Raw genomic sequence first — 1,153,433 nt, 5'->3', positions numbered from 1 at the left:
AGTGCTACGCCGTCTCCAGTCAGTCTGTCCTTTGGACAACAGGTGATGGCAGTGAGGGTGGTGGTGGAGAGAGCTGGAAGATCTGATGTTGTCCCTGGACAGCCACTGAGGTCTGCCCCTGCACTGGTCCCTGGAGAATAATGCCTGATACTTGCTGTGGCTGGGCAATTGGCTGGTCCACTGGAATCTTCTGGCTTCCAGCCCTGCATTTGTGGTGAATGATATCCCAGAGATATAGCTAATTTCCTTCCTAACTCTAGTAAAAGGTCCATATGTATATTTCCAATGCTGTACTTTGGCTTTGCCAGGCAGCCTCAGGGACAGTCACATCAACACAGCCTCCTAACTACCAGCCTTAATGCACCCTGGGTTCACAATACCAAAAAGTCAGGATACCCTCCAAAAACTGGGAGAGGGGATTACTCTATCTCCCTTGACCCAGTTGGCAACAGATATGTCTGCAAGGGCTGATACTCAAAAACAAATCCCTCTGGGGAAGAAAACACCAGACTTACCCCACCACCACTCCCTCCTGCCTGTTGCAGATATTACCAGTGTCAAGAGGAATCTGATGGATTGAGGTGATAGGGGAGTCAGTTGCAAGGAAGAAAAATAGAACTTAAAACTTAATATATTGAGTTATTAATAGGCCGTAAGTTAGGAATCCATTTATCATCCTGATATAATTAAAAGAAAAAATAATAATTTTTAAGATTCTGGTGGACCTCTCTTCTGAGCAAAATCTAAAAGGAAAATGAGTAGGGTGAACTGCAACCCCACTCTTGCAGTTGGTCTTGGGCCCACAACTGATCCTCATCATTTCCTTCCTTTACTACTTATTCTAGATTCACATCACCCTCAACTACCTCCTGTGCTAGTCTCAGTGGCTTATCTGATGATGTGACCTAGAATCTCATACCTGAAGCATCTGAGCAATGGTCACTATGCTCTTCTCAGGCCAAAGTTGCTGTACTTGTCTAATTACTATCAAAACTGATAAAGGGAATACCAAGAGGCACTCAAATGGATCACCTGGAGGCCAACACATTACTTCCTGCCTCCTGTGTAACTGCAGCCTACCACCACCTCGTGGTTAGGGTCAATGACCCCTGTCAGAATGGTAACTCCTCTTCTGGCTTGCTTATTCCTGAACATCAGAAGCCCAAAGGGCCCAGATAGAAGCCTGGTAGTTCAATGGGACTCTTCCTAGATCCCCTGGTGGAAGTGTTCCCCTTTGGGAATCAAAAAATCTCTAAGCCTGCAGAGCCCAGATTTGTGAAGATGAGATTCCCTAAGTAGGTCATTGAAAATTACAGAAAGTAGGATCTGCTGCTGTCCTGTAGTTCTCAGACCGGTGTATTCTTCCTATTGAGAACACAGCCACATATAAAATTCTTTGATTCTAGGTGTACACTGTGTTCTGGAGGATGGCATCCACCTTCTAAACTACCTCCAAGCTGACACTTAAGTGGTGACTTCAGCAGTCTACCCCAATGCTTTATCAGGCCACTGGCTTTGGGGTGGTGCAATGTATAATATGACCAGTGAACTCTATGGTCATGGACCCTCTCCCACACCTCCTTCCTGGAAAGTGGGTCCCCTCATTTGATGTCATAGTATGTAGGATCCCACACCAATGAATCAAACTCTTTACAAGCCATTAAATAGTGGTGCTAAAAGAGGTCCTGTAGGCAGGAAAAGCAGATCCATTCCAAGAACATGTGTCTCTTCCTGTCTGAATGAGTCACTATTCTGTGTGGAAGGGATCCAATGTAGTTAAATTTCTACCAAATGGCTTATTGGTCTCCAAATGTACCATATTGGAGGCTCAGTTAGCCAAAGATCCTATACAGGGGTAGTACCAAGTATATCTTTTCCAACTATACATTCAGGGACCAGGAAGATGACCACCAGATGGGTCTGCAGATGCAATTTACCCACTATGAACCAGACCTAACCTACCCACTGTGGCAAGGGCTCCATTAATTTATTACCTGGCTCCACTATACCCACACTCTAACAGGAGGCCCATGAGGTTGCTTGGGTCTCCAGGTGTTAATGCCAACTGGGATCATTTGTCCAATAATTCTTGAAATGTTTGGGTCCTCAGTGCTCAGTTACCCAGGTAAATGGTGGTATACCCCTTTAAGGAAGGAGTAGGAAGATCATTATTACATCCACGTGCTGCAGGGTTGCAGGATCCTCCCACCAGGGTACTGAACCTCTCCTTCAGCCAATACATTCCAGACCCCAAAACTTTCTCGGGTCTTAAAAATGGGAAAGGGATTATGCCTTTTTGTTAGGAAAACTTCCATCAGCCTTCTGACCATCTTTACTGGATTGAATAGTGTGCCCCCAAATTCATGCCCACCTGGGACCATGGAAAGTGACCTTATTTGGAAATAGGTTCTTCATAGATGTAATCAAGTTAAGATGAGACCATACTATACCAAGTGGGCCCTAATCCAATGATGGCTGTCCTTATAAGAGGAGGGAAATCTGGACTCAGACACACAGAGAGGAGGATGCCATGTAACAGCAGAGGTAAATGTTGGAGTGATGTATTAACAAACCAAGGACTCCTGGCAATCACCGGGAGCTAGGAGAAAGGCATGGAACAGATCCTCCCTCAGAGCCTGAAGAAAGAACCAACCTTGCCAACACCCTGATTTCAGACTTCTAGCCTCTGGAACTTTAAGAGAATAAATTTCTGTTGTTTTAAGCCACCAGGTTGTGGTACTTTGTTATAGCAGCCCTAAGAAATTAAAATACCATCCATCCTTGATTTCTTTTCATGGTCCACACTGAGTAGTACCCTTGTCTCTGCTCATCTATTTTGTCCCTAGGACTGCTACCTTCAATTAATCATCCACAACTCTGCAGATTAGCAACTCTACTCCCCTCTGCACTTGCTACTCATTATGATAATTGTGTCCACCTGGCTGCTGAAGGTTAATCACTGCCACCTGGTCTCTATTGTTTCATGGTCTAGGTTCAGTGCCTATTGTTTCAGTGCCTGGTTGTCTGGCAGCATCTCCTACCATCAGCCCTGGCCTACAGAGGAGAGCCATCACGAGACTTCTTGGTGTTGCTGACACCCCTCCCACCAGTGAATCCTGTGTATTCTTGGTAAATAGTGTATCCTTCGAGCCTTCCCGTGGAACATAACCATGGGGTGACTTTTTTGGCCTTTCACAGTATATCCACTCTAGTTTGCTGACTTCTCTGGGCCTTTGGATCCCTTCTTCCATCCTCTGTCATGGCAATCCCAACACGGCAACCTCACTTAGCGTAGGCCATCACTTTTTTCCAGGCTTCCAGGGAGCCACCCTAGAAGGGAGCTTGCACCATCTCCTGGAGTCCTTGTCAAGGTGTTAAATTCTGTGTTCCTGGAGAGTGCTCTCAAATCAGTAATGCTCCCGTATTCAACATTATGTTCTTGAATCAAGCATTGGTGGTGACAGCAGGACTCCCCGGTCTCTGGATCACAACCAGAGTGCTGGGAACCGTCTTAGCTCCTTGAGTCTGCTCTCCAACCCTTTTGGTAATTCCCTATGTTACAACCCCTTTGTCCTGAATTAGCTGAGTGCTTTCTGTTGTCTGTTCTGATACATATATTTTTCTTTTTTGGAGGGTTTTTTCATCGTCTTTTTTTTTTTTGACTGATACATTTTAAACAAAATTATATTTAAAAAAAGAAGAAGAGAAAGGAGATGATAGTTGGGGAAGGGCAATGTCTAGGAAGGAGGGAGAGTAAAGATGTACTTGAAACACTTAACTAGTGTGGTAAGGGTCTCCAGCAAGTCAGAACAGGAGTGGTTAACTCTTTGATGCCAGGCCACAGGGAGATGCATGCATCTCCGGAGGGTAGGGGGCACTCAGGGAGCTTGGAAATGGTGTTTCCCAACTGGTACTAAACTCATATTTTAGCTGCTGCAGTTAGTGTACTAGAAACTCCCAGAAGGAAAAATACTTGAGAACCAATATAGAATTGAGGGGGAAAAAAATCACCTGGTGGGGACTTGTTGAAAATGAAAATTTCTAGACCCCTCCCCAGAGATTCTGATCCAGAGATCTGGGGTGAGACTCAGGAGTCTCTTTTCACAAGCGTTCCAAGAGATTCTGACAGAGGAGGTCAACAGAACATGATCTGAGAAAGACTATTCAGCAGACAGAGAGGAACAGAGGAAAGGAAAGATTGCTGATGGAGCAGAAGCAGGGGTGCTGAGGCTGGAGAGTGGAATCCATGTGGTTCTGTGACTCTCCTTCCATGAGGACTCAGCAGACCAAGTGCAGAAGCCAAGCATGTCCACAGTCCCGAGAGTCCAGGTTCAAGGGCTTTCTAGAATAGTGCCCTGGAGGGCTGCAAGTAATCAGGTGAGAGAAAAGCTCAAGGTTTTCAATCACCTGGAGTGTCTAGGCTAAGTAGGAAGGAAGAGAAGTGAGAAGGGGGTTGAAAGATTGGGAGAAAATTGAGGATTTAAGCAACCAAAAGTCTCTGAGGTCAAAGTATAGTTGCACAGGAGGTAGGGGTGTGGCAGAGAAGGGCAGAGACTGTGGTCAGCTCTCTAACACAGAGCAGTTCTGGGGTATGACAGTCCTCAGAGTATGTTGTCCAGGAAGTAGGTGGCTGAACTGGAACAGTTCAGGAGGGGCATGGAGATGACAACATCCAAAAATTGCCACATTAGTGTGGTAGGCTGAAAATTGGTCCCCAAAAGACATCTACATCCTAATCCCTGGAACCTATGAATGTCACCTTATGTGGCCAAAAAAAAAGGTGGGGGGGAGTAAGGTCCTTAAACATGTGATTAAATTAAGGATCTTGAGATAAAGAGATTATCCTGGGCTATATGAGTGGGCCCTAAATGCTGTCACATGTGTATTTATAAGAGGGAAGCAAAGGGGGATTTTTACACACTCAGAAGAGGAGGAGGCAATGTGACCACAAAGGCAGAGTTTGGAATGATGTAGCCACAAGCCAAGAAGTGCTGGCAGCTACTAGAAGCTGAAAGAGGAAAGAAACAGATTCTTCCCTAAAGCCTCCAGAGGAAGCATGGCCCTACCAATACCTTGATTTTAGCCCAGTGACACTGATTTCAGATTTCTGGCCTCAGAACTGTGGCAGAATAAACTTTTACTGTAAGTTGGGCAAAGAGTCTTTGATGGTTGAGAGCATAAGTGGAGAGCTCAGTAATTTTCACTCATGGAGAGAAAATGCTAGGCAGTAGGAACCTCCAAAGGGGAGGAGCTTTTACAAGAAGGTGAACAGGTAATTTTCTAGGAATGGCCATGAGAGAGCAAGATAAATGCCACCCTCCCTGGCTTCAGCGATGTGAAGAGTTTTTCCCCTGAAGGCAGCTTTAGGATCTAAAAACTTAACAAGTGAGTTCTGAAGTTAATTTTTTTAAAGATGTTAAGGATGTGGAGGTGTGGAGATAACTTTCTTTGATTCCATTCCAATTCTTTAGAATGTCAAATGCATTTAAAAAAATTTTTTAACCAATGATTAAGATACAGAATACTGTAAAGCCACATGTAACTATGGCCAGTATACATCTTCCCAGGTTGCAAACAGGGCCAAATCCAGGTTTTATGGGGCCTGAAGTTTATACAAGTTGAGGTACCTTCTTCAAGAAAGAAAAACAAAGTTATCTATACGAAATTAAGTATGGACATGGATTTTTATTTGGGGTGAAAAAAATTTTTGATGTTTAAAAGCTGACTAATACCACAAACATCATAAAATCCAGAAAAATACATACATAGTTATAATTAAATTTGTGAAACACCTCTACTTTTTCTACATTTTTGGCTGCATATTCTAAAAATTATGCAATATTCACTTAAGGCATATACAACAATTAAAATGTATTCTTTAATTGCCACTACATTGTATTGAGGTATAATAATAGTGTAAATCAAATTACTCATATATAACGCACATTGACTTGAACATGTAGAGTTTTGTTTCTTCATTTTTCTGGCTGTCTGTTGAATCAGTGACAATTTTGTGCGCCTTTTCATCTGGAACCACCAGATTTTAGTAGAGCTATCTGCACCAGTATTTTAAGTACCAGTATTTTAAGTACCAGTATTTAAAGGTATATGCAACCTCACCTAGCGATGAATTCACTGGTGGTGTTACTGCTACAGATTCTGCCCTACCCTCGGGAATTCTAATACATTTGAATTCTCATAAAAAGAGAAATTGTATGGTGCATTTATAATTGTACACTGCATTATTGGGAATATCCCTGACAGGGAGAACTTCTATTTTGACTAGGCTTTAATGAAAACCAACCCCATTTTCACATCTGGTTTTTTTAAGGCACTTCTAATGGTGCCCCTCCGTCACCACCCACCTAGTATTTGTATCAGGCATTATAGTATGTTCATATCATGATCCAGCTTCTGGCCCTGCACATTCATTTCAAAGTTAGGTGTGTCAGCCCAGTGGGCAGCAGAAGTATTCCTAGAAGTTATTCCATCACCAGAATGACTTAAAAATAACTTAACTAAACACAGAAGTGACTGCAAACTACATAAAATTATCCCTCTAAACCTAAAATAAATGCATCCCCAATTCATCTTCCCTTTGCCAGAACCCCAAATCCCTATAGCCATGTCAGTACCACCCAATTCAAGGACAGGTGCAATGGGAAGAAAGTCAGAGGGGAGGCAGACTGTTATTTATTTATGCACATTTTTCAAAAGCACAACCATGTGACCACATTGCTAAGTTTTACTCGGCTTCACGGTATATCTGCCTCTGGTCGCAGGGCTCAACACGTGCTTAAGGAAGCCACCTTCTCGCCAATGAAAGGTCATTTGCAGAAACCTAAAGTCGTTCAGATCTGAGGTCTAACCTACTGTAACAGCCCCTGAATATTTCTGGTTAGCCACGTCCCACCCCAAAAAACTTCACGGGACATCCACCTTCATTTGCTGTCCTGAAATTTGATGGTGTTGGATATTACTGATGTAAATAACTGGGTCCTTAAATGGAGCTTAGAAATGTTTGTGATTGTCAAGGCCCTTTCACCGGAAACGTAATCTGATGTGCACTGTCCCTCCAAGCTCATTTTGCGTCTTTATTTGAAGTCAGCAAGCCATGAAAACTGAAAACGGATCCTGAACAGAGTGAGCGTCAGCTTTTTCTTTGCGTAGGGTCCTTAAAACAGTCAGTGTTTGTCAACAGAAATGCAATGCATTATATGAGAATGCAGCACACGCAAGCCAGGCAGAGTGCTAACAATTGGTGGGAAAAGACCGTAAAGGCTTCAAAAATCATCCAGCTTTCATCCCTTTGGTTACATTGTTTATCAAATGAGAAGTCGACAGGTCCTTACGAAATAGTTCTCCACTGCTGGGGGAGCAGAGGGCCCCCGAATTGCTGCTTCGTAAGCCCACAGGAGCGTTTTGGGGTGAGTTAAAATAGCAACCACATCATGTGAGACTAAAAGACAGGTTTCCAGTGTTTATAAGTTCATGTCTCCTGCTTCAAACTAAACTAAGATACTTTGGGTTCAAAGCGAGAGAAATGGCAGGAGAGCCTGGCATAGCAACACATCACCTTCCTGACAGCAAGCTTACCAGCCTCCGTGCTCTCCACCCTTCTCCTGGAGGCTAGGAAGTGGAGGCACTCACCACTCTCCCCGTTTCTAACTATGGTTTGTCGCCCAGACCCATGCAGCAACCAGAGTCTGGGTGGGGAGGATGCCTAGGGTGTGAACAGTCCGAAGGCCTCATGCCTGGTCAGAGTCCTGCTCACCGGATTTCAGATATAACCCCGCAAAAGAGCAGACTCCTGTTCCCACTCTTCAGGGAAGAAACTCAGTCAGCCTGGTAGCATTTGGTGCAGTAATTAATCTCCCGGAGGCTAAAAGACATGGCATTAAATCTGTGTTCGGGTTATAGAGCTACAATCGTGTAGAAAAGTTCAGTGCCTTTATCTTAACACTTTTACTCTAAGAGCTATCCTAATACATCAAAAGATTTAATTAATTTTGATCTTTTACTAGCTAAAGGGGGAAAATGAAGACAAAACAGAGATATGGTAAAAAAGGAAAAAAGTCCCAATTCCACTACATTATCCAAATTATACATATCCTTTGAGAACATTGGAAGGATTACCTCCATCAGGGTGAGAGCCATTTAAAGTGTTGTTATAAATTGTTCAAAGCTAAGAAGGCAGTCTGGGGGCTCTCAGGTAAGACATATTAATGTATATTCTAGGTAATCAGAGGTAGCCTTATATGTAAGAGGAATGGTGGCCACATTTGATGTGTGATTTCAGGAAAGGGAATCAGTATTCACTGGGCACTTTATATATTTTATCTGACTCCTTATAAAACTTCACAAGGAAGCTGAAATTCTTAGCATTTTACACACAAAGAAGGTGAGACCCAGAGAATTTAAGCATCTTGCCTAGGGTCTGGCTAGTAAGTTACTAAGCCAGAATTCAAACTCACGTCCATCTGTCTACACCAGATTATTTTCCTGGAGCTCCCAGCAGTCCCCATCAGCCCAACTCAACCTAAAGTACCAGCCCCCATCTGCTGGGGCCAATTCTTGAACTTCTTCATTGTGAATAAAGCCCTTTATCCTACAGGTAGAACAAGGAATTTAAGTTTAAAAATCCTAGGAGACTATCTCTGTGTGTTAATTTACATGAAAGTACAAATGTCTAAGTTTATAAAGTTTTCTGTGGACGGAAGTTTGGGTAGGAGGAAGAATTGTTCATGTCTACCCAGCATTCCCCAGAAGCCATTCCCACCCCAGGAATGGCATGGCCTAGGCTGGCTGCATCAATCAATATCCCATTCCCCTGCCACAGGAATTGGTTCATGAGCTGGAACAATGTCAAACAGACTTGGAAGCCACACTGAACATGGCAGCCTGGGTCCCTTAATAAATTCATGAAACAGAACCTCCCACCCTCTGTGGCCCCCACCCATCGCTTCCCCCGCTGCAAGCCACCCCAGCACCTTGGAACACCCACACCAGACTCTGTGTGAGCAAGAACAAACTTTTGTTAGAGCCATTGCATTTTGGAGTCTATTTGTTATAGAAGTTTAGCCTACACTGTGTAATAACAACCATCAATAAATGTTAGTTTCATTCTCCCACTCATGAATTCTCCCATGCAGAACCATTCAAGATTTCTAGCAATCGTAGCAGAGCTTCTTTAAAAGCATTAGGAATCTACAGCTACAGTAGATATGTAAAGATGGCCACTTTTATAATTAATAACAGATACTAAAAATATATTTAAAATATAAATAATAAAAATAATCCTCTTCTACCTTCCTCCGGATCCCTGACTAACCATTGGGGTAAGGTTAGATCTACTGAAGAGAAATTGTATCTGGGAAAAAAAAGAGTATTTTTCGTTGGACTGCAACCCAACACCTGAGAATGGAGACAGAACACATTTCCCCTTCTACTAAATAAACCCATAGACAGTATCTCTCCTTCCATTTCTCTCTCTATCTACACTAGAGCAGTTTACCAGACTCTCCATTTTACTAGTTGAAAAACTGAGGCAGAGTTTGGATTCCTGGTTTATAAGTATGAGCTTGAAAACTCTAATTTTACTTGTCTTCAATATTTTGGCCATGTCTCACATTAACTGTATGTTTTCCTATGGTAAGTGATCCAGGATAAGTGAACCCAGTTACAGCAACTAACGCCTAGCAGCATAAATTCTAAAAGACAACTTGTGCATGTCAGTAGCTTGAAGCTTGGAATACACTATTACAGGATTGATCTCAAAAGCCCATTTAACCCATAACGCAATGATTCTCCAAATGCGGTTCCTGAACAGGAATTATCAGCATCGCCAGAGACTTGTTAGGAATGCAAATTCTCAGTCCCCACCTATTAAATCAGGAACTCTGGAGTGTGGCCTAAGGTGAAATGCTAATGCATTATCATAATGCACCGAACCACCAAACCTTTGCAATCAAAAGTACATTGCAATATGTACGCATATGGCTGATTCGCTTTGTTGTACAACAGAAACTGACACAGTATTGTCAAGCAATTATACTCCAATAAAGATATATTAAAAAAAAAAAAAAGTACAACAAGCGCACCTAGCACTGAGATCTTGGTTTCTAATATTATTCTCCAACAAAAGGAAACAGGGCTTCTTGGAGAAATGGGTGGTAGTAGGACTGGCACAGGAAATATACAAGATGAGCCTGGAGCATCTTATAGTGTCAGAAAGTAAGGAGGTACAGGTAGGGAAAAAACCCGCAATGTTGGGGATATGTCAAAGGGGCAGAGTAGCCAACTGAAAGAGCTCCTGATGGCCAAAGCTGGAACAATTTGAGCTACAAAATAAAGAAATATTGGATTAAAACTCAAAGTGTAAAATAAATATCCACGAATCCATACTGTTATAAGTAAATGGGAGATGAAAGACAAATCTTCTGTATTACAAATAATTTATATAGATACTCAGCCCTCAAAGAGATGAAGCATAACTGCTCACTCCTTAGATGTGGGCTGTACATAATGACTTCCTTCCAAAGGGGACAGTATGGCAAGGGAGGATAAAAGTAACTTTACAGTGGAGGAACCTGACAAACACCACATCAGTCAACATGCACAGTGATAAGTCATACTGAAAGTATGTACCACTAATATTTTTCTGTATTTTAGTAATTGTTATTTTTATAATAGCAACCCTAAGGAGACATTATTTGGGGCATTTTACATATTTAACGCATTTAATTTCTCAAAAATCCTATGAAATAGGGGTATCAATATCCCTGCTCTGTAGAAGAGAAAACTGAGGAACAGTGTTGAAGTAAATGAGGTAAATGTTCCATCATCACAGAGCTATGAATAGTGGAGCGAATATTTGAACCCAGCAATCTGGCTGCAGGGCCCTTCCCATCATCACCCATTCTTTTCAAAAAACACTGCTGTTGGTCCAGTTAAAATGATCACCCAGAACTGAACAAGACTCTCCAGTGGAGAGAATGGTGAAATGATTACATATCGTGACCTGGGCTCCATCAATTAATTCAGGCTGACTTAGGAGCCTCTTCACACCTTGCACCATATGAGATGTCATCAAGCAAAATCCCTGGACTTTTTCATGTAAATCTATGTGAAACTGGTATTCCTAAGTCTGTACTCATACAATTAATTTTTTCCGACCTAAATATAGATTTTAACATTTATTCTGGTGAACAAAGAAGAACATCGTCCTGGTGTTTGGGTAAAAAAATCCAATAATGGGATTTGACAGTTACACTTCTCAGAGTAGAACAAATGCTAAATCCTTTGGTTTTAGACATTGCAGAAAAGACAGGGAGGTTGCACCATAACATTGCAGATACAGAGGTGTGGGGTGTGGGGTAGAGGGTATTTTCTGAAGAATGTATGGGAAGGTCCAAACAAATCTGCCTTTCCCTGGTAGGATAGAGGAAAAGACCTAAGTTTCTACTGAGAGCCTCCTGAGCCCACTGAGGGCACTAGACTATCTCATATTCTGTGTGGGGCAACATTTGCCCCAGGGCTGTGTACAAGCCATGGACAGGTGTTCATCCATGACGACAATCCACTGATTCATGGCAAAATTAAGGGAAAGATAAGAACAATGTAATAACTTTTTCATAAAGTTAGATGTATTCAATTTAAAGGATTATTCTTTATTCTGAGATTCTATCCTTCCAATATGTTTGGGATTAAGTGTCTTTTTTTGTGTGAAATATATGGTTGAAACTTTTTAACAAATGTATTTATTTAGCAAATTGAAAGGAAGGCAGAGTGGAGATAGAGGGAGAAACTGAAATCTTACTGACTGACATCAGTGACTTGCTTTCAAGATCAGCCCTTGCCTGAACACCACACTAGAACCATGCATAACAGTTTTGCAAACCAATTAATTACCTTATTATTAAACCTATCTGAGTTGGATTGTTCCCATAACCTGGTACAGGACTCAGAGAAGGGGAACCCAAATATTGGTTAAATTAATGAATGATCTCAGTCAAGTTCTCCATGAGCCCTTTAAGCACTGGGGCACAATTCTCTGGCTAGTTTGGTTGCCAAAGCCCTGCCCTAGCCATTTCCTGCTTCATTTTCTATGCCATCCTCTGCCACTGGAGTTCCAGCAGAAGTTCCTTGAGATGTAACAAATCTACAGTCTCATATTGCTCTGTTGGATTGGCCTAGATTTAAGTTTAAAGCATTGATCGACCTTGTCCAGGATACTCTCTTTTGCCTCACCTGCCATCAACAGGATCCTTCTCTAACCACAGGCTTTGGGAGGGGACCCTCACATGATGTGGCAGAGACTGGCTAAACATAGCTGTCACATTCTTCTTTGTTTCTGGGAGCACAGATAAATGACATTTCCTAGTTCCCCTTTAGTTAGGGGTGGGCATGTAATTGAGATCTCCTAGGTCATGACTGGAAGGCTAAGGCTTTCAAGAAGTGGGTGTGTCTCCTACATGCTTTTGGTCTCCTTCCACTTGTTGGATGCATTAGATGGTGAGGCCCCAGGGGATAACTGAGCCACAAGATGGAAGGAGACTGGGTCTTTAAATCACCTCTGGAAAAAGAGCCGCCATTAATCTGAAGCATCTGTCTTGGTTTGTTGTCTGGATGAGAAAAACTATTATGTTTGAGACACTATATGTTTTTGGTTTTAATTGTTACAGCAGCTAGCGACATACTAACTAATAAACCTGACTTTCTATCTGTGTTCCTACCTGTAGGCTCAGTCTAAGCTATTCTCTTTCTGTTCTGTATTTCCTTGGAGAAGCAGCCTCATTTATGGCCTGAGCCTCCAGTCTTTCTCTTCTTTCTCCTCAATTTTGGGTGACACCGTCCACACAGTCACCTGAACTGTGTTGCATAAAATAGGCACAACCTGCAATAAAAACTTGTCCAGAGAAAGTCCCCAACTAGTCCGCCCTCTCCCTGTCCTGTGTGGCAGAGCTAAACCAGGGAGCTCAGCCTCATACTTCCTGGGCCTGTCTCTTTACTTAAGTGTGTTCTTTCTCAAAAGCAAATGAAGTTACAGATGATACAGAGCTAGAAAAATTAAAAGCGCCAGAGCAGTGGTTTACAGATGCCAGTTCATAGACCTGAACTGAGCTGTCTGTGTCAGAACTGCCTGGGAAGAATTTTGTAAAATAGAGATTCATTGGCCTCACACTCAGAGCTTTTGAACTGATATTTCTGAAATGGGTGACTAGGAATATGTACTTTCAAAGTATCTTTGTGACCCTGATGCATAACCATTGTGCTAGACAATGGCATGTCATGGTCAGCAGCTGTGTTGGCAGATGTTAATAACAAAGCATCCTGTCTGTGATGGGCAGTAGATGGGGAAGAGCTTAAGATTCGACCTGAATTTGAATTCAGGCTCTACCACTAACAAGCTGTGTGACTTTGATAAACTTACTTAACATCTCTGAACCTCAGCTTCCCCAACTGTTAAATGGGTTTAATAATGCCACAATAATAAAACTTAAATAATGATTGTAAAGTCTCTGGCATGGAGTTGAGAGCAAAATAAATAGTAGGTATATAGGGGTGTGTGTGAGTGAGTGAGATACAAGTCCATCAATAGAGAGATGACAGATGTGACAACTTCCATACCTGGGAAGAACGGTATCTGGAAGAACACTGCATGTTTAGGATCTTCTCCCTCGCAGGAATCTCTTTATCAAAAACTCTTTTGGGGGCTGATTTCGCAGCTGCTGCCACTACTAGAAATAGCCACAAGAGGGAGCTATTTTGCCCCGTCTGATAGTTTGAATCCAACCACATTTGGTTTTTTAACCTCACCCCTTCTTTAAAGGAAAAGAAAGTGAGTCAGGCCCAGTGGTCTGATCCCCGTAAAGCTTCCAGATGCAGACTGGGCACAGGGCAGTCTCAACACGCCCTGAGTACAAAGCAGGCCCCATTAAGGGCCGGTGTCCTCCTGTGCTCTGCTCCCCCCAGGGCTGGGCCCCCTGGCTTTCCTGCTTCTTCACACCACCCGGAACCTCAGACACCTCTCCCTCTGGTCCCGGTCCCCCCACCCCTCAGACCCTGCCTGACTGCAGGTGTAGGAGGCTAGCTTTGAGTCCTCTGCCCTCTGAACAGCCCTGGGCTAGTCACTTAACCTCTCGCAGCCTCCGTCTCCTGATCTGCAGAGCCTCAGTCTCACCGGGTATAATGAGGATTGATGAGATAATAAATGTGAAAGTGCCTGTAATGGAAAGCGCCGTGCGAGTAGCGCGTTAATGTTAACGTGCAGAGGGAGCCCTCAAACCCCTCGGCGGCATCACACAAGCGCGTACCCCTCTGTCCGTGAACTCTTAACGCCGGCTTCCTGTGCCCCCAGCAAACAGGGAAGAAATCGAAAGGTTCTTCTGTTCAGCTTAATTCACTTACCCAAGTTCAAGGGAGGGATGTTTGTAAACACGCTCAAAGCCCCGCTTCCTCACACCTGTCCCAACAGTCTGGCAATTGCTCACAAATCCATAGTGAATTGGGGCACTGGATTTTACCACAAGAAGGTTCAGACTTAAAGAAAGGGAACGCTTGGGTTAGGAAGATGATCCCAGAAGACGCTACTAGGAATTTCCTAAAGGACTTTGAGATGAAAGGGAAAATATCATTTTGATTCTGGGCTAACGAAAAAAGACCTGAACCATCAGTCAGGAGCTCTTACTTCCTGAGCTGCCACAGCTGGGGATGGAATCAGATGTCACTGTACCTCAGTTTCCTTGTCTGGAAAATAGAAGTAATAACAACCTGACCTCCTTACTACTCCACAGTGTTTTCAGGAGGATGATATAAAATCATTACAATAACAAAATAATGTTTAGCACTTACTATGTGTCAGACGCTGTTTTCAGTGTTTTACACATGCCCTCGGAACAATCCCATGTGTAGGTACTGTTATCCCCATTTTATAGATGACGAAACAAAGCATGAGGGAACAAGAGCTATAAAAGTGCTTAGCAATGATTGTCATGAGTGAATATAGATGTCCAAGGTCTTTATACTTCTGTGCTATTGATGCATCTTATGGAGACTTGACTTCTACTAATCAGATGATAAAGACGGTCAAGAGAGTTGGGGTTTCCTGGGCTCTCCTTAGAGTAGGGCCCTTCACAGGAGCACTTCTAAGTGACAGAGGGGACACTCTGTGTGGTTCAAATGAATTGGGTACTTGGAGAATTCTGTTACAAGAAGAAACATGACTTGTACATTTCAATAATACATTTCAAGGTACTGATTCCCTGCCTTTCCTTATCCCAATCCTTTTCCTGAATTTTCTTCAGTTCTTCTCCAACCCACTCCCAACTCGAGACCCCGAAGTTGGTGGCTCTGTGATTCTGTCACTCTCCATTATTTGTGTCACAGTTATGCAGTCCTCATGCATCCATTGGCCTGGGGTGCTCTCTCTCTGGGGACCAGCAGCAGATTCTAGAACAGAATCTAGACGCCCTGTGAGCGCTGGAACCTGGAGGGGGAGGGGGTTCATAGGGGCCAAGGGTGCCACCCCATAGATTTCCAGGCTTGAAGATTTCAGAAGTGAACCACTCACTTGTGACTTTGGGAATTCTCAGTAATTATCATGAGGGCAAACAGGTTTTGATTCATTATATGTCAGGCACTGTGCTACGCACTTAATGTGCATAATGTGCAGTCTTTTTTTTTTTTAACAATCCTTTGAGATTGCCATTTCACGTTTAAGGCTCAAACAGCATAAGACTCAAGGGTAGTGGTCAGCAAGCTATAGCCCACGTGCCAGGCACCTGTTTTTGTAACTAAAGTTTTATTGGAACACAGCCATGCCATTCATTTAAGTATTGCTAATGTCTGCTTTTGTGCTACAGTGACAGAGTTGAGTAATTGTGACAGAGACCACATAAAGTCTGGAAGCCTTATTATGAGGCCCTTTAAGACAGTTTGCCAATCTCTGCTTTGGAACCGAACTTCCTGCATTTCAATTCTGTCTTTGCCTCTTATCAGCTGTGTGAACCTGAACAAGTTCTTTCACTTCTCTGGGCTCAGGCTTCCTCATCTGTAAATTGGGGATAATAATAGAATCTACATCATAAGAAGTAGGACACAATAACAACATCACCTGGGAACTTGTTGGAAATGCAAATTCTGCTTCATCCCAGACCTACTAAATCAGAAACTCTGGGAGGCAGGCCCAGGAAACTGCTTTAATAAGCTCCCATGTCATTCTGACACCACTGAAGTCTGAGAACCACTGACACTGTATTTAAAATAGTTGCCCACAGTCAGTGCTAGATAAAGTTTCACTAAGATTATTCTTTCAGAATGATGGTTAGTCAATATCTATGTATTTCATGGGTTTATCTTGAAATTAGTCATAAACTCATAAGCTCTTAGTAGGAAGAATAACATTTGACTTTCCTTTAGTATCCACCTAGTACCAAGTACATGTTAGGTGCTTCTTCAACACTATTTGATTGGTTGAACAATTTCTAAAAATGGGGTTGTTTTCCTGGGATCTGTGAAGCAGGGGTGGCTTGGAGTACGTGGGTGGACCACAATAAATCCTTGAGTCCCTGAAATTAGGTGCAAATGTTTGCATTTACAGTTATGCATCTTTCTCTGTAGACCCTCTAATATTTTCATCACATTCTCAAAGACTCCCCAAATTTAGACACCACTGCTCCTGAGCACAGGCGCCCATAAGTTATGGTGAAGGATAGCAAGTGCCATCACGCTGGAGTGGGGCGAGATGGGTGGATCTCACCCATTCCGCTGCGCAGAGTAGGAGCCAGAACAAAAAGATGGCCTCCTCTGTTCTCGTCTTTATTTCCCCTCCTCTGCTCTGCCCCAGCCATCTCTGCCCTCCTCCTCCCTGATTCTCCGTCTCCCAGAAATACTGCTTCTCTTCTTCCAGCTGCTAAAGAAAGTGGGTTCGACAGCTCTGCATCACATCATGGAGATGGCTGTTTAAGTGGAGATGAGTGTTACATTACTCATTGCTCATTCCCCCCCTTTGATCCACCGGCATTTGCTGCTTTTATCCCCATGTAGTGCATACATTAGTGCCCTGAATGCTCCGTGGTCTTGTTGTCTTTTAGATGTTGTCAGAGATTATTTACTCGGGAAAGCAGATGGATATCTTGTTTAATGTCAAAATAATTACTATTTGGTTGGCCTGATAGTTTATTTACGCTTTCAATGTTTTTATGTTTACATCAAAAGAGCATTGCTGAAATTGTATTTTGTCTGTTAAAGTAAACAGGATGTGACAAACTTTTTTTAACCTGATTTTTCTGTTTGAGGAGTTGGTTTATTAAAATGGTTAAAAGATAATGGAACCAAGTGGGAATGGTCACTTAAGTTGAAATGCAGATGCACATCTGCATGCTTTTTATTTGTATAAAAGCTGGGAAAAGGCAGTAAACAATGCTTTAAATGAGGGGCAGTATAATGCAGTGGTTGAGAACAGACTTTAGCTCTGGTTTCAAATCCCAGGTCTGCTGCCGACTAGTTGTATGAACTTCAGTTTTTCAACTGATCTGTGCCTCAGTTTCCCCATCAGCAAAATAGATATAGTGATTGTTGTGAGAGTTAAAGGAGTTCATATACATAAATTTCCAGGCATATGCAAAATGCTGTTTAAACATTGGCTATAATTTAAATAAACATAAGTTTTAAAGTAGTTCTATGAGTGTGAGATGGAGAGAGGAAGCAAGCTCTCTAAGTTTATGAGAGACTTAAAAGACATAAAATGAGTCTCCGTGAGCCGCCACCTTCCAACTGCTCTGGACCAGCGGTCACCTTGTCTCCACGTTCTGAAGCAGGGAACCTTCTAAGTTCCAAAGCCTGTCCTGACCCTGAACAAACATTCCTAGTTCTCAGCTGAGCTTATCTAGAAAGGTGTTAAAAAGTGAGGCTACTTGGAGATAATGTGCCCTCTGTTTCTCTTTTCAACGAATCACCGTAAGATAGTTCATCTACCTCTAAGTTTCTCCAGCCCCACTCTTTTACTCATTTTCATTTAGCAACTTTTATTTCAGCTCGATAGTTTACCAGAGAAGTACAGGGAAGGAAAGCTCTCCTGGCAGGTTGCTCCCACTAAACCACCTGGGAAGAGCCACAGGGGCTGGGGATTCTATAACTCAACCTCCCGTGGGAGCTCTTCTGGTTATTTTGACCTAACTCTTGTGTGCTTTGTTACTTCTTTATTTTTCATATGACTGCAGTCTTCTATTACAATAAATATACATTACTAGATACTAATTCATTAAGTCAGTCAAACCAGATCTTTTCTAGTTGCAAAACAGCAGCTTTGCTAGCTGTTTGATAAAATAAATGTGTTGATTTAACCTCAGGTCTGCCTTCTCGAGCTCACGATCTTTCCTCAAGTTTACTGCGGCTCACAGAGACTCATCTTTCTTCAGGACGTCACTTCTTAGAGCACTACTCTCCGTCCTGGAAGGAATGAATAAAGAAGTCGTTGCATTCATGTGGTAGGTTGCCAGGTTTGCGGTCTGTTCCAAGTCTGTGAGGCCCTTGAAATTCCCTCTTTGCCATGGAGAGATGGGTAAGATGATTAGATTTAGGACGGGAAGAGAAGGCTGCCAGAGCCCATTATACTCCCAGAAAGTAAAGAGCGTGGGGCTGGTTCCTTACCTTCCCCAAAGTCCCTTAGCAGCAGTCCAGAGGTCCCACAAAAGACATGTTTTGTCTTGCACAAACTAGATGGCATATGTATTTCTTGGCCCATGTGGCAGGAGTTACTCATATCTACTGTAGTATGAATTCCCTGAGTATACCTGGCATTAAAATTTGGCAATGATAATTTCTTATTTTTGCAACACCAGAAATTTCAGGGACATCAGCATTCAAAAGTCTGAGATGGGCACAATACTAGGCTACAATTTAAGTCAATCACTAGTAAAACAGCAATTTCATTAAGAAACACAGTGGGATATAATTCTGTGTGTTGGGAATAGATTCTTAGACCTAAAAGGACCTTGAGAGGCCACTCAGGCCTCCTCTGATATTAAAAATCTTACAGAACTATATCAACTGACAAAAAAGTTTAAAAGTGGAAGATGTGGCAAAATGGCAGTATGCCGCTGTTCGGAGTAAAAGGCAGCTGAAACATTTTGGAGAGCAGTTTGGCAGTATCTCGAAAACTCAAATATTTACATACTTATGATCCACATATTCCACTACTAACAGATATAGCTTAGGAAAGAATCTCACATAAATGCCCGAGGAGACATGCAGAAATACGTTCACTGCAGATTGGTTTTAACAGCCAAATACTGGAAACAACCTAATTCATCAATAGGGAGACAGACAAATAAATTGTGATACATTCATACAATATACCATACGGCAGTTTAAATAAACTGAGCTGTGTGTATCAACACGAATAAATGTTGGAAACAATGCTGAATGTAAAAAGCAAGTTGCTGAAGGGTGTGTGTACAGTGTGATGTTACTTATGTGGAAGCTAAGACTCTCTCCAGGTACGTGCACACCCAGTAAGAGGATAAAAATGCAGAAGGGAAGGATAGACACTGATTTCACAAGAATGGTATCTCTGAAGAGGGGAACCTAATCAAAAAAGAACAAAAAGAGATTTTAACTGCATCTGTTAAAACATATGACTTAAAAAATAGATCTAAAACAAATACAGCAAATATTACCATGATAGGCACATGAATATGGGTTTTTTTAATTACCTGAACATTTTGCGTGTTTGAATTTTTTTTAATTCCCTGAACTTTTGGCACACGTGCCCTCTTTTATGGCTCTCGTAACTTAGCCAGCAGGTCAGCTGGCCTTTTCCTCAAATTACGTTGCCATATAGACTTCTTTATGACCATTGACACCTTTCATCATCCAATCCTGGCGTAGCTTGGATTTCAGGAAAAGCATTTTTTTTTCCTAATAAATTCTTTCTAACCTCAAGTCCACTTGTTCATAGAACTGAAAGTTATTTCTAAGCTAAATTAAATCATCAATGTCTAGACAGAATCACTCCTCTGCCAATAGATCTCATTCCTCCCAGGTATTTCCTCTCTCTCCAGGTATGTCCCGACACCTCTCCATCTAATTTCATTAGCAAATTCACTAAGGGGCTGTTTGTTCCTCCACCCAGATCATTAATAACTCTATCATGCCTTTCCATCTCTTGGTTCCTGCTTAAGCTCACGAAAGAATTCCCTCTCTGTAGAGACACTAAAGTTGCCCAAATAGTTCTGTAGGACTGTCCACTTTCTCACTCTCCTGTGTGCTCTCTCAAGGTTAAAATGAAAACTTGAAGAATATATTGCATAATGAAAACCCAGTGTATTACCTTGACTTACCCCAACTACACACTCACATCTTCTCTGTAGGCAACCCCAAATGCAAAAAATTTACCCCTAATTCAAAATATCATATCAAGGTTAGCTGGATAGGAAAACCAACATTCAAATTTTCTTTATAAAATGTTCAAGGACACTAAATGGAAAATAAAGGAAACAGACAAATTGCTACAGGGCTGCTCAATAGACAGAAATGAGAAAATTTAGGGCTTGAGATGTTTACAAGTCTCTGTCCTCTTCTATTTTCCAGTCCCTCCAAGAAGAATTAATGAGAACATTGAAAGGTGTAGGTGGGGGAAATCTGGAATATAATGAATAATCTTAAAGATAAAAGCATAGGTCAGTTAATAGGGGGTAAGGTCTTGCATCTCCTTCCCACCCTCCCTATCCCACCCCTCTAGGTGGTCACAAAGCACCGAGCTGATCTCCCCATACGATGCAGCTGCTTCCCACTAGCTAGCTGTTTTACATTTGGTAGTGTATATATGTCAGTGCTACTCTCTCACTTCGTCCCAGCTTACCCTTCCCCCTGCCATATGTATACATATAGCTGACTCACTTTGTTATACAGCAGAAACTAACACAACACTGTAAAGCAATTATACTCCAATAAAGATGTTACAAAAAAAGGGGGGTAAGGTCAACATTTTTGAATTAGGAAGAAGCCAATTTCTGTCATATGCCTCCATAATTTTATAAGTATGCTCTCTGCTTTCATTCATGATAAATTATTATTATTGTAGAGCAGATGGATGAATCTCAATCATTATGCAATAATGGAAGATTAAACATTTTCTTAACTTCTATTCATCAAATTAAGTCTTTATACTCACAAGGAAGGACAATGCATCAGTGTTATCATTAGGGCTTTTTTTAAAAATATAACTTTAGCGTGAAACATAGTAAGACATGATTAATGTACTGACAGAAGTAAATACTAAACAACCCTCATTAGTCTAGATTGGAATCACTTTTTTAGTTCTCTTATTCTGTGGCTTCTCAGTCCCCTGTGAATTTTGTTAAAGAGAAACAACCATCAAAATCATTCGATCTTTTAGCTAGATGTTCCTTTTCAGCTACATCTTCACTTGTAAAATGTTCCCTACTCCCTAAAGCTGTGTAGTTTCTTTTCTGGGACCAAAGGGAAGACAGTATCTGTTCAGCCCCCAGTGAGGAAACAGATTTCTTACTGGGTTGAGTTTTGTGTCACATTTAACAGATTGTAAGATTTAGAAGGGACGGAGAGAAATCTCGTGATCCACAGCCCCTGTTATCTGCCACAACCCAACATGTAAGACTTCCCTAAACTACTCCAGCTCCAAAAAAACATATCCAGTCTTTACAACATGTGGAAGGCAGTTTTACAATCGCCCTCAAAAACATATTTCAACACTTTTCATCATTACCAAGCACTCAAATTTGTAGCCATAGACTTAAAGAACTAACAGCAGCAAAACACTACACAGTGGGGCAAAGAGCCCTGACCCTGGAGTCAGAGGACCCAAGGTCAAGTTCCTGATCTTCCACTTTATGGACCGAAGGACCTCGCACATGACGTTTAGTCTCTCTTCCTCTTACTAACAACATTTATTGCCTTCTCTGGCCAGATGCACATATAACATCTCAGTTTACTCATTAGGAAACTCCCCAATACTTAAGTCTAATTATCCCCTCTTGTCCCCATTGTTATTATCTTTGTTAATTTATAAAGAATTGGAATGCAATGAAATAGGAAGACTTAAAGAAAAAATTGCAAGACTAGTCAACAGGCTTCATATTCAATACATAGTTCAATAAAATGTCAATAGTTAAGTATTGAAAACATAATGAAGAGCATCAACTATCAATCACGTTTCCATTTTCTTATTTTTATTTGTGTTTCCTAATTGTCTTCAATATACAAACACTGATTTTGCAATAATTAAAGGTTATGCTCAAGTGATTATTTACTTTAAATGGACTACTTTCTCTACACATTTCATAGTATTGTTTCCCTGCTCCATCTTCTGTCTTTTCACCATAATCTCAACTGCAGAGTAAAACTAACATTTTCCCTTCAGTTTTGGCTGTTGGAAAAAGAGATCATTATTGAAGACTGTGCTGGAGGGGGCTGTGATTGCTCTGTCTCTTTCCTGCCCCCTACCAACAGACACACACACACACACACACACACACACACACACACACACACACTTCCAACTCAGACCTGTGATTGACTCTGTTTCACTATTTATTAGCTCTATGGCCCAGGCAAATGAATTAACTTCTCTTAGCCCCAGATTCTTCAACTGTTAAATATGGCTAATAATACTTACCCTAAGGTGTGCTGAGTGAATTAAGTGAGAAAATACAAGTGAAAACATGGCAGACACTTATAAATGGAGCTCTCAATACTCTATTGCTTATGTAATTCCATTTTTAGCAGACACTTTTCACTATATTATTTAAGCACTTATGTGGCAGTTGTGTGGGGAAGCTATTTCCTGTGGCTGCTGACAGGTTGAACTGTGAGTCTCCAGGACTATTGGAGCTGAAGCCTTGATATGATTTCTTACCTACAAAAACCACTGAAGTAGTTTAAAACAAAAAGGCAACCGCAGTTATCCACTTTCTTATTGTCAAGAGACAGGAAATTGTTTCCTGATAATCTGAAAACAATGGAGATCAGAGAGAATTGAGACCAAAATGCTATTATCTCAGTTTACAACTGGAGAGAAAAACTCACAAAGGTCTTGGTATGACCCTGTAAATCTACTTACATATATTAAAGAAGTTAGAGGAGATGATTGGAGAGCTCATCCTAATCTGATGTCAGGAACTAGTGTTGTCATAGCTGCTCCAACCCTCCTCTGTCCACCTCCAAAATTGTCTACCAGTACCTACGACAGACTTGCCAAGACTATAACTTGCACCTAGTAAGTGAGAGAGAAGCCAATTTTATGCCTACTGGCCAAATGAAAGACCTAGGAAAAGAGAAGTCTAAAGGGAATTTTTTTCTAGTGAGATGTTCTAGCATATGCAATGTAAATCACATCTTCAGTCTCTCCTGTTAAAACATCAGTAAAACCTTCATTGTTCACAAATGCTTTAGTGCAAATAAATTCTTTATGATGATTTTAAGGCAATGCTGAGTTCTGCTTCAGTTTGATGTAGTTTAATTATGGAGGCTGCCCTTAGGGCCAGCCAGCATATGGGTCATTTTACTCTGGGTGAGTTTAAGGTCCTTGAGTGTCTCAGTCAAACCAGCCTTAGCAAGTCCACACTGTTAGCAATGCAAGGCAAACACTTTCATCACATGACTTTCATCATTGATTCAGGCGGGCAAGGTAACGTGTTCAGTGATGTTACATAGAATCTATACAACTTAGCAACTCTCACTACTGCCCACACAGTCCAATGTGCTCCAGACCACATTCCTTGAGCCTAAGCCTTCTGGGTTCCATTCTTGCCCTTCTGCAACTGATCCATTCTTATCTCCAGAACATACCTTTTCTGAGGGGCCCTGTAAGCATTTTATTAATACGGTCTAATCATTTGGAAATTAATTCTCCCATCACCTTTTTTTTTTTAAATTTCAAGATCAAACAATGCTTTTTGGGTTTCAACAAACCTCCGTCTCTTTTCACATAAATTCTAAGAGTTCTCATCCTTCTTCAGAACTGAATTAAGTTCCATAAGTGAACTGACCTAGTATAGGGGTCAGGATTTGGTGCAACAAACAGAAACTGCTGCAAGTTTTTCAATCAGTAAGAGATTTAATACAGGGAATTGGCTTGTTTTAAACAATGGAATGGTTCAAAGGGTAAAAGTCAGGAGGCCGTCACTAGACTGAGATATAAGGTCCTAACACCATCACTGTGATATGAAGATGTTTCAGCTACCACTGCTGCCATTGCTACCAGCTCCTTGCACCCAGGAAGATGGTGGCCCCACAGTGGAACATGCAATCTAACAACTGTCAACACTTGCATCTGGCAGAGCTTGCTTCCTCCCCCATAGTAAGGAGATAGTTGCCGCCTAATGCCTGCCTTCCAAACTGCATGGAAGTGCATTTTAAAGGCAGAGCATAATTCACATCCAGAATCCTACCTACAAAGCAACCTAAGAAATATAGCTTTTAGCTTTCCAACTTCTTCAAATAGAAAGAGGATAACTAGTGTAGAACATGGCTTTCAATAAGATTCAGTGCAACAAGCAGAAACTGCTCTGTTTTTCAATCCGTAAGAGATTTAATATAGGGAATTGGATTCTTTTGAACAATGCAGTATAAAGTATACAGGCAGACCTTGTAGATATTGAGGGTTCAGTTCCAGACCACCGCAATAAAGCAAATATTGCAATAAAGTGAGTCACGCGACGTTTTTGGTTTCCCAGTGCATATAAAAATTATGTTTACACCAGACTGTAGTCTAAGTGTGCAATAGCATTATGTCTAAAAACACAATGTACATACCTTAATTTAAAAATACTTTATCACTAAAAATGCAAACCTTATTGTTTAAGAAATACATAACTATCTGAGCCTGCAGCGAGTCGTAATCTTTTTGCTGGCGGAGGGTCTTGCCTCCACGTTGATGGCTGCTGGCTGATCAGGGTGGTGGTTGCTGAAGGTTGGCGTGGCTCTGATAATTTCTTAAAATGAGACAACAATGACGTTTGTGCGGCGATTAATTCTTCCTTTCACAAAAGATTTCTCTATAGCATACAATGCTGTTTGATATCATTTTACCCATAGTAGAACTTCTTTCAAAATTGGAGCCAACACTCTCAAACCCTGCTGCTGCTTTATCAACTAAGTTCATGTCATATTCAAAATCCTTTGCTATCATTTCAACAATCTTCCCAGCTTCTTCACCAGGAGTTGACTGTAGCTCAAGAAACCACTTTCTTTGCTCATCCGTAAGAAGCAACTCCTCATCCACTAAAGTTTTATCATGAGATTGCAGCAATTCAGTCATATCTTCAGGCTTCACTTCTAATTCTAATAGTTCTTTTGCTATTTCTACTACATCTACAGTTACTTATTCAACTGAAGTCTTGAACCCCTCAAAGCCATCCATGAGGATTGTAACCAACTTCTTCCAACTCCCTGTTAATGTTGATATTTTGGCCTCTTCCCATGAATCATGATTGTTCTTAATGGCATCTAGAATGGTGAATATTTTCCATAAGGTTTTCAACTGACTTTGCCCAGATCTATCAAAGGAATTACTATGGCAGCTATAGCCTTACAAAATGTATTTCTTAAATAATAACACTGGAAAGTCAAAATTACTCTGTGATCCATAGGCTTCAGAATGGATGCTGTGTTAGCAGGCATGAAAACATTAATCTCATGGTCCATCTCCATCAGGGCTCTTTGGTGAACAGGTACATTGTCAATGAGAAGTAATATTTTGAAAGGAATCTTTTTTTCTGAGCAATAGGTCTCAACAGTGGGCTTAAAATATTCAGTAAACCATGTTGTAAACTGATGTGCTATCATCCAGGTTTTGTTGTTCCTTTTATAGAGCACAAGCAGAGTAGATTTAGCATAGTTCTTAAGGGCCCTAGGATTTTCAGAATGGTAAATGAGCATTGGCTTCGACTTAAAATTACCATCTGCATTAGCCCGTAATAAGAGAGCCAGGCTGTCCTTTGAAGCTTTGAAGACAGGCATTGACTTCTTCTCTCTAGCTATGAAAGTCCTAGATGGCATCTTCTTCCAACGGAAGGCTGTTTTGTCTACATCGAAAATCTGTTGTTCAGTGTAGCCACCTTCATTAATTACCTTAGCTAGATCTCCTGGATATCTTGCTGTAGCTTCTACATCAGCACTTGCTGCTTCATCTTGCACTTTTATGTTATGGAGATGGCTTCTTTCCTTAAACCTTACGAACCAACCTCTGCTTCTTCACACTTTTCTTCTATGCTTCCTCACCTCTCTCAGCCTTCATAGAATTGAGGAGAGTTAGGGCCTTGCTCTGGATCAGGCTTTGTCTTAAGGGGACGTTGTGGCTGGTTTTATCTTTTATCCAGACCACTCAACTTTCTCCAGATTCGCAATAAGGCTGTTTTGCCTTCTTGTCATTCGTGTGTTCACTGAAATAACACTTTAATTTCCTTCCAGAACTTCTTTTTTGCATTCAGAATTTGGCTAACTGTTTGGCACAAGAGATCTAGCTTTTGGCTTATCTCGGCTTTTGACATGCCTTCCTCACTAAGCCTAATCATTTCTACCTTTTGATTTAAAGTGAGAGATGTGCAACTCTTCCTTTCACTTGAACACTTAGAAACCACTGTAGGCTTATTAATTGGCCTGATTTCAATACTGTTGTGTCTCAGGGAATAAGGAGGCCAGAGCAGAGGGAGAGAGACGAGGGAACAGCTGGTTGGTGGAGCAGTCAGAACACACACACAATTCATCTTACATGGGCGTGGTTCGTGGTGCCCCAAAACAATTACAATAGTAACATCGAAGGTCATTGATCACAGATCACCATAACAAATGTGATAATAATGGAAAAGTTTGTGAGGATTACCAAAATGTGACACAGAAACAGGAAGTGAGCAAATGCTCTTGGAAAAATGGTGCCAATAGACTTGCTTAACACAGCGTTGCCACAAACCTTCAATTTGTAAAAAAATGCAGTATTCACGAAGCACAGTAAAGCAAAATACAATAAAACGAGTGTGCCTGTATTCCATTCCACCAAATATAAAATACTAACAATTATTAAATCTGGACTGTGAGTAGATTGGGAGTTGTTTTCTATTCTATACTTTCACATGCATTTGGAAGTTGTTTTTCCTCGCTGTGTGTCATTCTTCATTTACCCACCATCTCAAATCCCCTCTCTCCTCTTCTCACCCACTTCTGTGGGAAGCTGGCTTCCCTGAACTGCATCACTCCGGTGTCCTGGCTAGTTGTCTTCTGGTTTGATGTGACCAATTTGCAGTTCCTGCAGGAGGTTAGAGGGTGTAAGAAGGGGGACCTGTATATTTCTTATCTTCCTCCCTCCTCTGAGTCACTGTAGTTGACAGTGGCTGTGCCCTCCACTATCATAGCTCCTGCCCAGTGGTCTCTCTCTCGTGACTCTGACTTTCAGTGGGCTCCTGTAGCACTGCGTCCTCCCTGGGATAACAGGTGACAGTGACTTCCTGCTGTTGCTGGTGTCTGGGTGCCTCAACATCTTTTATTGCTTTCCTTTTCCCATCCCCATCTCTGTAAGTAGTCATTTCATTAAGAGGCTTTTGAACCATGTAACTGAAGTTCCATTTCCTGCTGGGTCCCCCAGCCTGCCTTTATGATCCTCTTCTCTTCTCAGGTGCAGCTCACTACACTCACCAACCTTGGCGCAGGCCGTAGGGCCCCTACACCCTCCTGCTCTTAACTTTTCCCTCCTCGGCCTATACTCACACTACCAAGCCTTTGTGCCTTCCACGCATGATCTTGCATCATGCAAAATAATTTATAAATTAATTGATAGCTTGAATGATTTTTCCAAAATAAGCTTTCTTAATTTTAAGGGCAGATGTATGCTACAATAATGCAGAAATATCAATATTCTGATAAGCATTTCAGGCAGAAGTAGGGAGCATATTTGGAGGAGCTAGGCCTATAGAGCCTGGAATCCATGAAGAGGAATGTCTGTGTATCTGAAGACCTGGTTCTGAGTAAGTGATGAAATTTGACTCAATGTTAGAAAAACAGGGAGCAAGCCTTTTGAGGACTGAGATTTTGTCTTGTTCTCAGTTCTTTCCCCAGCACCTGGCACAGCATCTGACACATAGTAAGAATTCCATACATCTTTAAGTGATGGAATGAGTGAGTAGACATGGCAGGAGGCTGCTTGGTCCTTTGTCTCTCAGCCTTCTCATCCCTTCCACACTAGTGATTTTGTGGGGTACCACATTTTCATAGTCGGTCAACACAAAACTCACATTTGGCCCTTAGAATTCTCACTGTGATGTTGGATGAGTCTCTCCCTCTCTGGGTCTGAGCGCCCTCATTGGCAGAGAGGCCAGGGTCAGAGACTGTCAACATTTATGACTAAAACTATACTAAAAATGCTTTCACTGCATTTTTTATTTGGCGGGTGTTCTTGCTCTGTTTGATTTTATCTGGTTGATTGCTTTGGTAAACTGTGTGTTTGTTTTTGGCGTGAATATGGCATTTTGAGATAGCATATGTTCCTAAGATATTTCTCACTTGTGTTGACATTAACCACTTTATAGGAAGGGCCTGAGGCGCCCTGCCCGTACACAAGTTTATCTTTCAGAAAAGTTTACAAAATATGTGCATAAGAGTAGAGGAAGGGAAGGACAGCCTAAATTAAAAGCCATCTATTTAAAAAGTGAGGGATAAAGGCCCTCACTGACAAAATACTCTGACTAGCATCATGGACCGGAAATAGCAATTATCAAAAACTGAGAGGCAAGGTACATTCCATAACCATAAACACACTGCTGATACAGAGCAAAAATTGAAAACCTGAGCTTTTCAGAGTAAACTGCAGTTTCTGAAAAGACAGACCAAATTTGTGAAACTATTAAAACCTAGATTAGAATATCTCTCTTCTACCATCAATTTTGTCAGAAGTAATAAAAATCCTCAAGCATCTTTCACTAGAAGTAAATAATCTATTCTCGAATAGTGGAAATATTGACATGCAAGCCAATGCTTTTATTTTTTATTTTTATTTTTTTGAAGTAGATCAAAGACTGAAGCAGATCAAGACTGTCTCTTTTTTTTTTTTTAATAAATTTATTTATTTATTAATTTATTTTTGGCTGCATTCGGTCTTCGTTGCTGTGCGTGGGCTTTCTCTAGTTGTGGCAAGCCGGGGTTACTCTTCGTTGTGGCGCGTGGGCTTCTCATTGCGGTGGCTTCTCTTGTTGCGGAGCACGGGCTCTAGGCACACGGGCTTCAGTAGTTGTGGCTCGCGGGCTCTAGAGCGCAGGCTCAGTAGTTGTGGCGCACGGGCTTAGTTGCTCCGCGGCATGTGGGATCTTCCCGGACCAGGGCTTGAACCCATGTGCCCTGCCTTGGCAGACAGATTCTTAACCACTGCGCCACCAGGGAAGCCCCAAGCCAATGCTTTTAAAGATTGGGCTAAGAAAGTCCTAGCTGAAAAGGTACAGGCATTGTAAAACTAAAAGAATAAAGGCCATTACTTTCTAAGCCAGAAATAATTTGTGACTCCCAGCTAGTCTAATGTATTGCATTTGGATAGCTGTGGCTTCATCTAAACTTTTCAAACAGTGCCCATTAAGTTGGGCAACCAACATAAATATAACCTCAGTCAAGCAGAGCTCTTACCTTCCTGATTTAAGGATTTATCTCAGAAGTTATTGCTGAAGTATGGCAAAATTAAGTTGAAAATAGGAATGTAAATTGAAGAAGGAAATATTCTTTTAGTAAGTGGTATGAGACTTCCCTTTGAGGAGAGAGCCATAATTGTTGGGAAATTTTCTACTTTGAATAGGAGGCAGAAACAGTAGTGCCCACTAACTGTTTTCGAGTTCCTTGTATTTCCCAGACCCTTAAAGTTAGTGGAGCCATGTGGGACATTTTCTGGCCAGTGGAATATGAGAAGTAACACTGTGTGTTGCTTTGAGGTAGAAGCTTACAGGAGTGCTTGATGTGTTGAAATGGTTGAGCTATCAGCCTAGGTGCCTGAGTGGCATTATGGAGTAGAGCTCCTTGATAACCCATATTGGACATCCACTGAGTAGGAAATAAACTTTTGTTGTGATAGCCTCTAAGATTTTATAATAAGATTTATTATGGAAGCTTTATCTTACCTATCCTGACTATACAGATCTTAAAAAGCCTAAGTGTGCACAGAACTGATCTGCATGAAGAATTTGGTCCTTGTTCTAAGAAAGGAAAAGAAAGAGAGAGAGTAATATAAGTAGGAAGTGAAGGGAGGCTGTGAGTTATACAAGGGGATCCCCACCCTATAACTTCCAAATCTTGAGTAAATGCTACAAAAGCTCACTAAATACTTGTTGTGAGTAGATTATCAGTAAAGCAACTAAACTTTGCACCAGGATGATGCAGGAATAAAACAGAGGCAATACACTTGCTTTCAGAAGCAAGATCACAACAGCATTGGGAAGCAGCAGAAATCTTGGGCAGGCTTGTAAGATCTTCAACTGATGAAACAGGGAGGCTGAGGCCCTTCTGTATCTAATTCAAGCCTGAGCTTTCTTGTTTTGTTTGGGCAATTAAACCATTTCTTATAGTCACAGGAAAAGGTTTTTTGACTATAAAAATATTACTTTCATTTGATTCAGTAAAATCCAGGCAGTCTTGTTACATAATCATAGAATCTCAAGATCTCAGGGTTACAAAGAAAATTAATGGTCACGTACTCTAATCCTACATTTTCCCTCTTTCTAGGATAATCCCAGCAGGTGGCTTCTGATCTCTGCTTGGACATCTCCAGTGGCAGAGAATTCACTCTCCCAAAGCAGTCCATTCCATCTCTGCAGACTGGCTCTGACAGTCTCTAAGTTCTCCCTTACACTGAGCTGAAGTATTTCTCCCTGTCACTTTTACCCAGCGACCCAAGTGCTACCTCTTGAGGCAAACAAAACAAGTCTGATCTCTCTTCCACAAAATAGGTCTTCAACTACTTGAAGGCAGCAACATTTATGTCCTCTTCCCTCGGACAGTTATTTTTGGAAAAACATTACCCATATTCCCTTCACCAAGCCTGGGTAAGGTCTGTCCCTTTTCTTCTGCTAATTACTCTGCCCTTCAGAAATGGGTTAGATGGCAGGAAGGGGGAATGAAAGGGAAAAAAGATCACGTTAATATCATGTTAATATCAACCAAAGCCCTAATTAAGCAAGATTTCTTGTCTGCTCATTACCTCCTCATGAATCTCACCTCAAAGAACCCATTAAATGGGTGAGAACCAGAGTTGCCTTTTGAGTAGATCAAATTAGGACTTCCCTCATGGTATAATTTGAGACTATGCCAGAGCCTTCTGCCTTAAAATCCCAAGCCCAACACAAAACATTCAGCCACAATTTCTTCTTTGGATAACTGGGTCTTCCTTGATGTTCCACCACAATAATAATCATGAAACATTTCTGTGACTGCAGCCCATTCACCAAGATAAGACCATTCACTCTTCTTTGCTCATAACACTCCAAAGAGCCCAAGTCAAAACTGATATGACTGACACTGAAATGAGGAAACGTTTCTCCTTTCTGACCTCATTTATAACATTAGCCCCCAATATATGATGCCCCCTATGTCTTACTGAGTTTTCAAACAACTCTCAGATTTATTTTCAGTCCTTGATTTCTACCACCCAGACTGGGCTGGAGGAAACCTAAGAAACAGACTTCTTGCTGACCCTTCCCCTCCACCTTCTAGGCCTGTCTTTGTCCAAATTTGGACTCCTCCTCCTCATGCAAACGACCCCTTAAAGATTAGCCCATCAGGTCCTCTAGAGATGTCCACACAAGTCTGAATTCTAGGGTAAATGTGGCTCAGGTTCAAGTTGAGAGTAAAGACTGCATATTTCCGGTTCTTAAAGGTTTTTAATTTGGAGATGAAATGCATGAACCATACTAAGGGAAATAGGTGTGTTTTGGTGACAGAGCACTAGTTCTACATAGCCCAAGGGTAAATGCCAATACGTTTTTAAATGGGGTGGGGATATTAGAAATAAATTTGAATAACCCCTAACGAAAAGCTTCTGTTTCATATCCTGGCTCTTACCAGCCGAGTGACCTTGGGCAAGTCTTTGAGCCTTCATTTTCTCACCCCTAAAATGGAGACATTATTAATCTCATCCCCATCACCAAAACCCCCTCACTTGTTCTAAGAACAACGTGAAAGAATATATGTAACTAATACAGTGCCTGGTACAAAATAAGGAGGCAATAAGGAGCTCTCTCTGTCCCCCACTGGCTCATCTCCCTTCCTTTTCCTTATCCAGGAAATATAGAGGCAAGTGGATTAGCCAGAAAGGCTAGACTTATGACCTCAGGTGCAGGGGATGGACTAGCCCCCTCTCACCCTGTAACAACGGGGGCTGGACCAGGTGATCTCCTGCAGGTTGACTGAGAGTATGAGTATCAGAATGAAATGTAAGAACACCAGGCTTTGGGAGGAGTGGCTGGAGCCACAAACCATGGGTCAGTGTTCACAGGTGCTTGGTAGGGAAGAGAGGGTGGCTTATTTTTTTTTTTTTCACCTAGATGGAAAAGAACACCAATAAAACTTTATTTCCCCCCAAAACTAAGAACATTATGCTTGTGCCTGTTGCATATCTATTGCCTTTTTATCCAAAGAAAGCCAGGATCTTTTTACAAAGTGAAAGCAAATAATAAGAATATCCAACAGTGGAAGAAAGAAGCAGCATCTTCTCAGCAAGGTATCACACAAAACAATACAATCTTAAATAAAAAACACTTTATCTAAATGTATGTGGAAGCCAGCATGTAATTGTCCAATATGAATAGGAGAGGAAAAAAAAGTTTTAATGCCATATATTTCTTACTTGCCGTTTTCCCCAGTACACCTCAAAAAAAGGGAAGATATTTTGAATAAAAAAAATAAAGCCACAATCTCCCCCCATCCTATCCATCCCCAAGCCTCTCTCAAGGCACTAACTCAGAGGGGAGGCTGCCACCTACTGGGCCACCAATAACATCCCCCAACATTTTTTGTCAGCCTTTCGAGGTCTCCTTAAAACCTGATTTGGTCTGAAGCAGCTTTGTTAGTGACAGTGACAAAATCACAACCCAAGGTACCAATGTACAGAAACTTAAAAGCTGCAGCATGAATTCATGATAGGACAACCTCTTGCAAATTTCACAGCAACATTTTTGTTTTGGCATCAGAGAGCCTGCATATTCAAAGGCAAAAAGAAACCTTTCTCTCTGAATTTCTGTTGTTTTCTAAGGACAAAGGGCTTTAATAGTTTGTAAGTGCTGCTAATTGCTCCCTGGACAGCCCTAATCTAGCCATTTCCTCCCTGCCTTTTACTCCATAAATCCTTCAGAAGACTAATATATTTGTTTAGTATTCCTCAAAAGTACACCTCTGATTTGATTGGTTTACATGTTTACAAATAGTTTCTCTACACCCACCATTTGAAAGAGCCTATTTTTAGAAAATCTGCTATTTCTGATGCTCTGAACAACTCCAGACTTGTCATGGTATGGCCAAGATCAACCACTCAACCCTCTTCTTTCCTCTCTCTCTCCCTCTCTCTCTCTCTCACCCTCTGCCCACCCCCCCCCCCTTTAAGAACACACCACCTTGTACTCAATAACAAGCAGAAAATCTGACTTCTCTGCCTACAGCCAATTAGATGTCCTTGGACAAATTACTGTGCCTCAGATTCTTCATTTAGGAAGCAGGGAAAAGAAAGCTGCTCTACACAGCTCTATAATAATAATGGCTATACTTCCTAGGTGCACAGCTCACAGCTCTGTCATGATGAAGAACTTTCTCCTACTCTTTGAATCTGCCCATGAAGTGAGAATTATCACCCTAAAGAGGAGAATAGATGATTAACCATGGAGTCAACCATGGGGTAAGTAGAGGAGATGCAATTCACACTGAGACCTTCCAGCCGTTGCCGGGGGCGGGGGGGGGGGGGTGGGGGGGGTACTATGTCTTTTCTCTTGCTACTGCTCTTGAGGGTGAAATGGACTCATTTGTGTGAATGAACTTGATAAGGATAAAGCGAGATGCAAATTCACATTCCATAAAGAACAACTACTATCCTTTGAACTGATAGCTTGGGAAAACTGGCCTCCAACAAATACTTAGTACTCTAAGATACAGAAATATTTGCTTATGAGACCAAGTAAGCAAGATGGATGGACGGATGGAGAGAGAGAGAGATAAGAAAGAGCTCTTCTTTTTATGACTCCTTAAGAAAGCTGCCAGTTATTCAAAAGGAACATTATTCTGGTTCTTTTCCATTTCAGGCTTTTTCCGCCTGCATGTTTGCAGATTGCTTAATTACTTCATTGGGCTTTGGAACTCATACATTACAGATACATGATCATCCAAGTCATTACCTGCATATTTTCCCATTAAGAATAATTATAGCTCTTACCACCACTGCCCATGTACTTATGTCCTGCAGGCTTGGGCATACTGAAGTAATCATCTTTTGAAAATGATCTTGATGGGCAAGTGTTGTGTGCACAGTCAGCCATAAGCAAGATGAGGTGGGAAGATTTCCATCTCCTCCATTACTGAGAGGCTCAAAAAACACATTCCCATTATTTCTTCATAGTGCCACGCAGGACGCTGCGGTGGTTTATGTTCTCTGAGAAGTGAGTTAGCGCTAAATGTAGAGACAAGACCCAGGGGATGCTGGATTGTGTCTTCCTCTTCTTGGATTACTTTTCCAAGCACGTACACATCACCCATTTCCTGGCTCAATTTCATTGTCTACAAAATGGGATTTATAAATGCTTTAGAAGCCTCCGATCATCAAATCTGAGATGAGACCGTCTTATAGTTGGCAGCAGAGCTTCTTACACTGATTAAGAGCCCAAGTTCTGGAATCCTGGCTCCTCCACTTTTTCAGCTCTATAAACTTGGGCATGTTACTTAACCTTTTGGAGCCTCAGTTTCCACATCTGTAAAGAGAAGATAGTAGTGGTCCACACGCTTAGGGATTCAGTGAGATCCCACTTGCAAAGCACTTCCCCCAGTGCCTAATTCGGCTGAAAGTTTAATCAATGTTAGCTATTATCATTATTATCATAAAATCTAAACTGAAAGGGTCTGGGGACTGTTCAACAAAGCTCAAGAAACACATCTAAATTAAAAACTATAATTGCTTGCCAGATAATAATCCAAAGACATTGTGAAGGGGTCACATGTTATTTTAATCAGTGGATCATGAAAGGGTTCAGTTTCAAAGGTAGGAGGGAGACAAGCTAGCAGATGTTTGAAAAAAAAAATTAGATTGTACCCAAGAAAAAGCCATTTAAATAACTGGTTAGTGAATACTCTGCAACTGGCTGCTTCAGGAGATAATCGATTATTCTCCAGTTTTAAAAAAAAGTTTTTGTTTTATTTTCAATACAGACAAAAAGTATTCACTGTTAAATTTTTTAGATTTTAAATAAGCAGTGAAAAGCTTCTATTAAAATTGCCTATTACCACCTAGAAAGAGTTAATATTTATTGTAAATCATTTCACTAGCTCTCACCCATGGTCCCTCTTATTACAGTCTCCATATACAATAAATAATATTTTTCTGTACACGTTCTTCTATATATTGCTCTTTTTAATTAGCCATGTATTATAAATACCATTCTATATCATTTAATAGTCTTTGTCATCTTCTTAATGGCTAGGTAATTTTCTATTCAATTAATGTAATTGATTTAACCAATCCTCTATTGTTGGTTATTTAGGTTTGTTCCCAAATGGTTGTCGTACACATCTGAGTAGTTAAGTCTTTGGATAAATTTCTAGATGTGGGCTTGCTGGATCAACGAGAATACCCTTTTTTTAACAAACAGTTGATTTTAAATTCCCATATTTTCAGCTTGTACACATAGACACATCTTAACTAGAATTTGGTGTCCCCACTGGAATAATGTGTGTGTTTCTTCTGGGACAGGCTGTCTTTGATGCAGGTTCTGTTGGCACTACGCCGTGGTGCTGTGAACAGCAAATGGCCAAGGTTTCTGAGCGCAGTGTCTGCCTGGGCCCCAGTAGACTAAACATGTCACCTTTACAACCTTCTCAGCTGTGCTTCCCATAAACTGGGGACAGTGTGAGCTGGAGTGTCCTAGCCAATATGCCCAACTGAATATGATTACCTGAAGTGTCTGGGCATCTTGGTTTTCCAGGACACATTTGGTGTCACTGATCTGAGTGGGCTGCTGTTCAAAACTGTTCAGAAAGTTCACCCATTTTTAAAAAGTGACTTGAAAGATTAGCTTGTATGTGCACAGAATATCTCTAGGAGGAGACACAAGCACTTGGGGACCGGGCTTGCCTCTGGCTAGGGAAAGTGAAAGTAGCAGAAGAGGGTGAGAGACTTACTTTTAACTGTATTCTTTTGCACGGTTTTAATTTTTCACCATGTGCATGTATTCAAAAGCGAAAGTTTTAAGCAAGGAGGATTAAGCCCCAAAGAAACAATGTATGTATGTAGATGTTTTCTCATTGTCATCTACTGGATTAGTAAAACATAAGCAAAGTGATGCACTTGGATGAGTTTACAAAAGGAGAATAGTTGACTATTTAAGAATGAGAAGTCTGGAGCCAGACTACCCAGGATTTGTAGATTTTGAAAATCAAAAGAGGGTTTTTACCATGAGTGCCTAACTGATTTTCTGATGTTGTTTACAACTATGCAGACAGTCAGTGGGAGGGACAGAGAGTTGCAGAGCTCCCCTTTAGATACTAGTGATTCCACATTTGAGAACTGCCACAAGCCTTGCAAGAGTGTGTGACCCAAACCATCTGGGGAGTTTGGTTTTGTTTTCTTTGTTTTGTATGTCAATGTGATTTTGTTTCTTTTTTTCTTTTCTCTTTTTTTTTTTTCTTTTTTTTGAGCATGGGTGGGGGAGTGGGAGAGGGACAGACAGTGTTTAAACAAATGACAAAATTCAAGTTCCTTACCCGTGTAACCTGATTACCCCCTTAAACAACTATGTATTTAAGAAGCATGTGTTTTGAAATCAGTATTTGCAGAGGGAAACCATTCACAAGATAGAAGAACATTAAAAATTCCTGAAAACATTCTAATTCCACCTACTGTGCATAATGTGCTCAGTCATTGGAAATGATCGCTGGCGAAGCAGGTGATATGGTGACGGGGACAAGTAGACTCTGCTGTCACACAAGCCTAGATACATTCTTTTGCCCAACATTTCACTAAACATGATAAACAGAGTGCTGGTATGCCTGTTTTATGCATGACCCCTGCTGCCTTATTTCAGAGTGGCTATTCCCAAGCTGCCAGCATCATCAGAACGTGATCTCCCCTCCAGGATTTTAGGTTCAGGCCATTCTCATCTCAATTAATGAGAGTACAGCAGACTATTTATAAGGACTCTATTCTCTATTAGCAGTTTCAGAACTGTGCCTCTCACACAACAGGTGTTCAATAAGCATTTGTTGAATGAATCCCCAAATTCATCATGGGGATATAACATAGTATTTCCCCCATAAACACAGATAATCTCAAGTGCTCTGGATAACAAGGCTTTTTGGTTTGGTCCAGAGTCCCTTCTCGGCTGCTTCTTTGACTGCCAAAGGTGATTCAAACAGAGCAAAGGGTAACCACTGGGTCCAAACAATAAAGTCTAGTTAGAAAACATTTTCAGTGTATAAACACAGGTTGTGTTAAGCTTAGAATTCTCATTCCCAGCACTGCCTATGATAACATCTTTAAGAACAAACTGAAGATTGGCTTATTTCATTTTACTAAATTGTTCAAAATCCAAGAAGTTTGAAAAAGTGAACCCCATGATGAATGATCTGATGGACAGTCCAAAAACAGAGACAAATGTCTATTCTGCTCTCCTTTGATGACACGGGCAGCAACCAGCTTGCCTGGTCGTTATAGAAGGAAGCCGTGAGCATGGATCTATGTACCACTGTGCTCAATGTCTAATCCTCTAATGTGGATTAGACATTTTCTTTGAACAGTGATATAGCTACACAACACAATTTTGAAGAAAGAACATTCATGTTTTAAACTTATTGAGGGAACTATGTTTAAACCGCCTAAATGAAGACACCAAATCCTGATATTTTAAGAGCAGTATGGTAGTGAAACACAAAGACACAAATAGGTACAGATTAACTGATAGGATAATGTGCTTGTCAGTGACCACAAGCGCTACATGGCATTACCGTTGTTAGATCTCCCCCATATACAGGCAACAGCTACATTTCTGGGATACAGACTGTCTCAATACTATTAAGGCTGAGGTGGCCCTTTGGGGGTATTTCAATTATGGTACATTTGCTTTGTAATTTTAACTGAGGTTATTGTATAAATATTTTTAATGCATCATCATTAATAGGCTAAGGAAAGAAATCTATTTCTGCCAACAGATAGGAAATAAATCTTCACTATCTCTTTGGTCCACTAGTTTACATTTAGAACACCACACCTTTTCTGAAAAGCTGTTGGAGACATATGCTCTCATTATTATCCTGCGGTGATTTATCACTTAACTCTGAAACACACAATACATCCAACTTACCCACTAACTGGTGTTAAAAAAAAATTCAACTGAATGCATTTTAAAGATCTTATTGGCTTTATTCAACGATTCATGAATCGGGCAGCACCCCATCTAGCAGATAGAAAGGAGCTCTGAGGGGCTGTACAAAAGGGAAGGCTTTTATAGGCAGAAGGGACAGGGCAAGAATGTTATACTAGCAAAGAGCAGACTGTTTGTGGCAAGGTCACCTTCCTTTAGGGGCCAGCAGGGGTCTGTGGGGCAGATTACCTTACTAGTGCTGACCAGGTAAGTCCAGACTGGCTGGTTTAAGATTCCATTCCTGGCAGAGGTTGGAAATGTAATTAGGTATTCAGTCTCAGTTTGGTGACATGGAGCTTAGCACAAGTGACTCCGTTTTGGGCCTGTTGTTTCTTTTTTTTTCAACAGTCCTCCCGTTTTGATCAGACTCTCAGCCTAACTGAGAGAGTGATCACAGTCTAAGGCATTAGAGCCGCTCCCAGCTACCACTCTGAAGTTCTCACAGTATTTGCTGATCCTCTGTGTGGGAGTCACAGGTCATGACTTCACGTTCACATTTTTTACGTCAGTCATTCTCTTTGTTCCTTTTCTGACATTCCAGTCGTAACCAGGGAAGTAGGGACCTTCTAAAGGAAGCTAATCCTGAGTCATTAATGCCTCGTGGTAGGTCCTTTCTAACTCAACAGTGTAACTTCAGGGGAGTTGACCAGTGAGGTGTCTCAGTTTGATTGTGGACAGTTAAGGGCAGAGTTAGATAACCTGAGAAGCATTGCTCAGTTATGCGCCAGCCATCTGGGCATCCTCAGGGCCAAGGAGGATGATAACCGCCACGGACAAAGATAAATCCTGACAGAGCACAAACCACTTCCACTAAGGTGGCACTGTTAATAAATTTATTTTCAGGAATTGTTCCACTTGCCTATTCCAGCCAGGGGTCAGTTACGTTTTCAATGCATTCAGGAAGTAAATCTCCTAGCCTGAAATAAAAAGTTGTTCTAAATTCCTTGTGAAGATGGGTGCTGCTGGTGAGATCTTCTCATATTTGGGGGCATATCTGATTTAGATAACCATAAGAATGTAGGGGTACAAATGTGCTATGATTTGCATAGGTATTTGTGTCCAATTGGACAACTACAGTTATAATCAAAGAAAGGTAAGCACAAGGCACTGAATGTTCTAGCTGTAAAAGTAGGACTCTGTGACTTACAAGGGGGGTTGACTGTAGTTTATAGTGACGTTGGGAATAGAAGAAAAATTGGTCAAAGGGAGAACCAGGGGTTCTCTAGCATCATGGACAGATTAAAGTTTTTGATGACAAATCTAGCAGTCTGAAAAGTCACCTGTTTTTAGCAATGGCCTGGGAGATATGGATGATGGAATATTTCCAGGACAATGCCAGAGTAATGGAAAGAAAGAGAAGAAGGGGTTTCATGTTTAGTAAAGTATAAAGTCTTGATCTGGAATCTTGGGTGGAAGCAGTAAACCTTGATGCCAACTACTTTTCTTCCTAGTCAAGTTGATTTGGAGGTCTCTGGCGTTTGCACAGGACCAGATGTCAGGTGGAGCCTTCTTCAGCTGTGAGATGTGTACCCAAATTTCCACGCATTCTAGTTTCACAGCAGTGTCAGTGGTCAGGATCACTTGGCAAGATCCTTTCCATGAGTCTCACTTTTGCAAAAATATCAGAGTAAGACAATAACTGTCGGTAAATGACAAAAGACTTTAAAATGCTTATGGTTAAAGATTTGACGAGAGTTTATTAGGGTGGAATTGACAAAGAAATTTGGTTATTTCTGTGATATACAGAATTTTAAGATAATAACTGGAATTACCAACTGATAACATTATACCAGAACATAGCAGATTTCCAAGATTTTCATGCAATGTCTGGAACACTTAAAACATATACCTATATAAATACAGCAAAAAGAAGGCTTAGTACTACTTATTTAACAACACGTCCCATTAATCTATCATAGTAAATAAGCCTAATTAGTTTAACATATCTCTATTTATAAGGAAAGAGAACAAAATTTTTGACATGTTCCAGGCACCCTCTGGAAAATCACAAAGTTAGTTCAAGATCAAGAAAATTTCATTTAGAATTTGATTTGGGGAAGTTGTCAAAACATCAAAATGTTTGAACATTTAACTAAATAGGATCACAGATTATTATGAAATAATACTTAATTATCTAACCAAGGTGACAATGGAAGATGTTAAAGGCAAATACAGAAAGTAACCTAGTTGTGAGCAAACTTTAGCTCTTTTAATATTGAGAAGACTGGGTTTTCTTAAGTAATCAAAGACTCCTGATAAAAAATAATATGAAGCACCGTAAATTATTTTGGTAAGACACCAAAATTTTTGCTGTTCAGGCTGATTACCTTAAAGGTAAAGAAACTTTTGCAATCTGTTATCAAAACCAGGCCAAAAGTCCAAGAAAACTTTGTCCTTTTAACAGAGAGAAAACCAATTCTAATTTTGTACCAGTATTCTTTTGATATTAAAATATTTTTTAACTTAAATAAATGTATCGCAATCTTAGCCAGCTTGACCATGCATAAAATTCCTTTCCCAAGATTCCTTTCCCACAAACCTTCTGTAATTTTTTCTTATTTTTTTTTTTCTTTCTTATCCTGGAACAATCAGTCATTTTACTTTCCTTACCTACCTTTCATACACAGTTGTTTCCTTTCACCCTTATTATTTCTAAGCAGTTTTAGTTACGTATATTGATTAGAATTCTTAACCCTTTAAATCTTTAATTCCTAGTGAAAACTAAGAAGTAAGCAATTGTGGAGTTTTTGTTACACTAGCATTCTGTGGATTGTGGATTAGCAAACTCATAAATACATTTCATAATTTCTTGAAGTATATTCTTCCTCATAGTAAACTTTCAATGTGGCACAAAACATGTTTACTAATAAACCCAAATGCCATTAGTTCTTTTTTAAAAGGAAACCAGAAGTGGATAAACCTATGTTCAGTGATTAATGTATCAGCATTTTATTTTATTTGAAAATGATCTAGATATTCAGTGAATATTCATCATTTACCTTGTCTCAGTGTAACTTTTAGGTTTCAAGTAACTGAAAAGATTTTAGAAACTGTTTAAGTAGACATACCATAAAACATAATTATTGCTAAAAATTTCACCTGCAAACTTTTATCCCACTTACATCTGTTTAACTCACTTGTTCTTAACAATTACGTTTAGACTACTGATGAAGATTTCATCATACTAAGTTATTTTACTTGCTGACAAATTTTGTAACAGAGGTAACATGAACTTATTTGACTAGTAAACCCAGGTAAAATAAAGTTGTATGCCTGCATTATTTTTAATGCTGGCAACAGTGAAGACATACCTATTTCATAATGAAATTAACAATCTTAAACTAGTTTTTATTTACCAAAGATTATCTCAGATCATATGAACTTGAAAAATATTTAAGTTAGTTTCTATTATATTTCTGAGAGTTTTAGGAATACTTAATTCATATTAAGTGCTTAATTTTCTTTAAGTCAATTAAATAGCGCTCTTTCACTAATTTTGGCAATACCATTTGGAGGTAGAAAATACCACACATCTACAACACACATATATATAGACACACATAAACAGACACAGACACCTTATAGCTTCCATTCTAAAATTTTAGCCATGAATCAGGTACAGTAATACAAAACTCACTAGTTGTAAAAGAATTGGATCCAAATTGTGTTTCAGGCAAATGGAATAAGTTAAGGTTACCTGCTATGGCAGCTAAAGCTTTTTACTAATATTTGTGGAGAAGACACTTGTGATTTTTCATTCACCTAAGTTCCAAATAATTTTTTCTCCTTTTGTTTTCTTTCTGATAAGAATTATCTCCCTGAAGTTTGTATTTCAAAGTGATAGCCTAGATGAGAATTTCTGGAGATGATCAGGTAGAACATTTACATCTCAAGGCACAGGGAAAGAATGCAAGTTCCTCCAAGAAGCACTCTTGTTCCCTAAAGCCAGAATTTTTACAATACCTACAAGCCTTTTGAGATGAATAAGGAAGGTTTGGGGATTGGTAAGAAGGATAGGTGGACTTTAAATTGTTTCTAGAGCTGCATTTCTGGTCTTGCAAAGATTTGTAAGATAAAGAGAGTTGCTTTTAATTTCTCAAAGAATTGGGTTGCAGCCTAAATGATATCAAAAGGCTAATGTGCCCATCCAACCATGTTATTTTCACTTTGCTTTTTTATATCAGGGAGAAGATTTCCACTAAGATGGAAATCAAAACATTTCTATGTTCTGGATGTAGAGCTGTTTTTCTTTGGAATGTTTTAGTAAATCCTTCCACAAAGTCTTCAGAAGACTTTGTGGAAGGATACATTTAGCTTGGCAGAGGAGGTCTAAAAAAAGTTCCTATCAGGCTCTGAATATCGACTTCCTATTTGGCCAATTTCTGACCATAGAGCTACTTTTAAAAAAATCCTTTCAAATATCTTGTCAGCTTTCAGCCAGGACAAAAAGTAAATATCTCTGGCAGTATTGAACAACCCGTGGACAAAAGAGGTGTCCCCAAATAGGGTCCAAAAGATATTACTCTCCCAATATTCAGAGACACTCCCAAAGATGGCCAAAAGAAAAAAAGACTTAGATAATTCCCCTGAGGGCTGGCAGCAATTTGGTAAGGCCCTAGCAGCGAGTAGACTTCAACCCATATTTCTGTCCAGCCATATTTTAGGACCCCCCCCCCCAAACTGATGGTTACCAAGCCAAGTTCTCAGGACACAAAATAAGACGGACAAGAAAATAACAGCTGTCCCTGGGAGAGAAGGAATCAATTATCAATGGGTCTGGATTTGGAAAGGAAGGGACAACATGAAATTTTATCTTCCCCTCTACTGGGTACTACAAACAGAGATTTTTGAGAGCTGACTGGTAAAAATTCTCATCTTTCGATGGTTTCTGCCAGTTTTCTGCAGATCCCATCTGCAGGCTCTTGTATTACCAAAATTTGGTAAGGTTTTCCATTAATTTTGATTTTAGTTTCCCTTGGCTGTTTAAGGGAATAACATAGCAGTTTACCAGAAAATCCCTCAGAGTCCCATTAACCCTGGGAGGGGTCCATATAGGGCTCCTCATTCAAGAGTAGATATGGGGTGGGGACATCTGTAAAGCCATTAACTTGGCAAACTTTTGTTTATGCTCTTGTAGCCTCTTCAGAGTGGCTTTAGGTGCACCCCCACTAGAAGTTCCCAAAATGGAACAACAGTATGAACCATCAGACCCCAACAAATGGGGACTGCAGACTAACCAAGGGCTAGGGACTTGGGTTCTGGCTGCAACCATCTGCCACCTCAAGCTGATCCTCTAAGCCCTAGACTGGGGATCAGGGTCCTAGCCTGGGCCAAGATCCCTTGTCTTGGCTGGAGAGGTTCTTTTTCCGCTCAGATTCTCACAGCCAATGATGAAACCAATGCTGAGACTGCAACAGAACAAGCTTTATTCAAAGGCCAAAGAATGGAGACGCAGGAACTTAGTTTGCAAATCAACTTCTCAACCCCATTTGGGTGGAGACACTATATATATATATGAGGGTCGAGGTAAAAGGGAGGGAATTGGAAAGAGAGGGAATATTCATGACTTATCCTAGAACAGGGGTGTAGTTTGGACCCAGAACTGAGGCAACACACCTTTTCAGTCCTTGTATAGTCTTTTTCAGTTGTTGTCTTGGCAATTATCAACTGTCATGGCACTGGTGGGTGTGTCATTTAGCATGCTAATGCATTATAATGAGCGTATAATAAGGCTCAAGGTCTACTAGAAGTCAAACCTTCCACCATCTTGGGCCTAGCTGGTTCTAACCAGTTCGTTTTTCTCTTTGCAGCTTCTGCCTGAGACATATAAGAGCAACTGGCTTCCATTCAAGGGAGGGGCAGGGGTATGATTCTGGGGCAATAGCCTTGGTAACAATGTCAGTCTAGACTGACTCATTAACCCTGGACTAGAAAGCCATTTAGATCGGGAACTCAATCCAAAGAGAGCAAAGCTCAGAGCTAAGAGGAACTTACAGTCCTCAGAAACAGAAAGACAGAGAACTCAAAGGGTTTATGGATACAGCACATATCTTGTCCCAAAGCCTATCAGAAGTTTCCTTTGGATCCCACCACTGCCACCAACAATGTTTAGAAAACAAATTCAACTAAGTAAATTTTTAAAATCTTATTGAATTTATTCAATGATTCATGAATCAAGCAGCATCCCATCTAGCAGACAGAAAGGAGCGCCAAGGCACTGTACAAAATGAAAGACTTTCATAGGCAGAAGGGGGCAGGACAAGGCAGTTATACTAGCAAAGAAGAGATTGTGGCAATGTCATCCTCCTTTAGGGGACAACAGGGGACTATGAGGCAGATTATCTCACTAGTACTGACCAGGTGATTCCAGACTCAATGGTTTCAGATTCCATTCCTGGGAGAGGTTGAAACTGTAATTAAGTTAGGTATTAAGTCTCGGTTTGGTGACATGGGGCTTAGCTCAGGTAACTCCATTTTGAGCCTGTTGTCTCTTTTTTTAACACTGGTGTCCTATTCCAATTTCCATTAACTAACTCAAAATATGTTACTTTTACAGAAACAAAGCACTATTTTCAGATCTTTTGCTTTAAACCTCTAATATTTACACATTTCTTTAGTTAATGTTTATTGAAAACCTATTATGTGCCCAACACTGTTACTCAGTTGTATTTTTTAGCTTCCCAAATATATCTGAAACTTCTAATATGACAATTTATTCTCCAAAAAAAATATTGCGAGAAAACCTTCAGAGTGTAAAAATACAAGATTGTGAGTTTTCATACAAGCTATGCCAATAATCCACGTGTGATCCAGAGGTCAGGTATATGTGCCTCTGATTCTTTATCTGCCACAGAGTAGTAAGTAATTTTCCTTGACCTGATTCAGCTGTTAAGAGAAACAGCTAATAAAAATTGTTGCGAAGTACCATGAATATTGAAAAGTACATCATCATCATGATTAATAATAATGTATAAAGCTCAAATATTGAAATGACTCTCTGGCATCATTCCAAATCAAGAAATATAATCTCTGGCCTTGCATAGTAATGAAGAGAAACAGTGTGAGATACTTCTATTGTACCAGTTTGAATGAACATAGTGATGAATATCTTTAATTACACTGTATTCTGTAGCAGTGTGTGTGTGTGTGTGTGTGTGTGCCCGCGTGCACGTGTGTGTGGGCGCTTGCATGCGCACATGTGTATGTTTTAAACTAAATGTATTGCAGTTCTCTCAACAATATATCTAGGGTTCAAATAGAACCATTCCCAAACCAGGCAGACATTTACATGTCTGTACCTAACCTTGGAATGAATGCTCATTTTGATAGAGAAGGTAAGCAGCTAGTGGTCCTCTGTTAAAGTAAGCTGGCTCTGATTTCATAGATCTCAAAATCTGTCATCTTCACATTAGCCGACTATCTGGCACCTAATGAGAAAAACAAATTGCTTTTACCTTCCACATAAGACATTTGCATTTAGAACTTTTTTTTTTTTTTGCTCATAAAAGTTTTATTAAAGCATCCGCTCAAACCGTTCTACCTGCATTTTTCACCTAAAAGGGTCTTTATGAAATCTTACAGTAAATTTAATAACCCTCTTCAATAAACATGAGCTTTTATGAGCATGACATGTCTAAATAGACTCAATGGTCTGGGAATAAAATCTGCATCACTAATATTTTCGGTACTGTAATATCCCACAAATTTTTTTAAAAAGCCATGTGCAGAGCAGACCACTGCATAAGAAAAAAAATTAGTCTCCACGTTTAAGAAAGCAACTGGTCAATGAACACCTGGGTGACTCATTAAGTTCAATGTGAAATGTCCTGGTGTGTACAACATCGAGCTTCATAATATTCAAACATTAGCATCTTTCATTTTCTTCCATTTCCAGCAAATTCACATTATAGAAATAACTTTAGAAATGGCCTTCAGTAATCGTTCACATTGGGTTTTCAGGAAAGGGACCTTCACATGAAACATTTCCCCATTTCAGTCACCTCTACAGGGGACTTGTGCTTGGGCAAACCTGCTGACATGAGCCCTATTGCTTGGGGTACCTCATAGTTCCTTTCACCAGTTAAGCTACCAAATTAGACATGAGACTAGGACCCTCATTTCTTCTATTGCTGGTGTGTATCAGTAAAGAAGACGGGAAAATACTAGTGACTTTTTTATAGCTGCTATATAACAAGAGAATGAAATGTCAAAGCCCTGGAAACTTCATCTTTCTTCATCCCATCAAGGCTCATCTAGCTCCTGCTGATAATGAGACTTGCCTCTCACCTTCAGCTTCACCTTGCTAGCAAGTAGCAACCTAAAATTGAGCAATGCAGAGTCAAAATACCCTGATTGGGGATTCAGTGGTTACTGAACATCTACCTGTGCTAAGGGCTTGGGCAGGCATTCAGAGCAGCCGCACTCACTGTCTTGAGGTAGCTTACTTCCCATGATTAGACACGCTCTTGAGAAGTTGTATGTAAATTGTTTCATTCATATTTATAACACACCAAGGGATAGTTTTCTAAAATATGAATGTTTTTACACAATCTTTTTTAAAAATTCTTAAAACCATGTCTTTCTAAACTCAAGATTTGCATATTTAAATCAAGGTTTGCTTAAAGTAAATATATAGGGATACAGAAATCAGTTAAACCCAAATAAAACCATAGATTCTCATTTTAGTACTTATTTCTATCTCCTCTTGCCCTCTCATATTTTTTTTACCAGAATTTCTCGATGTCCAACAGTCAAAAGAGCTCTGTTTCTTCTGTCTTTGAGTTCAGATTTCCTTTGTCAAATCATTAGATGATAAAGGCCAAGAAGCAGAAAGATTGTGAGTTGAAGAGCTAGAGATAGACATAACACCTCAGGAGGAAATGATTCGACTGGGCTTTGAGCTTTCTACCACCACCCTTATCCTCATCTTCTCACCACCCTGGCTCCCTATAACTTGGGACACAAAAACATGTGGGAACCAAAGAGGAGCCGCCTTCTTCCATACTCACTTCTTCCATCAACAACCTCAGGCTAGAGCCAGCAGAACTGCTTGGCCAGCCTGCCCCCCCTGCACAAGCTCCCTGTTCTCACCTGAATCTCCTCCTCTGCTCTTGTTTCCCATCTTGGTCACCTGAGGGCTCTTAGGCAGGAAAGCCATCTGCATTTTGTAGGATGCTCAGGCAAAGCAGAATTAGGCTCACCCAGAATATCCAGACCTCACCTTGAAATCTTCCCCCAGTCGGCCCTTGGACAACAACACAATGAAGCAACAAACGGTTCAAAGGCTGATAAAGAAAACAGAAATAGATGAAAAAGGACTCTAATTAATCAACAAAATAGATCATTATCCCTAAATAGCCAGGAAATAGCAAGGCAGTACTTAACACTTGGTTTTAAAGCATGTTTGTAGGGCCTTTAGACATGCCTGCTGCCCACAGAGCAATGGGAGGGTATCTGTTGGGATCCTTGCCAGTCTGGACCAGGAACCCAATCTTGGTGCCAGAAAGCCCCCAATGACCATAAAAAAGTTTCCTCAGGCCCACATAGCTGTGCCTACTAAATGCTCTATTCCCAAGAATCAGTGAAGCCTACTGCTCCAAATTAGTGCATTTTAAAACTACCAAGTGGGCTTCCCTGGTGGCGCAGTGGTTGAGAATCTGCCTGCCAATGCAGGGGACACGGGTTCGAGCCCTGGTCTGGGAAGATCCCACATGCCACGGAGCAACTGGGCCCGTGAGCCACAATTACTGAGCCTGCGCGTCTGGAGCCTGTGCTCCGCAACAAGAGAGGCCGTGATGGTGAGAGGCCCGCGCACCGCGATGAAGAGTGGTCCCCACTTGCCGCAACTAGAGAAAGCCCTCGCACGGAAACGAAGACTCAACACAGTCATAAATAAACAAATAAAAGAATGTGAATTTCTTTAAAAAAAGAAAAAAAAAAAAAAACTACCAAGTAAAATGAATGAGGTGATGATACAGAGAAAAGAAAACATTTAAGGATAATGAGCATGGAGAACAGAGCTTCATTCTATACAGGGGGAAAAGAAGGTCAGTAAATTTAGCACACACATAACAGTCCTCACAAATCAGCTCCTAATTAATCCTCATCCAGCCAAAGTGTACTAGTTTAACCTTTTCATTCTGGGCTTCTCACAATATTTACAAATCACTGCCTCACAACAGGAAGGGGAAACACGTGCAATCTGGAAGCCTCAGGATGGAGTGTGCTCCCATAGGACAGGATAAGAGGGTGCTTTTCATGCTGGGAGAAATGTGGAGTCTGATCGTACAGTCAGAAACCATAATCCGATCATTTAGGGCTGTTGTCTGTGTTTTTAGTGCCACAGTTACACATACTTGGCAGCCAAGGGTTTGGGGGATTTGTTTTACTTTCAAATAACAGTAATGTAATTGATCCTCCTAAAACAATGAAACTGACCTCAATAAAAAACAGGTCTCACCTGGACCCTCCCCGAGAGTATAATTGGTGATTTATTGGAAAACCTTGTCAAAAGGCAATGTAATCCATAAAATGAGTCCATAGCATGGGAATGCTGAGAATAAAGAACCTTCCGGAAGGCTCTAGGGGATAACCTCCAAAACAATATTTCCAAATACATAATTTCTTAGGATAAGTATATTGATAACATGACTTAAGGCTTGAAAACCTTGATTTGGAAACACTGTGGGGAAGTGCAACACATATCACCTACGTATTACTGTCATTTTGAACCCCTGTGGTACGGAACTGGCCCTGCTGTGAACAAAAAATGCAGAAAATGAAGTCGTAGCCTGAGCTTTTGCATCACGCCTTCCCTAATTCCAGGTCCACTCAGTTAGCCAACACACAGACTTCTCTTAGTGTCCATCACTTTCATCACTGTCACGTAAAGAGCCAGAGGACCATGGAAAATCAGAGCTGGGGCGGGGGAAGTGCTAGACAGCAGCCAGATTATATTAACTGTGGTATCAGTCTAAGTAATTATAATAGATAACATTTATTAAATGCTTTCTGTGTGCCAGACACACTTTTAAGTACATTATACTTTTAATCTACTTAGCCGCCGTGACAACCCCACGAGACAGGTACCATTACTAAACCAGTATTCTAGATGAGGAAACTGAGGCACAGAGAGATTAAGTAATTTGCCTAAGGTCACACAGCTAGGAAAAGGGGGAGCCAATAGACTGTGGATTCCTCAAGGGCAGAGTTTATATTTTACTCAACTCTGTATTCCATCAACGCCTAATCCACAGTTTACAAGCGTGTAGTTTGTAAAAATATGAATTTGTTGAAAAGAATCAGGCTGAATTGAATAATTTAAGGAAGGTAGAAAAGATTGCCTGAGGCTGTAGACGGGAAAGGGGATAGTTGCAAAATATTCTTGGAGCATGAAGTGTGGTTTCCTAATCCTGGTCAGTGTTGAGGGTTTGCACACTCATTAGACAGCCTCCTCTGGATGTACAGCACACTGGGAGTTCACAGAAGCCTTCATCTGCCCTTGATACTGCCCTTTCTTGAATGGCGGGTGATGAATACAAGTATTTCGCCATGTGTCCTGCTGTGGATTTATCAAAGTTAATTCAACAAATATTTATTAAGCATGTGGGCAAAGTGCTATCCTAGGGGCCACAGGTGACAGAACGACTTGTTCCTGGCCAGCCTGAGTTTAAAACAGAGAGGAGGAATAGGGGACAGCTCCTACATCCCAGATACTCGCCCAGGTGGGACCCTGAACTGGATCCCTGAACAGCGGACTGGGTTCTAACCGCACTTCCCATACCTGTTCCTCTGAAGAGGAAGGAAAGTTTACACGTGGCAGACCTCAGCAGTGGGGAGCCATGCAGATTAACAGCGAGCCAGCAGGAACCCTGGGATAGGAATTAAAAGTGGTCACAACCACCCATGTGCCTGTTGCTAGAGCTGAAATTTGCCAGCGTGGACTCGGCTTTCTATAGTGGGAAAGTGCTGGGACTTGAATGTCAACTTTCTGATCACGCAATGAAGGAAAAGAGGGGAAAAACCCCTCGCTACTGAAAGCTGTTTACAGCAGCACAAGGCTGCGGTCACGGTTTGGAGAATTAGACCCTGTTACAGCACATTGCTGTGGGAGCGACACTTCGAACTATTGCTGCTGCAGTAACCCAAAAGGGCACTGAATTCTCACTTGCAAGGAAGCTAATTTGGGAGGAGGAGGAGAAGCAAGGTGGTCAGCTGTCGTTGGGGAACAAATCAGAACATCAAAGCTGGAACTGGAGGAGCAGGTTCTGATATGCCTCCTCTTGTCATATTCTCAAAAGGCAGAGCCCCAGGAGAAAGAAATAAGTAGCTTACTCATTTCTACTTAAGACTACACGCTGGAACAAACCAGGGCCAGATGAGAGACAAAACCCCCAAGTTTGCTTCAGTATAGGGTCAGGTCGCACACAGGACAGATGGGATGCCGTGGCCCCCAGCGGAGTCAGACATACAACGCAAAACCAGAAACACACAGGACTTCCTGGGACTGTAGGATGCAAAAACCTTAATCTGTTTTTGTTTTTTTTTTTAATTTATTTATTTATTTATTTATTTTTGGCTGCGTTGGGTCTTCGTTGCTGCACACGGGTTTTCTCTGGTTGCGGTGAGCGGGTCTACTCTTGGTTGCGGTGTGCGGGCTTCTCCTTGCAGTGGCTTCTCTTGTTGCGGAGCACGGGCTCTAGGCACACGGGCTTCAGTAGTTGCAGCACGTGGGCTCAGTAGTTGTGGCTCACGGGCTCTAGAGCGCTGGCTCAGTCGTTGTGGCACACGGGCTTAGTTGCTCCGCGGCATGTGGGATTTTCCCTGACCTAGGCTCGAACCCGTGTCCCCTGCATTGGCAGGCGGATTCTTAACCACTGCACCACCAGGGAAGTCCCCCTTAATCTGTTTTGATGGGGAAGGATGTATGGTAGAAGTCCCAGCCCGTAATACCACTGTGCCGAAACCAAAGATGCTGCCCCCAGCCCTCTGTGAACCACTGAGGACTTCTTCAGATGAAGGCCGAAGCACGCCTGCACACGGGGATGCAGAGGCCCAGGATGTGGCACTAGGACAGTGGAAGGAAAGTGACACTTTCTCCCAATACCTGAGGTGACAAGGCAGAGCCAGGAAAGAATACCCCAGAAGAGGTCTCCAAGTTTTAAAGAATCTTGCCCAGTCCCTTGGAATAATGAAATATGAGTGAAATATGGATGCCAGAAATAAATGTTGGATTTTATAGTACCATGGGAAATCGATATTTGGTCTTTGTCCCTGGTTCCTGGCATACAGGTCCTAAAACCTTTGGGGTCTCTGGTTAATAAGAGTGTCTTTCGTATGCTGATGCGATGACTAGTCCCCCTAGATAGCTTCAGGCTGGTGGGCGGAAACACCCAGGCATGATTGGAGGGTTGGAACTTCTAGACCCACCCCCTGAGCTCCAGAGAGGGGAGAGGGGCTGGAGATGGACTTTATCACCAACGATCAGTGACTTAATCAATCATGCCTACCTAATGAAACCTCCATAAAAACCCCCAAACCATGGGGTTGGGAGACCTTCTGTGTTGGTGAACACACAGAGGTACTGAGAGGGCGGTCCACCCAGAGAGGACACGAGGGCTCCCGGCTCCTTCCCACATACCTTGCCTATGCATCTCTTCCATGTGGCTGTTCCTGAGTTCTATCCTTTGTAATAAACTGTTCATAGTAAGTAAAGCACTTTCCTGAGTTCTGTGGGCTGTTCTAGCAAATTATTAAACCTTAAGAGGGAGTTGTGAGAACCCCTGACTTATGGTCAGTCAGTCAGAAGTACAGGTGGCCACCTGGGACCAGTGACTGGGGGCAGTCTTGTGGCACTGAGCCCTTAACCCATGGGGTCTGCACTGACTCCAGATAGTTAGTGTCAGAATTGAATCAAATTGTGGGACACCCAGTTGGTGTCCACAGAGAATTGGAGAAATGCTTGGTGTGGAAAAAAACCCATATATTTGGTGTCAGAAGTGTTGTGAGTAAAAACAGCTCAGGATGTTTCTTACTTATGCCTCAGAAAATTTGCATAGTAAATTAGCAAGAACAGAAATCTTTTTCTCATGGGAGAATGTAAAAAGATGGTGAAAATGTTACCATCTTAGCAACTATAATAAGAATTCCTCTTCAGAGAGAAAGGTACCTATGTTACACATTTCCTGATAAGATTGTTTGGGACAGAAGCTGCTGGGCCATTCTCCCCCGGACCCTCAGACCTGTTCTGGAAACAGAGGAGGTGTGTACTGCTCAAGAGAGGTGGAAGAAAGATGAGAGAGAAGAAGAGCAGAGGCAGTGGCAGGGAGGGTAGTAGGTGGTAAATTTACCAAAGTTACCCGAACGCTCTGGTTGATTTGGGAGGGGATTAACATCAAAACTGGGCTTCCTGTTTCGGTTAACACGGCAGCAGAATGGAAGCAGTAAATGCACTCAAATGCAAGAGCCGGGGTAGAAAGATAGAGCTAAAAAGAGATGTTCCTGGGGAAGAGCTTTTCCTGAAACTCATAGAAACCCAGGGAGGAGAAGGGAAGGTGGCTGAGCTGAGGATTTATGACGCTCCCTGTCAGGGAGGCCTCAGGCTTTCTGGGTGACTCGGGCCTTCTCCCCTCCATGCTCACAGGGATGCTCCGTGTACCTCATGCTCGCTCTCCCCCTGCCCCTGTACTTCCCTTCCTCACTTTCTCCTTCCCCTTGCCCATCCGTCTCTCCCTGCCCCATCCAAGCTAGCCCACAGACCTCTCATTCCCAAACATCCTCCCTTATGTGAAAGCATTCATAGATCATCCGGATTTCCTGTTCTTGTTAGAGAATTTCTTCATAGGCATTCAAATGGCACGTGAATAAAGTTACTTTTTTCTATTACAGCCGACTGACAAGATCTCACACCACACAAATAACCTGGTCTGCAGTTCAGCCCACCCACACATGGGGAGGTTTTGGTTTTACAGTTAGTACACATACTGAGCAGAGTAATTTAAAATAAAGAATTGGATGACTGCATATTATAATTTGTCATTGTTAAAGAATGAAGATGATTGGATAAGTAGACAGGACAAATGCACGCAAGATAATATCGACAGCATGTTGACTAATCAAACACCCAATCATCTTACCTGCCACAAGTGAGAATTTGGTTAAACAGTTTGATGATGTACAGAATAGCTTGAGGAGGGATTTGTTCCCAGGTAATTGGCAGGAACCACAGCTCATTAAATTAGCTCTCATCTGACATGCCAAATGATACAGTTGATCCGTTAGATCATCAGCAAGCAATTGTTTATCTCTTCCATAAGCCAGGATGACAAATAAGCAATTTTAGCCAAAAGGGTTAAGGCCAGTGCCAGTCATTATTCACAACGCAATTTAACTGATTCTCTGGCAATCAATACCATGCGTTCAAAATGCAGTACAGCAGTTTCTTCCACATTGTGGGACCCTTTATGTGAATATTCTGCCAGAGTATAAACAAACAAAATGCTAAATAAAGACAGGTCTCAAATGTAGTATTTGTCATCTGATTTTAAGGGAAGGAGGAAATCAGTAAACCTAGAGACATTCACATTGGGCACTTGCATAACAGAGCAGGTACATTAAGGGAGCTCCTACCCAGATTACTGGGCTAAACCAGTAAGAAATCATGAAAGGTGGCAGGAGAGAAATGACAGAGGCTAGTGTAATGCCTACACAGAGCTTATCAGCTTCAGCAGGAAATCTGAGATAATGATGGATAAAGCAGCTCTAAAAGGCCACATTTTGCCCTCTCTTTCCATGCAGTTGAAATCAAGGTCTTCACGTGAGATTAGCTAAAGGAGGGCTTCTGTACCATCGCAATGTCTTATTCAGTTTGCCCACTGACATGGCTGGTCCTTGTCTAATAGATGCTGTTTCCTTTTCTGACTGACCTTTTCTCATCCTGCCTGGGGCTCCTCACATTATGGCAAGACTAAGCTGTTGGGACAGCATTTCCCCTCATTGTACTAATGACCAAAATACAAGCAGTAACAGGGAAAGCCACTACAAATGAGGAATTTAAATCTGAGAAGCTTAGCCCAAAATCTCAGTCATCACTATGCCACTTAGTGAGATAAGCACTAAGTGAGATAAAGGCGATAAGATGGCTCAGTCCTTTGATTTCCCTTCCACTGGAACATGCAGATTCTTATCTTGTTAGTGGATGTGGAGGGTTTCTTTCTTCCTCTTCTCACCTTGCCTGGGAATTGTGGTCCCCTGACTACTTCACTGCTTCTCTGGAACGGGGCATTCAAGAGGCAGAAGTTCAAGCCATACAGCCTCCTCACACGTTGTCTGTGCTGATAAAATATTCAGAGGAGAAGAAGATTGAAGCTGTTGCCTAACGTGAGGCTTTAGGGTCGTGAGGCTTTAGGGTCGTTTCACTCTTCCCATTCCTTGTGTTTTCCTTGGCCTCCCAACCAAGATAATCAAAACTTGGTCATAAATCTCCTTAGTTAAGAGGCCTCCTTATGACATGTTCCAGTAATCACTGTGCTAATCAAAAGCCCTTTGGAAAAACTGGTACTTTAGGTCTTTAAAGCAATGTATGTAATTAATGTGGTCATAATATTTATAATCTATATCCATAATTAAAATAATATATACTATGCACAAAACTTTCTCTGGGATCTTGTCAGACACTCAACAAAGAAGGCCTGAACTGAGTTGGTAGTAACAGAGCTATAGAAAAAAGCATGGGGACAGCTCAGATTCTGATTGAAGGGAGGACTTAGAAAGGGTGAAAGAGGAAAAAGTCAAGAATCATTCCCAAGTTTCCAACCTAAATAACTGAATAGATGCAGCATCAAGGTGGTTTGAGACAGGTGAGGGAGGTAAGTCTAGAGTATATTAAGTTTAAGATGCCAGTGGGACTTTTAGGTGAAAAGATTTAATAATCAGATAAATATTTGGGCCTATAGTTCAGGAGAGAGTTGGGAGCTGCAGCTGCAGACTCAGAAGCTGACAGCACGTAGTTAATGATGGAGCCATTAGGAGTGAATGAGACATTTCTAGGGCATGTAAAGAGAGAAGGGCAAAAAGCTAAACTCCAGGGTGACCACATTTTAGGAGCCCACCAGGAAAAAGCAGTCATCCAAGGAGGCTGAAATGGGACCAGAGAGAGTGGTACTGGGGAAACCTCCAAAGTCATCCAGAGTGGGTTCATGACCCTCTGGAAAAACTATTTTCAGGCCCCTTACCCTTAATAAATATGTATTGATATGCAAAGTAATCAGGTCTCAGCTCCACCCCCCACCAACAGCCCTCTTCTGCTCCTCCTCCTGTAAAAACCAAAGAGTTTCAAAAATGGATGATCATAGGTTTGTATGTTTCCGTAAGTCAAATAAGAAGAATAGAAGGAAAGATTCCACTGACTTTGGAAAAGGGGAAGTTATTGGAAACATTAAAGAATTAATTTCTGGGAAATAAATAAAAGCAAAAGCCAATTGCAGTGGGCTGGGAAGTTAGAAAAAGAAGATGATTGTAGTAGCTGCTCTTTCTAGAACTCAGTTGTGATAGAACTAAAAAAAAAAAAATTGTCAGAAGCAAGTGGGAGAAAGCAAAGTAGAGGGAGATTTTGCTATTTGTTTTTGTTTTTCGGGTTAAAGATAGATAAATTGATTGATTGATTTAAAAGGAAACAGTGGAGGGCTTCCCTGGTGGCGCAGTGGTTGAGAATCTGCCTGCTAATGCAGGGGACACGGGTTCGAGCCCTGGTCTGGGAAGATCCCACATGCCGCGGAGCAACTAGGCCCGTGAGGCACAACTACTGAGCCTGTGCGTCTGGAGCCTGTGCTCCGCAACAAGAGAGACCGTAACAGTGAGAGGCCCGCGCACCGCGATGAAGAGTGGCCCCCGCTTGCCGCAACTAGAGAAAGCCCTCGCACAGAAACGAAGACCCAACACAGCCAAAAATAAATTAAAAAAAAAAAAAAAAAAAGTAGGTGCTTACAAATTAAATATTTCTAAACATAAAGGAGCCTGGCCTGAATGAATTTCAGGTTCATGTGATCAGTATTAAAAAAAAAAAAAAAAAAAGGAAACAGTGGTCGAGGAGCAAAAGCAAGTGATTGTCTTAAAAAGGAAAAGGGCTCCCTCCTCATGACAGGCTCCAGGCAAATAAGTAAGACTGATAGAAACGTAGAGCTATAGGAGAGGGGTCCTCCATGCTGTGGGGACTGAGGAAGAGAGAGTGGATCTGGGAGGATAAAAACATTGCTCCATGTTTCAGAGATGCCTAGTCAAGTGGGAAATCCTACATTTACAGTGACGCCAGTTCTCACAGCTACGCGAATACCTCAGCAGTTTGGGATGCAGGAGCAGAGATGATGGACAGAGTGAGCTACACTGGGGGTTCTCAAAGCATTTTTGTAAAAGGACATGGAGGCATGAACATTGAGAATATTATTAGCAAGAGAGACGTGAACTATCAGATATGCAGTACTGCTCTCATTCTTGCTACTGCTGTTTCTACTCTGCCCTGGATCATCCATGCAAGCTGGAACTTAAGCAGATTCCCTTTCTCCATATGCTGCTGCCAAAGAAGCTTGTTGCCTCTCATCCAAAAGTGATTCCCTTCTCTCTGCATTCCCTGTCTGCATGCCATCAACTCTCCTCTGCGTTCTAGGGGTGAGGGAGGTTATAGAGACCACCCTGGTTTTTTGACAGGCTATCAGACTGTGTACAACCAGAAAAAAGTCTCCCCCACTGTGCAGAAATCATTGAGCAGAACACTTCCTGTGTCACACCATCAAGTGTCCCTCCAGCTGGGTTTTACTATTGAACTGTTTCATGCCCACTCTGTGAGGGCTAGATGTACAAACAGGAGCAAGCCATCTATTGAGGCCTTAACAAATGTCTAATCTGTGCTCTGCCTTGTGTTAATGGTGGAATTAGCAAGGGAGCCTACAGAGACAGATTATTTCCTCCTAGGGTTGGCCATAGTCCAGCCTTTACCTGAATCTCCACTCACCCAGCATACTTTGAATACAAAATCAGTTTCTCAAGTATCTTAGTAATAGAAAAAGTGTATACTGGATAAGGGACACAAAAATCAACCACTTGAAGGGCAGCTCCCATTGTAAAATAATAAATTGGCATTCTGGTTTATACATAATTTTTTAAGAGTGACCAAGACAGCTAAGTGACTAATGGGCAGGATACACTGGACAAAGAGATGATTCACATCCTGGGAGTGACAGAGTGGGACAGCATGAGATTTCGCCACTCAGAACTGTGCAATTTAAAACTTATGAATTGTTTACTTCTGGAATTTTCCATTTGTTATTTTTGGACCACTGTTGACCACAGGTCACTGAAACTGTGGAAAACAAAACCGCAAATAAGAGGGGACTACTGGACAGTCAAAATCCAGTTTGTAAACCTGAAAAGCTTAGGAGCACACTCTGGATTGCTGTGACCCCACCCAGAAGCTCTCTCCCTATGAGCAACAGTCACATGGTTACACCGGACATCTCTTTGCCATCAAGCCAACCCCAGTGGCTTTCCTAGGTAAATCATCATGTTTTCACTGATTACCATAAAGTGCAGAAGTCCCAGGCTAGGACAGTATATAAACGATGTCAAAGTCAGAAGTTTAATCTCATTAAAACCATTAACTTTAATTTGATACATAGCATAGGCTGCATCCCTAATTCTTACCTCTTGTATATGTGACCAAGAAAGCATGAATTAATCAATATTACTCCACCCCTAATACTGGAAAATAAATCAAAAGAAATGCCAAAGTAGCAGCGAGTAGATATAATCATCTTTCTTTATAGTTCTAACACATTAGGGTAGAAAGAAATAATCAGAGCTCATTGAAAAGTAGACCAGCAAAGAACAAAAACAAAACTTTTGTCTTTCCCTGGTATTAACTAACAACTATTTTTGGTGAGGATCCTGGCTCTTAAATGGGAAAAAATATTGGTTTGTTAGAAAGTTATTCTAATTTTTTAAAAGTATGAAGTTTAGAAATAATTCTTCAATCTTAAACCAATAGTCAATGTTATATGTAATTGTAATGCATTTGAACATTTTTAATGATAGCCAGTGGGGAACCATTTAAGATTTTTAAGAAGTGTAGAGACCGAAATTGATGCCTTAAGAATTTGAATATTGCAGTAGCATAAAGTGGAGAAAGGAATGGAGGCAAGGATACAAATTATGAATGTAAGTGCAGAGATTTTGGTCAAGAGGGTGGAATAATTCACACAAACACCCCTCAGCCACACCTCACAACCACTATGATCTTGAAACATTTAGCAACGACAGATAAAATAAGAGAAAATATTTAAAAGGTATTGTTACACTCAAAATCAAGATAAATATCTCAGTGGATGAGAAGCAGGAGGGGAGTCAAACTCTTGAAGCAGAATGAAGACTGAACATTGCCCACATGTGGAAAGGACCAGAGCTTGGATGGGGCTGCCCATCTCAGGAATGGAGACTTGAGGCTCTGGGACTATATGTGCAATATCTACTCAGGGAAGGAGCTCTAATTTGCTCATATAAAACAAGACCTGGTTCTGGATGATAGTCTCCAGGAGACAGCTACAAAATCACTAAACAAGAAAGGTTGATAACTGTACATCAGCAGATGAATGGGTAAAGAAGATGTGGTACATATATACAATGGAATACTACTCAGCTATAAAGAAGAATGACATTCTGCCATTTGCAACAACATGGATGGACTTGAAGGGCATTATGCTAAGTGAGATAAGTCAGACAGAGATAGACATATACTTTATGATATCACTTATATGTAGAATCTAAAAAATACAACAAACTAGTGAATATAACAAAAAAGAAGCAGACTCACAGGTATAGAGAATAAACTAGTGGTTACTAGGGGGAAGAGAGAAGTGGGGAGGGGCAAGATAGGGGTAGGAGATTAGAAGGTACCAATTATTATGTATAAAATAAGCTACAAGGATATATTGTACAATACTGGGAATATAGCCAATATTTTATAATAACTATAAATGAAGTATAATCTTTAAAAATTGTGAATTACTATATTGTACACCTGTAACATATAATATTGCACATCAACTATACCTCAATTTAAAAAATTAAAAATTAAAAAAATTTTAAAAGATACCTAGAATTTATTGCAGCTGCATGCAATGAGTAGTTATTGATTGGATCTTTGTTTGAACAAACCAACTGTAAGACATTTTTATGGGGATAATTGGGGGGAATTTAAATGTGTTCTGGGTATTAGGTGATATTTGGAAGTTTTTGTTGATTTTCTTAGGTGTGATGGTGGCTTTGTGTCTATGTAGGTAGATGTCATTTTTTAGAAGATTCACATTGAAATGTCACAATATCTACAATTTACTTTAAAATAGTTTCACCGAAAAAAGTAAATATAAAAAAAATATAGTCTAGGCCATTACCTAGATTAAATCTAGGTAATTACCACATGGAGTTTAGTTATACCATTCTCTTTACTGTTCTGCTTGAAATTTTTCATAATAAAAAAAGTTTTTAGCTAGTGGGAAGCAACCACATAGCACAGGGAGATCAGCTCGGTGCTTTGTGACCACCTAGAGGGGTGGGTTAGGGAGGGTGGGAGGGAGATGCAAGAGGGAAGAGATATGGGAACATATGTATATGTATAACTGATTCACTTTGTTATAAAGCAGAAACTAACACACCATTGTAAAGCAATTATACTCCAATAAAGATGTTAAAAAAAAATTTTTTTAAAAGAAAGGATGAGCTCAGGAAGAGAACAAACACAAACAAAATCCAAACTTTTTCACTCAAAGTGAGTTTGAGTGAAAATGAAAATTTGAATGAAAATTTCAAAGCACTTAAGGAAAATTCACCCCATGAAAAACAGTCCACAAACTCAAAACACAAAATAATTCACTTTTATTTTGGAAATGGAAGCACTAAAGCAATTTAAAAGAACATTTGTTAAGATCTTCCGAAAGGTTTTATCTTAAAACAGTAGGGCATTATAAAATAAAAACAAGCAGCTATGACTCAAGTACAAGGACATTTTAAAAAGATATAGAAATCTGGGAAATGAATATAATTGTTGCAATTTTATAAAAACCCTGAACAGATGGGTAGATTTTAACTAGTCATCGTCAAAAAGAAAATTGGTGCATTTGAAGATAAAACCATGGTAATAATTGAAGCTAGAGGTAACAAATGCATGGTGATGGTGACAGAAATGTGAAAATCACAAAAAAACTTAAAAACTGAAATTACTAGGCTACGTTGCTGTTGGGTAGTATTTTTTTGTTTTTGTTTTTGTTTTCTACTGCTGCTATAATAAATTAGCACAGACTTAGGGACTTAAAATACAAATTTATTATCTTACAGTTATGTAGCTCAGAAGTTCAGTACAGATGCTACTGGGCTACGATCAAGGTGTTGGCAGGGCTGGGTTCTCTTCTGGAGGCTCCAGGGGAGAATTCATTCCCTTGCCTTTTCCAGCTTTTAGAGGCTAGCTGTTGGGTAGTATTCACTAAGATTTAATTCTGGCTAACCACTGAAATAGCCTTGGCTCTGATGATGACCATTTGAAACTCCTCTATTTGTGTTTTGTTAATGCCACTGGAATGCAGAAGAGGGATGAAAGCTGAGAATTAGGCCCCTGATTCTGTCCACCACCCAAACACAAAAATAAAATGAGCTTACAATGAAAATTCTTCATCATTCATGTCAATAACAATAACAAACAATAACAATAACAATAAGAAATTTATTTAAGAATCTAGTAAGTTAGAACTCTCCTGATTATTTGACTGTTTTCTGCTTAAGTCTGATTCAATAAATCTGAAAAGTTCATCATAAGATATTTATTATATATTTATACATTTATTATACATTATATATTTATTATATATTACTATGTAACTCCCTCATAAAATTTTTAAAATATCCTCAGTTGTGTCAATAAAATGATTAGAGAATGATGATTGTTGAGTTTGTAAGAATTCTTTTAAAAAACAGCAGAATTACAATTTAGTTGAAAGGTGAAGATTTTTTTTTTTAAACATCTTTATTGAAGTATAATTGCTTCACAATGGTGTGTTAGTTTCTGCTTTATAACAAAGTGAATCAGCTATACATATACATATATCCCCATATCTCCACCCTCCCGCATCTCCCTCCCTCCCACCCTCCCCATCCCACCCCACCAGGTGGTCACAAAGCACCGAACTGATCTCCCTATGCTATGTGGCTGCTTCCCACTAGCTATCTATTTTACATTTGGTAGTGTATATATGTCCATGACACTCTCTCACCCTGTCACATCTCAACTCTCCCCCTCCCCATATCCTCAAGTCCATTCTTTAGTAGGTCTGTGTCTTTATTCCCATCTTGCCACTAGGTTCTTCATGACCTTTTTTTTTTCCCCCTAGATTCCATATATATGTGTTAGCATACTGTATTTGTTTTTCTCTTTCTGACTTACTTCACTCTGTATGACAGACTCTAACTCCATCCACCTCATTACAAATACCTCCATTTCATTTCTTTTTATGGCTGAGTAATATTCCATTGTATATATGTGCCACATCTTCTATATCCATTCATCCGATGATGGACACTTAGGTTGCTTCCATGTCCTGGCTATTGTAAATAGAGCTGCAATGAACATTTTGGTACATGACTCTTTTTGAATTATGGTTTTCTCAGGGTATATGCCCAGTAGTGGGATTGGTGGGTTGTATGGTAGTTCTATTTTTAGTTTTTTAAGGAACCTCCATACTGTTCTCCATAGTGGCTGTATCAATTTACATTCCCACCAACAGTGCAAGAGTGTTCCCTTTTCTCCACACCCTCTCCAGCATTTATTGTTTCTAGATTTTTTGATGATGGCCATTCTGACCAGTGTGAGATGATATCTCATTGTAGTTTTGATTTGCATTTCTCTAATGATTAATGATGTTGAGCATTCTTTCATGTGTCTGTTGGCAATCGGTATATCTTCTTTGGAGAAATATCTATTTAGGTCCTCTGCCCATTTTTGGATTGGGTTGTTTGTTTTTTTGTTATTGAGCTGCATGAGCTGCTTGTAAATCTTGGAGATTAAGCCTTTGTCAGTTGCTTCATTTGCAAATATTTTCTCCCATTCTGAGGGTTGTCTTTTGGTCTTGTTTATGGTTTCCTTTGCTGTGCAAAAGCTTTTAAGTTTCATTAGGTCCCATTTGTTTATTTGTGTTTTTATTTCCATTTCTCTAGGAGCTGAGTCAAAAAGGATCTTGCTGTGATTTATGTTATAGAGTGTTCTGCCTATGTTTTCCTCTAAGAGTTTGATAGTTTCTGGCTTTACACTTAGGTCTTTAATCCATTTTGAGTTAACTTTTGTGTATGGTGTCAGGGAGTGTTCTAATTTCATACTTTTACATGTACCTGTCCAATTTTCCCAGCACCACTTATTGAAGAGGCTGTCTTTTCTCCACTGTATATGCTTGCCTCCTTTATCAAAGATAAGGTGACCATATGTGCATGGGTTTATCTCTGGGCTTTCTATCCTGTTCCATTGATCTATATTTCTGTTTGTGTGCCAGTACCAAACTGTCTTGATTACTGTAGCTTTGTAATATAGTCTGAAGTCAGGGAGCCTGATTCCTCCAGCTCCATTTTTCGTTCCCAAGATTGCTTTGGCTATTCGGGGTCTTTTGTGTTTCCATACAAATTGTGAAGTTTTTCGTTCTAGTTCTGTGAAAAATGCCAGTGGTAGTTTGATAGGGATTGCATTGAATCTGTAGATTGCTTTGGGTAGTAGAGTCATTTTCACAATGTTGATTCTTCCAATCCAAGAACATGGTATATCTCTCCATCTATTTGTAACATCTTTAATTTGTTTCATCAGTGTCCTATAATTTTCTGCATACAGGTCTTTTGTCTCCTTAGGTAGGTTTATTCCGAGATATTTTATTCTTTTTGTTGCAGTGGTAAACGGGAGTGTTTTCTTAATTTCACTTTCAGATTTTTCATCATTAGTATATAGGAATGCAAGAGGTTTCTGTGCATTAATTTTGTATCCTGCTACTTTACCAAATTCATTGATTAGCTCTAGTAGTTTTCTGGTAGCATCTTTAGGATTCTCTATGTATAGTATCATGTCATCTGCAAACAGTGACAGCTTTACTTCTTCTTTTCCGATTTGGATTCCTTTTATTTCTTTGTCTTCTCTGATTGCTGTGGCTAACACTTCCAAAACTATGTTGAATAATAGTGGTGAGAGTGGGCAACCTTGTCTTGTTCCTGATCTTAGTGGAAATGGTTTCAGTTTTTCACCATTGAGGACAATGTTGGCTGTGGGTTTGTCATATATGGCCTTTATTATGTTGAGGAAAGTTCCCTCTATGCCTACTTTCTGCAGGACTTTTATCATAAATGGGTGTTGAATTTTGTCGAAAGCTTTCTCTGCATCTATTGAGATGATCATATGGTTTTTCTCCTTCAATTTGTTAATATGGTGTATCACGTTGATTGATTTGCGTATATTGAAGAATCCTTGCATTCCTGGGATAAACCCTACTTGATCATGGTGTATGATTCTTTTAATGTGCTGTTGGATTCTGTTTGCTAGTATTTTGTTGAGGATTTTTGCATCTATGTTCATCAGTGATATTGGCCTGTAGTTTTCTTTCTTTGTGACATCTTTGTCTGGTTTTGGTATCAGGGTGATGGTGGCCTCATAAAATGAGTTTGGGAGTGTTCCTCCCTCTGCAATATTTTGGAAGAGTTTAAGAAGGATAGGTGTTAGCTCTTCTCTAAATGTTTGATAGAATTCACCTGTGAAGCCATCTGGTCCTGGGCTTTTGTTTGTTGGAAGGTTTTTAATCACAGTTTCAATTTCATTGCTTGTGATTGGTCTGTTCATATTTTCTATTTCTTCCTGGTTCAGTCTCGGCAGGTTGTGCATTTCTAAGAATCTGTCCATTTCTTCTAGATTGTCCATTTTATTGGCATAGAGTTGCTTGTAGTAATCTCTCATGATCTTTTGTATTTCTGCAGTGTCAGTGGTTACTTCTCCTTTTTCATTTCTAATTCTATTGATTTGAGTCTTCTCCCTTTTTCTCTTGATGAGTCTGGCTAATGGTTTATTAACTTTGTTTATCTTCTCAAAGAACCAGCTTTTAGTTTCATTGATTTTTGCTATTGTTTCCTTCATTTCTTTTTCATTTATTTCTGATCTGATCTTTATGATTTCTTTCCTTCTGCTAGCTTTGGGGTTTTTTTGTTCTTCTTTCTCTAATTGCTTCAGGTGCAAGGTTAGGTTGTTTATTCAAGATGTTTCCTGTTTCTTGAGGTAGGCTTGTATTGCTATAAACTTCCCTCTTAGCACTGCTTTTGCTGCGTCCCATAGGTTTTGGGTCGTTGTGTCTCCATTGTCATCTGTTTCTAGGTATTTTTTGATTTCCCCTTTGATTTCTTCAGTGATCACTTCTTTATTAAGTAGTGTATTGTGTAGCCTCCATGTGTTTGTATTTTTTACAGATCTTTTCCTGTAATTGATATCTATCTCATAGCGTTGTGGTCGGAAAAGATACTTGATACGATTTCAATTTTCTTAAATTTACCAAGGCTTGATTTGTGACCCAAGATATGATCTATCCTGGAGAATGTTCCATGAGCACTTGAGAAAAATGTGTATTCTGTTGTTTTTGGGTGGAATGTCCTATAAATATCCATTAAGTCCATCTTGTTTAATGTATCATTTAAAGCTTTTGTTTCTTTATTTATTTTCATTTTGGATGATCTGTCCATTGGTGAAAGTGGGGTGTTAAAGTCCCCTACTATGATTGTGTTACTGTCGATTTCCCCTTTTATGGCTGTTAGTATTTGCCTTATGTATTGAGGTGCTCCTATGTTGGGTGCATAAATATTTACAATTGTTATATCTTCCTCTTGGATCGATCCATTGATCATTATATAGTGTCCTTCTTTGTCTCTTGTAATAGTCTTTATTTTAAAGTCTATTTTGTCTGATATGAGAATTGCTACTCCAGCTTTCTTTTGATTTCCATTTGCATGGAATATCTTTTTCCATCCCCTCACTTTCAGTCTGTAAGTGTCTCTAGGTCTGAAGTGGGTCTCTTGTAGACAGCATATATATGGGTCTTGTTTTTGTATCCATTCAGCCAGTCTGTGTCTTTTGGTGGGAGCATTTAATCCATTTACATTCAAGGTAATTATCGATATGTATGTTCCTATTCCCATTTTCTTAAATATTTTGGGTTTGTTATTGTAGGTGTTTTCCTTCTCTTGTGTTTCTTGCCTAGAGAAGTTCCTTTAGCATTTGTTGTAAAGCTGGTTTGGTGGTGCTGAACTCTCTCAGCTTTTGCTTGTCTGTAAAGGTTTTAATTTCTCCATCAAATCTGAATGAGATCCTTGCTGGGTAGAGTAACCTTGGTTGTAGGTTTTTCTCCTTCATGACTTTAAGTATATCCTGCCACTCCCTTCTGGCTTGCAGAGTTTCTGCTGAAAGATCAGCTGTTAACCTTATGGGGATTCCCTTGTGTGTTATTTGTTGTTTTTCCCTTGCTGCTTTTAATATGTTTTCTTTATATTTAATTTTTGATAGTTTGATTAATATGTGTCTTGGCGTGTTTCTCCTTGGATTTATCCTGTATGGGACTCTCTGTGCTTCCAGGACTTGATTAACTATTTCCTTTCCCATATTAGGGAAGTTTTCAACTATAATCTCTTCAAATATTTTCTCAGTCCCTTTCTTTTTCTCTTCTTCTTCTGCGGCCCCTATAATTCGAATGTTGGTGCGTTTAATGTTGTCCCAGAGGTCTCTGAGACTGTCCTTAGTTCTTTTCATTCTTTTTTCTTTATTCTGTTCCGCAGCAGTGAATTCCACCATTCTGTCTTCCAGGTCACTTATCCGTTCTTCTGCCTCAGTTATTCTGCTATTGATCCCATCTAGAGTATTTTTAATTTCATTTATTGTGTTTTTCATCGTTGCTTGGTTCCTCTTTAGTTCTTCTACATCCTTGTTAAATGTTTCTTGCATTTTGTCTATTCTATTTCCAAGATTTTGGATCATCTTTACTATCATTATTCTGAATTATTTTTCAGGTAGACTGCCTATTTCCTCTTCATTTGTTAGGTCTGGTTTGTTTTGACCCTGCTCCTTCACCTGCTGTGTGGTTTTTTGTCTTCTCATTTTGCTTATCTTACTGTGTTTGGGGTCTCCTTTTCACAGGCTGCAGGTTCGTAGTTCCTGTTGTTTTTGGTATCTGTCCCCAGTGGCTAAGGTTGGTTCAGTGGGTTGTGTAGGCTTCCTGGTGGAGGGGACTAGTGCCTGTGTTCTGGTCGATGAGGTTGGATCTTGTCTTTCTGGTGGGCACGTCCACATCTGGTGGTGTGTTTTGGGGTGTCTGTGGCCTTATTATGTTTTTAGGCAGCCTCTCTGCTAATGGATGGGGCTGTGTTTCTGTCTTGCTAGTTGTTTGGCATAGGGTGTCCAGCACTTTAGCTTGCTGGTCGTTGAGTGAAGCTGGGTCTTGATGTTGAAATGGAGATCTCTGAGAGATTTTCACCGTTTGGTATTACGTGGAGCTGGGAGGTCTCTTGTGGACCAGTGTCCTGAAGTTGGCTCTCCCACCTCAGAGGCACAGCCCTGATGCCTGGCTGGAGCACTAAGAGCCTTTCATCCACACGGCTCAGAATAAAAGGGAGAAAAAAATAGAAAGAAAGAAAAAAAGAGGATAAAATAAAATAAAATAAAGCTATTATAATAAAAAATAAGAAAAAAAAATTTTAAGAATAAATGTATTCAGAAAAAAAATTTTTTTTTAATTTTTAAAAATAGATTTATTAATTTTTTATAGTAAAAAATAAGAAAAAAAATTAAGAAAAAATTTATTAAGAAAAAAATTTTTTTAATTTTTTAAAATAAAAAATATGAAAAAACTTATTAAAAATTTTTTTTAATTTCTAAAAATAGAAAATAAGGAAAAAATTATTAAGAAAACATTTATTAGGAAAAACAATTTTTTTAATTAAAAAAAAAAAAAAAAAAAACAAAACACGGACGGACCTAACCCTAGGACCAATGGTGAAAGCAAAGCTATACAGACAAAAATCTCACCCAGAAGCATACACATATACACTCACAAAAAAAGGAAAAGGGGAAAAATTAATATATCCTGCTCCCAAAGTCCACCTCTTGAATTTGGGATGATTCATTGTCTATTCAGGTATTCAACAGATGCAGGCACATCAAGTTGTTTGTGGAGCTTTAATCCGCTGCTTCTGAGGCTGCTGGGAGAGATTTCCCTTTTTCTTCTTTGTTCGTACAGCTCCGGGGGTTCAGCTTTGGATTTGGACCCGCCTCTGCATGTAGGTCGCCTGAGGGCGTCTGTTCCCCACCCAGACAGACCGGGGTTAAAGGAGCAGCTGCTTCGGGGGCTCTGGCTCACTCAGCCCGGGGGGAGGGAGCAGTACGGAGGAGGCGGGGCAAGCCTGCGGCGTCAGAGGCCGGCATGACGTTGCAGCAGCCTGAGGCGCGCCGTGCGTTCTCCCGGGGAAGTTGTCCCTGGATCACGGGAGCCTGGCCGTGGCGGGCTGCACAGGCTCCCGGGAGGGGCGGTGTGGAGAGTGAGCTGTGCTCGCACACAGGCTTCTTGGTGGTGGCAGCAGCAGCCTTAGCGTCTCCTGCCCGTCTCTGGGGTCCGCGCTGATAACCGCGGCTCGCGTCCGTCTCTGGGGTCCGCACTGTTAGCTGTGGCTCGCGCCCGTCTCTGGAGTTCGTTTAGGCGGCGCTCTGAATCCCCTCTCCTTGCGCGCCGCGAAACAAAGAGGCAAGAAAAAGTCTCTTGCCTCTTCGGCAGCTGCAGACTTTTTCCCGGACTCCCTCCCGGCTAGCACTGAAGCCCGAGCCTCAGCTCCCAGTCCCCGCCCGCCCCGGCGGCTGAGCAGACAAGCCTCTCGGGCTGGTGAGCGCTGCTCGGCGCCGAGCCTCTGTGTGGGAATCTCTCCGTTTTCCCCTCTGCGCCCCTGTTGCTGTGGGATCCGCGCTGATAGCCGCGGCTCGCGCCCGTCTCTGGAGTTCGTTTAGGCGGCGCTCTGAATCCCCTCTCCTTGCGCGCCGCAAAACAAAGAGGCAAGAAAAAGTCTCTTGCCTCTTCGGCAGCTGCAGACTTTTTCCCCGGACTCCCTCCCGGCTAGTACCGAATCCCGAGCCTCAGCTCCCAGCCCCCGCCCACCCCGGCGGGGGAGCAGACAAGCCTCTCGGGCTGGTGAGTGCTACTTGGCACCAATCCTCTGTGTGGGAATCTCTCCGCTTTGCCCTCTGCACCCCTGTGGCTGCGCTCTCCTCCGTGGCTCCGAAGCTTCCCCCCTCTGCCTCCCGCAGTCTCTGCCCACGAAGGGGCTTCCTAGTGTGTGGAAACCTTTCCTCCTTCACGGCTCCCTCCCACTGGTGCAGGCCCCGTCCCTATTCTTTTATCTCTGTTATTTCTTTTTTCTTTTGCCCTACCCAAGTACGTGGGGAGTTTCTTGCCTTTTGGGAGGTCTGACGTCTTCTGCCAGCGTTCAGTGGGTGTTCTGTAGGAGCAGTTCCACGTGTAGATGTATTTCTACTGTATCTGTGGGAAGGAAGGTGATCTCCGCGTCTTACTCTTCCACCATCTTGCCGAAAGGTGAAGATTTTAAGTAAGGATGTGATAGAGAAAAAGTATTTATATTAAAACAAAAATTTTAAGTAAGTTTGAATTACTTTGGAAAAATAATACAACGCCGATCTTAAAAAGAAACATTTTCCAGCTCTATCACCCAAGAGAAAAGCAGCACTTTGCCTGCTACCAACTCTCAAGCTCGCGCACACCTGGAGTACTCAGACTTCAGTCTCTAATATTGTTCTTTCTGCAAAGACCCAGAGCTCCTATGTTCTGAGGCAGGAGAAAATCAGGGCAGCCTTGGAGCATCCTGTTGTTGCCTATCAGTAACTAGGGATGTTCTCAAGGACATCAGAGACTGTGCTGAAAGGACAGAGGAGAAGCCTTAAAAGCCTCCCTAACTGGTGCCATCCCTGCAGGCCATCTACTGGGTAGACAGTCTGAAATGACGGCTGAGGGAGAAAGCAAGAGTCCAAGACTCAGAGGGCTCTCAGATTCTTACGGGGGACTTTTCTGGTGGAGGTGTCTGTCCAGCCCTTGGAAGAACTCATCAAGGAACCTCATGGCACGTGCACAAGAGAGCCAGCATTAGGATGGCTGATCAGTCACGCAAAGGGAGCAAAACACAGTGGAAAGGAAGGAGTCAGACATGAGATGTGCATGGATGGGAACAGCCATTACAACCCACAAAGACTCAGCACTGGAGTTACAGGGAAATGGTTTTGTTCTCTTGTTCCTCCTTGCCTCTACACCACAGCAGTAAGAACAAGGATGAGAAAGAGGTATATGACAGAGCAGACTGTGCAACACACATACACACACACACAGAGACACACACACAGACACACGCACTTCTAAGCTGCTGGAGTCCTAAGGCTGGTCTGTACTGAGGAAAGAGGAATGCTTTAGATCAAATAGGAGGTTAACATTTTTAAATAAAAGGGACTAAATTATAGTAACCAAAATGAGACTTTTAATAATTAAAAGTGACTGAGATGGTTGAGAACAGAGGGGGCTGTTATCAAGGCAGCTCCCAATGTAAGAGGTGGAAAGATAAAGCCCAGGATCGTCATGACTGGAGCACAGAGCGCGCTGATGGCAGTTTATATCTCAGTGAGTTGAAATTCTCCAATCCCACTGAACACTAGGAAAGTATAAATGGTGGAGAGATTCCCCTCTAGACACAAAAAAAACCTTTGGGCAACATATAAACTATAACCCTTTAATAAATAGTCCTTTATGTTTAATAGACATTTTTAAACAGGTTTTTTTTTTTAAAGAGGTTAATTGTGTCTACTTTTCTGTACTATTTGAGATAGGTTGTTCATGGTGGAAATTTCAACTCCAATTTATTTTTAAAACATATACAGAGTATCTTCATCTACATTTAAGATAATAGGCAGAAATTAAAAAGTATGCATACATACTTAGCTTGTAGAATCTACTCCTAAAACTACCAGACATTTTCCTGTATACATGTGTCAACACATTCTCTTTCCTCCCACCCCTGACCTCAGAATTGTCAGGGCCAATAAGTTATCTTAGGATAATGTCTTAGACACGTCCAGTTTTATACCCAGCGTTGTGCTGGTCCATTTTTCTCTTAGAAATGACACGTTGAACAGTCTGATCACCTTCCTTCACATGTGCTCCTAAACAGTAGAACAGGAGCAACAGCACCTCAGCTCTACTTTAACGTTAGCTGTAATATTGTAGTTTTTCATTCATTGCTTCCCTCCAAAATATTTGATAATATGATAATAGATGATAAATCATAATTAATGTAAATTAACCTCATATAATTAATGCAGATTTGCTGTCAAAGTTAAATGCATAATTAGAATTTCTCTACTGAAAGCAAATCACTTTGTAAGCTCTTTTGAAATATATTTTGAAATCTGCTTTGACAGAAGGGTAGATGTTTTAACTTTACAAATATTAGTGCAGGACTTCCCTGGTGGCACAGTGGTTAAGAATCTGCCTGCCAATGCAGGGGAAACGGGTTCAAGCCCTGGTCCTAGAAGATCCCACGTGCCTCGGAGCAACTAAGCCCGTGTGCCACAACTACTGAGCCCACGTGTCACAACTACTGAAGCCCGAGCGACTAGAGCCCGTGCTCCGCAACAAGAGAAGCTACCGCAATGAGAAGCTGGTGCACCGCAACGAAGAATAGCCCCTGCTCGCCACAACTAGAGAAAGCCTGCGTGCAGCAACGAAGACCCAACGCTGCCAAGAATAAATAAATAATAAATAAATAATTTTTAAATTTACAAATATTAGTGCATCCTTTAATTATGGGAAATTACCAAAGATTTTATATATTGAATATATAATTAATAGATACACTTAAGATATTCTATTTTTTTCAAGTTTAATGCCTTAAGGGGAAAGGAGATAAATGATTGAGCTCTGAGTTAGTAGGGAAACAAAAAAGAATGCAGTCTCCTGATTCATCTTTCCCTCTACTCTAATAGAACTGCTAGCCATGGAGTGCTGGGCTGGGAGAGTCTAGTTTGATTTTAAGTCCCTCATTTACAACATGTAAGCCTGAGCAAGGCACACATCTACCCCAAGTTTCATCATCAGTAAAGCAGCCTACTTCATAGCTTTCCTGTAAGGATCAAAGGAATAACTGTAGGCCAGAATTATAAGATGGTATTATCATCATAATTACTGTATGTAACATATCCCCCCAATTTCTTAGCTACTGGACAGTCTCTCAAGATATAGAAACTTAAATCTAGAAAACGATAGCCACCATTTATTAAATATTATGCATCATGTATTGTACTAAATGCTTCACGTGTGCCATTTTATTTAGTCCTTACATGAACACTACTATTATCCCCATTTTACAGTTGAGGAAACCAAGATTCAGAAAGGATAGTGACTCATCCACAGTCACACAGCTGATAATCGGTGGGGCTGGGACTGCACTGGTATCTATCTATCTGGCTCCAGAGTTGATGCTCTAAACCACCGAGGTAGACTCCCTCCTACTAACATTGGTAAAATTTTACCAGCCCCACTCATCACATGCAAACTCCCTATTCATTATTAGGAACAAAATACCCAGGGAATTCTAAACCTAGAGATAATACAATCTATTCAGGGCATAGTCAATCCCCTTGCTGTGCTGCCATCTCCAGCAATAAGCATGGTGGGCTGGAAGGAGTTACTATCCCACCAGCTAGACTCTAAGCTTCAGGAGGGTGGGACCTCACCCTCTTGTTCACCACAGAATCCCCCAGCAGATGGCAATGCTTATTTGGTAAATATTTCATGTCTTTGCTGAATTCCTGAAAAACATGTGCCATTGGAGAAAAATGCTTGCCTGGCTAGTCTTCACATCACTAACAGAGGAAGTAAAATTTGGAACATGAGACAGAACGGCATTTGCCGGGTCGCCTGCTGCCCCAGGTGCCTTAGAATGCAGGCATTCCCGCAGCTCCTTCGTCCTGGCAGCCTGCGTTTTACATGTGAAGACACTGGGGGAGAGAAATCAATGAAGGGCCTCTTCCTCTGGGAGGCGAGGATCTGAGCAAGAGAGGCAGGAATCAGAGAAACCATTTCTCTTCCTGGTCCTAAGCAACCAGCACAGTAACAGACCCCGGGCCATGCGGCACACTGGGGGAAAATGTTCATTGCAGAACCCAGACACCAAAGTGAGGAAGAAGTAGAGCACTTCCAGCAGCCGCATCTGGCTTTTTGGCACGCTTTCCACACTGTGGTACTGGTTCTCTCTGCATCGTTTAACTAGTTACTTGTGAACCAAGTTTTACCAACTTTGTGCACTGCTTGGAACTTGGATAAATGTGCCACTGTTCTGTCTCTTTTCCAGCTGCTGTGACCCTTTCCAAAGAAATCAATATTAAACAACTTTCAGCTATAAGGGTAAAAAAAAGAAAAAAGAAATTCTCTCTTCTGGACCACAGGCAGCTAAGTACCCTGATCACGTACACATGTAATGATATTGAAACTGGAGCGAGAACTTAGCCTTCTCCCAGAGTGAGAACTCTCCTCCTGCAAATGTGTACAAGGTTTACAGGGTGAGTCCAGTGGCTGGACAGTTCGGTAGGCCCGTAGGAAATTTAATCTACAAGGAGGCTCCCTTAAAACGCTCACCTTTAGCAGAGCTTTTTTGCATATCAGAAAAGTGAGATACACTTCATGCCTTTTCCTCCACGCATTTTTACGCTACACCATTCAGCAAAAGCTTTTACAATGATATTAAACATTAACTCTGTATGGGTTAATCCCAAGACACAGCAGCAGCCTTAAGGTTAATAGTCCTTTTAATTAAAGGATAAGTCAGTTATTGAACACAGAAGCTAATCACAAAAGGATTACCATCGAAAATGAACATAGTCTGTGCAATTAGTCTGATAATTAAGACTTAAGTACTGGACAGAGATCAAAGTGCTTGTAATATGCAATAAAGTTAGTCAAGTTGTAAGGATATTCAAAATGTTAGCTTGTGCTTTATTGCACCTTCCATTTATCATGTACCCATGATAGCAGCAAACACATTTCCCCGATGGATGTCGGCATGGATAACTGCAACAGCTGTTACTACATAAGCCTGGTGTTTCTCACAATATGATTACTCTGTCAACGATGGCTGTAAAAGGTGGCATCTGCATTCATTAAACAGAGTTATCAATAAATGTAAAACCATACAACAATTAGAGATCTCAAAGGAAGAACAAATCCAACTAGAAAAAAAAAATGTCAACCACTTTCTTTAATTACTAAGATTGTTAATCAATAAAATGCCTTCATAACTTTTAATTAAAATTTTATTTGAACTGGATGTTTGGAGAATCTGATTCTTTGTTTTCATTACATGTAACAGTTGCACTACAAAAATCCTGGTGGCATCTGTGAGCGGCCATCCCCTGAGGGACAGTTTATATCTGTAATTGCATACTGTCACCTACAGAGGGTGTTAAGAATCCTTGTTAAAAATAAAGGAAATAGTTACGAGACAGTTCACAGTAGCCATTATTATGGAGCAAATTACTAGGTAGAGCAATCCAGAAGCTGTCAAGAAATGTTAGCAAAAAGGAGTGTGAAGAAATCAACCACGCAGCAATTCATCATGGACCAAAACTAGGTCTAAAATAAAACTGAGGCAAAAAAAGGATTGGTTTTATGAAGTCAAAACATTGCCTTTATTTATAGAAATAAATAAAGGTAAAGAGGCTACTGATGGAGGATAAAAAGATGAAATGACAAAAGGAAAATCAATTACTCTAATCACACTGATGCTCAGGCAAGATGTAATCAGGGCAGCAAGTTAAAATTCCAAAGCTCTGTGCTCTATACATTATCTTTCCTTTATGTTTAATTTGCATCCATAACAGTCTACGTAATTTATGTATCACCAGCCCCCAGAAGTTGACTGGTGAATTCCCATACCGTCAACTCAGTCTCCTCAAGCTGAATACAGGCATCACTGTTACATTTTTAAAGGGTCTCTTTCTGATTTATAGAAAAAGAAATTTGATCTTGAATTTTTTTCTCATCCGAGTTTCCACTAGGATTTCATTTGACTCTCAGTTCCAGCCTACATAAATAAATGAGGTTGACTCTTATTTGATTGCTGAAATAATGAGCAACCTCTCCTTTCACAGTTTTCAGTACTACTGATAGGATGTAGAATTCAGTGCTCAGAGGTTCACTCTTTGGGCTTTCCTTTCCTTAACCTCATCTTGGTTTCCTGGATATCCCAAATAAATAAGAGTGATTATGAACTATAGCCAACCAATCTGCCCAGTGTCCTAGTGAGGGCCGCCATCTCTCCAACTCATGACTCATAGCAGATAGAATGTACCCTCCATGTTTTCCTTCGCTTAAGAAAAGTTAAAGTGCAATCATGAGAGCATTGCTTGGAAGATTGGCCAAGGAAGGCTGTTTCTCACCAACAGGTCCCAGCCCAACTTTGGTTCTAGTCACTGAGAACCAAAGATTACACTCATGGGACTTCCCTGGTGGCGCAGTGGTTAAGAATCCGCCTGCCAATGCAGGGGTCACGGGTTCAAGCCCTGGTCCAGGAAGATCCCAGGTGCCACAGAGCAGCTAAGCCCATGTGCCACAACTACGGAGCCTGCGTGCCACAACTACTGAAGCTCACTTGCCTAGAGCCCGTGCTCTGCAACAAGAGAAGCCACCGCAGTGAGAAGCCTGTGTACCACAACAAAGAGTAGCCGCGCTCGCTGCAACTAGAGAAAAGCCCGTGCGCAGCAACGAAGACTCAACGCAGCCAAAAAAAAAAAAAAAAAAGATTACACTCATGAGATCAGGGTTATACCTTGGAGAAAGGAAAGAAAAATAATAATACCTCTTACTTAAATAATGCTTACCAGATACCAGGCACGACTCCAGATATTAGCTCATTTAATCCTCACCAAAAACCCTAGGAAGTAAATTACTATTACCATACCAAGAGATTAGGTGACTTGCCCAGGTTACACAGCATTAAGTGGTAAAACTGGCACTATGAACCTTGGCTGTCTGGCTTCAGAGTTTATGCTTTTAACCTCTATCTTATACTGCTTCTAAGAAAATAGAACTTACTGGGCACCTACTTTGTGTCAAGCCTGTGCTAAATGTTTTATTTCTGTTTCATAGCTCTACAAAGTGGGGTTTACAAATGGGGAAACTTGAGGCTCAAAAAGGAGAAATGAACCTCCCCAAAGCCACACAGTAAGTAGTAATGACCAGAGTCAAACCTAGTCCTATCACACCCGAAAAACCCTTATTACTTCAGAGTCAGAGTAAGAAATGACCATTGGATTTTAATTCTGCTAATATTCAATGATGAATGAGAAAGGAAAAAAATGCAAAAGGCAAGAGAGGAAGAGACTACAGTTCTGTGCTACATTTGTTCTCTCCCAGCAGGGTGAGGAGTAAATTGGCTCTAAGACAGAGAAGATCAGGCAAAGTTTGGGAATTTTCCGAAACAGTAAGAGTGGTTATTAAATAGGATACAAGTATGGTAGGGTGGGTTTTCTAAGTGGGGGAGAGTACACCTAAGAATGAGAACTTTTGTTTCTAAAGGAATCTGAGATCTAGGAGGGCAGAAGACAGGTAAATGACATAAAATTTTACGTTGAGATGGTCCCAAGAGCCTGAAGGATTGCCTTCAACTCGGACAGAAGGTTGTGTTTTCACCCTTCTCCCCAGGGATAGATATTAGAGTTGTGACGTTCGTGGGGAAATTTTACCAGATTAGTAACACAAGTTAAAATAAACACCAAGGAAGAAACATGGATTTTCAAATAAACAGTTAAGCAGTCCAGGATGGGGGTGGGTAGAGGGGGCTGATAAAGTGGGAAAAATCAGGGTCTAGTTCATCTCTGTGAAACCAGAATCCCTTGCATAATAGGAAGCTCTAATAAACGTGTCTGCACTGAATGACGGACCTCTTCCCTCTCTACTTAGCTACTACCTGGATTAGGAAACAGTGACTCCAACCTCTCCTGAAACACAGGCTCCATAGTTATTGTCAATGGTAACAATGACAGCACTTTCCCATCTTTTTTACCTTTAGCATTTAGTTTTTTCCATTTTTCAGTCCTGTTATTCTTACAAGTTGTTAGGTTTTTTCCCCTCATATAGTCAGCAGCTCAGGACAGGCAACAGTTCCATCTAAGTTCATCAAAATGTAAATTTCAAATATACAGTAGAACCCTTGTTTTCTTCACCAGTGCTCAGTATGTCCCAGCATGTCACAGACAGCAGTCAAAAACATCAACAGAAATGGTGCACGTTGGTGAAAAATGCTTTGGCATACTTAGTATTTTGTTCATACCTATAAACAAAGCAGGGAGATACCCAGCACAAGTAATTTAACCACGTAATCTCATCCATTGCATATAAATAGAGGTCATTTTTGAACATTTAAAGACTAGTTTCAAATCTTAAATGATATGTAAAAAGCATTGCAGGCCCCCGAGTGTTATTTAATTTCTACATTTTGAGGTGATGGAAAATGAACATGATTGAAATATGAACGTCTTGTTTTTTAAAACTTTCATTTTTCAAAGGTTAATTGACAAGCAGTTTGAGCAGAGGGAATGAGCTGCAAGTAAGTTTCCAATTACCAGAACTGGGACATGGGAGAATGTATGAAATATATAAATCTTGAAATGCTAACAGAACTTCCGTTTACTAGGTTGAGGAATGAGCAACATAGATTTGAAGACATTATGGCTCACTTTATATAGCTATAACTATCTATATAAAGATAAAATAAAATAAATATCTTGATTTTAATCTCAAGGAAAAATTATTTAAAATTTTTCTGCAGGAAGCATCAATGACTAATAAAAATGATACTTTTTTTTCTGTTAATGAAAACATGTGGGTACTGTTGTATGACTGTGTGAATCTCTGTATATTCATATATAGACACAGATATGTAAATTCACTGCCAAATAGATTAGCAAAATGCTAGTAGTATGGCAATCATGGGGAGAGTCTATCTTGTTGCAATTTTTAAATTTCTCAATCCATCAGTTAAATGTAGATTCAGGGCACAGACTCATATTTCCTTGTCAAATAAATTATGTCTTACATGAAAGACCACACAGATTCCTACTTAACAAAACAGGAGAATGTCTGAATAGACCATAAATGTGAAATATGAAAGAGAACAAAATGAGACAGCCAATAAAATAAAAGATTTGTTAGTCAGCTAAAAACTATCTACAAAATGGTCCTACTGACAATCAGAACTGGTGATTAAAGAAATGTTCCTTTAAACAGATGCTAATTTTTTTCCATGAGAAATGAGCTCTAGTGATAATGCAAAATAGTAAAATTGCTATGCATAAAAAGTTTTTAATTAGACAACAAAGACTGAGATGGTGCATGTATCTATTCTGCTTAACTATCAAAATGTTACATACATAAAATAGAATGAAAGAAAAGAACAAGAAATGTTTTCAGTCTTTAAGAAATAAACCAGGTACTAAATTATTATATAGTTGTAAATCCATAGGTCAATAATATTTGTTTTATTAACTTGATATTCTTCCCTTTCCAAGTAATTTATAGCAATTAGTTCTTGTTTATAGATACGTTTTCTTCTCTGGTTTTTCCCAAAGATAGTATTAAAAGCGCCGTCCCCATCTAGAAGCCACTACCAAAGACGTTATTTGGTTTAATGATTTTGGTAAATTAAATTGTTTGAAGTCCTTAGATTGGAACTGTCTTGAAATGTAATAGAATATAACAAATTATAAGATAAAGAAATTACTTACAACTTTTCTTTAAAACAGGTTCACTATAATATTGAGTTTCTTAGAGAAGTTTGACCTCCAGAGGGTTTTAGAGGATTTAGCTTAACAGTTAAATGAGATGATACAGGTAAAGTGCTTGGCACAGTATCTAGCACATGGTAAGCACTCTTAGGAGCTCTATATAATTAGATGGACTCAATTAATACTCCAGAGAATTAAGAGCCTTTTGTTTTCCAGGGCTCCATCATGTAGTATTAGTTTGCTAGGGCTGCCATAAAATACCACAGACTAGGTGACTTAAAGAACAGGAATTCATTCTCTCACAGTTCTGGAGGCTTGGAAGTCAAAGACTAAGATGTCATCAGAGCTGGTTTCTCCTGAGGCCTCTTTCCTTGGCTTGAAGATGGCCACCTTCCCCCTGTGTCCTCACGTGGTCTTTCCTCTGTGCACTAGCATCCCTGGTGTCTCTTTGTGCGTCCAAACTTTCTCTTCTTATAAGGACACCAGCCAGATGGGATTAGGACTCATCCTAAAGACCTCATTTAAACTTAATCACCACTTTAAAGGTCCTCTCTCCAAATACAGTCACATTCTGAGGCACTGGGGGTTAAGGCTTCAACATATGAATTTGGAGAGGAAGCAATTCAGCTCATAACAATGTAATAAGATCATAAGGTAGCCACCTCCCAATCCTGGGCGAGGATGTTGGGAACCAAAGTGCACAGAAAAGTGGGATTTAGGGCAAGCGTAGAGGAGAAGGGCTGATATGGTGGAGTTCCAGCACCCTCTTTTATGCTTTTTTCCTCTCCTGGACCTGCTCACCTTCTCTTCTGCTGCAGCATCTTTGCATTTTTTCTATACCAGCATCAAAGCATCTTCACCCCAAGTCAGGTGCTGATTTGCTTAAGTAAATACTCTATGAAAGTGAATAAAAAGCTTAGCACTCTGAAGAGGTGCTCTGTATCCCCACAGAGGACCTGTTGATACCAAAAGAAGCTCCAGTTAATTGACTGGGGGAGGGAGAGGAGTGAGTAGGGAAGACTCCCTGCCATCCTTAAACTGCCTGCTCAGGATGCTTTCATCCTGCTTCCTGACTTTTTTTTTTTTTTTTTGCAAGTGGCTCTGTGCTTCTGTGGAGTGAAGGAAAACCAAGTCGTGGGGTGGGGAGGGAAGGGATTATTCCAAATAAGGATGGGGGCAGTGGAGTTGGGGTGGGGAAGTGAAATAGGGAAGGGGAGGGCAGGGAGTACCGTATATTTAAAGGGACCTGAAGAAATTTGAACAACAGATGCTTGTCTCAGTGTAAGCAAAGTGTTATTTTACCCTTGTCATTTCATCCTGTGTGATAACTGAAATTTATGAAACTATATTAATGTGCTAATCAGGAAAGAGTCCTCTTTCCTTAACAGAACGTCAGTGTTAAGAAAGAACGTCCTGGCGTGAAATCATTTCATTAGAATATGGAACTAGCTACAGTATGAACTTTAAGGGGAGGGAGGAGATAAACATCTCTTCCCTCTTTCCCTTCCCTCCAAGTTACAGGAAGGAGGGGGTGTGAATCTGAGAGTGTCTGCAGTTTAAGCCCTGGCATAATGTCTAGTACAGTGCTCTACTCTGTGTTCAATAAACAGATGTTGTCAATTGACAACCCCATTGCAGAGTAACACTTGTTTCTTCAGCCAAATTCACTGTATCTGCATAGTTCCATTGTTCTTTGGGGCTCTCTCCTCCTTAAAATGATGGATTGCCAAGTAATAAAAATGCTTTCACCTTTATCTCCACCTATCTCACCAACTTTACCTCTTCTTTTATTGCCAGGCTCCGTGTCACGTGATCCATCCCCCCATCTCTCATTGGCTTCCTGGTCTCAGCATCTCAGAGCCCTTCTGGTTTTAAAATATCAGCAAACCTTGCATTATAATCATTGAGGTTTGCCGATTAGAGGAGATGTGGATTGTGTTTTAATTGTTCAGAAATAATAGCATCCTGACTGGCATGAGTCAGGAAAGTCTCCCCTGAGCAAAGGTGACCCAGCTGGGAAAAATTAAGAGGCAAACTCAGCGATAAAATCAGGAAGATTAGCAGGGGGATTATCATCTTCTTTGCCTAACCCTGAGATTGATCTCCAAAAACAGAGTCCTAAGATTGAAAGGGGTCATTTATTCTTTAAAAATACCTAGAAAATTAATGGTTTTGGCAAATAGCATTTTTTTTCAAAAAAGGAGGAGATGCATGGTTTCTCTTGTCTCTCCATATACCATCTATTATCGTGGTGCTTTCTGTGACCCACATTTCCCTCTATCTGCAAATCAGAACCTGAAAGCACGCAGCACCTGGAGGAAAAGGCACTCGAAGAATAACAAGTAATGTTTGCCTTCTCTGCATAATTGCAAAGTAGTATGAATGTTCTCCATGATAGAACCAGAAAGATATTACACGTAAAATTCATTGAAGAACTTTGCAGCTCAGGATCAAGTTTAATCAACGAGATGTGACCTGTACGAATTCCATTTCCAAAAGGGTGCCCAGGAAGTTTAGGACTGTTAAGTTAGAAATCTGAGTCCATGATTTTGTAATTTTCCCCTGCATTTTATTACCTTTACAATTTATGTATCATTTATGTTTAAGGTTAGTTAATATTAATTTTGTTCTTCTTTTTGGCTAAATTATAACTCAGTAGAGTTACTAGCAGACATTGTGAGTCATAACACAGTTACCGTCACTATCGTTTTTGAACCATAAAGATCTAAATCGAGTCCACTTGGACCTGTCCCCCACCCCCCAAAAAATAGTCACAAGTCCCTACAAGGTGGTGTAGTAGAAAGAGCCCTAGAACAAAACCTAAGAGATCAGGATTCTAGAGCCTGACTGCTCTTTGGATATTGTTACTTCACGAGTATGAGCGCAGGACACCATGGATTGGCTCAACAGTGCCCTGGTGGGGACTTGAGAAACCCTTAAACAAAATCATTCATAAGGAAGCATGAATGAAGCCCATTGCCTCCCCATTTCCTTCTCTTCCTCCCCTATAGATGTACCTCTTTAAATTTAAACCGAATGTGATTAAACTGCCATTCCTCTGTGCTTACAATAATCATACTCCTTTTTTTAGCTGTGATTTTACATTAAATAAATAAACGATAATTTGGTTACCTTATTTATCCAAGTATTGAAGCCTGTACTTGGAAAGTCTTAGAATGTAAAATGCTCTAAAATCAATAGGTTGTGAATATTTTGGCAGCAATATTTAGAAATACAATATGCAAATTTTTATTTCCTATACCAATAAGAAGGATTTACAATTTTATTTCAGTGAAAAGCAAGGTTATAGATGATCTCCTTTTAGAATGCAGCAACACATGAATAAAACAAAGTAAACAAGTTATGGAAATTTCTTTAGCAATGTGCTGCTTAATTTACTTCAACAAAATAAGGTTTGAACTTTTTCCTTTTTACAAATATTTTACTAAGAAATATGAAATGTGAGGCTTTTATTTCCAACAATTTATCTGAGGACTTTCCAGCATTACTTACAAAGAAAACTCACAAATATCCATTCTGTATGGGGTTAGTTTCAACTTTGCATATCTTGCCTTTTTTTTTCAATGGAACGAAAGGAAATGATGGAATCCTTCATTTTGCAAAGCCCAAATCAATTCTTTATTTATAACAAGCCAACTCAAAAACATACTCAAGGCTTTTATTCCACCGTGAAAGAAGCAGCCAACTGGCTAACATTACATTGTCATTGCAATTTTTTCCAACGAAGTGTTTAAGTGAGCTAAGCTACTATTCATGTGACTTTATTTTGAGAGCTTCAGTGAACACATATTTTTCACCTTGAAGTGAATTGCATTTGAAGGGACCAGTCGTTTTGGAGTCCTGAGTTTCAGAGCTGGGATGGCTGAAGGAGGCGTGGCTCCTTCCTCCTGCTCCAATCGGCTCGGTGCTCGCCCCTCTGTCAAAGCACACGGCGCGCTGAAGCCGAGCCGTCTTTGTTCTACCATTAGGGGAGCTCCTTGAGGAGAGGAATATCTTATTTCTTTTGTTATCCTGATATCTAACTTGTCTTTTCAAACGTGATCAATAAATTGTAAGTGAATAAATAACTCCTGGCCCAATCCCCTCTGGTCACAGACGATAAAAAAGAAACCAATAAAAGAACAATGATATGTGTTAGGTCGCACAGTTGATTTGAATCGGGACTGGACAAAAACTCAGATCTTTTGATTTTCATGCTGTGGAAATCTCAGCCAGCAAGTCGAACGCAGGTACCAAAGTATAGAAAATGGATTGAATGTAGTTTGTGGCTTGTGATGCCTGGCTTCTATACCTTTTTATGAAGATGTTGCCCTAAGTCTTATGAAAGTAATGAATTATTAGTGTCCTAGTCTGTGGAGATGCCTAGCATGAAAGTCCACAGTAGATTCAAATTCCAGGGCAGACACCAGCTATGTGGCCTTGCTAAATTCCTTAGCCTAATCCTCGGATCCTCCTCTGTGATGTGGACAGAGTAGTAGCTATACTATTATACTTATACTATCTTAGAAGTTATAAGGACCAGACAAAATAATACATGTAGAGCACAGAGCACAGGGCCTGCCGCATCGTTATCAACATGGCAATAATTTACTTTGTAGGGATTTGTTAAGCCATCACCTGAATAGATGAGAAACACAGATCCCACCAAAATATATATTTAAAATATGTACATGTATAAATGTATACCTTTAAACATATCATTTAATATGCACATCTATATTTTTAAATACTTTCATATGTACAGTATATATATCTATATATACACACACACAGAGGGGAAAATTCTGGAAAATGTACAAAATATTAAGATGATTGTGTCTGAGTATTGAAATATTTTTTATCTGTATTTGCATACGCTTTCTACAATAAGCATGAGTAATAACTGTGTAAAATAAATTTAATATATTTTTAAACAGAAATATTGGCTTTCATCAATCTGGTTTAAAATCTCATTTACTGGGGATAAATTCTAAAATCACTTTCCAATGTGAGCAACAGCTAAAGCCAAAGTTATTGGAATTTTCCCCAAAAATATTCCCGGGGTTTTTAATCTTTAATTAATTAATTTTTGCAGTTATTTATTTTACTTAATGTATACCATGTGCCAGGTCCTGTTCCAAGTGCTTTATAAGTATCAACTCAATTAAGAAAGAGCAATAACACCTTATCTGAGGAGAGAAATAGCTAAGTGTGGAGGTAAAAAAAATAGCTGGAATACAAATTTTTTTAAAAGGTGGTCTAACTTCTGTCTTTTAAGATCAGAGTAATGAAAAATACAGGAAAAAATACAAAATTCCTATAACTTGCTTTACTCATATATACATAATGGCCACCAAAATGATCTAGCTTAAGTATATTCTGCTAAGAAATTAGTAATTATTTTCTAAATAATTTGGTCATGGTTTTATAAGACATAATTTTACAAGGAAATCATCAAAACCTACATAAACCATGTAACAGTCCCCTAATGTATATTATTTTCTCTCTAACCAAATCTACCAATTGCTGTTCTCTAAGTGAAATTCAAGTACAAAATTACAAAGATGATAATAAGATGAAGAACTAGTTCTCATTATCTCCCCATCATCCTCTTCTCTGCACACACAAGGTCCCCAGGAAGCCAGCAGGCAGGACTCAGTAACTGCGGAGGTCACAGAGGGGGCACAGCAGTGGGTAAGACTCGAGCTGGTAGTCAATATGATATACCTCTAGAATCAGTATAATCACCCTGAATAACGCGGGAACATCGTGGTAATATATGGTGGGCTATCATTTATCCTTGCTGTTCCTTATGGAGCTGTGATGACCGTAACTCAACAACAAATTTGTCACAGAACCATCTAAAGGGGCAGGGGACCCGGGGCCCGGGGCGGGAATCAGCTTGCATAAGTCTGTTCTGGGAACATGAGATTTTTTTCTAATATAAATCCAAATATATTCATAACCATATTTGTTTCCCATGTTGAAATGGCTACTCTTAAATAGCGGTGCTCCAAAGGCACCAAACTTGCCGACTCGGACACCTGAATGCGGAGCAATAGAAAGGAGGCTGAAGCCCCTTAGGAACAGGAAGAATCATTATTCGTCTTCCTGAGCTGGGTGCCACCGAAAAGCCACAGCGAAAGTCAGCGGCCAAAGCCCAATCTGGAGAGGGTAATTGTTTCCCAACCTGCCCTAATGTTCATTTAGCACCAGAAGATGTGCCCGTGTTCAAAGCTTTAAACTATAAGCATTTTGATTAATGAAAAGGCAGAGCCAGCCTTAGTTTTCCCAATGCTCACTTTCTGTGTGTGTGTGTGTGTGTGTGTGTGTGGGTGTAGAAGCGAATGGCTGCACTGGTGATTATTTTCACATTGAGAAAGAAGAGAGCAGAGAATTATTAAGCCATCTCTTTCTAGGGGTAAGACAAAGGAGCTTTTGCAACTCCATAGAAAAAAGCAGAAATTCTTAGAGAGTTTTTCTTAAATTTCTTTCAAAATCTGTATACATGCCAGAAAATATGCCATAGTTCAAAGACCCCTGAGTCTGCAGAGGGGTAGGGCTCTGAAAACAGAATAATAATGAAATAGAAAATAGGACCTAGTGTTTAGAATTCACCACACCAAACCCCCAACCTTCTAACCCATTACTGACAAGGAAACAAAGATCCAGAAAACTATCCCAAGTCTGACAGTGAGTTTCAGGCACAGCCAGGATTAGAAACCTACTCCATTTCCATGGTAGTCCGTGCTGTTCTAGGACCCAGCCTGCAGACTCTCGGCCCAGTGTTCCTTCTGCCACAAAGGGCTGTGTCATAGTAGGGAATGGGGAGCCACTGAAGGTTTTTGAGCAAAGGAATGACATGATTGTCTCTGTTTGGGGAAGATTGATCTGGCAGACCCTTATGTAAACTGGGTTAAAAGATCAGCATTAGCACAACATATCATTAGTGCAGGGCCATGGGAACAGGAGCTAAGGGAGTAGAATGGAAGGGGCAAGAAGCAAGAGGTGTTCCAAACCTGCTTGTCTGCTGCACAAGAGCAGGGCCAGTTGTATCCCCGGTTCCTAATACAGCCCTGGTGCATGAAAGGGACATAGCAGCTACTGTTAAATGAAGAGATGAATTAAAGAAGTAGAAGCAGTCAAAAATTACCTCGAGTTTGCGGGCTACATGGCTGAGAGAATGTTGTAGAAATTGGAACAGAAATTGGTGGCTGAGCAGTGGGGAGAAGATGGAATGTTGGGGATCATCCAGGGTGGCCCTAGAGAGGGCTTTCTAGAACCATTGACACAGAAGTTATCGATGAAGCCCTAGAATTAACGAGAATGTCATCGAATTACAGAAATGGAAGAAGGGCTGGAGACATTCCTGGGGTTAATCTGTGAAGCTATAGTGTGCACCTGGGTCTGGTGTTTTAGACTCATGGTTCTCCACAGATGGCTGACGGATAGAACCATTGAGTTGGTGTTTCGCAGAAACAAGAAGCAGCGCTTCAGACCCAAGCTCAGTGTCAGTGTGAGATTTTCGAACAGGAAGACTCAAGCGTATGCTTGCAATAGCAGTGAGAAAATTTCAACTTGAACTTTGAACTTGTCCAGAATTTTACAATGAGGAAACCTTAAGAAAAGAAAAAGAACACTATTTTCATTTTAGAATGTATAAATTTTGAGTTTCATGGGGAGGAAATATTTTAATTTTGAAATACATACAAAGATGGGGGTGGGGAAGGGATCATAATCTTTGTGGTGATTGAGCCAGATGGCAGACAATCCCTGACATCCCCCTACCCACCCCGCACACCTCCAGAAGTGGCAGTGTATATATATGCATCCTTTCCGTAGGAGCCCTGGGGGGGGGCAGTCACCTACCTACCTGCTGTTGGCCACAGCAACCTCCTCAGTGTAGCTTTTCTGCTCCTTCCATCCACCTGGCCCATCAAATATAGGCCAGACCTTTGAAATGGGCCTTTCATGTTCTGTGGTTACTACTTCTTAAGGTTATATACTCCTAGAACGATAAAAATCAAAATTCATCCACTCTTTGATCTGAGCATGACCTTGGAGGTGAACTAGTTAAAACTCCTTGAGGGAACTGGGAACCAAGTCTGACCTCCCCTCCAAAGATAGAATGGCTAGTTTTTTGGCCAAAGCTGGCCTTCCAGGATCTGAGGCTGAAAGTGGGACTGAGTGTGGATCCTGCTGTAGAGCGTTCAATCAGGAGGACAGCGTAGGGCAAGGAGCTCGAGAACCACATCCTCACAGTTGTCAGACACAAGTACAAACGGGTTTCAAGTAGGAAGTGGGACCTGGAGAAGCATGATAAGGTGACTGGACAATCTCTGGGGTGTGTGTGTGGGGGGGGTTGCTTACAGACCCTTGAGGTTGAAGGCTTCCCCCGCCCCAGTAACCTGGTTCTGCTGTGAGCTAGGGGCACCCACTTCCCCTGGAGAGAGATTTCTCCAGCACTCTTAGGATACTAGAGTTAACTCCCATCACTAGTGGACATAAGGGTTTTGGAATAAAGGGGAAAAATACAAAAAGATCACAAGTATTAGCTAAACATGATGGAACTATGCACTTATTATAAAGAATTGTAATATTAATTTGCCAAAAAGGAAAATTGAATCCATCAACTTGTGTTGGATATGTATAAAGGTATCTAGCTAGCTTTCAATTATTTTTTCTATTTGCTTACTGACTTCTCTACCCACCTCCATTTCAAAAAATTATGTATTCATTTGTTCATTGTTTACTCAGCAAATCGGTATTGTTTGCCTAATATGTGTTAGACCCTGGATATACAATAGCTCAGTTTTCAAAAAATGATTTTAGTCTACTACTAATATGAATCCAGCTCATTGCATCATTTATTCTTTCTTTTCCTAAGAACAACTCTACTGTCATAGGAGAAGAGTCATTTCCCTTAAGCTGAAGTATCTCTTTTTGGGAAGAGTGTCACTGACATTTCATGTACATTCTTCCTCAGAGTAAGCAGGAATTTATAATCTGTCCCTTAGGAATCATCAAAAATAATTTGAAAATCACCCTAGCTTATCTTCGCTTCTGACAGGAGTTTGTTTGTAATATCTTTATTTTCCCTGTTCAGTTTGTCTTGGGTTTCAACATTATTCAGTCCTTACACTCGACGTCTTCCCAGCCTCCATTCCATACAACCTTCTTTCAGCACTTAACCGAACCGTGGATGGTGATGTTACGTTGACTTATTCTCAATGTGATCTTCAGTAGGGTCAGCAGGCAGTATTTTCTGCAAAAGGCATTTTCTCCTAACTGAAAGGAGAAGAAAGTTAACTCTAGTTTCCTGTGGGCCAAGTCCCTTGTGAATTCCGAGAGGGAGAAAAAGGTTAATTGTTAGCAGGTCTGTGCATGTGTCGCTTACAACTCACCACTGGATCCCTTCAGTCTCACACCCTTTCAGCAGCAGCGTTTAGCACAATGAGACCAGACGGAGTTTTTTATTGCTTTCTTCAATAAGCTACAGGGTGAGTTTAAAGAAGGCGATCTTTAAGATTTATCTCTGCGTTCTGGCATAAGAGTTCAATAATTCCTTTAATCCATGTTGTCATCTCCCTTGGCCTTTTGCTTTACTTTAGTCTTTTAACATCTCACCTTACTTTAATAGCAATTATCAGAATCCATATACTAATTCAACCTAACAAGAACTCTAGTAGTATGCACCTAGTCTAAGAAAGGCACTGAACCTGGCATTCACATTAGACTTCATAATGATACCATATTTCACAGGCAAATGATCTGTTTTCAATAACTGCAGTTTAGCTGTAATTTATCTTTAGAAGATCTCTGACAATAAATCAAAAGAGTTAATTGGATTAATTTTCCTTAAGAGAGAATGAGAGTCTTATAACATCCCTTAGTACTAGTTGAGGCAGTGGGCATAAACTTGCAAATGTACCATAGAAATAATTTAAATTTAGTAAACAGGATCAACAGAAGTAAAAGCCAGGCTTTAAATGGAATTCATGTATTCTAAATTTCTTCTAGAATCTTTAAAACTATATATTTATCTAGCCATCAGTCTGTCTCTTATCTATCTCTATATATCTGTAGATATATTTTTAAATACACTTTGTTCTTAGAATTGTCGTTGATATTCTATTTCAAGAGGCACTACACACAGGCTGTATTTCTAGGATGTTTTGGGTTAGGGCAACAGCATAGCATTTCTTGAAATTTCACAAAATCTCTACCTAGAGTAACTCTAGATAAACAGCAAAAGAGATGTGGACATTTCAATACTTGTATCTTCACCATCCTGGAAATAAATCAACAGAATCATTTGTCTTCATTTCATAGGTTTATCCTGTGAAATGGGATAGGACCTCCATACATCATGTGGTTCATCCTATATCTGAAATCATAACCATCTTTAGAATCTTATACTTGGTATAATTTTTCAACTCAAAAGCTTCTTAGAAATCCATTCGTCCATTTTTTCTGAACCATCTTCCAAAGAATAGTCACGTACTTCAACATGCTAATAGGTGTTTGGGGAAACAGTTTCTGTGTGGAAATAGTTGGAAATGTCCCCTCTGAAGGCTCACAGTGGACATTAGCATATTAAAGGCTCAGCAGACCTGCAGTAAAACAAAACAAAACAAAACAAAACTCTGCTGGTTGGGGAGGGTGGGGACTTTTATATTTTATTCTCTAAATATATTTTTACTTTTTCCTATTTTATACAAAAATATATGGTGTGCTATCTGAGAAAGAAAGGAAGAAATAGATGGCAGAGAAAGTGGAGAAAAGGAAGAGGGATAGGGAGAGATTTGATCAGTCCCAGTGAGGAATGGAACTTTAAGGATTAAGAGACGTGTCTGAAGAGCATTTTTGTGAAGTTTTGTAATGTGAGGTACTGTATATCTCTTCCTCAAGAGTCACATTACTTGTCAGGGCAAGAGAAGGAAGAAAGGGAAAAAAGGGGGATAGAAAGGAAAGAGGGCAGGAGAAAAAGAAGAAGGGAAAGAGGGGCACAGAGAGAAGGAAGGAGAGAGAGATGGAGAAACCTTGTGTTTACAAAACCTATTTGATTGTAGAACTCTTGATTCAAAGAGTATCTACAAAGGCTAGTGGAGTGTTGGTAAATGTTTAACAACCAGCTCTTGGGAAAGGGTGGGGCCCTGATTTGGAGCATTTACCAACTTCCATGGTGTGAATACTTCCAACAAGGCCAATGTCAAACACAATGTGCACTGCCTCACAAGCTTCTGGCTCCAGCACACCCCTGCCAGTGAGGCTCGAAACAGGGTTTTGGAACCACTGAGCTGGCGAAACTTCTTCTTCCAATCTCCCTCCTGTACATAAACATTTTCAAGAGGAGCAAACTAGGCCTAGAGAGGTTATTTGACTGTCGAAATTATACGGCTACTCATCTTTAGTGGTATCTAAACTCTAATTTCTAAATTCGATGATGATTTCATACTATCTAATGTAAAAATCTAGCTATGTGAAGGGAAGTATAGTATCATAGAGCCCAGTGATAAGGAAGACCCTTCCCTTAGAAATACGAATAATATCTTTTAGCCGCTCAGCTCCTCTGCCTACAGATGGCATAATTTGGATACTTTGTGTCTATTACCCATACCTTTTAAGAGTAATAATAAATGTCGGTTCATTCATTCATAAATACTTTTAAATCCTTAGTCAAAAGCAGCTGTATGACAATTTAAAATGTTATTCTGAAGTCATTCAAGTCTCATTCAAATTGTGAAATCTCTCAGATCTTGGTCTTGAACTGAGGTCAGAGGAAGGACGCTCCTTTAGAAACAAAGGAAAGTTAACTGTAACTTATTTCAGTGGTTTTTTTTGTTCAGCTTTTCCTCTCAAACCATAATTCATCTTATATTTTTTACTTGCCTCATCATATTTTCAAAAGACAAAGATTTGTTGAGATACAGGCTTTTAAAACATAGAATTGTTTTGATGCATATTTACACACATATATATATAAATAAACTTGATTTTGTCTGTGGAAGATGATGCTTCCTTTGGGTTCAAAGATGAGAATATACATTTGCTTGTACTTATCCTTTGTCATTATCCTTTGTGGCAGAGACATCCCTGTGAGCCCTTCTATAAAAGGGTTTGTTATATAAATCCCAGGTTCTTCCCTGACTGGCCTCCACTGATCTTAGACAAGTCCCTTAATCTCTTATAACTTTGATTTCCTTATTCATGAAAAGAATGGGATAATAGTAAATCTATACTTTATGGGGTAGTTGGTTTCAACTGCACAGATTTTAAGAACTGGTTATTAAGTTTGTGAATTTCACTCTAACTTTTGGCCATTTTACAACATTCTGACTCTTTTCACCAAAAGCTTGGTGAGAAAAAAAAAACTAGAGCTAAAATTTGTTTTCTTTAAGTTGTCTGCAGATTGAAATCAGGCTCTGGCTGAACCACATTTTACACCTCAAGGAATGATATGTTTAACATTTTTCTATGGTCCCTTTTCCGTAATGATGCATTTCTGATTTTTCAGAGACTTTAATGAAATTCTGCAAATTTTCAGAGGTTTTTAACTTGAAATTTTCCTTTATCCCCAACTTTCTCCATAGTTGCAAAGTGATTGGTCCTTTGACAATGCATATGCATCATTCAGGAAGACAATTTCCTGAGAGTTACCTAGCTTTGCTGGAAAATTCTGAACAAAATAGGTAACTGTAGGTACAGTGAGCCCTCCTAGGATTGATATTCTGTGATCATAGTCATTGCTCCATTCAGGTGTACTCAAGTAAGTTTATGAAGCAGCTTGTGAGTGCATATATTTTAGAAGAGAGAATTTTGGTGAAAATCCTGTAAATGATGTTACATTAAGAAGAAGAAAAACTGTACTTAGTATTTAAATAGGACTTTACGGTTTACCCAGTATTTGCCCATGTTGTCTCATTAAATCCTCACAACAACCTCCATAAGGTATATCAGCCCCAATTTATGGATAAGGAAGTTGAGGTTTCAAGAAGTTGCCTTATTCAGGTCAGTGGAGGCCTGTCAGGGAAGTTTGGGACTCAAATGCTGTGAGGACTAAATGGGGTTAAATACAAAAAGCAGTTAGTACACAGGAAGCACTCAGTAAATTCTAGCTTTAAAAAAATAGATTTGTGTGGCTGTATGGTCCCCTTTGCTGACTAAAGGAATTAATCAGACTTAAAACTCTGCTCATGCAGCAGAGGTAACAAATTAAACATATATGAAAATTCCACAGTCACTACCATCTCTGACATCAAAAACACTATTGTCAAACAGTGTTAGAGTATTGGAAAGTATAGAGATTATATAGAAATAAAAATATGTATAAATATGTATAAAATTCATGATACTTGAATTTAAACATTAATCCCTAAGACTCCAGTCCAAAAATTATCTGACTCTATAATAATTTGGTACTAGATATTTGATATAATGAGTTTACCAAAGACAATTACTCAGTTTAGTTATCTCAGTTTTTTCCTTTTAATCTCAACATAAACCTAGTCTAATATTAAAATTTCTACATTAACTCCAGGCACACACAGAATGTCCATATAAGGCCCATCTCTTGGGGCTTAACCGTTCACTCCTGTCTGCAGAAATCTAAAGGCCACCCCAGGCCACCAACTTAATTATAACCAGGATGCGCACCAGAGGTGAAAAGCCTCCTAGAGCAGTTTTTCAATCATCATCTCTCCAACTGACCTGGACTAGTGACACGAAAACCAGCAATTAAAAGCCTCAAGTTTAGAAATACATTCAGTTTCCCAAGTCCCCAAATGGCAAAGGTTAAGTGAATTATGTGGAGATAATTCGCCAAGATCCCAAGGGAGGGTCCTGCTGACTTCTGATTGCTGGCTGTTTCAGTCTCATTTTTTTCCTTCCCAACTGATATGCTTCTCGCAGTAGTGCTGCCAATGTAAATATCAGAAAAATGAGAAAAGTTGCAGACAGGGAAAATAAAAACCGTACAATATGTTTTCTACGAGAGGCCATGTGATTAGCACACTGTGTTTCAGTTAACACTGAAGGCTTTTTCCTCTAGCTGTTTTCAAGAATAATAGTGAGTAAATTTACACTCGCCTCCATTAAAAATGTTTAAGATCTTTATGGTGTTGCTTTGCTACTTAAATTGGAGAGCGTCGCCAGGCATCTTACTGTGTGAGACCATAATGGGACCCGCAACTCTCCTTCAGGCTGAATTAGAACCACCCATTACACCTCGAGTTGTGTGGTAACACCTCCACAGTGTTTCCAATTAACTTTGTAAGTTTTTAATCAGTGACAAATGCATCTTTGTAAATTCAATTTACCTTTTATTGCAGCACTATAAACTGTCTTGCTGCATTCCGGTACTTTGTGAACATTTTACTTGCTACTGACATAAGACAGCTGTTGGACCTACAACAAAGGCTAAGCTTTATGAGTTACCTGAATTAGGATGTAGGTGAAGTAATTAAACCCCAAAGAGAAAGGAGGAGGAAACAGATAGCCCTCCACCATCCACACACACCAATACGCAGGCAGGAACTCCTGAAGCAACTGTGAAGCTGAAACATTCAAGATTAAATTCCCAGAAACTCCCTTCTTTGACTGTGAGTTGAAAATCACATTATGTTGAAAGAGGTAGATCAGTGAAAAGGTCAGGCACATTTTATTAATAAATCCATACTGATATTTGTTTTTCTTTTTAATCAGATTCAAATGCATCCTGTTAAAGGGCCACGGGTGATTAGGTCATAAATCTAAATGACCTTGAAGATGATGAAGGAAATGCTTCTCTGTAAAGCGATCATCATGCTGCCTGTTTCATCATTTACACATTTTTACAGGTGCAAGGAAAATGTTTAATTTCAAACTGCTTGCAAGACTCAGAATAAAATATTACTTTATAGGATCTTCAGATAATAAAGTAAATGAGCTAATAGCACACCTGAAAATACAGGGTTTTTTGTTTGTTTCTATCTTTGCTCCTAAAATAATAAAACGGCAAAAAATTAGGGGAAGGATTAGTGTGTTTGACCTCAACTATACTGACTTCAGGATTCTAGCTTAGGTTTTGTTTGTTTGAATATTACTAATGACACGTTCACTCACTGCCCCTTGATGAAATTATGTCATTGTGAGTAATATGGTCATGAGACATATCTTTTGTTTCATATTTAATCAAAAGTCTGCATTTTTATAAAGGCAGGAAACTTATAGATGACATTTACCATTTTTTTCCTTAAATACTGAAGAATTCTTTTGTCTTATTTTTAGATTCATCACTCAACCATGAGACATTTACATCTGTGCCTTGCTATTACCCCACTGAAAATATTGTAAGTGTTGTAATTTGTCAGGAGTTTTTGGACCCTGGCATTATTCTAATTTACTTATTCATTCTTTCATTCATCAATTCACTTATTCATCAAGTATGTAATCTCTGCCTAGGATAAACAGTGACTGAAGATGTGGCCCCTCTCCTGAAGATCAAGGATTATAAATGAAAGACAAATTTCAGACCTATATATATTTATGTGTTGTTTATTTCAGATGTTGATTTAGACTTTATATGTTTTTTAAATGTTTTTGAAAATCAGCCACGACCTAAAACTTTTCATTGAATCCATACATTATTACCATTTCTAAACTGTAGGCTTGTCTTTCTTTGACCTTTTCTGAAGGGCATACTCTTTTTTTTTTTTTTGAACATCTTTATTGAAGTATAATTGCTTTACAATGGTGTGTTAGTTTCTGCTTTATAACAAAGTGAATCAGTTATACATATACATATGTTCCCATATCTCTTCCCTCTTGCATCTCCCTCCCTCCCACCCTCCCTATCCCACCCCTCTAGGTGGTCACAAAGCACCAAGCTTATCTCCCTGTGCTATGCGGCTGCTTCCCACTAGCTATCTATTTTAAATTTGGTAGTGGATATATGTGCATGCCACTCTCTCACCCTGTCACATCTCACCCCTCCCCCTCCCCATATCCTCAAGTCCATTCTCTAGTAGGTCTGTGTCTTTATTCCCGTCTTGCCACTAGGTTCTTCATGACCTTTTTTTTTTTTTTCCTTAGATTCCATATATATGTGTTAGCATACTGTTTTTGTTTTTCTCTTTCTGACTTACTTCACTCTGTATGACAAACTCTAGGTCCATCCACCTCACTACAAGTAACTCAATTTCGTTTCTTTTTATGGCTGAGTAATATTCCATTGTATATATGTGCCACATCTTCTTTATCCATTCATCCTATGATGGACACTTAGGTTGCTTCCACGTCCTGGCTATTGTAAATAGAGCTGCAATGAACATTGTGGTACATGACTCTTTTTGAATTATGGTTTTCTCAGGATATATGCCCAGTAGTGGGATTGCTGGGTTGTATGGTAGTTCTATTTTTAGTTTTTTAAGGAACCTCCATACTGTTCTCCATAGTGGCTGTATCAATTTACATTCCCACCAACAGTGCAAGAGTGTTCCCTTTTCTCCACACCCTCTCCAGCATTTATTGTTTGTAGATTTTTTGATGATGGCCATTCTAACTGGTGTGAGATGATATCTCATTGTAGTTTTGATTTGCATTTCTCTAATGATTAATGATGTTGAGCATTCTTTCATGTGTCTGTTGGCAATCTGTATACCTTCTTTGGAGAAATGTCTATTTAGGTCTTCTGCCCATTTTTGGATTGGGTTGTTTGTTTTTTTGTTATTGAGCTGCATGAGCTGCTTGTAAATCTTGGAGATTAATCCTTTGTCAGTTGCTTCATTTGCAAATATTTTCTCCCATTCTGATGGTTGTCTTTTGGTCTTGTTTATGGTTTCCTTTGCTGTGCAAAAGCTTTTAAGTTTCATTAGGTCCCATTTGTTTATTTGTGTTTTTATTTCCATTTCTCTAGGAGCTGGGTCAAAAAGGATCTTGCTGTGATTTATGTCATAGTGTTCTGCCTATGTTTTCCTCTAAGAGTTTGATAGTGTCTGGCTTTACACTTAGGTCTTTAATCCATTTTGAGTTAATTTTTGTGTATGGTGTCAGGGAGTGTTCTAATTTCATACTTTTACATGTACCTGTCCAATTTTCCCAGCACCACTTATTGAAGAGGCTGTCTTTTCTCCACTGTATATGCTTGCCTCCTTTATCAAAGATAAGGTGACCATATGTGCATGGGTTTATCTCTGGGCTTTCTATCCTGTTCCATTGATCTATATTTCTGTTTGTGTGCCAGTACCAAACTGTCTTGATTACTGTAGCTTTGTAATATAGTCTGAAGTCAGGGAGCCTGATTCCTCCAGCTCCATTTTTCGTTCTCACGATTGCTTTGGCTATTCGGGGTCTTTGTGTTTCCATACAAATTGTGAAATTTTTTGTTCTAGTTCTGTGAAAAATGCCAGTGGTAGTTTGATAGGGATTGCATTGAACCTGTAGATTGCTTTGGGTAGTAGAGTCATTTTCACAATGTTGATTCTTCCAATCCAAGAACATGGTATATCTCTCCATCTATTTGTATCATCTTTAATTTTTTTCATCAGTGTCCTATAATTTTCTGCATACAGGTCTTTTGTCTCCTTAGGTAGGTTTATTCCGAGATATTTTATTCTTTTTGTTGCAGTGGTAAACGGGAGTGTTTTCTTAATTTCACTTTCAGATTTTTCATCATTAGTATATAGGAATGCAAGAGGTTTCTGTGCATTAATTTTGTATCCTGCTACTTTACCAAATTCATTGATTAGCTCTAGTAGTTTTCTGGTAGCATCTTTAGGATTCTCTATGTATAGTATCATGTCATCTGCAAACAGTGACAGCTTTACTTCTTCTTTTCCGATTTGGATTCCTTTTATTTCTTTGTCTTCTCTGATTGCTGTGGCTAACACTTCCAAAACTATGTTGAATAGTAGTGGTGAGAGTGGGCAACCTTGTCTTGTTCCTGATCTTAGTGGAAATGGTTTCAGTTTTTCACCATTGAGGACAATGTTGGCTGTGGGTTTGTCATATATGGCCTTTATTATGTTGAGGAAAGTTCCCTCTATGCCTACTTTCTGCAGGACTTTTATCATAAACGGGTGTTGAATTTTGTCGAAAGCTTTCTCTGCATCTATTGAGATGATCATATGGTTTTTCTCCTTCAATTTGTTAATATGATGTATCACGTTGATTGATTTGCATATATTGAAGAATCCTTGCATTCCTGGAATAAACCCCACTTGATCATGGTGTATGATTCTTTTAATGTGCTGTTGGATTCTGTTTGCTAGTATTTTGTTGAGAATTTTTGCATCTATGTTCATCAGTGATATTGGCCTGTAGTTTTCTTTCTTTGTGACATCTTTGTCTGGTTTTGGTATCAGGGTGATGGTGGCCTCGTAGAATGAGTTTGGGAGTGTTCCTCCCTCTGCAATATTTTGGAAGAGTTTGAGAAGGATAGGTGTTAGCTCTTCTGTAAATGTTTGATAGAATTCGCCTGTGAAGCCATCTGGTCCTGGGCTTTTGTTTGTTGGAAGATTTTTAATCACAGTTTCAATTTCAGTGCTTGGGATTGGTCTGTTCATATTTTCTATTTCTTCCGGGTTCAGTCTCGGCAGGTTGTGCATTTCTAAGAATTTGTCCATTTCTTCCAGGTTGTCCATTTTATTGGCATAGAGTTGCTTGTAGTAATCTCTCATGATCGTTTGTAGTTCTGCAGTGTCAGTGGTTACTCCTCCTTTTTCATTTCTAATTCTATTGATCTGAGTCTTCTCCCTTTTTCTCTTGATGAGTCTGGCTAATGGTTTATCAATTTTGTTTATCTTCTCAAAGTACCAGCTTTTAGTTTCATTGATTTTTGCTATTGTTTCCTTCATTTCTTTTTCATTTATTTCTGATCTGATCTTTATGATTTCTTTCCTTCGCTAGCTTTAGGGTGTTTTTGTTCTTCTTTCTCTAATTGCTTTAGGTGCAAGGTTAGGTTGTTTATTCGAGATGTTTCCTGTTTCTTGATGTAGGCTTGTATTGCTATAAACTTCCCTCTTAGAACTGCTTTTGCTGCATCCCATAGGTTTTGGGTCGTCGTGTCTCCAGGCATACTGTTTGAATACTGTGTTTATTCTTCTGTATGTTTCATAGGCACTTTTTTTTTTTTTAATAAATTTATTTATTTATTTTTGGCTGTGTTGGGTCTTCGTTTCTGTGCGAGGGCTTTCTCTAGTTGCAGCGAGCGGGGGCCACTCTTCATCACGGTGTGCAGCCCTCTCACTATCGCGGCCTCTCTTGTTGTGGAGTACAGGCTTCAGACGCGTAGGCTCAGTAGTTGTGGCTCACGGGCCCAGTTGCTCTGCAGCATGTGGGATCTTCCCAGACCAGGGCTCGAACCTGTGCCCCCTGCATTGGCAGGCGGATTCTCAACCACTGCGCCACCAGGGAAGCCCCATAGCCGCTTTTGATAGCATATGAATTCTTTCTAATACATATACAAACTAGGCAGAACACAGTTTTGCTTTCATTACCCTATTTTTCCTCATTCTTTATTATAGGTATTAAAGAAAGAAGAAAATTCTTGACAGGTTACTGTATAGCTACTTTAGAATGTAGGACCTAGACATGAAAAGGGACCTTTCAACTTGCTATCAACTGATTTCATTACCCTATTTTTCCCCATTCTTTATTATAGGTATTAAAGAAAGAAGAAAATTCTTGACAGGTTACTGTATAGCTACTTTAGAATGTAGGACCTAGACATGAAAAGGGACCTTTCAACTTGCTATCAACTGATGATTAGTTTCTCACCATTTTTTCTGAGTGCTCAGAATAATATGGCCAGGTGTAGGAGAGGAGTTTTAGCAGACAGTATTGAGTTTATGTTCTTTATCCCACAATATGATTTTCACCCAGTTGCAGGAGCACTCCAGTGATAGCCCCAGGACTTGGAGGACAAGAAGACTTATGCCCTAGCACAGCACAGTCCTTAGATAGGGAGGCCGTCAAGGGGGTTACTAAGCGTGGTTCCCCACCCTCAGTTCTCAGCCCAGCCCTAACAAAACCAACCCAGGGATGTTCCCAAAGAGGTGGAGAGACAGGTGGCCTCCCAGAACTCAGGCTTTCATGATCATCTCCCAGGATGTCATCTGACACCCCAGCAAGACACCAGAACATGCCTTAAAGTTGGGACAAATCAAAGACGAGATTCAAAGGCTTTGCAGAGGTGCCCTGGTGCAGTGAGCAAACTGTAAAAAGCTGCCGCTTACTGATAGCTTGAAATACACAAGCGGGCATGGCGCTGTCACAACAGCCCTACATGGTTGACAAGGAAGCAGAGGCACAGTGATTTACCTGGAGATAACAAAATTCTGGAGCTGGAATTCATACCCGTGTTGGCTATGAATTCCACAGTTATGGACAGTATTGCAGACAGTATAACAGCCCATGCTCTTAACCACTATACTAACTTGCCCATCAGATGCCAAAATGTCACACTATCTCTGAAGCCTAAATCCTTATTCTTTAAAATAAAATTTTAAATCTGTGCTATCTCTTGAGTAACAAAGTTTACACCCCAGAAACCCATCCTTATGTGAAAACTAAATAATTGTTGCTATAGTTCAGTGCCATTTCTTTTTACTTTATGCTGCCAAGCTATGTTCAATAGACGCTATTACCGCTGTAGTAAGTATGCATTAGAATTAAAGACGCTCTATAAAATAGCAACGAGTCTGCCCTGTTTCGTTGCAAAACATGCCTCTAATTTAGAAAAGTAGATTAATTTTCCCCCCACTGGATTGTTTCCGTTTAAACCATCTTACAACCAAAGCTACCTTACCGTAATTTATGTTTAGCTTTTTTAATAAAAGGCTTCTAATAATGTCTCTTGCATATGAAGGACTTTATAGTATTGTATGTGATATGCAAATTGTTTCCACCAAAACAAACTAAAAGCAGGTTTGTACATATTCTGTATTATTTAGTAATGTAAAATTCTAGCTCTTGAAGTAATTAATTAGGGATCATTGGGAATTATCATTTTGGATCATGGTCAGGGAACATTTTAAAAATCAATGAACATTGAAGGCTTCACTCTCTCCGCACCCAAAAAAAAAAAAAAAAGATTAAGAACAAATTCCTCGGGTACTGTCAGGCACCCTCGGAACACTCACGTCTGGTATCTTCTGCAACAGCTCAATCAATAGGGAAGAGTAATGTAATAATTGCTGCAACATTTTCTGTAATTCCTCATTGTGATAGCAACAGCGTTTCAGTGATATTCAGAGAGACTGTTTATGGTGCTTAAGGTAAGAAGTTTCTGCCATGTGCAGAATAACAAATAAATCAGCGCGGATATTTAACCCTTAATGTGAAAAACTCTTAGTGAAAGTAAAGAAGCAGTTGAGCACTTATCGTAAACTTAAGTTATCAAATTCTCTCTATGCGAGACAGTAGTCACAGGACATTGAGCCCCAGGGCATTTGAACAGGCAGAATAGTATTTGATGACCATTAATTAATAGAGGACCAGTTGAATAAAATATAGTATATCCACACAACAGAAGATTATGCAATTGTTAAATAAATTGTTAAAAGATGAGGAACCTTGCTGTGTACTGATATGAAAAATTCTCCAAGATATTTTATTGAGTGGACAAAGCAAACTGCAGGATATTTTGTATATACTAGTCTACATATAATTGGAAGAAAATTAAGAGCATACATTTGTATTTACTTCTATATCAATAAGGAAACTCTGAAAGCTATATCTAAAACTAATAACTTTTTTTTTTTATTTTTATTTTTTTATTTATTTATGGCTGTGTTGGGTCTTCGTTTCTGTGCGAGGGCTTTCTCCAGTTGCGGCAAGCGGGGGCCACTCTTCATCGCGGTGCACGGGCCTCTCACTATCACGGTCTCTCTTGTTGAGGAGCACAGGCTCCAGACGCGCAGGCTTAGTAATTGTGGCTCACGGGCCTAGCTGCTCCGCGGCATGTGGGATCTTCCCAGACCAGGGCTCGAACCCGTGTCCCTTGCATTGGCAGGCAGATTCTCAACCACTGCGCCACCAGGGAAGCCCACTAATAACGTTTTTACCTGGGCATATGTGTGGTGAGGTGGGGGTACTGGGGTGGATGGAAGACATTAATGAGTGCAAGCTATTTATATAAATATCTTTATCTTTATAGAAATATCATTATATATTATATATATATAAATTATTTATATACATATAATGAACATGTGAATGTATTACTTATTCAATAAATTTAAAGTTGCTTAAGTGATGTATGTACCATCAACAGGAAACTAGTTAAGTAAATATGGCAGATTCATAGAATGGAATATTATGTGGCCATAAAACAGAATAAGGAAAGTCTTTATGTATTGATAGAGAAAGGTCTCTCAGATGTGTTACTGTGTTTAAAAGGATATTCATATGCAGAATAATGTCCTTCACATGCTACCATTTTTGTGGAAGGAGGAGGAATATAAACTTGTACTTGCTTGTGTATGATTAATTAGCTCTAAAGGGACATACAGAGAATGAATATCTGTGGTTGGTTCTGTTGAGGGAAACAACTTTGTGGTGTAGCTTGAGGGTAGAAGGGAGACTTTTCATTGAATAGCCTGTTACGCTTTTATTAAAAAACTATTTCAATGTATTATCTTTTTATAAATATAAAATTCAAGCATTTAATTTTTAAAACAGTATTTAATGATAATTACTGCTTTTTCCTAGAGAAAGAAAAGAATGAATCAATAAATTGATCTCAGAAGCACAGAAAAGAAGAAAACCAAGCTCTAATTTATCAAACTATCTAATTTATCAAATTACTACTCCAACTACTATCAAACTACTAATATTTCGCCTAATTTTTTTCTATACTAGTTTGACTGTAGTGTACTACTTTGATTCAAACTTAGCTTAATAAACTTAACTGGATTCATATTTTCTAGACATGTAAATACAAGCCATATTTGTCTCTCATCCACCCCACCTCCCACTCCAGGAAGGGAAGACTAAATGGACTGAGATTGCATAAGTTAAATTTTACCTGGTTCATTATCACTTTCAAAAAATTTATGCATTTTAAGCAGCTGCTTTTCTTCTCCTATGTGTCAATCATGCAAATTAGCAAGACCTCAAAGAAACTAGCCCATAATAAATCAATCGTTAAGCTAAGTCTTTCACAGGGTTATCTTTCCCTGTGCAGATGTTAACAGCTGTAAAGCACCCACACTTCCACATTGGAAAGTAGTGGAATGATCATGAGTTTATAGTTAAACACATGTAAGGTTTAATCTTGCCCTGCCATTTATAATCTACCTGTCTTTGGATAAATCATTTAATGCCTTTATGCCTCGGTTTTCCTTATCTGTAGAATTGGAATGAGAATGCCTATTCACAGGGCTGTCATTTATATAAGGTAGCAGACTAAAGTGTTTAGTAGAACTTTTGTTACTGGGATGACCAATTGTCCCAGTTTCCCTGAGACTTTTTCCTTCAGCCCTGAAAGTCCCACATCCTGGGAAACTCCTTAGTCCCAGGCAGATCAGGACAGCTAGTCACCCTATTTGCTACAAAAGGAATATTCAATGTGAATTAAAATTTTGAGTGCCCAAACTAGGGAGGGTAGTAGTGTCCACAGTAGATGATTTTTATGCCTTCTTGAGAGGCTTCAGTGAGGACACAAGAAGTCAGTTCTGAAATTTTTAGGCAATTAAAGTACACGATTGGAAAAAAAAGAAAAAGAAATTAAGATTTCACTACTTGTGAAGGCAATATGTGGTTCTATGATAATAGAAATACTGTAGGACATTTGATGAGCGCTTATATATGTGTATGTGTGTATGTATATATGTGCGTGTGAATGCATATGCCAGACACTGTTCTAAGCACTTTACATCCTTTATATCATTTAATGCTTACAACAATCCTATAAGGAAGGTACTGTTACCCTCATTTTACAAATGAAGACCCTAAGGCACAGAGATGTTGAGAAATTTGCCCATAGTCACCAAAGAGGAGATGATCAAGGTGGGATTCAAAAACAGTAGAATGGTTCTGGAGCCCATTCTCTATTAAACGTGCCTCTAAAGGACCCTCAATATTGAGAACTTCATCGTTCATTTCTATTGTAAATGCTATAAATAGAAGTTCATCGGAGAACATTGAGGTAGGAACCCCACAAGGAGTTCTCAGCTGAGCAGGAGAGAGATGCAGCTGCTGCCTCTGGGAACCTTAGGAAACTCTGAAGAAGAAGGTGGAGCAGCCTCAGCTACTCATCACGGACACACCGACACTTTTGAGTATTGGAGGGCGACAAGGGGGAGTCAGACTCCTAGTTATTCCCTTTTTCCCCTGCTTCCCTCAACTTCTAGGAGACCTTGGGGGTTAGCTGAAGCAGTTCACAGAAAAATCCACCCATGTCTTTGACCACGGCAACACTATGAAGATTAAAGGGAGAAGTGTGTCCATTACAAAATGACCCACCTTCCCAAAACCTACTTCTTCGTTACCTCCTGCCACTAAGCGTGGACTCTGATGAATCTCCTGTCCCCAGTATGGAATGGACTAGGAAGAGCACTGGCCTGGAGAGATTTGTAAACAACTTGTCCAAAAGCACTACCTCTTAGGCATTCTGTGCCTCAGTTTCCTTGTCTGTAAAATGGGTCTTATAACATTATTCCTGTCTACATCACTCACATTATTGTGAGGATCATGAAATCTTGGTCTGTATGGCAAATATTTGTGGAATGCCTAATACATACAAGGTTAGAAATGAGAGAAGACAACAATAACAACAAAAAGAAAGTACAAGATAGGCAGGGAAAGGTGAGTAGTGATTTGACTTGGGAGCCAGATGGCCTGCATTTTAGTTCTGGTTCTGTTGGAGACCAACTATGTGTCTGGCCTCAATGCCACTGGGCCTTGGGTTCATCATCTATAAGTGAGAAATTTAGATCAGCTCTTTCTTAGCTCTAAAATTCTATTTTAGGGATAGTCAGAAATCCCCAACTGATGTGAAAAATCTCTGCACACCACTAAGAGGAGATGAAAAAGCTCAGCATCCCTTGTCTTTTCAGCCCCTCCAACGCTGTGAGCATGTATCGAGCACTATCTACTGTGTGGAAAACTTTCTGCTGAGTAGGAGCAAGGTGAATAAGACCCAGCCCGTGCCCTCCACTCACATAGGACCGAGTGAGAATTATTTTTGCCTGCCAAAATCTGAGAAATCTCTGGCAGAAAGTGGGTTACCAGCTGGGGCTGAAGGTTGGGTAAATCTTTAATGGGCAGTTGATGACAAGGCACTGAGGGCAGAGGCAGCAGCCTGAATGGGGCAGGGGAGTGCTAGTTGTCTAGAATCCTACTGCAGACTGCAAAGAGAGGTCACAGGGCTTGGTGAGAGCAGATAATAAATATTACAGAGAGCTCTTTTACTAGGGTCACAGCAATACCACCCAGACTGCTAAGTGGGAAAGAAAATGGAGGCCGTGGGTAATTAAGAGGAGGAGAGAGAGGAGAACCTGAAGTGGAAGCCTAGATGCAAGGCCCAGGAAAGCCTTCTTTAGAAAAGACGGGGGCGGGACTTGAACATGTTTGTGCGTATATGACAAATTAGCAGCCGAAAGAGAGCAATGTAGAAAAGTTCACTTTGGGAAGGAGCAAGGAATTTTATTCTTTCCAGACTTCAGCTACGGGAAGAAAAGAAAACTTCAAGAAAATGAAAATAGTTGATAAAGGGTGGGGAGAGGTGGAATTGGAGGAAGGTGGTCAAAAGGTACAAAATTCCAGTCATAAGATAAATAAGTGCTAGGGATGTAATGTACAACATGATGACTACAGTTAACACTGTTGTAATGATACATAGGAAAGTTGTTAACAGAGTAGATCCTGACGGTTCTCATCACAAGGAAAAAAACGTTTCTTTCGTTTTTTTAAATCTGTATGAGATGATGGATGTCAACTAAACTTACTGTAATAATCATTTCACGATATATATGTCAAATCATTATGCTGTACACCTTAACCTTATACAGTGCTATATGTCAATTACATCTCAATAAAAGTAAAAAATAAGTGCACTTAATAATAATACTACCAAAAAAAAGAAAATGGTTGGTGTAATTTGTGTTACATGGTCTCAATCAACAGAGTAAGATAACAGTCAACAACACTGCTCCAACCCTCTTAGTTGACTCCATTTTCACCTCAGTTTGGTGAACTGTCTTCATGTTTCTATAACAAGGACAGTGGTACTTAATTACTGGGATAATTAACGCTTTGGTTAACTGAAGGCTCATTGAAGATTTCAAACAGAAATTCTACCTTTGTTCCAACTTCTGTTTTTAAATTTTGTAAAAGTCTATTATTCTAGTCTCCTTTCTTGGCAATTAAAATGTAAAAATGGGCTTAAAATTAGGATTTATTGGGTTTTTAAATAAAATATTCTCAATTTTAAAATAGATGATTACAGAAAATATGGAAAATAAGAAAAGCGTGAGGAGGAAAAATTTTCACATAGCCCACAGCCCAAACATTACTAATATTTTGGGGCTAGTATTTCCCTCTAGTTTTTTTTTTCTAGGCATTTTTAACTGTTATGGTCTGATGCAAATAGTATATATTGGGGGTTTTTTTCCATTTAATCATAGAAAACAGGATTTTCTCATATTATTACAAACTCTGTCAAGAGTTTGCCTACACTCTTCATTTTAATATCTGAATTCTATGATGAAACTATGCCATTAATTATTTAGTCACTCCTCTATTTGGACATTTGGGTTGTTTATAATTTTTCACCATTACATATAATGCAGCAGTATTCAAATTAGAAAGGAGTTTTCTAATTTATTTAGGATAATTTTCTTAACTTTGATTCACATACCATACAATTCATCCATTCAGAAGTGTTTTGAATTAAGTTTTAATTCTGTGATTAAGGATCTGGCTGTTATTAATGGTCGGTTGTTTCACTGGGAACAATGATGTCCCAAAGTAAAAGCCCAGGACGGTGTTGTCCAATAGAAATATAATGCAAGTAACACAGGTAATTTTAAATCTTCTAGTAACCACATTTTTTAAAAGTAACAAGAAACAGGTGAAATTCATTTTAATAATACAATTTTATTGAACTTATATCTAAAATATTTTCAGCCTTTTTTTTTTTGGCTGCAAAAAGCTTTACTGTTTCTATTTGGCCCAAGGCTTGAGAGAGGGCTCCAGGGTGGTTAAAAAGCTGCCTAGTGGCTGCAGAGAGGGGCTTCAGGCAGAAGCCTTGACACCAGAGGGGTTCCTCAAAGGCCACTGTGAGACAGGCTGGGACCTGGGACCCTTTACTGGAGTGCTTGCACCTGGACAAAGGTCTCTTCCAGCAACAGAATACAAAGAAACTATAAGGGACTAAAAACTGCCTGCATGCACAGTTGGGGCAAATTATGAACAAAGAGATACGAAAAGGCTGCCAGCTTCTGAGGTGTGGGGAGCAAAATCAGGATACTAGGCAGGGTCCCTTTTCACAGCACCACCAAAGGGATGGGCAGACCACCTAAGCCGCCCCTCCAGCCCCCCCCACCGATCTACCCCTACCCTCACCCCATTTAAGGGACCAGTGCAACACACCCTCGCCATTCCCAGGAACGAGCGAGGGCACCTGTTACTTGCTTTTGCTCCCTCATGCTGCAGCACGAGTCCCAATAAAGCCTTGCCTAAATTCCCCCTCTGGCCTGTTATCAATTTCTATTGATTAAAGAGTCCAAGAACCCAGGTTGGTAACAGCTGGGCTCCAGAAGGCCCTAGCCAGGCTTGAGGGTGAGTGTTTGGAAGAGAAATCGCCCGGCCCAGCCTGGGGACCAACCAGCTTGCAGAGGTGAGTCACGTGGTCGTCATCGTCTCGGTGAGTTTCACCTGCTCAGCCAGGTCGCGGCTCTCCGGGAAGTCACAGAGGTGGGGGTCTGGCGGGCAGCTTCCACGGAGTCCTGGGTTTTACCCCACTCATCTTGGGGTGGCTTCTGCACGTCCAGGAAGAGGGCACAGCCGCCCTGCTGGCTTTGCTTTTTCAAGAGACGGCTGGGCACCCTCGCGCTTCTCCTCGGCCAATTCGTGGGAAAAGTGGCCCACGCTTTCCAGAGCCACGTCGTCTCGGTGGAAATAGGAGCCCAGAGAGAGGTAGGTGTTGAAGGCCTGCAGATGCAGGTTGACCAGGCCGTGGACGGTGACCTCCACCTCGGTGGAATAATTCTGACGAATCTGGGAGCTCATGGTTGATGAGTAATAAGGCGCTAAGCTCGAAAAATGGTGTTGGCTGGTCCCGGTGGCCGAGGATAGCTCAGTGGTTGGTTCTGAAGGCTGCGACTGGAGAAAAGTTGGAGCTTGGTCGGAGGCTGGAGCAAAGGGTGTCCCTGGGCCTGTTCTGTCCAAATACTGTTGAAGCAAGAGACAGATCCACGGACCGCCAAGCTCACTGCCTCAGACTTTAATCAATGTAAAAAATTATTACTGAGATACTCTTTTTTATCCACGTTCAGTTTCCAAAAATCTAGTATGTATTTTAAACTTTAGCAGGTCTCAGTTTGAACTAGTCATATCTCAAGTACTTGACAGCCTCGTGTGGTTAGCGGCTACTATGTTGGATAGTGCTTGCAGGTCTAGGAGTTTGGCTGACCAAATCTTTGGAAGGTAGCAGAAAGTTGCTTTAAATATATCTTCTGATTTATTTCCCCTTATCTTCCTTTTTTAAATTAAAAAAAAAATGAAGCAGGAACAAAATTTAGGTAACTGAAAAATCCTCCTAGAGAATGGTTAACTAAGTACTTACTGCTTTCACATACTACTTCATATTGAATATTTCTACCTCATGAGTAACAATTTATAACGTGTGAAAAAAGATGGTTTTAAAATATCTACTCTGTTATTCCAGTTGGACGCTGGAGCTATTTCTGTTTATGGAATCTACGTGATTGTGCTGAATGCTAAACATCAGTGCTAACATTCTCCCCAAGTGGTAAATACTTTTCTTTATTGGGTCTTTAATGATGAAATAAACAGGAAAGAAAAAAAACATAAATGGATTTCACTGTTCTATGCAGGTGAAAACCATGTTTTTCAATGTATTCTTTTCACAATAAAAAGTGTTTGATCTGAGGGCCTCTATAATCCCAGGACACACAATCGTTCTCTGTTGTATGACAGCTTCCTGCCATGAATAATTATTTTCCAAAAGCGTATCAGGCCAGAGATGAAGCAGAGAGTGGGGGAAAGAGTCCATGGTGACCTTAGGCAGATTTTTTTACTAGTAGGAATCAGTTGGCTAGTTATTACCACCTGGCGCTGCTAATGAGTCTAGTTGGGAAAACAAAGCTGCTAAGCATTCCACAGCAGGCTGTGATGTGGTCCAGGTCTGGGGAGTCCTTTGGGGTCTGGTGAGCATGTGAAGATACATTTTAAGGTGTTTTGATTATTACAGAAATCGAACCCTTAGTTCTTCAGTTTTAAAAGAAACTTGTTGGGAATTCCCTGGAGGTCTAGTGGTTAGGACTCGGTGCTTTCACTGCAGAGGGCTGGGGTTCTATCCCTGGTTGGGGAACTAAGATCCTACAAGCTGCACAGTGCAACCAAAAAAAAAAAAATGTTGCTGAGAAAACGTTATCAGTTATTGATTCATTTATGCTTCTATAACTAAGTATTTTACTGTATTCACAATATAATTTTAAAAACTTAAATATATCTGGTACATTAAAACCCATTTATTTGTAGTATTCTCAGAGGAAGTATACTAGCTCTTCCAAGAAAGTATTTCCACTACTAATTCAAATTGCCTCTGAGCAATCTAAATAAAGAGACAATATAGTGCAGTTATTCAGAGCAGGAAGGCTATTGTCAGAGAGTCCTAGATTCAAATCTGATCTCCACCACTTACCAGCCCTGTGACCTGAAGCACGTTATTTTTCTGTGCATAAGATCTTTTCTAAAAATAGGAATAGTGAGAGTTATTTGAAGGTTCAAGTGAGATAATGCATATGTGGTACTTAACCAAATGCCCATCACTGCTGTCATTGTTGTAGGGATTTTTTGGGGAAAAGGGGTTATTATTATCACATACATCTCATGTATTCCAAGGTATCACAGGGTAGAGAACAGCAAATAAAAAGCCAGGGGAATAGCAAATAATCAAGCATCAATTATGTGACCCAACTGCTGTGCTACATGAGAGGAAAGCATGGCTAGCCCATAAGTTGTGAGAATGAGGGGAAAAAAGACTGGAGTGATGGGAAGAGGAAGTAGTAGGAAATATTAAAGTAACTTATTTACCAAAAAGATGCTTTACTAAAACACTTCACATGTTATTAATTAATGAATTCAATATATATTTGTTGAACGGTAACCATATGCAAAACACTGTGCTTGGTATTGGGGTTACAAAGATTTAGATAAGTTCCCTGCCTTCAATAATTTCAAAGCCCAGCAGTGTGTTGCCTTTATTATTGTATTGCAGTATGTACCACCTTGCCTTGTAGTCCTTGATTTGTTCGTCAGTGTTGGCCTCCTGATTGCTGTCTTATTCACATTTGTACCTCTGCACTCAGTACCATGCCTGGCTCATAATGGGTACTCAGTAAGTGTTTGCTACTGTGAATTCCTTAGCATGAAAAAGGGATTCAATCACTATTGGATTTCCAACTGTAATAGATAAGCTCCTTGAAGGCAAAGACCCATGCTTGTAAATGTCTTGATGCAAAGAAACTTCTTGATATTAGGTTAGCAGTTATGCCAATATTAAAATACCCTTATTAAAATGAGTTGCTGTGTAATATTAAAATGCAGTTACTGCAATCTCAATTTTCAGCAGGTTCCTTTAGTCACGGGTGCATAAAATATACAATTGCATTGCACTCTTTTATCTAATTAAGGGCAATAAAGCAATGCAAATATGCTCTCTGATAAATAGGTTATACTTGAAGTTTGGAAAACCTTTTATTTTTCAGTGAGATGCTGTAAATAAGCTTTTCGTTGAATCGTAAATGCTGGGACTTCATCATTTGTTTTCCATTCAGATTACTTTGGTCTATTTCCTATTTTTAAAAGTAATAAAATTTAAGTAATGAAATATGTTTACATGAGGAAAAACTGATTACATCATATGTGTGTTTTCCAATTCTCATGTGGACGTTATGTAGTCAATGAGGGCAATTCATAATACTGTTGCAGTGTATTTGATAAAATTATGCTTTGAGAGTGCATCCATTCTGATGTCCTGTGAAGTTGCGCATTGTGATATCATTACTGAACTTTGATAGATTGTGGAAGTTTGTAACTGATGCCTTGATAGGATGAGCAGAGGCAGGCTATAGATATTCCTAGTCTATTAAAGCTCATTATAATCAGTAGTCAAATCAAATTCTAATCTACAGCCTAATCCAAGAATGATGACTTTCCATTAATCTGTGATGGATTTTTATTTCTTTATTATGAGCTAAATGTGTAAACACAGAATTAACAAAGCCATCTTGGCACAATCTAATTCTCAGGGCTCCCTCTGCTGGTAGTGAAAGACAACAAATTTACAGAGAGTTTAAGAATAAGGGTATTATCATTATTACAGTTTTGCCATTTATATTAAAGCTAAATTTAATGTTGGTCCCTTATGCAATAAAACCAAATGTTTTGGTTTACAGCTAGCCAATTTTCCCACTAAAGATTAAGTGATATTTTTGTGGTTGAATTAATTAGTCTTTTCATCATAAAAAATTGAACTATTGGGCTTCCCTGGTGGCGCAGTGGTTGAGAATCTGCCTGCTAATGCAGGGGACACGGGTTCGAGCCATGGTCTGGGAAGATCCCACATGCCACGGAGCAACTAGGCCCGTGAGCCACAACTACTGAGCCTGCGCGTCTGGAGCCTGTGCTCCGCAACAAGAGAGGCCGCGATAGTGAGAGGCCCGCGCACCGCGATGAAGAGTGGCCCCCGCTTGCCGCAACTAGAGAAAGCCCTCGCGCAGAAATGAAGACCCAACACAGCCAGAAAGAAAGAAGGAAAGAAGGAAAGAAGGAAGGAAGGAAGGAAGGAAGGCAGGAAGGAAGGAAGGAAGGAAGGAACGAAAGAAAGAAGGTGGTGCTCTTTTAAAAAAAAAAAAATTGAACTATTTTGTATCTAAAATAAATATTTGCCAGAGTTATAAAGTGTAATTTATAACATAACTTACACAAATGATTACCAACAGCTTACATAAACAGGATCAGAACACTTAACAGAGACATAGTGAAGATTTAGTAGCTACCCAAACTACTTCATCCTCCCCTATATAATTTCTATAAAATGTAAATACATACCCCACATACCAGCTGATAAAACAGTTACGTTCTGGGCCATAATATCTCAATATAATACATAAAAATACATTTTAAATGGAAAAATATATTTAACTTGCAATTCTTTGAGACCAAGCAGTTGTATATATAGTGCCCTTTTTACTTTGAAAAGTACTTTCACATTTATCATCACATTTTATCCTAACATCCCTGAGATGGAGCAGTTTCTATCATCCCCATTTAACAAGCATAGTAACCAAGGTCAGAGAGGTTAAACAACTGGCCCCAAATTACACACTAGTTAGTGGAAAAGAGCCTTGGGCTCTTTCAATAAGGCCTCAAGGCCTCTCTCTCTTGAGGACTATTTAATTAAAAGCATCAAGAAAATTATGTAAATTATCTCATTTTTTATTAACCGTGTTGTCTTGAATTGCCTGTCCGTACTTATGCTTCACAGTGTCCTATTCAGACCACCTCTTAATAAACCCATATCTGAGGGCTGTAGACAATTTTCAACCAAGCTTACTGGCGATGAATTAGAAGAGAGAGAAGAGAACTGGCGAGGAGAGATCATTTCAGCGTTATCCACTGCGTTGGTGATAAAGGGTGAGCTGTGTTCTCCTGTCTCTGAGTTCCCAGATCATTTGGGAAGTGGTGAGAGTTCTGCCATTTTATGGGATCGTAATATGGGTTCTAACTGGGTCAACCTCAAGATAAAACGAATATTCAAGTTCCCAGGAGTCACCCAGGCCTAGAAGCAGAGGATCTTTTGAGACCAAATCGCAGACTTAGCTTTTTTTCCATGCATAAGTGAGCAACCTTTCAGCAAAATTTAATGACAGAGTTGAGACCAAAGATTATGGTCTAACTAACAATCCTCAGTGAAATAGGTTTGATGGTTTCAGCTCAGTGCATATCCTGAAAGCACTCTGGCACAATTGATAGGCTGTTCATGAGGAGGTAATATACAGATCCACAGATTAAATTACTTTTCACCCCAAGAGATATTTATAGGGGTGACCTATCAAGGTTACAGGGAAGAGCGGTGACATGACAGTGAGAATGCTCAAACTAAGCTTATATGCTGGAACATAAAGACACCTGCGATTGTGTCCTTGTAAACTACTACAACTGACAACTTTTCGTTAAAAAGTGTTTTGGTGTAGGAATCAGTTCTAAAGATTTATACTTGTTTTTCAAGTTGAATAAAAATGCAAAAATATATCTATGTTATTATAGAAGAGAAACTACCTACCACTTAAGATATATGGAATTACCTTTCCTATAGCAAAAAAGGTCAATTTATTTTATTATAGAACAGATGCTACTTATATCTGAAAATAAGGAGTAAAGACCAGAAATGTAAAATTATTATGTTTTCACAGCCGTTAAGTCCATTCAGTTGCAAAAAAATTATTTTTCTGAACAGAAACTTTAGGAAACATTTTGCCTTCAGAAAGCCTACCATGAGATCAACTCTATTTCAACTACATTTCAGTGTTAGATGGTACAGATAGATGAAACTGTCATCTTCCACCCCACAAACTTTACTCCAATAACTCTTAATTGCGATGAAATGTGGTCCACCTGACCTTAGAATTCACACGCACATTGTATTATTTCCTTGACCTTGTCAACAATTGAGAAAATAGACCTAACTATGCTTTCAAAAGTATAATAACACTTAAACTATACCTCATGTATCTGATCACTTCATTCTTCAGAATACAACAACCAAGGAACTAGAAGAAAACCGAAAAGACAGATCTAAGACATAAAAATAAATCGGGCCAAAACTGATCCCCTTTCTTCTTGAGAAGATTCCTTAACCCCTCTTTTAGAGTCTATTTACTCTTTTATATGTATTCCAATAAGCTTGATTACCCTGGAAGAAAAGTATTTTTAGAGGTGGGCAAACTGACATTAAGAACAGCATTATGTATATGCATTTATATATACCAGATACAAATCAAATTACCACTCAGGTCCGGAGAAAGGGAGAATTGTGAAATGCACGCCCACAAATCCATCTCTAGTCTAGTCATAATATCAGAGAGCAAGATTGAAATGTACATTTTATAATCTCTAATGAATGATAAGCTGAAGAATCTATATTGCCTGCTAACTCAAATAAGGAGTACTTACTCCACCACTTGGCTGAGACTAGGCTGTCACAAACCAGAAAGAGACCCCTGAGAAGATTTACACTAGGGAGGGAAGGACAGGCCTCTTCCTCTGTGCCTGAGTGGAAGCCCAGACCAGGGCCAACCAGGGAGGGGAGCAGCCAGAGTTGGCAGCCCATATAATAGGTATTCACGTCTCTTGGTAGGGCCACTTCTACAGGGTCTCCACGGCAGGTTCTTCTGCTCTACTTGTATTTCAGCAGAGAAAAGCTGTGTCCCCTACCACTCCTGGGCAGCATCCACCTGGGGTGGGAGTGAAGGAAGATTTCTTCCTTCTGATATTGAGGTGTTCTGAAAAGAGCAAGAAATGGAGACTCGGGGTCCCATACTTGGCCACCAGTTGTTCTCCCAAAGCGATAAATCATGGTTAAAACAGAAAGTCATGTCAAGTACATTTTGCCAATCGACCTTTCAATACTCAGTTGAAGCCCCATTATTCCCTGCATAAATATAACCTTGATTTGAGGAAGTCATAGGTCCTGTATTTCTTTGGTTCTCTCCCGAAATGTTGAGCCCAACAAAAATGGAGATATTCTACAAAGACTATAAAATTTGTAATTTTGAGTGGATATCTTGAGTCCCTTTAAGTGAACATTCGAAAGTCTCTAGTGATTATTTATTTATCTCAAAGCCATCATTTGAAACTCCGTTTTTAACCTTCTTAAGTATGAGAATCCCTTGTTGAAAGTCCTTTAACTTTTAGTATCTGCTGATTAGGAAGCTACATAGTGATGACAGGCTACTGCCAGGTTAATGATTAATTTAATTTTAAATTAACTTGCATTTACTCAATCACAACGTATACATATATTTGGAAAGTAGCAATGCCTATATGTGGGAGACACAAATTCATAATCCATTCACACACCTTTTACAGTAACTCCAAGGGCTCCTAGAAACTAAGATCCATAGGTTGGAAACTATTTCTTTAGAAAAACTAAACTTATGAAAATAAGTAACTGAAGGAACATCTGACTATTTTGAATGTGGGCATATTTTAATTTGGCAGGAATCTTAAAACAGATCAAATTGAGCACACTTTCCTTTTTCTAGATCAAGTGCATTTTGAATATGAATAGGATAAACTGAAAAAATGAATATTTAGCACTGAGACAAAAGAGACTTTATATTTTAATACAGGAAGGGATGGCAGTAAAAACCAATCCTTGTGTGAAAAAAGAGTTTAGGGTTTTTGGGTTTTTTTTTCTTTTTCTCTTTTAATCCAGAGGGGGAAAGGAAAAGGCAGAAACATGTAGTGGCTAAGCTCTCATTTTTAAGAGCCAGATAAACCAGAGTGTGAAACCAGGCCTCAACCCTAACCAACTGTGGAATCTTGAGTCTCTTCACACCTATTTTTCATGTGTAAAATGGGGATAGTACCTACATTAGAGAATGTGATAAGAGTTGAATGAAGTAAATGTCAAGTGCTTGGTCCATAGTAAGAGCTCTAACAGTGGTGGCCATTGGTATTATTCGTGAATTTTGCATGGAAATGGATGTTCTAGTGAGGTTTAGCTTTAGAAATCTAATATGTTTTAGTACACCCAGAAAGGACAAATTGCAGACAGATCTAAAAGCTAGATCTCCAAAATGCAAAGAGAGGGCACTTAGGTAGGTATCATCACTCTACTTAAATCAACACTAGGAGATGAGAAAACGAGAGAAGGAATTTTTATCACTGTTTATTCTGTACTCGGGCTCTTTGCTGAGGCCGCAAGTACTAAATGGTCTCTGTACTCTTGGTATTATGGGTACCACTTGCAGAAGAATTAAACCATTTTCTTGCTAAAAACAAAAAAGCCCTGTAGATTTAACAGAATATCTGAGACAAGTGTGGATTATGACAGAGACATAGCTTTCAGACATTCTTATTGTTTGAGTGAAATTTATAATCTTCACTTGTGAGAGGAAGCCAGGTTTCCATGTTTAGATAGGCATTGTGTATCCCACTGCTAGGTTTAGAGGTTGCTTATTGTCAAAAAGAATCTTAGATGGGCTCATATTGCTGACACTGCATTTTTTCCTTAATAAAACATTAATTCCATGCCACCACCCCTTCAGAAGAACAGTTGAAAAAAACTACAGATCACAAATATGCTGTGGCTTTAAGTTGGAAAACCGAACTTCCACTTCTCATTCTTGTATGACTCTGAATATTATGCATTTCTTTTACCTTGACAATAAATAAAGATCGATTCCTTTGTATTTGGTGGTAAGGGGGCAAGGACTCTCAACTTAGAATACTCTTTTTTCTTGAAACTTATTAAAATACTCAGGAGCCAAACATTTAACTTCAGTTGAAATAAGGATTGTAACACCAAGAAAGTGTCTTTGGCCCTTCAGGGATTTTCTTGAAGTCTACGAAAAATCATCCTGATAACACCTGAAGGATCAGGAGGGGATAGTTCAATTACAGTCAGAAAGTGCTGCAAAGAAGAACTGCACATAATTCGCACAGTGCTCATTACCTCTGGCTTTCTGCCTTAGCAACTGCCATGTACTACATCAAGCGTGTAAATGTTCTATGCAGAGCTCTTTTTTGTCACAGCCTGTGGGCCCCTGGGGCACAGACGGAGCTAAGAGAAAGTTAGCATAAGACATTCAGGACCCAGTTCCCTAACTCTTCCAAATATTGAGGTGTTGATCATGAAACCTATGATGAATAAAAATATCTAGATGTACTAAGCAACAATTAGTTGGCTAAATCGTACAACAATTTCGTGAAGGATATAAATACTGTTACCATCTTAATCTGGGTTTGTTTGGTGGGTTGTTTTCCCATATAAGGTTTAAGAATTCATTCAGTGTCGCCCATGAAATTAGGCCCACATGTCCTGATCCATGTAATCTGTTCCTGAAGTCATATAAGGTCCAGGCATCAGAATTCTGTCACCCAGAATCCTATCAAATTCTCAGTTTCCTGTTTGGTTCCTATTCATAAACCCATTCATCCATTCCACAAGGATTTCTTTTTATGCTAGGCACTAAGTATACATAGGTTTGTACTCCCTGCCCTTGGGTAGGTTACAATCCGTGGGAGAGACCAACGATACACAAATAGATACACAGCTACATGCTGTGAAGGAAACAAGTAGGGAGCGGTGATAGTCAAACAGAGAGGGCCTCTCTGGGATGACACTTAAGCCACAATCTGTAAGAAGTGCCCAGAGCTCTCCAGGGAGGGGGAACAGTGTTCCAGGATTCCTGGGTGTTCCCAGAACCACAGAAGGCACGTGTAGCTGAGGCAGAGCAAGGGAGGGGCAGTGTGGGAGCAATCGCCTTGGAGAGGGGTTGGGGCCAGATCACGTAGGGCTTATTAATTTGGGTTTTCTGAAGTGTGATGAGAAGCCTTTGAAAGGTGTTAAGCAAGGGAGGGACGTGTTTAAAAGCCCTTTCTCTGTGTGTATAAGGAGGCATTTGCACTCAGCCATGCGATTGTGGTAGTTCTCTTCACTTTGACTTCCAGAGAAGGTATAACTGCAGATGGAAGGTAAACTCCAAGGCAAGTCAGCACCGTGCTGCTAACCAAACTTTGTATAACATTTATAAGCTATGTCTAATTACTTTATTTCCCTGAGCACTGGTTTTTCTGGAGAAACTTGCCAACCTTGAAGAGTTAGACTGAGGATTCAAAGACAGAATTGATGAATGTGAAGCCTCTAATACCATGCCTGGCACAGAGCAGCTACTCAGTAAGTTATAATGTTATTTCCATAAAGTAGTACCTTCTTGTGATGCATAAAATATCCATTTTCTAAAATCATCAATACCTTCATTTCTAAACTTAAGACATAGAAATTACCTCATTTAAATGGTTTTCTACTTTCTTTTCCTTTTACATCTTGGAGTAGAGGCTGATTTTGAAAATGAATAGTCTACTAAATGTATGAAAACCCAACAATTCCTTAAGAATGCAAAGTATGTTCAATGCCATCCTAGTAGTGGTTTTCTTTTAATTTCTGGTTAACATGTAGGACATATTTTATATTCCCATCTCTGTTTATATACAAATGGAGAAAAAGTATTTCAAAGATGAATTCATATCCTATTTAAAATTCTGCCTCCTATTTTAAGCAGTTGTTCACTAAATCTGAATTATATTTTGAGTCAGTATTTGTCATTTAATAACAGTGCCTTTGAATTTTATGTCATGAAATCATAAATATTAGGAGTCAAGTTCAATTAATAATTTAACTCACTAATATTTATAATTAAGATATTGGTGTGTCCTTGTCAGCAAATGATTATCCTTTACAATAAAGAAATATAAACAGTATTCTAACATTCTCCATATTCTTTCTTAGTGCTTTAATCTGTGTTCAGTTTTTAGCTATATAAACAGAAAGATACTTGGCCTGATTTCAGAAAAAAAGTAAAATTCTGAATTTGGGAATGTTGGATCAGGAATAGCTTAAAGAGTATCTGGAAAGCACTCCAAAAGGATCTGTGGCTCAGTCATAAGAGAGAGAGTCAGAGGGGCCTGTAGCCACACAGGGCCCTAACCTGACGACGCCCAATCTTTAGATTTTCTCTGCATCTTTTCCCCCTCAACTGAGCCACACGCAAAGAGAAAGGCCAGTTCGTGGTTGGGCAGATGTTTGAATCTAGTGCCAATTATAGAGTCTTCTATAAAGGAATATGTTATTAGGTTGATAGAATATAAGTCAGATCAAAAGAGGCTCCCACAAATATCTCCAGAAAAAAATTGGATTAAATTATTGTTGGTGAATAGCAGGTTCTAGTTCTATTCCCCAGCACTATTATCCCTTTTTAATGAAGAGGCTTGCTTCTAATGTTGACTCATGAATCAGGTCGATCACAGAATTCCCGTTAACATCGAATGCAGGTGAAATACGGAATCAACAAGCACTGCAGAGAATAACCACAGCTTGGCCCAATCTTTCTTGGAAAACGACTTCAGAAAATGAAGCAGAGATACTAATGATGCATTTTCTCTGGCTGCAGCCCTGCAAGGGGACAGAGACTTTGTCTTTCCCCTTCTCCCTCCCTGACAGATAGAAGAAGTTGGGTCTTCCAAGCTCCAAAATACAAGCTGTAAGCACCTCCAAGGTGTGAATGGTGAGAGGTGATGGGACTCTGAACCACAAGAAGGAGCTAGAAGCATAAGAAGTAGGGATGGGAAAAGGGAGGCAAGAGAGGGGTTTATAAAGAGGGAAATGTGGGGAGGTTCCCACATTAAATCTCAAAAGCTCTTACCCCAGCCCCTGGGAAAGCTGGCTAATGATGGCAAGTGACCTAGTTATGTCCCAGGTAGAGGCAAGAGTAAGATGAGGGCAGAAGTAAGATTGATCACAGAGAGAGGGGAAGGGAAGGGGAAAAGAGTAAATGCTTAAGGCCAACCACCCAGTGAGGTGTGTCCCCAGGTCCACATGACAGTAATTAATGCAACGTAAGCTAAAGTAAGAAAAACTGGTGGCTTATCATATTTTTCATGTTGGTTTTAGATACTCAGTTTCTATGCTTCTCAGAGGTTGGAAGCAACATGGATTGATTCTCACTGCTAAATGTGATTTTCTAGACTATGGTACCCTCATGAAGAAAATAAGGAAAAGCTTATATTTCTACCAGATTTATGTAAATTATCTTTGAGGATTTTTAAGGGATTTTTTTTTTTTTACAAATTTAAGATGCAAACTATATCTCAGAGTTCCAATAGTGAAGGTTGGGAATTATCCAATGCTCTTTTCCTGTCTTGACCATATGTCTCAGCCCCTGGTACAGATCTGGCATGTGGATAGCTCTCAAAAAATACCTGCTGAGAAGATGATGATAATTCTTGCAATTAGAACCTCTAGACTTCACAAGTATAATAATCTTACTATGACTATAATGGGCACCAGCACATTCAGAGAAGAAGAAACTGAAAGATTAGATTGGCCATACCCATGATTGCAGGACTCCTAATCCAGATCATGAAAGAAAACAGATCACAGAAAATATTTTGTTGAGAAAAGGTTTTTTTTAAGTTTTTAATAAACTTTATTTTTTAGAGCAGTTTTATGCTCACAGCAAAATTGAACAGATTCATTGCTAATTCATTACTGGTAGGAATTCAAAATGGTACAGCCACTTTGGAAGACAGTTTGGCAGATTCATACAAAACTAAACATACTCTTACCATACAATCCAGCAATTTCACTCCTCAGTATTTACCCAAATGAACTGAAAACTTATGTCCATACAGATACCTACACACAGATGTTTATAGCAGCTTTATTCATAATTGCCAAAACATGGAAGCAACCAACATGTCCTTCTGTAGGTGAATGGATAAACAAACTGTGGTACAGCCAGACAATGGAATATTATTCAGCAGTAAAAAGAAATGAGCTATCAAGCCATGAAAAGACATGGAGAAAACTTAAACGTATATCACTAAGTGAAAGAAGCCAATCTGAAAAGGCTACATTCTGTATGATTCCAACTATATGACATTCTGGAAAAGGAAAAACTATGAAGACATTAGAAAAGATCAGTGGTTGCCACGGTTAGGTGGGGAGGGATGAATAGGCAGAACACAGAAGATTTTCAGGGCAGTGAAACTACTCTGTATGGTATTGTAATGGTGGATACATGTCGTTATACATTTGTCCAAACCCATGGAGTGTACAACACGAAGAGTAAGCACTAAGGTACACTGTAGTCTTTGAGTCATAGTGATGTGTCAGTGTAGGTTCATCAGTTGTAACAAGTGTCCCTCTGGTGGGGGATGTTTGTAATGGGGGAGGCTGTGCAGGGGTTATGTGGGAAATCTCTTCTGCTAAATTTTGCTGAGGGCTTTTTATAAGTAGCTTGCTGACAGTGTCTTACTATTTGATAATTGCTAACTGCTGAGTTCTTGCTATGTGTCAGGTACAGTTATATACCTGGTCACGTTTAATCCTGAACACAACTCTGTAAAGTAGGTACTATTCTTATCATCCCCACTTCATAGAGGAGGAAATGAAACTTGGAGAGGTTGAGTAACTTGCCAGAGGTCACAGTGTCACAATGGACAGAGCCACACTTGTCATTAGGCCAGGCTGTCTCAGTCCACAGACGCTAACTGAAGTCACTGCTTTGTCACAGGGACATTGTAACATGAGGCACGACTCATAACTGTGATGGGATAGGAAAGACTGTGGACCAAAATTTCGCACAAAGCTATTTATAAATAAGTTGTGAAGATCACATAGATGGCCACCATGTGAGTGATCCAGGGAGGATCTTTGCACGATCCACGTAGCATCCACGGCCTTAGCACCAGGAAACACGCACGTGTGTGTGTGTGTGTGTGTGTGTGTGTTGAGGTAAGGTTTGCGATGGTTTATCTGTCAAAGAAAAGCAAAGCAGTTAAAAGTCTTCTGGTGGCAAAAATTGAAATAGATTCTAATGATTTATGCTCTGACCAAGAAAAAATGTTCTGCTCCTTCATTATGCCTAGAATAAAGTAAAAGATGACTTTCTCACTTTTTAGTGATTTATAGGCCGTACCCCACACTGTGCCCTCACAGGGCATGTACAAAGGGAAGACTGAAATCATTAATAATGTAAAGGACCTCCACATCTGGTTGGTCCTCCCAGGTGAGTGAAGCCGAAGCCTGATTTAACAGATGGACATTGCACTCTTTCCTGATGGTAAAATCACCAGATGTTTAGAGATTCCAGAAGTACAAAGGCAGAAGGAAGTGCACTAATGATGAGGTTTCTAGCATACCTTTGAATTTTCTTACTTTTAACACCACACTTTCTTGCACATCGGGTATATGTGCATGTCATGCTATTATTCAAATTTTAATTAAAATAGAATTTTACTCCAGAATATTTTATTCTAAAAATAAGGAACAAGGGAAATATTCTTACATACCATCACTAGACAATACCAAGCATTATTCACAGCCTGGAAAACTCAGTTGTTTTATTTCCCGTTGATTTTTTTTCTTTTTTTTTTTTTTCTTTTTACAGAAGCTCTTGAAGGAGCCTGGGCCCTTGTGGCAATGGCTTGCCCGGTCCTCCCTGGCTCTACCTCCCTGGCTATGCAGGGGGACCATAGCAGATTCGCTCCAACTCTTTACTAGGTTGTGTCCATTATTTTTAAGCCTCTGATCCCAAAGGGAAGTTGAGCCCACCCTCACTCAAGAAGGGGAAATCATGGAGGCCATAATCATAGGGAACTGAGATGAAGACCTTGGTGCCAGTAGCGCTGCAGAGGGAGATTATTCCACTGTGGGGAAGAGCGTAAGAGCAATAGCTGTGCAGAGAGTGAGACCTGGGTTCGAGTCCTGGCACCCACATTTCCCAGTCATGTGGCCTTATCCTTGGACCAGTTCTTAACCTCTCTCTGTCTTGGTTCTCAGTTTTCTCCTCTGTAAAATGGGGATTATAATGCGTACCTCATAGGATTGTATTGATGATCAAAGAAGATAAGGAATGGAAATGGTCTTTGCACACTACCTGGTATAGAGTCAAGTCCTTAAATAAGAAGAAATCAAAGAGAGAGAGAGAGAAGCTGTGCGTCATGAATTTCCAGGTACACTGCCTCTGGGAACACATCCTTCCTTTTACATCCGGATATTTCCGAATTGATGCCTAGGATGGACTAGCTTCAGCTTGTTTGTTCCAAACCTGTCTTGATCATTCCAGTAATCAAAATTCTGGGTCCTATGCATGGTGTAGTTTATATGGACAACAATATTGTATTATAATCATCAAACTTGCTAGGAGACTAGATCTTAATTATTCTTACCCAATTATTCCCACAAAAAAGAAATTATGCCACGATAGAAGGGGCTAACCATCACTACAATAGCAATATTACAATATATATATGTATCAAATCAATGTGTTGTACACTTTAAATTGACACAGTGTTATATGTCAAATATATTCCATTAATAAATGAATTAATAAAGAAAAGCTCAGGGCCCTGGACTTTCCACAGATGGAGCTCCTTATTTCAGAACTGAGAGCAGGCTAAGGGGCCCACCCAGCACCACTCACTGGTCATGGTTCTTCTTTCAGATGCTCAGAAGTTTGGCCTTCTGAGTCCATCTGAATACAGACTACAAAAATAAAAAACAAGACAAAACAAGTAGCTTTCTCTAAGAATCTTTTCTGTGTGTTTTCAACGGGATGAAGCTGCCCTAGGGTTAAGTACTGTGCTATCAACTGACCAAAGACCTGAAAGAGTAAGGCCCAGCTTCCCTTTTTCAAATTCTCTCTCAAACTACCTGCTGGGTGATTGTTTAATTAGTGGGCAAACAGCAATTCCCAAAAATGATGGGGTCTTTTAGTGTTCACAAGGATATATAGTTCCTAATGTTTTTTCCCAGCAGCATATACAACCGTTTCCTACTATGAAATAGACTAATCTGAATATTAACTATCTGCCGATTTCAGCACACCTCTCCTATAAACATTCGCTTCCTGGGCAGGGAGGAAGCCCAAATGATGTGGTCCTGTGTAGTTCTTTAACTTTCTGTTTTAAGATTTGTGCAGAGCATCTGATTATTTCCAGGTGTTTCAGATTTTCTCATGGTCTCCTTGTTATTTCTCCCCTCTTTGAGCTCCTTTGGCAATGAATGTGACCATGAGGTCCAAAGCCATAAAGGATGTGTTCACCACTTCCCTCTTATGTCTGTCTCTTTATTTAACCACAAGTTCACTGTCTTTATCCATGTTAATTCCCTGAGGTATTCACACAGCATTTGTGTTGACTGCCTTAATTTTGATCTTCTCTAATCATTCCCTGCCAGATGGTAGTTAAAGTTTAATGGCCGCCGTAAAAATAGTTCCCTTTCTTCTTTCATCAGTCATGTGTGTTTACTTAGCTAACTGCTAGATGTTCAGAATGAACACAAAGTGACCACCAACAAAATGAATTCAGCAAACACATTGGCTTAATACTTTTCATGGTAGTGAAAGATGTTGCCTGCCATTATCCACTCAGCCATTACCCTTACCTTTTATTGTCTTACCTTTTCTGTTTTGTTAGTTTTCTTTCCTTTTTATCTCCCTTCTCAGGTTGTTGGATGGGAAGACACAAGACCATGAGGCCCTGCAGTCATCCGTCTGCAACAATTAAAGTGTGTGGATAGGTCCGGCTGCAGTAGCGTTAAGTGCTAGAGAGCTGGCATTTGGCAGAGCCGAAGAGCTTTCCTTGCCACACCCATGTGAGGTGGGTAAGCACCCTGCCTTGCGTTCAGATAAAGAAGCTGTGACGACTCTCAGTGGGCCACACAAGAGACTGGTGTAGAAACTTGGCATTCTTGAGAAACAAAATAAAGAAGCAGATAGATAGAACAAATTCATCTCGAGATAAATGATATGCCCTTTGTGTCTTTTGTGCATCCAACTATCATTCCTGAGCCAGCTGGTTCAGAAAAAGCAACTAAATAAGGATGATACAATAAGCCATTTTACAGATGAGGTAACTGAGCTGAGTCATATTACACGACTCTTGCCAGGACACTCGCATCTCTAGAAGTATCCTGTCACTTAGATTTACATTCGACATATTAAAATATGTAGGAGCTATTTTAAAAATAAATAAAACTAACCAAACAAAAAATTATTATCATTTTTAGAGCAAGCATTCTGGGTGACTTTATATACACACACCACTTAAAGCCTATAAAATATAGGACTCTAGGGCAGGGGTCTGCAAACTACAGCCTGCAGGCCAAATTCAGCATACGGCCTGGTTTTGTAAATAATGTTCTATTGGGACCTAGTCCCACTCATTCTTTTGCATGTTGTTTATGGCTGCTTTCACACTGCAATGGCATTGTTGAGCAGTTTTAACAGAGACTATATGACCTGCAAAGCCTAAAGTATTTACTATCTGGCCTTTTACAGAAAACGTTTGCCAAGCCCTGCTCTAGACCTTTGCATTATGGTATTGCATGTTATTTCTACTTAAATAATTAATTTCTTCTTATGATTTAGGAATGCTATTTGGTATTGTTGCTGAACATGGCTTAAAATGATGTTGCTTTTAAATAACATTTCAAATGCAAAAGGATTCTAAAATCATCTACCAAAATGTCTATCTCAATCGTACTAACCACCTTGAAGAGTTAGGAAACTATAAGCGTTCCACAACTTCTTGGTAATTTGGGAAGCATCTGATGACCACTACGCATTCTATAGCTGGTAGTATTTTAGAATGTGGGCAAAAGATATCCCAACTAACTTTTTTTTTTTTTTTTTTTTTGGCTGTGTTGCATCTTCGTTTCTGTGCGAGGGCTTTCTCTAGTTGCGGCAAGCGGGGGCCACTCTTCATCGCGGTGCGCGGGCCTCTCACTATCGCGGCCTCTCTTGTTGCGGAGCATAGGCTCCAGACACACAGGCTCAGCAGCTGTGGCTCACGGGCCCAGTTGCTTCACAGCATGTGGTATCTTCCCAGACCAGGGCTCGAACCCATGTCCCCTGAATTGGCAGACGGATTCTCAACCACTGCACCACCAGGGAAGCCCCCAACTAACTATTAATCAAGGAAAAAGTCAATGTTAATATTTGGCCAGCTTTGTAATTTGAGGCAAGAACCATAATCTCTCTGGACTTCTGTTTTTTTATCCATGAATTGATGCTGCGTGTCAAATCATCTCTAGCATCCCTTTAGCACTTCTGTTCTATTGTTCATATTCTCCCCAAAGTGTAAGTGACCTCCTCCTCCCCCAGCCCCCTCCAAAACTAAGTTTCTAGGCTCTCATGGGAATCTAGTTAGTCCCAGTTTTTAAACATCCCCTGCAGAAAGATTTTAATTCTAAGCAACTTTAACCTGAATCTCAGGGGAGTGAAGGAGAGGTGATGCTCTGAAATGAAGAGCATTAAGTTACTCTCGTGCCAAATATCTTAACTATGAGTATAAAAATGGGAAACTTGGGGACTTCCCTGGCAGTCCAGTGGTTAAGACTCTGTGCCTCCACTGCAGGGAGGACGGGTTCGATTTCGATCCCTGGTAGGGGAACTAAGATCCCACACAGCGTGCGGCCAAAAAAATAAAAAATAAAAGTAAAAAATGGGAAACTTGTACCCTTGTGGACCTGAGGAAGTGTATCCAGACACAGGACAAATAAGGCATCAACTTTCCACAAAGATTTTGAATGGAGACTTAAGAAATTTAACTGATGACTTAAAAGATTCTTTTTATGTTAAAAAAAAAAGTAAAGCCATGTTGTAGAGTAGCATGCAAAAATCAGCAAGAATTTTCAAAGTAAAATACAACCCTTCAAAGATATTTTGCTCATGAGGAAGGAGCTTTAGATTTTACACCCAGAACCCTTCTCTCACCTTGTCCCCTCACACAGAGAGCTTGGTCACTGGGGAACTGCAAAGGAGAAGTTGGAGAGGCATTGTCTTATGGAAAGTAAATGCTCATCTTCCAATGTGAAGAAGAGCACTCATGCCTTTGAGTCACTGTACCAGAATTTATAATCAGACTTATTACTGTGTCTCAAAACTTCTAACTAGTTCCGAGAAGTTTATTCCAACAATAATGTGCGTAAGTGAACATTCAGAGTGGCCCATAATTATAAATTCCCAGGAGCGTGTGTATCTTTTCCTGATGTTTCAATAAATTACTGTGGGCAGAATTCAAGCATCATACATCAACCAAATTATCTCTAAGCTCCCTTCCAAGCAAGGGAGGCAGTGGTAGGAGGTGAGGAATGAAGTAGGAATAAACCAGGAGGCTCTGCCACTAATTCACAGTGTAAACTTAGCCAAGTACAATAACTTTGGGATGTGGTTTCTTTCTCTTTTTTTAATTGAAATATAGTTGATTTACAATGTTGTGTTAGCTTCTGGTGTACAACAAAATGATTCAAATATACTATATATATATTTTTTTCTTTTTCAAATTCTCCTCCATTATAGGTTATTACAAGATACTGAACAAGATCTTATTACAAGATACTGTTCCCTGTACTATACAGTAAGTCCTTGTTGTTTATCTACTTTATATGTAGTAGTGTGTATCTGTTAAGCCCAAACTCCTAATTTATCCCTCCCCCTCCTTTCTCCTTTGGTAACCATAAGTTTGTTTTCTATGTCTGTAAGTCTGTTTCTGTTTTGTAAATAAATTCATTTGTATCATCTTTAGATTCCACATAAAACTGATATCATGATATTTATCTTTCTCTGTCTGACTTACTTTGTTTAGTATGATAATCTCTAGGTCCATCCATGTTGCTGCAAACGGCATTAGTTCATTCATTTTTATGTGGGCCTTGGTTTCTTTATCTGGGAATGAGAGGTTGGAACTAGAGGCAGACCCACATGGGCCAGATGAAATTCTTAGTAAATTATAACTGCTATGAAAATGTTGTTTGTATAATCTTCAATTCACTATCCTCTATCTGGCAGTTATAAAAACTTACAATATTTTCTTTATTTCCTAAATAGGAGTGAAAATTACTATTATTTTATACTTAACTCCTAATCCCTTAATTAATAAATATAGTAATAAACACCATGAACAGTGCAGGTACCAGAAAAATAATTTGGAACCTAAGAAGTGAAAAAAAAAGAGATGATTACAGATCTAAAGGAGCTGCCATAATGAAACTCAACAACAAAAAGGCTTAAGAAATAAGGAAGTTGATTTCTATCTCAGGTAACAGTCACAGGTGGGTGCACGGCTCTGTTTGGAGACTGTGACTGATGACAGCTCTCCCTCTGCCACATGTGGCTGCCAAGGCCATATTGGTTGTTGCCATTCCAGCCACCAGGAAGTCCAGAGCCAGGAACTTGTGAGAGGCAAGTTGCTCACCTCACTTCTACCCACCTTCCATTGGCAAGAGTTTAGTCCCACACCCAGTGGCTGCAAGGGGGACTGGGAAATGGGAAGTCTCACCCTAGCCACAGCTCCATTATTATGGAAGAAGAGGAGGACAGAGAATCCCTTAGGATCATTGGAATGAAAGGAGGCTGAAGAGGCAGGCTAGTCAGTTACTCAATGTATAAAAGGTATATATTTATAGAATTTTAAAATATTTTAATGTTTCATATTTGATATATGAAATACCTAGATATGGATAAAAATTCTAACAATAAAACAAATTAGTGATACTCACCCAAGCTTTAATAGCTCTTAGAATGTGTACAGTGGAAGACCTCCAAGTCTCTCTCCTCTCTTACCAGGGGGAACACACTCCTGAATTTAGTGTGAAGTCTTCCCTTCTCTGTTTTTTTAAATTTTACTACATTTTTAAATCAGTAAAGAATATTTCTGTGTTTCTTTAACTTTACATAGAGTGGTATCACACTGTATCTAACATAATACAGCTTGCTTTTTCCCTCCAAATTGTGTTCTTTAGATTTATGCATGTTGATAGTATAAACTCAATTCCTTCATTCTGACTGCTTTATGGTATTGTTTGTGTGACTACAACTTGTTTCTGAATTTCTATTCATGCAAATACTGCTGCAACGTGTATCTTTGTGCACAAAGGCAAGCATTATGCTAGAGTTTTGTTGTTCAATAAAGAGCCACTAGCCACTGTGTAGTCATATGGATACTTAAATTTAGATTAATTAAATTAATTAGAATTAATCACATACAATTTAATTTTAATTCCATAGTCACACTAGCCACATTTCAAGTGCTGAGTAGCCACACGTGGCTAGCGGCTAGCATATTGGAGGCCACAGTCATCATCGTAGAAATTTCTACTGGACGATGTTGCTCTAAAGTATATATGCAGCAGTGGAGTTGCTGAGTTGTAGGGTATACATAGCCTCAGTTTTAATAGGCATTGCCAAATTGCTTTCCACATCAGTCAAGAGTCTTAGTTATAAGCAACAGAAAGCCATTATGGGTCATTTAAACAAGAAAAATAATTTTTAAAAGAATGTCAGATAGCTTACAGAATCTCAGGAAGGGCTTGAGAACCAACCTGAAGATAAACTACCTAACATCACACCATGGAATTGATCTAATAAGGACAATGCTACTCTGCTTAAAGGCACAGGTACTGCCCCTTTTATTTCCAAATGACACCTGCTCGATGCTTGTGGTATTTCTAGGACTGTACTCATTGCCAACTCCAGAAATTGTACAGAGGTGCTGTCTCTGCTGCCACATTCACGACAGGGGTTCTGCTTGGTCCCTACTTCTTTTTTTTTTTTTTTTTGATTTTTTAAAAAAGCTTTATTGAAATATAATTCACATACCATATAATTCACCCATTTTTTTTTAACATCCTTATTGGAGTATAATTGCTTTACAATGGTGTGTTAGTTTCTGCTTTATAACAAAGTGAATCAGTTATTCATATACATATATCCCCATATCTCTTCCCTCTTGCGTCTCCCTCCCTCCCACCCTCCCTATCCCACCCCTCTAGTTGGTCACAGAGCACCGAGCTGATCTCCCTGTGCTATGCGGCTGCTTCCCACTAGCTATCTATTTGACGTTTGGTAGTGTATATATGTCCATGCCACTCTCTCACTTTGTCCCAGCTTACCCTTCCCCCTCCCTGTGTCCTCAAGTCCATTCTCTAGTAGGTCTGCGTCTTTATTCCCATCTTGCCCCTAGGTTCTTCATGACCATTTTTGTTTGTTTGTTTTTTAGATTCCATATATATGTGTTAGCATACTGTATTTGTTTTTCTCTTTCTGACTTACTTCACTCTGTATGACAGACTCTAGGTCCATCTACCTCACTACAAATATCTCAATTTCGTTTCTTTTTATGGCTGAGTAATATTCCATCATATATATGTGCCACATCTTCTTTATCCATTCATCTGTTGATGGACATTTAGGTTGCTTCCATGTCCTGGCTATTGTAAATAGAGCTGCAATGAACATTGTGGTACATGACTCTTTTTGAATTATGGTTTTCTCAGGGTATATGCCCAGTAGTGGGATTGCTGGGTCATATGGTAGTTCTATTTGTAGATTTTTAAGGGACCTCCATACTGTTCTCCATAGTGGCTGTATCAATTTACATTCCCACCAACAGTGCAAGAGGGTTCCTTTTTCTCCACACCCTCTCCAGCATTTATTGTTTGTAGATTTTTTGATGATGGCCATTCTGTTGGTCCTTACTTTTTAACATCATTTTCAGATTCAAAGTTTGGAGCTGATGTATCTGTTTGGCATACTGGGTCAAACACCTGCATCCCATCTTTACAGAAGGCAAAGGAGGCAAGTGTCTTGTAATTTTTCATTTCTGGGAGATGTGCAGATTTTCAGACTTACTATTACCTAGTTGGTCTCCAAAGTGGATATAAAATTTTTATTCCTACCAAGGCAAGGGACAGTTCCCATTTCTCCACAAAGTTTCCAGCATGTGGTATCATCTAGCATTTTAATGTTTGCCAAACTAATAGTTGTGCAAAGATATCTCAATGTGATTTTAATTTGCATTCTCTTGATTAGTGGTAAAGCTGAGCATCTCTTAATGTGTTTCATAATCATTAGATTTTGTTCTATAAACTGCCTATTCATATCCTTTGCCTAATTTTTAAGTTGGAATTTTGGCCTTTTTCTTATTGATATTAATAACTTCTTTTTATATATTTGTTTTTTTAAGTTCTAGGCATTAAATATCTATTCCCAGGTGGTAGATTGTCTTTTCAATTAAAAACAAAGTCTTATTATGGAAATCTTCAAGCATATACAAAATAGAGAGAATGATATAATGAATCCCAATGTACCCATCACTGAGCTCATCAATTTTGTTTCAGCTACATCACCACCCTGCACTCCCCACAGGTTATTTAGAGGAAAATTCTCAGATATCATATTACTTCCTGCATAGAATCTCTGAAGGAAAGAACTCTTTGTAAAACCAGATCCATAATACCCTCATCAACCTAATAATATGTAAAAAAACAATGTCCTAGTATCAAAATTCTCCAGTCAGTGTTCAAATTTCCCCAATTGCTTTATAAATGTTTCCAGTTTGTTTGGGTCAATTTCCAAATAATCAATTACAATCAATATCCAATAGTCAATATTCAATCACTGTTACAATTGGTTGATAGGTCTCAAGTACATTTTAATCTGTAGGTTACTCCTCCTTTCCATACTTCTCTCTTTCTCTCTCTCCCTCTCTCTTTCTCTCTCTCCCTCTCTCTTTCTCTCTCTCTCTCTCTCTCTCTTTCCCTCTCTCTCTCTCTCTCCTCCCCCCCACCTTTTGCAAATGTTTTTGTTGTTGTTGAAGAAGTCAGGTTTTGGTCATACAGGCTTCCTAAGGTTGGATTTTTGCTGTTTGAATGTTTGTGGTACCGTGTAACATATTCCTCTGTCCCTTATATTTTCTATAAATTGGTAGTTATAGTGAGACACTTGACTCAACTGTTTTGTGGCAATATTACTTCATTGATAGTGTAGTCTAATTCCATCAAGAAGTACATAACATCTAGCTGTCTCTCTTTTTGAGATGCTAACAGCCGTTGATGATCATTGCCCAGCTCCATTAATTCAAAACGGAATGGAAACTAATGGTACTCTAATGATACCAGTCCATCTTCTTTTGTTAGCTGAAATACTTCTATTGGAAAACAAAACACAGAACAGAAAAACTTCCCCTTATGAACTGTTGATATCTTGAGGTACAGTTCAAGTGGAAAAGGCAAGATAAATGCTATTTTCCCTGTAACAGTTTTCAATATCATAAGTTAGTTCCCTAGAATCCTACAAAGGGGAAGAGGTTGTGGACTCCAAGTATTGTTTTCCACTGAACAGACCAAAGATCCTTGGAGGAATAGCTGTCTCCCGATTGGAACAGGAAATGTACAGGATGAATCTGCATATCACAACCGAAAGTGAGGAAGCTATAGAGTCAGAGTTGCATCAACAGTTCTCAGGAGCCAACTGGAAAGGTTTCCACTGACCAAAGATAGGGTAATTTGAGCATTCAGAAGAATAATCATTAAATGTTTAAAACACAACTTATATGTTAAAATTCACAAGCTCACAACGACACCAAACAAAACACTCTTTTTATATTTCTAATGGCATTCTTTTTTGACCAGATTTTTTTTTAACCTGAATCTAGTCAGAATCATTTACATTTTTCTAATTATAACTTCCAGACTGCTGCCTGTTTAACTCCACCACTAGAGATGACTGGGGCTTCTCTTTCTAGATCCTATTTGAAATATCCCAGCCAAAGGCTCTGATTGGCCCTGCTGAAACATTATTCCCACTCTTCAAGCCAATCACAGTGGCCAAAGAGATGAAGAAATTATGATTGGTCAAGTTTTGGCAGGTGGAGTAAGGTAGGGGAAAGGCTGTTACCAGAAGGGAAAGTAGAGAACAAAAAATAATAACAAAGAGGAAGAGGAGGAGGGGTGTGGGGAAGAGGAGGAGGAGAAGAAGAGGAGGTCTGTTCTGAACGCACAGTTTACCTGTAGCTCCATCCTTAAATAATGTGTTTAACTCACAGCCAAGAATCTTATTCAAAGGTTCCTAACCAAAAACACTTGACCCTGAGTGATGATAGACTAGGCTCTGGTTCACAGGTCAACATACAGGTGCCCATCTTTAAATGAGTCTGGCCAGCTATCTCTTACACAAACCTATTATAACTCTTGTGTTCCAATGGGGACTATTCCTATTGGGTAGTACAAGATACAAAAAGGTTACACAATTGCATGATTTTGTCTGACTTTATCATGACATTTATGTGATTGCTTCTTGACAATGACCAGGGCCAGAGTCCCTCCAATAAATTAATTTCCTTTTATACCATCCTTAATCATTCTCTTCAGAGGCTAATGTACTTCAGAATTTACTTGTATTAATTCACCTCCATAAATGTTTTTTTTCTCTAGCTTCACATTCATTGTGCTTCTTAAAGTCAATTTTCTCATCAGAACTTCTGCACTTGCCAAAGTACAGAGATGAATGTCAGAATGTCAAGGGTTTTTTAATGAATTCTGACAAGACAGAAAAGGTCAAAGCAGATTTCTTCAACATGTTCAAATATGGTCCTGATTATAAAGGTTTTTATGAGTATTTAGGCTATTCCTTAAAATGACTACAGTGTTCTGCTATACTTGATGGGTTAAATTCTGCCTGGAACAGTCTTCTCTCTATGGCCCCCACCTTCTGCCCTGATCACCTCCTCATCCTTCCGCTGTTGGATGAGATATTCTCTTGCAAGAAGTCTTTCCAGGACCCCCAGGATATAGCCAGTTGGCACTTCTAATACCCTCTTCATGCTCAGAGTTTACCTCTATTATAGCACTGTACTGTAATTACACCATATTGTAATTACCTGTTAATTTGTACATCTCTGCTCCTCTTCACTGTAAGACCAGCTTCGTGGGGGCAAAGACTGAACCTAGACTGAAGCACCCCAGAGACTAGCACAGCTCCTACAAAAAGTATCTACTATGCATGTGTAGGATTAAGGGACATTCTTCAAAACAATTGCCCTGTACTCTGTAAAAATGCCAAGGTCATGAAAGACTGAGAAACTGTCCCAGATTGGAAGAGATTGAAAAGGCATGACTCTGATCCTGTATCGGATCCTGGACCAGAAAAGGAACATTAATGGGACAATTGGCAAAATTTGAATAAGGCTAGTAGGTTAGTGAATAGTATTTGATAAATATTGATTTCCTGGTTTTGATCACTGTACTGTGGTTTTGTAAGATAACATTTGAGAAGCTGGATGAAGGGCATATGAAACTTCTTTGACGTTTGCAATCTTTTTTGTAAGCCTGAAATTATTTCAAAATGGAGAGTTTTTAAAATTTTTAATAGGAAAAATCAAGCATATGTTGACTCATGGATAAAATGGAAGGCAGGAAGGGAGGGAGGGAGGAAAGGAAAGAGAGTAGGAGAAAAGAAAGAATGAAAGCTTAAAAGCTAGCTGGCCTTTGGAAGTATAGCTAGGATAATAAAAGGATAAATTTGAGAACTTTTATAACCATAGGCACCTCAAACACCAAATTATTACCAAATTCTTAGCAGTTTAATTAGGAAATGCTGTTTATGACCACAACCTTATGTAGTCCTTTCTTTGCTGTCTACTCTTGAGCTTTGTTCCATATGCTTTCAGATTATTCAGTTAGATTTAGCAAGTGCTCCCTGAGTGCCTGCTATGTGCCAGGCACAGTGATGAGCCCTGAGGGTAGATGCAAACGTGGTAAGATATGTTCCTCGTCCTCAGGAGCTCAATCCACAGGCGAAACCGAAGCAAAAGGCAAACGAAGAATGGCGATACAGGGGGAAATGTGCAACTGTTCCCCAAATACCAAATTGAGGCAAGACTTTGAGGGCATCATGCTAAGTGAAATAAGTCAGATAAATACAGTATGAGCTCACTTACATGTGGAATTTTAAAAAAAAACAACTTATAGATACTACAGAGAATACATTGGTGGTTGCCACAGTGCCAGAGGCAGGGGTGGGGGGGTGGCGAAATCAGTGAATGGGGTCAAAAGGTACAAACTTCCAGTTATAAGATCAGTAAGTCCTGGGGATGCAATGTACAGCATGGTAACTATAGCTAATAATACTCTACTGTTTATTTGAAAGTTACTAAGAAAGTAGATCTAAAAAGTTCTCATTTTCTCATCTATGTGTGGTGACAGATGTAACTAGATATATTGTGAGCACTTCACAACATATACAAATATCAAAACATTATGTTGTACACCTGAAACTAATATAATGTTATATGTCAATTATATCTCAATTAAAAAAAGAGGCAGCCCAGAAAAGTGCTTACTTTCCTGGGAGGACTGAGGCTTCCCAGAAGAGGGGATGTGCAAACTGGGTTTTGAGAATAAATCAGGATTTACCGGTAGAAAAACTGGGGAGAACATTCCAGGCACACTATGTATAAGACCTCAGAGGTGGGAAACAGCCAAGTGAGTTCAGGACAGCTAAAATAAAAAGCATTCACAGAAGAATGGATTCCTTTTTAGCAGCTTTATTGGGATATAATTCACATCTCATAAAATTCACCCATTTAAAGGGTACACTTCAGTGGTTTTTAGTATAGTCACAAAGTTGTACAACCATCATCACTGTCTAATTTTAGGATAGTTCATCAGCCCCCAAATGAAATACCATGTCCATTAGCAGTCACTCCCCATGCCCCACCCCCAGCCCTAAGCAACCACTAATCTATTTTCTGCCTCCACAGATTTGCCTATTATGGACATTTCATATTAAGGAATCATACAGTATACAGTCTTTTGTGATTCTTTCATTTAGCATAATGTGTTCAAGGTTCATCCATTTTGTAGCATGGGTCAGTACTTTATTCCTTTTCATTGCCAAATAATATACCAGTGTGTGGATACATCTCATTTTGTTTATGGACATCTGGGTTGTTCCCACTTTTTGGCGTTATTAAGAATGCTGCTATAAGCACTAATATTTTTATCTGGGCATAAGTTTTCATTTCTCTTGGATATATATTTAGAAGTTGAATTGCTGGGTGTCATGGTAACTCTGTTTACCTTTTGAGGAATTGTCAAACTGTCTTCCAAAGTGGCTGCACCATTTTACATTCCCACCAGCAATATATGAGGGTTCCAATTTCTCCACAATTCCACACTTCTTATTGTCTATCTTTTTTATCATAGCCATCCTAGTGGGAGTGAAGTGGTTTATTAGCTTTTTAGGGCTGCTATAACAAATTAGCACAAACTGGGTTCAGTAAGTCTCCTACATATGGACGAGTTCCTTTCCAAGAGCACATTCGTTAGTCCATTATTCGTAAGTCCAACAAAGTTAGCTTAGGTACTCAACAAACACAATTGGCTGTAATAGGTTTATAATACTTTTCATACAAATAATACATAAAAAACAAAAACTAAAAAACATTTTTAATCTTACAGTACAGTACCTTGAAAAGTGCAGTAGTACAGTACAATAGCTGGCATACAGGGGCTGGCATCGAGTGAACAGGCAAGAAGACCTACTGACTGGAGGAGGGAGAGGAGGTGGGAGATGGTAGAGCTGAAGGATTGTCAGCAATAGGAGACGGAGGGCAAGCTGCAATTTCACTCACGCTTGACATTCATGACACAGGTTCTGATTCCTTGCTAGAACCAGATGCATGTTTGCATCTTTGAAAGTTCCCAGCATGAAGGTTCATATGTAGGCGACTTACTATAATTTAAAACAGGAGAAATTTATTATTTCACAGTTCTGAGGTTGTGATAAGGAAAAGAATGAACAAACCAAAATTATATTCAGGAAGGAGTGTCTCTAAAGATGAGAATAATTAGCTAGAAGGAGGAAGTCTAAAATGACTCTTGGGATTCTTAGGGCAGTGAAACTGCTCTGTATGATACTATAATGGTGGATACATGCCATTATACATTTGTCCAAACCCATGGAATGTACGCCACCAAGAATGAGCCCTGATGTAAACTATGGACTTTAGGTGATAATGCAATGTAGTGTCGATGTAACAAATTTCTACTTTGGTGCAGGATACTGATAGTGAAGGAGGCTGTGAGTGTGGAGGGGGGGAGAAGGGGAATGGGTAATATTGGAACTCTTAATTTTGCTATGAACACAAAACTGCTCCATAAAATAAAGTTTATTTAAAATGAAAAAACTGTTTAAATAATAATAATAAAATGACTCGTATTTGAGACTGGAGTGACTAGATACATGCTGTGACCCAATTTGGGCCAATCAAGGCCTTGCCTCCTGGAATTTGAACCTTGAAAAAGCAGTGAGCAAAGCAGTGAGGGCTGACCTGCACTTCCGCCATGCCTCAAAGAAACTGGCCTCCTACTTAGAACCCAGAGCTGTCCCAGTTTTTCGTCCAGACAGAGCCTGGGCCAGGATTAGGGTGAGGGGGTGAAGTAAGCGAGGCACTGACCTGGAGCACAAAATTTAAGAGATGCTCCAAAAAACTCAGTAGTCAATATAAATAATATTTTAATGCAATATTTTTAAAAATCAAAATTCATGCAAATTTCCATGATGAACAAAATATCAAAATCTTAAAGATAGGATCAGTGTTACTGATTTTTTTCTTTTGCCTCAGGCTCCAATATGGCTTGAAATGGCACTACAGGGTCCTGGTTGTTCAGATTTTCCTTTTTTTTCCATAAGCCAGTCCCTGTCTCTCCAGTAATTCCTCCTTTCTGTAAGTTAACCAGAAAATGTCTCCTTTACTCACAACCCAAAACCCCACTGAGATGGACTGTGACATTATAAGTAAATGTGACTGCCTGCTAATTCCTTGGCTACACGGATTCCAACTTACAATTCCAATTGATCGGCCTTCTATTGGACAGATCCTATGTCATCCTAATGCAAAGCTAAAACTCACTTTACCTAAAGACTATTTGAAATCAGGGATAAAAAGCCACCAACTGAGAAAGAATCTCAAAATAATTACGCTGAGTGAAAGAATTCAGACAAAAATGAGTACACACTGTTTGGTTCCATTTATATAAAACTCCAGAAAATAGAAACTAATCAGTAGTAACAAAGCAGATCAGTGGTTGCTTGAGGCGGGGGGGGGTGAGGGTGGGCAGGAAGGGATTACAAAGGACATCAAGGGAACTTTGGAGCATGATGGATGTGTTCACTGTCTTGAAGGTGGTGTTGCATTCAGGTGTATACATATGTCAAAACCTACCAGAGTATACACTTTAAATATCTGCAGTTTATTGTACGTCAGTTATACCTCAGTAAAGATGTTTTCAAAAAGCCACCAATTGGCCTTTAGACTTTGCAACTTTACTACAAAATAATCTTTACCTTTTGAAATTTTAAAAGTTTTACTTGAATACTACATAAAATGTTTTAAATTGATGTTTCAGATGTTTGATATATTTGGCTTTTTCCATTTCTTCCTTTCTCTATACAGGAGTGGATTTATTCAGATAATTAGAAGTTGTTCCAAGGGAATGTTTCCCTAAGGTTGCAATGGAATAGTAATTTAGTCTATGAAGTGCATAACATCCCAACTGAGAGTGTGTGAAAAGTATACCGAATGTGCTGATTTCCTATTCAAAAACTCCTGTGTGCAGATGATTCTCAACTTTTGAACAGATTGTCTGCCCAAGATTTTTGCCCATTTCTAAGCTGTGTACTCCTCTCTTGGATCATACTTTCTCAAAGGAAAGATGTTGTACAAGCTAGATGCATCCGTAGGCGCATTCCCCAAATCCTATTTGAGTATAGCCACAAATCCAACCTTGAAAATACAAAGGAATAAAAAATTTTTCTTGAAAAATAATTACTAATGAAGAAGATAGCATTTAATTATAATAAGGCTTTTATTCCTTAATTTAACTTCAAAACTTGCCCTTGAGAGAAAGTACTTGTATACAGAAGTTGGAGGGATGGTCAATGGAGACTTCAGTGGAAATTCTGAAGGAAACGTCTAGGCCCTTCCAAGGGCTTTAGAGGCTAATAGGGGGCTATCATTTCTAAATCCACTTTCCTCATTCAATCAAGTAGGAACAGTTGATAAAAATGATTTTCCATAGTCACAATTCATTATTCTGCTTTGCTTTAGGTCTCATGGCCAGAGGTTCCTTTCCCTGGAATTTGGGGTACATAATGCTTCAGATTCTGACTGCTCTTTCTAGCCCACTTAATCAAATATAAAATCCAAACCATAGTAAAGAAAGAGGGCTGTCTCTTCTCATTTTTCCTTGCCCCTTCATTCTCCCAGCCCTAGTTTCCCTTGTACAATCCCAGCATAATCTGTATAATTTCTTAAAAGATTTTGCAGAAATCAATGGGTTTCTTTCTTATAAATCAATGAATTTCTTTTTTCATTGTTTCACTTTGTATTTATTTTAAAGTGCTCAAGGAATTCTTAATCTGAAAAACTAATGTTTTAATCTAAAAATGATCAAAGATCTCCTCAAAGCCCAGGTTTGATGATGGGACAAATGAAATAATAAATACACTTTGATTTATAATCAATGTAATCGATTTATAATGTAATTGGAATTCTGTAGCAGAAACTCCCCCACTCCCAGTCTAACTTTTTAATAAGACACTTCCATATTTTAAAAGCCAAATCAGAGACTTCAGAAAACTGGTGATAAAAGGGAAAAAAGCCTAGCTCAGAGTGAAAACCTTTATTTAAAAACAAAGAAAAAAGATAAAGAGAAATAAATTTTAAAATTAAGATAAAGAAAATTTTAAATAACTATAAAAGCAAAAAAAACCACCAGTGATGACATTTACAAACAAATACATGCAGTTCATCCAAATCTTGCCGTTTTCAAGCATTACATATGTAAAGTCCTTAGGAATGGCTTCCAGCTCACCGAAGAGAGAGTGCTTCTCTACATGCCAAATTACAATGCTAAGGCAGATTGAGGGAGAAATATAATCAACCATTTGTTGATTATTTTTTAATCATGTCCTCAAGCACCTACAGATGTAAGGAAGCATGTGGCCCCAGACTGGAGCTGTTTGCAAACAGCAGGATCACCTGGCCCAAGAAACGGCGCTCGCTGTGTGATGAAAACCATCCCTACACAACCGTGTTTGGTTAGCACCTATGCCCTGCTGAAATTGGCATAGCACATTCTCTGTGGGCATGCTGCCAGCCTAACAGATGGGCATGAATGTAGCCCTGCCAAAGAACCAGTGTGTGCAGTGAGCTCGCAACTGTGGTTAGATTCCTTTCCAAGGATGTTGCATCTACTTAAGCTGCCCAGCAAAAAAATTTATGACTTACATGTCTTCAGATGGCATTAATGAATATGCAAATACTCCAAATCAGTGGTTCTCAAAATGTGGTTCCCTGAACCAGCAGCATTGGCACCATTTGGAAGATGGCTAGATCTGCAAATTCTCAGGCCCGACCCCAGACCTATCGCATCACATGCTCTGGGGGTGACAACCAGCGAGCTGTGGTTTAACAAGCTCTCTAGGTGATCCTAATGCAGCTCAAGTTTGAAAACCACTGTTCTAAACAATGTTCTCAAATGTTCAGATTACTTGAGAAATTGTTTAAAAGACTGATGCCTATGTCTCAGGCCCAGAGATTCTGATTTAATTGGTATAGGGTACAGCCTGTGCCGCAAGAGTTTTAAAAATCTCCTCACTTGATTCTAAAGTACAGCAAGTTTAGAAGCCCTGTTCTAACTGCCTGGAATACATGGAGCAGGCTTTGAGGAGAAGTACTTCAGACCTTCTCAAATGCAGATAAGTCCTTATTGAAAGAACATGTGTATAGATCTTTGCATAAATAATTCTTTGGTTGATTGCTTGCAGTTCTTGGATAAGATAAAGTTTATGTAATCTGTGGATTTTTGCAAATTCCTGTGTGCTCTGTGTGTCACTGACCTTCAAGATCAACCTCTCTTGCAGCACCATATTGAAGTTTACTTCCAGTTTCAGTGTGCACTTTTTTTTTTTTAACATTTTAACCATTTTTTAAAATTGAAGTATAGTTAAATTACAATGTTGCGTTAGTTTCAGGTGTACAGCAAAGTGATTCAGTTATACATATATTCAGTTATATATATTTTCAGATTCTTTTCCATTATAGGTTATTACAAGATGTTGAATATGGGTCTCTGTGCTTCCAGTAGGCCCTTGTCGTTTATCTATTTTATATGTAGTAGTGTGTATATGTTAATCCCAAACTCCTAATTTATCTCTCCCCCCACCTGTGTGCTCTTTTAATCTCAATGAACTCAACATCTTCTAATGTAATATCCCAAAACTCTATTCTACTGGTATCTCACTCCTCTGTGTCTCTTAAATACTGAAATCTTGCCTTCTTCCAAGCCAGGAAAAAAATCTAATTTCAGAAAATTAAAACTTCAGATGGTCTAAATTGAGATAATAAAAAGAGGGAAAAAAGCCCCTTTAAGCCACAAACTTACCCAGCACATTTAGTATTAAAGTATTCAACAAAGAAGGCAAGAGCAAGAAAACTTGAAATACCCATTAATTTGCTGTGCTTTCACTACCAGTGTCACATCAAGGCACCCGTAGGCATGATAATATTCGCACATTCCACTAGAGTGGCAGAGGTTACTGCCAACTGGCCACTCTGAGGGCAAGAGATCAGGATCTCACACAGACCAACTTCACTGCTGGGAAGCTCTGAATCAATGAAAACTCAGATTCAAGGATGAAATCAATATAATTCTTTGGAAAATGAGACTTATCCAACAAATATTTGGTTTCCCTTCCATTTTTCAGCAACTAATCTCTTGTAAGATGATAGTGATGGCCCTTTGTACCACTCTGGACTCTGTTGAAGTCCATTTAACACTGAAAAGAAACAATGTTAAGGGGAGAAGTTAAGTGACGGGACTGTGTTTCCTGTGGTGGAATCTCAATTTGATGGCCTACTGGTGGTGTGACCTTGGGCAAGTAACTTAATTGTGTTTTACCTCAGTTTCCCTACCTATAAAATGGAGGAACAATAGCATCTACCTCATAGGGTTGTTATGAAAATTAAGTGAGCTAATTAATGTATGGAAGCACATAGTAAGTCGTGATTAAGTGGCCACTATTCTTATTAACAATAGTTACATCTAACGATGCTGTTGTGTGGACCTATTCTTAGCCCTGGGCCTCATTTCCCTTGTCTCGGTTTCCCTGGCCCCAACAGATGGACCTACTGAATGAGTGGCTGTTCAACGATCCTAACGGATGAACAGAACAGGGCACAGCAACAAACAGGGAATTGGTGAGGCACGCTCTGCCCTCAGACAACGAGGTTCCACTCTGCATTCAGCGCAAAGTCCGGCACCCTAGGAAGGTGTGCTGACAGGGTGGTTTTCAGTTAGAGTGGCGCAGCAAGCTTGGGGGATGGGAAATATTTGGAAACCTTTCTGGCTGCACACAGCTGAGGAATGCTACTGGCATTTAGCCAGCGTTGCTCAATGTCCGCAAATTAATGGAAAGCAAATGGCAACAACAACCGCATAGAGAACAGATCAGAACAGGACCAGCCCCCAGTGTGATGACTGGGGCATAAGACAAGTCACCAGTACAGGGACTTGAGAACAAGAACTAAGAATGAGCAGCAACATATAAACTGAGGCCCATGGCAAGGAGGTTTACAAAGGAATACCCTCGAGATGAGCACCTGTGGAAGGAAGGGGGCTACCTTAGCCTGCTCGGGCTGCTATAATAGAACACCACCAGATGGGTAGCTTATAAACAAAAATTTATTTCTCACAGTTCTGGAGACTGGAATTCCAAGATCTAGGCACCAGCATGGTCACGTTTTCTGGTGAGGAGCCTCTTCCTGGTTCATAGCCGGAGCCTTCTTGCTGTGCCCTCACATGACAGAAGGGGCTAGGGAGCCCTGTGGAATCTCTTTATAAGAGCACCAGTCCCCTTCATGAGGGCTCCATCTTCATGATCTAGTCACCTCTCAAAGGCCCCACCTACTAATACTATCACCTTTGTGGTTAGCGTTTCAACATATGAACTCTGAGGAGACACAAACATTCAGACCAGAGCAGGGACAGAAGTAAAACTGGGCAAAGGGAGAAATCAAGCTGCCTCAGGTGACTCTGTGGGAAGTGCTGGAGCTAGAATAGCCCTTCAGAGTTGCCTCAAGTTGGGCCAAGATGTCAGTGTCTTTATATTCCCCATTGGTCAATCATTGGATATGGGCTGCCCCGGAAAGGGTGACCTCGGGCACGGCTATTTCTCCTTTGTTAGGTAATTCATGAAGGGGCTGGCAACTGAAGGCTATCTGCTGACAAGGCTCTTAACAGCTCGGTTAACAAGATCCGCTAAAGGAGGATCTGAGTGCCATGTAACACAGATGGACAAAGTATGCAGAATAACATGGAATCCCAGTGGCCAGTGCCACACACCATCTTCCAGGTCAGCTTTCAGCATGAATGCCCTGATCAAACACATTCGTTCTATGTCCAGAGTTTGGTTGCTGGTCTACAAAGTAGGGAATTTGCACGTTCTCAGGACAAGGCCTGCTTAGCCTTACTTGGATGGTCTGAAAGAGGGGATCAATCAATAAAGCCATGGAACTCCTCTAGACTCCCCAGCAAGACATTGATTGTCACACTCTCTGTTTTGTGTGCTCAAGCCCAGATATGGGCAGTTGACATGTTCAACCTTCTGGCTCAGTCCCACCCTGTCTTTATGCTAAAGAGAACCAAACATAGCTATAATTAGGTGCTGCTTCTCTCTCCTTTCATCAGTCTTGCCTGGAAGGGATGAACAGCAGCCTTCTACACGAATCGCTGTCATAGATATTCAGTTGGAAGGAAGGGGCTTTTGACACCAGTTCTGGTTTATTCACTGGTGCAGGACTGCCTTGAATGTGTTTGTTCGGCTGGGACTCTATCAGTCTACCTAGTCCTGGTCAATCTATTTTTCCCAGGATTTGGACCATGTCCTGATCCCCCCCCATGCTGTCTGGGATCCTGTTTTCATCAGAACCAAAATGACATCAGCCATTGAGTATCACCAGCATAGCTACTGCTCAGAGAATCTAGCTGCAGGATCCCAGCTCCCCTTATCTGATACCTTAATTCGCATTTTGTGATTTGGACTTCTGGGCCAGCTTCCTCGGAAACTGGTCAGTTCAGTCCCCCCAAACCCTTGTCGCATAAAAGCTTAAGCTTGCTCTCACCTCCTCATAGACCCACACTGTTGAGGGTCCAGGACAACCACTGGCAAAATATATAGTCTCTGACACCTTGAAGCCTTTTAGAAGGATGTCTCCAAAGTAGTCTTCAGGAATCAAATTTGTATAATAATTTTATTCTAGCCATATAGAGATGGCAGACTTTAAACCACAATTTCCTTGGCCTCCTTTCTTCCCAGATCTCAGTCTTTCCCTCCCAAGGAGGGTCATTTTACTTCATACATCAAGGAGTGTTCCTCGAAACATATCAACCCCTTTGCTAGAACATGGCTAAAGACATTGCTCAACATCCCAGACACTTTTCTGTGTGATTTGTATTCCCTATGCAGTTAATTGACTGCACACAATCAATAGTCTAAACATTCCAGGCTATTTGGGATAACTCCAGCTCCCCCAAAACTCTGGGCAATGGCTTTGTCCAGATAAATAATAATATCTTAGCCATTTAAATAAAATAAATATCTTAACCATAAATAATATGTATACATGTATTATAACAAATATATTAAATATATATATCTTAACCATTTAATACCAATAATATAAGTAATATCTTAACAATCTGATACCAATATTTTAAATAAATCCTAACTAATATAAATATAATTTATATAAATTATAAGTAATAATAATTTAATACCAGTATTATTCATTCAGAAGGGACTCTGCACAAATTCTTACAGGCAGAGGTAGAATAGTAGTTGCCAGGGGCTGCATGAGGGAACAGGGGGAGTTATTGTTTAATGGGTACAGAGTTCAGGATGATGAACAAGTTTTGGAGATGGACAGTGGTGATGGTGGCACAACAATGTGAATGTGCTTAATGCTTTTGAACCGTGTACTTAAAAATGATTAAAGTGGTAAATTTTATGTTATGTATATTTTACCACATTTTTTCAAAAAGGGCTCTGGAAGCAGTAATATTTTTCTCTCACATTACTCCTATTCTGGTTAGTTTGGTTAGAGAGAGACAGATATTCACTCAAGTTTGCACAATTAATGGCTGTTTATTATAAGACTCAGGATGGAGCCAGGATCTCATGGTGGTCAAGGAACAGGGACCAGACTGGACCAAAAACTGCACTGTTCCCAAGGACCCTCGGGGACAAGAGCCATGGCTCTCCTCTAAAGTGCTCCATTTCCACATGTCTCAGCCTCTCCCTGTCTCCGCTTCTCCTCAAACTTCTTGCTACTCCTCCCGCAAAAGACTGGATTTCTCTTCTCCATCTTCTCCTTCTCACAGCTTCCACTTAATTATTGTCTCACCTTTTTCACAGCTTAGCTTCCTCATACTTGGCTTTGCTCTTGGCCTCTATTCTACACTGTACCCCCCTCTATACTCCTTCCACATCAGTTCCTACTGTTACCCACTTCGTGTTCAGTTTCCCAAATCAGATTCCCGCAAGCGAGCACATGATTGGTCCAGTTTGTCCCTCTTTGAGTAGTGCTTTCTGAGCCAGATCACCCTGCAAGCTGCTCTCCAGTCGATATTTTGGCTCCCTCTAGTGCAAGGCAGATTTATATGGTACAAAACATAGCCACCTTCATCTGCCTCTTTAGCAGAGGCGGTGGGTACAAAAGACACGGTGATAGTCACGCCCAGTAGAATCTCATTTTCTATATCTTCTCTCCTTACGTTCTAGAATAATAACCCCTTTCTAGGCAGTCACGGCAACTACATCTGGGTCAGTGACGTCTTTGACAGTATATTTCAGGAGCATCTCTACTATCTGATACAGCTGAAGACCAAATGACTGACCTAGAGATTATATTAGCAGTAACACCTGTAGAAGCCCTCCATGCTCTAGGGATCACCAGAGAGCATGCCTCAGGTGAGAACACATGCAAAATCAGTTTGAAACATTTAGCTTGATTTTAGGACACATTTTTACCCCTGCTGTTTACCCCTGTTAATTATTATGTGCCTAATGTTGGCATAAATCCAAAAACCCCTTTGGACAAATATATCATTTTTAATCGGCAAATTATTTTTAAGTCTTGGTCATTAAATCCTAATAATGTATCTAGTACATTTGGCCTGTAGCAAATGCACTAATTATTAATGTTTTAAATAACACATAATAATTTATTGTTCAGGCAACAGGCTAAGAAAGATATTCTCCCCACTTGGAGTTACAGGAGGCGCTTCCTTGAGACATTAGATCCTGCTGTCTGAGTCCTGGAGAGCAGCCCGAGCTCATCAGCTGGCTTCACTCCAGCTCTGCAGGGCTTTAAGCTTCTGGGCAGGAGAACAGGCAGAAAAGCTGCATTGTGGGTGCCCCCAAGTGGGTACATTTTGATGTGCACACCAAGGATTTTCTGGCCAGTAACTCTAGCATTAGATCATGTCTGTGAAGCATTTTTAAAGATGGAAAAAAGCTATACAAAAGTGTGAATGTTTTTCAGCATGTACCTCTTATTATATAATATCTACTGAAACAATATTTACTATTTCAGGTTATCACAAATCATTTATTTTCTAGAAAATATCTTACGGGAAAATTTTCAAGTAATGCTGCCATATAAAACTGGAACTGAAGAGGGATGGACTTTAGTGTCAGACACAACTTGACTTTGAACACTCAGCCCTGTATTAGTTGTGTGACCTTGGGCAAGCCACTTAACCTCCCTAATCCACAATCGTCTCATTTTCAAAGTGGGACTCAGGAGTATTAGAAAGAGTATCTTATAGGGTCATGTTTTGGATAAGACAATACTTATAGTGTAATAGGGACAGTGTCTGGCACATTAGAAGTGCTCAATAAATATCACTTTTTTGTGTGTGTGAACAATATGGTTTGATATATATATATATATATATATATATATATACACACAAACTAAAATGTATTTATTGAGATATGTCAAGGAGCTCCCCAATACCTTTTTAATAAATTCCTTTCCTGCTCAGTCAGCCATAGGCAATTTCTGTTATTTATGATGAGAACTGAGTAATGTATATGGTTATGGCAGGGAAAAAAGAATGAAATTGACCTGGATTCCTCAAAAATGTCAGTGTCATGACAGACCAAGAAAGGCTAAGGAAATGTTCTAGATGATAACAGATTAAGAGACACAGTGACTAAATGCAGTAAATGACTTTGGACTGGATCCTGTATTAGAGGGGAAAAAATTCTCTAAAGGACCTGATTGGGACAGCTGATGAAATTGAAATGTGGGCTGCAGATTGAATAAAAATATTTTATTAATGATAAATTTTCTGAATTGATAACTGAGCTGTGATTATGTAAGAGAATCTTCTTGTTCTTAGGAAATATGCACAGAAATATTAAGGGGCATGACACATGAAACCTACCATCAAATGTTTAGGAAAAATAAATAAAAAAATATATTTTTTATACATATGTGGATAGAGAGATATAGACATATCTATGTATAAAGACAACACCATACATACACATGCAACATACACGTGCATGTGTGTGTGTATACAAACAGAGGGAATAAGAGAGAATATGAAAAAGTGTAGAAAATGATAGAATTGGTGAGTCAGGGTAAAGGGCAAACAGTAGTTCTCTGCACTCTCCTTGCAATTTTTCTTTGTTTAATATTTAAAGTTTAAAAATATAGCTTAAATTTTTTACATAAAAAATTTTAAAGGTAATGAAGTAGTCTCCCCAAAAATGTTAGCTAACTCTCCAGTACTTTGAGATAAACCCACAAAATTATTGCCAATTATTTGGCAAATAAATTATGCTATATGTTAAAGGAATGTCTTACACTCTAAAGAACATTAGAATATATTATCTAATTCTTTCCAAAATTAAGAAATAAAGCATAAATGTTTTTCACGAATAAGAAAAATTTTGAGCTCAAACGGACCTTATAGGTCACCTAGAGCAGGCTTCTTTCAAAGACAGAAATCATCCAAATTTCCTTAAAGATATATCCCCCACTCTAAATCCATGGGCTAAATCACTCTTGTACTCATTTCCTGATGGTTTAAAATTACCTATGACTCATTATTCTGAAAACTGTAATAAAGGGAAAGAATCAACAATTTCTTCTGCCTTTTCTGTCCTAACTAACACAAGATAATAAAAATAGTTGATATGGGAAAGTTTTTCTTTGTAGAATAATTCCAGCTAAGTGAAGAAGAAATAATAGAAAAAGAATATCGCCATATTTCAATCCTAATGAAATAATGGACATATGAAATAATCATCAATGACCACTAAACTTGTTAAGTAGGAAGCTGATGGGAAGCTTTATAATGGATAAATCAAGCTGAACTCATTGATCAATTTTAATATCAGAAAAAAGACAACCAGACATCGTGTGCCTCCAAGATGGTGCACATAGGAAGTACACAACACAACCTACAAAAGCTATTGTAAGAAGGAAAAAAAAAAACTGACCAAGCCTCTAGGTCTATCTACCAATTTGCAGGAAATACAGAGTTCAAATGAACATGTTCAATGACACCATGAGGATAAAATTAGCAAAATCCAGATTATGGGAAACACTACATAACAAACAACTGAGTTTCTTCAACTAATAAAGGTGAAAAAAGAGTGATGGAGAATCTATAGATGAAAAGCGACTTAAAAGACATATAACTAATTACAATGTGTAGAACTTGTACAGATTGTTAATTTCAACAAACCAACTTAAAAAATATAAGACAATCAGGCATATCTGAACACTGGCTGCGTATTTGTTGATACTAAGGAATTATTATTAAATATTTTAGGTGTGATAATGGTATTGTGGTTATGTTTTTCAGTAAAGAGTCCTTATACAGATTCATACTTAAACATTCATAATTTAAATATTATGACTTCTGGAATTTGTTTCAAAATAACATGAGGTAGAGCAGATAGAGGGGAAAAGGAGTAGATGAGCGGGAGAACAGAAGAAACAAGACTAACCACGCGTTGATAACCATTGAAGCTGGGTGATGGGTGGGAATTTAGTATACTATTCCCTTTGCTTTTTAATATGTTTGAATTTTCCATTATAAAATTTTAAACACTATTTTTAAAAGATTGAGGTAGCTGTGTGTTTACTGAAATTGAAATAATACTAACAGGTATTTGTTGAAAAAGCAAGGTATAATTTGGGGGTTTGTTTTATTATATTTATCATTATATATTATACTTATTTATTTAGTTAAAATATACATAATATAAACATTTATATAATAATTTATATTAAAAATTATTTCATTTTAAAGTGTACAGTTCAATGGCATGAAGTACATTCACATTTTGTACAACAATCACCACTGTCCATTTCCAGAACTTTTTCAGCATCCTAAAGAGAAACTCTGTACCCATTAAACAATAACTCTCTATTTCTCTTCCCTTCAGTCCTGGTATCCTCTATCCTACTTTCTGTCTCTATGAATTTGCCTATTCTAGGTATATCATATAAGATGAATCATATGCTATTCATCCTTTTGCATCTGGCTTATTTTAATGTTTTCAAATTTCATCCATGTTGTAGCATGTATCAAAAAAATGTTTTGCTGAGATACAATATTTTTGTCATAATTTTTGTTTTATTAAAAGCTCACTTTTCCACAGCCTGTTCCTTTTTTTTTTTTTGTAATTGAGTATAGTTGATTTACAGTGTTTCAGGTATATCTCAAAGTGGTTCAGTTTTATGTATATACATATACATACATTCTTTTTCAGATTATTTTCCATTATAGGTTATTACAAGATATTGAATATAGTTTCCTATGCTATACAATAGGTCCTTATTGTTTATCCATTTTATATATAGTAGTGTGTATCTGTTAATCCCAAATTCCCAATTTATCCCTCCCCCCCCCCTTTCCCCTTTGGTAGTCATAAGTTTGTTTCCTATGTCTAAGAGTCTGCTTCTGTTTTGGGGGGGTTTTGGTTTTTTTAATTTATTTATTTTTGGCTCTGTTGGGTCTTCGTTGCTGTGCGTGGGCTTTCTCTAGTTGAGGCGAGTGGGGGCTACTCTTCGTTGCGGTGCGTGGACTTCTCATTGCGGTGGCTTCTCTTGTTGTGGAGCACAGGCTCTAGACGCACGGGCTTCAGTAGTTGTGGCACGTGGGTTCAGTAGTTGTGGTTTGTAGGCTCTAGAGCGCACGCTCAGTAGTTGTGGTGCTCAGGCTTAGTTGCTCCGCGGCACGTGCGATCTTCCCGGACCAGGGCTTGAACCCGTATCCCCTGCGTTGGCAGGATTCTTAAGTTCATTTGTATCATTTTTTGGATTCCACATATAAGTGATATCATATGATATTTGCCTTTCTCTCTCTGACTTAATTCCACATATAAGTGATATCATGATATTTGCCTTTCTCTGTCTGACTTAGTTCACTAGTATGATAATCACTAGGTCCATCCATGTTACTGCAAATGGCAATATTTCATTCTTTTTTACGGCTGAGTAATATGCTAGTGTGTGTGTGTGTGTGTGTGTGTGTGTGTGTGTGTGTGTGTACCACATCTTCTTTATCCATTCATCTATTGATGGACACTTAGGTTGCTTCCATGCCTTGGATATTGTAAATAGTGATGCTATGAATATTGGGGTGCATGTATATTTTCGAATTAGAGTTTTCTCCAGATGTCTGCCCAGGAGTGGGATTGCTGGATCATATGGTAACACTAGTGTTAGTTTTTTAAGGAACCTTCATACTGTTTTCCATAGTGGCTGCACCAATTTACATTCCCACCAACAATGTAGGAGGGTTCCCTTTTCTCCACACCCTCTCCAGCATTTATTATTTATAAACTTTTTGATTATGGCCATTTTGACCAGTGTGAGGTGATACTTCATTGTAGTTTTGATCTGCATTTCTTTAATAATTAAGCAATGTTGAGCATCTTTTCATGTGCCTGTTGGCCATTTGTATGTCTTCTTTGGAGAAATGTCTATTCAGGTGTTCTGCCCATTTTTTTATTTTTTTATTTTTTTGATATTGAGCTATATAAGCTGTTTGTGTGTCTTGGAAATTAATCCCTTGTCAGTTGCATCATTTGCAAATATTTTCTCTCGTTCTGTGGGTTGTCTTTTCATTTTGTTTATGGTTTCCTTTGCTGTGCAAGAGCTTTTAAGTTTAATTAGGTCCCATTTGTTTATTTTTGCTTTTGTTCCCATTATCTAGGAAATGGGACCAAAAAAAATATTGAAGCAATTTATGTCAAAGAGTGTTCTGCCTATGTTTTCCTCTAGGAGTTTTATAGTATCTGATTTTACATTTAGGTCTTTAATCCGTTTTGAGTTTACTTCTGTATATGGTGTTAGAGAAGTTCTAATTTCATTGTAGTGTGTATTTTGTTGTAGCATGTATTAAAATAATAATATTCATTATTTTTAAGGCTGAATAATATTCCATTGTATGTATATACCACACTTTGCGTATCCATTCATTTGTTGATGGACATATGTGTTGGTTCCATCTTTTGGCTATTGTGAATAATGCTGCTATGAACATTAGTGTAAAAGTATCTGTTTGAGTCCCCGCTTTCAATTGTTTTGCGTATATATACCTAGAAGTGGAATTGTTGGATCATATGGTAATTCTGTATTTAACTTTTTGAAGAGCTATCACATTGTTTTCAACAGCAGCTATACCATTTTACATTCCAACTATAGGTGCACCAGGATTCCAATTTCCTCACATCCTCACCAATAATTCTTTCCATTTTTTAGATAATAGTCATTCTAATAGGTATGAAGTGGTGTCTTGTGGTTTTGATTTCCATTTCCCTAATGACTAGTGATGTTGTACATGTTTTTATGTGCTTATTGCCCATTTGTGTATCTTGTTTGGAGAAATGTCTATTGAATTCCTTTTTTCATTTTTGGATTGGGTTGTTTGGGGGGGTTTGTTGTTTAGTTGTAGAAGTTCTTTACATATTCTGAATATTAATCCCTTATCAGATATATGATTTGTAATATTTTCTCCCCTTCTGTGGGTTGTCTTTCACTCTCTTGATGGTGTCCTTTGATGCATACAATTTTTAATGCTGATGAAGTCTAGTTAATCTATTTCTTGTTTTGTTGCCTGTGCTTTTGGTGTCATATCTAAGAAATCATCATCAATTCCTTTGTCATGAAGATTTTCTCCTATGTTTTCTCCTAAGAGTTTTATAGTTTTAGATCTTACACTTAGGTGTTTGATTCATTTTGAATTAATTTTTGTATATGGCATAAGGTAAGGGTCCCACTATTTTGCACATATATATCCAGTTTTCCCAGCACTATTCATTGAAAAGAAGATATAAATTTTTATTTAAGAAAATTTAAAACTATATTCATAAATTTGTATACTTCCATGTAAAAATACAGTGAAAGATTTAGAAAGGTACACACTATGTGGTTAATAATGGTTACTTCTGAGAAGGAAAACAATATTGGGGAGGAGGATATATAAGAGCTGTAGTTTTTATTGTCTATAATTTTATACTGTTTAGATTTTTACAAGCCTGTAGTCATATATTACTTATATAATTTTAGAAGGATAGTTTTGGTGGGGGTTTTATTCCTTTTTGTTTTTAAGAGAAAATTCGTTGGATGTCAAAGCATGGGATGAGTAAGCCAAGGGTCTATATTCTGGCACACTAGAGGTCCAAATTAAATAAGAACTCCAAGGCAGAAGAACTGTAATGTGGCAAGGAATTAGCAGATCTCAAGGGAAATGCTGTTTGTCCAGATAATCTTGGCGCAACAATAGCAAATAGAGACAGTTAAGAAAACTTGGTCCTAATTCTTAACATTCCACCTAGCCTGCCCCCCATTTATTTTGTTTTTAACCTTCACTTGTATTTGCAGAGCATATGTTTTGTTGATATATATAAGAGGTAACTGAAGAGGTCCCTGTGAGCTTTGCCAAAGCAAAGCAGCCAGAGTTACAAAGAGGCTCTTATGCAATGGCTGTTTGGAGGATGGTTGTTTGGCCAGACCAGATGATTTTAATAGTGGACTGACTAGCAGGGTTCCAGGAAAAAATGAAAGCTTTTAATTTTACATTAATTACTATACGTTTTATTCTAGAATTCTCAGCAAAGAAAATATCTATGGAAAGGAGTCTCACAGTTATACATAATAAATAAATAAAATGCTTGTTGAATGAATGAATGAACAACACATGAATCTGAAGGACCAAAAATGAAGACAAGTAGACTAAGTAAGAGTAATATGGGAGTTCCCTGGAGGTCTAGTGGTTAGGATTTGGCACTTTCACTGCTGTGGCCTGGGTTCAGTCCCTAGCTGGGAAACTGAGAACCCACAAGCTGTGCAGCCAAAAAAAAAAAAAAAAAGTAGAGTAGTACTAGTGAGATATTGGCCTAAATAGGGTAGTCTCAGTGGGGGAAGAAAATAAAGGAATGTGTCTAGACTTAGTTCATAGTACCACCTAGATCAGACCTCTGAATAGTCAAAAAGTATGAATTAGGAAGCCTGTGACTTTTACTATGCAATAAGCTATCAATGACACTGACTCATCATTGAATTGACACTGGCCCGCATTTCCTGACCCTCCCTCTATTCCCTTTCTGGCCAACAGCCTATCATTAGTGACTCTCCTCTAGCTGCCCTCTTCCTGCAGGTTTTCTACCCTAAGAGCAACTTGGAGGCCAACCTGGAAAGATATTTCTAGTTCTTCTAGAAGTCACTGTGGTTCAGAAAGTATATTTTGTTGCTTTATGCTCAAGAGCATTTCAGCAGCACTATTATATACCAGCTTCCTATATCTGCCTGCCTAGAGATATCAGTCTTCTCTTCTGATATACTTCTGTGCAGTTTCTTGGGTACCTGGCTTTTTTTCTGTCCTCCAAATTTTGGGTGCCCTGGCTAGCCAGTAAGCTGGCTAGTATACCTACTATGCTCTTGGAGATCATGTGCTCTTCTGTCAGAGAACACCCCTGCTACTCATCTCCCAGGCCTTGGACTAAACTAAGATCCATAATGAATGGCCCATCCCACATAACACTGGGCACATTGGCTGCCTGGATTCCAAAGTCAAGGCCCCATCCCATCTCCTTGATTTGACCCATGCCTGGAATCACCAAAATTTGACCTCTGTATTAGCTTTCTACTGCTACTATAACAAATAACCACAAACTGGGTACCTTAAAAACAAAACCCACAAATTTATTATTTTACAGTTTTGGAGGACAGAATTTTGAAATGGATCTCACTGGCCTAAAATCAAGGTATTGGCAGGGCTGCATTCCTTCTGGAAGCTCTGGGAGAGAATCCATTACCTTGCCTTTCCAGATTCTGGAGGCTGCCTGAATTCCTTGGCTGGTGCCCTTCTTCCATTTCCTCAAAGCCAGTAACAGCCAGAGTCTTTTTCATGCTGTATCACTCTGACTCTGCTTCTAGGGTCATATCTCCTTCTCTGACTATCCAGCCTCCCCGTTTCACTTATAAGGACCCTTGTGATTACACTGTGCCTACCCAGATAATCCAGGATAATCTCTTCATCTCAAAACCCTTAACTTAATCACATCTGCAAAGTCCCTTTCACCATCTAAGGTAACATATTCAAAGATTCTGGGGATTAGGACATGGACATCTTTGGGGAATGGCATTCTGCCTACCAAAAGCACCCTCCAAATTTATCTGAAAAAGTCACAGCCTTTGTATGGGGGAAGAAGTTATCACTTCAGACCCTGAGTTTAACCTGAACTCCTTATACCTGGTCCCTCCCTTCCAGTTCATTCCCCAGAGCTCTCAACATGCTGTCATGCTGTTGATCAGATGAGGTTAACTGATGCTGATCAGACATAGGAGGTAATGTAAAAAACACTAAGATATTTTGCCAAGAGGTTGAAAGGTAGTGAGGAAACAGTGCAGTGGAAGGGTTTGATTAAAGTTAACTCTTGAGAAATTAAAATTGTTAGGATCTTAATAAAAGGATTACATACAATTTGCCAGTTTAGTAAGTTTTCAGAAAGGTGGACTATCTACCTGGTATATTTGTTATATATTAATGTACCCTCTATTAATGTACCCATGGCCACAGGCCATGGGATGAGCAGACCAGAAAGAGGAAGGTCTGACAATAAATCCTTCCTCCTAAAGCTGAGGTCCTTGCAATCTTGAAGTAGGCAATGGTTGGGTAAGAAGTGAGCAAAACCATGCTTTCCTAGCACGACCTATCTCCTGGTACATCAGTTTCACTGAAGGATAATAAAGGGGAGAATTAAGTAATTTAATTGGTAATTTAAAGCATTTTAAATTATCTCAATTTCTACAATAGAGTATCATATAAACATTGCAGGATTTTTTTAAGATAAAATAGAACAGGGCCTTTTGAAAAGTTTCCCTGATCCTTTAAGGCTGTACTCCTATGGGGGGTCTGCTTGTATTCCTCAGCTGGTAGGAGTTCTAGAACAAGCTGAGAGGACTCCCTTAAATGGTCAAGAAGGGCAGATGGAATCTCACCAAAGAACAACCTGGAGCAACTGGGAGAGTCTGCAGTTCAGTAACCTGTGTCTACCATGAATATATGGCCATTCTCCTGAATGAGTGACCAGCCCCACAATACTGTGTAAGACTGAGCAAAACTATGACCAGATAAAAGAAGTGCTTTTCCACGTGTGACTTTCCAAACTGGAATGTTCTCATCACAATGAGGGAATAGGACCCTCTAAATTAAAGATTTTATCTACTATGAACTTTGCTTTTCGTATAGTTATTGACCACTAGTGTTTTTCTGGCCATGTTTTCCACTTCAAGTTCAAATACAAGTTGCTGTATTTAAAACTGACACATTTTGCTTATGCTCTCCTCCAGTTCAAATCAAGAAAGGCAATTTCAGCAAGCACTCTAACTTAATCCTTGAGGCTTAAATGAACCTTAAGGTTTATAGACCCCATTTTGTGAAATGTGTCTCCTTGATATTTTGCCTCTGAAAACCATGCTTCCCTTAAAATTAATACAGAGCCATCACTACTTTAAGCCAAGTTCCCTGGCTTGGGGACATGACATAGGAAACTAACCTTGGTAGTAAAGCCCATAGATCAGAAATTCTTAGATAGGTGAGATTGGTAAGGAAAAGTCTGAGACTATTTGTCTGAACAAACTGGAATAACTGACTAAATTAATGGAATAACTGACTAAAATCAGTGATGTAAAAGGTGGCCAAGGAGAGTGACTCGTGCCGTGTAACCATATTATTCTTACACAGAGCCACAATAATCCAAAAGTGGAAAGAAAACAAAGCATTACTCAGCATGGGGCACTTGTACCATATGGAAACGCTGTAATTCCCTAAATTGATGTAAGACCTTCATTTATCACATAGCACTAGGACTAGAAATATGACCCTTAAAGACCTCACTGAGGCTAGAGTAGCAAAAAAATTGATAAGCAAAAGTCCTCTCAAACATTTTGTTAGTGTTGTGAAATCTCTTATCTCTTAACAGTAAGTTCAATATCTGGGTCCATTGAATATGAATGGATTTAATTTCTCGAAGGAGAATAAGGACTTACACTTGCAATTGGTTGTCTTAAAATATAGCCGAGGGAATTCCCTGGCGGTCCAATGGGTAGGACTTAGTGCTTCCACTGCTGTGGGCCCGGGTTCAATCCCTGATCAGGTAACTAAGATCCCACAAGCCGCGCAGCGCAGCCAGAAAAAAAAATTATACACACACACACACACACACACACACAGCTGACAGTATACTTTCCTATCACATACAAGAAACTCCAGCCAATATACAGATAAGAAGGTATACACACCCCACACCTACACCCACACCCACGTGATGCTTTAAAACAGGAATAGCCTTACCATGGAGAGATTAGAGTTTGAATATAAAAGTACACCGAAGCCCATCACCAAAAACTGAAATTCAACATTTAATAATGCTTCCCTTTGGTTTCATTAATGCAAGTGCCATAGAAGGGATAATATAATACATTTATCAATTATTATGAAGTATTAAAACTTTCCTAACATATTGGTTTTTTAAATTTTAAAGTAATTCATGCTTATGGTAACATATCAAATAATACAGAGGTATGTGAAGAAAATTTAACAGTTCCTTCCAAACTCATTGCTCAAAAATGTACTGAGTACCTATTAGTGGGCCAAGCAAGTTCTAGGCTATGTGGCTACAGCAATAAACAAAACAAAGTCCCTGTCCTCATACACTTAGAGTCTAATGTGAGCTACAAACAAACAAGCAGTAAATAATGCCAGGTAGCAATAACTGCTGTGGAGAAATATAAGGTTAGGTAAGGGATCCAGGAAGGCCTCTCTTAAGAAGTGACTTGAGCAAAGACTTGAATGAAGTGGAGGTTAAGCCAAGTAAACATAAGGTGTTCCAAACTAAAGGAATGAAAAGTGCAGTTCTATCAGGGGAGTATGGCTGGCATGTTGCAGGAATAACACAGAGGCTGGCGTGCATAAAGCAGATGAATCTAGGAGTTACTTGTCTTTTTATCCATTTGTAGACTCTTTGTACTTACAAAAAGTAAATGTGTGGTTATGTTACTGACTAGATACAGTTAAATTCATTTGTTTCATTTACTTTCAATTTGTAGGGATTTAAATTTTTTTTTAAGTTTATTTATTTATTTATTTATTTTTAATTGATTGATTGACTGCTATGTTGGGTCCCCGCCTCTGCGCTAGGGCTCTCTCCAGTTGCGGCAAGCGGGGGCCACTCCTCATCGCGGTGCACGGGCCTCTCACCATCGTGGCCTCTCTCGTTGCGGAGCACAGGCTCCAGACGCGCAGGCTCAGCAGTTGTGACTCACGGGCCCAGCTGCTCCGCGGCATGTGGGATCCTCCCAGACCAGGGCGCAAACCCGCGTCCCCTGCATTAGCAGGCAGACCCTCAACCACTGTGCCACCAGGGAAGCCCCTAAATTTTTTTTTACTTTTATAAATGGTTTGCATGGTTCCAAATTCAAATCCAGAAAGCAAAGCATATTCAAAGAGGTTTAGCTTCTATTCTTGTTCTCTCTAATCTATTCCTTCCACCATAGGTAACCATCGATGAACCTTCTATTTTTTAAACACAGGAAATGCATTTGTAATTCTCTCCCTTTCTTAGATGCATTCACATCCCTCCCCACCTGTGAGGGAAACGGTAGCAAATTACTAAAACATGGAATACGTGATAAATTTGAGTGTCATCCTTGCACAGGTGCCATGTTAGTCTTCTCTGTATCATTATAATTTTGGTATATGCACTGCTGAAGCAAGCAATAAGTTAGATTTTACATGGATAAGAGTTCAGAAGCTGGACACTGCCTGGAAAGAGATGGCTTCAGTAGATGCCACCATGGAAAGCCTAACATAGCCAGGAGACACCAAGAAGGTACGAGGTGCCAGCAGAGAGAGTAAGTTGCCAAAGGATGGACCAAAGGCATTGAGAAAAGAAGTGAAAGGTTAACCACAGACAGACCTTGCCTACCTCACAACCCAGCCCAGGGCCTATTCTGCTTCAGCTGATGTCCCATTCCTGCCAATATTCTATTGTATCATAGAACAGGTCAATAAAGTGCTTTATTGTTTTGTTTTTTTTAATGAATTCTTTAGGCACATGAGAATATAAATACAGAATCCTTCTTAGGCACAGAAAAAATGTTTGTTTGAACAAATTCATGCCATAAAGCAAAAAAATGTTCCTCAAGTTCTCTAAGTTTGAATTTTGCAATATGAGCAAAAAAAAGAAATTCTAGAGGTCATTCTAATTTATCCCAACAGCCTAAAATTTTTTTTTAATTAATTAATTTATTTATTTTTGGCTGCGCTGTGTCTTAATTGTTGCGCGCGGGCTTCTTCTAGTTGCGGCGAGTGGGGGCTACTCTTCGTTGTGGTGCGCGGGCTTCTCATTGCGGTGGCTTCTCCTGTTGTGGAGCACAGGCTCTAGGCGCATGTGCTTCAGTAGTGGCACGCGGGCTTCAGTAGTTGTGGCTTGTGGGCTCTAGAGAACAGGCTCAGTAGTTGTGGCGCACAGGCTTAGTTGCTCCACGGCATGTGGGACTTCCCCGGACCAGGGCTCGAACCCGTGTCCCCTGCATTGGCAGGCGGATTCTTAACCACTGCACCACCCAGGAAGTCCCAGCCTAAAATTTTAGTTAAAAGAGAAGAATAATAAAGTTTCTGCAAATTACTTCAAACATACTAAGTACCCTGTCTATTACTGAGCAAACTTTATTGAGTGACTACTATGTTTAATACTCTACATTAGGTGCTGTGGAAGACATAAATACAAATTAGACCTAATCCCTGCCCTTGAGAATCTTACCATCTGTGCTAGTTAGTAACTTATGACTTCTCCACTAGAAATCCATCCTTCTATGCCTTGTTTCTATTCTACAACTGGACCCAGTAGGCATTTCTGCTATGACAACTGGCAAAATGTTAGGCTTGGCCAATAGAGGGCACTGGAAAGACACTGTGAGGCCAGACAAGGAGGAAGGACTTTCCTTTCTTCTTCAGGTGGATTGGCTTGCAGCAGAGGCCTGGTTGTGTTCACCTCGGCAATCCTCATGGTTCACTTGTGGCCCGTGCCTTCAGCAAGTTTCCTTACCACAAGTGAACTGCAAGTTCCTGTGACAGCCATGTCCTCTCCTCTAAATTTCTAAGTTTTTCATTACTATTCACTCTTCCTCAGCCAAAGGTAGTAGCTATTCCTATAGTTCCTATGATTTATCTCTAGGCTTTCTATCCTGTGCCATTGATCTATATTTCTGTTTTTGTGCCAGTACCATACTGTCTTGACTACTGTAGCTTTGTAGTATAGTCTGAAGTCTGGGAGCCTGAGTCCTCCAGCTCTGTTTTTCTTTCTCAAGATTGCTTTGGCTATTCAGGGTCTTTTGTGTTTCCATACAAATTGTGAAATTTTTTGTTCTAGTTCTGTGAAAAATGCCATTGGTAGTTTGATAGGAATTGCATTGAATCTGTAGATTGCTTTGGGTAGTATAGTCATTTTCACAATGTTGATTCTTCCAGTCCAAGAACATGGTATATCTCTCCATCTGTTTGTATCATCTTTAATTTCTTTCATCAGTGTCTTACAGTTTTCTGCATACAGGTCTTTTGTCTCCTTAGGTAGATTTATTCCTAGATATTTTATTCTTTTTGTTGCAGTGATAAATGGGAGTGTTTCCTTAATTTCTCTTTCAGATTTTTCATCATTAGTGTATAGGAATGCAAGAGATTTCTGTGCATTAATTTTGTATCCTGCTACTTTACCAAATTCATTGATTAGCTCTAGTAGTTTTCTGGTAGCATCTTTAGGATTCTCTATGTATAGTATCATGTCATCTGCAAACAGTGACAGTTTTTCTTCTTCTTTTCTGATCTGGATTCCTTTTATTTCTTTTTCTTCTCTGATTGCTGTAGCTAAAACTTCCAAAACTATGTTGAATATTAGTGGTGGGAGTGGACAACCTTGTCTTGTTCCTGATCTTAGAGGAAATGCTTTCAGTTTTTCACCATTGAGAACGATGTTGGCTGTGGGTTTGTCATATATGGCCTTTATTATGTTGAGGTAAGTTCCCTCTATGCCTACTTTCTGGAGGGTTTTTATCATAAATGGGTGTTGAATTTTGTCGAAAGCTTTTTCTGCATCTATTGAGATGGTCGTATGGTTTTTCTCCTTCAGTTTGTTAATATGGTGTATCACATTGATTGACTTGCGTATATTGAAGAATCCTTGCATTCCTGGGATAAACCCCACTTGATCATGGTGTATGATCCTTTTAAGGTGCTGTTGGATTCTGTTTGCTAGTATTTTGTTGAGGATTTTTGCATCTATGTTCATCAGTGATATTGGCCTGTAGTTTTCTTTTTTTGTGACATCTTTGTCTGGCTTTGGTATGGGACATTCCATCTTATCTTCTCAGACTGGGCTTTATATCATTGGCCTCCTTGGTTCTCAGGCCTTCAGATTCCAATTGAATTATACCACCAGCTTTCCTGAGTCTCCAGCTTGGAGACATCAGCTCATGGGACTTCTCAGCTTCTATAACCACATAAGCCCATTCCTCATGGTCATCCGGTCAGTCTGTCTGTCTGTCTCTCTCTATATAAACAATAGTGCTCTGTACTACTCAGGGTTCTCCACAGAAACAGAACCTGTAGGATCCTACTAAGTGAGGCCAGTTTTTCTTCCAGCTAGTTCTGTTTCTCTGGAGAACTCTGACTAATACAGAGCATTATTGTTTATTCTCCTTTAAGCATCACAGGACATCTTACCACATACTTCAGGCAAGAACTGAGTACTTGAGAAAATATACTAATAATTTCTCTTTGAACTGCACGTATGAATTATCTCTGTTTTATGGGCTAAAGATTGAACCTGGGGACTTCCCTGGTGGTCCAGTGGTTAAGAATCTGCCTTCCAATGCAGGGGATATGGGTTTAATCCCTGGTCCAGGAAGATCCCACATGCTACGGGGCAACTAAGCCCACGCGCCTCAACTAGAGAGCCAGCGCGCTGCAACTGGAGAGGAGCCTGCGTGCTCCAACGAAGATCCCGTGTGCTGCAACTAAGACCCGACACAGCCAAAAATAAAACTTTAATTAATTAATTTTTAAAAAGAGATTGAAACTAAAATGATAAGCTTGCATGTGATTTTGAAGCATTTGCCTGTGAAGTTAGATCAGTGACAAAGTCTTATTCATTCTTCAAATTTTAGTTCTGAGGGCTTCTCCCCAGGATTACTGCTAGATGATATTGCACCTTTGTGCCAACTGGAAAAAGAAGTGATCCTCTGGGTCCATGTTGTACCAGGGCTCTAGGCCAAGTGGGTGGGATTTCAGCCCCCAGCCATCCCATCAGCTGGGCATACTAGATATTTAATCTTTTATGTTGACTTGTATCACCTCTGATAGCCACTTGTTAGAACTATTAAGTCAGATTTACAGAATTCAAGGACTTAACAGAAGTCCAGAAAGAGCCATTTTTCTGAGACGTTTCTGTATTCATCTGAAGTCCAAAGTTACCGAAAACAAGTGTTAAAGTTGGGTCAGTTTTGAAAATACTCAGACTTTATTTAGTCCCTGGCCCTACATGAAAAAACATTGACAACCCTTAATTCTCCCAACCATGGGGCTGGAAGAAAAACCGACCTGCCTCACTTTACCAAGAGGCAATTTTGTGCCCAAGTCACGAAGCTCTTAGATCTATTCATTTGCTTATTCCTTTGTCCCAGTAGGTCAGGCCCACTTTCACCCAAAAGATTATTCCAGACTCTGGAACTCTTTTCCAGATTCCTTTAAAGAAATGCATTTTCACTTTGCTGGTAACCCTAATTGCTTCTGCCAAGCACAGAATGAACCGTTTCCCCACACAGAGTCCCATTTCACAGAGGAGAATGACCAGGAAGGGAGCTCCTCTATGAAAGAGACCTAGCAACTGATAAAAGGCCAAATCTCATTAAGCATCAACTGAAAGACAAAGTCCCACTATCCTCCGACCAGCCTAGATCAAAGGCGAAACAACTTGTTCGGTTCTCTCTGCCTGGGCTGGTCTTTATTTCTTCTTTTTGTCTCTCCGCCACCCTCTGCTCGTCAGTCCGTCTCCGGGCGGCTGTAGCTGCCTTTCCCGACTGGTTACCAATAAAGTTGTTACAAAGTGACCTTGAGCGTCTTCCCAGCTGCACCCGATTCCCCGCCTTCTGCATCCGGGTGCCGCGGCGCGGATAAGAGCCGGACCGCGCCTGCGCGCCCAGCCCCATTCCTTCGACCTCTGCTGACTCGGCCGCTGCCACCTCCTGGGAAGGTAAGCGGAGGGCGCGGGAGCCGGACCTGGCTGAGGTGGAGCCGCGCCCAGGAGGGACCCATTCATTCTGCTGTCGCCTCGCTTGGCGCGGGGCCCGAGCTGACCGCGTGCACGGGAGCCCGCGGGACCTGGGTGGAAGGACGGGCCCTCGGAGGACACTTGACCTTAAGCCTCTTTGCCTCCGCAGAGAGGAAGCGGGAGAGGAGCCCTAGTCGCCTGTCACCCAAGTCCTCCAGCCGCGCCGCCCCGAAGAGTGCAAGATGTTCGCCTGCGCCAAGCTCGCCTGCACCCCAGCTCTGGTGCGTAGCCCAGGCTGGGCCCGGGGGCTCGAGGCCCCGACCACTTGGCCCGGGCGTCCACGTTGTTGAACGGGTCACCTCGGGGCAGGACACACCGCCCTCTCGGGACAGCTCTCCCTAGCCCCTTAACCTCTGTGTCCTTTTCTCCCTTTCCTCCTCTTCCTGGGGCTTCTCACTCCGCTCCTCCCCTCCACTCGGGGGGTGGAGAGCCGCCGAGGCCTACCTGTCAGGCCCAGCTCGGTGTAGGTCAAACCCTCCTTGCCCCTCGTTCCGGAGCGGCCCCCCACCCCACCTCCTCCGACACCCCGTTGGATCGCGGCCACGCGAGGGTTGGGGGGCAGTGGAGGGTGGAGGGGGCCTCCGAGGCCTAGCGTCGCGGCTGCACTCTCACTTGCTGATCTGTAGGTCAGTCTCGCTGCTGCAGAGGGAGGGACTTGCCTCACCCTGTGTGGGCGGAGGCGGCTGGTGCAAGACCCGAAAATCTCTCCTCCTGCTTCTGGGATGTTATTTCCAAAACCATTTTGGACACTTTTGGTGAAGTGAAGATCTCGGGGGTTTGTCTTAGAGAATCAGGTCTTGGTTGTGAAGGGATTTTCTGTGACCTTAATTTAGTGGACACTCAAGGGCGGAGAAGGTTGACTGGAACGTGCCCTTATGGTCAGAGTATTTCAACGGTTGTTCTTCCACTGATGTGGAATTGCTTAAACTGCTTTTTAATTCTATGATTAATGGACATATAGGAATATCCTAGAAATAGCGGAAGCTCATGTTAACTAATGGGCTATTTAAAATGACACGCTGTTTATAGTGCTGTTGTACCTACTTGTTGATCCACTTAAACTTACCAAAGAATGTGGGGTCTTTATTGCTGGTTTTCTGATCTGAATTGTGGCGCTACAATAATTGAAATTTTAAAAGCAATACTTATTCTTTTTAACTAATTGTTCTCAGAAGTTTTGTTCAGAATATCACAAATACGTTATGAAGTAAGCTTTAAAATTGCATTAACAACTTTATTAAAATAGCTTCGTGCCTTGAAAAATGACCAGACAAGATAAGAATCAATAGAGAAAAGTCATAATTTTTCTTACTCATTTTTGCAGCTTGCCTTTTTAGAATTCATGGTGCAAAAGGGTCCTTGAAGTCTTATCTGTATTTTTACTTAATACATGGAATCTTTTTTCATTAACAGATCCGAGCTGGATCCAGAGTTGCATACAGACCAATTTCTGCGTCAGTGTTATCTCGACCGGAGGCTAGGACTGGAGAGGTAAATGCAGTAATAATAGAAATTAAGTAACACTACCAGATAAGCCTTATGGTTTCGATTAAAGTGAAGGGGAAAAACCTCATTAATGAGTGGTTTGAGGCAGTCCTTTCCACCCTTTCATCCAAAAAATTTGCAGAGAATGAGCCAATGAAAGAAACTTCTGTATCCAAAACTTACCCACCTGAATTGGCTAAGAAATATAGTCAGTATATATACTTAAGTATATGGTTTTGAGTTGCCTGTATTTAAGATTATGATAGCAACAGTTACTGAACAGCCTACTCTATTAAAAAGCACATGCAGGGCTTCCCTGGTGGCGCAGTGGTTAAGAATCCGCCTGCCAATGCAGGGGACACGGGTTCGAGCCCTGATCCCACATGCCGCGGAGCAACTAAGCCCATGCGCCACAACTACTGAGCCTGCACTCTAGAGCCCACAAGCCATAACTACTGAGCCCACGTGCCACAACTACTGAAGCCCGCGCACCTAGAGCCCGTGCTCTGCAACAAGAGAAGCCACTGCAATGAGAAGCCCGCTCACTGCAACGAAGAGTAGCCCCTGCTACTCTTCTCTGCTAGTTTCTCGCCGCAACTAGAGGAAGCCCGCGTGCAGCAATGAAGACCCAATGCAGCCAAAAATAAATAAATTAATTAATTAAAAATAAAAAGCATATGCACGTACACTGTTTCTTAATTTTCAAAAACCTTATGCGGTGTAGATATTGCTGTTCCTATTCTGCAAGATGGGAATTATTCTAAGCCCCAGATTTTTCTGTTGTGCCACACCACCTCCTATTCAAACTCAGCTACAAAAATAGAGAAGTGGTTATCATTTTGACAGTACGGTAATTAAAATAGCTAACTATGATTGCTGATTTGACCTTTGCCTTTATTTCCTGTTCTCTAGAGCTCTGCGGTATTTAATGGGGCCCAGAATGGTGTGTCTCAGTTAATCCAAAGGGAGTTCCAGACCAGTGCAGTCAGCAGAGACATTGATACTGCGGCCAAATTTATAGGTGCAGGTGCTGCAACAGTAGGAGTGGCCGGTTCTGGTGCTGGTATTGGCACAGTCTTCGGCAGCCTCATCATTGGTTACGCCAGGTAATTCCTTTTGCCGAATAAACTAGTTTAAAAACATGCTTGAAATAATTGGAAACTTAGAAAACTAGTGAAATAATCATAGCTACTTTGTATTAAGTGCTTGTCTGTGTCTTGTATTATATTTTGAGGTCTTTGCATGCAATTATCTCACTGCTCCCAACACGCCTTGGAGAAACACTCGTTTACCTGTGAAGGACTAGGGACACAGAGGTTATACTGCTTGCCCAAAGTCAAAGCCAGTGTCAGAAAATAAATTTTAACTCACTTTGACTTCAGAGTCTGCACTCTTTAATTTTTAAGTTGTAGTGGGAATATAATTAAGAGAGCTCATGCTTTAAAAATATCAGCTTCCATTTTATTATTTAAGACCTTATTTTTAAACTATCAAATCTTAAAAAGTATAGAACATACTTTCATGGGGATAAGAAGAATGTCAGAATCCCTCAAAATGGATGAAGACTTAACCATTTATATTGATATAGAGAGACAGCGTCTCCCTCTCCCCATATGATTAGGAATGAGGAGAAAGGAATGTCAAGGCAGAACCAAAAGAGATCTAGGCAAAACACTGTTCCGGTACTTTCCAATTTACAAAGATCCTCACGCTAGTAATCTGGTTCTTGAACATTTACCAACCATGTTAAAATTCAAATAATATTTCAGAGTAACAATGATATGTGTTGTCTCTTTTAGAAACCCTTCGCTGAAACAGCAGCTGTTCTCATATGCTATCCTGGGATTTGCCTTGTCTGAAGCTATGGGTCTCTTTTGTTTGATGGTTGCTTTCTTGATTTTGTTTGCCATGTAACAGAAATTACTGCTTGAAATGTTGGCATTCATGTTAATTACGGATGTAATTCTGTGTATCTTACTGTGACTCCAAAAACTGTAGCATTGGTGTCATGAAAATGTACGTTATTTCCAAAGTCATTTCATTAAAGATGAAAACTTTCATTTTTGCTGTGATTTGTACTTAACCTAAATTTAAATTTAGATCATCACAAAGAAGAACATGTATTCAGGCAGAGGCTGTACAAGTCAGAGGAAACTACTGCAGTTGCCCTGGTGATGGAAAAGATCCTAATGTAATTTTTATGGGAATTCTTTTATACAGTGTTCTGAACATTGTAAATTATAGGACTTTTGTTTATTCATGTAAAGGGGGAATGTTTGAGTGCTTTGAGCTTCTATGAAATATGATTAATTAAATCAAGATATTAATTACTCAAGATGGTTTTGTGTTTTTAAGGGCTAATGTGAATTACAATACTTGGAAGCAGAATCACCTTCCAGGACTAACCTGGCTGGTCTTACACAGCTGGATCAAAAAATAAATCATGTTGGGTTTTTAGGAATTGAAGCCTTATTAAATGGGTGTTGGGCTTAGGGAGGTGATTTTTACTTTTCAGTAGGTCTCACGTTAAGCAGTTGTGTGTCTATAGTGAATCTTATCTGTCTTCTAAGAAGAAACTCAGTCTAACTAGCAGCTAGTTTCTTGCTTAAACAAGGCTCTCATTAAAAACCAAATATCAAAAAGTAAACTGAATTTAAATTTAAAGCCAAAAGTTGCTAAAGCATTGCTTATCTTTGATACCAACAAATGTTTATAATAGGAGTCTTGGGAATGACAATTGGTTCAATAGTATTCTGTTTATAATACTACGTGTTGCTTATTGGTCAAATTTTGCCTATTAAAATGAAGAAAGGGGTGCTGCTATAGAAAGACTGAGCTTTACCCCTAGCAAATATATTGTACCATTACATCATTTGTCATCACAGTTTCAGGGTTTCTATAAAAGGTTAGGATGACTGTTGGAAAGCTTCATTTTACTCCTTTAATCCCTTCTGCCTAATTTGATTTCAGTTGAGAAAGAGCCATCAGCTACAAGGGTTTGTCAAAGTGCAGTGGGAAGACCCATCTCCATCAGAATCACCTAGGATGTCTCAAGTACCAATCCCTAGGCTCCAGACCTACTGAATTAGAGTCTTTGGCCTTGAAACTCAGCCATCTGCATTTTTAAAAAGGTTTCTCAGGTAATTTTTGTGCACATTATTTGAGAATCACTAACTTATCTGTATCCTTCCCACTCTCTATAAAAGTGTCAAAAACACTAAAGAACTGGAGCTACTACCACTTTCTGGTTGGTTAATCACCTAGTCTATGTTACATAATGTCCTGGAACCTTCACTATTTTCTTAAATAGTACTACTCAGTATTTGAATTTAGCAATGTAAAGAAGTATTACATGTATTATATGACCCAGCAATTCCACAGCTTGGTATATACCCAAAAGAATTACAGGCATTCAAACAAAAACTATATACAGATGTTCATAGCAGCACTATTCACAATAGCCAAAAGGTAAAGACAACCAAATTGATGTTTGGATAAACTGATGATAAAAGGTGGTATATCCATATAATGGAATATTATTCAGCCATAGAAAAGAAATGAGGCACTGATGAGCGTTACAACATGAGTGAACCTTGAAAACATGCTAAGTGAAAGAAGCCAAGCACAAAAGGCTGAATATTTACATGAAATATTCAGAATACGCAAATCCGTAGAGACGGGAATTCCTTGGTGGTCCAGTGGTTAGGACTGCGTGCTCTCACCGCCGAGGACCCAGGTTCAATCCCTGGTTGGGAAACTAAAATCCCACAAGCTGCGCAGTGCCACCAAAAAAAGAAAAAAGTCCATAGAGACAGCAGATTAGTGGTTACTAAAGGCTAGTGGGAGTAGAGATTGGGAAGTAACTGCTTAATAGGTGTGGGAGTTCCTTTTGGGGTAACCAGTGTTCTGGTGATGGTTGTACAACATTGTGAATGCACTGAATGCCACTGAATTGTACACTTTAAAATGGTTAAAAGAAAATACATATCTTACTACAGTTTACGAAGAAGTACTGTACAATTAACACAAAGTCCATAGTGTAAAATCATATGAAATTTTTTAAGTCCTAGGGAAATACTTAGATTAACCAGTCCTCTGTTACAAGTTCATTTTAGGCCAAACAAACAAAAAACCTGCTTAGTGCTGGTTTGGTGTTTAAAGAGGCCTGAAACATTGATTCTGGAACAGGTTTCTTATAAGACATGCCCTTAGCTGAGGAAATCCCCCAAGAATGAAAAGGAAATTGTGCTGTGGCTGCCTGGCTTCCAAGTTACTGAGGAAAAAAAAATTCTTTAGAAAATCAGTATAACTTAGAAGTATAACCACAGGCGATTTTACCTTACTTGGAGTAACAAGTTTCTGACATTGAAAGTACATCACTAGAATACATCTATTTGACAGCAGAAATGTTTATTGTATGCCATTTTTGCAGCAAGTACTACCAGCCTTATAAGCAAATATTAATGGTGTATGCTTTTCACTAACTTCTTAGTTTCTGAACAGAGGCCAATAAAGATGTTTTCGCATTGAAGACCAAATGAGTTTTCCATGTTGCTAAGTTTGGCCTGTTAAAAAACTCCAAGAGACAAGAGCACCCAAGAGTGGTAGAGTGCTAATTCATCTGTATTTATTTAGAATACCTAAAGGTATTTCAGATTTCCAGGCATACTTCTTATTTGGTAACATGTTACCTTTCTTCATTGCAGGAATGTGGTATTTTTAATGCCTTTGGGATTAAACCAAAATACAGATTTGAGTATGAAGTGTATGTTTGAACTAAAGAAAAACTTGTCATCTAGCCCCAAACACTAGACATGTATGGAAATAACTAAAACTCAAAGTAGAATGCTGAGTTCCAGAAGAGTGGCAGTAAGTACTAAGATGTTCAGGGGAGTAGAAAGAGTTTTCTAACGATGGAATCACATGAAGAAGAGTTATTTTTCTACAAATTAATATAAACCTTGAACTGGTGGAATGAAGAAAGGCCAGAATAAGAGGGTATCTTAGCTAGTGAATAGCATGTGGTAAGGTTCGTGAGAAACAGAGCTGCCTGGGTATGGTAGGGAAATAGTGTAAGATAAGGCTGCAAAGGTAAACTGGGGCCAAATTATGTAATTTGTTAGATGTAAAAGTGTGGGTTTTATTCATTTGACCACAGCCAGCCATTGAAGGTCTAGAGCCAAGAAAGTTTAATACAAGAACAGTGTAGGATAGACTGGAGCCAGTAATGGTCAGTGGTTGCTATAGTAGCTTTGCTGAGAGGCAACGAAGGTCCAGTCTAGGATGGCAGCAATGAGTATTTTTTTTAAAAGTGTCTACAAAAGTTGTATCAGTTGGATTTGATGGGAACCAGTTGGAGGAGGAGAGGGTATGTGCATCAAATAAGTGCCATTCCCTATCCTAGGGACTTCATATACTATGTCATTTAACTTTCATGACAACCATGCAAAATTGGGATTGGTTTCCAAGATGCAGAGAAAAAAGGCTCAGAGGAGTTAAACAGTTCCCCAAATTACATAGCCATTAAGTGGCAAAGTCAGGATCCAAATTCAGGTCATCTTTGATTCCAAAGCCCATGCTTTGATTTTTAGTATGATTATCTTAGGAATGACAAGGAAAAAGTTGATTTGGGGGAAGTTAGTATGTTGTTTTGTTAGAGAATTTTAATACAAGATTGAAGCATACTCCTGAAGAGAGACTGTGGGCTTGAAAAGGGGAAAGGCATGGTATATGATATGGAGTACATGTGAATAAAAGAAGTGCAGAGCAGGAGTAAGGACAGTGACCACTTGTGCCCAAGGGAAGTCATGGCTCAGAAAAGACCTGAGAAGACCTTATGTTTACACATCAGGTTGATCCTTGGCACAGAGACAGCCTACAACAATAAATAAAAATAATAAAAAGTTCAAATCTTGGGGAAGGAGGAGAATCTGATTTCCAGGGATCCCACATTATTAGATTCAAATGTCCAGTTTTCAACAAAAAATATCACAAAATATTCAAAGAAACAGGAAAGTGTGGTTCATTAAAAGGAAAAAAAGATCAACAGAATCTGCCCCTGAAGAAGACCTGATGGCAGATCTACTAGGCAAAGACTTTTAAACAACTGTCTTAAAGATCAAAGAACTAAAGGAAGATGTGGAGAAAGTCAAAAAAAGAAAAGTGAACTTTCTGATTTCAAAACTTACAAAAGCTACAGTAATCAAAACGGTGGTGCTGGCGTAAAGATAGACATAATAGACCAATGGAATAGAATAGAGAGCCCAGAAATAAACCCTTGCATATATGGCCAAATAATTTTTTTACTCTTTTTTTTTTTATTATAGTATAGTTGATTTACAATATTGTTAGTTTCAGGTGTACGGCAAAGTGATTCAATTATTTTTTTCAGATTATATTCCATTATAGGTTATTACAAGGTATTGAATATAATTCCACATGCTATAGAGTAAATCCTTGTTGCTTATCTGTTTTATGCTCAGTAATTTGTATTTGTTAATCCCGTACTCCTAATCTGTCCCTTCTTCCCTCCCTCTCCCCTTTGGTAACCATAAGTTTGTTTTCTATGTGAGTCTGTTTCTGTTTTGTATGTAGATTCATTTGTATTGTTTTTTAGATTCCACATATAAGTGATATCATATAGTACTTGTCTTTCTCTGTCTGACTTCACTACATATAATATTGTCTAGGTCCATCAATGTTGCTACAAAAGGCAATATTTCATGCTTTTTTATGGCTGAGTAATATTTTTTTGTAAAATAATTTTTGACAAAAATGCTAAGACCATTCAATGGAGAAAGGACAGTCTTTTCAGCAAATGATACTGGGAAAACTGGCTATCCACATGCAAAAGAAAAAAGCTGGACCCTTATTTAACACTGTATACAAAAATTAACTCCAAGTGGATTAAAGACTTAAATGTAAGACCTAAAATTATAAAACTCTTGGAAGAAAACAGGGCAAAGTTTGCAGGACATTGGATTTGGCAGTGATTTCTTGGATATGACACCAAAGGCACAGGCAACAAAAGAAAAAGATAAACTGGACATCATGAAAATTTTTAAAAATTTGTGCAATAAAAAAACCATCAACAGAGTAAAAAGGCAATCCACAGAATGGGAGAGAATATTTGTAAATCATATATCTGATAAGGGATTAATATCCAGACATATAGAGTACTCCTAAAACTCAACAACAACAAAAAGACCCAGTTTAAAAATGACCAAAGGACTTGAATAGACGTTTCTCCAAAAAAGATAGTCAAATGGCTAACAAGCACATGAAAAGATGCTCAACATCACTAATCATTAGGGAAATGCAAATCAAAACTACAGTGAGATACCATCAAGCACCCACTAGAATAGCTACTATAAAAGAAAAATGGAAAATAACAAATGTTGGCATTGATATGGAGAAAATGGAACCCTTGTGCACAGTAAGTAGGAATGTAAAATGGTATGGCTGCTGTAGAAAACAGTATGGTGTTCCTCAAAAAATTAGAAATAAAATTACCATATGACCCAGCAATTGCACTTCTGGGTATATACTCAAAAGAATCGAAAGCAAGGTCTTGAAGAGATATTTGTACACCCATAGTCATAGCAACGTTATTCACAATAGCTAAAATGGCAACCCAAGTGTCATCAATGGATGAATGGATAAACAAAATGTGGTATATACATACAGTGGAATATTTTTCAGCCTTAAAAAGAAGGAAATTCTGACACATGCTACACTGTGGATGAACCCTGAGGACATTATGCTAAGTGAAATAAGCCTGTCACAAAAAGACAAACACTGTATGATTTCATTTATATGAGGTACTTAAGAGTAGTCAAAATCATGGAGACAAAAGGTAGAATTGTGGTTGCTAGGGCCTGAGGTGGGGGAAATGAGGGGGGCAGGCGGCTATAGTTTAATGGGTATAGAGTTTTCGTTTACTAGATGAGAAGAGTTATGGAGATGGATGGTGGTGATGGTTGCACAACATTATGAATGTATTTATTATAATATGACTGAAATGTACACTTAAAATGGTTAAGATGGTAAATTTTGTGTGTATTTTATCAAAATTTTTTTAAAAGAGGGAGGGATCAAGGGCTCAGAGGTTGCAATAAGGTTGAAGATCCATTTCAGTAAGCGCCAAAAACCAGACAAGAAATTTTTTAAATTTCAGAGTTCAGATCTTAGAAGTAAGGTAGGTCCAAGGAATGACCAAATTTTGTGGTCAAGTTGTTAAGCGGCTAAAGTTGGGTAGAAATTAATGTCCTTGAAGTTAAGTTTAAGGAAAGATTGTAGAGAAATGGGAAATAAAAATAACCAAATAAACTATCTCATGCTTCTACTGCAAGTTTTAAATTCTGTTTGATAATTTTAGCCAATATGGTTTGTTTTGCATGTTAAGTAAGGAAAAGTTTGTATTGTTGCAGTACTATCCTCTGCAAAGCCTTTTAAAATATGTGATTTCTACACATGAAATTATAAATGAGTTGTTGAATTCTCCACATGCTGAGCATATATAAATTGCATAATTTCATGCTATTGCTCTACTGCTAATACTATGGACTTAAGACTCTTAACACATAGTCCATCAATTAGTTGCCCAATCCTTTACATTATTAGGGGCAAAAATTACTTTTTTTCAGATCTAATACCATTCTCCTCTGCCTCAACAAACATAGCAACATTATGCCTTAGCTTGCTTTGCTAGTTGACAAGTAGTAGTGAAAATTTGTCATAGTATAGGATTTATAAGAAACAATAGCATCTTTTAAATAGTTTTTTAAAAAGTATTGGTAGATGGCATGCATTTATTTATACTTCTCTCTTTCCTCCACCTATCCCTATCCTACACTTCCCTCACACACACACTCACACACACACACACACGCACGCAAGCTTACTCGTGCATTCTCCTGTAGGTTTTCTGGTGATGTGTATATATAATTTACTAGAGCATTGCTACTCAAAGTGATGTCCATGGATCAGCACCATTGGCATCACCTGGGAGCTTGTTAGAACTATAGGTTCTGTAGCCTCGCATCAGAGCTTTTGAATCAGAATCTGAATTTTAACAAGGAACCCAGATGATCTGTATATACATAAAACTCAAAGTTTACAGTGCTTCTCAAAGAAGTACTACCAGAATACTATGATTTCCAGCATGTCATGACTCAGACTCCTTATCTTTAAAAAAGCTGTCAACTCGTTCATTGGAAGACTTGTTTCCTCCTCCCTATTGCAATGTACTGCTAATCCGTGATTCTTAAAGTGTGGTCTGAGAATTCTGAGGGCCCCAAGAGCCTTTCAGGGAGTTCATGAGGTCCTCCCTTTTCCATTTACATAGCTCTGTGAGGCTAGATTTTCATCATACACTTCAATGAAAACAACATATTGCAGCAGATCAAATGCAGAAGCAGATACAATAATGCAACTATCTTCTACTAAGGCATGACATAATGATTTGCAAAAACGAAAACAATGTCATTCTTCTATTTTTGTTTTAGAAAATATAATTATTTTTCCCCAAAGTGTTACTTATGTTAAGATGTTGTTATGAGGTGTAGGGTCCCAAAGTCAAAAAGTTTGAGAACCACTGGTCTAATCTGTCAGTGAGAAAACAGGCTGCAATACACATCTCACTTACAAATCTATAGAAATGTCAATTTTGTAAATTGAGGGTAACCTGTCTCCCTAGGTCATATCCTTTCGGCTATCAATCTGTTTATAATCTCTAAAAATTGGCACAGGTTCCTGGCAAGAATCTGTACTTCTTTCTCCCAAATGATGTAAGTACTCTATCTCCTCTTATATGTTTTGTAACTTAGAGCTTCTTTCTCAAAGGAGCTTAAATTTTGAAGAGAGGAATTGACCTAAGATCAACAGGGACTTGTAAATCCAAGGGCTCCTGATTGTTCCGCCTAGTAGCATGAGCTGGCATCCTACAACTGATCTTGGCAGAAACTCCTAAGAGGACTCGCGGTTGTTGTCAGTGGCTGCTTTTTTAAAAAATCATTTAGTCAGCACTTCCCAGCCCTGGAAATTCCAGGATCTGCTCCTCTTACAGAAGAGTCCCAGGATTTGCTTCCTCAAAGCATAGGCTGCATAGGTTGGCTGAGTCTCTCAGATGCTGGACCGCTCAGTATTATTCCCTTAAGACTTGTATCTAAAGGGCAGTTCAAAGCATTTACCTACTTCTCTAGAGATATCTAAAATGTCTGTAGCTCTGAAGTCCTCTAAAGTTGTATCAAAGGAGTACGCTTATAATACTGCATGTTATCACACTCCTGCTCTATTTCCTCCATAGCACTTACCACTATTTAAATTATCTTAGTATTTATATATGTATTGTGTCATGCCCTCCTCCCACCATGAGGATCTCCTTAGAGGACTTTGTCTTTATTGTTGTAGTCACAGGGCCAGGAACAGTGCCTGGCATGTTCATGCTCAATAAATACTGACACTATGAATAATGAACTATAGAGACAGAGCATTTGGTTGACAGTTAACCTATGAGGCTGTGTCTAAGGTAAGAAGGTAACTGGAAAGAGCTAGGTATTAGTCTAAGGGCCCAGGAGGGTCCATATGACTAGACATTCCTTGGTTTCTGGCAGATAAGGAATTCACGGCTTTGGTATTATTTGGGCCTTAGGTTGACAGATAAACTAGTTGTGGGGAGTCATGAAGGGTAGACACAAATGACAGATTAAAGTCTATTCTGGGAGTGGTTCTATCTACTTTTACTGATAATTTAATAGTGTGTGGAAAGCAGACTAGAATGATGACAAGCCCTCTTTATAAGGAGTGGGATGAGAGAGAGATAAGAGAAGGCATTGAGATGAGGGACAAAAACAAGGCCCTTAAATTCCATTCTCTCTCTTTGGGCTGGTGTCATTGAAGCTGGCATAAGCTTACTGGTGTAATTTGAAGATAAATACAGCCCTCTAGTTTTTCCCCACAATGCCACACACAGTTAATTATAAATTCTTTTGAGAAACCAAAGATTGGGGGTAGGAGGTGGACAGTGGTCTTCCTTGCACTTGAAATGTTCAGAATGGAAATTTCCATAGTGAGGACGGGTACTGAGAAGTAACTTATTACAGGTCATTTCATCAATATGCAAGAAAACCCTGGCTGTCATAGGGAGGGAGAGAAGATCTGCCATGAAATAGAAGCTACCAAAAAGTCAACTAAAATGTCTGCGGCCATGCTGTCCTCATCTCAGATATCAGGTGGGTGGATAATCATGTCCTGCTTCCTCCACCCCCTTCACACCACACAGACACACATACAGACACCCTTCCTGATCCCACTGGGAAAATCCCAGCTGTACTGAGCTGCATCTTGAGGATACCTGTGAAAATACAGTCCAAGGAAGACATAAGGGAGGCCCTGGACTATGCTATGTTTTGTTTAGCTACAGGCAAACAGAAGCTATGTCTTATAAATTAAATCTTCCCTTTGCACTCTCTTTTCCTATATATATGTATATTTAGCAGAGTTTTAGTAGCATCCTTATGAGCAATAACAGATTGATTGACAACCACATAATACTTCTAAACAAGGTGGAAATACCCCATTCTGTGGCGTTGGGAAGGCTTTGAGAGCATTTAGAGGCCACCATTGTTTCTTGTGGTATTTAGTAATGGACATTTTTTTTGACAGAAATGAGGTTTTTTTAAAATTTATTTATTTTTGGCTGCGTTGGGTCTTCGTTGCTGCACGCGGGCTTTCTCTCTAGTTGCGGCGAGCCAGGGCTTCTCTTCGACGCGGTGCGCGGGCTTCTCTTTGTTGCAAAGCATGGGCTTCAGTAGCTGTGGCACGCAGGCTCAGTAGTTGTGGCGTATGGGCTTAGTTGCTCTGCAGCATGTGGGATCTTCCCGGACCAGGGCTCAAACCCATGTCCCCTGCATTGGCAGGCGGATTCCCAACCACTGCGCCATGAGGGAAGTCCTGAGTTTTCTTAAAATAGCTTGTCTTTGTATCTAAGGAATACCAGTTTTATTCAGAATTCATGATGGGTTCTTAAAGGTGGTTCACCAGATCCTCACTAATTTTCTTAGGAGTAAGTTGGGTAGATACATGTGTGGAACAATAAGACAGGCAAAGAAGCAGTCCAGAATTTTCCTGCATTTGTAAAAAGAAGATTGTAGAGAACTTTAGGGCTGTTGGGGACATGGAGGAATGAGGAAGTGAGAAAAAAATTGAAAAGCAAAGCCTTTTATGAGGATATGCATAAACAGTGCGCTTATAATTATGTTCACAGGATCAGAACTGAAAATATTGACTACATTCATTTTGTCTACGCTGAATGTTTTCTCCATTTGTAGAAGAAAAGCTATAGTGAAGGAACTGTTGTGGAACTAGAAGTATGTAGATAAAGTCAGTCACTTTGCTATGCCAGGCTGCCTACATGTATATATAACAGATCTGCATCCATTTCACCTATTTTTCCCTCTGACCTCCTTTATATTTTTTAATCCTTGGTATACTTTCTCTTTAGAAAATTAGCAAAACTATATTCTCACAACCGATCAGAGCACCATTTGTATTACTAAATGATTGTTCTCTTGTCTAAAAGGACTCCCAAAAGACTTTTTTAAAAATAACATGTTCTAGCTCATTATGTAGATAATTATCTGCTTGTCAATGGACTGGAGAAGTAGGGATGAGGAGGAGAAATTTAAAACCAAACCTACTGCCAATTGAAAATGAATCAAACTGGAGAAGAGAATTTCAATTTTTTGATATAAGTGAATGGAAAATAATTGTTTTTAAAAGTCTATCTACTTTGAAATGCCATAACATTTATAACTCACTTGCTCACATTAGACATTTTGGGGGACGTAGAGAAGTGTCATTTTAGTGAATATATTCTAGACCTAACAATTTATGATGTCAGTCGCACATTTTGTCCATCACCATGTTCATCATCAGTAATCTGAACTGCTGAGGTTTTAATAATCAGTGCTACACTACACTAACACTACTACAATGTTACTAATGTAGAGATGGTACTTTCATTTTAACTTGAGACATAAACAGCGTCAATAATTTGGCTTCTTTCAGGTCTCTTGAGTAATGAAATTAGTTTTAAAAGAGGGGTGAGTTGGCTCACATACATGTATAGAGGCCAGAAACCTGCTAAAAGGTCCAGTGCCATTACAATGTCACTTTTACGCCAGATACCATTATTGAACTGCAGGTTCATTAACTCTCAAATACTATGCCCCACAATCTTCCAACAATTTCAGTTTCATTTGAGTTTGGAGATAATGTTTGAGTGCATTTAATGTTCATATGTAAACTTAATACATAATTTTGCTATAGACTAGAAATCATCACTTAATAAGTGGAAAACAAGGCACTGAAAAAAACGTGCTTTTTAAAAAAATAATTAATGCAAATTTTCGCAGAGTCCCCATCATACTTTTCAAGGGTGCTAGGGTGTATTTATTGAAAAATCAATATCCCTACCTTTAACATTTGAAACATTTAAGTTGTAAAGAGAATCACAGAGCAACATTAAGAAATATTTTCAGCACTTCTCTTTGTAGTAATGTATCTGTGTCAACTGAAGAGCAATAAATAGTCTTTTTTGTCCTTTATGTTAATCAAATGATTACCTCCCTCCCCCTTCTTTTTAAACAGCTACTTTCAAAGCTTGACAGATATTTCCTAGGCATTGCATCGGCCTATTAAGCAGTAGGATAGTATTATGGAGAGAGTGCTATTTCTACGCCGTATTAATTTGGTGTCCTTTGGTCCTCTCTTAAGTGTTAATACGGAGTTGCTGATGTTTTAAAGGTTTGGAATTATCTCTACTAAAATTGATATATGTTTATCTATAACTACTAAGTAAAGGAAAATTGATAAAATAGGATACACCATAATATGGAGGATTTTTCTCTTGCACTATTTTAAGTTAGGGAGATATAGTGGAAGGCACTGTATTTCCTTTTAGTAAGTTACTTAGAACATAATTATATGCTAACATCATACACTGTACTGGGCGCTAAGAGCCTGAGGAATCAGTTCCAGCTACAGCTTAGTAAAATTCGAACAAACGCCATTCATGGTAAAGGCTTTTTCATTTATTTCGGAACTGACATCTTGCTTCCCCGTTTCAGGCGCGTAGGGGGCTTAGGGGGTAATTTCCAGCAAACTCCGCGTCTTCTAAACCGAAGCTCTCCTTCTCAGGCTTCAGTGCAGCCGGAAGGTGGGTTTCGGTGCGCGCCTCCCTGCGCTTTACCCTCCTTCCTACCAAGGGCCGGGAAGTGACAGCAACGGAAATACCAGGTTACCGGAGATGGGCTCAGAGGATTCCTCCTGCTTTCTCTCCCGCCACCCGCAGCCTTCCCAGAGTTCACCTTTCCTCCCTGCACACCATCAACCTCCTCACGCGACCTCAACATCCACCTGCTCCAGCGCCCTACACTCGCGCCCACCTCCAGCCGGCTGCCAATCACAGCCTTCCGCAGCTCCCGGGTACAGAGACTCCACTCTTCTAACTCTCTGGTCCCGCCCCCTCCAGAACTGCTTCCCGCCCTTCGGGTTCTGTATCCAATAGCCAGCGCCCGAGTATTCTTTGGTTCCCGCCCGCTTCCTTAAGCCTGACTGAACCACCTGATCCGGAGGCGCTCTGTCTGAAGGAAGGCAAGAAGGGGCGTGTGCGTGGAGGGGAGGGGCGCGAGAAGAAAGGAGGGATGCCGGGAGTGGGGCGGAGAGAAGGGTTGTCAGTCCGATCTCGCGAGAGAGGACGGAAGCCTGTGGGAGCCCGTGGCCTTTAAAGTGCGGTTCAGTCCTTTCCTCCAGGGGTGGTTTGTAAACACCGCTGAGCTCGTGTCTCCCCAGCGACCGAAAGAAGCATGAACTAGTGACCTGGAAAGGTGAGTAGTGATGAGGAGAGGGCCGCAGGACTGGAGACTGTAGGGATACGGAGAAAGAAGGCACTAACATGGCGACGTCGCTCACCATAGTCCCCACCCCCCGCTTCCCATCACCTCGGGCGCTCCTGCCCGTGCCTAGCCCTCGGGGCGGCTGTGGCTGTGCTGCAGCTTTAGCGGCCCGCGCGGCGTCGGCTTAGGGAGCCCGGCCGGCCAGGCCGGACCGTTAGGTAACTGGCATTTGTTGTTCCGGCCCCTCCCCGCTCGCGCGCTTTCCTGAAGAGGAGGAAAAAGGAATAACGGCTCCTCTTAGACCCCTCCCCCTGATATATCGTCCCCTTGTCTGGTCAGTTCGGAGATCCCTGGGGCACACGTCGGATTTGCCGAGGGTGCAGGGAGAGCCCCTTTCAGTCCTTGGGTTGAACAGGAAGAGGGCCGGCTCTGGTCTCCCCACTCAGTGGTTGGGGACTGTATGTGATGGTGGCGAGGGGGAGGATCAGGAGGCGCGGCTGAAAACAGGGTCAGGGTCTCTGGCCGCGGTGGGAGCTGATGGAACAAATGGTATGCAGAACCTGGGAGCTGGAAGTCTCGGCCTTTTCTGTCCTTTCTGCCCCTTCACACTCCCGCCACCCCCCTCTTTTTCCAGATGGGGCGGGGCTGAGGTGCGGGTGCAGATAGATTCTGGTATTTCCCCCCCCCCCTTTTTTTTTTTTTTTACCTTTCTGGGTGGACTGCAAACGTTCTGTAGGGAAATCACCTGTGCTTTTTTTTTTAATTGATGTCCTGGGACCAGGGCCGAGAGTGTGTTTTCTGTGTTCGCTGGTTGAACTGACGCTAGAAGGAGGCAGAGGACGGAAGAGATGGGGACTATTTTTGTGTCTTTAGGTAGTATAAAATTGTCTTTGCTTAATGAAGAGTTTTAAAACTGGTCAGGCCAAGAGCAAAACTACTGTGAATATGATGGTGTAAAAGGGGTTACTCCTGATGGACCTTAGGCCTATTGACTAATCCGTAAATTATTATGTGAAAGTTACAATTTCTTAGGAATTTAAAATTTTGGAGACAGTAACAGTAAATAAATTTAATGTATATATTTGAAATCAGAACAAAAACTGTTCCTCTGAGCACGTTTTTTGTCCTATCTGAAGAAATTTATAACCACTGTCAGTAATAGTCTTTCTAGGCATAATGTGAAAGCCTATATCCTTGGTCTGTTGTACCAAAACTGTGAAGGTGAGAAACTTGTTAAAAAGTCACCCCAGTAGGGTTAAGTGCCCTGAACGACAAGTGCAATAGCAATGATATTTTGTAATTAAATTTAAATTTGTTACAGTGACTTGAAAAATCCACTGTAAAAACTGTTTTCAAAACTGCAGGAACAAAGTGTGTTCAAAAATAGAGATGCCCTTCTTCAGATCAAGAAACAAAAAAGTTAATGGAACTTTAAGGTCATTGATAATTGAATCCTAATCTTTGTAAAATAGTTTGTAAGAATATTCCAAATTTACAGTGCTGTGTATGATGCTTTCCTAAGACATGTTTAATCTTGTTCTGAGAGGATGCTACTGCCATTAAGCTTTTAATTATTTAAACTATAATATTGTGGTAATTTAGAACATAGGTGTTTGTTTTTTATTTGTTTGTTTGTTTATTTATTTATTTATTTATGGCTGCGTTGGGTCTTCGTTGCTGCACGCGGGCTTTCTCTAGTTGCTGCGAGCGGGGGCTACTCTTCGTTGCGGGGCGCGGGCTTCTCATTGCGGTGGCTTCTCGTTGCGGAGCGTGGGCTCTAGGCGCGCGGGCTTCAGTAGTTGTGGCACGTGGGCTCAGTAGTTGTGGCACATGGGCTTAGTTGCTCCGCGGCGTGTGGGATCTTCTCAGACCAGGGCTTGAACCCGTGTCCCCTGCATTGGCAGGCAGATTCTTAACCACTGCGCCACCAGGGAAGTCCCTAAAATTGCCTCAATTTTAAATGTCCAACAGGAAAATAACTTTAAGTTTCTGCCTGTTTTAACATTGAATTAAGCATCTCTGTGCATAGATCTTTTATTTTGAATTGTTTCTGTAGATACCAATCTCAAATGAGATTCTAGGTCAAAGGATATAAATGTTTCTACAGTTGCCAAATTTTTGCCTCCCCAAAGAGTTGAGCAAGTTTACACTGTCATCAGAATGTTACTGCATCACCTTTGTCATAATTTTACCAACTTTGGAGTTGCGCTTATTAAAAAAAGTAGGATTACTTAGCTAGGAATTATTAATGTGAGTAAGTGACATTATTTAGAAGTTTTATTTAGTTGACTATATCAGTCTGTAGTTATTTGTCTGCCAGTGATCTGTGTACTGGGACAGATATTGTATATTTCATATTTTCTGTCATTTCACTGATTTTATTTCTCTTAAAGATTACTGAAACTTTTGACATCCTAGTAACAATAATCCTTAAATTTTCTGCAGTTTTACATAGTTTACACATTGGATGTCTTATGCTAGTTTGTTTTAATGTAAGAGCTTCTTTCTGAACTATACATTTGTGAATTATTAAACTTAATAATGACATTCCATATAGGTAACCCTTCAAATAAAGAATATGTATGTTACAGCCAAATTGACTGTGTTTTTGTTTCCTCAGTATTATGTTCTGGCTCATTGTAAGTATATAAGCAATGTTTTAGGGTAGTTACTAATCAGGTTGTCATGAGTCTACCACTTATTATCTGTGTCACCTTGGGCAAGTAATATAACTTCTCTGTGCCTCAGTTTCCTTATCTTTAAAGATAATACTTAACTCATAGCCTTGTTGTGAACATTCAAATATTTAATGTATATACAATGCTTGAAACAGTGTCAGGAACTTAATGAGTACTCAGTATATGGTATGGTAATTATAATTGTTAAAGTTCATTCAAAAATAATAATAATCCATCACAACCCCAACAGGCATGCATGTGGTGTGGCTTGAAGGCAGTACAGCAGCCATCTATTTGGTAGCTTTGGCAATAATGTTGAGTTTTCCCTAGGAACTTACAGTTTGTGGTGGAACTTATAATACTACCTTAGAATTTTCATAAATCCATGTGAGAGAATAGCTTGTATTTTTTGTTCCATATACATCCCTTCTTCCCAAGTGGGACTTTTTCTATATAAAACTCATGCAGTATAGCATATCCACATTTTGAAATGATAAAGTCATGATACTATGATTTGTATGCAATCCAGTTGTCATTTTCTTCTGCTCCACCAATCCCACTATAAACATTTCTGTGAGACCTTTCATTTCTTCCTCTCTATAGTGGAAGAGATGATTAAATTACAACATCATACTTCTAATGTTTGTTCTTTTGATTTCTTTACTAATTATTTAATATAAGTACGGCATCATTTCTCAATCATGGTGTTGAGAGTCACTAGTATCTTTTATCATTGTAAGATAGGTTTTAATGATTGTTGAAGTGTGGATGTTGGATTGAGGGTTACTTCTGAGGTAATATCTCTTTCATTTACCTGAATTTTGATGTACTTTGCATGGTGTGGGGGGAGGTAAGCTTACTAGTGTTGTAATGGGAATTGTACATAATCTGTATCTTATTTGTGCCTTCTTCATAATGCGAAATTATTATTGATGTACTCCTAAGAGGTGATTATGAATTATTGTAATTCTTGGTGAGCTGTGAGTTTCTATTTCTATTTATTCTTTTTACTTTTACAAAGATAAGTTTTTAGTGAGGAAAAGCAATGATCGATAGGTACATTTTATACATCTACCTTGAGCAAAAATAATGCTATGGACATTATTTTGTATAACTGATAATGATTACCAAATCTAAAATGATGTTATTAGTAAAAACTTTCATTAGCACTGTTCATATTCATAACCATTAATCTGTAAATTCTTTGTATTTATATATTTCTAATGTTGTTCTGTTGTAATTTTAAACTATAAAACAAGAACTTGCTTACCTTAATTCACCTAGGAGTTAAAGGTCTGGGAATAATCAAGACTCACTTGAAAAAATGAAGTTTAACTTAAAAATTGGACTACTGATATTATTAATTAATATTTTGAGATACTGGGCTGATTTCACTATTCACATATAGTCATCCCTTGGCATCTGTGGGGTTCGGTTCCAGGATCCTCTGCAGATACCAAAATCTGTTGATGCTCAAGTCCCTTATATAAAATGGCATTGTATTTGCATATAAACTAAGTACATCCTCCCGTATTCTTTAAACTGTCTCTACATTACTTATGATACCTAATACAATGTAAATGCTATGTAAATAGTTGCCAGTCAGGAGGCAAATACAAGATTTGCTTTTTGGAACTTTCTGGAATTTCTTCCCCCCAAATATTTTTGATCTGAGGTTTGTTGAATCCGGAGGGCCAGCTGCACTCATAATGTACTTTCATGAATACAGTATTGAGAAAAGTCTGTGGTGCTCTTCATGTATCCCATCAACTTTGAGGAATTTCATCAAAACTTTGGTATATTCTTGGGAGTTGTGATATGTATGAAGAACATCTGTCATGTCTCCTGTGAGTGGGGAACAATTAAAAACTGCTGCTTTCCTCATTAAAGCTGAACTTATATTTTTCTCACTTCCTTACATTGATGAAGTAAAACATTATGTACCAAATAACCTTATGGGATAACATCAAATTCATGGGTTAAAGATTAATGTAAAAATCTTCTGTCTAAAAGTTAAACTATGTAGTTCTCAGCTTCTGGCTTTAACAGTAAAGAAGGTAGTAAGATTTAGATTAATTAAGTATTAGGAAAATGTACATTTAAAGTCAAAATACAGTAAAACTTCTAATAAACTGAGCAGATACTATATGAGTGCCATGCACTGTACTTGATATATTTTACATATACAGTATTATTTTCAATTATTATTTTTGACAATCCTGAAACTAGTATATTTTTTCTTCCTGGAGAGGATAGTAGTGAAATCATACCATTTAAATTTTTCCTAATTTAGAAACTCAAAGGGGAATGAATTCCTACTAGCTTATAGCTACAGGTTTTCAACTTCTTAGGTTTAAGTTCGTTAATATGACCATATTGCTATTCCTAGTGTAGAGCTCTAGGATCATTTCTTGGCATTTTGTGGCACTTACCAAGATATGAGAAGGAAATTAGAGCACAGAGAAAACTCTGAATCTGTGTGGTTCCTTGGGCTACAAGCCTATCCTCCTGAGTACATTAGCATTTTTGCTTACTTTATTTTCTATTCCTGTTTCACAAATCACTACATACTTTGCATCATAAAACAACCCAAATTTATCTCATAGTTTTTGTTTGTCAGAAGTCCAGGTGGGCTCAGCTGGGCCCACTACATAGGGTCTTACAAAGCCAAAATCAGTATGTTAGCAGAGCTGCAGTCTTTCTTTTTGGAGTCTCTGAGGAAGAATCCACTTCCCAGTTCATTTGGATTGTTGACTACATACAGTTTTAAGACTGAGGTCCCTCTTTCCTTGCTGTCAGCCAGGGCTAGTCTTCACTCATAGAAGTTGAAATGCTTTCAGTGCTGCCCCCTCCAGTAATGGCAGGTAAAGTCTCTCTCATGCTTATCTCTGACTTCTGCTACTGCCAAAATCTCTCTGACAGAGAAAGTTCTTCACTGTTACTGGCTCATGTGATTAGATTGGGCCATCTGGATAACCCAGGATAATCTCCCTATTTTAGAATCTGTGATGATTTTTACATCTGCAAAGTCCATTTTGCTATGTAACATAACCTATTCGTAAGTTCCAGGGATTGGGGTGTGGACATCTTTGGGGGGCCATTCTGCCTAGTACACTCATATATATACTCTTGAAAAGAAATTTGATAAACTGTGTACTCTTGCACATTTCTAAGTTGATTCCTAAAATATTTCTTCATGAGTTTAGATAGTTGAAAGAAGTATAATTTCTGGCTTTTCAAGATATGACACCATTCTTTTATAAGTACAGTTGATCCTTGAACAACATGGGTTTGAACTGCGTGGATCCACTTATATGTGGATTATTTTCAGTAGTAAGTACAGTTATCCCACAGAGCCATTTGTCTTTTGAATTGCTGCTCCATTCATAGTCCCAAATTTACATTTGTCTAGCTAAATACCCTGTTCTGGTCCCTTTTCCTTTAAGGAACAGTCTGTATATAAAACAATTTTGTTGCCGATTTTGAAATGAGAGTCCTTATAGCTTTTGGTATTTGCATCAAAAGTTTTAAACATATTAAGGCTGTTTTGGCCAACCTTATTCAAGGTAAAGTGCAACCCTTCTTTTCAACAGTCTGTTCAATAAGGAAATCTCCAAGTTCATACTTGGCCCTCATGCATGGGAGCTCAGCCCTCAGGTAAGGGAAGGTCAACTTTCCCTTTAACATCTCGTTCCTGGGATCGCTGCCTTTTCCTAATGCAATTGGCAACAGAACTTTCTGCCAAGTTCTTGCCCAATCTCACCTTAGGCACTCCATTACTTACCTAACGGTCCCATGTAATCATTCCTAAGTTTTGTGGACTGCCTGGTGAGTTTATCTTCCTAAACTACAACTATTTAGGTTGTTGCTTTACTCTTGTATTGTTATTCTGATCTTCAGATAGTTTTCCTTCTTACTCTGTCACCTACAGATTGGTCTTGCATATTTAGAGAAGTCCTTATTAACATTGGTCTTGCTCCTTGGCCACTGGCAGGAGTTTCTGCCTTTGAAAGCTCCCTTCAGTGGCCTGATAAGACATCTCTACAAGGTATCCAACAATCTTACATTTTAGAATGAGCTGCATATGATGACAGAAACAACTAATTGTCCACCAATATTCATTCTCTTCTTTTTCCTTATTGTAGATGCTCCAGTTTTTTTTTCTAAGCATATGGTGAAATAAAGAATGTATTTCTCAGCTTCCTGGCTAGCTATGGCCATGTGATTTAAGTTCTGGCCAGAATAGAAGTTTCCTGTAAGATTTCTGAAAAGTGTCCTTAAAGGGAAGCTATCTCTCATCTCCCCATTTTCCTTCCTGCCATTTGATGTGATGGCTAGACCTTGAGCAGTTATTTTAAACCGTGAAGAGGACGCCACATGTTGAGGATGGCAGAACAACAAAACAGGAGCCTGGGTTCCCAGTGATCATGGTTCTCGACTGCCTGTGTTCTTGTGAGAGAAATAAACTTCTGACTCATTTAAGCCATTGTTATTTTGAGTTTTCTCACTCACAGCTGAACCTAATCCTAACTGATACAGGCATAAAAAAGTCATTTCCAAATAAGAAGCACATAAACAGTTGTGTGAAACACACTGACACAAGAAGAACCATTAACCTCCACTCTTAAGAATTTTGACGCTCAAGATTCAGCACTGCCGTTTTGCGGATCAGCTGTGACTACCTCTTCCTTCTGTTATATTAAAAAGTTTTACTTTTCTCTTTTCACCAAGATTCCATTGCCATGCTTCCATCCTTGAAACTGTTACACATCTGATAAGTGGCAGTGTGCCAGGAATTATGGGAGGCCACAAGGTAAACATCTTCCTGGAGCATTAAAGATTTTGCAGGGAACCTTAATTTTTATACTAAAAAATAATGGAATGGAAGGCAAAATACACATGCATTTTAAAATATAAAATAAACATTTACAAATTTTTGTAGTGGAGTTATTTATTTATTTATTTAAATTTATTTATTTTTGGCTGTGTTGGGTCTTCGTTGCTGCGTGCGGGCTTTCTCTGGTTGTGTTCATTGTGGTGCGTGGGCTTCTCGCCATGGCTTCTCTCGTTGCAGAGCACGGGCTCTAGGCGCACGGGTTTCAGTAGTTGCGGCAGGCGGGCTCAGTAGTTGTGGCGCCCGGGCTTAGTTGCTCCACCGCATGTGGGAATCTTCCCAGACCAGGGATCGAACCCGTGTCCTCTGCATTGGCTGGCAGATTCTTAACCACTGCGCCACCAGGGAAGTCCCTGGAGTTACTTAGATTTTGCAGAGTAATGAGTTTGCTCTTTTCTGCCTCTCCTTTGCCCTAGGGATACTTAGATGGAAACTTGAGAAGCACTGCTTACATGATTAGAGTTCAGGGATTCCTGGCAGAAGAGTAAATAAAGCTCATGGCCCACCAGCTAGAAAGGTAAGAAATTTTAAGCTTTTACTGCAAAAGTGGTCTTTTATTTTGTGATTGTCTCTCAAATATTATTAAGTTCAAGAGGTGTTTCCAGACGGTAGTCCTCAGAATGCTAGTTGTCCTACCATACTGATAGTGTTTAGTAAAAAAAATTCCTAAGGTTCAGCAAATTTGGAAATATCCTTTTGGAGCTACAGTGCATATCAGCATATAAAAGCACACTGAAGACTTTACATAAAAATACATAATTTTGTTTAACCCAGAGGGTCCTAAACTTGTCTGACTAGGGAGCCCTCTGTAGCAAAGAGTTCCAATATTAAAGTCCCAACTCTCCTAGGATTTTGTAAGGATAGTAACAGGAGTTAATCCTTGAGATATTTTCTATATTTCAAAAATATTTTGGACAGAAAGTCCTACCCTCTTGCATGTGCTCGATAAATATTTATTGGCTGAATAAGTAAATGAGACATCCGAATTTCAGGGTAGGGGGATAGTGGATGGAGGAAGATCAGAGGTGAGTGGTATTAACTAAGAAAGGAACAGATGAGTGGGAAGTAAGAGCACGCTAGGCTGAGAGAGGGAGCTGATTAAAAGTCTGCCTAACTAGAGCCAAGAGATCAAGGTATCATAAGACTGGAGTGGGTGGCAGAGGTGAGTCCACGCAAGGGTCTGCAGACAGTGTTAAGGATTAGAGGCCTTATCATAAGAACATTTTTTTCCGTAACTTGTCCTTTCCTCTCATTTTGACTGGCACTGCTTGAGTATAAACCATCATTCTCTTTCCTGAATCTAGTAGTAACATGTACTGGTTTTCTTATGCATAGCGTTACTCTCACCAATCCATCCTCCACACTTCCATTAGAGATGTTGCAGAAATGCCCCTTTGATTATCTAATTCACCTATTTAAAATCTTTCCATTTTTTACAGCAGGATTAAGCAGACTTTTTCTTTAAAGAGGCAGATAGTAAGATTTTTAGGCTTTATGGGGGTCACATAATAGTCTCTGTTGCTTCTTCTTCCCTACCCACTTATATTTAAAAAACGGAAAAACTTTCTTAGCTCAACATTTTGGTGCAGGGCCATAGTTTATAACCTCAGGGTGTGGGTGGGATGGGGGAGTGAGGTTGGACTCCAAACTCCTTACTGGGGTATTAAAGGCCCTTTGAGATTTGCTTCCCTCTCGCCTCACCTCTCTTCCCTTCAATCATATATCCCATGCTTTAGCCATCAGAAGTTCTTAGAGATCCTTCAGTGTACTCTGCTTTACTGTGCTTCTACATGCTGTCTCCTCTGCCCAAAATATCATCTCTTATTTCTTTGAGAAGACTAAGCCCAGGCATTACTTCCTTCAGTACCCTTTGCAGACCCTCTCTTCAGGGTTGGCTAGGTACTAGTCTTAGTTAGGGGGTAGAAAATCAGATAAATTCAACCTTAAAAAAAAAGCTCATACTCAGGATACAGAAGATTCTCACATGACCCAGTCACAGAGAGCATAGTCAGGCATTGCAGAAACGTCTTTCCTTCATCTTGGCTACATGGTTTTTCGTCTCTGTTTTTCTGTGCCTACTCCATTCTGGCTTTCATTAATTTTTTTAAATTAATTAATGTGTTTACTTTTGGCTGCATTGGTTCTTCGTTGCTGGGAGCGAGCTTTCTCTAGTTGTGTCGAGCAGGGGCTACTCTTCGTTGCGATGCGTGGGCTTCTCATTGCGGTGGCTTCTCTTGTTGCGGAGCATGGGCTCTAGGTTCACGGGCTTCAGTTGTGGCTCACGGGCTCTAGAGTGCAGGCTCAGTAGATGTGGTGCACGGGCTTAGTTGCTCCGCGGCAGTCGGATCTTCCTGGACCAGGGATCGAACCCGTGTCCCCTGCATTGGCAGGCAGATTTTTAACCACTGCACCACCAGCGAAGTCCCTCATTAATTTCTTATCAGTATGAACATGGCAGAAAATGTCTACCAGTCCTGAGTATGATTTTGAATGTCTAGTGTATACCTCTGTTTGGCTGATTTATTATTATTATTTTTTCTTTTTACACGTTTCCTGAAGAGGTAATCTGATTGGCTTGACTGTTCAGGTGTCTCCTCTGGTTCACCTGAAACAGGTATGTCAGGCCATGGAAATACAGGATTGCCCTTTGCTGGCAGTCTGGCTCTAAGAGGGGATTATGGGTGTGGAGGAGAGATGACCAGCTCCAGTATACCCTTTATTCCCCTATGTTCCCATAGTGCTTGTGTATATCTATTATTATATATATATCACTGAATTAGTATTACTATTTTCACTTATTTGTTTTCCTTACTAATCTGATTTTGAGGTCAGTGACCATCTTTCTTATTCTTAATGTAGTATCGGGTACAAAATAGTCAAATGTCTTCCAAATAAATTACATAAAATAAATGATTTGTATTAGAAATGTTTGGGAAATCTGTACATTGTGTGTAACATTTAGTAATATCCATATTTTAGAAATCTGCTTTGAAACTTGAGTACACGCTTTAAATGTAAGAGGTTGCATACAGCATTTGTAGTTCTATAAGTAACTAGAAGATCAGTTAAATTCACATTTTAGACTCTAGTGATTTCTGAAATTAGTCACCAGAAATTGTTTCATTTCCCCCCACCCCTATTTTCAAAGATTCATTTACTCACACTATTTTCTTTTTTTTGGTGGATGGGGGGATTAAAATACAAGCTGTAATATATTGTTAAATGAAAAAGCAGAATTCATAACAGCATGTATAGTATGCCACAATTTGTATAAAAATTTGATATACACGTATATAATATACTTGTAAATACATGGATTATGTCTGGGAAAATACATAGTAACTGGTAAGAGTGGTTATATTTGGAAATTGGGACTGAGGTCAGGCGTGGGAAAAAAGGAAGGAGACTTACGTTATACTGTATATCCTTTTGTACTGTTTGATTTTTACCAGGGGCGTGTGTTTTTGTCCAAAAATGATTTATATGTTAAAAATTTTAAAAGAATAAAAATAGATACCAGCTTTATTGCTGATAGGTCTGGACTGGAGAACATGTTTTGGACCTAAGCCTGAAATGAACTTTTACCTCAAGTGTAAAGACAGTGGATGCCCCACCCCAGAGGGTTAGGGAGGTCTACAGATTAGATGTTTACCCAGCCATGTAGTGAAGGACCGTAGTAGTCTTTCCCATATCTTTCTGTGAGAAATGAACTCAGGAGCCAAGAGGGCCCTAAATTACATATCCATAATAACCCTTTCCTCAAGTTCACCAAGTTATTTCTCCTCCTATTTGGGAGACTGAATGAGTGGATAGTGGAGACGGGTAGAAATTTTCTTCCAAATATTTTTGAGAGTCACAAGTCCTTTGTTTCTTGGTCAGGAACATGGAGAGAGGCAGAGGATAGATCCTATCATACCTCTGGCATTTTTGTCCACATTGTCAACACCCCAGACAGACAGGGCTTGGCTGTCCCCTTCGGGGGAGACCACCAGTATCTTAGGAATGTCCTGCTCCCACTTGACTCACACTATTTTCTGTGAAGTGAATTGGTTTCCTTCTTACTTGTTTTTGATGAGATGTAAGAAAAGCAGAAATTTTTATCAGCTGCATCATTTGAATGATATAATTCAAAATGGCATGGGAATAGTGATACTACAGCCTAAAGGATTGTCTATTTTGCTTAATAGGTTTAACTCACATTTCAGATTTTAAACAAGGGAGTTACCTATAGGACAAATAATTGTCTAACACTACCCTTTGAGTCTTTATTCAGATACAGAAATTGTTCTACTAAGTTTGCTCTTAACTTTTCAGTACAGAACATAGTTTTTCTGTTCTTTGACATCTCTCTCTCTCTTTTTTTTTTTTTGGCCGCGTGGTGAGGTATATAGGATCCTAGTTCCCCGACCAGGGATTGAACCCATGCCCCCTGCATTGGGAGCACAGAGTCTTAACCACTGGACCACCAGGGAAGTCCCTGTTCTTTGACATCTCATAACATGAAGGTTATAAACCGGAAGCAAGCAGAGAATTGTTAGAGAATCTGTGTATTTTAGTATTTTTCTCATAACTACTGCTAAAAACTACATGATACTTATTATATAATGGTTATATAGTGAATTATTACAGTGCATGTTATTTATATATAATTTAAACTCCTGTAAGTTTTTTAAAAAATTAATTAATTAATTTTATTTTTTGGCTGCATTGGGTCTTCGTTGCTGCGCACAGGCTTTCTCTAGTTGTGGCGAGCGGGGGCTACTCTTTGTTGCGGTGCACGGACTTCTCACTACGGTGGCTTCTCTTGTTGCGGAGCACGGGCTCTAGGCACGCGGGCTTCAGTAGTTGTGGCACACGAGCTCAGTAGTTGTGGTTCACGGGCTCTAGAGTGCAGGCTCAGTAGTGGTGCACGGGCTTAGTTGCTCCGTGGCATGTGGGATCTTCCCGGACCAGGGCTCGAACCTGTGTCCCCTGCATTGGCAGGCGGATTCTTAACCACTGCGCCACCAGGGAAGTCCCTCCTTCTGTAAGTTTTTCCTTTTTTATTTTTAAGTTTTTTAGTCCAGAACCTTTTAAGAGTAAGTTGCTAGCATGATGTCCCATTCGCCCAAATACTTTACTTTCTACAATAAGACACTCTCCTCCAAAACCATAATACAACCATGAAAATCAAGAAATTAACTTTGGGGGATTCCCTGGTGGCGCAGTGGTTGAGAGTCCGCCTGCCAATGCAGGGGACACGGGTTCGAGCCCTGGTCTGGGAAGATCCCACATGCCGCGGAGCAACTAGGCCCGTGAGCCACAACTACTGAGCCTGCGCGTCTGGAGCCTGTGCTCCGCAACAAGAGAGGCCGTGATAGTGAGAGGTCCGCGCACCGCGATGAAGAGTGGCCCCCGCTCGTCGCAACTAGAGAAAGCCCTCGCACAGAAACGAAGACCCAACACAGCCAAAAATAAATATAAATAATTAAAAAAAAAAAAAAGAAAGAAATTAACTTTGAAATATTGCTACCATCTAATCTGTAGATCACATTTAAGTTTTGCCAGTTATTCCAATAATGTCTGTCCTTTATAGCAAAAGGATTCAGTCTAGAATCTCATGTTGCAGTTAGTTATCATGTCTCATTGGTTTTTTTCAGTCTGAAGCAGTTCCTTGATCTTTCCTTGACTTTGATGACTTGGACACTTCTGAAGATTATGGCCCAGTTATTTGAGGAGTTTACCTCAATTTGGTGTTGTGTAATATTTCTTCATGATTAGACTCAGGTTATGTATCTTTGGCATGACTATTATGAAAGTGATGCTGTGTCCTCCTTATTGCAACCGAAGGGTTGCAATGATATTGATATTGAGTTTCCTTACTTTGAGTGTTGTTAACTTGGATCACTTGAGTAAAGTGATATTTGCCAGGCTTTTGTACTGTATATTACTCTTTTGCCTTTGGTAATTAAAATGTATTTTATAGGGAGATACTTTGAGAGGATGTAAACATCTTGTCTTATCAAATTTTCATTTCTACATCGGTATGTATCTTTTATATCAGATTAATGGAATCCTATTTTATTCACAGTATGATCTATTACTATCATTTATTTTGAATCTCAAATTGTCTGAGATTTGGCCACTTTCTGGCTAAATCCATAAGTCCTTCTTTACTTTCTTGCACAAGGTATTCAAGTCCCATCATGTATTATTCCTGCTTTAGCCTCGGAATCAGCTAATTCTTCAAGGATCCCAGGTTCCTTTTGGTGGAGAATAGTATTTTGACATCAAGGTCTGGAGGGCTTATTGCTATTGGGGTATCAGTGCTCCCAGGCCCTCTCAGTGACACAGCTAGGGAAGTATGTGAATATATATGCATGTATATACACATATTACCATCTATATTTCTATATCTGTATATTTATATTGAAAGTCATGAGTACACATGAATATCTCCAAATCTCATCCAGTACCAGGATTCATTCTGTGTAATTACCTTCACCTGTAGTGTGAATTTACCTTCATCTACTATATCCTTGATAAATTCACTTATTCAATTAATACCTGCATGTATTTGTAATGAATTGCCTGTTGCCACCAGACCCCCTCCTCCTCCTCAAGTAGACATCCTCCTGCTTGCGCCCTGATATCCTATCCTGGGCTGGTGCCATCCCTATTCTTTATTTCATGTGGATGTTACACAAAGATTTGTCCTCAAAGATATTCACTGATGATAAAAATCCAGTAGTAGAGAATTAGTTATAAATATGTCATATCTGTATGGTGGAATACTATATAGCCATTAAAAATGACATCTAATATTTGATGATGTGGCAGAATTTAGATAATTGTGTTTTAAAGGAAGTTGTAATGCTCTTTTTACAATTAAAAAAATTTTTATTTATCTTTATACATTAATACGACTGAATATGTACTCTGGAATGTTAGACAGTAGTTATCTCTGAATGATAGTACTTTGGGTGACTTTTTTTTTCTTCTGTATTTTTCTGGGAGCAAATTTAAAGTTCCTTACAACATCTTGATTCAGTAAGCATAATTTAGTTCATATTATCCAGAAATAACAATGAACTCTTTCTGAACCCCAATTAAACTTGAGCTTTAAAGGTTTTTTAGACTTATGTAAGATTGATCATTTATGTGGGATACCTAGTGGTGGATATTTCTATGGCTGTGTTATAACAAACAATTTAAAATATACCTTTAACCAAGTTTGGAGTTCTAAAACAAAATGCCTATAGCAATGAAATAGAGAAAATATGAGGAACATACATGTGTTTATATGTGGAATTGTCTTAGAAACTGGAAAGAGGAGTCTGAGCTGGATGCTTGATTAGCTAGCATAAGCTCCTTCACTATCCTGGAAGCTTCTTGAGGGCAGGATCTATCTTAGTTCACCACTGCGTCCCTAGCATGTAGCATAGTGCAGAGCACAAAGTAGATACTCAAATATTTGTTGGTTGAAAGACAAAAGGGGGAACTTTGGCACTAAATCATTAGGGTAGGGAAGATGAAGGAGTGTTAGAAGAAGAGTTAAGAGAGAGATTAGAGAAACCAAAGAAACTGGCTTCTTTTAAATCTTGCCTAGAACTGTCCCGTGTATTCTTCATGACAGTGATTTTCCTACCAGTATAGGTTGTGGATGCTTGCCAGAGAGTGGTGTGGTATAGTAACAGTTCACTATCTGCAGTCTGTCTTTTCTGACAATTTATAGTTGAACAAAGCCTCCTTCCCATGCTTTCCTAGGAGCATATTTCCGCCCTTGATGTAAAAGGGAGATAAACCTCGATTTAGAGGCTTGAGATTCAGTTAGATTAACAAAGAGATAGCATTTTTAAGCCTCCCAGAAGAACTCTCATCATTTATGTGTCAAGGTGCTTTGACTTATATTTACAGACCTCAGCTAGGTATTAGGAAATAGTATAAGGAATGGGAATTTTTATTGGTTGGCTAGGAAATAGTCTAGTTCCTAGACTGTAGGAAAGGAACTATAGAAGTTCCCTACTGCAGGTAAGGAACACCTTTTGTAGAAGAATGGGACAATAGTAGTCATGGGGGTGTGGAAAAGATCAGAGAGGAGGATACGAAGGGTTAATTCCCTCAAAGCTTTTCTAGAACTATCGGATTGGTCCCTGCACTACCTGTATATTTTTAATATTTTAACTGTTATTCTTACCAAATTGAATTGAAATTATATTTCTGTATTCTTTCTTCTGCTTGACTGAAAGTTTCTCAAAGTGGAGGGACTGTTTTGTTTCGGTTTTTTTTGGACTGTTTGTTTTTTCACCTTTGTGTCTTGGCATGAGTTTGGTGTTTAAATGTTTCTTGAACTTAACTGAGTTTAAATATTGCTTTGATTTTTCAAAGCAATATGAACTGCATTTATTAGTTTTAGAAGTTTTTTGAGTTAGGTAACTTAAAGTAAATCTATCTGACTTTTCCATATCATATGGCTGTTTATTCATTCCTTAATATTTAATGAGTAAATGCTACTCTAAGCTAGGCACTGTTTCAGGTAGTTAACCCAAGGATAAGTTCCTTGTCTTCATTGAGTTCACATTCTACTGGTAATGACTGAAGCATAACTTTTATAGGTTTCCTTTGGATTATTCTGGTGTTTTTTTCCCCTCTTCTCACAGGCAGCATGGTAAAGTTGAATGTGAATGATGAAATGTAACCTTACCAGATAGATACAAGTTTTGCCTGGGACCAGGAAAAGAACTTTCTTCTCCCTGTCTCCTATATCAGACCATCTTTGACGCCAGGACTCAGAACTGTAGCTATTTACACATTTCCCCACAGGAATTACCCAATTTTCTTGAGCAGGACATTCTTGACACCACATTTATAAGCAAAATTATGTAAAATAAAAATTTTCTCTGTGTACCACTGGCTTATTTGGATAAGCATATAGTTAACTCTGTTTGCCACTACATGGGGTTTCAGTGAATGTAACGGAGGATTAGCAGAGTTTAAAGATGAGCCACTGACCCTGGGTAGTTTAAGTACGTCGTACTTGTCCTTAAGCTAAGGTCAAATAAGTAAGCTATAAAGTTAGGGAAGAGGGAGCTCCTTATATAGATCAGCTATCAGTATAGATCAACTATGTCGTACTTGTCCTTAAGCTAAGGTCAAATAAGTAAGCTATAAAGTTAGGGAAGAGGGAGCTCCTTATATAGATCAGCTATCAGTATAGATCAACTATGTCGTACTTGTCCTTAAGCTAATGTCAAATAAGTAAGCTATAAAGTTAGGGAAGAGGGAGCGTCTTATAAAGATCAACTATCATTACATTATGGGACAAAATAGTGATGAATTAGGCTGAGAACCAGACCATCACTGACTACATTTTTTAAAACTTAAAGCTTTCTGAATAGATATTTTGAAATACTAGATCTCGTCTTTTCATCAGACGTCAAAAGTCAGGATTTTCACTCTTTTAATTACTGCTTTTCAACCACAGTCCTAAGGGCTAAGTTAAATGTTTCTCTTTTAGCCTCTTTATGGTGGAGTTGGATATATTAATACCTATGTTTAAGGCATTTATGGGTGTTCATACTTTAGGAGCAGTGCTCTATTATAAAGATTCTTAATAGTGAGTGGGTTTTTGGATGACAGTAGTGTTACAAAGAGTGTAATTATTTGAGTGTTTTTATTGTTTTACTATGTTTCAAGAAATGTTTCAAAACTATATTTAACAGTGTGAAACCACTTCATTTTTCAGTATCCTTGCCATGAAAAAGAGGATGTGATAAGTTGTACAACTTATGAAATTCAAGTTACATGTGAATTCTGCCAGGTGTGTATGCAATATTTGGTATTTTGCGCTTTTTTCATATTTTAGATTATAAAAATTCTCATAGGTTATTTCTAGATAAATATTTCAAGTGTTTTTCATAAATAAGAAAATACTTATCTAGTATGTAGTTCACCTACTACTTCTATTGTATTTTAAAATTATCAAATAGAGCATCAAAATACACTTAACTATGACAAGCATAAACATATTTTAGGGTTTTGATTTCTCCTAAAATGAGTTCCAGATAATACTAGTCCCATGAGATGTTCTATGAAGAAGGTTCAAATAGAAAATGGATGTGGCAAAAATGCTGTATTCTAGGTGCTCTCCTGGTCATTTCTCTTGAACATATAAAGTCTGAAAAGTCCTGCCCCCAAAATACAGTATTCTAGCATTTCCCAAATTTGGCCATAATAGTGATTGTCATCTCTGTTCCTGAAGGGAAACTTATTTCCGAAAGGTTAACAAACTAGTGTTGAAAAAGAAACAATGTTACAGAATTTTCAGTTGTCAAATATAGTTGTTACATGTAATTTCTATGAAGAAAGCAAAAACAAAAACCTACAAGTTAAGGGAAGGAATAATTGGAAACTTTAAGTCTATATCAAAAAGTAGGAAAATAATCTTGACTCAAAAATGTCTTTTTGTAGTTGTTTGGTTCAAATCAGGATCCAAGAAAGTCCCCATATTGCATTTTGTTTAGTATGTTTATTAGACCTCTTTTAATCTAAGACAGTTCCCCTCTACCTCCTCTTTTCTTTAGTTCCCCATGACATTTATTTCTTGAAGAAGCCAGGTCTTTTGTCCTGTAGAATTTGGCTAATTCCAGCTTGGTGATATTGTTTGACATGTTTTTCTTTTTTTCTTTTTTTTTTTTTTTTTAGGTTAGAAGATTCTTTTTAAATTTTATTTATTTTTTATACAGCAGGTTCTTATTCGTTATCTGTTTTATACATATTAGTGTATACATGTCAATCCCAGTCTCCCAGTTCATCCCACCCCCGCTCCCACTTTCCCCCCTTGGTGTCCATACGTTTGTTCTCTACATCTGTGTCTCTATTTTTGCCTTGCAAACTGGTTCATCTGTACCATTTTTCTAGATTCAACATATATGCGTTAATATACAATATTTGTTTTTCTCTTTCTGACTTACTTCACTCTGTATGACAGTCTCTAGGTCTGTCCACGTCTCTACAAATGACCCAGTTTTGTTACTTTTTATGGCTAAGTAATACTCCACTGTATATGTGTACCACATCTTCTTTATCCATATGTCTGTCAGTGGGCATTTAGGTTGCTTCCATGACCTGGCTATTGTAAATAGTGCTGCAGTGAACATTGGGGTGCATGTGTCTTTTTGAATTGCGGTTTTCTCTGGTTATATGCCCAGTAGTGGGATTGCTGGCTCACATGGTAATTCTATTTTTAGTTTTTTAAGGAATCTCCATACTGTTCTCCATAGTGGCTGTATCAATTTACATTCCCACCAGCAGTGCAAGAGGCTTCCCTTTTCTCCACACCCTCTCCAGCATTTGTTGTTTGTACATTTCCTGGTGATGCCCATTCTAACTGGTGTGAGCTGATAACCTCATTGTAGTTTTGATTTGCATTTCTCTAATAATTAGTGATGTTGAGCAGCTTTTCATGTGCCTCTTGGCTATCTGTATGTCTTCTTTGGAGAGATGTCTATTTAGGTCTTCTGCCCATTTTTGGATTGGGTTGTTTGTTTTTTTAATATTGAGCTGCATGAGCTGTTTATATATTTTGGAGATTAATCCTTTGTCCATTGATTCGTTTGCAAATATTTTTCCCATTCTGAGGGTTGTCTTTTCATTTTGTTTATAGTTTCCTTTGCTGTGCAAAAGCTTCTAAGTTTCATTAGGTCCCATTTGTTTATTTTTGTTGTTATTTCCATTACTCTAGGAGGTGGGTCAAAAAAGATCTTGCTGTGATTTATGTCAAAGAGTGTTCTTCCTATGTTTTCCTCTAAGAGTTTTATAGTGTCTGGTCTTACATTTAGGTCTTGAATCCATTTTGAGTTTATTTTGGTGTTTGGTGTTAGGGAGTGTTCTAATTTCATTCTTTTACATGTAGCTGTCCAGTTTTCCCAGCCCCACTTATTGAACAGACTGTCTTTTCTCTATTGTATATCCTTACCTCCTTTGTCATAGATTAGTTGATCATAGGTGCATGGGTTTATCTCTGGGCTTTCTATCCTGTTCCATTGATGTATATTTCTCTTTTTGTGCCAGTACCATATTGTCTTCATTACTATAGCTTTGTGGTATAGTCTGAAGTCAGGGAGCCTGATTCCTTCAGCTCCATTTTTTTCTCTCAAGACTGCTTTGGCTATTTGGGGTCTTTTGTGTCTGCACACAAATTTTAAGATATTTTGTTCTAATTCTGTAAAAAAATGCCACTGGTAATTTGATAGGGATTGCATTGAATCTGTAGATTGCTTTGGGTAGTATAGTCATTTTCACAATATTGATTCTTCCAATCCAAGAACATGGTATATCTCTCCATCTGTTGGTATCATCTTTAATTTCTTTCATCAGTGTCTTATAGTTTTCTGCATACAGGTCTTTTGTCTCCCTAGGTAGGTTTATTCCTAGGTATTTTATTCTGTTTGTTGCAATGGTAAATGGGAGTGTTTCCTTAATTTCTCTTTCAGAATTTTCATCATTAGTGTATAGGAACGCAAGAGATTTCTGTGCATTAATTTTGTATCCTGCAACTTTACCAAATTCATTGATTAGCTCTAGTCGTTTTCTGGTGGCATCTTTAGGATTCTCTATGTATAGTATCATGTCATCTTCAAACAGTGACAGTTTTACTTCTTCTTTTCCAATTTGTATTCCTTTTATTTATTTTTCTTCTCTGATTGCCGTGGCTAGGACTTCCAAAGCTATGTTGACTAATAGTGGCGAGAGTGGACATTGTTGTCTTGTTCCTGACCTTAGAGGAAATGCTTTCAGTTTTTCACCATTGAGAATGATGTTTGCTGTGGGTTTGTCATATATGGCCTTTATTATGTTGAGGTAGGTTCCCTCTATGCCCACTTTCTGGAGAGTTTTTATCATGAATGGGTGTTGAATTTTGTCAAAAGCTTTTTCTGCATCTGTTGAGATGATCATATGGTTTTTCTTCTTCAATTTGTTAATATGGTATATCACACACATTGATTGATTTGCATATATTGAAGAATCCTTGCATCCCTGGGATAAACCCCACTTGATCATGGTGTATGATCCTTTTAATGTGTTGTTGGATTCTGTTTCCTAGTATTTTATTGAGGATTTTTGCATCTATATTCATCAGTGATATTGGTCTGTAATTTTCTTTTTTTGTAGTATCTTTGTCTGGTTTTGGTATCAGGGTGATGGTGGCCTGTTAGAATGAGTTGAGAGTGTTCCTTCCTCTGCAAGTTTTTGGAAGAGTTTGAGAAGGATGGGTGTTAGCTCTTCTCTAAATGTTTGATAGAATTCACCTGTGAAGCCATCTGGTCCTGGACTTTTGTTTGTTGGAAGATTTTAAATCACAGTTTCAATTTTATTACTTGTGATTGGTCTGTTCATATTTTCTATTTCCTCCTGGTTCAGTCTTGGAAGGTTATACCTTTCTAAGAATTTGTCCATTTCTTCCAGGTTGTCCATTTTATTGGCATAGAGAGTTGCTTGTAGTAGTCTCTTATGGTGCTTTGTATTTCTGCAGTGTCTGTTGTAACTTCTCCTCTTTCATTTCTAATTTTATTGATTTGAGTCCTCTTCCTCTTTTTTCTTGATGAGTCTGGCTAAAGGTTTATCAATTTTGTTTATCTTCTCAAAGAATCAGCTTTTAGTTTTATTGATCTTTGCTATTGTTTTCTTTGTTCTGTTTCATTTATTTCTGATCTGATCTTTGTGATTTCCTTCCTTCTGCTAACTTTGGGGTATTTTTGTTCTTTCTCTAGTTCCTTTAGGTGTAAGGTTAGATTGTTTATTTGAGATTTTTCTTGTTTCTTGAGGTAGGATTATATTGCTATAAACTTCCCTCTTACAACTGCTTTTGTTGCATCCCATAGGTTTTGGATAGTCGTGTTTTCGTTGTCATTTGTCTCTAGGTATTTTTTGATTTCCTCTTTGATTTCTTCAGTGATCTCTTGGTTATTTAGTAACGCTTAGCCTCCATGTGTTTGTGTTTTTTACGTTTTTTTCCCTGTAACTGATTTCTAATTTCATAGCGTTGTGGTCAGAAAAGATGCTTGATATGGTTTCAATTGTCTTAAATTTACTGAGGCTTGATTTGTGACCCAAGATGTGATCTATCCTGGAGAATGTTCCGTGTGCACTTGAGAAGAAAGTGTAATCTGCTGTTTTTGGATGGAATGTCCTGTAGATGTCATTTAAATCTGTCTGGTCTATTGTGTCATTTAAAGCTTGTGTTTCCTTATCAATTTTCTGTCTGGATGATCTGTCCATTAGTGTAAGTGAAGTGTTAAAGCCCACCACTATTGTGTTACTGTCAATTTCCTCTTTTATAGCTGTTAGCAGTTGCCTTATGTATTGAGGTGCTCCTATGTTGGGTGCATATATATTTATAATTGTTATATCTTCTTCTTAGATTGATCCCTTGATCATTATGTAGTGTCCTTCCTTGTCTCTTACAACATTCTTTATTTTAAAGTCTATTTTATCTGACATGAGTATTGCTATTCCAGCTTTCTTTTGATTTCCATTTGCATGGAGTATCTTTTTCCATCCCCTCACTTTCAGTCTGTATGTGTCCCTAGGTCTGAAGTGGGTCTCTTGTAGACAGCATATATATGGGTCTTGTTTTTGTATCCATTCAGTGAGCCTGTGTCTTCTGCTTGGGGCATTTAATACATTCACGTTTAAGGTAATTATCGGTATGTATGTTCCTGTTACCATTTTCTTAATTGTTATGGGTTTTTTTCCTAGGCCCTTTTCTTTTGTGTTTCCCTCTTAGAGAAGTTCCTTTAACATTTGTTGTGGAGCTGGTTTGGTGGTGCTGAATTCTGTTAGCTTTTGCTTGTCTGTAAAGTTTTTGATTTCTCTGTCGAATCTGAATGAGATCCTGCCGGGTAGAGTAATCTTGGTTGTAGGTTCTTCCCTTTCATCACTTTAAATATATCTTGCCACTCCCTTCTGCCTTGTAGAGTTTCTGCTGAAAAATCAGCTGTTAACCTTATGGGAGTTCCCTTGTATGTTATTTGTCGTTTTTCCCTTGTTGCTTTCCATAATTTTTCTTTGTCTTTAATTTTTGTCAATTTGATTACTATGTGTCTCGGCATGTTTCTCCTTGGGTTTATCCTGCCTGGACTCTCTGCGCTTCCTGGACTTGGGTGGCTGTTTCCTTTCCCACGTTAGGGAAGTTTTTGACTATAATCTCTTCAGATATTTTCTCGGGTCCTTTCTCTCTCTCTTCTCCTTCTGGGACCCCTATAATGTGAATGTTGGTGCGTTTAATGTTGTTCTAGAGGTCTCTTAGGCTGTCTTCATTTCTTTTCATTCTTTTTTCTTTATTCTGTTCCTCAGCAGTGAATTCCACCATTCTGTCTTCCAGGTCACTTATCCGTTCTTCTGCCTCAGTTATTCTGCTATTGATTCCTTCTAGTGTAGTTTTCATTTCACTTATTGTATTGTTCATCTCTGTTTGTTCTTTAATTCTTCTAGGTCTTTGTTCTTTAATTCTTCTAGGTCTTTGTTCAACATTTCTTGCACCTTCTTGATCTTTTCCTCCATTCTTTTTCTGAGGTCCTGGATCATCTTCACTATCATTATTCTGATTTCTTTTTCTGGGAGGTTGCCTATCTCCACTTCATTTAATTGTTTTTCTGGGTTTTTATCTTGTTCCTTCATGTGGTACATAGTCCTCTGCCTTTTCATTTTGTCTGTCTCTCTGTGAATGTGGTTTTCGATCCACAGGCTGCGGAATTGTAGTTCTTCTGGCTTCTGCTGTCTCCCCTTTCGACATGTTTTTCTATCTCCTATATTTCCTGTAGTTGGATCTAGAGAGGCTTGATTAGATTCAGGCTTGACTTTTTTTCCCCCCAAGAATCCTTTGTGTGCTTTCTATTGCATATCAGGGGGCACATAATGTTTGTCTCACTTTTAGTGATGTTAATTTAAGACTGACCTGTGAGTTCAGATGCTGTCAACCTGACCCAGCCATTATAAAGTTCCCGTCACCTTTGTTCCTGTTTGTTTTATCAGACATTGATGATAGTTACCTAGTCCATTATTTCATTGGGATTTAAAGTGGTTATCTTATAATTATTTCATTCTTTCTGCACTTATGCTACTGAACAGGAAAGATTTAGCCTGATAGATCAGGGTTCCTAATATTTTTTTCTGTAGTGTAAAATCTGCATGTTACATGTCTCTATTCATAATAAGAAAATGGAAGGTGGGGTTAAAATGTCAGTAAAAGTGTTTTACTTCACATTCAGATAGAAGGTAATAAGCTTAGTGAAAATCAAATAATATTACATTTTAAGTTGTTCTTTATTTAAAAATCTGTGCTGTGAAACATTTAGCCATTTCTTAATGTTTTATTATAGGCAATACAAGGACCTGTGGAATATGAGTGATGACAAACCCTTTCTATGTACTGCCCCTGGATGTGGCCAGGTAATATATAAATTGTTTTGTATATTCATGTTTAGTAAAACACTTATGACAGTATATGTTGTCATTAAAAGGATTGTTTTACAATGTTTTGTACAATTTTGGAGTTAGAATGAAAATAACCCAGAAAAATTTGGGGAAGAAATTTTCCTCAATAGCACATCTGAGTTTTAAAGAATACAATCTAATATGGAAAAAAAAAAATTAAGTCTTGAAAGGGAAAGATGGAAAACCTGGAGAAAATCCAGGACTTAAAAGTATATTCATTTGACCATTATTGGTTGAAAATCATTGTGAGTTGCCTAATTGGAAATCAGATATACATTATCTTTTATGAAAATTAGTTTACTTGCTGAACTCTTGTGAAAATAACTGATGTTTACCTCTGAGCATATCACTAATATATTAATGTTCTTAAGTATAACATCTTTAATATAGAGCATGTGTGGAAGCATTTTTAGAAAATAATATTTTAGTGTTGTTACAGAAAATAATATTTCAGTGTTTTTTAATAGGCCATTAAATTATTAATCTATTACTGTTATAATAATCTTAAAATAACTATAGACACTAAGGAATGAAAGAATAAATTTAATGTGTAGTAAAATTACAGAGTACTTAAATATACAAACTATAAATCATAAATAAGTATTAAAGTGTTTCTTTGGTTCTCATTGTTTTCTTTAGCTGATATTTTAAATGGAGGTATAATTTATATACAATAAACTGCACATACTTATAGTGTACAGTTTGATACATTTTAACATATGTATGTACCCATAAAACCATCACCACAATTAAGATAGTGAACATATTCATCATCCCCAAAAGTTTCCTCATGTTTATTTGTTATACCTCCCTCCCATCCCTGTCAACCATTGATCTGCCTTCTGTCACTATAGGTTAGCTTGTATTTTCCAGAATTTTATATAAATGGAATCATACAGTATGTACTTTTGACTGGATTCTTTCCTTCCACATAGTTAATTTACAATTTCTCCATGCTATGTGATTAGTAGTTAATTCCTTTTCATTGAGGAGCAGTATTTCCTTATTTCACCATTAGTTTATTTATTCACTTGTTTATGGACATTTGTCTTATTTCCAGTTTTTAGTTGTTACAAATAAAGCTGTTGTGAATATTTATGTATAAGTCTTTGAATGAATGCATGCTTTCTTTTCTCTTGGGTGAGTACCTAGGAGAGTAGTGGTGGGATCATATGTAATATATAATAGGAAATTGCCAAACTGCTTTCCAAAACAGAGGTATCACTTTGCATTTCCACCAACAGTCTATGAGAGGTCCTGTTGTATCATATCTTTGCCAACATTTGGTGTCAGTCTTTTAATTTTAGCCATTTTCATTGTGTGTATACTGATATATAAAGTGTTACTTTGCATTTCTTTGTTGACTGATGAAAAAATGAGCACTTTTTCATGTGCTTATTGGCCATTCGTGTACTTTACTTTTTGTGAAAAAATATCTTTTCAAATCTTCTACTTGTTTTTAAAAATTAGGTTGCCTGTCTTTTAATTATTGAGTTGTATGAGTTCTTTAAATATCATGGGTACTAGTCTATCATCAAATATTTCTCCAGGTCTGTGGTTTCCAACTTGATTTTCATAATAGTATCTTTTGATGAACAGATGTTTCTAATTTTAATGAAGTCTAATGTATTCATTTTTTCTCTTCTTTGGTTGTTGGTTTTTGTGACTTATCTAAGAAACTTTTGCTTAACCTTAAGTCACAAAGATATTCTCCATTGCTTTCCTCTGAAAGCTTGGTTTTTCATTTCAGTCTCTTTTGCATCTTGAATTAATTTTTGTGTATAGTGTGAGGTAGGAGTTGAAGCTCACTTTTTTTTCCATATGGTTTCTCAGATATTCCAGTGTCGTTTGTTGAAAAGATTTTCCTTTCTCCATTAAATTGCTTCCTCCCCTTTATTGAAAATCAAATGATTTGTGTAAGTGTGGATCTATTTCTTAGCTTTCTATTCCGTTCCTTTCATCAATCTGTCAATTTTTATGCCAGTACCATACTGTCTTGATTGCTCTAGCTTTACAGTAAGCCTTCCAGTCAGGTAGGGTAAGTTCTCCAATTTAGTTCTCCTTTTTCAGGATTGTTTTGGATAGTCTTTTAATTTTAATCATTCTGGTGAGGGTATAGTGGTATCTAAAAATTTTAATTTACATGGTGTCCAATGATGTTGAGCAGGGTAAAGGTAGGAGTTACCAGGGTTGGTGATATTTTAGATAGGTTGGTCAGGGAATGCCTCTGTAATAAGGTGACATTTGAATAAAGATGTGGGAGCAAACCCTGCACATACCTGGGGGAAGAGATTTCCAGACTGAAGGAACAGCAAATATAAAGGCTGGTAGGGAAGAAATGGATTTGGTGTGTTTAAAAACAGAAAGATGACTGTTGTGGCTGGAGCATATAGTGATTAATGAGGATAAGGGTAGGAGATAAGGTCAGAAATGTAGGGGAATAAAAAGAGTCCATAACCTGTAGGGCTTTTGTTGACTATGATAAGGTGTTTGGATTTTATTCACAGAGCAGTGAAAAGCCATTGCTGAGCTAATAATGAAAGTAGAGACTGGCAGCAGTCAGAGAGATAGTGGTGGCTTTGACTAGGTGGTAATAATGGACAAGTAGAGAAATAGACTGATTTGACATATATTTTGGAGATATATTTTGTATACATTTTTCTATAAATTCAGGAAAGCTAAAAATTGCAATTTCTAAAATCCTTTTCAGCTAGAATTCTGGGTATGATTTTAGGTTCCACCAACCAGATTTACTCATTCTGGTAAATTACATTTACTTCTTGGATTTGGAACCGAGTTGAATGGAAAGGTGGTATTACTCAAGTCCTCCATTTTGCTGGAATGGATTGGACAGACACAGCATGATTCTTTAATCCCTGGATTACAGCTAATACAGTATGTTTTTAGAGCCAGCCTTTGGACCATGACCAGTTTTGCCGTGTTGTTCTAGGAATCATTCGTGGAAACTCAGTCTCAAACCAGTCCCTAATTCCTTGTCCTATCCTTTTCTGCTTAAAATAGTTGGAATTGTTATTTTGTGATTGAGTCTTTAGTAATATACATGCCATTTTAAATAAAAAGAATTACATTTAAATTTACTTAAGAGAGCTTCCAAATGAAGCCAACAAAAGATCAGGGAGGATTTGACTTCAGGATGAACCCAAGAAGTCGAATTAGTACCATCTAACCTTCCCCGTTTTTGGTGCCTCTGTGCCGAAACTATCCCTTCCATCTTCTGCCTCCACCCCAACTCCCAAGGCCAGGCTGTCGTTTCTGCCTGGCTGGGAGATAGAACCAGTGAAAGAATGACTCAGTAAAATTAGGGGAAATAAGGCAAATGGAAACGAGATAGTCTTCAGGTCAAGAAGATATTTTAAAATTGCTGAGAAAAATTACACAATCTGTTCAAGCATATCCAGACTGTTTATAGACACTATTAATGCTTTGCTTCCTTACCTGATGGGATGAGGCAAATGGAACATTACACAGCACATCCCCAGGGTAAAGTAAGAGTTTATTCACCTCAACACCAGATCCAGAAAGTCTGGGAACCTTTTAATATTCATTGTTTAAGTTCTCACAGCAGACTGCCTTGCACATGCCCAGTCTGTTTCCATGGCACAAATGGCCAAGAGACTGAGAGGTAGACTACCTCTTAGCCCGCCAAGAAGAGACCCTTCGTAGGGCTAAGGTCTTCTTAGAAGACCTTATGAACACTATGAACATAACAAGGGTGTTCCAGCACTTTATCAGGCCCAAAAGTCACCCATTGTTCTTCCTCATAATATATATCAGCAACATTTCCATCTAATGATCCTGCCTATAAATCAATCTATGATTATTTGGACATTTTCTACCATAAGAATGTTTATATTTTTGGAAAAGCAGCAACCATTTTACTTCAGTGATATTAAAAGTACTCCTGCACTCTCATTCATTGCTGGTAAAAGTGCAAGATGGCACACCCCCTAGAGGGAGTTTGGCAATATCTAGCAAAATTACACATGCATTTACCCTTTGACCCAACAGTCCTACTTCTGGGACTCTATCCCAAAGATGCACTGTCAAAACTATGAAAAGACATATGCCCAAGGTTATTAGATATATGTTCAATATATTTTGTTACCTGTCAGTCTCTGGACAGTAGTATTCCAGGAGAATAGAAGCAAAAGCTATAAAGCTTCTTGAAGCTTCAGTTTGGAAGTGACAGGTCATCACTTCTGCAGCATTCTGTTGATCAGTACAAGTCACCAGACCAGCCCAGACTCAAGGGGTGGGGAAATAGATACCCTCCTCTGGATGGGAGAACCAGCCTTACCACGTTGCAAAGGAAGGAGGGTACATATCATAATGGAAGGAATTTGTGGCCATATTTTACAATCTGTCACAGACAAATACTGAAATACTTACAGGTAAAATAATTTCTGGGGTTGGCCTCAAAAAAATCCATTGGGTGAATGGTGAGTAGAGATGAAATGAGATGGATCATAGGTTGATAATTGCTAAAGCTGGGTGAATGTGCAAAGAGGTTTATTACACTATTTCTTTTTAATTTACTAAAATGCAACAGAAGAAAAAGAAACCTATTGCTGAATGTAAGAACATACGTATATATGTGTATCAGAGATTGTTTAAAAGACCTAATATTTTTTAAAAATATGAAAAACATTAAGAAGTTAGAATTGTTTTTTAGACTCCGTGTTATGAAAGGAGTTAACATTCATTTTTCCTCCTACTTCTTTCCTCTCCCTTGATGTCTGATAATAATTTTTCCATTGTCAGGGTTTGTAATACATTTTGTCTGATAATCTATAATCCCCATATTTCTTTAGTTTTACTTCTGTATTTAAATAGTATAGATAGAGAGGAAGGGTGAGAACTAAGCTTCAAGGCATTCCAGTGTTCAGAAGTCAGAAAGAGGGGGAGGCTGTAGCAGAGGAGACTGAGAAGCAAGCAGACAGTGAAGAAAATTGTGTTCTGGAAGTCAAGTAGAAAAAGTATTTCAAAGTGTGGGGGAACAATGTAGTCATATAGTTGATAGGGTAGGGTGAGAATTCAGTATTTATAATCGGATTTAGAAAAATGGGGATTATTAGACACCTTGATAAGAGTAGCTTCAGTGAAGCAGCAGTGACAACAGTGAGATTGGAGTTAGCCTGACGAGTAAATGTGGAGAACCAGAAGTGGAGACATTATAAGATACCTTTTTCTTGGTATTTAGCTTAAAGGGAACAGTAAAATACTGCTGGAGGAGAATTGAAGATGGAGTTTTTTTGTTTGTTTTGAATTTTAAGGTGGGACTATCACAGCATATTTGACACTGCAGAGAGAGAGGGACTGTTGCAGGAATGGGGTCCTTAAGAGAGGATGGGATCCGGTGTTCAAGTGGAGAGACTGGCCTTAGAAAGGACCATAGACAATTTATCCATAGTAACTGAAAGTGAAAAGGCGGGAAGAGGTGTGAAAGGTTTGAATAGAGAAAAGGAAGCATATCAAAACTTAGACATACAAACATTTCTTCGATATGGTCACCATAAAAAACTACATTTCTGTTCATTCCATTACACAAAAGAAATCACCTTTAGAAGCTCTGGCACATTGTTTTAAAGAGACTTGTATTACTTAGGATTCTGGCTGAAACAAAGACTCAACCTTAATAGATTGAGCAGTTTGTTCTTTATGTAATAACCGGGAAGTAGGAGTCCCAGGGCTGGCTGGTTCTGTAGCCCTCAACATGCTACTTGCATTTCTAGCTCCAAGATGGCTGTTCCAGCTCCTGACATCAAGTCCATATTCCAGCAATAAGGGAGGGAGAAGGGGAAGCAAAACACAGCATGTATACACCCATCATTTCAGGAGCATTAACTGGAAGTAATGCATATAATTTTCACTCATTCTTTTGGTCCCAGCCCAATCATATGGCTACCTAACTGCAAAGAAAGCTAGAAAATGTGGTCTTTGTCCTGGGCAGCCAAGTGCTCACCTAAAATGCAGAAGTTCTTTTATTGAAGGAAAAAGGGTAATAGATATTGAGGGACAGCTGGCGGTCCTTGTCATAGTTTTCAGAGATGATTTTGAATTTGGTAACCTAACAAAAAGTCATTTGGAGCCTGAGTCTGGTTAAGCTGGGTAATACTGAAATTACCAAAGTCTTAAGTTTAGTTAATAGTAATATATCAATGTTGGTTTCTTAGTTTTGATAAACGTACCACAGTAATGTAAGATGAGAACATTGGGGAAACAAACTGAGTAATGAGTGTGTGAGAACTCTCTGTACTATTATTGCAACTTTTCTGTAAACTTAAAGGTTTTCCAAAATAAAAAGTTTATTCAAAACAATAACAACAAAAAAGCTCTACCTGAGAAACACGAAAAAGTTGCTTATGAACCACAGAATAGAGCTTTCAGATATTTATCAAGTGTATATATACCATGTATATTTATTTGTGCTCCAACTTGTTTCAAAAAGGATTTGAGGAATTAAAGTTTCATATAATAGTTGTCATAGTAATAAAAACAGTTATAACAGTAGTAACATTTTTTAACTTAGCCTGTCACTGTGCTAAGAAGCTTATGTGGGTTATGTCATTTAATCCTGCAACAGCCCTATAAAATGGGTGCTAGTGGCCTCATTTTACAAGTGAGCAGTCGAACTTAAATATATTACTGAATGTCTCTGTCACAGAACCTGCAAATATGGAAGATAAGTTTGAACCCAAGCCTACTCTTGTGTTAACATTTATAGCGAAACATCCCTAAATAGAATGTTCAGGCTTCAAGGTATATTTGAATACAGGTCTTTGTATATGTTTTTTTTTTCAATTAACATTAAAGGTTTTTATTTTCTCATAATTACAAAAGCATCACTGAAAATGTTGACAAAAGGAAAAAATAAAATCCAGAGAGGACTTCTGTTAAATTTGGTATATTTCCTATAGCCTTCCCCCCTTTTATTTATTCAAACAAAATTGGGATCATACTGCACATATAGTTTTGTATTCTCTTTGTATGCAGATGACATTATATGTATCATGGGCATTTTGTGTGTTAATTGAAAACATGGGTTTGAGTTCCTGTGTAGTATTCTATTGCCAGAATGTGTCCCATAATCTATTTACCCATTCTTCTTTTATGACCTAAAAATTAATTATTATGGCCTTAAAAAATCACAACATTGTGATGAGTATTCTTCTGTATTACCCTTTATATGCATCTCTAATTAATTCCTCAAAATACATTTTTAGAAATCAATTTATTGGGTGAAAATGTATACACATTTTTAAGGTTCTTCATACATTTTGCCATATTGTTTTTAAAAGCTAAAACAATTTATTTTCGCTAGTAATTTATCTAAGCACCGTTCTCATCATGAACACTCCAATCCTAGGTATTATTAACTATTTTTTTGCCTATATTTGTTCCGTAATATACTTAAAATAGTCTAATCTCTTTGTTATAATAATACCTTGTAACTGTTACTGGCCAAAATGATAATCCGGCTACGGTCAGCATCATCCATTTGTTAAATCTTGCTTAGAACAGAAATGGTATAGTCTCTCTAGATTCAAATAGTATTTCCTAGGAAATCAGAAATTCTAATAGGAATTGATTTTAGAAACACCAATTTGATGGTATTACAAATTATTTTTTGTCACTAGTAGGTGATAACATTATTCCAAATTTGAATTTCAGCTTTAAAAAACTAAATGGGCTTAAATTTTCAAATAGGTTTTTAAAATTTTCAATACATTTTGTTGATAATGTCATTTCAGAGAGAGAGACTTATAGAATTCAATGCAGAGGATTTTAACTTTTGACTCTTTCTATTACAATTATTTTTATATGCTCAGTCACTATTAGGTATTTCACAAAAAGAGTCCTGTTCATTTCATTTGTTTTAACAGGATGTTCCATTGAATTCAGTAAAAGAGACAAAGTTGAGATAATTTAGTGAAAGATTCATTTAACATTGAAACTCATATTTTATTGATAGTATCTTTGCTTTTGGTGATTTATTGAAAATTCTTTCTTTGGTAGAATGTTAATACATTATAAGCTGTTTTACAAAGGAGATAATCATTTTATTTAATCTAAAGTTTCATTGAAGGTGTGGGAGTGGGAGTGTGTGTGTGTGTGTGTGTTTAATTAGTAACTTCCTGATGTTGAATAAAATAATTCAGCTAGTGAAAGAGGTAGTAAAATGGGCTATTGGCCTGATGGCTTTATAACTTAGTACCTATTTAACCTATTTTAAATAGGAATAATAATCTGTTTCATGGATATGAATGCATGTATTAAATGCAGAATGACTGATTTCTTAGGAAGTTAATTCTGGTAAGAGTGTTCAAGCCTTGGAAACACAGATTTCTCAGATACCAGAGCTTAAATTAATTTATTGTGGAAGCAACTATTTCACCTCCCTCCTATCTGTCAGGTTACCCATCCTTTTTAACCTTTTAAGAGAGATGATTGGCCTATATCCTACCTTTCTTGACTGCCTTTGCCATTGTTTATTCAGCTGTATGCTCAAAGTCTTCTTGTTTAACAAAACACTGCACATCAATAACATTTTGCATTGGAGTTGTGCTCTCAATTGCCTGGAAGAAAGAAATTGTATGAATTCAATATGTTATCACTAGCAGTATCATTATAATTTTTCTACGAAGCTTATTTTTAGAATAAAATTCTTAATTTGTCTGGGAAAGCAGTTCAAAGAGATTCTGCAAAAATGTTAGCTTGTAATAGCTACTTTATAAGTGTTTGTTGAAGAAAGAATGTGTTTTACATATATATATATATCTGTTCCTGGTGACTGCCTTTTGACACTGTCTTTTTAAGTTTCTTGTTAGAAATAAATAAGTTTTCTCAGATGATAGCCAAGGTTAAACTCACCTGTATCAAGTGTCAATTTCAGTGTATTTTACCCGTGTATATAAATAATATCATTATATGATCAACAATTCCTTTATAAATAGCATTCAGGTAAATTTGATCTGTACATTCTCCATGAGACTTTGTAAATTCATATTCCTCGCATTTCTCCTCTTCCTATTCATATGATCCTAAATGTTTTTTAGGATCCTTTTAGCTGTTTCTTTTCACTTAGAATCAATCTTGGTGCCGTTTTCACATGTTTTGTATAAAGCATAATGTTATTTATTCTATATGTAGTTGCTGTTTGATTTGGATATTTGTGTTCAAACCAGTATCTAAACAGAGGATACTGTTAGGATAAAAAATTCTTAGCACATAACTATCTGTTAATTATGCTGACTGCTGTTTTAAAATCTAAGACCTCTACCAAAATGCATTCATTTGCAAATGTTTAATGATTGCCCTCAATGGAGAAGCCACGTTGTTAGGTTCTTTGGAACGTAAAGTGAATCTTGCTTTAAGATACCTGTAAACATTCAAGCAAAAAAAAAAAAGATACTTGTAAGACATTCAAAACTGTAATGCAAAGTAAAAAGCAATGAAGTAACTAACACAAGTAAATGCTATAGCTGTGTTCATTCTCCAAGAGCTTTGTTATTCAGTCTATCAAAGGATGACTATTTATTATTTCTCCAATTTTTTTTTTTTAATAAATTTGTTTATTTATTTTTGGCTGTGTTGGGTCTTCGTTGCTGCGTGCGGGCTTCTTATTGCAGTGGCTTCTCCTGATGCGGAGCACGGGCTCTAGGCGCGTGGGCTTCAGTAGTTGTGGCTCGCGGACTGAGTAGTTGTGGCTCACAGGCTCTGGAGCACAGGCTCAGCAGTTGTGACGCATGGGCTTAGTTGCTCCGCGGCATGTGGGATCTTCCTGGACCAGGGCTCAAATCTGTGTCCCCTGCGTTGGCAGGCGGATTCTTAACCACTGCGCCACCAGGGAAGCCCTTATTTCTCCAATTTGGAAAGGATTCTTACAATGATGAAGCAATAGGAAAATAGCACTTGAGTGGGGAGGAGCTGGATTATGATCCCAGTGCCTATAGTTCATACTCAATAAATGTTTGAAGAGTAAATGAATAAGTCAAGGGATAGAGGTACTGTTTGCATCTGGACACTCACCTACAATGGGAATACAAGCAGGTTTTGAAGAGGGGTCATATAATAATAATTTTCCACTGGTGTACAGTAACTTAAAGACTTAGTGGTAAGCATACTTACATGAGAGCACTATACAGCCAAATTAAATTAAAGGCTTAATTCATCTTAAGGAGCAGTCTGTGGTTTGGTGGGTTTTTTGTTTTTCCTTTAGACTGGGCTTGAAGATTCAATTCTTTAATTGTAAGGAGTTCTTTCTTTCAGTTGGCATTTATTGACTACTTACTATATGCTAAATTTGGGGGAGCTCAAATAGTAGTAGCTCAGCCTACTTAAAAGGAAATACAAAAATATCAATATAATATTGATAGGTGCTATAACCAGGCACTGTGCAGAGCAAGATGGGATATAAATGAGAGGGATTAACTTTTACAGTGGGCTTGTGGGCTGGCCTAAGTATGATATAGGTCATACTTTTAATATTTAGAATAAAAACCATAATGGAAAGAAATATTTCATTCTTTTACGTTGTTTTAAGGTTACCCTAAAGCTATTATCATTTGTTGCATGAAAGGATGTAGTGAGTTGGATAGTGGGGTGGTGAGACCAAAGAGAAGGAATCCATTTTTGGTGGTTCAGAGGAACCAAGTTCAAATATATATAATTTTACATCCCATTTGTAAGGATATAGACTAGAGAGTGAGTTTAGATCTCTTAATTTGGCATTTTATCATTATTGCTCTGAAATAACAAAAAGTAAGTGCTCTCTATTTTCAGTTATAAATGTTGCTAAAGATAAGGAAGCATCTTCATAAAGATTGATGTCCAGACACAGTCAGGAGGTATTTAAACAATGCATTTATTATATTGTAATCATAAATGTCACCTTTGGCATGCAGGACGTATCCAAGTTAAGTGTAGTTCTAAAAGTAATTTTGCTTCATTTTTTTATATAAGAATGTGATAAAAAAATGAAAAATCACTTTATTCTAAGTTAAAATTTTAATTTAATTTTATTTTACTTTTTAAAAATTTATTTATTTATTTACTTTTGGCTGTGTTGGTCTTCCTTGGTGCGTGCAGGCTTTCTCTAGTTGTGGCCAGCGGGGGCTACTCTTCGTTGTGGTGCACGGGCTTCTCATTGCGGAGCATGGGCTCTAGGTGCATGGGCTTCAGTAGTTGCAGTGCGTGGGCTCAGTAGTTGCAGTGCGCAGGCTTCAGTAGTTGTGGATCTTGGGCTCTGGAGCGCAGGCTCAGTAGTTGTGGCACACGGGCTTAGGCTTAGTTGCTCCGCGGCATGTGGGATCTTCCCGGACCAGGGCTAGAACCCGTTTCCCCTGCATTGGCAGGCGGAATCTTAACCACTGCGCCACCAGGGAAGTCCTTAATTTTATTTTAAAATTAATTGCTTCATTATTGTACTGGCCACTATTTCTTTGCTGGATTATAATCGAGGCATTCTTTTTTTTATGTGATAACATAAAGAACCTGATTTACCTCTTAATTTGTCCAGGAATAATATTTTTATAAGAAAGTTTTCGTTTTAAAAGTGGTAAGTAACCTGAAATCTAAGTAAAATACAATGCTTTCTTCAAAAGTCATTATACCATGGAGTATATATTTCTACTATGATATGGCAAAAATTAATAGTGGTCTATTTTTAGTGTCCAAATGAAATTTATATAAAGTTTCTTTGCCTTAGGTTTTGTTTTTAAATGCTCTAAAATGAGTTATGTGACCTAGTATTATATCAGAATTGCTTGTTCTTGGGTAATGTGTTTCTCTATGATTGTTTGAGATCTAGTATGTTTATCTATACTAACAGTAGGTTCTTTATAGTTAACAAACTGCTATTTCTTTTTTAATGGTGGTTTTACATGTTGTGGAAATGAATTTCCTTATCATTTAACTTATTTGATCAAATTGAAAATCTTAACTATATTTTAAAACTTTTTGCCACAGCGTTTTACCAACGAGGATCATTTGGCTGTCCATAAACATAAACATGAGATGACACTGAAATTTGGTCCAGCACGTAATGACAGTGTCATTGTGGCTGGTTAGTATATGCTTTTATTAATAGCTTATATACATATTTCACCTGGAATGTGCACAATTTTTGTGTATTCTCTGTAAATAATATAGTCTGGTGATATTCCAATGACTTCATTTACAATAAATGTTGGCAACATGTATTTTACCCATTACATTTTTATGTTTCCTTCTGACCATTCATTTCACTCTTTTTGTGTGGTTTTCAAATGTAGATTTTAATGTCATTTTTTGTGGAAGTTAATTAGAAACCTGGGAGCATTCATACCATTTCTAAAATTTACATTTAACTGATAGTTGAACTGTGATGTTTAGTCAATGTTTCTTTTAGCTGTTTACACCTGCTTTACAATGATATGCGAAGCTAGAAGATGATCAAGCTCCTCCTGTTGGAGAAAGAGCAATTAGCAGACTTGTTCATTAGGATTTTGTTTATGTTTCTTTTTGGACTAAACATCTGTGTTAGCAGAATACTCTCAATAAAGGGGGCTTAAATTCAGTCAGTGCTTTTATTTTTGTATGTTGCTCCTATGAACATGCAGTATCACCTAAGCAGATGATTATCTCTTACAGTATGCAAAAAGAGAAACCCAGTTCATGCATTGGTTTATTGTCCTTCCATGCTATATCAGCTACCCCTTTTTTGGTATTTGAATATATATATGTACATATCTCTGTATATGTACACACACATAACATTTAATTTCATTGCATTTTGTATATTTTATAAGTAGTGTGGTAAGAAAACAATTTTATATAAAATTTAATTTACTTATCTAAATTTCAGTCCTTTTTGTGTCATAAGCACAGATTCCCATAAATATTCAAATTAACTTAATTTTTTTCTCTTGTAAAGCTTAGGTTATACTATTTGTAAGTCTAGAATTATATACCTGTATACTGAATATTATTAATACTTTTAAATTATTACCCAACATAGAGATCAAATTGTCATATGCAATGCTTTGGAGAGATAATGAGGAAAAAAGACGGTTCTTGTCATTCGGTATCAAGATTTTTGTATTGAAAAAACTGGAGGTAAAAATGTTGATAATTTACCAAAAAACAATTTGTTTAGGAAAAATGTAGGGTAACATTCAACATATCTTCATTTCTGTAAGTAAAAGGAAGCAGACAAAACATTATACATCACATACTAAGAGAGAGAACCAAAAACACAAACAAAATAACAACAGCCTGAAGGTTCACTCTCCTAGGCACGAAGGTCTTTGCTTCTCTGGAATTTCTTGCCTTAGAGCCATATCTCTCTCTGTAACATTTAACTCAAAAATATTTTGAGATTGGTTTCTAGAACTTACTTTCCTATCTGTTTACATTTAATGCAATAGAAAAGTAGAACACATTCAAACATAGCACTTGACCATTTTTTTACTAATATATATTGAGATGAGTAGTTTAGCATTACCGTATACATATAATGCATGATGTGTGTGGTATATATTTGATGATCAATAGCCATAAGCCATGTGCATGTTTAAACAATTGTGCCTGTGTTGACTTATCTCTTTTCAAGCCTGATCATTATAGTAATCACTGATAAAAGTGATTTTTCCATATGTATTTTATTTTTAAGACTTCTCTCCCTTTAATACAAAATAGCCTTCTCTTGGGCTTAGATAGACAAACCCTTTGGGCATGAACAGAAGAGTCAAATTTATGTTGTTTACTAATTCAGTCATGATGGACCTAGGTTGATACAGGTATGCTGGGCCCTTACTATAATACCATTTTGAAGTCTTTTTGCGGGTAGAGGTTATATATGTTGCAGACTAACTATTAGGTAAAATGAAGACAAAATAAAAGTCCTTCAGTAATTTTGATAATACTAATAGTGTCTGAGGTAGGCCTACATTATATCTAATGTGTATGACAAGTAGGTCATTTTAGTGTTAAATCTATTTATATGTAGTAAACATATTAATACTCTGGGAATATGTTGGGGCGAGGGTGAAGATAAAACAGTAAGTAATGCCCACTCTGGGGACGCAATAGTTAACAGAAATATATGAATTTTAATTTCACAGAAGGTTTTATGAGTGTTTTATCTTAAACCAGGAGTCATCCTTATACTTTTATTTAGTTTAAGCTTGATCCCTGATATAACCTATAAAATTGATGCCCTAAAATATATAAAATGTGAATAGAATTTGAATGTGCTACCAACTCTAATCAATTTGAGTAAATAGCCTTGAAAATAATAAGACTAAACAGGCAAAATTCATAAATTTGCTCTTTTTCAATTCAACGTGGACCTTAAGTGGCATTTGTTCTGTAACTAATACATGCTCACATGTACATTCAGTACATGTTTTAATGCACCTAGTGTGAGTACATATTCAAATGTAGTTAAAATGTTTCAAGTTTCGAGAAAGCAGAGTTTGACTAATTCTCTGCTGTCTAGGAATTAAGCTAGAACATTAGACATATAACTCTTACATAGCCCCTCATACCAAGCTTGAAAAATGCTTTAAAATAGAAAATTAGCTTTAAAAAGGAGGGTTTTAGTTTTCGTTTGCGGGGGGCTCTTGTTTTAACCTTCTATTTCTTGTAGTATTTTGATCTACCTACTAAAGACTATTTTATCTTAAGCTTGCTTTCATAATAGATTATGAACACTAGTGGAAGGGCCAAGTTAAAGCAAATAGACATGCTGTTGTCCTAGTTTTCCCCAAATTGCATGTATTTTATGCATTTGTAAGTTTTAACAGTGTAAATTTTTTTTAAATTTTGTGTTAGATAACGACAGTAGTTGATCTCTGAGTAGCGGATGTTTATGTCACTCTACTCAGAGAGAACGTGTGGACTAAGGAACAAGACGTACTTCTTTTCATACTTTTATGGATCATAGAGTTGGAGGAAATACCTTAAACTGCAACAAAAACTTAACCAGATTTTGTTTGCTTTAAAGGAAGAGGTCTTTCCAAAGAGAATTAACAGCTGACTGAACCAGCCCTGCTAATTTGTTAATTTACTAGCTATATTTTAGGGTCCTGTATGATATTTAAATCTATGTGTTTACTTCTTGACATTTATTTCAGATCAGACCCCAACACCAACAAGATTCTTGAAAAACTGTGAAGAAGTGGGTTTGTTTAATGAGTTGGCAAGTCCATTTGAGAATGAATTCAAGAAAGCCTCAGAAGACGACATTAAAAAAGTATGTTGTTAACCATGAAATTAAAACAGTGCTTCTGACAGAACAGTAATCATAGTTTTCACTCCCTGCTTTCTTATTTTAGATATACTGATTGGCTATTTTTAAACTCCTAACGTTTTTTTTAATGTTTGTGTTTTAGATGCCTCTAGATTTATCTCCTCTTGCAACACCCATCGTAAGAAGCAAAATTGAGGAGCCCTCTGTGGTAGAAACAGCTCACCAGGATAGTCCTTTACCTCACCCAGAGTCTACTACCAGTGATGAGAAGGTTAGAAATTTGTATCTATGGTAGAAACACAAACTAAGTGGAAAAAAATCAGCATTCTAAGTAAAGTCTAGTATTTGATCTACGTAAAATGTTAACGTAATAAAGTATACATAAATCAGTGTCAGGTTGTAATAGTCTTACTATATGTGAAAGCCTGTGAATACTCAGAAATTTCAGGGAAAGAAGACTCTTCCTTTATAGATAATTCGTTTTTTATTAACACACAGAAAAATTATTGGGGAGAATAGAATAGCCATGGCAGAGGAGCTAGAAGTAAGGCAGAAAAAGTAACTATTTACCTAGGAATAAGTGCTTTGACTTAGGTGTTTTGTGTTTTTTTCATTTCCTTGTTATAAAAGTACATTCTCATTATAAAAAGTTTAAGAATATAGAAAAATACAAGAAAGAAAAATAAAAACTACCTTTTAGCCCATAATTGAGTGATAAGAATTACTAGTATTTTGAAACATTTTTCCTAGATATATGCATGCATTTATACATAAAAATATACATATATAAGTGAATAGTTATAGGATACAAAGAGGAATCTTAGTTTTTTTTTTTTTTTTTTTGGCCGCTTTGGGTCTCCCTTGCTGCGTGCGGGCTTTCTCTAGTTGTGGTGAGCGGGGGCTACTCTTCATTGCGGTGCACAGGCTTCTCATTGCACAGGCTCTAGGCGCGCATGCTTCAGTAGTTACGGTGCGTGGGCTTCAGTAGTTGTGGCTCTCAGACTCTAGAGCGTAGGCTCAGTAGTTGTGGTGCACGGGCTTAGTTGCTCCGCAGCATGAGGGATCTTCCCGGATCAGGGATTGAACCTGTGTCTCCTGCATTGGCAGGTGGATTCTTAACCACTGTGCCACCAGGGAAGTCCCAGTTTACTTTTTTATATCATGCTTTAGACATTCAGCATTAATATACATTTTCCCATGTCATTAGAAAATTTTCCAAAGTCATAATTTTTAATGGTTGCACTTTATTTTATCATTACCTTAATGTATTTACTTATCTTGTTCTTGTTGGACATAAAGGTTGTTTCCACATTATCACAGTTATAAGAAATGCTGTTAAATTTTTGATATAAATATCTTTTTTCCTAGAGAGTATTTCAGTCCCTTCACACTCAGCAGTTTTCTCCTGTTGATTGCTGCTTTAGCCTCTTTTAGGGGTATTTCTTCTTCCTGCATTCCTCAGTCATTAGTTCCCCCTGGGCACGGCATAGTCATTCCAAGTTGTAAAATATAAGTTCTGGGCCCCCTTCTCTTTTCTTTCTCAGTTTTTTTCTTAAGTGCTCTCATCCAGACTCGTAACTTTAAAAACCGTCTGCGTGGTTTTCAAATTTATATCAACCCAGATATTTCCCAGATTTCCATATTCATATCCAACTCCATCTTGACATTTCCTTTTCTGTGTCTAACGGACATCTTAAACATAGTATATCTAAATTAGAGCCCTATGATTTTTTCCCACAGTTTTCCCTGTCTCGGTAAAACAGGGAAAACTTCTTTCCATCCATCTAGTTGCTCAGGCCAAGAATAAAGAATACTTAGTTCCCTCTTTTCCTTCACACTGAAACCAGTAACAAATCTTACTAGACCTACTTCCTGAATATATCCTTAATTTATCTCTTTTATCTTCAGTGTCACCACTTTAGTCCAATCCATCATCATCTTTTACTTGGATTGTTAACAATTACCTTCTAATAATTGTTAACAATTATTATTTGTTAATATACAAATTATATTAATAATGTTAATATAATTTTTAACAATTACCTGGACTTTCTACTTCCATCTCCAACCTATTTTCCATAGGCTGTTTTATTTTTAATACATTATGTCACTTCCCTGCTTAAAATCCTTCAATGGTTTGCCATTGCATTTAAGGTAACACACTCCTTCCATAAGCCCTCATTGATCTGGACTTACCTACCCATCCAGCCTCACCTCATGCCATTCTCTGGTGTGTTCATCAGGTATTCTAAGCTTTTTCCTACCTCAAAGACATTGCTCTTGGTATTGCTTCTTTTTCCCTAGAATGCTCTCCTCCTTATCTTTTCAGTACCTGTTCAAATGCTGTTTTGCAAAGAAGCTCACCTTACCTCACTATGCTATCAAAGGAGCCAACTCCAACCTTCCCTCAGTTAATCTTTCATGATTTCTTATGTTTTGCTGTTAGTCTGTAACACATTACAGTCTGAAATTTTCTTGTTTGTTTTACTTGTTTATTGTCTCTCTTCCCACTAGTCCTTGAGGGCATGTTGTAAATTCTCAAACTTGTCAAATAAATGAAGTCCCAGTAGTGCTAGTTTATTTTTCTTCCTGTGTAGCTTAATAAGATTTTGGTAATAAATGGCAGTATAAAGGCCAATTCAAAGAACATAGTAGACCCAATTTTTACAGTAACTAGTTACAGAGTCCTGGATAATCTCTATTTTCTAATCTGTAAAATTGGGGAAAAGACCATCTATAAGGGTCTGTGTTTTCCTTTACTTTGGAAAGATGTTACTCCAATAGTTATTTATTTTTACATTCAAGGTATCAATATTACTCAGCCTTTTGATACTGAGAAATTATTGATAATGTAGAGATAGTTACCTGAAATTAGCAAATATTTGTATTACTTTAAAAAATTTTTAACATTTTTGGGCCCTTACTATAATACCAGTTTGTAAGTATTCTATTATTGAATTTGTATCAACTATAAAACAGTCTCCTGGACCTATTTCTTCTTTATATAGTATAATGATGGAGTAGGACTAGGCAATCCCTTCTGGATTTTAAGTTCTATGCTTCCATGAAAATGGAATTGTATTTCTATTTTTTAACTTAAATTCTCATGGAGTTATATAGCCAAGTTGCCCAGCCTAACTTATTTCTAGATTGATGGTAAAACAAATTGTACTGAAAAAACCACTCAAGATGTTTTTAAATTAAAATATGAACATTGCATCTGAAACTTTACAGTGGCTTCTACAATTTTCTTTTAATTAACTTTAAATATTAATATACTTTGGGGATATATTAAGTATTATGTTTGTGGTTGTTTTTAAAAATGTGTTATATTCTGTTGACTTGCATTTTTAAATTACATTCTTTCTCTATCTCATTATTAAATAGGAAGTACCATTGACACAAACTGCACAGCCCACATCAGCTATCGTTCGTCCAGCATCATTACAGGTTCCCAATGTGCTGCTTACAAGTTCTGACTCAAGTGTAATTATTCAGCAGGCAGTACCTTCACCAACCTCAAGTACTGTAATCACACAGGCACCGTCCTCCAACAGGCCAATCGTGTAAGTGATTTGGGCCAATCATTGAATTATATGAATTGTTAAGTTTTTCTTGTTATGATTTGTCCTAAGATATTTAATTTTTCTAATTGTGGCCTTAGCTTGTGTGTGTGTGTGTGTGTGTGTGTTCATAGTATTTTGCACGCTTTGATTTTTGGAAAAAATGCTTGAGTAGTCTTTTTTTAATAAATATAAATAGTATCTAATAAATTAGAAAATAAATATCTAAAACTTAATTTGAAAAACAAATCAACATAGAATGTGATTTTAAGATGGTCTCTTATTTTCATGCTATTTCACACATAATCTTAAAACACATAAGATTATTTTTATCACCACGTAACATTTCTTTTAGTTCTTACAGGTAGTTGATAAGAATTTTTCTCAACTAACATGTTGGAGATTGTCCTAAGTAAATTCATAACTTTTTCCATTTTTTTCCTCTTTTTTTCTACACTGCTTACATACATTGTGCATTTAAGATGCAGTTAAAAACAATTACATTTTATGATATGCTTTGCAGTGATTGGAAGATTTTTGTTTTGTTTTTAATTACTTGAGTGGTATATATATACCATGTATAATTTTTTGTGGGTATTTTATTCATGTTATGAGAAAGATGGTATCAAGTTTCCATCTGTCACATAGGCATTTTCTTGGGCTGGAGCTGCAGTTCTTTTTTCTTTTTTTTCCAGTTTTATTGAGATATACAGTGGACCCTTGAACAATACCAGTTTGAACTGCGTGAGTCCAGTTACACACAGATTTTTTCAACAAATACATACTACCACACTACACAATCCACAGTTGGTTGAATCTGCAGATACAGAGGCCGACCATAAGCTACACTGGGATTCTCGACTGTGCATAGTGTCAGTGCATCTAACCCTCTTGTTGTTCAAGGGTTAACTGCAATTGACCTACAGCACTGTATACATTTAAGGTGTATAGCATAATGATTTGACTTACATACATCATGAAATGATCACCACAATAAGTTTAGTGAACATCCATCATCTTGTACAGATACAAAATAAAAGAAAAAAATATTTTTTCCTTGTGATGAGAACTCTTAGGATTTACTCTGGTAATAGCTTTCATATGTAACATACAACAGTGTTAACTATATTAATCATGTTGTACATTACATCCCTAGTACTTATTTATCTTATAACTGTAAGTTTGTACCTTTTGACCACCTTTGTTACTGTACAAAGATATAACATTATTAATGACTGTATTCCTCACACTGTGAATTTCATCCCTGTGACTCCTTTATTTTGTAACTGGAAGTTTGCACCTCTTAATTTCTCTCATCCCTCCAACACCCTTCCCTCTGGAAACCACCTGTCTATTTTCCGTTTCTGTTTTGTTACGTTTGTTCGTCTGTTTTGTTTTTTAGATTCCACATATAAGTGAAATCATACAGTGTTTATCTTTCTCTGGAAAATTTATTTTTAAATGATATAATAATAGGAGTAAAAATACTCTTGTATTTTTAGAGATTATTGATAGGGATTTCTTTTCTCTAATTGCCCTTCTTTTGTTTTCCTTAGTCCTGTACCAGGCCCATTTCCTCTTCTGTTACATCTTCCTAATGGACAAACCATGCCTGTTGCTATTCCTGCATCAATTACAAGTTCGAATGTGCATGTTCCAGCTGCAGTCCCAGTAAGTTTGAAATTTAGACTATTTAAATTTTTTCTTTATAGTAAAACCGATCTTTGTAATCAGAAAATACAGCCCAAGGGGGGCTGCTTGATTAGTTTATGAAACTGAATTCAACAAAATACTTAGTGGTGAGCAGTATTTACTCACTGACATTTATTGTGATAGCGTTTACCTTTCAAGGCAGACATAATTGGATAGAAAACATTTTTCCATCCTCAAAATCTTGTTTTCCTTTTATTTTTAGTATTAAGAACTTTATTCCTTATTCAACCCATTTCAATTTGCTAGATTTGTAGAATTCAAATATTAACATAGATTTCTATTCTTTAAGAAGACGTTTATACTGGAACACTTATCAGGTAACTCCATGTTATTTTGATTATTATAGAAATTGTTTATAAAAGCACTCTCTGTGAAATATTATGGTCAGGTTGGGTTTACAAAATTCCTTTGCTGTCCCAAGCGTGTGAAAATCTAAATGGTCTAGTAGAATGGGCAATAGATAGTCCCCACTTTCCTAATGAGAAGATCCATAAGAAAAGTTTTTTGAGGGCATGTTAAATATATAAATTTTGAAAGACATAGACAGTAGTTAAATATCTACTTATAATATTTAATGACATAGTGAATATTTAGAAGCACATTCTTTGGAATAATATAAGTTAGAAATAATCCTTTTTTCCTGTTCTCACATTTCATAAAATAAGTTTATTCAGACTCTTCAAATGTGTCTTCAACATTCAAGTTTTCATCGTTAGAACCACTTTTTAAGAAATCTCACACAATTTTCCAAAACACATTGTTTTCATCCTCACCCAAGTAGTTTCAGTATAACACTTTTTGAATCTATTATTGTAATCCTGGGAGTCTTACACCAAGTCCTAATATTCATTCATGTAATAAAAAGACAGTTTCTTCTTTTACCTTGTAGATAGTTGTTTCTGATCAGTACAATATAATCACTTACTGTATAGCTTTTAAAAATTAGTTTTAATAGCCTCCTCACAGTAACATCTAACACTTTGGTGAGATTATATCCTCAGAAATAATACTAAAATTAATGTTAAATATTTACTTTTGTTATTAACTAGTTCTTCCAAGTGACCTTTCTAAGTATCCAAAATTAGCACTGATTGAAATAATTTCAAGATAATATGTTGTCTTCAAACAGAACTTTGTTGTTCAGAAAGAGATTTTATAAGGACTCAAATATAAGGTGACTACCTCCTCTTTTCTGAGGATATTTTCGAGGGGGAAACATCCTTGTCCTGTATCTGGGATTGTATGGTTATCCTGTTAAATGTAACTGTGATGAGAGAAACTGAAATGAAAAAGAGATACACTTTAGGTACATAATAATTAATCATTCAGTGTTGATATTAGGTTTTTTAAAAAAGGCAAAAACCAGAAAAATCTGTTACATATTATTATTATTAGAGGAATTATTAGAGGTCATCAAGTTCTTCTTTGTCATGCTTTATATTAATATATCAAAGAACTTTCATTGTATATTTTAGAAATTTTATATGTATATATTTTAGAAAAGCAAAGTTCATTGTTGAAATTACTTTTTATGCCTAGTTATACAAGTTTTAACATTCTTTCCTTTCATATTCAAAATGGAAATGTGACAGATCTGTGAGAAATTTTGCATCAATCACTTTAAATATTATTTTCTATAAGAAGGAATCATTTAAAAAAAGGAATTATGAAAATTGAAGATTAGGAAAGTGAGTGTCTCAGAAAAATTGACAACTTTTGAAAGATAAATCAGGATTAAGATCAATAAGGGTTCAGATAGAGATACAGTTTTCTAATTCTGAAGTCTCAAATAATTATATCAATTATATTTATATTAATAATATAAATATTAATATACATTTTCTATTAATGTATAATATAGTCATGTAAATATTAATACATTATATATTGATTATAATATGTAAATTATTATAGCAGCCATTGTGCAAATAAAAGTACAAATCTCATTTTGAATATATTCTCTAGCAATTATTTTTCAATATCTTCTGCATAGCTTGTTCGACCAGTCACCATGGTGCCTAGTGTTCCGGGAATTCCAGGTCCTTCCTCTCCTCAGCCAGTACAGTCAGAAGCAAAAATGGTAAGCAAGATTTTATTTGTTCTATACATTTCTTGAGCCTGTTTTGAATTAGTTTTTTCCATTAAAGCCCACTTCAAATGCACAATTTAGATAAAATTTTATAAAATCTTGGACTGTATTACATTACAGAAGAACCAGAAAATTTGGAAAAGGAACGCTTTCATTAGCTTAGTGACAAGCTACTGATACTTTAAAGCAAATGAATGGATTGGAAGTAAAGTTCTAGTTCTTGTCATTGGTTTGTCTGATTTTTGGTGTGGCTTTTTAGATAAATTCTCCTCCTGCTGGAGGCTAGAGATATTGCAGCTGAAACTAGAAGTAATCATCTGAAGGCAGTGCTGATATAATGAGTGGTTGTAAACAGTCATACAAATGAGTAGAACAGAATTAACTAGAATTCTGAAATAGTATATGAGTTAGTACACATAATATAAAGGAAAACCATATTTTTGAGTTATGTTTCAGACACTAAGAAATTGGTGGTAAGGAATGAACTATAGAGTAGGAATCAAGAGACGTATTTTCATTTTAATCCTGATTCTGCTCTTCAGTACCCCTAATCAAGCCACTTTAACTTTTCTGAGACTCATTTTCCTCATCTGTGAAATAAAGGGGTTAAACTTTGATTTCTGGGGTCTCTCTTAGCCCCAAATCCTACTAACTTGCTAATTTTCTTGGTAGAAGATCTGAAGCTGCTGCTGTGGGATGGGGAGTGCGGGGGGTTGGTTTAGTGTAATTCTCCCTTCTATAGTCTAACACACTTTAAAGCTAATTCTTCTTAACTACAACTAATGAATCGATAGATAGTTTTTAGACACCTATTATTTGTTTCAGTTCTATGCTAGGCACTATACTAATAATATAAATCTGTACACATGAAAGCCATTATGTATCAATATTATCACAAGGCTTTAAATTTTTTACTGCTATTCTCCATTAGTGCAAATAATCAATCTGAAATTGGCATGGGATAACTTTTTTTTTAACAGCCAGAACTTATATACCATCTGAATGAATAATAGTTGGTTGAAGAGTATTAAAATTAGCTGGTTATTGATTGTGGTGAGGGAACTTGAAAACCCAAGAGGGGAATTTTTCACATAACAGCATGTTTAGGTCAAAGGCATGGAAATAACTAAGATGAATCTTTTCCACTTGATAGCAGAAGAGCTTCACTGGGAATGTGTTTTACACTTCCTACTTTAAACATAACTGTTCTAATGAAAAATTCAATTAGTGAAACTGAGTAGAGTAGAAATAGAAGTTAAAGAGATCCTGTTGTTGTACACTGTATCTAAAAATATTTTTACATATTCAGTGGACTTTTTTTTCCCACAAATTAATTCCAATGGAACAAATCAGATTTAAAGAAATACTTTTGGCTATAAAAGATTAGGCCATATTTGTAGAAACTAGTAAACTTCCCTGAATAACTTTTTCTTTTAATCACTAAGAAATTTAATAAGAATAAAAGTGTTTTGTATGCTTGTATATTAAAAAATACCAAAGCTACATTTCACAAATTTATATATGAGAAACAGTTATTGGTTGAAAGCCCCAAAATAGCATGGGGAAGTCACAGATTGCCCCACTTAAATTTAACAGTGCAATTAAATTTCTTATTAGAATATTGTTAACATATAAAATAGCCATATTTAGGTGATTGCCTATTTTAATTGGGATAGTAAATAAGATTGTCCTGTTTTTAATTAAATAAAAAGACTCAAATTAGTCCATTTCCTTTTTTTTTTTTAAGCTTTTTGTTATGGAACAATTCAAACACATACAAAATAAATAGGTTTCTATAATGAACCCCCATGTACCCATCATCCAGCTTCAATTATTAGCGATATAACTGCCATTCTTGTTGTATCTGTACCTCAGACCACTCCCTACCCTCACTCAATTATTTTTTAATAAGGCTTTCTTAATGTAAAATTTACATAGATTGAAATGGACTGATTTTATCTGTACAGTTTAAGTGCATTCATGTAACTCACACCCGTTATGGTATAGAACATTAACATCTACCCATCATGTTTCTTTATTTCCCTTCCCAATCAGTCCACCGCCCCCAACTGTTCTTATATTTGTCACCAGCAATGTAAATGGAATCAATATATACTCTTGTGTTCAGCTAAGCATATGTCTATGAGATTTATCCATGTTGTTGCATGTATCGAACTTTGTTTCTTTTTATTGCTGAGTAGTTTTCCATTGTATGAGTATACCACAATTTCTTTATCCATTCTCCTGTTGGTGGACACTTGAATGGTTTTTAGTATTTAGCTGTTGTGAATAAAGCTCGTATGCACATTCTTGTATAACTCTCTTTGTGGATGTATATTTTCATTTAGTTTATCTACTTAAGAGTGGAATTGCTGAGTCAGAGAGTAGGTATACATATAACTTTATAATAAATTGCCAGACCTTTTGCCAAAGGTTTACATTCCTACCAGCAGTGTATGGGAATTCCAGTTGTTCCCACATTTTTGCGGACATTTGGTTTTGTCTATTGTTTTCATTGTAGACATTCTAGGAGATTGTGGCAGCATCTCTTGGTTTCAGTTTACATTTCCAATTAGCCAGACATTATTTGTGATATTTTTTGCTCATTCTTTAAATTTGGTTACTTGTCTTTTACTATTGTGTTATAGGAATTCTTTATATATATTCTAGATACAAATTTATATATAGATATGTATATATACATATCTCACGAATATTTTCTCAGTCTGTAGCTTGCCTTTATTTTTCTTAATGGTATACTGTATTATCATTGATTGCTACTTTTATCTTTAATATTTTCTTTCGTCTACTTAATTGGGTTTAATTTGCTTATCTTTTTTTAGCTTCTTAAAGTAGAAGCTTAGATTATTGATTTAAATCTTTTTACCTTTCTCATATAGGCATTTTAAGCTATAAATTTGTCTCTGTGCACAAATTTTGATATGCTGTATTTTTATTATTTATTTTCTAATTTCCCTTGTGATTTCTTCCTTGAACTGTGGGTTATTTAAAAGTATAGTGTATAATTTCCAAATATTTCAGGGCTTTTTATTTGTTTCTTATTGATTTCTATATTAATTAAATTACATTGTGGTTTGGTAATGTTCCACCTTTAGTATATTTGATTGTCCAGTGAATCAGTTTGATTGAAGAATTTTCAGTGCTTGACTATCATTATCATCATTATCAAGTATACTTATATATTGGTTTAAGTACAAAACAAATCTACCAACCTTTGGAAATAACCCGGAAATAGTTTGGGTTTTGTAGTTTAATTCATGTTCATTTATTTTGCGTCAGCCTCATTTAACAGTTATTTCTAATGATTGTTATTTATTTAACAAACATTTCTTGGGTACTAAGAAATTCAGCAGATGTGATCTTAAGTTTTGAGATTTTTCTTGCAAATGTTTCCAATGATCATCAAGAGAGTAAAAAAAAAAAAAGTCTTATCTTTTTAATATGCCATTATTGATTTTTTTTTCCAACAGGTATGGCAGCTAGGATTATATTGTATCAATGAGGTGTTTGGCTCTTGTTTTCAGTTTTTTGATACCCCTTTTTTTTTTTTTTTTTTTTTAATTTTATGTATTTATTTATTTATTTTTGGCTGTGCTGGGTCTTCGTTTCTGTGTGAGGGCTTTCTCCAGTTGCGGCAAGTGGGGACCACTCTTCATCACGGTGCGCGGGCATCTCACTATCGCGGCCTCTCTTGTTGCAGAGCACAGGCTCCAGACGCGCAGGCTCAGTAATTGTGGCTCACGGGCCTAGTTGCTCCGCGGCATGTGGGATCCTCCCAGACCAGGACTCGAACCTGTGTCCCCTGCATTAGCAGGCAGACTCTCAACCACTGCGCCACCAGGGAAGCCCTTTTGATACCCTTGATGGTGACTTTTGTGCACAAAAACCATTATTGAGATTCTGCTTTTTAAAAATAAAGTTACAAATTCAAAAACTTATTTCTTCCCTAAGTTCTCAAAGCCAATTTATAAATCCAGTTGTATAGCGATCACTTTTAAAGGGCTTAAAATAAAATTAAACATGCTAAACTTCATTTTAAACTTAATATATCCTGTTTTCTCTATAGGTACCTCATTGTCTAACATACTTTCCCAAGTACTTCAATAACTCTTAAATATAGATATAATGAGGGTTGGTTTTCTTAAATATTCCTGTATTATTAAGAGGCTTAGTAAGATTATCTTAGTTCTTCCAACTAAAATCACAGGACTAAATCAATCTCAAACATTTAAAACTGAAATCCAAGGGCAGTCTCTTACTCTATGTGGTAAGTTATTTTAGATACATTTGTAACATAAAATACAAAATAGTTACAGATTGTTTCTAAATTTAGATTAAAATGTCAGTGTCATTGATTACTTACTTTATTAAGCATCAAAGGGCTAAAAAAAAAAGATTTACTAAATAAAGAAATAATTGTATAATTCTAACTGGAGAAAGTTGAGACTAGGTTCATATCCCATTGCACAGAGGTTTCTTAATGATCAGATAAACGATCATGGGACTTAATTCTTTCTCTATCAGTGATAGAATTCCAGTTCCATGCTCTCCAAATGAGTGGTCCCCAGCTCACATCCCCTAGATTCACGTTACACATTAAATAATTTTTCTGACTGTTTACCAGTCTGTAGCACCCCAGCAAAACTTATAATTTCTTCTTTCACTGCTTCAATTGGATTTTGCTTTGTTGTTTTCAACTCTTTGATAATATTTAAATATCCTCCCTGCTTGATTCTGCATGTCTGTTAAGGATTTGTTTGACCTTTGTGGTCACAATCTGTTAATGACATGCTAAATAGTGCAGCAATGGTGATTGTGCTAAAATGTGGTTAAAAAATAATGTTTGCGAAATGGCAGCATTGGAACACATAAGAATGAGGAGCACACTACAGCTGAAGAGAAACTTATTTGTATCCTAAGGTGCCAAGGATGCTTTTGTGGTGCCCTGATTTTCAGATGCCCAGTGCTTACAGGAAGATTTATATGCATTGTGTTTGTGTCTACTATAAATATTTGAATAAGATCCTTCTTTTTTGCTAAAGAAATTTCTTCAGGACAAGTTGTGTTATGTTTTGTTTCTTAAAAACTTTAAGTGTTTGGAAAAGTAAGCACATAGTTTTAAAAAATATTTGTGGGGGTCCACAAATACAAGATTACCTAGTATATTTTAATACTCTAGGAAAATTCCTTTTATCTACTATTTTCACAAAATTTCACTGGATCTCACCAGATTTAGGTTTAGGGGTTTTGTTGGTCATTAAGCACATTAAACCACAGATATTTGCTATCTGTGTTACTCTTAAAATAAAACAAATTTCCTATGTAATATTTGTAATCAAAAAGTAACTTCTGAATAAGAAAATGTTAACCATCCAGGAGTTTTGTTTAAGAAGATTTAGTAAAGTATTTAAGTAGTATTCCCCAGAATCATTCCTTTAAGACTTGTGTAACAAACTGAGAGATATCTTTGCACACAGCGGGTAGCCGGTAGGTTTTCTGCAGGGGGTTTCTACTGAGAGCTGACAGAGGGCATCTTGGCAAATGTTCAGAAACCTACATTATCTTAGTTGGGCCCTGCATGGAACCTCATGTTCAGCAGAATTCTTCTGACCTGCCTCTGCACGCCAAGCTAATCAGCAAACACCTAATGAGCCCGCTCCAAAGAAACAGACTCTCTCCCAACGTACTTCATTTTCGTATGTTCTCTGGGGGTGGGGAGACAAGATTTCATGAGGACTGATGATGCTGCAAAGACTACAATAATGATAATTAACTTGCTGAATTTAGAAGATTATGCTGTTAATTAGTTGCAAAATAAAGATAAGTAATAGAGCAGCAGATGGTAGGATAACACCCCGGAGAAGGAAGGTTATTACTCTGATGAGCTTTTGTGGCACATATGAAATATGGATCTGACTTTTTCATAAATTGTTTCTAGAGAACATTGTGTTTTTTCTTTGAACTATGATAGAGTAGTTTCTTCCTACCAAGTTCTGACAGATGTGATAAAATTTGTTTTCAGGAGTACAACATATAACATAGAAGTTGAATAACAGATTCTTTTTAGCAGATAACCTCTTAAGATGAATGTCAGATTGGTCAGCACAACAGACTATTTATTCTTTTTTTTTTTTTTTTTTTTTTAATTTTATTTATTTATTTATTTATTTTTGGCTGTGTTGGGTCTTTGTTTCTGTGCGAGGGCTCTCTCTAGTTGCGGCAAGTGGGGGCCACTCTTCATCGCGGTGCGCGGGCCTCTCACTATCGCGGCCTCTCTTGTTGCGGAGCACAGGCTCCAGACGCGCAGGCTCAGTAGTTGTGGCTCACGGGCCTAGTTGCTCCGTGGCATGTGGGATCTTCCCAGACCAGGGCTCGAACCCGTGTCCCCTGCATTGGCAGGCAGATTCTCAACCACTGGGCCACCAGGGAAGCCCAGACTATTTATTCTTTAATTGACACAATCTCTAAGAAAAAAGTTTTCAACATAGTAGTTGAATTTTACAACACTAAAATTTAACTCAACATTAAAGCACTAAGTCTGCTTAGAAATATAGTAATAAAGATTTTAGTTTTCTTTCAGTGTATACCTTTAGTTTAAAATTAAAATTATGCCTAGCTTTTATTGTACATGTTAGAGAATATAGACTTGTTAAATCTTATTTACTTTCTCTGAGTATTCAATCTTTATTTACTTAACTAGATTTCTCTATTGATAGAAATTTTGATCTTAGTAATGGACTGACCAATGTCTGATACTCTTCTTAATGATTACTAAAATATACTTAGAATACTTAATATTAGACAAAAGCTCTAGTTTGGAAAAACTTTTGTTTAAAATATGTTTGTTCAGTGAAGTAAGAGTCAACAGACAGAATTTCTGGTCCTAGCTCTGTTTCTCTTATAACTTGCTCTGTGATTCTGGGAAGTAACTTCACTCTTTGGGCCTTAGTTTCTTTATCTGTAAGATGGTAATTGGACTAATTGATTAGCTCCAAATTTCTACTGTAAAATAAATATTATATTTATATGTTTTCATTAATTTGGGGGGGACCAAATAGTTGCCCTTCTTTAAAATATCTCTAACATATATGTGGGTGGATTCTAGATATCCTTATATTAGTTGTAAAATGTATATGAATCACTTTAATGACAACTTTCTTCACTTAACCCAGTGTAATTTTTTTTAGTGTACGTGTGTTTTGTTGCTGTTTAAAAAAAAAAAATCTGCAGTTCAAAGCAGTGTTAATTAACCCTTGAAAATCTTTTTCTTACATTTTGTACTCAGTGGCACACTTTTCCAAGTTAGACCCATCGTAATCAATGTAACAGCATGGAGTAAACATTAGAGCTTCCTCCCTGGATGAGTACTGTATACCCTAGGGCAGTCAAGAGAGGATAATGAATGCTGCTTTTAAGTGCTCTATAAGGTAGTAACTTGCCCTACTAAAGATTATTCAAGAGAGTGATGTTTATGTACTTCAGACTCCCCTATGTGCAGTTACTGTATTTCATTAATTCTAAGAGTTAAGCTTTTCACTATAAAACTTTAAATGCTCTTCTGTGTTTTCTACCTAAGGACTTAAAAATGTTTTACCAACACATAATTTACCAAGCTTCACATCTCAACCAATACGTATATTTATGTACATTTTATATCCAGAAATGAAAGCCCTAACCTAACGCTGTAGACTGGTTTTTAAAAGATGTAAGTATGCACACTCAGATCCTCCCCCTTCTGTTTATGTGACCCACACTTTCAGACTCCAGTCTTTTTACTTTCAGTTCTTTGACCATTTACCCTAAGTATTCCTACCTGATTATAGCCAACTACTGCTTTGGTCACCTACCTAATTAATTTTAATCCATCCACTTCCACATTAGCCCATCACTTATGAGTGTCCCAGTTTCCTGGATCTTAGCTGCTAATGTGGTCATTTCTGCTTGTTTAAAAAAGAAGGAAGAAAAAAAGGAACCAGGAATCTGACTTGGATTCTGAAAGATGCAGTGCAGTGTATCACATGGTCTTGAGAATACATTTTCCGTAATAAAATATGTCTGAAGCTAAACCAGTCCTTAAGATGAACCCCTAAGTACTTTTTTCCCTCTAAGTATATTTTGAAAATACAAAAGTATAGGAACTTTCCTGATTATTTGGTGTCCTCACCCTGACACCTGTGCTAAAAAAATAGAGGCCTCAATAGCTGTTTTTGAAAAAAGTAAGGCAGGGACTTCCCTGGTGGTCCAGTGGTAAAGAATCCGCCTTACAATGCAGGGGACGTGGGTTCGATCCCTGGTCAGGGAACTAAGATCCCACATCATGCCTCAGGGCAACTAAGCCCGCGCGCCACAACTACTGAGCTCGCGTGCCTCAATTAGAGCCCGCGTGCCGCAAACTACAGAGCCCATGCACTCTGGAACCCACACACCACTACAGAGCCCACGCACCCTGGAGCCTGTGTGCCACAACTAGAGAAGAGAAAACCCGCATGCCACAACTAGAGAGAAGCCCGCACACGACAACAAAAGATCCTGTGTGCCGCAACAAAGACCCAGTGCAGCCAAAAATAAATAAAATAAATAATTTTTTAAAAAAGAAAAAAGTAAGGAAGTTGATATTTAAGAAATCCTTTGGGGGCTTCCCTGATGGCGCAGTGGTTGAGAGTCTGCCTGCCAATGCAGGAGACACGGGTTTGAGCCCTGGTCTGGGAAGATCCCACATGCCGCGGAGCACCTGGGCCTGTGAGCCACAATTGCTGAGCCTGCGCGTCTGGAGCCTGTGCTCCGCAACAAGAGAGGCCGCGATAGTGAGAGGCCCGTGCACCGCGATGAAGAGTGGCCCCCACTTGCCGCAACTAGAGAAAGCCCTCGCACAGAAACGAAGACTCAACACAGCCAAAAATAAATAAAAATAATTTTAAAAAAAGAAATCCTTTTATGAGTCAGGTAATTTTGCATATTATATTTAATCTTTACCTCAGCCCTGCAAGGAAATTATCATTGTTCCCAATTTTACAGACAAGGAAACAGACTCAGAGGTTGAAACGATTTGTTCAGAGTCACACGGATTGTTTGAGGCAGAGTTAAATTCTAAACAGTAAAGTGTCTTCTCAGCTGTATACATTATGTATGCTAATATGTATACGGTATACATTACATATACTAACCTGTGAAGATACTAGGACTTTACATATTGTGGTGCTATTTGCAATTCATAAAGAAGTATTCAGTCAGAAAAGATGGAAAAAACATACCTGATCCTAGAGTGACATGACTTTAGCAGTTGCAGTATCAGACTTGGCATTCCTAATCCTTTGTGGTTGTCTTTCATGCCGCGTGGCTTGCGAGATCTTAGTTCCCCAACCAGGGATTGAACCCGGGCCCATGGCAGTGAAAGCGTGGAGTCCTAGCCACTGGACTGCCAGGGAATTCCCTTGTGGTTGTCTTCTGAATCATCAAGCCATCCAGCCTCAGATTATGTTCCTTAATTTTTTCCTTTTTCTTTTTTCTTTCTTGATTTTTCCTTTTTTCTTTCTTTTTTTTTGGTAGGATAACATATGTAACATGATGCCATGGAAAAACTGTGCACTTTGAAATTAAGGAGATCCACGTTCAAATCTAGGATTTTAACTAGCTTAATGGCTGTGTGACCTTGGGCAAATGATCTCTAGTGTCCTAATCTGTAAAATCAGAATACTGTTTATTAGAAACTCATTGAAAAACTACTGATAATGCAACAACAGGGATGGATCTCAAGTGCATTATGCTAAAGGAAAGAAGCCAGATTCAAAAGGCTATACACTGTATGATTCATTTATATGACATTCTGGAAAAGGCAAAACTTTGGGGATCAGAAAACAGACTAGTGGTTTCCAGGGGCTGTGGGTGGGAGGAGAGTGTGACAGGAAAGAAGCATGAGGAGAGTTTGGGAGGGTAATAGAACTGTTCTGTATCCTGATTGTAGGGGGTGGTTGCACGACTGTATGTGCTTGTTGAAACTCACAGAACTGTACACTAAAAAGAGGTCATTTTACTGTATGTAACTTATACCTCAACAGAACATTTTTTACACTACTGACTTTGTTTTTAAAATCATACCCAGAATCTACAATGATTAGCAGTAGAAAATGTCCATTAACACTTGTCTAGTTAGAATTACTGCTTCAGTGGAAATTTTGATCTTTTCATATATGCTTCAGTTTTTTTTTTAATTATTATTTTTTGGCTGTGTTGGGTCTTAATTGCTGCGCGCTGCTTTCTCTATTTGCGGCAAGCGGGGGCTTTGCCTGTTGCGGAGCACAGGCTCTAGGCATGCGGGCTTCAGTGGTTGCAGCACGTGGGCTCAGTAGTTGCGGTGCGAGGGCTCTAGGGCACACGGGCTTCGATGGTTGTGGCTTGTGGGCTCAGTAGTTGTGGCTTGCGGGTTCTAGAGCACAGGCTCAGTAGTTGTGGTGCACAGGCTTAGTTGCTCTGCGGCATGTGGGATCTTCCCGGACCAGGGATTGAACCCGTGTCCCCTGCATTGGCAGGGGGATTCTTAACCACTGTGCCACCAGGGAAGTCCTGTGCTTCAGTTTTTAAGGGATCTGGATCAATTATAGATGGTAAGAAGATATGTACAGGTGAAAATAAAGAAATTACAAATTTTCTAAATTGTTCTTAGTTGGAATAAATGAAAACAATTGTATTAGAATCATTTGGGAGACTTTTTCTAAAGCTCTTCTCTATTATCTACTCCTTTATGCTATTTCCAGGGAAAGAAAAGAGGAAAGGTTGCCAAGAATCTGTTTTTAGCATGTGATGCCAAGGCAGTTAATTGACTTCTAGGAAGTGTGGGAAGCACTGGGTAGACTGCAGCATAGTTCTTGTATCAGTATTTGTAACCTCCCTCCCCACCACATGTGCACCTGAGTGTGGATCTTAGGAAAATGTAATGACATATCTCTTCACCAGATTTTGTTATAAAACTATATTTTGAGCTCAAGGGCTACTTCTGAGTTATTAAGAACAATATCATCAATAATAGTCCCAGGTCTCTCAGATCCCTGAGATCCCTTTCATTGCTAAGATACTATAATATGACTATTTTGTGCTAATTATTTCATATTTATAGATCATAACAATAAAACCACCCCAAAGATCCCATGTGCCATTTTCAAAGAAACCAATTTCTGTCCATTAGCAAATATATTTGTAGCAAATCAATGTACCAGTTGCTAAAAGGGATGCAAAGAAATAAAAGGCAATCTCTGCTCTTAAAGAGCTTACTGTCTGGTTGGGGAGATAAGACACTCATATATTTTTGCTGATAGAATAATAAGCTTTACTCAAATGGTGTTTTCGTTTTGTTTTGTTTTGTTTTGTTTTGTTTTAAAGAAGTAGCCATAAATGTCTAGAGCTTCATTATAACGCTAGATCTGCCATACTCTGACAGTGAGTTGGGTACAGTTCACTGGCAAAATGGAACATAGTAGAAGGGATAGACTTGGAGCTAGGTCTGCTTACTGGTGACAGGGAAGACCTAAGGGAGGCAAACCCAGCTGTGGGTTCTAGGAGGAGGTTCAGTCTGACAGTCAGTACAGGGGCCTAAAAAATGCAACAGCAGGTCATTGTCCAAGTAAGCAGTGACATCAAACCTGCAAGCAGAGATCAAACGGACTCAAATCTGAAAAAGAAGATATTTAGGTCTAAGAATCTAGGCAGAGCCTGAAAAGACTGGGATATGGGATATAGGAATGGGATAGGAGAAAATAGGTGAAACATACATTATTAACTTGTTTTGCTTGAACAAATCTAGTTATTTTCAGTCAACAGTGTTTTTAGTTTTCACTCTTTTCTCAAAACTGATTAGGAATAGCAAAGTACAGAACCCTCTAGTAGTACTACACAAAAAAGACTCAGGCAAACTTTCCAAAGGTCCTGTTTGTCTTACTGATATTTAGGAATGCAGTGGAATATGATAAATCAAAACTAATATTAAAGCCGAATGTATTTATGTATTCCTTAACAAGTAATTTCTTTTGGTTAACCAAACAGTATGCTGGGAGTTGGATTTGGGTGGAAAGCAGGAAACTTTTTTTTAAATTGGTGTTTGCATTTCAGAGATTAAAAGCTGCTTTGACCCAGCAACATCCTCCAGTTACCAATGGCGATACTGTCAAAGGTCATGGTAGCGGACTGGTTAGGACTCAATCAGAGGAATCTCGACCACAGTCATTACAACAGCCAGCCACATCCACTACAGAAACTCCGGTATGTGTGTTGTTTTTATCATTCAGTGCTCAATTATCCTTAAAAAAAAAAAAAAAAAAAAAAAAAAAAACACAGTGTAACTTAAATGACTATATGCTTTGAAAAAAAATTTCTGGTAAAATTTTTATTCCAAAAGTGTATAAAAAGCCTTAGGAAAAGGTAGTTCAATGTAAAAATATTGATACAAAAAATAAATAAGTAAAAATAATCAATCAGTTGTTACTGCTCATGGCGCCCTGTAAATGTTTCTGTGCGTGTCTGTATGTTGGTTTGACATGGCATAATGTCCATCAATACTTTTTAAAGAAAACTTTTTTTCTGTTGATTGTATTCAACAAGTAATGTATATAGGTATTATATTACTAATATAAGTCAAACGATTCTTGAATTAACATTTGTGAAATACACCAAAGGAGCAGATAGGCTTAATGGCAGCTATTTATACCAGAGGCCCTTTTCACTTACCTTTAATTTGTTACTGCCCATTAAATGATTGATATTTCTATATATCTGCAGTATATTTCTACAGTAAGCATTACTATATTTCTGTTAAATGTTTGAGCTCTATTTAGACCTTTTATCGTCTCTACTTAAAGAATATTCACATTTAAAAGTAACACTTTCCAATTAAACACAGTTACACAGCAAGTTTTAGACTGCCTACTAAGCATGGGTATTTAGATTACTGTATTTTATCTTTGTGAAACTTAAGATAAAGTGGAATGTAGTTGTGGTTGTCGTCCACTAAGCGACTTTACTTAGGGGCCAAGAGAGAGAGGAAAAGTGAGTATGTTCTCATGTCATAATTCAGGGGTTAGCAAACTAGCTCATGAGCCGAATGCAGCTTATGGCTATTTCTTTGTACAGCCTGTAAGCTTAGTATGGCTTTTACATCTTTAAAAGTTTATTTAAAAGAAAATAAATGAATATAATTTATTTTCTTATACTAACTGTAGTTTTCCTGGATCTAGTTTTCATTTATAGCTTTATTATTGTATTGGAATGAAGCTCCATGAAGGCAGGACTTTTATCTGTTTGTTCACTGCTGCATCACTAGCATAGTTCCTGTATTTTTTTCAATGAAGTGGAATGAATGAATCACTGGAAGGAGGGAGAGAAGGAGGAATATATGCTTCTACGTAGCCTCAAATCCTTGTTAGGGGTAATGATATACAAATATAACTCTGTAATAGTTTCTGCTTACAATACTTGTGATTAGCCTTTGCTGTAGTAACCAAGCTGTCAATTAAAAACAAAAAACAAAAACTGTTCTCTCCTATTCAGTAAAATTTTAAAACCTGCTATTATCAGTAAGTTAAGAGGATAAAGAAAAGAAAATATTTCAAAGTTACCATTCTTGCAGCCAGCCATAGAAAGATTTTTCTAAAAGATTAAATTGCAATTATGTAGGTAAAAGAATCTGATTTAATACTTGATCTTAATTACAATTAAAATACAGTATAAACGAAATAACCCTCACAATATTTAATGCTAGTTACTTGGAAAAGGAATGATAACTTTGATTTTTTGGAGTTTGTAGAGTAAGAACTAATTCAGGTTATTTCCCTGCAGAACTTATCTTAAGTTTTTAAGATTTTTGCTTATTGTATAGATTAAGAGAAGATAGAAGTTTTTGTTCACATCATTTTAAAATACCATTAAGTAGAGGTAAAAGACTGGTTTTTCAGGCTGCTTCTTTGGATCATGTGTCTGTGGCCACAAAGTGCTGTTTCTTTTGCACTATTTCTAAGGGTTCATATACTGTCTCCTGTATTCAAGTGTTGTGTGGCACAATTTTGGGATTTGTGAGAGGCTGGACTGTATCACTAGTGACTGAAGATTTCTGTCTCTGGCTGATCCGGCAGGGCAGGGGGACCAATTAAAATGAAAATCTAGACTCTGTGGGATTCTACCCACCAGGAAAATGAGCATTAATAATTATAGGAACCTGACCCTTAGAAAAAGACTGACCCCAAATTTCAAAAACTTGAAGAAGAGCTGAATACACTAAAATATGTATGTACTTTCAACTCCTTAATTTTAGAGAAACCAATTTTTAAAGAAAATTTACAGATTTAATGCTATTTTTTTATTTCAAAAATAGCATAGAAAACATGGTTTCTTATAATGAATTTAAATAGGAAGTTATTTTTTATTTTAGTACCTTAATAATTATCAAAGGATTGAATAATACCACAATGTTTGCTTAAAAGTACACTTGGAAAAATACAAGATGGAAAACTACAAGATCTGTACATGATCATTTATATTGCATTTTTAATTTCTTTGTATTATTTCTATAAAAATGAAAATACTATACAAACTTTAAAGAATACATTCACTGTGATAGTTAGTGAGAATCTTGTTTTAGCAATGGTCATTTATTTCAAGGAATTTATTAAACCACAGGGTGACTTTCACATTGCTCCACAATATTGATGTATACAGTGAGACTTAGAAAATAAAATTAGTGGCTCTCACCTTTGCCACCCTTTACGGCCTGTGTTAATTTAATCACTAGGTACAAATATAAAAAACTTTCATTTGTGTCTATTATAGGCTTCTCCAGCTCACACAACTCCACAGACCCAAAATACAACTGGTCGTCGAAGAAGAGCAGCTAATGAAGATCCTGATGAAAAAAGGAGGAAGTTTCTGGAAAGAAATAGAGCAGCAGCTTCAAGATGTAGACAAAAAAGAAAAGTCTGGGTTCAATCTTTAGAAAAGAAAGCAGAAGACTTGAGTTCATTAAATGGTCAACTGCAGGTAAGGTGCATATATGTAAATTATTTTATTTATTTATTTATTTATTTATTTTTAATAATTATGAACACACATTTTCCCTATTTTTTCCTAGTTAGCCATCCAGACATTTTAGGACACAATATTGGGTGTGTATGGAATCTGTAGTAAAGCGCAGTTTTATAAACCTATTTGAATACCGAGATGAAGTAATATAAAACTTTCAACACTGATACAGTGAAGAAATTTTTAAATATAAGTGTTTACTTGTATAGTACAAAAGTACCTAAACTATCTGGCTTAAACTTTATAAAGTTGTGATATAGAGTTCAAACAAAGAATCTCAAAATGTAAGTTATTACTGGTATTTTACTTTTCTTATTTGTTGGTTTATATCACAACTATAAAGTTGCTGCAATTTGTAGTTTCTGTTTTTAGTTCTTTTGTTCTTTGAATTATAAATTTTGTTTTGTTTTGTTTGTTTTATTTAAAGTGAATATAGTGCTCGTGAAAGGTGCCAGATTGACAGCTTTGGAAACTGAAGGACTCTAATTATCCACAGAACAGGTACAATATGGCCAGTGGCAGTAAAAATCATTTCATACTGCCCTGCCAGTGTGCCTCAGATACATTTCTTAGGAACCTTACGGGGTATAAAGGTTTAAGGCTCCTTCCTGTTCAGTCTTTGGTAAGATTTGCAATGATGGTATTGGGCAGCACTAAGTCTGTTTCCTTCCTTCTGTTTTTTCTTCCTTGTTTATTGTTGTTGTTAATGTTGTGAATATTCTCAAGTAAAATCTTCTAAAATACCAATTGATGAGCATCAACTAGAAAACTGATGTTAATGAATTGTAGTTGTTATTGGTCAACCTTCTGAGCTATCCATTCCTAGTTAAAAATGAATCTTCTGTGTAATCAGAATTGATGATGAGACCTGCTCTCTTCTTATATCTTTAAAGATGTCACCAATATAAGTGTCTTGTTAAATGCTTAGGAAGAAGCTTTTTCACACCAGGCGAAGCATTTAATCTAATGTAAATTTTATAGCAAAATTTTTTCATACGTGAGGCTGACATCTTTTAAACTCTATGTTGGGGGCTTCCCTGGTGGCTCAGTGGTTAAGAATCCGCCTGCCAGTGCAGGGGACATGGGTTCAAGCCCTGGTCTGGGAAGATCCCACATGCCGCGGAGCAGCTAAGCCCATGCGCCATGACTACCGAGCCTGCGCTCTAGAGCCCGCGTGCCACAACTACTGAAGCCTGAGCGCCTAGAGCCCGTGCTCTGCAACAAGAGAAGCCACCGCAATGAGAAGCCCGTGCACCGCAACAAAGAGTAGCCCCCACTCGACGCAACTAAAGTAGCCCACGTGCAGCAACGAAGACCTAATGCAGCCAAAAATAAATTTAAAAAAAAACTCTGTTGTGCTTTGAATATTGACATGTTAGCTTTAGGACAAATATAATTATCTCACCAAATTTACTTTTAACCATTTCATTTTAACCATTTAGAACAAAATTAAACATGATTTACCATATCACAGAGACTTCAACTATGTACTTGTATACTAGGATATGTTAAGAAATAATATATTATCTGACAAATGAATTCTTATTCAAGAACTATTTTCGTAATGTTTAAGAAAAAAACTTGAATTTTTTTCTTCTTAAAGTGAAACAGATTATAGATACCTATTTATTTATATACTATAAATGTCTATTATTTACCAGATTTCTCTGTTAGAATATTAACTATCATCATTTAAATTTTTAAATGTCCATATTACATTAACAAAGTGATTTAGGAGTACCTATTTTTTTCTTTTCTGTTCTTAACAAAATCATTCTTCTGAATGACTCGGCTATTTTAACAGTTATGTGATTTAAAGATAGCATTCTTTGTTAGCCTCAGTTGTCTTACCCATAGAATAGAGATAATAATACTTGCTGGTCCGACTGCTGTGGGTTGTTACATACATCAGTCGAATTAGAATGTTTGCAGATATTTTTAAATATATTAATTTTAATAAGATAAATTTATCAATATTTTTCTTTGTAATTTGGCTTATTGTGCCCTTTTAAGAAGTAAAAATGTTTGAAAACTATAAAGCATTATATAAGTATATGGTATTATTTTCATGGTATTGGACTTTATTTAGGTTGGGCCAGTTTTCTGTTTTGACCCAAGGCATAGCAGTGTTAACAGCTTTTAATGAGACATTGCTATTTCTTTAATTATACTGCAGCACTGGTCACCATTATGAATAGCAGCAGTGCTTTATTATTTCAGAAAACCTTGGAAAATTCAGCGTTCAAAATAAATGTAAAATTTACTTCGTTGATCTCTTGCTTTTTCTACCATCCAAACTGATTAAAATATCATTATTGTAAATTGTGTTACATTTTTATATTTCCTAATTTGGGTAGAAATTTCTTGATTGAAGGAATAAAGGCAAGATTTATCACCTAGGTAAAAGTTAGTTAACACTTTAGTTTTGAAGCAAGTGTGAAACTTTTACTTTTTTTTTTTTTTTTTTTTAAAGACTATTTATTTATTTATTTGGCTGTGTCGGGTCTTAGCTGTGGCATGTGGGATCTTCGTTGCGGTATGCGGGATCTTTCCTTGCGGCACACAAGGGCTTATCTAGTCGTGGCATGTGGGCTCCAGAGCGTGCAGGCTCAGTAGTTGCAGCACACGGGCTCTCTAGTTGTGGCACGCAGGCTCTAGAGCTTAGTTGCTCCGTGGCATGTGGGATTTTAGTTACCTGAACAGGGATTGAACTTGCGTCCCCTGCAGCCACCAGGGAAGTCCCAAAACTTTTAAATGGAAGTCAAATTCAAGAAATCACTAAGTTAAACTCTACAGTTGAACATAACTTTAGTTAATACCTCAAATTACAAACAGAACCAGTAAAGTCAGTATATTTTTTAAATTGAGGTATAGTTGATGTATAATATACACTTATATAAGTTTTGGTGTATACATCGTGATTCACAATTGTTAAAGGTTATACTCCATTTACACTTATATAAAATATTGGCTATATTCCTTGTGCTGTACAATATATCCTTGTAGCTTATTTATTTTATATATAGTAGTTTTTACCTCTCAATCCCCTGCCCCTATCTCGCCCCTCCCCTCTTCTCTCTCCCCACTGGTAAGTTCTGTTTTTCTCAATATCTGTTTCTTTTTTGTTATATTTACTAGTTTTGTTTTTTAGATTCCAGATAGAGGTGATATCGTACAGTATTTGTCTTTCTATAATTTATGTCACTAAGCATAAAAATCAGTATTTTTAATCATTAATAATTGAGTGATGGTGGCATCATGGTTAGATAAGAAAGTGTTCTAATTTTAGAGATGCATACCAAAATATGAAGATAGGTGAAATGATGTGTTATCAGGGATTTTTTAAAAAATACTTTTGCAAAAAAGAAAGAGAATAAGGTCCTTCTGCATGTGTTAACCTGGAAAAATGTCTGTAATATATTATTATGGGCAAAAAGAAAGTTGCTGGAAACAGCCCAGTGTCCATCAATAGATAAATTGTGGCATATACATCCAGTGGAATATTTTTCAGCCATAAAAAGGAGTGAAAGTACATGCTACAATGTGGATGAACCTCAAAACATTATGCTTAAGTGAAAGAAGCCACACACAGTCACGAATTATATGACTCCATTTATATGAAATATCTAGAACCAATGAATCCATAGAGACAAAATGCAAACGTAGTTTCCAGGGACTGGGGGGAGGAGGAAATAGGGAGAAACTGGTTAATGGATAAGGGGTTTTACTTTGAATGGACAGATGGAGGGTGGTGGTAACCCAACATTGCAGATGTACTAAATGCTACTGAACTGTTCACTTTAAAATGGTTAATTCTATATTATGGAAATTTCACCTCAATAAATTAAAGTTGCATACTAAAATGTGTAACATAATTCTTTCTCATTAATGAAAGGTTTATAGTTAGATGGATAAATGTGTAGGTATGGAAGTCAGTATAGAAATGATTCTTTAAATAGAAGTAAAATTTTAAGAATGACATGTACCAGCTTGTAACAGTGATGAAGAGGGGGTTGGAAAGCATGGATGGTTTGGGAAGAAAGGGTACTTCAATTATGACTTTATTGTTTCAAGTGGATATATGATTTTTTTGGTTGTTTTTTAGTTATTTGTCATATAAAATAAAACCAGTTCTTAAAAAGTAAGTGACACATTCTAGTTTTCAGAGTATGAAGAGTTAATGTGCTTATAATAGATTCTGGAGAAAAATTTCATTTGGTCTGCCAACAGCAAAGCCGTTAACTGTGAAGAACAGAATGACTTGTAAAGAAAATTGAATGTCAAAGAAATAATTAAACTCTACTTTATGTGAAAACATTCATCAATTCTACATTTCCTTAATAATCCTTCACGTGACATACAGGCTTAGCTGATCAGTAATGACCCATGTGCTTATATATTATATATAATAAAAGGTTTAATGAGTGCTGAGGTGTGACTCTTCATATTTTTACCAAATATATATTAGGTTTCAAAGAAAATACTAATTATTCAACCTTATTGCCCCACTCACTGAATTTAATTATATTTTAGCTTTCTAGAGTCATTGCTTTAAAAGAGCAATTTTATCAAATTGTATTAGATACATTTATGGTCATCTAGACCAAGAATTGGATACTGTTGGTTATAAACTATTATATTTTTAAAGGTAATATATGATTTTGTCTTTTACTTGAAATGGTTTTAACCTCGTTATGTCTTTGTCTTTCAGCTATACTCATCTTGGGGGTTAGTTTTCAGTTTAGAATTTCAGCGTTTCCTTTATGAACAAAAGGCTGACTCTTCTCTTTACTAATAGGAGCTCCTTAACTATCTGTGGACAAAACTTGGAGAGTTTGTTGTGGATTTTGCTTTTAAAACTTAGGTATTGCAAAATGTGTGTGGAGTGGAAGCTCAGTAAATTAATGGAAGCATTCTTTGATAGCAGGATATGTGAGGAGTTTTCACTCATAAGTTAATAATATGGAAAAGGTTTTGCTTATTGGTCCATTGACTTAAGGGGAATGGGATCAAATCTTTTATTCCTGGTACCTAAACGATATTTTACTTTAGTATATATCACCCGAAATAGAAAGGAATGGCAGCAGTTGGGAGATGGTATACAACATCTGTTTAATTCCTGAAAAAAAATAGAACTGTTTTCCTTTTCCCCCCTGAATTTTTCACTATATTCTAGAGGGGGAAAGGGTAATAGTGATGCCACCTCTACCTCATGCATTTTATTCTGAGTACTTCTTTTTACTAGCCTTTACTAAAATCTTCCCAAGCCTTTACTTCCCCATCTGTCAAACTCATAGAATAAGTACTATTTTGAAGATCAAATGAGAGAGGTAATAGAAAAGTATGTTGTAACTACACTGTGCAAATGCTACTTATTATTCGTTCTGTCGTTAAGCATCTATTGTGTGCAGGGCATGTTATTAGACACAGGGTAGAACAGTGAAGAAAGACATTGTCCTTAACACGTGCAGAATTTGTGGTCTGGCAGAGAAGACAGATGTGAAACAAGTAATTAAAGTATGAGAATAGGAAAAGAGTCATTCCCATTCATTTTGCAGAATATTTGCAAAATATTATAAACTCTGTCACCTTTTTTTCTATTGTTGAAGATAAAAATTAAAGAACTATTTTGTTTTCAGGTATAAGGTTTTGCATCCATGACAACCCTTAAAACTTGTGGTGGGAAGTTAAGATACTTAATCATTGATTTTTGTGAAGACTGGCTTATCTTTAGCAATGAGAAATTCCCCAAAGAAGAAACTATCCAATATTATTTCTTTAATTTGGGGGGTAGTAGCTGAACTAGGAAGTCAAAGATCATGAATTTATGGAGTACCTGGTCATCAATCTGTGGCCAGATATCAGTGAAAAATTTTGACTGATTAATCAATTGGCTATCCTGTCATTATTTCATCAGGCTGATCTGTTTCAGACAGACTTTAAAAAATCTATTATTTGTTCATCAGTATGTAAGTAACCTTTGAATAGATACAAATAGAGTAGAGCAATGGTATAGACAGTGCCAAAATAATTACATTTTCTTTTAGACCATAATAATAATTTTCTTCAGCATCTACTTTATCTTACCAAATACACTTTACTTTGACAAAAATATCAGTAATTGCTCACATTTGAATGGGACTTCAATGTTTTCCAAATGTTTCCATGTCTCTTATTTCGCTTCATCTTCAGAATGATCCAGGAAGACAGTTAACATATTCTGCAAATATACTAAATAACAAACTAACCAGAAAGGCTTTGGAGGCTAAATCCAATTATAATCCAATCTAAAATAATCCACAGATAGTAGAGGTATAAATATTTCTTTTTTCATTTAATATTAAATCTGTTTATGGCTTAACATGTATCCCCTCCAGATTCACTTTGGCTTAAGCAAACTGGTTTTATATATTTATGTAAATACAAATATATAGATAGGTAGATAGATAGATAGATATATGTGGTCTGTTACGGCTTTCTTTTTTTTTTCATTCTGAGGTCTCTCCATAGGATCTTCAGGGCTCTTCTCATTATATGTATGTAGGCTTTTGTCTCTGATTCTACCTGTCTTCTGATCTTTCTTTGTCAAAACATTTCAGAATTAAAGTCATGATTTATGCAACTACCTTATCTAAATATTGTCTATCTTTAAGTCCTTTCCTTTATACATATGGGTATGAGACTATAATTCTTGAATGTTTGGATTAATTTGTTGAATTTTACTACATTTATCAAACGATTTTAAAAATGCTGACCGGGCTTTGGCAAACTCTTATAATTCTGCCTAATGTAAAGGTTATATACCATAATGAGCCTCCTATTTTCAGCCTCTGCTTGACCTGATCTTGACGACAAGCTTATGCTCACACTTAGGGCTCTACAGCTCAACTAAATCCACTTCCTTCAAGGTCTGGCCTTCTCTTATTCCTAATCAGCACTCCACCTGTGTGCTTTGCAGTATTTCTCACAGTCCCAGTTCTTTGCTAGCAACCATGTCCCATTTGCTGCTTTCAGTCTAGTGCTTGATACCAGTTTTTAAAGAAATTGAATATTAGGATACAATAATAATACAAACTATTGATTTAATTTAACCTTTCAATCAAAAATCACTTGAGCTTCAGGATTACCATTAGGAAAATCTCTTACCATTGTAAAACATTTTAGATCAGGATGATGTAAAAAATTAGACTAAATCTGTATTGAGCATAGCTTGAGTTTGTTGGGGGTTTTTTTCTTACAGTTTCTGTCATTTAAAAGGTGTAGGGGGAAAATTGGGTTATTTGAATTTTGGAAGAAGAATAGCATACTTGTGTACTGTTATCACTTAGGTATATATAAATTACAATGTTCAAACGGTTTTATTTTTAATTTCCTCCTCTCTTCCAGTTTTTTTCTTTCCCCAAGTTGTTTGCTCTGTTAAGTGTGACTCCAATTAAATTCAGTTAACACAAATATTAGTAAGTTGTTGTAACAGGAATCAAATACCGTACCTCTAAAGTCCTTAATGTTCATTACCCATTGTTAGCTAGTGGCATCTTTAGTTTCTTCACTTGTCAATGGACCAGATCGTCTGATTAGATGAACAACCAAAATACCACCAACTGTTAAGTTTGAATATAGAAACTGATATTCCATCCATCAGTTTCAAACCTGTCATTTAAAGAGAGATTTTGAATGTATATATTTAATTTTGAGTGCATAGGAATATTGTTTTATTGGTTAATCCCCAGAATTATTTAAATCAACTATTTTGTATCAGATTATCAACTTGTAACTGCTCAGGAATTTTATCTAATACAGCATTTTGTTTCATAATATGGTTTATGATGAATGTCCATATAGAGTATTTAGTTGAGAAGGCATTTGTGATTTTTAAAATTCTGTAATTGAGGTGATGCTGTTAAACATGCCAGTTTTCATTTTCTGACTGAGAAATCTAACAGTGTGACTATGTTGGTGAGGTTGTTGGGAATAAATAATGAAATTAGGACCCCTGACCAGTTTTATATTATTTAAGCTATTTCATTTCACCTTCTTTGGTGTTTTTTACCCCCTGGAAATAGATTTTAGAGAAGACCATGGTAATTCTGTGTACTCAGTCTATGCCAGGCTGTGGGCTATGCTCTGGGGATACAAAAAGCAAGATAATCCCTGCCCTTGAGAAACCTCAATCTGGCAGAGGTGCCAAATAAGTAAACTAAAAATTACAATCCAGTGTGATAAGTACTATGTAAATACACACATACAAACACACATACATACATACATGTATATATGGCTGTGGGAGCACAGAAATTGACACCTAACTTTTCCTATGCATATTTATATTGTACTGAGTTGACGCTTAAAGATGAGTGAAATAATTAGCAAGGCAAAAAGAAAAGGTTTTCTAGATGGAAGCAACAGTATATATTTAGTTAGCCATATGAAATTTCTATCTTTAGAGGTCAAAATGATTAAATATTATTTAATAGGTTCAAACTAATGAGAAGGGTGGTCACAGGTACCAGATTATAAAAGATTGTGTATTCTTGACTAAAAATACATATCCAGCCCTATTTCATATTATAAAAATTAATGAGAGAAACTTGTAGACGTGAGTCTCAAAATCAAGCTGACACAGCAGAGAGAGAAAGAAACTTTTTTTTAGATAATATATGTTGGATTATTCATAATATGGGTTCCCATAAATAGTGTCATTAATAAAGAGCTATAATTAGTGGTATTGACACTAATGACGTCAGTATTCCATAGAAATTAGTTTTCTAAATAACAGCTTGTTTTTTAAAGCAAACTTTTAACCTTTTCTTTTTGTACTTTAATCACTATACACCCATTTTTGTCTCAAATACAATATTCTAAACATAATTTAACCTTTTTATGAATGGTTCAGAGTTCTTGTAAGCATCAAGAACAAGCATTTGTTCTGTGCTTTAATACAGTGTTACAGTTTATTGTTATTGGGGTGTGAGGAACTATTTGACCGGACAGACTTGCCTCTGGATTGCTTAACTTTTATTCTTTTGATTTGTATGTTTCTGTCATTGATCACTTAAGGAGGCATAATGAGTCTAATCTACAAAAGTATTTTACCTTCAGCTTTCTGGCTAAGAGACTGAGGGATGGAAAAAGAAGTGCTTGAGTTTTTATGTATACCTTTTTGCTGTATTTCTTCATTTAAGTTTTGGGTTCATGGATAAAATGTGAATGGTTAATGTAAGTCCAAATAAGTAGATGTGTTTGTAAGTTAAGATTTTTTAATGTTACCAATTTATTAAATTCATATTATTTCTAACTCTTGAGTATTGGTAATTATCACTAATTTATGTGTTAATATTTGGGGGTGACCTAAAGGAATTAATTGGACTCTCTCAATTTGGAACTTTTACATAGAATCTATCAGATTAATGCATCCAAAACAAAGACTGAACTGCTCATGCTGTAATAAGGAGTGGGACAGATCACCATTGTTTTATCAGATTTAAGTTTAGATGTGTACAAATGGCCTAGGTCAAAGGCAATTAAGCCATTTCGACATTACATCTGCTTTCACTGGTTCCGTGTCCAACACAGTGCCTTGCGATGCATTTTAGGTATCCATGATTCTTTGGTTATTTGTGTTTTCCCCTATGGAGCTTTTCCTAGTTTCTAGAAAACTGCTTAATTTAGTTTCCAGGACAAATTTTTTTACTTCCAAGTGAATAGAGTCAGTGAAATTTTATCCTGACTCCCCTGATACTTCTAATTGTTCAAATAATCAAAAAGAGCATGTAACATGTAAAAAATACCTTTGATAGGTAACCTGTAGTATATAAGCAGTCACAAGGCAAATGATAATGTAAAAAATAACTTTGAAATATGCTATCCAGTTGTGGTGGTATTTAAATTTTTATGTAAGTTGCAGGTTCTATATAAATACTAAAATATAAAAGCTAATGTGTAATGATTAAACATATTTAAGCAGCATATTTTGTTTATTCCTTGGTGTTCTTTTAAAGATGTCCGATTTTCATATCTTAATCTTCACTTGTTTTAAACAGTAAAAAATGTTTAGTCTGATGCTGGTAAGGTACATAAGTTGTTTCTTCCCCAGAGTGAAGTCACCCTGCTGAGAAATGAAGTGGCACAGCTGAAACAGCTTCTTCTGGCTCATAAAGATTGCCCTGTAACCGCCATGCAGAAGAAATCTGGCTATCATAGTGAGTAATGTTCCATTACCTATAGCCTTAGGCTACATCAGTGAAATACTGCCAGAGTGAACCAAGCTACCATTAAAAAAGTGGAGACTGCAGTTCTGATATGTAATGTTAAATATCATAAGTTCTGCAAGTTTATTATGGAATGGGGGATATACTTCTTAGAATATAGAGTTTTTTAATTTTCCTACTTCTAGCTTTTTTCTAGAGATTACTATAAATAAAATGGGTTGGTTAATAATTTATAGTGTAAGTACTAATGATATTTTATTTATATTCTCAGAGTAATACTTTTCTTGGACTGACATAGTGAAACACTACTTCTTTTCTAGCCTCCGTTTAGTAATTTTTTTGGCTTCACTTAATCTGTAGCAGATCCTATTGTTACGTATGAGATCCTATTGTTCTTTCTTAGATATCAGCATTGTGCAGTTTTATTGTTCTGAATCTTTAGATTGAGTCTTCTAGTTAGTCATAAAAATGCTAAAATAGAACAGTATTTAAATTATCTGCTTGTAAGTTTCCTTTTAAATATTTACCTTCAAAATGAGATTCTTCTGTTCTCAGCATTTTAGAAGTTAATTGTGCTTTTCCTTCTTGTAATGTCCTTTTTTGATAAGGTGCACAATGTTGGAACCAGCTGTTACTCTTGAATAAATGGCCAATTTTGTCCATCGTACACAAATTTGTAACAAATAACAGAGCTGGGAATGCATTAGGCAACATTCATAATATATAACCCACAGCTTTCATTTTTATGATTTAGTGATATTTCAGGATATTTGTAAATGTGAAAATTGTTTCAACCATATGTATCCACTTCGTTTTAATTTGCCAGTGTCAGTAATTCAAAAGAAACATTTTGTATTGGATGCAAACAGTTCCTCAGGTGCTCACGATAAAACTTAATGGCCACCATCTTTACTTGTAGTCATTGTAAGCAGTTTCATCAGAATGGGCAATATTTTTTAATTTAAAAGATTCAGTAGATTTAGCAACTCTCTGTTGCCATATATATTTAGAACATTGATTTTTGTCAGTTTTGAGCAAATAAATCTCAGTCCTTTGGTATCTAGTCATTTTGACAGGATTGTGAAACACATTGTGGAGTAAATTGGAACCATACAGAAATATGTTTGGGGTTTGTATTAACAATGATTGCTGCAGGGATGAGGCCATTATGGCTCCCATCTGACTTAACAACATAATTTCCTTTAGAAGTTATTGAGTTCAGCATTATGCATACATGATTTTCTTAACAAGAGAGCTCTCTTGAATTTTGATAGTTCAGAAAGAAATATACAAGTGATTCTATAAAATTAGAAGGAAAATTAACTCTTAAATTGCATTCAGTTCAAAATTATCTTCAATTTTTTAATCTTAGTTAATTTATTGGATAACCCCAACAGTTTTATCCCCGTTATCCAGGCAGTATATGCTCAGCAAATGCAAGCCAATTTTTTATTTTAAGCAATAAAGATATTTTTAAGTGTATATATGTATGGTTTTATATGCTATATCCTCAGATTGACTGAAAACCTAGATTAGTAAGTTTTTAGTGAAGGTATATGAGGTTGTGAAAATGTAAGAAATGAATAAGACATTTTTGGGTTTGGGAACAGTTCCTATCTTTTATCCTGTCCAGTTATCTAGATAATCAAATTGACTGAGGTAAGTATAGTTCTTGCATAAAATTAGTTCTCTTCAGCTCTTGGGAGATAATTGGATTTTGTAGAAATTTCAAAATTTCTATTTTTAAATTTGAAGTCTTTGGGAAAAAATCTGACTTCTCTGTTGTTTTAATAGTCAAGGTAAATACAAAGATTGTTTAAGTAAATGTTTAAATCTTGGAGAAAATGTGGAGAAATTCACAAATACCTAACACTATTCATCACATTGTAGCACACAGCAGTTGCTAATAGTGGTGAGCTATAATACTAGTTAACTCAAAACATTGTATATAGAAAACTAAGGTTTAGTAGAAATTAAGGAATATTACAAAATCTTGCAGGTAAAGGTGACAGTATAAAGTCACACAGTCATAGGGTCTCTTTTTTAACACTGGGAAGTCCCACATCCTAGGAAACCCCTCAGTCATGGGAAAATTGTGACAGTTGTTGACCTTAAGGGTCAAATAGTATATAAAATGAGAATGAAAATATGAAAACATTTTTAATGTTTGGGTTCCTTGAAGAATAAAACATAAGAGTAATCTTATTGCCATTAATTCATATTCTGTAGATCTCTGGGCATAATTAACATTGTATTATAGTTGTTTCTGTAATCATAAGTGGGAAGAAAAGCTTATTGGGCCCTAAATTGTGAGCTTATATTTTCATTAATGAAAATATGTATAAACATTGGTGGAACTTCAGAGAGAGTGAATTGTCAAACAGCTGGTTTCTTTTAAGTAGGGCCAAAAATGACTCTGTGAGTGCAGTAAGATCTCTTGTATCTTTCTAGAGCTTGTGATTATATTAGTAATTTTTCTCCCCTTACCATCTAGAACTCGACATAGGTGCAGCTGTATCACATTATAAAGGTATTTTATACATAAAATTTATAATTACATAATTTATAAGTGAGTACCTGCTTCTTTGTACAGCCTAAAGATTTGTTTTACCGAATTCTGAAAGCCTGGAGGTAGATAAGCACTTGTCCCTTACAACTTACTGTTTCATTTTGAGTCATCGCCTCCACAATATATTTACATTTCCTTATACCACTCATCACAGATCAGCCTCTTTATTTCTGAAAGCTGTTATATCCCTAGAACGTAACATTGAGAGGAAGGACATTTTGTTGTCATGTTGAATAGTGGTGAAATAGAGGGCTTTTTACTGTTCTCTCTAGTTAAACTGTCATTTGCCAGTGTTTTCTGTGAATGCATAACAATTGTATTGGCTATATAACTGAATTGTAAATAGTTTATAACATTCATTATTGCTTGATCAGAACAGTATCCTTTCTGCTTTATATAATTTTAAAAAGGATTACTGATTGTGCTTTTTTTTTTCTTTTTTTTTTTTTTTTTACTGTATCTTGAGGTCAGATTTTTATCCAGTGGTGTAGTTTTGCATTTAAAGCAGATTTATAGAGAGGGTGAGATTCTATCACATTAAAATTCTGTAAGAGCTACTATATTTCAGAAAACCCTCAAAATGAAGAATTTTATTTGAACTAAAGTTGTACTTGCCAGATTCCTCCCCCTCTATCTTCTACATTACAAATCATGGGGTAAGTCCTACTTCATGGGGTCCACAGTCTTTTAATAATTGACTTTCAGAATGAGCACCTGGCCATCAGTAAGCAGGCCAGTATGTATTGTCAGATTTGATAGAAAGCCAGCTTATTATCACCTCTAAACACTAAATAAAAATTATTTTAGAGTGTTCAGAAAGAAACAAAGCTAAACAGTACTGTTTAGGGATATATACCTATCTGGTAAAACTTCAAAGAAAAAACAAGGGAATGGTAAAAGAAATACATATCAGAATGGTGACTGCCTTTGGTGAAGAGAGGAGCCTCCCAGAAGCACGAGTGTTACTAGCAATTTGCTCTTTAAGTTGGGGGCTGGGTTCACAGGTGTTCATGCTAGCATTGTGTCTCATAACTTGCATACTCCATAATTATTTGTGTGTGTTGTACTTATCAGATTTTTCACTAAATGAAATTATTGGATTCTCTTCCATTAAAATAAGAAAGTTATAGAAGATTTGTTGTTAAAGCCTAAAAAATGGTAGATATATTTTCATAAATATTTAGAATGCCCTTTCCTGAATATCTTTTCAATTACAGTATCTTGAGTTTTATATGGATTTTTATTTGAATCTCAATTAATTCATCCAACTATAACAGCTGGTGGCATTTAGATTCTAAATATTGCTTATTCTCATGCGTATGCATCATTAGAATCAGGTGTTATAATCATCCATTGCTGCCTTAGATGGAAAGTCAGCCAGAATAAAAATAGTTCTGCAGAGGGAATTATTTGAAGATATAATTTGTATGTTAGAATTCATTTTGTTTATGCATATGGTTATAAATTTTTTAATCTTTTAATAAGAATGGCATGTAGGCAGACAGACAGGTTTTGTTAAATGTGTGGCTGGGGTAAGTATTTGACTATATCTATAAGAGACCTATCTCCCAAATTCCTACCCAATTTTCTTCCTTAACACTATTTAGCAAATAATTCTTCAGCTCTCTTTTATGTGGCACTGGGCATTGAGGTGTTTCCATGTGCATGCTTGTGCCTTGTTAAGCCTGTTACAGGCAAAATTGCCTACCTCACGACTTATAGCCACCTTTCAATTACTCAATTTCAGTCATACCAACTTCTCTAAACTGATTCCGTAAAATGCCATCTAACTTTTTATTCTGTGCATTGACTCAACCTGATAAATTCTTACAACTATTTTAAGAAACTGAGTAGTTTCCTTTTTTCCACTCAGCTGCTGATAAAGATGATAGTTCAGAAGACCTGTCAGTGCCGAGTAGTCCACATACTGAAGCTATACAGCATAGTTCTGTCAGCACATCCAATGGAGTCAGTTCAACTTCCAAGGCAGAAGCTGTAGCCACTTCAGTCCTCACGCAGATGGCGGACCAGAGTACAGAGCCTGCGCTTTCACAGATTGTCATGGCTCCTTCCTCCCAGTCACAGCCCTCAGGAAGTTGATTAAAAACCTCAGTGCAGCAGTTTTAGATACTCATTAGTGACTTCAAAGGGAAATCAAGGAAAGACCAGTTTCCATTTATGCGAAGTCTGTGGTTGTAAATTTTTTTTTTACTTGAAATTAAATTTGGCTCTAAAGTTGGTGTAGCAGCAGTTGATGATCAGACTGAACAACAACAGTTTTTAGTCTCTGGAAAAAGACTGATTTTGCTTTTTTTATAAATATTGTTAGATTTATTAATTTTTCTGTGCTCAATGTGTAAATTGTATTATAATTCATTGTGGTTTATTTCACTTTTAATTTTGTGGTGTTTTAATAAATGGGGGTGTTACTGAATCTCTCTTCCCACTTCCATTTCTTTTGACCACCTCTTAACCCTCAACTGTGATGATAGTATTGTTATATCATTTATACCAAAGTTCTGCATAGTCCCTATTGACTTTGTAGTGTTAACAAGGTCATAAAGCACTAGCAAGAGAAATATAGAAATTTGCTTTTAATCTTTTTGCCTTTTATTTTGCACATTATGCAAAAGGAAGAACATTATCGAACACTTTTTAAGTAAGTGAGTGAAACACGGTAAAAGACATACAGTGCTTTTATGCACACTTAAACTAAATGAAGATCAGTAACAGTGCATTTTTTTTTTTAAGATTTTAAGTAGGCATGAATTTTGGAATCCTTTATCATTTCAAAAATGACTATTTTTTAAGGCTTAAATTCAGTATTTTAAACCCTATGTTTTGAGACTAACAAAATATGAAATTATATAATGTACAATACAGGGTTATCAGGTATCTAATAATTTTTTGAAATTAGTTTTTGGTTTTGTTTTGTTTTGTTTTGTTTTGCAGATTTCAGGTTTCAAACTGAGAAGTTTATGCATAATCAAGTAAGGTATGGTTGCCAGAAAAGCCTAAAAATTACTACTTAGAAAATTTAAGACTGTTTACCCCCATTGTCTTGTACTTGCAAGCTAACTTGTACTTATTCTTGTGAAAGCACTGTCATCTTTTAGTAGCGAATTTTGATAACGTTTCTCGTGGGAAAAAAAATCAGTATCTATCTTTAGAACAATGTAATTATAATATGGGAAACAAGAGTGAGAGAGAGAGAGAGAGTGTGTGTGTGTGTGTGTGTGTTGTGTGTGTATGTGTGTGTGTGTGTGTGTCCTTCAATAGTTTATGCCAGCAATCTTTGCTTGAATGTTTAACGATGCCTTCAGTGTGAAGCTGGCCAATAGATGATTGCAATTTAAGATGTCGTTACTGTGCAGGCTTGGATAACTAACATTCCATGATGTAGTTTGTTTCTGATGAGATGATTGTAGGTACACTTTTCTCATTATCCAGTCATCTGTGGGATACTGAGTTTTCTAATGTGCCATTATCTATTTTTATTCTACAGTTATGTTCAAAATACAGTACAATATTTTAAAATAGACAAAATTGTTTGTTAAAAAATAAAAATGTAGTAGATGTGTGTAAGAAAACTTTGTAAAATAGTCATGAGTCCTCCCCAGTAGCAACTTCTGGCATTCGAGCAGGATTCCATTATGTAGATATCTGTAATGCATTTATAATAAGTTGTGTAGTTCGTTCTGCATCCATACTACACTGTTTGCTGAAGTCTCAGTGCCATCTCCTAATGAGACTGACAGACATTTTAAAAACCGGTATGGAGTATCCTTGGTAATTCAAGGAAATATTCCAGCTGCCTAAGTTCCAAACTGGGAAACATTCAGATTATACAAATGACATTTCAGGACTTCTTTTAAGTATGAAGATAATAGGAATTTTATTGTTTGGCTTATTAAAAATGATACCATTTTTGGTTGATAATTCTACTTCTAAAATTTTTTTTATTTTTAACTGATTTTATAACTTTCCAGTAATCAATTTCTAATCATGATTTTGCCATAGTTATGCTAAGGAGTTGATCTCAAAGGCACAAAATATGAATTCTGCAAGAAGGCTGTTTTTTATTGTAGTTTGAATGGGTTAGGAAAAGCCTCCATTTTTCACTCTCCTGGGTCATTCAGTGCATTTTTCTTAAATTTTATTATTTATGCAAGTTAAAAGTTCTTTGGTAACAGGAATTCTTGCAACTGTAAAATAAAACTACATAGATGTAAGAAGTCATGTAAACAGTTAATGAGCTTATTACCAAGGTTAGCAAAACTTTCATTGTAAATCAATCAATCAGTCTGTACTCAGCAAATAAAAATCATTATTAGTTGTATAAACACAAATTCCATTTTGACTTTCAGGATGTCACACTACTTCTGTACCTAGCATTTTGAGTCCTTATATTTGCAATGTTACACAAACTGTACTATTTTCTTTTATGTGCAGTTTGCATGAGTAAACCATCAGAGAATAAATTCTATCTTTAAATTATGTTCATAATTTGCTTGTTCTTACCTATCCTTCATAAGGTAACATCACCTGATAATGATGTTTTTCTCCTTCAGGGTGTTTATTACCTGAGAAGAACCTGATACTCTTTCTATTTCTGTGATAAAATTCATTCCTTCTCAAAGAAGAAAGACCTTTCAGCTGCAAGGGTGTTCGGGCCTCTTTCCTCCTCTCTGAATTCACTTTAAGCCTCGTTCATACAAAATGAACCTTTAATTTATGTCTCCAGCCCAGAAGATTGCCTGAGCCACACACAGAGCCACATACGGACGCACCCGCCTTGGGTTTATCTTAGTGACTGCCTGACAAAACATAAACAGAGTATCTTCAATACTGAACTCTAATCTTCCCTCACCCTACCTTCAAACAAACACATTGCTCCCATAATGTTTCTTAAATCAATCAGTTGATTAAAACTCTATCCTTCCAGTTGCTTAAATCAACAACCTTGATTCCTCTCTTTTCTCACGACCCGCATCCAACACATCGGGAAATACTGTTTGCTTTACCTTCAGAGTAATACAGAATTCAACCACTCCTCACCATTTCCAGTGCTGTCACCCTGATCTGTGCCCTCATCGTTCCTCACCCAGATCCGTCTCCTTTCTTCCACCCTGCCTACTACAGCCCATCCTCAACACAGCAGCTAGAGGAGTGAAGCTTTTCAAACACGTATCAGGTTATGGCACTCCTCTGCTCCGAATTCTAGAGTGGCTCCTCATTGCATTCAGAGCTGGAGTCATTACAGTGGCCTACAGGATGATCTGTTCCCCCATCCACATCTCTGACCTCATCTTCTATCAATCAATCACGTTGTTTTATGCAGTGAATATTTGAGCACTACTAGGTGTCTGTCAGTTTTTGTTCTAGGCACTTGGAATATACCAATAGCCAAAACACAAAAACCCCTGCCTTTGTGAAGTTTACATTCTAAGTGGGGAAGGGGGGGGTGCTGGGAAACACAATTATCACAGTAAATAAGTACATCTTACTATGTTAGAAGCGATAAGTGCTAAGTAAAGAAACAGACATACCAGTTGTGCTGGAGAGCACTGGAGTGACGTCTCAGTCTTCTCTCTCAGATAGAACCAAACTGAAAAGATGTAAAGAATCACATGGCTATTTTTTATTTTAAGGTATACATTTCAACAAATGTGCTTAATCTAACTTACATGATATTAGATAAAAGATTTCATGAAGACAAACTGATGTGTTTCTGTAACAAAATTTGACTAATGATACACTGAAAGACCACGTCTGCTTTGACTTATTGCAGAGGACAGGAAAGAGAAACTCTTGTTTGTGGCATGTACTTACCGTTAAGTGTAGTTTTGCTAATTCTCCATCTCTGAAACTATAGAGTTTGATGCTTGACATTAATAATTTATTTGTGAGACTCTAATTATGGGAGAACCCTATTAACTCCTGGGACTTCATCTTATAAAAATATACACATGTACAATCACACAGACAGACACAAAATACCTGAAGAACACAGAGTTATCAAAGCAATTAGTTCTAAAATAAAGACATTTAGAAGAAAATTTTAATCTGACATTTCTAAATAGATTACCTTGACCACAAGATAATACTTTTGAAGCAATTAAAATTTTATTACCATTTTATGTCTGTCTGATATAATTATGAAAAATCATTTCTTTAAACAATAAATACAAATAAATTTTTTCTGTAATTCTCATACTTTTTTTTTTCTTTTTTTAAGTGCAGGTCTTTCTGGCTATCTGTAACTGTAGATTGAGACGGGTTTTCATTGAAGCAAAGTATTAAGATCCCTCTGTGTGGGGGAAAAAAAAAATCACAAAATGTAGAATAAAGATTTTTCTGGAGAAATAAATAGGCCTACCATTTAAGTAAATGATGAGTTGCCAATTATACATTGCCATAGAAAAAGTACGATCAGTGAAAATGTTTCTAAAACTAAAGGATTTATTAGTTCTGAAATAACCAAGGCCATGTGACATTGGAACCTACAATAAAAACTATGCATAGTTTCATTCTACTGTAGCAGTCCAAAGCACCAAATGTTAATTGTAAAATTATCAAATATGTCACACTACTCAAACTAGAAGGATTCTGTTATTCAGCAATGGGCCAGTGAGTTGTATCTTCTTCCTCAAATGCACATGCAAATTTTTCCAATGGCTTTATGAGAAGAGGATGTCATTAGTACACTCTTGTCATGGTCACAGTGCCTTCCTTGCCTCATTTTGCATTAGATTTTACGTTTAAGAAATAATTCATTGAACTAGAATTTTTTGAACCATGGTTTTATCATGTGTTACCTCAATTATTTGAGAAAGTATTTCTGATTACGAATTTCATTTTTACTATCAGTTAAGTCAAATAAAGGTAGGTTTACTTTATTCACTTAGTTTTACAGTAGATTTTGCTTTCTATGAAAGTAGACAGGAGAGAGTGTTCCCTCAAAAGAGCTCTTTTAAAATTATTTTTGCTTTAATAATTTTTTAAAAGCATGTAAATTAAGAAGAAATGCTGTTTTCTATAACTTGACAGACAAAAAATATTTAATGGCATTTACTTAGCAGAATTTAAGATGACAGAGTTGTCTATAATGAGTTTCTCATAACTGGGAAGAAATGCATTATGTATTTTTGAGGAAATGAGAAAATCTGTGAATACCATTATCCTCAAAAATAAACCCTTTTGCACAATACAGTATTAAATGGATAATCAATTTTATTTTTTTCTCAACAATAACTTTTTTTTAATCTCTGTGTAATTAAACATGTAACTAAGTTCCTCTATTTTGGGGAGGTGTGCTTGTTAAAATTCTTTGTTATAGGGTCTAATAACATCAGTGAAAAATAAAATGAGTTAGATAATACAACTATCCTAGCATAATTAATTTGAGCATTTAAAAATTATTCAACAGATAATTATTGACTTTCCCCAGTTATTAAATTTTTAGAAAAATACTTCCAACATTACATCTTAATTTATTTGGCTCAGCTAATGGTTTCTGAGGTAATTGACTTCCAGCACTGTGAGGCAATCTGCTAAATTATGAACAATCATGTTAATAGCCTACATTAACATATTGCAAGCAAAGATCTTCAGATCTTTTTCATGACACTGAAGACCAATTCAAATAAAACTGATTGCAGTTCTTTTCTATGGACTAGAGTTTGTGACAAGGTAACACTAGATAACAATTTTGAAAATAAGATTTGCTTCCACTGTCATTTTCATTAATGTGTCCTGTTTATCTGTAGAAGCTGTTATAAGTGCCTCAAAAGTAGTGAGCTATTGAAAATATTATTGATCTATAATTTAAGAACTTGCATAAAAGATATTTGTTGCTGTAACTAGTAGTGCATTAAATTATGTATAATTTTAAATTATTTATAATTTAAAAATACTTTAATCTCGTGCTTAAAGTTTTCCCCCAATTTTTTATCAGAATTCCTAACATAAGAGAATTAATTTAGGTGACTCTTGCTGGTGAAAGTACTTAGGAGTATTGGCCCACTAAATGACAGGCCATGGATGAGAATTTGGTTAGTAAGTACCTAGTAAGCACCTACTTTGTGCTGAGGTGTTGGACTGTAGGGACCACAGTAAAAATAAAAAGACCAGGATCTTACCCTCAAGTAGGATCCATTTGGAAAGACAAAATACTTGTTAAACCTGTGACAGGAAATAATCACAATCTACAACTTCTGAAACAGGTTTTATAAGTTCACCAAAGGAGACAAACCACATATTTGAACTTCACCTTAAATTATGAATGAGATTGGGATAGAAAGGAAACAAAGGTAAAGACAAAAGATTAGATAAACAAATGTATTATGTTCATAAGACAGTGGAAAGACGGGAAGAAGAGGGTTAGGAATGAGAAAAATTGCATAGCTAGAATAGGGCTAGATTATACAGGGTCCTAAAAGTTGATTTAGACTAGGAAACGGGAAACTATTGACTTTCACAAGAGGGACATGAAAGTGGCTTTAAAAATGTGCAGCAATAGGAAGGCTGGCCCACATGGAAACCAGCCTACAAATTGCACTAATCCAAGCATGAGTTGTAACCAGCACTAAGGAAGGAGAGCCAATTAGGAGCAAAAGGAATAGGTGGAAGGAATGTCTTGCAAGAAATATCTATAGAATTTATAGACTAGTAAGGGAGATGATGAAAAGCAAAAAGGTCAGAAGACTCCATTTTTCAGGCTTGACAGACTGGGGAGTGGTGGTTGTCACTTGTAAGAACAAGGAAGCTGGGAAAGGAAGCCAGTTTGGGAAGGAAAGATGATCCGTATTTTGAAGATAAATGCAAATGTCCAGGAAGCACATAAAAATGTAATAATAGCCTCTATTGAGTATGTATTATTTACTAAGTTGCCTGCATTTATTTCATTTAATCATCATCACAACCCTATGATAGTAGTATCATTGTTTTAGTAAGAAGAAAGAGCTGATGAAAGATTTAGACGTTGGTCATTAAAGTCCTGAGACTGAATTATTTGAAAGGAGATGTAATGGGAGACAGGCAGAAAATCACGTCTTGAATCATATCAAATGATTATAATAAAGAAAAAAGGCATAATGGTCAGAAGAGAACCAAGATAGTATGATAATTTCTATAGTGGTCTATAATTTATTAAGTGCTTTTATAGATATTACCTTATTAGAACCTCTGAATGCTATGAAGATGGTATTATCCCTATTTTAGATAAGAAATCAAACTCAAAAGTTATTTGACCAAAGTCACACAACCAGTAAGTGGCAGCAACATGCACACGCATCTCCTAACCCCAAATGAATGTGTTGTGAACACCACAAACAAGAAAAGCAAAATTTAAAAGAGAAGTGGTTTACATGCAACAAAAACGTCAAGAGGTGTGAAGATTTAAAATGCCACTTAATTTGGCAATATAAAGGTCTTTCATGACCTGTGGGAACATTTTCAGTACAATGATTGAGATAAGTGACAATAACCTGTATAGGCACTTGGATTTTATTTCTCATCTGGGGATAGGAGGAAAGTCTTGGGCTCTCTGATTTCTGGAGCTAGACCCCTACATTAAAGTGGGATTATACCCACAAAGAAATATAAAAGGAAGCTTGTTTGTTTCTGCCTAAGTTCTGAGTTAAAAAAAAAAAAAAACTCCCCTGAAAAATGGAACCCTCCTGGGACTTCCGTGGTGGTCCAGTGGGTAAGACTCCACACTCCCAATGCAGGGGGTGCCCGGGTTTGATCCCTGGTCGGGGAAACTAGATCCCGCATGCATGCTGCAACTAAGAAGTCCTCATGCCGCAACTAAAAAAAAAGATCCCGCATGCCACAACTAAAAGATCCCACATGCCACAACAAAGAGCCCGTGTGTCACAACTAAGACCTGGTGCAGCCTGAGTGAATGAATGAATGAATGAATAAATAAAAATATATAAATATACACACACACACACATATATATACACACATATATATATATGAAACAAAAAATGGAACCCTCCTGCCCTGTGCAGTTCAGTTGCAATGTGTTGGGGTTTTTTAATAATTTATTTATCTTTTTATATTTGGCTGCGTTGGGTCTTCGTTACTGCACACAAGCTTTCTCTAGTTGCAGCAAGCAGGGGCTGGTGGCTTCTCTTGTTGCCGAGCATGGGCTCTAGGCACGCGGGCTTCGTTAGTTGTGGCACGTGGGCTCAGTAGTTGTGGCTCGCGGGCTCTAGAGTGCAGGCTCAGTAGTTGTGGTGCACGGGCTTAGTCGCTCCACAGCATGTGGGATCTTCCCAAACCAGGGCTCAAACCCATGTCCCCTGCATTGGCAGGAGGATTCTTAACCACTGTGCCACCAGAGAAGTCCCTGGTTGCAATGTTTTAATGTGCATTATCCACATGATCTAGGAATCCAAGCTGAAAAATGAATGGGATAGCTTTTGGGCACAAATGCAGAGTCTCTACAAGTGAACATTCCCACAATCCAGGTCATACTTAAATGTCACAGGAAAAAAGTTTATCCCACTAAAAATGAGTATGTTTAAAAAAAAAAAAACTATCATAAACCAGGATTCACAAACAACAAACAGGATAATTAGAGCACCAGGAACTTGAGCTAATAAAACAGTCAGAAAAAATGTATAAGTATGTTGAAATGATTAACAAATAAAAGAAGAAATCAAAACCCTAAGGAAAGAATAAGATACAGTTGGCCCTTCATATTTGCAGGTTCTGCATTTGTGGATACAGAGGCCTGGCTATGCTATGGCATTTTATTTAAGGGACTTGAGCATCCATGGATTTTGGTATTCAAGGGGGGCCCTAGAACCAATACTGTGGACTGGACTCCAAGGGATGACTGTACTATGAAATATGAACAGGGAGATTTGAAAAATAATCAACAGAACTTTTACAAGTGAAAAATACACACATTGAAATTGAAAGGTCAATTAATATGTTAATTGTAGACTAGAACCATAGAGAATAGTAAATTCAAATTAGACCTGAAGAAATTACACAGAATGTAGGAAGGAGAGACAAAGAAGGAAATATAAGAGAAAACTTAAGAGACAGTAGAATAAGAAGCTCCTACATGTGTTTAACAGGAATTCCAGAAGGAAGGACTTTTTAAAATGGGAGAGATTGTATTAAAAAATAATGATTGAAAATTATCTAAAATAAATGAAAAACATGAATTCTCAGATTCAAGAAACAGTTTACATAAAACTAAATCTCTACCTGAACACATGTGGATACTTTAGAACTTCAAAGACAGAGAAAATCTCAAAAGCAGAGAAAAGATACTATTACACAAAGGACTAAGAACCCTCCATCCCCCCCCACAAGAAAAAAAACCAAACAATGCTAAAGAAATATTGATAATTGTTAACCCTGCACTATTTTCTCTACTTAGTGTTTTTTGAAAATTTCCCCCGAAAGAGTCTATGTTAAAAACCTTTAAAATCACTCAGGGAAAAATGACAGTCAACCCAGAATTCTAATATTTAACTGTTGTTTAACAGTGAGACAAAGACAAGAGATTAAAAACCTGACATGTCACGGGACTTCCCAGGTCATCCAGTGGTAAAGAATACACCTTACAATGCAGGGGACGCAGGTTCAATCCCTGGTCAGGGAACTAAGATCCCATATGCCACGGGGCAACTAAGCCCAAGCACCACAACTACTGAGCTCGTGCATCTCAACTAGAGAGCCTGCATGCTACAAACTGCAGAGCCCACGCGCTCTGGAACCTGCGTGCCACAACTACAGAGCCCATGTGCCCTGGAGCCTGCACACCACAGCTAGAGAAAACCCGCATGCCACAACTAGAGAGAAGCCCATGTGCCGCAACAAAAGATCCAGTGTGCTGCAACTAAGATCTGATGCCCAAAATTTTTTAAATAAATAAATAATAAATAAACCTTAAAAAATAAAATAAAAACCTGACATGTCAAAACATGTACAGAGAGGGAATTTCATAAACTTAAATAGGAAAGGAAGAAAGGCTGAAAATGAGCTAGTAACTCAAAAAGTTATAAAAACAATAACAAAAAAAAAGATAATAGAAGGAAAGATTAGAAAAAGGAAAATACAAGTAGAAATTAATATTTAAAAAGGACAGGAGAGAGGAGCAGTAACACCCCAAATTTGGTTTTGAGGAAGGAAGGGAGGGAGGAAGAGAGGGACAGAGGAAAAGACAAGCTCCTGAGGGACAAATGATTTAAAAATTAGAAGGGATATGGTCAGCATGATTTTCTGTATATAATGTTATATTTCAATAAAGTTTTAAAATTATAACCAAAAAAGCACAAATAAACAGGAAGGGGGATTAAATTCAACAGAGACATAAAACATAGTAGAATACCAACTTCACAGGACTAACTTAAAACTTGATAAAAAGAGAATTTTTTAGAGAATGTAACTTACCAAAATTCACAAATATGTGGAGATTAAACAACATGCTACAGAACAAATAGTGGGTCAAAGAAGAAATCTAAAGGAAATGAACAAACAACAACAACAACAACAAAAACCTTGAGACAAAATGGTAATACAGCATACCAAAATTTATGAGATACAGCAAAAGCAGTTCTAAGAAGGAAGATCACAGTAATAAATGCCTACATCAAGAAACAAGAAAAATCTCAAACCACCTAACCTTATACCTCAAGGAACTAGAAAAAAAAGAACAAAAGAAGCCCAACATTAGTAGAAGAAAGGAAATAACAAAGATCAGAACAAAATACATACTAAAAATAAAATAAATCAGTGAAAGAAAGAGCTGGCTCTCTGAAAAGATAAACAAAATTGAAAAACCTTTAACTAGACTCACCAAGGAAAAAGGACCCAAAATCAGAAATGAAAGAGGATATGTTAATACTGATACCACAGTAATACAAAGGATCATAAGAGACTATATGAACAATTATATGCCAACAAATTTCACAATCTATAAGGAATGTATACGTTCCTAGAAACATACAACCTACCAAGACTGAATCATGAAGAAACATAAAATCTGAAGAGACTGATTACTAGTAAGGAGATTGAATCAGTAATCAAAAACCTCCTAACAAACAAAAATTTACGACCAGATGGCTTCACTGGTAGATTCAACCAAGTATTTAAAGAAGAATTAATACCAATCTTTCTCAAACTCTTCCAAAAAATAGAGGAGGAGGGACTACTTCCAAACTCATTTTACAAGGCCAACATTACCCTGATACCAAAACCAGACAAGGATGCCACAAGAAAAAAAAAAATTACAGTCTAATATCCCTGATGAGTGCCGCTGCAAAAATCCTCAACAAAATACTAACAAACTGAATTCAACAATACATTAAAAGGATCCTATATCTTGATCAAGTGAGACTTATTCCAGGGATGCATGGATGGTTCAAAATCTGCAAATCAATAAATATATTATGCCACATTAACAAAATGATGGATAAAAATCATATGATTATCTCAATAGCTGCAGAAAAAACATTTAACAAAATTCGACATCCATTTATAATTAAAACTGTCAACAAAGGTGGGTATAGGGCTTCCCTGGTGGCACAGTGGTTGAGAATATGCCTGCCAATGCAGGGGACACGGGTTCGAGCCGTGGTCTGGGAAGATCGCACATGCCGCGGAGCAACTGAGCCCGTGAGCCACAACTACTGAGCCTGCGTGTCTGGAGCCTGTGCTCCGCAACAAGAGAGGCCGTGATAGTGAGAGGCCCGCGCACCACGATGAAGAGTGGCCCCCGCTTGCCGCAACTAGAGAAAGCCCTCGCACAGAAATGAAGAGCCAACACAGCCAAAAATAAATAAATTAATTAATTAATTAATAAAAATAAAAAATAAAGGTGGGTATAGAAGGAACATACCTCAACATAATGAAGGCCATATATGATAAGCTCACAGCTAACATCATATTCAATGGTGAAAAACTGAAAGCTTTTCCTTTAAGATCAGGAACAAAACAATGATGCCCACTCCTGCCACTTTTATTCAGTATAGTATTGGAAGTCCTAGCCAGAGCAATTAGGCCAGAAAAAGAAATAAAAGGCCTCCCAATTGGAAAGGAAAAGGTAATCTGTCACTATTTGCAGATAGCATGATATTATATATAGAAAACCCTGAAGACTCCACCAAAAAACTGTTAGAATAAATGAACTCAGTAAAGTTGCAGGATACAAAACCAATATCTGTTGCATTTCTATATACTAATTATATACTATCAGAAAGAGAATTTAAGAAAACAATTCCATTTACAGTTGCATCAAAAAGAATAAAATACCTAGAAATAAACTTAACCAAGGAGGTGAAAGACTTGTATACTGGAAACTATAAGACACTTATGACAGAAATTGAAGATACAAATAAATGGAAAGCAATTTCATGCTCATGAATTAGAAAAATTAAAATGTACATACTACCCAAAGAAATCTACAGTCATTGCAATTCCAATCAAAATTCCAATGGCATTTTTCACAGAAATGGAACAAACAATCCTTAAATTTGTATGGAACCACAAAAGGCACCAGATAGCCAAGGCACTCTTGAGAAACAAGAACAAAGCTGGAGGCCATCACAATCCCTGATTTCAAACTACAGTTGACTCTTGAACAACACGAACTTGAACTTCGTGGGTCCACTTATACACGGATTTTTTTCAGTAGTAAAAACTGTGGTACTAAATGATCTGCAGTTGGTTGAATCCACAGATGCAGAACTGTGGATATGAGGGACCCTGGATACATACGGCCGACTGTAAGTTATATGTGAATTTTCGACTGCACAGAGGGTCACTGCTCCTAACCCCAGTTTGATCAAGGGTCAACCATATACTACAAAGCTAAAGTAATCAAAAGAGTATGGCATTGGCATAAGAATAGACATACAGATCAATGGAACAGAATAAGGAACCCAGAAATAGATTCATGCATATGTGATCAATTAATTTACAACAAAGGAGTCAAGAACATATAATGGAGGGGGAGGAGTCAAGATGGCAGAGTAGGAGGACGTGGAGTTCACCTATCCCCACAAATACATCAAGAATACATCTACAGGGATTTCCCTGGTGGCGCAGTGGTTAAGAATCCGCCTGAAAATGCAGGGGACACGGGTTCAAGCCCTGGTCCAGGAAGATCCCACATGCCGTGGAGCGACTAAGCCCGTGCACCACAACTACTGAGCCTGTGCCCTAGAGCCCACGAGCCACAACTACTGAGCCTGTCTGCCACAACTACGAAGCCTGCAAGCCTAGAGCCCATGCTCCACAACGAGAGAAGCCACCACGATGAGAAGCCCACGCATCGCAACAAAGAGTAGTCCCCACTCGCCGCAACTAGAGAAAGCGTGTGTGCAGCAACAAAGATCCAATGCAGCCACAAATAAATAAATAAAAATTTTTTTAAAAGAATACATCTATAAATGGAACAATTGTCACAGAGCACCTGCTGAACAATAGCAGAGAACCTCAGACACCTAAAAGGACAAGAAAGATCGCCACGTAACTGGGTAGGATGAAAGAAAGGAAAAAAAAGAAAGGAGGAAGCAGGATGGGACCTGTGCCCCTGGGGGTGGGGAGGTAAAGGAGAGGAGAGGTTCCTGCATCCAGGGAAGCCCCCTCACCAGCAGGAGATCAGCTGGGACAGAAGGGGAGCTTCGGGGGCTCAGAGGAGAGCGCAGCAACAAGTCTGTGGCAGGCAGCGCAGAGTGACACCTACACAGATAGTCCGTGCCACAGCCCTGCACGCCCCAGCCTGAGACGTGTGTCCACTGGTGTGCATGAGGGCAGGGTGCTGGAACATGAGGTTTGGAGAGTAGACCTGGGAAAAGCACTGCTGTTGGCTGTTAGGAGACAGCCTGAAGGGACGGGAATGAGGAGCTCCGCAACCAGAAATGTTCGTTGCAGAAGCACGGGGCGCCATAGAAGTGAAGCGCCATTGTTGAGTGACACGTGAAAAGTGGGGCTGCCATTGCAGCCTCTTTCCCCATGCGCTGTCCCCTGCCTCTGTGGGCCCTATGAGGGGCTCCCACCAGAGAGGTTTCACACGCCCTAGTAGGCTGCCACATCTGCCCCCTCCTGCTTGGGCAGGCTTATGTGCTCTGGGACAGCATCAGGAGCAGATGCCAGTGGGTGGCCCACATGCACATGGAGGCTAAACAATATGTTACTAAACAACCAATGGATCACTGAAGAAATCAAAGAGGAAATCAAGAAACACCTAGAGAGAAATAACAATGAAAACACGACGATCCAATACCTATGAGATGCAGCAAAAGCAGTTCTAAGAGGGAAGTTATAGCAGTACAATCCTATCTCAGGAAACAAGAAAAATCTCAAACAACCTAACCTTACACCTAAAGCAGCTAGAGAAAGAACAAACAAAACCCAAAGTTAGTAGAAGGAAAAAGAATCATAGGGGCTTCCCTGGTGGCGCAGTGGTTGAGAATCTGCCTGCCAATGCAGGGGACACGGGTTCGAGCCCTGGTCTGGGAGGATCCCACATGCCGTGGAGCGACTAAGCCCGTGAGCCACAACTACTGAGCCTGCGCGTCTGGAGCCTCTGCTCCGCAACGGGAGAGGCCGCAATGGTGAGAGGCCCGCGCACCAGGATGAAGAGTGACCCCTGCTCGCCACAACTGGAGAAAGCCCTCGCACAGAAACAAAGACCCAACACAGCCATAAATAAATAAATAAATAAATAAATAAATTTATTAAAAAAAAAAAAGAATCATAAAGATCAGAGCAGAAATAAATGATACAGAGATGAAGAAAACAATAGAAAAGACCAATGAAACTAAAAGTTGGTTCTTTGAAAAGATAAGCAAATTTGAAATACCTTTAGCCAGGCTCATCAAGGAAAAAGGGAAAGGGCTCAAATCAATAAAATCAGAAACGAAAAAGAAGTTACAAGTGACACCACAGAAATACAAAGGATCATAAGAGATGACTACAAGCAACTATACACCAATAAACTGCACAATGTAGAAGAAATGGACAAATTCTTAGAAAGGTACAACCTTCCATGACTGAACCAGGAAGAAACAGAAAATATGAACAGACCAATCACAAGTATTGAAATTGAAACTGATTTTAAAACTTCCAACAAACAAAAGTTCAGGACCAGATGGCTTCACAGGCAAATTATATCAAACATTTTGAGAAGAGTTAACACCTATCCTCTGAAACTATTCCAAAAAATTACATAGGAACGAACACTCCCAAGCTTATTCTACAAGGCCACCATCACCCTGATACCAAAAGCAGACAAAGATACCACAAAAAAAAGAAAATTACAGGTCAATATCACTGATGAACATAGACGCAAAAATCCTCAACAAAATGCTAGCAAACCAAATCCAACAGCACATTAAAAGGATCATCCACTATGATCCAGTGGGATTTATGCCAGGGATGCAAGGATTCTTCAGTATCTGCAAATCAATCAATGTGATACACTACATTAACAAACTGAAGAGTAAAAACCACATGATCATCTCAATAGATGCAGGGACTTCCCTGGTGGCACAGTGGTTAAGAGTCCGCCTGCCAATGCAGGGGACACGGGTTCAAGCCCTGGTCCAGGAAGATCCCACATGCTGCAGAGCAACTAAGCCCGTGCACCATAACTACTGATCCTGTGCTCTGGAGCCCACGAGCCACAACTACTGAGCCCACGTGCTGCAACTACTGAAGCCCATGTGCGTACAGCCCATGCTCCACAACAAAAGAAGCCACCGCAATGAGAAGCCCACGCACTGCAATGAAGAGTAGCCCCCGCTCGCTGCAACTAGAGAAACCCCACATGCAGCAACAAAGACTCAACACATCCAAAAATAAAATAAATAAATAAATTTGTTTTTTAAAAAACCCAAACAGTATGGTGCTGGCACTGGCACAAAAACAGAAATATAGCTCAATGGAACAAGATAGAAAGTCCAGAGATAAACCCACGCACCTATGGTCACCTAATCTATGACAAAGGAGGCAAAAATATATGATGGAGAAAAGACAGTCCTCTTCAATAAGTGGTGCTGGGAAAACTGGACAGCTACATGTAAACAAATGAAATTAGAACACTCCCTAACACTATACACACACAAAAAAACCCTCAAAATGGATTAAAGACCTAAATGTAAGGCTGGATACTATAAAACTCTTAGAGGAAAACATAGGCAGAACATTCTTTGACATAAATCGCAGCAAGATCTTTTTCAATCCACCCCCTAGAGTAATGAAAAAAGAAACAAAAATAAACAAATGGGACCTAATTAAACTTAAAAGCTCTCGCACAGCAAAGGAAACCATAAACAAAATGAATAGACAACCCTCAGAATGGGAGAAAATATTTGCAAACGAAGCAACTGACAAGGGATTAATCTCCAAAATATACAAACAGCTCATGCAGCTTAATACCAAAAAAATAAACAACCCAATCTAAAAATGGGCGGAAGATCTAAACAGACATTTTTCCAAAGAAGACATACAGATGGTTAAAAAGCACATGAAAAGATGCTCAACATGACTAATTATTAGAGAAATGCAAATCAAGACTAGAATGAGTTATCACCTCACACCGGTCAGAATGGGCATCATCAAAAAATCTACAAACAACAAATGCTGGAGAGAGTGTGGAGAAAAGGGAACCCTCTTGCACTGTTGGTGGGAATGTAAATTGGTACAGCCACTATGGAGAACAGTATGGAGGTTCCTTAAAAAACTGAAAATAGAGCTACCATATGATCCAGCAATCCCACTCCTGGGCATATATTCAGAAAAAAAACATAATCTGAAAAAATATGTGCACCCCAATGTTCATTGAAGCACTATTCACAATAGCCAGAACATGGAAGCAGCCTAAATGTCCATCAACAAAGGAATGGATAAAGAAGATGTGGTACATATATACAATGGAGTATTACTCAGCCATAAAAAAGAACAAAATAATGCATTTGCAGCAACATGGATGGACCCAGAGATTCTCATACTGAGTGAAGTAAGCCAGACAGAGAAAGACAAATACCATACATCACTTATATGTGGAATCTTAAAAAAAAAGCCTACAAATGAACTTATCTACACAAAATAGAGTTACAGATGTAGAAAATAAACTTATGGTTACCAGGGAGTAAAGCGGGGAGGGATAAATTGGAAGATTGGGATTGACACACACTACTATATATAAAATAGATAACTAATAAGGACCTACTGTATAGCACAGGGAACTCTACTCAATACTCTGTAATGGCCTATATGGGAAAAGAGTCTAAAAAAGAGTGGATATATGTATTTCTATAACAGATTCACTTTGCTGTACACTTGAAACTATCACAACATTGTAAATGAATTATACTCCAATAAAATTAAAAAAAAAAAAACTACAATGAGGTATCTCCTCACACCGGTCAGAATGGCCATCATCAAAAAATCTATAGACAATAAATGCTGGAGAGAGTGTGGAGAAAAGGGAAACCTCCTACACTGTTGGTGGGAATGTAAATTGGTACAGCCACTATGGAGAACAGTATGGAGGGTCCTTAAAAAAACTAAAAATAGAGCTACCATATGATCCAGCGATCCCACTCCTGGGCATATATCCAGAGAAAGCCATACTTCGAAAAGATACATGCACCCCTATGTTCATTGCAGCACTGTTTACAAAAGAGAGGACATGGAAGCAACCTAAATGTCCATCGACAGAGGAGTAGATAAAGAAAATGTGGTACATATATACAATGGAACTTACTTAGCCATAAAAAGAATGAAATAATGCCAATTGCAACAACATGGATGGACCTAGAGATTATCATACTAAGTCAGACAAAGACAAATATTATATGGTATCACTTATACGTGGAATCTAAAATAATGGTACAAATGAACTTATTTACAAAACAGAAATAGAGTCACAGATGTAGAAAACAAACTTATGATTACCAAAGGGGAAGGGAGGGGGGAGGGATAAATTAGGAGATTGGGATTAACTGTAAATAAAATAGATAAGGACCTACTGTATAGCACAGGGAACTCTACTCAATATTCTGTAATAACCTATATGGGAAAAGAATCTAAAAAAGAACAGATACATGCATGTGTATAACTGATTCACTTTACTGTACACCTGAAACTAACACAACATTGTAAATCAACCATATGCCAATAAAAATTTTTTTAAAAAAGAACATATAATGGAGAAAGGATAGTCTCTTCAATAAACAGCGTTGGAAAACTAGATAGCCACATGTGAAAGAATGAAACTGGACCACCATCTTATACCATACACAAAAATTAACTCAAAATGGATTAAAGACTTGAACATAAGACCTGAAACCATAAAACTCCTAGAAGAAAACATAGGTGGTAAACTCCTTGAAATTGGTCTTGCCAACAGTTTTTTGAATTTGATACCAAAAGTAAAGGCAACAAAAGCAAAAATAAACAAGTGAGACTACATCAAACTACAAAGGTTCTGCACAACAAAATGAAAAGGCAACATACCAAGTGGGAGAAGATATTTGCAAATCATATATCTGATAGGAGATTAATATTCAAACTATATAAAGAACTCGTGCAATTCAACAGCAAAAAACAAGCAAACAAATTCAATTGAAAAACTTCATACAGAGGAAAATGATAAGAATCACAGCAGACTTCTTGTCCACAACTAAGCAAGCCTCCTTAGTGTCTCCTTAACCTGCTTCAGAGAAAACTGATGAATCTAGATTTCTATATTCAACGAAAATATTTTTCAAAGTTGGAGGAAACATAAAGGCTTTTTTAGACAAGCAAGTACTGAGAATTTATTAACTTCAGAATTGCACTGCAAGAAATGTCAAAGGAAGTCCTTCAAGAAGAAGAAATACGATGACAGACAGAAACTTGTATTGACAAAAAGAAACAAAGTTTTCCAGAAATGGTTAAAATGAAGGTAAATATAAAAGACATTTTTTCTTATGTCTAATCACTCTAAAAGATCATTGACTGTCTAAAGCAAAAATAATAGCAATGTATTGTAGGTTTATAGCATATGCAAAAATAATATATATGACCACAACAGCACAAAAGATGGAAGGAGAAATTGAAATAATATGTTGTAAGGTTCTTATACTGTATATGAAGTAGGATGATACTGTTTAAAGATACAGTGTGATTACGTAAAGACAAATGTTGTAAATCCTAGGGCAACTACTAAAAAAAATGTGTAAAATCCTCTTTAAATAACTTCTATAAACTATAAATTAATAGGAAAAAACAAATGTTACAACAAAAAGTAGACAAGGACAAAAAAAGACAAAAGGAAATCCAAACAGCAAACAAATACAGTATGTTTTAAAAGATTCAACCCAATAATAACCAGGGAAATGTAAATAAAAACAATGATATAAAAATTTCTCATCAGATTGGAAAAATAAATCAGATGTGACCAAGTATTGAGGGAGCATGTGAGAACACTGGAACCCCCACACATTGCTGGTGGAAGCATAATTGGTACCATGACTTTGAAGAGCAATTTGATAACACTTTATAAAGCTGACATCCTACTGCTCAGCAATTTCACTTCTCTTGTCTGATTTTCTATAAATGTTCCATAATGTAAAATAAAATATTACATAAAAACAAATAATTTTACTAAAATTGCACTGAATTTTTTGGAGTAGCTCATTGCCAGTTTTTCTCATAACAACCTGCTTTTTAAAACACCATGATCAAATCCCAGTCCCTGTGTGTTACTTCTCTTGAGGCTATTCAGAATCTTAAATATAGGCAAATATTTACACCAAGAGCAGATTTAGTTCACCAGTATTTGAAACAAGTAGCCAGTGATTTATACCCTAAAATGCCACTGCTGACCAGTTTTTCACATATCCATTATGCTTCTGAGATTCTAGGTCATACATTTGCATGAAATACTCTTTTGGATAGAGAAAAGATATTGATATACTCCTTCAAGACAAACCAAAATGGACCCAATTTAAGCAATTCATCTTCAATATATACCAGAACCTCTTTCTGAAACTAAAAGAATATTATATCTTCCCAAACGGAAAGTCTATTAAGAAAATTGTATTTAGAAGAAAAGTCATAGTTAAGAATTAAAAAAAATTTTTTTAAGATCTTACCATCAGATGTATCTGACGGTAAATTAGTGTATTATATTTATGTTCTACTTGATGAATAGCAAGCAGAGGCCACTAAGAAATTCACTACAAAAATATTGTATGGAACCTAATGAATGTTATGCAAACATTAAAATCATGATTTATATGGTAATTACAACAATGTAAAGAGATGCATAGGATAAGATGAAATAAATATATTTCAAAGGAAAATAAATAAAATTAATGCTTCTGCTTCCTCAATGATTTAATTCAACATTTTTGGAATTTTGGAATTTATTTTTTGGATGTTTGCTGTTGTTTGGGAGAACTTCAGGAAGGCAGACAGAGCTAATGTGGAAAGCAACCCTACCTCCTCCAAACACATAAAAATGCTATATATAATATGTGAAATATTTTAATATATAGCTGAGGTATAAAGCAAGAGGAGTGCCATAAATAAAGAGGACGCCCACAGCAGAGTTGGATTTGAAGTTAGATTTCCTTGGCAGTGAGAGGCTGCCCTGGGCTTCCATTATAAAGCCAGAGCCAGGAAAGCATAACCCCAGTAAAACTCATCCCTGGCAGAAGAACTGATTTTATGTCTTTCCAGCAATATCTCTACACTATGGAGATAGAGCACAGTTTTCAATGGGAGGTGGCCATCTCTACAGCAGTCCACCCCTTTGGCTACCAGATATTGGGCACACTCTCCTTCCCACACTGAACATGCTGTCATCTCCCAAAGGAAGAAAAACCAAAGTCCCATCAAGTTACTGCATCCAGTTCAAAGTCCAGGGCTGATGAGGCACAGACCTCTTTAGATCTGGATGTGCCTCTGTGGGACCTCACAACACATGAACTAATGGACATGCTATCTTCCCTCAGACCCCTAACTCCCACTGTACCATTGCAGATCAAGGAGAGGATAACTATGACAGAAACTTCCCTCCAGAAGAAGGCCTGATGGAGGACACACAGCAATCATTGGTCTGTAGCAATTATGAAATCTGATGGGACAGGCATTGTGAGGATTCTCTTTTCTGGCAGTTGGGGAATTTCCTTGATTAGACCTGATTCCACTTGTTGATGAATTTCTCGATTCTTTGTGGCCCCTGGATCACCTTTCTGGAGGTTCTTCCATGTCCATTATCCTCCTTGCCCACATTATGGTGTGTGTTAGAGATTATGTCCTCCTTGGGAGCCTCAAGATTTCACAGCCTACTTCCTGCCTATGAAAGTTTGGGGGCCAGAGATTGTTTCAACCTGTTAAAAGCATTTTAGTCTAGGCTCACAGATTCTTCTGCAGTATAACTTTCTCAAAATCTCAATTGGTTTATGATCTATTTGCTTCTTTAGTGTCATGAGCCAGTAGGCACTCTCAACTTTCATACCTATTTGTATCTTTCCAAAGACATCAAGTCTAGTTTACTACATTAACGTCTCATTCCCAGGCCTCTCTCTCTCTGTCTAATCACTGGCAGTTTGAAGCCATCAGACTTAAATGAGAAGACTCAATCCTTTATTGCTGGGTTTATTACTGATTGGCCTTTGATATTCAAACCTTTTCTTAATGTCTCTTATTCTTTAAAGTTTAGGAGCAGGTGGTTTCTCCAACTCTGCCACTCTAGTTCCCCCAGACCTAGACAGGAGGAGCTACTGCCCTTAGCTCCATATTTTAGAGAGTCTCTGTGTCACTCAAGATCTGATACTCAGCCCTGGCACAATACAAACAGCTGCTCTCATATCTTACACCATTCAGGCCCCAGGAATACACTTCTCTATATCTCTTTCATATGTCATCAAAACAAAATAACTAGGGAACTCCCCGGCAGTCCAGTGGTTAGGACTCCACATTTTCACTGCCGAGGGCCTGGGTTCAATTCCTGGCCAGGGAACTAAGATCCCGCAGCTGTGCAGCACAGCCAAAACAAACAAACCAACAAAAAACAAAGTAACTACATTGGAGTGTAATGTACCTTCATAGCCCACCGGCTGTCACTACTGATGTCAGAGATGAACACTAATTTGTAGTGGATGGAAGACTGGAGTAATTGAAGTGAAAGAAAAAAGACTAACTTGTCAAATCTTTTCTTTCAACATGAATGCAGTAGATTCTTGCACAACAAAGTATCATTTCCCAGTAATGTCAAATGCCCATTTTCTTCTCCTGTTCCAATGTGTAGTATTGTCAAAAGTTGCACATACTGTCAGAGAAACATTTTACAATATTAATAATTCATATTACTCTTGAATTTGTAAATATCAGGTCTAGATGCATGCATGAAGTGATACCAATATCCTTTATATTGGCAACTAGATGGACACTGAAGACTAAAATTGCAATAAAAATTATAAAGTATCAATAATATTAAAGTTTTGAAATATTAAATTTATGCTTAATTTTGATGTATAAGTTTGATATTCATTATTCAAAATTATAATTAAAATAAAATTATAATTTTATTTTACCTTTTCATAGATAATTTTACTATTATGGGAGAAAATGTTTTTTGAAAATAAAATAATTTTAATTTTTGATTTTGCATCTATAAAATTTTCAATTTTGATAAAATTCTATTTAAATTTTGTATACTTTAAATAATTACTTTGCTTTTAACACTTAATATCACTAATGTCAAGAGAACAGAAATAATGTAAATTCTTATATTCACATAATTAGTGATTTCATTAAAATAAAATTATATCAAATGTCATAAATTTTGTTTCTTAATTTTCTTACTCATGTAAATATTATTGACCCACCAAAGACCACCTAAAATATGTGCAGTAATTATTAATACAGTTATCTGTGATATTTTGTTGATTCTCAGTCATAAAAATAGCTTTACATTATTTTTAATTTTTTTATCATGGAAATATATTTGTCAAGGCAGGAGGGTAGAACAGATTTTATTTAATATTTTATCTCAGTTTATAACGTTCAAATATCTAGACAACTGTATACACACCTCCTTTGTGCTCTGGCTCCAGACCTCAGAAATGTTATGGGCAGGCCTACCCGCAAGGCCTCAAATTTCAGATGCTTTTTATTCCCTTTCATTTGTGTGTGCAAACTGGACAATTCTTATCATCTTAAACATTGCTTATCACCATGCCAAAGTGGGGAGGTGGGGGGAGAGAACTCTTGAGGGTCTCAAACCAGCAATTCCAGAGATCACAAATGCCATTTCTACTCACAACCAAGAACTAGTCACCTAGCTTAACCCAGGCACAAGGGGACCAAAGCTGGACAACTGGAAAGATTTGGTCAGCACAACTAATGTGTTATTTTCCCATTTTACAGATGAGGCAATGAAAGTTTAAGAAACCAAGGTCACATGGTTACACAAGCAACAGAGTCAGAATTTAAACACAGGCAGTTTAGGTCGTGAGCCTGTTCTCTTAAACACTACATGAATCCCCTGGGAAACTGAAGGAATCTTGGGTACTGCTCTGGACATGCACAAGATGTGAAATCAGGGTTCAAGTTGATCTCAAGGACACAGGAAACCCTAGCTGATATCTAAGAGTAATTTTTACAGTGTTCTCACCCTAGAACTGCACACCCAGCCAAATTATCTTTTATAGGTGTTAGTGCCAACATTACCAAGAGGATAAACATCCAAGGGCTCTGGAGGTTCATTCCCTCACCTCTCTCAGTAGCTTAACAAGAAGTCCATTCAAATGGTAATCACATCTACAAAACACCTTCACAACAGCAACATCTAGACTGGTGTTTGACCAAACAACTGGACACCACAGCCTAGCCAAATTTACCATAAAACACTCACCATCACATTGGTTCAAGATGGTGGAGTAGAAGGACGTGCTCTCACTCCCTCCTACGAGAGCACCAGAATCACAACTAACTGCTGAACAATCATCGGCAGGAAGACACTGGAACTCACCAAAAAAGATACCCCACATCCAAAGACAAATGAGAAGCCACAATGAGACAGCAGGAGGGCGCAATCACAATAAAATCAAATCCCATAACTGCTGGGTGGGTGACTCACAAACTGGAGAACACTTATACCACAGAAGTCCACCCACTGGAGTGAAGGTTCTGAGCCCCATGTCAGGCTTCCCAACCTGGGGGTCCGGCAACAGGAGGAGGAATTCCTAGAGAATCAGACTTTGAAGGCTAGCGGGATTTGATTGCAGGATTTTGACAGGACTAGGGGAAACAGAGACCCCACTCTTGCAGGGCACACACAAAGTAGTGTCCGCATCAGGACCCAGGGGAAGGAGCAGTGACCCGACAGGAGACTGAGCCACACCTACCTGCTAGTGTTGGAGGGTCTCCTGCAGAGGTGAGGGTGGCTCTGTTTCACCGTGGGGACAAGGACACTGGCAACAGAAGTTCCGGGAAATACTCCTTGGCGTGAGCCCTCCCAGAGTCCGCCATTAGCCCCACCAAAGAGCCCAGATAGGCTCCAGTGTTGGGTCGCCTCAGGCCAAACCACCAACAGGGAGGGAACCCAGCCACACCCATCAGCAGACAGGCGGATTAAAGTTTTACTGAGCTCTGCCCACCAGAGCAACAGCCAGCTCTACCCAGCATCAGGAAAACTGCACAAGCCTCTTAGATAGCCTCACCCACCAGAGGGCAGACAGCAGAAGCAAGAAGAACTACAATCCTGCAGCCTGTGGAACAAAAACCACATTCACAGAAAGACAGACAAGATGAAAAGGCAGAGGGCTATGTACCAGATGAAGGAACAAGATAAAACCACAGAAAAACAATTAAATGAAGTGGAGATAGGCAACCTTCCAGAAAAAGAATTCAGAATAATGATAGTGAAGATGATCCACGACCTCGGAAAAAGAATGGAGGCAAAGATCAAGAAGATGCAAGAAATGCTTAACAAAGACCTAGAAGAATTAAAGAACAAACAAACAGAGATGAACAATACAATAACTGAAATGAAAACTACACTAGAAGGAATCAATAGCAGAATAACTGAGGCAGAAGAACAGATAAGTGACCTGGAAGACAGAATGGTGGAATTCACTGCTGCAGAACAGAATAAAGAAAAAAGAATGAAAAGAAATGAAGACAGCCTAAGAGACCTCTGGGACAACATTAAACGCAACAACATTCACATTACAGGGGTCCCAGAAAGAGAAGAGAGAGAGAAAGGACCCAAGAAAATATTTGAAGAGATTATAGTCGAAAACTTCCCTAACATGAAAAAGGAAATAGCCACCCAAGTCCAGGAAGCACAGAGAGTCCCATACAGGATAAAGCCAAGGAGAAACACGCTGAGACACATAGTAATCAAATTGGCAAAAATTAAAGACAAAGAAAAATTATTGAAAGCAGCAAGGGAAAAATGACAAATAACATACAAGGGAACTCCCATAAGGTTAACAGCTGATTTCTCAGCAGAAATTCTACAAGCCAGAAGGGAGTGGAGTGACATATTTAAAGTGATGAAAGGGAAGAACCTACAACCAAGATTACTCTACCTGGCAAGGATCTCATTTAGATTCGATGGAGAAATCAAAAGCTTTACAGACAAGCAAAAGCTAAGAGAATTCAGCACCACCAAACCAGCTCTACAACAAATGTTAAAGGAACTTCTCTAACTGGGAAACACAAGAGAAGAAAAGGACCTACCAAAACAAACCCATAACAATTAAGAAAATGGTAATAGGAACATACATCAATAATTACCTTAAACGTGAATGGATTAAATGATCCAACCAAAAGATACAGGATTGCTGAATGGATACAAAAACAAGACCCATATATATGCTGTCTACAAGAGACCCACTTCAGACCTAGGGACATATACAGACTGAAAGTGAGGGGATGGAAAAGGATACTCCATGCAAATGGAAATCAAAAGAAAGCTGGAGTAGCAATACTCATATCAGATAAAATAGACTTTAAAATAAAGAATGTTACAAGCGACAAGGAAGGACACTATATAATGATCAAGGGATCAATCCAAGAAGGAGATATAACAATTATAAATATATATGCACCCAACATAGGAGCACCTCAATACATAAGGCAACTGCTAACAGCTATAAAAGAGGAAATCGACAGTAACACAGTAATAGTGGGGAACTTTAACACCTCACTTACACCAAAGGACAGATCATCCAAACAGAAAACTAATAAGGAAACTCAAGCTTTAAATGACACAATAGACCAGATAGATTTAATTGATATTTATAGGACATTCCAACCAAAAACAGCAGATTACACTTTCTTCTCAAGTGCACACGGAACATTCTCCAGGATAGATCACATCTTGGGTCACAAATCAAGCCTCAGTAAATTTAAGACAATTGAAATCATATCAAGCATCTTTTCTGACCACAACGCTATGAAATTAGAAATCAGTTACAGGGAAAAAAACGTAAAAAACACAAACATATGGAGGCTAAACAATACACTACTAAATAACCAAGAGATCATTGAAGAAATCAAAGAGGAAATCAAAAAATACCTAGAGACAAATGACAATGACAACACGATGATCCAAAACCTATGGGATGCAACAAAAGCAGTTCTAAGATGGAAGTTTATAGCAATACAATCCTACCTCAAGAAACAACAAACATCTCAAATAAACAATCTAACCTCACATCTAAAGGAACTAGAGAAAGAAGAACAAATAAAACCCAAAGTTAGTAGAAGGACAGAAATCATAAAGATCAGAGCAGAAATAAATGAAATAGAAACAAAGAAAACAATAGCAAAGATCAATAAATCTAAAAGCTGGTTCTTTGATAAGATAAACAAAATTGATAAACCATTAGCCAGACTCATCAAGAAAAAGAGGGAGAGGACTCAAATCAATAAAATCAGAAATGAAAAAGGAGAAGTTACAACAGACACAGCAGAAATACAAAGCATCCTAAGAGACTACTACAAGCAACTCTATGCCAATAAAATGGACAACCTGGAAGAAATGGACAAATTCTTAGAAAGGTATAAGCTTCCAAGACTGAACCAGGAAGAAATTGAAAATATGAACAGACCATTCACAAGTAATGAAATTGAAACTGTGATTAAAAATCTTCCAACAAACAAAAGTCCAGGACCAGATGGCTTCACAGGTGAATTCTATCAAACATTTAGAGAAGAGTGAACACCTATCCTTCTCAAACTGTTCCAAAAAATTACAGAGGAAGGAACACTCCCAAACTCATTCTATGAGGCCACCATCACCCTGATACCAAAATCAGACAAAGATACTACAAAAAAAGAAAGTTACAGACCAATATCACTGATGAATATATATACAAAAATCCTCAACAAAATACTACGAAACAGAATCCAACAACACATTAAAAGGATCATACACCATGATCAAGTGGGATTTATCCCAGGGATGCAAGGATTCTTCAATATATGCAAATCAATCAATGTGATACACCATATTAACAAACTGAAGAAGAAAAACCATATGATCACCTCAATAGATGCAGAAAAAGCTTTTGACAAAATTCAACACCCATTTATGATAAAAACTCTCCAGAAAGTGGGCATAGAGGGAACCTACCTCAACGTAATAAAGGCCATATATGACAAACCCACAGCAAACATCATTCTCAATGGTGAAAAACTGAAAGCATCTCCTCTAAGATCAGGAACAAGACAAGGATGTCCACTCTCACCACTATTATTCAACATAGTTTTGGAAGTCCTAGCCACAGTGATCAGAGAAGAAAAATAAATAAAAGGAATACAAATTGGAAAAGAAGAAGTAAAACTGTCACTGTTTGAAGATGACATGATACTATACATAGAGAATCCTAAAGATGCCACCAGAAAACTACTAGAGCTAATCAATGAATTTGGTAAAGTTGCAGGATACAAAATTAATGCACAGTAATCTCTTGCATTCCTATACACTAATGATGAAAATTCTGAAAGAGAAATTAAGGAAACACTCCCATTTACCATTGCAACAAACAGAATAAAATACCTAGGAATAAACCTACCTAGGGAGACAAAAGACTTGTATGCAGAAAACTATAAGACACTGATAAAAGAAATTAAAGATGATACAGACAGATGGAGAGATATACCATGTTCTTGTATTGGAAGAATCAATATTGTGAAAATGACTATACTACCCAAAGCAATCTACAGATTCAATGCAATCCCTATCAAATGACCAATGGCATTTTTTACAGAACTAGAACAAAAAATCTTAAAATTTGTAAGGAGACACAAAAGACCCCAAATAGCCAAAGCAGTCTTGAGGGAAAAAAACGGAGCTGGAGGAATCAGACTCCCTGACTTCAGACTGTACTACAAAGCTACAGTAATCAAGACAATATGGTACTGGCACAAAAACAGAAATATAGATCAATGGAACAGGATAGAAAGCCCAGAGATAAACCCATGCTCCTATGGTCAACTAATCTATGACAAAGGAGGCAAGGATATACAATGGAGAAAAGACAGTCTCTTCAATAAGTGGTGCTGGGAAAACTGGACAGCTACACGTAAAAGAATGAAATTAGAACACTCCCTAACACCATACACAAAAATAAACTCAAAATGGATTCGAGACCTAAATGTAAGACCAGACACTATAAAACTCTTAGAAGAAAACACAGGAAGAACATGCTTTGACATAAATCACAGCAAGATCTTTTTTGATCCACCTCCTAGAGTAATGGAAATAAAAACAAAAGTAAACAAATGGGACCTAATGAAACTTAAAAGCTTTTCCACAGCAAAGGAAACTACAAACAAGATGAAAAGACAACCCTCAGAATGGGAGAAAATATTTGCAAATGAATCAACGCACAAAGGATTAATTTCCAAAATATATAAACAGCTCATGCAGCTCAATATTAAAAAAACAAACAACCCAATCCAAAAATGGGCAGAAGACCTAAATAGACATTTCTCCAAAGAAGACATACAGATGGCCAAGAAGCCCATGAAAAGCTGCTCAACATCACTAATTGTTAGAGAAATGCAAATCAAAACTACAATGAGGTATCACCTCACACCAGTTAGAATGGGCATCATCAGAAAATCTACAAACAACAAATGCTGGAGAGGGTGTGGAGAAAAGGGAACCCTCTTGCACTGTTGGTGGGAATGTAAATTGATACAGCCACTATGGAGAACAGTATGGAGGTTCCTCTAAAAACTAAAAATAGAACTACCATACGACCCAGCAATCCCACTACTGGGCATATACCCTGAGAAAACCATAATTCAAAAAGACACATGCACGCCAATGTTCACTGCAGCACTATTTACAATAGCCAGGACATGGAAGCAACCTAAATGCCTATCGACAGACGAATGGATAAAGAAGATGTGGCACATATATACATATATACAATGGAATATTACTCAGCCATAAAAAGGAGCAAAATTGAGTCATCTGTAGAGACATGGATGGATCTAGAGACTGTCATACAGAGTGAAGCAAGTCAGAAAGAGAAAAACAAATATCGTATATTAACGCATATATGTGGAACCTAGAAAAATGGTACAGATGAACCGGTTTGCAGGGCAGAAACTGAGACACAGATGTAGAGAACAAACGTACGGACACCAAGGGGGGAAAGTGGTGGCAGTGGTGGTGGTGGTGGGATGAATTGGGAGACTGGGATTGACATATACACACTAATATGTATAAAATAGATAACTAATAAGAACCTGCTGTATAAAAAAATAAAATTCAAAAAAAATTAAAAAAAAAAAGAAGTCTATTCAGCAGGCTTAAGTGAGCCCAGGAGAAGAACAGGTTAAAACCAAAGGCTGAGCTCTGGAGGCTTTTTATCAGCCTCCTCAATGAGGAAACCCCACTGTTATACCCACTAAGTGTTCCTCACTTCCTCCCATCTTCCCTATAAATATATAGAGTACTTTGGGGCCTCCCCTCCTGAAAACTGGTCCATATGCATGCAGTCCACCTTTCTGTGGAGTAATCACCCTTCTGTGGAGTAATGAGTGCTCAGGGCACTGGTGCCCTGTGCTACTTCTCTGTAAGTTTTTCTCAATAAAATAATCTTAAATCTATATTACATGACTCTAGGGACATGTGGACCCATTCACTATAAGACACATTTTTGAATACCCAGGAATCCAGAACGTATGCTACACACATACATTTTTTTCTAAAACAAAATTACCTAGGGAAGGAAAAAGAATCAGAATAACTTATAAAACACGAAGACCTGTTGTATCAAAAAGAGTTATGAAAAACAAAACCAATAAAATGTGTTAAGTCCAAATATTGATACTATGTCTGTGAATTTAAGTAGAACTGTTTAAAGAAGTCTTTAAATGTTATAGGCATAAACTACAAAACAAATTAATCATCTGGAACAAAAGCTCAACATGGTTTCAACAAGTCTTGAAAGCTACGGTGGGGTTATGCACCCACAAGAATGAAATTGTACTAAAATTCTTGTTTTGTTCTGAAGACTGATAGTTCTCCCCAATATCCATTCTCCCCGACTTAAATAGCATTAGAATTTTTAGTGGCATTTGGCCATTAAGCTACAGATTAATATATCAGGCAGGGTCCATTCAGGAAAGCTGAAACCATACTAGGTATTTAAACAAAGAGAATTTAATATAGGGAATTAGTTTAACAGATGTTGGAAGACTGAAAAGTCAAAGAGGGAATGTGACAGTAAAACAGAGGTAATAACTCCAGGAAGCAGCTACAATTCCTTGGGCTGGAGGAACAAAGAGAAGAAATTGAAGTTGTAGAACCTAAAGGTTCAGAGAAAGGGTCCCCCGGAGCTGTGACTCAGACCTCCGAGGTGAGGGCGATGAGGCTGGTTCTGGGAGTGCCAAAAGAAGTTGGAGATTAGAACCAATTGGTGCTACTGGGGTGCATGACCATTCCCAGTGTGACATGAAAAGGATAGTCAGCAAATAAGGAAGAAACACTCCCCTCTCCCCTTCTCCTACCTTCCAGCGTCCCTGCACGGCATCCTCTTGGTGGAACTTATCACAAAGTCAGCTGACAAAGAAGAAACGTAGTGTGCAGAGTCCCAATCCCAGCATCAAAAACCAGAATTTAGAAGGGTGGAAATGGATCTGAGAGACAAGCATTCAGTAGCCGCAGACTGCTTTTCCCAGCCTCCCTTGCTACTGGGGCGGGCAGGTGAAGACATTCTGGTTCACTGAATGAATGGAAATCACATGTGCACTTGTTTGGTCACGCCCTTCCTTTTTTCCCTTTTCCCTGGCTGCGATGTCCACATGGAGGTGAGCCATGATGATCATGCAGATGAGGTTAACAACCTACAGGTGGTGGAGTAATAAATTAAAAGGGGCTGAGTCCCTGAAGTCACAGAGCCATCGTACATTAATGCAGAAACATGTTAATTCAGCAGAAATTGTGAAATTGAGTGAAAAGGGGAAAAAACAATACTACATAATAGACAGAAAGCTGGGTGAAATAGCAACCAACCTCCAACTTTATTCTCTGTACAAGAGATGCACATAAAACAAAAAGAGAGAAGGTTGACAATAAAGACATGGAAAAAAAAGGTATGCTAGGGAAAAGCAAACTAATAAAATTGGGGGTTGAGGAATGTTCAAAGTCTAAAGTATTAAATGAGACAAAAACATTTAAAATGGTAAAAATTTATCAAAAATATAAATACGCCTTCTATTCTGAACAACACATCACCGAAATATGTTGTAGCAAAGTGAACCATGGATAAACTGGATCCCAAGAATTTTTAATTCTTGAAGAGAGACTGCAAAGGAATTGGATTTAGGTTGTCACACAACCCAAATTCAATTCAGCTTTTGATGTTCCAAACATACTCTTATATTAGATACAACAGTCCAGAATTTGAGAAATGTATTCATAATGATCGGGTAATTATTCATTTGAGTCTATGAAGCCTTTGTGAGGAGACTAGGTTTTCCCTTGATGGGGTGGATATTTTCACTGTCAGTCATTCTGGGACCAGCTCAGCCCACGCAGAGACAAGGCTTTGGGTTGGAGAGAGAGATGTCCCAGGAAACAGGAGGCCGCGATCTGGGGTGTGGAGATGCCTGGTGTGAGCTCCTCCTTGCTCAGGTGGTCTGAGAGTGAGGCAGGTTAGGGGCCCTGGGAAGGTCTGGCCTGTTTAGAAGTTTTTGTTGTTGTTCCTTTGTGCTTTTTTATTTCTGTATGGTACTTTTTCCATGATCCCTGTGGGCCTTCGGGAACGTCTGGAGTCTTTTTAAATGTTCCCCCTGACCTCAGCTTTCACTGTGGGTGACTGAGGCAAAGCTGGTGCAGGGAGATCAGCGGCCTGAGAGCACAGTCCAGCACAGCAGGCTGGTGGCCGGCGACCATCAGAGTGTCTGTTCGGCCTCTCGGCTCCCACACCACCTCAGCCCTCTTTGGGCTGCGTAACCAGATGTGGTTGCCACTGGCAGCTGGCTGGGCCTGTGTACACTGGGTCTGCAGTCGCCTGCCATCACCCTGGCCAACGAGGCTCCAGGCCCAGGACCTCATCACCAGCCCACCTCCTACTCCAAGAGGAAGGGCCCCCAGGCTAAGTGCCCACAGTCCTGGGCTGGGGCTCCTCCTATAGCCAGATTTTGTTCTTTGCTTATTTTGTGGGGAGGGGGGGAAGGGGGGAGGGTAATCTTTAATCATTGATTTGGAGGAGCTCTTTAAACTGTGTAAAAGTGGCTACTGGGTTCACAGGAGGGAAAGCCCCAAGACCACCAAGCTGTGGTCATCAAGTAGAGTCCTAGGTTAAACACTTGGTTCCCAAGGTTCCTTGGTTTGTTTCTTGCCAACTGATCCCACATTGCCCCCTGCTCCAGTGTCTGCCGTGGGATCTTAGGGGGATAACCGTCAGTGGGGTTAGGTGAGGAGTTGGCCTAAATGTGGAGCCCACTGGGTGATTTCAGGACTTTGTTGAGCCTGTTTGTTTCCCCACGGGTCACAAGATGAGATGATTTTGAGCTGTGATGGGTGCTTCGATCAGAGAAACACTGGGAGCAGGTGAGGTGGATGACGTGAGATGAGAGATAACGGGGGCTCGTTTGGGAGCAGGACAGGTGTTGGAAGGCAGTACAGATGGCTGAAATCTGGGTGGCATGCTACGGGGTCCCTGCTGTGTCACCCTCACTCTTCAGCAAAGTCAAAGAGCATCACACAATATTGAACGTTTTTGGAGTTCTTAGGACAATGCAGAGGGCTGGAGCTTCACGTCTGGGTCTGACCCACACCTGAACCAAGGAGATCTGGACTCACGAGCACAGAAAGCAGCAGGAGAACATAGTGGAAGTAGTGGGGAGGCTTTCAAGTACACATAGATTCTCGAATTGGGGTTCAGTCCAAGTTTCATCAAGACTTCTGGAGAAACACAGAGGCCTCAAGCAATGAAGAGTCTAAGGATATTTCTTGTAGCGGCCTCCGAATTAGCAGAGGTCCTGGATCACAGAGACCCAGCAGGAAAAAGATGGCACACTTAAATTACGTAATGTGAGGAGCATTTAATAAAAGAATTATGTACAAAGAGCAGGGCATGGAGGTTCTGCAAGTTCAGTGATTGGGGCTAGTCACTGTGAGGGCAAAGACAGTGAGTAGTTACTGAAACCCAGAGAAAGAGAGAGAGCTGTGTGGGCAGGGCTGCCTGACAGATCCTGGGAAATTCAGCTGAGAGCTGCAGCCAGCCCCCAGTGACCCCACAGGAAGGAACCTGGATGAACAAAGATCCCAACCTCTTTTTCCAACCTCCCTCCAATCTCCTGTCCACTGGCCAGACTCAAACGGAAGCCAGAGGACAAAGGAAACTGTTCATCCAATCTACACAAGTCAACCCCCCGGGGCACAAAACAAGATGGAGATGGGTGGACATTGGGCCTGGACTGGGGGAGGGAGAGCCAACGGCAGATGTCCTGCACAACTCCTGTATGTTATTTAGTTTTCAAACAGAAGTAGCAATGAACCTGAAAGAATGCACTTGTACTTAATCTCTGCTATTTATCAAACATTCTGTACCAAAAACTTCACAACATTAAAAAAAAAAATATTCTGTTTGCCATAACAACCCTGGGAGTAGGGGTGGGGGGCAGATACTGGTATTACAGGTGAGAAAGCCAAGGTTCAGAGAGGTCAAGAGGCGTGCCCAAGGTCATAGAGGTGATAAGTAGCAGGATTAGTGTTCAAACCCAGGATGGATATAGAGGGAAAGGAAGGCTTTGGGTTGATACATAAAATCCTATTTTACCGCTTCTAATGAGAAAGAAAAACTGTATTTATTTTACTTAAATAGTTGTTCTACTAGCTTGGAGTATCATAAGAGATTGATAATTTCGGTTGTTAACAGTGTTTTTAGTAATGAATTTGCAGAAGACCTGGTATGTCTAGCATAGGAGTGATAGGCACTATTAAATGGGACTAAAACAGGCTAGTAAGCACCTTTAGTTTAAAGGGGAATTTGATTATTTTTAAAAATGAAATTTTAATTTTTTTTAAAAAAGGTGCAAGAATTGCAAGTACAAAGTGACTTCTCAATCAGGCAAACATTCATAATTCTCTCTCGCATAGGACCTGCTTCCTGCATCACTACCTTCCCCGGGTCCTTCTGAGGGGAAGAAAAGAAAGACCTACTCATCTCCATTTCCTTTCAGGACAAGCAGGACAGTGTGTAACACTCGAGAAAAGCAAAGTTTTCATTTTATACCATAGCTGGTCTAGAGAACTGGAATTAGTTGGAAAGCAAATATTAGGACTGAACTGCAGCTGGTAGCATGTTTACCTTACAGTACATTTCCTTCTGAAAAGGTGAATCAAAAGAATTTCACTTTTGAATGAATTGAACAAAACACCACCTAGGAGCAGTCGAAATATTTTAAAAGTGAAGAGAACATAAGTTCCTTGTAGAAAATTTGGAATCAATTCACTATCAATTTATTTTACCAGGTAACTTAGTTAAATATTAAAATATTAAAGGGCTTACATAATTCGGGTTTGGGGGGGCTATAACTGTAAAATGTTGGGCAGATAAATTCCTGTTGCACCAAATATCCCTGAATACTCCTTTCTTAATGCACGTGTTCCAGTGCAGTATACACAGCCAATGGGACACAGTCTCTACTTGGAAGCCCAGAAAAATACCCTCCCCACATTCCAAATTTTTCATTTTCAAAACTAGCAGGCGATGATAATTTGCTTCACTGGATGTACCAATGAGCCCTGCAGTGTCCCTTCTCTGTGTAGCCCCAACAGTCACCTCCACTCTTCTCAAACTTTTATCCATGTGCCCACCTCTCTGAAAGAGATTCTCTGCCTACGACTTCACAGAGAAAAGGGGAGCTGTCACATGGGAACTCGCTCAACTTCCTGCCACTGAAGCTACACACTTCCCTCCTGTGAGGACAGAAGAGGCGTCCTCTCCCTGTCTGAGCTTGAGCCTAATGGTCCCATCTGAATCGGGGCATCTTTCCTCAGGCCTCCTCGGACGTTCCTCTCTCTGCCGTGTCCAGGTCCCTCCCTGCTGACTCATTCCCAGCTTCGTTAACATGGGATGTCTCTCCCATCCTACAAGCAGACAAACCTCAAACGTATTCAGTGACTGCCTCTACCTTTAGTCCTATTTTCCTTCTTTCCAGATTATCTGCCTTTGCTGTCCCCAATTCTTTATCTGCCATTTGTTCCTTAACCAAATGGAATCTGGGCACTTAAGGCTTCTCTGCAGCATTGACCTCCAGTGGTCATTCCTTCCTCACTGAAGTGATTTTTGTCCCTTGGCTTCTATGGCACTCTCCTGGTTTCCCCTCCACCCTCACCTCCAACTTTCCTCTTCATCTGCTTGCCCTTCCAAACGTTGGTGTGCCCTGGAGATGGCCTTCAGCTCTGGGTGTTTAACCCACTCCCTTGGCTTAATTTTCTGGTGTACTGAAGGAGTCTGCCACCCAAACACCTACCTCATTGTTGTTCAAAGTATTTAGTACATTCTTTTAATTGTTCATTTATACTCTGCCTTGTTGCAAAATGGAACTGAAGTGTAACTATGTGTCTACAAAAGCAAGAACTATGTGCTATGTATTATGCCCAACAACTTTAAATGATTTTTCTCATCTAATTCTCACAGCAAACTCATGAATCAGGTTCTACTTCTTTCATCTATTTTGCAAATTAAAACACCAAGGCTCTGAGCAGATAAATAATTTTTCCAAGGTCATACAGTTAGAAAGTAACAGAACTAGGATTCTACAATGGGGAAACGTTTTATATTAAATTATACAATTTTTATTTCTTTACCCTACTCCTCTCACCCCAACCATTAAGCAGTCATTGTTTTCTAGGTGCATGACCTACAGAGGAATAATGGAAACAGTCTAGAACAGAGAAGTTATAGCTCAATTTTACCTATCAAAACAGACATTTCTAAAGCCTGTGGCAGAAAAAAAAAGTAATGAGAGGCCTGGCTTTCTACTGTAAGAACTAAGCATTTGAACGAGACAAGGATTCTTGCTATACCTCCAAACACTGAGAATTAAGCTTGGAAATTTACAGAATGTACCAAGAACCACCGAGAAGAGAAACTGCAGAATGTGACATACAGGTCATGCTTCCTGAGTTGGGGAGGAACTTGGGAAGATTTGGGGGGGTGAGTACTTAAGACATGTGAGAGCCTGTTCCTTGAACCCCACTTTGGGGCCAACATTCTGATATAAGGGAGTGATGATGTCCAGGAGACAGGTGTGGGGAAATTCAAAGCAGATGGGCTTGTCTCCTGCTTTTTAGTACATGGCAAAGAAAGTTTGCAATTCTCCCAGAGATGTCCTGTGTTGGAATGGTGCCAGAACAACATGACCCCAGGAGCTGGATTAGCAGTGGATGTGAGAGCTGTTTAGATGGATGTGTCCCAGGATAGCTTCACAGAGGCCTGGACCCTCCAGAATGGGACAGGGAATGCAGCTAAGAGATCCTGGACTCCAAAGGAGGGGTACAGAAGTGCTGAGAGACTTGGGAGCCTGGAAGAGATATAGGGTCAGGACAATGAGGTCTCAAAAAAGCTGGAGGCAAGACTCACCAACATCAGCAGCAAAGCCTGTGTACAGCGATCAAAATCCAGGTGGCTCTAGCCCACTAGAGGGACAAGACTTCAAGAGATACCAGCAAAGACAGGATGACAGCTTGGGGTCTGGGCCACCCTTCCTCATTGCTATTATGTAATTTGAGGTTCCCTCTGAGCCAAAATGTCACTTGGGAAGAACAGAATGGAAGCAGGCACATGCCCTGAAAGATGGAATACTCACACCAAAGAAACCTAGTAAACTTAGCGGAGACTGGGGCTTAGGAGAGAGGAATTTAGGAAAGAGTGAGATGAGAGTCTAGGCACAGAACTGTCAAGTCATGGAAAAGTTCCCCATGTCATATGTCCCCTGGAGTTGTCTTTGTTTTTCTGCTCTGTCCCTTGGAGTGACTGGTCACAGCAAGCCTGGTGGCCAACCAGCCTGGACATAGTTGGAATAGGACTCTCATCACTGCTGCTCATATTATTTTTGCTTTTTCCTCATTTTATTTGTTTGGCAGATTGGGGGTCAAAAATACTTTGGGGAGTAGTAAGAAATAAAGTTTAAAAGCTAATTAATTTGAAACCGTGATTGTGAGAGTTTGTCTTTGCTGAATATTTCTGGATATAATCAAACAACTCAGGATAAAGTAGAAGGGACAGGCCCTTTCTCTCAGTGCCCATTGAGTTCTTCCCTAAAACACGAAGTTTCTCTTCTAGTTATGTTCTGGGATACCCTCACCAAATTTTTCATTAATGTGTGTAATCTGTGTGTGTGTGCATTCCTCAAGACCCAGTGGAACCTGAGTGATGAGAACAACACAGAAACCAGCATACTGAGCAAGTCATAAGGAACAAGACCCCTCAGGTGGTGCAGCAGACGCCGAGGTTGTCTACCCACTCGCATTCCAACCCTCTTCTTGGTCCCTTCAGTCCTGACTTTGTTCAGGAATCACACATACGTGTGCTTCAGGGAACTCTGGTCCCTAGCTAAATCAATCCCTGTAATCCCAGGCCTCTTGCCAGTGATTAGTTTAGTGATGGGCTAAATTCTTTCCAATAATACAGAAAGCAATGGCTGCTGAGTAGGTCCTGGGAGAGTTTGGGAAGGGCATCTGTATTCATTTGCCAGGGCTGGTGTAACAAATGACCACAAACTGGGTGGCTTAAGTAACAGAATATATTGTCTCACAGTTCTGGAGGCTGGAAGTCTGAAATCAAGATGTCAGCAGGCCTGGTTCCTTCCTAGGGCTGTGAGGGAGAATCTGTTCCAGGCTTCTCTCCTTGGCTTGTAGATGGCCGTCTTCATGTTCACATGGCTTTCTCCCTGTGTCTTCACATTGTCTTCCCTCTGTGTGTTTCTCTGTGTCCAAATGTTCCCTTTTTATAAGTGACAGAAAAGGAGAAGACATAGAGACCCAGAGAGGGAGGCCATGTGAAGCCGAGTGAGAGTGGAGTGATGCAGCTACAAGTCAAGGAATGCCAAAGATTGCAGCAACCCCAGAAGGCAGGAGAAAGGCATGGAACAGATTTCCCCCTCAGAGCCTCCAGAAGGAACCAACTCTGCTCATACCTTGTTTCAGTTCTGGCCACCAGAACTGTGGCAGAAGACATTTCTGTGTTTTAAACCACCCAGTCTGTAGTAATTTGTTATGCCAGCCCTATCGTACAACCTGTGTGGCCAAAAGTGCTGCATTCACACAAACAGAAGCTCCTCTGAATTGGCTGAAAACTGTCATACCTGGAATAAAATCTCCAAAAGGTAAGCTGAACGCTGGCTCTCAGCAGACAAGTAGCAGACATGCAGGAGTCACCGGGAAAGCCAGCTCCTGCACAACCAGGATCAGCCACCCACAGCAGGATCGACGTGCTGGGTGCAGAGCCTGCTGTAGTAGTGATGACTGCTGTCCCTGGGATCTGGGGAAAGGAGCCCAAGTCTCACAAAAGGGGAAAGTGGACAGAAAGCACTAAAGTGGCCAGAGGAGACCAAGAACAGAAACTAGCCCTGGCTAGTTAGCTGACAAGATCACACTTTAGGACAATGGGGCTAGGAAGCTGCCACTGGTTCTGCTACCCCTGGACACTTAACACTGCACTGTTGTCCCAGTAAATAATTTCTCAGTGGTCCCTTCATCTTTGAATTATTGCACAAGAGTTAAAGCCGCAGGTGGCAGCATCTGACTGGCTGAGCCCAGTTCCCCAGATGCCCATGCTAACTCCTGAGGGATGGAGAGAGAGAGGGGTTACCTGTCGGCTCCCGGTTCTGTCGTGGGAGGGAGGCCTTTTCCCACCCAGCCTTATGCAGTGGAAGACTCACCCAACATAGAAATAAAGTTTGGATGCTGAGTAGGCAAAGGAACTAACAAGCATCCCCCACAGTGAAACTATGCAATGGAAGCATCAGAAACAAAACCGAGTAGGAGCTGGCACCAGAAACGCGGAGGCCTGCTTCTCAGCTGAAATGGTCTGGGAAATGAAGGGAAACTTCATTGATTTAGATAGGAATGACTGTACATTTGTTTCTATTTCACTGGTTAAGGGCGGACTGAACAATACCTTGTAGGGAGCACTTGAATGAAAAAATTCAGGTTTGGCAAAGCTCCCGAGGCCCCGGACAGCAGACGCAGCTCTCAGAACTCGCGCGGCCGGGAAAGAGGCAGGCGGCAAGCGGCTGTGCGCATGCGTACCGCGAGGCGTGGACTCGGGGTCCCCCTGCTGGTGCGGATTTCCTCCAACCTCCCTTTCGCTGAGCCTTTAGTGCGCGGGGCTCGCAGTGCCCAGCAGCCTGGGGATTAGTGAAAGTGGGCCCAGCTGCAAAGTCTAGCGTGGATTCCCCAAATAAGAGTGGAGAAGGGGCGGTTAATCAAGAACGCAGTTCTTGGTGGGTCGGGATGGGGACTGGAAGCTGGGTGTTTTTTCATTGCAGGATGCACAAGACACCTCAGGGCTGAAGCAGAGAATTTCTGTGGTCCTGAGACTGGGTGCAGAGCTGACACTGGCTCTCAGGAGTCTGTCCCTTACCCTGATGGCCAGGACAGGGGACAGACGCCTGCTAGATGCTGTGGCCCTGCAGGGCTCTTCCTGGCCCATCTTCTTCCTCCCCCTTTCTCACGCTCCTCCAGCATCTGTCAGCAGAAGAGAGGCTGTTCTCAGCAGGTCGGTTCTCGCCGCTTGTGTGACTCATGGCTTTTTGGCCGTGCCTTCTCTCTTGCCCAAGACTTGTATATACATATAGCCCGGATCAGCTGAGTTTTATCACTGCTTCCTAGATTTCCCCTGCTTCCCTTCTCCAGCTTGAAAGACCAGAACTTCCTCCCACGTGCTGCCAGGTGTCACGTTAGGGCTTCCTGTGTCTGTGCCACACATCTCGGAGACATACACAGGATGATATGGAACAAGTTTAGATTGTTGCCTGGGGACTAATTCACTGCTAAGCAATGTCAATAAGTCCCTTTGGGGTTGCTGTGAACAGGCCTCCTTGGCTGTGGGTACCATCTAGGGATCACTGGTTAGAGAACAGTGCTTCTGTGGCCACGGTCCCTGGGTCTGACACCCTCATTCATAGGGACAAGCCCAGCCCCAACCAGCCTTCTTAGAAATACAGTTTGGCTGTGAGTTAAAAAAAAAAAAACAACAACAACTAGGCCTAATTAAATCCACAAATCTTAAGTGTACAGGAGAGTTTTTATGAATTTATGTCCCTGTGTAACTGCCACCCAGATCCAGATACACATGTGATTGGACTTGAGAGGGTGAGTCAGTTAGAGCCAATTCCCCATTGGGGGATGGGGCTACCTAAGGCAGTGGTTCTTAAACTTTAATGTGCATCAGAATCACCTGGAGGACTTGTTATAACATGGATTGCTGGGCCCCACCCCAGAGTTTCTGATTCAGCAGGTGTGAGGTGGGCCGAGAATCTGCATCTCTAACAAGTTCCCAGAAGATGCTGATGCTGTTCTTCAAGGCCACACTTAGAGAACACCACCCCAAGCCAGGCGCAGGGATTGCCAGTAAGTGTTAGTTAACCATACAAAGAAGGAAAGTCCATTAGCGGAATAATTTTGATTAAAATGAATCAACCAGGTGCTTAGCAGGTGGTCTTTAAATTCTGGCATTCAGCTGTCTCGCCCAGAACACTTTGATCCAATCTTTGTTTCCAGCAAAGGGGTCACCAAAGTTATAAGCATAGATTGCATCAGCACATTACCTCTTGAGACTACTTACCAGGGAATTAATCAGTCCAAAGAGCTCCAAAGGATCATATGCTTTTTTTTTTTTAATTTAATTTATTTATTTATTTTTGGCTGCATTGGGTCTTTGTTGCTGCACGCAGGCTTTCTCTAGTTGCGGCGAGCAGGGGCTATTCTTCTTTGTGGTGCGGAGGCTTCTCATTGTGGTGGTTTCTCTTGTTGTGGAGCACAGGCTCTAGGCACGTGGGCTTCAGTAGTTGTGGCACATGGGCTCAGTAGTTGTGGCTCACGGGCTCTAGAGTGCAGGCTCAGTAGTGGTGGCGCATGGGCTTAGTTGCTCCGTGGCATGTGGGATCTTCCCGGACCAGGGCTCGAACCCGTGTCCCCTGCATTGGCAGGCGGAGTCTTAACCACTGCACCACCAGGGAAGCACGGATCATATGCTTTTAAAGTCTAGAAGATTCACTATACTCTTTTACAGTCAGAGAAGGGGTATTGACAAATTGCTCTGAGATCCTCAGAAGGAGATTAACCAGTCAGTACCTACTGTTAGGGCATTTAAAACATTTTTTAAAGGAGCACTGTGGCATAATAAGAAATATATATCAATATTTGATCTTCATCACCATTTCGTGACACACAGTTCCTAAAACCCTTGGAAACTCTGGAGAGGGATAAGTATCTTTTGTATGCCCATGAGATGACTGGTACCTGGAGGCCCCTAGATGGCTTCTGGATGGAACTCCAAGGCATGAGTAGAGGGTTGGAACTTTTAGTTCCACCAACCTCCCCACCCATGACTGGAGAGGGGCTGGAGATGGAATTCAATCACCAGTGGCCAGTGATTTCACCAATCATGCCTACGTAGTTAAACTTCCATAAAAATCCCTAAACCAGGGGTTTGGAGAGCTTCTTGGTTGATGAGAACATTGAGGTGCTGGGAGGGGGACCTAAAGAGAAGGCGTGGAAGCTCTGTGTAAGATCTTGCCCTATGCATCTCTTCCATTTGGCTGTCCTTGAGTTGTATCCTTATAATAAACCAATAATAGCAAGTAAAGTGCTTTCCTGAGTTCTGTGAGCCATTCTGCCAAATTATTGAACCTGAGGAGGGGGGATCATGAGAATCCCCTACTAATAGCCAGATGGTTAGTCAAAAGTACAGGTGACAGATAGTCTGGGATTTTGCCTGGGTAGTCCTATAGAGTCTGCATGCTAACTCTGAATAGTTAGGGTCAGAACTGAATTGAATTGTAGGACACCCAGTTGGTGTCTGGAGAGCAGAAGAATAGATCGGTGTAGAGAAACATCTAACACATCTGGTGTCGGAACTGTTGTGATTGGGCTTCCCTGGTGGCACCGTGGTTAAGAGTCCACCTGCCAGTGCAGGGGACACGGGTTCGAGCCCTGGTCTGGGAAGATCCCACATGACGCAGAGCAACTAAGCCCGTGCGCCACAACTACTGAGCCTGCGCTCTAGAGCCCACAAGCCACAACTCCTGAAGCCTGGGCGCCTAGAGCCCGTGCTCTGCAACGGGGGAGGCCACCGCAATGAGAAGCCCTCACACCACAGCGAGGAGTAGCCCCCGCTCACTGCAGCTGGAGAAAGCCCGCGCACAGCAACGAGGACACAACGCAGCCAAAAATAAATAAATAAAAATTTAAAAAAATCTTTAAAAAAAAGTGTGATTAAGGACAGCTCAAGCACATTTAATAAATGTGACACCAACCACCTAAAATGCTCATTTTTTGTTTTCATATTCATTTTTCTGAACCTAAAAAGGTTCAGAACCTGAACCTTTTCATGGCTTTCCATATGTTCCAGGTTTTTAAACAATGATTATATATTGCTTTTATAATCAGAAAAAAACAAACCCCTGTCAACAAAAATTCAATTAACTATAAAGAAGAAAAAAGGGAATTTTATTCAAGCCAAACTGAGGATTATAACTTGTAAAACATACTCAGAAATCTCTGAAAACTGTTCCACCTGTTAGAAGTCAAAGGCATAGTCATATACATTTTTGAGACAAAGGATCGTACATCAAAATGACACACTGATATTTTACATAAGGGTCACCAAGGGTACATAGTCCAGGTAAGCTTGTAAAAAGTGAGCAGCAAGTCACCATGACCCCCTACAGAGCTGGGAAAGAACACTATTCTTTTAAGAAGTTACATGGCTAGCCTCAGAACAAAGAAAAAAAACTGATCTTTATGGTTGAGCAGACACTCCCATCTTTGAGGAGCTCTGGTTAATGTGTAATGCAGATGCACACTGCACATTAGGGAGAGAGGAGGCCCAAACAAACACGCAGAGAGAATATTATGTATAATTTTTTTCTTGTCCTGCCTTAAAATATAAATTTCATTTCATCACCCCCAGACAAAAAATTTCCAGGGAAAGCAACAATAGAGATCCCAGGAGTTTAAATGCTTCACTGACTGATACCTCTTGCTGCCTCTATTTGGATAAACAGCTGATTTAAGAATTTCTGTGTTACAAGACATTTACTTTTCTTCCTACAAACACATATATATCAAAGTGTCCATGGGCTGTTTCTCAGTGCTATTTGAATCTACAATGTAGCAGAAATAGATTTTTAAACAGTAGTCGTTTTTTTAAATACACCTTTACTGGAGTATAATTGCTTTACAATGTTGTGTTAGTTTCTGCTGTATAGCACAGTGAATCAGCTATATGTATACATACATCCCCATATCCCCTCCCTCTTGAGCCTCCCTCCCACTCTCCCTATCCCACCCCTCTAGGTGGTCACAAAGCACCGAGTTGATTAGTCTTTTAATATACTATCTTTCTATAGATTTTTCTTTTTGAAAAAGCAGCATGGAGGTAGAGCAGTGTTTAGAATAGAATGAAGGTTTTTGTGGGGTTTTTTTTTTAAAGAAAAAGTAAACCACCACTTTCACTGTGGAGTAATTCTGGTCCCCCTGATTCATTTTAATCCCCTGTGTTTACTTAGTGTGGGCTCTGCTAGCCAGTAGTTGTTCTGTGAGCAAACATTCTGGCAACTTTTTCTTTAGAAAGGAATGCACTTGCAGACAGGATCTGCACAATCAACCCTGTCTTCCCGGCCTCCAGGGCTGAAAAGGAAGTGACCAAAGTGAGAAACTACACTCAGATGGATTCGCAAGTCCTCACCTTAACATCACACTGGGGTGGGGCTTCCTGTGGGTCCTTCCGAGGCTGTGGCCACGAGCGTCAGCGGCGGGGAAAGCAGATGCCTTGCTAACCACACGTCATGGTCCTGAAGACAGGACCAGCTGGGGGCAATCTGCCGTGGGGGGCAGGCGTGGCTCTTTCAACTCCCATTAGGGCAAAAGGCAGCCAATGTATGCAGCTGCTTCTACTTTTCCAAAGTCGCAACTCATCGGTCGAGTGTTTGAGCTCCTTTAAATCTAAAAAATAAACTTAAAAAAAAAGAGGCCTGTTTTTTCAGAATGTGAAATGAAACAGCGTAGTTATGGGTGACGCATCCGTCCTTGGGTTCTTTGTTAATATGTCCCTAAACTCATGTTCGCCCGGCTCCTCTCAGGGTCAGGGGCTTGTAGCTTTGCAAGGCGGCGCTTTCCATCGCTAGACAGCTCTCCTGGGTAAAAAGCACGTACTCACTCTGAGCTGGGGTCTGCCACCGGTGCCTTCCCCCGCCCCCCAGGCTTCTGGAGCACGCCAGATGAAGTCCCATCCCTCCGATGATCCCTCCGCCACAGGACAGCACTTCAAGTCTCTGTTATTTCATTTTCTCTGAGTCCTCTGTTATTCAGAACAAGCATTTTGAAGGCTCTCAACTGTTCTTCAAATTCTCGGGTTGCTACATGCCTCACTTCGGGCTCGCTCTCCACCAGACGCTCTCCAGCCTGTTCAAGTGCTGAATCTGTACTCTTACTTGAACGCTGAACGAAGACCCAAACATTGTAATCTTCCTGAATTGACACTGCTGCTAGCAAGGCTGTCTAATCTTTGAAAGTTTTATGACAGCCTTGGCGCTCTTCTAGCTCAAAATGAGCTTGTGGTCAGCTAACCCCATGCCACTCCCCAAACTCAGGGTCTGTATTACATGAACTTCTGTTAAACCACCTGTGTTTAATTATTTGAGCCAGAGTATGGGACTTTCTATATGCCTGGTTAAATAGTAAAAAACGGATTCTCAGGGAAAGTAGCCATTTCATCTAAGATTCCAACTAGAAACTGAGGTGTTAGCATATTATTCCTTGAGAGCACATCAACATCTTTTTCATTCCTGACTCTATCATTCAAAAAACTGTCAGCATCAAAACAAAACAAAATTTTTTAAAAACACTTGCATGTATCAGGCATTGTTTAAATGCTTTTTGTAAATTAACTAATTCAATCCTCATAACCACTTTATGAGATAGGTCCTATGATCATCCACATTTTAGGGTTGAAGAAGCTGAGACACAGAGAAATTAATAACTTGCCCAAGGTCACAGAGTTGATACGTGGCAGAGCTGGGATTCACATCCAGGCAGCCTGGCTTCAGGAGAGGTGTGCTTAAGCACTGTGCCGTGCAAAGAAATATTTCCACTCCTCTGTCATCTACAGATTTATAAAAATGTCTTGGATTTTAAGAATGTAGTAATTTATTTACTCAGCACTTGCTGACTCCCAGGCTTTATGCTTGGCACTTGATACACATATACAGAACAGACAAAGGGGAGGTTGGGCACAGGGTGATTTCAGTCATAAGCGACAGAAAGCTGGCTCAGGCCAGCCAAAAAGGAGGGTCTATTGGCTCATAAATCCAAAGTGTAAGAGGAGTAGATCTTGGGTTACAGGTGAAAGGATCTAGAGGCAAAGTGGTTAGAGGAGGGGTAGGATTTGTTCCCAATAGAAGATGAGAAGCAGCCAACCAGGCAGAAGTAAACAAGAGCCACCTGTAGCAGATGGAGGTCTTTGGTTACAAGCAACAGAGGCCTATTCTAGCTACCTCAAAGGCAAAGGAAGTCTTAGAAGGCATGGGGTAGCTTTTAAAATTATAAAATCAACTGAAGATCCAGGCTCACCACGAACAAGAACTAGGCCAGCTCGAGGGATCCCAGTAGCATGAGATTAACTGACAGGCATCTTCCCTAGATGAATCTGCACCAATCTTTTTTTTTTTCCCTTCATGTCTCTCCACTCAAGATTAATGAGATTAATGAGATACCTCTGCACACCAATGGCTAAAATTAAAAAGACTGTACCACGTGTTGATAAGCATGTGGAGGAATAGGAACTCTCATACACTATTGGTGGGAGTGTAAGATTGCACAACCACTTTGCAAAAGAGTTTGGTTTTTTGTTTTTAATTTATTTATTTTTGACTGTGTTGGGTCTTCGTTGCTGCGTGCGGGCTTTCTCTAGTTGAGGCAAGTGGGGGCTGCTCTTCGTTCTGGAGTGCGGGCTTCTCACTGCGGTGGCTTCTCTTACTGTGGAGATCGGGCTCCAGGCCCGCAAGCTTCAGTAGTTGTGGCTCTAGAGTGCGGGCTCAGTAGTTGTGGCGTATGGGTTTAGTTGCTCCTCGGCATGTGGGATCTTCCTGGACCAGGGCTCGAACCCGTGTCCCCTGCATTGGCAGGTAGAGTCTTAACCACTGCGCGACCAGGGAAGCCCTAAGAGTCTGGTTATTTCTTAAAAAGTTAAACATGCATCTATCATCTGATCCAACCACTCCACTCCTAGGCATTTACCCAAGAGAAATGGAAGCATGTGTGTCTACTAAGACTTGTATACAAATGTTCCTAGCACTTTGTTCATAATCACCCCAAACTGGAAACAACCCCAAAACCCATCAAAAAGTGAATGGATAAACAAACTGGAGTATCCATACGATGGACTGCTACTCAACAATAAAAAGGAACAAGCTGTTGATGCACACGACATGGATAAATCTAAAATAATTATGCTGAATAAAAGAAGGCAGTCAAAAAAATTTACACTGTGTATTATTCAATTTATATAAAATTCTAAAAAATGCAAACAAATTTATAGTGACAGAAAGGAGATCAGTAGTTTTCCAGAGGGAGGAGCTAGAAGAAGAAATTACAAAGGAGAAGAAGAAAACTTTTTGAGGATGATGGATATGTTTATTATCTTGATTGCGGTGATGGTTTCACAGGTATATACCTATGTCTAAATGTAGCAAAGTATACATTTTAAATCTGTACAGTTTGTCATATGTTAATTATACCTCAAAAAAGCTGTTAACAACGTTCTCTACAAAGTCTCCACTAAAGATTGGAAAAGAGATGATAATTCCCCTCCTCTCCCAATCACCACTATTGGATAAATTATTAAATGTATGCTAATTTCTTAACGTGTCTTTGGAAAGTTAGTCTTTGGTGGTGTTGGTTATAGTGGATGTGAAATGCCTTGGGGGAATACAGCATTTTATTAATGGTTTCATACAGCCCAATACATTTCTACACAGGAAACTATTAAATTAGTAAATCAGAATTTTTAGATTTGTAGGAACATTAGAAATCATCTAGTTCAACTGTGACACTTAGTAAGTGAAAAAATTCAGATTCAAAGAAAGAATTTGCCTTTAGTTATTTGTCTAGTTTAAAAAATCATGATACAATTAATTAATTTAAAATTTATCTTACTGGGCAAATGATAATCCCCCTCAAAATAAATACTAACAATAATCTTGCCAGCTGTTTTCATTTGTTTGGCTGGTTTCTGCTTCTTCAATAATCTGTGATTTATCCAATCTAGAGACACTCCTTTTCACAGAAAAAAAGCATGGGAAAGATGTGGCAGTCACTTGACTGCCTTTCTGAATTCAACTGTTTTTCCACCAAGGTCTGGAGAAGATACATGCCTTTCTGTGTATTGTGATGAAATCTCCACCATCCTGCTCCATGCTGCTCGGTCCTGCCTGGGAGAGGAATCATCCCTTTGTCCAGCATGTCCCACCTGTTAGTCACTCAGGAGCTGCCTCACTTATCAGATCAACTGTTGGGATATCGCAGTGCTTGTGTCCAGGTCTCCCTTATCTTCCTTAATAATGGTCCCAAAGTGCACAGGATGCTGGCAATTTGGGTATGCCAAAGAGAAGCCATAAAATGCTTCCTTTAAATGAATAGGTAGACGTTCTCAACTTAATAAAGAAAAAAAATCATATGCTGAGGTTGCTAAGATCTATGGTAAGAAGGAAAAAAAGAAATTTATGCTAGTTTTGCTGTTGCACCTCGGACTGCAAAGTTACAGCCACAGTGTGTGATCGGTGCTAAGATAAGATGGAAAAAGCATTAAATTCATACAGTAAGATATTTTAAGAGAGACTACATTCACATAACTTTTATTACAGTATATTGTTATAATTGTTCTATTTTATTATTGGTTATTGTTAATCTCTGCATGTGCATAATTTATAAAACTTTATCCTAGGTATGTATGTATCGGAGAAAACCCAGTATATATAGGGTTCAGTACTATCCGCAGTTTCAGGTATTCACTGCGAGTCCTGGACCATATCCCCTGAGGATGGTTGGCCGGGAAGGGGGGCCCGCGGGGGGCGGGGAACTGTAGTCTTTTCTTTACACAGCAGCCAGAGGGCGCCTTTTGAATCATAGGTTGAAATGTGCCACTCCTGTCCTCCAGTCACTCCAGTGGCTCTCCATCTTGTCTAGAGAAAGCCACAATCCCTAGGACCACATAGCAGCTCCCATTACCTTATTACCCACATCTCCTCTCACTCTCCTCTTTGCCCCTCCCACCTTCCCTGCTCCAGCCTCTGACCTGGTTGTTTGAACATACAAGTATTATCCAACCTCCAGAACTTGCTGTTCCCTCTGCCAAAAATGTTCTTCCCCCAGATATCCCCATACCTTGTTTCTCCACCGCCTCCAAGTCTTTGCTGAAAAGTCACCATCTCAGTTGATGGCTTCTCTGACCACTGTACTTGAAATGGACACCCTTACCCCCTGTACTGTCTGCCCCTTTCCCCTGTTTTCTATGTCTCTGTAGCACCTAACCACTTTCTGGTATACAATACAACTTACTCACTTATTTTGTTAATTGGCTATCTTTTCATACCTAGAATGCAAGCTTCATGAGGGATTTATCCTCAGCCCTCAGTACATAGCCGGGCACATAGCAGGCACTCAATAAACATCTGTTGAATAAATGAATAAAAAGAGAATATCAGTGTTGTGCAGAGTCTGGGAAATGATTGCTTCCATACGCTATCGATGAAAATGTAAGTGGTGCAATGTTTCTGAAGGATGATGTGGCAATAGGGATCAAAAGTCTTAAAAACGTGTATCTCTTGTGTAACATTAACTTTACTTCTAGAAATTTATCATAAGGAAATAATATATTAGTTAGACCCCTTTTGGTTGCAAAAACCAGGAAACCACTTCTAGGTCAAGTAATAATGGTGGAGTGATTTATTACAAGGATGAAAGGGAGAATGTATTATGTGGAATGTTTAGACATCTCTGCCACACCCACTGTCTTAAGTCAGGCTCCCCAGGAAACAGATGGAGACAGGGATTTGCATGCAGAAAGTTTAGCAGACGGTGCTCTTTGAATCAATACCTGTAAGGGAGTGAGGAAAGGAGGATTGGGCAGAGGGCAAAGTTGAACTGTGAAGTTATAATCAATGCCACATTCAATGCCGTGAGAGCTCTGGAGTTGTCCCATATTGAGGCAAGGAGCCCAGGCCTTTATACCCACATATCAACCAATCATTGGATGTAGGCTGCCCCTATGTGGAGAAGGTGTGTGACCTTGGTTCAAGCAGCTCTTTTAGTCCAAGGACAGGTCCTGGGATTGACTCAGCTCTGAGCCATCAGCAACAGACTTTCCCGGCATCTGAGGGAATGGGTACTGCACTCCTGATGGGAAGGATCTGGTCAGCACACCACAGCATCTACTCTACCTACAGAATTTAAAGAAAGTTTATGTTCTTCCAAGACTTAGAATAATTGGAACCAGACACGTGGATGCTGTCAGGGTCTCTCTTATCTTTTTTTTTTTTTTTTTTTTTTTAGCGCAACTCTTAAATGCTGTACTGTTTTCTGTTTCTTATTCCACACAGTCAAAGATTATTTCCAGCAGCCCCTAGTTTAAACATTTTAGCTTCATCCTCAGAGAGAGGGTAATTCTGAATGACCCAGCTTGGGTCGGTGTTCATTCATAGACCTACCAAATGGCTATGGTAGAGGGTAAAGTCACACGGTACTAACATGTTGTAACCATTTGCATTCGAGGAGGCAGAGAAAGGGGCAAATCCATGCTCGCGCATGCCGCATCTATAAAGTCACAGAAAAACATTTTCAAAGAATATAAACTAAAATGTTAACAGTGGCTATTTTTTGCTAGTGGAATAAACAGTGGCTTCTCTTTCCTCTTTTTCTTTTTGCATATATATCTTTGTAATTGTTATATGTAGAAAAACAATATTTTTGTAACTGAGATATTTTTTAAAAGGAAAAAGTAGGCACCTGTCTCTGGCCCTCTGTACAAAAAAGGCCACTAGGTATAGGGTATAGAAAGACTTCATATAAAGTAAGATTTTCTGAGAACTGGTATGAAAAAAATCTGGCTTGACTTTGCAAAGCTTATTCCACTGAACTGCAAACAAATGAAACATGGAAAAGCCAAATATTCAGCAGTTACAATTAACCTTCTTACCTTCTGGTGCTCCTTAATCCTCTATCATGAGTCTGTAAGTGCAAACTTTAAACAAAACCTTCCATTTGCTTTTGCCAAAATACAGAGTGGAGCAGGGCAATGTACACCATTGACCAGAATGTCATCAATATCCTAGCATGCTCCCCACTAAGAGGTCCAGCAAGGAGGAAGCCTATTTGAAATCATTGTACTAGCTTTTATATTTACATTAATATATGCAGCTGACGTTTGCTAAGTATCTATGTGCTGGGAAATATAAAGAAAAATACAACAGAACCCTTCTCTAATGAACTAAGGATCCAGTGGGTAGAAAGGTAGAATATGTGTGTGTGTGTGTGTCTGTCTGTCTGTGTATTATTCTCAAATATATATTCACAAGTACATATTTTATATATTTGCATATATATATTCAAATAATTATAATAAAATGTAAAGTGATTTTAGACCCACACTTGAACTTAAAGCACAGAGTTCTCTGGAAGCAAGGATTGTTACTTCTTGTTGGGGTGACTTCATAGAGAATTTCAGTTTAAATGATTGTTTTGAGACCTCAGGTGAACAATTTCATTATATATATATATATATATATATATATATATATATAATATATCTTTATATATATTACTATTATTGTATTTAATGTATCATTATATATTTTAACATTTATATACACACACACACACACACACACACACACACACACACACACACACAGGTTTTGCTTTCCCCAAGCATCTGTATTAGCATATCCCTATACTGCCATGGGCTACACACACTTGAAAACTAATAGGAGGCCCTAAAGAAGAACTGGCATTAAATATGTTCAGTTAAATGAATCTCTAACTCTCAATTCTGGGGGAGGAAAAGGACGCATGCAGTTTCAAGGCCCTGAGGGTCTGGATGGCTGGGAAGGACCATAGAATGTACATGCAGTCCAGCCCGACCCCCTCACTCTAAGAGATGCCTGAGTCTGACCCTGATTACAGTAAGAGGAGCAAACACCACTCCTTCCCTGAAGGAGATTATATTGTTAAAAAAAGGAAAAAACAGCTGGAGAAGTCAATTAGTCATTTTGTGACATTAAGTAATGGGATAAAAATGTATGTTGAATGGTAGAAAGCCAAATGTTTCCCATTATAGTTTTTGGGGAAAAGGCTTTTTGGACTAAAGGGAGACTTCGGTTGAAATTGGAGGGACAAATTTACCTTAGTGCTCTGAGACTGGAAAGGGGTGGAGAGCACAGAGGCAGGGTCAAGCTGAGTGAAGACCGGGTATGAGAGCTTTTTCTCATTCTGGATGTTTTCTTCTCTTTGTTAGGACTAGCACTTTATTTCACCCTGTCTCTGGAGGTTATCTTTCTCCAATTTGCATTGTTCCTCAGAAGAAACACAGGAAACACAGGAAGACATACCCTAAGACAGCTGGTTTCCCTTAACAGCTTAAAAGGTACTGGGCACTTCCAATGTGTTTTGTTTTTTTTTTTAATAATTAATTTACTTTTTTTTTTTTTTTTTAAATTTTTGGCTGTGTTGGGTCTTCGTTTCTGTGCGAGGGCTTTCTCTAGTTGCGGCAAGTGGGGGCCACTCTTCATCGTGGTGCGCGGGCCTCTCACTATCGCGGCCTCTCTTGTTGCGGAGCACAGGCTCCAGACGCACAGGCTCAGTGATTGTGGCTCACAGGCCCAGTTGCTCCGCGGCATGTGGGATCGTCCCAGACCAGGGCTCGAACGCGTGTCCCCTGCACTGGCAGGCAGATTCTCAACCACTGCGCCACCAGGGAAGCCCCACTTCCAATGTTTTTAAAGCCTAGGAATCAGGCTAACCCAAGACCAGAAAATAAGGAGTATTAACGAAGTCACTCATCGCTACAATCAACACTCAACAGGAAGTTAGTTATTCTACCTCAGGTTGCAATTTTAAAATCTTGTCAGTAAAATAAATTTCTTCCTGGCCCTCATCTTCTGAAGAACCTATTATATTTCGACCCCTTGCAATTCCTGAGCGAGCAATGTCTGGGCACTGTGGTGGTACTGATTGGTCCCATGACAGGAAAGTTCTAAGGACCCTTTCCCCTTCCTCTTCCTCTCTCTCCTGCTTAGCCAGCTGTCTCCCCACAGAGATTTGATGGCAAGAACTACAAGTTCACCCACCTCCAGCATTTAAAAAATTTAACCCCACTCTAATTCAATAATATTTCTTTTACTTGGTCTGCCCCAAATACATATTAAACACTTATATCAAAAACACTTTGCAAAATACTGAGTTCATAATAGATGTTTTGGTAATACAGATTGTTTGCTTAATTAGTTGGATTTCATCTCTTTGTATATCTGAGCTCGTGGTACCTTATTATTATCAATATTTTATCAAATGGATAAATGTTTAATTTCTAATTGGAATGTCAACTCTAAACTCAATTTTTTTAATAGAAAAATATTTGTTTAGGCTAATTTTTTTAGGCTAATTTTACAATAAGGGGTCCTCAATGGGCAAACTATACCAATGTTTATTAATATGCCAATAATCAAAATGTGTCTGTGGCTAGAACTTTTTATAGAGAAAGGTGTTCCAGTTACCCAAGCATTGGAGTCCTGAATTGGGAGTCCTGGATTCCAAGATCTATACCACGTGGTTTCTGTGAGGTTCAAATGAGAAAATGTATGCAAAAGTATTTCACCCAATCCCTGGTACTCATTTTAAGCTGGGGACGAAATTTTGTCTTGCCATCTCATCTTTTAATGAAAAGGCCAGATTTCTATCCTTTTCTTATGGTGCAGAATCAAGATAAGGGGCAGAGAAAGACTAGAACTAAAAGGCAAGAGGGCAGGGAAGTAGATTCTTGCTTGCTGGGCCAGTTCCTGGATTCCCTGTATAGTGAAGAATTTAGGTACCAGTTGAAGGTTAAGGAAAATAAACAGAAACCAGAGAGATCAAATTGTATAATAGAAAATAGGAATAGGGGAGAGCACAGGAAGGCCATGGAGACTGAGGAGTGGGAGAGAATTTGGGAGGTTTGTGAGTGCTTGGCTCTAGAACAGCTGTGGGCTGTGACAGAACAAGAGGAAAGGGGGTTTTAAGAAATGTTCCTGTGCAGTATAAGGTGGATATCCTGTAATATTCTTTGTGAAATGCAAGATTACACTTCCTTTTAACTTACTTTTGCCAGATGGACTTTTTCTTAGAATGCAACTCTATGCAGAGACTAGGCCATTTGGGGTCCTGGAATATATTCATCTTATAAGCTTTATCATTATTAGCCAGTTATTAACATAATTAGCACTTACCTACCCAACCCTGTATATTCTTTACGGAAGTATGTGCCTGTAAAGCCTACTGGTTCATCACACACAGCCAGACTTGGGATCCCAGTTGAGGCTCAACTGGAAATCCTAAAACATAAAGAAAATAATTTTCCTTACCTTGAGTCAATTATATATTTTGAAAGAGACAAATTATTTTGAAACTGAAAAATATAATGATAAAACAAATGGCTGATTTGATGAAAAAATCCAACTGTTTGGTTGGCATTGCGTAGTAGACAAACACACTTTACAAAACAATTGATTATAATTTTTTTCTCCTACAAGTTGTGTCAGTTGATGCCACCATGACTGTAGATAGTCTGGGAAGCAAATAGCTAAGAGGTTAAAAGAGTTGGGCATTGCTCTGACGTTTGAGAAGAGACTTAGTAAGAAGAAGACTTGTTAGTACAGGAGTTGGGGCCCTACCTTCAGAGACTATTTGGTTTTTACTGAATACTGATGAAAATAATCCTCATGGAAAGAGGATGAAAAGCCATATTTGTTGAATGTCCACTCTATGCTTTAATCCTCAGAATGACTCTAAAAGGCATATGTGTGTGTTACATGTGTGTGAGTTATATGTGTGAGTTCCTTGCCCAGTCCCTTCTCCCTCCTCCAAATTATAGACTGGTTTTTCTTTGGGGAATTCATCTCAGCTGTGAGGTTTGGGAAGATTAATCCACTCAGGTTTAGGTTACCTGTGATCAGCTGCACTCACCCTCTCTCCCTGGCCACAGCAATGATTCGTGGATGGGCACATATCCCAGTTCAGGACAATAAGAGCAAGATATTCCAGGACTTGTGTAAGACTCTCTCTTCCCTTGGCTGGAGAGGTAGGGCTATGTGATGTTAAGAACCTCTGAAGCCATTTTGCTACAAGGGGAAAGTCTGAAGATACCATGAGTGGGGGGACCCTGTGTGGTGTGAAGATAGTGACTGGAGAAATGGAGAAACTAGGTCCTTGGGGACATTTTTTGCATTGCTGGATAAGCCTTCCCTGAAACTCACCCTGACTCTGTGTTTTTACATTGCAGAGCCAGTAAATTCCCTTTGTTTAAGCAATTTAAGTTGTTTTCTGCCAATTGCAACCAAAAGATTGCAAATCAAGAGATACAGAGAGTACCTCTATTTTACAGAGGAGGAAACTAAAGTCCAAAAAGATTTTAACCTGCCCCAATCACAAAGGTAGTGAGAGGTGAAGCCAAGATTGGAAGCCAGATCTTTGAAACTGTACTGTGATATCGGAGAACTTCTAGAGAGGTAGCAGATGACAATTCCCCACCTTCAACTCTGGATTCGGTCAAATCCAGTGTTTCATAAGCTATGTGTTTTATAAGGCTATACTTCCACTCATTATCAAGAGTAAACAAAATATTTAAAAAACTCTTTCTTCTACCATGCTTAGTTTCTTAGTTGTGGAAGGGTCCACTCTAGTGCTAGTCTTTCATCTTTTTATGGCTAATGTTCTCTCTCTATTCTCTAAGGCCTCTCTCTGAGGCCTAACTCTCTAAAGTTTAGCCTCATTTCCCATGGATATTAGGGGTTTTGGGTGATATCTCCTGGAACTTGTTGAAAGCTAGGCTCACTCAAAGTTGAGACCAGAAATCTTAGAAGTTGGAATTGACAATTGCAATATCAGGTGGGTAGAGCTTGAACTAGGAGCCACTCTCCTCTCTCTGTCTTCACACACAGATCTCAGTTTCATCCTTCTGAAGGTCAGCACTGACCATACCTCTGCACAGATATTTGCCCTGGTTTCCCAGTATCTATACCAGCAATCTCCAAAGTAGAGTGTGCATACCCCAAGGGGTATGCAAGACTTCCATTGTCTCGTGGAAAGAAAAAGTAGGACTTCTATGTATAGTTATTAGTTTTCTAAATGAGGAGAAAATTAAGCTTTATTAGTATTTTATGTACAGAGTAACACAGATTCCCTTACTCAGTTTGTATGTTGGAAAACCCCATATCACATGCATTATGTGCAAGTTATCCTGAGGGAGGAAAGGGAGTTCCATGATGAGGTGGGGTTGACAATGCAGTTGACTCATCTTTTCTCATTTAGCTCATTGCAACTTACTGCTATTTATGTGACCAAGTTAATTGGATTTATGGGTTTGTTATATGCTTTTTAACTAAACTAATCTTTACCAAGTGGACAGCTGTCTTAAAAAATCCTTTCAAAGAAACCATGCTCTGAAAATCATACTAACAATACTAGCACAAGTAAACATAAAATAAATGGCAGAACCTACATGACTCCTATACTTGGTGCAAGCCCTTTGTCAGCCATAAGTAAAATAATGATGACATAGTAAGATCTGACTGGAAGTTGACCAAAAAATCAGAAATTATCGAAAAGACTTTAATTTTAATTTTTATTTTTGGCTGCATTGGGTCTTCATTGCTGCGTGCGGGCTTTCTCTAGTTGCAGTGAGCGGGGGCTACTCTTTGTTGCGGTAAGCAGGCTTCTCATTGCGGTGGATTCTCTTGTTGCAGAGCACGGTCTCTAGGCGTGTGGGCTTCAGTAGTCTTGGTGCGTGGGCTCAGTAGTTGTGGCACGCAGGCCCTAGAGCACGCGGGCTTCAGTAGTTTTGGAGCTCAGGCCCAGTAGTTGTGGCTCGTGGGCTCTAGAGTGCAGGCTCAGTAGTTGTGGCACACGGGCTTAGTTGCTCTGTGGCATGTGGGATCCTCCTGGACCAGGGTTCAAACCTGTGTCCACTGCACTGGCAGGCGGATTCTTAACCACTGCGCCACCAGGGAAGTCCCTCAAAAAGACTTTAAAATATGGATTTATATCATTAATGATAAACCTCACCTTAAGGGTATATTGTGCTATTATGCCTTAAGTTTTAAGCTTACAGCAATATCACACACACACACACACACACACACACACACACATATATTGGTGGGTACTCAATTTGTTACTGGAAAATAGGGCAATAAAAAATTTGAGACCAGGGACTTCCCTGATGGTCCAGCGGTTAAGATTCCACGCTTCTACTGCAGTGGGCACAGGTTCCCTCCCTGGTTGGGGAATTAAGATTCTGATCCCACATGCCGTGCAGCGTGACCAAAAAGTGTAAAAAAAAAAAAAAAATTGAGACCAGAGTTTTACATAATGCATTTAAACTTCTTGTTGCCTCAAGTTCTTGAAAAAGCTGGCAGGGTTAGGATAACATAATAAGCATCAATGCAACAGCTTGGCCTTCTACATATGTCCCTAGCCTCTTCTCCCGTGAGTCCTTGCTACAGCTAAACTGTCCTGCCTACCATTCTTCTCTTATGATTGTCTACCTCTTTCCTCTTATCTAGACCTCACCTCTCCCTTTCTTTCTTCTGGTTGCCTAATTCCTGTCCATACCTCAAAGCTTCATTCCTCATGAAGACTTCATCTATCTCATCAGCTGGAAATAATCTTTCTCTCTTCTGAACTCCCATGATATTTTATCTGTACACCTCTTGTGGCCCTGCCATTGTCCCATTTATGACTCTTATCCCCAGGGGCTGCAAATTTTTAAAGATCTGGATACATGTTTTATACATTGTTGACTCCTTTGCCAGAATCTAGCATAATGCCTGGTATATCACAAGTACTCAGTAAATATTTGTTGATTGGATGAAGGATGGATGGATAAATTCCAATCAGTACATTGTCTTAAATGTTTAATACAAGTCCTATTTTACAATAGTATACAAAGGAGTTTTGTGAAAAATCCATCACAGGGGTAGACAAGGTTTGAGCCCAGACTGTGTTTTTAATCATGGAAATACACTTCCCTCTTTTTCAGCTCTGTTATTCAATTAGAGATTGTGTAATTCTCATCCAGAGTTCATAGCTATTTTGCTGATTTATAACTCACAATGTAATCAACTTGAATAAGTCATCTTATTGTGGACACCCACATTCACCTGAAAAACCATGGCCATGTCAGGGATATTTGATTTGTAGCCGAATCTTCTTATACCCTATTGAAAACAAAATGTGGCAGAAATCCAACTGCTCAAGTCAAATAGACTTTTAGCTACACTGTGCATTAGTTATGCCTGGTGACCTCAGAAAAATACACACAAATGGAAATGCTGGCTTAAAGTACTATAACATGATTATAGTTCAGAACAAAAACTTTTACTTGAGAGGAGCCATAATTGCTGTACTTTTTATCTGGTGTGTATTGGAAAACGTATTTGATTTTAAACCCATAAAAAAATTTCCAAAAGCTCTGCTATACTATTTACCATGAAATAAGTATTCTTTTAAACGTGTTTTCAAAACAAATTAAAAACAGACCTCTTTTACCCTTTCTTTTTTCCTGATCACTTGAAACCAGTGGTCATTTTGATCTGTCAAAATAAATTCTACCACAAAATTTAAAAAATAGGACCAGTGGCTTTCAGAAGGTTCTAACCTAGGGTTCATAGTAACATCTATGGTCCCATCACCTACTGAACTAAAATTTCCTCTTCAAGCTGAGCAATTAACAAGAAATCCATTACCCTAGGACAGGGATAGAAAACCTTTTCATTCTGCTTTTGAATTTCAATTTCCTCTCTCTTCATACCTCTACACACACACACACACACAAACACACACACATGGCCCTTCTACAACGTTGGAAGTGATATAATGAAGACTGAGCAAACACTGTTGTGTAATGTGCAGTTCTTCAGTAATATGCAGTTCCAAATTGGTGCCCAACCAGCCAATAGCCACCTCCCCTTTTAGCACGATTTTGGTGGGATTATCTTCTGCTACTATAAGAAACACTATGGAGGGGAACTGAAAAAGTTTTCAATTCTTAAGGATCTTTATGTATTTTCCAAATTTTACTTCATTTCTAAGATCCAAAATTACTCTTATGGATAAAATTTAGACACCCTCTGGTGGTCAGTAGAACACAATTAACTCTCGTAAACATTAATTTGAATTATAAGCTTGAAGGCCAATTTTACAGCTTAGGACATAAATATTCTTTTTTTTCCCCTAAACAGCTTCATGGTCTAAATCCTTAAATTCAGAGTAAATGCTGCCTCTGTTACAAAGCAAATGGCCTTGCCCAGTGAAAGTGCTATTTATGAATCATGAAATTCCATGCAAACATCAGGTAAGCCTCAGATAAAAGGGGGGGGGATTCATCCAGATTAAATGTGTAAGGAAAACATTATTAAAAACAGACCAAATCTACTCTAAATGAATCCACACTATGGAATTAAATACTTCAACTGGTAACATAAACATAGGAGAGAATGTCACATATTGTGAATATTTTATTTTTTATTTTTGAAATTTTTTGGCCGTGGCTCACGGCATGCGGGATCTTAGTTCCCTGACCAGGGATGGAACCCGTACCCCCTGTAGTGTAAGCTTGGAGTCTTAACCACCGGATTGCCAGGTTAGTCCCTATAGTGAATATTTTAAATAAATAATTTAAACCTTAATCAGTATAACTGAGGAGGAATAGAAGAATTTTCTATCACAGCAGAAATACACTCTGATTTTTTCAACAGCAAACCTTCTGCACTATTTTGGGAACTGTGCTAATAGCACTGGTATTCCTAGTGCTTAAAGCTGTGTTGACATGATAAAGTGCTATAATTTTAACTTGTTATTGTGAGGCAGAAACTGCCTCATTAATTTCTGTTTCATTCAAAACCGAGGAACAAATCAATGTTTACCAATGGGAATGAAGCTAAATGAGTAACAAAAAGAAAACCCAAAACACTTGTGATAAGTCATTAGTTTAAAATGTAGAAAAAAATTTTCAAGGGTTGTCTAAGTTCTGTTTAGTCAACAAAACTTAAATAAAAATGAGAAACCGTTTTTAGTAGATTTGAAATGGATTGTTTGGTGTATCTTTTTAATTTTAATCTTGTTAAACCTGAAAAAAAGGTTGCTCTCTATACAATAAATATAACATCAGTATAACATAGTGCAGATGAAATCACAGTATCAGTGTTTTAATAAAATATAACTTCTTAGTCATACTAGGTATTTATGAAACTAACATAAGATGCTTAAATTCACTAGATATACCAACACTGAAATATATTGAATATTCAAATAAAAAAGCCTCCTTCTGTTTTATCCATAATCCAGTTGATTTATATATTTTTAAAATGTCATAGAATGACAGCCAAACCTAAAAGGAACATTAGAGATAACTTAGTCCCATTCCTTTATTTTACAAATGAGGAAGATAAGAACCAGAAAGAGTATAACATAGGTCTGAAAATTGAACAACTACTTAGCAACAGAGCAAACAAATCTGGCCCTTCTAGGTGCTTACATTTTAAGCACAAAATTAAATCTTTGAATGAAAACATAAATGTTTTGAAAAGTCAATTCATTTTTTGCCCTGTTAATAAACAGTCTAAGGCACCACCCATAATAATCACCCCCAAGTGGTTAACACCCTTTCTTACATTGAATCCGTAGCAGAAAGCCTACTCCTTAATTTCCAGCTAAGTGAGAAAAGAAACACACTCTATTCCTCATTGGATAATACAATATTATAAAAATGAATACTATTTTCAAGACCTAGCACTTTGATCAAGTATAGAAAGCATTTTGTTAGAGGATAAAACCATTAGGAAGTCAATTGAAAGAATGACTTGTGGAAAGCTAGATGCTTAAAAAGGGAAACACGGCAACATTCAGCTGTATTGTTTTAAATAGTACAGTATCCTAAAAACATCTTGGGGTATGTGTGTGTGTGTGTGTGTGTGTGTGTGTGTGTGTGTGTGTGTGTGTGTGTGTTGGGTGTGGGGGTGATAAGACTTGTATGGAAAAGAGGAAGGGGAGGGGAAAATGGTCCCCACCTGAGCACAAGCTGAGACTGTCACCAGGATTCAGCTGTGATCAGCTGTAACTAGTGAGTGCAAAGGTGGTCCAGCCAAAGCTTGGCTGTACAACGGGAGGCCAAGTCTGAGCACAGGACTGTTAATTTCCCTCTGACTCACCCCTAGGATATCTCTCCAAAGCATAGAGAGAATTACCAACAAGCTGAGCTGTAGCATCAAAACCTTGATGCTCTGTTACCTCTCAAAGAGAGCTTAACAAAGAGGGAGAAAAGCGCCTCTTAGCCTGATTGGGCACATAGTTGGGAGTTGAAGAGCACATGAAGAAAGATTCTTGTGGACAAAATTCAACTTCCCAAAGTACAAGAAGACCCAAACATGTAAAATGGTTGAGGAAACCCCCCCCCCTTACAACTCTGCCTCTAATACTAAACAGATTTTTCTTTTTAAATTCAAACCATGTACCCTGTAAACAGGTGGGGGGTGGAGAGTGGGAGAGGTGGTCAGGGAGAACACCAGATGCCTAAGATTTTCCTATTAGTTCTGCCATTATATAGGTGTGCACATTTGGGAAACTCTTTTGACCACTGCACCCTCAGATTCCTTATCTGTATATTGGGGGTTTGGTCCCTTTCTGTTCAAAATTCCATGCTTCTATATGAAAGGGGAATTTAAAAAAAATTTAATTATAAAGGCAAAAACTTTCCTAGATTAAAAAGGATATCTGGAGGCTAACCTAAGGTCCCTGAATAGTCTATAATCCCCCTGAAATTGTGCGAAAAAATTTTGGTGACTGTATGTATACACATACACATTTTTCTAGGAAGAGAGACAGTATTTTCATTGACCCTCAAAGGGAAATTAGGTACCCAAAAGTTTGGGGACCTCTGATTGAGAGAGTAAATGGTGTTTTTAGTTTTTGCTTTATCTAGTTGTGAGCAGATCAGCAGCAATCTTTACACAGTTCTAAAGTCTGTCCCACAAAGCCTTCTTGAGTGTCTCATTTATCTTCATGAGCTGTGTGTTTGTAATTTTTCACGAGCAGAAAGCCTGTTCAAAATCGAGTCCTTTTCATTAAAGATTTAAAATTCTGGGGATTTCAAGATTTATTCTGGTATTAGTGGCTAAAGGAGAGCCATTTTACTACATCAGAAAATTTCAAACATACAGCATCTTAAATATTTGCCCACTGATGTTGAATTATTTTACTATTTCTTTTTTTCTTGAGGTAACTGATGTGAAACAAAAGGCTGGCTCCTCCTTCCAACCTGCTTTTCTTTTTCTTCTGATCTTTGAGTCTGCTGTGAAAGGATGATGAATTAACTGTGGTTCTGTTTGAAGTAGTAATTTTCATTTTTATAACGATTTTGACCCTCAAGATAAATTAAATAGAAGATATTGATATAATATTCTTAAAAGAATTAGTTGAAAAGTAGAGAGAAGAGGAAAATGACATTAGGGAACCTGAGGAACTGAAAGAGGAAAGATGCAGCCAGGAAGAAATGAGAACCAAAGAGAAAATCTACATGATTAGATGCTAAAATAGTATCAAATCCCTAAGCAGAGAAACAAGAAAAAAGGAGGGTTAAATACAAAAACAAAACAAAAAACCCCAGGAAACAATCATAGCAACTATGGAATACTGAATTTTTGAATACATTAAATGAAAACGACAAAAACCATCATAACTGAGCTTTTCAGTAACATCTTTTGGCTGATAATCTCAAGGCGTTATATGGCTTCTCCTTAATTAAGGCAAGGACAGAGGCGATCAGAGAACATCACAGAAAGAGGGATGTTGCCAGTGATTATCAGATAAATGCAAAAAGCTCAGGGGAACAATCTTTTGTGGTAAAGAAGTGCCAATCGGCGAGAAATGTTGATTTTTTTCCTGAGGCAATATCAAAGAGGTGTAAAGTAAAAAGAAGAAAATTAGGTTTAAGCACTTATAACAAATGATTTTAGGTATTCCTAGATGCTTTTTAACCGACGACAATCTGACCAGAACTACTCTTAGTGACTCCTAAGTCCAAATGGAGAGGAAAGCAACATTCAGTGCTTCTGTTCGACTCTAGGCTCCCTTCCCGGTGTCCTATAGCTTCACGTCAAGGGCTCCAGACTCTCGGTTAACCCCGGAGGCCCCGGGGGAGAGATATATCCTCAAACGAACCCGATCCCCAGATGACCCTGGCTGGGTCCTTGTGTTCAAGGAGCATCCTCCAGTGACTCTTCTTTCGAGTAACAGCTTCTCTCTGCGCCTCCACAAATCCCATTCAAGAAAAAACCGGGGATTTCAGCTAAAACGCACACTGCCCCGCCCCTCCCTGGCTCCAGGAGGCCGCCTCCCGGGCGGCCCAGGCGGCTCCCAGCGGCCCGGGGCAGGAGGGGCGCGCGCCCCCGGTGCCCGCGCGCGCCCGTTGCCATGGGAACGCACAGGGCTACGCCGCCCTAGGGGGAGACGGGAGGAGGCGCGGCGGCAGATCCAGTGGGAGACGCTATCGCAAGATGGCGTCTGCGAGGCCGCGGGATGCAGAGTGAGCGCGCCCCGCCGGGGGCTCTGCGAGACTGCTCCTCTCCCCGCCGCCGCCGCCGCCGCCACTGCGGCGCCGCCTCTCCTTCTGCCATTGCGCCGCGGCCAAGCCTCCCCGCCTCGCAGGTACCGGCGCCCGCGCGCGCTCCGCGTAGTGCACAAATGGCAGCGACAAGTGCCGGCTCGCCGAGGGCTAGCGGGTCCCCCCTTGTACGGGTGCGCCTGACAATAACGCGTAAATAACTTTTTCTTGCAGCGGTGCCCTGCCTCCCGGCCTGCAGCCTCCTCGCGCGCCCGCGCCCCCACCACGCCCCTCCGACTCCCCGCTCGTTCCGAGGTGTGAGCGCATCGGGCCGATGCGGTGATCTCCGGCCGGCCTGGAAGGAGCGCGTGGACCGGCGGGCGGCGGCGAGCAGTTGGCAAGCGCCTTTACAATGGCCCTGACCCTGTTTGGTAAGTGCAGCCGTTTGGCCGCGCCGCCGCAGGTGGGCCGCGCCGCGGGGCTCGGGGCTGTTGGCCGAGGCGCCTGGGGAGGGGACGCCGCAGGCGGTGTCGGGCGCGGGCCGGGGCCGCGGACTTGGGCCGCTCGGGGCCCCGGGCTCGCTCCCTCGCGCCTCTCCCATTGTTTCCTCTCCAGGCAGGGCCGATGGGCGTGTGCTCCCCTTGCCAATTCTGGGCAGGGAGGCTCTGAGGTCCTGGGTGTTTTGTAAACGTAGGATTCTCTAAGATGTCAACTTGGGAGCGAAGTTAGCTGGTTGTTTCCAAACCTATGTTTCTCAAGTCGGTAAATAAAGGTCCTGGAAAGTTTATTCATTTTGAACAAGATGTCTGTGCATCCCAACCTCCCTGGAATTGTCAGATGCCTGTGTTGATTCCTGTTGGATTTGGGGGGAATTTTTTGGACTCGGTATATTCCTTTGGAAACAAGAATGAGTGGTGAATTTATTTTAATATTTGCTAAAATTGAAAATGTTGCTCTAACAAATAGAGTAGACAGAAGAAAGTTGGTACTGAAGGTAAGTAGTCTCAGGTGAATATCTTTGAGTATTTTACAAAAGTGTTATTTCTGTGGTGTAATTACTGTAACATTATTTCAGTGGTTAAGACTTAAAGGTTTTTTTGTTTTGTTTTGTTTTTCCCCAGAGTCTCTAATGACAATGGGTTGGAAAGAAGGACTGAAAAAATACTTCATTTTCTTTTACAGAAACAGACTGTGGTACTTACGTACCTTGCTTTAAGAAAACTCAATATGTGAAAATTTAGATGGTCAAAGTATTCAGTTTTTCAAAGGAGGAAAGTCCAGTGATACATACCTGATAGCTACAAGGACAGTCTTAGTGAGTTACTCACAATATCAAGTTTCCAGTTACATTTTAATAATGTCATTTGATCAGGCACGTTACAGGCATCACATACCACAATGCTTTTTGATGTAAATACTTCAGAGTGAATTAATCTGCTGAAATCAAAGAATTACTTTTAGTTAACAATCTTATTTTTCAAATTAAATTTAGACCCGGAGAGGTTATTTCCCAAGGTCACATGGCCCTTTTGTGGCAAAACTGAGCCTGGGACATAGTCTGTCAATCTTCAGTCTGGGATTATGCTTACTTTGCCCAAATACCCACAGTACTAGAAATGACATTTCTTATTTGGTGGTTCTCCATGAGTGTTTTAAAAATGTTTCTTCTTTCTCTGAAAGAAATAATAAAAATGTCTTGTTTTTCAATACCTTGTATCAAATATGCATTACTTAGTAGAAGCATTCATTTCCTTAAGTGTGGACTTCTTCTGGTATAGAAGTTAAAAATGATGGCTTTACTCATAGTTGATATTTTCTTTTGAAGAAGCATATATCTTACATTGTTGTAGCTAACACATAGTAGTAAAATCTACTGCAGTAAATTCTCTTTAAAGCTATTTTTGACTTTCCTTCCTAAAGAGATAGTCTGCATTGTCAAGGTTTGTTTTCAAAGATAAGATTTACGAATCAATGACTTTTAAAAGACTGACATTCTCGATGAATAAAACAGATAAATTGGGGAGACATGGAGTATGTGATGAGGCTCTTTTAAATGGATTCCTAAATTATTAAATCTTTAACTACTGAGGTAGAGGTGAGGAATGGAAGAGCTTGGAATTTGACCTCTAGAAGAAGGTGCAAGAAACCACTCCCACCCCTCAGGATGAATAAAATACCTTTAAAATTTTAAAGTCATCTTGTGGGAATATAGAATTTAGTTTACAAAATCCAATTCGGTTACAATTTTTAAGAACGTTTCTCTGTTGTAAAGCAAAGTATATCTGTGTGCAGAGGCTGTTTTCTCAGTAATGACAGCGCAGCAGTTGATCTCAAGAGTGTGGCTGCACACCACTCATCAGTCATCTGAGATGTCGGTTAAACATGTCGATTCCGGGGCTTCCCTGGTGGCGCAGTGGTTGAGAGTCGGCCTGCCGGTGCAGGGGACACGGGTTCGAGCCCTGGTCTGGGAAGATCCCACATGCCGCGGAGCAACTGGGCCCGTGAGCCACAATTGCTGAGCCTGCGCGTCTGGAGCCCGTGCTCCGCAACAAGAGAGGCCGCGATGGTGAGAGGCCCGCGCACCGCAATGAAGAGTGGTCCACCACGTGCCGCAACTAGAGAAAAAGCCCTCACACAGAAACGAAGACTCAACACAGTCATAAGTAAATAAATAAATAAATAAAAGAACGTGAATTTCTTTAAAAAAAAAAAAAAAAAAATGTCGATTCCTTTGCCCAGAGACCCACAGAATCTGCGTTTTTATTTTTATTATTTTTATTTATTTTTTATTTATTTTAACATTTTTATTGGAGTATAATTGCTTTACAATGGTGTATTAGTTTCTGCTGTATAACAAAGTGAATCAGCTATACATATACATATATCCCCATATCTCCTCCCTACTGCGTCTCCCTCCCACCCTCCCCATCCCACCCCTCTAGGTGGTCACAAAGCACAGAGCTGATCTCCCTGTGCTATGCGGCTGCTTCCCACTAGCTATCTATTTTACGTTTGGTAGTGTATATATGTCCGTGCCACTCTCTCACTTCGTCCCAGCTTACCCTCCCCCCTCCCCGTGTCCTCAAGTGCATTCTGTACGTCTGCGTCTTTATTCCTATCTTGCCCCTAGGTTCTTCATAACTTTTTTTTTTTTTTTAGATTCCTTATATATGTGTTAGCATACGGTATTTGTTTTTCTCTTTCTGACTTACTTCACTCTGTATGACAGACTCTAGGTCCATCCACCTCCCTACAAATAACTCCATTTCATTTCTTTTTATGGCTGAGTAATATTCCATTGTATATATGTGCCACATCTTCTTTATCCATTCATCTGTCGATGGACACTTAGGTTGCTTCCATGTCCTGGCTATCATAAATAGAGCAGCAATGAACATCTCTGTGTCGTTCCAATTTTAGTATATGTGCTGCTGAAGCGAGCACGAATCTGCATTTTTAGAGGAAGGGGATTTTAAAGGAACTCCCCTGTGATTCTAAGGCACATTCAAGTTTAAGGACTATTATATTAATGATAAATACTAGATTTGCTCAAACTTGCCCAGTTCAAAATAGCTTTTTGAATATGTTAAGAGCAGTCTGCAAGGGTTAGAAGAAATAGATTTTATTTTAGATAGTACTATTTAAATAATTGGTCTTAGTCAGAAGTACCTCATATCCCTTCTTAATAACCAACCTAGAACCGAGGAACAATGAAATAAAGTTCTAAGAGATGGTGAAGAGAAGGTAGGAACAAGAAACTAGACAGGTGTGACTTTTCAGCCATCAAGGTCAGAGCTCCATAGAGTTTCTACCTAAGCCTCCCCAAAGTAACCACTGCCAGAGCTGAGGAAAAAGCATCCTGTCAGGTCATCCCTTGGCAGGAATTTCTGTCATTTATAGCTAAACGGAGCTCTGGTTTATAGCCCGGCCAACTGATGAGTTTAGGAACTCAGTTGCACTTCAGCTAGGCTAGCTAAACCTGAATAGCTCTCTTCTCTACCTGGGTAGAATTGGCTCTGACATTGCCCCTGCTCCCCGCCTTTTTTTCTTCTTACCATTTATTCACCATCATCACTGCCATAGATCACTTCTAATATTTAGGATTACACTGTAATTTCTTACATTCTTTCCTCACACTCTTCTACTGCCATGGAAACCTTTCATTATGCTTCTCTTTTTGGCATCTTTCACTATCCTGACACACCTGCCTATGGGCATCTTGGCAGAGATCCCTTGGAGCAGTTAAATGGGAATGGAGTATTCTTTGTGATACAGTTAGGAAATGTTCTGATTTCCATAACTGTCCTGGCATTAAAATGTATTTTTAAAAAGACAACTGTATATTTTCAGTACGATTTATTTGACAAAAAGCTAATTTTATAGGAAACTCCCACTTGAATACACTCTCTGCTGACATTTTAATTTTTCAGACATTGCTCATCAAGGAATATGAGAGGGAGTTACCTAAGCAGCAGGATGGTCCGATGGTGAGAGCCCAGCTACTTTTTTTAGAATGTTTCATCTTTTCAGCTGTCATTAAAATCACCATCCTTATTTAAGTACTTGTGCATATTCCTTCTTTAACTGGTGTCAAAAAGTTAACATCTCAGCTTAAAATTTTTTCTTTTAATGTTTGGAGACTTGGTACTATGTAAGAGAGATAAAAGAATTATAGTTGTTACAACTCTGTTAGTCACCATCTGTGTACAGTGTAAGAGGAATGTTGGTTATGCAGTCTTTTGAGGCACATCTGTCCCTGCAAATAACCATCCTATAAGCATTCTAATCTTTGAAGATAGAAGATAGTGATATGTGTAATTACAAACATTTGACATATTTGTCAAGAAGAGTTTCAGTTTCTTTTAGATCAGTATTTTTCAACCTTCTTTTTTTTAAATTACCCTCTGTAAGAAGCCTTTTAGACATTTTTTCTTAATTGTTTTCTCCATGAGACTCTGTTTATGGACTGTATGTTTGTCTGCTTTATGCATAAAAAGAGTAAAGTTTTTTGACTCCCAGAAGCTAAGTTTTGCTCCCTTGAGGGCATTCTTATCCCCATTGAGAATACATGTTTTAGACTAATCTAAAGCAATCTTAAGATAATTAGTTAGGCAGAAAAATACTGTTTGGTTGTGCTTTATATATAATATAATATATATAATAATAGTTCTGAAGGAATGACATAAGGATAGTAAGCTATGTTTTTCACCAGATTGATTTAACTTAAGTATTAACAGTTTGCTTCATCTTGAGAGCAGCCGTGACACAGAGTTCCTTGCTGGGGCTGGGGTGTGCGCAGCTTTTCTCAAAAGTCCCTCTAGTAATGATAATATCCTTTGATATGGGTAATTGATGTTTTCTCACTCTTATAAAGTGCCAGTAACAGCACCTTTAAAGAACTTTTTATCTGCAATATATAATCTAAATGAAGTCACTGAACTTGCTTTGCAAACCCGATGAAAGACAAATTCTCGAGTCTGGCCTTTGCAACCAACTACCGGTCATAAGTCATTCTTACATAGAAAATGATTCCCATAAACTTTGATTTTTTTATTTATTAATATTATCCTACTGTACTTAAAAAACAGAGTAGGAAAAACTAAGAAAGCAGAATGATGTAACCATATTTTATATTGAAAACTGATATTAAAAAAAGAATCATGTCTGATAAAATAAAGTTACAAATATACATTCCTAATTTAGCTCCTTATATTTAAAAAGCAGGATGAGTACTTTGTTAATATACTAAAACCACTGCTTTGTGTACTCTAAAAGGGTGAATTTTATGGTATGTGATTTCATCTCAATATAAGATTGTATTAATAAAATCATGGGGGGAGGGTAGGAAATCAGATTGAATAGAAGGAAAATTTACTTCACTTAAACTGTAAAAACAGAAAATACTATTTTTATTTTTATTTATTTTTAATTTGTTGTTGTTATTGTTGTTGAATAACAGCTAATTTGTTCAGGATATAAGCTGATCACTTTTGTTCCAGCATCTTCTTTTGCACAGAATCTTGCACACATTAGGCAGTCAAAAGATACTTGCCAAATTGAATTAATGCTTCCCTTGTGACTTTCTGTATTATATTCAAAACCATAAAATAATGTCTGACGCCAAACCGTTAGATTAAAAGAGCCAGACACCATGGATTGCAAATAGAAAAAACTTCATTCAGAAAATACTATTTTTAAAAGAGTGGTTTTACATACAGGAAGCTTTAGAACGCTCCATGTTTTTAGAAAGTTTTTTTTTTTCTTTTATTCCCCAAGGAAGAAAAAACAAACTTAAAAATTGATACGTTAAGATACCCCTACCTGTTTTGAATGGTTGTTTTAAATTTAGAAAAGCAAGCACTTCTTGGAAAGACTTACTGCCAGACAATGGAGTAGTTTGGGGGAGAAGGGAAGATGAGTCAGGCCAGGCCTGCCGCCAGCAGCTTGGTGGCGTGGGACCACCTCATTGTGTTTCATCCAGCTGTGCTGAAAGTGGTTCCTTTCCCTTTCCACTGGGACTTTTTACCTTTGGATTTCATTGGACCTTGTATATTTCACGGTGTAAGGCAAGCAGAAAAAGGATGTTGTCCAAGAAACATATTATCTCCACTGGAATAGATTTTTATGACCACAAACTTGACATTTCAAAAACGGAATGCGTCCTCTTTAAACTGCTAATCTTTCCTGATTTTCCCATTTCTGCGATTAACACATAGCTTCAGCCTTTATTCTTTCTGTCTTGTACTTTTTATACAGAATGTTGTTTTTCAGCTCCTTAAGGGCTGTGAGATTACTTTGTCAGAGATGATTTTAGGATTTGAAGTAGCCTGTAATAGGGGGGACAGACAACAGGTATGTGGGTAGATGTCCATTTGAGGGTTATGTAAACATCTGCCTGACTGAAATATTTCCCCTGCAGGCCTTTTATGGCAAATGAATTTTACACCATTATATTAAAATTAAAGCGTGATTTTTTAGCGTATTACCTGTAAAGAATAACATGCTAAATATAGATACTTATCTTCATATAGCATGGAAGAACAATTTTAATTTATGGACTGAAGATCTTAAAGTAGTAAGACAAACAAGTGTTTTGACCGAGGGAGCTACACTGTAAGAGAAAAGAAAGTGGTGGAAGTTTTTGTTTGGAGGGTGGGGCATTACTAAGAGGGACCTGTGTTGTCGGTGGTGGTGTAATAAGCAAAGCAGTATAAAAACTCAGGACATCTGGGGTGAGGGGGGAGGAGTGGATGATAGAGTGGGAGAAGGAAGCAGAAACAAGAAGCCTACTCTTTCATAATTTTCCTGAGGAGTAGCTCTGTAGCCTGGGGTGTATTTTCCTGTTTAGTGATTTGTTTACTCATCTGTTTGATGAATCGAGGGTCTAATATGTGCCAGGTATATATTAGTTCCTGTCCTCAAGGAACTTATCTATGCAGTGGATGGTGACAGAGAAAAATGTGTAATGTGCCAGGGGGCTAATGCTGTGAAGGAAAATGAAGCAGGGTGAGGAGGACGGGGCTAGCTATGCAGCAGAGTGGGCAGGGAAGGCCTCACAGCAAAGGTGGATTTTGAGCAGAGACTAGAAGGAAGTAAGGGAAAGAGTCCTGTGAAAATGGGGAATCACCTCGTGGAACAGGCTTTAAGGCAGGGATGTGCTCAGCAGTTTTGTTTTTTTTTTAACATCTTTATTGGAGTATAATTGCTTTACAATGGTGTGTTAGTTTCTGCTTTATAACAAAGTGAATCAGTTATACATATACATATGTTCCCATATCTCTTCCCTCTTGCGTCTCCCTCCCTCCCACCCTCCCTATCCCACCCCTCTAGGTGGTCACAAAGCACCGAGCTGATCTCCCTGTGCTGTGCGGTTGCTTCCCACTAGCTATATCTATTTTACGTTTGGTAGTGTATATATGTCCATGCCACTCTTTCACTTTGTCCCAGCTTACCCTTCCCCCTCCCCATATCCTCAAGTCCATTCTCTAGTAGGTCTGTGTCTTTATTCCCATCTTACCCCTAGGTTCTTCATGACCTTTTTTTTTTTTTCTTAGATTCCATATATATGTGTTAGCATACGGTATTTGTTTTTCTCTTTCTGACTTACTTCACTCTGTATGACAGACTCTAGGTCCATCCACCTCACTACAAATATCTCAATTTCGTTTCTTTTTATGGCTGAGTAATATTCCATTGTATATATGTGCCACATCTTCTTTATCCATTCATCTGTCGGTGGACACTTAGGTTGCTTCCGTGTCCTGGCTATTGTAAATAGAGCTGCTCAGCAGTTTTGAGAAACAGGGAGAAGGGCAACGTGGCTGGAGCAGAGTGAGCCGGGGAAGTGCTAGGAGGTGAAGGCAAAGAGACACCTGGGGGAGGAGTGTTGGGGGTCACAGATTATGTAGGGCCCTGACCGTAAAGCACGGTTAGGACTTCAGATTTTACTCGGAGTGAGGTGGAAAGCTCGTGGAGGATACTTCCATAGCATGAAGTGCAGAGGAAAGGGCTTAGATTTTGGAATAAGAGAGCTACGTTTAGTCCTTTCTCTGCCAAGTGTCAGCTCTAAATCCTAGTCTCATTTTCCTTATATGTAAACAGGGGCTATTAATTCCCTTAACAAGGTGGTTGAAGATACATAGTAGCTAATATTGTTACTAATATTATTATGATAACTATTAGCAAAGATCCAAGACCAACAGAGTTTCTCTGTTTTTTTCACAAGTCTGTTGACCCACTTGAAAAAGTGGTTCTGCAATATTTCTGTTTGTATGTGTGGCTAAATACATGTCACATGCCACTGTAGACTTTGTCTGAGAATGCTCTGGTAGAGCTCTGGTTCAGGGAGGTACAGGGAAGAGCAGATAGATTTCTGATAGTGCTGGGCACTTGGTACTTTCTAGTGCACTCTGAAAATGTAAAAAATACACTGGCCAAGGCTGACTTCTCTTTTGGGAGGTAATCCAGAATATAGTCAGATCTAGCCTCAGCCCTCGTGACACTTAAAGTATATCAAGGACTGTGAGCTCAATGGCTGGCACATAGTAGGTGCTCAATCCAAATTTATTGAGTGAATAAGTGAACGAGCGAAGAATAAACATGTAACAGTGGACTGTCACTCTATACACTTATCCTGTGAACAACCTTGAATCAGTTTAAACACTTATCTTTTTTCTTCCTTTATTATTTTGGGTTATTCTTGCTTATTGTATTAGTGTCCATAATTGGAAACTCAAACCTGCCTCTTAGAAATTTATTAGTCTAACAATTCACTTCCCTACCTGAAATCCTCCAGCGAGTCCCCATCACCATTAAGTCCAAATTCCCTAGTTTGCATATAAGGCTGGCAAGATAGGACTGCTGCTGGGAGTTCCCTGGTGGCCTAGTGGTTAGGATTCCGGGCTTTCATTCCGGTGGCCTGCGTTCAATCCCAACCACAAGCCACTCAGTGAGGCCAAAAAAAAAAAAAAAAAAGATAGGACTGCTGCTTACCTATTTGGCCTCATATCTTATCCCCTCCTCAGAGTCTGTGCTTCAGGCATGCTGAAGGACTTGAAGTTTCAGAAGGGATTGTACCCAGCGTGGCTTTGGCATCATTGCTCAAGCCCTTCTTTGCCCCACTCCCCCTCTATACATCTCGCGAAACTCAGCTTGAATAGTCATCTCTTCTGTGTGGTCTTTGTGAGTTAGTTACACCTTTTCTGCCTCCATAGTGCTGTATATATGTCTCTGCCCTGCCACTTTTCATGTGGTGATATAATGGTTAGTTTATATTGTCCTATCTTCCCCATTAGGTGAAGTTCCTTAGTGGGAAAGCTGTGGATTTCTTTCTGTCCTTAACAACTGCCACTGTGATGCAGCCACTCAATAGCTAAACAATAAAGGTTTGAATGAATGTATGATGTTACAGTAGTCTACTGTATTCCTTAAATTTGGAAGTTAATTTTAAGGCCCAAATCCATATGATACACACTCTCTATTTTTCATTATTTTTTTGTTCATTTCTTCATTTTAAAAAAAATTCGGTAAATGTGCCATCATACCATCCCTTGGTTCCATACTCTAATATGGAATCCCCAACTGGAAGCTTGCAGAGGCTTGAATAAAATGGAAATCTCTCTGGGAGCAGATTCTTTGAGGTTTAAATATAATATTACTAAGCATCCGCAGATGTTTCTAAATTATTTGGTATAATTAGATAACAAATTCCGCTTCATTAAACTATTGTTCCTTTTCATTTCAATAGTACAAAGGAATTGCACATAAAGTAGCTTGCTTTGTTCGTGCTTTACCCTCACAGTAGCGAACATAATCAAATTGAATAGGAATTCAGTATGAAAATGGCTAACTTAACCTTTTAGAGGTCAGAAATAAAAACAATATAATCCTCTCATAATAATAAATTTGTGTGCTACATGAGCATTCCTATTACTTTTCGTGTATTCATTAGAAGAGCAGATACATGCAACAGTTTCAGCATTCATATTTTTAAGTGGAAAGAAAAGGAAAATTTTATTTATTACTTATTAATACCTCTCATTGTTCCAGAAAGAATTTGAGGTGGTTTCCAAAAAGATACAGTGCAAGAGTGTTAAAAACAGTAAGTGTGGGAATTCGTTTTTCTCTGTCTTGTATCATTAGTTCCTTCCTGTCCCCTGAATCCTGGATCATTTCCCTCTGATTACAGCCGTGCTTTCCTATTCTGTATGAGGGCGTTAGAACCCTCTCATGCCATCCTAAGTTATTAGTGGCCCTCTTCTTACCAGAGGTTTGTTGAAATGGCATTCTGTATACCCCCCCACCCTTCTCCTCTACACTCTCTCTTCCCGGCCACCATATTTTATCATTATTGGTTATGAGACATTTGTGAATGTCATTAATCTCTAGTGAAAAAAAGATTGACCACTGTGAAAGGAAAAACTTTTCTGACACTTGTTGAAACAACAAGGAAGACTTTCTTCAAGACTATCACAATAGGAGAGCGAGATCAGGCTTGACTCCGAATATAAGAACAAGTGGGGATTTATAGTCAAGGAGCAGATTGGTGGGGGGGTGATCAGTGGATGGAAAATTACTAAGAGGAGACAAGGATAGGGGGAGTTCTTGTTAAACTGACCTATAACAGGATTCTTGCTGAGGGCAGGCCAGGTGGTCAAATATCAAGGGCCGGGAGCGAGGAATTTGATTAGGTATCAGGAGGGATCAGGTATCAAGGGTTCGGGATTCTTTCTAAAGTGACTTAGAATTGTTGCTAAAACTGGGCAGTGCAGGCTTGGCAAGGCCAGGGGTGAAGGTTGAGCCCTTTAGAAATGGGCTTAGAGGAGCCTAACTAAAGTTTGGTCAAGAAGAGCCTCCATTCTGCTTCTGTTTGGAAGTGCTTTATCAATTCATAGCCAGTAAACAGTGGCTTCTCCATAGTCATCATGTTTGATCTTGTTGCACTATTTGCTATTTTTGATTGCCTCTTTCTTCTTGAAACTTTTTTCTCGTCTTTCAAACACTGTATTCTCTAGCTATTCTTTTCTTCCCTTTCACTGTTCCTCAGTTTTCTCTTGTTTGCTCCCCTAACTGTTACTGCTTTTCAGGAATGGACCTTCCTTTCTCACTTGGGAATATATAGGCTTCAGCAGTGAGCACTGTGTGGGCGATTCCCAAGTCTCCATCTCCAGCTCTGCCCTTCCATGCCCTCCAAATCGCTCTCAGGATTTCCTGCGGACACTTCTGACTCCACACATTCCCAGCCCCAAATCCTTAGCTTTTGCCCTTCTGTCCTCCCTCCCCTTGCCTCTAGTACCCAATCAGCTGCTAACTCTTGCAGCTTGATCTCTGCAATAGCTTCCGTTCTATTCCTTTCTCTATTTCCAGCTCTTGCTCTGACTTTCGTTTCAGTGCCGCAATTCATACCCTCCGCCTCCTGCCACCCATTCAGAAGGAATCCCTTCATCTTCTGAATTCTTTATCATTTTATCCATGAATCTCCTGTGACATTTGTCAATGTGTTCCTTTCACAGTAGTAATGTATCTTTATCATATGTTTTCTAGGCTGATGGTTCCTATAAGGGAAGAGTCATTCTCATTTCTGTACTCCTTACCATGCTTGCTTGGCACAGTACTTCACACATAGCAGGTGCTCAAAAAATACTTAAGCGAATAAAAGAGTTATTAAACCACAGTACTTCCATAGTTGAACAGTTTCCAGGGTAGAAATATAAAGCATTCTCTAATTTTTTCTATAACTTTATAATACTTGAAACAAGTTAACAGTAGTAAGCATATCTCAGAATCTCTCATATATTGTTTTTGTTGTCTGATGATCTTATTTTCAGTCTTTAAAGGAAGAAATGCATATATTCCTGCAGTATTGATGCATGTCAAGGGCAGATATGTCATTTACTTTGTGATTGGTTGCTTTTGTTAGCTTGACTTTTTCCAAAAGTTTCTGGTGAAATTCTGGTTGAATTTATACTGCTTTTTATTCTGTAGAAATCCTCTTAATCCTGGAGAAGGGGCACTAAACAGTAGATACTACACACACAGGGCTTGTTAATCTAGGTTGTTTTGCTGGTCCCTTTAATGTTGCATTGTGTCCAGTATTCACCTGAAAACAGAATACTCTTCCTCCTTGTGGAGAGACCGTGCTAAAAGTAAGAGACATGATGGGTTCTCCTGGTTTCATATATGTTCTCTGCTCTTTTAGACTTTCTCAGGCCATTAGCAAGGAGATGGTGAAGAGCCCTACCTTGTTCAAGCTCCCTTTCAGGACTCGGTGGGTTAGCCAAATTCATAGGACATTTGTATATTAGTCCGCCATTTGGAAACTAGCTTATTAAGGGTTTCTAAAGTTGCTGAATAGAAGTCATTAAGCAGTGGACCAAAAAGCTAATGCTAGTGATTGTTTTTCAGAATGTGCTGAAACCCAAAAAGAAAGATGAAGTCTGTGGTTTATAGGACATTTCATGTATTGACAGTAATACTTCATTTAATTGTGAAAAATTTTTTTATGAAAATGATTTTGCCACTCCTATAAGTTGCTTTTGGTGATCCTACCTATTTAAGTCTTTGGATGACATTTGTTAGTATTCTCAGGTTTAGATGTTATAAAAATGCTCATTATGTATGTGTGCAAAGTATGTAGTTAAAGATGAGAGCCATAAAAGCAAAGTTCGTGTGTTTTTTCTTCTTCATAACGTTTAAAAGTGAACCAGAGACTTTTAAGTTATATTCTTTGAATAAGAAATGATTCTCAACTTGTCATTTCACTCTTTTAGTTGAACTTAAAAGGATAAATTATTTCTAAAGAACAAGAAAAAAGAACAAGATGGATTAATCATACAGTAATAAAAAGAAAGGAGGAAACAGACGTTGCTCTACAGTAGGGAGACTTGCAGAATACTTAAGAGGCCTGTCATCCTGAGTTTTCCAGACAGATGGCTCTGCAGTTCTCTGGAGAGACAAGAGCCTCTTTCTTGGGCCGCCCCTGCCCCACCTGCTGTTCTACGTCTCTCCAGACAGAGGAGCTCGTGCTCTCTCTTTTTTCTCAGTCTTTCACACAACTTGGGGAAGGATGGGAGGGAAGGAGCAGTGGTTGCACACGCAGATCCCTTGTTTCTCTGGGGTGAGACCTCATTCAGCTCCAGGTGCCTTTTGACTTCACTCCTCTAATCAAAACTTTTCTCCTTTCATCTTGTTTTTCAGTTATCATAATTGACCTTAGGGAAAACAGAGGCATTTGAAAACTTAAAAATGATATTTTGAAGTAATTTTCACTTAATCAAAAGTTAATAAAAGTCTCTACAGAAAATATCCAACGTTTTCAGGTCCTGTAATAAGCTATTTTCCGTTACCAGGAGAAGAAGGAACATTAACGTATGCTATGTGTATTAATGTTAGATAATTTGCAAAAGATCTGTCCCAAGTAGTTTTTTCATTAGTAACGTTACATTTAAAATAAATAGGCATTTTTTTTTAACCAGGGAATGAGAGAGATCTTGCAATGCAAACTACAACTCTTTGATGAAAAAATTAAAAAAAAATTTATTTTATATTGAAGTATAGTTAGTTGATTAGCAATGTTGTGTTAGTTCCAGGTATACAGCAGAGTGATTCACTTATACATATACATGTATCTATTCTTTTTCAAATTCTTTTCCCATTTAGGTTATTACAGAGTACTGAGCAGAGGGATAGATTGGGAGTTTGGGATTGACATGTACACACTGCTGTATTTAAAATAGATAACCAGCAAGGACCTACTGTATAGCACAGGGAACTCTGCTCAAAGTGGGCACTTTTAATATGCTGCTTACTATGTATTTTCAGCTGCCATAATTAGATGGCAAGGTACAATTTTTATTTATTTTAAAATTTAAACAGAAGGCTTATGGAAATATAATTAAGCTCCATTTAATTAATAGTCCCTAGATTGAGAGATCAAGAATTTATAATATCTAAATTTTTTTTTAATTGAGAAAATGCAGCCACTTTTAATAATAAATTCTCTCAATCAGCACTTTTTCAAACTTACGTTATGATTTTAAGGCAGACTTAGAAATAGTAATATAAACTGAAATGAGTGAAGTCTACCACTTTAAACTCTCATGTTCTATTTTTCTATCTATTTCCTTAAGTTATATCCATCTGAAACTTTTTCCTAATTATAAAAATACACTGTTAATGCTGAAAACTTGAATGAACTGGTATATTTAACACTGTACTATCATTTTACATACTCTTTTCTAAAGAAAGCAAACCAAAGATGAAATTTAATAGTCTTCACATTTTATTTTCCAGTGCCTTATTATAAAAAGATTCATAGCTCCTGAGAAAGCTGCTATAGAAATAATGTTATCTATCATATTGTCACAAGGCAACTAAAATATTATGGTAGTTATGTTGTAAATAGTCATTTATGAAACTCTAATAAGAAAAAAGTCATTGTGGTGGGCCAAAGAAAACATATTTTGGGGTTGGTGGTGAGGCAACTCTAGGCCACTATGTAAATTTAGAATATTACTATTTCATCTTTAATATTATATGAAAAAATAAAACGATGCTGTTTCTAAAGTCTAAAGAGGATCATATGAGCCTGACTCTGGGGCATCTTCACATACTATGTACCTTGACTCCTAACTCAACTTGTAAACTTTTGCTTATAAGACACACACACAGCGGATCCATGAATGTATCTATTTATTAGTTCCACTAAACTTTAGAATTCTTGTTAACTTTTGCGATTTAGTTTTTATAAACAACAAAAGGCCTCTATTTTGCAAGGTACTATCCTAAGACTGTTTGCTACATTACAAAATTAGGAGAATTATTCTAACTTCTCCACTGACTAAATGCTCTTAAAATTCCTTTGGTATATAAGATTCTCAAGCTTCATAATTGCATTATATATCTTTCCAGCCTAACTCCTGAGGATGCTCTTAAGATCAGATGTGATGGTTTGGCTATAAATACTCCAAGTGCTTTAGAAGAAGGATCATAAATTCACAGATGTACTTCATTACAGTTATTGGTATTTGGGCCCTGGAAAACTGAATAGTTTGATTTAAATTAAAGTAACATTTTGAATATTAAGAACATTGTATTGAATATTAGAATGATTTGCTTCTGGAACTGTACTGATGAATAGAGTGAAAACATTTTCTAGGGAGTCCACAAGATGGCGCTTGCCAACCTGTTTCCTCGGTTTTTCCTTACCTTAAGGAAATTTGGCAACAATTTAAGAAGGAATATCTAAATATTAATGTATTTTAAATGCTAAAGCTTAGATTTCCAGAAAGCTTGACTCCTTAAAATTGATGAGCTTCAATTTAACGTTTTGGAAAGTGCTCATTTCTAATATCGGAACTAAGAGTCTTTGCTAAAGAGTTTAAGGTTATTTTGAAAACACACTGGGATCTGTATATTACAAGGGCTGCCTCCATTCACTCCATTCACCTCTATTTTTAGTCACACCTATTTTTAAAGAATATGTGATTCTTTAATATGTGATTTGTGAGACATCTAGTCTATATGCATGCATAGTTTCTAGACATCTTAAACGATTGATGTTTGTAAGGACCTGGCCAGTAGTAATTGTTCTAAAATAAACAGGAAGGTGTAGTTGGAATATAGTTTAGAATTTCTAATTATGAATGAGATTTAATAAGTGGAACAGTAATGAAGGGTAACAGGAACCCACCCAGTCATAATATGGATGACATTAGGGTTCATTTTTACTCTTGTGCCTTTAGCATTTAATTAATACTGTTTTACATGTTTACTGTTTACATTAACATTATTAGGGATTAGGGAATCATATTAAAATTATGTTGGGGTTGGTAAAGAAAGTTTTATATTTGTTTATTGTTTTGTGAAATCCTGTGCATAATTTCAAAGAAAAGAGCTATATTCATAAAAAACTTAAGACAAGAAAGTATATCCAGTAAAATTTAGAGCAAATTAGGTTTAGGTCTGTAGCATTCCATAAGTCTGATTTTTCTTAACCTCATCATAAAAGTAGTCAATAGAATCAAAAGAGTGGTCAGTAGGATCAAAGGCCTGTCATGAAATAAGAACAGTAAAAGGAATTTTCTGTTGAAAACGAAGTCAAACTTGGAAAATCTAAATTAAAGCTTACAATCGAATATTTTAGATGATTGGGAAAGTAGTCATTTTTCACCATTCTTATGAAGGTTTGTGGAAAAAGAATCTTGCATATATGGAGAAAGAATCACTAAGGGTTTCTTTTCAGAAACAATTACCGTACATGCTGGCTGCTAAGCTTGCATAATGACTGTGTTCCGTGGGTAGGCTGCACGTTGAGACCATTCCTTTGTCAGCTTTCCCTTTCCTATATCAAGGCTTCAGTGTTCGGTTTCAGGTTGCCATCATTTACATCATACTGTTTTGCACAGGATCGCCTTTAAAAAGGCTTATATAACACAATCTCTTTAAAGTTCAGTAGTTTTCATTGAATTTACGTAAACATTGAATCTAAGCAAATTAGTTTCTGAGCTAAGGGACTTCCTGAGAAATGCTGGTCAGAGAAATGTAACACGGGAACAGATGTAGGGGATGTACACATAGCACACAGGGCTGATTCATCCATTGGCATCTTTGAATGCTGAGATCTTAAGATTTCATTTTTAAAGTGCTTAGATTGTTTTTCCATTGATAAAATGAAGATTGTGCTTTCAAGTGTGCCTGTTTCCAGGTTTTTCCCTAGAATTCTAAAAAAGTTCTGAAAAAAAATCAAGCAATAAAATTCCTTTCTTTATGTCTTTAAATTCACAGTCCACATTTGAGACCAAGTGAAAATGAAATAGCTCAAACTAAAATGTGTTCTTTGTGGGTCTTTCCCATCACATCTTTAGAAAATGTAGACATGGATATAATTGTCAAGGAAAGGATTTGTCTTTTCAGTTGGTTGACTGATTGACTTTTTTTTTTGTTTCTAGAATACATGAATTCTAAAGCTTGATTTAGACTTAGATACATTTTACTCATTTCTTCTTCTAATCTCTAACAGCGGCCTGTTAAATTTGAGATTTTTGGCCCTGAGATTTTTTGGCCCATGACAAACACTATTTGAGATAATTATTGCACCCTCTGATCAAGTTGTACTTGATCAGTAGAACTACCGACGTTATCCTAATAACTGTGGAACTGTAAGGAGCCATATTTATTTATTCCCTAAGGATTATTTTTCATTTTAAAGTGTCATATACATACAGAAAAATGTACAATACATAAGCATATTTAAGTAAAATGCACAAATATCAATAAATAAAAATAGTAAAATATAGGTGTCATAAGCTTGATGAATTATTACAAAGTGAACATACCCATGTAACGACTACTCAGGTCAAGAAATACAACATTGCCAGCATCCTAGATAGTCCCCTTTGGAACCCTTCCTAATCGCTATCCCCTCCAGCCTCCCCAAAGTTTATTACTATTCCAACGTCTAACACTGTAGATTTAATTTTGCCTGTTTTGTTGTTTTTTTTTTAACAGCATTTTTTCTTTTTGGTGGTGAGGATGAAATGCTTTTTCATACTAGAGTCTTTAGTAGAGTCCAATTCAACCCGGTAAAATGCGTCTGAATCTCATAGAAGGGGAGGGAGTTGTGTATGTGGGGAAACACTGTATTTTTAAAATGCGTTTTAAATTATAAATTTAAAAAATGAACATGGTATTTCCTGGCATATAACTATCTGTTTTAAATAGCTGAAAGATGTCAATGACAGATGAAGGTATGTGCTGTTGCCAACAGAAAAAGGGAACTACAGCACCACAACCTCACATTTGTTTTTCACACTTGCTGCCAAAGGCAGAGGAGAATAAATAGGTGGGGTTAGGGATTGCTGGGGGACATTTGTGGGTCATAAACTGATATAACCATAAGCGTGGCATTTCTTTGAACTCAGAAAAAATTATTTATTATTGCTTTCCTTAGTTAATGGACAGAGTGCTGATGAACTGAGATGTCACGTTTGAAAAACTGCGTTGAATTAAGGAGTGTTCGGACTCATAAATTCGTTAACACAAATGGGAAGAATTTTTTTTATTACTTTGGGAGATATGTTCAGGCAGTCATAGAAGGGATGCTGAATAGCCTGGGCAATGTTCTTGTACTTCACTTAGTGGGAGTTTCAGTAGGTGTGACCTTACTGAGAAGTTAAATTGCTTTGTCATATGAAAATATTTGTTAAAGGGGTGTTTTCAGTGACAAAAGATAATGGTCCTGTGAATGATACAGTAGCTTCTGCGGTGCTTTATGGCCTTGATGCTGAGGACCTTCACATAATTTTACCTGTCTTCTTTTTAGCCCAGTCTCTTGGATATATGCCTGTGGAATTTTTTAGTTTATCTCAGAACTCTTGCTTTATCATCACTTTGCAAAATGACGTGTCTACATAGATGTTATTATTATAAATATATGAACAAAGACCAAATTATTAGAATTCTTATCCAACTTGAAGTTAAAGAGCCAGATTAGCTTCCTCAGTCAGTTGCTTAAATAGATCTTAGAGCACATTAAGAGATATCATTTGATGATGGCACCTTTCTCCAATTGGGTCCCTCCTCTTGCCAGATGTGGATTAGCCTATATCCAAGGTGCAAAATTTGGCCAAATTTCACATTCCAAGGTGATTCTCAAACCAACCTGTATGGAAGTTTTAAGCTCTTTTTCAATTTGCAAATTAGTTTGAAGTCGAGCTGCTTACTTTACTGTTCCCACCTAGGAAGTGTCTTCTGTTTAGTTGCAAAATATATTTGGGGCTTTTCCTTCAAATTTTACATGATTACAAATCACTGGAAGAGTGATAATTTCATTACAGGCATTTCTTATATAAAAAATATAAAGGCTTAGGTTCATTTTCTAGTTCACAACAGTTAACCCATTAAAAAAATAATTATTTTAGTACATGATATGCTTTTTGGATGATGACTGCTAATTGTTACTGATTCATTAGTTGTGGTTGAGGAAAAACAACATCCTAATCACTTTTAGGAAACCAGGTATACCTCATGTGAATTTCTTTTTCTTAAAATCATTTGTACTTTCCAATGTACTTTAAGCTTGATTATTCAACCCTTTTCTTTTAAACCAATGATGCATGCTCCCATTTGAAAACAGTTTTAAAATCATAATAAATAAAGGCTGTAAAATTTCACATGGAAAAAACACGACTTCAGGTATTTTTATGTTATGGAGACTCATAATGTCAGAGAAACAGAACTAAATGTAGTGCTTACAAATGTGATCAAATGCAACTGCAGCAGGAAATTTAACTGATATGTGGGGGGTTGTGGCCTTTTTTTTTTTGCATATCGAGTAAATAAGCAAACAAACCAAACATTTGTTCCTAGGGTAAAAGCTTTTTTTTCCTTCTAAATCTTGATGTTGGATGTTTCTCCCTTCTGGGTGAAATGAAGATTGCAGAAGTTGTGTTGGTCAGTGTTACTAGCCTGTCTTTTTCTCAGAGCATTAGCTAAAAAGCTTTAGCTTTTATTAAGTGTATTTAGACTTGACAACAAGAATAATGCCCTAATAACATAAAAGTTATGTTATGCTAATAACAGCCAACAGTTCCAGTTTTGTTTTTTGTTTTTTTGTGTAGAAGCATTTCTACTCTTAGGGCTTGCATAACTTCCCCATCCCCAGAGAAAAGCGTGAGTCAGCTGGTAATACAAAAATTCCAGAATTTTAAATCTTGGCATAAAATTGCTGTGAAAGGATGCGCCATGTTAATCCTGTGTGCATCCTAAGTGTTGCTTTGTACCCCTTGGGCTACAGGTGGCCAGAGCCTGCCACTAGACAGGTTTCCTGGGTTGACTGTAGGAAAAAAAGAATGGAGGACTGAGATTCTGGCTTGAGTGATATTATTAGGTTGACCTTGCCTTCTTTTAACATAAGTACTTAGCTTATAATCCACAAAACCTCCCATTGCTCATGAGTATTTTATCAAATGAAATAATTACTGTGTGTATCAGGAACAAGTTATTATGGTTGATAATAATACCTCTCATTTTTCTACATCACTTAATAATTTTGTTTCCAAAGCTCTTTCTCTTTCATTGTAACTCCACTGAATCCTCTGTGAAATGTTCTGTGGGTGTTCATAAAATTTAGTAAATGGCAAAGTCTGGGCTTGAAATTGGCTCTCCTGGTATCCATTAGCAACTCTATTCTAGCATTTCTCATACTGCTTTATGATTTTTGTAATGTCTTTCTTCAGCCCTAAACTATGGAATTCTCAAGTACAGGGACAGTGTCTTACGCCTGTTTATTTCTATATAATGTAGTCCAAGGTCCCACTGATAGTTGGTACTTGATACATGTTTGGTGGGAGGATGAATAGATGAGATTTTATCGGATGGTAATATAGATTTTCATCTCTGGAGTCACTAAAAGTTTACATACCATTTTGATTTCCAGGGTATTTTGAAAACATTTTATTGTTGTAGCCAGTCTGGAAGGATAGGAGATAGTATGCTGGGAACAGTTTCAGATTATTGTGTATCATTAACTACATTTCGCACTAGCTAGAATTTATTTGAGATATATTTGAAATCTAGACTCTTTATTGTATTTTGGCAAATGCAAGAAGAACCAGAGGTAATGATAAACTAGCACTAATTAGAGATGTATTTGAAGCCTGGAATTAGCATTTACAAAATGGTATGTGTCCTCATGTGGTGCAGTGGGAAGTATGAGTCGTCATCTATGTAGTAGACTTGCAGAAATGTTTAATCTGAATCAAGGCTGGCTTCATGGGTGTGTGACCCATGTGGTCACACAGGATTTGCAGTCAGAAGAACCTTGCTTTTAGTTTAATGTTCCGCTGTTGCCATGTTGAAATTCTTAATAACTTTTTAACAAGGGACTTGAAAATTATGTAGCAGGTCCTGACCTGAGTCATGGGGAAATAATCACAGAAATACAGAATGTCGAAATTCTGTAAGAAAAATTCTCCTGATTTTTTTTTTAGTGTCATTGTCATGGAAGCTTTTTAAAAAGGTAGAGGAGCAGGAAATGTTCTCAGTTAAAGAATACTAAGGAGAGACGGCAACCAAAGGTGATGCATGAACCTTAATTGCATCCTGCATCAAAAAAGCAAAACAAAACAAAAGGACATTTTCCACATAATTGGGGATATTTGATAGCATGTTTAACCCTAAATATACCATGAGGGTCCTTTTTTACTCACTGTTGATTTTTGAATTTCTTTTTTGAGCAGTTCTAACTATTTGTGATAGCTAATTTTTTAAATAGAACAATATCTTACAATTATCATATAGCTTGTTTCTTTATAAATCTAAGGTACATTAAGGGATTTTTATGTTCTTACTTTTCCTGTATCTTGAAGCGTTTTGCCACTTCATCATTCTGGGAATTATTTCATTATTACTTATCAGTTATTCCCAATTATGCTAAAAGAAAAAAAACTAAAACAATAAGAAAACAGAATAATGCTGCAGTTGTGAAATACATGATCTCTATTTTGTCATCCTTCAGTTTTCTTATTGCATTGTCCAAAGTATTGAAACTGAGCAGGACCCTGCAGGGCCCTCCTGGGTACAAAAACCCCTCTTTGTCCCCCCATTTCTTATTTGTAGAAAAAGGCTTTAGTCTCCTAGGCCTTCCCAGAGTTCCAACGAGCAGACTGAAGCAATTACTAATTAGAGAAGTGATGGAATGCAGGAACAAAGGAAAAGCAGAGTCCTAGTTCCTTCTCAAAGGGTATACACAACAATCTGACACATACCTTTGAGTTGTTCTGCAGAGATTAAGACTCCTACCCAGGTGGAGGATGGTGACTACATGCTGACCACAAGCACTAGACCCCAGACTGGTTGGAACCAGAAGGTTGATGATTAGGATTCTGGAAACATCACCTTGTAACCTCACCACCAACCAGTCAGAAGAAAGTCCACAAGCAGCAACCCTCACCCCAAATATTGCCTTTAAAAAAAACCTTCCCTGAAAGCCACTGGGGAGTTTGGGCCTTTTGAGCACTAGCTGCCTGTTCTCCTTGCTTGGTGCCCTGCAATAAACGCTGTGCTTTCCTTCGCCACAACCCAGTGTCAGTAGAGTGGCTTTGCTGTGCGGCAGGAGAGTGGACCCAAGTTTGGTTAGGAAACAGTATTGCATCATCTTCAAGAAGGTATAAAAGAAGCTCAGAGACACTACCTTTGTAGTTGTGTTTTATTAAAATTTCATTGCACACATTTCATTGAACACAGTTGAAAGTTTAGAATATTTTATTTTCAGCCTATAATGGCAAAGGTTTTTCAAAATCTTTTTATTTTGACAGAGGAAGACATATCACAATTACTAGATAAAGCAGAAGATGAACAGATAACAGCACTCTAGACTCTAATGATGACAGTTAAATTTATCATACAGAAGAAGAAATCTCAATATAAATCATTAGATGATGATAGGTCCAGGGTCAGTGAGCTGGCTTACTACCTGTTTTCATAAGTGAAGTTTTATTGAAAGCCATGCCCCCTCATGTACATATTGTCTATGGCTACTTTCCCACTATAACGGCAGAGTTAACTAGTTGAGAGAGGTGGTTTGGCTTGTAAAGCAAAAAATACTTACTCCTTACAGAAAAACTTTGCCAGCTAACGTCTTAGGTGAAGTTTCTAACCTCAAAAGTTGACAATGAACAATATGTCTAAGGAAAAAAGGGAATAATGTATTTAAATTCAGTTAGTCATTCAACAGGAAGGATTTCCTGGCATCATATCTTGCAGCAAGAATCTGGACCATCTTATTTTACTAATTTAAAAATAATTGACATTATTTTTCTGTCTTTCATGATGTTTTTGCACCAAAATATGACTGATACAGTTCTTAAGTGGACGAATGCCGAAGGCAGGTATGTTTACAAAAGTGACAGGCAGGAAATAGGTGATGTAGAAGTGAACAAATTTATTGGCTTGGTCATTTTAATTAGTTTCTGTAAACCTAAAAATGAAAATGTTTTGCAATTATGGAGCAAAGAAGATGGCTGTCCTCTCTTTGACGAAATGTATGTGCCGTCCAAGTTTTATGTTTTGAAGATGCCAGTGCAAGAGGAAAAACCAGAAATAACAATAAGCTAGGACATTAACAAAATGTTTTTGAAATATGAAATATTTATTGCACTTAGACAGTGTAAGTGCAAGAAGAACCAGAGCAGTGATAAGCTAGAATCCATTAGAGGTGTTTTTGAAACCTGGAATCAGTACTCACAAAATGGATATGTTGCAGGTTCACGCACGACAGTTGGTGAGCAGTTGGTTGCATTCAAAGAATGCTGCCTGTTTTGGCCATATTATCTTCAAAAGAGAAAAATAGGGGATAAAATTTGGGCTTGCATGTTTAAATTTTTATTAAACTTCTAATTTGTTGTTTTTCCACCATCCTTTTATTCTTACATCTATAAATTATTCATACAGTGACTTAAATATACAAAAATAAAGTTTCATGGACCTGGGTAGTAAACGGTATTGACTTTTTTCCTGGCTCACAGAGAGTTAATTTCTCAGGTGTGATAATGATCTTGCGGTTGGGTAGGAGAATGTTTTTATTTTTAGGAGACACATGCTGAACTACTTATGAGTGAAGTTTTGTGACACCTGCAACTTACTCTGAAATTGTTTTGGGGAGGTATATAGAGAGAAGAGGGAGAAGGAGGTAAGAGAGGTGCAGAATGTTAACAATTAGTCAGTTTAGATGAAAGCTACAATGGTGTTCCTGTACTGTTCTTTCAACTTTTTTGTAGGTTTGGATATTTTCAAAATAAAAAAAACAGAGAAAAAAATCACAGAAATGAAAATTTGGCTTCCAAATAGATGAAAAAAAGAACATTTTCCCCTTAATATGCTTTCTTTTTAGAGGGGACACTTGCATTTATACTATAAATACATATTTTTTAATAGTTTAGCTTGCTTCTGACTGTATCAGCATTCTACTGCTGAGCAATAAAGGAATAAAATGGTGAATTTAATAATATGCATTTGTTTGCTATCAGGGCTTTTCTTAGAATTTCTCGTGCTTTCAGAAAATATTACATTTACCAATAAAATGCAGAAATTATTTTTGTTATGTATTAGGCAAGTTTGTTAAAACAGTTAACCCCAGTGGGTGATCCAGATGGCGTCAATATGTTCTGTGTCATTTTTATCATTTCTTATGGCCTGTTTACATAGAAAATCAAGAGAATTTTATCTAAACTTACAGGCATATGTTTTGTACTGAGAACTCAAGTTTTCTGAAATTGTTTATTTCCCATATATATATTATATGCATGAAAGAAACCTGTCTCATGTATGTGTAGGTATTAATGATATGAATGAAATTATATTACTTTACCTCTGTTTTTGGCATTTCATGGTTGCTGGGAAAACATTTACTACTAGCATATTTGCATTGACTTTCAAGAGTATATTAAATATTTAAAAATTTATGAGGAAACAGAATTTGATCTAATTGTTAGATGAACTGTAAAAATTCATTTATTTTTGTTATGATATATATAAGAATTTTAAGTCTGATTAGAGATAAATAATTCTGTCTTACTGACTGATAAAGGCACATGAAAATGTTTTTCCATTGCTGTCATTTCTCTGTGGTCGATGCTGGTTTGAATTTGATAAGTCTTTCATTTTCCAGTGACAATGACCTTTTGTTCTCCAATTGTAGTATTCAGCATCCTTGAGGGCATTCTAACAATGTTAGTTCAGTAAAGCATGCAGACAGTACTTTAAACAAAATGCTTGTTCACAGCTGCATGACATAAATCACTCAGTCTGCTTTTTGAATAACAAATAATATTGCTTATTAGAAAGGCGCATCAAGTCTGGAGTTAAACAAAAAACTCCATTTAGATGTCTTAAGTAAACTGATTATCTACCTTTTCATTTTGGTAGAACTATTGGACTGTAACATTTCATGTCTGAGGTATGTTAGACATTAGCACAGCATTCTTTCTGGGTCCTGAAGTAGAATTGGGGAAAAAAAGAATTGATGTCTTTTTTTTTTGTTTTTAATTATAAAGACAGATTTCCATCTTTTTTATTTTTTTTTATTTTTTTAATTATTTATTTATTTTTTATTTTTATTTTATGGCTGTGTTGGGTCTTCGTTTCTGTGCGAGGGCTTTCTCTAGTTGCGGCGAGCGGGGGCCACTCTTCATCGTGGTACGCGGGCCTCTCACTATCGCGGCCTCTCTTGTTGAGGAGCACAGGCTCCAGACGCGCAGGCTCAGTAATTGTGGCTCAAGGGCCCAGTTGCTCCGCGGCATGTGGGATCTTCCCAGACCAGGGCACGAACCCGTGTCCCCTGCATTGGCAGGCAGATTCTCAACCACTGCGCCACCGGGGAAGCCCGAATTGATGTCTTTTAAATAAGGATATTTCGGAACATTCTTTAAAGTATGGTCTCTTGAGAGACTTCTAGGTATTCTGTTTACATGGTTGTCCTCACTTCCCATTAGAGCTGGTCGGACTTCATTGAGCTCTAGCTATGTTCGTATAAGAGATCTCTTGTACTGCTTTAACTCATATATTTCTTTTTTTTTTTTTTTTTTATTCTAGTTCCTTTGAATTTGTATATAAATTTAATTTTTTGGCTTTTTTAATGACATACAGTTGACTTACAATATTATATTAGTTTCAGGTATACAACATAGTGATTAGATATTTTTATAGACTAGACTCCAAAAAAAGGTGCTACAATATACTGACTATATACCCTGTACTGTACATTACATATTTTTTTTTCACACACACACACTGTATTTTATTTTTACAAGAGATAAGTAGACTGACACCAAGCATTGTACATGGATGGCCACAACAAAAGCAACAATGATTGCAATTACCAAACATGAAACACACTCATACTATGTCATAATATTGACATTCAGTCCAGTAATCCTCCACTGTAACAGCTCCTTTACTTTGTAGTGAAAATTGATTTGTATATTCTTTGCCTCTGAGTCCTTGTGGGATTTTTTTTTTTTTAATTCAGACAGAAAGTCACAAAAATTATACTCATCCTCATCAGTTCACTCAGTCCCATGTAATTAATTGTTTTTTTTCATCTTGATCTTTTGTTAGCACTTTTATGAGTTCATCAGTTTTTCATCAGAGTTCTGAAAATGCTTATTCATTCAGTTCAGCAGTACAGTCAGTTACCAGAAACCTGTACTTGTCAGAGTCTTTTCCATGAATTTCTTGAAGATGAAACCCTTTTATAGGAACATATTTGCAAAAGCATCAGAGTACACCCAGAACTGTCTGTAAATGACAAAAGACTTAAAAATGACCACTGTTAAAGATTTGATGAAAGTTCATAATCAGTTGACAAGAAAATTAGTTATTTCTGAGATATACATTTTAAAGTAATAACTAGGATTATTACTTATAACATTATACCAGAACATATAATAAGATTTTTAGAAATTTCATGTAATGTCTGAAACATTTATATTAACATATTTCCATACATATTTCCATACAAATACAAATATAAGATTTTTAGAAATTTCATATAATGTCTGAAACATTTATATTAACATATTTCCATACATATTTCCATACAAATACAAATATAAGATTTTTAGAAATTTCATGTAATGTCTGAAACATTTATATTAACATATTTCCATACAAATAACCCAATGAAAGTTTAGTATTAGTTGTTTTGTTTGTTTGTTGTTTTATACTGCAGGTTCTTATTAGGCATCAATTTTATACACATCAGTGTATACATGTCAATCCCAATCGCCCAATTCAGCACACCACCATCCCCACCCCACCGCAGTTTTCCCCCCTTGGTGTCCATATGTCCATTCTCTACATCTGTGTCTCAAATTCTGCCCTGCAAACCGGCTCATCTGTACCATTTTTCTAGGTTCCACATACATGCATTAATATACGATATTTGTTTTTCTCTTTCTGACTTACTTCACTCTGTATGACAGTCTCTAGATCCATCCACTTCTCAACAAATGACTCAATTTCGTTCCTTTTTATGGCTGAGTAATATTCCATTGTATATATGTACCACATCTTCTTTATCCATTCGTCTGTTGATGGGCATTTAGGTTGCTTCCATGACCTGGCTATTGTAAATAGTGCTGCAATGAACATTCGGGTGCATGTGTCTTTTTGAATTACGGTTTTCTCTGGGTATATGCCCAGTAGTGGGATTGCTGGGTCATATGGTAACTCTATTTTTAGTTTTTTAAGGAACTTCCATATTGTTCTCCATAGTGGCTGTATCAATTTACATTCCCACCAACAGTGCAAGAGGGTTCCCTTTTCTCCACACCCTCTCCAGCATTTGTTGTTTGTTGATTTTCTGATGATGCCCATTCTAACAGGAGTGAGGTGATACCTCATTGTAGTTTTGATTTGCATTTCTCTAATAATTAGTGATGTTGAGCAGCTTTTCATGTGCTTCGTGGCCGTCTGTATGTCTTCTTTGGAGAAATGTCTACTTAGGTCTTCTGCCCATTTTTGGATTGGGATGTTTGTTTCTTTAATATTGAGCTGAATGAGCTGTTTATATATTTTGGAGATTAATCCTTTGTCCGTTGATTCGTTTGCAAATATTTTCTCCCATTCTGAGGGTTGTCTTTTCGTCTTGTTTATGGTTTCCTTTGCTGTGCAAAAGCTTTGAAGTTTCATTAGGTCCCATTTGTTTATTTTTGTTTTTATTTCCATTACTCTAGGAGGTGGATCAAAAAAGATCTTGCTGTGATTTATGTCAAAGAGTGTTCTTCCTATGTTTTCCTCTAAGAGTTTTATAGTGTCCAGTCTTATATTTAGGTCTCTAATCCATTTTGAGTTTATTTTTGTGTATGGTGTTAGGGAGTATTCTAATTTCATTCTTTTACATGTAGCTGTCCAGTTTTCCCAGCACCACTTATTGAAGAGACTGTCTTTTCTCCATTGTATATCTTTGCCTCCTTTGTCATAGATTAGTTGACCATAGGTACGTGGGTTAATCTCTGGACTTTCTATCTTGTTCCATTGATCTATGTTTCTGTTTTTGTGCCAGTACCATATTGTCTTGATTACTGTAGCTTTGTAGTAGAGTCTGAAGTCAGGGAGTCTGATTCCTCCAGCTCCATTTTTTTGCCTCAAGACTGCTTTGGCTATTCGGGGTCTTTTGTGTCTCCATACAAATTTTAAGATGATTTGTTCTAGCTCCGTAAAAAATGCCATTGGTAATTTGATAGGGATTGCATTGAATCTGTAGATTGCTTTGGGTAGTATACTCATTTTCACAATGTTGATTTTTCCAATCCAAGAACATGGTATATCTCTCCATCTGTTGGTATCATCTTTAATTTCTTTCATCAGTGTCTTATAGTTTTCTGCATACAGGTCTTTTGTCTCCCTAGGTAGGTTTATTCCTAGGTATTTTATTCTTTTTGTTGCAATGGTAAATGGGAGTGTTTCCATAATTTCTCTTTCAGATTTTTCATCATTAGTGTATAGGAATGCAAGAGATTTCTATGCATTAATTTTGTATCCTGCAACTTTACCATATTCATTAATTAGCTCTAGCAGTTTTCTGGTGGCAGTTTTAGGATTCTCTATGTATAGTATCATGTCATCCGCAAACAGTGACAGTTTTACTTCTTCTTTTCCAATTTGTATTCCTTTTATTTCTTTTTCTTCTCTGATTGCCGTGGCTAGGACTTCCAGAACTATGTTGAATAATAGTGGTGAGAGTGGACATCCTTGTCTCGTTCCTGATCTTAGAGGAAATGCTTTCAGTTTTTCACCATTGAGAATGATGTTTGCTGTGGGTTTGTCATGTATGGCCTTTATTATGTTGAGGTAGGTTCCCTCTCTGCCCACTTTCTGGAGAGTTTTTATCATAAATGGGTGTTGAATTTTGTCAAAAGCTTTTTCTGCATCTATTGAGATGATCATATGGTTTTTATTCTTCAATTTGTTAATATGGTGTATCACATTGATTGATTTGCATATATTGAAGAATCCTTGCATCCCTGGGATAAATCCCACTTGATCGTGGTGTATGATCCTTTTAATGTGTTGTTGGATTCTGTTTGCTAGTATTTTGTTGAGGATTTTTGCATCTATATTCATCAGTGATATTGGTCTGTAATTTTCTTTTTTTGTAGTGTCTTTGTCTGGTTTTGATATCAGGGTGATGGTGGCCTCATAGAATGCATTTGGGAGTGTTCCTTCCTCTGCAATTTTTTGGAAGAGTTTGAGAAGGATAGGTGTTAGCTCTTCTCTAAATGTTTGATAGAATTCACCTGTGAAGCCATCTGGTCCTGGACTTTTGTTTATTGGAAGATTTTTAATCACAGTTTCAATTTCATTACTTGTGATTGGTCTGTTCATATTTTCTGTTTCTTCCTGGTTCAGTCTTGGAAGGTTATACCTTTCTAAAAATTTGTCCATTTCTTCCAGGTTGTCAATTTTATTGGCATAAAGTTGCTTGTAGTAGTCTCTTATGATGTTTTGTATTTCTGCAGTGTCTGTTGTAACTTCTCCTTTTTCATTTCTGATTTTATTGATTTGAGTCCTCTCCCTCTTTTTCTTGATGAGTCTGGCTAATGGCTTATCAATTTTGTTTATCTTCTCAAAGAACCAACTTTTAGTTTTATTGATCTTTGCTATTGTTTTCTTTGTTTCTATTTCATTTATTTCTGCTCTGATCTTTATGATTTCTTTCCTTCTGCTAACTTTGGGTTTTGTTTGTTCTTCTTTCTCTAGTTTCTTTAGGTGTAAGGTTAGATTGTTTATTTGAGATTTTTCTTGTTTCTCTAGGTAGGCTTGTATAGCTATAAACTTCCCTCTTAGAACTGCTTTCGCTGCATCCCATAGGTTTTGGGTCGTCGTGTTTTCATTGTCATTTGTCTCTAGGTATTTTTTTATTTCCTCTTTGATTTCTTCAGTGATCTCTTGGTTATTTAGTAACGTATTGTTTAGCCTCCATGTGTTTGTCTTTTTTACGTTTTTTTCCCTGTAATTCATTTCTAATCTCATAGCGTTGTGGTCGGAAAAGATGCTTGATATGATTTCAATTTTCTTAAATTTACTGAGGCTTGATTTGTGACCCAAGATGTGATCTATCCTGGAGAATGTTCCGTGCGCACTTGAGAAGAACGTGTAATCTGCTGTTTTTGGATGGAATGTCCTATATATATCAATTAAATCTATCTGGTCTATTGTGTCATTTAAAGCTTCTGTTTCCTTATTTGTTTTCATTTTGGATGATCTGTCCATTGGTGTAAGTGAGGTGTTAAAGTCCCCCACTATGATTGTGTTACTGTCAATTTCCTCTTTTATAGCTGTTAACAGTTGCCTTATGTATTGAGGTGCTCCTATGTTGGGTGCATATATATTTATAATTGTTATATCTTGTCCTTGGATTGATCCCTTGATCATTATGTAGTGTCCTTCCTTGTCTCTTGTAGCATTCTTTATTTTAAAGTCTATTTTATCTGATATGAGTATAGCTACTCCAGCTTTCTTTTGATTTCCATTTGCATGGAATATCTTTCTCCATCCCCTCACTTTCAGTCTGTATGTGTCCCTAGGTCTGAATTGGGTCTCTTGTAGACAGCATATATATGGGTCTTGTTTTTGTATCCATTCAGCAAGCCTGTGTCTTTTGGTTGGAGCATTTAATCCATTCACGTTTAAGGTAATTATCGATATGTATGTTCCTATGACCATTTTCTTCATTGTTTTGGGTTTGTTTTTGTAGGTCCTTTTCTTCTCTTGTGTTTCCCACTTAGAGAAGTTCCTTTAGCATTTGTTGTAGAGCTGGTTTGGTGGTGCTGAATTCTCTTAGCTTTTGCTTGTCTGTAAAGCTTTTGATTTCTCCATCAAATCTGAATGAGATCCTTGCCGGGTAGAGTAATCTTGGTTGTAGGTTCTTCCCTTTCATCACTTTAAGTATATCATGCCACTCCCTTCTGCCTTGCAGAGTTTCTGCTGAGAAATCAGCTGTTAACCTTATGGGAGTTCCCTTGTATGTTATTTGTCGTTTTTCCCTTGCTGCTTTCAATAATTTTTCTTTGTGTTTAATTTTTGCCACTTTGATTACTATGTGTCTCGGCGTGTTTCTCCTTGGGTTTCTCCTGTATGGGACTCTCTGCGCTTCCTGGACTTGGGTGGCTATTTCCTTTCCCATGTTAGGGAAGTTTTCGACTATAATCTCTTCAAATATTTTCTCGGGTCCTTTCTCTCTCTCTTCACTTTCTGGGACCCCTATAATGCAAATGTTGTTGCGTTTAATGTTGTCCCAGAGGTCTCTTAAGCTGTCTTCATTTCTTTTCATTCTTTTTTCTTTAGTCTGTTCTGCAGCAGTGAATTCCACCATTCTGTCTTCCAGGTCACTTATCCGTTCTTCTGCCTCAGTTATTCTGCTATTGATTTCTTCTAGTGTAGTTTTCATTTCAGTTATTGTATTGGTCATCTCTGTTTGTTTGTTCTTTAATTCTTCTAGGTCTTTGTTAATCATTTCTTGCATCTTCTCAATCTTTGCCTCCATTCTTATTCCGAGGTCCTGGATCATCTTCACTATCATTATTCTGAATTCTTTTTCTGGAAGGTTGCCTATCTCCACTTCATTTAGTTGTTTTTCTGGGGGGTTTTCTTGTTCCTTCATCTGGTACATAGCCCTCTGCCTTTTCATCTTCTCTATCTTTCTGTAACTGTGGTCTTTGGTCCACAGGCTGCAGGATTGTAGTTTTTCTTGCTTCTGCTGTCTGCCCTCTGGTGGTTGAGGCTATCTAAGAGGCTTGATGGGAGGCTCTGGTGGTGGGTAGAGCTGACTGTTGCTGTGGCGGTCAGAGCTCAGTAAAACTTTAATCCACTTGACTGTTGATGGGTGGGGCTGGGTTCCCTCCCTGTTGGTTGTTTGGCCTGAGGCAACCCAACACTGGAGCCTACCTGGGCTCTTTGGTGGGGTTAATGGCAGACTCTGGGAGGGCTCACGCCAAGGAGCACTTCCCAGAACCTCTGCTGCCAGAGTCCTTGTCCCCACAGTGAAACAGAGCCACCCCCTGCCTCTGCAGGAGACCCCCCAACACCAGCAGGTAGGTCTGGTTCAGTCTCCCCCAGGGTCACTGCTCCTTCCCCTGGGTCCCGATGCGCACACTACTTTGTGTGTGCCCTCCAAGAGTGGGGTCTCTGTTTCCCCCAGTCCTGTCAAAGTCCTGCAATCAATTCCCACTAGGCTTCAAAGTCTGATTCTCTAGGAATTCCTCCTCCCGTTGCCGGACCCCCAGGTTGGGAAGCCTGACGTGGGGCTCAGAACCTTCACTCCAGTGGGTGGACTTCTGTGGTATAAGTGTTCGCCAGTCTGTGAGTCACCCACCCAGCAGTTATGGGATTAGATTTTACTCTGATTGTGCCCCTCCTACCGTCTCACTGTGGCTTCTCCTCTGTCCTTGGACGTGGGGTATCCTCCTTGGTGAAGTCCAGGGTCTTCCTGTCAATGATTGTCCAGCAGACAGTTGTGATTCTGGTGCTCTCACAAGAGGGAGTTAGAGCAAGTCCTTCTATTCCGCCATCTTGGTTAATCCCCAGCATGGCCCTTTTTGACTCATATATTTCTTCATAAGGCTTTAACCAGTACCTTTTTTCCCACTGTTCCCCATCCCATGCTTGATATTTTATACATATATATGTGTATATATATGTATATACATAAACATAAAATTGTCAGATATGCCATGTATTGTTATATACATATATATGTCATCTATATATAATTGTTATGTGCATGGGGGATAAATGTTGGCTGGAATCGAATTAGACAACTTTGACTCCACATCAGTCACTTTTATTAAACTGTTTGCCATTCATTCTACAGAAAATGCTCAGTAGCATAGGAAATGCTCATTGTGGAATGACAAAAAAGGAATGTTATTCTGTAATGGCTTAGGTTATGGCATATAACATGTTCTGAAGAATGTTTTTGAAATGTCTTACTAGTGATATCTACATTTCTTTCGCTGGAAATTTCTTTAATGTCAGGTACCTAAGGAATCAAGTTAAAAGTTTTTTTGCTAATAATAATAATAACAGATTATTACGTGAGTTGACTTGCCCAAGGTGAGACTCACAATTAGTAAGTGCTGCTAGAGGCAGGTATCCAAACCCCCAAAGCCCACGCTTGTAACCACTACCCTGCACTGCCAAAGCTGGTAGCACAGAGTGGGGCAGGTCCTCACAGTCAGTCCTAAAACTCATGCCAGCCTGGCATGCAATGTATCATTCATCTTCCTCCTAAGAACCCAGGGGTAAAGCACTCGGGCATCCTTGTTCTTTCCTTGTTCTTTCACTTTTCTGATATGTTTATAGAGACGTATCCCAGAACATTGTTTCCATCATTAATTTTTTGACCCAGTTGGATATATTGTCAACTTCTGCTCTAGGTTTCTGCCCGTCTTAAGAAAATTGTGTTCCGGGCTTTGAGTGGTCTAAGTTGGTGCATTACTGTCATGCAGAAAGACCACAGAACACTGCGGAATCTAAAACACAAATAAACGTGTTTCATATACATGTTTTCTGTTTTATGATCTAGCAAAATGTTGAGTCACTGTAGTTGGGTATACCATATGTCAAAGCATGGGCTGCGGTGGGAAGGAGGCATGATGATCGGATGACAGCCCGCTCAGCTCTGGAACATACCGGTGAGCATAATAATCCTTACCTAGCATTCTCTTTCTAAAACCTAGACTTTTACTTCGATGACCCCGTGTAGGAGAACTTGTGGTTGAGCAACTTAAGGGTTCCAGGCAAAAATAGCGTTAGGGTAATCCTGGATCACTAGTGAAGCTATGAAAGCCCTTATAATTTTCTTTTTATATTCACTGATAGAAAAAGAAGACAGAAGACTAGACAAAGAGAATGTCAGTAATCATTTATCATTCCTTGTATATTAGAATCTTTTCAGGATTTCCCTCATCCAAAGTTTTGAGACTGTGCTTATAAATTCATTTTTTCCATTGCCACAGTTATTGTGCATACCAAGAGGTTATATTTTCCTATTTCTGACCTTCTATATGCATAGCTGAGTCAGAATTTTTCTCTGATAGGGTTTTACAGCCTAATTCCTCACGGTCTCAGCACTGAACACATTACACGTAGGTGAACACTCTAACCTGACGTTATGGCCTCCCTCTCAATGGCGTGAGGAGAACGGTTCTGAGATCTCACTTTACTTCCTTTGCCCTAACTTCCATTATTTGTCTGAATGGTGCATTGCTAAAACTAGGATTACTGCTCTGCCACCCACTTCATCTCCTTTTTTTTCCCCAGTCCCGCATCACTCATTTTTAAATCATCCTTAACAACAAAAGTGAGTCATGGTTTAAATATTACAGGATGTAGAAACTTCAAGCTTGTAGAGGTATGTCTGCATATTCTAGCAGGAATTTTTAGCTTAGGGAAATTTGAAATTGGAATGGAATTACTGTTCTTGACCTTATAGGACTCCTTCGTAAAATGCAGACATTAAGTGCCCTTCTTGTCACTAATCCAGTCAGGATGATGAAACTTCAGGATATCACCCTACTGTGGGCCCGAGAGGAGCCACTTCTTAGAGTGGGTAGATTTAATGAGGCGGAAGCTCTCTTTGGACATGGGAACCACAGAATTTCATTGAAGGTTATACTCAAGCTTGAGATACAGGGAAACCAACAGCAGCAAGAAGACTTTAACAGCATCATGAATGAACCTGACCATAAGGGATATCAGCTTGTCTGTACTATCCTTGGAAGTTGGTCTTGAAGCTAAATAGACATCTTAGGGTTTTTATTGTGTGTTCTTCAGCCTAGTGGTAGTTGTTGTAACCTTGTGAGCTGTGCTTGAAATATTTCCTCAAACATCTGATTCTGCCTCTGAGAAGTTGTTCTGGTCTTTCTTCTGCTCACATGAACCTTCTTAGATTGCCTTTCTTCAATCCCCACGCCATTTGGCTTTGTATTTAGGCTCCTTCTTATGCCTTGATAGTTTTAAAATAGTCACCTGGCTTTGTACTGTTTGCCTTGTTTCTAACCCAGCATGCCTTTGTTATAGTGTCAGTAGTGGTTAGGAGCATGCGATCTGGAGTCACCTGATCTCAGCTGCTGTTTGTGACTTTAAACAAATGCCTTGATCTCTTTCAAGTACCAGTTTCCTTACCTGTAAAATGGTGATAGCAATAATACCTACTTTATAAGATTGTTGTGAGGCATAAATCAGTGTAAAAGTATTTAACAAGAGCCCAGCACATTGTAAGTGTTCAGGGTGACAAAATTTACTACTGTTTACTAGTTATTGTTTTAGGCCAGTGGTTCTCAGACTTTTTTAATCTCAGGACCCATTTACACTCTTAAACATCATTGAGGAACCTAAGGAGCATTTGTTTATGTGGGTTATATATATTGCTGTTTATTGTATTTGAAAATAAAATTGAGAAATTAAAAAGTTATCCGTTGATTTAAAAACAAGAATAAACCATTGCATGTTAGCATAAATAATGTATTTTATGAAAAATAACTATTTTTTAAGGTAGTGAGAAGAGTGGCATTCTTTTACATTTTTACAGTTCTTTAATGTCTAGCTTAAAAGAAGAAAGCTCATATCTGCTATCATCTGTTGTAATATGTTTTGATTGGAGTGTATTAAGAAAATCTGGCCTCATACAGATATGTAATTGAAAAAGGGAGTATTTTAATAATCTTTTCAAATAGTTATAGATATTCTTTGATATGACAATAAAACTTGACGAGTGATAGTTTCTTTTTTTTTTTTAATTAATTTGGTTGTATTTCTTTTTTTTTTTAATTAATTTATTTATGGCTGTGTTGGGTCTTCGTTTCTGTGCGAGGGCTTTCTCTAGTTGCGGCAAGTGGGGGCCACTCTTCATCGTGGTGCGCGGGCCTCTCATTATCGCGGCCTCTCTTTTTGCAGAGCGCAGGCTCAGTAATTGTGGCTCACGGGCCTAGTTGCTCTGCGGCATGTGGGATCTTCCCAGACCGGGGCTCGAACCCGTGTCCCCTGCATTGGCAGGCAGATTCTCAACCACTGCGCCACCAGGGAAGCCCAACGAGTGATAGTTTCTTAAAGGTCAGTTGTAACGTAGACTTTGAAACCATATCAGTGAACATTATGTACCCTGTTACATTAAAATCTGCTGGCCTATCTTGTGCTTTGATTGGATCTTTTACCCATGTGTGATTTTTGTCCTGTCATGCATTTGTCTTTTCAAAAGTTTGTTCATTGAGTTGTACAAATCTTCCAAAAGTTAACACATTTCATTGCACAACATATTAACAAATCACATTCTTTAACATCATTATCGATCCCATTGGAAAAGTCTTTAAAGATTAACGTCAGCTTCCCTAAACTCTAATTTTCACTTGAAGGCTTGGATTTTTATGAATCTTTCAAGTTATTTTCCTCAAAGTGACAAGCTCACTTTGTTCATTTTCAAGAAAATAGTTGCTGAATACCCAAGTCTGAATAGTCATAGTTTGTCAGTCATTCTTTCCAGTGAAATGGTGTTTATGAAAATTGCAGTTAGTCGAGCTCACAACTCGAATGATCTCACGTGTGCTTTTCCTCAAGACAACATCATACTGCAGTGTGGAGCAGATAACACCCTATGCACACTTCCCATTTTATCACGAAGGCATGTGCACAAGGGTCAAGATTGAACACAATTAATACTTTTTAAATTGCTTCATCAAGGGCATTCCTAAGTGAAACTGAATTTTTAAAAAAAACTATGAATGTATGTTGGCTAATGACAGTTAAGACAGTTTGGTGCCACTGCATCTTTCTGTGCTGAAGCACCAGCAGTTTTACCCACCAGAGCTTTGGCACTACCAGAGCAAATGTCAGTGCAGTGAAAAAGGCAAATTTCTTAGTGTAATTATGAAAATAGGCTTGACCTTGTGTACCCCCCTGAAAGAGCCTCAGTGAGCCAGAGGTTCACAAACCACACCAAGGGATACAGCAATGTGAAAAACAGACAAAAGAATCCCTGCCCTCGTGAAGTTCACATCCTAGCAGAAAGAGACAAACAAAAACCAACATAGTTTGGCAAAATGTTAGTATTTTAGATAGTGATATGTACTAAAGAGAAAGAATACAGTGACAACTAATGAAAACAGAGGAGAATATGAATTGTCAGGGAGTTTTGAGCATTTTAGTTAGGGTGACAGGGAAGGCCTCATTTTGAGTAAAGAACTGAAGCAGGTAAAAGAGCAAGTCAACAGAGATTCTTGCGGGGAGAACATTCCAGTCCCAGGGAACAGCTAGGTGGGAATGTTTCTTGTGTGTCTCATGAATGGCAAGGAAACCAAAGAGACTGGCAGAGTGGGTGAAGGGGAGAGAAGTAGGAGGTGAACTCAGCAAGGTAAGAAGGACAGATCAGCTAGGGTCTTAGAGGTCAGTGCTTCTGGAAAATCAGGTGCATGCACATCACCTGGGGATCTTGTGAAACTGCAGATTCTGATTCACAGGTGGGAGTTGGGACCTGCAGTTCTGCAGTTCTAATGATTACCAGGTGATGTCAATGTCGTGGTCCTCTTTGAATAACAGTTTTGTAGACTGTTGTAAGGAGCTTGGCTCTAATTCTGAGTGACATAGGAAGCCATTGGAGAGACTCTAGCAGGAGAGTGTTGTTATGTTCTGACTTAACGTTGTAACATGATCAGCCATAATATTAACAAGAGTAGCGGGTTTGGAATCCTTTATCCAAAACCCTTGGTAACAAATGTATGTTAGAATTCAGAATTTTTCAGATTTTAGAAAGGTAGTACATTTCGTATATACATATATACTTATATGTGTAACAACCTAGCAGTGTCTCACACATCACTTTATAATCACACATTAATATTTCTGCAGTGAAATGCAGTCACATTCCATATAATAAATAAGGACTAAATATTCTCACATCCATTAAGGTGAGGTTTTTACCATCAAATAAGTTATAAAGAACTATAAAAATACTCTCAGGTTCAGGTCAGACTAGAGTTTGCTGCCAGATGAGTTATAAAAATACTTCTACTCTTGAAAGCATTCAGATTTTGAGAACTGAGAAAAGTGGGTCTTTGTTGCTATTATACTTTCAGTTAGTTGCTCCTTGTGTCCTCACACTGCAGGAACTTCTTTAAAACAAAGAAGTCCATTACATGTTCATTTTAGGCATTGCTGGATGCAGTTGTTGGCAAGAGAGACCACAGCCCCAGATCTTTCATGCCCTGGGTTCTGCTCTCAGAGAAAGAAACATAGGTAACCTATCAATTTGGAACACAGGTTCTCATTTCCAAAGAGTTTTTGCATCTTGGCAGTCCATACCGTCATGTGCGCAGTCAAAGCACAGTTAATTAAAACATGCTGAGCGTTTTATTATACCTTGGGACAGTTAGCATGTGCTTAGAATTATCCCAACTCTGCTCATTTGTGGTTTACGCAATATTACTTCCATATCTGACTCTGTTTTCTTCCTACAGCTGTGAGCTGCCTTATTCCACGTTTGGCTCTACATCTTGTAATCTAAAGCAAACTTTTTTGTGTTCTTCAGAATCTACTTGTGTGTGTGTGTGTGTGTGTGTGAGAGAGACAGAGACAGAGACAGAGACAGACTCTGATTGGTTTTCCCAGAGAAGTCCAGTTCAAAAGAAGCACATTTGGAAATTATCATGATAAGATGAGGAATGTTGTGACCTTTTCCTGTCTCACTTATCTGTGATGTCAAAGTATTAGTGATAGGAACATTATCCCTCTTTTCCCCATAGAGTTAAATTTAAGGGTTAGTATATCCTATTTTCTGAGTAGCTGTCCTCTTGATAAAGCTTGAAAACGCTGATGTAAGGCAAGACTTTGAAAGGTTGCTTGTTGGCATGGGGGAATCCTAATTATTCTATGAATCTGCGTCAAAAAATAATGCACATTCTAATAAACACATTCTACTGCATACTCTGACGCCTGAGATTCCTTTTCCAAGGGCAAGGATCCAAGCGAGACATTGCTATAAAACCATGTAGCAATGGGAAATGTATGGATTAAGAATAATTTGTCCCAAAGGATGAATAACAAGGAGAAAAAACATTGTTTGCAACTTTTCCTTTAAGAAAAGAACAAGGGGCTTCCCTGGTGGCGCAGTGGTTGAGAATCTGCCTGCCAACGCAGGGGACACGGGTTCAAGCCCTGGTCTGGGAAGATCCCACATGCCACGGAGCAACTAGGCCTGTGAGCCACAATTACTGAGCCTGCGCGTCTGGAGCCTGTGCTCCGCAACAAGAGAGGCCGCGATAGTGAGAGGCCCGCGCACCACGATGAAGAGTGGCCCCTGCTTGCCGCAGCTAGAGGAAGCCCTCACAAAGAAACGAAGACCCAACACAGCCATAAATAAATAAATAAACCCAAAGTTTAAAAAAAAAAAGAAAAGAAAAGAAAAGAACAAGGAGGATACTGAAGGAGGTGAGGGCATTTGAGACAACTGAGTCATAGTTCTTAAATAACTGACTAAGAAGATCCCCACTAAAAGTGTAGTTTTAGTTGATTATTTTCTAGAACTTGTATTTATAAAAAGTAAAATTGCTTTGAATAGTTTTCATGGTTACATTTTTAGTATCTGTAATTTCAAATGCTCTGGAGTTGTTGGATTTGGAAAAAGTGTTCCCCAGGTGTATTCTTTTTTTGTGTGTGGTAAAATGTATATACCACATTGTATACTCTTTTAAGGATGTAGAATTACAAGGATTTCTTAATTTATTGCAGTTTAATTTTAGATATGTGAGATGCAGAGAAATCAAGTAGAAGGGTATATACTTTATTGTATTCTTTGAGTTTTGTGTATTCTCTTTTTTTTGTGGTAGAGGGTTTTAGGAACTATCATGTTAGTAAAGCTGAATTTTTTTACTTAGTTAAACAGAATCCAAATGGGAGCCATTTGGGAATGTTGAGAGGCTTTATAGGAGCTAAATCTCTTCTTGAAGTTTTCTGTTAGAAACCTTGTGTTAAGTGGGCGTGAGGACTTTCTGTTAATATGCCAACATGTTGGGCTTCCCTGGTGGCGCAGTGGTTAAGAATCCGCCTGCCAGTGCAGGGGACACGGATCCGAGCCCTGATCCAGGAAGATCCCACATGCTGGGGAGCAACAAAGCCCGTGCACCACAACTACTGAGCCTGCGCTCTAGAGCCCGCGAGCCACAGCTACTGAAGCCCGCATGCCTAGAGCCTGTGCTCTGCAGCAAGAGAAGCCACCACAATGAGAAGCCCGCGCACCACAACAAAGAGTAGCCCCCGCTCACCGCAACTAGAGAAAGCCCACACGCAGCAACGAAGACCCAACGCAGCCAAAAATAAATAAATAAAATTTATTTTTTTAAAAAAATGCCAACATGTTAGGATAAACATGATCAGAAATGACCAAACCTTTTAAAGAGAAAACTTCAGAGAGATATGACTTGTCTAGAGGAGAAATAGTAGGTTGGAAAATGACAGCCCTTACCTTTGAATTGAGCTGAATGACCCAGTTCCTGTGTATAGCTTTTTGTTCCAAGAGTACTGTATTGTGAAAGGATTTGAGTAAGCAGAAGGCTTTGTCTGTGTAGTCTGTTTGCTGGGTCTGCCAAGTTGGTTAGAGGAACCATTGCTTAGATCTTTAATTAAAGGCCAAGCTTGAGTTTTCGAAAGAAGAGATTTCCAAGCTTGGCTCGCATTTAATTTAGGAGGCTTTGTTGGCCTATGCTGTGGGTCCATGGTGAAGAGTTGAGCACTGCACTTGCAGAATATTTGTTTTTGGAGATCTTTGATGAAGTTACATGTGAGCACTCTAGTTGCACAGTCTCAGAAGTTCTCTTTCCCATGTATTAACAGTTCTGGGTCATTACTCTCTGAAGAATTAAAAACAATTATCTTTGGTTTTAAAAATAGTTTATTTCTGTCAGAATTGTATCATGACACATCACTTTTCAACTCGGAGCAGTTTTAAGTGACTTTGTTTCTTCTAAGGTTGAACTTAACTGACCTGATTTGGCCATGACTTTGCGGAATGAATATTAATTATCTTAGTTAAAATGCTTATTCACTGTGTTTTGAAGCATCTTCTAAGAAAGAAGTTTACAGATATGAGTTACCTAGAAACCTAGCAAAGCTCTTTTTTACTTGGTTTCTCCTTAGTTTAGAGTTGTGAATGTTATTATGAGCCTTTTAATTTTTACTGTGAATTTTTGTTTTCCAAGAAATGTGTTTGTTTTAGAGTGAGAAGTTGGGTTGTTTTCTTTATGACTCTTGCAAATATTAACTGTAGTAATTGTTTGGTTTTTATTGTGAATTTTATGCCCTTGTTCTTTTAGAAGATCACTTTATAGTAAAATAGAGTTTTATGGTCACAAGCATCTCATTATTTTGGTATGCCAAAATTTGGTACACAACAGTTGGGGATTAATCATCAATGCCTTGTATTTTCTGATTAAAGCAGGGCAGGGAATCTCTTGCCAGTAGGTTGAAAGTTGAGTCTTCATTTCAAGGGAAAAATGGCTTTTTCTTATCAATAAACATCAATTTTTTACAGAATTCTAAATTGTTAATTTTCAAACCAAAGGCAATCTGAACCATGCTTTAAAACATTAATCACATAGTTTTTGAGTGTATGTCATTAGTCTAAACCTCATTTAAAATGCAACATAGTCCTTTTTGAGAAAATTCATCATATTGTTAAAAAGTTATAAAAGCCTTTTTGTTTTGAACCTAAAACAATGAACAGCTTAAATTTAACATTCTAGTCTGTTCTAGAATGAACTATTTATTTATTTTTATTATTTTTTAATATAAATTTATTTATTTATTTATTTTTGGTTGTGTTGGGTCTTCGTTGCTGCGTGTGGGCTTTCTCTAGTTGCAGCGAGCAGGGGCTACTCATCATTGTGGTGTGCGGCCTTCTCACTGTGGTGGCTTCTCTTGTTGTGGAGCACGGGCTCTAGGCACGCGGGCTTCAGTAGTTGTGGCACACGGGCTCAGTAGTTGTGGCTCGCGGGCTCTAGAGTGCAGGCTCAGTAGTTGTGGCGCATGGGCTTAGTTGCTCCGCGCCATGTGGAATCTTCCCGGACCAGGGCTTGAACCCGTGTCCCCTGCATTGGCAGGCAGATTCTTAACCACTGCGCCACTAGGGAAGCCCTATTTATTTTTTAAAATAAAAAGTTAAGCAGGTTTAAACTTCATCAGTGGAATATTATCCTAATCAAAGAATTCATAAGACATAACTATATAATGATATACAATACTGTATAATAGAAAGAATGAAATAAAATTTTTTCTGTTTTCAGAGGTCAGTTGTTTTCAATGACATCCATAGCTAGACTGGACCTAAATAGGATCTAATTGGAGAAAGCATAAACATTTACTCAATCATACAATGTTTTAAGTTAATCTAAAAATTCAGAACATTAGGGTATTTATGAGCAGGTTTAACCTTGTGAATCAATAAGTGAATGCTTTGAGTACCTCCCAAATAGCCCTAATATTATACATTATAATCTATCATATCTAAGATAATATCCTAGATATATTTTACTAAGATTTTTTGCCTAAAGGTACAGATAAGTGTCTTGAAGTTTTTAATAATCAAAGGAAAAATGAATGTCCTAAAGATATTAGTATTTACAGAAAAAAGTAGCAGAAGGGAAAATTATAGGCAAAAACAAGTTTAACACTAAATCATGCTTAAAATCTTTATCTTTGAGTTTAAAAAAAAGCAGAAGAAATTGAAATCATTTTCATAAACATGATAAAATATGTAAAAGTAAGATTTTCTTGGCTCATAATTCTTTTCTTTTTAAACATCTTTATTGGAGTATAATTGCTTTACAATGGTGTGTTAGTTTCTGCTTTATAACAAAGTGAATCAGTTATACATATACATATGTCCCCGTATCTCTTCCCTCTTGCGTCTCCCTCCCTCCCACCCTCCCTATCCCACCCCTCTAGGTGGTCACAAAGCACCGAGCTGATCCTGTGCTATGTGGCTGCTTCCCACTAGCTATCTATTTTACATTTGGTAGTGTTTATATGTCCATGCCACTCTCTCACTTCGTCCCAGCTTACCCTTCCCCCTCCCTGTGTCCTCAAGTCCATTCTCTACGTCTGTGTCTTTATTCCTGTCCTGCCCCTAGGTTCTTCAGAACCATTTTTTTTTAGATTCCATATATATGTGTTAGCATACAGTATTTGTTTTTCTCTCTCTGACTTACTTCACTCTGTATGACAGACTCTAGGCCCATCCACCTCACTACAAATAACTCAATTTCGTTTCTTTTTATGGCTGAGCAATATTCCATTGTATATATGTGCCACATCTTCTTTATCCATTCATCTGTCAATGGACACTTAGGTTGCTTCCATGTCCTGGCTATTGTAAACAGAGCTGCAATGAACATTGTGGTACATGACTCTTTTTGAATTATGGTTTTCTCAGGGTATATGCCCAGTAGTGGGATTACTGGGTTGTATGGTAGTTCTATTTTTAGTTTTTTAAGGAACCTCCATACTGTTCTCCATAGTGGCTGTATCAATTTACATTCCCACCAACAGTGCAAGAGGGTTCCCTTTTCTCCACACCCTCTTCAGCATTTATTGTTTGTAGATTTTTGGATGATACTCTTGGGTCATAATTCTTACAGTTAACCAGTAGTGAAAAACATTTAATTAAGAAGCTGTTCTCTTTTCCATTCAGCAAATTCATTTAGAACAGGGAGAAGAGGTAAATGAAGACCTCCACAGAGGTTCTCAGGGGGAATTCGAGGACTTTAGAAGAGGTGGTGTTATTTATATGTTTGCCACAAAGCTTGTAGTTGATTTCTAAGCCTCTCAGACTGGGGATATTATTTCTCTGGTAAGGTATTTATTTCAAGAGCCCATTCAAAATAATTATAATTTCCTGTGGAGTTTGTTAAATGGTGCTTTTCTCTATCTGAATCAGTTTCCATGTTTTTCTCTTCTTATAAATAGTTAACTTATACTTTTAAAAAAATTTAAGTATAGGTGATTTACAATATTGTGTTAGTTTCAGGTGTACAGCAAAGTGATTCAATTATACACACACACACATTCTTTTTCAGATTCTTTTCCATTATAGGTTATTACAAGATATTGAGTATAGTTCCCTGTGCTATACAGTTGGTCCTTGTGGTTTATCTGTTTTATATATAGTAGCGTGTATCTGTTAATCCCAAACTCCTAATTTATCCGCCCCCCCCCCTTTCTCCTTTGGTAAAAGTTAGTTTATTTTCTATGTCTGTAAGTCTGTTTCTGTTTTGCAAATAAGTTCATTTGTATCATTTTTTAAGATTCCACATACAAGTGATATCATATATTTGTCTTTCTCTGTCTGATTTACTTCACTTAATCTGATAATCTCTAGGTCCATCCATGTTGCTGCAAATGGCAATATTTCATTCTTTTTTATGGCTGAGTAAGATTCCAGTGTGTGTGTGTGTGTGTGTGTGTGTACCACATCTTCTTTATCCATTCATGGATAAAGTTGATGGACACTTAGGTTGCTTCCATGTCTTGGCTGTTGTAAATAGTGCTACTGTGAACATTGGGGTGCTTATATCTTTTTGAATTAGAGTTTTCGTCTTTTCCAGATATATGCCCAGGAGTGGGATTGCTGGATCATATGGTAACATTATTTTTAGTTTTTTAAGGGACCTTCATACTGTTTTCCATAGTGGCTGCACCAATTTACAGTCCCACCAACAGTGTAGGAGGGTTCCCTTTTCTCCACACCCTCTCCTGTGTTTGTTATTTGTATGCTTTTTAACGATGGCCATTCTGATCCGTGTGAGGTGGTATCTCATTGTAGTTTTGATTTGCATTTATCTAATAGTGATGTTGAGCATCTTTTCATGTGTCTGTTGGCCATCTGTATGTCTTCTTTGGAAAAATGTCTATTTAGGTCTTCTGCCGATCTTTTGATTGGTTCGTTTATATACTGTTTGTTTTTAGTAGTTTTTTTTCCCTCCTTAGCACAAATGAATATATACATTATATAATTTTTAAAAATACACAGATATATAAGAAAAGTAAAAATCACCATCAAGAGAATGCTTTCTCCTGGTTCTGGGGAGAGAATGCTGTCCCAGTGGCCCAGCACATCCACTGTATGTAATAAGTTAACTTCTCTCCTGCTTCTAGAAAGACTCTGGTTATCTACCATACATGGGAGATCTGAGAAAATACCGCTCAAAACATTTTATGTGCTCTGTGGTTCAGGTGAGGAGCCTGGGTGAGGAGGGCTGACCTAGAGATCATTACTGTTACTTAAATTAGCATATGTCATTCTGAATCTTTCATATTCTCTCTCCTTGTCCCTGTGCCCCTCCCCATGTACACATTCACATACACATTTATGTTTTTTCTTTTGTTTAAAAAAAATGAGATCATACTATACATGCTAATCAACTTAGCCTTTATTTATTTTCCATATAGTTTAACAATCTCATTTTTTCTTTTGTTTTCCTGAATTATTTGTTTAGATTTTTACTTAGAGTCACAGAAGAGAATGTCTCAAACAGAACCCGCCTTTTTACCTCCCCAGTTGATTAGACGTAGAGCCATGTCTCCACCTTCCCAGGCCTTGTCCACCACCTGTGATTTTTGAGTCCATTACTTTCTCCTCCTCCGAGTCTTTGCTCCATCGATTTTTTCTCTTACCTTTGGCCTTCCTGCTGCTTCGCTTGTTTTCTCTGACTCATGAGAATTGACCTGGGCCTAACATAGTATTCCTCTCAGACATCTGAGTATTTAATACACAAAGCAGAGGAAAACACATGGTGCATTACTTATGCATGCCTCCTGGACAACCCAGCCCAGGTTCCCTCCAGGGCCCGAATCTCAAGCTTTCCTCAACATGTCTTCTCTTTCAACCACTCTGCATTTTTACTGTTCCTCAAACACTTTCTGAACTTTCTTGTTCCTGTGTCCTATTCACTGTGTTCCCTCTGTTTAGAATGTTGTTCTCTCTTTTATTTCCAGTCTTCTTCCCTTGGCCCCTGTACTTTAAAAATCATCCATCCTTCAGAGCCACTGTCAGATGATATCACCTCTGGTTTGTCTTTCTTGACACTCTGGCCAAAAGTGATTCCTTCTTCCCTTCCATTCTTTCGTCAGCTTAGCAAATACTTATTGGGGACCTATTCTTGTCAAGCATTTTGACAAGATGATGGTTTATGAAACTCTCATTATGTAGAAGAGTATTACATATTACTCTTATACTCTTATGTATTACTCTTATTATATTACCTTGTTAGTAAGTAATCATATCCGTCTTATTTTTCTTACCGCCCTTAAAGGCATAAACTACATCTGGACCCACCTTGTAACTGACATTCGTACCCATAGAATGTGTTTAATACATATTTATTGAATGAATGGAACTTTCTGATTGTTTTAACATTTCTGTATAGCAGCATAATTTTGATATTTATATAAAATTCTTTTGTGTAGTGAATGAAAAGTATTACTGACACGTAAAGGCAATGGAGAAAATGGATTTTGTGGGTATGTACTTAATTTAAGCACTCATCTCTACCACGCTAAGATTATTTTAAGCAGCTGTCCCTGAATTTTTTAAGTTGGTTTTAAAATTAGCTGTCACTGAGTTATATGTTGTCAGGCTGTCATTGTCAGTCATGCTCTAGAGATGGAAGTCTGTCATGTTGATATGCTTGGCTTGGGTGGATTTTCTGACAGAATCAAAAAGAAGTGGTGGGAGTCCTTGAGACCTCTAGCTGAAGGCTCTTGCTAACTTCCTTTGAACGAGCTGAAAGGACTTCGTTCTGCTAAAGGAATTCATGATTTCCTCTCTTTTCCTGTCTTAGTTAACTTTTGTGTTTCTTCTATTAGATGAAATGTATCTTATCCCACCTTACCCCATACCCTAAATGTGCCAAGGAAATCATGGTTTGAAACAGTTGTTCTCACAGCATGTTCTAGGGACTCCTGGAAGTCTCCAAGTTTTTTCAGAGTTTCCACAAAGTCAAAACTATTTTAAGTAATAGTAATGAGACATTATTTCCCTTTTTCACTCTCATTCTCTCACAAATGGCTAGTTGGATCTTCCAGACTGTACATGGCATGTGATATCACAACAGATTGAATGCAGAAGCAGATAGGAGAATCCAGCTGTCTTCACTTATACCGGACATTAAAGAGATGTGCAAAATTTAAAACAAATGTTTTGTCTTGAAAACTAAAGTTATTTTTTCATAAAAATGTTAAGATATAATTGGTTTATTATTTTTAATAAATTAACAAATATATACTATTAAAATTTCTGTTTTAACTTCTAATATGGTTAATATCAGTAGATATTAAAAGCTCTTTAGAATCCATGTTTTTGAAACCAAAAAGTTTGAGAGACACTGTTTTAAAAGATTAAAAATATTTAAAATATCTGTCAGACTTTCTAACAGATTAAAAGGTGAAATCTTGATGTAGTCAAGGTGTCTTCAAACTAGAATCTGTCATCATTGATTCTATCAGTTTCTAATTGTTAGGCATTTAGGTTGAATCCAGTTTTTTAGTTTAAAAAGAAATACTTCAGTGGTATTCTTCTATATTAATATTTTTCTAATATCCTTAATTATTTTACAATAAATTCCTAGAAATAGAGCTGCTGGGTCAAAAGTATGCAGAAGGAACTGAAGACCTGTTACATAAATGCAGGAGCCAAATATGCTCCCATACTTTCTCCTCTTAATCACTGCCCCAGTGGGCAGGAAATTTAGTACCTTCCTCTTTAGGCAGTCTCCTCCTCCAAGTTTGAACTTCAGGAGGCTTACTCAGTGCCAGAGTGGTCCCATTCTCTTACAACTACCCAGAAGAAAAGTGCAGTAAGTATAATTGTACACTGTTTATCCTTCTTCTCTTTATCACTTTCTGTCTGTGTTGAAGACCAGCCCTTTGTCGATAGTTGCTTATCTGAGTGCTACTAGGATACCCGTTTTGGTCAGACCTGGCCCAGGTCAAAGTAGTGACCCCAATTGGAGGTTAAGATTGCAGTTCATTAGTTCACACTCTTATACTCAATGATTCCATGTGCCAGGGGGGCTGAGGTCAGAGATACTTCTGGCCTCTGCCTCATGCTGGGCCAGAATCTGTCCTTCCTAATAAACCCATAAGCCCTCTTTGTGACCCTGGATCACTAGTTTCAATTAATCCATCTTCAAAGTCATTTTCTTTCAGGAGTGTTTCTGCCTGTTCTTGCCAGTGGAACTTGGTTTAGGCTATAAGTTTTTTCTCTGACAGAACTCCTTAAATTTGAATCCGAGGAATCAAAGATTGGGGTAATGTTTCTTCCCTTCCAGAAGGATTTAGGGTACTGGAAAATTGGTCTCAGCAACTCTAGCAATTAATTTTGCACATCAAGAGTGTAAGGTATGTTTTTCTAAGCATGCAGCTTCCCCCTCCCAGTGAGCCCCTTTTCCCTGAGTCCTGAGGACGGTGGTGCCTACCCTTTGCCTAACTTGTTCAACAAAATGGCCCATACCAAGGTGACCTAGGGTCTCCACCCCTAAACATGAGAGAGACTGTCATAATTTTTAAACATTCCCTTTCAAAGAGCATCTCATTTAATCTCTGCCTTAACAGATGCCTGTTACACACTTTTAAGGCTTATGGTATGTATTGCCAGTTGCTCTGTAGAGAGGTTGCACCAGTTTACACTTCCACCAGAAAAAAATAGATTGCTAGGAAAATACTTTTAAAACCCAAACTGTGTTGTTAAATGTCACTAATAATTAGAATTGTTTTAATATTAAAGGAAACACAAACTTAAATCCCAATATTTCTTGGTTATTTGCCAGATACTCATTTTATTTGGCCACAGAATTGTGATCTGTAGCATCTCAAATAATGCCATTTATTTATTTATTTATTTATTTATTTATTTATTTATTTATGGCTGTGTTGGGTCTTTGTTGCTGCGCGTGGGCTTTCTGTAGTTGTGGCGAGCGGGGGCTACTCTTCATTGCGGTGCACAGGCTTCTCATTGTGGTGGCTTCTCTTGTTGTGGAGCACGGGCTCTAGGCGCGTGGGCTTCAGTAGTTGTGACACGCGGGCTCAGTAGTTGTGGCGCACAGGCTTAGTTGTTCCGCAGCATGTGGGATCTTCCCAGACTAGGGCTCGAACCCGTGTCCCCTGCGTTGGCAGGCAGATTTTTAACCACTGCGCCACCAGGGAAGTCCCTCATTGTGTTTTTAAATTCGCTTTTGGTGAAGGCAGGAGAGGGTACTCATTTACTAAAGGTCTCCTGAGTGCAAGGTGCTTAATGTATGATACCTAATATAATCCTCACAACAAACCTGTGTTGTTACTATTCCCATTTTAGATGATATTGTTACTCTATTTTATAGATAAAGAAAAGAGAGGTAGTAAATTTCCTAAAGTCACACAGCAAGTAAAGGTTGATGTTCCCCTAAGAAAGCCCTATCTAGGACTAGATAAACAATCCCCCAGAGAAAGAACTTTGATTATTAGCCTCTTAACTCTCTTACCATCTCCAAAGTGAAAGCAATCTCCAGGGCCTCCTGCTCATAGGTACAGGCTTTGCACAGAGTTTGCAAGGAGTTAGGGCCAACTGCAAAGTGAGAGGGCACAGTCCTAAACACTTCTTTCACTTTTGACACCAATTGCAAGTTGGAAAGGGTTCCCTCAAATCACGCTTGGGTTCGATGATTCTCTAGAAGGACTCACAGAACTCACTAAACACTGTTATACTGAGAGTCATGATTTATTACAGGGAAAGGATACAGATTAAAATAAGCCAAAGGGAAAAGCACATAAGACAGGGTCCAGGAGAAGTACAAAATGCAGAGCTTCTCTTATCCTCTGTGGAGTCAGGATGCATACTCTTCCAGCATTGATGCGTGATGATACACATGGAGTATTTCCAACCACGGAAGCTCTCCCAACCCTGAGTTCAGAGTTTTTAATGAGGGCTTTATGATTGATGGCCCACATGGTTGATCTCAGTCTCCAGCTTGACTGACACTGTGTGACCCAAAACCCCACCCTAAGTCACATTGGTACTCTCTGGCTAGCCCAAGGCTCCCAGACAAATAAAATTACCTCCTAGGAGCTGAAGGCAAAAGTCAGACCTCTTCTGGGGCACAAGGTTAAATTCTTTACTACACTGGGTCTCAGCCTTGTTGAGTGCCCTTCCTCTTCCTGGCCGCGTGCGCCATCTTCCGCGTGGTGGGTCAGGAGGTGCCTGGTCACTGCAGCTTATGCCGTTTGGACGCTGGCAAGGAGGCTGAGACACACACATGAATACGGGTGAGTGCCAGGAGAGTGAACGTCCACTCTCCTGTTAAACCGGGAACTGTCCTAGGATTGAATGGCGATATAACAGCATCCATATGGCATCAATGAAATCATTAAATGACTTGAATGCTTAGAGGCAAATTTTTCCTCGTATTAAAAATATATAATTCAGTTAATTCAATTTACTTATTAAGACAAATGTCAGTATAATTAACCCTCCAAGCATACACACACCCCACCCCCACCCCCTAGCAAAGTAAATATGTATATACCTATATGTCACTGTGCTGAGGTCGTATTTCATCCTAATGTTATATCATTCCTAGGTGAGTTTACCTGAGTTGGTAGTTTTCCTAAATAATTGCTCATTCATATACAGACAGTCCTCATTATTCTTGATTCTGTGTTTGCAGATTTGCTTACTTGCTAGTATTTATTTGTAACCCTTTTAAAATAAATACCTGTGACACTTTCATAGTCATTTGCCAACATTTATAGAGTGGCAAATAGAGTCGCATGACCTGAATATTCCCGGCTGAGATTGAGCAAGGCAACTCTGCCTTTGTTTTAGCTCTTATACTGTTAACAAGTGTTCTTTTCATAGCCTCTTAAGTGCCACATTTTTTGCATTTTTGTGGCTTTTTATTGGTGTTTTTACTTTTTAAAATGGCCCCTAAGCATAGTGTCAAAATCCTGTCTGGTGCTTCTAAGTGCAAGAAGACAGTGATGTTATCTTACAGAGAAAATACATGTGTCAGATAAGTTTCATTGAGGCATGAGTTATAGTGCAGTTGGCTGTGAGTTCAATGTTTATGAATCAACAATATATACTAAATAAGGTGTGTTTAAACAAAAATACACAGAAAACAAAGTTAGGTATTGATTGGTTGATGAAAATGTTGTGACCAGAGGCTCACAGGAACCTAACTTGTGTTTCCCCAGGTGCAGTGGTTCAGTATTGGTTAATTCAGTGTTTATGGTGATGTTGTAGAATATAACTACTGTGAATAATGAGAGTCAACTGTATTTGCTGCATTACTTCATTCATTTATTCATGTAATCTTTTATTCATTCTTTGAGAAAACATATATGAAAACTTCTCCTGGGTGCCAAGCAATTTCTACATGACTTAGAATTTCCCTTTTATGTTCTTTTGCCCATCATCAGTAGTCTTACTGTAGCCCTCTGACTCAAAGCATTTGTGTGGTTTATGATAACACATCATAAATGAAGTGGCATTTTAAAGGTTGGGAGTTGGGGCCTGAATGTTTTGAGTCTGTGACCATTTTAATGTGAGCTACCTATACAAGAAATCACCCTTCTCAGTAAACTTCCCAGGAATTTTCTTGCCTCCTTGGAGACCACGATTTTTAGGATCAGATTCCTCAGTGGGTTTCTGTCGGATACTAGCAGAGCCAGGTGACGTGTCTGGCCACACCTCCCCACACCAAAATGCTGTGTCTGCTGGTTTGGCTCCATGGCCTTGCAGGCAGGGCTTTGTGCTGGCAGGATTATTGCTCAGCTGTGCTTCACAGATGAGAAGCCAGACCACGCTGTCCCCTCTCCTTCCTCCAGTTCCCCCGTCTCCCTCGTGTGCTTGTGTATTTCCATCTCTCTCCACTGCCTCTTCACACTGTCTCCTAATTCACATTCAAGCGCAGTGAGGGGAAGTGGACCTGGAGAGCACGTGTTCACCTCATGTTCTTTGTGGCTCCCTAGATACACTGTCCTCCATTGAAGTGTTGCTCATTTCCTGGTTTTGATTGTCCAGCATGTATGAGGACTAAGGTCTATACCTTGCTGTTCTTCTCTCTTGATGTTAGTAAAACTAGTTTCACTGGACTCCCCCAAATGTGATGGAGGGAAATATAGAAAAGTTCCAATGATTTCAGGGATCTTTCAGTGGAATGATCATAGAATTAAGCCCAAAGACATTATTGATATTACCTCAGTGACTGTAAAAGCAGTAAAAATTAAGCATGACGTTTTTTTTGGTTTTTTTTTAAATTTTTTTTTTAAAGTACATTTTTTAAAAAAATTTATTTATTTATTTTTGGCTGTGTTGGGTCTTCGCTTCTGTGCGAGGGCTTTCTCTAGTTGTGGCAAGTGGGGGCCACTCTTCATCGCGGTGCGCGGGCCTCTCACTATCGCAGCCTCTCTTGTTGCGGAGCACAGGCTCCAGACGCGCAGGCTCAGTAATTGTGGCTCACGGGCCCAGTCGCTCCGCGACATGTGGGATCTTCCCAGACCAGGGCTCGAACCCGTGTCCCCTGCATTGGCAGGCGGATTCTCAACCACTGCGCCACCAGGGAAGCCCCAAGCATGACGTTTTTATGTGATAAGCAGTTGAATAAATACAGTAACTTTCTTCGAACATCTTTGTGAAATTGTACTCCAAGGAAAGGAGGACCAAGACTAAAAAACCTTTGAATGCCCTTTAGTGCCTAGCACGATGTCTAGGACAAATAGACCTCAACAAATATGTATTAAATGAATTAATGATTAAAATATCTCATTTAAAATATAAGTATTCAATAATGTTAATTTGATGTTTATTCTTTCAGATACAGATGAATATAGACCTCCTGTTTGGAAATCTTACTGTAAGTATACAAATAAATTGGGTGGGTTATAGTGCTTTATAAGTAATATAAAAATATTAGGATCATTAGATATGAAGAGTCATTCCATTTTGTGTCCATTATTGAAAAGTTAATTCACCACAGAATTTGTGAATAGCACAGAAAAAGAAACTGGGGAAATAGGAGCATTTCTAGAAAGTCTGTCATGGTTTGCATGTCAGGAATGCATGTCATCCCTCTGAACTCGCATGGAATTCCATATTATGGAACTTGAGACCACTTGTTGACAGTGGCTGGTAAAACTAATGCAAGGAGAAGCTGACTAAGAATTCAAGGAATCTAATATTCTTAGATCCTGTTTTTTATATTAAAAAAGGAATAAATAAATAATGATAAGTCAGGAGGCTATCTTGCTAGAAAGAATGAGTAAAAAGTGGTCTTCTTTTTTAGGAATTGCCTTCCGAAATATAAAAGAGAGACATTGAGTCTATATTGTTCTTTAAACTTGGCATTAGAATACAAATTTTTTCTGAAGAGTCTAGGTTCTTAGTCCTTTATTTCCCCTTCCTTGTTGCCTAGAGAATATTATTGCATCAAGTAAAAGCTATTTCAGAATTTTTAAAAATGGAAATAGGGTTAATATAATCAGAGTTGTTTTTTAAAAATCCATGAACGCACTGTTGCAGAAACCAGTACTGTAAACTTCTGTTTGTTGTCTATAGAGTCAAATAAGCAACCTAAAAAACCTGTACTTTAAATACAGATTATTAGCATCTTTGTAAATGTTGATATTCTGAATTTTGATATTTGTAAGTTGCTGAAATTTGCTGACTGAAAGAGCAGCAATTCAGATTCTTACTTGGTTTTATGTTCCCAGAGCAACAGATAGTTTATTGTAATAGGTTGCCACTGGGGGCTAATTACAGTAAGCAAAATATGAACAGTCCCTAAAAATATTGCCATAGATGCGTTTTCTCCCACCCCTGCTGCTTCTGTTTTGATTCTGGGGAATATAGTTCAAAGAATGTATAAAAATGACTGATGTTCTTTATCTCTCAAAGATTTTGTCTCATAATCTCATTGGCGGGAAGCCTGTTTAAAATTCTTCTCTGCATGCTCTGGTTTTCAGTTTATCTTTATTCTCTTTGCTCTGATTTGTGCCTTGCACATTTTAATGTAAGAGCATTTATAAAACCTCAGACTGTTATTGAATCATGGTGGTGATTTTTCCCCCTGAAGAATATTGATTACTAAACGTGGTATATGCAATTTGTATTTTCTGTATCTTCCTATGTCTTATAGTAGCTACCATTTGTCTTAAAAATGGCATATTTCTTTTTTTTTGGTGATAATACTGAGTTTTATAATTTCTTTTAGTGACTTAAGTGCCTGAAGAACACTGCCACCCCCCATCATTTTAACAGTAGAAACAGGGAGGAAATTATTAGAATAGACTTTATTTTCTGACCATCAAATGCAAAAACTTCCAGTTCAAGGAAATTTTATGATTAAACTGTGCTAAAGCCAAGCAGAAAGGTCCATATTTAAAACTGGTCTTGTGAAATTTCCTTATGAAATCATGATGTTGTCTTCTAAGAATTTGTATATGTGCAAATTTTAACTAATGAGAAAACATGTAAAAGTTACATTGTCACATTGAAGTAATTGTTGTGATGATCATTTAGATTGTTAAATGTGTTTGTCAAAATTCTGATCCTAGAAAAAATTGGGATGTAGGTTGAATTCTTTTTTCTTTTTGTTTGTTTGTTTTGCCTTTACCACTCAGTCAGTTTTATAGTTTTATGTCTAGCTAGCTGTAAATAATCTCCAGTAAGGTATTTATTAATAAAATTCATCTTTATTAATGAAGTTCATCTGTCCCAGAGTCTGTGCATTTTAATAGGAAAAAATTTTTAAACTGACAAGCCTGTGATACCCATATTTCATCAATAGTGACTGAAATTTTAAGTTACTGGGGTAGTAGGCCCTGCCCAGTACCCTCAAATTGAGCCATGACATTTTGTTTAATTCCTATATATGCCTTGATCAGAGTTGATAGTTGACAAATTCTGTTTGATCGTCTTTGGGACTGACAAACCATAATGCATTCGTCATCTTCTCTGTATTGTGACTTAAAATTTTGTAATTAAAATACTCCTCTAAATGGATTGAGATTTTTAAAAAATCAGGTATGTCAGTCCACATAAGGAGATACAAGCAGAATGAAAGCTATTCAGAATGTTCTGATTGTTCACTTCTCTTCTGTACTACATCTGTAAAACTAAAGGGGACAGTTACATTTTCATGTCAAAAGTTGCAGCATGTTAAGGATTTTTTTTTTCTGTCTTTAGCTTGTTGGGGTCTGAACAGCTTTTCACAGTGTGATTCTATGAGAAACTTATTTTCACTGTGATTCTATAAGAAACTTATTTTACCCATGCCTCTCTTGTGCTTTCTGATTTTGGTTTAGTTGAGCTTGTGAAAACATAATTCTAAAACCTTACAAGTTCAAATCAATAATTAAATAGAATTAGCAAGACTCTAAGTTGAGAACTCTTTTAAGACAAGTACAATTTTGTTGCTTTTCAGTGTGTATTGCTTGAATTAAACCAGGGGCCAAAGATGTAATCAATGAGGCAAGTGAGGCAGGTGGGGACTGTGAGAAAGCAGAGAGGGGATGCCCTGTATGTAGGGAGTAGCTCATAATTAGCTCCCCTTTACTGTGGGTATCTAACACTCTCTGAGTCCAGTGTTGTCACATCTTCTAAGTTTTCAAGAGAAGCTGGAATTCTCTTTTGCTTTTGTTGTTGCTGTTAAATCTCTTAATTTTTAAATGTTAAAAACAAATTTAAATTTGGAAAACAGCAAACCAAACAATGCATGTGAGCCAGTTTTGACCTCAAGATACCAACTTGTGATCTCTGAACCTGATTAACAATGTATTGTCTCTAGATACTGAGAATTTCATTAATAAGTGCATAAACATTGACACTTCTAAGGTGATTGAAAAATGTTGAGTACTTTAATTATATGTCTTCTCATCTTGAAGTTAGCTATTAATTTTTGGTGAATCATTTGATGATTGTGCAATTTAAATTTTCAGCTGAGTTCTGGTTTAAATGGCCAAAAAACTCTAAATTGAGAAGGGCCTGAATTAATTACTCTTTATTACAGTGTATGATTTTTTAATGATCCTTTTGATGGGTATTCCCTGAATTCATATATTATATTCAGTTATACAATATCCAAAGGCCCTCCCTTTATATATATTTTTATTAAAAATGAGTCTTAAAGATAGGCTAACCATTGGTAGCCAATAAGGAGGCATTTGTCTAAAAATTACTCCTCTCCATGAAATAGAACTATACTCTTTGAAACTCTGATTAAAACAAAGGGTGAAATTCTCACGTGATGATATTTCACTCTTTTTTTCATACTGGCTTATTTTAATATTTGCTTGCTGAATAGGTAAATGCATTATTGATGGTAACCAGATACTACAGTATTTGTGCTTTGAATCAAAATCAACATTTTACTTTCTGTAGTAACTTTTAATGTCCTTCTTGACCACCGTTCAGTTTTCGTAATTCAGTTTCTATAGGTGACCCTACTTTCCAAAGCATTTGCTTCACAAAGGGAAACAGTTGATCTTTTGAGAATTGCTGGTCGAAACAGAAATGTGAACTGGATTTTCACATCTTAGAGTTATAGTTACCAACAGGGAGGAATGGAGCTGAAGAATGGACCTTTTTGCATATCATGATTTGGTTCTCTTGGGAGGATGGAGATTTACAAATATCTCTGGGTGGTACACATGTGCTCTCACTATCAGGGCCAGACAAATTTAGTTTCAGTGCTTTCTTTCTTCCCTTCCCCATCTCAAAATTATTCCCTTCATATCATCTCTTTAATCCATAAAAATATATTCACAGTAGTATTTTTGAAAAACTAACTCTCACAGTAAAATATGTGTATCTAAAACTATTTTAATATGTTACGTCTCTTAGGGATTTTTGCAACCAGGAGGATAAGGCAAAGGAATACATTTCTCTCAGTAGATTTCAAACGTTATTAAATGAGAAGTGTTTTGTTTATGTTTTGATTCTTAAACAGTAAAACTGTATCTTCTTAGCACCTTTTAAATTATAGCATTACCATGTTGTTATGTTTTAGTGATGAACTGTAGGTGCATCCTAGTGCCCAAATATTATTGTAAACAATTTTATGTATTAGTATCAGTCACCTACATATAATAATAGCTAATCTTTATTGAGTGTTTATCATGTGTCAGGGACTATTTTAAGTCTTTCACATATAGTATTTAATCCTTTCAGTAACCTATGAAGTAGGAACTATCATTATCCCCATTTTCAAATGATGAAAGCCGAGGCTCAGTATGCGTTGTTAGAGGCAAAGCCCCGGTGTTCAGACCCCAGGTGGTCTGGTTCAGGAGTTCAGATTTGCAACTGCAATACTCTGTTGCCTTTACATAGCAATACAGAACAGTGATGTGTGTCTGTGTACGTTCTCAGTATATTTAGTGTATGTATACACACATGTATACATATACATAGTCTAATTGTATATGTTTATATATGTCCCTATACTCTATATGATTGAATATGATCAGAGGTGGAGTCTATATAATGACAGTTGAAATGTGAGCCATGCATTGTCTGACAATCCCAGATGCTGGGTAGTTTGATGTTATATTGACCAAATGTCTATGTATTTAAATACAGTATTAAATTCAATTATATGTGATTATATGTGTAGAAATAGAAAACAGATTTTCTCCAAGAGATAAACTTAGACCTACATAAACACACTTTCTCTGATAACTACACGTTCTATTCATTTTTTCTTTATTTTAAGTCAAGAAGCCTGAAGTGAGTCTTAGAAGGACATGGTATTGGTATAATTTTCACCAATCCATTTTCAGATACCCTAAAAATTATCCTCTGGCAAGCTGTTTAAGTGTCTGAATTCTCTCTTTTGCTGCGTTTACCCTAGTTGAATAAGTAGTGGTAACTTTGACTCAGAAATTTTGTTTCTAGGGGAGATTGTCTTTGAAGATAGATGTTCACAATATAAATAGGGGAGGAAAACAGTGTATGTGTTACATCTAGCCTATAAATCCTAATTTTAGTTTCAAGTTTGACACTTAATAATGTCCTTTTAAAATATACAACTAGTATTTGTTTATAACAGAGGCATGCTTTATGTAATATATCCACAAAAATTGGGGAAAATAAATGACCAGATTATGGAGAACAGAGCCAAATATCCAATACTGATTTGTTATAACACTTCTGTGGATTATGATTTTCTTATTTGTGTTTGCTCCTGGGCTTTCACTAAATTTAGTTTGGTTTACTTTCTTTGCTTCATAGCAAAATTTAATTTAATAACAAATAGGACCGTACCACAGTTTTCTTATGAACATAAAAAAGCAGGCAGGTTTTGATTCCTAATATATTCAGATGTTCTACATAAGGGAAACTGACATGTTTTATTTTCTAACTTCCCAGTATATCAACTGCAACAAGAAGCCCCTCATCCTCGGAGAATTACCTGTACTAATGAGGTGGGTGTAATGAAACCATTACAACGAAATGTCTCTCAATCATTTGTTTCCCAAACCTTGACCTTCCTCAGTGACATGGTTATTTGTGGGATTAACTTTTGATGCTACTTAGCATCATAAAATTGTAACTTGAATGCATTTTTCTTAACATCCTTCTCACTTGAAATAACTACCACTTTTTAATGGACTGTTTGGAACACAGGATAGAATAAGACAGTATAGTTTTAAGTGATGTTAGTATTCTTTTCAGTGAATTTATACATTCTTCCATTTTTTAGTGTTTTATTCTTTACTTTTTAAAACAGAGTTTGAAGGCATCATTGTAGCATTATTGAAGTAATTTTTCCATTAAAAAAAGATTTAAATCATGATTTTAAAAAGCAAAAGTCAAAAGCAAAATCATGGACAGTTCACCGAAAGAGATATGACATATATGACATGACAGTATATGAAAAGATGTTCAACTTCATTAATAATAGAAATGCAAATTAAAATACACAGTGAAAATTTTCACTTTTCAGATTGGCAAAAGTTCAAAAACATAGAATATACTCCTTAGCTGGTAAACCTGTGAGGAAATAGGCACGCATATATTGCTGATGGGAATGTGAAATGCTACAACTTTATGAGAGTTTTGTAATATCTAACATCTGCATTTACCCTTTGACCTACCAGTCCAAATTCTAGAGATCTACTCTGATGAATTGCCTGTACAAATATGGAATAACATGTGCTCAAAGTTTTTCATTGTAGGATTATTTGTAATAGCAGAATATTGGAAAAAATCTAAATGCTCATAGGCGACTGACTGAATAAATTATAATACTAAAAAGAATAAGGAAGATTTCTACGAGCTGATATGGAATGATTTCCATATGCAAAATGTATATATAGTAATTATGGTCCCTTTTTAGTAATAAAGAAGGGAAAATAAGAGAAAAATAAAGCTTATTTTTGCAAAAGAGAAACACAAGAGAGTTAACCCAGATACGAGTGAAATAGTTTTCCATAAGGAGTGGGTGAGGAGCAATGTAGAGGGGATAAGGATGGAAGTGAGATTCCTCTGAGGGTGTGTTTTTATATAGTTTTGACTTTTGAACTATGCAAGTGTTTCACATATTCAAATAACCAAATTAAATAAAAATGATTTTAAAAACCCTAAAATTGAATACAAATAGAAACAAATGAACCTAACAAATTCATAACATAATCACCCAAAATTAATTTAAGTAGTTTTAAAACATGTTATTTTGGCTATACAAACATAGAGGGAAATAGTCTAAGATCCATAACCTACAAAAAGATCTTTTAACTATAGTTATTAGATTTGTTGTTGTTAGTGGTACTTGTTTAGAAATTCTGCAGTTATTTTGTTGTATTATAGGATAGAGCAAATAAGTAATTATATTGGATTTTAGGGAACCAAGGTTTTTAGGAGATATTAATATGGAATGGGGGAAATTGAGAGGTACACTGTGGTATTGAATTTGAATTGGAGGTATTAATAAATACCTATGACATCATAGATTTTTAAAAATGTATTTTCCATCTCAGTTTATGGAAAGGGCTTAGAAGCAGTGATGCCCCAGTAAGAATGAATAACCCCAGTGCCCAAATTTTAGTTTCCAAATACTGTTTCCTACTAAAAGGAGCCAGTGCTCCTTAGAGAAATTCCTGATTGTAGAATATGGGGCAGAGAGGTCCAGGAACATCTTATGTCAGAAAGCAAGAAGGGCTCAAAAATGGATGAGGATGTGTCAGAAACACATAGGCGCCCACTTGAAGAGTTCCCAAAAGCAAAATTTGACATCAAAAAGAATAATGATAGTAATGAATTACAATACATTGAATGAAAAAAGAATGTGTAAGTCTATAATGATACTTACAAAAAAACCTATCCCAATACAAAGAGGGAGAAGGAAGGGGAGAAAATTGTTCTTTCCAGCACTAGTGCCTAAAAATGTAGAAAGAATGATAATGATTTGCACTGATAATTGAGTCAGGCAAGGATCATCACTGGACATTAAAACACTGAATAAAAGGTTGTAGGTAAACAGAATAATCACATGGTCTTGATTATTTATGAATTGCAAAGAGAAAAATACGTCTTTATAGCGGAGAGGTCTAACAGTTACACCTTTAGTTAGGTGATCAAATTTAGCATTACCTGCAATGGGACAGACTTGACACGTGTCTCCTAAATGATGCAATGAGACATACACAACATCATTTATGTAGTATTTCTGCCTAAAATGTTTAACTTAAATCTGTTATGAAGTATAAGTCAGACCAATCCAGAATGTGTACATTCTATAAGACAACTGTTCTGGGCTTTTAAATAATTTCATTTTCATAAAAGAAATTAACAGTCGTGGGACCATTCTAAAGTAAAGGAGACTAAAGAGGCATGCCAACCAAATGCAATGCATGCACCCCGATAGAGTCCTGGTTTTATATATATATATATATATATATATATATATATATATATATATATATATATATATATATTTTTTTTTAAAGCTACACATTCTGGGTACAGTTGGAGAAATTTGAATGTGGACTATATATTAGGTAATATAAAGTCGTGGTAACTTTCCTATGATATACTGTTGAAAATAATTGTGTCTTCATTGTTTAAAAAAAAGTTGAAATGGATTTTGTTATTGTGACACCTGGTTTAAAAAAACATTGAATAACTCTGAAAGCACATAGTTAGTCACAAAGGAATGAATTTACAGAATTAGGCAAGGATTTCATGAGATTACCTTTTATTTATTTATTTTTGGCTGCATTGGGTCTTCGTTGCTGCGTACAGGCTTTCTCTAGTTGCGGTGAGCAAGAGGCTACTCTTCATTGCGGTGTGTGGGCTTCTCATTGTGGTGGCTTCTCTTGTTGCAGAGCACGAGCTCTAGGCACGCAGGCTTCAGTAGTTGCAGCACGAGGGCTCAGTAGTTGTGGCATGCGGGCTCAGTAGTTGTGGCTCGTGGGCTCTAGAGCACAGGCTCAGTAGTTGTGGCTCATGGGCTTAGTTGCTCCGAGGCATGTGGGATCATCCCGGACCAGGACTCGAACCCATGTCCCTTGCATTGGCAGGCAGATTCTTAACCACTGTGCCACCAGGGAAGTCCCGAGATTACCTTTTTTTTTTTTTTTTTTCCCCCTGCACCTACCTCCTTAACCACTCCTTCTCAATCCTGGAAGGGCATCAGAATCACGTCTAGATCCTTTAAAAAAAATACATGTGTTCAGGCCCCTTCTCAGACCTTTTGAAGTGTGATCTTTGGTAACGGAGCTCAGAAATCTGTATGTATAGGAAGCCCACAAATGATTCTGACCTACAGAGCTGTTAAGTCAGCACACTTTTCTTTAAAATCTTTGAAAAAAGAGGATACTTCATGCATGCCCTGGTATGGAGTAATCTGGAGGGAGACCTGGAGTAGACTCAGCCCTCCCACAGGTGAGTCATCACCAGCTAGGTACTGAGGCAGCACAGAGACCAGACTCCATTTGGCCCTTGACTCATCTTTGAAGATTCTACTGTGTTGCCCACTGCTGCTGAGACTAGTATATGTTTAGCACTGCAAGTCTTTAGTTATGATATTGCAAAAAATAACATCTTGAAGATGTTTTGACAAATAAATTTGACTTTTGAGTTATTCCTGAGAGAGTTAAAAAGAAAGTTCTATGGAGTTTCTGAGGAGAGATTGTTCAACTAAGCTTCTACATTGCTGATTTTGCTTTAGGTAGTTACTTTATCTGCTTATTAGCAAATTGAAGTTTTTCTTCTTCATTCATCCTTGTCTGCTAGAAATGCTTGTCATTTTCCACCCGTACAGGTTCTGATGACTTCACTTTACTCATCCCCTCAAATATTCATCTTTGAACTAAGATGAGCTCTTTATTCATGGGCATAAAGAGAGATGATTAGTAGAAATGGACTCGTGTTTTTCCATTACATTTCGTAATCATGTCTTAGTTCACTATGATGATCCACCATTTTCTCTGTTTCAGAGAACTATCAAAATTGTCAACTATCATGTATTGAGGGCTATGATTTGTATAGGACAAGCTTAGAAGCTTGAATACCAATAGTTTGTCAAAGGTCCTGTTTCAGTGGAATCATAGGATGTTTTAAGAGACCATCCAGTCCAACCTCTATACCGTATCTCTGAGATAGCTTTGTGCCTTCCAGGGGAATTAATGACTTCGTTGCAGCCGTTCTGTCTTCCAAGAACTCTAGCTGAAAGAAGGTTTGTTCTTCAGCTGTACTAAATCCTCTCTCTCTGAACCTTCTAGTTTCAATTCTAGTTTTGTCCTTGGACTTTTGCAGAATCAATCAAATCATTCCCCACATAACAACCTTAGGAAACTTAAACTTCAACCTTCAGAAACTTGACGCTGCACCTAAATTTCTCTTCTCAAGCTACAAAATGAGTTACTCATAAGCATTGTTTTCCAGAATAGACATACCAATCACAACCAAATACGTTAGTGAGAGAGTTGGCAAAGACCTGAACCATAATCACTTGTCTGAAACTGGGTCCTTTCCTGTTTCCTTTCCCCTCTTCTAGTGCCAGTTCATTTAATTCTGTTCTGTCCCTGGCCTCTTAGATAAAGCTAAGTTTACATTTTATTTTATTTGATAAGAATCCTGGTGAAAGACAGCAGAATCTTCTAAGAGAGTTATCTAAAATAACTAGAAATTAATATTTCTGAAGGATGCTTTAAGGTCCAAAAGCGACCTTTAGTAAATGAGTGTACAAAGGCATCCTGCCAAGCATTTGGGGAGATCCATAACTGTTGCAGTGCTTTAAAGCAATTCTGTGATTAGTATTACAGAAAGATAATCTATCATGAAACTACATCATTAATCTCTGCCTTATCTTGTTTCTGTATTAAAAGTTCTCTGTGTTCACTTCAAGATGCTCTTAAATCAAAGATTTTTCTGAATCTAAAGGCTTTTGTAGGCAGTCTCTCCTCAGTAATTATAAAGTGTTTCATGTTACTAATTTTATTTTTATTTTTTATTTACCTTTTTAAATTTTAAACATTTTATCAAGAAGGGACATTATTTTTTTTTATACAGCAGGTTCTTATTAGTCATCAATTTTATACACATCAGTGTATACATGTCAATCCCAATTGCCCAATTCATCCCACCACCACCCCTACCCCCTGCCGCTTTCCCCCTTTGGTGTCCACACGTTTGTTCTCTACATCTGTGTCTCAATTTCTACCCTGCAAACCGGTTCATCTGTACCATTTTTCTAGGTTCCACATATATGCGTTAATATACGATATTTGTTTTTCTCTTTCTGACTTACTTCACTCTGTATGACAGTCTCTAGATCTATCCATGTCTCAACAAATGACCCAGTTTCATTCCTTTTTATGGCTGAGTAATATTCCATTGTATATATGTACCACATCTTCTTTGTCCATTCATCTGTCAGTGGGCATTTAGGTTGCTTCCATGACCTGGCTATTGTAAATAGTGCTGCAGTGAACATTGGGGTGTGTGTGTCTTTTTGAATTATGGTTTTCTCTGGGTATATGCCCAGTAGTGGGATTGCTGGATCATATGGTAATTCTATTTTTAGTTTTTCAAGGAACCTCCATACTGTTCTCCATAGTGGCTGTATCAATTTACATTCCCACCAACAGTGCAAGAGGGTTCCCTTTTCTCCACATCCTCTTTAGCATTTGTTGTTTGTACATTTTCTGATGATGCCCATTCTAACTGGTGTGAGGTGATACCTCACTGTAGTTTTGATTTTCATTTCTCTAATAATTAGTGATGTTGAGCAGCTTTTCATGTGCTTCTTGGCCATCTGTATGTCTTCTTTGGAGAAATGTCTATTTAGGTCTTCTGCCCATTTTTGGATTGGGTTGTTTGTTTTTTTAATATTGAGCTGCATGAGCTGTTTATATATTTTGGAGATTAATCCTTTGTCCATTGTTTCTTTTGCAAATATTTTCTCACATTCTGAGGGTTGTCTTTTCGTCTTGTTTACGGTTTCTTGTGCTGTGCAAAAGCTTTGAAGTTTCATTAGGTCCCATTTGTTTATTTTTGTTTTTATTTCCATTACTCTAGGAGGTGGATCAAAACAGATCTTGCTGTGATTTATGTCAAAGTGTGTTCTTGCTATGTTTTCCTCTAAGAGTTTTATAGTGTCTGGTCTTACATTTAGGTCTCGAATCCATTTTGAGTTTATTTTTGTGTATGGTGTTAGGGAGTGTTCTAATTTCATTCTTTTACATGTAGCTGTCCAGTTTTCCCAGCACCGCTTATTGAAGAGATTGTCTTTTCTCCATTGTATATCCTTGCCTCCTTTGTCATAGATTAGTTGACCATAGGTGCATGGGTTTATCTCTGAGCTTTCTATCTTGTTCCATTGATGTATGTTTCTGTTTTTGTGCCCATACCATTATTGTCTTGATTACTGTAGCTTTGTAGTATAGTCTGAAGTCAGGGAGTCTGATTCCTCCAGCTTTGGCTATTCGGGGTCTTTTGTGTCTCCATACAAATTTTAAGATTTTTTGTTCTAGTTCCGTAAAAAATGCCATTGGTAATTTGATAGGGATTGCATTGAATCTGTAGATTGTTTTGCGTAGTATAGTCATTTTCACAATATTGATTCTTCCAATCCAAGAACATGGTATATCTCTCCATCTGTTGGTATCATCTTTAATTTCTTTCATCAGTGTCTTATAGTTTTCTGCATTCAGGTCTTTTGTCTCCCTAGGTAGGTTTATTCCTAGGTATTTTTTCTGTTTGTTGCAATGGTAAATGGGAGTGTTTCCATAATTTCTCTTTCAGAATTTTCATCATTAGTGTATAGGAACGCAAGAGATTACTGTGCATTAATTTTGTATCCTGCAACTTTACCAAATTCATTGATTATCTCTAGTAGTTTTCTGGTGGCATCTTTAGGATTCTCTATGTATAGTATGTCATCTGCAAACAGTGACAGTTTTACTTCTTCTTTTCCAATTTGTATTCCTTTTATTTCTTTTTCTTCTCTGATTGCCGTGGCTAGGACTTCCAAAACTATATTGAATAATAGTGGTGAGAGTGGACATCCTTGTCTTGTTCCTGATCTTAGAGGAAATGCTTTCAGTTTTTCACCATTGAGAATGATGTTTGCTGTGGGTTTGTCGTATATGGCCTTTATTATGTTGAGGTAGGTTCCCTCTATGCCCACTTTCTGGAGAGTTTTTATCATAAATGGGTGTTGAATTTTGTCAAAAGCTTTTTCTGCATCTATTGAGATGATCATATGGTTTTTATTCTTCAATTTGTTAATATGGTATATCACATTGATTGATTTGCATATACTGAAGAATCCTTGCATCCCTGGGATAAATCCCACTTGATCATGGTGTATGATCCTTTTAATGTGCTGTTGGATTCTATTTGCTAGTATTTTGTTGAGAATTTTTGCATCTATATTCATCAGTGATATTGGTCTGTAATTTTCTTTTTTTTTGTAGTATCTTTTTCTGGGTTTGGTATCAGGGTGATGGTGGCCTCCTAGAATGAGTTTGGGAGTGTTCCTTCCTCTGCAATTTTTTGGAAGAGTTTGAGAAGGATGGGTGTTAGCTCTTCTCTAAATGTATGATAGAATTCACCTGTGAAGCCATCTGGTCCTGGACTTTTGTTTGTTGGAAGATTTTTAATCACAGTTTCAATTCCATTACTTGTGAATGGTCTGTTCATATTTTCTATTTCTTCCTGGTTCAGTCTTGGAAGGCTTATACCTTTCTAAGAATTTGTCCATTTCTTCCAGGTTGTCCATTTTATTGGCATAGAGTTGCTTGTAGTAGTCTCTTAGGATGCTTTGTATTTCTGCGGTGTCTGTTGTAACTTCTCCTTTTTCATTTCTAATTTTATTGATTTGAGTCCTCTCCCTCTTTTTCTTGATGAGTCTGGCTAATGGTTTATCAATTTTGTTTATCTTCTCAAAGAATCAGCTTTTAGTTTTATTGATCTTTGCTATTGTTTTCTTTGTTTCTATTTCATTTATTTCTGCTCTGATCTTTATGATTTCTTTCCTTCTGCTAACTTTGGGTTTTGTTTGTTTTTCTTTCTCTAGTTCCTTTAGGTGTAAGGTTAGATTGTTTATTTGAGATTTTTCTTGTTTCTTGAGGTAGGCTTGTATAGCTATAAACTTCCCTCTTAGAACTGCTTTCGCTGCATCCCATAGGTTTTGGATCATCGTGTTTTCATTGTCATTTGTCTCTAGGTATTTTTTGATTTCCTCTTTGATTTCTTCAGTGATCTCTTGGTTATTTAGTAGTGTATTGTTTAGCCTCCATGTGTTTGTGCTTTTTATGTTTTATTCCCTGTAACTGATTTCTAATTTCATAGCGTTGTGGTCAGAAAAGAGGCTCGATGTGATTTCAATTTTCTTAAATTTACTGAGGCTTGATTTGTGACCCAAGATGTGATCTATCCTGGAGAATGTTCTGTGTGCACTTGAGAAGAAAGTGTAATGTGCTGTTTTTGGATGGAACGTCCTATAAATATCAATTAAATCTATCTGGTCTATTGTGTCATTTAAAGCTTCTGTTTCCTTATTTATTTTCATTTTGGATGATCTGTCCATTGGTGTAAGTGAGGTGTTAAATTCCCCCACTATTATTGTATTACTGTCGGTTTCCTCTTTTATAGCTGTTAGCAGTTACCTTATGTATTGAGGTGCTCTTATGTTGGGTGCATATATATTTATAATTGTTATATCTTGTTCTTGGATTGATCCCTTGATCATTATGTAATGTCCTTCCTTGTCTCTTGTAACAGTCTTTATTTTAAAGTCTATTTTATCTGATATGAGTATTGCTACTCCAGCTTTCTTTTGATTTCCATTTGCATGGAATATCTTTTTCCATCCCCTCACTTTCAGTCTGTATGTGTCCCTAGATCTGAATTGGGTCTCTTGTAGACAGCATATATATGGGTCTTGTTTTTGTATACATTCAGCAAGCCTGTGTCTTTTGGTTGGAGCATTTAATCCATTCATGTTTAAGGTAATTATCGATATGTATGTTCCTATGACCATTTTCTTAATTGTTTTGGGTTTGTTTTTGTAGGTCCTTTTCTTCTCTTATGTTTCCCACTTAGAGAAGTTCCTTTAGCATTTGTTGTAGAGCTGGTTTGGTGGTGCTGAATTCTCTTAGCTTTTGCTTGTCTGTAAAGCTTTTGATTTCTCCATGAAATCTAAATGAGATCCTTGCTGGGTAGAGTAATCTTGGTTGTAGTTTCTTCCCTTTCATCACTTTAAGTATATCATGCCATTCCCTTCTGGTTTATAGCGCTTCTGCTGAGAAATCAGCTGTTAACCTTATGGGAGTTCCCTTGTATGTTATTTGTCGTTTTTCCCTTGTTGCTTTCCATAATTTTTCTTTGTCTTTAATTTTTGTCAATTTGATTACTATGTGTCTCGGCATGTTTCTCCTTGCGTTTATCCTGCCTGGACTCTCTGCGCTTCCTGGACTTGGGTGGCTGTTTCCTTTCCCACGTTAGGGAAGTTTTTGACTATAATCTCTTCAGATATTTTCTCGGGTCCTTTCTCTCTCTCTTCTCCTTCTGGGACCCCTATAATGTGAATGTTGGTGCGTTTAATGTTGTTCTAGAGGTCTCTTAGGCTGTCTTCATTTCTTTTCATTCTTTTTTCTTTATTCTGTTCCTCAGCAGTGAATTCCACCATTCTGTCTTCCAGGTCACTTATCCGTTCTTCTGCCTCAGTTATTCTGCTATTGATTCCTTCTAGTGTAGTTTTCATTTCAGTTATTGTATTGTTCATCTCTGTTTGTTCTTTAATTCTTCTAGGTCTTTGTTAAACATTTCTTGCATCTTCTTGATCTTTGCCTCCATTCTTTTTCCAAGGTCCTGGATCATCTTCACTATCATTATTCTGAATTCTTTTTCTGGAACGTTGCCTATCTCCACTTCATTTAGTTTTTTTTTGTGTGGTTTTATCTTGTTCCTTCATCTGGTACATAGCCCTCTGCCTTTTCATCTTGTCTATCTTTCTGTGGATGTGGTTTTTTCCCACAGGCTGCAGGATTGTAGTTCTTCTTGCTTCTGCTGTCTGCCCTCTGGTGGATTAGGCTATCTAAGAGGCTTGTCACCTTTTATTTTTATTTAGGAATTTTTTGTTCTCCTCATTTCCCATTATTTCTACCCATGATATGCTATCATAAAAGAAATGTTACCTACTAAATATAGAAAATTAGAGAAAGCAAAGCATATAATTCAGCACAAGTACTAATGTAAAATCATGTCTTACTTAGTCATATTGACTTCAACCAGTTTTAGTCTGAAAAAAGTTCATTGACTGTTATTATGCACTTTAAAAACTTAGAAATAAGCGTATTAATGTTTATATACACATAGCATATTTTTATTACTGCGTATAACATTTAAATTCCCAGTTTGATCTATTTGCAAGTAAAGTAGTTTGGGATCATTCATAATCATTATTTGTATGATTTCAATTGAATCAATTTCAAATTGGTTGTAAGGTGGTTATATTACTGACTAATCCTTTAATTCGATTATTAGTGTAATGCTGCACTGTCTGTGAGTTTGAAAAGACTATTCCAAGTCAGTACTTTAATAATGATATCTAAGACATCTAAATGCTGTAGTTGGGGAGGAGAAACTTCTCTACCCTCTTAAGTTCAGTGTCTGGGGCCTACAAATTAAACTTACAAAAGAGACATTAACAGGAGGAAAGATTTATTTCATAGGCACATGGGTAAGGAGGGGCTCACAGCAGGAAATAAAAACCCCAAAGAGGCAGTTACACCCAGGGGCTTTTATGCCATTTTAATAAAGGGTGTTAAAGTGTGCACAAGAGACAAAGGAAAAGGGAGTCTGGGCTTCTGAGGGAGGTGGTAAATTGTGGGAAGGTGATTAGGAAATGTACAGTAAATAAGGGTTGTTTAGTAAGGGTTATTATGCAGATTCAAGTCATCTTTGGTGTCTCTGAAGTCCTTCTGTTTTGGGAGAGGAGGACACCTTTACAAGGGGAAATTAAATCTGTGCCCTACTTTTAGGCAGAAACGGGGAGGGCAGATTGCTCCTCCTGTGTTTGCTCTTCCTTAATTGCCTTCAGCTCAAAATAATCCTTATGCTAAAGTGGCATATTTTGGGGTGGCATATTCTGATCCCCTTCACTATCTAGATATGAGAAAAAAAGAATTATTTTAAATTTGAGTTTTATTTGACATTTCTGTTATAAAAATGCAGAAAAGATATAATTGGTGTGTGAATTTTATTTTGGACTTACTGCTTATTGTAACAGTACTGTATTAATCAACAGTGTTTACTTAATTTCTTCTAATTCAAGATTCTTTTGGGTAAAGGAAAATAATTATTCAGCAATATAAGGCCAAAATCAATTATGCCATGAAAATGATTACTTAGGTAATCAATGGAAACATATTGTGGACTAACGCAGGACTATCAAATAAATAATCAGTATTTGTCTTGGGTTGTAACACTGTTACTGAACCAAACTTGGGTCCCCTCACCCGCATAGCAAAGCCAACTTTTTGACACTGGGTTGTGGTGAAGAGAAGTACAACGTTTATTGCATGGCTAAGCAAATAGAATGGGCACCTCATGATCAAAAGAACTGAACTCGCTGATGGCTTTCAGCGAAGGGATTTTAAAGGCAGCATTTTGGGCGAGTGCTGCAGGGTGCATGGCTTTCTTCTGATTGGCTGGTGGTGAGGTCATGGGGTGGTGTTTCAAGAATTTTAATCATCAACCCTCTGGTTCCAGCCAGTCTAGGGTCTACGTGCTTGTGGTCAGCACATAGTCACCATCCTGCATCTGTGTATGGGTCTTAGTTCCTGCAGAACAAGTCAAAAATATGTCAGATTGTTGTGTATATCCTTTGAGGAGGAACTAGGACTCTATTGCTGAACTATGTTTGTTGACTGCTTTTCCTTTGTTTCTGCATTTCTTCACATCCCTAATTAGTAACTGCTTGAGTCTGTTCCTTGGAACTCAGGAAAAGGCCTGGGAGACTGAAGCCTTTTTCTACCAAGAAATGGGGGTTATGGAGAGGCTTTTGTACCTGGGAGGGCCCTGCTCAGTTTCAACACCATTGGGCTGCCACACCACTTGGGGCCACCACCAGCCCCTCAGCCTTCACTACTTGTCCAGGATTTTCATCAATGACTAGAGTGTATTCAAGAACTTTCCTCTTTTTACCTCAGTCGCATAGGCCTGATAATGTATTTTACCTTCAACCACCTGCAAAGATCTCATGATTTGACAGAAAGGCCATGATCTCCTCTTCTCAAAATGTTGGGGGCCCCCATTCTAATGTGTCTGAGACTCCACTGTTAGGTTGTACGGAAGTTAATCTTGATATCTGTTTTTTTAAAGGTGACGTTCTTCATTAAAAATTTTTTTTTACAGACACTACTGAAGTCCCTTTTTTGCTTTTCCCTTGGGCCCCTCAGTTCAGTTACCTCCCAGCTTCCTATAGGTACCATTTGAATTTGGTATATATTTTTCCAGATATCTCTCTATGCTATAAATATATATTATTGCATGTGCATGTGCTTTTCCTAAGTGGTGTCATACTGTATTACTTATTTTATAGCTTATAACTATACTATTCAATAGTTTGTCTTGGTGACCTCTTCATGTTAGTTCCTGTAGTTCTACATCATTCCTTAAAACCATGCATGTTATTTATACTATAGAGTAGTTTAGTTATTCCTCTATTGGTGTATATTTACTTCCATTTTTAAAATGACTGTGAACAATGCTTCAGTGAACATTCTTATATATGTTTTCATGTGTACGTGTGCGAGTGTTCCTCTATAGTAAATACTGAGGGTTTGCACATTTTTAGTTTGAATCGACACTGCAAAATTGTTCTTCTGGATAACATTTCATCATATAATACTGTAGAGCTGTAAATTAATTATTTAAGACCTAAACATTGAATTTTTTTTCTCAAAAGCAAAAGTTTGCTTTCAAACAAAAGTAGATGCATGACCCTACTCTAATAAGCTCTGGACCTAAAAATAGAATAGCCATCCTCTGTAGCTATAGGGACCAACTGGTATATTTTTAGTACACTGAGTTTTATGAGCAGAAAAATTATGCAACAAGACCAAATCAGGTGGAATTTACTTTGAGAATATAAATAACCTGACTACAATCTCAGCAGACAACAGAAGATTCCTGAAGGGTAAAGTATTTTTTAAATATAATGTTCAGGAAGAGGTAAAATCATGTCTCTCCTACAGAAATGAAGATGAACATGTGTTAAAAATGTATTTTCTCACCACAACAAGAGATAAGCCCGTGAGCTGCAACGAAGACTTGACGCAGCCACCCCTGCCATAAAAATGTATTTTCTCATGTGATATGAGGAAACCAGGCAGATGTTAATAATCAGTTCAAAGGGAAAAGTCAAAATAGCATATACTTATAGGGATTCAAGGAATGGTGAGATGAATTGTAGTTAAAGACAAAACCTGTTTTTCCCCTGAGAAGGGGTAGGGAAGAAGTCAGTTAAACCACTACCACACAGGAAAAGTGTGTGTGTGTGTGTGTGTGTGTGTGTGTGTGTGTGTGTATGTGTATGTGTATCAGTTACCTACATCTTATAGAGTTCCAAAATAGCTCAAAGACAATGATCTGGGCTACATAAGCCAGCAGTGTATGCTATATATCATGCAGTTCACTGAAATACAAAATTTATTTATCCAAGACGAATAAATATCTCAAGTTTGCTGAAACAGTACCAGACCTTGATGACCCGTGGTTAGGTAACCTAGACTTGGTAGTCAGGCTCTGTGTAGAGGTGAAGGGAAGACAGTCACTGAAAGGATAGACTTTGAGTTTAGCTTTGGGAACTGCCATATTTAACTAATTCAGATGAGTCAGTGTCAAATAGACAAAGGGTTTGGGTCCTTCTTGCTATTCCTGAGTAAGAAACCCGGTTTTACCTTAGGCTCTACCAAGAAACCTTGAACAAGTTCTCTAACCTCTCTGATTCTCAGTTTTCTTCATCAATAAAATGAGAATGATAATACTATCTTAATGAGGATGCAGTAGAATAATTCATCTCATTGTGAGGATTAAATGGTCTCCAAATGTAGTTATAGCACAAAGCACAAACTCAATAAATGTAGTCCATGGTGTCACCCAGGTACCTCCTCGGGAAAGCTTATTCCATTCCTGTCAGGACCCAGTTTAAATGTCGTCTCAGAGAGATCTTTCCTGACTATCCAACTTAAATACCTCGTTAGTCCTCACTTTTCTGTTACTCATTCTTATTTTCATTACAGCACTTATCACTACTTCCTATTTTCTTGTTTGTTTTATTTCTGTAAACTTATTTATTGTCTGTCTCTCATCATTAGAAAGTCTCAAAAGAGTAATGACTATTTTTGTCATATTACAGGTAGGACAATGCTTATCACTTATTTGCCACTAAATAAATGTTTCTTGAATGAACAGGGCAAATATTTTAAGTCTACCCTAGTAAAAATTCCTTAGAATCTATTCTCCTGGACCTTTCTTTAGGTACAATGAGCACACCAACCATGAAAAGCTAGGGGAGATAAACTGTGGTGAGGGAAGAGCTGATGGGAGAACAGAAGGGCAAGATTATATGGAGATGTTAACAGAATGGAGAATATGGTGTAACAGGAAGGGAGAGGATGGGAGAGAAAGCCACAATCTGTTCTGACACAATCGTGGCATTAAGTTTTTGGATGTTTCATTTTACCTTTTGGATAAAGTGATGTAAGTATTTTTTCAGATGCATAAAATCCTAGAAATGAAAGATAATTTAGTTTGACTCTTTTTACATGCACAGTGTTTTAAGAAACACTGATAAGGAAAAGGTCTGAGAGATGAAGTGACCAGTCCAAATGGCACAGTCAATCTGCTGACAGGACTGGGACCCCAGACTCTGATTTTTCTAATCTTATTCTAATTCTTTTTCTTAATATATGTTTTAGTTTGTCACATATTCAGAATGTTGAGTTATGTTCTGAACATTTCCATTTTTACAAATATCCTTTTTTCTCTTTCCCAATAGGTAGAAAATAGACCAAAGTATTACGGAAGAGAGTAAGTATGGATTATCAGAAAACATTTTGTAGATTGGAATATATAAGAGAGACAGGTAAATGGATGCTTTTAGTAAAAAAATAAAAGCAAGAGGAAGGAGGTATTCGAGTTTGAATGAGTTAAATTATTTTTCTGATTGTAAATGTAATTGTTGTAGTTGGTGAAAATATAGAAAATAAAGATAAGTGTAGAGAAGAAAGTAGCATGGGAAAATGTGTACAGGATAATGTTAAAATAAAGATGCAAGCCATATATGTAAATAAATAATGCTAGATATATGTATATGAGGAAAAGTATATATTTGATTGTATGTGTTTATTAAGCATATAGATACATATACATACATGTATGCATGTAGTAAGGTGTGGGTGGTTTATTCTACATTTATACTTTTATTTTCCAAATTTTCTGTAAGTAAATTCATGCTACCCAGAAATAACTAATGTTAACAGTTTGAAGTATTACCTTCTGAAGATCTATTTTCTTAATGGTTTTTACAAAATTGAGTTATTATACATATACTTTTTGTAGCCTGATTTTTCCATTTAATATTAATAATGAGCATTTTTCTATTTTATGAAAAATGTAATAATTTTTAAAGTCCTTAATCCTTCTGATTATTAAAAAAAATAGAAATATAACCCTTCGAGGAAAAGAATAAAAATCACCTATAATCCCATCATTCCCCAAATAAAATCATTTGTTTTTCATGGCTGAAGATCATATCAGATAAACAATAATGTATATAACAAATATTTTTAAATTATCTAAAATTCTGTTTAAGTTTTCAGGACTCTTATGAGTAGAACCTAGGTACTTAGGAGTTGAGGGGAGCCACTGGTGTTCTTTATGGTTATACCATAATTTAGTCATTTCTCTGCTTTTGGCATATAGGTTGACTTTAAACGATAGTATTAAAAGTAACACCGTAAGAAATATCTTAGTGCATTAACCTTTTTCTGGGGTGGAAATTTTGGGTCAGCTGGTATGAATAGTTTTAAGAGTCTTTAAATACCACCATCAAGTTTTATTCCAAAATTTGTTTCCTTGAATGAGATTTTCTTCTGGATTAATTGGGTTTTTAAAAACAAGGAGATATTAAATTTTACTAACTTTATTAGTTGGTGTCATGTAAACTTAAAATAATATACCAATATGCTGATCTAATATATGTGTTATTACCACAGATAGGTTACTATCTTCTTACTCCTACAGAATCAGAGTGGACCTGGTTCTGAAAGATTGAGGAATTTAAGGAGATAAGAAATTCTAGGAGCCCATTGTTAAATCTCCTTGTTCTAATTGTCATGATTTGAGCGTGTGTACTACAAACTGCTTTAAGACTTAAAATGAGAAAGACCGAACCTCCCCCATGAGAAAAATGTCAAAAAGTTGCCACAAGAACCCTCGTAAAGTTCTTAAATTATTAAGGTGCCATTTCAGGGCCTTTTCAAAATATTCCAAATTCAAGGGACTGTTGGCTTTATTGTACCTTTAAAAGCTACGGTCTCATGTGAGCAGTTGTTCAATTCAGTTTTCTTTGAGTTAATGAAAGGACATAATATATGTGTAAGTTCTTTATAAACTGTACATCACCATACGAATATAAGGTGGTTTTATATTTTTAATATTAATCATTAGTTACCACTGATGTTTTTTAATTTTTCAGTGTTTTATGTCAGAATGTTATAGGTGAATCTATTGTGTTTGTATAAGGAGTGTGTTATTTTTGTTTCTCTTCTTCCTCCTTTTTTCTCTGTTAATCAAAAATAGGGTTTTAGCAGGGAGTGAAAGCAAGTATTACAGTTGTTTGCTTTTGGCTTGAGTATGCAGTGATGCAGATTATGCACATTATTGGGCAATCATGCCAATTAAGGGCAACCCAGGGTACCTGGAAAATTGCCAACTTAAACTCTGAGCCAAAATTTTTGGAGCAATGCCACTGGTGTGAAGAAAGGAAGTGGGACACATTGCTGAGTATTTTTTAGCATGTCCATATGGTCAGGCAGCTACATAAGAAGGGAATTGTCCTCTTGAGAGAGGTGGTTGGTCTTCCGTAGATGGATGTGAATTTTGATTCCGTGATTGTTAAATGGATTGGAGAGCTGCTTTCAGTGCTGTTCTTGTCACCACAGAGAAGCTGGCCCTGGGCCAGGCCCAGAGAAACACAAGCATAGTTAAACCCAACTGCTCCCCTTCAATTTTATGGCACTACTTTGTCTAGAAAACAACAAGAGAAGGTGGGAGGTTTTGCTTTATCTTGTTTTATTGAAAAAGGTGGAAAGCATGCAGTTTCTGAATTGACTTTGTTTCTTAGGTTTCATGGCATGATCTCCCGAGAAGCGGCAGACCAGCTCTTGAGTGTAGCTGAGGGGAGCTACCTCATTCGGGAGAGCCAGCGTCAGCCAGGAACCTACACTTTGGCTTTAAGGTTGGTCATGGACCTGTAATTATAACTGTGCCTCATTTAAAACCCTCTTAATAGAGGGCTTTAAATTTTAAAAGCATCCAGCATGTAATTGAATTGGTTCTTGTTTTCTTGGGACCTAATTACCATTTTAATAGCTTTGAGACTCTTAAAAAGTTCCTCATGAATGGTAGACTCAGTAATTAAGAACTGAAAAACTTTTAAGGCATTTTTATTGTAGCTGCTTTCTTCTATTTCATCTTACCCATTCCCTCCCATCTGTCCTGCTGTATCAGCTCCCATCTATTTCTTGAATAAGGAAAGGAACTAAAGAGAAAAGACCTTTGTAACTCTTAAAATTAAAGCCGATGTCATTTCTCTTGGGTTGGCTTTTGGTTCAAGCAGCTTTCCTTGGGAACTCCTGGCTCTTTCCTATCTACTGAACTTTGCCTAGCATTTTGGCTGTTCTTAGCTTTACAGCACAGTGGCCAGAAACAAGTATTTCCATTAACCCTGCAATAGTAACAGAAGAATAATACAATAGCATGCTTATCCATTGGGCTAACCTCCTGCCAGGATTCTAACCTCATTTAATCTTCACAACAGGTCTAGGATGTGTGTACAATTTCTATCTCCACTTTACAGATAAGGAAACAGAGGACCTAGAGGTTGAGTAACTTGGCCAAGGTTATACATTTAGTAATTCGTGTAGCTGGTATTTGAACCCAGACGATTTGGCTTCAGAGTCTATGCTCTTAATCACTCCACACTGCTGCCTCTCTAGAGGCTTGGAATAATTATCCGTTGTCTTTGTTCATTCCTTCATTTGTTCATTCATGCATTCATTTATGCATTGTTTGGAAAAGATTTAAAAGTAGAAACTTTGAAGAAAGAGGTCAAAGAAATAACATTTCTTTTGGTAGCCACAGAGAGAGAAGAGAAAGGTAATATTATTGCTTAGGACTCTGATATGACCACGTCCAACTCCTTCTCCAATCACTTATGCCTAGGTGAGTGAGCAGGGACTGTTCTTACTCCCATCCACCAGATTTAATTATTAATCTTTCTGGCAAAAGAATGGTATAATTCAGTATTTCTTCATGCTGAATTCTGAATCAATGGCATACTTGGACAATAGAGCTTGTTAACAGGAGTTCATGGAAATCTGCTTTTATGGAAAATTATGAAGCGTAAATCCCCCTTCAATTACTTAATTATGTTGCTTTTTCAGGTTTAAATTTCGGTATATAGGGAAAAAATCTGGGCTGAGAATTTAAATACCTATTCATTTTGCCACTAAATGAGCTAGACGACTAATTTGGAGCAAATCACAGGTATTCTTGAAGCCGGCTGCTTCATCTTTCTATTCCTAACATTTTATAATTATAGGATTCTACAATACCACATGTCCAAATAGATGGTCATCTAAGTGTCTGGGGTAGATAAGCCTTGATGTACAGGCTAGTGGGCCAAAATAAGCAAGAAGGAGGTGGGGTGAAAGGAAAAAAAGCAATCTGTATACTCTCTTCCTTTTCCCTTTGCTGCTGTCTCCCCACCTTCTTCTGAGATCACTGGAATTTTAACTCAGTTTCGCCTCATTGCAAAGTTCAGGTACTTTCTATTATACTACATCGCCTCATAATGTGGTTATCACGCTGGTTCTTACTGAATAACACCAGCAGACGCCCTAGGGCCAAGGATTCAATGTGGAGAAAAGTAGCACCCAGATCTTCCAAACTCTTCCTCATTCCCACCCTCTCACCCTCTCTCGTGCTACTCATGACTTTATAATCACTCACTGCCCACTTTGGCCCAGGAAATCCTAGAATTGGATTGAGGAATAGAGCAACATGGGATTGAGGAGAGTGCTTTTAATGTATAGGTCTGGGGTAACATGCAGCTTTCCTTTTGTTTTTGAAAATCATCATAAAGTTTTTACATGGAAAAGAAATAGTGAGTAAAAGGGCTTGTAGTGGAGGTAGGGAATTTGTGAGTATGCATCGTGAGTAATTTACATGCTGAAATATGATTTTCTTTGTTTTGAACTAGATGAATGGCAGGGAAGTGTTAAACAGAATGTGAAATAGAAGTTGTATTGATATATCTATTAATCTTATCTGATATTCCCCATTTCAACTAATGATTCTCCCAGTTAACATCAGTCTGTTTTTAACAGAATGCATGATCCACTGAGGTAGGGAGGCAGTTTGAATTTACAGCCATCAGTGTTTATTATGCGTTTACTGTGTTAAACAAAGGCCCTAAAATTAGGAATAAGTCCTTGATTTCAAGTTGTTCCATAGTCTCCTCAACCTCACAATATGTCCGAAACTGAACTCATCAGTTTTCCTCCCAAATATGCTGTAACACCTGTATCCCTTTAATAGCTGGTGACACTGTTATTTAGCCAGTTCACAAGACCGAAAGCAAGAAATCATTTTTCTTTTCTCTTAGTTCTGTTTTAAGATGTTTGTAGGCCTGGCCTTATTCATTTAGAGGCCTCCATCTTACACCATATCAAACACTATATCCCATATCAAATATATATATTTTGCTGTTAACTTCGTTTTTTAAAATATAAATTGCTTTTGAAATTAACTTTAGATTTCCTTTTATGTTTTGGAGCCACACCTTTTTGTTCATATTTTATACCTTTTCATAGACTCTGGAAAGCCCAAGGTACTGTACCTATATTATCTAATGGTTAAAAGAACTTTTTCTTCTTGCTCATCTCACACAGCCAAGCCCAACAATCTTTTATTTCTTAAGTAATTTTCAAAATTTCCCCTTCTTTTCAATCAAGCCACCTCCTGGATTAGTTTCATGAGGAATTTACCTGTATCCAGCCTTATCCCCTCTAATGTATCTTCCATGGTATCATGAGTGATCAATCTTAAAATCTGATGCAGTGATCAGCAAAGTCGTAATGTTGAGTAGGACACAAGGTTTCAAAGGCCACACCTCCCTGTGTCACTGGCATCTCCCCCATACCTGGGGGAGCCTAACCTTTACTGATGATCTTTGTGTATAATGTGAGGTATCAGTTCGGCAAGGATGTATTGTATGTGTGTTGTCACAGTATCAGTTTTTTGCAGTCAGCAAGGAGATTTTCATTGCATGGCATGGAAGGTCGTCTGTAGTTGACATCTCACTTTCTTCTTCACCATCATCTTCTCTTACACACCATCTCAGCCTGAATTTCTGGCCAGGCCTTGTCCTGCTTTTCTGCCTTGCCCATGTGGGCCCCTTGGTTCAGAAAAAATGATTGTCGCTCAAAGTCTTTTATACAATGAAACACTAGACAGACATCCACATAGTTGGAGTGTGCAGTTGAAGATAAGATGCTCTCCCAGGCACTGGATTATACCTCATGAAGCATGAAGTGTTTCCTATGACTTCGGGATTTTCTGTATGTTGATTTTGACAACATTTGTATTAGTTATAGTTTAATGAGGTATCATGGCATGTATTAGCTGCAAGTAACCTAAAATAATTTAAGAAGTTTTGTAGAAAACATTTTTCTTTGTATGATTTTCATAGTTTTAGAACTAATTCTTTTAAAAAAAATTTTTATGTCGTTCTATAATTTTTCTCACTAGAAGGAGAAATTGTTCAGTGTTGTACATATGGAGTGACAAGTGAAAAAGATAAGACTGTGCATGTTTTGTATTATCCTTTTTATTAAATGTTAAATGTATACAAAAGAATAGTTATAAGAAATATAAAATTATTAAATATCATGATACTATAACTGTAGGTTTATTCATCATAAATTATTTCCTGACTTTTCCAAATTGTTTTTCCTCTGAGCTTCTCACTTCCTGACTTTCATGTCTCTGAACTTCAGTTTGGACATTTTCTATTGACCTGTCTTCCAGTCCACCAGTCCTTTATTCTGCTCTTTTTGATCGGCTGTAAATCCATTCATTGAGTTCCTAATTTCATATACTGTGTTATTTAGTTCCAAAATTTCCATTTACTTTTTTTTTTTTTTTAAGATTCTAATCCTCTGATGAAATGGTTTCCTGCATTTTCTCCATCTTTTCCTATATATTCTTGAACTATAACCTATCAAAACAGTTGTTCACTATAAGTAACTGTTAGAATTATGTAAGCACCCCATGAATTCTTGGAAATAGTGAAATAAGAAGGTGAAAAGACTAGTGGAGAGCTAGTGTAAGTGATCATGTGAAATGACCTTTTAAATATTTGGTATCTGTTTTCTCATTGCCGCCACTGTACCTGATAAGAATCTGGTTCTTATCAGATACAAATCTGGTTTTCTTTTCCTGTTTTAAAAGAAGGAAGAAGGTTGGAGTGAGGAGGGAAAATGGATACCAGTTACACAGTATAGCACAGGTAACTGCATCATCAAAAACAACAGCACATCATCCCAAAATATTTACTTTGTAACTATGAAAGTAGGAATTTTCTTCACATGGTAGAAACCATAACAAAATCAAATCAAAGAGAGCCTGGTATAAAAGAGAAACCATACAGATTGCAAACCTCAATAAGAAATAATATTACATATGATTTAGGAGCTTTTATTGAGCTTTTGAATTCTGCCAGATATTATCCAATGGGTCAAAAAGGAAGACATTTAAGCTGCCTCTTAAAGGTAGAATATAGGTTTGCCAGGTAGAAGGATAGGATGTGATTATAAAAAAACGAGCATTTTGGCAAGAAGAAAAAGCCAAGGAAGGAATATATAGAACAGCATGGAACATCTGGTGCATGGCAGGCTGCTAGGACTCGGGGGTGCAGGAAGTTTTAGCAGTAAGTATGCCAGGAAAGGCTGGTATTTCATGCTTAAGAATTTGGACTTTATCTGTAGGAAATGGGAGTCACTGAAGACTTTCAATAGAAGAGAGTAATGGTTGAACATTTGTAATTTTAAAAGATCATTGTGGGAGCAATAAGAATAAATAAGTGGATAGGGTGGTGGGAATTAAGTTTTACCAGAATTATTTGATAATTAATTTAGTAAGTAGTTTTCCTTGGGCAATGGAAAAGTGATCTTTAAAAGAGATTCTAGATACCTTATAGATTTTAAAGGGTTCCCTTTGAGGAGAAATGTTAACTCCAAATTTGGCAACTCTAGGGACATTTCTGTTGAGTCTGACTCATTTTAGCTTCTCTAAACTTGGAGAAGAGCAAGATGACACACGTGTAAGAGTCTTGATAATCTCCAAGTCCTGTGTCTAGATATTCCAGAACAGATTTTGGAAATATTCCAGAGAATGTTTCATACCCACAGTGCCTGGCACTTCCTGTTGATTTTATGCTGACCATAATGATAAGAATTATTTTGAAAAATTTTAGGTACTGGAAAACAAATGAAAATTAAAAAACTGAGAAAGCATGATGTTTGGACATATATTTTCTTTAAACAATATTTCTTATTTGATAAGTTCTGAAGTATACCCTATGTTAATCTACAAAATAAAATTCACTATACAGGACAGTATGTAGAGTATCATACTATTTAATATATGTGTGTGTGTTTGTGTGTGTCTGTGTATGTATAGGTTATATATGTAAGTAGACAGCTGTCTAAAAGAATAATTGCTAGTGTTCATAGTGTTGTCTCTGAGTTTGAACTTAAAGGTGATTTTTACTTCTCTGTACCTTTCTGAGTTGCCTTAATTTTTTTTTTTCACAATGCCATGTGTATCATTTTTACAGTTAGAAAAAAACATCAATAGGGTTATTTTCATTTTGGGAAAAATTGAAGACACTAGCTGCAACCTTGGGTCAAAGTGAAAGACAGTACCTCCTAAATCTTTGAAGATATGACTCCAAGTGAAATGCGTCACCTTATTTAAATCATTTATCAGAAGGAGAGGGACAGCCTTGAGGGCAATAGAAAGGGAAGTCACAGAGGTGTGTTCTAGAGTCCAGGGTCTGTGGGAGAGGGGAGTCTTGACCAACATTGGCAGTGCTATCTCTAGTATAGAGATGCTCATAAAGGAACTGTGTGAGTCTCCCTGCCACTAACCATAATCAGTTGGGTTTCTTTGATGCAGTATTTCTCAGAGCCTGTGAGCATTTTTAATAGAACTATGCTGCATTTCCCAAACTCATTTGATTATGAGACCCTCTTTTTGTGGAATCTCTCTGTGAAACACTCTTTGAGAAATAGTCTATTAAACATTCGATTCACTCAGTTCCTCTTGCTCTGGACTCCATGTTCACCAAGTAACTTTCTTTTCTTTTCTTTTTTTTTTTTTTTTTGAGGGTCCTTTTAAACTATTTTAAAAATTGAAGTATAGTTAATTTACAGTGTTGTGTTAGTTTCAGGTGGACAGCAAAGTGTGTCAGTGTTATATATATACATATATATATATATTCTTTTTCAGATTCTTTTCCATTATAAATTATTACATGATATTGAATATAGTTCCCTGTGCAATACAGTAGATCCTTGTTTATCTGCTTTATATATAGTAGTGCGTATATGTTACTCCCAAACTCCTAATTTATCTCCCCCCACAGCCCCCACTATCCCCTTTGGTGACCATAAGTTTGTTTCTATGTCTGTGAGTCTATTTTTGTTTTGTAAATAATTTCATTTGTATCATTTTTTTAGATTCCACATATAAGTGATATCATATTAGTCTTTCTCTGTCTGACTTACTTCAAATCTATCCTGTTCTATTACCTATATGTCTGTTTTTGTGCCAGTACCATACTGTTTCAATTACTGTAGCTTTGTAGTATAGTCTGAAGTCAGGGAGCGTGATTCCTACAGCTCCATTCTTCTTTCTCAAGATTGCTTTGGCTATATGGGGTCTTTTGTGTTTCTGTACAAATTTTAAAATTTTTTGTTCTAGTTCTGTGAAAAATGCCATTGGTAGTTTGATAGGGATTGTATTGAATCTGTAGATTGCCTTGGGTAGTATGGTCATTTTAACAATGCTGATTCTTCTAATCCAAGAACATGGTATACCTTTCCATCTGTTTGTGTCATTTTTAATTTCTTTCATTGTATCTTACAGTTTTCAGAGTACAGGTCTTTTGCTTCCTTAGCTAGGTTTATTCCTAGGTATTTTATTCTTTTTGATACAGTGGTAAATGAGATTGTTTCCTTAATTTCTCTTCCTTATATTTTGTCATTAGTGTATAGATGCAGGATTTCTGTATATTAATTTTGTGTCCAACAGCTTTACTGAATTCATTGATGAGCTCTAGTAGTTTTCTGGTAGCATCTTTAGGATTTTCTGTGTATAGCATCATGTCATCTGTGAACAGTGACAGTTTTTACTTCTTCTTTTCCAATTTGGATTCCTTTTATATCTTTTTCCTCTCTGATTACTGTGGCTAGGACTTCCAAAACTATGTTGAATATAAATGACCAGAGTGGGCCTCCTTATCTTGTTCCTGATCTTAGAGGAAATGCTTTCAGCTTTTCACCATTGACTATGATGTTAGCTGTGGGTTTGTCATATATGGCTTTTATTATGTTGAGGTATGTTTCCTGTGTGCCCACTTTCTGAAGAGTTTTGTTTTTTTTTAATCATAAATGGATGTTGAATTTTATCAAAAGCTTTTTCTAATCTTTTGAGATGAGCATATGGTTTTTATTCTTCAATTTGTTAATGTGGTGTATCACATTGATTGATTTGTGAATATTGAAGAATCTTTGCATCCCTGGGATAAATCTTACTTGATCATGATGGATGATCCTTTTAATGTACTGTTGAAGCTGGTTTGCTAGTATTTTGTTGAGGATTTTTACATCTGTAGTCATCAGTGATGTTGACCTGTAATTTTCTCTCTTTGTGGTATCCTTGCCTGGTTTTGGTATCGGTGATGGTGGCCTCATAGAATGTAACTTTCTGATTAATGGCTTCTGATGTGGTTCATCTACAGGGAGAAAAAACTTAAAATGTATAGGCTGACTCTTAAGAGCCTTTGAGTTATTTCTCACTTTCAGTTAATAAATTAGAATTAAATGTTGGGAGTAAAGGGGAGAAAAGAATGATAAAAATTTACCAGGTTTCTTCTGTTTGGTAAGTCGGATAGACACCCTCCCCATTTTTTTTCTTTTTTTTTCAGACCCCTTTTTGATAAATGAACCTAAAAGACTTCTTGTTAAAGTGTTCAATTGATAGAGGAAAAAAATTTTAAGACCTAGTTATCTCACCAGTTCTTTTTCTTCCTGTTTTCTGATTTTTTCCCCTGTACCAAAAAAGGTTTACCTCCTATCCTAAGAGTGTTCTGAAACATGTACTTATGGCAACCAAGCACTATTTCTATGTATTAACAAAAATGCAGCCTTTTTCTTCTTTTCTAACTTTATTCCCAAGCTTGGCTTTTGCATGTGTTGTATCTTAGTCTTTTTTTTTAAACTTTTCCCTTCTTTTAGTTATAAATAACATACCAATTCACCCATTTAAAGTGTACAAATCAGTGGTTTTTAGTGCATTCACAAAGTTATGCGACGTAGTCAATTTTAGAACATTTAATCACCCTAAAAAGAAACTCCATACCCATTTACAGTCATTTCCCATTTCTCCCAACCCTCCCAGCCTCAGGTAACCATTAACCTACTTTTTTATCTCTGTAGATTTATACATCCTGGATGTTTCATAAAAGTGGAATTGTGTATAATATGTGTTCTTTTGTGAGTGGCTTCTTTCCCTTAGCATATTTCCAAGGTTCATCCATGTTGTTGCACATATCACTACTTTGTTTCTTTTTTTAATAAATAATATTTGAATACTGTTCCAGTATTTGGATATATATCATATTTTGCTTATCCGTTCATCAGTTGATGGACGTTTGAGTTGTTTCCACTTTTTGGCTATTATGAATAATGCTACTATGAATAATGCTGTGTACAAGGCTTTGTGTGTACATATGTTTTTATTTCTCGTGGGTATATACCTAGGAGTGAAATTGCTGGATCATATTGTAACTCTGTGTTTAACATTTTGAGGAACTGCCAAATTTTTTTCCAAAGTGGTTTTACCATTTTATAATCCCACCAGCAATGTGTGAGGGTTCTAACTTCTCCATTCCTTGCCAATACCTGTTATCATGTCTTTGATTTAAACAGTAGATGTGACATCCTAGTGGGTGTGAAGTGGTATCTCATTGTGGTTTTGATTTGCACTTTACTCTTGAATGGTACTTCATTTTTCAGATTTTATGCACAGCATGGTTTTTATTAACTGATGTTCTTTCTATTCAAACTTCAGTTCCCTCTCAGAAAGTATGCATCTATAGCAATGGGTTTAAAGCAGAAGGTAGAGAAATCAAAAAAGCGGATTTCAAGATATTTTTGGGTTTTGCATTTTTAAGGCACAGCATAAGGCAGATTCCACCGAGCAGTTCTTTTAGGGTGGAATTGAGTTTCAAGTATATTTTCTGGCTAATCAACAGGAACTTTGATATAGGAGATAAAATTCCAACTCTCTGGCTGTCTACTCTGAAAGAGAAACTGGAATCTGACTTGTATATCTACTTTAAGGTGCAGTAGGAGACATACCAGGTTCTTTTAATGTAAGGTCTGTTTCTTGGTAACCAGAGACAGCTCCAGAATGTGTTGACAATGTGCCTCCTTTCCTATGAACGAGTTGCGTACCCACGTATTTTATTAATGGGCCTACTGGTTTTATACATATGATAATAGTTAATGTTTTCTGAATATTTACTGTGTCATGCACTGTGATAAATACCTTATGTGAATTATCTTTCAGTATTTTCTAATGCTTTTTCATGTTGTGGCACCCGTTGAAAATTATGCTTTTACATGGCACACTGAGAGTAAATGCAGGGGGCTGACTGTGGCCAAATGTGGCCAGCGCCAGGACTTGAGCTGCATCAGACCGTCCCGGCCTCTGAAAGGGCTGACAGATTTGATATCGTGTAGCCTCTAACCTCTGTTCCTGACAAACAGGTTGGAAAACTCAGTTTTATCTACAAAATAAGCCCATGGAGTAGATACTATATTTTCTGCGTTTTACAAGAAAACTGAGGCTTAACTTGCTCAAGAACAAAAAGCTAAGAAACAGAAAATATAACCTGTTAAAAACAACATCCAAAATAATAATAAAACATGTAGCACTATGTAAGTTGAAAAGGGGTGTGGCACAAGAGTAAACCCTTAGCTTTTTTTTTTTTTTTTAATATAGGTTATTCGAGTTCCTCCTCTTTTCTTTTTTTTTTTTTTTAAATTTTATTTATTTATTTATTTATGGCTGTATTGGGTCTTCGTTTCTGTGTGAGGGCTTTCTCCAGTTGTGGCAAGCGGGGGCCACTCTTCATCGCGGTGCACGGGCCTCTCGCTATCGCGGCCTCTCTTGTTGCGGAGCACTGCCTCCAGACGCGCTGGCTCAGTAGTTGTGGCTCACGGGCCTTGTTGCTCCGCGGCATGTGGGATCTTCCCAGACCAGGGCTCGAACCCGTGTCCCCTGCATTGGCAGGCAGATTCTCAACAACTGCGCCACCAGGGAAGCCCAAACCCTTAGCTTTTAAGTCAATGAGTTTTCAATAAAGATTTTTAAGTTATCAGTACAGTACCATTTTTATAAAGCAGATAAACCTTTGTTTAAAGCCTTTAAGGATGAGATTTACTCCAGCTAATTCTCAAGGGTTAACTTTCCACCCCTCTCCCCCCCAAAAGAGAAAAGCCAAATTAAGTATATGTAAAGTTTAATTATTTAAGCTAAAATTACATTATAAAATCATTTGGTGATCATATGTGCTTATAAAAATAATTTTGTAGTGAGTTTGGACAACTTTTCAGAGAAAAATAGCAATAATTATCTGTAAAAATAATAGTATACTTGCATCCATGTCATTTATCACATCTCTATTATGACTATGAAAACAATACATGGCTGTTGTAAAAAAATATTTTTTTCAAATAAGAGAATTGTATATAATGATAAATTACATTACTTTCCCTCCACATACTTCTAGTTCCACTCCATAGAGGTAAGGTCATTCACAATTATTTGTCTATCCTTCCAGAAATTGGTCGTGCATAAAATATACATATATTTTTATGGTATGTATGTACATTGTATTTTATTATATGTGACAGTTATTTGGTAGTGGCTAACCATAGCAGCAAAGATCATCTCTAGTCTTCCCAGAAGTTTTGCCCTGTTGTCTGCCTGGCTGTATAGTTATGTAATAAAAGCAATCAATACCTTGTTTATTTAGTCTTAGCTGATGGTTGGTAGTTTAAGAACATGTTGAGCTATATTCTGTGAGTTTAGCTTCAGTTTCTATGATAGGGGTTGATGATTGGTAGTAGAATGGGCAACAAGATGATAAAATGGGCTCCTTTCTATTATGTAAATGCATTTGTGATTTAATTTATTGTGGCTTTGAGTTTAGAATGCTGGTAAGATTCTACTAAGGAAGGAATTCCTGAGAGAATGTTACTTAATCTTTACAACTCTGAGATTTAGTATGAAGAAACTATTGCTACTGTATTAGAAAATGATAAAATGCCATGAAGTAGGAAATGTAATTTGCTAATGATTGAAAAAAAAATTTCTAATTGAATCTCAGATCATTAGGTTGACTTTTAAAGTGAACCCAGCCAAAGAATTCCTGGGTAAAGTCATTGGTACAGGGGCTTTCACATTTTTAAAATATGAAAGTTAGTTGAAAGCTTTTCTCATGTTTAGGAAGAAGGATCAAAAGGAACTGGGGAAGGATTATGCTGCTGGTAGGCGTTGACGTGTAATGTACTATGTGTTCTCTTGATCTGGTAGCTCATGATAGGTTTAGTTGGTTACCATGGTTTCATTTCATTTCCTGCAAGCCTCTTTGTTGTGCTATTTGGAATAAGTGGAAAATAGTGTTCCGCAGAATAATTTTTCAAAAATGCTTTTCTGCTTCTCTTAGTTAAGCTTATGAATCACTTTTGGGGAAATTTTCTGAATATAAGAGTAGGTGATAAAACACATAACAACCATAGAATTTAGTAGTCCTGCAATGTCAGAAAATTAAAATTGATAAAAACAACAGCATGATTTACTTTAAACTGCAATACCATGTTGTCAGTGCCATAAGCTTTAAAAAAATATTGGTGTAATAATTCTTATCAAGGACCCTCTGGTCAAGTATGCTTTAATCAAACAAATTATAGAAAGTAATTGATATGGCACAGTAGGGAATGGGTAGTTTAATATAAAGCATCCCTTACTTGAAAAAAATAGATGTATTCCTAAAAATGGGTTGCAAATTGAACCGTATTGTAAATCCACAAGAGTGCATAGCTGTTTAAAGAGATTAGTTTTTCCTAACATATATATATAATACGGAAAACAATATTTGGGAAAAAACAGTAGAAAAGCAGAAAGAAAAGCAAAAAATCACCTCTAATCCCACTAGTCAGAGATAATCACTGTTAAAATTGAAGTGTATGAAATTCTAGTACTTTCCTGGGTTGAATAGAAATGGTTTCATACCAGGTACACTATTTTATGGCATATGTTTTCAATTAGCTGTATATCATGAACATTTTCCATGTCAATAAATATGTCAGAAGTTTGTTATTTGAATTAATTCTTCATAAGGTCTGGTTTCACCTCCTGATTTTTTAAAACTCTGGTTTTCACTAGTTATATTTGTTTATTTAAATTTAGGTCCATCATAAACTTTTGTTTTTTATTAAAATGTGTGCTACAGAAAATATGTAAAATGCAGAACAGTAGGAAAAGAAAAATATTACCTATAGTCTTACTGCCCCCAAAATAAATAACATTTTTGGCATTTTAAAAAAAGTATTTTGTTATTGTTTTGTTTCTAAAAAAATTGTAATGATACTCTTCTGGGTACCGAAGATGCAAGGATGAACAGGACAGTCAAGATCCCTGGCCTTAAGGAGTCTGTCAGATGGTGAGAGGGTTAGACTTTAACGAAATTGTCCCACAAATATAGAATTAAAATTGAGGTGAGCACTGTGGAGGGAAAGTACAGGTGCTGTCACTGTGTAAAGGAGAATCTGATCTAAATCCAAGGAATCACAGTCAAGGAAGGTTATTCTGAAAAAATAGAGTCTGATTTGGAAACTGAAGGATGTCTGAGAGTGAAACTGAGGGTTTTGTTTGTCCTTTTTTCTCTCGTTGCTTTAGGTGTAAGGATAAGTTGTTTGTTTGAGGTTTTTTCTTGTTTCTTGAGGTAAGATTGTATTGCTATAAACTTCCCTCTTAGAACTGCTTTTGCTGCATCCCGTAGGTTTTGGATTGTCGTGTTTTCATTGTCATTTATCTTTAGATATTTTTTGATTTCTTCAGTGATCCATTGATTGTTTAGTAACATATTGTTTAGCCTCCATGTGTTTGTGTTTTTTACAGTTTTTTTCCTGTAATTGATCTCTAATTTCATAGCGTTGTGGTCCGAAAAGGTGCTTGATATGATTTCAGTTTTCTTAAATTTACCAAGGCTTGATTTGTGACCCAAGATGTGATCTATCCTGGAGAATGTTCAGTGTGCACTTGAGAAGAAAGTGTATTCTGCTGTTTTCAGATGGAATGTCCTGTAAATATCAATTAAGTCCATCTGGTCTAATGTGTCATTTGAGGCTTGTGTTCCCTTATTAATTTTCTATCTGGAAAATCCATTGGTGTAAGTGGGGTGTTAAAGTCCCCCACTATTATTGTGTTACTGTTGATTTCCTAAAAATAGAGCTACCATATGACCCAGCAGTCCCACTCCTAGGCATATGTATATCTGGAGAAAACTGAAATTTGAAAGGATGAATGCACCCCCATCTTCATTGCAGCACTATTTATGATAGTCAGGACATGGAAGCAACCTAAATGTCCATCGACAGAGGAATGGATACGAAGATGTGGTACATGTATACAATGGAATATTACTCAGCCATAAAAAGGAATGAAATAGTGCCATTTGCAGCGATGTGGATGGACCTAGAGATTGTCATACAGAGTGAAGTAAGTCATAAAGAGAAAAACAAATGTCATATAATATCACTTTTATGTGGAATCTAGAAAAATAGTACAGATGAACTTATTTGCAAAGCATTAATAGAGTCACAGATGTAGAGAACAAACATAAGGTTACCAAAGGGGGAAGAGGGGTGGTGGGACGAATTGGAAGATTAGGATTGACATATATACACTACTATGTATAAAATAGATAACTAATGAGAACCTACTGTATAGCACATGGAACTCTACTCAGTGATCTGTGGGGACCTAAATGGGAAGGAAATCTAAAAAAAGAGTGGATGTATGTATACGTATAACTGATTCACTTTGCTGTACAGCAGAAACTAACACAACACTGTAAAGCAACTATATGCCAATAAAAATTAATAATAAGAAGAAAAAAGAAACTGAGGGAAGAGAGGGAGAGTGAGGGAGAGTGAGGGAGAGAGCAACCCAGGCAGAAGGACCAGCATGTGCAAGGGCTCTAATGCTGAAGCAGCCTCGTGCAAAACTGAAAGAAGCTGAAAGAAGAATGTAGCTGGGGGGCAGAGTGAGCTGGAGAATGAAGGGATGAGGCTATACCATCTGCCTCCTGTGGGCCATGTTAAGGATTTTGCTCTTGAGGGAACCATGGCCAAGTTTTAAGCTGGGTTGTGATTTGACCCAAGTTTGAATTTCTTTTTGGTTTTAGTAGGAAAAACAGCAAAAGGAGAGCAATAGTGAACACACAAGGAAGTTACTTGTTAGATTTTCTCTTAGTGACCTGTTAGGTCCATTGCCCTATAAATTCCTTACATATTATGTATGCAACCATTTATCATATTTACTGTGCATGGCTTCTCTTTTTTGTTGGTTTTAACATAAAAATATTTAAATTTTATTTGGTTACATTTTCAGTGAATCTTTTTCTAATGATTTATTCCATTCTTCTTTAGCCTGGAAAACACCACCTCCACAAGAGATTTGATAGTTAAATTGGTTCTCTTTTAGATTTTATGATGTATTTTATACATTTAACTTTTTAATCCCCCCACTAATTTATTTTGATGTCAAATGAGGTAAATATTTCCCCAACTGTATTATCTGGGATACTTTCTTTCAGATATTGATTGGTTTCACAGAAGTAAGGTAAAATGAATTTTGGAATTGGTACATACTATATCCTGTTCTGGAGACTTTTTAAAAGACTCTGAGAGTCTTACAGTAAAACAAGACAAACACACATACACACATAAAAAATAATAATTTGTTCCACTTTCTATAAGTATTTCCCTAAGTTTTTGGCAATAAATAGTACTTACTAATACCTCTCATACCATAAGAGATAATTCCAAGTAGATTTATCTGCTAATTGCTAACCAGTGGTTCAAATTCTAAGTAGTCCTTTCTTTCCCAATTGTTAGGGATTATTCTTAACATCACACTGCTATTAGCTATACTGTGAACTTTGCCAAGCTTCTCAAAATTGAAGTTATATTTATTTTTCCCTTCTTTAAACCTTAGTTGAAAAGACATGGTTAGTCATGTAGATCAGGTGTTGGAAAACTTTTCTGTGAAAGATCCAGTAGTAAATATTAAAGGCTTTGCAGGCCAATTGGGCATATTATGTTATATAGGTACTTATACAGCTATTTTAAATGTAACCATTGAAAAATATAAAATCCATTTTTAGCTTGTTGGCCTTACAAAAACAGTGGCCTGGATTTGGCCGGTGAGCTATGGTTTGCCAACCCCTGATGTAGGGCACTGTCTGTGTTCCTGCTGCTACATTTGGCAAATCTTTGACCTTATGAATTCTAGAGTTGATGTACATACTGGGTCATAGCCACAGGGAAAAGAAGATATTTACAGGACGTTTTTACAACTTCATTTTGCTTTTATTGTCCAAATATAATTCCTATTATTTTTATCAGTGATTTTTAAACTTATCTATACCATGATGGCTCTTTCTAATTTGTATTTGCCATGTCTGTCCTCTCCTGAGCGCCCTTACCTTTTCAGTTTCCAAAACTTTTTCTGCTATTTTTTATTCTTGTTTTATTAAAAAAGATTCTACTGGCTTAAACGCACGTTTAAAAGGAAATGAGGAAAGTGGCAACGTAGTGTGGGAGCCTTGGAGGCAACGGAGCCTGTCCCACTGGCAGACTAAGGAGTTTAAAACTCTGGATTTTTCTGGGAATTTTCCAAGCAAGTCCAGTCACCATCAAACTTAAATTCTACTGTTGATTTTCACTATGCCATTATAACAGACAAACAAAAGCATCTTTTGGGGTGGTAATATCTAGGTAATGGAAAATAAATTAGAGCCTTTCTGTTTGTACATTTTTTAGCTCTCTTGTTACTGTCATGGAATTCTTAGGGTAGCTGGTGGCAACTGGTGGCAGAAAGTTGTTCATAGTATTACTTAAAAATTTTTTTTATATTATACTCAGTCAGAAAGACATGACCTCATAAAGGAAAATCCCCAAGTAACAGAAACAAAAGTGGACTATCTTTTGTGGTAAGGAATAAGAATTGGGATTAGGTTTGACTAAAAGTAACTGAGTAAGTGTCAGTTCCTAACACAAAATAGATGTTTATTTTTCTCCCACACTCGAAAAATCTAGAGGTATTTCAAGGCCAGTGTGGCCCTCCACAAGATGGTAGATCCAGACTGGTCCCATCTTGTTGTTTTCCTGTGTGTGGCTTCTGAGTTTTATCTCAGGTGGCTGCTGGAGTGCCAGACTATGTCCACATTCCAGCTAATAAGAGACAGGAGGGGTGACGACCCCTATCACTTTCACTTAGTTTCATAGGCTACTCCTAAGAGCAAGGCATGGCAAGCTGAGAAACTTAGTCTTCAGTTTAGGGAGCCATATTCACACCAGAAAATCAGGGTGGTTTTTTTTGGTGGCGGAAGAAGAGGGGAATGGATATTGGGAGACTGTCAACAGTCTCTGATGCAAAAGTAAATGACAGGTTTCTTTCAGACTTCGTCTTATTTAGAGGCAGGTCATTCATTTTGGGAAATGCTAAAAGCTGGTTGTTCTTTCCTTTTTTTCCCTTTTTCACCACATAACCTCTTTTTGTTGGTAGTCCCAGGAGAGAACAGACTGTGATCAGTTCAGGGGAGCCTAGTCTTTCTACGGTTGTCAGAGCTATCTTGTTTAGCAAGCTTTCCAGTTCCATTGTAATTATTTTTGTGTTTTTTTTCTAATCATTATGTGTTTCTTTGTTTCCAAAATAGCATACATAATATGTAGCTCAACTGATCACATCATAGGTTGATGAAACTTCATATTGATTTTATAAACTAGGAAGAGGAGGAATACTTTTTATTCTGTGCAGCTGAATTTTGGAGTGTTTTAACTTTTAAAAATTATCCTGACAATAGCACTAATGTATCTTAGAAATGTTTGAAAAAATACATTTATGTATATCTGTATTTATATCTCTCATAACACACACCACCCCCCCACATACAGACACACACACAGATTTCTTTGAAGATAATTTTGTCATGATCCTAAGGCAAATATCGCTCTTTTGTCATTTATGCTGCCAGCTGCTCAAGGATAGACTTCTGCCCTGTCAAAATATAAAAGAATGCATGCACTTTCTCTCAGATTATAATGTACAAAATAATAGAAATGCAGTAAGTATACAGAGAGATTCAGATTTTGCTTGTTTTGGGAAAAATCATCTTTCCATTCTCTAAATTTCAGTGGATTTCACAAAGTGGAACATCCATTCTGAATAAAAAGCATGAGGTCCCAAATAATTAACCAACTTTTTTCTAGTCAGGTTTTGCCAGAACAAACAGATTTCAGAATATACCAATTTTAGAATTTGTCAGAATATATCAATAGAAAATGGGAAAAACAACTCTTCTCTTTCCTTGCTTCTCTCCTCCCTCCCTGTTTTTTCATATTTATAAGGCATTTCACTAAAGCATATATGTGATTTGAATGTTGATATGACATTTATAGTGTAGATAAAAGTATAATTTATACCAGTATATGATAGGTGCATATTATATATATGATTGGCGATATACATTAAGATTTAACTAGTTGAGTCTGGCATTTGAGCAACAAATATGAATTTTGAAGATTTATTGATAAGCAGAATTAAATACAGTGATGTTGGAAACAGATACATATTATATTCATGCACCTACCTAATTAAACTGCCCTCCCTGCCCCAGCCAAATGTCACCACATACTTTTTAGAAAACTGTGACTTAATTGTATTTAGTTTTTAAAGAACTAACAAAGATTTGGAAGAGGTGACGTGTAGGTGACTCCTGAAAATGGAAGGAAATCAAGTATGTACTTATGATTGGGAAGAGGGGAGAGATCACGAAGACGTAAAGAAGTTTGTGGTTTTCTCTTACAAACTTAACCTTTGTCATACCCAATACATAGTGAAGTTAATGAATTATGTGGCAGCGTCCAGTTCTATCTCAGGAATATAAACTGGCTCTTTATACTCTGTTGGGGCTACATGAATGAATGAATGAATGAATATATATAGATCTCCTATTAAAGAAGGTGGATTTTTTAAAATTTCAGAGTTAACCTTTGTGACATCATTTTCCAGCTTATATGAGTAAAAAATATTGAAGCCAAAAATGGTCAAGGACTTTATAAATGTCATGTAAGTACTTATAAATGTGGCTTTAGAGTTCAGTATAGGTGTTGTCCTTAATTAATTGGTGAAGCCTTTCATTTTTTCCCTTGTACCAGAAATGTTTCAGTGTTTATATTTCAATCACATTTGTCTGTCCTCTACTGACTGAAAATATTAATAAGCCTTCAGCTCTCCTCTGTCACTAAAAATGAACAATTCCTGTGAGTTGAGCTGAGGGGAAAATGGAACCTTTGCATATATATAATTAATAAATATAATAAAGTCTTTCAGATTTCAGAAACCTCCTCTGCCATAGATAAGGATAACTTTTCAAATAGCCTCATGGACAGTGTACGGGTTGAGGATAATAACTTCTGTTGTCTTGTATGAAGACATGAATTTGGATTTGCTGGGGAAAGAGCAGTTATTAATTTGTCTCAATGGAGTATCCCTTTGGTATTCCTAATCTATACCTTCATTTTTCTGAACTACATATATACATATACATATATATCTTTTTACCCACTTAATAAGTTTTAAGTGTAGATTACAGTATTGCTTACTTTATTCACATTGTTGTATTAGTACAGCAGATTTCTAGAACTTTTTCATCTTGCTGAAAAATGGCTGAAACTCTGTAGCCATTGAACAACAACTCTCCCTTTTCTCCTTCCCCCAGTCCCTGGCAACCACCATTCTCCTTTCTGTTTCTATGAGTTTGATTTCTTTAATACCTCATGTAAGTAGAATTATGTGGTATTTAGCTTTTTGTAATTGGCTCGCATTTTCTTTATCCATTCATCAGACAGTGGACGTTTAGGTTGCTTCCACATCTTGCTTATTGTGAATAATGCTGCAGTGTACATGGATGTGCAAATACCTCTTTGAGGTCTGTTTTCAGTTCTTTTTGATAAATACCCTAAAGTGGGATTGCAGCACCACATGGTAGTTCTGTTTTTAATATTTTGAGGAGCCTCCATACTGTTTACCATAGTGGCTACACCATTTACAGTCCCACCAATAGTGCACAAATGTTCCAGTTTCTCCACATCTTCTCCAACCCTTGTTATTTTTGTCTTTTTGATAGTGGCCATCCTGTTGGGGATGAGGCCATACCTCATTGTGGTTGTGATTTGTATCTCCCTGATGATTAGTGATGTTGATCATCTTTTCATATGCTTATTGGCCACTTGTATATCTTCTTTGGAGAACTGTTTATTCAAGTCCTTTGCCCATTAAAAAAAATTTTTTTGAGTTGTATGAGTTCTTCTTATATTCTAGATATTAACTCCTTATCTGATATTAGTTTGTAAATATTTTCTCCCATTCCATAGGTTACCTTTTCACTCTGTTGTTTGCTTCCTTTGCTGTACAGAAGTTTTTAAGTTTGATGTAGTCCCTTTTGTCTGTTTTTGTTTTTGTTACTTGTGCTTTTGGTGTCATATCTAAGAAATCATTGCCCATTCCATTTTTCTGAAGCTTTTCCCCTGTTTTCTTCTAGGAGTATTATAGTTTCAGGTCTTACATGTAGGTCTGTAATCAATTTTGAGTTAATTTTTGTATATGGTATAAGATAAAGGTCCATTCATATTCATTCTCTTTTATTTGGATACCCAGTTTTCCCAGCACCATTTGTTGAAGAGACTATCCTTTTCCCATTGTGTATCCCTGGCACCCTTGTCAAAGATCATTTGACCATACTCAGTATTTCGTAATAACCTATATGGGAAAAGAACCTGAAAAAGAAAAGTTATATATATGTGTGTATATATATATATAAAAAACTGAATCAGGATATTGAGGATATTGAATCTAGTTCCCTGTGCTATACAGTAGGACCTTGTCATTTATCTGTTTTATATGCAGTAATTTGTATCTGCTAATTGCAAACTCCTAATTTATCCCTCCCCCACCCCATTTCCCCTTTGGTAACCATAAGTTTGTTTTCTATGTCTGTGTGTATGTTTCTGTTTCATAAATATGTTCATTTGTGTCATATTTTAGATTCCACATATAAGTGATATCATATGATAATTCTCTTTCTCTGTCTGGCTTATTTCACTTAGTATGATCGTCTCTTGGTCCATCCATGTTGTTGCAGATGGCATTATTTCCTTTTTTATGGCTGAGTAATATTCCAGTGTGTGTATATATACCACATTTTCTTTATCCATTCCTCTGTCAATAGACATTTAGGCTGCTTCCATGTCTGGGCTATTGTAAACAGTGCTGCTATGAAGCCTGAGGTGCATGTATCTTTTCGAATTAGAGTTTTCTCTGGATATATGCCCAGGAGTAGGATTGCTGGATCATATGACAACTCTATTTTTAGTTTTTTAAGGAACTGTTCTCCATAGTGACTGCACCAATTTACATTCCCACCAACAGTGTAGGAGAGTTCCCTTTTCTCTACACCCTCTCCAGGATTTATTGTTTGTAGACTTTTTAATGATGGCCATTCTGACTGGTGTGAGGTGGTACCTCATTGTAGTTTTGATTTGCACTTCTCTAATAATTAGCAATGTTGAGCATCTTTTCATGTGCCTATTGGCTGACCGTATGTCTTTTTTGGAGAAATATCTATTTAGGTCTTCTGCCCATGTTTTGACTGGGTTTTTTTGGTTGTTTTTGTTATTGAGTTGTATGAGCTACTTGTATATTTTGGAAATTAATCCCTTGTTGGTTGCATCGTTTGCAAATATTTTCTCCCATTCTGTAGGTTGTCTTTTTGTTTTGTTTATGGTTTCTTTTGCTGTGCCAAAGCTTATAAGTTTGATTAGGTCCCATTTGTTTATTTTTGCTTTTCTTTCTATTGCCTTAGGAGACTAACCTAAGAAAACATTGGTGCAATTTATGTCCAAGAATGTTTTGCCTGTGTTCTCTTCTAGGAGTTCTATGGTGTCATGTCTTAAATTTAAGTCTTTAAGCCATCTTGAGTTTATTTTTGTATATGGTGTGAGGGTGTGTTCTAACTTCATTGATTTACATGTGGCTGTCCAGCTTTCCCACCATCACTTGCTGGAGACTGTCTTTTCTCCATTGTCTGTTCTTGCCTTCTTTGTCAAAGATTAATTGACCACAGGTGTGCGGGTTTATTTCTGGGCTCTATATTCTGTTCCATTGATCCATATGTCTTTTTTTGTGCCAATACCATGCTGTTTTGATTATTCTGACTTTGTAATATTATCTGAAGTCTGGGAGGGTTATGCCTCTACCTTTGTTCTTTTTCCTCAGGATTGTTTTGGTAATTCTGGGTCTTTTATGGTTCCATATAAATTTTAGGATTATTTATTCTAGTTCTGTGAAAAATGTCATGGGTAATTTGCTAGGGATCCCATTAAATCTGTAGATTGCTTTGGGTAGTGTGACTATTTTAACAATATTAATTGTTCCAATCCAAGAGCATGGGTTATGTTTCCATTTCTTTGAGTCATTGACCCTTTATCATTATATAATGTCTTTCTTTGTCTCTTGTGACAGCTTTTGACTTAAAGTTTATTTTGTCTGATATAAGTACAGCCACCTCTGCTCTCTTTTGGTTACCATTTGCATAGAATGTCTTTTTTCATCCTTTTACTTTCAACCTATGTTGGTCTTTACATCTTAAGTAAGTTCTTGTTGATAGCATATAGTTAAATCTTTTTTTATGCATTTAGTCACTCATTGCCTTTTGATTGGGGGGTTTAACACATTTATATTTTAAGTAATTCCTGATAGGGAAGGACTTACTATTGCCATGTTGTTAATTGTTTTCTGTCTGTCTTATATCTGTTTTTGTTCCTCTTTCCTCCTACCTTTCCTTGTGTTTTGTTGACTTTTTTTTTTTTTTGTACTGACATGCTTTGATTCTTTTCTCATTTTCTTTTGTGTATCTTCTATTGATATTTTCTTTGTGGTTTCAGTGAGGCTTTCATGAAACATCTTATAACAATCTGTTTTAAGCTGATAAAACCTAACTTCAGTTGTATACAAAAATACATGTCTTGGCACCTCCACTTATGTTATTGATCTCACAAATTACCTCTTTATAAATTGTGTATTCATTAACATATAACATTATAACTGTTATATGTTATATGTTATATTATACATGTGTATAATATACATATACCAGAATTAAAAGTTCTTTATGCACCACTGCACAGTATTACAGTATTCTGTATTTGTCTATGTAGTTAACATTTACCAGCAAGCTTTATATTTTTATATGTTTGCATGTTGCTGTATAGTGTCCTTTTGTTTTGACTTGCAGTGTTCTTTTAGCATTTCTTATAAAGCAGTTCTAGTGATGATGAACTCTCTTAACTTTTGTTTATCTGGGAAAGTCTTTATTTCTCCTTCATTTTTGAAGGACTATTTTGCCAGATGTAATATTCTTGGTTGGTAGTATTTTTTTCTTTTAGCAATTTGAATATATTGTCCTACTCCTTTCTGGTTTGTAAGGTTCCTGCTGTAAAAGGCACTGATAATATCATTGGAGCTCCCTTGTAAATACATGATGAGTCATTTTGCTCATGCTGCTTTCAAGTTTCTATCTTTGTCTTTGACTTTTGACATTTGATTATAATGTATGGACCTCTTTCAGTTTAATCCTGGTTGGAGTTCTTTGACATTCTTGAATCTGGGTGTCCATTTCCTTCCTGTGATTTAGGAAGTTTTCAACCATCATTTTTTTCAAATAAGCTCTCTGTGCTTTCTTCTCTCTCTTCTCTTTCTGATACTCTTATAATACATATACTGAGCCACTTAATGATGTAGCATAAGTCCCTTAGGAATGTCACTTTTCTTCATTTTTTTTCTTTTTGGTACTCTGTCTCAAAGATTTCAAATGACTTGTCTTGAGGTTTTCTGATTCGTTATTCTGCTTGATCAAGTCTGATGTTGAACCTTTCTAATTATTATATTCTTTAGTACCAAAATTTTTGTTTGGTTCTTTTTAATAGTCTTTGTCTTTTTTTTTTTCTCTCTTTTTTGATCTTCTTATTTTGTTCATGCATCATTTCCTGATCTCATTTCATTTAGTTTTCTGTGTTCTCTTAGATCATTGAGCCTCTTTGAAAGGTATTTTGAATTCTTTGTCAGGTAATTAATAGATCTGTATTTCTTTGGGGTTGGTTTCTGGAGATTTATTTTTGTTGCTTGGGCCATGTTTCCCTGATTCTTCATGTAATTTGTGATTTTCTTTCTGAGTTTTATGCATTTGTAAAATAGCTACTTCTCCCAGACTTTAGACTGGCTTCATGCAGAGGAAGCCCTTCACCAGTCAACCCAGGTAGAGGTTGTGGGGGCCTCTGACACCTTTTGAGGGGAGATGTGACTTCTCTGGGCTTGTGTGTGTGATTTCCCAATTAAAGAGGTTTGTCATTTTCTTTTTTGGGACATTGTAATCTGTTGTGTTGTCTGGTGTCTGTCTTGATACTGCAGATTCTCTGGTGTTACAGGAGCAAGGTGTCCTACTCTTTAATTAATTTATTTTTGGCTGCATTGGGTCTTCGTTTCTGCACGTGGGCTTTCTCTAGTTGCGGTGCACAGGCTTCTCATTGTGGTGGCTTCTCTTGTTGTAGAGCGTGGGCTCTAGGCGCACAGGCTTTGGTAGTTGCAGCACACAGGCTCAGTAGTTGCGGCATGCAGGCCCTAGAGCGCGCAGGCTTCAGTAGTTGTGGCGCATGGACTTAGTTGCTCTGCAGCATGTGGGATCTTCCTGGACCAGGGTTTGAACCTGTGTCCCCTGCATTGGCAAGTGGATTCTTAACCACTGCGCCACTAGGGAAGTCCCGAACCTGTGATTTTAAATCAGTATATATGGTAAGTGGTTCAGAACATGGTTTTGCAGTCAGACAGTCCTGGATTCAAATTCTGGTTCCAGCATATTCTGTATGACTTTGGGCAAATTGCTTGTCTCCCTAAATCTCAGTTTCCTTATCTATAAAATGAGATGTAATAGTAATACCTCATATGTATTGGAAGGATTATTTGGGATAATACATGCCTAGTGTACAGCACATAACACTCAAAATTATTAAATAGTATTATTAAAATGAACACACACAGATACATTGTGTATTACTTTTTAAGCTTTTACTTATTAGCCATTAAAAGTCAACAAGTGGCAACCATGGCTATGTTGATGATTCTTTTTTTCCAGCTAACAGGTTGATTATATCTGATGCCTAACATCATTAGAGATAAGAGGGTATTTAAAAACTACTTCAGAAACAAAGTAGCCATTACAAATTTGTGTTATCGCTTTTTCGTAGCCTGAAATCCTGGTCTAGTTGTATTTAAAATCTGATGAGAATAACATCCATCAGTTTAAAGTAAATCTTTATGTTAGAAACTGAGACATCCAAACACAAAAGAATATATGCTGTATGATTCCATTTACATAAAATAGAAATTTATAGTGACAGAATGCAGATAAGGGGTTGAATAGGACAAGGGAGTAGAGGTATAGGCTGCAAAAGTACATGAAGATACTTTAGGGGGTGTTGAAAATGTTCTGAATCTTGACTGTGATAGTAGCATCTGTCAGAACTCTTTGAGTTGTCCACTTGAAATGGATACAGTTTATTGTATGTAAATTATACACTAATAAATTGATTTCTAAAATGAGTCATTTTACGATGCATTTAATGTAGGAACTTGCTGATTGTTAATGACCGCTAGGTAATAAACTTAAAGCTGTAACCCAGTTTAGGCCTGCCTCAGCTCATCTACAGTAACATCCTACTTACCTGGAGGTCAGACTGTTGCCAACCTCGGGTCTCCAAAATATGGCCAAGAGGCTGGGAAATGCGTTTGAGTGGCTGAATAGCTGCCACAGAGTCCATATGTTTATAGCAAAGGAATGCTCAGGAATCCCTACTGCAGTCTATTTAATACAGCTTTATATAAACTATTAATAAGTCCTTTTGTCTTTTTTCTAAACTTACTGCAGGTTAAAAGTAGTGAATTAAAAGAGGAACACAAGTGATAACCTGCAAAGAAGATTTTTTAAATATAAAACTAGATTCAAGAACTATGAGCTCAATAATTAGGGGAAGTGAAGATCTGGGTAAGGCAACTCAATACACTACAATAGCCCCTGGGATATTTCTGTATTTAGACACTAAAATTTTAGTAGTACATTCATGATAATGAACCTGAGCCTTCAAGAAAAATATTAAATCATAGTTTGTATATGATACTTAGAATTGTGTAGTTTATACAGAAATGATTAAATAAAAGCATTTTCTTGTTTAAAGGAATTAAATAGTAGGAATATGGAAAATGTATATGATCATGTGGGTTTTGTGTTTGTAACCCCCCCACACACACTTATACACATTTACAGAACTCTACAAGTACTCGCACACATATGTAACTCCATGCTTTTGTAAACTTCTATAGTAGTGTGACTTTATACTGAAGTAATAGACTCATGAAAACAAAATTTTAATAAGCTTCTAGTGGGAGTGGTCACGAACTCTTGAATAAGCGAAGTCTATTTTCATTATACAAATACATTGATTCTTTCTGGACCTACCCTGATTTTAACAAGATTGTAATACTTTTCTTTTTTTTTTTTCTTTCACACACACACACACTGTATTTTATTTTTACAAGAGATAAATAAACTGACACCAAGCATTGTAAATGGATGACCACAACAAAAGCAACAATGATTGCAATTACCAAACACGAAACACACTCAAACTATGTCATAATATTGACATTCAGTCCAGTAATCCTCCACTGTAACAGCTCCTTTACTTTGCAGTGAAAATTGATTTGTATATTTTTTGCCTCTGAGTCCTTGTGGGATTTTTTTTATTATTATTAAACAGAAAGTCATAAAAATTATAATCATCCTCATCAGTTCACTCAGTCCCATGTAATTAATTTTTTTTTCATCTTGATCTTTTGTTAGCACTTTTATGAATTCATCAGTTTTCCATTAGAGTTCTGAAAATGCTTATTCATTCAGTTCAGCAGTATAGTCAGTTACCAGAAACCTGTACTTGTCAGTCTTTTCCATGAATTCCTTGAAGATGAAACCCTTTTATAGGAACATTTTTGCGAAAGCATCAGAGTACACCCAGAACTGTCTGTAAATGACAAAAGACTTAAAAATGATGATGGTTAAAGATTTGATGGAAGTTCATAATAATGCAATTGACAAGGAAATTTAGTTATTTCTGAGATATACATTTTAAAGTAATAACTAGAATTATGACATAACATTATAGCAGAACATGTAAGATTTTTAGAAATTTCATGTAATGTCTGAAACATTTATATTAACATATTTCCATGCAAATAACCCAAAGAAAGTTTAGTATTAGTTGTTTTTTGTTTGTTTGTTTTTTTATACTGCAGGTTCTTATTAGTCATCAATTTTATACACATCAGTGTATACATGTCAATCCCAATCGCCCAATTCAGCACACCACCACCCCCACCCGACCGCGGTTTTCCCCCCTTGGTGTCCATATGTTTGTTCTGTACATCTGTGTCTCAACTTCTGCCCTGCAAACCAGTTCATCTGTACCATTTTTCTAGGTTCCACATACATGCGTTAATATACGATATTTGTTTTTCTCTTTCTGACTTACTTCACTCTGTATGACAGTCTCTAGATCCATCCACGTCTCAACAAATGACTCAATTTTGTTCCTTCTTATGGCTGAGTAGTATTCCATCATATATATGTACCACAACTTCTTTATCCATTTGTCTGTCAATGGGCATTTAGGTTTCTTCCATGACCTGGCTATTGTAAATAGTGCTCCAATGAACATTGTGGTGCATGACTCTTTTTGAATTATGGTTTTCTCTGGGTATATGCCCAGTAGTGGGATTGCTGGGTCGTATGGTAGTTCTATTTTTAGTGTTTTAAGGAACCTCCATACTCTTCTCCATAGTGGTTGTATCAATTTACATTCCCACCAACAGTGCAAGAGGGTTCCCTTTTCTCCACACCCTCTCCAGCATTTGTTGTTTGTAGATTTTCTGATGATGCCCATTCAAACTGGTGTGAGGTGATAGCTCATTGTAGTTTTGATTTGCATTTCTCTAATAATTAGTGATGTTGAGCAGCTTTTCATGTGCTTCTTGGCCATCTGTATGTCTTCTTTGGAGAAATGTCTATTTAGGTCTTCTGCCTATTTTTGGATTGGGTTGTTTGTTTCTTTAATATTGAGCTGCATGAGCTGTTTATGTATTTTGGAGATTAATCCTTTGTCCGTTGATTATGATATGTGTACAATACTTTTCTGTAAGTAAACATATACATTTACTTATTGGCTGGACGTAATACTTAATAGTATTTCTCTAATTTAATGGTAAAATGAAAACAAAGGTAGCAGAAGTTATTATAATTGGTTCACTACATTAGAAAGGTTATTTTTCATTTATTACTTCCAGTTGTCAATATGTTATCCAGAGCATTACAGCTCTTCAAATGATAAACAATATATCATGGTAATTACCACTTTCTAAAAATTACACGCAACAAAACTGTAGTAATCTGCTTATATTTTGGCAATTCTGTGTTGCTCACAAGTATTTTTTAGAATACATTTATTGTTACATTTAGCTGGCCAACTTAGGGAAAAGTATTAATGAAGCCTTTACTAATTCTATTCAACAGTAATGAAGCATTAACAATTTTCAAGATAGAAAATCTGTCTTGGGACAAACTCTGGTAGCTGTAGGCAGAATGGGTGCAGTTTGCATAGATTCAAAAAGGTCAATCAATTTTAAATATAGAGGGAGATCGAAGAATCTCAGATAATTATGGAAGTTTTGGCTGGTTGACAGGGTGGGTGGTGGTTCTATTAAGCGATGTTGGAGCAGGAATGGCTTTCTGAAGGGGTCGAAGAGATGAGAGAGTTGATAAGTTTGGTAGGGGACCTGTTGATTTGGCCGTGCTTAGAGATGCTTGGGGAGAATGGTGTACATGAAATCAGGCTGGGCTAGGAGGCCTTCCAGGGAAACTATAAAGCAGTCCTTACTGATGGAGAAAAAGAACCATTTTACTTTCAACAATGGATTGGGTTTTTAATATTTTTGTTTTGTTTGGGGTTTTCGGTTTGTCTTTATTAGCCTGCCTATTGTACTGTTTTAGGAGCTCAGATCTCTTAGTTGTTTCATCTATTATGTGAGGGAGTTGGATTAGACTGGTGTTTCTCTAACTTTAATGCACCTAAAATCACCTCAGGATCTTGTTAAAAATGCAGATTCTGAACCTGAAGGTCTGGAATGGGACCTGGGGGCCTTCCAACAAACATTAACAAAGGATTAGACAGTCACAAAGGTTTCTTCTAATTCCACAGTCTTATCTTTCAGGCTTAAGATTTTTGTAAAGTAGGAGAAGCTGGAACTATTATACTTTACTCTTTCAACGTACATTTCTATTTCATGATTGGCAGGTGTACCAGTAGCTATAGATAAGGCTCAACAAAACACATTATTAATTAATAGCTCTGCCAGGCATTATAGTTCCAGAAAATTAAGTCATCTGTTCTTCTTCCATATATGTTTGCCTGGGTCATATGCATTAAATTATCTTAACATGTTCTCATTTTTAAAATCTTTCATTATACTTTTATTGGCTATGAAGATGAACAGTTGACTGAAATATGAGGTGTGTTTCTGTGATGGTGTAAATTTGTATGGTACATACCTTCTTTTCTGGAATGATATTGACATACTTGCTTAAATAAATTATCTTTCCCAACCTTACTCAATCACTAGTCAATATAAAACATGGCATCACTGGCTGTGTTACAGAGGAGAGCAGAAAGCTTTTATTTGTGCATGTTTTTGACTGTGACATCCATTGACTTACCCCTGACATTCTGTATAATGATCACTGGTTAATAACAGATTACGATAGAAATGAGGGAGTTGGGGGTTGTCAAGAATGAGCAGGTACAGGAAGAAGAGATGAGTAGGAGAGAAATTTTACAAATTTAAAGATGCAAGATACTATCACTATAATTGTATACAGAAGAGATTTTACCAGGGAATAAGCTTCTCCCTGCATTTAAGGGACTTTGGGGGCCTCTTGAACAGGTCATCAAGACTGGCCCTACTTATCAAGTCTTTGCTTGGATTTGGCTTCATTACAACAGTTCTGTTAACTGGTATCCTAAAGACATAAAGGAACTCATCCACCCGTTCATAATTAAGAAAGGTTCACTGGATTTCATGGAAGTGAAATTCTAATACATATAGTTATATTGTGAGGGATGGTCATTTATTAACATAAGTAAAATTCTAGACATTTCTTAAAGGTATCAATATTTTAAAATGTTAAATTGCTACTACTTAATGCAGTATTTGTAAAAACAAAGCAAAACAAAAATAAAAATACCCCAAGTTAACATTATCATTCATTGACTTCTAAAGACTTTTTGAAAAGAAGGTATAACTTTATATCAAGAATGTTTTCCTTTTGTCTTTAATTTAAACAACAGCTTGTCTGGATAGACTATCCTCACCGTACTTTTTCTTACCCTCAACACTGTATGGTTATCATACCACTGTTTTTGACATTTATAGTTACTAAAGAGAAATCTAAGAACAGTCTTGCTTGTCCCCCAGTATGAACTGTTTCTTGCCTGGTTATCTGAAAAATTCTGTTTATTCCTCAAATTTAGTAACTTAAACTAGGATACATTTTAATGTTGTTAGTTCTTTAATAAACTTATCCATCAAACAGGGTGCTCTTTCATTATTGAGATTTAGTTCTTTCTTTTCTTCATGGAATATTTCCCAATTTATATTTCTGAGTAATTTTTCTGTTCCATTTGTTGGCATCTGAACCTCAGGGGCATTTTTTTATGTTCTATTGTCTTAGCCTTCTGTGTTTGTTATCCACCCTGTAATTGATTTACTCTTTTATTTTTCCTGTGCATTCAGTATGTTTATTCAAGCCTTACCTCCATGCCACCAATTTGTTTTTCAGTCTTGTTGATCCTATTCCCTACCATTTCTAGTTATTTATTAGATTTATAGTAACATTTATTTTGATACTCAATTTGTTTCTCTTAGCTCTATAATCTCCCTTTTCATGTCATTATTTTAAAAACTCAACATTGAACTCTCTTATTAAATTTATATTCTTAGATTCCATGTAAAGCACTTATAAAGAATCTGTTTCTGATTGCTTCTTCTTCCAGGGTAAGGTCTTTGACTGTCATTTGGATGCTATATTCTTTGCTTTTATTCTTTAAACAAATTTATTATAAAATAAAACATACAGAAAAGTATATAAAACTTATATGTACAGTATTAAAATAGATTGCATTTAAATATAAGTGAACTTATATAATCCCTACCACATCAAGGTATAATATTTTAATGGTAGTCCAGAAATTTCCCATGTTTCCCTTTCTTATTATCTCTACCTTCCTCACTGTAGTTAACCACTGGACTCTCTTCTTTTTCATGCTTTTATTTATAGTCTTACCATCCATATGTATATTCCGATATAATGCAGTTGGATTTTGCCTGCCTTTGGACTTTATATATTTGAACCACACTGTATGTACTCTTGTGACTTGTTCTTTTTTCTCGACATATTTTTAAAATTCATCCATGTTGTTGCATGTATCCATTTTCCTTGCTGTTTAGTATTTTATTGTATTAGTCAGGGTTCTCGAGAGAAACAGAACCAATAGGATGTGTATATATATGGAAAGAGATTTATTACAAGGAATCAGCTCACGTGATTGTGAAGGCTGGCAAGTCTAAATCTGCAGTGTGGGCTTGCAGGCCTGAGACCCAGGAGAGCCAGTGGTGCGAAGTCCAAAGGCAGTCTGCTGGAGAATTCCCTCTTGCTCAGGAAGACCAGTCATTTTGTTCTATTCAGGTCTTCAACTGACTGAATAAGAGCCACCAAATTATGGAGAGCAGTCTGCTTTACTCAGAGTTCACTGACTTAAATGTTAATCTCATCTGAAAACACCCTTCCAGCTGACATAGAAAATTAACCGTCACAGTATGTGTACCACAGTTTTGTTTGTTTGTTTGTTTTACTGGGAATTTGTGTGGTTTCTAGGTTTAGGCATTTTGAACACTGTTCCTGCTGTGTGTGTGTGTGTGTGTGTGTGTGTGTGTGTGTGTGTGTGTGTGTTTCTCTTCTAGTGCACATAATCACTCATATTGTCTGGAATATTATCTAGGAATAGGATTGCTACATCATAGGTATGCATGTATTAAACTTTACTAGATATTTTAAAACCATTTTGTTAAACAGTATGCCTGGTGTTGGTTATATTAGTGGCTCTGTATCCTTGCCCGTTCTTGGTATTGTCAGACTTGTAAAATTTCATCATTCTAAAGATATAATTTGTATTTACTGGACTACTCTTTGAGCATCTTTTCATGTTTACCCTCTTGGTGTGGACCTATTTTTGTCTGTTGTATCTTATAGTCTTCGATTGTGATAAATTTTCTTGAATTACCTTTTAGATTTCTTCCCCTTCTGTTTTCTCTTTTCTCTTTCCAGACCTACTATTATCTAGATGTTGGACTTACTGGATTGATTCTCTATCTTATTTTTTTTCTCTATTTTTCATCTTTTTGTCTTTTTGCTCTTCTTAAATATTTTCCCAACTTTATCTTTCATTTCTTCTTTAAAATTTTCATTTATATTTCCTTTTTTACTTATTTTTCTATGTATTCTATATTTATTCCTTTTCTTATAGCATCCTAATGTTTCTTGCTGAATCCTATTCAATAATAGAAATAGGAAACATCCCATTTTTGTTTCTTTGAAGATTGATAATTTAAAAAAATATTGTCATCTCTTTGCATGGTTTGTTTCCTTCAGCTTGCTTTGATTCTGTTTGTTTATCTATCTTTGTCCTTCATGAGAGAGATTTTCCTCAGATGTCAGGTGGTCCTTAGCTGATTGCTCATATTTAAGTTTATTTGGCACTAAGTGGATAGAACTAGACAGATCAATAAGAAAAAGAAGGGCTTGAACAACGTTATACATCAGTTGGACCTAACAGACATATACAGAACACTCACCCAACAGTCCCGGAATACACGTTCTTCTCAAGCACACAGGGAGCATTCACATATCACACGTTGGTCACAAAACAAGTCTTAACATATTTAAGAAAATTGAATCCTATGAAATATCTTTACCAATCACAATGAAATAAAATTAGAAGTCAAGAGCAGTAGGAAAACTGGAAACTTCACAGATATATAGAAATTAAACAATACACTCTTAAATAACCAATGGATCAAAGGAGAAATCACAAGGGAAATTAGAAAATTTCTTGAGGCAAGTAAAAACTAAAAAGTTGACTGGTAGTTCTGGGAGCTTGAGAGAAGCCTCCCAATTATAGGGTGATGTCTCTATTCTTAAGTCTTTTCAGTTGAGCTGATAGGATTTCCCAGAGAAGAATCTTCCACTCTTATAAGGAAAGGTACAAGCCTTCTAACCTGGTGGTGAAGAGAGATGAAGTCTCAATCTTCAGGATTTAAAACTTTCATTTAGTTTTCAGGATGGTATCTCTGCCTTCAACTCTGTCTGGCGTTCCTCAGTTCAAAATCTCCTTGATTTACTGTCCAGAGAACAGAGCTCAAGTCTTCCACCAGAGTGGGGAAGGGGTTGCACTGGGGACAGGATTAGGGAGTGTGGGGGGATGTCTAACTGTTTCTTAAAGAGACTTTCTTCAACTCTTCTTCCGTATCAGTTCCACCTTGCAGAGCTGCCTGGTGCCACCTTTGAACGTTTAGTTAGGTACATTGGTTTGCTTCTTTCTTGAAGATGATTTATTTTGCCAAGGGAATAGCATTATGAGTTCACATATTTTAACATTTTGCCTCACTTTGCCATCCAAAATTATACAACAAGATAGAAAAAAGTAGTATCCTAACAAAATTTTAGATGGAGAAAATATTGTGAAATTGTATATAGCTAAGTTCTCTCTCCCTTAGCCTTTCTTAGTCAATCTAAATTCATTTTGTAGTATTTAAGTGAATGCCTCATCATAGTCTTGTCTCTGTTTTAACCCTTGTTCTGAGAGTATGTTTATGATTAGAAGAATTTATGAAACATTTTTATTTCACCACTAGATTAGCTTCTTTGACTCTGCTAAACAATACACAAATACATATTTGTGATAAATAAAATTGTTTTCCTGTGTTGGTTTCTGGAAATAGTTCTAACATTTTATTGTTAACTTAGACAAGTGTGTTGTATATGTTTTGTTTTCTGTTTGTTAACAGAAAACATCTGTTAGCTTGGAGCTTTCCTTTGGAGATACTTCCAAATACTTTGGCCTCAAATCAGAACTAATTCTTGGTTTTAGAAAAAGTAAAGTAAGATCCCAAAGGTTATTCTTTGTATATATTTTCATCACTTTGTACCTCTAGATTGAGTTTTTTATGAGTGTGATTTACTTGCTAAAAAATAGAAAGGATGGTATTAAGGGTTTTGTTCACTTTTTAAAGCTAGCTGTTGGAATTATGTATTTTGAAATTCATCTGAATGCAGCGGGGCACAGCATTAAACAGTTTTTCAAAACATGAAAACCAAAACCTGGAATCACTGGAGAAAAAGACATTCTTTTTAGAAAGTTGTAATTATGTACAACAGTAGCAGTTCAGAGCAGATTATCCCAGTCTTTCTATTTGTTAGCTACAGTACCACTTTGGAAAAAGTGAATTTTCATCTTGTTGAACTCTGTCTAGGTGAGGGTTGGACCTATACAGTTTCAAACATATTCATCAAAAAATGAACAGGTATGTAAAAGAAAGGGCAGAAGCAGGGAATAAATATAAGAAAAAGTGAAAAGAATATTTTCCTATAAAAATGCAGGGAAAATGGTTTAGCATTAACAGTTTTTACAAATCAATACTCTGCCTTCAAGAGTTCAGTAGTTGTCACTAGATCCATTTAATATGTCCTGCTTTCAATACAAGTATATTTACTGACCTTTCTTCCTTGAAATCAGAAACCTGACTCCCAACCCCCTGTGGAAGAACTCTCCCAGCTTCTCTCCTCCCCTCTTTGCACTCTGTTGTATTTCCACTCAGTTAACCACGTAGTATAAACATACTCAGGGGTATCCTGAGTAAAAAAAGTCACAAAGAACTCCTTGTCTTTCATTGACTGTAAAGTCAGCCCAGGCAGAGATATTCCTATACAACCAGCATTACCAATTATTTATTCAACTGTCTTCAGTGCATATTTATCGAACATCTTTTGTTTTACTTTATTGTTTGGTAATCATTCTGTCATTCTCTGCAGAGGTCTACGCTAACAGAGGAGAAAGGGGACTACTGTTGAACGTACTATATACAGTTGACCCTTGAACAGTATGGTGGTTAGGGGCACCCTCTGCACAGTGGAAAATCCACATATCACTTATAGTTGGCCCTCTGTATCCATGGTTCCAGATCTGCGGATTCAACCAGCCACAGATAGTGTAGTGCTGTAGGATTTACTGTTGAAAAAACCCATGTCTCTAAGTGGACCAGTGCAGTTCAAACCTGTGTTGTTCAAGGGTCAGCTGTACTTAGCTTTAACTTAAATATTCTTATGTAATCCTCACAGCCATGTAATGTTATTACTGTACAGGGTAATGTTATTCCTGTTTTCTAGATGCAGAATCTGAAGAATGATTTTCCCAAAATCACTCAGCAAAGTGGCAGATCCAGGATTTAAACTTAATTTGTCTGATGCTGAAGCCTAAGTTTTTCTGTTAAACACATAGGACCCAGGACTTGCCTGTCCCTGTCCAAACCGTATTTCAAGACTGCAAAGGTCTTTTGTACTGGGACATAAACAGTAGCTCTGAGATCTTATGTAGGCTTAAGTGTAATATTTCAGATCTAGTTAAACAGTGAGTTTCTTGGTTTTCTTAGTGTGAGGGAGATACTGGATTTACTTGGTTTCATGTATCACTGTAGAGAAATGTAACTTTTCTGTATATGAACAAGGTTATACACATTATTATAATCATTTTTTAGAAATCAATCTAAAGATGAACTTTTTAAAATTCAGCAATTTCATCTTGTCTTTGTATTGACTTCTTTTTATGTTTGTTTATTTCCCATTGAGGTTATCAAGGAAACACGAACTTTATTATGAACTACCTAATATTTAAGAGTTCCTGGGTGTCTTGTTAAATGTTTGTTGTATAAATGACAGTCTGTGAGCGATAAGTTTTATAAGGAAGGATTCTTTATTTGCCCTTAGATTTGGCATCTCCTTTTTATGGCTCTTTTTGTAGAATAGACACACTCATTCCCCACCTTACTCAAAGAGTCTCTGTCATGACTTTTCAGATCAAGGAAGGGGAGAAGTCTCTCTGTCAGTCTGTAGGGCGATGCTATTTTTTATGTAGCTTCCAAAATAAAAGAGAGGGATGTTCACAGTAGGCATACAAAGCTTATAGTTCCTTTAGTAAAAATGATGCAATTTTTCTTAAAAATTCAATCATAATTGTCATAGTTCCAAAATGGAAATTCATTTTCTTGTCCTTTGATATTGTTTTAATCAACCCATATTATGAATTATTTTAGTTATCTGATCAGCTTCCTTAAGGCTGGAAGCTTGATTGAACTGGAAGTCTAGAGCTTAAGTACAGGCTGAAGAGGAACTGGGGATTGTGCATAGGGTCTCTTAAAGTCACTGAGTTGAGAAAGAGAAACGAACAAACTTATTTAGACTTTTTTGCCCAATAACCTAGAGGTACCCAGGAAACTCTCTCCTTGGATGGCTTAGAAACAGCTCCATTGTCAAGTGCCAAGAAATCTAACCTTAGATTCCCACTCTTTCGATTAACCATCCCAACCCACGTAGGCCAGTTCAGCCATCTTCCCTTCCACCCTCTGCTCCCATACTTCTCAGATTTCAGAAGACAGTTGAGTGACAAATGCCTGCCACCATTACTTAGATAGTCTTTATTTTAAGTGCCATACCCATTGTGAAACTGCTTATTGTAAAATCTTAAGCCCCTGCAGGAGTAAAATGGTCTAAATCCCTTATTGAAATGCCTCTGAATACAACTGAAATATAAAGGAACTTAATGTTAAACAATGTTGTGTTTATTGCTATATGAACCTTATAAAATTTATGAAGTGGCTATGTTTATTTCTCAATAACAGATGATGAAAATTAGTGAAAAGGAAATAGCAGTATATTAAACTGAGAAAAAGTTTATGTTTAACTTTGGTGTAGAAATTTTACCTTCCAACTTTTTAGACCTGCATTATAATGAAAATTTACTTAGGAGAAATATGTCTTTAACATTAGAGGAAAATGAGAATGGAAAAGTGGAATTATATGGATCATTCGCTTGAGTATAAATCAAAATTTAATTGCTTTTAAAGAACCAAAAGGTAGATCAATTTTATTTTAGAAGAAGGACCAGCATGGATAGAATATTGGGTTCTAGATTAAATAACTACTAAAGTCTAATTTGAACGACAGAAACAGAGATACCTTAGGCCACTATTAAAAATTTTTTTGTTTCCCTTTTTTAGGGCACATTTAAAGTGAAATCTTAAGAAGGTTCTAACTCCTGTCCTCCTGAAATGTAACCTATACCAGAATAGTATTGTTGCATAAGTTTGCAGTTCTATTTAAACACTTTACTTAAACAGCTATTAATTTAGTATTTTAGTCCATCTCTGTTCTGTGTACTTTTAACAGTGAAATTAAATATATCCTTTCTGATTTGTTTAGTTTTAAATTAGGCTCACTCGGAGCTAGCTTCCAGAGACTGTGACTTGGCCCTTGGTGCCTTTTAGCATCAGCTTTTATTAAAGTCAGTGCATGTTCTTGTCTTTGTCATCTTGGAAGGACACTGATGCTAGTCATGCCAACTTGGATCCATTTCCAAGGTTTGCCACAGGAAGCAAAATACTGAAATTATCATAAAATAAATCATTCTTCAGGTTTTTAAAAATGTCACTGAAAGATGACTCGAAAGTGAGAACAGAATTTCTAGAGTTTAATAGTTGATAACTTATATGCCCTATATATATTGCAAGCATATCTTGCCCAAACTCAACAAGCAGACAGAAGAATGACTATGTAAGAGGGAAGAGCAAGTCCTTGACCCATGGCTAGAAATAGCAAAAGTGTGTTTCTGTGCCATCCTGCTCTACTGTATGACTCAGGTTCTGGAATCAGCTCTACTTTAAATGATTGCTGGCATCACACTCAGGTGAGCCCTAAAGGGAGCTTTCCCATTGAAAGACATGAATGTTGGGGTCTGAAGTACATTGAATACTTTTATTGATCAACTTGGAGAGAACATGCTAATATAGAAATTTCATATATTATGTAGTTGACCAGTTGACTATTGAATGTGTTCTAATAGTATATGAGGTTTATTTTCCCCTGTTTTTCCTACAGGCATAATGAAGTGGCTTAAAAAAGGTGAATAAGAACAAGGTTTTCCTTCTAGGGTAGGCATGCTTTTGGCTAGTTATCCCTAGTTGTTGCAGATTCATTCTTTGTGTTCAAAAGTGTAATTTTCCATATTCCAGACGACTCATAGAGATTAGCCACAGTTTATTTAAACAAAGAAGACACACACAAAGCAATAGTTTTAAATATTTTTTCAGAAAGAATTCACTTGCTTACTTTTCTTAAAAACATCTTTCCCATTTCATTGAGGCAGATTTGGAAGTCAAACCAGAAACTTCAGGCTCTACTACGATGGAAAGCACTTTGTTGGGGAGAAGCGCTTTGAGTCCATCCACGATCTGGTGACTGATGGATTGATTACTCTCTATATTGAAACCAAGGCAGCAGAATACATTGCCAAGATGACGATAAACCCAATTTATGAGCACATAGGATACACAACCTTAAACAGAGAGCCAGCATACCAAAAACATATGCCAGTCCCGAAAGAGACACTTGATGAGAAAGATTCTACAGGCCAGGATGGGGTATCAGAGAAAAGGGTAAGCTACCATGAAACCACACTTTGTCTTCTTCTGTTTGGGGTTCTTATAAGAAAACCATTATTGCCAGAAGAAATTGACTTCTCCACAGTGCTTTGGAAAGGATATGCATTTTCCTTAATGTCTAGTTTCTGTGATGCTGAGCTTTGATATATCTAATTCTTGTTCAGTTAAAATATGTCAGGTATATTTTTGTACTCCTGATTATTTCCTATTTTATCAGTTTCACAGTTTTAAAAATTTGTTGGAAAAATGACTCCTAGTAAAGAAGTTCAGGGGTTTTGGTCAGAAGCATAACTTACACTAGCTATATTACATAAAGAATTAAGGGGGTCATATTATCTATCAAACTTACTTTGTTTCCCTTAAAGATAATTTACTTTATGAATAGTTCTGTTCTTTAGCAAATTGATAGATAATATGTATTCTCAAATATACATGATTAAATTTCAGTCTATCAATAACTGTTATACTATTTTGAGAATCAGTTAGTCTTGAGTAACAGGAGAATTTATCTCTTTATGGACTTATGAAGTAACTGAATCCGGAAGGTATACTTTTCTTTAATTATGAAAGACAATTTAAGTTTTTCATTTGTCATATTTTAATTGTAATGTGTTTAAGGTTAACATCAGAAGTTTTAATTCCTCGGCATTAAGATAATTTTACTTCGAAAATTGTCCCGAGCCTCCCTTTCATCCCCCAAGAAAAAGTGAGAATTTTCTCATGTTTTATATTGTGTGGGATTTAGTTGGGATAATTTTATGTATTTTAATTGTCATTGTGTTAGCTAATTCTTATATATTTTTGAGTATCTTAAGTTGCCATATTAAAGAAATGTAGTATTATATAGTCATTTGAGCTTGATTCTGTCACCAAATAGATTTGTGCTCAAATTCTATCATTTTACCAGTTGAGTGACTTCATCAAGTTACTTAAATTCTCTGTGCTTTAATGTTCTTATTTGTAAAGTTGTAATAATCAACTTCTGAGGATTGACTGAATGAGATAGTATGTATAAAATAATCAAACAGGGCTTGGCACAAAGTAAGCGCTCAATATGAGTTTGGTGGTAATGTTACTGTGACAGTCATATTACCTCATGGCAGCATCCTAAAATACTTCCCATTATCTTGAAGTATTTAGGTACAGAATGGAAATTTCAAATGTTCATTGTCCATTTCAAATTTTAGTTTCTGGCAGATCTTACTTAGAGTGGCATTTTGTGGCTGCAGAGAAACCAACATTTTAAACTATAGTCTGTAGCAAATAGTTTTTCATACACTTAAATTTGTTAGGAACTACACGTCTTTTTTGGAAGTAACCAGAATTTAGAGTCCTAAATGCATGCTGTATTTAATATTGTTCTTTTCACTCTAAGTTCCCATTTTCTCACTTTTGGTTATTTTTCATTCATGGCATTTTTCAGTAATGCTTGTATTTAAATATCTAATACCGATATTGTATGTTATGAAGATGTGCCTTGAATATTCTGAGTTAACATCTGTGAAATATTTTTTTAAATACGTACCTGTGAGTCTTTCAAATTTGATCAACCTAATGATAACCTTTGCTAATGTGTTCTGTGTACATTTTTGTACATTAAGGGACTCAAGCTACAGACACTTAGCTGTTTAACGTTGGGCTAGTCATTTAACCTCACAGGGCCTTAGTTGTCCCTCCTACAAAATGAAAATAAATACTCACAGAGGCAAGAGACTGAGGTAGCTAGTGCCTAGAGGACGCTTTTAACTCTAGGATCCATGATGCCCTATGTATTCTGGCAACATTACCTGTTAAATTACCTGGATTTTTTTGTGCTGAAGGCCAGTGACATAGAGTGAAGTAGCTAGCCCAGAAAGTGTTTCTCTTCAGCAAGCCTTGATTAAGAATCATCTCTTAAAAACTACTCTGCTTTAAACTGCATGCATCTTAAATCTAGTTGGCTTAAAATCTACTCACTCAAAACTAGATTTATTTTATTTACAGGTGTCATCCAACAGGACAGGGATGATGACCTGTTCAACAGCTTGAAACATTGATTCCCTGTCACAGTGGATGACATTTGTAAGTAAAGACAATCATGTTTAACTGATTTAAGATACCTACTGACACAAGTGTGGTTTAATAAACATTTTACTGGGTCCCGCATAGCTAAATCCCCTCTCATTCATCAGTCCTTTTCCTCAGAGGCAAAAAGTGTTGGCTTTGCAGGAGCTAGTATGCTGTTGTGGAAAGGATAGTAGCGTTGGAATTAAGAGCTAGGTTCAATTACAGGCATTGATTTTTCTGTGTCACTTTCTTTTTCACTTCTCTGTCACTTTTCAGTCTCTCTGTGGAGACTGTTTCCCACCTTTTAATAGGAGGGCTTTGGACTAGGTGACATCCAAGGTCTGGTTTATATAGTCTGTGATCCTTCAGGGAGTGCAGGTTTTGTAGGAGAGAGAACACAGCGCGAGGAAGAGCACTGAGGTGGGGTCTAGAAAGGAGAGATCTGTTTTTTTCTTATCTACTAAGTGTATGACCTTGGGACAATCCCCTAGCCTGTCTGGACTTCACTTCCTCCGTATATGAGACAAGGGGTTTTCTACAAAACATTAATTTTACAGGATTTTAATAAATACTTACTGCAGAAAGGGTTCTGTGCTCAAATAGGTTTGATAAAAATTAAGTTTTTTTAAAAAAACGTAACCATTTCTTTTCTGGAGGCTTCTCAGCTTTGCTAATGCCTAATGTGCATCACGACTCTCAGGACTGCTCCCAGACTTACCTGAGTCACCTCGCCACTCTTCAGAACATTTTGGGAAAATAATGTTTCATGAAACCAACTTTGGGAAATTTTGAACCGGATGATCTCTTAAGGCCTTTCCTTGTTCTAAAATCTAATTATGAGAATTCTACGCGTATTTTTTTTTTTTTTTTTCTAGTCCTTAAGGTATAAGTTGAGTGTCTGAGCTTTTGTGGAAGGTTGGCAGGTTTTATGGCCATAAAGTTTTTTTGCCACAGAAAGTGAATCCTGAAGATTCTTTGTTGTCCCTAGGAAATCTGGCGGCCTGTTGTGTGGGGAAAAATTTTTTTTCCAAGCATTATCTGTGTCATTTTTCTCATTAACTAATTTTTTTAAGATTATTTTTTTATGTGGACCATTTTTTTTTAAAGTCTTTATTGAATTTGTTACAATATTGCTTCTGTTTTATCTTTTGGTTTTTTGGCCACGAGGCATGGTATCTTAACTACCCAACCTTAGCTCCCCAGCCAGGGATCGAACCCACACACCCTGCATTGGAAAGCGAAGTCTTAACCACTGGACCACCAGGGAAGTCCCTCTCATTAACTATTAAAGTTGCTTCCTCAGCTTCAATATCAGTTAGAAACTTGTGTGTGTGTGTGTGTGTGTGTGAATGCTTTTTTCAAAACATTCTTCTCTAGTTTACTCATAAAATTTGTTGTGATTCCTAATCATAAATCAAAGAATCATGGAGTTGGAAGGGGCCTTCAAGGTTACCGTGTTTCAGAAGGAATTTAAGCATACCCTCTGATGTTGAAATTCCTTCTTTGATATCCCTCTCTCTTTTTTTTTTTTTTTTAACATCTTCATTGGAGTATAATTGCTTTACAGTCAATTAGGAACTTTAAATGTCTCTCAACATTTTTGAAAATATTTTTTAATCATGAAGCTGTAGCATGTTGAAAAGCCAGACTTCCTTCTCTTCTAGAACAGCTTACCTTTGGCAGTCTAGATTGGCCAAGAGCCCAACTTTTATTAGTTAATTTTTAAAAATTTATCTTGGAACTGTATTTGAATAGTTTCTTCCAAGTAGTGACTATAGTACACTTCAAGTAGTGAATATAGTACACTTGCTTCAACAGATACTGGACCTATGGCAGGATGCAATGGTTTTATGATAATTTTACACTTATTAGTAACGTAACTTTAAATCTTCGAAAACCATGCTTTTGAAAATGTCTCACATGACTGTTAGCAATATAAACTGTCAAATAAAATACATAATTTGCATTTCAGAAACCATACTGTGAGTCAGAACTCTGACTCTAGCCAAAACCTCTTTACTTTCAGACTTAGTCCTCCAAGCTCCGAACCTGTCTCACATGTAAGAATGACCTGTGATGGCGAGGGGTGGCAAAATCAGCTTGTTGGTTTTATGGAAGTTCACCAAGCTAAATAAGCTACATGTGTCTATGTGTGTGTGTGTGTATATGTTTTCTTTCCCTGGAAGTTTGGAATGAATGCAATTCTTGGCATATTTTCATATTAATTTATTCTTAAGGAGTTTCCTGTACATTTAAATTTCATGTATCAAAGACTTCTTTGGGGATCGCCAGACTGCATATGTATCGAAAAGTCTTGTGAAACTTGAAGTTGAAATGAAAGCCCTGCCAAAAACTGCCATAACTACTGGAATTCTTTGGTTACCTCCATAAAATGACAGAAGTCTTTGTCCCTGTCAAAGGAGCACGTGCTGTCTGTCTGGTAATTGCCTTAGTCTCCCACAAAGCCACTCTTCTAAGTGTTTTTACTTTGCTTAAAAATACATATAACACATTTTCTGTTTCTGTATCATCTCAATGTAGAAATCAGCAAGAAAAATACTTAAATTTAATCATTATAAAAATAACAATACCAGAGGAGTGGGTAGCATGAAGCAGTCTGAAGAAAACTGTATTTGGTTTCTGGATTTTGTGTTTTCCCAGTCTTTTGGGCCTTTTTTTCTCCTTCCTTGTTCCTCCCCAAGCTGTGCTCCTCTTGTTCTCCTTAACTCTGCCTTTATCCACATCCATCCCTCTTGCCCTTCGTCAGATTTACATGCCCAAGTCTCCTCTGTGGCTTGTTCAAGGTTAGGATCAGTTGTTCAGGGTGAACAGGCCCTTAGAGAACTGCCAGATGTGCCCAAGGTCACTTATTTGTATTAAAAAATCAATTTAGTAATTTATGAGGAGACTACAACTTCCATACAGAACTTCTAATAGTGGGTTTGTCCTCCTCTGTAACTGTCCTTCTTAAGAAATCAAATACAGTTTAAAGAAAAAGAAAAGCATACATGGTCACTACGTAAGTATATATTAGTCTGTGTGTTCTTAGCAAGCCCTTAACCTCCCTGGGTCTCAGTTTGCCTCATCTCTAAAATAAGGTCTATGGATTCCATTGCACTGGTGGTTATGAGTATTAATGAGATTTTGTAAAGTGGCCTTCCTTGTATGTGACGCATTATTGCACTCTAGGCTCAGAGCGATCACCAACCAGATGTCCCTTCATGGGTCTCAGTACTGTTCCCCCGCCTTCGCTAGAAACAGCGTATCCAGGTTTCTCTTCAAGATCTGTCTTTTCAGTGCTTCAGTTGCCCTCTGAGTTCACAAGATAACATCAAAAGCCTCCTACTTGCTTCATCAAAAAGTGGAGTTTCTCTTAACAAAGACTGTGATACCTCTAATTGTGTCCAATTGAGAAGCCTGTGTCTTTGCCCAGTAATGTGCTAATGACTTTTAAGGCTAAAATATGTTATTTGCCTGTCATATGTACATCTTAGTATTGACCAGTATTCTAACTCTACTTCCCCTAATTGTAAGACAAGTAAAGCCTTCTGGTCCTCTTCCTGTCAGTGAACTATTATTGAACCTGCACTCCTTGTTGAGACTGTTAGGATCTCTCAAATCTCCCCTAACTTCTAAGTCTGCTTATTCTCTTAACTCCAGCTGGGTAAACCCTCTCCTTCCTTTGCCTTAATGTCTTCACACTTTATTTTCTAAGTAGTCTTTCACGAGCTATCTATATAAAGAAATTCTGTTAGTCAAAAGTTGTCTTGGAACTTAAGCAAGTTAAGAGCACAGCAGAATATCATCCCCATTTCTTCTTTGGTTTCCATGAACTAAGTCATCTCCTGTCAAAATTAATTGCATTTAATTCAACCTCCTATTTGTAAGGAAACAGGCCAGGCTCTGGAAGTAATAAAAGATGTACAAGATTTAAGCCCTGCCTCAAAGAGCTTATATTTTAATGTTTTCATTGTTTCTACCCTATTTAACACAGACATCCTGATAGCAAGAGGCAAGCCACCTGTATAATCTATGTAATATTACAGGTGTTCATCAAATATTAAGTTGGACTTACTCTGATTTGAGCTTGCTACTATAATAGCCCAGCAGATTACAGGAAACACTTTTGTAGATAAGAACGCTAATTCTTCAGAATCAGGAATCAGAAATTAATAAGACATTCTGGCATCTACCCTGGTTTCAAAGGCTTTAATCCCTCAATATTGTTTCATTTCTGAATCAGCACCTTGAGTTTTACATAAACAGTTGTTGACTAAATGAACAAATGAATAAATTACTATATTTTATGAATTCAGCCAAATCCAAGGCCCTAATATAATTCAGTCCTAAGACTGAGAAAGAAAAGTATACTAATTCAACTTGATACTCTATATTTTTCGCTTTAAGAGCTAAGAATCTTTAGAATGTCCCTGTGAGTCAGGGAGGGCCATTCCTCTTTCCACAGATATACCATTTGAGTTACAGAGAAATTATCTTTGTGATATGCAATAGTTTGTGAAGGGTGGTGGGTAGATGCACCTCCTTAGGGATATGCTCAAAGAAGCCAACATGGCAGAGGGCATCTCCCCAAACTTACATTGTCAGTCGTGTGTCAGGACAACCTAGACCCCATCAGAGAATCATACTTGAAGTGATTAATGAAAACTCAAATGGGGCCCAGGAAATTGTTTGCATGAATCTCAGCTGTCCTTCCATCTTATCACCCACAGAAAGGATTAGTAATTGAGAGCCATTAGGGAAAACCAGATGGAAAGAGGAAGATGGAAGATAAACATCAGTTCCTTAGCTCCAAAGAACCAGGCCAACGGAAGACCAAATCGTAATTTTCCAAGCCAGCTGCAGTTTTGGAAGATTTCTGTATATGAGCCAATTAAATAAATAACTCTTAATTTACTGGTTTGAGGGTTGGAAAAGGAAGCTGTTAGAAATTCTTTCATAGTTGCTATTTCAGAGCCTTTAGCATTTTGGTGGGAAAATAATCATTGATGGCAAGATCCCCGTCCATTAACTTTGTGAAACAGAAATAAACTCTGGTGGCTTTATGATGGGAATAGCATTTTGGGGTCCCAAGCAAGTAGAGACTATCAAGCAATAATCTGGCCTTCCATGTGGCTCACAAACTAACTTTGTGGGCAATTCTAAAAGAATCAGCTCTCTAGTTTTAGTAAATCCTTACATTAGATCTTATGCTTAATGATTTGGATCTATAATTTTCATCTTCTGCTTTTTGCTCCATATTTCCCCCTTATATTTGGAGTCATTTCTCTTTCCCCCTAATATTTAGATCTCTCAGAGACTGATAAGTCAAAGCCATGCCCTGAGCCTTTTTGTAAATTATGAAAACTTAATAGTTTTATATGGCCTCATAAGTTAGTCCTGAACTCTTCTTGGGTTTCCTTCAAGTTACTATAACTGGTCAAAAATGCTCAAACCTGAACTTTATATTGCAATAATTAGATTCTTTCAGTAAGAAATTATAGACATCTCTAGTGGCTACTATTTGTACCCTTATTTATATGTCTCCTTTTAAGTTTAGTGCTGCTACATTATTTTCACTGTGGTTTGTTCAGTAACTTGAATGAATCAGCCCTGTTATCCTCTATTTCCTTAGCTTCTGAAACCATCCAGTGAAAATCCACTGATGCTGTAGGTTTGCTGATGACTTATTTTACATTATTAAATTTTACATCTCATACAGCTTAAACATTTTCCTTGATAATTTCTAAGTTACTATACTTATTTACCAGCAGTGTTTGATAAAAGGCCACCTTTGCTGTAAAATTTCCCTCCAAAAGCAGAAGCTTTTATATAAGCTGCAGATTGTTTAGCACCTTGTTAAGAGATTTATACCTCCCTTCCTTTTGCCCACTCAGCAGGAAGAGATCCCTGATTGTGGATATAGTTTGCTTCATAACTTTAGAATAATTTTGGGCTGCTGCCCAAGTTCATAGTAAGGAAAAAACTGGTGCCCTATGACTTGAGGAAGTTCTGTTTTTCTATGTAACGGGGAAAACTCTACAAATGAGCCCATACCTCTTTATAGGCTTGTTTTCCGAGAATTCTTTATAAGTGAAATTTGTTGAGTATAATTTACATACAGTAAAATGTATACAGTTACATATACAGTTTGATGAGTTTTGACAAACGTATGCACCTGTGTAACCACCACATACAATCACATATAGAACATTTCATTACTCCAGAAAGTTCCCTAGTGCCCCTTTGTAGAAAATCCCACCTCTACCCCCTGCCTAAGGCAACTACTGATTAGATTTCCATCTGACAAGAAATTTGTTTAATGGTTGATATGACAGGTGACATCCTATTTAATGTTTTAACTTTCTATATTTATAGCACTTCTGACCTCCATCTTTTTTCTTTTTATTTATTATAAACACATCATCTTATTATCTTTGAATACCTATCTTCATTATCCCTGATTTTAGATGTAAAATTTCTCAGGTCATGTATTTTTAGGGAAATATGAGCAACAAAGGAATTGTTGGTATGTAGTAGTGCTTGCAAAATACTATAACTTGTTGAAGTTAAGCCCTAGCACTGTGGACTCTTCACTTTTTAATCTGTAATAGGGACTTTAATAAATTTGGGTGCACAATGAAAGAGGGTTCTTAGGTGCAGGGAGGGAGATCTGCTGGGGTCTTGGACCTGAGCCAGAAGAACTCAGTCAGCCCTCCTTTAATCACTGGCTGTTCTCCTTGCCATTCCTCTCTGACCTGGGCTAGGTCCCATGGCAGGGTGTTAGTCACGGTCAAGTTGATGGAAAAGAAGGGTGTCCCCTGCTCTCTGAATGTGAACTGTTACTACATGGTACCAGGTATCACAATGAGAAAAACTACCATTTCTGCTTCCTCCTCCCAGTCTACTCCAAGGGAAAAAGGCATTCTTTGTGGCAGTGATATGATTCCAGAATTCCCTATGGAACACCACTAAAGCATTTTTTTTTTTCAGCTTCATTGAGACCACTAAAGCATTTATATTTCTCTCCCTATGATCCTTGAAAGCATGCAGGTGCAACCCACTCAAGAGTCCTGTAGACCAGAGTTCTCTGCCCAGTCCCAGGTGAAGAGTGACATTCTCTTGTGTAACAAGCTCCCATGGGAGGACTATGGGTCGTATAAAATTCCTGGAGAAATGGTTATAACTTTTCTCCTGTCTCCCTCAAAAAAGCCTACTGGAATGTGAGTGAATGAGAAAACAGTGAAAAACAATAAGAACATAAAAATCCCACCAAATCCTACTATTGATGGGTAACATAACCAATAATATTCTGCTGTTTATCCTTCTAGAGTGTGTGTGTGTGTGTGTGTGTGTGTGCGCGCGCACACGCGTGTGTGAGAGAGCGAGAGCGCACGCCAAGCTTGTGTATCATTTACAGTTACCCAGTTCTAAATTAACAAAGCTTTTTGAGAGGAAAGGATTTCCATAAGTTCCATCTGCAGCGTGCACAGAGGGACTTAGTTGGAACTATTATTTAAACCAGAAATATTTTGCTATCTTGTGGATGTAACATTCTAATTACCACTTATTTCAGTGTGAATAGTAAATTTCCATTGTTTCCTTTTAGATAAAGCCCCCCCACCAAAATGCGTTTGCCTAATTAACGATTATGACAGATACTTTTATTTGGAAGCAGTGTTCATAGTTACTGCAAAGGGGCTGATTTTTTTTTCCATATTTTTAAATTCATAGTGATATTGGGTTGTAAACAAGGGATTTTAATCTTTCACTTTGAGTTTCATACAAAAATATTCTAAACTTTTAAGCTAAATTAATTTTTTTGCTCTAAGACAGAATGCGTAAATAATAATGGATCTTTAACATTTGATCTGGTCTTAACCCATAAAAGAAATTCTGTAGCCCTCTGGCCTAGTGTTTGGTCATAGCTTTGGAGCAGTCTGCAGCATCTAGTTCAAATGCTCTCTTTAGGCTACTCCCTTTCTCTCTTAATTCCTTATTTTTTGTGATTTGTTTTCCACAAAGATCCACCTTTACTCCTCAAATAAAAGCGCTTCAAAAGGAGCTTTGATTATCACATGTTGTCTCCTATTTATTCAGTCATTCCCACACACACCCCCAAAACAATTTTTTTTAATTGGGCATCTCCTTGGGAAAGATCAGGATCCTCATCTTATGACTTTAAGTAATGATGTCACTTTCAGCATGTCATCAACCTCTCTGAGCCTCATGTAAAATGAAGGACTCAGCTTCACATATGTCATTCAGGTCCCTTCTAGCTGTCACCCATAAATTTTCATTAACCCTCAAGAGGTTTCTCAGACTTAAGAGTCTGTACTTCTGAGAACTTATTATTTAAGAAGTAGAACAGACTGAAAACATGCAGATTTTTAAAAAATTTTATTTTATATTGGAGTATGGTTGATTTACAATGTTGTGTTAGTTTCAGGTGTACAGCAAAGTGATTTAGTTATACATACACATATATCTATTCTTTTTCAGATTCTTTTCCCATATAGTTTATTACAGAGTATTGAGTAGAGTTCACTATGCTATACACTAGGTCCTTCCTGATTATCTATTTTATATATAGTAGTGTGCATATGTTAATCCCAACCTCCTAATTTATTCCCACCCCCATCTTGCCCCTTTGGTAACCATGTTTGTTTTCTAAGTCTGTGAGTCTATTTCTGATTTGTAAATCAGTTCATTTGTATCATTTTTTAGATTCCACATACAAGTGACATCATAATATTTGTCTTTCTCTGTCTGACTTACTTCACTAGGTATGATATCCTCTAGGTCCATCCATGTTGCTGCAAATGGCATTATTTCATTCTTTTTTTATGGCTGAGTAATATTCCATTGTGTGTGTGTGTGTGTGTGTGTGTGTGTGTGTGTGTGTGTGTGTGTGTATGTATATATACCACATCTTCTTTATCCATTCATCTGTTGATGGACATTTACGTTGCTTCCATGTCTTGGCTATTGTAAATAGTGCTGTAATGAACATTGGGGTATGTGTATCTTTTCAAAGTATGGTTTTCTGCAGATATATGCCCAGAAGTGGGATTGCTGGGTCATATGGTAACTCTATTTTTAGTTTTTAAAGGAACCTCCATACTGTTCTCCATAGTGGCTGTACCAATTTACATTCCCACCAACAGTGTAGGAGGGTTCCCTTTTCACCACACCCTCTCCAGGATTTATTGTTTGTAGACTTTTTGATTATGGACATTCTGACTGGTGTGAGGTGATACCTCATTGTAGTTTTGATTTGCATTTCTCTAATAATTATCAACGTTGAGCATCTTTTCACGTGCTTTTTGACCATCTGTATGTCTTCTTTGGAGAAATGTCTATTTAGATCTGCCCATTTTTCTATTGGGTTATTTGCTTTTTTTTTTAACATCTTTATTGGAGTATAATTGCTTTACAATGTTGTGTTAGTTTCTGCTGTATAACAAAGTGAATAAGCTATATGTATACATATATCCCCATATGCCCTCCCTCTTGCGTCTCCCTCCCACCCTCCCTATCCCACCCCTCTAGGTGGTCACAAAGCACTGAGCTGATCTCCCCGTGCTATGCGGCTGCTTCCCACTAGCTATCTGTTTTACATTTGGTAGTGTATATATGTCAGTGCTACTCTCTCACTTCGTCCAGCTTACCCTTCCCCCTCCCCGTCCTCAAGTCCATTCTCTATGTCTGCGTCTTTATTCCTGCCCCTAGGTTCATCAGAACCGTTTTTGGTTTTTGTTTTTTTGATTCCATATATATGTGTTAGCATGCGGTATTTGTTTTTCTGACTTACTTCACTCTGTATGACAGACTCTAGGTCCATCCACCTCACTACAAATAGTTCAATTTCGTTTCTTTTTATGGCTGAGTAATAATCCATTGTATATATGTGCCACATCTTCTTTATCCATTCATCTGTCAGTGGACACTTAGGTTGCTTCCATGTCCTGGCTGTTGTAAATAGAGCTGCAGTGAGCATTGTGGTGCATGTCTCTTTTTGAGTTATGGTTTTCTCAGGGTATATGCCCAGTAGTGGGATTGCTGGATCATATGGTAGTTCTATTTTTAGTTTTTTAAGAAACCTCCATACTGTTCGCCATAGTGGCTGTATCAATTTACATTCCCACCAACAGTGCAACAGGGTTCCCTTTTCTCGACACCCTCTCCAGCATTTATTTGTATTTTTTTTTGATGATGGCCATTCTGACTGGTGTGAGGTGATACCTCATTGTAGTTCTGATTTGCATTTCTCTAATGATTAGTGATGCTGAGCATCCTTTCATGTATTTGTTGGCAATCTGTATATCTTCTTTGGAGAAATGTCTATTTAGGTCTTTTGCCCATTTTTGGATTGGGTTGTTTGTTTTTTTGATATTGAGCTGCATGAACTGCTTGTATATTTTGGAGATTAATCCTTTGTCAGTTGCTTCGTTTGCAAATATTTTGTCCCATTCTGAGGGTTATCTTTTTGTCTAGTTTGTGGTTTCCTTTGCTGTGCAAAAGCTTTTAAGTTTCATTAGGTCCCATTTGTTTATTTTTGTTTTTATTTCCATTTCTCTAGGAGGTGGGTCAAAAAGGATCTTGCTGTGATTTATGTCATAGAGTGTTCTGCCTATGTTTTCCTCTAAAAGTTTTGTATTGTCTGGCCTTACATTTAGGTCTTGAATCCATTTTGAGTTTATTTTTGTGTATGGTGTTAGGGAGTGTTCTAATTTCATTCTTTTACATGTAGCTGTCCAGTTTTCCCAGCACCACTTATTGAAGAGGCTGTCTTTTCTCCATTGTATACTCTTACCTCCTTTATCAAAGATAAGGTGACCATATGTGCATGGGTTTATCTCTGGGCTTGTTACCATGTTCCCTTGATCTATATTTCTGTTTTTGTGCCAGTACCATACTGTCTTGATTACTGTAGCTTTGTAGCATAGTCTGAAGTCACGGAGCCTGATCCCTCCAGCTCCGTTTTTCTTTCTCAAGATTGCTTTGGCTATTCGGGGTCTTTTGTATTTCCATACAAATTGTGCAATTTTTTGTCCTAGTTCTGTGAAAAATGCCACTGGTAGTTTGATAGCGATTGCACTGAATCTGTAGATTGCTTTGGGTACTATAGTCATTTTCACAATGTTGATTCTTCCAATCCAAGAACATGGTATATCTCTCCATCTGTTTGTATCATCTTTAATTTCTTTCATATCAGTGTCTTATAGTTTGTCTCCTTAGGAAGGTTTATTCCTAGGTATTTTATTCTTTTTGTTGCAGTGGTAAATGGGAGTGTTTCCTTAATTTCTCTTTCAGATTTTTTGTCATTAGTGTATAGGAATGCAAGAGATTTCTGTGCATTAGTTTTGTATCCTGCTACTTTACGAAATTCATTGATTAGCTATAGTTGTTTTCTGGTAGCATCTTTAGGATTCTCTATGTATAGTATCATGTCATCTGCAGACAGTGACAGTGTTACTTCTTCTTTTCTGATTTGGATTCCTTTTGTTTCTTTTTCTTCTCTGATTGCCATGGCTAAAACTTCCAAAACTACGTTGAATAATAGTGGTGAGAGTGGGCAACCTTGTCTTATTCCTGATCTTAGAGGAAATGGTTTCAGTTTTTTACCATTGATAATGATGTTGGCTGTGGGTTTGTCATATATGGCCTGTATTATGTTGAGGTAGGTTCCCTCTATGCCTACTTTCTGGAGAGTTTTGTTGAATTTTGTCGAAAGTTTTTTCTGCATCTATTGAGATTATCATACATTTTATTCTTCAGTTTGTTAATATGGTGTATCACATTGATTGATTTGCATATATTGAAGAATCCTTGCATTCCTGGGATAAACCCCACTTGATCATGGTGTATGATCCTTTTAATGTGCTGTTGGATTCTGTTTGCTAGTATTTGTTGATGATTTTTGCATCTATGTTCATCAGTGATATTGGTTTGTAGTTTTCTTTTTTTGTGACATCTTTGTCTGGTTTTGGTATCAGGGTGATGGTGGCCTCGTAGAATGAGTTTGGGGGTGTTCCTCCCTCTGCTATATTTTGGAAGAGTTTGAAAAGGATAGGTGTTAGCTCTTCTCTAAATGTTTGATAGAATTCACCTGTGAAGCCATCTAGTCCTGAGCTTTTGTTTGTTGGAAGATTTTTAATCACTGATTAAACTGATTTTTAATCAGTTTCAATTTCAGTGCTTGTGATTGGTCTGTTTATATTTTCTGTTTCTTCCTGGTTCAGTCTCGGAAGGTTGTGCTTTTCTAAGAATTTGTCCATTTCTTCCAGGTTGTCCATTTTATTAGCATATAGTTGCTTGTAGTAATCTCTCATGATCTTTTGTATTTCTGCAGTGTCACTTGTTCTTCTCCTTTTTCATTTCTTATTCTGTTGATTTGAGTCTTCTCCCTTTTTTTCTTGATGAGTCTGGCTAATGGTTTATCAATTTTGTTTCTCTTCTCAAAGAACCAGCTTTTAGTTTTATTGATCTTTGCTATTGTTTCCTTCATTTCTTTTTCATTTATTTCTGATCTGATCTTTATGATTTCCTTCCTTCTGCTAACTTTGGGTTTTTTTTCTTCTTTCTCTAATTGCTTTAGGTGTAAGGTTAGGTTGTTTATTTGAGATGTTTCTTGTTTCTTGAGGTAGGATTGTATTGCTATAAGCTTCCCTCTTAGAACTGCTTTTGCTGCATCCCATAGGTTTTGGGTCGTTGTGTTTTCATTGTCATTTGTTTCTAGGTAGTTTTGGATTTCCTCTTTGATTTCTTCAGTGATCCCTTGGTTATTTAGTAGTGTATTGTTTAGCCTCCATGTGTTTGTATTTTTTACAGTTTTTTTCCTGTAATTGATATCTAGTCTCATAGCATTGTGGTCGGAAAAGATACTTGATATGATTTCAGTTTTCTTAAATTTACCAAGGCTTGATTTGTGACCCAAGATATGATCTATCCCAGAGAATGTTCCATGAGCACTTGAGAAGAAAGTGTATTCTGTCGTTTTGGGATGGAATGTGCTATAAATATCAATTAAGTCCATCTTGTTTAAAGTATCATTTAATGCTTGTGTTTCCTTTTTTATTTTCGTTTTGGATGATCTGTCCATTGGTGTAAGTGGAGTGTTAAAGTCCCCTAATATTATTGTGTTACTGTCAATTTCCCCTTTTAAGGCTGTTAGCATTTGCCTTATGTATTGAGGTGCTCCTGTTTTGGGTGCATAAATATTTACAATTGTTATATCTTCTTCTTGGATTGATCCCTTGATCATTATGTAGTGTCCTTTTTTGTCTCTTGTAATAGTCTTTATTTTAAAGTCTATTTTGTCTAATATGAGAATTGCTACTCCAGCTTTCTTTTGACTTCCACTTGCATGGAATATCTTTTTCCATCCCCTCCCTTTCAGTCTGTATGTGTCCCTAGATCTGAAGTGGGTCTTTTGTAGACAGCATACTACGGGTCTTGTTTTTGTATCCATTCAGCGAGTCTGTATCCTTTGGTTGGAGCGTTTAATCCATTTACATTTAAGGCAATTATTGATATGTATGTTCCTATTACCATTTTCTTAATTGTTTTGGGTTTATTTTTGTAGGTCTTTTCCTTCTCTTGTGTTTCCTGCCTAGAGAAGTTCCTTTAGCATTTGTTGTAAAGCTGGTTTGGTGGTGCTGAATTCTCTTAGCTTTTGCTTGTCTGTAAATGTTTTAATTTCTCTGTCGAATCTGAATGAGATCCTTGCTGGGTAGAGTAATCTTGGTTGTAGGTTTTTCCCTTTCATCACTTTAAATATGTCCTGCCAGTCCCTTCTGGCTTGCAGAGTTTCTACTGAAACATCAGCTGTTAACCTTTTGGGGAATCCCTTGTATGTTATTTGTTGCTTTTTCTTTATATTTAATTTTTGATAGTTTGCTTAATATGTGTCTTTGCATGTTTCTCCTTGGATTTATCCTGTATGGGACTCTCTGTGCTTCCTGGACTTGATTGACTATTTACTTTTCCATATTAGGGAAGTTTTCAACTATAATCTCTTCAAATATTTTCTCAGACCCTTTCTTTTTCTCTTCTTCTGGGACCCCTATAATTTGAAGTTTGGTGCGTTTAATGTTGTCCCAGAGGTCTCTGAGACTGTCCTCAATTCTTTTCATTCTTTTTTCTTTATTCTGCTCTGTAGTAGTTATTTCCACTATTTTATCTTCCAGGTCACTTTTCTGTTCTTCTGCCTCAGTTATTCTGCTATTGATTCCTTCTAGAGAATTTTTAATTCATTTACTGTGTTGTTCATCACTGTTTGTTTCCTCTTTAGTTCTTCTAGGTCCTAGTTGTTTCTTGTATTTTCTCCATTCTATTTCCAAGATTTTGGATCATCTTTACTATCATTACTCTGAATTCTTTTCCAGGTAGACTGCCTATTTCCTCTTCATTTGTTTGGTCTGGTGGGTTTTTACCTTGCTCCTTAATCTGCCACATATTTCTCTGTCTTCTCATTTTGTTTAACTTACTGTGTTTGGGGTCTCTTTTTTGCAGGCTGCAGGTTCATTAATTCGCATTGTTTTTGGTGTCTGTCCCCAGTGGATGAGGCTGGTTCAGTGGCTGGTGTAGGCTTCCTGGTGGAGGGGACTGGTGCCTGTGTTCTGGTGGGTGGGGCTTGATCTTGTTTTTCTGGTGGGCAGGGCTGTGTCTGGGGGTGTGTTTTGGGGTGTCTGTGAACTTAGTCTGACTTTAGGCAGCCTCTCTGCTAATAGGTGGGGTTGTATTCCTGTCTTGCTAGTTACTTGGCATGGCGCGTCCAGCACTGGAGCTTGTTGGCCTTTGGGTGGAGCTGGGTCTTAGTGTTGAGACGGAGATCTCTGGGAGAGCTCTCGCCAATTGATATTACATGGGGCTAGGAGGTCTCTGGTAGTTCAGTGTTCTGAACTAGGCTCTTCCACCTTGGAGGCTCAGGCCTGACACTAGGCCGGAGCATCAAGACCCTGTCAGCCACACAGCCAGGTCCGTGGGGATTTTCTTGCCTTTTGGGAAGTCTGAGGTCTTCTGCCAGCATTCAGTAGGTGTTCTGCAGGAGTTGTTCCACATGTAGATGTATTTTTGATGTATTTATGGGGAGGAAGGTGATCTCTATGTCTTATCCCTCCGCCATCTTGAAGGTCCCCCTGCAATAGGAAACTCCACTGAAGACGCCAACCCCCACAAGAACTAGAGGTACAGAGGCATTTTTTCAGAGGGTTTACAACTTGTTTTTTTTTTCTTTTCCTTTGTGCTTTGTCTAGTTTCACTTGTTCACAGGGTACCTCATGCAGAGGCCTCGCACCCAGCAGTTCAGATTAGAGTGCCTAGTGAGAAATGGCTGCACTGTCACCTCAGCTCGGTGGGCCGAGCCCTGTGCAGAAGCGCTGCCCTGACACTGCAGCTCAAGATGACGGTGGAAGGCCTGGGTTGTTTGTTTTTTTTCTGCATGAGCTGTTTGTGTATTTCGGGTTTAATTCCTTGTTGGTCGCATCGTTTGCAAATATTTTATCCCATTCTGTGGGTTTTCTTTTCATTTTGTTTATGGTTTCCTTTGCTGTGCAAAAGCTTTTAAGTTTAAACATGCACATTTAAGTATAGGCTTGACTCTGCTGCTGACTAGGATTTTAAGTCTTTGAGCTGGTCATATAATTTTTTTTGGCCTCAGGAAATTGAAGGTCTCCTCTTGCTCCTCAGTATAGATCCTCTAAAAGTTGTAAAACTAAGAATAATAACAGTAGTAACTAACATTTATTGAGCCTCTTTATGTGAGAAAGTCGGCTAAGTACTTTACTGGATTATCTCCTTTAATTTTTGTAACAATCCTTTTGAGAGTAGGTATTATATTAACATGGGTATCTTTGGGGATGATAGGTTTATGGTGAGTTATCAAGGGATTCTATGGGTGTGTTTTAATAGTGCATCCTTTATTTTTAAATATGAAATCTTGGAGGACAACCAGACCCTTCCACAAGATGCCCTTTGGTGTCATCGTGGAGACTGAACACTGGACTGTGTTAGTATTTAGACTAAGTGGATCACTGTATCTTGAGTAACTGGGTTACTCAAAAGAGAGAAGTTAAAACATCCTGGAATCTGTCCAGAGGAAGTTGAAGCGTAGTTCAGATGGGCCCTTCACCCATTGAGGCATGCCACTCTAGAACTGCAACTCTTACGTTCAGTGTTTAAAATAAACCCTTATCAAATATTAAAAGAAGAAGATTCCAGATTACAGAATAAAAAAGCCTATGTTCAAATTTTAAATATAAAAAACTACAACAAACTATCTTTCCCTAAAATGTAGCTTAGTTCTCTAATGGTTGCTTGTATCAAATGCTACCCTGCCTTCTTTAAGTACCACAGAAGTGTACAAATCCAAATAGTCTTGTTCCTTTCATAGGGACAACAACAACACAAATAAGAAAGGATTTATACTTTTGCGATGGTGTAAATTATACATAAATGTGCAAAGCTGCCAATAATTCATGTATATTTTATTTATTTCTTTTATTTTTTTTTTAATCTGTAGGCTTCTTTATAAAAATTTATTTGTTTATTTATTTTTGGCTGCATTGGGTCTTCCTTGCTGTGCGCGGGCTTTCTTTAGTTGCGGCAAGTAGGGGCTACTCTTCGTCACGGTGCACGGGCTTCTTATTGCGATGGCCTCTCTTGTTGCGGAGCACAGGCTCTAGGCATGTGGACTTTGGTAGTTGTGGCATGCGGGCTCAGTAGTTGTGGCTCGTGGGTTCTAAAGTGCAGGCTCAGCAGTTGTGGCGCACGGGCTTAGTTCCTCCGCGGCACATGGGATCTTCCCAGACCAGGGCTTGAACCCGTGTCCCCTGCACTGGCAGGCAGATTCTTAACCACTGCACCACCAGACAGGCCCCACCGCATGTGTATTTTATTTTATTTATTTTTTTATGTGGGTGAATAATTATTTTTTTTTTTTAACATCTTTATTGGAGTATAATTGCTTTACAATGGTGTGTTAGTTTCTGCTGTATCACAAAGTGAATCAGCTATACGTATACATACATTCCCATATCCCCTCCCTCTTGCATCTCCCTCCCACTCTCCCTATCCCACCCCTCTAGGTGGTCACAAAGCACGGAGCTGATCTCCCTGTGCTATGCAGCTGCTTCCCACTAGCTATCTATTTTACATTTGGTAGTGTATATATGTCCATGCCACTCTCTCACTTCGTCCCACCTTACCCTTCCCCCCACTATGTCCTCATGTCCCCATGTCCCCATGCTTAGGGGCAGGACAGGAATAAAGACACAGACATAGAGAATGGACTTGAGCATGTGTATTTTAAATCACAGTATACTTAATAGAATGAGATCTGGATTAATTTCTTTAAAGTTTTTACAACGGAACCATATTAAATGATTAACATAATTTATCTGAGTATTAATGATATATAATGGTAACTAAGATTTATAATAAAGCATGTATATGCTTATATGTATATAATATAAAGCGTATTTATAATAATATAAATTTATTATATTTAAGATGTCAACACACTTTTACATTTTCAATAGTTGACTTAAATTTAGGTTGACATCTTCAGGTTTTCATCATTTCAGTCTTCAGAGTGCTTATTAGCATTTTATTGTCAAAGTTGAAGCTTACTTAGCTCTTTGAAACTGACAAAAGACCTCTGAGTTGACAGTCATCTCCTAAATAAACAAGATTTTGAAGGCAGTTGAAGTGTCTTTCAAATCAGTACTCCAGAGACTATATGTAAAACTTACTGAAGAGAGTTTATTATGATTTAGAAGCAAAAAGAAAAATAAACAAACAAAAAACCCTCTCAGCTTTTTAACACAATTCGAGTTTACCATTTTTCATGGTATCTCTCAGAAACAGGGAAACCAATAACAATGAATAAAGATTTGCTTCAGAACTATAAAAGAAAAAAATCAAAGATATTATTACTAATGTTAGTACTTTTGAGAAATAAAATAATGAAGAAAAATTTTTAAAATAACTTTAATGTAAGATAAACTTTTGGGAAAGTTCTAAAATATGCAGTCTTAGTGGCATGGACGTATATACACTACCAAACGTAAAATAGATAGCTAGTGGGAAGCAGCCACATAGCACAGGGAGATCAGCTAGGTGCTTTGTGACCACCTAGAGGGGTGGGAATAGGGAGGGTGGAAGGGAGGGAGATGCAAGAGGGAAGAGATATGGGGACATATGTATATGTATAACTGATTCACTTTGTTATAAAGCAGAAACTAACACCATTGTAAAGCAATTATACTCCAATAAAGATGTTTTAAAAAATAATAAATAAATAAATAAATAAAATAAAATAAAATAAAATATGCAGTCATGAATAGTTTTTTTATTTAAGGGCCAAGTCAGATCAGTGCGCTCCCCAATGAAGCTTTATATACAATAGAGATACCTGCAGAAATTTTGATTCAGTAGAATCAACACAGGGCCCAGACATCTATTACTGGAATTGTCTTTCTGTGTGTATGTGTGAGATCCTGTTGTAAAGGTTACAACTAATGGATTAGATCCATGATTCTCAAACTTTTTGGACTTAGGATCCCTTTACACTTAAAAAATTGTTGAAGATCTCAAAAGAACTTTTATTTATGTGGGTTATATCTGTGATATTTACTATCTTGGAAATTAAAACAGATTTTTTTAAATACCTATTAATTCATTTTAAAAACAATAATAGACCCATTACATGTTAACATAATAGCACTATTATTAAGATAACCATATTTTATGAAACATGTAGAAGAGTGGCATTTATACATTTCTGTAAATCTCTTTAATGTATGTCTTAATATTAAGAAAACTGGATTCTTGTAAATGCTTGTGCATTCAATCTCTGGTAGTATCTTATTTTGGTTGAAGTATATGAAGAAAATCTGACCTCATACAAATACACATTTGGTAAAGAGTATCTTAAGAGACTTTTCAGATAATTTGGATATTTCTCTTTGCTATCACACCAAAACTGGGTAAGTGGTAGTTTCTTAAATACTACTTGCAATGTAGAATCTGAAATGTCATAAATAAGCATTTCTTATTCTGTTACACTAAAATCCATTGGTCTGTCTTGAACTCTGAATGGATCTTTCAACTATGCATTATTCTGTAACATCATGCATTGGTCATTTGGAAAATATTGGTTCAGTGAGTTATTTAGGTCTTTCAAACATTGAAACATTTCTGTAAATGACGAAAAATATCACATTTGTTAGTATCATCATTAATTTCATCAGAAAACTCATCTAAGTAGTGGGAAGCTGTCGCGTTCAGGGTGGCAGATACAGAATTTCCAAAATTCTTATTTTCACTTGAAAGTTTGGATTTTATCACTCACTGTCAGTTATTTTCCTTGAGGTGGCAGGCTCAGTTTGTTCATTTTTGAGAAAATGCCCAGTCTCAATAACCAGAATTTATGTTAGTTGTTCTTCCAAGAAAAAAAAATGGTATTCCATGGAAAAAGCCACCAGCTCAGCTTTCACCTCAAACAATACTTCTCCTAAAGAAAACCATCCCCACAAGGATCCCAGATGTCTTTTACATCATTTGGTATGACGCTAACTCTTCCTCTTTTGGAGAGGTTTTCAAATGTGGAGGTGCACATCTCTAAATGTAATCCAGATTAGAAACAACAGAGGAAACAGAGTTAGGAAAAAACTGTCTAAATAGGTGACCCACAGTAACTAATTTAATATGCCATTGTTCATTAAAAGCAGTACCACTGGTATAAAATAATGCATTAAATTCTATACTTAGTATCTGAAAGACCAGGTTCTTTTGAAACTGAAAACAACAGAGAAACACTGTTCAACTGATGACGTGATTTAATATTTCTGACACTGAAAAATGCAACCAGAGCATCCACTTTAAAAAATCTACAGCTGATCCTGCAGGAGGAGATATTTTAGGCAAGTTATTTTTTTAACATCATACTTATTTTAATGTCTTCCTTATTAATTCATGCATTTGAAAATAGTTTCATCTTGGAATTTTCCAGCAAGTTATGGTTTGAGTTTATGGGAAGAAAAATAATCAAACTTTAGGCTTACAAATGGTAGATATAACCAAATTCCCTTTTCCTTCTAACATTTTCTTGGAACTCATCAATACAGAGAGTTTTTATTCATCCATAAATTTTCATGGCACTTTGCACTATTCCTCCCATAATAGTTGTTTTGGTCCTGCATATTAATTCAAACCACGATTCAACAATCTTTAGAATTGGAAACTGCAATTCATGAATCCCAAGCATCCTTTGTATTTCAGGTGGCACCTGTTCTCTTCACCCAACAAATGCTTTCAGTTCAGTCTCATCCTTTAGTCAGCTATGTTGCTAAGATGCCTACGTTGTCACACATTTTCTCTTTAACATGTTTTCAGTTCATATTTGCATACATTTTGGCCATCAAATGAGGAAACAATATTTAAGATGCTCTGCTTCCGTGCACCTCTGGCCAGCCGTTACTTTTTTTAAAACCATTAAGACATTTTTAAAAGTGGCCATTTTCTTTGTATTGATATTAAATCTATTCTGACCATATCATAAGAGCAGGAAGCTGGAGCCATTCAGACAGGCATTTGTCTATGAGTCTGAAGAATTCAGCAAGGCTTGCAAATGTGCCATGACTTTGTGAGCTCATTGCTTCAACATTTAGCACCTACTTTGTTCCAAGCATTGTGTTAGGTGATAAGACTGATGCTAATGATGTGAGCAGTGTCAACATCACTATCACCACCTGGTCTTCGAGAGCTTCGAGAGCTCTCTGTATGCTGGGTACTAAAGATACGGGTTTACATATATTCCATTCATTATCTCATCCCTATGAGGTAGTTTCTATCATCATTCCAGTTTTACAGATGAAGAAACTGAGACTTCTTAGATCCTGTAACTAGTAAGTGAAGCTGAGATTCTTTTACAGAGGAGACAAGCTCTTAACCACTTAACTATAGATAACACTGAACTTTAGTTTAAATTTTTTTAAATTGTTTTAAGTCTTCATGGAAATGGTGATTAGGCAGATTGAGGAAGAGAGTTTATAAACAACAGCTCTCTCTTTTTTTAATTTTTTTTTTATTGAAGCATAGTTGATTTACAATGTTGTGTTAGTTTCAGGTGTATAGCGTAGTGATTCAGTTATACATATACATATATATATTCTTTTTCAGATTCTTTTCTCTTATATGTTATCATAAAATATTGAGTATAGTTCCTTGAGATCCTTGTGCTATATAGTAGGTCCTTGTTGGTTATCTATTTTATATATAGTAGTGTGCGTTTGTTCATCCCAACCTCCTAATTTATCCCTCCTCCACCACTCTCCCCTTTGGGAACCATAAGTTTGTTTTCTATGTCTGTGAGTCTGTTTCTGTTTCATAGATAAGTTCATTTGTGTCATATTTTAGATTTCACATATAAGTGATATCATATGGTATTTGTCTTTCTCTTTCTGACTTCACTTAATATGATGATCTCCAGTTCCATCCATGTTGCAGCAAATGGCATTATTTCATTCTTTTTTATGGCTGAATAATATTCCATTGTATATATATACCACATCTTCTTGATCCATTCATCTGTCGATGGACATTTAGGTTGCTTCCATGTTTTGGCTATTGTAAATAGAACAGCAGCTCTCTGTGTGCATTATTTCTGATAAAAAGACTATATGAGGTGTTCAGCAAAATTCCCTGTGGTTTGGGCATTAGAAGGCTTAGGAAGGCACATCCATAGGGGAAGGAGAGCAAGAGAGAGCTGGGATGGAGAGTGCAGAAGTCACCAGTTAGAGTCTCAGAAGGACCATGAGAGCAGGAAATAGCTTGGAAAGAGGGCATAGACATAAATTTCATGAATTAATTCCACCTTTGTAAGAAAATGTGATTTTTAGGATTAAAAATACATCACCCATCCACCACTTAATTATTATTAATTCAATAATACATATCTATTTGTTTAATAACTGGTCCTGTTGAAAATAGCATAGTGCCCTATTCTCTGGTGTTCACCAGTTTCACTAATGCCTGGAACATAGTAGATACTCAATAAAATATTTATTGAATGAAAATTATTTGAGAGTCTGTAATGTACATGTATGCATTGACCATTTCTGTACTTTCTTTTAATGAATTTGTGGGCTATATGAATTATTTACAATTTTTCAGACCACATGTCCAGAACCTCAAATTCTTTTAAAGATAAAATGCATCTTAATTATGTAATTACTCACTGCATTGGCCATTCTGGAATCTCTGTTATAAATACAAGCCTTAGTTGATTGTTTACCCATGAGATTGGAATGGCTTTCCACCTTGTAAATTATGTTTGTCTGGTGAATTTTAATGGAAAGTTTAATTACCTGTTTCTAAAGACAGCTTAATTAGTTGCTCAAGAGACCCCTCTCTCAATTCATGTTTGGAGGATAGTTTTGTTGATTTGTTTTCATTTAAAAAAAAAATAGGAAAAGTCAATGCAAAAACAAAACCAGGCATGCTGCTCAGTAATTTTCCTTGAAGCCCTGGTAGGCATTTGATGAAGGAGCTGCATGTATCTAAGGAAGAGCATCATATCATTTTACCCACTACCCTCAAAATAATTAAAAAGGCTTTTAAAATGCCAGAAATTAATCACCAAGGCTGACCTCACTTCTCTGGATGTTGTAAACCATTTGTCAGGCTTAGCACTGAATTGGGGAAGGTCATTTTCAGCTGTGAATATTTCTGCTTGCTGATGGTCCTGGGTGTTTGCAGCCTGGGGCCTTACTAAAGTAAGAGTCAGTTTCCTCACACTTTGAGTAATCTTATCTCCAGGTCCCAGGAAAGCAGGTGGAATGGACAGAGGGGTAGGTGTGAAATCTGGAGGCCTGGGTTCCCACCATTGCTCCTTTGCTTAATGATTTCTGCCCCTGATCAAGTACCTTAACACCTTTGCACTGTCATTCTGAAAAACAGGAACGTGAGGATACAGTGAAATAGTGTATGTGACAAAGCAGTTTGTAGAATCTAAAACTCTGACTAAATAAGTGCTCCTGATTTGGAGGCAGTGAAAGAGTTGGGCCTGAGTGTTGTTTTTTTTTTTTAAACAAAACAAGCAGAAGAATACAGTAATTAAAGCTATTGTAAAGTAAGACTGGAACAGGATTATGAAGCCATTTGCCTCACAGATTACTTCTTGCTCTGCACCATGGTGACAGAATCAGGCCTGCTGCTGAAAGGGATTTTGTAAGACTCCCCCAGTCACCCAAACCTGCTTTCCTGAAACTAGATGATAATTTCCTGCTACTAGGCAGGGACATGCTAAACCTAAAGATAACTGTGACCCATCTTCCCAGAGCATCGATTTTACTCAGTAGTCATTGATCGAAAACATTTTTATTTTAAACATTTTATATGGGCACATTTAGGGGAGCTTGAAGAGCCACCCCTGGATCCCTGCACACCCCTGTTCACTGTTGGTTGCTATTGGGGACATTTTGGTAGAAAAGGTAGTAAAGCACTAGCTGAAGCTGGCCAGATAGCCTTAAATAACTTTTGACCTTATCAACCTAAGATCTTCATTTGCTCCTTAAATTATCTCTCATTAACCTGTCCTTTATGGAGGAGGAAAATGGCAAGGTAGATCCCTCTCAATACATTAAAATGTCACTGAAAGATAGATGTTAAATCATCCTTTAATCTTTCCTTCTTCCTTCTCACAGGAAGTTGATTGCAGTCTGACTTTCTGTGTCTTATTTTCTAATGTGCTAATCATTTGTGGGCCTGGTCTAGATGCCTCAAATCACTCATAAGATATCAAGGTTCAAATGGAACACAGTGTGTGTGTGTGTGTGTGTGTATATATATATATATATATATACACATATATACACACACATATATATGGAAGAATCTAATTATATATAGATTTCATATGTATCATATATATGTATGATATATACATGAAAGAATCTAATTATCTCTTCTATGAAAAAGAACATTCAAGTTAGGGGTTGTTCTCTCAATTTCATTAGGAACCTTTGAACTACCAGGAATTTCATAAGATGAAATACTATGGACACAATATAAAGTTTATTTTAGAAAAATGCCCAGATGCAAGCTATTTTTACTTTTTCAACATCATTATCTTAATGTAAAACATGCCATGTGGTAGTGTCATTACAAAGAAAAGACAATATTTGGCAGTGAGGTGAACAATTAACACATCTATGAATAATTCTCATGCTTATACTTCTTCTCAGGGAAATTATTTATGAAAGTTAAATCTGTTACCTTCAGGCCACTATTGCCATTTTCAAACATTAAAAATAGGCTTTCAAAAGTATGTTTGAACTTCACAAGTACACTTTATACCATGAGCCCACGTTGCCATTTTCAAATATTAAAAATAGGCTTCCAAAAGTATGGTTGAACTTCACAAATACACTTTATACCATGAGCCCATGTTTATCTTTATTGAGCCTTAAAATGACTATTTAAATAAATTACATTTGGAATATTCTAATCAAATTACACATGTAGGAAATAGCTTTTATAACTTAAGTTTTAAGAAATTCGGTAACAGGTCCTTTTTAAAAGAACCACATCACATAGACTTCGTCTTATCCTAATGAGTTGAAGTCAGTGGTAGAATGAGAAAACTGAAAATACAGTGCCTGGCTTTTATTCTGATTCACTGGCTTGCTTTTGTTAAATTGGTGATTGTGAAATGTTCACTGAACTGCAATAACTTGAAATAACCTCTAATGGCAGTTTAAAATCTGAAAATACTCCTAATGTCAATCTGAGTCTGCTTTTTAATTGTACCTTCCATATGTATATTACAATGAAAAGCTCTCTGAAAAAGTGAAAACATCCATGATCCCAGAGTTTTGCACTGAATTTAAAGTCTCTAGTTGTTGATATAGTGTTAGAGCTTCTCTAATTTCATCTCCTCTATTGTTACAGAACAATAGAAGTGTTTCTTTAAGTCGTGCAAGTAATAAGTATCAAAATTTTGGGTAAAACAAAAACCAAAAGGTAATGACATATTTCCCTAATTAGCCCTCAACTTCACTTAGGGGGGAAAATTGAGAAAAAGTTCCTTTGGGGGCCAGTTTCAGCTTTTCATTCGGAAGAACCGAGAAAGACTGTTATGATCATCATCATACAACCATCACTGCGAATGGCCAAATACTGGAGTGTGTTAGACTAGAATACTTTACTCTTATTACGTAATTTTATATATAATTACATGTATATATTAACTTGTTACATGATTCAGGGCAGGAAAACATCTGCCATTTATTTTATTTTATCTTCCCAAAGTACCTATTATACAAATTATCAATACACCAGGGCTACAATCTAGTATCCATTAAGAACTTGTAAATGAAAAAATAAGACTGTGTCCTATGAGTTAACTTTAAGATCACCACCTGAGATATTTGGACAGAGATATGCAAAATCATCCTAAAGAGACACCTGGAAAAAGGAGACTCAAAGAGCTCGGAGCTGCTTATGCCCATCTAAGCACTGACTGAAAATGAAGGTGCCTCTCACTAAATGGGCACTGAGCATTCTAGTCCTGTGGCAGGGCCATCCTAATTGTAGAGGACTCAAAGGATGTCTTAACTCTATGCATTAAATATTCAGTTCATCTAACACACTCCACTTGTCTGATTCCATTCTCATCTGCTTCCTGATTATTTTTTGTTTCCAGTGCAGATATGCTGCCCAAAAAGGAACATGTTGGTCACCCACTTTCTGATAATTATATCTCATATCTTAGTATAAACTAGACAGCCATCATTCTGCTTTTACTTATCAGTTTCATGAGCTTCGTATTATAATGTCATTCTCTCCCCTTGAGAAATAGACATGATCTCCTTGCTGACAAATTAAGTTTCTGAGCCTGCAAAACTGAGTACCACATAAAAGCCTGTAGTGAATTAGCCAGAGCTCCCTTGAAGGGACTCACTCATAGCCAAGCTGGCCTTTCCTACTTAGACACACTCACATCTTCACATCCCTATGTGGTAAATGAGTGTGAACCTTCCTTTTTCGTTTTGAATTTCTGTTAAAAATATAAAGAAGACCATGGAGTTCATTTAGTCCAGCTGGGACTTAGAAAAAAGTTCAGTGACTTAGTTGGTATCTGTCAGAACCAGGCTTGGTAACCAGGGTGTGTGCCACTCTGCCCCCTCCTCTCTGGGCCTGGTGTGCAAAACCCTTCCTCCAACTGTCGCTTGGAGAAGTTGATCGTTTCTTGTTTCTTGAAAGGGTAAGGAATGCTGGGCTGTGCTTTTTTGTTTGCATTGTGTTTTCAAAGGTTTTCTGTTTATAATTATTGCATGTAAGTCAGGGAACATGTTAGAGTGTACAGAGTTTGATAGTGTGAGTGTTAATATAGAGTAAATTTATTATACACTGAAGTGAATGCACTGATGTGCCTATTGTTATCTGTTTAGAGAGACATTACGTTAATGCTAGGGTAGCTATGTAATGAAGAGAGTTAGGAATTATGATGTGACTGATGCCAGGAGCATAAAAATTTAGAGCCCTGGCCGGATTTAAGAGTTTCCTATGCAACATAAAAAGTTATTTATCCCAATGTTAACTTAAGGAATTTATAGAGTTCTGTATAGAAATCTCTAATGTTTGACTTAAAATGCATTTGAAAATTTTGAGGAGGTGATGAATCTGAAAGATGCTATAAATTAAATATAAACAGTACTAAATTGGCTAGTGATCTGAGAGGTATTAGAATATAAATGATCCAGAAACTTATTCAAATGATAGCCTTTCAAAATTGCATGTTAACTATAGGTAATATGAGGGGCAGGAGAGTCTAGAGGAAAGACACAGAATTTGAAGTCACGTAGACCTGGGTTCAACTCCTTTTCTCACCACGTATTAGTTAGGTGACCTTAATCTCTCTGAGCTTCTGTTTCTTTATCTATAAAGTGACACCTGCCCTATTGTTTTAACAACTAAACTACATCATACATGTATAGCATTTACTAGTATAGTGCCATGTAGTTGTCAGTTAATAAATGTAAGCTGACATATTGTTGTTAAGTACCTTGAATATATTCTACTTTTGGCTCTAATGGTGCGAAACTAGGTTACAAATGATAATTCAGGGGACAAATGTATGAATAATCTGTGTATCTAGAGTGAGCTGAATTTGCTTGGATCTACAGATTTTGATAGTGGAAGAGCTGTGTTTATATCTCAATTTTAACATTTTATAGAAATTGCAGGATTTGCTAAACCTGAACCAGTGACTCAGATCACCCCGTAGTAAGTAAATCCAGCTATTCTTCATCTCCCGGAGCCTCAGGGCCATGCCAGCTATAACAATCCTTTATGGTGCTTTTTGGATGGAATGTTGATTTAGCTTAGTTAACTGGGGCATTGAGATCATGAGTGTGTGATGTCATCATGAAGTTACAAAGGAGGTGGCTGTTTGCCTGAGGTCCCTCCAGTTTCCTAGAGAACACTCTTACTATTAGTGTGTCCTGACATTCAATAATTGGAGATTTATTCTTTTGGCTTAAGTCTTGCTCCCATACTAAAAACCAGTTATTCATGGAGAAGGAAGTGTAATCAGTCATTTGCACCTTAGTGTAAGTGAGTTGATAAGACCCTTCCCTGTAAGCAGGGTTTGAGGCAGGAAGGAGGAGAGGACAGGGATTACTCAGAGTCTGAGCCCAGGGGTTTAGATTACCAGGACAGGGTAAGTTAAAAATTGCAGAGCGGTGATGCCTATGATGTGTCCCTAAACCACCTGGTTACAATTTGACCTGAAGCTCACACTGCTTAGGACAATGGCCTTGGGCCTTTAATGTGTATCACTGTCACATGTTATACTAATCTTGGAAAGATCTTGGAAAGATGGGGTCTTGGAAGGGAAGGAGGGGAAACTTCTATTTATTGATTACTTTCTGTGCTGGGAATAATGCAGAATACTTATTTAATTCTTAATAATTCTGTAATGTAAGTACTTCTAATCCATTTTACACATAAGGAAACACACACATTAGTAGCTTGACCAAGGACACACCACAGCCAATAGGATGTGATTTTAGATTTTGTCTGGCCCTGGTGCCCATGATCCTGTTGTGCTACACATGGTGAAAATGAGAGGCTAACTCAGTACAAATCCAGTATTATTACTAGACAGACAACAAGGTAGTAGGGTCAGTGGTGGAAATTTCTTTATTCGAAAAATAGCAAATGCATTCCTTTCCAAGGTCACCTATTTCCCCCTTCTTTTCCTTATTCCTCACACGACACCCCTCCCCCCCATTATTTTCCCAGTCCTCTGTACTACAGATGGTATGGACAAAGGTAGAAACAGAGAACGTTGTGGAATCTGCTCCTTCCCCATCTCTTTTTCCAGGCCAGTTACCCTCATCCAGGCAAACAATACAGAAGTGATATCTGTATGAAGGACGGCAAGAGTCAGGTCCAAGACAGGCCAAAGATTCCCAGTCAGAATAAAAAGCTAAATACTGCTGGTGTTTCTAGCTAGAATGACCTCGGGGGACATGTACCCTGCCAGTTCAGACCCCCACCCAGTGAAGCCGTTTTCTTCTCTTTTATAGAACCAGGATATGAGGGGGCTCTATCTCTAACACCTCGGGTTTATCTCCTACTCTCATTACAAGGTAGCAGAAAGAGCTGCCAGGCTTTGGGGACAAAAGACAGGGATTCAGACCACAGAATTTCCACTTCCTGACTGGGACCTTGAGCAATTCATTCTGTGAGTGTTTCTTCGTCTATAAAATGTCCATTATACAACACATCTCAGGCTATATGCCCAAGAAATAGAACAACGATAGGAAGTGTCGCACATTGTTCCTGGCTTCCTATGCTGATAATCTTTCCTTTTCACCCCATCCCAACCCTGCTCCCTCAGCTAACATTAGGTGTCATTCTATGCATTTTAAAAGATAGGATCAGAACTAGAATTGGGGGAGTTTGGTAGAGACCATAATATAAAGGGAAGGGCAGGCATTTCTAGGCATGTTTGTGTGTATAAACCAAAAGCAGATTAGTCTAGTAGCTCCTTGGACAGGAGCCTATGTCTTATCGAACACAGCGCGCCCTGCAGCTAGCGTTTGGTACAGCGCCCTGTAATAGTATCATTTATTGTGTGCTCACTGTCTGTAGTCTTCTCCTCTTTTACATGTCATCCCCTCTAAACTGCCCAGTAGTAACCTGTAAGATGAGTGTTATTGTCCGTAGTATGTTAATGAGGTAATAACCAAGGCAACAAACAAATCTCCCAAGGTCAGGATTCAGATTTCAGTGTCTGTGATTTCAAATCTCATTTTTTATTATAACACACTGCCCCCCAATAAAAATAACTGCCTTCATTTGGTTTTATTTTTATGTATTGAACCTTTATTTGTACAAGCTACTGTGTTAGACTCAGGCTTCATACTAAGATGTATAAGACCCAGTTCTATATAAACAGGTACCCAGGCAACTGTGATATGAGGTAGAAGGTGATACATCTCATAATCAATGAACAAGTGAAGGACTCCGATATTCACAGGTGGATGAGGTCACGTCTAATTGCCGCAAATGGTCAAAGGCATCATGAAGGAGGGCGTGTCTGAATGGAGCCTGAGGGCTGCATTTCCTACTGCAGGTTCTGCGTGGTAAACTTGAGACCTAGATATCTTAGTGCCTGTTACTTTTTCTTACCATCCATTGTTACTCATTGCTTACTGTGTCTTACTATCTGTTGCTACTCTTCAATATGAAAGGAGAAGATGGAGAAACCACCTTGAATAGAATCAGACTACCCTCAGACTGCAATGGTGTCCTCTCATTTTCTCATTTGAGTGGATACAGCATAGTGTTTACGAGCCTAACTCCTATCCACCACCTAACGGAACAGCTGTACCATTTTGGGAAGTTAACTTCCGTAGGCCTCAGTTCTTCCAGCTATAAAATGAGGATAGTATATGCCTCATAGACATTTTTCTGTGGAATTAATGGGATTCTGTATGTAAAGTGCTTGGCTGGGTGCTTAGAGCGTAAGTGCCTAATAATCAATGAACGATAGGCATAATTAATAGATGCTGTATCTATCTAAGTAGATAGATATGGCCAGAAAAAAATATAAGGAAGTGTGGTATACATCTGTCTGGCATGTCAGAACATTGATACTCTTTCTGAATTCGAGAGTTAGCAGTTCTGACTTGAGAGCTCCTCAAAATTAATGCAGAAATGCAGCTGCAGTTATGGAGGCGTAATAGTGACCAAACCCCCAGCCACCTGAGGGGAGCTAAGAAGTTTTTCATCCTAAACCATTGTTTCCTGTCTCCTTAGTGCCCTAGATAGTTGCCCAAGTTGTAATTATTCCAGTATTTCTTGCTTAGGTAGAAAAATTACTCAGGAAAGACAGTATGACTCTGCAGAGCCTACAGTAGACCTGGCCTCTCAGTGACAAAATGTTCACTTTTACTCAGCCATGAATTTTCTGGATAAATCTACCATGAATATTTTTATGCTTTGGTTGAATTTTAGTTACTACAGCTGAAGGACTGGGGTGATCTATAATAAAGGACCTTGATCCGAAATACTCAGGAAAAAAAAGTTACTTGGGTTACATGGGTGATTGTTTTCTTTATCTTAGTAACTTTAACATTCAGTGTTAAATGTTGTGGAGAAAAAAATTACTGTTAAATTTGCCTTTAGAATCTGTTTTTTTCTGGGCCCACTGAGAATCAGATAAACTTCACTTTAGGTTATATGTGACTAAAGAGTTGGCTGGCCTTTATATTTTTAGTTATCATGTGACAAACTAAGTCTAAGCTGAAGAGTAATTTAGGTTAGGCAAGGAAAGCTCTTTCCATTGTATTTCTTCTTGGGAAAAAAAATTTTTTTTTGTCTCATACTAATCACCTTAGGATATAAATTTGTGGAAATGAAACATCTGTAGATGTAAATATTAACTTTTGCCTTCTGTTTTCTTAGAAATGTTTTTAAAAGAATAAACCGTTTTAAAAGTTGGAACTATATACTCAAAATATTTGGGGGTGTTTAGAAAATCAGTCATTCAGTATCATCAATATCTAGCATGGTTTAAGGACCACTTCATGCCCTGATTAAATTAGAATCTGCATTGGGCCCATAACCCCTGTAGATTATGAAATCTGAGATAAAATCTTTGCAATTATCTAAGCAAATGGACTGAATTCATTTCAATATAGAGTTTTAGATTCTTTAAATACAGTGTAACCTTAGAATCATAATGGGTTAAACTTAATTACTATAGCATGAGGAAACAGATGGGAGGTGTTTAAGGAACTAATATGAGAAAACTTAAGCTTATAGCACCTTAGCAAAAAAGTATTGTATAGGTATTGCTCTTAAATGGAGCTGGATTTGAGTCTCTTGCCCAGCACCCGCCTTTCTCTGTCAGCAAACAACACCTAAGGTCCAACAAGCACAGTTACACTACATCTGGGACCTGTGAACATGAGGAATTATTCCCAACCGGCTTGCACTGTGACCTGGCCTGAAGCTCTTTGAATGAAGAATGTTGAGACTAAGAATGAAAATAGTGGTTGGACCTATTTAAGCATAGATCCAGAACAAAACTACTCACGGTAGGAAGTCAGAACTGAGCGCCCCAGGGTGTTGGCAGCATTATGTGCATGCTTCTTGCTCTCCATGAAAATAGAATGATAACTAGTTAAACTCCATTTCTTTTTCATCAAAATACTTATCAGCTTTTGCTCATCTTGAATAAAATGGGGTTTTAGTTAACTAACCTCAGTCCATATGCACAAAGGTGAATTATAGATCAGCCTTTGATAATTTACCTGGCAGTGGTGCATTCTTTTTAAAACCTAATGCTGTGTGTGTGTTAATTTTCCTTTACTTTTAATAGGTTAAAAAAAAAATCCATTTTGTAATGATGCATGACTCATTCAGTACTCATTGTCTTCCCACTAATTTTTTTTTTTTGCCTTGAGCCAGCAAGAAAATCTTGCATGAGAGGAGGGAGAAACAGACAGTGAGTTGAGGAATACAGTACTTAAATACTGTTGCTTGGTTTTCATTGGTTATCTCCTTTCTTACGGTGACCAGTCTAATCCAGCCTTCCTTGTCAAATCCCTCCCCTCCCCCATCCTCTGCCAGGGGCTTCACAGGGTGTCAGTTGCTAGAAACTGACTGCAGGCAGTATGTAGGCATCTTTCATTCAGGATGGACATTAATATATTGACTAGAAAAGAAAGCTTTTAGAAATGTGTCATTTGTCAAAATTGCATGGCTTTTTAAAAAGGATAGAGAAATGCTGAATGTTTTGTATGTTAGCATCGACTCTATTTCTGTTCAGACTCTTAAGTTTTCAGAAGCTTAAATATAGAGCCCTTTAAAAAAAAAAGGAGGAAAGAAGAATTTTTCTGGTTAGTCGACCTCTTTTTAAGAAGTGCTTCATCATCCTCCTCCACCTCTCCGTGAGGTTTCTCTGCAGCTCTCTGTAGGGTAGGGTTCTGTGCTGGCTGGCAGAATGCTCATTTGTTAGCTGAATAGAGTTCATCGACAGACACAGATCAATATAGGTTTTCTTTATTTCCTGTGAATTCCAAAATGCCATCCAAAGAGTCTTGGTCGGGTAGGAAAACTAATAGAGCTACAGTTCACAAATCAAAACAAGAGGGCCGTCAGCAAGATTTATTGATAGCAGCCTTGGGAATGAAACTGGGTTCTCAAAAGTCGTCTGTGACAATCTGGCAACCTCTGAAACTCTTTGCTTATTCGCAGTTGACATCACTTGTTAGAAGAGCAACTCTGAAAGAAAACGAGCAAATTCCAAAATATGAAAAGGTTCACAATTTCAAGGTAAGAATATTTATTTTTAACCTTTTCTTATAAGAAAGGAAATGCACATTACTTGAAATATACAATATTAAAGTGTGTCTTTTTAAAACCAGGACAACTGGACGAAAATGTTCTTGCTATTCAGGGAATGAAGATGTTTTAAGCATGAATTTTTTTTAAGGAATAGCTTAATAAAGGTGATAGAATCCAACCCCATTTTCTCTGATGCTGATTTAGTATTCTGTTTGATCAGTGTATACTGAGTGGTAAAAGTCTTGACTGATATTTATCTCATCTAATAATGATTTTGGCATTATATTTATTTGTGATGCAAATACATCTAACTACCTTCGTGGGATATTTTGTGAGAGGATTAGATCTTATCTCCTTCCGTTTCTGGTAAAAAGCTTTGGCTATAAGAGGCATGTGCTGTTGCATCTGGATTGAGCAGATGGTGTGCATTTCCCATAGTTTCTGTCTTTTCTCCTCTGCTAATGAATTGACCATGATGAAAGGAGGATGGCTGCCATGGGACCGTTATGCTGCTGACACCAGCAGCTTCTCTTCACTTTTTGAGGATTTTCTTTCACTGTGTGTGTGTGTGTGTGTGTGTGTGTGTGTGTGTGTGTGTGTGTGTGTGTGTAGTTTTTAATTATTGTGTTACTGTGTTGTACCAACTATACTTTAATCATTTTTCATCAAGATGTGTGTGTGTATTGATTCAAGCTGTGTGTAGATCTTGCCTGTATTTATAGCATGATATAAGACCTTGAAGTTCAGTCCTTTGCAACCTAATTCAGAGAACATACAATGTGAGGTTGTGCGTAAGGAGACCCAGTTACACTTCATGGGTAGATGCACTAGCATTTCTATAGTAACTTCCCAATAGTTATACAACTTTATGATGAAGTTCCTGAGACATGAATATTGTTAGTGTAGAGAAAATGGCATTAGTTTTGATGTTAGCGGGTATCTGTTTTCAAAAGATGATAAAGCTGGAAACCCTGATCTTCCTTTTATTTATTAATTTATTCAACATTTATTCAGCAGATAGAATGCACCAGGCTCTGTAGTAAGACATTTCATTCCAAATTTGCAATTTATCCCGATTTTTAACACTAGCATTAATTTTACTCAAATGCTAAATACCCAGCCCCCAATATGCTCTGCTTTTTCCATAGTGAAAAAGATTTTTATGAACTTCAGATTATTTGGGGATAAAGGGTACATTCCAAAATGTATGGGCTGTGTAAAGATTGCTAATATTTCAAGGTAAACCAAATAGAGTTTTCTTTTCCCTCTTTAAACATATTATTAAAGACCTGATCTTTCAACCAGTATCTTTGATGTAAAATGAAATTGAGACCATTCAGTGTGTGCATCTAGTCTCAACCACCTCTTCCATTTATGAACCTAAACAGTCCATGCAGGTACTAGTCCTCCGTGTCTTCTTGCATGATACACAACCTGGTCTTACAGGATTTTTATCAGGAAAATGACCCCAAATACATCCTTTTGCAAATATCAAGTTATGTGCATGTTCGGTCTCAAAAATAGCCATTTAGGTTCCTAAGCAGGAAACTGCAAACTTTTTAGAAATGGCTGAGATTTTAAAATATATCCCTCTGGTATGTTAAGCAGGAACAGATTGACCTATTAGGGATGCCATTTTAGTGCTAAGTCAAGTTCATTGTACATGCTTTCTGTCAATATTGATAAAAAGCAAAGGGTAGAGCTGTTCAAGGATTTGCATAAACAAACACATTCTCTATTTTTTTTTGGTTGTGTCTTCCAGTAATTTCTCAATTTTAATTTAACACATGGCTTTCATGAGCAAATTTTGTATAACCAGAAAGTACTGACTATGGGACCAATTGTGACTCATAGCTTGATACCCACGCTGTTTTAAAGATACTTGTTTTTTTTTTTAAAGAGGCATGTTAAACAGTAGAAGCCTGCTTCCTTCTCTGGAGCTAAAAAATTAAAACGAGCTTGGCCTCACTGTTTAAAAAAAAGTAAAATATTTATGCTCAGGAAGAGCTCATGTTGGACAGTGAATTGCATTAGATATTTTTTTAGAGTTGCTAATAAGGTCAAAAGTCTTTGACTCTCAAAAGGATTTGACTCTTTCCATTGAAATTACTCTTTGTTTCTTAAAAAATGTTTCTGTGGGGTGGCATTATAAAAAAGAGAAGGAGGGGTCATACTTGACTTCCGGGCACATCCCTAAAAGAATTCAGACTCTGTGGCAGGAGCAGTGCTCTCCCACACAAATGCTCACTTAGAAGGTCACTGCCTGTGATATGTAAGTATGTCCAGTTCAGAGATTTATTGTAGGAAAAATCTGGAGCATTTACAAAATGATAATTGTTCACGTGGCCTTGCCATTGACTATATTCTATGTTGGTGAAAGTGTACTCTGCCTAACCACCAACCCACTCACCAAACTCATTTCAACGTGGTTTTCTTTTTTGCCTCTTGAACTGCCTAGTTATATAACGTTGCTCTGTGGTGTCGAACAGCTGTCAAGTCTCATTTCAGAAGGTGAAACCATGAGTGTCATATATCTTTGGTGAAAGCATTCACCAAGGTGAAATCCCAAAAAAAAAAAAAAAATCAACTGGGCCTAACTCCAGACTCCAGGCAGGTGTTTGTTTTTTGTTGTTGTTGTTTGTTTTTAATAGAAGGAGAAAAAAAACCCAGGAAGTCTCCCCATTTTGCTGTGTTATATAACACAGTCTTTTTTTTTCCCCCTCCTATTGTTACTTACAAGGATTTGATAAAGCATCTATCACAAGAAAGATAGTTGTTTCTCTCAAGGAGGTCATCAGTTTAAAAATAAATGTACCACATCCTTTAAAAATGATTACCCTGTAAGTTGTCAGTGTAACTTAGAGTGAAAGTAATTTTAACCGTCTCCTGGATCAACCTCTCATTTTAAGAACTGCCCCATCCTAACACAACAGAGAGAGAGAGTGAGCACACAAGTGCTAATTTCTTAAACCAACGTAAAAACTAAACCAACTTAAAAACTAAACAAAACAAGACAACCTCTGCCATTAAAAGTCAGACACAAGCACCCCACCAACAGTGATTGCATCCTACATCTGAGGCTCTCCAGATAGGATGATAACTAAGACCCAGCCCTTGCCCTGAGGAACTTGCTTGCTATTTGTATGACCTTGGGCAGATTGCTTCATCTCTCTGAACCTCTGGTTCTGCATCAGAAAAATTGAATTCCTGTTATGTGTAGGTACTTGGTACGCACTGTTCTTGTTATTACAAATTACCCCTAAGTGGGTATTTTTTCTGAATCCATGTCAAGACTGTTTCTTGCCCAGTAGCAGAGAGTATGATGCAGTTGAGAACCCTGGCATGATTGTGGTGCTAAAGAAAGCTCTTGCTTCTTTCTTAGCTCCCAGGCACAGTTAGATGTTATGTAAGAGCAGTGCATTTTCACGCACCACAGAATACAGTGAAATCCTCTGTATTTCTTTTACTCCCTTCAAATTATTCAGTGTTCCATTTGGTATGTTTAATTCAAACAGCTCTATAAAACAAAATCAAGATTACATATAATAATAACAGAAACCTGGCTACTTAGGCAAATTAAATAATTAAAAGAAGACATGAATTATAGACACTTTATTTTTTTAATTTTTATTTTATATTGGAGTATAGTTGATTAACAATGTTGTATTAGTTTCAGATGTACAGCAAAGTGATTCAGTTATATTGCATACATATATTTTACATGTATCTATTCTTTTTCAAATTCTTTTCCCATTTAGGTTATTACAGAGTATTGAGCAGAGTTCCCTGTGCTATACAGTCGGTCCTTGTTGGTTATCTGTTTTAAATACAGCAGTGTACATGTCAATCCCAAACTGCCAATCTATCCCTCCCCAACACCCCATACCCATAACCATAAGTTCGTTCTCTAAGTCTGTGAGTCTGTTTCTGTCTTGTAAATAAGTTCATTTGTATCATTTTTTTAGATTCCACATATAAATATCATATGATATTTGTCTTTTTCTGTCTGACTTACTTCATTCACTTAGTATGATAATCTCCAGGTCCATCCATGCTGCTGCAAATGGCATTATTTCATTCTTTTTAACGGCTGAGTAATATTCCATTGTATTTATTTACCACATCTTCTTTATCCATTCATCTGTTGATGGACATTTAGGTTGCTTCCCTGTCTTGGCTATTGTAAACAGTGCTGCAATGAGCATTGGGGTGCATGTATCCTTTCAAACCACGTTTTTCTCCAGATATATGCCCAGGAGTGGGATTGTAGGATTATATGGTAGTTCTATTTTTAGTTTTTTAAGGAACCTCCATACTGGTCTCCATAGTGGCTATACCAATTTAAATTCCCACCAACAGTGTAGGAGGGTTCCCTTTTCTCCACACCCTATCCAGCACGTATTGTTGGTAGACTTTTTGATGATGGCCATTCTGAATGGTGTGAGGTGATATCTCATTGTAGTTTTGATTTGCATTTCTCTAATAATTAGTGATGTTGAGCATCTCTTCATGTGTCTCTTGGCCATCTGTATGTCTTCACTGGAGAAATGTCTATTTAGGTCTTCTACCCATTTTTTTTGATTGGGTTGTTTGTTTTTTTGATATTGAGCCACATGAGCTGTTTTTAAGTTTTGGAGATTAATCCCTTGTCGGTCACATCATTTGCAAATATTTTCTCCCATTCTGTAGGTTGTCTTTTTGTTTTGTTTATGGTTTCCTTTACTGTGCAAAAGCTTTTGAGTTTCATTAGGTCCCATTTGTTTATTTTTGTTTTTATTTCCATTACTCTATGAGACAGATCAAAAAAGATATTGCTGCGATTTATGTCAGAGACTGTTCTGCCTGTATTTTCCTCTAAGCGTTTTATAGTATCTGGTCTTAAATTTACGTCTTTAATCCATTTTGAGTTTATTTTTGTGTGTGTGTATGGTGTTGAAGAATGTTCTAATTTCATTTTCTTACATGTAGCTGTCCAGTTTTCCCAGCACCATTTATTGAAGAGACTGTCTTTTCTCCATTGTATAATCTTGCCTCCTTTGTTGAAGATTAATTAACCATAGGTGCATGGGTTTATGTCTGGGCTTTCTGTCCTGTTCCATTGAGCTATATTTCTATTTTTGTGCCAGTACCATACTCTTTTGATGACTTTAGCTTTGTAGTATAGTCCAAAGTCAGGGAGCCTGATTCCTCCAGCTCTGTTTTTCTTTCTCAAGATTGCTTTGGCTATTCGGGGTCTTTTGTGTTTCCATACAAATTTAAGAGTTTTTTGGTCTAGTTCTGTGAAAAATGCCATTGGTAATTTGACAGGGATTGCATTGAATCTGTAGATTGCCTTGGGTAATACACTTATTTTGATAATGTTGATTCTTCCAATCCAAGAACATGGTATATCTTTCCATCTGTTTGTGTCATCTTCAATTTCTTTCATCAACATCTTACAGTTTTTGGAGTTACAGATCTTTTGCCTCCCTAGGTAGATTTATTCCTTGATATTCTTTCTGATGTGGTGGTAAATGGGATTGTTTATTTCTCTTTTTGATCTTTCATTGTTAGTGTATAGAAGTGCAACAGATTTCTGTGTATTTATTTTGTATCCTGCAACTTTAGTGAATTCATTGATGAGCCTAAGTAGCTTTCTGGTAGCATCTTTAGGATTTTCTATGTACAGTATCGTGTCATCTGCAAACAGTGACAGTTTTACTTCTTTTCCAATTTGGATTCCCTTTCTTTTTCTTCTCTGATTGCTGTGGCTAGGACTTCCAAAACTATGTTGAATAAAAGTGGTGAGAGTTGGACATCCTTGTTTTGTTCCTGATCTTAGAGGAAATGCTTTCAGTTTTTCACCATTGAGAATGATGTTAGCTGTAGGTTTGTCATATATGGCCTTTATTATGTTGAGGTATGTTCCCTCTCGGCCCATTTTCTGGAGAGTTTTTATCACAGATGTGTGTTGAATTTTGTCAAAAGCTATTTCTGCATCTATTGAGGTGATCATATGGTTTTTATTCTGCGATTTGTTGATGTGGTGTATCACACTGATTGATTTGCAGATATTGAAAATCCTTGCATCCCTGGGATAAATCCCACTTGATCATGGTGTATGATCCTTCTAATGTGTTGTTGGATTCAGTTTGCTAGTATTTTGTTGAGGATTTTTATGTCTATCTTCATCAGTTAGTGGCCTGTAATTTTCTTTTTTTGTGGTATCTTTGTCTGGTTTCGGTATCAGGGTGATGGTGGCCTCATGTCATAGAATGAGTTTGTGAGTATTCCTTCCTCTGCAATTTTTTGGGAAGAGTTTGAGAAGGATAGGTGTTAACTGTTCTCTAAATGTTTGATAGAATTCACCTGTGAAGCTTTCTGGTCCTGAACTTTTGTTTGTTGGGAGTTTTTTAATCACAGTTTCAATTTCAGTACTTGCAATTAGTTGTTCATATTTTCTATTTCTTCCTGGTTCAGTCTTGGGAGATTGTACCTTTCTAAGAATTTGTTCATTTCTTCCAGGTTGTCCACTTTATTGGCATATAGTTGCTCGTATTAGTCTCTTATGATCTTTTGTATTTCTGTGGTGTCTGTTGTAACTCCTCCTTTTGCATTTCTAATTTTATTGATTTGATCCCTCTCCCTTTTTTTCTTGATGAGTCTGGCTAAAGGTTTATCAATTTTGTTTATCTTTTCAAAGAACGGAAGGAGTTTCATTGATCTTTTCTGTTGTTTTGTTCATTTCTATTTCATTTATTTATGATTTCCTTTCTTCTACTAACTTTAGGTTTTGTTTGTTCTTCTTCCTCTGGTTGCTTTAGGTGTAAGGTTAGATTGTTTATTTGAGATTTTTCTTGTTTCCTGGGGTGAGATTGTATTGCTATAAACTTCCCTCTTAGAACTGCTTTTTCTGCGTCCCATAGGTTTTGTATTGTCATGCTTTCGTTTTCATTTGTCTCTAGGTATTTTTTGATTTCCTCTTTGATTTCTTCAGTGATCCATTGGTTGTTTAGTAGCACATTGTTTAGCCTGCACATGTTTGTGTTTTTTACAATTTTTTTCTTGTAGTTGATTTCTAATCTCATAGTGTTGTGATCGGAAAAGATGCTTGATATGATTTCAGTTTTCTTAAATTTACCAAGGCTCGCTTTGTGGCCCAGTATGTAATCAGTCCTGGAGAATGTTCCATGTGCACTTGAGAAGAATCTGTATTCTGCTGCTTTTGGATAGAATGCGTTATAAATATCAGTTAAGTCCATCTGGTCTAATGTGTCATTTAAGGCCTGTGTTTCCTTACTGATTTTCTGTCTGGATGATCTGTCCAATGATGAAAGTGGGGTGTTGAAGTCCCCCACTATTATTGTGTTACTGTTGATTTCTCCTTTTATGGTTGTTAGTATTTACCTTATATATTGAGGTGCTCCTATGTTGGTGCATATATATTTACAATTGTTATATCTTCTTGTATTGGTCCCTTTATCATTATGTAGTGTCCTTCCTTGTCTCTTGTAACATTCTTTATTTTAAAGTCGATTTTGTCTGATATGAGAATTGCTACTCCAGCTTTCTTTTGATTTCCATTTGCATGGAATAGCTTTTTCCATCCCCTTACTTTCAGTCTGTATGTGTCCCTAGATCTGAAATGGTTCTCTTATAGACAGCATATATATGGGTCTTGTTGCTGTATCCATTCAGCCAATCTACGTCTTTTGGTTGGAGCATTTAATACATTTACGTTTAAGGTAATTATTGATATGTGTGTTCCTCGTGCCGTTTTCTTAATTGCTTTGGATTTGTTTTTTTCTTCCCTTCCTCTTTTGTTCTCTTCTCTTGTGATTGGATGACTAACTTTACTGTTGTGTTTGTATTCCTTTTTCTTTTTTGTGTATCTATTGTAGATTTTTGGTTTGCGGTTACCATGAGGTTTTGATACAGCAGTCTGTATAAAAACAAGATTATTTTAAGTTGTTGGTCTTTTAATTTCAAATGCATTTCCAATATACTGCATTTGTGCTCTCCTCTTCTCTCTGTTGGTCGTTTTGATGTCATATCTGTGTACAGATGATTTTCTACCTTTACTGTATGTTTGCCTTTACCGGTGAGCTTTTCCATTTTAATTTTTTGTTTCTAGTTGTGGCCTTTTCTTTTCTGCCTAGAGAAGTAAGTTCCTTTAGCGTTTCTTGCAAAGCTGGTCTATTCGTGCTGAATTCTGTTAGCTTTGGCTTGTCTGTAAAGATTTCTCTGTTGAATCTGAATGAGAGCCTTGCTTGCTAGATTATTTTTGGTTGTAGATGCTTCTCTTTCATCACTTTAAATATATTGTGCCACTCCCTTCTGGCCTGCAGAGTTTCTACTGAAAAATCAGCTGATAACCTTATGGGAGTTCCCTTGTACATGATTTGTGGTTTTTCCCTTGTTGCTTTTAATATATTTTCGTTGTCTTTAATTTTTGTCAGTTTGATTACTATGTGTATCGGTGTGTTCCTCCTTGGGTTTATTCTGCCTGGGACTCTCTTCGCTTTCTGGACTTGGGTGACTGTTTCCTTTCCCATGATAGGGAAGTTTTCAGCTATTATCTCTTCAAAATTTTTCTCAGGTAATCTCTCTCTCTCTTCTCCTTCTGGGACCCCCTATAATGCAAATGTTGGTGCATTTAATGTTGTCCCAGAGGTCTCTTAGACTGTCCTCATTTCTTTTCATTCTTTTTTCTTTTCTGTTTAGTGGCAGTGATTTCTACCATTCTGTCTTCCAGCTCACTTATCTGTTCTTCTCCCTCAGTTATGCTGCTATTGATTTCTTCTAGCGTATTTTTCATTTCAGTTACTGTATTGTTCATCTCTGTGTTTTAGTTCTTCTGGGTCTTTGTTAAACTTTTCTTATATCTTCTCGATCTGTGCCTCCATTCTTTTTCTGAGACCTTGGATCATCTTTACTATCATTACTCTGAATTCTTTTTCAGGTAGATTGCCTATCTCCACTTCATTTAGTTATTGTTCTGGGGTTTTATCTTGTTCCTTCATCTGGGACATATTCCCTTACCATCTCATTTTGTCTAACTTTCTGTGATTGTGGTTTCTGTTCCGCAGGCTGCAGTGTTGTAGTTCTTCTAGCTCTGCTGTCTGCCCCCTGGTGGATGAGGCTAAGAGGCTTGTGTAGGCTTCCTGGTGGGAGGGACTCGTACCTGCCCACTAATGGGTGGAGCTGGGTCTTGTCCCTTTGGTGAGCAGGGCTGGGTCAGGGGGTGTGTTTATCAGGCAGCTGTTTACTCAGGAAGACTTTAAGCAGCCTGTCTGCTTATGGGTGGGGCTGTGTTCCTGCCCTGTTTGTTGGTTGTTTGGCCTGAGGCATCCCAGCACTGGAGCTTACAGGCTCTTGGGTGGGGGCCAGGTCTTGGTGAGAAAATGGCAGCCTCCAAGAAGGCTCATGCCAATGAGTACTCCCCAGAACTGCCACCACCAGTGTCCTTGTCCCTGCAGTGAACCACAGCCAGCACCCTGCCTCCACAGGAGACCCTCCAATACTAGCAGGTAAGTCTGGCCCAGTCTCTTATGAGGTTACTGGTTTTTCTCCTGGGTCCTGGTGTGCATGAGACCCTGTGTATACCCTCCAAGAGTGGAGTTTCTGTTTACCCCAGTCCTGTGGGATCACACACTGCTGGCCTTCAATGCCAGATTCTCTGGGGTCTCCTCCCATTGCCAGACCCCCCAGGCTGGGGAGCCTGATACAGGCCTCAGAACTTTCACTCCTGTGGGAGAACTTCTGTGGTATAATTATTTTCCAGTTTGTGGTTCACCCACCCAGCATGTATGAGATTTGTTTTTTATCACAGTTGTGCCCCTCCTACCTTCTCCTTGTGGCTTCTTCTTTGTCTTTGAATGTAGGGTATCTTTTTTGATAGGTTCCAGCATTTTTTGGTTGGTGGTTATTCAGCAGTTAGTTGTGATTTTGGTGTTTCTGTAAGAAGGGGTGAGCTCACGTCCTTCTACTCCGCCATCTTGTCTCCTCTTTTTTTTTTCTTTTCCTTCATGCTGAGTCTAGTGTCACTTGCTCATCAGGGGTGGCATGCAGAGGCTTTGCATGCTTCACTTCAGACCACAGTTCCTCGGGCAAAAAGGCTGCTGAAGAATTATAGATACTTTAAAATATGAATTTAGTTCTTCTCTAAGGTAGTCTTGAAGTGGTGACTGGTTGAATTTAGAGTTTCAGACGCTTGCGTTCTACACAGAAATGAAAGATGTGACATATTAATAGATTTAATGTTGCCAAGATAATAGGTAAGCAATGAACCCTGAAATATTAATTGGAAATGTAATTAAATTAACTCTATAACATGAACCTTATAATATTTAAAAAATTACTGATTCAGGACTTGGGATATAGTGATAATAGTTAACCTGTCAATCCTGGCCACCAGACCAGATGTCCTGCTGTTTGATAAACTGAAGGTTAGAAATGGCAAGCACTCCTGTGGAAAGTGGTCCTTCCTTTCCTTCGAAGGACACAGACAAATCTGAGCCCTATGGTCTTCATTTGATTCACATTTGAGAAAAAATACAAGATGAAACAACAAAAATAGATTTAGTATAAAATGTGGAGTTAAACTACATGATCTATAAATTCTCCAACAGCTCTTAAATTCTCTGATTAAATTATATTGAGAAGTATTAGATTTGTTAATGTAATTATTCTCTTTTTCATTGTTAAAAAAATATTCTTTCACATATAGTTTAACTAGTTATATCAACAGTCAGTGAAATGTCATATTCCAGGACCGTTATCTACCACGTCCTTTGTATTATTTCCACCAAACATCATAACACCACTTCCCACCATCTTTTCTCCCTTTGTTCTTCCTTCCCTTGTCCCCATATCTAGTAAAATGACTTGTAGATGCTCAAGAAGCATCCATTGAATCACTAAATAAATGAGCACACGGTGTGAGATGGGGGACCTTTGTTGTGATGGTGGAAGTAGTTGTTATTTTGAAACTACTTTCATGCAGCAGGAAATTTTGACACAAAAATAGATTTTTCTAATGACCTTAAAACCTATATTGTTACAAAATTTTTTAAATCAAATTCACGTGAGTTTTTAAAATGAAATAAAACCCAAAATATCATGTTATATTTGACTGGAGAATCTGTGTTCACATTTTAAGTTCTCAGAAATTTGAATATTGTTTTGAATTAATAGTAATTTAAAAGAAGTTAAATGCAACATGACAAAATGGAAATGGTAAACCTAGAATGTCTCATAATTAACCTTCAGCAATAATGTCACTCACCATTGCTTCTCCCGTGGATGTGAACATGGAGTGTCCAACAAACATTTTAAAAGAATGCATAATGTTTTTTTCCAAGTAGGAGATTAAACTGAATTATATTATAAATTTCTGTATTATACATGGATATGGATATGTATACACACACAAAGTTCCTGATTCTTAATGTGGGTCCATTGCAAGGGAAGATAAAAATAAAGATCAGGGCTTCCCTGGTGGCGCAGTGGTTGAGAATCTGCCTGCCAATGCAGGGGACACGGGTTCGAGCCCTGGTCTGGGAAGATCCCACATGCCGCGGAGCAACTAGGCCCGTGAGCCACAATTACTGAGCCTGCGTGTCTGGAGCCTGTGCTCCGCAACAAGAGAGGCCACGATAGTGAGAGGCCCGCGCACCGCGATGAATAGTGGCCCCCACTTGCCACAACTAGAAAAAGCCCTTGCACAGAAACAAAGACCCAACACAGCCATAAATAAATAAATAAATAAATAAAAATTTTTAAAAAAAGAGACTGCAAGAATTCCATTTAAAAAAAAATAAAGATCAGAGCATAGTGGGCAGTTCTCTCTGTCTAGGGCAGTCAAACTTGTAGAGGGTGATGGAGAGAAACTAAGAGATCATCTGTAAAGTCCCTGTAGGCACTGTGTTTCTGTTGCTATCCAGTATAGTACTTACCAGATGATATGGAAGCCAAAAACAAAAAACAAAAATGAACACACACTGCTCCACTTTTTACTTCTGCCGCTGCTGGTGGTGAGTAGGACCACAGTGACTCATCATGCACTTCCATCCAGGCCTGTACACTGCACCCCAGCACTGTGGCCCTCTCAACCTCAGTCCTGTCTATCCTTCTTGTGTTTTGTAATGCTGGCTGGGGAACTGGTTATGACACCTTGAGTGTAGATCTAGATCATTAAGGTCATTGGAAGGGTTACTGCCTAACATTAATACTCCAAAAGGAAACATTTCACAAGGTTTTTGTTGGTTTGCACATAGTTGCTTATACTTCTTCATAGCCACTTTATGGAGCTAGAGAACTTTAAATATTGTACTTAACTCAAGAGAAACTCATCATTTCATGGATTAGAAGAATTAATATTGCTAAAATGTCCATACTATCCAAAGTGATCTACATATTCAATGCAATGCCTATCAAAATCCCAATGACATTCTTTACAGAAATAGAAAAAGACATCCTAAAATTCATGCGGAACCACAAAATATCCTAAATAACCAAAGCAATCTTGAGCAAGAACAACAAAATTGAAGGCACCACACTTAATGATTTCAAAATATATTACAAAGCTCCAATAATCAAAACAGTATGGTACTGGCATAAAAACAGACCTGTAGACCAATGGAATGAACTAGAAACCCCAGAAATAAATCCATACATCTGTGGTCAACTGAACTTCAACAAGGGTTCCAAGAACACTAAATGGGGAAAGGATAGTCTGTTCAATAAATGATGTTAGGAAAGCTGAATATCCACATGCAGAAGAATGAAATTGGCCCTATCTCACAGCATTTATAAAAACCAACTCAAAACAGATTAAAGACTTAAATATAAGCCCTGAAACCAAAAAACTAGTAGATGAAAGTAGAGGGGAAGAAAACGTTCTTGACTGTGGTCTGGGCAATGATTATTTAGATATGGCACCAAAGCATAGGCAGCAAAAGAAAAATAGACAAGTGAGATTACATCAAGCTAAAAACTTCTGCACAGTAAAGGAAACAGCAGAGTGAAAAGGCAACCTATGGAATAAGAGAAAATATTTGCAAATCATATATCTGATAAGGGATTAATATCCAAAATATATAGGGAAGTCATACAACTCAATAGCAAAAAAACCAAAAACAAACAAAAAACTCGATTTAAAAATGAGCAAAGGACCTGAATAGACCTTTCTCAAAAGAAGATATACAAATGGCCAACAGCTGTATGAAGAGGTGTTCAGCATCACTGATCATCAGGGGAATGCAAATCAAACCACAGTGAGATATCTCACACCTGTTAGAATGGCTGTTGTCAAAAAGACAAAAGATAACTGGTGTAGGCGAGGATGTGGAGAAAAGGGAACTCTTGTACACTGTTGATGGGAATGTAAATTGGTACAGCCATTATGGAAAACATTATGGAGGTTCCTCAAAAAATTAAAACTTTATTATGATCCAGCAATGGGTTGCCTTTTCACTCTGTTGATTATTTCCTTTGCTGTGCAGAAGATTTATCATTAGATGTAGTCTCACTTGCCTATTTTTGCTTTTGTTCCTTTCAAATTTGGAGAGAGATTTGGAAGTTTTTCTTACTTGGAGACTGTTAGTGGAACTTATTAGGTGTCCTATTTCTTTTATGGAATTAAGAAACAAAAAATATTAGAGAGTAATTTAACATTTGGGGAGAGATTTGCAAGTTTGTTTTCACTAGGAGACTGTTAGTGGAACATACTAGGTGTACCATGTCTTTTATGAAATTAAAAACCAAACAATTTAAAAATAAAACAAAACCTGAGGCCAGCCTTTAAGATGTTAGCGTTGCCACTTTTAAACGCCTTAAGGAGGAGCCTGGCACTCTCTCGCTCACCAGCACCTATCCTAGTTCTTATTTTCAACCAGTATCCTAATTTGAGACCCTCTGGTAGACAACTGCATCTAATATGGTATTGATGATTTCCATCATGTATGTATATCCTGCTGATTTAATGTTTTAGAAAATTTGGTTTCTCCAAAATTTATCCCAAAGTAGAGAATCGGCCTGGCATGTGACTCCTGACACAATAACAAGCTAAGGATGCAAATAAATCCTTAGGAAGAACACACAATTTTAAAAAGTCACTTCCTCCAGAATTCTGTTCTCTTAATATTTTAGTTTTTGTCCACATAGTAATCTAACCTTCAAGGATTTGGGACATGTTAGTACTTTAAAGGCAACTTTTTATAGTCATTTGTATCATATATCCATCCCACCCACCCCCAGATTTAACTGAGGATTAAGTCTTAATTCTATTCTGCTTATTTTGTAAGTTAATAGGAGAGATACATGTATAATATTTCATTTCTGTTTTCCAAAACCTTGTTCGACAAATTATACTTTTATACTTCATCTTCTTTGTGACACACTATATCAACGTTCCTCGGAGGACAAAGAGTCTTACTTAATAGTGAAGCCTATTGTGGCTTTAATAAAATATTCCTCAAGCACATGCTTTGACTATGTACATGTCATAACATCTTACTTCCCTATATCTCAGTACAATTATTATCATTATTAGCATTCATTATTCGTATGTAATAGTATCTGACACAAAAATATCATTGCCCAAAGGGCAGAGAAAAAAAGAGAGACATGCATAAACACCAAAGGAAGTGGAATATAAATCTAGGAAAGAATTTTTTAAGTGAAGAGAACACATGCAGATACTGATTTTTCTTTCTTAGATATTTTACCACAGCACTGCTGGTATCTGAAAACCACTACAGATTATTTTCCTGATAAATACCATACCAATAGCTTTTTTTCAGGTTTACTAACTTCTCATATTAAATTATCTTACTATTCTTCCGGCTGCAAAATAGGAAAGCTAAAAAGAAAAGGGGAAATAGCCCAGTGATGTTACACTTCTGAAGAACATTGTCAGCTGCTTATTTTCTACATGTTTATATTTTGGGGGGAGCAAAAGCAGAACTGGGTGTGTTTTTTAAAGCGTTATCCAGACAAAAATTAAAAAGAAAAGAATATATTCATTTTTAGGTCATGGGGGCCAGAGGCTTCTTGACGTGGTAGATGATATCCTCAAGACTGTTGTAGTAGAGATGACGTTTTTGGCTATGTGAATGGATTTGCCCAGATCAGGCCTAAAATGTCAGGCTCGTTCTTTCTTTTTTGTAGAACTCCCTTTTCTTGGAGTTCTAGCCCTTACATGTCCCACACCCTGATGGCTGCTTGTGGCTCTGCCTTACAGGCTTGCACAGTGCATTCATAAAGAGAAGGTCCATCTCTTGGAGGTATGTGATTTTGCTTTGATGGTTTGCTATTACAGCTCATTAATCCACAATTGTATGACATTGCTTCAGTGTGTCTTTTTAAAAAATCCACTTGGAACCCATGACTGATATTTACCATTTGATGGAACAGATGGGAGACTTTCCATTGCAAGTGTCAGAAAGCCCAGCCCATGCTCATGGAGGCAAAATGGGAAATTATTAACTCACATAGTAGGAAAAGTTCAGTGTTAGTTGAAGGTATCCCTTAGCCCAGGGGCTTAAAATGCTACCAGAATCCTGTCTTCCAGCTCTGTCTTCATTTTTTAGGCTCCCTCTGGTGACAAGATGGCTGGCAAAGGCTCCAGCTGTGTATATTCTCAGATTCTAGTCAGCTCCAAAAAAGAGACTATTTGAGCAAAAGGTCTAGGCCTGGTAGGCATTCACACAGTTATCTTGTATGCCCATCTGTGAACCATTAGCTCTGGTTTAGGAGAATGGAATGTGCTTATTGGCTTAGATCTAGGTCACATACCCTCCCCTGGAGCTTGGCATAGGATCAGCTCCATACAGTTCACATGGATTGAGGACCATTATACAAAGACAAGACATCTATTCTGCATGGCTAAAAAATAAGAAATGCCCACTACAACATTAAATGACAAATGAAATCACCAGTTACAAGACCCTACTATACAGCCTACTGAATACAACAATGTTAATGTAACACTTTGCTGAGAGAAGCAAGCTTGTAGAGCATGAGGGTAAAAGAATCCTGAAGCAGTTCAGCCTATATAAAGGGCATTGAGAATTGCTGATTAGGTTAACGTCAAGTTCAAGCTCAAATGAAAGATCAGTTTTAGAAACAAGAATATAATCTGAACTCCCACTTTCAGCCATGGAAGCCATGGAAGAAATAGATATACCTTCCCATCTTACACAACTAGCAAACCATAAAAAGTATATAAAACAACAGTCAGACATTGAACAACAGGTGTTACAGTTCTGTGATACCTAAAGAAGGAACACAAACAAGATGAATCTTAAGATTGCTCTCACTGCCTGGAGGCAGTTTCTAGGCCACAGCACCTGGAGCGGGAATCCAAAGAGGACCTGCTGGTCTAACCAAGTTGAGGACACAGAGACTGGAGTTTGGCAAGACAAAGCAGCTAAAATTTCTGGGGCAGGGTACCTGGGGGACAGAGCTGTACACTGAAAGAGCTCTGGAGATCTGCATAGGAGTCTTCAGGAGTCTTTGGTACTTATCTACACCTGCATGAGAAAAAACTATCAGAAAACCACCAGAAAGCAATAGGCTGAATAATTACTGAAATTGTCCCTGGGCTGCATATAGTTTTGCCCACCAGTCGGAATAGAAAGACATCATAAAACATAAGGCATTGTTTAAAAGTCCTCAAAATGGTATCATCTTAGTAACATGACTGAATTAGCAGTAGACTAAAGGCTGCAGTGAGGAAAGAAATGGAAACTATTTAAAACAATCCAAATGGAATCTCTAGAGATGAAAAATATACCTGAAATTTAAAATACATTGGATGGTATTAATGGCATATTAGGTACCACAGAAGACAAGATTAGTGAACCAGAAGACACAGCAATAAAAAATAACCAAAATGGAGGACAGAAAGAATCAAAAGTTTGGTGGGGGGTGGGGGGCACAGCATCAGTGACCAGTGGGACAATGCCAATCAATCTAACTTCAGTGTACTTGGAGTTAGAAGTACATTTTTTTAAAAGAAGAAAATTACACTACTGGGTTTTTTCTTAGCATCTTTAAGATTATTTCAATGTAGGAAAAATATGTCAGCAGAAGAAACATGGGTTATTTTCCTTTGTCACTGGTACTCTTACATATTTTACAAAGTTCTTTAAAAAGCAGCAGGGGAAGTGGGAAGAATACTTGTTACATACAGATGAATAAAGAATGACGCAAAATTCTCATCAGCAACTATGCAAGACAATGGAATAACATTTTCAAAGTACGCAACAACAAAAACTATAACCTAGAATTCTATATCCAGCAAAACTATCTTTCAAAAATGAAGACAAAATAAAATATTTGTTTTTTAAACAAAGAAAAACTGAGTGAATCCATCACCAAGAGACCTATGCTATAAGAATATTAAAGGAAGTTCTTCAGACAGAAGGAAAATAATACCAGATAGAAATTTAGATCTGTACGAAACAATAAAGAATGCCAGAAATGGTAAACATATAGGTAAGTGTAAAATATGTTTCTTTTCCTTCATTTTAGTGTTTTTTAAAACATAAATTTACTGTTTAAGGCAAAAATAGTAATATGTAGTTTGTACAAGTAAAACAATATCATAAAGTACAGGGTGGGAGGAGTGGAAATGTACTGTTGTAAGATACAGTATACATGAAGTGGTATAATATTGAGGGTAGAGTATAATATTGTTAAAGATGTGTACTGTAAACTTTAGAACTCTAAAGAATAAAATAGTTATAAGCTAATAGAGGAGGCAAAATGGATTCGTAAAAAGTATGTAATTTATCCAAAATTATGCAAGAAAAGAGAAAAAAGAACAAACGGAATATATAGAAAGAAAAAGCAAGATAACAGATTTAAACCCAGTTATACTGATAGTTACATTAAATGGAACTAGACTAAACACTCCATTAAAAGATAGAGGTTGTTGTCAGATTGGATTTAAAAACCGAGACCCAACTATATTCTATCCACAAGAAATCCACTTTAAAGACACAGAGAGGTAAAAAGAAAGAGATATACCATATAGACAATAATTCGAAGAAAATTAGCATAGCTATATTTATACTAAACATAATAGTTTTAAGAATAAATATTATTGGCAGTAAAAACATTAAAATTCATTAAGAGGGGACTTCCCTGGTGGCACAGTGGTTAAGAATCCGCCTGCCAGGGTTTCCCTGGTGGCGCAGTGGTTGAGAGCCTGCCAGTGCAGGGGACATGGGTTCGAGCCCTGGTCTGGGAAGATCCCACATGCCATGGAGCGACTGGGCCCGTGAGCCACAATTACTGAGCCTGCGCGTCTGGAGCCTGTGCTCCGCAACAAGAGAGGCCACGATAGTGAGAGGCCCGCGCACCGCAATGAAGAGTGGCCCCCGCTTGCCGCAACTAGAGAAAGCCCTTGCACAGAAATGAAGACCCAACACAGCCATAAATAAATAAATTAATAAAAAAGAAGAAGAAGAAGAAAAAAATAATCCGCCTGCCAATGCAAGGGACATGGGTTCAATACCTGGTCTGGGAAGATCCCACATGCCACAGAGCAACTAAGCCCGTGTGCCACAACTACTGAAGCCCATGCACCTAAAACCCGTGCTTCTCAACAAGAGAAGCCACCACAACGAGACGCCCTCACGCTGCAGCGAAGAGTAGCCCCCGCCTGCCGCAGCTAGAGAAAGCCCGCGTGCAGCAACAAAGACCCAACACGGCCAAAAATAAATAAAATTAATTAATAAAAAATAAAATTCATTCAGAGGACATAACTTAAATTTTATAGGCACCTAAAAACAGATTCAAAATATGTAAAGCAACAACTGAATTGAAAAGTGAAATGGACAAATCCACAATTAGAGATGGAGATCTCTACACTTCTCTCTCAGAGATAGGACAAATAGACAAATAGAACAAATGGAAAATTAGTAAGGACTTAGAAGACTTGAACAACAGTATCAACCAATTTGACCTAGCTGATATTTGTATTCTACTTGGCAACAGCAGAATACACATACTATTCAAGTGAACATGAAAGATTCACCAAATAGACAATATTCTGGGCCATAAAACAAGTGTCAATAAATGTAAAAGGACTGAAATCATACAAAGTATATCCTCTTACCACGATAGAATTAAATTCAAAATCAGTAACAGATATCTGAAAATGTTCCCACATATTTGGAAATTAAACAACTTACTGTTAAATAACTCATGAATTAAAGAAGTAATCACAGGGACACTGGAAAATATTTTGAACTGAATAAAAAGAAAAATACAACACATCAAAATTTGTGGAATGTGGCTGAAGTAGTGCTTAAAGTGAAATTTGTACCATTAAGTGCTTATTTGGGGAAAGAAAAAAAAGGTCAAATCAATTAGCTTCCACCTTAGACAACTAGAAAAAGACCCAATTAAACCAATAGAAAAACAATAGAGAAAATCTGGATCTCTTTTACTAGAGCTTTAAAAAGGGTTTGAACTACATAGTTTAATAATTTTTTTGCACATTTTAGTCAAACCTTTTTCCAGGTGTATTAGAGGAATACTTTATTCATAATATAATATGTTTTAACAGCAAACTTCTTTAGATGACATATTTACAACCAAACCAAAGAGAAATTGAAATCTGGTTTTGTGGAAATGTTAATATTAGTACAGACTTTGAGGCTTTGTGGAATTATGGATCATAAGATAACATGGATTAGTCTGAGGCTTTTTTTGTCTCTCAGTGTTCAGTTTACATACTGCAATGTGGTATAGAGATTATCTGTCACTCAGCTGTGTATTATACAGTGGATTTTATTGCACAACCAAGTTGATTCATTGATTTTATTTTCCTGTTATATCAATACCTTCATAATACAACTTTAGGAGATCGGTATTTTGAAGTATTGATTCACTGTGTCGATATTTTTTACCACTGGTATTTGAATGCAAACATTATTCCAAGTAATGAAACTAAACTGTCAAAGTAGAAGTGTTTTAGGTATGGCATGTGACATGTTTAAACTTTAACCGTTATTCAGTTTAGAGGTAAAGCTCTCATTAGAGCTCCTATGAAAAGAAATTAAAAAGAAATTTGCTTCTGAAACCTGGAAAATGGCTAAACATTAAATTATAGGGTTTTTAATACTTTAAGCACCCATATTTTGAAATGGAAAGTGTTTTTTAATTACTGGGTGATATTTATTGTTACTTATTATACAAACTGTACCTTGTAATGTGATAAATAAATAAAATAAATGCCTTGATTACTTTGATGTTTCCACTGCCTGATTCCAGGATTTCAAGTCGATGGCTTTGTGCAAGGGGCCACTCTTGCAGCTTAGAACAGAACCTTGACACCAGAAACTACGTTCGTGTTCCAGTGTTAATGTGGTTGTGTATGATTCTCAGCAAGTTCATTTGCACCACATCAGCTCAGCTGTAACTTTATTTATTTACTTTTGGCCACACCACACAGCACGGGATCCCGACCAGGGATCGAACCTGTGCCCCCTGCAGTGGAAGCACAGAGTCTTAACCACTGGACCTCCAGGGGAAGTCCCTCAGCTGTAATTTTAGACATTTCTCCTTCATTGGGCTAGTGTTGATAGGGAAATGTAGATCATGAAGGAAGCCATAAAGAAATTTAAACTTTGTTAGTAAGGCCCTGTATAGGATTATGGTGAATGGACTGTGTGAGTAGAATTGATAATAATTCATTATTTTTTCTGTGCATGTTTAAAGTATTGTTTTATATACCAATTAATAAAAACCATTTTTATGTTTTTCATGTGGAAGCAGAGCTAAATTATTAATATTGTCCTAGTAATTGCCTACTAGTAAAGTACGACTAGTGTTGTCATAGCCTAACCATGTTATTTATATCAGCTTTTTCCTGTAGTTATTTCTCATATTTAAGGGGATACCACTTATTTGCGGTATGACCATCTTATGTCCAGCAGGCTTTTATAGTTATCTCCCTCAATTTTGAACAGTTTTCTCACTCTTGAAACATTAGGTCGCTGAGTTTTCTGTCATTTGTCATGCTTTTCACAGTAATACTTCTGACGCTGTTAACTGCTTGTGAGGGGAAGTGTGTACCTCACAGACTCCCTGCACAATCATGTGTAGCAGCCAGTTGTAGAAGCCGTTATTAGCACCTGCGCCCCTTCGCCAGCTGTCCAGTGCCCCCCTGCACACAGAACCTCCTAGATCATCCTGTCTGCCGCCGGCCAGAGGGTGTGCCCCTCCTCCTATACCAGGCACTCACCAGCCCCAAGTACTGCTCGAAGCCATGTTTCAGCAAGTGCTCCGGGCATTCCTTCTGCCTTTCCTGGTGTGGGCACCACCTTTCATGTCCATTCCATCAGGACAAGAGGGGGAGGCACAGTCAGCGTGATTATCAGTGCTGCTGGCTTAACCGTACCCAAACCTTACTGTTTGTTATAGATTTTTCCTGAAGAATGTTAAGACCACTAACAGTTTAAATAACAAGGCAAGAAGGTATCGCTTTGATACTAAAGATACTCCTGTTTTTAAGTTCCCCCTCCCTACCTTTTTTTCCTATAGGGAACCTCTATACAATTTTATGTATTTGTTGTTAATGATCATAGCCAATGTTCTCCATTCTCTTCTCATTACTTAGTATAAATCAACATATACTTTAACTGAAGAGGTCAAATTAGGACCCAAATTCTAAATTCCAAATCTTTTGGATCAAAATCAAGCCATCTTGGTGAGACTAAAATCGGTTACTTAAAAGAGTACATTCTGGTTGCCCTAAAGATAAAAATGGAAAAGAAAAAAAAAGAGAGAGAGAAAGCCTTTCCTGCCCAGCTGCCTGCCTACCTATGTTCCTTTCGTTTCGATTTTGATCATCTGTTCTCTCCCTTCATTGCCCAGTACCGTGCTGGAGAAACTGACTCATCAGGGCCTCCCAAATGAAGAGCGGCAGCTGAAATGTCATTCCCACCTTCTCAAGCACAATTGCATTTCCCCCAACGTTCTTATTGCCTCCAACATAGTTTACATTTGCAGCAGGCTTTGCAGGCATGCTCCTTGGCTGTTTGCATTCATGCTTATTTCTAGAGGTAGTGTTATGGCTTGGAAGGGATAATGAAGATGTGCTGAATTTTTCTTTCTCTTCTAATAGCATGGAATTCTTTTCCATTGTTTCTGTTACTGCCATTCAAACTGGAGATGTGAACGTCAGAAACATGAGAAGCAGACGTGCTGGTTTTCTTATAGAAGCCAGGGTTTGGGTCAGTATAACAGTAGGCCCAGTGAGAATGGCTTCAGTTTTTACCTAGGCCAGTACACAGGAGACACAGGACCCTTGGCCTGTGCCACGTGGGCCTCTCAGTAGCCCACCCATCTCCCTCACTGTCTGTCCTTTTCAGCCTGCTTCTGACCACTGCTCTCCCTGTGACAGACTCTTTTGGGTCCATTAGTTAATCCAGTCTTTCATCTCCAGTTTTAAGGTGATTGATGTGACAGGAGGTATTCACAGGTGAGAGCAATCTCAGATGCCATGGTAATAAAGTTGTCCTTTTTCCAGTTGCAAAAGAGAAGAGGTCTTTAAAACAAGTTGCTATGCCCTTTGTTCATGAAGGTATAATTCAAGCCGTGTACTCTTTCACTTTCATTTGTCAAGATGTACCAAAAGCTTTGGAGGTGGCCTAGAAAAAAAATACTTGTGGCCAACTTACAAGGTTACTTTTCTCAGGACCATCTCTGACCTCACTAATACTGTTATATGATGATGCTGATTGTTACCAAAACATCCCCCAAAGGAATCCCTTTTTTATAAAATGATCAAGTGATTTGTTTAAATAACTCTAAAGAAGAAACAGTCCTGTTTATAAAGGAATTGGTTATTTTCCCACCTTTTAAAGCCAGTGTATGTCATTATGGTCATACAGTAAACAGCAGAAACAGAGGTGGCTTCTGCTTATAAGAAACAATAACTAGAGACTAAAGAATGTCACAGAATAAAAAACAAGATGCTAACACCTCCTTTCTCACAAGACCACTGTCCCTCAGCCTCAGCTACAAGAAACCAGAAATCTGGTGGGTTTCATTTGGTTTGGTTTCTTAACACCTTCAAGAGGAAGATAGATGACACATTTTCTTGACTTATATCCAGTGCTAGCAAAGTTATCAGATTTCCTGGTCCGTAACTGAGAACTGATGGATGGAAAAGGGAGAATGGTTAGGAGGAAAGAAAAAGAGCCAACAACTTTGGAGAATAAGAAGAGACAGGAAAACTAAAACACAAACTTATGAAAACATAAAAATCTGGGGCAATTTAGAATTGAAATCCCCTAAAAATGGAAAATGTCACCTAATGAGTGTTCATTGTGTTCTGTTATGAAGACGTCAGTAATCTTGATTCCCTGAGTGTTGACCTGTGCAGATGTCTAAGGGCGTCTGCTACACTACAGGGAATCACAGGCACAAGTCACTCTGTCTTATAAACCAGGGCTTGGCCCGAGCTCCTGCACTCCTTGTGAACCACTCAGGCCTCCTTTCTGCCAGATCCCATCCTAGCTCTTTCTTAGCATTCTCCTAAGCAGAAAGAACCCCCAAGATGCAACTTTTGACCTTTTAATTATTGCGTTTTGAATGCCTGTTACATTCTGATTTGATCATTCTGAGACGGGTAATCAAAATACAACCATATCTAGGAAGCAGAATTATCTGCAGGTGTCAGTGCCCTAGAGCCTCATCTGCGGGAACAGCGCCCTGTTTCCGTCATGCTAGGTAGAGGAGAACAACTGCAGAGCTATTCTAAGTTGTACAATTTGTGCAACTGACTTGTTAAAGATATCTTTTTCTGAATTGGTAAAATATGTGATATAAATATCACTGATAATATAAAACTGCATATAAAAGAAAACATTTAGATAAAGCTCAAATATAACACAATCACCCTTTTTAAAAGAAAGTATTTGTCACTTTTTCTTTAATGCACTTGACACTGTTATAGTATGATTGTAATGACATCCAGGAAAGAAGCTTGCTTTCAAGTCCAACAGCCCTTCTCTGAATTGCTGGCCAGTTCCAGTTCCTATTCCCCACTTTTTCTAAACTCTTCATTGGTTCCATGACTGAACTTACTTCCTAACACACAGAAACTAGACCATCGGGTATGAACTCCCTTAGCCTTCTGCCTCCAGGCCCCCACCACTCCTGCACTGCACAGCCATCCTCTCCCCCTTACCCTTGGCCCTGCCAACACAGGGAAGGGAAGAGTTGAGTTTTCTCTAATTCAAAACTAATCCCTCTGCCCTGGCTCCCATCTCCATTGGATGCCCTCAGGAACCTTACTCCATGGGTTACCTCCTGTTTCTCAGGAATCTTCAATCAGCCATTTCCATCTCTTCCACTGTTTCCCTCCCACCTCACTTCCAAACCTGTTCTTCTACTTCTCTTCCCCCTGTTAATGCCATCTTCCCCCTAAGAGTTAGCCCTCGTTCTTCCTCTCTCCTTTGCCTCTGATTCAGTTAGTCACCAAGCGCTGTTGATTCTGCCCCATGTTCTCCATCAGCACTGCCCGAGTTCAGATCCGTGTCATCTGTTACCTGGACTACTGCTGTAGCACCCTACCTAGTCTGTCTTCCTCCAGCCTTGTCCCCTTGACTGTGTCACTTTCCTTAAAAATCTTCAGTGGCCCTGCATTGCTGACTGAACAAAGTATACATTTGTAGGCGTGGAAGAGGCCCCATCTGCCTCTCAGCTCTTGCCACGCCAGCCATTAGGGTCACCTAATGCTCCCCGCTCCAACACGCCGACCCCCATTCAGGCCTGATCTGCTCACCTGGCTGACCCTGCTCATCCCGGAAGCCGCAGCTCACACGTAATACCCGAGCAGTGCCCACCCCAGCTACCCTCACACTTTGCAGACACTTTCAGAAGAGGCTTTTCACGTTATATTTAACAGGAGAAACCTATGGTGAATTCCTTGAGCCAATATTTGGTTTAATCTTTGTATATGTCATCACCTAATAAATGTTTACGAATGGATAAAAATAATTAATGAGTGACGTCTATTTGTTTTGATGACCTCTAGCGGAATAAAAAAGACAAAAAGACTACAATACTCCATTTTTACAAATACAATCCAGCATCAGGAAAGTCACAAAACAAACAAAATTTAAGAAATAACAAATTTTAGATACAAAAATTCAAAAGGGAATCCAGTTCCCGTTTGAATTTTTGTATCTAAAAGCTTCCAGTGCTTCAAGGCCTACTTCTAGAACCATTTCCTGGAGAGCTACATAACCTGCCTTACTAACAGTTTAAAAAAACAAAAGTAAAAACACCACCACCACTAACACCAGCCCCAAGTGGCAAGATGCCTTTATAAAGACCTGTCCAAGAAGGAAATGTATAAAGAACAATTTCCTGAAGATTACTTTCTGAGATACACGTGTGATCCTCTGATTAGAGAACATTGGGCCGCTCGGACAGTGAAACCCTTCCTTCTGCATATGTAATATGAAGAAATGCCCCATGGTTTTCAAAAGGCCACATTCATTACTGCTTTGTGAAGGTGAGGAAGGGAATTGGTTCTATCACAATATCTCAGTACCCAGTTGTGTTTGCCAAGAGCCCTTCTCTGTTTCAGTGGTTTACATACCAGTAGAACTTCAACACCCTATATCACGAGTAACTGGCAGGTACAAAACCGGGACTTCCTCCACACTTCTAATCCAATTTATTAACCTTACCAAGTTAAGTAAAACTGGATTATCCTGAGACTTCCCCTAAAAATAACTTCACAATTCTCTAGCTATTTCATGATTATATAACTTTTAAAACATGAGTCAGTGCTATCTATTTCACTCATTCGCCTCAGATTAAAAGCAAGATTACATACTTTATCCAGTTTTATTCACTCAGAGGAACACAGAAGAAAATAAAGACATCACAGACTATCTGAAAGTTGATCTTGAGCTCGGCTTCAGGAACTCCAGGAAATGCTTTCAATTTACAGGCTCTGAACATCATTAACAATCCAGAAGCAACTGTATCTGCATTCCTGACCCTTTTCCATAAAAGACATAGAAGGGATTATGGCCGCCTTTTCAAAATCAACACAACATTTTGTACTTGAGCTTACTTGGCAGTGATCAGAGTCACAAGCACATACCTGCTTGGAATGAACCCTGGGTTATCCACTGCTACCTTATATGGCTATTTTGGCCAGTAGTAGTATTTCAAATTCTGATATACCATATTTCATTGATTCTACCATATGCTTTTTTTTTTTCATTTTAACATCTCTGAAATTGGGATTAAGCTTATAATCAGTGGCATGTCATAAATTAATTGGCATGGTTTTTCTAAATGGAATATATGTATCTTACATTCAGGCTAAGTCTTATGTTCAGTAGGCTCTTAAGTTTGAAGTAAGTTTATTTATATATATATATATATATATTTAAAATCACTTACTAATATACAAATAAGACCTAATTAAACTTAAAAGCTTTTGCACAGCAAAGGAAACCATAAACAAAATGAAAAGACAACCTACAGAATGGGAGAAAATATTTGCCAACTATGTGACCGACAAAATATACAAACAGCTCGTATAGCTTAATATCAAACAAACTATCCAATCAAAAAATGGGCAGAAGACCTAAATAGACATTTCTCCAAAGAAGACATACAGATAGCCAAAAGGCATATGAAAAGATGCTCAACATTGCTAATTATTAGAGAAATGCAAATCAAAACTACAGTGAGGTATCACCTCACACCCGTCAGAATGGCCATCTTTAAAAAGTCCACACACAATAAATGCTGGAGAGGGTGTGGAGAAAAGGGAACCCTCCTATACTGTTGGTGGGAATGTAAATTGGTGCAGCCACTATAGAGAACAGTATGGTGGTTCCCTAAAAATCTAAAAATAGAGCTACCATATGATCCAGCAATCCCACTCCTTGGCATATATCTGAAGAAAACCATAATTCGGAAAGATACAAGAACCCCAAAGGTCACTGCAACACTATTTACAATAGCCAAAACATGGAAGCAACCTAAATGTCCATCGGCAGATGAATGGATAAAGAAGACATACACACACACACACACACACACACACACACACACACACAATGGAATACTACTAAGCCATAAAGAAGAATGAAATAATGCCACTTGCAGTAACATGGATGAACCTAGAGATTATCATACTGAGTGAAGTAAGCCAGACAGAGAAACACAAATACCATGATATCATTTATATGTGGAATCTGAAAGGAAGGAAAAGACACAGATGAACTTATTTCCAAAACAGAATGTTTACCAAAGGGGAAAGGGGAAGGGATAAATTAGGAGGCTGGGATTAACATATACACACTACTGTGTATAAAATAGATAACCAACAAACAAACAAAAAATCACTTCTATAAATAGAACAGTAGTAAAAATGACAGTCTTAGCTGTGAATTTCATTATTTGCCATAGCTGTTTTGGCAGATATTTATGTTGAAATCAAATCGTCACACTTTGATTTTCACTCTCTTGTATTACTGTTTTCTGCTGGAGGAAATCATATATATGTAAGAAATTATTTCAAGTAAATAATTTGATACAGATCAGTAACTTCCTTGTTCCCTGTCCCTTTTCTTTTAACTTATTTCTTGAGTACATTTTCAGCCAATACTTGCTCAGAAGTCTTAAAGTGTTATTGATAATATTCAAGATATTTTTTCTTTTATTCTTTAATGTTTGGGGTTTGGATTTATTGCTTCTCTATTCTACCAATATTTTTTCATTTAGGTTAAGCTAGAATGGCTTCTCTTTCCTATCCATAAAGTCTATAGGTATCTTGGCATTTGAATCCTTCTTCTTTGGAGGTTCCTTTCTTAGGGATAAAAGAATCAAATGCAGTAAAACCTTTATGAGCTGGAAAGATGAGTGAATAATTACTATATTCAAACAGGGTTTCTGATCAACTGTAGCTTCTGCAGTTTCTAAAATATATTCATTTTCTTTTGCTAACATAGTATCAAATGGTTCTGAACAGATATTAGCCCTTTTTGATGATTCTGTTGTAACCAGCCACTAAATATCACCTTCACCACCCGTGGCCCTAACTGTGGTCACAGAGGACAGGAGATGGATCATCTGACAAAATCCTTAACAGACAGATTCTACATTACTCCTCATCCTCCTTCATGCGGTAGCACTCAGAATATGCCCGTACTTGTATAGCGCATAGATGAGACTGCTTCCAGCTGGAGGGGACCAGTTGGAAAATTCCACTGTAGAAATTGTTTTCAAAAGTAAATAGCAGAATATTGGTTTGATTTATCACCATTTCTAAAGCAAAGAGGAAATCAAGCTCTGAAGGAAATTGTAACTGCTTGGCAGTTCCACTCAACCAAGGTTTTTCTAGCTGTAACCATACTGTGCCTCTTGATACTGACTATGGCTTGTGTATGACTGCTTGGAAGGGAAATAATCTCCTCATCTGTAATCTCCCCTCGGGGCCACTTTGTCACTACTCTTTTTCAGGTCCACACATTCAGGGGGCCGCACTGGTGTGAATACTGTGCCAACTTCATGTGGGGACTCATTGCTCAGGGAGTGAGATGTGCAGGTAAGAGCTCTTCCCTTTTCTCCTGACTGTGTAAGTTATGAAGCTTTAAGGAGTAACTCATGAGGAGCTTTGCTATTCTGCACATACAATGGGCTGGACCCCCGTTTGCTCTTAACATGCAACAGGCTGGATTCTCAGGCAGCCAGTTTGATTATTGATATTTTATCTGCCCTTCACCTTCTTGTACTTAATGGGCAGCAGTCTGGTCCATTAAAAAGAGAGAAGTTGTCTTGTTCAGAAAGTTTGATAAAAGGAGATAAAAGTAAGGCAGTTATATTTGCCTTGCCTTTGATGTTGCAGCAACTAAATTTATAAGAATGATTTTTTTAAAGCAGTGTACAGAGACCTATGATTGTTGCCTTAGAAACTGAATTTTAAAGATAACTTGTTAAGCTGAATTGTCCTTACTAAATTTTGTGAAATCAAATTGAAGCTTTAAAAAAAATCTGTGAATTTATCTTAAAAGATGATTACCAAATTCTGAAAAACCACTTAGTCACTAATATTTTGTGTGTGACATTTTGAAATCTTGAATATGCCATATCATCTTTATAAAGATTTAAATTTAGAAACTTGAAGGTTTCCACATAAAGAACCAACTCAGGGATTTATTGAAATGCTTTATGAAATAAGTAGTTATTCACATCATGTGAAATTCATTTGTATAGAACAACTATACTGAGTACTGGCCGTTTATTCAAACTGCTCTAAATTCTGGTATAGGCTTTAAAATAATTATTTAAATTTCAGATGTGTAATGTTAGGTCATAGAAGTTTCTTTCTGCTATTTAAATTGTAAAGCTAAAAAATACCTTCTTACATGTCTTTTGCCTGAAGCTTAACTCTAAAAATGTATGTGAAGAGTAAAGTATTTCAAAATGGTAACTGAAGTAATTCTGTCAAGTTTAGCACTGTAAAAATCCACATTTCTTTCGTGGCATGATTCCTAACGGAGTATTTTTGTTGTCCATTATGTGCAGAAACTTCTGGGGTTTGATTTTTCTTATTTCTAAATTGCCTTTTCTTTGAACAGCAAGGTGTGGTATGCGTTGCACGTGCACGCTCCGAGTCGCCCTTCCTTCAGTTATAACTCCCTTAGCAGCACTAAGGCACGATAAGGTTCCAGGCATGTATCGCCAGCCAGGTCCATTCAGGGCCTTGCTGCCATGAGGAGGGGGAAGAATTCCTCACGTCTTGGCTTTGAACTGTGCAGAGGTGTCCGTCAAGGAGAGCCTCAGCTCAGAGCCAGTCTAATTCCTCCAACATCCTAGAGGGCTGACAGCCCCCTTTGCAGGTCTCTGCCCAGAGAATAAATGAGGACATTATCTTTCTGGCTGGTGGTTACCCAGAGTCAGGATGAGGACCCATCACTAGGAAGGTTGTGGTTGAGCCTTTGAATGGAACACAGTCGTGTAGTTAAGAACATCCACGTCGTTGTGGTGTTTCAAAGGCAAATGGAGTACCCTTTCCAAAGCACAAATCACCTGCTCGAAGAATGGTCGTCTTAATAAGCCTGGTTTGCCTTTATGACATAGCCTTGACCAGCTGAGACTGCAGCGGTTTCTTACACACTTTAAGACGGTCACTAATTCAAAAGCTTTTCTTTTACTAGAGTGATGATGTTTACTGTTTACATTTTGAAAGAGTGAAGGCCATCTACATGGAAATTTTGAGTCAGCTATTAGCAGAGAACTAGCACAGCACATGTGAATAATCTTTGGCCATACGCTACAACCCCAAATCATGTTTAGAAGAGATGTTTTGGAATGTTTATGATAGTAATAATGTGAAGGAAAAGAAGAAAGAAAATGATTCACCCCATCCCATAGCCACCCACTTGAATAGCCTCCACTTTTTATTGTGAGTAAAGGTCAACAATGTAAAGAAAAGCCTTTTCATTTTATGTTATATCTTGTCTTCAAAAGCATTATATTCTATGTGATTGGAACCCTATTACTGAGCAACATAAGAACAAGTCAACCCATTTTTTTAAAATGTGGAAGGTTGGGATTTGAATTACTTCTGTTTTCTATGACAGCTAATTACATTTAGATTGACAGTGGGATTCTTTCATCTGAAGTGGCTCATCCTGACCTTTGAGCCATCTACTTTATATAAAACAGAATGCAAAGAATTAAGAACTTCAAGAGAGAGAGAACTAACTGTGGTAGGGTGAACATTGGCTCCCCAAAGATGTCTACTTCCTAATGCCTAGAACCTGTGACTGTTTCCTCTCATGGCAAAGGAGACTCTGTGATTAAGTTAATGAAGTTGAGACGGGGAGATTACTGTGGACTGTCAGAGTGGCCAAGTGTAATCACAATCAAAGCGTCCCTGTAAGAGGGAGGCAAAAGAGGCTGAGTCAGATAAAAGGTATAAGAACAGAAGCAGAGGTCAGAAAAGAGCAAAGATGCTATGCTGCTAGCTTTGAAGATGGGGGAAGGGGGCCATGAGCCAATGAATGCAGGCAGCCTCTGGAAGCTGGAAAAGGCAAGGCAAGAAACAGATTCTCCCCTGGAGCCTCCAGAAGGAGGTCTTAGGCTTGCTAAGAAACTGATTTCTTAGGCTTGCATGAAACTGATTTTGGACTTCTGACCTCCAGAACTGTTAGATGATATACTCGTGTTGTTTTAAACCATGGAGTTTATGGTTATTTGTTACAGCAGCAACAGAAGACTAATACATTAGCCACTAAGCATTAAAGCTTTTACTTCCAAAGAAAAATGGAAGTAATACTGCCTGTCAGAAAAGAGATGTATTTATCTGCTTTTGATCCCTAAAACAGCTTGCTTTGTTCTGGTTTCTTTTTTCAAAATCCACCAAGGCAGAAGAGCAGTTGTCAGGAATTTTTAAAGGAATGTTTGCCAAAAGCAGCAGTTTTGTATCCCACCACCCCCCTCTTTTTTTTTTTTTTTAACATTATGCAAAGTGTTGGGTGGTGTTCCAGTCACCAGGCTGGTGGCAGAGTAGCTGAAGGAATCAGACTGAATCCAGCTAATAGCAAGCAAGCTGTCCCTTCAGTACTGAAAGCTCTAGGCTTGCTCAGCACCCACAGCTGACGAGGACAGCTGAGGGGGCAGCAGGGACGGTCATGGGGATGCAGTCATTGCAGACATGATCTTTCCAAAACTCCACAACATGAGGTTCCACAGTCGGCGTTAAACGCCTCACCTACCACAGTCTCCCTTACTTTAGGCTTCTTTAAAGTGAGTAAAATGACATTGCAAGAGACCATCTAACTGCAGCTTGGGAGTGGTGATCCTCCTACTGAAATATTTACGAGCAAAGTAAGTGGCCTTCAAAAGTTAAGTGCAGGGCTTCCCTGGTGGCGCAGTGGTTGAGAATCTGCCTGCCAATGCAGGGGACACGGGTTCGAGTCCTGGTCTGGGAAGATCCCACATGGCGCGGAGCAACTGGGCCCGTGACCCACAATTACTGAGCCTGCGCGTCTGGAGCCTGTGCTCTGCAACAAGAGAGGCCACGATAGTGAGAGGCCCGCGCACCGTGATGAAGAGTGGCCCCCACTTGCCGCAACTAGAGAAAGCCCTTGCACAGAAACGAAGACCCAACACAGCCATAAATAAATAAAATTTTTAAAAATGAAAAAAAAAAAAGTTAAGTGCAAAGGATCATTGTTGTTCAGATGGAATAATTTTCCCAGACCATTTTTCCTTTCTTTGTGAAATGTAAGCTTATAGGTTAAAGTAATCTATTATAAGATCACCAAACATCTCTCTCATGAAAAAGACCATTATTCCACCAGCATTCCTGAATTGTTTTCATTTTAGCCTTCCCAAAATAGTCTAAGAAGTTAAGCCGGATAATAATTGTAAATCAGACACATCAACTTAGTGTTGGTTATTTATGAAAGTTACTTCATTTTTCCAGTGTATCATTATCATTGCTGCCGGCCCCCAAAAGGAAATGGCAGCAGTTTTTTTCCTAATAATAAAATGTATTTATTGCTTTGCGTATACAAGCACTTAACTTTTAGGTTGGAGAAGGGGAAGTAATGTCTTCTATTTTAATTACTGCTTTGATTGTACCTAAAAAGTTATGTCTGTCCTTGTAACCCAATGAGAAATTGGTTAGACTTGCTTACGACTTTCATGTAGCTCCTTTTAATTGAAAGCAGTGTTTTCATAAATATCCCAAAGAACAAAGTATTCTTCTTAATTTTGCTTGTGAAAATAATGACTCCTGATGCATGTTAGAAATGGGCTAGTCCCACTTTTCCTGGGTGGGCATGGAGGTGGAGGTAGGGACAGCTAAGAGACATGTTTTAAAATAAAACTTCTATTTGCAATTAATTTAAAATAGGAACACTCATAGGAAAGAATGAATGATTACCTTTCCTTTCAAAACACACATTAACATTACCCCTTAATCCTGTCAATAGAATATAAATAATATCAGCTATTTATTTCAAAAAATAGGTTTCTGTGCTTTTTAGATATAAAGCACGCATGTTTTTTAGAGAAATCAAGCCCAGAAAATCTGAAAGTAACCTCAAATTAGTATTCTAATAGAAATACTTGATTAATAAGGACAGAATGAAATATGATTTGAATTTCTCATTCCTCCTTTCACGTGTTTATTCTGTGCTTATTAACTTGAAGAATTGGGAGGGGGCAATATGATTTAATTGTAACATAAAAATAACCTACCAAACCAAGAGATGCAACAAATGAAATAATCTTTTATGGACTTTTTTTTTCATTTATACTGTAGAGCTTCCCTGGGAGAAATCGAACTATATAGGAGTTATATGACTTTAATAAATAAGTATGAAAACCAAATAAAGTCTTAATGGCAACCTGAAATATTGATATATTGCTAGTCCCTGAAGCAGCAATTTTCAGAGCCAGCGCAGAGCTGGTATATTGCACTGTGAACTTAAGGGTATAACGATACTTCACTTTAATGACTTTACCCCATCCTTTGGTCTTTTGAAGGACTTCATATCCAATCCTGCCAAAAAATTTGGCCTTTGAAATTTATTTCTAAAATTGAGCATAATATATTGTCCCATAGTTTAATCTTAGCCAAATGTAAGAAAGAATATCAGTTTAGGAAACATTTCCCTTCTCGTTAAATACCTAAATATGAGCTCAGTCATCTCTTTGTCCAGTTTTCACTGAGTCGCAAATAAATTAGTCATTTGCTGATGTGTAAAATGGGAGATAACTGCAAACATTCAAAGGAAAAACGTTAATGTTAATATCAGACCATTAGTGCCATTCAGATGTTTTGATATTCTGTGGATGCATCCAAATTTTACTGTTTTGCCTTCTACTGGATTTCCACTTACTTAGGAAAGAATGTGACAAAACAAGAATATAATGGGTAGGTTTTATCACTGCTTTTTAAAAGTCCTTGCCAAATCACATATAGATTTCTGTAACAGTAAAATATAGCAGAGCCTTTTAAACTCAAGTATATACAACAAATAATAGGTACAACATACATCATTGAATAAGAGGTTGAAAATAGCAAATTCATCTTCAACCCTGAAAACAATAACTCAGCGTACATGATGTACTGCTGGTGAAAAGTGGTATATATATCACTCAGTGGGAAGAGCACAGGCTGGGAATTAGGAAGCCAAGGTTTAAATCTCAGTTCTAACAGTTTCTGGCTGAGCAACTTGAACAAGTCATTTAGCCTCTCTGAGCTTCATTTTCTTTGTGAAAAGAAGACACTGTGGTAGGTTGTTACTAACAGCCATTTCCAGCTGGATCTGTGACTTCTGGGTACACAAAGTATGAGGCACATCAACATTATTTTTAGATAATGAAGCCCTGCTGACTTTTATACTTTTAAAATATTATGTAAGAGTTCTTCCAGTTCTAGACTAGTTGAATAAATATGTTTTATTCCTCACAATAATGATAACAAAAGACCCTGGACAGAATATATACATCAACGATCAAAAGACTGTGAAAGTTGGGTAAAAGAAGGAAGGCTGATTAGGGACCTCAGGACTCAAGGAACCCAGAAGCGAGTTGCCTGGTGGTATTTTGGATTTTGGGTTTTTTTGAAACTCCTGTGTATCCCAGCCTGAGCATTAAAGATACCCACAACCCATAAATGCCAATAGGCACAGACAAATCCCGAGAAAAGCTGGCTCTTCCTAGCCAGAGTCCTGGGAAAAGGGCACCCAAGCCGGACAGAAGTCTTTTAGCCATATCTACCATTCTCCAGGTGAACACCATGATAAAGCCACATTGCTACCCCTACCCACGGACTTCTGCTGGACGCTGCAGCAGAAGTCTGTGGGTAGAACCCTGTTTTCCATCCCACTCTGCAGTAACAAGGTTGCACTTCTCTCCTGTGAGTCTATGGGCAGAGCCCTGTCTTCATCCCTGACCTTCAGTAATGAGGCAGCTGAGACCATGATCAGAACTCTCTTTCCGTGCCCACCCTGCAGTTCCATGCAGCACAGCACTCCTCCCCGACCAGGTTTGTGGGCAAACCCTGGCTTCCATCCCTACCCTGCAATAATAACTAGGATATGGCCCTCTTCCCTCCCCAGAATGTGGGGTAGAGTCCTGCCATTTGAGTAACATACAAGTTTGGTAGGCAAAATAGCACTGCAATAGCATTACAAAGGCTTTGTAAACTAGTTTGACGTTTGAAACACAGCCTATGAAAGTGTGCCAGGATGTGCATTCTAAATCTAAACAGGTTAACTACCTGCTAAAATTGAAAATTTCAGTAGGAACCAGAGTCTTACAACACTCAAAATATCCAGGATGCAGTTCAAAATTACATTTCATACCAAGTACCAGGAAAATCTCGACTCAGATGAAAAAAGACAATCAACAGTCGCCAATATTGAGATGACAGAGATGTTGGAATTATCAGACAAGGAAAGCAGCTATCATAAAAACGTTCCAGGAAGCAATTAGAAACACTCTTGAAACAAATGAAAAAAGTAGGAAATATCAGAAAAGAAATAAAGATATAAGAAAGAACTAAATGTAAATTGTAGAACTGAAAATTTTATTAACAAATAAACCCACGGGATGGGCTCAATGGAAGATATGATATGTCAGAGGAAGGAATCTGTGAAGCTGAAGATAGATCAGTAGATATTATCCAGTTCAAATGAGAGCAAAAATAGATTTTTAAAAGTGAACTGAGCTTCAGAGACCTGTAGCACAGTAACAGAAGATTTAGCATTTGTGTTTTTGGAGTCCCGGGAGAGGATAAAGAGTGAGAGGGTGAAAGATATTTGAAAAACTGGTGGCTGAAAACTCCCCAGATTTGGTGAAAGCAGTCAGAGAAAAATGATGTACCTATTTGGAGGTGCGTTTATGTAAATGAAATGTATAAAGAACAGTGTAGATGAGGAAGCAGTTATAACCCCAGCATCCAAGTCCTTCTCAGGACCTGGCATTCACATCTGACGAACACAGAATTGGCCTAGAAGTCAGCTTAGCTCCTGACCTTAAGCTGATTATGACAGTGCCTTACAATGAACCCCGGGGCACTACCTAGGAAAGGCCTCTCAAAATGTTTCATTCTTCTAAATAATAACAGAGTCATGGTAAACAATTATAATTTACTATGTGTAAGCATTTTATGTGTATTAACATTAAAGCCTCACATTAGCATAATAATAGAACCTAATAATAGATCTAATATTAATGGATAAATACTATTATTATTCCCATTTTATATAACTGGGCACAGAAAGTTTAAGTAACCCCCTCAAAATCACACAACTAATAGATTCTAGATCTAACTCTAAATTACGGAAGTTATACAAAACATTAAAATTTCAGGGGGAATGAGGTCCTTTAAGTGGCCATTGCCATTGAGTTGCCTTATGATTGAATCAGAAATCTTATTTATATCTAATATAGAATGAAGAGGAATTTGGGGTTTGGGTTATGTATTCATTTGGACATTATTTAACTACACAGAACAGCGTTGGGTCATTTCTTCAGATGGTACAGCTCGAGCTCCTTGCCCTGGCAGCCTTTACGTATTCAAAGAAGCACCTGTTCTTCTTTAGTAATGACGATGTTTGGACACTATTAGCATGGGCTGTGCCATCGCCAGTGCTGTTCACTTACACACACATGTTCAAAGACTCAGCTTCCCTCTACACCTAGCCTGTTTTTGCACATGGGAGGTGCTCAGTACCCATGACTTCTTCCCTTAGAGTCACCACAAGCCTTAAGTTCTTTTTTCAAGTTGGTAGTATCTACGTATTTAATGAAAGAACAATTCCATTTATAAGTTTTGGCTAATTTTCCTTGTCTTTGTTAACTGTTACTGCCATATATATAACTAGATTTCAGCTTTACCAAAAGTCATAATAACAATGATGATCATCATCAGTATTTGTCTAACATTTTATAATATGCAAATCACCTTGAATGCATTGGCTTATTAATTCTTATAACAATTCTGTGAGGTAAATGTTATGCTCCCCTTTCTGCCCAAACAGCAAGCAAAACTGAAGCTTGCCCAAGGACCACAGACAGTGGTCATGATACTGTATGGTTTTCAAATCCATTAAGACCTGGCTGTAAATTGTGTGTACCCCAGTTGGATTGGATTTATGAGAGGTCAGCATCAAGTTTTCATGAACTTAAAAACAAATGGGTAATATTTTAAGCAAACATAAAGGTGACATTTATTTTTAGTTAAATTATTCAGGTATGGTCCATGTCTCTTAGGTCCAATTTAGCAAAATATTTGTATTCCTCTCTATTTCTTCTAAAATGCCATCGTGCTCTTCTTGTGGAAAATAAAATATCTCAAAATATTAACTAGACAATATTTGGGTTCTGGCATCTTAGAAGCTATAACCCAATAAAATGACAAAGCAAAGGAACAACTTCAGTAGAGGCAATATGGTATAGGTGTTAAAATCGTGGACTCTACAATCTTTGTAGGCTTGAATTTCAGCTCAAATGTACTAAATGCTGTGGGTAAGTTACTTAACACGTACGTGCTTGGTTTCATCAGGTTTATGAAAGAGAAGAATAAAAGTACCTGGTTTATAGAGTTTTGTGTAAATAATGTAAAGCACTTCGAATAGTGCTTGGCATTAGTAAGCTGTTGATAATAGTAGTAACAAATAATAACTGTGGCTATTTTTAGCTACTAGATGTATTCTATATTCATTATCTTATACATATATATAAAGAGTTAGGAGTAGATACAAATATGAGCAGCATCAATTTAAGAGGGCCCTGGGATACTCTTACTTTTGGAGGTTCAATTCCACCTCATATCAGATTTATTAAAATGCAGTTATATCCACATTGAATATAATTTTTTATATAACTTTAAAGAAATGGAACTTTACATTTTTAGTTGGCTAGTTGGTGTAATATTACATTTTGTAGACATTTAATTGAACACTTACTAATTTTGTTTGGCCTGGGTTGGTATTCTCCTGAGATCATACAGCAAGTAAATGACAGAACATGAGCTAGAATTCTAGTCTTCTAACTTAAAATCAGAATTTTCCTAAAGAATGAGAAGAATGTTTCCCCCACTCTGCAGGCTGGAAGCTAGTCCCCTTTTAAACCTAATTCAAGTTGGAGTGTCTTGCCAAAATAAACGCTCCAGAATGCTCAAAATTCTGAAAATAATAATGAATTTTTCCTTTCCTCATTCTTTAGATTGTGGTTTGAATGTTCATAAGCAGTGTTCCAAGATGGTCCCAAATGACTGTAAGCCAGACTTGAAACATGTCAAGAAGGTGTACAGTTGTGACCTGACAACACTCGTGAAAGCCCACATCACTAAGCGGCCCATGGTGGTGGACATGTGCATCAGGGAGATTGAATCTCGAGGTGAGGCGTTTCCAGCAAGGTTCAGAGCAGTCGTAACTCACTGCACAACCAGGTTTTCTTCTGCAAGTTTAGGGGGAATGATTTCAGATAACAAATGATCTGAAAGTCTGAAATCAGTTAACAGGTAATTAACCAGCATGATTTCAAGGTACATTTAACCAGTTATAAGAAATATACTTAAAATATATTTATGGTTGATGCTTCCTGTCTGTAAAAGTTGATATGTAGGTACCAATTCATTTTTCAGTTTTTATATTTTTTCTTAGGTCCAAAAAGCAAAGGTATAAATGCTCTGTTTAAAACTATCCTAGGCCAAAAAACCAAAAACCAGAACGGCATGCACCCTAATTATTCTTTGCCACTTGGGAAAAACTGCTATATGCCTATTAATATAGTTTATCTTAGTCTTCCGTTATGTAAAAGAATTTATGGTGTAAGGGGGGTGATGAAATAATTTCCCTTAAGACCTAAGGTATTTGATCTAGTTAGACAAAATGATGAGCCAAATTACAGATATTCAAGTGACAGTAGGTCAGAATTAAAGAACTGTGAGGGGCTTCCCTGGTGGCGCAGTGGTTGAGAATCTGCCTGCTAATGCAGGGGACACGGGTTCGAGCCCTGGTCTGGGAAGATCCCACATGCCGCGGAGCAGCTAGGCCCGTGAGCCACAACTACTGAGCCTGCGCGTCTGGAGCCTGTGCTCCGCAACAAGAGAGGCCACGACAGTGAGAGGCCCACGCACCGCGATGAAGATTGGCCCCCGCTTGCCGCAACTAGAGAGAGCCCTCGCACAGAAACGAAGACCCAACACAGCCAAAAAGAAATAAATTAAAAAAAAAAAACTTTAAAGAACTGTGAGTGAAATGGTTTTATTTTAGGAGAAAAGTGCGAAGAGGTTTCTAAACATGTATATTTCATCATTCTTCCTGACACATTACTTCCCCAGCCTAAAGTATGAGAAGTTAAAATTTGAATAAAATGCATAATTCCAAAGAAACTAATTAGCTTCCCTGCTTTATTTCTACAGGTCTTAACTCTGAAGGACTGTACCGAGTCTCAGGATTTAGTGACCTAATTGAAGATGTCAAGATGGCTTTTGACAGAGGTGTGTTTTCCAGCAGGTTCATTAACTTAGGACAGTAATTCTCTGCCAAAAAAGGCACAATTTCTTATGTTATTCTTTCCATTATTTTTCTAAATCATTAATGATTATTATGCCAAATAAAAAGACTTAGCTTATAATTTTTATTATTTTTTGTATTAGTTGTAAGTATTAAACTGTTAAATTTCAGGGTGAGAAATAAGCATAAAATTTAACTGTATTACCAACATTTGAGTATCCAAGGCTGGTCCACGTTCACCAAAATGTATACATAGCAGTTAAATTTACCAAGAACCATGGAGAAAACAGTGGAGGTGGATGGTAGGGGAGGGAATCTAAGTCATTGCAGATCTCAGATTTTCCAGGTTTGTGGTGGCCCACCTAACTCTGCCTGCCGTGCAAGCCTCCCCGACATCTCGTTATCAAAGTTTGAGCTTGTGTCAGGGCAGGAATCTGAGAGGAGCTGGGGACCTTCTGGCATCAGACTTGCCACTGTGGGAGGAAGGACCCAGCCAAAGAAAAGCTCAATGGGACTTCTTTTCTTTTAACTAACATTTAAATTAAGGTTTGTTGCCATGGTTCTCCAGTTTGTCTTTGTTTTGAGCACTGGAATAGGTGGTACCAAGGAACTGTAAACTTGAATACAGGAAGTGAAACAGAATAGGAGTTGTGATCGTAAAGAGCCTCTTTCCTTTGCAAGTACATATTTCTATTCCATTACACTCCTCTCCCATCACAGACCCCTTACAGCCAACAGAGACAGAAGACAATATAAATGAGATATTATTACTAACCCAGTAGGAGGAAACCTAGGTCAGCCCACATATTTGATAAGATTGAAGAAAATGAGGTGAAGTAATGGCATCAGGAACAACCCTGAATCTACACCAGACTGAATGTTAGGCATTTCTTTTTCTCTGAAAGGTAGCAACTGAGCATGTCCATTCCCAGCCACTGGCCATGGGAGATTTTCCACATAATCCCTCCTCTCCTGCCCCTGCCCATAGTTTCCTCTGTTAACATCTCTCATTCATACAGTACATCTGTTGTAATTGATGAGCCAACATTGATACCTTATTATTGACTAAAGTCAATAGTTTACATTAAAGTTCACTTTTTATGTTGTACAGTTCTGTGGTTTTTGGCAAATGCATAACGTCATGTATCCACCATCACAGTGTCATACAGAACTTTCACTACCATAAAAATCCCTACGCTCTACCTGTTCTTCTTTCCCTTCCTCCCCTGAACTCCTGGCAACCACTGATCTTTTTACTGACTCCATAGCTTTGCCTTTTCCAGAATATCATATAGTTGGAATCATACAGTATGTAATTTTTTCAGGCCGGCTTCTTTTACTTGGCAACGCGTATTTAAAGTTCCTCCGTGTCTTTTCATGGCTTGAGAGCTCATTTATTTTTATCGCTGAATAATATTCCTTTGTCTGGATATACCACAATTTCTCTGTTCACTTATTGAAAGACCATCTTGCTTCCATTTTTTTTGGCAATTATGAATAAAACTGCTGTAAACATTTGTGTGCAGGTTTTTGTGTGGACAAAAGTTTTCAACTCCTTGGGGTAAATACCAAGGAGTGTGATTTCTGGATTATATGGTAAGCGTTTGTTTAGCTTTGCAAGAACCTGTCTGTCTTCCGAAGTGGCAGTTCCACTTTGCATTCCCACCAGCAACCAAAGAGAGTTCCTGTGGCTCCACATCCTTGCCAGCATTTGGCGTTATCAGTGTTCTGGATTCTAGCCATTCTAATAGCTGTGTAGGAAAGAGGCTGCTTTTTTTTTTTTTTTTTTTTGACATTTATCATGGTTTATTTTATTTTTGAATACATGTTTGCTTTTTTTTTTTAACATCTTTATTGGAGTATAATTGTTTTACAATGGTGTGCTAGTTTCTGCTGTATAACAAAGTGAATCAGCTATACATATATACATATATCCCCATATCTCTTCCCTCTTGCATCTCCCTCCCACCCTCCCTATCCCATCCCTCTAGATGGACCCAAAGCACCAAGCTGATCTCCCTGTGCTGTGCATCTGCTTCCCACTAGCTATTTATTTTACGTTTGGTAGTGTATATTGATACAGCCACTATGGAGAACAGTATGGAGGTTCCTTAAAGAACTAAAAATAGAACTACCATACGACCCAGCAATCCCACTTCTGGGCATATACTCTGAGAAAACCATAATTCAAAAAGAGTCATGCACCACAATGTTCATTGCAGCTCTGTTTACAATAGCCAGGACATGGAAGCAACCTAAGTGTCCATCAACAGATGAATGGATAAAGAAGATGTGGCACATATATACAGTGGAATATTACTCAGCCATGAAAAGAAATGAAATTGAGTTATTTGTAGTGAGGTGGATGGACCCAGATACTGTCATAGAGAGTGAAGTAAGTCAGAAAGAGAAAAACAAATACCGTATGCTAACACATATATATGGAATCTGAAAAAAAAAAAAAAAAGGTTCTGAAGAACCTAGGGGCAGGAGAGGAATAAAGACGCAGACATAGAGAATGGACTTGAGGACACAGGGAGGGGGAAGGGTAAGCTGGGACAAAGAGAGTGGCATGGACATATATACACTACCAAATGTAAGAGGCTGCTTTTTAATCATTAAAAATCTTTCATAAACTAAATGGAATAAAAGAAATCTAGTATAAGATCTAGCTCAGAGTAGACACTAATTAAGTCTTTAGTAGATGAAAATTCAGCTGTTTTAACAAAGTACTAAGTGCAGTGGAGGGCAGAAGGGGCCACCCTGAAAGAAGGCCAGCTTTGCTTGAGAGTCGTAAGGCCCAGCAACTCTAAAATTTCCTCTATTTTGTAATTTTTTCTCTTGTTATCGCAACACTCTAAAGTTTTGTTTTGCTTTTTCACTTCTCACTACCTCTCCTACCCCCAGGGCTCAGGCAAGATCTAACGTTAGGTGTGGGAACCTGGGGTGAATCAAAGGTGGCCTCTTGTGCTGGGTCTTTTGTAAGTTGGGAGGACCTCAGTTGTTATTTTTCTCATTCTCTATGTTTATTTTAGAAAGGAAAAAAAAGTAACCCCACATTATTCCCCTAGGAATTCTCAAGTACTCATGAAATTTAAAAATATTTCTGTTAACCTCAGTCATCTCCTACTTTTCTCCTCTATCATTAAACATGGAAAAATAAGTAACTTCAGAATATAAAATTCAAAAAAATATTGTCTTTCACAGAAAAAAAACATATATATATATATATTTCAGCACAGTGAATTTGATGTTAAAAACTGAAGCATTGCTAATCTTTAAAAACAGTATATAAAAATGTTATTTGTTAAAAGTGCTATGAATCCAGATATTTACTTCTGTTTCTTTTAACATCCTTCAAAGATGGTGAGAAAGCAGATATTTCTGTGAACATGTATGAAGATATCAACATTATCACTGGTGCACTGAAACTGTACTTCAGAGATTTACCAATTCCACTCATCACGTATGACGCCTACCCTAAGTTTATAGAGTCTGCCAGTAAGTATGAAGGCGTGCATTTGTAACCTGACAAATCGCCTCTTCTTGGTAATCACATCTCCTGTTTTTTCTGCTGAGTATCTTGAATGCATTTTATGAAATATTTCTCCCTGGCCTCTCTCCATGGCTAATACACTCACAAGAATTTTGAACTCTTCTCTAACATAGGTTATTTATGACTTCTACCATCAGAAGCATCTTTGCAATGTATTTTCCAAAGTAAGGCTTATACCAGTTCTCCTAGATATGGACCAGTACTTTTGTAAAATAAGATAAAAATAACTAGAAAAATAAAATTGAAAAAAACAAGACCAAACTATTTGTTATTAGATTCAGCAAGCATGAAGATTACTCTGTCAGATTGCTATAAAATATACAAATTCTTACTCTCAATTTCTGTCCTTATCCTGTGACAGGCCATTAATAAGCAGTTTGCAAACTGGCATGGGTTCATAGATTATACTTTAAGGAGCACTATTTTAGATCAAAAAGTTATTTTTTAAGTTCTAGTTAAGATGAAAATGAGAAAAAGCAAAGGCTCATTTGCCAAATTTATTTATGGTGCAAAAATCATACCTGTAATTTACACTTGTTTTTTTAAAGAAGGGAATTCTTAACAGATTTTAAGTGTTGGCATTACCATTTTTTAGAAGAGATAGGCTATTTCTGTCATTTACTTTTCTCTCTTAAAAACCATATGCTGTGTTAATCTTTAAATAATAACATCACTTCCTTAGGAACACTGATTTGCTTTCTGATTTTGAAATTTCACAAGTACAAACTTTCTTTGTTCTAACTTTCAGTTTCCCCTTCAGAGCTTGTGTTGAGAATTTTTGTGGTTAGTTCCATGGAGCCCTGATTTCTCGCGGGTCAGCTCAAGCTCTCATGTAGAGAACAGCTGTGAGAATTACACTGGTTTTTACAAACTTTCATGTTAGAAGCCTGAAAAGACTCTAGATCTCTTCCATGGGAATTGGGGATTCAGGGCAGATCATGAAAATTGTCTGAGGGAGCTTACGGGTTCTTCTTTGGTGGGGCAGAGGTTTCCTCCCCAGAGAGATAAGTCAGATCGCCACTAACCTGGAAGGCACTTGACATACACCTGTATCGCGAAGGGCTGCTCAGACCTCGGTTTGCTCTGACCCCCAACACAACTCTGGGGGTCCACTGGATGGTGTTCCTGCCCCCTTGTTGCTTGTTAGTAAAATTGAAACTCAGCTCTGTGGCTACCCCAAGGGCATCCGATTAGCACAGGACAGAGCCAGGATTCAAACCCCGGGTCTGAACGCTACACAACCCCTTTATCTACTTAGAAGAAAAATCTAAGCACTCCTTATGGATTTTAAGGCCTTTTGCCCCACACCCCCAAACTACCTCACCTTCTTTCCCCACACCCACCTGAGTTGCTGAGGACAATCTTCCCTCTTTATTATTCTTCCAAAGCATTTGTCACTGTTCTTGGGTTTGTGTCTGAAACAGCCCTCTGGTGTGAAATCAGCAAGCCCCCTTATGTGACACCTCAGAGAGCTGTTGAAAGCACATCATAAGAGAGAAACTTTCCTAAATAAAGGTAGAAATTCCGTTTCCTTCTAATATAAAACTGTTTTGATGTGTGACATCAAAAACCCTGGCATAATGCTTACACACAATATAAACGTTTACTGTACGTGTTTGATACTGATATCAAAGATTTTGTGGAGCATTGTGTCCTTGTAACATGTCTTTCCTAGTAGTAGAGTCTGTTTTATTCTTTAGATGCACAGACACAGCCATTCTCTTACCTGTATAAGCAGATAAGGAAGATGAGTGAAGCTAAGATTTACAGAGCATATACTAGGTGTCAGGAATGGTGCTAGGCACTTTACACCCATGATGTTGTTTTAGAAGAAATGAGATGTTACAGGTATAAGTAAATTGTCCAGGGTCACGTGGTGAGAGGAGGTGGCCCTGGCATTCAAACCCACATCTGTCAAAGCCGTGCTGTCTCCACTCTACACACAGCCTGGCTCGCCTGATGGAACAGGGTACAAAAGGCTTAAACGGAGGAGGAAGACAGGAGCGGAGGGCGGAACCCTTTCCAAACAAAGGACAGGGCTAGCTCACCCCTCCCGATGAGCTTTTTGTATCTCAGCCACTAAAACAACTGGGGCCGTGTTTTTCAGGTCTCAGGTGTCTGGCATTTATTAGCAGCCCTTGCCAACAAAAAAATCAGAGTTTGTGTTAAAGCTTTCTCCTGCAAAAGCTGTTTGAGCTCTGCTCTTGCAGCCTCCCTTGGAGAAGCTGCTGGGTGAAAGCTGGAAGGGAGTGGTGGCAGGAAATGAAAAAAAGGATTCAAGGGTGGAGGAGGCCAGGGCATCCCAACCAAAATCTTGAAGAGCTTCATAATCCCCTGGAAACTCACTTATGAACCACCTAGAAGCCTTGGTCTACCCAGCACTTCTTCCTCATTCCCTCTCCCCAGTGAAGAAATTGGTGCCCTACAATACAAAGGCCCAGAAGACAGATGCTTCTCACAGGCCGTGCTCAATAACCCAGCGTGCACGGAGGCTTCCCAACCACCGTGAAAACAGCACTGCCACAGTTGAGCTCCTGGTCAGGCTGAATGGAGAAACCTTCCTCTGGCCAAGGAGTCTAAGAGCTCTTCCCAGAAGATCTAGAAAAGCTACATGACTCAGTCAGTGTGTAACCTTGAGCGAGTCAGATCAACTCAGAGAGAAAACCCAGAGTTCTTTGTCCTCAGCAACTTAAAATGTCCTGAAGAGAAGCCTGGTAGCTTGCCGAGTTTCCCCTCAGCTCTGCCACTGATTCACCCCTTTTGCTTGGCTAAGTTTTATTCTTCTTGTATTTGAGTTTCTCTGTAAAGAATTAGACAATACATTCTTTCAAAGAGCTTGTAACTAGATCTGATGCAGGTTCAGAGTCCTCGTTTCCTGCCCTCACAATGTCCACATCCCCAAATCCTCCAGACCTTCCCTGGACCTCGCAGCCATAGGCCGCCTTTCTCCCCTGGGTTCCCATCGCGCTTGGCTGGGCTTCTTTCACAGCCTTGTTCCTTCCTGACAAAGTTATAGTCATGCCTGGTCTTCCCTGGTAGACTGTAACTTCCTCAGAGGCAGGGGTCCTCTCCTGTTTGTTTTCCCTCAGTGCCCAGTCACGTAATAGGTGCTCAAAAATATTTGTTGAGTAAACATAATTTTATATTAAGAACCGTAGAATCTTAGAGTTTTTAGATACTCTAAGGGGTCCCATAACTGGACTTTCTTCTACAACACATTCTTTTTTAAATACCCTGTAACTGCAAGATCACTGCTTCTCTAGGCGGCCTGTCCACTGGTGGACGGATGTGCACTGACAGATGCGCAGTGAAATCTGCCTGCTTTTAACTCCCTCCCATTGGCGGTGGTGGCAGTATCACCCTCTCCCACACGCAAGCCTTTCGTATACTTGAACAACTGATGGTGGCCATTCATCTCAGAGTACATTCCACTGTGTCTGTCTCACTCTTAAATTATGCTGTGGTTTTCTTAAGGCTGAAGATTTGTGTTCTCTGAAGAATTGATCATGGGCAAGACTCTTCTAAGTGGGGAAAAATGAGAAATGAACTCCAGGGAAGAATTTTTGTCAATTTAACATCCATATATTCAAATGCATTTTGTCATATGTTCCCAAATTTATATCTCCAGTCTGGACCTCTCCCTAAACCCCAGATCAGTCCACAGTCAGCACGTTCACTTGGGCACCTGAAGGACATCTCAAACAGAACTCTTGATCTTCCCCCCAGACCTCCTCCATCCGTGATCTTCCCCATCTCAGTTGATTGAGGCTCCATCCTTCCAGTTGCCTAAGCCCAAACCTTGGCTCATTCTTGATTATTCTCTTTTTCATACATCCCTCATCAAGAAACCCTCTGGACTCTACCCTCAAAATATACCCAGAATCCAGCAACTTCTTACCACCTTCATTGCCACCACCTGGTCTAAACGAGTGTCATTCCTCACCTGGATGTTTGTAATGACCAGAGTGGTCTTTCTGTTTTCACTCTTGCCCTTCCATAGCCTGTTTCCCACATGGCAGCCAGAGGAGCAATACTGTGAAAAGTGTATGTCAGATCCTGACCCTCTCTCATGCAGAACCTTCCCATTTCTTTCCGTAAATGCTGTGTTCTTAGACTAGCCCGCAGCACCTGCCATGATAAAGTGCCCTGTTACCTCTCTGACCTCACCCCCGTCTACTCCTCTCTGCTCAGTCTCCTGCAGCCACACTTGGCTCCGCGCTTCTCCTCAGACATTACAGGCACACTCTCCCCTCGGAACCATTGCACGGATGTCCCTCTGCCTGGAACCGTCTTCACCCAGGTCTCCATGGGTTTCATTCCCTCCCTCCCTCAAAGTCTGTACACAAGACTTTCTTTCTCATGAAGGCCTATCCTGACCATCCCATGTAATATTGCACCCTCGCAGCCCTCCCGGTGTTTCTTATCCTGCTGTTTTCTGCGTAGCGCTCATTCTAATCTAGTATAAACTGTAAGATAGAGTATTTATTGTCTATTGCCTCCAGCAGAAAGTAAGCTCTCTGTGAACGGGGAATTTTGTTTCTTTGCTAGGCCACCTACACTGTCCTTAATTTCACACTATCTCAAGAGTCTCCTTATAAAGGTTAACTATAGAAATGAAAAGGAAACGAAGTTACTCTTTTTTCAATTTCCAGAATACTGTAGATTCAAATTAATTAGTCCAATCATAAAAACTATAGCTAAGTAAAAACTAAGTAGTAGTTTTCTATAGTAAATGGAATTTTCTTCTGTTCGTTCTAGAAATTAAATGATTGGATTTCAGTATCTGAGATGTTATTGCTGTTATGAATTGGCACGTTGAACCTTAAAGCCCCATGGTTCAAAGACTATGCATTGTTTATCATAGCAAAAGGCAAATAATACATTCTTTATTGCTAAGAAATGAACCAAGAACAGAACTCTGGGGAAGCTTTGGGCAGAAATTGTAAAATGGCCGAAGTTTCTTTGAATTAAAAAGCTTCAGTCACTGTTCACATTCTGAAATTTATCACATCTGCTCTGCCAATGCTAGGAACTTTTCACTTTCATCTTATATCAGTTTTTACCTGACTCCAGTACATTGCCGTTGAGTTGGTTTGTTTTATAAATTAGAAAGAGTAGGATTCTTGGTCTTGTGTCTTAAATGTTGTATTCTGGTCAGATATGGCCTTCCAGCATTTCAAGGCTGCTAACCAACACTTAAAGGCAATTGCCCTGAAGCCCAGCATTTAAAGGCACCCCATCTTCTTGACGTTTGGTTAGAAGCAGGAATGTGCTATGGTCCTCTTTTTGAGAGCATGAAATTCCGAAGATGTCTATTGTTTCTGAATATGGAAGTGATTAATGAATTAAACGCAGTCTGTGACCTCAAAGGAATGTGGTTTTTTGGCCAAAACAGAACTAAAATATCCAAATGAAGATTGTCTCCCTCAAAGTTTACACCTTTGTAAGAGTCACATTTATTTCAGGGATCCTGTTGTCACTCAGAACGTTTGGAATTGCCTTCAAAGTCTGTATTGCATTCTTCTGAATATCTTAAGTAGAAGAATTGTGCTTTGAGGGTAGAATTGACTTTTTTATATAACAAAATAATTTAAAAGTAAGTCTAATGAATAAAGGAAGTAAATATTGGATGATACATCTCTTGGTCTATAAAGAAAAAAGCATGAATATCAATTAATAAAACTTTGGCAGGGGTTGCAGTGGGCACTGGGCTGGCATCGCTTGTATACCATTGCTGAAAGGAGATTTTCAAAATATTTTGAACAGTGCAACATTGTTTCAGTATGTCTGTAATGTTCTAAGATGACCCTATTTGAATATATAAGTTTTTATCCTTGCATACGTTTATGTGTCTGAATTTTTTATAGTTACATCCTATACATCCAATATCTAATTTTCATATTTATCAGACTTTAGGACCCTCAAGTGAAAACACTGGGTGCCCTCCCCAAAAGTCCAAGTGAATGATATTGCCACATTGACACTAAACTTTTGGAAATCTGAGACTTGAACCTTAAAAATATTTTCCAAAGCTGTGGGCAAGGACCTGTGAGAAAGCACTTTTTGTCAGTTTTAGAAGATCACCACAAGAATAGAATTAAATGGGCCATTTGTACCAGTTGTCTATTAAAGTTTCTCTCCTTGGTATTCATCTTGCTACTGTAGAAATTATGGATCCTGATGAGCAATTAGAAACCCTTCATGAAGCACTGAAACTGCTGCCGCCCGCTCACTGCGAAACCCTCCGGTATCTCATGGCGCATCTAAAGAGGCAAGTTCCCAACTCGGACGCTTATATTTGTACCACATCCAAATGTTAAGAATCAAATAAAAGCAAAGGTGAAAGAAAGGACAAATGATCTATTGAATGAATGAATAAATACATAGGTATCTTGTCTTCTTGTGTGAAATCGCACACATTGAGAAGGAATGCTAAAAAAAAATGCACTACAATACTGAATGTGGGCTTGATTCCAACATAAAGGTATTCGCAGTTCAAGTATATGTTCCAAATATGTTAGAAATACCAGTATCCTGCCAAGGACATGCATTAATTTTGGTGGAAAGGGAAAAGGTTGCAGCTGTAAAGACACTAGCATTAGTATAATAAAGCAAGAACGAAGCAACTTGCAAGGAAGCTCACTTATGTCTTGCTCCAAAATAGGCACTTCAGACTTGGCATTTTAGATTACTGAATTAATGTTGCCAACATTGAAACCTGCTGTAAAAAGTGATGGAGTAAAGTAAGGAGTAAAGAGAAGAATGGAAAATAAAATATTTCAGTTACTTCTGGTTGAATGTTTTAAAGGGATTGATGGTGATATAGCTTTATTTCCCTGCTTGGTCACCCTCCATCTCTCCCAGTTGAAGCAAGGTTTTTAAAATTATATGACCAAGTTTTAGTGGTTTTAGGATTTCCAAATACAGTACCAATCAGAAACAAAAAAAACCCAGCAGAACTTGACATCTATTTTGTATGCCTTTAGGTGCGAGTTACCCAGAAGTGACTATTTAACTCACGGTGCTTTTAAGGATTTACATGGTTTCCCTCCTTAAAAGCACCATGAGTTAAAACGTTTTTTAATATGCTTCACTTGTAAATTCAAGTTTGCTATGTATGTGGATGCAGTTAAGAACTCCACACTAAAACAAAGGAATAACTCTCAAATTATAGTCTCTGTGCCTTTGCTGTAGCAGTAAAAAGAATATAAATACTTACACTCCCTGACGAGGTTGCTTAGCTTGAGCCATTTCCTGTTAATATCGCTACCACTCTCTCCCTAACTACTCAATAAGCCATTCAACTTGCAAAAATGCTCTATAGGAAATAAGATCTCGCCAAAGTGGAGGGAGAGCTGATGGAATTATCCGGATGACCCGGTCCCCTCCCTGTGTACAAACCCACCCCTGCAGCTCTAGGCTATGGCAGGCGAATCCACAGATAGAACCGACTCCACACAGCCCAGCACATCAACTCAGGCTTCAGCTCCAGTGATCACCAGAAGTTTAAATTATTTACTAACATCATTTACGTTAAGGAAGGTCAGTACTTTGAAGTTAAGGAGAAGTGCAGAGAAATAACCGAGCAAAAGAGCTGATCAGTGGGCACAAACCTTTACTGTGAATCTTTTGTTTTAGTGCTTCAGCACGCCAAAGACACCCCGCCCCCCGTAGCCTATGTGAAGTCACCCTCCCTTCCTTGTATGTTTCAGAGTGACCCTCCACGAAAAGGAGAATCTGATGAATGCGGAGAACCTTGGGATTGTTTTCGGCCCAACCCTCATGAGATCTCCAGAACTAGACGCCATGGCTGCCCTGAACGATATACGATATCAGAGACTGGTGGTGGAGCTGCTTATCAAAAACGAAGACATTTTATTTTAAATTTTTAGTTTGAAGGAAAAAAAGAAATGTTTTACAGATGAAGGAATGTTTTACAGTAATTTAATTGGCTCTTATAGCTGAATTATGTCTTGGTTAGAAGTTTGGGCATATAACCAGATTAAGATGAAGGAACTTCCCCATTGTGTTCACAGCACTGCTCCGCTGTCCTTGTAAAACAGTGAACACATGCCTTCCAGTTCTCGTAGTCCTGGGTGTTTATCATGTTAAGAGAAACTCAAGCTAGTGCATGATTAGCCCCCTGTTTGGCAAGGGAACCCCATACAAAGGAGACACAAGCCTGCGCCACCCCTTGTCCTGGGTCGCCTGCGGTTGTAGTGCAGCATGTTTCACACAGTAACTCTGTCGTGACTTTGCTTTTGGGTCCTGCGTCACTGGTTTCTGATGCTTCCATAAACATGCACACAAATGGAGAAACCAGCACCTCTGGCTGCCGCATCGCCATAGACTATAACATATGCCTGCTTTTCTCAAATGCTTTATTTCTGGTTTCTCTTAGTTCTTCTCTAGCATAGTACTTTCTTTCCAGCAAAAGCAAAATGTGTTTTCAGATTTGTTACTTTAGTAAATTATCTCTACCAATAAAAAAGTACAACGCAGAGCATTTTCTGTTAAATTATTATTGGTTTTCAGTTGTAATTTTGTGTTTTTATCTGGCATGCAGTTATTAATTTATTAAATTTGGCTTTTAGAAATCAAAAATATTGATAGCTCACTTTTTTCTCATGACTGAGAGTATTTGGAAAAATGTGTTTGGCCATTTATTTAATACTGAGTGCACCCCCTCACCTCTTTTGTTTACTGTTGAAAGTTTTGCATTGAGCTCCTAAAAAAATAATATAAAACTGCTTAGAAGTAGAATACCCATTCATTGAATTTATTTTTCTTCTTGCATACTCTGGCAAAAATCTAGAATAGTTTCTCAACTTTTTGGGGCAGTGGGGAGGGCAGGCAGGAGTTCCTTCTAGAGCCATCAGAAAAAGAAAAAGGGCTAACTAAAAAGAATGACTTTTCTGAACGCTCGGGGGTTTGTCAGAGATGCATGATGTTGACGTGCAATTGAGCTGACCGCACTGCCTGGGAGGAATCTCAGGTAGCAACCTGACAACTAGGGAAGGGTGTTCTGCGCACAACACGAGGTCCGGAAACCCAGGCAATGGGCCTGATACTGTCACTAGCCACCCACATGGCTTTGAGCTAATGACCATCCAGAGTCTGTTTCCTTATCTGTCAAATGAGCGCCCTCCCAGAACTAAAGTTTATCCTGCTTTAAAAACTGAAAAAGTGGGACTTCCCTGGTGGTGCAGTGGATAAGAATCTGCCTACCAATGCAGGGGACACGGGTTCGATCCCTGATCCAGGAAGAACCCGCATGCCACGGAGCAGCTAAGCCCGTGTGCCACAACTATTGAGCCTGCACTCTAGAGCCCACAAGCCACAACTACTGAGCCCACGTGCCACAACTACTGAAGCCTGCGCGCCTAGAGCCCGTGCTCCGCAACAAGAGAAGCCACCGCAATGAGAAGCCCGCGCACCACAACGAAGAATAGCCCCCGCTCGACGCAACTAAAGAAAGCCCCTGTGCAGCAACGAAGACCCAACACAGCCAAAAATAAATAAATAAGTATATTTATTTTAAAAAAAACAACTGAAAAAGTAATACAAGACACATTTCCATGTTTGCCATTTCGATCCTTAGTGCTTTCAAGACTGTCTCAAAGATAACGGAAACTGACAGAAATATGGAGTTTTTCCATATTTTTACCCTTAGGCTATAGTAGGAAGTTGATCGTATGTTTTATTAATGTCTATATTCAGAAAACTGTGGTGGTGCAGTTCATTACAGCTATCTCCTCAACCACAGTCGCCTATATGAAAAACGTCACTGCACTAAGCAACATGAGATGTATAGATTAATAAAGTACAGAGATTTGCTTTATATAATACAGACATTTTCTTTAAAATGGAGGTCACTGAAAAGCACTAAACACTAAGGGGATGCTTTTGACTCATGAAACGTATTTGTCAGGGAAATCTCATCACATGGGTCTGTCCCTGGGTTAGGTACATCTGTTGAACTGCCGCTACATGCTCAGGACTGAAGTTCATTTTGTACAAAGTCCTTTTAAAGGAGAATTCAGTTGCCTTATTAGAATATAATCACCCTAATTTTTTCCTGAAAGTAACAGACATGGTTGACTTTAGAGCAGGCACTTACCGGAATTAGAGGTGTGTCTGTATTACAGGAGCAGGAGCGGTGCCTGATCATAATACATAAGAAGCAGATGCTCAGATAAAATTCTGAGTAAGTTCAGACAAGGTTACTATCTACCAGGTTTGTGAACAAGTGCACTGGGCATGTTTCTAAACGGATGTGTGGTTCATTCCCCCAGGACATGCGGATACAAATCACAGCTACGTCATCTGTGAGCACCTTTGGACTGTCGGGTGACACTTCTTGAAATGAAGGAACAATTCTCAGTCACTTAGAGAGGCTCTTACTCAATAATGTGCCAGAGTCTTTTATACATATCTTTCTAAGTCTACTTGGAGATTTCTCAAATCGTGACCTTTTATAAAATGAGGCAGAGGCTTCAACTTCCATCCCATCAGGAGTGGGAGAAGGGACCAGTGAGCCGCTCCACCATCACCCGCAGATCTGGCAGCACTGCCGGTCCTCTGCCCTGAACATAAAGTCCATTTCTTCTCAACTCTCTGTATATAGTTTTAAGGAAATTATTGAGAAACGGAAGATTTTCCCTTCTCTACATTCTTTGTTAGTTTTTAATGCCAGTTATACCAGCTGGCCAGAGGAAGTAGTTCTTCACTGAATTGAGATGAAAAACGTGTCCCTAAGTGGAAGAATGGATATTTATCAAAATGTTTCTGGTTACTTAATGAGCTCAAATAGAAGGCCTCTGAATAAATTAGGTTCAGGGCTCCAACACTATTCATTTTTAACAAAATATTTTAGAGTTTATAGTCCCAAACCTGATTACGTATTATTGGTGAGTCCACCTAAAAAGCCAAAAGTGTTTTTGTTTTTAATGCACGTTGGAAAAGCAGAATACTCCAAACTCTTCTCCCAACTCTATATTTTTGTCATTGGGAGGATAACTTCTTATGGAACTCTTTAAGCATCTTAACTTCATTTGCCTGTAGCAACTGTACAGCATTCACATTTGTCTCCTAGTGTTAAGTGAGAGGCATTACTCTTATGAGCGGAAGTAGCCGTGCTCTTTACATACGTCATTACCGCACATCACACCTCCACCGGACGCTGGGCGGCTCTGACCCTTGATTGGCATGCGTTGTGTGGGGATATAGAAGGCTGAGAGGCGTATAGCGTTGTCAGGGATCGGCCAGCGTCTCCAATTTTTAGCAATCTAGTTCTCACTTGCATTCTCTCAACAAGTGAAGCCCAGACCTGCATCCCAATACATCCGCACGCCTCATTCCACACCCATTTCCTGCCTGCTCCCTCCCCACAAGCCAGGCACTGTGCTAGCCTGGGAACAAGGTCAGCTCCTGTTCTCAAGGAACTTACCAGATCATTTTGGCCTAGGAAAACTTGAATCCTGTCCTTTTCCTCACTGTCTTATTTCCTATGGGCCTCGGCACTAGCTGCCTATCCCTGTGAAGAGGGTGTGCACTCTGGAATGGGACAACAGCGCATGAAAGGGCCCTGTCATGCCATCCTCTGCTGTGGATTCACTAGCCTCTAATTTCCCTGCATCACACAAGGCTCGGCAATGATGGTATCAGTCTACTGCAGCTGAGTGCACTTAGCTCATTTTGGCCAATTCCACGCACAGTTGGCAGTCTTTCTGGAAAAAGCTGTCTCAACCTGACAGCTCAGAGTCACCATTTATCTAAAACAGACTGACAGCCCTAGCATTTCCCAAACAGTAATGAAGGGAAAAAACTGAAGTTGTTTTCTCTAGATTTTGTATAGTCAAGAACTTAGGTTATAACTAGTATACCAAATCCTATTTAAGACCAATTAGCAATTTTATTAGAAAAGGTTGTATTAATAATGTTATTATAGACTCAAACATTTGTTGGTTTCAACACATTCTTCCACCTTATCAAAGTCATTGGGGCCTCTCAGCAAATGCTTAAATAACTTTTAAAGTAAAATTATTTCACCAGTCTGGCATATCACACAGGCATCTCGCATCAATTGATATTTCATGTGTTGAAACCAAAAATCAAGAAAGAGCTAAGCTAAAAATATGATTCATTCATCAGCACATAGTGTAAGGAAACCCCTGATTTATGAGGTTTTTTGTTCTTTGCTGAAGAGAGACTATTTTAATATAGTCAGTAACAGCATATTTCACAATGTAAATTTTTTCCATTATTGCTTATTCCACAGGATAGCACAAAACAAGAAGTATAAGCATGTTGCTGACTGAGTTTTTGGAGCTCTGAAAGTGTTAGGGTGTTTATTATCGTTCAGATACAGTCACGATTAATTGTAGAAGGTAACGTCAGCATGTGAAGCTAGATGCATTTCTAGTTCTGAAACATAACTACTTAACTGCCCACGTCACTGTGGTAACACAAAAAGCAGAGGAGGTAATGTTTAGAGATTAAAATGAAGAATATTAGCAAGAAGGGCCCTCCAGAGGTAAAATGTTGTAAACTTGGAATGTTCTGGAAACAGAAAAATCTTTTGATTTTCACTGTACCAATCTCAGACCAGTGAGTTTCCTCTGATGTGTCTCTAGGTAAAATGTGGCCACAGGCTTGGGCTTGTCCGTGCAAAAATCAAGGCCTGGCCTGATATTTGGATGCCTCCCCATAGGAATGAACATTTTCCTAAGACAGTTTTTATTCTTACCAACGAAAATTCATAGTTTTGAGGAATAATTTGCTCAAGTTTTTTTTTTAAATAGTATCCAAACTATATGAGAGAGGAGGTGATATGGGCATACAAAGGTTAAGTTCAACTACATCAGTGCCAGCTCTGTCCCAAGATTCTAGGAACACTGTGACATCAAAAACATGGGAGGGAGTAAAAATGTAGAGCTTTAGAATCTGCTCAAACTTGTTATCATCTTAAAATAGACTGTTATAAATATAAGTTGTTTTATGTAAGCCTCATGGTAACTACAAAGCAAAAACCTACAGTAAATACCCAAAAGATAAAGGAATCTAATCATACCACTGCAGAAAATCATCAAGTCACAGAGGAAGAGAGCAGAAGAAAGGAAGAGAGGAAATAAAAAACAGCCAGAAAACAATTAACAAAATGGCAATAAGTACACAATTATCAAAAATTACTTTAAATGTAAACGAACTAACTTCTCCAATCAACAGTCATAAAGTGGCTAAATGGATAAAAAAATACAAGACCCACCTATATACCGCCTACAAGTGACTCACTTCAGAAGTAAGGATACACACAGGCTGAAACCGAAGGGATGGAAAAAGATATTCCATGCAAATAGAAACCAAAAGAAAGCTGGGATAGCTATAGTTATATCAGACAAAATAGACTTTAAGACAAAGACTATAATAAGAGACAAAGCCATTATATAACAGTAAAGGGGTCAGTCTCACCAGAGGATATAACATTTATAAATATTTATGCCCCTAATCTAAGAGCACCTAAATATATAAAGCAAATTTTAACAGACCTGAAGGGAGAATAGCAATACAATAATAGGAGGGGACTTTTTAATTCATCAGTGGACAGATTCCAGACAAAATCAATAAGGAAACATGGGCCTTAAACGACATGTTAGACCAGACAGACTTAACAGACATGTATAGAACATTTCACCCAAAAGCAACAGAATACATATTCTTCTCAAGGACACATGGAACATTCTCCAGGATAGATCATATGTTAAGCCACAAAACAAGTCAATACATTTAAGAAGACTGAAATCATATCAAGCATCTTTTCTGACCACAATGGTATAAAACTAGAAATCAATTCTAAGAAGAAAACTGGAAAATACACAAATATGGGGAAACTAAAAAACATGCTACTGAACAACCAATGGGTCAAAGGAGAAATCAAAAGTGAAATTAAAAAAATACCTTGGGGCAAACAAAAATGGAAATACAACATACCAAAATTCATGAGGTGCACCGTGATTCTAGGAAGCGAAGAAGTGGTTGATCAGCACGAGGAGGTGGCATTAAATGTAGTCATAAATGTAAGGGCTCCAGGCCCTCAGCCCACTGGTGGCCTGCTTCTCTGACTCTGCCTTACTTCGGCCCAGTGCAATGGTTTTTAAACTTTAGCGTCTTTCAGAGTCACCTGGAGAACTTGATAAAGGCCTTACCACCAGAGGTTCTGAATTAGGAGATCTGGGGTGGGGCCCCAAAATTTGCATTTCTAACAAGGCCCCAGGTGATACTCATGCTGCTGGTCCCAGGATCACCCTTTGAGAACCACTGGCTCAGTGTTTCTCAGCCCTGGCTACTCATTAGAGTCACCTGAGGCCCCACTACAGGCCAATTAAATCAAACCCTCTGTGCGCAAGCGCTGGGCAGACAGCTTCTCGGGTGATTCTAATGTGTCCCTGGTGTGCAGACTGTTGCATTTCCTGTTGGTATGTTAAAACGCGCCTGGGATTTGTTTTAATCAGGTATGGTAAGACACACAGACATGGAAATGATGATCCCTAGGAACAGGAGCCGTGCAGGGCCCCGTGGGGATGGAACAGGGTCCGTCAGGAGCAGAAGGGGAGAGAGCAGAGCATGGCCCAGAGTCTTTATGGGGGGTCTCTTGGGAAGGAGCGGACAAGGCAGGGTGGGTTCCCTGAGTTGGTTTACGTTGGATAGTTTGAATAATTTCAATGGGCTCTGGACTATAGGGGTGGTCCCTGGTTGTCCAGGACCTGACACTAGGGTGACTTAAGGCAGGGGGAATATGGGCTTGGTCTGTGAGAGTTTAATAAAGGAGATAGTTGGGGATGTGGGCTCTGGATTGGTTGGTTTGCACATCAAATGTGCAACTTTCCTAAGAGTCCTTTGCAATTTCTAGGAGTTAGCTAACCCTGGGTCAGCCGGTCTCTCCAGGATGAAAGCCTCAAATGCCAGAACATGAAGAATACAGAAAATAAAAGAATAGTCCGACATGGAGTTGGCTTCAGGTGCTCTCCTTCAGAGTCTCACCTCCTAGTTTCCGACCTAAGTCTGATTCTGTCCTCAGTATTTTTCTTACTCAAATTTTGTTCAAAATCACATAGCCTAACCTAAATTAGATATTAAGTCAGAAGAAGAAGATGGGTTCTAACAGGAACCATATTAAACCACTTTAAGAAGGAGTCCATATTTCTCAGACCACATTTGATGAGACTAACATTCCACAAAATGTAAGAAATACAAATTGTTCTCAGAACTACAACAACCTGCACCAACCTCACACAGCTAGAAGGCCTAAGAGCTTGTGTCAACATGACTTAGCTCTTTGTTCCAAGAGACCTTTGCCTGAGGAAGATAGGACTTTGCTTCGGGAAATTCCCGCAGATCACTTTACAATGGACTCCACCTGGGCAGACAGCTTGCTTATCAAACCACAGCCTACCCCTCAAGATCCTTGCGATGTTCACCAGTCTTAAGTGACTCTATTCCCCCACCTTGAAATACACATCTTAAACACTTGAGCCCAGACCCCCGAAACCCTGCAAAGCCCCCCTCTGACATCCCCCTTCTGTAACACTGCTCGGCCGCCGTGGTGCTCTGCTTAGTGCCTTCAATTCCAGTTAGCTTAGTTTGGTTTTATTAGCAGGCAGTCTGATAATACACTGGGGAGCTCAACAGTTATTTCAAGAGTAAAGGGCTCTAGAGTCAAATAAGTTTGGGAAATACTATATGGTTGACCCTTGAACAACAGGGGTCTGGACTGCGCAGGTCCACTTCAATAAATACTTACTACGGGATTCGCGGTTGGTTGAATCAGCAGAAGCAGAACCATGAAGATGGAGGAACCGCAGATACAGCCACCTATGAGTTACGCTCAAATTTTCGACTGTGCCAGAGAGCTGGTGCCCCCAGTCTCCGCACTGTTCAAGGGTCAGCTGTTCAAGCATCAATGCCACCTTTATTAAGATTGCAATCATGGGATTTCCCTGGTGGCGCAGTGGTTGGGAGTCCGCCTGCCAATGCAGGAGACACGGGTTTGAGCCCTGGTCTGGGAAGATCCCACATGCCGCGGAGCAACTAAGCCCGTGCGCCACAACTGCTGAGTCTGCGCTCTAGAGCCCGCGAGCCACAGCTACAGGGCCTGCGCGCCTGGAGCCTGTGCTCCGCAGCAAGAGAGGCCACCGCAATGAGAAGCCACCACAACGAAGAGTAGCCCCTGCTCGCCACAGCTAGAGAAAGCCCGCGCGCAGCAGCGAAGACCCAACGCAGCCAAGAATAAATAAATAAAATAATAAATAAATAAAGATTGCAATCATGTTAGCATAATAAGGAGTCTGAAAAGATTTGCATTAAAAAAAAAAACAACTTGAGATCAAGTGAACTGGCAACTTGTGCACGGAAAGCCTTGTTTTTCTGCAAACTTACTAACTTATTTAAGAACATTTTCTCCCTTAACATCTGTTTTCAAAACATTGATTTAGGTAAAGTCATGAATGATTGGAGAGAAATTAAGAACTACTAGGCACGTATCAATAATATATAACCCCGACATCTTGAAGCTGCTGATGAGGGAGCTGACACCAGGCTTCCCTGCCCGGAAGCGTCCTCACCCACCATCAGCACCTCGGTGTTGGGCTGGCTGCCCGGTGAGGGTAGTTTGCACATTATGAATGGTTTCCACATGATTAGTGAGGGAGGGTTCACTGGCATCCACCAGGCTGTCTACAGAGGACCGTTCCCTGAGGCCCGTGAATAAGGCATCCATCCACTTTGTCAGAGCGGGAGGAACCAGGATGGCCTCTGGCTTTGGATTCCCAAAGCCACTTGACTTTGCACTCTGCTTTGCACAGAATGAGCCTCAGTGAATGCTCACCAGGTAACAACAATTCCTCTTCCTGGTGGCACTGCTGAAAGATCAGAGGAGATCCCCCCACCGAGTCCCTTCACAGCCTCCTCAGAGGTGGGAGGAGAAATCAGTCAGGGCAGCTCACTTCCCCACTGTTTCTGCTCTGGAAACACCCTGGTTTTGTCCCAGATCTAGGAGGAGAAATTAACACATTATCAGAGAATGCTGGGATCCGATGCATTGTCTGTGAAACAGGTGGCCAAGCCAAAAGGACGATGGCCTCACAAAATCAAGGTTATTCAAATTACCAGTGGGCATTTTTGCCAGGGTGTTCCTTGATATGTCCTCATTAAAAATTAATCACCATTAATATTAATTACAGTGATTAAAAGGAAACATCTGTGAAGACAGACTTGAATCCTTATAGCTCTGGCTGGGTGTAGCAAGATAAAACAGAGCTGCCGAAGGGAAGAAGCTTCATCATGTCAAGAAAGAAAGAAAGGGAGGGGAGGGGAGGGGAGGGGAGGGGAGGAACAGCCAGGCTTGGGCTAGGCGTCAGGCCTGGATTCCTGGAGACACTGATCCTCTCTCCCTCTTTCTCCCCGCTTCTCTCTCCCCTCCATGCTTTCTTCTTTGTCTTGCTGCTCACTTCTATTTGATAGAGCTTTTCATTCTGCAAAATCAGATTCTTTTCCCTTATAGGCTATTGCAAAATACTGAGTACAGCTCCCTGTGCTGTACAGTAGGTCTGGTTCGTTATCTATTTTATATACAGCAGTGTGTTTATGTTAATACAGCAAAGTGATTCAGTTATACATGTTTTTTTTTTTCAGATTCTCATTCTGCAAAGTCCATACCACTCCATGTCTACTGAGCTGAAGATGGGTTATGTCAAAGATTTTTTTTCTTGCCTACAACCCATAAACCACTGTTCTTTCTTCTTTCTCCAACTTTATGGTGGGGGAAACAAAGGGTTTGGTGGAAGGTCACTCTGAGCGGGGAGCTGGGGACATTGCGCAAGGAATACCTGCCAAGTGCCCGCCTCTATGGCGGGTGTTGAGAAGCCTCAGGGAAGGCCCAGCAGAGGACTAGCCCAGCCCAGCTTTAGCCTAAGATGCAGAGAAACTCTGCCTGTTACGAAGCACTTCCCCCTCCCCTACTTTGTACTTTCTCAAAGGCAAGGGTAAGTAGTAAAGGAAAACACAAAAAAACAACAAAAAAAACCCCTGTGATCCACCAACAACATGGACAGTTGCTTTCTTTCATGTATGTCTTCCTTATACTGGAAGTCTGACCCAATCAAATATAATCCAAAGGGCAAACATACCAAGTCAGTTCTCGGAGGGCCCGAGGCTTTCTGCAATTTTGTGGGGAAAGAGACTTCAGGCCTGGAATCTCAAAACTCGCTGATTATAAAAACTGAGGGATGAGGGGAATGCTGGCCGGTCAGGGGCTGGGGACCCTGAAACATCAAAATCGCAGGCTTTCATTTCTACCGACAACCCCCCGCAAAGCTTTCCTTGTGTCAGCAGGGAAGGGTGACTGCGGGGGAAGACAGGCCCCGGCCACCCCCCTGAGGAAGGGGAAGGTGGCCTTATCATAGGTCAGCCATTCCAAAATGCTATTTGAAAATGGTATTGAGAACATACATTTGAAAGAAGTACTTGTTCTGAAACATCAAAGAGAAGATGACACGGAGACCCTATAAAGGGGTCATGATTTCTGTTCAAGGGAATAAAGCATTACGGATCTAATTATCAGCTGAGTTTTTACTGAATGTGGGACTCGCAGTTCCTGTGATTACCAAGGGGCTGATGTTCCGGTCAGCAGCACACCCCTCATCCCCGCGCTCCAGACCCCTGAGTAGGCTGCAAGGGCCTTGCGTTTCCACAGGGCGATGGCTTCCCCCAGAGTTCTCTGTCTCTTAATGATTTCCACGAAGAGCTGGTCCCTGCCCCAGGTTAGATGGGTCTCCGGGAATGTCCCTTACAGATTAGAACAAGCCCTCACCAGCAATCCTGGAGGCGTGGAACTACCGCAGTGGGTGGTATCATCTGGGCCCCATGTGTTTGACAGGAGGGGTTTGAAGAGCTGAGGCTTACAAATGGGTGGGTGACCTGGCGGAGATGCGTGGTCACGGTGGAATGTGGTTGCCATGGGGATGTGAGGTTTTCTGCTCAAGCAGTCTGAGAAGCAAAATTTCCATTGGGTATATGTAAACATGTTGCAGCATCTTTAAATTTATTTTCTTTTTCAAATAGCGTCCAGGGTGGGCTCACACAATAAAAGAAGAATTCTTTTTTTTTTTTAACATCTTTATTTGAGTATAATTGCTTTACAATGTTCTGTTAGTTTCTGCTGTATAACAAAGTGAATCAGCTATATGCATACGTATATCCCCACATCCCCTCCCTCTTGCGTCTCCCTGCCACCCTCCTTATCCCACCCCTCTAGGTGGTCTCAAAGCACCAAGCTGATCTTGCTGTGCTATGCAGCTGCTTCCCACTAGCTAACTATTTTACATTTCGTAGTGTATATACGTCAATGTTACTCTCTCACTTCGTCCCAGCTTACCCTTCCCCCTCCCCGTGTCAAGTCCATTCTCTACGTCTGTGTCTTTAGTCCTGTCCTACCCCTAGGTTCATCAGAACCATTTTTTTTAGATTCCATATATATGTGTTAGCATACAGTATTTGTTTTCCTCTTTCTGACTTACGTCACTCTGTATGACAGATTCTAGGTCCATCCACCTCACTACAAATAACTCAATTTTGTTTCTTTTTATGGCTGAGTAATATTCCACTATATATGTGTGCCACATCTTCTTTATCCATTCATCTATCAATGGACACGTAGGTTGCTTCCATGTCCTGGCTATTGTAAATAGTGCTGCAGTGAACATTGTGGTACATGACTCTTTTCGAATTATGGTTTTCTCAGGGTATATGCCCAGTAGTGGGATTGCTGGGTCATATGGTAGTTCTATTTTTAGTTTTTAAGGAACCTCCATACTGTTTTCCATAGTGGCTGTATCCATTTACATTCCCACCAACAGTGCAAGAGGGTTCCCTTTTCTCCACACCCTCTCCAGCATTTACTGTTTGTAGATTTTTTGATGATGGCTATTCTGACTGGTGTGAGGTGACACCTCACTGTAGTTTTGATTTGCATTTCTCTAGTGATTATTGATGTTGAGCATTCTTTCATGTGTTTGTTGGCAATCTGTATATCTTCTTTGGAGAAATGTCTATTTAGGTCTTCTGCCCATTTTTGGATTGGGTTGTTTGTTTTTTTGATATTGAGCTGCATGAGCTGCTTGTATATTTTGGAGATTAATCCTTTGTCAGTTGCTTCATTTGCAAATCTTTTCTACCATTCTGAGGGTTATCTTTTTGTCTAGTTTGTGGTTTCCTTTGCTGTGCAAAAGCTTTTAAGTTTCATCAGGTCCCATTTGTTTATTTTTGTTTTTATTTCCATTTCTCTAGGAGGTGGGTCAAAAAGGATCTTGCTGTGATTTATGTCATAGAGTGTCCTGCCTATGTTTTCCTCTAAGAGTTTTGTATTATCTGGCCTTACATTTAGGTCTTGAATCCATTTTGAGTTTATTTTTGTGTATGGTGTTAGGAAGTGTTCTAATTTCACTCTTTTACTTGGAGCTGTCCAGTTTTCCCAGCACCACTTATTGAAGAGGCTGTCTTTTCTCCATTGTATACTCTTGCCTCCTTTATCAAAGATAAGGTGACCATATGTGCATGGGTTTATCTCTGGGCTTTCTATCCTATTCCATTGATCTATATTTCTGTTTTCGTGCCAGTACCATACTGTCTTGATTACTGTAGCTTTGTAGTATAGTCTGAAGTCAGGGAGCCTGATTCCTCCAGCTCCGTTTTTCTTTCTCAAGATTACCTTGGCTATTCAGGGTCTTTTGTGTTTCCATACAAATTGTGAAATTTTTTGTTCTAGTTCTGTGAAAAATGCCATTGGTAGTTTGATAGGGATTGCACTGAATCTGTAGATTGCTTTGGGTAGTAGAGTCATTTTCACAATGTTGATTCTTCCAATCCAAGAACATGGTATATCTCTCCATCTGTTTGTATCATCTTTAATTTCTTTCATCAGTATCTTATAGTTTTCTGCATACAGGTCTTTTGTCTCCTTAGGTAGGTTTATTCCTAGGTATTTTATTCTTTTTGTTGCAGTGGTAAATGGGAGTGTTTCCTTAATTTCTCTTTCAGATTTTTCATCATTAATGTATAGGAATGCAAGAGATTTCTGAGCATTAATTTTGTATCCTGCTACTCTACCAAATTCATTGATTAGCTCTAGTAGTTTTCTGGTAGCATCTTTAGGATTGTCTATGTATAGTATCATGTCATCTGCAAACAGTGACAGTTTTTCTTCTTCTTTTCTGATCTGGATTCCTTTTATTTCTTTTTCTTCTCTGATTGCTGTGGCTAAAACTTTGAAAACTATGTTGAATAATAGTGGTGAGAGTGGGCAACCTTGTCTTGTTCCTGATCTTAGAGGAAATGGTTTCAGTTTTTCACCATTGAGAACGATGTTGGCTGTGGGTTTGTCATATATGGCCTCTATTATGTTGAGGAAAGTTCCCTCTATGCCTACTTTCTGGAGAGTTTTTATCATAAATGGGTGTTGAATTTTGTTGAAAGCTTTTTCTGCATCTTTTGAGATTATCATATGGTTTTTATCCTTCAATTTGTTAATGTGGTGTGTCACATTGATTGATCTGCATATATTGAAGAATCCTTGCATTCCTGGGATAAACCCCACTTGATCATGGTGTATGATCCTTTTAATGTGCTGTTGGATTCTGTTTGCTATTATTTTGCTGAGGATTTTTGCATCTATGTTCATCAGAGATATTGGCCTGTAGTTTTCTTTTTTTGTGACATCTTTGTGTGGTTTTGGTATCAGGGTGATGGTGGCCTCGTAGAATGAGTTGGGGAGTGTTCCTCCCTCTGCTATATTTTGGAAGAGTTTGAGAAGGATAGGTGTTAGCTCTTCTCTAAATGTTTGATAGAATTGACCTGTGAAGCCATCTGGTCTGGGCTTTTGTTTGTTGGAAGATCTTTATCACAGTTTCAATTTCAGTTCTTGTGATTGGTCTGTTTATACTTTCTATTTCTTCCTGGTTCAGTCTGGGAATGTTGTGCTTTTCTAAGAATTTGTCCATTTCTTCCAGTTTGTCCATTTCATTGGCATATGGTTGCTTGTAGTAATCTCTCATGATCCTTTGTATTTCTGCAGTGTCAGTTGTTCCTTCTTTTTCATTTCTAATTCTGTTGATTTGAGTCTTCTCCCTTTTTTTATTGTTGAGTCTGGCTAATGGTTTATCAATTTTGTTTCTCTTCTCAAAGAACCAGCTTTTAGTTTTATTGATCTTTGGTATTGTTTCCTTCATTTATTTCTGATCTGATCTTTATGATTCCTTTCCTTTTGCTAACTTTGGGGGGTTTTTTGTTCTTCTAAAAGAAGAATTCTAAAAAGTACTTTTTCAAGGGATGGCTCCTTGGAGGGTAGCTGGGGTTGACCTTTGTTTAGGCATGAGTGCAGGAAGGAGAGAGGTGGGCTACTTTTCAAGAAATGGCCAAGTCTACCCGGTCATTGGTCGTTTGGGTCATCTCTGATGTTGAGGGGGCTACAGGAGGAGCTCCAGAAACCCACCAAGGACAGTGTTTTCTTCTCCTTCTTCAGTCTTCAACGAGGAAACTTTACCTTGTTTTCTGTCTTTCCTGCTGTTCAGAAATGATTCCACAGCCCTGGTCTCTCTCCTGTATCTCAACATGCAGGAACAATTTTTTGAGCCTGTCTAAGTTGGTTGAGGTTGCTAATACAAATTACCACAGATGAGGTGGCTTAAACAGCACACATTTATTTCGTACAATTCTAGAGGCTGGAAGTCCTAGATCAAGGTGCCCGCAGATCCAGTGCCTGGTGAAGGCCTGCTTCCTGGTTGACAGATGACTGCCCTCCTGTATCCTCACATAGCTAACAGCAGAGAGAGGAAGCAAGCTCTCTTGTCTCATCCTATAAGAGCATGAATCCCATTCATGAAGGTTTCATCCTCATGACCTAATTACCTCCCAAAGGTCCCACCTACTAATACCATCACATTGTTTGTTAGGATATCAACATATGAATTAAGGGGGACACATTCCATTCATAACAGCCCGTATAGGCTTTTTTTCCAAATGCATGGTAAAATATACATAACACAATTTACCACTTTAACCATTTTTAAGTGTACAATTCAGTGGCATTAAGAACATTCACAAGGTTGTGCAACCATCACCACTCTCTTATTTCAAGAACTTTTTCCACCATGCCTAACAGAAATTTTGTACCCATTAAATGATGACATATAAGTGGAATCATATAGTATTTGTCCTTTTGTGTCTGCCTTGTTTCACTTAATGCAATCAAGGTTCATGCATGTTATAGCATGTATAAGTACTTCATTCCTTTTTTAAGGCTGAATTATATTCCACTGTATGTATATTCCACACTTTGTCTATCCAGTCGTCTACTGATAGACACTTGGGTTGTTTCCACATTTTGGCTATTGTGACTAATGCTGCTATGAACATGGCTTTACAAAGTATCTGTTTGAGTCTCTGTTTTCAATTATTTTGGGTATATACCCAGGAATAAAATTGCTGAACCATACAGTAACTCTATGTTTAACTTTTTGAAGACGTGTCATGCTGTTTTCCAGTCCCTGTGGACTTTTGATCAATGTGTTTCCTGGGGCAGATGAGAATTTTTTCCTAATGGAGTTTGGCAAAGAGCATCATTGTATTTATATTTTAATTCTCTCATATTCACTCACCTATTTTTCTCTGAGGGTTTCTACATGTCTTCTTAGTTCAATTCTCTTCTATTGGTTGTTTAGACTATAATGTGCCTGGGGGCAGCAGAGTGATGATCTATTGATTGACTGACCTAGACTAGCAATAAGGTGGGAATGCGGGGGAAATTCATCATCCTGGTTTTCTAAACCCTCCTGAGCCACCCCATCAATCCAGCAATACTTGGCCTCCCCTACAAACGCATGGGGACCTGGCCATCTGGTCAGGCAGGCCTCTTTGGCCTCCCTGACACTCCTCAACTTCCTGCATCTTTTGTGACATCCTTTCCTTCGTCACAACACCCTCTCCCTCTCTCCACCCTCCCCACACCCACTGCTGTCACCAGCCAACCCATCCTCGGGACCAGCAGAAGCTGATGGTCGAGCCTTCACAGAGCTCCATCTCCTAAGAATTGCCCTGGCACTGGAAGTCGCTGTAGCCTGGTCTGGTGTTTTCACTGTTATTCATAATGTTTTGTCGTCTTGGAGGCAGCACATTCCCCACGCTGACTCCCACCAGTATCTGGCACAGGGCTAAGCTCATAGAAGAACTTGGGGAATAAGAGCCTACTGATTTCTGACCCTGGTCAGAGACTTGGACAAACATGCTGCTTGAGGTCCTTGAAATAAAGGGAGCCTACAGGTAAAAAAAGAGGCCATTTCTAGACATGGAGGCTGGAAGATCCCTTTGCTACATTTTGTTTTTTTTTTCTTCTTAGTATTTTTGTTGTGAAATATAACATATATTCAAAGAAGCATGTGAGATGTAATTGATGGGTTTAATGAATAAGTGTAAAGCAAACATCCTTGTCACCAGCACCGAAGTTAAGAAGGAGAACATTGCCAGGCACCCCAGGAGCCCCCCTCCACCCTGGGAAACCCTGGCCAATTCTAACTTCCCTCCCGCCAAGGGTAACCCTATCCCAACTTTTATAATAATTTTTCTTGACTTTTTTTCATATGTTCACCACTTTTATATGCAATCCCTAAAAAGATGGTTTAGTTTTGCTTGTTTTTGAATTCTGCATGAGTGGACTAATGCTGTATATATTCTTGAATTTGCTCCGTTCACTCAACTTTATGTCTGTGAGTTACATCCACGTCATTGCACCTACTTGTAGTTAGTTGATCTTTACAGATGTATAGCCTTCCATTGCACAAACATAGCTCGGTTTATTTAGGGCATGTATGCTATCAATGTTGATGGATGGTGGGTTGTTTTTAGTTTGGGGATATTATGTAAAGCACTCCAATGATCATCCTTATACATTTCCAGAAGCACAGCATTCACTGGTCACAGTGTCTGTATATCTTCTCCTCCACTAGATAATAAATGCCAGCCTGCTTCCCTAAGTGGTTGTCGTTCTCACTCTCACCCCAGGTGAGAAAGTGCCTGCTGCCTCCCAGCTCCCCAGTACTCAGAAAATGCTCTGCAAATCTGTATACAAGGAGCACCTGCCTGGCTCTTCTACTGGAGCTAAAAACATTTAACAGACACATCCTTGACTTTGGCAACCTCCAAACCCAGGGACCCTTGGAGATCCCTCCACAGGAGCCCCTATGCCAGTTTCAGGGTAACTGGGGTGAGAGAGACACCGCACAAGAATGAGACTCTTAGGGGCACAGGGACCCGGAGGCTTGTAGCTGCTACCCCCTGGAACTGTGAACCACAAGCCCTAGCCAACTACAGACCCAGCCAGCCGGGCATAAAACGTACATCAAAGGCTCAGGATGCCACTGGCTGTGGGTTTTAAACAGAGCTCAGGTGTCACCTGCATCTCCCTCTTGGCTCCCTCCCTGCTGAGCTGCACACCTGCCATACTAGGGCTTCAGCAGGCAGCCTCAGTGTCACTAGGGAGCAGGGGCCTGAGGTCAGAGTCTTGCTTGGCCTTGCCTGCTGGGAGCACTCACTTGGGCTCTGTGACCGGGGCTCACCCAGGAATAGAACAGAGACGCTCTTTTTAAAAAATGTACCTCATTATTACAAATTTCAAGTAACAGAGGTAAGTATAAAGAACACAGAGGCATTTGAAATTTCGCCAGCCAGAAATAACCATCACAAACATTTGGTCAACACAATTCCAAATATCTTTCTGTGCAAATACACAGATGGAAGGATGAATGGATGGATAAACGAAAGATGAATGGGTGGGTAGGTGGGTGGATAAATGGATGGATGAGTGGATGGACAGGTAGATGGACACACAAGTTATACATATAATTCTAGAAAAAAAATCCTACTGTACATGTTATTTGAAAATAAAAATTCGTTCCTTCTCTTTACAAAATAATATTTGTGGCCTTCTTCCTTTAATCACAATAGTAAGCTATTCTCAGAGCAGAAACCTGGAAATCAGAGAACATAAAGAAAAAAATTCACCTGCATTCCACCACCAGAAGATTACTTTTTAACATATCTGCATACATGTGTCTATATAATACATATGATGTAACATTCACCTACTTGTGATGTCTTTATCAAAACAGCATAACAATGCATGGCTCTCACCCACCTCCCTTAGCTCCCTTCTAGGTTTTTAGGCTGCCCAGTGGCCAACCACCCTCTGGCAATGCTGGCTTCCAGGTCCCAAGCTGGGCCTACTCAAAATGACCCTCCCACCCAGGCAGGGCTCAGTAATAACCAAATATCACACTTCCTAATAAGGAGCCCAGACAACCAAAGGATCAGCCCTTATTTGTTAATGGTGAGTGGCAATATTTTGCTTCTCAGCTTGGCCATAAACACCAGTACACACATGAAGCAAAACAAAGCCAAACCTGACTATTACTTATGGTGATAAGCAGTATATAGATAGAGGTGCATAGCCCAATCCACAGAAAAGACCAATGACAAGAATTTTTCCATAGTAGCTAACACTATATAGCTAGACTTTTATCATCAGCATTATCATTTTATAACCTGCATTAATGCTCTCAGAGTGCAGACACTGCAGCTCAAAGCAAGACCAGATGTGGCAGGCCCTTGTACGGTTCCTAAAAAAGCACGAGATGAGCCAAGTGGAGACCGAGTATCTCGTCTCCATAACTACAAGGCCTTGAACCAAATTTTAAAACAAACCATTTAGAAAATAGAAACAATAAATAAAGTCCTGCTTAAGTCTGTCCCTAGAGCCAGCTGGGAGAGTTACTTCTCCCTGCGAAGTGAACTGGCCTCCGTGCTCCCTCCACCATCTCCACAGCCAACACGCAGCCCGAGAGGCATCTGGGCTTGTTGTCCGGACCCAGGCTCTTGTGAGAGGCTTCAACAGGGCTTAGGAAAGCTGCAGCAAAGCTTTCTAGCTTCTTCCTCAAGCTACAGAGAGGTGGGGCTGCATCTTAGTGGCCACGAGGCCACGAGTTGATTATCCTGTCCCCAATCCCTTGTCGCTCACTCATTCCAATCTCCCTGGTGCCCCTTGTTATCCAAGAGCCTCAGTGACCCCTACACCCAGGGCACTGTGCACCCTCCCCCCTCCCCTTCACTAACATCGAAATCTCTCCAGCTCCCATCCTTAGGCCACCCCTTCACCCACCCCTCAGTAACCAGCCCTGCAGAGGGGAAGGAGCTAGTCATTACCGTCCCCAGGCAGCAGGACTGCATTTCACCTGGGTCTGCGGGAAACAATGCTGTTCTCCAAAATCACGGCCCCCATCAGAAGCTACATGGCTCAGTTTGGTTGGTGGGGCTCTGCTTGGGGCGTGCTGGCTGTGGAGACCCTTGGATCCCACCGTGTCGGGGGCTACCTACTCCCTCCATCCTGATTTCAAGGAGATGGGGGAGGGGATAAAGAGAGGGGGCACCTCTCCTTCCCGTCCTGGCCCCTCTCTGTGGGAGCACAGAGCAAGCTCGCTGTGCTCAGCCCCGCAGCACCAGCTGGTGAGCTCGCCAGATCTTTCTCTATCCCCCATGCCACCTCCTCCTCTCACCTAAAATGGGAGGAGAGAGGGGGAGGAAACGCTGCCTCTTCCTCCGGTGCTGAATTTATCCCAACTGCAGACCGGCTGCAGAAGCCAGGGAGAAGATAAACAGAGAGTCTTGTTGTACTCTTTCAAAACCTCCCAATGTTCTCCAGCCCACTCCGTTTCCTTCCTACCTGGCTGGGGGACGAGCTCTCCTGGCTCCAGCTCCATCCTGCAGCTAGAGACTGTCTCCTTGCTCGCGGAGTTTCTCCCCCTCCCCGTGGAAGCTGCAGACCCCAGCTGAAGCCCCCAGCTGAAGCTTTGTTCCACGTTCTGGGAATTCTGACAGATGCTTAGCATTGTCTAATCAGGTCTCGCCTTTGCCTTGGCCGCTAGTTGGCCACTGGTTCCACCCTGCCCCCCTAAACTTTCTGCAGAGCAATGGCACATTTGATCTTGGCCCACAACCCGCCCTCTAGCCCGATGCAGTTTCTAAGGCGAAAAATAAAAATGACAACAGCCTGAGAAAGAGAAGGGAAGGGCATGGATATGCACCAAGTAGAATACTAGGCTTGGACCAGAGGTGATTGGGTGTAGGGACAGGAGAGGAACCTCCAGGGCTCAGGAGATGTCTCCTTTCATCTTCATTAAATCCCACTGACAATCAAAGTGGGAGAACCGGCATCAGAACTCAGGCTTACAAGCAACACGATAAACATCTGTGAGGCACAGGCAAGTGGCCGGTCTTGACCGTTTGGGGCAGCTCTGGACTTGAGCGAGGAGCCAGAACGGTGGCGGAGCCAGGAAGGAGCCCTGTGGCCGCGCTCTGGGGTCCTGTGTCTGCGGCCCGAAGGCAGCTGTTCAGCCACAGTGGCCGCGTCCAGTCCCAGCGGTGCCTGGGGGGCTGCGATGCCCCGAGATCCCCAGCAGGGGGCGCAGAGTCATGGAAAGACTGGGGTTGGGAGTCGCTTTGCCTGTGGGCCTGACTGTGGCTGAGCCCTCAGGCCCCTGTTTTTCCAAGCTCACTCTCCCGCCCCCCGTAACCCTGGACCATCCCATCGCCATTTAATAGTCCTTTTCTGCCATTTAAGAGTGGGCTTCTGTTGCTTACAGGTGAGAGTTCCAGCTGATTCCCCAGGTCTCTGATTCCAGAGACTTCCACCCTACTTCTTTCCAAATGTTCTCTGCTGCCAGAGGCCAGAGTAGACCCAACTCCATGGAGACGAACCCAGCACAGCACATGTCAAATAAAAAAGAGAAAGCCTCCAAATCTGGCACCAGCCCTGCCGTCCTACCCTAATAGCCGGGCTTCCTCCACCCAGGGGGCTCTTCCCATCAATCGCTGGGTGGGAAAAAGAGGAGTGACCTGTCCCATGGGCAGTGGAGAGCGCCTGAAACAACAAGACCACCAATCAGGGTAAAGCATGACCTCCAGAGAGGCTCTGTGTCAGCCTCCTGCATGGCTGCTGGGCTGGTCGATTTGAGCCCAGCTGCTCTAGTCAGAAGCTTATTTCTAAATGGGACTTTTATTACTAGGAGCAAGGTGCCCGGAGCCTAGCGTGCCTCTTGCAGCTTATGATCCCACATGGCAGTGATTAACGATAGCCATAGTCCCGTCATAATAACGATTCCAAAACTAGGCAAGTATTTCCTTTGGTCTTGCCCTTTTGCATTAATATTTTTCTCTCTGCACATGCTTTTAGCACCTGCCTGCCAACATTAGTTATTTATTTAAACTGAGATAGGGGTGGGCCAGAGCATCCTTCCATGCCTTGAAATTATGTATTTGTTTCGTCTCTCAGGAGTCAGAATGTACGATTCCTTAGTCCTTGGGAGGAGGGTCAGATCACAAGAAACAAAGGGTTTCTTAAATCCATCCAGATTTGTGGGGAGGGAGTTGTGGAGAGGACTGAGGGGCTGTGCTTGAATTAAGACCTAGATGACTCCTTTTGAATATCTCTGGCCTCACAGTAAAACTGTGGTGCTCCCAGACCCAGAGGCCTTGAGCAGACAGAAGCCGGTCTCTGTTAATCCCTGAAGACCGTGTAATTCACCCAAAAAGGGGGGCTCTTAAATCAGTGGAACATGTGGGCTCTGCGAGAACCCAGCCCCCTGTGGTCCCCGGATCCCACCTTCCTGAGGACAGGGATATGTGCCACCATTCCACGGGTCTGATTAGCTGTAGAACGTGCGATTTCCATGTTCCCAGGAGTCATTGGAGTTCACTGCTGCTAATTGGGTTTGTATGTGGCAGTGGTGACATTGAGAAAAGGTTTTGTAGCCAATTATGTTCTCCTAGAACACACAGGAAGGGGTTCTCCTGTCAACGCTGAGGGGTCTCTACCTTAATAAGCCGCCCCAGACAAAGGCACAAAAGGACATTATCATCCCTGAGTATTCGTCTTTAGTGGCTTCTGTTGAACAAGAAGTGGCGCTCTATCTGGGCACCTTGCAAGCTGGCTTTATGGCACTTTCAAATCACCCGCTTCCCATGGAACACATCTGAATGTGATCAGGTGCATTACAGCCACTTTCAAAAATCATCCCCGAGGAAATGAAATGCACAAATGCTCTTTCTGTGGCCTGTTGACGAGGGCTTGGTGTAACTGCACCAAAGCCAGGAACTGTACACTTACAGTCCCCACCTTCCCCATAACCCAGACACATGGTACACACCTGGTGGAAGAGGAATGGAATTCTTCCTGCAAGGTTTTTTCTGGTCCAGAACAAATCATTTTTCAAATGTTTTAACATCCTGAGTGTGGGTGGAAGCGATGCTTACTTATGTCTCATGGAAAAGATGGCGTGTTTACAGAAGAATCTTCTAGCTGACTGGGTGGCTGCAGGAAAAGCCAGTAGTCAAAGCCTTGGCTTTTTTTTTTTTTCTTTCTTTTGCTTGAGTCTTGGTGGGTCAACTTCTGCCACTTTTTTAGAATCCTGGGGGTTTCCAAACTTCCGCCCTGAAGATCTGGGGGCACTTCCTGTTCGCAGGGAAAGCTCCACATTAATTGCTCAGAGACAGTCAGGCCACCCGGGCCTGGGAGTGGCTGGCAGGAAGTGGGCTGGCTCCGGGGCACACCCCTCGGGGCAGTGGGGAGCCCCAGTGCGAGTGACCTTCTGAGGAGGTGGCTTCAGTCACAGGCAGTAGTGGGAGTGAGCAAGGCTGCCGGCAGCCCGTGGTGAGAAGGGGTTCCGTGCAGGGGGTTCGGCGCCCAGTGTGTGAGGTGCCTGAGGTCAACCTGCGCTGAGTTTGTCTCCAGGATCCCATGACCGGCCTGGAGATGTGATGCAATGTGGTCTAACCACTCCTGCTCTGGGAACTGGGAACTGCCCATTTCCTGCCTTTCATCTTGACATGTCGGGGATGAATACGTCAAAATAAGCAAACCACAGCACTGGCACTGGGGCAAGGGGCAGGGCCGCGGCTCTGGGGTGCAGGAAAGACTCGGAAGGGACACCAGAGATGAGCCTGGGGGCGTGCAGTTCCGGGCACCATCTGCCCCCACCTGGCCGAGCCATCCTCCTGCTGGCCGGGGACAGGGGTGCTGCTCAGACGAGATGCACAGCCTGTATAGGGACATATGCTGCGGTCTTCACAGCCAGATTGCTAGTTCTGGGTCCTTTCTGGGTGATGCTGGGAAAGCCTCGCTGTGGAATTTTATCATTAGCTGAAGAACATCGGGCCCTCCCTTGATCTCCTGCCAGAGTGGATTATTGGAGAAGAGCCTGGCTTTGAAAAGGCAAATTCAGAGAGCATAAAGGCAGACCATGAATGCACCAAGCATAACTTTGGGGTGATGAAACTAATTTTTCAAAAATCAAACATATTAGAATTTATGTCCCCAAACAAGTGTCCTTATATCATCTTCTTGGGGGTGGCAGGGAGAGAGAAGGGGTACACATGCATCCCATTCTAATGCAGGTGGAAGAGTTACTTTATTGATGTGTGAGAAAATTCAGGACCCAATAAACGCAGGCCAGTCACATGTCCCTGTAGAGGCCAGCACTACCTGGCTTGTCTGAATTTCTCCCTAATTTCTGTCTCCATTTCCCCACACCCCACACCTTCACCCTCTCCCTGCTCACAGCCAGCCAGGATTTTCTTCAGCCTCTCTTCCTTGAAGTCATGAGTCTTTCTACCCTGATACCAGGGTCCTTTCCCACATTCCTAGGCAGCTCCCTGGTGCATCTCCCTCAGTCTCTGACAGTAACCTCTCGTTCCCCAAACCTGCTTCCCAGTTCTTCCCTAGAATTAAGCTGACCCAATTCCATGGTTCTCACTTTCTTAGCTTCGTTCCTCTGAATCTTTCTTTGCCCTTCCTAAGCCATCTGGGGGAAGGCAGATGCTCTGCCCCCGTCTCAGGGATGAATTTCCGTCTGCAAAGTCTTCATGCTTATGGTACAAGAGAGAACTCTGGTTTAGGACAAAAAGGGATACACAAACCTTGTGCAGCTGGGAGGGTGGGGATGTTTGTTCCAGAGCCAGACCCTGGAGACACACTGCTAAGGTGACCATTCTAATAAATGCGCAAGATCCTTCTTAACCAACGTGCTAATTAGCCACCAGAGTAGAAATGAATACGGAAGTACAATCCTCCATATTTGCCAGTTATTCTCTAGGAAACACAAACCAAAGATCAGTCTCTGGGAAACTATGTTTTAAGAGGTTGTGAGGGAAGGGCTCCCTGAGAAGGGTCAGACCCTCAATCTTAATCCAGAATTAACTGAATTGGGCCTGGAACCAGCCTGGCTGGAACCAAAGACTCTCACAATCAGATCTCCAATGACTGATCCCCCCCCATGGTACACTTCTTCCCACGCAAAATGCATCCTGAAAGCCCTCAGGGCAGGAGAAAGGAGGAAAGGCCAGGTAAGGGACAGCAGTCATTTGTCCAGGAAAAGGTCATCCCGGGACCTCTCCATCCAGCTATAGTCACATGCTCAGAAAGGCTTCTCATTCCTGCCTGGGCTCCCCGAGTTTCTAAGGGGCAGGGAAGAGGATGGAGCCCAGGCCACGTGCTCTGTTGCACAAATCATCACAAGGAAGCCACAACAGCCCCTGATCCTACCTGAGCTCTCTGAGCTCAGCTTCCCCAGCACCAGCCAAAGCTGGCTTTGTCTTTCTTGAAATGAAAAACAAGCAATGTAGAGCTGAATTTCACCAGAACAACTTCAAATACTTCTGAAAACAAATTTACAGAAAACGAGAGAAAGGACCAGTCTGCACAAAATTGGCACAACTTGTGAGCCCATGAAGAAGGAATACTGGTTTCTTTCCCTGACATTTTGCACAGATTGGCAGGAGGGGACAAAGGCGTTGCAGGTGTTCAGTTAGGAGGCCGGATATCTGGAACTGTATGGAATTTTCCCTGATTGCAGCAGGACACGTACCCTCTGAAGAGCACTGTCCCCAATTTGGGGGGCAGGGTAGGACATCACAGATGTATCCTTCACCTTGCTGTGATGTCCCCTGGAGTCGTGCTTCTCAAACGTGCACACTGGTGGCGCTCTAACAGCAGAGGAGGATGAATGCACCCCCAGGGACCTCTCAAAGGGGTCACAAACAGCACCTATCTTCTTTGAGGTCTTCACGCTCATATGAATTTTGCAGTCATATTTATTTTCACAGAAAAATCAGGCTTTAAATGATTCAGTCCTTATTCCTGGGAATGGACCACACAAAGACAGGACCTCGAAGCCTGGACCAGTGACAAGGACTGGATGTGAGCAGGGCTGTGCTGCCCATAGTGGGGTAGACTGGTGAGGGCAGGGGTACAATGAGGGTGTGCTAGAGGGTGGTCCCCATTCAAGGTGCCATCCATGGCACCTCAGGCACAGGAGTTGGGAGGTGCCATAGCCAGTCTGGGAAAGTAATGGGGACAATTCTTGGAGGATGTCCTTGTGCCCAGTGCAGGCCAGGATGAGGCGGGCGGGAACTTCTCTGATGGCTCTGCCCACGCTCAGCTGGTCCAGGTTTTTCAGGACTTCACATAACAGGACGGGTCCTGTTTCCTCAGGTTGGAAACAGTAGTCCTTAGAGTTCCTGTGCAATGACAGAGGACTTTGATGGGAGATGGGAGCAGCAGACTTCGGGCTGCCTCACCTTTGGGCCAGGTGGGACTAAGGCCCATCACTCTCCTAGGACAATTGTCATCATATTTTTTTTTCTCCATGTCACCAGTTCTTTTCTGGCTGGAACTCTGACAGCTAAACAGACACACTTCTTGGTTTACAAGTTGTTATTCTCTCACTGCAAGTATTAGCCAATATTTAGTTTTTAATCATAACATAGTTAATGCATAATTTTGCTTGCTTCACAGCAAATTAAATAAAGAATTGGCAGCACATTAAATAAATGGTTAAATTGATTACTTTTGTTTTCTACAAGGCTCCATGTAAAACTGAAGCTCCAGGCAGATGCACCGTGTCTATCTAGGAGCTCCAGAAACCCCCAGGGATTGCCACTGTGCCAAGAGCTGTGACAAAGCCAAGCTAGTGCCACTGATACATTGTCAGGGCGCACAGAAGGGACACACAGACGTTGGCAGTTTAAATAGTACCAATCACAGCCATACAATAGGCTAAAATACTTAAAATTAGTGAAACCGAGTCTCCCTAAAACCAAGTTCCCCTGCTGAGTTTATGATTAACCTCTCTATCCAAAACTTTATTCCCTTTCTTGTGCCCTCTGACCTCAATCCTCTGCTAACTGCACACTAATCCACCAGAGTCAGAGGACTAAAATTGCTGTTGTCAGTAACATCATTGACGTACACACTCAGGTTGTTTCTCCAGGGCAAGATGAGCTAACAGACACACCCCGTCCCCACTGCCCCCGTCATGGACCACCAGACCAGAGACGTAAATCATAGGCATCCTGACTCCCGAAACTATGAATAAGAAATGTCACAAGACGATGATTAACCCCAGCTTCTTTGTTCTTCCCCTTTAAGAAAACCCTCTAGCTCGAAGACCAAGTGGGAGTGGATCTGCGGCTTGTCACCCACTCCCTTGCTTGGAGCCCTGACATAAACCCTTACTTTGCCACAAACATCCGCTGTCAGAATTTGGCTTTCTGCACTGTGGGCACACGAGCCCTTGCTCGGTTACATCAATATGACAAATGAAACAGTGCTTGAATAAAATTCAGTCTTGGCCAGCCAATCCTTAAAAGTCCATCTAGATCATTATGGCGCTGACACATGTTTTAATTTGTTGTAAGACCTCTATAACAAAAAGAGAAGGTAAAACTCCATAAATATTCAAGCACATCTATACTCTTTTCACTGAACTGCAGAATACTAAATAATTCTGTCAGTTGTTCAGTAACATTCAAGCTCCATCCTTCTAATCTGTAATTAGCTAAGTGGTCCCAAGACCAAATTACAGAGTACTTAAGAGCATGATGAAGATGAGATTGTAGACAGGATCACAGCTGATTGCTGCACTTGGCGAATTTACCCCGCAGGTCACAGCCTTTCAGTAAAGAAACCCGCTCATGCATTTATGACTTTATAGGTTTTTGGACTAAACTAGAGCATGCTTGGATTAGTCTCATGGGCGGAATCCTCATAGGATATTCCACTGATGTATCAGAAACCTTTACTAAATTCTCTGTGATCTTTGCCAGATTTTTACCCAAAAGGATTCAGAAGGCCTTACTCGTTTTGGAAAAAGGGCTGACCCCAAGATTAGTAGCTACTTTTTAGCCAAAGGGGTGTGCAAGTCTTTGTTAGAATTATGCACTAATGGTTAGGGGACCACTAACACCATTGTCCTAAAGGACAAGGGAGGGGAGAGGAGAGAGTTGATTTAAAAACTCCAACAATATTTTGAAATTTCCTGTATTGTCTGCTTTATGATATTCTGAGAGCCCTGACAAGCTTTTCTCTTTGGCAGTTTTTTAGGTGAAAGTGTCATTGCTTATTGTTTTCCACTGTGTAATGAATGCAGTAACTATTCAGCTCGACATGAGGTTTCAGAGGCTACATACAGTTGCTGATTTGACTGCATTTCTTGCACTAATGCAGTTAATTTCATTGAAAGACAACAGAAAATTTCCATTGTGAAAGATGCCTGAGAAGTGAAAGATGCTTGAGAAGTGAAAAATAAGGTTTAAGTAACCTCTTTCCAACGCAATCATTACTTTGAAGAAAATCATTTAAAAACCAACATTAAAAAATTAAAATTATCTGTGTCTCTGCTGAGATAGATATGATAAAATACTATAATGCTAGTGCAAGTTTTTTTCTGGAGTTCCTTATTAATTTTACTTTTGATAATTCCTGTCACTATGTCAACAGTGGAACATTCTTGGTCCAAATTGAAACTAATTAAAAGTTATTTAGGGAACACAAGTGAATAACAATGTTTAACAGTTTGCACCTCTCAGAATAGAAACTCAGGCAGCTGACAAAAGGAAATTGAAAAACATGCATGGTTTTGACTCTTCCAGATGACAGCAAAGACTGAAGTTTGCTTATGTAACCGATACAAACCCAGAATCCTACATGGTCCAGTCTTGGACCCAGCCCTGCAGGAAAATATAATTAAAACAATTCAAATCTTTTCTGTCTCTTGAGAAAATGCCAAAGGTAGGAGTGTACTTTAAATCTCCAGCAAAGTTCCTTAACAATACTGTTTGGACTCCTCTCTCTCTGACTAGCACTCTCTCCTTCTCTCTCTCCCTTCCCAGCTCCAGAGACCCAGCCAGAGGCTTTTCTCTCTCCACTCCCTCTTTCTCTGCCCGAGTTTTTCACTTGTCATTCAACTTGGCCTCAAAGGCTTATTTAGTTTTCCTTCAGACTGCTATTACCCAGACTCTGGGTGACAAAAGTTCAAAACACACCCTTTGTTACAGGCAGAGAGTGGGAGCGGGACACATCTGATTTTGCATCGGATTCATTTTCCTTGATTTGTGTTTGTCCCAGAGAACATGAGAAGCCGGTTGCAGAAGGATTTTGTCATCAAAGCATTTCCTGAATTAATCAAGTGGTTAGACCCTGGCGCTGCAAGGGCCAAGGCCTTGCTGCAGTTCCCGTGAACTTTGCTTTGTCTTATAGCCTCAGTGCACATTTCTGCCATGAGTCACGTGTCAGAATGCACGCTGAAATCAACATATCCTGTGAGGCTCAGAACTTCTGCTTACATTTTATATAAGTACATAAACTATTATGTAAGCTTTCCTTTTAGAAGGAGAATATATACACACACACACGCACACCCATACGTATATAATTTTTTTCTTTTAAGTCCAAGTGCAGTTGCTCTAGATGAAGCAAAGGTGAGAGGCAAGAAGCACCACCCCTAGGCCACATCTACCCTCTGAGCGGCCTCTTGGAGCACAGTTTGGACCATGAGTGTAGTGGCCAGAGCACCATATATGGAATTAGAAATATCTCTGCTACTTACGACCTAAGTGGGCTTGGACACATTAACATACACCCACCCCTCTGGGTGGCTGTGAGAGTGAAATGGTAGACGGCTAGATCTCAGCAAACGGTGATTTCCTCCCTATCATTAGTCTCAAGGGGACAAAGCAGAGAGAGAGAGCAAAGGTGGATGGGGGCAAATCCATCCCAGCCTCTGGAATAAAACAGCACCAAGATAGGGTGGACCCATGGTGAGCGGGCAGCAACCTGTTTTGTACGTCATAAGAAGCATTTCTGTAACCCAGTGATTACAGATCCAGTAATTCCTACAAAACTGTCAGCCTGAACTGCTGGGCACTGAGCTTGGCTGAAAAAAAAAAACTGAATTAAAAGAAACTGACCATTTCAGATAGCCTGAGACAATGACAGAGGTGGGTCAGTTGGTGTGAACTGGATAAAATCTCAGAGCCAGAAGAAGTCCAGGTTTTCAAATGAGTTTCATTTAGCTCTTGAGCTGTCCAGTAAGGATTCCTGGGAACTGTGAACTATAAAATAGACTCTGTCGGGGGCCTGAGAGCTGACCCCTCTTTCCCAACTCTCCCTAGGGGAGACCACCGCTCCGGGGTCCCCAGGAACACATGTGAGCCTCCTGCCTTCAGGTTTCCGGGTGGACGGCACCCCGACAGGCCCTGGGGACCGCGGGCGGTGCTCCAGGCAGGAGAGCCGCCCCACCGTCACTTCAATGACCCACTGTTGCCACCTGCTGGCCGCTGGAAGGAGGCGCTCAGCGCTGGGAACAGGAGGGTTTGGCTAGCGGGTAGCCAGGCTCCTGGGAGAGGCACCAAAATACAGACACAGACTGAGGGCTTTCTCCAAAGAAGTGACCTTGGGAGGATCCACAACTATTCCACTCACTGAACCACACAAGAAGGTGGACTTTTGTAAAAGCAGTACCCTTCATTCATGCATTATTTAATTAGTCAATTACAAACACTTTTGTAGCTATGTACCAGGTACCCTGAGAGGCACTGGAGCAATTGATTGCCATCCCTCATTCTACCTCCAAATGACATGATCAGTGTGATCTTCTCCCCTATGCATTGAACTAAGCTTTACATTTATTCATTCCATCACCAATAATTATTAACCGAATGCCTACCGTGGGACAGGCTCTGGGCCAAAAGCTGAGGATACAGCAGTGAGCAAAATCAGGCGCTGTCTCTGCACTCACTGGTCGGCAGTCTAGTGGGAGAGACAGACATAAATCAGATCATCACACAAATAAATGTAACAGTACACAACTGTGATAGGTATAACAGAAAAATATAATTGTGATAAGGGCAGACCTGAATGGCTTTGATCAATTCTAAAACAGGGATTTGGGCTATTTGATATGCATTAAAATTATTTAAAATCTTTTCATTCTTTGACCCAGTCCTTCCACTTGTAGGAGCTTATCCTAAGGCAACAATCAGAAAATTACCTGGTTTATAAGGATGTCCACTGCATGATTGCATATAACAGCAAAATAAATAAATAAATAAAGGAAATCATCCAAAAGGCCAGTGATAAGGGGTTGGTTAAACAAATTATCATACACTCAAAAAATAGAATATTCTACAGCTATTAAAAATGAAAATGTAGAGACATTATTTGACTGGGAGCCTATTATATACTCTGTAAGTTATGGAAAAGTACGTATAGTAAATCTCATTTTTGAAAACACTTTTATGGGTGTTTTCTTCCAGCTCCCTACTACACAATCAATTTTTTTTTTTCTTGTTACTGTTGGGTCATTATGATCATCATGTAAATATGCTGTTATTTTTCCCTTCCCCAAAAAGGGCACAAAACAAAAAAACTTCTATTGACGACTTCTCTCAGCAGCTACAACCTCATTTCCTTGTTATGCTCTGCAGTAAAGCCCCTCTAATTCTTCCCCTCTTAAACCTACTCCAGTCAGGTTTTGTACATGTCAAGGTCACCAGTGGCCGCCACATTCCTAAGCCCTGTGGTCATTTCCGTCCTCGTCTCATGGGCTCCATCAGCAGCATTTAACACAGCGGGCCACACCTTCTTCCTTGCAGAGCCCTTCACCTGGCTTTCAGAACCCCATCCTCTATTGAATCTCCTCCCGCCTCAGTGTTTCCTCCTTCTCAGTTTTTGCTACATCCTCTTCTTCCCAACTTTTTTTTTCAATTGAGGTATAGTTAATTTACAGCATTACATAAGTTTCAAGTGTACAACATAGTGATTCACCATTTTGAAAAGTTATACTCCATTTATAGTTATTATAAAATACTGGCTATATTCCCTTTGCTGTAGCTTATTTCTTTTATACACAGTAGTTTGTACCTGTCAATCCCCTACCCCTGTCTTACCCTCCCCCTTCCCTCGCCCCACTGGTAACCACTAGTTTGTTCTCTGTATCTGTGAGTCTGCTTCTTTTTTGTCATATTCACTAGTTTGTTGTAATTTTTAGATTCCACCTATAAGTGATATCATACAGTATTTGTCTTTCTCTGTCTGACTTATTTCACTAAGCATAATATCTTCCAAGTCCATCCATGTTGCTGCAAATGGCAAATTTCCTTCTTTTTTATGGCTGAGTAGTATTCCATTGTATATACATATACCACATCTTCTTTATCCGTTCATCTGTTGGTGGTCCCTTATGTTGCTCCATATCTCGGCTGTTGTAAATAATGCTGCTGTGAACATGGGGGTGCATGTATCTTTTCAAATTAGTGTTTTCATTTTCTTTGGATATGTACCCAGGAATGGAATCACTGAATCATAGGGTAACTCTATTTTTAGTTTTTTGAGGAACCTCCATACTGTTTTCCACAGTGGCTACACCAGTTTACATTCCCCTCAACAGTGCATGAGGGTTCCCTTTTCTTCACAGCCTTACCAACATTTGTTATTTGTGGTCTTTTTGATGATAGCCATTCTGACAGGTGTGAGGTGATAGCTCATTGCGGTTTTGATGTTAGTTCTCTTCTCTGCCTATACTCGTTCCTTTGATCTTATCCAGTTGTGGTTTTAATCACCATTTACCCTAGTCTAGACCTCTCTTCTAAACTCCTGACTCCTAAATCCAACTGCCGGCTCAGATTTCTAATAGACACCTCAAACTAACAGAACTCATGATTTTCCTCCCTTTTAATCTGCTCCATCCACAGCCTTCCTTAATTCACTTGTTGGCACATAAAACCTTCATAATGTTCAAGCCAAAACCCTGCAAATCATCTTTTTTTTTTTTTTTTTTTAAGAGATTGGAGTTTATTTATTTATTTATTTATTTTTGGCTGTGTTGGGTCTTCGTTTCTGTGCGAGGGCTTTCTCTAGTTGCGGCAAGCGGGGGCCACTCTTCAACGTGGTGCGCGGGCCTCTCACTATCGCGGCCTCTCTTGTTGCGGAGCACAGGCTCCAGATGCGCAGGCTCAGTAGTTGTGGCTCACGGACCTAGTTGCTCCACGGCATGTGGGATCTTCCCAGACGAGGGCTCGAACCCGTGTCCCCTGCATTAGCAGGTAGATTCTCAACCACTGCCCCACCAGGGAAGCCCTGCAAATCATCTTTAATCATCATCCTCTTTTTTTTTTTTTGCATCCAGCTCCAATCCTTCAGGAAATCCTGTTAGCTCTAGTGTCAGAATATAGTTCCCAGATCCAACTACTTCTCATGGCCCTCACTGCATCCACTCTGGTCCCATCCACCACCATCCACCTCCTGCATTACTGTGTAGCTCCTAACTTGTCTCCCCTACAGCCTCCTGTCGCCACAGGACCCAGAGCTGCCCTTTTACAACATGTGTCAGATCACGTCACTCCCGCTCAAAACCATGCAGGGGCTCCGCATCTCACACAGAGTAAAAGTCTACAAGGTGTGCTGAGTCCCCTTTGCCCCCAGGCTACTCTCTGACTTCATCCTCTGGCCGTCTCCCCATCACTCACTCTGCTGCTGCCGGGCTGGCTTCGTTGCTCTGCCTTCAGCACGTCAGGCCCATTCCCCTTGGGGACCTCTATTGCTGCTCGCTCTGCCCAGAATGCTCAGCCCACAGATATCTGCGCCTCCTTCAAGTGTTTGCTCAAATGCCTCATCCTCATTGAAGCGTACCCTCGACCTACCACGTTTACAATTGCGATCCCCTCTCCAGCTGCCCCGATCCCCCTTACCCGGCTCTACTTTTTCCATAGCATTTTGACCTGTTAAGATACTAAACAATTCACTTATTATCTGTATATATATTTATTTTTTTAATTGGAATATAGTTCTATATATATTTTTTATTGATAATCTCTGCCAACTAGAATGCATTTTTCCTGAGGAACAGAAATCTTCATTTTATTTACGGATGTATTCCAAATGCCTAGAACTGTGCCTGGCGCATAGCAATGCCCGATGACAAAAATTTTTAATAAATGAAGGCATGGGCGGAATTCTTTCACAACGTATATGGATGTCAAATCATCACATTGTACACGTTAAATATCTTACAATTTTATTTGTCAATTATACCTCAATAAAACTGCAAAAAAATTCATCTTTTCCTGAAAATATCATTTCCCTAGCATAAAAACCTAAAAATTAAAGGAAATCTTTTGACTTCAAGTAACATAAAGCAGGGTTTGGGGTCAGTGAAAATAAATACACAAATACATAAAACATACATAAATGCATGGAAAGAGTCTGAATGTATATAAAATAACCCATAAACCATAGATATTTCTGGTAGAAGGATCATGGGTAAAAATTTTTCTTTTTGTTCATCTGTTTTCCAATTTTTCTATAATAAAGTTGAATTACTTTAATAATGAACTTTTCAATGAAAAAAATAGGTTTACTCCTGTAGATGATAGCAGTTTTAATATTTTTTTTTAGTCTGCAGTTCCAGCGGTTCACCCACAGAAGAGAATAGGTAAGATGATGGAAACGTGGGAAAGGCACCCACTCACGTCATCGTGAAGATGCCCTGCCCAGACAGCGTGAGAAATTCTGTCTTGATTTGTGTTTCCCCAGAAGCAGACCCAGCAAGGGGTTTATCAGAGAGGTGGCAGGGTGGGGACACTGAGACAGAAAAGAGATGGAAACGAATAAAGGCAAGGCTGTCAGGCCACGTCCACTATGGGCAACCAGGACTCCATCCCATGGACGAACCCTGGGACGCAGTGCAGAGAGTGCCTCAGTTATCCCATCCGAGGCAGGAATTTATCCTCCGACAGTGGTTGAGGGCTGTTTTGCGGGGCATTAATTCCCTTGCACTTCCATCACGTCCCCTGTCCTACAGCCAGAAAAAAAAAAAAAAAAAAAAAAAAATCTCAGGTAGAGGGTTGCAGGTGTGGGCAGTCAGTAGATTTCTCCAGGTCGAGGTGAAAGCCAAGGGAACGTGGCTGGGTGCTGAGAGGTTCTGCAACAATTCCTTGGTTAAGTCTCTGATTTTGCTCTCTGGGCGGAGCTCCCTTGTCCATTGCCCTCCGTGGCTCCTGGATGTGCCCTCTGCGGGGCTTCTTCCTGGTCCGTTATCTCCAAGGCCGCATGTGAGGTGAGCAGTGCGGAGAGTGCCCTCCTGCAGAGACTGTAGCTTGCTTTCCCCCAATGCATCTTTGGGCACCCAAGGACTGATTCAAGGCTTGGGCAACCAAAGTTCTTGTAGTCTGAGTTCAAGAACTCTTTGGCCCCCTCCCCGTGTCCTCAAGTCCATTCTCTACATCTGCATCTTTATTCCTGTCCTGCCCCTAGGTTCATCAGAACCATTTTTTTTTTTTAGATTCCATATATATGTGTTAGCATACGGTTTTTGTTTTTCTCTTTCTGACTTACTTCACTCTGTATGACAGACTCTAGACGAAGTGAGAGAGTAGCATGGACATATATACACTACCAAATGTAAAATAGATAGCTAGTGGGAAGCAGCTACATAGCACAGGGAGATCAGCTCGGTGCTTTGTGACCACCTAGAGGGGTGGGATAGGGAGGGCGGGAGGGAGATTCAAGAGGGAGGGGATATGGGGATTATGTATACATATAGCTGGTTCACTTTGTTGTACAGCAGAAACTAACACAACATTGTAAAGCAATTATACTCCAATAAAGATGTTAAAAAAAAAAAACTCTTAAAAAAAAAAACCAGAATTCTTTGGCCATACAATTCCTTCAAATATTTAGTAAGCTTCTGAAATCTTTCTTTGCAGTCATTTGCACGTGACAGTATGCACACCTAGGGTTCTTTACCAGACACAATTCTCAAGCCCGATTTACCTCTTTGCACTCTAACCCCTAGGCTTCTCTCCTCCAATTTAATGGAAACCATCCTGAAGCCCTCTGGGAAAGAAATTGGCCTGAGCGTGAAGAGAGCAATCTTAAACAATTTTTGCTACAGTGGTGAGACCAGGTATTGAGAAGTCCTAATGGGCTTTTGTTGGTCAGAGCCTTTTTTTTTTTTTTTTTTTTTTTTTATTTATTTATTTTTGGCTGTGTTGGGTCTTCGTTTCTGTGCGAGGGCTTTCTCTATTTGCGGCAAGCGGGGGCCACTCTTCATCGCGGTGCGCGGGCCTCTCACTATTGTGGCCTCTTTTGTTGCAGAGCACAGGCTCCAGACGCGCAGGCTCAGTAGTTGTGGCTCACGGGCCTAGTTGCTCCGCGGCATGTGGGATCTTCCCAGACCAGGGCTCGAACCCGTGTCCCCTGTATTAGCAGGCAGATTCTCAACCACTGTGCCACCAGGGAAGCCCCCAGAGCCTTTTTTTTTTTCTCCATGTTATCACTTAGTCTTAGGGTTCAAAGTGGAAGGCTCCAGATTTCTGGACTCATCCTATACCTTTCATTTCTGTTCTTGAACCAACCAATTGTTGCCTGAGCTTGACTCTTCCTTGTACAGACTCCCTAAGCAAAGCCAATAAGAACTGGGAATTCCCTGGAGGTCCAGTGGTTAGGACTCTACCGTTCCACTGCAGGGGCCATGGGTTCGATCCCCGGTCAGGGAACTAAGATCCTGCAAGCCACACCATGTGGCCAAAAAACAAAACAAGCAAACAAACAAAAAAAAACCCCCAAAAACCCTAACACTGACTTTGTGTTTTCCAACCTCTTCTAGAGCCACTGGCTTGGTACATACTTTGCTCATGAAGAAATCCAGGACAACAGTTTTATTAAGTAATTTGCTATTATCTTCATCTTTTCTGCCTCCAGTACCAATTTTCTTACCTTCCCCGCTGTGCTACATGTTTTAGGATCCCCAATGCAAGGGAGTAAATTTTGTATTAATAATGATAAAACTACCTTCTGTACAAATAAACCCAAGAATTTTGATGGCTTGACACAGTCAAAGTTTTTTTCTCTCTCATGGAATAGAGCTGGGCGGTAACCAGGCCAATGGGGCGCCCTCCTCCCTGGAGTCACTCAAGGATTCAGGATATCAAAAGCAAAGCCCCCTTCAACATGTGGTTTCCAAGGTCACCCTGGGTGTCATGTCCATTCCATGTCCATTCCAGCCAGTCAGAGACTAGAAGAGCATGGACGAGCTCCAGTGGGAGGATGGTGAATCTCAAAATTTCCCCTCCCATTTCATTTTCTAGAACTCAGTCCCATGGCTCCATGTAGATGTAAGGGGCAGGGTGAAAGGATGTATTCCTGGCTTTGTAGTCGCAGTGCTATGCTATGGAAAGGAGGGAACCAATTTTTCCGTTGACAGCACATCTCCCACAATTTAAAGCAAAAAATATATAAATAATGCAGACTCGGGCTTCCCTGGTGGTGCAGCGGTTAAGAATCCGCCTGCCAATGCAGGGGACACGGGTTCGAGCCTTGGTCCCGGAAGATCCCACATGCTGCGGAGCAACTAAGCCCGTGAGCCACAACTACTGAGCCTGTGCTCTAGAGCCCGTGAGCCACAACTACTGAAGCCCGTGTGCCACAACTACTGAAGCCCGCGCGCCTAGAGCCTGTGCTCTGCAACAAGAGAAGCCACCACAATGAGAAGCCTGCGCCCCGCAACAAAGAGTAGCCCCCGCTCACTGCAACTAGAGAAAGCCCACGTGCAGCAGCGAAGACCCAATGCAGGCAAAAATTAAATAAATGAATAAATAAATAAATTTATAAAAAAAAAAATAATGCAGACTCCAAGCTCTCTTCACTACACTCCCAGCCCTTTCCCTAATTATTTCTTTGGATTCACTGGAATGGGGGAATTGGCCAGGATGCTGTTCTTGGGCTTGAGGTGAGGGACCTTCTTCACCTGATTCAATTTGAGAAGGAAGCAAGGAAGGAACCGGCAGGGTGTCTTTAAATAACTGCTCCCTTTTCTATTTTGGTAAAAATCCTTCTCTGACTGAGCAATTACTAACGATTGGCTTTCGGGATTTTTTTTTTAAAACAAATAAATTGAAAAACTGAAGCACTCTGCTCTTTGCTTCCCTGAGTGAGAGTAGGCAGAGAAATGACGGCAGGAAGTAGGAGCCTGGAACAGCGCTTATGCAGTGGGACAATTTTCCCATTAATTACTTCTCACTTGAATAACAGGACATGGGAGGTGGGCTGTCTGCTGTCGCTAATGGCACACTGCAGGATAGGTATTGCCTGATACAGAGACAGGGCTGGGGACAGCCACTCCGGGGGCCATCGTAAAACCGGTTTTATGGAAGAAGCCACAGTTGTTTAAAACCAAACCCAATCAAACATGGAATTCTCTCCAGTGGCACCAACCCCACTCTTCTCAAATCCATTCCCTCACAAAAGCCCCAGGCATTCTCAGCCTAGAGGGAACCAGAGCAAATAAATTTTCCTCTTTGTAGAACGTGGACTTTTGTGATTTAGGATGATCAGCGTCTTACACACACAGCTGACTATCTACTCAGACCCAGTGACCCTGATCAAATCAATCCACACAGATGAGGCTCTGGTTTATACAAAAGGGAGGGAGTTGCTCACCGGGCAAAATAATTCATTCCCTACTCTAACGTGTTGTTTTTTTTTTTTTATGAAGACCTGACTCATGGTGCATTGAAAGCACAGTGCAGTTCACCCTCAACTTGTCAAAGGTCCAGCAGTTGTGTAAAGTGTACACCCTGCAATAACGTAAGGACCTCAGCCCTGGGGCTCCAGGGCTCCGGGCAGCCCAGCTGTCACTGCCACAAACAGGTGGTGTAAACGATAGCTTGGCTCAGCCCACTCACTTGCCAAACCCTCCAGCAGCTGAGTGTCCAGCCAGAGAGCGGCACAGGCGACCACTCCACCACCAGCCCATGGAGCCCCGGCCACTCATCCTGCTCCTCGGCCTCTGCTCAGGTAAGTGCCAGGGCTGCGGGGCTCTCCTTCGAGGCTGAAGCACTAGAAGACCCCGAACCAGAGTCTTGCTTCTTTGATGGGAACACAGAATGGCAGGGCTTCACCAGCCCCAGGCTGCTCTGTCAGTTTCTCACCGATGTTGGCTTGATTGGGTTTGTGGATAAAGATTTTTAGTTGGGTTATCCAATTAAAATAGGAGCTGCCTGGTCAAAAGCTACAAAGTAGACATGCAATCTCTCTTTCCTTCAGTGCCTGCATCTTAGTAATCCGTATGATCTGATTCACCTCTTCTACAATCCTGGAGCTGCTATCATAGTTGAACAACTATAGGAACTTAGAAGGGTGACTTATAATCACAAGCAATATGGTTAACAAATCTCTTTATGGCTCTAGGAGAATTCTGAAAATGAACAGGATAGATTGACAGCTCCATGTGCTGGAGGGAGAAACCTTTTCATAACTGTAACTAAACTCTCTCCATGAGAGATGAAATATTTTGTAATTTTTTAAACTTCTGAAGCTAAAAAAAAAATTCATATGAATGCATTATGGCCTACTTTTTTTTTTTTTTAAAGGACACTACTATATGTAGGTTTGGGTTTGAATTGAAACCATAAAACCTTGCACAGCCCTTGACCTGCATTCAACTCTGGAATGTGTCACAACACAGCAGCTGAAAAGCTATCGTTAATCCCAAACTTCCGGTCGAGGGAAATAGATGTTTGCTGATTGCTTCATATAAAAGTTTACTGGTGATATCATCTCAACTGAGAAACAAGGCGGCTGACATTCTGTGTTTTCTCTTCTCTAATATTGCTCTGACAAACACAGGTCTTCTGGGCAAAAGAGGTGAAGAGCTTTATTATTAATGCTTTTCAATAGCAGAATTGAAGGAAATAGCCTAAACTCTGATAAACTATATCCTCTGGGATTTGGACTCGATCCAACCAAAGCTGCCTTGGTGGTGATGGTGGTGGTGGTGGGGTGTGTGTGTGTGTGTGTGTTTGCAAACACTACACTCAATGGAAATTCTTAAGTGATATGTTTATATATAAAAACCCTTAAGAGATCTTTTAGGACACCAAAGATCTCCAAAAATGCAAGTTTAGCTATTTTTTGAAGTATGTGATATGTATTTAGATCAAACCTAGAGTTTGCTGGTGTCAATTCACATGGATAGTTAACAGAAATTTAGAGCAAGATGAGGCAATCCAACATCTTCAAATTTATATTATAGGGAAACTGAGGCTAAAAGACATGAAATGACCTTCCCAAAGTCACTTCATGTACACACTTTGGAATGTGATCAGACTCCATTTTTTATGTGCATGGTCAGAGAACACAGCCTGAAATTGAAAAGGTAGCAAGAAACACAGCACCAGGTTGAGATAAGAATTACCCAAGGTGACTATTAACAGAACAGAATTCCTTTTGTCCAACCCACCAAGCTGTTCCCCACATAAAAATACAGATTGGACTAGTATGGTACAAAAGAACACTTTAAAATTGTGGCTGGGTTCTCCTACTTAGATTCAGTCCTTTGGCGGCAAAAGTGAGGGACACTTTTCCCCGTGTTAGCATAACACATAATGATCTCTATTCTATTTTTATAGCACTTTCATTACAACTTTTCCTCTCCCCCAGCTCAGGAATCCCAAGCACTTCATTACCACCTTTCTTATGGCATATTACTTTCCAGCTTGTTTACAGTTATTTATGTAAATGGAAAATATCAATGTCCATGAAGGTAGGAAGACAGGATCTGTATCAGATTCATGCTGGAAAACCTCAAAGCTCCTCAAACAATGCTTTGCACACAGCAAATGTTCAACGAATATGTGAATGAATTAATGTTACCACCATCTGAATGGGGATGACCAGCATGATTTTGCTGAAAAGGGAGATTCTGACATTACGTATGTGTTTGTCTGTGTGTTTGTTAATTTACATCCTGCCTTTTAAAGAAAGTATTTACTGTGATTTATTGAATCCGTGAAGAGGTGTTCCAATTCTCCAGACCATACTGGAGTTGGGAACAGAATCCTAGAATTCTGAGTTCAGGTCGTATAAGTTTTCTATCATTCTACCCTGCCTTGGGGAGGAAAAAAGAAAAGAATACCAATGAATATGGTCTAAGAAATGGAGACCTCCTTGGAAATTCCTTAGAAGTTCATTACGAAAGGCACAAGGCCCCTTGGCCTTGGCGAGGGTGCAGAGGAGGAAGTGAGTGTCCCTGGAACCCTGACCGTGCCTGGCTCCCCAGTGCTCCCTACTCCGTAGCAGAACTTAGGGTTGGCCTGCATAGTTTTCCTGCCACAGAATGCTGAGCATCTGCTCTCTCTGTTGCTTTCTAGTATGTTCTTCCTGTCAAACTGGAATAAACGGTCACTTAAAAATAAGCAGCCCAAGGTAACACCAAAGCAATAACCTCAAACCCAGTGGCCAAGGCACTCAGTGATCCACACCAGTCCCCCACTGCTCCCACCGTGGGCTGGGTGGGCCCCGGGATAGACAAGGCGTGGAGGACAGAGGACAGCTGCATCCCAGGGGCTCAGTGGGGCACCTGCAAAACCTGGGTCTTTGGACAACATGCTGCTCTAAGGGTCCTCAAATGCAGGTACTTTGGGGGAGATGCCACATGAAAGCTCGGCACAGACCCTTTTAGGTCCAGAAAATTTGGGAAACTAGAAATGAAGAGGTAGGCTAGGTAAGGCATTCAATACATAGAGTCCAGGAAGGTCATAATGAAGATATCTGAGCTATACTGAAACCTTCAAAAATCCGAATGGACGTGATACATTTGCCTTTAGGGAGGTGGTGAAGAGCACAGGCCCTCTCATCAGATGGCCTCCACTTATAATCCCACCTCTAACTAGCTGGGAGCCATGAATACATGGCTCAGCTCTCCAGACCTCAGTTTTCCCATCTGTGAAGTAGGAGTAAAGACTGACCTCATAGGATTTTTATAAGGATTCAATAAGGTAATACAAATACAGGACCTTTAATAAAGCTCTACAGGCTAATTAAAACACATACTTTCGGGAGCATGAAAATGTTTCAATTCATTCCATAGCATTGGTTATTTCAAACTGATATAAAGTTCTGGATGAGAAATAGTGGTTGAGAGCATGGGCTCTGGGTGTCAATCCTGGCTCCACCATTTATGAAATCTGGGCCTCAGTTTCCTCATCTGTAAAGTGAGGACAATGATAGTACCTACCACACCCAGTTATGAGGATTGAAAGACTTAGTACATATAAAGCACATAGAAGAGGGGCTGGCACAAGACAAGTCGGGTGTGTTAGTTATTATTTTTGTTGATCAATAAAGATAGAAAACGGAATTACTTTTTACTTAATAATTATTTTGTTGACAAATGCTTCCAAACTTAGGATCCAAGGAGAAAAAAAAAAAAACCCAATCACCTGCCTTAGCGGTGATCGGTTAACACAACTGGGAAAAAAGGGAAAGCATCTCACCTGTTTCATTTTTAAAGTTGTCTTGGCCCAGGGAAAAAGTGTAGTTTCAGCAATAACCTGCGGAAAGGGGAGATCTGGTTACACGAATCCGGGCAAATGGATTGTGTGACTACTTCCTCTCCCAGCCCTGAACAGGCAACCCCTAAACCACAGCAGGCTTGAGTTACGGAGATTCTTCATAAGGCACTTGTTGGAATTTGGAACACATTTTCTCATAGGAATAATAGCACATGTAGCTGTACAGTTTCCAGCACATTCATAACATTAAAAGTGAGCGCAGGAGCACGGCACAGAATGACCGGCTCTAACTTCAGCTCTGCCCTGGCCGCATGACCGCAGACAAGTCAGCCCACTTCTTAGAATCTCAGGCGAGAATGTCTGCCTGCCTGCCTGCTGGTGAGGACCACATCACGTTGGACACACAAAGCCTGTGGGCTCTGAGAATACTGGATGATATTGCCCTCCATCCTGAAGGAAAACGTAGTAAAGATTCCTTGGAATCATTCATGCTCCAAATAGGAGCCCCAGACCCAGGTCAGCAGAACATGTGGTTTTCACTCTTAGCAACTTAACTGGGACATGGGCCCATCAGCAGTGATTATTTTTTTATTTTTAAAATTATGGAAAAATATATAAGTACGTAAGATTTACCATGGTAAAATACACATTACATAAAATTTCCATTTTAAAGTACACAATCCAGTGGCATTAGGTACATTCACAATGTTATGCAACCATCACCACTAATTCCAGAACTTTTCCATCACCCCAGAAGGAAACCCTGGGCGCATTAACAGTCACTCCCATTCCCCAGTCCCCACAGTCCCAAGTAACCACTAACCTACTCTCTGTTCTATGGATTGACCTATTCTGGATATTTCATATAAATGAAATCAAACAATATGTGCCCTTTTGTGTCTGACTTCTATCACTTAGCATAATGTTTTCAAGAGTCATTCATGCTGTAGCATGTATCAGAACTTCATTCCTTTTCATGGCTGAATAATATTCTACTGCATAGATATACCACAATTTGTTTATCCATTTATCTGTTGATGGACATGTGGGTTGTTTCTACCATATCGCTATTGTAAATATTGCTGCTATGAATATTCATGTACAAATTTTTTGTTTGCTTTGGGGGTTTTTTGTTTGGATTTTTTCTTTTATAAATTGAAGTATAGTTGGTTTACAATACTCTGTTAGTTTCAAGTGTACAGCACAGTGATTCAGTCATATATATATGTATATATATTCCTTTACAGATTCTTTTCCTTTATAGAATATTGAGTGTAATGCCCAGTAGGTTCTTGTTGGTTATCTATTTTATATATAGTAGTGTGTATACGTTAATCTCAACCTCCTAATTTATCCCCCCCCACCCCCACATACAAATTTTTGTATGACCAGTTCGTTAGTGGATATACCCAGGAATGGCATTGCTAGGTCATATGGTAGCTCTGTGTATAACTTGTGTGAGAAACCACCAAACTGTTTTCCACAGCAGCTACACCATTTACCTCTCACCAGCAACATATGAGGATTCCAGTTTCTCTGTAACCTCACCAATATTTGTCAATTTTAATTTTGTTAATTATGGAATAACAACCTAGTGGGTGTGAATCAGCATCAGTTTTGGGCTGTTCATAGCATCATGAGCTCTGAGGCCAGCCAATCTGAGATTTCATTGCATCATGACCAGATTCTGAAATACCAAGACCGACTTTGTGTGGACCTTTCTTCTTGTGTGTGCGTGTTCCTAGCAAACTTGATGCAGCCAGATGCTGGATGAAGGAATGTCATCTGTCCAAAGTACAAGTGCATGATAATCTGGCATGCCCCACTGGGAAGGGACCACACTGGCAGCTGCACTTGGAAAGGAATTCAAGGCAATAATAGCTGCATCGGGGAGCCCTTCAACGAGGGGGCCTGCGTGCCTTCCATGAGCTGGCCACACCTCAGTTACTCACGTTAGTGTGTGTGGAGGGTGGGAGCAGACTCTGACAGTAAGTGTGTTGTTTGCTGTCTCAGCTGGCCTCGTCCTGGGCTCCGAACATGAGACCCGCCTGGTGGCAAAGCTATTTGAAAACTACAACAGCGTAGTACGGCCCGTGGAAGACCACCGCAAGGCCGTGGAGGTGACGGTGGGCCTGCAGCTGATACAGCTCATCAACGTGGTGAGACAAGAGAGCTCCAGGCTCTCCACACCTCCCGCCCCCAGGCACCCTCCCCCGGCTCCCCTCTTGTCCTCCTAAAGATGGGGCCTTATCTTTTTTTTAGGATGAAGTAAATCAGATTGTGACAACCAATGTTCGTCTGAAACAGGTAACTCAGCTACATAATTGCATTCATGTTGTTTTTATTCACCCTGAAATTTAACATGGGCCCAGAGGGAATCAATTTACGTAACAGGGATATGTACCAAAATGTTAAAAGTAGATATTTTGGGGTAGTGGGACTGTGGATCATGTTTTGGTGTTTATTTTTTTATTGTACTTTGTGCTTTTTCTGTGTGTATTAGTTTGCTAGGACTCCTGGAACAAAGTCACAACCTGGACAGCTTAAACAACAGAAATTTATTGTCTTACAGTTTTTGAGGCCAAAAGTCCAAAATTAAGGTGTTGGCAGAATTGGTTCATTCTGAAGTTTGTGAGGGAGAACCTGCTCCAGGCCTCTCTCCTTTGCTCAGAATTGGTTGTCTTCACGTTCACATGACTTTCTTCCTGAATATGTATCTGTCTTCACATGTCCCCATCTTATAAGGACACCAGTCATATTGGATTAGGGCCCACCTTAATGACTTCACTTTAACTTAATAACCTCTGTAAAGACCCTAACTCCAAATAAGGTCACATTCTGAGGTCTTGGGGGTTAGAACTTCATATTAATTTGGGGGAGACAATTCAACATTGTGTTATCCAAATTTGCTGCATTGGGTATATGTTACTTTCGTAATGTAGAAGAAAATATAATACTTTAAAAAAAAATGATGTTGCGTGCTTGAGAAAAACATTCCCAATAGGGTCATTCTCCTTTCCTAAGGTGGGCAGTGTACCTGGTAGATCTGCTACCACTTGGTGGCGTTACTTGGGGCTACCTTTGTTTTCTCACGTGTAAAATGGGGTCAATAATCACTCCTGCCTCATGGGAACATTGTGAGGACTAAATGATGAATATGGGTAAAATGCTTACAACAGTGCCTGCATGTACTCAGTGCTCTGTGTTTGCTCTTACTTGTTACTAAAGGGAAAACTGAATTCTGAATCAAACCCTTCTACTGGAGCACAATTTCTGTCCATACCTGAATTACCGTGCTCATCAGAGCTCTTGATAACCCTAGATTTAAAAAATATTTTTAGTTTTTTAATCGACCTAATGTCTTCATTTCTAGCAATGGGTGGATTGCAACTTAAAATGGAACCCAGATGACTATGGTGGCGTGAAAAAAATTCACATTCCATCGGAAAAGATCTGGCACCCAGACCTAGTTCTTTATAACAAGTAAGCACAACAGACAGGATGAGGAGGCGGACATTACGGGGGCAGGTGGAGCCCAAGTGCCCTAACGGAAGGGCTGCCACTCTTGGCATGCGTCTCACCACGGTTCACATTAAATAACCCTTAAAAACCAAGAGCCAAGTTGACATGCTAGGGTTGCCATATGGTGTCTCATGTTATGAATAGAAACAATTATCAGAGCCAAATTGAATCAGGGCTGCAGGGTGGGGGACATTTAATCCCTGAGAGCTCCTGTAGGGTATATGGCAACTATCCAAGGAACCCAAACATCATATAATTGAGTTCCTTGGAATTAAATGTCCTTCCGACCAATAGGTCTGAACCTCCTGGGGTTGTTATTCATCACATCTTCACAGCATCCCAAGATGCCGCGTGCTGCTGATGGCCTGGGATGCCTATGCAGCCCATCCGCTGGGCTCTGTGACAGACTGCACGTTGTGAAATTATAATGTGATTCAAGACACTCCAATTTAATGACACGTTCATTATCATACGCCCTTCATTTGTCAGGGAATGTTCATTGCAAAGAGCATCCTTCCCAGGCAGGAGCATTCAACACTGGCCTAGAGGATCTGTGGTCTGACATCCTACAGCACGTGTCTGGAGCGAGCAGGCTGTGCGTTCTAGCGGACTCACCAGGGAAGGTGGCCAGGGCTAGTGAGCAGAAATGATACCTTTTAAGACGACCCTCTCCAACTTTGATATTTTATTACATATTTTCCAATCCGACCTGGGATTCAAACTTGAGTCAAAGTACACAATCATTTGTGTAAACTTTTGGACAAGTACGCTCATAGGACAGAGTGTCTATCTCTCAGAGTTAAGTTTCTCTTTCACTTAGAATCTGAGGGAAGCAATTAAAATCCTCGGGTCCTTTTGATAAGCTCACTCAGAAAGACCCTCATAGGGGAGAGAATCCTGTTTCACCTGCTTAGGAGGAGAGACATAGACCATCCTTTCCCTCTGCTCTGTTGGGAGGGTCTCAAGCTGCATGGTTTTCTGGATAGAGCCTCTTCTCAGTCCCAAGGAAAAATTAACGAGAAGAAAAATCTCTTGATTTATGAAGTGAGGCACAATATATACCACATGTCCCTGAAAGCCCAGCAAGGTAGACCCCACCCACTTTTCAGCACCTATTATACTGTCCTGCTCTCTGCCAAGGCCCTGGGGCGCGGGCTGTTTTGGGATGAGCGGACCACCCACTGAACAAGACCTGCAGAAACAGTTTGTTATTTTTTAGTATCTACCATGTTGCCTTTTTTAACGAGAAACTATTGCCAACATTGGAAAATTGGGAAATACATTAAAATCTGAATTTTTAACTTCTCTAGAAAAATCCAACATTCAAAAATATGGCAATTTTGGATTAAAAGTCTTGATTCCCAGCTTCCAAGGAAGAATCCAATATCAGGCAACATGGAGCCTCCGCTCCCACGCAGACACCATGGCAGAGCCGAGTGGTGCCTTCCTCAGAGGAGAGAGGGTCTCTCCCCATGCCAGGCTCAACCCTCCCTCCTTCCTTGCCTGCCTGGCCCTGGAGGCATCTGAGTTTGTGACCCCCACCCCACTGGGGTCTAAATAGTTCTTTAAAGGTAACAGACCCCTTCTTTAACCTGCTTGTCACCGTAATGAGCCACTAGGCATGTTTTTATTTAAAATTCCTGTTTTTTTTCTCAATTAACTTTCAAAGTATATCAGAGAAGGGATACATGGAGATTAACATCACAAATACTACTGAGGACTGGGAAGAAAAATCTGGCATACAGTGAATCCGTGTCACCTGTTATTCCTTTAAAGCTGTAGATTCTCAGGTTCGTCCCCAGATATCCTGATTCAGCACTTAGATGGTGCTCAGGAATCTATATTTTGTTTTATTTTATTTTTTATTGAAGTATAGTTGATTTACAATATTGTGTTAGTTGCAGGTATACGGCATAGTGATTCAGATTTTTTGCAGATTATATTCCATTATAGGTTTTTACAAGATATTGAATATAATTCCCTGTGCTATACACTAAATCCTTGTTGCTTATCTATTTTAAGTATAGTAGTTTGTATCCATTAATCCCATACTCCTAATTTGTCCCTCCCCCTCCCTCTCCCCTTTGATAACCATAAATTTGTTTTCTGTATCTGTGAGTCTGTTTCTGTTCTGTAAAGATTCACTTGTATTCTTTTTTAGATTCAGGAATCTATATTTTAAACAAGCACCCCAGTGATCCTTATTATCAGACAAATTTGAAAAACATTGCCACAGATAAAAAGTGATGCAGCGCAAAAGAAAGCTTCTATAATTAGCACCTGAATAATTAACAACTGTCTCCCGTTAACATCCCCAAGCAGAATTGAAGGCTCATCTGTCACTTGGATCCCTGTTCCTCTTTTATCCCAATTGTAGTGCAGATGGTGACTTTGCCATTGTCAAGTTCACCAAAGTGCTCCTGGACTACACTGGCCACATCACGTGGACACCTCCCGCCATCTTTAAAAGCTACTGTGAGATCATCGTCACCCACTTTCCCTTTGACGAACAGAACTGCAGCATGAAGCTGGGCACCTGGACCTATGACGGATCTGTGGTGTCCATCAACCCGGTAGGTGGTGACCTACTGTGAGGAGGTTGGATGCAGGACAAGCGTGATTCAGTCTCCAACTCAGCTCCTCCATTATCATAGGCTCTCAGCACCCATTCGAACTTTGGGGATTGTCTAGTTTGATGGTTCTCAGTTGGTTGGGAAGGTTCTTGATGCACTGCATAAGAGAACGACCTGGGGCTTAAGTAATTCTCTATGCCCAGGCTCAGGCCCAAGAATTCTGATTTAATCAGACTGGGGTGGAGCTAGGGCACCCATATATTTTAAAGCTCCCAAGTGACTTGAATGTATAGTCAACATGGAGAATCCCAATAGTCCAAACCCCCTTATTTTACAGGAAAGGAACCTAAGACCCCAAAGCGAAGGTGAGCCAGGGTCCCTCCTGGGTATGTGACAGTGCTGGGATCGGTTGCCTTGTCACAGCTGATTAGGAAACCCTACCCCTCCTCGGGGTGACGAGGCTGGGAATTCAAAGTTTCATTCCATCTTCTCAGGAAAGCGACCAGCCAGACCTAAGCAACTTCATGGAGAGTGGGGAATGGGTGATCAAGGATTCCCGGGGCTGGAAGCACTGGGTGTTCTACGCCTGCTGCCCCTCCACCCCCTACCTGGACATCACCTACCACTTTGTCATGCAGCGCCTGCCCCTCTACTTCATCGTCAACGTCATCATTCCCTGCCTGCTCTTCTCCTTCTTAACCGGCCTGGTGTTCTACCTGCCCACAGACTCAGGTGGGTGCAGTTGCCATGGCGACGGCTGCTGACCCTGATGGATCTCGGGCTACTATTTTGGGGGAAGCCAGAAATAACCACGGCTAATAGACAAATACAGGCAGACAGACCCAAATCACCATCCCTGGGAGGACGCATGTACTGAGTGGCCATGTGCGGGGGTGAAGTCCCAGCTGGGGCAGACTACAGAGCAGGCAGAGAGCTGGAGGGGGCTCAGGAAGCGCATACATAGCTCAGTCTGGTTAAGTGCATAACCACCAGCACCTTTTTGCTGAATACCTGCTGCGTGCCCCGAAATGTGCTGGGTAAGGCGTGTATCACAGACACTGCCGATGCCTCGTACCCCATGAAGTCACTTGCTGTATGTGACTAATCAGGTCTTGCCTCCTTTGCCCACTGCTTGCCCCTTGAAAATAGCTTTTGTGTCTCTATTCTCCAGATGGCAGTATCTTTACACACAACACTATACTTCCCAAGTGGCAATTCTTTCTCCCATATCAGCCTGGACGACTTACTTACCTCCTACTGAGTAATCACATCTGTGACATAATTTCACCAGACACCAACAATCTACAGAAAAGGGGGAAAGGGAACACATGCCTGCAAGCAAGTCATTGCTCTTAAACGATTTACGGCAGACAAGCAGGGAAGAAAGCAAGGTGGTAAGGTGGTCCTCAAACTTATGACAGATAACAATTTTATCAAAAGGCCGAAAAAAAAAAAAAACCCACAAAAGTCTAAATCCAACTTTCCAACAAGGAAAAAAAACTTACACATTCACTCACTCAACATATACTGTTTAAACAACTGTTACAAGACAGGGATAAGGTAGAGAATAAGGCAGACTTTTCCCCACAGAACATATGTTCTAGGGATTGTACTCATTCTTAAACAAATGATCACAAACAAATATTTTTTTCAACTTTCTAATCAAATGAAGCTTCTTAAAGTGAAGAGAGAAAACTCTAGGCAGGGCAATATGGAAACTAATCAGAGTTTCTATAAATATTAAATGATTTATGCTTGAAAGGCATTTAGAACAGTGAGACTGCTTGATAATTGTTAGCTATCATTATTATCATTAATCAAGAAATTTGATGTACCTTGATCAATATTTTATATTTATAATTCTGTTTTCTTTTTTACTTCTGAAGACTTTCCTACCCACCAGAAACTGACAATTTCTTGTTTGCATCCATTCTGGATCCTGTGTATATTCCTAGCATCTGGACGCATCCAGAATGGGAAAAGCTCCACACTGGAAAGCAGGGCCACACGAGGGGTTTCCCAGGACACAAACACCAAGACCAGCCCAAGGAAAGTCCCTTCCAAAGGCTCTCTACTGCATCTGAGCTGGTCAATCCCCACAAAAATATTCCAGTGCCATCCAGCCCCTGGCTTTCTTGTTTACTTGTCCAACCAAGACACCATCCGGGAATTGTTCACCCTGAAATTGTAGGGCCTGGAGAAAATATTCAGGGGAAGGGGAATCCCTCATCCCTTAGTATGAAAAACAAAAAAAGTCAAAACAAGAAAAAAAAAACCCAAATCATCCCCTTAGATGAAGATGAGAAAGTGAGTGGTGTGAAATCATTGATTTTGTCCTTTCTCGGCTTTGGTCTTGCAGCTTGCTCCCACAATGAGAAAAAGATACATGTACTTCTGGGCTGCCCATCCAACTGCTGAGTAACAAGTAGGCCAGGCTGCAGTTCAGTTTTGTGAGGTTTAAGACATTCTACTGCAGATGGAAAAACTGCCATCTGGGGTCTCGATTACAACCCAGAACATCTCTGGGTTCCCTGAGTTCCGCCAAGAAACGGAATGCTGGGAAAGAGGTGAAGCAGCATTTCCTGCTTGGCAGCCTCTAATGGAAACACCTGCCACTTGCCATCATCAGCAGAGTTAAGTTGCCAAGGTCTCATAGGAAATTCTGCAGAAAAAATTCCCCACAACGAGACCTTGAGAACATGCCGGTCACATTCCTCTCACCCTTGGGTTTTGGTGGTGTGCTCATTTGCTAGGGCTACCTTCACCAAGGACCACAGACTGGTGGCTTAAGCAACAGAAATTTATTTTCCCACAGTGCTGGAGGCTGGAAGTCCAAGATCAAGGCATCAGCAGGGTTGGCTTCCTCGGAGGCCTCTCTCCTTGGCTTGCAGATGGCCGTCTTCACCCTGTGTCCTCACATGGCCTTTCCTCTGTGTGTGTCTGTGTCTTAATCTCCTTTTCTGATAAGGACACCAGTCATATTGGATGAGGGCCCAACCTAAGACCTCATTTTAATTGAATTACATCGTTAAAGGCCCTATCTCCAAAACAGTCCCTGAGGGGCTGGGGCTTAGTGTTTCAACACATAAATTAGGGTGGAAGAACAATTTAGCCCATAACAGGTGGGTTGTGTTTGTTTCTTCTTTTGTCCAGGAGAGAAGATGACTCTGAGCATCTCTGTCCTGCTGTCCTTAACCGTGTTCCTTCTGGTCATTGTGGAGCTGATCCCTTCCACCTCCAGTGCAGTGCCCTTGATTGGCAAGTACATGCTGTTCACCATGGTGTTCGTCATCGCATCCATCATCATCACCGTCATCATCATCAACACACACCACCGCTCCCCCAGCACCCACGTCATGCCCGAGTGGGTGCGGAAGGTGAGCGAGCAAGGCCCCGGCACACTTTGCACAGGGCCGCCCCTCCCTCAAGGCATCCGCAGGTCTACTCTTCTGTGTGGCCAGTGGCCTCCTAGGTAACCCTTGTGGGCACTTAGGAACGGAAAGTCCTTTATGGGCTGTAGGGGTTTTGGGGAAGGAACTTTCTTTGGCTTCTTGCTGGGTATAAATAACTCAAGCAACCGTCCCAGGGAGATAAGAAAACCAGAATTAACAAAGCCCATTCCAAACTCAACCTTAAAGAATCTCTTTGATTAGAGAAGATGAATAAATCACTATCCTTTTATTCAAATGCTGTGAAATCTTGAGATGTCTGTTTTTATGTCTTCCAGTTTGTGAACAGACTGCTTATATTTTTGCTGGTAGAATCATCTGCTGAGACTAGAATAAGGGCTAGAAATTGGGAGTGGGGGTAGGGAGCGGGCTTGATGAGAGACTGTCAAAAAGTTTTAGTGAGAAACTTGGTCTCAAATATTTACATTACTGAATTTTAAAATGTGTTAACATTTCCAATATATTGGTTCTTTTATACATCTTCACAGAGACACTAACGTCCAGTCTTTTGTGCACAATGCAAAAGATTTGTTATGAATTGACAGAGAAACTACTGCTTGCAATGTATTCTTTTGGGAGGAGAGACAGTCCCTGCTTCTCTAAAGGCCAGGTGACTCCTGGCAATACCTATGTTGCATTTCTTCAGGAACAAGAAACAGAAGAAAACAGTCTAGCTGTTTTGTGGGGCCGGAACCTTATATATATTTTTTAGCGGGAGGGGCCCTTTCTTTAACCTTTTGATCATGAGGACACAGGCCTTGAAAGAAGTGGGTGCCTACAGGGTATCTGGAAGCTTAAGCTTCATTCGTTTCTTATGCGTCAGTAGCTGCACACAGGCTCCCTCCAGTGGCAAGCTGCTGGCATTACAGAATCATCTCTGTTAGCCTTAGTAATTTGACAGGTCACAGGATACAGATGAGGAAGCTTTGAGAAAATCTAGTATAGTCCTTTTGTTTTAGGGACAAAGAGGCTGAGGCCCAGAGAAGCTGAATGATTCGCCTAAGGTCACATTGCTTATTCAAAATCAGAGTTTGATGCTTGCCCTGCTGACAATAATTCCCATACGTGGACTTCTTTTTTATTTTATTATAGGTTTTTATCGACACTATCCCAAATATCATGTTCTTCTCCACGATGAAAAGACCATCCAGAGAAAAACAAGACAAAAAAATTTTTACAGAAGACATTGATATTTCTGACATTTCTGGGAAGCCGGGACCTCCACCCATGGGTTTCCACTCTCCCCTGATCAAACACCCCGAGGTAAAAAGTGCCATCGAAGGCATCAAATACATCGCAGAGACCATGAAGTCAGACCAGGAGTCCAATAACGTAAGCTCTGTGGCTTGGGATCTGCACCTCTTGTTTAAATGGTCAAATGCTCGAGCACAGAGGGATGGGTTTGGCTTGATGGGAAGGTTGGCGTTCAAGGGGCAGCTGCTGACGTAAGATGTGCCCAGTGACCCCCAGGCCATCTTAGCAAGTCATCATATTGTGAATAACCTATTTAAAAAATAAAGATCATAATGCCAGTGGAGGGATGATCAACAGATTGAAGAGCGCCTAGATGATGGATAGCATGAACATCGTTGAGTCCATGATCGTCTTACGGAAATTCTAACACATTTCTCTCTCCCAGGCGGCCGAGGAATGGAAGTACGTTGCAATGGTGATGGACCACATTCTCCTCGGAGTCTTCATGCTCGTCTGCATCATCGGAACGCTGGCTGTGTTTGCAGGTCGGCTCATTGAATTAAATCAGCAAGGATGAGCAGAAAGCTGAGCTGAACCTCAGCGCCGGGGAAATCTGTCTACTTGGATACACGCTCACTTATCAAACATTTAATTTTCTGTAGTTATCATTCGTGACAAAAGTTTCTGTTTACATAAGGTTATGGCCTCAAAGTGTCTTCACGTTGCTTCTCCCTTCACTCCTGCTGTGGCTGCCTGGAGAGCGAACCTTTTGCAGTAAACGAATCTGGATTGCTGCATGAAGCGTTCATTTCCAACAGTGTCCAGAAGAATTTTGCCCGGGATAACTGAGCTTTTCTGTTAGTTTTTAAATTTTTAAATTTTACCCAAAGAGTCTATCCTTTGCTTAAAAGTCAGTTTTGTACCTGCTAAAAAAGGCCCATCTACCAGTCCCAAAAAGATGAAACATTTGACTTGGAGAGAAAGAAAGCAGTAGAAAGACAATAGGAAAATTCTAGAATGGCCACTACAATGGCCACCACGGCAAACTGTCTCAAAAACTCACGTTTTAAAGTAGGTTTCTAGAACTTGGAGGTGAGGGAAGGTCTTCCCAGTCTAACACAGCACCTGAGCTTGATGCTCGGGGTTTGAGGGAAAAGAGGTCCTAACCTGTATTGAGTGTGGGCCCAGGCACTGTGGGAATGGGCTCACAGGCATGTTTTTATTTATCCTCAGAACTCTCATGACTGTCCCTGTTTTACAAATGCGAAAACTGAACTTGAGGGAGGTTAAGTTCACAGCCCAAAATAACAAGTAGAGCTGACATTTGAACCTAGACCTTGTGGGTTCAAAGCAGCTCTGGGCTGGGCCAGTTCATCTGCTCGCTTGCTCTTTGGATCAACTCTGGCTCCATCTGGGCCATTCTGAGACTCTGGTCAGTGTTTCTGAGAGGTTCAGTCCTAGTGTCAGCCATCTTTCTGCCTTCCCAATTAAACCACCTGCCTTTTCCCCCAGTCCTTACCCCACTCCTGTTTGGGGTTCTAGTTCTATAAATGAAATCAGAAATGTGTGCACATATCATCATCATTTCTGCAATTCTGGACAAGGAGAGAAAATTATTTCCTTTCTCCATAGCAACCTATAAGCCACAAGGCAGTTCACCCCAGAACTAGAAAATGTGCAGCCCTGGGCTCAGTAATGGCTATCAGATCCCCAGAACACATCTGATCCACATCAGTACCAGGGAGAACGGGGAATGGCAGTGCCAGGCAGCCTGTCTGAATGCAGGTGGGTTCAATCTACACCTCCATGGGACTCCCCATCACACACCCGTGGCAGGACTGAGTGCCTTCATTTAAGAGTAAACTAAAGGGAAAAAGGTTTGGCAATTCCTCAAAAAGCTAAACGTAGATGGGAGGGAGGCACAAGAGGGAGGGGATATGGAGATTATATATATATATATATATATATATATATATACACACACATACATATAGCTGATTCACTTTGTTATACAGCAGAAACTAACACAACATTGTAAAGCAACTATACTCCAATAAAGATGTTTAAAAAAAAAAGCTAAACGTAGAATTGTCATATGATCCACCAATTCCACTCCTAGGTATACACCCAAAAGAACTGAAAGCAGGAACCTGAACAGATACTTGGACACCAAAGTTCACTGCAGTATTATTCACAATAGCTAAATGGTGGAAACCACCCAAATGTCCATCAATAGATAAACAAAACGTGGTGTGTGTGTGTGTGTGTGTGTATATACACACACACATACATATAGTTATAATGAATTATTCAACATTAAAGAGGAATGAAATTTTGATAAATGCTACAATACAGATCAACCTTGAAAACATTATGCTAAGTAAATAAGCCAGATGCAAAAGGACAAATATTGTATGACTCCACTTACAGAAGGTACCTAGAGTAGCCAAATTCATTAGACAGAAAATAGAATAGAGGTTACCAAGGTTTGGGGAAGGGGCGAGTTATTGCTAAATGGGTAGCGCTTCAGCCTGAGATGATGAAAAAGTTCCGGAAATGGACAGTTGTGATGGTTGTACAACACTGTGAATGTACTTAACACCACTGATTGAATGGTTAAAAATGGTTAAGATAGTAAATTTTATGTGTATTTTACCATAATTAAAAATAAAATAAAAATGAAAAAAGATGGCCAGTTTCACATTCTGTATATTTTACTACACTTAGCCAAAAAAGAGAGAGGGAGAGAGATTCAGCACCTAAGTCTGCTGCTTGCCTAATTTATCACAGTCTCCCAGGACTCACTATTGATTCAGAGGAGGAACTTAAAAATCATGTTGTCCATTCTAAGAACAAGGAAACTGAGGCTCAGAGAAGTGACCTCCCTCAGGTCACAGAGCTAGTTAGTGACAAGCCAGGTCTCTTAACTCCTGCCCTCATGCTGTTTCCTTTACATCAAATAGCCCATTTCTCCCCTAAAAGTGAGGCCCTCTAACATGTTCCCTGCTCACCACCTGTCCGGGAAGCCAGCAGGGTGGCCCTGAGTGGGTACAACAACGTCACAGTGTGAAGCCCCACCAGCCCCTAAATACCTGTTGCATCAATCTGTCACCAAGTCAAGGACTTTCACCTTTGGAATCTCTTCCCTTCATTAAGGGCTGATCTCCTGATGAAATGGGAGGGGAGGCTGGGATCTGTCTCCCCACCTAGAGGTGAGCGCCCAGCCCTGTCCTGCCCCATGTGGCTTTATTGATGAGTGTGTCTGGGTAAAGGGGTGACTTCTTGGGAAATAAGGAGCATCCTCAAACTGGAACAAGACGGGTAAGTTTTCCTGGGGGATGGGGATTATAGACTGAAAAATGGAAGCAGAAATTATTCAGAGCTCGAATCCTGAAGTTATTATTTTTTTTCTTTTCTGGTTGTCAGAACTGGGGTTTTATCAAGTTGGAAATTGTATTAACAATTAAACAAATCAGATGGGGAGACGTTTCGAGGCTGAGGTGGGAGGTATTTGCTTTTGCTCCAATCACTGAGGACCACGATGCCGTCGTGTTCATCCTGGGGGTAGGGGGCGAGGCGGAGGAGCGCAGGCGGCTGCCTCTTTCCTCGCTGCCCGAGTTCTCTCCTCACACCCCAACAGCTGGGTCTTGCTTTGAAGCCTGAGTTCCCCTGCTCCTAGTTCTCAAGCCACCATTTCCAAAGTCATTTCTCCCACTGCTACCGCTCAAGTCCTAGCCCTGCTCCCGTTCTTCAGCGGCCAAAGCCACTGCAGTCTCTCTCCTCCACCTGAGTTCTTCATCTCTTGCTCCCCCAAATCACCTGTCACTGCCTCCGGCTGCCAATCACTATGACCCATGGTCTCCACTTCCGCCTGAGTTCTACCTCTGCCGTTGCTTTAATTTTCAGCCAGTGCTGTCCAAGTCCTTCCCACCACCCCTGTCCAGGTCTGTGCTGACTACTCCATGAGGACACTTGCACTCTGCTGCCTGAATTCTCCAATTGCTCCAGCCCACGGTCGGTCTCAGTGCTCTGCCTGTTATCTCTTCTCCCCGTTCCCACCCGCCAGTGTACCCTGCCCCCGCTGCTGGACCGCCCAATCTATCCTTTCGACTCGCGCCCTCACCCCCGCAGTGGCTGTCACTACTGCTGCTGCAGAAACTAGGCCTGTCATCCTTTCCTCAGCCTCAGATGTTCCGTGCTCGGAAGGGCCAGGTGAGGAGGGGGTGGGCAGGAGCAGGGCTGCCCTGGGGGTGCACATGCGTACCTGGGGGCAGCAGGGCCCAAGCCTGCCCTCAGGAGAATCTCCCACCAGTCAGCTGCTTGGGTCTCCACCGCCGAGGGCAGGGGGCTCCGGCCTCACGCAGGTTCTGGTTTGTTGAGGTCAGCTCAACCTCCTGGGAGCAGCTGGACCATCTCTGCGTCTTCGAGGATGACGGCGTGTGGAGTGGGGCGTGACCCTCATAATTTTCAGACCAGAGCTGCAGTTTCCAGTCCTCCTCACTCTCCGCTTCTCTAAGTAGGTTCCAGGTACAAGGCAACTGAGGCATTTGGTGCTGGGGTGTGGTCAGGCCCTGACTGAGGTAGGCGTGGGCAGCTCCTCCGCGCACCAGGTGGGCACTGGAGCTGCGACGTGGCAGAGCAGGTGCAGCACGGTGTGGGCCCACCATGTGCAACCTGGTGCCCGCCACATATGACTTCTGCACCCTGGATGTCTCCCCAGGACGGCTGCCGGGTGCAGGGCTGTTTGGCCCAGCTCATCTTGCAGGCCCAGGCTGCAAGCCTAGGAGGAAATCCAGGAAGGGCTCACGCTGATGAATCACCACCAAGTGCAGTGCCAGGTCCCCCTCCTCAGTGATGTGGCCGAAGACGAGGGGCACCCACGACAGCCCCCAGCTGCCCAGTGTCAGTCCTCCCGGGGGCACTGAGTCTGGACCCGGAGGGTCCAGGCCGCTGTCACACCATTCATCCACATCCTCAGCTTTCCCCAAGCATGCTACCTGCCTTGGCCCCGCTGAGGCCTGTAAGTCTTCTTTTGGACTGGTGGTCTCACTGAGGAGGGTGCCTAGGGAAGTGGGGAGGACCACTGTCTCAGTCTCCTAAGGCTGCCATAACAAACTGCCACAAACTGGGTGGCCTGAAACAACAGAAAGTTATTTTCTTACAGTTCTGGAGGCCTGCTATGGACTGAATTGTGTGTCCCTCCCACAAATTCATATGTTGAAGCCCTAACCCCCAGTGTGATGGTATTTGAAGACGGGGCTTTGGGGAGTTCAGGTTTAGATGAGGTCATGAAAATGGGGCCCTCAAAATGGGATTAGTGCCCTTTTAAGGAGAGACACCAGAGTGCTTGCTGTCTGTCATTCTCTCTGCCATGTGAGGCCACAGTGAAAAGGCAGCAGTCGGCAAGTCAGGAGGAAGGCCCTCACCAGAACCCAATCATGCCGGCACTCTGAGCTCAGACTTCCAATCTCCAGAACCGTGATAAAAATAATTTCTGTTGTTTAAGCCACCCAGTCTGTTGTGCCTTGTTATGACAGCCAGGGCTGACTAAGACAAGGCCAGAAGTCCAAAATCAAGGTGTTGACAGGCTGGTTCCCTACGGAGGCTCCGAGGGGGAATGGCCTCCACGCCTCACTCCTAGCTTGTAGTGGCTGCCGCAACCTGTGTCGTTCCTCGGCTTGTAGCAGCATAACTACAATCTCTGCGTCTGTCTTCAACGACATTCTCCTCTGCCTCTGTGTTGCCTCCTTTTATGTTTCATAAAAACACCTGTCATTGGATTTAGAGTGGGCCTAAAAGATGATCTGATCACAAGATCTTCAACTCGGTTACATCTACAAAGACCCTATTTCTAAAGAATGTCACATTCACAGGTAGCAGAGGTTAGGACCTTTTGGGGCTCCCATTCAACCCACTACAAGCACTAACCAAGAAGCCATGTGGGAGAGAGTGGCCATGAGCAAGCGAGGGATCCTTCCAAGAAGCCCCAGAGGGAGCCAGGAGTGGAGAGAGCATGCTGAGCTCAGCTCCTGCAATCTCTCAAACCAGATTCAGAATATCACCCCTGCACCCTCAGCCCACCACCCCTCCCCGACCCCAACCTGGAGAGAATTAAAAAGCAGCTGAGCCAACTCATGGTTTCTTCCTCCCTCTGTGGCCGGAGGATATCCCAAGTGGTCATCTCAAATGCCCAGGGAGAGAGCTGAGCCTGTAACCTCCAGCCTCTCTCCACCCCCAAAGTGTCAAGCTGCCAGCACCTGGAGGAGCTTTTTAAATACACAGGAAGCACGGGGAGGAGGCCCCGCCAGAGGCCAGAGCCCTCGGTCAATCAGGTCAGTGCCACCTACGGGGCCAGGAGCGCCAGGACTCCTCTGGCCAGGGCAGGCCTGGTGGCAGAGCCTCCTTCTGACGGCCTTTGGCAGCTCAGTCAGCAAGAGGCACAAGACGTAGTGCAGGGCAGGGAGGCCAGTTGGTGAAAGGAGGGAGGCTGCAGGCTTCAATGATAATCCTTTTCGTGGGCATGAAGCTTTACAGCCCACAAAGCACTCTCACCTCTTCTATCCACTCAGTCCTCACCATACCCTGTGGGTAGAGGTTGCTGCTGTCGTTGTTCGCATTGGACACGTGAGAAAACTGAGGCTCAGAGAGGAGAGTGTCAGAAGGGTCTCAGCAAATAAAAAGCTGCTGAGCTGCTGCACAGCAATGGAAACCATCAACAAAATGAAAAGGCCGCCTACTGAATTGGAGAAAACATGTGCAAATCATGTGCCTGAAAAGGGGGTAATATCTCCCAAATATAAAGAACTCATACAACTCAATAGCAAAAAAAAATCTGATTTAAAAATGGGCAGAGGAGGGCTTCCCTGGTGGCGCAGTGGTTGAGAATCCGCCTGCCAATGCAGGGGACACGGGTTCGAGCCCTGGCCTGGGAGGATCCCACATGCCGCGGAGCGACTAGGCCTGTGAGCCACAACTACTGAGCCTGCGCGTCTGGAGCCTGTGCTCCGCAACAAGAGAGGCCGCAACAGTGAGAGGCCCGCGCATCGCGATGAAGAGTGGCCCCCGCTTGCCGCAACTAGAGAAAGCCCTTGCACAGAAACGAAGACCCAATACAGCCATAAATAAAAATTAAAAATAAATAAATAAAGTGAATGATTAAAAAAAAAAAGATTTCCTCAAAGGCCCTTGCAAGGTGCAGCTTTAAAAAAAAAAAAAACAAAAACATACTGATGGCCAACAGGAAAAGATGCTCAATCACTAATCATCAGGGAAATGCGAATCAAAATCACAATGAGGCATCACCTCACACCTGTCAGAATGGCTATCGTCAAAAAGACAAGAAATAACAAGTATTAGAGAGAATGTGGAGAAAAGGGCACCCTCCTACACTGTTGGTGGGAATGTAAATTGGTGCAGCCACTATGGAGAACAGTATTTTAAAAACTAAAAACAGAGTTGCCATATGATCCAGCAATCCCACTCCTGGGCATATATCCAGACAAAACTATAATTCAAAAAGATACATGCACCCCAATGTTCACAGCAGCACTATTTACAATAGCCAAAACATGGAAGCAACCTGTGTCCATCCACAGATGAATGGATAAAGAAGATATGGTATATATATAATAGAATATTACTCAGCCATAAAAAAAGAATGAAATATTGCCATTTGCAGCAATCTGGGTGGACCTAGAGATTATCATACTGAGAGAAGTAAGCCAGACAGAGAAAGACAAATATCATGTAATATCACTTATATGTGGAAGCTAAAAAATGATACAAATGAATTTATTTACAAAACGGAAACAGACTCACAGACATAGAAAACAAACTTATGGCTACCAAAGGGGAAAGGGGAGGGGGAGGGATAAATTGAGAGTATGGGATTAACAGATACAAACTACTATACTAAACTACTATATATAAAATTGATAAAATACATAAATAAAATAAACAGTAAAAAGGATTTACTGTATAGCACAGGGAACTATATTCAGTATCTTGTAATAACCTATAATGGAAAAGAATCTAAAATATATATGTGTATATATATATATACACACACACACACACACACATATATATAACTGAATCACTTTGCTGTACACCTGAAACTAACACCATATTGTACATCAACTATACTTCAATTAAAATAAAAGACAAGAAATAACAAGTGCTAGAGAGAATGAGGGAAAAAGGGGCCCCTCATGCACTGCTGGTGGGAATGTAAATTGACACAGTCACTATGGAAAACAGTATGGAGGATCCTCAAAAAATTAAAAATAGAACTAACCTATGATCCAGCAGTTCCACTTTTGGAATTTATCCAAATAAATCAAAAACACTAACTCAAAAAGATATATGCACCCCAACATTCACTGCAGCATTATTTACAATAGCCAAGATATGGAAACAACCTATATATCCATCAATGGATGAATGAATAAAGAAAATATCACACACACACACACACACACACACACACACACACACACAAACACAGAAGAATATTATTCAGCCATAAAGAAGAATGAAATATTGCCATTTGAGACAACATGGATGGCCCTTGAGGGCATTCTGCTAAGTGAAATCAGTCAGACAGAGAAAGACAAATATTGAATGATTTCATATATATATGGAATCTTAAAAATAATAATAATAATTTATAATAAAAACCCAAAACCAAGCTCATAGATTCAGAGAACAGATTGGTAGTTGCTGGAGGTGAGGACTGGAGGGGAGGGGGACAAAATGGGTGCAGGGAGACAAAAGGTACAAACTTCCAGCTGTAAAATAAATAAGTCAGGGATGCAATGTACAGCATGGTGACTATAGTTAATAATACTGTACTGCATATTTGAAAGTGCTAAGGGAGTACATCTTACAAGTTCTCATCTCAGGAAAAAATTTTTTGTAACTATGTACGATGGATGTTAACTAGACTTACTGTGGTCATCGTTTTGCAATGTATATAAATATCAAATCATTATGTTGTGAGCCTGAAACTAACATGCTGTTATCTGGCATTCATACCTCTATTTTTAAAAAAAGTTAAAAAGCAGATATGTTTACTGCCACGTGGTGTCTGGGTTGGACTCTGGAACAGGTAAAGGACCTTAGCGGAAATCTGATGAAATCTGAATAAAGTCTATAATTTAGTTAATAGTATTGTACCAATCTTAACTGCTTAGCTTGGATAAATGTACCATAGCTATGTCAATAGTGAGGGAAGCTGGGAGAAGGGCACATGGGAAGTCTCTCTACTGTTACGATGGTCTAATTGCTTGTGTCTTCCCCAAATTCATAGGTTGAAATTCTAATGCCCAATATGATGGTATTAGGGAGTCAGGCCTTTGGGAGGTACTTAGTCATGAGGGCCGAGCTCCCATGAATGAGATTAAGAGGCCCTTGTTCAAGAGGCTCCAGAGAGCTAACTGGCCCTTTCCACCAGGTGAGGACACAACTCTAAAAAGGACCATCACCAGAACCCAACCACGCTGGCACCCTGATCTGGGACTTCCAGCCTCCAGAACTGTGAGAAATAAATTTCTGTTGTTCACCCAGTCTATGGTATTCTGTTATAGCAGCCCAAACAGACTAAGGCTACTATCTTTGTACATTTTCTGTAAATCTAAAATTATTCCCCTATAAATATTTTATTAAAAAGCAGAGCTGGGAAGGGAGTAAAAAGGAAAAGCCAGAAACGGTACTTGACTTCTTTCAACTCAAGTTCAGGATCCTTTCCACATTCTTCTGCAGTTGCTATTGATAAGGATGTGAAGAAACTGAAACCCTTGTGCATTGGTATTGAGAATGTAAAATGGTGCAGCCACTATGGTAAACAGTTTGGTGGTCCCCCAAAAAGAAAAAACAGATTTACCATACGATCCAGCAATTTTACTTGACGGTATAAACCCAAAGGAATTTAAAGCAGGAACTCGAACAGATACTTGTACACCAATGTTCAGAGCAGTGTTATCCACGATGGTCAAAAGGTGGAAACAAGCCAAGTGTCCATCAGTGGATGAATGGATAAACAAAATGTGATGCACACATGCAACGGAATAATATTCAGCCTTAAAAAGTATGGAATTCTGACACATGCTACAACAGAGATAAACCTCGAAAACATTATGCTAAGTGAAATAAGCCAGATGCAAAAGGACAAATAATATATGATGGCACTTAAATGAGATACCTAGAGTAGTCAAATTCATAGAGACAGAAAGTAGAATATGGTTACCAGAGGCTAGGGGGAGGGGCAAGTTATTGCTTAATGGGGTACAGAATTTCAGTTTGGGATGATGAAAAAGTTCTGGAAATAGAGAGCGGTGACGGTTGGACAACCTTGTGAACATCCTTATGCTGCTGAATTGTATACTAAAAGATGGTTAAAATGATTACTTTTATGCTATGTGTATTTTACCACAATAAAAAGTATTGTTTTTTAAAATCACAAACTGCTCCTTTCTTATCCTTGAAAATAGTCCCTGAGTGAGGGTTGGGTGAAAGTGAGGCCCAGATAGAGAAACTGGTTTCCTCTTGGGGGAGATGAATCCCATCCTTCAGGGGCCTGGCTCCCTCCTCCGACCAGGCCCCAACATATCTTCCCTCAGGAAGTCACTCGGAAAGGGAGAGCAGAGAAATTGTCCCACTTTACATTTAAAACCTCTTTGGGGCAAGTGGCCCACCCACCAGCCAGGGAGCCCACATGAGCAGAGTGAGGAGGGGTCTCCTGTCTCTTCCCAGCCCTGGATACCTCTTCTCTAAGCCTTCCTTGTCCTTCTATCAGCTGGGAAAGGCCCTGTTAAGGTACTCTGCAAGAGTATACGTTTTAGCCAGAAAAATAAACCTCTTCAACAATCTTTATTTTTTGAACATCAACTGAACATAGTGTTTCTAAGTCTGTGTTTCCATTCACCTTTCTATAGCCCTTTGCTATATATCACTTATCACTTTGTTTTCTTGTATACCTGTCTGATGTCAACTCCTAGCTTGGAATCTTCCCGAAAGGCAAAGATTGCATTTTATTTCTGTTTATATTCTCAGGTATTAGTCAGGTAGGCGCTCAAAAAAAAAAAAAAAAAAAAGTACTGAATAAATGACGAAAGAAGCAAATGGGTGGTGAGTCAAGCAAATTAAATTGTGTTTAGATCCTCCTGTTCTCTCACTGACATCCTACCTTGGTGTCATTGGTCCAAACAAATGCCTACGGCTTCAGCTGTGTCATCTGAATGTCTCATATGCCATGTTCGTTAACATGATCACTATAAGGCTTTCAACCTGAGAATAGGAGTAATTCTAGGAAAAGCAGGTCAGGGAGCACTTCTTACACGTCTAGGATGCCTACTCCCACTGTGACTCACATGCACAAATCTCCCCTTTTTATAAAGACCCCTCTAAAGGCCTTTGCCTCCCCTACCACTGGCTGCTCTTTTTGATTTTCCTTATCCCACATATTGGGCCTGATGACCTCCTGTGATGTCTGCTTCACTACTTACTCTATAGACGTAAATCATCTGTCCTCAACAAGACTGTCCCTACCTGAAGAAAGCAGCTGGGTTCCTGCTACCCATATTTCCTGTGGGACCTTGGGCAAGCTACGTAACCCTTCTGAGTCTCAGTGTAAGAAACGTGGAGAGTGATGTCCTCCAGGACGCCGGGGAAGGTGCCGATGACACTCTGCAGGTGCTCCTTAAACAATACCCTCCAGAGCAAAGATTATGTCTTAAACTGCTTTATATCCTCCACCGAGCCCAGGAGAAGGTTGAGTACCTATTATGTGTCCATAAATATTTGTTGAATTGAATTTTTCTCCATTACATTTTTGTAATTGAGATATAATTCACATACCATAAAATTCACTATTTGAAAGTATACAATTCAGTGGTTTTTAGTATACAAGGCTATGCAACAATCACCACTATATAATTCCAGAACATTTTCATCACTCCATCTCCATTACATTTTTTAAAGCTTTATTTGGCTTTTAATGAACAACATACACTTTGACTACTTCTCAGTCAATATAATTATTCTATTTTATAATCACTAATAGTATTTACTGTATGTCAGACACTGTTCTGCACATTTTATGAAGAATAAACCCTATGTTTATGAGTATCAAGATATCTTTTTCAATCTAGATAAATGATCTATACAGACAAAAAAAAAAAAAAAAAGAATAAACCCTATGTGGGAAGTTTCATATCAGCATCGGCATCATCCCATGTTACTGAATAAGAAACTGAGACATGGAAAGGACAGGAATCTTACTCAAGAACACACAGCTAGAAGCAGCTGAGCTGTAATTTGAACCCAAGATGCCTGAGTCCATGCTCCCCACCACCCCTGCTACCTCTTGACTGGAGCATTAAGATTTAACAACCAATCAACCAGAAATAAGCAAACACATAACCCTTAAGCATTAAGAGCCCATTTTCTTCCTCCTTTATTTATTTATCAGTCACCCTTGGCTGTGATTCTTTTCTAAATGTGAATGAAGAGCCCACCACTGGCCCTGGGCTAGGCTTTGTAAGTGACACAAAAATCAAGAAGCCCTGGTCCTTGCCCTTCAAGAGTGAAGAGCATGGAACAACAGTACAGGTAGAAGGTGATGTACAAACACGGGCATTCAGACATGGGAGAGTGTGGCCGTTGGTGATGGCAGAAATCTGGGACTTACAGTTCCAAAAAGAATCATAAATAATGAAATAGTTCTGGGAAGACGAGAGGGATTGTTTTCTTTCTTTAAGATGAAATTCAGATTTCTTTACATAGGTTGAATTTGGTCATGAATTGGGCAAATGTTCTTTCACTTTAAACTCTTTCTATTATTTCATTCGCAGGTGACTAAAAACACATTGCTCTCCGTTTACCTTAATAATGCTACCTCCCACATTTAAATTTTCTATACACTGTCATTTATAGGGGCTGTTTTTAGATAACAGTACACACTTTGACAGAAACAATGTCACTGAAAAATAGTATGTAGATTTGATTTGGGGAATTCAAGTGTTTTCTTTAAATGTACAGTACTAGGAAGCTTGCTGTTGGAAATATTCTGTAAAGAATCTGTTAGTAAACCAAGAAATCCTTTGAAATCATATACACAATTACTTGCTAATTTCCCCCTAAACTCTGATTACTATAAATATCAGGTGTTCTTATTCAAGACACACCTGAATTTTGGCTACTACATAATCTACACTTTGTAGCTCTTTGCAAAAGAAATTGCACATCCTAAGTTCAAAGGTCTGGACTCAACTAACATCTCTCCTAGACTTTGATCCCCATGAAACCTTGGGCACGTAGAAGTGACTGTTATCTCAGATTTGTTGCCCACATATGAGGTCCTAAAGCATTTTTATAAGCAAAGCTCCCATTACTGGGAAACCCTGGATTATTTAGGGCTCTGAAGAACAGTCCGCCTGGTCTAAGGTATTTGTTTATAAAACATTTTTTTATATATTTTAAAATATTTTTTAATATATTTTTTCCTACTAATCATGTAACAGGAGAAATTCTTTTTAGAAAATAATGCACCATCGATAATAATTTTATTGTATTGTGATAGGAAATTTGGGGTTGGTGGGCTATTTGGGGGGAGGGTAGTTAAGTGGCACAATATATTACACTGTAATTTGAGAAAAAATGGGCAAACCTAGAGAAATACTACTATTTTAGTTAAGTAAGCTGGGCAGCAGCTCCCTCTTGTGCTGAACAGTAAGTACTGCAGCCACTGAATTGAAATGTGAGAAAGCATCCCTTGGTATATACACATAAAACTTGCTTAAACTAAGAGCTTTCCCCAAATGCTCTAAGCCCAAGAAAAACATAGTGTTTAGTAACTCTTTATTTTAACTAGCACATATACCACCAGTAATACTTATTTAATTAATCCTTCAAACATTTATTGAGCACTTACTGGGTACAGGGATCTAGGAACACTCGGGTGATTACACAGTTGCAGCTCCCACATTGCTCACATAAGTTTGGTCCATCTAGATGTCACCTTTCTCATAATGCTTTTGCTGGTCCCCTGTCAACTGTGACCTCCGCTTCCTCTGAACTGTTTCCCTTTTCCCCACCACCCCCCTGAGACTGAGTCACCTCATGCCTTTCCCCCACTGTCCCCCCTTTACCACAGTTGGTCATTTTCTTATCACCCTACTGGGTTGTAACCTCTTGGAAGGCAGAGGCCGCATCTGATCCACTCCTAGTTTTCCCACAGCCCCTCATTCCATGTTTGTTCAGTTAGGATTCAAATGTATATTTGTTCAATTTAACAAAATTAGAAAGCAACAGGGCTAATTAAAAGCAGATTCCGGTGGAGAATGTATTTCAGCGGCTTTGTACGCATAACTCTCAAAAATGGAGCAGGTAGCGTTTTGTTGCTGTCAAAATGCATGTTGAATTTCTCATCAGTTTTTGTGGTATAATAAGGACACCAGTGGAAGGTTAGATTTATTCTACCCTAGAATCCATGATGTCAGAAAGAGTCTGCTCCGTCACCTGCCTGCCTGTCATGAAAGGACGCTGCAGTGCAGAGGTGTGCCTGTGAGTGCCACGTCGGGTACCTGAATGTGAATGTTTGCTCTGGCCCAGACACCTGGGGCACCAAGGTTCTAACTCAGTGCTTCCCGGACTTCTGGATTTCAAGTGTAAGCGTAAAATATTTTAAAGAAATTGTTTTCAGGGACTGACATGAGTCTGCTAACATCTTATATTGCTAACTATGAACAGTTTTTAAATCATCATTTATTATGACCTTCATTTTATGGGAAAAAAAAGAACTTTTAACACCAAAAATAAGGAAGGGCATAATCTCAGAATAAAGAAGTTTTTTTTTTTTTCTATTGAATACATTTAACTCAAGTTTTGGACCGCACATGGGAATCCAAACATGGGAGAGAGAAAGCGGAGGGCAGACGCCAGGGCACACACCTGACACCCATCTTCCGCCCACGTTTCTCCTAATTGGCTTCATAGTTTCTTTTCATTGGATAATCCTCTCGTTCAGGTTTGCCTTGTTGTGTGTGAGAATGAGCAAGAAGTCATGTCCCTGGGGAAGAGGAGCTAAAGTGGAAACCAGCTGATGCTGAAACCCGAGTGAGGGGATTGGCAAATGAAAAACTCTGAATCCGATAGAGGAGAAAGGCGGGCGGAAGGTGGGAGCCAGGTGATGGCCTTCGGTGCCACCCTCCACTTTCTCTCCAATTTCTTGGTCCCAGTGTGTGGTTTGGTTGGCTGGGTAGTAGGGGAGCATGCGGACGGCCTCGTGTGGGTTATGGGGAGGAAGGGGAAAGAGAGAAGGAACTGACCCCACTTGCTGGGAGCTAACTTCTCTCCTGACCACGAGGTAAACAGCCGAGTAAGAGCCTGCAGCTGTCTTGTGCTCTGCTTTCTAGAAACGCTTTCAAATAGCCTCTTTTACTGCGTCACCTCCATACAACCAAGCTGTCTGATCTCAGGAAGGGACCGGTGGTGGAATTCTCTCCCTTGCACTCCAGGACTCAGATTAGAAAGGGGAAAGGCTCTCAGTTGCTCCTCTCACACCCAGAAAAAGGGGATACCTCTGTGTGTGTGTGTTTGTGTGTGTACAGGGGCTTAACCCAGACTGAGTGTCTGCGGGCAGTAGTGAGAAAGAAACCTATAGCTTGCATCCCTCGCATCACTCCTTAAATTGCCTTAAATACACCACCCCCTCCCAAAGAGGGGGAGCCCATCAGTGAACGGCCAACGGGGCTGATGGCCCACCGAGGCAACATCCAGCCAAGAGGCCAGTCTTCCCAGGGCCCTTCTGCAAAAATGACAGCCTCGGTGCTCACATTAGTCCTGGCTCTGCAGAGTCCAGGGGGAGCCCCGCCACCAACAAGCAGGTGTCCCCCTGAGTCAGACAGGACCACTGCGGAGCCCTGGCCTTGGCGGTGGACACCTCTTCCCAGACCCACTCCTGCCTGCAGCACAGCCCCAGGATTGATTCTCACGTGCGCCTGCAGCACTCAGTGTGTAGGTGACCATGGTTCATCTCCCTCCTTCTCTTACCGTCTTTTCTCACACCAACAGGAGAGAGAAAGCTCTCAAATCACCTTTGAGGTAAAAAAGAGAGCAAATGAAGAAAAAGCCCTGCTAATCTTCTCCTCTGAACATTTTGGGTAAATAACTTAACATACCGAAAATGTCAGGGTTGAGATAGACAACACCTAAAACTTTACACCAGTTACCAGTAACCATCCTCCTGCCTTCAGGGCATTGGAAGTACAACTCATCGCCTCACTCTGAGCTTTCCAAACTCCTCTTATCTTTCCCCAAAAGGTCTCATTCTGTCCTTAATCTCTTAAAGCTCCACTCCCTGAAAGGGTCTGAGGCTGTCTCCATTTGTTCCTCAGGAGATCTTAGTCATCTTCTCTCCAGTTTCCCTGGACCTTCCATCACCTTCCACCATTCCCCTCACCCTCATTTGGTTTCTCTTCCCCCTTCTCCTAAAGGCAGCTTCAAAGTAACCCGTGACTACTGGGAGAAAGGAACCAATACAACAGTTTGTTCCTAAGAGGCAATCCCTCTTCATGGCATTGGCTGTAACAGAGTTTTACTTTTATAACTTAAGTCCCTGTGACCTGAGGCTCTTAAACAAGAGTTGCCAGATAAGGTACAGTATAACCAGTTAAATTTGAATTTCAGATAAACAACAACTAATTTTTTATTATAAGTACGTTCCAGGCAATATTTCAGACCCTGTGTTATGATGTGATTTCTTTCATGTCATGATTCCTACTCATCTGGTGTGAAACTCATAGGATTTAAGCTGTGTTAAGTAATTCAAGATGGAATTGCAGTGGCCAACACGAACTTCCAAATTAGTTGTTTTGGAACATCCGGTATAGGACTGTTGTGTCTTCGTGTGATAAATTAAGTGTTACTTTAGATAAGGAAATTGTTTGGTAATGTCCTCAGAAAAACTTCACTGGAACAGGAGGAGCAACTGATAGAGACAAGACCCCCTGGGGCGCAGCCTTATTCGCTTCTGGCAGACTCCTTAACATGGGACCACTGAGTCCACTGACTTGAAGGCTCTTCGCTGGAGAACCCAGCTCCACATTGCTGAGAGCTGATCCAGGGACACCGGAGGCCCTGTCAGAGCAGAGGGTGACTTTCTATTCACGCTTGTCGCAAGACCTGTTGCTGGACCAGAGACCACTGCCTGTGTTAGACGCCTCCTTCCCAAACTTCTCCTGGGAGTGATTTATTACCCACCCTCTTTTCCTCCCTACTTTGACTAACCTGTGTTTCATGCTAATTGTGTGCAATAATCCCAGTGATTCATGAATTGAATCTTGGCTACATTTACTTTATCTCTAACCCCGTAATTCTCACCTTACTGCTGGGCCCTGTGACACAACCTTTCTTTGCTAATCTGGCAATCCTGTCTTAAGTAGATGTAACGATAGAAGTGACCTACCACTCACTGAGCACCTAGCATGTGCCCTTTAATTAAGGAGACCACATGCGCCACTTTGTCAGGGACAGTGCCGCTAGGCGGGCTCCTGTGGAATTACTAATAACGCCCCGTTCACGCTCTCAAGTGTTTCACTTTGGATCCTTATAAAGTATGTTCCATTTTCATTCCCATGACAATGCTACACAAGGACGTTTTATTACCTTCATTTTGCAGACAAGTCAATTGATTTTCAGGAGAAAGAAATAATTAGCCTAACGTCATGCAGGAAGCGAGGAAGTAGCAGTGCCAGGATTCTGGCCCAGCCTGCCTGCCCACTCAAGGCCCTTCTCTGGGCAGACGCTGCCCCTCTTGGGAGGGAGGCCGTGGAGCTGGTGAAGAAGTCCCAACTTCCACAGGGCTTACACCCTTAGTCCCTTCTGGACTTGGAATCAAAACTGTGCCCACCTACAGAAGATCTAAATAGACGTTTCTCCAAAGAAGACATACCGGTGGCCAACAGGCACATGAAAAGGTGCTCAACATTGCTAATTATTAGAGAAATGCAAATCAAAACCACAATGAGGCATCACTTCACACTAGTCAGAATGGCCATCATCAAAAAGACCACAAATAATAAATGCTGGAGAGGGTGTGGAGAAAAGGGAACCCTCCTACACTGTTGGTGGGAATGTAAATTGATACAGCCACTATGGAGAACAGTATGAAGGTTCTTTAAACTAAAAATAGAGCTACCATATTATCCAGCAATCCCACTCCTCAGCATATATTGGAAAAAAACTCTAATTTGGAAAGATACATGCACCCCAATGTTCATAGCAGCATTATTTACAATAATCAAGACACGGAAGCAACCTAAGTGTCCATCGACAGATGAATGGATAAAGAAGATGTGGTATGTGTATATATATATCTATCTATATATCTATATCTATATATATATGAAACCCCTTTTACAATCTCAGACAGGGTCTATGGGTCAACTTTCTTCGTAGCCACAGGCTTCCATGGATTACATGTAATTATTGGATCCACCTTTCTTATTGTTTCCTACGCCAACTAAAATTCCACTTCACATCCAACCACTTCGGCTTCGAAGATGCTGCTTGATATTGACATTTTGTAGATGTTGTATGACTATTTCTTTATGTATCTATTTATCTATGAGGCTCATAGTTCTTTTAGTATTAATTAGTACAACTGACTTCCAATCAGTTCGTTTCGGTACACCCCGAAAAAGAACAATAAACCTAATATTGACCCTATTAACAAACACAATACTAGCCTCACTATTCGTACTTATTGCCTTCTGACTTCCTCAACTAAACATCTACGCAGAAAAAACAAGCCCCTACGAATGTGGGTTTGACCCTATAGGATCCGCCCGCCTACCCTTTTCTATAAAATTCTTCCTAGTAGCAATCACCTTCCTTCTCTTCGACCTAGAAATTGCCCTCCTACTACCCCTCCCCTGAGCAACCCAAACAAACAACCTAGAAACAATACTTATCGTAGCCCTGTTTATAATTTCACTACTAGCAACCAGCCTGGCCTATGAGTGAACTCAAAAGGGCTTGAAGTGGACTGAACATGGTATTTAGTTTAAAATAAAACAAGTGATTTCGACTCATTAGATTGTGATTAAACTCATAACTACCAAGTGTCTCTAGTACATATAAACATTATAATAACCTTCACCATATCCCTTATAGGTTTACTAATATACCGATCCCATCTAATATCCTCACTACTTTGCTTACAAGGTATAATATTATCATTGTTTATCCTAGCAGCCCTAACAATCTTAAACTCACACTTCACCTTAGCCAGCATAATACCAATCATCCTACTGGTATTCGCAGCTTGCGAAGCAGCTCTTGGATTAGCCTTATTAGTAATAATATCGAATACATATGGGACTGATTATGTACAAAACCTCAACCTTCTCCAATGCTAAAATTTATCATCCCCACAATCATACTAATACCCCTGACCTGACTATCAAAAAACAGCATGATCTGAATCAACTCCACAACCCACAGCCTATTAATTAGCTTCACAAGCCTACTTCTTCTTAATCAGTTCAACAATAGCCTCAACTACTCATTAACATTCTTCTCGACTCCCTTTCCACACCACTACTAATCCTAACAGTACGACTCCTCCCCCTAATATTAATGGCTAGCCAATCCCACCTATTCAAAGAACCACTAATCCGAAAAAAAACTTTACCTCACAATACTAATCATGTTACAAACACTTCTAACCATAACATTTACTGCCACAGAACTAATCCTATTTTACATTATATTTGAAGCCACACTAATCCCCACCCTTATTATCATTACCCGCTGAGGTAACCAAACAGAACGACTTAATGCAGGACTCTACTTTCTATTCTATACACTAACTGGATCACTTCCATTATTAGTGGCATTAACATATTTACAAAAAACATTATAGACTCCTTAAATTTCCTATTACTCCAATATTGAACCCAACCACTACCCATCTCCTGGTCCAATGTCTTTATGTGATTAGCCTGCATGATAGCATTTATAGTAAAAATGACCCTCTACAGTCTCCACCTTTGACTACCCAAAGCACACGTAGAAGCCCCTGTCGCAGGCTCCATAGTCCTTGCAGCCATACTACTAAAGCTCGGGGGTTACGGCATGCTGCGAATCACATCAATATTTAACCCTCTAACAAAATATATAGCATACTCTTTCCTTATGCTTTCCTTATGAGGAATAATCATAACTAGCTCTATCTGCCTACGTCAAACAGACCTAAAATCACTCATCGCCTACTCCTCAGTCAGCCACATAGCACTCGTTATCGCAGCTATCCTATCCTTATTCAGACCCCTTGAAGTTATATAGGGGCTACCGCCCTAATAATTGCTCTTGGCCTCACATCATCTATGTTATTTTGCCTAGCAAGCTCAAATTACGAGCGAATTCATAGTCGAATCATAATCTTGGCCGGAGGCCTACAGATTCTTCTCCCACTAATAGCCACTTGATGACTACTAGCAAGCCTAACAAATCTCGCCCTACCCCCTACCATTAACCTAATTGGAGAACTGTTCGTAGTCATGTCAACTTTCTCATGATCAAATCTCACTATTATCCTAATAGGAACCAATATTGTAATTACAACCCTGTACTCCATGTATATACTAATCATAACACAACGCGGCAAACATACACACCGTGTCAATAACATTATACCCTCCTTCACACGAGAACATGCTCTTATAACCCTACATATCTTTCCACTTCTACTCCTATCACTAAACCCCAAGATCATCTTGGTCCCCTGTACTGTAGATATAGTTTAAAAAAAAACACTAGATTGTGAAACTAGCAACAGAAGACTAAGACTTCTTATTTACTAAAAAAGTATTGCAAGAACTGCTAATTCATGTCCCCATACCTAATAGTATGGCTTTTTCAAACTTTTAAAGGATAGTAGTTATCTATTGGTCTTAGGAGCCAAAGAATTGGTGCAACTCCAAATAAAAGTAATAAACCTATTCTCTTCTTTTGCCCTAATTACATTACTAATACTAATTATTCCAATCATGATAACTAGCACAAACTTCTACAAAAATAACAAATACCCATCATGTGTAAAAAATACTGTCTCCTGTGCTTTCATTACTAGTCTAATCCCAACAATAATATTCCTTCACACAGGCCAAGAAATATTCATCTCAAACTGACACTGAATTACCATCCAAACCCTCAAACTAATATTTAGCTTCAAAATAGACTATTTCTCAATCATATTCATACCAGTAGCATTGTTCATCACATGATCCATTACAGAATTCTCAATATGATACATACACTCCGACCCTTGTATCAACCAATTCTTCAAATATTTACTGCTCTTCCTTATCACTATACTAATCTTTGTTACAGCCAACAACCTCTTCCAACTTTTTATTGGATGAGGAGTAGGAATCATATCTTTCCTGCTTATCGGATGATGGCACGGGCGAGCAGACGCAAACACAGCTGCTATTCAAGCAATTTTATATAACCGCATGGGAGATGTTGGATTCATCATATCAATGGCATGATTTTTATCTAACACAAATGCATGAGACCTACAACAAATTTTCATGCTCAGCCAAAACTCTTTAAACTTACCCCTCACAGGACTCGTACTAGCTGCAGCTGGAAAATCAGCCCAATTTGGACTTCACCCCTCACTCCCTTCAGCAATAGAAGGTCCTACCCCAGTCTCGGCCCTACTCCACTCAGGCACAATGGTTGTAGCAGGAGTTTTCCTACTTATCCGATTTTACCCTTTAATAGAAAACAACAAACTCATTCAAACAATAATGCTCTGCCTAGGAGCCCTTACCACCTTGTTTACAGCTATCTGCACCCTCACCCAAAACGATATTAAAAAAATTATTGCCTTCTCTACCTCCAGCCAACTAGGTTTAATTATAGTAACGATTGGCCTCAACCAACCTCATCTAGCATTTTTACACATTTGCACACACGCTTTCTTTAAAGCCATATTGTTCCTATGCTCTGGGTCTATCATTCACAACCTAGACAGCGAGCAGCACATTCGAAAAGTAGGAGGGTTATTCAAGACCTTACGCTTCACTGCAACAGCCCTTATCATTGGATGCCTAGCACTAACAGGAATACCTTTTCTCACCGGATTTTACTCTAAAGACCTAATTATCGAAACCGCCACTACGTCATGTACCAACTCCTGAGCCCTATTAATAACTCTAACCGTTACCTCCCTCACAGCCATCTATAGCACTCGCATTATCTTCTTTGCACTGCTAGGACAGCCCCGCTTCTCTCCTTCAGAGACAACCCCCTCTTAATCAACTCCAAGAGCCTATTTATTGGAAGTATTTTTGCTGGCTTCCTCATCTCCAACACCATTCCTCCAACAACCATCACCCTAATAACCATACCCCTATATTTAAAATTGACTGCCCTTGTAGTAACAACCTTGGGCTTTGTACTAGCATTCAAAATCAACCTTAACACACAAAACTTAAAATATATATACCCGTCAGACTCCTCCAAGTTCTCCACTCTCTTAGGATACTTCCCCACCATCACACACCACCTACCTCCCCATCTAAATCTATTAATAAGCCAAAAATTAGCAACCTCCTTACTAAACTTAATCTGACTAGAAACCATCTTACCAAAGACTACAGCTTTCATTCAACTAAAATCTTCCACATTAGTCTCAAATCAAAAAGGCCTTATCAAGCTCTACTTTTTATCATTCCTCATTACTATCACCCTCAGCATACTCCTATTTAATTACCCCGAGTAATCTCCATAATAACCACAACACCAATAAATAATGACCAACCCGTAACAATCACCAACCAAGTATCATAACTATATAATGCTGCAATTCCCATAGCCTCTTCACTGAAAAACCCAGAATCACCAGTAACATAAATAACTCAATCTCCCAGCCCACTAAACTCAAACACAATCTCCACATCCTCATCCTTCAAAATATAAAGTACCATTAAAAACTCTACTACCAACCCTAAAAGAAATGCTCCCAGTACAACCTCATTAGAAACCCAAACCTCAGGGCACTGCTCGGTGGCCATAGCCATTGTATAACCAAACACAACCAATATTCCCCTTAAATAAATCAGAAACACCATTAAACCTAGAAATGAACCAGCAAAATTTAACACAATCCCACACCCAACACTATCACCCACAATCAACCCTAGACCCCCATAAAGAGGAGAAGGTTTTGAAGAAACCCCACAAAACTAATCACAAAAATAATGCTTAAAATAAATACAATATATGTCATCATTATTCTCACATGGACTTCAACCATGACCAATGACATGAAAAATCATCGTTGCCATTCAACTACAAGAACACCAATGACCAACACCCAAAAAACCCACCCGCTCATAAAAATTCTCAACAACACATTCATTGACCTCCCCACCCCATCAAATATCTCCTCATGATGAAACTTTGGCTCCTTACTAGGCATCTGCCTAATCCTACAAGTCCTGACAGGCCTATTCTTGGCAATACACTACACACCAGACACAACAACTGCCTTCTCATCAGTAACACATATTTGCCGAGACGTCAACTACAGCTGAATCATCCTGTACATACACGCAAATGTAGCTTCCGTGTTTTTTATTTGCTTTTATGCCCACGTAGGATGCGGCCTATATATGGATCCTACGCCTTTCAGGAAACATGAAACATTGGAATTATCCTGCTACTTATATAGTCATAGCCACCACATTCATAGGCTACGTCTTACCCTGAGGACAAACATCATTCTGAGGCACAACTGTTATCACAAACCTACTTTCAGCAATCCCATATATTGGCACCACCCTTGTCGAATGAATCTGAGGTGGTTTTTCCGTAGATAAAGCAACGCTAACACGATACTCTGCCTTCCACTTCATTCTCCCTTTCATCATCACAGCACTAGCGGCCGTTCACCTATTATTCCTCCATGAAACAGGATCCAACAGCCCCACAGGAATTCCATCCGATCCAGACAAAATCCCATTCCACCCCTATTATACAATTAAATATATACATTTACAAAATACATTTTGGGCACTTTACTATTAATCTTAGCCTAATACTAGCGCTATTCTCACCCGACCTGTTAGGAGATCACGACAACTACACCCCTGCAAACCCACTCAGCGTGCCACCACGCATCAAACCAGAATGATACTTTCTATTCGCATATGCAATTCTACGATCAATCCCCAACAAACTAGGAGGAGTCTTAGCCCTGCTGCTCTCAATCCTAATCCTGGCATTCATTCCAATACTCCATACATCTAAACAACGAAGCATAATATTTCGGCCCTTCAGTCAATTCTTGTTCTGAGTATTAGTGGCAGACTTACTGACACTAACATGAATCGGAGGACAGCCTGTGGAGTACCCATATATGGCTGCTGGACAGCTTGCATCTATCCTACACCTTCTTTTAATTCTAGTATTAATACCAATAATTAGTCTCATTGAAAACAAGCTCCTGAAATGAAGAGTCTTTGTAGTATAACGCACTACCGCAGTCCTGTAAACCGGAAAATGGAGAACAGCACATTTCCCCAAGACTCAAGGAAGAAGTACTACGCTTCACCGCCAGCACCCAAGGCTGAAATTCTATATAAACTATTCCCTGAAAAAAGATATAAGACATTCACAAAACTACAGTGCTATGTCAGTACTAAAAATAATTCATTTTACTACATACATGCTATGTACACCATGCATGTCTGTATATATACATACACACACACACACACACACACACACACACACAAAATGGAATATTACTCAGCCATAAAAAAGAATGAAATAATGCCATTTGCAGCAACCCTGATGGACCTAAAGATTATCATACTAAGTGAAGTCAGAAAGAGAAAGACAAATATCATATGATATCGCTTATATGTGAAATCTAAAAAAAATGATACAGATGAACTTATTTACAAAACAGAAATAGACTCACAGACATAGAAAACAAACATGTATTACCAAAGGGGAAAAAGGGGGGAGGGATAAAGTAGGAGTTAGGGATTAACAGATACACACTACTATATGTAAAATGGATAAACAACAAGGATTTACTGTATAGCACAGGAAACTATTTTCAATATCTTGTAAAAACTTATAATGGAAAAGAATCTGAAAAAGAATAGATATACATGTATGTATAACTGAATCATTTTGCTGTACACCAGAAACTAACACAATATTGTAAATCAACTATACTTCAATATAATAAAAAACAAAAACAGACAAAAAAAACTGTTCTCACGTTCATTGTGCAAGATTCTTCTCCAAGCAATGAGATCCCCACCGCCAATTTAACTGAAGTAGGTGAAAAGCTCTCCACTCACTTCAGAGAAGCCCACTGGAGTTTCGGGTTCATACCTTAAAAGGACACACTTCTTGTGGTGACACCAGAGTCACTGAGAGGAACTGTGAAAACAAGGTGTTAGAGACAACGATGAGATGGGATGACATACTGGCCTTTCCTTCAATCCTAACAGCGCAGGTTGGCAGGCCCAGAACAGACAGAGACGGGGATGAGTCTCCTGTCTGGTCATCATGTTTATACCTTCAGGATTCTTCTATTCTTTATGCACACAGTACACCTAGCACATACACTCATTATGTGCAGGCAAAACGCTAGACGCTCCCCAAACTTGCCGCTGAGCCCCACCCTCACGGGCTTAGGGGCTAGGGGGGAATCCAGGTGAGTCGCCCGGGGAAGGGTCAGGCTGGTTTACTCACCTGGCCCAGCCTGCCCTCTCTCTCTCCTTTGCCTGGAAGGGTTTGGGTCCTGTCGTCCCTGGTACCCAGGGAGTTCCTGCACCCGTTGGTTGCGCAGCAAGAGGCACAGCGCTCCAGCGGGTCAGGGACACGCTTGAGCCTGCAGCGTGGACTCCAATCAGTACGTGTCCATCGATAATACCGAGCGCGAGCCTCGGCCCGGCCCTTTGCTGCACATCTCCCTCAACGCTCCAGCATCCCCGAGAGCTAGGCACAGTCACCGGGCCAATTTTAACAGAGGGAACACTGAGACTTGGAACAGAGAGGTGGCTGTCCAGGTCATACAGGCAGACCTTTCTCCAGGTTGGCGAGCCAGGACGTGAACCCGACCGTCTGGTTCCTGCTGAATCATGGCCCCAGGCGCAAGGCTCTTGGGGTTGGGGGCAGGGCTGGAAAACCGAGCAGCAAAGGCTCCTGGGCAGGGGCGGGGGTGGGGTGGGGCTGGCGAGCAGAGCAGCAAATCCTGAAGGGCGCTTAGCACGTGCAGATGCCACCCTAGATACTTGGCACAGATTACGTCATTTAACCACTACCTCAGCCCTGTGAGCCAGGGTTTTGTAGATGACAAAAGAAGCACGGGGAGATTAAGGAACCTGCCCAAAGTGACCTAGAGAGTTAAGTGGTAGACATGTCAGTGCTTCTACGTTCTTGCTTCCTGAACTTTAACTTGAATATGAATCACCTGGGGGCCTTGTTAAACTCACTAGGGCTGGTGCTGGGCCCCAAACTCTGCATTGCTAACAAGTTCCCCCCCACCCCATGCTGATGCTGCTGACTCACGGGTCAGTTTTACGCTGTCTCGCCTTTTGGTAGTTCAGCTGCCTTTTTATCGTCAATTAAACTTGTCCAAATGGCTCAGGGTGTTAGCAATAACTTCAGCTAATTTTTATTGAGTGCTTACTCTATATCAGGCCCTGTATTAAGAGCTTTCTGTGGATTATCTCATTGATCAAAGGAAGTAGTGTCCCATTTGACACATGAGGAAACCGAGGTGCACAGTTTAAAGAACTTGCCCAAGGTCACAAAGCCAGTGAGTGGCAGTGCTGGCCCCATTGGTTCTTGCAGCGCACCTGGGAAGCAGGGAAAGAGGAGCATTGCTAGCTCATTCTATATATGGAGAGATTGTTCAATATCTTAAAGCAGGGCCTGGGATCCATCTGGTTCTCATAATACAAAATCCAATGCCTTTTCCCTCTCCCCCTCCCCAACCATGAACAAACAATTCCAGTAAGAGATTTCTTCCTTCAGACAGATCTGAAGGAGTCCCAAACCAAACCATTATCATCCCCCTGGGACTTGAACGAACTTTCCTTGCTCAGCTGTCTCCATTTTCTTAAAAAAATCCATTATGCTGGTTAGAATCCCTGGAGGCCTGCAGCATCTCGGGGAAGTAATCAAAAGCCTCCAGAACTCCTGGAAAGTCCCTTCTATTGCAGACAAGGGTGCATTTTCCCAGAGTTACTTATTACCAGGTTTAATTGGCAGCACTGGTGCCAGGTAAGTCAGGCCCAAGACCTGATGTAAACTTTCAGTGACTTTATGCAAAAATCCACAGGACGTGGTTGTTTTCCCTCCAGCCCCTCAGTCCTCAGCTCCTCTCCCCTCTGCTTTCAGGTACTGTGCCCCTCCCTCCCGTCTTTATTACACACTCTCTTCTCCAACTTGCTTTCCAGAAAGGAGACTGGTGACTCCTTTCTAAACTGCATTCTAAACTGATGACTGATAATGTTTAAACAATTGTATCGGGACTTCCCTGGTGGCACAGTCGCTATGAATCCGCCTGCCAATGCAGGGGACACGGGTTCGAGCCCTGGTCTGGAAAGATCCCACATGCCTTGGAGCAACTAAGCCCATGCACCACAACTACTGAGCCTGCGCTCTAGAGCCTGCGAGCCACAACTACTGAGCCCACGCGCTGCAGCTACTGAAGCCTGCGTGCCTAGAGCCTGTGCTCCGCAACAAGAGAAGCCACCGCAATGAGAAGCCCATGCACCGCAACGAAGAGTAGCCCCCACTCACCGCAACTAGAGAAAGCCCGCACACAGCAACGAAGACCCAACGCAGCCAAAAAATAAATTAAAAAAAAAAATTGTATCAATTATTCCAAGTGCTGGGAATGGGAATGGAGGACTCAGAGATTCAAACGATTCTTGCATTTGGGAAGTTTACAGTTTAGTAAGGGTAACAGATACAGAAAGAATTTTAGTAGGAAGAGGTAACTTCTCAGATGTAGACATCTCAAGGGCACTATGGGAGCCCAGAGACCTTATCAAAGGAGATGCTATCACAGGTGAATTCTGAAGACTGGGCCAGAGGCAGCCAGTGGAAAGGCATTCCAAGCAGAAGGAACAGCATGAGCCAAAGCACAGAGGCATGAAACAGCTCAGATGTGTGGGAGCAATGCCGTACTTTGAGGCATAAAACGTAAAGCAAGGAGTGGCCAAGGACAAGACTGGAAAGTGAAATAGAAGGAATGTCAAGGGGCTTGGACTTGCTTCTGTAGGCACTGGTTCTCAAATTGCGCCTCAGGGTTCATTTTGGAAGCCAAGCATGGACAGACGTCTGAGCTCCCACCCTGCAGCTCCCCTGCCCTTCCACCAGGGCAGCTCGGCCTTGGCTGGCTTTATATGTTTGGTGTTGTGCATAAAGAAAGAGTTCTGCTGTCAGAAGACGTGTGCAACCACTGCTGTACCTGATGGGGCACCGTCTCAGAGGAACTCAGGGCTTCAGGGATTGGGGAGAGGCTGAATTTGGGGTTTCCTCTAGTTGGCAGATGGCCAAGGAGCTCTTTCTCTCTACAGACCAGGAAGTGGCCGTTTCATTTCCTAATTCGATTCTGTGATGAGTAAGGAAGTGGGAGCTGCTTCCTTCTTCCCGGCTGAAGGGAAAGCCGAGCTGGCTAGCCCAGCCTGCCCCACTGACCCCTCAGCCCTCACTGGCTCCAGCGGCCACACTGGCCGCATCAGCCCCTCCGAGTCCAATCTCTCGAGTCCAGCCCGCAGGGGCTTATCACTCCAGTGACCCTTGATACCAATTTATGACTACGGGTTATGACTACTAAGGCCCCACCGTGCTGCCAGAACTGGACTTGCCGATGGAATCTATCCATTTGAAAGTTTTGCTGGGCCTCCCCATGACCACCATGACTGACCTCATTGATGAATAGCCCACGTAAGCCAGTCTTATCTTCCCCTCCTGCCAGAGGACCTGGCTCTTCCAGCGCTCCACACCAGCCTCCCTGGCCTGCCTGTCACTTGGTCAGGTCATGAAATTCTGGTTCTTTGATGTTCTCCACATAAACCAAGCCCCTCAGCCCCTAATCCTGACTGCTGCTCTGCGGGACACCCCCCCTGCAGGCTGCCTGGCTGGTACCACCGCGGCCCCAGGAAGGCAGCTTCGGTAGTTCATCCTCCAGCACCACCTTCCAAGAGTGCTTACCAAGCCACCGCCAGACACTCACTGAGCCAGGTGAAGCTGACCTCCGTGGGAAAGCATTAGTCCAGAGACCAACAAACATTTTGAATGTGCATAGTATCAACAAATATGTTTGAGGGTGCAACTCCCCGCCATAGACTGATGACGACTTACAGATTATAATCAGGTGTTACTGTGATACTCCATTGTGTACATTATTAAACATACACAAAAGTGTAAATTACAGTGAATGAGTTAGAGGTAAACAGTATTTTTAAGTGTTTTATTTATTAATGGTACAAAATTTTTGCTCTCACTTTGAAAATGCAACAAAAATATTCTTTCTAAGAGACTATAATTGAATATGTTTCATTTTTTAAAAATTAATAGACTCTATTTTGAGGGGTAGTTTTAGATTTACAGAAAAACTGAGCAGAAAATACAAAGAGTTCCCATATACCCACTCAGAACCCTCCTCTCCCCAGTTTCCCAGATTAATAACAGCTCATATTAGTGTGGTACATTTGTTATAAAACAATGAGCCCATATTGATATATATTATTATTAACTAAAGTCTATAGTTGGCATTAGAGTTCACTCTTTGTGTTGTACATTTTATGGGCTTTGATGAATGCATAACGACACGATCCACCGTGACAGTATCATACAGAGTCATTTCATTGCCCTAAAAGTTCCCTGTTCTCCGCCTATTCATCCCTCGTCCCTGCCCCCAGCCCCTGGCAACCATAGGTCTTTTTAGTGCTCCATTATTTTTTACAACCTCGGTTTAACCCTTTGTGATAAGATTGGATTTGGAGGTCCCATTCCAAGTACACTACTTGCTTTTGAACCATGCGGCTGGCGTAGCAGAAGAGGCCTCCCAGCGGTTACCTGCTGCCGACGAGGGAGAGCAGAACTGGGTGCACTTAGGAAATCACGGTAATTTTTTCAGTCCCACTCACCTGTTAGGTAAAGGTCTCTATTGAAATTCAGCTGGTAAATTCCTCTGTTCCCTACAGTCAATAATTTATTCTTGAATGGTTATTAGAATCTGATGCATTTTACAAGTTTAACAAAGGGCTCAGCTGTCCGCCTCTCTTCTAAAATACGTTGATAGGAAGATTTTTAAGCAGATCTAAAATTCTTCTCCAAGTTTTCAAAGTAAATAGATATAAGGGTTTTTATAGATAACATACTTGATTTTTTTAAAAAACAACACCATAGGATGATAGAAATACTTCTAAATACCTCTTTTCAAAAATACTTTCTAGAGTACAAATTTCTTTTCAAAGGCTGTTTCTCTCACATCATTAAAATGTCACTTTACATTAAAGGGATAGATTAAGAGAACTTATTTTTTTCTAAACTATTAAATAGGTAGCACACTGCTAACGACCATTTATCATCACAGAAAAGAAGAGCAAATTTAGAACACTTGCCTTTTTTGAAAAAAAAGTACACACACTTGAAGTTTTAAAAAGTTTTAGGTTTAGTAACATCTTTAAGTACTTTCACACAGATAATGTCTTCTCAAATTACAGATTTTCAGTCAACCCCATCTCATAAATTCTACTGTTTAATTTTATTATCACTATTTTGATATGTTTTATATTTTTACATATATTTAACTTTCGTAATTTTTAAAACCTACTGCAGAAGGTTGAGTTCATCACTTGCCTGGGTCCGTGACACATTATCATTCTTCAAAATACCCTTGGGATATTTTAGCAAGTGCCCTCCTCACCTTTTAAAGGGTTGTCCTCCAGATCAATCATATTTTAACAGCATCTTCATAAAGTGTTTTTTTTTAAGTGAATATCAATTTGCCACAATAAATAAAGTAAACAAATTCAGCCTTCCCTGCCCCCTTCCGGCATCCTCCACTTCTGCAGGTGTATAGCATGGAATAACCATCCCAGCACGGCTACACTTCCACAGGGACTCCCTGTGAATGCTGAGACTGGGAAGAAAAAGGCCCACTCTGAGTCCTGGGGGTCACCCCACTTCCTGGTTATGCTATTAAGGGTCCACTTCTCCCTGGTCCTCCAGCTGTGCCGCCTCATCTCACTGAAGTTAGGCACCTGGATCCTTGTTACAGGAGGAGGACATTTGGAAAACCTTGTGCCTTTGGAAGCCCCTAAGGTCTTCGCAGGTACCTGCCCTGGCACCTGACCAATGAAGCAAGGCTTAATCATCCATCAGAGTCATCAGAACAAACGCCTTTCATGTCATTAAGTCCATTCCCGACATAAATAAAACCTACAGCCCACATGATCTTCCTGAGACACTTACTCGGGACCTGCCTGCCAGTTATGAGTTTCAGTCCTTGTACCTTCCTCACTGCTCCTGTAGGGGCACCAGAAACCAGCAGCTGGATCAAACTCCACTGGACTTGTGCTCCCTGCCACCACCCTTTCCTGCCCCCTATGCCGGACACTGAGGATTAACTGCCTTTCAGTTCCTCTTTTATGTGAAGGGACATGATGTCAGGTCCCCGGGAAACATCGGTTAGTGAACAGCTGTGCCTGCCCGTGCTGGCCATTTTCCATTCCTCCCTCCAGCCCTGGGGGGCTGACCTGTGCGGACACCATGGCGGGTTTCCTTGTCCTCTGGCTCCTGGCTGGGTTCACGTGGTGGTGACACTGGCAGGAGAGAAGTCAGGGTATCTATGCCTCCAGTCTCACCCCAGGGTCACCGCGGCTTGACACCATTCTTCATCTGAAGGTCACAACTCCTGCCAGCAGCCCCCTCCCAGAGCTGAAGCTGCCCTCTCACATTCTGTCCCCTTCAGGCCTGGGGGCAGTAACGGCAGCGTCCCTTGTTCCTTTTCCTAAACACCTTTGTAAACAATTCCTTGATTAAGCTTTCCTATATTACCTCATTTGAGAAGATTTCTGTTTCCTGATGGAAACTGCCTGCTCTACTGTCCAAACAGCAGCTGTGGTGTAAATGCCATTCTTTTGTTCTTGATGTGATGCTGGGTCAAGTAGGAAAATGGGTGTGAGTAATGAACAAGGATGATGATGGTAACAGCAAGAATAATGAACTTTTCTCGAGTGCTTGCTGAGAATCAGACACCATGTGTATTCTTTCACACGCATTCACTCATTTGAACCTCGCAACACTTTCATGAGAGTGGTAGGCAGCCTCTAATGACTCCAAGGACCCCTGACTGCTAATATTCACACCCTTGTACTACACCTTCACCCCAAGTGTAGGCTGGAATTAGTGACTTGCTTCTAACGGCTAGAATATGGCAGAGCAATGAGATGCCCCCTTTCAAGATTACAAAAAGACTGTGGTTTCCATCTTGGGTGCTGCCCATTGCTCACTTATTCTGAGGGAAAACAGTTGCCATGATGTGGGCTGACCTATGGAGACACCCATGTGGCAACAAACTACTGTCTTTAGCCAACAGCCAGTGAGTGAACTTGAAAGTGAATCCTCCTACAATCAAGCCTTGAGATGATGGCATCCTTGCAAGAGACCCTAACCCAAAACACCCAGCTAAGCTGCACCCAGATTTCTAACCTATAGAAATTATGAGATAATGAGTGTGTGTTGTTTTAAGTCATTAAGTTTTGAGGTAATTTGTTACACGGCAACTGATAACTAACACAAAGGGATGCCATTTTTATCCTTTTAGAGATACAGAAACTAATGCTTAGCTACCTGCTCCAGCTCATGCAATTAGGAAATCAAAGAGTCAAGACAAAAAACCTGACAGAGAGTCCGTGCACTTAACCATTACACTTATGGCCTCCTGATGAAACAGTCTATGAAGGGAATTTAATTGTTTGTAAGAATTAGCTATTTCCATTCTTCAATGTTGTCATTCAAAGTATAAATTGGTATCACGTTTTGGAGAGCAATTTGGCAGGATCTATCAAAAGGTGCAAACCCTGCCACCCTGCACCTCCACTTCTAGGATGCTAATTTACAGAAGGACACAGGTGTGTCGGCATTTACGAGCATGAATCTTTATTGCATATTTCTAAAAGGCAAATAACTGGAAGCAACATAAATGTCTGCTAATAGGGGATTTGATTGGATTATGATTCATCATACAGTGAAAGGCTACATAGCTATTAAAAAGAATGAAGTAGATTTATATTTAGGGAAATGGAAAGATAAACCTATGTATCTACAGTAGGTAAGATTCTAGGATGGCCCCAAGATTTCTACTCCTGGGTACACACATATTTTCTCCAAGTTGTTCAATCAAGCACTAATATAGAAGCTGCTGTAAAGGGATTTTGTAGATGTACTTAAGGCCCTAAATTAGTTGAGTCTAAGATAGGGAGATTGTGCTCAATGGACCTAATGTAATCAGCTGAGCTTTTGAAAAGGATTGAGCTTTTCCTGGTAAAAGACACTGAAAGCGTGAGAGGGATTCAATGGGAGGGAATTCTCCATTGCTGGCTTTGAAGATGGAGGAAGCTAGAATGCAGGTGGCCTCTAGGAGCTGAGAGCAGCCACTTGGTGACAGCCAGTAAGTAAATGGGTACCCTAGTCCTATTACCATAAGGAACTTAATTCTGCTAATAATGATTTGAATGAGCTTGGAGGTGGATTTTTCCCAAAGCCTGCAGAGAAGTACTCAGCCCTGGCTGAAACCTTGATTTCAGCCTGTGATGCCTTGAACAGAGAACCCAGTCATGCCATGTCCAGACTTCTAACCTACAGAACCATGAAATAATAAATGGATGTTGTTTTAAGCTGCTAAATTTATGGAAGTTTGTTATATAGTAACAGAAAAACAATGCAATAGATTATTTAGTGGGAAAAGAAAGGCAAATTACAGAAGAAAATGTATAGTATGGCCCCATTTATTTGGCTTTTCATAAATATTTGTTGATTTTTTTAAAAAAATAAGGATATATAGGAAAAAATATTGAGAAGAATATATATCCTATTACAGTGGTTATCTCTGGAGAATGGGATCGCAGGAGTCTTTAGCCTTCTATACCTATGCTTATGGAATACCTGAATTATTTAGAATGAGAATATATTTTTAATAAGGAAAGAAGATGATTAATTTGCTATCTTGGACTAAGGTTTAAATTCATCACATTCAATTCTTACTGTCTTAAGTTTTTTTGGAATAAGGTACGGTACTAAGTACACCCTGATTCTCTGCAGCATCCCTTGACCTAGCCTGGTGCTCTTGTCCCACATAACATTCTATGTTCTCCTGCATTAAGTCAGAAGAGAGAACCCAAGTCACTTGTCAGTATAGAGCCTTTAACCAGATATACCTGAACCCCAATAAGTCTGTTCAAAGATCAATAAGTTTTCTTCTTATGCTATTTGGTACCAAGGAATCTGGATGCTAGTCAATTCAGGTCATTCGCACCAGCAGAAGGTCAGAGGTGGAACAAACACGAGAAGCAGGGTCAAGGGACAGTATGCATAGTAGTTAGAGTCAGGGTGTTGCTGTCAAAATAATCTGGATTCTGATGTTCACAAGTTGAGTGATCTTGGGCAGGTTGCCTAAGTTCTTTAAGTCACAGTTTCCTCATCTGTAAAATGGTGACAAATATCTAATCAGTTAATTTGCCTTGAGAATTAAATGAGATACTATATGTAAAAGGACCTAGCTTAATGCTTGGTATATTCATTCATCCAGTGGTCATGAGTACTAGAAATGTGCCAGGTGTTGGGAGTACTGTGGTGAACCAGTTGCCTTCACATGTCCCTCCCCCAAAAGGGGACTACTGTCTTGGGGGAGGGGTGAGGAGACAGGCATTTAAAAAGTAATTGCAATAAACAAATAATTGTTATAAGAGGGGAGGTTCTAAAACACCACAGGCCTAGTTTAGAGGTTAGGGTGAGTCCCAAAATAGTAGCTCTGAAATGGTAAGCACATATATGTCATTAATAATATTGGGTTCTGGGGCTTCCCTGGTGGTGCAGTGGTTTAGAATCTGCCTGCTAATGTAGGGGATGCGGGTTCAAGCCCTGGTCTGGGAAGTTCCCACATGCCGCAGAGCAACTAGGCCCGTGAGCCACAGCTACTGAGCCTGCGCGTCTGGAGCCTGTGCTCCGCAACAAGAGAGGCCACGATAGTGAGAGGCCCGCGCACCGCGATGAAGAGTGGCCCGAGTGGCCCCCGCTTGCCGCAACTAGAGAAAGCCCTCGCACAGAAACGAAGACCCAACACAGCCAAAAATAAATTAATTAATTAATTTAAAAAAAAAAAGAAAAAAAAAAAGAATAATATTGGGTTCTGGTAAATTTATCTTAATTTTGCCAATCTTAATGTCCTTCTATCTCCCTCCCTTTTCCTTCTTTCCCAAGATCATTATAATATTTCTAACCTAACTTTGCCTTCAAGCAGCATTCAAGAAGTCATTTTTTCTTCATTCATTTCAAAGTGTCCATGACTGCAGAGGTTTAGCATAATACCTTTGCCTGGTGCCTGGTACTAACTTCATTTCATTCTTTTTTTTTTTTTAATGAATTTATTTATTTTTATTTTTGGCTGCATTGGGTCTTTGTTGTTACACACGGGCTTTCTCTAGTTGTGGCAAGTGGGGCCTACTCTTCATAGCAGTGCATGGGCTTCTCATTGCGGTGGCTTCTCTTGTTGCGGAGCATGGGCTCTAGGAGTGCAGGGTCAATAGTTGTGGCTCACAGGCTCTAGAGCGCAGGCTCAGTAGTTGGTGGCACACAGGCTTAGTTGTTGTTCCGCAGCATATGGGATCTTCCCCGATCAGGGCTCGAACCCGTGTCCCCTGAATTGGCAGGCGGATTCTTAACCACTGTGCCACCAGGGAAGTCTCCTAATTTCATTCTTCATTTCATATCTTTTTTTTTTTCCCCCCTTCAGCCAAGCTTTGTGGCTTGTGGGATCTTAGTTCCCCGACCAGGGATGGAACCCTAGCCCTCGGCAGTGAAAGCACAGAGTCCTAACCACTGGACCATCAGGGAATTCCCTCAGTATCTTAATTTTAAGGTATAATTTAACATCACCCAAGGGAAGAAGGTATCTGTTGTAGAATTTTAGGTTTTGATCTTTTTAAGACGAAAATTTAACTTTTTCAACTTGAAATTATTTGAAACTTACAACTAAGTTGTGAAAATAGTAAAAAGTGTTTCCACGTACCCTTCGCTCAGCTTTCCTAAATATTAACATCTAACATAACCATAGCCCACTCACTGAAACTAGAAAATTACCACTGATAAAATACTATTCAGGTTTTGACCTTATTGAGAGAAATGCTGTCTGAGGAGAGAGATCCAGGGCACTCTGGACAACTGATCACTGACTTTATGGGTGACTTAAAACGGTAGACAATTCAGAATACCATTTATTTTTGGCTTCCAATGATGAAATAATGGGAATGGACATATATTTTATCTTCCTAATTTTCTTTTTTGTGTACAAATGCAAAATTTATATGTATTCTTGAAAGACACACCCTCAAGAGAGTTCTTATCCCAACCAATATTTAATCAATTCCTTAAAAGTTGCCAGGAGCTCTACTGGGCTTTGGGGAATTAAAGATAAGTAAAAATTCCTGTTCCACTTGTGTGCCACTACTCTGCTCATCTTTAGAGGAATTATCACATTTAATCCTTACAACAATCCTAAGAGGTAAGAGCTATTGTTATCCCTATTTGACTGAAGCAAAAGTTGAGGCTTAGAGGGCTGATAGGAGCCAGCTCCTGGACTTAACTTCCATGATACACAGTGGTAAGTGCTACTGACTTTTTTTTTTTCAAGTCTGGAATAATATACTGATATATGAAATCAATGGTCTTCATTTTATATAAAACATAGCAAGCATATGCATATCACTATAGAAATGGTTGAAAAAGAAAAGCTTCGAATGATGAAATACATAATGAACCTTTAAAAGATGGGTACACTTAGGGACAAATTTTGTCACTGGGAAGTTTATCCATGTTACCAACCTCTTTCCCAGAAGAATTACTGTATCTGTTACGAGCATGTCAAGGTACAAGTGTGCACATGGGAACTGGCATAGGAGCAGACAGCCTAAAGTCAAGGATGAAACACCTTCTCAGCCTAGGACATCAATTCTGAAGTGCCTATGTTCCCACCTTTTCTGCTTTTATTTAAGGGGCTACACAGCCTTGATATTTTAACAATATGATTAAATGGTTATTATATCGATCGTAACTTGTTCTTCTCAAATGCACACGTTCTAACATCTCTGTCGCATTAGTGAGTATTAACTTTTCTTTGGAGCCTGGAAATGGCGGCTTTCAGAGCCGGTCAGTAACAGCTCCAGCAACAGAGTAGAGCCTCAGCTTTCTCCAAATGTTTGCTGTTGATGCCACCGTATTTGAGGATGTGGGTGGCTGATGACAAATCCATCCCCACTAGGAGCAAAACCATTCAATCCCAGCCGATTCTTGGTGCTGGCGGTAGGGGGAGGGGGAGGGGCGGGCATCTTTACACGAGAGGAGTAGCACTACTGTCCCCACGCAGTGTTCAGGAAGACAGATGTGGATGGACCCTGGGCCTCTGTGGGCGCCGCTCCATTTTAAAATTCATTTTTAAGATGAATTTCTATTTAAGGTGTCTCAAAGCAGGCCCCTTCTTTTGAGAACAGAGGAGAAGGCGATGAGAAAAGGTCTTCCCTCGGGGTTGGGGGGTAACCCCGGCAGCGGGAAGCTGGAGAGCTTGCAGTCCTTGGGGGAAAGTGCCCTCGGCTGGACACCCCTTCCAGTTCCCGCTCCTCTGCAAACACAGGGGAGGGAGACGGAGCGACACACGAGCCCCAGACTCCTAACCGCCCCACTACTGCCACGCTCCTCCAGGGTCCCGAGGCCGCGGGGCGCAGAACCTCGGCACCAGGCAGCGCGGGCGCGGCGCGCAGACAGGAGGGCGAAGGGCCGACGGCTGCCTCGCGGCGCGTCCACATGTGGCAGGGCCGCAGGGGGGTGGGGACGGGGAGCCGAGGGGGAGGGTTTACATCCCAGCGAAGTTCCCGGATGGTCGCAGCCTCCCGGCGCTGAGCACTTTTCCTGCCCGGCTGCTCAGCCCTACGGACTGGGGAGAAGTTTCCCAGAAAAAAATGCCCGGTGCGCCGCGAGGCCCTGGAGCCCCACGGAGCCGCTGCGCGGTAAGGGACGCGCCGCCGCCCCCACCGAGGGCGCGACCGGGTTCCGGGGACTCAGGGCAACGCCCGTGGAGACCCTCGCAGCCGCCGGGGACCCCGGGGAGGGGCTGGGCGGCGCGGCTCGGCGCCGGGTGGGCGCGGGCGGGGGCCGCGGGGACGTCGGGGCTGCGTCCGCTGCGGGCGGGGGCGCGGGCGCGCGGTCTCCTGGGGGGCTCGACTCGGGCCCGGCGGCTCGCGCGTGCTGCCGGCTGGCCGGCGGGCGGGGGAAGAAGGGGCCGCGGACCGATGGGCTCCGGACGCGGGCGCCTCTGGGGCTGGGCGCGCTGCTTGGCTCCGCCGAGCCTGGGGCCTCCCGGGGGGCTCGGCCCCGCTCGCGCTGTGGGTACCCGCGGCAGGGGCTTCGCGGGGATGCGCTGGGGCGCGTCTTCCCCCTTGCTCCCCATCCCCAGCGCCGGCGGATGGGGACTTTCGGGCATCTCCGGGGCCAGTTCCTGCTCTGGAGCCGCTTCGCTTTCTTCGCTGGGGAATCGTACCCATCCCGCAACTCGGCTTCCCAAACTCGCCTCCCGCCGGGTGCCCCAGGCTGCTGCTCGCGCAGTGGGCGGTGTAGACGCGCGCGTTCGATGTGTGCAGTGACCTTAGAGGACTTCTAGTCCCCGTCAGCGCTTTTCTCCCGGGGCCTCTCCCGAACTTTCCGGGCAGCTTCACTTCAGTCTCATTCCCTCTACATTTTCTTTTTAAAAAAGAACAGTTAAAGTTGCAAGGGTAAGAGAAACCAGCTGACCCAGTCAGGGGGACCCAAATCTTCAACTCGTGGTTAGACTTTGAACTCTTTGAGATTAACAAAGGGTGCGTCTGCGAGGGGCCCAGCCTGGCCAGGTCCTCTGGTCCTGCTCAATCCCGGAGGAATACATATTCCTTCCTGGACCACGGGCTCCTGACTTCATCTCAGTTCTCTGGGAAGCCTCTCAGGTTGTCAGCAGTGACTGGATGGACTTGGTGCCTTTTTCTGAAAATTGCGTGTCACTCTTGTCCCCTGCATGGTCACTGGACCCCACCCCCAATCGCTGGCCGTGGGTAGTTCCAGGCTTTAGGCGGTGCAGCCGCGGAGCCCCTGGACAGAGTCCCGCCCTAGGTGGGTTTTCTTTTGCCAGTTTCCCAAGGCAATTCCAAAACAATACTGCAGCTTCATTTTTAGTCATTGGCATATTTTTTCCTCCTCAAAAAAATGCCTTTTTCTCTAGCGGATAAAATAACTCCGAAGGATTTTCCTTTTCAGTTTGTATAAAATACCTTTTGACTTCCAGAGGTGAGAGATCCTGCATAGGCCATCAGTATTTGCATCTTAATCCCTCTTTACAGGGCTTACAACTCTGCCTTCACTCTTGCTGTGTATCTTTACCTGCCTGACATCCCCACAAGGTTGAGTTTCTCAGGGACCAAATCTGCAGCCATCTGTAGGAGCCCATTACCTGTTGAGTGGAATTGTGCAGACTAGACTCTGCAGATGTTATTAAAACATTTTAATATCATATTCTTCCTTGGGACCTACCCAACCTCTGCCATAATTTTGGCTCCCTAGGCAGCACATAAACTCTTAGGTTTGTGTGATGTAGAACAGAGAGATTTGTAAGCAAGTTAAAATCAGGTTCTGGTACATTTAGAGACAATGAGATTACTTCCAGGTGGAGAGATTCATGCCTTCTTTCATTTGTTTGTTCATTTCAGCAATTAAGTGTCTACTGTGTGTTCAACCACTTTCTGGCCCCTTAGGCATATCATGCGTATTGTGTACCTTGAGCCTCACTTATCTCATCCAAGAAATGGGGTTGATAACCTTTGCTCTTCCTCCATCTCATCGTGTGAGGATCAGGTGGGATAATGGCATGTGAAACAGCAAAAAGCAGCACAGCACAAGGCATTGGAGGGCCACACAGACCCAAGAGCAATAAAGGGCTAAAGTGGTGGGACGGGGCAGTGAGGAGAAGGTGGGGTGCCTTTACTTTTTAAACGCACTGTCTTAGTTGCTCTGGCCAGGGATGAGCCCGCTTTTGTGGGAAGTATTTGTTACTGGGTCTGTGTCACCGTCTTAGATATTTCAGGGTGTTCCTCACTACGGTTGTAATTTTAGGAACATACATGGCTTTTACAGTGCACATCAGGAGAACAGAATTAAAGAAAAGTGCCTTTTGCTGTTGTTGCTGTAACCCCTTCAGTTTTAAGCATCTGTTATTTGGGATTGTGTCTCCCAGAGCCGTCATCTTCCGGAAGCCTGCCCTCCCGTGAGGTCTACCAAATTTCTAATGATTTTCATACAGAGGTTTCTCTGCCACTGTGACCCAGCAATCCACAATTATGTTGCAGTGCTGGACAGTTTGGTAGGCCTTGTGAATAGCCAGGGCCCACGTATGTGAATCGGCTCACAGTTGAAATCAAGCAACATGCTCATTTGGCATTGAGGGTCCCTTTTAGGGGTCACTGTTGTGCCCTGTGCCAGGGTAGAAGGGGAGACCTAGCTCAGAAGGAGACGGGGTTTGGTCCCTGAATGCTTACCTTCTGGTAGAGATGAGACATGGTTTTGAACAGCAAGAATGCAGGGTAGAATGTGGTAAATAAGATGAAAAAAAGGTACAGATCAAATACAGGGAATTTAGAGGAGAGTGAAATTACTTCCAGCTGGAGAGAGTCAGTCTTCCCTCATTTGTCTATCTAACAAGTATTTACTAAGTGTCTTCCATGTGCCAGGCATGGGAAGATTCATAGGCGCATGTCCATTGTGTTCCATCTTCCCTGCTCCAATTGAGGAACAGTTCAGTTTCCTCCTCCCTGGGAGAAATGAATACTTCCTTACGGGCCTCATTGCCCAGCCCAACATTTATCAATTGTTCTCACCTTGTAGGGATTACGGTCAGGTTAAAATAATTAACTCTGTGCCTTTTATACTTTGAAGTAATAAAAACTCTGAGGCTCACCATATTCCCCAGAATACCTTCAATTAGTTGAGTAATGCTATCTACCTAACACGCTTTAACCAGTATTGAAGTATGCTGGTCCTTAGTCATGGGTGTGACTTAAAAAGGTTTGATTCTGTAAGGCTGGGGTGAGGCCCAGGAATCTATTTTTGAAAACCCCCCCAGGTGGTACTGACGTACTACCACCTGCAGAGTCCCTAAAGGTAAAACCGTGAGCCAGGAGGTCAGGCAGATCTTCCATTCCCAGCTCTGTCTTCCACATGTTCTGCGACTTCTGTTTCCTTATCTTTAAAATCAGAGTACTGTAACCACCTGTACCTACGGGGTTGTTCTGAGGGTCGGATGAAATCATGGATGTGAATCACTTGGCAGATTATCCAGGACAGTGCTGCCGCTAGGTATTTGTGGGCCATTATTATTTTTTTTTTTTCCCTTCAGCTAAGACAGCAAAAGAGATGATTTATTGTACACATGTTACATTCAGCCACAGCTGAGAACAGAACTAGTCCAGAATGTCACAAGTCCAGGGCAAAGGACTGAAGGGGACCGTTTTGATACCAGCAAGATGGGTCTCTCGGAGGTGGTCAAGGCGATCAGAATGGCCATAAATGTTCCAGATCCACTGAGACAAGTTCTAGACAGTTGGCATGCAGTCCGACGACTTGTACCAGCGTGCCTGGCCTGTGGCTTCCCCTCTTTCTGCTCCCGTGGCTTCCATGGGTGTACGAGTTTACTTGGACCTCTGCCCCATCTTTCTTCTTTTGCTCTTCAGCCTGCGCCTTTGCTTCTTCCTCCACCACCACCTCCTCTGCTTCTCCCCAAACTATCCTTCCTCTCCCAACAGCTCTTGGGCACCCTTGAGAACCCAGTGATCCGGAACGATGGCGGCCTTCCCTTGCCACGTCTCCTCCCACAATTTCCAGTTCTTACAGCCTCAGCTCACTGGCAGGGACTGCTTACCTTCGCTCTCATGGCGCGGAGGTTTCTCGGAAGATGGCGCCAAGGCCGAGACTGTGGGTCATTGTTATTATCAGTGTTAATTTGCACAAAACACTCTGTAGGTATTCTTCTTTCCATATGGAAATAAAAAAAGAGCCTAAACATAGGAACTGCTTTGTATATAAATTAGCACGTAATAATCCCTCGGCTGTCTGTAGTTTATTGAGCATTTCACACTGATCACCTCATGTATTCTCTTAACAGCTGAGGAGGAGGGACGTCACAGAGGAGAACGTCAGTATGGGGGGTGAGGGGAGGGCTACCAGCCTGTGGTATCTGCTTAGCCAGTCAAGCTACTCTGTTGAGACGACCAGGGCAGATAAAGGGCCAGGGGAAGAAAGATGTGCTACTTTCCTGTCCCTTTGGCACCAGGAAGTGCTGGGGTAACATGTTGTGGTAGTCACGCGGTGGCCCTCATCCGTGGGGGGTGACCGGGGGGGGGGGGACTGCCTGTCCCCGGCCAAGCTGCTTTGGTCGCAGGTGTCGCGCCCACGCCCACCGGATGGGAGCAGCACTGCTCTCGTGTTCCCTGGCGGCCAGGAGTCAAGAAGCGCTGATGGATGCCTGGGGAGCGTGCTCAGCATTGCAGGCTTCAGGTCAGGCGTCCATACTTGGTGAGAAGTCAAAAATAATTGACTTTGCTAATACTCAATAAAAGAAGAACGTAGCTAAAATAAACAGGCAAAACAATCACCTACAGTTTTCATTAGTTTAGAAGCTTCAGAAACATGGTTCATATTGTAAAACCATGTTGCTGTGATGTTATACAAGTAGTCATCCCTTGGTATCCGAGGGGCATTGGCCCAGGACCCCCTGTGGATACCAAACTCTGCAGATATTGAGGGCTGACTATAACATTTTAGCATTGCCTACTAGGGATATATTGTTTCTCTTCTAATAAGCCATCTTTCCATTGTAACTCAGTATCTTCCTTTTAATTTCCTTTTATTGCTGAGTTATATTAATTTAAGTGAATCAAATTTTCAAAGCTCTCTGTGATCTGGCCCAAGCTTTACAAAATCTCTCCTTCCTTTCCTTCCTTCCTTCCTGCCTTCCTTCCTTCCTCCCTCCCTCCCTCTCTTCCTCCCTCTTTCCTTTCCTTTCTTTCTTTAACATTACCACTTACTATGTGTCATTTAATTGAATCATTTAATAGTCACACAGCCCCGTGAGGTAGATTCTATACATGTATGTGGAGCCTGAGACTGAGAGAAGTTCGGTAACTTGCCCAAGGTCACACAGCTAGTGACAGAACTAGTATGCAAGCCTGGGGCAGTCTGATTCCAAAGTCTGCACTTTTAACCCTTAACTTCACCTTCTGCTGTATTATACACCACTTTTCATGCTGTGGACTCCAGCCAAAGATTCTTTTCCATTCCCATCTGTATGCCTCTGCTTTGCCATTTCTCCACTTGACACTGCCCTTCTCCTCACTTGTATGTTGAATCCTATAGATTCTTCGTATTGGCCACAAGTACTTGTTGAGAAGAAAAATAGCAGACTTTGTTAATACTCAATAAGAGAAGAATACAGCTAAAATAAACAGGAGACACAATCACCTACAAATTTTGTTAGTTCAGTGGCTTCGATGAACATGGTTCACATTGTAAAAACATGCTTCTAAAGAAAAGTCGAAACACCATCTTCTTCTGGAGCCGATTCCTCCCTCTTCTTAGTAAATTCTCATTGCTGTCTGTTTGGGCCTCACCTGTGGCTCGGAATCCACTCTATTCTGTATTGGAGTCACTTGCATGTGTTTTCTTCTCCCTCATTAGATTGTAAACTCTGAAGGAAATAACTTATTTTTTTTTTTTTACATTCTCTCAGAAACAGTAGGTTCTTGTGTAGTAGGTTCTCAATTAATGTTTGTTGAGTGGCAGTTTATTTCCACCACTCTGGTTGTAAGGTTTGAGGTGAGTGAATTTTTTACGAAGGCAAAGTAGATTTTGATGTTGGCTTCTGAAGATGCTGGGAAACAAGTTTCATCCTAAGAGTGATTTCATCCTTCACCATGATTGATATGTATAATACATTACTTTTCATCACATACATAATTATCTTTAAATGCTGTTTATCTTTATTTCTTCCAAATTGAAAAATAACAATGATCCTAATAATAAAGGAATGGGATTTTGTGTTCTTGTGGGGAATGTGGAAATTATTATTGTAGAACCTAAGAAGTAACATTTCCTGATCTAATACCTGTATGTGGTTCACTTCCACATTAGTGAGTGTTCAGGCTCTCCCACCCACAGATTTTCCATCTTTTTCTTTGAGCTAAGAGGTGATGTACAACTTGAGAAAGGAGTTTAAGCAAAATTGAAGGACACTAGCCTCTCCCCAGACTGCCACAGACTCCTTTGTATTTGGAGGATAAATAGTCCTCTTAGGTAAGAAGTGTCTGCAGGAGGAAGGAAATGGTGAATAAAATGGAAGATTGAGGGCCAAATAGTTTCCTTGGCCAGAGGAGTCAATTACGATTTAAAATAAAAGTTAATTTTACATATGTTCTATATTTCTTACATAGGCAATACACATCTATATATGTTTATATATATATATATATATATACACATTTACATTATTTAAATATATTTTTTCTCTCATAGGCAATACTTGGTTACTTTAAATACTGAATATGTAATGTGTACACCTTACCTCATCGTAACAGCTAAACACAGTTTGATTACATTCCTCCTATTCTCCCTCCTCCACCCCACATGTTTGAGACTGGGTGGTTTGCATTTTGCTTGCCTGATAGTTTTAGCATTTCTTGGGTATATTGCTACTATGTTCTTAATAGTTGTATGGCATTCTGCTGTCGGGGTGGATATATTTTCCTGTTCAATGACCATCTTCTCATCTGTTCGCTCTTGCTAATGATGCCCAGACAACTAGTCCATTGAGTCAAGTCAGACAACCAACCAATTCAGTGACAGCATCAATATAATCATTTAGTTGGCTTACACAGACCAAATGGGCAGTTGGTTGAATTTCTTGCTCTTCAACCACTTGTGAGTCACCCAGCCCGTTTCTGAAACTTCCCAAGCATTTTTCTATAGGCGTATGCAGGAGATTAGGTCTGTTGACTGAAGAATTTAGGCCTGGGAGGGACCAAGAAAGAAATCTGGCCACATCTTTGATGCAATTTTGAAGTGTTGAACATGTTATCAAATAATATTTCAGGAAACTCTGAGACTATTTTCTGCCCTAGGCAGGATAGATTTTGAAAGCAGAGAACCTTTAGACCTTGGAGAAGATCTTGAGAAAACATGTACCCTAGCTATTTTTTTAAAAAAATGTAAACAGTGGGATCAGTGTTTTCACCACAATAGACTTGTGTTATGGGGATGGATATTTAAATAGTGGAGACAGATCAGCCAGAGATAGAAGGGGAAGAAATGGGTGTTCTTGAGCAGGCTCATGTAATGTAAGGAGCACATGTATGTGCTGCGGGAGGGACTTTCAGGAAGGACCAGGGTGATGGATTGAGACAAAAGGGTGGGGGCAGAGAGAATAAAACAAGACGAAACCAGTTATCTTTCCCAGGCCCCAGAAGGCAGGCTGGGGGACACTAAGACAAGTTTTCAGATGGTACTGAAATTTCTAATACAATTTTTGAGGGCCTAGAAGAAGGCAAAGTAGTTGAAGTCTTTTTAAAAATCTTTAAAAAGTAGTAATTTACTTTAGCAGTGCCTATTCTTATCTATTAGAGCTAGAATTTGATTGCCGCGCATGGTTTAAAATTTAACCCAAAGCATCAGTTTAAATAATCCCAGGTTTTGTGAGTAAAATTCCACATTATTCTTTTCCCTAGAGTTTTAGCACTGTTTTTAAAAAAAAGCCTCACATGTTGTTTGAGACAAAATAAAAAATTAGATCATTGTTAAAATTGGGGATTACTTTATGTGATACTTTACAAAGATGTTGGAGCTAGAACCTTATTAATTAAACATTGTAAACCTTCCCCCCCTTAATCTTCTCCCTTTGATGAGAAACTGGCAGAAGAAAAAGAGAAAACAATTCTCAGTTGGTTAAAGGACTGTGCATGGGGTATTATGGTATTACTTTAACCATAACATTCCTTTCTGTATAGAATTTTTGCATACATCATCTCTACTTTGCTGTGATGAAACATGTCCCTTTTGTCAACCACCAAACCAGGTGCTCAGTCTTTGTAATTCAGTCTTTGCTTCCTTGTTTTTGCTGAAAATGTGACTCTTATCACTTAAAAAAAAATTACAGTTTTTACCTTGTTGAGATTACAAAAGTATTTTGTGCTTGATATAAATAAAACAAAAGAGAAAGACGTATACAAAGAAAAAGTTAATTTTTCTCCTATATCTCTCAAATCTAACCACTCGAGGTAATCAATATTACCAGTTTGGGGTGTGCCCTTCTTTTCTCTTTGCTTATAAAACTATATACAAATATATAAGCACATATATAGTTTTTCTATTAAAAATAGAAACCTTATACACATTAGGCTACATGATTTTTAAATGCGGCATAATTGACACAAAACATTGTATAAGTTTAAGGTATACAAGAGTTGATTTGATACACTCATATATTGTAATATATTACCACCATAGGTTGGCTAACCTCCAACATGTCATATAATTATCATTTCTTTTTTGTGACGAGAACAGTTAAGATCTAGTCTCTTAGCAACTTTCAAGTATTTAAAACAGTATTGTTAACTATAATCACAATACTGTACATTAGATCCCTAGAACTTATTCATCTTCTAACTGCAAGTTTGTACCCTTTGACCAACATCTTCCCAATTCTCCTACCTCCCCCCACCCTACCCCGGCCCTGGTAACCACCATTTTAATCTCTGTTTCTACAAGTTCGGCTTTTTTAGATTCTACATTTAAGTGAGATCATACAGTTTTTGTCTTTTTCTGACTTATTTCACTTAGCATAATACCTTCAAGATCCATCCATGTTGTCAGAAATGGAAGGATTTCCTTCTTTTTCTTGGCTGAATAATATTCGTGTGTGAGATATTTTCTGTATCCATTCATCCACTGATGAACACTTAGGTTGTTTCCTTATCTTGGCTATTGTAAATAATGCTACCATAAACATGGGGGTGAAGATATCTTTTTTTGATATCCACAAGATTATTTTTTATTTATTTTATTTATTTACTTTTGGCTGCATTGGGTCTTCATTGCTGCGTGTGGGCTTTCTGTAGTGTGGTGAGCGGGGGCTACTCTTCGTTGCGGTGCGTGGGCTTCTCATTGCAGTGGCTTCTCGTTGCGGAGCATGGGCTCTAGGCACGCGGGCTTCAGTAGTTGCAAGCAAGCGGGCTCAGTAGTTGTGGCACGCGGGCCCTAGAGTGTGTGGGCTTCAGTAGTTGCGGCACATGGGCTCTAGGACGCATGGACTTCAGTAGATGTGGCATGCAGGCTCAGAGGTTGTGGCCCGCGGGCTGTAGAGCGCAGGCTCAGTAGTTGTGGCTCACGGGCTTAATTGCTCCACTCCATGTGGGATCTTCCCGGACCAGGGATTGAACCCATGTCCCCTACATTGGCAGGCGGATTTTTGACCACTGCGCCACCAGGGAAGTCCCAAGATATTTTTTTTTTTTTTTTTTAACATAACAAAACATTATAGCCATTCTCTCCAAATTAAAAACTCATTTATATTATAGCTGATTGATATTCCGTAATTTAACCATTCATATTATTTCAAGTTTTGTGCTACTACAGTTCTTCCCCGAATATCCGTGTGTTCAGAACATACTAACATACAGAAGCTTTGATTTCTGTCACAGTCCCTAAAATGGTATTACTTTCTAAAAGTTGTAGTAATTCATAGTCCTACTAAAACTATTTGAAAATATCTGTTTCCCCACATCCTTGCCAGTGTAATTCATTTTAGAAGTATTCTAATCTCTTTTTCCTGTTTTGTTTCAAGTGATTTCTTTAGGGAGCACTTGTTACTCTCTTTACCTTCTTTTTTTTTTTAATTCCATTCATTTGAATTATTCATGCCCTGTCTTTTCCTTAATTTTCTAATGTGCATATGGTTTGTCTTCTAGACCTGGAGAAGAGAAACTTGAGCCTAAGCTCACTGAGCCTAATTGTTCTGTATTGAAATGAAACAAAACACTTGATATCTACATATAACAAAGTAAATACAGACCTTTTGATTCCAATTTTCTCTTTCTGAAATATATTATGTAAGAAATTGTCTCAGGAAATATAAATGTCTTACCAAGAAAAATGGAAACTTATAAAATGCAAAGATGGGAAATTTTAAAGGAGTTTTAAGCTTGCACAGCTAACTGGGTTTCCCTCTTGAATCTTAAAGTCTGAAGACAAACATTCTTTGAGAGCATTAGTTATAAGTTATGCTGAATTACATCAAGAGGAAAAAGTGAATCATAGCAGATAGGAATTTAAACCTGGAGTGTGGTTGAAAGCCCCTGCCCTTGTGGCTCCTGCTTGTTTTTCTGGGAGGTGAGACTAGATTCCACTGCTCCTGTCCTTGTAGTTGCTGAGTTCACTATAAAATTATTTGTATATAACTCCAGCAGTACATTAGTTAATCAGAAACAGCTGTACAACTGGATTCATTTATATGAACAGAATAACTAAATCAATCTGCAAAATTTCTTGTATTTGGGTAGGTCGGGCCAACATTGTGTAGCCCAGAATAATAACAGTGCTTTGTAACTAACCTGACACAGATGGCAAAAAGATTGTGTCTGGGCAGCAGACATTGGAACTGAAAATTAAGAAGCCCTGTGAGTCCTTGATATCTGCCATAATAAAGTGCTGCTCTATTTTTAATGTGAGTGTTTTAAAGGCTAGGAAGCTTCATAAAGGGATGTCCTGCTTAAGAAAGAACACATCAGAGTTGGACCCTCTGAGAGCTGGATCTCCTGAATGAGGCTGAATGGTCCAGATCAGTGTCCCCGGAAAGATCAGTGTGTACATCCTGCCAAACTGTCAGGACAAGCCAAGGGCCTCCTGCTGGGAAAAGGCCACAGACTAGACGGGCAAACTGACGTGTCTGCCTGGAGGGAGCCAGGCTAAAGCAGGGAGAAGCACAAGGTTCCAGGCGAGACTGAGGCTGAAGTCCTGGCATAATGGAACCAGAGGAATTCCTCAGAATGTGTGTTCTTGTGCAGAACCCTAAGGTCCACGGGAGCTGAGTGAGTTCACAGAATGCAGCCTTGTCCGTATGCCTCTCACAGTCAGTCTTAATGGAGACTTCAGTGCAGTAAGATGGGAGGTCTGATGAGAACAGGAAAATCTCTAGACCCTGAGTCTCCATGGGTGGCCCAGTCCTGCAGGACTGAACTCTCCACCACTCAAAAAAACAGGTCATTCTCAAGGCCAGAAATCCACTGGCCCTCAACTAGCCAGAGTCCTAAGTCCGGACTGGGTTCTGGGTACCTGGTTGGCCTTGGTAGGTAGCTGTATTAGATTTTAGCCAGAGAGTGGCAGTGAGGGAAAGTGGTGCCCAGGGGGAACTGGGCACAGGCCATAGTTTTGGCATTGGGATTTGCAAACACTCAGTTTCTTGGGGCCCTCATATGCTGTTGCCTGAGGGCATATGTTCCCTCTGCCCTACCTTCACTTTCACTCTGCCCCTGGTTTTGGATGTCCATCAATCCTCAGAAATAGACTCTTGAAAGTCAAGTCACTTTCAGGTTAAGACCTGATATCAACCAGCTTATTTACTTAATTCCTTTTGCACTGAATCCTCTGCTAAAGGTAGAGTAGTAAAGTGAAAAGTGCAGAAGAGCAGTAGACTAGGAGTTTACCATTGTTTTATAATCCCAGCTTTGTTGCCTAGTGGTCACATGACCTTGACAACAATAAAACACTGTGCAAAAATAGAGTAGGGGAATTTGTAAGAATGGGAAGAAGACTGAGGCTAGGCTAGGACATCTCCAGGTAAGGCACTGTCTAAACAATGCAGTTGTTAACAGTTTAACTTATCAGTCAGAAATTTGATAAGTCTGAAATGTTACTTTACCTGTTTTTGACTAAGTATTTGGTAAATAAGGGAGAGAAATAGATGTTTATCGCATTCCTCATTTAGCTAAAATACTGTGGCTGTATTACGTGGAACTCATAGGGTTCTTCGTTAATACTTGAATCTTATTGTCTTCTTGAAAAAAGACCATTAGCTATTATCCCAAGATTTTCTTGTAATGTTATTTGTGGGAGTGAGATGTGAGCCAGGTGAGTCCAGGTATGCCTGGCAGATCTTGTTTTATTTACATCCAATGAAAATCACACTAGCTCGTGTGTGCCTACACACATCCATTATACTCACTTTTATTCTGTATTAGTGCACACATGGTCCCAAACCTGAAACCATATGTCCTCATCATCTACCACCCACGGGTGCATGTGTACACACACACACACACACGTGCACACACATGTCATTGGCTTACCCCTTTTAAAGAACACTTCAGATAGAGCCAGGAAGTACCAATTCTAAATGTTGCTGGGAAAACACATGGATTGCTGAGTTTTGTACACATCTGTCTTTGCAGTGTCTTAGAAAGCAGAGGTCATTGCTCACTAATGTGCCCTTTGTACAGTCTCAGACCAAACACCATATGCAGGTGACTGTAAGTGTGTGCTTTGGAGGATGTTCAGTACGATGGTGGGGATTCCCGGGGGTGGAGAAAAATACCCACTTGGGGCTTTGCCTTGGGAGTTCTGCAGTGACCATTGATTGGTGGTTGTGACCATTGCTGGTTGAGTGTCTTGTTTGTGTTTCTTAATCCTGGTCTGAGGAACAACACATTGCTGTTTTGGCTCAGAGGCAGACCATCTTGGATGGCATCCAAGAAACTGCACACTGCTCTTGCTTCTTGAGATTGGTGCTAACATTACAGGGTCTCCAGTTGTGCATAGAAAGATCCTGGACCAGCACACTGGTAAATGGTACCCCTGTGGACTCTTTGCTTTACAGAGAGGTTAGACAAACTTGGCCACCCGGGAAGCTGAACCTTAGGACTGGTGCCCGAGGGAGCCCAACCACCATTTGTAGATAAGGTGGTGACTAGGAGAAGATGCTTTCTGAGTTCCAACCCAGATGCCCATGGAAGGATGGAGGCCTAGTAGAAACTTCCCCTTTGTTCCCTTCAGCTCTGGCCCCAGCAACACAGAGGGAGGAAGGAAAAGGGAGGAAGTTCCTGGTGGTGGAGAGAGTACAGAGGTCAGCAGTGACAACAGGGAAAGAATCTGGTGGTCCTGAGGTACGGGGAGACGCCTCAGCAGTGGGAGTGAAGGGACTTGGATCCTAAGCGTCCTCTGCAGGGTGAGAAGCTTCCTGACCTAAGGAGGTTGCTGGGTGGGGGCCCTGGAAGTGCAGGGAAAAGTGGTGAGCTGCACTAAGCTGTGGCCGCCCTTACAAAGAAGTCATTAGGAAACAGAAGCAAGAGGGTGCCTGCCTTCTCTCGCTTACTCACAGAAGTCAGGAATGAATTATTCCTCTTCAGATTTCTAGTAATGATGTTTGGACAAGTAGTAATAATAATAGCATCTAATAACATAGATATTGCTTAGTATGTACCAGGTAATGTTCTAAATGCTCTGAATTAACTCACTGAATCCATGTAACAACCCTATGAGGCAGACACTATTATCTTCATTTTACAGATGAGGAATTTGAGGATAGTCAGCTTGTCCAAGTTCACATGGCTAACTTGGCAGAGGTGAGATTCAGTCCAGTCTGTGTGGCTTCAGAGCCTGCTCTGAACCACAGTGCCCACCTGCCCCTTCAGTAAGGGACATTCAGTTGTAAAGGACCTAGGTGGCCCCAGCTTTCTTCATGTAGATGGTTGACCATTGATCCATTGTTCTGGGGAAGTAACCTGGACTTCCTGTTTCTCTGCATACTTCTGGGTTAGTGTCACCAACACATTGCAAAAAGGACAGCCAGAAAAAATAAAGACCAACAGCTGACCTGTCAGCAGAAGGGCCTGCTCTTTTCATGGTGTTTGGAGTACCACGTTAGCTTTACTCCGAATCACCCACTTTAACACCTGACACCCATCACAGCCATACATTCTAAATGACCCCTAAGACTTCAGCAGTCTCTAATGAGGAAGAAAATCTTCCTAGAGTGTCACAAATGCTGCTTAGTATCATTGACTAGTGACACATGATGTTCTCAAGAATAAATGAATGGGGGCTTCCCTAGAGGCACAGTGGTTAAGAATCTGCCTGCCAATGCAAGGGACACGGGTTCAATCCCTGGTCCGGGAAGATCCCACATGCCACGGAGCAACTAAGCCTGTGCACCACAACTACTGAGCCCAAGTGCTACAACTACTGAGCCCAAGTGCTGCAACTACTGAAGCCCGCGTGCCTAGAGCCCACGCTCCACAAGAGAAGCCACCGCAGTGAGAAGCCCGCGCACCACAATGAAGAGTAGCCCCCGCTCACCACAACTAGAGAAAGCCCGTGTGCAGCAACGAAGACCCAGCACAGCCAAAAAAAAAAAAAAAAGAATAAATGAATGACATTCAACCTGTGGGGAAAGAGTATAATATTCAACTATAAAATGTAGAATCTTTCATAAAATCCCAGAATGTTGGACATGGGAAGCCAAGTGAAGATGAAGACCATTTTACCTAACCTCTTGGTAGAAGGAGAACCCCAGAGAAGTCATGTGACTTTCCCAAGGCCAATGGCTAGTTGGTAACAGGCCTGCTGAGTTCCAGTGCAGTTCTCTTTCCCCTGCCTGAGACTGTATAAAATATTCTGTAAGTGATCTTCTTATTAAATTACAGATGAAACATAGAATGGTCTATTTCTTTGCTGGGCAGGGCCAAGGTTAACACTGACTTAAAGATGTGAGGAATGCAGCTGGACACCTCCTTCAGGTACAGGACGCAGTAAGCCCAGGTGAGGAAAAGGCAAGGCAGGGTTCCAGTGGCAGCTGCTCCCAGGGAGTTTGCAGTACTGAGCCTCTGCCTTCTAGAAAGTCCCTGGTACCCTCTGCTCAAGTCTCTTTTGGAGGTTAGGGAATCAAACTGACTCGGCTTATAGCAGAGTTCAGTGAGGGATGTGAGGGAGAAGAGGAAATGGTCACTTCCTATCCATAAAGAAAAAATGTTTCTCAGAACCCTGCTGCTGTCAGGCAGCCAGGCCTTAGCCAAGCTCTGGCCATATTGGCCTTGGGGCCCGAGAGGCCTGCCCGCTACAGGGCTCTTGCTCCACTGCTGGGATGGAGAACATCGAGCCCTTCCTGGAAGAGGCTCAGGCAGCCTGCGGAGGCCTGCCCAGGGGACTCTGGGCAGCCCTGCCCCTTTCTGCAGCCAGAACCACAGGGCTCGACAGCCATTTCTGCAGACAGGGACAACTACAGGTCACCTTCGTACCTGCAGAGCAATGACCCAGGGATCCCCACAGGCAAGAATGGAGAGGAAGTCACATAAAGACAGAAACCCAGGCCTGGAAGGGCATCCAGAGCTGTTTTCCCCACCTCTGGGCTGTACTGCCTCAAAATAAGCCCAAAGTGGGCTGTAAGGTAAAATTGTCAGGGCTGATTTCAGCCCTGGTCAGTGTGATCCCACCCTCAGCAAAAGCATTTGGGGGGAATCGAGGGGCGTTCTCCACAGTGCCTGCAGAGACCTGGACCAGCAGTCCCTAAAGGTCCCCTCCCCAAGGGGCAGGACTGCTTTACTCCTTCAGGCCCCGCTGGCAGCTTATCTGGCCATCACTTCAAAGCCCAGGGAAGGACAGACTAGAATAGCTCTTCAGAGAGCAGGAGGTAAAACAAAACCCACTCCATTCTCAAGCCCGGTCCGATGTGGGAAGGTTTTCAGGGAGGTGCGCTGCTCTGAGCCCCAAGGGGCCTTTCCAACCTCAAATCCACAGGTCACTGCTCTTGGTCAGAGGGTAACAGGATCTTTGTGTTTTTCTGATGTGACCCGGAACCCTTCTGTTATAGAGTTAAGGAAGAAACCAGAGGCAGAGCTAGGATTCAAATTTAGAAGGTTGTGCTGCCCAGGTGTGCGGTCTCCGCGCCTTGGCTTGGCTAGAACGACAGTTTCGGTGACATGTGCTGTGCCAGCGGCAGCCGCCCCCTGTCCTGCCTCGCTGGTACGTGCAGGCTGCTGCGGCATTGCTGCTCCTCCCCCTCCTTAAGCCTGGATGGCGTGCGGAGTGGGAAAGTGGCTTCCGGCCTTCCCTCTGCGCGGTCACGGGGTACGGAGGGGACTGCTGTGGGCCAGCCCTGCTGGATGCAGGTGGGGCCCACCTTCTCCTGATCTTACCGTCCCAGCTCCAGTGTAAACTGATGAACTCTCACGAAACCAGCAGTGGCCTGCTTGCCAGGAGGAACTAGAGGGCAGCGTGTGCTTTAACTGACCCTGTTCAGTAAGTCAGCCCAGGGAGTTCTTCCTTTTTCCCCCCATGAGGTACCTCAGAAGGGCCCAAGGCACGAGAGCTGCACGAATAAACTCGGTCCTAGTACAGAGGCCACAGGCAGGAACCTTGTACTGTGAAGATTCTGGGGTCTGGGAATTTAAGAGACTACGCGTGGTTTAGAGTTTAAAAAAACAGCAAAAAGAAGCATGCTTAGAGTGCCTTATTCCTTGAATGTCAGATGTGACAGATCACAATGTCAGATGCCAGATGGCATCTGGGCAATATTTGAAAAGAAATCTCTCTGTGAACAGTGAGTACTCCATATAAAGAAGCATTATCTAAACTAGCGTTTCAAAACCTTTTTTGACCATGACTCACAGTAAGAAATGTATTCTTCTTTGAGATCCAGTATAGATAGATAGATTGATAATAGAAACAAAAGCTTTATAAAACAATTCCCATCCTTACCATGTGCAGTACATTTTTATTATTTTTTTTAAACGAAAAGAAGCAACAGCTGGTTGCAACCCATTAAATCGATTTGACAGCCAGATAATAGGCAGCAATTTGCAGTTTGAAAAATACTGATTTAAACAGAAATGTATCAGGCGTGTAGAAACCAATTCTCGTTGTAGCTCTGGCAGATCTCTGCAGAAGGAGATCCAGTAACACAGGCTTTGTAGTCCTTGAAGAGGTTTTCCTTGCGCTTCCAATCGCTGGAAGTTGGTGAGATGGTGATGGAGATGGAGGACCAAGGAAGGGAGGAGATGAAGCTGAGTTTTAATTCTACTCATACAGAGAACACTGAGTGTCCCTGATGCCTTGTCCTGGCGCAAATAAGACAGACCCTGCTTGTCCTGCAAAGGTGCTCACAGTTGACTAAGTGTACAGTCATCACCATCCAACACGGTTTATAGTGAAATGGAAGCATAAGCAGGGTGATACAGGGCAGCTGAAGCCCCTTCGTTCCGAGTTCCCTAAATGGAGGAGCCATGTTACAGGGAAGGGTATATATTCAGTGTTACATCCCTAGTTCTGTCTCACATATAATAAGTATTCAATAAATATTTATTGAAAGACCTTGTTATCTAATTAATACTTGCAATGAGACTAGTAATAATCCTAATTATTTATGGTAGTATTAAGAAAACATTTTTGAAGGGCACTTTAACACACTTGATTCATAATGGAGCATAAGAAGGGACAGGACAGTTTAAAAAGACCCCAAAAAGTTGGGATTAAAGAGCAGAACTGCTAAACCCCACCCAGGCTTCAGGTCCTCCGCATAGCAAGCCTTTAAAAAGTTGAGGTTGGGCTTCCCTGGTGGCGCAGTGGTTGAGAATCTGCCTGCCAATGCAGGGGACACGGGTTCGAGCCCTGGTCTGGGAAGATCCCACATGCCGCGGAGCAACTAGGCCCGTGAGCCACAACTACTGAGCCTGCGCGTCTGGAGCCTGTGCTCCGCAACAAGAGAGGCCGCGATAGTGAGAGGCCCGCGCACCGCAATGAAGAGTGGCCCCCGCTTGCCGCAACTAGAGAAAGCCCTCGCACAGAAACGAAGACCCAACACAGCCAAAAATAAGTAAATAAATAAATTAATTAATGTTAAAAGAAAAGAAAAGGAAAGAAAGCAGAATTCCCTAGTGGCAACAGGCAGAAGGCTGTAAAAAAAAAAAAAAAAAAAAAAAGTTGAGGTTTGTCTGCCCTGACTTGTAGGTGTGGGCGACTCATTGGTGGGTCTTGGGACAAGTTGCTCTGGCTCTTTGCTTGGAGGTGAGAAGTCAAAGTGGTGAGGCGCAAGTTGCCCCTGGCCAAGCAGGGAACACAGGCAGGAGTGCCTTCTGACTTTCCACCCCTGCACATCTGAAACTGCTGCGTCTACCCACTTGGGTCAAGCAGTTCAAGATGATGTGATTCAGGCCTAAATCACCCAAGGTTCTGGGTGGTAGGTTTCTGGAGAGAGGAAGGTGCTTGCAGACCACTCTCTGTCGGGTCCTAAATGGAGTCTTTCTTTCAAGTTCTGGACCAACCCAGCACTAACCGGGCATTAAGGCTCTGAAGTGGTCAGGAGCCGTGGAGACCCTGGTGTGGGTGCCACTGCAGAGTGGGAGGAGCTCCCTGGCGCCCTCTGAGCGGAGCTTCCTGTAAGGGTCCAGCCCCTAGGGCCAGCCTTCAGTATCTAGCTGGGCCTGTTCGTCCAGACCCCAACCTGCCATCCTGCTGCTACACTGAATTAGCTACAGGTCCTTCTTTCAAGCAATTGTGGGGCGAAGGGTGGGGGAGTGGGGAGTAGGCAGGGAAGCAGGGGTGTGAGGAGAGGAGAGGGAAAGACAACATGTGACCTGAGAAAAATACTTGAATAAGGATGGTTTCTGTCCAAATGAGGTCACCTCACTTGAAGAGCTTGGGCTAAGGAGACACCCCTAAAAGTAGGCAAATTTAACCTCAGGGTGACTGCTGTCCATTTTAGACATTCGTTCAAGTTTTACATGGCCCGAGCCTAGAGAGAATAGTTAGGGATGACCGGGAAGTAGGATCCAGTCACAAATAATAGGCAGCCCTTTGGCTCTGGAGCTTGAATACGGGCTTGGGACCTTGGATGCATGAGGGGCGTCACAGGATGGCAGGTACACCTAGCAAACTCCGTCTGTGTTTAATAATTTGCCTAGTTATTTACACCTATTTAAGATAAAAAACGTTCTTGGAGAAAACCAAATCTAAATGCAAAAGAGCATTCACAATAAGAAAGGCAGTCCCGGCGCCCCAGGTTCTAGCTCCAGCTCTGTCCCTGTCTGTGTGACACTGGGCCTCAGAGTCCTCATGGGTAAGTTGAGGGGGAGTGGGGATTTGGAGATGCTTCCCCAGATCTCCCTCAGCTCAAACACCCTGTGGCTCTCTGCAGCCCGAGACACGTTTTCTGGCAGGAGAGAGGCTGCCAGAGCTTCCTTCTCAGGCAGCCAATGAGTACATTCTTTCCTGTGCCCACATATGGAAGCAATTTCTAGATTATCCAAGGCACTTGTGCCGCTGAGCTCAACCAAAACAGAGGAGCTCGGCAGTGGAAAGTGGAAAAAGAGAAAAAAAACCTGTGTGCAGTTCTCTTACCTATGTACACTTTCACATCTGGAATCCCCCATGCGATTTGCCTATCGGTGCTATCTCAGGGGTGTGCCAGTGGGTTTGGGGCATTCCACAGATAAAATCAAAACTAAATGAGGATTGAGCTCACTGCTTCTCCCCTGAAGCCGAAGGCCTCTGCCTTTCCCCTCTGGAAGCTTATGGCTGGAGGCTGGGGAGGAGTGCAAATTCCAGAGTTTTGTTCCCACATTTATGGTAATCTTTCTCTCCCTCTCCAGTCTGTTAATAAGGACTATTAATGGCTTCATTCAAGGTTCTCTGTGAAGTTGAATTGGGAAACATTAGCCAAGTGCTTTGAAGGGGAAAATGTTTTATTAGTTCCTTCTCTGCCCAACCCTTTACTTACCTTCCTCTTCTGAACTCCTCAGGGGTTTTGGTAGTGGCTGAATGGTAGCTCTTGTCGCTTGTAAACCAGAGGCACGGGGCATTTGCTCCTGAATTTAGGTCAGGAGAGTGACTTTTTCTAGGGCACAACCTTATTCAAAAAGTCTCATCTGTGGTCCTGGTCCCCATAAACGTTCCTAAGGCCCTTATTTCCTCCTTCTCTCTCTCACCCTTGACCTTAATTCCTGGGAAAGAAGGTTACTGAAAAGGACATGTTTATAGAGAAGTGCTTTTTGTTCCCCTTTCAGTTTGTCTCTAACTTCTCTACTGCCTAATCCCCCACCAACGTTAAAATTTAAAAATTAATCTGTAAAGCAGTGATATTCTTCCTAGATATGAAATTCGAGTAATTAGAGCTTTATGAACGTTTACCAACGCTTGTTAAAACTGTTGCATCAATGTTCTCATAACGATCCAGGGTACCACCTCCAGATAACTTGATGGAAAAAACTCTCAAAATCAAGACAGTAGGCTGATGAATGCCGAAAGACTCTTAATGGGAACCACATTCTTTTTTGTTGTTCTTGCTGGGTCTCCAGCGTAGAGCCTTCTGGTCAAAGCAGCCCTCTTATTCCCTTCAGAGAGCATGTTTACGGCTCTGGTTTGCTTCATCTGGGATTGCTGCTCTGGAGGACCAGAAATCAAACATGACGTGAAGATAGAAACACTTACGGGAACCTCACATGCCTGGCTGCCCTGTTTCAGGACGCTCAGATTAGCTCTGCTTGGCTGTGAATAGGGTGGTAATTCCACACATAGATTTCCCCCCTGTGGGATTCTTGCTTGTCTTAAAACAGCTAAACTTTGCCGCTCTATAGAACCATAATCAGGAATGTTTATTTTAAGCCCCATCTCTGCAGGACTCTGTGCTAGATTCTCCTCAGCACTGTTCAGAAAACGTCAGCCGACCTGCCTCTTGTCTGCCAGGTGCTGAGGGCCTGAAACCACACTCCAGGAGAAGAGTTGCTGAGTGCAGGCCTGTGCCTGCCACACACATGTGCAGTATTAACTCGGGGCCAGGTTAGGTACCTGTGCCAGCCAGAGCGATGCCACTCCCTGCTCTGCTCAGAAGGTGAAGACCATTCAGTTCATCTGTCCGTTCCCTCCAGGGACTCCTTCCCCTTCCAGGGCGGCCTCTTGTCTCTAACGCAGCCACAGACACACCCACCCAGACCCCAGGCTCCCACTGACCAATCCAGCTGAACCCACCTCTCCAGGTCGGTCGCCCCCAAACCTCACTCCTCTGCAGCCTGTTTTTGCTTCATCTCTTCACTCACCAAACATTTGCTCAGTGCTCACTATTGAAGCTTGCTGAAGGCAGGCTCCCTGTCTCTGTGGAATGTATGTTCTAGGAGGGAGAAACAGCAAACAAGTAACTCAGATAAATTAATGAATGCTTCAATAATTAACGCTTAGTTAATTACTTAGGTAGATTAGTAGTGATAAGGGCTGTGAAACAAGGCTGACAGGATGATGGGATGGAATGGTAGGGGTGCTACTTGAGGTACAAGCTGTTAAGGGGAGTTTATGAGAGTTGAGATATGAATGACAAGGAGCCAGACGTGAATATCTGGGGAGAAGTGTGCATCAGGCAGAGGGAATGGCGAATGCAAAGGCCCTGAGGTGAGAACAAGCTGGACAGGTCCCAGGGAAAGAAGGAGGGCTGTGAGGAGAGGGGGGGAGGACGAAGTCAGAGATGCAGGCCTGGCCACGTACTCTGCAAGGACCATACTCTAATCTAATAGGGTTTTAGCCCATGGAGTGATGCCACCTGCTGTGTTTCAGTAAAATCGCTCTTGCCTCCATCCCATCTCCACCCAGCTCTGAGCTCGTGGCCTCACACCCTGACTCACCCCTGCTTGTTGGTTAGGGTGCCCTCAGCTCTGCCCACCACGCGCTGGCCCAGCTCTGGCCCTCCCATGCCCGCTGCCCGAGTTCAGGCCCGTCACTTCTGCAGCCCCGGCACCAACTGACCAACCGTGCCTGGGGATTCAGAGGGTGGGTGAGTCAGTTGGCCCCGAGCTGGACTGAGCGCTGGGCAGAGAAGAGAGCGAGGTGCTTACTGGGCTGTGAGACCTTGGGCAGGCTCCTTGCCCCCCCCGACTTCAGTGCCCGCTCCTTGCAGGTGCTCTCTTGCTGTAAGCTGCAGCGGCCGGTGCCACCGTCACGGTAACGGTATTCATCAGGCGCTTGCTCTGTGCTGGGCTGTACTTGTATCACACTCACTCCTCTGAGACTGGCACTGTTGTCATCCCCATTCTACCGTGGAGGAAACTGAGGCGCAGAGAGGTTAAGTAACTTTTCCAGAGTCCCCAGCTAGCATGTGGTTGAGCCAGGATTCAAAGCGGATGGTCTGATAGCCCCATGTTCTAAAGCACTACCTTCCACTGCCACATGCAGTGGGGATGGCTGTTCCTTCCCAGCCGCCTGACAGTCCTGAACAAGGTCCTTTTCCAGAGTGCTCAGCCCAGAGTGCTGCCCTCACTGGGGACACCAGATGCCCCCTGCTCACACACTCAGCCTCAAGCAGTCAGCAGCCCCGTTGAGTTCACCGGGTTAGGGTGGCATCTCCAACGTCAGCCAAGCCAGTGCTGACTGGCCTCTCCAGGAGGAGCCCAACAGCCCCTTCCTAGTCGACCTGTGGAAAGCCCACTCTGGGCACATCCACTACCTGCCAAGTAACAGTCAGGAATAGTAATGGGGGCAGGTGATTACGGAGCACTCCCTACGGAATTCTTATTTTACCGATGGAGAAACTAAAGCACAACCTGCTTAAGGTCACAGAGCTAGTAAATGGCAGAACCAGGATTTGAACCCAGGCAGGTTGGCTCTGGTGACCCTTTAGAGTACAGTTCTTCATACTGAAGAATTCCACTCCTGTGGTTTCCACGTGGTGGTCCATACTCTAATCCTTGTAGCCACAGAATGGTCTAATTTTATTAACATAAGACAGACCTGTCAGTATTTGAAGACAACTGTCACATCTCTCTTGGTTCCAAACCACCACACCAAGCTCTCAGGGAGCAGTTCTACCCTGAGTCCCTTTCTTTCTCCCAGAAAAGCACAAAGAGTGCTTTGTAATTCTCCATCCAAATCCAGATACTTGTGAGAGGCAAGGGAGCACAATTAATAATTATGCTGGGACAACAGGCATAAATGTGGACTGTCCTGGGCAAACCAGGAAGTGGTTCGCCCTACCCCCAGGCACAGCAGAAATGCCACCACTTGGCATGCCTTCTGAGCGCTCTGTTTAAGTGGATCATGGGGAAGTTGAGCTGACTTTACACAGATGCATTATTGATGGGAAATCAGGTTTCAGGAGTCTGCCATTAGCCAGACTTCTTGCAGTGGAAAAGTGCTGGACGTAAGGTCAAGTCCCACAGTTGCCACTGTGAACTTGGATGAGTCACCTCCCATCCCGGCTCACTGCTTTCTTATCTGTAAAATAGAGGTTGATTATCCGGGAGTCCCTTCTAGTTCTAAATCTCTGATCCCACGTCAGCCTTCCCAACACAAGCAAAGGTCTAAGTTCTCACTTTGAAGCCATGAACATGGAACTTGGAGGTTTTAACCCATTTTCTGTCAGTTTAGCAGCTCTTCTACCAGCTTATTTGCCAAACCCCAGAGGTAGATTTTGAGAGTAAGATCCCCTTATCTTGTCTACTCTGGGGGTGTCAGTGAAACTGTGCTGAGCACTAATTATCTTCTTTAAATAATTCTTTTCCTCCGAGACAGCCATGGATTTTGTCGATACAAACACAGGAGATAGAAAATGGCCTCCAAGGAAAGTGCCTGTTGACTTACGGAGAAATGTCTTTATTTAAAAAAAAAAAAAGAAAACCTTTTATGTTCCCTAAAACCTGTACCTCTGAAATAATTTCAAAGTGTTTTCACATAATTTATCACATTAGATCCTGAAAATGGCCGTGTAAGATAGGTGTCATCTTCGTTGTCCGGATATTGAAACAGAGGCTCAGGGAGACGAAATGGCTTGTCTGAGGGCGCACAGCTGCTTAGTGGTAGGACTACGACTCAGATTCACGTCCGCAGGATCCTTATCTAAGAGTCTTTGGGCTGCACCAGTAGTTTTCACTTTGAGTTTTTTAGCAGAGAACTCATTTTTTTCAAGCAGAAGGGAAGCTTCTCTGGATAAAGTCGAGTGTATGTGCCTTCCGTGGTGCTCTGTGAGGGGGTCCCCCGCAAGCCGCACAGAGCGTGGCTTGAACAACCCTGCACTTTTCCAAGGTGCCTCACACTGTTTTGCCCTTTTCTAGGGTATAGAGTGCTTGTGGGATTCTGCCCAGTTTCACTGTACGTGAACTTGTTGCATTTAATAAGCTTCACCGTGATTCTAAGTCACCTGGTCAAACATCTGGGGGCTTGTGTCAGCTGCGTGGACATGGTCATTGCTAGGAGGTTTGACTCCCTCCTTCCCGCCCCCCTCCCCTAATCCCCAAGGCTCAGTTATAAACCTCTCCACCCTGTTTCTCCACCTTGCTCTGCGGAATCCCAGTCCCACCTGTACCATTCACAGACTCCTGTGGCCTTTCTGGATAGGACTTGCCTGCCTTCGTCATTCATCCACCCACCCAATAAACACATTAAGTACATACTAAATAAAATCATGTGAAAAGGCCCAGCCTAGCAACTGGCACATAAGGAAAATGAGTTCCCATCCCTACCACAAAGCTTGGTACCCCTTCATTTCCTTGTATCTGAGATGACTGGCTTTCCCATGACAATCTCCCAGGTCCCGTCTCTTGAGAAACGCTATTGCTCTTATGCCAGCCTTTTCTCTTCCCTTGAAGGTAAAAATGGGGTGCTTGGCTCATTTTCACTGCCTGCGTATCCTGTCCTCTCCCCACAGTCAAAGCACAAGTCTGTGCCTCCGCCAGAAGTTACCCCCCAAAAGAGGAAAATTTAGAGAACAAGCTTTCCATTCTCTGAGGTTGCTGGGTTGCAGGGAGCAGCCAAGTGGCATCGATTCACAGAGCCCCCCTATCTAGGAGAAAAAAAAGAGTGGGAAATAGTTCCCATTTTTTAAGTCTAGATTTCGCTCTCTCTCAGCAGCGTTTAAATGCTCAGTCTCACCAACTGACAGGACATGTAATAAATGCTGAAGGTTTATGTTTATGCTTAAGGTTCTGTTACTCTTGCTTAGAGTCTGGAGCTTTGCACACACTGGGAACTGATCCTCCTCTTTCAAAACATGCAGCATTCATGCTGCCAGATTTTTCTTAAATCTACTTCTTCAGTCTCCACCAGATAAGATTTATTAATTGGAGATAGTTTTAAAAGACATGATAGGACTTCCCTGGTAGTACAGTGGTTAAGAATCCGCCTGCCAATGCAGGGGACACGGGTTCGAGCCCTGATCCGGGAAGATCCCACAGGCGGCGGAGCAACTAAGCCTGTGCACCACAACTACTGAGCCTGCACTCCAGAGCCTGCGAGCTACAACTACCGAAGCCCGTGCGCCTAGAGCCCGTGCTCCACAACAAGAGAAGCCACCACAATGAGAAGCCTGTGCACCACAACGAAGAGTAGCCCCCGCTCGCCACAACTAGAGAAAACCCGCGCGCAGCAACGAAGACCCAACACAGCCAAAAATAATAATAATAATAAAATAGAAGACATGATATATTCTCAAAAATACGTTGATAATTTTACCTACTAGAGATCATTCAGAAACATCAAAGCATTAGTCCAGTATAAACTGTTAGAAAATATTTTTGACATTCTGTTTTTTGGTTTTTGTGAAAGACGGATACTTAGCTTAGACCCTCTTTCTTTTACGATGATCCTTTTTCTTTCTGAAAGAGCAGTAATTATGAGAAGCATCAATCCAAAGTTCCACCAAACCGCTGTAAATATAGCACTTTCTCTTCGTTCTGCCTATCTACGTGGGTTTTTAAAAAGAATCTAGCCATATCCTGGATTATGTGATAGTGCCTCAGCTGTCTCCATGGGACATCAGTATAGTGTGTGTGTGTATGTGTTTGTGTAAGTGATTGGATGCCTGGGCTAAAGTCATGGGTAGCTGTCTGTTTTACTTCTACTGATCATTTTAGTTTCTAGTCAAAATTGTCCGTTTTGTTCTTTGGGTGACTTTTCACACTGAACTGAACATCTGATGCTCAGTCCAGCTAAGCCAGGAGCCCCTACAATGTTCCAGTCTGCCCTGAACACAGCAGCCCCCATGCCCTCATCCACAGCTTTGGATCTACCCTACTGGTAAGTAAGAGGAAGTGGAACAGCAGGATGGACTGGTCACCTGCTAGTTTCCATTAGTGTCTTTTTTTTTTTAAATAAATTTTTATTTATTTATTTATTTATTTATTTTAGGCTGTGTTGGGTCTTCGTTTCTGTGCGAGGTCTTTCTCTAGTTACGGCAAGCGGGGACCACTCTTCATCGCAGTGCACGGGCCTCTCACTATCGCGGCCTCTCTTGTTGTGGAGCACAGGCTCCAGACGCGCAGGCTCAGTAGTTGTGGCTCACAGGCCTAGTTGCTCCGTGGCATGTGGGATCTTCCCAGACCAGGGCTCAAACCCGTGTCCCCTGCATTGGCAGGCAGACTCTCAACCGCTGCGCCACCAGGGAAGCCCTCCATTAGTGTCTTAATGTTCACATTGCATCCTTGGTTGGACTCCTTGATTTTTAATGTCAGACCAGAAATCCTTTAAAAAAAAAAGGTAGGGAAATCTTTTCATTGGAAAATATCTTAAAACCGAAGAAAATGACAGAGGAAAATTGTGATGTATTTTAAATGGAAGCTGGTGGTATGAGTTCCTCTATATCCTTTTAATGCTGTTGCTCTTTTCTTAGATCTGCCTTTTAGAAACTTTGACTTGTCTTTGCATAAAATTTATTCTGTGATTTTTGTATTCCATTTTATTTATATATTGAATTTATTATAGTTATGTGTTGGTATGTAACAAACCACCCCAAAACTTAGTGGCTTAAAACCACAATCATTTAATTGCTTACAATTCTGCAATCTGGGCTGGGCTCAGCTGGGCAGCTCTTCTGCCATTCTTGCCTGTGGTCAGTCTGGGGCTGCATTCAGATGGCAGGTTAGCTGCGGCAGGACTGAGCTGGGCTTCCCTTTTTCTCCAGGAAGTGACAGGACCTTTCACTTTCCAAGTGGCCTATCCAAGTGGTCTTTCCATATGGTCTTTTCAGCAGGATTGCTGGACTTTTTACATGGTAGTTAGAATAAGAGAAGCAGAAGCTGCCAGGCCTTCTTAAGGCTCAGGCCCAGAACTAGCAGGTTTTGCACTTTCTTTTTTTTAAATCAAGTCACAGGTACAGCCCAGTTCAAGGGGAGAGGACTACACAAGGTGTGAATACCAGGAGGCATGCTTCATTGGAGGCCAGCAGTGGAACAGACTACCCCACAGTAATTCTTCAATCCAATGATACTTAACAAGTGAATGTCATGCACCAGGCAGTGAGCATACAATGGTGAACAAGCAAAGCCTTGTCCCTGGCCTTATGGAGTTTATTAGTCTGTGGGGAGCACAGGAAATGAGGAATCAGAAAATTACCATGCCAGTGATGAGTGCTGGGATGGGAAGAGTGCTAGGGGCCCTGGGAGCACACCTGGACTTCATGGAAAGACAGAGGAGGCATCCTGTGGAGATGGCTAGAGGGCTGCTGGGAAAAGAACAGCATGCTCCCTGGCCAAGAGACAAGAGAAAATATGGCTCTTCCGTGGAGCTGAAGAAGTTTTGTGTGGCTAGCGAGTGGAGTGTGGAGAGTAGAGCTGCATGGGTATGTTCGGTGGGGGGAGGGGAGGAGTCACACCTCGGGTTCAAACAAAAGGCCCAAGAACTAAGCAGGAGCCTCCTCACTTATTGAGAGCCTGGTACGCCATGTTTGGACTAGACTTGATTTCAGTTGTGATAGGAAGAGAATTTTAAGCAGATTTGCCTTTCGGAGACATCATAGCTACATCATGCTGAGAATGGAAGGACCTGGGCCTGGAGACCCCAAGAAACTGTTCTGGGGCCAGGCAGGGGAGAGTGGTGGATGGCTCAGGGGACAAGTCCAGAGATACTAAGAAGTAGAATCTGCAAGTCTTGGTGATTGGTTGATTGGTTACAGGAGTGAATGAGAGGGAAGAGGCGAGGGTTACCTTCAGGTTTTTGGCTCGGGCGGCCAGTGATAGTCTCATCCGCTCCAGTAGGGGGAGCCCTGGAAGAGAGGCAAGGTTGGATCCCATCGAGGTGGGCTGGAAGTAGCAAGGAGAGCCAACTGGAATGTACCACGTTTGATTCCTTTGGGTTTTAGTCCACTGCAAACCTTTTTCAGACTAACATGTTGTGAGAACCTTATTAGAACCTGCTTCTTCTGCTTCCCTCCCCCACCTCTCTCACCCACTGTGTTGCTTTCTGCTTCTCTCCTGTCCTCCCATGGGGAAGAGTAGAGTGGCCAGGTCTGAGGCAGGAGTGTCCAAGGATGGCACCTTCTTGAACCTTTCACTTTGAGGGCAGTGGGTTGGAAACACTGGTGATGGAGAGTTATAGGATTTGAGGTTGGCAGCTTGCAGAGAGCAACTCAGGTCCCAGGGTTGAGAAGTGCGAAGGCAAGGGGATTTAGGACAAAATTGGAAAAAGGAGAAGAGAAAAAAAAAAACACGCAAGTTAAGGCAAGGAAAATGAATCATCTGAGGAGGAAATACTGAACAGAATAGAAAAAGCAAAGAGAAAGAGGCAGCCCCACAGCTATGACCTCTGTCATGGAAGACTCTAGAATCTTGTTCTTTCATGCCTCCTTTTCACATCCACATTCTAAAAGTTAGAAAAGTAAAATAAGCCTTTTTCCTGAAAGCCTCAGTGGGCCTTCAGATAAGCTTTCTTGTAATATATGAAAAAGGGAAATGAGCAGTTAATACACTAAGGTAACCTCTAGTCCTTTTGTGGAAGAAAAGGAACCCTAAGAAAGGGACATGCATACAAACCGTTAAAGTCAATTTTTAAAAAATTGTTGTCTGTTCTCAAGCGATCTGACAGAAAAATATCTGTAGCCTGAGAAGATGGGGAGAGAGCCTGTCCCTGGGATCAATTTTTAATAAACGTAAATGGTATAATAAATTATACATTGAGGAGTGGTGTAAAGCATTAAACAATGAAGGATAAATAATTTAAATGATTAAAAACTGCCTCTGTCATATGTTTGATGTATGAGAACTCTATTTGACTTTTCAAGGAAATAGAGGAGGATTTCTTTTTTTAAAGGGGATTTTTCAAAATAGATTTTTTAAAGGGAAAATCATGTGATGGTCTGCCGAGAGAGGGTGTTGAGCACAGAAACACCGATTTCCATGATCCCATATCTTGTGCTCGTTTGATAAATATGTGAGTTGTGCCTTGCTAGTGGATGGGATTCTATCAGGTGATCAATGGTGGAGGCACTGCCCATCTTCTAGAAGGCTGAGACAGATCTCCAGATCTCTTTCCCGGTGTCCAGAGAGATGTGGTCTGGGCGCTGGAGTACAGTGACCTTATACAGTCTTAAACTTCCAGTATTCTGTATAGGAGGGACTGTCTCTGCATATTCAGTGCCTCAGGTAAACTTCCATTTCTATCCCAAAATTAGAGTAACTGGATGGGTTATAACCAAAGAAGTGTTGACCAAGGCTTGCCCCCTTCTTGGACACCACTCACCTGTGGTTTAGGGGAGCCACATTCATCAAAAGCACCATATTATAACATGCAGTGGCTAAGAGCGCAAGTATCGGGGTCAAACCTGTCTGGGTGTGAACCACTGTGTACCACTCAGGAGCTTTATCACCTTTGTCAGGTTAATTAACCTCCTTGAAGCGCCATTTCCTTGTTTGTAAAATGGGTTCAGTAATACCCCAAAGGACTGTTGAGCATTAAATAAGGAACAAATGTCAGTAGCTTCGCTCAGTGTCTGGAACATAGTAAATGCTCAGTACATGTTTATTAACTACATAATTATATATTGAGGGTTTATTTTCTGGTCTCAGAGGAGTGCAAAATAGAACAATAGAACCAGGACAAAAAACTGTAAACCTAAGAAATATCCACCATGTAATCTCAATCAAAGATCGTAAGCTGTGGTCTAAGAGCCATTTCTGGAAAATGCAGTATTTTTTAAAAATCAAATTCAGATACCTTAAGGCAAAGGGCACATGTGCTTCAGTTAACCCCAGTCTGCAGTATTTCCATTGGCTTTTACTTCTCTACCTGCCCAGCTCTGATAGAAGTTTGAATTTGCCACCTCATGCTGAATAGTTAGTTCTATAAAGTTAAATTGATTTCCCCTAAGTTTCCTTAAGTGTTTTAATTTAGCTTGGGGCATCTGATTGCTCTATAGCCTTAGTGGAAATAGGGGAAAAAGTTTTTTCCCAACAGAATAATTTTGATAAAATTAAAGGCAAAACAGGCCAACAAATCTGCCAATTGTATATTTTGTTGTTCTTCCAAATTAATATTTTCCTAACATCCATGTCGGCATTTTATTGCCTCCCTGGCAATTCAGAATCTGATTATCCAGAAATATAATTGCAGGCACTTATGGTTGATATTCTGAAAACACAAATGCTGATCAATAAAAGTTCAAGTTCCAAATATTGGTGCACCAGACAACGGGAAACTGAAGGCTCACTCTAGGTATTTGAAATCATGGCTGCAAATATGTTGACACTTCTCCCATTGAGAGGTGGGTCTGTGTCCCCTTCCTTTGACTCTGGTGGGGGAAGGGGATTGTACTTCTTTTACTAAGAGAGTAAGACAGAAGTGGCCCCATGTGACTTTCAAGGCTAGGTCATAAAAGGCCATACTTCTGCCTTGTTCACTGGGAACACGGAGACTTGAGCCACCAAGTAAGAAGTCTAACTAGATGTAAGTGCTGTGGTGGTCAGTCTTGGTGAGCCCATCCTTTAGCCCTCCCAGCCTTGCATCAGACATAAATGAAGAAACCATCAAGGAAGTGGATTCTCCAGCCCTAGCCTTCTTGCCCCCAAGTTATCAATGATCCCAGCTAAGACCACAGATATTATGGAACAGAGACGAGTTGTCTCCATCATGACCTTTCTAAATTCCTGACCCACAGAATCCATGAGGATAATGAAATGGTGGTTTTCAAAGCTGAGTTTTGGGCTCATTTGTTACACAGCAGTAGATAACTAGAGCACTCACCCACCATGGTGGGCTGGCTGTATAGCTTGGGTAGTTACAGTATCACATCATTGTGTTTATAAGATCTTGACTGTAAGAACCACCTGGTCCCATCAAAATGTACCATATTATTGCTAGGTTTTTTCCATACAAGATAAACATGGGAGAGTGAGCTAATCAGTTAATAGATATGTATTGAACTGAGACCCAGTAATAGGTGGCAAACCGAGCTCTTCTGCAATTTTAGAGCTTGCTCAGAGGAGTATGTTATTGTTTTTCATTTAGCAGTAAGTCCGTGTCACCACCTCTAAAGTAGAAATAACAGCTTTCTTCAATGATGATGAATTAGGCAATGCATTAAAAAGGACTTAGGGTTTGTTTTTTGTTTTTTTAAAGAAAAACATTGTTAATACATATAAACACTTAATGTCATAATTATTTTAGGTTAATGGATAATGCTAATAGTTTGTGCTATTAAGAGCATTTACAAAGCAATCTGAGCATATACAGGAAAATTAGGCTATTAGGGCCTGAGGTAGCTTGTGCTTCAGAAGCAGCTGAACTGTAGTAACAGTCTTAGTACTTACATTTGGAACTAGTTTAGTGGTCTTTTTATGAACAGTCTGAATTCAGTCTGAATTTTGAAAATCAGGGTATGGCAGGTCACAGGGCAGATCCCTGCTGAGAGGCTGTGTGGAGAAATCTTTATTTTTTCTAATCGCTGCCTTTTCGGCCCAGCCAGCAACAGAGAAAGCCAGCTCCTTGTGGGTCAAAACACATACTCCTAGATCAGGGGTAGCAAATACACAGCACATGCAATGCCAGTAAACCAGGCTGTCTCTAGACACGTTAAGTTCACCATAGTGCTAGTCTCAAGTGTGCTTGTGTGGCCATCACACGTGAGTCCTCATGGCAGGCACCTGCTTGGCCATTTCTCACTGCCCATCCTTCTGAAGAGAGCCCATGGGCACCTTGAACCAGAACAAAGATCACTAGCACAGGTATGACTGAAGATAGATTGGTTGCTTTGTATTTGTCAAAGACTTTCTATCTTGTTTGGACACCACTCTGTTAAAAATATTGTCAGGGGGTGTACTGTTTATGTTTAATCCTAGAAAGAAAACTGAAAAGCTAGGAGATTTCATTTTTTTTTTTGACTGCTAAGGAGAGCAGTCGAGATGGTATTATGATTCAGTGAAAGTAGAAGGTCCAAGAAACAGTAGTACAGGAGATTGTAGAAGGAGGGACAAAGGGAATTTTATATCCAGTTTCACCTTAAGATCTATAAATTACTAGGCAGGTTAACTTAGAATTGGAATCAGCATTTTTCATTTTCAAGCTATTATACTTTGTGCATACACAGAGTGGACCGTTTATAAAACTGGTGAACTGGACTGTGGATTTGAGAATGAGGAATTCCTCTGTTCTTTGTTTTTGGGAGGCAGTGATCGTGCATTCATTCAGTAAACACCTGCAAGGTGCCAAGCCCCTTTCTTTCCCCTAACCTCCAGATGGACTGGTAAGGAGTGGTCTAGGGGATGACTGGTCCAGTGGAGTGAGGGGGTGAGACTCTACTGGGAGGGTTAAGAGGAAGGAAGGAAGGAAGGGAGGGAGGGAGGAAGGGGCTGACCTTCGACCAAGGCCAAGATTGGCATCACAGGAGACAGAACACCTCTCTCTTGAGGTGCTTATTGCCTTAAGTTTCACTCTTTACTTCAGAGATGTACTGAGACATGGAAAGTAATTTCTTTGTTTCGCTACATATTGTTCCAGATTTTTTGTAAGGGATGGTAAAGCAGGCTGCGGTGGGGAGCATGTCATTAGCACATTCTCACGTGTTAGGATAGTCACTCACCTCTGGGTATGCCTCCTCTTTTCCTTTAAAAGGGCCAATAATGTTCCAAACTTCCGGTCTCCTTTCGAGAGACATGAAACTATCACAGGCACAGGATAACAGTAAAATGTTGTTGTTGGTTTTTCAAAATCCGTCTCAAATCTTTCCTTCATCAACTTGGCATAAGGAGAACGTGAGGGAGGGACTGTCCAGAAGGAACGGTGGTTTATAACTGAGCCTTAGAGTCACTGCAGCAGCAGAGTTTCTGAGCTGCCGTTGTCAGGATGGGGAACCACGTTGAGATAAAGAAGTATCTGGTCCAGTGCAGTTCAGTGATGTTTACAGTTGTTGGCTAAGGTAGCAATTTCCTCTATTCGGAATTACTCTTGATCACTGTTTCCTTGGTTGACCTCCACATGAACTAGCTGGTTGCCATTTATGAGCCCTGGCATGTGAAAAATATGTGTTTTTGAAGATTGGCATAACACCCAGTGTGGCATGCCCGTGACAACCACAGATTCATATCCCTCATCTCAGGAGACTCGGGGCGCACTCATTGCGTGGAATGGTGAGTGAAATGGCTGTCACTGTGTATATTGTTTTTTCTCTCTGTTTCCTTCAAGCATAAAGAGTTGGATTTCTGTAAGTAAAATATGCCTGTTATTGCAACTGCGCAAATGAGAAACATAATCCTAAGATGTGTCTGTGCACTGTTAGCACAGTTTGGTCGTGGGTTCCTAGATTTTTTTCTTTACAATTTGGATAGCAAATTGGATTGCAAGACAGTTTATCATTAATGACAACCCAGGGTTGTGTTGGTGTTGCTTTGCTTTATTTGTTTTTGTAACCCTAAATCCTTGTCCTTAATCAAGCTAAATGAATTATTTTTAACCTGAATTTATACATTTAGTTGTACATTTAGTAGCACACCACTTGTTACAACTTATCTTCCCCCTGCATATTCCTTATTGCTTAGGAAAGCTTTACACCTATAAAGTCTAGTTACTAAAAATGTCAACGTATTTTGATGAATATTACAATTCATGGTGGTCATTTTCCAGTAAAAAGGGAAGTATAATTTATTAAAACAAAAACCATAAGCAGTTCATCATAATATTCCATTAACTCCTATTCTGCCTACACTTCCAACAGTGTTATTAATGATCCAGAGTGCCCCTAAGGTTAAAATGCAGTTTATATAAAATGTTCAGGAAACATATTTCAATAAGTACACTTATGTTATTAGATGCAGAGATGTTTGATCATTTTTGTACATACGTTTGTCCTTGGAAGTTAGTTGGTAGCTGCTATGTTGCTTTCAGTACAGTAAGTATATCATTGAGAGATATGCAACAGTAATTTAGCAAATAGCACCTTGTTTTATTTTAGGTACCTCTCAGAGCACCAACTTTATTTCTAGGCAAAAAAATAATAGGTAATTATATATAAAATGTATTGTTACTCATTCAGAATGACTGTGAGTAATTAATAAAATCTTGAGAAATGTTTATCTTTTGAAAGTTTACCTCATTTATAGAATCATGTAATTCAGCCTGTCTGCAGCCACTTCAAAATCCAAATCATAATCCAGAAAATATGTGATAAACACATGTGGTTGGGTTTGATGTTGCTCAGCTGGATATGACCCACACTCTAATTATAACCTGAATAAATCTAGAGACCCCACATGGTCCAGATCCAGCTTGGAGTCTCATTCAAAGAAAACATCAGAAAGCCAGAAAGCCTTGAAGAGTAATATATCTCTTTCATCTAAGGTTTTCTAAAAGGCATGGCTTAAAGGTGTTACAGTTCGCACCACATAAACAATTTCTCCAAAATTCTGTGTAGCCATCTGTTCCTCTCCCTACACTCATGGCCACTGCTAAACCTCTCTGTCTTTCTCATCCACATAGTTTTTCACTGGCTATGAAACCCTTCATCATTCAAAAAAAATTAATGGAGATATAATTCACAAACCATTTTCCTCCTAATTTTTTGATCAGACACAAATACATCCATCTCTTCCAAATTTAGAAGCATAAATGCTACACCACTTCCAAAGTTAGAGTATCCATATGGATTTCCTGTTCTACTTCCTGGATGGACTGTGCCTCTCTAGAATGACTGGAGGACCTGTAGCTCCACTGCCTCTGATTTCTGAATATCTTTTATTTCCTGTTTACCCAGCACCCTCAGAAATAAAGCCCATTGCTTGACTCTGATTGCATTTCTTTTTCTTTTTTAATAAATTTGTTTGTTTATTTATTTATTTATTTTTGGCTGCATTGGGTCTTCGTTGCCGCGTGCAGGCTTTCTCTAGTTGCGGCGAGCAGGGGCTACTCTTCGTTGCGGTGCATGGGCTTCTCATCGCGGTGGCTTCTCTTGTTGTGGAGCACGGGCTCTAGGCATGCGGGCTTCAGTAGTTGTGGCACACGAGCTTAGTTGCTCCGTGGCATGTGGGATCTTCCCGGACCAGGGCTCGAACTCGTGTCCCCTGCACTGGCAGGTGGATTCTTAACCACTGTGCCACCAGGGAAGTCCCTGATTGCATTTCTTGTAAGAAATTCTAATGTAGACTTTCCTAGTAAAATTTCCACCTACTAACAGTAACAGGGGCCACCATTTATGCACTGCACTGGCTAAGCTCTTTGAATGCAGCATCACACTCAATACTCAGAAGGTTATCTGCATGTTACAGATGAGTAAACTGGGACCCAAAGAATAACGTAATTCACTGCAACTAGTAAGTGATGGATCTGGGATTTGAACCCAGGTAGTTTGATTCCAGAATCCTTCCTTTTAGGAATGACCTGAGCTTGTTTACCCATTCTACCCTATTCTATGTGCTCTTAAATGTGGAAGGGAGGGATGCATCTGAGTAGGAAGATTGTGAAAACAGGCAATTAATTAGCTGTTCTCTTGGTCCCGTGTTATGTATATGTGTGAGAAAAACACAAGTCCTGAATCAGGGCTACAGATCTGCATAATACCCACTCATGATCTCTCCCAATAACCTTGGTTCACCTCTGAATTGTAAGATTGCCTTATATTCTTCTTTTCTCTATTCAGCCTAAAAGAAAGGAGCAAGAAATATGTGAGAGGGTTTTGGTTCTCAATACTGTCTACAACCTCTGGAGTTCTGTGTTTATGAGGCTTCTTAAAACTCATCCTGGGTGAATGTCAAGGCTTTCTGTGTGCCCCTAGCCAGTCTTTTTTTGAACAAGGGAATTTGCCATATCCTTTCAATGTTTTGATCAACAACAAAGATGAGTGAGGGGCCTAGTTATTTGGAATTAAACTGCGTGAAATTGGAAACGACCAGTTTGGTTGTTGGCCTCAGGTCCTGTAGTATGCCAAAGAATGACTCTTGTCAGGTAGGGCTCTGGCTTTAAAGACAGCTGGTCAGAGCCTCTGCTTGATGATTCTGGCTTAGATTACATTACAGTGGCATAATCAAATGTACCAGAGTGCAGTGCATCATCAAGAGAACTTTCTTGGCCTTTCATCTTCTTTTTAGCTGTTCCAAGTGCTCAGAAATGTGGTGCATGGTGTCTTTTTGCATGATTGCTAATGAGGAAAGCCTTTGGCATGACATAATGCTCCCCAAATCCCTGAGGGTCAGTGTAGAAACAATTGCTCTGGGGTCCGGCTGGACTGTTTGACCTACATTGTGAAGCACTGACTGCCAAGGGTGTGCCTTGCTGCAATTTCTCTCTGCACAACATGTATGTGGTGTGCATGGGTTTAGCTTTCTCTGAGACAGAAGTTTTGGTGTATGTTGGAAATGACACTGGACTTGTAGTCAGAAGCTTTGGGTTTAAATCCCAGTTCTATCACTTATTTACTTGTTTGAACAAATCCCTTCAACTCTTGGAATCCCTTAGTCTCCCCTTTTGTATTATGAGAATGCTTAAAAAAATATTTACTTCATAAAATTTTATGCGGCTAAATTAATTTTTGAAATATGTTAGAACAGAAACACTCTTTTAAGGTATTTAATCACTTCTTGTTTGTGATCCAAACCAGGATCTCAGTCCAGTAAATTGAGAGTTAATGGCAGGGCTTCAAACAGTTGCTTCACCTTTATCCCTATTCATCCCTCCCACTGGGATTCTCCATGAAAAATTAAATATGGAATTTTAATGTTAACCTTTATTCAAACACATGCACTTATAGAAACACATACAAAGAATACCTGCTTAGGTATTTTATGGCCAGAATTTTCTCCATCACCCCTGCACCTATATCAAAGTTTAAAAAAAGTGGAAACCACCTCCTTTTTAGGGGGAAAAAAGGGTGGATTCTTGTTGATTACTGAGCTTTCTTAACTAGACATTAAGAAACTCAGAATTCTAGCCTCCTAAGCAGGTCTAGCAACATTTATTTTCTCATTTGGATTCTTCACCTCTTTAGAGGGTATGTTTACATTCTTGTGATCTTACTGTTGCACTCTTACCTAATCCTAGATTAGATTTCTCAGCTGATGATGACTTCTAGTGACTGGAAGTGAAGTAGCAGGAAACTCACCCTGACAGCCTCCCTTCTACAGGTACTTCTACAGATCTCCAAAGTGCTTGCATGTCTCAGAGTCCAGAATTTGCAGAAGCATTCCTTAAGATGTTCCTGGCTATATCCCAACCACTGCCCCTCTACCCCACACTCATCCACAAGATTTGTGAAAGCTATAGTAGCCAGTCCTTGTTGTAGGAAGGGGGAAGGGAAGTGAATGGAGACCTGGTCACATACTCTTTTAGAAGGGTTTCTAATACCTATGTCGTGTCATTCCCATATATACACAAAATCTATTATTGTTATTAATATGAATCTACCATTAAATTTCCCAAAGCAATAGACTGACCTTACCAATTAACAGGGTCCTACTATGCAGTTCTCTGATGTTCACCAAGAAAGGTCACATGTATTTGATCTTTAGAAAAAAGTATAGGTAGGATTTCTAAACCATTAGATATTAAAACACACACACAGAGCTAGGGGTGCTACAATAATAAAAACCATAGTCTATCAGCAAAGGTCAAGAAAAGAGGGAAAAAAAGTAAGAAGAAAACCATATGATAAAATAGCAAGCATAAGATAAACATATAACAATAAATGTGACTAGGTTAAATTCCTGTATTAAAATCAGTGACTCTCAGATTGATTAAAAAGATAATCCAGCTAAATGCTGTCTTTAGGAGCCTTTGTATACCAAAATTACACAGAAAGGCAGAAAATAAAGGGATAGGTTGGTGAATTCTAACTAACAAAACAAAAATACGGATAGTAATATTAATTCTAAAAAGCGTGGGATTCAATGTAAAAAGAAATACTGAACAAGACATAAGAGAATAGATATAAATCAAACAAGATTCAATAACAATGAAACTTTATGTACTGAACATTTAGCACTGAATTAAAGTAAAACTTGTTGAAAATACAAGCAAAATAATGCAAATAAAAATATAAATAAATTTAAAAATTTAAAGCATAAATAAACTTTTCCATAATCATAGTGGGAGACTTTAACAAAATACTTTCAGAATTTTATCAAGTAAATAAAATTAAGTAGGAACAGAAGATTTGAATAACATAGTTATTAACCTAACCCAACAAATAGGAAGTATACACAGTTTTTTTAAAAGACCATGGATCATTTTCAAAAATTGATAAAATACTACACCACAAAGAAACTTAAACTAACCAAAAAGTAGACATATAACAATAACATAGCATTGAAAGTTACACAAGATGGCTCCTGCCCCTACCTCCATCCAAGCACTTGGAAACTAAGATATGGTCCTTTTAAATAATTCTTGGATCAAAAAGGAAATCACTACTGCAACTATAGACTATTTTAAAATTAACAATGAAAATACAGTGCACTGAATTATGGGGATAGTACTAAAAATATAGTTAGATAAAAAGTTAAGACTTTTATTTAAAGGACTGAAAAGAAAATAAGCTTAAAATTTAAGAAGCTAATAAATGAAAAACAAAATTAAACAACAAAGTAGGGGGAGGGAAATTGTGAAGTTAAATTATTTACCTTTATGAGAAAAATTGTGAATTTTTTCCAATAAGAAAAAAAATTTGATTGGCAGTAAGGCAAAAGTTCAGAGTTAACAGGAAAGCTGCTGGAATGAGGCTGGAAAGCTGAGTTAATGGGCTAAAAGACACTGTCCCTGTCCTCACTGTCACTTAGGTTTGGCTGAGGAGAAAAGCATGTGCAAAAAATAATTAGAAAACAAGACTGTATTCAATAAAGTGCCCGTTTGTGAGTTATAGATGGTTTACCATCTGAGTCTCTGGCTTCAAACTTATCAAGGGCCTCTGGGTGGTTATTTAGCTCCTCTAACTTGGCTACTTATCTGTGAAGTGGGGATCAGAGTACCTACCTCAAAGGGTTGCTGTGAGAATTAAAGTACACTGGGCCCTCTGTATCCACCGAAGTGGAACCTCGGATACACAGGGCTGACTGTAAGGGACTTGAGCATCCGTGGATTTTGGTGTGTGTGTCGGGGGCGGGGTGGTGGTCCTGGTACCAATCCCCTGCAGATATCAAAGGACAACTCTGTGCATGTGGTAAGGGCTGCCAAAAAAAGTCAGTGTAGCATCTCTTCCAATCTCTTCTGGATGCTGGTGAGATGGTTAGGGCACAGTCAGTACCTTAGTATATTTTACACAGGAGTAGGACACATAATAATGTTTAGAGTACCCAAGTTCTGTCTGCCTGGGTGAAAAGGCATTTTTCTGGGCATTTTATCTGTGACTATCTTGAAATATGCCCGTGGTGATTAGGTAAACGAGTCTCTGTCCATTAAAAGAAAAAAATCTGTAAAGCATGACACTCCCAAAGCAGCGGCAGTTCATGAGTTCCTGGCCATAGAGAAAGGAATGACCAGTTTTGCCATTATGTAATCAGATGGCTTCCCCAAGTAGGAAGGGGGGGACCAAGGAGTCTTTCCTGATCTGCTTCTGACCAGTAAGCACTTTTAGTCCTCATCTGTAAGAGTGAGACATCATTCTTGCAACCATTTAGTGTCAGCATTAGGCTCCTCAGGCATGATGACGGATTCTGAGATCTTGAAAAAGTGACGTGGTAAATATAAAAGGAATCAGATAGTAACCCATACAAAATTGAAAAGAACTTAATGCTTGATGAGAATATGTGGTTTGAGGTAAAGTTAGAATGTGTCTGGGAGTAGGTAAAAATCTGTAGATGCTACACATCAAACCACTTTAGTCAAAATATTTGTTCAGTGGGGGAAAAATATCAGTGAAAGTAGTTAAGTGATGTCTACGGTCCAAACAAGAACTAATCGACTGCTCTACTTCCTCCATTCCCAAGACACCATCAGCTGTAAGGTGTACCATCAAATTTATGACAGGTGAGGAGGCGGGGGCAAGGACATGGTATTAAATGTATACTTTGGTTCCAGAAATGTTAGAATATGAAGGGAAAAAGCACTATCAACACAAACATGCATCTTGGAATTAAGGAAATGCAGAATTTCACTCAGTTGATGTTTTGGTGTTTTCTTGCTGGTAGAGGATAGGACTAATTTTATAAAAACAATTTTTAAAATGTTTACTAATACATGGGGCAGAACTAATGACAATTGAAGGCAAATTTAAGTTTTCTCAGACCCATAGATTTATTTTCTTTTATTCTCTTGTCAAGACAAAATAAGTAATGGACAGTTGGGGCGGTACTATACGTGATAAGTGTGGAGCATATTTTAGTGCCAGAAAATAATGAAATGCTCAAAAACAAAAACCAAGAAACAAAATATTGGTGGGAGAATGTCGAAGGAGCACAGGAGCCAACTGAAAGAGCTCTCACCAGTCAAAGGTAGAACAATTTGAGCAACAAAATTAGTAAAATAGTGTTGAATTATAACCCAAAGTATAAAATGAATACCTATGAGGCCATACTGATATAAATAAATGGTTGAAAAAATTGTTGAATGGGGAGAAGAGATAAATCTTCCGTGCAGAAGAATTCAAAATGATTTGTATAGATACTCCACCCTCAAGCTTTTCCTTCCGAAGTGTATGGTATGGAAGGGGGTGAGGAGCAACCTTCCAGTGGAGAAACCTGACAAACACTACCTCGGGTGATCAAGGCCAACATCAACAGTATTAAATTATGTTGATAGTATATTTGCTTGATCTGATGTGATTAAAATGGCAGTTTACCTCTGTGGTCTTCCTCCAAACAACACATCACCCCAGTATCATGAGAAAGACAACAGACAGATCCCAATTGTGGGACATTCTACAAAATACCTAACCAGTACTTCTCAGAACTGGTCATCAAAACCAGGGAAAGTCTGAGAAACTGTCACAGCCAAGAGGAGTCTAAGGAGACTTGATGACTAAACGTAATATGGTGTCCTGGATGGGATCCTGGAACAGATGCAGGACATTGGGGAAAAAGATTAAGGAAATCTAAATAACCTATGGCCTTTAGTTGATAATAATGTGTCAATATTGGGTTTCTTAATTGTTATTTATCTATCATATTAAATGTAAGATTTTAATAGTGGGGAGATTGGATACAGAATGTGTGGGAACCCTACTATCTTCTTGATTTTTCTATAACTACAACTGTTCTAAAGGATAAAGTCTATTAAAATTCTTTTAATGCCTAAACAGAAAAAAAAAAAAAAAATTCATGGACAGGAGGCCAGATTCTAGAGTTTAAAAGGAAGTTATAAGGCATTTTGTTGAGACCTTTAAAAATTCCACACAGAGCATGGCTGAAGCAGAACATATGTAACTGCTTAGTTGAAAAAAAATAGAACTGGCAGCTTAGCCCAGAATGTGACACTTCTAAATAAATTTAAATGGACTCATTATTATTTATCATCGATGGAGTATTTTGTTTTTCCAAGATGGCAAAGTTTTACCATTATTCCTATTTTAAAGCGAATGCCGTGCTTTCAGCCATCTTGACTCACTCAACTGACTAATCTAACTGTACAGTTCAATCAGAAAACCAGCCATCAACTGTCAAAATGGTAAAAACAGTTATGCATGTTTTCAAAGCCAGAAATGCAATCATGTGGTGAGACTTCAGAGTTTTAGTGTTCTCCAAAGTTCTGACTCCCAGGGTTCGTTCCCTTACTCGGTATTCTCACATGGAAAACTTCTTTGAGGGAATTATAGGGTAATATTTTCAAGACTTGGAACAGTGAGCTTGTCTACGGTTACCTTCCTAAAAAACAACTTAAAAATGCCTTTAAAAGCATTTTTTAAAAAAAGAATTGCGCCAGCGTAGCCAAATAGAAGCAACTTTGGGGTTTCTGCACTGGGTCAAGTTGCACAAATTGCAGAATATTCCCCTCTGTCCAGGACATCGTTTTACTCCCACATACCACTTCCTACATCCACAAATTCCAGTGTATTGGACCTCCAGAGAGCTAGAGGAATTATAAAAGGAAAGAGGCGGGTACTGACCACAGGAACAAGTAAGCTAGAATGGCAGCCCGGGGCTTCTTGCTTGGTCCTGCCTCAGCTCTGCTCCAGACCTCCCCGCTCCAGGCCTCTCCCAGGTGCTCTTGCCAGGCCAGCATCAGGGTCCCCCATGGCCAGGGCTCACGTGCCGCCAGGAACCCCCCAGCATCCCACAGGAAGACAAAGTCAGCCCTTTCAGGGGAAACCAAAAGGCTGGCATATTTTGGAGACCAGCAGGGGGGAAGTGTGTGCCAGTTATTTAGCCCTGGGAGGCAGGGAGTACTGTGGCTTTGTTTGCTGAGCCCAGAATTAGGGCACACAGTCCGTCAGCAGGACTAGCTAGACTGGATGTGAACTTGAGACTGTCCCCGGAAACTCAGGGTGAGTGGCCCTTGTCGCTGCAGGGTGCAGAACCACGAGCCAGGCCCTGGGTATGCTCCTCCGGGCTGATGTCCTCCAGAGAGGATCCTGGGGACAGCCTGGGTGCAGCACCACGGCCGCCCTTCCTCAGCAGTTCCCAGGGCAGTAGCACCAAGGCCTGTCCTGGTGATAGGACAGCACCTAAGCCCCAGTGAGCTCAGCCGCCCCTACCCCAAGATGGGCAGCCCTGGGGCCCAAAAGTCTCTGTCTCTCCCTTTCTCCCCCTCCCTCCTTGTGGAGTCAGAAGAGCCAGGAGCCCGGATACTACTGTCCCCTGCCCCCCACCCCCTTTGCTTCTCTCCTCTTTACCTGAGCCCTAGGGATGCCTGAAGCCAGCTGGGGACCCCTGCGCGGACACAGCGTTTCTTCAGACACAGGATTGCCCCAGCGTGAAGCAGGCAGGGAGATGGTCTTATCACATGCCTCTGACCGCTCCTTGAACGAGTCAGAGAAGGTGCAGTGAGGAAGTATAATGTCACATGCAACACTTACAGGAAGCTGGCCAGAAGACAGAGGGGGAACTTGAGAACCTGGGTCATTTCAGCGGATTAAAACAACACAGGTTAGTGCCTTTTTTTTCTTCCCCTGAAAAATCTTTCATAGCCATTCTAAAATACCTAACTGGTTCTCTTTCCTTAAACCATCTTTAATTCTTTGCAATGTGAAGAAATTGCTCCGGCTTTGAATATAAGATCCAGGGCGTAGCTGGTAGCCACACGTTATTAGAGGAACAAGCAGCAAGCCATTATTATGAAAATGAAATTCTCAGAACCTCCCGCTTCCCTATTCAGAACTTCTGTACCCTAAAAAACAAACCTTCAGATGGTCGTTAAATTACTTATTTCATGGAATCCAGCTAAGCCTCTCCTTGAGTTTCCCTATTAGCATAAACTGGGACACATCATTTTGTGTTTGCAGGCAGATGCTGGGTGTTCAAAGGGCGGTAAAAAATGCAGCAATAATGTGTGGACAAACTCGCTGCAAGGCGGCATGCAAAAGTTTGTTGTTTTTATGCACTTTTTGCCTGGCAGAACGAATCTTTTGGCTTGTATTTCCTGTTAAAATAATTTCTTGTATCATTATAAATTCTTAAGTTCCCTTTTCTTTTATATATTTTTTTCTGCCCTCTTCCTTTCTGTGTTCTTTTTTTTTTTTTTTTTTTTTTTTTTTTTGCAATTTTCCTTCTTTTTATTAACAGAAAATGGGAGTAGAGGGGTGTGGGCAGTTTGAATGTGGGATGAGGAAGTCCCCTGCGTCCCCCTGCCCCAGGGTTTCAGAGCATAGCCTGGGGCTGTTATGTGCAGGGTGTATAGAAGCCATGAGGTCTGTCACTAGAGCTTTGTGTCTTCAGCTTGTGCTTCCTCTAGAAAGGAAGATTTGAGGAGTGTAGAGAAGAGCCCAAGAGATGGTTAAAGCATTGGAAATTAGAGCCCAGAAACAGCTAAAGGGCCCAAGATTATTCATCCTGTGGTCCTTGAGGGACAGTTTAATACAGAACTTCAGTAAAAGGCTCTTACACAACGGCCTGCCGCTTTCAGACCTGTATGACAAAGGAAAATGTCTCAAATCTGAGTGAGAGGAAGGAAGTTACTACCTTCTTGGGCTATCATTAAGCACTAAAACAGGTTAGCCAGAGAGATTGCCGAGCTTTTTTCTGGGCCATTTGAAAACGAACGAGCCTTCTTCTGTGGCTGTTCACGTGTTAACAGAGGCAGGGAGAGAAAGGCAGAGAACAGCCCAGGTTTGGGAGCTTCTTGTTTCCTTCTCTTCATTCCAAAGCGTACTACAAAGTGTCTGTGCTGAAAAACAGAACGACAACGGGGTGAGGGGTTAGTGGACCCATGTGTTGTTTATGTCCCAGTACTGCAAAATAACCAAAACTGTGAGGCAAGAGAAAAAAAATCATTGTTGATGTCCTCAGATTGCCACATTTTTTTCGTGTTTTGCTACCATGTTATGCAAGAAGATGGAGAGGAAGCTGACAGACTATGGGAGGATTCTAAGTTGGAGATCTCTCAGCCCAAGTGGTTTCAGAAACCCTGCACTAGCTCTGACTGAGGCAGCCCACGTTTCCACTGGGGGTGGGAGCTGGAGGGGAGATTGGACTTTATTTGATGTTTGGAGCCCTTTGCACAAATAAATGCCTGGAGGAGACACATGCAGGAGCACTGCCGTGGACAGGTCTCTTGCACATGGCACCAGGAGCTCTCCTGAGCACCAGAAAGAGGCTTACAGCTTAGCCGTGGCTGGACATCCCTAGAAGGAGCTCTTCTTTCGGTTTTGTTTTGATTTTTAATTGGTCCTAGAGGTTTGTTGTTCAGGGAGTTTTGTATTCTGCTAATCTGCTGCTCATAGCAGAAAAGGGCTTTTTATTTTGTTAAATACTTTCCAGATGGACCTGACATCTTTTTTCTTGGAGTGCATCCTTCCAAAAGCTGTTTCCCTTTCTCCTGGGGGAATCTGTTCTCTCCCCAGCCATTTCTCCAGCTTTCTACCTTCACTGTGCTCCTTTGTGTCTGAGATGCAAGACAAGGTTTATAAAGTGTCATTATTATGCAGCGCCTCTGATCCCCAAATCTGGAAGTGGTTTCGGAAAAAGAAAAAGACAAAAAGAAGAGCACTCAGAATGGCAAGAAGGTGGTAGATCGTGTTGGATGGTGGAGAACACCTGGACTATTAATCTCACGTGTAATTCTTAGACAGGAAGTACTGCCAGTTCAGTGTGAAGGTCAAAAGTAGAAAGAGAGAAGTGGTCATCTTTTATCTGGAGAAAAGATGCTGAATTTCATGGAGAGGGACTGCATGGGCATGTTACTGAATTCTCTAAATAAGAAGAGGAAGGGGGTTGACTTCACATATCCCTCCTCTCCTGGACCCTGACATTTAGGCAGGCCTCTTTTCCCCAGAATCCCAGATAATGCAGAGTAGCACTTCAGAATCAGCATCCACAGATGTTTGGGTGGCCTGAGTTTCAGAGGAGTGAAATGGTGAGATATTCAAAATATTCATGTTAGTGGAGAAAAAGAAAATAAAAAATAAAACTCTGATGAGTGCAACCATATAGTTGAATTTGTCCTCGGCCGTCGTTTTGAGTTGGCATCAGCAAGTCTGTAGGCCAGCTCTCTGGGCCTCTCAGAGAGAAGTTCCTGGGTGTGTCTGAGGTATTATTGTTATCAACACTAGCATACTGGGAGCCATAGATTTGGGTTTTTCCAACTGTGGTAAAACACACATAAAATTTACCATCTTAACTATTAAATGTGTAGTTCAGTAGCGTTAAATATATTCACATTGTTGTACAACTCATCTCCAGAACTTTTTCATTTTGTGAAATGGAAACTCTATAGCCATGAAACAACAACTCTCCATTTCCCCTCCCCCAGCCCCTGGCAACCACATTCTACTTTCTGTTTCTATGAGATTGACTACTCTAGGTACTTCATATAAGTGGAAGCATACAGTATTTGTCTTCTTGTGACTGCTATATTTCACTTTGCACAATGTCCTCAGGGTTCATCCATGGTATAGCATGTGTCAGAATGTCCTTCCTTTTTGAGGCTGAATGTATATGTACAGACCACATTTTCTTTATCCATTCATCTGTGGATGACATTTGGATTGCTTCCACCTTTGGCCTTTGTCACTAATGCTGCTGTGAACATGGGTGTCCAAATACCTCTTTGAGACCCTGCTTTCAATTCTTTTGTATATATATCCAAAAGCGGTATTGGTAGATCATATGGTAGTTCTATTTTTAATTTTTTGAGGAATTGCCATACTGTTTTCCATAGCAGCTACACCCTTTTACATTCCCACCAACAGTGCCCAAGGGTTCCATTTTCTCCACAACCTAGCTAATAACTTGTTGTTTTCTGTTTTTTTTTTTTATAGCAGCCATCCTGATGGATGTAAGATGATATAGTTTTGATTTGCATTTTTCTAACAATTAGTGATATTGAGCATCTTTTTTTTTTTAATTTATTGTATTTATTTATTTTTGGCTGCATTGGGTCTTTTTTGCTGTGTGTGGGCTTTCTCTAGTTGCAGCGAGCGGGGGCTACTCTTCATTGTGGTGCTCTGGCTTCTCATTGCAGTGGCTTCTCTTGTTGTGGAGCTCAGGCTCTAGGCGCGCGGGCTTCAGTAGTTGTGGCACATGGGCTCAGTAGTTGTGGCTCACAGGCTCCAGAGCGCAGGCTCAGTAGCTGTGGCGCATGGGCTTAGTTGCTCCACAGCATGTGGGATCTTCCCGGACCAGGGCTCGAACCCGTGTCCCCTGCATTGGCAGGCAGATTCTTAACCACTGCGCAACCAGGGAAGCCCGAGCATCTTTTTATATGCTTGTTGTTGTTTGTATATCTTCTTTGGAGAAATGTCAGTTCAAGTCCCTTGCCCATTTTTTAATGAGGTTATTTGGTTTTTTGTTGTTGAGTTTTAAGAGTTCTTTATGTATTCTAAATATTTAGGGAACTGTAGATTTTTTAAGTATTGTATGTGCAGGTTCTAATGTTCACATTATCTACTAGGAACCAGCTGCCTCCTGTGATCTACACCCTTGGGAAAGAGCACGAGTTTCAATAATATGGGGTTTTTTTTCCAACTGTATGATTTTTATCCTAACTCTGGAGTGCTATACAAAATCTCAGTCATTTTCAGCTTATAAGCAGTTTGGTTTTTGAGAACTGACAAAGGTGAAGAGAAGGAAAAGAAAGGGAAGAGCTTGGGGTAATGCTTTTTATTCCTTCCATAATTTATACTTTTTCAGCTATGTAAACGTCAGGAAAAAGGCTTATCCTCAATTCTGTTGACTAAAACTAGACCCTGTGCAAGAATAAACATACTTTCTGAGAATCATCCAGTAATTATGTCTTCTTATACCACCCTCCCTCCAAACCCACAGACTTGAATTCACCTCAGATTACGAAACCATTATCATTTTCCTTCATGAATGCCTCAAGCAAAATGTATTTTGCTTCTGAGTAGTAAGGACCCAAAGAGGACTTGGTCTGCTGTCCCAGGAAAAGGAGCAAGAACAGCGGGCCTCTTCTGGTGCTGTGGCCAGGGGGTTTGTGTAGATTTCAGATTTTCAGGAAGGAACTGGTAGGGAAGATGTGATGGGCAGGCGGGCGCAGTGCTGTGTAGGGCTGCTTTTGCTGGAGGTGCTACTTCTAAATGGAGTATCATTGTGGTTAGGGAAGGGATTGCCTGTGTGCCCGACTGATTCTTCACTCTACCGTTTCAATTTCCCTCCACTTCTTCATCAGTTAGAAAGGTGATACTGTTTCCCACCCCTCCCCAAAAAAAGCCTTAGTGTCCCTCCTCTCCTCTCCCACACCCCCGCACCAAAAGCAAGCTATCAGGAAATGACAAGAACAGTAGCATTTATTTGTTTGTTGATGAAAGGACAGAGAAAGCTTTGTCTTGAAAAGAATAACAAAATACACTGGGAAAATATGAGTCCTGGAGGTGGAACCCTGTTATGATGCAATAAACCGACAAACTTCAGAGGCTCCTCTTCCTAGTGTGCATGACATCCTGTGCCAGTTCCACCCGGAGGTTTTCATACACCACCAACACTGTAATTTCTCCATACTAATTCGAAGTTACCGCTTTGAGACTGTCAGACTAGCTAGATACTTACCAGAATGTCTGTTTTTGATACTTTCTGCTATGAATTAGGCTAGCTTTCTGCTTTTGTTTGTGCCTGTGTTTAAATAATATGTCATATTTTAGGTTCACTCATTGTATTGGTTTGTAATCCTAGTGTGACTTAAAAACAGAGACTTTTTTTTTTTATATAGTAGGATACATGTTTGCACACATGCATGTACCCACCCCTCCTAAAAATTCTTTAGGGCATATGCTTCCTCAGTTAAAAGTCATTAGATGATATCTTGGCACCTACAGTTATTTAGAATATGCTGCTCACTTCAGGCTAGGCAGTTATTCATGTATTATACCTATAGATTCGTTTGGAGGGTCTGCTCGTGAATTGCTCTTCTTTCAATAAATCACTGACTTATTAAATGGTGGTTTGGAGCATCTTTGATTTCCAGGCTGGCTACGGAAAGATTTGGTCTTCCTTAAAGGCTTTAGAGACCTGTAGAATGATCCTGGCTCCTGGAAACTGGGTGTGGGACCAGTAGAGGGGCTGCCCAATACCTCACCAGCTTGCTACGCAGACAGATGCACGGAGAGAGCTGCTAAAGGACAGGAATTGGTGTTCCAGCTCCGCCCTCTCACTGTGGTGTGACTTCTTAGGAAAGTCCCAATTCCAGAAGTCATTTAACCAACTGAACATTCTTGATGGGCTGCCACCAGGGCTTCGCCTAAAACCTCTTTCAAAGCAAACAACATGTGCCTTCACTCTTTCTCTCCTTCCCTTTGCGTTCCCTCATCTTGCCCATCACCTCGTGAAAACTGAGACCAGAACTCACCTGCACAGACAGCTTGCTTCCTCCCCCAGCCCCACCTCTAATCTTTATGTTCCACTTCCTCAGAGCATTTAATACCCTTTCCTGCAAAACAGGGACAAATCAAGGCTGATGAGCATAGTTGCCAGAATGAAAGTGTTTGAGTGGTTTTTCATAGGAAAAATAATTGGGGGGGAGGGCGGGGGAAATAATGTTATTATGAGATAGATCCTGATGAATATGGAAGGGTGGATAGTTTACTTTTTAAAAGCTTTTTAAAAGGATTCATAAGGAGGTAGCAGTAAGGGAAAGGGAATTGAAAAGGCCAGAGGATAATTTGCTCTAAAAGACAAAAAAGTTAGGTTATTCAAAAACTATTTTTTTCTCCTACTTCGGTGCCAGGAACATCTGGCCTTGGGAAAAGTTTCGGAAACAGGGTTTCAGATGCTGTTGTCATTATTTAAAACTTAAAGAGGTAGGTAAAAAATAGAACTCTGGGTTTTTAGAAATAGAAGGGATCTTCAAGGGTTCAATCCCCTCATTTTTAATTTTTTTATTTTTATTTTTTTAATTAATTTTTTTTTGGCTGCATTGGGTCTTCGTTGCTGCATGTGGGCTTTCTCTAGTTGCGGCGAGTGGAGGCTACTCTTCATTGCAGCGCAGGAGCTTCTCATTGCGGTGGCTTTTCTTGTTGCGGAGCACGGGCTCTAGGCGTGTGGGCTTCAGTAGTTGTGGCACGCAGGCTCAGTAGTTGTGGCTCACGGGCTCTAGAGCACAGACTCAGTAGTTGTGGCTCACGGGGTTAGTTGTTCTGTGGCATGTGGGATCTTCCTGGACCGGGGCTTGAACCCGTGTCCCCTGCATTGGCAGGTGGATTCTTAACCACTGCGCCACCAGGGAAGCCCTCCCCTCATTTTTAGATTTGGAAACTGAGGCCCCGAAAGGTTAGGTGATTTGTCTTGGCCAAAAGAGCTAATTAGTGAGAGTGGTGAACATCAATCACGGCTCCTGGCTCCTGGCTCCAGCACGGGCTGCAATGTTGAGAGCTCCCAAGGACTTGGAGAACTTCTACCCCTCTGGGATCTACAGAGGCCAGACCCATGCCTAAGAGGGGCAGGCCAAGCAACTGAGGAGCTTATAAGCTCACAAAACTCCAGCCAAGTGACCTCTGTTTCTGGACGGTGGCACAGCAATATGGGTGTAACCTTATCAGTAGACTCCTAATCCATCCTACCTGGAGAAAGTTTGTGTGCAGTGAACGGTGAAGAGGACAGCCCAGAAAGGAAAAATTCCCAGCAGTTGCCCAGGATTGGCCAGTAAGAGAGACCCTCAATCTTGTGGACATGACTGTGGATTGAGAGGGGTTGTCCATTGAGCAGTGTGGCTGAAGATCAGGCCCAGATTAAGTAACCTTTCCAGTGACCATGGCCCAGATTAAACAGCCTTCAAGAGGCTTACCCATCCTTAGCCCTGATTCCAAGATCCCTGAACCACCTTCTGAACATTAAATCAGCTTCCTTGCTACCACTATCTCAGAAGAGTATATTCTGGACAATGACCATGGTCACTGGAAAGAAATGCCATCATTTGTGAATTCTGGTGTGCCAGGGAGCCTCTCGTGAATTTGTAAGATGGGTCGGTCATTCTGAGTCTGATCCCTCTGACTCCCAGATAAAAAGGAGATTTGGGGACCTCTGTGGCGAAGTCCCTGTGCTGGAAGTGTGGTGATCTACCCCTCCCCGGGAATGCCACTCCACAGGGTCTTTCCTGGGCAAGCAGCAGCCTCTCCTCAGTGTCAATTCTACTTCTTTGTGACTCCTCTTTAAAATGCCACAAGCATTATAAAAAGAAAATGAAATATAATATGTGGGTCCTGCAATTGGACATTACAAGCCCTTTTTTGGACTCTTGATATTTTATGGGGTCTTTTTTCTGCCCTTTGGGGGGCATTTTCCCTTAATTCAGAAATATTTACTGAGCACCTTCCCTGTAGATCTCAAATTCTAGGTGGGAGATGTGGACAATAACAAAACCCTAATAAAATCGTATGTCACGTGGTTTAGTACAAGGTTAAAAGTAGCGAGGACTGTGGAAGAAGTGCAGCAGGGTAGGAAGAGTGGCAAGGCAGGGGTGGGTGTATGGATTTAAGTGGGGCAGGTAGGGTGATTGTCACGGAGAAGGTGGCATTTGAGTGAAGACTTGGAAGAGGTGAGAGAATGCGCCTTGCAGTTACTGGGGGAAAGGCACAGGGGCCTTGAGGCAGGAGCAAGCCTGGCATATTCAAGGAATAAGGAGGAGTTGGTGTGACCAGGCAGAGTAAGTGAGGAGGAGGGAAGTAGGGGGAAGTACTGGAGGGACTTGTAGGCCCTTGTAGGACTCTGGCTTTCAATCAAGAGTGAGAGGGAGCTTTGGGATCACTTTGAGCCATGGAGAGACGATGATCTGGCTTTGTTCTTTAAAGGATGCCTCTGGCTACTGTATTGAGAATACAGTACAGGAGAGTAAGAGTTGAAGAGAGAGACTATTCCAGTACTCTGGTGAGAGATGAGGGTGCCTTGGACCAGGGTGGCAGCACTAGAGATGACGGTGAGGAGTAATCAGAGCCTGTTGTTTTTTTTTAATTGAAGTTTCATTGATCTACAATGTCATGTTAGTTTCGGGTGTACAGCAAAGTTCATGTTCTTTTCCATTATGGTTTACTACAGGATATTGAATATAGTTACCTGTGCTATAAGATAAGACCTTGTTGTTTATCCATTCTATATATAATAGTTTGCACCTGCTAGTACCAAACTCCCCATCCAACCCTCCCCTGCCCCTCCCCCCTTGGCAACCGCAAGTCTGTTCTCTATGTCTGTGAGTCTGTTTTGTAGATATGTTCATTTGTGTTGTAGTTTAGATTCCACATATAAGTGATAGCATGTGGTATTTGTCCTTCTCTCTCTAACTTACTTCACTTAGTATGATAATCTCTAGGTCCATCCATGTTGCTGCAAATGGCATTATTTCATTCTTTATGGCTGAGTAGTATTCCATTGTATATATATATATACCACATCTTCTTTATCCATTCATCTGTCAATGGACGTTTAAGTTGCTTCCATGTCTTGACTATTGTGAATAGTGCAGAGCCTGATTGTTTTGAAGGTAGAACAAGATTAACTGTTGGATTGAACGATAAGTGGAAGAGAGGAGTCAAGGAAGACCTCAAGGATTTTACCCTAAGCATAGGAAGAATGGAAGTGCCATCAGACTGAGACGGGGAAGGCTGTAAGTAGAGCAAGGGGGTGGCAGGGAAGGGGAAATCTATGGAGTTTAGTTTGGGATGTGATGAGCATGAGAGGTCTGTTAGACAGACATTGCATGGAGATGTTGAGTAGGCTTGGATATGTGTCTACACATAGGAGATAGAATCCTAGAAGAAATTAATCTTCCGTAATGGTCTTAATGGTTGAATATTACTCCTCAATGCACCTGTAGCTTCTAAAACTCCTATAAAAAACATGAAATGGAACTCTGCATAAGGACTTACTCATTGATTTCTGGGACTGAAATCAGAGAGAGAATGTTTACTTAAGTAAATGAGAGTGGAAGGATCAGGGTTTTTGTTTTAGGCCTTGCCTTTTACTGTTTAACCCTCAGGGATTCCATAATTCTTCTTCTTATTATTTTTCTTAACATCTTTATTGGAGTATAATTGCTTTACTGTGTTGTGTTAGTTTCTGCTGTATAACAAAGTGAATCAGTGGTATGCATACATATATCCCCATATCCCCTCCCTCTTACATCTCCCTTCCACCCTCCTTATCCCACCCGTCTAGGTGGTTGCAGAGCACCAAGCTGACATCCCTGTGCTATGCAGCTGCTTCCCACTAGCTATCTATTTTACATTTGGTAGTGTATATATGTCAGTGCTACTCTCTCACTTCGTCCCAGCTTACCCTTCCCCCTCCCCGTGTCCTCAAGTCCGTTCTCTATGTCTATGTCTTTATTCCTGTCCTGCCCCTAGGTTCATCAGAACCTTTTTTTTTTTAGATCCATATATACGTGTTAGCATACGGTATTTGTTTTTCTCTTTCTGACTTACTTCACTCTGTATGACGGACTCTAGGTCCATCCACCTCACTACAAATAACTCAATTTTGTTCCTTTTTATGGCTGAGTAATATTCCATTGTATATATGTGCCACATCTTCTTTATCCATTCATCTGTTGATGGACACTTAGGTTGCTTCCATGTCCTGGCTATTGTAAATAGTGCTGCAGTGAACATTGTGGTACATGACTCTTTTTGAATTGTGGTTTTCTCAGGGTATATGCCCAGTAGTGGGATTGCTGGGTCATATGGTAGTTCTATTTTTAGTTTTTTAAGGAACCTCCATACTGTTCTCCATAGTAGCTGTATCACTTTACATTCCCACAAACAGTGCAAGAGGTTCCCTTTTCTCCACACCCTCTCCAGCATTTATTGTTTGTAGATTTATTGATGATGGCCATTCTGACCAGTGTGAGGTGATAACTCATTGTAGTTTTGATTTGCATTTCTCTAATGATTAGTGATGTTGAGCATCTTTTCATGTGTTTGTTGGCAATCTGTATATCTTCTTTGGAGAAATATCTATTTAGGTCTTCTGCCCATTTTTGGATTGGGTTGTTTGTTTTTTTGATATTGAGCTGCATGAGCTGCTTGTATATTTTGGAGATTAATCCTTTGTCAGTTGCTTCATTTGCAAATATTTTCTCCCATTCTGAGGGGTGTCTTTTGGTCTTGTTTATGGTTTCCTTTGCTGTGCAAAAGCTTTTAAGTTTTATTAGGTCCCTTTTGTTTATTTTTGTTTTTATTTCCATTTCCCTAGGAGGTGGGTCAAAAAGGATCTCGCTGTGATTTACGTCATAGAGTTTTCTGCCTGTGTTTTCCTCTAAGAGTTTGATAGTGTCTGGCCTTACATTTAGGTCTTGAATCCATTTTGAGTTTATTTTTGTGTATGGTGTTAGGGAGTGTTCTATTTCATTCTTTTACATGGAGCTGTCCAGTTTTCCCAGCACCACTTACTGAAGAGGCTGTCTTTTCTCCATTGTATATTCTTGCCTCCTTTGTCAAAGATAAGGTGACTGTGCGTGGGTTTATCTCTGGGCTTTCTATCCTGTTCCATTGATCTATATTTGTGTTTTTGTGCCACTACCATACTGTTTTGATTACTGTAGCTTTGCAGTATAGTCTGAAGTCAGGGAGTCTGATTCCTCCAGCTCTGTTTTTCTTTCTCAAGATTGCTTTTGCTATTCGGGGTCTTTTGTGTTTCCATACAAATTGTGCAATTTTTTGTTCTAGTTCTGTGAAAAATGCCATTGGTAGTTTGATAGGGATTGCACTGAATCTGTAGATTGCTTTGGGTAGTATAGTCATTTTCACAATGTTAATTCTTCGAGTCCAAGAACATGGTATATCTCTCCATCTGTTCGTATCATCTTTAATTTCTTTCATCAGTGTCTTATAGTTTTCTGCATACAGGTCTTTTGTCTCCTTAGGTAGGTTTATTCTTAGGTATTTTATTCTTTTTCTTGGAATGGTAAATGCGAGTGTTTCCTTAATTTCCCTTTCAGATTTTTCATCATTAGTGTATAGGAATGCAAGAGATTTCTGTGCATTAATTTTGTATCCTGCTACTCTACCAAATTCATTGATTATCTCTGGTAGTTTTCTGGTAGCATCTTTAGGATTCTCTATGTGTAGTATCATGTCATCTGCAAACAGTGACAGTTTTACTTCTTCTTTTCTGATTTGGATTCCTTTTATTTCTTTTTCTTCTCTGATTGCTGCGGCTAAAACTTCCAAAACTATGTTGAATAATAGTGGTGAGAGTGGGCAACCTTGTCTTCTTCCTGATCTTAGAGGAAATGGTTTCAGTTTTTCACCACTGAGAACGATGTTGGTTGTGGGTTTGTCATATATGGCCTTTATTATGTTGAGGTAGGTTCCTTCAAATGCCTACTTTCTGGAGAGTTTTTATCAAAAATGGGTGTTGAATTTTGTTGAAAGCTTTTTCTGCATCTATTGTAATGATCATATAGTTTTTATCCTTCAATTTGTTAATATGGTGTATCACATTGATTGTTTTGCATATATTGAAGAATCCTTGCATTCCTGGGATAAACCCCACTTAATCATTGTGTATGATCCTTTCAGAATGCTGTTGGATTCTGTTTGCTAGTATTTTGTTGAGGATTTTTGTGTCTATGTTCATCAGAGATATTGGCCTGTAGTTTTCTTTTTTTGTGGCATCTTTGTCTAGTTTTGGTATCAGGGTGATGGTGGCCTTGTAGAATGAGTTTGGGAGTGTCCCTCCCTCTGCTATATTTTGGATGAGTTTGAGAAGGATCAGTGTTAGCTCTTCTCTAAATGTTTGATAGAATTCGCCTGTGAAGTCATCTGGTCCTGGGCTTTTGTTTGTTGGAAGATTTTTAATCACAGTTTCAATTTCAGTGCTTGTGATTGGCCCGTTTATATTTTCTATTTCTTCCTGGTTCAGTCTCGGAAGGTTGTGCTTTTCTAAGAATTTGTACATTTCTTCCAGGTTGTCCATTTTACTGACATATATTTGCTTGTAGTAATCTCTCATGATCCTCTGTATTTCTGCAGTGTCAGTTGTTACTTCTCCTTTTTCATTTCTAATTCTGTTGATTTGAGTCTTCTCCCTTTTTTTCTTGATGGGTCTGGCTAATGGTTTATCAAGTTTGTTTATTTTCTCAGAGGACCAGCTTTTAGTTTTATTGATCTTTGCTGTTGTTTCCTTCATTTCTTTTTCATTTATTTCTGATCTGATCTTTATGATTTCTTTCCTTCTGCTAACTTTGGGGTTTTTTTTGTTCTTCTTTCTTTAATTGCTTTAGGTGTAAGGTTAGGTTGTTTATCTGAGATGTTTCTTGTTTCTTGAGGTAGGATTGTATTGCTATAATCTTCCCTCTTAGAACTGCTTTTGCTGCATCCCATAGGTTTTTGGTCGTTGTGTTTTCATCATCATTTGTTTCTAGGTATTTTTTGATTTCCTCTTTGATTTCTTCAGTAATCTCTTGGTTATTTAGTAGCATATTGTTTAGCCTCCATGTGTTTGTATTTTTTACAGTTTTTTTCCCTATAATTGATATCTAGTCTCATAGTGTTGTGGTCGGAAAAGATACTTGATATGATTTCAGTTTTCTTAAATTTACCAAGGCTTGACTTGTGACCCAAGATATAGTCTATCCTGGAGAATGTTCCATGAGCACTTGAGAAGAAAATGTACTTCTTTTTTTTTTTTTTTGGCTGCATCTCGTGGGATCTTAGTTCCCCAACCAGGGATCAAACCTGCGGCCCCTGCAGTAGAAGCGTGGAGTCTTAACCACTGGACTACCAGGGAAGTCTCCATAATTCTTATTTTTAAGAAAAAAATTTTTAGCAGCATAGGCAAAAGCAAAGTTTTTTTTTTTTTAGATGCTCAATACCTAAAGAAATCATGCTTTTCTTTGCGTATATGTCAAGGCAATTGAAGAAAATATTATGAGGTTCTTTTCATCTTTTAATGTTTATGTTTATATTATCTTGATTTGAAATTGCATTTATTGTGATTGAAACAAATGTTAGCTAGTTATACAAATATTAATGAATTAATGTATGTTAGCTATTTTCCTGGAAAAAAAGGAGGTATGTTAACTTCATTCAGTAGGGAGAACGCTGAGTTCTCATAGGTTGGATCTAAGTCTGTGCAAAACCTATTGAATACATTTGACCTCTAAATTCGCCCTTTGTCTGCTTTTTAGTCAGCTTGAGTGAACAAAAAAGATCTATTTAAGAAATACTTAATTAAATTGGTACACTGGAGTAACACTGGAAGTTCCTACCCCAAACAGAGACTAAAAGTTTTTTTGTTTTTGTGTTTTTTAAAAAATTTATTTATTTATTTATTTATTTATTTTTGGCTGTGTTGGGTCTTCGCTTCTGTGCGAGGGCTCTCTCCAGTTGCGGCAAGCGGGGGCCACTCTTCATCGTGGCGCGAGGGCCTCTCACCATCACAGCCTCTCTTGTTGCGGAGCACAGGCTCCAGACGCGCAGGCTCAATAATTGTGGCTCACGGGCCCAGCCGCTCCGCGGCACGTGGGATCCTCCCAGACCAGGGCTTGAACCCGTGTCCCCTGCATTGGCAGGCGGACTCTCAACCACTGCGCCACCAGGGAAGCCCGAGACTAAAAGTTTTTATTCTCAGTCTTGTACTCAGTTTATAAGAGTATCTATCCATTTTGTCTTTGTCTCATTAGACCCTCGACCAGCCTACAAGGCAGGCTCTGTGTGAGCCCCATTTACAGAAGTTTTTACATTGCCTCAGAGGGGAAGTGACTGGGCTGCAGTCCCCTGAGCCAGAATTCAGACCCAGGGCTACCTGTAGCCAAAGCCTCCCCTACTCTGCTTACCAGAAGCAAGAGCAAAGTAAACCAACCAGAGCATTTTAGTAAAATAATGTAGACCAAGAGGCACTGCAGAATGACCTCTTTTATGAAAGAGTAAAACATGGGCTCCATTCAGGAATTTCAGGTAGTTGCTAAACCAGTCCTTGAAATGAGAGGGTACACGAAAAAAGTCTCTTTTTTCATCTCTGCCCCGTACGGTGGTGGGGCTGCTTGGGTGGTGTGATGCCTGTGGACTAAGAACAGCCCCTCCATCAAACTTACAGGAAACACCGAGCCCTCTCTTGCGTAGAAGTCCATTGGTGCCAGCTGGCAGCAGCTGTCCAGGCTGCTCCTAGAAGGTGCCTGGGAGCTGGGAGACTGCAGCCAGCCAGCCCTGAGAAGACATGAGCAGGGGGTTCTGAGAGCCTTGGAAGTGGTCCAGGACCTGGAGGCACTGACCTCAACTCCAGGCGCAGAAAGAAGGGCTGGGCTCTGTCCCCACAGTACAAGCCAGACGGAGTGCCGAAGGGCAATAGGGTCAGCTCCTACACTGGAACCCTCCATGGGCACCCTTGGGAGGAGCAGCCCCCCACTGCAGCAGATGATATTCAGACTGTTAGCACTGGTGCAGCCGCGCTGGTTTCTAAAATATTGAGATGCTTCAAAACCCGTTGGTGACTCATCACCAACCTCAGTCACCCGAGTACACCTCAGCACCCCTAAGACCTCTCTCATATTTCAGCAACTAAGGATTAATGCCTGGCACAGCAAGGGGTTCCCCAGGACCCTGCTCCAGCATCAGACATTGTTTGGATTGGTTATTGCCTGTGCCTTATTGGTTGTTAAATATTTTGAATATAACTCCTGTCTCACCCCCAATACAGTGGAACACCTAGGCATTTCTGTGAGCAGGCGATGACGAATTTTGATTGGGGTCCAGGAGGGCAAAATTTAAACTATAATTGTGTACCAAGGTCACTGGTTCTCTGCTCTGGGCCTGTCGTTAGCATCCCAGGCTATTCTTCACCATCTAGAAGGAAAATACCTGCAGTGGCTATGCCTGGAAAGATAATAAGCAGAGTCAAGCAAGGCCCTTAGAAATATAATTTTGATTCGTGTTTTCAGGGGGCCCCAAGTTTAAGAAGATAGGATTTTTTAGGAATACAACATCCCTCCTCTATTTGCTTTCTACTCCGATCCTACTTGTCATTAGAAAAATGGTGATCCCTTTGAAACATGACTTGTTTGTCCCAGTAGATCAGTTTCTCCTCCTGCCCAGAGGAGGTGAACGTTTCATTATAAGCCGAGCTCCACTAATCCTGATTTATTAGTGTCAAACACTTGCTTTTTGCAGCTGTGGGAACAGTTTTCAAAGTTTTCAAAGTCGATTTATTTTAGAGTTGGACTTGCAGTACCACAAGGTTAAGAAAAAAAAAAAAAAAAAAAAGGATTCTTTCACAAACATGGTAAATGCCCACACATGGTGGTTCCAGGGGTATGTGAGGAGTCGTTGTGCCCATCCACAAAGCATCAGACTGAGTTTTAGGTGGTGCGAGGTATGCTGAGTTCTTTAACACAAGGGGGTTTAAGCTGAAGTCTGTGAACATAATACACCTTTATTTTCACTGACCTCTAACTGAAAATTTGCATGTCCTGCAAGTATGAATGTAGCCAACAAACTGCCGTAGTTTTAGCAGCGCTTGTGACATCATCACCAATAGAGGTCATTGACATTTTACATCATTACCTGGTAGGCAGCTTCTAAGATAGCCCGCAAGGATCCCCACCTCCTGGAAATCACACCCTTATTTAAATCCCTTCCCTTCATGTGGGCTAGATTTAGTGGTTCATTTATAGTGAACAGGATGCAGCAGAGAGGATGGGATATCACTTCTGAGATTTAATTATGAAAGACTATGGTTTCCATCTTGGGGGCTTTCTGTCACTCTGTTGCTTACTGTGAGGGAAGCCAACTACCTTCTGAACTACCCCATAGACCCACACGGCACAGAATGGAGGGAGGCTTTGACCAATAGCCAGCGAGGAACTGAGTCCTGCCAACATGTGAGTGAGCTTGCAAGTGGGTTCTCCCCTAGTTATCATGTGTGCTAGAAAAAATATCTAACAACACATGAAATCCATGGTTTCGTGGATCTAGTCACTTAGGATGACACTAAATTATGTATTCAGATTCTTTTAAGGTTAGTTGAATTAAATAAAAATATTAAGTAAATGATATCATTTGGGTGGTATGCAGCCATCCCAGGATTATGAAGTCGGTTTGCAAATGTTTGACATTTGGGAACCACTGCCTTAGGAAACTTATTGGGAGACCAGACACATATACAGATCAAGAGATAACCAGTTCAAGTTCAAGTGGATCTGAGTTCGATCAGATTGCTTCCAGGATATTTGATAACCTGATAAGTAAGGTTTGGACGGGTAGTCCTATCCTTCACCCCTTTCAAACTTCCAGTCACATGTGACGCTGCCCCTTTGCCACGGCCTCTCAGAGCACGAGAAGGGGGTGGTGGGTAGTGATTTGGGGGGCTCAACAGGTTCCTCATTGTTCTCTCATCTGTAAAATTAAGTTCTGTTTAATTTAATTCCGCAAGTTCCAAGGCCTAGAGACACGTCATGTTGGTGCCTGAATCACCCTCGCGGCTCACCATCTAGTCCCGCATAGTCCGGTGCATAGTCCCCTTGAAATGTCGCTGGTCGGAATTGATACGGGCTGGGCTGTAGGTGTAAAGGATACATAGGATATGAAGATTTAGTACGAAAAGATGACTGTAAAATATCTCATGAGTAATTGATTCATGTTGAAATGATATTTTAGATATATGGGGTTAAAGAAAACATATTCTTTTTTTAAAATTAATTAATTTATTTTTATATTTATTTTTGGCTGTGTTGGGTCTTCGTTTCTGTGCGAGGGCTTTCTCTAGTTGCGGCAAGCGGGGGCCACTCTTCATCGCGGTGCGTGGGCCTCTCACTATCGCGGCCTCTCTTGCTGCGGAGCACAGGCTCCAGACGCGCAGGCTCAGCAGTTGTGGCTCACGGGCCTAGTTGCTCCGCGGCATGTGGGATCTTCCCAGACCAGGGCTCGAACCCGTGTCCCCTGCATTGGCAGGCAGATTCTCAACCACTGCGCTACCAGGGAAGCCCCTAAAACATATTCTTAAAGTTAATTTCACCTGTCACTATTTTTCATGTGTCTACTAGAAAACTGTAAATTGTGTATATGGCTGGCACATTTCTAGTGGGCAGTGCTGCCTGCAGGCGAGAGGAAGTACGCAAGTGTACGCGGGGGGATGTTGGAGTGGGAGTGGTGGTTAGCCCTATACTGCTTATGCTGACCTGTGACCTGTGCTTGTCCTTCCCTGACCTCCAGATTGTATTTCCATTTGCTTTCTGGATATACCTGATATCTTGCCAGATCTCAAGCTCAATGCGAGCAAATGCCTTCCCTCTAAAACCTGGACCTCCTTCTGCCTTCCCCACCTCATTAATGGCACCCCCATCTAATCAACCTCTATGTCATCTTATTTCTCAAATAACATTCAGTCTTACTCGAATCCATGTCCTCTTTTATGTTTCCTCTGCCTCTTCCCTGAATTATACCTTCAAAGCCTGTAAGCTGGACTAGTGCAGATAAGTCTCCTGCCTTCAAAGACTCCAGCCCTTCCCCTCGCTGCCATCAGAGTGAGCTGATAAAGCACAACTTTGACCATGGCACCACTGCTTAAACGTCTTTCGTGGGCCAGGCACCTCCAGTTTGGGAGTCCAAATTCCTGAACACTGCCCGACCCCAGAATACCTTTCCAGCCTCGTCTCCCCAGGCCGCCATGTTTCAGCCACATCTGACGAGCAGCCTTACTCTCTCGCCGCCTGGGAGGCTCCTCTCCCTCCTCTGCTCAGTAGACTGCTTTCAAGCACAAGCACAGCTCCTGGCCAGCTCCTGTGTGAAGCCCTCCACATCCATCGCTCTGCCGCCACCACAGCACCCGTGCACTCCTGTCACCACCGTCGCGTGGCTTATGATTGTTTGCTCACGTCTGCCTGCCCGCCTCCCCCCAGGAATGAATCCCTCGTTTCTTACCTTGTGACACTTCCCCCCTGCTACCCCAGCACCCAGCACAGCCCCTGGCCACAGTATCTTCTTAGTGGATGTTGGCCAGATGAGAAGGTAATAGATCAATGCTGAATATTTGAATGCTTGCGGGGGAAAAAAATCTTATTATAGATTTAAACAAGGATCTTAAGAACAGAGTAGTACTTAGATGTGAGCTTTTGCTTTTGTCCATAAAACAAGTTATTCTGACTTGACGTCAAAGATAAAATAGAATTTAGATCAGTAATGGTTTCCTTTTCAAATATTGTATGCTGTTTTTTTCCTTTATACTTTCACTCTGTCGCTTCTGTTAGGTTGTCAACCTATTCTAAAGAAATGACTCATGGGGCAAGACAACTAGATTCTAGTTCTAACTCGAATACATTGCCCAGGTCCCTAACCTCTCTGAGCTTTGGTTACCTTATTTATAAACCAAAACAGTTTATTCAGTGATCTCTAAAGTAATTTCCATTTTTAAAATTCTACAGCATTTTAAGGCTTCAGGGGCTGGAAGTTTGGGACTGACGATCATAGGCTTATTTTACTCTTGTTCATAAGTGGCTCTTCTGAAATTTACTTTGGAGCATAGAGTTTCAACATATACTCTGTTCTGACCCATTGAAGAAACCAAATTAGGATATAGCTTTTCTAAAACTGTAATATTCAGTGTTGGCAAGAGTACGGTGAATGGGGCATTCCTTTATGATGCCAGAGGAAATGTGAGCCTTCCCAATGTGTGTATGCACTGCATATCAAGAGAGTTTAAATTGTTCAAACTGTTTGATCCAATACTTCTGTTTCTATAATTTATTCCATTGCATAATCCTAGCTGAGCACAAGAATCTGTATATAATGATATTGATATTGGCACACTTATAAAAGGGAAGTAAGAGATAACTAGATGACCAGCAATAAAAGAATGTTAAATAAATTTTGATGTAGGATATCATGCAGTCATTAAAAATCAAAAATTGGATTCCAAACTTACATACATTACAATCCTAATTTTAAAACATTTCATGTATGTATAAAGACCAGAAGGAAATAATCCGAAAAGTTAACAAATGTATATTTCTACCCAGTAGGATTATAGGTAATTGATCTTCTTTAAACTTATTTATGTTCACCAGTTTGCATGGTAGGCTTTGGAATTTGGGGAAGACAGTTACTTAAAATGTACTAAAGGCCTGTCGATGCAGAGCAGGGCTGTGGTTGCTGTAGGGGTCGACAGATGAGACAGCGTGACACCCGGTGTCTGGGAGCACACATCTTGCAAGTGCTACAGACATATATGAACGTCGTTTAGCGGCGATGGGGCCCGTACCATGAACAAGTGGCCGACCCTGAGCTTCGGTAGGACGGAGAAAAGGCCGTGGTTCGTACTCCTGAGATGCCCTGCTAGAACCACAGCTGCTCTACCGTGTCTGGGGGGAACATGGCAGCCCCACCTACAGGCACGTACTCTTTCCGAGCGAGTCCCAGCCAGCACGAGCATAACTGTTGCCCTCCCCACAGCCTCGCTCTGACCCGGAATCCTAGGAAGGGAAGACCTCTGAAACTTAGGAAGGACGTTTGAAATCCTAGGAGGGAAGCCATCTTCAACATGTCTGTTTTTGTTCTGGTGATTTATTTTTCATTTTTTTATTGAAGTATAGTTGATTTACAATATTATGTTAGTTTCAAGTGTACAGCAAAGTGATTCAGTTATACATATATATGTGTGTATATATATTCTTTTTCAGATTATTTTCCATTATAGGTTATTACAAGATATTGAGTAGAGTTCCCTGTGCTATACAGTAGGTCCTTGTTGGTTATCTGTTTTATATATAGTCTTGTATATATGTTAATCCCAAACTCCTAATTTATCTCTCCCCCACCCCCTCCCCCCCATCCCCTTTGGTAATCATAAGTTTGTTTTCTGCCTCTGTAAGTCTATTTCTGTTTTGTAAATAAGTTCATTTGTATCATTTTTTTAGATTCCACATATAAGTGATATCATATGATATTTGTCTTTCTCTGTCTGACTTTACTTAATACGGTATGATAACCTCTGGGTCCATCCATGTTGCTGCAAATGGCATTATTTCATTCTTTTTTATGGCTGAGTAATATTCCATTGTATATATGTACCACATCTTCTTTCCATTCATCTGTCAATGGACACTTAGGTTGCTTCCAGGTCTTGGCCATTGTAAATAGTGCTACTGTGAACATTGGGGTGCATGTATCTTTTCAAATTAGAGTTTTCCCCAGATATATGCCCAGGAGTGGGATTGCAAGATTATATGGTAACTCTATTTTTAGTTTTTTAAGGATTGGTGATTTTTTAAATGTGCTTTTTTAGACATTATTTTATCAATGAGCTCAGGATACAATATAGTATTATGCAAAAATAAGACACAATATGTACAAAGATAGGATATTATAGTACACATATCATGCATAAGTGATATATGCGTGTTATATATGGAAGTGTGACCTTACAGAGTAGACACTGGAAGCACATTCTAGTGGGGTGGGGTTTGCAGACCAACTCTCTTTCTACCAAGGATAAGGTTCCCGAGAGCTGTAACGGCTTCCAGAGCTCATAGCAGTTCCTGGCACATAGTAAGCATTAAATGGTTCTTGAATTAATAAATATATACTTAAGTTACTGAGATTCATAATGAGTGGCACCAAGAAGAATGCTAATTTTGAGACAATAGGGGAGCAAGAAATAGACACACTGTCAGGCCTCCCTAATAGAGGGACTTTATTGCAGGAAGGTCAATAAGGAAACGGGGTACCCAGGACTAGCCTCACAGGGAGACACATGTTGGTTAGAAGCATGGACTCTGGGGCCACGCCATTTGAGTTCAGGTTGTGTCTCTACCACTTAAAAGCTGTGTAGCCTTGGTCAAGTTACTTAATTCTCTGTGCTTCATTGCCAACATCATCATCATCATCTACTTCATAAAATTATTGTGAAAACGATTGGATTAATATTTGTAAAAGGGCCTATAATGCTCCTTAACATATAGTGAGTGTGCAATGAATGTTAGCTAATATTATTGTTCTTGTTACTATTAATACTGTTAAAATCGTTGAAGACGAGGATGCAGTTTAGGGACCTGAAAAACCATGATGTGCCAGGAGATAGATCATCTCCTCTCTCTTCATGTCCACTGCTTAACTGGGTCAGCTGTTCCTTTCTGTCTCTTGTCTGGTGCCATCAGCTGACTGCCCCGCCCTCTCCATGATTCCCAGTTCATCCTTCTGGGAGGAACCTGACTGCCCTATGTGAGTAGAGTTTTTCATGCCCGGCCAGCTCAGTGTGCTATCCAGCCTGAAGACTGGCCACTCCTGGCCAGGTACCTGCTCTCGTCCAGCTGGCCATGTCTAGGGTGGGTCTAGCTGCAGTTGGTCTCAGAAGGGAAACACAGGCACAAAGGAAGCACTTGTAATTATGGAATTTTAAATTATTCTGAAAAGAGGACTTTAGAATAAAGAAAGGGTTAAAAAAAAAACTTAACACTGTTGAAGAGAGCCGTTGACTTCTGGCATTTTCCACCTAGTACCCCGATTCATTTTCTAAGGCCCATTAGTCACTGTTAAGATCCAGAAAGGAAATTATGTGAGTAAGAACTGCAGAAATGAAACCTCAGAGACCTCTTTTGAATCCTTGCCCTCCTAAGTCATGCCCTTTCCACCTCTGCATCAGTTCACATTGTAGCTCGTCTACTTTCTGGTATCTTATTCAATTCTTTGTATGCCCATGGACCAGCCAAGAAAGCATCGTATGATGTGTAAACTACACATAGAGATGTTGATGGGCCTTTTAATTGTTTTCGAAAGCTGAATGATGCCTTTGGGAAAGCTCATAGGGAAGATACTAACATTACATGGTGTGCAATCTCCTGGACCACACTTCCTTCTCTCACTGTCACTGCCATGGACCCGCATCTTTTCACCACTCCCTGTATCCTCAAGGTGATCAGACAACATTTCACTCCCTAGAAGTCGACCACTGCCCTTTAAGTCCCCCCTATCACTTGAGTCAAGTCTGATAGAAATGGCTCTTTGCTCCAATGCTTGTAGCTCCACAGGAAGCAGACAGCAGGAGACGAACCTTTAGGGGGTCACCGCTCACAGGCTGTGTAAGACCATTGTTCTTTCTGGGCCATCTCTCTTTTCCAGATGCCTATGATTTGGTATTTCTTCTGGCCAGAGAATAGCACTGGAAACATTGAACAGAAAGCATTCTGTCCTTTATTACTCAATGTGTTTTTACCAGAGAAGCCCAAAAGGTTATGTTGGGTTTTATGAGCTTCAGAGGATTGCTGACTGGTGTTCCGCCTAGAAAGACAAATGTCGAAAACTGTAGCGTGGAGCTGCTCTTGTGGGTGGGCTACCGAGCTGAGACAAAATCTCTGCTTCCTGCGCCCAGCCTGAATATTGTGAAGGGGAAGGGAAAGCATCCTTTAAAATACTTTAATTGTCCCCTGGGTACGAAAAGTTTTAAACTAAAAATCTTACTACCCAGTTGATGGTCAATGACACATGTTTCTGATATAAAAATTCAATCACTTTTTCCTGTCTTCCTCTCAGAAAAATGAAAATCAAATAAAATAAATAAGCCTTCAGCTGTGAGATGAATTTCCTCAAATGATCAGAACTGAAGGGCTTTTGGAACTTCCTTCACCCTATCAGCAAGAAAGACGTCAAAGCAGTGATACAAAACCAGGACTGAAAAACCAATTTAAAGACTTTTGCTGACATATCTAATGATCTTCTCGAATGAAAGTTATTTGAAAATAAAAATAAGGATCTTTTTAAGATTTTGGTAGCAATCTCCACCTATTCTGTCAGAAAAGTAGCTGCTTTTACAGAAAATTCCAAATGGTTTTCAAAACCAAATATAAATGTGATCTTTGTTGTTGATGTGTTGGCTTAATTTGAAGAATATTTTTAAATGCTCAAAAGTTGAAAATTCAATATTGTTCATTTTAAAAGATTGTAGATGTATTTCAGCCTAATGTTGACAAAAAAAAAAAAAAAAAAAAGTTTTAGGTGCCCTGCTCCTTTCTTAGCGCTGTAAGGACAGCATTGTGGAAGGAAAACCCATGGAAAGCCTTCAGTGATGGAGAGACCATATGTTAGAGTCTCAGAATGGCTTCTTATCTACTACTGGCTTCAGGGAGGGACGTCAGATTCTAGGGCCCACCGGTCTCATGGAGAGAATGGTGTGAAGTCCCCTTACATACATGTGAATCTGTGTGGGAAGCCATGTGGGGTGGGGTATCTTCTCTTATTCCATCCTGGCTCCAGGATGGATAACCTTCCCCGTTCATCCCCTTTGGCACAGAACAGAATCACTGGATAATTGCTGACCCTCAGTTTTCCTGCGTGTGTGTGTGTGTGTGTGTGTGTGTGTGTGGTTATAGCCAAGGTAAACTGGTCTCTTGGGTTTATTTTGAGTTGAAAATTAGCTGAGCTGTTTGTTTCCTCTGAGCCATATACAGATGCTTTTTGAACTATCTTTGTGTTTGAGGGATTTTTTTTTTTTTCATGGTATCAGCACACCACTTCCTCCTGGTCATTACTTTGAAACAGTTTTGCAGAGGGAGATATTCCTGCCGGCAGTCAGCCTAGCCAAGCAAAGCGATGATTGAGGGATGGCAGCAAAGCTTTACAGCCTATTTCATGTTTGTGCGTGACTTCATGAAGTGATTCCTCATCCACTAATTCTGGCAGACAGGGTGGGCTGTCATCTGACCTTACCAGTAGAAAACTGCATTTTGTTAATATCAGGCATTGGCTCCCCTGTTTGAATGATATTCAAAGTTTAGGCTAAAATAATGTCCTCAGATGACCCTTTGCCTGCTCTCTCTTTCTGAGAATTCCATGGAACTCTCTTGAATGTGGATTTCTACTTAATCTTTGATACATCCAGGCTCTCTGGTTCTGATAAATTTTTAGAAACTGCAAGTTTGAGTAAAGCAATTCTTAACTTTCCTTTAATTATACTTTAAATATTATACTTTAATTTTTTTTTTTTTTTTTTGGCTATGCCACATGGCATGCAAGATCTTAGTTCCCTGACCAGGGATCAAACCCATGCCCCTTGCAGTGGAAGCCTGGAGTCTTAACCACTGGACCACCAGGGAAGTCCTAAATATTTTCAAATAAATGACCTTTGAATACTTTGAAATGTTGATATGCAAACATATGCAAGTGCTTTTACTAACATGTTTTATAAATATCATTCCTTTTTCCATAAATTCATGAATTTCTTTTGTTACGAAGATAGTAATATTTTACATTATCTTACAAGTAAATTCTAAACCTTTCAGCACTTTTATACTTATGCTGAGGAAAATAGAACTAGAGATTTTAAATATATAACCATAATAAACTTATAGTGATTTTATATTCCCAGATTTATGGATTAAAAAAAAACTGATTTGACTTTTATCCAGTTCTGATTTTATATTTTTTAAAATGTAATTGCTTTCTTGTGTGTGGGAGGGAGTGGGAGGAGTTACACTTAAGGAAAATACCCACTGAGTTGACCCAGTCCTTCCGTGGACTTTATTTTTGTAAAAGCCCAAATGCTAGCAAAGCAATAACAGGTCCCAGTTACTTCCTAAGTAATATATATTGTACACTGCCTTTTACACTGTTTTTAAGTAATTGTTAATGAATCCAGGGTATAACATGTGGTGTTGTTCTCCATTGTTCAACCTTGTGCATCTTTATGCCTATAAAGACTTTGAGATACCTCAACTTTATGTATCTCTCAGCATTTCTGAGAAACTCTCATCTGTATTTGCAAGATATAGGGAGAGGGCGGAAAACAAGGGAAGAAAACCTAATCTCCACATTTGTGCATTAGAGGCTGAAGAGAATTCAGTAGGCACTGCTGATGAAGAATATTAGAAATGTGCCCCTACAGAGTATTTTGCAGGAGGTAGGAGTAAACCTAGGATGACTAGAAAGTTCTGTGTTCAGAAGCCTTTGTACTTTGGAAAATAAAATTTCACATCGGTGATCTTCAGATTGGTTTTCCGTGAATTCCCTGCCAACGAGAGTTGGATCCGCAAAGCGTTTTCTGTGTGGTGTTCAGTTCTGCTGAAGCTTTCCTTGACTCTGGGCACAACTGTGTTTCACGTCTGCGTCCCTCATCTCGTGGTGGCTGAACCTGGGCATGATGATAGGAATCGTTTTGTTTTCTCACTTGCTCAGAGACCCCAGATCTTGTCTCAAGGCCTGCTTTCTTTCAGTTCATTATGTGCCACCTCTGAAAACAGTCACAGACCATTACTGTTCTTTCTGCACTCCTCAACCACTAGAATAAAGCAGACTTGAAAAGAAGTTCTTTCTTCCATTTCCCTGTTGGGTGAGACAGTCCCAAAGGGCTTTGGGACATTTTCTTAGTGCACTGAAGATAAGCCTGCTCTCTGAAGTGGAGGATTTGGGGTCCCCATCCTCCTCCTGGAACTCTAACCTACAGTTGGCAGGGAGCCTCTTCAGGTGAAATGAAAACAAGGCAGTGAACATAAACTCAATATATGAATCCCTGTTTCTCCTTAACTTTTAGGAGGAATGGTATTTTTAGGAAGTTTCTGGGGCATTTTTTCTGAATTTGTGTTCATTAAGTCTAGTGATTTTTGAAATTGCACAAAAAAGCAGAGGCATTCGTAAAAGAGAATTGTGTAGATCAATGCCAGCTTTTTGAAATAGGCCTAAGTAGACTTGAAAACGAGCTGTAGAACCAATATAAAATGGAGACTTTGAAAGTACGAGTACCCAGGTTTTCTCAACTATGACATAGAGTAAATTCTTTATTCTTAAATTACATTGAATTATCCTTCTATAAACAAAAAGAGCCACTTCATCTGCTGTGTTCCCTCTTTTACCAAGTAGCACTAACTGGGGAGAAGTTTAGCTCACCTAATAATAGTAATGATAGCTGATGTTGCTGAGTGTTTAACGTTGTGCCAGTCACTTTACCCCAAACTATCTACCTTTCTCATTTAGACATATTGAGCATCTTCTAAGTCCAGGAGAGAAAACTGTACCAAGTAAGGAATAGCTCTTGACTTGGGAAGACACAGGTGGAAAGGAGACCAGAGAATGTCATTCCAGCCCAGGTCCTCCGGTGAATCATCAAATAGATAACTGTAGTTACTTTGAATGACTTAGGCTCAGAAAGGTTTTTATCACCAAGTTTTCAATCAAAAAAATTCTAAGTTAGATTTTACTTTTTCCAGAATATTTGCAGAATTACTAAGGAAGATGGCAAACAAAGCAGAAGCTTGGATGCTCATTAGGTCAGCCTAAATTACTCCTTAGTTCCTGGGAACTTTGGTCTTGTGAAAAATGGAATAAGGTGACTCAGGGTCATAATGGTTGTTTTCTGTACTCAGACTTTAGACGTTTACACGTCTGCACGTGTATAACATAAATCAGGGCATTCCTACTTCTGCCTTTGAGACAGGAAGAACCGTGGTCAGATGTGCCCAGATGTACTGCTCCTTCCTCCCAGTATGGGATGGAAACATTTCTTAGACATTGAACATTCTCAGAGGCTGCACAAAATTATCCACAGTTGCAATCTCAGGGAATTCTTTTGTAAATGTATATCTGTTGGGAGTAGGAGTGATTCTGGATTTATGAAATTTTATTTATAAACACACAGAAATGGTCACTGCTATCTACCCAGTCCCCCAGTGGTCAGAACATTTTATTTTGTCTATGAAAAGTCATGGAGCTTTTAGGTGGTCTTTAAATTCAAAAGTGGAAGAAATAAGGGAAAAGATTAAAACCCTGTGATTTAAAAAAAAAATCCAGATACCAGATGGAGAAAGATATACTAATAATGGAGAAGACAATAAATACATATAAAACATTGTTAACCTCATTAATAATCAAAGAAATGAAAATTAAAATGGCTCATACATACAATTTTTTTGTCTATCAAACTGGCACATTTTGAAAAGTGATAAAAGCACATGTTGAAAAGAAATGAAATGGGTGCTAGTGAGACAATGAATGCTAAAACTAAGAAAATAGTATAACAACATGTATCAAGAGGAAAAAGGAAAAACTTCATATCTTCCATTCTAGTAATTGTACTCTAATAAATTTATCCTAAGGAAATAATCTGAAAGGACCACAAACATTTACATACAAGTGTATTAATCATAGTAGGATTTGTAATAATAAATTAGATGCAGTTTAAATATCTAACAACAAAGAGTATTTACATAGGTAATGGAACATCTATAAAAATGAAATATGCAACTATTAAAATTGTGTTAGGATACTATTTAATAACACGGGGAAGTGTGAGAAAGAAGAGTATAAAACTATATATATACAGTATGATTCCATTTCAGATGCATGCACAGAAAGGAAAAAAGGCTGGAAGGAAATTCCAAAATGGTAACTGGTTTTCTCTGAGTACTAATGGGTCACTTTAAAAATTATATTATTCCTATTTTCTAAACTTTTCATGTATGACGTTTTCATAAGAAAAAATATATATATTTAAGTGAAGGAAGAAAACTATAAAATGTAGGAAAAACTTAAGAAAGTTTACCCTAGACAGTGTGACTGTACTGTACAGCATCTCCCTCCAGCCAAACGGCTTCCTTTCTCTCAACAAAACATCCACTAATTTAATGTCGTTTGGGTTAACAACTCCTCTGTCTGTAAAGATAAAAGGCAACAAGTCGATTTCCTCCTGACATCTTGATGAGGTCATCTTACGCTGTGGAGGGGAATTATGACTTCTGGGTAAGAAGTACTTAGGGACAGGAGCCCCTTATGCCCTGAGTGCGGTCAAGGGAAAGTGTAGGGCCGGCTTGGGGATGGGGCAGAGGCTGAGGCTGGCGCAGCAATCATGAAGCCCTCTCCCCTCCATCACTTCTGAGTCCTCTCCCTTGAAGAATTGGAACTAAAGTTTTAGTTTAGTCATGTTGTGAATTAAATAGACTTTTGTGGGCTGGCCTGGCAGCGTGCCCTCAAGTATGTTTGTATGGAAATGGTTCTCAAATCGAAATGATTACCCCAGGACTTTGGTGCACTATACGTTTACACCAGAGTCTGCCTGAACTAGCCCTTCCTCTGGCAGTGACCTGGGTACTCTGTAACACCTGTGCGGCACGGAAAGGGGGGTAAATTGTTTTCCTTCCATCACATCATCAACTCAGATGTGAACGTGAGCTCTGTGAGGGTGGAGATCACTGTGTGATCTCACCTGTCTGATCCCTGTGGCAGCCGCAACACCTAAAACAGCACTTGGCACGCAGTGGATACTGAGTGTTGAGTGACTGCCTGGGAGCCCTCGCAGCGTTCCTGCTCCCTAGTCAGCCGTGAGGTCAGAGACAGGTACATGGGGAGAGCAGATAAAAGATCATAGAAGATTTGATTCCTAGGAAGTAGTCTTCTTTGTGCGTTTTTCTTTCTGGCTGGAGAAGACTGGCCAGGAGGTTGAGCATGGGGCCAGAGGAGCTGGAGTTGGAGAAGCGAATCTGGAAGGAAGCAGCTGTGGTGACTGAGAGGGGCGGTGGCCGGGATGGGAGGAGCTGTGGACCCGGCGGCGATTATGCTTGACCTTAGCCATGGAACCCAGACAGCTACATATTTGCCTTGCTTGACAGAGCTGCCACCCCAAGGCCAAGAGTAACACCCAGATTGGGTTCTATTTAATTGCTGTTTAGTCTTATTTTGTTTTTTATTTCTTAATGGTGGTAGGTAAGGGTGAGGCAGGGAGAAACCAGTTTGATTTTTTTTAACTATGTCCATTTACCTTCCTGAGGGTGTCCTACAAAACATAAACCACATGTGGCTTTTACACTTCAGGTCTTTGTGGTTTGCTTTTCTCAACCTAGTCAATATTTAAACGTAGTCCTGGAGTTGCTTTTTACGTAAGCCATCATTCCGTCCATTCTGTTGGAATGGTTCTCAAACAGGATGAAATGATCCAAGACTGAATTAAGCAGCTTCCATGCAGCAGGGGAAGTCATTTAGTCAGCACTGAGCAAAAACAAAAAAACCCAATAAACCCAAACAAACAAAACACACACACAAAATGGTAGAGCAGATCACCTTGTGGTCGCACCTCTTCTGATCTCTTGCCCCTGCACCTGTATTTGGAGTTGAGGGAACACGTACGTGCATTGGGTCCAGCGGAAGGCATTTCCGTTGTCTGATAGGGCAGCCATCCCTTTAGAGACAACCTGGAAGTGTTTTTCCAACAGTCTGTTTTCCCAGTCAGTCATTTGGAGATTCCAGAGCAGCCAAATGGGAGGCGGAAAGTTCTTGAAGTGGCAAAATCAGATGGAATCTGGGGTCATTCGAGCAGAACAAATTGTTTCAGCCAAGCCACTGAGCGAAGCAGGGCCTGCTAAGAAACAGGGGCAAGAAGCACCGCATGCAGCTGTGACCGTTGGGAAACAAAGTGTGAGATTCCCTCCCAGGATTATAGGTGAGCAGCTGTGACGGTCCCCGTGGGTTCCTCTCTTTATTTCCCAGGCTGGACAAGCAGAGCCATCAAACTGCCGTGCCTGACTTTAAAGGAGCTCAGTCAGGGGTATGCACAGAAGCGGTGGCCTGCAGCCCTGTCTGACCCCGGGCTCACTTTGAATAACAGTATTTTCTAATGCCCCCTTCACAAGCTTCGATGAACCTTCACCAGGGAAATAATCTGACCTCACACGTCATGTCCCCCCAGATCCATGTAATCTTTATCTGTACTTAAAAAGAGAAATGAAAGGAATGTAATTTATTATAAAATAACTTCAATTTGTAAGTGATCGGGTACAACTGATTAGCAAACAAAATGGAGTGGTCAGGGGTTTGCAGCTACCCTGATAATCACTGTGAGGGGGACAGCTGCAACTGCAGGCTAATTTGGGTAAGAGAGACTTAGGTACCGCAAGTGGCGATACCTTGGGACACATTTTCCAGCAGAGGTGAGCAACTCTGGGTTAAAAGCTGAGCAAAACATATTATTTCATTTATATGACAGTTGCGTTACTGGAAAATTCAGGGACTAATACAACAGTGCAATAATTACTTTGAATTGTATGTAAAATGGAGTTAAGTTCTCGGCTCAGATAACTAAACAGTTTTTTCACCTACATCAGTGTCCAACAGGACCTCTGTAGGTCATGCGGGTCAGTTCTTTTTTTTTTTTTTATTTTTATTTTTATTTTTTTTTTTAATGCTATTCTTGTCTGCTTACATTCTTTTTATGTATGTATGTATATATGGCTGTGTTGGGTCTTCGTTTCTGTGCGAGGGCTTTCTCTAGCTGTGGCAAGCAGGGGCCACTCTTCATCGCGGTGCGCGGGCCTCTCACTATCGCGGCCTCTCGTTGCCGAGCACAGGCTCCAGACGCGCAGGCTCAGTAATTGTGGCTCACGGTCCCAGCTGCTCCGCGGCATGTGGGATCTTCCCAGACCAGGGCTCGAACCCGCATCCCCTGCATTGGCAGGCAGGTTCTCAACCACTGCGCCACCAGGGAAGCCCCCGGGTCAGTTCTTTATTGACTGGGACAGTCTGGTACATTGCAGGTTGTCTAGCATCCTTGGTCTGAATCCCAGACGGGCCCTCCCCGTTGTTGTGACACCCACAAACACCCGCATTTCCTGTCCCCGTGCAGAGGATCTGGGTCTGCTTCTCCACGTAACAGCTGCACTAGCCTGGCCCTGCTTCTTTGGAGTCAGGGGGCCCCAGGGGGAGTCTCGGATCAGTGAGCCCTTCCTGCAGGCTTCAGATGAGTGCCGTCAGGCCCAAAGGTGCAGAGCTGGATAGAGCCTTTTTTTCCTGAGAAGCCCAGGGAAGGGCTTTCGTGTCCACATGGTTCGATTCGCCAGCAGGAGACACTGAGTAACCAACCATATGGCTGGAGGGAAGACTGAACAGGGAACAGTATGGCTGTTGTCCCCACCCCAGAAGTCATTGTAGAGACCCCATCCTGGGCTTCATACCTAATGATCAGCAACCAGATTAGCAGCCAGAAGGAACACACAGCTATCCATATTCTAGCAGCTTCTCCTTGGGTGTGTGTGCGAACAGATACATGGCAGGATGTGAAAACAGGGCTTTCCACCCATTGGCCCCTTGAGTTGTAAGAAACATTTTTCTATATCTCACGTGGTTTTTTCCCCTGGGGGCCACTTGTATTGAATGTTGGTGACACCCGGGAAATGTTTGCATTTTAATTAAATCATTAAGGATAAGACGGGGCTCCTTCCCACCAGGCCCTCACCATCTAGAGACGTGTTGTCCAGTGTGGTAGCGGTTCTTGAGCATTTGAAATGTCACCCATAGTAAAATACACACCTGTTTTTGAAGACTTAATAGGAAAAAAGAGTGCAAAATGCCTAATTAATAGGTTTTTTATGGTGAGTACATGTTGTAATGATAATATTTTTGAAATAGGGTGTTAAATAAAATATGTTATTAGTATTTCACTTTTTTTCTTTTTAATGTAGCTAGTAGAAAATATAGAACTGCACATATAGCTCAAATTATTTCTACTGGACAGTGCTAATCTAGGGGGAGCGTTGCTTTCTTTTGTTCTTTGGTTGGTTGGTTGGAATTTAGATTTTTGTTTTTTTCTTTTTTTTTTTTTTTCACACACACACACACTGTATTTTATTTTTACAAGAGATAGACTGACACCAAGCATTGTACATGGATGACCACAACAAAAGCAACAATGATTGCAATTACCAAACATGAAACACACTCATACTATGTCATAATATTGACATTCAGTCCAGTAATCCTCCACTGTAACAGCTCCTTTACTTTGCAGTGAAAATTGATTTGTATATTCTTTGCCTCTGAGTCCTTGTGGGATTTTTTTTTTTTAAATTCAGGCAGAAAGTCACAAAAATTATACTCATCCTCATCAGTTCACTCAGTCCCATGTAATTAATTTTTTTTTTCATCTTGATCTTTTGTTAGCACTTTTATGAGTTCATCAGTTTTTCATTAGAGTTTCTTGCCATTAAGAGGGTCTCCAATTTTGAGAGTTGAATGCTTTTCTAGGAAGAGCTACTTGGGTTCTGAATCAGTATAAGGCAGCCCTCAGTCTCTGTCCCATTTCATCTATCAACCAAAGAGATCATTATGAGGAGAAAAAGGTAACTTCTGTAACTCCCAGGTCTGAGCATGATTGTAACAGAGTGAGCAAACCCCTTTAACAGCCTCTAGTGGATGAAGAAGGGAGTGAGCCTCGAGTCATTTTTATTTTATTGTTTAAACTTTTTATTATAGAAACATTTCAAATGTATATGAAAAGTAGTCAGAACATTATAACAAACTGCCACGTATGCCTCACACAGCTTCAAGAATGATTATCTCTGGCCAATTTTGTTTTCTTTAAACCTCTAGCTATTTTCCCCCTTTTTCACTTCAGGGCAAACCTAGACATCATACCTTTCTATCCACAAATATTTCAGTATGTATCTCGAAATATTTAAGGACTCTTTGTAAAAAACAACATAACCTCAATAACATTATCATGCTTAAAAATTAGCAATAATCTTAATATTATTAAATGTCAATCAATATTCAAATTTCCAATTGCCTCATATTTTTATTTATTTTAATGAAGTACAGTAATTTACAATTTTATGTTAATTTCAGGTATACAGCAAAGTGATTCAGTTTTATATATCTATGTACATATTCTTTTTCATATTCTTTTCCATTTTGGTTTATTATGGGATATTGAATATAGTTCCCTGTGCTATAAGATAGGACCTTGTTGTTTATTTTATATATAATAGTTTGTATCTGCTAATCCCAAACTCCTGATTATCCCTCCCCAACCCTCTTCCCCCTTGGGTACCCATAAGTTTGTTTTCTGTGTCTGTGAGTCTGTTTCTGTTTTGTAAATAAGTTCATTTGTGTCATTTTTTAAAGATTCCACACATAAGTGATATGATATTTGTCTTTCTCTGACTTAATTCACTTAATATGATAATCTCTAGGTCCATCCAAGTTACTACAAATGGCATCATTTCATTCTTTTTTATGGCTGAGTAGTATTCCATTGTGTATACATACCACATCTTCTTTATCCATTCATCTGTCACTGGACACTTAGGTTGCTTCCACGTCTTGACTATTGTAAATAGTGCTGCTGTGAACATTGGGGTGCATGTATCTTTTTGAATTAGAGTTCCCTCCAGATATATGCCTAGGAGTGGGATATAGTAGTGTGTATCTGTTAATCCCAAACTCCTAATTTATCCCTTAGTCTCAGGCTCCTCTCACAGCTTGTTCACTGCAGGGCTTCATTCTCAGTCTCCATGTGTGTACATGTGGCTGTCATACCACCAGTCCCAGCCCCACACATCTTAGAAAAAGTCTCGTTGCATCTCCTTGGTACGAAGTAGTCACATGCTCGTCTCTGAACCAATCACTGCAGCCAGGGAACCGCAGGCTCTAACTGGCCAGGGCTGGTCACTTTCCATTCCTGGAGCCTGGGTAGAGTTAGCCCAACTGAAGCCAGAAGAGCAGGAGTGGAGATCAGTGGATGTCTCTCTCCCCAGATCTGAGGCTCTACTGTAATTCAGAAGAATGGATGCTGGACAGCCCCAAAGCAACCAATGTATACTCTATTTACCTATCCAACACACACACACACATCTTCCCACACATCCAGTTTCAAAAATGCTCCCACATAATAAATCACACTCACCCTCCTCCCCAAAATAGGTGGCCAATCCAGGTCCAAGTCCAGCGCCGAGTCCAGACTTTCCACAGTCTTGTCCGTCAGTGCTGAATGTAGTATCTCACGGTCCAGTGCTAGATTATAAATTTAACACCCAGTATACAATGGTGGAGGGAGAACAGTAGAAGAATTTCACAATTAAACTTCCATTTGGGAAAGGAACGGAGACATTGGTCTCCTGTCTCTAGCATATTTTATAACCCACTGAACAGATTCTAGCTGTGTGGCAACGGAATGAGAACTTTGGTCATCCAGTGGCTTAACCTCCTTCTCTCTGGGTGGGCCTTCCTTATCTGTTGCCTTCAGAGCCGTCTCTCAGAGCAGGGCTGCACCTGTTCCACGGCCTGCACCCTGTTCTCCTGGCTTCAGAGATCTAGGGATTGACTTAGGATTTGAGCAATCATAAACTGTTTTCGACCGTTCTGGGGCTTTATCCTCTAGTACTTAAAAACGTGGTAGGATTCTCTAATCCCTGAACTCCATGGACTAGTGAACAAAACTCAGGATTGTGTTGAGTCGTACTCTTTGAATGTGGGGCCAAGCCTGGGCATTTCTGTCTCCCAGCAAATGAACCATCCTCCACTCCCAAATTTTGTGGCCTCTGATTAGGTACAGTTTGAAGCAGTGGCCTGAGGTGGTGAAGCCACTAATAATTTCCTCCTCGCTCCTGAGATGGAAACCAGTGTATCACAGTGAATGTAACGGGCCTTCTACTCAGATGAGAGACCACAGTGTCTTTGGAGGGACGATGGGGAATCGGGCTTCTCCTAGGTTTCAAACTTCTTTCCTGATATTGTTCTTACTGTCTGGCCCTGCTCTGTCTAATGTTAACATAGTGTAGAGAATTTGGGTTTTTAAACCCACAAAGCTCCAGATTATTTGACTCTCAACCATCTTGGTTGCACCTCACAGGAAAAAAAAAAAAAAGGCCTCTATTAACAAAGCCCTTTTTCCCTGCCTCTGGGCTTCCAATCAGTTTCATCCTAAGTTTATCTCTTTCCTGTGGCTCTCACTGAAGGCTGCAAGTAGCCGACACACTCCAACCTTCTAAATTTCTTCTCCGAATCCTTTAATGGTGCACCTTCAGGAGGCTCGTGGTCTTAGACCCAGGATTCAATAGGTGGCGCCATAACCAGCAGTGTTGCCATCACATAGCCAGGATGACCAACCTCCTAGAGCAGGAGAGCCCGCACTAGCTGTCATCCAACCTTAAATCAGCCAGTTGCACATTTTAGGGTTAGTCACATTCAATATTCACTTCTACTACTGATTTCTGTATCACGTAAGAGTGTTTGTATTGCCAGTGATAGAAAACCTGATCACACTAGCTTAAACAAAATAGAGAATTTATTTGCTAGTATAAGTTAAAAGTCCAAAATAGTGCTAGCTTCAGGTATAGATGGATTCAGCCAACAACGTCAACTGCTGGGTTTTCTCCATCCCCAGCTCCCCACTTTGTTGGTCTCATTTTCAAACCCCATGTGGGTGAGAGGATGAGTGAGCCAATTCCAGCCCCTCCATCGTCACAGATCCAACTCCAGTCTCCTCCCTCAGGAAGAGTCCTCTCCTCTGGCCACAAATTCCCTTGGTTCTGATGAGGTCACAGGCCATCGCCAAAAAAGTCTCTGGGGCCACATGAATGCAAGGATCCCATGAGCCAGCTCTTCGTGTATCTGGAATGGGAGTGAATTCCTCTGGACCCACAGGGTCTGGGAAGGAGGGAGGGAGGGAGGGAGGGATGTCTCTAAACGAAAACTGAAGGACATCATTATAAGTAGGGTCAGTGGATGCTGAGCTGCCAAAACATAAGGAAATATATTGCAAATATTTCCCCAAGTAAGATTATACCAATTTATATTAGCAGGGCATAGAATAGTACAAAATTTGTTTTTAATTTCTCTGTTTCTGAGATTATTTTTAAATGATCAGCCCTCTATGTAACTGTACTGATAAGTTTATGGGGAAGAAGGTAATTCCTTTGTTTCTGCTCTTTTAAATCGCATAATTCCTATATTTTAACAAGTTGCAAGTAGAATTTCTCTTACAATAAATGCATACATTTAATTTGGTACTGTTTCCTTTTCCCCCGAAAAAGCTATAAGGGGGGTATTTTGCTATTGAAGAAGGTGGTGTTTTAGAATGGAAGGAATACAGTATTCTAAAATATGTTTCCACTACCAGGGATATACTGAACTATAACATGTAGTCATGAAAACACAACTTGAAAAACCAGAATTATGAAAAACAATTGCTCTTATATTTTATACATGTCACTGTTGCCCTTATTCAGTCTCTGTTGATTTGGGGTCACCATAGGAGGGTCGTTGGCTGTGATTCTTTACAGCTTTACCCAGACTGGTGAGAACCACCATGTTGTACTATAATCTCTGTCTGTCCTTCATTTTCTGTTTCTGTAGATTAACATGGAGGATTCTTCATCTGATTGGTCCAGAGACTGTTAATTATTGTTTTACTCTGTCATTAGGCTGGGACTGGTCTATGTATTGAATAGGGTGATATACACGTTTAAGATTCTCTTTGAAGTCCAGAATTCTGATTATCTTTATTCGCCTCGGGGTCTCAATCCACTTTTCTTCGGCCTTTGATTATAATAACATCCCCAACAGCAGTACAAACCCTACCCTCAACTGCTCCCCTCCACATCACAGCCTTCTCTCTACCCCTCTTCCTTCCACCTCTTCTTATGCTTATAGAGAGGAATTAAGTGAAATCCTCCTCTGAACTTAAAATGAGGCTTAAGGCCATAATGACCCTGGACCATGGAGAGAGAGACTGGGCTTCTGGCACCAGCTCTGCTGCTGCCTGCTGTGTGACAGAGGCAGGTCACTTAACCTCTCTGGACCCCCGTTTCCTCTTCTGTAAATGATGGTGTGGACTCTGATCTCTGCAGTCTCATTTGTCCTTAAAATTCCTTATTCTGAGAAACTGACGGGGATCTGGAACACCTGGGCCCAGAGGAAGGGCAGAGAGCGCTTTCACGTCCAACACCTACACCCACTGCAGAGGGTGGCCTCCAAGGCCGCTTTGTCAGTGATGCAGTTGGAACCGCCCCCCGCCCACCATGTGATCTCTCCTTTGTCTCCATCTTTTCCTGCCTTATTTCCTTTTTCTTTTAATTTCTTCCCCTTCCTTTCCGATTGGATTATTTATTTGTTTTTAACTTTCCTAACCCATTTTTCTCTTCCCCACTGCCCGATGACATGAGCCACTTGCACTGCATGAGGCTCTGCACACATTGCCAAGCCCCCCGGTTGGCTAAAGGGTTTACTGCTGATCTCCAGTGTCCTTTCCCTCGCAGATGCCCCTTTAACCTAAGCCTTCCTGAGAAGAAAGTGCAAGTCTAGGCTTGGCATTCCTTAATCACTGCTTTAGGGGGAACAGCCTTAGGCTCTTAAACGAATGTTATGTTCTGGTAGAATTTTAAAGAGAGATTGATTTTCTTTTTCATTCAACAAATAATATTTATTGAGCACCTACCAGGAGTCAGATGCTGTTCTAGATGCTGAGGCGACAGCAGGAAACAAGATCCTATGGAGCTTGAATTCTAGTGGGGAGGGATGTACAAGTAAATAAACAATTAAATGAAAAAATGCCAGGTGGTGACATGTGCAATGTATAAAAGAAAATGGGAGTAGAGATAGGACATGAGAGGGGGCATTTTTGCTGACAACTGGAGAATGAAAAGGAACCAGGGAGGTGAGTGTACCAGGTGAGAGGGCTTACAAGTGTCAGGGCCAGAATGCAAATGAGCTTGTGCATTTAAGGAACAGAAAGACCTGGAAGGAAATTAGCAAGAGGGAGTTTACTTGAGATAAGGTCAGAGAGCTGGGTGTGCGGGGGGACGCAGATCTTGTGGGTCCTTGTGGGCCTAGGCAGAGCTTGGATTTTTAAAGTGAAATGAGAAACCATTGGAGGGTTTTAAACAGGGAGGAACATTATCTGATTTATGTCCTATGGTGCATAGTGGACACCTCATAAATGTATCCGAAGTTGACTGTCCTTACAAGTTCTCATTAAAGATGAAATAGACCCAAACCCTAGACAACTACTCCCTTGTGTGTCTCACAGGCTCCAGACTTCTAAGTGACATACCCCCTTCTAGTTTAGTTTTTCCTAATGGGTGAGAATAGTCATGAACTGTAGTGTCCTAGGGTGTGTGTGTGTGTGTGTGTGTGTGTGTGTGTGTTTGGGGCACATTACTTATTAGGGAACTTCAAAGTAATTCTGTAAATACATAGAGAAATCACCCTATTGCCCATGTTCTCTTTTTAGACCCAACTATAGTTAGACTTCCCCAAAGAGTCACTCAGGCATTTACCTGGTAGATGATCAAGTTCTGTGTTTTCCCGAGCTTAGTGGAGGGCGAAGGAGATAATAGCTGCAGGCCTCCACCTCTGTCCAGCCTCAGGCCTGCATGTATTTATTCATGTATTGAGTGTCCCTTGGACTCCAGGCCCTACGTTAGTTGAGAAGAATCAAGTCTGTACCATCGAGTGGCACCAGGCAAAGTAGAAGACTCTAGGTCACTAATCCTTGGAAGCCCCACTTCTAGGAATTCTGCCGTGGCTTGGCATCATGAAACTCCTTGTGAGGCTAGACTCATATCTCAAAGAATTGAGAGTTAAAAGAACCTTGGACGTTAACTATCCCAGTACTTCTCCAGAATGTGCCTCTGTTTTTCATTCTTTCAGCTGATACCGTTTTCTCAGAGGTACGTGGTGTGTGTCACAAACATCAGTCTGAACCTTTCAGGTGGATTGAGAAAAAATTATGAGCGTTTTCAGATTTTTATACACTTCTCAAGGTTTCGGTATAATATTTTTTGCCTGTATTCCATTGCCTACCCACCTCTTAGAGTCCTTTGAGAGTGAGGAATCTGAGTTTCCTCCTTGTGTACTCATCATCTCTGTGCTTCTGTCAAGCATCCTCTGGGAGAGTTATTGTCACCCCATTAAGTGTGGCGGACGGAAACAAAACATTTTGGCTTAGAAAGCTCTGATCTTCCGCTGCCTTGAGCTGTACAGGCTGACTTCGGAGATACTGAAGATTCCGTTCCAGGCTACTGCAATAAAGCGAATACTGCAATAAAGCAAGTCACACCGATCTTTTTGGTTTCCCAGTGCGTGTACGAGTTATGCTTATACTCTACTGTAGGCCGTTAAGTGTGCAGTAGCATCATGTCTAAAAAAAAAGTACATACCTTAATTAAAAACTACTTTATTGCTATTGTAAGTCAACTATACCTCAATTTTTAAAAACTTCATTCAAGTGGTAATCGTCTGAGCCTTCAGCGAGTCGTGGTAGTAACATCAAAGATCAGCAATCACAGATCACCATAACCAACATAATAATAATGAAGAAGTTTGAAATATTGCTTGAATTATCAAAATGTGACACAGAGACACAAGGTGAGCAAATACTTTTGGAAAAATGGCGCCAATAGACTTGCTTGACTCAGGGTTGCCATAGACCTTCAATTTGTTAAAAAAAAAAATAAAACGTAATATCTGCAAAGCACAATAAAGCGAAGCACAATAAAATGAGTTGTGCCTGTATGTTATTTATCCTGACTTGGGCACCAAAATCACATTTCAAAACTCATTTGCCTTCATACACCTGACTAGCTCTCTTCACCTGCGTTTGTAACTTACTCCCTACCCCGCTCTGTAGATGAGGAAGGATCACTTACGTTATTTATTAGTGCTGCTTAGAGCTTTTAGTTCTTGAGTGACTCTTTCCCTTAATCCTAAATGTTATCATCAATATCGAGAGCGATGCTTTAAAATGGAATTTCTTGAAGGAATCTCACGTTCCGTGAGCAGTTATTTTTGTGGAGGTGTCTAGAATAAAGTTGGGCTGTTAACCAGATGGAGGTGCTAATCTCCTCTTGTCCCTGTACCTAAAGGTATGTTACACCTGGTGGGAAGGAGAAACATGTAATTTTCCAAATTTAGGGTTTTTTTCTTGCTTGCTTCTGAAGTAAAACCCATCTAGCCTTTTTTTCTGCAGAAAAGGAGGAAGGAACAAGCAACAAATTAATCAGACAGGAAGTGAATAACCACAGAAGGATGTCTGCCTCTGACTCAGTGTGTCACATTTAACGAGAGGCCAGAGCTTGTCCAAAATGGCTGTCCAAAAACGACCCCACGTTTGCGTTAGAAGATGATGCCTTTCTCAGGGACGGTTTTCTCTCTCATATCTTGCTTGCTCCCTGTCTGCCTGTGTCCCTGATCATGTCTTCCCGCAGTATCCTTTAACGGTAAGAAAAATTATATTCAAACTAAATGTATTTCCTTTATTCAGTTAGAGGGAAGGACTCGATGGCTTTTGATGGACCATAGTATGTTGAGATAAAGTTGTTTAATTTTTCAGTAGAGTACCATGTGGTCGAGTCCTGTTGCACACAGGACTAGTTTCACTGCTATAGTGATTGTGGGCAATTTAGAACTTGCGTTTTGAACCAAAATGTAAGCGAGATTTTCAAGAGAATTATTCCTGACCACTGGGCAAGTTTGGATCCACAGGAATTTTTTCTCCCATTTAAAATGGGGGTTTATGTCAGTAACTGTATCCTTTCGGTGGATGGTGCAATTGTCCACATGACTGCCTTTGAATTGTCACTTCGGCCGGCAACAGTAAGTGCTTTTAAAGCAAAAGGAGCCACTGGAAGCTTCAAAGGAAAGTACCGTGGAGCTAAGCTCTTGCCAGTCTGTTGCTACAAACCTGTTACTTAAGTTCAAATCGCAAACCATTTCTAAGCAGAGTCTTTTAGGACAGTTTGTCTTTTAGAATCATTCTGTTCAACATCCTAACAGTGCGGTGCACAATTACTATTGCTAATCAAATTCTGCAGCATTCATTGTTACTAGTTACATTTAATATGATTAATATTTTGACGTAAAATATTGTAATTTTCGTATTTCAAACGGTGTACCCAGAGATGTACAGAGCAGGATTAAGGAAACTTTTTTGTATCAAAAAAATGCTTTTTTTTTCTTTGGGGCATATATGAAAAAGCAACTTGACTTATATTCCTTTTACCCCATGGAGAAATATAAAATAAAGCTTTAAAAAGTTAAGAGGGCACGTACAACTTTGGTCAATAAGTATAAGTTCTTTTAAATAATTCAATGGCATAATTAGTGTATACAGTAGAAAATAGACAAGTGGTAAAATGAAGAAAAGACTGTAGGAAGGTTCTAATTAAGAAAAGTAGGACAGCTTGGTAGAGAGAAAGATAGTGGGAAAGCAGGATAAAGAATAAGACAGGATAGTGAGAGAGGAAGATGAGAAGCCTGAAAAAGATTTTGAGGTCCATTAGTGTGGAAACCATACCCTTACTAGTCACTTGGGCTGTGGGTCTAACATTATGCATTAACTTCGTAAAGTTATGTTGCTTCTGAACTGGAACATCGTTTAGTCAAAATTGTCCTTTTATAGTCTAAAGAGGTTAAATGATTTATCTAAAATCATAGGTTGTTTTCTGATGCTCTTTGAAAAGTTCATCTGTTGGTTAATTGCTCACAGCTCTTCAATTACTCTAATATCTAAACTTTTAAGGATTACACATACTCTGAATGAACTGCAGTATTCAGAGACCTTCCCATGGTGAAGAATTTTCCCTGGGGTCCAGCAGCAATTTCACTCTTATCGTTGACGAAATCAAATTCTAGATCTGCCCTATAGGCTGGAAGTTCCCCAACCTGTGCTAAAATGTAAGAGGAAGTGAGCTACCTAATTCCTGGACCTTTCAAGTTTTATGCACTTTTGAAGTCTGCTTAACATTTCATGAACACGTCATTTTCGTTGGGAGTTTCTGGCTATTTAAATTGTGATTCGTTCCTGCTTTAAGGTTTGACTCATTTTTGTTTTTCCAAATTGTCATACATTTACTTATTGTTGAAAAGAGCATTCCCCCTGGACTATCAAATACTTCTGTCTGTATTTTGCAACCCTTAGTCCTGAAAATTAAAACTGAAAAAACGAATACTAGAATAAGAAATGCCTTAATTAGTATGCTTTTCTGAGAAATTTACAATGCACTTTATATGCACCTCCGTTTGCCATTCGTTTGTAATGCAGAAGTTTGCATGGGTGTGCACATGTGGGCTACATCATCAGCTTGTGGTTTCTCCTTCTCATGGTTAAAAAAAGGAAAAGACGATATTTATTGAGCACTCACTGTATGTTAGGCTCTTGACTTTTGCTTATTTTATTTTTTTAAAATGGCTAATACTTATTTAGCACTTGCCTCATTTAACTCTTGAATAGTCTTGTTGAGTCGGTACCCTTCTCGCCATTTTATTGTGGGAACTGGACTTAGGCTAAGCAGTTTGCCCAAGGCCACTAACAACTAACTGTAATTTCAAGAGCTTTTTTCGTTAAGTACTTAGGAGGGCACAAGATGTTCTTTTCTAATCCCGAGAATCTGGGATTGTACAAATGCTTTGTTTTAAATGTCACAGCCACAGTAAATATCTTTAAGTGAATAATCTCAGGTAAGACCATTTCCTTTCTAAGTCTTTTGACCTTTTCAGAAGTAAATTCGGTGACTCTTCTGCTTATATTATAAGGCTACACTTTCAATGGTTAAATGAATAAAATATGTTGAGTATGTTGACCTATATGCTGTGAGTATGTGTGCATGAGTGTGTGTGGGGTGTGTGTGTGTGTGTGTGTGTGTAGTGGAGAACAGGGAGGGGCAGATCTTAATCCTCTGGTAAAACTAAATGTGGTGCTGAGGATTTAGGGAAACGTAGTTTTGAGATTTGAGGCCCTTAAAGAGAGTACTAAAAAAAAAAACCAACCAGTACTTGTTAGAGATGGGAAGTCGTGGGAGGAAAATTGGTACTTTTTAGTTAAGTGGATAAAGTAGAAAAGATTTCTCTTTCCTTTCCCATAGTTAAACAAGGACAAGTAGGTGGGTCATTCAACTTACCTTCATTTTCTCATTTTTGAGAGGGTTTAGCTGTCTATGAATTTGCACTAAGTTTTCAATTAAACATGTAGGACAGTGTATTAAGAAAATAATTTTACTTCATAGCAACCTTTATTTCCCCAGCAGTTACTCTTAAAATAAAATTGTGCGTTTGTGTCCAGGCTCCCCTCTAATTGTAATGACATTGTAGATGCTTCAAAATGTCTTCTCTGAAAAATTCCCCCTACTCCCCAAATTATCCAACTCTTTATCTAAAAGAAGTGTTTCTGAAATAGCCAAGGACCCTCCAAGTACAGCAGAGACACAAACCCTTACCATTGAGAAAACAGCCCGTAAGCAGAATTGACTTAAGCTATTGCCTTAAATGATGATCAACGGAGAAAAGAGCAAGTACATTTTGAGAAATGAGGGGTCCTGTGTACAGCAAGTGCGCGTACCACATTCAGCTCAGATTGAGAAAAACAATGATCATGAACTAGGTGAGGCAGTTGCTTTGCTTATAAAGGAAAGCTTGTTTCTGTTCTCTACCTTTGGCTTCTTCTTGGGTTGAGCAGCCTTTTCTGCTTCTCCTCTTGCATTGACTGCCTCATTGCCTTCAGCCCTCTGGAGCTTGGACTGAGGAGAGGAAGAGTCACAATAATAGAAACAAACTTTATGCAAACGTATTAAAAGTTGCTAAAATGGCCAAAACGACATGCCGGGCTTGGGGGTGGGGCACTGAGCTGTTGCACTGGGCCTGGTATCAGAAAATAGAAACTACGGGCAACTGCAGCTGTGAAAAGACTGCTAAAGAAACAGGATGGCTGTGGTTTGCTGTGAGCATCAATTTTCCTGTTGAGCATTTTTACAGGAAGTTGAAGAACAAAGCCAACTTCATCTTAATTAGTTCTGATGGTTTGCAGATCTTAAACACATCCAACTAAGTTTGTCTCATGGAGGAGTTTCTAAAGAATAGAACCAAAAATAATCATGAGTAGGAATCCCCAAACTACCAATGTTAGCAGCAATTTGAGTTTTTGCTAAATGATTTTATTTTAACGGTGTAACTTGGAGTAGATTCATTACCTTTATAATGAATGCCTTTGCAATCATTTTTTTTATGGCTGCAATAACTCGATATGAATTTAAGGGCCTTTCCTTATTAAAACACTGTCGAGTTGTATGTATTATAAATTTCCTTCTGTTAATATTTATTGGTCAGACAGTTGTGCATGTGTGTATTTATATAGATACAAAGAGGTATGTGTGTGTTTGTGTATAAAAGCTGGAAAAATATACATCAAAAGGTTAACAAGAATTATCTCTGGGTATTATTAACCCCAACCCTTTTTCACCTAATATTTAATTATTATCAAATGCTTCCTTCAATGGTTAAATACAACTGTCGTGTTTTATTTTCATCTTTGTATTTTTATATTGTCTATCATTTTCTAAATGAATATATGCTACTTTTGGAAGCAGGAAAAAAAATTCTCAAAAATCTAACCTGAAGATGCCAAGAGCACACAAGAAATATATACATGAAAATGAGTTAAGAACATTATATATAAAGTAAAATATCAAGGAATATAAATAAAAATAAGAGAGAGAATAGAAAGTAATGAGGGCAAGAGAACATTGGACGTTAGGATCTTTTCAATTGTGTTATTTCTATTATGTCCTTTCCCTGTACCACCCCCCCCCCCACCACACACACACACACACACACAGTGATGAATTCAACCTTTTTTGAACAAAAAGTTTACTTTTCTCCCATTTATTTTAGGTAGAATAGTATTTAAGGGTGACTTTTGGCACGATTTGCATAGCAAAATGCTTTATATTTTTGAATGGTCCAAAATCGTGATAAAACATAACTGGATAAACCTGCGTCTTATCTTCTCTGCTAGAACTTGGCCGATTCACACCCACGTCCTCCGGATTAGAGGCCGGCCTTCTGAGGATTATTTCATTGGACAGTGCTGGAAATCTCTCCCCTCTTCCTGTCATTCTATAGTGTGGGCCTCACATGGCCCACATCTAGAATGAATTTGACATTGGTTGGAAGAAACTAAGAAACAGTTTATTTAAATAACTTGCCAGTTCTCTTGATCATTTTATATTCAGAGATAATTCTGCTTTCTTAGATGAGCATATTGAAGAAGAAAGCATAAGTTTCCTGGGGCAACTCTGGACTGAACTCTGGGCTCTGATTGAGTGTCTAGTTGTCCATGCTGTTGGGGGAATACGTCGCTGTAGGGTGGGGAGCAATTCACTCTTTCTCACAAGGTGTTCCCCATAACCAGTATTACACATTTAGCAGGTGGCTCGGGGCCACCAGCTGCCCTGGTTGATCTAGGGTCAGTGTGTGATGCTGTCCACTGTGAGTTTAAACCATGATGCTGACCTACTAGAAGTGTAGTAAAACCAACAAAACCATCCATGTCTCTCACAGAACTAGGAAATTCCAGAATTTCTAAATATTGATGTATGTTGTGTATATATATGTACATGTGTGTAGGTGACAAAGAAGAGCCAATTAGTGGATTTTTGAAGTCATTTATGTAAAATATTCTACTCTGTTCTCTCAACCCAAAGAATCAATTCCTTTATGAAAGGTTTATTGGTAGATCCCTCCCCTCATCTCAATAGTTTCCACCTAAAATTTGTTGATTTTTTAAGGGATTCAGTTATTAAATAAAACTTTGGTAATCACTCACGTTCCCTAGGGTTCAGGTTGATTTTTTTAATATATATTTTATTTATTTATTTATCTATCTATCTGTTTATTTATTTAGGCTGTGTCGGGTCTTAGTTGAGGCCTGCGGGCTGTTCGTTGTGGTGCGTGGATTTTCTCTTCTGTAGTTGTGGCGTGCGGGCTCCAGGGCATGTGGGTTCTGTAGTTTGCGGCATGTGGGCTCCAGTTGAGGCACGGGAGCTCAGTAGTTGTGGCGCGTGGGCTTAGTTGGCACGCAGGCTTAGTTGGCCCGTGGCATATGGGATCTTAGGTCCCCTACCAGGGATCGAACCCGCGTCCCCTGCATTGGAAGGCAGGTTCTTTACCACTGGACCACCAGGGAAGTCCCCCCTCAGGTTGACTTTTAATTTCTTTAATGTATGACAGACAATCCAGAGATAGTTTGGGTGAGAAATCAATTGATGGATTTTATTCAAAAACTATTATCTTATAATTTTCACTGTGGATAGCAGACATGATAGATAACATGTATTGTTAAAACTGTGTTTATCATTTGCTAGGGCTGCCATATCAAAGTACCACAGACTGGGTGGCTCGAACAGCAGAATTTTGTTATCTCACATTTCTGGAGGTCGGAAGTCAAAGATCAAGGTGTCAGCAGGTTTGGTTTCTCCCAAGGCCTCTCTTCTTGGCTTGCAGATGGCCACCTTCTCCCCATGTCCTGACATGGCCTTTTATCTGCGCTCACACATCCCTGGTGTTTCTTCCTCTTCTAAGAACCCCAGTCATATTGGATTAGGGCCCACCCTAATGGCCTCATTCTAACTTAGTCACTTCTTTAAAGGCCATCTCTCCAAATACAGTCACATTCTGAGGTACTAGGGCTTAGAGCGTCAACATACAAATTCAGTCCATAACGCTGTGTGTGAAAACAAAAAACCCATTTCTATCCATGTGGTTTTCCTTGTGCACATAAAATTCAGCACACAAGGTGAACATTTTAGAGAAGTCTGACTTTTCTCTCTATGATGAAAGTTATTTAAACAGTGAAATTATTCTCTAAAAGCAATTAATTCTCAAAAGTGTGTACTGTTAGAAGTTCTGTGCCTGGGGTCAGTGGGAGGGTAGGAGGGCAAGGATCAGCAAATGGGTACGGCCGTGATCCTCCAACTTCAGGGAGCCTGGTTCCCCTGCAAGAGATGATGGCCGACACTTGGGAGCCCCTGCCCTAGTCACTGCTTCCCTTCTTCTAGGGCCCCTCCCTCCTGGGTACAGAGCTGCCTTTCCTGCCGTGCGCCCATCTCCCAAGGGAAGAACCAAATGTGGGAGGCCAAGCCCTCAGGCTGCCTCATTCCCAGGGGGGCAGCCTCGCCCACACAGGACTCTGGGCAAAGCCAGGGCCTCAGCTCAGTCACCAGGCCAGGCCGTCCTCTGCCAGGTGCTCGAGCAGTACTCACACTAGCAGGGCGCGTGCTCACCTCAGGAACTACAGCTCTGGACCCGTCTGTTGATTGCTTACTCTACCCAGGCCTGCTGTACTGTTTCATTTCATCCGCCTTGTACACCCATTTGACAGATGGGAAGGGGAGGCTCAGAGAGCTTAGTCTTATCCCAGGTTATTAGCAGCAGAGCAGAGTTTCAAAATCATGTTCTCCTGACCCAGGACTCATGTTCTCACAGGGATTCTAAACTTTTTCATTCATAGGCCACGCTAGTATCTGGTAAAGCCCAAAAAAGTCAGACGGCTTCTCTGACTGCTGTTAAATGCATAAAACAAAATACAGAGGATTACCAAGGCAACTAGTTACAGTGAAATAGATACAAGATCTAGCAGCAGACATTGCCACAACTTCAAAAGAGGTCTGCAACAATTTTAATATGATGTGAGAATATGATGTGAAAATATCATGTGAAAAGCTGTTGGTGAAAAGGTTTCAGGTGTGGTTTGTGGCCTGTATTCATAATTGAAGGAAGTACTACATTGTAGTTAGAGTTCAGGGGAAATAAATATGTCCTTTTTTTCATCCAAGTTCATGAACCCCTGAATTCTGTCCACAGACCTTGTGGATGTGAAGATCCAGGCTAGGAAGGCCTGTCCGTTAGGATCTAGGCTGCTCTTGAGGCCCTACAGTCAGGCCCAGTCTTGCTTCTGACGTGGGCTCTCAACTCCAGGAGACCAGGGAAGTCCCTGCTCTCCCAAGGCCTTGGGCTCTACTCCCCTGATGAAGTCAGGAAAGCAAGCGCCCAGGCTTAAAGCTAGCCAGCCCCTCTGCCATGGGACTGGTTCTTTGCCCAGGCCTTGGGATGCCCAGGGCTGATGCTGGGAGCCGTTCCAACGACCAGCACATGGCTTGTTTGTGTGACACCTGGCTCTTCCATTCCCACGTATTTAGAGAGAACCCTGCTTTGTGCCATGTATTGGGAAGACCGGATGGAGTTCACGGTCTGGTGGTAAGACAGCCGAGAAGGGGGCCTGCTGGGGGCCCGGCGTCGGGGGGCATGAGGTTGGTCTTCTTTGACCCGTGTGCTGGGGTGGCAGGATCAGACTCTGGGGTTTCTCACAAACTTCCCTCAAGGCCCAGCCTGGACAAGTCCAGACCAGCCACTGTTCAGCGAGCAAGAAGCCAAGGGACCATGGAGGCCTCTGGAATCACCTTTCAGTGTGGAGGTGGGGGTGGGAGTAGTTTGTCTGGAGGAGAGCGAGGGATGGGGGCAGGGGGAGTAGTAGCAGTGGAGAGAAAGGAGAGCTTAGCCTGGGAAAGGTGAGAGCGCCCACCCGCAGATCCTCTCCCCGTTGTTCATCGGAGGTGGCGGGGCGGGGGGAGGCCCAGCCTCTGTGCTCCGGAGGTTTATTTATTAATGCACAGAGAGAACCATGATAGCAACGACAGAAAACTGTAAACTACTTGGATTAAAGAGGCCTCACAGGGTGGCAGTCCCCTGAGAGCGGCCCTGTTCCATCATCTGGCCCCTGAGGCGTACAGAAGTTCAATTTGATCTTTGCAACCAGAGACTGGCTTATGAGAACTAAACCCGTAAGAGGTTCGCGGTAGCTGATCAGAATCCACTTCTTCCTCAGTATTAGGATAACAGGATGGCAGGTTAGCTGGTGAGCGTAGGACCTGACGCAGTGGAGTGTTGAGGGGCTTTTCATCCACTGAGCACGCGGACGGTCTGTCCCATGGAGCCCGTCTCCCGGGCCCTCTGGGTGGACCCGGCCACCCCCTCCTTGGTTAGCCGCCTCCTCCAGCTCTGTTCAGACCATTGCGTTGGCCATAGCAGCTCTGACAGTTAGTTGGGCCTGAATCCCGTTTCAGATCCCCGTCCTTCCTCCTGGTCCTGGGACACAACCCTGAGGCTTCTGGAGGTTCAGGGGCCTCCAAACACAGGCCCCCCAGCCCTCCTTATTACACTGCCCGTGTAGCCCCACGCGGGACCGATTGGTGTCACCCAGGAAAGACCAATGTAAGGAACAGATTTTAAAAGAACCCCTGTCTGAGACAGGCTCTTATTGAAAACCAGATTCTGACCGAGTTTACGGGTGAGCTGCAGTACTAGTTAGCCCTTTACCTGCCTAAAAATGCTTATCTAAGAAGAGCAGGGACCAAAAGGACTTGATGTGAATGACTTTCACGGGTCTTTTAGCGAGTTATTAATTTCTCTGAGTCCCAGCGTCCTCCTCTGTAAAATGAGTGGAATTATGCTAGTTTGCAGTGTGGTCATAAGTATTCAAGACGACAGAAATAAAGAGCCCTTTATCATCCAATTGACTGTTAATAGATGAGAGCAGCTCTTGCTGCTCTAGAGTTTTTTAAATTTCATTTTCTAGATGGCACTCAGAATAGAACTGTCAGAAGCTCTCTTGATTCCTGTCTTCCAGTAGCTTTGACAAGTTTGGCCATGTCCTCTTAGCTTTTCCATTCCGTTTCTGTCACAGAAAGCAAGCCATCCAGCAAAACGTCTATAGAAAGTAACAGCTGACCCTTGAACGATGCGGGGGTTAGGGGCGCCGACCCTCTGCACGCAGTCAGCCCTCCGTATCCACGGGTCCTCTGCACCCGGATTCCGCATCCTCGGATTCAACTACCCATGGATAGTATAATACTATAATGTTTACTATCGAAAACAATCCACATCTGAGTGGACCCGTTGTTCAAGGGTCATCTGTATTTGTTTCAAGGTATAAGTTTTCCACATTAACTTTCAGTGGTTGAACTAAGTTAATACTTTAAATTATTTTTTCTTTTGGCCGTGCCACATGGCTTGTGGGGTCCTGGTTTCCCGACCAGGGATCGAACCTGGGCCCCCGACAGTGGAAGTGCAGAGTCCTAACCACTGGATCGCCAGGGAATTCCCTAATACTTTAGATTCTAAGAGGTTGTTTTCTGCAATTAAGAGACTATTGAAAATAGAAGATAATTCTGAGGTTTGAAATTCAGGACACATGTTCCACAGAAACAATGTTATTCAGGTGGTCAGTGTTCCAGGCTGCTCACTTGGTTTAAGGCTCTACCACCAGGCTTCTCGAGTGCACATGAATCACCCAGGGATCTTGTTAAAATGCTGGAACAAATTCAGTGCAGGCAGAGGGGCTGAGATTTGATGTTTCTAACAGCTCTGGGTGATGCCCCGCTCCAATCTGGGAGCCTTGCTGACCCAGGAGTAGCAAGCTCGGGGTGGGAGACGCTGGGATACTGAGGGGTGAGTACGTGGGTGAGGGCTGCGCCCTGGGGCTTCTGCTCAGACCCAGGGATGGGACTCCGAGGACTGGGGGAAAGGGAGACGGGGTTCATTGCTGGCACAACTCTGGGGGCACGTCCTTGCCATCGTTTCTTCAGCCCCTGATGCTTCCCAGGCTGCCCCCTTCGCCGCTGCTACCCACCAGGGCTTCCCTGCGCTGTCTCACTGCCACGGAGTCTGGCCTTCCCTTTGTCCCCAGAGCAATCAGACTCTGCAGAAAGCCTTTCTAAGGAAGCCTATTTGTAGTAAACAGCCCAGAGTCAGAGGTTTGATTCCTCCTCTCTTTTTTCCCTTTTTTTTTTTTTTAAAGTAAGGTTTTATTTATTTATTTATTTAGGCTGCATTGGGTCTTTGTTGCTGTGCACGGGCTTTCTCTAGTTGCAGCAAGCGGGGGCTACTCTTCGTTGCGGTGCACAGGCTTCTCATTGCGGTGGCTTCTCTTGTTGCAAGGCACGGGCTCTAGGCACGTGGGCTTCAGTAGTTGTGGCTCGCGGGCTCAGTAGTTGTGGCTCATGGGCTCTAGAGCACAGGCTCAGTAGTTGTGGCGCATGGGCTTACCTGCTCCGCAGTATGTGGGATCTTCCCAGACCAGGGCTCGAACCCGTGTCCCCTGCATTGGCAGGCGGATTTTTAACCACTGCGCCACCAGGGAAGTCCTTTTTCCCACTTGGATCCTGTAAGGAAATGCCAAGTAGCATAGAGGTAGGAATCCAGCCTCCTTGCCCATCTTATCTTCCCGTATCCCCATCTCCTTTCCCCGGAGGACTGTAAGAACTTTGAGGGCAAGTATAGAAATACAGATTCATCTTTGCATTCCTGGGTGCTACCCAGACCTAGACAGATGTCAGGAATCTCAGAGAAGAAAAGCAGCGGAGTGGAGAAGAAATGTCGGGAATGTCGGAGAAAAAAAGCGCGGGCATGGAGTGGGTGAGGGGCGGGAGCACGGGAGAGGACTGCGCCATGGAGATGAGTGAGGAAGAGGAGCCACTTGAACATCGGACTTGGCCAGGATACATTTCTAGCAGTTTCCTAATAACCTCCCAGCTTACTCGGGCGGCAGGCCAGGGTCCTTCCCCCGACCTGCTTTGGTGGTGGTGGGATTGAGCAGCATGAGGCACTGGATTTTGCTTCCAGTATCTCCAGGCACTTTGGCTGAGAAGCTTCCCCTGCTGACCTCCTTCCAGAATAGTACATCCTAGCCATGCCGTAAAGGAATTCCACCTCTTATAAAAGTTGGGCTTCGTGAATAGCTGCCACTTTGATGGGAAAGCGGGAAGGAAGATTAGGATGGAGTATTACTAAGAAGTCTAATACATGATGGTGCTTTGTTTCTTTTTGTTTTTACAGATTTGTCAGCCAGACTGCTGAAAGCGTAACTGTCCAGGATGCCCGTACCGCCCCCTCCAGCACCCCCGCCACCGCCCACGTTTGCTCTGGTGAGTGGTTCTCCCCATCCACGGCCCATGCACGAAGCAAGCTAAACAAACTTGAACCTGGCACACATGTATTTGTTTTCAGTGTATTCACATTCTGGCTTAGATATGAATGATACGGTAAGCTTTGCAGGTGCTGGAGTAAGCCAGAGCCTGAGATGCAGCAGATAACAATACGAAAATGTTTTGTAGTCTAAGGTCTCATGTGATGCGTAGGACACGCGTGGAATGTGGATTAGTTAGGTTTCCTCTGCCTCGTCCATCAAGGAGACACGTCCTGTTCATTTGAACACGCTGGCCCAAGACGGTTGGCAGGAGCGGTTCTGCCCAGCCTGCACTGTTTTCAGCTTGTAGCCTTTAACATCTGGGCAGGATAGTCCAGAGACCCAGTCTGTCTGTCTGAAAATGCATCCATTAAAGTGTCCTCCAGACTCACTTTCTTTTTCTCTGCCTTTCGCCATCTTTCTTCCCACTCTGTTTTTGACAAATAACCCCCATCTTCCACTCCACCACCCCCCCACACTTACTTTGCCCTTTAAATCCATCCTCGCATTTCCATGTGTACTTTCCTAAGGAATTTCTTCTCTGGGCTCATCCTGGCCCCCTGATGGACCTGTCCTCAGAAGTTAGTGCACCCTCTTCCAGGAAGCCGGCAGCCCTCCCCGCAGTGATACGGAAGGTTTCCCAGACGCGCCCCCCAGTATGTGAAGCCTTCGCTGCTAAGGAGCCTCCCAGTGATGGGCCCTTCACTTTTCACTTGGGGAAACTGGAGCTCAGAGAGGAGAAGTCTCTTGGCTAGGCTTCCATGGTACACATTTTTTATAACCCATCTAAGGCTGGAACCTAGTTGGAAGAACAGACCATTGATTAGCTCGTTGCTGTTCCAAGTGTGTCCTCCAACTCCTGGTTAAAGTCCCCAAAAACTAAGCACAGAAATTTAGAGTAAGCACTTAGAAACACTTATAGCAATCTGAGAGTGGTGTTATGTCTATTGTTTCTAAGATTGTATTTTGTGTGTCTTTTTTAAACTGATTCATTTTTCTAATAAGTCATTGTTATTTTACAAAATATTGGTCCATGATGGAATGGAAATTTTTTTCTTAAAAATTCGTCCTTCCCTTAGATAAGTTTGAAAAGCTGTGATCTGGCTAACATAGAAGGACTAGTTTATATTTCCCCAAAAGTATAGGTTTTGCACCATCACTGAGTTGTATGTGCCTTGATTTTTTTTTTTTTAATTTTAATGCTCATGTGTTTAATATGTATTCTAAAAGTTGTAACTAGCACACCCAGGGTTTAATATTGAGTTAATTTAAAAGAAAATGTTCACTGAGAAATAGTATAGTAAATAATATAGTGAATTGACTTAATGAAAAATATTAAATAATAACACAGGTAGCATGAGAAGATGACAAAAGTCACAAAAGTTGTACCAGAATGGCTGAAGTTTGGGACACCCTGGTTTATCCTATCCACTCATTTCTATCCATTATTACCTGACTAAAAGCAAGATCCTAGAGAGACAGGATATATAGAGACGAGAAAAGGGAAAGGTTGGTGGCCATCGTAGGACACCATCCAGTGGAACAGCACAGTCAAGAGATAAGTCAGCACCCAAGGAGGTCAGGTGTCAAAATAAATTTCGAGGCAGAACAGGAGGCCAGGGAGGGCTGCTGGTCCAAAACCGTGAAGAGAACCAACGTGGACACGGCACTTAACCTCTCGACGCCTCAGGTTTTTTCATCCTTATAACGAAGACAATAGGTAATTCAAAAAGCTCTTTCTAAGATGTCCAAAGCATGTTGTTAAGTTATAAAAACAAGTTTCAGAGCAATAGAGGATGATCCCATTAGCAAAAGCGAACTGTATATGCAAAGAGCCTTTCTGGAACTGACTGCCAAGGAGCTCTTAACAGGCTTGCTTCAGAGGAGGGGTGGAGGCCAGTGGGAAAAGGGCATTTTATTTATTAATTTTTTTTCAACTGAGATATAATTGACATATAACACTGTATAAGTTTAAGGTAGACAGCACATTGATTTGATACATTTATGTATTATAATTACCACCACAGTTTTAGCTAATGCCTCTATCACTTCACATAATTATCATTTCTTTTTTGTGGTGAGAACATTTAAGTTCTGGTCTCTTAACATCTTCGAAGTATATAATATAGCATTGTTAACTATAATCACTATGCTGTACATTAGATCTCCAGAACTTATTCATGTTTTAGTTGCAAGTTTGTACTCTTTAACACCTCCCCATTTCCGGGAAGGGGCATTCTAGACCCCGCGTTTATCCTTCTGTCAGGTTATAGGGAAGGCTCCGGAGTCAGGCTGCCAGGCTTTGAATCCGAGCTCCTCCTCTTACCAGCTGGGTAACCGGGTTGATGAGTTAACTTCCCTGTGCCTCAGTTTCCCTGACTCTAAAATGGAAGTCATGACTCACAGCGTTGATGAATTAGTATACATAAAATGCTAAAAACGGTGCCTGACCCATAGTAAAAGCAATATAAATGTTAGCCGTTATTATCGTGAGCAAGTACTACTTTACAATTTAATTAAGACCCTTTCAGCTTCATACACAGAGATTCTGTTTAGCCTGCTTCAGGGTTTTTCTTAGCTCTCCCTCTGCCTCTAACTATAATAAATAGCTGGGTCAGGTATCAAGCTAAACTTGCCCAGGTTTACTCCTTGTGGCCCTTGCTGGCATCTGTGAAGTCAGAGCCTTTCAGAAGTGCTGGGGCGAGCCTCAAAGGACTCTCACGGCTGCCAGAAGTACCACTGGGTTTGGGGAAGACGCCTCTCCCCGGGACCAGGCCAGACCGAGCCAGTTTCCAAGTGTGACAGACACGGGTACACGCCTACTTCCGAGTCCATTTGCTGGCCTCTTAGTGTTCCCACTCCCTAAAAGAACCCTGAAAAAACAAAATCCCAATTTCACAGTAAGAATCTTTCCCAGGAACTCTGAAATTACAGAAAATACCCAAAGGTTATTTTTTATGTTTTGGCTGCTCCTCACAGCTTGTGGGATCTTAGCTCCCCGACCAGGGATCAACCCCACACCCCTGCAGTGGAAGCACGGAGTCTTGACCACTGGACCGCCAGGGAAGTCCCCCCAGAGGTTTTAAAGCAGCACCTTTGTCAGCTGTGCAGTCTCTGTGGGCTAAGCTTTCAAAGGGATTAGGGAACTATGTTCAATATCCTGTAATAAACCATAATGGAAAAGAATTTAAAAATAAAAAAATTTTAAAAAGGGATTAAGCATCAGGAACACCTTAGGCCAGAGGAACATGAAGGGAGTTTGGGAGGTAATGGTAATGCTGTATATCTTGATTGTGGCGGTGGCTACATGATTGTATATGTTTGTCAGAATTCACAGGACTGTACACTAAAAGGGTGACTTTACTATTTGTAAATTATACCTCCAATCTGCCTTAAATTAAAAAGAAAAAACTCTCTTGTCAGTGTAACCGGAGGGAATTATTTTCTAAAATTTTGGTGGATTAAAAAAAAATACAGCTGACCCTTTTTGATAAAGACAATTTTCCTCTTGCACCAGGTTAGTTCCAAAAGACAAGAAAGAGATGTTCTTCAGAGAACATTCTAGAGGATGAAGCCTCATTGTATCCTGCAAATTCCTTTCAGACTTAAAATTCCCTACTCGTTTCTAGCCATCCACCCCTTGCTCTGTTGGTTACGGCCAGATTGTGGTCTGAATTTGCAGAGACTTTTATCAGGGAGTGACTCTTCCTGCATTAAAAATGAATGTAATTTATTGCTGCATCTGCTCCGAAATGTCTGGGTCTTAAAAAGAGTGACATCGGGTCTAAAACTTGTAGAGAATTTACAGCCTATTGCCAAGAATCTTAATAACAAGCTCCCAATACGCTAGCTGTCCCCACCGAGTGTTGTAGTACATGATTTTAATTCAAAAGATGAATACGAGTTTGCATGTTTCCTTTCAGGCCAATACAGAAAAGCCTGCCTTGAGTAAGTCAGAGCAGGCTGGGAGAAATGCTCTTCTCTCTGACATCAGCAAAGGGAAGAAACTAAAGAAGACAGTCACCAATGACAGAAGTGCACCGATATTGGACAGTAAGTGAAAAAAGTTATTTTCCATGGAGATAAATGGTTTATGACCTAACAATCAACTCTACTCTTCCCACCAAAAAAAAAAAATTTTTTTTTTTTGGTTAACAACAGCTGCAAAGCTAGCAGAATAAGGGACTGTATCACTCATTGTAGGCCATGGCTCTGGCTTGGGTTCCCTCTAATGCTGCAGGAAGCCAGTATAATAATTCTTTGTCCAAGACACACACAGCAGCAATTCTCTGAATTATTCACAACTCTTTACAGCACTTTCTGGAAATTAACCCTTTGTTCATCTTACCACAGAGCAAAAGGCAGCATGAAATATGGAAAGAGCCCTAGTCTTGGAATCAAAGGATGTAGGTTCGAGCCCTGACCATCTCCAACCCTTTGTCTTCATTTGTAAAATGGAGATAATACCTGTTCTGCTGCCCTCACAAGTTTGTTGTGAGCATCCAATGAGACAATGCTTATGAAAGTGTTTTGTTGCCTGGAATGTATAATTCAAGTGTAGTTATGATCATTAGGGGGTTGGAGAGAGAGGAAATGAGATCACAGCTTTGCTTATTGACCCATCATAAATCTGAGATACTTTCTGGAACAAGGCAGGGTATGTATAAACAAACAAGTACCCACCATACAGGGCTACTTATTAACATTTACAACAGAATGAAACATTACAGATGGCTAGATCTACCGGAAGTTAATTATCGGGCCTCAAGACTATCACCTCACACTCCTCACACGTTTCCACTGCCAGCCAGATGTGCCCAGAATTCATCCTCAACCACAGATGCCACTTGGACTCAACAGGAATTAGACTGTCCTAAACTCACCAGAGGGAGCTTTGTAGACAAGTGAATAACGATGTAGGATTTTAGCCAAGTGGAGGAATTTCTAGGAAAAGTGCCTAACGAGTAGAAGAGAAAGATCAGCATTAGGTGAGAACACTGGTGTGGGAGGAAGGTGGAAAAGAGGAAGACCAAGACAAAGGCCTTTGAGTTTTGCTCTGTTACCTGGCAAGGTGGTGCAGATGGAATGCACCACACCTCAGTGGAACTAGGGGGTCTTTGACTTTTGATGAAGTCTTACCTCTGGGTCAAAATGCCCACAAAATGGTGTGGTTATTGTATAATCAATCGCTTAGTTTTCCTGTTCTGTGTCACAAGGTTCTCCCTGGGGTTGCCCAGCCCAGTCACTTCTTTCTGGGGAGCTTTGGTCCAATAGCCATTGAATCGTGGTGCCTGGGATGGGGCCAGAGGAACTCCACAAACTGCCAACCTCTAGACCAGAGCCCAGTGGTTCTCTCCACTCTGAGAGGGAGCCTAGGCTCTGGAGAATTCCGTAGATGTTGAAGGAGAATGGACAGTCTGGGGCCTAGTCCTGAATCCACTAGTGGAAGTTCATTATATTCTTCAAGAAGATACACTTCTCTCGTTAAATGGAAAAGAGTGTTAGTTCTCCCTCCCTTCTGCTCAGTGATGTTTAAGAATGCACTTTGCTTTGTGGACACCAGATGCAACCCAATGCATGCCCTTGTTGTCCATGCACTTAACTGGACACTAACACTGTTGTTTGTTAGAAGCTCTTTGCAAGTGGCAAAGTCCATCCATGGTTTTGTATTTGTTTGCAGGTGAAACCTCCCTGGGTTCTATGTCAAAATGTTGACCATGGTTATACATGATATAACTCTTGAGGTCAGCTTTGTCCTCCAAATTAATTGTTAGCAGAGTGACCTGGAGTCAGTTAGCTATCCTCAACTAGTGTAGCTTCTCTATCGGAAAGCTGTACAACTGTTGCAAGTTAAGAACACTAGTGGACGATGTCTGATAGAACAAGTTCATTGATCTCTTTGAATGTTCAATACCAGGTAAAGGTGTCCTATGAAATGCAGTATTCCAGAATGTATCGTTCATCAACGAATAACGTTTTAATGACAAGGGCATTATTAATATTATTGGCAATAATTAAAATTAGTAAAACTTTTAAATTTTATACGGAAGCAATTTTGCATACACTTCCAGAAATTGTTATTCTAATTTGATATATCGTACTAGGCGAAGTAATTCTTGTGAGTTCAGTATCAGATTGTTTCTTCTATCAGCAGAGTTCCCAGAGTATCCCAGAAAGTTCCACACCTAGAAAAGATACAGAGCTGACACAGACTTATGATCAATCTAATCCAGAAAAAAAGAAAACACAAATGAATAAATAGAGCTCAGAAAGCAGATTAAGTAAAAGATTCAAAGCAGATTTTTTAAAATTAAGGATGCTACAATGAAGTTATATGCTAAAACATTTTGAAATCTTAAAGAATTTAACTTTTTAAGAAAAGTACAAATTTACCAAAAATCATTCATGAAGCTTCAATGAGCAAGGAAAGAGTTGAAAACTTTATCAAATTACTTTTCCTCTAAAAAGCTTTAGAGCCAGATGATTTTATCAGAAAATTATTTCAGATTTTAAGAAACAACAAATTCAAATGCTATATAAATCATTCCTAAATGTAGGAAGACATGGAAAGCTATCTGTTAGGTATAATGAGATTGGCATGATCTTAATATCAAAACATGACAAAGGCAGCATATATACAGAAAGAAAGCTGGTGTATCAGTGTCTCAGGGGACACGTGGCAATGCCTGGAGGCATTTTTAGTTATCACAACTTGGTGAGGGAGGGTTCCTACTGACACCTAGTGGGTAGAGGCCAGGGATGCTGTAAACATTCTACAGGGAACAAGATGGTCACCCACAACAAAGAATTATCTGACCCAAAATGTCCGTAGTTCCATGGCTAAGAAACCCTACTATAGACCACTTATGAGCATAGACGAGAGGATACTAACTAAAAGTCCAAAAACTCTAATTCAATAGTATATTAAAAAAATAATTCACCAAATCCAGAGTTTGTCTAATTTTTAATGTTAGAAAGTCTATATATCCATCATATCAACTAAGGAAAACCATATAATGATCTCAGTAGATCCTGGATAGGCATTTGATAAAATTCCATGCCATAAGAAAGTCTTAAAAACCCAGAGTGGAAGGATCCTTGCTAACCACGAATACTTAGAAAGAAAAAAAAGTTATTTCAAACCAACAGTCAGTATGTAACTTGGGGGCTTCCCTGGTGGTGCAGTGGTTAAGAATCCGCCTGCCAATGCAGGGGACACGAGTTCGAGCCCTGATCCAGGAAGACCCCACATGCCACCGAACAACTAAGCCCGTGCGCCACAACTACTGAGCCTGTGCTCTAGAGCCCGCAAGCTACAACTACTGAAGCCCGTGCGCCTAGAGCCTGTGCTCCGCAACAAGAGAAGCCACCCCAATGAGAAGCCTGTGCACCGCAACGAAGAGTAGCCCCCGCTCGCCACAACTAGAGAAAGCCCGCGCTCAGCAACAAAGACCCAATGCAGCCAAAAATAAACAAATAAATTTTTTAAAAAATGTAACTTTGAAACATTAGAGGCATTCTCATTAAAATCAAAATATGATTTCCTTTATTTGTAAAATACTAATAACGTTAATTTATTTTTAAGATAAACATATAAATGTATATTTATTCTTTATAATTATTTTAAAATAAATTGTCTTTAAATTAATAAAACATTAATAACTTACACTGTTATGGAAGCTCAGTCATCAAAATAATTTCTTATATAAAACAGAAATAAGATACACAACTCTTAGAAAAGAAGGCATACAACCTTTATTATTTGCAGAGCATTTGTCTACTAGAAAATCCAAGGTAAAAAATAAATTTTAATTCTGAAAATGCAGGAAAGTGATTTATTAGATATCAAATGAAATTTCCTGATGCCAATAATAACCAAATCCAAAATATAGTAGGAAAAACATTCCTTTCATAATTTCAACAAACAAAAATGTATTTGAAGTGACCCTAAAAGAACTATGGGTGACCCGTATCATGAAAATTACAAAACTTTACTGAATAAATCAGAAGACATGGGAAAATATACCACGTTTCCATAAAGTCTAAATATCATGAAAATGTCAGTTCTCCCAGATTAATTTGTAGAACTCATGTAATACTTACCAAAGACTCAACAAGGTTTTCCAGGGGTAGAACTTTAAACAGTACTTAACCTCATAAAACATATATACATACGTAAATTGTTAAGAGACAATTTTTTAAAGAGGGTATAATCATGGCTCTAATACAGATATAAAATAAACATATATCAAAGATTTTATTTAGCTCATTAATTAATGAGGGAACCAATATAATGTTATCAATTCAAAGGAGAATTCAAAGTACCACACATATGTAGGCAGGTGAGTGTTGAAATGAATTTACAGATAGGTGCAAAACGGGTCAATCAATTGCATTACACTGAACACAACCAATATGCATTTCTATGGACAAATATCATTTGCATTATCAGTTTTGTACAATTTAATAGAGTTGCAGACTAGCTCAAAGGCAATGGGAAATAACCCAGAAGGCTAGACTGGATACTTAGTAATCTTTTTCTTTCTTCTTCTTCCTTTCTTTTTTTGTTTTCTTGTTTGCCTATTTTGAAATCTTTCACAATTTTTTGGCAACAAATGCAAAATAAAACAAAATCTTTGCATCATCTCAAGTTGCAAAGAATTTTAAAAATGTTAAAGTCTACTGTTGGGTTTTATGATATTAAAAAATTGAAATCAACCTGGAAGGCCATCAAATAGGTAGATGGATAAATAAATTACAGTACATTCAGTGTTCTAAAACACAATGCAATCCTTTAAACTCATGTTTTCAAAAAATATTTAGTGACATGGGAAATGCTAACAAAGTACTGACTGAAAAAAGCAGGCTAAAAACTATGTAGTGAATTTGGTCATAAGAAAAAATATGTAAAATGAAAAAAACCAAAACCTGGCAGGGAAAAATACACCAAAACAGTGGGTATTTCAATGAAGCAAAATTATGGGATATTTTATTTTCTTCTCCTTTATTTTTACTATTTCCTTTCTTCTCACCTTTTATTGTATCTCCTCCTCCCTTAAGACTTTCTTTCTTTGAAGATACTTTTATTTACCAAATCCTATGATACACAATAGATATTAACTCATGTGGCAGCCAGCCAAGCGGGGGAAAGTCATTATCTATTACTGATTCTTCTACCACTGGGCTTGCGACTGCCCTGGAGTAGAAAGAACCCTCTGCTTTTCTGACGGGGGATAGGGTGAATCCTTAAAGTCCTACCCTTTAATGAAATTCCAGGTGTCCACCATGGGCTTAGGTTCTGCCAGCTCCCTGTTGTATCGTGATTGTTTACTTGGGTGAGGACTGGTGAAGTTCTCTGGTGGTGTCTTCATACATGTGTAAAGACTGTGTTTTCTTCCTTCTGCAGAACCTAAAGGAGCTGGTGGTGGTGGTGGAGGCGGCGGTGGAAGTTTTGGAGGGGGTGGACCACCCGGTTTGGGAGGACTGTTCCAGGCTGGGATGCCAAAGCTGAGATCCACAGCCAACAGGGAGAGTGGTAAGGAGAGTTTCCTTTTCTTAGTTACTGTAGACAAGGCTGAGTCTGGTGGTTTTGAGACTTGGCATCCCCTCTAAGGCACTGTGCCCTGTGAAACATTTTAGATTTCTTGAAATGTTAACACTGTTTTATAAGAGGGACTCAAGGGACTTCCCTGGTGGTGCAGTGGTTAAGAATCCGCCTGCCAATGCAGGGGACACGGGTTCAAGCCCTGGTCCGGGAAGATCCCACATGCCGCGGAGCAACTAAGCCCGTGTGCCACAACTACTGAGCCTGTGCTCTAGAGCCCGCGAGCCACAACTACTGAGCCCACGTGCCACAACTACTGAAGCCTGCGCGCCTACAGCCCGTGCTCCGCAACAAGAGAAGCCACTGCAATGTGAAGCCCGTGCACTGCAACAAAGAGTAGCCCCGCTCACCACAACTAGAGGAAGCCTGCACGCAGCAACGAAGACCCAACGCAGCCAAAAATAAAAGAAATAAAATAATTAAAAAAAAAAAAAGAGGGACTCTATTTAGCATCTTTTTTTTTTTTCTTCTTTTTCTTTTTAACTCAGGATCAGACAGCTCCATCGAGCTGTTAAATATTTGTCCAGTGTCCTTGGGGAAACTTGTACTTTTTTGTACTTTTCTAAAGGGTAAGCTAGAGCGGGAAGAAAAGGAAGGAGCAAATGGGACTTGCCACCCCTGGAAACTCTGCCTGGTGACCTGGCAGATTCAGCTTTCTTTGTGAGGTAGTCTGACCCACCTGTCGAGTGTAGTAAATACTTATGTCTCTTTTCAAACGCACAATGGAGCATGTCATATGGAATATAATTACATATCTCACAAAATCTAAAAAGGTGTTTTGCCTGACAGACATTTGGCATTTCAGAGCTAGTGATTCTAAGTATTCTCTGCAGGAAGCCATGGAAATGAGTCCTACAGGATTGTCTGTGAACACGATGGCAGAGGAAAAAGTTAAACCTGGTTATGCCTAAATAAAAAACCTTACAGAGTGTGTGAGGCTCTCCCCTGACTATGACAGCTCAAGAAATTTCACCATGAAACTTTATTTTTTAATGTTTACTGTGTTAGAAGAATTTTATTTCTAATTCTATGGTCTTTTAAAATGTCCCCTGGGAAAGTGTGACATTGTCACATTCATATGAAGATATAAAGTCACTGAATCCTCAGGGTTACCTGGCTATTTTAGTTTTGGATTGTCAACATCTAGAAGGAGACTCAAGAATATGAGAGCTTCTATCTTGCCAGGCCTGCATTTAAATTTGTTTATTTAAAACCCACTGAAAGGACTTGAGGCAACTGACAAATGTATACATTCAGTAGTTTAACAGTAGGTGAAGAAATTCAGGAAAAAGACAACTGGAAGTAAAACAATGAAATGGGGCTTCCCTGGTGGTGCAGTGGTTGAGAATCCGCCTGCCAATGCAGGGGACAAGGGTTCAAGCCCTGGTCTGGGAAGATCCCACATGCCGCGGAGCAACTGGGCCCGTGAGCCACAACTACTGAGCCTGCGCGTCTGGAGCCTGTGCTCCGCAACAGGAGAAGCCGCGATGGTGAGAGGCCCGCGCACCGCGATGAAGAGTGGCCCCCACTCGCCGCAACTACAGAAAGCCCTCGCACAGAAACGAAGACCCAACACAACCAAAAATAAATAAATAAATAAATAAATAAATTTATTAAAAAAAACAAAACAAAACAATGAAATGAAGATGGAATTTAAGTTAGTACACAAAATGCTATAGTATTTGCATAGTATACTATCTGCATAATGGGTCCCATCCCTGTGACGTATATGTGGATAGTAACTGCACCTTTAATCCAAACTTGGAAGGTAAAACTTATCACAAGTTGGTGACATAGAACTATACCACACAGTCAAGGAAAATATAGCTCATTTCTAGTGCTAAAGTCAAAATAAAAAATTCTCTCTAGAGTTCACATTATTCATAAATCCAGCCAAATGTCTCTCATTGTGCCTTGGATAAAATCTGAACGCCTTCTGGCCTACAAGGCTCTTTATGACCCGGCCCCTGCTGGCCACTCAGGCTACGTTTCGTAGGGTTCTCCTCCATGCTCACTGTGCCCCACGCACATAAAAGCCTTGGTTTTTTAACTTGAAGCTCATTTCCACCTCAGGGCCTTTGCACCTGCTGGCCCTCTGACTGAAGCACTTCTCTTCCTCCTCTCCATGGCGGGCCTTAGCTCAAATGTCACATCCTCAGAAGGGCCACCCCCATCTATCCTGGCCTCTCTGGGCATTCTTCATCTCATCAGCCTATTTTAGTTTCTTTTTAGTCCTTATAACTATCTGAAAATATTTATGTTTACTGGTTTTTAGTTTATCTCCCCCACAAGAACGTAAACTACAAGAGAGCCAGATCTTTTCTGTTTTGTTTACTCCTCTGCCTCTAGCATCTAGAATAATGGCTGGCGTATAGTATAGCAGGTACTCAATAAATATTTGGTACTTTAATTAGCTCATGGTTGAACTGGGTGAAGTTTTTTCAGACTAAGCATTTTTTGAGAATTAGTTTGGGTTCCAAGAGACTCTGGGGCGGTGGTTTGAGTTTTTCCATAACTTTGGTTCCTCTTTAGTTCTTCCCTTTGTTGAACCAAAGCAGTTGAATATTAATTATGTATTAATAGTAGGGTTGTTCTGTCCTGTCGGTATTAAAGTGGAAGTTGACCTAGTAGGGAAAAACGTTGTATAGTTGCCTACTTGTTTGTAGATTAAGACCATCCACTGGTGTCAACTCTTCTAATTAAACTTTGACAGTTTCTTTTTCCCTTGACAGTTTCTTATTTCAGTCATAACTCTTCCACTATATTTTTCCATCCTCTCTTAGAAATTTATCTTTAAAGGTTCTAGGCAAGCCCTCCCATACAGAAACTTATATTGGGCTAACTAATTTCTTCATCGAAGATGGCTAAATTATTTTTCAAACCTGAGAGGTACAGGGTGGGGTTACAGGGATAGTGACGGGGAGAAAAGAAAATCATTAGCAGAAATCCCATGTACCAATGCCATGCTGTTCTCACCTCTTGTAATGAATGGGGATGTCTCCAGAACTCTTACCAACTTCCTCCTGGTTCTTGTCCATCCAGAATGCCAAAAGAGCTCTCCAGAATCCCTTTGAAAGCTGATGGGTTGTGGAATCTGGGAGTAGAAGAGAAACAGAGAGCTGTGATCTGTCCCTCTGCTTACAGGAAGGACACACAGAACCTAGTTTATATAAATAATAGTTACCTATCGTTTACAGCATCTAGGAAAGGGCTTCCAGTAGCTGGCAATTTACTCTAGTTCTCTGATTTCCTTTAAGGTTCCTAACTTTCTGATTTTTTTTTTTTTTTTTTCTCTTCTTCAGATTCTGGAGGAAGCCGACCCCCGATTTTGCCACCAGGAGGAAGACCCACATCTGCCAAACCTTTCTCTCCCCCAAGTGGCCCAGGGAGGTTCCCTGTGCCTTCTCCAGGCCACAGAAGCGGACCTCCAGAACCTCAGAGGAACCGAATGCCTCCCCCGAGGCCCGACGTGGGCGCGAAGCCTGATAACATTCCGCCTCCAGTGCCTAATACTCCAAGACCCGTTCAGTCAAGTCTGCACAACCGGGGGTCCATTCTGGTGCCCGGCGCCCCCAGGCAGCCCAGCCCCGGGCCGACTCCTCCCCCTCTCCCCGGAAATCGAGGGGCTGCTTTCGGTGGAGGCTCCACCCGCCAGACCCCGTCAGGCTCCTCCTCGCCCTTCTCCAACCGGCCTCCCCTCCCCCCTACCCCGAGCAGGGCCTTGGATGACAAACCCCCTCCTCCGCCCCCTCCAGTGGGCAGCAGGCCCTCCATCCACAGGGAGGCCGTCCCCCCGCCTCCCCCTCAGAACAGCAAGCCCCCGGTGCCCTCCACCCCGCGGCCTTCCCCCTCGGCGCAGGCCCCGCCCCCGCCCCCGCCCCCCAGCAGGCCGGGCCCTCCCCCAGTGCCCCCAGGGTCCAGTGGCGGCGGCGACGAAATCCCGAGGCTCCCCCAGCGGAACCTGTCCCTCTCGTCATCCTCGTCGTCCTCGTCATCTGCACCTCCCTTACCTTCACCCGGGCGGTCGGGCCCTCTTCCTCCCCCGCCCAGCGAGAGACCCCCTCCTCCGGTGAGGGACCCACCGGGCAGATCAGGTATGGCCAGAGCGCGGTGAGTTGTGCCCCTGTGACCCAGCCAGCCCAGAAGTCACTACCAACTGCACACGAAGAGAGCCCAACAAAAGCTTAAGAACTCTCAGGCTGCTTTGACCTTGGAAGTGACACATAACCCATATGATTTCCTCTTGACCTCACGTAACCTCTGAGGAGGGTGGGACCCACACTTCTGTCCACGTTTCCCAAGTGAGGAGACTAAGTAACCAATGAAGTGAAATGATCCCAAGCGAGTTAATAAAGAATAGGCAACTAACTCACCTTCCATCTCACCACTCTACCTGCCATCTCCTGAAAGGGAATTTCTGCTGTCTTAACTGGGAACTAAATTCCCATCTCCTGCAGGAGGGCCCATTATTCCAACAAGAAGGGCAGTTATTTAAGAGTGAATGAACTTCTCCTGTACTTCTCTTCATTGGTCAAGCTTTGACACATACTAGAGTCCATTTTGCTGTCTGTTCACATCTCTGACTCATAGATCCCTTGGAGAATCAGATAAAGGTATAAGGCCTTCTCGCCATAAAAATGCTCATAAGCATAAACTCAAAATTGCCTGCTGTTTCATGGATTGAAGGACCTGCTGAAGCCCTTCTGTGTCCCCACCCAGGGCTGAGAAGCCTGGATCTAAGGGGAGAACCTGCACAGTGTGAAATGAAGTGTGGGGAGTCTCTACTCTCTCTCCTACTTACAATAGGTGCTTGTTTGTTTTCTGTTTGTTATTGATGGATTCAGAAGAACTATCTAGTTTTGGAATTTAACCTTACCATACCTACAGGATGTCTGGAAATGGGGCATTTTTTGCTCTGTGAGAAGCTAACTGACCTTTGACCCCCTGACCTCAGGAACCTAATAAACACTTTTTTAAAACAGTAGTCCTCAAACTTGACCACATACTGGAATCACCTGGGAGCTTTAAAAACCACGATGCCTGGGTTCCTACCCCAGGGCTTCTGGTTTCATTGGTCTGGGTTACAAACTGGGCATCAGGATATGTGGAAGCTCCCTGGTGACTGTAATGTGTAGCAAAGTTTGAGAACCACTCCTTCAAACCACTTTGCCAGGGAGAGTCAGCTACAAATATAAAAAGTTGGTAGTCTATTCAATCTAGACATTGTGGCATCTCATTAAGTATGCTTCAATGAACAAATAAGAACAAGTAGTCAGATGAATGAAATGCATCATTTTCTTCTTATCCAACAGGTATGGATTTTCCCCCAAAACGGTTGAGCTGTTTGCTTGGTTCTACCAAATGATTTAATCAACAGATTAAATATTCCCCCAAATAGGATAGGCAGTGATATATATTTGTTGTTTCTTTCAATTACATTAAGTCATACCTGTTTATTATACAAAATACATAAAAGTATAATGAAAATAAAAATCATCTATAATTCTGCCACCACCATCATCCAGATATAACATTGTTTATATACCCTTTCAGTCTTTTTAAAATGCATATATATACATGTTTGCAAAATTAGTATCATACTACATATACTGTTTGCTAATTTGCTTTTTATTTAACATAGCTCATTAACATTTTCTGATATGACTAACTCTTCTTTTACAACCTGACTTTTAATGGCTGCATAATATTAAATCAAAAGTACCTTGGCTTATTTATTAGTCACGTGGTCATACAGGTCATCTCTAGAGTTTTGCTGTTGCAGATAATTCAGGGATACATTCTTGTAGCTAAATATTTGTGCACATCTCTGTGTATTTCTTTTGGATGAATTCCTAGGAATGGAATTTCTAGGACAATGGATGTGCATAGTAAACTATGGATTTCATAGGTATTGCCAAATTGGCCTCTAGAAAATTCCCACCAATTTACATTTCCACAAGGAACCTATGAGAAGTCATCAAGGGCCATCTATATTTTGAGAGGTGGCTTGGCTTCATTGTTAGGGGAGTGTTTTAGAATTTGACAGAATGGAGTCAAATCCTATTCTTCCACTCATTAGTGTACTGATTTGGGCTCTTTAACCTTCCAACACCTCTGAGGCTCACCTGCTGTCCTGACACTCTTCGGGGCTGTTGTAAGAATTAAATGAGACCAGTGTGTATAGTGGTTATCTTATTTCCCTGCATGTAGTAGCATTCAACAAATGATCATTTTCATTATTATACTGCCAACAGGAAATAGAAATCTGTTTTCTGTTATGCTTGCCTAGGTTTGGAGCAGAGGGCTGGAAGGTTGGAGAGTAAGGAACATGAACAGTTACTTTAAAAGAGAGATCAAGTTGATCAGGTTACATAGTACCAGGCCGCATAGTATTGGAAGTCTAGTTTGCATTCAGTGACAGTTATGTGGTGGTACTACCACTGCCATCAAGCCCACAGCGTGTGAGCCACTTCTCCCCCCAATAAATCTACTCATACTAACTGGGACTCCAGCAGTGAGAAGCAGATGGGGCAATAAATAAACCCTACCAGATTAGGCACCGAAGACTCCTTGAGAGACGAACCAGGGCTGGGCATGCCTCCCCCCTCCATTAGAGATCTGAGCCAAGACTTCCAGACAGGAATATCTTTGATGGGTGGGTCATTCACTTTAAGGTCCTCTAGTTGGATTCTGAATCTGTAATTAACAAGACATATTTATATTTATAGCACCATAAACGTTGTGTTTACATAAAGATGTCAGCATGTTGCTAGTGGAACACACCGCTGAAGGTCAGGAATAATTACTAAGGCCATTTTGATTTGCATGAGAAATGCTCAAGTTCTTTTTTTCTTTTTAAAAATTTACTCATGACCCAAATAGCCTCTGCATTTGGAGGATGGGAAAAGCAAGATATGTTTCTTTGTACTATCAAAAAGAAGAATTTACTTTGAATTATTTACTAAGAACTTAAAATCTTCTGATTATACCACACCACTGCATTTTTAAAACATGTTTTCAAATACTATATAATACTTGTTATTTGCTTTTTGACTAAGTATTTCTGGCAACAGTGCAGTGAGAAGGGTGTTCCTTCGTGGACAGGAAATCAAGTTCCACAGGATAACCAGCCTGCACAGCGTCAGGATCCTGCACCAGCATTTACAGCCACGCACATTGATTAGCTGATTGTCACTCCCTCTGTTAATCTGACTCCCCAAAGAGGAAGAACCAAGAAGGAACTCTTACTGTTCTCGGGATGACTGATGTTTGGTTTCCTGATCCTGCTTCTGCCTGGAAATAGATCATATGCATCACAGAAACGTGCCTGTATAATTAGCAATAATACTATGCATTTAAAGAACTTAGTCCCTCTGGAGACCTAAAATAAGTTCATAACTATCTTATTTTTAAAACAGCATTTACTTAATAAGTAACATGTCACAGTAATTAGTTCAACAGCTATTTAAAAGGAATTTTAAATGTTTTTTAAAGTATACAGTTGTCAATATAAACAGATGATTGATTACCTATTGTCAACTGCATCACCTCCAATCTCAATACTAACTCAAAGCCAAACAGCCATTTAGCTATCAGTGTGCACTTGTTCCACGTATGTGTGTACATTTGTGCATTTCTGTGCTTATATGTGTCTACTCATTTCTTGGCTAAACCTCCTAGGAAGTCTCCACCATTTCTCCACATTCCCTAGTAAAAGGGCATGTATCCAGCAGGCACTCAATAATTGCATGTTGATGACCATGATAATAGTAATGTAGGGTGTAAGGTATAGCACTAGATGTCATTTTTCTTTTGCTCCAGGCCCTCTCCCACCACCTCCTCCAATGAACAGAAATGGCAGCACATCTCGGGCCCTGCCTGCCACCCCTCAGTTGCCATCCAGGAGTGGAATAGATAGTCCCAGAAGTGGGCCCCGGCCTCCTCTTCCTCCCGACAGGCCTGGCACTGGGGTGCCTCCCCCACCTCCACCATCGACATCAATTAGAAACGGCTTCCAGGACTCTTCATGTGAAGGTGAGGTGTGGTCCCGGCTCCTTGGAAACGTACAAGCTATAGTAGGGCAGCAGTTGAATGGCAGGTGTGTTTGTGTCTGTTTGTGTGACCCTCACTGTTACCATACTGCACAGCACTAATCTAAGCACTCTAGGGCCCACCATGATTTCAAATGAAAAATAGTAATCCCCCTTCCTCCACTCCCCAAAAAGGCAGATCATTTTTCTCCGTTCCTTGTTTGAGTCTCATTTTGGTTAACTTTCCAGAGATTCCAGAATTCTGAAAAGAACCATTTTTGTAGCTAACCTTATTATACCTACCTTTCTGAACAGTTCGTGGTGGGTAAGAGGCCCAGTGGCCTGCAGATACTGAGCAGCTTATCTCTGCCATTGTTATCAGAGGGTCCGAGTTATTCCTTCCACTGGTGAAGGAATAATTAAGAAAGGCATCCCGAACCTTAGTCCCCAGCTCCTGAGAGGGACTGGCTGGGTCCTCGTCACTCTAGTTAAAGTCACTTGGATCTGTCTTTGGTTTGATATGCAGACCAGTATATTTTATCACTGTGCTAATCAGTGACGTTTGTAGCACACTTCCGGCTTTTCTCTAAACTTCTAGACATAAAACCAGAAGCGATGTCTGCCGTTCTCTCTGTATTTCATTCTGTGCCTTTCGTTACATAAGTCTTCAGAGCAGATTGTCTGTTACTGAAGATACTGTTTGCTTCTCTCCCTCAGATGAGTGGGAAAGCAGATTCTTCTTCCATCCGATTTCGGATTTGCCACCTCCAGAGCCATATGTACCAACAACCAAAAGTTATCCCAGTAAATTGGCAAGAAATGAAAGCCGGAGTGAGTATTTCTACAAGGGCAATTGGATGCCTTCATACTTGAGTAGCCTGGGTTATACACAGCTGAGGGTTGTATAGGAAATCCAGGTCTCTTGCCTGGAGTGGGGCGATTTCAGAGAAATCGCTCCTGGATTTGGAACCATATAAATTCTAGTAAACTCCCCTTCTACACTCATTGAGGAAAATGGAGACATCCAGAATGCATATGAGAAATGATTATTTTAATGTGTCATTACAAGGTCAAAATACCTTTAGTTTGCTAGTAGGTTAAATTTTATTATTTTGCTTGTTTGGACAATCTTTCCCCATTTTGATCTTCCTAAGATGGCACAATTAGAGCCATCTTCTATTCCTGCTCGTTTTGAGACTGGCAGAATGTCTCACTAATTATAACAAAAACTCACTAACTGCTTTGATCATTTAAATATAATCATAACTTTACATAGCATTACATGAAAATTTTAAGTATACCCATCATCTCTCCACATAACAGATATTTTCATTTTACCAGGTTCTCTTCTAATTTTTATCCATCTAATTCTGATTAATTTATATAGTTTAATAATTATAGAGTATGGGTTTTGCTGATGAGATTTATATAACATTGCTGAGTAAACGCTTCCCTATTTTTATCACATGGTTTTTATTCTACAGAATTCCATCAAGTCAGCATATAATAATTTAGTTTACCATTATTGGACATTTAGATTGTTTTTTCCCTTATAGATGTAATGCTACCATAAAGAAGTGAATCAATTTTCCCCTACTGAAAAGAAATATGTGAACAAGAAGAGGAAATAGAAAAACTGATATTTCACAACAATAAGTGTATAGAACTAAGGAAGAATTAGCATGAAATATACATATATCACTGATGAGGCCCCATCTTGTAACAGCCTTAGCTTCAGAACCAAACTCCCAAGCCAGAAATGAGTGGAGAAAAAGTATTTGAGCATGTCAAAGAACTGTCACATGACCGTAGCCTTGTCCTCACTGCCCAGCAGAGCTCCTTCACGTACTCTGAGCCTACTGACTCTTTCTTAACACACAGTTCTTAATTTTTGCTTGGTTGTTTTCCAGCCTTAGAGCAGATTAATATCAGCTGAAGTCAAGGTTGGTTAGAAGCAAAATCACTGACTTCGGGGAGAACAGATAGGTGGCAGTCTTGGGCTAACGGAGGAGCTAGGAACACAGAGCTCTGCTAGGTATCACAGCACTGGACAATACAGATGTTTCTGTTGGGTTATTAAGAACAAGACAAATTGTGCTTTGTGCTTCTGTTGAAGAATTCAAAGAATTAGAAAATATTTTAGAAAAATTTCCCTGAAAAAAATGCCAGAAGTAAACAGAATATTGCTGCTTGAAAGAACAAGTTTAATTTCTAGAAAAACTTATTTATGTGGAATACTGCATTCTAGATGATGCCTAATAAAAGAGGCATAACTGTAATAAAATTATCATACAAGAGTTGGTGGTTGAAATTTTTGGTGAAAAAGTCTTCACGTGGGTACAGTATCCTCAAGTTCTCTCTCTCCCCACCCCACTCTGTGCTATTTGTATATTTACGTCAATAACAGAACCATCCTCCCCAGCCCCTCTAGATTTTTAATTTAATAGCTGAACACATTCCTTCCCCCCAACTTCCTGTCTTTATGACTGTCCGCAGCTTGAGGATTGGAACTAGGCCCTGCTCACTACCGCATCTTCCGAAAGTGGCACAGAGCTTGAAATACAGCAGCATTTAAAAATATTTCTTAGATCGGTAAATTAATTTCCACAGCCCTCCAAAAATGTTTTTGTAGGTTCAAAAAAATATTTCTAGCATTGGGCATGTTTAATATTTTATAATGATAACGGATCATCTCTCTAACACAAATAAAGTACTATGGAGTGGTTTTATCCTGCTCCTGTACCTGCCTCAGCCTCCAGGCCCGCTGCCTGGTAGGGCACCCAGACAGCCCTGAACAGTGCCTCCTAACTGCACCTTTGCACAAGGCCAGCCCTTGTTTTGCTCAACATTTGTGGTGTGTCAACTGACAGTCAAGGCTCCGTGACAGATAGCTGATTTACATCCAGATGAGTCTTTCCTCAGGTCCCTGCCCAAGAAAAGACTTGGTTGGGATAAAAAGAGGAAGAGGCAAGGTAATGGACTGCCACTGTTTTCCTCTAACTCCTCCCCTCGCTCAGAGATTTGTTCTAACTCAGGAATCCCGAAGTGGGCTACTTTGGTTGCTGTCAGGGAAGTGGTGGCCTGCTGAGGAATCCATCAATGCAGGTGCACCTGAGTCTCAGAACCGTGGCCTTAGCAGACCTACTCGATGGACACGAGTCCCTGGTAGACCTACTCACAGCATCTGAGCACCTGGCTTCATGCCTAACACCTGTTAGGTCCTCAAAAAACAATGTGCATGGGACAAATGAATTTTTAAATTGTGAATGGATTTTAAACCTAGTTATGGCATGCTGACAGCCCATGAATATGCATAGTTTTTAAAAGAACACTATCAATAGAGTGAAGAGAAAGCCCATGAAATGGGATAAGATATTTGCAAATCATATATCTGATAAAAGATTAATATCTGGAATACATAAAGAATTCCTACAATTCAACAACAACAAAACAACCCAATTTTTAAAATGGGTTGAATACTTGCATAGATATTTCTTGAAATAAGATATACAGCTTGCCAATAAGCACACAAAAAGATGCTCAACATCACTAATCATTAGGAAAACACAAATAAAACTACCACTTTACACCTATTAGGATGGCTGCTATCAAAAAAGCATTGTTTAGAAATTAGAAGATACCTAAATGCCCAACAAAAGGGGAATGATTAGATAAATAAACTATAGTATACTTATATAATAGAATGCAATGTGTCATTAACAATTATATTTGTAAAGAGTAATGACTTTGAAAAATGTTCAACTGGACTATATATGATCCTGTTTTTGGAAGAAAAAAGGGAACTGTTTATATATGGAGAATATATACATAATGTTATGGTTATCTCTGGGTGGTAAAAGCATTGGTGAATTTTTGTTTTGTTTTTCTCATCCATATTTTCTCAATCTATAATATATATATTATATATAATGTATAATCACACATACTATGTGAAGAGAAAAAAAGTGACTTTTTAAAAACTTTAACTTCGCACAAGTACTTGGTAGCCAGTGGTAGGTCATCCTTCTCTAGTACAATTTGTTCAGATCCTTACTTGCTTCTTCCCTTCATTTCTCATGCACATGTGCAAGTTATTTACAGCCTTGATCATGGGGTGGGGGCGGGTAGTGGGTTCTTTTGCAACCATTCTTAAGTCTTACAGTGAGAACATAAGCTTTCTAACCAAAATTTATATTTTGTCTATTTTTTCATCAAGGTGGATCCAACCGAAGAGAAAGGGGTGCCCCACCCCTTCCTCCTATCCCAAGGTGATCCTTGCCTGCTCTTCTCCACCCAAGCCCAAGAGCTCCTTCTGCTGTTGCTGTCCGAGTCGCACACCCTCCTTCTCTTGTCTTCCCTTGTCCCCTTCATGATGGCAATAGGGAAGAAGGGAGGTGATGTGGGAATGCGTGTGTGCAGGGTGGGTATGCAGTAAAGAAATGCACCTCGCTTTTTATATTGTGTATATTCTTAAAGCTATTGCTTGCTTCAGCTATAGCCTGTTGGCTGCTTTGGGGATCAGTATAGGCTTTTGTGGCAAGTAGGCAGCGATGAATTGTGTCCCAGCTTTCAACCAATGAAATTCAAACATTCACTGCTTTTTTGCTACAGATCACAATATTAAGGTCCCTGAGAGCTGTTTTGCTTCCCTGCCTTTTTTGCATGTTTGGCCTCCTGTTTCCATGAACCACAGACCACCTAAGCAAGTTGCTCATGTGAAATGTTTGCAGTTACAGGCTGTCCAGTCTTTGGCGGTCTGGGACAGAGCTGTCCAATAGAAATATAATGTGAGCCACATATACAATTTTACAATTTCTAGTAGCCACATTAAAAAGAAAAATAGGTGAAATTAATTTTAATATATTTTATTTAACCCTGACATCCAAAATATCATTTCAACCTTCAATCAATATAACAATTTTAATGAGATATTTTATATTCTTTTTTTGGTACTAAGTCTTCAAAATCTGGTATGTATTCTACACTTAGAACACATCTCCATTCAGACTTGTCACATTGCAAATGCTCAACAGCCACACATGGTTGGTGGCTACCATGTTGGACAGCGCAGGTCCAGAAGATAGAGGCTAGTGCAAAAACCTCTTGTTCAAAAAACAAAAAAAGCAAGATGAGCTTTAGCAATTCAAGAGGTAACTAAAAATAAAGTTAGGACCCAACACCTTGTTTGGCAAACAGCTTTCCTTAGATTTTGCTCCCTTATTTTCCCTCTTCCCTGGAAATCTGTATACAGATGTTGCTTCACAGTACCAAGGTCAGAAATTGATATAATAGGGTTTACAGTCATGTGGAATAAAGCCATTGGAAAGAAACTGAAAGCCAGTTGGGGCTCTGGGGCTTAGAAGCAGCTGCCCTGAGCTCATCTGTCGGTTGGCCTCCTGCCTTATGCATCGGAAGTGGCTTCATTCCTCTCCAGCCCAGCTTGCTCCTTAGGGCAGGAGGCTCATAGGCTCCATAGCTGTGGGGAAGGTCAGGGAAAGGTAGCAAATCAGAAATGTGGAAGAAGGGGACGGTTTTGAGTTGATGGACAAAACTCTAAAAATCTAAATCTGATGATTATGGGGTTGAGAGAAAGAGACTGCTGCAGGAAATTGGAGGGAACTTGTTTTGAATCTTTCTGGGAGAATCATTTGCCTTGGATCTATGCAAATAAAGCTCCCCCAGAGGACCATAGGGATGAGCCAGCCTTGCCCTTTTTGTATGGTTTTGTTTACAAAACTTTACTGGGACTTTTAAATCTAGCTATACACTTGGAAAAAAAGATTTCCATTTAGATGTTTTATATGGTTAATTATGTTTAAAATTTACCATTACTTATTTTTTTAAAGTTCACAGCTATATATGTATATGTATATCTACCTAAACTTTGTATTATGGTTTCAGTGAATTGTTCATGTTTTACTGGGAGATGCTAACAAGAAATCAATCCAAAGAAAAATTTGAAAGAAGCATTCCTATTTATAGAATAAATGTTTCATTTATATAAAAGCAAAAGAACTTAGAGTTCTAATAATGGGATGTCTAATAAATTATGAAGTTGCCCATTTCAATCTGTTGTATTTTTATAACTTTCCTTGCCAAAGTCCTGGGCTTATTAAGTACATTAGAGAATTTGGGTTCCCCGCCCACCACCATTAATTTGTCTTTCATACGTTCAGTTGGGGGCCTTTTCCCAAAGAAAATCAAGAAACATAAAGGTGTAACAAGCTTGGCAAAGTATTTTCAAAAAAAGTTTTTAATCTCTAATATTTTGGTAATATAGCAGCATCATTTTATTTTGAATTCTTTGATCAGATATCAATAGTTGGTAAAAATCCCTATGATAAAACCTAATGACCCACTTCAGAAAAGATGGAGTTGGGCCTTCCTAGCAAATATGGCAGAGAAAAGTCTGACCCAAAGAAAACGGGTCTGAATTTTGTAAGGTGTAGTAAGTATGGCCAATTTCCTTATATATCCCAACTTTGCAGATACCATCCTAAGTTTGAAACAGGGTCACAGCTCAAAGTTGCTATTCATCCAGGATAGAGATGTTTTAAAATGTATTTTTTAAATGAATATTCCATTAATACATGTACACCCTTTCTTTGAAAGTTAGAAACCTAATCACATCCCAAAGTTTGAATAAGTTCTATGCTAAAATCTTCAACTATGGCAGATCACAAAAATTAATAGTTACTTCCCTGAAACCAGAGCTTACATATGTTTTTTCCCCATAAAATTTCCAGATAAATGTATTCAAGATGCAATACAGTATCTTAATATTCACATATTTTATATTGAAATGTATTACAGTATTAAAATTCAGTGTTCAGTATTTATTTCAGTATGCATTTTATTTAGTAAAAACCAAGAAAAATGTTTAATCCAGTGGTGCCTTACTTGGTGATTTGCAAGAAATTGACTTTTTATGTCTAAGTAGCAGATTATTTGCATATTTGTAAGAACTGTTAGGCCTTTATAGTTTAACTTGTAATACCAATTTTGTTATTTTAGTAGCAGAAATGTGATGACTGTTAAAGTGCCCAAAATTTTCTGGCATGAAATTAATTTTTCCCTATTTATAGTCAGGGACTGTAAAGAAAGAAAATGTTTTTCATACCACTGCATTATGTAAACATGCACATTTTGGTACCTATGTCATCAGGGTAGTTTATATGGTGGGGTAGGACCTACCCTAGACATCTGTGTCTTTGTAAGTTAGCCAGACAATAAATAAATGCAGAATGATAAGACTGTCATCTGGTGGGTTTTATTTTAAGTACTCTCTATGCAAATATAAATAAATGAAAAAGCAAGTGTCTGTTTTCTGCTTTATACTCTGGTAAAGAAAGACAAACTCAAAAAAAAAAAAGAAGAAGAAGAAGGTCCACAAAGTAAGTAAATATTCAGCGCATCTACTTTCTAATCCCCTTGATTTCCTGAGAACTTGCGTTTTAGTCAAAATCTGTAGTCTGCGTACTTGAGGCAAATGCTTCTTCTACTCTGAAGTAAATGATGGATGGTGGAAGCAATGGAAGAAGTAATTACAAAGATTATCACTGACGCTGATAAATAAGGAAAGGCCAGTGGGAATTTAGGAGGCCTGATAGTTTTTCTGTTTTGGGGGGTTTTTTTGGACAATTACTGTATTTCTAAAAAAAAAAAAAAAAAAAATGATTTGAAAACTGAACTTAAACATTTGTAAAAACAGATTAGATTCTTAATTTATAGCTTCAATAAATTCAGTACTAAGCTCTAGTACAATAACCTTTCTTTCTGGACACAAAAATTCTCTTTTAAAAACTCCATTGTGATCTCAGAGACGCTGTAACCTACTTAAGTGCTTGAGATGGAAAAAGCGCAGAGAAAACCTTAAGTTAGCTGTCTTTGACTTTTAAAATCCCTCTCCAATCTCCAAGTTAGTGTAGCTTCCTTCAGTCTTGGTAATCTTGACACTGAAGCATAACTGACATTGACCTTTGCCCCTTTCCTCCTTGGGGACGCCACTGGAGGGCAGGCAGAAGCACAAGATTTAATTTCCCCCACCTGGCTTCCTAGACAGGAATTAATTGTAAACATCTCTACTCCTTTCCTAACTGCTTTATCTCTTTCATTGGCTTTCCAACCTCAGTCTTCTCCTGCAATTATTCCCAACAGCAATTAATTCACTTACAGAATTTCTCAGGGTTCAAAAAAAGGTATCCAGAAGTGAATTCAGGTATACCAGAATTCCGCATTAGGGACACATGCAATGGGGGAGGTGGTATGCATCTGCTGTTCCTTGTCTCTATGACTACGATGTCCTCTCTTCTCTTGGTCTAACTTACTCCTCAGTTTTCAAAATCTCATCTTTTGCTGACTGCTTGAATATATTTTTCAGGGACTTACTTTACCCCCCTCAACATTACTGAGGGACTTCCCTGGTGGTGCAGTGGTTAAGAATCCACCTGCCAATGCAGGGGACACAGGTTCAATCCCTGGTCCGGAAAGATCCCACATGCCACGGAGCAAATAAGCCCATGCGCCACAACTACTGAGCCTGTGCTCTAGAGCCCACGAGCCACAATTACTGAGCCCGTGCCCCACAGCTACTGAAGCCCACATGCCTAGAGCCCGTGCTCTGCAACAAGAGAAGCCACCGCAATGAGAGGCCCACGCACCGCAACGAAGAGCCCGCTTGCCGCAACTAGAGAAAGCCCACACGCAGCAGCAAAGACCCAACGCAGCCAAAAATAAATTTAAAAAAGAAAAAAAAATTACTGAGACTTCTTCATGCTGCTGTCCACAGGTATTTGTTAGTCCATGCTATGACTATATCACATTTATTTATTCATTTCACTGTTGATGGAAATTTCAGGTTGCTTTCAGTCTTTTTATTTATTACAAATAATGCTGTTATAAATAATTGTATACTTGTCTCCTGGTGTACATGTGCAAGAATTTTGCTAGTGTCTATAAGTGTGTAGGAATGGAATTGACGGGTCAACTTTAATAGGTGAGGCACTGATTTCTACTGTGCTGCAGCATATGTGACATCCTCTTGCTGCATGTCTTTATGAACACTTGATTATCGGCAAGGTTTTTAGAGACGTTTCTTTAGCATTTCTTTATTTTTTATAAATTTATTTATTTATTTTTATTTTTGGCTGTGTCAGGTCTTCATTGGTGCACACGGGCTTTCTCTAGTTGTGGTGAGCAGGGGCTACTCTTCGTTGTGGTGCGTGGGCTTCTCATTGAAGTGGCTTCTCTTGTTGCAGAGCATGGGCTCTAGTAGTTGTGGCACGCGGGCTCAGCAGTTGTGGCTCGCGGGCTCTAGAGCACAGGCTCAGCAGTTGTGGCGCACAGGCTTAGTTGCTCTGTGGCATGTGGGATCTTCCTGGACCAGGGCTCGAACCCGTGTCCCCTGAATTGGCAGGCAGATTCTTAACCACTGCGCCACCAGGAAAGTCCCTCTTTAGCATTTCTTGTAAAGCTGGTTTGGTGGTGCTGAATTCTCTTACCTTTTGCTAGTCTGTAAAGTTTTTGATTTTCTCCATAAAATCTGAACAAGAGCCTCGCTGGGTAGAGTATTCTTGGTTGAAGGTTTTTCCCTTTCATCACTTTAAATATATTTTTCCACTCCCTTCTGGCCTGTGGAGTTTCTGCTGAAAAATCAGCTGATAACCTTACAGGGATTCCCTTGTATGTTATTTGTTGCTTTCCCCTTGTTGCTTTTAATATTTTCTCTGTCTTTAATTTTTGTCAATTTGATTAATATGTGTCTCAGTGTGTTCCTCCTTGGGTTTATCCTCTATGGGCCTCTCTGTGCTTCCTGGATTTGCGTGAGTGTTTCCTTTCCCATATTAGCGAAGTTTTCGGCTATTATCTCTTCAATATTTTCTCAGGCCCTCTCTCTCTGTCTTCTTCTGGGACCTCTCTAATGTGAATGTTGGTACATTTAATGTTGTCCCAGAGTTCTCTTGGACTGTTCTCACTTCTTTTCATTCTTTTTTTCTTTATTCTGTTCCACAGCAGTGATTTCTACCAATCTGTCTTCCAACTCACTTATTTGTTGTTCTGCCTCATTTATTCTGCTTTGATTCCTTCTAGTGTGTTTTTCATTTCAGTTACTGTATTGCTCATCTCTGTTTGCTCGTTCTTTAAAGCTTCTAGCTCTTTATGAAACATGTCTTGTATCTTCTCAGTTGGTGCCTCCATTCTTTTTCTGAGACCTTGGATCATATCTACTATCATTACTCTGAATTCTTTTTCAGGTAGATTGCTTATCTCCATTTCACTTAGTTGTTCTTCTGGAGTTTTATCTTGTTCCTTCATCTGGAACATATTTCTCTGCTGTCTCATTTTGTCTAACTTTCTGTGTTTGTGGTCTCTCTTCCTCAGGCTGCAGGATTGTAATTCTTCTTGGTTCTGGTGTCTGTGCCCTGGTGGGTGAAGTTGGTCCAGGGGCTTGTGCAGACTTGCTGGTGGGAGGGACTGGTGCCTGCCCACTGGTGGCTGGAGGTGGGTCGTGTCACTCTGGTGGGCAGAGCCGTGTCAGGCAGCTGTTAACTCAGGATGACTCTAGGTAGCCTGTCTGCTGATGGGTGGGGCTGTGTTCCCACCCTGCTGGTTGTTTGGCCTGAGGTGTCCCAGCACTGGAGCCTGCAGGCTGTTGGGTGGGGCCAGGTCTCAGTGCCAAAATGGCAACCTCTGGGAGAGTTCACGCTGATGAGTATTCCCTGGGGCGTCCGCCACCGGTGTCCTTGCCCCCCAGTAAGCCACAGTTGACCCCTGCCTCCCCAGGAGACCCTCGAAGACTTGCAGGTAGGTCTGCCCCAGGCTCCTATGGTATCACAGCTTTGCCTTGGGTCCCAGTGCACATGAAACCCTGTGTGTGCTCTCCAAGAGTGGAATCTCTGTTTCCCCTTGTCCTGTGGAGCTCCTGCACTCAAACCCTGCCAGCCTTCAAAACCAAATGCTCTGGGGGTTCCTCCTCCTGATGCCAGACCCCCAGGCTGGGGAGCCTGACATGGGGCTCAGAACTCTCATGCCTGTGGGAGAACCTCTGTGATATAATTATTTTACAGTTTGTGGGCCACCCACCCAGCAGGTATGGGTTTTGATTATATTGCAAAAGCACCCCTCCTACTGTCTCCTTATGGCTTCTTCTTTGTCTTTGGAAAGAATATCTTTTTTGGTAGGTTTGAGTCTTTTTTGTTAATGGTTGTTCAGCAGTCAGTTGTGATTTTGGTGTTTTCATGAGAGGAGGTGAGCTCAAGTCCTTTTACCCACCATTGTGTCTCCAACTCTGATAGTTTTTTAAATTATCTGCTCTGTGTTTGTATACATACCTTACTATAGTATAATGGTTAAGAGATTAGGAATACCTGCTTTCACCTCTTCCTTCAAGTCACTTAATTGCTCTAAGCCTCAGTTTCCTTATCTAGAAAGTGAGAAACTATCTTATAGTATTAATAAGTGCATTAAATGAGATAATGTAATCAGTGCTTAGAATAATGATTTACTCTAAGCACTCAATAAGTGATGGCCACTATTAGTAGAAATAAATATTTATATAATGATCCCAAATTAACTGGAACCAAACTGACCAGAAGGGGATGAACTAGTGTACTATTTTTTTTATAACTATTTATTTTTGGCTGCGTTGGGTCTTCGTTGCTGCGTGCGGGCTTTCTCTAGTTGCGGCGAGCAGGGGCTACTCTTCGTTGCGGAGCACAGGCTTCTCATTGCAGTGGCTTCTCTTGTTGCGGAGCAGGGCTCTAGGTGCACAGGTTTCAGTAGTTGTGGCACGTGGGCTCAGTCATTGTGGCACACGGGCTTAGTTGCTCCAAGGCATGTGGGATCTTCCTGGACCAGGGATCGAACCCATGTCCCCTGCATTGGCAGGCGGATTCTTAACCACTGCACCACCAGGGAAGTCCCTAACTAGTGTACTTTTAAAGGAAAGGGGCAATAGCAGAAAAAATATCTGTATCAGAAATGTAAAGCAAACTCTAGGCAGAGGTCACTTGATGTGCTGTCAGTCCCTCACATCTCACGGGCCTGGGAAATGAAAATTCCTATTGCTTCAGTAATAAAAGAAATTATTAGATTCAATTTGAAATCATAGAAATTAAGACCTGGAATCAATCTCATATATAGGGCAGCCTTAGACTTTACGATCCACAGTGGAACACTTTTGAAAGTGGAAGGGAATGCTAATCATAGTCACCTTGGTACAACTGGTATAAATCAGGGCTGCCTTGGCAAACTGGGCCATGTGGTCACCCCACTCAGAGGTCATCAACTCCAGTCCTCTGATCTTACAGATGGGTAATTTAAGACCCCAAGTAACATACTACCGATGGCTAGGCAGCATTACTCTGCACCACACCACACTACCTTCTTTATAATCCTTCCTACCTCTAGCTAAAGTCTCTGTTTCATGTGTCTTTCAAATTTGCTGGAAAGAAAGGTCAAATGACAAGTTACAGAGTCAGAGAATGAACCCTGGACACACAAACTTGGATCTGAATCCTAGCTCTGCCTCTTGCTCCCTGGAAGGCCACCAACAAGTTATTTTAGTCCTGAGATCTAGTTTTCCTCCACTGCAAAATGATTACAAGGCTTAAATAAATATACAGACATCAGCAAAATATCGGCATATGTCAGGCGCTCAGTGAAAGTTCCATTTCCTAATCCTTTTGCTGTCAAACCTAGGCCATATTCAGGAAGGAATTTTCAGTGCATTCAAAAGAGTCTGATAAAATTTAATTACAGAATTCTTAGGAATAAAAAATGCTTTCAAAACTATCCTTATCTGTTCAAACTGGAACCATTTGGTTCATTCATCCATTCAAGAAATTTTTATTGAGCACTTACAGCTACACCACAATTAAACCAATGTCCCCACCATAATTCTACCGGTCAAATGATCTCTGAGAGGCAGTTAAGGAGGCCAGCATTCCTGTTCCCACCAGGCACGGGTGCTACTTCAGTCACCCAAGCAACAGAGGACTTTCTATTAAGGCTGGAAGTGAATACTTTATTTTCCCCCTCTAAGTAATTATTTGGTTTCTTTTCTCCTTAAACTCAGTGGGTAAATTACATGGATTGATTTTTTTTTTTAATTCTTAAACCTACAGGAAAATTGGAAAAAAGAAAAGACTGTATTTTTAAAAAGTTTTGATGGCCAATAAATGATGGGGTTTTTTTGTTGTTGTTTTTGATTAATTTGAAAAGTCAACTCAAGGATTCCCAGTTCCCTAAGCATTCCAATTAACTGAAGGCTTCCTGGATGCATAATTTACAGTGGCCCCTTCTCTGCTGTCTTCCCTACAACCCGGCTTCCCTCCACTCTGAGCACTTGGCACTTAATGTCTATCTCTGGAGCTACATTTAGCATATACATGTGTCTCTTACTGGTAAATGTTTGGAAATGCCCCACCCATCAACATTCTATCACAAATCCCTTTGTCTTAAAATGTTGCTTCCAGTATTACAGAGGCACATTTACAGGAAGCTAATGAAACCAGCTTTGTGACCTCCTCCACTTGCAAGGACTGATCCCTTCTAATGACTCACTTTTATATCAAATATTTAAATTTATGATTATACAGGGTTGTTTTTTTTTTAACAATAGAGCACCCTAAACTGTCTAAAGCTTCAGGCCTCACAAAACCTGGATCTGTCCTTGCATTATGGCCCTCCCTAGCTTCTGATGCAGAACCTGAACAAAGTGGATGTCTTAAAAACTTTAAGCCACAAGCTTTCCGTAAGAGTGACATGAGAATCCCAGATAAATATGAGACAGCGAAAGTGTTTGCCTCCTCTCTACTAATAGAGTGGCCTATAGATATCAATATTTCTAAAATCATTCAGTCATTGCACTGCCCACATTGCATTAGAGTCAGTTCAAGGCCCCACAATGTCACCTATCTAGGAAAACATGTCCGACTTTTGAGGTGCCTGGGAAACAAGTCTGGATGTTATTAGACATCGAGCTCAAATTTAACTTACATCTTGACCAGGAAGATGCCTGTCAGAATACCTGTAATACCCATCATGGACTTAACACAAATGTGTTTTAGTCAAGAGTAATTCCCACCCTTTTCCTGTTTTCTGTTTTCTTAAGTTAGTAAGTTAAAGGTCACCTGTCAAAATGCTATCTATTTCAGATAGGTCCCTGAAACGAATAGCAGCAGATAATTGAGAAAACCCTAATGCTTTATGGAGCTATTGTATTCCCCTAGGTGCATTTTCACATTTATTCATTTAAATCATCAACAAACACTGATAAACTATGATTTATTGGACTTCCCTGGTGGCACAGTGGTTAAGAATCTGCCTGCCAATGCAGGGGACACGGGTTCGAGCCCTGGTCCGGGAAGATCCCACATGCCACGTGCACTGAAACTACTGAGCCTGCGCTCTACAGCCCATGAGCCACAACTACTGAGCCCACGTACTGCAACTACTGAAGCCTGTGTGCTGCAACTACTGAAACCCGCGCGCCTAGAGCCCATGCTCCGCAACAAGAGAAGCCACCACAATGAGAAGCCCGCGCACCACAACGAAGAGTAGCCCCCGCTCACCTCAACTGGAGAAAGCCCACGCACAGCAATGAAGATCCAACATGGCCAAAAGGAAATTAATTAATTAATTTTAAAAAACTATGATTTATTAAGCATTGGAAATACAAAGAGCTGCATTGTACAATAGGAAATACTAGTCCTAGAACCAAAGAGGTGAGTTTAAATTCTAGATCCAACAAGAACTTCAGCCAGTAGGCACAACCTCATTCTACCACTGGCTCTGGAATGCTCCTCACAACTAACACAGGTCTGTTTGGTTGGCTGTGTGCATGAAAGGAAAATTCCCCCTTGATGCTTACTGCTTAGACGTACTCTTGGAGCGAAAAGCATGGATAGGTCCCAAATGAAGCCACCGTGGAAAAATGGAAAAACTTAGCTAACACAGTAGAGTAAACATGGTAAGTTTATACCATCAAGACACTCTTCTTAATTTACTTATCTGGATGATGACATTTATCTATTGTCTTTATTTTTCATATAACTACCACAAATTATTGATCATCTACTATGTACTACAAAAGTGTGCTAAGGTCTTTGCAAATATTACATACGTTATTTGCAAATATTACATATGTTATTATGAATCTCTGTGACTTTACATGTGGTGAAATCAAAATTAGAAATTTACCTCAAGCCACTTATCTTGAATGGATCCAGAAGTCAAACTCAAGGCTGAGTAAATAAATTTGAATGAGGAGACATAATATCATTGTCCACTTTTTCTTTGCCGTTCTAAAAAATACTGATATTTCACAGAAGCAAGGACATTTTAATAAGCCAAAGCAAGGGAAGACCTAATCTTAGAAAAAAAGACAGACTCAAGCAAACACCTCGACCCTCCTCACTCCACTCCACAGTGTGGCACTCGATCTAGGGTGGTCAGGACCTGGGTAAAGACTTGAGCTAAGGACTCAGAGGCAGCCCAGGACATAGTCCAGGTGGGGCGGTGGCAGCCACAGTTGGTGCTCACTCAAAGCAGCACTCCAGAAGCAGCTCAAACTTCTGACAGCAACGTGGCCGTCCAGATTTTCCACAGCTGCCTCACTGCATGCCCCAGCCCAAGCTGAGCCAATGCTCTGGCCCCGCTCCAGTCCCACTCACTCCATGGCAGCACAGCACTAGATCTGGGGCAGCCAAGACCAGGGAAAAGATGCAACCATGGGCTGCATCGAGCAGAGCTGCAGACTTCTACACAGGCAACACACTGGTCCTCTATAAGAGCACAAGCCCCACTTGCTTCAGCACTCCCCTCCTTTGGGGCAAAGGTCCCAGTGTGGGAGAAGGAAAAATACACACTTAAAGGGAACAGAGCCAGTGCAAGCCTGACCCTCAGGGCTTCTGCTCCAGCAACTAGGGATCAGACCCCGCCCCTGCTAGGACGATGACAGCCAGCGAGCAGAGAGGAAGTCCCACCTCAAACTGTGCACAGGCTCTAGCTCCTCCGTCACCAGCCACACTGCCTACCAAGGTGAAAGCAGCCAGCACAACCTGAGGAAAGACATGATTGGCATCCACATAACTTCCAGCCTTCCCACCAAAGGCTCTGGGCACACGCGCTCTGCATAGGGAGGCTCCCACATGGGAACACCTCTTTAAGACCACAATAGGTAACGGTTTACCTAAATTCATAGAGAAAGTTAAGTAAAATGAAAAGGAAGAGGAACTACTCTCAATTGAAAGAACAAGAGAAAACCCCTGAAAAAAATAAATAATGAAACAGAAATAAACAATTTACCAGATAAAAAATTCAAAACAGGGTGGCATTCTGGCACAGAGTGGGGCCGGCACAGCTAGTCGGAGGGGGCATGGAGTGGGGTCCGCTCCCTCAGCCACGAGTCCCACCCCATCCCTCTCCCTCCCCCAGTGAGGCCCACCTGACCGAACTCTCCCCTGTGGCACAAGCCCAGGGTGGCTCCAGGCGTCCCTCCAGCAGAACCCCACCATGGGCAGCCAGAGCTCCAAGGCTCCCCAGGGCAATGTGACCGCCAAGGAGGCAGCAGGCTCTCCCCCCACAAAGGTCAATGGACAGGAGAACGGCCACAAGAACGGCCGCGTGAAAAGCAGTGGAGACTTATCCCCAAAGGTGAAGGGGAGTCGCCCCCTCCCCCATGAATGGAACAGAGGAGGCAGCTGGGGCCACTGGCGTTGCCATCAAGCCAGCACCCCCTAGCCAGGGCGCTGAGGCCAAGGGGGAGGAGACCCCCAAGAAGAAGAAGACATTCTCTTTCAAGAAGCCTTCCAAATTGAGTGGCCTGGCCTTCAGGAGAAATCGGAAGGGGGGGGGATGATCTGTCTGCCTCGTCACCCACAGAGGAAGGGCAGGAGCGGGGGGGGGGGGTCGGTGCCTGCAGCGAGGAAGGCACTGCCCAGGGAGGGAAGGCTGCCGCTACCCGAGAGCCAGGAGCCCCAGGCCAAAGGGGCAGAGGCTGGTGCTGCCTCCAAGGGAGGAGACACAGAAGAGGCAGGGCCCCAGGCACAGAGCCATCCACTGCTCGGGCCGGAGAGTGGCCCTACACCAGCGGGCGGGCAGAATGAGTAGCTGGGTGGGGGCAGGTGGGTGATCTCTAAGCTGCAGAAACTGTGCCGTCCTTGTGGTCACTGCCTGGACCTGGTGCCCTGGCTGCCTTCCTGTGTCCAGAAGGGAAGGGGCTGTTGCCCCCTAGCCACGTTCCCTCTCCTCCTCTCCGTCTTGTGGATTCTCCCATCATCCATCTGGTCTTCCTCTTAAGGCCAGTTGAAGATGGTCCCTTGCAGTTTCCTAAGTTAGGTTAGTGATGTGAAATGCTCCTGCCCCCGGTCCTACCTCCTTCCCTGTCCCCATCCATGCAGAAGGCAATTGCTCGTTTTCATCCCCAATTCTTTTCCAGGCAGGTTTTGCTTACTCCCCAAATCCCTGAGCCAGAGGTGGGGGTGCCTACACTCCCAAACCTTGAGTGTCCAGCCTTCCCCTGCTGAGTTTGTAGTCTCTTGTGCTGTGCCTAGCGGCCCCTGGGCTACGGAGGACACTGCCCCTGTCTGGGTTTTTATAAATGCCTTACTCAAGTTCAAACCTCCAGCTTGTGAATCAACTGTCTCCTTTTTGACTTGGTAAGCAAGTATTAAGCTTTGGGGTGGTGGGGAGGTCTGTAATGTGAAACAACTTCTTGTCTTTCTTTTTCCCCTCCCAGTGTTGTAAATGACTTTTAATGGCCAAACTCCAGATGTGTACTTTTTTTTTTCTAACTGCTAAAACCATTTTCTTCCACCTGGTTTTACTGTAACGTTTGGAAAAGGAATATATGTCGTCCCTTTAAAAAAAAAGTTCAAAACATTAGTAATAAAAATGCTAATCAAATTAGGGAAGAGAATTGATCTAACATAGATCATTTTAACAAGGAACTAGAAAATATAAAAGACCCAATCAAAAATAGATAATTCAATATCTGAAATAAAAAACTCTAGAAGCTATGAATAGCAGACTAAATGACACAGAAAAACACATAAGTGATTTGGAAGATAAAATAATGAAAATCACCCAATCAGAATAGCAGACAGAAAAACAAATGAAGAAGAAAAAAAACGAAAGTAACATATGAGATCTCTGGAATAATATTAAACCCACCAACATTCACACTATAAGGGTTCCAGAAGAAGAGAGAGAAGGGTATAGAAAATGTATTTGAAGACATTATGGCTGAAAACTTCCTAAAACTAAAGAAGGAAACATATATCTAGTTACAGGACACACAGAGGGTCCCAAACAAGATGATACCAAATAGACCCACATCAAGACATATCATAATTAAAATGGCAAAAATTAAAGATGAAGAGAATTCTAAAGGGAGCAAGAGAAAACCAAAGAGTCATGTACAAGGGAATTTCCATAAGGTTATCAGCTGATTTCTCTGCAGACACTTTGCAGGCCAGAAGGGAGTGGCATGATATATTCAAACTCCTGAAAGGGAAAAACCTGCAACCTAGGATACTCTACCCAGCAAGATTATCCTTTAGAATAGAAGGAGAGATAAAGAACTTCTCAGACAAGCAAAAACTAAAAGAATTCAGCAATACTAAACCTACCCTAAAAGAAACCTTGAAGGATCTTCTCTAAATGGAAAAGAAGAATCTAGAGGAAAGGGTAAATCCCATTAGGAAAGGCAGATATATAGCAAGAATTGAAGATTACTTGAATAAGCCAGTATGTAAATTATAACACAAAAAACTGTAAAAGCAACTATAACTACAACAAACTGTTAAAGGGATAAGCATGAAGATGACATTAAAAAAAACAAAATGTGGGGAAGGAGAGTAAAAAATGTAGATGTTTTAGAATGTGTTTGAACTTAAATGACCATAAGTTTAAATAAAGTAGGTATAATTATGGGTCAACATATATGAACCCCATGGTAACCACAAATGAAAAACCTACAATGGATACACAAAAAACAAAAAGAAAGGAACAGAAGCATACTACTAAAGAAATTCATCAAACCACAAGGGAAAAAACAAAAAGAAGAAGAAATGAACAGAAAAGAACTACAAAAACAAGTTGAAAACAAATAATAAAATGGCAATAAGTACATTCCTATCAACAATTACTTTAAATATCAACAGACTAAATGCTCCAATCAAAAGACATATGGTGACTGACTGGATTAAAAAAAAAAAAAGACCCTTCAACATGCTGCCTACAAGAGACTTACTTCAGGGCTAAAGACACACATAGACTGAAAGTGAGGGGATGGAAAAAGATATTTCACACGAATGGAAATGACAAGAAAGCAGGGGTAGCAATACTCATATCAGACAAAATTGACTTTAAAACAAAGGCTATAACAAAAGACAAAGAAGAGCATTATATAATGATAAAGGGATCAATACAAGAAGAGGACATGACACTTCTTAACATATATGCACCCAATATAGGAGCACCTAAAGCAAATATTAACAGACATAAAGGGAGAAACTGACAATAATACAATAATAGTAGAGGACTTTAACACTCCACTTAGATCAATGGACAGATCATCCAGACAGAAAATCAATAAGGCAACAGTGCTTAAATGACACAATAGACCAGTTGGCAGGGAGATCAGCTCGGTGCTTTGTGACCACCTAGAGGGGTGGGATAGGGAGGATGGGAGGGAGGGAGACCCAAGAGGGAAGAGATATGGGGATATATGTATATGTATAACTGATCCACTTTGTTATAAAGCAGAAACTAACACACCATTGTAAAGCAATTACACTCCAATAAAGGTGTTAAAAAAAAAATGGAGGGGTACTTAAGCAAATAAAAACCATTCGATAAAAAAAAAAAGTAGACCAGTTGGATTGAATAGATTTATCTACAAGACATTTCATCCCCAAACAGCAGAATACACAATCTTTTCAACTGCACATGCAATGTTCTCCAAGATAGACCACATACTATCCTGAAGAACATACTGGGATACTAGGGCACGAAACAAGCCTCAACAAATTTAAGAGGATAGAAATTATATCAAGCATTTTTTCTGACTACAATGGTATGAAACTAGAAATCAACTACATAAAGAAAAATGGAAAAAGAACAAACATGTGGGGACTAAACTACATGCTACTAAAAAACCAATGGGTCAATGAAATCAAAGAGGAAATCAGAAAATACCCCAAGAAAAATGAAAATGGAAACACAGCTTTCCAAAATCTATGGGATGCAGCAAAAGCAGTTCTAGGAGGAAAGTTTATAGCAATATAGGCCTTCCTAAATAAACAAGAAAAATCTCAAATAATCAACCTAAACTACCACCTAAAAGAATTAGAAAAATAAAAAACAAAGCCCAAAGTCAGCAAAAGGAAGGAAATAATAAAGATCAGAGAGGAAATAAATAAACAGAGATAGAAAACAATAGAAAAGATCAGTGAAATCAAGAGCTGGGTTTTTGAAAAGATAAACAAAATTGAAAAACCTTTAGCCAGGCTCACCAGGAAGAAAAGAGGACTCAAACAGAATAAGAAGAGAAATTACAACCGATACTACAGAGATATAAAAAATCATAACAGAATACTACGAACAGTTACATGCCAACAAATTGGACAACCTAGAAGAAATGGACAAATTTCTAGAAACATATGGCTTGCCAAGACTGAATCAAGGGGAAACAGACAATTTGAACATACTGATCACTAGAAGTGAAATTGAATTTGTAATTCAAAAACTCCCAGCAAACAAAAGTCCATGATGGGACAGCATCACAGGTAATTCCACCAAAATATAAAGAAGAACTAATACATATCCTTCTCAAACTATTCCAAAAAAGTTGAAGAGTATGGAACACACCCAAATTCATTCCATGAGGCCACTATTGCCCTGATACCAAAACCAAACACACTACAAAAAAAGAAAATTACAGGCCAATATCTTTGATGAATATAGATGCAAAAATCCTCAACTAAATATTAGCAAACTGAATCCAACAATACATAAAAAGGATCATACACCATGATCAAGTTAGATTTATTCCAGGGTCAATATTCCCAAATCAATCAACATGATATACCACAATAACAAAAGGAAGGATAAAAGTCACATGATCATCTCAATAGACAAGAAAAAGCACTTGATAAAACCCAACATCCATTCATGATAAAAACTCTCATCAAAGTGGGTATAACAGGAACATATCTCAAAATAATAAAGGCTATTTACAACAAACCCACAACCAACATCATACACAATGGTGAAAAGATGATAGCCTTCCCACTAAACTCAGAAACAAGACAAGGATACCCACTCTCACCACGTCTTTTTAAAAAAGAATCGGAAGTCCTAGCCACAACAATCAGACATGAAAAAGAAATAAAAGGTATCCAAATTGGAAGGGAAAAAAGTAAAACTGTCACTATTTGCAGATGACATGATACTCTGTATAGAAAACCCTAAAGCTTCCACCCAAAAACCATTAGAATAAATGAGTTCAGCAAGGTCACAGGATACAAGATTAATGTACAAAAATCTGTTACATTTCTATACACTAATAACAAAATATCAAAAAGAGAAAGTAAAAAAAAAAAAAAATCCCATTTAAAATCTCACCAAAAAGAATAAAATACCTAGGAATAAACTTAACCAAGGAGGTGAAAGACCTATATTCTGAAAAATTTTGATGAAGGAAATTGAAGATGATACAAAGAGCAAAGATATCCCATGATCTTGGATTGGAAGAATACTGTTAAAATGGCCATTCTGCCCAAAGCAATCTACAGATTAAATGCAATCCCTATCAAAATACACATGACATTTTTCACAGAAGTAGAACAAATAATCCTAAAATTCGTATGAAACCACAAAAGACCCCAAAAACAATCTTGAGGAAAAAGAACAAAGCTGGAGGCATAACCCTCCCAGATTTCAGATTATACCACATAGCTACAGTAATCAAAAAAGTATGGTACTGGCACAAAAACAGACCTGTGGATCAATGGAACAGTATACAGCCCAGAAATAAACCCATGCACCTATGGTCAATTAATCTAAAACAAAGAAGGCAAGAATATACAGTGGAGAAAAGACAACCTCTTCAACAAGTGGTGCTGGGAAAACTGGACAGCCACCAATGAGATTAGAGTATCCCCTCACACCAAATAAAACAATAAACTCAAAATGGTTTAAAAACCTAAATGTAAGAATGAAAACCATAAAACTCCTAGAAGAGAACAGAGGCAGAACATTCTTTGCCATATAAATTATAGCAAAAACAAATGAGACCTAATTAAATTTAAAAGCTTTTGCACAGCAAAGGACACAACAAAAAAACAACCTATGGAATGGGAGAAAATATTTGCAAATGATGTGACTGACAAGGGATTAATATCCAAAATATGTAAACAGCTAATACAATTCAATATCAGAAAAACAAACACCCAATCAAAAAATGGGAAGATCTGAATATTTTTCCAAAAAAGACATACAGATGGCTAACCGGCACAAGAAAAGATGTTCAACACCACTAATTACTAGAGAAATGCAAATCAAAACCACAATGAGGTATCACCTCACACCTGTCAGAATGGCTATCATCAAAAAGTCTACAAACAACAAATGTTGGGGAGTATGTGGAGAAAAGGGAACCCTTGTACACTGTTGGTAGGAATGTAAATTGGTGCAGCCACTATGGAAAACAGTATGAAGGTTCCTCAAAAAACTAAAAATGGAGGCGGAGTCAAGATGGCAGTGTGGGAAGACACAGAGTTAGAGTCTCGCCACAACTAGGGCGCCTGCCAGCCGCTGGTGGGGAACTCTGATGCCCAAGGAGGCAGGAGGAACCCCAAAGTGAACAAGTAGGATGTAGGGGGACTGAGGGGGGAGGAGAAGTGGAGGCCAGACAGGATTGGCATCCCTGAGGCTGGGGAGATCAGGAGAGGCAGGTGGGAGTAACTCTCCGGGAAGAGTGGGAGAGGAGGGAAGGCGATTGCCCTGCCCATTCGGGCCCGGGGAGGCTGCAGAGCTCCCAGGTCGATCCCCGGCCCTCCAAGGCCCCCTCCAGGCCGTGTGGGAACTTGAGGGCATAGGATGGAGGTCAGGGTGATCAGGAGAGGCAGGCAGGAAGAGCCATCCTGAGGAACAGGAGAGGAGGGAGGGCAACTGCCCTGCCCACTTGGGCACAGGGAGCCTGCTGAGATCCCAGGCCAGTCCCCTGCCCTCCAAGCCCTCCCCCACCCCCCTGGCCACACTGGTCCTGGGGGCATAGGAGGGAGGCCCGGGAGATCAGGAGAGGGAGGTGGGAGGAGCCCTCCCAGACCAGAGGAGCAGGAGAGGAGGGCGTATGCCCTGCTCACTCCAGCCCAGGAAACCTACTGGGCCCCAAGTGAGGTACCCTGCCCTCTGAGACCAGGGCTGGGGGTCACACCTGGGCCCCTTCTGTTCCTTGAGCCTAAGCCCAAACCCCCACAGTCCTCAGGGCCTTTTGCAGCCCTGTGGGTCCTGAGCATTGGCCCTGCCCACAGCCCAAAACTCGACCTTGCTTAGGCCCTGCCCTCCACAGCCAAGGCCTTTTCCCCCCACTTTTTTTTTTTCTTTTCTTTTCCCTCCTCCTCTTTTTTGCTATTGTGGTACTGATGAACCTTCCGGTTGTTGATTCGTCTATATTTTTATTTTTACATTCTTTCTAACATATCTGATAGTTTCCTAGTCTAATTTTATTTTTTACTTTGATATTGTTTCTTTTTTTGCCACCCCACGCAGCTAGCAGGACCTTGGTTCTCGAGCCCACGGTTGGGCCAAAGCTCTGGCAGTGGGAGCTCCGAGTCCAAACCACTGGACTAACAGAGAACCTCAGACCCAAGGGAATACTCATCAGAGTGAGGTCTCATGGAGTTCCTCATCTCAGCACCAAGCCCCAGCTCTACCCAATAGCCTACAAACTCCAGTGTTGGAAGCCTCAGGCTAAACAACCAGTAAGACAGGAACACAATCCCACTCATTAAAAAAAAAAATTAAACGGCAAAAAAATGTCACAGATGAAGGAGCAAGGTAAAAATCTCCAAGACCAAATAAATGAAGAGGAAATAGGCAATCGACCTGAAAAAGGATTCAGAGTAATGATAGTAAAGATGATCCAGAATCTAGGAAACAGAATGGAAGCACAGATTGAGAAAATACAAGAAATGTTTAACAAAGATGTAGAAGAAATAAAGAACAAACAAACACAGGTGAACAACACAATAACTGAAATGAAAAATACACTAGAAGGAATCAATAACAGAAAAACTGAGGCAGAAGAACAAATAAGTGAGCTGGAAGACAAAATGATGGAAATAACTGCTGAGGAGCAGAATAAAGAAAAAAGAATGAAAAGAATTGAAGATAATCTCAGAGACCTCTGGGACAACACTAATTGCACCAACATTCGAATTATAGGGGTCCCAGAAGAAGAAGAGAAAAAGAAACAGTCTGAGAAAATATTTGAAGAGATTATACTGGAAAACTTCCCTAACACAGGAAAGGAAATAGTCACCCAAGTCCAGGAAGCACAGAGAGTCCCATACAGGATAAACCTAGGAAAAACACACCAACACACATATTAATCAAACTAATAAAAATTAAATTCAAAGAAAAAATATTAAAAGCAGCAAGGGAAAAACAAAAAGTAACACACAAAGGAATTCCCATAAGGTTATCAGCTGATTTTTCAGCAGAAACTCTGCAGGCCAGAAGGGAGTGGCAGGATATACTTAAAGTGATGAAAGAGAAAAACCTACAACCAAGATTACCCAGCAAGGATCTCATTCAGATTCAAGGGAGAAGTCAAAAGCTTTTCAGACAAACAAAAGCTAAGAGAATTCAGCACCACCAAACCAGCTCTACAACAAATGCTAAAGAAACTTCTCTAAGTGGGAAACACAAGAGAAGAAAAAGACCCACAAAAACACACCCCCCAAAATTAAGAAAATGGTAATAGGAACATACATATTGATAATAACCTCGAATGTAAATGGATTAAATGTCCCACCAAAAGACACAGGGTCACTGAATGGATACAAAAACAAGACCCTTATACATGCTGTCTACAAGAGACCCACTTCAGACCTAGGGACACATACAGACTTAAAGTGAAGGGATGGAAAAAGATATTCCATACAAATGGAAATCAAAAGAAAGCTGGAGTAGCAATACTTATATCAGATAAAATAGACTTTAAAATAAAGCCTGTTACAATAGATAAGGAGGTACACTACATAATGATCAAAGGATCAGTCCAAGAAGAAGATGTAACATTAATAAATGTTCATGCACCCAACACAGGAGCACCTCAATACATAAGGCAAATGCTAACGACCATGAAAGGAGAAATTGACAATAACACAATAATAGTAGGGGACTTTTAACACCCCACCTACACCAACGGACAGATCATCCAAACAGAAAATAAATAAGGAAACACAAGCTTTAAATGACACAATAGACCAGATAGACCTAATTGATATTTATAGAACATTCCACTCAAAAGTGGCAGAATACACTCTCTTCTCAAGTGCACATGGAACATTCTCCAAGATAGATCACATCTTGGGTCACAAGTCAAGCCTCAGAAAATTTAAGGAAACTGAAATCGTATCAAGCATCTTCTCTGACCACAACGCTATGAGACTGGAAATCAATTACAGGAAAAAAACTGTAAAAAACACAAATACATGTAGGCTAAACATTGTGCTACTAAATAACCAAGAGATCACTGAAGAAATCAAAGAAGAAATAAAAAAATACACAGAAACAAATGACAGTGCAGACACGACAACCCAAAACCTGTGGGACACAGCAAAAGCAGTTCTAAGAGGGAAGTTTATAGCAATTCAATCTCACCTCAAGAAACAAGAAAAATCTCAAATAAACAATCTAACCCTACACTTAAAACAACTAGAGAAAGAAGAACAAAGAAAACCCAAAGTCAGTAGAAGGAAACAAATCATAAAGATCAGAAATAAACAAAACAGAAACGAAGACTACAAAAGCAAAGATCAGTAAAACTAAAAGCTGGTTCTTTGAGAAGATAAACAAAATTGATAAACCCTTATCCAGACTCATCAAGAAAAAAAGGGAGAGGACTCAAATCAATAAAATTAGAAATGAAAAAGGAGAAATCACAACTGACACTGCAGAAATACAAAGGATTTTAAGAGACTACTACACACAACTATATGCCAATAAAATGGACAACCACGAAGAAATCGACAAATTCATGCAAAGGCACAATTTTCCAAGATTGAACCAGGAAGAATTAGAAAATATAAGCAGACCTATCACAAGTAATGAAATTGAAAGTGTAATTAAAAATCTTCCAACAAACAAAAGTCCACGACCAGATGGCTTCACAGGCAAATTCTATAAAACATTTAGAGAAGAGCTAACACCGATCTTTCTCAAACTCTTCCAAAAAATTGCAGAGGAAGGAACACTCACAAATTCATTCTACAAAGCTACCATCACCCTGATACCAAAACCAGAAAAAGATATCACAAAAAAAGAAAATTATAGACCAATATTACTGATGTATATAGATACAAAAATCCTCAAAAAAATACTAGCAAACAAATTCCAACAGCACATTAAAAGGATCATACACCATGATCAAGTGGGATGTATCCCAGGGATGCAAGGATTCTTCAATACATGCAAATCGATCAATGTGACAGACCATATTAACAAACTGAAGAATAAAAACCGTATGATCATCTCAATAGATGCAGAAAAAGCTTTTGACAAAATTCAACACCCATTTACGATAAAAACTCTCCAGAAAATGGGCATAGAGGGAACCTACCTCAACATAATAAAGGCCATGTATGACAAACCCAAAGCAAGCATCACACTCAATGGTGAAAAACTGAAAGCATTTCCACTAAGATCAGGAACAAGACTATTACCATTCTTATTCAACATAATTTTGGAAGTCCTAGCCACAGCAATCAGAGAAGAAAAAGAAATAAAAGGAATACAAATTGGAAAAGGAGTAAAACTGTCACTGTTTGCAGATGACATGATACTATACATAGAAAATCCTAAGTATGCCACCAGAAAACTACTAGAACTAAATGAATTTGGTTAAGGTTGCAGGATATAAAATTAATGCACAGAAATCTCTGGCATTCCTATATGCCAACAATGAAAAATCAGAAAGAGAAATTAAGGAAACACTCCCATTTACCACTGCAACAAAAAGAATAAAATACCTAGGAATAAACCTACCTAGGGGGACAGAAGACCTGTATGCAGAAAACTATAAGACACTGATGAAAGAAATTAAAGATGATACCAACAGATGGAGAAATATACCATGTTCTTGGATTGGAAGAATCAATACTGTGAAAATGACTATACTACCCAAAGCAATCTACAGATTCAATGCAATCCCTATCAAATTACCAATGGCATTCTTCACAGAATTAGAACAAAAAATCTTACAATTCGTATGGAAACACAAAAGACCCCGAATAGCCAAAGCAATCTTGAGAAAGAAAAACGGACCTGGAGGAATCAGGCTCGCCGACTTCAAACTATACCACAAAGCTACAGTAATCAAGAAAGTATGGGGGGCTTCCCTGGTGGCGCAGTGGTTGAGAATCTGCCTGCCAGTGCAGGGGACACGGGTTCGAGCCCTGGTCTGGGAGGATCCCACATGCCGCAGAGCAACTGGGCCTGTGAGCCACAACTACTGAGCCTGCGCGTCTGGAGCCTGTGCTCCACAACAAGAGAGGCCGCGACAGTGAGAGGCCCGCGCACCGCAATGAAGAGTGGCCCCCGCTTGCCGCAACTAGAGAAAGCCCTTGCGCAGAAACGAAGACCCAACACAGCCAAAAATAAATAAATAAATTAATTTAAAAAAAAGAAAGTATGGTACTGGCACAAAAACAGAATATAGATCAGTGGTACAGGATAGAATGCCCAGAGATAAACCCACGTGCATATGGGCACCTAATTTATGACAAAGGAGGCAAGAACATACAATGGAGAAAAGACAGCCTCTTCAATAAGCGGTGCTGGAAAAAATTGAATAAATACAGCTTCATGGAAAACTCACATGTAAAAGAATGAAATGAGAACACTACCGAACACCATACACAAAAATAAACTCCAAATGGAATAAAGATTTAAATGTAAGATCAGACACTATAAAACTCTTAGAGGAAAACACAGGAAAAACACACTTTGACATAAACCACAGCAAGAACTTTTTTGACCCACCTCCTAGAGTAACAGAAATATAAACAAAAATAAACAAATGGGACTTAATTAAACTTAAAAGCTTTTGCACAGCAAAGAAAACCAAAGACAAGACAAAAAGACAACCTTCAGAATGGGAGAAAATATTTGCAAATGAAACAACAGACAAAGGATTAATCTCCAAAATATACAAGAAGCTCATGGAGCTCAATATCAAAAAAACAAACAATCCAGTTAAAACATGGGCAGAAGACCTAAATAGACATCTCTCCAAGAAGACATACAGATGGCCAAGAGGCACATGAAAAGATGCTCAGCATCACTAATTATTAGAGAAATGCAAATCAAAACTGTGATGAGGTATCACCTCACGCCGGTCAGAATGGCCATTATCAAAAAATCTAGAAACAATAAATGCTGGAAAGGGTGTGGTGAAAAGGGAACCCTCCTGCACTGTTGGTGGGAATGTAAATTGATAACAACCACTACGGAGAACAGTATGGAGGTTCCTTAAAAAACTAAAAACAGACCTACCATATGACCCAGCAATCCCACTACTGGGCATATATCCTGAGAAAACCAAAATTCAAAAAGAGACATGTACCACAATGTTCACTGCAGCTCTATTTACAATAGCCAGGACATGGAAGCAACCTAAATGTCCATCAACAGATGAATGGATAAAGAAGATGTGGCACATATATACAATGGAATATTACTCAGCCATAAAAAGGAATGAAACTGAGTTATTTGTAGTGAGGTGGATGGACCTAGAGTCTGTCATACAGAGTGAAGTAAGAAAGAGAAAAAACAAATACTATATGCTAATGCATATATATAGAATCTAAAAAAAAAATGGTCTGATGAACCTAGTTGCAGGGTAGGAATAAAGAGGTAGACATAGAGAATGCACTTGAGGACGTGGGGTGGGAGGGCGAAGCTGGGGTGAAGTGAGAGTAGCATCGACATATATACACTACTGAATGTAAAATAGTTGGCTGGTGAGAAGCAGCAGCATGGCACAGGGAGATGGGTTCAGTGCTTTGCGATGACCTAGAGGGGTGCGATAGGGAGGATGGGAGGGAGGCTCAAGAGGGAGGGGATATGGGGACATGTGTATGCATATGGTTGATTTGCTTTGTTGGGCAACAGAAACTAACACAGTATTGTGAAGCAATTATACTCCAATAAATATCTATTGAAAAAAATGTTAAAAACTAAAAATGGAACTACCATATGATCCAGCAATTCCACTCCTGGGCATTTACCCAGAAAAAACAAAAACGCTAATTCAAAAAGATATATACACCCTAATGTTCATAACAATACTATTTACAATAGCCAAGACATAGAAGCAACCCAAGAGCCCATCAACAGATGACTGGATTAAGAAGATGTGCTACACACACACACACACACACACACAATGGAATACTACCCAGCCATAAAAAAGAATGAAATTTTGCCATTTGTGGAAATGTGGATGGACCTAGAGAATACTATGCTTAGTGAAATAAGTCAGAGAAAGACAAATACTGCCTGATATCATTTACATGTGGAATCTAAAACCTAATACAAATGAATATATATGCAAAACAGAAACAGACTCACAGATATAGAAAACAAACTTGTGGTTACCAAAGGGGAGAGGTAAGGGGAGAGGGACAAATTAGGGGTATGGGTTAACAGACATAAACTACTATGTATAAAATAGGTAATAAGAATTTACTCTATAACACAGGGATTTATAGCCATTATCTTGTAATAACCTATAATGGACTATAATCTGCAAAAATACTGGATCACTATGCTGTACACCTGAAACTAATAAAATATTGTAAATCAACTATAATTTTTTAAAGTTACTAAAATAATAAATACATACATACATAAAAGACAGTAGGCTCAATTGAATAAATATAGCTTCATGGAAAACTCACTACATTATCCTTATTTTCCTCATTGGGATATAAACTGGCTCCAGTCCTGGACCAGCATTTACTACCCAGGGCACATCACCTCTTGTAAGTGACCTAGCTTCTTTCAATTCTTTGGTTCTTTACAGCTTGAGGGGTAATCATAATCTCTACCCTGAGGTTTTGAAAGGGATGTTATATACTTGTACTTTTCAGCTCATCTTATCAGATAACTGTTAACTTTTATGGTGATCTTAGGGGAGCCACTAAAATTCAGAGACCATTTCATTAAACACAGGTATCTGAAAGTCCCCATCTCAGAATCAAACGTCAATGTGAACAGTTAATTTGCTCCTGTGTACCTCCCTTCCTTTGTACTGCCCATTATTTGTGGGGCAGTTATTCCATTTACATTATAAATTTTTAGTATCGAATTTATTTTTTACTCTCCTTGAAGTTGGAAAAGTCATGTAGTTCTTTTAAATTCCAAATAATAGAATTTGCTTCCCCATAATGGCCAGAAGTGAATGTTGTGTACTTTGCCCCAGTCATATAAACTTGCACTCATTCACAGGAAAAATGAGGTTAGAAAAAAAGACAGTCACACTCTAAAAAATTGAAACAAGTAGCTCTGCAATTTCAAGGAAAGTTTCCCATACATTATATCATTTTTACCCCACAGCAGCCCTATGAAGGAGGAAGAAACTGACCTCGCGTGTAACAAATGCAGGGCTGAGACATCGGGAGATAAAGTGACTCTAAGGTCTCACAGCTAGCTGGTGGGTGAAAGGAGGCCAAGACTAAACCCCTCTCTGTTTCAAGCACACTCTTTGAATTACATTTTTATCCTTATTGTCTTCATTCATTTAACAAATATTACCGAGCATCTTCTCAATAAGAAGGCAGGGGGTGAGTCTAGCTGAAGATACAACTGTCAGTATACCACATAATTCCTGTGTTTCAGGGAGCTTACAGTCTTTTGGGGGTGGAGGCAAGTGCACAAATAAGTTTAGAACTAGGCAGAATACACGTGCTGTTCAAAAGCTTTATTTACTGAACCACTGGGATCCAAAGAAGGTACAACTCATGTACAATTGGTTCAGCCTTACTGCCTCACATTCACATGTGCTTCTCTGCTTTTTCTGAGTGAGATTTGCAGTGTTTCTCACAATGAAAGTTAAGGATCACCTGCACCAGAATCACCTGGAGTGGTTATTACATACAGATTCCTGGGCCCCACCTCAGACCTACCAAAATAAATATGTCTTGGAACCCAGGAAATTTTTTAAAATATGGAATGCTTCGGAGATTGGTTCAAGATGGCAGAGTAGAAGGACATGCACTCATTCCCTCCTGCGAGAGCACCGGAATCACAACTAACTGCTGAACAATCATCGACAGGAAGACATTGGAACTCACCAAAAAAGATACCCCACATCCAAAGACAAAGGAGAAGCCACAATGAGATGGTAGGAGGGGCGCAATCACAATAAAATCAAATCTCGTAACTGCTGGGTGGGTGACTCACAAACTGGAGAACAATTATACCACAGAAGTCCACCCACTGGAGTGAAGGTTCTGAGCCCCATATCAGACTTCCCAAGCTGAGGGTCTGGCAACAGGAGGAGGAATTCCCAGAGAATCAGACTTTGAAGGTTAGTGGGATTTGATTGCAGGACTCTGACAGGACTGGGGGATACAGAGACTCCACTCTTGGAGGGCACACACAAAGTAGTGTGTGCATCAGGACCAAGGGGCAGGAGCAGTGACCCCATAGGAAACTGAACCAGACCTACCTGCTAGTGTTGGAGGGTCTCCCGCAGAGGCGGCGGGTGGCTGTGGCTCACGGTGGGGACAAGGACACTGGCAGCAGAAGTTCTGGGAAGTACTCCTTGGTGTGAGCCCTCCCAGAGTCTGCCATTAGCCCCACCAAAGAGCCAGGTAGGCTCCAGTGCTGGGTCGCTTCAGGCCAAACAACCAACAGGGAGGGAACCCAGCCTCACCCATCAGCAGACAAGCTGATTAAACTTTTACTGAGCTCTGCCCACCTGAGCAATACCCAGCTCTACCCATCACCAGTCCCTCCCATCAGGAAGCTTGCACAAGTTCTTCATCCACCAGACAGTAGACGGCAGAAGCAAAAAGAATCACAATTCTGCAGCCTGTGGAAGGAAAACCACATTCACAGAAATATAGACAAAATGAAAAGGCAGAGGACTATGTACCAGATGAAGGAACAAGATAAAACCTCAGAAAAACAATTAAATGAAGTGGAGATAGGCAAACTTCCAGAAAAAGAATTCAGAATAATGATAGTGAAGATGACCCAGGACCTCTGAAAAAGAATGGAGGCTAAGACTGAGAAGATGCAAGAAATGTTTAACAAAGACCTAGAAGAATTAAAGAACAAACACCTAGAAGAATTAAAGAACAAACAGAGATGAACAATACAATAACTGAAATGAAAAATACACTAGAAGGAATCAATAGCAGAATAACTGAGGTAGAAGAACAGATAAGTGACCTGGAAGACAGGATGGTAGAATTCACTGCCATGCAACAGAATAAAGAAAAAAGAATGAAAAGAAATGAAAACAGCCTAAGAGACCTCTGGGACAAAATTAAATGCACCTCTAAATGCATTCACATTATAGAGGTCCCAGAAGGAGAAGAGAGAGAGAAAGGACCCGAGAAAATATGTGAAGAGATTACAGTCGAAAATTTCCCTAACATGGGAAAGGAAATAGCCACCCAAGTCCAGGAAGCACAGAGAGTCCCATGCAGGATAAACCCAAGGAGAAAAATGCTGAGACACAAAGTAAGCAAACTGACAAAAATTAAAGACAAAGAAAAATTATTGAAACCAACAAGGGAAAAACGACAAATAACATACAAGGGAACTCCCATAAGGTTAACAGCTATTTCTCAACAGAAACTCTACAAGCCAGAAGGGAGTGGCACAATATATTTAAAGTGATCAAAGGGAAGAAACTACAACCAAGATTACTCTACCCGGCAAGGATCTCATTCAGATTCGAAGGAGAAATCAAAAGGTTTACAGACAAGCAAAAGCTAAGAGAATTCACCACCACCAAACCAGCTCTACAACAAATGCTAAGGAACTTAAGTGGGAAACACAAGAGAAAAAAAGGACCTACAAAAACAAACCTATAACAATTAAGACGATGGTAATAGGAACATACATACTGATAATCACCTTAAATGTGAATGGATTAAATGCTCCAACCAAAAGACACAGGCTCGCTGAATGGATACAAAAACAAGACCCATATATAGGCTGTCTACAAGAGACCCACTTCAGACCTAGGGACACATACAGACTAAAAGTGAGGGGATGGAAAAAGATATTCCATGCAAATGGAAATCAAAAGAAAGCTGGAGTAGCAATACTCATATCAGATAAAATAGACTTTAAAATAAAGAATGTTAAAAGAGACAAGGAAGGACACTGCATAATGGTCAAGGGATCAACCCAAGAAGAAGATATAACAATTATAAATATATATGCACCCAACATAGGAGCACCTCAATCCATAAGGCAAATGCTAACAGCTATAAAAGGGGAAATCGACAGTAACACAATAATGGTGTGGGGCTTTAACACGTCATGTACACCAATGGACAGATCATCCAGACAGAAAATTAATAAGGAAACACAAGCTTTAAATGACACAACAGACCAGATAGATTTAATGGCTATTTATAGGACATTCCATCCAAAAACAGCAGATTACACTTTCTTCTCAAGTGCACACGGAACATTCTCCAGGATAGATCACATCTTTGGCCACAAATCAAGCCTCGGTAAATTTGAGAAAACTGAAATCATATCAAGCACCTTTTCTGACCCCAACACTATGAGACTAGAAATAAATTACAGGGAAAAAAACGTAAAAGACACAAACACATGGAGGCTAAACAATACGTTACTAAATAACCAAGAGATCACTGAAGAAATCAAAGAGGAAATCAAAAAATACCTAGAGACAAACGACAAAAAAAACATGACAATCCAAAACCTATGGGATGCAGCAAAAGCAATTCTAAGAGGGAAGTTTATAGCAATACAATCCTACCTCAAAAAACAAGAAAAATCTCAAATAAACAATCTAACCTTACACCTAAAGGAACTAGAGAATGAAGAACAAACAAAACCCAAAGTTAGTAGAAGGAAAGAAAGATAAAGATCAGAGCAGAAATAAATGAAATAGAAACAAAGAAAACAATAGAAAAGATCAATAAAACTGAAAGCTGGTTCTTTGAGAAGATAAACAAAATTGATAAACTTTTAGCCAGACTCACCAAGAAAAAGAGGGAGAGGACTCAAATCAATAAAATTAGAAATGAAAAAGGAGAAGTTACAACAGACACCGCAGAAATACAAAGCATTCTAAGAGACTACTACAAGCAACACTATGCCAATAAAATGGACAACCTGGAAGAAATGGACAAATTCTTGGAAACGTAGAACTTTCAAGACTGAATCAGGAAGAATTAGAAAATATGAAGAGACCAATCACAAGAAATGAAATTGAAACCGCGATTAAAAATCTTCCAACAAACAAAAGTCCAGGACCAGATGGCTTCACAGGTGAATTCTATCAAACATTTAGAGAAGAGCTAACACCCATCCTTCTCAAACTCTTCCAAAAAACTGCAGAGGAAGGAACACTCCCAAACTCATTCGAGGAGGCCACCATCACCCTGGTACCAAAACCAGACAGAGATACTACAAAAAAAGAAAATTACAGACCAATATCACTGATGTATATAGATGCAAAAATCCTCAACAAAATACTAGCAAACAGAATCCAACAGCACATTAAAAGGATCATACACCATGATCAAGTGGGATGTATCCCAGGGATGCAACGACTCTTCAATATACGCAAATCAATCAATGTGGAACACCATATTAACAAATTGAAGAATAAAAACCATATGATCATCTCAATAGATGCAGAAAAAGCTTTTGACAAAATTCAACACCCATTTATGATAAAAACTTTCCAGAAAGTGGGCATAGAGGGAACCTACCTCAACGTAATAAAGGCCATATACGACAAACCCACAGCAAACATCATTCTCAATCATGAAAAACTGAAAGTATTTCCTCTAAGATCAGGAACAAGACAAGGATGTCCACTCTCGCCACTATTATTCAACATAGTTTTGGAAGTCCTAGCCACGGTAATCAGAGAAGAAAAAGAAATAAAAGGAATACAAATTGTAAAAGGAGAAGTACAACTGTCACTGTGTTTAGATGACATGATACTATACATAGAGAATCCTAAAGATGCCACCAGAAAACTACTAGAGCTCATCAATGAAACTCTTAAAGTTGCATGATATAAAATTAATGCACAGAAATCTCTTGCATTCCTGTACACTAACAACGAAAGATCAGAAAGAGAAATTAAGGAAACAATCCCATTTACCACTGCAACAAAAAGAATAAAATACCTAGGAATAAACCTACCTAAGGAGGTAAAGACCTGTATTCAGAAAACTATAAGACACTGATGAAAGAAATCGAAGATGACACAAACAGATGGAGAGATATACCATGTTCTTGGATTGGAAGAATCAATGCTGTGAAAATAACTATACTACCCAAAGCAATCTACAGATTCAATGCAATCCCTATCAAATTACCAGTGGCATTTTTTTTTACAGAACTAGAACAAAAAATCTTAACTTTGTATGGAGCCACAAAAGACCCTGAATAGCCAAAGCAATCTTGAGGGAAAAAAACGGAGCTGGAGGAATCAGACTCCCTGACTTCAGACTATACTACAAAGCTACAGTAATCAAGACAATATTGTACTGCCACAAAAACAGAAATATATATCAATGGAACAGGATAGAAAGCCGAGAGACAAACCCATGCACCTATGGTCAACTAATCTATGACAAAGGAGGCAAGGATATATAATGGAGAAAAGACAGTCTCTTCAATAAGTGGTGCTGGGAAAACTGGACAGCTCCATGTAAAAGAATGAAATTAGAACAGTCCCTAACAGCATACACAAAAATAAACTCAAAATGGATTCAAGATCTAAATGTAAGACTGGACACTATAAAACTCTTAGAGGAAAACATAGGAAGAACACTTTTCAACATAAACCACAGCAAGATCTTTTTTTGACCCACCTCCTAGAGTAATGGAAATAAAAACAAAATAAACAAATGGGACCTAATGAAACTTAAAACCTTTTGCACAGCAAAGGAAACTATAAAGAAGATGAAGACAAGCTTCAGAATGGGAGAAAATATTTGCAAACAAATCAACGGACAAAGGATTAATCTCCAAAATATATAAACAGCTCATGCAGCTCAATATTAAAAAACAAACAACTAAATCAAAAAATGGGCAGAAGACCTAAATAGACATCTCTCCAAAGAAGACATACAGATGGCCAAGAGGCACATGAAAAGCTGCTCAACATCACTAATTATTAGAGATATGCAAATCAAAACTACAATGAGGTATCATCTCACACCAGTTAGAATGGGCATCATCAGAAAATCTACAAATAAATGCTGCAGAGGCTGTGGAGAAAAGGGAACCCTCTTGCACTGTTGGTGGGAATGTAAATTGATACAGCCACTATGGAGAACAGTATGGAGGTTCCTTAAAAAACTAAAAACAGAACTAGCATATGACCCAGCAATCCCACTACTGGGCATATACCCAGAGAAAACCATAATTCAAAAAGACACATGCATCCCAATGTTCATCGCAGCACTATTTACAATTACCAGGTCATGGAAGCAACCTAAATGCCCATTGACAGATGAATGGATAAAAAAGATGTGGTACATATATACAGTGGAATATTAGTCAGCCATAAAAAAGAACGAAATTGGGTCATTTGTAGAGATGTGAATGGAACTAGAGACTGTCATACAGAGTGAAGTTAAGTCAAAAGAGAAAAACAAATATCATATATTAACGCATATATGTGGAATCTAGAAAAATGGTGCAGATGAACTGGTTTGCAAGGCAGATACAGAGACACAGATGTAGAGAACAAATGTATGGACACCAAAGTGGGAAAGTGAGGGGGGGTGGGATGAATTGGGAGACTGGGATTGACATATATACACTAATATGTATAATATAGATAACTAATAAGAACCTACGGTATAAAAAAAACTAAATAAAATAAAATTCAAAAAATAATATGGAATGCTTCATGAGTTTCCATGTTATCCTCACACAGGAACCATGCTAATTTTCTCTGTATCGCTTGAATTTCAGTATATGTGTTGCCAAAGCGACCATGACCGTGGGAATTTGTATTTTTAACAAGCTTCAAGGTCATTCTGATGTACATTCAGGATTTAGAATCACTGTTTACCCTTGCATTTGGGTCTTTAAAAGAATATATTCATATATATGAGAATATATTTTTATATATAGAATGTATAAAGTAATATGAAGATTAAATGATAAGATGGCATTCACTTTTTGTCATACTGTTCTACTCCATTTAACATTGCCCCACGCATGCTGATTCATTAAAATGCTACTTGTCTCTAAAATATTTTCATTAAAATGTTCTCTCTCAAACTCCCTCTTTCCCTCCCTCACTCCCTTCTTCCCCTCCCTCCCCCTTTTTCATCTATTACCAAATTCTGTGATACATTTCCCTCACACCGAGAGCTACCTTTACCACTCAAAGAAAAACTGTGTCACTGACAGCACCGCACAGTCCTGGTTAGTGAGCATCAGCACTTGTACTAAGTATGTTCTACCATGTTTTCTTGAATTAAGTGTGCTTGCAACATGTGACAACTCCCTATACCATTTTCTGGTGAGTTACGGTAAATAATTTTCACTCACAGTGCTATGAAAAGATAGAGTGCATTTCTTATGGCACTGCCATAAGAAATATAAAGAGCATCATGTTGGATGTTAAAATGTTTTAAACAACTCAAGATGACTTTAGGGAAATGGTTGTAACAAAGGGAAAGGATCAGCAGAGGTTCACGGTGGTGGAAATCTTTTGACATTAGAAAGGATATCACAACACCCCTCTACCAGGGAGGATAAACTAACAATTACGAGTGGTAATGGGAAGAAACTATGGCTTGTGACATCTGGGGATTTAAAGAGAAGAAAAAAATCCACGTAAGAGGAACCTCTGCACTCAGGAATTTGACCAAAAGAGCCTGTTCACTTAAGCTGCCCTGGAACGCACACTGCTGCAGTTAACAGGGAACACCTACAGCGCTGCTGGGACTGCCGCGTCCACACCTGGCAACGTTTCACTGCAGCCAGTGGGAAGAGCTGCAAGATGCTACAGCAGTGGTTCTCAAACCTCAGAGGATCCCCTGGAGGGCGTGTTAAGACAGAGTCCTGCGCTCCACGGCCAAAGATTCTGACTCAGCAAGTCTGGGGTGGGGACCTGAGGATCTACATCTTTAACGGGCTTCTAGGTGATGCCTGACGCTACGGGTTCTCAGAGCACACTTCGACTGGCACTGACCACTATGTTAATAATGGAACAGTTTTTTCTTTGCATTAAACTAATATGTATTCCTCAAACCTAAACACTGTGTCCATTATTTGCATCATGGCTGAAGAAACTTAGGCAAGAAGAAAACTCGTTGGACTGGCACTATTGTACCTGAAACATAATTATGTCTTACAATTACCTAATCCTCTCCCTTTGACGATCAATCATATCTATTAATCTTCTGTTGGTGTGCCTCGTCTACATATCATGAGGGGTGGGGTGGAATCCAAATGTTAATACGTGTTAAATTATGGAGTTTTAAAAATCAAATCAAAATAGCAAAAATCATGAAAAAAATAATTCATGAAAGCTGACAAGCCTTCACCCTTATCATCTCAAGGTTATAAATAATGATCAGAATTCTTTCAGCTGAAGGGCTTCCCTGGTGGCGCAGTGGTTAAGAATCCGCCTGCTAATGCAGGGGACACGGGTTCGAGCCCTGCTCTGGGAAGATCCCACATGCCGCGGAGCAACTAAGCCCGTGTGCCACAACTACTGAGCCTGCGCTCTAGAGCCCGTGAGCCACAACTACTGAGCCCACGTGCCACAACTACTGAAGCCCACGCGCCTAGAGCCCATGCTCCACAACAAGAGAAGCCACCGCAATGAGAAGCCCGCGCAACACAACGAAGAGTAGCCCCCGCTCACCGCAACTAGAGAAAGCCAGCGCGCAGCAACAAAAGACCCAACTCAGCCAAAAATAAATAAATAAATAGATAAATAAAAATTTTTTTAAAAGTTTAAAGAAAAAAAAAGAATTCTTTCAGCTGAAGTACTTATGTTGCATCTTGATGTTTGACCATCATAAATATACAACTGAGCTATTAGGCTCTATTTTTCACTGCAGATGAAACTGATGCATCTTTGTGTGGTGTAGTCTGACATAGTAAAATTGTTAATCTCTAGGTAGGATATTCATAAAACTGTAATTATTGTAATCAGAACAGTCTTGAAGCTCATGAGAGGGGTTTGCCAGATTCATGATGGGCAGTTTTCAATCACTTCGCATATAATAAAGAAACTTCTTAAAGAAGCCCTAGGAATCACTAATGTCTTACAGGGGGAAACTATTCTGAGCAAACAACAAAGGGTGTTGGGAGACGGTAGTGAGAACTCAAGCTGGCCTCCTCTGCCTGGCTTTGGGCAGGACTGGATGGAGTCCTTTAACATATTTCCTTCGGTTTACACACCAACAGGTTTAACTAGCGTGCTATCTGCTGGGAGAGTGCTTTGAAAAGAAAGAGATCATGGAAAGACCACTGTACTGACTAGAATGCATTTATCATTTTCCTGCTTGAGTTCATAACTTGCTAGAGAAGTAGCCCCAAGTTGCTGTGCGTGCACTCCACCACGTGGGGAAAATGTAGCAAGTGCCATCAGTGGGATGGGGCCCTTGCTTAGTTGGAGTTCCCAGTGTTCTTAATGTCCCAAATGCTGGTTTAGGCAGCATGCTTAATAAATGTAGAGATACCGCAGGCAATCGTATGTTGGCGGGCTAGAGAAATAAAAACCAACAAAATAAAGTCGACAGCCTGTTCAATTTGAAGAAACTAATTTACTCAAATGAGAAAGCAACTCACTTTTATTTCCACTGTCTCTTTTAAAATTATCCAGTGAGGGAATGTTCTTTCCCTGCCCCTGGATGAAAACCTCCATAATCCTATGACTGGTTTTAAATCACTCCCAGGTAATGAAAATTCCTACAGCCACATTAAGTCTCTCAATTAATAAGTGAGAATAGCCAATCTTGTGTAATAATCAACTCCTGGAATCAGATTTAAAGGTGAAACTTTTCCCTTTATTCTCTAGGGCCTTGTGCAGCGAAGAAACCAGGGAATGGGGCAAGGTCCATCTTTTCCTTTCCTCTACCTACTGTTTCCAACTATCTGCCCCATTTCACTAAACGTGGTTATTCCAGGGTCAAAGGGGGAAGAGGGAGAAGTAAGGGCGGAGTGGGGGGAGTTCTTAATTGACTGGCTTCTCTTTCTGAGCTGAGCTAGCATACTGAAAGCTGCCTCTTCCTGGTGTGGAGTGCCCTCACGGTTCTTCAGACACCCACCATCCCCCATTGCTGGGGACCTCTCACCCGAGGCTCCCCAGATTAGCTAAAACTTCCTCAGCTCTGCGTCAAAACTCCAGCTTCTCCCCTCGAAAGCCTGACAGCCCCTCTAGGTGGCCCTGTTGGACAGGAACGAAGTCTCCACCTCTCCCTCTCTCCCCTCCTCCTCTCCTCTCTCCTCCCACCCGGCCCCTGCCCCACTTCTCTCTTTCTCTCTCCAAACGCCGCCGGCCTACCCAGTCCAGCCACCTCTCCTTCGCAGCTACTGTTAGAATTCTCTTTCCTTTTAGTTTCCAAGTGGGAGCAAAACTCCAGTCGCCAGCACCCTCCAAGCTGCAGGTGTAAAGCTTCCTGAGTGAAGCCTTTTCCATGAGAAAGCAATTTTGGAGTGGGAGGGGCTTTCAGATTATCTTCCTCCAGAGAAACCTCATCACATATCTTCCCTGTCCATTTTCAACCCCCTTTTTGTTACGGGGAATGGCTGTTCTCTGCTCTTGTAGAGAATCCTGAACTAGCTGTAACATCCTGCAATTTTCCCGGCACCGCTTACCGACACTATTCACTCACTGGAAAAGTTTAGCCTGGCCCCTCTTCTTCCTCTTGGCAGTGGTCTTGCCCTCAGGCTTGTACTGGTTCTGCCCACAAGGTCGTCCTAAATCTGGGGTTTAGTTAACACCCCACTTGGCTGCCACACTAAGTCCTGCTCTCCACTCAGCCTCTTTCAGTAAGGAAGGTGATATTTTGACCTTCATCTGCTACCTTTCGTGTTGTTTCACAATTTGTTCAGAACCTGGGTGGGGAAGACAGGTGCTACTTATTGAGACCTCCTCAGAGGCCCAACATCTTTTTACCTTGAGTGTTCCTAAAGGATTGGAGTCATATTACCAGTTTTTTGGATAACCGCTTTAAAGATTTCTATCTTTTTATGGCTCTCCTCTTTGGCTTGTCACGTATTTTATCTTGATGTCTCAGTAAGAACTTCTTATTTGACATCCTGAAATGTGTCAAATGGGAAATAATTAGCTAAAACTTTTTAGGGTTTCCTTGAGGAGTAATTGATTATAACAACTATTTGATGGCATATATATAGCCATGAAATGAAGATCTTTTACATAAAACTTTAAAATATTTCAGGAAGAAAAATGACTTTCAAGGAGACTCAGATTCTTTCTTGGTTTTGCCAAAGACGAGCTATATATGATCTTGGGTAAGTCGCTCCATCTCTCCAGACCTAATTTTTTTCACTTATAAAATGAAGAGTTTGGCTTAAAAATCTCTCTGGTCCTTTCCCACGTATTACAGCGAACCTGTGAGACCTTGAAAGGAAGTGGAAGAGGGCTTCCCTGGTGGCACAGTGGTTAAGAATCCGCCTGCCAATGCAGCGGACACAGGTTCGAGCCCTGGTCCAGGAAGATCCCACATGCCGTGGAGCAACTAAGCCCATGAGCCACAACTACTGAGCCTGTGCTCTAGAGCCACAACTACTGAGCCCATGTGCCACAACTACTGAAGCCCTCGTGCCTAGAGCCCACGCTCCACAACAAGAGAAGCCACCGCAATGAGAGTAGCCCCCGCTCGCCGCAACTAGAGAAAACCCGCGTGCAGCACCGAAGACCCAACGCAGCCAAAAATAAATAAATAAAATTTATTTTTAAAAAAAAGGAAGAGGGAGAACATCTTTGTTGCTCAGCAGGCAGCGCTGGTGATATGGGGGGGAAGGTTAACACCACAGGCTCCCATGGTATTCATGAATGTGGCCCTTGCTCTGCTCACTCAGACATAAATGCTTACTGTGTATATCTGTATACTAAGACACCTGGATGTGAAAGATTTAACCCTGTGATTTAACTTGTGAACATGAAGGAGAAGCTACACTGTTCACCAATACTGCTAAACACTCGATGTTTTTTACCCAACAAACATTTACTGAGCACCCACCATTCTTTGTACAGAAACGTGAGATTGGGCTTGGGGTGCAGTGGGTACAGAGTTTCCTCTCAGAGCACCACGGTTACATATGAGGGACAGACCTACAGGAAGCCCATAATCAGGATGGGTTGAAAGTAGAGTGAAGACCCTGTGATGGTCCACACCCTTGGTCCTGTGCTTCCAGAGACAAAAGATATTTCCATTAGGAGAATGACATAGTGCTTCTCTTTTCCCTTTCTTTTTTTTTCTTTTTTTCTTTTAAGACATGACTATCAGTCAGGATTCAAGGTGTTTACAGCTTGACTACTTCATAGAAAAACGTGTCTATAAAACACCTGGTAGTTGTGAAAAGGGGTAAGGCCCACGGAACCAGATAAATATATTTATTCAGCTGTCCCAAGCCATTACCAATCTCCTTACACCCAAGGATTGTCTGTCCCCTCCTAAATTTTATTTCTAATATTCTGGATACATAGGTAAAAAAAAAATGTTTTTCAGAAAATCAAAGTCCTACCTCCATAACTATCCTTAAGTACAAACACTCTTTATGGCATTTCAGACCAGCTTTGATACTCTGAACCAGAAAGATGGTTGCAAGTGCATTTATCTCGTGTATCAAACACAGTAGATGAAAGAAAAAGTTACTTGTCAATGCAGTTCAACAAGTATCTCCTGAGCACCTTTTGTGTACCTGGCTCACTGAATTAAGGACACCAAAGACAGCAGAGATTCTGGTATGTTCTCCAAGCCACAGTGTCAGAGTAAACAGTGAGCCTGCTGCCTGACCCATAACCTATAGACAGCAAGGCTGCCCCCAGTGGGCTCTGAAGTTACCCTTTGCTCCTATCTCATCTCCAAAGCTGAATTCTAACCCTGCCTTCTTCCTTTCAGTGACTTTTCCAAGATAAGCTATGCTCACCTGCTTAAATGTATCACCTTATGCATTTTCAAAGGCTTTGAATTTTATTGTGCTAACAGACATTTAACTCACTCAGAATTCTGATCAGGTAGCTTTTCATAGGGAGGTAGGCTCTGCCTTACTGTGTCTAAGTACTGGCTATGTTTAAATCCCTTCTAGGCAGGATCCCTAAAGGAGGGTATTTCCATTGAACACATGGGTAATTTTGCTTATTTAGCGAAGGAGAAGGGACACCACCTGAGAGGTATCCCAAACAACGAGACATGTTGGGAAAACCTCCAAGCAGGCAGAGAAGTTGGAAGGGGTTGTGCCATAATTAAGGTGATCATATTTTCCTAATCAGACACAAGGGCAGATGGCCTGACACATGGTCTGAAAACAGGACAGATTTTTGAAATCTGGGATGTGTGATCACCATCTTCACAGTGAATGAAGCCAGTGAGGCCGGCAGCTGTTCAGAGTGAAAGTCATTACCGATGAGTCTGTACACTGAGGGATCCAGAGGAGTGGGTGGAAGCCTGTTGATGTCATCCACTTATGAGCCAGGGCTTCCTCACACAGCACAAAGAAGGTCTGTTACCGAGGGTTTCATGGAACCACTTGCTGTCATCACCTTGTCTGCAAGGACAAAGGTGCAATCTACTGACCAAAAAACAATGAAGCTTTGCTTCCAAATAACAGTCTGGGAATGCAAAATACAAGCAGGAGCATAATGTTATAGGTCAATTATATCTCAATTTTTAAAACACAGAAGCAGGAGCAAGCACAGACAGATCATCAGCTATCCTTTACTTTTTTGGTTCTATAGCTGCTCCTTAGACAGATTTCAAACATCATACTATTTTTGAAAAATTAAATCCTCATCACTCTGCCTGCTAATCTTGTGCATTCAATTTGAAACTTGGGAATTGTTTTGTTGCAAAGGAGGAGATTCAGAAATTTCAGTTCTCCTACTTAATACGAGTATTATGTCCAGCGTAATGTAATAGGAGAAAAGTCTCCCTTTGTTGCCAGCACTCAAAGTCAACTCTTAGTTATGTGCTTTGAGAATGAGCCTTGGAAAATATTTCAACTCTAATTCCTATCACCAACATAGAACGTTTAGGCCTCTATCTCCACTTTTAAGTTACTGTATGCTTTTTCAACTTGTATCTTATCAAAAAACTGATTTTATTTTTTAAATGACATCAAAACAAGTTTATTTTGATGATTCAATGATTTATGCTAGGTGTATCACCATTTTAGCTCTATTAGAGTGGTTAAGAGAGACTGATTTTATAGGAAACTCAAGGTCAAAGTCTATAGGGTTTTTTTCCCTACAACAGGGCTTTAAATAGTAAGCAGAAACACAAAAGAAGTGTATTTGAATATACCTAGTGTGTTGTTTATAGCTGCAAATGATCAACTAAAAGTGGGTTAAATACCCCTTTTTATAATCTCACGTAAGAAGTCTGGAGGTATGGCATTTGCAAGGTTGGCTATTTCAGTGGCTCAATGGCTTACTGAGCATCTGGATTCTTCCCACATTTCCATCCCATCATCCTGGGCACATTGGTGTTAATCCTTTAGCCTGCTCCCTATGGTCAGAGGACGGTCATTGCAGCACCAAATATCAACCTCACACCTCATGTAAAGAACCAAAGATGACAGTATCCTCATAAAGAGGGAAAGAAAGAGTTTCCCAGAAACCAGGCACTTTGGAAAGTGGTCAGCCTCTTTAATGGGAAGTGGGCTCTCTGTCAGCGCATAAAAAGGGTGAGAGGGATGGCAGTTCAATAGACAACCAACAATATCACCATAGGTGGGAACTGAGAAAATGTTTATTTACATATATTGAAAGTTAATGGAACCTTCTGATTATTTTCCAAGGAGATTATGTCTGTGAGATGAGTTTACAATCAAGTAACCATTTTCTAATCAGTTAAAACAGTACACTAGGGCTTCCCTGGTGGCGCAGTGGTTGAGAATCTGCCTGCTAATGCAGGGGACACGGGTTCGAGCCCTGGTCTGGGAAGATCCCACATGCCGCGGAGCAACTAGGCCCGTGAGCCACAACTACTGAGCCTGCGCGTCTGGAGCCTGTGCTCCGCAACAAGAGAGGCCACGATAGTGAGAGGCCCGCGCACCGCGATGAAGAGTGGCCCCCGCTTGCCGCAGCTAGAGAAAGCCCTCGCACAGAAACGAAGACCCAACACAGCCAAATAAATAAATAAATAATAATTAAAGGTGCTAATAATTTAAAAAAAAAAAAACAAAAAAAACAGTACACTATTGATACTATGTATAAAATAGGTAGCTAATGAGAAAAAAATACAACATTGTAAATCAACTATGCACATGGCTGATTTACTTTGTTGTACAACAGAAATAACACAGCATTGTGAAGCAATTATACTCCAATAAAGATGTATAAATAAAAAAACTATACTTCAATAAAATAAAAACAAAACAAACAAAAAACAACCATAGGTGCTTTTACAAAATTAATCTTCCTAGTACCAATGGGAAGAGTAAGATTTCAGTATAACAGAGGCCAGTGGCAACACGTAAGCATCAGATGCAAAGTATACAAAATTATCATAATTAACAGCGAGTGTGGAGTATCAGGCAGAACACCCTGACCTGCAGGGATCTGCAGTGATGGTTAATAGACGATGGTGTTTTTAGGGATGAGAGAAAAAAAAAAACAGTAAAAAGGAGAGGGTATATGTGAGGTATGTCTAAGGGTGTGTATAGATTGATGGTTGAGTTGAGGGAGGTCAAAAATGTACAATCTTCTAGACAATGATAATTAATGCCTGTTACCATCATATGTTTCCTAAGGAATTATATAATGCCACATATGAAGTGTTCTTGCCAAAAAAACCAAGCCAAGTCAGATTAAACCTCCAGATCTAACACTCAGCTTACAGGATGTACAGGGAACAGAGGAATTTGTTAAGCAACATCTCAGTGAAATAATCAGCAAAATCCAAAAATGATGCAGGAAATTTAAACCTGATTAGATATTTGATGATATTAAGGAAATTTTATCAATATTTTGGGGAGTTATAAAGGTATTGTGGTTATATTTTGTTTTGCAAGCACCCCTCTTTGTTTTGCTCGTCACTTAATCCAAATATGCAGTTATGTTTTTAAAAAGAGTCCATATCTTTTAGAGACACATGCTGAAATGCTTACAGCAGAAATGAAATGACATCTGAGATTTACTTCAGATGCCTCAAAATAAGCCAGTGGGGTGACTTCCCTGGTGGTCCAGTGGAAAAGAATCCACCTTGCAATGCAGGGGACATGGGTTCCATCCCTTATCAGGGAACTAAGATCCCACATGCCATGGGGCAACTAAGGCTGTTCACCACAAATATTGAGCTCAAGAGCCTCAACTAGAGTCCCCGTGCCCTGGAGCCTGTGTGCCACAACTAAGACCCGACGCAGCCAAAAAAAATAAATAACCCAGTGGGAGCATAGGTGGAAGTTAAAGTGGGAGGAATGACACGCTATGAAGATTTATAGTCATTTATTCACTATCAGTAAAGCCTCTGTTCATTTTGAGAAGGTATAAACCTGGCGCACTTAGAACCAAGAAACTTAATTTTTAGACTTCATTTGCTCTCTATAAGTACAGCAAAACCAAAAATCAAACCTCTTCACAGCAATAAGCCAGTTTTGTTCCAATAGGAATTCAAATCCAAAAAAACAAATGCAACACACACACACACTGAACAGCACAGACAGGATTCAAATTCTCAGAAATATGAGAGATGAAGACACCCTCCAAACTCCAGATTGTTTGCAAAAGTTCCATGAGCACCACCCCCAATAAGGCATCTAAACAATATAGGGCAAAGCTGTGATCTGATACATGTAGGTATTTTCCTGGCTATATCTAAGCATCTCCTAGACTTCTACTTAAATCATCCTAAGACTACCTCAAGAAACTAGTTTGGTTCTCCCTTTTACCAGGATGAAATAATAACAAGAGACAGGGAAAAACTGGAATGGGAATTGCCCAGCAAGGACCATAAAGGGTTGAAGGAAATAATCGTTATTTTTGGTGTTGTTCTCCCTCTACAACCTTCTTACTTTCTGACTCCATCCCTCTTCATCTCCCACCTGAGCTTGTATTGTGCCCACGTCCTCTGGCTTCCCTGAGCCTTTCTCATTTCTGCCCTCTCTCTAAATTTTCAATGCTCCCAAATTCAATTACAAATTCCGAAATTAAGGTTTCAATCACAGCAATATGTAATAAAACACTACTAGAATTTTAGATTTGTTTGATCCCCCAAAGCCATCTTCCATCAGAATTCGAATTCCCATTCTCTCCGTGTGCTGACCTAATATAGCAGTTAGGATTCTAACTACCTCTAATGGACATTCTCAGCTCCCAGCTCACAGTCCTAAGGACCTACCATCCTTACGTTCTCTCTCATCAGAATGCTCAGCGGTTGCATCCTAGAGAGGTAGTTATTAATATGCCTTCAATAACAAGCTAAGGAGGGGCTACAGAGAAGAGAAAAACATGCCCAATCATTCTAATTTACTTTAATGTAATAAAAATTCCCAATTAAAGGTATAGTTTAGTGTTTGGAAATGAGGGTCGTACCAATTACTTGAACAAGGTACTGGTAAGCTTTGTTCTTCTACCCTGATGAAAATTTTGTCACAGAAATCAAGACGTAGGCTTTACAATGTATGTGATAAGGTTCATATAATCTAGACAGTTCCACAAAAGTTTTTTCCTTCGGGGTAGTCAAGGTGACTCATGACTCCCCCAGTCCTATTTTTTATGCCCCCCACTGAGATAACATGGAAATGTTTTAAACTATTGGACTTTCCTAAAACTCAAGACCCATGCACTGCGTTTCTGCCCTTAATGCCATGAAAGGGTGCCGGTGACCTGTTACACTTCTATTTGGCACCAGGGGTTCCCATGAAGCTTCAGGCTCCAGACTTGCCTGTTAAAGTTCCATCTGTTTCCTCTTTTACCCAAATTCACTGTGTGGGGCAATGACATTAAAGACTTTCCTCAAAGCTGAAAAAATAAATAAATAAACTATTGGACTTTCAGGCAGGAATATATTTTAGAAAAGGTCTCTAAACCTTACTACTCAGCAGAGTCACCTGGGGTTTTTTTTTTTCCTGAATCAGATTCTCATCCAGAGTGGGAGAAAGTAAGTGGCTGGGTAGGAATGTTTTTAAACTCTCCACGAAATTCTAGTGATCAGTCAAGTTTGGGCACTATGTGAGAGTACAGGGCCACCTCCCAGTACCTCCTAAGTCATACCACTTACCTGCTCGGAACCATAAAGAAGAGGGAGAAAAGCCTCTCTGAGCTCCAGCCGGCTTCCCAACTACCTGGCAAAGTGCATCGCTTCTCTGTTCTCGGAGCCCTGTAATCCAGGCCACCCAGTTCAGCTGTTCCTACTTCCATACAAGCAGGTGATTCCTCCTGTAGAAAAAAAGAAAATACACTCGTTAGGACCCTAAGTATGGAGCTTTACAAATAGCTAATTTACCAATGACAACATCTTTGCAAGGTTGGTGTCGCCACCATTTTGTAGCTGAAAAAACTGGGGCTGAGATGATTAGAGTGCAATTTTGCCAGGTTTTCCCCATGGTTAGTCTCAGAGAGCAGATTTGGAACCCAGTGCTGTGGGACAGGAGAGATTACTGATGTAGTCATTTGTGCCCTGTTCTTACTTCTATTGGAGACTTACTTGGTAGAGGGAAAGGTGATTTCCCCCTTCCTTTCCTCTCTGGAAGGAAACCTGGCTTTTTGTTCTGAGGCACAGGACCCTCTTATGCTCAGTTGTAAGAGCTTTAAGAGCTTCTTTGTGGTTAAGAACTGGAAAAAGCCAGATTTACTTTATTTTTTTTTATTTATTTGGTTGCACCAGGTCTTAGTTGTGGCTCGAGGGCTCCTTAGTTGTGGCATTCAAACTCTTAGTTGCAGCATGCATGTGGGATCTAGTTCCCCGACCAGGGATGGAACCCGGGCCCCCTGCATTGGGAGCACGGAGTCTTAATCACTGCACCACCAGGGAAGTCTTTTTTTTTTTAATTTACAGACTTTGAGAATTCTTATCTTTTCAAGAAAAGAAGCTGGAATTACCCTAAAAAGGGAGGAGATGGAAGGCAATGTTTCACAGGGAAGACAGCTATGCCCCTACCCTGAGAAGATGGGTTCCCAGAGGCTGGAGACAGGTGTGGACATTACTTGCATCCAAGTGTGTAGAGCAATTCAGAGTTTTCCAATGCACCACTATAGCTGCAAAAGGGCAAAGAACGTGCCCCCCTCAAGCAAACTTAGGCAGCTGTTCCATCTCAAAACCTGACTCATGGGGAATCCCAGAAAGAGGAAAGTAACATTCACTTCATACCCATAGCGTACCTAGAACATTTACCCTTGAGCCCAGGGAGTCCTGAGAGCCTTCAGGTGTGGAGCCAATGGCAGCCCTGCCTGGGCAAGTTTTCCTTCTCTTTCCCATCTCCCACAGCTGGCTACTGAGATGCACAAAAGGCTGTACTTGTGTACAGAGCCCTTGGGGTCATGCTCGGAGCTTAGCTACCTGCTCATGGAATGTGGTCATCTGCTCACAAATTCATAGCATCTGGTTCTTTATCAAAATAAACAGGATGAGTGAAAGAAGCCAGATATGAGAGAACACAAACCATATGTTCGATTATATGAAGTTCAAAACAGACTAAACTGACCCATAATGACAGAGGTTAGTACTATAGTTACCTTTGGCCAGGTATTGACTGGGAGGGAGCACAAGGGAGCCTTCTACAGGGCTAGAAATATTCTATAGCTTGATCTGGATGGTGATTACACAGGTGTAAACACGTGTGAAAATTCATTGAGCTGTGCCTTTAAGATATGTGCACGTTACTGTTATGTATATGTGTTACCTCCACAAAATAAGTACATAATAAAAGCAAATAAGCCAACAAACTTGGATACTAAACAGTAACCTACAATGACCTACCAGCTCCAGCTTGCCTATTACTGGGGCCATTTAAACCTCTCTTGCTGACTCAATCCCTTCCTAATTCCTAAAATTAATCTGGCTCCCTCCACCAAAACCACACAGGAAATTTTAACCACCAGAGGACAGCACTCAGCCCAATAGCCCTCGCCCATGGGGGTAACCTGTAGCATGATGTGTGTGTGCAGAGATGTCAGCCAGACTGCCCAGGTTCAAATCCCTCCTCTGCCACTTTGTGATTGCAGCCTTAAGCAGCTTACTTAAATTCTCTACACCTCAGTTTCCTGATCTGTGTAATAGGTTTAAAAATCAGGATTAAACAAGATTAATCCATGTAAAAGCACTCAGTAAATACCCAATATTATTAAATGCCAAGCCTATGATAAGCACTTTACCAATATTGTCTCTTTTAATTCTTAGAGCAACCTTGTCTGATAGCTGGTGTTATCACCATTTTAAAGTGAAGAAACTGAAGTTCACAGAGGCTAAATTTGCTTAAGGTTACATAGTTGGAAAGGGGCAAAATCAGGGTTTGAACTCAGGTCTGTTTTGTCTTTTCCTGTTAAGGGCCTTCCCCAACCCCCAACCTGGGCCCTCCCAACCCCTGTGTTCCACTGGCTTCCTCCTGGGCCTCCATGTTGCTGAGACGAGACCACATGGCCCACTCTTCAGGGAACTTTCTAGTCCTTCAGATTCTGTCTGAGCCCCGGGTTCAGAATAATCAGCCTAAGTAATAGGCAACAATTGGATCAAGATGGTGAATTGAGCTCATAAGATCGTGTCCCCTTCCACCCAAATTTTCTTACAATGACAGGTGCAAAGTGTTGTTTTTTTGTTTTTTTTTGTTTGTTTTCAAAGGATTAATTTATTCACTGTTTTCTTTTTTAAATTTATTATTTATTTATTTATTTTTGGCTGCTTTGGGTCCTGGTTGCTGCGCGCGGGTTTTCTCTAGCTGCAGCGAGCGGGGGCTACCCTTTGTTGTGGTGCGCGGGCTTCTCATTGCGGTGGCTTCTCTTGTTGCGGAGCGCGGCCTCTAGGCGTGCGGGCTTCCGTAGTTGTGCCGCACAGGCTTAGTCGCTCCACGGCATGTGCGATCTTCCCTGACTAGGGCTCGAACCCGTGTCCCCTGCATTAGCAGGCGAATTCTTAACCACTGCGCCACCAGGGAAGCCCCAAAGAAATTCACATGGCACTGATAAACAGGAAAAGGCACTATTACCAGAAAAATTTGAAATACTTAAAAGATAAAAGTTAATCAACATTTACAAGAGTGAGGAAAAATCACATCCCCAAACTGGCTGCAGAAAACAAACCAAATAAATGATTAAAATAATGGAAAGAGCAAATCCAGAGTTTCCATACTCAGAGGGACATTTACAATAATACAGAAGGCTCTGAATCAACCATCAGGATAATTTATTAAAGAACTGTATTCAGGGGCTTCCCTGGTGGCGCAGTGGTTAAGAATCCGCCTGCCAATGCAGGGGACCCGGGTTCGATCCCTGGTCCGGGAAGATCCCACATGCTGCAGAGCAACTTAGCCCGTGCGCCACCAACTACTGAGCCTGCGCTCTAGAGCCCGTGAGCCACAACTACTGAAGCCCGAGCACCTAGAGCCCGTGAGCCACAACTACTGAAGCCCGAGCACCTAGAGCCCGTGCTCCGCCACAAGAGAAGCCACCGCAATGAGAAGCCAGCACACCACAACAAAGAGTAGCCCCTGCTCGCCACAACTAGAGAAAAGCCCGTGCGCAGTAACGAAGACCCAACACAGCCAAAAATAAATAAATTTATATATTTTTTAAAAAAAGAACTGTATTCAGAACATGGGGCCCAATGGCCTTCCCCTGCCCCTAAACTAGCAGAAAGAAACCATCAGGAGTGTTTTCACAGGGACAGAGGGGGATAGGAAGTGAGCACCCAAGAGGAAGTGTTAGATGACAAGGTAGCTCTACAAGGAACAAAATGCTCACAGGTTGCCGCCAGAGTGAGGCCTTCCTGGCTTTAGTATCACGACAAAGAAATACTACAAATGTGTGGTGTATTGGTTTTCTATTGCTGCCATAACGATTTTCCACAAACGGTGGCTTAAAACAGCACAAATTTATTACTTTACCGTTCTGTAGATCAGAAGTCCAGGACTAAGCTGAAGGTGTCAGCACTCCTTTCTGGAGACTAGGGGAGAATTTGTGTTTTGCATTTTCCAGCTACCAACAGCCATCACATATCTTAGCTCATGGCCCCCTTCCTCCATCCTCAGAGACAGCAACATTGCATCTCTCTGACCCTTCTGTATTAGTCACGGCTCCCTCTGATCACAGGTGGGAGAGCTTCTCTGTTTTTAAGTAATCATGTAATTGGGTCCACCTGGATAATCCAGGCTCGTCACCCTTTCTCAAACTAACTTAATCACATCTGTGAAGTCCCTTTGCCATTTAAGGGAACATGTTCACAGGTTCCAAGCGTTAGGCCATGGACATCTTTGGGACCATTTTTCTGCCTACCACATGTGGTTATTGGGTGCCTGGCAAATAACCCCGCTTTCAGGTTTGGCAATTTGAGTGTTAGCTGTTTCACCCAGGACCTGTATCTGGAGTGATACCCACAAAGACTGGCGGCAATGACCTAACCAGACTGTTCCTACAGAGTATCCTTGGTTGTTGCCCCCTTGGTTCCTGCTGGCTTTCCAAGCCTGATTTTCAGCCTTCTAGGTAATTCTGTGAGCTACCCAATAGCCTGCCAACATATTATTTTTCTGCACAAATTAGCCAGAGCCAGTTTCTGTTACTTATGATCAGAGAAGAAGCAGATTAGCATCAGACTTCTCATCAGCAATATTGGGTGCTAAAGACACCTGCGTAATGCATTCCAAATTCTGAAAGAAAAATGACTTTATACCTAGAAATCTATACCAAGGGAAATGTACAATCAACTGTGAGGGCAAATTGGAGACATTTTTAACATACAAGGATTCAGGAGTTTTGCCACAATCACACTATCTCTAAAATAATTATGGCTCTCAAAAATGCACTTGAACAAAACAACAATGACAAAAGGTAACCCAAAGAAAAAGATAATATGGGGTAAAAGGAAAAAACTGAGTCAAAACAAAAAGTAAAACTTAACTAGAATAAAACTAATTTGGTAAATTGCTTACACCTATAGAGGCAAAAGGAGGAAGTCAGAGTAAAAATTTCTTGTTTAATGGGAAGACATGAAGGTAGATTAATTCTAGATGCTGATAAAAAACATGTATAACCAAGAGAGTTCAAATTTTAAGTTAACTATCTAAATAACCGAAACTGAGTTAATACCTTTGCCAACCCCTGAAGAAAATGGAATAAAGAAAACTTGCCCAAACAAAAGACAGCAAGAAGGAACAGAAAAGAAAACAAACAAAAACAAAAACAAAAAAACACCTGAATAGAAAACATAAGCCAAGATAACATGAGTGTATTTAAACACATTAACAATACAAAATGTGAATGAGTTAAGTTCCCATATTAAAAAACCAAGTTTTAATTTGGAGTAAAAAAAAGTCCAGCTACATATGCCATTACAATTAAAAGGAAAGAAGGCTATTTCCAAGTGATAAAAATCACAATTCACTAACAAGACATGAGAGTCAAGAACACGTTCTCTTAATACAGAATTTTAAAATTTAACAAGGAGAAATAAAAACTGATCAATCTGTACTGATGGTGGAAACCTTAATATATCTATTGGAGAAATTAATAGACCAAAAAATATTTTAAGCTAGTATATTTGAGTAATGCATAAAACCACTTGGAACTACAAACAACTTTGTAAAGATCACAGGGACTTCCATCACACAAAATCCAACCACCTTCATTGTACTCCATCTCTCAATGGTAATTGACACTTGGTGCCCCTCTCCCCAAAATGCTCTCTACCCGAGCTCCAGAGATGCCACGTTCTCCTACTTTCCTACTGCTTTGTGGAGCAGTGTGCCCACCCTGTTTTGCTGGCTCCTCCTCCTATTCCTGACCAGTATCAAGGTAGTCCAGGCTCAGTCTTTCCTTTCTTCTCTCCCTCCACTGCCTTCCTAGATGGCAGTTCGCACCTAATTCTCAGTCTTTAAATATCATCCCTATGCTAATGACTCCCAGATTTATTTCTCCAGTCCTGAACTTTCCACTGAGCTCCAGATTCCTTTATCTAGCTCTACTTGAATATCTAATAGACATTTCAAATTTAACATGTCCCAAACTAAACTCTTGAGTTCCCCTACATACATCCTAAAATTTTTGTTGTTGTTGTCTCAGATTATTTTACTGTGGTAAAATACAAATAACATTTACCGCTGTCGCCATTTTAAAGTATAAAATTCCACAGCATTTAGTATCTTCACAATGTTGTACAGGCACCTCTATTGTTTAGCTTCAGAATTTTTCATCACCCCAAATGGAAACCTCCATTAAGCAGTCACTCTCCAGTTCCTCCTCCCACCCTGAGCCCCTGGCAAACACTAATCTATTTTCTGACTCTATAGATTTGCTTATTCTGGATATTTCATATACATGGAGTCATACAATATGTGGGCTTTTTTGTCTGGTTCCTTTTCACTTAGTATAATGTTTTCAAGGTTCAGCCATGTTGTAACAGGTATCAGTATGCCATTTCTTTTCATAGCTGAATAGTATTTCATTGTATGGATATATTACATTTTGTTTATCCTTTCATCTATTGATGGGCATTGGGTTGTTCCACTCATACACACCAAGGTTTTTCTTCCAGTGCCCCCCACTGTCTCCCTCAATCATCTCTGTCTCAGTTGGCGGCACTGCCACTGACCCAGTTGTTTAGGCCCCAAACCTAGGAGTCATCCTTGACTCCCCTCTTCCCCCGGCCCCACCCAACCCCTGACAGCCAAACCATCAGCAAGTCCTGTTATAACATCCAGGTATGTCCCAATTTTGGTTACATTTCAACACTTCCCCAGCTACCACCTAGTCGAAACTACTGTCCCTCTGGCCACAACTAAAGGTCTTTTCGTCCCATTTCTTTCCCCTCCAATTCATTTGCTCAGAGCAATCAAAATTATCTTCTATAAATATTAATCAGATCATGCCACATCAGTGCTGAAGACCCTTCAACGGCTTCCTATTACACTGGAATAAAATCTAAACGTCTTGCTATGGCCAACAAGGTCAGCACGAACCAGCCCCTGCCTACCTCTGTGATTATCTCTCCTACACTCTCCAGCCACATTAGTCTCTCTTGGAGTCTCTCCCACACCAAGCACTTTCCTGACCTGGGGCCTTTCTACTTGCTGAGCTTCTCCCTGGACACACACCTTCCCCTTTAACTTTGCTTGGCCGCCTCCTTCTTACCTCTGCAGAGAGGTCTTCCCTGACTCTCCTATCTGAACTAGAGCCCTCACCCCTAGTCTCTCTAACCCCTTGCCCTGTTGGGTTTTTCCCTCATACGACTTAGAACCCTATAAAATTATATTTTTTGTATCTGTTTATTATCTCTCACCACCCCCCTCCCGCTCCGCCAAGAATGTAAGCTCCAAGAAAGCAGGTACTTTGCCTTCAGCCAAGTCCCCAGGCCCTAGAGCAGTACCTAGAATATACGAGGCATCTAGGAAATACCTGTCACTTGAATAATGAATGAATTGCATTATACAGAAAGAGTACTTTGTGCTCAATAAACAGAATATCCATTCTTTGCAAACATCCTTGAATATTTATATGATTAGGCCATGAAGTGCTCTTCAGCCATGTTGGTGAGTATAAATTAGTGTTAGCTTTCTGGTGAATAATTTGATAATATCTATCCAATTTTAAAATGCAAATATCCTTTGAACCAGTACCATATATTAAAAAGTCTCTCCTTCCCCCATGAATTTCATTGGCACCTTTGTGATAAATCAAGTGATCTTCTATATGCGGGCCTATTTCTGGACTCTATTCCGTTCTGCTTATCTATTATCTATTTGAGCACTTTCAATTACGATATGGAGCTTCATATGGATCTAAGGAAAGCTCCTTTTCCACAATATAATTTTTTTCTATTGTTCTATGTCCTAGAACTGATTACTCTATAGAATAATAGATTTAGTAAAGATTTAATGTTATGGTAATACAGAGAATAATTTTGGTTTTGGTAGGAAGATTTTTACCATATTTAGAAGAATATTGTAGGATATTCGTGTGTCTAGAGGCAGGGGGTAACATTTTTTTAAATTAAAGGTACTGCCACTTTGCATTTTTATATTGTTGTTCAATGTTCCTCTCCCCTCCCAAAGTTCCTGAAGGACACTGAAATGATACAAATATGTTGCAAGTAACACTGAAAAGGTGACATTTTTTTTATTAACATCTTTATTGGACTATAATTGCTTTACAATGGTGTGTTAGTTTCTGCTGTAGGTGACATGTTTTGAATAGTACTCAGGTATTAGAAGCAAAATATCTTGTAAAACTAACTCTTGGGGCTTCCCTGGTGGCACAGTGGTTAAGAATCCGCCTGCCAATGCAGGGGACACAGGTTCGAGCCCTGGTCCAGGAAGATCCCACATGTCACGGAGCAACTAAGCCCGTGCGCCACAACTACTGAGCCTGCGCTCTAGAGGCTGCAAGCCACAACTCCTGAAGCCCAGGTGCCTAGAGCCCGTGCTCTGCAATAAGAGAAGCCACCGCAATGAGAAGCCCGTGCACCACAACGAGGAGTAGCCCCCACTCACCGCAACTAGAGAAAGCCCGCGCACAGCAACAAAGACCCAACACAGCCAAAAATAAATAAATTAATAAATTAATTAAATAAAATTAAATTAAAAAAACAAAAACCAAACAAAACAAGAAAACTAACTCTTGGTTTGAGAAATTGTCACTGTGTTCCATGGTGCTGAAGCAACTGAATATAAAACCATGTAGAAATGTAAATGGACAAGACTCAAACTCTTTGTCATGCTAAGGACTCTAGCAAAGTAGACTTACTTGTCCATTATGCAAATAGGAAGAGGAGAGAGCCAAGAATCCTCTTCTGATAATGTTTATGCCACTTGGAAACATAGGTGTCAACTACAACATTATCACCAGGACAACAAATAAGACTATCCTAACAAACCACAACAAGTAAAATAGGTGTCACTGAAGGTTATGTTCACATGACATGGCAATAATTTTTAAAATCCCTAGCATCTACAAGACTCCTTTGCTCAAATAATAATTCCAATGATAGATTTATATTAGAGAGAAGAGAATGAGCTGGTAACAGTTATGAATATTTGTGCAAGACTTCATACCACATAGGAAACAAGAGTGGTGTCCTTGTGAGAGTTCACATTTACCATCTTCCTCATCAGATCCCTTGACCAAGTTTTAAGATGAGGGAGAATGCCTCTCCCTTTGTAGCTGCAGTAGAGAAGAAACATTTTCTTCATCTCTTTACTAGACTTTTTTTCTATATTTTCAAAGTCCATCTCTGAAATATCGTAAGTTAGCATTAAAAGCACAACACAGACCTGTGGGGCTCAGGTTTAAAATGGAAAAATGGACTGTTAGGATTTGACTTGATAGTAGTGAAATAGTAGGAATTCATCTTCCACATTACAGAAGAACAAGAGTCAGGCTGACATCAAACTTCTTATCAGAAACTCAGGTACTAACACACGGTGAGGAAACAGATGCCAAGCTCTTTGGTAACATGATTATAAACTAGAATATTGTATCCAGACAAACACAATTAAGGGTGAAAGTAGAATGAAGACATTTTCAGACATGCAAGAACTTGGAACATTTACTTCTTAACATGCTCATTTTGGGGAAGTTGCTTGAAAATATTTTGCAGCACAACAAGGAGGAAAAAAAGGGGAAGACCAGTGACCCAGGAAACAGCAAAATAAATCCAAGGAGCAGGAAAGGGAAGTTTCCATATGATTTGCTGTGGAGCAAGATGAAAGAGCAACCAGAAGAGATTGGAGGAGAATGTGATGCCCAGGAGGGAGGGCAGTAGGAAAAAAAGCGGTGGGGAGGAGAATGGTAATAAGTGATAGAATAACAATATAATGAAATAATTGGGAAAAGTTGAAAGTAAGCAAATGGCACAAAAGACCAAAAAAAAAAAAAAAGTAGAGATACCAGAAAAAAAAAACCCACACAATTTAAAAAAGGAAATGAAAGCATAGTGTGGCCCTTGGTTTCAAAGTAAAGAGAGAACTACCCCTTGGGGATAAAAATTTAGTGTTGGAGTGTAGTGGCCCATCAAATTGAATGGACAAAGTCCATGTAAATTACAGAAGGCCTTCAAAGCTGGACTCAGAGATTTGTGTCCACGGTCTGATAAGCACAGAGAGCCATACTGGTTCTTGAGGGAGAGAATGAAAAGTTAAAGGCAGCACTGCAGTGATGTTAGCTGGCAGGAGGAGAAGCAGAGAGCCAAAGGATAAGTCTGTTGCAATTTTCCAGGCATGAGGTGGAGGAATAAATGGACAATAGAGGAAGAAAAGAGAACAACCAGACAGGCATTTCTGACAAGGACTACAGGACTCTGGTACCAGGAGTGGGTAAAGGGTGGGGTAGTTCCAATGATTTCTGGTCTGTGAACTGGGAAAGCGGTGATGGCTTTTATCTAGTATCGCTGTTTTACTATTATGCTCATACTTCTCCTCCTCCTCCTCCTTCTATTCCTCTCTCCAAGTTGGCATTAAGCTCCTTGACTGCAGAGACTAAAGCCTGTGTTTGTTTCCTTGATGGCAGCACTGGGTCCTACAACAAGAGTCACTCGGCTGGTACTTGTGATTGTGCGACTGTAGGTGGTGATGATGATGGTGATGATGATGGTGGTGATGATGGTAGCAATGATGTTTCAGTGCCTTAAAGACAGTAGGGAGGAGGAGTGACTCGGGGCGTAAGATAATGATGGTAGAATTAGAGCTTCTGAGAGATATCAGCTCCTATTGGGAGTTCGAAGAAAGTACTTTTGAAAATATTGCTGTTACTTCTGTAGTGAAATACCTTCATTTTTCCTTTCTTTAGTACCCTTTACTTAACTCCATCTATACAGCGATCCCCTGCTTTTCCAAACTTTGCTCTATGCCACTTCCCTTTTACGAAAGACCTACATAAGTACCTGTTTTCACTTACTAAAAGAAATCTGAAAAAGATTTTCACTTCTACAAAACAAGGCAAAAAAGGGAAAATAGTGTTCAGTGCTTGTTTTGCAGCGAGCTATTATAGAGGCAGCGCGCACACTGAGCAGTAGAGTAGCGCTGCCCACCTCCTTCCCCGGTAACTACATACACTCAGCACCTCAGCATCAAGCCTCCACAGCTTTGAGCTGTGTCTATGAGCACTTGTGCTTTATCTCGATTTATTCTGTGCATCCTTTAGCAAGATGTGTCCTAAGGTAACTGCTTCTTTGCTTTACGTCATTTTGGCTTATAAAAGGTTTCACAGGAACACTCTACTTTCAGAGAGAGGGGAAACCTGTACTTATGTAGAAATAAAACCAACCAGTATTGGAAGATCTGACTACAGTCAAACTTACTTCCAAATTCTTCTTTCAAATCCTTTTTTGACTGAAAACAGACTCTTTTTTAGGAAGCAGAGCTATTTAAACAGGCTCTGCCCTGGGAGTATGGGTCTTTCACATCTTGTTTCGTTCTGGTTTCTGAAGATTAAAAAAAATGTTACTTTCCAGGCTTCCCTGGTGGTGCAGTGGTTAAGAATCTGCCTGCCAATGCAGGAGACACGGGTTTGATCCCTGGCCGGGGAAGATCCCACATGCCGCGGAGCAACTAAGCCCGTGCGCCACAACTACTGAGCCCGTGTGCCACAACTACTGAAGCTCGTGCGCCTAGAGCCCGTGCTCTGCAACAAGAGAAGCCACGACAATTAGAAACCCGTGTACAGCAATGAAGAGTAGCCCCCGCTCACCGCAACTACAGAGAGCCCGTGCATAGCAACAAAGACCCAACACAGCCAAAAATAAACAAATAAATAAATAAATTTATAAAAAATAAAAATGTTGGGACTTCCCTGGGGGACTCTGTGCTCCCAACGCAGGGGGCCCGGGTTCGCTCGTTGGTCAGGGAACTAGATCCCACATGCATGCCACAACTAAGAGTTCGAAAGCCACAACTAAGGACCCTGCCTGCTGCAACCAAGACCTGGTGCAACCAAATAAATAAGTAAATAAATATTTTAAAAATAAATAAATAAATAAATAAAATAAAAATGTTACTTTCAAAGAAAGCACTAGGTGGCACTTGTGAAGTATTCAATAGTTGCCTCAGATCCTGTTTGGAAAAGGTTTGGTAGGAAAAAAAAATGCAATAAATATTAAAATGGGAAAATCTTCATTATAATAATGAAGATCAGTATCTTATGATTGTGTTTACTGTGTTACTGTGTATGAGCAATATCTTTACGCAGCGTTTGCATTTAAAATCTAGGCTTTGCTTCCTTTATAAAAACTGCAAGAGGGGAACCAGCATTTCTATAGTATGTGAAAACCCCACATCACTAAAATAATAAACAAGGGGGTAATATTTGATTTGCAGAAAGATTGACTACAGGTGTTCTTTCAAACAGTCAGTTTCTCTATTGTGTTTAAAATATTTTCATCTGTAACAAAAGATTACAAAATTAAGTTTTCCAAGATCCATCTATTATGTAAAGCAAAATAAATTATCACCAATTTAAAATAAGGCACTATAGATTAAAGGTTTTTTGAGTAATATTAACCAAAAAAATAATAAATTTAAAGCTGATGTTTTAGGACTTTTTTTTTTTTTTTTACCATCTTTAAACTGATAACATAATGACTTTAAGCAAATTCATTGTCTTTTCTGGTATTTGGCAGTTCCTATTTGTCAAGTTGCTTAATTATCTCATGGTCCCACTTTACTATGAAGAGATTTCAAGTTTTTTTAACAGAAATGTGGGTTGAGAAGGTATTATTTCAAGAATAATATAAATAATAGAATAATTATTTCAAGAAGAATATAAATAATAGAAAATACTGTTGCTCAATACCACAGCAAAAACAGTGGCCCGTAGACCCTCTCACGGTGTAGCATCTTTTCTCCACCTACTGTCTAGGTCTTCTCAGTAACCACTTTACGCATTAGGTTCACTCACGGCCCCATCTCACTTTTCTATCCTATTCTTCCCTTGCCTCATTTTCATTTCTTATTTCAAATGTACTTTTCCTTGCTTTGTAGGATGATTTAACACAATGCAACCCTTTTGGAACAAGACGGGTTATAAATAAATTAATAATAATGCTAATATGCTGTCTTGTAATTGCACTAATTTGTAGGTTTGAGATGAAATTGACATTTTGAAGGTAGTATCTCATGTAGTAGTAAACTCAGCATGTCAGAATTCAGAGCTAAATATGCAAAACTGCACCAGTACTGAACAAATCTGGATCTCAGTGTAACAGTCGAGTTTCTTTGGTTGCAAATGATAGGAATGGATTCTGGCTAACAAGCAAAAAGGGACTTTAACAGAGTACTAGCCAGGAACTCATGGGATGGACAGGGGGCTAGAGGGCCAGACCTGGACACAAGACAGGAATGAGGACAGGCTCCTGGAGTCCAGGCAGTAAAAACAACTTACAGATCTTGTCAAGGTGCTGCTGCTCCAATGTATACTCACACTTTATTTCCCATCCTTGTATGTCCCTAACCCAAGGTTAAAAGTTCTAAGAGTCTAGATTGTTTAATGTGTTCTGTGAATTCACAGATTTCTAGTGCTACAATCATGGGAAATTTAGTATGGAGTAAAGGCTCTGTCTTGAAAGTTGCCGAAATATAAAGAAACATAAATTTGGAAAAATAAAAATCCCAGGAGTCCAGGTGCCTTCCCTTGGGTCACATGTGGCTCCTTGGTTACTCTGGGATGAGAAATATTGATTTACATCCCTACCAAGATTGTCCACAAAAGGGGAGAAGTAATTCCCCAATAAGAAATTGGGGTGTTCCTGGGAAGGGAGATGATTGCTGGCCACTCAAAAAACAACCTAGGTGCACTAAACTACAGGAATAGTAGATTGTTAATTTCTGTGTCATACTGTAGACCCCTGTAATGGGTTGAATAGTGTCCCCCCCACTCCAAATTCACGTCCATGCAGAACCTCAGAATGTGATCTTACTTGGAAATAGGGCAACTGCAGATATAATTAGTTAACGATCAAGATGAGATCTTACTGTATTAGAGTGAGCCCTAAATCCAATGAGAGTGTCCTGGTAAGAGACAGAAGAGGACACAGAGAGACACACAGAGAAAACATGATGCGAAGATGGAAGGAGAGATTGGAGTGATGTGCCTACCAGTCACAGGATGCCAAGGATTGCCGCAACCACCAGAAGCTAGGAAAGAGGCATGGGATGGATTCTCCCTCAGAGCCTCCAGAAGGAATGAACCCTGCCAACACTTCTGGCCTCCTGAATGGCGAGAGAATAAAGTTATTTAAGCCATTCAGTTTGTGGTAATTTGTTACAGCATCCCTAGGAAACTAACATAGCCCCTAAGAACAGTTTTTGCAAAACCCTAAGTGGTAAAATGCATTTACTAAGCACCATGAAAGTAGGTGCTTAGTAAATGCATTTTAATGAGAGTGAACAAAAGTCCTTTTTTCCTATTTCAAAAGAAAATAAATCTATGAATCGTTTTGTTTATTTTTTCCACAAAAAGCTACTGAATACCTCTTATGCACCAGGCACTATTCTAGGGGTTGGAAATATAGCCATGAACAAATTAGCAGTGAACAAATTAGGCAAGCTCATGGAGCTGCATTTATAGGGGAAACAGTTAAACAAGTAAACGAGACAAATTTTATCAAGATCAGGACAATGAAGAAAGTGAAGCTGGATGCTGTGATATAGAGTGATATACAGGAAGCGAGGAGTCAGTACAGATTGGGTGATCAGGCAAGGAGGAGAGAGCTGAGACCTCAGTTATGAAGAGCCAGATGTTCACGACCCGGAGGGGAGTATTCCAGGCAGAAAGGACTGAGAGAACCTAGAGCTGAGTGACCACCGACAAGCAAAAGGAGATGAAAGGGCAGCTCTAGGCAGAAACAGATCACAACTTCTCTTCTAGATATGTCATGGAAGTGGAGGATTTTAAGTAGGAGAATAACATCATCTGATTTAAATATTTACAGTCAGTCCGTTTGCTATGGGGGGAGAAGACTGTACAGGCTAGAAGGAGCAGGGGGCACTTGGGAGACTGTAGCATTAGGCCAGATGAGAGGAGGTGGAGCTCAGATGAGGGTGGGAGAAAGGTGCAGAGAAGTGGACTAATTCTGGGTATGTGTGAGGCGGAGTTTGACAGGACTAGTATGTATTAGTTAAATGCCTTCTCTTGGTCCAGTATGGCTTGAATTTCTATAAAAGACACAAAAAAATATTATTTTACCAAGACTCTAATATCCAGGAGTTTTGCTTTTAATTGGACAGATGTGTATTCATCTGATATATTTATAAAACATATACAGACTCAAAATGCTTCGTAGTGTGATAGAGGCAATAAATGTAGGAAAGAAGGCTCCAGTGTGGGTAAAGCTAACAAAGAAAACTTCATGAACTTGAGATGGGCCTTCAATGATACATAAGACTGAAGGAGAACATTCCAAGTTGGATAAGCCAGGAACAAAAGAGAAAAGTGAAGAATGAACATGCACTATTTGGGGTAGGTGAATAAACTAATCTGATTGGATTAGAGAGGTTGTATACAGTGGATAATGCCAATTAAATAAGATCAGTAGAGTGATAATAGATGATAGAACACTTTGCAATCCAGGATGAGTTTAGATTTAATCTCTCAGGCCAAGGCTCAGCAAACTTTCTGAAAGGGCCAAATAATAAATGCTTTAGGTTTTGCAGGTCATAGGGTCTCTGTCACAACTACTCAACTCTCCATTGTGGTGTGAAAGCAGCCATAGACGATACTTTTTAAATGAGTGCAGCTGTGTTTTAGTAAAATCTTACAAAAACAGGTGGCAGGACAGATTTTGTTCTTGGACTAGAGCAGCAAAACAATAAAATAAAAGTGGTGTTTTATCAATTTTTGAAGTAACCATGTAAAGGTTCCGGGCATTTCTTACTCAACGTCCATTTCCCTATTCCTCCTTCCTCAGAATTTCCAGACTTTCAGTCAGATGTCAGCTTCTCTCTCATGTTTATCAAGAAGCTGACTGGACTCCCAGCACTAGAGAAGTGGTCTCAGATTGGTCTAAATTCACCAGGTCATACCATTCCTCTTTCTACAATGATTGGATCATATAAGCCGCAGCTAAGCCACACAGCATGCCATTTCGCAGGCACACGTGTCAGTACAGGAAGGGCATCTGGACTAATTTTGTCCAGTAACACATAATGTATCCTTTACAGTAATGGGCTTCTAGGAAGGAAGCTTTTTCAGTTCTCTGGAAGAGCCACCATAAGGGATACTTCTTCCCTTTCTGGGCAGAGTGATACATAGATATGAAATTTGAATTTCTGGATTCATTTTGCCACTCGGAGAGAAGCCAGGTTTGGAATGAGGCTGACAAGACTGAAGGCAGAGCAGAGAAAGGTAAAGAACCCAGGTCTTTGAGGACATGGTTGAAATATTAAATCAAACCAACCCTGAAGCCTATCCTACCTTGGACTTTTTAGTTCTATTAGCCAGTAAACCATATTCATTGCCTAAAAATTGTCTGAGTTGAGTTTTGAGGTACTTGAGATTAAAAGTATTCCACTGTCTTAGAAAAATAATATGGAATGGGGAGACACTGAAAAGAGTTAGACCAGGTGGGAGACTAGGTCTGCAGTGATAAGGCACAAGGCAGCAGTGAGAAGAAGAGTCATTGGAAAGAGAGAATTGATGTGTGAGGCAAATCTATATCGATACAACCAGAATTCTTACACTCAATAAAAGGCTAAGGGGAAATATTTAAGGAATATAGGGAATGAAAGTTTGAGCCCACTCCCAAGGAAACAGATGTAAAACACAAGAGAACTGGAAGGTTGAAGATGAAAGAGACATTTATTTGAGGATTCAGCCCAATCACAGTCCAACAGTTGATATCCGCTAGCAACAAAAGATGTAAAGTCATAAGTATTTAAAATATATAAAGTACTCATCACAAAATGTACAACCAGGTTCCATAAAGCAGTGTGTAAAACCATTAAGTATGGTAAAAAGAAAAAATAATAAACATCTGTGAAAATAAGATAAACTAGTGAGAACTGTTGGGTTATTTTTTGGAATGTAAGAGGGGTCATTAAGAACCAAAAGGAAGTGGGTAGGCTTACTGGATGACAGATTGGGAAAACCTTATTAGAAAGGGTAGGACTGATCAAGTCATCCCAGTTACTCACTTCTTCATATATTTTGGCCAGGGGACATTCTGTCAATAGAACATGAAGTCCACTGACATATAACTTCTGGGAGCCTCAGTAAAATAATAGGGTAAACAAGGGAAACAGATAAGAACTGCTGGAAGAAAGAGGCCTAGCAATGATTCATACAAAATCACTAAGCCTTTTCATATTTCAGTGATGAAAAGGTAAAAAGAGACTTTTGGTTTCTAGTCCAGCACATAAGAAGCTTGGAAGTTGCCACTCCAACCTAACAATAGGTAAAAGGCAAAAATCAACACATCTTCTTAGACCCAAAAGAGAAGTGAAGTCACAGGGCAAAATGCTGCTCCCAAAATTGGAGAGACCAACAGGCAAGTACTGAGAATCACAGCTCACTGGAGCAGCAACCTCTGTGGGAACCAGCACCGAGGTAGGGAAACCTGAACTATGATTTACAAATTGCTGGAGGCTCACTCAGTGTGGAGAACTCTGAAAACTCAAGGGGGCCCCAGTCATTGGGGGCTTCCACATATTTGTGAGTTTTACCTTCTGGATCTCCACCAGGTTCTCACAGTAAACACTGAAGAAAAATCCCACCACAACCTGCTTCCCCACCATGCTTCTGGCAGAACTATTCTGCAGGAACTATTTTGAAATAAACCAGAACATTCAGTTCTTAACAAGGTCTGCCTTCAGGAGAAACTATTTAACCAGAGCCTAACCTGGTGGGGTTTTATCAGAGCCTAACTGGCCTAGGGAAGGGAAATACCCAGTTCAAGCCCCCCTCTAGCCATCCTATTCCATCTCAGGGTATTGGTGGGGGGGACTGAGAGGCACATGTGAAGTTCACAGTCCAGAGGCACAGTCTCACTAAAAGACTGAGACCTAATCATAGGACTATAAAACACCTCCCTTCTTCCCCCGCCCCCCACAAACCCAGGCTCCAAGTGGGCTCCCACCAACCTAGGCTCCTGGCTGGGCCCAGCACCAGGCCGACTATCAAAGACCAGGTTTTTGACCCAACCCAGCACCAGGCCAGCTCCTATAACCTCAGGCCCCCATCCCACCTCAGTGCCGTGCTGGCCCCCATGGATATAGACTCCAGATAAGCTACTACAGACCCAGGCTCCTAGCCCACCCCATCACTAGGCCAGCCCCTGAGGCCCTACCCTCAAGGCTAGCTCCCATGGACCCAGGCTTGCAGTCCGCACCAGAACCAGTCTGGACCCACAGACACAACCTCTAGGCTGGCCCCTGAGGCCCCAGGTGACAGGATGCCTCCTATAGCCCCAGACTCCAGGCTTGCCCTAGTGCCAGGCTGGCCCTGTGGCCCCAGCCTCCAGGCCAGTTCCTGTGAAATCAGGCTCCCAGTCCATCCCAGTACCAGATAAGCCCCATACAGATTCAAATGATGGGCCCACCCACTGGTCCTTGGCACCTGGTTGGCTCCTGTGGACCCAAGATCCAGGTCTGCCCATACAGACCCAGGTCCCAGGCCCATCAGTGCAGACTCAAGCACCAGGCCTGCCCCAGTGAGCCACCATGGACCCAGACACCAAGCTGATCCCCTCTTACCCAAACACCAAGCCTTTCTACCTACTGACCCAGGTACCAGACCTGCCTGCCCAAGGAATCCAGCAGCAAGCCTGCCCACAGACACACCAGATGATCCACCCAGAGTCTCTGGATAGGCTGACAGGCTTTGCCCGTCAAAGTCAGTCTGTAAAGACTGGAAGAGGTGACTACTTCCTCAAATGCACAGGTACCAACGCAAGGCCAGAGGGATCATGAATAATCAAAGAAACACGACTCCACCAAAGGAAGCTATTAAAACTCCAATGACTGACCTTAAAGAAATGGAGATCTATGAACTGTCTGACAAAGAATTCAGAATAATCCTCTTAAAGAAATTTAGTGAACTAAAAGAAAACAGATAGACAATTAAATGAATTTAGGAATATAATGCATGAAGAAAATGAGTTCAACAAAGAAATAGAAACCATAAAGAAAAGAAAGACAGAAATCTTAGAGTTGAAGAATACACTGCCTGAAGAATTCAACAGTTTCAACTGAGTTGAAATAGACTCAATCAAGCAAAAGAAAGAATTGGTTACCTAAAGGGCAGGTCATTTGAAATCATCCAGTCAGAGGAGCAAAAAGAAAAAAGAATGAAAAGAAGGAAGACAGTCTATGTGAATTATGAGATACCATTAAAAGAAACAATCTACACATAATTGGAGTCCCAGAATGAGGAGAAAGGGAGGAAGGAGAAGAAAGCTTATTTAAAGAAATAGTGACTGGGCTTCCATGGTGGTTCAGTGGTTAAGAATCCCCCCCGCCAATGCAGGGGACACGGGTTCAAGCCCTGGTCCGGGAAGATCCCACATGCCGTGGAGCAACTAGGCCCGTGTGCCACAGCTACTGAGCCTGAGCTCTAGAGCCCACAAGCCACAACTACTGAGCCCATGCACTGCAACCACTGAAGCCCACACGCCTAGAGCCCGTGCTCCACAACAAGAGAAGCCCCTGCAATGAGAAGCCCACGCACCACAACAAAGAGTAGCCCCCGCTCGCTGCATCTAGAAGAAAGCCTGCACGAAGCAACGAAGACCCAACGCAGCCAAAAATTTTTTAAAACTTAAAACGTTAAAAAAGAAAAAAAGAAACAGTGACTGAGAACTTCCCAAATCTGAGGAGATGTCTGGACGTCCAAATTCATGAAGCTAATAGGTCATCCCAAAATTTCAACCCCAAACGATTTTCTCCAAGGTACATTATAATAAAACTATATAAAATCAAAGACAGAGAGAATTTTAAAAGCAGCAAGAGAAAAAACTTCTTCACATATAAAGGGAACCTGCAAAAGGCCATGACCAACAGATTTCTCAGCAGAAAACTTGCAGGCCAGGAGAGAGTGGGATGATATATTCAGAGTATAAGAACTAGAAAATCTGCCAACCAAGAATACTTTACCCAGCAAAGTTGTCTTTCAGAAACGAAGGAGAGATAGACTTTCCCAAACAAACAAAAGCTGAGTGAGTTCATCACCATTAGACCTGTGTTATAAGATATGCTGAAAGGAGTTCTTCAAGCTGAAATGAAAGGATGCTAATTAGTAACATGAAAACATATGTATGTAACTGAAAGACCCTCAGTGGAAAGAACCTACTATAGGAATATAATAATTGTAGCAAATATTTATTGACAACTTACTAGTGCAAAGGTACTGTTCAAAGGCATTAATTTATTTAATTCTCACAGCAATTTGATGAGGTAGTTACTATAATTACCCTGATTTTATAGACGAGAAAACTGAAGCACGGAAAAGTTAAGTCACTTATCCAAAGCCATGCAGCTTTCAAGTGGCAGAACTGACGGTCTGATGGAGGCAGTCTGGCTTTGGAGCTTCTGTACATCCCTGCCACTTCCAGAGCCCAGGTGGGGAGGAGTCAGATTCAGGAAAGACTAGTGAGCACAGAAATTAGTAATAATGAATGGGTAATATGTTTTCTAAACTTTAATGAATTGAATTATTCTGTGGTTTTTCAAAGAGGCAAAATTAAAATTCTGAGCAATACTAATAAGGAAGATGGTAGGGTGATAGGGGAGGCGAGCTGTGTTCAATAGTGAAGTGTTTTAAATTTCTTTTCTTGTCTAGGAAGGGGCCAGAGATTAATTTCAGACCTTGGGTATTTTTTTTTTTTTGGTTGTTTGTTAACTTTAAATACATGTGTTAATAATTTAATGGTGACTACTAAAAAAATAAAGCAAATATTCATGAAATTTACTGAAATTCCCATTAGAGAATTAAGTAAATGAACTATGACACACATATATAGAATACTATAACCCAGTTTAAAAAAAGGATGTGTGAGTTGAAATGGAAAAATATTCTCAATGTATTGAGTAAAAAAAAAAGAGATTATAAAATGTTTGCATTTTAATAAACATATATGTGCTTTTGAGTGTGTATATATATATGTATACATATTTCTGCATATGTTAACTGAGATTATTTCTGTTGTCATTACTGAATACTTTTTGTTTTCTACTACATACATTTTGGTACATTTTTTAAAGTGTGCATGCATACTGTCCGTTATTATAATCAGAAAAGAAAAAGAAAAGGTTGTGATTTGGGGGGAAAAGAAAAAAGAAAATGTCATGTTTTGCTCTGTCTGGCCATTCCACTATTTTTGGATATTTTGTCCCTATTGACCTCAAACTGCAGTTTATATGAAACATTCTTTGTGGATCAGGATTCTCTGTGTTACTAGAAATACTTATAGCCTTCAACAACACTAAAAGCAAACAAAGAAAAGCATGGTTGAGGGAGGGGAAATAAGACAAAAATGCAAGCACATCTTGACATGTAGTCCAACCCCAGGTGCGTGATCAAGGGGAGGAGGCACCCAGGCCCCGTGCACACGGGCTGACATCCTGCTCCAGCAGGAGAGCTTGGTTTTTTCCTCAGATGACAATACCAATGGTTGTGGCTAGGGAAGGAAAACTGCGTTCTTTGAGGAAAAGAACAGCTCCCTATGACTAGAAGTCTGACCAGCGTGGCGGTCTCACTCTACAAGTTGGCTTCAGCAGCACAATTGCTCTCACTCAGCATTTTGGCACGTTGGTTCATTGTATCCTCTACCAGACGTCACGCCCAATCAGACCAGTTTGTCCAATGATAACTCTGACAACTGACTGCAGCCCATATTGTCATGTCTGCTACCATGAACCTCCGCTGTCCCCAACACACACAGAGACAGACTTGTGCCCCCTACCCCAAGACTGGGCATCCTTATTCTTATAAACGAAGCTCCATTGACTACTTACAGTATTCAGGGAACTGAGCTAAATGCTAGGAACCAAAAACAGGGGTTTATAATCTGTCAGGAAGACATACACTAGGGGCAATTAGGCTCTTACAGGACAGAATTAATTTAGTTTGTGAATAATCTGGTTTGTTGGTGTTCCTATGAAAATATGTGTGGTAGCCGAAAGTGGCCCTCCAGAGATGTCCCTGTCCTAACCCCCAGACCCTGTGAACATGCTATCTTACACGACCAAAGGGACTTGGAAAAATTACACAAAGCAAATGTGTGATTAAGAAATGGACCTTGAGAAGGGGAGATTATTCTGGATTACCCAGGTGGACTCAATCTAATCATATGAGTCCTTAAAACTGTGGTCAGAGGGAGATGTGACTACAGAAGGAGGGTCAGGGAGATGCAACATTGCTGGTTTTGAGTATGGAGCAAGAGGTTCACAAGCTGAGGTGGCCTCTAGGAGCTGGGAAAGGCAAGGACACAGATTCTTCCCTAGAGTCTCCGGAAGAAACCTTGACTTTAGCCCTGTGAGGAGGATTCTGGACTTCTGATCTCCAGAACTATAATAAGTCTGTGTTGTTTTAAGCCACTGTGTTTGTGGTAATTTGTTACAGCAACAATAGGAAACTTATACAACATGCATAATATGCATATTTTCCCAGGTGGAGTAGGACCCGAAAAGCCTACAAAGGTTCAGTGGTTCTGAAGCGCACATAAAGGGCTACGCAAAGGCCAGCTTCCTCACAACAGGAACATCAGCTAGGAAGCCTCACTGAATGCCTCTCTACTAGAGCTGGGGACTGCAAGGGAGGCAGAAGGTCCACTCACACTGAGCTTCCCCTGGGCCACGGGCACATGCTGACTCCTGGCACAGGATGGGGAACACTACTGAGGATGTACCTAGGGCATGATGGTGCCACTCCTAAGTGATCTAGTCCGTATGCCCAGGACAGAGCTGTAAACTCTAATTGACCGGAATTCTTCGTGGAGCTGACAGAAACGCTGTAACTCAAGGGTTGGTCAGGTTGAGGTTTATCAGCAGAGGGGGGACACTGGGAATTGTCATAGCGCACCTGGGACTGTGAAGAAAGTGCAAGGGAACCCAGGCCTATAATTCTTGAAGTGAAGCTAAGCAGGGCCCTAGGCTGCTACAGGGACTTTGGAGACACACAAGATCCTTGTGGCCTGCTTCAGTGTCGAATGCTAACCAGGGCTCCACATCATGGCACAGATAAGAGTCCAAAGGCAATGACTGTAGGAGAGAAGGGTATTTGGGGGGTTCCAAGATGACAGGGCCTCAGATTTTTGGACTCACCAGGGCAGAGGGAATTTGGAAGTGGCAGAAATGAAACAATATCAGGCTGTGCCTTTTTACTGAGAGGCAGACTGAGGGAAAGCACACAAAGCAGTGTGGAAGGAAGGGGCCATCTGCCTAGCTGGCCAAGGCAACTGAATCAACCCTGTCAGTTCCCCCTCACATCCAGAGGCCCATCCAATCCTAGGCAAGGTTGCAGGGACAGCAGTAACAGTTCTTACAGTGGAGAGTAGGGAAAGCTGCTATTGGTGAGCAGCAGAATCGCCCCTTGGGCCCACCCAACTATCAGACTCACTTGATGAGAGGGAAACAGGCCCTCCCACAAAGGGTGGTGCTATTCTGCACAGGGTAGCCTAACACAAGTCACACCTTTGAAAATGGACTATTTTTTTATCAGTAGAGATGCCTCCTTTGTTGGGACAACTGTCAATTAGATCATCTGAGTATATGGAGAGTATCCTAAAGGTTTGGCTTTGTTAACGCAAATCATAGTCCCCACTACGTAACAGTTGGAAAGTTGGGGCCAGAAGCTTATTCTCATCAGCTTGAGATGACATTAAGGATCCTACACAGAGGCCCTATGACTCTGATTAGATAGAGCAGAGTATACAACTGAGCCAAGTCAATCACAGGTGGGCCCAACTGGATATCTGACACAATCCTGGAGGCAGGTGGAAGACAGTAGACAACAGACATTTATAAAGCAGTGCAAGAGCTGGAGCCCCAAATCCAACAGCCAGTTCCAAAACTGAGCCAAGAACCTGAGGGAGTAGTTGGGTATGAAATGCCAGAGCAGGGGTTCAGATATGGGTTGTCTTCTAGGAATTTTATCAAAAGATTACTTTCTTCGAAGTAGTTGGTTTTTCATTAGAGCTGACATGGAGCTGTACAGTGACTTTTAACTCAAGGACATCTTAAAGGCCCTGCTAGACATTTGACAAACATGAGTATATCCCTGCTAGACATTTCACAAACATAAGTATATCCCTGCTAGACATTTGGCAAACACATAAGTATTCCCCTGCTAGACATCTGACAAACATGCAATGACTGTAACCACAGCATGATTACCAGTCATTAGTCCACACGTCCTGCATTTGCTCACTCTTCTCAAGGCTTAAGGTCTCATCTCTTCAGTATCTCTAGGGGAAATATACATTGACTTTAAGATAATTTATACTTCCGTTAGCTGATACTACTCTATCTTCTTTTTACCACATTTGATAGATTTTTATCTCTGTACATTCCTACTTTATTTTATTCTGCATTGAGGATTTTTGGATCTAAACTGTAGCAGGAGCTATAGAAGCATTCTTCTCTGTGCTGGGCAGGAACTTTCTACACTTTGAATCTAGAGTGGGGCTCTAATAGCATATAAGAATTTGGAAAATGGTACAAAGATAACAATTTTGAAAGACATTTAACTTTTAGAAGAAAATGTAGGTGAATATCATTATGACCTTGATGCAGGTGAGGATTTCTTAAATAAGACACCAAATGCACAAACTACAAAAGAAAAGATTAGTAAAAAGCCGTATTTTAGAAAATAACATCTCTGAAGAAAGATAAGAGGAATTATGATTGTTTCTCAAAAACTGAAGCTTTAAGAGATGGTGAAATGACTGCACTGAGGTTTTGCTACATAATCCACGATACAGTAAATGTACTGGTTTAGTTACTGAATGTGCCAGAAAATTACTTGACCTAGTTTTACCCCCAACATGAACATTCTGACTGGAATTTGATAATGGCACTATAGCGAGGACATGGCGTACATATACGAGAAACGAAGACAGTGGTCAGTTTTATTTTGTTTTGCTTTTGTCCACAAACCAAAAAGAAATGGGTCTCATGTGAGAAATATGTCCTGATGGGAAAACCGCTATTGAGATGGATTTCCAAAGGAAGTTACCGACTCAATGTGCCCTTTTTCATATAATAAGAACACATTTCTCCCCATAAAGTACCGAGACTCTGGAAATTTTTTCTGCCCTCCTCTGAGACAAATATTCCTGCCTGTCCTTGAAACGGATTTATAATTTCTAGTTTATTCCCTAAATGAGTAGCTCTCACTTAGAAATTTGCATTAGAATCATCTGCAGAATCTTAAAAAAAAAATACGGGTTTTGGACCCAATCCCAGTGATGTTGATTTAGTAAGTCTGACAGGGACCCTGGCATCTATATTTTTAAAAATTATATTCCCCAAGTGATCATTTTGCAATGCATACAAATGTTAAATCATTATGTTATAAACCTAAAATTAATATAATGTTGTAGGTCAATTATGCTTCAACTTAAAAAAATTTATTCCCCAAGTGATTCTAGTGTGAAGCTGATTGAGCACAGGAGACCTTTGGGCTCCTGACTATGATTAATCATTCTACTTTTTACCCCTCTGTGCCTCAATTCTTATGAATGATCCCTGCCCCATGTTATTCCATCTGTTTGTTCACATGACTCTCCTAGGTCCTTGATCAGTAACCTATGCACGAAAATCATACTGAACACATAAAGTGTGGAGCAAGCAGGTAGCCTGTTAGCACCAAATCGCTAGCATGTACAGGCATACCTCGTTTTATTGCATTTGGCTTTATTGCACTTCACAGATAATTGTGCTTTTTACAAATTGAAGGTCTGTGGAAACCCTGTGTTGTCAGGTGACGGTTAGCATTTTTTAGCAATAAAGTATTTTTTAATTAAGGTATGTACATTGTTTTTTAGACATAATGTACATTTGTATGCATTGCACACTTAACAGACTATAGTGTAAACATCACTTTTATAGGCACTAGGAAACCCCAAAGTTCATGTGACTTACTCTATTGCAATATTCGCTTTATTGTGGAGGCCTGGAACCAAACCCACAATGTCTCCAAAGTATGCTTGTAATAATAGTGAAATGAGAAGATGAGAACATGCTGAGAAAGAGAAAGAATGACAGAGTGCTTGAAAGCACATCAAGACTGAGGCTTAGAAGAGGAAACAATGGAACAGCTCTTGTCAAATTGGAGGAAATGTCTAAACTCTAACCTCCGCCCTCTATCTTTTTATAGAACATTACCTACAGCATAATCCCTGCACCAGCTGGCTCCTTAGCAACAGCTTCCCATTGGTCGCCTCCCCTCAGAGGGACTTATATAAAGCTTCTCTTATTTCCCTTTCCGAGACTGGAGGAGACAAATTTCTCTTCTTCAGGTTACTCCGTAATTACTTTCATGAACCCTCTACATTTTTTGAACTAGCCCCTACGAAAAGTCATGAAGGCTTTTTCCTCTCCAACCTCTTCACACAGGCTAAACTCCCTGTAACAGAGGTCATGCTCCTTTCCTGCTTACCACCTTCCAAAGTTAGCAGAGGAATTTTGGACAAACAAGAAAAATGGTCATTTCCTTCATACTCTAATTTCTGACACACATGGTTGGATCAGTGAGATTAAAGTGGCTGAGAAGAAAGATTCAGGGAGATGCTTCTGAATTTCTCTGGGATCACTGCCTGGGTTTGAAGATTCCTAAAAACTGTTTCAATTGCCCTCAGGGATAGTCTCCTTTCGCCTCTAAAATAAACAATTACATTCACTATGGCAAATATTGGGCTTAAACATTTTTTTTAAACGAAATTCACATTTTATTTAGGTTGAAATAAACTATACAAAATTGATTTTCTTCACCAAAAATAACAGCAATATTTTCTGTATTATTCCTAGATAAACCACAGAACACTTATTTTTGTAGGTTTTCTAGGTTTTGCTTGTAAATCAAGATGAGGCAGTAGATACAGTCATGGAAAAAGACAGAAGAAAACAGACAAATCAGTTGTCAGTATCCATGGCCTCTGATCCTGTCTTGACCATGAAACAGAAGTGTTCAACATATACCTGCTAAAAAGCTCATGAAGATGTAGGCTCAATAAAGGAATGCAAAGAGCAACAACCGGATGTGGAACAAGGGAAGGCTCTTCCATTCAAACTTTAACTATAACTTGTTCCTTTAACTTCATTTGATAAAGACAAAGTCTAGGGACTTCCCTGGTGGTGCAGTGGTTAAGAATCCGCCTGCCAAATCAGGGGACACAGGTTCAAGCCCTGGTCCGGGAATATGCTCCACATGCCGTGGAGCAACTAAGCCCGTGCACCACAACTACTGAGCCTGCGCTCTAGAGCCCGCAAGCCACAACGACTGAGCCAACCAGCCGCAACTACTGAAGCCCACATACCTAGAACCCGTGCTCCACAACAAGAGAAGCCACCACAATGAGAAGCCCGTGAACCACAACGAAGAGTAGCCCCTGCTCGCTGCAACTAGAGAAAGCCTGTGCGTAGCAACAAAGACCCAATGCAGCCAAAAATAAATAAATAAATTAATTAATTAATTAAAAAGACAAAGTCTACACTAAAACTCTTGTTTGGTGAGCTCACATGTTTCTCTTACAGTCTGATAATTTTCTTAACTGTCCTTTACAGATTTTCAACAGCATACTTAAAACTCCTACCATTCAAAGGTCAGTCATGCGTTTCATTGTAACGTTTTATAAAATGTATACCTCTGGGCTTAAACTTTTAATAGTAGTTCTTCATTTGACAAAAACTATTATGTTAAGAAACAAAATCCTTGACCAGTTACTGAGGCAACATATGAAATTAAATTTCTAAGACTTTTCTAGGAATTTTATCAAATGTTAGCATTACTATAAACATCTTGTCTCCAAAATGTTTATGTACACCCATGGGAGAGGGCTTGAGTTAGGCCATTGGAACTAATAATAAGCCAGACTTGAGGATATAGTTAATAGTGATATTAGCTATAGGCTATAGAAGCCTAGGTGCCAATTAATACTGCACTGAGAAACTTACTTTTATCAGTTTTATTCTCCAAGAAGAACTGTCTCCAAACCTAGTGCCCAGGACTCTTTCTGACCCAGTCTGGGTAATGTTCTTGTAGTTCAGAAGTCTTAAGTTCTCTTTCCTGTTTCAACTTTTTGGAATGGCTTAGGGAAAGCTTGCATAGAAGTTAAGGTTAAAGGAAAGTCTAAATAATTTTTGGAATTCTGGGGACATTTAAATATTTGTAGAATTGATTCTTGGGACATTATCACATTTATTCTATGTCACAACCAATGATAATTCTTCATGATTTGACTTTTCCAGCCACTGTCAGTCACAAAACCATCTGGTTCCTCTGCTGCTTCACAGAGACTTGAGTTCTGATACTTCTCCTTCAGTTACTTTTGTTGATAGTGGAAAGAAGCAGCACAAGAAAGAGCAGGTGTTTCCGTTCTAAGTTCTCTAAATACAGAAATTTCATAAACATGTTTAGCTGGCATTCCAAGAGTTGGTAGGTTAACAAACATTTACCAAGTGCCTACTATGTGCCAAGCACTGTTCCAGGTACTGAGGATACTATGGAAATGAACACAGATAGAGTGCCTGCCCCTTCAAGGAGGGAAGGACAGTGGAACTCCTGAAACACATACTCTACTGGAAGAGTGCTTCTGAGGTCTGTGCTTAATTGTTATGCTGAGGATATGATAGATAACCTTTTCTTGAATTAGCTATTTACTCAAAAGTTCCACCCAGGTTTTAACTAGAATCAGCTAAAGAACTTCTTACTCCAAAGTCAAAACTAAATCTGAGGTTTTTGCCTCTTCCTCTTTATATCACACAAAATTTGTTAGTTCTATGGTGTTTCATCTTAGACATAATTCAAATTACAAAATGTTCTGCACATTTATAAGATTCTTTGTTGAGTGACTGCCTATTACATAAATTTGTCTATGAGCACATTTTTAAATGAACAGAGTAGCAGTAAAAACAGGAGTATTTTTTGTTTGTTTGTTTTTCATTCCCATTTACCTGATCTCTAACCCCTTTACAAAAAAAAAAAAAAAAGATCAAAACAAAACCACAAGTATCAAGAAGCTAAATCCTGAGACAAATGGGATGGGCTCCAAAGTCATCATGTTGCTATTGTATGGTTTCTGCACCCTTTCTTATCTAAATCATTGATTTAACTTTCAGTTTCATAATCTAATTCTGGTTTCATTGTTTTTCTGCTTAAAACTTAAGTGCTGGCCCAGACAAAAGCCCTTGCCTATGTAACTACATTTGAGCCTTACCTGAAGTCAGTAAGATCAATAACAAGGTGAGATGTTTAGATTCTATTTTCCCTCACTGCTTTTGTAAGAATATATATGTAATACACGTATTACATGTGTATATAAAATCTATATATACTTATTTTTACCGGTTTATTATAAAAGGATATGATGAAGGATACAGATGAACATCCAGATGGAAGAGATGCATAGGGCACAGTATGTGGGAAGGGGCTCGGAGCTTCCACGCCCTCTCTGGATGAGCCACTGTCCAGGCACCTCCATGTGCCCACCAACCCAGAAGCCCTGTAAGAATATTTTAATAGCAAATTGAAAAGGGGAAAAAGTTATTATGTATTTACAAAAACACAATATTAAATTAAAAGATAATTTTCAGGGTTCTATCTTAATTATAGCATTTAAAATAACAAACAGAAGCCATAGTTTCAGGGAATGTTTATGTAAAGCTATAAACCTGGGCCAAGTGAAAAGCTGGAAAAAATAAGAAATCCAGCCACTATAAAAGAGCTATACCACAGTTGCTTGTATCAAATAGCTTCTTGTGGGGGAAGAAAATTTTTCCTTTCCCCTTCTAGGTTCCTTCCACTGGTCTAACAATCAAATTAACATAAGGAAGATAAACAAGAGAAAAACAAATAATTTGATACATACCTAAGAAGAGAACAAAGCAGGCTGTTTACATACCTTTTTAGAAAAAGAATCAAACATTTGTGAAGATTTGACAAAACAAAGGGGTTTTTGCTTGGGGTAGCAAATTAATGAAGGAGTAACAAAGTTTGCTTATACACCTTTCCCGGCCTCAAATTCCCTATCTCAGTGCCCTTCATCCTCATGGCATAGGGAGGATAACTTCCTATGGGAGCTTTGTTTCCTGCTTTCAGGGGAACAAAGGAAGGTCAGAGTGTTCTTATACGAGCTGTTTCTCAAGTAACTTTAAATCAAAATAATCAATATGCCACCTTGGCATATTTGGGAACAGCCTGCCCCAAGCCCCATCATTCCCATTGAATAGAAAGAAGGTATCTTGGATAGCTGGTAGGCAGTTATGTTTTATTCAATCATTCAAAAACCATTTATGAAACAGCTACTGTATGTCACGGAAAGCACTATTATAAATGCTAGGGATACACAGATTAACAAAAACAAGGCCTTAGCCTTGTGTAAGTTCATATATTGCACTGTATCAGTGCTCTTAAATTGTTCTATTTTATAGGTGGATTTTGTACACCTACCTGGTTTAATACTTAGCAGTGAATTTTAGAAAAATATTTACTATTATGGTTCAACATTTCCATATAGCCAAAATATATACTTTATGACTTATTTCAGACTTTTTCCTGATAAAATACATACACATTTTTTGGTAGAAATTTTGGGAACTTTTCTACACAGAAAAAAAAAAAAAGTGTATTTTTAATCACTCAAAGATAATTACTATTGGCATTTTTTTCTAGAATTTTTTTTATACATTTGATTTCAAGTAACAGAAAACCCAACTCAAACTTGTTTAAACAATAAAGAAAATTGATTGGCTCACATGAATGAGAAGTCCACAGGCTGACTGGCTTCAGGTGAAGCTTGATCCTACAACTCAATATGTCATCAAGGACCCGTTTATTTCCTTCCCTCTGCTGTGCTTTCCTTGGTGTCTGCACCATTCTAAGACTGGTTCCTCTCGTGGTCCCTAGATGGCTGCCAGTATCTTCCTGGCAGTAGGAAAGAACGTCAGCATTCTCAGCAAATGTTCTAAGAGCCATTCTATCAAACCACCTTGGTGCCACTGCCCATCCTGACTCAATGATTGAGTCCAACGAACATACTGATCGGTTAGCATAGGTTAGTTACATCACCTTTGAAGGCGGAGTGAGATCAGCTTCTCTGGAATCATATGAATCTCTAAGGAGAAATTGGTACTGACAGGAAGGGGACAGGCAGTATTAAAGAAACTAGAAATCATTTTAGACATATTCAAACAACACATTTAAGTCACTCTAAACACTTGTACTATTTTATCTTCCTCTTCTTTACTCATCTTTGATTAGACTCTATGGATGGCCCAGAGTCCAAATTTTTCAAGGGAGATCATCCTCAAAATTTTGATAGAGAATATTAAGTAGGTATTGAAAATTATGACACAGATCTATATTTCTGAATAAAAATGTTATATATTAAATGAAAAAGGTTACTAAAAATCACGTATATGAAAAATAATGTGTATGGTATGACCCTATTTTTCTTAACTGATTTATATATGTGTAGGAAAAAGTGATACATATATAGTAAAACGTTAACAGAAGTTATCTTAGCTGTGCTTTTCACTTCCTATTTCCAGTTAACAGTATATATAGGTCAGCATCTCACAGAATGACTGGCAGACAGGATAGTGAAATTAAATTATTACCTTATGGCATTCATCAGTAATTGCTTATCTAAGAATGACTTTTTTTTTTTTTTTCTTTATTTTATGGCTGTGTTGGGTCTTCGTTTCTGTGCGAGGGCTTTCTCCAGTTGCGGAGAGTGGGGGCCACTCTTCATCGCGGTGCGCGGGCCTCTCACTGTCGCGGCCTCTCTTGTTGCGGAGCACAGGCTCCAGACACGCAGGCTCAGTAGTTGTGGCTCACGGGCCCAGTTGCTCCGCGGCATGTGGGATCTTCCCAGACCAGGGTTCGAACCCGTGTCCCCTGCATTGGCAGGCAGATTCTCAACCACTGCGCCACCAGGGAAGCCCTAAGAATGACTTTTTGATGAAGTCCTTCATCTCCGTAAACACTTTGTTCCTAGAGTTATTGTCCCCCTGCCAGCTGCTCTTACTTGTCCACTCCATACAGTTATCTCCAAACCACATCTTTGGCTCTGTTTTTTCTCTCTTGAGCTTCTGTTTTCTCTTTAGGTGTCTCCTAGAAATCTCTACTTACATGTGCTGATACCTTCATGAGCAGTTAGTTCACAGGACAGTGAGCACTTAGACTCTCATTCACTTGCTGGCTGTTCTTAGATCAATGACTTAATCTCCAGGACCTCAGATAAAGAAGATGATGATAACTTCTTCAAGAGAGGAGACTAAACTAAGTTTCTTGAGGTTTTAGATTTTAGGCCTGAAACCAAATTCATTATCTTCTTGTAACCACTTCCCTCACTTGAAAGATTTCTTCCTTTCATCTTCAGATAATAGAATGATAGGAAACAGTAGAACTTTAGAACTAATAAGGATGTTAGAGTCTCCCTAGCTCAATTCCTTTTCTTTACTATAATGGATGAACAAATACATACCTTCATTATCTCCTTCCTTTTCTTGCCTTATCAGTAATCCAGTCCCATCAGTTCTCCTTTTGTAATCTCTCTCAAGCCTCTTTCATTGTTTTCATTACCACCACCCCAGACTACATCTTTATTTCCTCGTGGCTTGGTTTTTCCCAAGGTCATGTTTTTCCTGCTTTCAGTCTTTCAACTAATCCTGGGAAAGCTTCCAGATTGCATATCCGAAAATAGTGTGATCACTAAGACATGTTCTCATGAAAAAAGAATTTGATGGTTTTACTGTGGTCAGAGGATAGGTCCAAACTCTAAGGCTAACCTAAGGAACTTCCTAGAGGTTCACCCTAACTTACCTTTCCAGGCCTACCTTCCAGTATTCCGCTAAAAGTTAAAGCTGAATAAATATTTATTTAATTGAATTAATCTCCATACTTTCTAAACACAAATTCTTTTAGCTTTGAGGTATAACCAGGAGATTAAAAAAAAAAAAAGCAGCCAGGTTCAAGGGAAACAGGGAAGCTGTTAAAAGTTAGGAAGATAGAGAACAAGGGTGAAGTGAGGAGAAGAGTAGCAGAATTCATGACTTTTCTATATGTTCAGTTCCTGCTCTACAGTTTTCCACCAATACAGTTTCCGCTCAGTACACTGAGGGGATATGGATGTCGTTCCCCCGACAATAGAAACACAAGCAGTCAGGGACTGGGTGCTTATTCTAAACCAAGCACAGGGCTAAAGCTTTACAGACATTTTAAGTCTCTGATTTAGGAAGGTCAAGGTCACACTGCCTTGAGAAAGGTGAAAGGCAGGAGTCTGACCCACGATTAAAGACCTTGCTTTAAACTGTGCTATAAAAACGAGCAGGCTAATCAAGAGAGGACTTGGCCGACCACACGAGTCTGGGGTTAGACGTAAAGACAAGAGGCTTCTGCACCTGAATTTACGGAGAGGAAAACGAAACGGCAAAGCGCCCACAGCAGCCGCCATTTTGCGGGAGCCGAGCGGCCGGAAGTCCCGCCGCCGGCTTCTAGCGGCTGGGAAGCTCGCAGCCTGCGGCGGAGGCTGGGGTACCGGAGGACCTTGAGCCTCCGCGTCTCAGCGGTCGGGAACGGAGCCAGAGGGCGGGGCCGGGGCCGCGCGGCGTAGTCTCGCGGCGGGAGGCGGAGCCTGAAGGCGGGGCCTTGGACGGCGCGGCTCTGTGGTTCCCCCGGCCGGGGGCGGGGCCTGGAGGCGGGGCGGCGGCGCAGGGAGGAGCTGACCCGGTCCCAGCTTACGAGCGCCTCACTTTCTCGGAATGTGAATGAGCTGCTATAGCCGGCCGCTGGCAGCCGGCAGCTCTCGGCTAGGAGGGCTGGGGTGGGAGGTGACGGTGATTTCCTCCCTGCTTAACCCACCTCGAACATCGACTCCCTTCTCCCGCGGCCCCGGGGATGCGGCCGTAGCAGGTGAGATGGGCCCCCGAGACGCCGACCTGCGCGGTCCCGGCTCGGCTTTGCGGGCCCCTGGTGACCCCGCTCTCGCCCCTCGAGTCTGAGCAGGTGGGCAGCGCCCAGGCCCGCAATCCGCTGCCTGCGCCTGCCCGCCTCTGCCCCGCAGCGCCCGCCTTTAGGACGTGCGGGGCCACCCGGGAAGACTTATGTAGGGGAAGGGGCGGCTTGTCCCCTTTGGTGACAGAGCTGCCATCCCTCAGTTTGAGGAGCACATCATTTACGTGCGTTCACCCTACCATTCTCAGACTCTTCCCTTTATTCCGGGGGTTGGCCTCAGTGAATGCCATCCTGGGAGCTTCTGCCCAGGTACCTGGAGCGTTGCACCAAATTTTCTCCCTTACCCCTTTTTGGAGCATTTCACTTACCATGCTTTGTGACTGCCATGCCCTGGGGAAGCTGAGCGACCAACTTTGTATCCCAGGCACAGAACCCAGGCTGCCTTTACACTTCCACTGCTGGCTGCCCAGGCATTGGGTGGCAGCTGTTCTTTAGGCGGCCTATTTGGTTACGGATTCTCTACATCCTTATCTTAGAGGGCCAAAGTCTGTCCCTGCCGACAAGAGAAGAGGCAGTGCTCAGCACTCCCTCCCCACTCTGGGTCTTTAGGGAAGACGTTTGGTCCCCTGCAAGTAGGTGGGAGTGGGTGGATGGTGTGACTGCTGGTGTTGAAGGGTGCTTGAATAGGACCACACTGTATTATGCTTTTCCCACTGGAGAAAGGTTACTGGGTGTTTGAGAAATAGCTTAAGAGTTTAAAGCTTTCTCTTTGAAACCCGTCAGAACCCTCCTCCCCATTTTCACTTAATAGCAGTTGTTTACAACGTTAGTGGTTCCTCCATGTTATCTAAACCAAGTATGAGTGGCCAGAAGTGGCTGGTATATAGCATTTCTCTGCTCCCGACCCAGTGAGTGGTCTTTTACTGTGACAAGCCAACTTTTTTGTTCTTTAACAAGCCTTGTTTTTAATGAGATGAAAAGACTGGATGCTATTTTTTTTTAAACTTCCATTGCTGTGGCTCCTGTTTATTTTAAAAGAATGCTTTAAGAAGTATATTCTCGGGGCTTCTCTGGTGGCGCAGTGGTTAAGAATCCGCCTGCCAATGCAGGAGACACGGGTTTAAGCCCTGGTCCGGGAAGATCCACATGCCGCGGAGCAACTAAGCCCGCGCGCCACAACTACTGAGCCTGCGCTCTAGAGCCCAAGAGCCACAGCTACTGAAACCCGTGCGCCTAGAGCCCCTGCCCCTCAACAAGGGAAGCCAGCGCAAAGAGAAGCCCGCGCACCGCAACGAAGAGTAGCCCCCGCTCGCCGCAACCAGAGAAAGCCCGTGCGCAGCAACGAAGACCCAACGTAGCCTAAAATAAATAAATTTATTTTTTAAAAAAAGTATATTCTCTTCCTGTTGGAAAAAAATTTCAGATGAGATAAAACTTTGTAAGTCCTTTTTGGTTATTTTGACTGCCCCTCAATTAGCAGATATTGCTTCTATAATATCAAGGAACATTAAAAGAAACTTCATGGGAAGGGGAAGATTACTTCCCAAAGTTTTTCTCTTAATTTTTGACTACCTGAAAGTTAAACCTGGGCCTTGCTACAGCTATTTGACCATCACCTTGAGGGAAATAAAGAGCTCTCCCTTCCCTGCTAACAACTAAGATCAAACTAAATTAAATTGAACTCCTCTTAGTTGTTTGGTATAAAATGAAAACTGATAACCTTACAACCCATCCCATCCCTCTGTTTTAGTTGGAGGCTCTTTAATACCAAGTATGTTTGAAGAACTGCATAGAACAATGAATTATATTTAATTTACTACCATTCTTCTTCTTATTAGGACACACAACTCCTAATGGCAATTGCTACCATTTCTTGAAGGCCTACTTTGTGATAAGCTGTGTATAAAAGCTCCAATCCTCACAACAGCCCTCTAAGGAGGTTTTTACTCTCATTTTACAGTTGAAGAAGCTATGGTGCAGAGAGGCTGAGTTACCCGAAGAGTTGATGAGTGATAGGCCCCAAATTGGGTTCAGGCCATTTGACTCTTTTCACTGAACAACTGCAAGTTTAGTTAAAACTGTTGGTTTAAAAATTATTGGAATACATTGATATGCAAGTGTGGTACAAATAAGGGGTAGGGAGCAGTGTAAGTTATAATGCTCCAGGAAAAGAAATATAGGGAACTTTTTAAAAAACAGAAGACTGGAGTAGTTTATCACCTTAATCTTTAGCACTGCCTTTTCAAGTCCACATCTCTCAGGGGCTCCAAATGTTTAACACCTTTGTTCACTTGTTTACCAGCTCATTACTTTAATTATGGGTACCTGTACCAATCAGTAGCTTTCCCAGGATATAATTTGATGCTTATTTGGTAAACTTCAAGTATGTGAGTATTACAGGTTTTGTGTATATTGACCACTCCTATCTAATCCTAGTAGGAAAATATTTGTCCTGATCCAGATTAAATGTAATGTTTTAAAACGGTTCAGTTTATACCAGGGTAGCACAGAGAAAATGATCTCGTCCACACCCCCAGTTGTATCAGTTATTGGTCTTTGGCCTGCCATCTGAGTCCTTAATGTGATGTGGGTGTTTGAGAACTTAACCTGGGCATTATACATTTCAGGAAGCATAAGCTTTTTTACTTTCTACCTTATATAAGGCTACTTTAGATGGTTAACCCAGAATAATCACTTAGGAATTGGCAATTGTCACTATGTTAGTTTCAAGTTACTAATAAAACTGGTTAGTTGCAGAGTTGTTCAAACCTAATGTTCATTGTGTCCCTGGCAGCAAGAGGAAAGTCTGGTAAGTATTGTCATATTAACATAAAGTTTTCCTTGCTTCATTTTCTGAACATCTTTAGAACATTTTACAAGACATTTTGTGTTCTTTAACATTTTATGAACAGCTTTGGAACATTTCAGAACACATTTTGTGGTCTTGGTGAAAAACTTAGAATACTTAACATTCAGGAAAAAACAAAAAACCTAAATTCTGTCCATGAAGTAGATAGTTCCTAAGAAAGAACATTGATCCACTAAAGGGTGAAAGGTTTATTTAAGAGCAGGTGATTATTTTAGTCTCCTAAATCTCCTGTGTGCTCCAGGCACGGTGCTAGGCATTAGGGACACAAAAGTGAGCAGAAACATGCATAGTCCCTGCTTCTATGGCACTTAAAGTCTAGTGAAGGAGACAGACATAAATCACATAGTCACTCTAATACATAGTATAATTATAAACTGAGAAGAGTGGCCTAAAGTTAAGGAACGTGATTCTATTTGAGAAAGACTCCTGGCCTGGCTATGGTGTTAGAGGAGCCTTACCTGATACAACGACTCCTGAATTGATTTGGATATGATTCGGAGGATGGGTAGTTGTTATGTGGGTGGGCAGGGAAGAGAATATTTTAGTGTGAACTGCATGGGCAAAGCCCCTGTGGCACAAAGGACTATGGGGAATTCAAGACAGCCAATATGTCTGGCTGGTGTAAAAGGAACTAAGAGTAGGTTGGTGGGATGCCATCATTTTTTCTTTCATTCTCTCTCTTATATGCCACCAGAAGTTATATTTAACTTTTGTTAAGTGATTTATTTGTGCCATATGTGTTTGTAAGGACTTGATATGAATAATATCAAGTTCCTATGAGGTAGGTACTATTATTGCCATTTCACAGATGAGGAAAATGAGGTACAAAAAAGTAAGTTACTGGTTCAAAGTTGATCAGTGATATTCTATTATACTCTTCTTCCTATCCTATATTCAAGTCCTTCCGCAGGCTGGAAAGGACCTTCCTGTCCATTGTGACTCTTTGATGTAGCCCTGAGGACTTCTGAAATTTCTGGAAAATTTGACTGCAGGTGGACATTCAGCAGACTCTGTGGGCCCCATGCTCTCATCCACTAGGCAGAGCTTGACTGTGGAGCACTGGAGAGGACCACAGGGCATCATTACAGCTGTAAAATCTGTGGATCTTATTTTTCTCATATCTGATACTGAACATAGGACAGCAACATAAATATTTTGAGCTGACCCACCTTTGAGAGTCAAGAGGTTGTTGTTAGCAGACACTTCCACCCATTTTATTTTTCATTGTATTTTTCTCTGATGGTAGTTGAAAAAAGTTTGTATATTTATTTGGCCATTTAATAAATCTATGTTTGCCAGTATATCCTTTAAACTAGAATTCTTCTCATTGACTTCACACTGAATCGTTCTTCTTTCTTTCCAGAGATCTGGTTGGAGTTGGAGGGTGAAAGAAAATGAATTCTTTTTCTGATATACCTGCCAAGAACTTGACCATTGCAGTCAATATGACCAAGACTTTGTCCTCACCAGTAACACATGGATTTAATTCCACTAATGACCCACCTTCAATGTCAATAACAAGGCTTTTTCCAGCCTTACTAGAATGCTTTGGCATAGTCCTTTGTGGCTACATAGCAGGAAGGGCCAATGTTATAACATCAACACAGGCAAAAGGACTGGGAAATTTTGTCTCCAGGTTTGCACTTCCAGCTTTATTATTCAAAAACATGGTTGTACTTAATTTTTCCAATGTGGACTGGTCTTTTCTATATAGTATCTTAATTGCCAAAGCTTCTGTATTTTTCATTGTATGTGTATTAACCTTATTGGTTGCCAGTCCCGATAGTCGATTTAGCAAAGCTGGACTATTCCCTATTTTTGCTACACAAAGTAACGACTTTGCATTGGGATATCCTATAGGTAAGTTACTTTTTATTTTTTAAGTTTTAAAAAATTTCAGGTCTTTTAGAAGGTAACAAAATGTAAGGCTTTAATTTGAATCTTTTAACTAAGCATTTGTTAGTGATTTATACTTATATCTAAGAAATCTTTCATATTTTTTTCTTAAATATGTCTTAAGTTAGATGAATTATATTTTTTCAGAGTTTGAGGCACCTTCAAACATCTACCTGAAATAAATGGTCATATCCAAATAAACTTTGTGAGTCATCTTTCTAATAGTATTTTTTTTCTTCTCAATAATCACATATGAAAGAAATATAATTTCCAGAAGAGATCAGATTCTGATTTAAATTATGTAAAAAGCATAGGCATACACCTGTTGAAAAACTGTCATTATTAAATGTTAGCAGTGGAAATTTATGAGTGACTTTTTCCCTTCCTTATTTTTCTTTCCATCTAGAGTGTATATTATTTTACATTAATGCTTGTTATTGAGTTTTTTATTCAAAATATCAGTGTACTTTGGTCGAAGTTAATTTCTTGTTTAAGGACAAAATGAGGATTTTTTTTACCTTTCCAACTTTTCCTTCTTTAACTTTCCAACTCTTTAAACAGCCTAATTTTATGTTTCTATGTGTATACGTTTTCCTGATGAAATAGTAAACATACTAGTTGGGGATGTTGAGATATCTTAGAAACATATTCTATTTTCCAGAACTCTCTGCCACCAAGAAAATGTATACTTAGTAACTACTTTTTTTTTTAATGTTTTTTTATTGTGGTAAAAGTCACATAATATAAAACATACTATTTTAACCATACTTAAGTGTACAGTTCAGTGGCACTAAGTACAACTCTCACCATCATCCATCTCCCCAATTTTTCACCTACCTAAACTGAAACTCTGTCCCCTTTAAACACTAACTCCCCATTCCCCCTCCCTACTGCCCCCCAAGCCCCCGGCCCCTGGCATCTACCAATGTACTTTCTATGAATTTTTAATATTTTTAAAGTTTATGTTTTGCTTTGATCATGTATCATAATGTAGGGAACTGAATATTATGGATATAGTCATTCATTTATTACTTCATTCATTCATAGGAACCTGTTAGTACCAGTGACTGTGCTAGCTGCTGTGAATACACTTGTGAACAAAGTTCTTGTACATACTGAATTTACATTTTAATGGGAAAATAAAATAAAAACAAAAATAATATCAGGTGATGACAAGGGCCATAAAAACAAAGTAGTGTTATTTTACAAGGAGATGGCATTTGAGGTGGGGAGCAGGGTCAGTGAAGACCTCTCTGGTGATATATCTTCTGAGCAGAGACTGAATGAAACTTAATGAAATGGACAATTGAAATCTGCCATTAACTTTCAAATTTCTTATCTTTTAACAACCCACCCCCCCCCCCAAAAATTAGTACACCTCTGGCACCAGAAGGATTCTAGTGGACTATACTTTTCATCATTCTCTTCCTCCATATTGCTTACCAGAAATAGAGATACACACTTAAGAAATTATATAACTATGAATAAAGTAGGAGGTTTATGAGAGAGGAAAAACCAGGCTCTTAGATAACTGAGCTGTGAAGAGTCAGAAACTAGATAGGTGTTCCTTTAAGGTTAATCAATTTTAAAATTAAAGGATGAGCCAAGCATTTAAATAAAGACTTTGGAAATAAAAGAGCAAGGAGTTAATGTGTTGTCCCTCTCTTCAGGAGCATTAATAATGTACATTTGTCAAGGTATTGATGGTATAAGGACCTTAGAAGTGGCTAAGTATCATAGTGTTAAATATTTAATAAATAGTGCTATATCTTAATTTAGACATGAACTGTAAGTTTCATGCTGTCATAGAGTAGTAAGCCCATAACTAAATAGAACTAACATTTGTAACTTTGTAAGAGTATTTTCTTATATACTTATCTCATTTGAGGTAGGGCAGATATTATTATCCTCATTTTCAAATAAGAAGGCAGACTTACAGAGATTTAATTGTCTTACCCCAGGTCACACAGCTAACAGGTGACTGAGACCCAAACCTAGATTTAAATCCTGGGCATTCTCTTATGCCACACAGTTATATAACATGCCCATTTGATCATCAGAAGACCCAGCTAGCCCTTATAATACATTATTTTCAGAGAGAATCAAAGTTTTTCATAATCTTTACATTATTCAAAAAAATTCATAAAATGAGTAGCAGTGGAAAAAGACCTATTAGATGAGTTTATCCATTCTCATATTAAGGCAGAATCTCCAAATAAAAAATATAGTCAGCCATTTTCATTGCTGCTTTTCTCATGTCCCACATTAAATCAATGAATCTGGTAATAATCATGTTCCCAGCAGTGTGCTAGCCCAGTTCCCCTGATGATTATGCTTGCAGATTTTGAGTTGTAATTGTTTGTTTGTTTTTAAATCACAGATAATGTAAGAGCTCTTGTGACATTAGGTTGTAGACAATAACTTTACCAGAAACCAACAGTATACACAGAAGTGCTTTTTCATATAACTGCACATTGGAAGCTGTGGTACAGAACTAGGGCCATGTATCTGCTCCAATGAGATTATTTATTACTGCTGTTCATAGCCATCTGCCTTCTGGCTATGCTCAGGGTGAACAGAGAAGACTGTCTCTAGAGAGAAGATCATTCTTTCTGTTTGTTATGTGGCCTCTCCCAAGAATTCCTACTCTCTAGTTCATAGATAAGCATGGTAGCTTAAAGGAAATGTCCTTTTTACGACTGCATTTGTTCTACAACATTGGTCCAATTTACAGGTGACTCAGAAGAGAGATAAGTTAGCGATTAAAGAAGAAGGACAGTCGTGTTTACTTTTTCTCTATACTATAATTATAATGGTCTATGAAATTGCATTAAAATGATTTATCTATACTCAAGTGACATAATACTACACTGCATTATTGCAGACTAAAAAAATAAGCTTGCTATTTTTAAAAACAATTCTTTTCAGAGGTACTTTAAGAAATCCACGTATGAGAAGAAACCAAGACTCTACTGAGGTGAAAGGTGGATTTTAGCAAATCAGAATGGTTCCCTGCCTCTGTCATTAAAAGTTACAGTAGGGCATAGTTAAGTGCTATAATTCATTCTTAAACAATGCTGATAGCATAAGCACCCTGACTAATCATAATTATGCTCTAGTGCTTGAGCTGTAAACAGAAAGGAAATGAAGCATTTAACTATATGCCATTAAATAATAGAATGATCTTGTCTGGGTCTTTGTGTTATTTGCTAGGGATTGAAACCCTGCAGTAATCAAAATAGGAGCCACAGTGGGTGGCTAATTTTGTCTCTTAGTTCTTCAAAGCTATATAATAATTCCTCAGAGTGGGATTCTCCCCTCCCCCCAAGAGCCTTATTTATAAGTATTAATTAGAACTTAATAGTTGATATAATGATTATAAATCTAATTTGTTAATATGGGTCACTGCTTTCAATTATTTTTCAGATTTGAAAAACTACACTCTGATAACAAAAGAATAGTGCTGCGGGGGAGGGAGGGTGGTGGGATGAATTGGGGGATTGGGATTGACATATATACACTAATATGTATAAAATAGATAACTAATAAGAACCTGCTGTATAAAAAATACATAAATAAAATTAAATTTAAAAAATAGTGCTGCCTATTTATAGATAAAGATGGAATGTTAAGTAATTATGCAAATGAATGGCAGAATGAACTGAAATTCCCATACTGAACCCTATTCTAGTAATTAAACAAGTATTTATTCCCAATTTTTTGCTTTCCCACTAGACTATACTTCTTTTGCCTTTGTATACCTGTTCAACTGACTTAAAATACCCCAATAGTAGTCTGCTTTATAAATATTCAGAAGATGAAAAAAGAAAAAAAAATTGGATATAAAAAGAAATGGGTTCATGGATAACAATTAGTTATAAATTGCTATGTTACAAAACACATTTTTAGTCTGTCTGAAACCTTTGACATTCATTGATGTGTTAATTCCATTCAGCAAGTATTTTCAGATTTTGCTTAGCACTCAGCTGGGACTGGGGGTTATAAAATGATACCTTAAAGGAACTTAGAATTTGTTGAGATGGCACTGATATGAAACAAAGTACCAGAGCCATCCAGGGAAGGAGAGATCCATGATGTAGACTGAAGACGTGGTGGAAGAAGTGGTACCTGAGACAGGCCTTAAATAGTAGGCAAGATTTGGATAAGAAAGGAGAGGTTTCAAGAAGTTGGGGGATGATGAAGTTGGGGAATGATAACCGGCATGTAGAACTAGAAATTATGAACCTGGTGTTTATCCAGCGTTACAGTGATATAAACTGGCTGATAGAGGCTTTGCACTAAGGTATAGTGAGAGGTGAGCTGGATAAATAAGGAACAAATTGTGGAGACTAGATTGTGAATGTCAAAAGAAAGATTTTATGTGTGGTCTTGTGGGCAGGGAGAGCTGTGGGAAAATCTTAATTTTTGAAAGCTAAGATTTAGGTGATATTGTTGGTAGCAAGTAAAATGGATAAAGGGGATGGTCAAGAAAAACCAGAAGAATATACGTTGGTAAACAGAGTAGGAAACCCACTTTTGAGATTTTTGACTAGTGGGAGTAGCAGGAATCAAGATTCCAAGTAGGAATCAAATACAAAAGATCATGCAAAAGAAGAAAGGACTTGGTGATTGGCTAGGCCTAAATATAGACTTTTGTTCAAATTTGCATTGAGCATTTAAAACAACCTGAAGTCCATTATGTAATGGTGTTTAGTGCTACTGTACCAGGAAAGTACATTTCTGGTAAAAAGGCATTAACTTAAGAAAGTTTGTGTGCTGTAAGTTGTCAAAGGAAATACCTTATGCATTTTATTTTGGCTACTTGGGAAAATTCTTAGGCTCAGATTGAAAACACAAGGCTTTTCTAAAATATACTCTCTATTTTAAAAATTGAGGGGTGGGTATAGACACCTTTCTCTTTGAGCTAAAATATCTAGTCAGAAGAAGTGCAGCTAACTAGAAATAGTGATCAAAAGTGCTGCTTTATTTTGTTTTACTTAAAGGATGAAACCTTATCAAACATGAAAGAGAACCACTGAGTTACAGAGCTATATATCTAATTTGGAAATCAGTGGAAAGAATTTGTGAAATTTTATGTAATCAAATATATTTTGTTTAACATTTCAAAGATATTAGAGACCTCTGTATGTGCTGAGTTGAAAAAAAGGGAGTTGAATCTTATAAAAAGTAGCTTTTAGCTAATGAGAACAAGGTATTCTAAAGGTTATATAATCTAGTTACATAACTAACAGGACATGTGCTTGACATTAACTGAACTTATGTATCCTGAGTAAGCAAACAAATATATTTTCCTACCTGTGTCACTTTATCTTAATGTAAATTGAGAAACCTAATCTTTTACATTTTTTCACATGATTGCCTCTCTTGTGAAGCAAGTGATTGTGAGTGATTGTGGCTGTTCTTATTTTATCTGTCTTTCTCAACTTGAAATCATTTATGAATCAGGCTTTGCATATATTAAGTTGAATAATTTCAGAATTCATTGCCAAAAATGTGCCTTGAGACCAACTTGATGCTGCAAGGCTCTAAGTTAACCTGATCAAGCCAAGACCAGGCCACCAACCCTCACATGAACCAAGAAACTGCTAGAAGTCTGATCCAACCCATCTCCTTCCAAGGAGCCTCATCTCATGCAATGGTTAGGTTCTAAAGTCATCATATACAGTTGAACCTTTGAAAAATCCTTCAAATCACCCACAAGATGCAGCACACGTACTTTGTGTATATTGTACCATTTCTCATAAGTCTAATAGCCAGATTCTTTTGCAAGCGTTGCTCTTCTTCAATGAACAAGTAATTAGTTTGCACTTGGGAACATGTTTTATGAAAACGAAAAATGAAGCCTTTGTTTTCCTAAGAAAGTGTAGTTGAATTTGCATTAAATGTGCATTGACATGACTTTACCGTATTCCCCTCCCAAACATTTCTCAGATCCACCTTTCCATCTCCAATTCTTCAGCATCTTCACTGGTCTTCCTTCCTGAAGGCATTCATTCCTCCCCAGTGGAGGCTGCTCATTTTCTCATCGCCTGCATACCATGTGAGCAGTGGGTAGGCGGGATTGGCATCCTCATAGCCACTGTGTACCACTGCTAGTCCATTATTCTCTCTCTTCTGTAAAAACTGCTTCTTTGAGGTTCCTGCTGCCTGGCTAAACTGCTCATCCTTGTTGCTGCCACCTGCTGACCTCACTCTCGTCATTCCTTCTCATTCACTGAAGACTAATATCTGGCCCACTGTCATCTTCTCTACTCCCAAGTTTTGCTTGTTATCTTGTTTAACTTTAGCATCCATGTGAACTACCCACCAAATTCTCTGCTCTCTCAGTTCCTTGACCTCCTCACCTCCAATGATGTTCTCCTGTACTCCACTTCCGCCACCAACTCCCATGGCCACATCCTGGACCCAGTCATCTGGGAAATATTAAATCCAATAGCTCACTATCTGACTTACTGTGAACTCCTAAACTTCCAGCTACACCTACTTCTTGAACTTCCCAGGAACCTCCAGTCTCTAACCGCTCTGCTATCTATCTGTTAGCCATCTCCCATCTTCACTTCTTTTCCTATATAGCTTGGACTCCATCGCCTCATGCTCATTTTTTTAAAAAACATTTTAAAAGTAAATGTATTTATTTAATTTTATTTCTTTTTGGCTGCATTGGGTCTGCGTTGCTGCACGCGGGCTTTCTCCAGTTGCTGCAAGCGGGGTCTCCTCTTCGTTGCGATGCACGGGCTTTTTATTGCAGTGGCCTATCTTGTGGAGCACGGGCTCTAGGTGCACGGGCTTCAGTAGTTGTGGCACGCGGGCTCGGTAGTTGTGGCTCACGGGCTCTAGAGCGCAGGCTCAGTAGTTGTGGCGCATGGGCTTAGTTGCTCCGCGGCATGTGGGATCTTCCTGGACCAGGGCTCGAACCTGTGTCCCCTGCATTGGCAGGCGGATTCTCAACCACTGTGCCAGCAGGGAAGTCCCTCAGTGCTCATTTTTTAGTCTGTTATCTCCTCCTCTCTCCTGCGTTCTCTGTGCTCTGATTTCTGCCTCACCACTCCAATGAAACTTCCCTCTCAAAAGAACCAAGTTCTCTTGGTTGCTAAGTTGCTATGACTACTTAAACATTTTGTTAGTAGATTTTTACTTTGAATTGTTTTAAGAATTCTAGGGCTTCCCTGGTGGTGCAGTGGTTAAGAATCTGCCTGCCAATGCAGGGAACACGGCTTCGAGCCCTGGTGTGGGAGGATCCTACATGCCACGGAGCAGCTAGACCCATGAGCCACAATTACTGAGCCTGCGCGTCTGGAGCCTGTGCTCCGCAAAAAAAGAAGCCGCGATAGTGAGAGGCCCGCGCACCGCGATGAAGAGTGGCCCCCGCTTGCCACAGCTGGAGAAAGCCCTCACACAGAAACGAAGACCCAAGACAGCCATAAATTAATTAATTAATTTAAAAAAAAAAGAAAAAGAAAAAGACTGGAGAATAAATGTACCTTTATAAAAAAAAGAAAAAAAAAGAATTCTACAATTCTGCCCCTTTATTGAGACTAGTCTTAGCCTCTAAATAGTAACAATTAGTGGGTTTTACTAAAAATACTTTTTAAAAGTTGATTATCATTTTATAAGCTAAATGTCATTTAATATAGTGGTTTTTTTTTCCTTTTCAGCTTTATTACTAAAACATACTTTTCCAAAACTAGGGTAATGAGGTCATTCTACACTATTTAGGTTAATTTACAATATGTTATAATTAAGCATGGAAAACATTATATTCATAATTTATTAATATATTTCTGTGGTAACCATTTAAAAATCAATTTTAATTTGTATTTTGCAGTTGAAGCTTTATATCAAACGACATACCCAGAGTATCTCCAGTACATTTACTTAGTGGCGCCAATATCTCTTATGATGTTAAACCCTATAGGGTTTATCTTCTGTGAAATCCAGAGATGGAAAGACACTCAAAATGCCTCTCAAAACAAAGTGAAAATTGTGGGACTTGGACTTCTGCGTGTGTTACAGAACCCAATAGTATTTATGGTTTTCATTGGCATTGCTTTCAATTTTATTCTTGATCAAAAGGTGCCCGTATATATGGAAAATTTTCTTGATGGGCTTGCAAATTCTTTTTCTGGATCAGCTCTATTTTATCTTGGTCTTACAATGGTAGGAAAAATAAAGAAACTGAAGAAGTCAGCATTTGTTGTACTTATTCTTCTCATCACAGCTAAACTGTAAGTTTCACTTATTTAACTTGGGGATTGTACTTTGTGAGAGCCTTATTTAGCCCGTTCGTTGGGATATGTCTGTGTTTTCTCCATTAAATAGTTTGATAGTAGTAATCCCTCCTAACTGAGTAGTTACAATTTAAAGGAAAATGTGATGTTGGTATATCGTGGAAAGTCATTTCCGTGTAGGTTACTCTTTCCATTTTACTGTCAGAGGATAAAGACTATTGGTTTCCCTTCAGCTTTTATATAATTTTACTTAATATCTTCAAGTGTCCTAGTTTGATCATATTTTTAAAGGAATTTTACAGGATTTCTGAGTTTTCTAAATTTATTAAAATCCTATTGGCCATGATGAAAACAATAATTTTGAATATAAACTTCTATTTCATGAATTTGAGGGAAATATTCTAAAATTCTGAGGGTGGCTGAATATAGGTAAGTCAATAGGAATGACTATTATTAACCATCTGATCCTAGCCTGTAAATGAAAAGTTCTTGGCTCCTTAGTTGATAGTTCCTTCAGCCTCCTTAGCTCTTTAGCCGTGGAGTTATACTTCCTGGTAAAGGTGACATAATTTTACTACAAGATTATCCCAAGGCACTTGGGGCATATTTAACTATTGAATTTAGCACTTGTATAGACAATTAAATTCATGAGACCAGTGCAATATGAAATAGGATCTATATTTTCAAAATAATGAAAATGAATGTAAATTCTGAAGATTATTTATAGTGGTGTTATGCTCTTGGAAATAAAGTATTATTTAGTTTTTTTGTTTAATTTTTGGCTGCACTGCATTGCATGCAGAATCTTAGTTTCCCGACCAGGGATTGAACCCACGCCCCCTGCAGTGGAAGCGTGGAGTCTTAACCACTGGACCACCAGGGAAGTCCCTTATTTAGTTTTTCACAGCAATGAATATGGTTCTAACAATAATAGTAATACCAACCGTTACTTATAAGTATTTAAATATTCTCATTTTTAAAATCTTTTTTCTGGTTCTTTGATCCCTATTATATAATTTCTTCTTCTTCTTTTAATTAAAAAAAAAACACATAAGAGTAGTTCTTTACTCCATCTGAGAGCATCTCTGTAGGTGCTGCTGTGACAATATTAACCTTGGTTTTGTTCTTTCTAAAGGAAAGCTCCATTAACTTGCTACTGTTGATATGGTCTTTCTATGGAATCCTGGAGGATTTGTTTAATAACTAACTCTTCACCAGATCTGGATTTCATTAGTTTTTAGCTCTACCTCAGTTATTTCAGTTCCCTTTGCTGAACCTTTTTTCTTTATTAAGATAAAGAGCTAATTGTAAAATACCTGTTTCTCTACTGGTTTTTGAAATCTAACTGAGTAGCATTGTTATCATTACCTGAACCATTTAAACCTCTAATCATAATAAAGGTCCACTTTTTTTTTTTTTCCAAGAATGAGTTTAGTAATTTTCTTGAAAAAGTTTACTCAGGTTGTCAGTCTTCTTTTTTTCTTTTAACATTTCAATGAACTAATAGGGAAAGCAAGAAACAGCAGTTATAATTTCAACTTTTACAGATTTTTTTGCAAGAAAATTATTCATAGAACCAAAAAATTAGTTTTTTTCCTAATTCCTGATGTTTGAAGTATTTCTAGAATATTGTTTTACTTTAAGTAGCTCCAAGTTGAATTTTTTATTCTTTCAATAAAATGATACCTTCTGGGCAGGAGAAGAATAACCTAATGCCAAGTTCACTAGAGCAATTTACTATTTGGGGACCAGCATACTTTGATACCAAGCAAATGATGCCTTTCTTGTTCTTCAGCCTGGTGCTGCCACTTCTGTGCCGAGAAATGGTGGAACTCTTGGACAAGGGCAACAGTGTAGTGAACCATACAAGTGTATCGAATTATGCATTTTTGTATGGTGTCTTTCCTGTAGCACCGGGAGTGGCTATCTTTGCAACACAGTTCAACATGGAAGTAGAGATTGTATGTATATATTACTTTCTAAGTTTGATTGTTTGGTTAGTAGAAAAATGAACTTTTAAAACACAGAGATCTACATTCTTTTATGAGAATTTGATATCTGTAAATTGCCTCATTATAAATAAAGAGACATTATGTAACATCATGTAACAAGAGAGTTATTTAATCTGGGGTCTTTATTCAGCCATGACTTTTTTCATTTGTCTCTTTTAGTTTCAAGTATTTTAATGCTGTAATTTTAGTTAAGCCTAAAGGTTATTTACAGAAGGGTAACTTTCGAAATTTGAGGGGAAAAAAATCTGTTTTATTCATTGATAATCCAACCACCAGATGCAAAATACCACATAATCAACTGCAATATATAGCTAAATCAGTTAACATCAATTAGTGTCTAAGCATACTATATATGTTATCTACAGCATTAGAGCAGATGGTTTTGAAATATAACATGAAGGAACTAAATTGTTGACCAAAGGTTAGTTCCATTATTTAATCGGTAGAATGTTTGCATGGTAATTTTTTCTCATTTTGAAATTGCTTTTATTGCCCTATATTTTATGAAATAGTATGGAAGGAAACTGGTCATCAGTTTAAGTAGATCATTAATATGGTTTCTTTCTAGAATCTAGGAGATAAACATCAGATGTGGGATTTCTAGCATTGTTATATGCAAATATAAATTGAGCATAGACTGGAAGAGAAGCCAAGGGAACTTAACTGTGTTTTCTTTTAAGAACTCTAAGAAAAGGGGAATATGATATTTGATAACATGCTGGATTCTGTGATGTCTCTTTACTGACTCCTGCTTTTATTTTACAATGCCTTAGTGCGCTGTGGCTAAAGTTCATGGGAATTGTTTAAGTGAGTCTGTGACTCTTCCTCAATTTGACTTCATTTTTTGCAGATAACCTCAGGAATGGTAATAAGCACATTTGTGTCTGCGCCAATCATGTACGTCTCTGCCTGGTTACTGACTTTTCCCACCATGGACCCGAAGCCATTGGCATATGCCATCCAGAATGTTAGTTTTGATATAAGTATTATCAGTCTGGTCTCCTTGGTAAGTATATTTCAGTGTAAAAGTGAATGAGAGTCACAGAATGAATTTGAGAATAGCTTGGTAACAGAAAGTTAGGGAGTAAAAATCTAATTTCTTATGCAATACAGAAAGCTGAAGTCTGCCCATAAAATATAGTATCAGCCTTCTGAGTTTTGTCTTTCCAGTTGGGAGTTAGAGTTGTATAACAGACAAGGCATGAGATTTAGTCAGACCTGGATTTGACTCCTGGCCCTATGACAAACTAGCTGTCATTTCTCTGTGGAGTTACCTAAGCCTCTCTAAGCTTCAATTTTCTCAACTATAAAATACAGATAATAATTTTACCTATTTCCATGGTTTAAGGATTACATGAGACAATATATGTAAAAGGCATTCTGAAAATGGTGAATTGCTATATAAATACTAGCTATTGTAGAATCATGTTGTTGGAAGGGATCTTTGGGATTAAGACCAAATACCCATTTAATGTTAATGAAACTTTTGGATATATCTAGCTCAAATTAAATACTTACACACTTGGCAACTAGAGTATCTTGTAGATTGAGTTGCCTGTTGAATTCAAACAGTATTCTGGCTGAAAATAAAAAGACAACTTTTGCTGTTAAAGGAAAGGAGATAAGGATGAATATGTATACTGGCAACAAATAAATGTGTGATTAACGTAATTTTTAAGAAATTTTGCTTCTGTTACATTTTCTTAAAAATGATGCCCGTTGATAAGAGGGCAGTTTCGTAGGGGGAGAGACAATATAAATTTCGATTGACAATGAGGTGAGAAGAAAGAAGGAAATCAAACCAGCATACGTAGCTGACTACTGTGTATCCTTTTAAATATAAAGGATGCAGGAAAATTAATCTTAAGGTGGATGACATGTGTTGTTTGAAGTAAGACAGCCTGGAATTTAGATACCTCACGAGCCAATGTGGTGGAATCAAAAAGGGAAAATTCAAGATAGGGCAGTATAACTGCGTCTCCCACTAAAGCTCCTTTTCTGAAGAGTTGGCTGTGAGCCTGTGTCCCACCCCAGCCACCAAAGGTAGGGATAGTTGGAAAGTGGCCCTCCCTGTTCAAGGAATAGTTCTTAAAGACTGTCATTTTGGGAGTTAATTTACCATAGGATCTCTCCATGCTTTCTATTTTACTTTGGATATTAGTTTACCTTAATGCCCTTTTGGGAGCTACACAAGTTAAAGTAAATAAAATATTGCAATTCCTTTTTGAACCAGGATAAGAGAATTCTTTAAAGAGGCTAATAAGTAATTAGTAAAGTAATTATAAAATAAAAGTTAGTAATTAATAAGTGATTATAAAGATTAAGAAACCTGAGTAACATTTGAACCTCTGTGTTTAAGATCTGGTCTTTGGCTATTCTTCTTTTGAGCAAGAAGTATAAACAGCTTCCTCATATGCTTACAACGAATTTACTCATCGCTCAGGTTAGTAAACCTACAGATAATTAAAGCTGTGTTTTTCTCATTGATTATATTACTATAGAGGAAAAAATCGCTTTGTTGGGTTTTTCCAGGTATAAAGTCAAAAGTATTTTTTTACCAAATACAATCAATTACAATTTGATTACAACTAATTTATGCCTAATTTATTAAATACTGCAGTGTGTCTTGAACTATACAAAGTTGAGGCTAATACAGTTGGCCCTCCAGATCCATGGGTTCCATATCCTCAGATTCAACCAAACATGGATTGAAAATATTCAGAAAAAAAATTCCAGAAAGTTCCAAAAAGCAAAACTTGAATTTGCCATATGCCGACAACTATTTACATAGCATTAACAGTGTATTTGGTATTATAAGTAATCTGGAGATGATTTACAGTATACAGGAATATATGCATAGGTTGTAAGCAAATACTACAGAATTTTATATAAGGAACTCGAGCATCCTTGGATTTTGGTATCTGTTGGGGGGGCGAGGAGGCGTCCTAGAACCAATCCTCCATGGATACAGAAAGACAAGTGTAATGACATTTAGTGATAATTTTGCATTTTTTAACAGAAATAATTGAATCATTACAAATTAAACTCTCATAATCTTACTTTTCTAGTTAAATCTTTGCATGTCTCAAATCATAAAGGAAAGAAGTTTACATTTTCTATGTAAACCTTTTCTAAATATATGATTAGTATTTAGAATGTTGTCATTATCTATTTCAATTAAATAGAAAGGCTTGTTAAAGGCTCTGTATAAAAAGTTTTTTAATCATAAAACTTGAAGTTTTAGTATAACTAGAATGCAATAGTTAATTACTCAGCAATAATTTTAAATGAATAATTATAGTTGCTGTAAATAAAACACATGAGTATGAGTCATATGAGTATGACTGACTTTGTTTTTTTATAATTTTTTCTGCAGTCTATTGTCTGTGCTGGAATGATGATATGGAATTTTGTTAAAGAAAAAAATTTTGTTGGACAAATTCTGGTGTTTGTTTTATTGTACAGCTCCCTCTACAGCACCTACCTGTGGACAGGTAAGTTGGATCATGAAGAGAAATTTAGGTCCCCCTCTCCTCCATCACTTGAGGCCCCAGTTTCTAGTTATCTAGTTGAAGTCTAGTAGTACAGGATTAGGGCATTCACTTGGGCAGTTACACCCACTAACATAGGCAGTCTGCAAAGCTGACTTCTCTTCCCTAATCACTGTTTCTGCCTGGGCTCAGGTGGTTTCCAGTCACATGTCCTTTTTCTTCAGGGTCTTGGGTTCTAGGCCACAGTCAGCACAGCTCCCCTTTGGAGCCATCAAGGGGGAAAGGCACTAGAAGCAGGTTGGGAAAGGAAAGAATGGGCGGAGAGGGATGAGGCATGTGAGGTGTGTCGCAGAGCTCACTATTAGAATCCAACTGAACTGAATGAAAAATTCTGGCTCTGCCTTAAGCAAATGACTTGACTTTTGCGGTCTCAGTTTCCTTATCTGTAAGACTGGATTATCACACCTTAAAGAGTTATTTTGAGAATTAAATGAAATATGGATGTTTATGCCTGGCACCTGGTAGGCACTCAACAAATGTAACTATATTATTAAATAGAGGGAAGAGCAGTAATATGAGAACAAGAAAAACAAGTGAACAAAAGGGAATGGAAAGAGAAGAATACCCAGTAAGAAAAACTATTTTTCATTTCAACTGGCCCCATAAAGGATATTCAAAATGTTTTAGCACATTGCTCTTTTGAAGTATAACATTTATTTGGGTGTGTACATTCTGGGATGTTTGTGAAACATTCAGTCTGGCTGATTTGTATTCATACCACAAATGCAAACCTATAAAATGGCGCATAAAAGGAAACTGTAGAATTGTAGCACTAGTTATAGCCCCTGTTAGGAGGCAGGTGTCGGGAAGTGGCTGGGGGCGGAGCGGGGGGGGACAGGCCTTTGATTTCATGCCTTCAGGATCAAAGCAGGACCCATCTCAGTCAACAGCCTTTTGAAGTGAAGCAACAATGTGGTGAGGAATTACAAAATGAATTCAGTGCAAACAGGAGAAGGTTTGTGCTTTTTAAAGGCAAGTACACCTTCCATGGCATAAGAGTTTTCACGAGCTGTCAAGTTAAAAGAGCCTGAATACTTCATTTCCAAATACAGATGAACCAACTTGATCTCTAATACTTAGGTTTATTAAGGTTAAATTTATAATGAGAATAAGAGAGCAGTATATAGATCAATCTGTCAAAAAGCCCCAAGTTTCTCTGATATCCTCTTCAAGCATGCATACCAAAATCTCTCCAAAGAAGCTGTTCTGAATTCCCTGACGTCGATGAAGAATAACTTTGAGATTATTATGATATAACAGAATTTTAGACCTAAAAGGTCATTTTAAGTCATCCTGTTCAGCCATTTTCAATTTTACTCATTTGCAAACCATCCTCATGAATTTTGCCATATCTGCCTACCACTTGTCCTTTCTTTCCACCTTAAAATTAACTCACTTTTTTTACTTTAATAAATTTAGCCTTATCTCAGTAAAATCCCAGGTTTCATGTGTTAGTTAAAAATTTTTCAAGCACATGTTAAAATAAACACATAATTAGTCAAAAAATGTTCCCCCCTGTGCCACCTACAGTCACCGCACTTTTGGAAACACTGGTCTAGTTTAAATCTTTCATTTTGCAAATGGAGGAAGATAAGGCCCAAAGAGTTTAACTGATTCAGGCAAGAACTCTCACAGCTTCATCAGTGAGACATCCAGGCCTAGACTAAGCCTGTTCTTCATATGTCAATATTTTCACAAGGCAGGAATGAAATGATAAACATTGGAATTTTAAAGAGTGCCCTCACTACTATAACACAGTTGGCACTCTTTTGTGATTGGTTACTTGCTTCCCTGGCACTTTAAAACCTCAAACAATAGAGTGTGCAAATGCATTGGGAAGAGCTTTGGTATTACAGTATCTCTTGAACTTGAGTACTGTGTGGGTCCTCTATAAAGAAGAACAATTCTCAAGGATCTCAGTGTTGACTTGTACTATTTCTAGCACAGTGTTACTTAATCTGTATAATCTTAAATCTAGGTATGAAATCCTTATATACAGCTAATATACAATTTTAAAACCAAAGCAAATTCACAGATTAGATTTAAACAAAACTACAAACTCAGTAACTCTAATTAGCAACATTAATTGACATGACAAAGGATCTTATTTTGCTAATCTGAATCACAGCTTGAAATGTAAAATGGAACTCACTTCTCTGGGTAGGGTTGTTTTGGTTTGGCCTGGCTTTACTTTGATGTGTGGGTTTATGACCTGGTTATCTCACTGCTTTTCTCTCTTCAAACTACCACAGAATGTTCATTTGGACTATGTGTTGTGATATTATTTGACCTTCACTTGGCTCAAACTTCAGATAAAACCAGATGTAAGCCCTGAAATAATGAGACTGTACTTTGGTTGTAAGGTGGTCATCCAGATGATTATCATTGCAAATAAACCAAAAAGACTTAACATTTCTCACAGAAATTTCCAGATCCCTATGGGTCCACAGATCTGAGTTTTAGAAACATTGACGGAGTTGAAGGATTTAACCTTCTGGCAGAAGGCTGGGTTTCTAGTCTTGCTCTGCCCTCTGCTGGCTATGTGGCTTGGGCAAACCCTGTTTACATATCTATAAAATGAAGGCATTAATTTAAAACAGTGGTCCCTTCCAACCCTAAAGTTCTAAGCTTCTATAGCTATGTAGAATTTATTAAATAAGATGTTACTTCTATAAATAATTGTGTATAAGATATAAGGGAAGCTCTTGAAATATTTGTTTTAAAACATTTGTTTAAATGTTTAAAACATTTGTTTTTGTATTAACTTTATATTATATTCATATTAAGGTCCATCATTTAGACTTGGTGAATTTTCCCAAAACAAAACCTGTATAAGAATTGCCTGTACTTTCTTAGCACCAGCGAAGTGGGGGTGTTTTTATTTTTAGAATTGTTCTGTATCCAGTTAAAAAAATTTTTTTTCCTAATATAGTTCGATTCCAAACACATCAGTCAAAAGAACAAAATGATTTGGGCTTTTTGAAAAAAAATCCTCATGTATAAAACAAGAAGATTTCAGTAAAGAAACAATGTAGTAGGGAAAACATGAATGATTCTGAATTAAGAAAACTTGCTTCAAAATATTGGGAAAAGCATTTATTTAGAAGGAGTGAATTCTAGGGCAGGAACTACAGACTACTATTGAAATCAGCTTGGTTAAAGTTCCATGAAGTCTGATCAACATCAAGAGTAATCACCTATCTTTCAATCTCTATTTTTTATTCTTAGGCCTTCTAGCAATTTCTTTGCTTCTTTTGAAAAAGAGAGAAAGGGTACAAATTCCTGTTGGAATCATCATAATATCTGGCTGGGGGTAAGTTGGTAGTTTTCTGTTTGCTTACATGTTCCCACATACACAGTTACTATTCATCCTCTCTTTTTTTCTCTCCCTCTAAACTCTTGTTATTACAGGATTCCTGCTCTCCTTGTTGGTGTTCTTTTGATAACTGGAAAACATAATGGAGAAAGCATTGACTCAGCCTTCTTTTATGGAAAAGAGCAGGTGAGAAGAGTTTATTGACAGTTCTGTTCTTGAGAACGTCTCTTTTTAGCTTCTTAATGTGTTTTGCTATACTTAAATTAAAATTAATTTTGAAAGTCTATTCCAGTTTATTGCCTATCACACTGATGAGCCTATGTCACTTTGTTAACTCACACCTCAAAATGCAGTAAAGATTTTACATGTCTATAAAAAGGAAAATGAAATTGAAAAAAAAGATTTCACATGTTTAAGTCTGTTTGTCGCTGAGGATTTCCAAATATTTGAAACTTACTGGGTCTTCTTAAGCATACTTATGAATTATGTTTCCTTTATTGGAGGAAAGGGTGATTAATTTAAAGCCATTTAATAAGTTAGCAGTAATAATAAAAGCCAAGTTCTTGACTTTCAATTGTATCATACATATAAATTTCAGAACAAAAAGTATTTGGGGAAAAAGTGTGCTTGAAAAGCTATTGAGTAGGAGGCTTCTGGGACCTGCTGAATCAGAATTTCCCAAGGATTTGTGTGGTTTTTGTTTTTTTCTAATTGAAGTATAGTTTGATCTACAATATTACATTAGTTTTAAGTGTATAACATAGTGATTCAATATTTTTATAGATTATACTCCATTTAAAGTTATTACAAAATAATGGCTGTATTTCCCTGTGCTGTACAATATACCCTTGTTGCTTATCTATTTATACGCAGTAGTTTGTATCTCTTAATTCCATATCCCTTCCTTGCCCCTCCCAAAGATGTGTTTTTGTTTGTTTGTTTGTTTGTTTTTTAAATCTACATACCACTTAGGTCTGTGACTTTTTTTTTTAAATTTTATTTATTTATTTATTTATTTATGGCTGTGTTGGGTCTTCGTTTCTGTGCGAGGGCTTTCTCTAGTTGCGGCAAGTGGAGGCCACTCTTCATCGCGGTGCGCGGGCCTCTCACTATCGCGGCCTCTCTTGTTGTGGAGCACAGGCTCCAGACGCACAGGGTCAGCAATTGTGGCTCACGGGCCTAGTCACTCCGGGGCATGTGGGATCTTCCCAGACCAGGGCTCGAACCCGTGTCCCCTGCATTGGCAGGCAGATTCTCAGCCACTGCACCACCAGGGAAACCCAAAGATGTGTTTTTTAAGAACTTCCTAAAATGATTTTGATTTCTTACCCTTTTTTTCTGTTTTGTAATTTTGAATTTTATTGGATTGTTGTGAGAATAAATAAGATTATACATATAAATGACTTAGACTAGTGCTGGCATATAGTTAGTACTCAATAAGTATTAGCTATAATTACTTATTTTTAGTATTATCACCATAACAAAGTTTCTAGTTGAAATACACTTGAACTGTGTACTAAAGCAAGCAAAATCTCTGAAGTAAAGAAAAAGTCTATAAGTAATCATTTAGATTACTTGTAGAGGAAACCAAGGACATGATGCATAGTGAAAGAAGCATCTAGAAATCTCATTTGATTACAAGCAAACCCTAATTTCTCTTCAAGTAACTTACATTCCTTCCATACTCTTCCTCTTTTTTAAGAATCACTGTTGTAGAGCATTTATAGCTATGGAGATAACACATTTTCAACCAAAAAAGTGCCCTTAACCTCGTCTACTAAAATTTCAAGCTGGGATTGTGAAAAGTGGCCTAACGTCTCTTTGCAATGTTGACAGATGATCATCACGGCAGTCACCCTGTTCTGCAGCATTGTGATAGCCAGCGTATCACTCATGTGTATGTACCGCACCTCCCAAGCAGGACGCTATGAAGGTTTCGACCAGTCTCAAGACCACAAAGCAGCAGAGCCTGGAAGCACTGCTTTCGAGGACAGTCCAGTGCCGATAAATGAACCTGAACCTTTTACAAGTTCTATCCCAGAAACAAGTATGATCCTTAATTATAAAGAAACTCTTACATGCCTGTATAGCCTGTATCCTAAATGTTTTGTTTAAGGAAACTTCCTTGAACATCACAGGTATTTATGAAATGAGGAATTTGAAGCATAGTCAATAATAGAAAGAGCTTGCAAGTTCATTTATTAGATTCTTGTTTATAAATCTTTTGTGAGGATAATCTTTTGTTAAATCCTAAAACTTCCTTGGTCCTGAGAGTTTAGAGAAGAGTTAACAACTGAAGGAGGGCTCTTTCTAGGAAACTAAGCACCTATGTTTGTTAATTTAACAACATTGTATCAGGTAAGCACCATCAATAAAATGAACTAAAGCGGCTTGATTGAAGCAGGGTTAATGGTGAAAGTTGGGAGTTGGCAAACTACAGTGGGCCATCTGTTTTTGTATGTTTCAAGAGCTAAGAATAGCTTGTACATTTTTAAAGAGTTGAAGAAAAAATTTTAAAAGACACATATTTTATGACACTTGAAAGTTATGTGAAATTTAAATTTCAGTGTCCATCACATGTTATTGGAACATAGCCATGCTCATTTATTTATATATTGCCTATGGATGCTTTCATGCTATGTTGGTAGAGTTGAGTCGTTCAACAGAGATTCAATGGACTGCAAAGCCTAAAATATTTATTATCTGGCCCTTTATAGAAAATGTTCGGCAATCCTTGGTATAAGTGAAAATATGACCCTAACCAGTGACTTCGTTAATGTGTTAACAGTTATCGAGTTTGCTTCAATTCGTGAAGGGAACTCAGCAATAGAGTATGCATTTTGGATTCACTGGTGCGTGTGGAGATTTCATAGACATAGACCACTGTGCTAGGAAGTGTAAATGATGGTACCTATTTTGTTTAGAGAGTGTGTGGAGTAGAGAGATGACTAATCTTAAAACTATTAGTTGTAAATAGCAATAAGTAAAGAAAGAGCAAAAAGAAATCTCTTTTTAAAAAGAGATTTTAAAAAGCATTTTAACTAACTTAAAAGGAAGAAGATCCCACAGATCCTACTGTCTTACATTGCCTTCCTTCCTCTCTCCTGTCCTTCATCCCAAACTGGAAGTAGATAGCACGGGGGTTAGAAACACGGATCTGGAGCCAGTCTGCCTGGGTTCAAATCTGACTCTACAATTTACTATTATTTGGTCTTAGGCAAGTTCTCTGTGCCTTGGTTTCCATATTTAATGCTGCTAATACCTACTACATAGGACTGCGGGGTCCCACTACATAGGACTGTAGTTTGCCAACTAGTGATTTACATTAACCCTGCTTCAATCAGGCCTCCATTAGTTCATTTTATTGGTGGTGCTCATTAATTTCTTTGTCAGATCCTTTGTGATTATATCATCAGAATTTCATTCTTTTGAGTCCTCTTGACTATTTTCCCTTTTAAAACAGAAGTTCAAGGATTATGTGTATGCTTTCACTAAGATTTTAAAAGCCACTTTTCTGAAGTCTCGAGTACTTTTCTGATCATGCCCAGCATCCTTTCCTTCCTCGCTTTCTTTGTGTACTCTCACATTTATCCTATAAATCCATCTACTTTATGTTTTCAGACAGGGCGTAAAGACTACCACTCTCTACATCTTCTTCTCCTGCGAGTGTTTTAGAACTGGCCACCAAAGGCTTGTGAACATGTGTGGGGAGTCCTAAACTAAGTGTCTTAAGCCCGGAGACTTCTGCTGCTATGTCTCTACTGTCCTTTAAAAATGAAAAATAAACAGTACCATAGATGTTCTTTAAATCCTGTCATTGTCATCTCTAGCAGGAAAACTAGCTTGCACCTTTTATATAAATAAATGGAGAGCCAGAAGACAGCTATGGCTTATCTCAATAGAAAACCTTCTGCAGTGTTTATACTTCCCTCTCCTCTTATCTCACTGCTTTATAATTGCTTTTTAAATTTTCAGTATAACCCACTAGAGTGTAAGTGCTGTGACTGACTTGCCCATCATTATAGCCTCAGCACCTAGCATGGTATCAGGCTTCCTATACATGTTTAGTAATATTTGTTAAATGAATGGATAGATGCATGGGTCGATAAGATGTGCCATGATTTTCTGAAGCTACCCTGAAAACTCCTGTGGCAAGGCACTTGTTTATTTGCCTATTCACCCATGTTCCTAGGAAAAAGGTTTTTAAACCTGTCTGGTTATTTTTCTTCCCTAAAGCCTGCTCTCTTCTGCTTTGCTAGTAGTATTAACACATAACACATTAGATGTCCAGCCTGGCCTCCCCAAATCTCAGTAATCCAAAATAGTTCACTCCCTTCTGCCCCTCGCTACACATTTGTCAGAGACACATGATTTGCTTACGCTCTAAGTGTGGAATTATAATTGAAAGGAAAATTAACCTATTTTAATATGAGAGCAAAGGTTCAGTTAATAAAAAGAGAAGGCCATATCATCTCTCTATATATGGAATCTTAAAAAAAAAAACAGGCTCATAGATTCTGAAAACAAGATTCGTGGTTGCCAGAGGCAGGGAGTAGAGGGTAGGAGAAATGGGCGAAGGGGGTCAAAGGGTAAAATAAAAAAGTAATAAATAAGTATGGTGTATTACTGAGCAACATACAAACATACATACATAAATGAGAAGGCTAATGGGGCACTTACATGTCCTTCTTACATTTGAAGGGAAAAACTGCCATATGTGTGTGTTCCCTATACATATGTCATTGGAATGGCCTGGCTTTATATCTGTTTTCTTAACAATTTTATCTTAGTGAATTTAAGCCTTCAAATTTCTGAAGGTAATAGGGCAGGGCCAGATGATTTCTGTATTTTCTTTTCGATTATTCTGTGGCATCATTATCTTAAATTTAGAAAGACATTTGTAATAGCTTATTATAGATTGTAGTTTTTATACTTTGAAATCTTTTTTTGTTTTGTTTTTAGGAACACTACTGAAAAATTAAAGCACATTATCAATGAAAGGTTCAGCCTATGAATTATTCCTTTTTAGTATATTAAGTTTTAATACAGTTTATCACTGAAGTTATTCTATTATAATCCATGTCAAGGAGCACCGTGTCCATATATGTGAGAAATGTTTTAAAGGATACTGCATGCAGTTCTCTGACTATATAGAGGTAAAACTACAGCTCTATAGCAGATGTCTCAGTATGACTTCTGTAAACCAGTTTACCTATAAACCAGCAAGAAACTTTCAGCAGTATATATCTAAAAATAAAAAAAGAATACAACTGCTTTTACTGCATCTTCTAAACTAGTAGGAAACATGTTCTTGAAAGAAGTGAGTTTTGAGCTAAACTTAGAGGAGAAGAGGGTTTGGATGAAATCTGTGTCAAACTAGGCCGGGAGACTCAAACATGAAGTTTGTGGAGGACAACTAGAGAACTGTCCTGAAAGAAGGGAAGGGCCTTTGTTGAATAGTGGGAGTGGTTGGATAGGGGGAGAGGGGCCGAGTCCTAGAGAGCTTTCAAATTCAGGCTAAGGAGTTTGAATTAGCTGCAGTTAGCAATAGAGCATTAGTGCATGTTTTCAAGGAGAGGTGAAATCCAAGCTGTATTTTAGGAAAGTGGTCAAATTCTTATTTCCCAAAGCACAGTGGAAACTAATAAAACAGCATGGATAAAAACATTTTCCTTAAAAAAAAATTAATTATGGGAATTCCCTGATGGTCCAAAAAAGATACCAGCCAGAGAACAAACAAACAAAAACATTTTCCTTGTCTCATACAAAGAAGAGACAATATGTAAAGGAGCTGATCCTTTGTCTGCCACTCTTTAAATGTTAGCTTCTGTATAAGCACGTTTGAATACTTTCTGATAGATACCCATACAATGTGGCTGTATGGAAAATTTGTGTGCGTGCGTGAATGAGTTTGGGGTTTTTTTTTGTTTTGGGGGGTTTGGTTTGTTTTACTTGGCATCTCTTCATGTTGTCCATTTCTGTTGTGGTTGGACTCTCCCCTCACGTGTTATTTTGTCTATATAGGTTGCTGCTCCTGCTGCATGGAAGACGGTGAATTATGCTGCCCATCCACAGAACCAGTAGCAAACATAAGCACCAGTGGGTCTGTGACTCCCTCGTTTGAGGAAAGTAAGTGCCTCTGGCAGGGAGCTCAGCTCGGTGCTCTGTGACCACCTAGATGGGTGCGATGGGGTGGGTGGGAGGGAGGTCCAAGAGGGAGGGGATGTATATATACATATAGCTGATTCACTTCATTGTACAGCAGAGACTAACACATCATTGTAAAGCAATTATACTCCAATAAAAAAATAATAAAAATATATATTAAAAAAAAAAAAAAGAAAGAAAAGTAAGTGCACCTGGGCTACGAGGATGGGCCTAAGGAACAAAAGATTCCTTATTCTTATGCCTTAAAAGAACTCTTTATAGAATTTCTATAGAAGCTACTGTTTGAGAATATTCTCAAAGAAAGTACAAATAGTATAATAATTGTGCATAGATAGGGTACTGATTTTTAATTTGCATGGAAATTTTCCAATAAATTTAACCCAAGTGATAATTCCAAGAAGTTTGCCCTAAGGGCCATTATTTTTTTGGGGCTCTTGTTTTAGAAGCTGAGACTTTTCCCCCACTCCATTCCCCCAGGGCCAGGACTAATTAGTTAGTGCTTAATTACATTTTGAATCCATGTGCTTTAAAATATGCCCTTTCTTATAAAATAAGAAAAATCTTTACAATTAATAACCTTTTGGCATATAGACTAAGAGACTAAATCACATTTATGGTCTGAATTTCAAATTATTTAAGACAACTGAATACATTTATGTGAAATTGCAATGTACCTTCAGTTGATCATGCTTATTTTTAATCAAAGTAGAAAGGGAAACCCTAAAAAGTCCTCTTTATGATGGAGCATACGTCAACGGTTTTGCTGTCAAGGGCATTATGTTTTTATATAAGAAATGTTGTGAGGATTATAAGAAATGATGTGTGCAAATCACTTAGCACAGTGAGTGGTATACAAACTAAATGCTTATTAAACATAGCAGCAGCAGTAGTTGTTATTATTCAGGCGGGATTTATACTTGACTGCTTTCTGCTGGCTAGCAATGAATCTTAAATAGTAGAATTCACATTTCCATAGAAAGAAGTAAAAATACATCAGATGTTGAGCCTTCACTGACTTTCAATAGGAAACCCCTCTTGGCATTCAGTTACATGTGTTTCAAGTTTTGTGTGCCCCTTTTCTAAAGCTGATATTTCTTTACATCAGAATTCCCAAGTGTTTGCTCCTTGCTTTTTCTTCCCTATACAATATACCTAATAGTAAAGTCCATTAGCAAACTCAACATGTGATTTGATTCAACAACATTTTTGCCCCCCCAAAATCCCCTTACAATTTGCTTATCTATCATTTCTCCATTAATAATGCTGATTCCTGAAAAATTTTTTTAATTATAGGGGCTTCTTAGATTTTCTGATCATATTTTACAAAAATTATATAGAATGAGAGCCATCATATAAGGACTTCATCTGCCCACATAATTTAGTACCATTCCTAAGCCTGAAATAATGAAAGTCTAAAGGAAATCAAACCATGGACAAATGAGAATTTTTAGAGTTTAACAATGTGATTAATTCCTTGTCGCCAAAACACTGGCACACCACAAAGGCAAAATAAGTATCGCAATGTGTAAAAAAGGCAAATAAAAGATAGTAAAATTTATTTTTATCCATTTTTATAATACTTCTACATAATGTTTTAAGACCAGGTTTATTATATATACTGCTAGAATTTTTCTATACCAAGATATACCCAAATAATTGTTATAAAATAGGATCATACTACAGAAACTGTTTGGCAGCCTACTTTCTTTTTACTTTTTACTTTTAACCTACTTTTATTGTGAACATTCACCTATGCCATTAGCTATCGGGCCAGACCATATTTAATGGTTGTATATGTTCTTTTCTAAGAAGAGGCTTTAGGAAGTATAAATTTTTGTTCGCTTAAAGGTAAGAGCTGTAAAGTTGTGTTTTTTAATCTCTGACTTTTTGTAATAAGACTGTATGTTAGACTAGCATCTATTTTGTAAAAATGTTTTCCCCTGCATTTGATGCCTTAGATATAGTGGAGCTGAGGTGGGAGAATAAAGGTTTCTTGTGAAAGGCCCCTCACTTCTCTTTTAGGCCAGAGAAGAGACATGTGATTTGGACTTGGTTCCATATGCAAACAGAACAAAGTGTATAATATTTTTTATTTGGTTCCTTAAAGGTCTTTTCTAAGGCAAATTTTAAACTCTTTAATGAAAGGCAAGTGGTAGTAGTAAATTTGTTTTGCTCTTAGCCAAAATAGGGTATTCGTGACCTATTTACACCAAGGTGTAGATTTTTACATTTTTACAAAATTACACCAAGGTGTAGATTTATCACAGGTGAAACTTGAGGTATTAATTTAGCCTTAAAAAAGTGTGTGTGTGTGTGTGTGTGTGTGTGTGTGTTACATTGTTAAATAATGTAGAAGGGAACTATTGCGTACTACTTGTATTTTTTTTGGATAAAAACATTCTACAAGTAGAACTCTCCTAAGACAACATGCAGGAGACTTCCTTGGATTTCAACTAAAATAAAATACTGATTCTGAGCTGAATGTGCATATGTGGTGGTTTGTTTAGGAAGTCATTATGAATTTAAAATGCATTCAGATAAAAAGCTCTGATTACAAATTGTTGTACTTACTGTTTTATAGATGAACATTGTGTGAGTCGCTGTAACTCCCAGAGCTGCATATTAGCCCAGGAAGAGGAGCAGTATCTACAGAGTGGAGACCAGCAACTGACTCGACATGTGTTTTTGTGTTTACTTCTCATTATTGGCCTGTTTGCTGTAAATGTTTTTTCTGATTTTGTTTTGGGGCCATTTCTTCAAATGTTTGGCAAAGGTTTTTTTTCAGGCATCTGGAGAAACTTAGTTGCTTCTTCACAGGGGGGGTGGCAGTTCAACCATCTGAATCCTAATCTTGAGCTAAATGTTTTGGGGGGGAAAAAAGAATGAATAATTCACATTACTCTGTTGCCTAAGTGCTTCAGTAGCTTATTTTGCTTAGAATACTTACTCATCCTATGCCTTGAACCTAGAATTTGGGGTAAAACCGGGCATCTCCATGATGCGTACAGGACCACTTACTCCTAACATATTCCTTGACTGACTTCTGTGGATAAATGACTACATGGTCTCTCAGAAGACAGTCCTCAGATAAATAAACTTTTAAAAATAATTTTACATTATGAAAATAACATAACCACTTCATTCAATGGATACTTACAAAATAGAGAAAAGAGGAAAAATATCCATCATACTACTGCCTTCTCTTTTTTAACATATTTTTCATGGTTCTAATAATACATTCAGATTTATGTCCTGCTTTGTGACTTATGTCAAGCATTTTCATGTTGCTGCAAAGTGTTCATAACCGTTCCTTTAAATGGCTCAATAAACCATAGAGGAGATGCATTAGCATTCACTCAACCACTTCCTTATGGAACTATGGATCGTTCCTAGTTTTTCAGAATGCTCTAATAAACATCTCCATGAAATATATTTCCTTATGATAGATTCTCAAAGTTGGGAAACCTGGATCAAAGAGTATAAATATTTTTGTGCCTTTGGATGCATTCTACTAAGTTGTTTTCCAAAGGAGTAGTATAGGTTTGTAAAGTACTCTCACCAACATTGAATATTATAAATTTTTTATTTGATAATTTTTTTTTTTTTTTTTTTAATTTATGGCTGTGTTGGGTCTTCGTTTCTGTGCGAGGGCTTTCTCTAGTTGTGGCAAGCGGAGGCCACTCTTCATCGCAGTGCGCGGGCCTCTCTTGTTGCGGAGCACAGGCTCCAGACGCGCAGGCTCAGTAATTGTGGCTCACGGGCCCAGTTGCTCCGTGGCATGTGGGATCTTCCCAGACCAGGGCTCGAACCCGTGTCCCCTGCATTGGCAGGCAGATTCTCAACCACTGCGCCACCAGGGAAGCCCTATTTGATAATTTTATAAGTGAAATATAGCACTTCATTTTTTAAATGCATTTCTTTGATTACTAAAGGTTTTTTTTTTAAATTAGTTCTATGTCCTCTTTAGTGAATTACCAGTTATTATATACTTCTTTGTGATAGTTCAAGTGTAACTTGCCTAGCGATGGGAGATGGACCATATAACCCATGAAGAAACCCCCTTACCCTTTCCAAACTGGGATGCTCACTACATAGAATCATATCAGCCAGCACCATTTTAACTGCTGTTTAAGAACAAAAATCAAAAAGTAAGAAATGCAGCCAAGAATTGCTGCTCGGTGATGTGATTGTTTTCACTGTGTAAAACTAATTTTAAAATCAGACCTGTCTTCGGCTAGTCGAAGTCCTGATGTATTATGTAAGCTTCTGTATTATGGCTCATGTCTTCTTGCTTCAAATCTGATCAGAATAGATGCTGCTTGAATGACATCTGTCAAGAAGAGAGGTTGAAACCTCTTGTTTGAAAGACAAAGCCTCTATATTCTCTTGGTGTTTTTCCCTTTAGTCCTTTTCTTCCTAATTATTAAGTAGATAAGTTATTGTACTATGTTCTGGATAGAGAGAAATGATTAGCTTGCTTCATTTTAAAGTACTATTTTCTCCTTCCTTTACAGAATCTTTCCAGTTGTTTATGGTGGCTATTCAACCAAGAGCCTGGGAGACTATATGTTGAGTTACAGTTTTTCTGTGCTGTGTTTAACTTTGGCCAGGTATTTATTTACTGAGAACTTTGAGGGGTTTTTGTTTTCCTGGATGGTTTGATGGTGGGGGGGTGATGGTACGGATGTTGTTGTTTTCTTTTAAATCAAAAGGGTTTAGTTTGTTTGCCAGCTGCTGGTATGCGTGACAGCTGACAGCTGCTGCCTATCTCCTAGTAGAGATGAATTATTATATTGGTTAAAGTCATCAGAATGCACACTGAGTGTTTCAATCAGAAATACCAAATAGTTTTTTGCTTTGGTTTTGAGATAAAGAATGATAATTTAGCAGGGACAAGATGTTCCAAGTTCTTTATAAACTTTGTTGTGGCCTTAATAAGTTACTTTGGGAAAATGACTTAACATCTCTGAGCCTTTAGTTTAGCAACTTATTTTAATGCGCATCATTTCATTTACATTTTGATGTTTCTTGAACTACAGGTACTTAAATCCTTTAAAAAAAATCATGTGGTATATAAATAAAATTTGACCAGGGATAGTAGATACCATTCCTTGAGAGTCTACTATATGCCAAACATTTTTAAGCATTTTACATTAATTATTTCATTTAAACATCGCAAGAATATCTGCAAAGTAGACTTATCACCCCCAGTTTAAAAATTAGACATTAAAATTCCATGAAGAACTAATATGATAGGTGCTGTTGTCTTTGTTTATATCACTATTAAAATGGATATTTAAGGGTAAATGATATTTTAGATATTGGGAATATATTTTGATGTAAAAATTTTAAATTTTTATTGTCTTCAATCCCTTACTTTTTTTTTTAAAGATTTTTTTTTTGATGAGCACCATTTTTTTTAAAGTCTTTATTGAATTTGTTACAATATTGCTTCTGTTCCATGTCTTGGTCCCTTGGCCACAGGGCATGTGGGATCCTAGCTCCCCGACCAGGGATCAGGCCTGCACTCCCTACATTGGAAGGCGAAGTCTTAACCACATCCCTTACTTTTTAATTAGAGAATATTAGTCCCAAGATTAAGTATCAGGTTGAAAAAAATACAGTACTTGAAATCATTGCACTTGCCTATTAAACCTGAAATAATTGGCCATATGAGTTAGTTAACATTTATCAGTAGACGCTCTTGCAAGTTTTTCCCTAACGTTAGTTTCTTGAAATATTTCCAGTGTTCTTTGCCTTTATTATGGGAGCAAAAATGGCTATATTTAGACAGACAAGTGACCTATCAGTTTATTATAGACAGACATGAGCATCCCATGGCTACTTGATGCCCACCTCACTCTGTGATACTGTTTAAGATTTGATTTTGTACCCAAGAACTATAAAATACTAGTTGAAAATCTTAGTCTTACTTAGCATTTTGCATTCAGAAAGCCCACTCCAAGCTGAGCCATCCCAGGACTGGGACTGACAAAGCTTCGCAAACAGAAGCTAATGCCAGGAATGTTGCATTTGAAATATTGTCCCCACAGCTTATGGCTGAAGTGCTTCAAAGGAGGGAGACAGATACAAAACCCGCTCCCATTCCATTTTTCTCTTGGGGAGTTGTGGTGGTAAGATCATTCCCTTTAGGTGGTTTATAATTTGAGGTGAAGACAGGTAGGTCCTTCATGTCATTGCATTTTCCATCCCACCCACACCAACCTGCTCTAAAATCCTTACCCCACTGTGCCTGACAGATGGCAGTTCCCAGCTTCCCATCTCCCCAAGGCAGTCCTGATTGTCCTGATACGTGGCTAATATCTGGTGCTAGTTTGCCTCATCACTCCCAAATTTGTCAAACCCTTTCCCTAAACACTAGCCAATTTCATTTCACATAAATTTTTTTCAGTTACTTCATTATAATCAGAACCTATAGCACTTGTTAATTCTACAATTTCTGAAGTTTTAACAGAAAAATAATAAAGAAGTACTTAAGCATAATGGGAGATATTTTATTTTCTTTTTAGAAAGGGGGAAAAAGTCATATAGCCCTTAAATGTTTTCATTTTTCTCCAGTAAGCTAGCTTGCCAATGTGGTTGTTCAGCACTCACTTATATCACCCATCATAATTAGTAGGAAAGATGATTGGGAAGAGGCAGCCAAGGGAGGCATGCAATCATCCCTCAGTATCCAAGGGGGACTGGTTCCAGGACACCCCTCAGGTACTAAAATCCATGGATGCTCAAGTCCTTCATATAAAATGGCACAGTATTTGCATATGACCTATGCATGTCCTCCTGTATATTTTAAATCATCTATAGGTTAATTACATCACCTTAATTGCTATGTAAATAGTTGCCAGTATGCGGCAAATTCAAGTTTTGCTTTTTGGAACTTTCTGGAATTTTTTTCCCAAATATTTTCAATCCACGGTAGGTTAAATCCATGGATGTGGAATCTGTGGATACGGAGCATTGACTGTACCTGCCATCAGGCACTGAACGTTAGAGGTCCTGCCCGTGTGTTCTATTTAAAATGTTGCTCTAATCACTAGAGGTTTACTTCCCCAAGCACTAAATATTTTGGCTTCCATCATTTCTCTGTCTTAAAATTTATTGTAGAACTCATAAAATATAACTTTTTTTCTTCCATAGGGATTTATTTCCTTTGGCATCTTTGGATTGGACAAACATTTAATCATCCTACCTTTCAAAAGAAGGTACTTTTAGTTTTGAAATAAAGCTATAACTGTAAAGGTGATGACAAAGCCATTCTATTAAGATACTTATATTTTTAAACCTTTAGAAACTACTAGGAAACCACAGAAAGGTTATCTGTTGATTCACACATTTGTTGTAAATAATTGCAGAGAAAATGACAGAAGAGCTGTCATTAATCCAACATTTTAATTTGTATTTTAACAAGAATTGATGGACACTGACTTCTATCTATGCCATTAACTACATAAAGTAAAATGAAACTTGAAAATATATTTAGAAATGGAAATAGTAAGTGATGTGCCCCCAAAGGTCTATATTTGATTGTCTTTCTCGTTTGACAACAGGATTTCTCTTTCTGTCAAACTGACAATTTATAGAAAACTCAAGTTTTCTTCTTTCTAAATTTCAATTTTTTTAAATTAACTTGGTGAAGAGTTTCTTTGAATTCAGATCAGGGATTTCTTTATGAAAAATAATGAAATGAGAACACTTCACCTTGCGGGTGGGAGGAAGTGGTGGAGGTAGAGGGGTGAATCCGTACTTCCTCATTTGTTTTCAAAGTCAAAATTAGTAGAAACTAGAAGTGCTAGTGGAATTTATCCTATTGCCTATATAAAAAGTGCCCAGTAAATGGTCCCTGTTCCTTCTTCTCCTTCTCTTTTTTCCATCATCATTAAAATATAGCTGCTAGGGTCACAGTCCTTTCATGAAAGAAGAAAAGAATAATAGGAAAGTCACTGCACTTAGTTATTAGCTTCATAATGTTGATCGGTTAAAAGAGTCAACAGATCTATTGTCTGGGCTGGCAAAACAGAATTGTTTTGTACTCCAGGTCCCACTATTTGTCTCTCTGGTACCGAAATTGGAAAATGATTAAATAATATACTTGATCTCTGTACGTTATTTTTGCGTTTTAAAACAGTAGAATGTAGAATAAGAAACTTCATTTTTTGGTAGTTACTGAAATGGCTCCAACATGTCTGGAGGGTTTATAAAATGTTCAAGTCCCCCACCCCAGCCACCAAATGCAGGTTAAATATGTTTCTGCTTCAGAGACTAAGGATGTCTGGGTGCTGTAGATGACAGCTGTGGTGAGTGACAGTTTGGGAACAGCCATGTTGACGGGGTGATAAGCAAGAAGGGGCTCTCTTTCAGGGCTTTTCGTTCCTTAAAAATTGCATCCTTAAATTTTGGTTTTTAGACTTGAATTCCTATGGAACAACAAAGAAACAGCAGAAAATAGGGATTCTTCTGTTCCTGAGGAAATAAAAATGACCTGTCAACAGTTTGTCCATTATCACCGTGACCTCTGTATCCAAAACATTGTGAAGGAAAGAAGGTAAGTACAGGTTCTAGATAATTATATTTTAGATGCTTAATTATGGTTTGTAATAAGCTAAGTAATGTGCTTGTGACTAACTTTATTATTGTTATTTTCAATAACACATATACACATAAAAGTTAAAATAGCTATGGGTCAGTTTATAGTTTAAGAAACAGTATATATAAGAGCCATAACACTTTGATCTTTACATTTTTAAATGCCATATAACTTCTGATTTCCATGTAAAACATGAAAACTTTAGAATGAACCAAAATGTAGCAGAATATGAACATTCACTTCATGTTGGCCATTAGTACCTCTCAAAAACCTTTGAGATACATTGTATTTAGAAGTGATTTTATATTCCCCATCTCCTAGGGGTATGCTAGTAATATGCTATTTCATATTACTAATGATATTGTTAAGAAAATGAAATGAAATTTCTATCTCTTAATTAATTCTGCTGCTTATTTTTCACCTCAAGTCCTAATCTTCAGTCTATGACAGCATATTTATTCTTCTAATCCTGTATGGAGTATACAGCAGGAAAAGAATAAACAAATGTTTTAGTGCCAATATTTTTGGTTGTCAAAAAAAGAGAAAAAAATAAAACATGATATGAAGAATACTTTTATGTCTATAACTGAAAAATTGAAAATGTATGAAAATTACCATTCAGGGTATTTACAAATATTATGCCACTATATTTCATTATAACGGGAGGTATCCTGGTATAGCTCGTGGAAAGGGGACTCACTGGGTGGGGACTAATACTAGAACTCAATTACTGGATCTGCCACTTATTAGCTCTGTGACATTGGGCAAGTTTAAGTCTCCAAACCTTAGTTTTCCTCTTCTTTAAAATACCTGGCTCTTGGGGTTGTTTTGCATTAGATAACAAAATCTATATGATGCGCCTAGCCCAGTTTCTGGAAATGGTAAGCTATGAAAAAAAATTAGTCTCCCACCCTTAAAGGCCCAAAAACAATTATTTCAAAGTACCATCTATGGATAGTTTCAACAATTTAAAATTGCTTTTTAAAATTTAAAAAAAGTAACTCTGTGTTACCTCCACCAGGCCCACTGTGATTGCTGACTGGCATAGCTCTTTGCCATTTGCAGGGCTGTCAGGCTGCCTCCGTCCCAGATGGCAAATGGGCACAGGCTGGTGATGGTACTGCTCTGCATCCTGCATAGTGGCTAATCCTCTGCCACTCTGTACAACTCCGTGAGCTGTGGTTGTAGCTGCCTGATCAGTCATCAGGAAGCAAATATTAATCAGTTGGTGTCTGGATTAGAAGATGTAGGGCTCTAAATTTAAAATCAACAAGAAGGAAAAAGGCTCAGACTCCGGGTGTAACATTCAGGCTTTTGTTTAAAGTGATGTTTGTAGTTGCAAAGCATAAATTAAGATATCTTATTACTAAGTAAAATATTGATGTTACAATATTGTGATTTTGTGTACTTGAGAAACTTTTTCATGTATATTAACCTCTTTTCTAATTTTTATATGAAACGCTAATGTACATTCATTTGTGGTTAAATGCTTTAAAATTTTTGTCACCTATTTCTCATTTCATCTTGATATTCATCCACTGTTTCCTACTGTCAAGCACTTTAGGTTTTGCAGCTTAACTAATGCTTGTGGACAGATTCATGTTGTCTATTGCATACTTGTATAAAAATGAACAGAATCTACTTAATTTGTTTTTTTACATTTCTTTTTCCCTTGTTTTTTTGTTCATACCTGAGGCACCCTCACATTTGCATTAGGAAGACAAATTTTAAATAATTAAGAAGCAGATTTATTATCAAAACTTTTTTAAATCTGAGGAATCTGGGATTTCCCTGGCAGTCCAGTGATTAAGACTCTGCACTGGGGCTTCCCTGGTGGCGCAATGGTTAAGAATCCGCCTGCCAATGCAGGGGACACGGGTTTGAGCCCTGGTCCGGGAAGATCCCACATGCCACGGAGCAACTAAGCCTGTGCGCCACAACTACTGAGCCTGCGCTCTAGAGCCCGTGAGCCACAACTACTGAGCCCACGTGCCACAACTACTGAAGCCCACGTGCCTAGAGCCCGTGCTCCGCAACAAGAGAAGCCCCTGCAATGAGAGGCCCGCGCACCGCAACGAAGAGTAGCCCCCGCTCGCCGCAACTAGAGAAAGCCCGCCTGCAGCAACAAAGACCCAACACAGTCAAAAATAAATAAGTGAAATAAATAAATTTAGGAAAAAAAAAAAAAAGACTCCACACTTCCAGTGCAGGGGGCGTGGGTTTAATCCCTGGTCTGGGAACTAAGATCCCACAAGCCATGCAGCATGGCCAAAAAAAAAAAAAAAAAAAAAATCTGAGGAATCTTATGGAAATTCCTCAAAAAATTAAAAATAGTACCATATGATCCAGCAATTCCACTCCTGAGTATTGACCCAAAGAAAATAAAAACACTAATTAGAAAACATATGTGCTCCCCTTTGTTCACTGCAGTATTATTTACAATAGGCAACATATAGAAGAAACCTAAGTGTCCCTCAGTAGATGGATGGATAAAGAAGATGGGGTATATATATACAATGGAATATCACCCAGCCACAAAAAAGAATGAAATCCTGCCATCTGCAACAAGATGGATGGACCTAGAGGGCAATATACTAAGTGAAATAAGTCAGACAGAGAAAGACAAACACTGTATGATTTCACTTATATGTGGAATCTAAAAAAACAAAACAAATGAAGAGGCATAACAAAACAGAAACAGAGTCATAGATACAGAGAACAGACAAGTGGTTGCCAGAGGGGAGGAGGTTGGGGGGAAGAAAGAGATAGGTGATGGAGATTAACAGGTACAGACTTTCAGTTGTAAAATAGATGAATCACAGGGGTGAAATGTACAGTGTGGGGAATATAGTCAACAACTATGAAAAAAAAAAATCTTAGATTTATAGCAAGACAGATCTCACTTACCCTTTGCCTGCTTCTTTTTTTTTAATAGTCATTCTTTTTTAATTTTTTTTATTTTTGGCTGCGTTGGGTCTTCGTTGTTGAGCGTGGGTTTTCTCTAGTTGCGGCGAGCAGGGGCTACTCTTCGTTGCAGTGTGCAGGCTTCTCACTGCGGTGGCTTCTCTTGTTGCAGAGCACAGGCTCTAGGCGCACGGGCTTCAGTAGCTGTGGCACGCAGCTTCAGTAGTTGTGGCTCGTGGGCTCTAGAGCACAGGCTCAGTAGTTGTGGCTCATGGGCTTAGTTGCTCCACGGCATGTGGGATCTTCCTGGACCAGGGCTCAAACCCGTGTCCCCTGCATTGGCAGGCAGATTCTTAACCACTGTGCCACCAGGGAAGCCCTACCTGCTTCTTAATGGAGCAAATTCCTAACATATCAGTAAGATTATCTTGCTCAGGGCATGAAGAAAGGTATTGTGATAAGCAGAAAATAAAAAGTTTGATTTCAGTAATTTAGTAAAAATTGTCACTTCTTAAGAGCTTGCAAAAATATTATTTAATGCTCCTGAGACAATTAAATTATTTATTTTAACTGAGTATAACATAAAATATATAACTGCTATCTACAGAATGCATCTGATCATAAAAGACCATCTACTATGAAAAGAATATTTCTTTGTTGATGCACTTACATTATCTAAGTCATTTTTTTTGTTTGTTTCTGTTTTCACAAGCATTATTGGCCTATTTTGTTTTTCTCTGGTGGGTCTTTCTAGGTTCAGGTAATTTAACAAACCCTTTATATTCAGAATAGTTTCATCCCTGCCACCTTTTAACTGTCATGCTGTCTTTCCCTGTCTCCTTCTATTTTTCCTTGCTTGTCCTCCATCATGCAGTGCTGATACCAGATTTACAGAACATATGGGTGAATCATTCCTTTGACATACAGGTGTGGTGCCAAGACTTCTGCCGGGACCTTCTGTGGCTGTGACCTGGTGAACTGGCTAATTGAAGTTGGCCTTGCCTCCGACCGTGGTGAAGCTGTGATATACGGAGATAAACTGGTGCAAGGGGGAGTCATCCAACACATCACCAACAATTATGAATTTCGGGATGAGTACTTGTTTTACAGATTTCTTCAAAAGAGTCCTGAACAGAGTCCTCCTGCTATTAATGCAAACATTCCCCAACAGGAACGATACAAAGAAATTGAGCATTCATCCCCATCCCTTAAGACCTAAGTTATAAAGGAGACAAGGCCACATGGAGTCATATTCTAGCCCCAGATCTGTTACTTATTAGTTAGGGGACCTTGGGCAAATCACAACCTCTCTGAGCCTCAGTTGCCTCTTCTGTAAAACTTGACAAGACATGTTCCCACCCCATGCTAATATTCTGTGATTTCATGTGTATGTAAAACACACAGGAAATTGACTTAGAAAAAAGAGAAACAAATCAAGATTTAAAGTTCTGATAGTGAATATAATAATTACTATAGACTATGCCAACATTTTAAAACATTGCTTCCTGCAGTTGCGTGCTGTAATTTCAAAATCAATATCCAATTTACTGTTCTTTCAAATTGCCGAATTTGGCAGGTGTGCTGTTGGGAGGATATGGACCTTAAATTATGACCAGTTTGCACTTATTGATAGCACTTCCTAAAAAAAATTTCATTGATTCTTATGAGAGGCCTTCTTATTCTATTTTTCCATTCCCTTGAAAAATAGTACTCATTAAAAACTAGAAGCACTTTTTTAAAAAACAAGTGCTTCATCTCCTCTTGCTTTTCTATCCAGTGTACTCATCTGTGCCATTAGGAGGGAAATAAGAACCTCCATAAATATTATTATCTCTAAAATTCATCAACAGAAGTATAGTCTAACCTTTAGCTTTTGTACTAAAAGTAATAATTTGAGCAGATCCATTTAAATTTATCAGCAAAATTATTGCTGTGTGACATATCATTTCTGGTGTTTGCACAAAGCATCTCTGTGCAGAAGGACAGAGATTACCTTATTACCTATTACCTTATTCCCTGCAGTTAAAAAGAAGAAAAAACTATGTAATTCAAGCCAAGATTTTAAAATTCTACGCCTAACATCCTATTTTTACATTTACAATTTAGTTTTTTTAAGTGTCCATGTATAAAAATTTATAAATTTGAAAATTACTAAATGTTGCCCTCTACTTAATTATTAGCTGTTAGTACTGGTTTAACTTATTTAAAACTGTTTCAAATATTTATTTGTCTCATACTTTTAGTGTCTTATATGTAAAAGCCATTTAGAAAATAATTTATAGGGTTAAATCATTGCCCTTTTAATGTAACAAAAATGTAATTAAAAAAAAAAACCTGCATGGAAGCCTAGTGTACTTAACAAGTAAATTACACATTAGTGTGTAGTATTAACCTATACCAACTTTAAGTTATAACTAGGGAATGGGGTTTTTCAGCAGAACTGTCTGCTACATAACTTTTAAAAAAAATATGACCACATTATTATAACTCTTAGAATCCTCAGGAGTAAGCATAAAGCCTCATTGCTGTACCAGGAGAATTTTATAGTCACAGCAATAAAGATATTAATTCATATGCATGCAAGAAACTCAAACTCAAGTGGGGAATTTGTTTTGCTTGTGAACAAGTCATACTACACATGTTCTGTTATTTGCATGACAGGAATTGGCAGCATCTTTTTCCATGGAAGACACTAAAAGAAAACCCTGACTCAGGATGATCTGCAGTTTCAGATAATGAAAGCTTTTAAGAGATGTTTTTAGAATTAAGGATATGCTAATTTTATTAAATAAAAATATTTGTAACTTTTACTCACTCACTGACAAAGCAAGTTTCTCAATAAAATATCTATTTTAACTTGCATTGCCAACGTCTTTTCTTTGAGTAATCTGAATAATGCAGAAGCCATCAGAGAGATCTTTTCTATAGGTTTTCAATGTTTCCTTAAATGGGTCTCCTGAGATTGCTCTATTCTTCATGACCCTATGGGATCTGTGCACAAGGCCTTGCCCAATTATGCACTCAGTAAACACATTTTATTCATGACTCAATATGACATTAGAGTCCTCACATATTTCATAATTTTTAATGTGCAGGGTCACAGCTGAGAAAATTATCCAATACTGTTTTGATTAAAATATACCCCTTTTATACTAATCTTCAGCATGGTCAATTGTTCTTTTTCTTTGTTCTCAATGAGTAATTTCATGCCTAACTTGTATTTAAATTTCAGTACTTTTAGAATAAGGTAAATTGTGCTTGGCATTTTAGGAATAATGATTAATGATCAGTCAGCTTCTAAAAGCAAAAAATAATGTAAAACTATTATGTTACATTTGCTATGCAGTAGAATACAGCTCTTAGTTTTTGCCCCATCATACCTCATATCATGTAAAATATTAAATTACTTTAGATCACTAAACTAGGTAGTGAAGTGATGAGTTATGGTTGGAAACAGTTCAGATCAGAAATTTTACTACCATTTTTCAGGAAAATATGGGACGATAAATTTCTACAGTTGTTATGATAAAAGCCTAAAATCAATTAAAAAGAGAAAACACTCACCCTGTTGAACCTATTTTGGGGCAAATAGGAACTAGATTTCCAAAATGCTAGGCTGCATAATTATTTCTAGGGCAAATTTTTTTATTGAAAATTAATATGTAAATGGATGTTTTCATCAAAGATCAAACTAGCTTTCTCTAAAATACTCAGTTTATTAGATTATTCCCTTGGTTTATTATGTAATGGTAAATAATAAACCACATCATCTAAGGATTGACTAAAAAAAACTTAAATTTCAGCTACTATTTTTTTTTCCATAGTTTTAACATCTTTATTAAATCTAATAACTTTCATAAAGAGCCTGGCACACCTTAGGGAATCATGAGCTTATTAAATATTAGCTAACCTCATTTTATGACCAAACCTCTCTTTTCCTGTTACTCTAATATTTATTTTATCAACTGTTATTATTTTTTTTAACATCTCTATTGGAGTATAATTGCTCTACAATGGTGTGTTAGTTTCTGCTGTTTAACAAAGTAAATCAGCTGTACATATACATATATCCCCATATCTCCTCCCTCTTGCATCTCCCTCCCACCCTCCCTATCCCACTCTTCTAAGTGGACACAAAGCACCAAGCTGAACTCCCTGTGCTATGCAGCTGCTTCCCACTAGCTATCTATTTTACATTTGGTAATGTATATATGTCCATGCCACTCTCACTTCATCCCAGCTTACCCTTCCCCCTCCCCGTGTCCTCAAGTCCATTCTCTACGTCTGTGTATTTATTCCTCTCCTGCCCCTAGGTTCTTCAGAACTTTTTTTTTTTTTTTAGATTCCATATATATGTGTTAGCATACAGTATTTGTTTTTCTCTTTCTTAGTTATTTCACTCTGTATGACAGTCTCTAGGTCCATCCACCTCACTACAAATAACTCAATTTTGTTTCTTTTTATGGCTGAGTAATATTCCATTGTATATATGTGCCACACCTTCCTTATCCATTCATCTGTCAGTGGACACTTAGGTTGCTACCATGTCCTGGCTATTGTAAATAGAGCTGCAATGAACATTGTGGTACATGACTGTTTTTGAATTATGGTTTTTTCAGGGTATATGCCCAGTAGTGGGATTGCTGGATCATATGGTAGTTCTATTTTTAGTTTTTTAAGGAAACTCCATACTGTTCTCCATAGTGGCTGTATCAATTTACATTCCCACCAACAGTACAAGAGGGTTCCCTTTTCTCCACACCCTCTCCAGCATTTACTGTTTGTAGATTTTTTGATGATGGCTATTCTGACTGGTGTGAGGTGATAACTCATTGTAGTTTCGACTTGCATTTCTCTAATGATTAGTGATGTTGAGCATCCTTTCATGTGTTGGTTGGCAATCTGTATATCTTCTTTGGAGAAATGTCTATTTCGGTCTTCTCCCCTTTTTTGCATTGGGTTGTTTGTTTTTTTAATATTGAGCTGCATGAGCTGCTTGTAAATTTTGGAGATTAATCCACTGTCAGTTGCTTCATTTGCAAATATTTTCTCCCATTCTGAGGGTTGTCTTTTCGTCTTGTTTATGGTTTCCTTTGCTGTGCAAAAGCTTTTAAGTTTCATTAGGTCGCATTTGTTTATTTTTGTTTTTATTTCCATTTCTCTAGGAGGTGGGTCAAAAAGGATCTTGCTGTGATTTATGTCATAGAATGTCCTGCCTATGTTTTCCTCAAAGAGTTTTGTATTGTCTGGCCTTACATTTAGGTCTTGAATCCGTTTTGAGTTTATTTTTGTGTATGGTGTTAGGAAGTGTTCTAATTTCATTCTTTTACATGTAGCTGTCCAGTTTTCCCAGCACCACTTATTGAAGAGGCTGTCTTTCCTTCATTGTATATTCTTGCCTCCTTTACCAAAGATAAGGTGACCATATGTGCATGGGTTTATCTCTGGACTTTCTATCCTGTTCCATTGATCTATATTTCTGTTTTTGTGACAGTACCATACTGTCTTGATTACTGTAGCTTTGTAGTATAGTCTGAAGTCTGGGAGCCTGATTCCTCCAGCTCCATTTTTCTTTCTCAAGATTGCTTTGGCTATTCGGGGTCTTTTGTGTTTCCATACAAATTGTGCAATTTTTTGTTCTAGTTCTGTGAAAGATGCCATTGGTAGTTTGATAGGGATTGCATTGAATCTGTAGATTACTTTGAGTAGTATAGTCATTTTCACAATGTTGATTCTAACAATCCAAGAACATGGTATATCTCTCCATCTGTTTGTATCATCTTTAATTTCTTTCATCAGCATCTTATAGTTTTCTGCATACAGGTCTTTTGTCTCCCTAGGTAGGTTTATTCCTAGGTATTTTATTCTTTTTGTTGCAATGGTAAATGGGAGTGTTTCCTTAATTTCTCTTTCAGATTTTTCATCATTAGTATATAGGAATGCAAGAGATTTCTTTGCATTAATTTTGTATCCTGCTACTTTACCAAATTCATTGATTAGCTCTAGTAGTTTTCTGGTAGCATCTTTAGGATTGTCTATGTATAGTATCATGTCATCTGCAAACAGTGACAGTTTTACTTCTTTTCCGATTTGGATTCCTTTTATTTCTTTTTATTCTCTGATTGCTGTGGCTAAAACTTCGAAAACTATGTTGAATAATAGTGGTGAGAGTGGGCAACCTTGTCTTGTTCCTGATCTTAGAGGAAATGGTTTCAGTTTTTCACCACTGAGAACGATGTTGGCTGTGGGTTTGTCATATACGGCCTTTATTATGTTGAGGTAAGTTCCCTCTATGCCTACCTTCTGGAGGGTTTTTTATCATAAATGGGTGTTGAATTTTGTCAAAAGCTTTTTCTGCATCTGTTGAGATTATCATATGGTTTTTCTCCTTCAATTTGTTAATATGGTGTATCACATTGATTGATTTGTGTATATTGAAGAATCCTTGCATTCCTGGGATAAACCCCACTTGATCATGGTGTTGGATCATGTGCTGTTGGATTCTGTTTGCTAGTTGTTGAGGATTTTTGCATCTATGTTCATCAGTGATATTGGCCTGTAGTTTTCTTTTTTTGTGACCTCTTTGTCTGGTGTTGGTATCAGGGTGATGGTGGCTGCGTAGAATGAGTTTGGGAGTGTTCCTCCCTCTGCTATATTTTGGAAGAGTTTGAGAAGGATAGGTGTTAGCTCTTCTCTAAATGTTTGATAGAATTCGCCTGTGAAGCCATCTGGTCCTGGGCTTTTGTTTGTTGGAAGACGTTTAATCGCAGTTTCAATAGTGCTTGTGATTGGTCTGTTTCTATTTTCTGTATCTTCCTGGTTCAGTCTTGGAAGGTTGTGCTTTTCTAAGAATTTGTCCATTTCTTGCAGGTTGTCCATTTTATTGTCATATAGTTGCTTGTAGTAATCTCTCATGATCCTTTGTATTTCTTTACTGTCAGTTGTTACTTCTTTTTCATTTCTCATTCTATTGAATCTTCTCCCATTCTTTCTTGATGAGTCTAGCTAATGGTTTATCAATTTTGTTTATCTTCTGAAAGAACCAGCTTTTAGTTTTATTGATCTTTGCTATCGTTTCCTTCATTTTTTATTTCTGATCTAATCTTTATGATTTTTTCCTTCTGCTAACTTTGGGTTTTTTTTTGTTCTTCTTTCTCTAATTGCTCTAGGTGTAAGGTTAGGTTGTTTACTTGAGGTGTTTCTTGTTTCTTGAGGTAGGACTGTATTGCTATAAACTTCCCTCTTAGAACTGCTTTTGCTGCACCCCACAGGTTTTGGGTTGTCATGTTCTCATTGTCATTTGTTTCTAGGTATTTTTTGATTTCCTCTTTCTTTGATTTCTTCAGTGATCTTTTGGTTATTTTGTACTGTATTGTTTAGCCTGCATGTGTTTGTATTTTTTACAGATTTTTTCCCTGTAATTGACATCTAGTCTCATAGCACTGTCGTTGGAAAAGATACTTGATACGATTTCAATTTTCTTAAATTTACCAAGGCTTGATTTGTGACCCAAGATATGATCTGTCCTGGAGAATGTTCCATGAGCACTTGAGAAGAAAGTGTATTCTGTTGTTTTTGGATGGAATGTCCTATAAATATCAGTTAAGTCCATCTTGTTTAATGTATCATTTAAAGCTTGTGTTTCCTTATTTATTTTCATTTTGGATGATCTGTCCATTGGTGAAAGTGGGTTGTTAAAGTCCCCTACTATGATTGTGTTACTGTCGATTTCCCCTTTTATGGCTGTTAGCATTTGCCTTAGGTACTGAGATGCTCCTATGTTAGGTGCATAAATATTTACAATTGTTATATCTTCTTCTTGGATTCATCCTTTGATCATTATGTAGTGTCCTTCTTTGTCTCTTGTAATAGTCTTTATTTTAAAGTCTACTTTGTCTGATACGAGAATTGCTACTCCAGCTTTCTTTTGATTTCCATTTGCATGGAATATCTTTTTCCATCCCCTCACTTTCAGTCTGTATGTGTCCCTAGGTCTGAAGTGGGTCTCTTGTAGACAGCATATATACGGGTCTTGTTTTTGTATCCATTCAGCCAGTCTATGCTTTTGGTTGAAGCATTTAATCCATTTACATTTAAGGTAATTATTGATATGTATGTTCCTATTACCATTTTCTTAATTGTTTTCATTTTGTTATTGTAGGTCTTTTCCTTCTCTTGTGTTTCCTGCCTAGAGAAGTTCCTTTAGCATTTGTTGTAAAGCTGGTTGGTGGTGCTGAATTCTCTTAGCTTTTGCTTGTCTGTAAAGGTTTTAATTTCTCCGTCAAATCTGAATGACATTCTTGCTGGGCAGAGTAATCTTGGTTGTAGGTTTTTCCCTTTCATCACTTTCAGTATGTCCTGCCACTCTCTTCTGGCTTGCAGAGTTTCTGCTGAAAGATCAGCTGTTAACCTTATGGGGATTCCCTTGTATGTTATTTGTTGCTTTTCCCTTGCTGCTTTTAATATTTTTTCTTTGTATTTAATTTTTGAGAGTTTGATTAATGTGTCTTGGCATGTTTCTCCTTGGATTTATCCTGTATGGGACTCTCTGCACTTCCTGGACTTGATTGACTATTTCCTTTGCCATATTAGGGAAGTTTTCAACTATAATCTCCTCAAATATTTTCTCAGTCCCTTTCTTTTTCTCTTCTTCTTCTGGGACCCCTATAATTTGAATGTTGGTGCATTTAATGTTGTCCCAGAGGTATCTGAGACTATCCTCAATTCTTTTCATTCTTTTTTCTTTATTCTTCTCTGTGGTAGTTATTTCCACTATTTTATCTTCTAGGTCACTTATCCGTTTTTCTGCCTCAGTTATTCTGCTACTGATAGAGAATTTTTAATTTCATTTATTGTGTTGTTCATCATTGTTTGTTTGCTCTTAATTCTTCTAGGTCCTTGTTAAACGTTTCTTATATTTTCTCCATTCTATTTCCAAGATTTTGGATCATCTTTACTATCATTACTCTGAATTCTTTTTCAGGTAGACTGCCTATTTCCTCTTCATTTGTTTGGTCTGGTGGGTTTTTACCTTGCTCCTTCATCTGCTGTGTATTTCTGTCTTCTCATTTTGCTTAACTTACTGTGTTTGGGGTCTCCTTTTCGCAGCCTGCAGGTTCATAGTTCCTGTTGTTTTTGGTGTCTGCCCCCAGTGGGTAAGGTTGGTTCAGTGGGTTGTGTAGGCTCTCTGGTGGAGGGGACTGGTGCCTGTGTTCTGGTGGATGAGGCTGGACTTGTCTTTCTGGTGGGCAGGACCACGTCCAGTGGTGTGTTTGGAGGTATCTGTGACCTTATTATGATTTTAGGCAGCCTCTCTGCTAATGGGTGGGGTTGTGTTCCTGTCTTGCTAGTTGTTTGGCTGGTTGTTGAGTGGAACTGGGTCTTAGTGTTGAGATGGAGATCTCCGGTAGAGCTTTCGCCGTTTGATATTACTTGGAGCCGGGAGGTCTCTCTCCCAACTCAGAGGCTCAGGCCTGACACCTGGCTGGAGCACCAAAACCCTGTCAGCCACACGGCTCAGAAGAAATGGGAGAAAAAAGAAAGAAAGAAAGATAGAGAGAGACAGAGAAACAAAGAAGGAAAAAAGTAAAATAAAAACCAAGTTATTAAAATAAAAAATAAAAAAATTATTAAAAATTTAAAAATTAGAAAGTAATAAAAAAAAGAAAGAGAGCAACCAAACCTAAAAACAAATCCACCAATGATAACAAGTGCTAAAAACTATACCAAAAAAAAAAAAAAAGAACAGAACTCTAGCACAAATGGTAAAAGCAAAGGTATACAGACAAAATCACACAAAGAGGCATACACATACACACTCACAAAAAGAGAAAAAGGAAAAATATATATATTTAAAAAAAAGGAAGAGTAACCAAATCAATAAACAAATCTACCAATGATAATAAGGTCTAAATACTAAACTAAGATAAACATAAAACCAGAAATAAATTAGATGCAGAAAGCAAACCCCAAGTCTTCAGTTGCTCCCAAAGCCCACCTCCTCAATTTTGGGATGATTCATTGTCTATTCAGGTATTCCGCAGATGCAGCATACATCAAGTTGATTGTGGAGATTTAATCCGCTGCTCCTGAAGCTGCTGGGAGAGATTTCCCTTTCTCTTCTTTGTTCGCACAGCTCCTGGGGTTCAGCCTTGGATTTGGCCCCGCCTTTGCATGTAGGTCGCCTGAGGGCGTCTGTTCCCAGACAGGACGGGGTTAAAGTAGCAGCTGATTAGCGGGCTCTGGCTCACTCAGGCCAGGGGGAGGGAGGGGTATGGAATGCGGGGCAAGCCTGCAGCAGCAGAGGCCGGCGTGACGTTGCAACAACCTGAGGTGCACTGTTCTCCCAGGGAAGTTGTCCCTGGATCATGGGACCCCGGCAGTGGCGGGCTGCACAGGCTCCCAGAAGGGGAGGTGTGGATAGTGAACTGTGCTTGCACACAGGCTTCTTGGTAGCTGCAGCAGCAGCCTTAGCATTTCATGTCTGTCTCTGATGTCCACGCTAATGGCCACGGCTCGCGCCCTTCTCTGGAGCTCGTTTAGGTGGTGCTCTGACTCCCCTTTCCTCGCGCACCCTGAAACAATGGTCTCTTGCCCCTCAGGCAGTTCCAGACTTTTTCCCAGACTCCCTCCCAGCTAGCTGTGGCGCACTAGCCCCCTTCAGGCTGTGTTCACGCAGCCAACCCCAGTCCTCTCTCTGGGATCTGACCTCCAAAGCTGGAGCCTCAGCTCCCAGCCCCCACCTGCCCCGGCGGGTGAGCAGACAAGCCTCTCAGGCTCATGAGTGCTGGTCGGCACCGATCCTTGTGCGGGAATCTCTCCGCTTTGCCCTCTGCACCCCTGTTGCTGCACTCTCCTCCGTGGCTCTGAAGCTTCCCCCCACACCCCCCCACCTACCCCACCCCATCTCCGCCAGTGAATTGGCTTCCTAGTGTATGGAAACTTTTCTTCCTTCACAACTCTCTCCCAGAGGTGCAGGTCCCGTCCCCATTCCTTTGTCTCTGTTTTTTCTTTTTTCTTTTGCCCTACCCAGGTACGTGGGTAGTTTCTTGCCTTTTGGGAAGTCTGAGGTCTTCTGCCAGCGTTCAGTAGGTGTTCTGTAGGAGTTGTTCCACATGTAGATGTATTTCTGCTGTATTTGTGGGGAGGAAGGTGATCTCCACATCTTACTCCTCCACCATCTTGAAGGTCCCCCCAGCTAATATATTTTTTACTCTTAAGAAACACATGGAATTTAAGAAAACCTTAAATTTTCTAAAACATACCACAAGATATTAATTACTCACTGAAGTACCAAAGCCCAATACCATATTGGATTTATAGAGTGAAAGTCTCCCAAAATGTTTTATAAATTAATTGGCTGTTTTATAAATATAATAATCCTTATCTTTATCTGGGGAGTTATTATTCCTATTTTGAATATGGAATAAGGGAACAGGTTGACCTCAGCCTTATAAAAGGCTATCAAGTTGTACAGATAGATTGTCTAGCTAATTTTCTCAACTTTACAAGCAGAGAAGAGGACTGTGTAAATTCTCTCCATCAGTCCTTGAATGTTAATTTAAATGTTTATTGAGCATCTAGCTTGTGCCAGACATAATGCTGAACATTAAGCACACAACAGTGGGAAAAAATATGGTTCTTATCCTCATAAAGCTTCTTCTGCTGTGAGAGACAGATGTTAAACATTTAATTACACTTGTGATCAGGATCACATGTGGCTCTCAGAGTATGTATCAAGAGGCTTGATCTTGAGTGGGGAAAACTTCCCTGAGGAAGTCATGTTTCAGCAAAACTCTAAAGGATGGAAAGAACTACTTATATAAAAAGCACATGAAATGAATGGTGCAAGCAGAGGGTACAGTCATGATGAAGGAACTGGGCACATTCAAGGAATTGAAAGAGCAGAATAGAAACTTTAAAAATAACAAAGCATAAGATATAGATGGGGCAGATTGGCAGGATCTTGTTGATAGTTGTTAAGGATTGGGACTTATCTCATTGACTCTTTACAGTTTTAGACACAACAGGAAAATTAACAACTTGATTTTTTAAAATGAGCAAAAGATCTGAACAGATTCCTCACCAAAGAAGATAATATAGATGGCAAATAAGCATATGAAGAGGTGCTTTGCATCATATGTCATTAGGGAAATGCAAATTAAAACGAGATACTACTACATACCTATTAGAATGGCCCAAATCCAGAACACTGACAACAACAAATGTTGGCGAGGATGTGGAACAATAGGAACTCTCATTGACTGCTGGTAGGAAAGCAAAATGGTACAGTAGTCACTTTAGAAGACAGTTTGGCAGTTTCTTATAAAACTAAACATACTCTTACCACACCATCCAACACTCATGTTCCTGGGTATTTACCCAAATGAGTTGAAACCATGTCTACACAAAAACCTACACATGGATATTTATAGCAGCTTTATTCATAATTGCCAAAACACAGAAGCAACCAGACATCCTTCAGTAGTGGATATCAGCAACCAGGGTATCCAGACAGTGGAATATTATTCATCACTAGAAAGAAATGAGTTATCAAGCCATGAAAAGACATAGAGGAAACTTAAATGCATATTACTTAGTAAAAGAGCCAATCTGAAAAGGAGGCTACATACTGTATGATTCCACCTACACAATATTCTGGAAAAGCCAAAACTGTGGAAACAGTAAAAAGATGATTGCCAGGGGTTAGGGGAAGGGAGGGATGAATAGGTGGAGCACAAAGGATATTTAGAGCAGTAAAACTGTTCTGTATGATACTATAATTGTAGATACACATCATTATACATTTATCCAAACCCATAGAATGTACAATGAGTGAAACCTAATGTAAACTCTGGATTTTGGGTGATAATGATGTGTCAGTGTAGGTTCATCAGTTATAACAAATGTACCATTCTGGTGTGGGATGTTGATGGTGGAGGGGAGGATAGAGGAACAGGGGTATGTGGGAACTCTGTACTTTCTGCTCAGTTTTGCTTTAAGCCTAAAACTGCTCTAAAAATAAAGTCTATTTTTTGAAAAAAGTTTTAGGAGGGAAATTCATGAACATATTTAAAATTTTAATAGACCACTCTGGCTGCAGTGACCCATGTGGATGAAGATAAAGAGCAAAAATGGGTGCAGAAGAACTTAACTGCAGTGGTCCAGGTGAGAGCTTGGTGCTAGTTTGGTCTAGCATGGTGTCAAAGGAGAAAGTGAAAACACACGGGCCCTAGAGAGAGGCACGTTTCTGTGCCTAAATAAATCAATGAACTGCTTACCCTTAGTTTCCTCACATATTAAAAAAGAGGGGGGGGGCATTTGGGGGTTGCCCAAGGGGCTTCATGATTTAGGAAGAACCTATCACTGAATTATATGTAAGGCAAACCAGAATTAACTGAGCATTTGATACAGTTTTCTTTTGTAATGGCAGCCCTGCATTAGACAAGAGCCATTAGGCAGATTATGATTTTTATGAGAGAATTTAAAAAATAATTTCTGAGGACTCTTTAACTATAATGATCCACTATTTTAGTAATAATCCTAATTGCAGTGATAGTGACCAATAAATATGATAATGCAATCAAACACCTAAAATGGAAATTTCTAGAAACCAATAAAAACATAGTGCTATTTTGAGTTGGATTTTTCTTTTGTTTATATTTCCAACTTTGAGTCTTACTTGGTAATCCCTGTGTAACTTTAACAAAGTTTTATAATCTTTGGACAGGTATTATTATTCATATATAATGTTCATAATACATTATTCATTATAACGTTCTTAATGTTCATAATATGCTAATATTTCTATTTCATCACCACTATCTCATTCCTGTTCCTGTTTTCACTGAATGAACAGAAGTAAAAGATGAGAGAGATTTGAGACACCAAAATAATATCTCCTAAGGTCTTGGCTTATTCCATTTCCTAATCTCCCAGGAAAGCTCTTCTAAAAATATTAACATAAAAGTCTATTAAGGGGTATGGGCGAAAAAATGCTAGATAATTAGCGCTAAAAGCTCACTGGTCAGCTAAGTCTTGACAAAGAGCATGTTTGAGTTTAATAAAACATTTGCATAATTAAAAGACTGGAATAAGACAATGTGTAAATCTAGAAAATTTTGCTAGAGCTGGCTAATACTTGCCTAAAGCACAAAAAACTTATTAGTTGAGACAATATTTTCCATTACTAAAGAAAAATCTGCTTTCTTGTTGTAACTGAGAAAATTATTTGAGGACAATACATAATTATAATAAATGTATACATTATTTTAATGTTTCATGCTTTATGCAGAATTGGATATTTAATTACTGTGATTTTTAAAAAGGTATTGTGGCTAAAAAAAAAATACAAGTCAGTACCTAAAGTGATACCTGGCTATCCATGATATATGTGTCCAATTCCAATGTTATTTTCTTTCTCAATATTTCATCAAGGCTACATGTAGTTTTAATAGCCAAGCTATCACTTGAATGCTATTAAAGAATAATCAGATCTACTCAAACTTAATTTATATTATTTACCAAGGTAACAGATTCTAATTTTGAGGAAGATGCTGACTATTTATGCGATCACTAAGAACTAATATTTGGCTTATAAATTCTAATTTCATCTTTTGTACACTGAGGAAACAGATTAACAATTTTATCCACATCAAGATGCTTGTTTTGAAGGATTGATTCCATCTCTTTGAATAGTTCCTTCTCCAGTTTGCTCATGTTGTCCAACATTGTTTTGGCTTTTTCCTGAACAATTAAAAAATAAAAATAAATAAATACACAGACACATATGTGTGCATGAGCGCACATGCACACACACGAGTCTAACAAAATTCCAAACCACCTCTATAGACAAGGTTTGTTCATTCTGGTTTCTACTTCTGGTTCGGTTCCCCTTCTCCTATTCTTTAGATAAAGAAAGAATGAAATTCTTTGGGAAAAATCATTGTTCTAGATTCAGTTAATCTATTAACCACAAACTATTAGTTATTTTTAGTAGAAAATACAATAACAATTATGTAGTATTAGTCTATAAGCAAGAAACTTAAAAGACACATAACAGGTCAATTGAAAATTTGATATTAATTGTGTATGGGGAAGGTTGCTGAAAACTGAGGCTGAAATATTTTTATGAATTTGGATCTTCTACATTTAAAACCAGTATTATCAGATTAAACAAAGGAAATAGAACAGTGACGTTCAAGGGAAAGAGCAACTAAAAGAAAAGTCATTTTCTCTATGATTCCTCCTTGTATCAACACGGGGGAAAAAAGATCATGATTCTTATAGAAAGGAGAAATTTTTAAGTTATTAATGAATTACCACCATCAGTTAGAGGGTAGGTACTGACAGAAAAAGTGTATAAGAAGAGAGTTACTAGAAAGTGAGCGTAATTTTTAAAATTTGAACCATAATGGGGCAGAACTCCACAAAACAAGGATTCTAAACTTTGACCTATACTTCAGTATGAAATTGTATGCAATTTTTTCTGAAGAAACACTGCATTTCATATCAGTGCAAAAAATGTATCTTATCTATAAATGGTATTAGAATAATTGGTCACCTCTTTGGAAAACGAAGTTAGAACCCTACTTCATAACACCCATAAAAATAAATTCCAGATAAAGAATTAAATTTTTTTTTCAAATACGCATATACGTACTAGAAGAAAATACAGAAGTTATATTTATTTTGAGGTGAGGCAGCCCTTTTGAAGCATGAAATCAATATGCCTTAAAGGAAAAGACTAACAAATGCAATTGATTAAATTTTAAACTTTTGTCTGACAAAAAAGTTAAATAAACAAACAGATTAAAAATTTGCTATACCACAAAGTTATTCACATATTTTTGCCTCTTTGAGGCAAAAGACAAAAACAACCAAGAATCAATTGAAGAACAGACTAAGGAAAATAATAGGCAAGTCATTTAAGAGGAAATACAAAGGTCAATAAACATGAAATTTTCAACCTCATTAGTAATCAAGAAATGTTAACTAAACTACCAGTAGGACTGACTCTCCCTAAAACACAGTAGTTATTTACAGAGCCAGGACTAGAACCCAGCTCTTTGACACTTCTTCCCTCAAATTCCATTGTCTTTCCACTACTTCATGTTGTCAATCAACATTTAATACCTATTAAACAGAGCCTAAAATAGTAACTGCTTTTAAATTTTATTTCATTATTACTTAGAAAAATGTCAATCAGCAATTTAATTTAGTTTAACAGGCATTTAGTAATAAGTCTACAAAACCCACCTCCAAGAAGCAGTATTTAAGGGGAAACGGGAGCTAACAACTCTTGAGAACTATCATGAGCAATTAGAGCAGTGCAGAGGCTGCTCAGGAAGGAGGGAAAATCCCTCCAGAGCAGACATTCATGAAACATATCACTGAAGAACTTGAGCAAAGGCAAGAAGAACCAGGGGCTCATCATTTTTCACAGCACTGTGCTGCGTCTGGAGGATGGGCCAAGCCCATGGAGGGAATGACACTTCTGGCCCCGTGCACTGGGCCCTAGTCAGTGCACTTAATAGGCTCCTAGAACAAAACACTTGCCTCTCACTCCATGCCACTAGGCTACAAAAAGGTGTTTACACTGTAGGTCAGAAGTAAAACAAACTGGTCTCAGAAAAAAGCAGTAGTGTCGAGAATCTATAGCAAATAGAGGATCTGTACAGAGCTCTCTGCTTTAAGCATAAGCACGGGGGTGGGCCGGGGGGGTGGCGGAGAGAAAAGCATGGCAACTATGTAAACATACTACAGAAAAAGGAAAGAAATAAATAATTGCCGGGGAGGAAAATTCATCTAATTCATTTAATGTAGAATGAATGTAAATGTATATACCTTCACAAAGTAAAAGTAATTATAGGCAATAAAAATCAGAAGCGAAGCTGGTAGAAGCAGGTGAAAAAAGGTATAAGATGGCCAATCTTCTCCTTCATTGCAAGGAACCAGTTGATAGTTCTGAGAAAAGCCTTTAGGTAGCCCTTCCATTTCCTCCTAATCTATTTTTTTAATCTCTGGGGCAGAGACGGAAGAGGGCAGGAAGGCTGAAGAGGTATGAACATTATAAAATTATTTGTCTACCCATCAATCTATCTGTCCCCCCAAAATATATATCTACTTATTTCTGGAGATGAGATTGTGGGTGATGTGTTTAATCTTTTATTATGCTTACATTTAAAAATAATAAGCATTTATCTTTTTTTAAAACTTCAACTCATTATAATAATTATTATTTTAACTCTATGGGGTGTCAAGTCACTTTCAATAAAAATTAATCTGAGGGTATATGATTAAGAACATTATTTTAGAGACCAGGTTAACTCCCCTCCAGAGGTTTTGTAATTTTTGGTGTGAGATACACTAAGAAAGCTACTTAAACTCTCCAAGTCTCAGATTTCTTATCAGTAAAATGGAAACAATAATAGTACCTACCTGATAAAGTGGTTGTGAAGATTAAATGAAATATCCCATGTAACAGTACCATGGTGCTTGGTGTATAATAAGTGTTCAATAAATGTTAGCTATTGTTATTATGTTTAATATACTAAATTTCTCTAAATTCATAATATATTCTTCACCATTTTTTTTAACCAAAGTTCAAAAATAATATAGCTCTATTATAGTCTAAGCATCTAAACTATTTTTAAACCTATTTTTATATAAAGGAAAGAAAGCTGAAATTTCAAAGTTCAAAATATGGATTGAATCATATTTTAAGTTATTCTTAATGATAAAACAGAGAATATAATCTAATCATACCTCTTTATTATCTAGTATTTCCAAGGCCTGTTGATGTTTTTGGTAGAGTGGGTGTCTTCTGTCAGGCTTAATGTTAAACTGTGGCTTCTTTTTAACTGAATCTTCAAATGTGGGTGAACTGGTGTCCAACAGTTGTGAAATATTTGGTACAAATATGAAAGGCTTAAAAACAGATCTAGAAGAAAAAGTATTAAGTTTGGTATGTGGGGATATAAAAATATTCAGCATTATTCTAAATCTTCTAAGATTCCCTCTAATTTCTACTAATTTATAACATACTAATTGTTCTTGTCATACTACTTATACCCATGCCTGTCTTCCCTGGTACACTGGGATCTCCTAAATACTTTATTTAGCCTTGTATTCCCATGAACCTAACAAAGGGCCTGGCATATAAACAGTGTCAAGTAAAATTATAGTTCATCATTTTCTACTGCAAACTCCACAGTTGGAGGGTAAGAACAATCCTCAATGTAACAGATTGAGCATTAGGATTTGGGATGAAAATAAGCAGCAGTATTAATAAGGGATTCACAAGTTTTATTCCGTTTTCTGGAAGATATCTTTAATAATATGAAAGATTATAATACTAAGAGATAGTGAATATAAGATCACTTCTAAATGAAATGTGCATTAAGTTTTATGAGATACCAATGATTTAAATCAAGGTAGTCTATATATATCCTACTTAAGATATAACTTGAACTATTGATATTTTGTTTTACATGTATGTATTTGCTAGATCATTTAACCTTTTTACTCTTACTCATCATCTAATATTTAATACTGAAATCTGCATTAGAAAACCAACCTACTTTCTTTTCTTGACAATTTTAAATATAGTTAGGGAAAGAGGGAGTAGGGATAACTGCATACCAGAAACTATAAACATTTTCATCCCATATGAATGAGAATAGTTATGGCAATGATACACATAGGAAAATGGCAGACTAAAACCTGAATAGAAAATGCATTCAAGAGACTTCCCTGGTGGCGCAGTGGTTAAGAATCCGCCTGCCAATGCAGGGGACAGGGGTTCGAGCCCTGGTCCGGAAAGATCTCACATGCCACGGAGCAACTAATCCCGTGTGCCACAACTACTGAGCCTGCGCTCTAGAGCCCGCGAGCTGTAACTACTGAGCCCATGTGCTGCAACTACTGAAGTCCACATGCCTGGAGTCTGTGCTCCACAACAAGAGAAGCCATCACAATGAGAAGCCCGCGCACCGCAATGAACAGTAGCCCCCGCTCGCTGCAACTAGAGAAAGCCCACGTGCAGCAACGAAGACCCAACGCAGCCAAAAATTAATTAATTAATTAATTAATTTTAAAAAAAAAAGAAAATGCATTCAAAAATTATTGTGGTATTCGTGCAACAAAAATTTAGCCCGACAAAATCATCACCAAACTAATGACTCTACCCTACCCCTGACCCCCTGCTTGGTTTATAGCATTTTGTGACTTTACCTCTCAGGATCAGGAGTCCCTGTAAAGAAGTGGATGCAAGGAACGTTGGAGTCTTGAGGTAAAATAGAAACCATGCTTGCAGTGGTCAGGAATTCTCCCTCCATATTAATGCCACTTGGTTTATCTCGGAGAATTTCCATCATTGTTTCAAAAGTTATATTTCCTAGGGAAATGAATTTTAAGACCATCAAATACATATGCATTTGCAGGTTGGTATCCTGCAATTATGAACTGCTTTCTCTATTGATAATACATAATATGAGACACTGGTCTAGGTATAAATTAAGTAAGATTGACTATAAGCAAATCTTGTATCATAACTGTTAGACTCACTACACTGTCACAAGGAAGATTTTTTTTAATATAAAATATACAAAATCTCAAAACATTATAACAGGTTAAATCTGTTATTTCCTAAGAAGAAGAAATCAATAATGCAAAATACACTCAATCTCACTGTCGTTCCAAAATTTTTTAAGAGGTATGTAGTTAACAATTAACTAATGACATCAATAACTATTATCTGAGTCTATCCATTCTGGGAACCAAATATTAAGAGAATATTGTGCTTAGTTTCCAATATTATACAAGATGTTCTTTACAAAATAACAAATTATTTTTCCTGTAATATAATTTCTATGCTGACATTAATACTCTTGTATGAAAGTGTGAACTGTAACCTGAGCGGGAATGAAGGAGGCAAAAGACATTATTGGCTAATGGAATTTGTATGTACATAGTTCCACTGGACTACTTTAAAAATTTAAATGTCCATCATGCGTGATGAAAATAAATGGCATTATATTCTGTTTTCTACTTTCATAGGTAAAGTTTGATATTTTAAGGAGATTTTTTTGAGAAAAATAGAAGAAAATCTCTCTCTTTAGCAAACACAACATGTCCATGGTTACAGAGAACCTCAGAATCCCATATTTGGAAGGAATTTCCACCAAAAAATTTTAAAAGCCAATCATGCCCTCAGACAGCTCTGTTTCTTTCTATATATATCCATAGTCAAAGATGTGATTTAGGATCTATCTCATGACAAGATGAATAATCTTACCCTTCCACAATGCAGTCCTCTAAAAGTAGCCAAAATACCTTCTTCTCACATGATAATAATTCTCTTCTCCAAAATTTATGACTCAATTCTCCCTGAATCACATTAGAACTCCTTCAAATTAAAACTTACTACTAAGCTTAACTGAAATAAACTTTTCCTCTCCATCTGTCTTTTGTCTGTATTGGTCCTATCTTTTGTTTATCTTGGTCCTATCTCTGCCATCAGATTATAAATTCCTGATCTTTTGTCTGTATTGGTCATATCTCTGCCATTAGATTACAAATTCTCTCAAGACAAGAATGGGATTTTCTCTGTTTAGTTCTCATTCATTCAACAAATATTTATTGAACACCTAGTAAATGCCAGGCACTGTCCTAGGCAATCGATAGATAGATAGACACAGACAGACAGAAAGACAGATATTGATAGATTTAGACATGGATATACAGCTCTGTGAATATAAAGAAATGAAAGTCCCCTGATCTAATTTCAATTGAGGTAACCACAGTTAACAATTCAAAAAGGATTTCTCCTGGGACTTCCCTGGTAAGACTCCACACTCCCAATGCAGGGGGCCCAGGTTCGATCCCTGGTCGGGGAACTAGATCCCACATGCATGCCACAACTAAGAGTCCGCATGCCACAACTAGGAGTCCGCATGCCGCAACTAAAAACAAAAGATCCCGCATGCCGCAACTAGGATCCACTGCAGCCTAAATAAATAAATAATAAATAAGTACTTTTTTTAAAAAAAAGATTTCTCCTGAAGAGTTTCAGAACAGGTCTGAAACCTTTTCTTTGAATAAATGCAAGAAATTCTCATTATCGGAAGAAAATTGGTACCAGAGAATAGCCACTTAAAGCAACATATTTAAAATAAGAATCAAAACTTCATGGTAAGTAGTGGAGGAAAAGGATTGACTGGGTCTTTAAAATGAAATTAAAATACAAAAATAAATTTATATAAGCTTATAGTTAACAAAATTTAGGTTAAAATTTTAATATGCTAATTCTTAGAACAAAGAATGAAACAAGTGTAATTTTTACAACAAAACGGTAAGAGAATTCGACTTTATTTGACTATTGCAGAATGATCATACAGATAACGATTGCAAAAATATATGAGGACTTCATCAAATTTCTCAAGTCCCTCTCTTAATTCTTTTTTTTTTTTACTGTATAATAATTTTTTTTTTCCTTTTTTAAAATTTTTTGGAGTATAGTTGATTTACAATGTTGTGTTAGTTTCAGGTGTACAGCAAAGTGAATCAGTTATACATATACCCACTTTTTTTTTTTTTTAGGTTCTTTTCCCATGTAAGCCATTACAGAGTATTGAGTCAAGATCCCTGTGCTATACAGCAGGTTATTATTAGTTATCTACTCTTAATTCTTTAATATTCAAATCATTTTCTTTTGAAGCACTTTGTTGTGTTACTGCTCTCAGTTTTTCTTCAGTTGTCAATAGGTCTAACTCTCTGTCCATTTTTTATTTGCCAATGGCTTTGTATGTGACCTAATCAGTTATCTAATGTTAATTTCATGGGCTTCTGGAAATCTTGCATCTTTTGTAAGACTTTCAGTTTGTATTTTATTTGTATTGTGTTAATAATCATTAAGAGACATCAACAAAAATATTGACACAAAGAAGAGGAAGGATAGTGTTAAGTTGGGAAAGATGTTTGAATGAGGACTAATTTTATAAATAGATGGTTAATCAGTGATTATCTTTATGTTTGAGACTACCTTTGCTTCCTTATGCAACCCTTGTAACTTTGGGGCATCAGACTGAAAATTCAGATAAAATGGACATCCCTCCTACCATCCATCACAACTTGCTGCAATCTTTGCTTCATTAACCAGCTGATATATGACTAAAATGAGGTCATTTTTTAAAGTACCTACATCTCCCCAATTTTCTTATATGACCTCCTAATTTTTTATGCTTGTACAAAGTTTATACTCCCCAAAGTATAATTCTACAAGAAAATTAAAATAGAATCACTAACATATAATTACTTACCTGAAAAACCAAAGAGAAGATTTTAAAACTACGAAAACAAAAGACTGTCAATGAGGTGTCCCATTAAATAAGTAAAAACACTCAACAGCTTTCTTATAGATCAAAACCAACCAATTAACAAACATAATAGAAAAATATTCCATTCACATTACCAGTAAAAAAATATTAAATATCCAGAAAAAAACTTAAAAGTCAAGTGGAAATCAGTAATCTAAGCTTCCACCTTAACAAACTAGAAAAAGAAGAGCAAAATAAGCTCAAGGCAAGCAGAAGGAAGAAATAATAAAGATAAAAGCAGAAATCAATGAAATTGAAAGCAGAAAACAGAAAAGTCAATGAAACAAAAAGTGGTTCTTTGAAAAGATCAATAAAATTGACAAAACTCGGGGCTTCCCTGGTGGCACAGTGGTTGAGAATCTGCCCACCAATGCAGGGGACACGGGTTTGAGCACTGGTCTGGGAAGATCCTACATGCCGCGGAGCAACTGGGCCCGTGAGCCACAACTACTGAGCCTGCGCATCTGGAGCCTGTGCTCCGCAACAAGAGAGGCCTCGACAGTGAGAGGCCCGCGCACCACGATGAAGAGTGGCCCCCGCTTGCCGCAACTAGAGAAAGCCCTCGCGCAGAAACGAAGACCCAACACAGCCAAAAATAAATAAATTAATTTTTTAAAAAATTGACAAAACTCTAGCTAGACTGACAGAAAAAGAGACACAAATTACAAAATTACCAATATCAGAAATGAAACAGGGGTATCATGACAGACCCTGCAGACATTAAAAGCATGATAAGGGAATACTATGAACAACTCTATACCCATAAATTAACAACTTAGAAGAAATGGACCAATTATTTGAAAAGCACATATTACCAAAACTCACTCAATATGAAATAGATAATTTGACTAGCCCTATATATCTTAAAGAAATTGACTTTAAAACTTCCAGAAATCTCCAGGCCCAGATGTTTCACTGGAGAATTCTGTCAAACATTTGAGGAAGAATTAACTCCAAATCTACACAATCTCTTCCAGAAAATAAAAAAGGAGGGAACATGTCCTGACTCATTTAATGAGGCAAATATTACCCTTATACCAAAACCAAACAAAGACAGTACAAACAAACCAACACAGACCAATATCTCTCATGAATACAGATGCAAAAACCCTCAACAAAATATTAGCAAATAGAACCCAACAATATATAAAAAGAATTATATACCATGACCAAGCTGGGTTTTTTCCCCAGGATACAAGGCTTGTTCAATATTAGAAAATCAATGTAATCTATCATATCAACAGGCTAAAGAAAAAAGAGAATCATATCAACTGATACAGAAAACGCATTTGACAAACCTCAGTATCTATTCATGATAAAAACTCTCAGCAAACAAGGAATAGTGGAAAACTACCTTAACTTGATAAAGTTGACAAAGTACATCTACAAAAAGCTACAGCTAATACTATACTTAATGGTAAATGACTAAATGCTTTCCCCCTAAGACTGGGAACAAGGCAAGGATGTCTGCTCTCACCATTCTTATTCAGTATAACACTTGAAGTCCTAGCCAGCACAATAAGGCAAGAAAAGGAAATAAAAAGCATACAGATTGGAAAGGAAGAACTAAACTGTCCCTATTTGCAGATGGCATGATAGTCTATACATAAAAATCCCAAGGAGTCTAACCAAAAAAAAACCAAAAACAAAAAAACAAACAAAAAAACAAACCTCCTAGAACCAGTAAATTCATTTAGCAAAGTCACAGAATACAAGATCAACATACAAAAAAGTAATGAAAACAATCTGAAATTTTGAAAAGTTCTTATTAAGAAACAATTTGTTTAGGCTCTATAGAAGAGAAATAGAGACTGTTTTCTCGTTTAGGTTGAGACTGCAAATTTTGTAGGTCCAACTTCACTTATAGAATCTATTCTAAAGAAGTAATTTTGAAATGCAGACAAACTTAATAAATAAGATGTTCACATGATTTACAGTGGTAAAAGGGAAACAACCAAATAGTGAACAATACCATTTGTGTCCTCCCCTCCACCAGTTACTATGTTCCAGAAGGTCATAGACTGTATCATGTCTGCCACTATGTGGCCCCATGCCTAGCACAGAGCAAGTGTTTATAAAAGATTTCTTTAACAACAACAAAAAATGTCAATATGGAAAACCTAGACAAATAAAATTATAAAAGTCTATTTAGAACAGAAAAGAAAAATTCAATAAACGGACAACCATATCTTGTTCTTGACTAGGAAGGCAATATTATTAGATGTGAATTCTCCCCTAAAATAATCTATAGTTTTAATTCAAATCCAATCAAACCTCAAAAAGATTCTTTGGGGAGAAGCTGGAAAAATGATTGTAAAATTAACCTTGAAAAATGAACAGTCAAGGATTGTCAGGAAAATTCTGAAAAAGCAGAATAATGAGGAGGTATTTGTCCTACCACATTAAAAAAAAAACCTGTAAATTCATTCATATTGTCCTTTGGCTCATAAAGCAAGTATTGAGCACTTATTATGTATACTTACACTGTTCTAAATGAAACTGGACAAATACAGTAATCTAATTTACACTTGGGTTTACTTAGGAATTTAATATTTGATAAAGTTGGTTGGCATTTCAAATCAACAGAAAAGATAATTCATTTAAAATATGGTGTTGAGATCACTGGGTAATCATTTGAGAAGTGAGAAAAAAAAAGCTGTAATCCTAATTCATATTTTATTTTAGAATAATTCCAGAAGAATTATAAATTTTAAAAATAAAACTATAAATATAAGATGTAGATAACCATTTCTGGTACAGTGAAATGGCCATTCTAAAAGCATGACATCAATGCTAGAAACCATGTAAGAGCAATTCCACATGGGACAGAATCAACCATTTTATTATTACTTTTCTATTTATGCCAGCTATTCTTTTTCCCTTTTTATCCTTTCTTGCCCTCTTTTGAATTTTCCAAGTATTTATTATTCTATTTCTCCTGTTAATTACTTATATATTCTTTTATTATTTTATTAGTTTCTCTTGACTTACTACAGTCTGCCTTAAATTAGTTCTTCACCACTTAGTTAATGCAAGGACCTTGTAACACTTTAACTCCAATTACTGCCTCCTGTTTTTAGTGCTATTCTCATATATTTAATTCTACTGTGTTCATCTGGGTCTTCTGAGAAGCAGATGCCACAACATGAGATTAAATGTACAAGGATTTTATGAGGGAAAATGCCTATGCAAGAAAATGGGGAGGAAGCTGGACTGCGACAGAAGTCCGAACCTGGCTTTACTAGAGAGGGAAGAAAGGTTGGGTGAAAGTGACCTAGACTGCCATGCCACCTAAGGAAAGCTTTGCAAGGCCATCAAGGAGTCTTTGACCCAGAGTCAGCCATCAGAGGAGTCCAATGACCCCAGGAATGGGCCTGCCTTAGTCTCCCTGCTGCTTTCAGTCACTGGCCAGGAGCAGCCTGTGGGAAGCACAACCTTGGTACTACATGAATTCAATGCACAACAGAATTTGAGCACTGCAGCTATGGCCATTGGTCATAAAATTATTATTATTTTAAAAAGACAATATTCATTTAGTTTCATGCACGTATTTACTGTTTCTGTTGCTCTTCATTCACTCCTGCTTACCTTGCCTCTATCAAAGATCATTTTTCCTGCCTGAAGAATGACCCTTAGTATTCCTTTTAATGCCAATTGGCTAGTGACAAATTTTCTCAATTTTATTTTTGGAGGATATTTTCAGTGGGTATAGAATTCTAAATTGGTAGTCATTATTTTTCTCCATCACTTTACAGATGTCATCTTATAGTCTTCCAGATTCTTTCCCTTCTTTTGAAAAGTTATCTGTCAGTCTTATAGTTGTTCCTTTGAAGATAATATATATTTTCCCTCTGACTGCATTTAAGATTTTCTGTTTATTTTCCCCCTTCAGCAATCTCACTACAATGTGCCCAGGTGTGGTTTCCTTTTATTTATTCTTGGGATTTGCAGAGCTTCTTGAAGCTGTGGCTTGATGACTTTTATTAGTTTGGAAAAATTCTTGGCCAGTATCTCTTCAAATCTTGCTTTTGCCCCTCCATATTCTCTCTCTCCTTTCCTATTGGGACTCCAACTACATATATATGAGACCTTTTCAATGAGTCCTATATGGCTCTCACACTCTTGTCTATATTTTCCAAACTCTTATCTCTGTTTCAATCAGGGAACTTTCTACTGATCTTCCAGTTCACTAATTTTTTTTCTTCTGCTATGTCTAATCTGTTGTTAAACTAATCTATTGAATTCTTAATTTCAGCTATTATAAATTTACAGTTCTATTAATTCCATTTGGTTCTCTTTTATAGATTTCAGTTCTCTGATGAAATTCTCCATCTTTTTGTCTAATTTTCTTGAACATATAAAACATACTAATTTTAAAGTCCATATCTGATAAAACTAATTTGGGGATAACCAGTGGGTCAGTTTCTACTATCTGCTTTCTCTTGATTTTCAATCATTTGATCCTATTTCTTGGCATGTCTTATAATTTTTTATTGAACGTTGGACATTATAGATTAAAATCTGTAGAGGTACTGCATGATATTTTCCTCCACAGAGTATTTAATTTTCTTCTGGCAAACAGATGGAATACAGGTAGATTACCTACTGATCCAGCTGAGACTGATCTATTCTGTTTGTTCTTATTCCTAAAGTGTAGCCTTTCTGGGGTTTCAACTGAAAGCCTGGGGTATTTCCCAGGCCCCTTCTTCTTGGTTGTTCATCAAATCCAATTTTTGTCCCTAAGGTCTTGTGGGACTGCCAAAATCTCTACTTAAGTTTTTAAGCTCTTGGTAACTACTCATCCTACAGAGTCTCATCCTACATATGCACTGCTTAGAAGTCAGCAACTGCTTTAAGGAGAAATTGTGACATAGAAGGTCAGACTCTTCTCAGAGTGCACATAGCCTTTTCCCAATCTCCTGGATCTAGGCCCCTCATGTCCTAACTGTTTTGGGTGTTCACCATGCCTTCAAACAGTGGGCTTTATTTTCCCAGCTTTTAGTTATTCTTGGGGAGAGGTTAGTCTAGTACTAGTTACTCCTTGTTAACCAAAAGCAAATATTCAGCTTTGTGCTTTTAACCACTCCAATTTTATGCCTCCAATTTATTAAATACATCAGTCTCTTTTTACCCTCAAGTAGTATCAATTTCTGAATAACATAATGAATGTGGTAGACGCATACTGTAACAAGTACAGTTTAAAAAATAACACAAAACATATAGTTCCTGTCAGCGGATAAGATATCTTCAGATACTTTGTATGGAAATGTTTAATTACTTCATTAAAATTAGTTCTAAAGAAACAAGTAACTTTCATTTAACATAATTGGTTGACCACAGGTATGTTTTTCCTCTCTCCCTAAACCCTACTATAATGACAGCAAAGGAATAAAAAATGAAATTACTCACAAAGACAAAGCAAGCATGAAGAGCAAGAATTTCCCCCCATCCCCATGATATATGGGAATAATTAAAAGAAAAAAAGGTTACATCAAGTCTGCACCCAAATTGTGATTTTTGTGACATTTCAAATTAAAATAAAATTGATTTCCATATAAGACAGTCTAATGTTCCACCCTCAGTTAATCACGCAAACTTCCAACTGTTTTATGTTAATAGCAAATTTTCACTTTCTCCATAATATAGCTATGACTTCAAATTCAAGAAAAATAATGTATAGATAACTTGTTACAGGAGCAATATCTTTGTTAGTTTTGGAAAAATGCAGAAAGAAAAAAAAAGGATATACCTGAAAACAACCCTTAATATTAAAACTAAACAATAAAGCAAAAGCCATCCACACCTATCTATCACACACATAGCTTCTGCACCTAGTGAGATTTTAGAATGATTCACATATAAATTCCTGTAAATGGCAAGTTTTAACGAAAACAGTGTCAGAACCATAACACTGCAGTAACACAGGTATTACGAAAATGTTTTCTGTAGTCAAAACCTACAATTCTCAAAATGAAAGAAGGGTTTACATGATCACTTGAGTAGGATAGCTATAAGTAATCCACTAGCAAGCATTGAATAAGTACTGAGACTGCAGTGGCAGGGTTCACTACAATGAATGCAAAACACAGGGTACAATTTCACTGCAATTTAAACTAGTTATTTAAAATACAAGAGTGAATATAGATACAATTTGCATATACATGCAGCACAGTTAATAGCTATCAGGTAGGAATACTTGTAAAGAAGAGAGGTAGGCTCTTCCATCTAGAAAACTCATAGGAAGAATTAGCCATAATGTACTAGTAGACAATTTTCTATAAAAGTACTGGAAAGACATTTATTCTTTTGGCAAAGCACAGAAAGTTGGATGCACTATACTTCATACTTAGGGGAAAAATAAGTTTCATGTCAGATTCATCTATTACTATAATATTTTATGCATTTCAAATCTATAATTCAGTTATTTTATAGTTAAATATAACAGAATTAATTATTATGATACAGTGGCTAATTAATTTAAAATTATTTCTATTTTTTTCTTCCTTTCGTCCAATCACCCTAAATCTTATGATTCTTGACATTTTCCTCTCCACCTTAATTATGTGTTGTTATTCTTCATTTTTTAAGAATACTTGCTAATTTTATGTCCTAAGCCTTTAGGTTTATTGCCAGAAGAAAAGCAATCATACAACATCATACATACATCAATCATACATCATCATACAACAGTGATCTTTGTTAAACTATCTGCAAATTACAATTTAATTCAATTCAACTAATAATCCTTTGTTAATTTAACAAAAAAAAGAAACTTATTAAGCACACACACACTAGTGCAAGACACTGAACTAAGTGCTGAGAGAAATATAAGGACAAATGAGAGTCCATTTTTTTCAGTTTCATACAGGAGATAAATGAAGAGCACAAATACAACTTCCTCATTTGTACAATGAAGATAATACCTACTTCACATGGTTGCTTAAAGAAAATAATGTAATCACTTAGCACAGTGTCTAGCCTTTGATACACTTTTTTAATAAATAGGAGTAGGTGTTGCTGCAACCAGTACTGTCTCTACTTTTACAATAACCGTAAGCCTAAAATCAAAATCCTTAGAATAACATATTTTAGCATTTTCTTCATATGTATCTATATGAAAAAAGATAGTTTAAATAACCTACTTACAAAATGGCAAACTAATATTAAGAAACTGTATAGGAAACTTTTCAAATGATGACATTCTTCTGGAAATTAAAATATAAGACATTAAATACTTTGAAAACAATGATGTTAAGGCATTCTAAAAACATTCTGTCACAAACTTTTTTCTGCTATACATATAATTAATTTGTTTAATGAATACCTGAGAAGCAAGTATCAATCACTGACTTATCTATCTCTGAGTAGTTGCTTTCTGATTGATTTATAGAACCATTTTATCCTTCAAGTGAAGGAAGATAAATCAGTCACAGAGTTTTATTAATGGAAAGACCCTTTTAGCATTTATCTGCCACCCAATAATCTTCTAAATAAAAGTTATTTTTCTGGAATTATTTGGAGGCGAATAGACAAAGGTACATTACTAGTAATTTTTTAAGAGTTAGTAGTAACCAAATATAAAAATGGGGAAAAGATATATTAAGAACAGGAAAGTTATTTAAAAATTATAAATTTTCAATAAACATAAGAATATGGTTAACCTCACTAATAGAAATATATTTTAAAGTAATAATATGCCAATTTTGCCTAAAAATTTAACAAGATGGAACAAAAACAATATCCTATATTGGTAAATATATTAGAAAATGGGCACTCAAATATTGCTGGTGGAAATTTAAATTGACGCAACTTTCCTAGTGGTCATTTTGGCAATGAGTTTCAAAAGCCTTAAAACGTGCACATGCTTTGACCCCACATTCTACTTGTAGGAAATTATTCTAGGAAAATAATCATGGATGTGAAAATAAAGAAGCTATAAGCATACTGTATAATTTTCAGTGGTAGAAAACTAAAAACAACCTAAGTAACAGAGAATTTGTTAACTAAATCAATCAATCATACAATCAATCTTTACTATATAATGATAAAATACAACCACATGGAAATAAATAATATACCAAAATAACAGAATACTATGCATCTGTTAAAAATGAGAAAGCTCTATATATATTAAAATAGAATGATCTACATTATATATTGGTAACTAGAGAAAACCTATGTGCAGAAGAGTGTGTATGGCATGCTACCATTTCTGTAAAAAGGAGAACAAGAATACCTATACATATTTGTTTCATTAAGCATACATCATCTCTGAAGGCATATACAAGGAAATGCCTGGAGGAAAAAGGACTGAACAGGGGCATGTTAGAAGGGAGAGGCTTCACTGTGTACTCTTGTATACCTCTGAATTTTGAATCATGTGAATATATTTATTTTTATAAGTAAAAGAATGTTATAGAATATTAAATGACATGGGAAGGAGTTCTGCTTTCATTTAGGCTGAGTAAGCTTCTATCATACTAACCCTCCCTCAGATAACTATAAACTTGGGACAAAATACACTAAGGCTCTTTACTGTGAGCAAAAGCAGGAAAATTCTGGAGGAGAGGTGACACTTGGAAGATGGGATGAAGCACAGAGTAAATTTCCCATTTTTGTTACAGCTTTAGCCTGAGGGAAGGCCATGGTCAATGCTGTGCAATGTGGCACAGGTAGTTATAGAAAAACTTGGTCTTTCTGGCCTGAAGAACCAGAGGCCAACTACCGGTACTAGAAGGTGAAGGGAGAATCGCAGAAAGGAGAGAGTTACAGAGAGGAACCCCCAAATTCTTTGTAAAAAAAAAAAAAAAACTCTGCCCAAATCTCCATCTGTTTCATGAATCAGCATATGTGGGGGAGAATGATAGCAGCTCAGCTAAAGATAAAAGAACACAACTGGAATTTGAGCTGCTGACCAGGAGACAGACTTTGCAGACAGAACACAACCAATTCAACTGCTAAATCAAAAGTTATTGGTATTTCTTCCTAGGTGAGTTTTGGTGATTGGTGGCTTTCAAGGAATTGGTTCATTTCCTCTAAGTTACTGAACACACTTAGAGCTGTTTATAGTGTTTCCCTATTATCCTCCTAATGTCTATGGGGTCTATAATAGTATCTGTATTCCTGACATGTAACTTGTGTTTTCTTCCTTTTTTTTTTTTTTCTTTGTGGAGCTGAGTGTTTTAATTTATTAATCTTTTCAAAGAACCAGCTTTTAATTTGATCTATTTTCTCCACTGTTTTGTTGTTTTCAATTTTACTGATTTCTGCACTTTATTATTTCTTTCTTTTCTTTGCTTGGGATTTTTTTTTCTTTTTTTTCTTTCTTTTCTTTTTTTTTTTTTGGTTTATTAAGGTGAAAGTTTACATTGTTGATTTGAGACCTTTCTTATTCTCTAATTTAAGCACTTAATGCTTTAAATTTTCCTGTAAACACTACTTTTGCTGCATGCTATAAATTTTGGTATATTCATTTTCATTTCATTCCACTCAAAATATTTTCTAATTTCCCTTGAGACTTCTTTTTTGACCCATACATTTAAAGTGTCTTGTGTGGACTTCCCTGGTGGCACAGTGGTTAAGAATCTGCCTGCCAATGCAGGGGACACGGGTTCCAGTCCTGGTCTGGGAAGATCCCACATGCCATGGAGCAACTAAGCCTGTGCGCCACAACTATTGAGCCTGTGCTCTAGAGCCTGTGAGCCACAACTACTGAAGCCCGCGTGCCTAGAGCCTGTGCTCCACAATGAGAAGCCACCGCAATGAGAAGCCCACGCACTGCAACCAAGAGTAGCCCCCACTTGCCGCAACTAGAGGAAGCCTGTGCGCAGCAACGAAGACCCAACGCATCCAAAAATAAATAATAAATTTTAAAAAAATAAAGAAAAAAAAATAAAGTGTGTTGTGTGATTTCCAAGTATTGGGGATTTTCCAGATATCCTTATGTAACTGATTTCAAATATAATTTTATTATTGTCAAAGACTTAATGTCTCTTTTTAAGATTTGTTTTATGATCCAGGATATGGTCAACTTAGTGTATGTTCCATGTGCACTTGAAAAGAATGTGCATTCCACTGTTGTTGGGTGGAGAATTCTATAATCATCAGTTAGATCCAGTGGTTGATATACTGTTCAATTCTTTCATATCCTTGCTGATTTTCTGTCCACTGGTTCTTCCCATTACTGAGAGAGAAGCATTGCAGTCTCCACCTATAATTGTGGAACTGTCTACTTCTCCTTTCAGTTCTGTTAGTTCTTACTTCATATATTTTGAAGATTTGTTGTTAGGTTCATATACATTTACCATGGAGAAAATAATAACCCTGAAATGACCCTTTTTTGATTATGTGATATGTCTCTCCCTGGTAATGTACCTTGCTCAAAAGTCTACTTCATCTAATATTTATATAGCCAACCCAGCTGTCTTTTGATCAGTGTTTACATGCTATATCTTCTCCCATTCTTTTACCTTCACCTACTTAAAGTGAGTCGCTCATACACAGCATATAGCTGAGTCGTGGGTCTGACACACTTCATCTTTTAATTGGTATGTTTAGACCATTTAACAATTAATGTAATTATAGATATGTTGAACTTTAGATCTACATTATATTGTTTTATGTTCGATGCTTCTATTTTTATTCTTCCATTTCCCCTTTCCTGCCTTCTTTTTGAATATTTTCTTAGTATTCCATTTTAATTCATGTGTTGGGTTTTTCTTTTTACTATATCTTATTACACAGCTTTTTAAATATTGCTCTAAGGTTACAATATACGTAATTAAATTATCTGTTTACTAGAATCAATATTTTACAGCTCTAAGTACAATGTAGAAACCTTAACACCATATGTACTCCCCTCTTTATACTGTGATTATCATGTGTATTATAGGAAATGTAATTTTGGCTTATAACTGTTAGACATATTTTTAAGGTCTTAAGAGGAGAAACATGGTATTATATTTACTCCAGTATTTACCATTTCTGTGGCTCTTCCTTCATCCCTGAAGTTCCATGTTTTGCTGTGCTATCACTTCCCTTCTATCTAAAAAAATTCCTTTAGCATTTCTTTTATAGCAGGAATACTGGCAACAAAGTCTCTTAGTTTTCCCACGTCAGGATGTTTTTATTTCACCTTCATTCCTGAAGAATATTTTGTCTAGATACAGAATTCTTTTCTTTCAGAGCTTTAAAAATGTTGTTTCACTGCCTTTAGGCATCTATGGTTTATAATGAAAAACACACAGAAATCATTTTTTACCTATATATAATGTGTTATTTTTCTTTAGCTGCTTTTAAGGCTTTTTGTCTTTGGTTTTCAGCAGTTTGTGCATTTAGGCATGGATTTCTTTTCATTTATCTTGTTTAAGGTTTGCTAACTTTCCTGAATCTGTAAATTTAAGTCTTTTGCCATTTTGAGAAGTTTTCAACCATTATTTATTTACAAACTTTTCTGCATCACACTCTTCTCTCCTTCTAAGACTCTATGACTCTAGATGTTTAGGTATTATCCCACAGTCCCTAAGGCTCTGTTCTGTTTCTTTGTTTCAATCTTTTTTCCCTGTGTTCATATTAGATAATTTCTACTGATCTATCTTCAAATTCACTGATACTTTCCTCTGTCATATCCATTCTGCTATTGAGCCCATCAGAGGAATTTTTTACTTTGGTTACTGTGTTTTTCAATTATAAAATTTCCATTCAGTTCTTTTTTATAGCTTCTATTTCTCTGCTGAGATGTTCTACTTTCCCATTCATATTGGGAGTGTTCACACTTAAAATAGCTGCTTTAAAGTCTTCATTTGAATGACACAAATGAACCTATCTACGAAACAGAAACAGACTCATGGACATAGAGAACAGACTTGTGGTTGTCAAGGGGAAGAAGGTTGGGGGAGAGATGGAATAGGAGGTTGGGGTTAGCAGATGTAAGCTATTACACATAGAATGGATAAACAACTAGGTCCTACTATATAGCACAGAGAACCATATTCAATATCCTATGATAACCCATAATGGAAAAGAATACAAAAAAGAATATATATATATATTGATATATATATACGTTTAACTGAATCACTTTGCCGTACAGCAGAAATTAACACAACATTGTAAATCAACTATACTTCAATCAAAAAAAATAACTGAATAAAGTCTTCATTTGATAATCCCAACATCTAGACCATCTTGTGGTTGGTATCTATTGTCCTTTCCCTTCCAAGTTGTTGAGATTTTCCTGGTTTTCATATATTGGGTAATTTTGGATTGTATCATTTAGATTATAACATTATGTTATGAGATTTTGGGCCCACTTTCTGTCCACACCCAGTGCATAGTTCCAGGAACCATACTGTTTGAAACCAGGCCAAGTGATATGGAAGGAAAAAAACCATGAAATTCACTGCTGGATGAATTCATACTTTGGGTTCTGGTTTCTTTCTCCTATTTCCTGTTCCTTTTTACATTTAAAGGTCCTCAGATAACTGTTCCATACACTATTTCCAGGCTTTTGGTTATATTCAGAAAAAGAGATAGAGTTTACTTACAGCATCTTATCTGGAACCAGAACCAGCCTACATTAAATGTTAATGAACTATAGTTTCTAAGTAAAAGGCAAAACTTATCAGAATGGTTAAAAAAAAAGATTAAACCATATTTTTTTTTTACAAGAAATGTGCTTTAAATATAAAGATACAGATAGTTTGAAGGCAAATGGATAGGTGAGTATATGTCATATAAACAGTAAACAGAAAGCTGGGCTAAAGTTGACTTCAAGACAAACAGTATTAACAGTGAGAAATAATATTTCATGAAGAAAAGGGCCAATTCACCAGAAAGACAAAACAATTATAAATGTGTATGCACCTAATAACAGAGCTTTAATATATATTAAGCAAAAACTGACAGAATTAAAGGGAGAAACAGACAATTCCATAAACATAATTGGAGATTTTCACACTCCTCTCTTAGTAATATATACAACAAGAAAAAAAAATCATTGAAGATGTAGATGATCACAGTAACCATCTTGACCTAATTGATATTTATAAAACTCTATACCTAACAAGTGCAAGGTGCATATTTTGTACACCAAAATAGATCATATGCCAGGCCATAAAATAAGTCTCAGTAAATTTTAAAGGACTGAAGTCATATAGAGTATGTTCTCTGAGTTCAGTGGAATTAAATTAGAAATCAATAACAATAAGATATCTAGGAAACCCCCAAATATTTGGAAATTCATAACACACTTCTAAATAATCCACAAGTCAGAAAAGAAATCACGAGGGAAATTTTAAAACATTTCAAATGAATGATAACTAAAGATGTTGAATGATATTCCAAATATACCATCAACTAAAAAGTGGATTAAAGTAGAATATATTCAGCATTGACCTATTTTTATTTTAAAAAATAAGCTGTATATGTATAAAAGGAAATATGGCTACAAAGAATATCTGCTAGCAATGATACATTTTACTTTTGCAATTAAAAATATTTAAATGTTAAGTGAGTGCTGAGTACTTATTATGAGTAATTTTTGTTCCTCTTTGTTTACCTGCATTTTCCAAATGCTTAACTTTGAACATTTGTTACAACGTTCAATTTTGGTTTTATTTCAGTGACTGTAATTTTCATTTTTAGAATTTCTGCACATTTTAGAATTTTCAAATTTATCTGTTTATTTTTCATAATCTCCTACTCTTGCTTTATGGATTTCATTCCTTCCTTTATATCTTTGAACATTTTAATTTTATTTTTTTAACTTTTTATTATAGAAAATTTTAAATATATAAAAGTTCAGAAAAATTGTACAATGAATCCTCAAATATTCATTACTGCTTCAACAGTTATCAAATCCCTCCCATCAAATTATTTTGAAGAAAATCCCAGTCACATCATCTCATCCATAATACTTCAGTACGTATCTATACAAAAGGAATTTTTTTATAAATATAGCTAAAATACAATTACCACATCTGAATTTTTAAATAATAATTCCTTAACATTATCAAATACCTTTGAAAGTTTTAATCATTAGCTAAATTTAAATCAGCTAATTTGTTCTTGGGTGTGAATTTCCTGTATTTGTTGGGTCTATGAATTGTTTCTCTTTTAGTACTGTATTTGCTCATGTGTTTATAATTTTTTTCTGTGAAATCATCTTCAAAGGGAATTTCTGGTAGAGTCCTGGCAGACCATGGATAATGAAGGCTTCCATATGGGTGGTTAATAAAATAGATACAGCCTCCTTACCTGAATCTAAACTGTTATAAACACTGAATAGCAAGAGCCTACAACCCATTATTTTAAATGGAAAAAATAATAATGTATTCCTAGCCCATATTTAAAAATTCAATCAATTTCCCCAAATATTACTAAATACTTGTAAAACCTATATAACAATCAACCAAGAACTTCTGCATAATGCAAAGTGTGTAAACACTAATCATCTATTTATTTAACTCTCAATGAATGTCCAGTAATTGTGCTTGTGTGCAGTTCGAAATAATAACATATCTTACTAGATATGAATTGCATTTCTCTTCTATACTGCAAAAAACACTCAGTATAATGTAAATAGAACTTCTGCTTCCAACCATGATGGAACATTAGGGTCTAGAATTACCCTCCTACTGTAGACAAACAGAAAACTGGACAAAATATATAAAACTGTTTTTGGATATTGGACAACAGGTAATGTAGGATTATGATCCCTGAGAGAAAGGAAACAAATAAAGTAAGCCCTACCATTGTGTTGACTCCAGGAGCTCAGTGTTGTTGGAGGCAATTTTCAGACAACAGTGCAGGGAGGGAGACCCAGACATAGCCCAAAGATCACTCTAAGTTGAGGAAACAGAGGTGGAAGTTCAGGGAGGTCAGGGTGGTAGAATTTGCAAAGCAGAGCACCAAAGAGGAATGAGCTACCTCTCAAAAAACTTCTAGCAACCTGTACAGAGGGTCCATTGAGCCTCTGGCTGAATACCAATTTGCACACACACATAGGGTGAAACTCCACAAGACCAAACAAAGAACAAATTATAAGGAAAGAGCAATTATTGGAAACTATGAGGTTTTAAAAAATCCATAAAGCTAACACAGGGCTGGGAATCTTTTGAGTTCCCACTAGCTGGAGTAAGAAGATCTCATTTAATACATAAGGCATTCAGCAGAGATCCCAGAAAGATCACATGCCTTTAGTGGGACTAAACTAGCCCTGGTATAATAGCTACTCTAGAGCTACCCTAGAAAAGCAAATAGGCCTAAAAGAGATGAAACTGTTCCCTAAATAATGAAATTAACTGATAAAACAAAGTCCAATACTCATTAAAGGAATAAAACAAAATCCAGAACTCAATGATTAAAATCTGCAATGCCCATCATCTAATCAAAAATTATTAAACATATGAATAAGCAGGAATATGTGACCCAAAACCAGAAGAAAATCAAATCAACAGAAACAGATGCAGAAATTACAGAGATAATGGAGTTAGAAGACAAGGATGTTAAAACAACTATTATAAAACAGCTGTCTGCTAAATATGCTCAAGGATTTAAAGAAAAACATGAAGGTAATGAATAGAGAAATGAGAGATATACAAAAAGACCAAATAGAACATGTAGAGATGAAAAATATAATAACTGAAATGAAAATATTACTAGGTGAGATTAACAGCATATTAGATAATGCAGAAGAAAAGATCAATGAACTTGAGGAGATAATAATAGAAACTATCCATAATAAATGTAAAAACTACATCCTTTCATCTGAATGTCCATGTTTTTAATGGCAGTTACATGAAGATTCATTATAGCAGATTTCTCATCTGGATGGGAAATTTGAGTAAAATCTGAATATTTGTCATATATTCATAGAGACACAGGTATGCTGGAATTCTGCATACCTGTGGTTTGCAGGTTCTAAACTAGTTTGTTTCTCAACACAGCACAGGTAGCCTCAGCTGAGTCTACAAAATACATGTAGCTCAGAGTTCAGTCACTCACAAGAGAATGTACTGACCCATAGCCTGGGACAGCAGACAGCTCAATTCCAGGCTGGGACTCTGGGCATGGAGCAGAGTACTAATCTTAGTAACTAGTCCAGTTCCTGCTCCCCAAATAGGTCTTTCAGCTTGGCACCTACATTCTCATGGATGTTAAAACTAGCCTCTAAGGATGATACGTGGTCCACAATCCCCTCTTTGACACAGAGAGGAGGACTGTATGGAGAAGAGACACCTCAAATCTTGCTGACTCTATGGGTTCTCTCTTCATTTTTGGTACCTAGTGATTTCCTCTTCTTGTGTTTAAACCTATCTATATATGTCCTTAATGTTTAAATATTTTATTCAACATTTCTAGAGTTTAAGAGTGGAAAGGGAGAATTCTTATATCTGTTCAGTTTGTCTTCTTGGCAAGTTATAGATATAACTTTTGAAATTAGAAAATAACCCATAAGGGTACTATCAAAAGATAAATGAAAGAAGCAGCAGCAATAGTCAAAGAAAACCATCTCCATGTTCCAATGAACTCTGAGAAGAAAAGTAATCCAAATTTGGCTTTAAGAATATTACTAAGAACTGAAAAAAGGGTTTGAGGATTGCAAATCTGAACTTGTCTTTCAGAAAAAATTATTACCGTCTCACAATTATATAGCACTTCACTCATCTCAAAAAACAGCTTACAGTATCACAATGTTTTCAATTCTTTTTTCCTTTGGCTGTGCCACACGGCCTGCGGGATCCTAGTTCCCCAACCAAGAATCGAACCCGTGACCCCTGCAGTGGAAGCATGGAGTCCCAACCACTGGACCACCAGGGAATTCCCTGTTTTCAGTTTTAATAAAACTACATCTTACTTAGAATAATTTTTCAAAAAACAGACTTTATTATACCCACATTATATTTACACGAAATACCATTTTCATTCTAATATTATTTAAAATTACCTTTATGTTTATTCAGAAGCTTGTAGCCTTCACAGTATCTGCCTGGAGAAATCATCATCTTGGCTGTGTCAAGATAAGAGTATGTTGCAGCAAAATCAAACTCCTTTTTACCATCCCACCAACCTTTCTGCTTAGCATAGTTTCTCATGTCTGGGTGTTCCCGATCAATCTTGGTTGTTATAGAAAGCTGATTAGAAATATTACGAACTCCCTCTATTTTCAAAGAAGAGAGGAAGGGAGAAGAAAAGTAATATTTAATCTAATATATCTATCTCTGTACATTATGATTCTTAATCATTATTTCAATGTAAATATAGGCTTCTAAATGTACCATGTGCATCTATTTATTACATACTCAAATAGATAAATTATTTTTTTAAATTAAACTTTTTATTTTGAGGTAATTATGGATTCACATGCAGTTGTAAGAATTAAAGAGAGAGCTATGCACCTTTACACCATCTCCCCAAATGGTAACATCTTGTATAATATCACAACCAAAATACTGGTATTTATACAGTCAAGGTACAGAATATCACAAGGATCACTCATGTTGCCCTTTTATAGCCACACCCACTTGTCTCCCACACCCACTGCTTCATTAACCCCAGGCAACCATCTGTTATCCATTTTTATAATTGTCATTTCAAGAAAATCATATAAATGGAATCATGCAATATACAATCTTTAGGCTTTTTTTACTCAGTTTAATTCCCTAAAGATTATTCCAGGTTATTGTATGTATCAACAATTCATTCCTTTTTATTGCTGACTAGTATTCCATGTTATAGACATTCTATGGTTTGTTTAAACATTCACAAGTTAAAGGACAGCTAGGTTGTTTCCAGTTTTTGGTATCATGGGAAAAGCTGCTCTAAAAATTCATGTACAGGTTTTTGTGTGCATTTAAGTTTTATTTCTCTGGGATAAATGCATAAGATTGCAATTGCTGCACTGTATAATAGTTGCATATTAAGGTTTTTTTTTAACTGCCAAACTGTTTTCCAGAGTGACTGTACATTCTTATTAGCAATGTACCATCCTTCACATTCTCACTAGCATTTGGGAGTGTCATTTAAAAATTTTTAGCCATTCTGATAGAGGTAGAGTGGTATCTCATTGTGGTTTTAGTTTGCATTTCCCTAATGGCTAATGACGTTGAACATCATTTCATGTGCTTTTGTGACATGTGTATATCCTTATAGGTGAAATGTCTCTTCGTGTCATTTGTCTTTTTACTGTTGAGTTTTGACAGTTCTTTATATATTCTAGATATTAGTCTTTTATATGAATTACTGTTTAAAAAATAGTCATAAGTAAGTTTAGAACAGAAATATAAGGCTTCTAAAAATATCATGGCACTAAGTTATAACAAAATTTTCAACTAAAATACAAAACAGAAGAAACAATAAAAGTCTGTTCTAAACAGATCAGAATAAATGAAATAGATCATGATAAATGAAAATTAATAACATTTTACAACAGATTTAGAATGATAGTCTGCCAAGTAGAAATCAATTTAATTACTCTAATGAAATCATACTTGGGATAGTCTTACTACAAAAATAGACTTAAGTCATGATAGAATCAAAGACAGAGAAGAGGAATTTTCCATCGAGTAGATAATTCCCTATAGTTAAACTACTTAGTTCTTGGGCTAATTTAGTAATAGGAAGAGAAACAAGTTGGCAAAGTTAATCTACAATTGGTTAATCAGACTCAGTGAAGGTGTTTGTTTTGGATGGCTCGGTGGGGCTATCTTTTTCAACAGAATTCGTTTTTCTCTTGGATGTAGCACACTTGACAAAATAAAAAGTAATTAATGGTATAATCAGGCCAATTACCACAATAATAAAAAGAGTCTAAATTCAGTTTTGTGTATTAATAAACATATATGCAAAATATAAAATAAAATGTCCATCAAAACAACTGTCAATGACCTGTTTTGAAAAATAACATACAAATCCTCCAAAGGTAGCTCAAGGCTACCTTCATGAAGACTTCCCAAATTTCTCCAGCTCACGATGACTTTTCCTTTCTCTAAATGTTCATAGCATATATGTGTGTGTGTCATTCACTTGCCATTTAATATTTTCACATGTGTATCTTATCCCCCCTGTAAAACTATGAGATCCAGGAGGTAATTACACAAGAAGTACATGATCATGCTTAAGCACAAGGTTGTACTCTAGTGAAAGAATACTGAACTGAGAGTCAGGATGGAAAGATTTACATACTAAGTCTCTCATTCACTGCCTTGAGTAAATCATTTCATATCTCTGGATTTCCTCACTTGAAAAATGAGAGAAATATATGGTTACAAAGAAATCAAGAAAAAAAAAAGCAAAGCATTCTAAAACAATCAACTGTGTTATTTACTCAATGACATCAAATTTTTATACTTTACTATTGTATCAATAAATTCTTTCTAACGACTAAACCCACAGTCACCAATCCCCAACAACACTACCCTGTCCTCACCTCCATAACCACACATGATAAAATTTTTGAGTTCAGCCCAAAGTTAAAACAGGAAAAAATGATAAAGAAATGGTTTCACTTCATAAAAAAGTGAAAAAGGGGAGGGGTTTAAAAAAAGTGAAAAAGTACTATAAAACAGCCAAGAGCTACTGCACAGAAAATGTATACAGGTTATATGAAATTAATATCATATATATTGAAAAGAGATAACACCACCTTTTCCTCTTTTTCAAGAAAGCCCTTTATAGTGCTCTTTCAATGTATGTTCTTTCAAATTTTTTCATTTCCCCTTCAGTTTTCGCCTTCATTGCACTGGAGTATAAATCTTGAAAAACAATTAAATGCAGTGTCTGCAACTAAGAGGTTTTTTATTAATTGTAAAACAAATTAAATCATGAAAAGTTGTCCATACCTTGTACTTTTTCTGCTGCCCAGTACTTCCCTGCAGTCTCCAGAACCCAGGCTTCATTCCTATCAGCTATCAGGAAACTGTTGTGATAGCTAAATACCATCCTGCCCTCTGAACAATTTCCACCCTGGCCATATTTTTCTAATAAATCAACAATGACATTGAGGGCTTTTTCAGCTGTATCAGCTCTTTCAAGACCAAGTCTAAAATAAAAATATTAAAGTTCTCAGATTAAAATAAATTTCCATTATGTTTCTTAAATAATTTCATGCACATGAGATTTTGTGTTTATATTCCAAGTAAAAATCCTTTCAAGTTAACAGATACACTGAAATCCAACTTCTAAACTATTCCTTGTGAAGTAGTGAAGTCGGTTTGGAATCATGAAAACAAAGATTTGGAGTCTAAACTATTCCTTGTGAAGTAGCGAAGTCAGTTTGGACTCATGAAAACAAAGATTTGGAGTCAAAAAGATCATCGTTCAAATTCCAACTTGGTAGTTTATTGGCAAATCACTTTATCTCTGAACCGTAGGTATCTCATCTGTAAAATTAGGATAATAATAATATCCCATAAGGTGACTGTGAGAATTAGTTACAGTCTGATAAAGTAAGTTAGGTACTTCCAATGAATCATAATTTTCAACTCCTTCCCTTCTCCTAATTAATGATATTTGAGAGTCTTGAAATTGCATGCCTGTATTCTGAAGCATTTTTAACACAAACTATAAAGTATCAAAGTCCAAAAAATGAAAAAAAAAGGGAAGATAAAACATGTTAAGAGTTACAACAAATCTTAAATTTAGACAAGTTCTACAGTGCAAAAATATAACAATAAAATAACCTGACAAGGTCCATGCCCAGTAGTGCCTCTTCATCACAAACTTCTTCTCTTCCCCATACAGCTTCATTCCCAATGCAAACTCCATGCTCATTGGCTCCCATTTCTGCCCCCCATAACCAAGCTGGGCGACTAAGGACAATAGCATATGTTTCAGGAACTTGATCAATTTCTATGTAAGTACACTGTAGAGAAAGTCATAGCAACAACAATAAAACCAAAAAAGAAAAGTTATCAAAGTCTAGAATCTTAAAATCCATCAGAAGACGTGACGATTATGAAAGAGATTATAACTAAATTGAAAATTTCAATAATAGAGGCATTACGCTTAAAACATATTCAGAATTGTCCCTAGAGCATTTATTCATTCAGATATTTGCTAAGCATCTCCTACGATAAAGCACTCTGCTAAGAGATATATTGGTTTCAAAGATGAATCAGATGCGGATCTTGCTGTCAAGAAACTAAGACTTCTACATTACCTAAGATACAATGAAATATAAAGTATAAAGACTATGAAGAAAAGTGAAGATGGGGTGCTAATGGAAGCTCAGGAAAGGTATAGTTTCTAGTTGTGGAATCTTGAAACATTTTGTAGAGAAAGATGTATCTGAGTTGAAGTGTAAGGAAACAGATCTCAAATTCAATGTCCAGTGTTTCTTGATTGGTGATGTAAGTTCCATATGGTAGCCCTTAAATACATAGATGCCCATGTCACATGTGGGAATCACCGAATATGTCCACAGCAGTGAAAAGAATGAGAACCACTGGCTTAGAGGATAGGTGAGACTTAAATATGAAGAGATAAAATACAAATGGATCCAAGGGACTCTCCTGGTGGCGCAGTGTATAAGACTCCATGCTCCCAGTGCAGGGGGCCTGGGTTCGATCCCTGGTCAGGGAACTAGATCCCACATGCATGCCGCAACTAAGAGTTCGCACGCCGCAACTAAGAGTTTGCACGCCAAAACTAAGGTGCCCACGTGCCTCAACTAAGGAGCTGATGAGCTGCAACTAAGGAGCCTGCCTACCGCAACTAAGACCCGGTGCAACCAAATAAATAAAAAATAATTAAAAAAAGAAATGGACCCAAGATGAATAAATAATCTCAGCAAAAGAAAAAAATTGGCCTAGTAAAGTCAGTCCTCCACACACACAGGTTCCACGTCCACAGATTCAACCAAACACAGATTGAAACTATTCAGGAAAAAAAAAACATTCCAGAAAGTTCCAAAAAGCAAAACTTGAATTTGACACTTGCTGGCAACTATTTAGACAGCATTTACATTGTATTTACAACTATTTACATACCATTCACATTGTACTATAAATAATCTAGAGAAAATTTAAAGTTTACGGGAGGATGTGCACAGGTTATACGCATTTATATGCTATTTTATATAAGGGACTTAAGCATCAAAGGATTTTGATATCCTAGGGGCTCCTGGAACCAATCCCCCACGGATGTGGAGGAACAACTGTATACATAAAATGTCTAATATTTAATATATTTTGGTATTAGAATATCAATAAAAAGGAATCTAAAAAATATATAACTTAGGAATAAAAGCATAGTATGAAATTTTTACTTTAAGTTCCATGCTAAATGGATTTTTTTAATAAAAAATTTAAAGGATCCTTTAATTGACCTGTATACTATCAAATGACTGCATAAATTGCATAGTGTTGACAGTGTTACCACTGGATCAAAAAACCTTTTTTGATGATAAAATTGTTACTTCCAGAGTCTGGAATGACTTTTCCTATTCTACACCAATCAGAATCCTTTTTGCCCATCAAACTCCAGCTGAAACCCCAACTCTTGGTGAAGCCTTCCTTAATTGCTAGTCTGAATTACTTGCTTCTCCACTGATGTCACAACTTGCTGCCCTTACTTAAATTTAGCATTTAAACCATCCTTTTTTACAATGCAGTTAGTTACATACACATCCTATTCCTCTACTAGACTCTAAGCTCCTGGAAGACAGAACTAGTCTTGACAGCAGGCTTTAAATCCCTTTGCCCTATTCGACATGCTTGCATATGGTAAGCATTCAAATATCTTATCAAAGAATTAACAATTCTTATTATTGTTATTTCAGATTCCTCCAAATCATTGAAATTAAAGACCAGAAGTCTAGTTCTGATTCAAATTATTTTTCAAATTTAAATTCTTAAATTTTTAACTTCTATAGCCTCTGCCAAATGGCTAGCTAATGATTTTTAAAAACCTGTTTATGATATTTTTAAAGAAAAATATTGCTAAAGAAACATGCATTTCACCTACCTTAAGATGTTCCTTCAGGTTGTCATGAACTGCAGCAGGAAAATAAACTACCTCCTGTACTTCATCACAGGGTCTATCTGAATTTTTTCCAAAAATAATCCTGTTATTAACTGTTGCTGGAGGTAGTGCCACAAAAGTGTCACAGGAACAAGGTTCCATTTTTTTTAAAACTAAAAATCATATGGAAGATTCAAAATAAAAAGAAAAGCATTTTTAGTATATACAAAACAAAGAGTTTTACTTGATGACCAGGGGATATTACTGCCATATCTAACATAGGATACTCATTAAAGTTTCAAATTTCATATCAGTAAGAAAATGACTTGGGAATCAATCTAGTACTACAAGATTTAGTAAGAAAATAGGAATGACAAGTACCTTCTTCTAGTTTATAGGTCAAATTTACTCTCTAAGCTCTTTCTCTCCTGAAGTCTTCCTTGAATCTCCTTTCACTATTTCCATATTTGGGAACACCTGTACCTAGCTCTACTGTTATGAAGACCATATTTGTGTATATATGTCTTCTTAGTGGACAGTGAGATCCTTGAGAGCTGAGAGTATGTCTTATTAATCTTTGTATTCTCATCACTGGAACTTATGGAAAAGTCACAGTATTATATACCCAGTGTTTCCTCAAAGGCGGGAAGAAGGGGTCTCTTTTGAACTGGTTACAATACTAATAAGACTGAAATTTTGAAACAGACTCACTGAATCGGACAAATACAAAAACATGTCAATAAAATTCCAAATTGTTATTTCCAGGAAGACGTTCACATTCAACTTGTGAATCCTGATTGTATAATTTAATATCAAGATCATGTCTTCATTTGTAATTTGGAAAATCTTAAATCCTCAATTTAGTAGAATTTGTTTGCTTCCAGAATGGCACATTGTTTTAGAGTTTCAGATTTAAATGTAATAAATGATTCATTCAAAAGAAAACATAATGACTCAAGTAAGAAAGAAACAACTTCAGCCTGAAACACCTAAGGGTTTTTCTTTTTTCCTCAATGATGGAAACAGAGCGGTCACCATTGCTTCTGTTCTTTTCCGTGTGAATTTCAACCTTTATATCCTAGATCGCCTTCTATTTGTGTTCCAAAGCTAATTCCACCACTACCTAACTTTGGCAGGCTATTTAATCTCTAAGTCTCCTGCCTCATCGGTAAATATCTCGGGGGCTGTTATGAGAATTTAATAAGACAGTGTGTAAAGCGTTTTTCAGTTGTTAGAACATATCAGACACTTAAAGCTGTTACTGTTATTATTCCTCAGAAGAGTCAATTTCTTACAAAAGGCTTATTCTTGACGTCACGCTCACCCCCTCCCGCGAGAGGATTTGGTTGGTGGATCCCCTCAGCAGTAGCAGCCACGTCCACTCAAAACCGTGAAGTTTCAAGAGCCATCAAGCTTCAATGGGTGATCTGAGCTAACTGCGGTAATAAGGAAAGCTAAGGAAACATGCCACCTAGTTAAGAAGACACCTAGACCATTTAGGAGGGGAAGCCTTGAGAGCCTTTACTAACTCCCAAAATGTATTCGTCATTTAACAAATGTTCATGAATATCTTTCTGCACCAGGCACCGTACTGGTAACAAAATAAGAGTCCTCGTTCCTTTGGAGTTGACATTCTACTTTATATGCTTTAGTTCACCAAGCGGTTTCAGACACATCACATCGTTCGATCCTCACAAACGTGCTACAGTTAGGGCAAGAATCACTACTTTAGCAACACAGATGGAAAAAGTTGGTTTAGAAAAGTTTATGTAACTCGAAATGGAGTTCACAGAGTAAAGGGCTCGGACTTCAAACACCTCCTTGCAGATAAGCCACCACCAAGCCCGCACTCCGCACCCAAACTGGCTGCACCCAAACTGTCTGCACTCGAACTGCAGCCCGCGCCGCGACCCGGACCCCTCCCAGGAGCCCCTCCCAGCAGCCCCCCCCGCCAGGCGCCCCTCCCAGCAGCCCCTCCCAGGAGCCCCTCGGCCCCGCCGCGCCGCAGTTCCCGACTTCCCTCTTCCAACAACTACTATGCTCGCCCCACCCCCGTGCACGCCCCTCACCTGGCCTCCGAGGGGCCCAAAGTGAAAGGACGAAGGTGCGAAGAGGGAGCGGCAGAGGCGCTAATTGCCGGAAGCTGTCCCTTTTGACCCCGGAAGTTCCCTCTGCCACGGCAGGCGTAGTTCCGGTTAGGCGGCAGAGTTTGTTTACGTTGCTCTCAGATCTAGCGGCTGCCTTCCCCAGCTCAGGCTCCAAAATGGGAAAATCCTTCGCCAATTTCATGTGCAAGAAGGACTTTCATCCTGCCTCCAAATCCAACATCAAAAAAGTGAGTACGGGGAGCAGGCCCTTGGCGCCTGGGTTCCCAGGGGTTCCTGGAGGTGAGAGTGGTGGTGTCTCTGGGATCCCTGGGACAGTCGCCTCTTCTCCATGCCTAAAGCCCTGGCGTTCTCGTCCCTTCCCGGCTGGCCCTCGACGTTTATTCTATTGTACATCAGCCAGGAGACGGGCGGCTCTGTGTGCTCTCTCGGTTTTGTCAGCTAGAATGTAAATCTTTAAGATATGAAGACCGATAACCGGCTTCCTCATAACTTCCCGCAGCAGATTCTGATGTTGTCTTTTCGAATCCCAGAGATCACGGCTTCGGAGCTCTGCTGTCCTGTACAAAGAAGACTCCCTGTCTATTTAAGATAGATCTTAAAAGGGAAATAAAGTCACACCCTGCTTACTCTTTTTATCCCACTTGATCATGTACCGTCTGTCTGGTGACCTCATTGAACTTTGGCTTTTTAAATAACCACTTACGGGTCTACTACGTCCAGTACAGAAAAACTGTGTTGAATATTATAGTAGTGGAAAGCAGAATGGTGAGGTAGGAGGAGTATGAGCATTGAAACCAGACCTAGATTCTGTTTTTCCAGCACAGTCACTTTTAGCCCTGAGACCTTACACAGAATATTTAATGTCCCTGATCCTCAGTGTCCTAATCTATAAGTTAAGAATGATTAGTATCAGTTGCCTTGACTTGTGAAATTGTTATGAGGACTAAATAAGATGGTGTAGATAAAGACTTTGAAACAAGTACCAGCACCTCGCACTCTGCCCAACACATAAAGGGAGTGCTCAATAAAATGTTAATTGCCCTACACACACCCTTATCCTTAGCCTGCTCCTAAAATACAGGTGGTAACAAGAGTTTCATCCCTGGCCCATGTCTTGCTTACTCTGTATGCTTTCCCAAACAATCACAGCCAATTTTATAGTTTTAACCACCCCTTATTTACTCCTGACTCTCAAATCTGCAGTGCGAGATCTTTCCCCTTAGCTGGAGGCACCTGAAGACAACTATATACTAGACAGTTTCATCTTGATATCGTACAGGCATCTCAAATTCAACATATTTGAAATGGAATTTACCTTTTATCCTAAATCTGCTCTTCTTTTTATACTTCCTGTTCTCATATCAGTAGGAAATACAGGTAGTAACACAACCCTTCATCCAGTCACCCAGGCCAGAGACTCAGGATTCGTCCTTTCCCATCACTCCTTTATCTTGTCAGCTAATAATTTCTATTGGTCTTACGTCTCAGATATCTGTTGAATCCATCTCTCCTCCTTGTCACTACTGCCTGTATCTTAGCTTAGACCCTCATCATCTTTCACCTAGACAGTTATATTTCCTAACTGGTTTTTCTGCTGCCAGTCTTGACCCCTCAAATCCATTCTCTACCCATCTAGCCATCAGAATAATAATTTTTTTATTTAGCAGTTTTATTGAGGTATAATTCACATACCATACAATCACCCATTTAAAGTGTTCAATTCAGTAGTTTTTAGTATATTTATGAATTTTATCATCACCACAAAAGTTCTAAAAGGTTTTCATCACCCCCCCTACCCAGCTTAAACCCATATCTATTAACAGTCACTCCCCATTTGTCCTTAATCCTTCCCCCTCCCCAGCCCTAGTCAACCATTAATCTGCTTTTTGTTTCTGTGGATTTGCCTATTCTGGACATTTCATATAAATGGAATCATGCAATATGTAATTTTTTTGTGACTGCCTTCTTTCACTTAGTATAATGTTTCAGAGTTCATGTTGTAGAATGTATCAGTATTACATTCCTTTTTATTGCTGAATAATTCCATTATATGGATATAGCACATTTTATTTATCCATCATTTGATGAATATTTGGGTGTTTCCATAGAGTAGTCATTTTAAAGCGCAACTCTGATTTCTTCTAGCTCCTTATTAAAATACTACAGGATTAAGTCCAGGTAACCAGGCTCCAGTTTATTTTTCCTTCTTCATGCCTTACTGCTATTCTCCCACCATAGATTTTATACTCCGGTAAAATCAAGCTACTTAATTCCTGTTTTACACTTTTGGATCTTTGTCTGAGTTGTTCCCTCTGCTGGTAATATCTTACCCTGTTTTTCCCTTGGCAAAATTTTGATACGCTTCAAAATCCTGTTTAACATGTATGAAGCTACTTGTGTAACAGGGTTATTTATTGCAGCTGAGTTTGTAATAGTAAAAGATTGGAAATTTCTTAATGCCCATCAGTACAGCAGGAGATTGGTTAAATGAATGGTGGTGTAGCCCCGCAAAAGAATGATATTCTTCAGCACCCCATCCTCCAGAAAACAAGAAAGTGTTTTGTTTACTGATCTGGGAATGATCTTCATGGTATAGAATTTTATTTTATACATATTCTCTGTGTACAGCATATTGTATATATATGCTGTATATGTTACCATTTATGAAAAGAGTGACCAAAAAATGCATGTGTGTATATTATATTATGTATATTATGTGTATGTCCATGTGAACATCTTTGGAAGGATATACAAAACAGGAATAATATTGGCTACCTGTGAATATAGTTACTTCATTTAAAAAATAAAGAACTTCTAAAAACCAAAACTTGGCTATAAAGCATTCCATTATACCAGCCTTCTTCCTTGCCCCCTAGAACACTGTCTTGTTCTATTTCTTCATGTTGAACATATTCTGTTCCAAATATCAATTTTTATTGTTACTATTTTTTTTCCCAGCTGAGGATTTATTGGCGTAAATGCAACCATATAAAAACATAAGTTATGAAAAACACAGTCACCATGTGCCCCCCTCCCCCGCCCTCAGCCCAGGCCCAAATATTGTTACTGTTTATTTACACAATTCCTGTCTTTTTTATTATGAAACATCTTAAACATACGGAAAAGTTAGTATGATTTTCTATTAGCAGATTCTGAGCATTTTGTAGGCAAGAATATGTTTTACTACTTTTTATTTTAGTTCATCATAAATATTCATATATTTAAGCTCTTGAGCAATTGAGACTAGTAAAATAACTTTGTAAAATCTAAAGCTTTAAATAAATGGTAGTTATTGTTAGAAGTAATATGTTAATCATTAGAATGTTATTATTAATATATTATTTGACCAGGCAATGACACCTTGCATTTTTCTATTGCAACTGTTTGCATTTTGAGCTACAGTGAAAATTCCAAACATGTGCCTTTTACTGCCCATCCCAACTGTAGACTTTTCTTCTACTATAATGTTATATTGGTTATGGCATGTATATTATGTTATGAAGGCAGTGGAAGAAACTTTCAGAAACTTATACCAAAAGAAATTTCTGGTATATCTGTCCCTGAAGGGTTCTCTTTTCATTTCTATTTTTGCTTTTATCTCCATATTAATCTCAGATTATGGTGCCCATAGAAGCTTCCTATCTGAGCACTATTAAATACTGATAACTACTGTTTTGCATCTAAAATTGAATAATGGCAGTCTTGTCCCCCATCCTTCTCCCCACACTTATCTGCCCCCACCTACATTTAATAATTATAATTTCATCAGTGTAAGTATTTTTCCTTGAATTTACCTTCTTAAAACTTAGCTTGTTGGGAGAGAAAGTTTTGCCTTGCTGTTTATGTTGAATGGTTATCAAACATTTTGTCCTTTACTTTATAGGAGGTGGGAAGTCACTGATACCTTTTAAACCTGGAAGTAACATGACTAAATATCCTTGCATAAGTTGTGTGGGCTTTTTACCTTCACCACTTTTACGATTCTGAGAATTTCACATAGGGACGCATTCAGCCTATGGTGGTGGTGCCCTTGAGCAACTGCAGGACGTCAGATGCATCTCTTTGATTCCTCTCTTGTCTCTTCCCTTTTTTCTACAACTACCTTTCATCTCCTTTCCTTTTTTTCTCCTATTTGTCTTCCATTTCTCCTCTCTTGGGGTGTCATTGACACCCACTGGCATCCATGGGCACCGTTTAACCTTACTGGTTGTGCCCTGTATGTTTTTTGGACTAGACATATTCCATGTAGAGAGATGGTCGTTCTCATCTCTGAAACAACAGAGGGACTTAATGCAAGAAGCAGTTGTACCCCAAGTGCTCAGCGTGGTTCTCAAGTTTGACATTTTTGCCTGAAAGTTTAGGTGTTTTGAATGATTATATTTAAGGACTTGTATAAAAGCACAAATCAGATTTTCAACTGTTGTTTTGTGATAATGACATTATGACCAAAATAGATGATGTTGTAAACTATATACAATAGCATTTTATATTTTATTATAAAGAGAGCAAACTTCCTACTTAAGTTTTGTACTTTACTAATTTAGGTATGGATGGCAGAACAGAAAATATCATATGATAAGAAGAAACAAGAAGAATTAATGCAACAATATCTTAAAGAACAAGAATCATATGATAATAGGTAAGAAATTCCACTATGCTGGTGTTTTTAGAATAGTCAATTGCATGAGAATATCCTTTACTGAATCATATATTAAATTAGCTTTATTGAATTGAATGCCCCAATGATAGGATTGTATTCCCTGTGAACTGTCTTTACTCTTATATTGATAGATGGGCACTTTTTCCAACCTTACCCATAATTCACATAAAATATTGATTGATGTGACTCCACATACAGTTTATAGGGAAGTCCCAACTTAAACAAAACTTAGAAGAAAAATAAATGTCTATACTTGAACTATTGAGGCCTCTTACAAAGATATTTCTTCAACATACACTGAAATGAAAAGGTGCACAGGACAGCTTCAAGAAGTAAATTGAAGTGTCTCTACTTGACCTGCGTGTCATTGTTCTGTTAATGGCAGGATCAGAGCTAGAGTTCTTCATTGGTTTACTACGGTACAGTACCTGCCCTTTAGCTATTGTCATTTATGTTTGTATTTGCAGGTCTAACTCTGAAGCTGATTTCTCTTGGTTAATCAAGCAAATGAATAGTGGTGCTTTAGTTAGATAAGTCATATTTTCTCTTCCACTCAGTCGTATATTTCATCAAAACATGGAACTTAAGCGAAGTAATACTAAACTATTACTAAATACTCTCTTTAAAATATAGTATATGAGAGCAAAATTAAAGAAATAAAATGTTTAGTTTAATTAAGTACTTTTCTCACTCATTTATTTAATCTGATTAACTTTTATTGAGTGCCTACTTCATGTAAGACAACAAATGGTGTTGTAGTGGCCTATAAAATTGTGATGCATAGTTTCTACCCCCAAGAAAATCTAATAAGGGATATGTACATACATATAGTTCAAGGCTGAAAGTAATAACTGATTGAAAACACACTTTATAAAAACGTGGCATGCTAGCATAAGAAAATAATTCCATTTGGGATAACAAGGTAAGACTTCATAAAAGAGGTGACATTTAAGCTGAACTGTGAAGAATGGTAAGGATTTAGATCTTTGGTTCTCAACTGAGGGCCATTATTGCCCCCAGGAGACATGCAGCAATGTTTGGACACATTTATTTTTTTTTTTAATTTATTTTTGGCTGTGTTGGGTTTTTGTTGCTGCGCGCGGGCTTTCTCTAGTTGCGGTGAGCTGGGGCTACTCTTTGTTGCAGCGCACGGGCTTCTCATTGCGGTGGCTTCTGTTGTTGTGGAGCACGGGCTCTAGGCGGGCGGGCTTCAGTAGTTGTGGTGCATGGGCTTCAGTAGTTGTGGCTCACGGGCTTTAGAGCGCAGGCTCAGTAGTTGTGGCGCACGGGCTTAGTTGCTCCGCGGCATGTGGGATCTTCCTGGACCAGGGCTCGAACCTGTGTCCCCTGCATTGGCAGGCAGATTCTTAACCACTACGCTACCAGGGAAGTCCACATTTTTTTTTTAAAATAAAATATATTTATTTATTTATTTTGGCCACGTCTGGTCTTAGTTGCGGCATGTGGGATCTTCATTGTAGCATGTGGGATCTTTCGTTCTGGCGTGTGGGCTCTAGAGCATGCAGGCTTGGTAGTTGCAGCGTGCTGGCTCTCTAGTTGTGGCGCGTGGGTTTTAGAGCGCACAGGCTTAGTTGCCCTGTGGCATGTGGGATCTTAGTTCCCCGACCAGGGATAGAACCTGTGTCCCCTGCTTTGGAAGGCGGATTCTTAATTACTGGACCTCCAGGGAAGTCCCTGGACACATTTTTGATTGTCACAACTCAGGGGTTGGGTGATAAGAGCACCTAGTGGGTAGATTCTAGGGATGCTGTAAAACAGCCTACAGTGCACTCAAAGAATGATCAAGTCCAAAATGTCAATAGCACTACCGTTGAGAGACCGTGATTTACATATAGTAAAAGCTTATTAAAGATGATCACGGTGGGAAGATGGAGAGGATGTTCAGGAAACAGCCAATATAGTTGAGTTACACCAATGAAGAGATAGTGGAGGTGGAAATATTTGAAGCTATGTACATATCCTGAACTTTGCCCACTGATGTCAGTATTCATTGATAGATCTTGCCTGCATCAGTTATTACTGTGGTATTCTAATAGTGATTTTCTGTTTCAGTCCCTCTACATTGTTTAATTTGAATTTTTCTGGAAAGAGGATTTTTCCCTTTCCCTCACTTATTTATTTAATCATTTATTCCTATCAGCATGGACTCAGATATTTATTTAATCAGTTATAATCTGATACTCTTATTTATATTTTTGCTCAAATTGTTCCAGTTTTGGCCTTTGCCTGCTCTGTCAGCTTGACTCCTATGTCCATTTAACATGCCCCATCCTTTTTAAAAAAAAAAAAAAAAATTATTCCTGGCACTACAAGATCGTCAAAAATTTGTCTTTTATTTTTCCCTGCTCCAGCATTGGAATCAACCTGGTTCCTTTTATTGGAGAAAGATATTTACAAACCAGGATCTGGACACTAGGTGTGTTCATTGCTTTTAGGTTTGTTTGTTTGATAATTTATGAATATATAAAAGCAAATTTATGAGTATTTGGAGTGATTTGCTACAGTTTTCTTTTTTCCTCATTCAGAAATATTGTCCTTGATAGCCAATTCTGTTCCTTAGTACTCTATTTTTTTCCCTTTTAAGTTTTTAACTGTCCTAGATGTTTCTTAATGTTTGTGGATATTGATCCCTACATACTTTTTTTTAAAGATGACAATCACATTTATTATTCTGACTGGATAAATAAAAGGATGTCCAAAAATCTGTACATTTCACTCTGCTTAGAGTCAACAGCAAAAAAAAAAAAAAAAAAAAAGAATCTGTACAGGTTTTTAGTTGAAGTTAAAACAGAAATGCCAATATCATAGCTTTTCCTTTTATTTTGTATACCTGTTGAGTTTTGCACAAAATGAAATTGATATTCCAGTTTTGATTTTGTTATTTTCATTTCAATATAAATGAAATGCTTTTTCGGGGGTGGGAATATATAAAACAAAATTTGCCATTTTTAAGTGTGCAGTTCAGCGGCGTTAATTACATTCACAGTGTTGGTACCATTACCACTGTCTATTTCCAAAATTTTTTTCATTACCCCAAATAGAAACTCTATACCCGTTAAACAATAACTCCATTCCCCCTCCCTCCAGCCCCTGGTAAACACTATTCTTCTTTCTGTCTCTATGAATTTGCCTATTCTAGGTATACCATATAAGTGGCATTACGCAACATTTGTCCTTTTGTGTCTGGTGTACTTCACTTAGTATAACATGTTCAAGTTTCATCCATATTGTAGCATGTATCACAGCTTATTCCTTTTTATGGCCAAATAACATTCCATTGTATATGTATACCACAGTTGGTCTACCCATTCATCCATCAGTGGACACTTGAATTGCTTCTACCATTTGGCTGATTTGAATAATGCTGCTATAAACATTGGCATACACATATTGTTCAGCTCCCTATTTTCAGTTCCTTTGGGTATTATCTAGGAGTAGAATTGCTGGATCATCTGGTAATTCTGTGTTTGGCTGTTGAAGAACCACCCAACAGTTTTCCATAGGGGCTGTACCATTTTACATTCCCACCAGCAATGCAGTTTTTCCACATCCTTGCCAACATTTGTTATTTTCCTTTTTTTTTTTTTTTTTGATAATAGGCATCCTAATGAGTACAACATGGTATCTCATGGTTTTAATTTACATTTCCCTAATAACTAGTGATGTTGAGCTTTTCATGTGGTCCATTTTAATTTTTTAAATGGTGTTAATTTAATATGATATAATTTATACACTTTAAAGTATATGTTGGTTTTAAGTGTATTTATAGAGTTTGGAGCCATCACCATAACTCATTTCAGAACATTTTCATCATCCGAAAAAGAAATCTTGTACCCATTAGCAGTCACTCCCCATTCCCACACCCTGTGCCCCCTAATACCTCTCAGCTCTAAGCAACCACTAATTTATTTGTCTCTATAGATTCACCTATTCTGGAAATGTCATATAAATGGGCTCATATAATATGTGGTCTTTTGTGATTGGCTTCTTTCATTTAATATAATTATTTAAAATTTAAAAATTAAAAATTTTTAAATGTATTTTAAAAAACATTTTTTTCAGTGTTTTTGAAGTTCATCCATGTTGTAGCATGTGTCAGTAGTTCATTCCCTTTTATTGCTGAATAATATCGCACTGTATAGAGGTAGATCCTGTCATCCTTTTGCCCTCTTCTTCTTTTACAATTCTTTGTAAACACCAGTGGAAATAAAAAGTGAGGAACTATAATCATGTAGGCTATCCTTTGTGATAGCCTTTTCCAAATAAGAGGAAATTCTGTTCACTCTTTAGCCTTTTTCTTTATAATCAGTACTTCACTTGGATCTTATGAATTAAAACTTTAACTTGACCATTCATTCAGTTTGTAGCAGAGCTTTTTTTCTAAAAAGCACAGCATATCTCTCTAAACAGAACCCAAACAGGGAACTTTTTGTGTTAAAACAGAAATGATAAAAAACAAAATGAGGGGCTTCCCTGGTGGTGCAGTGGTTAAGAATCCGCCTGCCAACGCAGGGGACACGGTTTCGAGCCCTGGTCTGGGAAGGTCCCACATGCCGCAGAGAAACTAAGCCCGTGCACCACAACTACTGAGCCTGCACTCTAGAGCCCGTGAGCCACAACTGCTGAAGCCTGCGCGCCTAGAGCCCATGCTCCACAACAAGAGAAGCCACAGCAACAAGAAGCCCGCACACCACAACGAGAGTAGCCCCCGCTCACTGCAACTGGAGAAAGCCCACACGCAGCAGCGAAGACCCAATGCAGCCAAAATAAATAAATAAACAAAATAAATAAATTTATAAAAAAAAAAAGAAAGGAAATGATTTTTAAGATGCAGCAGTCCATCATAGTAATGAACCTGTTGTAGATTATCTTTAAACTATTCTCTCTTCATTGGCCTCGCTAAAGAATTTGATTCTCTTATTGCCTTTGACTCTTTTAAGAATTAATTGGATTTGCCTTCCTAAAGAAATTCCAGAGAGACTCATTTTTCTAGAACTGTTTGATTCCTCACAATTAAGAAAAAATGTTGGCACTATTTAACTTAATTCCAAATTTGCATTGGCGTATAGGATTTCAAAGTTGTCCCTATTTCCACAGCATTTCAAAGTTTAAGAAAAGCATGTGAGGGGAAGCATGGCATTTTTTCCCTCATTTCAGTTGGGAGGTCCAGGATCTCTCAGGTAATGAGAAAGTCTCAGAATTTACAACTAGTTACTAAAGAGGCAGTACTGTTGGAATTTCCAATCAGATATTTCAGATGTCACCTAATCAGTGGAGTGAACTTCTGGAACTTCATCTCTAATAAATATATTTTATCCTAATTCCCTTAGGATTTAGGGGTATGGAGGGACAGTTTTTCTGTAATTTTTTCCTCCTACAAAAAATTGCTAACTTTATATCTTGTTTTATTTAGATTGCTTATGGGAGATGAACGTGTAAAGAATGGCCTTAATTTCATGTATGAGGCTCCACCAGGGGCTAAAAAAGGTACTCAGTCGTTTCCTTTTTTTAAGTCTTTGATGTGTTTGCAACTAAAGATTGAGAACTGTTATGACAGACATTTTTTAGAAGTTACTCTTCATCTTTTAAAATTGCTATTATTTCTGTAAAATAATTTTTTAAAATACTACAATCAATACAGTAGAATAAATACTAAAAATATTTGTCTAATCTAGTAACAATTTCATGACTTGTCCTTTGGGGAGGAAAATAATCTCAACATCACCAGAAGTACATTTATTCTTTTATAATTTGTGTATTTAGTCCTTCTTACTGAGTATACTTGTAAATACAAAGCATAATATTCACTGTCAATAGAAAATATAAAAATTTAAAGACTAGAAATAAATGTGCTTATTAAATACTATCTCTTATTCACTGTTTTTTATCCTTCAATGATTTGAATTTTATCTTAAGAAAAAAAGTCAAACTAATACATTCTTACAAGTTACAATTAAATACCATGATATCATAGTGTCGTATATGATAGAAGAGTTTTATGTTGAAGTTTTTAACTTGACCTACCTTTTTTTCCTCCCATGTTTTTGATATGCAATCAAGAAAACAAAGAGGTAAAGTACTATTTTCTATGTTTGGATTTATTTGCAATAGATTGTAATTTTATGGAAAAATTGAAAGACTTTAATGAATGTTTTTAGAAAGAAGAAACAGAAGGAGAGACCGAATACAAATTTGAATGGCAAAAAGGGGCCCCACGAGAAAAGTAAGAGCTGGTTTTCTTTTAAGATAAAATGTGTATCATTAAATTTATCTAATATCCCATCTTATGTTGCCTTTTTATTCATTAGAGAAAGCAACTAATGTGAAAAGTTATTTTTAATGATTTGTCTTATGCAACTCATTTGCTTGATTATAGTCTTTAGTTCTATTTTTATTTTTTTCATTTTTTTAAATCACAGATCATCAGACTGGATACTTAATAATGAAGTGGTGTTTGGATATACTAAATAGATTTTATGGTTCTATTTATTTATTGAAGTTGTACATTTCATAATTTACTCAGAACTATAAAACTATTTTTAGTTTACTTATTAAATTATTCTTAATATTGCGTTTGTACATTTTCTCTCCTTAATAGATATGCCAAAGATGACATGAACATCAGAGATCAGCCCTTTGGTATTCAGGCAAGTGACACATATTTATACTGTAAGAATAAGTTTTTTTTATAAACACTTCTTTATACTGTTGTCCAAAAGGTATTTAAGCTGAAAAGGGGCTCTGTGGTTTCTATTTGTATCAGATAATAGAAGGACTAGGAGAGAAAATATTAAATGTACTAAACTGATAAAAGATAGGATTCAAAGTTTTGTTGTGAGGGTTATAATGATAATGGTCTCTGTGGTTTTCAAGGAATTTGGAGAATTAGCTCAAGGTCAAAAAAATATATAAAACTGTCTGGAACCAGAACAAACTATCATGAGGGCCAGGTCCTTGTTATAAATAACATTTTTTTGAACACTGCCTTACTTATTCATTTACATATTACTGCTATATTAGCAGAGTTGAGTAGTTGCAACAGAGACCTTTGGCCCCATAAACCCTATAATATTTGCTATCTGGCCCTTTACAGAAAAAGTATGCCAGCCCCTGGTTTAAAGAAATTGAAACCTCAAAGGTTAATTTTTTAAAATGAGAGGATTTAACATGAGGCCATGACATCATTCTTTTTTGGTATTTTACCATTTCTTTTTGGATGACATTGTTTTATTGCCACAAAGGAACACACAAAAAGAAATAGGAGGGACTTCTCTGGTGGCCCAGTGGTTAAGAATCCGCCTTCCATGCAAGGATTCTTCAATATACGCAAATCAATCAGTGTGATACACCATATTAACAAATTGAAGGAGAAAAACTATATGATAATCTCAGTCGATGCAGAAAAAGCTTTCGACAAAATTCAACGCCGATTTATGATAAAAACTCTCTAGAAAGTAGGCATAGAGGGAACCTACCTCAACATAATAAAGGCCATATATGACAAACCCACAGCCAACATTGTTCTCAATGGTGAAAAACTGAAACCATTTCCACTAAGATCAGGAACAAGACAAGGTTGCCCACTCTCACCACTGTTATTCAACATAGCTTTGGAAGTTTTAGCCACAGCAATCAGAGAAGAAAAAGAAATAAAAGGAATCCAAATCGGAAAAGAAGAAGTAAAACTGTCACTGTTTGCAGATGACATGATACTATACATAGAGAATCCTAAAGATGCTACCAGAAAACTACTAGAGCTAATCAATGAATTTGGTAAAGTAGCAGGATACAAAATTAATGCACAGAACTCTCTTGCATTCCTATACACTAATGATGAAAAATCTGAAAGAGAAATTAAGGAAACACTCCCATTTACCATTGCAACAAAAAGAATAAAATACCTAGGAATAAACCTACCTAAGGAGACAAAAGACCTGTATGCAGAAAACTGTAAGACACTGATGAAAGAAATTAAAGATGATACAAACAGATGGAGAGATACTATGTTCTTGGATTGGAAGAATCAACATTGTGAAAATGACTATGTTACCCAAAGCAATCTACAGATTCAGTGCAATCCCAGTCAAACCACCAATGGCGTTTTTCACAGAACTAGAACAAAAAATTTCACAATTTGTATGGAAACACAAAGACCCCAAATAGCCAAAGCAATCTTGAGAAAGAAAAATGGAGCTGGAGGAATCAGACTTCCTGACTTCAGACTATATGACAAAGCTACAGTAATCAAGACAGTATGATACTGGCACAAAAACAGAAACATAGATCAATGGAACAGGATAGAAAGCCCAGAGATAAACCCATGCACATATGGTCACCTTATCTTTGATACAGGAGGCAAGAACATACAGTGGAGAAAAGACAGCCTCTTCAATAAGTGGTGCTGGGAAAACTGGACTGCTCCATGTAAAAGAATGAACGTAGAACACTTCCTAACACCATACACAAAAATAAGTTCGAAATGAATTAAAGACCTAAATGTAAGGCCAGCAACTATAAAACTCTTAGAGGAAAACATAGGCAGAACACTCTGTGACATAAATCACAGCAAGATCCTTTTTGACCCACCTCCTAGAGAAATGGAAATAAAAACAAAAATAAATGGGACCTAATGAAACTTAAAAGCTTTTGCACAGCAAAGGAAACCATAAACAAGACGAGAAGACAACCCTCAGAATGGGAGAAAATATTTGCAAATGAAGCAACTGACAGAGGATTAATCTCCAAAATATACAAGCAGCTCATGCAGCTCCATATCAAAAAAACAAACAACCCAATCCAAAAATGGGTAGAAGACCTAAATAGACATTTCTCCAAAGAAGATATACAGATTGCCAACAAACACATGAAAGAATGCTCAACATCATTAATCATTATAGAAATGCAAATCAAAACTACAATGAATTATCACCTCACACCGGTCAGAATGGCCATCATCAAAAAATCTAGAAACAATAAATGCTGGAGAGGGTGTGGAGAAAAGGGAACCCTCTTGCACTGTTGGTGGGAATGTAAATTGATACAGCCACTACGGAGAACAGTATGGAGGTTCCTTAAAAAACTAAAAATAGAACTACCATATGACCCAGCAATCCCACTACTGGGCATATACCCTGAAAAAACCATAATTCAAAAAGAGTCATGTACCAAAATGTTCACTGCAGCTCTATTTACAATAGCCAGAACATGGAAGCAACCTAAGTGTCCATCAACAGATGAATGGATAAAGAAGATGTGGCACATAAACACAATGGAATATTACTCAGCCATAAAAAGAAACGAAATTGAGTTATTTGTAGTGAGGTGGATGGACCTAGAGTCTGTCATACAGAGTGAAGTAAGTCAGAAAAAGAAAAACAAATACCGTATGCTAACACATATATATGGAATCTAAAAAAATAAAATAAATAATGGTCATGAAGAACCTAGGGGTAAGACGGGAATAAAGATGCAGACCTACTAGAGAATGGACTTGAGGATAGGGGGAAGGGGAAGAGTAAGTTGGGACAAAGTGAGAGAGTGGCGTGGACATATATACACTACCAAAAGTAAAATAGATAGCTAGTGGGAAACAGCCACATAGCACAGGGAGATCAGCTCGGTGCTTTGTGACTACCTAGAGGGGTGGGATAGGGAGGGTGGGAGGGAGGGAGATGCAAAACGGAAGAGATATGGGGATGTATGTATATGTATAACTGATTCACTTTGTTATAAAGCAGAAACTAACACACCATTGTAAAGCAATTATACTCCAATAAAGATGTTTAAAAAAGAAAAACACAAAAAAAACCCACTTCCTAACACCATACACAAAAATAAATTCAAATTGGATTAAAGACCTAAATGTAAGGTCAGACACTATAAAACTCTTAGAGGAAAACATAGGCAGAACACTCTATGGCATAAATCACAGCAGGATCCTTTTTGACCCATCTCCTAGAGAAATAGAAATAAAAACAAAAATAAACAAATGGGACCTAATGAAACAAGCTTTTGCACAGCAAAGGAAACCATAAACAAGACGAGGAGACAACCCTCAGAATGGGAGAAAATATTTGCAAACGAAGCAACTGACAAAGGATTAATCTCCAAAATATACAAGCAGCTCATGCAGCTCAATATCAAAAAAACAAACAACCCAATCCAAAAATGGGTAGAAGACCTAAATAGACATTTCTCCAAAGAAGATATACAGATTGCCAACAAACACATGAAAGAATGCTCAACATCACTAATTATTGGAGAAATGCAAATCAAAACTACAATGAGGTATCACCTCACACCAGTTATAATGGGCATCATCAGAAAATCTACAAACAACAAATGCCAGAGAGGGTGTGGAGAAAAGGGAACCCTCTTGCATTGTTGGTGGGAATGTAAATTGATACAGCCACTGTGAAGAACAGTGTGGAGGTTCCTTAAAAAACTAAAAATAGAACTACAGTATGACCCAGCAATCCCACTACTGGGCATATACCCTGAGAAAACCATAATTCAAAAAGAGCCATGTACCACAGTGTTCATGGCAGCACTATTTACAATAGCCAGGACATGGTAGCAACCTAAGTGTCCATTGACAGATGAATGGATAAAGAAGATGTGGCACATGTATACAATGGAATATTATTCAGCCACAAAAAAGAAACGAACTTGAGTTATTTGTAGTGAGGTAGATGGACCTAGAGTCTGTCATACAGCGTGAAGTAAGTCAGAACGAGAAAAACAAATACCGTATACTAACACATATATATGGAATCTAAAAAAAAAAAAGGATCTGATGAATCTGGGGCAGGACAGGAGTAAAGACGCAGACGTAGAGAACTGACTTGAGGACATGGGGAGGAGGAAGGATAAACTGGGACGAAGTGAGAGAGTGGCATTGACATATATATACTACCAAATGTAAACTAGATAGCTAGTGGGAAGCAGCTACATAACACAGGGATGTCAGCTCGGTGCTTTGTGACCACCTAGAGGGGTGGGAGGGAGACGCAAGAGGGAGGGGATATGGGGATATATGTATACATATAGCTGATTCACTTTGTTAAACAGCAGAAACTAACACAACATTGTAAAGCAATTATACTCCAGTAAAATGTTAAAAAAAAAAAAAAAGAATCCGCCTTCCAATGCAGGGGACACGGGTTCGATCCCTGGTTGGGGAACTAAGATCCCACATGCTGTGGGGCAAGTAAGCCCGCGCACTCTAGAGCCCGCATGCCACAACTAGAGAGCCGACACGCTGCAACAACTGAGCCCGCACGCCACAACTGAAGAGAAGCCCACGTGCTGCAAAGAAGGGCCTGCGCACCGCAATGAAAGATCCTGCATGCCGCAAGGGAGATCCCATGTGCTGCAACTAAGACATGATGCAGCCAAATAAATAAATATTTTTAGAAAAAAGAAACAGGATTCAGCTTAGCTTTTAGGCATAATTTATGATAAAAGATTTTAGTGTTTGAATTACATTACCAAATATAGTTGTGGAGTCTCTTTCCCTGGAGATCTTTTAAAAACAAGACTAATTTAACTTAAACTCTGCTAAGGAGTGGGGAGTTGAACATTGATTATATTATTAGTATTTTAGTAACCAAAATAATTAATGTTTACTATTTCTCAGGTTCGAAATGTGAGGTGCATTAAATGTCACAAATGGGGTCATGTCAATACAGATCGAGAATGTCCTTTGTTTGGTCTTTCTGGAATTAATGCAAGTTCAGTTCCCACTGATGGCTCAGGTAGGCACTAGACATAATTTATTTGTTTGTTTTAGAATTTATAAGAGGGCAAACAAGGGAAGCTAAAATAACTTTTTTTTTTTTTTTTTTTTGTCTCTCTGGATATTAGTTTGATTTGGTTTGGTTGGTTTTTTGGGGTTAGGTTACATTCCCAAAATATGATGGTCAACAGGAAACTCTGATCATATGTTTTGAGTTTGAAATGCTGTATATTAGAATTTAATTTTTCTAGCCAAGGGCCCTGTGTAATTGATTTTAAAAGTAACAGACGTATTAAACATAGTTTATCAGGTTGGTAACCTAAAAATAGAAGGAAGAAATGGCTGTTTCTCATATTCATGTCCTAATGAGTTGTAGAACTGGGCTGGACAAAAGCCTCAACAATTGCATTTTTTGTTTCCGAGATAAAATAAAAATTGAGTATTAAAAGATGTTAGATATATTAAACTTAATTTTTACTTGAAAGTTATTTACCTTCCTGCATGTTATTGTCTACTTAAGAAAAATTGGTCTAATTTGGTTTGGATCATTTGGGTTCTTTTTATAAATAGATACTAAAACTGAGAAGTTTTAACTTAAATTTATCAGTGCCTTGTTAGTATTTTGTTGAGACAGCCACACTAATCCAACAGTAACTCATAGTGAATCATAATAGCAATAACCTGCTTAACTCTGTAACCTTAAGTCATTTCACCTTTATGAGTTTCAGTTCTTTATTTTAAAATAAAGATGATAATATAACTCGAGATTTTCAGAATTTTTTAAACAGCTATAGAACCTTTTTAAAATTTTTTAAAATAAATCCTACATGTAATCCCACTGTGTAGAACATATAAAGGCAGAGCTGCTGTATTGAAGCACACGTTCTGGGCGTGAAGCCCCAACCTCTCAGCTAATCTAGGCCTGTGATGCACCTCTTTAGACTCCCTGAGGCTTCCACTGCCACTTCTGAGCCCAGGGTTCACCCTCAATCAGCATATGACCTTCAGCCCTCTTCTATAGCTAGACATTGGGCTTTCTTCCAGCAAGCCAGATGCAGGCTGTAGGATTCAAGATGCCAGTTCTCATATTAGGAGTTTAGGAATTTGATCCATTATCAGGTTTGACACTGTCTCATTAATGGTGTTACGAATGTCAGGATGGCTAGAGGAAGTACAGACACAGAATATTGCAACTGATTTTTTAAAAATCCTTATTGCTCTTTAAAAAAGTTTAAAAAACCACATCTTAAGTAGAGGGAAAACTGCTCAGTAGTGAGAAAATAGCCGTACAGACCTTGGTCTGGCAATCTCTGACAAAAGAACATCCTGCTGATGCCAAAGTGCAGGTACTCTTAAAACCCACATACTATGCTCCCTCTCCCCTGCCCTCACTCAACTGATGAAAGAGGGGAGAGAAGCTCCCAAAGAAATAAAGCCCCAAAGAAAATGAGGGCAAAGTAGGATGAAGAACCCATTGGCGCAAATATCTCTGACCACTAATTTTGGTAGTCACAGGGATCTGTTGTTATGTTTGAAAGGGATATTCTGTTTGCTGGAAGGGGTTGCAGCTTTCTTCATTCTTTCTCCATCCTTGTGGTGCTCTTCCAGTTGCATGACCCCTGTGTTGGCTAGGGGCAGGCAGTGGCAGTTGCTGTCTTTGTTCCTCAGCCTTGTCTTACTTTGATTCTGCTTGGAGAGAATGAGTAGGATAGACTCCAGGATACTAGGAGACTAGGACGTAGACTATAGACTAGGATAGCCCTTTATTTAGTAACTAATAGACCTGCTTTCTCTTGAATCTGTATTAGAAAGTCTACTAACAACAACAAAAAGAACGAGTGCTAAAGGTTTAAAAGAAAAACACATCCAGTGTTGGAGCAAGTATGATAAAATGAACATTTTAATCCACTAATGATAAATTGGAGCAGCCTTTCTGAAGAGTTATTTGATGATATGTATCAAAAGCCTTAAGAACATGCATATCGTTTTACTGGAAATTCAACGTCCAGGAATTTATAGTAAGAAAGTGATAAGGTAGATGCTCAAAGGTTAATAGTAGTAAAGATGAGAAATAACCCTAAATGTCTGTCAGTAAGGGGTTGGTAAAATAAACTCACTCATTTATTCAACAATCACTTATGGAGTGCTTACTCCGTGCCAGCCATTTTTCTAGGCTCTCGGAACACAGTAGCAAGACAGAAGAGGTTCTTACTTTCATTCTATTGGGAATGACACAAAATAAACTAATAAATAAGAAAGTACTAGGTATTTATAAATTCTGTGATTAAAATTACATTGGATACTGTGATAAGAACTAAATGGGGAATAACTAGATGAGGTGGTCAGGAAGGGCCCCTCTGAGGAAGTGATGTTAGGCTGAGACCTAGATGACAGAAAAATGCAACCATGCGGGATCTGGAAGAAGAGCATTTGGTATCTCAGGCAGAAGGAACAACCTCCCACACAGAAGGAACCGTAAGTTCAGACTGTGGAGGTGTGGAGGTACGTAGATGCCTGATTTGGAACCCCTGCTCTCTACTTAGTAGCCATGTGACTTTAAGCAAGCTGCTTAACTGCTCTGTGCCTCAGTTTGCAGTGTCTGTAAAATAGGTATTATACTAGTACCTACCTCATAAGGTTGTTAAGAGAACTAAATGAGTTAATACACGTGTAGTGCTTAGAATAGCGCCGGGCACATACACTTTATTGATGTATTTTTTTACATATATAAGTTTATTTTATTTATTTATTTTTGGCTGCATTGGGTCTTCGTTGCTGCGCACGGGCTTTCTCTAGTTGCAGCAAGCAGGGGCTACTCTTTGTTGCAGTGTGCAGTGGCTTCTCTTGTTGCAGAGCACGGGCTCTAGGTGCGCGGGCTTCCCTAGTTGTGGCTCACGGGCTCTAGAGCACAGGCTCAGTAGTTGTGGCACATGGGCTTAGTTGCTCTACGGCATGTGGGATCTTCCCAGACCAGGGACTGAACCTGTGTCCCCTGCATTGGCAGGCGGATTCTTAACCACTGCGCCACCAGGGAAGCCCTATTGGTGTATTTTTTAAAAATTAATTATGGGGACTTCCTTGGCGGTCCAGTGGTTAAGACTCCGTGCTTCCACTGCAGGGGGCACAGGTTTAATCCCTGGTTGGGGAACTAAGATCCTGCATGATGCACAGCATGGCCAAAAAAATTTTTTTCATTTTTAAAATAAATTAATTACGGAATTAATTGGAATGCCAATATAGCCAAAATGGAATACCATATAGCCGTTAGATATAGATATATGAATCAAGCTGTTGATCTGTGTTGACACATGAGGGTATACCAGGATATATCAAGTAAAAAAAAAAAAAATTAAGAAGCAGTATTTTAAATTTCTTAAATCCTGTGTCTTACTTTTCTAAGAATACCTCAAAGCACTGAACTCTATGATAAGATTATGGTAAAAATAGATCAGTAACTTTCACCATCTGTGATACCACATAAGATGATGAAAGTTACTGATCTATTTCTGATGCACTGTCGGCGTTGAGAACCATCAGCTTCAGCTGTATGTAAGAACAACTGAAGATGTGGGAAACAGGACCTTGTTTGTTTAAATTATGTTTTACTAATATTACACAGTCATAATTTTATCCTACAGAAATAATCATGGATATGTCCCAAGATTTTTGTCGTAAAGCATTGTGTATTATAGTAAGACAGGTAGAGAACCTAAATATCTAATAAAAGGATGTAAGTGAATAATTATGGGATATTGCCACAGGGGAATACTATACTATGCAACCATTAAAAATGACAGGAAGATTTCTTAATGGAGGTTGTTTACAACATTTGGTCAAATAAAAAGCATTATAAAACAAGGTAATTACATGGATTCCATTCATGTTTCTCTTTACATCTTTAGGTAGACATATAGAGAGATATTTTTAGAAAAATAAAAATGCCTGGAAGGAAATACACTAAAATATTAACAGTGGTTATACATTTATAATTTTTAAAGGAATATTAGAGGAATTAAAACTTATGCATAGAAATAAATTATTTAAAATGGTTTTGCTCACTTAATACCTTTTAAAGTTTGACCTGAATTTAGCAATACCACTTAACTAACATTATTAGAAACTCCTAAAGGTTTCTCAAAACCAAATCAAAAATACTCTACTGTATCAAATAGGAAAGCAAATAATGATGTTATATTCAAAATTTGAATGCAATGAAAAATAAACTGGCCAATTTCCTAATCCACTTGCTGATTCAAGCTAAAAACTCTTTTCATTTAAAAAAATCACCTATTGAATAATGTCTCACCAGTGAATAGAGATTATTTTTGCAATAAGGCAATTTCAGTGGATACGGTTATCATGGGATAATCACACCCCTGGGGTACAGCCTTGTGCCTGTAATCTCCCAGGAGTGTAATTATTTCATGATAACTGCACCTCCTGGTGTTACATTATTTCTATTATGAAATTCTTAGTTTAGTATATAAAGTAACTTACTTTGATCACTGGAAACTGCAAGGTGCTGTTAGAATGTTCCAGCTGTGAGGTTTACAGAGACCAGCTATAAGATTTACTTCTCCTTTACAAAGTTAAATTAGGCAATCAAAATTCTTCTTTTGGCTAAGCTGGTTTAGAATATCTTTTCTACTGATAAGATCATCTTCACTTTATAAGTTTTTGTCCACTCTAGATACATCAAAATTATATATAAAATTTATAAGCTTCAGTGGTGACTGAATTTTTATAAAATATTTTTATATTACAACATAACTAAATGCCTGGCCCACCAGCCCTTTGTTTATACTCTATAGCCCTTACTCTTTTTTGTTGTTGTTGTTGTTGTTGATGTTCTCTATTGTATTTTATTCTCTATTTCATAAATTTTCACCCCAATATCTATTGTTCCTTTCTTTTTGCTTTGGTTTTAGTTTGCTTCTTAAGGTTAAGATTAGGTTATTGTTTTTTGTTTTTTGTTTTTTTTAATAAATTTATTTATTTTATTCACTTATCCTTGGCTGTGTTGGGTCCTCACCGCTGCGCATGGGCCTTCTCCAATTGTGGCGAGCGGGGGCTACTCTTTGTTGTGGTGCGCGGGCTTCTCATTGTGGTGGCCTCTCACGCTGCAGAGCACGGGCTCTAGGCGCGTGGGCTTCAGTAGTTGCAGCACACGGGCTCTAGTGGTGGCTCGCAGGCTCCAGAGCGCAGGCTCAGCAGTTGTGGCGCACAGGCTTAGCTGCTCCGTGGCATGTGGGATCCTCCCAGACCAGGGTTCAAACCCATGTCCCCTGCAATGGCAGGCAGATTCTCAACCACTGCACCACCAGGGAAGCCCAGCCCTTACTCTTATCATTGCCTCTTACCTTCTGTTACTTACTCATGTTTTTAATGTATATTGAAATTAAACATCATTTTTTAAATCCACAGTGGGGGTTTTCAACAAAGCAAGTGGGTTTTTTTGTTTTGTTTTGTTTTGTTTGGCTTTAGTAGATTTAATGGTCACATATATCTGTATGTCCACTACTTAATCTTTTTGTTTGTTTTGTTTCAGTCTTATTTGTGTTTTTTCTTAATAGACTTTTTTTTAAGAGCAGTTTTAGGTTCATAGCAAAATTGAGAGAAAAGCACAGAGAGTTCCCATATACCACCTGCCTCCACAAATACACAGCCTCCCCCATTATCAGCATCCCCCATCAGAGTGGTACATTTGTTATAGTTGATGAACCTACATTGACACATCATTATCACCCAAAGTCCATAGTTTACCTTAGGGCTCACCCTTGGTGTTGTACATTCCATGGGTTTGGACAAATGTATAATGGCATGTATCCACCATTATAGTATCATACAGAGTAGTTTCACTGCCCTAAAAAATCATCTGTGCTCGGAGTATCCACCCCTCCCTCCCCTCTAACCCTTAACAACCACTGATCTTTTTACTGTCTCCATAGTTTCACCTTTTCCTGAAGGTCGTACAGTTGGAATCTGTAGTATGTGGCCTTTTCAGATTGGCTTCTTTCACTTAGTAATATGCATTTAAGGTTCCTCCATGTCTCTTCATGGCTTGATAGCGTATTTGTTTTTAGTGCTGAATAATAGCCCATTGTCTGGATGTACCACAGTTTATTGATCCATTCACCTGCTGAAGGACATCTTGGTTGCTTCCATGTTTTGGCAGTTACGAATAAAGCTGCTATAAACATCTATGTGCAGGATTTTGGAATGTGATTGCTGGATCATGTGGTAAGAGTATATTTAGTTTTATAAGAAACTGCCAAACTGATCCAAGGTTGTTGCACCATTTTGCATTCCCACCAACAATGAATGAGAGTTCCTGTCACTCCACAACCTCACCAGCATTTGGCATTGTCCGTGTTAGGAATTTTGGTTTTTCTAGTAGGTATGTAGTGGTATCTCATTGTTCTATTTTGCATTTCCCTGATGACATGTTATGCAGCACATCTATTCATATGCTTATTTGCCATCTGTATATTTTCTTGGAGAGGTATCTGTTAAGGCCTTTGGCCCATTTTTTTAAACTGGGTTATTTGCTTTCTTATTGTTGAGTTTTAAGAATTCTTTATATATTTGGGGTATCAGTCCTTTATCAGATATGTCTTCTGCAAATATTTTCTCCAAGTCTGTGGCTTGTCTTTTCATTTCCTTGAGCAAGTGTTTTTAATAGCTTTATTGAGTTATAATTTACATACAATACAGTTCACCCATTTGAAGTATACAATTCAATGGCTTTGAATTTGTATATTCACAGAGTTGTACATCCATTACCACAGTCAATTTTAGAACATTTTCATTTCCTCAAAATGAAACCCCACGCCCCTCAGTTCTTATCCCCAGTCCCCAGTCTCCCCCAGTCCTAGGCAACCACTAACCTACTTTCTGCTTTTTTTTTGATTGCCTATTCTGGACATTTCATATAAATGGAATCATACAATATGTAGAAAAGAAAAATTTCACATTTCAGCACAAAATTGCCTTGCCTCTCCCTACCCCAAACACGTAGCTTCAGTGTCCTCTCTCCACAGGTCTGGACATGTCATCTTCCTTACCCATTGATGTACACCAATATGCACAGAGTATTGTTAATGAGGGAAACTCATCCAGGCTGTCCAGAGTTTTTATTAGGGTTTAATTACATGGGCATGATTCATTGAATCATTGGCCATGTGGTTGAACTCAGTCTCTTGTCCCTCTCCCTTCCCCCAGAGGTCAGGCTGATATGTGGCTCCAAGCTCCAACTCTTTAATCACACTGTTAGCCTTTCTGGTGTGGCCAGCTCCATCCTGAGTCATCTCCTTGGCAAAACCTATCTAGGGGCTCACCATGAATAACAAAGACACTCCTATCACTCAAGAAAACTCTGAGATTTAGAGGCTCCCTTCCACGAATTGGGGACAGAGTTCTTTATTATACAGCAGTTGTATTTTCATTTAGTTCAAAATATTAAGTTTCTCTTGAGACTTCTTCTTCTAACCGAGTGTTATTTAGAAGTGTGTTTATTTAATCTCCAAATATTTGGGGATTTTCTGGCTATCATTCTGTTATTCGTTTCTAGTTTAATTCCATTTGGGTCTGAGAGCATTCTTTATATGATTTCTGTTCTTTTAGTATTAAGGTATATGTTAAGGTTATGGCTCAGCATGTGGTCTTGGTAACTGTTCCATATGACAGGGGTCCCCAACCCCTGGGCCGTGGGCCAGTACCGGTCCGCGGCCTGTTAGGAACTGGGCCACACAGCAGGAGGTGAGCAGTGGGTGAGCAAGCGAAGCTTCATCTGCTGCTCCCCATCACTCGCATTACCGCCTGAACCATACCATCCCACCCCCCACCCCCCGTCCGTGTTAAAATTATCTTCCATGAAACTGGTCCCTGGTGCCAGAAAGGTTGGGGACTGCTGCCATATGAGCTTGAGAAGAATGTATTCTGCTGTTGTTAGATGAAGTACTCAATAAATAACAACTAGATCTGGTTGATAGATGGTGCTGTTCAACTGTATCCTGCTGATTTTCTGCCTGCTGGATCTGTCCATTTCTGATAGAGAAACACTGAAGTCTCCAACTGTAATTGGGGATTTGTCTATTTCTAAAAACATTTCTGTTAGTTTTGGCCTCACATATTTTAATGCTCTGTTGTTAGGTGCATATACATTTGGGATTGTTATGTCTTGGAGAATGAGCACCTTTTTCATTATGTAATTGTCTTTCTTTATCCCTGATAAATTTCCTTGGTCTGAAATCTGCTTTATCTGAAAATAATGTAATACTCCAGCTTTATTTTATTAGTGTTAGCATGGTATATCTTTCTCCATATCTTTACTTTTAATCTCTCTGTGTCTTTATATTTAACTTGGGTTTCTGTAGACAACACAGAGTCGGATCTTTTTTTATCTATTAATTACTGTCATACATTTCATTTATCCATAAGTTATAATGTATCCAGTTTATTCTTGCTGTTATTATTTTGAATAATATGTTATCTGTTAGATCAGTTAAGAATAAAAAACATAAAATATTGTTTCTTTTATTTCTTCTCAAATGCTCTTCCTTATTTTATGTAGATCTGAGTTTCTGATATATGTCATTTCCTTCTTTCTGAATAACTTCTTTTTAATATTTCTTGAAAGGCAGGTCTACTAGTAACATGTTCCTCAATTTTTGTTTGCCTGAGAAAGTATTTCTTCTTCACTTTTGAAGGATAATTTTACTGGATACTGGATGATTTCTATGTTGGTAGGTTTTTCCTTTCAACCTTTAAATATTTCACTCCACTTTCCTCTTGCTTGCATGGTTTCTTAAGAGAAGTCTCATGAGTCTTATCCTTGTTCCTCTCTCGGTAAGGTTTTTTTCCCCCTCTGATATCTTTCAAGATTTTCTCTTCATCTTTGATTTTCTGCAGTTTGAAAATCATATACCTAGGTACAGATTTTTGGTATTTATCCTGCTCCATGTTCTCTGAGTTTCCTGGATTTGTGGTTTGGTGTCTATCATTAGTCTTGAGAAAACTCAGCCATTATTGTTTCAAATATTTTTTTCTATTCTTTTCTGTCTTTTCTCTTTCCCTTCTGGTATTCCTGTTGTACATATGTTACACCTTTTGTAATTGTCCTACAGTTTTTGGATATTCTGGGTTCCCTTTTTTTTTTTTTAATTTTCTGTTCAGTTTGAGAAGTTTCTATTGACCTATCTTAAAGCTTACTGATTCTTTCCTCAGTTATGCCTAGTCTACTGATGACCTCATCAAAAGCATTCTTCATTTCTATTAGTGTTTTTTATTTCTATCATTTCCGTTAGATTCTTTCTCAGAGTTTCCATCTCTCTGCTTACAGTACCTATCTGTTTTGCATGTTGTCCACTTTTTCCTTTAGAGCCCTTAGCATATGAATCTTAGTTATTTTAGATTCCCAACCTGATAATTCCAGAATCTTCATTATAGCTGAGCTTGATTCTGATGCTTGCTTTGTCTTTCCAGACTGTGGTTTTTGCCTCTTAGCATACTTGTAATTTTTTGTTGAAAGCCAGACATGGTGTATCAGGTAGATAGAACCGAGATAAATAGGCCTTTAGTGTGAGGTTTTATGTTTATCTGGCAAGGAGTTAGGTTGTATTTACTCTTTGCTATAGCTGTAGATTTTAGAGGATAAATATCCTCTGGTGTCATTGTTTTGGTCTGTGTTATCTTTGGGTTTCCCTACAGACTCTGTTAATAGAGGCTGAGCCTGGCTTCAGTTGTAATCTTCTGTTATTTTACAGGAGCCCTACTAATGTAGTGGTAAGATATGAGGGGAGGGGAAGCATTCTATAATCCTATGACTAGGTTTCAGTTTTTTAGTGAGCTTCTGCCTCTGGGCTGTAACCTTCACAAGTGTTTCTCAGCTTTTTTTCCCCCACTTCTCAGCTTTTTTTCTTCACCCACATACGTTAGGCTCTGATGAAATAGCTTCCTTTGAGGGTAAGCATTTGTTCAGGACAACAAAATGCTCTGGGCGTATTTCAAGATGATTACTTTTCCCTTCCCACTGTTGGAAGGGAAGTACAAGGGGATTGTTATTTGATGTTCACAGTGAGAACCTGGTGGGGCTTCTGGAAGTAAAACTCACAGAAATGTTGGGGCCCCTTTAAGGTTGAGCCCCCAAGAGTTTTCATCTCTCAAGCTAGTCCTTGCTCAGTCTCCAAGAATAGTCAGTTATCCTTCAAGTATTTCTACCAGTTGCTGGCTCTGTTGGTTTCTGGTCTTGGTAAACTGATTCTCTGTATCACCTGTCTCTCCCATTTGGGGGCAGTGATTTGCTCTGTGAGCTCAATTCTCCGATAGATCTATAAGATTTATTGATTTTCAGTTTTTTCAGCTTTTTTCTTGTGAGAATGGGAGGAATTTCAAGCTCTTCATATATTGGACTGAAGCCTAAAAGTTGTAAAAGCAACATAAAAGTGAAGAAACATTGATTCGAAATTTGTTAACAGAAGATTCATATTGTACTAATTATTTGACTTTTGTTTTTTTAGATTTAAGTTGCTATATATTTAAAGTTACTTTGCCATTTTTTTTAATGATTTTTTAAAATTAATTTATTTATTATTTATTTTTGGCTGCGTTGGGTCTTCGTTGCTGTGCCTGGACTTTCTCTAGTTGTGGCGAGCAGGGGCTACTCTTTGTGGCGGTGTGCGAGCTTCTCATTGTGGTGGCTTCTCGTTGCAGAGCACGGGCTCTAGGCGCACAGGCTTCAGTAGTTGTGGCACATGGGCTCAGTAGTTGTGGCTCACGGGCTCTAGAGCACGGGCTCAGTAGTTGTGGTGCACGGGCTTAGTTGCTCTGCGGCATGTGGGATCTTCCCAGACCAGGGCACGAACCTGTGTCCCCTGCATTGGCAGGAGGATTCTTAACCACTGTGCCACCAGGGAAGTCCCTGCCATTTTTTTAAACTTAATTTTAAGAATATTTGGAACTGACTCTATATGATAATACGGTAAATTTCACGTTTTTAATAAAAGTAAATTTTAAATGCAAAGTGGTATCACTGGGTATTCTTGACACATACAAAATTTCTTTTTCTTTATAACGCCTAAGTATGAGATCCAGCCATACCACTAACAGCTAAAATGATGATTGGTACTTAATGTTTCAGGTTTCTCTAACCAGTCTTGTGTACGCCAAAGGTTTTAGTATGTTTAAACAATATGAAAATTAATAATAGCTTAAATTGAGGAAAGTATTATTTTATACTTGCTGCAAACATTTGTTTACATATCAGTGCTCTTTTCCTTGCCTTATTTCCCCTAAGTCTTGATTTAATTTTTGTTGAAGAATATTACACTAAGCTGTAGTACTAATAGCAGTTTCCTGCAAGAGTACTCCCACGTGCTGCTCCTCCATCTTTCCATCAACCTATCATGTTGGAGGAATTTTTGTTGCTTGAGAACATGTTTGGGAAATTTAACAAAATAATTGTCTGATCATAAGCTTGTACTAGAAGGACACCTAGGAGCATGCTGGAGGGACTTTGTTTAGAAAGAAAGATGATAAACTCAGTTGCCCTTCTGGCACATCCTGCCCATATCTGTTACGGAGTTCTTTTATGTAACTCCTTGAAGAAGTTGAATCCTCCCAGGATAGCTACTGAGATAGCCCTACATCTGATGGCAGAATTTTTTTAAACCCTTCAACATAATTCTACTGCAGAAAAAGTATTTGTGTTACCAGAATCCCTTTAAAGCTAAACTCTTCAAATAGGTAGATATTAAAACTAATAAAGGATTGACCTCAAAATAAAGAAGGAAAGTTAGGCAGGCACCATTTCTTCTCTCCTTTAATATGTAGTTGTATGGTTTTTTGTTATTGAGTTGTATGAGCTCTTTGTATATTTTGAAAATTAAGCCCTTGTCAGTAGTTACTCAGCCATAAAAAAGAATGAAATAATGCCATTTGCAGCAACATAGGTGGACCTAGAGATTGTCATACTGAGTGAAGTAAGTCAGAGAAAGAGAAATGTATGATATCGCTTATATGCAGAAACTAAAAAGAAATGATACAAATGAACTTATTTACAAAACAGAAACAGACAGACTTAGAGAACGAACTTATGGTTACCAGGGAGGAAGGGTGGAGGGAAGGGATAGGGAGTTTGGGATTGACATGTACACACTGCTGTATTTAAAACGGATAACCAACCAGGACCTACTGTTATAGCACAGGGAACTCTGCTTAATGTTATGTGGCAGCCTGGATGGGAGGGGAGTTTGGGGGAGAATGGATACATGTATGTGTATGGCTGAGTCGCTCTGCTGTGTACCTGAAACTATCACAGCATTGTTAATTGGCTATACTCCAATATAAAATAAAAAGTTTTAGGGACTTCCCCGGTGGCGCAGTGGATAAGAATCCGCTTGCCAATGCAGGATTCGAGCCCTGGTCCAGGAAGATCCCACATGCCGCAGAGCAACTAAGCCCATGCGCCACAACAACTGAGCCTGCGCTCTAGAGCCCGCGTGCTGCAACTACTGAAGTCCGCGTGCCTAGAGCCCGTGCTCTGCAACAAGAGAAGCCACCGCAGTGAGAAGCCCACACACTGTAACGAAGAGTAGCCCCCACTCGCCGCAACTAGAGAAAGCCCGCGTGCAGCAACAAAGACCCAATGCAGCCAAAAATAAAAATTAAGTTAAAAAACTAAATAAGATAAGAAGTTTAAAAAAAAAATGTAGTTGATAAGTTGGGAACATACATGTTTCTAAATGCAAGAGGAAACTAATTATCTGAAAAGAAATATTGACCTACTAAAGAAATTATTCAGTAAAACTTGTCAATTCATAGTGTTTCAAAGGTCAAATTGATGCTTTTGATTAGTACTTTAAATTTTGGCTATTTTAAGTGATTACAAATGGTTACTCATTTTGAACTATTTATAATCACTATTATAATTCAGTGATTAAATTTGTTGTTAGAGTGGCTATGCTTTGAAATTCCATTGACATTAACAAATTAATTGCAATCCTGTTCTGTCAGTAAATGGCTCTGCTCTGTGTTAAAGGCATATGTGGGGCTAGTGGAGGCTACACCTCCCATAATCTCAAAGGGGTATTATGATTCTCAGATCCCAATCATAACTCTCTTTTACATGACTCTTCCTGTTAATATCATTCCATCTACTCAAGGTCTGCCAACTTCAAGTAAAGGAAATTAACTGGTGATTACCTGGGAAAACGAGAATGAATGAAATGTAGTCTACCTAGTAAATATTAATAATTCTACCCAAACCAAACTTAAGTTAACATGAACCTTCGTCATGTTCCACTCATTTATAATGCCATATTTTTTACCTTTTTCTAAATCCTATGAGTGTGAAAGTCAAACTCAGTTTCTAGTTCTTTCCTAGAAAGTATTGCTTTTCTGAAATACGTAATGTATCTTATTTATCTTTGTATTCCCAATGCTTTCCACAATGCACATGCTTAGTAAATAATAGTTTAGTGAGTGGCTGAAGAGTTAGGCTTTTCTAACTATACTAAACATCACTGTTTATCATCTTATTCTCTGAATATATCTTATAACACAAATTTACAATTTATATTTTTCCTATTCTTTTATATTAACTAATTTTCCCAAAAAAGATTATAAGCTTGAAGGCAAAAACCAAGTTCTCCATTCTTTATTTCTCAAGTACCTAGTGAGATAAAATAATAAGCCCTCAATAATACATATTGATTTGTAAAATCACTTTCTATGTTATATACTAGGGAAGAATAAGTTGAAATTCCCTGTGCAGGGCTCTCTCCATAGCTTGAGAGAGATCTAGTATAGAAATGTAGTGAGAGTCCATAGTAACTCAGTCATTCAGTAATTACTGTTGACTGATTTAATATATTTTTAAGTAAAATGCAGTGGTCTTAAGTGTAGATTGAGTTTGACAAATGTATGCACCCATGTAACCAATGTTTCTGACAAGATACAGAGCATAGAGCATTGCTGTCACCCTGGTAAATACCCTTCTATCCCCTTCCAGTTGGACTCCTCCACCTACAACTACTACTCTCATTTCTAATCCCATATATTACTTTTACCTGTTCATGAACTTCATATAAATGGAATCATACAGTATGTGTTCTTCTGTGTCTGACTTCTTTGACTCAACATACTGTTTTTGAGGTTCATGGATGCACCGCTTTTCAAGAGCATTCATATTCTCATAACTTCTTTAAAACATAGTGCTGACTTCTAATACTTCATGTTCATCACAACACAAATGATTTTTCTTAGTCCTCTAGGACTATGAATTCACTTTATTATCTTTATTCACTTTATTATTTAGTGATAGTTGTATCATCAGTAAAATACCTGCATGTAAGTTAAGTTGAAAATATAAGTGTAAAGACATAATCAAATATAACTCAAATATCTTTAACATTATTGATTCTGTAAGGCAAGGTTGTTTTTTATAAAGTGTTTTTCACTAGCATACAATAAGGGCAGTTTTATCTTTCCCTGCCTTTGCTGTATTTTCCAGACACACAGACAAAAATGAAATGTTTAATTTTTCCTTTACATTGTATGTCTTAATAGAGATCAAATTAGCTTTCTTCAGTATGAACTCAGGATAAGGGCAATAAGAAACCTTATTGTTTCCAGCCTCCACTAAGATGAACTGGCAACGTGTCAGGAAAATTCTTAGTATGGAGCAGTTTTATTACAATTCAGTACAATTGGTTCTTGCATAACCTTTAGAAAATCATACATAAAACATTCTCATCTATATAAATAAAAATCACCCACACACTTTATTAATAGCTTTGTTCACTTTTTCCCTGGGACTTGTGCTGCATGCTGTGCCCCCCTTTTCAGTCTTTTTTTAAGGTAACTTTCTATAAGCTTTCTTTAAAGCAAAAAGGTTAGGTAATATTAGGAATCAAATACAAATGTAAGATAATTGTGATAATTCTCCCTCTAGATCATGTACTGTAACTAGTGTTTCTAAGTGTCCGTTTTACATTTAGTGACAGGGAGTGGCTTTTTCACAATATATAGTCAGTTTAACTGTAAGAAAGAAGGAAGAAATAAATGTCATACTTTTCATGGAAATAAGAATCATAATTTATTTGTGATATGTTTGGGGGTTTATTTTCAAACCCACGCATTTTTAAGTTTGTATCACTGTTACTATGACTACAATAAATACATGATGAAAGCAAGAACATACCAGGTTGAAGTCTCAGCCTTTTTTCCTTAGTCTAGTTCATTAGCAAAAATGTGGTTTTTTTCAGGTGTCATTTTCCTGAATCCAAACTTTAGAAAACTTTCCATTATTCCCCCAAAGTATGTGTTATAAAATACCAAAATAATTTAATCATAAGCCTCTAGATCTAACTTGCTCATTTACAGTAAATACAAGGGCCAGAAGAACATATTAAATGACATCACTACCCACAATGGGGGAAATTGTACAGTACAAATGACCCAGATTCTTCAACAAATGAATAGCAATAAGGGGGGAGTGGAGGAAAAGTGGCTACATTTTTTTAGATTAAAAGAGATTTAAGATATGTGTCATTTGTACCTCAAAAGTAGAGAGGGAGAGAGAGACTTAAGAGATACATAAACCAAATGCAATGTGTGGAACTTGTTTGGATCCTAATGTGAACAAGCCAACTGTAAAAAAAAAATATTTTTGAGATAATTGGGGAAATCTGAATGTTGACTGGATTTTAAATTTATTTATTTTTATTTATTTATGGCTGTGTTGGGTCCTCGTTTCTGCGCGAGGGCTCTCCCCAGTTGCGGCAAGCGGGGGCCACTCTTCATCATGGTGCGCGGGCCTCCCGCCATCGCGGCCCCTCCCGCTGCGGAGCACAGACTCCAGACGCGCAGGCTCAGCAATTGTGGCTCACGGGCCCAGCCGCTCCGCGGCACGTGGGATCCCCCCAGACCAGGGCTCGAACCCGTGTCCCCTGCACCGGCAGGCAGACTCTCAACCACTGCGCCACCAGGGAAGCCCTTGACTGGATTTTAAAACTGTCAGTATTAGTAAGTGTAACAAAGGTGTTAGGGCTTTATTTTTAAGAAATAGCCCATATTAGTGATTTATATACCAAAGTGATGTCTGAAATTTTATTTAAAATACTCTATCAAAAAAGAAACAAAAAACCCTGGAGGTAATAAGTAAAACAAGGATGGCAAAACATTGATAATTGTTGAAGCTGTGTGATGAATATATAGAACTCTTTATTCTCCCTAGGTTTGAGATTTTTTCATTGTATCAAGTTAAAATACACACACAGAATGAGAAGGAAAATAATTAATCACCACTGTCATCACAAACAAAATGATATTCACTCTAGGAATAGAATTTTAGTCTCAGGAAGCAGTAGCATCCTATAAATTAAATTAGTGTATTAAATTTGGGGGAAGGAGGGGAAAGTATTTCTAATACAGCCATACTTAACCTGTAACTCAGTGTCCTCTTTCCCACTAAATACCATAAAACTGTAGCAGGTAATGCTTCATTTGAAAGGAACAGTGAACTTTGGAAGGAAGATAGCTCTGTCCTTGGGAAGAGCAGATGGGCCCAGGCTAACAGTGAGACACAGGAATATCTCTGCCTTCAGCATTAGTCTCCCTCCTGTGCCATTTGTGGGATTCACCTGGGACTGCTGTCCTCTAATTGGGAAGTCGGCAACAGGGCCTTTCTCATGGCCAGCTCTTTTGACTCCTATATTATTCTCTGATAAAATACCTATTTTACTACGAACATTTTTTACCTTCTATTGCTTAGTTCTATAAAAATGAATGCTCTTAATGAATAGATTAAACCCTTTACAAACATAATTCTGTAGGACATAATTTGCCTTCTGAGAATTTATTTTTTCTGTGACATTGACTTCATGTTGTTTTTCTAGTAGAAAATAGTCTGGGTCTAATCAGGGCATAGAACTGAATACCATAGTCACAATTAGTATTTTGGTGCTTACCCACATCACAGCAAAGAAAGTTTGCAAAATTAATGAATGTTGAAAAACAGTTTCTTCAGTGGACCAACTTTTCTAAGTTGGAACACTGGTTTTCAAGCTATGGAGGCTTAACCCAGCCTGACTGAAGTGATCTAGAAAGGAGCCTTCACAAATCTACATTTTAAAACAAATGCCCTTTTTCTGAGTTCTCTAGAATCATTCTGCCATAGCAAATTTAAGAGCAAACCAAACCTTCCTGAACCCCAGCTCCATCTGTAATTTAAATTATAAAGACATCCAAAAAAAGTAGTCATTTTGCATTTGAACATATTGTAAAATCTGTCTTCAACATACCTATATAATTTATTGATATTATATCAATTAAATTTCGAGTTCTCAGAGAGCTGGAGTCATTTCTGTTAGGTTAACTCTGCATAGCCACTATCACAGTAACATGAAAGTATAAAGATACCTTGCTGAATATATCTTAATTAAACCTGACTTGTCATATCTTTCTAGAAGTTTTGATGATAAAAGGAGAAAGTTCAAGTACAAAAAGAAGTGAATAAGACTGGATTTTGAAAAATGTTACTATTAAGAGGATTTTTTTGTGAAAAAGATATAATAATCACAAAAGTTTTATAGCTACTGACAAAAATAATAGTTACTATTTGTTAGGTACTTCACTAAACATTGTTTAGAGTCTTACAGTGTGGAAGTATATGCTAAGCATATGTACTACAAAATTTCAGTTGAGATTTTGGAGAAATATAAATGATGGAAGAGTAATGTTTGTTTTATAGTCTGAATAATCTCAGTCAGCCTGGGGAAGGAGAGATCATTTTCTTGAAGTAGTTAGAAGTACTGTAATGAAAAATTTTAAAGCATGTTTTCTAAAGCATTTTATTAAAATTACCCATCTTTTGATGAAAACTGATGAAATCAGTACCCTCTCATCATAATGGCCAAGCTCTTTAGCCCTTTACTGGAGTGGTTTTTATCCTAATTCTTAGCATGTTTGCTTTGTGAATTCATTGAACATCTAAAAAAGTTGTTGACAAGGAAATGCAGTTTTGACACTTCAGGAAAGACATTTTCTACTTTATAAAATTAGGTTCCTACATGTGAAATTTGAGAAGCCACCAAAGTGAAACACTCTATAATTAATTTAAAGCTATTAATTATATTAGCACTTCAATGCCATTTAGAGGCACTCCGTACTAATATTTAAAGTTCAATTTTTGGGACTTCCCTGGTGGTGCAGTGGTTAAGAATTCGCCTGCCAGTGCAGGGGACACAGGTTTGATCCCTGGTCCAGGAAGATCCCACATGCCGTGGAGTGACTAAGCCCGTGTGCCACAACTACTGAGCCTGCGCTCTAGAGCCTGCGAGCCACAACTACTGAGTCCGCGTGCCACAACTACTGAAGCCCGTGCACCTAGAGCCCACTCTCTGCAACAAGAGAAGCCACCGCAATGAGAAGCCTACACACCACAATGAAGAGTAGACCCCGCTCGCCACAACTAGAGAAAGCCCGCGTGCAGCAACAAAGACCCAATGCAGCCAAAAATAAATAAAATAAATGAATTTATAAAATTCAGTTTTTTACTTAACGTCATATTATCAGTATTATCAACCAAATTGAATAATTTTTCTAGACGTCATTAAAGTGATCCACAGGAAATTAAATTAATTGTATAAAAGAAAAAAACAAATCAAAAATCCAGTGTTGTTTTAAAATGAAACATTAATATCAATGAAATAAAGATGGTGCTTTATGATGTTTTTGTTTTGTTTTCAGTTAAATAAGGCTTTTTCCCCCCAGTAAATTAAAGCATCACATTATTAATACTTCCCATACACCAGTAATAGGCAGTTTTTTCTAATTATCTCCCTAATACCTATAGCCAACTTTCAATTGTTTTTGGTAATATGAGTAGAATGGTAAAGCCCAGAGTCCAATAAAAGTTATTAACCTACACCTGAACTTGTTTGACCAAACTTTTTACCAAAGATGCTATTGGCAAGAGAACAGATTTGAATTATATTGCCTATTGCCTTTTGTTTTTTTATGGTAACATGTAGGTGAGCATGCAAAATAAGTAGTAAAAGACCAATATATCAGGGAAAAGGTAAAGAAATTAGATGATGTATTTAATCAACAAACTAGAGTATCAGTTTCTGAATGTTTCTCTATCCCCCACCCTCCCTTATGAATTGCTTGTTGGCAGGAACTGTCTTATTCTTCCCTGTATTCCAGATACATTGCCCAGTATAGTTCTTTTAAGCCAGTGTAATGATTTAGGCCAGAAACTAAAAAGCTTCCATGAAATGTTGTCATTATTTGCTACTTGCAGGGAAAACAAAATGAAACTGGAATATACAAAAGAAGGAGGAAAGAATCTTTCCTATCTTATGTAAACATAATAATGTTTGAGGGAAGGGTGCAGATGTTTAAAACTTTTTATTTTTAATTACATCTATGTTTAGTCCATATTGTTTGTCTTTAGAGCATATTATGTGACCAAAAACAAGCTCACTTTTCAAAAAGTTTGGGGATTTTGTAAAAGTGGAAACAACAGCTTGTAGAAAATATAACACATACACACCTATAGCTAGCCTAAAATTGCTTGTCACCAACTCCAAACTAATGACTAGAAGTTTCAAACTCTGGGAATGTATATATGCAAGATTAACTATTGATCGTTACCGATAGCATATGTGTAAGTATCTCTTTCAATGAATTCTTACTGAGAGAATAACTATTAAAAGTTTAATTAGTCTTTTATCATTTTGCTTTGATTTTATACTAAAAACTACCAAGCAGATAACACTTCAGTGTATCTTTTTCAATATGACAAAGTTACATAAGAGAATCCCCTAGCACGTAAGAAAAATGCAATTATTTTCTATTCTCAATCTCCAGACTGCTGTTTTAGAAAGTCATATCTGATTATTTGCTCAGCAGAAGATTATTGAGTTGATTTAGCTGTGATTTTACTTAACAAAGCTTCAGCTGCATTCCTACTGTGGAGTCCGAAAAAGGTAGAGAGATATAAATGATACATTCAAACTGTGATTTTTGTGAACAGGACCATCGATGCACCCCTCGGAGCTAATAGCGGAGATGAGAAACAGTGGGTTTGCACTGAAACGAAACGTACTGGGGAGAAACTTGACCACAAATGATCCATCACAGGTAATGATCTTTTTATCAGTAAACTGAAAATGTCTATAAATCTAAATGTGATTGCTTGTGAATTGCTACTTAATGTTTTCCAATATGTATATATCCATAGGAAGGCAAGCTAGAGCAAAGAAAATGCCTAAAACGTATTTTGATTTTGCTTCTTTATTATTTTAACCTAAATGAGAAATTGTTTTTAAACCTATATTTTAATAAACGAAACTGCTCCTCTGGGTTTATGTGGATAAAATATCTAACTGATCTGGTGATAAGGTTGTTACTTTTTCCTTCCTGCTAACTTACCCATGAAGTGACATTAAACAGAACCAATGGGAAGAAGTGTATAAAAGCAAACCCCTAAAAAATATGGAAAATATTTTAAACAGTTACTTGATTAAAGTGTACATAGATCCAGAAAATGGTTGAGTTTAAAGGGTTAAATGCAGATGTTCTAATACAAACCATGTATTTCATTTAATGAGGAAACTGGAGCCCACAGAAGTTAAGTGATTTCCCTGAGATCATGTGGCTTTTTAGAGACAGAGCTGCGACTAAAACCCAGACTCCCACTGGCATAAATTTGTGCTGCTCTGAAAGAGTCACATTCCTTCTCAAACACTGCTAGGGATTGTACGTATAACGTATATATCATGTATTTGTACTGTTTAATATATTTGCTAATGTACTGTTGAATTTGTAAAGGCAAAAATTGTGGATGTTTTGACCTTCCCCTAAAGTTCATGATCTTCCTGGTTTTTATGTTCCATTAAATTAAAAAGAAAATTGAGAGAGTAGAAGCCATGCTATAAACATTTTGTCTATGCTTCTCTGTCGTCCTCTCCTGATAAAGTTTGTTAATGGTGGCAAAGCAGTCGTCTTAACCTCTTAGGGCATTATGATCCTCCTTGGCAGGTAGACTACAAAAATTTTTAAATTCCACTTTCCAATCCAAAATGTCATACTCATCTACAGTATGTCCCTAATATAAAATTTCTTATTTGTAAACGTTTCCTTTCCTGTCTGATAACTAACTTGTCTTGTAATCTAGCAATTTAATTATGTCTTTGTTGACTTAGGAATATGTTGCAAGTGAGGGTGAAGAAGATCCAGAAGTCGAATTTTTAAAGTCACTAACAACCAAACAAAAACAGAAACTTCTCAGGTGATTAAAAAGTGTCTGTTTAATGAATTCAACTACATTTTTTCTTATGTTTCATCTTAGTGTCATATTCAACTCTGATCCTAAGTTTAAGGTACTTAAAACCATGTATCACATTCATTTATTGATTTATTCTTCAGCTGTAGTAGTACAATTTTGTCTTTCTTTCAGTAATATGAAAATGAATGTAAGATTATATACTCAATTTATACCGCAAAGTCACTGCACCTTTCAGAACATTTAATTTGGAAATAGATTTATTTGTAGGTTTTAGTTTTCATAGTCGATTTGTATATATCTTTGCATATGGTTTGTTCTTAGAAAATTGTGGGCCATGTATTACTCTTCTTACATTTTGTACAATTTTATGAGGAATGCTGAAAAATGCTTAAATTTAAAGTCAGTATGAATCGTGTTAAACAGACTACCTCTGGATTAAAGAATCCAAGAAATGTCTGCTGAATCCAGTAGAGGGAGCTCATGATGTTTCAGTATGTGGAGTCTTGAGAATGGCTGGACAGGATCCAGTGAAGACATTTTTATTTCAGAGTAACTCAGACATATCATATAAACAAGTTACTCTTCTGAGAATGTGAAATACTCTTTAGAAATTCAGAATGCCGTAATAGAATTGTCCTAATTATTTATTTATAAGTCTAAACAATTGTTGAAAACTAATATGTGATTATTTTATTTTATGTAACTAAAATAGAATACAAAAAAAATGTAAAATGTATTATACTTACTCAGACTTTCTGGAGAAAATGCCCTTGAAATTTGATAGTGTAATGTTGATGAGTATTTCCATATTTAAAATAGTACATACATAAAATTAATGTTTCATCTGATTAGAGCTTTATATTTCAGTTTGCAGTTGGTCCAGCTAATGTTACAAACTTTTCTTTATGCCAGGGTGACCATTTATTTAGGGTACTATATAATTTCAAATTCTGATTAAGAATTTTTTTAATAGTCATTACTATTGAGGAAACTATACTGAGACAGTTAATGCATTTTTAAATTTAAACTTATAGTATATGTGACTTGAATAAAGGGAAGAAAATGATTTGTCATTTAATAAAAGTAAAGAATGTATTTGTATTTGAATACCACTTTTAATAGCTTCTAAGAAACTATATTGTCTATTCAAAATTTTATATTTGTCGGTGAAAGGACTGTTTTTACATAGCCTGTCACTGTTTTTTCCCAATAACAGGAAATTGGATCGACTTGAGAAGAAAAAAAAGAAAAGGAGAAAAGATAGAAAAAAGAAAAAGCTTCAGAAGAGCAGAAGTAAACACAAAAAACATAAAAACAAATCCTCCTCCTCTTCGTCTTCCTCCTCTGGTGACACTTCAGAAAGCAGCAGTGAGAGTGACAACAAAGAAAAAAAAATACAGAAGAAGAAAAGAAAGAAAAACAAGCGTTCAGGGAATTACAACAGTGGTTCTGAAGAGACGGACAAGTCTAAGAAGAGAAAACTTGATGAAGAACGTTCTAGCAGTCACAGTAACAAGGAAAAGCCTAGGTTTTTAAAACAAGAGAGTTCTGGGGAGAAGAGCAAATGGAGCCATTCTGATTCTGACAGAAAGCCCAGAAACCATAACCAGAGTCCAGAGGAGAGCGGATCTGGAAGAAACGAGAGGAGCAGCAGGAGCCAGAGCAGGGACGAGAGGAGTAGGAGAAGCCGAAGCAGAAGTCATGGTGGTTACAAGCCAAGAGAAGTGAGAAAACGGCCACGGCGAAGTCCCAGTGAAGAGCGGGACAGGAGAAACGACACCAGAAGCCACGGCACAGATAGATACAGAGGAGGGAAAATGCACGGAGCATTATCAGGAGATAGGCATACTAGAGTGATGCAAAGAGAATGGAGAAGTAGAGAATAAAGAGAGACTTGTATGTGACTCGTACCTGGAAATAAAAATATCTCCACTTTCTTCTTGAATACCTTTAGCAAGGGCTAAATTATGTACTATTGTCTTTCTAATAAAAAAGCTCTATTTTAATTTTTCATCTCTGTAAACTGTTATATCAAGTACAAAACTACATGAATCCCATAAGAATGAACTTGGCAAATATTTGTAAGTGATCTGTTTTGGGGCTGTAAAAATATTTTCTGTTCTTTAATGTTTCCTGTACCCTATACTAAAAACAAAAACCCCATGTAACCATGTGACATTTTCTTTGTTCTGAAACATCATTAAAAAGAATGACAGACAGTACAATGAATGGGTATAGTTTAATTTTTTTTTCAATTCAAATTTATTACTTTTAAGATTTGAATTGAAGCCAGTGTAATCACTGTAGAAATTCACTGCTATGAATTAAGTAATGGATTGGTCAGTATTTCTTTAAGACTTTAAATTCCCTTCAGGTGTTTTGCTCTAGGGTCAGAAGCTATTTACATTTGGATGATGTATTAATTTTCTATACTGCCATAACAAATAACCTCAGTCTTAATGCGAATACAGTTCTGGAGATCAGAAATCTGAAGTGGGTCTCACTGGGCTAAAATCAAGGTGTCAGCAGGTTTGGTTCTGGAGGCTCTAGGGAAAATCTGTTTGCCTGTTGCAGCTTCTAGAGGCCGCCTGCATTCCTTAGCTCCTGGCCCCTTCTTCCATCTTCAAAGCTAACAAAGTCGAGTTCTCACATCGAATCACTCTGACACTTTCACATTCTGCATTGTTTTCCACTCTTTGGGACCCTTGTGATTACATTGGGCCCACCAGGAGAATCTCCCTATTTCAAAATCAACTGATTAGCAACCTTAATTCTATCTGCAACCTTAATTCCCCTGTGCCATGTAACCTAACATCTTCACAGGTTCCAGGGGATTGGGATTGCTATGTCATTAAGGGACCATTATTCTACCTAGGACAGATGGCCCTTCTACTACTGACATTCAGCTATTACAGATTTTACTTCTAAAGGTGAAGCATTTACATAACGTCACGAACCAGTGTAAACTATTTAGATATATTTCATAAGTATAGGTATATAAGGTATGTTTAAATTTAGCTGCAAGTTTCCCCTTGTGTTTCAAAGCATATGGTGAAGGAAAACTATAGAAAAAAATCATTTAGTTCAAATTACAAGTAACATGCAATTCCAAAAAATATATACTAACCATCATGGACACAAGTATTGTTATCAGGGTTCCACATTTTAAAAACACCTCTTATTTAATACAATACAAATGTTGCTTAGTTTGGATGGTTTTGAGAATGGCAGTCCTAATTTCATAAATTTTATAGGAAAGAAGTTTGAAAGAAGAATTAAGTAAAACCTCTCTGCGTAGTCTGGTATATATATCTTTGTCTTGTATATGCACACACAGAGATGTCCTCCGATTTACAAGCAGCTAACTAAAGGCATAAGCAACCCTTTGATTATTTACATTTTTAAGAGAGTTGGGAGGGGAGAACTTGAATTCCTTCTATGGTACTCTTCAATAACTTAACAGTGCACCTCAAAGATCCCTTTCCCTCTTCATTTAAAAAAAGAAAGCATGCATTTGAGATTGATAAAGACCGCTAATTTACACCTTGAGTTCATCAGTGTTGCACTGATTATTTTCTATCTTATGCCTTTTTAGACTTTATAATTTTTATAATGTCAAAACCTATGCAATACTTACTGCCTTAAAGGATTTCTGAACCAACAGTGTTCATGAAGAGAAATGTTGAAATGCATCCTGTAATTAAAATGAATTAAATACATTATCATTTCTTAACACTTTGACTTCCACAAAAGTGTGGTCGCCTTTTAACTTTATAAGTGGCTGCAAGAATTTTTCAAATCTCTGGTTTACTTATCCTTCACTGTTAAGATTGAGAAGCTATACCAATAGCCCCAACATTCTTATCTATCCAATGGTGAGAAAAATTCCTATGTAATTATAGGAAATGTTGGTTTGCTGTTTGGCTTTCAGACTTGGTCACCAAAGGATGCTAGACAGCCCCAAGGGGCTAGCATTCCAACTTGGCAAACTTAAAAACTGAAGGGAGGCATTTTCACATACATTCATAACATGGTAACAAATAGCTTTAAAGAGCCTCACCTGACTTGTTCTGCACACTCTAATGATAAGGGTAAAAGGAATTGAAAGTGATTTTTAAAATAAAATGTTAAGCATCTAATTATACTTTTGCTTTTGAAATACAAGGTAAAAACCAAAGAGATAAACCTCATAATAAAAAGGATATCTACTTGTATGTGTAGAGGTTCCCCTAAGTACTAACGCCAAAAAAGAATCCTCCAAGTTTAATGAATATGATTCAAGAACAAGAGTCCCCAACTGACTTTTTTTTAGAAAACCACAGGAGAAGTCTGGTGATATGTCATTCTTCTTACCCTTAATAGAGAAATTATTTTAAAGAAATCTGGGTGTGCCTAGTGACATTTGTCCAGCGGCCTGGCACTGCACCGGCCAACTTGGGAGACATTATTGGGGTTCCCTCCTCCCCTTTTCCCTGGCCTAACATTTAACATAATTTAACACTAGCAAATTAATTCCTGTAGGAGGTGCTGTCGATTTACAAATGGTCAGGCACGATCAGGTTACTAGGTTAGGACTTATTTATCTGAATGTCTATGTGGTAAATTAGTCATAATTTCATCTAATAAATGTGCCAAAATAGGCAGCGGTTGCTGCAGCATAGCGGCAGGTCTGCTTACCTTGCGGTAGGAAATGGAGATCTTACTTTGTATCATACGGTTTTAATCTGAAGAAAGCTTTTTATCTGAAAGGTTTGGAGAGACCTTCCTTGTTCTTCCATGAGATGGCTTGCTGATAGTGAATCACATCAGTCCACGCTGTTGGGAGCTCGGCGTTTCCCAGTTTCAATCACCAAATATTTACTATGTTTTAGCGTTGAATCTCAAAGATTTCAAATCCACCTGAGCCATTTCACTCTCCTTACCTAACAACCACTCGGCCAAGACGCAGGTGGAGGCCGCTCAACAAGGCCGCGTCCTCCACACCCTGTGTTTAAGATCAGGAAGAAAGCTGCATTTTAGCTTCAGTAGCTGAGGGGTATTAAGAAATCTTATTTCGGTTTTCTGAAAAGAAAATCTTGATAGTTACCACTTCTTGAAAAGAGCTAAAGGCATGCAATAGCTGCAGACCTTGGGAGCGGGTTTTTCGGATCAAAAAGGAGAAATGCTTTTTTAAAGTTGTGAGGAACAAATAGGATCGAGGGAACTCTTAAGTTTTGGGAAATGCCATGACAACTGAGAGCTGATGAAGCTCCTCAAACCCCGTTCCTGCTGACAGAAAAGGAAGCAGATTCTCATGCCCTTCCCCCTTTCTCCTCCCTTCACGCCACACTTAACATCACCCTCAGAATGTAACAGTAATAATGAAGCGAGGCGTGGGGTGAAACGCAGGAACGGCTTGTCATGGAAAACGCACACTGTGGCCCAAATTGCCCGTGAGTCGCCTTTCCGCGACTCGTAGGCACGGAAGAAAACCCGGTCCCTTCGGTTCGAAGGTCCTCCCGAGGGGGTGGTCAGAAGTGGAGGTCCAGCGGCTTGGGTGCTGGCCGGACCGAGGCTTCCAAGGACCTCGCCTTAGACCGGAGGCCGGAAGGGGGCTGGAGTGAGTCCCGGGCTGGCGTGCCCCTTCCCATCCCCACAGGCGACTCCACCCCTGCGTACGGTGGTGCCTTCCTTCTAGACGCGCGCCTGGCAACCTTCTGAACATACCTCAAACCCAGATGAAAGCCTGAGAATTAGGGGGCGCGTCTCCCTCCTAGAATATGTGCCTCCCGTGCGAGGAGGCCGCTGGACTCCCCACCGACAAAGTGTAACGGGAAAGGATGCGGGCTAGCTCGCGGCAAGGGTCCCCCTCCCCGTCCCGACCCTGCCAGTGGCCCACTCAGAAGAAATTCCAGGCTGCGGACCACGGGAGCTGCGCCCTGGGGACCAGCACTCCCAGGCCGCCGCGCGCTCTCGCCTGCCAGTTCCAGCCTAAGCTCGCCCGGCCTCCAGCGCGTTTCGCCTACGCAGGTCAGAGGGCGGACTTGCCTTCACTAGTTAGGAAAGCGAGCGAATTTCTCTCGTCTCTCGGGCTCCACAGGTGAAGAGGGCGCTTTAGGACGCCGCTGCTAATCTCTCGCTCCTGAGGCAAAAGTGAAAATGTTGACTCTCGCCAACAATCTGCAAGCAGAAAACAAATCGGGGTTGCCGAGGAGGGGGGCGGGGGGACAACACATCACTTTGTATTTCTTTTATAAATGAATCACCCTGAAACGGTTAGATGTTTGCAAAACAATGCAAAATCCCTGGTATGAATTCCAAAGGAAGAGAGTGCAAGGGTCTTGGAAAATCTTAAACCTTGTTTTTCTTTCCCGGGTCCCTGAGAACAGGCCCTGACAGAACATGTTTCCACGGACCTGCTGAAACCTTCCCCTTAACTGGAGTTGCAAACACACTGTATATATTTATATCAATAACATATAGGGTAGGCATGTCTGTATGTATTTACCTCATACATATTTCTATAAACTCCAGCGTCTGGAAAAGGTGGGGGTAAATAACCCCGAACGGTTAAAATTATGGAGAAGGGATAATAACTGATTACTAATTTGAAAGTAAATAAACAGGTGACTTTTTCAGATCAAATCCCTCCTTGGATCGTTACAATAAATATCTCTGAAGGAAGCTCTCTATTTATGTTGTCATTGATTAATTTCTTCACTACCTCATTTGATTTCGATTTAGAACGATTTGATTCTAATTTAATTAGCATGTAATTTGGATGTACATAATTACTGTAATTATGACATTCAGGTAAGGCAGCTTTAGGCTGAAAGGCAATTTCAAATTTTCTAGCAACCTACTTTGTACTGGGAAATGGACAAGGACTTTGCGCCCTGCTATCCAAGTAGTAATTAGCACATCTTTGAAACAGGCAGTGCGGCGGGGTTTGTATTAAAACAGCAAATACAAACCCAGCCGAGTTACCGGCTGCAAAGGTGGCTGCGAGTTCCCTGAAACGCACGGCGTTTCCCTGGCGCGAGATCGGGGAGCCCGGCGCCCCAGCGCCTGGGCCGGCTCTAGCTGCTGCGGGCTCCGGCGCCTCTGCGGCCTCTGGCGCGGGATTTGGAGGTGTAGCTTTCAAGATTAAAATACAATAAACGTGCGGGGAGGGTGGGGGACAAGAAAGGAGGGGAAGAAGCCACTGCACAACGTCTGAAGACGAGGGGTTGAGTAGTGAACTAGGAAGAGGAGGGAAGGGGGAGGCGGGAGGAGGGCGAGGCACAGAGTGGAGAGAAAATTGGTCAACGCCCCCAAGTGTTATCCGATTTTAGATTTGGGTTTCAAAGGGAAAAGGTGGGGGCCAAAGGGGTCAGTTTGCGCCGGCAGGGAGTGCGGACCCTTCGCAAGGGTCAGGGATTTCGGGACTTTTGGCAGCCCTAGGGGGCCCTGCGCGCCCCGCCGGGCCCCGGCCTGCCCAGCAGCCCCCAGCACCCGACTCGGGCTGGATGGCGCCTGGAAGACAGAGGCAAGGCAGGAGGCTGCTTCGGCCATCCCCGGGTCCGGGTTGGAGAAAACTGCGGGTCCCTCGCTTTCCTCCCCTTCCCAGGGGGGCCTGGGGACCTGGGACGGTCTGCTTGCCTGGTTTAATCAGCTTGGTTCGGTCGGTCCCAGATAACCCACGTGGGTCCCGCCGACCGGGAGCCTTCGGATTCTGGTAGTTGGGGGAAGAGTGCGGGGGCGCTGCAACCACGGCCGGGTCCCCATGCCGGGGTCCACGTCGCCGCCGACAGCGCCCAGCGTGCTCAACTCCAAGTTGGAAGACCCTGAAGTTGCCTTGAAGGAAATGTTAAATGCGCCAATTCTAAGACTAGGGCCAAACAGGGCGTTATATTGTTTTGTTTGGATTTTCAGTTAGCAAGTTCTAGAAAAGACTTCCTTTGCCTGGGAGCAGTAATACCGGCCATTACTAAGCAGTGCCGCCCAGTAGCGGGGCTTGTCCCCCACGAAGCACAAAAACTCGCTTTTCTTTGCTCGATTCGCTGGGTTGCTGCAGCTCGCGGCAAACGCCGACTCCCCGCGCTCGAAGCGGCGAGCAAGGGCAGACAGCGCGGCCTTCCCGGCCCGGAGCTCTAGATGGCGCCAGCGAGCCGCACTCGCCAAGCTCCTCTTAAGGGAATCAAGAGCGACTGTCAAACATAAAAGCAAATCAGAGTTTTCAGTTTTTTTAATGTGTTAAGAATGTTATTCCTTAAGAAAATTTGTAGCTAAATTATTCTCACTTAAAATAAACACTTAGTATACCAATTACACAAATGGGCGGGATTTATGTAAGATTTACTTCATCTGCATTTTTGTAGTGGAAAAGAGCCTTGGTGAATACAGATAATAGATGCAAATAAGATTAGAGTTAAAATAAATAAAGTTTCCATCTGAATAAAAAGAAATTCAATTTTACACGACTTATAACGATTTGACGGAATGTCCAGACAAGCCGCTCAGGTGCACCATCTAATCGCGTCAAAATAATGCTGTTTTCCCTCCTTGAGGAGAGAAAAATCTTTCTTTTTTCTTTCTTTTTTTCCCCCTTCATCAGGTAGGATCCAATTCACTCCGAGGGGGAAAATGTAAAGCCAGAAAAGGAAATCGCCGGGGGAGGGTGTGGATCGGCGCTGGCTAGGCGAAGAGCCGAGGAAAACTTGGTCTTCGTTCCTCTACTATGCAGGAAGCTACAGCACAGGAAACGCTGGGAGAAACCGGCTGAAACGAAATCGCATTTCCCCTCACCCGGGCCTGAGCGGGCTCAGGACCCCTGTCTGCGCCCCTCGCCCCACACCGGCCTCCGAGCAGCAGCCCCCGTCTGCGCCCCGACCCCTGGCCGCGGCCTCCCATTTCTCCCGGGCCCAGGAGCCAGAGCGGCCCGGGCCCCGTAGCCCCCAGGTGGCCCAGGGGAGACGTGGCTCCACCTTGGGTGGAGACTGAACTCTTCCCGGGTTCGTGGGCTCTCCTCCCACGCACGCCCTCTCCAATTTGCTCGGCCGCAGCGGGTGGCTGCCCGCTCAAGTCAAGGTATCCCCGCGCCCCCAGAGCCCCCTGGGGCTGGGGGTTGGGTAGGAGGGCGGGGGTCTGCTTTGCCTGCTGGTTTCGGCTGGGGGCAGGGGCCCGCTCCCTCCGCGTGCAGGTTCCGCGAGCTCTGCCCCCCACCACCACTCACCCCGGCTGGACGCTCGGGCCCGGCCGCCGCCCGCCGTTCCCGGGAGCCGCGGTGATGGACGTCGGCTGACCCGCGGGGCAGAGGCAGCGCGCAGAGGCCTTGATCACTGGGCTGCGGAGGGAGCCGCGCGGCGAGCGGGACCTGCACGGCCAGGCCCTTTGATGTGCTTTTATTATCCACGAGAAACAAAGCTGCCTGGGACAGACGCCCGGGCGCCCTCATTCCTCGGGAGACCCCACCACACCCTCACCTCCGCGCCGCCCGCCCTCAGCCCCCAAACATGCCGGCCTCCAGCACCTCGGCCCCGAGCCCCCAGAGTGAACGTCCCCCTGGCCAGCTGCTCCAGGCCAGACCTGGACCAGAGGCGTGAGGAGTGTGGGCTGGGGCGCCCGGTGATAAACTGTTTGAGCGGGGAGCGAAAATGGCTAAAGCAAAGAAACACTCGAGGAAGAGAGGGGCAGCCGAGGCTGCGGGGACAGCAAGAAGGAGGAGCGGGAAGAAGCCACCCAGCGCCACGCTGCAAACGCCCCTCTGGGGACCTTCGCTGTACGTTTTATCGCTACTTTGCTAATTGGCTTTTCACTGCAGTTTGCGAGAAAAATTTTGTTGACTATTAATAACAATTTATTTTCCCCCCTAAAAATAAAAACATTCAGTCAAGTTCCCAAGACAGTAATAATAATAAAAAAAAAAATTCCCCCCCACTGGGGCTGACTTTACTTGCATTTCCTATTGTGTGGGGAGCTTTTTAGAAATATTTTTATTCTGTAAATATGTACTTTATTTTCTAAACTAACATTTTTTCGAATTGGGAAATTATCTCATTTACCAATTTTCTTTTCGTCTCTCCCTCTCCTCTCCCTCTCTTTTAAACTGGGGCTGTTAAGTTGGTGGTCAGAAGACAAAGAGAGTGAAAATAATTTTCATTTCAATAATTGCCTTCTGGTCAATTTAACTGTGCCTTATTTTGAAAGAGACTGTCTAAATGAGATTCCTGTCCCAAATGTGTTCCCAGGCCTGATCCCAGCCTTTAATTATTCCTGAGTTTTTTTTCTTCAGAATAAGACGCCGCACTGAGTAATCACAAAGAAGTCAGAGAGCATCCTTGAACCTTTTCAGAAGCAGCGCCACTGATATTCAAATAACCTGCGAGGGCCATTTGACGGCGCGGGGACCTAGGCATTTCCAATTCACTATTTGCATAGATCAGCCGTCTTTGAAAAGGAAAGGAGCAGTTGTCTTCCATAACATTAAAAAGCCTAGTTATCAAATCAAGTGCTTAGTTTGGGGGCTTTTAAAACGTTTACATTTTATCTCAGGTTGCCCTTTACCGTTTGACATGCAAATTTGGTGCAGTTAATTTAGACAATTAAAAAGATCTTCAAGGGAGCTTTGTCACGGAGAATATTTGGAGTTTTCCCCGTGGACCAGCTGAGATAAAGTTGGCCAGAACAAATGATGTCTAGGAGATTAATTAGATATTTGATAAGACATGAATCCCTAATAAGGGAATACAAGGCACAGGGGGCTGCTGTGTGCTCTAAGTCAAAATTAATAACATTTAACAAGATTTTCATTTAGGCATGAAATGTCTTTTCCGGGGTATTGACTCTAGCGATTTATTCCCCTGAGTCACCTCCCAACGTAGAGGGTCTTGGGAGCTACGACTTCTTTTAAAAAGCTTTCTCCTTTCACAGATTGTTTTAAAATCGCTTTTTAAAAACAAACAAACCCACTGGAGTTTCGTCTGATCCCTCCGGGAGGGCTAGGCACCTCCCCAGTTAAAGCTGCCAAGGACCTTTGCTTTTTTGAAGGGGCTCCAGAGTTTTAAAATGTCACCTTTTGAGAGCTCTCTCGTTTAGTAATACAACTACACCTTCTTATAACCTAATTTAATTTACGCTGTTAATATACAAATAAATAATTCTCACTTCTCAAAAACGTATCGCTTTTATAACTCACATAAACCTTACATCACCTAAAACTAACATTAAGGGAATTTTTCCCAGCAAAACAAAGTCGGCTCACTTAAAGGTTATTGAGGGGGTAACAGGATCAAAAAAAAAAAAAAAAAAAAAAAGAAAGTGTATTGTTCAGAGTCCTTTAATAATACCAAAGTGAAAATATGTCAAGATTTTCTTCATACAGATAAACGCATTTAATTTCTTTAGATGACCTTAACTTACGTGTTTGTGAGTGAAATGATAACTCAACATTTTAAATATCTTTTACATATATACTGACTTTCACAAAGTGCATCAGAAAATTAAAAACAAAAAACTCCCTGAATTTCAGGAATTCACCAAAAAAACTCTATTCGAATGAACATTTACAAGAAAATAAAAGAGAACACAATCTTTTGAACCCTATTTATACAGATGTTATGAAATACAGAGAAACTGTCACTAGACTTCCAGTTTAATTTCTCACCTTCGGCCTTTTTTGATGCTTCCTTTTACAGGAAAAAAAAAAGTCTTATTGTAAGTAGATATCAAGCAGGACTTGGAGCATTTTATATATAATATAATCCACGCAAAGGGTCTGTTTTTATAGGTCCCGTTTGTTCTCAAATGTTCTGACAGTCCTTTGCAGGATGGTGGCTTGTTTTTGGAAAAAAGGAAAGAGAAGGGTGGTGGAAGGGGGTGGGCGGTGGGGGAGGAGGGAGCGTTTCTGTGTATTGCTCTTCGCTCGAGAAGTTTGTGCGAGTGGTTAAGTGTATGTGCGCGCGCTCGAGTGTGCGTGCCTGTGGTTGTAGGTCTCCGGTGTGTGTGTGTGTCTGTGCGTGCAGCTTTTTAAAGTGTTGTTTGTGTCGAAAGATGCTTCGCTTTTGTTCCTGGACCACGCGTTTGATTCTCGTCTGGGCTCGGGCAGCAGAGGGGAGCTCCTGGCGTGGCCGGGAAGCAGCGGCCCGCGAGCCGGATGCCGCTCTACCTCGCGCCGGCCCGGGGGCGGCCGTGGAGCTCCCGCCCGTCCATGCCCCGCTCGCTCGCCCTCCGAACCTCTCGCTCGCTCTCGCTGTCTCTACTCGCTCGCTCGCGCCTCTCGCCCGGCCTCTAAGAGTCGTTGGGGCCAGACGCGGCTTCCTTGCCTCCTGCCGAGGCCGCCGCCGCCGCCGCCGCCGCTGCAGCCGCCGCCGCCGCCGCCCGGGCGGCACTGACGCCGGAGTCGTGCAGGATGAGGTCGGGGGACTCGGAGCGGGGCGTCTCCAGGTTGCTGGCGTCCGTGTCACTGTCGCTGCCCTTTTTGCCCCCGCCGCCCCCGTTGTGCGTCTTAATGTGTTTGCTCAGGTGGTCGCTGCGCATGAAGCGCTTATTGCACACCGGACAGGCGAAGCGCTTCTCGCCCGTGTGAGTCCGCAGGTGCCGCTGCAGCTCGTCCGAGCGCGTGAAGCGCTTGCCGCAGAAGAGCCAGTTGCACACGAAGGGCCGCTCGCCCGTGTGCCAGCGCAGGTGCGCCTTCAGGTGCGACGTCTTGCCGTACACCTTGCCGCAGCCCGGGATGTGGCAGCTGTGCAGGCCCTTGCGCCGCAGACTCGCCCCGGCCGGGCCCAGCCGCTCCGCCTCCTGGCAATTGGGGCAGTCGCAGGTGGCGCGGCCGGAGTAGCGGCGGGCCGAGCGCGCCGAGCTCCCCCCGGCGGCGGCGGCCGCGGCGCCCGAGATCATGGCGCTGGCTGCGGCGGCCGCCACGGCGGCGCTGGAGTCCGAGTAGGAGGGCAGCACCGGCTTGAAGCCGTCCTGGGCCAGCAGGTGCTGGCTGGTGGAGAGCAAGTGCGAGGCGGCGGCGGCCGAGGAGCCGAGGCCCGTGGAGCTGAAGGCCGAGTGCGTGAGCGAGCTGAAGTCGGGGTTGTAGGTGCCGAGCTGCGAGTGCAGCGAGGCCTGGGGGGCGCCCGAGTGCAGCGAGCTCTGGAGCCCCCCAGCGGGGTTCTGCACCTCCAGCCACGAGCCTGGGCTGCTGTGCACGTCCCACCACGACGACGCCGCGCCGTTGGTCACCTCGCCCGCCGCCAGCGTTGAGTGGAAGCCTGACTTGTACCACGACTCGTACGGGTGCGCCATGCCCACGCGCGGGTACAGGCCGTCGGCCGCCGTCGTGTGCACCTTGGAGATGAAGGCCGACTGGCCGCCCGCCTCTTGCGGGGACACCCCGGCCGCCGCGGCCGCGGCCGCTGCCGAGTTGGAGAAGAGGCCGCCGTAGTCGCTGCTGAAAGCGGACGACGTGGGGGACGTGGAGGCCAAGCAGAAGGCGCTGTTGGCTGCTCCAGAGCCGCCCGCCAGGCCGCCTGAGCCGCGGCCGCCGGTGGCCACGGCGAAGCCCGAGAGGCTGGAGCCGAGGTTGCAGCTGGACGAGGAGCGCTTCCAGGGATGGAAGCCGCCCTTGGCGAAAGCGCTCGACTCCGGCAGCGTCGTCAGCGGGCTCGTGTTGCCGATCTTGTTGCAGGTCGCCGCCAGCATGGCCAACGGGGTCGTTCCGAAGCGCGGCTCTTCCTAGAGTGGGTGGGGTGGGGGAGGGAGCAAGGAGGAGGAGGGCAGGAACAAGTGGGAGGAAGACACAGAGTGCACCCGTGAGCAGCCTCGTCCTCCCGCGGCTGGTCCCGGGGGGTCGTGGCTCCCCGGCTCGCGCCTCCTCCCCGCACGCTCGCCGAGGATGCGCCGCGCCCCGCGCGGGGAAGAGGCAATCACAAGGGCGAGGGTCCCGGCGCTGGAAAGTTGTTCTTCAGTGGGACTACAAATCAAAGATGTCTCGGTTCTCCTCGCCTCAGTCGCTGCAAACCCTGCCCCAAACCGGACTCGAGTCGCCCGCCTTCCGTTCGCCATAAGCCCGCTCCTCTCACAGAAGCCCCCAAATCGCCCTTCGGGGTGAAGCACGGAGGTAAACACATCGACAACAAACGCCAGGTGAGGGCAGAGGCGACCGAAATAGCGAGCCGGGGGTGGGGGAAACTTGGGGCACTCTTCCCAAGGGTGGCTAGGACTTGACTCTTTTTAACAGAAAACATTTTAAATGTTTACATACACACACACAAACAAGAATCCGAGTAGAAGCGACCCCCGCGATGGATTTCAGAGTCACAGACGAACTGGGGAGCCGCAGAAGTGTAAATGTTTGTTAACGTGACTACATGGACTGCAAAACAATTAAGGCTGTTTTCTGGAAACACCGCTGTCGCGTAATTGCAACAATCCCCGAAGCATGGGGGGATGGGGTATAAATCACGAGGGGCAAAAAAGAAACCTCTAAAACCGAATATTAAAAGGACTTGCTTAACAGTTAAAATCCTTTTCTTACAAAGGCACCTCCTGGGTTCCAATAACTTGGGAAGAATCAGTCCTGGAAATGTGGAAAGTGCTAAAAGAAGCTGAGGCTGCAGTCGGGCAGCAACAGTTTCTCCAGAGCCGCGGACCCGGAGAAGCCATAACGAAAAATTACTCCAGTTAAAACAAGCAAATGCCGCACTTCCGACTTACCCCAAGTATAGACGTGGCCATAGCAGGTCCCTGGGCGGCGCGGCGGGGCCGGGAGCGGGGCTGAACCTGGCGGCTGCTCGGGAGAACTGTTCGGGTACCGCACGGCTCCCGTGTCCCCGCGCTCGCGCCGAGCGGACTCCGGGCTCCCGCCGGCTAAACTCAGCCTAAGTGCTAGGAGCACCCGCTTTGAAGTGCCGCTGGCGGCGCCTCTCACCCAATGAGGGCGCAGGCAGAGAAGACGGGAGCTGCCCCGCAGCCAATCAGACGCGCCGAGGGGCCCGAGCCCGGGCTCCTGGCGCGTGCCAGTCACCGCGGCTGGCGGGGGGGGAGGGGGGGTCGCGGGCTAGAGATTGAAGAAATTACAGCGCAATTAAAAATTTACACACACGCACCAAGCCAGGTTTAGCTATCGTTGAGACCGAGCCACAAGCCCCCCGAACCTCCCCGAGATGATGCAAGTTAGGACTGACAGTCCTCGACTCTCCACTTGTGGGAAAGGAGGCAGGCGGGGAGGGGGCCCGAGGCTGAGGCCGCACCAGCAAGACCCAAGTGGAGACGGAAATGTCAACGCTCACTTTGTGTGTCCAGGCTCTCGCCTGCGGAGCACAACTTCAGCTGGAATCCATCATTCTTGCTCGCGATTTTATCATTGTCATTTGTCTACCTAGTTCCTTATTCCCACTGGATTCAGTTTTACTCTCAGAGTCACATTGAGGAGAAGGGGGCGAAGGGACAGCTCCTCCGAGAGGAGAGAAATAGGCCTCTCCGTCCAGGTCTACACCCACAGACTTGCTGGGAGGGCCTGGAGCCTCCCGCATCCCGCCATTTCCCCTAGCGACCTAAGTGACTTCCTAATTGTCGCTCTGGCCTCTGACCCGGGGGGTAATACAAGTGCCACTCACACCAGAAGCTTCTAGTGGTAATTGAGGGCACCCTTTGTACCGTTTCGCCAGCGCCTAGATACCAGGCTAACCCAGTTGTCAAATATGACTAAACAGTGGGACGTGCTGATTATCTGCCGGGTTTCGCTGGGGGCTGGCGTGGGGGTGGGAGGCATCAGCCCATACAACACGCTGCACGAAGCTGCTTATTTTCACAATGTAACGACTTTGGAAACAGAGACCCGCGGGAGCCGCGTCCGCCCCCATCGCCACCCCCGCTGAAGCTGCAGCTTGCTAGGCTGTTTGTTTAACCCGGTGAAAATTTGCATGTCACGTTTCAGCCTGGAAGCGAGTTTTCTTGCCCCAGCTCCAGCCCACTCCCACTCCAGACCGCCTAGGCCTAGAGGCTCCTCTGCAGGGCAAGGGCGCCGGGTTGAGAAGTGGGCTCGCCCCTAGCCCTGCTTTCGTGGACGTGCTCAGGGAGCCTCTCTCCCGGACCTCTGTCCACGAGTGCCTGGGACGAGGTCACACGTGGGCGCCTCCACATTTTGCAGGCTGGAAGCATCCTGAAGTCCTCTCCGGATCCTGTCGGTGTGAGGAGACACGTCCTCAGACGGACAACTGAGCGTCCTGGAGCCCCTCGGCACCCGCTGAGCTGTTTGTTTTTCTTTTTTCTGGGTCTCCCTTTCTCTTTCTTCTTCAGGGCAGCCAGGAGCAGCTTTTGAACCAGAAATACCAGTGCCCTCGACAGACCTGGGTACTGGTTTTAATGTACCACATTCTCCTGAAAGCCCACATCATGCTTTCAAAGACATTTTAAACCACGAACCTCAGATGCTTGGGTGCAAAAGGCGAGTTGTTGAGGAGGGGGAGCATGTGAGGAGGACGTGGAACTGTGCCCCCAGCGTTTTCTTCCTTCTTTTGCAATATCTCTTGGCTCAAGAGTGCGACCACCGTGGCTCTTCTCTCAGCCCTGAGATGGAGCCTGCGTGTATCCCGGAGCACTCCGTAGGTGGAGAAGGCTATCTGGGTTGCTTTCTTTGCTAGTCGGTAGAATATCTTTGCTCAAAATGCCTCCCCCCGCACTTTGATCTAAGGTGGCGAAAGCACCGAAGCAAGTATGACAGAGAAAGGGGAGAGAGTGAGAAGACCCGCGCGGCTATAATGAAGCTCTGTGCCCTGGGGGGTTGTGGTAGCAATCGGCGGGGAAGGGGGGGGAAAGGTGTGAAAAGCCCCCGGGACACTCGGGGTGGAGGGGTGAGGGGGAGCCAAGCAGCCCGGAAGAGCCAGAAAGCCCGGCAGGGGGACCCGGGAGCCCTTCCCAACAGGTGACTTCTGCCCTGGAAGGTCAGACTGGTGCTCGGCTTCGCGTAGAGTCTTCGCGTCGATTTACTAATAGAGGGATTGTTAAGTGGCAGCCAGGCGTTGCCGACTCACCCAGTGCAGCCCCGGGAGGAGAAGCGCGGAGGTTTCCCCCATCCACATCCTCCCTCACCCCCAACACACGCTCTGCTTAAGGAAACCTGACAAAGTAATAAATAAGACAATCCGAAAAGCCACTTAGCACTCGTGACATTTTCAAGTCAACCATTTAAAACAATTCACGCTGGCACCTCGGGCTCCCGGCGCCTTGGTTGCCTGTCTCTTCTCCTCTTCCTCCTCCTTTCCCCTCCCCCTCCCTCCGTTTTCAGTGTAGTTCCAGCTGTCAGACTCTCTACGTGGGCACTCGGATATTCCTTTAGATACACATCACCGGATCACAATAAAAGTTAGGAAATCTTCCAAACGATCGCAGGCAGACGCTCCCGGCACTTCAACTCTAAAGTGGGGCCCCCAAGGAAATCTTTCAGAAGAAGTCCAGTTTGTGTGTGTGTGTGTGTGTGTGTGTGTGTGTGTGACAGTTTTTTTCATTCTCTAAAAAATCTAGTTTTTAAACAAAGATCAATGTGTTATGCTGAAGTGTTGAGCTGACTGTTAAAACATTTGGGGAAATAATGACAATGTAACAAAGGCCTGGTTTGGAGTGAATCATCACCCTTTTAAAAGTTAAAGCAATTTTCAGGAGAATAGCTTTCAGCAAACGCTTTACATTATTCAAAACGGCCAAATAATGCTCTATTATAGCGCCTGAATGCTGCCAGTCAGCCTCTAAGTGCAATTTGTGCAAAGGCCCCGGTGCCTTATCTCCACTTCTTTATAAAGAGGTGAATATAAAACAATTTCTTCCAAACCCAGACAGAGAGCACGAAAATTGCTTCCCTTTCTGCAATCAGGGCAATTTAACTGGAGTGCAATTAGCACTATTAAATGTCGATTCTGCATAAACAAATCTGACTGAGCAGCGAAAGTGGGGTGAGAACCTCATATACACTGAAACTGATTTTTTAAAATTATGTATCCGGGTCCTTTACAATTGATCCGTGACGTTTTCATCTTGGAATATATTTACATCGTAAATACACTATGGTTAAATCAACATAATTTTTTTGCAAAAAATTTCAATAGGAATCCTAATAAAGAAGAATGGGGTAATTAAAGGAAAGAGTTCACTTCCTTTGAACAAATATTGTTTCCCCCATCCTGCCTCTCCCGAGAGCTTTGATCTGAGCAACTGCTCAAGTTGCTGCATTTAGTAGGCAAAACCGGGGAAACAATTCCGTCATTAGCGCGGATCCGAAGGATTGGAGCTCCTACGCCACAGGAAAAAAAAAAAAAAAAAAAAAGCTTCTCCCTGATGCACAGGGAGACGGGGGGAGGAACAGTTATCTTCTGAATAACTCGAAATATTAGGTGGCTGCCCAGTCTCCCAGGGGCTTTGGCCAGTCGCAGAGTTGAGCAGCGGATATACTGCACAGGGGTGGGGTGAGGTAGAGTTGGGGAGACTCGAGGATGTGGGCGGGAGGGAAGGGGTTGGGGAGGAGGAACCGAAGGTTCTCGCCTGGACTCTGCCGGCTGCTGCCAAAGCCTCGGCCACCAGGACCTGGGTGCCCGGGAGCAGGGAAAGGAGAAGGCAGGGAGAGGAGCCCGTAAAAAGCATCTATCTGACCTGTCCTCCTCCGGCATGCCTTTATTTATTTGCTTAGCCACAGCTCTCCCTTTCTGGATAATTTGTGCAATTAATTATGCTTTTCATTTGCATGATCTACACTACAGCAGTGATTATCAGGTCAGCACAGTGTGGGATTTGGGGAGATACATTAATAACGAGTTAAAAAACAAAACAAAAAAACCACACACACGAAAAGCTGCCCTTGTGTACCACAGTCACCTGCCATGAACAGGGGCTGAGGAAGCCAATACAGACTATAACGCCTGTTGAGTCCAATGAGTCTTTTCCTCAGTTGGAGTTTGTCAGTTGTGGGTGAAAATGAAATGCAGCTTTTGATTAGAAGGGAATCTTTTATAGTTAACATATCTATATTTTTAAAAGCACCAGCCTTGAGATCAACTGGGTGGAGAAAATAAATTGAAAACTGAGGAACTCTCCCACAATTTCCATTGAGCTTTCATTTAATATTTGTTCTATAACAACCTCCTTCCATCCCAACCCTTGCAAATAAAAGAGCCAGGAAGGATCACCAGGCCATTGGAACTTTCATCTTTTCTCCATCTCAGAAGTGTTACTGCTATTTAGAGATGGCAGGAGATGCAAATCCGTTTTGTCTATAAGGTCTACTGGAGAAACTGAAAACCCTTAGTCTAGTAAGTACACTCCAAACATTTGCTACACAACTAATTTTCTGCTGCTAGATGTATCTGGGCCATATATTTTAAGCCTGCCTTGATCTGTTTATCTGAGCCAAAAATGCATGAACAATTAAAGGAAAGACTCTGGTGTGTCAAAGGCAGGAAGGTGACTGTAGACTGTGTGATGATTTTAATGACTGCAATTATTGGAAGATTATTCGACAAGCATCATAGATTTGTTTACTGCCTTACTTGGAAACTATGGGGGGCCTATTCGGCTTGGGGTTTTACCTTCCTCCCTCCCTCACCAACTACCACAGAGGGGTATTAGACCTAAGCAAATGTGCCATTCACTGTTGGCTTCCTTCTTCTCTTTTAGGGCATTTCTACCAAAATGGAGCACATTTGTGTCTCAGCCAACTCTAATCGAACCATCTCTGGAGATATTAAAGCAATCTTTTCACTCAGACCTTAAGCTAATATTTTTTAAAAGCCAAAGGCCAGGGAATTCTGGTCATTCATCAGCTTCTCCCAGCCAGGGTACCAGTTTCCTCAGTTTTACACTTTCATAGGCAGGCTTTGAAGAGACTTCCAACTCTCCCTCCTCCTTTCAGGGTTTGAAGGAGGCACAACTGCAAGTTGTGAAACAGGACTTTAGGCATATCTCCAGGACTCCATACTGGAGAAAGTTTGGCTTTTTCTTCCTTCCTTTAACAGCGTCCCCCTCCCCCATATTATTTCCTATCACAATTCCTAATCTTACCCTGTGAGAAATAAGTAAATAAAAAGAAAAGGTATGACTAAGAACGGTTTGTGGCTAAGGAATTTTTTTACTGTATTATATACAGACACAAGGAATGCAAATAAGGAAGATTTCTTGTCTGATAAAAGCAAAATCATCCTGTCTACACTAATCAATAAATCACAGCCTGGGCTTTGCTTATTAGTGAAATTTGAAAGAAAGAAAGAAAAAAAGGTACAGCAAATATCCCTAGTAAGCCCCCTTTCCTCCCTCCCCTGAGGCTCTGAGACTGCAGATGACTTGGTCATCGTGGTGCTCTTCCTTGGTCTGGAACCGAGAACCTTCCCCGTTCAAACCGGAGCCTTCAGAACTCTGCAAGTGGCAATTAGGAGCCTATTACAAGCCATTAGATTGATCAACGTACCTTAAACAATGCAAATGATTTATATGGCTGATTTATATGGAGAGGAAAAAGAAAAAGGGCTGGGGGGGGAGGACGACTCCATATCCTTCACATTATCGCAATGTTCTGGAGAAAACACGGGCCCAGCCTCTCTTCGTCACTGCTTAGAACCACCAGAGCGATTTATTCTGAAAACTTTTCAAGCAAAGACACAGGCTCCCCTGGCTCGTTCGATGGATGTCGAGGTGCCCATTCTTTGCCCCTTTTCTCGTCTTTTTAAGGAACAGCTTAGAAGGACCGAGGCCGGGGTTCACAGCGACGCCACTCCCCCAGCGGAGGACACTGCCGCGAGCGGTCCCAGCTGCCTCCTTTCCCCGGGTCTGTCCCCGGAGAGGGGGAGGATGACTTACAGATTTGTTTTAACGGAGTGTTCGAGTGCTGTGTGGCCTCCTAATTACGGCAGGAACACACAACCATTAGCCCTTGAAGTTTCAGGCGCGACTCGGGGAGGAGCCGCGACCCAGCTCCCCGCGTGCACACCACGCGGGGGAGGGGGCGGTGGGGAGGGCGAGAACTCCTCGGAACCGACCTCCTCGCTCGGGCTGACTATTTCAGCTAATTTAACTGGCGAAGACAAAATTACAACAGAGCCAAAGCGATCAAAGCAGGCCCCTGCCAGCCCCCTCCTCCCGCCCTCCTTCCCGCCCCAAAGTCTGTTTGTAGTTGTCTCCTGTGCTGCAGACTCGTCGGTCTTCTCACGACAAGGAAATTCCAGCCAGTTTTTCCAGAGCCTGAAAGGAGAGGACAGACGCACTTCACACTTCCCAGGGGAGAATTCCCTTTGTCTTATCTCTCCCTCCCCCAGTCCGCCCTCAGCTCTGAAATGGGGGACAGGCAGCGGGCCTAAAGACCCTGGGCGCGGAGGGGGCGATAGTAACCGAACCCCACGTCCAGCTCTGTGCCTGTAGATCCCCTCCCCCTTTTCTCCTCTATCTTCTTCTCTTTCCCAATCTTCTCTCTTCCTTTCTCCCTCCCTTTTTCCAATTCTCTAGATCCTCTTACCACTCAAGTCTTCTCGCGGGCTCCAGCGCCTAGAGCCTGGGCAGGCGCAGTTTATTTCCCGGCCTTAGTGGTTTGGCGGGAAAGGGCTTCGTCCTGGCTTGTCCAGGGGTGTCTGGGACAAATCATTTTGTTTGTGTCTATATGTGGAATGGGAAGCATTCCGGGTTGATAATGGAGCACAGAGGGAAGAGGGGAAAAACAGAGAAGCTACATGCACTGGGAGAGTTGCCACCTGTGTCTTTTGCAGCCAACCTGTGATGGGAGCCCAGGATACGGAAACTCTTCTAGGCGGACGGTGACCTCACACACACACCCCTCTCCCCCCAACCGCTCTCATCTGTCCTTTATTACCCCATATCTTACTCTCCTGAGTTCTTCCCTGAGTTGTTTTCTTTCATTCCCCACCCCGCCCCCCTTCCCAGGACTTCTCAGGGCTCTACAGCTTAGTGAGAGATTGAGAAAGATGGTCGGTTAAGAGTCCCACCAAGCACCCAGGTAGTCCTGTGACATCTCCGAGAACAGGCCTGTCCTGGGCCGACACTTTCATGCTTTCTGAATTTCAGCTACTCTAGAGTCCTCTCTTGTCACACCCACCCCCATCGAGAGGCCAGATTGACACCTCCACCCTGACTCGCCTCTTGAAGTATCTAGAGCCGGGTACCCGGAGGGGCAGAGGGAGGCTCCGCACACATTAGACACGTGCGCCTCCTCCTGCCCCTCCCACTTCCCCCGCTGCCGCAGGCAGAATGCACATTGATGACACTGACACACTCACTCGGGCACGCGTCAGCGGCGTCGATCCTCCTTCCCTGCCAGGCGGCAGCAGGCGAGACGGCCTTGAGGCAGGTGACATCGCCGCGGGGAGGCAGACTCCGCGCTCCAGATGCCACCCTGGGAGTGGGGATGTTCGGGTCCCCCAAAGCCAGCTGCGGGGCTCCCCTGCCGCGTGGCCGGAGGCCTCGCTGCTGCTGGTCCTCCCCTCCGCCTCTTGCCGCGCTCCCCGCGCCGCCCCCTGCTCTGCGTCCGGCTCCGCACCTTCACCGCCGCAGCCCCCGAGCGCCCGTCTCCAAGAAGCCTGCCGCCCGCCCGCCCTCCTCCAAGGCTCGGTTACATCTGGGATGCATTGCCCCTTAATTGTCAACCCCATTATTGTGATCAAGTGAACGTTGCTAATCTCTACATTTGTTGTTTAGGTAAATAGAGGCTGCGTTTAATCAATACGCGGGGCCCCAGCCCTCGCAGCGCCAAGTAACTTAAGTCAACGGTGAAGATTTCACTGTGTGTGTGATTACAGAGCACACGGAATATTCACTCCAGCCTAATCCCACATCTCTTCTCCCACCCCGGGGAGCGAGCGGAGGGAACGCGAGGAATCTCCACCCTCCGAGGAATCAAGGGCCGGCTCCCTTCGGGGAGGAGAAGGACTTCGTGGCTGTGACCCCGCGCGCCGGGCGCGGGGGCCTGAGGCTGGACTGGGGACCGCCCTGACATCCGAGCGGCTAAATCCCGCGTTCCGCGCCTTCTCCCCGAGGGCTTCTGGCCCCCTCCCCTCCAAATCTGCAGCAGTGAAGAGGGTGGTTCCCCACCCGGCATGTCCCCGCCAGACGGGAAGGCTGAGGGCAGGGCCCCGGGAGACGGGTCGGGCTCTTCCTGACGCCCAGGCCTCCGCAAGCGGGCTCCTTCTCTTCATCTCCCTCTGCTCTGAGTTGCCGGGTTCCTCGCCCCGCGGGAACTCTCGAGAATGCCAGGCTTGGGCGCGCAGAGCTCGGGGTATTTGCGCTTCTTCCTAAACAGCTATTGTTTCCTAATTAAGAGGACCTTAGCCCAGCGCTAGGCGGAGAGACCCGGATTCGCAGCAGGGAATAGGCAGGCCTGGGGAGGTGGGCGGTCCGCTCTGGCGAGGGGTGGTGTCGACTCCTTCCTGCAGCTTGGCTGCGGGAGTGGCCTTAAGAGTGAGGGCCTCTGGGCTCTGCAGGGAAAGGGTTAATTAGCTAGGCCACTTCCCGGCGGCGTTTGGAAGAACCCAACCCCTCCCGACGCCCTGGAGCGGGGCCCAAGAGGCTGAGCCTCTAGTTTGAGGCACTATCTCCTTGGGCACTTGGTCGCTGGAGTTTGTTTCTCCTGGTGTCTCTTTCTCCGCTCCATTCCTGGGAATGTTCGATATAAACAACCAATAACTCCGGTTGTAATCAGATACTCTCCTAGCACGGAACTGACCCGCTTTCAATAAGCTGGATTCTAAAGTCAACTGATGATTTGCAAGTTTAGGGTGTCGGCGCAACCACGGAACTAAATGACAGCTGGGGCTTGAATTGGGGCCCACGGTTTTGGATGGTAGTTGCCTGGTTTTAATTTTTGGAATTGAACAGCTCTCGTATAAGGTATCTCTCTCTGCTTTCTCCTTCCCATAAAAGTTGAATAGCATTTAGAACAAGAGGAAAATTAAACACAAATGTCTGGGCAATCCTGAAGTCCTTTTTCTTTCTAATACTTCTTCCTGAGAATCCCCTCTGCCAGCCTCAAGCTCCCACCCAAGCCTGTGACTCTCCTTATCAGATGTGCAGATCTTTTACCACCCTGCGGCAAACCAGCCTGCCAAGAAGTCCACAGGACAGATAAATATGGTATCGGACCCCTTTGACTGGGGACAACTTAACTTTTTCTGGATTGTGATTGTTTTAAAGCTAGGACAAGGAAAGAAAGGCAAGGAGGCTGATGGCCAGGGCTCCTGGATCAGCACAAGCCCTTTGGGGCTGTCAGGAGCTGGGTGTGAGTTAAGGTCCACCACTTCATGCTGTGACCTTGGGTGGGCCAGGAAGCTTCTCAGTTTCTTCCTCTCTAAAATGAAGCTAATAATTTCGACTTCGAAGGATTTTTAGAAAGGTTAAATAAAACTGTGTAGGGAAATTCCTAGCAACTGCTCAATACTTATTAATAGTTGCCTTCCATTTTCCATTGAAATTCCCAGCTAAAACTTACCGTGGAACTAAAAGCAAAATCAACAGCTACTATAATACAGAATTTTAGTGCGTGTGGAAAGTACAGGGCCTAGTACAAAATCAGGTTGGAGGAGGACGAATGCAACAACAGCTAGCAGCTGCCTGTTTGGGAAGGAGTGAGGTTAGCTGCTCCAGTCAGCAACACATTTTATGGTCTGGCTTTCACAGGTCTGCACATGGGAAACAGGAGATGTTGTCCCTAACAATAATAGATGACATTTATTGAGCACTTATTATATGCCAAGCATTCTGCCAAGTGCTTTACAAACAGCATCTGATTTAATGCACACAATAATCTTATCAGGTAAGTATTATGAGTATTATTGATATCTCTCTTTTTAAACTTTTATTATGGAAAATCTCAAATATATATTTAAAAGTAGAGAGTATATTATAATGAACCCCTCTATGTTGATCACCCAGCATCAATAATTGTCATCTCATAGCCAAACTTCTTTAATCCCTACCCCATCCATTTCCTCCTCCCTTATTTTAAAGCAAATCTCAGACATCATATCATTTTACTTGTAAATATTCCATTACTATCAAAATATCAAAAGACAACTAAAAAAAAAAAAACCCAAATCACAATACCATGTTATAATCATACATAAACACATTTGAAATAATTCCTTAATATTATCAGACATCTAATCAGTGTTCAAGTCCCCCCAATTATCTCATAAATGATTTTTTACAATTGCTTTATTTTTTTTTCCAAAATCAGATCTAAGCAATATCCACACACTTAGTCTCTCATGTCTCTTTTAATCATAGGTCCCTCTCCCTCTTTTTCTTTCCTTGTAATTTGTTTACTGAAGTAACCTAGTCATTTATCCTTTTTATAAAGGAAGAAACAGGCTCATAGAGGTTAAAGGAATTTAGTAAGAGATAGAAAAGGAATTCAGACCCAGCCATGTCTGACTCCAGAGTCCAAGTGCTTAATGGCTTTATTATATTCCCTTTAAATCAAATGATGAAAAGCAAGACACAGGAAAAAGACAATCACCCATAAAAGATTTCGGAACATGTCTAACTCCCCTAAGTGACTAGTTCCTTTACCAAGCGTCCACAGAAAGCTGTTCATTTCAAACCCAGGCAGGGTTTGAATGTGGGAAGAGAAATTGAAAACAGGATAACCCAGTATCCTCCTTCTGTTTTGAATCTGACTAAATAATTCCTGCATTCATATGTATCTGTAACACGGTGAAGGGATTTTTATTTCCGACAAATATTTAGCAAAGCAAAAACATTTCTTAAACGAATCTACCAGTTTCCTTTTGCTTTCTTTCCTCCTTACTTTCCTGCTATATTCCCCTTTTCTCTGTTCTCCATAGCTAGATAAGGAAAAAAACATCTCTTTTAAGTAGTTATTTTAAAATACCAGTCAAATTAACAATTTGGTAGTTTGATATGTGATATCTGGCTTTTGTTACGGTAGTTTTGAAACCACAGTTACCCTAGCAACTGAATACATTTTTTTCTTTAAAAAATTTTTTAGCTGTCTGGAGGAGAAAAAAAAGAAAAAGAAAACTTATTGCCAGAATTTTCCTGTAATAGCCTCCATTAACTGCAGTGACTTCTATTGGAGAGGCCAGCACTGCTGTCTCCTGCTGTCACCAGTCATTCACTGATCTAGCAGATGTTTTGTTTGATAAGGCCAATTTGAGCTTTATAAAACATTTATTTTTTTACCTCCAAGGAGCAAATACCAGTAAGGATTGGATTCAGCATCTATCACTGGATACCATACAAGGGCCTCAACCTGCCAGTGGAGCTTCTAGGTGAGAGGAAACACTAAAACAAACCTAAAGGCTTCATTTATTTAAAAAAAAAAAAGAGGGAGGATGGTTAGAGGGCATTAGATCAGTCCCTTGAGACTTAGCAAGAGGGAAAAAAAAAAGTGAGTAGAAGAGCCAATAGTCTACTATAGAATCTTTCTGGAAACACCTTGGTAGGTGAGCAGTTGCCAAAGTGGGCAATGATATTAGTTAGTGAGATGACGGAATAAGAGAGGAGATGATGCACATAGCGTTGAATTTTATAGATTTGATAAAACATGTGTTAGTATTTCAAGGAGGTGAAGTAGAGAAGAATCAGCAAGGAAAAATGCTGTACATTAGGGCTTTTTGGAGCAACTAGACTATGAGCATTTGTAAGAATATTCATGCATTTGCTTCTGAATAAAATTCCCCTCGCAATCATGCTTCTAATGCACACAACTCTAGATTCCTTTTTCTTTACAAAACAGACAAACTGACTTTATAAATTACAAATATCCAAATCCTTTCTCTTGACTAGAAGGAAGATTGGTTTCAAGACCTGGGGCTATGGTGTGAGTAAGCCAAAAGGTAGCAAAAGAAGTGCTGGGCAGTTCTGCTCCTGTTGGTAAGATGCCTCTTATGAGTCTCCTGGGCCAGGAAGTCCTCCTTTGTAATGTAATGGCTCGACAAAATGAAGGTTCCAGTCCTTCCTTTTTATTTTAGATGGCCCTACCTATGTAAAATATTTTGACTTGAGGAATTACATTTTGAGCCAGGGTAAGAACTAAAAAAAGAGAGGAAAGAGAGAATGTTGCTTCCATTTGCGGAAAAGGTAATTTCTGTACAGTAAACTTACCCTGAACAACAACAAAATTTTTTGCAAACATATGCACATTCCTCTCTAGGTCAAAATAGGAAAGAGAAAAAAAAAGCAGAAACAGCAATATCAGCTAGGGCTTTTTCTTAACTACTTGAATCATTAAAGGAATCTACTACTTCTTCCCCCCCGCACCCCCCCAGCTTTTTTGAGATATAACTGACACATAACGTTGGGTAAATGTAAGGTATACATGTTGATATGATACAAATGTATATTTTGAAATGATTACCACAATAGGGTTAGTTAACACATTCATCACCTCACATAACTACCTTTTTTTTTTTTTTGGTAGTGGCGATGGTAAGAACATTTGAGATCTACTTTTTTAAAAAATAAATTTATTTATTATTTATTTTTGGCTGCATTGGGTCTTTGTTGCTGCACGCGGGCTTTCTCTAGATGCGGTGAGTGGGGGCTACTCTTCGTTGCGGTGCGTGGGCTTCTCATTGCGGTGGCTTCTCTTGTTGCGGAGCATGGTCTCTAGGCGCGCGGGCTTCAGTAGTTGTGGCACACAGGCTCAGTAGTTGTGGCTTGTGGGCTCTAGAGCGCAGCTCAGTTGTGGCGCACGGGCTTAGTTGCTCCTTGGCATGGGGGATCTTCCCAGACCAGGGCTCGAACCCGTGTCCCCTGTATTGGCAGGCAGGTTCTTAACCACTGCACCATCAGGGAAGCCCTGAGGTCTACTTTTTTAGCAACTTTCAAGTACACAATACAATACTGTTAACTATAGTCACCATGCTGTACATCATTAGATCCCCAGAAATTATTCATCCTATGACTTGGAAGTTTGTACCTTTTGACCAACATCTCCTTGTTTCTCCTCCCTGCAGCCAGTCTGGAATTCAGATTGAGTACAGTGGGTATAGATGGCTTGTCTCTGCTCCACCATATTTGAAGCCTCAACTGGGAAAACTCAAAGAGCAGGGACTAGAATCATCTGGATGAGTCTTCTTCATTCACACATCTGGCAATGGATGCTGGTGCTGGTCGGGACATCTATACATGGTCTCTCCACGTGGTCTCTCTGCATGGGCTAGTTTGGACTTCCTCACAGCATGCATGTGAATTCCTAGAGCCAGTGTCCCAAGAGAGCAAGATGAAATAGCATGGTATTTTTGTGATCTCTTGATTGGGACAGTCACAAGTATTTGCCCAGGTTTGATGGGAAAGGACATAAATTCCACCTCTCCATGGGAGGAGTGTTAAGATCACATTGTAAAAAGAGCACTCAGGGTATAAGATACTGTTTCAGTCCCTTTTGGAAAATACTGTCTGCAATAATATATGTATATACATGTAAAGGGAGCTTCCTAACACAGTGCAGAGAGTTAACATCTGAGAGCTATTTTACACTGTCTGTGGCAGTTGAAAATTAAAGTCTTTCTGGGACTTCCCTGGTGGTCCAGTGGGTAAGACTCCATGCTCCCAATGCAGGGGGCCCTGGTTTGATCCCTGGTCAGGGAACTAGATCCCGCATGCCGCAACTGAGAGTCTGCATGCTGCAACTAAGACCCCGCATGCTGCAACTAAGACCCGGCACAGCCTAAATAAATAAATATTAAAAAAATATATATATAGGGCTTCCCTGGTGGCGCAGTGGTTAAGAATCTGCCTGCCAATGCAGGGAACATGGGTTTGAGCCCCGGTCTGGGAAGATCCCACATGCCATGGAGCAACTAAGCCCGTGTGCCACAACTACTGAACCTGCGCTCTAGAGCCAGCAAGCCACAACTACTGAGCCCATGTGCCACAACTACTGAAGTCCACGCACCTGGAGCCCGTGCTCTGCAACAAGAGAAGCCACCTTAATGAGAGGCTTGCGCACTGCAACGAAGAGTAGCCCCCGCTCCCCTCAACTAAAAAGAAAGCCTGCACGCAGCAACGAAGACCCAACGCAGCCAAAAATAAATAAATAAATAATAAATTTTATTTTAAAAAATGAAGTGTTGAAAATAAATAAATAAAATAAAGTCTTTCCTCCGCAGCTGCTCACCAAACATGAACACCCATTTTGGAATTCATAGAAGTGAGAAATAAATATTTTGTGTGATCCATTAAAAAATAATAAAGTCAGTCTGAGATGTAAAGCAGGATTTTACATCTTCCCTATGCTTTCTTTATTAAGAATTATTTTCCACTAATTTCTTGCAAGTGTAAAATTTGCAGTGTTTTGATTAACATTTTGCTCTCACACGCATAATTGGCAAGTGCATTACAATTCTTTAAACTTCTCATCAGCAGATGAACAACAGCAAGTACAGAATTTCAGTAACTACCAGAATTTCCGTTTTGGCTCAAAATACTGTAATAAAAGTATTGATCTAATAACTCGATCACTCGCATCTCTTTAAAGTAAAATGTGATAGACTGCTTTAATAGAGAATTACTGATAATAGAAAAATATAATGCCCAGTCTCTCAGTTGTGCATTCCTTTTTATTAGCTTCTATTCGATTACATAATGCAAAGTTTTGGAATATTCGAAATTAGCGGGCACCTTTGAAAGAAACTTTAATACTTTTCTTTGTTACTGCAAGTCTTTTTTTTTTTTAATATGAAAAAAGACTGAGGAAATGTCTTAATGTTTGGTTAACAAATTAAAAACCCATGTTTAAATGCTTTAATATCCTGGTCCTATTTCACTGTGTCATCAGGGGTTGATTTATCAGCTGTAAAATTCCGTAAGAAATCTTTTAAATGTAGAACTGTTAACAATAGTTCAACTTCTGTACATATACTGTGATCTTCTGATAATGACAATATCAATTGTGACAGCTCACTGCAGCTCACCCAGACCAGCTCTGAAATCAGTGATGCATTTTCAGAGATCTGAGACAGGTCACAAGGCTGGACTTGATTTCACTATCCAATGCTTGCTATGCATACAATAGTTCAGGCCCTTTCCACTTTCTCCAAATCCTTTCTACAAATCTTATGAACAAAACACCTTTTTCAAGAACCAAACAGTTGGTGCGTTTGGGTGATCTTTCGATTAAGAAGACAGAAAAGATGTTGATCATATTACAAGGACAGACTCAAAGGAAAGGAGTTTTGGAAGTTGACAGTTTGTCATTTTAAAACATCAGGTTGAATGGAATACATCTCAGTGAATAGTTAAATTAGATCTGGAGGCATTAGCTCAGAGCTAACCCCTTTTTCTGTGTGCTAGTTCCATCATAATTGAGGGATGGGGAAGATGTACACAGAAGTGTATAGAAGTTAGGATTCATCTGGCTACATGTGTCAAAACAACCAGAAACCAAGATAAATAACATTGGCTTGAAGTTTACAAAATAGAAACTTCTAAACTGATATGACAGCTCCATGATCATCAGGGATCTTCCGCCTCACTTGATGTCTCACCTATTTTACTTAGGACACAGCCTCATAGGTCAAGATGTTAAGTTCCAGCTACTGATTCTACATTCTAGTCAGCAAAAAGGAGGAAAGGAAAAGAAAACATACTCTTTCCCCTTAAGAATGTTACCCAAGGGACTTCCCTGGTGGTCCAGTGGTAAAGAATCCACCTTACAATGCAGGGGACGCAGGTGCAGGTTCCATCCCAGGTCAGGCAACTAAGATCCCACATGCCGCGGGGCAACTAGGCCTGTGTGCCCCAACTACTGAGCTCGCACGCCTCAACTAGAGCCCATGCACCACAAGTACAGAGCCCACGCGCCCTGGAGCCCGTGTGCCACAACTAGAGAGAGAAAACCTGCACGCCACAACTAGAGAAAAGCCTGCGCACCACAACGAAGATCCCGCATGCCGCAGCTAAGACCCGACACAGCCAAAAAATAAAATAAAATAATAATAAATAAATCTTGGAAAAAAAAAAAAAAAAGAATGTTACCCAGGAGCTAATTTAACACTTCACTTAACATCTGTAGTAGTAGAATTTACTCACATGGCCACATCCAGTTGCAAGGAATGCTGGGAAATACAGTCTTTATTCCTCATGACCATATTTCTAGATAACAAATCTATAAGGATAAGGGAGAGATGAGACATTGGAGGCCAAATAGTATCCTCTACCACAAGATATGTGCTTTGGGGGAGGAGGGATGATCTAGAATCCAACAAACTGTTGTGGTGAGCCAAATTTGTACAACATTGGGCTAGTCAGTATGTGACTGAATAGCAAAATGATTTTTAAATTTCATTCTATTCCAAGTAAACATCAAAAATTGTATCTAAATGAGACAAAGTAATTATTATTGATATTGTTAAGTGTGAAAATGGCATTGTGGTTATGTTAACATAATGCCTTACTTTTTAAAGATTTATGTTGAGTATGAAGGGATGAAATAACATGATCTCTGGGATTCGCTTAAAATATTTCTGCAAAGGAAAAAGGGGGGAAAGATGAAGAAAATATGGTCAAAATATTGATAATTTAAAATTTGGGGTTTTAGGTATATGGGATTTATCATCCTACTATTTTTAGTAAGTTTGAAACATTTCATTATAAAATATTTTTTTGTAAATAATCAGGATTGAAATTTCTAGATCCTAAGTGACAATATGAGTTCCTTGTAGCCTTGGCCAAGTTAATGGTACTGAGTCTCAGTTTCTTCATATGTAAAATGCAGATGATAATAACTTGTCCTAACCATTTAACAGTGCCACAGTGAGGGTCAAACATAAAAATGCCTGTGAAAGTGTTTCGGAACCTATAATGTAGTATGGTATCAGTTATTGTTAATGATATGCTTGCTGTCATTTTTGTTATCATTATTAATGTGAGGGCAAAGGCCATGTCTCATTATTCACTGCTGTGTCTCCAGTGACTAGTAAAATGCCTGGCACATAATAGATATGAAATAAATGTCCAATGACTGAGAACAAAAATTGGTAAGCAAAAAATTTGTATCTGCAACTGACGTGGGCTAGAAGAGACACGAGAACTTATCCATAGTACATATTAAATGACTGGCTTAAAGTGACACAGGGTGGCAGAGTGTCAGTACAGTGGAAAGGCAAAGGCATAGTCATCCTCAAAATCACAAGGGAAACACCAGAGACCTAGAAAAGAACGTTGTTTTCTTTTTAACTACCTTGGGAAAAACATGCCATAATAGCCATAATATAATCACGTCACTTCTTGTTAGAGGCCCAAGGAACAGTGCATTTTCTAGCAGTACTCAGTTTTGTTTTGTTAACTACTATTTCTAAACAGGAGGCCAACCAGAGGGGACTCAAAAGTCCTTTTGTCATGCAAACATTTTGGTTCTAACGGTCACTATTGTAAGAATTGGTTTTGTAAATGGAATGACTACTTACCTCTTTTCTTTAAAAGTTCCCATAATACTGTTACACGATCTCTGTAGCCAAGAACTGTGACTTCTGTCCAAGTCTTTCATGGGAAATTCTCTACTTGAGTATGCATCTGGATCAATCACTTCAGCAATGTCCTGACACAACAGGGTTGAGTTAGGACCACATTTTCAGATTATCACTCTAGTCCTATGTGTGAGATACGTTATGCTCGACACTCCCCTAGCAAATAACAGCAGAGAGCAATCATTCAGTAGCCAAGATTACAGTGATAGAAATTATTGGACATTAATTTATTTTGACATACAATAAATATGTATTTTTGCTCATGAATCTATACATTGGTTAGGTAGTTCTGCTGATCTGAGCTGCTCTTGGTTGATCTCAGTGGGCAGGTCAGCTGGGAGCTGATTGAAGCAGGATGTTCATGGACGAGATGACTCATCTCTGCACTCTTGTTCTCCAGCAGGCTATCCCATGCTTGTCGTGGTGAAGGCAGGGTTCAAAAGAGCAAGCAGAAGTGTGTAAGTCTTCTTGCAGGCCTTAGCTCAGAACTGGCACATTCACTTCTGCTGCATTCTACTGGTTAAGCAAGTAACAAGGCCAGTAGAGAAAGGCAGGGAAAACAGATTCCACTTCTACATGGGATGAAAAGTCACATCATAAGAGACATGCATACCTAGAGGAGAAGAATTGGGGCCATATTTTTGCAATCAGTCTACCATAATAAAGATGAGATTTTGCTAGGGATACCTTAGTGAGGTTTCCTCTTGGAGTGTCCCCAGCTAACCAAACAAAGTATTTTACCTCTTGAGTAAGAAGAAGAGAATTTCTTTGGAATAGTGGAGAGAAGCTTTAAGTTGGGTAGGCTGGTGACAGATATTGGACTTTATTTTGAAGGTTACAAAAACAGGCATAGATCTAATTATTCTGTGCTTTCCAAAGTTTGCCAATGCCCAATAACAACATGGATTTCTATGTTCTGGGTATTAAGCTCTTTACATATTGCAGCTCATTTAATTCTTACAACTACCATATAAAATATCATTATCCCTATTTTATGGATGAGGTACCTGAGGCTTAGGAAGGTTAAAGGTTAGGAAGGTTTAACAGCCTGATCAAGGTCTCTCAGCTGTAAGTGAGAGAGTGTGGATTCAAACCCAGGACACTCTGACTTCAAGGCCAGTGGGAGATATTAAACACTATGATATTCAGTCTCCCAAAATGAAGAAGTTCCCTCTATCCCTGCAAATGGTATTGTACATCCATTTGGAGGTACAGAAAACCCTAACCATCTCAAGCTAAAAAAGTAATAGAATTTTCATTTGCGGTTTATATGCTAAAGCAGGTTGGTGTCATGTTGTAAAAGAGGAGTCAACAAACCTTTTCTATTGAAGGCCAGATAGTAAATATTTTAGGCTTGTGGGTCATATAGTCTCTGTTACAACTGTCAACTCTATATGTAAATGAATGAATGTGGCTGTGTGCCAACAAAACTTTATTTACAAAATGGGTGGCCAGCCAGATTTGTCATAGAGAATTTGATACCAAGCCAAGGCTTAGCAAAGAGGCACTTTTTTCCAAAGTCCAGTTTGAAGTGTTCTCCAAATCCTCTCAAACATGATAAATAGAGTAATAATGCACATTATAATAATTCATATACGCTATTAATAAAATATACTTAAATATAAGGCAAAATCATGATTGTCATGTAAATACAAAGACACACAGGTCAAAGATCTTATTTAACTTATTAATAATTAATGAGAGAAACAGTGAGAGGTTAAAACTTTTTCAAAAGAGAATTCAAAGAACAAACACATATAGTAGCAACCAGGAATGCTGAAATGAAATTGCCAATAGGTGATAAAACAATATTTACAGGGAATAAAATGTAATGCTTGGAATCATCTCTTTTACATGGTGACAGTCAATTGTATCTTCACCAGAGACAATTTATTGTCACGTCTACAGACAAGACTCATTTGCGTCAGTTTTATACAACTTAGAGTTGGATGTAAAATTGCCTGAAGATCATGAAAACCACAGACACCTATATAGTCAGAAAACCCCAAAGGATCACCTAGACAACATCCATTGAGAAGATATCTAGTAATCGTCACCCATTCTGAATTTTCCCTGATGATCTATTATAATTTTTCTTAACGCTGTGCTTTTTAAAAATTGAAGTCGAGTTGATTGACAATATTGTCTTAGTTTCAGGTATACAGAAAAGTGATTCAGTTATACATACATACATACATATATTTATAATTTTTTTATTCTTTCTCATTATAGGTTATCACAAGATACTGAATACAGTTCCCTGTGCTATACAGTAAATCCTTGTTGCCTGTCTATTTTATATGTAGTGGTGTGTATCTGTTAATCCCAAACTCCTAATTTATCCCTCACCCCACACAGTTTGTTTTCTATGTCTGCGAGTCTGTTTCTGTTTTATAAATCAGTTGATTTGTATTATTTTTTAGATTCCACATGTAAGTGATGTAATATAATATTTGTCTTTCTCTGTCTGACTTACTTTACTCAATATGATAATCTCTAGGTCCATCCATGTTGCTGCAAATGGCAATATTTCATTCTTTTTTTATGGCTGAGTAATATTCCTTTGTGTGTATATATATATATATATATATATATATATATATATATATATATATACCACATTTTCTTCATCCATTCATCTGTTGATGGACACTTAGGTTGCTTCCATGTCTTGGCTATTGTAAGTAGTACTGCTATGAACATTGTGGTGCATGTATCTTTTCGAATTAGAGTTTTCATCTTTTCTGGATATAGGCCCAGGAGTGGGATTGCTGGATCATATGGTAACTCTATTTTTAGCTTTTTAAGGAACCTCCATACTGTTCTCCATAGTGGCTACACCAATTTACATTCCCACCAACAGTGTAGGAGGGTTCCATTTTTTCCACACCCTCTCCAGCATTTATTATTTGCAGACTTTTTGATCATGGCCATTCTGACCAGTGTGAGGCGATACCTCATTGTAGTTGTGATTTGCATTTCTTTAATAATTAGCGATGTTGAGCATCTTTTCATGTGCCTGTTGGCCATCTGTATGTTTTCTTTGGAGAAAAGTCTATTTAGCTTTTCTGCCCACTTTTTGATTGGGTTGTTTGGTTTTTTTTGATATTGAGTTGTATGAGCTGTTTGTATATTTTGGAAATTAATCCCTTGTTGGTTGCATCATTTGCAAATATTTTGTCCCAGTTTGTAGGTTGTCTTTTCGTTTTGTTTATGGTTTCCTTTGCTGTTTAACACTATGCTTTAATCCAAAGTTTTCCAAAGGGTGGAAGATATAACACTAGTGATACTAAAGATGATTTTAAGTGGCATGGATAAATGTTTTGTATCTTAATGATCATATATTTATTTTATAATGGGTTGTAAAATTAAAATTAGTCAACTCATGATTTCACAGATACTATTAAAAAAAATATCTAAACAGATCACTTTGAAATTACAGAACGCTGTAGGTCAAGAGATGATTCTAAAATCCTGTAGAAAAAAAAATATTTACAAAGGAACAAAAATGAAACAAACATCAGACTTCCCATACACAACATTGGATGCTTAAAACAAGGGGAAAATGTCTTCAGTTTGTAGTGAAAATTATATTGAGTAGAATTTTATTTCAATCCAAACTTTTCAATCAAGAGTGAGATCAGGGACTTCCCTGGTCGCACAGAGGTTAAGACTCCAAACTCCCAATGCAGGGGGCCCGGGTTCGATCCCTGGTCAGGGAACTAGAGCCCATGTGCATGCCACAACTAAGAGTTCGCATGCCACAACAAAGGATCTGGTGAGCTGCAGCTAAGGAGTCCACCTGTCACAACTAAGACCCGGCACAACCAAATAAATAAATAAATAAAATATTAAAAAAAAGAGTAAGAGCAATGTACAGTTATTGTCAGAAATTCAATAATTCAGAAAGTTTAACACCCACGTCAATTCCAAGTAACTTAAAAATGTACTCATTTCCAGTCAAGATGGAGTAACAGAGACCAGACTGACCCTCCTGCCTGAAACAACTAAAAAAAAAAAAACAGATGAAATATATGAAACAATCGTTTTCAAGACATTGGCCATGAGATAATGAAGGACAGTGATCCCTGAGAGATGGGAAACACAGCAAGCGACCCCAGTGATTATCATAGCTTAGTGCCTGGGGACAGTTTCCAGGCTGCAGTGCAGGAGGGGGAACCCAAGCAGAATGCAATGATCTCTGAGTGGAGCAGGTGGAGCTGGGAGTTGAAGAGATGAAGCTGAGAGGCCAAAGCTGCTGGAGTTCAAAGAACAATGAACCAGAGAGGAGAAAGCTTCTCAAAGAGAAAGAACCCCCCAAATGTCCAGAAGTCCTCCCTGAAGTATTCACCTGAGAGCTTACCAGCGCATGTGTGTGAGGACACTATAGTAGATCATGTAAAGAACCACCCATGAGGAGCTCACACAGGGCCACAAATAGTGCCAATGCCCACCAGCCATATTGGGAAACCTTATAATTCATGGGGTATTGGGTAGAGCATGCAGAAGGGTCTTGCTTCTGTAGCAGGGCAAAATTAGCCCTAGATTAAATGCTGTTCTGGTGTTACCTAATGAAGCTTAAAAGCAAGACCTGAAAGGATCAAATTTTTTTCCTGGTAACTTAGTTGCATCCCAGAACAAAGCTCAAGAATATTTATAGGGATATAAGAATATCCATAACCAACAAAGTAAACTTCACAATGTCCGGCATATAATAAAAAAGCTATCGGGCATGTGAAGAAGCAGGAAAATTATAAGGAGAAAAATTAACAATAGAAATTGGAGAAAACTGATACAGATGATAGAATTAATAGATAATGACATTAAAATAGTTATCATAACTGTATCACATATGTTCCAAAATCTAGAGCAGTAGTTTTCAAGAGAGGACTGATTTTTTTTCCCCCAGCCAACATTTGGCAATGTCTGGAGACAGTTTGATTATCACAACTTGAAGGTAGTGGTGCTACTGGCATGTGGTGGGTAGAAGCCAGGTATGCTGCTAAACATCCTACAATACATAGGACAGCCTCCGCAACGGAGAGTTATTCAAACCAAATATCAGTAGAGCTGAAGTTGCGAGATCCTGATCTAGAGGAAAGATAGAACATGTTAAGTAGAAACACAGTAAATGTGAAAAAGACACAAATTGAGCTTCTAGAGATGAAAACAACAATGACAGAGATGAAAAAATACACTGGATAGGATTAATTAAAAACAGATTAGTTACTGCAGAAAAATCAGGAGTGAATTTGAAGACATGGCGATATAAACTGTACACAATGAACACAGACAAAAGTAAGTCTGGGGGAAGAAAAGGAACAGAGCATCAGTGAGCTGTGGGCCAGCGTCCAGTGGCCTAATATATATGTAACTGGAGCCCCGATGGAAAGGTGATAGGGGGAGGGGTTTACAGAAAAAAAGTATTTGAAGAAATAAAAGCCCAAAATTTTCCAAATGCAATAAAAACTAGATCCAAGGAGTTCAACCAGCCCCAAGAACAAGAAGCACTACACCAAGGTAACATCATAATCAAATTCATTAAAACAAGTTACAAAGGGAAAATATTAAAAGCAACCAGAGGGGGTGGAAAAACATGACATGTACGAAGAACAAAGGTAATGACAGAACATTTCTTGTCAGAAACAATGTAAGCAAAAAACAAAACAAAACAAAACAAACAAACATACAAACAAAAACCCGAGTGGAGCAACATCTTTAAAGTACTAAAAAATGAAAATAGTCATATATATACTATACTAGAATATATTTTAAAAGTGAAGGCAAAATAAAGAACTTTTCAGTCATTAAAAAGCTGAAAGAATTCATATCCACATTACAAAAAACGTTAAAGGAAATCTTCTAGGCAGAAGGAAAACATTATCAGTTGTAAATATGGACCTACCAAAAGGAATAAAGGGCAATTGAAAGGGTAAAAATGTAGGTAAATGTGTAAGATTTTTTTCTTATTATTTCAATCTTTTAAAAAGATAATTGACTGTTTAAACAAAAACAAAATAATGTAGTGTGGAGTTTACAACATATGTGGAAGTAAAATGCATGACAACAATAGGACAAAGTGCCGATTTGCTTGGAGGGGAGGCAAAGGGGGGTGGTCCAGGAGCTCTGTCTGTGACTGACTGATTTGTTAAACTTAGTAGAAGTATTAGAAAACCTGTCTGGCCTAGAGGCTGAGTCAAGCTCTCCATTGGTAAGTACAAAGCCAATACTTTCTTTCCTAAAGAAAAGGAAAAGGAAGAGGAAAGAAGGTGTAGACTGATTTGTACAGGCATTTGGTGTGGATTTCCTCAGCAATGAGGTAGGTCAGTGTTTGAATGTCCCTTGGAGTGAAGGTCCCCTTCACTCGGTCCCCAGGCCACCAGGACAGCAGGCCCTGCGGGTAGGCCTGGCTGAGCGTAGGCTGAGATTGGGGAACAGGCATTCAGGAAGGTTCCTTTTTAGGGTACACGGCAAGGAACAGACCAGCAAGTTGTCCTTCCTCAAGCTAGGAGGACCTGGCTATGTCAATACTCAGATGGCAAAGCCCCACCTGGCTTAGTGTTGCTGCCGCCCCAGGTGAAGCTAGTGGGCAGGGAGCCACCCTCTACAGAGGCCTGGCTGCACTTCCCTAGGTCTTCTTATTTGATCCCCAATATGAGAACCCAAAGAAAATGATACATATCTTTCTAATCACAGGAAAGCAAAGATATTTCTAAATATAGGACCAAAGCCAGGAATAAGGACTTACTTTGTGCCAACATTATATCAAACAACTGATTTGCCTAATATTTTCACTGATTTCACCAATCATTTTGACATTGTGCAGATACAGAACTTGAAATAATTTCTTCCTTCAAAAATTGAGGCTGCAGTATTTGGCCTTAAAGATGACAAGCATAGAAATTCTAAAAAAGATGGGTTCTCATGATAAAATACAACTGAGAGAGGAACTAATTATGGTCTGGAGCTTCATTAGCTATAAAAACCCATAGAAAGTTGTCTGGCTCCTAGTGCTTTTGTGCTCTGTTCTAATATATGATTTTGCTTCTAATACTGTTTGGAATGTTGCAGAGCAATTGAATTATTTATTAAAACTCATAAACATAAATTCATTTCTTACTCTATACAATTATACTGGAAATTAGTAATATTTTGTCCTAAAATGATGATTCCCTTAAAGGTCAGTACGTGGTTTTTAATTTTATTTAATTAATTCATTCATTCATTTATGGCTGCATTGGGTCTTCATTGCTGTGCGCAGGTTTTCTCTAGTTGCAGGGAGCGGGGGCTACTCTTTGTTGCAGTGCAGGAGCTTCTCATTGCAGTGGCTTCTCTTGTTGTGGAGCACGGGCTCTAGGTGCGTGGGCTCTGTAGTTGTGGCTCATGGGCTCTATAGCGCAGGCTTAGTAGTTGTGGCACACAGGCTTAGTTGCTTCGCGGCATGTGGGATGTTCCCTGACCAGACTCGAACCCGTGTCCCCTGCATTGGCAGGCAGATTCTTAACCACTGCACCACCAGGGAAGCCCCAGCACGTGGTTTTTATTGGGAGACATATTAGGCTGATAACAGTCTTTTTTTTTTTTTCCTGTTGGTCTCCAACAAATTTTATCACTCTTTTCTTTTTCTTATTAGTTATTTATCTTATACATATCAGTGTATACATGTCAATCCCAATCTCCCAATTCATCACACCACCACCATCCCCCACCCACCACTTTCCCCCCATGGTGTCCATACGTTTGTTCTCTACATCTGTGTCTCATTTTTGCCCTGCAAACCGGTTCATCTGTACCATTTTTCTAGGTTCCACATACATGTGTTAATATACAATATTTGTTTTTCTCTTTCTGACTTCACTCTGTATGCCAGTCTCTAGATCCATCCACGTCTCTACAAATGACCCAATTTCGTTCCTTTTTATGGCTGAGTAATATTCCATTGTATATATGTGCCACATCTTCTTTATCCATTTGTCTGTCGATGAGCATTTAGGCTGCTTCCATGACCTGGCTATTGTAAATAGTGCTGCAATGAACATTGGGGTGCATGTGACTTTTTGAATTATGGTTTTCTCTGGGTATATGCACAGTAGTGGGATTGCTGGGTCATATGGTAATTCTATTTTCAGTTTTTTAAGGAACCCCATACTGTTCGCCATAGTGGCTGTATCAATTTACATTCCCACCAACAGTGCAAGAGGGTTCCCTTTTCTCCACACCCTCTCCAGCATTTGTTGTTTGTAGATTTTCTGATGATGCCCATTCTAACTGGTATGAGGTGATAACTCACTGTAGTTTTGATTTGCGTTTCTCTAATGGTTAGTGATGTTGAGCATCCTTTCATGTGTTTGTTGGCAATCTGTGTATCTTCTTTGGAGAAATGTCTGTTTAGGTCTTCTGCCCATTTTTGGATTGGGTTGTTTGTTTTTTCAATATTGAGCTGCATGAGCTATTTATATATTTTGGAGATTAATCCTTTGTCCATTGATTTGTTCGCAAATATTTTCTCCCATTCTGAGGGTTGTCTTTTCATCTTGTTTGTAGTTTCCTTTGCTGTGCAAAAGCTTTTAAGTTTCATTAGGTCCCATTTGTTTATTTTTGTTTTTATTTCCATTACTCTAGGAGGTGGATCAAAAAAGATCTTGCTGTGATTTATGTCAAAGAGTGTTCTTCCTATGTTTTCCTCTAAGAGTTTTATAGTGTCCGGTCTTGCATTTAGGTCTCTAATCCGTTTTGAGTTTATTTCTGTGTATGGTGTTAGGGAGTGTTCTAATTTCATTCTTTTACATGTAGCTGTCCAGTTTTCCCAGCACCACTTATTGAAGAGACTGTCTTTTCTCCATTGTATATCCTTGCCTCCTTTGTCATAGATTAGTTGACCATAGGTGCGTGGGTTTGTCTCTGGGCTTTCTATCCTGTTCCATTGATCTGTATTTCTGTTTTTGTGCCAGTACCATATTGTCTTGATTACTGTAGCTTTGTAATATAGTCTAAAGTCAGGGAGTCTGATTCCTCCAGCTCCTTTTTTTTCCCTCAAGACCACTTTGGCTATTCAGGGTCTTTTGTGTCTCCATACACATTTTAAGATTTTTTGTTCCAGCTCTGTAAAAAATGCCACTGGTAATTTGATAGGGATTGCATTGAATCTGTAGATTGCTTTGCGTAGTATAGTCATTTTCACAGTATTCATTCTTCCAATCCAAGAACATGGTATATCTCTCCATCTGTTTGTGTCATCTTCGATTTCCTTCATCAGTGTCTTATAGTTTTCTGAGTACAGGTCTTTTACCTCCTTAGGTAGGTTTATTCCTAGGTATTTTATTCTTTTTCTTGCAATGGTGAATGGGATTGCTTCCTTAATTTCTCTTTCTGATCTTCTGTTGTTAGTGTATAGGAATGCAAGAGATTTCTGTGCATTAATTTTGTATCCTGCAACTTTACCAAATTCACTGATAAGCTCTAGTAGTTTTCTGGTGGCATCTTTAGGATTCTCTGTGTATAGTACCATGTCATCTGCAAACAGTGACAGTTTTACTTCTCCTTTTCCAATTTGTATTCTTTTTATTTCTTTTTCTTCTCTGATTACCGTGGCTAGGACTTCCAAAACTATGTTGAATAATAGCGGCGAGAGTGGACATCTTTGTCTTGTTCCTGATCTTAGAGGAAATGCTTTCAGTTTTTCACCATTGAGAATGATGTTTGCTGTGGGTTTGTCACTTAAGGCTTTTACTATGTTGAGGTAGGTTCCCTCTATGCCCACTTTCTGGAGAGTTTTTATCATAAATGGGTGTTGAATTTTGTCAAAAGCTTTTTCTGCATCTATTGAGATGATCACATGGTTTTTATTCTTCAGTTTGTTAATATGGTGTATCACATTGATTGATTTGCGTATATTGAAGAATCCTTGCATCCCTGGGATAAATCCCACTTGATCATGGTGTATGAGCCTTTTAATGTGTTGTTGGATTCTGTTTGCTAGTATTTTGTTGTAGATTTTTGCACCTATATTCATGAGTGATATTGGTCTGTAATTTTCTTGTTTTGTAGTATCTTTGTCTGGTTTTGGTATCAGGCTGATGGTGGCCTCATAGAATGAGTTTGGGAGTGTTCCTTCCTCTGCAATTGTTTGGAAGAGTTTGAGAAGGATAGGTGATAGCTCTTTTCTAAATGTTTGATAGAATTCACCTGTGAAGCCATCTGGTCCTGGACTTTTGTTTGTTGAAAGACTTTTAATCACAGTTTCAATTTCATTACTTGTGATTGGTCTGTTCATATTTTCTATTTCTTCCTGGTTCAGTCTTGGAAGGTTATACCTTTCTAAGAATTTGTCCATTTCTTCCAGGTTGTCCATTTTATTGGCATAGTGTTGCTTGTAGTAGTCTCTTAGAATGCTTTGTATTTCTGCGGTGTCTGTTGTAACTTCTCCTTTTTCATTTCTAATTTTATTGACTTGAGTCCTCTCCCTCTTTTTCTGGATGAATCTGGCTAATGGTTTATCAATTTTGTTTATCTTCTCAAAGAACCAGCTTTTAGTTTCATTGATCTTTGCTATTGTTTTCTTTGTTTCTATTTCATTTATTTCTGCTCTGATATTTATGATTTCTTCCCTTGTACTAACTTTGGGTTTTGTTTGTTCTTCTTTCTCTAGTTCCTTTAGGTGTAAGGTTAGATTGTTTATTTGAGATTTTTCTTGGTTCTTGAGGTAGGATTGTATTGATATAAACTTCCCTCTTAGAACTGCTTTTGCTGCATCCCATAGGTTTTGGATAGTAGTATTTTCATTGTAATTTGTCTCTAAGTATTTTTTGATTTCCCCTTTGATTTCTTCAGTGATCTCTTGGTTATTTAGTAAAGTATTGTTTAGCCTCCATGTGTTTGTGTTTTTTACGTTTTTTTCCCTGTAATTGATTTCTAATCTCATAGCTTTGTGGTCGGAAAAGATGCTTGATACAATTTCAATTTTCTTAAATTTACCGAAGCTTGATTTGTGACCCAAGATGTGATCTATCCTGGAGAATGTTCTGTGTGCACTTGAGAAGAAAGTGTAATCTGCTATTTTGGATGGAATGTCCTATAAATATCCATTAAATCTATCTGGTCTATTATGTCATTTAAAGCTTGTGTTTCCTTATTAATTTTCTGTCTGGATGATCTGTCCATTGGTGTAAGTGGCTGTTAAAGTCCCCTACTATTATTGTGTTACTGTCAATTTCCTCTTTTATAGCTGTTAGCAGTTGCCTTATGTATTGAGGTGCTCCTATGTTGGGTGCATATATATTTATAATTTTTATATCTTCTTCTTGGATTGATCCCTTGATCATTATGTAGTGTCCTTCCTTGTCTCTTGTAACATTCTTTATTTTAAAGTCTATTTTATCTGATCTGAGTAAAGCTACTCCAGCTTTCTTTTGATTTCCATTTTCATGGAATATCTTTTTCCATCCCCTCACTTTCAGTCTGTATGTGCCCCTAGGTCTGAAGTGGGTCTCTTGTAGACAGCATATATATGGGTCTTGTTTTTGTATCCATTCAGCTAGCCTGTGTCTTTTGGTTGGAACATTTAATCCATTCACGATTAAGGTAATTATTGATATGTATGTTCCTATTCCCATTTTCTTAATTGTTATGGGTTTGTTTTTGTAGGTCCTTTTCTTCTCTTGTGTTTCCCACTTAGAGAAGTTCCTTCAGCATTTGTTGTAGAGCTGGTTTGGTGGTGCTGAATTCTTTTAGCTTTTGCTTGTCCGTAAAGCTTTTGATTTCTCCGTCAAATCTGAATGAGATCCTTGCCGGGTAGAGTAATCTTGGTTGTAGGTTCTTCCCTTTCATCACTTTAAATATATCATGCCACTCCCTTCTGGCTTGCAGAGTTTCTGCTGAGAAATCATCTGTTAACCGTATGGGAGTTCCCTTGTATATTATCTGTCGTTTTTCCCTTGTTGCTTTCAATAATTATTCTTCGTGTTTAATTTTTGTCAATTTGATTACTATGTGTCTTGGCATGTTTCTCCTTGGGTTTATCCTGTCTGGGACTCTCTGCGCTTCCTGGACTTCGGTGGCTATTTCCTTTCCCATGTTAGGGAAATTTTCGACTATAATCTCTTCAAATATTTTCTCGGGTGCTTTCTCTCTTCTCCTTCTGGGACCCCTATAATGCAAATGTTGTTGCATTTAATGTTGTCCCAGAGGTCTCTTAGGCTGTCTTCATTTCTTTTCATTATTTTTTCTTTATTCTGTTCTGTGGCAGTGAATTCCACCATTCTGTCTTCCTGATCACTTATCCGTTCTTCTGCCTCAGTTATTCTGCTGTTGATTCCTTCTAGTGTATTTTTCATTTCAGTTATTGTATTGGTCATCTCTGTTTGTGTGTTCTTTAATTCTTTTAGGTCTTTGTTAAACATTTCTTGCATCTTTTCGATCTTTGCGTCCATTCTTTTTCCGAGGTCCTGGATCATGTTCACTATCATTATTCTGAATTCTTTTTCTGGAAGGTTGCCTATCTCCACTTCATTTAGTTGTTTTTCTGGGGTTTTATCTTGTTCCTTCATCTGGTACAAAGTCTTCTGCCTTTTCATTTTGTCTATCTTTCTGTGAATGTGGTTTTCCTTCCACAGGCTGCAGAATTGTAGTTCTTCTTGATTCTGCTGTCTGTCGTCTGGTGGCTGAGGCTATCTAAGAGGCTTGTGGAAGTTTCCTGATGGGAGGGACTGGTGGTGGGTAGAGCTGGGTGTTGCTCTTGTGGCCAGAGCTCAGTAAAACTTTAATCTGCTTGTGTGCTGATGGGTGGGGCTGGGTTCCCTCCCTGTTGGTTGTTTGGCCTGAGGGGACCCAACACTGGAGCCTACCCTGGCTCTTTGGTGGGGCAATGGCAGACTCTGGGAGGGCTCTCATCAAGGAGTACTTCCCAGAACTTCTGCTGCCAGTGTCCTTGTCCTCATGGTGAGACACAGCCACCCCTGCCTCTGCAGGAGACCCTCCTACACTAGCAGGTAGGTGTGGCTCAGTCTCCTGTGGGGTCACTGCTCCTTCCCCTGGGTCCTAATGCGCACACTACTTTGTGTGTGCCCTCCAAGAGTGGAGTTTCTGTTTCCCCCAGTCCTGTCAAAGTCCTGCAATCAAATCCCGCTAGCCTTCGAAGACTGATTCTCTGGGAATTCCTCCTCCCATTGCTGAACCCCCAGGTTGGGAAGCCTGATGTGGGGCTCAGAACCTTCACTCCAGTGGGTGGACTTCTGTGGTATAAGTGTTCTCCAGTTTGTAAGTCACCCACCCAGCAGTTATGGGATTTCATTTTATTGTGATTGCACCCCTCCTACCATCTCATTGCAGCTTCTCCTTAGTCTTTGGATGTGGGGTACCTTTTCTGGTGAGTTACAGTGTCTTCCTGTTGATGATTGTTCAGCAGTTAGTCGTGATTCTGGTACTCTCACAAGAGGGAGTGAGCACACGTCCTTCTACTCTGCCATCTTGAACCAGTCTGATAACTGTCTTAATTTGACTTGAGTACAATGAAAATCTTTTTAATGAAGATGGAGAAGCTGGATATATTATACTCTACAACCTGTTATTAACCTTCCAAATAAGTGAAAAATTCCTAGGTAGAAAATTAAGATTAGCATCAATTATATTTCTTTGTGAGGCATGTTTTTTTTGGAAGGATTATTTATTTATTTATTTATTTATTTATTTATTTATTTATTTATTTATTTATTTATGGCTGTGTTGGGTCTTCATTTCTGTGCAAGGGCTTTCTCTAGTTGCAGCAAGCAGGGGCCACTTTTCATCGCGGTGCGTGGGCCTCTCACTATCGCGGCCTCTCTTGTTGCGGAGCACAGGCTCCAGAGGCGTAGGCTCAGTAATTGTGGCTCACGGGCCCAGTCGCTCCGCTGCATGTGGGATCTTCCCAGACCAGGGCTCGAACCCGTGTCCCCTGCATTGGCAGGCAGATTCTCAACCACTGCGCCACCAGGGAAGCCCTCTGATCCATCTTAAATTAATTTTTGAATATCATGTGAGATAGAGATCCAACTTCATGTGGATTATGCATGTAGATTTTGCATGTGGATTTCTATTCCATTTTCTAGGCATTTTTCCTTCTATTTTAAAATATGGAAAGGATTGATAAAGGAACTGATATAATTCTAAAGAAATGTATTAACAATAAACTGAGAACTCAAAATTTCTGATTTCTAGGTTTATGTCCAAGTTACAGTGGTTTTCATCTAAAGGAAACCACCAGATTTTCTGCTTAACTTTGAAATCATTTGTGCATCATAAAGTTGTAAATAAAACTCTCTGAAACAGCAGCTGTGTATGGGTTTTGGTAGTTTCTTTTTTTTTTATAAATTTATTTTATTTATTTATTTTTGGCTGCATTGGGTCTTCGTTGCTGCACGCAGGCTTTCTCTTGTTGTGGCGAGCTGGGGCTACTCTTCATTGCAGTGCGCAGGCTTCTCATTGCAGTGGTTTCTCTTGTTGTGGAGCACGGGCTCTAGGCGCACGGGCTTCAGTAGTTGTAGCACGTGGGCTCAGTAGTTGTGGCTCGTGGGCTCTAGAGAGCAGGCTCAGTAGTTGTGGTGCACGGTCTTAGCTGCTCCGCGGCATGTGGGATCTTCCTGGACCAGGGCTTGAACCTGTGTCCCCTGCATTGGCAGGCAGATTCTTAACCACTGTGCCACCAGGAAAGCCCTTGGTAATTTCTTATAGGGCATTTTCAAAGATCAAACTGCTTGTTGATTTTGAATTCTTCAGTTGGTAACTGGTATTCTGAAGCAAGGATAGTTTTTAACCAATAGTGAACAGTGTATTTTATTACCTTATTTTAGCATTACTCTCTCTCCATCATTTTACAGCAATAATTAGACAGCCAATAATTTTAGCTTTACTCTCTTATTTCTTGGCATTTATTGACTTGGCTTTAGTCAATTGTAGTTGTTAAATTTAAATTCTGTTCTCCTATCACCTATAATGCTCCCTTGCCTATTTGTAATGAGAAGTATGGAGCTATTTTATTCAGAAATGGTCAATGAAATTACTCATCCTGGCAGACAAAAATAACTCAAATGAGTAAAGTTTGGCTGCATCTACCTCATTTTTGAAATTTGTGCAATTTCCAACTTAGCATTCCTGATCAAGGAAATACTGACTGCCTTTGAAAATGTTATGGGAAAAAAAAAGCAGATATAGCAATGCACCTATATTCCTCAAAGACATTCAGACCTAAGGCCATTCTCCAACCTGGCTTCTGTGGAACTGCCATTCTAACAAGCAGATGCTGTAAGCAAGAATGTGAATTATTAATGCAACATAGCATTGTCACCAACAGACCACAAAATCTATTTTAAAAATTCTTTTACTTACATAGTACAGATTCTGCTCTGGCACTGTGTGCTCTAAAAGCTGCAGGTACATTTTAGAAAACACTGATGAAGACATTACTGCTCTGTCCATTTGTTCATAGTATATATCATTATTCAAGAAATTTAAGAACCATAATGATGGAAAATCACACAGAAAGAAAAGAAAAGGAACATGGACTCTGTCAGAAACAAGGGCTACATTTTTATTCAAGAGGTCCCTAATGATGGAAAATCACAGTGAAAGGCAGAGGCGAAACCAGGATTCCATAAAGGACCTGACACACACCAGTAGTACAAGTAGGAGAACAGTCATAGCAGAGGCGTAAAAATAAAGAAAAACAAAATTAACAAGAGACAAGCTGTACTGAGGCTGATGTACCAAACAGCAACAAATCACAGCAAATTCTGAAGATTAATTTCAGAATCTTCTGAAATAAGCAAGGAGACAGACAGCATCAATATTAATGAAGCTGAACTAGAACTCCAAAAGAGCCACAGCATAAAATGGCACATGAATGTAGGTTTTGTTTTTAAATGGATTGTAGATTGGATCACAGGACCATCAGGAAAATGAAGGGACATTCACAAGAACATCATAACAGGGCCAGCTGTGTGATAAGCAATTACAACATCAGTGCTAAAATCTCCAATGTAAAAGAAAAACATCAGTGGTGAAATAAAAGAAAATGTCAACAGTCTGCAGATGAGGTAAAAGAAAGTGAAGAATAGATTTTATTGAGACTCAATAACCTGCACTGTGTCAATATCGAATGTCTTTGATAAAACAGACAATAGACTTTCAAAGAAAGATCAGAATTTGATTCTGTCTTGTAATATACTCAATTTCCCTTCAAATTGTTAGCTAAGGCAGCCCTGGAATCAGTCCAATGCTTCCACTGCTTAAACCACTTGCTGGTTGTAAATTAAATGCTTTTGGAAGCTGTATAACTTTGACAGGCTTCTAGAGTTCTGCAGAGGTCTCATGCATCCCTGTAGATCAAAATTTAAAATAAATAGTTTAAGTGTGTTAATAGCGCTGGTTACTTAAAGGAATGTTAGAATCCACATTTTTATAAACTGAAGGATTTGTTATTAAAAGGCAAGTTGTCAATTATCATATCCCTGTTGGTTTTATGGAGTGCTGTCCTCCAGATGGACAGGTCCACGGGCTATGTCTCAGCGTAGTTGTGGCAATTCTGCTTGGCATTTCCATTGCTATGTGGTACCACAGAGGGAGAAAATAACACCCACTTCAAGCTTTTTCTCTCTTCCTATAGCTCTATAACATTTATGATTGCAGGTTGTTGAGCTATTTTAACCACTAGCTGAGCCAAAGCCTGTTTGCAGGGGAAGAGAGTATAGGGGGGTTCACTTCCCATCCACAATTAGAAAAGCAAGTCATGTCTGGCATAAAACTGCCTCTGTAGGGTTGGGTTCTTTGCCAGTCTCCCCCTAAAAAATGGGTGGGAAGCTGTGGGCATTTCTGGGGAAGTTAAACCAAGGCGCCCTTTCACACAGATCTGCTCTCTGTACTACCATAAAGAAATATTAGCACTGTAGTAATTTAAAGACATGTCCACAGATTCTTTGGTATTCTTCCCTTCAAGAGCTGGTGCTTAATTCTCCTCTCCTTGATACTAGGCTGGACTTAGTGACAAAATGAATATGATGAAAATTATGGGGCATGATGTTGGGGACTAGGTCATAAAAGGCATTAAGTTTTCCTCCTTGCTCTCTCTTGAATCATTCACTCAGGGGAAAGCACGGGCCATCTCATGAGGTAATCTCAAGAGGGCATTCAAACAATCCTATGGAGAGGCCCATTGGTTGAGAAACTGAGCCTTCCAAACAGCAGCCAACAGGAATAAAAAGAGGTCACTATCAAGAACCATGCGGGTGAGCCATCCTCTTGTCCCAGTCGGCCTTCAGATGCCTGTTGCCAGGGCCGTCTTGAATGCAATTCTGTCTTGAATGCAACCTCGTGAGAGTCCCTGAGCCAGACTCCCTCAGCTAAACCTCTTCCAAATTCCTGACCCACAGAAACTGTGAGGTAATAAATGTTCATTGTTTAAGCTGCTAAATTTGACAGTGATTTTTTTTTGGCCACGTCATGTGGCTTGTGGGATCTCAGCTCCCCGACCAGGGATTGAACCTGGGTCATGGCAGTGAAAGTCTGGAATCCTAACCACTAGGCCACCAGGGAACTCCCTGGGGGTGATTTTCTATGTGGCAATAGATAATTAATACAAGCCCCTGCCATTTACTTATGGTAATTATGTGCCAGGCTCTTTTTGCCAGACAAAACTTCTTGTAAGATAATGAGCTTCTCTAAAGAGGTCTAAGATTGTTAATTTCCATACGGGTATGAATCAGCCTATTAAAAATGCTATTTTCTGTGGCTCATTCCCTAACATGGACCTATGAATCTGTATTTTAGCTAGCTTCCCAGGTGATTCTGATGCAGTTGGCTAGAGCATACTATTTGAGAAATATTGCTTCAAGCTTTTATCCTTTTCCTTCAGAAAATGCACATCTTTTAAATAAGACCCTCTGGGCATGTTGCTCCTTTTAAAAAATTATTACATTATTATTTAAAAAATACTACCCAAAGACTGTAGTGGAGTTTCTGGAAAGAGAAGGAGATGGCGTACCCTGATGAGAAGGTATTTTTGGAGACCAACAATTCCCCAAACCAGACCCTTTAAAAGATTTGTTTGGGTGGGATACTTGTACTCCCCAAGGAATTTTGGGGTTGCATTTATTTATTCTATAGGCAAAAACCTAAGCCTCATTTTGCTCACAAGTTTATCTAATTTTTAGGAGGTAAAGACAGAACCGTCTCAGAGGAGTGGAGAGTTGCCAACATGGTAGATCTGAGGGTCCCCAAAGGCCTTTTCCTAATTGAAATCTCCTTTAGTCTCATAGGATAAGATAGAGTCATTCTCTTATCTCAACCATCTCTTTTTAAACATAAATACTTTGGGGATAGGTAACATTCTTAACCATCAGTCCCTCAAAAAGAGTGACTGCATCAAACCTTTTATTCTTTTTTTCCTGTCAGTCTTAGAAAGGAGTAAGGGAGTGGAGAGAAAAAAGGTCTATTTCATGGGGCTTCCCTGGTGGTGCAGTGGTTAAGAACTCGCCTGCCAATGCAGGGGACACGGGTTTGAGCCCTGGTCCAGGAAGATCCCACATGCCGTGGAGTAACTAAGCCTGCAAGCCACAACTACTGAAGCCTGTGCACCTAGAGACCGTGCTCCACAACAAGAGAAGCCACTGCAATGAGAAGCCTGTGCATGGCAACAAAGACCCAATGCAGCCAAAAATAAATAATAAATTAATTAATTTTTTTAAAAAAGGTCTATTTCATGGAATCTATGATGCTATCGGTCATAAGGGGCACCTATATTTGGTGTATTTAAAAAAATACTTCCAATTATAATTGGAAGATGTCTTCAACTGTAAGATACCCTTTGATTTCTGAGCTATTAAAATGTGAAAAAATATGCATCTTAGAATAGATGAAATAAGAGTAATTTTATGGCTGACATCAGTGGTTATCAACCACTTACCACTGGTAGAGGAGAGTCTAGATAATGAAACTGTTTCTCACCTTTGAGTTTCAAAGTGCTAAAGATTTGATAGAAAGTAATACTGAAATTTTAAACTACTAATGGAATTATTATATTGGTTTGTGCTTAAAATCATAGGAACAAAAATGATTCCTAATACTTAATTCTTATGATCTTACAACGTAACTGGAAATCATCAGAAAAATCACAATGCTTATATACATACAATTTTTCTTCTTAAAAGATGAATTTTTCATTCATTTATTCATGGTCTCTGACATCACTGGGTCCTCAATGGCGCTAGCAAGGGTTTGGAAAGGGTTTGGCAAACTTTTGGGGGGTGATTGTTGAGGGGAGGGTAGAAAAGGAATAACTTTGTAGCCTAAAGATATAGTTATCATTAATAGGAGATGATCTAGAATATGATTCTTTTTTTTTTTAGATGCTGGTTTTGATTTATTTATTTATTTATTTATTTTTGGCTGTGTTGGGTCTTCGTTTCTGTGCGAGGGCTTTCTCTAGTTGCGGCGAGCGGGGGCCACTCTTCATCGCGGTGCGCGGGCCTCTCACTATCGCGGCCTCTCTTGTTGTGGAGCACAGGCTCCAGACGCGCAGGCTCAGTAGTTGTGGCTCACGGGCCCAGTTGCTCCGCGGCATGTGGGATCTTCCCAGACCAGGGCTCGAACCCGTGTCCCCTGCATCGGCAGGCGGATTCTCAACCACTGCGCCACCAGGGAAGCCCTAGAGTATGATTCTTTACTGGGGTCCTCCTACTACACCTTCCTGTTCTCCTTTCTTACTGCTCCACCTCTCACTCTCAGAGGAGGTGGGTGCCATCACACCCAACCCCCTCAATGTCTTGGCAACACCCCTCCAGCCTACACTGTAACTTTTATTCCTCCAGTTTCAGAGGAAGAGGCATATATACCCTGCTCCCGTGTAAGGCCAACCCTCGGTCTGTGCCCTGGACTCTATTCTCTTCTGATTTTTCAAAGAATTCACTTATACTATGACTGATTTTTCCTGTTCTCAACTTTAACCAACACACCTCTACTGGCTCCTTCCCATCCATCCACATTTAAGCATCCTCAAGGGTCACATTGTAAAAGTTGTTTGAAATAAATACAAAGTAGTGAGTACAAACAAGTTGAGTGAAATTATAAAACCCAGGCAGAGCTTAGATGAAAGATCCTGACTCCTTCAACTGCAGAAAGCATCTTCCCAGAGAGCCTCTGTGCCCCATATGCTAACTATTCATTCCTTCAAAACAAATATTTGTTAAGCACCTTCCAGGATCGTGGCAGAAAGCTGGAAATGTTTTCATTCACCAGAAAAATAGAACTTGGCTCCAAAATTGCAACTTGAATATATATATTTTTCATGGGTTTCCTAATTAGAAAGTTAGAGAGAGAAGCATGTTTTCTTTGTAGCTGGGAAGGAATAACCATAAATAAGGACTGAAATGCTTAGCTATTTGGATGAAGCCTTTCCACAAAGACTACTTATTCTACTCCTAGTCAATAAGAAACAGAACTGGAAGTATGGTAAGTTTTACAGATTCTTTACATTAAAACATTTGTATACTCAAAACAGACAGCCATATTCTAGTATATGCAAATATTCTATAGTTAAAGATGAATTAATACAGTCCAAAGACCCAATTTCTTAAGAAAAGAACATTTACAATAGCATTGAAAATATGAAATAATTTTCTGATTAAAGATGCACAGGACCTGTACACTAAAAACTACATAACATTGCTGAGAGAAATGAAAGAAGGCTTAAATAAAAGGAGAGCTATATTTTGTTCATGGGGTTGAAGACTCAATATTGTTAAGACATCTGTTCTCCCCAAATTGATCTATACATTCAATGCAATCCCAGTAAAAAACTCAGCAGGCTGTTTTATAGAAATTGACAAACTGATTCTAAAATTCATATGGAAATGCAAAGGATTTAACATAACCAAAAGAACTGAAAAAGAAGAACAAAGTTGGAGAACTAACTCTATCTGGTTGTTTTTTTAAAAAATTTATTTATTTTATTTATTGTTTATTTTTGGCTGCATTCCTGTGCGAGGGCTTTCTCTAGCTGCGGTGAGTGAGGGGGGGCTACTCTTTGTTGTGGTGCACGTGCTTCTCATTGCGGTGGCTTCTCTTGCTGCGGGGCACTGGCTCTAGGCGCGTGAGCGTCAGTAGTTGCAGCACGTGGGCTCAGTAGTTGTGGCTCTCGGGCTCTAGAGCGCAGGCTCAGTAGTTGTGGCACATGGGCTTAGTTGCTCTGCGGCATGTGGGATCTTCCCAGACCAGGGCTCGAACCCGTGTCCCCTGCATTGGCAGGTGGGTTCTTAACCACTGCTTCACCAGGGAGGTCCCCTCTATCTGGTTTTAAGACTTTGTAAAGCTTCAGTAACCAAGACAGTGAGGTATATTGCCACAAAGATAGACAAACAGATCAATGAAAAAGAATAGAGAGTCCAGAAATAGGCCACATGTATATGAACAAATGATATTTTGACAAAGGTATAGAGGTAATTCAGTGAAAAAAGGATAATCTTTCCAAAAAATGGTGTTGGGATGTTTGGATATCCACATGCATGACAGTGAATGGATATATACATATGTCAAAGCTTGTCAAGTTGTACACTTTAAGTATACATAATTCATTGTATGTCATTTATACCTCAATCTAGCTGTTTAAAAAACATTAAGATTTATTTCTGAAAAACCAATGTATAATTTTTCAGATGATGTTGTTAGATGTCTCCCAAATCGTAAGTGGAATACCATCTGGGTTAGGATCTCCTATGGATAGATAAACACAACAAGAGAGCAACCCTGTGCTCTGGTAAATTCACACCAGGCTAAGTTAAGATACTGCCATTGGATTATTTTCCTTTAAACTTAAAATGTTTCTCACTATATTGGATTAGAATTGGTGATCAGAACCAACTGTCATTTTTGCTAAAAGAATAGATATTTTTTTCTCTTATCAGTGTTTTTAAAGAATAGATTTTTAATTTTGAAGTGAGAAAAGTAATTCTTCAAAATAAATTCTAATTTTAGAATGACACAATTCATGCAGGTATCTTTTTCTATCATCCTTGATAATCTGAGTTGGTACTATTACGTTAGGCAGGAAATCCTATTAACGTCTAATTATGCTAGGGAAATTAAATGATTCCTTGAATCACCCAGAGTAAAATCTTAAGGGCAACAGTTTAGCTTTTAGTATATTTTGACAACGTAAGAGCTATTAAAATAAAAATTGGGCTTGGTTTAGTGGTTAAGATGTTTGTCATTCAAAAGACGTGAGCTAAATGTCCATCAAGCAATGCATGGATAAACAAAATATGGTATACATTCAAAGGCATATTATTCAGCCTTAAAAAAGAATGAAATTCTGATACATGCTACAACATGGATGAATTTTGAAAATATGCTAAGTGAAATAAGCCAGATATAAAAGGACAAGTATTATATGATACTACTTACATGAAGTACCTAGAATAGTCAAATTCACAGAGACAAAAAGTAGAACAGTGGTTACTAGGAGATGGGAGGAAGGGGAAATGGGGAGTCGGTGCTAAAAAGTTGCAGTTTGGGAAGATGAAAAAGTCCTAGTGATCAATAGTGGTGATGGTTGCACAACAATGTGAATGTACTTAATGCCACTGAATTGTACACTTAAAATGGTTAAAATGGTAAATTTTAGGTTGTATATATTTTACCCCAATAAAAATAAATTACCTTTTTAAAGCCTGGGCTAAGAACCAGTTCTACCACTTAAAAGTTATGAGATCTTGAGCTATACGTGTATAGAAGCCAAAAGTTCCTCCTACGCAAATAGGGATAATAATACCTACCTCATAGCCTACCTTAAAGAGTTTTTGTGAGAATTAAATGAGATAAATTATGTAAAGTATTTAAACAGCTTTTTTGGACAAAGTAAAAGTGAAGAAATGGTATGTATGTATGTGTGTGTGTGTGTGTGTGTGTGTGTGTGTATATATATATATCTCTATATATATATCTATATTTACCTCTCCATCTCTAAGGTCAACAGTTTGTTGAATGAGTGAAGAAAGGAATGAATTGCAGCGCACTTTTCCCCAGTGTATTCGAAATGTTAGAACAATGACAATAAAAATGACTATTAATATTTCCATAATGATTTAGAATTCACAGAGAGCTTTCACATACATCACCTCGTCTGAATGTCATAATAACAGAACGAGTAGTGCAGATGTGAGACTGCTGTTCTTAACCACCAGGAACCTACAGCAAGGCAGCAATTAGGGTGCTTAGTACAATGGAAGAGTGAAGAAGCAAAGTTAAACTTTAAACTCAGATTTGGAGCCCAGGGTCTTTTCCACAGACACAGTATAAAATGATCAACAGGATGGGAAAATGTGCAGAACGTAAGATGACGTGAAAAGTTGGTAGGTAGTACCATTGTTTGGTACCTTTGCCCCAGATATCCTTCCTTCCCTCACACCTAAAAATTAGCTACTATGCCTCTGGCAATTAGGGGTTAAAGTGGGACTTCAGTGCACCTGAGATAAGATACCTTTTGATCGTGAGTAAGAGCCAGAAACGGTGGGAAAGAGAGGAATCTGACACTGATAACCTCAGAGCAGGAAGGAGCACTTTCCTACAATTTCATTCCCATCACTGGAAAAAAGCCCTGGGAGCTGTTCCATTTCTTGGCCAATGAGTTCTCCTATTGCTGAAGTCACTGTCTATACAGGATGGAAGATGGATACGGAAAAGTTGGAAACAGACAAGGAAATAGAGCTACTGCAAACTGGACCAGAATAGATTTTGACTGTGATTTTTTCTAGAAGTTAAGAATAGTGACTTAATCAATCAGTGAGGAAGGTACCAGCCAAGAAATGGGACTATCTTCGTTTATTGCTGCAGAGCATCTGGCAGCAATGAAAATGAGACTATGGAGTCTTCCGTGCATTATACTGTCTGTGGTGACTCTTCCTCCATAATTCCCTGGGCTGTCTTTTTTTGTTTGTTTTTTCAGACTAGATTTTTGGAGGTGTTATCTTCTACCTACAAAACACAATTTCTGCCCTTAAATTCTGCACCTGAAGTGTTTACCAATTTCCATTTCCTTTAAAATGTTAGAACTGAGTCATAATAAAGCTGGATAGTCATACAATAACCCTGAAAAGTGCTTGAAGAAAGCCTTACTGAGATGACTCCAACCTAAAACTATATGGCAAGCACACAGTTCTCCCAGTGCCTTCATCATGATAGAGGTGATCTTCCTGTAGTCTCTTTTGTTGTCTGCCTGCCTAAGATGCTCTTCCTGGCTCTAATGAGTGAGGATATAGACACATGTCATTGCTCCTTTCTCTCTACTCCTTTGACCTCGGATAGCATGCAGCCAGATTCTGTCTCCATCGTTACTGCAGAAAGTGCCATCTTTAAAGGAAGATGCCTTTTGCAGTCTTGTAAGAACTCCAGCTGGTCTGGCAAAGGTTGTAACCTATTTCACATCTTCAAGGATTACTCTTTTTTGGGGGTGTCTTTAAAAAGCAACACTCTACAACTACCTGTTTCCTTACGTAAAATTCCCCCATATCCTTTACCCCCATGCTTTAAAACACACTTTTAGGTGGCATAAATACTACAGGTAAGATCTGAAAAGCTCAATGTTAAAAATTATTAAATGTCATTAATTGTACATGGCAAGAATCTTTAAAATACACAGAAACTTCTTGAACAAACATCCGTGTGACACAATATACTTTCAGATCACGTCAGGTTGTTGGTCTACTAGAAGATACTGAGAAATTTTCATATGGATGTGAAATTATGATGGTTTCTAAGGCTACTGGTGTCTCTGAAAAGAAACATCTGTTCCTAATATTTCATGTCTAGGGTTTGATCACACGGTAATATAGATGCTGCTCTCACTATTTCTGCATTAAAGAAGCAACTGAGGCATATAGAACCTTGACGACTGATGAGGGTGACAATGTAATGGAGCCTGTAGGTAGCTCAGGACTCCCTGGAGGAATGGAGCTCAAGGTAGGAGGGGCTGTGTGCTAATAAGAAAAGTGTCTTAGAGAAGAGATGGGATTCACAAAGTTTGAAGGAGGCAGTAGGTGGCCTAAATAGTAGGTATTTAGAAGGAGATTCTGGAAGAGTACATAGGAAGTATATTAGTTTGTTTGGGCTGTGATAACAAAGTACCACAGACTGGGTGGCTTAAACAACAGAAATTAATTTCTTCACAGTTCTGGGGGCTAGAAGTCCAAGATTAAGATATCAGCAGGGTTGGTTTTTTTCTGAGGATCTCTCTGCTTGGGTTGTAGGTGGCCATCTTTCTGTGCCTTCGTATGGCCTTCCCTGTTTGTCTGTGTCCTAATCTCTTCTTCTTACATGGACACCAGTCATTTTGGATTAGGGAGCACCTATCTGATCTCAGTTTACCTTAATTACCTCTTTAAAGGCCCTGTCTCCAAAGAGTCAGTTCTGGGGTACTAGAGGTTAGGACTTCACAACACATGAATTTGGGAGGAGGGACACATTCATCCCATAACAGAGAGCAATCTAGGCAGGGGCATGACGACATGAAAAGTATATGATGATGACTGGGTGTTTGCTGTAGCAGATGTGTAACGTGCTCTTTGGGCAGTGGGGAGAGATGCAGCTGGAGAGGTAGATGGGGCTCACAGGATGAAGGGTCTTGTCTACCAGGCTGTGGAGTTCGGATTTTAGCCTGGAGACTATGAGAAGCCATGGAAAATTTTATTTTATTTTATTTAAAAAAAAATTATTTATTTATTATTTTTTGGTTGCATTGGGTCTTTGTTGCTGTGCATGGGCTTTCTCTAGTTGCGGGGAGCCGGGGCTGCTCTTCGTTGTGGTGCGCGGGCTCTAGGTGCACGGGCTTCAGTAGTTGTGACACACGGGCTCAGTAGTTGTGGCTCGGGGGCTCTAGAGTGCAGGCCCAGTAGTTGTGGCGCACGGGCTTAGCTGCTCCGCGGCATGTGGGATCTTCCTGGACCAGGGCTCGAACCCGTGTCCCCTGCATTGGCAGGCAGATTCTTAACCACTGCGCCACCGGGGAAGCCCGAAAATTTTAGATTATGGAAATGGCACAACCATATTTGTGTTTTTGGAGGCTCTGTCTGCACTGGGGATTGGATTGTAAAGAGGGAAAGTATTTGAAGGCAAGGAAACTAATTAGGAAGTTAAGGGTGAATCCAGAGAGACGAGGAAGCTGGAAGGAGGTTTTCAGGGTGCTACGTAGAGACTGCAGGGGAGGAGATGGTGTGGAAGAACCTGAAGCTGTTATGAGCAAGTGGACAGGATGAGGTCTTGAAGGCAGACCAAGGGCACAAAAGGCACGGAGAAGGAGGTCAGTGAAGAAAAGAAGAAAGATGTAAGGATGAGGAAAGATTCAGAGAGCTTAACAGAGGGAGGGGGATTAAAGGAGTCCCTGCCTGATGCCTCTGTTTTTGCTTTTGTTTCTGCTTCTGTTAAGAGGATGGTGGATAAAGTCTGGGACTTGAGGAGAATAATAAAGATTTGGAGTGACCACCGTGAATAGAAAGGGAATAAAATAATTTCTGAGCTATACTCAGTGGAGTGCATGGCTTTCACAGGAGTGTGGAGGGGCCGGAGGATAGTAGTCCTGAAACAGAGAAATTGAATGAGGTGGATTTCTGTTTGGATGGCTGAGAGAGATGACGAGGCCAAAGTCCCAGGCTGAGGGAACTGGGGGGGCTGGTGAGAGAGTGGCTGATATTTTGGGATCCAGGCCAGGGGAGAGAAAAGGAACAGCGAGAGGCTAGAAGTCTGACAACTTAGGACGTTTGAGGTAGAGATAAGGCTGAAGAGCTGGTTTAATGAAAGAGAGGACACGTGAAGTGCAGGTGGAAAGGAAGCGGTGGTGAAAACAAAGAGGCTTCTAATGAAAAATTTCAGGGGAAAGAGAAGCTTTAGGTAGCGACAGGGTCCTGAAGTCAGTGTTAGTGAGTGGAGATGTGTGCTGAGATTACACAGGAGAGTTTGATATTAGACCCAAAAGGAAAATTTCCTAAAAATGCTGTCAACATGGCTCTGTTGTTTGGTCTTTTTTAAACTTTGGGCTTGGGGAATATTGGAAACCTCTGTTCCCTAAGGAAGACGAAAGTGAAAAGATAGAGCTCTGAAAAACAAGTACATCTGGGGACCATTAATTATATGTAAAAACAAAAACACCCTCAAAACAAGAAACAGGACAGGAGAGGTAAGCACTCTGCCTTTTTCGATGTTAAATAACTAGCTAGAAAGAATTCTTTGCCTAAATCTTCATAATAAGGCAATTTTATTTGGTTTATAGTTCCCGTAAATCTTGAAACCAGAGAACTTTTATTTAAGTTTTGTTATATAAATCCCCCCTACCCTTGAAAAACAGCTTGAATTCTCTTTTATGTTCTTGTCATCCTCCTGGGGTTATGAGTTTGATTAGTAAAGTGGACCTGTAATTTCTAACTTCACACTCTGCACTTTATCTAACTATTCATTATTTGCCCTAATTTCTCCCTCCAGAAATCAGTTTTCTTTTAGACAGCTTTCTTTTCCAAACTCTCTATACTATTAAAATAAAAACGAAAAAATGAAAAAGCATTAACCTTGTTCATTTAGGATATTCTATAGGAATCTTTAAAGTGAATAAACCTGTACACAAATGTTCATAGTATTATTCGTAATAGTCAAGAAGTGAAAACCCAATTGTCTATTAACTGATGTATGACTAAATAAAATGTGATATTATCCGTATAATTATATACCATTTGACCATAAAAAGTAATGAATTACTGATATATGGTACTGCTAAGAAAGAAGCCAGACACAAAGAGCCAATGGGTATATGCTAATGGGTATAGGGTTTCTTTTGGGGGTGATGAAAATATTCTAGAATTCGATTGTGGTAATAGTTGTACACTGTGAATATACTAAAAAACACTGAGTTGTACATCTTAAAAAGGTGAATTTTATGGTATGTGAATTATATCTCAACAAAAAAATAAAGTGAATAAAGCTACTAGAGACTAAAGTAAGGTCTATATGACACAGTGGACATGCTACATAGAAATAAACCATTTACTACAATTTTCTGCCCCATGGCTAGTTTATTTTGCCTTGCTATACTTGTCTATCACCCTTAAGCTATGAAGTTATCTGATTTAAGATTTTAAAAAACAGAGTCAAACTTAATCTTTTAATCATTTGGTCTTATTTCCTTTTTGTTTGAATTTAAGATTACTACATGCATTGAACATTTCTTATTTATGCCCATTGTTTAAAAGTCTCATTATGCATACTGAACTCTTAGTGGTGAGTCTGAGTCTCTAGTCTGTAAGTCAAACAGCCAGGAGTGGAATCTACCAGTAATAAGTAATATACTACTTGACACACTCTCTTATACTGCTTTGGGAAAACCAGTCAAATAGTAATTGATTGAAATAGCATTTTATAAGTCAAGAAAAGCAGGTGATTGAGTCAAAGGAAATATCATTAATTTGACTTAGAAGCAAGATTAACTTCTTTACCAAGATCATGGCCTCTTTAAGAAAAAAAAACAGGAAAGAGAAAAAAGAAAGAAAAAGAGGGAAGGAAGGAAAGAGAAAAAGGGAGGGGGAACTCGGCAATCTTCTAATGTCTGGCATAACATTCCCCGATGACCTGAATCAGGGTTTGAGGGTGAGAGTGGCAGCGCTTGTTCTAGTCAGAGATCTACCTCCACACTTACATGCACCAACGTATAAGGAGTCAGAACCCAGACTTCCTGCAATTTACTCTAAACAAGGCAGCGCTAGGCTTAACTGTTGTGATAAAATCGGGGGCTAAAATTGAGCCCCAACAGTTCCTCCCCTCCCTGAATGCACATTTTGTTCCTCATCTTTAGAAGAGAAGCGTAGTCACTTCTTAGCTTAGTCATTTCTTAGATCGGGCTGCCATAGCAAAACTGCACAAACTAACTTCTCTCTCATAGTTCTGGAGGCGGGAAGTCCTGAGATCAGGGTGGCAGCATGTTTGGGTCCTGGTGAGAGCCCTCTTCCAGGTTGTAGGTGGCTGCCTTCATGTGGTATCCTCCCCACACGGCAGGAAGAGAGAGCTAGCTCTCTGGCCTCTTCTTAGAAGAGCACTAAACTCATTCAGGAGGGCTCCATCCTCATAACCTAGTTACCTCCCAGAGGCCCCACCTCCTAATACCATCACACTGTGGACTAGATTTCAACACATGAATTTTTAGGGGGATGCAAACATTCAGTTCATAACATGGAGTTTATTTCCACTCCCCTTCCATCTGCGCTGGTCTTGTGGCTTGCTCTGCCCAACAGAACACAACAGAAGTGGCTTTCCAGGACTTCCAAGCGCGCAGGTTAAGAGAGCTGGCACTTCACCTCCTGAACCTTGGAACCCTGAGCCATCATGTAAGAAGTCCAGACTATCCTGCTGGAGAGATGTCTGCCTCATATGGTGACCCTGGAGGATGAGATATCATGTGGAGACAGAGGCCACAGGAAGAGCACTGAGGAACCAAACATGTGAGTAAAAAAGCATGTGTATGTTATAGATCCAACCACTATGACTGCACTCATTTGAAGTCACTAAGTTTGGGGCTGTTTTTTTTTTTTTAAATATAACAATAGAAAACTACGACAGAAACTGGAATCTGGAAGTGAGGTGCTATGGTAATAAAAAGCTAAAAACATGTGGCATTGGCTTTGGGACCAGCTGGAGGGCAGAGGCCAGAAGGGCTTTGAGGAGACTGTAAATGAAGTTGGAAGGAGGGTGATAACAATGTTATTGGATACTGGGGAAAAGGCAACCCCTGTTAAGTAGTGGTGGAAAGTCTGGCAACCTGTTGACTGTAGTAATACATCAATACAAGATAGAAAACATACCTCATGAACTTGTCAATATGGCTTAGGAGATTTGCAGGCAGAATATTGCAAGTACCAGTTGGTTTCTCTAAGCTGCATATGATGAAACAGGAATACAGAGTCCCAGCCAGGACTTTGCTGGCAAGAATCAAATCCAAGGTGCTGCCAGCTAGATGATAGAGCTTCTAAGAATTTTAAGTGCACACCTCTTGGATTTTCTTTGCTAAACAAAAGGACCCCTGAGAATCTTAAAGGCATTGCCCCATAGCACCTGACTCTAAATCCAAGATAGAGGGGGCCTGTCTCACAGAGATTTGAGGGTGTGGCTTTTATCGAATAGAGTGGATTAAAATTTCATACACTGGAAGCCCCTAAAGATTTTTAAAAAGGAATTATATAAGCATGGCATGAAGGGACAGAGATAGTGTAAAAACAAAAGAGGCCTCTGAGCCCACAACTTCCTCTGGACAAGAAGCAAGCAGAGACTGCTACTCAGTTGCAAACATGGACCGTTTCTTTTTTTTTTTGGCTGCATTGGGTCTTCATTGCTACACACAGGCTTTCTCTAGTTGTGGCGAGTGGGGGCTACTCTTCGTTGCGGTGCACGGGCTTCTCATTGCAGTGGTTTCTCTTGTTGCAGAACATGGGCTCTAGGTGCGCGGGCTTCAGCAGCTGCAGCATGTGGGCTCAGTAGTTGAGGCACACGGGCGCTAGAGCATGCAGGCTTCAGTAGTTGCGGCGCATGGGCTCAGTAGTTGTGGCTCGAGGGCTCTAGAGCGCAGGCTCAGTAGTAGTGGTGCAGGGGCTTAGCTGTTCCACAGCATGTGGGATCCTCCTGGACCAGGGATCAAACCCGTGTCTACTGCATTGGCAGGCGGATTCTCAACCACTGCGCCACCAGGGAAGTCCCTGGACCATTTCTTATGGAAAGTGAAGAATGACTCAGAGGGCAGAGCCAAGGGCCTAGAGAATCTGATACTCCCAGCACGTGGAACTGGGCCTTAATTAAGGCACATTCTCTGATCTCAGAGTTGGAGGAAATGATAGTATGTGCTTGGCCTAATTTTAGAATTACTATGGTCTGGTGACTGCTATGTACCTTCTATCCCTCCCACCCCTTAAAAAATTTTTTTTTAAATCGAAGTATATTTGATTTACAACATTGTGTTAGTTTCTGGTATACAGTAAAGTGATTCAATTATATAGATAGATAATATATATGTACACACATGTACACACATATTCTTTTTCACATTCTTTTCCATTATGGTTTATTACAGGATATTGAATATAGTTCCCTGTGCTATACAGTCGGACCTTTTTATCTATTTTATGTATAGTATTTTGTATCTGCTAATTCCAAACTCCTAATTTATCCCTCCCCCACTCCCTTTTCCCTTTGGTAACCATAAGTTTGTTTTCTATGTCTGCAAATCTGTTTTGTAAATCAGTTGATTTGTATTATTTTTTTTAGATTCCACATGTAAGTGATATAATATTTGTCTTTCTCTGTCTGACTTACTTCACTCAGTATGATAATCTCTAGGTCCATCCATGTTGCTGCAAATGGCAATATTTCTTTTTTTTATGGCTGAGTAATATTCCATTATATATATATATACCACATCTTCTTCATCCATTCATCTGTTGATGGACACTTAGGTTACTTCCATGTCTTGGCTATTGTGAGTAGCGCTGCTATGAACATTGGGGTGCATGTGTCTTTTCGAATTAGAGTTTTCTCTGGATATATGCCTAGGAGTGGGATTGCTGGATCATATCTATTCCTCTCTTTTTGAATGGAGGTGTCTATTGCGGTTATCCTGTCCCTTTTTCACCATGGTATTGCTGGATGCAGGTGGGACAGATAATTTTTCTTTTTAGTTCACAGGTCTTTGCAAATAAGGGCTGCACTTGAGAGACCACCCTTGAAGAGCTTCAGTTGCTCCTGGACCTTATTTAAGTGACAAAGTCCCAGACTTTGACCTGATGCCATAAAAGTACGAGATTTTAGGAGCTCTGAAGAGTGAGTATATTTTTCACATTGGAAGGATGTGAATATTTGTGGCCAGAGGGTAGACTAAAGTAGCTAGTTTCCAAAGATTGTCTCCCACAAATACTTCTCCTACAAGTATACTTGCCACTCTTCACATTAAGAGATGGAGCTTATTTCCCTTTCCTTGAATCTAGACTAGCTTTGACCAGTAGGATGTAGACAAAGTGACATTCTAGGTCTTCTGGAACTAGACCTTAAGAGAACTGACAGCTTCCACTGCCTATTGCTACTGAAATGCTCCCTCTTTGAACCCAGCCGCCATGCTGTGAGATGCCTGAGTGACAGAGAAAGGCCATGTAGAGAAGAACTGAGGTGGCCTAAGCAACAGCCCTGGCTGACTAATACCAAATGTCAGCCAAATGAGTGAGGCCATTTTGGATCTTCCAGCAATCCCAGTGCCTAGCCTAGCAATTCCACCCAAAGCAGAACTACCCAGATAACCCACAGAAATGTGAGAAATACTAAATATTTGTGTTAAGCCACTAAGTTTTGTTTGTACAGAAGACTATAGTTGAAGGGAACTAATAATATCTGTAGAATGCTTTCATCTTGTGCCAGGTAACCTGCTTGCTGCTGTACACACCATTTTCGTTAGACCTCATAAAACCTTTGTGAGGAAGATGGTGGTAGGATCAGGAAACTGAGGCTGAGACAAATAAGATGGTCCAAATGACATAGCTAGTAAGCGGTAGTACCAGAATTCAGGTCTAGGTTATCTGGCTCCAAAGCCTGTATTCTTTTTAGTATGCTGTGACACTCAACAATATTTTATAATTAATGGGCAAACCTCAGGTTTAACACAGAGAAAAATATGATTGGTGATTTTAAACAATATTACTCTGGAAACCTTGTTTATATTAAGTCCTGGCAAATTCTTATTTTATATACCATGCTAATGCATAGAAAGCCAAATCTTTGCTTTATCATAGTCTCAATTAATAGACTTTTATTGAACTTAATTTCCTCTTTTAGCACGTACTATTCAAATAACAGGGAGATATGTTCCTTGCTTATATTGATAATAAATTTTAATTATATTTCTATGGAAAAATCTTTCATTTTGCTACTTATGGAATTCTTCAATTGGTTTAATGCGGTCAAAAATCTATTCATTACATTTCACTTTCTTTAAAGTTAATATTTGTGGCATATATAGAAAATGCAACAGAAGATAGTTATATTTGATAGGCACAACATTCCTGAGATTTTGACTTAAAAAAATAATGTGGATTAGAACAATAACACTAAAAAATCTTCAAAGAGCTTGAAATACCTGCTTCAAAGCCCCATATCTAAGATGGAATCTGTGGTTAAAGAATAGTGACATTTCTATTCTTTCCCAAGATAGCTCATTTCAATTTATTCACAAATGATTAGGTAGTTATACTTAGCTAACAATTCTATACAAAGGAGTCTCTTAGCATTCTTTTTAGCAGTATAGTTCTATACAAATGTGAGCAATGGTTTTAGGCCAAATTTTTCCTTTTATTTGGTTGCTCTAGACTTTCACAATTTCATAGTCTGGCTCTTAGGATTATTTTCCAGTTGCTAGAGATTTTACTACATTTTGCGTACATTCACAGAAATATTGATGGAGACAACAGTGGTGAAAAGTCTGGCAGGCTGGTTCCTTTAGGGTCTTGTCTCTGTCCACTGCCGCCATGAACCCCTTGCTCTGCCCTAGCCACTGGCAGCTCTTTATTGTGACTTTGTGAGTGAGTGGTATTCTTGCATGTCTCTGAGACTTGCTCCCCATCTCATTAATCTCAACTCAGCCTTTACAATTCAGCACAAGTGTCCCCTACTCCAGTAAGCCTTCCATCATTGTCGGTCTTGGTGCCATACTACATTTACTCACCCCCAGTTTAACCCTCACTTATTACACTGTGATTCCTTTGTCTCTTTTGCCCATTATGCTATGGAACCACTGAGGAAAGCAACTGCATTTTATCCATCTTTATCTTCCCATCCCTCAGCAGAGTACCTGGCACAGCATTAGATTCAATAAATGCTTATTAAAGGAGAGAATGAAAGGGAAGCCTGTCTGTCGTAGAAAGAAAAAAAAAAATCAAGCCTTAGAAAGGCACCTTCAAGGAGATCCACAGAAAAACACACTAACTTACTTTCTCTTTCAAACAGCTTTATTGAGAGATAATTCACATGCCCTGTAATTCACTTCTTAGGGTTATTTATGCTATGACAAACCCCTGGAGGTAGTTACAATTTATTCTCCTTCAGACTCTTGCATATACCACAAATGTTGGTGTTTTTTTTTAACTTTTTTTTTTTATAATGACAGTTTTCAAACATACTGAAAAATATTCAACACTTAAAATTCTCAGACCTCCTTTTGTCTAGCACAGTGGTTCTCAAACTTTAGTTGCATCAGAATCAACTGGAGGGTTTGTTAAACTATAAATTGCTGGGCCCTACCCTCAGAGTTTAGAAATTAGCATTTCTAAATTCTGAGGCATGGACATATATACACTGCCAAACGTGAAGTGGATAGCTAGTGGGAAGCAGCCGCATAGCACAGGGAGATCAGCTCGGTGCTCTGTGATCACCTAGGGGGGTGGGATGGGGAGAGTGGGAGGGACGGAGATGCAAGAGGGAACAGATATGGGAACATATGTATATGTATAACTGATTCACTTTGTTATAGAGCAGAAACTAACACACCATTGTAAAGCAATTATACTCCAATAAAGATGTTAAAAAAAAAAAAAGAATTCTAAAAAAAAAAAAAAGAAACTAGCATTTCTAACAGATTCTCAAATGATGGTACCGCTGCTGGTCTGGGGACCACTTTTGAGAATTTTTGGCCTAGCAGTTTCAACAATTATCAACATTTTGCCATATCTATCATTTATCACTCCCTCCCTTCCTTCCTCTTTCCTTTCTCTTCTGTATTTCTAAAAGCAAATGTCTGATGTTTCTCTATCATTTCACCCTTAAATACTTCTGTGTATATCTAAACAATAAGGACTTAAAACAACATATTATAATATCACACCTAAAAGTTAACACTACTTCATTAATATCTCTCATTGATAATGATCACATTTTTCTAATTATCTCAAAAACACTTTTTATGGTTGGTTTGTTCAAATCAGTATTAAAACAAGGTTAACACATTCCATTTTGTTGTGACTAAGTCTCTTTTAATCTAGAACAGTCGTCTTTCCCTTTTTTATTTTCTCATGCCATTGACTTGTTGACAAAATCAGGTCAGTTACCTTGTAGAATGTCTTACCTTCTGGATTTGGATAATTGCTTCTTCATAGTGTAATTCAACTTGTCCTCCCATCCACTGTATTTCCTGTAAACTGAAAGTCAGGACTAAAGGTTCAATTAGATTCAGTTTTAGCTTCTTTAGCAAGAATATCTCGTAGGCGATGTCACGTAAGTTATGTTGCGTCACATCAGGAGGCATATAACATCTGGTTGTTCTACTTTTAGTGATGCTACATTGATTGGTAGATTCAAGTGGTAACAGCTTAATCATTGTAAAGTGAACTACCAACCTTTCTCCTTCATAGTTTTAATCATCCATTGATAAGCACAGCCTATACCACAAAATAGTGTTTTTCTAATTCAATCATTCTGTTTACATTTATTTTTAATTTTTATTTTTTAAATTAATTTATTTATTTATTTTTGGCTGCTTTGGGTCTTCATTGCTGCGTGCGGGTTTTCTCTAGTTGTGGCGAGTGGGGGCTACTCTTTGTTGAGGTGCGTGGGTTTCTCATTGCGGTGGCTTCTCTTGTTGCAGAGCATGGGCTCTAGGCACGTGGGCTTCAGTAGTTTTGGCACACGGGCTCAGGAGTTGTGGCGCATGGGCTTAGTTGCTCCGAGGCATGTGGGATCTTCCCGGACCAGGGCTCGAACCTGTGTCCCCTGCATTGGCAGGTGGATTCTTAACCACTGTGCCACCAGGGAAGTCCCTCTGTTTAAATTTATTAACTGGGTTTCCCTCCTCAATTAGCGTAATTTAGTGTATTTTGTAAAGGATGGGCAGGATAAATTCTTTTCCTTTATTTTTTAATTAAAAACAAATTTTTTTTTTTGGCCGCACTGTGTGTGGCATGCAGGATCCTAGTTCCCCGACCAGGGATCAAACCCGCACCCCCTACAGTGGAAGCATGGAATCCTAACCACTGGACTGCCAGTGAAGTTCCTCTTTTCCTTCAGTTTTTAATTTTCAAAGTAAGGACTCGGTGCCTGTTGTTACTAAGTCGTGTCGTTCCTCAAATTCATATGTTGAAGTCCTAAGCCCCGTTATGTATTTGGAGATGTCTTTAAAAGGCAGTTAAGTTAAAATGTAGTCATTAGGGTGGTCCCTAATACAACAAGACTGGTGTCCTTACAAGAAGAGGAAATTCAGACACAGATATACACAGAGGGAAGGCCATGTGAAGACACTGGGAGAATGTGGGCCTCTGCAAGCCAAGGAGAGAGGCCTCAGAAGAAATCAACCTTGCTGACACCTTTGGATTTCTAGCTCCCAGAACTGTGAGAAAAAAAATTTCTGTTGTTGAAGCCACCTAGTCTGTAGTATTTTGTTATGGCAGCCCTAGCGAGCATACAATGCCCTAGCTACTTGTAATGGTGACCAGTAATTTTTTGTATATTTATGTAATTAATTAGCTAATTAATTAATTAGCTTTCTTTCTCTTTTTCATATCATTATGAATGCATGGATTTTATACATTCAACATGTTTCAATTTGTTGCAATCATTTTTCTTTTGGATGTTTAAATTGTTCTGTATTTGGCTAGAGGGAACCTAGAGGAAATTGACTTTTGTGTCATTTTGATATGATCCCAACAGTCTTTGATAACTTCCTTGCTTTCAGGTAGAAGGCATCCTGGGCTCATTTTATACATTTTGGATCCCAACACATTAACATAATCATTTGCTCTATAATGTCCATAAAATAGTTTCAAAGTGATCCAAGTATTTTTCACTAATTAGACTACTAGATGAAATTTAAAATTTATCTTTCTTTTTGTCCTTAGAATACCTATTTCTAAGAATATATACTCAAAGTCTTATGTTCTAGAGACTTCCCCGGTGGTGCAGTGGTTAAGAATACACTTGCCAATGCAGGGGACATGGGTTCAATCCCTGGTCCGGGAAGATTCCACATGCCTCGGAGCAACTAAGCCTGTGCACCACAACTACTGAGCCCGCGTGCCACAGCTACTGAAGCCCGCGCGCCTAGAGCCCGTGCTCTGCAACAAGAGAAGCCATTGCAATGAGAAGCCTGTGCACCGCAAGGAAGAGTAGCCCCCGCTGGCCGCAACTAGAGAAAGCCCGCGCACAGCAACGAAGACCCAACGCAGCCAAAAATAAGTAAAAAATTAATTAATAAAAAAAAAAGACAAAGGCTGCAGAAGCAGCAAAAGAAAAAAATAGGTAAATTGGACCATATCAAAATTAAAAAAAAAAAGAAAATAACTCTTCTTCAAGCTGTAATGAGAACTGAAGTTAAAAGACAGATGAAATGGGAAGAAGCACAGTTCTGGGATTTCATCTTCCTACTTATATGCATCATTTAATAGTTCACCAATGATTTTACAGCATTTCATCCAGGATTCCCTGAATAAACTGTTTCCTGATGAAACATTTTAATCACTGCGTCAATTTAGATAATCCTGGTCATGTCATAAACACTGAAGCCTTAATGTTTCAGGCTCTTGTTTGTCCTTGAATATCAAAGCCTACAGATATACTGAATATGTCTTCCTATAATGTTAATAGTCCTATTTACTGAACTGAAATATTCATGATTAAAAAAAGAAATCCTAGCCAGAAGTTCCCTTTGAGGTCAATTGTTTTTACATGAACTATTTGAGTTAATCTTTTGCTCCAGTTAAAAGCACACACAGACATGGGTGCACACGAACACACATATACACACCCCTTTCTTCTTTATCTATACTGTTAGACTGCCTCATTTACTATATGTAAAACATCATTTGGCTGCTGTGTGACAAGCATGTTTAAATACAAAGTGCATCTGGAATCAGATGGAATTGGTTTTTTCTTGCCTAATAGTTAGGTTATTGCCTAACAAAGAGACTGTAATAAAATTGTCTAAACTTTTATGGATTTGGTGTCTTTAGCTACAAAAGTAACACTTACCTATAGAGTTAGTAAATTAGGTCCCAAATATAAAGTGGCTAGGACAGTATCTGGCACACAACAAGAGTTTAATAACTATCTTCATTCTCTACCTAAAAACCTCTTAGGACAACTGGAAGCAGAAAAAAAATCATTTGATCTTGAAGATGACTGTGAATACAGGGCTACTTCCCCTCTTGATTCTTAGATCATTGTGTGCAATCTGGCTCTACTTTAAAGGAGCACCAACATGAGCTGTTATTGCTTCAGTTGGCCAGGAAGCCAAAGTGTTAAGCAGTCTTTTAAGTCCTGTTAATTTGTATAAGGCACAGAGGTAATATAAAATAGTGGCTGGCCTAGTCACAGGTTCTCCTATCAGCTGTCAGACAGGATATCCTAAAGATAGCTTCTAGAAGGCGATTCCTCAGTAATTTTCCAAGATCACTCAAGAAAACCTACATATTTCATCCCACTCTTTGGAGATCTTTCCCTCCTTGTGAAAAGGCATTTTCTCATCCAGAGTAAAATGAAGCACAAGACTATTAATTCTAAATTTCATCTTGGTAGTGAGACATCTGGTGGGAGCAATGCTTTCCTTAGGTTGGTACTCACTTTTTTTTTTCCTTGTTAAATAATCATTTTTGTCATTAGGTAGTTGTAAAAAAAGCAAGGGAAGAGAGCATTGTTCAACAGATTTCTGCTGCAGCAAAAAGTACTCCTCCTAAGTCACTACTTAATAGCAACTTTCAAAGAGTTGATCTCCTCAGAGCACATGCTCCAAGAGCTTTTAAATTGTATTATATGAAAATGCATGTATCCATTTGGTAATGCTGGGTTAAGGAGATTTAACAGGTCCCTTTATTGCAGAATTTCTCAGACCCTTAAATATACTAATGTATATTACAGTCTCCCAAGGGGGGATGCAGGATGCAGCACTTCCCAGACTTATCTGATCCTAGATCTGTTGCTCCACAGAGCAGTGTGGAGGATCACTGTTACAGAGAATACACTCTGGGAAATAATGTCCTATCATTTAAAACTACAGGTAAGAGGAACATTGGACCAATGGGCCCCTAATGTACGTTAATCATTTTCAGGACAGTATAAGTTATTCGTTGTTTTGGCTATTGCAACCGTTGTTTGGCTGTAAGAAATAGAAACCCATTGCAAACCAATTTAAACAGAAGATGGAAGTCTTGGTAGAACACAGCGCTTTTGCACAGAGTCCAAAGCCAGAAAGTATACAGAGTTTTAGGAGGACTAGACTGTAACTTGAAAGTCAGAACTTGTGATTAAAGGACCATGTGGGTGATTGATTACCTACGCTTTTTTCCTGCCTGCCTGTTTTTTTCTCTTTTGAAGAGCTTTGTCTATGTTGTCAAGAAAGTGTCTGACATAGCCCTGATTCTATGTTCCCGTTAAGCAGTATTTATTGCTATGTCCTAAGTCCAGCTTCTCAAAAGAAAGAGAATCTTGATAGCCCAGCTTGGATTGGGCTTTCACCCAACCCTAGAACAATCTGCTGAGGCTAAAATTCATGTGCTATAAATAGGAAGGTCTAGGCCTGCCCCCTCAGTTGGGTGAGGGGGATGGATTTTTCTTAGAAGGAAGGGGCCATGGGATGAGTAGGCACCACCAAAGTAACATTAGTCATGACTTCTTTATTAGAATCGTTTTAGAAAGAAGGGCAGCCTTGATTGCAGTATTTCATATACTGACAATAGCAAATTGATTTAGAAAGAATGTGCTTCATAGAATCTATTTGTGAATCTATTATGAATATTGTGTCAGGCATTATCACCATTTATTAATATCTAATTCTCCTCTACTGCTGAGTACAAGGATCCCCTGCCCCTTGAAGTTTGATGTGGCCATGTAACTTCACTTGGCCAATGAAATGTCACTTCGTGGGGGGAAATACTTTGATATAGAAGGATTTAGAGACCAGTGCAGCCTGCAAGTGCCAAGCCAACTCATGGACAGCTAGCAGAGCTCCAAGGGACTTCCTGTAAGAGAACTATTTTATTCTGTAACCCCTCTGACATTTTGGAGTTGTCTGTTATTGTATTATAATCTAGCCTATCCTGACTAGTACAAATATTCTCTGAAATGAGCCACACAGGTTCAACAATGTAATGAAGGTGAAATATTATCCTGAGCTGGTGCTAATATGAGAGGCCATAAGTTTGGTGACCTAGGCCTATGGACAAGATTCCCCAGTTTCCAGTTCAATTGATGGGACTCTTGTGATACATTTTGGTAATCTTCACTTCTCATGACTGGAATTTTAAGTATCTTGTAAAGGTTAATAAAAATATTATTTTCACATGCTCTCATTATATAACACCATTAAGTGTTATCAGAAGAGGAGCAATTTTCTTCAGTGTTTTCTCAGTGAACTAGGTGTATCAACATTTATGACAATCAGATGACCACCAATGCCACTGATTTGTTTCAGAATTATCATTCTGTACTCAAGCTGTTATCTTGAAAAAATGGTTCAGGAAGTGTAAGTGGACATAGGTGCCCTTTTCTTATACAACCCTGATTTTGCTCAGAGACCTATCCATAGCCCTCACAGTCAGGTGCCTCAGAGGAAGCTGAGCTCTACTCCAGTCCCAAGGTTGGGCTGAATGGTCTCAGGCTAACCCCATTTCCCCTGCCAGTGTTTGGTTCAAGTACAGGCATGAGACCCTACTTTGCCCAGTGGAAGAAGAAGTCTGCTAGAGGGTTTCTAGGGCATATTTCCTTTTTTCTAAGAAAGAGTTACAGGAAGAGATGGTTTCTTCCCCTTACCCCCTCTGAATACTGTCATTTTAGGATGTGTTGCCTAGAACTGCCACAGCAGTCTTTTTGCTCTTAGCCTGACGATGAATCCAGAGGATGCCCAGAGACGACAGAGCTGTGATACAGAAAGAACCAGGATCCCTGAAAATAGTGTTGAGCTACAGAATCTATCAATCCTGAAGTTCTTCCTCTCTGGACTTTCTGTTACATAGGACAGATATCCATTGAATCAGAATTGCTATTACTTGCGGCTAAAAGCATCCTAGCTAATACATTAATAATATATTTGCTTTTTTAGGTTAGCATATGCCTTTTTATGTTGCCTCTGAGAAAACAGCATGTAAAATTTTCTTTTAAGACTTCCTAAATCTTTATTCATGAATTATGATAGAGATTAGATAACAAAACTCCAGTGGTTTCTGCGATAACTGGACTCTTTAATCAATCAGCATTCTTTCAAACACTATGAGCAATTCCAGAATACAGGGCAGATGATTAAACATGTTTTACTTCACAGGTAGCTTACGGTCAAATTTCAAAGATTCAAAATAATGATCTGTCAAGTGGAAGAATGAAAACTGAAAATCTGTTTCTTTGCTGATGCCTGACAGGGTCTGGGTACTGCTGGTACTAGAACAGGGAAAGGCGAGGATTAAGCACCGACTGGAACATAATATCAGAAGTCCTGCAAGTAAGTGAAAATCAAGGTGGTGGTGCATTTTAAATCGTGAAATTGTAATCAAAGTACTTAGGTATTCTATAGATTTTTACCGAGTTCTTAGATAGTTATTTGTGTAATTACTTATTTGCCTGCCCTGTTAAGATTGCAAGCTCCTTGAGGGCAAGGACCATGTTTATCTTGTTCTTCTCTGCACCTCCATCACACAATTGTCATTTTTTTTGTGTGATAAGAACATTTAAAATCTAGTCTTTTAGCAACTTTCAAGTATATGTATATAACACAGTATTGTTAACTATAATCACAATGCTGTGCATTAGATCCCCAGAACTTATTTATCTTCTAACTCCAAGTTTGTACCCTCTGACCAACATGTCCCCAACTCCCCCCACCCCCACAACCCCCAGGGTACTTATTTTTTTGCAAGCTGTTCCCTTCCCCTGTAAAGTTATTCTCAGGACTCAATTTCCCTCTTAGTGTAGTTATTACTATTATTTTGTTATCTGTTATGCCTGGAACAGATGTGGATGAAGTTGACCAATACGTGTAGTACAGCTTTGCCAGCCCATGATGAATGTGTCACTACTCCATTTTCCTCCTTTCCTCCTGAGCCTCTCTCTAAACTCTTCCTGTCTCCTGTCCCTTAGCTTTCTCTACAAAATCACTAAATCTCTGGATTTCCAACTGAGCTAGTCTGTATAAATTACTGACTCCAAACCACTCCCTAGATCCTTTGTGACCTTTGGTCAACTTACTTGATCTCTGGTCATTGACTGACACCTAGTAAAGTAAGAAACATTTTGAAAGCTAATAATAACAAAGAACAAAAAATATGCGCTCTACTTATTTTCATCCCATTGATATTTTCTTGGTAGCACCCTTATGTTGAGCTGATCTGATGGCCTATTCTCATCCTTCCTCTGATAGAGATCTTTTGCTCAATTTCCATTCTAGGGATTTCCCTGGTGGTCCAGTGGTTAAGAATCTGCCTTCCAAGGCAGGGGACACAGGTTCAATCCCTGGTCGGGGAACTAAGATTCCACATGCCACAGGGCAACTAAACCCCGCACCGCAACTACTGAGCCTGCATGCCACAACTAGAGAGAAGCCCACAAAGAAGACCCAGTGCAGCCAAAAAAAGAAAAAAAAAAAATTTCCACTCTAGACCACTTCTGATTCTTTCCTCTAGGCTTCACTTAATCACTGAGCCCAACAGATACTAAATAGACTTCCCTTTGTGCAAAAGGCTCAAGGACAAGCTTTCCTATGTTCAAAGTCATTTTCTTAGGCTTGGCATTAGTGTTAACTCTTAATATCCGGTCTGTCTCACTGAGTCTTCATTTATCATGTAGAATAGAAGATACCTACCAGGGTTTTCTCTGAGACATGCCTGCTTCATTAGTAGAGAGAGGTCATTCACAGAGATGTTTCTACTATGTGACCTCTACCCACCTAACCAAGGCTGACTGGACCCTTGGTAGAACTTTACCTAAACCAGGCCAATCAGATCCTCTTTCTCGTGAATATGAATTGACCCCCAGTGAGTGTGAGTGCATAGCATTTCCCCCAGTGAGTTGGAAATGGAGTCTTATTATTGGGCAACTGTTAGCAGCAGCTATTGGCCACTCCTGAAACTCTGCCTAGCTCACTGACATCTGTGTGACCTGCTCTGTCAAGGCACTTTAAAGGTGGTGAAAAGTGCAAGTAAAAGATGTAGCTGCAAATAGAGAAACAGATAACTGACTCAAGGACTTGATAGTGTGAATTGAAGGGAATAGGTAGATTGCAGAGATGTTGAAATTGAAGGAGCAAGATCTGGCTAAAAGACAGTGATAACTTGAAGATAATTCTACTACTCCACGACTGGGGAACATTGTCAATTAGTACTGGAGTGGCTGGTTGCTGGGCAGGTTGGGCTCTCTGGGATTCTTGAGCTTTTCAGGTAATGGTTCCTCTCTTTTCACAAGCAGCAGTGTGAAAGCCAACTATAGAACTTCACTACTAAACAGTAAACAATTTAGGAATTACTTTGTTAGGGCTATTCATAACCGTTTATACTGATGGTGGGTACAAAATGTGGGCTATTTAGCTTCCTTCTCTTTCGTAGCTGCTGTGTACTCACACCCATTTTTATAAATACAAGGTATTGGTGACAAGGGAGCTAGATTGAGAGAATTTAAACAGTGCATATTTATCAATGACATAATGAAAAAATAATACAAAACCAAAATCAAATCAAGTTGCCCATGTCCTTGAGAATTTTCAAACTTACAGAAAAAGCTGTTAAACTTATCTCAGTAGATCACTCTCATAGGAAAGAGGAAAATGTTAATGCAACTTTATTATAAATAATGGCTCCGTTGCTGTTTATAAAAAGTCCCTATTAGAATTTTGGCTGAAAGAGAACAGATTTTTCCGTCTGATTGGGGCTTGAAATCTGGCTTCTGCCATTTGCCAGTTAGTTGTGTGACTCTATCCAAATTATATAACCTTTCTGATCTTGTTCCCACATCTGTAAAATGGGCATACCAGCCAACTCAGATCTTTTCCTTTATTAGAAACTAGTCTCTTTGAAAGAAGCTTCTAAAAAAAGTGTCACAATTTTCGGACAAGTATTGCATTCACTGCAACAAATACTTGAAGGCTGACTGAAGGCCAGGACCTAAATGAATGAATTCCTTCTACAGATGGAGCCCATGGTGTAGTCACGTAGGGGTGAGATGAGGTGAAACTCTAATATTAACAATAGCCTTTATTACTATTTATGAGCCTTTCCTATTTGTGTTGGGTACTGTTACTACAAGGTTTACACACATTATCTCATTTTATCCTCACAATAACCTCCTAAGGTGGGTCTCAAAAGCCTCATTTTATCCCAGAGGAAACTGAAGCCCAGAGAGGTTATTTTGGTCAGGGTCAAACGGCTAATGGGTAGTGGAATCCAGATTGGAACCAACGTTTCCCAAATTCCAAAGGCTTCTGCTCTTAATCCTCCAGAGGAAAAGGAGAGGGAGTGTGTGGAAACTGGCTGTGTTAAACGCATTCTGGGATCCAGTGCCTGTAAAACGCCTGAAAAATAAGGCGACGAAGGACTCCTTAGCTCATACCCTTAACCCTTCTTTCCGTTAAGAAAGTTTAACAGCTTCTCACCATCTGGATTGACTGAAGAGCGTTATAGGAAAAGAAGGCGAGCTGGGCCCGTGGTCCCCGAGGACTCAGCTGGCGGCCAAGTGGGGCTGGCGCGGCTGATCGCCAGACCTCAGGCGACCCGCCTCCGCGCGGGCGGTCAGGCCGAGGGTGCTTCGAGGTGAAGCGGCTGGTGAAGTGTGGGGCTGGAGGGCGGCGAGCGAGCGTGTGCGGGAAACGCAGGGCGCGCACCGGGAAGGAAGCTGAGAACCGGGGCCGAGAAGCCCCACGTGTACAGCGGGCGGAAGACGCGCGCTTCTGCGTGTCACCGGCTCAGGCCTGCAAGGATAGTTCTCTAGCTCCCGCCAGCTCGGGCGCCGCGCGACTCCTCCCACCCTCTCCCGCCTCCCGCGGCCAAACCAATGGGCGGGACGGGGGTTGGGGTGAGCGCGGGGCGGGGCGGGGCGGGGCGGGGCGCGCGCGGCTTGCGCGCAGGTGCAGCCCGGCGCCCGGCCCGCCTGTTCCGCTGCCGCCGCCGCAGCCGCCGCCGCCGCTGCCGCCGACGTGCATTCCGCTCGGCGGAGGGGTCGGGCCTGCGCTTTCTCCTCCTTCCTCCCCGCCTCCGGCTGCCGGTAGGACCCGTTTCCCGCTGCCGCTGGGAGCCTGTGTCATCGCCCGCCCTGAGCACGGTGAGGTCCTCAGGGAGCCTGCGGGCGCGCTCCCCGCCGCGTCTTTGACTCTGTGGCCCGTTGCTCTGAGGCCGGCGTCCCGCCAGGGCCGGGTGGCCGGCCTGGGCTGAGGGCGGCGTGGAGCGTGTGGATGAATGAGGCGCTCTCGGACTAGGCCGCGCGTCCCGGGAGCGGCCCACGCCTCACCCGGCACGCTCTGGGGAAAGCCTTTTCCGGAGGCGGGGACGGCCAGTGGCCCAGTCCAGAGGGGGAAGATGTTGGGTGGGACCTCGCTTAGGCTGGGCGGCCAGCCACTCCTTGGTAGGAGGCCAGAGGACTGGAAAGTCTCTGCTCGTGCAGCTGTGCTTCGGAGACCTGGGGTTTGGCTGGGAACAGGTGTGAGTTACGACCCTGAAAAGGGAGATTCCCGGCCCTCGGCCCTCGGGGTCAGGGATCAGAGGGCTGGATTATCACTTCATGAGCAGGGCCTCAGCGTGGCCCCGGGAGGTTCAACTGGAGCCAGAAGACAGGGATAGTTTTAGTTCCCAGCTTATAAAACGTGAGGTTAGCAGTCCTCATGAGTTCAGTTTGCAGTACTAAAGTCGGCTCAATTTTGCCCGGAGAAACTTAGAGCCAGATTGTCAGGGACCGAGAAAGTTTCGACCTGTAAATAAAAAGGCTTAGTAGATCCATTTACGACTAGAAGTAACCAAAGGGTAGATTCAGGAGGTTGTTTATGAGGACTGATGAGTCGTACCTACAGTGCCAAAGGTGGAAGAGACTTGTTGGAAAGACCGTGATACCGGCGTGTGTTCATTCATGCGAAAAATGGTGCTTGTGGGCGAAATGGGAAAGAACAGGTTCCAGATTGAGGGAATGGATTGGTGGGAGGAGACTCGGTTGCTAGTGGTTCTAGAATGGATTTTCTTTGACACTCTTACCTGTGCTCCTGCTTCCAAATGCTTTCATTCATATAACCACATGTCAGGTTAAGAAAATGTTTTTTGAACAGTCTGGATGGAAGATTGGCAGCTAAATTTTATTTTTGATTTTTGGTGCCACATATTTTTAGATCAGTTTTCCAGGACTTCTCAGGAGTGACTGCTTTGACAACTATCAGAATCAGATCTGTTAACAGAACTTTTTTGTTTTCATTTTTGTTGAAAAATAAAGTGTGTCAGTTTTAGATTGATATATACAGTACGCTGTATTCTTAATCTATTATTCAATAATATATTGTGTGTGATGAAATGTGTTTTTGGTCAATGGGGACAGTAAAAAGTTTTGTTCATATGTATGTTTGTTTTGACATTTCAGATGCCCCCCAAAAAGGGAGGTGATGGAATTAAACCACCCCCAATCATTGGAAGATTTGGAACTTCCTTGAAAATTGGTATTGTTGGGTTGCCAAATGTTGGGTAGGTGAATGTTGGGCTTTTCTCATTTTCGTTTTGTAAATACTTTGGGTCTTGTTGTAGAAATGGGAACTCATGAGGTAATAAAAATTTAAATTGAAGAAAAGAGGCTAAGAAGCTGGACTGTTAATATGTTGCAAAACAAGATTTTCATTTGCACTTACCTTATTTTTGGTTTTCTACACAGATACTGGGTTGAAACTTGAGTTACTTATATTGTTTGTTTTGCTAAACTCAGAGGAAGAAGCAGTGGGAGTTTAAACATCAAGTTGAACCAGATCAGCTCTGGTTTGCCAGAAACACTGTTGGGAGATATACAGTATTGAATTTATGGGGAATTAGAGTAGTTTAAATTAGATTTTCATGCTGGCTGGCTCCGTAGGGTACTTAGGCTGGCTACCAGAGGCCATGCAGTAGGATACTTTAGGAAATAGTTTTAAAAGCCCCATTATAAATTTGATTAAATTTTTGGGAGATCAGGGATCAGATGGCTGAATTTTTACTAGAAAAGAAGGTGACAAGTTTGAACTTAATATTGGAAGTTGTGCGCTAAAAGGGTATCTGTTATAAAGTGGCTAAATCTGAAAGTTATGAGAATAGAATTTTGAGTTTTGTAATGTTTAAAATTAAAGTGAATTATTACTGCAAATAAGACTAATTAGGAAATATTTGTGGGGTTTATTATATAAATCTGTACACATGCAACTTGGTGTTCAAAGTCTGCTTTTTTCATTATTTGCCCTTCTATTTTAATACCTTTTACTAACCTTAAAATGTAAAATGTCTCAGAAGTGATTAGGATGTACTAAGGAGTAACAGATCCAATATGGATTTATTAAGGTGACGGAAAGTATTCTGGAATGTGCTTTAGGCTTTTAGATTGGTGGCAGGTAGGACAACCATGTTCTTTCACGTGTTCCTAGGAGCCCCTGTCATAGAGATTGCTTAGTGACTGGAGCATGGTGTGACCAAGTAAGGCAGTTCTGAAATTCTTGTAATGTAAAACATGACAAGTGGGGCTGTCCTAATTTCAGTCTGGAGCTGGAGAGGTTTGCATTTTGAGGGGGTTTCCTGCTGTGATATAGGCTGCTTGCAAAGTAAGACTAAATAGAGAGTGGGAATATAAGCAAAACAGATAATTAAGCAAAGTACTGTAGGGTGCTGTCAATAAACTTGAAAGCAAGATATGATCGTTATGTACGTTGTGAGCTTTATTGCGTTAGTAAGCAAGACATAGTTTTTAGATATTAACATACTTCTCTCATTCTAGAATCATTGCAGTCAATGCAGCTTGACTTTAAATGGGACTGCTTTAAAGTGGGCCATCTTAAAAAGTGTTTCCTGTATGAGTTTTTTTAGCATAGAGCATAATGAAGTCAATATATATGAAAATAACCTAGAATATATATATATATTTTTATAAATTTATTTATTTTATTTTATTTTTATTTTTGGTTGTGTTGGGTCTTCGTTGCTGCACGCGGGCTTTCTCTAGTTGCGGCGAGCGGGGACTACTCTTCGTTGCGGTGCGTGGGCTTCTCATTGCGGTGGCTTCTCTTGTTGCGGAGCACAGGCTCTAGGTGTACGAGCTTCAGTAGTTGCGGCACACAGGCTCAGTAGTTGTGGCTCACAGGCTCTAGAGCACAGGCTCAGTAGTTGTGGCACACGGGCTTAGTTGCTCCGCAGCATGTGGGATCGTCCCGGACCAGGGCTCGAACCCGTGTCCCCTGCATTGGCAGGCGGATTCTTAACCACTGCGCCACCAGGGAAGCCCTAGAATATTTTATTATCCAGTGTAAATGTGCTGTTTATGCTTTTAAATTAAATATTCCTCCCACTTTCCCCCAGTTTTATTGACGTATACTTTATAAACAGTAAAATTCACTCATTTTAATAATGTGCAGTTCAATGAGTTTTGGCAATTGTGTTTGGTTATGAACACTACTTTTTTTAGAATGATCTTACATTGCCTAACTGTATCAGGTAGGGTTCTTCGTAAGCAACACAAATTCTTGCTGTTTTAAGCAAGAAAGAGAGACTTATTGGAAGGAGAGCATTGAAGGACAAGCTGAACAGCCAGGCCTCAGGAAGGACAGGAGCCTGGGTAGTGCTGGCAGAGATGGGTCCACGTGGAGCTCAGCCATATGAACTGAACTTCTGGGTGTTTCTCATCACCTGCTGCCTCTCCAGTGATATAGATTCCTGTGTAAGGAAATCTGACTGGGCATGTCTACCTCTGGATAGGCCCACAAGAAATGGATTGGGGAGAGGGGACAGTTCTCTGAAGGATGGCTTGCTGATCAAAAATAAGGACATTTAGTGCTGAAACCATCTAAAGAATCTCTTGGTTTTTAGAGAACTGGATGAATAAGAAGGTTTGCTGATTACCTAGAAACATAGAGGGATATTTATAGCTAACAGTAGTTGGTATTTATTTGAACACTTATTTAGTGTATGCCTATCACTGTTCTGAGCACTTTATATGTATTATTTAATTTAATCAATGTTTAACATTCCTGCCCCCTTCTCATTAGAATTTAAATTCCGTAAAGGCAAGGATTGTCTTGTTCTTCTTTATTGTTATATTTCTAGCACCTAGACTGGTGTTAGGAACTTAGTAGGCGCTCAGTAATTATCTGTGAATGGATAGTTTTTCTGCCCTTGATGCTGTGTGTAGGTTTAATGATAAGGAGGCACGTTTTGATGGCCACTTTTAATGAAGTGAAGTAGAAAGAATACTAAAATAAGAGTATGAAGACTTGATTTCTAGATTTGTTCTGCTTTTTCTTACCTGAGTGACTCTATAAATTAGCTCCTCTTGGGCCAGTATATTATTGTGGGTGAGAGGCTTGGAGGCTGTTGAGGGAAACTACTTTTTCTTTTTAAAGATTTTTTTTTAAAATTTATTTTATTTATTTATTTTTGGCTGTGTTGGGTCTTTGTTGTGGTGCACGGGCTTCTCATTGCAGCGGCTTCTCTTGTTGCAGAGCACGGGCTCTAGGCGTGTGGGCTTCAGTAGTTGTGGCATGCAGGCTCAGTAGTTGTGGCTCGTGGGCTCTAGAGCACAGGCTCAGTAGTTGTGGCACACGGGCTTAGTTGCTCCGCGGCATGTGGGATCTTCCCGGACTAGGACTCGAACCCGTGTCCCCTGCATTGGCAGGCAGATTCTTAACCCCTGGGCCACCAGGGAAGTCCCAAGATTTTTTTTTTTTTAGAGCAGTTTTAGGTTCACAGTTGAATTGAGGGAAGGGTACAGAGATTTCCCATATATCCTCTGCCCTTATACATGCATATCTTTCCCTATTATCAACATCCCGCACCAGAGTGGTACATTTGTTACCATTGATGAACCTCATTGACGCATCACCCAATGTTCATAGTTTACCTTAGGGTACACTCTTGGTGTTTTACCTTCTATGGATTTGGACAAATGTATAAAGACCTTTGTCCACCACTATAGTATCAGAGAGAGTTGTTTCACTGCCCTAAAAATCCTCTGTGCTCTGCCTATTCACGTACCCTCCCCAACCACTAATCTTTTTACTCTCTCCCTACTTTGGTCTTTTTTAGAATGTATTTGGAATTGTACAGTATGTAGCCTTTTCAGATTGGCTTCTTTTACTTAGTAATATGCATGTAAGTGTCCGCCATGTCTTTTCCTGGCTTAAATAGCTCATTTCTTTTTAGCGCTGAATAATATTTCATTGTCTGGATGTACCATAGTTTATTTATCCATTCACTGACTGAAGGACATCTTGGTTGCTTCCAAGTTTTGGCAGTTATGGATAAAACACTTGCTATATAGCCAAATAAATAAATACTTTAAAAATTCATTAAAAAAAAACCTACTTGCTATAAACATCCATGTGTAGGTTTTTGTGTGGACGTAAATTTTCAGCTCGTTTGGATAAATACCAAGGAGCATGATTGCTGGATTGTACGGTAAGAGTATGTTTAGTTTTATAAGAAGCTTCTGAAGTGGCTGTACCATTTTATATTTCCACCAGCAATGAATGAGAGTTCCTGTTGCACCATATCGTTGCCAGCATTTGGTGTTGTCAGTGTTCTGGATTTTGGCCATTCTAATAGCTGTGTAGTGGTATTCCATTATTGTTTTAATTTGCATTTCCCTGATGACATATAATGATGTGAAGCATCTTTTCTTATACTCATTTGCCGTCTGTATATCTTCTACGGTGAGATGTGTGTTAAGGTCTTTGGCTCATTTTTTAATCGGGTTGTTTGTTTTCTTATTGTTGAATTTTAAGAATTCTTTGTATATTTTGGATAACTGTCCTTTATCAGGTGTATCTTTTGCAAATATTTTCTCTCAGTCTGTGGCTTGTCTTCTCATTCTCTTGATGTTTCTTTCACAGAGCAGAGGTTTTTCATTTTAATGAAGTCTACCTTATTATTATTTCTTTCATGGATCATGCCTTTGGTGTTGTATCTAAAAAGTCATTGCCATACCTCAGGTCATCTAGGTTTTTTTCTATCTCCTAGGAGTTTTATAGTTTTGCATTTTCATTTAGATCTGTGATTCATTTGAGTTAATTTTTGTGAAGGGTGTAAGGTCTGTATCTAGATTCTTTTTTTTGGCATGTGGATGTCCAGTTGTTCCAGCACCATTTATTGAAAAGACTATCTTTGCTCCATCGTATTGCCTGTGCTTGAGAAACTACATTTTGATATTTCGTCATGGGACGGCTCTTCTTGTTGCTACCACTGCATGAGATGCGATTAGTTTCAGTTGAAGGTGTCAGAAAACCCCAAATAATTATGGCTTAAACAGAAGTTTCTTTTTTATGTAAAAGTGTAAATTTTGCAGTCATAGATTGGTATATTGACCTTGCTTTATGAAATCTTGAATACCCCAGCTCCTTGCACCTCATGCCTCAGCAATCCCAAGGGAATGGCCTTTCATTCTCATGGACCAAAGTGTTGTGAATTCCAGACAGCTGGTTACCCGAGGGGTGAAAGGACCAAACAACTTGCCCTGCAGTCTAAGAGGGATTTTTTTTTTTTTCCTGTAAGCTGCCACACCATACTTCTGGTAACATTCCTTTGTCCAGATATAGTCATAAGAATTTACTTTCAAGGAAGGCTAGGATATGTAGTCTTTATTTTGATGGACATATGTTCAGTTAAAAATTCTGTTACTATGAAAGGAGGAGAGAATGAATATTGGGGGACAACTGTATACTCTGTTCCATTACTCAGCAACTGCCTCAGGAGAGTATTTGTCTTGCTTAGTTGATACTTCTGGGAATGTCCTTTGGTTGTTCCTACAGCTTGCCTTTTCCCAATTTGCCAGAGTCCAACCACAAAGCTATGTACTGTTGTTGAGGAAAACATTGTAGGAAATGCTTTAAAAAAAAACCCACAGGGTAATTATGTTCAGTGTTTTAGTTATCTATTTTTATGTAGGAAACCACTCCAAAAGTTTGTGATTTAAAACGATAAATATTTATAATAATATTTCTCAAGATTCTGTAGGTTAGCTGGGTGAGTCTACTGCTGGTCTCACTTGAGATCCTTCATGTGGCTGCATTCAGCTTGTGGCTAGTGAGGGTTGGAAGGTCAAGATGGCCATACCCACAGGGCTGGGGCCTTATCAGGGTTGGCTGGAAGTCTAGGGCATTTCTATCTTCCCTTACTTGGCTTCTTTCTGTCCAAGTGGTCTCCAGCCCAAACTTTTTTATAGCATGGTGGCTGACTCCCAAGAGAGTGAAAATGTGCCAGTGGTACAGAATGCTTCCACCTATTTCTTTTAGTCAAAGCAAGTCGTGACACCAGCCCAGAGACAAGGAGGGAAGGGAAACAGACTCAGCCTCTTGAGGGGAGGAGTGGAAAAGAACATGTGGCCATCTTTAATCCATTGCATTCTACTATTTTCCTAATATAGTTTTGTATGACACCCATTTGTTCCCTGGAGAAGTCTTCCTGGCTCATTCTTAGCTTCTTGTTCTTACTGAAGAGGCTCCATTCTTGATTGCTTCGAGAAACTCACTGGAGGAAGATTAATCTTTAGGTGCTCAATTAATAATGCTCTTTTTAATGCATATATTTATTTTGCATGCTGGCCAGTTTTTTTCCCAATATTTGATTATAAAAAATTTCACCTACAGAAAAGCCACTCACTTTTTGTACAGAACAGTGTTTATTATATATACATTATATGTAAGAAACAAACAATTATGTATATTCTATCCTTGGGATAGATTATATTTTTCTTTTATAATTTTAAAGTTTTAATAGTATCTTCCACTTACGACTATTAAGAATTTGTTTTTTGCAGATTGCTTGCATGAACTAGTTTGAAATTGATGTGGAAATGAAGGTACAGCATGGTACAGATTGTGTATTTTAACTCTTTTGTAGGTCATTTAAGGCCTTTTAAAAATGTTTGCTTTTGACAAAAACTATAGCAAAAGGCAATAATGATCTGATTGCCAAAGCTGGTACTCATTTTTTGTCCTTAACTTACTTAACCTCTCTGCCCTATTTGGCACTGTTGGTAACTCCCCACCTCTCTCAACTCTTCCTTCAGTCTTTTGTGCTTGCTACACTTCCTGTGTTTGCGCTCTATATTAGATTTCTGTCCTTGGCTGTCTTCTCTTTTATACTTTCTCCCTGGGCAGTCTCATCCTCTCCTGATTTTAATCATCTGTTGGCTTCTCTTTTCTAAATTTATATGTCCTGCTCAGGTTGCATCTGAGTTCCAGATTCATAATATCTAACTGCCCTGAATATCTCCGGTTAAATGTCTACACCCAACACGTCTAAAACTGAGCTCATTGCCTCTTGCATTCCCTATCTTGGTTAATAATACTACTTTCCACCCAGATACTTGAGAGATTTATCTTTGCATCCTTTCCCCTCAGCTGTATTTTTCAGTAGGGCACCAAACCTGCTACCTGAATATCTCTCTGATCTATTTTCTTCACATCTTCTTGCCACTCATTTCTTACTTGAATTATTCCAGAGGCTTCTTAAGTGGGCTTTCTGTCAGGGCATTATCTATAGTAAATCTTTTTTTGTTTTGCCCCAGTGTTTTTTTGTTTGTTTTTGTTTTTTAAATTGAGGTATAACATACACAGTAAAATGCGAAAACTTTAAATGTACATATCAGATTTTTACATTTTAATTCACCCATGTAACCAGTACCCACATCAAGATCTAGAACAAATCCAGTGCCACAAAAGACTTCCTTGTACCCCTTCCCAGTTGGTACTATCCTTCCTAGGATAACCATATTCCAACTTCTGTTACCACATTGATTAGTTTGCCTGATACAGATGGAATCACACGTTATGCACTCTTTATATCTTTTACAAGTCAACATTATGTCTGAGAGAATATACACTATATTTACCCATTTTGCTGTTGATGGGCATTTGGGTTGTTTCCTTTTTTTGCCTATTATGAATAGAGCTGCTTTGAACATTCATGTACATGTCTTTTGGTGGGTAGATCTAAGAACTCATTTCTGTTGGGTGAATGGATACACTTACCCCACTCACCCTATCCCCCGAACTCCCCACCTCTAGGAGTTAAGTAGCTTTAGATACTGCCACATAATTTTCCAAAGTAGTTATTCTAATTTATAGTGCTGGTATTGTAAAAAAGAGTTCTAATTTCTCTGCATCCTCACTAGCACTTGGTATTGTCATTCTTTTTCATTTTGGCCATACTTGTGTGTAATATCATGATTGTTTTGCATACCTGTGATAGCTAATGATTTTGAACATCTTTTAATATGTTTACTGGACATCTTTTCTGAGGGATTTTTTTTTTTTTTTTTTTAGTAATGATTAGGTATTTTTTTATTCTGGATATGGGTTCCTTGTTGGATATGCATTAGAACTACCTCTTCCTAGTCTGTGTGACTTTTTGCTTAAGAGTAAATAAAAATTGTTTTGAAGTAGTTTCACAATTAAAAAATTTCACACTTGCAAAGCTAGTTAAAAAAATTTCTATATGAGGTCTGCTTACATTCCCCAAACGTTAACATAGTACAGTTATAAAAATCAGGAAATTAGCATTGATTTACCAGTTGTCTCACTAATGTCCATTTTCTGGTCCAGGATCTAATCCAGGATTATGTATATGTTGCATTTAATTGTTGCTGTGTCCTTAGTTTCCTTTAACCTAGAACAGTTTCTCACTTTGTCTTTCATGTCCTTGACACTTTTGAGGAGTGCTGGCCACTTATGGTGGGCTCTTAAACCTTGGGGTTTATCTAATATTTCCTTGTGATTAAATTCAAATTATGCATTTTTGGATGCAGAAGTGACATGTGCTTCTTAGTACATTATATCAGGAAGCACACAATGTTGATTTGTCCTGTTACTAGTGATTTTAACTTTGATCACTTATCTAAGGAGGTGTCTGACAAATTTCTTCACTGAAAAGTTTACTATATTTTCCATTGCTGTTAATAAATATATCTTTTAGGGAGATACTTTGAAATTATGTAAATATTGTGTTTCTCATACTTTTGCCCCTCAGTTTTGGCGTGTATTAATGATTCTTGTTTGAAATAGTTATTATTGTGGTGTTTACCAAATGGAGATTTAAAAATTTCTGTTGGTCTTCTACATTTATAGAGGAAACAATTTATAGAAGGAACAATGGAAATTCTATTGTTTAGAATTATATTGTTTAGAATTCTGTTGTAAAGAAGAACCCCCCATTTTCTCATGTAAATTACTTATAATTTGTTTATATCAGGATCAGTTTTTACTTTGTTGGTTATAATGCGTTACTGTTATTTATTGTGTTGCTCAAGTTGCCCACATTTGGCCATCAGGAGCCTTCCTGTTCACTCGTATTACTTTTGATGTGTCCTCTATTTTTTGAGTATTTTCTAGTTTCTAGCTCCACATTATGTTCCAGGCTTATTTGCACTTTCTCTGTCCCAGCTTTGTAATAAACAAATTTTTCTGTTGACATATGTTTTCATCTCTCTTGGGTGTATACTTAGGAGTGGAATTTCTGGGTTGTATGTAACCGTACATTTAACTATTTGAGGAACTGCCAGACTTTTCTAAAGCGAGTGTGTCATTCTGTGTTCTTACCAGCAATGTATGTGGGTTCTACTTTCTTCACATTCTCACCAATGCTTGTTATTATCTTTATTAAACATTTTTTAAATTGAGGTTTAGTTGATTTACAATATTATAGTAGTTTCAGGTGTGCAACATAGTGATACAAAATTTTTATAGATTAGACTTCATTTATAGTTATTATAAAATATTGGCTATATCCCTTGTGCTGTACAATATATCCTTGTAGCTTATTTATTTTATACATATTAGTTTGTACCTCTTACTCCCCTACCCGTATCTTGCCACTACCCCCTTTCCCTGTCCTCACTGATAACCACTATTTTGTTCTCTATATCTTCATTTCGATTTCATTTTATTTCAGATATTTTATTTTTTATACAATAGTTCTGTCTGGATAGTTTTCGTATTTTTTCATTCCTCATTATCTTCACCTGTGAGTCTGTTTATTTTTTGTTATAATTCACTGGTTTGTTGTTTAGATTCCACATATAAGTGATAACATACAGTATTTGTCTTTCTCTGCCTGACTTATTTCACTAAGCATAATACCCTCCAGGTCCAGCCACATTGTTGCAAATGGCAGAATTTCTTTCTTTCTTTTTTTTAATGGCTGAGTAGTATTCCATTTTGTGTGTGGTGTGTGTGTATCTCATGTTATCTTTATCCCTTTATCTGTTCATGGACACTTAGTTTGCTTCCATATCTTGGCTATTGTAAATAATGGTGCTATGAACACTGGGGTGTATGTATCTTTTAGAATTAGTGTTTTTATTTTCTTTGGATATGTACCCAAGAAGTGGAATTGCTTTATCATATGGTAGTTCTACTTTTAGTTTTTTGAGGAACCTGCATGCTGTTTTCCACAGTGGTTGCAGCAATTTGTGTTCCCACCAACAGTGTACAGGGTTCCTTTTTCTCCACATCCTAGCCAATATTTGTTATTTGTGGTCTCTGATTGTTATCATCTTTTTAATTATAGCGAAGGCGTGAAGTGGTATTTCATTGTGGTTTTGAATTGCATTTCCTTGATGCCTACTAATATTGAGCATCTTTTCATGTGCTTATTATGTCTTCATTTTGGAAAGATTTTCGTTGGGAATTCCAGAAACAGTTTTTCTTTCAGCACATTGAAGGTATCTTACATTTTCTTCTAGCTTTCTAATGAGAAGTCTGTTGTTATTATCTTGGTTTCTTTGTACATAATGTGTTGTGTTGGGGTTTTTTTCCTATAGCTTTCTTTAAAAGTTTCTCTTTACTACTGGTTTTCAGAAATTTGATTTTCATATGCATTGATGTGGTTTTCCTTATGCCTCTTTTGCTTGGGGTCTGTTGAGATTTTAGGTTTGTGAGTTTATGATTTTCATTAAATTTGTAAAATATTTGGCCAGAGCATTTCTTCAAATGCTCTTTTCTCCCCCTCTCCTCCTTTCCCTTCCTCTCCTTCTGAGACTTTTATTACATATGGGTTAGTCCTCTAGGTAATATTCTACTGAAGCTCTGGTTATTTTTTTGTCCAATTGTTTTTCCCTGTGCTTCATTTGATAGCTGCTGTTGTTCTGTCTTCATGTTCACTGATCTTTTCTGCAGTGTCTAATCTACAGTTAGTCACATCCAGTGTGTTTCATTTCAATTCAGTTTTTTCAGATATTGTATTTTTTGTACAATAGTTCTGTCTGGATGGTTTTCATATTTTCATTTAATGCCTCATTATCTTCATATTTACCTTTATATCCTTCAGAAAAATTTTAAAAAATCTATTACATTTATTTTAAGGTCCTCGTCTGCTAATTCCATCATCTCTATCTTTACTGGGTTTGTGTTTATTGACTTTTATCTTGCTTTGGATCTATATTTTCCTGCTTCTTTGCATGCCTGTTAATTTTTATTGGATTCCAGATGCTGGATTTTATGTTGAGTGCTGAATGTTATAGTATTCCTTTAAGGAGTGTTGGACTTTGTTCTGGCATTTAGTTTTTGTGTATCATTTTGATTATTTTGAGGCTGTTTATTATATTATGATGAGTTCATAATATTTTTTGCTCTGGTGCTACTTTAGCTCTGATACTAAGATGTGACTCTTTGAGGACTCTACCCAAATTCCCTTATATTATTATATCTTTCTCTGCTCTGGCTGGTGGGGATGTGAACTGTTCCAAGCTCCGTGTGAACCTGAGAACTGTTCACTGTGCTGCTTTTGAGTGTTTTTTTCTCCTGGCCTTTGGAGACTGAGCTTCCTCATGTACAAATATTACTGAGCCATATTCTTGAAGATACCTTCTGCTTATCTCCAGAGCCCTCTCTCTGTGCAGCTGCTTCCTTTCTAGTATACTGTCCTGTAAATTTTAGCTACTTTGGCCTGCTCAAACTCTCATCTCAGTCTCTTTAACTTGGCAGGACTGCTGGGTTCTATTGGTTCCCCCTCCCTGTGCTGTGGCTTTGAAACCACCTTTAGGCAGTAAGCTAGGGTAGTTTTAGAGCTTAGTTCATTTGTCCTTCTCACAGGGAACACAGTCCTGTGCTACATAGTGTCCTCTGTTTGAAAACTGTTTATTTCATGTTTTATCTGATTTCCTAGCTCTTTGTGTCAGGCGGGCAGTTCCATAAATAGAAGGGGAAGCAAAATTCCCCAATACCATTTAAATGAACTTAAATCTTATTGTATACTTGTCAGTATTCCAGGGTACCTCCTCTTTCATGGAAATTTGTGACTTGGGAATTATTTGTTTTCTTTTTTAATATGTTTTGAATAATCTTTTGGACAATGGATCTGCTCTCCCACTCACTCTTTCCTGTTATCAACAGTAATTGTATACCTTAAAAGTACTTCATAATTTACTTTCTGTTAAATCTTTTAATTTTCTTTGTTTATTTTTCAGAATTCTGGTCACTTTTTTTTTTCTATTTTCACAATTTTTTTTTTTGCATTTTTAAAAATTAGTTATCCATTTTATACATATTAGTGTATATATGTCAATCCCAATCTCCCAATGCATCACACCACGCCCCACCCGCCGCTTTCCCCTCTTGAGGTCCATACGTTTGTTCTCTACATCTGTGTCTCAGTTTCTGCCCTGCAAACTGGTTCATCTGTACCATTTTTCTAGGTTCCACATATATGCGTTAAATATACAATATTTGTTTTTCACTTTCTGACTTACTTCACTCTGTATGACAGTCTCTAGATCCATCCATATCTCTACAAATGACCCAATTTCGTTCCTTTTTATGGCTGAGTAATATTCCATTGTATATATGTACCACATCTTCTTTATCCATTCGTCTGTCGATGGGCATTTAGGTTGCTTCCATGTCCTGGCTATTGTAAATAGTGCTGCAATGAACATTGGGGTGCATGTGTCTTTTTGAATTATGGTTTTCTCTGGTTATGTGCCCAGTAGTGGGATTGCTGGGTCGTATCGTAATTCTATTTTCAATTTTTTAAGGAACCTCCATACTATTCTCCATAGTGGCTGTATCAATTTACATTCCCACCAACAGTGCAAGAGGGTTCCCTTTTCTCCATACTCTCTCCAGCATTTGTTGTTTGTAGATTTTCTGATGATGCCCATTCTAACTGGTATGAGGTGGTACCTCATTGTAGTTTTGATTTGCATTTCTTTAATAATCAGTGATGTTGAGCAGCTTTTCATGGGCTTCTTGGCCATCTGTATGTCTTCTTTGGAGAAATGTCTATTTAGGTCTTCTGCCCATTTTTGGATTGGGTTATTTTTTTTTTAATATTGAGCTGCATGAGCTGTTTATATATTTTGGAGATTAATCCTTTGTCCGTTGATTCGTTTGCAAATATTTTCTCCCATTCTGAGGGTTGTCTTTTCGTCTTGTTTATGGTTTCCTTTGCTGTGCAAAAGCTTTGAAGTTTCATTAGGTCCCATTTGTTTATTTTTGTTTTTATTTCCATTACTCTAGGAGGTGGATCAAAAAAGATCTTGCTGTGATTTATGTCAAAGAGTGTTCTTCCTGGGGGCTTCCCTGGTGCCGCAGTGGTTGAGAATCTGCCTGCCAATGCAGGGGACACGGGTTCGAGCCCTGGTCTGGGAAGATCCCACATGCCGCGGAGCAACTAGACCCGTGAGCCACAATTGCTGAGCCTGCGCATCTGGAGCCTGTGCTCCGCAACAAGAGAGGCCGCGATAGTGAGAGGCCCGCGCACCGCGATGAAGAGTGGCCCCCACTTGCCGCAACTAGAGAAAGCCCTCGCACAGAAATGAAGACCCAACACAGCCAAAAATAAATTAAAAAAAAAAAAATTTTTCCTCTAGGAGTTTTATAGTGTCCGGTCTTGCATTTAGGTCTCTAATCCATTTTGAGTTTTTTTGTGTGTATGGTGTTAGGGACTGTTCTAATTTCATTCTTTTACATGTAGCTGTCCAGGTTTCCCAGCACCACTTATTGAAGAGACTGTATTTTCTCCATTTTATATCCTTGCCTCCTTTGTCATAGATTAGTTGACCATAGGTGTGTGGGTTTATCTCTGGGCTTTCTATCCTGTTCCACTGATTTATATTTCTGTTTTTGTGCCAGTACCGTATTGTATTGATTACTGGCTTTGTAGTATAGTCTGAAGTCAGGGAGTCTCATTCCTCCAGCTCCATTTTTTTCCCTCGAGACCTCTTTGGCTATTTGGGGTCTTTTGTGTCTCCATACAAATTTTAAGATTTTTTGTTTAGTTCTGTAAAAAATGCCATTGGTAATTGGATAGGGATTGCATTGAATCTGTAGATTGCTTTGGGTAGTATAGTCATTTTCACAATATTGATTCTTCCAATCCAAGAACATGGTATATATCTCCATCTGTTTGTATCATCTTTAATTTCTTTCATCAGCATCTTATAGTTTTCTGCATACAGGTCTTTTGTCTCCTAGGGAGGTTTATTCCTAGGTATTTTATTCTTTTTGTTGCAATGGTAAATGGGAGTGTTTCCTTAATTTCTCTTTCAGATTTGTCATCATTAGTGTATAGGAATGCAAGAGATTTTTATGCATTAATTTTGTATCCTGCAACTTTACCAAATTCATTGACTAGCTGTAGTAGTTTTCCAGTGGCATCTTTAGGACTCTATGTATAGTATCATGTCATCTGCAAACAGTGACAGTTTTACTTCTTTTCCAATTTGTATTCCTTTTATTTCTTTTTCTTCTCTAATTGCCGTGGCTAGGACTTCCAAAACTATGTTGAATAATAGCAGCGAGAGTGGACATCTTTGTCTTGTTCCTGATCTTAGAGGAAATGCTTTCAGTTTTTCACCATTGAGAATGATGTTTGCTGTGGGTTTGTCACTTAAGGCTTTTACTATGTTGAGGTAGGTTCCCTCTATGCCCACTTTCTGGAGAGTTTTTATCATAAATGGGTGTTGAATTTTGTGAAAAGCTTTTTCTGCATCTATTGAGATGATCATATGGTTTTTTTTCTTCAATTTGTTAATATATTGTATATCACATTGATTGATTTGCATATATTGAAGAATCCTTGCATCCCTGGGATAAATCCCACTTGATCATAGTGTGTGATGCTTGTAATGTGTTGTTGGATTCTGTTTGCTAGTATTTTGTTGAGGATTTTTGCACCTATATTCATGAGTGATATTGGTCTGTAATTTTCTTTTTTTGTAGTGTCTTTGTCTGGTTTTGGTATCAGGGTGATGGTGGCCTCATAGAATGAGTTTGGGAGTGTTCCTTCCTCTACATTTGTTTGGAAGAGTTTGAGAAGGACAGGTGTTAGCTCCTCTCTAAATGTTTGATACAATTCACCTGTGAAGCCATCTGGTCCTGGACCAGATGCCTTATGTATTGAGGTGCTCCTATGTTGGGTGCATATATATTTATAATTGTTACATCTTCTTCTTGGATTGATTCCTTGATCATTATGTAGTGTCCTTCCTTGTCTCTTGTAACATTCTTTGTTTTAAAGTCTGTTTTATCTGATATGAGTATTGCTACTCCAGCTTTCTTTTGATTTCCATTTGCATAGAACATCTTTTTCCATCCCCTCACTTTCAATGTGTATGTGTCCCTAGGTCTGAAGTGGGTCTCTTGTAGACAACATATATATGGGTCTTGTTTTTGTATCCATTCAGCAAGCCTGTGTCTTTTGATAGGAGCATTTAATCCATTCACGTTTAAGGCAATTATTGATATGTATGTTCCTATTACCATTTCCTTAATTGTTTTGAGTTTGTTTTGTAGGTCCTTTTCTTCTCTTGTGTTTCCCACTTAGAGAAGTTCCTTCAGCATTTGTTGTAGAGCTGGTTTGGTGGTGCTGAATTCTTTTAGCTTTTGCTTGTCTGTAAAGCTTTTGATTTCTCCATCGAATCTGAGTGAGATCCTTGCCGGGTAGAGTAATCTTGGTTGTAGTTTCTTCCCTTTCATCACTTTAAATATGTCATTCCACTCCCTTCTGGCTTGTAGAGTTTCTGCTGAGAAATCAGCTGTTAACCTTATGGGAGTTCCCTTGTATGTTATTTGTCATTTTTCCCTTGCTGCTTCAATAATTTTTCTTTGTCTTTAATTTTTGCTAATATATATATTTTTTATTAATTTATTTATTTTTGGCTGTGTTGGGTCTTCGTTTCTGTGCGAGGGCTTTCTCTAGTTGTGGCAAGTGGGGGCCACTCGTCATCACGGTGCACGGGCCTCTCACCATCGTGGCCTCTCTTGTTGCGGAGCACAGGCTCCAGACGCGCAGGCTCAGCAGCTGTGGCTCACGGGCCCAGCCGCTCCGCGGCATGTGGGATCTTCCCAGACCAGGGCTCGAACCCGTGTCCCCTGCACTGGCAGGCAGAGTCTCAACCCTTGCGCCACCAGGGATGCCCAATTTTTGCTAATTTGATTACTGTGTGTCTCGGCTTGTTTCTTCTTGGGTCTGTGCTTCCTGGACTTGGGTGACTATTTCCTTTCCCATGTTAGGGAAGTTTTCAACTATAATCTCTTCAAATATTTTCTCTGGTCCTTTCTCTCTTCTCCTTCTGGAACCCATATAATGCGAATGTTGTTGCATTTAATGTTGTCCCAGGGGTCTCTTAGGCTGTCTTCATTTCTTTTCATTCTTTTTTCTTTATTCTGTTCTGCAGTAGTGAATTCCACCATTCTGTCTTCCAGGTCACTTATCCGTTCTTCTGCCTCAGTTATTCTGCTATTGATTCCTTCTAGTGTATTTCTCATTTCAATTATTGTATTGTTCATCTCTGTTTGTTTGTTCTTTGATTCTTCTAGGTCTTTGTTAAACATTTCTTGCATCTTCTTGATCTTTGTCTCCATTCTTTTTCTGATGTCCTGTATCATCTTACTATCGTTAATCTGAATTCTTTTTCTGGATGTTGCCTATCTCCACTTCATTTAGTTGTTTTTCTGGGGTTTTATCTTGTTCCTTCATCTGGTACATAGTCTTCTGCCTTTTCATCTTGTCTATCTTTCTGTGAATGTGGTTTTTGTTTCATAGGCTGCAGGATTGTAGTTCTTCTTGCTCCTGCTGTCTGCCCTCTGGTAGATGAGGCTATTTAAGAGGCTTGTGGAAGTTTCCTGATGGGAGGGACTGGTGGTGGGTAGAGCTGGGTGTTGCTCTGGTGGGCAGAGCTCAGTAAAACTTTAATCTGCCTGTCTGCTGATGGGTGGGGCTGGGTTCCCTCCCTGTTGGTTGTTTGGCCTGAGGGGACCCAACACTGGAGCCTACCCTGGCTCTTTGGTGGGGTAATGGCGGGCTCTGGGAGGGCTCATGCCAAGGAGTACTTCCCAGAACTTCTGCTGCCAGTGTCCTTGTCCTCATGGTGAGACACAACTACCCCTGCCTCTACAGGAGACCCTCCAACACTAACAGGTAGGTGTGGTTCAGTCTCCTATGGGGTCACTGCTCTTTCCCCTGGGTCCTGATGCGCACACTACTTTGTGTGTGCCCTCCAAGAGTGGAGTTTCTGTTTCCCCCAGTCCTGTCAAAGTCCTGCAGTCAAATCCCGCTAGCCTTCAAAGTCTGATTCTCTGGGAATTCCTCCTCCTGTTGCCAGACCCCCAGGTTGGGAAGCCTGAAGTGGGGCTCAGAACCTTCACTCCAGTGGGTGGACTTCTGTGGTATAAGTATTCTCTAATTTGTGAGTCACCCACCCAGCAGTTATGGGATTTGATTTTATTGTGATTGCGCCCCTCCTACTGTCTCATTGTGGTTTCTTCTTTGTCTTTGGATGTGGGGTGTCTTTTTTGGTGAGTTCCAGTGTCTTCCTGTCGATGATTTTTCAGTAGTTAGTTGTGATTCCGGTGCTCTCGCAAGAGGGAGTGAGTGCCCGTCCTTCTACTCCACCATCTTGAACCTGAAGCCTGGTCACTGTTGCTATATCATATAATTTCAGATTTTTTTTTTCACTCATTTATTTATTTACTATTAACTATAGACTTTTTTGGATTTCACCAGTTTTCCCGCTAATGTCCTTTTTCTTTTCCTGTATAGACCTTTTAAAGGTCATGAAAAATTTCGTTTACTTTTGAAAAGTACTATTCAGGTATTTTGTATAATGTCTCTCAATTCCAGTTTGATGTTTTCTCATGCTGTGGACTTTTTCTTTATCCATTCCTCTGTCGATAGACATTAGGGCTGCTTCCACCTTTTGGTTATTGTGAATAATGCTGCAGTGAACAGGAGTGTGCAAATATCACTTTGAGATCCTGCTTTTAATTATTTTGGGTAAATACCCTGAAGTGGGGTTGCTGGATCACATGGTAATTCTATTTTTAGTTTTTTGAGGAACCTTCATACTGTTTTCCATAGCAGCTGTACCATTTTACATTCCACCAACAGTGTACCAGAGTTCTAATTTCTCTACGTCTTGGCCAACACTTGTTTTCTGTGTTTTTGATAGTGACTATCTTAATGGGTGTGAGGTGATACCTCATTGTGGTTTTGATTTACATTTTCCTGATGATTGGTGATGTTGAGCATCTTTTCGTATGTTTCTTGGCTATTTGTTTATCTTCTGTGGAGAAATGTCTGTTGAGGTCCTTTGCTACTTTTTAATGTTACTTTTTAAAGTTACTTTTGTTGTTGTTGTTAAGTTATAGGCATTCTTTATACATTCTGGATATTAACTCTTTATCAGACATGTGATTTGCAATTATTTTTTTCCCATTCTATAGGTTACCTTTCACTCTGTTGATTGTTTCTTTTGATGTGCAGTTTTTACGTTTGATGTAGTCTCATTTTTTTTCTAATTTTGCTTTTGTTGCTTGTCCTTTTGGTGTCATATCTCAGAAATAATTGCCAAATCCAATGTTACAAAGTTTTTCCCCTACATTTCCTTCTGTGACTTTTATGGTTTTAGGCTCTACCTTAGGTCTGTAATCCATTTTGAGTTAATTTTGCGTATGGTGTAAGGTAAGGGTCTTCATTCCTTTGCATGTGGCTATCCAGTTTCCTCAGTGTCATTTGTTGAAGAGACTGTCTTTTCCCCATTGTGTGGTCTTGATACCCTTGTCAAAGATTATCTGACTGTATATGGGAGGATTTATTTCTGGGCTCTCTATTCTGTTCCACTGGTATATGGGTCTATCTTTATGTCAGTTCCACACTATTTGGATTACTGTAGTTTTATAATATATTTTGGTATCAGGAATCACGCAATAGACTTTTGGGAAGAACACTGTGGAGGTGAAGTGCCTTTCTCATTGTGTCATATTGAGGAGCTATATGGTAGCAACATGATTTATCACTGGTGATGTTAACCTTGATCACTTGGTTAAGGTGGTGTCTGCCAGATTTCTCCACTGTAAAATTATCCTTTTTCTTTTTGATAGGCTGTTCCTTAGAAGCAAGTCACTAAGTCCAACCCATGCTCAAGGGGAGGGGAATTAAGCTCCACCTCCTGAAGGAATGAGTATCAAAGAATTTGTGGACATTTGTTAAAATCACCACAGTAATTAATTAATTTTATGGGGGAAAGGTATTTTGAGGCTATTTAAATATTCTGTTTCTTCTTAAAGTTTCCCCAACTAAACTTTATCACTACTTAGTGGATTTTGCCTGCAGCAATTATTAGTGTGGTGTTCTAATGGTGATATTCTACTTCCCTTATTCCTTTTACATTTATTATTTGGAATTCTTCTGTATGGAATGTTTTTCTTTTCCCCTACAATTAGTTATTTATTCAATCATTTATATAGTTCTGTTTAGACTCAGTGAAATTTTTTTTATTTGGGTTTTAATCCAATATTATCAGTATTTATTTTGTTGCTCAAATTGTTCAGATTTGGTCATTGGGAGCTCCTTCAAGGTGCATCTTATGTCCTTTTTACATGCCTCCATCTTTTTTTTCCATTCTTTTTGTTTTTTCCCTTTCTTTTTTTTCCTTTTTTTTTTTTTTTTTTCTTTTCAAGCATTTCCTTACTCTCTGACACTGTAAGATATTTCAGGTTAATAGTGTATTTTTCGTGTCCCAGCCTTGTCTCCAGAAAGCCTTGGTTTCTTTTATCGAAGAATGGTATTTAGCAACTAAGATCTGGGCTCTAGATGTGATCCTACTGCTGGGGTGTTACTTCTTTTAAGCCCTCTCACCTGATAGAATTAGGAAAAATATGTGGTTATACTAACCCATGTATACACACATTGGTATTTATTCCTGTCATTTTTTTTTTCTGTATCTAGCAGATAGATACTTTTTAACAGTTTAGTTATATCTAAATTCAAAACATTTTGAAAGAACATTCCACTTTTTTCCATGCTTTTGGTTGTGTGTTGTATGAATGGTTAATTCAGAATGCTGGGGGAGTTTGCATTGGTATCCTGACTTCCCTATACATATTGTAATTTTGCATAAGGTTTTAGATAAAACATATATTCAGTCAGATTTACTTATTACAGTAAAATATATAATTTCAAAAATAAAGTATTTAGGTCTTAAGTGGAGGGGGCATACATTAAGTCTAGCCACTGTTTTTTTTAATGATATCATTGCTGTAATAATATTTATGTAAACTTGTTCTTGCATAAGAGAGATTCCTACAATTTTGAATCTTATACTTTCAAGCTTCAATAATAACCTTATAAGGGATCTGAATGTGTGTGTGTGTGTGTAAAATCCTCATTTCACAAAAAGTCTTATGGGCTTTACCACTCCAATTTAAGCCAAAACTTTAAAATTCTTTGCTTTTGCAAGTCTTTTCTTTAATAGATTTGAATAGATCAAAATGTCTTAACTTGCCGCTAAAGGCTGTACTAATAATCCTTAGAAAATTTTCTTTTTTCCTTCTTCCTTTTTACTTTTTTGTACTTACAAAGCTATTGGAAGGTACAGATGACTTGGATTTTATGAAATTTAAAATCATGTCCAAGATGAGGTGATCTGTGAAAATGGAGATGTCTTCCATGTTTAGTTTGACTGCATGTAAGAATTTTTTTAGCCTAAGAGATAATGGGGCTTTCTTTTCTATATTTTTACTGTATAATATGTTTTAAGGGATAAACTTTTTTCTTTAGTATGAAACATATTTTTGTCCAGGTAAGCAGTCAAAAATGCAGTACTTAACAAAGCCAATAAATTTGAAAATAACTCCATGAACTCCCTATGGACTTTTTATATTGCAATTACTGTGACTGTGGTAATAGCAACGAGCAGTTTTTTATCTACAGTATACAAAAATACAACTGCACTTTTTTTGTCCCCCAAGAAAGGCACAAATGTCTTGTAAGTGGATTAATTAATATATTTAAATTTTCCTTGAAGTATTTTTATTGTACCATTATTTTGCAATATTTTTGTTGCAGGTATGCAATATTTTAGTTACTTTTTTTTGTTTGTTTGTTTGTTGGCTGTACCGCACAGCTTCTGGGATCTTAGTTCCCTGACCAGGGATTGAATCCGCGCCCTTGGCAGTGAAAGCGCGGAATTGTAACCACTGGACCGCCAGGGAATTCCCTTTACTTACATTTTCGGTAAATAAGGACTTGTGGATTGTTCTGGCAACCTAAGTATCACTTTTTATTTTTTAATTTTTTTGTAGGGTGGGGAATAAGGTATGGAGCGTATTACTCTCCAGTTCCTTTACTTCAGTACACTTTTGTAGTTCTCCCTTTTGCGAGCAATATCCTGAGGGGAAAACTGGTCGTGTTCTTGAGGTCCATCCTCCAAGTCTTCTCCTAATTCTTGGCTGGGTTCCCTGTACTCCAGCATCAGCTTACATGAGTATAAAGCCTGGATTCTTGGCCGCCTTACTTTGCCTAGAATGGGCGAATGTCCCATTTCCAGATTCTTAGCCCCCTCAAACAGATACTTTCTGTATTCCGCATTTAAATGGCTTTTCTAGTTCTGGGTGAGAGTTCTAGTCTGCTGTTAGCTTTTGCATCTCACCCAGAAGCAGAATTTCCTCCCTCCACCAGTTGACTTGTTAGAGAAATCTGGATGTTTGTCTTACAGAATTTTCCAAAGTCCACATTTTCTTAATTGCATCTATGTGGTGTCATTTAATATGTTCTCCTGTCCTCTGTATTTTCTGTTAAGTGATAGTAATATCTAAAGGCTTGATCAGGTAAGTTTCAGATAATTTTTGATCATATAATTTTTTATGTCAGGAATACTTGAAAGATGGTGTACATAATTGTTAGGAGGTACTTTTTGGGGGGGAGACAGTTAATGATCACTGGTGATAATTACCCAATTCATGGGTTCCTTAGTGGTTACAAAATGGTGGTATTCTAAGTTTTTTATTCTTTTTTCATTTATTGGCTGGAATATGTCTATGAAAGAATCTTTTCTTCATCAACTCTTTGTTACTCTAAAAGTGCAGTTTATATAAGAAAGACACAGTGAATGTTTTACTCAACGGTTATCAGAAGAATCAATCACCTAGTATCATTAAAAGGTAGCCAGAGAGGGTTTTTTTTTTCTTTTTTTTGATTTTGTCTTGTTGAGGATTATTAACAACTCATGGATATGAAGTTATTTGACTTGTTATAGTCCATTGTAGCTATCCTTAAAGATGCTCAGATTGACCCATCTTTGGCCTGTGGGCCTATTCAGATTGGCTCCAGAGTGCTTTTGATAGGACTCTATGGCCTTCAGTAGGTTCCTTGTTTTCCCTTGGGGAAAAATTGTTTGAGATTCATCTTGTATACTTCTGGTCCCAGACCTGGAACTAGTAATTTCTCCAAGAAGTCCTCGTTATTTTTAATGGACATGGCATTTAAAGATCATAATTTGAATGTGAGTTTTCTTTTTAAAAATTACCTGCCTTATTGTATATATTAATTTTTAAAATTGTATTAATCTTCAGTGTCTTTCTTGAAATAGATGGACTATAACTTGATAAATATACAGACTATTTTAAATTAAGTACTACGACATTTATCTTAACAGGATTGAAAAGAAAAGCTATCTCCATAGGAACTAGTAATTTCCTCTTAATTATCATTCCTGGAGTTCTGGGATTGTTACCAGGCTCTTAGAGGTTACCAATATAAATTCTACAACAGTCAGTATTATTCAGTGAGTTGTTAGCTGAGTTAAAATACTGGGGCCTACACCAAATCTGGAAAGAGGCCTGGTAGTGCATGCCTTTAAATTCTCAGCTGAGTCTGTTATAGGCAAGCATTTGAAAGCTACTGATTTGACCATTGGTACTCTAAGTAAACAGTAATGATTTAAGTGGCTGTTTTTGGAATCTTTTCTACTTTAATCCTAAATATTTAGTCTGAATGTGATATAAGAGCAATATCTTAAAGACCTATGGGCAGGTTCAAGTTAATATATCGTTGCCAAACCATCCTTCTCACCACTAGTATTTAGGTAAGTCTCCTTGTTGCCTTTTGTTCATTACTATTTTATTTTATTTTATTTTTAGAGGGTGTCGTAGAGATGGCTTTTTAAAAAAAATTTTATTTATTTTTGGCTGCGTTGGGTCTTAGTTGTGGCGCACAGGCTCTTCGTTGTAGTGTGCGGGCTTCTCTCTAGTTGTGGCGTGTGGGTTTTCTCTTCTCTAGTTGTGCTGCACTGGCTCCGGGGCGTGTGGGCTCTGTAGTTGTGGCGCGCGGGTTCCAGAGCGCGTGAGCTCTGTAGTTTGCGGCTTGCGGGTTCTAGTTGAGGCGTGTGAGCTCAGTAGTTGTGGCGTGCCGGCTTAGTTGCCCCGTGGCATGTGGGATCTTAGTTCCCTGACCAGGGATTGAACCCGTGTCCCCTGCATTGTAAGGCGGATTCTTTACCACTGTACCACCAGGGAAGTCCCAGTTCATTACTCTTTTAAAAGGGTCTCAGAGTTAAAAAAAAAAAAAAAAAAAAAGGACTGGTTCTCTGATTTAAAATTCAGTCAGATGAACTAACTGTAGCAAGTATAAACTTCTGATGAATATAGGGTTAGATCTCATCTGATAGACATTTTTACCTTAAAAAGTGTTTGGAAAAGAGAGAATAATAATACGAGTTGGCATTCTCTGAGTGTGTATTATCTGATAAGAATCAGATAACAGAAAATTAGTGAACAGTTTTTTCATTTTTAATAGCTTTTTCTTGATTAAAGTTATACCTTGGAAAAAATTCACATTTTGACTTTCACAATCCACGATTCACAGTTCTAGATTACCAGTAATCCTTATGCACTAACAATTAGAAGGGAGTCTGAGCTCCAAACTCCCATTTCCTATTAGACAATTAGCCAATGCTTGGGAAGTAATTGAGCTAACTAAATACACACCTCTCTACATTTATGCCAGAGAAGATTATACTAGATATAGGTGAAATGATACTGGTATTCCAGGTACTTTAGGAGTAAAATAGATTTTGTGGTGTGTTGTGAGACTAGTTATCATTTATAACAAAGATTCTTTGGGGAGATGCTTTTCACGTTCCAAATAGACTGAGAGAGGAGCATAACCTAACTGTAAATCATGAGCTGCATTGTTGTAAATTTCATTCGTTTCTGTTAGTAAAAATGTATTCCCCGCCCTACCCCCCCACCCTGCGTTCCCAGATTGGTTTTATAATCCTTATGGATTTTATTTGAGCATTGAAATTAGAGTGAGATAAATTTCTCTCAGTGTTAGCCTAAGAATTGATTGAAATAGTTTTTATTCATTTTAGGAAATCTACTTTCTTCAATGTATTAACCAATAGTCAAGCTTCAGCAGAAAACTTCCCATTCTGCACTATTGATCCTAATGAGAGCAGAGTACCTGTGCCAGATGAAAGGTTTGACTTTCTTTGCCAGTACCACAAACCAGCAAGGTAAGAAAAATCTTTATGCCATCGTTCATGTGGTGGCCCTGTATAGATTGAGTAAATATATATAAGTGATATATTTAAAATTATGTAGAAGGGTTGTGTTGTTTTTTTCCAAATTTATGTAGCATTATTGTTTTGGGTGATTATAAAAGTAACCTAGAACCTGGAGAAGGGTGAGGAAGGGTGCATCCATTGTTAACATTGAAGTTTTTTTTTCTGGGGAGTGTGAAGTAGAGGGAGTAATTAGTCTGTATTATGTGATTCCATTCATGTAAAATGATACATGTATTTGTGTATTCATAGGAAAATGTATGAACTGAAGATCACAAACTAATTGATGGTTATCTCTGGGGAATGGAATTTTTAGGTCATTCTTTTCTTTATTTCTTGTAGTTCTCTCTGTTTGAAGTTTTTATAACAGCATGTATTATATCTTTAATTAGAAAAAGTAAGATAATACAGTTTTATTGTAGGAAGTTCAGACAATATGGAAATGTATAAAGAGAGGAGTAAAAATCACCTATACTTCTACCTTGATATAATAGATGCAAGTACTTTTGAGGTAGATCCTTCCATACTTTTGATATTTTTTTACTTGGGGTATCATTAATATTTTTCTAGATTAAAAAGTACACATTTAAATAAATAATGATTTCTAATATAATGATAATGTTTAGTACTATGTTATATGAATGTACACAGTTTATTTACCATTTCCCTATTACTGAGAATTTAGTTTGCTTTTAGTTTTTCACTATTTTGAATGTGGTGATAAATCCCCAATTTTTGTCTCCAGCCCTGAACTCTGTTGAACTCCAGACATATATCTAACCGCCTGCTTGACACTGACACTTAGATGACTAAACAGGTGCCTCCGACTTTACATGTCCTTAATGGACTTCTTGATTTCACCCTGCCTGTGTCAAATTTGTTCTTCCTCAAGACGTTTATAATTCAATAAATAGTACTATTATTTCTTCTGTTGCTTAGGTTAAAGCCCAAGATCTATCCTTGATTCTTTTCTTTCCTCACCCCTACATCCAATCTATCAGCAATTCCTATGAGTTCTAACTACAGAATATATACCAAATTTATTTACTTCTCTTACTTTCATCCTCTAGTTTTAGCATCTATTGATTTTTTGATGAATTAATTATTACTGTGATGATTATCACATGATGATTTTGTAATTCCACCATTTCTTCTTCATTTATTAGTTGACATTCTGCTGTAAGAAGAGCTTTCTTGTTTTCATTTATTCATTCATATATTTATTCATATCAGTGTTACTCACTTGGTTATAATATGTCACAGTCATTGAATATAGCTCAAATTATATCCCTCAAATTGGCTCCTCAAGCTGACTTCTGAATCCTTTTTAAAAACTTTTTATTTTTAAATGATTTCAGTTTTATATAAAAGCTGCAAAATTATATGTAGAATGTTTGTATGCCTTTCACTCAAATTTCTCTGAACCTTTGAAAATAACTTGCAGACATGATGCCACATTGCACTTTAATTCTTCAGTTTGTATTTGCTAAGTATAGACACTCGCCTACATAACCACAGTAAACCATCATAATCAGGACATTGACAATGATCTAATATTATCATCTAATTCACAGATTCCATTTAGATTTCTCCAGTTGTCCCAATAATGTGCTTATTTGCTCAATCCCTGTATATGTTGCAAATCTCTTGAACCCACCAGGTTGTTGCCCAGTTTGGACACTCTCCTGGCTTGGGCCCTGCCTATTGCTGGGCTGCTCTGCCCAGATGCCTTCCTTGTCCAGGCCCCAGCTGCTGGTGTGCTGCCTTCTCTGCCCACTCTAACTCTCTCCTTCTGTGAGCCTTTGCCACTGAGGGGCTGTGTGGTCATGTGACATTGCTGAAATTTTCCAGAGACATGCAGAGAACAACAACAATAATAAAGCTTTTGGAGGGACTTCCCTGCTGGCGCAGTGGTTAAGACTCCAAGCTCCCAATGCAGGGGGCCTGGGTTTGCTCCCTGGTCAGGGAACTAGATCCCACATACATGCCGCAACTAAGAGTTCGCATGCCACAATTAAGGAGCCCGCCTACTGCAACTAAGGAGCCCGCCTTCCTCAACTAAGGGACACACGTGCTGCAACTAAGGAGCAGGCGAGCCGCAACCAAGGAGCCCGTGAGCTGCAGCTAAGGAGCCCGCCTGCCACAACTAAGACCCAATGCAACCAAATAAATAAATAAATAAATAAATAAATAAATAAATAAATGTTATTTAAAAAAAAAAACAATAATAAAGCTCATGGACTTCAAATTTATTGAAATTTTAGGCAGTGAGGGAATTAATTTCTCAAAATTTCTCTTGCTTTACTGGTAAACATTGATTAAACGCCTTTATGGAAATACAAAAGTTGAATGGGAACCCATCTTCATTTTTTCCATAACTTAATTTTGGCCTCTTTGTGGTCAAGCAAATAAGGAAGAATTGACAGTAACTCATAGTTTTTCTTCTTGCTACCCCAGACTTATCTGTTATATTGCAAGTTTCCAGATTTTTTGTTTGTTTTTTTGATGGAAGAAAAATCCTCCTCATCATTTTCATTTGTTTCTATTGAAGAAAGACTTATCAATGTTTTTGGTATTCTGTGTTCATTATATCATAGTGATTAAAAAGATTTTTAACCTTATTTTAATCTCAAGAAAGTTTCATAAGGTCTGAAAACATAAAGTAGTCTTAAAATCATTGGTACAGTATATAAAAAATCTTTGAATTAGGGCTCAAGTTTTTATTTTTTGAGATATGGTATTAATGGTTTAAACCTTTATCCTGGCCTTAAATCAAGAATCAGAATTAAGAAACTCATTTTCATTAGAAAACAGAACCTCAGAGCTATAGATTGTCGTGTCTGGTTTCCTTATAAAAGGAAACGGAAGCCCAGAAAGGTGAAATGATTTGCTCAAGGTCACACAGATAGTTAATGTCAACCAGGGCTAGAACCCAAGGCTTCTTACTTCAACTTAAGGGCCTTTCCTCTCATATCTATGCTACTGTACTTTATATTTATCATATGGGTGATATGTTTTAGTTGTTAGAAATTATATTATTTAGATGAGTTTGGTTGCACCTAACATATGGATTTAAAAATTGCTTTATTGAGTTAGTAACAGGTAGCATGGTATTTTGTGTTGGTTTCAGCACCTCAGTTGTGTCATCAAGGACCTGGCTTCGTTCCCCTCTCCATTTTACTTACTTTATCCGCTTGATCATAAGATTGCCTTCCCCTTTGGTCATCTCAAATGACCAAATCATTTGGAACTCTCAAATCTTGGAACTGTATACTTTCTCATCCATGTTCAGAGTGAAGGAAGAGGGATTTGCTTCTAGAAGCCCTGTCAGAGAACTGATGATCTTCTATTCAAGAACCCTCTTAACCCTCTCTGGCAAATCTCTCCTTAAGTCTTTCTAGGCAAATGGAGCAAGGCAGAGGTCCTAGAATCATTAATTGTGCCTAGGGGATGAAATTAAGCTGCTTAGTATAGGCCCAAGCTACATGCCCCCTTCTAGAGTTAGGTGTAGAGCCAGCTTTTTCAAAGCTCCGGGCTACACTGGGGAGGTATGGCTAGCCAAATGACAGTCAGTATAGTCATCAAGAGAAGGGGCAAAGGATGCTGGAGAGGCAACCACTGTAGTCCCAGAAACTTAACCCCTTCTTATGTATGTTTTCTGTGGATTTGCTGCTACCAGTTATGAAGTAATTCCTATTTGTATAAAAATTTTTTATAGAACAATTATTTTAAAAGGACTCATTTTCCATGCAGATAATAGGAAAGCATTTTGTGGAACTTTTATGTTGTATTTTATCATGTAAGAAAATTGACATTCTGAAAAATGAATACTCTGAAAATTGACAAAGGGTACATAAATGCATATACCGTACACCTTTGTCATATGACATTGAAAGTAGCTTAATTTACTCATACGCTTTAATCTCCATTTCTACATGGCTGACTGGTTTTCTTGTTTTCTAATTTGTGTTAACTGTTACTTTACTGTGTCTAATTCTGTTGCTGTTGTTAACAACTACGTTATTACTATGCTGACAATTGGTTCACATCATTACATACATTTTGGGGCTATAAAACCTATATGGTGATTAAATGCAAACCCAGATATCCTATATTTGAATAGCAGTTTTGTCACTATTAGCTGAGTGATCCTGTGTGCAATAGATTTCTTAACTCCTCTATGACTTAATTTCCTCATCTGTAAAGTGGGTTTAATAAATAACACCCATCTTACAGAGTAACTTTGAACTTTGGAATGATAATACATGTAAAGCACTTAGTCCAGTTCCTGGCACAAAGTATCTGTTGAGTACGTTGGCTCATTCTATGATGATTACCTTGACTTGTATCAGTATACTCTTTAAATGTTCTCTGCTTTTGTGTATGAGTGCATGTGCCAGTATAATAAAATTAATGATATGAGTTTTAGTTTTTAGAGTAACAATAAAAACATCTGTTCTGCTTTAAAATGTTTTCCGTTCATTTTCCTAGGTAAGAAAGTCCTAATGTTTTAAAAGATTATTTCTTGTTTAAATTTTTTTAATTCATTTGAGAGTCTAGTAAACATTGTTCTAGAAAGGAAAGAATTAATTCATGTAACATGTTTGGGAAAGCCATTTGGTTAATAAACAGGTTCTTAGTACTATTTTATATTAAAATCATCTTTTGTTTTTCAGCAAAATTCCTGCTTTTCTAAATGTAGTGGATATTGCTGGCCTTGTGAAAGGAGCTCACAATGGGCAAGGCCTGGGAAATGCCTTTTTATCTTATATTAGTGCCTGTGATGGAATCTTTCATCTAACACGTAAGTACAGTTGTTTATTTAATTGATTGATTTCATTATGATCCGTGTTTTCTTTCCATTATTGTGCAAATAAAATTAATAAATAATTAATAAAATAAGATTTGCTTAGCTTCACAAGGTGAATTGTGGATTTGTCTGTTGATTGTGACTTAATGTGATTAAGTATCATCTCCATATGAGAAGGCTTATTCCATAGTAAGTATATGCTGTGTTGCTGTCATTTTCTAATTGAATTTTATCCCATTCTGGATTAGACCCATTGAAAAGTGTTTTTATGCAGAAGTAATTTTGTTGATTGTAAAGGCATTTTGAAGTTTTCTCGTGGAATTTGTCTGCATTTTTGCTTTTCCATGTGTTGAAAAGGCAGAATTGATAGAGGAGGGGATTCCATTATTTCAGAGGAGAGAAAATCATCCAGGTTATTTACTAGAGATAAAAGGATTAAGGAGAGACTATAGATCAGCTAGCTAGTCCTTAATGGAGAGAGGGATATAAAGCAAAGAGAGAAAATAAGTAGAACTATATGTTGGTTTGTGTTCTTTTGACTATAGAAGTGAGCCAAGAACATAGTAATTCTCTGACAAAATAGAAAGTTTTAGGTTAAGGCTCAGGTCAAGACTGTACTTTATGGTAATAATATTAATAATATTATAATGAGCAAACGAAGGAAACATAAATTAGAGGTGGGGTCTGGTTCAGTGCTTTTGTTTGTTACTGGCCCTTGACAGATAACTATAAGCAATTGAGAATGAGCATTTAGAAAATTTGAGTAATTTTTTGGTCATTTGAATTTAATTAAAATATTGTGCTAGTATTTATGTATGTCTTTTAAAAAATTCATTTGCCTAGTAATTCATTTTTATTGTATTTTACAAAAGCCCATAACAGTTTGAGAAGCACTGGTCTAGGTAGCTTTACTTGGTTGAAGGTTTGGAGACACCTTCTGGAAGGGTTTGTAGGTAAAGAATAAGGTTATATGTTTGTGGGGGGCGGTTTTGGTTATGTTGAGTAGTGTTACCTAATGTCTGTACATTGGCGGGAGCCTCTGTTTTCCTGACAGTTTGTGTTTTCACTGGTTCTGGTGACTGATGTGAGAGTTTCAAAGAGAGGGTAGAATCAAGTGTGACTCCTGGGTTTCTGGACTGGGCCAATTGAATGACTCTTGATGCTACTCACTGAGATGTTAAATACAGAAGGAGCAGCAAGTCTTGGGAGAGAGTCAAAGAGTTCAGTTTGGGACAGTTTTTGAATGTGTACCTGGGACATCCAGATAGGGATGTCTTTAAGGAAGTAGTATTGATAGGGCAGGTATGACAGGAGGATGGGGGCAAGAGAACTGAAGGTTGGGGTGTGAGTGATTGAACTGATGAGTGGGGTAGAGCTTACCATAGGGTAGCAGTGAAGGTAGGAAAGGACTGAAAAGTGGAAGGATCTATTTCCTGATGAGGTTCAGGAACAGGTATGTTGGCTGTAAGCGGGTGTGTGGTTGGAGAGGGATATTTGACTTAAAATTTTCAGAGCTGGAGCAGTTTCGGGTGATGATAAGTTCCTGAGAATAGCCTGAAACCATTAATATATGTAATAAAGTCCTTGGTTTTGTTGTCTCTTGTATAATATTCATCTGATATGTTTTTCTAACCTTTAGGGGAAAAATGAATTTGGTTAGGAGCATACATACTTTATTGTATTTCATTCAGGCTAAAGATGTTGTTAAGAAAGGGAAAAAAATCCAATTAAACTAGGTAACATGCTTTCTTATAGTGATTGATTTCAAAAATGTTAAACTGTGAAAATATGCACCTTAGAATTGATGAAATACAGTATATATTATTGTATAGTGCACAGAACACAGAATGATACATTTATAACAAGACTTTTTAAAAACCTTTGTAGAATTACAGGCAATAAAAAAGACTTGAAGAGAATAAAAGGATAAAGTGATTACTTTGAAGCTATGAAAAGTGAGAATTCTTTAATTCCAAATTATGGTATATTTTCATCTTCAACAGGTTATTAAATATGAGTGTGAAATAAAATTTTATCTTTAATATTACTCTTTATAAATATGGTTATTTTCTTCAAACGTCTTAAAGTCACCAGAAATGCAGTTCATTTGTTTGTTTATTTAATATTCATTAATTAAATAGTAAATGTTTTCTGTTCTGGGTGCTGGAAATATATAGTGGGTAGCAGAATCTAATACATTTTCTGGTTTTATGAAGCTTCTAGTCTAGTGGTGGAAACAGATATTGATTAATTATGTTAATAAATGTGTAATTACATTATTGGATTTGGACTTAAAAAAAGACGTACTTGTGAATTGTTTACTTATTTGCTTATTAGCATGTTTGAAACTTGTTTTATTTCTTTACTTCATTTTAATTTTGGTGTGAAAAATCCATTTTTTATTAATATCTTTTAGTTTCTATATTTTAAAAAATTAATTAATTAATTAATTAACTTTTGGCTACATTAGGTCTTCGTTGCTGCACGCGGGCTTTCTCTAGTTGCGGCGAGTGGGGGCTACTCTTTGTTGTGGTGTGAGGGCTTCTCATTGCAGTGGCTTCTCTTGTTGCGGAGCACGGGCTCTAGGCATGTAGGCTTCAGTAGTTGTGGCACACACACTCGATAGTTGTGGCTCGCAGGCTCTAGAGCACAGGCTCAGTAGTTGTGGCGCACGGGCTTAGTTGCTCCATGGCATGTGGGATCTTCCCAGACCAGGGATCGAACCTGTGTCCCCTGCATTGGCAGGCGGATTCTTAACCACTGTGCCACCAGGGAAGTCATCTATTTTTGTTTTATACAGTTGGTTTAAACTACTAAGGAAAGGGACAGTGTAGGATGATACATATTAGTGTGTTCAGGGCACTTTAAAGCTTTTCATTAGAACTTCTGAAAACAGAGAGAAAAAATTTTTAATGGTAAGTTGTGGTTATTACTGAGTTTTAATTTTTTAATGCTATGTTTCTCTCCATTAGTTTGATTCTTAAAGGTTAATTTTCCCCTCACCTTGTTTATTTAACTTGGTTATTAGATGGATGTAAATACATACCTTGCATCAAAAATTTGTACTTGTTTTAAATGTAAATAGTTATTTTGACAGGTTTTTTGGCTTTAAAACTTTTTTTTTTTTAACTTTTAAGTCTAGTTATTTTAACAAGCACTTTTTTTTTAATTGAAGTATAGTTGACTTACAAAATATTAGTTTCAGGTGTACAATATAGTGATTCAATATTTTTATGTATTACACTTCATATAAAGATATTATAAAATACTGACTATATTCCCTGTACTGTACATTACATCCTTGTAACTTACTTATTTTATACCTAGTTGTTTGTACCTCTTAATGACTTTGAATCTTTAGACCACTCTGTTTTATTCGACACATTATTTGTGGAGCTTCTCTTTTTAGTGTGCTAGATTCTAAGGGATGTAATGGTGAGTAAAAACAAAATGACCCTCCCTTATGGAGTTTACAGTCCAGTGGAGGAGACAGACATTGAATAAATGGTCACATAAACACTAGATGTCATTCTCCAGTTGTGTACAGAGAACAGAGACAGTATGTGTGTGTGTGTGTGGTGTTACCTTGAGGAAGTGATGATTTTGCTGAGAGGTAAAGGTTAGGTGAGGGCTAATAAGTTAGCAGCAGGAGGAAAAGAGATATTGATTATTCAGAGTAAATGGCTTGTTTCAAAGGCCCTAGCACAATGAAGGAATTGTCAGCGTGGATAAGATTAATAACAAGGAGTAGGAGTGATGGAAAAGATGTTGGGAGGTAGCTGGGGATTCACCATGTCCACTATATTAAGGATTTTCTTCTCTGATGACTTAAGTATAAAGTTTTGAATGGAGACTTGGGGCAGGGAGGCAGATTAAAGTGTTTACAGGAGTTATTCAGTTGAGTTGCATTTTTAATGTTTTTTTTCATACTTTTGTTTTATTGTATTTTAAAAATTTTTTTGAGGTCTCATTAAATTTCTTTTTAAAATTTTTTATTGAAATATAGTTGATTTATAATGTGTTAAGTTTCACGTGTACAGAACAGTGATTCAGTTATACATACATATATACATGTATACATATATCTGTGTGTGTGTATATATATATATACTTTTTTAGATTCTTTTCCCTTATAGGTTATTACAGAATATTGAGTATAGTTCCCTGTGCTATACAGTAGGTCCTTGTTGGTTATCTGTTTTATGTATATGTTAACCTCAAACTCCTAATTTATCCCTCTCCCCCCACTTCCCCTTTGGTAATCATAAGTTTGTTTCCTATGTCTGTGGACCTTTTTTTTTTTTTTCAAGTTTCTGAAGACATTTATTTCCAACATAAAGGCAACATTTAACAGTTTGAAAATTCTTGGTCTAAAATTCACATAACTATAGCTTTGGTCTCACAATCCTTGGTTTTAGAAACTTTTTGCATTGCTCTATTATCTGTGGGTCTATTTTTGTTTTGTAAATAAGTTCATTTGTATCTTTTTTTTAAGATTCCACAAATAAGCAGTATCATATGATATTTGTCTTTCTCTGTCTGGCTTAACTTCACCTAGTATGATAATCTCTAGGTCCATCCATGTTGGTTGCTGCAAATGGCAATATTCTTTTTTTTACAGGTGAGTAACATTCCATTGTGTGTGTGTGTGTACACACACACACACACACACATATATATATATATATATATATATATATATATACATACATACATACATACTATACACTACATCTTCTTTATCCATTCATCTGTCGATGGACATTTAGGTTGTTTTCATGTCTTGGCTATTGTAAATAGTGCTGCAGTGAACATCGGGGTGCATGTAGATTTTCAAATTATGCTTTTCTCCAGATATATGCCCAGGAGTGGGATCGCAGGTTCATATGGTAACTCTGCTTTTAGTTTTTTAAGGAACCTCCATACTGTTCTCCATAGTGGCTGTACCAGTTTACATTTCCACCTGTAGTGTAGGAGGGTTCCTTATTCTCCACACCCTCTCTAGCATTTATTATTTGTAGACTTTTTGAGGATGGACATTCTGACCGGAATGAGGTGATACCTCATTGTAGTTGTGATTTGCATTTCTCAAATAATTAGCGATGTTGAGCATTTTTTCATGTGCCTGCAGTTATTTATCTGAGGTATATATTCTTTTCTTTGGTCTAAGTGTCAAACTGTTTTTGAATGTTGACAATGTTCTAAATAATCATCTTCCTACTTAATTATTCCCCCTTTCCCAAAGTATTTTGAACGTTTGAAATTCTGCAGAAATTATTTCTTGATCCAGATGTGTTACTCTTCAGCTGACTGCTTTTCAGGTTTCTTGAACCATACAGAACATTTTTTTAATGGTTTGCATGATTTAAAAAACTAAGAACTTTTAAAAAGTGGGAATTTCTCCGTACTTTTGCCATATGGCACCTATGGTTTTGGATAAACAACTCTGACTAGCTATGGGTATGTCTATACAGTGCTAGTTATATGTATTAACTATGGAAGAGAAATTCTTTATGAATTCATAATTTTCCTTTTTTCTTTTTCCTTTTGGTTTTCCTTACTTGATCATGTCATTGAGAAAGAAAAATAACAGTTTCCAGTGTTTAGGAAAAAATAAATAGAAATTAACATTCTAAAAATTACTTAATGGATTAACTGCTTTTGAAAACAAAACAGATACCCATTGTACTTAGTATATATCACTTTTATGGAAAATTTTGTTACGAAGATTTTGTTTTAAAAAACTAAATACCATGTTTGTTTATTTTAAAAGTTTTTTGAAGCAAATTATCCACATTTCCTTAATAGATTAGTTATTCATATAAGCTGAGTTAGCTTTTTTATGAACCAAAAAACTAGCCTTCATTCACTTTGAAGCAGAAATGCAGATGTATGACGTTCAGGATGTACTTTTCAAAGTAGTCTGTTAAAAATTAGTTACTGTTTAAATGACATTAAAAATAATAATGAAAGGGGAAAAAAATCAGAATCATGTTAGCATAAAGCAACTATTTTATTTTTCTGCCATTTCAGTCTAGTGCCTAGAGTAAAGTGGAATGAATGTGGGTTTTATAATCAAACCTGAGTGTGACTGTCAGTTCCTACTTTCTCGCTGTGTAACTGTGAAAAAGTAACACCGTGTCTTTGAACCTCAGTTTTCTCATGTAAAATGGGGATTGTAATACTGAAAGAATTATTTTCGAGTTTAAATAAACGATCATTCTGTGTCAGTGCATATAGACTGTTATTTTTAATGCTGCTTCATTGTTTTTCTTGTGAACTTAGATTTTTAATTTCTACATTTTTTAATTATAAATTTTTAAAAATTGTGGTAAAATGTTCATAACATAAAATTTGCCATTTTAACCATTTTTGAGTGTACAATTCAGTGATGTTAAGTACATTCACATGTTGTGCACCCATCACCAACATGCATCTCCAGAACTTTTTCATTTTCCCAAACTGAAACTCTGTACCTATTAAACTGTAACTTCCAATTCCTTCTTCCCCCAGCCCCTGTCAGCCACTGTTCTACTTTCTGTCTCTGAATTTGACTACTCTAGGTACCTCATATAAATGGAATCATACAATATTTGTCCTTTTGTGACTGGCTTATTTCATGCTTCATTATTTTTTAACTGCTGCACCATTGTCCACATTATGGAAGTACCAGAGTTTATTGAATTAGTACTTCCTATTTGTGGGCATTTATTTATTTATTTTTCCAGCTTTATTGAGATATAATTGACGTATAACATTGTCAACGTGATGATTTGATACATGTATGTATTGTGAAATGATTACCACAGTACGGTTAGTTAACACATCCATCACGTCACATAATTAACATTTTTTTGTGTGTGTTGAGAACATTTAAGATTATTCATTTAGCATCTTTCAAGCATACAATACAGTATTGTTAACTATAGTCACCATGCTTTATATTAGATACCAGAACTTAGTCATCTTGTGACTGGAAGTTTGTACCCTTTGACCAGCATCTCCCCATTTCCCCCACCCCAGCCCCTGGGGTCTACTCTCTGTAGCCACCAGTCTACTCTTTGTTTCTTTGAGTTTGGCTTTTTTAGATTCCACATGTAAGTGAGATCATACAATATTTGTCTTTCTTTGACTTATTTCACTTAGCATAATGTATGGGCATTATCATTTCTGACTTTTTTTTTTTTAACAGAGAATGTTGCTAATGGAATTCTTATACAGGTTTTTTTGTTTGTTTTTGGTACATGTCTGTGTATTTAAGAGATGCCTAGAAGTGTAATTACTAGGCCAATGGGTATATACACTTAGAATTCTGTCAGATACATCCAAATTCTCCTCCTCTATCTCTAAGGGGATAATAGTGTTTTAAATTTTTTATTTTTTGAATAATTTTAGATAGGTCATATATTGGAATAGGTAAAACATTTACATGGTTCAAAAAGAAAATTGATATAACATTGGGGTATACATTGAGAAATCTTGTTCCTACTCACATTCTGATTCCTCTGTCTTGCCTTTATAAGTGAGGCATTTATTAGTTTCTTGTGTTATTTTTTAGAGCAAGGCTTGGGGAATTTTTTCTTTAGTGGGCCAGATAGTAAACATTTTGCTCTGTTGCATGTTGTTCTTTGTGTCTGTGTGTGTTTGCAGCACTTCAAAAAGTGTAAAAATCATTCTTAGCTCTAAGGTCATACAAAAATAGGGCACAAGCCTTAGTTTGCTGATCTCTGTTCTAGAGTTTGTTCATACAATGCAGACACATGGAGATATATGTGTCATCTTCGTGAAAATACTTTTATCAGTCTTTTCCTTTGATTTCTTCTATTACCTTTATACTTAGAAAGTTCTTATCCTTCTCATAATCAGGTAAATATTCACAACTGTTTTCTTCTGGTTGATTTTCCATTATTTTTATTGAGATAGAAAATAGATACAGTAAAGTATAAAATGCACAAATCTGAAGTGCATAGCTGGATGCATTTGTACATGTATATACACTTGTGTAACGACCACATAGATCAGGATAGAGAACATTTCTGTCACCCTTCCCAGTCAGTTCGCCACTCACGGTAATCACTGTTCTGACTTATATCATCATTGATTAGTTTTGCTTATTCTTGAACTTCTTATAAATGTAATCGCACATTCTATATTCTTTTGTGCCTTCCCCCTTTCTCTTGCCATAATGTCTGTGAGATTCATCCCTATTGGGTATATCGATATTGATAATTTGTAGTTTTGTTAAGTTAGAAATTTGGATTTTATCTACTTCATGGGTAATATGCAGGATTATGTCACTTAGTTAACAGAGTTGATGCTCTATCAACTATGTATGAACACATTCTGAACAGATTTTAGTGGGAAGAAGTTTGGGGCAAAAAGAACTGCCAGGAAGTTTTTATAGTATTTCATGAAGGAAATAATGAGGACTGGATTTCAGAAAACTGTCAGTGGCAGTTGAAGGGAAAGCAAATTTGAGAGACTTTGTAAAGAAGGGATAGGCTTTTCTTACATCTCCCATAAACAGAAGTCTCTTCAAATAAAACTGTTTGCCAAAGATTCAGTACAGAATAGGGAAACAGCGACAATATTATGGGAAGCAAATTCTTTTAAAATTCATATACATGCAGTAACTTGTAACAGGTTTTCTATTTAGAAAAATGATTAATTTTTTCTCTAGGGTTTCGTGAGCCAGTATGACATGTTTTAGAAGCAATGTAACTTCCTATTGTTAAATTTTTAAAGCTTTGAACATGACGAGGCTATTGATTTCACTGAATCCTTAGCTTTTTAAAGCTGGCATTAGAAGTTTTGAAGTGATTTTTCAATAGGAAGCTAAGGTGTTTGTGTGTTATCTGAAGGACAGCACCTTTGGCTCTATCGTTGCACCTACTGTCAAGCTGTTTATAGATAAAACTTGTTAGTTTCTCAGCAGCTACTTAGAGATACGACCTTGTATACTGGAAACAAGAGTTCTGTTTTCTGAGGTATGGGACAGTTTTGTTCCCAATTTAGAAACATATAGGAGGTCCAGATTTATAGAACTGTTAATTATAAAGTATGTAATCATTTATACTTATAGGAAACAAAATTTCAAATACAATTTGATTATTTTCAGCTAAATTGGTATGTGTTTGCGTGTGCGTGTATTATGTTGATAGTGATGATGGGAGGATGGGGTATGTGGTGCCCTGTTCTTTCCAGAGTTCTGTTCTCCAGTTGCTTGTTAAAGGGATAAAATGTAGGGAACCTGGGATGACTGTACAGCCAGCATGTTTTTAAACTACCTCTTCAGGGTATGAACAGGCAGTTATGGCATGGCAAGCACTTCAGCATTAACATTATTAGCCTGTCTGAATTGTTTTGGCGTTTTATTTTGATTTCCAGAAGAAGGGAAGTGATTATTAAGTACCTAGTATGAATTAGGTACTATGGTCGATTCTTTCTAATATATTATTCTATTTAATCTTAACAATTCTGCAGGATTGGTGTTATCCCAGCTGTACAGATGAGGATACTGAGAGAGAAAGGCTAAGTAGTTTTGCTAGGGTACATAGCTAGTATACTGCGAATAGAGCCCATCCTATTCTCTCTTTCTTTATTTGGCTGAGCAGCGTGGCTTGCGGGATCTTGGTTCCCCCACCAGAGATCGAACCCGGCCCCAGCAGTGAAAGCGCCGAGTCCTAACCACTGGGCTGCCAGGGAACTCCCCCATCTTTCTTCTTTAAGTTCTTTTTTCTTTCCAGGTTTTCACCGTACCACATTGCTTTTGTACATTTTTAGATCTAAATGTTTAGGATCTATGGGACTTCCCTGGTCGTCTGGTGGTTAAGACTCTGCTTCCACTGCAAGGGCCGTGGGTTCGAATCCTGGTGGGGGAAGTGAGATCCTGCATGCCGCGCGGTGCGGCCAAAAAAAAAAAAAAAAAGCGTTTAGGATCTATATAGTAAGCATGTTCAAGATCCATGTATTTGTGTGTGTGTGTGTGAAAGAGAGAGAAAAAGAAAATTCAAGTGCTTGGTATACATTGTTTTTCAGAGACTACCTGCTCTGCACAGTAGTGACCTACAGGTATAACTGGAGACTTTTCTGAAGAGACAGGTGCTATATAGTGATTTTAAAAGAATTAGGTTATAGTTTTATTCTTTTGTTGCCAGGAAATATTTATTAAGTACTTACTATGTGCCAGGCTCTGTGCTAAGTGCTTTTTGTGAGGAATTTCATTCAGTTCTCAGAACAAGTCAGAAGTAGGTACAGAGAGGTTAGAACATCTGTCCAAGGTTACATAGCTGGTAGATGGTATAGTTGGGAGTAGTACTCAGTAAGGCAAGTCTGACTCCAAAACCTGCACCGTTAGCCTTTGTACAAGTGCTGACCAATAGAAATATAATGTGAGCTACGTATCTAATTAAAGTTTTTCTGATAGCCACATTAAAAAAAGTAAAAAGTGAAATTAACTTTAATAACATATATTTATTAACCTGTCAAAAATATTATTTCAGCATGTAGTCAATATGAAAAATTATTGATATATTTTTGGTGCCATGTCTTTGAAATCTGGTGTGTAATTTATACTTAGAGCACATCTCCGTTTGGACTAGCCACATTTCAAGTACTTTATAGCCTCATGTGGCTAGTGGCTACAGTATTAGATAGCTCAGCTCTACACTATATTCATAGAAAGAAATTTGAAGAGATACATCAAATTGTTGATAGGTTTTTGGGAGAATAGAATTGGGATGGAGAGAGAGGTGGGTGACTTTCCTTTTTAGATCCTTGGCTTTTTAAAAAGTGAACATGTATTATTCTGATTTTTAAAACATGAGGAATTTTCTTATTTAAATACCAATGTAAGGTATGCACAAATGATTCAAATAAAATTCTAAGGAGTTCTGTATTAAATTAAGGAGAAGATGGCTTTGGCTTAGAATGCAGTGATTCAGGAGTTGTCAGTGATCTTCTGCCATCTCTGTAAAATGTTTGATTTTTAAGCTGGGCTAATCAGGATAGTTCTGCCAGGATGATTTAGTTAAGAATTTTACTCTCAGGTAACTAAATTAGTGGGTTCTGTTGTTAAAGAAGTACTTCATTGAGAGCTCCCACACATTATATTTGTATGGTCTGTTCTGCCATAAAGATACTTGCGTTTCACAGGGAGATCAGCTCGGTGCTTTGTGGCCACCTAGAGGGGTGGGATAAGGAGGGGGGGAGGGAGACGCAAGAGGGAGGAGATACGGGGATATATGTATATGTATAGCTGATTCACTTTGTTATAAAGCAGAAACTAACACACCATTGTAAAGCAATTATACTCTAATAAAGATGATAGAAAAATAATTTATACAACATCTATACTGCATAATATTTTGCAGTCTTTAAAAATGTTAATGTAACTCTGTGGTCATTGAATGAAAATACAATCACCATATATTATTACATGCAAACATAAGACTGCGAAAGAACATTTATAATGTGATCTTATTTTTAGTAAAATACAAACACATAGAAGAAAATCTGCAAAAATATATGCAAAAATGCTAGCAATAGTTACATTTTGTTAGAGGGAATATAAGTAATTTTCGCTGCTTTTTTTTCTGCCTTTCTGTTACAAATGTTCTCAAACTAAATATATTCTGGCCAGGTATTGTTTTGTAATTAGAAAAATAACCTGTAAGACTGGTTTTATTTTGAAAGAAAAGAAAGATAATGTAGTTCTGAAAATTAATTTTGATTATTTTCAAAAATATTTTTCTCTGTTTGAATCTTTAGCAGACAAAAAAACCCCTGTAAGTAATTTAGAAGGAAAACAAAATGAAAGAATTTCATAAAGAGTAAAAATACCTAAGATTTTCCAGTTTTATTTTATTTTGTTTACATTATATACTAATTCCACATTCCATCACTCCCTTTTTCTTTCATGTTTTCCACAAATCCTACTGTCTCTGTCACCTTTAAGTTAATAAATTTTGGGTAAGAAAAAGTGCATTTCTAAGATACCTTACTGTTAATGTAGTGAAAGTGTGTGTGTGTGTGTGTGTGTGTGTGTGTGTGTGTGTGTGTTGTTGAGGGGAGAAGAGGGGGCTGTGGAGAAGGCAGGACTGCCTTTATACCTTTTTGTTCTAATAACAAACTAATTCCTTTTTGTGCAGGTATCTCTTCCCCCATTCCATGTATTCTTGGTAAGGGGATATTATCCAGCTTCCTCCTTCTACCCCGGGAGGCTGTGGGCGCTTTTTCTGTGCCCTTGCCAGGTAGAGCCAGGAATTGGCCACCTAACCTGAGCTGGACTTTGAACGATGAAAAGATTGAGTTAAGGTCGTTGAGAGCTCAGTATTTCATTTTATCTGGGTTTTTTCCCCCCAAGAGTAAGAATGATAATAGGAAAAGAAGCAGTCTTCTAAATAGATTCTTAACATTTTTATTGTCTTTACACCAGTTGTTTTAATATGCCCAGTGCAGTCATCTAAACAAAATTCCTTTGTTAATTTGTCAAAGCAAAGGGAAACCCTTGCTAGCCATGCCAGCCCATTGTTTGAGATATAATCACTAGCTATCTACTTGATATCAAAAAGTATTCCCTTAAAATAGATTGAATTATATACAATTTAGGTACAAAAACGTGTGCTTTAGAAAAAAATGAGTGTCATTCCATAGTCCACATAAAATTGTAAGTTAATTATGTGTTTATCCTCACCCCCTTTCCATCATCTCTAATAAGAAGGCAGTTTTGGTTTTATCAGATTTCTCTACCTTTTGATTATAAATGGCTAAACAGATGCTGTTACTTAAAAAAAAAATTCATTATGTTTAAAAACTTTAAATGATATATGGTTATTAGAAACAAAATAGGAAATAATTAAGATGTTCACAATAAAATTTCATGTTTGTCCCTTGTTTCCAGTCTTCAGAAGTAACTGCTTTTCTTTTCTTTAAAATCTGAAAGGATATATGCTTATTTTCTTCTCCTGATTACAGGGAGGAATTTAGTTTCTACTTGAATTTACTTTCCAATGTTTATTTTCCTTAAAAAAAGGAGTCTACTTCAGTAAGTAGAACATTTCCGTTTTGGGAATAATTGCTAATTGTAGTTCGATTTTGATGTCATATCTTTTTATTTTGAAAAATCTCTGCAGTTCTGTAATTCTTAGGAAGTGTGTCTGTCACCCCCCCCACACCCCAGGATGATTTTAAGCCCTTGACTGATTTTACTTCTCTTTTGGGCTTACCCCTCTCAAACTGGGCAGACAAGTTCTTACAGGATAGAATTAAGATTAATCTATGTCAATGATTTCTGTGCAGATGGTTAGACTTTTTGGTCAGGAAAAATAAAAACCTTATCCTTTCTCCTTTGTTATCAATGGCAGATGCATCTTCACTCTGTTTTGTATTAGTTACTCTGTACCTGTTTAAATTTCATAGGTCTAAATTGCTTAGTTAGAGCTTTAACAATAAGATTCCAGAGTGCTACTATAGTTTTGTTGCTTGTGTTTGCTAAAAAGGGATGAAGGTAACATTGATGGAAGAAATAGGTTTTAAGTTGCCTTTCTAGTTGTAACCCTCAAGGCACTAGACTTTATTGAACTGCTAAATGAGAAGGTAAAAAGGCTTTCATTTAATTGCCATCCCTCCTTTTAGTTGTTAGGTGTTTATATGTTTTGTAAATCACCTTTAATTACCATGGACATAAATTACTGTTTTTCAAGAGACCACCTCCCCCCTTCCTCATAAGCACGTCATTTAAGAGTTTAAAATGAGTCACGCATTTTTGCCTAAACACAAATTGCCAATATAAAGCTGTCTTTGATTGTATCCTAAAATAATGGAGTTTTTTTCCTTTGGGTCCTGTAATTTTCTTTTTCAGCAGTATTTATTAAATTAATCTAGTATTGGATTGCAGTAAACAATCTGACCAAAAAGCATATGTTTTCTTTGTTTCTTCGGTACAAATTCAATGGGTTAAATAATTATGCAGTGGTTCTCATCTACATATACAATGCATTCTAATAATCAACTTCTGTTTACTGTGGAAATAATGCAGCAGTAGGAAACAGTTCCTTCTAGTTTGCATTGTAATATTGTATGCATTGTAATATTGTATGCAGTAATCTACTAGCTGTTTACAATTTAATTGCTTGAAGGTATCCTCATATTCATGGTGGTCTTATATCTACTTTAGGTGCTTGAGGCATTCTCATTTTTTTTCTAGATTGTCTTTTCAGACATGTTTTAGAGGTCTCCTTTCCTGTCCTCTGCTCAAAATAGCAACTATATGGATTCTTTTTAAAACTCTTCTCTCACTAACGAGTTGAAATCACTCAGGGATGGAAGGGCAACTTCTAAGGTCCTGGAGAGTCTCTTGATCTTTTAAACATTAAATTTTGAACCACATTTTTCTTAGTTGTCAGAACATTGTCATTATGTTAAGTTAAAAATGTAAGTTTGAGACTGATTTGGTTTTGAAAACCAATGTATTCATTGTTATACTTGACTTGCATGAATGAAATCAGATGAGCACTTGTGTTTTATCACAGTGTGAGTCTTCAATTTCCTCATAACTTGTCCCTCTGCAGATTTGACATTGACACCCATAACCACCCATTGTGGGCCTGATACAGTTTTCCTGCATCAGTGACTTAAAATTTTGAGCTTACGGGTTGCCAGCCGAGGCAGTTGAGGGAAAGGCAGGGCTTCCTCTAAGGGCTGTAGGTTGTGTAGCAGCACTAGTCCTTTGGAACTGGAAGATTCCTCTTCTCTCCACTGGTGAGGTCAAGGTGTCTCCTCAGAACCCCCAGGCTGCCCGTGAACCTGGAATTATCTTGTCCAGGTCTGTGACGTCTCCTTCCTGGTGCATCTTCTCCTCCCACCCTAACCCTGTCTTTGCTGTCCTTGCTCCCAATGTAGGAGGGAGGAAGGAACGTTGCCTGACTGGCCTGGATTTGACTGACTCAATTCTTGCCATTGGGACCTAAAGAAGACCCCGTTGTTCCACCAGACGTTTAGATATTTTGCACATCACATAGGTAAAGAGTTGGGTCAGGTGAAGGTGATTTTGTTCCTCTTCCCCCTTCCCTGGGTTGAAAGGGACAACTGTGTCCACCTTCTCTTTAGGCCAGTTGTGAGGGTCTTCTCTTGTATGCCAGGGTGTCAGATGGGTAGAACTGAAACACTGGTTATACATTAATTTATAGCTTTCTGAGAATAGTGTTCTCCCTCACCCCGCAACTAAATTTATTGTTCACATGTTAATAAAGCTTTAGTGTGAAAATGTAAGGGATTGAATGTACTACACCCATTTTCCTAATTTGTTTTTTCCATCTTTGTATATTCAGATTGAATTCTGATTTGTGTATTATGAGTAAAATGGGAAAAAAACTAATTAAAATTATTTTGAATACAATTTTTAAAAACAATTGAAACAATGTTACATTAGGGGTTACAGTCAGACCAAGGGTTGATATTTTATTTTAAAGAACTGAGGAAAATAAAGCCCCATTAAGGAAATTTACTGCAGGTTATGATTTTAAATATAGAACCCCAGTCTTATTATAATCACCATTTAGATATGATCTGCTATTTATAAACTCATGGTTGTAGTAATAGGAAGGAATCAGCTGAGTAATAGGGAAAGGAATTTACTGAGTTAGGAGTAGGCACTTTACAGTGCTCTCATTTGATTCTCCCAAGAACCCTATGAGTTAGATCTTATTAACCCATTTTAGAAATGAGGAAACTGAGTCTCAGAGAGTTTAAGTAACTTTGGAAAATCACACGCTACTGAGTGGCAGAGTGAAGATTTTTAGCAAAACCCATACTTTAATTGCTACCCTATGTTTACTTCCTAAAGCTATTTTATTGCTTAAAATTATATCATAAAACATTTTTCTTGTTTTAGAATAGCTTTAATATTAATAATAATTTTTAATGAGAGGATAATATTGTCAGTGATCTATGATTTATCATTTCCTAGATACTGAATATGTTTTCAGTTATTCTGCTGATAGATAACTCTTCAGTGAGTGAATATTCATATGTCTTTTTGCCTTTATTGTATTATTTGCTTAAGAAATATTTATTGGAGAGAAATTAATGAATCAAAGGATACACTTCTTTTACATTTCATTTCTTGCTAGCCATTGCCATGTTGATTTTCAATAGGGTTTCTTGAATTTGCTTTTTGTAGAGATTACCATACCCCATTTAACCAACTGTAAATACCCGTTGTACAACGTATATTGGGAACAACTTAAAGTGTACATAAATCAGTGAAATAAGATTACATGGTAACTGTTTACCCTATGGAGAGTAAAGGGGAAAAGCTGAGTGACTTTGATAAGAAAACAGTTGGCGAAGCCCCAAGAGTGGGACTGTTCCTAGAGAACAGTTGTTGGAAGAGAATGGAGGAGCTTGAACGCACTGGAATTTACCAGGGGATTGGTTTGTACCTGGTTTGCTTTTCTTGGCAGGGTTTTGTGGTTAATCTCTGAGTTAAATTTGATGTAAATTAAGACCAGACTATAATTTGAATTTGAATTTTAATCCTTCTTTGTTATAATCCCTTTTTGTTCTTTTTGTCAGCCTTTCTTTGCTAACATTGTAATTCGTGGATGAGAATTTTAAAGTTTGCTTCATTTGATTTGAGAGGCATTAGGAGACTGGCATATTTTACTTGCAAATAGAAGATTTAAACTGAGTATTTACATAGAAGGATTATGTTATAAACGTCACTATGTTTTTTCACTAAATGACTTGTTAGGTAATATTTTATTAGGAAATCTAATGAAGGAAACAATGTTATTTCAGATGGTGTACTTAACCCTGGTGTCTGTGAAAATATATGTACATATTTATATATTGTATTTTCCTATCATTTTTGATAACTGCCCCATACCAGCTAAGGCAGAGTGGTAGCTAATCTTTACTGGACTGATGATGATATCCCTTGACAGTGGTGGAAGGAACTGTTCTGCCCAGCATTTTCCCATCATCTCCTTTCTTTCCCTTTACATGACATGAAGAATAACAAGTACTATTACCAGAAGCTTTATTTATTGAGGATTAATATGTTATAGGCAGTATCTGAAAGCTTTATTATTACATCTATTACCTCATTTAATTTTGCACAAGGTTTACTTGAAGTATGCACTACTATTCCCATTTTACGTACTAGAGAAACAATTAGAGAGGTTAAATAACTCAGGTTAGTAAATGGCAGAACTGGAAGTTGAATTTGGGCTCTTTGATCTAAAGCCCTTCCTTTTAACCATTATCTCATATGTTGTGTACATTTTTAGTTAAATTGCCTATAACATTCATGGTCCCGTGTTTCAAGTCTTTAGTCTCCTTTGCCTTAGAACCTAGTTACTGAAAGGAAATCTTCACATTCTGTTTTTGAACTTAAAGTACTCATGGTAATTACTTTGAGGTTCACAAGCACTTCTTAGGGATAAAGTTCAGAGGGAAGGAGAGATCATGTTTAGTCAGAAGTTGTGATTTTGCTTGGTTCGTAAAGATGTTTTGTGTGGGTTTCTTTGAAGGTAATTTATGTATGGTAAGGGAAATACGGTTAGAAAGTGGATGCTTACTGTTTATTAGCATCAATGTATCAGTATTTTGTCTGGAATTTTAAAAATGTATTTAAAGGTTACAGAATCTTATTTTTACTAAATAAGGGTTCCATTGAAACACTTTTCTGACTTAAGCTTTTTCCCCCCTCTTGGGCATTTGGGTGGAATACAAAAAAATGGGATATATTGGCATTTTCCTAGGATAAAGTTGGCACAATAATGAGATGGTTCATTGGCATCCTCTAAAGGTGATTGGTGATACTTTTTGGATCTCTTTTGATACCACACTAGTAGTCTTTGATAGTTTTATGCTATCTGGTATGATATGAAGGAGGTTCCTGGCTTATCTCTTCTATTTCCTGCCCCAGGTCTGGTAACAGCACAGTGTCCAAAGAATGTTGGTTCCTTTTTCTAACTGCTATAGTCTTTCTCACTCAGCTATCTCTCTTTATATCCCCTAGGGAAATTCATTTTTTTTAAAAAGAATGCAATTTTTCCAGCCACTTGTCTCCATATGGAAAGGTGGAAAATTATCTTAAAAAGAGTGGGGATTAATAACCTCTGAAGCAGCAGTTCTCAAACTTTTTGGTCTCAAGACTCTTATATTCTTAAAATTATTAAATATACCGAAAACTTGTGTTTATGTAGGTTAATATCAATCAATATTTACCATATTAGAAATTAAAACTAAGACTAAAAAATTTCTTCTTAATGCATTTTAAAATAACAGTGATAAACCCATTATATGTTAACATATTTTTGAAAAATAATTATATTTTGTAAAACAAAATATTTAATGAGTGGGATTGTTTTATATTTTGCAAATCTCTTTAATATCTGGCATAATAGGGGATAGCTGGATTATATTTGCTTGTACACTTAATCTTTTGCAATATGTTGATTTGGGTGAGATGAAGAAAATCTGGCCTTATACAGATATGTGGTTTGAAAAAGGAGGAGCATTTTAATAACCATTTCAGATAATTGTGAATATTATTCTTTGATACTACATCAAAGCTTGACAAATAGAAATTTCTTAAAAGTTAATTGAAATGTAGAATCTGCAACTATAGCAATGGACTCTTTTTCTCTCATATTAAAGTCCATTGGTCTGTTTTGTACTTTGAATGACTCTCCTACCCATGCATGCCTTTAGTCATTTGGAGAATACCAGTTCTCAGTGAGTGATGCAGATCTTTTAAATTATGACACATTTCATTATACAACAGCACAAAATCACATCTGTTAATATCACCACAGATCTCATAAGAAAAGTCTTTAAATATTGGGAAGCTGTCAAGGTCATGGTGGCAGTTACAAGTTTTCCAAAATTTTAATTTTCATTTGAAAGCCTGAATTTTATCGTTTATAATAAAATGGCTGCCAGATACTATAGATTAAATAACCATGGTTTGAATGTCAGTTGTTCTTTCGAGTAGAAATGGTGCTCCATGGAAAAAGTGGCTAGTTCAGCTTGCAATTCAAATGCTTTTCCGTGACAACTATTGTACTTTGGTATGTAGCAGAAGTGTGTTTTATGTGTACGTCTGTGTCCTTACCCAGCATATTAAAAAGATGTGTACCCAAAGCTGAGATTTAATAAAATAAATAATTTTTACTCTCATTAAGGACATTCTTAAGTGAAACTTGATTATTGTTTTTGTATGTGTGTGTGAAGTAAACAATGATTATTAGTACAGTTTGGCATCACTACCTTGATTCATGCTAACATCCTGGTAGTTTTTAGCATTGATTTTGTACCATGACTACAAATGTCAACACAGTGAGAAAAACCAATAGCATCTTATTATTATTACGACATAATGTTTTAAACTTGCACACCCCTCAGGGGTCCATGGACCACACTTTGAGAACCACTGTTCTAAATTCTTTGAAAATGCCCAGAAGTCTTCGTTAGTCTTTATGAATCTATCTACATCTTTTGTTCATACAACCTGTTTCTTCAAGTTCCACTGTTCCAGGTAAATGTAAGTAATTTATCACTCAACTTTATCATTTTCGTTTTGCGAGCATCACATACAAAATTTTACTGCAGATGTGCAGAGCTTTCAGCTACATGGTCATTTGAAAGGGCTTTGAATAATAGACATTGCGTATATCAGCCTACAAATGAATATTTGTATGTAAATATTTGTGTGTAAATAAATTGGATGTTACATATATATCCTAGAATTAAACAGTTGTAATGTGAGTTTTAGAGATAATTCAGTATTCCTTGGTTGTATTGATATTAATGTGACTATAAGGGATGTTGTAGATTACACTTGCCTGTTTATTTTTTCCTCATTTTTTAGTGACTTAAGTCTACCCTTCTCCATCCCCAGTTGTTGCTCTTTAAACTAGAACAGTTAAAATCATTTAAGACAAATAAGGATCCTTTGTGTACAGGAATATTTGGGAGTAGGAAAAATCTTTTAATTATAATCCATTCCTAATCAAATCTTTTTCTGTGATTAGTTCATTGCAGTGGCAGAATTGGGGTAGTGAGTATGTCTTAAACTTGAAGTTTTATTTCATTCTACTTTGCATTATTCTCTTTTAAGAAACAACATGAAAAACAACATAGCTTCTAGTGCTCCAGTAAAAGTTTAGATTTTTAGGTTGAGTGGTGGTGGTACTGAGGAATGCTAGTCATTTTGGACACTGCCATCTGTTTCACTTTTTTCCATCAATGAGAAAACACCTCTAACACTGATAGCTAATTAGGCCTAAAGAGCTTGGGTGTTTGTTTCTTGCTTTTATGGGGAGATTTTGGTCCAGCACTGAATAATAGTACTCCGATATCAATTAATAAGAATAGATTTTTAAAAAATTTTGAAAATATTTTAACCTAAGTTACTAAACTATGAAATACACTGGTAATATATTAACACATTGGCAATATATTAATATACTGTCTCATATAAATACTTTTAGCCCAGTATTAATCCTAGTTTGTCTGGTTCAACATCTTTTTTATGTTGGGAATACTGTTATTTCCCTGTAGAAGAAACCTTTTGCCTATTCAAAGATTAAAGCAGATATTCTGGCAAAACATTATAAAAATGTTGATAATGAACAATTTAAGAGCTTCACTTCAGTATTTTCTTTTTATAAGCCACCTGTTGTCTTATGTGCCTAGTGTATACATTTGAACAAAGTGCTCATCACTTGTCAGCCATCAGTGGCAGCATAGAAATTACTTGTGGTACTTGCTTTGCAAGAAGTTCTTTTGTATTTGTGACATCAGCTTTGTTTTATACAATTAAAGTATTACACGCTAGAATAATCTAAATTGCAACCACTAAACGGTGATTTAATTATTCTTGCCTTGAACTGAATTTGTTTACTGATTATATGTAGCTGTTGACTACTGTTTAACATGACAGATACATAAAAATTTCCCCCTTATTTTGGTAGCAAATAAGGTGGTTATATTATTAAAGGTTTTTCTCAATTTAAAAATTTGCCTTCAATAAATATTACATAAAGGGATAACATGTTGAAAACCCTGCGTGTGTGGATAGTCCTTCTCATATGATTTGATTTTCAAATGAAGTTTAATACTTCTAATATGATATATTCATGATCACTTTAATAGTATTGTTCTAATTTTTAAATTCCCAGTTAAAAGTGTTTGCAGTCATTTTTATTCATTTTCTTCTGTTAAAAAAGAACAAAGTATAACTGTTTGATTAAGACTTAAGATTGATACTAGAATAAATATTTAGACTGTTAGATAACTCCTCTTATACTTATAGTAGCATTAACTCTACACAGCAATCTGGATGCTTAGATAACTTTACCAGTGGATTTTAAGTAATCTGAATATTTCCTTTTTGTTGTCTTGTTAATAGTCCTGGTTATAATTTTTTAAAATAAGTTAACAGCACTAATATATTGACATTATTTAAAATGACAAATATTTTATCCAGATAATTTTTTCAGTGAACAGATTTCAGAACTAATGGAATAAAATTACTCACTTAAAGCAAATTTATCTTGTATTTTGTATAAAGCTTAGGTAGGAATGCCACTATTCAGTTATATTATAAAGGTAAAGTATAGTATAAATACATTTTCCAAGGTAGCCAGTGGTATATTTCTGCAATATAATTGGCTTCCTACACCTTGACAATAGTTTGTATACAGAAACTCTACATGAACTACTACAGAAAACTACTCACAAATAAGACTTTTTTGTTCTTTTCAGAAACAGTCTGAAACTAAATGGGAACTTTATGTTTGCAGGAACAAAATTTGGAATTTCTTTTTCACTGCATGGTTGCTCTGATGTAAATGATGTAATATAGTGGACATTAGTATATAAGTAAATGATCAAATGAGTCATAAGATGGAACATCTGCCTCAGAAGCCCTTTCAGACAGCATAAGCTATGCCGTTGAAGTCTCTAATCAGTGCATCTGTCCCTGAGACTTCAGTGGTGCAAGGATAGTTTTCTATTTTGGATTAGTTACTATATGAAGACAGTATATTAACAATTTTTTTTTGATGCGTGCAACTGGAAAATTTGTGCCTGTGATATCTGAATAAAAAATTAACAGTGATTTTTTTTAAAGCATAGTAATAATTAAGGGATGGCAATGAACATATAAACTTTTACTTTTACCTGCCTTAAAGTGGTTATTTATGATAGGATTTTACATTGCAGACCTGTAGATGCTTACTGGAGGAAATTTTCTTGCAAATACTGATGTTACAACAGGAGAGAAATCCAGATGGAACCTGAAGCACAGCAGGATTCAGATAGGATATTTAACTAAAACAGAAGCCTGTATTTTGGGTCCGTTCTGAGCTGGAGAATTCCTATAGTTTTAAAATTGCCACCAGAGAGAGTTGGGGTGCTGGGGGGAGGAAGGGTGGGCAAAGGAGGGAGGGTATGTGCACGTTCATGTGTTTCATACAAAGTAAAAACTTCTAACCAAACGCGTTGTAGAATACCAGATGATGATAATGACATACAGAGAATTGTGGTATATGTATGTGTATTTTATTCTTATAATCAACAAGCCACAGAAGATAAATTCTTATGATCATATTTAATTTCAGTAAAGGATATGATCTGAAGTAGAAGTCTGCCCTCTTCCCTTAGAAAATTTATACTTAGCCATTCAATTAATCCTTTTTAACAAGAGAGAAATAAGTGTAATTAGAGTAGGGGGTTTGAATAAGAATTGGGCACATGTTATTTTACACATTGGGATTTTTAAATCTTGGAAATAGAGAACAGTCATTACAAAATATTTTTATTCCAAAAGAAGGTTTAAAAAAGTTACCAGAACTTTTAGTTTCTGCCCTGGGATGTAGAGAGCTGGAAGGAGTGTTACTCCTACCTTACAATGAAAAACAACCTGGCTAACTTCAAAACCTAAGGATACACAGTACCTGCAGGGAAAGAGGAGACATGAACACTCACTCACCTGAGGTAGACACAGCTGGAGAGCAGTAAGAAGAGTTCAGTTAGAATTGTGGACAAATTAGGGAAGGTCAAGTAGAGGCTGACAGGAGCATATGAAATCTGTGAGGACATCAGAACTTGGAGAACTTTGTACCTTCACGTGTGCTCTTTCTCCACAAACCCTGGGGGGGTGGGGTGGGTAAGAACCCCAAGAGATAGGAGTTAGGAAAGAGCCTTAAGAAGTGTTGTGATGCACACCCTAGGGAGGAGGATAGCAGTGACAGGATCCTTTTCCTCTCTCTCCACTACAAAACAAAAGCCTTAATCTATGGACAGTGGGAGTGGTGGAGAAGGAGGCAACCAGCACCTCTGCCTTAGGGCACTGATGGAATTCATTGCAGCTGGGGGAAGGGAAAGGGGGAACATCTACTTTCTCAGGAATATGTTGAACCCACAACTGTGGGGTTAGATCAAGGGGAAGGAGAACTGGAAAAACTACAACCTCAAGACCCAGAGACACAATACATGACTAAGGCTGAGACTTACTCAGAACAGCAGAAGATGGATCCTCCCCCAACCGTTTTCTACCACCAAACTAAGAAGTTTCTAATAATGAATAATAGCAGAATAGGTAAAGGAGAGGAAAAAAGAATAGACAAAGAGACACAGTGCAGGGGAAGGACCTAAACTCAGGATAGAATAGACATTACTCTGATAAGCCAAACTCCCATCTCTATAGGAATTTGAAGCCTGTAGTGCACTGAGGGTCACAATAGTGATAATGTCAAACCCAGCTCAACACCTAACTAAATAGACTCACCTTCCCCACCTGAAAGGCCTAGGAGAAGAAAAAGCTTGCCCCTTTTCAGGCATAAAAACTTTTTACCTCAGTCTCTGCTGTCCTACACAAGATGTTCACCTTTCAACAAAAAAATTACTAGGCATACAAAAAGGCAAGAAAAATCACACTCAGGGAAAGAGCAATCATTGGGACTAACCTCAGATGTAATACAGATTTTGGGATCTGACAGGGAATTTAAAATAAGTGATTAATATGTTAAAGGCTCTAACAGAAAAAGTGAACAGCATGCATGATAAAGATGGGTAATTTCAGCAGAGATGGGAAAAAAAGAAGAATCAAGTGGAAATGCTGTAAATGAAAAGCATAGTAACAGAGAGAAGAATATCTTCAATAGTTTCATTAGTAGATTCCACACAGTGGCAGAAAGGATCAGTGAACTTTAAGATAGGTCTATAGAAATTACCAAAACTGAAACACAAAGAGAAGAAAACTTGAAGAAGAAAAAAAAAAAAAAGAATATTGAAGACCAGTGGGGAAACATCAAAAAGTCTAACTTACACATAATTGAAATACCAGAAGGTAAACAGAATGGGGTAAAAGAAGTATTTTAAGAAATAACGACTGATAATTTTCCAAAATTAATGCACAAAAACACAGATCCAAGAAGCTCAGAGAATAACAACTTGGATACTTAACATACACAGACACAAACACAATATTCAGAAAACAAAAGTCAAAGAACAGATCTCAAAGACACCCAGAGACTAAAGAATCATATACAAAAAACAAAGGTAGGATTTTGTCTGATGGCTGACTTTTCATCAGAAACTATAGGAGTCTAGAGACAATGGAGTGACATTTATTTATTTATTTTTTTTACTTTTTGGAGTGACATTTAAAAAGTGCTTAATGAAAAAAAAAACCTGGCAGCCTAGAAATATATACTCAATGAAAATATCTTTCAAAAATGGTGATATCCACTACTATATATAAAATTGATAACTCATAAGGACCTACTGTATAGCACAGGGGAACTCTGCTTAATATTCTGCAATGACCTTTATGGGAAAAGAATCTAAAAGTGAGTGGATATATGTTATGTATAATTGATTCACGTTGCTGTACTGCAGAAACTAACACAACATTGTAAATCAACTATACTCCACTGAAAACTTTTTAAAAATGAAGGAGAAATAGTTTTTCTTAGCCAAACAAAAACTAGACATTCATTGACAGCAGACCTACTGTATAAGAAATGTTAAAGCAAGTTCTTCAAGCAGAAGGAATATGATCTACACAAACTTAGATCTACATAAAGACCACTGGACATGGAAAAAAAGTTATTATTTATTTTTAATTTCCTTGAGATAAAGGTCAGCAAACTTTTTATATAAAGGGCTAGACAATATTTTAGGTTTTGAGAGCCATAGAGTCTATTGCATCTACTTAGCTCTGCCATTGTAGTGTGAAATATGTAAGTGAATGAATGTGGCTGTGTTCTAGTAAAACAATTTCTAAAAACAGGCAGTGGGCTAGAGTTGGCCCATGGGCTATCGTTGGCTCACCCCTGCTCTAACAGATAACTGACTACGGCAAACATAGTATTATATGTTTATAGCATTTATAAAAGTTATGACAACAATAGCATAAAAGATGGAAGAAAGGAATTGGAAATATAATATTTCTGTAAGTCCTTGTACTACACATGAAATGGTATAATATTTGAAGGTGGCCTCAGATTAATTAAAAATGTATATTGGACAACCACTAAAAATTTTGAAATAGGGGCATAAATAATATATCTATGGAAGCAATGCAATGGACTTGTAAACAATCCTCAGCATAAGAGAAGTTAGAGAAAGAGGAATAAAGAAACAAAGAATAGATGGAACAAATAGAAAATAGTAAGATGGTAGATTTTAATCTAGTCATATCAGTAATCACATTAAACGTGGATAGTCTAAACCAGGGAATGGCAAAGTACTTCCAACTACAGTTTCATTTCTTTGTACACGTGTGCCGTGATCAAGGAAGTTCCTGGACCTATTGGGCATCTAGAATTTAGATACTCATTTACCTGCGTAAGGAAGAATTCAGATACTGTCCTGTGATACCCACCTGTTTAATGGTAATTTACTTCAAGGAGTAATTTTCATTTTAGGGAATAAAAATTGACTTGGGTATGACTAGAGATAAAAGGGTACATTGTATTCCAGACTTCAGAAGCACCAATCTGAAATAAAGGAAAAAAAGCATTACAGTAAATACACATTAAAGCTGTTCTGTCTTATCAGTTACCTAAATGACATTGGATTAGGAGATATTTTTTAATCTAGGAAGTTTTCAAAATTCATTTGTGAACTATAATCTGTTATTAGGTACACATCCATTTCTAGGGCTACCTATACTTTCCCTTTGGAATATTGCTGACTATATATGCTACAGTAAAAATGCTTACACATTACTTGTTGATAAATACTAATGTGTTGTAGGTTAAAATCTGTGCTTAATATTTTGTTGGTAACTTGCATGTAAATAACTTGAAGCAATACTGCTTGCCTTTGAAAATAATCCAATGTTTGGAAAGATATTTGTGGTTTTCAATTCCAGCTTTGTTACTTACTAGCTTTGTGCAAGCAGTAACAGTTAGGCTCTTTGAGTAAAGTGGAGATTATTATCATACCTCGTTTACATAGTGAGGTTTAAATGAGATATAATGTATGTAAAACACTAAATACTGAGAAATATTAAATTTAAATTTAAATCCCAAAGTAATTGTTTTGAATATGTAATTATATATGTGGCTCAAAAGTAAAATGATATCTAAAGATAAACACTGAAAAGTCTTCTTCACCTTGTCTCTATCTACCATGCCCCCTCCAACTCTAGTATTTAATTAATTAATTAATTTATGGCTGCGTTGGGTCTTTGTTGCTGCATGGGGGCTTTCTTTAGTTGCGTTGAGCGGGGGCTACTCTTCGTTGCAGTGCGCAGGCTTCTCATTGCAGTGGCTTCTCTTGTTCCCGAGCACGGGCTCTAGGCACATGGGCTTCCGTAGTTATGGCACACTGGCTCAGTAGCTGTGGCACATGGCCTCTAGTGCGCAGGCTCAGTAGTTGTGGTGCACGGGCTTAGTTGCTCCGCGGCATGTGGGATCTTCCCAGACAAGGGCTCGAACCCGTGTCCCCTGCACTGGCAGGCAGATTCTTAACCACTGCGCCACCAGGGAAGTCCCTAGTATTTATTTTTACTAGTTTCTTGCTTATTCTTCTATAGTTTCTTTATACAGATAGAAGCAAATACAGTTAAATATTTTTTCTTTCCCTTTCCTAAACAAAATGCCTGCCATATAAACTGTGATGCACTTTGCTTTTGACATTTAAAAGGTCCTGGAGAGCTCTCCATATCAGTGCACAGAGATTGTTTTCATTTTTCTTCACAGATACATTGTATTTCATTGTGTGGCTGGGTCATCATTTATTCAGAAGGTTCAGTATTGCTGGATACTTGGCTTATTTCCAGTTTTTTACTCTGATTACGTTATAATGCCACAATGTGTAATCTAGTACTTATGTTATTTCATAAATGTGTAAGTTTATGAGAGAGAGATTCCCAGAAATGGAATTGTTGAGTTAAAGGGAAAATGCATTGGGAATTATGGCAGATACTGCCAGATTTCCTTCATAGGGGTTGTGCAGTTTTTGTACCGCTTCCAGCAATGTATGAGAATACTTGTTTCTCTATAACCTTGCTAGCAGAATGTGTGTTAAACTGACAGATTTTTTGCAGGTCGTTAGGAGAGAATTGGTATGTGGGTGTAGTTTTAATTTGCTGTTCTCATTATAAGTGAAGTTGAACATCTCTTCGTATGTTTAATAGCTGTTCGTGTTTTTCTTCAGATTGCCTGTTTATGTTGCTTGCCCATTTTCCTATTGGGTTGTCCTTCCTTCCTTCCTTCCTTCCTTTCTCCCTCCCTCCCTGCCTCCCTTCCTCCCTCCCTCCCTGCCTCCCTTCCTCCCTCCCTCCCTGCCTCCCTTCTTCCCTCCCTTCTTTCGTTCTTTGTTTCTTTCTTTTCCGTAATAACTAAGAATTCTTTTATGTTGGGAATGTTAGATCTATGAGTTGCAGATATTTTTTCCCAATTCGTCATTTGTCTTTTTCTTTATGGTCCGTTTTGCTATACAGATTTGTTTTGGTAGTTGAGCTAAGTTGTTATCAAAGAGGCCTTCCCCAGGGAATTCCCTGGCGGTCCAGTGGTTAGGACTCTGTGCTTCCACTACAGGGGGCATGGGTTCAATCCCTGGTTGGGGAACAAAGATCCTGCAAGCCATCTGGCTCGGCCAAAAAAAAAAAAAAAAAAAAAAGGCCTTCCCCAACTCAGGGCTATAAAATAATTCATCATATTTCCTTTCAGTATGTTTATGGTTTCATCTTTTACTTGTAAATCTCTAATCCATTTAGAGTTTATCTTTGTGTACACTGCAACACATCGATTCTACTATATGTATATTTTTTAAGTATTCCTTTCATAATGTCAAATAATATTTATTAAAGTCTGTCCTTTACTGACTTGACATGACACCTTTGGCATATGCTAGATTCCTATAAGTACTTGTGTCTATTTCAAATCTTTCTCTGTTTCATCAGTGTGTCAGTTTATTCATTTCCTAATGCGACACTTTTTAAAAAATCATCAAGACTTTGTATATATTGTAGTATCTGGTAGGGCTGTTCCCTTCATTTTCATAGTGTTCCTGGCTAGTTTTGCTTATTTATTTTTCTGTATAAACTTAATAATCAGCTTTCTTCATCACAGAAAAAGAAATCTTGTTGGCATTATTATGATGACATTCAATAAACTTAATAATCAGCTTTCCTCATCTCAGAAAAAGAAATCTCGTTGGCATTATTATGATGACATTAAATTTATGTTAATTTTAAAAGAATTTATAATCTTTTTGTTCAGAAACATGGTGTGTTCTTTTACTTGTTCATGTCTACTTTTGAAGTGTTTGGAAAGGTCCTCTTTGTGTTGGTTTTGTACATTTATTGTACAGTTAATTTCTAGGTTTTTTATCTTTTTTGTTCCTTTTGGTATTGTAAATGTGGTCTTCTCTTTCGTTATGTTTTCTATTGTTTGTATATTAAGAATACTTTAAAAAATCAACCTGTTCATGTGATTCTTTGTTAGGTACTGTAGGAAGGTCTTAAAAAATGGATAAAATATAGATTAAGTGAAATTGGATATAGCACATTAATTCAGTGGAATACTGTGCAGTTTATATTAAAGTGGACGGGTGCCTGTGACTCACGAAATGAAAAAGTAGGTATTCTGGTTTTGTTTAAGCCCTATGGAAAAAAAGTCTCAAAAATGTATTCAAATGTTAACAATGGTTATTTGGGGATTGCTAGATAATTTCTTCTTTTTGCATAACTTTACTGGTGGCAGTTACTAGTCCACAAAAATCCATGTTTTGCTTCCTTGTACATGTCAGTTCATCTTTACTACATTTCCAAATCCACCATGAGAATGGACATGTGTCTGCAGTTTTAGCAGTGGATTGTGAAAAGAAGTGATAGGTGATACTTGTCCTAGATTTTAAGGCATTGACTATGCCTCCTCAGTAGTTGCTTTTCTCCTTTTATGCTGATTTAATTGGAAGTGCTTAGACCATGCAGATGATGGTGGTGCCTTAGAGGATGGTTGAGTCATGTCTTGGAAGGAACCTGGATCCATGAATGACTGCAAGGAGCTGCCTCACTAAGCTGGACCATTTGTTTCAAGATTGAAATTAAAGAGAAATAAACTTTTTGCTTGTTAATTCACTCGATTTTTGGCTCTCTTTGTGTTCTAGTTTTACTGTGGCTAATACACTTGTGTAGGGCTTCCCTGGTGGGGCAGTGGTTGAGAATCTGCCTGCCAATGCAGGGGACACGGGTTCCAGCCCTGGTCTGGGAAGATCCCACATGCCGTGGAGCAACTAGGTCCGTGAACCACAAACTACTGAGCCTGCGAGTCTGGAGCCTGTGCTCCGCAACGAGAGAGGCCTGCGCATTGCGATGAAGAGTGGCCCCCACTTGCCGCAACTAGAGAAAGCCCTCGCACAGAAACGAAGACCCAACACAGCCAATAATACAATAAATAAAAAAAAAAAAACAGAATTGGTAAAAGACCACAAGCATAAAGATGATCATTAAAAAAAAAAAATACACTTGTGTATTCTAAATATGTGAACACATTACTTTTATAATAAAAAAATCCATTTTCAAAGAATGTAAGATCATACTATACTTATTTTACTGAAACTGGATTTTCTCATTTAAAATATCCTGAATATCTTTCCATGCCATCAAATGCCCCTTTTTGTGTAAATAAACTTTTTATTTGGAATAATTATAGATTTACAGGAAAGTTTCAAAGATAGCACTGAGAGTTCTCATATACCCCTCACCCAGTTTCAGTTTCCTCTTATGTTATCATTGTTTCAATATCCCCTTATTTTACCATGGTACATTTGTGAAAACTAAGTACATAAAACATGGTACATTTATTAAACCAACATTGGTACATTACTATTAACTAAACTCCAGACTTTATTTGGATTGCACCATTTTATCTACTGACGTTCTTCTTCTGTTCCAGGATCCAATTCAGGAGACCACATTTTATTTACTTGTCATGTTTCCTTAGTCTTCTTTGGTCTCCTCTGATAGTTCTTAGTCTTTCCTTCTTTTTCATGACCTTGACAGTTTTGACAGTTGAAGTGTTTTGTAGTTCCCTCAGATTAGGTTTATCTGATGTTTTTCTCATGATTAAACCAGGGTTATGGGTTTTTGGAAAGAATACCACAGAGGTGAAGTGCCTTTCACATCATATCCAGGAATACATGGTATCTACATGACATCAGGGATATGTAAAGCTTTATCACTCGATGAAGGTGGTGTTTGCCAGGTTTTTTCACTGTAAAGTTACTATTTTTTCCTTTTCATATTTTTCCTTTTCTTTGGAAGCAAGTCAAATCTAGCCCACAATAAAAGGGAAAGGGGAAAATACCCATTTTTGAAGGCTAAATTTAATTTGATAGATATCAAACTTGATGTCTGCCAGACCAACTTTGGATACTTGAAATTTTCTGCTTTGCTTCTGTGGGCAGCTGACCAATCAGCATGGAACCAGGCTTGAATTTCCTTCTTTAATTGCACATTGTATAGCCTACAAGTTGGGAACAAGAGAGGAATAAATGGGATCGGAGAATATACTTGTGTCCCTCCCCAAATGCCTCATTTTTTTCTGTTTGTCATCTTGATCTGGAAATCAAAGTTAAATTCCTTGTCTCTGGAGATCTGAACATTTCTGGTAGTACAATGGGAAGGTTTAACTGAGTACCATTTATTGAGTTCCATTTAGGGCCAGTACTGTGCTAGGCCTTTCACATGAATCATAGTTAATCTTTAGAACAATCTTAAGAGGAAAGTACATTTTACCACAAAGAAACTGAGACTAGATTTTTCACTTGCCTAATGTCATTCAGCTTATAAGAGGTAGTATCTAGGTCAAAACCATTTCTTCCCCCACCTCCTTTTTTTCCATCTTATATATCACAGTGCCACCAGTTCTTTTGTCTCTACATCAATAAGAACAACCTAGTTATCATTAAATATAGGTATATGATAGCTATTTGGTGTACTTAACAGGTAGTATGAAAAGATGAAAACTATTAATGCTGTGTGTTGTAATCAGATTTTCAAGTTAGGATTCTCTTTTCCCCAACCTAGATCATGTGCTGCCCTATTTTCTCTGCCCTAGTGTATACTTCCTGAATACCTGAAGAAACCCGTAAGAGACTGGGCTCTCCTGGTCTCAGTTCCAGCTCACTGTTGCACAGCTGATGGTTGGATTATCAATAGTTTGACTTTGCCATTGGCCAGTTCATTCTGATGCCAGTGGCTGATATAACTGATTTCTCCCTCAGAGCTGATGATGGTTAACTTTTTCTGAGAGTATGTTAATATGCAGATATAGTAGTCATATTAACAAAGATTGACCATTTTTGTTGTTGTTGAAGTAGTGTCCCATTTTCTTAAAGAGATGTCAGAGTTTTTAATGGTATCTTTAGAGATTTGTTACAGACAATAAACAAAGTGTTTAAAAAGTAAAATTATGTTGTATATTAGATGGTAATAAATACTAAGGAAAATAAAGTACAGAAAGAGGATAGTAAGTGTTTGGGTGGGGATGGCAGTTTCAAACACTGCAAAGGAAGGCTTCACTGAGAAGTTGGCATTTGAGTAAAGAACTAAAGGAGGTAAGGGATCAAATTATTTAAATTTTGGGGGCACAGTAGGAAATGCTAGGAGCCTGAGGTAGAGTAAGGCCTGGTGTTTTTGAGTTCTGTTCTTCTACATCCACCTGTATCATATACCCTGCTTTTCCTTTTAGTATAACAGGTGAATTGTCCCTGCCAAGGCCAACTTGTTAAATCTGCTTCCCTCTCTCTCACATGTGATTGTGATCCTGCTGCCCTGCCCTTTCTTTCCTGTATCATGTTTCCTCTCTATTGATTTGTTCCCATGACCATGCAAACATGAGGTAATGACCCCGTCCAGCTACTACTCTCTGTTCTCTTTAGCAACGAGACTAAAAAGAGGTTGTTTGTACTGTGTCCATTTCTTTGCATTCCATTCTTTTTTTTTTTTTTTAACTTCAGTGAGGTTTTGCCCCCCAAAAGAGCATTTAAGAATGCTCTTGTCTAAGTCATCAATAACCTCCACGTTGCCAAATGCTCCTTTTTCATCTTTCTTTCTGAGTAAATAATAGCCAGTTGTCCATTTACTTGTTTATTATCTGTTTCCCCTTCTAGTATGTAAATTCCATGACAGTATGCACATGGGTGCCCCTCGACATTTGTTGAATATGTGGGTACGTGTTGCTACATACGTCCTTGTACATACCTTATATACACCATTGTCCACTTGCCTGAGGTTTTGTTCCTTAGGGTAAGTTGCTAAAAGTAGAAATTACTGAGCCAAAGAGTGTACACATTTTAAAGGCTTTGTTACTTGTTAGTAAGCTGCCTCCTTAACCAGAACATACTGTTAGTATTTGTTTATCTTTAAGGCTTTAGCATTTATTATGAACACCTCTTAAATGATCTTAATATTTTAGATTTATATGTTTTCCCAGATAGCCAAAATTCCAGTGTAACTTACAGTTTCTTACTTTAATATTCTGTCTATAGTCTAATAGAAAAAGGTGCTCCTGAAGTTTTGTGTCCACAGAGTATTGGAGACTTAGAATATCATCGAAGCAGTATGACTGTCTTTAGGAAAGAAGTTTTAGCCATTATACTGCATCCTGCTGTCTTATCTGAGGAGTAACACATTTGCTAGAGGTATTTTCCTTTAGATTGCTGCCCCAGTCAGAGGTCAAGTACTGTGGTAACTGCACTTTTGCTATATTGATTGAAGAAACAGAGCGCTAACACACACACACACACCAAATTTGTACTCTGATCATATGGGTGGATTTCTGATTCTGGACTTAAAAGTCGAATAGTTTGATTTTACTCACATGTTCCCAATACTTTGTTGTTAAAATGTAGGCATTTGATAAGAATATTGATAAGGTTATTGATAAGAATAAAAATGGATACATTTGTTCTATAGTTGTAGTGTTATACTGAATGTAAATTTTTTCCATGTAAATATTATATTTATAACAAACTATATTTTATTATGGAATCTTCAGATTTTTTCCTTCATTGAAAGAAATGTTTCTGCTATTATTAATTAGCTAGTAGCTGCTGTTTTCAGTGTGCTTCAATTACAGTTTGTTGCTTGATTATATGTTATAAAATAAACTTAAGTTTGCCCTAGACTGCTAAACTCAAGAGTTGCATGTTAGTGTATTGTTAGGAATAGGGTTCTTGTAAATTTGGGAGGGAAGAGGAAAATAAATGTGAAAAATAAAGATATCAAGATATCTTCTCTTTCATTAAGCTTTCACAACAAATTAATTTTCTTTTTCTGGTTCTTGTTATGTGACTGGCAAGTGAAATGTAAGTTTAGTTACCAGTCCAGAATGTTTTAGGAACATGGAGTTTTTGAATTATAACCATCACTGCTATCTAACAACTGATAGCAAACATTTATTAAATACCTACAATGTAAAGCCCTTAGGGCTAGGTTAGTAAAATTCGTAATATATCTGTCCTTAAAAAATTCACAGCCAAATTGGAAAATTAAGACAAATGATGGAATTCATAATAACTCAGAATTAGTCAATAAATGGAAGTTTATTATAAATGTTGTTACTACCAATAGAAATGTCTGTTTAACCTTTACATATTGTCAGGCATCCCACATGAGCCTCTGTCTGTTTTATAGATAATTGAGTAAAAATATTTAGAGGTTCTGTAATTATTGATAGTGAAGATTTCTAAAGTATTCCTTTAGTTAAGATAGGGTGTCCCTAAAAGAGCCTTGGAGGCCAGCAAAGTTATATATTTGAATATCTAGCATATTGACATGAAGTTTAGAATTTTTAATAAGCTGAACTCAGTATTATGTAACAATGTTCATATGTAACTACTTTGAGAAGTTTCTGTTCTTTTAAACTTTGATGTACTAATAGCCTGCAATTTTTCACATTGTTGTCATACTGTAGCTATTAAATTGCACTTTGAGAATTTGGGGTATTAGTGAGAATTTTATTAGTAAGTTTTTTTTTTTAACATCTTTATTGGAGTATAATTGCTTTACAATGGTGTGTTAGTTTGTGCTTTATAACAAAGTGAATCAGTTATACATATACATATGTTCCCATATCTCTTTCCCTCTTGCATTTCCCTCCTTCCCACCCTCCCTATCCCACCCCTCTAGGTGGTCACAAAGCACCAAGCTGATCTCCCTGTGCTATGCGGCTGCTTCCCACTAGCTATCTATTTTACATTTGGTAGTGTATATATGTCCATGCCACTCTCTCACCCTGTCACATCTCACCCCTCCCCCTCCCCATATCCTCAAGTCCATTCTCTAGTAGATCTGTGTCTTTATTCCCGTCTTGCCACTAGGTTCTTCATGACCTTTTTTTTTTTCCCCTTAGATTCCATATATATGTGTTAGCATACTGTATTTGTTTTTCTCTTTCTGACTTACTTCACTCTGTATGACAGACTCTAACTCCATCCACCTCATTACAAATACCTCCATTTCATTTTTTTTTATGGCTGAGTAATATTCCATTGTATATATGTGCCACATCTTCTTTATCCATTCATCCGATGATGGACACTTAGGTTGCTTCCATGTCTTGGCTATTGTAAATAGAGCTGCAGTGAACATATTGGTACATGACTCTTTTTGAATTATGGTTTTCTCAGGGTATATGCCCAGTAGTGGGATTGCTGGGTCGTATGGTAGTTCTATTTTTAGTTTTTCAAGGAACCTCCATACTGTTCTCCATAGTGGCTGTATCAATTTACATTCCCACCAACAGTGCAAGAGTGTTCCCTTTTCTCCACACCCTCTCCAGCATTTATTGTTTCTAGATTTTTTGATGATGGCCATTCTGACCGGTGTGAGATGATACCTCATTGTAGTTTTGATTTGCATTTCTCTAATGATTAATGATGTTGAGCATTCTTTCATGTGTCTGTTGGCAATCTGTGTATCTTCTTTGGAGAAATGTCTATTTAGGTCTTCTGCCCATTTTTGGATTGGGTTGTTTGTTTTTTTTAATTGAGCTGCATGAGCTGCTTGTAAATCTTGGAGATTAATCCTTTGTCAGTTGCTTCATTTGCAAATATTTTCTCCCATTCTGAGGGTTGTCTTTTGGTCTTGTTTATGGTTTCCTTTGCTGTGCAAAAGCTTTTAAGTTTCATTAGGTCCCATTTGTTTATTTGTGTTTTTATTTCCATTTCTCTAGGAGGTGGGTCAAAAAGGATCTTGCTGTGATTTATGTCATAGAGTGTTCTGCCTATATTTTCCTCTAAGAGTTTGATAGTGTCTGGCCTTACACTTAGGTCTTTAATCAGTAAGTTTTTAAATTATCCTCTTGGTTGTGTTTTCCCCCCACCCCCGATATGGGTAAAATAAACTATCAATACTTACAGTTAAAAATAGAAAATGCATGAACGTATGTGAGTATAATCTGCTCATTATCCTTTTAATTTAATCATTATCCTTGGTTTAAATTTAAGTCATATACCTCAGATCATAAACCAAACCAATCCAAAATAAGGCAAATAAGGCATAATGTTCTGGCATCTTCCTTACACTTCTGTATTTCCTGGTAGAAGTGGAGATTTTGAAAATAAGAGGGGATATTCCTTAGAAGGAGATTTTACTGTTGCTGTTATTTAAAATAAGTTAAGTTGCTTATTTTTCCTTTAAAAATTTGTACTAGTTTTCAGAAGTCAAGAGTTTTTCTAGCTTGTACAAGTTTTGGGGAACTAATTCTACAACATAAAATAATTTTGCTATCTTTTCTTTTTGTGATTAAATATTTAAACCAAGCATAAAATTTAGGTTAAAGATATTAGGAAGAAAATAAAATATATATGTATTTGATTTGAAATATACTTATTTCATAGGCTCATATAAAGACAATTCAAATTAGCTGGCACAATTTATGCAGAAAGTAATAACAATTTGATCATATGAAGTGTGTTTACGTCTGTGTTTCTGTTTGTCTTAAGGAAGTAGAATAAGTCTATTAAAATTTTTCTTGTTTGCTAAATTTAAATAATTAAATTTAGATCTTTTTCCAAAGCGCTGAGGAACTGGTATTTGTTCCTTTGTGGAAGGAGGTGGATTCATAAATTAATGGCTTATTAGTTCAATAGTGGTAGTTTGAAAAACCATGTATACTTCCGTGTTCTATTTTACATTTGAGGTTATGCAGAAGTAGTTAATATTTATGTTCTGATATTTTTAAAAAATCATCTGCTTTGAATTGATTTAGTGATTCATAGATTATAGTTGTTGTGTCGTTTTTTGTTTTTTTTTTTTACACCAGTGTTTAGTTTATCCTTAGTTAGTTTAGTTCTTCATAGGGAACTGTGGTTTTTTTTTTTTATATAAATTTATTTATTTTATTATTTTAATTTTTTTTTTGGCTGTGTTCGGTCTTCGTTGCTGCACGCAGGCTTTTCTCTGGTTGTGGCGAGCGAGGGCTACTCTTCATTGTGGTGTGCGGGCCTCTCATTGCAGTGGCTTCTCTTGTTGCGGAGCATGGGCTCTAGGTGCGCTGGCTTCAGTAGTTGTGGCACATGGGCTCAGTAGTTGTGGCTTGCGGGCTCTAGAGTGCAGGCTCAGTAGTTGTGGCTCATGGGCTTAGTTGCTCCGCGGCATGTGGGATCTTCCCGGACCAGGACTCAAACCCGTGTCCCCTGCATTGGCAGGCAGATTCTCAAACACTGCTCCACCAGGGAAGGCACAGGGAACTGTGTTTTGATTTGATTAGTAATTAGAAAATAGGCATTTAAAAATTTTTGCATAGGCTTCTAAAATGCCACTAAATATCTCTAAGAATACTGAAAAATACCTATATTTGGTTTACATGTATATTAAATTCTGAAAATTATTTAATGAAATTATTACATATAGTTGATATTTCAAGTATAAAAGGATTTGGATAAAACTTAAGTGAATTTATTAGCAATTTGAAATGTACAGCTTTTTAATGTGATTGAATCCAGTATTTTAAAGAAGGAGGTTAGTATATTCTGAACCCGTTAGAGAATTGGTTAAATTGGAGTAAGTCAAGGACTTTCTGTAAATTAAGATTTTTCTTTAAGATCTGTCTTTTTCTTTTAAGTGGTATTAATTTCTTGAGGAATTCATATTTTCTGATTAAGCATGTTAGGGTTTGCCTGAAAAAAAAAATTTAAGTGATCCAGATATACTTGATTTTATTAAACTGGCTGACTTTATCGTAAGTCCATTGCCATTTGCTTATGGTTTCTGGGTTTTACAAGCGGTGAATAATAGTGCTCTTAAATTGGATTTATGCTGACTTTTAAGAAACATATTTGTTCCAAGCAGTCTAAGAAGCGCAGAGATCCATGTCAATATTAAGAATTCGTATTTTCCTTGAACAGAAGGTTGTGTTAAAATGGTACATGGTATGTTTTCATTGCCTGTTGAAAGACTTTCATGCAGTTAAAATAAGCATTTTGATGGTGGTTGAATTAAGAGTTTTTGTCAGTCTCTTCTCATCATGGATGATTAGACTAAAACGTCTGCTTGTCTTGACTTGAGATCACCACAGCTTCAGATAACATGCTTTGTGATTGAAGGTCGAAATATTTTGAATTCTAATAGGCTGCCAGATGAATTGCTTGAAATAGACTGTAAAATTTCAAGGCTTCCTTTTCCATCTGCTGTGAAAAGAACCATTGGGAATGGTTGAGCTTGATGATCATAGAATTACTGTATGGTGATTCTAAAACCCTCAAAGGGAAGTTGCTATGGAGATCTAGTTCCAAACTGAAATGATTCACCTTTGAAAGGCTGCAGGGTCTGAGAAGCTGAACACATCATTGTTCAGGTGGTCATTGGTTAGGAAATTGCTGGTGCCTGTGTAATCAGCATTCCTGTGGTAGTTAACGATCTAAAAAGGTTTGTTCTGAATGATGTGGGACAACAGCAATGTGCATAAGGTGGCTTCTCTCAATCATGGTTTGCTCAGCCTGGGGCTTGTAAAAATACAGTACTAAATAGCAAAGAAAGGAACCGCTTCATTGAGGAAATCTTTTGAAAACAAAATTTTGCATTGATGAGTTTGACATAAAAAAAAAATGGTTCCTTTTTAAAATAAAGTTTTTTGCAGAAACATACTTTGTTTTCTTCGTTTTAATCCACCCTGCACCCCCATTTTGTGATAAGAAGCTCTTTATTTCTCTAGGTCCAGGACCATGATGAAATGTTCAGCTTTTAATATCCTAAGTACCTTGTCAAGAGCCTCTTCGTATAGCCACAGGGTCGCATGAGGAGTTTAGAAAAGCCCCAAGTCATAGAGGATGAATCTAGGAAAGTCCCTAAGTTATTAGGAGTAGAATGCAATTAATCCCTCTATAGCAAATTGTTCCCCTCAAATTTTTTATTTTTCATTATTTGTGATAGCATTATTTTATTTTATTTTATTATTTTTTTAATTTATTTTTTTAAATTTTATTTTTGGCTGTGTTGGGTCTTCGTTGCTGTGCGTGGGCCCTCTCTAGTTGTGGCGAGCGGGCGCTACTCTTCTTTGCGGTGCGTAGGCTTCTTGTTGTGGTGGCTTCTCTTGTTGTGGAGCATGGGCTCTAGGCGCACGGGCTTCAGTAGTTGTGGCTCACGGGCTCTAGAGCGCAGGCTCAGTAGTTGTGGCTCACGGGCTTGATTGCTCTGCGGCTTGTGGGATCTTCCCAGACCAGGGATCGAACCCGTGTCCTCTGCGTTGGGCAGGCGGATTCTTAACCACTGCGCCACCAGGGAAGTCCCAGGCAACACTATTTTAAATTGATATTGTTTACAATTTTTTCTTCTATGATTTTTACTAAAAATTTTTAATCACCTTTCACTTTTATTTCTAGAAACCTGAGACCAGAATAATTTTTGAAATTCGTTTGACAACAAATCATTGTAAACTGCTTTTCTCCCATATTAAGATTTCAAAATAGGTGAAATTCAATCTTAATTTCCTAAGAGCCTATAATGTTGAGCTTCTGTAATCAAGTATGAAATCTTATCAAAGATAATTTTATATATTGTTTCTCTAGATAAGAAGTTTTCCCCAAACATTATTGAGGTATATTTTACATATAATAAAATCACCCATTCTTACTGTACAGCTTGATGAATTTTGTTTATTGTATACAGTATGTTTCCACCATCACAATCAATAAATACATTTTAATCATCCTAGAATGTTTCCTCATATTCTTTTGCAGTTCCTACAACCCTTTTGCTCTAGAAATCACTAGTCTGCTTTCTATCCTTATAGTTTTATCATTTTTAGAATTTCATATAGTATCATATGGTATGTTTGTGTTAGACTTTTTTAAACTAGCATAATGTTTTTGAGATTTATCCATATTGTGTGTTAACATTTTGTTCTTATTGCCATGGTAATGATAGTATGGATATATCACAGTTTGCTTATCCATTTATTAGTTGATGGGGATGTTTGAATTTCAAATTTCCAACTTTACTGTTACGAATATATGTATTAAAGTCTCTGTGTGAGCATATATTTCTGTTTCTTTTGGATAAATATTATACCTAGAAATAGGATTGCTGAAACATATGGTAAATATATGTTTAGCTTTATAAGATACTGCCACATACTGTTTTCCAAAGTGGCTGTTGGGAATTCCCTGGTGGTCCAGGGTTAGAACTCCATGCTTTCACTGCCGAGGGTGCAGGTTCAGTCCCTGGTTGGGGAACTAAGATCCCTCAAGCTGTGCGGTGTGGCCAAAACAAAACAAAGTGGCTGTAATTTTCATTCCACACCAGCAATATGTGAGTTCCAGATACTCCTCATCCTCTTCAACACTTGATATTGTCAGTCATTTAAACTTTAGACATTCTAAAGGGTTTCTCATTGTGGCTTTAATTTCTATTTTCCAGATGATTAGTGATGAACATCTTTTCACGCTCATCTTTATGTCTCCTTTGGTGAAATATCTGTTCAGACCTTTTGCCTGTATTAAATTGAACTGTTTGTATTATTTTGAGCTGAAAGAGTTCTTTGTATGTTCTGGCTACAAGTCCTTTATCAGATATATGTTTTGTGAAATTTTCTCCCAGACTGTGGCTTGCCTTTTTGTTTTCTTGATTTTGTCTTTTAAAGAGCAAAAGTTTTTCATTACAATGTTCATTTTATCATTTTTTTCTCCAGTGACTCAGTGGTTTTTGTGCCCTGTTTAAGAAATCTTTACCCAACTCAGTGTCACAAAGGTTTTCTTTTATTAAAGTTTAATAATGTTAGTACTTACATTTATGTCTGTCATCCAGCTTAATTTTGCATATGGCATGAGGTAAGGGGTTAAAGTTAATTTTTTTCAATACAGATAGCTAGTTGTTCCAGAATCATCTGATATTTTCTCTCAGTGAATTTACTTGGCACCTTGTCAGAAATCAATTGACCACATTTTGGGGTCAAATGTTGGTCTATTTCTGGACTCTATTCTATTCCATTGTTCTGTTTGTCTATTCTGCCAATACCACACTGTTGATTACTGTAGCTTTAGTAAGTTTTAAAATCAAATAGTATAGGTCTTCCAACTTTGTTCTTTTTCAAGATAGTTTTGGCTTTTCTAGGTTCTCTATATAAATTTTAGATTCAGCATTAATTTCTACAAATTAAAAAAAGCCTGCTGAGTTTTTATTGATTTTTGACTTTGTATTGAAACTAAGTATGGAGAATACCACTCTGTGAACACGGTAAATCTCTTAATTTACATAGGTCTTCTGTCAACAGTATTTTGTATTGATAGGTTATAGTATACAGGTTTTGTACATATTTTAAAAATTTATCCTGAAGTATTTAATTTTTTTTCTTGCTATTGTAGGTTATTTGTATATGCCCTTAATCAGGTTGAATAAGTTCTCTTCTATTCATAGTTGCCTGAGGACTTTAATCCCGAATGGGTACTGGATTTTATCAGATGCATTTGTTTTTTTTTTTGGCTTAACAAAAGGAGTTTATTTGTCTTACATATGAAAAAATTCAAGGGTTGGTTCAGCAACCCAACAATGTCATAAAAGCCCAGATTATTTCTATCTTTTCACTTTTCCACCCTTAGTATTTCCATGATATCTTCTCTCCAAGCCTCATATTATTACATGATAGCAGCTAAAACTAGGAAGTAATTGGCAAGCTCTCCTTAAATTTGTATTTTTTTTAACATCTTTATTGGAGTATAATTGCTTTACAATAGTGTGTTAGTTTCTGCTTTATAACAAAGTGAATCAGCTATACATATACATATATCCCCATATCTCCTCCCTACTGCGTCTCCCTCCCACCCTCCCTATCCCACCCCTCTAGGTGGTCACAAAGCACTGAGCTGATCTCCCTGTGCTATGCGGCTGCTTCCCACTAGCTATCTATTTTACATTTGGTAGTGTTTATAAGTCCATGCCACTCTCTCACTTCGTCCCAGCTTACCCTTCCCCCTCCCCGTGTCCTCAAGTCCATTCTCTACGTCTGCGTCTTTATTCCTGTCCTGCCCCTAGGTTCTTCAGAACCTTTTTTTTTTTTTTTAGATTCCATATATATGTGTTGGCATACGGTGTTTGTTTTTCTCTTTCTGACTTAACTTCACTCTGTATGACAGACTCTAGGTCCATCCACCTCACTACAAATAACTCAATTTCGTTTCTTTTTATGGCTGAGTAATATTCCATTGTATATATGTGCCACATCTCCTTTATCCATTCATCTGTAGATGGACACTTGGTTGCTTCCATGTCCTGGCTATTGTAAATAGAGCTGCAGTGAGCATTGTGGTACATGACTCTTTTTGTATTATGGTTTTCTCAGGGTATATGCCCAGTAGTGGGATTGCTGGGTCGTATGGTAGTTCTATTTTTAGTTTTTTAAGGAACCTCCATACTGTTCTCCATAGTGGCTGTATCAATTTACATTCCCACCCACAGTGCAAGAGGGTTCCCTTTTCTCCACACCCTCTCCAGCATTTATTGTTTGTACATTTTTTGATGATGGCCATTCTGACTGGTGTGAGGTGATACCTCATTGTAGTTTTGATTTGCATTTCTCTAATGATTAGTGATGTTGAGCATCCTTTCATGTGTTTGTTGGCAATCTGTATATCCTCTTTGGAGAAATATCTGTTTAGGTCTTCTGCCCATTTTTGGATTGGGTTGTTTGTTTTTTTTGATATTGAGTTGCATGAGCTGCTTGTAAATTTTGGAGGTTAATCCTTTGTCAGTTGCTTCATTTGCAAATATTATCTCCCATTCTGAGGGTTGTCTTTTGGTCTTGTTTATGGTTTCCTTTGCTGTGCAAAAGCTTTTAAGTTTCATTAGGTCCCATTTGTTTATTTGTGTTCTTATTTCCATTTCTCTAGGAGCTGGGTCAAAAAGGATCTTGCTGTTATTTATGTCATAGACTGTTCCAAATGCACTTCTTTTTGTTATTGAAATGATCATATGGTATTTCTTTTTTATTGTATTAATATGCTGACTTTCATAGATTGATTTTTGGATAATAAGCTGCTCATATTCCCAAAATAAACTCAGTTATTCATGATGAATAACCCTTTTTGCATTATGTTTGATTTGATTTGCTAAGATATTTTTTAAAGGATTTTTGCATCTGTGTTAATGAGGGATCATCAGTTCTGTGGTTTTCTTTTCCTTCTTTTTTTTTTTTTTCCAGATCTTTGTCTGATTTGGATATGAGGGTTATATTAGCCCTATAAATTGAGTTGGAAAGTATTTCTTCCTTGATTTTCTGAAAGAGTTTGTGGAGGATTAGTGTTATTTCTACCCTAAATGTTTGATAGAATTTACCAGTAAAGCCACCTGAGCCTGGAGTTTTCTTTTTTGTTGTTGTTTTTTTTGTCTGTGTAAATCCATACTTTATTGTACTGAGTTGGCTTAAAGTGAATTATAGTTGTGATACAGGGCAGAGCAACGTTTAGGAATGAATTCAGAGGTAATGACTCTCTCTGAGCAGATACAACAATTCAGAACTTTGTATGAGATGATTTAGAGGAGGAGTTGCCAAATAAGTCTGGTGAAAGGCACTTCTTAGAGACCACTGAGCATGAGCAAGCTTTCTACATCAAGAACCTGACAGTGTGGTTGAGGAAAGCCAGCAAACAAGCTCTTATGACATCATCAGAAAGTGTGCGTTAACATGACAAACACTTGTTAGTTTATCAGCCTCCCTCTAGCTACCTGCCTTAAATATATTTCATTACCAATATTGACTTAGCTTATCCAGATGCCCTAACGTGGAAACCATTTCCAAAATCTATGGAATAATATTGATAGGAAAAGGAAGTTGAAACTTTGTCCCAGATAAGACTTGAGCATTACTTATGTACTTATGTAAATAATGTTTCCATCATATTCACGATCAATTTGTTGGTGTTTCCCTGACTTATCTGCATCCTTCCTTCAAGTAATAAAAATGACTTCCCAGTTTAACAAGTCTTCTTTATTGTGCAGGATGGTATTAGGTACATCGTGGATGGCTGTCCTCTGCTTTTATGGATACCTTGGAACTTGGCTATCTGCTCCAAGATCTCCTTCCTTGCTTCTCTTTTTTTTAATTCCCTGCAAAACTAAGCTTGGGGTTAATATGGATGTCCACACTATTTTCTCATCAGTCATTTATAAACCACAACAGGACAATGGTCATCTTTAGATCTTTGGCTGTCTTTTTAAAGAAACATTTTTCCCTTCATTTCCTTGTTATTATTTAGTTGTTTTATTTATTTATTTATTTTTTAACATCTTTATTAGAGTATAATTGCTTTACAATGGTGTGTCAGTTTCTGCTTTATAACAAAGTGAATCAGTTATACATATGTCCCCATATCTCTTCCCTCTTGCATCTCCCGCCCTCCCAGCCTCCCTATCCCACCCCTCTAGGTGGTTACAAAGCACCGAGCTGATCTCCCTGTGCTATGCGGCTGCTTCCCACAAGCTATCTATTTTACGTTTGGTAGTGTATATATGTCCATGCCACTCTCTCACTTTGTCCCAGCTTACCCTTCCCTGTCCCTGTATCCTCAAGTCCATTCTCTAGTAGGTCTGCATCTTTATTCCCGTCTTGCCCCTAGGTTCTTCTGACCCTGGAGTTTTCTTTGTGGGAAGAATTTTGTTTGCAAATTCAGTTTCTTTAATTGATATAGGGCTATTCATATTTTCTATTTATTCTTGGTTCTCTTTTGGTAATTTGTGTCTTTTCAGCATTTTGATGATTTCATCTAGACTGTCAAATTTACTTTCTACCTATTTGGTTTAAATCTGCTTTTCCCCTTTAATTTCTTTCATTTTTTTTTTAATTTAATTTTTTTTTTGGCCACACCAAGAGGCTTGTGGGATCTTAGTTCCCTGACCAGGGATTGAACCTGGGTCCCCCGGCAGTAAAAGCGCAGAGTTTTAACCACTGGACTGCCAGGGAATTACTCTCCCCTTTAATTTCTTTTTTTTTTTAAATAAATAAATTTACTTATTTATTTATTTATTTTTGGCTGGGTTGGGTCTTTGTTGCTGCGCATGGGCTTTCTCTAGTTGTGGCGAGCGGGGGCTACTATTCGTTGCAGTGCATGGGCTTCTCATTGTGATGGCTTCTCTTGTTGTGGAGCATGGGCTCTAGGCATGTGGGCTTAGTAGTTGTGGCATGCGGGCTCAGTAGTTGTGGTTCTTGGGCTCTAGAGCGCAGGTTCAGTAGTTGTGGCACATGGGCTTAGTTGCTCCGGGGCATGTGCGATCTTCCTGGACCAAGGATCGAACCTGTGTCCCTGCATTGGCAGGCAGTTTCTTAACCACTGTGCCACCAGGGAAGTCCCTCCCCTTTAATTTCTTAAAGTGAGAACTCATATCATTGATTTTAGAACTTTTTTTTTTTTCCAGTTTATTTTTGGCTGCATCCGGTCTTAGTTGCAGCACGTGGGCTCTTCGTTGAGGCATGCGGGGTCTTTCGTTGTGGTACGCGGGCTTCTCTCTAGTTGTGGCATGCGGGTTTTCTCTTCTCTATTGTGGTGCACAGGCTCTAGGGCACGTGGGCTCTGTAGTTGTGGCGTGCAGGTTCCAGAGTATGTGGGCTCTGTAGTTTGCGGCACATGGACTCTCTAGTTGAGGTGTGCAAGCTCAGTAGTTGTGGTGCGTGGGCTTAGTTGCCCTGCGGCATGTGGAATCTTTGTTCCCTAACCAGGGGTCGAACCCGCATCCCCTGCATTGGCAGGTGGATTCTTTACCACTGGACCACCAGGGAAGTCCCTAGAGCTTCTTTTTTAATGTAATCATTTAAAGTTACAAACTTTCCTCTAAATACTGCTTTTACTGCATTCCATGTATTTTGATATGTTGTATTTTTATTATCATTTTAAAATATTTTCTTATTTCTCTTGTAATTTCTTCTTAATTCTTAAGAAGTATGTGTGTTTCTGAATGTTTGGGGTTTACCTATTATTCTTATTGTTACTGATTTCTAATTTAGTTTCTTTGTGGTCAAGGATCATATTGTGAATGGTTTTAGTTTTAGTCTTTTTAAGTTTACTGAGACTTGTTTTTTGACTCAGTGTGTAGTATGGGCCAACTGAGCTATGTGCTCTTGAAAAGAACGTATACTTTGTTATTATTAGGTGTAATGTTCGATAAATATCAATCATTTAAGTGAAGTTGATTGATAACATTTTTCATATCTTCTGTGTATTTATCGATTTTTTTTTTTTGGTCTGGTTCTATCAATTTAGTTAAGAGAGGGGTATAAAAAATCTCCAACTCTTCATTGTGGAATTGTCTATTTTGTCTTAATTTTGTCAATTTTGATTTCCTATATTTTGAAGTTTTGTTATAAAGTATATACACATATATGAATATGTGCCTTCCTAATGAATTTACTTTTTCTCATTATAAAATATCCTTTTATCTTTAGGAATACTTTTAATTTTGAAATCATAAGATAGTTAGAGCCCGTAACTATCTTATGTTTATTGTTTCCCATTCATTTACTTTCAACTGATCAATGTCTTTATATTTAAAGTACATCTCTTGTACAGAGCATATAGTTATGTTCTGTTTTATTAATTTTGATAGTTGGCAACTATTAAAATGCATCGTTTAATGTACTTATTGATAGGTTTAGATTTGTGTGCTTCTCTTTGTGTTCTCTTTGTTGCTTCTTTGTTTTGTTCCTCTGTTTCTCTTTCTATGTATTATTTTATTATTTGAAGATTTCTTAGGGTTTCATTTTAATATTCATCTTGGTTTTTAACTAGACTTCTTCACCTTTTTTCTTTAGTTGTTGCTTTTGCATTTACAATACACATCCTTAACTTTTCACAGATAGTATGTAGATGTCTTTAAGTTTCTTACAGTTTACATAGTTTATATTGTATCATTTCATGTAAAATATAAAAACCTTGCAACTATATAAACTCATACTCCCTTCCAGTCCTTTGTGCTATAGTTGTTGTATGTAATACTCTACATATATAAATGCAACAATTAAAAAACTGTGATCAAATTCACATAAAATTAACCATTTAAAAATGTACATTCCAGTGGCCTTTAGTACATCCCACAAATGGCTTTTGCTTTAAACATATGTTTGTATTATAAATAAATCAAGAGGGCAAAAACAGAAAAAATTAGTCTGTTGCATTTACTCAAATATTTGCCATTTCTGATGCTCTGTTTTTTTTCTGAGAATCTGAGGTTCTATCTATTGCATGTCCTTCTACTCTGCCATCTTGAAATGTGTCTCCTGAGTTTCTACCTATTATCATTTCCCTTTAGCTTGAAGACGTCTTCCAAATGTTTAAGTGCAGGGCTGTTGGCAATGAATTCTGTCAGTTTTCTTTCATCTGAAAATGTCTTTATTTCAGTGTCATTCTTTAAGAATATTTTTGCTGGGTATAAAATTCTTAGTTGACAGGTTCTTTGGTTTTCCTTTTTGTACTTTAAAAATATTGCACTCTTCTGGCCTTCTTAGTTTCTGATGAGAAATCAACCATTAATTGAAACATTTTTCTTTTTCTGCTTTCAAGATTTGCTCTTTATTTTTGACATTTGTGTCATACCTCTGCTATTGTGTCTGCCATTGCGTGTGTCTCGTCATGGACTTCTTTGAGTTTACTCTTATTGGTATTCATTGAACTTCTTCAGTCTGTAAATTTCTGTCTTTCAATAAATGTACATACACTTTTACTCATTAATTCTTCAAATATTTTTTCTGCCATCCTAGGACTGTAATTACATGCATGCTGGACCATTTTATATAATCTAATAGGTCTCTGAGACTCTGTTCATTTTTGCTTAATCTATTTTTCTGTGTTACTCAGACCAGATAGTTTGTATTGATTTGTCTAAAACTTAACTCATCTCAATTTGGCTGTTATGTCCATATGGGGTTTTTTTTTTTTTTTTTTTTAAGGTATTGTGTTATCAGTTCTGATTTTTTTTAAATCATTTTTTATTTCTCTGCTGGCAGTGCCTAACTTTTGTTCATCATGTGCATATTTGTTTTTATTTACTGAAGATAGTTTTAATAGGCACTTAAAATTTTCCTTAGCTACTTCCAATATCCAGTCATCTCAAGTTCAGTTTCACTTGTTTCTTTTCCCTTAACAATATGTTTGATTTTCCTTAGGTAATTTTGGGTTGTATCCTGGACTTTGTGAATATTAAGTTATAATTCTGGATTCCATTGTTTTTCTCTGCTGTGTGTTGTTTCCTTTGTATTAGTAGGCAATTGGACTTGAACTACAAACTCCATTTCTCAGTTTGTACCTCCCGTTTCACTTCAGATATTTTGTCTTTAACTAGTCTGCTTTGAGTCTGCCCTGCCCATGCATGGTTCTGGCATCAGGTAAAGAGATGTGTGTACAGAATTTGGGGATTCCCTCTATTTTCCCTTGTTCTCTCCTGTCCCTTTGCATTCTTTCATTGCCATAGTTTCCCTGGCTTTACTTTTCTGGTTCCCCAGACCAGACAATTTATCTGCTTCTTGTGCTGTGCTGCCTACACTTGGCTCCAGAGAAAGTCTTGAAAATAGGAATTCACTTCATATAACTCCCCTCCTTTAAGAATGTATTCTCAACCAGTCTGTCTTTGTTGTTTAGTGCCTTTAGGTAGCTGCTTTTTTTGTATCTTGTTCTTGTTCTGTAGCACTTTTCCCCCCTAGAGTGGGGAGTGGTAGTTTTCCAGTGAGATTTTACCATGCCATTATTGAGAATGGAAGCCCTTTGGGTGGAGTTTTAGGTTACCTAATAACTCAGTGGCATGCCAAAACTGGAATACAATTTCTTTTCAGATTTGTACACCAGCACTTCCTATAGTGATAGCGTGCATATTGAGGCAGTGGGTTTTGAACCTTAAGAAAACTGTATTTGAGATTTATAGTTAAATTCAACTTCTTACCAAAATATAATCGAATCCTGAATTATTATACAGTATTTATCCTTAGTAATAATATATTATCATTATACCTTGATTATTGTATAATAAAATTCTGTTGAGTGAATAATTGATAAATTATAAGTATTACATTTCTGAGGATTCTGAATTTACTTGTGCTGCAGTGCTATCTCTCATATAGCCTTTGGGGATAAATTGAAGAAGATATAAAAGATTCAGTCCAGTGTGTTAGTGACTAAATGGTAACTAATTTATATTTACTGATGGGAATATTTTTGTTGGGGATAGGCTAAATATTGTATTGACTTCTGGGTTTTTTTCCTGTTTTAAAAAAAAAATTACTTAAGATTCTTCGAGACATGATTGTTGATACCTTTTAATGTGAGCTTGTATAACAATTAAAATGACAGTATTATAAAAGAAGACATAGTAAGTGAATTCTTAACTAAATATTCACAGTAGGAGAAGGGAAGAGAACCTTAAAATATTTTTCCCTTAAAGAAAGTCTAAATTAATATCTTTTAGCATGGTAAATTTGGGCCATAAATTGGAGTTAGTAGGTGGATAAATCAATAATACAAGAAATTTATTTTACTGCATCTTTGTGCCCCATTATTTTAAAGGTAGTACTGATGATCATCACTAACAGAGATTTTATAGCAGACTGTAGTATTACAGAACAGAATTTTGCAGATATTTAAAATTATATGGATGGAGATACTTCACAAAATGATAAAGGACTGCTATTGTACTCTGTAATAGTAGCAATAAAAACAACCTTCCTCTTGGGGACCAGAACCCCATTCAAATAAGCTATTCTTCTGTTTGTTTGTTTGTTTGGTTGGTTTGAGATTTTCTAGTTCATGTTCCTATCATGTTTCCGAGGTATGTGAACTGGCACTGCCACTCCCACAGTTGGGTTCTTGTCAGAGCTTCCTAGTCTTCTGTTGTGTCTGTATGCTCATAAGTGATATAGTGATAGCTGTCTTCACCCTGCCTAGGAAATTGCTTCTCAAAGGCTTTGTTATATCTTCCTATTCAGCAGGAGGGAAACTTAGGTACCAGTTGTGTAAGTACATTGGCTTATTTTTAGTATATGAATTGAAATTCTTAAAGTTGGGTCAAAAGTAAAATGTTCATCAGGTACATTAAAAAAATATCAGATATTATCTTCTGGTAAATATTAAGAGGTGACATTTAAGCTATGAGTGATAAATTATTTGCTAGACAATGAAAAGAGGAAAGACATTCTCAGTATCTTATAAGGTGCGTTTTAACTGAAATTATTTGACAAGCTAATCCAATTTCTTTGTTAGGAGGTACTCTTACATACAATCGATGAGGGCTTAAACTCATCTAAGTGAATCGTTTTATGTTTAAGGGAGAAGTAAAACTCGAACTGGATAGACTTTGGCTAGATGAAAGGGGACAGTACCAACACTTCTTCTGTACCTTATGTGTATCAAAGACTTTGCTATGCAAAAAAAAAATTGTTTTAATTTTTTTTTTTCAGTAGATAGCATCTCTGTTTAGAGAGGAGGAAACTAGGAGCCAGAAAGATTGTTGTCAGCTACATGACCTTAGGCAAGTTAATGGCAGAACTCATAATTTCTGAAGCCAGGACTGTTGGCCTGATGACACCTTATACCAAGTGGATGCATTAATTTTTAAATACGGGGTAATAGATACTCATTATTATATAATGTTTTACCTATGGTAGGAAGCATAATATCTGAGTTGTGATATTTCCCATTACAATAGAATTCCATTTCAAAATGGCATAAAAATGAAGATTATCTCTCAGCTTGTACTGTTAAGCAGGTAAGATATGGTTTCAGGCAGTATTTGATCCACTGACTCCAAACTGTCCCTAAAGACTTAATCTCTTTCTGTCTTTGCCCTCTGCCTTGACCAACTTTATCCTAAGGCTGATTACTCTCATGGCCTGAAGATGGCTTCCAGCATCTCACTGGCCACGTGGTTTCTAGTTCACACCCATCAGGGAAAAAGAGTGACTTTGGCCCAGCCTTCCAGTAAAAAGCTTTGAGATTTACCCCACTTGGACCTGCTTTGGACATGTCCAATCTTTGACCATTCATTGTGTGCAGATAGAATCATCTAAACTCCCTAAACTCCTAAGTGGTTAGAAGAGAGGGGGCATAGATAGATGTCGGGGAGTTGACAATAAAACTGTACGTTCTAGTGTCAAACTTGAACATTGTTATTTGCAGTTTTGTTAATTGGAGAGGAGAGAAAATACCTGTTAAATTTTAAGTTAAAAAATTTTTAGGAACTAATTCACTTTGATACTTTGATTCTTGACTAGCTCATATCATCGTTCTTTTTATGGTAATACCTCATACTGGTTTAAAACATCCCATTATTATGAGTTAAAGCAGTATAATTCTGATGAAATTTCATTACTAGAGTGGTAATAAAAATGTTTCCTCTTCATTAAATATGTGAAGTTTATTATTCATGAAAATGAAACTGATATATTACTTTGTGAGATCACCAAACATAAAGTGGAATGGTATTAGAGCCTCCTCATAGTGCTCTGTATCGGTTAGTGCATATTTTATTTAATGCCATGTTTTAAAAGTTTTATTTATTTTTATTTATTTTTAAACAGAATTTTGTTCTCCAAATGAAAACCTTTTTTTTTTTTTCCTCCACTTTTTTAGGTTAAAAGTTTTCTTTTGATTTAAATTTTTGATCAGCCTCCTAGGTAGTCACCCATATTTTTGTTAGAGGTAATGTTTTATTTTATTTTATTGCTATAATCAGTATTACTTCTGTTGGTCTTTTCTGGAAGTGCTTCTTCTCTTTTTCTACTTCATTTTATTTCCACTACTACTTCTAGTTCAGGCTCTCATGCGTTATAACTGTCCTTTGTAATAAATTCTTGCTGGGCCTCTCTTTTTCTGATCAGTGTGACCCAGGGACCATTTGTGTCAGACATGTTTTGTTTAAAATGCAGAATCCTGGGTGGGACCCTGGTGATCCAGAATCAGGGAGAAGGCTGGGAAGGCCTAAGAGAATATGCAAAGTGCAAATGGATATGTTTTTATTGTTTTTATCCAAACTGTGGATTAAGCAGTAAGATTTTAGATAAATGAAAATAAAATTCTTGTATTTTAATGTTTACATTTATTGCTAGGCCTCAGTATATTTTTTCTGTATGCTAGTCACACGTGCAGATTTATATATGGCATATGTATAAATAAGCCTATACATATACTACATTCACGTTTATATTTAAAATTTGCTTTTATTACTATACTTAAGTGTTATATTATCTCTAGTATTAATAATTTTATTCAGGGTTAAAACTTAGCAAAATAATATATGATAATATATATAGTATGTGTTTAATATAGTTGGATGAATTCTTTTAGGTAAAAATTTATATGACGGAAAGGAAATCTTACTTAAGAAATGAACCACACTATTTAAAATAGAAATCTGAGATCTTTTTCACGTTGCAGCTGAGTTAAACAAATAATCTTTCTACCATTGCTAAGAAGTGCATGTAGTTAAAAATATGTATACATTTATACATATTATTTTTAAAAACCTAGTTAACTTTAAAATATGTAAGTTTTCTTGTCATTTAGGGTTCTGTGAAGCTGATCATCAAGAGGGTTGCAAATCATTGGTGGTTTCTATTTTCAGATTTCCACATCCCGGAGTAATTTGCTTTAATTTCACCCAATTTAACCTATACTTCACACCATCACCATTCAGCTTTAATAGCTATGTTCTATGCATAAGAAAAGCAGATAAATGTCCACAATTAGGCTGCAAATGATTACAACTAGTTAGGGCTTTATGAAGACAAAACTTAAAGGACTATGGCGCCAAACAAAGCCACAAAAGACGGCTGAAAATGCTGTCTCGAGAAGTCAAGTCTACCATGGCATTTGATTTATCACTTTTGTAGTTGATTTTACTTATTTTTAACATATTGGCAGGTGTGCCTACTCTGAGAAATATTCAGCTTTAAAGAATATTAGTTCTCTGTTGTTTAATTTATTTTAGTTTTTGTTTGCTTCCTTGAATTTCAGCATAGATAACAAGATTGAATCTTCTTTAAAAAATATTAAAATAATATCATGTTTTTTGAAATTAAGCAGAATTGGTTTGAAACGTACTGGCATTTACATACCTTGTCAATGCATTTGTGAAATTAAGACTTTTCTGAAATGTTTGTGTATCAATATATGGTACTATCAGACATATGATGGAAGTATAATTTTATAATTCTGTTTAGAATTTCATTTCTGGATGGGTCTTAGCATGCAAAAGATATACCTTTAGAGTATTACTTGTGTAATGTGCACATATATAAAAGATTCAGAAATTATTTTAATCCTATTTATGTGTGGGTGTTATGTTTTCCTCTCTATACATAAGTTCTTCTTGATGGTTACTGCACAGCATTATTTTAATGTATAAAGAATTTGTTTATCTTTCAAGGTTTTAAAAAAGCCAGACTATTCATTTTACTATAAAAGCATGTTTTCCTCCTGCAAAATAAAATGTGTCCTTTTTGTTAATGTTTTTCCATATTTAGCAAGGTAAATCTGAGTTAAAAGACTGGATCGCATCTCTCTTCAAAATTTCGGTCCAGGTTTTGACATATAAATCTTTTCTTATTTTTTAGTGAATAAATAAAATTCAGAGTTTTAGTTTAGTATTTAGATTTTATTCTTTGGTCATTCCGTTAAATATTCTCTCAGAAATTCTGTATAGATAAGAGTAACAATACTGATGGATAATAATTTCTTTTTACAGTTTTGTGCACCCAGAATTATTCATGTGATTGAAATACACCCATTCTAGAAATGTTACATCCACCGTTTTATTTATTATATGAGAGGTAACATGTATCTATTTAAAACATGTACCTATTGTAGATAATCCTTATTTTCTGAACTAATAATCAAACAATGCCTCTTTAGTTTATTGTTGCTTAGAAGCCAAAATAAATATAGATTAAAAACCTAAGCAGTTGTGGGTTTTATACACATGTAACAAACACAATATGCATGCGTGCACAGATTTGCTAACTTTAAAAATAATGCTCAGGAATTAATAGCTTGTTGCCTTTATAAAAGGAAGGTATGTGGGAAAGTATACTGAAACTTATTTTTTTAAATATCTTTATTTTAAAGAAAGCAGTCTACCCTACAAAGTAGACCAGTATAGCCATGGTAAGACAATATAGCTACACAGCTTCGCAGTTGTATTAAACTAGTTTCATACGCTATATCATAAAACTTTCAGTCCAATCAGCAACTAAATTTAAATACTGCAAATTGTAGCAGCAAAACAATAATTCTGCTGATTAGCCCCTTTCCATTTCTTGTAAGTGAACTGTTTATGCTGTTGAGTACCTTTTGAAAAAAGAAAAAGCCAAAACAGCCTTGATTAGTCAAGGAGTAATTGGATGACTTGATTTTAGCAAGAGAATGAATTGGTTGATGATAGCCTGTAACTAAGTGTAGTGGTTCTGTTCAGATGAATACATAACATACAGTCATCAGATCTTGACAGGTATAACATATAAGCAGTGCTAAAATCTGGTGGTAGTGGGGATAAGGTGGAGATGGAGGGGAATAAGTTTGCCATGAAGTCTTTTATTAGAAATTTTAAGGTGATTCTTAAAGGAATTGAGAGGAACTAACTTTTTTTTTTACATTGGGGAAGGGGTAGGGAGATTTGTCTGACTTTAATACTATAGTCCCCATGTTTTATGCTCTAAAGACAAAATAGCTCTAAAGACAGAAGAGCTGTAGGATCATTTAACTTTCTTTAGGGGCATCAGCAATATTATATCTTTTTACTTTTGTTGAAGATCATGGTTCATTAGTAGAGCCATGTGGGAAAGCCTTGAAGCATTAATTGTGTTGTTACTTAACTATTTAAAGTCTTGATTAGTCAGAACTTTTTGTAGATGGCATTATGATTTCCTGATTATTTTAAGACTTTATCTGAGTTTACATGAATGAAAACTGGCATAAAACAAAAAAAATTTTTTTTGAATTTACTACTTTGTAACTAGTCTTCTTAAATAAGTCCTGGTTCTCATCTTCCCCCTCCCCCCACCCCGAAGAATGTATTACAGTTACGACCCTTCCTCTGCTATAATGTGGTGCTGGGGTCCAAAAGTTTCAGCTGCATAAAATACGAGGGCAGTTTATTGCCAGGTGAATGGAATGGCTGGGGTGAGCCTGCACACCTAGTTGCAGGGGGTGAGGGTGTGGCAAGGTGCGGGCCCAGCCATATCCCTTCTGGTACTGGCTTTGATTTGGCACCACCTGGTGGTGATTGTTTGCTCTGACTTAACTATTGATGGTGATCTTTAGGGTAGCAGTAGAATTCTAGGAATTTCTCAGGTAGCTGGTACCCATTTTGTTGAGCCAATTCGGGTGGATTGGGTTGGAAGACTACTGGGTATGCAGTGACCTACCTTACACAATCTGCTTCAAAAGGTTCATTCGCTTTCCTGTCCTTAATCTTCCTTCTGTGTTTCTGGTCTCATTTTAGAACTGTGGATTATTGCATTTAAGGGCATGATTATTTTATGAGGTATGTTATCTGGTTTTATGACATCTACCTTCGCAGTTTGGACTCAAGAATGATCCCTGTCATGTAATGTGGATTTAGTCAAACTGTTATTTTCCTATTCTAACACCAGATGTTCTTGGTGAGTCCTTCCTTTTCCATTCCTTCTATCCCCACCCCCACCCCACCATATCTTAAAAAAACTAGGTAAAAGTTATAATCCATTGATATTATAGATAAAGCTAAAAATAGTTATTTTAAAAACTAATAGCCAGTCATTTATTTAACTGATTAATACCTGTCACATGTTTACGTTTTTCAGGCATTTAAACACCAGTATCAAACTGTAGCAGAGGCAATATTATCTCTTATCAGAGCATCAATGTACTTAAATATGAGATTAAAAAATAGTTTATACTTCCATCAAAACCTGCACGCATATCTTAAAGTTTAAATGACGTCTATGTAACACCAGTGTTCCAGTTTGAAGCCTTAAGGCTGACTTTCCATCAGCTTGTACTGAATACTGACCCCCTCCCTACTTCCCTTCATCCTGGATTTACTTTCTTGTATTTATTATATACTGACCTTTTTCTCTCCTATTAGATTGTAAACATCTTTGAAGGCAGAAACTAATCTTATTCAGCTTTTTCTCACCTCTGAAATTTGCCTTCCAGCTCTTGGCATCATTCTCTTTGTGATTAACATTCAGTACACATTTGTCAAATATGTCTCTTAAAATATGTATCTTAAACATCTCCAATTTTATGACTGGCCACATTTCATTTCTTCTCAATTTAATGTCATTCTTCCTACCCACTAGACAAAAAATAATCTTTGTAAAGATTTTAATTTTTTTTTTTTAGATTTAACCACTTTCATGTTATTTCTATAACTAGTACCCAACAGTCAGCTACTCTGTGACTAGTAGTCTCTTTCCAAGCTGTTATTAGATCTTGTATATAACTGATAGAATCGTTTAAAGAGAGTGTGAGTGAATAAGCAAGCAAGGGCAAGATCACAAGAGCACTTCTCTGAAAATCTACGTAGGAATTTTATAATCAAGGAGATTAAATTTTAATTTAATCTTTTCATCAATAGACACTACACATTTGAACCTATGGCAACATCTTTTGGTCGATACATAGCACAACCTTTGTCTTTTCGTGTCCACCGGCGGTTCTCAACTGTGAGTTAGCAACGTCTAGAGACAGTTTTGATCTTCACAGCTGGGGCGTGTGCCTGTGTGCATGTGCATGCACACTCAGGCGGGTGGTGTGTGTGTGTGTGTGTGTGTGTGTGTTACTGGCATCTGGTTTGGAGAGGCCAGGGGTGCTGTTGAAACATCCTGCAATGCACAGGTCAAACCCCTGCAAAGAAGAATTACCTGGCCCCAGATGTTAGGAATGCCAAGGTTGAGAAACCCTGGTATACACCTTGTCTTCAGTTTTTCATTTATAAGTGTAACTAACATATTTTGAGTGTTTACATCCTAAGATCTTGACATATATTACCACTTTTAATCTTCAGGGCAATCTTATGAGGTAGGTATTATTCTCTAGATTTTAGACAAGGAAACTAAGGCACAGAGAAATCAAATAATCACACAACTAATGAATCAAACAGTCTGAAATCCAGATTTGAATCCAGGTAATCTGATTCCAGAGTCTGTGCCCTGCATCATTTCTGCTCTATTTATACTTCTATCCTGCCTGGAATTTCCTCTTGACTCTCTGATTCCCTTTGCTAATATCTGTCCCTAAAAGTCTTCATCTGTACTCAAGCCTTCCCTCCTTAATCTTGATTCATGCTGATCAATCCCTTCTCTCTCTTTTTCTTTTATGGCTGCATTTACTTGTCTTAGTTATAGTGTATAGGTTTGTTTGCCCTCTTCTTAATTTGATTTATACATTTAAAAAATTATACCATAATATGTAATCCAGTGCCCAAGAAGTCCTCAGAAAATAATTAAGTGAGTATCGTAATTAATAGCCAAGCAATTCAGAGGTGAAGAGATGAAACACAAGAAACGTCTCACATCTGTTATTTCAGTTTGCCATGTTTTGTGCTTTACTTACCCTGTTACTTTATGTGATTGACATGCTTAACACTGGTTTCTTTGAAGTACTTGCTAAATATCTTATTGTGTGCTGTGAAATTGATCCTTTGCTGTTGTGCTGCATGTCTAACTTCATCTAGAATCTGTCGTTCTCCTCTAACAGTTTTTCATTCTGAGTGCTAAAAAGTGCTCGAGACATTCGTTCATTCACTGATTCCTTTACTCTTCACTTCACCTTGTACCTAATTGTATATCAGCTCTGATTAAGGCACTGGAAGGAACCAGAAAGGCATTTAAGACAGAATCCTTGAACTTAAATAAGTAGAAGATAGAATCACATATTCTAATATTAGATATACATGCTACAGGTCAGGATATGGTTAGAGAAGGCATCATCGTGGAGATACCATTTCAGTGGCATCTAATTAAGGTCGCGAAAGATATGTAGCTTTTTTTGAAAGGCAGAAATGGGGAGGAAGAATATTCCATGCAGAATGATGAGTAACAGCATTGAAAATGTAAAATGAGAGCATTGAATGTAGGTCAGTTTGATTGAAAGGTGTGGGATATTAATGGGCACCAACATTAGAAAAATTAAAGCTCTGATTTGTCATTTAGTTTATTTCTTAAAGGGCAGAGAGTTCACATGACTCCTTTTATTCATTGCTTACAGTACTGGTAATAAAATTAGAATTCTAGTTTTGTTCATTACTCCATTTGCATTTTCTCTCCTTACAACATTATTCTTTAAAAGATACAAAAATGGATTTTCCCAGGAGTCATATTTAAGGTAATATATTAAATCACCAGTTTTACCACACCTTATTCCAAACAAGTGTCTTCAACTCCTCTTCTGACCCAAGAGATCTCTTAGACTTGGACTCCTCTAGAATTGCTGTGCTGATGAGGAGAAGTTAAGCTATGCATTTTAGGGATGGATGTGATTTGTAATAGAAAGAAAGAATATGTATCTTTGAGGCCCAGGGAAGGGAGTGGGCAAAAGTTTACTGACAGTTGAATATTAAGAACTTTCAGGGCTTAGGGAGTCAGTACAAGAGTTTGACTTTAGCTGAGGATTTGTGGAGAGTGAGGGTAGGGCAAGGTCAGTTTATAGAGCACCTTTTCTAGTGACAGAAGGCTAAGTGATGTTTTAGAAATTAGGAAGCTAGTAAGGTAGTTATTGGGAAGATTACAGCAAAAGCAGCTTGCTCAACATTGGAAGTAGAGCAGAATCTCAATAAATATTAATTCAAAATACCATTGATTAAATTTAGCTTTTATACATCTAAGTATCTATTATATAGAATGAGAAGTGAAAATCTTGTTCAGAGATGAATGTTAGTTCTCATTAAGGTACTTTTCTGCCTGCTTCTTTGGAAAGAGTTGATATGTTGCAGCAACTAAAAATGTAAAACCCTTGAGCAATTGAATATAATTAAGTCCAGGTGTTGACTCTGGGTTATAATTCATAACTTTTAAGTGACTTTAAGGATTCCTTAATGGTGTGAATGTCTAATTATCTACAATATAAGTACAATACCAATAACTGTTAGGTAGAGTTTTCTGGTGTTCTGTACATTTAAAAGAATTATATTGTATAATATTGTAATGTGTTGCTTCTAATCAGCAACACATGTATGTGACTTTCTTGGTGGCACAGTGGTTAAGAATGTGCCTGCCAATGCAGGGGACACAGGTTTGGTCCCTGGTCCGGGAAGATCCCACATGCCGTGGAGCAACTAAGCCCGTGCGCCACAACTACTGAGCCTGTGCTCTAGAGCCCGTGAGCCACAACTACTGAGCCCTTGTGCCACAGCTGCTGAAGCCCGTGCACCTAGAGCCCATGCTCCACAAGAGAAGCCACCTCAATAAGCAAGCATACGGCAACGAAGAGTAGCCCCCACTCGCCGCAACTAGAGAAAGCCCGTGCTCAGCAACGAAGACCCAACACAGCCAAAAATAAATAAATAAATACAATTTATTTAAAAAAAAAAATTGTTGCACCGGGTCTTAGTTGCGGCAGGCAGGCAACATTTTTTCTTTTCTTTTTTTTTTTTAATTGAAATACAGTTGATGTACAATATTATGTTAGTTTCAGGTGTACAACATAGTGATTCAATGTTTAAATACATTACAAAATCATCACCATGATAAGTCAACCATCTGTCCCCATACGAAGTTATTACAATATAATTGACCATATTTCTTATGCTGTATATTACATTCCTGTGACTTATTTATTTTATAACTGAAAGTTTGTACCTCTTAATCCCCTTCACCTATTTCACCCACCCAGCCCCCTCCTCTGGCAGCCCCAGTTTGGTCTCTGTATCTATGAATCTATTTGCATTTTATTTTGTTTGTTCATTTGTTTTGTGTTTTAGGTTCCATATAAGTGAGGTTATATGGTATTTGTCTTTGTCTGACTTATCTCACTTATCATGATACCCTCTAACTTATTCCATGTTGTTGCAAATGGCAAGATTTTATTTTATTTTATTTATGGCCGTAACTACCGCTTTAAACTACTCTTCCCCCATACAATAAAGAATTTTTGTCATGTCATTTATAAAAAATAAATAGGAACTAGCATTTTTCAGTGTTTATGAATAAAGCTGTAGATGTTAAGTGAATTGCCAATGTAAGTTTAGGTCTCTCCCTTCTCTTTAAATAGTAATGAGCTATAGAATTATAAGGAAGTTGGGAATCATAGTTCTGACACAAGGTAGGACTTTGTTTTGAAGAACGGATTAGAAATGTGAAAAGATAGAGATTTTTTTGAGGAGGATATCCTTGTCTTGATTTCTAACATTGTATTTAATAATTTATTTTTTACTGGTTTAGGAATGTGGCCCTTAACCTTTCAGTGATTTTGGTGGGACTCTGGATTAGAATATAGATGCTCAGAACATTTATTATTTACCACATAGGACACAGGATGTTTTGCTGTTGTGATTTAAGATTCAATATATTTGTATAATAATTTTATTTCTTTTTTTCTAGAGTCTTTTAAAAAAATTTTTATTGGAGTATAGTTGATTTACAATGTTGTGTCAGTTTCAGGTGTACAGCAAAGTGAATCAGTTATACATATACATATATCCACTCTTTTTAGATTCTTTTCCCATATAGGCCATTACAGAGTATTGAGTAGAGTTCCCTGTGCTATACAGTAGGTCCTTATTAGTTATCTATTTTATATATAGTAGTGTGTATATGTCATTCCCAATCTCCCAATTTGTCCCTTCCCCCCCTTACCCCCTGGTAACCATAAGATTGTTCCATACATCTGTAACTCTATTTCTGTTTTGTAGATAAGTTAATTTGTACCCTTTTTTTAGATTCCACATAAAGCAATATCATATAATATTTGTCTTCCTCTCTCTGACTTACTTCACTTAGTATGACCATCTCCAGGTCCATCCATGTTGCTGCAAATGGCACTATTTCATTATTTTTAATGGCTGAGTAATATTTCATTGTATATATGTACCGCTTCTTCTTTATCCATTCATCTGCCCATGGACAGCTGTCCACATCTTGGCTATTGTAAACAACACTGCAATGAATATTGGGGTGCATGTATCCTTTTGAACCATATTTTTCTCCAGATACATGTCCAGGAGTGGGATTGCTGGGTCATATGGTAGCTCTATTTTTAGTTTCTTAAGGAACCTCCATACTGTTCTCCATAGTGGCTGTACCAATTTACATTCCCACCAACAGTGTAGGAGGGTTCCCTTTTCTCCACACGCTCTCCAGCATTTATTGTTTGTAGACTTTTTGATGATGGCCATTCTGACTGGTGTGAGGTGATACCTCGTTTTAGTTTTGATTTGCATTTCTCTAATAATTAGGGAAGTTGAGCATCTTTTCATGTGCTTTTTGGCCATCTGTATGTCTTCTTTGGAGAAATGTCTATATAGATCTTCTGCCCATTTGTTTTTTTTCTTTTGATTGGGTTGTTTGTTTTTTTGATATTGAGCTGCCTGAGCTGTTTGTATATTTTGGAGAGTAATCCCTTGTGTTCATTCATTTGGAAATATTTTCTGCCATTCTGTGGGTTGTCTTTTTCATTTTGTTTATGGTTTCCTTTGCTGTGCAAAAGCTTTTAAGTTTAATTAAGTCCCATTTGTTTATTTTTGTTTTTATTTTCAGTACTGTAGGAGGTGGATCCAAAAAGATACTGCTGCAATTTATGTCAGAGAGCATTCTGCCTATGTTTTCCTCTAGGAGTTTCATAGTATCCAGCCTTACATTTAGGTCTTTAATCCATTTTGAGTTTATTTTTGTGTATGGTGTTAGAGAGTGTCCTAATTTCATTCGTTTGCATGTAGCTGTCCAGTTTTCCCAGCACCACTTATTGTAGAGACTGTCTTTTCTCTATTGTGTATCCTTGCCTCCTTTGTCATAGATTAGGTGACCATAAGTGTGTGGGTTATCTCTGGACTTTCTATCCTGTTCCATTGATCTATGTTTCTGTTTTTGTGCCAGTACCATACTGTTTTGATTACTGTAGCTTTGTAGTATAGTCTGAAGTCAGGGAGTCTGATTCCTCCAGCTCCGTTTTTCTTTCTCAAGATTGCTATGGCTATTTGGGGTCTTTTGTGTTTCCATACAAATTGTAAAATTTTTTGTTCTAATTCTGGAAAAATGCCATTGGTAATTTGATAGGGATTGCATTGAATCTGCAGATTGCTTTGGGTAGTATAGTCATTTTCACAGTATTGATTCTTCCAATCCAAAAACATGGTATGTCTCTCCATCTGTTTATGTCATCTTTTATTTCTTTCATCAGTATCTTAATAGTTTTCTGAGTACAGTAGGTCCCCTACATAGGGACAAGTTCTGATCCAAGAGCACGTTCTTAAGTCCAATTTGTTCGTAAGTCCAACAAAGTTAGCCTAGGTACCCAACTAACACGATCAGCTCTATAGTACTGTACAATAATAGGTTTATAATGTTTTTCACACAAATAATACATAAAAACAAACAAACACAAAAAATAAAACATTTTTAATCTTACAGTACAGTACCTTGAAAAATACAGTAGTACAGTACAACAGCTGGCATACAGGGGCCGGCATCCAGTGAACAGGCAAGAAGAGTCACTGACTAGAGGAGGAAGTGGCGGTGGGAGATGGTAGAGCTGAAGGATCATCAGCAATAGGAGATGGAGGGCAAGCTGCAGTTTCACTCATGCCTGACATTGATGGCATGGATTCTGATTCCTTGCTGGCTTCAATTCTATCTACCCTCTTGAAAAAATGATCCAATGATGTCTGGGTAATATCTCTTTTTTTCCTGTCATAGATGACATGGTAGCACCGGATTGCATTCTTAATGGCTGCTGCAACCTTCATGTACCATTCTACGTTTGGGTCCTGTGCCTCAAAAACTAAAAGTGCCTCCTCAAATAAAGAAAATCCCCTTGCCATTTCCTGCTTCGTGAATCTCTTCGGTTCATCATTTACTTCTTCCTCTTGTCTCTCTTTGTCCTTTCTGTGGGCCTCCAATTCCATCAGGTCTTCATTAGTAAGCTCCTCATGTTGCACAGCAAGGAGTTCAGTGAAGTCGTGCTCTTGCAGATCTAGCTCCAGCTTCTTGCTGAGGGTCACTAAGTTGCTGAAGACCTCTTTCGACTCCTTATCTGAACGCATGTTTGCATCTTTGAAAGTTTGCAACTTGAAGGTTCATATGTAGGGGACTTACTGTACAGGTCTTTTGCCCCCTTAGGTAGGTTTATTCCTAGGTATTTTATTCTTTTTGATGCGATGGTAAATGGGATTGTTTCCTTGATTTCTCTTTCTGATCTTTCATTGTTAGCGTATAGGAATGCAAGAGATTTCTGTGTATCCTGCAACCTTACCAAATTCATTGATTAGTTCTAGTAGTTTTCTGGTGGCATCTTTAGGATTTTCTATGTATAGTATCATGTCATCGGCAAACAGTGCCCGTTTTACTTCTTCTTTTCCAGTTTGTAATCCTTTTATTTCTTTTTCTTCTCTGATTGCTGTGGCTAGGACTTCCAATACTATGTTGAATAATAGTGGCGAAAGTGGACATCCTTGTCTTGTTCCTGATCTTAAAGGGAATGCCTTTCAGGTTTTCACCACTGAGAATGATGTTTGCTGTGGGTTTGTCGTATATGGCTTTTATTATGTTGAGGTGGTTTCCCTCTATGTCCACTTTCCGGAGAGTTTTTATCATAAATCAGTGTTGAATTTTGTCTAAAGCTTTTTCTGCATCTATTGAGATGATAATATGGTTTTTATTCTTCAACTTGTTGATGTGGTATATCACATTGATTGATTTGTGGATATTTCTAGAGTCTTTGGTTATATAATACCTTTTGCTTCCATACTTGATTCAGGCTCTTAAATCTTACATGTACCGATGTTACCTTAGATGCAAATAAAGATCTTTTGACTTGAAACCTTGTCATGATATCTCCCCCCCACCTCTCTCTGTCTCTGTCTCTCTCTCTCTTTCTCATTGCTTTTATGTAGTTGACATTGTTTTCTTTGATAAAGTCGCACTGTGCATCCTGCCTTCAAATCTCCCATCAGTATTCTAGTGTACTTCTTTATCACCATATTTGGAGTACAGCAATTCTCTTTTAGCCGGTTCCCTACTTCTGGTTAGTCTTTCTAAAATGCCACTTTTTGTTTGTTACTCAATAACATAAAAACCAATGTTGCCTCCCTATTGACTAGCAGATGAAATCCAGACTTAACCTTGCTATTTGGACTTCCCTATTCTTTACCCTACTGGATGTATAAGTTTTTGTCTCCTACCACTCCTCAATACAGCGTCTCACTATAGTCAGCTTTCCAGTAAGCCTTCTTTATTTCAACCTTCATTTTTTTATCTGATGCTTTTTCCTGTTACTTGTCATGCCTTTCTTTATCTTCTTTACCTATACCAAATTTCTGTATTTAAAGGCCTTGATGATTAGTTATTATTTTTTTTTTTTTTTTAAATTTATTTATTTATTTAGCTGCGCTGGGTCTTAGTTGTGGCATGCGGGATCTAGTTCCCTGACCAGGGATCAAACCCGGGCCCCCTGCATTGGGAGCCTGGAGTCCTAACCACTGGACCACCAGGGAAGTCCCGATTAGTTATTATTAATTGAACCTATATTTAAGGTCCTTGCTAGTGAGTATTGTTCTCCTTTTTTATTTGCTTAGATTTGTTTTCCCAACCAATTGTCTAATTATTACGACTAAGGTCCTCTTATTTTGATTTTTGTTTTTAATTCTTAAGACTTCGCACATTGTTAGATGTATAAGCAAGCTTTCTTTAAGTGGGGAACTTAAACTTAGCAAGGCATATTGTGGTTTGCATATGTTGAGGAGGTGACAGTTTATGCATTGATTTATATACCAAGGAATTCCTTATCTTTGCATTGTATAGTGGTAGAGGATGGAAAGAACTTAAGTAACATAGGCCCATCTTGACCACATACCCTCTTATTTCCAAGTAAACTCTAGACATGCAATTTGGGATATCAAGTTTTCCATGACAGGTAGTTTATAAAGTACCGCTGTGAAGCCTGTACACTTAAATACATCACGTGTTTTAAAATCTATTTCTGTATAGCTAGGGATGCTTTGCTTCTAAAAGCTGAATATAGCCCAAATTTAAGTAGTAATGTAGCAAAGCAGTTTACTGAAGTGCTGAATTTTCGAAGTATATTTTTATTTCTGAAGTCTTTCCCAGTTAGATTAAGCATCCTAAAAGTATGGATTTATCTATCTTACTCAAATCTTTATGGAATAAGATAGGATTTGAATGAATTAATTAATGAGTAAGTTGGTCAATCTTCAGTCCATTTATAATTGAAAATAACCAACTAATTTCCGCCAAATCATACCAGGAAATAAATATGATGCAGAGTGTTCAGTACCACGTGGATAGTCAAATGTATCTCACCAAGTCTGTATTTTGACTGGCTCTCAGTAAAGAGGTACACAAATTTTAAAAGTCACAGCTTTAATATGAGCATTGACATTTTGTATTCACTTAGTGAACACATTTTATAATAGAAATGATTTATTTAATAACTAAAAATATATTTTTTGTTCATTTTATTTGCTGTTACCTCAGAGTATACTGGAGTCAATCAAGCGAGTTTGGGGCTGGAAGTTCTGTTAATGAGTGTGTAATAGAGGGTTAAGAGAGAGAGCTAAGAGAGATATCAACATTTATGCGGTGGTTAGAGCAAGGAAAGGAATAGTCTGAGAAGAAATGGCCAGAGAAAATAGAAGAAAATGAGGAGAATGCAGTTGAAAAGAAGCAATGAAAGAGACTTCGTCAGTGCTCTGAAGTTAGATGCTACTGAGAGGTGATTCAAGATTCCTGAAGAATGGCTGTTTGATTTAGCATCATGAAGCCAAATCATTGGTGTTCTTTTTGAGATCGATTTCTGATAGCGTGGTGGGGGCACATTACAAACTGTTGTGGGTTAAGTTTTGTATAGGAGGTAAAGAAGTGGCGAGAGCAGGAATGGCTTGGAGCCAAGAAGTTTGGCTGGAAAGGGAATTAATGTCTGAGGGTGACTGACTTGACTGATTTAATATAGAATCTTAAGCCTACTTAAATATTGATGGGAAAGTATTGATGGAAATGGTGGTGTTACAAATATAGGAGAGAGACAGGCATAATAGATTGAGGTCTCAGGAAATACAAAGAACAGTCTGTGGAGCAAACTTCCTTGGAAGCGGATAAGATCCAGAGCAGAGATGGTAGAGAGTGGACATAAATAGTAGAAGGTAATGCTTTCCATTTTACTGCTGGAATGAAGGAAAGATTGGGTAAAAACAAAAAGGGGGTTTGGTATTCCAAGGTGACATGAATTTTCTCTGTGAAGTGAGAAAGATTAGGTCATATACTGGGTAGCAGGAGAGAAGAGGAAGACATCGGAAATGTGAGAGAAGTCAAGAAGGTTTGAAAAAGGTGCTTTGTTGGGAAAGGAAACATTGCAGGATTGCTGGGTGAAAAATCTTTGTGATGGAATCCAGTCTGAGCCTAGCTTATGGTTAAATTTCTCTTATAACACATTGTTTAATAATGAGACTTTACTATAGTTAGTATTATTTTCAGTCACCCTTTTTATATGTATATAAAGAAATGTACAGATATAAAATACTTTTCATGGTTATAGTGGTTTTCTCCCTGTTGCTAGTCACTGCAAAACCAAAATTTTAACTAAAATTTGTGTAAATTTTTCCACAAGTTAAACTTGCTTATTGTGTTTAAAAAAGAATGACTTTTAATAATGACTTGTTTTTATGAACAATGCATGTTCATTATAAAAAGTTTAAGCAAGACAAAACTGATACAGAAGAAGATTTAAAAATTACTCAATAGCTCCTTGCCTAGGAATTATTTTTATTAGCATTTGGTCTGTGTTATTAAAAGAGAGAAACAATTTTATTAAAATGTGATCATTAATGTATATACTGTTTTAAATAGAATACTATATTTAGTTTGAAAGAAAGAAAAAGAACTGAAGTAATACAGAAGAAATTAATGGTTCTGTACCAGTTGGTTGACCAACTTGCAGTTGGTCAATTTTTGTTTCAGTGTTTGTTTATGCCAGCATACTTAGAATGTGAAACTTTGAAAGTGGCTATGATTTCTAAGTGGGCCACCTTCTTGACAGATAGAATCTCTTTCAAAGACTGAGAAATCTTACGGTGTTTTACCTTGTGTAATTAATCCAGTCAGAGTATATATAGAGAGGAATATTTTCAAAACCTGAATGAGCTTAGCAATGCTAAAATTTAGCTCTTTCGTACTCTTCAGTTATAAGAAATAAGAGAACAGGTCCATGTTTACATCCTTGAGTCATAGTATTCTCATCTCTGGCATATAGAAGAAATAGACTCTAATAGAAAGGGATATAACTATTATAAAATATTTCTCAAAGAACTACTCTTTGCCAGAAGCAATGATCATCTTTCTCTAGGAGAAAGGAGAATACTCCTTTCTTCTTGAAACATTTTCTTTCCCCTACTCCTGGAAAAGCATACTCCTTGTTTTTCACTGACTTTGTCATCACTTCGTAGTCTCTTTTGCCAAATCCTTCCCTATCAGACACCTGAGTTTTTGAGTGCTCTCTCTGTATGATGTCATCCAGACCCATAACTTTAAACACATCTGATAATTCCCAATTTTGTATCTCCAGTCATGACCTTCCAAACTACATCTAGTCCATTCTATCATATATTCCCGTTACAAACATTTCTCATCTTCTCTACAGCAGCAATTTTATGTCAGGTTACCACTCATCTGCACCACTGCAGCTACCCCCTAACTTAGTCTTTCTGACATCACTCTTGTCGCCTCCCTTAGAGTCTGTTCTTTTGAGAGTAACCAAAGTGGCTTCTTTAAGTCATAAATCATATATCATCATCCTACTTTCCCTTTATTTAAAGCTCCCTAATCAATGGCTTCCCATTATAGCTAGAATAAAATCCAAACACCCATGGCTTACAAATGTTTGTGAACTGCTTTACTTCTCCAACTTAAACTTTATTTACTATTCTCTGCTGTGGTTCACCCACACTGACCTTATTTCTACTTCTTAGAACTCTCTTCCTTCAGGTCTTCTCATTACTCCCTCATTCTGGCCATTCTAGTCTCAGCTCCAATACCGTCTCCTCAGAGAGGCTTCTCTGACTATCCTAGTACAAGTATTGCCCAGCAAATGTAAATTGATACAGCCACTATGGAGAACAGTATGGAGGTTCCTTAAAAAACTAAAAATAGAACGACCATATGACCCAGCAATCCCACTACTGGGCATATACCCTGAGAAAACCATGATTCAAAAAGAGTCATGTACTACAGTGTTCATTGCAGCACTATTTATAATAGCTAGGACATGGAAGCAACTTAAATGTCCATCAACAAATGAATGGATAAGACGTGGCACATATATACAATGGAATATTACTCAGCCATAATAAGGAACAAAATTGAATTATTTGTAATGAGGTGGATGGACCTAGAGTCTGTCATACAGAGTGAGGTAAGTCAGAAAGAGAAAAACAAATACCGTATGCTAACACATATATGTATGGAATCTAAAAAAACGGTACTGATGAACCTAATGGCAGGGCAGGAATAAAGACACAGACGTAGAGAATGACTAGAGGACACGGTGGGGAAGGGGAAGCTGGGATGAAGTGAGAGCGTAGCATGGACATATATACACTACCAAATGTAAAATAGATAGCTAGTGGGAAGCTGCTGCATAGCACAGGGAGATCAGCTCGGTGCTTTGTGACCACCTAGAGGGGTGGGATAGGGAGGGTGGGAGGGAGGGAGATGCAAGAGGGAGGGGATATGGGGATATATGTATACATATAGCTGATTCACTTTGTTGTACAGCAGAAACTAACACAACATTGTAAAGCAATCATAGTCCAATAAAGATGAAAAAAAAAAGTTTGCCTAGCAATGCCACCCCCTCCCCCCAGCACACACATGCTCTATCACATTATCCTATTTTATACGGAATAGTACCAAAAAAGTTTTTAAAAATCAGATGACGTCCCACCACCAAAATGACCATAGTTAATATTTTCAGACATTTCTTGATTTTACAGAAAAAAAAATTGTGATCTCACATTTTTGACTTAATTTATTTAAATAGGAAATGTTTTCACTAATGTAAGTGGGAAATTGCCAAAATTGAAGATAATGAAAATAAAAACAATGAAAACTACATATTTAATTTTTTAGCCTTTAGAAGCTCTAAGGCTGAGGCCTGTTCTGTTGATAAAAAGTTATCAACATTTATAAATTTATAAATGTTAAACATTAAAAATCAACGGCATCAAACCAACATTTTCTCCTTGACATAGTCAGAAGGACTAAACGAGAATTGAAACAGAAATAACTTTCTCATCAAGCAATTCAGTATGATATAGTCTTCAAGATGACTCTAGTCATCTTCTTTATCAGTAAAGTATTTCCCCCAAAAGGGAATTGTGATAATAATTGTAACATTTATGATACTAATTGTTTTAGTTAATGTGAAGTTGAAATAAATAACTTTTGCCATGGACTAGGGTAAAAATGTTGTGCTGAACTACTAAGAATTAGTGGGGGAAAACCCTGTAAACTAACAAAGTTTATTATAAACTGTTCCAAGGTGAATTGAGTGACATGAAATGATATTCAAAATTAATGTTTGAGTATATTACTATGGAGTTTCTTCTAAATTACTAATTCCTACATCATAAAAACAATAGTATATGCCCCAGTTACTGAAAGAGTTCTCTGTTAAGCACTTTACATATATTATCCAATTTAATCATACCCATCCTCTGAAAGGTAGAAATACCTTCATTTTAAAGGTATGATAATGAGATCCTTAGAGGTTCAGTGATTTGTCTAAGATTTTATGACCAGCAGGGCTGTTAAAGTTTCTTTGTTATACAGCAGAAACTAACACACCATTGTAAAGCAATTATACTCCAATGAAGATGTTAAAAGATGTTAAAAAAAAAAAGAATCCACCTGCCAGTGCAGGGGACACGGGTTCGAGCCCTGGTCCGGGAAGATCCCACATGCCGCAGAGCAACTAAGCCCGTGTGCCACAACTACTGAGCACACACGTACTGCGACTGCTGAAGCCTGTGCTCCTAGAGCCCGTGCTTTGCAACAAGAGAAGCCACTGCAATGAGAAGCCCGTGCACCACAACGAAGAGTAGCCCCCGCTCACCACAACTAGAGGAAGCCCATGAAGAGCAACGAAGACCCAACACAGCCAAAAATAAATAAATTAATTAATTTTAAAAAATAAATTAAAAAATGAGGGCTGAAATTAAGAAATTGCCATTTAAAATCTGCTGATGCATTTACTGTAGGGATGTTGTTGAGGACATCACTATAGTTACTCATTTAGCCCCTACATCAAGATGACTATATAAGAAATTTTTCACTACTCATTAGCCCCTACATCAAGATGACTATATAAGAAATTTTTCATTCTAGGTGTCATAAAAAGTTTTTTATTTCTATAACTGAACTGACCATGTTTCCTTTGTTGATCTGAGTGCCAGGAAACTAACTTTTATTTTCAGTTTTCCTGTTTTATTGTGCTATTTGTGTAAGTTGCCTCATCATGATAAGAAGTGAATAGTATTGTGCTTCCAGGGAAACTTTTTTCATACTTTTTAGGTATTCAGAAAATTTACCTAAACCATTGTCTGGTGTGTTTACTAGTAAGATATAATGTACCTCCTCATTTCTTACTAATTTTGTTCGTATGAATCAGGTACTATATAACATCGATTGTTTGCCAAGAATACTTAAGTATTATTTTAAATAGTTATATTTAATTGTAATAATTTACTTTAAAAATTATTATTACTGAATATTTCCACGTTAAGATATGAACAGATTAATTATTTTTAATTCTGGGGAATTATATTTAAAAACTTTGCAACCTGTAATGAGATTATCTTGGGTTTTTTGTAAGTAATAATGAGCTGTAGTCACTGTTTTTCTCTTATCAAACTCAATCAAACTGTCTTTCATGATTCCTATGATACCTCTATCTAAAATAATTGATACTGTATGTTTGAAAGCATCTCATTTTGGGAATATAATCTAATTGGTAATTTTAATTAAATTAACTTGTTTATAAATGTGTTTATTGTTTTGTGGGTATATCATTGCTTTCTGTTTATAATATTTCTTAGTATTTGTTCATTTTTGTGATACTGTTATCTGATAATATGAGTAAATCCCAGTTGAATTATGTTGCCACATTATGTCTTCAAAAGGGCATAAAGTCAGTACACATGCTTGAGTAATGTCTGGTTGTTTTACCCTTATGTTTCCAGTTGGCAATTTGAAATTATGGCTTCAACTGCACTTTAAATATGTGATAATAGCATGTGTTTCTAATAAGGGCCAGCACCATTTTGTACAGATAGTGTGAATGGTTGTCACTCATATATGACGAATGCACCTTCATCTGCTTCTTTGATAGTCCCCTAAAAACCATACCCTCAAATCAGGCCGATGAAATTAGCTGCTGTGTAAATTGTGTGTCTGAGTGGTTCATTATCTAATCACCGTCAGAACCACAGTGATAAAGTAGATTGAAGCAGGGAAGAGGTCTGCCAGATGATTTCACCACCCCCCCGCCCCAAATCCAGTTTCCCTTGGAAACCCTAATAGTGCAGTTTAGAACTTCAGGCTCTCATGCCTGGAATACAGTATCTTTTAATGTACCAAACCTGAAAATACCAGTAGTTCTGGAGCATAATCTTCTTTCTTTAAAGATCATAATTTTATTTATTTCAATCAGTTTTTGAAATGTTGAGGCTCTTGAATTACTATTTTGCCGCTAGTGCCCTAAATAGTACTAAATAGGAAAAAAAAATACTCTGTCCTACTTGTAAGAATTCAGAATAACTTGAATAAATTGCTAACCTTCTAGGAATCTTGACTCACTCTAATAATGACCTTCTGTGTTATTTGTTTATTGAATTGCTTCCCTTTAATTTATTTTAGGTGCTTTTGAAGATGATGATATCACGCATGTTGAAGGAAGTGTAGATCCTATTCGAGATATAGAAATTATACATGAAGAGCTTCAGCTTAAAGATGAGGAAATGATTGGGCCCATTATAGATAAACTAGAAAAAGTGGCTGTGAGAGGAGGAGATAAAAAACTAAAACCTGAATATGTAAGTAAAATCTACAGCTTCTTTAGATATTTGAGTTCATTTTCCTTGATTAAATTTTTAAAATAAAGCACATACAATAACTAATATTGTTATGGAATTTTAGAATTCAAGGATCATTTCTGTTAAAAAATTGTTGAGAAACCTTGTTTTCTCTTGGCAGCAAAGGATCGTGGTGACAGGCTGTTTAAGGTGTTCTTAGGAAACCATATATAGCAGTAATATTGAGTATTTTATGGTTACTATGTATATCCTCAAGTTTTGGTGTTGGAGATGTGGGGTTTTATGATGAAAACTTACTGGATTTAGATAAAGGACTGAATATGAGTTTTGTGGATTTGCAGAAGTGATTTACATAAGGAATTGGTCTTCCACAGCGATTGACCGAATGAATGCACTATTAAAGTAGACAGATAATTTTAATCTTTTATGGAGTGAAAACACATGTCATTGTCTTTAATATTCAAATGTGTTTTCTATCACATTGTAGTGAATAATTATTAGTAATATTGTAGGAAATGTTTCAAAATCTGTTTTGAAGCTTTTAGTTTACGTATCATCAAATTGTCTTTTACCTTAAAAAAGCAGCCTTAATTATATATTTTCTCATTAATTAACATCTTCCACAAACTGTTCTTGCTTTTTATGTTTTTTTGTTATAGGAAGAGATTTCTTTCTTTTTAACTTTCATGTGTTTTTAATATGTTTATTTTTTATTTTCTCATTTTTGGAAACTGATTATCTTTTTGCTTTCTCATTTATTTTTAATAAGTTTGGAAAACACACCTTTGATTAGGGAACTCTAATAGGAAGAAATCAATGACAGAATCAACCTCTAAACATAGTCACACTACCAATAAATTATGGTCGAAAGTGCCTGGTCTTGGAACAGGGAGACCTGTGTTGTGCTACTGATTTCCTTGAGAGTCTGGAGTGAGCCCAAGTCATTTTACTTTTCTTAACATCATAGTTATTTCACTTTTTCCCTATTCAAATAGAATGGAGAAAGGAGAGCGATTTGTCTGAGGAAATTGTACAAGATTTAGGATGGAAAAGGGGATTTCACATGTGGGTATGAAAGATATCCCTTTCTGTAAAGGGGGAAAACATCATGAGACAGATATTGGGATTGAAGGCAATTCCTTTGCCCCAAACAGCATGGTTTCTGATTAGAGTAAAGCCTTATGCAGTCATCCTTTAGTTAATTGAAACTTACTGACATCCATGTATATTTCAGAAGCATTAACTGTCTTCAAAATAAATTTGTTGATATTGCTTTTCCTTAAATGGGGAAAAGAGGCATCACTTTCTTCTGAAATTCTTGGGCTACCATTTCCTGGCCTTTCTTCTCAAAGAAAACTAGAATGCTGACTGTTATTACTCCTTCTTATTTCCAAAAACTGTGATTATTTGTGTCTAATTTTCTTTCCTCATATTAGATTCAGCTGCTTCAGAATAAATTATAAATTCGTGTTTCTCAACCTTTTTTTTTTTAATTATCACTGTCCCTAAGGAAAAAAATTGAATTAAATTTCAATTAATTAAATTTCTCCCTAATGAGAGAAATTAAATACTAACAAGTAAGAATTTGTTGGATAGATGAGCTTTGGAGGGCCACAAAACATTTTAATAACGAAGTTTTTTCACCCCCAAGAACCAATTTTAGCCCCTCTGGGAGTAATATTACCCCTATTGTGAATTCATGCTATAGATTATCTTGTAGCAAAGCCAATACTGGTAAGTATGGTAAAACAGATGGCTTTTTAGAAATTTTTTTTCAGTTTGTTGTTAGCAAAAATAGGACTCTGGTTGGGTCTGTTACGCAATTTGGAAAGAATTAACATCTTTACAATACAGAATCCTTCAGTTTAGGAACATCTTATATTTCTATTTATTGAGCCAGGCACTGTTGGACACTTTTTATATATGTTATTTAAATCTCACAACATGCAAGGTATATATTATTATCTCCATGTTAAAACTGAGGAAGGCCAAGTTTCAAGAGGTTTGTGAATTGCTCAAGATTTCATACTTAGTAAATTGTAGATCAAGTTTTTCAACCATATTAGTCCAACTACAGGGCCAATATGTTGGGTTTTTTTTTTAATGCTTTTAAAAATTGTAAAATATGTCCCAAAAGATGCATTAACCTCATATGTATAGTTTAACAAACAGTTGTGAAACAAACGGGAGTAAAACCTACTTGCAGGTCAAGAAATAGAATATTGTTTAGCACCCCAAAATATCTCCATCACTTACCAGTCTTAAAACTTTCTGTCTTCCCACAGCTAACCATAATCCTGAAATTTATAATAATATCCTTATCGGTGTATGTGCCACCTGCAATGATAAGAATTATTTTCCTGAGTGTAAACTTTATATAAATGGTATCATGTGTCTATTTATATGAGCATTTTCATTCAGCATTATTTTGTACAGTTCACTTATGTTGCATTTATCTTTAATTCATTTGTTTTTCTTAATGTAAAATATTTTACTGAAAAAAACTACCAGAATTTTAAGATCTGTTCTACTGTCAGTGGGCATTTGAATTTTCCCTCCAAGTTTTTTATAATCATGAGCAATGCAACTGTGAACATTCTTTTACATCCTGATGCACGTAAGGGTAGTCTAAGGCTTATATTTATTATAGAAGTCAGTAGTATATGTATATCTTCGACTTTACTAGATAACACTGTTTTCCTAGTCTGTGAGAGTTTATCCTGTTGTCATTACTTGGTATTATCAGATTTTTTCATTTTTGCAGTTTGATAGCTGTGTAATGATATTTGGTTATGGTTCTCATTTGCAGTTCTCTAGTTATGTAAGATTGGAGACCTTTTAAAATATCGATTGGCCCTTTAGGATTTCCTCTTTTGTGAAGTGCTTGTTCTAATTATTTTGCTCATTTTCTATTGGATCAGTGTCTTTTTCTCAATAATTTGTGAAAGTTACTTATATATTTTGGATATTAGTCATTTGCTTTGAATGGATTGCAAATATGTTCTCCCATTCTGTGGCTTTTATTTATTTATTTATTTTTAAATTAATTTATTTATGGCTGTGTTGGGTCTTCGTTTCTGCACGAGGGCCTTCTCTAGTTGCGGCAAGCGGGGGCCACTCTTCATCGCGGTGCGCGGGCCTCTCACTATCGTGGCCTCTCTTGTTGCGGAGCACAGGCTCCAGACGCGCAGGCTCAGTAATTGTGGCTCACGGGCCCAGTTGTTCCGCGGCATGTGGGATCTTCCCAGACCAACCAGGGCTCGAACCCGTGTCCCCTGCATTGGCAGGCAGATTCTCAACCACTGCACCACCAGGGAAGCCCTGTGGCTTTTATTTTTAATCTTTTTAATAGTATCTTTTGATGAACAGGTGTTAATTTTAAGGTTAGTGTTTTCCTGTCTTGTTTAAGAAACTTTCCTACCTTAAGGTCATCAAGATAATATCTTGTATTCTAAAAGCATTATTGTTTTATCTTTCACACTTAGCTCATTAACCCACCTGGAATTTATTTTTTGTAAGTAGTTTAAGGCAGGCAACCAATTTGATTTTTTTCCCCCATATGGAAGCCTGTTGTTCCAGCACCATTTTAAAAAAAAGACTGTCCTGGGCTTCCCTGGTGGCGCAGTGGTTGAGAATCCGCCTGCCAATGCGGGGGACATGGGTTCGAGCCCTGGTCCAGGAAGATCCCACATGCCGCGGAGCAGCTAAGCCCGTGCACCACAACTACTGAGCCTACGCTCTAGAGCCCACAAACCACAATTACTGAGCCCGCACACCACAACTGTTGAAGCCTGCACACCTAGAGCCCATGCTCTGCAACAAGAGAAGCCACTGCAATGAGAAACCCGTGCACCGCAACGAAGAGTAGCCCCCGCTCGCCGCAACTAGAGAAAGCCCGTGCGCAGCAACAAAGACCCAATGCAGCCAAAAATAAAAATAAATTAAATAAATTAAAAAAAAAAAAAGAAAAAAAAAGACTGTCCTTTCCTACTCCAGTGAGGTGCCTCCTCTGTCATAAATCAAAGAGCTTTGGCGTCTTAGCTCTTTCCTGAGGATCGGCAGATGAGTCTAGGTAAAAGTGGCCAAGAGCAGCAGTGGGATCCCAAACCTGCTGAGGTGAAGGTGAGAAGGGAAGATGGAATGAGGGGTTAATATCCCATGGATTCTATGGTCTTATGTGTGTTCCTTACATCATTTCTGTACTTTCCTCATCCCCTGCTGTCCCAGTCTCTAGTCTAGATCAGGCACAATTAAAGTGTGGTCCTCACACCAGCAGCATCACCCTCACCTGGGAGCTTCTTAGAAATGCAAGCTACAGAGCTACTAAATCAGAATCTCTGGGGACGTGTTTTAACAGGCTCTCCTGTTGTGCACGCTACACAGAGTTTGAGGATCACTGCTTTAGAGCAGCCACCAGCCCTCTACCCTCCACCCCAGGGTAGAAGAGTCTTAGGCCTTCCCCTACCCTTTTCTTGGTCTAATAATGCCTCACTACCTTTTTAGGTCCTTGGTACTATTAAGAAGATATTTTCTCTATTTAGACCTGCTTTATTGTTGTCTTTATAGGCGCAGTTACTCTGAATCACTTAGTTCATTAGTATTGAAAATGGAGGTCTCCTCGATAGAATTTTACCAACAGTTTGCTTGATATCATAATATAACAATCTGACAGTTCGTGGGGATAAAGACCAATGTTAAGCAGGGAAAGACATTTTAGGATGAGTTATTTTAAGTAGTTTATTTATTAGTGAATATTTTTACATTATAACTACTTTTGCCTTAAAAAAAGTAAGTTACAAACAACATTTATAGTATAATCCGGTTTATGTAAAAAATGATAGCTGTATTTTTATAAGTGCATCAAAAGAGGTATGGAAATATGCTCAGTTGTTATGTTTTAACAGTAAACATTTGGAAACTAAAAAAGGTTTTTAACGGTAAAGTGTTTGGAAAGGGACTAGTGGCTGTGAGAGAGTGAGTGATTGGGGTGGGCACTTTGACTATTTCCCCTCTATACCGCTCTGTTACTTGACTTTTTTTCATAGCAATGTATTATTAATTTTTTTAAGAAAAAAAAGGTCTAAGGAAATTATTTCCTTTAGGTGGCCTCCAAAAAAATAGGTAAATGCATATATATTGTCCTTAGCTGTTTCTGACCTGTATTCATCAAACTATAATTTTAGCTTTGCACTAGAGAAGTGTTGAAGTTTTGGGTTTTGAAGTTTCTGTCCAAGATTGGAAAAGGAATGTGGTAGGAGATGTGAAGCTGGAATAGATGCACACATGAGAAATCATAGACTTTAGGATCAATTTCATCTTCACTAGCCTAAAAATTTGGATAGGCAATGTAATTTATGAAGATTAAGAAGAAGCTCCTTATGTGTTTTCTTAACACTGACATTTTGAGTTACAAAGCCATTTTGAGTCATATCTCAAACTCTTTGCCTTTTAATCTAAAGTTTGGTTGTGTTTCCTCAGAAGTAGACCTTGAAGCAAGAATTAGAGTGCAGGTAGTCTTCTTGGGAGTTAACTCAGGAGGCACACATCAGGGAGTGGGGAATTAAGACCAGGAAGGGAAGGAAACCAATACAAAGTTATGTATATGAGCAGGTGGAAAACCCTGAGCAGAAGGGGATCAGCCCTTCCAGGGGTCTCTAGAAAACAGTGTAGAAAGTGTCTTGTAGTTTTTCTACTGGAAGGATGAGGAAGCTGGGGTAATTAATTATTAACTAATTTCCATCAGTCATTGATTATGGGCTGCTCCTCGGAGTGTTAACTACCTGCCTGGCACCTGATGCCTGTGTGGTCTGCGCACGGCGCTTAGGCAGTTGCACATGCTTACAGTAAGAAGCCATTCAGCATGTACCAGATCTGTGAGGGCAAAGGGCATAGGGGCAGGGCACCAACAGTCTCTGCTAACATTTCTTCATCCAGTGTACATCTAAACTTTTTATCCTAATCATTCTATTTATTTTTGGTTGTTCTTTAGGATCACAGGTTTAATTTGGTGGTGTTTTATATTCCCTGTTTCTGATTTATCTTTAGTTTTCCTAATACAGAGAGGTTATCTATGTGATTCTGGTACCAACTAGTTCTTGTAGGGGAGTTGTCTGTTTTTACTATTTTCTTGTATTCTCTAACAAATGGTCTAAAGGTATAAAATGTGATTGTCTTCTTTTCTTCAGTTTATGTTTGTAATCTTGACTAACAGAATCAGGGACTTTAATTAGGTGCAGATCCTAGGCTATAAAAGCTACTTGGAAGTTATAAGAAAAATAGGTATTTTGTTCACTACGTATTTACTAATTATTCCTTAATACTTGTTCAAATGTGTCTTTATTTTCTGGGTAATCTTTCAGAAATTTAACACTCAAGCCTCTCTTCCTATGAAGTTTCCATTTGCTAGATTTGCTTGTTATGTATTTTTATGTAAATAAGCAGGAAAAACGTGAATTAGATATACTCTAGCATAAAACATGAGCCAACTTTTTAATGCTAAAACAGTCTTCCTGAGTATAATGTTCATATATTCTGTCATAAAGATACCTTTTATAAAGTGGGTCTTGCTGTTGTGTTAAAACGGAGGCACTAAAGAAGGCAAGAGTGGGATAAACATTTACTATTAGTATTATTAGCTAGGTGTATTAGTTTCCTAGGGCTGCCATAACAAGTATCACAAACTAGATGGCTTAAAATAATAGAAATGTATTCTTTCACAGTTCTGGAGGCTAGAAGTCTGAAATCAAGGTGTTGGCAGGGCCGTGCTCCCTCTGAAGCCTCTAGGGGAGAATCGTTTCTTGATTCTTCAGCTCCTGGTAGCCCCAGGCATTCCTTGGTGTGTGGCAGCATAACTCCAATCTCTGCCTCCATCTTCTCATGGCTACCTTCCCTCTGTCCAGATTTCCCTCTTCTTATAAGGATACTAGTCGTAATCGGATTAAGGGCCCACCCTACTCCAGATAGGCATCTTTAGCTAATTCCCAGCTAAGGTCCTACTCTGAGGGATTAGGACTTCAGCCTGTCTTGTTAAGCCATAACAAGGCATCAAGTTCAAGGTTGATTTTAAAGTGTGTATACATTGTATTTGGAAAAACAAAATTTGGAAAATGAAGGTAGAAAGCTTTAAGGAAAATTTTATTTTGTATTGATCAAGTATTTGGAAATCATCATACTTAAAAAAATATTTATAGAACTAACAGTTACTTAATTAAACAACTAAATAAGGCAACCAGGATCTTTTTTTCCTCTCAGTCTCTCTGAATGAAATAATTAACGTCCACCAAACATATGGCTATTAGCAGATTTCTTCTCATTATTCTTATGGCAGTTTTTAAAGTTGATTTTTTACATAACTTAAAAAAAACATTAAAAATATTTAAATATGTAACGTGTTTTTCACTAAAATCAAAAGATTCAAAAAGAGTATACTGTAAAAACATAATTCTCCTACCCACTTCTGTCTTCTCATTTACCCTTTTCTCCTTTTTAGATTCTTATGTATCTTTCCAGAACTAGTCTTACATGACTTAAAAAGATCGTTTCTAAAAGAACAAGATACTAAAAGTACTTGATGAGACTGAATTGCATTCATTCACCTTTCTCCCCATATTCTCTCTGTTCTCGTGGTCTCCAACTCAGTGGACCCAAATTGTTTGAACTGAGTATCAGTATCTTTGACTCCTCTCTCTCATGTACTATTTATATCCCATCCTGTTGATTTTATCTCCTGAATATTCCTTGTATCTCTTCCTTCCTCCTTATTTTAAAAACTTCTTTAGTTTGGGCCTCATTTATGCTTAAACTGATTTCTTTACCTCCATTCTTGCTTTTGTTCTCCACAATTAGAAACTGCAGATCTCACTATGTTATTCCCTTGATTAAGATAACTCACCATCTTCCTATAAGATACTGCCAACATAAAGTCCATGGCTTACACATTTCTTTGTGATCCGACTTTGCCTGACTTATACTTTCTCAGCTCTCCTAACAGTGAACTAAACATTTTGGTTTCACATGAGCTCATTAACTACAACTCTGCCCTTTTGCTGCCCCTTCAGTCCTGTTTCCTAGTCATCCTTTGAGATGTAGCCTAAAGCAGAAGCTTCTTACTATTTAAAAAAAACATTTTATTGTGGAAAACTATACATAAAATAAAATTTACCACTTTAATAATTTTAAGTGTACAATTTAGTGGCATTAAGTACATTCACAATGTGGCACGCTCATCACCACTATCCATTTCTGGAACTTTTTCACCATCCCAGACTGAAACTCTGTATCCTTTAAATAATAACATACCATTTCCTCCTCCTCCCAGCCCCTGGTAACATCTATTCTACTTCCTTTCTCTATGGATTGCCTATTCTAAGTACCTAATGAAAGTGGAACTATACAGTTTTTGTCTTTCTGTATCTGGCTTATAGGTCCTCAGTACTCACCATTATTTATTTGAAGACAGCAATTAGGAAGTGCAAAGCTGTTTAAGACTAGCATGATAACACAAAGAATGTATTGTGTTTGGGGCAAGGCTCACAAGGATTAGACTCATTTGAGACCAAACTACTTTAGAATCATCAATTTATATATACCCTGAGGGGAATAAACTCATATAACAACTGATGTTTTGGTGCATATGCTATAGGCATACTTTCCTGGATATTTCTATCTGTCCACTTTCTCCTTGCCTGTCGCCAATGGAACACAGATGGAGAAAATTAAAAATAGGACATGTTAGTATCCCCATAAACTCATTATTAGCAACCTCAAGTGGGTCCTCAGCTATATCCAGCTTTCCTAGTTGCTCTCCTGCTCTCTGCTGCAACTGCTTCCCTACTCTCCTCAAACCTCTTATTTATGTCCATTCCCTGCTTTCATCCATCCCTACCGGTAGCAGACAACCTTGCCTCCTATTTCAAAGATCAAAATAAAAACCATCAGACATAGGAATTCCCTCATTTTCTCTCTAATGTTCCACTAGCCAAAACTAAAGCCTACTGTTCATTCCTCTTATCTATGGGTAGTTATTCCAATTCTTTGAATCTTATCACTTACTAACTTTCTAGAAATCTTACACTATTAGTCATCCCTTGTTTTTTTTTCCCTTTGTTGCTTTTAAGTGATTTTATTGAGGTAAATTAACATATCATTAAGTTCACACTTTTAATATATATAACTCAGTGGTTTTTAATGTATTCACAAAGTTGTATTTCAATCACCAAGTAGTTCCTTCTTTCTTGTATATACAACTCGTCCCTCTCAAACTAGACCGTTTGCATCAACTATTTAAAGATGTCTTTTCTAATCTTAAAAAACACTTCTTCCTGAATACCACACTTCTCATCCTTCAATTACCATATTTTCCCTATTCTCCTTCTTTAAAACCTCTTGAAATAGTTATTTTTTCTACCTCCTAATAACTCAGTTCTATCTATCTGGTTTATCTGCTCATTAAACTCAAACAGTTTCCACCAGGGTCATTAGTGGCTTTTGCATTGTTAAATCCAAGGAACATTTTCAGTCATCTTGATTTGTCAGTAGTATTGGACACTGTTGGGTCATTGCCTGAACTACTCTTCCCTTGGATTCCATGACCACATTCTCCTGATTTCCCTCCTACTTCTCTAGCAACTTCTCAGTTTCTTTTGCAGGCTCATCTTCTTATACCTTTGCTATTAAATATTGGCATTACTTAAAGTTGAGTCTTAGGCTCTCATCTCTTCTCTCAATTCTCTTTCTATGTGATGCCATCCGTATCCATTGATACAATTACTATTTGAATACAAATAGCTTCCAGATTTGTATCTCTAACCCCATCTGTCCTCTGAACTCCAGGCTAGTATATTTAATTCCTGACTTGACATCTCATGTGTTTCTCAAAGACAGCTCAAAAGTTAGCACATCTGAAATCAAACTCCTTCCCTCAAACCTGATTCTCTTGAGGGTTTCTTAGCTCAGTGAATTGTACCACTGTCTGTTAGATTATGCAAACCAAAAACTTAATCGTTTTTGACACATTCTCTTTCCATCATTTCTCATATCTAGTCTATCACTGAATTCTGGCAATACGTATGGCAATATACAGATGTAATAATATGCCTATATTTTCTTGTGTATATGCATACATATAAAGAAAAGCTAAAACAAATACGGCAAAATGATACTTTAATGAATCTATGTGTACAGACATTCTCTATTATTGTAGTTTTTCTTTAAGTTTGAAATTATTTCAAAATAAAAGGTAAAAACATAGCAAAATTAAAATGTCTTATGACTTTAATGTATAGAGGTACAGTTAAAATACATGACAAAATAGCACAATGGGGGTGATAATGACGTAATTAAAAATTATATAATACTCCAGTTAAAAGGCAAAGAGTTTGGCAGTTTCTCAAAGAGTTAAACATAGAATTACCATGTGACCCAGCAGTTCCACTCCCAGATTGATATTTCCAGAAGAATTGAAAACTGGTGCTCAAACAAATACGTGTACATGCATGTTTATAGCAGCGCTATTCACAATAGCCAGAAGATAGAAGCAGCCCAAATGTCCATCAGGGGTTGAGTAGATAAACAAATTGTGGTATATACATACAATGAATATTATTCAGCCTTAAAACAGTAAATGAATGCAGATGCCAGATGTGGATCAACCTTGAAAATATTATACTAAGTGAAATAACACAGACATAAAGGTCACATATATTGTATGATTCCATATGTGTAAAATATGCAGAGTAGGTAAATTCATAGAGACAGAACTGAAGATTGGTGGTTGCCAGGAGCTAGTGGGAGGGGAGAATGGGGACAAACTGCTTAATGAGTACACGGTTTTACTTTAAAGTGACTGAAATGTTTTAGAAGTCGATAGAGGTGGTGGTCACATCACATTATGAAGGCTTAGTACTAAGTTACTTTAAAATGGTTAATTTTATGGTTATGTGAATTTCATCTCAATAAATTTTTTAAAAATTAGTTAAGACAAAGAATGTCAGATTGGATTTTTAAAACCCACCTCTGTGCTGCTTGTAAGATACATCTTAAATATGAAGACATGGAAAAATTGGAAGTAAAGGATGGAGAAATATATACCACCCCTCTCAAAAAAAAAAGCCACTGTATTATAGTAATATCAAAGTAGACTTTAAAGGAGTTATAAGGAAGCATTTCATAATGCTAAATGTTCAATCTACCAGGAAGATAAAATAATTTTAAGTTTGTATATGCCTAATAACATAACTTCAAAATATATAAAGCAAAAACGGGTAGAACTAAAAAGTTTTTTAAAAAAGACCCAAATCTACAGTCATGATAGAATATTTTAATTCTTCTTTTAGTAATTGATAGAACAAGCAGACAAAATTTTAGTAAGAATATAGAAGATTTAAACAATGTGATTAAGGAGTGTGACCCAGTTGACATATAGAATACTGCACCTAACAACCACAAATGTACATTCTTATCAAGTACCAATTTAACGTTTACCAAAATTTTCCATACTATTAGCCATATAGCAAATGAACAAATTTCAAATGATTGATATCATAAAGAATATGTATCTGACCACTATGGAATTAAAATCAGCAATCAATAATGAAAAGATTACTAGAAAATTTCTGTTTGGAAATTAAACAGTATACTTCTAAAAGATATTATGTTTTAAGGAAGAAGTCATAATGGAAATAAAATGTTTTAACCCTATGATAATGAAAATACAATATTTCAAAATTTGTTTTATTCTTTTCTGATGTATACAATCAAATTCTATAAATTTATAGTCTCAAATGTATATATGCAAAATAAGAAAGGGTAGAATCAGTGTTCTCAAAGTATCCATCTGAAGGAGTTGGAAAAAGAACCCAGAGAAAGTAATGGAAAAAACAATAAAGATGAGAGCAGACATTAATAAAATAGAAAAGAAAGAAACATGTAATAAAGAGGCTCAAAAAGGCCAACAGTCACTTCTTTGAAAACACTAATAAGACTGGTAAATTCTTAGCAAGACTGGTGAAAGAGCAAAAAGGAAGCCCAAAACTAGTACCAGGAATGAAAGAGGAGTACAGATCCAACAGACATTAATATGCTAATAGGGGGATATTATAAACAACTTATGACAGTAATTTGAAAAATCTGAAATGAACAAATACCTTTAAAGACTACTTAACAAAGCTAATATAAAGAGAAATTAAAAAACCTCATTAGTCCTGTATCTACTGAAGAAACTGAACTCATAATTTAAAACCCTATTATGAAGAAAACTCCTGGCCCAGGTGACTTCACTATACAATTTAAAGTCTTACACACATTCTTCCAGAGAATAGAAAAAGGGGGAAAACTTGCCAACTGGTTTTACGAGGTCAGAAGAGTCCTGATACCCAAACCATGCAATATAAGAAAGAAGAGTTAAAGACAAATCTCTTTCATGAACATAAATGCACAATCTTAAATAAAATATTAACAAACTGAATCCAGTAATAAATATTAATGATAATATGATATGACTAAAATTCTAGGAATGCAAAGTAGGTTGATATTAAAAATTAATGTACAGAATAAAGGAGAAAAATCATGCATCTTTAAACGTTGGGAAAAGGATTTGATAATATTTGATTACTCATGATTTAAAAAAAAAAGACCTCTAGGAACAGAGGGTAATCTCCTTAATCTGAGAAAGGGTATCTACAAAAAAACCTACATAAGCAATTATACTTAATGATGAAATACTGAAAGCTTTCCCCCTCATATCGGGAACAGAACCAGTCATGCTTACTATCACTGCTTCTATTCAGTCTTATATAATTCTTACATTAGATAAGATAAAATAAAAGTGACATTATTCACAGACAGCATGCTGTGTATTTAGAAAACATGACGGAATTTGGGATATAGACCATTGGAATTAGTGTATGAAGTCATCTGGGTTGTTGGATACAAGGTCAACATAAAAAATGATTTGTATTTCATAATCTAGAACTTAAAGGAAATTTTTTTAAAAAGATGCCAGTTGTAGTGGCATTTTAAAAATTCAGATACCTAGGAGTAAATCTATTGAAAGTTATACTAAAATTTCTATGCAGAAAACTATAAAACATTTATTTAGAGAAATTAATAAATAAATAAATGGAAGGTTATACCATGTTTTGATTGGAAGACTCGATATTTTAAAGATGTCATATCTCTCTAAAATTGATCTATAGATTCAGCGAGATCCCAAAATCCCATCATTTTGTTTTTTTGTAGAGATTGACAAACTAAGTTTTACATGGAAATGCAGAGGTCCCAAAATAAGCAAGACAGTCTCAAAGAACAAAGATGGAGGACTTGGTAATCATGAACCTTATATCAAGACTATTATAAATCTGCAGTGATTAAGACAGGCAAGGATAGACAAATTGTCCAATGGAACAGAATGGGTATACAGGCACAAATACACTTTGATTTGTGGTAGAGATGGCACTGCATAGTAATGGAGAAAGGAATACTTTTATCAAGAAATGATGCTGGGGGACTTCCCTGGTGGTCCAGTGGTAAAGAATCCGCCTTCCAATGCAGAGGATGCGGGTTTGATCCCTGGTCGGGGAACTAAGATGCCACATGCCACAGGGCAACTAAGCCCGTGTGCCACAACTACTGAGCTCATGTGCCTCAACGAGAGAGCCCACGTGCCACAAACTACAAAGCCCATGTGCTCTGGAGCCCGCGCGCCACAACTACGGAGCCCGTGTACCCTGGAGCCCGAGCACCACAAGTAGAGAAAGAAAAACCTTCATGCCACAACTAGAGAGAAGCCCGTGCGCCACAGCAAAGGATCCCTCACACCTCAACGAAGATCCCACGTGCTGCAACTGAGACCCGACACAGCCAAAAAAAAAAGAAAGAAAAGGTGTTGGGTCAGTTGGATATCCTTGTGGGAGAGAAAACAAATTCTCACCCACCTCACACTATACACAAAAAGTGAAGTTTACAAAGAGTAAAAAGTGAAACTCTTATAGAATAAAACATCTATAATATAACATAGAATATTTTCATGACCTTGGAATAGACAAATATTTTTTTAAACACGACACAAAGAACAGTAAAGGAAAAGATTTTAAAATTGGGCTACATTAAAATTAGGACTTTTGCTAAACAAAATTTGAAAAGGTAAGCTACAGAGTGAAAGAACATATTTGCAGTATCTAATAAAGAACTTGTCTACAGAATATGCAAAGAACCATAAATAAGAAAAAGGCAGCCCAATAGAAAAATAGGCAAAGGACTTGAACAAGTACTTCATAAGAGATGAAATGCCCCAGTAATCATTAGGGAAATGCAAATTCAGACTATGAGATACTACACACTTACCATAAATTAAGAAAGCTGACAGTACCGAGCGTTGGAGGAAATGTGAAGCAAATGGAATTCTCAGACAGTGTTGATGGGAGTGTAAATTAGTACATCTGCTTTTGAAAACTGATCAGCAATGTATATGAAGTTTGAGTAAATGTGTGACCTGAGACTGGAGCAATTCCAGTCTTAGGTATATCCTCAAGAGAAATGCATACATAAATTTACTGAAGTACATGTACAAGACTGTTTATAGAAGCTTTATGTGTAATAGTTTTAAAGTATCAACAACCTCAGTGTATATCAGTAGTAGAATAGGCAAATTGAGGTATATTCCTACAGTGGAATATTACATGGCAAAGAAAGAACACACTACGACTATATCTAACAACGTGGATGAATTTCACAATGTTGAACGAAAGAAGCTGGACACAACAATACGTATTTTATGAATCTATTTCCATAAATTTCAATAACGGGCTAATTTGTGGTGTAAAAAAGCCAGGATAGTGCTTATCTCTGGTGAGGGGTGGAACATTGTGACTGCATTACTGGTAATAGTCTTTGTGTTGATCAGGTGGTAGTTACTTGCATATGTTCATTCTGTGATACTTTATCAAGCTGTACACTTATGTATGTTACACTGAGTATATGTTATACTTCACTATAACCCCTTTTCAAGTTTAGCCTTCAAACCACTGATTATATATTCTGCCATATCAGGTGAATCTCCAACTTGGATTTTTATTTTCCGGCTTTGATTTTGGCTTCCTTAAAAATCTTTCTTAGTTCATCTACTCTCTTGACATCTCATCCATTTTTTTCTAACCTCACTCTGCTCTCTGTTTATGGCCTCATGCTCTTGTTTCACAGGCGCTCTTTTTGCATTCTGCCAAGTATGCCAAATAATTCATTGAGAGAGTGGTGTGTGTGTGTGTGTGTGTGATCATTTTCCCTTTCCTTTATGACTCCCCTTATTCAGTAGCCTTTTTATTAAAATCAGATTTGTGGGCTTTTCCTCTTCCCTTTGTCCTTCCTTGAACATGGTGAAATCCATTCAGACTTATTTACAGAAATGATAGGGACAGTTGCCTTCTTCTTAGTAATGGTCAAATCCTCCGCTGAGATGTATACCTCAGAAATGAATGGGTGTCCATTCCAGTTGCCACTTTATAGCCGACGGGCCAGGAACATTGCTGTTTTAAGTTTCCACTGTTTATTTCAGTGAATCACATAACTGAAAACCAACAACTGCCAACATACATTCTAACAGGTTATTGCTAGAATTAACCGATTATTTTAATTCTTAGAGGACATTTCCCCCCCACCCTCCCACACACACTCGCTCAGCCGTCAGAGCATTGCTGCCAGGTGTCTCAGTTTGCTTCTGTGTTGCCTGACTCTTTTCTGGAAGTTTTAGTCACTGAAGTATGTAGAAAGATGGTAGTCAGTGATCACTACTCTGCTCTCCATAAACAGCAGCATTCATCTAGTAGAGAAACAAATGCTTAATATTCTGATTCAGGCAGATATTTAATTTCAACTTAGAATACAGTGGAGGTCTGTTTCATGAGTGAAAGTGTAGATAGGACTTGCCTCTATTTGGGATGTTTAAAGGGGATATTTGGTTGGAGCAGGAGGAAGCTGTATTAGTGGACTTCTAACCAGACTATTTTGAACTGGAGGCCTTGCCCCCCATTCTTTTGGTCTGAGTGCTTTGTTGGCTGTGTGTGTTAAAGCCACCCAACCAGCATAGGTCAGCTCATTTGGGTGTTAACTTCAGGTATTAGGGTAGTGGGTTTGGCTAGAGAGAAGTACCAGGCTTGGAAGCTATCATTATTGCAGAGTCACCTTGATAAACTGCCAAGCCTATCCAGTTAGCCACCAAATTTTAGGATTACAGGTGGTGGGCAGAGGATAGATGAAATCCTCCCTTCCCCCTCACCCTGTGAATATATCTTTATTTTTTTTTCCTATCTTAAAGATGATATTTATTGGTTAAAAATAAATAAAACAGCATTATATTTTTTAAAAAGAAGGCAGAAAGGGAAAGTCTCTCTGGAATCCAATCTTCCTGATTTCTATTGCTACCAATTTGTTAAGGCATCTATCCAGTTTCATTTTATGAGTACATTTATTTATATGTATTATATATAGTTTCAGAACCACAAATGGAATCACATTGTGCATTCTGCCATAAATAATAATACTTAATATCTATGGAATATTTACTATGTACCTGGAACTGTGGCAGTTACTTTACATGTATTTTCTCATTTAATCCTCACAATCACCGTGTATTGAATTGGAGTTACTATCCCAATTTTACAGAAACAAACTTAGGTTAAGTAGCTGCCCCAAAGTTACACAGCTAGAAAGTGGCAGAGCCAGGACTTGAGCCCAAATCTGTTTGACAACAAAATCCATATTCTTAACTTTTTTCCATTGTTTTGAACCTGCTTTTTTTACTTAGCAGTGTATTTTGAACATTTTCCCATGCAAATATATATACAGATATGTCTTGTCTTAATGGATAAAAACTGTTCTGTTGTATGGATGTCCCATAATTTATTAACGAATCTCCAGTTTATGGGTTTTTAGGTTGCTTCTAATCTATACCTCTCTTTTTGTGCTAGTATCACACTCTTCCAATTACTGTAGCTTTATGATTTATTTAAGTATATAGTAAAGCAAGCTACATATTTTTCTCTCTAAACATTTGACTCTCAAGCAATTCATTCTTTTAGAATAATCATATATTTAATTTGTAATGTTTTCCAACAACCCTGTTATAATTTTAACTGTAATTGTGTTAGATAAACATTATAGTGGCTAGAATTTTTATCAGCATGGTTTTGATAAGGATAGATGAATTTTGAGTGCAGAGTCTGGCTGAAGCAGGTTTTAGGTCAGTGTCTCTGGACCTCAAGTATGGGAGTCCATGAACCTAGAACATATACTTAAATTGGCTGTCGTTGGAGCATTTGAGTATTGCCATGCAGTCACTCATAACCATGGTTCTTGGATTTTTGGATCGTGAACCCTTTTTAAAAGCATTTGGAAGATATGTGCCATTATCCCTCAAATGCACATAAACATAGAACTTTACATACAATTTCAGGGTATTAGGAAACTCCTGAAATCCATTTATGGATCATGGATTAATAATTTCTGCTATGGGAACTAGAGAATACCAAAATAGAGAAGTCAAGTAGTCTTAGAAAGTCTATATGGGTTATATAACATAATGAGGTTATGTTAGTGTTTGCAAAGAAAATATTATTTTTGTGGTTCATGGATTGACAATCAGATATTTTAGCCACATAGAAAGAATATAGAATTTTCCTGATGACCTTGGAATGAGAATGAGGACTTTGAATAACAGCCTTGGGAATGCCTAGGCCAAACAGGAGTAATTAGAAAGGCAGTAAGGAAGACAGGCCAGGGTGATTGGACAGAACGTGAATTTTCAAGTCACTTAGACCTGAATTTGAATCTCAGCTCTGCCCCTTACTGGCAATAGGAATTTAGGCAAATCATACATCCTCTCTGAGTCTAAATACATTATAGCTGCTGTTAACAGCAACAGTAATAAAATATATCAAGAACATAGAGCATTTCTAAAGTTAAATGTGAGGCTATCATCAATAAGAAGAGTCACGGCAGAAGAGCAAAGTATTCAAGGTGAGTTTGGATTAAGTTTTTTTGCTGTTAAAAGGTAGTTGTTCAGCAAAAGCTAGTCCTTATAGAATGTTAAGGCTAGAAGCCTGAATTGAGATTTCACTAAGAGAGCCAGTATTGTTGGTAACCGTCAGAAATTTGAAGAAAAGGACTAATGAACAGTTTTTCCAGTTGGAGAAGATGTGTGCTTTAAAGGAGTACTCAAGAGACTATATTGGCATTTTGTAGATCACTAGTATTTAATCTTTCAACAATCATAAAAACAATGACAAAACTCATATTTATCGAGAACTTACTCTGTGCCAAGAACTATGCTAAACACCTTATATGCATTATCTCTTTTGATCTTTACAACAACCCCCAGGAGGTAGATAGCATCATTATCTGCATTTTATTAATGAAGTAATAGGTCATAGACTTGGTAAGTGGTGGATCTAGGATTTATTCCCACATTTAAACATAAAGTGGTTACCTCAAGTTAGACACTCATGTTGTTGCAATATAACCAAAAAAGTTCAGATGACCAGGAAGTTTTGCATAATCTTCATCATGTACAGAATTTATTTTGAAAATGAGGAATTTGTTAAAATTATCAGAACAGTCCTCCTCCTACATCTGTATTTCTGCATAACGATGTTACTAAAGACATACAAAATTCTAAAGTAACTTCTGATGCATCGAGCATTAGTGTTTCTATTTTATGCTTTTATTGTATTCTAATTCGTTAAAAGTAAGTTAAGTTATGTATTAGGTTGTTTTTTCAGTTAACCAAATTCAATTAAATGGAATATTGTTCTAACTATAATTATTAATATATGTGTTTATATATACAAGCATAGGAAAAATTCAGTCAATCCATTAAGTATTTTATACAGATAAGTCCAAATGTTTTCTTTCATTTGATCAGCAGTTTTTCAGATAAGGAACGTAGCATCTTTAATTTTGCTAAAACTAAAAATTTTTACTTTATGTAAGAAAGACAGCACTTTGCAGCTATACCATATAATGATCATTTACATAAGATAATCTTATCTGAGAGCAATCTATTTTTGATTTGTCTTAAGTAAAACTGGCATCTTAATAATCTAAGGTGTCTTTTCTTGGCTTTTAAATCTTTTGTAGGGATAATTAAGAGAGTACTGAGTGTAAAATAGAATATTTTAAGTTTTAAAATATTTTTACTTCCAACTGTTTAAAAACTTGGTTATAATCTTTAAATTTTTCTAAAAGGATTTGAATGTGGCTTTAGTGAATATACTTCTTTAGAACTTTAATTATGAATTAATTCTCTTTATCTAAAATTTGAGTGCTCCTAATTTGTAATATAATATGGTGGTATGAAGGGGGAAAGAAACTAATGCCAAAAAGATTTTGTGATAGGATCTCTATTTCTGAAGTGATGCTTTAGTTAATTTAAAATGAAATTGAAATACTGAAATTCCTTCACTAGCAATCAGCATTTATTGAGGCCCTTTGGTTTCGTGAAAATGTTTATAGTTACAGAAGTATTTTACACTTTTTATATGATTAAGATTTAATTTCCTTCCTTATTTTTGGTTTGGCTTTCCTTTATCTATTTTCTTTGATTTTTTTAATTGAAAAAAACTAATGGAACCAAATGTAAGATGGTACCACTGTTTTCTCCTTCTTTTGTATAATCTTGTTGCGTGTCTCCACATAAGCTGTTCTGGCCTCTCATCATAGTAACCAGCTGGGCCATTTCACCTGCTGGAGCCATTAAAGAGGACTCTCTCCCCCTAGATTAATCCCCTCCGACATTAGTTTTTTGCACTGACAACTGGAGCAGGCATTCAGAATTTGCAGGTGGCCAGTGTGACGCACATAATTGCCTACAATTTTAGGCAATGAATAAAAATGGTCTACATTACTTGTCAAAGGTTGTATATGCAGTGCCAAGTGAGATCTATGGGAAGCCTTTTAGGGTTTAAAGAACAGTTAATAGCAAGGCTGCACAGGGCTTTTTTAATCATAATGCATTTGTAATATAGCACTTTGATCTTCTCCTTGTAGGAAATGGTGTTACATTAGCCACTTTTAAACATTTATGAGTGAAATAGAAGAGTAAAAGTGATTATTCTTAAGCAGACCATGTTAGATTTCATTAAAAGTTTTCGGCTTGCCCCTTCCTTGTTGAAGTCTGTGGGAAGTCCTTTTCCTGGAGGGTTTCAAATCAGGATCTAAGGATATAGGGCTTTTTCCTTATTTTTCCTGTTGGTAACAGCAAGATTTGGAAGGAAGGTATACTAAATACTGACGTAATTTAACAAGTGGATATTTATAGAAGACTAATGATTTATGATAAAGTAAAATACATCAATGAAAATCTAAGAAATCTATTACTAATTATTGTGTATTACAATAAATTTTGAGAAATGCATATTTAAAACATACCCATAAGTTATCTTTAACAACAACAACAACAAAAAACAGATGACTCTCAAACGCACTTCTTCTGGAAGAGCTAAGTTTGACCTTTCAGACCCAAGAGCCTTTTATTAACACCTGCCTGTAAGGAGAACCTTGCCACACGCAGCTTTTAGATTCAGAACCACAAAACTGATGAGGAAAGGCTTGAAGGGTTCAGTTTGTGTCACTTGCTGTTTGCCGTTTCCATTTCACAGATGATTAATCTTTCTGTGAAGGAAGGCCAGAGAAACAAAGCACATTGGGCTCTTCCTGCAGTTACTCCTTCTGAATGCACACTAGCTTGCTAACTAAAAGGCCTTTAGATTTCCAGCAGAGAGAGATGTTCTGAAAGTGAATGCAGCTGGTTGGAGGTCACCAGTGCAGGGCTCTTGCCATTGTGTAATGGAGGCTTTGGCAGGTTGAGGGGGTGGGTTGGAGCAGGGACAGGAGAAGTGGGCAGGGAGAAGGTGTCAGCAAAAAATTAATTCAGAATAAAAAGGGTTTTGGTCAATTGATTTAATATTTTGGAGGGTAGATCATCAATAATAGGCTCAATTTCATCTATTTTGTTTTTCTTTTTAAGGAAAAAATTATAATTCAATCTTTCTCCAGTATTCCCCCCCATTTCCTAACAGCATGTTTATCTTGCAGATTACATCACTAGATAATGTTGAGATATTATTAACTCTTTGAAGTCTTTGGTATGTTTTAATTGTCTTGAAATTTTTAAGATTGTTACTAATTTTGCTAGTATTCCACATTTCATATGGTAAAATTTTAATGCCACATTAATGTTTCATTTCGTATTTCATATTTTAATGAGATATTGAAAATAATTATCTGTGCGACTTAGTTCTTTCATAAAAAAGTTGACTTTATTTTTATAGTCAACTTTTAATTGAGGGCTTGAAAACTTTTAATTTTAATATTTAGTATCTAAATGCTTAGTATTCACCTTGTATTTACTTTTTTTCTCAATTGTGTATAGGACATAATGTGCAAAGTCAAATCCTGGGTTATAGATCAAAAGAAACCTGTTCGCTTCTGTCATGATTGGAATGACAAAGAGGTAAATTATAAATATGATGCCATCTATTATTACCTTTGCTTTGATTTCTTAGAGAACAAATTAAAGTTGTCATTATTTTACACTTATTATTATATCTAGTTAAACTTTATTTCTCTCAATGATTTCTTATTCCCAGGCTTGTTATTTTTTCTTTTCCCCTACTATTCCCCTATTTTCTGACAACTAATCTTTTAGAAACAAGAATTATAAAATGGCTTCTTGTTTAAATAGAGTTTTCTTTCAAGTTCTTCAGTGACTTAATATTTACTCAACTTTTAAAAAGGACTCTTTTTCTATCTCCCACTTTAGATTGAAGTGTTGAATAAACACTTATTTCTGACTTCAAAACCAATGGTCTACTTGGTTAATCTTTCTGAAAAAGACTACATTAGAAAGAAAAACAAATGGTAAGTTTTTTTTCTCCCCAGATGTACCCCGACATATCATATCTGAACACACACAAACACACATACATATGTAGTTACTGCTATGTTTGATTTAAAATTTTTCTCCTTATTATTAAAAAGTTTAAAATGGATGAGAGAGCTTTGCCTAGTGTTAACATTCCAAGATGAGTCTCCTAATGATTTACACTGAGAGAACTTAAGAGAAAAAAAAAGGAATTACATTAGGCAATATTGAATTATACATATTTAATTATCAAATTTATTGAATAGACATTAATATTTCCTTTGCAAAAAGAATAAATGTAGTTAGAGCAATAAAGCTTTTTAAACTAGGAAAGTCTAGCTTTGTTGATTTTATATGTGACTTTAAAATATCTACTTGGAATTGTAGCTGGGCATAAGTTTTAAAATTCAGATTGAATACTTAAAAAACATTTTTTTAATTAAAAAAAAAACGGTATGGTGGAGGGAAAGACCAGGTATTTGTTTCAAAATACTTTAAAATACACAAAGGTAAAAACTATGCATTCATGTATTGAGTGTCATTTTTCACATGTAACCAAAATGTACAAGGTTTCCTTTAGTTCACTAGTAACTTCAGAAAATCATATGTTATGTAACATAAGAGCATGTTCACATTTGGCATGGTACTCACTGGACCCTCAGTATTTTATACTGTTAAGTCATACAAACAAACCAAAACCATCCAAAGTAAAATATTTGAATTCTCCTAAAATATATTTTCATTTGTTTTCCCCTGTACTTCATTAAGTACTTAGATGCACATGGTTTCAATTTTCCATTAAAAATTCTCATTTCCATATGATATCAAAGAGTGAGAAGCTTTAAACTGAAAAATAAACATTCATAGACTGGAAGCCAAAACAATAATTAATGTCAGATGGTTAACTCCAATAAATCATTAGAATAAATTCTGTGAAATTACTGCAACTAAAAATGCCCTGTTGATATTACTACTATAAGACATTTTGTGTTCCTGATAGGAAACTGAATTTGGCCTCTTAATTTGTAATGTTCTAGAAAGCATAAACCTGACATGAAAATTCAGTTCTGACTGGTCAGTGACTTCCAATCGATAATTAACTTTAAAATAAACAGTTCTATCTTGTTTCTTATATAAAATTCTTATAAATTTTGTGATTGATATGTTAAAAATTATTACCTTTGGGAAGGAATTTTAAATATATTATTTGACTTCAGTTAGTAAATCTCATTGTAGTATGAATGGTAAGGTTTCCCGAGGCTCTGTGAAACAATACAGACATCAAAGTTTACATGAAAAGGGATGAGTCACTTTCCTTGCCCAAAGGAGCTTCTCACACCTGTATTTGGATGATTACAGGTAGAACTCCCTGGCTCTAATTGTACAGTAAATACCATTTCCCAGACCCTAATGGCAGACAGACTGCTTGGGAGGCGCCAGTCTGTGATTTAGCTGTCGCCAGACACCCCATGTTTTTTGTGAGACCAGTTGTGATGATGATATGGTTATAGCCAGTTGGAAGTAAACTCTTGTCTAAATAGCAAATTTTAATTTATAAAAATGTAGAGGTATGGATGATCCTATTTATAAAACCAAATTTTAGATTTTATGTATGACTGATGATCTGGTTTGGGGTAGTGTGTATGTTTGGTGAGGGTGGGGGGAGTCAGATCTTGTGGAAGTTAGTGTAATTGTAGCTGAAAGATCAAAGACTGGGTAACTGAGTGATGTTCCAGAAGAGAATTTACCACATAGCCATTTTCTGTACAGTTTCTGCCGCCTGCTGTTCCTATTTTCCCTCAAGCTAGCCATTGACTACCCCCTGTGCATCCCTGCTCGTAAAAAATGATTGAGGAAGTATTTGTCATGTATTTATGAGTGGGAAACATTGTGTGATAGGGAATGGCATCTACTGGAGCCAGAAAGATTGCCATTCTCCTTTCATTCAGCCACTCTGCTACAGCTTTAAATCTGTTTATGCAACATAGCCTTTGTATTAAAGTGCAGAATAAATTTTTATTATGAAGGATATGAACACTAGGTTTTCATCACTTATAACATTGCAAGCAGATGTAAATAGTTAAAATATATTTTAATTACTAAATCCTTTAAATTTGTGTTAGCATCTTGTTTTTTGGTAATGTTTATATCTCAGCTCCATTTGCATTAGTTGCTCCTTTAGCAAAAGAAAAAGGTTTTGTTTTTTAAGGTTATTATGTAATGTTACTGTAGCAAATTAAGACTGATGCAGGAAGTAGTAATAAATATTTTCATGGGTCTTTTAGATCTAGAAAGCTATTTTAAATGGTCAGGAAAGAGGAGGAGGAGTTTGTGATTCTGGCCACAAGAGGAAGACAAACTATATTTTAGGGGGTCACCATTTCAGAAGTAATGAACGTTTTAATTACTAGTTAAAGTTCACGTTAAATTTAAATGGTAACATGTTAATTTTTAAGTCCTAGAAAATAAGGAAGCATTTTGAAAGACAAGTCTATTGTGTTACTGAGTAGGTGTATTGACCTTTTTGAAAGATGTAAAAACCGGAATGGCTCTGAGCATCTACTCACTGGTTTTAACAGTGTTGAATTAGTCATTTCATTGATTTATGATTAAGACCTAGCCCCTGAAGAGAAGCTAATAACATGGCAGCCGGGTTAGTTACAGTTGTGTTGTGATTAGATGGCAGTAATCAAGATGTTGTAAGGGGAATCCACAGAAAATTTTTTTATTATTATATATTGCTGTTCTTTGAATGAATAAAACTATGCAGAAGTTGTTGTGTTGTCATCGTCGTCGTCGTCTCTGGCAGATGTCAATGATTTTTGAACACTTGAGGATTTCATATTTTAAACATGATCAGTTATTTATAACTAAGATCCTGTTACGTGCAGTATTAATTTTCGTTTGAGATCGCCTAGTGAGTCATGGAGTCAAGCAGGTATAGGACATTAGACCTGCCAAACCGTTGCTTAATTAGGGGTGTAAATTTCAATCTTTGCACCTTTGCTGCTCTGTTAGTAGTATATGCTATCCAATTATGAAATTGGTAGAACAAACTAATTTTGTACACCTACATAGCTTCCAATTATGTTTCTTTTTTGTGTTCTCTTGTCCCCATCCTTCTTAAAACTGTTGATAAAGGATAATTTTATTTTGTTGTTTATTATACTACATATTCATATTCAACTGAAAAGTATAACTAAAATTTAAGACATTCAGACTTCTTGTATGCGTGTGTGTGTGTGTGTGTGTGTGTGTAAAACATGTATTTGCATATGCTGTGGTGGGCTTGTGGTCACTGAACATTATTCTCTGACTAATATTATATAAGAGTCAATTAATCTGAGTGTTGAAATTGATTCAAGATAGGTAGACAAGTAGTTGCAAAGTCTTTTAAGCTGTTGTGTAATCAAGGGCAATGTGTCAGGTTCACTAAATGAATTTTAAATAGAAAAATGTTTTATTAATTCATATTTTACTATGATTCTGTCTCCCCTACCCCAACTTTTCTGTTTTTGTTAGTTTTCCACATAATTTGTACATAACAACTAAATGTAGTTTGGTGATACTGTACATTATGTACCTGGCTAGGGGGAAAATCATGGAATAAGCCCAATATATTCTTGATATCTTGAACTGTATATAAGAATTACAGATACTGTATCTCAGCAACTATTTACAAAGAGGGAAGTGTGAACATTTTTTGCATATAATTTTTAATGTATGTGTAAATATAAAACTATATTTATATATGTTACGTACTATCCAGGAAAAAAGTACCTTTCAGGTATATAGGGATAGTTTGAGCTATAATATCGATTGGTTCTTAGGCTTTCTTGTGCAAGCTCATCATATATTCACAATAAGTATAGATGTTGTCACATAAGCATACTTTACACATCTACAATAATTATCGCTATTCCTATAGGAGTAGAAGTATTTAGTTGATTGGCAACCCTCCACAGAGGTAATGTTGAATGATCTGCCATACTGTGAGCCTTAGGTTTTATTTTCCTGTTTACAGTCGGAGGTCTGACAGAAATTGTTCTACCTAACTCATCCTTGGACATTGTTCTCCACAACACATGTTATGTAGTAGCACATTTCCATTACGTCTTATCAGTAGGAGCAGTATTCACTATTACAGGTGATTTCACCGATTTCCATCATTCACTGATTTCCATTATTTTCAGGCTATACACTTAACTCAACGTGAGGAAAAGTCCACTTCACAATTATATTTGTAGAAGGTTAATATAACCTTCTTCCCACAGCATTTTCTTGGCCTTTCAGGAATGCCATGATGTATTCTGTAAAACTACTATAAGAAGTCATCAATTTCTGACAAGATTATTCATTGAAGCTAGAAATTTAACACAGATAATGCTGCTTTGAAAAAAATCACGTTGTTATACATTCGATTTACTCGAAACAAATAAAATGGGAATGATTAATTATTCTTAAATAAATTATTCATTTTAGTTCAGAAAGCTTCTCAAGTAGATTTGAAATTAGGTTCAATTCATATAAAGTTTTCAGGAACATACACTAGTATATAAAGCAAGATTCACATGTATAAGGTTTTTTTAAATGTTTCACTTTATCGTCCACTAGTCTGGCAAAGTAAAAGCCCTGAAATATCCATGCAGTGTTTCTTTGGGATTATAATTTCTGTTTTTTTAAAAAATCACTTGTGGTTCTTATGGTTTGGGGGGAATGTTGTGTCAGCTTCATCTTGAAGTACCTAACATTATGAAGGCTGTGAGAAAACATTTTTTTATTGTAAGTGTGTTCCTACCTTCTTGAAATCACAACGTAATGTTGGTAAGTTTGTTTTAACATGTGAGGAGTTTTTTAGCTGAATTAAATTTTAAAAGCTATAATTTGTAACTTTTAGTGGAGATTGCTTTATGAGGACTAGTGTTTATTTGCTTCTTTGCCAGATATAAAAGGGTGATAGAACAGGTTAAGGATATTCTGGAAGCCTAAACTGAGCGATTCCTTTTTTTAGTATGAGATTGATTAAATTGGTAAATCCTATACAAAATATTCTTAATTTTACTGAAGTAAGTTGTAAATGAATTCAAAAAGAAAAAATTTTCTTAAGACCCCTTCTCTGTTTTATAGTTTCTTGTTTTTGCTATTGGACAATTATCAATTATTTACTTTTTAATTTGTGTTATGATAAAGCTTTGAAATGGTACCATATGCACTATGAATTAGGATTTCAATAATTTCCGGTGAATGGATTTTGTGGAGTTGACTATTTCTTAGTTTCTCTGACCAAAATCTTGAGAGTGAAAAAAAATACACTAAAGCAAGACAGTCTTTTTATTACAAAAGATGGAAGGCTGAAAGAAGTGGGAGGGAAAAGACCTTTGGCCATTCAGGAATCTTTATTTGAATGTCCTTTGGCATTTGATATGTATGTACATGTAATAATACTTGTGTACTTTTCTGGTTTCATTAAGTGGTTTTTGGTTACTCTTTCAGCAATTTCATAATTCCTGTCAAGAGATGTTAGTGCCCTAGAGCACGTAGTCATAATGAAACCAAATCACACCTCTGATTCCATGTTTGAAAAAGATAATTACAGGGCTTCCCTGGTGGCGCAGTGGTTAAGAATCTGCCTGCTAATGCAGGGGACACAGGTTCGAGCCCTGGTCCAGGAAGATCCCACATGCCGCGGAGCAACTAAGCCTGTGCGCCACAACTACTGAGCCTGAGCTCTAAAGCCCACGAGCCACAACTACTGAGCCCACGTGCTGCAGCTACTAAAGCCCATGTGCCTAGAGCCCGTGCTCCGCAACAAGAGAAGCCACTGCAATGAGAAGCCCGCGCACCACAAGGAAGAATATCCCCCGCTCGCCGCAATTAGAGAAAGCCCGTGTGCAGCAACGAAGACCCAATGCAGCCAAAAATAAAAATAAGTAAATAAATAAAAATTTTTAAAAAAAAGATAATTATGGGGGCTTCCCTGGTGGCGCAGTGGTTAAGAATCTGCCTGCCAATGCAGGGGACACGGGTTCGAGCCCTGGTCTGGGAAGATCCCACGTGCCACGGAGCAACTAAGCCCGTGAGCCACAACTACTGAGCCTGCGCATCGCAATGGGAGAGGCCGCGACAGTGAGAGGCCCGCGCACCGCGATGAGGAGTGGCCCCCACTTGCCGCAACTAGAGAAAGCCCTTGCACAGAAACGAAGACCCAACACAGCCATAAATAAATAAATAAATAATAAATTTAAAAAAAAAAAGATAATTATGGAAGAAAGCACATCTTTTTATATGGATATAATGCTATTGACCCACCATATTAGGCATGTTAGGAATTTCCCCTGGCCTATTTGCCTTTTTGCCCAATACAGTTTATAGGCAATAATTTCTCTTTGCAAGATCGTTCACTGATTTTGAGAAAGTGATACTGTACTTTTGGGAGTCAGTTGTTATCTTCATTAGCACCATCTGTTGACTTACTAATTTATGAGCAATATAATTTATCAAATGTGTCAGGACTTTCATCTTTTTTAAAGTGGCTGAAGAATTTCACTGCATATAATAGGGAGAAGTTTTACAAATTTTCTTCTAGCTTTAAGAGACAAAAGCTCTTTCACAAAAAACAAGTGTTCTCTAGGATTCTCTCATGAAATTAAAACATATATTCCCCATACATGCACACACATATATAACCTAGGAAATGAAAGGCAAACTTTGGCATACAGCTATATAATGTTCCTCAAATCACGAGTAATTCATGTACACAGAGTTTCTCTGCCTCTCTACCCGACTCACTTTGGTGAATACTTCAAGGTCTATTAATATTCTTAAAAATCTGTGTCCCAGAGGTTAAGGACTGTTGAGTCAGATTTTGTTTCTAAAACTATGAGATGAGATGAACTACACTCATAAAATGGGAGTTTTGAGTAGTAGTTGGTGGAGGTAGAGGCGACTGTTGAAGCCCAGAAATCTTAGGACTGTTGGTGATAAGAGAGGGCAGGGCCTTGTGAAGGCTGAAGAATGGAGTCTAACAGTAGTATATGCGATCTCAATAACAGTGTTTTCCTGGGAGAAGGCTGTAGAAAAGGAAAGGAGAAAGTGCCATTTGGGGCAATTTCAATGTTTTGCCTAATATCTCCTGGTTATGCAAAATAGGAGAGGAGTATTGTTTTCTGTGCCCCTGTCTTCTGTGGTCTCTCCTGTGTTCCCCAGTCACTAGAACTACCTTTGGAGATACTATTGTAGTTCAACTACATTATAAGTTAAATAGACTTCTGAAGGCTAGACCAAAATGCTGGATACCATTGATAACATTGGTTCTGTAAGGAAAGTGAATTCTAAGAAGCTTAGAGCATATAGTCTATTTGTAAATTAGGTAGTGTATGTTATCAGGAAGTTTGATGTATTGAGAATACAGCTACTTTAGAATTTGAAATGCTAGTTTTGTGGTCCTTATTTGCTGCTAACTAGTTCTTCAACCTCAGGCAAATTATATACCCATTCATGTATTGAAGACAGTTCATCAGAATGTTCACATAAAATGTGTTCTGTATAAACAATATTTCCAAAATTTAATTAACATAACTCAAAAAGAATACAGTTATAGAAAAAGGACTTGTTAAGTCTTCTAAATGTATCTTTGGGATACATTCCCTTGGTTTTTCTTTCCATTATATCGATAAAGGAACAATGTATCATGTATATGTTTACAGCTATAATTCTATGCTTTGAAACAGTTGTCATCCAAAACAAAAACAAACTGAGAACCATCTCTATTGCACAGTGGCGGTAGCAATAAAACTCCCATGATATCACCATCTTCCATAGGACTCTGCCCTCATCTCTCTCTCAGGTTAGGCCCTGTGACTTCATCATTTGAAGCTTAGAGGATTTTATTGTCACTCCTGGGCTTCCATTAGAGTAAATCATTCTTTAATTGTTATGATAGCATAATTTTTTTTAAAAAATTGGTGTTTATTCTTTAAAGCCTTTTAAAACAGTTCCACTGTATCCCAGATTCTCTGTTTCTGAATGTATATATGTGTGTTGGGAATGAGGCAGTAAAGGTTAGTAAAGAATTAAAGGAGATCATCTCTGAGGTTCCCTTCTAGTGCTAGAATTTTATGATTTTAGTGAATTATAGCAAATTCACAATGAAAAGGTGCCCATGCAAATGTCTAGTACCTTCTCAACCCTCATATGTAGGTTTGTCATGGTAGGATTTTTTTGTAACTGTGGGACAATCCAGAGCATTCCTGAGGTTGGCAGATACACAATTCATGAGCAACTTTTCTGAACTGACTTAAAGATAAGACCTGGTCTTTCCCCCTCCTCTCATTCCTACTCCCATATCTCTACCCCTTGAAAATAAGTCTTTTCTGGATCTTACCATGCTCTTATCTTCCTCATAGTAGCTATTGCTCTGTCTAGAATGAGAACAAAGTGGAAATAAAACTTATTTGTAGAATTGGCATATCTATATTTGAAGGTAGTTACATTACTCAAAATATTGCATTTCCTTATTCTAAATTGACCTAGAAAACATTTCCCCATCAAAAACATTTGATTATAAAACACCCTCAAAAGCTTACTTAATCCGCCATGTAGTAAAAATAGTACAGTTTGGGTGAGACATATTTTGTATCTGTGACCATTTTTATTACCAATTTTAAAATTCTGCTAAAAAATATGTTTCAAAATAACTGACTTAGGAACTCTGAGTACACCCCTGTCTGTAAATTTGAGGCTGCACATTGGTACCTGGTTCAGTCTTTTTAATGCTTATTATCAAGAAGACATTTAACTTCATAAAAACTGTCAGTATGAATATAAATTTCAAGTTTATGTGTTCTTATGAAGACTGTGAGCTCATTGAAGAGATAGGTACTATGCTTCCTTTTTCCTTTTCTAAGCAAATAAACATTGAGACTGATTTAAAAAAGCCTTTGCCCCCATAAGGGTTATAGTCTCATGGAATAATAGACAACCAACAAACAAATATTTAATATAATGTCAGGAAATGATTGGGATCACTTTGCTGTACATCTGAAACTAACACAACGTTGTTAATCAACTATGCTCCAATATAAAATAAAAATTTTTAAAAAACGAGAAAAAAAGAAATAGATTACCTCAGTGGCTTAACTTATATCACTATTTCACTTGATCATTTTTATTTCCTCATCTATGTTTATGATACCATCATTTTACTAGTCCGCATCTTTGAAATCTCAGCATTAATATTTAAGATTTATACTTCTTTTTCTTCAAAATTAATTATTAACTCTTGGTAAACTTTTTTCATAATATTTCTCACATTTTAATGTATTTTTTTCCATTTCCTTTGCCACAGCCCTCTTTATCGTGTATAATTTTATTGCTGTAAGACTATCACCCTATCTTTTTTTTTCAAATAAACCTAGCATATAGCATAATGCATAATTAGCATTTAATTAGCAGCCAGAGGATATTTGTTGAATGAATAACGTGCTGGTGAAGTTTAAAAGCCAGATATAAAATTCTGGCAGAAAATTAGGCTGCTAGAATTTTATATCTGGCTTTTAAAGTCTATCTTTTGGAAATTTTACCTTTCTCATTTTAAAAATAAAAATAATAACTATCTTCCTCATCAAGTTGGTATGACTGTTATATGAATTGATACACTTGATCCTTAGGGTAGTAATTGGTACATAGTAAATTCCCAAAAAACATTTTCGATTTTTACAAATGAATGAAAGAATAAATGCATGAATAAAATAAATAAATAAATAAAGCAGGGTAGGAGGGTGCTATTTTAGTTAGGGTGGTCAGGAAAGGCCTTTAAGAAGCAAGGGAGTGCACCATGAGAGAGGGAGGATCTGAGGAAAACTTAGTCCAGGGAGAGGGAACAGCAAATGCAAAGGCAAATGTGATGGAACATCGAAAAAGAATATAAAATGTGAAGACAAGCACTTGAAAAGAGCTAATAAATTTTTATTCAAATACATTGCAATTAAAAAGCATATTAAAACATCCTAAATGTGTTCAAGTAAAATTTGCAATTATATAGATTTATTTTGAATTTTATCTTTTCTTTTTCATGCTTGTCTAGCAACTTGCTGTCCCACACTACTGCTTGTAAATCACTTCTTTTAAAAGTCCCGTGATGTATGACCTCAAAGAAGTAGATTGAACTTTACTGAGAATAATAACAACCAACATTTATTGAAACTTCACAGTGTTTCAACTTACGTTACTTCACTGGATCCTCAGACAAATCTCGAGATGGCCCTCATGACACTATTATTTGGCCTCGAATTGAGTTTTACTAAAATGAAGCATTTTCATAATTGAATTAAGAGATCTGCATTTTAGTTTAGGAATGGGTTCAGCTAGCAGAGAGATAAATAAGATTGTGTTTCCATTAATACAGATACAAAGGTGCCTTTTTAGTACTTTAAGTATTTGTCATTAATATCAAGGGAGTACTCATCAATATTCCTAGGTGATTGTCAACATTTTCCTTAGAAATTCTCTAAAAAGAACAGTCTGTGGAAATCATCTTTGGGTTTAGTCCATTTTGAAATGTAAAAGGAAAAGATCGAATAACATCTGTCTGTTGGTAATTGTTTTTTAGCTTTTTTTTTTTTTTTAAGTGATGTTTCATTTTTTCCCAAAGAGCATATCTGGATGTTGGAAACATGAAGGTCACTGGTAGTTTTCATACATAATTTATACTTAAAATTGTTACCTTTTAAATTGTGCCATTTTTCTTTTCTCTGTCCTGCCCCCACCCTCCCATTAAGTGACAGTGACTTAGCTTTTCATGTACCAAACCAAAAGACATGCATAGTAAACCATCATTTATTATTGAGTTCCTGCTGTGTGCCAGGCATCCTTTAGAGGTTAGAAATTGGTGAGATGTTAATAGAAGAATAGATGAAACATGAAAAATTTAAGGATATTTATGAAACATAGATATTATCATGCCCATTTTACAGATAAGACAATTGGAGAGATTCAGAACATGCCCAAGTTCTTGTAGTAGTAGAAGAAATAGACCCATTTGACTTGAATGTTTGTGCCAGTTCCACACGACACTGCAAGATATATTTGTGAATCTTCAGAAATCTTTGAAAATATTGCTTTAACTAACTTTGTGTTCTGCTATGTTTTATCTCAGGAAATATCATCTCCACCAAATTGTTTAGGGTTTTAGTTAATAAAAGGAAACAATTCTCAACATGACAACTATATGCTCTTCTTAGGATAATAAGTTTTTTGCTGCTGCCGTTTTTCTCTTGCCTTGTAGTTTTGTTAACTATATGATACTGTTACAGCAGACTATTTTAGTACCTGCTTTAGCATCCATTTTTAAACATATTAATACCATATATGAAAATTTGGGTGGAGAAAATACAACTGTTCTCATTGAAGCCGATATAAAAATTGCATCAAGTTGCCAAGTCTAAAATAATACTGCAGAATAGACCCCAGAAAACAGCTATAACTACAGACCAGTTTTTATATATTAATATGATAAGCAAAATTTTCCTTGTTTCTTTCTTCTAGCATACCATACAGTTTGTTAAGAACAATTCTTCACTGCTGGGGTAAGGAAGTTGGTGTGTAAATGAACAGGGAAGTGAGAGAATATCATGAAATAGAACAACAACGGATAATTCATGCGCCTAAAGTGTTGTTGTTATGTTAGTAGTAGTCAGCATCAGTCAACATGTACTGAACACTTAACTATATGCATTACATTTAAGACTCCCACCAACCTTATAGAGTAGTAAGTACTATTAGTATTTTAAGGAAGGCAAAGCAAGTATAGAGAGACTGAGGAACTTAGCCAAGAATGGTGCCAAGCTTCAAACCTGAGCAGTTTATGTCCAGAGTTCTCGTTCTTTACTACTGCACCATGATGTCTCAGCATTGGTGCACTGGTGATGTTGGAAAGGTAGACAAGGCCTGAGAAATAGGTCACATACTTGCCACATTCCCTATCACTATACATTTCATTTAGGCATAGTTCATGCACTATAAAATTTGAGACTAAAATTTCACTATAACCTGATTAGAGAATGCTAACTGAAGGTAATATAAAAATTTTACCTGAAACTGTATCTTTATTATCATGGACTTATCTCTGTACCAATTTAATAACCCTTTGTCGGGTCAATAATTAAAATAGTTTATATATTTTTACATGGAAAATACATGTTATCAATTCTTTTTTAAGATAAGTACATTCTTCCACCACTTGGTTGTTTTGTTTGTGTGTTTGTTTTTAACCACATAGCGATTTGTTCTGTTTTCTTGCATTTTCAGTTACTTGGATGTGTTTTTGAGACCTTCCTGGGAGTAGGGAATTGCGCATGTATGTGCATGTGTATGTATCTCTTTTATTAGCTGAAGTGCATGCAGATAATTTGTATAATGTTCTGTTCAGATGCTTTACTAACACATAGCAATATAATTGAAAGAACATTATATATGCATATTCATATGTATGTATGTATATGTACACATAGATCCAAGTCTTGGGCAGAATAATGACTACCATTTGTTGAACACCTATTATATGCCGGACTTTGGGGCACTTACATATGTTGTCTCATTTGGTTTAATCCTCACAACAAGGCAAATATCTACCCAAATATCTATCTTTCTCTCAAGCTCGTGAAAGTATAAACCATCTTATTGCATTTATAGCATGCTTTTCATGAAACAAAAAGTGCAAAAAAGAGTTGTCTGTGTTGGTTGTATCCTGGTAAACATTACACAGAAACCCCTACCAGCTAGAGAGCAAACATTTATGCAGTGTTTTTATATAAACAGGACTCAAGATTGTTTGGTTGGTTTCCTTATAGCCCTGTTTCCTCACCTGTGAAATAGAAGAATAATAACTTTCTTACAGAATAATGAGGGTTAAATAAAATATTTTACATATATTAAGTGAAATTATTCTGTGGTAGATAGGTCCATTTGTCTTGGAGTTTAATTCTCATAATTTGATGAAAACATATATTTGATAGATCTATAGTTAATTAGTGTCTGGCAATTGTAATTGCACAATAAATTCTCTTAACTAATTTGAGTCCTGCTTACATAAACCACTGCAATTATGTTTGCTTTCCAGCAAGCACGCTTTTCTGTAATTTTCACTGGTATACAACCAACATAGCTCTTTTTTTGCACTTTTGGTTGCATGAAAAACATGCTATAAATGCAGTAAAATGTTTTATACTTTTCTCTCATGAGCTCAAGTTAAAACAAGTCTTTAAAACATTTTGTTAACCTGTTAATTCTCAAGAAATAAAGGATAGCAACTTCCCATTTTCTTCTATTTCTCCTAATTATACATATTTTTATTTTTTATAATATTATAATGTTCTGCCTTCTGAAATTTACAAGGATAAGGTCACTTGCATTTCTCTTCCTTTCACTGTATTTTTGTTTCCTCTCTGCTTCCCCTACCAAAAAAAAATTTTTTTAAAGTTTGTGATCCAGTTAGAAGTCTATTTAGAAATGTAAGTACCAGACTTCATATTTGGAGAGATTTTACTGTTTCATGAACACTTTTAAATGGAACAGTAGCAGTTAGAAAATCTTGCTTTGTTTCTCCTGTCATCAATCAAGACTAATCCCTATACCTTTCCATCTCTACCCAAATGGATTTTTCCTTAGTCTTGTCAGCAGGTATGTTGTAACACGTACTATGTAGCTAAGAAAATTAGTGGTTTACCAGACAGTTCAGGTAGATGTAGACTGAAAAAGAACAATTTGTAATAATGTTTTTATTATTTAAAAGTGTTTTTTTTTTGTGAGTCTTTTAAAAAAAGATTGTATGGAATAGTTTGCATGGGATATTTCTTGCATTGTAGAACTTTACTTCAGGCCAAATCTGAGACAAAAGAGAAAAAGGGACCAAGAGAGAATACCAACAGTTTGTTTCCTTTCCTATGTTCAGAGGTAAACATCTTAGTTGTCTAGATCTCTTGAAATTAGTACTTTTAAAAGCTTTTAATTGTTTCTAGAATAAATAGTTGAAGTCGTATCTGGTTAAAGTTTAATGACTAAATATGATTAAGTAATTATGTTTCTACAGTTACCCATTTCGTGATTATGATATATGATGGGACATTATTTTAAATCTATTATTAAATGAAATTTGTATTGGTGGCCAAGTATATGTCTTAATGTGACTTGGTTTTACTTAGACATTTTGGCTGTATAGTTTAAAGACCACCAAATTACTTTGCGAAATTCTTAACAATTTTACCATCTTGGAGAACCAAAACAAAAGAAAAAGCAATGCCTATTAAATATTCTTAGCTATATGCATGGGAATGTATGTGAGTGTGACTTAGCTAATAATAATGACTTTCTTATTATGTATCACTTTATAGGATTTTTTTTTGTAAAATATTTAATAGTTATATATTTGCTGTCTTATGGTTATTTCAGTGCCCTGTTGACATCAAGGGTTACTGATTGTTGTATTAGTAGTTCCTGACAAATAGAAATTATTTGATATGCTAAGCCATTTCTGACAGAAGATACAAAGTTTTGACAAACACGTATGGCACAGCAAGTGTCCAATTCTAAAGAGCAAAATAAATGCAAACCACCATTACGGTGAACACAAACAGCCTGAAAGCAAGTTATCAGTAAGCAAATAATTGTTGAACTGTTATGAATGGAATAGGATGTTGAAATAGGGCATGATTGGCTGATGTTACATATGTCCTTGATTACCTTCCCTGTGCTTTTATCCTAATAAGTGACATTCTTTGTATTCCCTTGGATGGCTAGACAGTCTGACACTGAAGAAGAATAAATATTGCATGTGGTACACATTAAGCTGTCATCCAAGACAGCATTTATAAAAAGTAACTGGAGAAATTCATAAGAAATTCTGTACTGCTACAGTTTCCTGGCTCCAGTCATAATTGTCAAAGTTCTTGACACATTCAGGTCTTCAGAAATGATTTAGGTTTACAGTGGCTTGGTGTATGAATAATTATTATGGATTTGTGTTCCCATATTGCCTTAGGATGTTAATGTTAGTTACCCAAATGTTATATTTTACAGTAATTTTTTTTTTAAGGGAACTTTATTATTTTTACTTATTTATTTTTGGCTGCATTGGGTCTTCATTGCTGTGCAGGCTTTCTCTAGTTGCGGCGAGCAGGGGCTACTCTTCGTTGTGGTGCGTGGGCTTCTCATTGCGGTGGCTTCTCTTGTTGCGGAGCGCGGGCTTCAGTAGTTGTGGCTCGTGGGCTCTAGAGCGCAGGCTCGGTAGTTGTGGCGCACGGGCTTAGTTGCTCCGTGGCATGTGGCATCTTCCCGGACCAGGGCTCGAACCCGTGTCCCCTGCATTGGCAGGCAGATTCTTAACCACTGCACCACCAGGGAAGCCCATACGGTAATTTTTATTTTAAGATATGACTCCACATTGGTGTTAGTGACATATCTTCCATCTTGTGATTTTTCTTAAAAGGATTTTAGACAATTCATATATTTGAAAGGAAGAACAGGAATTTTTAAATGCTTAGTTTATCTTTAATCTGTTGGAAAATATTGCTTGCTTGTGTTTAGTGCTAGCAAACAACTTTCAAAATAAATATTTTTATTTTTCTTCTCTAGCAGCATTGGAAAGCCTTCAGATGGTCCAAATGAATACTATTTTAAAGTTATTTCCAAAAAGCCAAATCACTACTTGGTGTTTTATTTTTAAATATTGCTTTTATTCACATACTTTTGTAATTTTAATATAGTTCTTTAAGGCAGGGTAGTGTTTTATTTATTCCAGTCACTATTATCTCTTAAAATTTCCTTTTGGAGGAAGATGTGTAGAAGATATAATATTGTACAAAAATAAACATACATAAATAAAGAAATAAATTATGAATGCAAATTTAGCAAGCATTTTTTAAACTCTTCTTTCTCTCGCTAAACTAAAACACTTCTTTTTATCCTGTCTGTATGGTGTGTCACATCGTAACTGAAGGATGCCAGAAAAAAATTTTTTCTTTATATTTCTGTAACCTGACACAGTTATTCTAAGCCATTTGAAATTAAGTAATTAGTATTCCCATTCTATAATCTAATCAAGAATATACCATATTCTATCAGCTGATTACTAGGAGAATGTGATTAAGTATCAGAATGATTTAGGATGCAACACAAGTATGAAAATAAAATACAGTGTTGAGTTCCAAATTATGAACTCTATTCTTGGGGAGGACAAGAGGTCAGTCAGGGTTTCTGTGACAACTGTATTTTGTGTTAGTTTTAAAATTATACAGTTTTAATTTGGGGGAATGTCTTTGGGGGTACTCTCTTTACTTTGAAATCTAAACCGTCCATTTGAATTGAAGAAACTTTTCTCCAGGTATAACACGGCTCAACTGTTACCTATAGCTTTTAACTCTCTGGCCACTACAGAGCACAAAATATTTGCCCAACTGGTAAATTGAACTGTAAGTCCCACTGTGGGAAATTGCTTTGCTGTGCTCCAAACAGCAGTTATCTTAGTAATTGTACCTGAATTCTTTGTGGCTAATAGAGCGTAGACGTCCATTTTACAAGCAGAAAAATTTCTCTTAAATACTTTTAATTATAAATCCCCCAAGTAAAATGTGAATCAATAGACTATAGTGAGATGTTAAACTGTGTCATTTTTAATTGTTAGTGCAGAAAAGTGAAATTCTTTTTTCTTTTTAGTGTAAAATTGTACATACCAACATTTCACATTCTAAACTGGAGCTCCCAACAAGGAGCTTATCAGAGCAAATTGTCTAGTCCATCCCCTTCCTCACTCAAAACCTAATGACCCTTTATCATCATGGTTTAGATTGCTGGACACAGATGTGAGAAAATACAAGTAATCTACAGGTAACTACAGTAGCTGCGCTGATGTTCTCAGAGAACTGACTGCTGGGAAGATAAAGAGCTTCCCACAGAGTCTGTGACTTTCCGGCAGCAAAGCACATCATGAGCTCATACATGAAGTTTTATTTGCTGAAGATTCACAATAAGATGCATTAGAACATTCAGCAGGGACTCTTTTTAGATGAGCACAGAAATTCTGGAGGGTTATTAGTTGATGCACCATTGCATAGCATCACACCAAAATTTTTTTGAATTTCAACAATATTAATTCTTTCGAGAAACACCAAAGATTATGACTACAATGCAGCATTAATTTGGACTTATTGATATTTAAATAATCTACTACAGACCCTAATCTCTTTCTCTTCACAAAAGGCTGAGCTTCCTGCTGAAAAGTAGTTTGGTTATGATTTTTAATATGAAAGCAGAACGGCAATTTCTCAAACTTTATAGTAAATTGTATTTCAAAGGACTTGTTTGTGGCCAGGTGCTCTGCTTTTGTTAGCTGCTTAGATTGTGATCAGTGAGGTAAACTCATTTATCCATTTGCATGCAATTGAGTAATTTACCATGAAAAGGATGATCATTTATTTTTTGTTTTGTTTTGGTTTTCGGGTTGTTTTTTTTTTTTTGACAAAGGTACTGCACCTGTAGCTTAAGTTTTATAATTGTTGGTTTAACTATTATTTGCAGTAATCATAGTTTCATACAGCTTTAGAAAAACTACAGTGCAAAAAATATTTACTTAATCTTTTTTTATGTATGAAGTGTTTTGTTTTTAGTCATTGAATTTGGTTTCAGTTTACTAGGTTGGGGTGAATCAATATGAATTAGACTGTCTGAACTTCAGGTGTGTATTTCTTTTCAAAAATTGTTTGCTCATCATATTTTTCTAAAAGCTAATTAATTTTGTTCCTGTAAAAACTGTAACTCCTGGGTTAGGAATAGACATATTTCCTTCATATGTCAAAATGAATTACAGTCCTCAAATCATTTTTAGAAATTAGCATTTTAATAGCTGAAAGATAAAGATGATTTTCAGCAACTCTTGTTGGTTAAGCAGCTGACAGCCAACAAAAGGAGTAGTGAGATACTTGACTCATTCATTATATAGTTATATGGGTTATGTACCTAGCTTATTCTTTTCGGAAAATATTGAAATGCCCAGAAAATTAAAGAAGATGCATGTGGCATCTTCTCAGACCAGGGATCGAACCCGTGTCCCCTGCATTGGCAGGCAGATTCTTAACCACTGCGCCACCAGGGAAGCCCCGGGAAGCCCCCTGGCTAAGTCTTTTAGGCTAGATTCCAAGTCATTTTCACTTCAAAAATATTATACTTTAAAAAACAATTCTTTGCAAGTAGAGCACCAAAATTACAGCAAATATACCTGCCATCTTAAGTAGTTAATTTAATATTATGTTTCTAGTATAGAATGACCGTGAACAAAGTAAATTTCTTATCAGAAAACAGAAAAAACAAATTATCTGTAAGGAGAAGTCCTATTATTCTTGCAGCAATTAGCATCACTCTTTTGATATATTTGAAATATTCTATGTTGCATGGCATAGATTAATCTAAAAAACAGGACATTGAAGAATTGCTTGAGGCAGTATTATACATTAATTCTGTTTTTAGTTTGCTATAAGATCTAAAGAAAAAACTATATTTGTTTCCATTTAGCAGTAAATAGGAAACACAGAACTCAGAATTCTACAAAGTGTATTTTCTTACCATCTTCATGTTTAAAGGGAAAGAAACCAGGGAAGCATGTGCAGTATAAGATTGTTTTGCATTTTTGTTTTTACATCACCAGATTAAGTATAATGAAACCCATCTGCAAATTGTAGGAAATACTCCTGGGTTTTTGTCAAGGACTATAGTATGGTTTTTTTCCCCTTCTTTTTCTTCTGTAGTTTAAAAAAAAAATAAATTCAACAAGATATACAGAAAATTAAAAACCTTGTCTGTTATAAAGTTTTGTTTGAGCTTTTTAAACTGAGTGATTAGCAGAAATAATGACCCTGTCAGCCTTAATCACATTAAAATGTGGTTAACATCATTTAATTTTTTCCACTTAATATGCAAAAATTTCCAGTAGATTTGCAGTGAAGGCCATTGAAATTCCATTAGAACAAGAATAAAAATTTCAGGCATCATTTACTCAGAGAAGGAATAAAGGTCTCGATTGAGAACTGCTGAATCTTTCTATTAGAGACACTATGAATCATTACATTGAATGTACCTTATGTTTCGATAGATCTGTGTGTCTGGCTTTTCAAATAGTTGAAAGTCATGTTTTATCATTTTTCATGAGGAGAAATAAGCTAGAATTTCATAATTTTATAAATATCTAAAAGATTACTGAACATTTTATTTTGTAATCACTCAACCTGCTTAAATTTTAAGTAGAAAGTTATTTGTGCCTGAAAAACAAGAAAATGAAAGAATTGATTATTTTAACATGGAACAAACTACATAACCAACCCACAAAATGGACAGGTTGTATTTTAAATAGTTAACTTGGTATATGCCAAATAAGAAATTTAGAATTAAGCACCAAATGACACTAACTCTTTCCCAAAGTCCATAGCTTATCATTTGTCAAGCTTCAACTGGTATGTTATACTGCATTAGCTATGTATAAATTACAGCTGAAGCACGTTCTGTGGTTTCTAGTATTGTTTGTCCTTTTATGATCATTTTTGATATTTGTTGTGATGTAGTAGGAAAAGTTTAATTTTATTTTAAGCAATTAAGAATTGCCTACCATTTATACTTTCTTTGGTACGTTTGCATTTGCCAGTATCCTATAAAACTTACATTGAGTGGAATGTTTCTCCCCATTTAAAAAAAAAAGACTGTTACTCTATATACCTGATAAGCAGAAATGGCTTTCTGGACCCATTCTTATCTCTCGGGTAATTAAGTAATTATACAGTGTTGTTGTTGTTGTTTCTTTTTTTTAATCTGTATTTTGTTCCCAAACCATTTGAACCCATTATATAATTACTCTGTATGTACTTTGTAGTAAAAATACCATTGGAAAATTTATCAGGGAAAGTGTTCCATGCATGTGCTACTCATAATGTATAAATTTCTCCATCCTGGCATGTTTCTGTGTCTGGAAATCTAAGAACATTTAACTGTCTGCTCCTCCTGTTCACCACACCCCTTTTCCCCACCGTGGTTGGCTCCTCTGTCCTCCTTAGAAACCCCTTCCCTGACTACCCTGTCTAGAGTAATCCCCAGACTCCCTTTTGTTCAAAGCATCGTGTGTATTTGCTTCTGAGCACTTAGCATAAGTTATATAATCTCACTTATTTGTTTCTCTTTCTGTCCCATAAGAATTTACATTCCATGAAAATGAGGATCATGCCTGTTTTGTTCATTTTATATCTCCAGTGCTTGGCACCAGACTCAGTAAACTTTGTGATTGGTTGAATGGCTGGCTGGATGAAATCAGTTGGCTTTATTCCTTTATGTTTCAACTGTGACTTTTAGCCTTCATTAATAGAAATATGTAGATCACTTGAAGTCTGTCTATTCTGGTTAGATACATCAAAGATTTAGAGCACAGGTAGATGGATGTCTATGCCAGCTGGCAGCGGATGATTTCCATAATGGGTCAGAAAGTAAATATTTTTGGCTTTGAGGACCACACAGTCTCTGTTACATCTACTCACCTTTGCTGTTGTACTGCAAAGGCAGCTGTAGACAGTATGTAAACAAATGGGCATGGCATGTGCCAATAAAATTTCATTTATGGACACTTACATTTGAATTTCATATAATTTTACTGTCACAAAATAATCTTCCTTTTTTGTTGTTGTTTTTTTGAGAAATCATTTTTAAATGTAAAAACCCTTCTCAGCTTGTGGGCCATACAAAAATGTGCAATGATTTGCTGACCCCTGTTCTATGCACTTAGCCAAAGACAACCTTTCAATTGTGCACGTGATTATATATCCCCA

The 1,153,433-nt window shown here is 38.9% G+C and overlaps 11 protein-coding genes, 7 long non-coding RNA genes and 1 pseudogene across 67 annotated transcripts in view; 11 read left to right on the top strand and 8 right to left on the bottom strand.

The window, feature by feature from the left end:
* Positions 1-161,096: 161,096 nt before the first annotated feature.
* ATP5MC3 (ATP synthase membrane subunit c locus 3) lies at positions 161,097-165,129 on the top strand. Its single transcript, XM_082465522.1, has 5 exons — positions 161,097-161,231; positions 161,419-161,530; positions 162,723-162,800; positions 163,707-163,900; positions 164,594-165,129. The coding sequence occupies exons 2-5, from the start codon at positions 161,492-161,494 to the stop codon at positions 164,706-164,708; spliced, it is 426 nt and encodes a 141-aa protein (XP_082321648.1). The 5' UTR covers positions 161,097-161,231; positions 161,419-161,491; the 3' UTR covers positions 164,709-165,129.
* A 9,332-nt stretch (positions 165,130-174,461) lies between these two features.
* On the bottom strand, positions 174,462-177,435 carry LOC309662599. The gene is made up of 2 exons (XR_014264802.1): positions 177,164-177,435; positions 174,462-177,053 (listed from the first exon to the last, which is right to left on the bottom strand). It is a non-coding gene; the product is annotated as an uncharacterized lncRNA (long non-coding RNA).
* Positions 177,436-177,527: 92 nt separating this feature from the next.
* ATF2 (activating transcription factor 2) lies at positions 177,528-255,763 on the top strand. Of its 4 annotated transcripts, XM_082465426.1 has the most exons (15): positions 177,532-177,682; positions 185,680-185,780; positions 194,988-195,062; positions 201,625-201,694; positions 213,728-213,824; positions 216,877-216,995; positions 217,135-217,263; positions 220,380-220,558; positions 222,112-222,226; positions 224,262-224,348; positions 236,478-236,627; positions 239,187-239,393; positions 249,529-249,634; positions 252,138-252,173; positions 254,086-255,763. In XM_082465426.1, exons 3-15 carry the CDS (start codon positions 195,031-195,033, stop codon positions 254,310-254,312), a joined length of 1,554 nt encoding a protein of 517 aa, XP_082321552.1. In that variant the 5' UTR covers positions 177,532-177,682; positions 185,680-185,780; positions 194,988-195,030; the 3' UTR covers positions 254,313-255,763. The 4 variants fall into 4 exon arrangements, with proteins under 4 accessions (XP_082321549.1, XP_082321552.1, XP_082321550.1 ...); XM_082465423.1 differs by lacking the exon at positions 252,138-252,173 and having other exon boundaries at positions 177,528-177,682; XM_082465424.1 differs by lacking the exon at positions 252,138-252,173 and having other exon boundaries at positions 255,165-255,763.
* On the bottom strand, positions 201,701-297,262 carry LOC309662596. Of its 4 annotated transcripts, XR_014264791.1 has the most exons (7): positions 293,855-297,262; positions 293,040-293,215; positions 257,762-257,820; positions 245,565-247,085; positions 223,451-223,547; positions 210,225-210,336; positions 201,701-207,515 (listed from the first exon to the last, which is right to left on the bottom strand). It is a non-coding gene; the product is annotated as an uncharacterized lncRNA (long non-coding RNA). The 4 variants fall into 4 exon arrangements; XR_014264790.1 differs by having other exon boundaries at positions 201,701-210,336; XR_014264793.1 differs by lacking the exons at positions 201,701-207,515; positions 210,225-210,336 and adding an exon at positions 213,831-214,931.
* A 20,438-nt stretch (positions 297,263-317,700) lies between these two features.
* On the top strand, positions 317,701-519,301 carry CHN1 (chimerin 1). 6 transcript variants are annotated; one of them, XM_082465445.1, is made up of 14 exons: positions 317,701-317,907; positions 318,038-318,234; positions 371,194-371,232; positions 376,743-376,798; positions 391,888-391,919; positions 394,237-394,350; positions 432,506-432,794; positions 467,628-467,705; positions 496,218-496,302; positions 505,950-506,123; positions 507,151-507,228; positions 510,608-510,745; positions 516,966-517,071; positions 518,513-519,301. In XM_082465445.1, exons 2-14 carry the CDS (start codon positions 318,216-318,218, stop codon positions 518,682-518,684), a joined length of 1,380 nt encoding a protein of 459 aa, XP_082321571.1. In that variant the 5' UTR covers positions 317,701-317,907; positions 318,038-318,215; the 3' UTR covers positions 518,685-519,301. The 6 variants fall into 6 exon arrangements, with proteins under 6 accessions (XP_082321571.1, XP_082321572.1, XP_082321573.1 ...); XM_082465446.1 differs by lacking the exon at positions 391,888-391,919 and having other exon boundaries at positions 317,703-317,907; XM_082465447.1 differs by lacking the exon at positions 376,743-376,798 and having other exon boundaries at positions 317,704-317,907.
* On the top strand, positions 379,373-389,239 carry LOC309662613. The gene is made up of 2 exons (XR_014264817.1): positions 379,373-381,051; positions 388,797-389,239. It is a non-coding gene; the product is annotated as an uncharacterized lncRNA (long non-coding RNA).
* Positions 467,713-471,482, top strand: LOC309662606. Its single transcript, XR_014264810.1, has 2 exons — positions 467,713-468,293; positions 468,330-471,482. It is a non-coding gene; the product is annotated as an uncharacterized lncRNA (long non-coding RNA).
* On the bottom strand, positions 471,601-597,916 carry LOC309662602. Its single transcript, XR_014264806.1, has 3 exons — positions 596,627-597,916; positions 548,954-549,036; positions 471,601-477,916 (listed from the first exon to the last, which is right to left on the bottom strand). It is a non-coding gene; the product is annotated as an uncharacterized lncRNA (long non-coding RNA).
* CHRNA1 (cholinergic receptor nicotinic alpha 1 subunit) lies at positions 556,763-574,004 on the top strand. The gene is made up of 9 exons (XM_082465451.1): positions 556,763-557,082; positions 562,593-562,738; positions 562,842-562,886; positions 563,953-564,062; positions 566,479-566,674; positions 567,169-567,406; positions 569,828-570,051; positions 571,216-571,455; positions 571,763-574,004. Exons 1-9 carry the CDS (start codon positions 557,040-557,042, stop codon positions 571,892-571,894), a joined length of 1,374 nt encoding a protein of 457 aa, XP_082321577.1. The 5' UTR covers positions 556,763-557,039; the 3' UTR covers positions 571,895-574,004.
* Positions 597,917-609,484: 11,568 nt separating the features above from the next.
* WIPF1 (WAS/WASL interacting protein family member 1) lies at positions 609,485-729,794 on the top strand. 3 transcript variants are annotated; one of them, XM_082465439.1, is made up of 10 exons: positions 609,485-609,656; positions 646,960-647,042; positions 652,864-652,931; positions 704,780-704,868; positions 708,833-708,962; positions 714,316-714,444; positions 717,816-718,607; positions 722,335-722,547; positions 723,261-723,374; positions 726,760-729,794. In XM_082465439.1, exons 4-10 carry the CDS (start codon positions 704,818-704,820, stop codon positions 726,813-726,815), a joined length of 1,485 nt encoding a protein of 494 aa, XP_082321565.1. In that variant the 5' UTR covers positions 609,485-609,656; positions 646,960-647,042; positions 652,864-652,931; positions 704,780-704,817; the 3' UTR covers positions 726,816-729,794. The 3 variants fall into 3 exon arrangements, with proteins under 3 accessions (XP_082321565.1, XP_082321564.1, XP_082321563.1); XM_082465438.1 differs by lacking the exon at positions 646,960-647,042; XM_082465437.1 differs by lacking the exons at positions 646,960-647,042; positions 652,864-652,931 and having other exon boundaries at positions 609,486-609,656.
* LOC309662582 (uncharacterized protein) lies at positions 688,386-805,171 on the bottom strand. Of its 14 annotated transcripts, none has more exons than XR_014264768.1 (8): positions 802,275-805,142; positions 799,476-801,022; positions 771,458-771,615; positions 721,762-721,806; positions 721,062-721,209; positions 717,490-717,607; positions 696,453-696,630; positions 688,386-692,139 (listed from the first exon to the last, which is right to left on the bottom strand). XR_014264768.1 is itself a non-coding variant. In XM_082465517.1 (7 exons), exons 3-7 carry the CDS (start codon positions 771,595-771,597, stop codon positions 711,057-711,059), a joined length of 489 nt encoding a protein of 162 aa, XP_082321643.1. In that variant the 5' UTR covers positions 771,598-771,615; positions 799,476-801,022; positions 802,275-805,143; the 3' UTR covers positions 710,863-711,056. The 14 variants fall into 14 exon arrangements, 11 of the variants coding, with proteins under 11 accessions (XP_082321643.1, XP_082321642.1, XP_082321635.1 ...); XR_014264769.1 differs by having other exon boundaries at positions 696,544-696,630; XM_082465517.1 differs by lacking the exons at positions 688,386-692,139; positions 696,453-696,630 and adding an exon at positions 710,863-711,094 and having other exon boundaries at positions 802,275-805,143.
* Positions 729,928-740,529, top strand: LOC309662580 (MARCKS-related protein pseudogene; annotated as a pseudogene). The gene has a single exon. The product of its transcript is annotated as an MARCKS-related protein pseudogene (transcript).
* On the bottom strand, positions 749,446-758,408 carry LOC309662616. Its single transcript, XR_014264820.1, has 2 exons — positions 750,481-758,408; positions 749,446-750,175 (listed from the first exon to the last, which is right to left on the bottom strand). It is a non-coding gene; the product is annotated as an uncharacterized lncRNA (long non-coding RNA).
* Positions 805,172-805,283: 112 nt separating the features above from the next.
* Positions 805,284-847,906, top strand: GPR155 (G protein-coupled receptor 155). 3 transcript variants are annotated; one of them, XM_082465356.1, is made up of 16 exons: positions 805,284-805,434; positions 809,709-810,205; positions 818,088-818,487; positions 820,286-820,451; positions 821,353-821,508; positions 822,862-822,945; positions 823,879-823,996; positions 827,282-827,366; positions 827,465-827,555; positions 829,206-829,416; positions 833,394-833,498; positions 836,119-836,255; positions 838,052-838,147; positions 840,696-840,760; positions 841,963-842,100; positions 845,921-846,057. In XM_082465356.1, the coding sequence occupies exons 2-16, from the start codon at positions 809,740-809,742 to the stop codon at positions 845,964-845,966; spliced, it is 2,364 nt and encodes a 787-aa protein (XP_082321482.1). In that variant the 5' UTR covers positions 805,284-805,434; positions 809,709-809,739; the 3' UTR covers positions 845,967-846,057. The 3 variants fall into 3 exon arrangements, with proteins under 3 accessions (XP_082321482.1, XP_082321481.1, XP_082321480.1); XM_082465355.1 differs by having other exon boundaries at positions 805,285-805,434; positions 836,119-836,216; positions 845,974-847,906; XM_082465354.1 differs by having other exon boundaries at positions 805,285-805,434; positions 845,974-847,906.
* A 9,565-nt stretch (positions 847,907-857,471) lies between these two features.
* SCRN3 (secernin 3) lies at positions 857,472-892,673 on the bottom strand (the record flags this gene model as incomplete). Of its 10 annotated transcripts, none has more annotated exons than XM_082465427.1 (8): positions 857,472-859,791; positions 862,813-862,987; positions 864,280-864,442; positions 884,371-884,583; positions 887,264-887,463; positions 888,104-888,285; positions 890,388-890,557; positions 892,454-892,673. In XM_082465427.1, the coding sequence occupies 8 exons, from the start codon at positions 892,671-892,673 to the stop codon at positions 859,621-859,623; spliced, it is 1,494 nt and encodes a 497-aa protein (XP_082321553.1). In that variant the 3' UTR covers positions 857,472-859,620. The 10 variants fall into 10 exon arrangements, with proteins under 10 accessions (XP_082321553.1, XP_082321555.1, XP_082321562.1 ...); XM_082465429.1 differs by having other exon boundaries at positions 890,388-890,464; XM_082465436.1 differs by having other exon boundaries at positions 888,104-888,232; positions 890,388-890,464; positions 892,454-892,544.
* Positions 892,560-932,431, top strand: CIRSR (corepressor of RBPJ and splicing regulator). Of its 3 annotated transcripts, none has more exons than XM_082465465.1 (10): positions 892,588-892,719; positions 897,037-897,131; positions 902,587-902,660; positions 903,234-903,244; positions 903,332-903,396; positions 903,772-903,820; positions 908,812-908,929; positions 928,949-929,055; positions 930,120-930,205; positions 931,419-932,431. In XM_082465465.1, exons 1-10 carry the CDS (start codon positions 892,648-892,650, stop codon positions 932,086-932,088), a joined length of 1,347 nt encoding a protein of 448 aa, XP_082321591.1. In that variant the 5' UTR covers positions 892,588-892,647; the 3' UTR covers positions 932,089-932,431. The 3 variants fall into 3 exon arrangements, with proteins under 3 accessions (XP_082321593.1, XP_082321591.1, XP_082321592.1); XM_082465466.1 differs by having other exon boundaries at positions 892,674-892,719; positions 903,215-903,244; XM_082465467.1 differs by lacking the exon at positions 903,234-903,244 and having other exon boundaries at positions 892,560-892,719.
* A 7,151-nt stretch (positions 932,432-939,582) lies between these two features.
* On the bottom strand, positions 939,583-1,007,642 carry SP9 (Sp9 transcription factor). 10 transcript variants are annotated; one of them, XM_082465405.1, is made up of 4 exons: positions 997,757-1,007,642; positions 962,560-964,302; positions 952,411-961,617; positions 939,583-943,879 (listed from the first exon to the last, which is right to left on the bottom strand). In XM_082465405.1, the coding sequence occupies exons 3-4, from the start codon at positions 952,780-952,782 to the stop codon at positions 942,449-942,451; spliced, it is 1,803 nt and encodes a 600-aa protein (XP_082321531.1). In that variant the 5' UTR covers positions 952,783-961,617; positions 962,560-964,302; positions 997,757-1,007,642; the 3' UTR covers positions 939,583-942,448. The 10 variants fall into 10 exon arrangements, 9 of the variants coding, with proteins under 9 accessions (XP_082321531.1, XP_082321530.1, XP_082321532.1 ...); XM_082465404.1 differs by having other exon boundaries at positions 952,411-964,302; positions 997,757-1,004,101; positions 1,007,246-1,007,642; XM_082465406.1 differs by having other exon boundaries at positions 952,411-964,302; positions 997,757-1,003,972; positions 1,007,246-1,007,642.
* Positions 950,731-952,401, bottom strand: LOC309662614. Its single transcript, XR_014264818.1, has 2 exons — positions 951,636-952,401; positions 950,731-951,364 (listed from the first exon to the last, which is right to left on the bottom strand). It is a non-coding gene; the product is annotated as an uncharacterized lncRNA (long non-coding RNA).
* Positions 1,007,643-1,007,731: 89 nt separating the features above from the next.
* The window catches only part of OLA1 (Obg like ATPase 1), a 172,205-nt gene continuing 26,503 nt past the window's right edge, over positions 1,007,732-1,153,433 (top strand). The window contains exons 1-7 of the mRNA XM_082465440.1: positions 1,007,732-1,007,910; positions 1,009,207-1,009,307; positions 1,033,438-1,033,581; positions 1,038,306-1,038,433; positions 1,110,499-1,110,674; positions 1,132,093-1,132,173; positions 1,132,483-1,132,580. Coding sequence (XP_082321566.1) covers positions 1,009,207-1,009,307; positions 1,033,438-1,033,581; positions 1,038,306-1,038,433; positions 1,110,499-1,110,674; positions 1,132,093-1,132,173; positions 1,132,483-1,132,580 — 728 coding nt within the window. The 5' untranslated portion in view covers positions 1,007,732-1,007,910. The remainder of the gene's footprint in view (positions 1,007,911-1,009,206; positions 1,009,308-1,033,437; positions 1,033,582-1,038,305; positions 1,038,434-1,110,498; positions 1,110,675-1,132,092; positions 1,132,174-1,132,482; positions 1,132,581-1,153,433) is intronic.

This window comes from Balaenoptera physalus, assembly GCF_965194825.1.
Source record: "Balaenoptera physalus genome assembly, chromosome: 6".
In the NCBI taxonomy this organism is placed as follows: Eukaryota; Metazoa; Chordata; class Mammalia; order Artiodactyla; family Balaenopteridae; genus Balaenoptera; species Balaenoptera physalus.
The sequence above is the reverse complement of the archived record's forward strand: the minus strand, read 5'-3'. Positions and strand labels throughout refer to the sequence as shown.

Bases quoted from the DNA above. Each gene is read 5' to 3' on its own strand.
- ATP5MC3 (XM_082465522.1), top strand. From the start codon at position 161,492: ATGTTCGCCTGCGCCAAGCTCGCCTGCACCCCAGCTCTG. The intron at 161,531-162,722 runs GTGCGTAGCCCA...TTTCATTAACAG, and splicing joins TCGCCTGCACCCCAGCTCTG to ATCCGAGCTGGATCCAGAGT. The intron at 163,901-164,593 runs GTAATTCCTTTT...TGTCTCTTTTAG, and splicing joins CTCATCATTGGTTACGCCAG to AAACCCTTCGCTGAAACAGC.
- ATF2 (XM_082465426.1), top strand. From the start codon at position 195,031: ATGAAATTCAAGTTACATGTGAATTCTGCCAG. The intron at 217,264-220,379 runs GTTAGAAATTTG...ATTATTAAATAG, and splicing joins CTACTACCAGTGATGAGAAG to GAAGTACCATTGACACAAAC. The intron at 252,174-254,085 runs GTATTTTATACA...TTTTCCACTCAG, and splicing joins AGCTGTATCACATTATAAAG to CTGCTGATAAAGATGATAGT.
- CHN1 (XM_082465445.1), top strand. The intron at 371,233-376,742 runs GTAAGTATACAA...CTAACTTCCCAG, and splicing joins TCCTGTTTGGAAATCTTACT to TATATCAACTGCAACAAGAA. The intron at 496,303-505,949 runs GTAAGAGCTCTT...CTCATTCTTTAG, and splicing joins TCAGGGAGTGAGATGTGCAG to ATTGTGGTTTGAATGTTCAT.
- CHRNA1 (XM_082465451.1), top strand. From the start codon at position 557,040: ATGGAGCCCCGGCCACTCATCCTGCTCCTCGGCCTCTGCTCAG. The intron at 562,887-563,952 runs GTAACTCAGCTA...CTTCATTTCTAG, and splicing joins CCAATGTTCGTCTGAAACAG to CAATGGGTGGATTGCAACTT. The intron at 566,675-567,168 runs GTAGGTGGTGAC...CCATCTTCTCAG, and splicing joins CTGTGGTGTCCATCAACCCG to GAAAGCGACCAGCCAGACCT.
- WIPF1 (XM_082465438.1), top strand. From the start codon at position 704,818: ATGCCCGTACCGCCCCCTCCAGCACCCCCGCCACCGCCCACGTTTGCT. The intron at 722,548-723,260 runs GTGAGGTGTGGT...TCTCTCCCTCAG, and splicing joins CCAGGACTCTTCATGTGAAG to ATGAGTGGGAAAGCAGATTC. The intron at 723,375-726,759 runs GTGAGTATTTCT...TTTTTCATCAAG, and splicing joins GGCAAGAAATGAAAGCCGGA to GTGGATCCAACCGAAGAGAA.
- LOC309662582 (XM_082465510.1), bottom strand. From the start codon at position 771,597: ATGGAAGTAGGAACAGCTGAACTGGGTGGCCTGGATTACAGGGCTCCG. The intron at 721,807-771,457 runs GTAAGTGGTATG...ATCTATTTCCAG, and splicing joins TTCTTTATGGTTCCGAGCAG to GCAGAAGCAGGATCAGGAAA. The intron at 721,210-721,761 runs GTAAGAGTTCCT...TGTTAATTACAG, and splicing joins CATCAGTCATCCCGAGAACA to ATTCAGAATCCAACTAGAGG.
- GPR155 (XM_082465354.1), top strand. From the start codon at position 809,740: ATGAATTCTTTTTCTGATATACCTGCCAAGAACTTGACCATTGCAGTC. The intron at 822,946-823,878 runs GTTAGTAAACCT...TTTTTTCTGCAG, and splicing joins CGAATTTACTCATCGCTCAG to TCTATTGTCTGTGCTGGAAT. The intron at 827,367-827,464 runs GTAAGTTGGTAG...TTGTTATTACAG, and splicing joins ATCATAATATCTGGCTGGGG to GATTCCTGCTCTCCTTGTTG.
- CIRSR (XM_082465465.1), top strand. From the start codon at position 892,648: ATGGGAAAATCCTTCGCCAATTTCATGTGCAAGAAGGACTTTCATCCT. The intron at 892,720-897,036 runs GTGAGTACGGGG...TTACTAATTTAG, and splicing joins CCAAATCCAACATCAAAAAA to GTATGGATGGCAGAACAGAA. The intron at 903,821-908,811 runs GCAAGTGACACA...ACTATTTCTCAG, and splicing joins ATCAGCCCTTTGGTATTCAG to GTTCGAAATGTGAGGTGCAT.
- SP9 (XM_082465405.1), bottom strand. From the start codon at position 952,782: ATGGGGTTGACAATTAAGGGGCAATGCATCCCAGATGTAACCGAGCCT. The intron at 943,880-952,410 runs GTGAGTGTGTCA...CACCCACTCTAG, and splicing joins CGCCGCTGACGCGTGCCCGA to GAAGAGCCGCGCTTCGGAAC.